At 46.9% G+C, this 1,153,433-nt stretch overlaps 1 protein-coding gene and 1 long non-coding RNA gene across 2 annotated transcripts; both read left to right on the top strand.

The window, feature by feature from the left end:
* The first annotated feature begins 43,345 nt into the window (after positions 1-43,345).
* Positions 43,346-853,173, top strand: OPTC (opticin). The gene is made up of 7 exons (XM_077295433.1): positions 43,346-43,473; positions 277,232-277,486; positions 612,848-612,983; positions 680,795-680,953; positions 760,873-761,075; positions 791,397-791,492; positions 852,315-853,173. Exons 2-7 carry the CDS (start codon positions 277,265-277,267, stop codon positions 852,483-852,485), a joined length of 987 nt encoding a protein of 328 aa, XP_077151548.1. The 5' UTR covers positions 43,346-43,473; positions 277,232-277,264; the 3' UTR covers positions 852,486-853,173.
* Positions 102,199-103,042, top strand: LOC143818156 (uncharacterized). Its single transcript, XR_013224347.1, has 4 exons — positions 102,199-102,252; positions 102,492-102,549; positions 102,631-102,689; positions 102,944-103,042. It is a non-coding gene; the product is annotated as an uncharacterized LOC143818156 (long non-coding RNA).
* Positions 853,174-1,153,433: the final 300,260 nt, after the last annotated feature.

The raw sequence follows: 1,153,433 nt of genomic DNA on the forward strand, positions 1-1,153,433 counted from the left end.
GAATTAGGTGTCTGTTCAGACAACACCATGAGGGAATTTGCGGTTTTGCGCTCCCGCAACCGCCGGTCAATTTGAATAGCCAGTGCCATAGTATCATTCAGACCTGTGGGAATGGGAAAACCCACCATAACATTCTTAATGGCTTCAGAAAGGCCATTTCTAAAATTAGCGGCCAGTGCACACTCGTTCCAATGTGTCAGCACGGACCATTTCCGAAATTTTTGGCAATACACTTCAGCCTCGTCCTGCCCCTGAGACATAGCCAGCAAGGCCTTTTCTGCCTGAATCTCAAGATTGGGTTCCTCATAAAGTAAACCGAGCGCCAGAAAAAACGCATCAAGATCAGCCAATGCCGGATCTCCTGGCGCCAGCGAAAAAGCCCAATCCTGAGGGTCGCCCCGTAAGAACGAAATAACAATTTTTACTTGCTGAGCAGAATCTCCAGATGAACAGGGTCTCAGGGACAAAAACAATTTACAATTATTCACGAAATTCCTAAACTTAAACCTGTCTCCGGAAAACAGTTCAGGAATCGGTATTTTAGGTTCTGACCTAGGATTTCTGATAACATAGTCTTGTATGCCCTGCACACGAGTAGCCAGCTGGTCCACACTTGTAATCAAGGTCTGGACATTCATGTCTGCAGCAAGCATAGCCACTCTGAGGTAAAGGGGAAGAAGAAAAAAAAAAAAAAAAACTCAGAATCTTCTTTCTTATAATCCCTCTTCTGCAATGCATTAAACATTTAATACTGGCCTGGCAAACTGTTATGACCCCAATGGCGAGGGTCTCAGAGGAACGTGGAAGTCTGCAGAATACAAAAATCCAGCTCATAGGGCAGTGGTAACTGGGTTGACCATATATCTACTCCTAACGCCAACACTAGAAGTAGCCGGGGATCATTCCTACGTTGATTCTAGATGACACGCGCCAGCCGGAGAATCTAGCTACCCCTAGTAGAGGAAAACAAAGACCTTTCTTGCCTCCAGAGAAGGGAACCCCAAAGCTGGATAGAAGCCCCCCACAAATAATGACGGTGAGGTAAGAGGAAATGACAAACACAGAAATGAACCAGGTTTAGCACAGAGAGGCCCGCTTACTGATAGCAGAATAAAGAAAGGTAACTTATATGGTCAACAAAAACCCTATCAAAATCCACACTGGAAATTCAAGAACCCCCGAACCGTCTAACGGTCCGGGGGGAGAACACCAGCCCCCCTAGAGCTTCCAGCAAAGGTCAGGATATAGATTTGGAACAAGCTGGACAAAAATACAAAACCAAAACAAATAGCAAAAAGCAAAAGGCAGACTTAGCTGATATAACTGGAACCAGGATCAGTAGACAAGAGCACAGCAGACTAGCTCTGATAACTACGTTGCCAGGCATTGAACTGAAGGTCCAGGGAGCTTATATAGCAACACCCCTAACTAACGACCCAGGTGCGGATAAAAGGAATGACAGAAAAACCAGAGTCAAAAAACTAGTAACCACTAGAGGGAGCAAAAAGCAAATTCACAACAAACATGTGCGTGACATATCAGCATCCAGGGAGGCCATTGATGCATCAGAGTTGAGGACTCTTCCAGGGCATTTTTGGGCCTGCCACGGATCAGATCCTAGTGGTTTGAAGGTAAGGGGGATTGATTGTATCCGTGGAGGTGTCAGGGGTGGCAATCTGAAGCAGTTGCTTGCACAACGCGAATGTAGGTGGATTGTCACCCTTGACACCATGTCCCCTAAAAGATTAAATGAAAAGCTTAGCTTCACTCCTTTCCTTTAGTATGGGGTGGTCTTGGCGGTGGCTCCTCCTCATTTTATGCCCCCCGTGTCTTCTCTCTTTCTTTGTAAATTTTTTCGCCTTAGTGGCTGATTCTTTTCTTTTTATGTACGCTTTGCTTTCTGGTTCTATTTTAAGGTTCTATTTTTAATTCTATTTTTTTGTATTTGTCTTTTAGTGTGTTATAGTCTAATCTGTGCGCTATAGTTATCATCATTCCTGGGAGACACTGTGTCGCTCGTCCCTTCTTGTCTGGAGGCTGCATCTTCCACAACTAATGGATCACCCGAGATGAGGACACTAAATTTATAATTATTATAGCTTTTGTATATATTTATAATTGCTATCTTAGTGTTATATGTAATCTGTCACTATACTAGCATAAAACAATGGGAGTCGTATTGTCTGTTATATGTTTATATGATCACTTAATCAGCGTTTTTTTATGATAATTTTTTGCTGGTTTTGTTTGGTTTTCTTTTCTTTTGTCCTGACTCCCTAGAGCACATATTGATTATTGGAGTTTCTTCTCAGTTTCACAGTAATGGTTATTTTGGGTTACTATTTCCTCACTTCACTCTTTTTTGACATTTTTATATCATATTCACTTTTTATCTTACCTCTAGTGCGGTGGTTCATTTATATTTGATGACTGCCCCCATTGCATAGTGTTAACGTGGCTGCCAATGGTGCTCATGAGCACTGGGATTTCCCTGGTATTTTACTTACTCGGTGGCTGTCAATACTTTGTGCTGCGCATGTTTTCTGATGTCACTAGGCTCCTTTGAGCCCGCATGCGTAGTGTGACGTGACGGCGGCAGAGGAAGTGATGTAGCGGCTGGCGTAGTCCTGGTGCACATGCGCCGCAATCAGCGGTGCCATTGGATATTTCTGGTATAAATAGGTAGCTGGGAGACGGGATATTACATCTATCCCCTTTGATAAAGCAATCCGCGAAACGCACGTCAGGGGCCTTCCTGGGAAGTAGGCTTGGTCTGAACTTATTATGGGTACGCTGGCTGATGAACGGACACTATACTTCTGAAGTGGTCACCATGTATGGACTTTGGTCATTTGATTACAGACTCTCTTAGTACTTATGGAGTGGCTGCAGTACTAATTATAGTGGCTTTCTTACCCTAGTCTTTTTACTTTGACCAGTTACTCACCCCAGGTATACCACTTTTGTCCAATCCATACAAGAAAAATTAAGAAGGCACTCACCGGTCTTCAGAAAATCAACTCTTTATTAATTCCATCTTCAGATAAAATTCATGCCTGAGGGAAAGCTCGTGTGAGCAGGGGAGGACCTCACACGAGCTCACGATCTTCGGCTCCCTTTCCCCCGACCATGAATTTTATCTGAAGATGGAATTAATAAAGAGTTGATTTTCTGAAGACCGGTGAGTGCCTTCTTAATTTTTCTTGTATGGATTGCACAGATGGATGTTTTTTCAGAAGAGCACCAACGGTTTCTTTCAGGCGGCTATCCAGTTTATGAATCTTGCACCATACCCTGATCATAGTCTTGGAAGAACCTCTGTACTAGTGACGGTGCCGCTCCTTTCTTTTTTCTTTTGGCATTGCAATACTGCTTTTGTCCTCCTTGGTGCAGACTACTGTATTTATATGGTTTTAGTCTAAACTGTTTTTATATATGTATTTGTCTTAATAAAGAAATTTTTGGTACTTTTGGATCCATATTGTGGCTTGCAGTTACTCCGGTTCTGTGTAGTTTTAAATTCAGTATATATGTATATTTATCCCAGGAATCTCATGAACAGGAGTTTATTTGAAGGTGTTCACCCCTTCTTGATCCCACAATGTGATCCAGGCCAGACACACAGGCATTGATATGCGTACCCGAATACTGTGACAAAAATGGGAAACAACTGAAGTAAGTGTTTTACCTTTACGTAGGTACCGCCACCAGGTTAATGGTAGAAAAATGTTTCTGGATCCTTGTTCAAAGTTCTTGGGACGTCTGTCCAACGTATACCTGTTGGCATGGACAGATGAGGGCATAGATAATAGATTTAGTTTTGCAGTTAGCATAGTGTCTCAAACAATGTTGTTTAACAATGGGATTTATGAAAAAATTTTGTGTAGGGTGCATATGTGAGCAAACATTGCAATCCCCACAAGGAAAAGAACCCCGCAAAACAATGCCCCGATTAAGTTTGACAGTTGATCTCTGATAATGGCTTTTCATGAGGGTGTCTCTACGATTTGGAGCCCTTCTAGCGTGAGTAGTGGAACATTCTCCACGATGGTATTAGTTTGGATATCTGTGGTAAGAATACTCCAATGTCTTTGTAGGACATGCCTAAGCTGTCCACATTGGGCTTTGTAGTTGGTAAAGAAAAGTACCTGTTTATCTTGTAATTTGGGGCAAGTGACAAGTAGACTGTCCTGAGTGTGTTGGCTGAAAAGCCTTAGAAATATTTTTTTGGGGATAGCCACGCTTCCGGAATCTGGTCGTAAGATCACGTGCTTGTCCATGGAAATTGTCATCAAGGGTACAGTTTCTTCTAGATCTGTGAAATCTGGTATGTAAAGGGTTAACGCTATTGAATTCTAGAAGACTGTTGGTGGCAGTTGTTTTCCAATATAAATTTGTGATGAGTTCATCATTCTGTATAGAGACTGTGACGTCTAAAAAGGTAGCTGTAATGGGAGAAAATTGTTAAAGGGATTAAAATTCAAAAAGACCAGAAACAATCCACACTGGTGCAGTGTGCCCAGCCAGACAGAGAATATGTCATTGATGTATCGTGACCAATGTCTGACAACTCAGACAAGTGGCAGCAAGCGAATAATGTGACTCAAGGAGGGAAAAAGAGGTGGCACCAGGGAGAGCAGAGCGCGCAGGACAGAGGGGACAGCGCGCCAGAGAGAGAGCAGGATGCAGCACCGCACTCCCCAAAAGAGAATGCTCCCCGTGAGGGCACTGAGGCTGAGATACCAGCCGTAGTGAAGGCTGGATGTGAAAGTGTGGACTTGGAAGCCTCCGTAATCAGAGAAGACGTATCCCCTTACAGTGACCTGAGCGCGCAGCCCTGGTGACCGCACTGACAAGCCAGGACCCCTAAGTGTGACAAAGTAAACTGCTCAGTGTGTGTGTGAGACTGCCAGCCTAATATACAGAGACTCACAGAGAGTGGCTGTGTTACTTCCTGCTTCCAGCTTCACTGGGAGAAAAGACTGCAAAGACTTAACCCTGGAGTCTCCAGTTCCCCAGGAGACAGAGGAGAGACTTCAGGACCTTAAAGCGCTGCTGGTGACTGTATCTACGTTGGAATAAGGACCCAGTCAGGACTGCCCTGGACTGATAAATTACAAGAACATTTATTAACTGTTTCAATTCCTCTTAACGATTTACTGTTTGCTTCATCTCTATTAACCCCCTGTTTAATCCCTGCGAGGAGACACTTACTCCTGTTAAATAAATAAATCCCCCTTAACAGTTGGTCTGTCTGTTCCATGGTGACATACTATAGTGCACTCTATTACACTTGGCGTAGTCGGCAGGATGTCACATAGTAGCGTGAAAAGGGCAGACCAAGCAGATGGGGGAGCTTCATACTGCCATCATACGGAGAGATGGCGTAGGTGTGGGGGCAATTGACGTTGTGCTGCGAGATCAACTGGTTACAGGCTTGTGAGATGTATTGATGAAACAGGCCCTGCGAGAGTGCATGCGCGTAAAGCCAGATATGACTTCCTCTGAGGTCGGGAGTGAGGCACGCACGCGCGAGCAAGAGCAAGGGGTGGTAGTGCCAGTGGGGAAGGTATGGAGCGGGGAGGTAACTGCCCCTCAATGGGTACAAGACTTGAAGAAGGAGGTTAAGTGGGTCCGTGAGGAAGTGGCTGAATATGAGAAGACTCCTGCTGCAGAGTACAGCCCTCCGGTGCGAGAAAAAGAGACCGCCCCCAAAGTGAGACTAGTGCCACTCGGCGAAGGAGAGTGCCGACATGCTACAATTGTGGAGCACCCAGTCAGAATGAAGAGGAGATGACATGGACCCGGGATTCCTGGTTGAAGATAACAAGAATCTGGGAAGAGATTGAGAGTCTGGGGAAAGCCCTGACTGCCGTTTTGGAGACCAGTGGCATTCCCCGAGGTAACGTGCAGAAACAGTCACAAAGAGATAGTGGAGAGGTGCATAGCATGAAGAAGGCTTCAGTGGTGGCCCCAGAGTGTAACTCCGTATCCTGGAGTAAAGAGTAACCGCAGATGAGAGATATCTCCCCCGAGGTCGACGATCCAGACTGAAGCGCCCTTCAGACAGAAGCAGACGTGAGTGCTGGTCATGCAGAAGGGTGGGACACATGTCCAGAAATTGCCCTACCCGAGAAGAGCGGTGGCAGAGATCCGCTAACCCCTCTGAGGGTCCTGCTCACTGGAGGGAATGTCACACCTGGAGAGAGTGGTTCGGCAGGAAGAGAAGAGCCCTCCCTTGAGCCAGACAGTACCACAATGTTGGATGCCCAGGAGAAGGGGAAAAAGTGCCAAGTGTTCCTGCGATGCTCGTTTTCAAGGTCCTAGTCGATGAGAAGGAGGAACCACTGATGTCACCCCCTTGAGGTGAAGAGTGTGCTGGCTGTCAGTGCAGCGCCCCAGAGTCCTGGTCGTTGCAGTAACGTCACTCTGCCACTAGGGGAGTGATGTTACGTCTGATTGCACTAAAGGAGTTCACCTGACCAGGTAACACCCACTACACTTCACACTCCGGCCACCAGGGGGAGTGGTTCTATCTAGTAGGCCACTCCTCACACTCTGGTAAAACTGGGGGTTGGACAGGAAGACAGAGAGAAGTAACTGGGAAGAGCTAGAGAGAGGACCTGTCAGGGATGGGATCCTGACAGATTCCTAAGAAAGGACAAAAAGTGAGAAAACGGGAATACAGCAAAGAGGCAATAGGACCAGAAGGAGTCGTGCTGTAAGATCGAGGCAACATCCTTCTGAGGCGCAAACAGTCGGTGGCCGGAATGCCGAGCAAGTAAGAGACTCTAAGCATTACTTCAAACCACGGCAGGATAGCCAATTATTCCTGGGCATGCGCACTGCGCTGTTCAGACGCTCCCCCAGCTCAGACGCTCCCCCAGCTCCCCCGCCTTCCAGCGTTGTTATTTGCGGCTGCTTCATTCCAAACGCTGGCAAGGAAACCTGTATATTACGGCAACGCTGGAAGGCGGGGGACTGGGGGAGCGTCTGAACAGCGCAGTGCGCATGCCCAGGAACCCCAGCCCCGCACTGTGCATAATGAATAACACAGTGCAGGGCGGGGATTCAGCAACAGGGTGGCCGCACTGCCCGCACAGGCGCAGTCAGGCACCCTGCATCTGACCAAGTATTCCCAAAATAAAGCGTTTTTAAACTTATCCAAAATACCTGTCTTTAGACAGGGAGGCGGGTCCTCACTCCCCAGCTTGAACCGCTACTCTGCCGTCACTCCAGTCTTCAGGGGCTATCGGCACCGCCCCCTCAGCGCTGTTTACGCTTCAAAACCGGCGCCTGTGCTGTGTACTACTGTGCTGCGCAGGTGCAGTAAGCTCTGGTCGTCTGACGTCCCAGCCAGGCTTGCAGACTGCGCCTGTGCGGGTATTGCGGCCACCCACCTTTGGAATCCCAGCCCCGCAGTGTGTTATGCATTATGCACAGTGCAGGGCTAGGATTCCATGGCATGCACACTGCGTGTGTCAGACGCTCCCCCAGGTCCCCTGCCTTCCAGCGCCGCACTGTGCATAATGCATAACAAACTGCGGGGCTGGGATTCCCAAGGTGGGTGGCCGCAATGCCCGCACAGGCGCAGTCTGCAAGCCTGGCTGGGACATCAGATGGCCAGAGCTGAAACACAGCGCAGGCGCCGATTTTGAAGCAAAAAAAGCGCGGAGGGGCGGCGCCGAAAGCCCCTGAAGATTTGAGTGACGGCGGAGTAGCGGTTCAAGTTGGGTAGTGAGGACCCGCCTCCCTGTCTAAAGACAGGTATTTTGGATAAGTTTCAAAACGTTTTATTTTGGGAATACTTGAACCAAAAACTAAAAGAGCCACCCTGTTAGAATGCAGCATTACTGCTGCACAAGGTGGCTCTTTTAGTTTATAACGGCTGGAGGGGGGTGACAGTGGCACTTCAATCCCAGAGTCTCCAGTTCCACAGGAGACAGAGGAGAGACTTTAGGATCTTCAAGCGCTGCTGATGACTGTACCCACATTGGAATAAGGACCCTCCTGTCAGGACAGCCCTGGACTGATAAGTTACAAGAACATTCATTAACCGTTTTGATTCCGCTTAACTGTTTACTGTTTGCTTTATCTCTTTTAACCCCCTGTTTACTCCCTGTGAGGAGAATATTACTAAATCCCCCTCAACAGTTGGTCTGTCTGTTCCGTGGTAACATACTCAACCCTGCACTCTATAACACAGGCACTGTAGGGACTCTGGAACCACGGGTGCAGATGGGACTGGCTAAGGAACAGAAAATTACTGGCACGTGCAGGCTGGACTGGGTGTTAGACAGATGAGCTTGGCAGGTGCGATCTGGACTGGCTGATAGACAGAAGAGCTCAGACAGGTACGAGCAGACAAGTACAGACAAGTAAGAGCAGATGGGTACAGGATAGACAAGCAGACAGGCTGACCTGGAGAACCTGAAAACTAGCAAGCATGCAAAGCAAGCTAACAATGTAGCTCAGGCACCTCCATATTGGAGGAAAAGCCTTAAATAGAAGAAGTTGTAGCGCCCCCACTGCCGCAGGGCCGAGGGGTACCCGGTACCGGGCCTCTGAGTCTCTGCTCTGGGGTTGTCACAGTGGCTAGGCCCGGTCCGTGACCCTGCTGAGGGGCGTACAGTAAATGATAGATGTGGATAGTGGTGGTGGTGCGGTGCAGTAAATAACGAGGACACCAGGTTGCAGTCTCTTTACCTCTTTACTGAAGGTCTCTGGGTCCTCAGTCCGGAATATGGTTCACCAGGCTGCGCAAGTCCGGCAGGTCCGATGGCACCTCCAGAGTTCCCTTTGCAGGTGGAAATCTGTGCCTTCCTGCTAGCGCTATGTGTTGTGGTCCTCCCCTGCTGTGCTTACGGGATAGTCCCCACAACTGTTGTGTCTGTTTCTCGTGTTCCCTCACAACAACTCGATTAGATGATGTTCTGCTAATCCTCCGTCCCTCCCGGTGTTATGGTTGGGACGCACCCGTATGACGGGTAGGCTCGGAGCTCTTCCGGGACCCTAGAGTCGCCCCTCTCCACAGGTTGCCCCCTATGTCTGCATAGGTGATTTAGGTGAGACAGCCCGCCTGTGACTGACTGTCCTGCCGTTGGTTTGAAGTATTGCTTGGAGCTAGATATATGAATACTTCCTCGGCGTTCCGGCCGCCGGTTGTGCGCCTCAGTAGGATGTTGCCTTGGTCTTACAGCACGACTCCTACTGGTATTCTCCTTCTTGCTTTGATCTCGTTTCTCACTCAGCACAATATATCTTGCTTCTGATCCTTTCTTAGGGCACCGCCGCTATGCTGAGCAGGCACGGTCCCGTGACGTTCTTTCTTGTTGCCAGGCCTCTGTCAGGGTCCCAAACCTGACAGGGACCCTACCGAATCTTCCCCCACAACACCCTCTGCCACCAGGTGTTGTCTGGTTCCAACCCAGTCAGCTTTCTGTCTAACTTCCTGCCTGACCCCCAGTTTACCCACACGGTGAGGAGTGGCCTAATAAATAGCACCCTTAGCTCCCCCTGGAGGCCCGACTGTGAAATGTATTGGTGTATGTGATACCTGGTCAGATGAACTCCTTCAGTGCCATCAGACGTACCATAGCCCCCCTTAGCGGCGGAGCCACAGTACTGCAACGACCAGGACTCTGGGGCGCTGCACTCCCGCCCGGTTAAATCCAGTACTCCGGGACTGGGAAGAAAACAACAATACATGTCAGCAAAAAGACATACAATTTTTGTGAGTGCAATAACAATAAGCATATTTGAACAGAGCTTCCCTTTATGGGAGGTGAGGACACTTGAACGTTACAAACATGGTTAAATACTTTTAAATAACTTTTCTTACCCAACCGGGTATTCTACTAAGTGCAAAATTTTAAAACATTAATTCAACATTGCCTTTAAGGATGTACACTCTGAATCCACTAAAGACCTTCTTATAACACATTATAAGGCATGAGCAACTGTGCTACATTCTCCTACTTTACATCTGCAGGACCGCCTGTCCTAAACGCTCCAGACCTACTGCCTCTCCTTTCCATTACAGGACCGCTCCTTTCCGCCCGAGCCTACTGTCCTTCCACTACTATACACAGTATAGAACATGTTTTTCTTTCAGTTTGAGATTACTGAGCCATCGCTATATGGCTCCTAAGAGGACTCACCACTAACCCCTACGGGTTCACTTCCTGTCCTCATCCTTCTATTAACATTATTGAACATTTCTTACAATCAACTAATTGGTTACATTTAACTTTCACATATCAACATTATTACTTCTTCTTTCAAAGCATCATCATTCCTTAAGTGCTATCGATGAACATCCCCTTTAAGAGGGGACCAAGTCTCTATGAGGTAGTGCAACTTTTCAAGCTGCAAATCCGTATGCAGCAAGGACTCCAGTACAAGTTCCAAGAACCGTATCTTCGCAAAGAGTCCGTCTTTTATATAAAACCAGTAGGGAGCACCTTTAAGAAGGTGCAAACTATATACAAGAAGTTTGTATCATGCACTGTTCATGATTCCAGCAGTTTTTGGGAAGTTGAGCAAAAATTAGAAAACAAACCAAAAAGCAGAAACAATAGGGATCCCGGGTCAACAAAGGGATCCCTTTAAGAGTTAACCCTGGACGGGTTTTAGCAGCAACATAGCAGCAAAAACAAACAGTTTGAAGAACTATTTACATGTTATGCAGAGTTTTAAGATCTTACTCTTGTGGTGCAGAAGGTGGTTTCCAAGGTGCCATCAAATCAGCCGGTGTCTGGATTTGAAGGCTAATCCTGCTTGCAAGTTCAGTAGCCGCTACAAGGCGTACGGTGGTGACAGTAACAAAATCTGGCAAATCTGGATCAGTCATGATCGGGGCCACAGGTGGCGCTCTCTCAGGCTCACACCGGTGGACGTTCCGAGCGCACCATCCTTGTGCATTCCGGTGGCGAGTGTAGGTCACCTGGTCCCCCCTTTGCAATGGGTCACCATCTCAACTGCAGCAGGGAATTTTAACATTGTAACTAGTAACAAAGACATCAGTTGGTAGCCCCGGTTCCTGTATGGAGCCCCATCCCCTCTTCGGGTGGTAGGCCAGCACAGTTCCCCGCTTTACCACGTCTTTCCCGCCGTGCACAGACTTTCTACGTTGTGCATCATGTTGTTCGGTCTCGTCTCGATCTTTCCAGTGTTGGATTAGACATTGCTTATACTGTTCCCAGGTAAGTACCGCAAGGGTGAGGCTCTCCCCCGGAGCTCCATACGGCTCGTTCCAGGGGGTGTCCCACCGGAGGATCACCCCGTCCGGGCCTACATCTATGGGTTCCCCCATCTTGGTCGGTAGTGGATTTACCAGCTTCCCCATCGCGTCGGGGGTGAGGACTACCCGCTCCACTGAGAGGAAACGGTTATTGTTGCTGGGGTGAGGAGCGGTCACAGGAGCGGGATCGGTCAGGGGAGCCGGATCGGTCGGGGGAGTAGGGGTGCCGTCCATACCTGCGCCTGATGTGATTCCACCGATGTCGATCTGTTCCGTTGACGAGGACAATGGAATCGGCTGCAGCCCGGACCGCGGCTCTTCTGGAGTCGCCTCTTGATGTGGCTCCGCCCTCCAAGGTTCCGTGGCTGGGATAGGTAGACTCGGCTCCTCCACTGGCGGCTCCAAGGAGTTCAGGTTCTTCACCGGCGGTGGACGCGAGTCCGCCTCTGATGGGTGAGGGCAAGCCGGGATCACCTCGCCGTTGCTCGGGCACTTGCTGCTCTTCGTCGCTGTCTGGCATTCGGCGGCAACGCATGCACCATTTCTCCGAGGTCGGGTTCCTCCTTCACCTCGTTCCCGCCGTTGCAAATCAGGGGGCGGTTCTCCTCTGCTGCTGGGTAGGTCGTCCTCTCGCAGCAGGAGTCGGAGGGGGCGGTCGCTACTTCTGGCGTCGCTTTGGTAGTCTCCTCCCATGGCACGCCCTTCTTCTTCCTCTGCGCTCCCTGTGACGCTGCAATGGTGGCGACTTTTGGCGGTAACTTTTGGCGGTAAATGGCAACACACAGTCCCTGCAATAAAGCACAGTCCAAGCACGATAAATCACAGTTCCAAGGCACACATGACCCGATTCCTCAGGCTTAAGTAGATCCTGTTCGTGACGCCAAGTTGTAGCGCCCCCACTGCCGCAGGGCCGAGGGGTACCCGGTACCGGGCCTCTGAGTCTCTGCTCTGGGGTTGTCACGGTGGCTAGGCCCGGTCCGTGACCCTGCTGAGGGGCGTACAGTAAATGATAGATGTGGATAGTGGTGGTGGTGCGGTGCAGTAAATAACGAGGACACCAGGTTGCAGTCTCTTTACCTCTTTACTGAAGGTCTCTGGGTCCTCAGTCCGGAATACGGTTCACCAGGCTGCGCAAGTCCGGCCGGTCCGATGGCACCTCCAGAGTTCCCTTTGCAGGTGGAAATCTGTGCCTTCCTGCTAGCGCTATGTGTTGTGGTCCTCCCCTGCTGTGCTTACGGGATAGTCCCCACAACTGTTGTGTCTGTTTCTCGTGTTCCCTCACAACAACTCGATTAGATGATGTTCTGCTAATCCTCCGTCCCTCCCGGTGTTATGGTTGGGACGCACCCGTATGACGGGTAGGCTCGGAGCTCTTCCGGGACCCTAGAGTCGCCCCTCTCCACAGGTTGCCCCCTATGTCTGCATAGGTGATTTAGGTGAGACAGCCCGCCTGTGACTGACTGTCCTGCCGTTGGTTTGAAGTATTGCTTGGAGCTAGATATATGAATACTTCCTCGGCGTTCCGGCCGCCGGTTGTGCGCCTCAGTAGGATGTTGCCTCGGTCTTACAGCACGACTCCTACTGGTATTCTCCTTCTTGCTTTGATCTCGTTTCTCACTCAGCACAATATATCTCGCTTCTGATCCTTTCTTAGGGCACCGCCGCTATGCTGAGCAGGCACGGTCCCGTGACGTTCTTTCTTGTTGCCAGGCCTCTGTCAGGGTCCCAAACCTGACAGGGACCCTACCGAATCTTCCCCCACAACACCCTCTGCCACCAGGTGTTGTCTGGTTCCAACCCAGTCAGCTTTCTGTCTAACTTCCTGCCTGACCCCCAGTTTACCCACACGGTGAGGAGTGGCCTAATAAATAGCACCCTTAGCTCCCCCTGGAGGCCCGACTGTGAAATGTATTGGTGTATGTGATACCTGGTCAGATGAACTCCTTCAGTGCCATCAGACGTACCATAGCCCCCCTTAGCGGCGGAGCCACAGTACTGCAATGACCAGGACTCTGGGGCGCTGCACTGTCACCCAGCTATAGGCTGTGAATACCTTAGGTTGATGCTGATGTTCCCTTTAAGAGGGAGGGAGCATGCAAGTGCACCCCCTAAGCATAGTGCCCAGTCCTACATCTGAACCTTGGTGGACACCAACACATAGGGGGCGAGATGAGGAGGTGGTGTGTGAGCGGGAGACACCGAGTTTCCTGTCTTTTAGGTGCGATGAGATCCAACAAAGGGCCTAGTCTAAAAATGTCAACAGATCAGAAAGTCTGTAGTAAAAGGGAATGATCAACTGTGTCAAAGGCAGATGCCAAGTCCAGGAGAAGGAGAAGGACAAACTCTTTCATTTGGTGGTTAGTAGGTCATTGGTGACTTTCGTCAGGGCAGTTTCAGTGGGATGGTGCAGTCTGAAGTCAGATTGTAAGCGGTCAAAGAGGGAGCAAGAAGAGAGGTGGGAGGACACGTCAAAATGGACGTGGTGTTCCAGTAGTTTGCAGGCATAGGAGAAATGATATGGAGTGATAGCTAGACACAGAGAATGGGTCAAGTGTAGGCATTTTGATGATGGGTGTGATCGAGGTATGTTTCAATCAGGAGGGAAGACACCAGTTGTTAGTGACAGGTTGAAGAGGTGGGTTAGGCTTGTGATGAAGACTTTGAAGAAAAGGAGTACCAATGGAGCAAAAAGATGGTGCAAAATTTAAATATTTATTAATTAACATGCATAAAGTGCATAGGTACATAATATACAATTACAAGAAGGATGGTTAAAATAGAGTGAGTCTCTGCCAGTAACAACACCGCCAAAAGTCAATCTCCCACACATAGAGTAACACTAGGGAAGCAACCAAGTGTGTTTGCCAGATCACCGCTGTGGGTAACTAATACACACCCCACAGTAAGAAATAAAGGTAACAGGGCAATGCTTACCACTAGAATGTAAAAGGGCGGTGTGTGCCAGGCAGGAACCAGTCCGTAAGAGACCCCGACGCGCGTTTTGCTCACGCGAGTGTTAGGCTTTCTCAAGGGGAAGTGCCCCAGAGTTAATCAGGACCCTTCAAATAGCGCGGACTCCAGCCCATGTGATGGTGTCACATGGAGCACCCGAGCCAATGGCAGCCATCGATGCGGCGCATGAGCGCCCGCGGCGCCCCATCCCACGTCAGAGCCGGCGTCAGGCGTCGCCACAGACGCTGCCGGGAACCCAGCGGCGCCTGCGCGAGACCAAGGAGACGCCGCTCCGAACAGGAATAAAGGGAACCGCAAGCAGCGCATGCGCACTGTGGCGAAATTAGGCCATGGTAAGTAGTTGGAGAAAATATATATATATGCGCAAATGTGGACCGCAATGTATAATAGCTATAGATGAGAATCCCATACAGATACAGTATATCATGCATATATACATATTACAAGCTGCAACACAGGCTGAAAAAAATATATACATAATTTACATGAGTATCATTATAGTGTTAATATAAATGACGCTTAGATTGAAAGCAGCAGCGCATGTAGATGTTGCAGCATATAACGGAATCCACACAGATGGGATGTCCTGAAAGCCGGAGCAGAACGGATGTGCAGTATAAAAACTAAAAAATGACACAAAAGAAAATGAAGTGAATAAAAGCAAATTAAAAATGGAAAGAGTTCAAAATATGAAACCCACATTTATGGAGACCCGGGTAGGTTAACTGGACAGGGGCCTAACAGGAGAAAATATCTACCAGAGATGTAAAAACGAATAACGCTAAGGCTGAATGAGTCCACTCGGGGTCAGGGTGTTAAGGCGGACAATCCAGGCCGCCTCTCGTTGTGCCAATACCTTCTTATAGTTACCACCTCTGACCCCAAGATGGACACATTCTATCCCTCTGACCTGAAGAGTCCCCGCATCACAATTATGAAACTGTTTGAAGTGGCAGGGGAGTGTCTTCAGGTCAGAGTCATCAGAGGCAGTACGTGCAGCACCTATGTCTCTGACATGTTCCCGAACACGTATGCGGAGCTCTCTGGATGTGAGTCCCACATATATCAGAGAGCATCCGCACGTGGCATAGTATATGACATTAGACGTACCACATGTAATGTGTTGTCTAATGTCATATACCTTGGATCCGTCAGATGATTTAAAGGATGAGATCCGTACCATATTGGTACATGCCAGGCAATGGCCGCACTTAAAAGACCCCAAAAGTGGGCCCCTAGTACCAAATGGATTCGAGATAGGAGGGACATAATGACTCCGAACCAGGAGATTACCAAGGTTGGGGGATCTTCTAGCTGTCATTGATGGAAACTCCCCCAGTGCAGAGGCTAATGCGGGTTCTGTCAACAAGACAGGCCAATATTTATATAAAATTTGCCGCACTTTTGGCCACTCGTGATTATACGTAGTAATAAACCGGACTCTGTCTACCCTTGTACGTGTCCCCCGTTCGTCATTTTTTGGATACAATAGGTCCCTCCGTGGTGTCCTTCTAGCTCTTTTGAACCCCCACTTAATGGTCCTATGGCTGTACCCATGTGCCTCAAAACGCTCCCTCAGATCCTCCGCCTGTGCGAGGAATCTATTATCAGTGGAGCATATCCGCCTCATCCTCAAGAATTGTCCGACCGGGACGGCCCCAATTGTGCTATGATTATGTGCTGAGCCGGCATGTAAAAGAGCATTAACAGATGTTGACTTTCTGAAAACGTCCGTCTGGATTTGACGGGCATCATCTATCTCAAAAGTAACATCCAGAAAATCAATGTGTTGGTCATCAAATTGATATGTCAATTTTATGTTAAGCTCGTTATTATTCAGCCGGCCCATAAACTCGTAGAGCTGCTGCGCCATTCCCCCCCACAAGAACAGAATATCATCTATATAGCGCATCCAGCACAGCACATGGTCCGCGGACTGCGCGCCCACGTCGCCAAAAATGGACCTCTCCCATGCTCCCAGGAAGAGATTGGCGTACGAAGGCGCACAGGCCGCGCCCATGGCTTGGCCGCGCCGCTGCAGATAGTAATTGTCTTTGAAGACAAAAAAATTTGTGGGCGAGGACAAAGCGCAGCAGCTCGAGGATTAAATCGCACATGGGGCCGCCCAGGTCGGAGGCTCCCAGGAATAGGTGGACTGCTGCCAAACCGTGCTCATGATCTATACAAGTGTATAATGTTTGGACATAATGTTTGTGATGAAAAATGTGGTAAAGTTTGAAATTAGGTGGGATGTTATTGTGTCAAGTTCACAGATGGTGAGGCAAAGTCTTCAGCTGAGATGAGAGAAGAGGGAGGGGGAGCTGATGGACACAGGAGAGAATTTAAAGTACTGAATAGCTGTTTAGGGTTGTGAGACAGGTATACTATGAGGGATGAGAAGATGTCTTGTTTTGCTGCAGTGAGCAATTGCGCAGTATTTTTACAACTTCTACTTTACTGGACTGGCTACTCCAATTCCTCCCTTTGGCAGCCTTACAGGGGTACGCTTTGTAGATGAGGGCAAGAAAGAACATGTGCTCCAGTGGATGGCAAGTAGAGATGAGCAAATATTTCAATGTTCAGTTCGACTCACGATCGCCAAATTTGCAATATTCGCCGATTTAATCTTTGATTAAATTGCCAAATATAGCCGAACATACACAGCACAAAAGCCGGTGTTTCCCAAGCTGGATGACATTGTGGGAAACACCAGTGTAGCGCTTCTAATCAGCAGTGAAATCATTCCCATCTGTCAGAGAGCCGCGGTTCCCATGCTGTCAGAAGACAGCATGAGCGCTCAGCTGTGATCAGAGGTAAAATCCAGTCACTGGTGTCAGCTGATGGGACAACCGCTCCCATCATCTGACACCTGCTGCCGCTAATAACAGTTAGAGCAGGAGCGGTTAATGGAAATATTCATCAGAGGCACCAGCGCGGTAAATATATAATTTTGAAAAAAATCTTGCATGGTTCCCCCTATTTTTGATAACCAGCCAGGCAAAACTCACAGCTGGGGGCTGCAACCCTCAGCTGTCAGCATTAGCAAGGTTGGTTATCAAAAATAAAGGGGTCCCCAGGCTGTTTCTTTAATTATTTAAATAAATAATTACAAAAAAACGTGTGGGCACCCCCCATTTTTTACAACCCATCTTGCTAAAGCTGAAAGCTGGGGGCTGGTATTCTTAGGCTGTAAGAGGCAATAGATATTGACCTTCCAGCTTAAAAATAGCAGACTTCAGCTGCCCAGAAAAAGCAGATCAATTAGACAAGCCAATTCTGGCACTTTGCCAGCTCTTCCCACTTGCCCTGTAGCAGTGGTAAGTGGGGTTCATATTTTTGGGGTTGATGTCACCTTTGTATTGTCAGATGACATCAAGCCCGAGGTTATTAATGGAAAGGCGTCAACAAGTTGCCCCTATTACTAACCCCATAGTCACAATGCATGAAAACACACATACCAAGAGTAAAGTCCTTTAATTGAAAAAATAACACAGACTCCTTTAATAATCTTAATTAAAGCATACTTACAACCTCACCTAATTCCACCAAAGCCCTCATTCTCCTGTAATAAAACTAAAATAAAAAACATCAATTTACCACACCTGTCTGTCGTTCTGTCCCACGCCGTAATCCATGTCTGGGGGATAAATAGTTTTCAACCTGGATGGTGCCAAGATGCCACCGTCCAGGCTGAGAACCACTGGTGAAGCTCGCAGCCTCAGTGACTAGCGGTGACATCACTGAGGCTGCGTTCCCAGGTGATCTATTCATGATGAGGCTCAGATACTTGAGGCGCCCGTGGACTGTACTGTGCTATCAAGGCAGCAAGAAGAGGAGGGTGACTCTCAGGGCAAGGAGTTGGAGAACAGAAAGGATGACGATGAGGTTGTAGACCATACTTGGTGTTAACCCAGAGGCATGCCGCTGAGCAGCTCAGCAGAGTAGGAGGAAGAAGACAAGGCTATGCAGTCACAGAGTTATGCAACCATGACAACTAATGCATCCTGAGCCCCAGCTCTGGCAGTGGACAGCAGCATTCGCAGTTCTGCAGTTGCCCATCTTGGGTCTTTTTTTCAGACCGGCAAAAATCTAAAAAATCATGTTAGCTGTCAACTTTTTAAAAAAGACCTAGCAGAGTAAAAAAAAGAAATAATTTCAATACTACATGCATGAACCGGCATATGCGCGAGCAACATGCGTTAATCTGGGAATGTCACTGTGGTAAAATGCAGACTGGTCTGCAGCCGAAGAACCTACACTTGTTTACCCCTTACAGTTGGGGTGACTGAGAGCCTGTCAGCTGTTACAGAATTGGACATGCCTGCTGTTTTTGACTGATCTTATATACCAAGCACACCCCATCTTTCTCAATCCACTGTAACATCTCCACCTGCGCCTCTCTCACAATCCAGCAGCTTGTCGTGTTCACCCTACTTCACTGTGTGTGAGCACAGCAGCAAACCCCCATTTGTGCAGTTGTCCTCATGTAAATATACTATTTTTTCTGACTTGAACACCCCACCTTTCACCATGCTGTGATTTTAATTACATCCAAACACATTTGGTTCCGAACTTCCTATAAATAAAGGCTTTAACATGACATTAGCCAGAGGTAAGTGTTCACACTAGGCAGTTAGGTCAGGGACCCATCTGATTCATGAGAGTACCTTGACGTTGGTGGATGGGCTCACATTTTTTGGCCAAATTTTGTGCTAAGCATCTCATGTGTATTTTCATAGATTTCACAAGCCATTATGGTATTCACATTTCATGTATCACACATTCATTTGCTTTAGTACAATTGAGTGCAGCCATTTATCTATTTGCTAATAATAACTAGTGATGAGCGAGCACCAAGTACATGGGCTGACAAACATTTCCCCATGGTGGGTAATTTTTTTTTTTTAGGGGCATCATAAACACCTTGCAAAACTGTAAAGTGGTTTCCTAATCAGTTGCTGCTGTGAAGGTGCAGGTTTTTAGTAAAAATATGGCGGACAAATAATTGGATGAAGTGATCAGGAAAAGGGCCATGGTGATGACAGGAATGTTTACGTACATGAATAATAACAGCAATGGCTATGGCAGGTATGAGATACAGGATACAGGCTACAATTATTGGTCGTTTACCAACCACCAATTACCAGAATGTGTTTCATGCCCATCAGAAGATCGGTATAACAGATGCGCTTGCGAGACTCGGCCTAAAAAATTCCCATTAAAAATATGGTGCCAAAGACGCACGTGTCTGTCTAAAGGGCAAAGTGCAACATGTTCATGAGATGCTGAATTTGAGAAAGCAGAGCAGTGTTGAAGGAAAACCAAACAAACTGATGGATGCTTGTGAAAAACTATGTTTAAAGAGGAGTGCACCGTCCATAACTATAAACACAACCGTGGCATAAGCTTCTTCATCTTCACCCATGCATATTACCAATAATATCCAAATGTTACAGTTGAAAATTATTTGTTCTAGTGTAACGAACACTGTTAAAGGAATGCCACTAAACGTAGATAACCATGACGGTGGGGAAAAAAACAGATTTCCTCTTTACAAGATATGAACGATGATAGTATTGATGACGGTTTTGAACTTTACCACATCCCACCAAGAAGATGAAGATCACAGCTGCAAACAATGTGCCAAAAAAGGTTGTGAATATCAGGAAAACAATTTTCTCTTGGGCAAACTTTCCCTCTTACTAAAGTGGTACCGAATGATGCATTCATAGCTCTCATGTCTATTTAGCATGAGATGGTTGAAAGATGATGTATTCCATTTTGTCCATGTCAACTTTTTGAAAACAAGCAGAAAAGAAGGATGAAATACTGCGTAGACATGTGATATGGGTCAGTAAGGAGGTTATGTCAGGTACAGATAGGTTGATCTTTGTGTCATCGGCGTACTGATGATATTGCAAACTGTGCCTTTACATGAGCTGTTCCAGGCCAAAGGTGTAGATGGAGAAGTGTAGGGGGTCCTAGAAATTAGAAACACCAAAAGACAGGGCTCAAGGTGAGGAGATGAAGACACTGAATGTCCCCGTAACAGTCTTGTTTTTTAAAGACTCTGCCGATAACCCCAAAAAGGCTATTTGCACCACCGGCCATCCGCATCAGCAGGAGTATCAAAAACTACCAGCCTAACCACCACCAGCATGATCAGGCACATGGCAGGAAAGCACCCGAGTTTGTTGGCCACTGCTTCTTTCGCTGTTGTGCATGCAAGCCAATCGTCTGTCCATGATGCATGCAAAGATGCCTCTTGCCCTGCATCAGTAGTTGCGCACAAATTCAACTAGCACCATCAAGAAGTACATCCACATCCTTGTCCTAGCACAGCTTTCAGTTGTCCATAACCCAGTCCTTAGAACGCAAGCATACAGTTGTGGCCAAAAGTATTGACACCCCTGCAATTCTGTCACACAATACTCAGTTTCTTCCTGAAAATGATTGCAATCACAAATTCTTTGGTATTATTATCTTCATTTAATTTGTCTTAAATGTTAAAACACAAAAGAGAAAGAAGCAAAAAGCAAAACATTGATCATTTCACACAAAACTCCAAAAATGGGCCAGACAAAAGTATTGGCACCCTCAGCCTAACACTTGGTTGCACAACCTTTAGCCAAAATAACTGCAACCAACCACTTCCGGTAACCATCAATGAGTTTCTTACAATACTCTGCTGGAATTTTAGACCATTCTTCTTTGGCAAACTGCTCCAGGTCCCTGATATTTGAAGGGTGCCTTCTCAAAACTGCCATTTTTAGATCTCTCCACAGGTGTTCTATGGGATTCAGGTCTGGACTCATTGCTGGCCACCTTAGAAGTCTCCAATACTTTCTCTCAAACCATTTTCTAGTGCTTTTTGAAGTGTGTTTTGGGTCATTGTCCTGCTGGAAGACCCATGACCTCTGAGGGAGACCCAGCTTTCTCACACTGGGCCCTACATTATGCTGCAAAATTTGTTGGTAGTCTTCAGACTTTATAATGCCATGCACACGGTCAAGCAGTCCAGTGCCAGAGGCAGCAAAGCAACCCCAAAACATCAGGGAACCTCCACCATGTTTGACTGTAGGGACCGTGTTCTTTTCTTTGAATGCCTCTTTTTTTCTCCTGTAAACTCTATGTTGATGCCTTTGCCCAAAAAGCTCTACTTTTGTCTCATCTGACCAGAGAACATTCTTCCAAAACGTTTTAGGCTTTTTCAGGTAAGTTTTGGCAAACTCCAGTCTGGCTTTTTTATGTCTCAGGGTAAGAAGTGGGGTCTTCCTGGGTCTCCTACCATACAGTCCCTTTTCATTCAGACGCCGACGGATAGTACAGGTTGACACTGTTGTACCCTCGGACTGCAGGGCAACTTGAACTTGTTTGGATGTTAGTCAAGGTTCTTTATCCAACATCCGCACAATTTTGCATTGAAATCTCTTGTCAATTTTTCTTTTCCGTCCACATCTAGAGGGGTTAGCCACAGTGTCTTGGGCTTTAAACTTCTTCATAGACACAGGAACATTCAGGTCTTTGGAGATGGACTTGTAGCCTTGAGATTGCTCATGCTTCCTCACAATTTGGTTTCTTAAGCCCTGACAGTTCTTTGGTCTTCTTTCTTTTTTTCCATGCTCAATGTGGTACACACAAGGACACAGGACAGAGGTTGAGTCAACTTTAATCCATGTCAACTGGCTGCAAGTGTGATTTAGTTATTGCCAACCCCTGTTAAGTGTCACAGGTAAGTTACACGTGCTGTTAAGTACACAAATTAGAGAAGCATCACATGATTTTTCGAACAGTGCCAATACTTTTGTCCACCCCTTTTTTATGCTTGGTGTGGAATTATATCCAATTTGGCTTTAGGACAATTCTTTTTGTGCTTTTTTCATTTCAGACAAATTACATGAAGATAATAATACCAAAGAATTTGTGGTTGCAATCATTTTCAGGAATAAACTGAGTATTATCTGACAGAATTGCAGGGGTGTCAATACTTTTGGCCACAATTGTAAATACGTAGCCAACGCCACACAGGCCACAGTACTAAATTCACACATGTCTTGTCTGCTTTCTCTCGAAATGTTGCATTTTAGGCTCGTGGGAGAGGGAAGCTTTCCGCAACTTGAGGGCGGTGACCGTCACAAGGTACTCGGTCTCCAGCCACCACTATTTATCCCCGTGTGCCATCCCCGCATTACACTAGCACGTGTCTCACAACAGTACCAGGGCCCTCCACAATGCTGTTACTGTTATACTTCACCTAATCATGGATACATGGACAAGTGCTTGTGGGCAGGGACGGTACATCTCATTGATGGCACACTGGTTTAGCGTACAGGAAGCCATGATCCAGTTGGACTTTGGGAGACCATGACACAGATGTATGGAGGAGACAGGTTGTAGAAAGCTTTGCATGTTATAGTTAGGCTTTAGAACTGTAGCCTCTGGGCAATAGGAAGGCAGTTATGGGCCTGGAAGAGAGGAGAGGTTGGAGAATAACGGAGGGACAGTTGGATTACTCGGGCAGCAGAGTTTTGAATAGATTGGACTGGTGCAAGAGTAATAGAGAGGAGGCCACAGAGCAGGAGGTTGCAATAGTCAAGACAGGAGATGATAAGGGCGTGCACAAACGTTTTTGCAGTTTCTTGGAATGTACGGATCCAGAAACTGTTTTAGAGTTGTAGTGGGCAGGAGGAGGCAAGGATATGTAGCTTGAAAGCGAGGGCAGAGTCTTGGATCACCCCGAGGCCCCGAACATGCAGGAATATTTGTCCCGGCGTGCCATCCCGGCATTACACAGGCACATATCCCACAACATTACACGTGCCGTCAAAAATGCTTTTACTGGTAAAGTCCACCTAACCACAGACATGTGGTAAGTTCTTGTGGGCAGGGACGTTACATATTGCTGACGGCACACTGTGTTAACATAGTGGAATCCAGTTCCCATTCAGACCTTGGAATTGTGCACGTCCTCACAACCCCGAGTATTGTGGGCCCTATGTCAATCTGGGTTTCCTGTTATGGTTTCCAATGGCAAGGAAACCTCAGAAGCATAGAATAAACAGACAAGCTCTCGGGTGATGGAAACTAGAGCTGACCGCGATGCTAAACCTACACACCACACTAGAAGTAGCCAGGGGGCATTCCTGCGTTGTCTCTAGATGCCGCGCGCCAGCCGGAGAACTAACTACCCCTGGTAGAAGAAAACACAGTCCTGGCTTGCCTCCAGAGAATGTCCCCACAGGAGATAGCAGCCCCCCACATATAATAACGGTGAGAGCAGATGAAAAGACACACGTAGTATGAAAGCAGATTTAGCACAGAGAGGCCCGCTAACTAAATAGCAGAAAGATACAACAGAGGACTTCGCGGTCAGCTGCAAAACCCTTCAAAACACCATCCTGAAATTACCTTAACTCATGTGACAACTCATGCCACTGGAGTGGTAATTTCAGCCCAACAAGAGCTTCCAGCTGCAGAGATTCACATAAGTGCAAACTGGACAAAACATACAAAAATAGACTTAAGGACTAAAGTGTCCAACTTAGCAGAGCAGAAAGCTGGGAGCAGGAACATGCAACAGAATCACTCTGGATACATTGATGGCCAGCATTAGAATGACTGAGGAGCAAGGTTAAATAGGATACTCCCACATCCTGATAGGAACAGGTGAACTGAGAAGGCAAAGCTTGCAGGACACCAGTACCACAAGAGACCACCGGGGGAGCCCACGAACCGAATCACAACAGTACCCCCCCCTTAAGGAGGGGGCACCGAACCCTCACAAGAACCACCAGGGCGATATGGATGAGCCCTATGAAAGGCACGGACCAAATCAGAAGCATGAACATCAGAAGCTGTAACCCAAGAATTATCCTCTTGACCGTAGCCCTTCCATTTCACCAGATATTGAAGTCTCCGTCTGGAAACACAGGAGTCCAAGATTTTCTCCACCACGTACTCCAATTCACCCTCAACCAGCACAGGAGCAGGAGGCTCAACAGAAGGCACAAGTGGTACCTCATACCTCCGCAATAATGACCGATGGAAGACATTATGGATAGCAAAGGATGCTGGGAGGTCCAAACGAAAAGACACAGGGTTAAGAATTTCCAAAATCTTATAAGGACCGATGAACCGAGGCTTAAACTTAGGAGAAGAGACCCTCATAGGGACAAAACGGGAGGACAACCACACCAAGTCCCCAACACGAAGACGAGGACCAACACGACGATGGAGATTAGCAAATCGTTGAGTCTTCTCCTGGGACAACTCCAAATTGTCCACCACCTGCCCCCAAATACGATGCAACCTATCCACCATGGTATCCACTCCAGGACAATCCGAAGACTCCACCTGACCAGATGAAAAACGAGGATGGAACCCTGAATTGCAAAAGAAAGGGGAGACCAAAGTGGCAGAACTGGCCCGATTATTAAGGGCAAACTCAGCCAACGGCAAAAAGGAGACCCAGTCATCCTGATCAGCAGACACGAAACACCTCAAATAAGTCTCCAAGGTCTGATTAGTACGTTCCGTCTGGCCATTTGTCTGGGGATGAAATGCAGACGAAAAAGACAAATCAATGCCCAGCCTGGCACAAAACGCCCGCCAAAATCTGGACACAAACTGGGATCCCCTGTCGGAAACGATATTCTCCGGAATACCATGCAGCCAAACCACATTCTGAAAAAACAGGGGCACCAACTCAGATGAGGAAGGCATCTTGGGCAAGGGCACCAAATGAACCATCTTAGAAAAGCGGTCACACACCACCCAAATGACGGACATCTTCTGAGAAACAGGGAGATCAGAAATAAAATCCATAGAGATGTGTGTCCAAGGCCTCTTAGGAACAGGCAAGGGCAACAACAACCCACTAGCCCGAGAACAACAAGGCTTGGCCCGAGCACAAACATCGCAAGACTGCACAAAAGTACGCACGTCCCGAGACAGGGAAGGCCACCAGAAGGACCTAGCCACCAAATCTCTGGTACCAAAAATTCCCGGATGACCTGCCAACGCAGAAGAATGAACCTCCGAGATGACTCTATTGGTCCACTCATCCGGCACAAACAATCTACCAGGCGGACAACGATCAGGCCGATCCGCCTGAAACTCTTGTAAAGCACGTCGCAGGTCTGGGAAGACAGCAGACAATATCACCCCATCCTTAAGTATACCCGTAGGTTTAGAATCACCAGGGGAATCAGGTTCAAAACTCCTAGAAAGGGCATCCGCCTTCACATTCTTAGTACCTGGCAGATACGAAACCACAAAATTAAACCGGGAGAAAAACAACGACCAGCGCGCCTGTCTAGGATTCAGACGTCTGGCCGACTCAAGATAAATCAAATTTTTGTGATCAGTCAAGACCACCACCTGATGTTTAGCACCCTCAAGCCAATGACGCCACTCCTCGAATGCCCACTTCATCGCCAAAAGCTCCCGATTACCGACGTCATAATTTCGCTCGGCGGGCGAAAATTTTCGAGAAAAGAACGCACAAGGTCTCATCACTGAACAATCTGAACTTTTCTGCGACAAAACCGCCCCCGCTCCGATCTCGGAAGCATCAACTTCCACCTGAAAAGGAAGAGAAACATCAGGCTGGCACAACACCGGAGCAGAAGAAAAACAGCGCTTAAGCTCCCGAAAGGCCTCCACAGCAGCAGGAGACCAATCTGCAACATCAGCACCCTTTTTAGTCAAATCAGTCAAAGGCCTGACAACGCTAGAAAAACCAGTTATGAATCGACGATAAAAGTTAGCAAAGCCCAAAAATTTCTGAAGGCCCTTAAGAGAAGTCGGTTGCGTCCAGTCACAAATAGCCCGAACCTTCACAGGATCCATCTCAATAGAAGAGGGGGAAAAAATGTACCCCAAAAAAGAAATCTTCTGAACCCCAAAAACACACTTTGAACCTTTAACAAACAGAGAATTGGTCCGCAAAACCTGAAAAACCCTCCTAACTTGTTGAACATGAGATTCCCAGTCATCCGAAAAAATCAAGATGTCGTCCAAATACACAATCATAAATTTATCCAGATATTCAAGGAAAATATTGTGCATAAAAGACTGAAAGACCGAAGGGGCATTTGACAGACCAAAAGGCATCACCAAATACTCAAAATGGCCCTCGGGCGTATTAAATGCGGTTTTCCACTCATCCCCCTGCTTAATTCGCACCAAATTATACGCACCGCGAAGATCAATCTTAGAGAACCACTTCGCCCCCTCAATGCGAGCAAATAAATCTGTCAGCAATGGCAAAGGATACTGATACTTGACTGTGATCTTATTCAAGAGTCTATAATCAATACAAGGTCTCAAAGAACCATCGCTTTTAGCTACGAAAAAGAACCCCGCTCCAAGAGGAGACGAAGAAGGACGAATATGTCCCTTTTCCAAGGACTCCCTAATATACTCTCGCATGGCAGCATGTTCAGGTACAGACAGATTGAACAGACGACCCTTAGGAAATTTACTGCCAGGGATCAAATCTATGGCGCAATCGCAATCTCTGTGAGGAGGAAGAGAATTAAGAGTAGATTCCTCAAAAACCTCACGATAATCAGACAAAAACTCAGGAATTTCAGAGGGAATAGATGAAGCAATGGAGACCAAAGATGTGTCCTCATGATTTCCCTGACATCCCCAGCTTAGTACAGACATTGTTTTCCAGTCTAGGACTGGGTTATGAGTTTGCAACCATGGCAATCCCAGCACCAACACATCATGTAGATTATACAGTACAAGGAAGCGAATCACCTCTTGATGGTCTGGAGTCATACGCATAGTCACTTGTGTCCAGTATTGTGGTTTATTACTAGCCAATGGTGTAGAATCAATACCCTTTAAAGGTATAGGAACTTCCAGAGGCTCTAGATCAAACCCACAGCGCCTGGCAAAGGACCAATCCATAAGACTCAAAGTGGCGCCAGAATCCACATACGCATCCGCAACAATAGAAGATAACGAACAAATTAGAGTTACAGACAAAATAAACTTGGACTGCAAAGTGCCAATAGTAGAGGATTTATCAACTTTCTTTGTTCGTTTAGAGCATGCTGATATAACATGAGTAGAATTTCCACAATAGAAGCACAAATGATTTTTGCGCCTATAAATCTGTCGTTCGCTTCTGGACAGAAAGCTATCACATTGCATACTCTGTGGTGCCTCTTCAGAAGACACCGCCAACTGGTGCACAGGTTTGCGTTCCCGTAAACGCCGATCAATCTGAATTGCCATTGTCATGGACTCATTCAGACCAGTAGGCGCAGGAAACCCCACCATGACGTCTTTTACAGCATCAGAGAGACCTTCTCTGAAAATTGCCGCCAGAGCGCACTCATTCCACTGAGTAAGCACAGACCATTTTCGAAATTTTTGGCAATATATTTCGGCTTCATCTTGCCCCTGAGAGAGGGCTATTAGGGCTTTCTCAGCCTGAATCTCCAAATTTGGTTCCTCATAAAGCAACCCCAAAGCCAGAAAAAACGCATCCACATTGAGCAACGCAGGATCCCCTGGTGCCAATGAAAATGCCCAATTTTGGGGGTCACCCCGCAGTAAAGAAATAACAATTTTTACTTGCTGGGCAGGATCTCCAGCAGAATGAGATCTCAGCGAAAGAAACAATTTACAATTGTATTTAAAATTTAGAAAACAAGATCGATCTCCAGAAAAAAACTCCGGTATAGGAATTTTAGGTTCAGACCGAGGAGCATGTAACAATAAATCTTGTATATTCTGAACTTTAGAGGCAAGATTATTCAAATTGGTAGCCAGACTCTGGGGATCCATATTTCAACAGATAAAGTCTGAGCCATTCAGGGGTTAAGAGGAGAGGAAAACAGGAGACTGCAATTAGAGCTGGAGTGCAACTTCAGAGGAAGGAAAAGAAAAAAAAAAAAAAAAAAAGGTTTCACACAGTTCCTTTTATCTCCTGCTTCAGCCTATAGATTAAACATTTTGGCTGGCCATACTGTTATGGTTTCCAATGGCAAGGAAACCTCAGAAGCATAGAATAAACAGACAAGCTCTCGGGTGATGGAAACTAGAGCTGACCGCGATGCTAAACCTACACACTACACTAGAAGTAGCCAGGGGGCATTCCTGCGTTGTCTCTAGATGCCGCGCGCCAGCCGGAGAACTAACTACCCCTGGTAGAAGAAAACACAGTCCTGGCTTGCCTCCAGAGAATGTCCCCACAGGAGATAGCAGCCCCCCACATATAATAACGGTGAGAGCAGATGAAAAGACACACGTAGTATGAAAGCAGATTTAGCACAGAGAGGCCCGCTAACTAAATAGCAGAAAGATACAACAGAGGACTTCGCGGTCAGCTGCAAAACCCTTCAAAACACCATCCTGAAATTACCTTAACTCATGTGACAACTCATGCCACTGGAGTGGTAATTTCAGCCCAACAAGAGCTTCCAGCTGCAGAGATTCACATAAGTGCAAACTGGACAAAACATACAAAAATAGACTTAAGGACTAAAGTGTCCAACTTAGCTGAGCAGAAAACTGGGAGCAGGAACATGCAACAGAATCACTCTGGATACATTGATGGCCAGCATTAGAATGACTGAGGAGCAAGGTTAAATAGGATACTCCCACATCCTGATAGGAACAGGTGAACTGAGAAGGCAAAGCTTGCAGGACACCAGTACCACAAGAGACCACCGGGGGAGCCCACGAACCGAATCACAACAGTTTCCCACACAATCTACAGCTCCTGCACCTCCTCCTCCTCTTCAGCCTCCATCTCCGAAAGTAGCACATCAGTTACAACCTGGAGCCACTGCAGCACTGCCTCATCCAAGTGGCAACAGGCTATGCTGAAGCTAATTTGCTTAGGTGACAAAACGCACAATGCTGAAGATTTGCTGACAGCTCTGAGGAGCATTCAGATCTGTGGCTGACAATGGTGAACCTACAGCCAAGCATGGTAGTGTGTGACAATGGCCCGAACATGGTGGCTGGTCTGAGGCAAGGCGGACTGACACACATGCCATTCCTTGCCCATATGATTAACCTCATTGCTCAACGCTTTATGAAAAGCGACACAGAGCTCCCGCATCTGCTTCGGAAAGTACAACGCCCTGCTTACCCTTTTTAGAAAGTCAGCCAGAGCTTTATCTGACTGTCAGGACTCTGAACATTTTTTATTACCTTTTTGTGCATTACTGCCCTTTTCCAAGATGGTGTCTTTGGTCTCATGTGCACTGTGTCTTCCTGCTATAAAACTCCACCCCAGCCTTCAGTCTGTGCTAGAGTATTCTGCCTTGCATCCAGCTCCTGACCTCTGGTGACTCCCTGGCTATATACCTGCTCCTGTGAACATGTGGGGTTATCCTGCTACTCTGCTCTGAGTTCCTGCTGCATACACCAGTTCCAGCAATCCACCTTCATCTGCTGCTCGTGTTTACTTCCATCTGCATTTGCTGGACATGTAAGCTGTTTATGCTCTGCAAGAACCTGAGACTATTACCCAGACCTCCCTGGTTGAGTGAAGATATTATTTGAACTGCCTTAAAAGCATATCTATCTGTGTTTTGGACTAAGCAAGGACTTATTCGTGTCAAGTATCCTCAAGAATAATTGTGCTTCATAGACTTTCTGCGTTATTGCATTTTCCTCTGAAGTTTCCTATAGACTGCTGAGCTGCATTTGACTTTGGCACCAAGTGTTGTGGACTTGAGTTTCTCTCTGCACCTGTTTGAATCACCGTGTGATAATATAGACTTTAACACTTATAAAACTGTGTCCTGTAGTTGTCTTGTTCCACGCAAAGAGTCTCCTGAGTTATCCCCTATAATTTTTACAGGATACTCTAGCCTAAAAAAAAAGGAGACTGCTGGAACAATGACTGCAGAAAGCAGACTAGAGCAGGTGTTTTCCATAATTAGATCACTGCAGAAAGATGTGGAAGGTCTGCAAAAGAAGTTTGGAAGCTTTGAACACAATCAACAAGTGTTTGGACAGACTTTGCAGGACTTAAGCACCCACATGGCAGCCCAGGAAAACAAACTTGCTGGCATAGAGTCCCAATATGGACGGGCTTTTCAGGACATAAGCACGCAAAAAGCTGCACAAGCGACTTTTCCCTCTGGGCAACCGCCACCAACTAGCCCACCTAAGTTGCCCCCATTCAGATTTAATGGTGATCGCGACAAATTTCGTGACTTTGTGAATCAATGTATGCTATATTTTGATGTGAATGCTGACCTTTTTCCTAATGATAGATCCAAAGTATTGTGTGTAGTGTTGAGCGATACCTTCCGATACTCAAAGGTATCGGTATCAGATGGGATCGGCCGATATCCAAAAAATATCGGATATCGCCGATACCGATACCCGATACCAATGCAAGTCAATGAGACACAAGTATCGGAAGCTATCCTGGATGGTTCCCAGGGCCTGAAGGAGAGGAAACTCTCCTTCAGGCCCTGGGATCCATATTCATGTAAAAAATAAAGAATTAAAATAAAAAATATGGATATACTCACCCCTCCGGCGGCCCCTGGACCTTAGCGATGTAACCGGCAGCCTCCGTTCCTAAGAATGAGGAGTGAAGGACCTTCGATGACGTCGTGGCTTGTGATTGGTCGCGTGACCGCTCATGTGACCACTCACGCGACCAATCACAAGCCGCGACGTCATTGCAGGTCCTAAACTCACTGCATTCTTAGGAACGGAGGCTGCCGGTTACATCGATAAGGTCCAGGGGCCGCCGGAGGGGTGAGTATATCTATATTTTTTATTTTAATTATTTTATTTTCCATGAATATGGATCCCGGGGCCTGAAGGAGAGTCTCCTCTCCTCCAGACCCTGGGAACCATACACTGGGAACTTCCGATTCCGATTTCCGATATCACAAAAGTATCGGAACTCGGTATCGGAATTCCGATACAGCAAATATCGGCCGATACCCAATACTTGCGGTATCGGAATGCTCAACACTAATTGTGTGTAATAATGCTGCTGACCGCACGAGCGCTCGCCTGGGCAAATCCGATGATTGAGTCTCGTGACCCACGGTTAAATAACTTGGATGATTTCTTGGCCGCTATGGCATTAACGTTTGATGATCCTAATCACCGTGCAACTGATGAATCTGCTTTACTGTCTTTACGCCAGGCAAAACGTTCTGTTATTGAGTATGCTACTGAATTCATGACATTAGCGGTAAATACCAGGTGGGACAGTTATGCACAATTGTCTATTTTTAAAAGGGGTCTGTCTACTATTGTAAAAGATGAACTAGCTCGCTCTGAGTCACCACAAGAGCTAGAGACATTTATACAGCATTGTGTGCGCATTGACATTCGCCTTACTGAGCGTAGGCAGGAGAAGTTTGCTGCATATAACCGTATTTCTAACCTTTCCCTTCCTTCCAAAGAGCCTGCAGGTAAAACATCTCGGGAGGTGGAGGAGGTGCCCATGCAAATTGATTCCGTTCAGAGGCGCGAGATCAATGAGCACCGTGAGCATCGCCTTCGTGAAAGTCTATGTTTCTACTGCGGCCAGTCTGACCACTTCTTGATCAATTGTCCTAAGTGTCCTAGATGGCCTAACAAGGTGCTAGCAGCAGTAGGGGAGTATGACAACTGTGATGATGAATCTGACAGCTCTGAATGTAGCCTGCCTTTAAACGCTGTATTCCATTCACTTTCTATGACTTCACCTCCCAAGGAGTTTAAGGAAAAGAACTCTCACTGTTCTCTCCCTATTAAGATCCTGTGTTCAGGACAGTGGATTTCCAGTGCAGCTATGATTGAACCTGGTGCAGGTGGCAATTTCATGGATATCGCATTTGCCAAGGAACATGGTATTGAAATTCAGCAAAGAGCCTCTCCAATTACCATGGAAACCGTGGATGGGTCACCTTTAATCTCTGGGCCTGTGGATCAGGAGACCGTACCCCTTGAAATTTTGTTGGAGCCTAATCATCAGGAGCAACTTTCTTTCTTGCTAATTTCTTCTCCTCATTTTCCTGTGATTTTAGGCATTCCTTGGTTGCGTTCTCAGAACCCAATCATCAACTGGGAGACCAAGGAGATTATCTTTCCAACAAGGAGCAACTCAGCGTTAACAGAAGCTGTCCCTGAGTCCACGGCTACGGAACCATATGTACAGGTATTTTCTTTACCTCCAGCATATAAAGAGTTCTCTGACATCTGTGACAAGAAGAATGCAGATCAGCTTCCTCCACACAGGCATTATGACTGTTCCATTGAGTTGCTTCCTGGGGCAGATATTCCTTTTGGTCACGTATACCCTTTGGCGGCACCTGAGCTTCAAGCCTTAAAGGAGTATATTGATGAAAATCTGGCCAAAGGCTTCATACGTCCTTCTTCCTCACCAGCAGGGGCACCTATATTTTTTGTAAAGAAGAAGGATGGGACCCTGAGACCCTGTGTTGACTATCGGGAACTCAATAAGGCAACCGTACAAAACTGTTACCCTTTGCCTCTGATTCCCGAATTACTGGAAAGAATCCGCCATGCTAAGGTGTTCTCTAAGCTAGATCTTCGTGGGGCTTATAATTTGGTGCGTATTCGTCCAGGGGATGAGTGGAAGACAGCATTCACATGCCGGTATGGACACTTTGAATCTCTTGTGATGCCCTTCGGGCTTTGTAACGCCCCTGCAGCATTTCAACACCTTGTTAATGACATCTTCAGAGATTTGTTGGACCAGTTTGTGGTGATCTATTTGGACGATATACTAATCTTTTCTGACTCTCTACAGGAACATGAAGAACATGTCAAAACTGTTTTAAGACATCTGAAAGAGAACCAACTGTATGTCAAGCTGGAGAAATGCGAGTTCCATTATTCTGAGATACAGTTCTTGGGTTATATCATCTCTCCCCAGGGGCTGAACATCAAATCTGGTAAGATTCAGGCTATCCTTGACTGGCCGGCACCCAAGAACGTTAAGGAGGTCCAACGTTTTATTGGTTTTGCAAATTTCTACAGACGCTTCATTCGAAAATTTTTCTGATATTGTCCGTCCCATTACTTCCTTGACAAAGAAGGAAAAGCCCTTTAAGTGGTCATCACAGGCTCAAGAAGCTTTTGATCAGCTTAAGATCTGTTTGACCTCAGCACCGCTGTTGATACACCCAGATCCAACACTTTCATTCATTGTGGAGGTGGACGCTTCTGATAATGCTTTGGGGGCTATTCTCTCCCAAAGAACTGGAGAGAAGGGTCTGCTACATCTTGTGCTTTCTTTTAGCGTAGACTAACCTCAGCAGAGAAGAATTACGAGGTGGGAGACAAGGAATTGCTGGCTATTATTGCGGCTTTCAAAGAATGGAGGCATCATCTGCAAGGAGCTGCACAACAGATCATAGTGCTAACTGACCATCGCAATCTAGAGTTCCTTAGATCCGCTAGATGTCTTTCTCCTCGTCAGGCTCGTTGGAACTTATTCTTAAATCAATTTAACTTTGTTATCTCGTACTGTCCAGGTTCTCATAATGGGAAGGCTGATGCTTTATCCCGAATCCATGCTGTGGGTTCCGTACCTGGAGCCCCATCCAAGACCATTCTATCTGATGCCAATTTCATCGGAGTTATCCATGATCAGGACTTGTGGAAGGAGTGCAGAGAGGCCTATGAAGGTGATGTATTTCTGGCCAACTCACCTGTGGATATTAATCTTGTCTTTAAGGGTGGCATGTGGTTCAGAGATCGACGTATCTACGTCCCGGAGGTCGTCCGTCTGCAGATCCTCAAGTTGATACATGACTCCAAGTTGGCTGGTCAAAAGGGGGTACAGAAGACACAAGAGTTCCTGAGCCGATTCTTCTGGTGGCCAACTTGCCTGAAGGATACGCAGGACTATGTTCTCTCTTGCGAGGTATGTGCCCATTACAAGACTCCTCATGTGGCACCTATGGGTCTTCTACAACCATTACCTGTTCCATCCCGCCCTTGGGGGTCTATATCAATGGACTTTATTGTGGAGCTGCCTACATCGGGGGACATGAATACAATCATGGTGGTAGTTGATCGCCTGACTAAAGCTGCTCATTTTGTTCCGTGCACCGGCCTCCCCTCAGCTAAAGATACAGTGAACTTGGTTATACAGAATGTCTTTCGGTTGCATGGGGTGCCGGATGAGATCATCTCTGACCATGGGGTACAATTCACTTCAAGATTCTGGAAGGGGTTTTGCTCTGCACTCAATATTAATGTCTGTCTCTCTTCTGCTTACCATCCCCAGACAAATGGTCAGACTGAGCGTACTAACCAGACGCTGGAACAAAATCTAAGATGCTATGTCAGCCATCTCCAGGATGATTGGATGGAGTTGTTGCCATTAGCCGAATTTTCATATAATAATTCTCAGAGCGCCTCCACTAAATTTACACCTTTCTTTGCCAATCTGGGTTATCATCCGTGTATTTTACCTAGGTCTCCAATTAATTCTCCGGTTCCAGCAGTGGAGGAAAGGCTGACTGCGATGAGACAAAATCTGGAGGTTCTGAAGGAATCCCTGACCACGGCTCAAGAACGTTATAAGAGATCGGTTGATAGATTCCGTAAACCTGCACCCATGTTCAAGGTAGGAGATTCCATGTGGTTAGCAACTAAGAATCTTAAGTTAAATGTTCCTTCACAAAAACTTGGACAGAAATTCATTGGCCCTTTCAAGATCAACGGTATTGTGAGCTCTGTCGCCTGCCGGCTGAAGCTACCTAGGACAATGAAGGTACACCCAGTTTTTCATGTATCTTTACTAAAGCCTGTATCTCCTAATACCTTCCAGGGACATGTTGTGCCACCTCCGCAGCCTGTGTTGATTGATGGGCAAGAACAATTTGTGGTGGAGGAAATTATTGATTCCAGGATTCACAGGAATCAGCTCCAATATCTGATAAGATGGCAGGAATATCCCCCTGAGAAAGACTCTTGGGAACCTGTGGAAAACATCAATGCCCAACAGAAGATTTCTCGTTTTCATCAGAGATTCCATGAGAAACCAGGTCCAGGATCATCCTGAGGCCGCTTCTAAGGAGGGAGTAATGTCAGGACTCTGAACATTTTTTACCTTTTGTGAATTACTGCCCTTTTCCAACATGGCGTCTTTGGTCTCATGTGCACTTGTCTTCCTGCTATAAAATTCCACCCCAGCCTTCAGTCTGTGCTAGATTATTCTGCTTTGCATCCAGCTCCTGATTACTCCCTGGCCTTGCACCTGCACCTGCTCCTGTGAACCTGTGTTGGAGATCCTGCCACTCTGCTCTGAGTTCCTGCTGCATACACTAGTGTTCAGTAATCCTCCTTCATCTGCTGCTCGTGTTACTTTCATCTGTATTTGCTGGACATGTAAGCTGTTTGCTGCTCTGCAAAACCTGAGACTATTAACCAGGCCTCCCTGGTTGAGCTAAGATATGATTTGAACTGCCTTATAGCATATCTATCTGTGTCTGGACTAAGTCAAGGATCTATTTCTGTCAAGTTTCCTCAAGAATAACTGTGCTTCATAGACTTTCTGTTTGTTTGCATCTACCTCTGAAGTTTCCTATTGACTGCTAAGCTGCGTTTATTATTTGCACCAAGTGTTGTGGACTTGAGTTTCTCTCTGTAACTGTTTGAATCACCGTGTGATAATATAAACTTTACCACTTATAAAACGGTGTCCTGTTGTCTTGTTCCACGCAAAGAGTCTCCTGAATTATCCCCTATAATTATTTCAAACTGACAGAGAAACCACAGACACGACTGGCACAGATGCACAGATTTGGCAATATTATTCTCCCTTTATTTTTATTTTTTTTATATGGGAGACTAGTGAATAAATCAGGCCCAATGTATGACAGTATAGTTTCTGTGGCACAAAATGACTGACAGAGAAACCACAGACACGACTGGCACAGATGCACAGATTTGGCAATATTATTCTCCCTTTATTTTTATTTTTTTTATATGGGAGACTAGTGAATAAATCAGGCCCACTGTATGACAGTATAGTTTCTGTGGCACAAAATGACTGACAGAGATACCACAGACACGACTGGCACAGATGCACAGATTTGGCAATATTATTCTCCCTTTATTTTTATTTTTTTATATGGGAGACTTGTGAATAATTCAGGGCCAATGTTTGACAGTATAGTTTCTGTGGCACAAAATGACTGACAGAGAAACCACAGACACGACTGGCACAGATGCACAGATTTGGCAATATTATTCTCCCTTTATTTTTATTTTTTTTATATGGGAGACTAGTGAATAAATCAGGCCCAATGTATGACAGTATAGTTTCTGTGGCACAAAATGACTGACAAAGAAACCACAGACACGACTGGCACAGATGCACAGACTTGGCAATATTCTTCTCCCTTTATTTATTTTTTTTATATGGGAGACTAGTGAATAAATCAGGCCCAATGTATGACAGTATAGTTTCTGTGGCACAAAATGACTGACAGAGATACCACAGACATGACTGGCACAGATGCACAGATTTGGCAATATTATTCTCCCTTTATTTTTTTTTTATATGGGAGACTAGTGATTAAATCAGGCCCAATGTATGACAGTATAGTTTCTGTGGCACTAAATGACTGACAGAGAAACCACAGACACGACCGGCACAGATGCACAGATTTGGCAATATTATTCTCCCTTTTTTTTTGTTATATGGGAGACTAGTGAATAAATCAGACCCACTATATTACAGTATAGTTTCTGTGGCACAAAATGACTGACAGAGATACCACAGACAGGACTGGCGCAGATGCACTGATTGGCAATATTAATCTCCCTTTTCAGGTGTGGGACAGTGCAGAAAAATACAGGCCCACTGTTTTACACTACACAGTTTCAGGGGCTGAAAGTGGCTGGAAGATATAAAAAAAAAATAAAAGGGACTGTACTACAATTACTATTGCAGCGCCCCAGAGTCCTGGTCGTTGCAGTACTGTGGCTCCGCCACTATGGGGAGCTATGGTACGTTTGATGGCACTGAAGGAGTTCATCTGATCAGGTATCACAGACACCAATACATTTCACAGTCGGGCCTCCGGGGGGAGCTAAGGGTTGTATTCACTAGGCCACTCCCCACCATAGTGGGTAAACTGGGGGTCAGGCAGGAAGTTAGATCAGAAAGCTGACTGGGTTGGAACCAGGCAACACCTTGTGGCAGAGGGTGTTGTGGGGGAAGATACAGTAGGGTCTCTGTCAGGGGTGGGATCCTGACAGAGGCTTGGCAACTTGAACGAACGTAACGGGACCGTGCCTGCTCAGGATAGCGGCGGTGCCCAAGGAAGGACGAGAAGCGAGATAGATTGTGCTGAGTGAGAAACAAGATCAAGGCAATAAGGAGAATACCAGTAGGGGTCGTGCCGTAAGACCGAGGCAACACCCTACTGAGGCGCACTACCGGTGGCCGGAACGTCGAGGGAGTATTACAACATCCAGCTTCAAGTAATACTCTAAACAGCGGCAGGACAGTCAGTCTAAGGCGGGCTGTCTAACTTAAATCACCTATGCAGTCTTGGGGGGCAACTTGTGGAGAGGGGCGACTCTAGGGTCCCGGAAGAGCTCCGAGCCTACCCGTCAAACGGGTGCCGTCCCAACCGTAACATCAGGGAGGGACGGAGGATTAGCAGAACATCATCTAATCGAGTTGTGAGGGAACTTAAGAAACAGACACAACAGTTGTGGGGACTTTCTGTAAGCACAGCAGGGAAGGACCGCAACACATAGCGCTAGAAGGAAGGCACAGATTTCCACCTGCTAAGAGAACTCTGGAGGTGCCATTGGACCGGCTGGACTTGCGCAGCCTGGTTATCCGGATTCTGGACTGAGGACCCAGAGATCTTCAGTAAAGAGGTAAAGAGACTGCAACCTGGTGTCCTCGTTATTTACTGCACCGCACCACTACAGCACCATCACCATCATCCCCCACTATCATTCACTGAGCGCCCCTCGGCAGGGTCACGGACCGGGGCCTAGCCACCGTGACAACCCCAGAGCAGAGACTCAGAGGCCCGGTACCGGGTACCCCTCGGCCCTGCGGCAGTGGGGGCGCTACAATTTTGGCATCACGAACAGGATCTACTTAAGCCTGAAGAATCAGGTCATGTGTGCCTTGGAACTGTGATTTATTGTGCTTGAACTGTACTTTATTGCAAGGACTGTGTTGCGCCATTTGCCGCCAAAATCCGCCGCTATTACAGCGCTGAGGGGAGCGCAGGAAGAGAAGAGGGGCGTGAAGTGGGCGTGAACAAGCTGAAGAGCGCGAAGGACAATGGCCGCCCAGTCTAAATATTTCTGCACCGTGAGGACGTGTCCGTCAGCAGCGGAGATCCGCCTCCTGATCCTCAATGGAGGGCGGAGATCGAGGAAGCGACACCGCCCACGAAGGAGAGAGCGGGAAAAAGACCAGGAAGTGACCCACGTGGAGGACGCCATGGCCAGCAGCTCCGAACCCAACAGTGGGGTTGAAGTGGAAGTTTCCCCCAACTACCCGGATGAGCACAGCAGCCCGTTCTCCGTGGACAACACCGAACTCCTGCGAGTCGAGATGGAGAGCTTGCTCGACCAGCTCCTTCAGCTGAACATGAAGGCCCAGGCTCCGCACCAGGCAGCGCCGGAAGAAGGTCCTCAGGCACCGGACCCTGCACCGTTACTGGAGCAACCGCTGAGATCCTCGCTGACACCGCCGGAGGAACCCGCCACGGAGGAAGAACCTGCATCGGCTGGTGAGTCCGCCGACCCCATCCCGCTGGCCGAGGGTTTGCTGGTGGGTCCAGTAGCAGCGCCACCTCTCCCGGGAACCCATAAACTCCAACGCCTGCTACCATGGGAGGAAGCCACGGGCATGGAACACCGTATGCGAGCCCCAATCGCCCCCACTCCCCTGCTGTGTGAGGTCCACGCGGAGCGCACAGTGTGCCGCTGGGTGAACCCCGGATCCAATCTTATGGGGTTCCCCGGGGTGGAGACCCAGGAGGGAGAGATGGTGCAGGCCCTAAGCTGGGAAGAATATCAGGTCCAGCTAGAGCAGCAGTGGAAGGAAAACGAAAAAAAGTACCAGGCCGGGCTGGAGGCCTACCATCGGAAGGACTTGGCGGTCAAGGACCGGGCCCGCAAAGACCCCACTGCTCACCAGGCTCTGCGCAGGCAGGGCATCATCACCATCTTCAAGCTCCGTGGGGGCTGGGGCTTTATCAAAGAACCGGGTCTGTATGCGGAGGTGTTTGTGAACCGGAGGGATGTTGAGTCGCACCTCAGGGAGGGCCACCCAGGCTGGGATCTCTATCCGGGGGATGAAGTCTCATACACCAGGCACTTTGGGGAAAAAGGGTGGTTTGCCCTGAATGTCCACAAGGAGCCAACCCCTGCGATGCCTCCGATTAGGGTGCCAGTGAAGCTGACCCCTGTAGCGAAGGTGTCCCCTTGCGGTCAGCCCGTGGTCGTGGCCAGGACCACCGAAGACACCCCCACGTGCACTATGGTCAAGACCACGACATGCAGCATTGTCACCTCCACCACCCTCGTGGCCAAGGAGGCACCTCTCTCGGTGGGTGGTGCCCGTGCTGCTTGCGGAGCTGAAGACTGTGGGTACACAGACCCCCAGATGGGACGACAGACCCCCTTATGCAGTACCAGGCGGCTCGCAATACCCAAAGGGGTTGCCTCCGCCGGTGCTGCCTCCTGGGTGGTTTGAGTAAATGTCTCAGTATTCTGCACATGTAAATAGTTCCTTAACTGTTTGTTTGATTCCTGATTTTGCTAGACCCGTCCAGGGTTAACTCTTAAGGGGATCCCTTTGTTGACCTGGGATCCCTATTGTTTTGTTTGATTTTTCTCAAGTTTTGCACAAAGTTTCCAGAACTGCCGCAATCATGAACAGTGCATGATACAAACTTTTTGTAAATAGTTTGCACCTTATTAAAGGTGCTCCCTACTGGTTTTACTTCAAAAAGGACTCTTTGTGAAGATACCACACTGGAACCTTTGATGAGCATGGACTGGTAGCTTGAGAAGATATGCTACCTCATAGAGACTTGGTCCCCTCTTAAAGGGGATGTTCATTTGTTGCACTTAAATGGTGATATTGCTTTAAGATAGGTAGCAATAATGTTTTGACGAAAGAAAGTGATGATAATGTTTACATGAGAAAGTTATATGTGTCCAACTAGTTAATTGTAAAGAAATGCTGATAATGTTCCCTGAAAGAAAGTAAGAGCTAGATGAGGGATGCAGTAGGCCCGTAGGGGTAGACGTAGTGTCCAGCATACATGTCAGTAAGCAGATAATGAGAAGGTTTAATGTTATATAGAAAATGTTTGATAATGTTGATAGACAACGAGGACAGAAGGTAAACCCTGAGTTCTCATAGGAGTCATGTAGAGATGGCTCGGTGCTCTTAAACTGAAAGCAATGTTATGTTCTATACTGTGTATAGTAGTTGAAAAGACAGAAGGCTCGGGCTGAAAGGAGCGGTCCTGTAAGGAAGGAGAGGCAGTAGGTCTGGCGCCGTTAGGACAGGCTGTCCTGCAGATTTAAAGAAGGAGAATGTAAAAGTTAAATTGCCTTATAATGTGATTATAAGAAGGTCTTTAGCGGATTCAGAGTGTACGTCCTTAAAGGCAATGTTAAATTATTGTTCAACAAGTTTGTACTAGTAGAATACCCGGTTGGGTAAGAAAAGTTATTTATAGCATGTTGCTATGATATTTAACCATGTTGGTAACGTTCAAGTGTCCTCACCTCCCATAAAGGGAAGCTCTGTTTAAATATACTTATTGTTATTGCACTCAACAAAACTGTATGTCTTTTTACTAACTTGTATTGTTGTTTTCTTCTCAGTCCCGGAGTACTGTGTTTAACCAGGGGGGAGTGCAGCGCCCCAGAGTCCTGGTCGTTGCAGTACTGTGGCTCCGCCACTATGGGGAGCTATGGTACGTTTGATGGCACTGAAGGAGTTCATCTGATCAGGTATCACAGACACCAATACATTTCACAGTCGGGCCTCCGGGGGGAGCTAAGGGTTGTATTCACTAGGCCACTCCCCACCATAGTGGGTAAACTGGGGGTCAGGCAGGAAGTTAGATCAGAAAGCTGACTGGGTTGGAACCAGGCAACACCTTGTGGCAGAGGGTGTTGTGGGGGAAGATACAGTAGGGTCTCTGTCAGGGGTGGGATCCTGACAGAGGCTTGGCAACTTGAACGAACGTAACGGGACCGTGCCTGCTCAGGATAGCGGCGGTGCCCAAGGAAGGACGAGAAGCGAGATAGATTGTGCTGAGTGAGAAACGAGATCAAGGCAATAAGGAGAATACCAGTAGGGGTCGTGCCGTAAGACCGAGGCAACACCCTACTGAGGCGCACTACCGGTGGCCGGAACGCCGAGGGAGTATTACAACATCCAGCTTCAAGCAATACTCTAAACAGCGGCAGGACAGTCAGTCTAAGGCGGGCTGTCTAACTTAAATCACCTATGCAGTCTTGGGGGGCAACTTGTGGAGAGGGGCGACTCTAGGGTCCCGGAAGAGCTCCGAGCCTACCCGTCAAACGGGTGCCGTCCCAACCGTAACATCAGGGAGGGATGGAGGATTAGCAGAACATCATCTAATCGAGTTGTGAGGGAACTTAAGAAACAGACACAACAGTTGTGGGGACTTTCTGTAAGCACAGCAGGGAAGGACCGCAACACATAGCGCTAGAAGGAAGGCACAGATTTCCACCTGCTAAGAGAACTCTGGAGGTGCCATTGGACCGGCCGGACTTGCGCAGCCTGGTTATCCGGATTCTGGACTGAGGACCCAGAGATCTTCAGTAAAGAGGTAAACCTGGTGTCCTCGTTATTTACTGCACCGCACCACTACAGCACCATCACTATCATCCCCCACTATCATTCACTGAGCGCCCCTCGGCAGGGTCATGGACCGGGGCCTAGCCACCGTGACAACCCCAGAGCAGAGACTCAGAGGCCCGGTACCGGGTACCCCTCGGCCCTGCGGCAGTGGGGGCGCTACACTATCTCCCTACAATAATGTCTGAAAAGTATGGCAGGCAGCAATAAAAACGACTGCTGCACACAAAAAGTGTGGACAAACAAACAAGATAGCTGTGCAGAAAGGAAGGAGCAACAGGATTTTTGCTTTTAAAAAAGCAGTTGGTTTGCACAGCGGCGTACAAACACCAATGCAGCTATCAGGGAGCCTTCTAGGGCAGCCCAGTAAGCTACAGAGCTGACAAAGAGAAATCTAGCCTCCACTGTCCCTGCAAAGAAAAGGTCGTGTTGGACAGTGGAAATCGCTATAGCACAAGCGGTTTGGGGGTTAATGTACCCTGCCTAACGCTATCCCTGCTTCTGACGAAGCGGCAGCAACCTCTCCCTATGCTCAGATTGGCAGCAGTAAGATGGCGGTCGGCGTGTACGCCCCTTTATAGCCCCTGTGACGCCGCAGAAAGCAAGCCAATCACTGCCATGCCCTTCTCTAAGATGGTGGGGACCGAGACCTATGTCATCACGCTGCCCACACTCTGCGTCGACCTTCATTGGCTGAGAAAAGGCGCTGAAAGCGTCATACGAAACGCGACTTTGGCGCGAAGATCGCCGACCGCGTGGCCGGTCCCACACTGGGATCGGGTCGGGTTTCATGAAACCCGACTTTGCCAAAAGTTGGCGATTTATGAAAATGACCGATCCATTTCGCTCAGCCCTATGTATGAGTCCTACATGCTTTTAGTATATTTATAAAAGTTATTTTTTAGGGGGGTCTATGTTTTGTTTTTCTTGTTGGTTTCTAAGTTTATAAGGCCCTGATTCTTTATTTACGTGTTGGTTGTAACTAATTAGAAATATAAAAAACTATGACTGCAGACAACATTACTTGTTGCTAAAAGTTTACAGTCTTTTGTTTCTACATATTCAATATTTATTCAACCATAAAAGGGTTAAAGTGTCTGGGACCCTTGCTGTTTTCTTTTGTTGGCTACAGGTTCAGACAGGATTATTTTGTCTTTTGAAAAAGATCTGAGTGGCCTTGTTCAAACACCCCCTCCCGAAATCACATCTCTGCCTAATTGGAGAATACAAGGAGCTTGGGTCATTAGGTTCTAGTGTAAGGGGTCCTACTGACAGCTGCAACAATAAAACAGATTGGTGGCTCTCAAAAATCCTGCCCCCTTCCACTCGCCCCTCTCACACTTCAACTAGCTACAGTTCAGTGTCTGCTTTATCCAGAACTGCTGATCAATTTTTCAAACAGGTAAGGAATTTTGCTTTCATGGGGTGTAGCACAAAAATACAAAGGCAGGAAGAAACCTTTTGGCATGGTCTAGCTTTGGGCATCAGGTACTCTAGTACTATCAATAATACAGCAATGTGACCTTTCTCCTTTGTAATAATAACAGCTGGAACTGGGCACTACAGGGTCTATTACAAGAATATACATCAATACATTAATATTCTTTACGCAGCAGCAAAAACAGACATAAAATGATGGCACCATCAACAAAAATGTATATATATATATATATATATATACAGTATATATATATGTATATATATATATATATGTGTATATGTGTGTGTATGTGTATATATATATATATATATGTGTATATGTGTGTATGTGTGTATATATATATATATATATATATATATATATATATATATATATATACCGGTATATATATATAATTGCTATAAATCAGCCAACTCTAAACTCTAAATGCCTGTTCATTTGCTGGACTAAAGCAATCTCAGCTTTTATAGTAAGTGCTCATTACCTTTTTATAAGCAAGTTACAGAATTATGTCTATTGTTAAATACATAGCTCGCTCTATTCTTTCCTAAATCAATATGTACTTTAATACAAGCACACGTTGTATAGTAGAATTACACAGTCCTAGGGGAAATTGTCTTCGGTCTGCCAACTAATGAAACTGTATTCATAACCATTTGTTTCTCTATTAATTACTGACAATGTCGGTAGCATTCACTTTATGTCATGAAATGGGACTTTCTTACTAAGCTGTAGAGTCACTTTCACAATTGAAATATCAGTTTGTGCTGAACGCCTTGACAGGAGAAAAGAGAGAGAATATTTTCTTTAACTTGTTTTTCATATAGAGCCAAACACGTGTGGGTCTGTGCCCTCTCAGTGGTGAGTCAGTCATGTATGGGGAGATCTATCACAGAGAGATCATTTCGACCTATCAATGTAATATTGACTAGTGTCCATTCAGACTACAATATTAACGCCTGTTTAGAAAATATTGGAAGTATGATATAATTTGTCTAGGTTCTTGAACATATTAACAAAAAATGAAGTGTTTTATTCCCAAATTTTACAGATTTAGTATTTGCATTGAACACCCACAAATGTATTGTGTATTTTACTAGGGAAACATCACTTAAGGAGCATTTTGTCTTTGGATTTTTTATTGTGCTGTTCCGCCGCTATTTTTCTTGAAAATGCATGACTACATTTACAACGGTTACTACCATTCCTCTTGTGAACAGGGATAAAACCAGCAATGCTAATACTGATTGGTCAGGGTCAGGGTATGAACGGACACACCACTTTGAAAAGGGAAATGGAAACACTGATGATATGCCATCGAGCTAGCGCAGATAGAGCTAGCAGATGCTCTATCTCCGCTAGCGGTGACGGACCTGGAAACGCTGCAGCCTGCGTCCGAGGGTCCATCACTCAATGACGGCACATCGCTAGCGCATGCCCATATTGGGCATGCGCTAGCGATGCGCCCGAAATAGTACTTAATAGCAGCGTTAACGGACTGCGTTACACCACGTTATGCCACGGTGACTGCTTAAACGTAATGTGAACCCAGCCTAACAGGAACCACGGAGAAATTGGGGCCTCATCATATTTTGCAATTCATCATTTAGATTTTTTTTTAAGTCATCTTTTTTTTTTTCAAAATTCTTCAAACTGAAATGTGCTGTTGATGAATTTTGCACAGAATCAAAACATGGTCTTTATGTTTTGTCTTTACCATCCCTTATGACTTTTTAGTGTAAAAAGTTTTGCAAAATGAAGCGAGTTCATTGGCCGTGAACTCACAGGACCTGTCAGATTGCACCGCAAGCAGGAGAACTTTCTTATGCTCGCAGTTCCTTCAGAAAGGGAATAGCAGTTCACAGAGAGACGCTGAGCACACTGTCTGAGAATACCATCCTCCAGCTGTCTGCTTTAGCAAGGATGGTTGTCAAAAATGAGGGAGACCCCACACCGTTTTTTTAATTATTTATTTAAATAATTAAAAAATATGGCATGGGGACCCGTCTATTCTTGATAGCCAACCTTTCTGAAGCGGACACTGAGCGTTGCAGCCCCCAGTTGTGAGCTTTGCCTGGCCGGTTATCAAACTGACACCACCAACTGACACCAGTCCCATCAACTGACACCAGTGACCAGAGGTAAACTTTATACCTCCGATCACAGCTGAGCAGACAGCGTGGGAACCACAGCTCTCTGACCGGCAGGGATGATTTCACTGCCGATTAAAAGCGCTACGCCGGTGTTTCCCACGCTGTCACTATTAAACCCCTTCCCCACCTGAGATGTATCCATACGTCCCTTTGACCTGGGTCTTATTGACCAGGGACATATGGATACTTCCTGGAGATTTTGTGTCCACACGGTCTGTGCACGAGCGATCCTCGCCAGGTGTCAGCTGATTTTGACAGCTGACATTTGGCACTCAGTGCCATTAGCGGGCCAGCACCACTCCTGATTCTTTAACCCTTAAATGCTGTGATCAAACTTGATTGCAGCATTTCGGGAGCAGGCAGGGAGATGACAGCCCCTCTGCCTTGGATTGGAGACCTCGTGAGGTCACACGAGGTCCTGATCATTGCTATGGTGACCCGATGTCGTCATGACGACATTCGGGTTACCAGAGCTAAGAAAGTTGTTTGATCATGCTCAGTGCAGCGCTGATTGTATGTGCAGATGTAGAAGGAGGTGTGGGAAGGTGTGTGGATTTTTCTGCACTGAATTTGGTAAATCTGAAGGAAATCCACACTGCAGATTTACTACGGAATTACCGCGGATTTACCATAGTTTTTCCGTGGTTTTTGTGCGGATTCCTACTGCGGTTTTACCACCTGCAGATTCCTATTATGAAGCAGGTGTAAACCGCTGTGTAATCCGCACAAAGAATTGACATGCTGCGAAATAAACAACACAGCGCTTCTGTGCGTTTTTTCCGCAGCATGTGCACTGCGGATTTTGTTTTCCATAGGTTTACAAGGTACTGTAAACTCATTGAAAACTGCTGCAAATGAAATACCTGTCAGGGTCTTGGGGTACTCGGTACCGGTCCGGTCGGCTCAAAGGGGGATGTCACGGTGCTGGCGACACGGTCCGTGGCCCTGGCCACCCATGTTAAAGGGATGGTCTTTAAAGGGGTTTTTGAATAAAGAAAGTTTGTGACGCCACCTGTGGTATTCAGTCAGGGATGACCGAGCTTTAGGCCTGTCCCACACGTCCAGATAATTCCGGTACCGTAAAAATCGGTACCGGAGTTATCCGTGTCCGTGTGTCCGTGAGCTCACGTGGCACATCAGTGTGGCACACGTGCGGCAGCCGTGTGCCGCACGTGTGCCGACTGGGTACCACACGGACCGTGCAGGAGACAGCACTACAGTTAGTGCTGTTCCTTGCTTTGGGTGCTGAAGCCCCCATTCATTTCTTCTCTCCAGCAGCATTCGCTGGAGAGAAGAAATTAGAAATCATTGTATTTTGTTTATTTTGCGGTAGAAGTAAAGGTCTTGGCGGTGGAGACGCATATTCATGACTGTAATGGGCGGCACCACGTGACCGCTCATACAGGAGAAGCTGCGGCATGGAGAGGACGCTTCGAGGGAGCTGGGTGAGTACTTTCTTTCCAGCGGTCGGGCGCACAGGGGGTGGGAGGGGGGGGGAACAAAGATCTTTATTTCTACCGCAAAAAAAACCCAAAATACAATGATTTTTCATTTCTTCTCTCCAGCGAACGCTGCTGGAGAGAAGAAATGAATGGGGGCTTCAGCACCACGCAGGGGGGACAGCGCTTACTGTAGCACTGTCTCCTGCACGGCACAAGGACTGCACACGGACAGCATCCATGTGCGGTACGTGTTTTACACGGACCCATTGACTTTAATGGGTCCGTGTGATCCGTGCGCTCCCACGAACACTGACATGTCTCCGTGTTTTGCACACGGACACACGGTCCCCGAAAACACGCTGAAATGTGCAGAGACACATTGATTTTTATGTGTCTACGTGTGTCAGTGTCTCCGGTACGTGAGAAAACTGACACCTCACGTACCGGAATCACTGATGTGTGAAACCGACCTCAAGGGGTTCACTGGGGTGATGTTATGGCAGCTGGGATGGTGTAGCTTCCCACAGGTGAAATGATAAAATGATAGTCCCATAATGGGACAAAGTAAAAAAAGTTTAAAAACATTAAAAAGAAGTTAAAAAGAAAACAAAATTGTAAAAATATTTTTTTTTTTTAAATAAAAAAATAATAATAATAAAAAACTAAAAAGGAACACATATTTGGTATTGTCCGGAATGACCAGATCTATGAAAATGTCCCACTAGTTAACCACTTTAGTAAAAACCATAAAAAAACAAAAGAAAAAACAATGCTTTATCGTTATACCGCAGAACAAAACATGATCAAAAAGACGAATATAAATAAAAATGGTACCGCTGAAAACATCACCTTGTCCCTCAAAAAACAAGCCATCATGCAACTCCATCAGTGGAAAAATAAAAAAGTTATAGCTCTCAAAGTGAAGAGAAAAAATATTTTTTTCTATAAAATAGCTTTTATTGTGTAAAAGTGGCAGAGCATAAAAATAAAAAAACTATATAAATGTCGTTTTGCAGTAATTGTACTGACCCAAACCGAAGAATAAAACTGCCTGATTAATTTTACCACAAGTGGAACAACATAAAACTCCGCCCCCCCCCAAAAAAAAATACTGAATTGCTGGCTTTCGCTCATTCTGCCGCCCAAAATCAAAAAAGAAAGAAAGCGATCAAAAAATGTCATGTCTGAAAATGGTACCAATAAAATCATCAACTAGTCTCATAAAAAAACAAGCCTTCACATGACCTTGTGGGTTGACATATAAAAATTATAGCTTTCAAAATTTGGTGAGGCAAAAAACTAGTTTTTGCAATAAAAATGCGTCTTTTAGTGTGTGACAGCAGCCAAACATAAAAAACCGATATCAATCTGATATCACTGTAATTGCACCGACCAGAAGAATAAAGTCGCCTAATCACTTATATCACACGAGGAACAGCATAAAAAAATATAAAACCAATTCTTCACCTACTGTTTTGTTCACTCTGCTTCCAAAAGATCACAGTAAGGCTCGGTGCACATTTAGGCTAAGTGCACACGTTGCTGATTTTACTGCGGATCCGCAGCGGATTTGACGCTGTGGATCTGCAGCTGTTTTCCATGCTTTGTACAGTACCATGTAAACGTATGGAAAAAGAAATCCGCAATGCACATGCTGCTGAAAAAAACGCGCGGAAACGCAGCTGTGTTTTTTCTGCAGCATGTCAAATCTTTGTGCGGATTCTGCAGCGGTTTACACCTGTTCCTCAATAGGAATCCGCAGGTGTAAAACCGCAGGTGGAATCCGCACAAAAACTGCACAAACACTGCGGTAAATCCGCGTAAAAATCCACAGTGTGGTTTACCTGTGGATTTTGCCAAAACAGTGCACAAAAATCCGCACACCAATCCGCAACTACGCTGAGCCCTTATACCGGGCACTCTGTGTAAAACTCTGAAATACGTGGTCAGACACTTTTTTTTGCAGTCTGTTACTCTAATTATATAAAGCACTTATTTAGCTTCAAAAAATATAAAAAGGCCACAAATTTGCCAGTGTGGTATTTCCGTGACAGCCCTCATATATCTGCGTGCTCCAAGTTTGGGCATTGTTGGCCGGTGTACCACTTTTGTGCTGTCTGTTACTCTAATTATATACAGCACTATTTAGCTTAAAAAAATATAAAAAGGCCACATATTTGTCAGTGTTGTATTTCCGTGACAGCCCTCATATATCTGCGTGCTCCAAGTTTGGTCATTGTAGGCTGGTGTACCACTTTTTTTGCTGTCCGATACTCTAATTATATACAGCACTATTTAGCATAAAAAATAAGAAGGCCACATGTTTGCCAGTGTGGTATTTCCGTGACAGCCCTCATACACTCACCGGCCACTTTATTAGGTACACCTGTCCAACTTCTTGTTAACACTTAATTTCTAATCAGCCAATCACATGGCGGCAACTCAGTGCATTTAGGCATGTAGACATGGTCAAGACAATCTCCTGCAGTTCAAACCGAGCATCAGTATGGGGAAGAAAGGTGATTTGAGTGCCTTTGAACGTGGCATGGTTGTTGGTGCCAGAAGGGCTGGTCTGAGTATTTCAGAAACTGCTGATCTACTGGGATTTTCACGCACAACCATCTCTAGGGTTTACAGAGAATGGTCCGAAAAAGAAAAAAAAAATCCAGTGAGCGGCAGTTCTGTGGGCGGAAATGCCTTGTTGATGCCAGAGGTCAGAGGAGAATGGGCAGACTGGTTCGAGCTGATAGAAAGGCAACAGTGACTCAAATCGCCACCCGTTACAACCAAGGTAGGCCTAAGAGCATCTCTGAACGCACAGTGCGTCGAACTTTGAGGCAGATGGGCTACAGCAGCAGAAGACCACACCGGGTACCACTCCTTTCAGCTAAGAACAGGAAACTGAGGCTACAATTTGTACAAGCTCATCGAAATTGGACAGTAGAAGATTGGAAAAAAGTTGCTTGGTCTGATGAGTCTCGATTTCTGCTGCGACATTCAGATGGTAGGGTCAGAATTTGGCGTAAACAACATGAAAGCATGGATCCATCCTGCCTTGTATGGAGCATCTTTGGGATGTGCAGCCGACAAATCTGCGGCAACTGTGTGATGCCATCATGTCAATATGGACCAAAATCTCTGAGGAATGCTTCCAGCACCTTGTTGAATCTATGCCATGAAGAATTGAGGCAGTTATGAAGGCAAAAGGGGGTCCAACCCGTTACTAGCATGGTGTACCTAATAAAGTGGCCGGTGAGTGTATATCTGTGTGCTCCAAGTTTGGGCATTGTTGGCCGGTGTACCACTTTTTTTGCTGTCTATTACTGTAATTATATGCAACATTATTTAGCTTCAAAAAGTATAAAAAGGCCACATATTTGCCAGTGTGGTATTAATGTGACAGCCCTCATACACCTGCGTGCTCCAAGTTTGGTCATTGTAGGCCGGTGTACCACTTCTTTTGCTGTCTGATACTCTAATTATATACAGCACTATTTAGCATAAAAAAATATAGGAAGGACACATATTTGCCAGTGTGGTATTTCTGTCACAGCCCTTATATATTTGCAAGTTCCAAGTTTGTGCATTGTAGGCCGGTGTACCACTTTTTTTGCTGTCTGTTACTTTAATTACATGCAGAACTTTTTAGCTTCAAAAAATATAAAAAGGCCACAAATTTGCCAGTGTGGTATTTCCGTGACAGCCCTCATATATCTGCGTGCTACAAGTTTGGGCATTGTTGGCCAGTGTACCACTTTTGTGCTGTCTGTTACTCTAATTATATACAGCACTATTTAGCTTCAAAAAATATAAAAAGGCCACATATTTGTCAGTGTGGTATTTCCGTGACAGCCCTTATATATCTGCGTGCTCCAAGTTTGGTCATTGTAGGCCGGTGTACCACTTTTATTGCTGTATGATACTCTAATTATATTCAGCACTATTTAGCATACAAAATATAAGAAGGCCACATATTTGTCAGTGTGGTATTTCCGTGACAACCCTCATATACTTGCATGTTCCAGGTTTGGGCATTGTAGGCCGGTGTACCACTTTTTTTGCTGTCTGTTACTCTAATTATATGCAGCACTTTTTAGCTTCTAAAAATATAAAAAGGCCACATATTTGCCATTGTGGTATTTCTGTGACAGCCCTCATATATCTGCGTGCTCCAAGTTTGGGCATTGTTGGCCGGTGTACCACTTTTTTTGCTGTCTGTTACTCTAATTATATACAGCACTATTTAGCTTTAAAAATATAAAAAGGCCACATATTTGCCATTGTGGTATTTCCGTGACAGCCCTCATATATCTGCGTACTCCAAGTTTGGGCATTGTTGGCCGGTGTACCACTTTTGTGCTGTCTGTTACTCTAATTATGTACAGCACTATTTAGCTTCAAAAAATATAAAAAGGCCACATATTTGCCATTGTGGTATTTCTGTGACAGCCCTCATATATCTGTGTGCTCCAAGTTTGGGCATTGTAAGCCGGAGGACCACTTTTTTTGCTATCTGTTACTCTAATTATATACAGCACTATTAAGCTTCAAAAAATATAAAAAGGCCACTTATTTGCCAGTGTGGTATTTCCGTGACAGCACTCATATATCTGATATATCTGCGTGCTCCAAGTTTGAGCATTGTAGGCCCTTGTACCACTTTTTTTTGCTGTCTGTTACTCTAATTATATAAAGCACTTATTTAGCTTCAAAAAATATAAAAAGGCCACAAATTTGCCAGTGTGGTATTTCCGTGACAGCCCTCATATATCTGCGTGCTCCAAGTTTGGGCATTGTTGGTCGGTGTACCACTTTTGTGCTGTCTGTTACTCTAATTATATACAGCACTATTTAGCTTCAAAAAATATAAAAAGGCCACATATTTGTCAGTGTGGTATTTCCATGACAGCCCTCATATATCTGCGTGCTCCAAGTTTGGTCATTGTAGGCCGGTGTACCACTTTTATTGTTGTATGATACTCTAATTATATTCAGCACTATTTAGCATACAAAGTATAAGAAGGCCACATATTTGCCAGTGTGGTATTTCCGTGACAACCCTCATATATCTGCGTGCTCCAAGTTTGGGCATTGTTGGCCAGTGTACCACTTTTGTGCTGTCTGTTACTCTAATTATATACAGCACTATTTAGATTCAAAAAATATAAAAAGGCCACATATTTGTCAGTGTGGTATTTCCGTGACAGCCCTTATATATTTGCGTGCTCCAAGTTTGGTCATTGTAGGCCGGTGTACCACTTTTATTGCTGTATGATACTCTAATTATATTCAGCACTATTTAGCATACAAAATATAAGAAGGCCACATATTTGCCAGTGTGGTATTTCCGTGACAACCCTCATATATTTGCATGTTCCAAGTTTGGGCATTGTAGGCCGGTGTACCACTTTTTTTGCTGTCTGTTACTCTAATTATATGCAGCACTTTTTAGCTTCTAAAAATATAAAAAGGCCACATATTTGCCATTGTGGTATTTCCGTGACAGCCCTCATATATCTGCGTACTCCAAGTTTGGGCATTGTTGGCCGGTGTACCACTTTTGTGCTGTCTGTTACTCTAATTATATACAGCACTATTTAGCTTCAAAAAATATAAAAAGGCCACATATTTGTCAGTGTGGTATTTCCGTGACAGCCCTCATATATCTCTGCGTGCTCCAAGTTTGGTCATTGTAGGCCGGTGTACCACTTTTATTGCTGTATGATACTCTAATTATATTCAGCACTATTTAGCATACAAAATATAAGAAGGCCACATATTTGCCAGTGTGGTATTTCCGTGACAACCCTCATATATTTGCATGTTCCAAGTTTGGGCATTGTAGGCCGGTGTACCACTTTTTTTGCTGTCTGTTACTCTAATTATATGCAGCACTTTTTAGCTTCTAAAAATATAAAAAGGCCACATATTTGCCATTGTGGTATTTCCGTGACAGCCCTCATATATCTGCGTACTCCAAGTTTGGGCATTGTTGGCCGGTGTACCACTTTTGTGCTGTCTGTTACTCTAATTATATACAGCACTATTTAGCTTCAAAAAATATAAAAAGGCCACATATTTGTCAGTGTGGTATTTCCGTGACAGCCCTCATATATCTCTGCGTGCTCCAAGTTTGGTCATTGTAGGCCGGTGTACCACTTTTATTGCTGTATGATACTCTAATTATATTCAGCACTATTTAGCATACAAAATATAAGAAGGCCACATATTTGCCAGTGTGGTATTTCCGTGACAACCCTCATATATTTGCATGCTCCAAGTTTGGGCATTGTAAGCCGGAGGACCACTTTTTTTGCTGTCTGTTACTCTAATTATATACAGCACTATTAAGCTTCAAAAAATATAAAAAGGCCACTTATTTGCCAGTGTGGTATTTCCGTGACAGCACTCATATATCTGATATATCTGCGTGCTCCAAGTTTGGGTATTGTAGTCCCTTGTACCACTTTTTTTTGCTGTCTGTTACTCTAATTATATACAGCACTATTTAGCTTTAAAAATATAAAAAGGCCACATATTTGCCATTGTGGTATTTCCGTGACAGCCCTCATATATCTGCGTGCTCCAAGTTTGGGCATTGTAGGCAGGTGAACCACTTTTTTACTGTCTGTTACTCTACTTACATAGAGCACTATTTTGCATAAATTAACTTCACAAAATAGCCCCCAAAAATTGAATACAGTCTGTTATGTCAGGCTGAGGCCTGCCTGGTGTTTGGGTTTGAAAAATCGTAGATTTGCAGGCTTACTGATCAGATATTATTTCGGTACTAATAAATATATTTGTGTTGAGCATTTGAAATAGTGCAGTAGTCCATTTAAAATGGGCAAGGCAAGGGATGGTTAAGTGGACGTGATGATGATGGTGCATGCAGAGGACGAGGCCATGGCTAAGTTTAAGGTGAGCAAAAACAAAGACCCACACCTTCTTGCTCGACCTTCCTGTCTCAGTTTCTAGGGGACTGCAGCACACCACTATTGAAGCCAGAGCAGTGTGAAACGGTTGTTGGTTGGATAGTGGATAATGCTTCCAGTCACTTAGCCACCACCACCACCATCATGCCTTCCACACGGTCAAGTCTGAGTAGCCGAGAGTGTAGCCCAGATATTCCTCACCCTGATCCTCTTTCCTCCCACCATGCCGAGTGTCCCGAGACAACTGATCCCACACTTGGACACTCCGAAGAGCTGTTCAGTTTTCCATTTCAAGATTCAGAACACTCGGCCAGTCAACTTGAAGTGGGGACAGATGAGATCACATGTAGAGATGTCCAAAGCTTTGACCAGCCCCGGTCACGCGAAGACGATGGTGGGAAAGTGTCAGAAGAGATGGACGATGATGATACACAATTGCAAGAAAGTCAGGAGGAGGAGCACAGTGCGGATGTGGAAGACGAGGTGGTGGATGACTATGTGTCTGACCCAACCTGGAAGGAGGACATGCAGAGTGAGGGCAGCAGCACACATGGGGAAGGAGGTATATCACCCCAACAGGCAGGAAGAAGCAGTGTGGTAGCCACAGACAGAAGGTGTGCATCCGTTCCCTGTAACACCAACATGAGGGAAGTTGCCATTCCAACTGTTACATCTTCCCAAGTCTGGTTATTTTTTAAAGACTCTGCCAATAACCCAAAACAGGCCATTTGCAGCACCTGCCATGCGCGCATCAGCAGGGGCAGCAAAACAACCAGCCTGACCACCACCAGCATGATCAGGCACATGGCATCAAAACACCCGACTTTGTGGTCTGAAAACCAGGCTCCAAGACCCCTGCCTGCAGGTCACACCACTTCTTCTTCTACTGTTTTGCGTAGAAGCCAATCCCCAGTGCACCATGCATGTGAAGATGCCTCTAGCCCTGCACCTGTTGTGACCCACAGTCAAGCAGCACCATCATCAAGCCCTTCCACGTCCTTGTCCCAGCACAGCCTTCAGTTGTCTATAACCCAGTCTTTGTAACGCAAGCAGAAATACTCAGCCAACGCCCCACAGGCCACAGTCCTAAATTCTAATATTTCTCTTATGATTGTGCTAGAAATGCTGCCTCTTAGGCTCGTTGAGATGGATGCTTTCCACAGCCTGATGGCAGCAGCCATCCCAAGGTACTCGGTCCCCAATCGCCACTATTTCTCCCGGAGTGCTGAACCTGCATTACACCAGCATGTGTCCCACAACATTACCCGTGCCCTCAACAATGCTGTTACAGGGAATGTCCACCTAACCACAGACACATGGACAAGTGCTTGTGGGCAGGGACGATACATCTCACTGGGGGCACACTGGGTTAACATAGTGGAAGCCGGGACCCAGTCAGACCTTGGGATGGAACACATCCTCCTCACGCCGAGGATTGCTGGCCCTACGTCAATCAGAGTTGCCCCCAAAGTCTCCACACCTCCTCCTTCTCATCCTCCATCTCTGAAATCAACACTTCAGTCAGAAGCTGGAAGCACTGCAGCACTGCCTCAGCCAAGCGGCAACAGGCTGTGCTGAAGCTAATCTGCATAGGTGACAAACTGCACAATGCAGAAGAGTTGTGGACAGCGCTGAAAGATCAGTCAGATATTTGGATGACACCGCTGAACCTACAGCTAGGCATGGTCATGTGTGACAATGGCCGTAACCAGGTGGTGGCTCTGAGGCAAGGTGAGCTCACACACGAACCTTTCTTGGCCTATGTGCTTAACCTTGTGGTTCAATGTTTTCTGAAAAGCAACCCAGAGCTGCCGGATCTGCTAGTGAAAGTATGGCATCTGTCTGCCCTTTTAAGAAAGTCAGCTACAGCTTCAGCTGCCCTTGTCATGCTTCAGCAGCATTTGCAGCTTCCAGCTCACCGGCTGGTGTGTGATGTCCCCACATGCTGCTGGAAGTCTACACTGCATATATATATTGGAAAGGATTTGTGAGCAGAAGAGGGCAGTTGTTGACTACCAACATCAACAAGGCCATCAATATTCAGTTCAGACTCCACAAATAAGACCTCAGGAGTGGACATGGATGTCAGACATATGTATCATCCTCCAAAACTTTGAGGACTGCACCAAAATGGTGAGCGACGATGACGCCAAAATTAGCATCACTATCCCGCTTCTTAACATTCTGAACAGCTCTCTGCTCACAATTAAAGAGGATGCATTGCAGGCAGAGCAAAAGGACATGGAGCAAGGAACCATACAGTGGGATTACACTCATCCCAGCCTAATGTCTTCTCAACATGGATTGGTAGTCAATGATGAGGAGAAGGAGGAGAAAGAGGAAAAGCAGGAGCTACTTTCATGCGCTATAGACAGTACTGCAAACACAGCTGTCATACCGTCTGTTCAGCTGGGATGGCCTGAGGACAGGAAGGAGGAGGATGAGGATGTGGATGAGGATAACAGCATGGTCAGTCATCCTGTTGGTGAGGACTCGGAAGTCTTGCCTGTTAGCAGTCTGGCATGCATGGCTGACTTAATGTTGCGCTGCATTTCACGTGACCCTCGCATTAAAAAAATTTTGGGTGACTCTCATTACTGGTTGGTGACACTTCTAGACCCATGCTACAAGGAGAACTTTCAATCTCTTCTCGCAGAGGCAGAGAGGTGTACTAAAATGTTGCAGTACCAGAGGGCCCTTGTAGCGGAATTACTTAGAAAATTCCCATGTGAGAACGCTGGCTGCAGACGTCAGAGTTTGTTGTACAACCAAGAAAGTCCAAGCAAGAGGGACAGAAGTACAATCCAGCTCAGGCAGGGAAACAATGGCAAAGTTCTGGGACAGTTTTCTCAGACCCTCCCATCGTGACGGCACAGAGGCAAGGGGTACTGTCACAAGAAGTGCAATGTTTGAGAAGATGGTGAGGGAGTACCTTGCAGATCGTACAAACATCCTCCATGATTTCCCTGTGCCTTTTAATTATTGGGTTTCCAAGCTGGACACATGGCATGAACTGGCTTTCTACGCCTTGGAGGTCCTGGCCTGCCCTGCTGCTAGCATTCTGTCAGAGTGGGTTTTTAGTGCCGCTGGTGGAATTAAAACAGATAAGCACATCCGCCTGTCAACGGAAAATGCTGACAGGCTGACTCTTATAAAAATGAACAAGGGCTGGATTGGGAAAGACTTCTGTACACCATCAAGTGAAAACAGCGAAACATAACCTCAAATGCAATCTCTCTTTTGGGGAGGTCTATTCTCATGCACCTCTTCACAACCACACATGGAATAGGTTTAACGGTGGCGCAGTGGTTAGCACAGCAGCCTTGCAGTGCTGGAGTCCTGGGTTCTAGGACTCATCAAGGACAACATCTGCAAAAAGTTTGTATGTTCTCTCCGTGTTTGCGTGGGTTTCCTCCGGGTTCTCTGGTTTCCTCCCACAATCCAAAGACATACTGATAGGGAATTTAGATTGTGAGCCCCAACGGGGACAGCGTTGATAACGTGTGCAACCTGTAAAGCGCTGCGGAATATGTTAGCGATATATAAAAATAAAGATTATTATTATTAAGTATTTATGAGGTCTCTAAATGGGTCTATATAAGTCTACCACATATGTAATCAGTATTACCAAAGTTGTGACCCAACAGACCGGACTTATGTACGGTGGGACAGTAGGTAAAAAACAATAAGTAATAGGAGAGGGGATAGAAAACAACCGACCAGAACATCCCAATGTAATATATAAATAGTAATTTATTAAAATATTATTTATTGACGAAGGCGAAAGCCGAAACGCGCGTCAGGGTGGACGCCACTCAGATGAAGGAGTGCCATTGCTATGTAAGTTCACTACACTAATAGATTGATTTCATTTTACTACGCCCTACACCATGAAGTGCTTTATTACACATGGGTTCACTATGATATGAATACTTTGATGTATACTATGTTATATATGGGGACTTTCCCTGTAATGGTTTAAAAACCTTGGGAATGTCACTGGCACCTTATTTACTTTTCACAATTGGACTCACTGTTATTATGCTTGAGTCTTCCCATATAACTACCAACATATTTGATTGTACTTTTTTCTTCCTTCTCACACCAATATACATCCTGGGTGTGCGTCCTGGTGCTCTGTTTTTTTTATCTATGATTTCAATAACGTCTTTTGTATCATTGTACTGATACTCCTACTGTTGCTATTACTATTTTTTAATAAATTACTATTTACAGTATATATTACATTGGGACGTTCTGGTCGGTTGTTTTCTCTCCCCTCTCCTACAACCACACATGGGTATACGCTTCCAGATGTGGTCGGCTTGTTGTTATCCTCCTCCTTATCCATATCCTCATCATCCAGAACCACTAGATGACCAGGGTGAATGTGCTCTGTACTGTTATAGGCCGGTGCATTTTGGGGAAGGGAGCTGTGATTGCACTATTTTATTTAGTAAAAAAATGACCCCACATTGGGGAATTGTTTGTCAGCTCATGCCCTCCATTACAAGTCTCAGAGACCCACACCCCTACATTGGGCCTTCTTTTTAACACTGTTTCCTGCAATGTCTCTTCCTTATCTCCGACGACATGACCTGGGTAAATGTATTCTGTACTTTTATAGGCCCCAGAATTTTGAGCAAGGGGGGATGTGATGGCAATAGCAAAATTTTAAAAAGGTACCCCCATTTTTGAAACCACATCCTTGTTGGCAAAGACTTCATAACATTTGTGTACCTTAAAGAGCTCACTTGAAAAGCTCATTTTTGTGTTGCCTGGTTGCTCACATGGGACACAATAGACTTCATATAAATTTGATAAAGCAATGCTGTTAGTTTGGCTCAGTAGTAGTGTTGAGCATTCCGATACCGCAAGTATCAGGTATCGGCCGATACTTGCGGTAGCGGAATTCCGATACCGAGATCCGATACTTTTGTGGTATCGGGAATCGGTATCGGATCCATATTACTGTGTAAAATAAAGAATTAAAATAAAAAATATTGATATACTCACCTCTCCGGAGGCCCCTGGACATCACCGCTGGTAACCGGAAGCCTTCTTTGATTAAAATGAGCGCGTTTAGGGCCTTCCATGACGTCACGGCTTCTGATTGGTCGCGTGCCGCTCATGTGACCGCCACGCGACCAATCACAAGCCGTGACGTCATTCTCAGGCCCTAATCTCCTCATTCTAGGAATTTAGGACCTGAGAATGACGTCGCGGCTTGTGATTGGTCGCGTGGCGGTCACATGAGCGGCACGCGACCAATCAGAAGCCATGATGTCATGGAAGGCCCTAAACGCGCTCATTTTAACCCCTTCACCACCAAGGGTGGTTTGCACGTTAATGACCGGGCCAATTTTTACAATTCTGACCACTGTCCCTTTATGAGGTTATAACTCTGGAACGCTTCAACGGATCTTGGCGATTCTGACATTGTTTTCTCGTGACATATTGTACTTCATGATAGTGGTAAAATTTCTTCGATATAACTTGCGTTTATTTGTGAAAAAAACGAATATTTGGCGAAAATTTTGAAAATTTCGCAATTTTCCAACTTTTAATTTTTATGCCCTTAAATCACAGACAAATGTCACGCAAAATACTTAATAAGTAACATTTCCCACATGTCTACTTTACATCAGCACAATTTTGGAACCAAAATTTTTTTTGTGACGGAGTTATAAGGGTTAAAAGTTGACCAGCAATTTCTCATTTTTACAACACCATTTTTTTTTAGGGACCACATCTCATTTGAAGTCATTTTGAGGGGTCTATATGATAGAAAATACCCAAGTGTGACACCATTCTAAAAACTGCACCCCTCAAGGTACTCAAAACCACTTTCAAGAAGTTTATTAACCCTTCAGGTGTTTCACAGGAATTTTTGGAATGTTTAAATAAAAATGAACATTTAACTTTTTTTCACACAAAATTTATTTCAGATCCAATTTGTTTTATTTTACCAAGGGTAACAGGAGAAAATAGACCCCAAAATTTGTCGTACAATTTGTCCTGAGTACGCTGATACCCCATATGTGGGGGTAATCCACTGTTTGGGCGCATGGCAGAGCTCGGAAGGAAAGGAGCGCCATTTGACTTTTCAATGCAAAATTGACTGGAATTGAGATGGGACGCCAAGTTGCATTTGGAGAGCCCCTGATGTGCCTAAACATTGAAACCCCCCACAAGTGACACCATTTTGGAAAGTAGACCCCCTAAGGAACTTATCTAGATGTGTGGTGAGCACTTTGACCCAACAAGTGCTTCACAGAAGTTTATAATGCAGAGCGGTAAAAATAAAAAATCATATTTTTTCACAAAAATGATCTTTTCGCCCCCAATTTTTTATTTTCCCAAGGGTAAGAGAAGAAATTGGACCTCAAAAATTGTTGTGCAATTTGTCCTGAGTACGCTGATACCCCATATGTGGGTGTAAACCATTGTTTGGGCGCATAGCAGAGCTCGGAAGGGAAGGAGCGCCATTTGACTTTTCAATGCAAAATTGACTGGAATTGAGATGGGACGCCATGTTGCATTTGGAGAGCCCCTGATGTGCCTAAACATTGAAACCCCCCACAAGTGACACCATTTTGGAAAGTAGACCCCCTAAGGAACTTATCTAGATGTGTGGTGAGCACTTTGACCCAACAAGTGCTTCACAGAAGTTTATAATGCAGAGCCGTAAAAATAAAAAATCATATTTTTTCACAAAAATGATCTTTTTGCCCCCATTTTTTTATTTCCCCAAGGGTAAGAGAAGAAATTAGACCACAAAATTTGTTGTACAATTTGTCCTGAGTACGCTGATACCCCATATGTGGGTGTAAACCATTGTTTGGGCGCATAGCAGAGCTCGGAAGGGAAGGAGCGCTATTTTACTTTTCAATGCAAAATTGACTGGAATTAAGATGGGATGCCATGTTGCGTTTGCAGAGCCCCTGATGTGCCTAAACATTGAAACCCCCCACAAGTGACACCATTTTGGAAAGTAGACCCCCTAAGGAACTTATCTAGATGTGTGGTGAGCACTTTGACCCAACAAGTGCTTCACAGAAGTTTATAATGCAGAGCCGTAAAAATAAAAATTCTTTTTTTTTTCACAAAAATTATTTTTTAGCCCCCAGTTTTGTATTTTCACAAGGGTATCAGGATAAATTGGACCTCAAAAGTTGTTGTCCAATTTGTCCTGAGTATGCTGATACCCCATATGTGGGGGGGAACCACTGTTTGGGCGCATGACAGAGCTCAGAAGGGAAGGAGCGCCATTTGGAATGCAGACTTAAATGGATTGGTCTGCAGGCGTCACGTTGCATTTGCAGAGCCCCTGATGTACCCAAACAGTACAAACCCCCCACAAGTGACCCCATATTGGAAACTAGACCCCCCAAGGAACTTATCTAGATGTGTTGTGAGAACTTTGAACCCCCAAGTGTTTCACTACAGTTTATAACGCAGAGCCGTGAAAATAAAAATTCTTTTTTTTTTTCACAAAAATGATTTTTTAGCCCCCAGTTTTGTATTTTTACAAGGGTATCAGGATAAATTGGACCCCAAAAGTTGTTGTCCAATTTGTCCTGAGTATGCTGATACCCCATATGTGAGGGGGAACCACTGTTTGGGCGCATGACAGAGCTTGGAAGGGAAGGAGCGCCATTTGGAATGCAGACTTAAATGGATTGGTCTGCAGGCGTCACGTTGCATTTGCAGAGCCCCTGATGTACCCAAACAGTACAAACCCCCCACCACAAATGACCCCATATCGGAAACTAGATCCCCCAAGGAACTTATCTAGATGTGTTGTGAGAACTTTGAACCCCCAAGTGTTTCACTACAGTTTACAACGCAGAGCCGTGAAAATAAAAAATCTTTTTTTTCCCACAAAACTTATTTTTTGGCCCCCAGTTTTGTATTTTTCCAAGGGTAGCAGGAGAAATTGGACCCCAAAAGTTGTTGTACAATTTGTCCTGAGTACGCTGATACCCCATATGTGGGGGTAAACCACTGTTTGGGCGCATGGGAGAGCTCGGAAAGGAAGTAGCACCGTTTGACTTTTCAATGCAAAATTGACAGGAATTGAGATGGGACGCCATGTTGCGTTTGGAGAGCCACTGATGTGCCTAAACATTGAAACCCCCCACAAGTGACACCATTTTGGAAAGTAGACCCCTAAGGAACTTATCTAGATGTGTGGTGAGCGCTTTGACCCACCAAGGGCTTCACAGAAGTTTATAATGCAGAGCCGTAAAAATAAAACTAAAAATTTTTCCCACATAAAATATTTTTCAGCCCCCGGTTTTGTATTTTCCCGAGGGTAACAGGAGAAATTGGACCCCAAAAGTTGTTGTCCAATTTGTCCTGAGTGCGCTGATACCCCATATGTGGGGGGAACCACCGTTTGGATGCATGGGAGGGCTCGGAAGTGAAGGAGCGCCATTTGGAATGCAGACTTAGATGGAATGGTCTGCAGGCGTCACATTGCGTTTGCAGAGCCCCTAATGTACCTAAACAGTAGAAGCCCCACACAAGTGACCCCATTTTGGAAACTAGACCCCCCAAGGAACTTATCTAGATGTGTTGTAAGAACTTTGAACCCCCAAGTGTTTCACTACAGTTTATAACGCAGAGCCGTGAAAATAAAAAATCTTTGTTTTTCCCACAAAAATTATTTTTTAGCCCCCAGTTTTGTATTTTCCCAGGGGTAAGAGGAGAAATTGGACCCCAAAGGTTGTTGTCCTATTTGTCCTGAGTACGCTGATACCCCATATGTTGGGGTAAACCCCTGTTTGGGCACACGGGAGAGCTCAGAAGGGAAGGAGCACTGTTTTACTTTTTCAACGCAGAATTGGCTGGAATTGAGATCGGACGCCATGTCGCGTTTGGAGAGCCCCTGATGTGCCGAAACAGTGGAAACCCCCCAATTATAACTGAAACCCTAATCCAAACACACCCCTAACCCTAATCCCAACAGTAACCCTAACCACACCTCTAACCCTGACACACCCCTAACCCTAATCCCAACCCTATTCCCAACCGTAAATGTAATCCAAACCCTAACCGTAACTTTAGCCCCAACCCTAACCCTAACTTTAGCCCCAACCCTAACTGTAGCCTTAACCCTAGCCCCAACCCTAGCCCTAATGGGAAAATGGAAATAAATACTTTTTTTTTATTTTTCCCTAACTAAGGGGGTGATGAAGGGGTGTTTGATTTACTTTTATAGCGTTTTTTTTAGCTGATTTTTATGATTGGCAGCCGTCACACACTGAAAGACGCTTTTTATTGCAAAAAATATTTTTTGCGTTACCACATTTTGAGAGCTATAAATTTTCCATATTTTGGTCCACAGTCATGTGAGGTCTTGTTTTTTGCGGGACGAGTTGATGTTTTTATTGGTAACGTTTTTGGGCACGTCACATTTTTTGATCGCTTTTTATTCCGATTTTTGTGAGGCAGAATGACCAAAAACCAGCTATTCATGAATTTCTTTTGGGGGAGGCGTTTATACCGTTCCGCGTTTGGTAAAATTGATAAGCAGTTTTATTCTTCGGGTCAGTACGATTACAGCGATACCTCATTTATCTCATTTTTTTATGTTTTGGCGCTTTTATACGATAAAAACTATTTTATTGAAAAAATAATTATTTTTGCATTGCTTTATTCTCAGGACTATAACTTTTTTATTTTTTTGCTGATCATGCTGTATCGCGGCTCGTTATTTGCGGGACAAGATGACGCTTTCAGCGGTACCACGGTTATTTATATCTGTCTTTTTGATCGCGTGTTATTCCACTTTTTGTTCGGTGGTATGATAATAAAGCGTTGTTTTTTGCCTCGTTTTTTTATTTTTTTTCTTACGGTGTTTACTGAAGGGGTTAACCAGTGGGCCAGTTTTATAGGTCGGGTCATTACGGACGCGGCGATACTAAATATGTGTACTTTTATTGTTTTTTTTTTTATATTTAGATAAAGAAATGTATTTATGGGAATAATATATATATTTTTTTTCATTATTTTGGAATATTTTTTTTTATTTTTTTTTACACATTTGGAAATTTTTTTTTTTACTTTTTTACTTTGCCCCGGGGGGGACAATACAGATCGGTGATCTGCCAGTTTGCATAGCACTCTGACAGATCACCGATCTGCGAGAAGTGCAGGCTGCTTCACAGTGCCTGCTCTGAGCAGGCTTCTGTGAAGCCACCTCCCTCCCTGCAGGACCCGGATCCGCGGCCATCTTGGATCCGGGTCTGGAGCAGGCAGGAAGGGAGGTAAGACCCTCGCAGCAACGCGATCACATCGCGTTGCTCCGGGGGTCTCAGGGAAGCCCGCAGGGAGCCCCCTCCCTGCGCGATGCTTCCCTGCACCGCCGGCACATCGCGATCATGTTTGATCGCGGTGTGCCGGGGGTTAATGTGCCGGGGGCGGTCCGTGACCGCTCCTGGCACATAGTGCCGGATGTCAGCTGCGATATGCAGCTGACACCCGGCCGCGATCGGCCGCGCTCCCCCCGTGAGCGCGGCCGATCGCGTATGACGTACTATCCCGTCGGCGGTCATACGGGCCCACCCCACCTCGACGGAATAGTACGTCAAATGTCGGGAAGGGGTTAAGCAAAGAAGGCTTCCAGTTACCAGCGGTGATGTCCAGGGGCCTCCGGAGAGGTGAGTATATCAATATTTTTTATTTTAATTCTTTATTTTACACAGTAATATGGATCCCAGGGCCTGAAGGAGAGTTTCCTCTCCTTCAGACCCTGGGAACCATCAGGATACCTTCCGATACTTGGTGTCCCATTGACTTGTATTGGTATCGGGTATCGGTATCGGCGATATCTGATACTTTTCGGGTATCGGCCGATACTATCCGATACCGGTACTTTCAAGTATCGGACGGTATCGCTCAACACTACTCAGTAGTTCATTACAAATATTTCTTTGTCGACTATATTAGTTTCTCTCCTTGACAGCAATAACTTTGGTTGCACAAATGGAAAATATACAAATGGCGATTTGGAATCCAGATTAAAATACTGTATACCAAATGCATTCAGACAATCACATAGCTGTCTTTCTTGTAAAACATTTACAGATGTGACAGACAATGCTCATAGTGACACAATCTTGAGAAATGTTTGTTTATTCACTTCACAAACAGTTCTAAGCCTCTATATGTTTGCTGTTTGTCATTGTAAAACATTATGGTTTACTGAAACTCTGCCTGTGGCGATTTGATCTAAATCCTTGTGGCTTTTATTTTCTAGGGGTTTATGGCCCCTCGTCTGATGACTCCATGATATCTCAGTTTCATACAATCTTGAAAGCTGGCCATTTGAAGGTCTGGGTGAAACTCACTACATAGTGTAAATCACTATATAAGACCAGAGAAACATGACTAAGACAGATGCAAAACTGGGGTACCTGTACATGTACAGTGTGCTGATACCCACATAATTGGGGACGCCCATGCAGTGTAGGTAATTTCCCTGGGGTTATCTGTCTTGGTCTTGCTTCTCTGATATTCCAGATGGATGATGTTTAAAAGCCTCTTGTGGATTATGTAAGTATACTGTATGAAGTTAATCTTCATAAATACATAATCACTATATGTATTTAATCCGTATATGTACTTATTAACCTTTGTATGTTAACATATACAAAAGTGTACACACTCACACTATTCAATCATACTATTCCTTGAATTTTGTAGTTTGAAATAAAATTGCATTGTATTGCAAGTATTAGCCTTATTTAAAGCCGTATCTGAACCTTAGTGTTGAAAACATGGCAAATAAAATTGCCAAATTCTCCTGTAAATAATTCTGCTAAGAGGGAACCATCATACCATTAAAAAATACGAGTCGATTTTCATGGGCCCATCCAGTATGTGGGTTCCAAGGTGTAATGAGGTGCATATGACTATGCAGCAGGGCTGGCCTTGCTGCAAATGTGTAAAACAAGCGAGTACGGGAGTACAAAATGCATATCGTGAAGTGGATTTTCATAGGCCCATCCAGTATGTGGGTTCCAAGGCGTAATGGGATGCATATGACTGACTATACAGCAGGGCTGGCCTTGCTGCCAATGTGTAAAACAAAGGAGTACGGAGTACAAAATTCATATTGTGAAGTGGATTTTCCTGGGCCCATCCAGTATGTGGGTTCCAAGGCGTAATGGGGTGCATATGAATTGGTAGCAGCGCAGGCCTTGATTTCAATATAACACTTTTTCAGGAGTCCCCTCTGGACATCTTATGCTTATGAAAGGGGTATTGTGGTGCGTCGTAATTTTGAGCAGCCCATCCACTCACAGCATAGGCTAGAACAGCTTAGGAGACCCACTGTTTAATAATGGCCCTATAAGAAGATTAATGCTGCCTGATGCACCAGTAAAAATAGGTTCTGTGACTTTAAGAGTCCCTCCTTCATAAATGAAACAAGATGGGTCTGCTTATGTGTCATACACCACATGGCCAGCTAGGGTTGTTAAATGTTACAATGACATTTCCCAGTGAATGCATTTGTAGTGGTTGAAAGCAATGTTAAAGGGAACCTGTCACCCCGTTTTTTCCGTATGAGATAAAAATACTGTTAAATATGGCCTGAGCTGTGCATTACATTAGCGCATTTTGTGGACCCCGATTCCCCACCTATGCTGCCGAAATACGTTACCAAAGTAGCCGTTTTCGCCTGTCAATCAGGCTGGTCTGGTCAGATGGGCGTGGTGTCTTCCCCCAGATCTTGCTTATTTTTCCGTTGGTGGCATAGTGGTTTGCGCATGCCCAAGTCCAGAATCCACTGCACAGGGGAGGGAAAAGAGCGCGATCTGCGCTATTCCCCTGGTGATCGTGGGGGCGGCCATCTTCCTGTGGCCGCGCGTGTGCAGATGGAGCGCTCTGCTGCCCGGGGCTTCAGGAAAATGGCCGCGGGATGCCGCGCGTGCGCAGATGGAGATCGCGGCGGCCATTTTCCTGAAGCAGAGTTCGCATCTCTGCTTCATGAAAACGGAAACCAATGCAAGTCAATGGGACACAAATATCGGAATTAAAATAAACCTTTTCTTTCCTTGTAGGTTAATTCTACATGAAGGAAAACAACTAAGAATAATGTAGAATGTATTGGGGGAGGTGGAGGAGACATTAAAGGCATAGAGGTTTAGCCCAATCAAATGGAATAGCAGGAATTATTTTTTTTAAGACGTTCGGAGTTACAAAGATATTGACTATGATAAGCTTTTTTATATTTTGTCAGATATTTATGTTTCACTATTTCCATGCTCTTCACCTTCTTTTTCACTTCTCCCACAATTTCACCTTCATCATCCTCAGCAGCATCTTTTTCATCAACATCTTTTTCATCAACTTCTTCTTCACCTTATTCATCTTCTTCTTCACCTTCTTCCTATTATTCTTTTTTTTTACATTCTTCTTATTCTTCTTATTCAACTATTATTCTTATTCATATTCATATTCTACTTCTTCATCTTCTTCATCTTCTTCTTCATCATATTCTTATTTGTGTCAGGCATTCCTGCAGTTGTTATCTATAAAAGTTTGAAGATTGCACCTTCCGTTTTGCCTGTCACAAAAGATTTACAACAGGATTTGTCCGCGTTCAGTTTTGCCTGCAGCAGCAGGTTTTTTCCAGGGGCACCACGAGGAGGAACGATCTCACCCACATACACTGCTTAATCTTCTTCTGCTTATAATTTAGATAATATCTTTTGCTCTGATTTTTAGTCTTATGCGTAATGTTCTTCTGCTTTTTGTTCTGCAGCTTCTTGTTCTTCTGCTTCTTGGTCTTCTGTCTCTTGTTCTTCTGTATCTTGGTGTTGTCTTCTTGTTCTTTGTCCTTTTGGTCATCTTCTTCAGGGTTATCTTCTTGGTCTTCTTCAGGGTGGTCTTCAGGGTCATCGTCTCCAGGGTCATCGTCTCCAGGGTCTTCGTCTCCGGGGTCGTCGTCTTCTTCGGGGTGGTTTTCAGGGTTATCGTCTCCAGGGTCGTCTTCTTCGGGGTGGTCTTCAGGGTCATCGTCTCCAGGGTTGTCGTCTCTGGGGTCATTGTCTCCAGGGTCGTCGGCTTCTTCAGGGTGGTCTTCAGGGTCTTCGTCTTTAGGGTCATCGCTGGGGATCTAGAGTGATTACCAAAAACCATTTCAAAAAGCTTGAACTTTGAAATGTAGCAGAAGGTACAAGAAGGCTGAGGAACTGCCGAGAACCAGCTGACGGTACTGGAACCCAGATGGGTAGCAGAAGGTACACGAGCCAATGGAACTACCGAGGACCAGCTGATGGTACCGGAACCTGGTTACTAAGCAGGAGGTACCCATGCCAGAAAGCACTACCAAGGACCACCAGATGTTGGTGGAACTCGGATACCGAGAAGGAGGCACCTAAGCCAAAGGCTCTGCCTGGAACCAGCTGACGGTACTGGAACCCAGAGGGACCTATTCAAGATTGACTTCCAAATAACCAGCTAATGGTGCTGGAACTCAGATAGGCAGCAGAAGGTCCACATGAAAAAAAAAGTTGCAAGGCCGCGAGCCGGCCGCAGTTACCGAAACCCACAGTCCTACAGGGGGAGCTTGTCCTATTGGCACTACGGAACCAGCCTTGATTACCAGATCCCACAGCCCACATAGGAAGCACCTAAACTGCATGCACCATAGAGTTGGCTAACCCGATCGCAACCCGACAGGACAACATATTGGAGGCAAAGTGACGTTGACACTACCCGGAAACAGCTGGCATGCTGGAACCAGGCTGGGCAGGAGGGAGTACCCATGCCAAAGACACTGCCAAGAACCAGCTGACGGTACTGGAACCCGGATGGGTAGCAGAAGGTACAAGAGCCAAAGACATTGCCGAGAACCAGCTGAGGGTACTGGAACCCAGTTACTAAGCAGGGGTACCCATGCCAGAAAGCACTACCAAGGACCACCAGATGTTTGTGGAACTCGGATACCGAGAAAGAGGCACCTAAGCCAAAGGCTCTGCCTGGAACCAGCTGATGGTACTGGAACCCAGAGGGCCCTATTCAAGATTGACTTACAAAGAACCAACTAATGGTGCTGGAACTCAGATAGGCAGCAGAAGGTCCACATGAAAAAAAAAGTTGCAAGGCCGCCACTCGGCCACATTTACTGAAACCCACATTCCTACAGGGGGAGCTTGTCCTATTGGCACTACGGAACCAGCCTTCATTGCCAGATCCCGCAGCTCACATAGGAAACCCCTAAACTGCAGGCACCATAGAGTCGGCTTACCCAACTGCAAGCCGACAGGACATTAGAGTATTGGAGGCAAAGTGACATTGACACTACCCGGAAACAGCTGGCGTGCTGGAACCAGGCTGGGTAGGAGGGAGTACCTGTGCCAAAGACACTGCCGGGAAACAGCTGGCGGTGCTGGAACCAAGGGTAAATACTGGAAGCAGAGTGGAGGCAGAGGCCTAATTGGAGCAAGTTTCAAATCTGTAGTAGTGTGAGTGTGGACAGAGCAGGCGAAATTGCCGGGCACACAGCATGGGATCAGCTGACATTACTGAACCCCAATAACAGTGGAGAATGTGTTGACTGTGCAGACGGCACTTCTGAGCAGCAACTGGCGGTGTTGGAGCCCAGGGATTATAGGAGAAACAGAATGTAGGCAGAGGCCTAATTGGAGCAAGTTTAATATCTGTAGGAGTGTGAATGAGGACGGAGCAGGAGAAATTGCCTCACACACAGCAGGGGATCAGCTGACGTTACTGAACCCCAATAACACTGGAGCATGTGTTGACTGTGCAGATGGCACTTCAGAGCAGCAACTGGCGGTATTGGAGCCCAGAGATTACAGTTCAGGTGGTAGAAACATGAACACAACAGGAGACGTGGATACTGATGCCAACCAATTATTTAATCTGGAAGAGGACTGGCAAAATTCCTGCAAGATCCAGGCCTTGTTCATTTTCAGAAAAGTAAGCCGGTCAACGTTATCGGAGAATAGTCGCATGCGACGGTCTGTTAGTACAGCACCTGCGGCACTAAAGATGCGTTTCGATAATACACTATCAGCAGGGCAAGCCAGCACCTCCAATGCATGCTGGATAAGCTCTGGCCATGTATCCAGCTTAGAGACCCAAAACTTGAAGGGGGAAGAGCCGTGTGGGAGAACACTGAGAGGGCAAGACATGTAGTCTGTCACCATCTGATGGAAACGTTGCCTCCTGCGGAATGGAGCCATCTGTGATGGTGTAGACATTTGTGACGGGGACACAAAACTTTGCCACATTTGGTCAATACTGGTCTTGCCTTGTGCTGAGGGTCTGCTTCTGCTCCCTCTTTGTGCAGAGCTTCCTCCACTGCCTCAACGCACTGAGCTGCTTTGTAAAGCACTAGCAGCACTGCTCTCGGGTGGAATGGAGAACATGATGGAATGCACCAGTGTGTCTTGGTACTCCCGCATTTTACGCTCCAGATTCAACGGTGTTATGAGGCTTTGTAAGTTGTCCCGGTAGCGAGGATCTGGGAGGGTGGTCACCCAATAATCAGCCGTGTTGAGAATGTGGGCGATGCAGCGGTCATTGCTCAGGCACTGCAGCATGAAATCAACCATGTGCTGCAGGCTGCCAACTGGCCAAGAAACGCTGTCTCCTGCTTGAGGCATCATCTCTGCCTGCACTGCATCACCCCACCCTTGCTCTACATACTGACTACTAGAGCATTGTGTACCTCCCTCCTCTGGACAGATGTCTTCCTCCTCCATTGACTCCTCCTCATCCTCCTCACAAAGTGTCCCCTGCCTAGGCCTTTGTGAGGAACCACATTGCGCAGACTGTCCACAAGCAGATGGCATTTGTGACTCCTCATCCTCCACCTCTTCCACAACCTCCTCCCTTAGTGCTTGCAGTGTTTTTTCAAGCAGGCAGATAAGGGGGATAGTCAAGCTGACTTGTGCATCATCTGCACTCGCCATCCGCTTGGATTCTTCGAAGGCACGCAAAATGTGGCAGATGTCCTTCATAGAGGCCCACTCAGTGGCGGTGAAGTGTGAACGGCGTGCAGTGCGACTTGTTTGCGCCTGATGCAGCTGGTACTCCATTACTGCTGCCTGCTGCTCACACAACCACTCCAACATATGTAACGTTGAATTCCACCTGGTGGGTAGGTCACATATGATGCGATGTTCCGGAAGGCGGAATCGGCACTGCAGAGCTGCAATGCACAATCTTGCCATGCTGGAACTCCGCAAGTGAGCGCACTCTAGGTGGACCTTGTGCAGCAGTGCATCAAGATCCGGATAGTCCCTCAAAAAACTCTGCACGACCAAGTTGAGCACATGTGCCAGACATGGGATGTGAGTGAGGTTGCCTAGGCCCAGAACTGCCACCAGATTTCGGCCATTGTCACACACTACCATGCCTGGCTGGAGATTCGCTGGCACAAACCACACGTTGCTGTGCTGCTTGATGGCATTCCAGAGCTCCTGTGCTGTGTGGCTTTGATTCCCCTAAGAAATTAATTTCAATACAGCCTGTTGACGTTTGGCTACGGCTGTGCTCATATCGCCCGTAACAGGTAAGCGTTCACGGGTCCATTTGGAGGTAGTCTGTGATGGCTCCTGCAGCGCTGATTCAGAGGAACTGGGGTATGAGGAGGAGTCAATGTGTACAGACTGGATTCCTGCAATCCTTGGAGTTGGCAGAACACATACAGCGCCACTCTCAAGATCTGTACCCTGCTCCACAACATTTACCCAATGGGCAGTGAGGGAAAGGTATCGTCCCTGTCCATGGTTACTGGTCCACGCATCGGTGGTCAGGTGGACCTTGCTACTGACGGCGTTTAGTAGCACATGTTTAATTTTTCCCTCCACATGCTTTTGCAGGACAGGGACGGCTTGCCTGCTGAAATAAAAGCGGCTGGGCACGTTGTATTGTGGGACTGCCAATGCCATGAAGTTACGGAAGGTGTCAGTCTCCACCAGCCTGAATGACAGCATTTCAAGGGACAGTAGTTTTGCAATGCCAGCATTCAGAGCCTGTGCTCGGGGGTGGTATGCCGAGTATGGGTGCCTTTTCTCCCATGCCTGTGCTACTGATGGCTGTAGACTGGCCTGGGAATGTGAGGATGACAGGGAACCTGGTGCTCTGGGTGGAATTACACTGTGTCTCTGTACAACAGTGCCACAGGTTCTTCCATGGCGATCCTGTGAGGAAGCCAAACCAGCTGTGTGTGAGCTGGAGGAAGAGGCTACAACACGAGCTGAAGAGGTGGTAGGTGGTGCTGTAGGTTGGCCTAGGTCTTAAGTGTGTCTTTGTAACTCCACCACGTGCTTGGTCAGCACATGTTTCCACATATTTGTGGTATTGAGATTGCTGACACTTTTCCCTCTTTTCACTTTCTGATTACACAGCTTGCATTTGACAAAGCAAATGTCATCTGCAACTGTGTCAAAAAAGGACCAGGCACTGCAATTCTTGGGAGCGCCCGTTTTGGGTTTTGGAAGAGGCATGCTCTTAATGGGTTCCGAAGTGGAGGCTACAGGCAACCCAGTCTGCCCCCTCCCTCTCCCTCCTTTTTGGGCCGTTCGGGGAATCTCTTCCTTAGAGCTACTCCCACCACCTTCCTTTAACTCACGCCATGATGGTTCAAGGACCTCATCATCTACGCTACCCTCTTCAAACAACTGCTTCTCCTGGGTAGTCTTGGCAGCACAGTACGCACCAGAAAGTGGCACTTGAGTCTCATCATCAGATGCGTACTGAGGTGTGCTGACCATAGGCACTGGCCCACCCACCTCTACAGATTCAGAGAGACAAAGCAGTTGGGCATCACTGCATACTGGCTCTTCTTCCATTTTTCGAATGCTGCTTGGCTGGCCCCCTCTTTCCAAGCCAAGATATTCAGAGAACAGAAGTAGATATGGCTCCTGTCCAGGGCTCTCTGACTGCCTGGGCAATTTGGCAGGTGGTGAAGAGACAGATGGGTGCTCTTCAGTTCTCTGGACCTAAGAGGATGTGGCACTTATTGAAGTCGATGCGTTAGCTGCCATCCATCCGACAACGGCTTCAATTTTTTCCTCCCGCAGCAGTGGGGTACAGCGAGCTCCTACAAAGCTGCGCATAAAGGACTGTTCCCTGGTAAAACTGGGGGATGTTGAGTCACTGGTACCCGCAGCAGGCACAGAATCCCCACGTCCTCTCCCTGCAGAAACTCCACGCCCACGCCCACGTTCCTTACTCCTTGCCTTCTTCATCTTGGTAGACTGATAAAGATGGGCAGAAAAGTACTAAGGGCTTAGTGTGCTTCTTCCTGAACAGCAGCTAACAGGTATAAGAAACACTAATTTTATAAAGTGTGGACTAGACTTTAATACGAGCTAATGTGGCCTACACAACTGTAAAGTGGAGTGTTTGGTGAACTTTATTTAGGTTTTTTTTTTTTAACAAAAAACAAATGGATGTGCCCAAAGATGTCAAACCGATAGTATCACAAACTTTTTGTAGCTATTACAATGCAGGAAGGTAACCTACAATGCAATAGGTGAGGCTCCAAAACAAAGGCTAATACTAATCTGGCAGGGGTTGCAGGGCACAAGGCTGCAGAAAGGCTCCTCTATCTACTCCTATATAGTGTTTGCAAGCAATCAAGATGGATACGGATGGAACCACACTAATAAGAGAAATCAAGAAAAATGTGCAGCCGCACTAATGTAAAAAAGGACAATGTAACAGTATGAGGCAGTGACGCACGCTGAGCGGACTACAATCAGATGTGGCTGCAGAACACACTATACTGTGAGCTGCACTCACACACAGAGACAGCTATCATGATCTCTGCAGGCAGAGATCATAGCAAGCCTATAGAGGGACAAGCTCTCGGAAGATGGAACTATACTGACCATGAACTAAGCCTGCCGCGCAACTAGAAATAGCCAGGTAGCATTTCCTATTTATCGCTAGATGCCCAGCTCTGGCCTAAGACCTAAATAGCTAGCAGAGGGAAATATAAGACCTGGCTCACCTCTAGAGAAATATTCCAAAGAAGACAGTAGCCCCCCACATATAATGACGGTGAGTTCAGATGAAACAACAAACGCAGCAGGAAAATAGTCTTAGCAAATTTGAGGTCCGCTTACTAGATAGCAGAAGACAGATAGTATACTTTCATGGTCAGCAGAAAAACACTAACAAAACACCATCCAGAGATTACCTTAAACTCTGGCATTAACTCATAACGCCAGAGTAGCAATCCCTGATCAACGAGAGCTTTCCAGACACAGTAACAAAACTTCAGCTGTGAACTGGAACAAATAGGCAAAACAAAACATGGACAAAAGTCCAACTTATCTAGTAGTTGTCTAGAAGCAGGAACAAGCACTGAGAGGCATCAGATAACATTGTTGACCGGCAAGAAACCACCAGAGAAATGAGCTTAAATAGCGACACCCACTACTGATGGAATCAGGTGAAACAGGAAAGAGGATGACAAGTCCAATTCCACAAGCGGCCACCGGGGGAGCCCAGAATCCAAATTCACAACAGTACCCCCCCCTCAAGGAGGGGGCACCGAACCCTCACCAGATCCACCAGGGCGACCAGGATGAGCCCTATGGAAGGCACGAACAAGATCAGAAGCATGAACATCAGATGCATTGACCCAAGAATTATCCTCCTGGCCGTAACCCTTCCAGTTGACCAGATACTGGAGTTTCCGTCTGGAAACACGAGAGTCCAAAATTTTCTCCACAACGTACTCCAACTCACCCTCAACCAACACCGGAGCAGGAGGCTCAACTGAAGGTACAACAGGTACCTCATACCTGCGCAATAACGACCGATGAAAAACGTTATGAATGGAAAAGGACGCAGGGAGGTCCAAACGGAAAGAAACAGGATTAAGAATCTCCAATATTCTATAAGGGCCGATGAACCGAGGTTTAAACTTAGGAGAAGAGACCCTCATAGGGACAAAACGAGAAGACAACCACACTAAATCTCCAACACAAAGCCGAGAACCAACACGACGATGACGGTTGGCAAAACGCTGAGTCTTCTCCTGGGACAACTTCAAATTGTCCATAACCTGCCCCCAGATGTGATGCAATCTCTCCACCACCGCATCCACTCCAGGACAATCCGAGGATTCCACCTGACCGGAGGAAAATCGAGGGTGAAACCCCGAATTACAGAAAAACGGGGACACCAAGGTGGAAGAACTGGCCCGATTATTGAGGGCGAACTCTGCCAATGGCAAAAAAGCAACCCAATCATCCTGGTCAGCAGAGACAAAACACCTCAGATATGTCTCAAGGGTCTGATTAGTCCGCTCGGTCTGGCCATTAGTCTGAGGGTGAAAAGCAGATGAAAAAGACAAATCTATGCCCATCCTAGCACAGAATGCCCGCCAAAATCTAGACACAAATTGGGTACCTCTGTCAGAAACAATATTCTCAGGAATACCGTGCAATCGGACAACATTCTGAAAAAACAGAGGAACCAACTCAGAAGAAGAAGGCAACTTGGGCAGAGGAACCAAATGGACCATTTTAGAGAAACGGTCACAGACCACCCAGATGACAGACATCTTCTGGGAAACAGGCAGATCTGAAATAAAATCCATCGAGATGTGTGTCCAAGGCCTCTTAGGAATAGGCAAGGGCAACAGCAGTCCGCTAGCCCGAGAACTACAAGACTTGGCCCGAGCACAAACGTCACATGACTGCACAAAGACTCGCACATCTCGTGACAGAGAAGGCCACCAGAAGGATCTTGCCACCAAATCCCTGGTACCAAAAATTCCGGGATGACCTGCCAATGCAGAAGAATGTACCTCAGAGATGACTCTGCTGGTCCAATCATCCGGAACAAACAGTCTATCAGGCGGACAACGATCCGGTCTATCCGCCTGAAACTCTTGCAAGGACCGCCGCAGATCAGGAGAAACGGCCGACAAAATTACTCCCTCCCTAAGGATACCTGTGGGTTCAGAATTACCAGGAGAGTCCGGGTCAAAACTCCTAGAAAGGGCATCTGCCTTAACATTCTTAGAACCCGGTAGGTATGACACCACAAAATTAAAGCGAGAAAAAAATAAAGACCAGCGCGCCTGTCTAGGATTCAGGCGTCTGGCAGTCTCAAGATAAATCAAATTTTTGTGGTCAGTCAATACCACCACCTGATGCCTAGCCCCCTCGAGCCAATGGCGCCACTCCTCAAACGCCCACTTCATGGCCAAAAGCTCCCGATTCCCAACATCATAATTCCGCTCTGCGGGCGAAAATTTGCGAGAAAAGAAGGCACAAGGCCTAATGACGGAGCAGTCGGAACCTTTCTGCGACAACACTGCCCCAGCTCCGATCTCCGAAGCGTCAACCTCAACCTGAAAAGGCAGATTCACATCAGGCTGACGCAACACAGGGGCAGAGGCAAAACGGCGCTTAAGCTCCTGAAAGGCCTCTACAGCATGAGGGGACCAATTAGCAACATCAGCGCCTTGTCTGGTCAAATCAGTCAGTGGTTTAACGACATCCGAAAAACCAGCAATAAATCGGCGGTAAAAGTTGGCAAAGCCCAAAAATCTCTGAAGACCCTTAAGAGAGGAGGGCTGAGTCCAGTCACAAATAGCTTGCACCTTGACGGGATCCATCTCAATGGAAGAGGGAGAAAAAATATACCCCAAAAAGGAAATTTTCTGGACCCCAAAAACGCACTTAGACCCCTTCACACATAAAGAATTAGACCGCAGAACCTGAAAAACTCTCCTGACCTGCTGGACATGAGAGTCCCAGTCATCAGAAAAAATCAGAATATCATCCAGATATATTATCATAAATTTATCCAGAAAATCGCGGAAAATATCATGCATAAAAGACTGGAAAACCGAAGGGGCATTAGAAAGACCAAAAGGCATGACCAAATACTCAAAGTGGCCCTCGGGCGTATTAAATGCGGTCTTCCACTCATCCCCCTGCCTGATCCGCACCAAATTATACGCCCCACGAAGATCAATTTTAGAGAACCACTTAGCACCCTCTATACGAGCAAACAAATCAGTAAGCAATGGCAATGGGTATTGATACTTAACAGTGATCTTATTCAGAAGCCGATAATCAATACATGGTCTCAAAGAGCCGTCTTTTTTTGAGACAAAGAAAAACCCAGCTCCCAAGGGAGAAGAAGATGGACGAATATGTCCCTTTTCCAAAGACTCCTTTATATATTCCCGCATAGCAGCATGTTCCGGCACAGACAAATTAAACAAACGACCCTTTGGATATTTACAACCCGGTATCAAATCTATGGCACAATCGCACTCACGGTGCGGAGGTAACGACCCAAGCTTGGGTTCGTCAAAGACGTCTTGATAATCAGAGAGGAACTCAGGGACTTCAGAGGGAATGGACGACGAAATAGAAACCAAAGGTACGTCCCCATGAATACCCTTACATCCCCAGCTCAACACAGACATTGCTCTCCAGTCCAAGACTGGGTTGTGAGACTGCAACCATGGCAATCCCAGTACCAAATCGTCATGGACTCATTCAGACCTGCAGGCAAAGGGAACCCCACCATAACATCCTTAACGGCATCAGAGAGACCTTCTCTGAAAGTTGCCGCCAAGGCGCACTCATTCCACTGAGTAAGCACAGACCATTTACGGAATTTTTGGCAGAAAACTTCAGCTTCGTCTTGCCCCTGAGATAGTGCCATCAAAGTTTTTTCTGCCTGAAGTTCCAAATGAGGTTCCTCATAAAGCAAGCCCAAGGCCAGAAAAAACGCATCCACATCGCGTAACGCAGGATCCCCTGCTGGCAATGAGAAGGCCCAATCTTGAGGGTCACCCCTGAGCAAGGAAATCACAATCCTAACCTGCTGAGCAGGGTCTCCAGCTGAACGAGACTTCAGGGACAAATAAAGCTTACAATTATTTCGGAAATTCTGGAAGCTAGCTCTATTCCCTGTGAAGAACTCCGGCAAAGGAATTCTCGTCTCAGATACCGGAGCATGTACCACAAAATCTTGTAAATTTTGTACTTTCGTGATGAGATTATTCAAACCCGCAGTTACACTCTGGAGATCCATTATTGTCAGGTGCACACAGAGCATACAGAGATTAGGAGGAGAGAGAGAAAAAAAGACTGCAGCAAGGCAGACTGGAGGAAAAAAAAAAAAAAAAAAAAAATTCCAGCAGACTTCTTATAACTCTCCTTTCTCAACCTGGGTCTTTAACACTTTATTGGCCGGTCAAACTATCATGATCTCTGCAGGCAGAGATCATAGCAAGCCTATAGAGGGACAAGCTCTCGGAAGATGGAACTATACTGACCATGAACTAAGCCTGCCGCGCAACTAGAAATAGCCAGGTAGCATTTCCTATTTATCGCTAGATGCCCAGCTCTGGCCTAAGACCTAAATAGCTAGCAGAGGGAAATATAAGACCTGGCTCACCTCTAGAGAAATATTCCAAAGAAGACAGTAGCCCCCCACATATAATGACGGTGAGTTCAGATGAAACAACAAACGCAGCAGGAAAATAGTCTTAGCAAATTTGAGGTCCGCTTACTAGATAGCAGAAGACAGATAGTATACTTTCATGGTCAGCAGAAAAACACTAACAAAACACCATCCAGAGATTACCTTAAACTCTGGCATTAACTCATAACGCCAGAGTAGCAATCCCTGATCAACGAGAGCTTTCCAGACACAGTAACAAAACTTCAGCTGTGAACTGGAACAAATAGGCAAAACAAAACATGGACAAAAGTCCAACTTATCTAGTAGTTGTCTAGAAGCAGGAACAAGCACTGAGAGGCATCAGATAACATTGTTGACCGGCAAGAAACCACCAGAGAAATGAGCTTAAATAGCGACACCCACTACTGATGGAATCAGGTGAAACAGGAAAGAGGATGACAAGTCCAATTCCACAAGCGGCCACCGGGGGAGCCCAGAATCCAAATTCACAACAGACAGCCGTGAACAGCGCTGCAAGGCAAAAAAAAGCTTCTCACACAGCGTTTGCTAAAGTAGTCTGGGTAAAGCACAATGAAGCAAATCGCTATCTCAAACTGTCCCTCAGTCAGAACAGCAGCGTCCTGTCCCAAACTGAATTCACAGCAGAGTGAACCCAAAATGGCGGCGGCGGCGGCTTTTATAGTACATCATGACATCATTTCAGAAGCCAACCACAGCCATGTCATTAGTTAACATGCCTAACATGCATAACAGGATGTGCCCACACTTCTTAGGATTCCTCATTGGCTGAATTAAATCAAACTGGCTCATTGCATTATGGGAACTTCCGATTCCGGTATTCGATATTGTAAGTATCGGAACTCAGTATCGGAACTCCGATACCGCGAATATCGGCCGATACCCGATATTGCAGTATCGGAATGCTCAACACTATTCATGACCAAATAGCAATTTAAAAGTGCATTGTTAATGATCTTCCTTGGGATTAGTCTGCACTGATGCAGGCATTTACTAGCTACAAAATATTTTTATTTGAATTGTGTTGTGAATTTTCATCAGCAGTTCTATAGTCACAAACATTTTGAGGGAGAGGTTGCAGTCTCCAGCAATACGGTGCTATCAGTCATAAATTATTTCTTCTTGAAAACCACAGGTTTCTCTGTGAAGAATAACTCTGGCACATGCTATGGCATGCAAGGTAATGAAATATTGATTGAGCTATTTCACTATGACTGGTCAAAAGTGAATCCTGCAAGAACCCACATTACTAAGACTAGCATTAATATTCAGTATGGTACTGGGTAATAAACACGGTCTGCATTTATAGCAGAGATTTCCAAAAGAAAGGACATGCAAAGGTCAAATGCTGTGTGTGATGCATTATTAGTTCCAATATATTTAAGGGTTAAATACTTATAGCATACACAGGCCTCTATTTGCCACTTGACACCCAAGGTGCGGTGCCTAATTTTTTTTTCTTATACACATCTCTTTCTTGCCGTCCTTCTGTAAGTGTGAGGAGGAAGGTGGGAGGGTTCTCCTCAGTGATGACACTGATGAATGTCACTGATGAAACGTTTTTCTCATATGTAAAAAACAAACTGACGTCTGAATGAGGCCTAATACAAAGCTAAAATAACTTGTCTTCTTCTATGAAGTGTTCAGATTTCCACATTTTTTTCAAGGATACAACCAGTACCCATCAATATACCTAATTTAGACGTGTCCGTGTATCTCTGCACAATGAGTAATCCACAGCTGAACAGTAACTTAGTTATCTATAGTTACTACCACTAGCAGCTAACTGCCTTGGCATAACCATGGATACCTAAGGAGAGGAGCTCTCCCTGGTGGTGAGTTAAGGCATAAGCCTTTTTTTTCAACACTCATGCAACACTGAGGCAACATTGCAAAGATGGATCAAATTGAGTGCGCTGCTGCACGTAGAGAAGCAAATCACATATGGATGCGTAACCTGCGTCTTAATGAAACATAAGACGAACAAAATTGTTGAACAACTGCTGATGCAGCTTGACAGAGGGCGGCCAGAGCAAGAGAAATAAATGAAGTAACTGAATCATGTAGAGCATCTAAAGCTGCAAGAACAAGATAGAATATGTGACCAAAATGCAAGAGCCACTCGACGACGGCAAGTTACATTTGCCGCTAGAGGACTTATCAATCTAATTGATGAGACACGAATTGAAGAGCACTATGCTGGTGAACTGACATTTCAATGTCAGTTCTGCCAATCTAAAAATTTCAAAGATGAAATGGCGCAGGACAAAACATCCCCTTCCTGCTGCACGAGAGGGCGCATCCAATTACGTCCCATTCGTATGGATGATCAATTAGTCAAGTTGATGAAAGGAGAGCATCAGCACTCCAATAACTTTACGGCTAGTATAAGACAATACAATAGCTCACTTGCTTTAGCATCAATGGGAGCACAAGTAGCGCCACCTCCTGTACTAATTATAGGGGATAACTCAGGAGACTCTTTGCATGGAACAAGACAACTACAGGACACAGTTTTATAAGTGGTAAAGTCTATATTATTACATGGTGATTCAAACAGGTGCAGAGAGAAACTCAAGTCCACAGTTCTGGGGGGTCTGCCATACCAAGAAAGGTTATTACACTTGGGGCTATTTAGTTTGGAAAAACGAAGACTAAGGGGTGATCTTATGTTAATGTATAAATATATGAGGGGACAGTACAAAGACCTTTCTGCTGATCTTTTTAATCATAGACCGGTGACAGGGACAAGGAGGCATCCTCTACGTCTGGAGGAAAAAAGGTTTAAGCATAATAACAGACGCGGATTCTTTACTGTAAGAGCAGTGAGACTATGGAACTCTCTGCCGTATGATGTTGTAATGAGTGACTCATTGCTTCAATTTAAGAGGGGACTGGATACCTTTCTGGAAAAGTATAATATTACAGGGTATATATATTAGATTCCTTGATAAGGCGTTGATCCAGGGAACTAGTCTGATTGCCGTATGTGGGGTCGGGAAGGAATTTTTTTCCCCATGATGGAGCTTACTCTTACCACATAGGTTTTTTTTGCCTTCCCCTGGATCAACATGTTAGGGCATGCTAGGCTATGGGTTGAACTAGATGGACTTAAAGTCTTCCTTCAACCTTAATAACTATGTAACTATGTAACACTTGGTGCAAATATCAAATGCAGCTCAGCAGTCTATAGGAAACTTCAGAGGAAAATGCAATCACGCAGAAAGTCTATGAAGCAGAATTATTCTTGAGGATACTTGACACGAATAAAACCTTGCTTAGTCCAAAACACAGAAAGATATGCTAATAAGGCAGTTCAAATAATATCTTAGCTCAACCAGGGAGGTCTGGGTAATAGTCTCAGGTTCTTGCAGAGCAGAAACAGCTTACATGTCCAGCAAATGCAGATGGAAATAAACACGAGCAGCAGATGAAGGAGGATTACTGGAACTGGTGTATGCAGCAGGAACTCAGAGTAGAGTAGCAGGATCACCACACAGGTTCACAGGAGCAGGTATATAGCCAGGGAGTCACAATGGTCAGGAGCTGGATGCAAGGCAGAATACTCTAGCACAGACTGAAGGCTGGGGTGGAGTTTTATAGCAGGAAGACACAGTGCACATGAGACCAAAGATGCCATCTTGGAAAAGGGCAATAATGCACAAAAAGGTAATAAAAAATGTTCAGAGTCCTGACACCTCCTGGACATAGTCCATACTGTTTTCGAATTCATGGACAAATTTACCACAGAACTGCCCAATTGCATCCCGCTGTGGGTAGTACTTTCAAGTTTGCCCAGATTTATATCTTGGACAGTGAAGAAGCATTAAATACAAGAAGTCAAGCAAATAAAAAGTGCCTCCCAGCACTGCTATCATCTCTTGGAGAGAAAATGAAAGCAATTAACCCACTCGCAAGAGTCTTCACAATGATGAGGGAATTTGAAATAGAGGAAGAGAGTATTGCTGAATTAGAAAATCGTGATCCATTCGAAATAACAATGTCAATTATAAATTACTACAATGATGACCAGAGGCGTTACAATGCACCAAGGAGCAATTAAGTAGCTATAATTTATCAAAATGCACTGGGTGAACCCCCATTTAATAGGGACATCAGAGTTCACCTCAAAAGTGAAAACCAAGCTGTTCAAATCAGCTTTCTTCACAGAAAGTGTGATGCAATGAAATATCCACTTCTATTCCCATATGGGGACAGTGGATGGACAATAAATTTGACAACTCCAATTGCCCTAAGTGTGCAACTTCAAGGAATTGGTGACATTCATCTACCATCCATACCAGTGGATCAAGATCGACTAGAAAAAAAATCACCCTGTTGCAGTACTATGTAAACAGGCTTGCCATTCGTTCATGCCCCTTTAAAATGCTGGGAAGTTGACACAACAATTTATCGGTGACAGTTACGTCAAAATTGAATCCGACAGGATCGAATAACTAAAACAAAATCAAAAGGCATTACGCGTCGACAGTTATGCCGGCATTATGGATCACATCCATAATGCTGCGTTACACTAAGGGCTAAAAGCTGGGGCACCAGTAATTTTACCGTCCACTTTCATTGGAATCCAATCAATGTTGAGATATGTGCTTCAATAAAAAGTGTTAAATATCTTTTTAAATATGTATACAAAGGACATGACTGTGCCAATATCAAGTTCGATACATTAAACTAGAATGAACCAGCCATGTACCTAGATTCTTGGTATATAAGCGCCCCTGAGGGCATTTGGAGAATCCGAAAAAAAAAAATGCATGATGCTTCAAATATAGTGTTGAGCGATACCTTCCGATATCAGAAAGTATCGGTATCGGAAAGTATCGGCCGATACCGGCAATAAATCGGATCTCGCCGATACCGATACCCGATACCAATGCAAGTCAATGGGACGAAAATATCGGAATTAAAATAAACCCTTACTTTCCTTGTAGGTTCATTCTAACTAAGAATAATGTAGGATGTATTGGGGGAGGTGGCAGAGACATTAAAGGCATAGAGGTTTAGCCCAATCAAATAGAATAGCAGGAATTTTAATTTTTTTTTAAGACGTTCGGAGTTACAAAGATATTGACTATGTTAAGATTTTTTTTATTTTGTCAGATATTGATGTTTCACTACTTCCACACCCTTCACCCTCTTTTTTACTTCTCCCACACTTTCTTCTTCATCATCATCAGCATCTTTGACATCAAGTTCTTCTTCACCTTATTCATCTTCTTCTTCATCTTCTACCTATAATTTTTTTTTTGTTACATTGTTCATATTCTTTTTATTTAACTATTATTCTTCTTCATATTCAACTTCTTCATCATATTCTTATTTGTGACAGGCATTCCCGTAGTTGTTATCTATAAAAGTTTGAAGATTACACCTTCCGTTCTGCCTGTCACAAAACAGTTAGATTTGTCCGCGTTCAGTTTGGCCTGCAGCATCAGGCTTTATCCAGGGGCACCACGAGGAGGAACGGACTCACCCCCATACACTGCTTAGTCTTCTCCTGCTTATAATTTAGATAATATCTTTTGCACTGATATTTAGTGTTATGCTTAATGTTCTTCTGCTCTTTGTTCTGCAGCCTCTTGTCCTTCTGCTTCTCGGTCTCCCATGTCGTCGTCTCCAGGGTCGTCGTCATCTCAGTGGTTGTCGTCTCTGGTGTCTTCGTCATCTTAGGGGTGGTCTTCCGGGTCATCGTGTAGCGCCCCCACTGCCGCAGGGCCGAGGGGTACCCGGTACCGGGCCTCTGAGTCTCTGCTCTGGGGTTGTCACGGTGGCTAGACCCGGTCCGTGACCCTGCTGAGGGGCATACAATGAAGGTGGAGGTATGGTGACGATGTTATGGTGCGGTGCAGGTCAGCAAATAACGAGGACACCAGGTTGCAGTCTCTTTACCTTTCCTTTACTGAAGGTTTGGTGGTACCCAATCCAGAGCACTGTTAACAGGGCTGGCTGAGACCGGCGGGTCCAACGGCACATCCGGAGCTCCCTTTTCAGGTGGGAATCATTGTCTACCTTCTAGCGCCTGTGTGTTGTAGTCCTTCCTTGCTGAACACCCCAGGATAGTCCTCACAACTTATTCTGTCTGTCTCTGATGTTCGTTCTCTCCGTCCCCCAGATGATATGGCTAGGACGCACCCGTATGACGGGGTAGGCCTGGAGTTCTTCCGGGACTCTAGAGTCACCCCTCTCCCACAGCTGCCTCCGTTGTCTGCTTAGGTGTTTAAGTGAGGCAGCCAACCTATAATTAGCTGCCCTGCCGTGGTTTGAAGTAATACTTAAAGTCTCTTACTTTCTCGGCGTTCCGGCCACCGACTGTTTGCGCCTCAGAAGGATGTTGCCTCGGTCTTACAGCACAACTCCTTCTGGTCCTATTGCCTATTTGCTGTATTCCAGCTTTTCTCACTCAGCACAATAAACCTCGCTTCTTGTCCTTTCTTAGGAATCTGTCAGGATCCCATCCCTGACAGGTCCTCTCTCTAGCTCTTCCCAGTTACTTCTCTCTGTCTTCCTGTCCAACCCCCAGTTTTACCAGAGTGTGAGGAGTGGCCTACTAGATAGAACCACTCCCCCTGGTGGCCGGAGTGTGAAGTGTAGTGTGAGTGTTACCTGATCAGATGAGCTCCTTTAGTGCAGTCAGACGTAACATCACTCCCCCTAGCGGCAGAGCGACATTACTGCAACGACCAGGACTCTGGGGCGCTGCAATCGTCTTTAGGGTCTTGAACTTGGAAATGTAGCAGAAGGTACAAGAAGGCTGAGAAAATGCCGAGAACCAGCTGACGGTACTGGAACCCGGATGGGTAGCCGAAGGTCCAAGAGCCAATGGAACTACCGAGGACCAGCTGACGTTACTGGAACCCGGTTACTAAGCAGGAGGTACCCGTGCCTGAAAGCACTACCAAGTACCACCTGACGTTGGAGGAACTCGGATACCCAGAAGGAGGCACCTAAGCAAAAGGCTCTGCCCGGCACCAGCTGACGGTACTGGAACCTGTTATGGTTCTCAATGGCAAGAGAACATAGCCCAGCAAACATAAATACTAGCTCTTGGAAGGATGGAAACTAAACTGACCATGAACTAAACCTGCCGCACAACTAACAGTAGCCGGGTAGCGTTGCCTACGTTTTTTATCCCTAGACGCCCAGCGCCGGCCGGAGGACTAACTAATCCTGGCAGAGGAAAATATAGTCCTGGCTCACCTCTAGAGAAATTTCCCCGATAGGCAGACAGAGGCCCCCACATATATTGGCGGTGATTTTAGATGAAATGACAAACGTAGTATGAAAATAGGTTTAGCAAAATTGAGGTCCGCTTACTAGATAGCAGGAAGACAGAAAGGGCGCTTTCATGGTCAGCTGAAAACCCTATCAAAATACCATCCTGAAATTACTTTAAGACTCTAGTATTAACTCATAACATCAGAGTGGCAATTTCAGATCACAAGAGCTTTCCAGACACAGAAACGAAACTAAAGCTGTGAACTGGAACAAAATGCAAAAACAAACGAGGACAAAAGTCCAACTTAACTGGGAGTTGTCTAGCAGCAGGAACATGCACAGAAAGGCTTCTGATTACAATGTTGACCGGCATGGAAGTGACAGAGGAGCAAGGTTAAATAGCGACTCCCACATCCTGATGGAAACAGGTGAACAGAGGGGATGATGCACACCAGTTCAATTCCACCAGTGGCCACCGGGGGAGCCCAAAATCCAATTTCACAACAGTACCCCCCCCCCTCAAGGAGGGGACACCGAACCCTCACCAGAACCACCAGGGCGATCAGGATGAGCCCTATGAAAGGCACGGACCAGATCGGAGGCATGAACATCAGAGGCAGTCACCCAAGAATTATCCTCCTGACCGTATCCCTTCCATTTGACCAGATACTGGAGTTTCCGTCTGGAAACACGGGAGTCCAAGATTTTTTCCACAACGTACTCCAACTCGCCCTCAACCAACACCGGAGCAGGAGGCTCAACGGAAGGCACAACCGGTACCTCATACCTGCGCAAGAATGACCGATGAAAAACATTATGAATAGAAAAAGATGCAGGGAGGTCCAAACGGAAGGACACAGGGTTAAGAATCTCCAATATCTTGTACGGGCCGATGAACCGAGGCTTAAACTTAGGAGAAGAAACCCTCATAGGGACAAAACGAGAAGACAACCACACCAAGTCCCCAACACAAAGCCGAGGACCAACCCGACGCCGGCGGTTGGCAAAAAGCTGAGTCTTCTCCTGGGACAACTTCAAATTGTCCACTACCTGCCCCCAAATCTGATGCAACCTCTCCACCACAGCATCCACTCCAGGACAATCCGAAGATTCCACCTGACCAGAAGAAAATCGAGGATGAAACCCCGAATTACAGAAAAAAGGAGACACCAAGGTGGCAGAGCTGGCCCGATTATTGAGGGCAAACTCCGCTAAAGGCAAAAAAGCAACCCAATCATCCTGATCTGCAGACACAAAACACCTCAAATATGTCTCCAAGGTCTGATTCGTCCGCTCGGTCTGGCCATTAGTCTGAGGATGGAAAGCAGACGAGAAAGACAAATCTATGCCCATCCTAGCACAGAATGCTCGCCAAAATCTAGACACGAATTGGGTTCCTCTGTCAGAAACGATATTCTCCGGAATACCATGCAAATGGACCACATTTTGAAAAAACAGAGGAACCAACTCGGAAGAAGAAGGCAACTTAGGCAGGGGAACCAAATGGACCATCTTAGAGAAACGGTCACACACCACCCAGATGACAGACATCTTCTGAGAAACAGGAAGATCCGAAATAAAATCCATCGAGATGTGCGTCCAGGGCCTCTTCGGGATAGGCAAGGGCAACAACAATCCACTAGCCCGAGAACAACAAGGCTTGGCCCGAGCACAAACGTCACAAGACTGCACAAAGCCTCGCACATCTCGAGACAGGGAAGGCCACCAGAAGGACCTTGCCACCAAATCCCTGGTACCAAAGATTCCAGGATGACCTGTCAACGCAGAAGAATGAACCTCAGAAATGACTTTACTGGTCCAATCATCAGGAACAAACAGTCTACCAGGTGGGCAACGATCAGGTCTATCCGCCTGAAACTCCTGCAAGGCCCGCCGCAGGTCTGGAGAAACGGCAGACAATATCACTCCATCCTTAAGGATACCTGTAGGTTCAGAGTTACCAGGGGAGTCAGGCTCAAAACTCCTAGAAAGGGCATCCGCCTTAACATTCTTAGAACCCGGCAGGTAGGACACCACAAAATTAAACCGAGAGAAAAACAACGACCAGCGCGCCTGTCTAGGATTCAGACGTCTGGCGGACTCAAGATAAATTAGATTTTTGTGGTCAGTCAATACCACCACCTGATGTCTAGCCCCCTCAAGCCAATGACGCCACTCCTCAAAAGCCCACTTCATGGCCAAAAGCTCCCGATTCCCAACATCATAATTCCGCTCGGCGGGCGAAAATTTACGCGAGAAAAAGGCACAAGGTCTCATCACGGAACAATCGGAACTTCTCTGCGACAAAACTGCCCCAGCTCCGATTTCAGAAGCGTCGACCTCAACCTGAAAAGGAAGAGCAACATCAGGCTGACGCAACACAGGGGCGGAAGAAAAGCGGCGCTTAAGCTCCCGAAAGGCCTCCACAGCAGCAGGGGACCAATCAGCAACATCAGCACCCTTCTTAGTCAAATCAGTCAATGGTTTAACAACATCAGAAAAACCAGCAATAAATCGACGATAAAAGTTAGCAAAGCCCAAAAATTTCTGAAGACTCTTAAGAGAAGAGGGTTGCGTCCAATCACAAATAGCCTGAACCTTGACAGGATCCATCTCGATGGAAGAGGGGGAAAAAATATATCCCAAAAAGGAAATCTTTTGAACCCCAAAAACGCACTTAGAACCCTTCACACACAAGGAATTAGACCGCAAAACCTGAAAAACCCTCCTGACCTGCTGGACATGAGAGTCCCAGTCATCCGAAAAAATCAAAATATCATCCAGATACACAATCATAAATTTATCCAAATAATCACGGAAAATGTCATGCATAAAGGACTGAAAGACTGAAGGGGCATTTGAAAGACCAAAAGGCATCACCAAATACTCAAAGTGGCCCTCGGGCGTATTAAATGCGGTCTTCCACTCATCCCCCTGCTTAATTCGCACCAAATTATACGCCCCACGGAGATCTATCTTAGAGAACCACTTGGCCCCCTTTATGCGAGCAAACAAATCAGTCAGCAGTGGCAACGGATATTGATATTTAACCGTGATTTTATTCAAAAGCCGATAATCAATACACGGTCTCAAAGAGCCATCTTTCTTAGCCACAAAGAAAAAACCGGCTCCTAAGGGAGATGACGAAGGACGAATATGTCCCTTTTCCAAGGACTCCTTTATATATTCTCGCATAGCAGCATGTTCAGGCACAGACAGATTAAATAAACGACCCTTAGGGTATTTACTACCCGGAATCAAATCTATGGCACAATCGCACTCCCGGTGCGGAGGTAATGAACCAAGCTTAGGTTCTTCAAAAACGTCACGATATTCAGTCAAGAATTCAGGAATCTCAGAGGGAATAGATGATGAAATGGAAACCACAGGTACGTCCCCATGCGTCCCCTTACATCCCCAGCTTAACACAGACATAGCTTTCCAGTCAAGGACTGGGTTATGAGATTGCAGCCATGGCAATCCAAGCACCAACACATCATGTAGGTTATACAGCACAAGAAAGCGAATAATCTCCTGATGATCCGGAATAATCCGCATAGTTACTTGTGTCCAGTATTGTGGTTTATTACTAGCCAATGGGGTGGAGTCAATCCCCTTCAGGGGTATAGGAGTTTCAAGAGGCTCCAAATCATACCCACAGCGTTTGGCAAAGGACCAATCCATAAGACTCAAAGCGGCGCCAGAGTCGACATAGGCATCCGCGGTAATAGATGATAAAGAACAAATCAGGGTCACAGATAGAATAAACTTAGACTGTAAAGTGCCAATTGAAACAGACTTATCAAGCTTCTTAGTACGCTTAGAGCATGCTGATATAACATGAGTTGAATCACCGCAATAGAAGCACAACCCATTTTTTCGTCTTAAATTCTGCCGTTCACTTCTGGACAGAATTCTATCACATTGCATATTCTCTGGCGTCTTCTCAGTAGACACCGCCAAATGGTGCACAGGTTTGCGCTCCCGCAGACGCCTATCGATCTGGATAGCCATTGTCATGGACTCATTCAGACCCGCAGGCACAGGGAACCCCACCATAACATCCTTAATGGCATCAGAGAGACCCTCTCTGAAATTCGCCGCCAGGGCGCACTCATTCCACTGAGTAAGCACAGCCCATTTACGGAATTTCTGGCAGTATATTTCAGCTTCGTCTTGCCCCTGAGATAGGGACATCAAGGCCTTTTCCGCCTGAAGCTCTAACTGAGGTTCCTCATAAAGCAACCCCAAGGCCAAAAAAAACGCATCCACATTGAGCAACGCAGGATCCCCTGGAGCCAATGCAAAAGCCCAATCCTGAGGGTCGCCCCGGAGCAAGGAAATCACAATCCTGACCTGCTGAGCAGGATCTCCAGCAGAGCGAGATTTCAGGGACAAAAACAACTTGCAATTATTTTTGAAATTTTGAAAGCAAGATCTATTCCCCGAGAAAAATTCAGGCAAAGGAATTCTAGGTTCAGATATAGGAACATGAACAACAAAATCTTGTAAATTTTGAACTTTCGTGGTGAGATTATTCAAACCTGCAGCTAAACTCTGAATATCCATTTTAAACAGGTGAACACAGAGCCATTCCAGGATTAGAAGGAGAGAGAGAGAGAGAAAGGCTGCAATATAGGCAGACTTGCAAGAGATTCAATTACAAGCACACTCAGAACTGAAGGGAAGGGGAAAAAAAAAAAAAAATCTTCAGCAGACTTCTCTTTTCTCTCCTTTCTCTGTCAATTAATTTAACCCTTTCCGGGCCGGTCAAACTGTTATGGTTCTCAATGGCAAGAGAACATAGCCCAGCAAACATATATACTAGCTCTTGGAAGGATGGAAACTAAACTGACCATGAACTAAACCTGCCGCACAACTAACAGTAGCCGGGTAGCGTTGCCTACGTTTTTTATCCCTAGACGCCCAGCGCCGGCCGGAGGACTAACTAATCCTGGCAGAGGAAAATATAGTCCTGGCTCACCTCTAGAGAAATTTCCCCGATAGGCAGACAGAGGCCCCCACATATATTGGCGGTGATTTTAGATGAAATGACAAACGTAGTATGAAAATAGGTTTAGCGAAATTGAGGTCCGCTTACTAGATAGCAGGAAGACAGAAAGGGCACTTTCATGGTCAGCTGAAAACCCTATCAAAATACCATCCTGAAATTACTTTAAGACTCTAGTATTAACTCATAACATCAGAGTGGCAATTTCAGATCACAAGAGCTTTCCAGACACAGAAACGAAACTAAAGCTGTGAACTGGAACAAAATGCAAAAACAAACGAGGACAAAAGTCCAACTTAACTGGAAGTTGTCTAGCAGCAGGAACATGCACAGAAAGGCTTCTGATTACAATGTTGACCGGCATGGAAGTGACAGAGGAGCAAGGTTAAATAGCGACTCCCACATCCTGATGGAAACAGGTGAACAGAGGGGATGATGCACACCAGTTCAATTCCACCAGTGGCCACCGGGGGAGCCCAAAATCCAATTTCACAACAGGAACCAGGATGGGGAGCAGAAGGTCCAAGAGCCAATGGAACTACCGAGGACCAGCTGACGTTACTGGAACCCGGTTACTAAGCAGGAGGTACCCGTGCCTGAAAGCACTACCAAGGACCACCTGATGTTGGTGGAACTCGGATACCCAAAGGGAGGCACCTAAGCAAAAGGCTCTGCCCGGCACCAGCTGACGGTACTGGAACCAGGATGGGGAGCAGAAGGTACAAGAGCAAAAGACACTGCCGAGAACCAGCTGACGGTACTGTAACCCGGATGGGTAGCCGAAGGTCCAAGAGCCAACGGAACTACCGAGGACCAGCTGACGTTACTGGAACTCGGTTACTAAGCAGGAGGTACCCGTGCCTGAAAGCACTACCAAGGACCACCTGACGTTGGTGGAACTCGGATACCCAAAGGGAGGCACCTTAGCAAAAGGCTCTGCCCGGCACCAGCTGACGGTACTGGAACCAGGATGGGGAGCAGAAGGTACAAGAGCAAAAGACACTGCCGAGAACCAGCTGACGGTACTGGAACCCGGATGGGTAGCCGAAGGTCCAAGAGCCAATGGAACTACCGAGGACCAGCTGACGTTACTGGAACCCGGTTACTAAGCAGGAGGTACCCGTGCCTGAAAGCATTACCAAGGACCACCTGACGTTGGTGGAACTCGGATACCCAGAGGGAGGCACCTAAGCCAAAGGCTCTGCCCGGAACCAGCTGACGGTACTGGAACCAGGATGGGGACCTATTCAAGCTTGTCTTCTTAGAGCCCCAACTAGTAGGGTTGGAGCAAAGGGTCAGCAGGGGGAGCAGAGTGTAGGCCGAAGCCTGCATTGGAGGCATTTGGAGGTCTGTTGTGTCTGCGTGGCGTTTGCAGGACACGATGCCGGCTACACAGCAGGGGAACAGCTGGCGTTACTGAACCCCACTGACACATTGGCTGGTGTTTTTCTCTGTGCAGCCAGCACTTCCGGGCGCCAACTGGCGGTGTTAGAGCCCAGGGACTGCAGGAGGAGAGGGAGCAGAGTGTAGGCCGAAGCCTGCACTGGCGGCAGCTTTGTGTCTGCGTGGCGTTTGCAGGACACGTTGCCGGCTACACAGCAGGGGAACAGCTGGCGTTGCTGAACCCCACTGACACCTTGGCGGGTGTTTTTCTCTGTGCAGCTAGCACTTCCGGGCGCCAACTGGCGGTGTTAAAGCCCAGGGTCAGCAGGAGGAGAGGGAGCAGAGTGTAGGCCGAAGCCTAATTGAACCAATTTTAAAGGTAACCTTTAACCCCCCCTCAGGTGTTACAAACTAGAAGAGCCACACCTTGTGCAGCTGTAATGCTGCACAAGTCAAAGGTTGCTCTTTAAGTTTTGAATCTTGCAGACGCAAACTGTCTTGGAGGCGTGACTTTCCTTCTTAATGAGACACAGCACAGCTGTCAAAAATCCCACCTTGGTGCTGGGCGCAGCCTCCTGAGCGTCGTTATTAGCTGTACAGGAGTCTGCGCTGTCGTGCTATCCCTTGGCCATGCGCTGTTAGCGCTGCCCGTCTTCTGACATCATTTTATGTCGGCCGGTGCGGTTCGCGTTGACCATGAATCCCAGCCCTGCAGTGTCTTTTCCTTAAATCACACTGTGGGGCTGGGATTCATGGCCTTGCGCAGTAAATATGTTCGCCTCTCACTCGTGTCCTTACACCTGCTACAGACTGTGCGGCGTCAGCTGATCCCTTATCGCATGCCACGGCCATGAAGCCGTACAGTCTGAAGAAGGCGGAAGGAGATGAGTGACAGGCGAAGATATGCACTGCTCATGCCCGTCAATCACACCCTCGCAGTCAAAATAAATAAGACACCGAGGGGCGCTGTGTCGGGCAGGGCGGCCGCAGAGGCGCAGCCAGCCAAACAATGAGGTCAGAAGACGGGCAGCGCTACCAAGGGGGTTGCAGCGTGTCATTACAAAGGAAAGTCACACCTCAGGGACGGTTTAACGGTCTCAGGAGACACATTTTAGACGTGTTGCGTTCGGCGTGTGCAAGGAGAGTAACTTAATGAGACACCTTGTACAAATGCAGCATTACTGCTGTACAAGGTGGCTGTTATACATACAAACACCTGGAGGGAGGGGACAGGTTCCCTTCAATTTCAGTTCTTGTGTCTGCGTGGTGTTTGCAGGACACGATGCCGGCTACACAGCAGGGGAACAGCTGGCGTTACTGAACCCCACTGACACATTGGCTGGTGTTTTTCTCTGTGCAGCCAGCACTTCCAAGCACCAACTGACGGTGTTAGAGCCCAGGGACAGCAGGAGGAGAGGGAGCAGAGTGTAGGCCGAAGCCTGCACTGGCGGCAGCTTTGTGTCTGTGTGGCGTTTGCAGGACACGATGCCGGCTACACAGCAGGGGAACAGCTGGCATTGCTGAACCCCACTGACACATTGGCGAGGTGTTTGGCTCTGTGCAGCCAGCACTTCCGGGCGCCAACTGGGGGTGTTAGAGCCCGGGGTCAGCAGGAGTAGCAGAGTGTAGGCCGAAGCCTGCACTGGAGAAAGTTGAAAGGGAACCTTTAACCCCCACCCCAGGCGTTTGTTGCTGAAAGAGCCATCTTGTACAGCACTAATTATGCAAAAGGAAAAGGTGGCTCTTTTAATTATGCTCCTTTCAAAGGCTGAACTACACACTTATGAAATGTGTCCCCTCACACCGTTAAACCGTCCCGGAGGTGGGACTTTCCTTTGTAATGTGATGCAGTACAGCCATCATTCCTACCCCCTTGGCGCCGTGCGCCGCCTCCTCAGCATTGTTTGATTCAGTCCCGGGGCCTGCGCTGTTATGTTATCCCTTGGCCAGGCACACTTAGCGCTGCCCATCTTCTGACATCATTTGGTGTCAGGCTGGCTGCGCCTGTGCGGCCGCGCTGGCCCTTATCCCGCCTTGCAGTGTCGTCTAATGTAATCCCACCGCGGGCCTGGGATCCGTGGCCATGCGCAGTGCATATCCTCGCCTCTCACTCCCCTCCCTCCGGCTTCCGTGCGGTGTCACGGCCGTGGCATGCTATTAGGGATCAGCTGACGGCGCACAGTCTGAAGAAGGCGGAGGGAGATGAGTGACAGCCTGAGATGAAGATATGCACTGCGCATGCCCATGGATCCCAGGCCCGCAGTGTGATTAAATCAGAAGACACTGCGAGGCTGGATCTCGGCCAGCGCGGCCGCACAGGCGCAGCCAGCCTGAAACCAAATGATCAATAAGGTATAATTGGTGTGCACTCAGTCAATTTGGAGGGTGAGGTGCAGGTGTCATGGACAGAAGAGTCCCCCGTATAAGTAAAATTTAGAAGACACCGCACACTCTTAATAGATATTTATGCAAATTGTGCAAAATTTATTCAATATAACACTACACGTTAGTGACACATGGGAGCAATGTACAATTATAAGATAAGCGACCACATGTAGTAACAATTGACGTTTCGGCTCTCCTGAGCCTTACTCATAATATTGCTACAAAAACACAAAAAAAACAGAACAAGGGTAAATAAACATAACAAAAAATATATACATATATACAGCATCCGTGCATGATGAAATGATAGAGAATAGTATGCCAAGGTATAAGATGGATGGCAAGCAACTAAACAAATATACAAGCACCAAGGATGCACCGAAGTGAATAGAACTCCTAGAGTCATAACAAATGTGAACAAAAAAAGGAGGTAAAGAGGTCGTAGGGAAGCAGGACAATAGGCACTCGTTACCTTAGTGAGGAAATGGTAGGTACACATAGCGAATTTCTTGCTTACAGGTATAAGTGGTGCTAAAAAGATAGACAGGAGGTAAGTATAAGTACAGTGTCTCAATATAAAGAATCCTTGAAAATGGGAGCCTGGATCAATACCTATTAGCTGATAAGGCGGTGTATGACCAGTCGTGGTATGCTGCCCTGTGTGCGGAACCTATGTTGTACCGAAGTAAAAAAATCATAAGAAATGCTGTACGTAAAATGTAGAGGTGAGTGGGAGTAAAGAGTAAAGATTAAATGAAAGGCTGCCCAGGAATTGACGGGAGGGGAAGCACAGAGTCCATGCAACCAATTGGAAACCCTGTATGGAGAGCGGTCACCCTGCCTGCATTTTAAGTGTCCCATGACAAGAAATATGGAAACAGAGGATATGGGGGGAGTGTCCCACTATACCTGGGGTGGTTGTCTTGTAAAGCGGCGCTCCCGCGCCTTGCAGATGCCAGCGTGCCCAGGAGGAGAAGGTGGGACAGTTAAATAGCGGCGGAGACCGCCGGACCGGAAGTGCGTCATCCGGACCGGAAGTACCGCCGCATGGAGCAGAGAGGAGATACTGCGCATGCCTGAGTGTCACCATAGCTACCTGTGTTAGTATGGAGCCCTGTGGTGAACGCAAAGTATAATGCCAATGCTCATACAGGTGTAAATATAAATATAAGGGAATATTCGGACTAGCTATATGGAGGTTTGGTATAACTGCAGGATGTTGGCGTTGCCTGTGTAGCACTATAATAGCCCTACTAGTGCGACCCCTAGTGGTAGCCAGGTTGCACTCAGGGCATGTCGGTGAACCTAAAAATAGGTGGCTAGGCTGTATAGTATGGAGTCCGGAGGAATTACGGGATCCTGGCATTGATAGGGCATGGACCAAGCACGGGATAGGTGGTATGAGTAATCATGGACTAGTAAAATAAAAGACTAGAAAAATAAAATAAAAATAGATAAAAAGAAAAATATAAATAGCAAAATAACTGCATGAATAAATAAGATTTGTGTAAATGAGTGGACCATTACTAGAAAATATTCGACTGAAAAATTAAAGAAGAAACATTGATTATAATGCTGTTGAAAAAAATAAAGGATAAAGTTGAAAAATAAAAATAAAATGAAATAATGCAAATAAAATTAAAAATAAAATATGAAAATGTAAAAATAAAGTAATAAAATGAAATGAAGTTGAAAATAATGAAAATAAAAATAAAAATTAAATATAAAAGTAAAAATGCAAAAATGATAAAAAATGCAAATAAATAAAAAAATAAAAAATAAAAAATAAAAAATGAAAAAATGAAAATAAATAGATGACGGAAAAAATAAAGAGGGGGGGGTTTGAGTAATCACTAACCTCTATGTAGAGTTATCAACGGGTCTGGAAAAAACGGAATATAGTTAGTACTACAACTTAACACACCTGCCAATCAATTTCTCTATTGAGTCCCCTAGGGGCCAAAGTATCCAAAGTGTGTATCCAGAACGTCTCCCTGGCTTTCAGTAATTTGATATGGTTGCCCCCTCTTCTGGGACGTGGAACCTGTTCGAGTATTTGAAATTTTAATTGGGCCACAGAATGTTTAAATGTGACAAAATGGTCAGGGATAGGCAGCCATGTTTTGCTGCAGCGGATAGTTGACTTGTGGCTAGCGATCCGATCCTTCACGTGTTGGGTAGTTTCTCCCACATAAAGGAGGCCGCAGGGACACTTAATCACGTAGATGGCAAAGTTAGTATTACAGGTAAAGAAACCCTGAATAGGATATGATTTCCCTGTCCTAGGGTGGGTGACCATATCGGACCTGATAACGTTTGAACACGCTGCACAATTGAGGCAGGGAAAAGTGCCACGCCGTTGGCTGGCCAAAAGCCTCTGTGTAGTCCGTGGTTGAGTACTCCCAATGTCAGCCCGTACTAGCTGATCCTTGATGTTTTTTGGTCTTCTTGTGCTCATCAATGGTGGTGATTGAAAAGGTTCCACTGAGGGGTAAGCCTTGTGTAAGAGGGACCAATGTTTTCTAATTACGGAATATATTTTGGGCATAAAAGGATGGTGCGTATGCACAAAGGGTAAACGCTCCTTGGGCCGCTCCCGGGGGGGAGGGGGATATGGGGAATTGATGCGTAGTTTTTCCTGGTCCAAGAGTTTTGAAGGATATTTTCTTTCCTGGAATTTGAGGGCCATAGTGTCCATTCTGTCCTGGCGTAGAGCAGGATCAGTGACAATACGAGAGACTCTCTTAAATTGCGACCGTGGAAGGCTATTTTTGGTTGTTTTAGGATGGCAGCTAGAATAATGCAACAAGTTGTTGCAATCCGTGGGTTTGGTAAATATGTCAGTAGTGAGATTGCCATTGTCACCTTTTATAACCCAGGTGTCCAAAAAGGAAATTTTCTGAGCATCATAATGGATAGTAAATTGAAGCCCTGGGGAAATAGAATTGAGGTATGTAAAGAAGTGGTGCAGAGTGTCTGCTGTCCCTGTCCAAATGAAGAAAATGTCATCAATATAGCGAACATAATTGGTGACATAGGTTAGGAATAGCTCATTGTCATAGATGTACTCGATTTCGAACTGATTCATAAATGCATTTGCATAAGCTGGGGCTACGTTTGAGCCCATTGCGGTCCCACGCGTTTGGACATAGTACGTGTCCTGGTATAGAAAAAAATTTTCATAGAGTACCAGTGTGAGGAGTTCGAGACAAAGTTGGGAGGTTCTTTTGGGCATATCAGATTTCTCAAGTAGAGATTTAGTGGCTGCAATACCCTTCACATGTTCAATGGAAGTATATAGACTGTTGACATCGAGCGTTACCAGGAGGCTATGAGCAGGGATGCAACGAAGGCCTTTGATGATTTCAAGAAATTGTCCTGTATCTAATAGAAAAGCCCTAGTGGTTTTTACCAGTGGAGTAAGGACTTTCTCCAGAAAAATGGAAAGCGGTGAAAGGATGGAGTCTGTGGAGGCCACAATGGGCCTACCTGGGGGATTAATAAGGGATTTGTGTATGTTGGGTAACACGTAGAAGACAGGTGTGATGGGGTGCTGATTCTGAAGAAAGGTGGCTGTTTTTTGATCAATTGTGTTATCCTGGAGAAAGGGGTTAATAAGATCCTGGATTTTTTTCCTGATCCTAAAAGTAGGGTCACTAGAAATGATTTGGTATGTCTCCGTATCTGAGAGCTGTCTAGTGATTTCATTACAGTACTGGATCCGATCCATCACTACCACAGCGCCCCCTTTATCTGCGGGTTTTATTATAATGCTCTTGTTTGAGCGGAGAGTGTCCAAAGCCTGTTTCTCGACTACCGTGAGGTTTCTATGTGTAGGGTAAAATCCAAGGCGCTGTTCATGCGCAAGGGATTTGATTTCACGATCCACCAAGGAAATGAAAGTCTCTGTGGCGTGATAGGTGTGAGGAGGAGAGAAGGTACTTGGGTTGTGGAGTCCCAAGGTAGAAATAGAAAGCTCAGGAGTCATGCTTCCTTGAACCAAGGAGCCACCACTCAATTGAGCCTGAGGCATGGTACAAAAGTGAGTTTTTAACTTTACAGATCGATAGAACCGTTGTAAATCCTTGTCAAGCTGGAACGCGTCCCATTTAGGCGTAGGACAGAAGGATAAACCCTTCTGCAGTACTGTCAGTTCTGCAGGGGAGAGGGAGTAGCTAGAGATGTTTATCACCAAGTTCGATGGCTCACCTGGGATCTCGTTGCCATTCTTTCGCCGTGACCTTCTTGTTGGTCTGCGTTGTTGTGCCCTCCCCTGCGTCCCTTGTGAAAAAAACGCGGTCTGCCTGCACTTATCGATGAGTCGCTGCCCGAGCTGAATGAATCGACTCTTCGTTTACTTATACGGGGACTCTTCTGTCCATGACACCTGCACCTCACCCTCCAAATTGACTGAGTGCACACAACTTGGTGATAAACATCTCTAGCTACTCCCTCTCCCCTGCAGAACTGACAGTACTGCAGAAGGGTTTATCCTTCTGTCCTACGCCTAAATGGGACGCGTTCCAGCTTGACAAGGATTTACAACGGTTCTATCGATCTGTAAGGTTAAAAACTCACTTTTGTACCATGCCTCAGGCTCAATCGAGTGGTGGCTCCTTGGTTCAAGGAAGCATGACTCCTGAGCTTTCTATTTCTACCTTGGGACTCCACAACCCAAGTACCTTCTCTCCTCCTCACACCTATCACGCCACAGAGACTTTCATTTCCTTGGTGGATCGTGAAATCAAATCCCTTGCGCATGAACAGCGCCTTGGATTTTACCCTACACATAGAAACCTCATGGTAGTCGAGAAACAGGCTTTGGACACTCTCCGCTCAAACAAGAGCATTATAATAAAACCCGCAGATAAAGGGGGCGCTGTGGTAGTGATGGATCGGATCCAGTACTGTAATGAAATCACTAGACAGCTCTCAGATACGGAGACATACCAAATCATTTCTAGTGACCCTACTTTTAGGATCAGGAAAAAAATCCAGGATCTTATTAACCCCTTTCTCCAGGATAACACAATTGATCAAAAAACAGCCACCTTTCTTCAGAATCAGCACCCCATCACACCTGTCTTCTACGTGTTACCCAAAATACACAAATCCCTTATTAATCCCCCAGGTAGGCCCATTGTGGCCTCCACAGACTCCATCCTTTCACCGCTTTCCGTTTTTCTGGAGAAAGTCCTTACTCCACTGGTAAAAACCACTAGGGCTTTTCTATTAGATACAGGACAATTTCTTGAAATCATCAAAGGCCTTCGTTGCATCCCTGCTCATAGCCTCCTGGTAACGCTCGATGTCAACAGTCTATATACTTCCATTGAACATGTGAAGGGTATTGCAGCCACTAAATCTCTACTTGAGAAATCTGATATGCCCAAAAGAACCTCCCAACTTTGTCTTGAACTCCTCACACTGGTACTCTATGAAAATTTTTTTCTATACCAGGACACGTACTATGTCCAAACGCGTGGGACCGCAATGGGCTCAAACGTAGCCCCAGCTTATGCAAATGCATTTATGAATCAGTTCGAAATCGAGTACATCTATGACAATGAGCTATTCCTAACCTACGTCACCAATTATGTTCGCTATATTGATGACATTTTCTTCATTTGGACAGGGACAGCAGACACTCTGCACCACGTCTTTACATACCTCAATTCTATTTCCCCAGGGCTTCAATTTACTATCCATTATGATGCTCAGAAAATTTCCTTTTTGGACACCTGGGTTATAAAAGGTGACAATGGCAATCTCACTACTGACATATTTACCAAACCCACGGATTGCAACAACTTGTTGCATTATTCTAGCTGCCATCCTAAAACAACCAAAAATAGCCTTCCACGGTCGCAATTTAAGAGAGTCTCTCGTATTGTCACTGATCCTGCTCTACGCCAGGACAGAATGGACACTATGGCCCTCAAATTCCAGGAAAGAAAATATCCTTCAAAACTCTTGGACCAGGAAAAACTACGCATCAATTCCCCATATCCCCCTCCCCCCCCGGGAGCGGCCCAAGGAGCGTTTACCCTTTGTGCATACGCACCATCCTTTTATGCCCAAAATATATTCCGTAATTAGAAAACATTGGTCCCTCTTACACAAGGCTTACCCCTCAGTGGAACCTTTTCAATCACCACCATTGATGAGCACAAGAAGACCAAAAAACATCAAGGATCAGCTAGTACGGGCTGACATTGGGAGTACTCAACCACGGACTACACAGAGGCTTTTGGCCAGCCAACGGCGTGGCACTTTTCCCTGCCTCAATTGTGCAGCGTGTTCAAACGTTATCAGGTCCGATATGGTCACCCACCCTAGGACAGGGAAATCGTATCCTATTCAGGGTTTCTTTACCTGTAATACTAACTTTGCCATCTACGTGATTAAGTGTCCCTGCGGCCTCCTTTATGTGGGAGAAACTACCCAACACGTGAAGGATCGGATCGCTAGCCACAAGTCAACTATCCGCTGCAGCAAAACATGGCTGCCTATCCCTGACCATTTTGTCACATTTAAACATTCTGTAGCCCAATTAAAATTTCAAATACTCGAACAGGTTCCACGTCCCAGAAGAGGGGGCAACCATATCAAATTACTGAAAGCCAGGGAGACGTTCTGGATACACACTTTGGATACTTTGGCCCCTAGGGGACTCAATAGAGAAATTGATTGGCAGGTGTGTTAAGTTGTAGTACTAACTATATTCTGTTTTTTCCAGACCCGTTGATAACTCTACATAGAGGTGAGTGATTACTCAAACCCCCCCCCTCTTTATTTTTTCCATCATCTATTTATTTTCATTTTTTCATTTTTTATTTTTTATTTTTTATTTTTTTATTTATTTGCATTTTTTATCATTTTTGCATTTTTACTTTTATATTTAATTTTTATTTTTATTTTCATTATTTTCAACTTCATTTCATTGTATTACTTTATTTTTACATTTTCATATTTTATTTTTAATTTTATTTGCATTATTTCATTTTATTTTTATTTTTATTTTTCAACTTTATCCTTTATTTTTTTCAACAGCATTATAATCAATGTTTCTTCTTTAATTTTTCAGTCGAATATTTTCTAGTAATGGTCCACTCATTTACACAAATCTTATTTATTCATGCAGTTATTTTGCTATTTATATTTTTATTTTTATCTATTTTTATTTTATTTTTCTAGTCTTTTATTTTTCTAGTCCATGATTACTCATACCACCTATCCCGTGCTTGGTCCATGCCCTATCAATGCCAGGATCCCGTAATTCCTCCGGACTCCATACTATACAGCCTAGCCACCTATTTTTAGGTTCACCGACATGCCCTGAGTGCAACCTGGCTACCACTAGGGGTCGCACTAGTAGGGCTATTATAGTGTTACACAGGCAATGCCAACATCCTGCAGTTATACCAAACCTCCATATAGCTAGTCCGAATATTCCCTTATATTTATATTTACACCTGTATGAGCATTGGCATTATACTTTGCGTTCACCACAGGGCTCCATACTAACACAGGTAGCTATGTGACACTCAGGCATGCGCAGTATCTCCTCTCTGCTCCATGCGGCGGTACTTCCGGTCCGGATGACGCACTTCCGGTCCGGCGGTCTCCGCCGCTATTTAACTGTCCCACCTTCTCCTCCTGGGCACGCTGGCATCTGCAAGGCGCGGGAGCGCCGCTTTACAAGACAACCACCCCAGGTATAGTGGGACACTCCCCCCATATCCTCTGTTTCCATATTTCTTGTCATGGGACACTTAAAATGCAGGCAGGGTGACCGCTCTCCATACAGGGTTTCCAATTGGTTGCATGGACTCTGTGCTTCCCCTCCCGTCAATTCCTGGGCAGCCTTTCATTTAATCTTTACTCTTTACTCCCACTCACCTCTACATTTTACGTACAGCATTTCTTATGATTTTTTTACTTCGGTACAACATAGGTTCCGCACACAGGGCAGCATACCACGACTGGTCATACACCGCCTTATCAGCTAATAGGTATTGATCCAGGCTCCCCTTTTCAAGGATTCTTTATATTGAGACACTGTACTTATACTTACCTCCTGTCTATCTTTTTAGCACCACTTATACCTGTAAGCAAGAAATTCGCTATGTGTACCTACCATTGCCTCACTAAGGTAACGAGTGCCTATTGTTCTGCTTCCTTACGACCTCTTTACCTCCTTTTTTTGCTCACGTTTGTTATGACTCTAGGAGTTCTATTCACTTCGGTGCATCCTTGGTGCTTGTATATTTGTTTAGTTGCTTGCCATCCATCTTTTACCTTGGCATACTATTCTCTATCATTTCATCATGCACGGATGCTGTATATATGTATATATTTTTTGTTATGTTTATTTACCCTTGTTCTGTTTTTTTTGTGTTTTTGTAGCAATATTATGAGTAAGGCTCAGGAGAGCCGAAACGTCAATTGTTACTACAAGTGGTCGCTTATCTTATAATTGTACATTGCTCCCATGTGTCACTAACGCGTAGTGTTATATTGAATAAATTTTGCACAATTTGCATAAATATCTATTAAGAGTGTGCGGTGTCTTCTAAATTTTACTGACACCAAATGATGTCAGAAGACGGGCACCGCAAAGTGTGCCTGGCCAAGGGATAACATAACAGCGCTGGCTCCGGGACAGAATTAAACAACGCGGAGGAGGCGGCGCACGGCGCTAAGGGGGTAGGAGTGATGGGTGTGCTGCGTCACATTACAAAGGAAAGTCCCACCTCCGGGATGGTTTTACGGTATCAGTGGACACACTTTAAAAGTGTTAAGTTCTGCGTGTGCAAGGAGCTAAACAAAAATAGTTACCTTTTCCTTGTGCAGCATTACTGCTGCACAAGGTGGCTATTTCAGTAACAAATGCCTGGGGGGGTGGGATAGGTTCCCTTACATTTCAGTTGTTGTGTCAGCGTGGCGGTCGCAGGACACATTGCTGGCTACACAGCTCGGGATCAGCTGACGTTACTGACACCCAATAACACTGGGTCATATGTTTTGACTGTGCAGACAGCACTTCTTAGCCTCAACTGGCGGTGTTGGAGCCCAGGAATTACAGTTCAGGTGGTAGAAAGATGTACACAACAGGAGACCTGGATACTGTAGACAGTCACCCAATTATTTAATCAGGAAGAGGAGTGGCAAATTCCTGCGAGATCCAGGCCTGGTTCATTTTCAGGAAAGTAAGCCGGTCAATGTTATCGGAGGATAGTCGCATGCGACGGTCTGTTAGTACACCACCTGCAGCACTAAAGACGCGTTCCGATAATACACTAGCCGCAGGGCAAGCCAGCACCTCCAATGCATACTGGCTTAGCTCTGGCCATGTATCCAGCTTAGAGACCCAAAACTTGAAAGGGGAAGAGCCGTCTGGGAGTACAGTAAGAGGGCAAGACATGTAGTCTGTCACCATCTGACGGAACCGTTGCCTCCTGCTGACTGGCGCCGTCAGTGATGGTGTAGACATTTGTGGCGGGCACACAAAACTGTGCCACAGTTGGGCCATACTGGTCTTGCCTTGGGCAGAGGCACTGCTTCTGCTCCCTCTTTGTGCAGAGCCTCCTCCACTGCCTGGATGCACTGAGCTGCTTTGTAAAGCACTAGCAGCACTTCTCTCAGTTGGACTGGAGAAGATGATGGAATTCACCAGTGTGTCTTGGTACTCCCGCATTTTACGCTCCCGCTTCAACGGTGTGATGAGGCTTTGTACGTTGTCCCGGTAACGAGGATCGAGGAGGGTGAACACCCAATAATCAGACATGTTGAGAATGTGGGCGATGCGGCATGTAATCAACCATGTGCTGCAGACTGCCAACTGGCCAAGAAACGCTGTCCCCTGCTTGAGGCGTGATCTCTGCCCGCTCGTCATCACCCCACCCTCGCTGTGCACACTGACTACTGGACAATTGTGTAACTCCCTCCTCTGGAACGATGTCTTCCTCCTCCATTTACTCCTCCTCATCCTCCTCACAAAGTGTCCCCTGCCTACGCGTTTGTGAGGAACCACGTGGCGCTGACTGTCCAAAAGATGATAGAAATGGTGAATCCTCATCCTCCACCTCTTCCACAACATCATCCCTTAGCGCTTGCAGTGATTTTTCAAGCAGGCAGATAAGGGGGACAGTCATTCTGACTAGTGCATCATCTGCACTCGCCATCTGCGTGGAATAATTGAAGGGACACAAAACCTGGCAGACGTCCTTCATAGTGACCCACTCTGTGGTTGTGAAGTCTGAACGGCGCGGAGTGCGACTTCTTTGCGCATGATGCAGCTGGTACTCCATTACTGCTTGCTGCTGCTCACACAACCGCTCCAACATATGAAACGTGGAATTCCACCTGGTAGGTAGGTCACATATGATGCGATGTTCCGGAAGGCGGAATCGGCTCTGCAGAGCTGCAATGCGCGATTTTGCCATGCTGGAACGCCGCAAGTGAGCACACTCTAGGCGGACCTTGTGCAGCAGTGCATCAAGATCCGGATAGTCCCTCAAAAAACTCTGCACGACCAAGTTGAGCACATGTTCCAGACATGGGATGTGAGTGAGGTTGCCGAGGCCCAGAGCTGCCACAAGATTTCGGCCATTATCACACACTACCATGCCTGGCTGGAGATTCGCTGCCACAAACCACACATCGCTCTCCTGCTTGATGGCATTCCAGAGCTCCTGCGCTGTGTGGCTTCGATTCCCCAAAGAAATTAATTTCAAGACGGCCTTTTGACGTTTGGCCACGGCTGTGCTCATATCGCTCGTAACAGGTAAGCGTTCACGGGTCCATTTGGAGGTAGTCTGTGATGGCTCCTGCAGCGCTGATTCAGAGGAACTGGGGTATGAGGAGGAGTCAATGTGTACAGACTGGATTCCTGCAATCCTTGGAGTTGGCAGAACACATACAGCGCCACTCTCAAGATCTGTACCCTGCTCAACAACATTAACTCAATGGGCAGTGAGGGAAAGGTATCACCCCTGTCCATGGTGACTGGTCCACGCATCGGTGGTGAGGTGGACCTTGCTACTGACGGCGTTCAGTAGCGCGTGTTTTATGTGTCCCTCCACATGCTTGTGCAGGGCAGGGACAGCTTGCCTGCTGAAATAAAAGTGGCTGGGCACATTGTACTGTGGGACTGCCAATGACATCAAGTCACGGAAGCTGTCAGTCTCCACCAGCCTGAATGACAGCATTTCCAGTGACAGAAGTTTGGCAATGCCTGCTGTTATGGTTCCCAATGGCAGGGGAACATCAGAAACATAGAAAAACGGACAAGCTCTCGGGTGATGGAAACTAGAGCTGACCGCGATGCTAAACCTATACACACAACTAAAAGTAGCCAGGGAACGTGCCTACGTTTTCGCTAGACGTCTCGCACCAGCCGGAGGACTAACTACCCCTAATAGATGAAACACAGTCCTGGCTTGCCTCCAGAGGAAAATTCCCCACAGGAGATAGTAGCCCCCCACATATAATAACGGTGAGTTAAGGTGAAAAGACAAACGTAGTATGAAAACAGATTTAGCACAGCGAGGCCCACTAACTAGATAGCAGAAGAATACAATATTGGACTACACAGTCAGCTACAAAACCCTATCAAAAACCATCCTGAAATTACCTTAAACTCATGTGCCAACTCATGGCACCGGAGTGGCAATTTCAGCCCACAAGAGCTTCCAGCTGCAGAGAATCACATAACTGCAAACTGGACAAAACATACAAAAATAGACTAAGGACAGAAATGTCCAACTTAGCTGATCAGCAGACTGGGAGCAGGTACATGTAACAGAAAGACTCTGGTTACATTGATGGCCGGCATTGGAATGACTGAGGAACAAGGCTAAATAGGAAACTCCCACATCCTGATAGAAACAGGTGAAAAGCTCACAAGACACCAGTACCAAAAGCGACCACTGGGGGAGCCAAATAACCGAATCACAACAGTACCCCCCCCTTAAGGAGGGGGCACCGAACCCTCACAAGAACCACCAGGGCGATCTGGATGAGCCCTATGAAAGGCACGGACCAAATCAGAGGCATGAACATCTGAAGCTGAAACCCAAGAATTATCCTCCTAACCGTAGCCCTTCCACTTAACCAGATATTGAAGTCTCCGTCTGGAAACACGGGAGTCCAAGATTTTCTCCACCACGTACTCCAATTCACCCTCAACCAGCACAGGAGCAGGAGGCTCAACAGAAGGCACAACTGGCACCTCATACCTCCGCAATAACGACCGATGGAAAACTTTATGGATAGCAAAGGATGCTGGGAGGTCCAAACGAAAAGACACAGGGTTAAGAATTTCCAAAATCCTATAAGGACCGATGAACCGAGGCTTAAACTTAGGAGAAGAGACCCTCATAGGGACAAAACGGGAAGACAACCAAACCAAGTCCCCAACACGAAGACGAGGACCAACACGACGATGGCGATTAGCAAAATGCTGAGTCCTCTCCTGGGACAACTTTAAATTGTCCACCACCTGACCCCAAATACGATGCAACCTGTCCACCATAGTATCCACTCCAGGACAATCCGAAGATTCCACCTGACCAGATGAAAAACGAGGATGGAACCCCGAATTGCAAAAGAAAGGGGAAACCAAAGTGGCAGAACTGGCCCGATTATTAAGGGCAAACTCTGCCAACGGCAAAAAGGTGACCCAGTCATCCTGATCAGCAGACACAAAACACCTCAAATAAGTCTCCAAGGTCTGATTAGTACACTCCGTCTGGCCATTCGTCTGAGGATGAAATGCAGATGAAAAAGACAAATCAATGCCCATCCTGGCACAAAACGCCCGCCAAAATCTGGACACAAACTGAGATCCCCTGTCAGAAACTATATTCTCCGGGATACCATGCAACCGAACCACATTCTGAAAAAACAGAGGCACCAACTCAGATGAGGAAGGCAACTTGGGCAAAGGTACCAAATGAACCATCTTAGAAAAACGGTCACACACCACCCAGATGACAGACATTTTCTGAGAAACAGGGAGATCAGAAATAAAATCCATAGAGATGTGTGTCCAAGGCCTCTTAGGAATAGGCAAGGACAACAACAATCCACTAGCCCGAGAACAACAAGGCTTGGCCCGAGCACAAACATCACAAGACTGCACAAAAGTACGCACGTCCCGAGACAGGGAAGGCCACCAGAAGGACCTAGCCACCAAATCCCTGGTACCAAAAATTCCCAGATGACCTGCCAACGCAGAAGAATGAACCTCCGAGATGACTCTACTGGTCCACTCATCCGGCACAAACAATCTACCAGGCGGACAACGATCAGGCCGATCCGCCTGAAACTCTTGTAAAGCACGTCGCAGGTCAGGGGAGACAGCAGACAATATCACCCCATCCTTAAGGATACCCGTAGGTTTGGAATCACCAGGGAAATCAGGTTCAAAACTCCTAGAAAGGGCATCAGCCTTCACATTTTTAGAACCTGGCAGATACGAGACCACAAAATTAAACCGAGAGAAAAACAACGACCAGCGCGCCTGTCTAGGATTCAGACGTCTGGCCGACTCAAGATAAATCAAATTCTTGTGATCAGTCAAGACCACCACCTGATGTCTAGCACCCTCAAGCCAATGACGCCACTCCTCGAATGCCCATTTCATCGCCAAAAGCTCCCGATTACCAACATCATAGTTTCGCTCGGCGGGTGAAAATTTTCGAGAAAAGAACGCACAAGGTCTCATCACTGAACCATCTGAACTTTTCTGTGACAAAACCGCCCCCGCTCCAATCTCGGAAGCATCAACTTCCACCTGAAAAGGAAGTGAAACATCAGGCTGGCGCAACACAGGGGCAGAAGAAAAGCGGCGCTTAAGCTCTCGAAAGGCCTCCAGAGCAGCAGGAGACCAATCGGCAACATCAGCACCTTTTTTAGTCAAATCAGTCAAAGGCTTGACCACGCTAGAAAAACCAGTTATGAATCGACGATAAAAATTAGCAAAGCCCAAAAATTTCTGAAGGCTCTTAAGAGAAGTCGGCTGCGTCCAGTCACAAATTGCCCGAACCTTAACAGGATCCATCTCAATAGAAGAAGGGGAAAAAATGTACCCCAGACAAGAAATCTTCTGAACCCCAAAAACACACTTTGCACCCTTTACAAACAGAGAATTGGTCCGCAAAACCTGAAAAACCTTCCTAACCTGTTGAACATGAGACTCCCAGTCATCCGAAAAAATCAAAACATCATCCAGATACACAACCATGAATTTATCCAGATATTCACGGAAAATATTGTGCATAAAAGACTGAAAGACCGAAGGGGCATTTGACAAACCAAAAGGCATTACCAAATACTCAAAATGGCCCTCGGGCGTATTAAATGCGGTTTTCCACTCATCCCCCTGCTTAATTCGCACCAAATTATACGCACCGCGAAGATCAATCTTAGAGAACCACTTAGCTCCCTTAATGCGAGCAAATAAATCTGTCAGCAATGGCAAAGGATACTGATATTTGACTGTGATCTTATTTAAGAGTCTATAATCAATACAAGGTCTCAAAGAACCATCTCTTTTGGCTACAAAAAAGAACCCTGCTCCTAAAGGAGACGAAGAAGGACGAATATGTCCTTTTTCCAAGGACTCCCTAATATACTCTCGCATAGCAGCATGTTCAGGTACAGACAGATTGAATAAACGACCCTTAGGAAATTTACTGCCAGGAATCAAATCTATGGCGCAATCACAATCTCTGTGAGGGGGAAGAGAATTAAGAGTAGACTCCTCAAAAACATCACAATAATCAGACAAAAAAGCCGGGATCTCAGAGGGAATAGATGAAGCAATGGAAACCAAAGGTGCGCCCCCATGATTTCCCTGACATCCCCAGCTTAATACAGACATTGTTTTCCAGTCAAGAACTGGGTTATGGGTTTGCAACCATGGCAATCCCAGCACTAATACATCATGTAGATTAAACAACACAAGGAAGCGAATCACCTCCTGATGGTCTGGAGTCATACGCAAAGTCACTTGTGTCCAGTATTGTGGTTTATTACTAGCCAATGGTGTAGAATCAATACCCTTTAAAGGTATAGGGACTTCCAGAGGCTCTAGATCAAACCCACAGCGCCTGGCAAAGGACCAATCCATAAGACTCAAAGCGGCACCAGAATCCACATAAGCATCCGCGACAATAGAAGATAACGAACAAATTAAAGTCACAGACAAAATAAACTTGGACTGCAAAGTGCCAATAGCAGAGGATTTAGCAACTTTGTTTGTTCGTTTTGAGCATGCTGATATAACATGAGTTGAATTCCCACAATAGAAGCACAACTTATTTTTGTGCCTATAATTCTGTCGTTCGCTTCTGGACAGAAAACTATCACATTGCATACTCTCTGGTACCCTCTCAGAAGACACCGCCAAATGGTGCACAGGTTTGCGTTCCCGTAAACGCCGATCAATCTGAATAGCCATTGTCATGGACTCATTCCGACCCGTAGGCGTAGGAAACCCCACCATGACGTCTTTTACGGCATCAGAGAGACCTTCTCTGAAATTTGCCGCCAGAGCGCACTCATTCCACTGAGTAAGCACAGACCATTTTCGAAATTTTTGGCAATATATTTCGGCTTCATCTTGCCCCTGAGAGAGGGCTATCAAGGCCTTTTCAGCCTGTATCTCTAAATTAGGTTCCTCATAAAGCAACCCTAAGGCCAGAAAAAACGCATCCACATTGAGCAACGCAGGATCCCCTGGCGCCAATGAAAATGCCCAATTTTGAGGGTCACCCCGCAATATTGAAATCACTATTTTAACCTGCTGTGCAGGATCTCCAGCAGAGTGAGATCTCAGAGAAAGAAACAATTTACAATTGTATTTAAAATTCAGAAAACAAGATCGATCTCCGGAGAAAAACTCTGGTAAAGGAATTTTAGGTTCAGACCGAGGAGCATGTATAACAAAATCTTGTATATTCTGAACTTTAGCAGCAAGATTATTCAAATTTGTAGCCAGACTCTGGAGATCCATATTTCAACAGATAAAATCTGAGCCATTCAGGGGTTAAGAGGAGAGGAAAGCAGGAGACTGCAATTAGAGCTGGAGTGCAACTTCAGAGAAAAAAAAAAAAAATCCACACAGTTCCTTTTTCTCTCCTGCTTCAGCCCATAGATTAAACATGTAGGCCGGCCATACTGTTATGGTTCCCAATGGCAGGGGAACATCAGAAACATAGAAAAACGGACAAGCTCTCGGGTGATGGAAACTAGAGCTGACCGCGATGCTAAACCTATACACACAACTAAAAGTAGCCAGGGAACGTGCCTACGTTTTCGCTAGACGTCTCGCACCAGCCGGAGGACTAACTACCCCTAATAGATGAAACACAGTCCTGGCTTGCCTCCAGAGGAAAATTCCCCACAGGAGATAGTAGCCCCCCACATATAATAACGGTGAGTTAAGGTGAAAAGACAAACGTAGTATGAAAACAGATTTAGCACAGCGAGGCCCACTAACTAGATAGCAGAAGAATACAATATTGGACTACGCAGTCAGCTACAAAACCCTATCAAAAACCATCCTGAAATTACCTTAAACTCATGTGCCAACTCATGGCACCGGAGTGGCAATTTCAGCCCACAAGAGCTTCCAGCTGCAGAGAATCACATAACTGCAAACTGGACAAAACATACAAAAATAGACTAAGGACAGAAATGTCCAACTTAGCTGATCAGCAGACTGGGAGCAGGTACATGCAACAGAAAGACTCTGGTTACATTGATGGCCGGCATTGGAATGACTGAGGAACAAGGCTAAATATGAAACTCCCACATCCTGATAGAAACAGGTGAAAAGCTCACAAGACACCAGTACCAAAAGCGACCACTGGGGGAGCCAAATAACTGAATCACAACAGCCTGCAGTCAGAGCCTGTGCTCGTGGGTGGTTTGCCGAGAAAGGCCGCCTTTTCTCCCATGCCTATAATACCGATGGCTGTAGACTGGGCTGGGAGTGTGAGGATGACTGGGAACGTGGTGCTGCGGGTGGAATTACAGTGGGTCTCTGGACAACAGTGCCAGAGGTTCTTCCATGGCGATCCTGGGAGGAAGCCAAACCAGCTGTGTGTGAGCTGGAGGAAGAGGCAAAACGAGCTGAAGAGGTGGTAGCTGCCGCTGTTGGTTGGCCTAGGTCTTCAGTGTGTTTTTGTAACTCCGCTGCGTGCCTGGTCCGCACATATTTCCACATGTTGGAGGTATTGAGGTTGCTGACATTTTTCCCTCTTTTGATTTTATGATGACACACCTTGCATTTGACATAGCAAATGTCATCTGCAACTGTGTCAAAAAAGGACCAGGCACTGCAAGTCTTGGGAGCGCCCTTTTTGGCTTTTGGAAGAGACATGCTCCTAATGGGTGCCAAAGTGGAGGCTACAGGATCCGCAGTCTTCCCCCTCCCTCTCCCTCTTTGGCCCATTCGGGGAATCTCTTCCTCAGAGCTGCTCCCACCACCTTCCTGTCCCTCACGCCACGATGGGTCAAGGACCTCATCATCTACACTACCCTCTTCCACCAACTGCTCCTCCTGGGTAGTCTCAGCAGCACAGCACGCACCAGAAAGTGGCACCTGAGTGTTATCAGCGGATGCGTTCTGCGGTGTGGTGACCGGAGGCACTGGCCCACCCGCCTCTTCAGACTCAGAGAGAAAAAGCTGTTGGGCATCACTGCATACTGCCTCTTCTTCCATTTCTCCAATGCTGCTTGGCTGGCCCCCTGTTTCCAAGCCAAGAGATTCAGAGAACAGAAGTAGAGACGGCTCCTGTCCTGGGCTCTCTGTCTGCCTGGGCAATTATCAGGTGGCGAAGAGACAGATGGGTGCTCTCCAGTGCTCTGTGTCTGAGAGGATGTGGCACTAATTGAAGTCGATGCGTTAGCTGCCATCCATCCGACAACGGCTTCAATTTGGTCTTCACGCAGCAGCGGTGTACGGCGCTCTCCGACAAAGCTGCACATGAAGGACTGTTCCCTGCTGAAACTGGGTAATGATGAGTCACCGGTGCCCGCAGCAGGCACAGAATACCCACGTCCTCTCCCTGCTCCGCCCCCACGCCCACGTGCCTTACTCCCTGCCTTCTTCATCTTGGTTGACTAATAAAGATAAGCAGAAAAGTACTAACGGCTTAGTGTGCTTATTCCTGAACAGCTCCTAACAGGTATAAGAAACACTAATTTTCTAAAGTGTGGACTAGACTTTAATATGAGCTAATGTGGCCTACACAACTGTAAAGTGGTGTGTTTGGTGAACTTTATTATTTATTTATTTTTGGGGGGCTGAACTGACAACAGGGCGAACTGCACTCACACGGAGACCATGCAGACAGCTGTAAACGGCACTGCAAGGCCCCAAAAACCTCCTCTACGTTATCCTATGTAGTGTTTTTCCACAATTTAGCTGGATACGGGTGGAAAGCCACTAATAGGAATTATTTGAAAAAATGTGCAGCGGCCTGCACTATTTGCAAAAAAGGACAATGGAATGGAAAGAACTGTATGAGTCAGTGAACCACCCTGAGCTGGATACAACCGGCTGTGGCTGCACACAGACTACAGGGCGAGCTGCACTCACATGGAGACCGTGCAGACAGCCGTAAACAGCGTTGCAAGGCCCCAAAAACCTCCTCTACGTTATCCTATGTAGTGTTTTTCCACAATTTAGCTGGATACGGGTGGAAAGCCACTAATAGGAATTATTTGAAAAAATGTGCAGCGGGCTTCACTATTTGCAAAAAAGGACAATGGAATGGATAGAACTGTATGAGTCAGTGAACCACCCTGAGCTGGATACAACCGGCTGTGGCTGCACACAGACTACAGGGCGAGCTGCACTCACATGGAGACCGTGCAGACAGCCGTAAACGGCGCTGTAAGGCCCCAAAAACCTCCTCTACGTTATCCTATGTAGTGCTTTTCCACAATTTAGCTGGATACGGGTGGAAAGCCACTAATAGGAATTATTTGAAAAAATGTGCAGCGGGCTTCACTATTTGCAAAAAAGGACAATGGAATGGATAGAACTGTATGAGTCAGTGACCCACCCTGAGCTGGATACAACCGGCTGTGGCTGCACACAGACTACAGGGCGAGCTGCACTCACACGGAGACCGTGCAGACAGCTGTAAACGGCGTTGCAAGGCCCCAAAAACCTCCTCTACGTTATCCTATGTAGTGTTTTTCCACAATTTAGCTGGATATGGGTGGAAAGCCACTAATAGGAATTATTTGAAAAAATGTGCAGCAGCCTGCACTATTTGCAAAAAAGGACAATGGAATGGATAGAACTGTGTGAGTCAGTGAACCACCCTGAGCTGGATACAACCGGCTGTGGCTGCACACAGACAACAGGGCGAGCTGCACTCACACGGAGACCGTGCAGACAGCCGTAAATGGCGCTGCAAGGCCCCAAAAACCTCCTCTACGTTATCCTATGTAGTGTTTTTCCACAATTTAGCTGGATACGGGTGGAAAGCCACTAATAGGAATTATTTGAAAAAATGTGCAGCGGGCTTCACTATTTGCAAAAAAGGACAATGGAATGGATAGAACTGTATGAGTCAGTGAACCACCCTGAGCTGGATACAACCGGCTGTGGCTGCACACAGACTACAGGGCGAGCTGCACTCACACGGAGACCGTGCAGACAGCTGTAAACGGCGTTGCAAGGCCCCAAAAACCTCCTCTACGTTATCCTATGTAGTGTTTTTCCACAATTTAGCTGGATATGGGTGGAAAGCCACTAATAGGAATTATTTGAAAAAATGTGCAGCGGGCTTCACTATTTGCAAAAAAGGACAATGGAATGGATAGAACTGTATGAGTCAGTGACCCACCCTGAGCTGGATACAACCGGCTGTGGCTGCACACAGACTACAGGGCGAGCTGCACTCACACGGAGACCGTGCAGACAGCTGTAAACGGCGTTGCAAGGCCCCAAAAACCTCCTCTACGTTATCCTATGTAGTGTTTTTCCACAATTTAGCTGGATATGGGTGGAAAGCCACTAATAGGAATTATTTGAAAAAATGTGCAGCAGCCTGCACTATTTGCAAAAAAGGACAATGGAATGGATAGAACTGTGTGAGTCAGTGAACCACCCTGAGCTGGATACAACCGGCTGTGGCTGCACACAGACAACAGGGCGAGCTGCACTCACACGGAGACCGTGCAGACAGCCGTAAATGGCGCTGCAAGGCCCCAAAAACCTCCTCTACGTTATCCTATGTAGTGTTTTTCCACAATTTAGCTGGATACGGGTGGAAAGCCACTAATAGGAATTATTTGAAAAAATGTGCAGCGGGCTTCACTATTTGCAAAAAAGGACAATGGAATGGATAGAACTGTATGAGTCAGTGAACCACCCTGAGCTGGATACAACCGGCTGTGGCTGCACACAGACTACAGGGCGAGCTGCACTCACATGGAGACCGTGCAGACAGCCGTAAACGGCGCTGCAAGGCCCCAAAAACCTCCTCTACGTTATCCTATGTAGTGCTTTTCCACAATTTAGCTGGATACGGGTGGAAAGCCACTAATAGGAATTATTTGAAAAAATGTGCAGCGGGCTTCACTATTTGCAAAAAAGGACAATGGAATGGATAGAACTGTATGAGTCAGTGACCCACCCTGAGCTGGATACAACCGGCTGTGGCTGCACACAGACTACAGGGCGAGCTGCACTCACACGGAGACCGTGCAGACAGCTGTAAACGGCGTTGCAAGGCCCCAAAAACCTCCTCTACGTTATCCTATGTAGTGTTTTTCCACAATTTAGCTGGATATGGGTGGAAAGCCACTAATAGGAATTATTTGAAAAAATGTGCAGCAGCCTGCACTATTTGCAAAAAAGGACAATGGAATGGATAGAACTGTGTGAGTCAGTGAACCACCCTGAGCTGGATACTCTGGTATACTCTAGAAATTGCTGAACAACTGGCTCTTTGTGATGTTAATGAAGTGCTATTAAGCAATAAAAAGTCCTGTCCTGACTACGGATTGGCAACTCCAGTAAATGTTCCAGATGAAATACTGGACCAACTGAATTATGCTATAATAAAGCAGGAGGCTGAGCAATTGAAAGCTATGCTTAATGAAGCTCAGAAATCAGCTTTCGATGCAATTTTGCAAGCAGTCAATGCTGCATCACAGCCAGACAACAATAGCTCACAATGTTTTTTTCTGGATGGCCCAAGAGGCAGTGGGAAGACATTTTTGTACAACTGCTTGCACAAGACACTACAGCAGAAAAGAAGTCTATTTGCTCAGAAGCCTCCACTGGATTGGTGACTAAATTACTACAAAATGGTAGCATCTACCATTCCAAGTTTGGCCTTAGAATTACAACAAATGAGACCACAGTGTCAAAAATTAAGTTGCTTTTTTTTGGAAGTGCATTTGAACAGCAAGGTGGCTTGCTGTTGAGGGGAAATAGAGAAAAAAAAATGTATAAATCTTCAGCATAGCGAGTGTGAGCGAGCTGAGTGTGACCTGAGCGTAAGTGTGGACGGCGGTAAGTGTGACTTGTGATTCAGTGAGGAGGTATTTGGAAGGCCTTTAACAAATACCTGTGTGAATTTGTGTGAGTTGCTGAATTGGGAGTAGCTATATTCACAAGGGGTTAACTTAGGGTGGGCGGTCATAATCAAGGGTTTATAAGGGGCAGCTGTTTGGGGCTCAAGTCCTTTTTGGAAGTGCATTTGAACAGCAAGGTGGCTTGCTGTTGAGGGGAAATAGAGAAAAAAAAAATAAAAAAAATCTATAAATCTTCAGCATAGTGAGTGTGAGCGAGCTGAGTGTGACCTGAGCGTAAGTGTGGACGGCGGTAAGTGTGACTTGTGATTCAGTGACTTTGGATTCAGGGAGTTTCCAAGGGAGGAATTGCTGTCTGTTTTAAATTAATACTTGTATTTATTTTTTATTTAATGTTTCTGTGTGGTGCAATCCCCATTAGGAAATGTGCTCCACTATTGTTAATGCCATCCAGTGCACATCTTGCCACATGTATGCAGTCCTTGATCAGCCGGTCGAGGGTGCATACTGCTGTGCGAGATGTGAGCACGTTGTGCATTTGGAATCCCAGATTCTGGATCTAAATGTGCAGCTGGCAACACTGAGATCCATAGACAATATGGAGAGGAGTCTTCTGCTCACAGAGCAGACGCTCAATGGGATAGATGAGGAGGGGGATGGTAGGATGGAGCTGCAGGACAGTGAAGTAGGTAGCTGGGTGACATTCAGAAAGCGGGGTAGAGGGAAGAGTGCCAGGGAGGCTAGTCCTGATCTGGCACACCCCAATAAGTTTGCTAAGTTGGCAAATGAGGGGGGTGCCAGTACAGGGGTAGCACTGCTGCAGCCAGGCATGTCCTCTGAAAGCCGGAGGAGTGACTGCTCCAGTAAGGAGGGAAATAGGAGAGCAGGGCAGGCCAGACAGGTGCTGGTAGTGGGGGACTCAATTATTAGGGGAACAGATAGGGCAATCTGTCACAAAGACAGGGATCGTCGAACTGGCGCTCGAGTCCGACACATCGCTGATCGGGTGGACAGATTACTGGGAGGGGCTGGTGAGGACCCAGCGGTCATTGTGCACATTGGCACAAATGACAAAGTTAGAGGTAAGTGGAAGGTCCTAAAGGATGATTTCAGGGAATTAGGCTGCAAGCTGAAAGCAAGGACCTCCAACGTGGTATTTTCCGAAATACTGCCTGTACCACGTGCCACGCCAGAGAGGCAATGGGAGATTAGGGAGGTTAATAAGTGGCTCAAGAATTGGTGTAGGAAGGAGGGGTTTGGGTTCCTGCAGAACTGGGCCGACTTCTCAGTTGGCTACAGGCTCTACGCTAGGGACAGGCTGCACCTCAATGGGGAAGGTGCAGCTGTGCTGGGGAGAAAATGGCTAGAAGGTTGGAGGAGTGTTTAAACTAGGGATTGGGGGGAGGGTATTCATTTTATAGGAGGGGAAGATAGTGCAGATAGAGACCTGGGCACAAATAAGGAAGTTGGGGTGGCGGTGGCATGGGGGGTGGGGTTAGAAAAGTTTGTAATTTAAGAAAGAATAGAGGTAAAGAGAGGAACATCAAGTGCATGTATACTAATGCCAGAAGCCTCGCCAACAAAATGGATGAATTAGAACTAATGTTGTTGGAACATAATTATGACATGGTGGGGATATCTGAAACATGGCTGGATGAGAGCCATGACTGGGCTATTAACTTGCAGGGCTTTTCAGAAATGACCGTACAGATAAGCGAGGGGGTGGGGTGTGTCTGTATGTAAAATCGACCTTAAAACCCATCCTGCGTGATAATATAGGTGAATCTAATGAAAATGTAGAGTCCCTGTGGGTGGAGATAAGGGGAGGGGGAAAAATAATAAATTACTGATAGGGGTTTGTTATAAATCTCCAAAAATAATGGAAGCAATGGAGAATATCCTCGTAAAGCAAATAGACGAAGCTGCGACTCAAGGAGAAGTCATTATTATGGGGGACTTCAACTACCCTGAAATAGATTGGGGAACAGAAACCTGCAGTTCCAGTAAAGGTAATCGGTTTTTGACAACTATGAGAGACAATTACCTTTCACAACTGGTTCAGGGCCCAACAAGAAGGGGGGCACAGCTAGACCTAATATTAACCAACAGGCCAGACCGCATATCAAATATAAGGGTTGGGGGTCACTTGGGGAATAGTGATCACAAAATAATAAGTTTTCATGTCTCCTTTAATAAAATGTGTAGTAGAGGGGTGACAAGGACACTAAACTTCAGGAGGGCAAATTTCCAACGGATGAGAGAGGATCTTGGTGCAATTAACTGGGATGATATCCTGAGACATAAAAATACACACAAAAAATGGGAGACGTTTATTAGCATCCTGGATAGGACCTGTGCACAGTATATACCGTATGGGAAATAAACATACTAGAAATAGGAGGAAACCAATATGGCTAAATAGAGCTGTAAGGGGCGCAATAAGTGACAAAACGAAAGCATTTAGAGAATTAAAGGAAGTAGGTAGTGAGGAGGCACTAAATAAATACAAAAAATTAAATAAATTCTGTAAAAAGCAAATCAAGGCAGCAAAGATTGAGACAGAGAGACTCATTGCCAGAGAGAGCAAAAATAATCCCAAAATATTCTTTAACTACATAAATAGTAAGAAACTAAAAAATGATAGTGTTGTCCTCCTTAAAAATAGTCTGGGTGAAATGGTGGATGAGGATGAGGAAAAAGCCAATATGCTAAATGACTTTTTTTCATCAGTATTTACAAAAGAAAATCCCATGGCAGCCAATACAGTGGGGCAAAAAAGTATTTAGTCATTCAGCAATAGTGCAAGTTCCACCACTTAAAAAGATGAGAGGCGTCTGTAATTTACATCATAGGTAGACCTCAACTATGGGAGACAAACTGAGAAATAAAAATCCAGAAAATCACATTGTCTGTTTTTTTATCAATTTATTTGCATATTATGGTGGAAAACAACCAAAACAAAGAAATGGTGCGCAAAATCCATATAATGAAAATATATAAACTTTATTGAATAAATAACTAAATACGACACAGGAGACTGACAGTGGGGGATAAAATTACCAATAGCCACCATTGACCGCAGAGAGACACGAAACCACACACCTCATATGCCGCAATGCACAAGCAGATGCTAAATAAATGTACAACATCAATGTGTAGAGATAAAGGTTACTACATTATCTAGATGCAAAAGGTTTAACAAAAATATATACATGTGCCGCGTATACATACAAAACCAATGTAAAGGGAAGCATACCACAGTTGTCACAGAGGGGGAGAGACGGCTCCTGCACACCCCCTCTGTGACAACTGTGGTATGCTTCCCTTTACATTGGTTTTGTATGTATACGCGGCACATGTATATATTTTTGTTAAACCTTTTGCATCTAGATAATGTAGTAACCTTTATCTCTACACATTGATGTTGTACATTTATTTAGCATCTGCTTGTGCATTGCGGCATATGAGGTGTGTGGTTTCGTGTCTCTCTGCGGTCAATGGTGGCTATTGGTAATTTTATCCCCCACTGTCAGTCTCCTGTGTCGTATTTAGTTATTTATTCAATAAAGTTTATATATTTTCATTATATGGATTTTGCGCACCATTTCTTTGTTTTGGTTGTTTTCTGCTGTCTCAGCATTGGTGTTTCCTTGCTACATCCATAACAGCAGGCTTTCATTTATATTTTCATCTTTATTATTACCATGATTATATGGTTTCAGTTATTTTGCTTGCTTTGCATTCCTTGTGTTCATATATTATGGTGGAAAATAAGTATTTGGTCAGAAACAAAATTTCATCTCAATACTTTGTAATATATCCTTTGTTGGCAATGACAGAAGTCAAACGTTTTCTGTAAGTCTTCACAAGGTTGCCACACACTGTTGTTGGTATGTTGGCCCATTCCTCCATGCAGATCTCCTCTAGAGCAGTGATGTTTTTGGCTTTTCACTTGGCAACACGGACTTTCAACTCCCTCCAAAGGTTTTCTATAGGGTTGAGATCTGGAGACTGGCTAGGCCACTCCAGGACCTTGAAATGCTTCTTACGAAGCCACTGCTTCGTTGCCCTGGCGGTGTGCTTTGGATCATTGTCATGTTGAAAGACCCAGCCACGTTTCATCTTCAATGCCCTTGCTGATGGAAGGAGGTTTGCACTCAAAATCTCACGATACATGGCCCCATTCATTCTTTCATGTACCCGGATCAGTCGTCCTGGCCCCTTTGCAGAGAAACAGCCCCAAAGCATGATGTTTCCACCACCATGCTTTACAGTAGGTATGGTGTTTGATGGATGCAACTCAGTATTCTTTTTCCTCCAAACACGACAAGTTGTGTTTCTACCAAACAGTTCCAGTTTGGTTTCATCAGACCATAGGACATTCTCCCAAAACTCCTCTGGATCATCCAAATGCTCTCTAGCAAACTTCAGATGGGCCCGGACATGTACTGGCTTAAGCAGTGGGACACGTCTGGCACTGCAGGATCTGAGTCCATGGTGGCGTAGTGTGTTACTTATGGTAGGCCTTGTTACATTGGTCCCAGCTCTCTGCAGTTCATTCACTAGGTCCCCCCGCGTGGTTCTGAGATTTTTGCTCACCGTTCTTGTGATCATTCTGACCCCACGGGGTGGGACTTTGCGTGGAGCCCCAGATCGAGGGAGATTATCAGTGGTCTTGAATGTCTTCCATTTTCTAATTATTGCTCCCACTGTTGATTTCTTCACTCCAAGCTGGTTGGCTATTGCAGATTCAGTCTTCCCAGCCTGGTGCAGGGCTACAATTTTGTTTCTGGTGTCCTTTGACAGCTCTTTGGTCTTCACCATAGTGGAGTTTGGAGTCAGACTGTTTGAGGGTGTGCACAGGTGTCTTTTTATACTGATAACAAGTTTAAACAGATGCCATTACTACAGGTAATGAGTGGAGGAAAGAGGAGACTCTTAAAGAAGAAGTTACAGGTCTGTGAGAGCCAGAAATCTTGATTGTTTGTTTCTGACCAAATACTTATTTTCCACCATAATATGCAAATAAAATGATAAAAAAACAGACAATGTGATTTTCTGGATTTTTATTTCTCAGTTTGTCTCCCATAGTTGAGGTCTACCTATGATGTAAATTACAGACGCCTCTCATCTTTTAAAGTGGTGGAACTTGCACTATTGCTGAATGACTAAATACTTTTTTGCCCCACTGTATGACTAGTGATAAAAATTCCCAATTAAATGTTACCTGCTTAACCCAGCAGGAAGTACGGCGGCATCTAAAAATCACTAAAATCGACAAATCTCCGGGCCTGGATGGGATACACCCCCGAGTACTGCAGGAATTAAGTACAGTCATTGATAGACCATTATTTTTAATCTTTAAAGAGTCCATAATAACAGGGTCTGTAAAACAGGACTGGCGTATAGCAAATGTGGTGCCAATATTCAAAAAGGGGACAAAAACTGAACTCGGAAATTATAGGCCAGTAAGCTTAACCTCTACTGTGGGTAAAATCCTGGAGGGCATTCTAAGGCTAGGGTCACATTGCGTTAGGGCAATCCGTTAAGCACATAGCACTAGCGGATTGCGCTAACGCAATGCTTCTCTAGGGTCCGCATTCGGCGTCCCTGATCTGCACTAGCGAGGAACGGACCTCGGGCGCGCCGCGGACGCTGCAAGCAGCGTCCGAGGTCCGTCACTCAAATGACGGCACATCGCTAGCGCCCGCCCAATGTGGGCGGACGCTAGCAACGCGTTCACCATTACAGGCTATGGTGGCGTTAACGGACTACGTTAACACCGCGTTATGCCGCGGTGTAACGTAGTCCGTTAAACGCGGTCACATAACGCATTGTGACCCTAGCCTAAGGGATGCTATACTGGAGTATCTGAAGAGGAATAACCTCATGACCCAGTATCAGCATGGGTTTACTAGGGACCATTCATGTCAGACTAATTTGATCAGCTTCTATGAAGAGGTAAGTTCCGGACTGGACCAAGGGAACCCAGTAGATGTAGTGTATATGGACTTTTCAAAAGCTTTTGATACGGTGCCACACAAAAGGTTGATACAGAAAATGAGAATAATGGGGATAGGGGAAAATATGTGCAAGTGGGTTGAGAGCTGGCTCAGGGATAGGAAACAAAGGGTGGTTATTAATGGAGCACACTCAGACTGGGTCGTGGTTAGTAGTGGGGTACCACAGGGGTCAGGATTGGGCCCTCTTCTTTTTAACATATTTATTAATAACCTTGTAGGGGGCATTCAGAGTAGAATTTCAATATTTGCAGATGAGATGACACTAAACTCTGCAGGGTAATCAATACAGAGGAGGACAATTTTATATTACAGGATGATTTATGTAAACTAGAAGCTTGGGCTGATAAATGGCAAATGAGCTTTAATGGGGATAAATGTAAGGTCATGCACTTGGGTAGAAGTAATAAGATGTATAACTATGTGCTTAATTCTAAAACTCTGGGCAAAACCGTCAATGAAAAAGACCTGGGTGTATGGGTGGATGACAAACTCATATTCAGTGGCCAGTGTCAGGCAGCTGCTACAAAGGCAAATAAAATAATGGGATGCATTAAAAGGAGCATAGATGCTCATGAGGAGAACATAAATTTACCTCTATACAAGTCACTAGTGCGACCACACTTAGAATACTGTGCACAGTTCTGGTCTCCGGTGTATAAGAAAGACATAGCTGAACTGGAGCGGGTGCAGAGAAGAGCAACCAAGGTTATTAAAGGACTGGGGGGTCTGCAATACCAAGATAGGTTATTACACTTGGGGCTATTTAGTTTGGAAAAACGAAGGCTAAGGGGTGATCTTATGTTAATGTATAAATATATGAGGGGACAGTACAAAGACCTTTCTGATGATCTTTTTAATCATAGACCGGTGACAGGGACAAGGGGGCATCCTCTACGTCTGGAGGAAAAAAGGTTTAAGCATGATAACAGACGCGGATTCTTTACTGTAAGAGCAGTGAGACTATGTAACTCTCTGCCGTATGATGTTGTAATGAGTGATACATTACTTAAATTTAAGAGGGGACTGGATACATTTCTGGAAAAGTATAATATTACAGGGTATATATATTAGATTCCTTGATAAGGCGTTGATTCAGGGAACTAGTCTGATTGCCGTATGTGGGGTCGGGAAGGAATTTTTTTCCCCATGGTGGAGCTTACTCTTACCACATGGGTTTTTTTTGCCTTCCCCTGGATCAACATGTTAGGGCATGTTAGGCTATGGGTTGAACTAGATGGACTTAAAGTCTTCCTTCAACCTTAATAACTATGTAAAACTATGTAAAAATTAAGTTAACCTCACTTCAAGCAAAGGAGCTTAGGGAGTCATCTGTCGTTATTTGGGACGAAGTAACAATGACTCCCTGTTTTAATATGAGCGCTGTGGATAATTTGTTCCAAGACATACATGAAAAAAAAGACAATTTGGTGGAAAAGTTTTCATAAACGGTGGTGACTTTCATCAACCCTACCAATAGTGGAAGGTGGAAAAAGAGCCCAAATTGTACAGTCCACCATTAAATACTCAAAATGCTGGAATCAGTTTTCACCGTTCCAGTTAAAACAGAATATGATAACGTCTCAGGACAAAGTTGAGTACAACTCATGGTTACTGAAACTTGGCAATAGAGAGTTGTCAAATGTATATGGTCTACCTGGAGACACAATTGAAATCCCAAATTGTTTTATTGAAGAGGGAGATTTAATTACAGCTATTTTTGGCGACTCAATTGAGATTACCAGTGCAACGGTAGAAGCAATTGCCAATAAAGCAATTCTTACGCCATTGAATGATGACGTTCACGCCTTGAGTGACAAAATTCTTAGTCAAGTTCAAAGTGAACACTCAAGATATCGCTCTGTCAACACAATTGCGGAAGAGGAGGGTGTGATTCTCACAGATTACCCTGTAGAGTTTCTTAATAGAGTTGAGCGACTTTTACTTTTTTCAAGCTGTTTTCCACTTCCAGATGAGGGAGCCTTCGAGGCCTTGTGTAGCCAGACGATGATGTTGGCTCAACACCTCCAGCCTTAGGTGCTATTGTGCTTTTGCTACTACCACCAGATGCACCACCACCACCACCACCATCAGTACCAGCTGGCAACCACCGCCCATGGGCTCTTCCACCAGACTTCCTCATTTTTGGAAAATCTAACCAAAATAACAACCGTTATATGGTACTGTAAAACAAGGTAGAAGGTGTATATAAAATGGTTGAGAATTTAAATCTACCTTTTTTTTTGGGAGACTGAACCAAAACTCAGGCCCTGTGCATAAAACAACACAATGTAAGTGGTAGAAAGTGGCTGGCTGATATACGACAAACTAACAGGACTGAAGTATATCCACTTTGTGAGAATTTGAATCTCACGTTTTTGGGGGGAGACTGAACCAAAACTCAGGCCCAGTGTATATAACAACACAATGAAAGAGGCAGAAAGTGGCTGGAAGATATATGAAAAAATACAAGGACTGTAGTACAATTTCAGTCTCCCTACAATGATCTCAGGACAAGTATGGCAGCAATAAAAAGGACTGCTGCACACAAAAGTGTGGACAAATAAACAAGCTAACTGTGCAGAAAGGAGCAACAGGATTTTTGCTTTTAAAAAAGCAGTTGGTTTGCACAGCAGCGTGCAAACAGCAATGCAGCTATCAGGGAGCCTTATAAGGCAGCCTAATAAGCTACAGAGCTGATGCACAAAAATCTATCCTCCACTGTCCCTGCAAAAAAAAGGTGGTGTTGGACATTTGAAATTGCTACAGCACAAGCAGTTTGGGGGTTAGTCTTACTTCCCTAACTATATCCCTTCTTCTGATGAAGCTGCAGCAACCTCTCCCTATGCTAAGATCGGCAAAAGTAAGATGGCGGTCAGCGTGCACGCCCCTTTATAGCCCCTGTGACGCTGCAGAAAGCAAGCCAATCACTGTCATGCCCTTCTCTAAGATGGTGGGGACCGAGACCTATGTCATCACGCTGCCCACACTCTTCGTCCTCCTTCATTGGCTGAAAAATGGAGCGGAAAGCGGCATATGAAACACGACTTTTGCGCACTAGGATCTGGTCGCGTTTCATGAAACCCGACTTTGCCAAAAGTCGGCGATTTTTGAATTTGTCCGATCCGTTTCGCTCAACCCTATTTCTTAACTCTTTGAATCCCACTGGGATGCCTCTTCATGAATTGAAGCTGAAACCAGGATCTGTAATTATGCTCCTGGGAAATCTTAACAGAAAGCATGGCCTTTGTAATGACACAAAGCTTTATGTGAAAAGCTTAAAAGCAAACATTATTCATGCTGTTGCTTTAAATGGAAAAGCAAAGGGTCAGACAGTTCTTATTCCAAGAATTGACCTGATTTCCAAAGATAAAAACTTGCCAATCCAGATGCGAAGGCATCAGTTTCCTGTCATGTTGGCTTTTGCAATGACAATCAATAAATCTCAAGGACAGTCCTTGGATATTGTATTTATTTATTTGCCTCTCCCAGTGTTTTCACACGAGCAGTTATATGTGGCTTTCTCCAGCGGAAGGAAAAGCCAACAAGTATGGGTCAAAATACTTGAGACACAGAAGAAAGGTAAACTTATTCCTAACGTTGACAAATGGTTTACTGTCAACTTTATGTACAAAAAAGTATTTTATTAAGCTTTTTAACAATTGTAAAAGCCAAAAAATGTTGTACACAAAAGCGGGACTAACTCCTAGCCGCGGTCTACGGACCAAACATAGGGTATGTACAGGGCCTTGGGGACAGATCCCAAGTGCACTCAACCATGTGAAATAGCTTATGGTCAGGAACACTGAGGAATAGCGCTATTGGATAGCTCTACCCGTTCTTTTCCTTTGGGAATAGGGCTATGGGATAGCTCTACCCGTTCACTTTCTTCATGGATAGCGCTATCAGATAGTTCTACCCGAACAGTATTAACTACAGAGCTTTTTCATACACAAGGTAGCAGTGGCAGGAGAGGTACACCAGGCATTTATGTTTGCCATTAGTCTGCACATACGCCAGTCTGGTGCGTGGATACACCCCATTGCATGGTTCGTAATCATAGTGCATGCCCGGAAGGCGCGCAATCACTCATTATAATCTATGGTGCTACTCATATGTGAGATCCTCAATATTGGGCTTTCTCTTTGCCACAGGAATCGGTTTGTCTTCAGTCTGTGGAGGGGTTTTTAGGGGCTCTAGCACTCATCTATGATGACACTGACTGAGTCTCTTTGGCTGAGTCCAGGCTGCGTGGTTTTCAGCAGGGAGATCTGTCAGGGGAGACATATAGCTCTGAATTCCGCAGATGGGCAACTGATACTACATGGAATGCCCTGGCTTTTGAGAAGGAAAGGTTGAAAGATACCTTAGCACCTTATGAAATCCCTGAGTCCTTGGAGGATGCCATGTCATTGGCTATACGTGTTGATACTGTAGACGCCTTCAGGATAGGTGGGTAAGACCACCTTCTCCCGAGGCTTCTTTTTGGGGTAGGGCTTCTTTGCCAGGGGAGCAGTCTGGTGGTGAACTCAATACTGGGGAGGGTGGAGGATCCCATGCAGTAAGGGGGTGCCTCTGCATCGTACATTTCCCTGGAGTTTCACAAAAAAAGGAAGGGGGGGTTGAAAAAAAGGACATTTTATTGGGTCCTTTCCTTTGATGCCTAGACAAAAGGAGACTGGTTTAACCTTTGATAGCCTGGAGGGGTGCATTTGTCTACAACCTGCAGTTCCCGATTTGTCCTGACAGCAGAGGTGATGCTGGAGAGCAAAACTGAGGAATTCTCTGTGTTTGTTGACAGTGGAGCTGGAGTCAGCATGGTCGATGCCGAGTTTGCTAGAATTCATGAGCTTTTTTGCTGTATTTTAGCTAATCCCATTCCCATCTTCGCCATCGACTCAGCACTAGTGATGAGCGAGCATGCTCGCGACTACTCGGTACTAGCCTCAGCATCTCACTGCTCGAGATGCTCGGAGCTCACCGAGTATTTCCGGGGTTGCTTGGCGGGAGCTCGGGCCCCCTCTCTGCATGTTTGGCACTCTTTACAAATCGAATGAACATGCAGGGACTGTCTACCACACACTGTAATGCCACAGCCATGTTGGTTGTGGCATTACAGTGATTGGCTGGCCGCACAGCGTCATCAGGTCTATATCAGACCTGACACCGACATGCTCATCACAGTCTACTCTGGAATCAGGCAGTGTAGGGAGAGGTGCTTCTGAGATAGGGAGAAATTTGCTTGTTTCTTAGTTAGTGTAGGTGTAACACAATATATTATATACATATCCATCTCAACTAACAGTCCTTCTGAGGACTAATCCAGCTGACTCTTGAGTTTTCATTGGCTGTAAGCCATAATCATAAACATTAACAGAAATAAACACTTGAAATACATCACTCTGTTTGTAATGACTCAACTAATGTATGAGTTTCACTTTTTGTGTTGAAGAACTGAAATAAATTGACTTTTTGATGATATTCTAATTTTGTGAGATGCAGCTGTGTATGTATATATATATCTATATCTAATATATAAAGCTGAATGTGTGTGTGTATGTATGTGTGTGTGTAAGTCCGGGATTGGCATCTGCACCGTCGCAGCTACAGCCACAAAATTTTGCACAGTCACACGTCTGGACCCCGAGAGCGTCATAGGCTATGTTGTAAGGCAAAATTTTAACCCCCGCGGGTTCCAATTCACCAAACAATTTTGCCCCTATCTATATAATGGGGAAAAAGTGAAAGGAAAAGTGTTGGAGGCAAATTGACAGCCATGAGGAGATGGCATACAGGTATATACTATATACAGGGGAGATGATATACAGCTATATATTATATACAGGAGGAGATGACATACAGGTATATACTATATACAGGGGAGATGACATACAGGTATATATTATACAGGGGAGATGACTTACAGGTATATCTAATATATAAAGCTGAATGTGTGTGTGTGTGTGTATGTGTGTATGTCTGGGATTGGCATCTGCACCGTCGCAGCTACAGCCACAAAATTTTGCACAGTCAAATGTCTGGACCCCTAGAGCGTCATAGGCTATGTTGTGAGGTGAAATTTTAACCCCACGTGTTCCGATTCACAAAAATTTTTTGCCCCTATATACATAATGGGGAAAATGTGAAAGGAGAAGTGTTGGAGGCAAATTGACAGCTGCCAGATGTGAACAAGGGGGACTTAAAGAACAAGAGCGATGGCGCCAAAGAGTATATACCGTACAGTTGCTAAGGTGGGGCCCCGACATGGGATACTCACCACACATGGGGATATGAACACACACACAAAATGCGCCACACACTACCACGTGCTTGAACACATATACCACCCTCAGCACACATTTCACCACACATGCACGAACCTCGCCACATAAAAGTTGAAACACAAAAGTCGCCGCTCAAAACTCGCCACGCACAAAATTCGCCACATGCAAAACTCACCACATGCAAAACTAGGCTCATGCAAAACTCGCCACACGTGCAAAACTCACCTCATGGAAAACTCGCCACACGCAAAACTTGCACACGCGGAAAAATTGCCACATGCACAAAAGTTGCAACACATGCAAAAAATGCCTCACACAAAACTTGCACATACTCAAAGCGCACCACACATAAAACTCGACGCGCAAAACTCACTAACCTGTCACATGCAACTCGACACACAAAAAGTTGCTACACGCATGTCGCCACACAAAACTGATCTCACAAAAGTTGCTACACGCATGTCGCCACACAAAACTCATCTCTAGTGTTGAGCGATACCGTCCGATACTTGAAAGTATCGGTATCGGAAAGTATCGGCCGATACCGGCAAAATATCGGATCCAATCCGATACCGATACCCGATACCAATACAAGTCAATGGGACTCAAGTATCGGACGGTATCCCTGATGGTTCCCAGGGTCTGAAGGAGAGGAAACTCTCCTTCAGGCCCTGGGAACCATATAAATGTGTAAAAGAAAGAATTAAAATAAAAAATATTGCTATACTCACCTGTCCGACGCAGCCGGGACTTCAGCGAGGGAACCGGCAGCGTTGTTTGTTTAAAAATCGCGCTATTACTTGGTTACGTGAATTCCCGGCTTGTGATTGGTCAGGTCGGCCATGTTGCCGGGACGCGGACCAATCACAGCAAGCCGTGACGAAATTACGTCACGGCTTGCTGTGATTGGTCCGCGTCCCGGCAATATGGCCGCCCTGACCAATCACAAGCCGGGACGTCACGGGAGGCTGGACACGCGCTCATTTTAAAATGGGCGCGTGTCCAGCCTCCCGTGACGTCACGGCTTGTGATTGGTTGCGCCGCGATCAACCAATCACAAGCCGGGAGGCTGGACGCGCTCATTTTGAAATGGGCGCGTGTCCAGCCTCCCGTGACGTCACGGCTTGTGATTGGTTGCGCCGCGATCAACCAATCACAAGCCGGGAGGCTGGACGCGCTCATTTTGAAATGGGCGCGTGTCCAGCCTCCCGGCTTGTGATTGGTTGACCGCGACGCAACCAATCACAAGCCGTGACGTCACGGGAGGCTGGACACGCGCCCTTTTTAAAATGAGCGCGTTTCCAGCCTCCCGTGACGTCACGGCTTGTGATTGGTTAATGGCGGCCATGTTGCCGGGACGCGGACCAATCACAGCAAGCCGTGACGTATTTTCGTCACGGCTTGCTGTGATTGGTCCGCGGCCCGGCAACATGGCCGCCCTGACCAATCACAAGCCGGGACTTCGCGTAACCATGTAAAAGCGGGAATTTTAAACAAACAACGCTGCCGGTTCCTGCGCTGAGGTCCCGGCTGCGTCGGACAGGTGAGTATAGCGATATTTTTTATTTTAATTCTCTATTTTACACATTTTAACATTAATGTTGTTCCGATACCCGATACCCGATACCACAAGAGTATCGGAATCCCGGTATCGGAATTCCGATACAGCAAGTATCGGCCGATACCCGATACTTGCAGCATCGGAATGCTCAACACTACTCATCTCACAAAAGTTGCTACATGCATGTCACCACACGCAACTCAACACAAACAAATTGACACATGAAACTCGCCCTAAAACACACACAAGTCTGGTATTATCCTTCAAAAATAAAAATCTGATTAATAAGCGGACAAACTATAAGAACAACAAATGTACGATATAGGAAATACGACAGCTGTCAGTCACATGACCTGTCTATTATGTGTATGTGTGAGCTAAAATATACTGCCAGGGGGGAGGGCTTCCTGTTGGCTGGGATTTATCAGTCTGCCAATAGCAACCAATCACAGCTCAGCTTCTACTTTGCTACAGTTAATTAATCTGAGCTCTGATTGGTTAATATAGGCAGGACATTCTCAGTATAACAAAGCTTGTGCTGTTAGGGTGTGTTGGTGGAAAGGCACATTACCTCTATGTGAGAGGATATTGAAACTGCCAGTTACAGACTATTTTTACCACAATAATGCCTCATAAGAAAAGGAATTCCATGGCATGAATGTCAGCTAATGCAAAAAGAAAAGCTGCATTATGGGCCAATGAAAAATGTGAAGACCGAGAAGCAAGGCTGACACACATGAGAACAGCAGCTGCTTTCTCAAGAGCCAATGAACTTTCTGAGCAGAGGGAAGCGAGGCTTGCAGACAAGAGAATAAGAGCTGCTTCCTCAAGAGCCAATGAACTTTCTGAGGAGAGGGAAGCGAGGCTTGCAGACAAGAGAACAAGAACTGCTTCCTCAAGAGCCAATTAATTTTCTGAGGAGAGGGAAGCGAGGCTTGCAGACATGAAAAGAAGAGCTGCTTCCTCAAGAGCCAATGAACTTTCTCATGAGAGGGAAGCGAGGCTTGCAGACATGAAAACAAGAGCTGCTTCCTCAAGAGCCAATGAACTTTCTGAGGAGAGTGAAGCGAGGCTTGCTTGCAGATAAGAGAAGAAGAGCTGCTTCCTCAAGGGCCAATGAGTCATCTCAGCAGAGAGAAGGCCGACTTGCCGCTAAGAGAATTTCTATTTCTTCCACCAGGGCACAGGAAATGGTTGGAGATTTGAAACATGCTGCCTTTTGTTGCCAGTCAGACAAAAACTATCAGGATAATCCTAAAGTTCAGATAGGAAAAATGGATGTGGTCTGCATGTACTGCAGTGCCCTAAAATGGAAAGATGAACCGCCAGGTTTATGTTGTGCAAATGGCAAGATAAAACTTCCACCTCTCCTGTCACCACCAGGTCCCCTAAAGTCTCTGATGACAGGTACCAGTACAATATCAAAGCATTTCTTGGACAACATCAGGAAGTACAACTCCTGCTTCCAAATGACATCATTTGGTGCAACAAAAGAAATGTTTACAACAGGATTTATGCCGACATTTAAAGTTCAAGGACAGGTTTACCACTCAATTGGCTTACTGCTTCCATTACAAAGAAAAGAACCTCAATTTCTTCAACTCTTCTTCATGGGAAATGCAGAAGCAGAGGCTCAGCGGAGATGATCTTTAATTCCTAACACTCGCCTTGATATTGTCACTATTTTGCAGCAGTTCCTTCACTCCAACAATCCATATGTTCAACTTTTCAAGACTGCACTTGAATGCATGCCAAATGACGATTACAAGGTTGTCATTCGAGCTGACAAAACACCACAAGGTGAACATCAGCGACGTTTCAATGCTCCCACATTTGATGAGGTAGCTATCTTCATTGTAGGTAATGATTTTCAAAGCCGTGACATTGTGCTTCAGAAAAGGAACAATAGTTTGCAACGAGTAGCAGAAACTCACAGGTCCTATGATGCACTGCAATATCCAATCATCTTTTGGCAGGGACAGGATGGCTATCACTTTGGAATACCTCAGACAGATCCTACAACAGGCAACCCTTCAGGAAAAAAAGTGTCTGCCATGGACTTCTATGCATATAGGATCATGACAAGATTTACAGAGGAAAATCACATCTTGAAATGCAAACACCTCTTCCACCAATTTATTGTTGGCATGTATGCAAAGATTGAGAGTGAACATCTTTTATATATCCGACTAAATCAAAAGAAGCTCAGGGCAGAGGAATATATTCACCTTAGAGATGCTGTTGCAAATGATGCTGATCCAAAAGAGTTGGGGAAAATGTTTATTCTTCCATCAACTCTCACTGGAAGCCCACGACACATGCATGAATACACACAGGATGCAATGACTTATGTGAGAAAGTATGGCCGTCCAGATCTTTTCATCACCTTTACTTGCAATCCTGCCTGGGAAGAAATTGGAGGGCACCTGTTGCCGGGCCAAAAAACAGTGAATCGCCATGACCTTATTGCTCTGGTTTTCAAACAGAAACTTTCAAAAATGACTAATCTCATCACAAAATTCATTCAGTTGAATGGCAAAAAAGAGGCCTTCCTCACACCCACATCTTGATCTGGCTGAAGCAAAAAATACAGCCTACCGAAATTGACAATATCATCAGTGCCGAATTCCCAGACCTTCAGATTGACCCATTGCTGTTTGACACCATCACAAAAAAACATGATCCATGGTCCGTGTGAGAGTCTCAAAAAAATTCTCCCTGTATGACTGATGGCAGGTGTTCAAAGCATTACCCACGAACCCTGGTCCAAGAAACCCAAACAGGACAAGATGGATATCCAGTCTACCGAAGAAGAAAGCCAGGGGATGGTGGTTTCACAGCAAAGCTCAAAATGCGTGTTGGATCATCACTCCAAGAGATAGAAATTGGCAACAGGTGGGTAGTGCCTTACAACCCTTTGCTCTCAAAAATCTTCCAGGCCCACATAAATGTCGAATCTTGCCACTCTGTCAAATCAATCAAGTATATCTGCAAATATGTCCACAAAGGAAGTGATCAAGCAGTTTTTGAACTCCAGAAAAATGGACCTATTATTGATGAAGTGGAGGCATTCCAGATGGGCAGGTACATAAGCAGCAATGAAGCTGTTTGGAGAATACTAGGATTCTCCATTCATGAGCGCTACCCACCAGTTGTGCATCTGAGTGTGCACTTGGAAAATGGACAGAGAATTTATTTTAACCTAGCAAACTTACAGCAGCAGCTCCTAACACCACCTAAGACCACCCTCTTGGCATTTTTTGAGCTGTGTCAACAAGACCCTTTTGCAAAAACAATTCTCTACTGTGATTTACCAAAGTACTACACTTGGAATGCCTCCAGAAAAACACTGGAACGGAGGAAACGGGGGCTTGATATTGAAGGCTATCCAAGGGTGAAAGCAAATGATACGCTTGGTCGCGTCTACACTGTTCATCCGTCAAATGCAGAGTGCTTCTACCTGCGCATGTTACTTCATGTTGTCAAAGACCCTACATCATTTTCTGACCTGAAGACCGTCGGAGGCCATGTGTGTGAAACATTCAGGGAAGCTTGCCAAAGAAAAGGACTTCTGAAAAATGATGGACACTGGGACATGACCCTCAGTGAAGCAGCAGCCACACAAACCCCAAAGCGACTAAGACACCTCTTTGCTATTATTCTAACAACTTGTAGCATTTCAAATCCTCTTGAGATTTGGACAAAGTACAAAACTGATCTCAGTGAGGACATCCTCATGCAGATTAGTAGGGAAAATCCTCAGCAACTCATTAACTTCACTGAGGAAATGTTCAATGAAACTTTAATGCTCCTTGAAGATCAGTGCATAGCGATGTCAGGAAAAGCCTTACAGTTGCTTGGTTTGCCTGCTCCAATAAGAAATCCTGAAGGCATCCAAATGTGTAGGGAGATTTTCATAGAAACAAACTACAATATTGATGAACTGACAGCATTTGTGCCTCAGAACGAGCCAATATTGGTACCAGATCAAAGGGACGCCTATAACTACATTTTAAGTTTCAGTGAAACCAACAAAGGTGGGATTGTCTTCCTTGATGCTCCAGGTGGAACATGAAAGACATTTGTAATCAACTTGCTCCTGGCAAAATTTCGACAACAAAAAAAAATTGCACTTGCAGTGGCATCTTCTGGAATTGCAGCTACACTTATAAAAGGTGGCAGGACAGCACATTCGACATTCAAACTACCACTTAACCTGTCTCATAGTGACAACAACCCCATGTGTAATATTGCCAAGGGATCAGGACTGGCCAAATTGCTTCAAAAATGCAGTGCCATCATTTGGGATGAATGCACCATGTCACACAAAAGGGCTCTGGAAGCAGTGGACAGACTGCTGCAAGACCTGTGTAGCAACAAATATATCATGGGAGGAGTAGTTGTTTTGGCAGGTGACTTCCGCCAAACACTACCTGTTATTCCAAGATCAACTCCTGCAGACGAACTCAATGCCTGTCTTTGGAGAAAAGTAAAGAAAATGTCACTGAACACAAACATGAGGGTCTACATGACAGGCGATGTTTCTGCTGGACTGTTTTTGAGCCAGCTGTTGACTATTGGAGATGGCAAGGCACCAGTAAACTCAACCACTGGACAGATCACCTTCCCAAGCAACTTTTGTTGCATTGTGACTTCCATTGAGGAGTTGAAAGCAAAGGTTTTGCCAAACATTCAACTCCACTTCAAAAATTCTGGCTGGCTGTGTGAAAGGGCTATTCTAGCTCCCAAAAATGACAGCATCAACAAGATCAATCTTCAAATTCTAAATTTCCTTCCAGGTGTGTGCACAACCTACAAGTCAGTAGATACAGTAATAGACCATGCTCAAGCATTATTTTATCCAACTGAGTTCCTCAATTCCTTGGAGCCACAAGGACTTCCTCCTCACAACCTCTTTCTAAAACCTGGAGCACCTATTCTGCTATTGAGAAATTTGGATCCACCAAAGCTGTGTAATGGAACAAGACTCTTGATTAAGAACCTGTTTCCACATGTAATTGAGGCAACCATTTTGACAGGATGTGCCACAGGAGAAGATGTTTTCATTCCAACAATTCCTCTCATTCCGTCTGATTTGCCTTTTGATTTTAAACGCCTCCAGTTTCCTGTTCGACTGGCATTTGCTATGTCCATCAACAAGGCTCAGGGACAGTCCTTGAAAGTAGTTGGAATCGATTTACAATCTCCCTGCTTTTCTCATGGTCAACTTTATGTGGCCTGTTCAAGAGTTGGAACAGCCAAAAATCTGTTTGTCTTTGCACCTGAAGGAAAAACTAAGAATGTAGTTTATCAAAAGGCTCTTGAATAAGTAGTAGAAGATTACTTCACATTACTTGGCCAATTTAGTTAAATCTGTGTGGAATATCTCTGGTGTTGAAATATATGTTGTAAAATGCTTCTATTAGCTTAGTTTTTGCCTTTTAATAATTAGATTTCTATCTATTTGTTTTGTGGTTTTTGTGTGCAGAATACATTTTTGTTAACACATTCTATTTTGCTAACAGCAGTTATTAACCCGGGCGAAGCCAGGTAGCTCAGCAAGTATATATATATATATATATATATATATATATACCGTCGTGTGCTGCCAGGACCTGTGTAATGTCACAGTTATGTGTTCAGTCACATAGGAGGAGTCACATGGTCTGGAGCTTAAATAGTTGGGCTTCAGAGGCAATCTTTGGTCAGTAAAGGTACCTTCACACGAAACGACATCGCTAGCGATCCGTGACGTTGCAGCGTCCTCGCTAGCGATATCGTTTCGTTTGACACGCAGCAGCGATCAGGATCCTGCTGTGATGTCGCTGGTCGCTGAATAAAGTCCAGAACTTTATTTGGTCGTCCGATCGCTGTGTATCGTTGTGTTTGAAAGCAAAAGCAACGATACCAGCGATGTTTTACACTGGTAACCAGGGTAAACATCGGGTTACCAAGCGCAGGGCCGCGCTTAGTAACCCGATGTTTACCCTGGTTACCAGCGTAAAAGTAAAAAAAAAAAACAGTACATGCTCACCTGCGCGTCCCCCAGCCTCTGCTTCCTGACACTTACTGAGCGCCGGCCCTAAAGTGAAAGTGAAAGCACAGCGGTGACGTCACCGCTGTGCTGTTAGGGCCGGAGCTCAGTCAGTGTCAGGAAGCGGACGCTGGGGGACGCGCAGGTGAGCATGTGCTGTTTGTTTTTTTTACTTTTACGCTGGTAACCAGGGTAAACATCGGGTTACTAAGCGCGGCCCTGCGCTTAGCAACCCGATGTTTACCCTGGTTACCCGGGGGCCTCGGCATCGTTGGTCGCTGGAGAGCGGTCTGTGTGACAGCTCTCCAGCGATCAAACAGCGATGCTGCAGTGATCGGCATCGTTGTCGCTATCGCTGCAGCGTCGCTTCGTGTGAAGGTACCTTAAGACTAAAGAAGGATTCTCCAGTGGTTTGTGTATCGTGGAGAAAAGACTGAACTGCTTTTGCTCCAGAGTGGGATGTTCCCCGCAATGTATGGACTCCATTATAGCATTTTGTTTTGTTGGTTGTTTTCATGTTTTTGCCTGAAGAGTTGTTTACATTCCCGTTCTTGTTTGGTTATGCTGCCATATAATAAACCAACTAAAGAACAGTGTTCCTGTTTTCTACCTCCTTGTACCTCCAAGTGAGATGAGCTAACACTATATACTGTATATACAGTGAAGAAAATAATTATTTGATCCCTTGCTGATTTTGTAAGGTTGCCCACTGATAAGGACATGAACAGTCTATAATTTTAAGAGTAGGCTAATTTTAACTTTAAGAGATAAAATACCAAAAATACAATTTAAAAGAAAATTACGATGTATAAATTATATAAATTTATTTGCATTTTGCAGAGAGAAATAAGTATTTGATCCCTTGCCAATAGTGTTGAGCGATACCTTCCGATATTCAAAAGTATCGGTATCGGATTGGATCGGCCGATATCCAAAAAATATCGGATATCGCCGATACCCGATACCCGATACTAGGGTTGAGCGAAACGGGTCGGCCATTTTCAGAAGTCGCCGACTTTTGGCAAAGTCGGGTTTCATGAAACCCGACCCGACCCCTGTGTGGGGTCGGCCATGAGGTCGGCGATCTTCTGAATCTGGTATCGGAATTCCGATACCGAGTTCCGATATGTTTGCGATATCGGAAATCGGTATCGGAATCCACATTTAAGTGTAAAATAAAGAATTAAAATAAAAAATATTGATATACTCACCTCTCCGGAGGCCCCTGGACATCGCCGCTGGTAACCGGCAGCCTTCTTTGCTTAAAATGAGCGCGCTTACGGCCTTCCATGACGTCACGGCTTCTGATTGGTCGCGTGCCGCTCATGTGACCGCCACGCGACCAATCACAAGCCGTGACATAATTCTCAGGTCCTAAATTCCTAATTCTAGGAATTTAGGACCTGAGAATTACATCACGGCTTGTGATTGGTCGCGTGAGCGGTCACATGGGCGGCCGCGACCAATCACAAGCCGTGACGTCATCTAAGGCCCTGAACGCGCTCATTTTAAGCAAAGAAGGCTGCCGGTTACCAGCGGTAAGGTCCAGGCTGCGTCGGAGAGGTGAGTATATCAATATTTTTTATTTTAATTCTTTATTTTACACATTAATATGGATCCCAGGGCCTGAAGGAGAGTTTCCTCTCCTTCAGACCCTGGGAACCATAGTATCCCATTGACTGCATTGGGTTTCGTGTTTCGGCCGACCCCGACCCCGACTTTTTTATAGGATCGGCCGATTTCACTCAACCCGACTTTTGAGAAAGTCGGGTTTCGTGAAACCCGACCCGATCCTATAAAAATAAAAGTCGCTCAACCCTACCCGATACCAATACAAGTCAATGGGACACAAATATAGGAAGCTATCCTGGATGGTTCCCAGGGTCTGAAGGAGAGGAAACTCTCCTTCAGGCCCTGGGATCCATATTCATGTAAAAAATAAAGAATAAAAATAAAAAATATGGATATACTCACCCCTCCGACAGACCCTGGCTCTTACCGGTGCAAGCGTCTGCCTCCACTCCTAAGAATGCAGTGAGTGAAGGATCTTCGATGACGTCGCAGTCACATGAGCGGTCACGCGGCCAATCACAAGATCGCGACGTCATCGCAGGTCCTACACTCACTGCATTCTTAGGAACGGAGGTTCCAGACCCTGGGAACCATACGGACCGCACACGCCTGGGAACTTATAGGAACTTCCGATTCCGATATCACAAAAATATCGGAACTCGGTGTCGGAATTCCGATACAGCGAATATCGGCCGATACCCGATATTTGCAGTATCGGAATGCTCAACACTACTTGCCAATCATTAAGAGTAGGGTTGAGCGACTTTCATTTTTTTAAGATCGAGTAGGGTTTTGGGAAACCCGATTTTGTCCAGAGTCGAGTCGAGTGCAGTCGGCCGATTATCGCTAAAAGTCGGGGATCGACCGAAACACGAAACCCAATGCAAGTCAATGGGGAAGCATAGTCGGCAGTGAGTGGAGGCCAGGAAAACACCTACAGTGCCCATTTTAATGCCAAAAACATCCATTCTTGTTTCTGAAGCTTGCCAATCTTAATTAACTGTATAATAATAGTTGGGCATAGGGAATTGGGGGAAAGTTGTGGGGGGAGTAGGGCTGGCTCAAGTTTTTCGTGGGCCCAGGAAATGCGGACTACGTCACGGCGGTGTTGCAGGGAAAGGTAAGTATTTAAACGTTGCAAGTGCTGTGATCCTGAGCAAGCAGGGGGGGCCCACTCGTTCGCATTGGCACTGGCACAGGGCCCCTCAAAGTACGGCGGTGTGTTTGCATGGCGGGGGCGCCTCCCACCAGCAGCGACACTTTTGCGTACTCTGAGGGGCCCTGTGCCAGTGACGTCGCCAACGAGTATGCCCCCCCACCTGATGAAGGAACCTGCACTTTCATCTGCACCTTCCTCTTTGTCCCTGTGTAAGGTGGTATAACATGCGGGAAGGGGAACCTTACTTTCAGCAGGGTCAGATTCTGGCTGTGTAGAGTACAAGAGGAATGTAGTGGTCTAGGTCAATGTACCAGCAGACTCATTTAGCAGTGGCTGGGCAATGGGCAGGATGAGGAGGAAACAGATATAGGGCCAAAGAATAAAGTAGGCTAAATGCAGTTCAAAATTGGTAACAGGACTAAACAGGCGGCATTGCTTTGTTCAGTGGAGTAGCAAACCCAAGAGCAGCAGACACTGTTTCAAGGGCCTAACCACACTAGTAGGCCAAATGCAGTTTAATATCTGATAGTATAGGGCGAAAGCCAGAATGTGGAAGCTCAGCTTTGTTCAGTTGAGGACAACACCAGGGAGGGGCAGACACCTTTAGTAGGCCGGAAAAGCCTATTGCATTTTTTAAAATGGTAATTTGGAGCAGAAGGTTGAAGCTCAGCTTTATTTAGTTGAGGGCAACACCAGGGAGGGGCAGAAGCCGTTAGTAGGCCCTAACCACCATTTTTTTTTTAAAAAAACACTTAATGAGAGCCGGAAGGTTGAAGCTCAGCTTTATTCAGTTGAGGACAACACCAGGCAGGGGCACACAGACAGACACCTTTAGTAGGCCGGAAAAGCCTATTGCATTTTTTAAAATGGTAATTTGGAGCAGAAGGTTGAAGCTCAGCTTTATTTAGTTGAGGGCAACACCAGGGAGGGGCAGAAGCCGTTAGTAGGCCCTAACCACCATTTTGTTTTTTAAAAACCACTTAATGAGAGCCGGAAGGTTGAAGCTCAGCTTTATTCAGTTGAGGACAACACCAGGCAGGGGCACACAGACAGACACCTTTAGTAGGCCGGAAAAGCCTATTGCATTTTTTAAAATGGTAATTTGGAGCAGAAGGTTGAAGCTCAGCTTTATTCAGTTGAGGACAACACCAGGCAGGGGCACACAGACAGACACCTTTAGTAGGCCGGAAAAGCCTATTGCATTTTTTAAAATGGTAATTTGGAGCAGAAGGTTGAAGCTCAGCTTTATTTAGTTGAGGGCAACACCAGGGAGGGGCAGAAGCCGTTAGTAGGCCCTAACCACCATTTTTTTTTTAAAAAACCACTTAATGAGAGCCGGAAGGTTGAAGCTCAGCTTTATTTAGTTGAGGACAACACCAGGCAGGGGCACACAGACAGACACCTTTAGTAGGCCGGAAAAGCCTATTGCATTTTTTAAAATGGTAATTTGGAGCAGAAGGTTGAAGCTCAGCTTTATTTAGTTGAGGGCAACACCAGGGAGGGGCAGAAGCCGTTAGTAGGCCCTAACCACCATTTTGTTTTTTAAAAACCACTTAATGAGAGCCGGAAGGTTGAAGCTCAGCTTTATTCAGTTGAGGACAACACCAGGCAGGGGCACACAGACAGACACCTTTAGTAGGCCGGAAAAGCCTATTGCATTTTTTAAAATGGTAATTTGGAGCAGAAGGTTGAAGCTCAGCTTTATTCAGTTGAGGACAACACCAGGCAGGGGCACACAGACAGACACCTTTAGTAGGCCGGAAAAGCCTATTGCATTTTTTAAAATGGTAATTTGGAGCAGAAGGTTGAAGCTCAGCTTTATTCAGTTGAGGACAACACCAGGCAGGGGCACACAGACAGACACCTTTAGTAGGCCGGAAAAGCCTATTGCATTTTTTAAAATGGTAATTTGGAGCAGAAGGTTGAAGCTCAGCTTTATTTAGTTGAGGGCAACACCAGGGAGGGGCAGAAGCCGTTAGTAGGCCCTAACCACCATTTTTTTTTTAAAAAACCACTTAATGAGAGCCGGAAGGTTGAAGCTCAGCTTTATTTAGTTGAGGACAACACCAGGCAGGGGCACACAGACAGACACCTTTAGTAGGCCGGAAAAGCCTATTGCATTTTTTAAAATGGTAATTTGGAGCAGAAGGTTGAAGCTCAGCTTTATTTAGTTGAGGGCAACACCAGGGAGGGGCAGAAGCCGTTAGTAGGCCCTAACCACCATTTTGTTTTTTAAAAACCACTTAATGAGAGCCGGAAGGTTGAAGCTCAGCTTTATTCAGTTGAGGACAACACCAGGCAGGGGCACACAGACAGACACCTTTAGTAGGCCGGAAAAGCCTATTGCATTTTTTAAAATGGTAATTTGGAGCAGAAGGTTGAAGCTCAGCTTTATTCAGTGGAGGACAACACCAGGCAGGGGCACACAGACAGACACCTTTAGTAGGCCGGAAAAGCCTATTGCATTTTTTAAAATGGTAATTTGGAGCAGAAGGTTGAAGCTCAGCTTTATTTAGTTGAGGGCAACACCAGGGAGGGGCAGAAGCCGTTAGTAGGCCCTAACCACCATTTTTTTTTTTAAAAACCACTTAATGAGAGCCGGAAGGTTGAAGCTCAGCTTTATTCAGTTGAGGACAACACCAGGCAGGGGCACACAGACAGACACCTTTAGTAGGCCGGAAAAGCCTATTGCATTTTTTAAAATGGTAATTTGGAGCAGAAGGTTGAAGCTCAGCTTTATTTAGTTGAGGGCAACACCAGGGAGGGGCAGAAGCCGTTAGTAGGCCCTAACCACCATTTTGTTTTTTAAAAACCACTTAATGAGAGCCGGAAGGTTGAAGCTCAGCTTTATTTAGTTGAGGACAACACCAGTCAGGGGCACACAGACAGACACCTTTAGTAGGCCGGAAAAGCCTATTGCATTTTTTAAAATGGTAATTTGGAGCAGAAGGTTGAAGCTCAGCTTTATTTAGTTGAGGGCAACACCAGGGAGGGGCAGAAGCCGTTAGTAGGCCCTAACCACCATTTTGTTTTTTAAAAACCACTTAATGAGAGCCGGAAGGTTGAAGCTCAGCTTTATTCAGTTGAGGACAACACCAGGCAGGGGCACACAGACAGACACCTTTAGTAGGCCGGAAAAGCCTATTGCATTTTTTAAAATGGTAATTTGGAGCAGAAGGTTGAAGCTCAGCTTTATTTAGTTGAGGGCAACACCAGGGAGGGGCAGAAGCCGTTAGTAGGCCCTAACCACCATTTTTTTTTTTAAAAACCACTTAATGAGAGCCGGAAGGTTGAAGCTCAGCTTTATTCAGTTGAGGACAACACCAGGCAGGGGCACACAGACAGACACCTTTAGTAGGCCGGAAAAGCCTATTGCATTTTTTAAAATGGTAATTTGGAGCAGAAGGTTGAAGCTCAGCTTTATTTAGTTGAGGGCAACACCAGGGAGGGGCAGAAGCCGTTAGTAGGCCCTAACCACCATTTTGTTTTTTAAAAACCACTTAATGAGAGCCGGAAGGTTGAAGCTCAGCTTTATTCAGTTGAGGACAACACCAGGCAGGGGCACACAGACAGACACCTTTAGTAGGCCGGAAAAGCCTATTGCATTTTTTAAAATGGTAATTTGGAGCAGAAGGTTGAAGCTCAGCTTTATTCAGTTGAGGACAACACCAGGCAGGGGCACACAGACAGACACCTTTAGTAGGCCGGAAAAGCCTATTGCATTTTTTAAAATGGTAATTTGGAGCAGAAGGTTGAAGCTCAGCTTTATTCAGTTGAGGACAACACCAGGGAGGGGCAGACACCTTTAGTAGGCCGGAAAAGCCTATTGCATTTTTTTAAATGGTAATTTGGAGCAGAAGGTTGAAGCTCAGCTTTATTTAGTTGAGGGCAACACCAGGGAGGGGCAGAAGCCGTTAGTAGGCCCTAACCACCATTTTTTTTTTTAAAACCACTTAATGAGAGCCGGAAGGTTGAAGCTCAGCTTTATTCAGTTGAGGACAACACCAGGCAGGGGCACACAGACAGACACCTTTAGTAGGCCGGAAAAGCCTATTGCATTTTTTAAAATGGTAATTTGGAGCAGAAGGTTGAAGCTCAGCTTTATTTAGTTGAGGGCAACACCAGGGAGGGGCAGAAGCCGTTAGTAGGCCCTAACCACCATTTTGTTTTTTAAAAACCACTTAATGAGAGCCGGAAGGTTGAAGCTCAGCTTTATTCAGTTGAGGACAACACCAGGCAGGGGCACACAGACAGACACCTTTAGTAGGCCGGAAAAGCCTATTGCATTTTTTAAAATGGTAATTTGGAGCAGAAGGTTGAAGCTCAGCTTTATTTAGTTGAGGGCAACACCAGGGAGGGGCAGAAGCCGTTAGTAGGCCCTAACCACCATTTTTTTTTTTAAAAACCACTTAATGAGAGCCGGAAGGTTGAAGCTCAGCTTTATTCAGTTGAGGACAACACCAGGCAGGGGCACACAGACAGACACCTTTAGTAGGCCGGAAAAGCCTATTGCATTTTTTAAAATGGTAATTTGGAGCAGAAGGTTGAAGCTCAGCTTTATTTAGTTGAGGGCAACACCAGGGAGGGGCAGAAGCCGTTAGTAGGCCCTAACCACCATTTTGTTTTTTAAAAACCACTTAATGAGAGCCGGAAGGTTGAAGCTCAGCTTTATTTAGTTGAGGACAACACCAGGCAGGGGCACACAGACAGACACCTTTAGTAGGCCGGAAAAGCCTATTGCATTTTTTAAAATGGTAATTTGGAGCAGAAGGTTGAAGCTCAGCTTTATTTAGTTGAGGGCAACACCAGGGAGGGGCAGAAGCCGTTAGTAGGCCCTAACCACCATTTTGTTTTTTAAAAACCACTTAATGAGAGCCGGAAGGTTGAAGCTCAGCTTTATTCAGTTGAGGACAACACCAGGCAGGGGCACACAGACAGACACCTTTAATAGGCCGGAAAAGCCTATTGCATTTTTTAAAATGGTAATTTGGAGCAGAAGGTTGAAGCTCAGCTTTATTCAGTTGAGGACAACACCAGGCAGGGGCACACAGACAGACACCTTTAGTAGGCCGGAAAAGCCTATTGCATTTTTTAAAATGGTAATTTGGAGCAGAAGGTTGAAGCTCAGCTTTATTCAGTTGATGACAACACCAGGGAGGGGCAGACACCTTTAGTAGGCCGGAAAAGCCTATTGCATTTTTTAAAATGGTAATTTGGAGCAGAAGGTTGAAGCTCAGCTTTATTTAGTTGAGGGCAACACCAGGGAGGGGCAGAAGCCGTTAGTAGGCCCTAACCACCATTTTTTTTTTTAAAAACCACTTAATGAGAGCCGGAAGGTTGAAGCTCAGCTTTATTCAGTTGAGGACAACACCAGGCAGGGGCACACAGACAGACACCTTTAGTAGGCCGGAAAAGCCTATTGCATTTTTTAAAATGGTAATTTGGAGCAGAAGGTTGAAGCTCAGCTTTATTTAGTTGAGGGCAACACCAGGGAGGGGCAGAAGCCGTTAGTAGGCCCTAACCACCATTTTGTTTTTTAAAAACCACTTAATGAGAGCCGGAAGGTTGAAGCTCAGCTTTATTCAGTTGAGGACAACACCAGGCAGGGGCACACAGACAGACACCTTTAGTAGGCCGGAAAAGCCTATTGCATTTTTTAAAATGGTAATTTGGAGCAGAAGGTTGAAGCTCAGCTTTATTTAGTTGAGGGCAACACCAGGGAGGGGCAGAAGCCGTTAGTAGGCCCTAACCACCATTTTTTTTTTTAAAAACCACTTAATGAGAGCCGGAAGGTTGAAGCTCAGCTTTATTCAGTTGAGGACAACACCAGGCAGGGGCACACAGACAGACACCTTTAGTAGGCCGGAAAAGCCTATTGCATTTTTTAAAATGGTAATTTGGAGCAGAAGGTTGAAGCTCAGCTTTATTCAGTTGAGGACAACACCAGGCAGGGGCACACAGACAGACACCTTTAGTAGGCCGGAAAAGCCTATTGCATTTTTTAAAATGGTAATTTGGAGCAGAAGGTTGAAGCTCAGCTTTATTCAGTTGAGGACAACACCAGGCAGGGGCACACAGACAGACACCTTTAGTAGGCCGGAAAAGCCTATTGCATTTTTTAAAATGGTAATTTGGAGCAGAAGGTTGAAGCTCAGCTTTATTTAGTTGAGGGCAACACCAGGGAGGGGCAGAAGCCGTTAGTAGGCCCTAACCACCATTTTGTTTTTTAAAAACCACTTAATGAGAGCCGGAAGGTTGAAGCTCAGCTTTATTCAGTTGAGGACAACACCAGGCAGGGGCACACAGACAGACACCTTTAGTAGGCCGGAAAAGCCTATTGCATTTTTTAAAATGGTAATTTGGAGCAGAAGGTTGAAGCTCAGCTTTATTTAGTTGAGAGCAACACCAGGGAGGGGCAGAAGCCGTTAGTAGGCCCTAACCAAAGTTGAAGGCCAAATGCAGTTTAATTTCTGATACTATAGGCCGAAAGCCAGAAGGTAGAAGCTCCGATTTAGACAGTGGAGGACAATTTGAATTAGGGACTGCAGACAGACTTAGTAGGCTGTCCCCTGTGGACCATGCATCCAACACATTAACCCATTGCGCCGTAATGGACACGTAATCTTCCGTGGCCATGCCTACAGGTCCATGCGTCTGTTGTCAGGTGCACCTTTGTACTCACAGATTGCCAGAGTGCATGGACAATGCGGTCTTCTACATGCTGGTGGAGGGTTGGGATGGCTTTTCTCGCAAAAGAAGTGTCGACTGGTTAGCTTGTAGCGTGGTACAGCGTAGTCCATCATGGCCTTATTAATAGTAAATAAAATATATAACTAGGCTCTATGAACTTTTAAATAGGTTCCAGGGGTACACGGGCAGCATTGGTGTGGTCAGTGGAGGAGTATTGCAAGTAGGGGCTGCAGACAGGCTATCAAAGGCCTAAAATAACAAACAGTAGGCAGTCATGGCAGTTTTACATCGGTTACATGGATACACAGGCAGGCACTCCAGGCAGCATTGTGGTCAGTGGAGGAGTATTGCAAGTAGGGGCCGCAGACAGGCTATCAAAGGCCTAAAATAACAAACAGTAGGCAGTCATGGCAGTTTTACATCGGTTACATGGATACACAGGCAGGCACTCCAGGCAGCATTGTGGTCAGTGGAGGAGTATTGCAAGTAGGGGCCGCAGACAGGCTATCAAAGGCCTAAAATAACAAACAGTAGGCAGTCATGGCAGTTTTACATCGGTTACATGGATACACAGGCAGGCAGCATTGTGGTCAGTGGAGGAGTATTGCAAGTAGGGGCCGCAGACAGGCTATCAAAGGCCTAAAATAACAAACAGTAGGCAGTCTTGGCAGTTTTACATCGGTTACATGGATACACAGGCAGGCACTCCAGGCAGCATTGTGGTCAGTGGAGGAGTATTGCAAGTAGGGGCTGCAGACAGGCTTTCAAAGGCCTAAAATAACAAACAGTAGGCAGTCATGGCAGTTTTACATCGGTTACATGGATACACAGGCAGGCACTCCAGGCAGCATTGTGGTCAGTGGAGGAGTATTGCAAGTAGGGGCCGCAGACAGGCTATCAAAGGCCTAAAATAACAAACAGTAGGCAGTCATGGCAGTTTTACATCGGTTACATGGATACACAGGCAGGCAGCATTGTGGTCAGTGGAGGAGTATTGCAAGTAGGGGCCGCAGACAGGCTATCAAAGGCCTAAAATAACAAACAGTAGGCAGTCTTGGCAGTTTTACATCGGTTACATGGATACACAGGCAGGCACTCCAGGCAGCATTGTGGTCAGTGGAGGAGTATTGCAAGTAGGGGCTGCAGACAGGCTATCAAAGGCCTAAAATAACAAACAGTAGGCAGTCATGGCAGTTTTACATCGGTTACATGGATACACAGGCAGGCACTCCAGGCAGCATTGTGGTCAGTGGAGGAGTATTGCAAGTAGGGGCCGCAGACAGGCTATCAAAGGCCTAAAATAACAAACAATAGGCTCATTGCAGTTTTACAGCGGTTACATGGATACACAGGCAGCTAGGTGGTGAGTGGAGGAGTATTTAAAGTAAGGACCGCAGACAGGCTATCAAAGGCCTAACATAACAAACAATAGGCTCATGGCAGTTTTACAGCGGTTACATGGATAGACGGGCAGGCAGCTTGGTGGTGAGTGGAGGAGTATTTAAAGTAGGGACCGCAGACAGGCTATCAAAGGCCTAACATAACAAACAATAGGCTCATGGCAGTTTTACAGCGGTTACATGGATACACGGGCAGGCAGCTTGGTGGTGAGTGGAGGAGTATTTAAAGTAGGGACCGCAGACAGGCTTCAAAGGCCTAACATAAGAAAATGGGCTGGCTGTAGGCACTTTATAATTGGTTCCAGGGGTACACGGGCAGCAGTGGTCTGGCCAGTGGAGGACTAGTGGAAGGAGGGACCGCAGACAGGCTTCAAAGGCCTAACATAAAAAAATGGGCTGGCTGTAGGCACTTTATAATTGGTTCCAGGGGTACACGGGCAGCAGTGGTCTGGCCAGTGGAGGACTAGTGGAAGGAGGGACCGCAGACAGGCTTCAAAGGCCTAACATAAAAAAATGGGCTGGCTGTAGGCACTTTATAATTGGTTCCAGGGGTACACGGGCAGCAGTGGTCTGGCCAGTGGAGGACTAGTGGAAGGAGGGACCGCAGACAGGCTTCAAAGGCCTAACATAAAAAAATGGGCTGGCTGTAGGCACTTTATAATTGGTTCCAGGGGTACACGGGCAGCAGTGGTCTGGTCAGTGGAGGACTAGTGGAAGGAGGGACCGCAGACAGGCTTCAAAGGCCTAACATAAAAAAATGGGCTGGCTGTAGGCACTTTATAATTGGTTCCAGGGGTACACGGGCAGCAGTGGTCTGGTCAGTGGAGGACTAGTGGAAGGAGGGACCGCAGACAGGCTTCAAAGGCCTAACATAAAAAAATGGGCTGGCTGTAGGCACTTTATAATTGGTTCCAGGGGTACACGGGCAGCAGTGGTCTGGTCAGTGGAGGACTAGTGGAAGGAGGGACCGCAGACAGGCTTCAAAGGCCTAACATAAAAAAATGGGCTGGCTGTAGGCACTTTATAATTGGTTCCAGGGGTACACGGGCAGCAGTGGTCTGGTCAGTGGAGGACTAGTGGAAGGAGGGACCGCAGACAGGCTTCAAAGGCCTAAAATAACAAACAATAGGCTCATGGCAGTTTTACAGCGGTTACATGGATACACGGGCAGGCAGCTTGGTGGTGAGTGGAGGAGTATTTAAAGTAGGGACCGCAGACAGGCTATCAAAGGCCTAAAATAACAAACAATAGGCTCATGGCAGTTTTACAGCGGTTACATGGATACACGGGCAGCTTGGTGGTGAGTGGAGGAGTAGTGCAAGGAGTGTCTGTCCCAGTACTCCCAAAATATAAATAGATGTTAATGTCTCGCAAAACAACCAAAACAAAAAAAAAGGTGGCATACTTAGGTACAGGGGTGGGCTCATCTGCTGAGTTTCTGACATAGTAATTTGGCAGTAACTATTTAATGGTGCCAATATAGGACACAGACACAGACTACTTTAAGTTGCATCATAGATGTCTACAAATTTGTATTGTCAGTGCCAGACATTGAATGATGTCAGCGAATAGACTAAAGATTGGTGGAGCTGTGCGACATAATTTTGCATGTGGTAGAGCACATTTTGAGCTGGGGTAGGGGGGAACTCTCTAGAGGCCGGCGGGACCGCCCCAGGGCCCCTCATGTTACAACGGTGTGTCTGACGTTGGGTGCGCACCACCACCGCCAGAGACACTACATTGTACTATGAGGGACCCAGTAGCAATGCCGTCAACCAAAAGCGAGCACACCCACCTCTTCGGACAAACAGCAGTCTCACGGGTGCTTGCGCCAAGTCGCGATACCACGGCCCCGTGTGGGGAGTTTGGCCATTTAGGGAGGTGTAAACATGTCGTATGCTGTACAATCAGCTGCAGCAAATTAGACATTAGAAAAGTAATTCACAGGCAAGAGCCTTTCATAGGAAAGCTAGGTGTCGGCCGGGCAAGGTGGGGCAAAAGATTTCGAAATCCAGTTGTGGTTCATTTTAATGAATGTTAGATCGTCAACATTTTGGGTAGCCAGACGAGTCCTTTTTTCGGTTAATATTGAACCTGCAGCACTGAATACTCTTTCTGATAGGACACTTGCTGCCGGGCAAGCAAGCTCCTGCAATGCATATTCTGCCAATTCTGGCCAGGTGTCTAATTTGGAGGCCCAGTAATCAAATGGGAATGACGGTTGAGGGAGAACATCGATAAGGGATGAAAAATAGTTAGTAACCATACTGGACAAATGTTGTCTCCTGTCACTTTCAATTGATGCAGCAGTACCTGTCCTGTCTGCGGTCATAGCAAAATCACTCCACAACCTGGTCAGAAAACCCCTCTGTCCAACGCCACTTCTGATGTGTGCACCCCTAACACTCCTAGTCTGCTGCCCCCTGGAGCTCGTGTGAGAACGATCACGTGCGCTGTGTGCTGGGAATGCCTGAAGCAAACGGTCAACAAGAGTTGATTGTTTGGTTGCTAATATTAGTTCCAAGTTCTCATGTGGCATAATATTTTGCAATTTGCCTTTATAGCGTGGATCAAGGAGGCAGGCCAACCAGTAATCGTCATCGTTCATCATTTTCGTAATGCGTGTGTCCCTTTTTAGGATACGTAAGGCATAATCCGCCATGTGGGCCAAAGTTCCAGTTGTCAAATCTCCGGTTGTGATTGGTTGAGGGGCAGTTGCAGGCAAATCTACGTCACTTGTGTCCCTCAAAAAACCAGAACCCGGCCGTGACACGCAACCAATTTCCTGTGCCCCCGGGAAAGGTTCGGCATTAAAAATATACTCATCCCCATCATCCTCCTCGTCCTCCACCTCCTCTTCGCCCGCTACCTCGTCCTGTACACTGCCCTGACCAGACAATGGCTGACTGTCATCAAGGCTTTCCTCTTCCTCTGGTGCAGACGCCTGCTCCTTTATGTGCGTCAATCTTTGCATCAGCAGACGCATTAGGGGGATGCTCATGCTTATTACGGCGTTGTCTGCACTAACCAGCCGTGTGCATTCCTCAAAACACTGAAGGACTTGACACATGTCTTGTATCTTAGACCACTGCACACCTGACAACTCCATGTCTGCCATCCTACTGCCTGCCCGTGTATCCTCCCACAAATAAATAACAGCACGCCTCTGTTCGCACAGTCTCTGAAGCATGTGCAGTGTTGAGTTCCACCTTGTTGCAACGTCTATGATTAGGCGATGCTGGGGAAGGTTCAAAGACCGCTGATAGGTCTGCATACGGCTGGCGTGTACAGGCGAACGTCGGATATGTGAGCAAAGTGCACGCACTTTGAGGAGCAGGTCGGAGAACCCAGGATAAGTTTTCAATAAGCACTGCACCACCAGGTTTAAGGTGTGAGCCAGGCAAGGAATGTGTTTCAGTTGGGAAAGGGAGATGGCAGCCATGAAATTCCTTCCGTTATCACTCACTACCTTGCCTGCCTCAAGATCTACTGTGCCCAGCCACGACTGCGTTTCTTGTTGCAAGAACTCGGACAGAACTTCCGCGGTGTGTCTGTTGTCGCCCAAACACTTCATAGCCAATACAGCCTGCTGACGCTTGGCAGTAGCTGGCCCATAATGGGACAACTGGTGTGCAACAGTGTCATCTGCCGATGGAGTGGTTGGCAGACTGCGTTCTGTGGAAGAGCTGTAGCTTCTGCAGGAGGACGAGGAGGAGGAGGAGGAGGGGGTGCGAACGCCTACAGCCAACTGTTTCCTAGACCGTGGGCTAGGCACAACTGTCCCTAAATTGATGTCGCCTGTGGACCCTGCATCCACCACATTCACCCAGTGTGCCGTGATGGACACATAACGTCCCTGGCCATGCCTACTGGTCCATGCATCTGTAGTCAGGTGCACCTTTGTACTCACAGATTGCCTGAGTGCATGGACGATGCGCTGTTTAACATGCTGGTGCAGGGCTGGGATGGCTTTTCTGGAAAAAAAGTGTCGACTGGGTAGCTCGTATCGTGGTTCAGCGTACTCCATCAGGGCTTTGAAAGCTTCGCTTTCAACTAACCGGTAGGGCATCATCTCTAACGAGATTAGTCTAGCTATGTGGGCGTTAAAACACTGTGTACGCGGATGCGAGGATAAGTACTTCCTTTTTCTAACCAGAGTCTCATGTAGGGTGAGCTGGACTGGAGAGCTGGAGATCGTGGAACTTTCGGGTGTGCCGGTGTACATGGCAGACTGAGAGACGGTTGGAGACGGTATTGTTTCCGCCGGTGCCCTAGATGCAATATTTCCTCCTACAAAACTGGTGATTCCCTGACCCTGACTGCTTTTGGCTGGCAAAGAAAACTGCACAGATACTGCCGGTGGTGCGGAAAATGGTGGCCTTACAGTGACGGAAGGGATGTTGCGTTGCTGACTAGCTTCATTGGCCGAGGGTGCTACAACCTTGAGGGACGTTTGGTAGTTAGTCCAGGCTTGAAAATGCATGGTGGTTAAGTGTCTATGCATGCAACTAGTATTTAGACTTTTCAGATTCTGACCTCTGCTTAAGCTAGTTGAACATTTTTGACAGATGACTTTGCGCTGATCAGTTGGATGTTGTTTAAAAAAATGCCAGACTGCACTCTTCCTAGACTCGGATCCCTTTTCAGGGATTGCAGACTGAGCTTTAACCGGATGGCAACGCTGTGCTCCAACAGGTTTTGGCTTTGACACGCGTTTTGGGCCAGATATGGGCCCGGCAGATGGAACCTGTTGCGATGTTGATGCCTGCTGCGGCCCCTCCTCCACCTCCGCTTCTGAACTACTGCCGCCTGCACCCTGTTCCCCCAATGGCTGCCAATCGGGGTCAATAACTGGGTCATCTATTACCTCCTCTTCGAGCTCGTGTGCAACTTCGTCTGTGTCACTGTGTCGGTCGGTGGTATAGCGTTCGTGGCGGGGCAACATAGTCTCATCAGGGTCTGATTGTGGATCTGTACCCTGAGAGGGCAATGTGGTGGTCTGAGTCAAAGGAGCAGCATAGTACTCTGGCTGTGGCTGTGCATCAGTGCACTCCATGTCAGAATCTACTTGTAATGGGCATGGCCTGTTAAATGTTTCACTTTCTAAGCCAGGGACGGTATGTGTAAAGAGCTCCATGGAGTGACCCGTTGTGTCGCCTGCTGCATCCTTCTCTCTTGTTGTAGTTTTTGCTGAGGAGGACAAGGAAGCGACTTGTCCCTGACCGTGAACATCCACAAGCGACGCGCTGCTTTTACATTTACCAGTTTCTGAAGAGGAGGCAAAAGAGCTAGAGGCTGAGTCTGCAATGTAAGCCAAAACTTGCTGTTGCTGCTCCGCCTTTAAAAGCGGTTTTCCTACTCCCAGAAAAGAGAGCGTTCGAGGCCTTGTGTAGCCTGACGACGAAACTGGCTCCACAGCTCCAGACTTAGGTGGAATATTTTTATCCCCACGACCACCTGATGCTCCACTACCACTACCATCATTACCAGCTGAGAATGAACGCCCACGACGACCTCTTGCACCAGACTTCCTCATTGTTTTAAAATCTTGTATAAAAGTGATACACTGGCGCTACACTATATGAAAGAACGCTAAAACAACGCTGCTGCTGGTGATCAGGCAGGGTCTGTGTAACCCCTGCTTAATAAAAGGTATAAAACTACAACAAGATTATCACCTGCGCTAAGAAGATGCGTTGGAGAATAAAGTCAGTATGAGGACATAGGTATATTAGTGCAAATGTGATGATTAGAGGGGAATTAACATCAAAACACAATAGTTGTTGCACAAGCACTTACTGAATAGAACCGATGCCACGCCGCGGCGTGACTGGAACTAAGTCCGTCAGATGTCCAGTGGATAGTCCCGTAAGTTGGTGGAGCAGGAGGGGTGAAATCCGTAGGATAACTGTTCGTTTATCGCCGGAGATTCGGACGAGCCGCCAGCCTCTAGCGTGCCCCGGCCGGAAGCAACGCCGAAGCAGTGGCGGGGTGTGGAGAGGGCGTGGCTAAGGTGTGACGTCACACGAAGAGTAAGGACGGGGAGCGTGCAGGGACAAACCAACGCGTTTCGAAGGGTGAATACCTTCTTCGTCAGGGCTGTAGTTCCCTGTGGGTCCCATCCTTATATAGTGCTAGATCATTAACCCTTTCCAGTCCAGTTCATAACATTCCCCAGAGAAGTAGCGAACAGTTCAGTTAGTATTTCTAAAGGCAGCATTTATATTTAGGACACTAATAACTGGGATAATATACAGATTGTACTGGATGTGTATTGCAAAATCAAAAACAAAACCAATAAACCGCTAATTGGTACATGCATAAATAAATGAATAAATAAACAAATGGATAAATAAATAAATCAATGAAAGCATGCCACACTTGCAAAAAATAAACCGACAATGAGTCCCTCAGGAACATGCCTTAATGGCTAATAGATTGGGAGTATCAGTAATTAATTAAAAACACGCCTTTATTGAAATATTGGGCTAAAAAGTATATGAGTGTACATAAGTGCAATAAAATTGATCAGAAACAACTGATCTAAAGACTTAAATAGAAAGAAGTCTTTAGATCAGTTGTTTCTGATCAATTTTATTGCACTTATGTACACTCATATACTTTTTAGCCCAATATTTCAATAAAGGCGTGTTTTTAATTAATTACTGTCCATTCTATTTGTACATTATTTCCTATTTACTCCCTGATACTCCCAATCTATTAGCCATTAAGGCATGTTCCTGAGGGACTCATTGTCGGTTTATTTTTTGCAAGTGTGGCATGCTTTCATTGATTTATTTATTTATCCATTTGTTTATTTATTCATTTATTTATGCATGTACCAATTAGCGGTTTATTGGTTTTGTTTTTGATTTTGCAATACACATCCAGTACAATCTGTATATTATCCCAGTTATTAGTGTCCTAAATATAAATGCTGCCTTTAGAAATACTAACTGAACTGTTCGCTACTTCTCTGGGGAATGTTATGAACTGGACTGGAAAGGGTTAATGATCTAGCACTATATAAGGATGGGACCCACAGGGAACTACAGCCCTGACGAAGAAGGTATTCACCCTTCGAAACGCGTTGGTTTGTCCCTGCACGCTCCCCGTCCTTACTCTTCGTGTGACGTCACACCTTAGCCACGCCCTCTCCACACCCCGCCACTGCTTCGGCGTTGCTTCCGGCCGGGGCACGCTAGAGGCTGGCGGCTCGTCCGAATCTCCGGCGATAAACGAACAGTTATCCTACGGATTTCACCCCTCCTGCTCCACCAACTTACGGGACTATCCACTGGACATCTGACGGACTTAGTTCCAGTCACGCCGCGGCGTGGCATCGGTTCTATTCAGTAAGTGCTTGTGCAACAACTATTGTGTTTTGATGTTAATTCCCCTCTAATCATCACATTTGCACTAATATACCTATGTCCTCATACTGACTTTATTCTCCAACGCATCTTCTTAGCGCAGGTGATAATCTTGTTGTTGTTTTAAAATCTTAACCAAAGTAACTTTATTTGTTGCTGTCAAACAACTTACACGGTGAGCTATAACTTCAGTATGATTTCAATATCCCTTAACAGGTTGGTGAGACCACAAGGAAAATCAGGCACAATGTTACACACTCTGTTTTCTGTGGCACAAAATCACAGAGATGACACACACGCAGGACTGTCACTCAAGCACTAATGTCAATATTAATCTCCCACCTAATTTATTTATTTTTTTTTCTCAGGGAGACTTTAGAAACCAAATAATATTTAAAAAAAAAAAAAAAAAAAAAAAAGGCTTTCTATGGCCCACAATTAGAGAGAGAGAGGTGGCACACCCAGGAGTCAAGACTGGCACACAAGCTGAAAGGGCAATATTACTCTCCCACTGTTTTTTTAAGTTTTTTTTTTATTTCAGGGAGACTTTAGAAACCAAATAATATTAAAAAAACCAAAAAAAAAAATAGCCTTTCTATGGCCCACTGAATGAGAGAGAGGTGGCACACCCAGGAGTCAAGACTGGCACACAAGCTGAAAGGGCAATATTACTCTCCCACTGTTTTTTTAAGTTTTTTTTTTATTTCAGGGAGACTTTAGAAACCAAATAATATTAAAAAAACCAAAAAAAAAAAATAGCCTTTCTATGGCCCACTGAATGAGAGAGAGGTGGCACACCCAGGAGTCAAGACTGGCACACAAGCTGAAAGGGCAATATTACTCTCCCACTGTTTTTTTATGTATTTTTTGTTTTTTAAGGGAGACTTTAGAAACCCAATAATATTTAAAAAAATAAATAAATAGGCTTTCTATGGCCCACTGAATGAGAGGGAGAGAGGTGGCACACCCAGGAGTCAAGACTGGCACACAAGCTGAAAGGGCAATATTACTCTCCCACTGTTTTTTTATGTTTTTTTTTTTTTTTTTCAGGGAGACTTTAGAAACCAAATAATATTAAAAAAACCAAAAAAAAAAATAGCCTTTCTATGGCCCACTGAATGAGAGAGAGAGGTGGCACACCCAGGAGTCAAGACTGGCACACAAGCTGAAAGGGCAATATTACTCTCCCACTGTTTTTTTTTTTGTTTGTTTTTTTTTCAGGGAGACTTTAGAAACCAAATAATATTAAAAAAAACAAAAAAAAAATGCTTTCTATGGCCCACTGAATGAGAGAGAGGTGGCACACCCAGGAGTCAAGACTGGCACACAAGCTGAAAGGGCAATATTACTCTCCCACTGTTTTTTTATGTATTTTTTGTTTTTTAAGGGAGACTTTAGAAACCCAATAATATTAAAAAAAAAAAAAAAAAAAGGCTTTGTATGGCCCACAATTAGAGAGAGAGGTGGCACACCCAGGAGTCAAGACTGGCACACAAGCTGAAAGGGCAATATTACTCTCCCACTGTTTTTTTATGTATTTTTTGTTTTTTAAGGGAGACTTTAGAAACCCAATAATATTTAAAAAAAAAAAAAAAAAGGCTTTGTATGGCCCACAATTAGAGAGAGAGGTGGCACACCCAGGAGTCAAGACTGGCACACAAGCTGAAAGGGCAATATTACTCTCCCACTGTTTTTTTATGTATTTTTTGTTTTTTAAGGGAGACTTTAGAAACCCAATAATATTTAAAAAAAAAAAAAAAAAAAAAGGCTTTCTATGGCCCACTGAATGAGAGGGAGAGAGGTGGCACACCCAGGAGTCAAGACTGGCACACAAGCTGAAAGGGCAATATTACTCTCCCACTGTTTTTTTATGTATTTTTTGTTTTTTAAGGGAGACTTTAGAAACCCAATAATATTTAAAAAAAAAAATAAATAGGCTTTCTATGGCCCACTGAATGAGAGAGAGAGGTGGCACACCCAGGAGTCAAGACTGGCACACAAGCTGAAAGGGCAATATTACTCTCCCACTGTTTTTTTATGTATTTTTTGTTTTTTAAGGGAGACTTTAGAAACCCAATAATATTTAAAAAAAAAAAAAAAAAGGCTTTGTATGGCCCACAATTAGAGAGAGAGGTGGCACACCCAGGAGTCAAGACTGGCACACAAGCTGAAAGGGCAATATTACTCTCCCACTGTTTTTTTATGTATTTTTTGTTTTTTAAGGGAGACTTTAGAAACCCAATAATATTTAAAAAAAAAAAAAAAAAAAAGGCTTTCTATGGCCCACTGAATGAGAGGGAGAGAGGTGGCACACCCAGGAGTCAAGACTGGCACACAAGCTGAAAGGGCAATATTACTCTCCCACTGTTTTTTTATGTATTTTTTGTTTTTTAAGGGAGACTTTAGAAACCCAATAATATTTTAAAAAAAAAATAAATAGGCTTTCTATGGCCCACTGAATGAGAGAGAGAGGTGGCACACCCAGGAGTCAAGACTGGCACACAAGCTGAAAGGGCAATATTACTCTCCCACTGTTTTTTTAGGTATTTTTTTTTTTTTCAGGGAGACTTTAGAAACCAAATAATATTAAAAAAATAAAAAAAATAAATAGGCTTTCTATAGCCCACTGAATGAGAGATAGCACACACAGCAGTGGCACACAAGCCCTGACTGAGGCCAATATTTTTCTCCCACTGATTGATGTAGTGTTTTTGTGTTGAGGTAGAATTTAGAACACAAATCACGGAAAAAATAAATAGGCTTTCTATGGCCCACTCAGTGAGAGATGGCACACACAGGGATGGCACTGTAGCAGAAATGCCAATCTTAATCTCCCACAAAAAAAACAAAAAAAAAACAGGGACTGTCCTACAATTACTATCTCCCTGCAGTAATCTAAGCCAGGTATGGCAGGCAGCAATAGGAGTGGACTGATGCACAAATTAAATAAAAAGTGTGGACAAACAAAAAAGATAGCTGTGCAGAAAGGAAGGAACAAGAGGATATGTGCTTTGAAAAAAGCAGTTGGTTTCCACAGTGGCGTACACACAGCAATACAGCTATCACGGAGCCTTCTAGGGCAGCCCAATGAGCTACAGCGCTGAGGGGAAAAAAAAAAATAAATAGCTTCCACAGTCCCTGCACACCGAAGGTGGTGTTGGACAGTGGAAATCGCTGCAGCACAAGCGGTTTGGTGGTTAGTGGACCCTGCCTAACGCTCTCCCTGCTTCTGACGAAGCGGCAGCAACCTGTCCCTAAGCTCAGATCAGCAGCAGTAAGATGGCGGTCGGCGGGAACGCCCCTTTATAGCCCCTGTGACGCCGCAGACAGCAAGCCAATCACTGCAATGCCCTTCTCTAAGATGGTGGGGACCAGGATCTATGTCATCACGCTGCCCACACTCTGCGTTCACCTTCATTGGCTGAGAAATGGAGCTTTTCGCGTCATTGAAACGCGACTTTGGCGCGAAAGTCGCGTACCGCATGGCCGACAAGCACAGGGGTCGGATCGGGTTTCATGAGACGCCGACTTAGCCAAAAGTCGGCGACTTTTGAAAATGATCGACCCGTTTCGCTCAACCCTAATTAAGAGTTCTGGCTCCTACAGACAAGTTACACACTCCTAATCAACTGATTACCTGCATTAAAGATAGCTGTCTTACATAGCCACATTTATAAAAGGCTCCTGTCCACAGACTCAATTAATCAGTCAGACTCTAACCTCTACAACATGGGCAAGACCAAAGAGCTTTATAAGGATATGAGGGACAAGATCATAGACCTGAACAAAGCTGGAATGGGCTACAAAACCATAAGAAAGGCCCGTCTGAACTTTGCCAATGAACACCTCAATGATTATGTGAGTGATTGGGGCGAAGGTGCTGTGGTCATGAGACAAAAATTGAGCTCTTTGGCATTAACTCTACTCGCTGTGTTTGAAGGAAGAGAAATGCTGCCTATTACCTATATATATATATATATATATATATATATATATATATATATATACATACATACATACAGTACTGTTGTGAGTTCCGCTCTTGGGGTCCCTCCGGTGGTTATAAGTAGCATTTTTGTGAGTTCTGCTCTTGGGCTCCCTCCTGTGGTTTTGAGTGGTATGGCTGCTTCTTGGATTTAGCATCAGCAGCTGTTCTCACTGATCGTCTTTTCTGGCTCGGCTATTTTAGTCTGGCCTTATCCCTAATTCAATGCCAGTTGTCAATTGTTGAGCTTGGAGTCATGGCTCTCTGAGGATTTCCCTGCCACTCTGACCATTTCAGCAAAGCTAAGTCCTTGCTTGTCTTTTTGCAGTTCACTTGTTGTGGACTTTGTTGTTTGGCATTTTCTATGTTTTGCTCATTTGTCCAGCTTATCAGTATGGATCTATTTAGCTAAGCTGGAAGCTCTGGGCAGCAGAGTTTGCCCTCCACACCTTTAGTCAGGTGTGGAGATTTTTGCATTTCTCTGCAGTGGACTTTTTCTAGTTTTTATTACTGACCGCACAGTTTTCTGTTCTGTACTAATTCTGTCTAGCTAGTAGTGGCCTCCTTTGCTAAATCTTGTTTCATACTACGTATGTCATTTCCTTCTCCTCTCACAGTCATTATTTGTGGGGGGCTGTCCTATCCTTTGGGGATTTTCTCTGAGGCAAGATAGCTTTCCTGTTTCTACCTTTAGGGGTAGCTAGTTCTCTGGCTGTGACGAGGTGTCCAGGGAGTGACAGGAACATCCCACGGCTACTGCTAGTGTCTGTGTTAAGATTAGGAACTGCGGTCGGTATAGTTACCACCTGCTCAGAGCTAGTCGCATGTCGCTCCTTCATCACCAGACCATAACAGTACAACTGGCCAAAAATGAGCTGAATGCATCTCAAAAGAAGGAAAAGAAAAAGAGTTCTGAGCCATTTTTTTTCTTTAGTCTGTTTTGTCTTTTTCCTTCCCCTTAATCTCTGGGTGATTCAGGATTTGGATGCGGGCATGGATGTTCAGGGGTTGTTTTCTCGTGTGGATCAGCTTGCTGCAAGAGTACACAGTATTCAAGATTATGTTGTTCAGACTCCGGCCTTAGAGCCTAGAATTCCTACTCCGGATTTGTTTTACGGGGATAGAACTAAGTTTTTGAACTTTAAAAATAACTGCAAATTGTTTTTTGCTCTGAAACCCCGTTCCTCTGGTGACCCCATTCAGCAAGTAAAAATAGTTATTTCTCTGCTGCGTGGTGACCCTCAGGACTGGGCATTCTCCCTTGAGTTAGGGGATCCGGCATTGCTTAATGTAGATGCATTTTTTCAATCGCTCGGATTATTGTATGACGAACCTAACTCTGTAGAGCATGCTGAGAAAACACAACACTGTTGGCCCTGTGTCAGGGTCAGGAAGCGGAAGAATCATACTGCCAGAAATTTAGAAAATGGTCTGTGCTCACTAAATGGAATGAGGATGCTCTGGCAGCAATTTAAGAAAGGGTCTTTCTGAAGCCCTTAAGGATATTATGGTGGGTATCCCCACGCCTGTTGGTTTGAGCGAGTCTATGTCTCTGGCCATTCAGATTGATCGGCGCCTGCGCAAACGCAAAGTGGTGCACCATATGGCAGCGTCCTCTGAGCAGAGTCCTGAGCCTATGCAATGTGATAGGATTTTGACTAGAGCGGAACAGAGGGGACACAGACGTCAGAATGGGCTGTGTTTTTACTGTGGGGATTCTGCTCATGCTATTTCTGATTGCCCTAAGTGTATTAAGAGGGTCGCTAGATCTGTTACCATTAGTACTGTGCAGCCTAAGTTTCTCCTATCTGTGACCCTGATTTGCTCATTGTCATCTTTTTCTGTCATGGCATTTGTGGATTCGGGCGCTGCTCTGAACTTAATGGACTTAGAATTCGCTTGGCGCTGTGGTTTTTCTTTGCAGCCTTTGCAGAGTCCCATACCCTTAAGCGGTATTGATGCTACACCGTTGACCAAGAATAAACCTCAGTATTGGACTCAGCTGACTAATTTACATGATGTTGTTGTACTGGGTTTTCCATGGTTACAAGTACACAATCCAGTGCTGGATTGGAAATCAATGTCTGTGACTAGTTGGGGTTGTCAAGGGGTACATAGTGACGTTCCTTTAATGTCAATTTCCTCTTCCCCCTCTTCTGATGTTCCTGAATTTTTGTCAGATTTCCAGGATGTATTTGATGAGCCCAAGTCCAGTTCCCTTCCTCCACATAGGGACTGTGATTGTGCTATTGACTTGATTCCTGGCTGTAAGTTCCCTAAGGGCCGACTTTTCAATCTGTCTGTGCCAGAGCATGCAGCCATGCGGAGCTATGTAAAGGAGTCTTTAGAGAAGGGGCATATTCGGCCGTCTTCGTCACCATTGGGAGCGGGATTCTTTTTTGTTGCCAAGAAGGATGGCTCCTTGAGACCCTGTATTGATTATCGTCTTCTTAATAAGATCACGGTCAAATTCCAATACCCTTTACCTTTGCTCTCTGATTTGTTTGCTCGGATTAAGGGGGCTAGTTGGTTTACCAAGATTGACCTTCGAGGGGCATATAATCTTGTCCGTATTAAACAGGGTGACGGATGGAAAACTTCATTTAATATGCCCGAAGGCCATTTTGAATACCTGGTGATGCCTTTCGGGCTTTCTAATGCTCCTTCTGTATTTCAGTCCTTTATGCATGATATTTTCCGCAATTATCTTGACAAATTCTTGATTGTGTATTTGGATGATATTTTGATTTTTTCCAATGATTGGGAGTCTCATGTAAAGCAGGTCAGGATGGTATTCCAGATCCTTCGTGATAATGCTCTATTTGTGAAGGGGTCTAAGTGCCTATTTGGAGTTCAGAAGGTCTCTTTTTTGGGGTTTATTTTTTCTCCTTCATCTATAGAAATGGATCCTGTTAAGGTCCAAGCCATTCATGACTGGATTCAATCCACATCTGTGAAGAGCCTTCAGAAATTTTTGGGCTTTGCAAATTTTTATCGCCGTTTCACTGCCAACTTCTCTAGTGTGGTTAAACCCCTGACCGATTTGACGAAGAAAGGCGCTGATGTGACTAATTGGTCCTCTGAGGCTGTTGAGGCCTTTCAGGAGCTTAAACGCCGATTTACTTCTGCCCCTGTCTTGCGTCAGCTGGATGTTTCTCTTCCTTTTCAGGTTGAGGTTGACGCTTCTGAGATTGGGGCAGGGGCCGTTTTGTCACAGATGAATTCTGATGGTTCCTTGATGAAGCCATGTGCCATCTTTTCCCGAAAGTTTTCGCCTGCGGAACGCAATTACGATGTCGGCAATCGGGAGTTGTTGGCTATGAAGTGGGCATTTGAGGAATGGCGACTTTGGCTTGAGGGAGCCAAGCACCGCATTGTGGTCTTGACCGATCATAAGAATCTGATTTACCTCGAGTCGGCCAAGCGGCTGAACCCTAGACAGGCTCGGTGGTCCCTGTTTTTCTCCCGTTTTGATTTTGTGGTCTCATATCTTCCAGGATCTAAGAATGTTAAGGCGGATGCCCTCTCTAGGAGTTTTTTGCCTGATTCTCCTGGAGTCCTTGAGCCGGTTGGCATTCTTAGGGAAGGGGTGATTCTGTCTGCCATCTCCCCTGATTTGCGGCGGGCGCTTCAGGAATTTCAGGCTGATAAACCTGACCGCTGTCCTGTGGGGAAGCTGTTTGTTTCTGATAAATGGACAAGTAAGGTAATTTCTGAGGTCCATTGTTCTGTGTTGGCCGGTCATCCTGATATTTTTGGTACCAGAGATTTGGTTGCTAGGTCCTTTTGGTGGCCTTCCTTGTCGCGGGATGTGCGTTCTTTTGTGCAGTCCTGTGGGACTTGTGCCCGGGCTAAGCCTTGCTGTTCCCGCGCTAGTGGGTTGCTTTTGCCTTTGCCTGTCCCGGAGTGGCCTTGGACGCATATTTCCATGGATTTTATTTCGGATCTTCCTGTGTCCCAGAGGATGTCTGTTATCTGGGTGGTTTGTGACCGGTTCTCTAAAATGGTCCATTTGGTACCTTTGCCTAAATTGCCTTCCTCCTCTGATTTGGTTCCATTATTTTTTCAGCATGTGGTTCGTTTGCATGGCATTCCAGAGAATATTGTGTCTGACAGAGGTTCCCAGTTTGTTTCCAGGTTTTGGCGGGCCTTTTGTGCTAAGATGGGCATTAATTTGTCTTTTTCTTCGGCGTTCCATCCTCAGACAAATGGCCAAACTGAGCGAACTAATCAAACCTTGGAAACCTATTTGAGATGCTTTGTGTCTGCTGATCAGGATGATTGGGTGGCTTTCTTGCCGTTGGCCGAGTTTGCCCTTAATAATCGGGCCAGTTCAGCTACTTTGGTTTCGCCTTTCTTTTGTAATTTTGGTTTCCATCCTCGTTTTTCTTCAGGGCAGGTTGAGCCTTCTGATTGTCCTGGTGTGGATTCTGTGATGGACAGGTTGCAGCAGATTTGGACTCATGTGGTAGACAATTTGACATTGTCCCAGGAAAAGGCTCAGCGTTTTGCTAACCGCCGTCGGTGTGTTGGTCCTCGGCTTCGTGTGGGGGATTTGGTCTGGTTATCCTCTCATGTTCCTATGAAGGTTTCTTCCCCTAAGTTCAAGCCTCGGTTTATTGGTCCTTATAAGATTTCTGAGATTATCAATCCAGTGTCTTTTCGTTTGGCCCTTCCAGCCTCTTTTGCCATCCACAATGTTTTCCATAGATCTTTGTTGCGGAGATATGTGGTACCCGTTGTTCCATCTGTTGATCCTCCTGCCCCGGTGTTGGTTGAGGGGGAGTTGGAATATGTGGTTGAGAAAATTTTGGATACTCGTTTTTCGAGGCGGAGGCTTCAGTATCTTGTCAAGTGGAAGGGTTATGGCCAGGAGGATAATTCTTGGGTGGTTGCCTCCGATGTCCATGCCGCCGATTTGGTTCGTGCTTTCCATTTGGCTCGTCCTGATCGGCCTGGGGGCTCTGGTGAGGGTTCGGTGACCCCTCCTCAAGGGGGGGGGTACTGTTGTGAGTTCTGCTCTTGGGCTCCCTCCGGTGGCTATAAGTAGCATTTTTGTGAGTTCTGCTCTTGGGCTCCCTCCTGTGGTTTTGAGTGGTATGGCTGCTTCTTGGATTTAGCATCAGCAGCTGTTCTCACTGATCGTCTTTTCTGGCTCGGCTATATTAGTCTGGCCTTATCCCTAATTCAATGCCAGTTGTCAATTGTTGAGCTTGGAGTCATGGCTCTCTGAGGATTTCCCTGCCACTCTGACCATTTCAGCAAAGCTAAGTCCTTGCTTGTCTTTTTGCAGTTCACTTGTTGTGGACTTTGTTGTTTGGCATTTTCTATGTTTTGCTCATTTGTCCAGCTTATCAGTATGGATCTATTTAGCTAAGCTGGAAGCTCTGGGCAGCAGAGTTTGCCCTCCACACCTTTAGTCAGGTGTGGAGATTTTTGCATTTCTCTGCAGTGGACTTTTTCTAGTTTTTATTACTGACCGCACAGTTTTCTGTTCTGTACTAATTCTGTCTAGCTAGTAGTGGTCTCCTTTGCTAAATCTTGTTTCATACTACGTATGTCATTTCCTTCTCCTCTCACAGTCATTATTTGTGGGGGGCTGTCCTATCCTTTGGGGATTTTCTCTGAGGCAAGATAGCTTTCCTGTTTCTACCTTTAGGGGTAGCTAGTTCTCCGGCTGTGACGAGGTGTCCAGGGAGTGACAGGAACATCCCACGGCTACTGCTAGTGTCTGTGTTAAGATTAGGAACTGCGGTCTGTATAGTTACCACCTGCTCAGAGCTAGTCGCATGTCGCTCCTTAATCACCAGACCATAACACAGTACAGACCAAAAGTTTGGACACACCTTCTCATTTAAAGATTTTTCTGTATTTTCATGTCCTGTAGTCGTTTTGTTCCACGCAAAGAGTCTCCTGAGTTATCCCCCATAATTATTACAGGGATAACTCAGGAGACTCTTTGCGTGGAACAAGACAACTACAGGACACAGTTTTATAAGTGGTAAAGTCTATATTATCACATGGTGATTCAAACAGGTGCAGAGAGAAACTCAAGTCCACAACACTTGTTGCAAATATCAAATGCAGCTCAGTAGTCTATAGGAAACTTCAGAGGAAAATGCAATCACGCAGAAAGTCTATGAAGCACAATTATTCTTGAGGATACTTGACACGAATAAGTCCTTGCTTAGTCCAAAACACAGATAGATATGCTTATAAGGCAGTTCAAATAATATCTTAGCTCAACCAGGGAGGTCTGGGTAATAGTCTCAGGTTCTTGCAGAGCAGCAACAGCTTACATGTCCAGCAAATGCAGATGGAAGCAAACACGAGCAGCAGATGAAGGAGGATTACTGGAACTTGTGTATGCAGCAGGAACTCAGAGCAGAGTAGCAGGATAACCCCACAGGTTCACAGGAGCAGGTATATAGCCAGAGAGTCACCAGAGGTCAGGAGCTAGATGCAAGGCAGAATACTCTAGCACAGACTGAAGGCTGGGGTGGAGTTTTATAGCAGGAAGACACAGTGCACATGAGACCAAAGACGCCATCTTGGAAAAGGGCAGTAATGCAAAAAATGGTAATAAAAAATGTTCAGAGTCCTGACATTACTCCCTCCTTAGAAGCGGCCTCAGGATGATCCTGGACCTGGTTTCTCAGGGAATCTCTGATGAAAATGAGAAATCTTCTGTTGGGCATTGATGTTTTCCACAGGTTCCCAAGATTCTTCCTCAGGGAGATATCCCTGCCATCTTGTCAGATATTGGAGCCGATTCCTGCGAATCCTGGAATCAACAATTTCCTCCACCACAAATTGTTCTTGCCAATCAATCACCACATGCTGCGAAGGTGGCACAACACGTCCCTGGAAGGTATTAGGAGATACAGGCTTTAGTAAAGACCTTAGGTGACATCACTGCTTTGTGATTGGTCGCGTAGCGGTCACGCGACCGCTACGGACCAATCAGAGCGCAGTGACCTCATCTAAGGCCCTTCAAGCGTGCATTCTTAGGTACAACGGCTCCCGGTTACGGCGGTAAAGTCCAGGAGCCGCCGGAGAGGTGAGTATATCCCTATTTCTTATTTTATTCTTTATTTTACACATTGATATTAATCCCGATACCGATTCCCGATACCACAAAAGTATCGGATCTCGGTATCGGAATTCCGATACCCGCAAGTATCGGCCGATACCCAATACTTGCGGTATCGGAATGCTCAACACTAATCAGGATGTAATAAAAATGCCCAGATTTGGGGTTAATTTCACAATAAAGACATAATAATCCCCACACGCTGTAATTCACTCCCTGAGGATCTGGGTATAAGCTTGCAAATAGACCCACCGACGATCCTAGGCTAATCTCAGCGAAGACCTATAGGTAAGGGGAAGGAGGTCCCTGAAAGATCTAAGGACTGGGTATAAAAACAGGTCACCTCCTAATAGAAAACACAGGGATGGCTGCAGAAACCAACTGAAAACAGAAACTAAAAATAGCAGAACCAGAGATCCCAGAACTGCACAATATCAAACACAGAAAGCTATGAAAGCACCTAGCCAGAACTCTAGCAGATTAAAACTGTTGTCCAGCAAGGAATGGGAGGCAGGTGCTGGGTAATAAAGGGTGATACAATCACCCGACCTAAGGCAACCCAGCACCAGGGGAAAAAAGACCAGCAGCCAGATGACAACTACAAGATGGGGGATGGTCAAAAACAAAACAGATTCTAACATACATATATACTGTATATATATATATATATATATATATATATATATATATATATATATATATATATATATAGTGAGTCAGTGACTAGTGTCACAGTTATGGGCACTGGTTGTTCTCCCCAGGTTGTATGCGGAGGCGTATGAAGGCCATAGGAGTGCATGGCAGTCACGGACATAGAAATAATAAAAGTAAGTCTTAGTCTTGAACATGCTAGTGTCCAAGGCAGATGTAGGGAAAGCCTGCTCTTGGTTTTGTATTTTGAAACAGACTGCATGATGGTAGTCGTGCAGTTCGTTTCATTCCAGGCCCGGGTTTTCCATGTGGCTGAAGATCACAGGTTTCTTTGTTAAAAGCCCTGCAGGAAATGGTTTCGGTGTGTAAGGTGTAATGTCAGTGTGAGACTGGTGTTCAGCGAGTGAAGAGCAGGAGGCCTGCAGATCGCTGGCTGTGTGTGAAGTGACACAGGTCAGCGGAGCCAAACAGCCAGGGGAGCTGAGACTCCTGGCACCCACATCGTACACAGCGGTTTTGCCGTCCATGTTAACTGGTCTAGAAGGAAGACTAGCTTGTTTAACGGCTGCAAACTGGAGGATATGGTTCCCGGCTGTGATCCGGAGGATATCATGGACTGTGTACAGCTGTGAGTAAAAGACATTGACATGGTGTTGCAGTCGCCCATGGCTAGAGGTCAAAGGGAAGGCCAGCGTGTGTAGTGACTGTAAACAGTGAAAGCTGTGAGTAAAAGACACTGACACAGTGGTGCATTCGCCCATGGCAACTGGTCAAAGGAGGACTAATGTATGTAGTGAGTGTAAACTAAAGGACATCGTGTACTGTGTAATGCTGTGAGTAGAACATTTAACACAGCAGTGCAGTCACCCACGGCAACTGGTCAGAGTAGGACAAACATGTTTAGGGACTGTAATCAAGAGGATATGTGCTGTGTTTATGCGAACTGGACATTAATGTTATGCATTTGTGTGTGAAGTTTGGACATTTATTATGTGAAGTGAACACATTAAAGAGACTTTTGTTTTGAATTTTGTGGGCCACTGCCTCATCACTGCTCAAGTGTGCTACCACTGCACTACAATATATATATATTTATGACTTAACACATACATTCTATCTCTCTTGCTTTCTCTTTCATTATATTTGCATTTGGCAAATATTAATAATTATGGTAATCATAATTAACCTTAAATAGGAAAGGTTTATTCTGATTTAATGTCAGATATTGAGAATAACATGCATATGTGACTTCTTAATGTAGTGTATGTAAACTTCTGGTTTCAGTGGCATGCACTGTATATAAATAGTGCTGAGCAAATTAGTTTGAAAAACGATTGCCAAACATAAAATCTGCACGAATATGGCACATTTGGATTCGTGATCAGATACACAAGCAAAAATTTATAAAATCGGAAACATTCGGTAAAAAGTGCTGGAAAATATTTGTGTTGACCCTAAAATATTTTGAGCACTTTAGCTAAGATAATGCTTGTGTATGATGAGTGTTGGGCACATGTTTGAAGGTAGTGGGTTGGCAGAGCTCAGAGGAGCGGCATTCTTGTAAACTGTAATTTTTTTCCTTCTAATTTTATATGTGCACATTGCGGCTAGCCAGTCAAGGCGCAGGAAATATCCACAATTTCCTGACACAACAGTTTGTGTCATTGGCTGCTGAGATCACATGTCCCTCTCTACTTAAAGAGTAGACATCTTGTTTTAGCGCCGTTTAGCCGTGCCAGAGAAGCTGCACCTGATGCTGGGACTGCTTTCTGATACATATTTTAGCTAGTTAGCTAGACGGTTGTTTCTAAGTCGGATAGTTTAGATAACTAGTGTCCAGTGTGGCTGTGAAATCTAACTTCCAGCAGATTTTTTTTTTGTGCCATTACTGAGGTCCACAGACAGCAGTGGAGAGTCATAGAAGTGTGTTGTGCACTGCTTCTATTGTGCTCCATGTTACAGCAAGGCATATGTCACCTTGTCATTTGGTGGTGTGGTGATATTGAGCTGTTGAGCAGGAAAAAGGTTTTTTAACAGTTGCTACCATAAGTCAGCATATCATATCTCACATTATTATTTAGGGACGGTGAAATTCAATTGTCTGCATAGCTCATGAAGATTTAAAAAAAAAAAAATTCTGTTGTTAAACGTGATACAGCCCACCATGTCCCTGATTGTAATTTTTTGCCGGTGAAATTATTCAGTGTATACAGCCATTTCAGTGTAAAAATTGTTTTTTGGGCAATTACTAATGTGATTCAACATGCAATATATCAAAAAAACAACATTTTTTGGGGTTGCTAAACCTGATACAGCCCACTATATCCCACTTTGTCATTTAGTCGTGGTGAAGTTGTTGTGTGTGCAGAGCTGTTGCACATAAATATATATATATATATATATATATATATATATATATATATATATACACTGTATATATATATATATATATATATATATATATATATATATATATAGTATATATCGTATATATTGCATATATTGCATATATTTTGTTTTTTACAAACGTGATACAGCAGGGTAGATCCGAGTTTGAAATTGTTTGGAGCATATCTTCTAGGTTGTACAGGCCTCATCCACACTACACAAATTTGTTTAGTTACTAACATGATACAGTAGAGGAGATCTTTGTTTGAAATTGTTTGGAGAATCAAGTCTGTAATACAGGCATCATCCACAGCCAATTTTTGTTCTGCTACTAACGTCAAACAGTAGGGGAGATCTCATTTTGAAATTGTTTGGAGCATATCTTCTTTGTTATACAGGCCTAATCCCCAATCAAATAATTCTTACTTTATGACATTAGTAAAAGAAGAAAGGGAGATCTCATTTTGAAATTGTTTGGAGGATATCTTCTTTGTTATGTAGGCCTCATCAACACTTAAACAAATCATTCTTCTGTGACTAACATGATTCAGCACACCATATTTCGCCTTGCTATTTAGTGCCACTGAAATTCAGCTGTGAGCAGAGTTTAAAATCAAATTCAAATCAAATCAAATTTTTTTTGTTGCTATTACTGTAATGTTATCACAATATCTGAGCAACATGATTGGGAAAAAGTGAGGTCGTGGTGGAAGGGGGATTAGGCTTGATGTTCGAGGTGTATGTGTGGTAGGTGGTAATGTTTGTCAAAGCACTGGTGCACCAACGTCACGTCCTATACAAAAACAAGTGACAGGTTCTGTTTCTGGATGGGCTACTCCACTATTTTTCTTTGGCAGACACACAGCGGTATGCCTTGTTAATGAGGCCCAGAAAGAGCATGTACTCGAGTGGATGGCATGCGCAGCTTCAACTGGCCTCTCCTCCTCTTCCTCCACCTCAACATCACAGCAACTAGAGACCACTGAGGTTCCACTCCAATTACCCTTGCTTACCCTCGAGTCACAACTTACCAACCACCCAGCTGACTGTTGGGAAACACAGATGGGTGAGTCTGTAGAGCTGTTTATACATTCTATGGCATGGATATCAGAAGTGTACTCAAAAGCTTCACAAAGTTAAGAGGAGGAAATCATCTGCACCAATCCCAAAATTATTTTAGCTTGGAATCGGGGCAGGACAAAGTAGCATACTCTCCCTCATCACCAGACATTAACCACCGGGGGGTGATCCTGATGATACTCAGATATCTGAGGCTCACGAGGACTGTACTGTGCTGTTAGGGCAGGAAGAGGAAGAGAGTGAATCTCAGGGCAAAGAATGTGATAACACAGAGGATGACGATGAGGTTGTTGATCCCAGTTGGCGTGAACACAGAGGCATGCAGCTGAGTAGGTCATCAGAGGAGGTGAAGGAGGAGGTGGAAGACATGGAGGTCACATTTCACCATACGGCGCAGACACGTACTGATGCAGCCATGAGAAGCAATGCATCCTCAGCCACAAGTGTGGCTGTGGCCAGCAGGGTTCATGGGTCTGCAGCTTGCATGGGCAGCAATGGTTGCCTAGCCTGGGTCTTTTTTGACACAGCAAATGATGAACCAACTCACGTTATCTGCTAACTTTGAAAAAAAAACTAAGTAGAAGGAAAAAGTGCGGTAATTTGACTACTACATGTATAAACCTTAACGTGTGCAATCAATATGCGTTACTCTGGAAATCCCACTGCGCTAAAATGCAGACCTCAACAACAATCAGTCTCCCCATCAATCGCATCTGCTGCTTCTTCCTCCTCCTCTGTTAATGTGCCAAGTACTGTGAAGCACAACTCTGACTACAGAACCTTGAGTTCTTTACCCATTCCAGTCAGCTGTAACAGAAGTGGACATGCCTATTGTTTTTTACCACAACTTTATTAATCCACCGTAACATCTCCGCCTGCACTTCCCTCACAGTCCAGCAGTTTGTCTGGTTCAATGTACTCCACCCTCTCTCAGCAATGCAGCCAGCCCACGGTCCCGCAGTTGTGGTCACGTAAAAGATTGTTTCCTCCTACACATGACAAAGATAAGAGGTTGAACTCCACCATCTCCAATCTGTGGGCCACAGAAATGCTACCTTTCTGCCTGGTAGATACAGGCAGTTTCTGAAAGCTGATGGCCGTCGCAGTCACCCCAGTATCAGTTGCCATTACTTCTCTAAGAAAGATGTCCCAGCCCTACACCAGCATGTCGCAGACAACATCACCTGTTTTTTTCATTTCACCACAGACACTTGGACGAGTAAGCATGGCCAAGGGCGTTTCATCTTGCTGAGAGGGCACTTGGTGACTCTGGTGGCTGTGGCAGCAGGCAGAGGAAGGTGCTGCTCCACAAGTCTTGGAATCCCCAAGGCTTGCAGGACAAATCTCTATTTCACACTGCCTCCACTGCTTCTGCCTCTTCCTCTACCTATTCTAGGGCCTCAACCTGCACCCTAAATCTCTGCCTTAATGAGACATGCGTTCCAACAATGCAGAGTGAACCCCACCATCTATACTGCACAGCCAGAACTCACTGCAATCAGACAGTGTTAAAAATAGTATGCCTTGGAGACCGCAGTCATATATCCGAAGAGTTGTGGATGGCTCTCCAGGCTGAGTTTGAGCAATGGCTGTTTATGTTGAACCTGTTAGGAGTCGAGTTCCCGCCACTGCACAGGGGGAATCTCGAACCATGTCTGCTGCGGTCTCCCATTTTGTATCAGCCGCAGTGGAGCCTGCTCAGCGGAGACGTCGGTCCCAGCATCTCACTGAATCTGGTACTGTGCAAAAGGTTACTGCCTCTCCAGGCTCTGCTATTGTACCCTGCACTGGTCTGCAGTGAGCTGGCTTTTCTGGGACTAAGTCCTGCTTTGCACACACTGAGCATGCCAAGGGTAAGATCTCTCAATGGAGATCAAGGGTCACATGCTCAGGTACTGCAGCAACTTCCATTGGTCCTCCAGGAAGGTCATGTACCTGATCAAGTTCTGTGGAAGTCTTCCATTGGTCCTTCTTGGAAGGTCCTGAAGTTGCTGCAGCTATAAAAGGTTCTCATGACCGCACGGCCATGCGCTAGTGTCAATTTATGTATGAGCTCAGCGCCAGTGTGGTCATGTGTGTGTGTGTGTGTGTGTATTCAGGGACCCGGCTGAAATAAGCCCCTAGAATGCTGGCACCTCCTGCAAGGAGTTTCATGCGTGTGTATTCAGGGACCCAGCTGAAATAAGCCCCTAGAATGCTGGCACCTCCGGCGAGGAGTTTCATGTGAGTGGATTCAGGGCGGGCGTATAGCCATCAGAATTCTGGCTCCACCGGAGAGGAGCTGCGTGTTTGCATTTGACTGCATGACCACCATCTGCTCTACTAAGTAGCTGTGTTCCCCTGTGAAGCTAACAGGGTACAGCATTCTCTTTACTAACGGACTCTGTGAAGTAACAGAGTTCGTTTATACTACTATATTGTACCGCCATATCTAGCAGTAGGTTCTTTCCTGCACGGTGGATCCTGTGTTGCAAACGCACCAACTACTTCTAATAAATATATGTTCGGTGCTTTCCACCAACCCTAACAGTACACTAGCGCCAGGATTTGCTTAAGTATGGCAGATGAACAGCGATTGCAGGGGTACATCCAGCTGCTGGAGGGCCAGTTGGCGTCTCTTTAGCGTGCAACCTCGGCGGTGGATGTTACCGCAATAGCTGTTCAGGCTGCTAGCGTGGCTGCAGCAGCTTTACCCACTGCCACCTCTGTTCCGACCTTATCTCACCTCCCATTGCCTGAAAAATTCTCTGGGGACAGTAAGTCCTGTAGGGGTTTCGTGAGCCAGTGTGGTATACATCTCGAGCTCCTGGCTGCACGTTTTCCTACAGAGAGGGCAAAGGTCTGATTCATAATTTCTCTCCTGTCGGACAGAGCTTTGGAGTGGGCTACGCCGCTGTGGGAGCGCAACGATCATGTGGTGCTGAGTGTTCCTCAGTTTCTGGGCACTCTGAAACAGGTCTTTGTAAGACCTCAAGTCACCCATGATACGGTGCTCCAACTGCTGGCATTGACTCAGGGTTCGACCATGGTCAGTCATTTGGCCGTCCACTTCTGGACATTAGCGTCTGAGTTGGAATGGCCAGATAAAACCCTCATTCCCATATTTTGGAGGGGGCTGGCTGACCATGTGAAGGACGCTTTGGCCACTAGGGAGATTCCCGCCACACTGGAGGAGCTCATAGCTGTATCAACTCGCATAGACCTTAGTTTTCACGAGTGAAGGTTGGAGCGAGCCCAGTGTAGGCAGAGGTTTTGGCTGGCTCCCACCTTTACCAGACCTATGGAATCTCCGGTCCAGGCGCCCGAGTCACATGAGGCCATAGTGGTGTCACGAGCGGGGTCCAAGCTCTGGTCCACTTGTGCACTTAAGGTCTGTCATTTTTGCCGGCAGTCTGGACATCTTGCCTCCAAGTGTCCTCAGCGGTCGGGGAAACATCAGCGCTTGCCTCTAAGTTGTCCTTCAAGGGGACAATTACCATAGGCCCATCCACTCTTATGGTAGAGCTATGCGTGGACTCTGGGGCGGAGGGTAATTTTATGTCATCTGCTTTCACCCAGCGTCACGCAATACCCCTGGTGATGCTCGCCAAACCTGTAACCGTTCGAGTGGTAAATGGGTCGACACTACCCTCACTGCCCTCACAGATTACCCACCAAACCATTCCTTTCACTCTTTCTGTGTCTCCATCACATCAGGATATTATCTCTCTATTAGTCCTTCCTGAGGGAATTGATGAGGTCCTTTTGGGGATACCATGGCTACGCTATCATTCTCCTCATATAGAGTGGTCCTCAGGGAGAATTCTGGGATGGAGTAAATTCTGTGAGGGTAGATGTCAGAGGGAGTGCGTTCAGGTTGCTACAACAGAGGTACCCACAGATCTTTCCTCTCTCCCCAAGCACTATTGGTCCTATGCGGACGTGTTCTCCAAAAGGGCTGCAGAGACCCTTGCGCCTCACCACCCCTATGACTGTCCTATTGACCTCTTGCATGGTGCAGAGCCTCCTCGGGGTTGAGTCTATCCATTATCTCTCCCGGAGACGGAGGCAATGTCTCAGTACATTCAAGAGAATCTGGCAAGAGGATTCATTAGGAAGTCAGTGTCACCTGCAGAGGCTGGGTTCTTCGTACAGAAGAAGAGTGGAGAATTACATCCATGCATAGACTACAGGGGTCTTAACGCCATCACCGTTAAGAACAAGTACCCACTACCCCTGATATCTGAGCTCTTTGATAGGCTACGGTGAGCAAGGGTATTTACTAAACTAGATCTGCAGGGTGCTTACAACTTGATTCGTATCCGTGAGGGGGACGAATGGAAGATGGCTTTTAACACCAGGGATGGGCACTATGAATATCTGGTGATGCCCTTTGGGCTCTGTAATGCTCCAGCCATTTTCCAAGACTTTGTGAACGACATCTTCCGGGATATGCTCATCACCTCGGTCGTAGACTATCTGGATGTTAGGGCATGTTAGGTTAGGCTATGGGTTGAACTAGATGGACTTAAAGTCTTCCTTCAACCTTAATAATAACTATGTAACTATGGATGATATTCTCATCTACTCTCCAGATATTGACTCCCATCGGAGAGATTTTTGCAAAGTCTTTGACCTCTTACGGGCAAACTCCCTCTACGCCAAGTTGGAGAAGTGTGTGTTTGAGCAGGAGTCCTTGCCTTTCCTTGGATATATCATCTCTGCCCAGGGTTTGGCTATGGATCCTGCCAAGCTACAGGCTGTGATGAACTGGCAGGAATCCCATTCACTTAAAGCGGTGCAGCGCTTTATGGGGTTCATTAATTACTATCGTCAGTTCATCCCACACTTCTCAACTTTGGTAGCTCCCTTGGTTGCCCTCACCAAGAAGGGAGCAAATCCCAAGTTGTGGTCGGAGGATGTCTCCAAGGCCTTTCTCTCGATTAAGTCACACTTTGCTTGCGCTCCCATTCTACATCGCCCCGATGTAGATAAGCCATTTATCATGGAGGTGGATGCCTCATCTGTTGGTGCTGGAGCAGTCCTTTTCCAAAAGGATGCTCAAAGTCGGAAGCATCCTTGCTTCTTCTCCAAGACCTTCACACCGGCGGAGAGGAATTATTCCATTGGGGACAGGGAGTTGCTAGCCATGAAGTTGGCTTTCTCAGAGTGGAGACATCTCTTGGAGGGAGCTCACTTTCCCTTCCAGGTATTCACTGACCACAAGAACTTGGTATATCTACAGACGGCCCAGTGGCTGAATTCTCGCCAGGCTAGATGGTCCCTGTTCTTCTCCCGGTTTCATTTTACTCTCCACTTTCTCTCTGGGGAGAAGAACATTCATGCCGATGCTCTCTCCAGTTCTGTAGTGTCATCTGAGGAGGAGGAGCCTCGGCTTATTGTCCCTTCTGAGAGCCTGAGAACTGTGGCACCGGTTTTGCTAGAGTCCTTGTCCCCAGGCAAGACTTTCGTGCCAGCGAATTTGCGACCGGAGGTTCTCTCTTGGGCTCACTCGCCCAGAGTGGGTGGGTATTTTGGGACAAAAAGGATATCTGAGCTTTTGGCGAGGACGTACTGGTGGCCGCATATGGCCCGTGACGTCGGGGACTATATTCTGGCGTGCGTTTCCTGCGCCCAGAATCGGTCTCCTCGGCAATGGCCTGCTGGGTTGCTTTACCCCCTACCGGTGGCAGACAGGCCCTGGGAGAAGGTCGGGATGGACTTCGTGGTGGGCTTACCCAAATCTCGCAGCTGCACCGTTATCTGGGTTGTCACCGATCATTTCTCTAAGATGGTGCACTTGGTGCCACTTCAACGGTTAACTTCTGCACGGGCCTTGGCGGCGTTATTCATTAAGCATATTTTCCGTTTACATAGAATGCCTGATAAAATTGTCAGTGACCGGGGTCCCCAGTTCGCGTCTCGGTTTTGGAGAGAGCTCTGCTTTTTACTTAGCATAGTGTTGAATCTCTCCTCTGCATATCATCCCGAGACGAATGGGTTGGTAGAGAACCAATCAGACTCTGGTGACATACTTGCGACATTTTGTCTCTGCTAGGCAGTATGACTGGGCATCTTTGCTACCTTGGGTGGAATTTGCCTTGAACAACGCTGTATCCGATTCCACTGGGCAGACTCCTTTTCTCCTTAATTACGGCCAGCATCCGCGTGTCCCTGTGCCCATGCCCATGTCTTCCACCGATTCTAGGGTGGCAGACTGGGCGGTGGAGGCACGTGACATTTGGGACCGCACACAGGATGCCATCCGGGTCTCCAAGGAGAGAATGAGGGTTTCTGCTGAAACACACCGGAGCCCCACTCCGACCTTTGCTCCTGGCGACTTAGTGTGGGTCTCTGCCCATAATATCAGGCTGCGAGTTGAGTCCACTAAGTTTACGCCTTGCTACATTGGCCCGTTCAAGGTTCTGGAACAGGTCAACCCTGTGGTCTACCGTTTGGCCATTCCTCCGCGCCTTGGTATCACCGACACTTTCCATGTCTCTCTCTTAAAGCCCGTCCATTTGTCCCAGTTTTCCGAATCATCTGCCAGGACATCGGGTTCATCCACGGATGAGTTTGAGGTGAATGCTATCGTGGGGTGCAAGGTGGTACGTGGCAAGAAATTTTATCTGGTGGACTGGAAGCGTCACGGCCCAGAGGACAGAACCTGGGGAGCACATTCCGGCTCCGCTGCTTATTGCAGCTTTTGACCGTAGCGAGGCTCAAGGAGGGGGGCCCATGTTAGGAGTCGAGTTCCTGCCACTGCATAGAGGGACCATGTCTGCTGCGGTCTCCCATTTTGTATCAGCCGCAGTGGAGCCTGCTCAGCGGAGACGTCGGTCCCAGCGTCTCACTGAATCTGGTACTGTGCAAAGGGTTACTGCGGCCTCTCCAGGCTCTGCTATTGTACCCTGCACTGGTTTGCGGCGAGCAGGCTTTTCTGGGACTAAGTCCTGCTTTGCACACACTGAGCATGCCCAGGGTAAGATCTCTCAATGGAGATCAAGGGTCACATGCTCAGGTACTGCAGCAACTTCCATTGGTCCTCCAGGAAGGTCATGTACTTGATCAAGTTCTGTGGAAGTCTTGCATTGGTCCTTCTTGGAAGGTCCTGAAGTTGCTGCAGCTATAAAAGGTTCTCATGACCGCATGGCCATGTGCTAGTGTCAATTTATGTATGTAGATCGCCCCCAGACGCAGGGCAACGGGGTACTCGGTACCGGGTCCCTTGGTCTCGGTTCTGGGGATGTCACGGCGGCTAGACCCGGTCCGTGACCCTGCTAAGGGGCGCCAAATTAAAGGTGAAGAGTTTGTCAAGAGTTCGTGATGCCACCTGTGGTATTCGGTCAGGGTGACCGACGCTGCTAGGGGTCTGCTGGGGTGATGGAATGGCAGCTAGATGGTATACCTTCCCACAGGTGAAGTATGTCCCCAGGGCTTCCCTTGATGGAAAGGTGATGATGGTTGATATTGTAAGGCGCGATGAATAACAAGGACACAAAGGGTGCAGTCTCTTTACTTTTTACTGAAGACTTCAGTGTCCGCAGTCCAGAGTACTGCTGACAGGGCTGGCTGAATCCAGCCAGTCCAAAGGCACATCCAGAGTTCCCTTTGCAGGTGGAAATCAGTAGCCTTCCTACTAGCGCCTGTGTGTTGTAGTACCTCCCTCCCTGCTGAGCAACCCGGGATCATCCTCACAACTCTTGTGTCTGTTCTGATGTTCTCTCTCTCCATCCCCCAGATGGTATGGATATGACTCACCCGTTTGACGGGGTAGGCCTGGAGTTAATTTATAGGGACCCTAGTGATGCCCCTCTCCCACAATTGCCTCCGTTGTCTTCATAGGTGTGAAGTGTGGACAGCCAACCTAAAGTTAACTGCCCTGCCATTATCTGGAGTAATGCGTAGAGTCTATTACTCCCTCGGTGTTCCGGCCACCGGCTACGCACCTCAGAAGGATGTTGCCACGAGCCCGAGGCAGGACTCCTCCTTTTACTATCTCCTTGTGCTGTGATCTCGTTTCTCACTTCTCCACAATATACTTCGCTTCTTGTCCTTTCTTAGGATGCCGCCGCAATGAGGTACAGGCGCGGCTCTGTAACGATCTGTCTCGTGCTAGTCCACCGTCAGGATCCCACCCCTGACAGGGACCTCCCTGGGTCTTCCCAGTCAACTCTCCGTCTAGATGTTACCTGGGCAGAACCCAGTCAGCTTCTCCTCTAACTTCCTATCCGACTCCCAGTTTTACCAGAGTGTGAGGAGTGGCCTAGTAGATAGAACCCTTTGCTCCCCCTGGTGGCCGGAGTGTGAAGTGTAGTGTGTGACTGCGATACCTGGTCAGGTGAACTCCTTTAGTACAATCAGACGTAACATCACTCCCACTCCCCTTAGTGGCAGAGCGACAGTACTACAATGACCAGGACTTTGGGGCGCTGCACTCTCACCCCCCCCCCCGTTAAATTCAGCACTCCCGGGCTGGGAAATGAAGAACAACAATACATATTAGCAAAAAGACATACACATTTTTGGAATGCTGTAAACAATTAAATATAACAGTGCTTCCCATTATGGGAGGTGAGGACACTTGAACGTTACAAACAAAAACATATTTACATTGTGCAAAGACACATTTACTAACAGTTACTATCTATCTATGAAATGTAATTACCCATACAGGTATGCCATCTACTAAGTGCTATTTCGGAACAATAAGTTAGCTTTTCCTTTAAGGGCGTATACTGGACCCACTAAAGGCATGCTATCAAAACTCTAAAGTATAATTCAACATTTTCTTTATTTTCCTAAGTGCAACAGTGTTTTCGCTAGTGGACTCACTAACCCCTACGGGTTCACTTTTATTGAAATTTGGCTTTCAATTTTTCCCTGTACTCAATTCCTAAAGTACGTCATTGACATTTACTAACTACATACTATTTCTATGTAAACATTCTATTAAAATTTTAAAATGCGCGCGTGTCCAGCCTCCCGGCTTGTGATTGGTTGACCGCGGCGCAACCAATCACAAGCCGGGACGTCACGGGAGGCTGGACACGCGCCCATTTTAAAAAGCGCGCGTGTCCAGCCTCCCGTGACGTCACGGCTTGTGATTGGTTAATGGCGGCCATGTTGCCGGGACGCGGACCAATCACAGCAAGCCGTGACGTAATTTCGTCACGGCTTGCTGTGATTGGTCCGCGTCCCGGCAACATGGCGCCGTGACCAATCATAAGCCGGGACGTCACTGGAGGCTGGACACGCGCGCTTTTTAAAAAGCGCGCGTGTCCAGCCTCCCGTGACGTCACGGCTTGTGATTGGTTAATGGCGGCCATGTTGCCGGGACGCGGACCAATCACAGCAAGCCGTGACGTAATTTCGTCACGGCTTGCTGTGATTGGTCCGCGTCCCGGCAACATGGCCGCCCTGACCAATCACAAGCCGGGACTTCACGTAACCAAGTAAAAGCGCAAATTTTAAACAAACAACGCTGCCGGTTCCCTCGCTGAGGTCCAGGCTGCGTCGGAGAGGTGAGTATAGCAATATTTTTTATTTTAATTCTTTCTTTTACACATTAATATGGTTCCCAGGGCCTGAAGGAGAGTTTCCTCTCCTTCAGACCCTGGGAACCATCAGGGATACCGTCCGATACATGAGTCCCATTGACTTGTATTGGTATCGGGTATCGGTATCGGATTGGATCCGATACTTTGCCGGTATCGGCCGATACTTTCCGATACCTACTTTCAAGTATCGGACGGTATCGCTCAACACTACTATTTAACTTTCTTAAGGCAACATTATGTTTTAGGCTAAGTGCAACAATTGAACATTCCCTTTAAGAGGGACATCTCAAGTCTCTTTGAGGTAGTGCAAACTATCAATTTGCAAGTCCGTTTAAAGCAAGAACTTCTGCGCTGTAATCAAGAACAGTCTCTTCAAAAAGCTGCTCTTTTTGTAAAACCAGTAGAGGGCACCTTTAAGAAGGTGCAAACTATGTACAGCAACAGTTTGTGAATCATTCACCGTCCATGATTCGGTAGTCTTTTGAAACAATGATGAACTTGTGCAAAAACATAAAACAATAGGGATCCCGGGTCAACAAAGGGATCCCTTTAAGAAGAAGAAAACCCTGTTCGGGTCTTAAGCAGCAAAAAGCAAGGAAACAAACAGTTAACTATTTACATACTCGTGGTTCCGAGGTTCATTCTCATAGTAGATTGCAAGGCATCAGCTGGTAGCGGACACTTCCTGACCGGGGAAGCTTTGGATCCGTGTTCTCATCTGATGCGGTGTCAGTGTCATTGGTTTGCCTCTCAGGTGCAGTCAGGTCACCAGGGGTCTGGATTCGAATGTCAGTTTTGGTAGCAAGTTCAGTAGCGGCAATAATGCACACTGTGGTAGTAGTATTAGGGTTTGTGAAATCCGAGTTAGTCGTGGTTAGGGCCGAAGGTGGCGCCATTGCAGGTTCACATCGCTTGACGTTCCGAGCACACCAGCCTTGTGCACTCCGTTGACGAGTGTAGGTCACCTGATCCCCTCTGCGTAAGATTCGGTTCCGATAACCATTGCGGAATTGGACCTCTACGTCATAGCTGGCAACGAAGACATCGGACAGTAGCCCCGGTTCTTGTATCAAGCCCCAACCCCTCTTCGGGTGAAAGGCTAGTACAGTCCCTTGCCTCACCTGGTTCCTACTACTGCATCCGACCTTTGGCTTCAGGATTTTCAGTGGGTCACTTTGTTCTGTCTCTTTTCGGTTTGTCCAGTGTGAAATTAGGCATTGCTTGTACTGCTTCCAGGTGAAGGCAACAATGTAGGTCCCTTCTTCTCGGGACCCGTCCGGTCTAGTCTTTGGTGTGTCCCATTGGAAGATCACCCCCTCGGAGCTCACGTCTAACGGTTCTCCCATGGTTGTTGGCAACGGGGGCACTATCCTTTCCAGGGCATCAGGGGGTACCATGACGAGCTCAGCGGCGGGGAATCGGTCATTGCCGGGACGGGGAGCGGTCACAAGAGCGGGAGCGGTCGGTGGAGCAGGGGAACTTTCCATACCTGCGTCTGATGTGGTTCCACCTATGCCGATCTGTCCCATTGATGAGGACACTGGAATCGGCTGTGGCTTGGACCACGGTTCTTCCGAGGCAGTCTTCTGGTATAGTTCCGACTTCCATATCCTCGCTGCTGTCGGCTTCGTGTCTGGAATTGGTTAGCTCGGCTCCTCCAGCGACGGATCCAAGGAGTCCGTATCCTTCAGCGGTGGCTGGTTCCGGTCTGCCTGCGGTCGGTGGGGACAGGCCTGGATCACTTTGTTGTCATTCAGGTACTCGCTGGTTGCCCTCACTGCTTCGAGGTCTGCACCCACACATGCACATGGCTCCGCCATTTTCTGAGGGCCGAGCTCCTTCTTCTCTTCGTTCCCGTCGTTGCAAATCAGGGGGCGGTTCTCCTCTGCTTCGGGGCAGGTCGTCATCTTGTAGCAGTAGTTGGAGGGGGCGGTCGTTACTTTTGGCGCCGCTTTGGTAGTCTCCTCCCATGGCACGCCCTTCTTCTTCTTCTGAACTCCTCGTGGCGCAGTAAAGGCGGCGGTTTTGGCGGGAATTTTAGGCGGCAATTGGCAATACACAGTCCTTGCAATAAATCACAGTTCAAGCACAATTCAGACACAGTTCCAAGGCACACATGACCTGATTCTCAGGCTTAAGTAGATCCTGTTCGTGACGCCAAGATTTGGATCGCCCCCCGACGCAGGGCAACGGGGTACTCGGTACCGGGTCCCTCGGTCTCGGTTCTGGGGATGTCACGGTGGCTAGACCCGGTCCGTGACCCTGCTAAGGGGTGCCAAATTAAAGGTGAAGAGTTTGTCAAGAGTTCGTGATGCCACCTGTGGTATTCGGTCAGGGTGACTGACGCTGCTAGGGGTCCACTGGGGTGATGCAATGGCAGCTAGATGGTATACCTTCCCACAGGTGAAGTATGTCCCCAGGGCTTCCCTTGATGGAAAGGTGATGATGGTTGATATTGTAAGGCGCGATGAATAAAGAGGACACAAAGGGTGCAGTCTCTTTACCTTTTACCGAAGACTTCAGCGTCCGCAGTCCAGAGTACTGCTAACAGGGCTGGCTGATTCCAGCCCATCCGAAGGCACATCCAGAGTTCCCTTTGCAGGTGGAAATCAGTAGCCTTCCTACTAGCGCCTGTGTGTTGTAGTACCTCCCTGCTGAGCAACCCGGGATCATCCTCACAACTCTTGTGTCTGTTCTGATGTTCTCTCTCTCCGTCCCCCAGATGGTATGGATAGGACGCACCCGTTTGACGGGGTAGGCCTGGAGTTAATTTATAGGGACCCTAGTGACGCCCCTCTCCCACAATTGCCTCCGTTGTCTTCATAGGTGTAAAGTGTGGACAGCCAACCTAAAGTTAACTGCCCTGCCATTATCTGGAGTAATGCGTAGAGTCTATTACTCCCTCAGTGTTCCGGCCACCGGCTACACGCCTCAGAAGGATGTTGCCCCGAGCCCGAGGCAGGACTCCTCCTGGTATTATCTCCTTGTGCTGTGATCTCATTTCTCACTTCTCCACAATATACTTCTCTTCTTGTCCTTTCTTAGGATGCCACCGCAATGAGGTGTAGGCGCGGCTCTGTAACGATCTGTCTCGTGCTAGGCCACCGTCAGGATCCCACCCCTGACAGGGACCTCCCTTGGTCTTCCCAGTCAACTCTCCGTCTAGATGTTACCTGGGCAGAACCCAGTCAGCTTCTCCTCTAACTTCCTATCCGACTCCCAGTTTTACCAGAGTGTGAGGAGTGGCCTAATAGATAGAACCCTTTGCTCCCCCTGGTGGCCGGAGTGTGAAGTGTAGTGTGTGACTGTGATACCTGGTCAGGTGAACTCCTTTAGTACAATCATATGTAACATCACACCCCTTAGTGGCAGAGCGACATTACTGCAACGACCAGGACTCTGGGGCGCTGCATATGAGCTCAGCGCCAGTGTGGTCACGTGGGTGTGCATTCAGGGATCCGGCTGAAATAAGCCCCTAGAATGCTGGCACCTCCGGCGAGGAGTTTCATGTGAGTGGATTCAGGGATGGCGTATAGCCATCAGAATTCCGGCTCCACCAGAGAGGAGCTGCGTGTTTGCATTTGACTGCATGACCACCATCTGCTCTACTAAGTAGCTGTGTTCCCCTGTGAAGCTAACAGGGTACAGCATTCTCTTTATCAACGGACTCTGTGAAGTAACAGAGTTCGTTTATACTACTATATTGTACCGCCATATCTAGCAGCACGTTCTTTCCTGCACGGTGGATCCCGTGTTGCGAACGCACCAACTACTTCTAATAAATATATGTTCGGTGCGTTCCGCCAACCCTAACAGAACCTGCATCTAGGGAAGGCCGTGTCCGATAACAGTGCAAACCAGATGTCGGCCCTATGGTGAGGCAAGCTCACATACATGCCTTATACAGCGCACATCCCCAACCTGGTTGTACAGCATTTTCTCTGCCACTATTCTGACCTGAGTGAGCTGCTGCAAAAAGCACGGAAGCTGTTTGCTCACTTCCACTATTTGCATCCCTCAAGTCACCGACTTGCATCGGTGCAGAGGTCTTTGTTCATGCCAGTTAACAGGTTGATATGCAATGTGCCGACATGGTGGAATTTCACTCTGCACCTGTTGTGGCGACTGTGGCAGCAGCAACGAGTCCTGACTCAGTATATCATGTTTTATAGCCTGGTCTAACGCAGTATGAAAGTGATGTATATCACATTTACCCTTCTGTACAGTTTCAAAATGGCTACTAAGATGCTTAGCACTGATGATGCCATCATCATCATCACTATTCAGGTCATCTATATGCTGGAGCAGACTTTGAGTTACCTGTGGGAGGAGGTGGTGCTCTAAGAGAAAGAGGATGAAGCAGAGAAATATGCGGTAGGGATAACATTGTGTCAAATTTCCAGACTGTCATCACACAGGTGGGTGCCAAGGGAGGGTGGATTACTCCAATTGAGAGGGGCTGGTGATAACAGACAAGCTGTTAGTGAAGGTGCAAGATCCGAGGAACAAATGGAGAAGGAAGAGGTGTTGGACGATCAACTGTCAGGAAATGAAGAGGATAATCATCCTCTCTCTGTTTGTGGTTGGCAGGAGGGGAAGGAGGAAACAAGCATCAGTGTTATCCAGCTACCAACACAGCATGGGCTTGGACCTATTGGAAGAGCCTGATACATGAGTGCCTTCTTGCTGCAACATTATTCCCTTTTAGTTATGATTCAAAATAGTGCTGACTACTGGGTTGCCAATCAGTTAGATCTACTTTATATGACAAAGTTTTGCCAGATGTTTCCTGTCCTTGGAAAGGGACCAACAAATACTGGAGTATCAAAACCCGCTTTTACACAACCTTAAGAGAAGTTTTTCCTAAGACAGCAGTGAGGCACACAGTGTGCATCACAGCTCTGGACTTCAAACCTCCTGCACTTCAATTTGTCAACACCAAAACATTAGCAGCAGCAGTAGTATAAGTGGCAGAAGCAATTTCTGTGAGTCCTTTGACACATTTTTTTATGTTACCAGCTCTTACACCAGGACAACAGAGTTCAAGTCTTACACCTGGTGAATGAATGGAGAGGATGGTGCAGGAGCATCTAGAACTGAAAAGCAATACCATCAGGGAGGGTTTGGACTGTTTCACATTTTGGTCTTCAGAAATTGATGAGTGGCCTGAGCTGGTAAGCGAAGCCAGCTGTCCCCTAAAAGTGTAGACCACCTATCTTTCATAAAGATGAACAAGTCATGGATCTCCTACCACTTTTGCACCCGAATCGCAGACTGTACAAACTAAGCAATGTTGAAGTTTTTAGTGTGCTGCATTGATCTCGCACAATTGCAGTCTGTGATATATTTATTGGGACTTCTGTGCCTGCTGTTGCTGCTGCTGCTGCTGATGTTAACACAAATTTGTGGAAATGTGAACAGTCATGGTTGGTCTCCATCTGCTCGGCCGGCTGTAATGGAAGATGTGTCGGTCCCAATTATGCTATTTCTACTGTGGTCAAATTGATGCCCCTTTGTTGGTGTCTGCCACTCATTTTTGTAAATGTGTAGACTCCTGTTTGGGTCCCCTTCATGTGTGTTGCCTATAGCAGTAGGCTCCCAAGACCAGCAGGCCTCCACTTCCTTTGAGTCAACTACCTGTATTACTATCCTTACATTTTTCTGGCATTAGTAGTCTATGAAACTGATATTTGTGCCACCTGACTGTGGCTGAGCATGAAAGTAGATTGAGCTGTTGCATGTGGTATCAGGTTTCCCAGCACAGCAGACGTACACCATACCTCCCAACTTTTGAAGATGGGAAAGAGGGACAAAGTTTGCGGCGCGCAAATTTTAGGCCACGCCTCTGACCACACCCATTCATAATTAGTCACACCCATATCCACGTCCCAAGCACACCCATTTAGCACTGCTGATCACACTGTTTCATATACAATAGTTATAAACAAAAAAATATGGCCACACAGTGCTCCATACTGTATAATGACCACACATGAGGCTCCATACTGTATAATGGCCACACATGACGCTCCATACTGTATAATGAACACACATGACGCTCCATACTGTATAATGACCGCATGCATACTGTATAATGGCCGCACATGATGCTCCATACTGTATAATGACCGCACATGATGCTCCATACTGTATAATGACCGCACATGATGCTCCATACTGTATAATGGCCGCACATGATGCTCCATACTGTATAATGACCGCACATGATGCTCCATACTGTATAATGACCGCATGCATACTGTATAATGGCCGCACATGATGCTCCATACTGTATAATGAACGCACATGATGCTCCATACTGTATAATGACTGCACATGATGCTCCATACTGTATAATGACCCCACATGATGCTCCATACTGTATTATGGCCACAGTTCTCCATACTGTATAATGACATACAGGCACGCAGCTCACACACATGCAGCATCACACACACAGTATCACACATACACACGCAGCATCACAAACGCAGCTCACAAACACATGCAGCTTTGACACAAATGCATCACACATGCAGCCATCACACACACACAGCCATCACACACACACGCAGTCATCACACACACACACACGCAGCCATCACACACACACACACAGCCATCACACACACACGCAGTCATCACACACACGCAGCCATCACACACACACACGCAGCCATCACACACACACACGCAGCCATCACACACACACGCAGCCATCACACACATATGCAGCCATCACACACACACACACACACACGCAGCCATCACACACACACGCAGCCATCACACACACACACACACGCAGCCATCACACGCACACACACGCAGCCATCACACACATGCAGCCATCACACACACATGCAGCCATCACACACACACGCAGCCATCACACACACACACGCAGCCATCACACACGCAGCCATCACACACATGCAGCCATCACACACACCCAGCCATCACACACACCCAGCCATCACACACACCCAGCCATCACACACACACACACCCAGCCATCACACACACACACACACCCAGCCATCACACACACACACTCAGCCATCACACACACACACCCAGCCATCACACACACACACACAGCCATCACACACACACACCCAGCCATCACACACACCCAGCCATCACACACACCAGATACCTCATACACACATGACACACACACAAATGCAGCATCACACATCTCACACACACACACACACACATCACACACACACACAATCTCCTCTGTGGTGCAGGGGCGGCTGATCTGTCCATGTGCAGCTCTTCAGTTTCTCCGGCTGCTCACAGATCTGCACTATCCCGGCACCTCCCCCGTCTCTCCTTCTCTGCCGGGATAGCAGCTAAGAGCAGGAGACGCCAGAGCTCTGTGCACACACCTCAGGTAGTGAGTCGCTGACCTCTCATCTTGATCGCTGCTGGCTCTCTTCCTCAGCGTGGCAGCGCCGCACACACAGGGGGCGGGGGCGGGGGCGGGGGTGGGGGAGGGATCGGTCGGGAGGAGACCCAGCATGTATAAGAAAAAAAAAACAGCCACAAACCTAATCGGGCTCTCTCTACGTCCCGGAAGTGGGCGGGGCTTCACCGGTGGCCGCAAATTCGGGATTTTAAATGCCCGAAGCGGGACAGCGGGACCCCGGTGCCAAAGCGGGACTGTCACGCTGAAATCGGGACGGTTGGGAGGTATGCGTACACTGGTCCCTCACCCACCTCGTCTTAATTTTAAGTTCAATTCAAAGCTGTAAATGCTGGCCCAGACGCTGATACATCATACATGGCTGCAATGCCATTCTAAAATTTGTACTGTGAGTGAACTGAGGCCACTTTCCTGGTGTATTCCCCAAATTTGATGTGTTTTGGCTGCTTTTGTCCTATTTGAAGGTGTTGTGTATGCATTTGTTTTTGCCTCCTATTGACTTTAATGGCGTTCAGTACAGTGCCTTGCGAATGTATTCGGCTCACTGGAACTTTTCAACCTTTTCTCACATATCATGTTTCAAGCATAAATATACCAAATGTAAATTTTTGGTGAAGAATCAATAACAAGTGGAACAAATTGTGAAGTTGAATGAAATTTATTGGTTATTTTAAATTTTTGTGGAAATTCCAAAACTGAAAAGCAGGCTGTTGAATATTATTCGACCCCTTTACTTTCAGTGCAGCAAACTCACTCCAGAAGTTCATTGTGGATCTCTGAATGATCCAATGTTGTCCTAAATGCCTAATGATGATAAACATAATCCACCTGTGTGTAAGCAAGTCTCCGTATAAATGCACCTGCTCTTTGATAGTCTCAGGGTTCTGTTTGAAGCACAGAGAGCATCAAGAAGACCAAGGAACACAACAGGACCGTGGTACTGTTATGGAGAAGTTTAAAGCCGGATTTGGATACAAAATGATTTCCAAAACTTTAAACATCCCAAGGAGCACTGTGCAAGCGATCATATTGAAATGGAAGGAGTATCAGACTACTACAAATCTACTAAGACCCGGCCATCCCTCTAAACAAGGAGATGCAGACAAGAGGCCCATGATCACTCTGGATGAACTGCAGAGATCTATAGCTGAGGTGGGACAGTTTGTCCATAGGACAACAATCAATCGTACAATCTGTCCTTCATGGAAGAGTGGCAAGAAGCCATTTCTCAAAGATATCCATACATACTGTAAAAAGTGTTGTTTAAAGTTTGCAACAAGCCACCTGCGAGACACACCAAACATGTAGAAGAAGGTGCTCTGGTCAGATAAAACCAAAATCGAACTTTTTGGCAACAATGCCAAATGATATGTGGCGTAAAGGCAACACAGCTCATCACCCTGAACACACCATCCCCACTTCATTAATTGTGATTCTGACCATGTTATATATTGCATAAAGTGCCGGTCCTGCAATATGTGCTACATAGGAACATATAGCGAACATAAACAGTAATAATTCAGGTTATTCTGGAGCCACAAAACACTTTATTTCTGTGCACAAGGGAGACCTATCAAATTTTTCATTTTTCGGCATAGAAGGGGTTAATCAGTCACCAAGAGGTGGTGACTGGAAAAAACAATTAGCACTGCGGGAAGCCTTTTGGATTTTGACCTTAGATACCAAACACCCACACGGCATGAATTATAGGAATGATCTTTTTTATATATATTAAACTGATAGATATAATGCGGTAACAAAAAATCATATATTCATGTAATTTTGATATGCTTTAAAAGAAGTAAATTTTATTATATGTGTCCAGCTGCAGTTATTCAAATGTAATTATTTGCCATGTTTGTGATTGGTTCCTTGTCATATATAAACCTGTTCATTAACTTTGTTTTAGATCCTATGACTAAGGGCACCGTGGTGCGCCAGAAACGCGTCAGGCAGAGAGTCTCTCTCTCTCTCTTTTTTTAAAAACAGTTTTTTAAAATGTTCTAAATAAACTTGGAAATTTTACCTACACTGGATGGAAATGCTGGAAATTCCCTCCCTCCTTCCACACCACATCCCCACTGTCAAACATGGTGGCGGCAGCATCATGGTTTGGGCCTGCTTTTCTTCAGCAGAGACAGGGAAGATGGCTAAAATTGATGGGAAGATGGATGAAGCCAAATATAGGACCATTCTTGAAGAAAACCTGTTGCAGTCTGCAAAAGATCTGAGACTGGGACGGAGATTTGTCTTCCAACCAGAAAATGATCCCAAACATAAAGCAAAATCTACAATGGAATGGTTCACAAACAAAAGTATCCAGGTGTTAGAATGACCAAGTCAAAGTCCAGACCTCAATACAATCGAGAATCTGTGGAAAGAGAAGAAAACTGCTCTTCACAAACGATCTCCATCAAACCTCACTGAGCTCGGCAAGAATTTCAGTCTCTCAATGTACAAAACTGATAGAGACACACCCCAAGCGACTTGCAGCTGTAATCGCAGCAAAAGGTTGCGCAACAAAGTATTAAGTTAAAGGGGCCAAATAATATTGCACGCCCCACTTTTCAGTTTTTGAATTTCCACAAAAATTTAAATTAACCAATAAATTTCGTTCAACTTTACAATCGTGTTCCACTTGTTGTTGATGCTTCACCAAAAATTTAGATTTGGTATCTTTATGTTTGAAGCATGATATGTGGGAAAAAGGTTGAAAAGTTCCAGGGGGCTGAATACTTTCCCAAGGAACTGTATATTTGGTGAATATTTGAAAAATAAATCGGCGAATATTGCAAATTCAGTGATCGAAATCCGAACTGAACATTTAAATATTCGCTTCTCAAAAGGGAAAAGTTATGAATAATGGAAATCACTATCCCTGCTCCCAAAGATACCTCTAAAGGTAAAAAGATTTGGGCTACCAGCCTTACTGTTCTCCTTTTATACCCTAAGCTGTCCTTTCCACTTCCGACAGGAGAACTCGGTCAGATATGCTAGTGTATAAGTATGCGCGACAAACAGGGATAATGAAAAGCAACTAACATACAAAACACTCACCAAAGGTAGAGAGATATATGGGCAAGTATAGGAATGCACAAATTAAATGAGAATAGGAAAATGAGGAAAGCATGAATCCAAAAACAGCATGCAAAAAATTCCAACAGAAACAATTATTTTTAACTTAGCACAGCCATTCCAAGGAGCTAGGAAGTAGAACTTTCACTGGTGAGGAAGAGAAGGTCTGGCAAAATTTTACAGAGAGAGGAAATTACCAGGTCAGGAACAGCTGTGAAATGGAGTTGCAAGTTTCTAACCAGCATATAAAGTGTCATCAACCTCTTCAGCACCAAAGGGAGCAAAATCCATTTAATATGAAATACAAACACACAAGCTAAAAAGAAGATCTGTGAATCACAATATGTAGTGATTTTCTAACCCCAGATCTCCCAGGAGAATGTGACCCACCAGTGTCAACATGTTAATGATATGCAAATGGAAAGAAAAATGGAACTGGCAACCAATGACGTCCCAGATGAGCTTGATGGGAGACAAGTCCAGATATGATGTATGGCCTTGTTAACACGTTTATGCTATACAGACTGCTTACAGTAACAAGAGCAACATGTGGCCTAGTGATGTTCTGTTCAATAATGACTACTGGGACACTTTGGACAATTGGTTACAATGCTGATTCTACGATTTATCTGTTCTGCACTGTAAGTGTTCACAAACCGAAAAAAGATGTTTGCACATCATTGGGCTACAAGCAAAACATGCAGCTTTTAATGTTTTAATAATGTCACATCATTCTTCTCAGAGGTCTTTCCTCTTCAGTGATGAGTACAGCTTTTTTTTGGACATAGTGACAGTTTGAGATTGATATGGGGACCTTATAGAAATTCAAAAGAAATTATATATAGGAGGTTCAATTCAAATGAAGCTAACATAGAGAAACCCCAATATGACTGATATAAAATATAACTTTTAATGAAATACCAATTAAGAAGGGACAAACAACATTTAGTGACAAACACCATACTAAAAAAGTGCACACAACGTCCACTCTATAGATAGTCCCTGAATTGTACACCTGCCTATGAAACCCTATGAAAGAGCCTATACGAGAATGGCACGCCGACTCAACGACGACTGACTCTACTGTCCTGGAATGCCCAAGTGATAAGTGACAGATAAACAACTTTCGTAACATCAAGGAACCTAAGGACAGTATTTAATGGGGACAGCCAGAAAAAAAGGAGAAAACAGGTGTGTATAAAGTCAGTGGGAAGGTGACTCATCATGTCTGATAATAACAAATGTTATATATATTATTTAGAAATAGCGGAGGTTGGCACCCGACTGGTCAGCTGATATGGCGCCTCACTCCACGATGGCTATCTCTGGGAGACCCTGATAAACTCTCATCCCAGTAGTCAGAATTGATAAGTGGAGACAGAGGGTGGCTAATTGACAAATAAATCTATATAATCACACTGAGATATTGTTATTCAAACCTTTTCTATCAAGAGGGTGTCATATAAAGCATATATGGTAGCACAGAAACAGCCAAAGGGGGGTACTTATCATTCAGATGTCATCATAACATAACACGTATCCATCTGCTCGCCGGCAGGCTAAACAGGAAGTTTGCTCTGCTCATGTCCATCGTTGCATTATAGAAAGCCCCGTTAACTCAGGTTGAAGCGTGTTTGTATAGATCCATTATATCTCTATACGAGTTGTATTAGTGCACCAGTGGGAATAGGGTGTGATTCTTGGTTAGCTGATATCATTATAATAATGCCTGTATCATAATAATACACGGTGTACATTGGGTTAAATGGGCGGGTTCTTGAAGGTTGGCCTGATTGGTCTCAGTTTCTACTGTGGGATATTTAAACCTGCAGCACACAAGTTTAGTCAGGTATGCCTTTTCATCTGGACACCTCACATCTGTGGCACTGCTAGGTTCCTTATTGGGCCTCCTGATGAACCGAAAAGACGGGGGTGTCGAAGCTGGAGCTAAGTAGGGGTTAAAATCCCTGCTGTGTATTTTTATTGTTGTTTGGGAATTATTATGAACAAACCTTGTTGTTCCCGACTGTTATGTGGATTTTCTGATTTACTCTTGCTATATGGTCAACTGTTTCTTGTTTAGTGTTAGTGGGGAGAGCATTGTTATATTTGGATTTTGACCCCCACAATCTATGTGTAGCATCTGTATGAGGTGCACAATTTTCTCTGCTGCTATACAGTCTTTGCTACAGTGTATTGTTGTGAATTTGGATTCTGGGCTCCCCCGGTGGCCGCTTGTGGAATTGGACTTGTCATCCTCTTTCCTGTTTCACCTGGTTCCATCAGTAGTGGGTGTCGCTATTTAAGCTCATTTCTCTGGTGGTTTCTTGCCGGTCATCAATGTTATCTGATGCCTCTCAGTGCTTGTTCCTGCTTCTAGACAACTACTAGATAAGTTGGACTTTTGTCCATGTTTTGTTTTGCCTATTTGTTCCAGTTCACAGCTGAAGTTTTGTTACTGTGTCTGGAAAGCTCTCGTTGATCAGGGATTGCTACTCTGGCGTTATGAGTTAATGCCAGAGTTTAAGGTAATCTCTGGATGGTGTTTTGTTAGTGTTTTTCTGCTGACCATGAAAGTATACTATCTGTCTTCTGCTATCTAGTAAGCGGACCTCAAATTTGCTAAGACTATTTTCCTGCTGCGTTTGTTGTTTCATCTGAACTCACCGTCATTATATGTGGCACCGGTTTGCGCTCCCGCAGACGCCTATCAATCTGAATAGCCATTGTCATGGACTCATTCAGACCTGCAGGCAAAGGGAACCCCACCATAACATCCTTAACGGCATCAGAGAGACCTTCTCTGAAAGTTGCCGCCAAGGCGCACTCATTAATGAGTGCGCCTTGGCGGCAACTTTCAGAGAAGGTCTCTCTGATGCCGTTAAGGATGTTATGGTGGGGTTCCCTTTGCCTGCAGGTCTGAATGAGTCCATGACAATGGCTATTCAGATTGATAGGCGTCTGCGGGAGCGCAAACCGGTGCCACATATAATGACGGTGAGTTCAGATGAAACAACAAACGCAGCAGGAAAATAGTCTTAGCAAATTTGAGGTCCGCTTACTAGATAGCAGAAGACAGATAGTATACTTTCATGGTCAGCAGAAAAACACTAACAAAACACCATCCAGAGATTACCTTAAACTCTGGCATTAACTCATAACGCCAGAGTAGCAATCCCTGATCAACGAGAGCTTTCCAGACACAGTAACAAAACTTCAGCTGTGAACTGGAACAAATAGGCAAAACAAAACATGGACAAAAGTCCAACTTATCTAGTAGTTGTCTAGAAGCAGGAACAAGCACTGAGAGGCATCAGATAACATTGATGACCGGCAAGAAACCACCAGAGAAATGAGCTTAAATAGCGACACCCACTACTGATGGAACCAGGTGAAACAGGAAAGAGGATGACAAGTCCAATTCCACAAGCGGCCACCGGGGGAGCCCAGAATCCAAATTCACAACAGTGTATTACACAATAAGACAAGAAGTATTATTCCTGATTGTCATTATACAAGAGTGAACTGGTTCATAACATGTCAGTTATATTTTTTTGCTAATTAAGTTCTATCCATTCATCCCTTTACTATGCTTATTGTATTCCCACCTGTAGATCATTAGGGGTAACCAGGGCAAATCTGGGACAGCCGCTGCGGAGTGGGGACGCCAAAGCAATCGTATCTTTTAGGGTGCCAACCTCCATTGTCAGGAAGGGATAGCAGGCTATTGTATGGATTTTGGGGCAGGTTAATATATTGGCTTGTGGCAAAACTATTGCCTTACACTGGGTTGGTGAATTTTTTAACTATATTGAATTAAAGAGGTATTTTAATGGGATTACATGGTTAAATATGCTCAGAAGTTTATAATGTTGAGCTGTGAAAATGAAAAAACATTTTTTTTCCACAATAATGTTATTTTATTCTCAATTTAGTTATTTTCACAAGAGTAAGAGGAGAAAATGGAACCCAAAATGCAGAATTTGATGGAATGATCTGCGGGTGTCGTGTTCCATGTGAAGAACCCTTGATGTGCCAAAACAGTGGAATCCCACCATAAGTGACCCCATTTTGGAAACTTGACCCCTCAAGGAATTGTATCTAGACATGTGGTGAGCCCTTTGAACCCAAGGTGCTTCACAGAATTTTACAACGTTGATCTGCGAAAATGAAAAAAATATAGTTGTCGAACAAAACTGTTGTTTTAGCCCCAATATTTTTTTATTTTCACAAGGATAGCAGGGGAAAATGCACCCAAAAAATTGTTGTGCAATTTCTTCTGAGTACACTGATCATATTTGGTCAAAAACTACTTTTGAGGCACAGTGCAAATCTCAGAAGGGAAGAAGTGCCATATTGGAGGTCAGATTTTGCTTGAATGGTTTGAGGATGCCATGTCACATTGGCCTCTGCCTGTCTTCTGAATGCTGTGATAAATATTGATCGCAGCATTAAAGCGGTTAAAGTGCCGAGGGCGGTGCAAGCAAGTAAGAGGGATTTATGAATTGGAGTGAATTGAGCCCTGTGAATAGGGACTCTTTATTTGGTGTATCTGGATCTTTAGACATTAAAGTTTCAAAGATAGTGCAATAATAATATAGGATAATATAATTGTAACATTAACATTTTGATAACTATTTATATCACTGAAAGGAATACAGAAGAAAGTTACCTTAATTAAATTGTTAGAGAGGGTTTCACATATAAAGTGAATTATAGAACATATAGTCATTTATTTTTATGTCATATTAATGTCCGCCCCATGACCCAAGTAACTAACTAGGGCCGTGGTGAATAGATTGTATGAAGCACGGTGGAAAGGCATTTGAATTTGAATAGATTTAATAAAAGTTATATATTATAGACACCTCAGTCAGTGATATTTTACTCTAAGGGAGACAAAGAACAGAAGCTGTGAACAAGATATATGCAAATATGTCCCAATTTATCATACCTTTATGTCAAAAATCTGAAGTAAAAAGCTTTTAAAAAGTTGCCACATTTTGGCGCATCTCTAAGCTGTGCTAAAATTTTGGAGAATTTTGGTATTCTCACACCATTTACTCCCACATGTGAAAGAGTGAGCACACACAGAACCAGACCCTCGTGCTCCACCCTGGCCCCTCATCAAGACCAATTCTTGATTAATCGGGGCCATAGCATTTAACACACAAGCCAACAAACATTAACAAATAATCCTAACTGATTATTTCTGGTTGCATTTCAACTCAACTACCAAAATAGTCTTTAATATATTGTATATGTATTCTGATCAAAACACACTATGTATAAGTTTACTCTAGACATTAACTCACACCAAGCGAAATATATGATTGATGTAAAATTTCCTTCATGCAAAGGTTTTGTAAGTCAATCTTTAAAGCATCTGACCAAAGGCAGAAAAAAAGTCAACAGAAAATGACCTACAATTTAAATCAAGCTTTTATGAAAAAAACATTTCTGTAAAGATTATTTGGGTGTTTTTTCTATTCTTTTTTTTTACATGTTACTATTTGTATTTAAAAAAATACGTTGAACCCTGTCACTCTTTCCATTAGTTGCTGTTTCCACAGTGCTGGCAGCAATTATAAGAGTAAATTAGCCGGAAAGTTTACATTGTGCAATATGAGAGTGTGATATGCAAAACTGTAGGGAGAGGTCTGGGAGAAACTCGTCGATTAGGGAGAGGTGGTGTCTGAAATATAAATTTCACTGAGCAGCCATAAAGGATAACCTGATAAGATAAAACACACCATATAGTGAATGGCGGCTATAAGGAGCTGACACAGAGAAAAAGCACAAGGTCAATTATGCTGGGAGGAGGCTATATATGATGTTATCACCTTCTCACCACACCTTTGTATTAAGTTTTATTTTAATTCACTGTCAGGGTTTAATCTCTTAAGATAAATTTAACCAGCACTAGAAGGAACTAATTAAAAGTAATGAGAATGAAAATTGTTATACTGTACTTATCTTGGCTTCCTATTAAATGGCAAGCCGGTGAATATTTGAGAATAGCCTTTCCCAATATAGTGTTATTACATGTGAGAGTGACTTTATAATACAGCAGGGTGGCTATCTAAAATTAAAATTCCCTAAAGTATCCCTAACAACCATTCAACATATATACGATTTTGCCCAGCAGTGATTACTAGAGATTAGAGATGTGCTAGTTTGATTGGGTCAGAGCTTATTTGGCAAGCTATAGCACTTACCAGATAAGCTGCAGAGGGAACCCGGCTTCCTTGATCGCTCCGGTTGATCAGCTGTTAGGCTCCACATTTGCATGTTTCGTGGCTGTGTGACAGTCACAACACATGCATGGAGAGCCTGTTTGTTGGACTCTCCACACTTTCTACCGAATGTTACTGATTTTTCACGAAATTATTAAAATGTGCTCGAGTTTTCGATCACAAATCCGAATCTGCCATATTTGTGCTGAATTTGTTTGGCCATCGTTTTTCTAACAAATTGGCTCCTTCTCTAGTTATAAACTTCTCTGAAGCACCTGGGAGTTCAAGCTGCCACAAGACACATTTAGATAAGTCCCCTAAGGGGTCTAGTTTCCAAAATGGTGTCACTTGTGGGGGGTTTCCACTGTTTACGCACATCAGGGGCTCTTCAAACACGACATGGCGTCCCCTTATAAATTTAACATTCAAAAAGTCAAATGGCGCTCCTTCCCTCCTGAGACCTGTCCTGTGCCCAAACAGTGGCTTTATCACACATATGGGATATTGGCATGCTCAGGAGAAATTGCACAACAAATTGTATGGTCCATTTTCTGCTGCTACCCTTGCGAAAGTGAAAAAAAATTAGTTACAAAGGAAAATTGTTGTGAAAAAAGTTAAGTATCCTTTTTTTTTCCTGCCACATTCCAATAATTCCTTTGAAGCACCAGAAGGGTTAATAAACTTCTTGAATGTGGTTTTGAGGGGTTGCAGTTTTTAGAATGGTGTCACTTTTGGATATGTGTTGTCATATAGGCCCCTCAAAGTCACTTCCAATGTGAGGTGGTCTCAAAAAAATGGTTTTGTAAATTTTGTTGTAAAAATGAGAAATCATTGGTCAACTTTTAACCATTATAACTTCCTAATAACAAAAATTGCTTCAAAAATTGTGCTGATGCATATTAGACATGTGGGAAACATTGTTTATTAACTATTTTGTGTGACATGACTCTCTTAAGGGAATAAAAATTAAAAGTTTGAAATTTGCTAATTTTTCTCCAAATTTCCATTTTCCATTTTTTTTCACAAATAAATACGTCATATTGAACAAAATAATTTTTAAAATTTTCTCCAAATTTATGATATTTTCACAAATAAACTTGAGGCATATCAAAGAAATTATACCATTATCCTGAAGTACAATATCTCATGAAAAAACCCTCTCAGAATCAGTGGGATCCATTGAAACATTCCAGAGTTATTACTACATAAACTGACAGTGGTCGGAACTGAAAAAATTGGTCTGGTCAGGATGGTGAAAAAGGGCTTCGGGTTGAAGGGGATAATTTTTTGAAATGTGGAGACTCCAAGTTGTGTCTCCATCTGGTGGGTTGCTTGTAGTAGAAGGTGTGTCAGAGGCCTATCATACTGTTTCTACTCTTTGGAAATTGATGCCACTTTAGTGGTGTATGACAATAATTTTTTAAATGTTTTGCACTCCAAGTTCGGTCTCCTTCATGTGTGATGCCTGTAGCAGTAGGACTCACAGACCGGCAGGCCTGCACTTACTTTTAATCAGCTACCTGTGTTACGATCCTTACATTTTTCTAACATTAGTGCTCTACCAAGCTGATATTTGTGCCCCCTGAGGGTGGCTGGGAAAATAAACAGTTTCAGCTGTTGCATGAGGCATCAGGGCTCCCAGCAAAGAAGGCTTACACTGGTCCCTCACCCACCTTGCTTTAGTTGAAACTTCAATTCAAAGCTTTAAATTATGTCCCAGACCCTGATTCCAGATGCATGGTCCATGGCTGACTGCTGCTTTGTCATTATAAAATTTCTACTGTCGTCAAATGATCAGTCTGTATCACCTGTGTTACTTTCCTTACGTTTTTCTGCCAATAGTAGTCCATTAAACTGATGTTTGTGCCACCTGAGTGTGGCTGGAAAAAAAATTGATCTGCTGCATGAGGTATCAGGGCTCCCAGCAAAGAAGGCTTACACCTCTCCTTTACCCACCAAGTCTTAATTGAAACTTCAATTCAAAGCTCTAACTGCTGCCCAGACTGATACCTCATTCATGGACCATGGCTAACTGCTGCTGTGCCATTATAAAATTTCTGCTGTGGGTCAATTGATGCCACTTTTCCTGGTGTCTGTCCATAATTTTTGTACATTTTTGAACTCCAAGTTGTGTTTCCTTCATGTGTGTTGCCTGAATTTGGCAGGTCTCTCACAGCACCAAGCCTACACCAGTCACTCATCCACCTGTTACTGATCAATGTTTCAGCTAGAAATGTTGGTCCAAGCCCTGTCCCATGCATCCAAGCTGTGCAATTATACTGTTACTCTGGGTCCATTGATGCCACTTTTCTTGGCGTCTGCCCCTAATTTGAGATGTTTAGGAAGCTTTTTGTCCCCTCTTAAGGTGTTGTCTAAACGTTTGGTTTTGCCTCCCGTTGAATGGGGTTTGGGTGGGTTCGATGAACCGCGAACATCGGGACTTCGTTGAACTGAACCTTAAAAAGATTGCTCATTTCTAGCAGTTACGGTGTTGTCTACTATGAATAGCAATATCAACCTTTCCTTGCATAATCTAAATACAGTACAGAAAAGTTTGGACACACCATCTCATTTAAAGATTTTTCTGTATTTTCGTGACTATGAAAATTGTACATTCACACTGGAGGCATCCAAACTATGAATTAACACATGTGGAATTATATACTTAACAAAAAAGTGTGAAACAACTGAAAATATGTCTTATATTCTAGGTTCTTCAAAGTAGCCAGCTTTTGCTTTGATGACTGCTTTGCACACTCTTGGCATTCTCTTGATGAGCTTCAAGAGGTAGTCATCGGGAATGGTTTTCAATTCACAGGTGTGCCCTGTCAGGTTTAATAAGTGGGATTTCTTGCCTTATAAATGGGGTTGGGACCATCAGTTGTGTTGTACAGTACAGTCTGTACTGTATAAATATATATATATATGTTTATATATATATATATATAAATAAATATTTATTTATATATATATATATATATATATATATTTATATATATATATATATATATATATACTCGAGTATAAGCAGACCCAAGTATAAGCCGGGGCACTTACTTTTGCCACAGAAAACTGGGTAAGCTTATTGACTCGAGTATAAGCTGGTTATGCATTGTCCCCTCATCCCTGTCCTGCTATGCATGGATCCCTCTTGCCTGTCCTGGTATGAATGCCTCCCCATCCCTGCCCCTGTCTGCATGCCTCCACCATTCCATCCCTGTATGTGTGACACCCCAAGAATCCGGTTGTCACAGTGGTATTGCCTGCGTCCCAGGGAGGGTGATGCCAAGCCTGGAAGTGAGAAAGGATCCCCTTAACAGTTAACAATAGCATACAGCACTTTCCTGACTCCAGGCCAGAAGGGGGAGCTCTAAACCCAGTTTCAGGGTGGCTTCCCTATAAGTTCTGGTCTGGAGGAGGAGTTAGTCAGTCAGAGCTAGTCTGAGGATGAGGAAGCATGTGAGGAGAGGAGAACTAGAAGTAGAGCTGCGGTAGAGCTCACTCCCAGGATTGAGCACAAGAAGCCGGACACCGGGGTCTGATGTTGTGTGGGAACTGTATGCCCCACAGCAGAAACCAGAGGGCAGAAGATTGCAGGTCTTCTAGCCAGAACTGACACCCGAAAGCACAGCAGCAGATTAGAGCCCGGAGTCACCACAAGAAAGGGACACCTGTAAAAAGGCTCGAGCTGCCTGCCATGTGCAGAGAGTTCCACCTAAGGACAGATTAAGAGAGGAACTTGAGGGAAGCTACTGCATTAAGAACCTAGAATTCAGTGCAGAAAGGAAGGCTTCCAACCCCACCTGGCTAGGGGTATTCTGAACCGCTTCCAGGCTGCCCGGATTTCAAAGATCACCTGTAACCTGTGCCCTGGACTGCAATTTCACCAGTAACAGGTAAAGAGACTGCAAATCCTGTGTCCTCCAATTATTTCCTGCACTTCACCATCTATCATTCCTTACCAACTGCACAGGGAGCCCTGGGGATTAAGCTCTACCTACCTGGGGGAGCTATGCCAACCCTGCTGCAATACTATCAGCCCCAATGGACCCCTTTAAGCAGCGTCGGCCATCACTGGCACACAGGTGGCGTCATGAACAATCCCCTATAGCTATTTCCCTCTTCCATTTTATTAGATACCCAGGGGCAAAGACCGGGTTACTGCTGTTGTGACACATCCCCTTTAGGAACTTTGAGGTTAATAAGTGGCTCAAGAATTGGTGTAGGAAGGAGGGGTTTGGGTTCCTGCAGAACTGGGCCGACTTCTCAGTGGGCTACAGGCTCTACGCTAGGGACGGGCTGCACCTCAATGGGGAAGGGGCAGCTGTGCTGGGGGAGAAAATGCTTAGAAGGTTGGAGGAGTGTTTAAACTAGGGATTGGGGGGGAGGGTATTCATTTTATAGGAGGGGAAGATAGTGCAGATAGAGAGCTGGGCACAAATAAGGAAGTTGGGGGTGGCGGTGGCATGGGGGGTGGGGTTAGAACAGTTAATAATTTAAGAAAGAATAGAGGTCCAGAGAGGAACATCAAGTGCATGTATACTAATGCCAGAAGCCTCGCCAACAAAATGGACGAATTAGAACTAATGTTGTTGGAGCATAATTATGACATGGTGGGGATATCTGAGACGTGGCTGGATGAGAGCCATGACTGGGCTGTTAACTTGCAGGGCTATAGCCTGTTCAGAAATGACCGTACAGATAAGCGAGGGGGAGGGGTGTGTCTATATGTAAAATCTTCCTTAAAACCCATCCTGCGTGATAATATAGGTGAATTTAATGAAAATGTGGAGTCCCTGTGGGTGGAGATAAGGGGAGGGGGAAAAAATAATAAATTACTGATAGGGGTTTGTTATAAATCTCCAAAACTAATGGAAGCAATGGAGAATATCCTCGTAAAGCAAATAGATGAAGCTGCGACTCAAGGAGAAGTCATTATTATGGGGGACTTCAACTACCCTGAAATAGATTGGGGAACAGAAACCTGCAGTTCCAGCAAAGGTAATCGGTTTTTGACAACTATGAGAGACAATTACCTTTCACAGCTGGTTCAGGATCCAACAAGGAGGGGGGCACTGCTAGACCTAATATTAACCAACAGGCCAGACCGCATATCAAATATAAGGGTTGGGGGTCACTTGGGGAATAGTGATCATAAAATAATAAGTTTTCATGTAACCTTTAATAAGATGGGTAGTAGGGGGGTGACAAGGACACTAAACTTCAGGAGGGCAAATTTCCAACGGATGAGAGAGGATCTTGGTGCAATTAACTGGGACGATATCCTGAGACACAAAAATACACAAAGAAAATGGGAGACGTTCATTAGCATCCTGGATAGGACCTGTGCACAGTATATACCGTATGGGAATAAACATACTAGAAATAGGAGGAAACCAATATGGCTAAATAGAGCTGTTAGGGGTGCAATAAGGAACAAAAAGAAAGCATTTAGAGAATTAAAGGAAGTAGGTAGTGATGAGGCATTAAATAAATACAGAAAATTAAATAAATTCTGTAAAAAGCAAATCAAGGCAGCAAAGATTGAGACAGAGAGACTCATTGCCAGAGAGAGTAAAAATAATCCCAAAATATTCTTTAACTATATAAATAGTAAGAAACTAAAAAATGACAGTGTTGGCCCCCTTAAAAATAGTCTGGGTGAAATGGTGGATGAGGATGAGGAAAAAGCCAATCTGCTAAATGACTTTTTTTCATCAGTATTTACAAAAGAAAATCCCATGGCAGCCAATATGACTAGTGATAAAAATTCCCCATTAAATGTCACCTGCTTAACCCAGCAGGAAGTACAGCGGCGTCTAAAAATCACTAAAATTGACAAATCTCCGGGCCCGGATGGGATACACCCCCGAGTACTGCAGGAACTAAGTACAGTCATTGATAGACCATTATTTTTAATCTTTAAAGAGTCCATAATAACAGGGTCTGTACCACAGGACTGGCGTATAGCAAATGTGGTGCCAATATTCAAAAAAGGGGCAAAAACTGAACTCGGTAATTATAGGCCAGTAAGTTTAACCTCTACTGTGGGTAAAATCCTGGAGGGCATTCTAAGGGATGCTATACTGGAGTATCTGAAGAGGAATAACCTCATGACCCAGTATCAGCACGGGTTTACTAGGGACCGCTCATGTCAGACTAATTTGATCAGCTTCTATGAAGAGGTAAGTTCCGGACTGGACCAAGGGAACCCAGTGGACGTAGTGTATATGGACTTTTCCAAAGCTTTTGATACGGTGCCACACAAAAGGTTGATACATAAAATGAGAGTAATGGGGATAGGGGAAAATATGTGTAAGTGGGTTGAGAGCTGGCTCAGGGATAGGAAACAAAGGGTGGTTATTAATGGAGCACACTCGGACTGGGTCGCGGTTAGCAGTGGGGTACCACAGGGGTCAGTATTGGGCCCTCTTCTTTTTAACATATTTATTAATGACCTTGTAGGGGGCATTCAGAGTAGAATTTCAATATTTGCAGATGACACTAAACTCTGTAGGGTAATCAATACAGGGGAGGACAATTTTATATTACAGGATGATTTATGTAAACTAGAAGCTTGGGCTGATAAATGGCAAATGAGCTTTAATGGGGATAAATGTAAGGTCATGCACTTGGGTAGAAGTAATAAGATGTATAACTATGTGCTTAATTCTAAAACTCTGGGCAAAACCATCAATGAAAAAGACCTGGGTGTATGGGTGGATGACAGACTCATATTCAGTGGCCAGTGTCAGGCAGCTGCTACAAAGGCAAATAAAATAATGGGATGTATTAAAAGAGGCATAGATGCTCATGAGGAGAACATAATTTTACCTCTATACAAGTCACTAGTTCGACCACACTTAGAATACTGTGCACAATTCTGGTCTCCGGTGTATAAGAAAGACATAGCTGAACTGGAGCGGGTGCAGAGAAGAGCAACCAAGGTTATTAGAGGACTGGGGGGTCTGCAATACCAAGATAGGTTATTACACTTGGGGCTATTTAGTTTGGAAAAACGAAGACTAAGGGGTGATCTTATTTTAATGTATAAATATATGAGGGGACAGTACAAAGACCTTTCTGATGATCTTTTTGATCATAGACCTGAGACAGGGACAAGGGGGCATCCTCTACGTCTGGAGGAAAGAAGGTTTAAGCATAATAACAGACGCGGATTCTTTACTGTAAGAGCAGTGAGACTATGGAACTCTCTGCCGTATGATGTTGTAATGAGTGATTCATTAATTAAATTTAAGAGGGGACTGGATACCTTTCTGGAAAAGTATAATATTACAGGGTATATACACTAGATTCCTTGATAAGGCGTTGATCCAGGGAACTAGTCTGATTGCCGTATGTGGAGTCGGGAAGGAATTTTTTTCCCCATGGTGGAGTTACTCTTTGCCACATGGGTTTTTTTTGCCTTCCTCTGGATCAACATGTTAGGGCATGTTAGGTTAGGCTATGGGTTGAACTAGATGGACTTAAAGTCTTCCTTCAACCTCAATAACTATGTAACTATGTAACTATGTAACTGGCCCAGTATGAGTAACCCCACGGCATTGGTGGGCGCTCCATATGCATGCCTCCACCTTCCCTGTCCTGGTATGCATGCCTCCCAGTTCCGTCCCTGTATGCAAGCCTCCCAGTTCCCTCCCTGTATGCATGCCTCCTTATCCCCTATCCCTGTGTGCATGCTTCCTATTGAAAAAGAAAACATCCTACTGGCCTACCTGCGTACCCTCAGTTCTGGCACTGCATCTCGTTCCAGCCACCGGCGCCTGCCTGCAGCTCTTCCTGTGCTCAGCGCTCACATAGTACCACTCATTAAGGTAATGAATATGCGCTCCATGCCTATGGGAGTGGAGACGCGTCCATATTCATTACCTTAATGAGCGGTACCATGTGATCGCTCGGCAGGAATAGCTGAAGGCGCTGGCAGCCAGAACAAGATGCAGTGCCAGCAACGAGGGCATGCAGGCAGGTGAGTATGATGTGTGCCTTGGCTCCTGGCACCCGCTGCAATGCCGCCCCCTCCCCCACTGGCTTTCTGTACCATGACTCATGTATTAGGGAGGGAGGCGTTTTCAACCTAAATAAGTGTGCTGAAAAACTCAACTTATACACGAGTATATATGGTATATACTGTATATACAACTCTGGCAAAAATTAAGAGACCACTGCACAGTTTTATAAAAATCAGCTTCTCTACATGTCTGACAGCCATTCCATTCCAGTGTCAGTTGAATTCCAACCAGAGGACACCTCATTCTACTTATTGTCCTTATGATTAGGTGATCACCTGAATCAAATCTTACTTAATGAAGAAAAGTATAAAAAACACTGCTGTGGTGTTCACAATCCTCTTGCAATACGACAAGTTGGATAATGCTAGTAATATCCTAAAAGTAATAGGAAGGAAAAATACCTTTTAACTATGCCAAAGGAGTTGAAAAGAAAAGTCTTGAGTGAGGAAAAGAAGGGCTCAATTCTGGCTTTACTAGCAGAGGGACACAGTGAGCGTCATATTGCCTCCATCCTTAAAATGTATAAGATGGCAGTCCATTACAACAAGGTCAAGCAGCAGACATTGGGGACCACCACATCAAATCCCTGTCATGGCCAGCCCAATCTTCAGACCTAAACCCCATTTAAAACCTCTGGAATGTAATCAAGAGGAAGATGGATAGTCACAAGCCATCAAACAAAGAAGAACTGCTTAAATTTTTGTACCAGGAGCACCCAAAAGCAGTGTGAAAGACTTGTGGAAAGCAAGATAAGATGCATGAAAACTGTGATTAAAAAAATCATGGTTATTCCACAAAATATTGAATTCAGGACTCTTCCCAAGTTAAAATATTAGTATTGTTTATGAACTTGTTTTTTTTGCATTATTTGAGGTCTGCAAGCAATGCATTTTTTTTGTTATTTTGACCATTTCTCATATTCAGAAAATAAATACAAAATTTATTGCTTGGAACTTCGGAGACATGTTGTCAGTAGTTTGTAGAATAAAAGAACAATCTACATTTTACTCAAAAATATACCTATAAAGGAAAAAAAGCAAGCAAACTGAAAGTTTAGCAGTGGACTCTTAATTTTTGCCAGAGCTGTATATATAAAAAAAAAAAAATATATATATATATATATATATATATATATATATATATATATATATATAGGTTGAAGTTTGCAGGAGCTCCGGTGTTGGTGAGGCGGTAGCTTTGGTAGTGGTGAGGAGGCAGCAGGGTCAGTGCAGGCTGTAGGCTTTCTTGAAGAGATGGGTTTTCAGGTTCCATCTGAAGGATCCGAATGTGGTTGATATTTGGGAGAAGTCTTGGAGGTGATTGGATGAGGAGCGAATAAGTGTGGAGGAGAGAAGGAGGTCTTGGGAGGACCGGAGATTACGTGAGAGAAGATATCGGGAGATTAGTTCAGAGATATATTGAGGAGACAGGTTATGGATGGCTTTGTAGGTCAGTATTAGTAATTTGAACTGGATACGCTGAGGGATTGGGAGCCAGTTAAGAGATTTGCAGAGGGGGGAAGCGGAGGAGTAGCGAGGAGAGAGATAAATTAGTCAGGCAGCAGAATTAAGGATGGACTGGAGAGGTGCAAGGGTGTTAGCAGGGAGGCCGCAGAAAAGGATGTTGCAGTAGTCAAGGCGGGAGATGATGAGGGCATGCACAAGCATTTTAGTAGTTTGACGCTTGAGGAAAGGACAGATTCTGGAGATATTTTTGAGCTGGAGGCGACAGGAGGTGGACAGAACTTGGATGTGCGGTTTGAAGGACAGGGCAGAGTCAAAGGTTACTCCGAGGCAGCAGACTTCCGGTATGGGGGAAAGCATGATGTCATTGATTGCGATAGATAGGTCAGGTAAGGAAGATCCATGGGATGGAGGAAAGATGATGAGTTCAGATTTGTCCACATTGAGTTTGAGGAAGCGTGAGGAGAAGAAGGAGGATATGGCTGATAGACACTCTGGGTTCTGGACAGCAGAGCGGTGACGTCTGGGCCAGAGAGGTAGATCTGAGTGTCATCAGCATAGAGATGGTACTGGAATCCGTGGGACTTTATGAGTTGTCCCAGGCCAAGTGTATAGATTGAGAAGAGTAGGGGCCATAGAACAGAGCCTTGGGGGACTCCAACAGAGAGAGGATGGGATGAGGAGGTAGTGTGGGAGTGGGAGATGCTGAATGTGCGGTTGGAAAGGTACAAGGAGATCCAGGATAGGGCGAGGTCTTTAATGCCAAAGGAGGAGAGGATCTGTACTAGGAGGCAGTGGTCAACTGTGTCGAAAGCAGAGGACAGGACTAGAAGGATCAGTACAGAGTATTGTCCGTTAGCTTTGGCGGTAAGTAGGTCTTTAGTGATTTTGGTCAGGGCTGTCTCAGTTGAGTGATGGGGTGGAAACTAGATTGTAGATTGTCAAAGAATTGAAATGATGTACAATAACAAATTGTATTGTGGTACCGTGTTAGCCAGAAAAATCGATGTGAATACTTTTCTGCCCAATGATGACAGAAGTATTCTAGGAGTGATAGCTAGAATACTTCTGTCATCATTGGGCAGAAAAGTATTCACATCAAAGAATTGAAAAAAACACAAATGATCTACCAATCAAAACAAGTTGTAAGCAGCAAGGTAAATTTGTCACAAGTTTAAAACGTAACTTTTAATAAAAGCTATAACAGCTATAAAAAGTCCTAAGGACCATTAAATCACCAACACACAAAACAATTAAAACAACGCACAAATCACGTATCAGTGAGTGCTCATATAAAGTGCCACAATTCCATATAGCATAGTGAAAAAACACAACCCTTTTTTTAAAAAAAAAAAATGTACATAAACCACCATAGCAAAAAAGCATTAGGTGCCAATAAACAATCGTCTTGCTGTCATTTTATAATATATTTCACATTTGGACAGAAAGAAACCGGCAAACCATGATCTGTAACTTGTTGCCTGAAATAATAAAGAGGAACCCAAGTGTCGTTCCTTCCTTCACAAAAGCGGGGATGTGCTGATCCAGATAGATCCATATTTATAGGTGGAAGCCTCCAAACGTCCATACAATCAGGGCCGGACTGGGACTAAAATTCAGCCCTGGCATTTGAAGTTACACAGGCCCACTTGTCACATGGTGACTGTATAATATCTTTGTACACTTGTAGGCAGGGCCGGTTTTAGGTAAAGTGGGGCCCTAGGCAAAGTTTAAAATGGGGCCCCAAATGCTAACATATTGCACATCACACAAAAGCATTTCGGTTGTATTTACAAGCGCTGAGTTCAGGCCGCTAAATGAGTTTGATCAACAATACTGAAGTTGTTCAACACTTGTTTTCTGGTCTCTTTTCACCAGCCGAGGAATAATGATGGGACAGAACGTTCACTAATAGATCACTAACAGATCCCCATACAGTATGATGTTATCAGCAGAACATCTACAGTTTACACCGGCGAAGTGCTGCTGAGAACAATGATTTTTGTTCCAGCAAAAACAATCTGAATATGCAGCATTTTACTTGTTTAGTAAAATACACCCCATAGTCCTCCATATATTATAATGTGCACCACAGTCCTCCATATAGTAAAATACACTCCCTATAGTCCTCCATATATTAAAATACACTGCTCAGTCCACCATATAGCATAATACACTCCTTATAGTCCTCTATATAGCATAATACACTCCTCATAGTGCTCCATATAGTATAATGGACCGCCATAGTCATCCATGTAGTACAATTCACTTCCCATATAATGCACCCCATAGTTCTTTATATAGTATAACGTATTCCCCATAATCCTCGATACAGTATAATGCAGCCCACATATAGTATAATGCAGCCACCACCCTACAGAATATAATGCAGCCACCCCAGAGTATAATGCAGCCACCCCATAGAATATAATACAGCCCACCTCCCCATAATATACAGTATAATGTAGCCCCAAAGAATATAATGCAGCCCCATAGTATAACACAGCCTCCCCATAGAATAGAATATACCCCCACAATAGTATATAACAGCCACATAGTATATAACACGGCCTCCCCATAGAATATAATGTACCCCCCATAGTATATAGCACAACCAGCACAGAAGATAACACAGCCCATGTAGCAGTATACAGCAGAGCCCATGTAGCAGTATACAGCACAGCCCACATAGTAGTATATAACACTGCCCACATAGTAGTATATAGCACCGTCCACATAGTAGTATACAGCAGAGTTCACATAGTAGTACACAGCACAGCCCACATAGTAGTATACAGGACAGCCCACATAGTAATATACAGCAGAGCCCACACAGTAGTATACACCACTGCCCACATAGTAGTATATAGCACAGCCCACATAGTAGTATACATCAGAGCCCACACAGTAGTATATAGCACAGCCCACATAGTAGTATACAGCACAGCCCACATAGTAGTACACAACACTGACCACATAGTAGTATACAGCACTGCCCACATAGTAGTATACAGCAGAGCCCAAATAGTAGTGTATAGCACTGCCCACACAGTAGTTTACAGCAGAGCCCACATAGTAGTTTATAGCACAGCCTGCATAGTAGAGTATAGCACAGCCCACATAGTAGTATACAGCAGAGCTCACACAGTAGTATACAGCCCAGCCCACATAGTAGTATACAGAAGAGCCCACATAGTAGTGTATAGCACAGCTCACATAGCAGTATACAGCACAGCCCACACAGTAGTATACAGCAGAGTCCACACAGTAGTATATAGCACAGCCCACATAGTAGTATACAGCAGAGCCCACATAGTAGTGTATAGCACAGCCCACATAGTAGTATACAGCAGAGCCCACATAGTAGTATACAGTTCAGCCCACACAGTAGTATACAGCACAGCCCACATAGTAATGTATAGCACAGCCCACACAGTAGTATACAGGACAGCCCACATAGTAGTGTATAGCAAAGCCCACACAGTAGTATACAGCAGATCCCACACAGTATTATATAGCACAGCCCACATAGTAGTATACAGCACACCCCACATAGTAGTATACAGCACAGCCCACATAGTAGTATACAGCACAGCCCACATAGTAGTATACAGCACAGCCCACATAGTTTTATACAGCACAGCCCACACAGTAGTATACAGCACAGCCCATATAGTAGTGTATAGCACAGCCCACACAGTAGTATACAGCAGAGCCCACACAGTAGTATACAGCACTGCCCACATAGTAGTATACAGCAGAGCCCACATCTCTCCTCCCCTCAGAATGGCCCCACAGTCCAGTAAAAAAAAAAAAAACACCCCTCACCTCACCTCATGCCTGCCATGCTCCCTGCTCCTGTCTCGGCGGCTGACGCTGCACTGCCTGGGACAAAGTGAGTGTGCGCGCACCCACAGTGTCAGAGGCAGAGCGGGGAATGATGAGAGAGGGAGCATCAGGTGAGGCTCTCTCCTCCATCATTGCATTCAACTGTACTGGCGTCATAGATGCCGGTACAGTTGAATGCGGCAGCGGCGGCGCTGGGGGGGAAAGGGTGAGTCGGCGCGCAGCGGCCCACTACTGGCACCGGCCTTTCTGGCATTTGCCAGAACTGTCCGATGGCCAGTCAGGCTCTGCACACAATACCCCGTTATTCAGGTCTATGCAGGACCATAATCACAGCATTCCCCAACACGTGTATCTCCCAACGCATTTTTCTTGGCTTGATCATCAGGAGAGAAGCCGTTCATTACAAAATGTGGACACTGTTGTGAATTCTGATTTTGGGTTCCCTCCGGTGGTAGTAGGTGGTAATGCAGTTGTCCCTGGGTTGCAGTCCTGGTCAGGTGTGTCTGCTAATTGCAGTTCTGACTGGGGTATTTAGGTGTGCAGGATTCATTAGTCCTTGCCAGTTGTCAATTGTTGTTGGGAGGTGTTGGACCTCTGCCTGGTTCCTCCTGTCATTCTGCCAAATCAGCAAAGATAAGTGTCTGGTTTTTTTTTCCTGTGGCACACATGCTGTGTGCTTCACAATTCAGTGCTATTCTTTGTGTTTTCTTGTCCAGCTTAGATTGTGTCAGTATTTTCTTAGTCTTTCTGGATTCTCTGGAGTGGCAGATATACATTCCATGTCTTTAGTTAGATTGTGGAACTTTTTGTATTTTCTGTTGTGGATATTTTTGGAAGGGTTTTAATACTGACCGCCTAGTAATCTGTCCTATCCTTTCCTATTTAGCTAGAGTGGCCTCTTTTGCTAAATCCTGTTTTCTACCTGCATGTGTCTATTCTTCTCCTACTCACAGTCATTATTCGTGGGGGGCTGCCTATCCTTTGGGGGTCTGCTCTGAGGCAAGATAGCATTCCTATTTCCATCTATAGGGGTATTTAGTCCTCCGGCTGTGTCGAAGTGTCTAGGGTTTGTTAGGCACACCCCACGGCTACTTCTAGTTGAGGTGTTAGTTCAGGATTTGCGGTCAGTACAGGTTCCACCGACTCCAGAGAAAGTTTTCATGCGGCTCCAAGGTCACCGGATCATAACAGGACACAATGTGTGATATCCATCACACACCAAGTGAAGGAGCGGGCGTCCCTCATGTAAACAGATATCTTTAAATAAGGCGCCATATATTGTCACATCCTTAAGCTAGAACGCATCCGTGAGCCGCACATTCAAATTCCAGTTATGCAAAGTAAGCAAGTCGTGTGGTTCCCAGCTACCTTTCCATCCGGAAGTGCACCAGCATGGAACGCACGCTGACACGCGTTGATCACTTTAGGGCGGGATCAAAGAGCCCGCCGTCATTTCCGGTAAAAGACCAATTCATGAAGTGTCGTTAAGCAAAGAAAACAAGGGGCTTGTATATGCAAAGTGCCCAGGGGTTATTTAACAAATGAAATAAAAGGATTTTTTTCCCCACAGGTAACAGGCTCTCCGACCCATCTTTTCAACCTTCCACAAGGGGGAATGCATTATACTATCAAATCCTACAACTTCTTTTTCACAGGAAGGAGGATATATTACTGGTGAGCGGTGGCAACTGGGACAGGAAGATACTACAATGCGAGACGAGATGGATATATCGTCTAAAAACACAACAACCCTGGGGCGTAAATGAGACCGTAACTTATAGCTGTTTCCTTTAAATAGGGACAGTTTAGGGACAGCCGCCGCGGAATGGGGGCGCCATTTGTTCTTTAGGGTGCCAACCTCCATGGTCAGGTAGTTTCGAGAATAGACCTATGAAGAAGGCTGCAATTGTTTTGTATCTTCCTGCCTGCGGAAACCCCCTCTCTTTATATAGCATACACGCCAGTCTCTCTCCCCCTTTTTTCTTTTCTTGCACTTAGATAGGTTTTTCAAGATAGGGTATATTAGGGTTTTTAGGGGTAGCCGTCGTGGAGTTGGGGGCGCCATCTATCATTTTTCTATCTTAGGGCGCCAACCCCCACTGATTAGGTAGAGATATTTAGATTTTGTAATAGGTACTGCTAGGTTCATTAATATCCCTTCCCCACCAAGTCTCCAGATGTCTGCGGTTCCTATATCCCCTTTGTGACCATAATGAAGTAATTGAATATTTTAAAAATCTGATGACTCTGGTCTTTTCTAGTATTCAGCCCCATTATCAAAAATATTTTTTTATGGATTTCCTCTAGAGTATATTCTAGGGATTGAGAGAAAAAAAATCATTTTCTTAGCATGCTTCGAGCATACAATTTTCAATTACCTGTCATAAACCTTTTTGTTTTTTTGTTAATTCATGGCATTAGCAGACGTATGGGATGTCTAATATGTGGTTAGCATTAGGGTTGGTATTTCTACCTTTAATCATAACTACCAATGCTCCAGTAATATATCCTCCTTCCTGTGAAAAAGAAGTTGTAGGATTTGATAGTATAATACATTCCCCCCTGTGGAAGGTTGAAAAGATAGGTCGGAGAACCTGTTACCTGTGGGGAAAAAATTCCTTTTATTTCGTTTGTAAAATAACCCCTGGGCACTTTGTATATACACGCCCCTTGTTTTCTTTGCTTAACGCCACTTCATGTATTGGTCTTTTACCGGAAATGACGCCGGGCTCTTTGATCCCGCCCTAAAGTGATCAACGCGTGTCAGCGTGCATTCCATGCTGGTGCACTTCCGGATGGAAAGGTAGCTGGGAACCACACGATATGCTTACTTTGCATAACCGGAATTTGAATGTGCGGCTCACGGATGCGTTCCAGCTTAAGGACGCACCGGATGTGACTTTATATGGCGCCTTATTTAAAGATATCAGTTTAGATGCGGGACGCCCGCTCCTTCTCTTGGTGTGTGATGGATATCACACACTGTGTCCACATTTTAACGAATGGCTTCTCCCCTGATGATCAAGCCAAGAGAAACGCGTTGGGAGATACACGTGTTGGGGAATGCTGTGATTGTGGTCCTGCATAGACCTGAATAACGGGGTATTGTATGGACGTTTGGAGGCCTCCCCCTATAAATATGGATCTATCTGGATCAGCTTGTCCCCGCTTTGTGAAGGAAGGAACGACACTTGGGTGATATTGTTCCTTTTTATTATTTCAGGCAACAAGTTGCAAATGATGGTTTTCTGGTTTCTTTCTGTGCAAATGTGAAATATATTATAAAATGACAGCAAGACAATTGTTTATTGGCGCCTAATGCTTTTTTGCTATGGTGGTTTATGTACATTTTTTAAAAAAAAAAAAGGGTTGTGTTTTTCCACTATGCTATATGGAACTGTGGCGCTTTATATGAGCACTCACTGATACGTGATTTGTGCGTTGTTTTAATTGTTTTGTGTGTTGGTGATTTAATGGTCCTTAGTAGAGTTGAGCGACTTTTACCTTTTTAGGATCGAGTCAGGTTTCGCGAAACCCGACTTTGTCAAAAGTCAGGTCGGGTGAAATCGGCCAATTATTGCGAAAAGTCGGGGATCCGACTGAAACATGAAACCCAATGCAAGCCAATGGGGAAGCAAAGTCGGCAGTGAGTGGAGGACAGGAAAACACCTACAGTGCCCATTTTAATGCCAAAAACATCCATTCTTGTTACTTAAGCTTGTCGATCTTAATTTACCTTATAATAATAGTTAGGCATTGAAAATTGGGGGTCATTTGGCTAAAGTTGTGGGGGGGTAGGGCTGGCTCAAGTTTTTCGTGGGCCCAGGAAACGCGGACTACGTCATGGTGGTGGAGCAGGGAGAGGTAAGTATTTCAACTTTGCAAGTGCTGTGATCCTGAGCAAGCAGGGGGGGCACACTCGTTCGCATTGGCACTGGCACAGGGCCCCTCAAAGTACGGCGGTGTGTTTCACGGCGGGGGCGCCTCCCACCAGCAGAGACACTTTTGCGTACTATGAGGGGCCCTGTGCCAGTGATGTTGCCAATGAGTATGCCCCCCCCACCTGATGAAGGAACCTGCACTTTCATCTGCACCTTCCTCTTTGTCCCCGTGTAAGGTGGTATAGTATGCGGGAAGGGGTACCTGACTTTCAGCAGGGTCAGATTCTGGCTGTGTAGAGTGCAAGGGGAATGTAGTGGTCCAGCAGAATGTAGGGGAATGTAGTGTACCAGCAGACTCATCTAGCAGTGGCTGGGCAATGGGCAGGATGAGGAGGAAACACAGATATAGGCCCCAATAATAAAGTGGGCTAAATGCAGTTCAAAATTGGTAACAGGACTAACCAGGTGGCATTGCTTTGTTCAGTGGAGGACAACTGTAATGAGTGGCAGACACAGTTAGTAGGCCCAAATAATAAAGTGGGCCAAATGAAGTTCAAAATTGGTAACAGGAGTAAACAGGCGGCACTGCTTTGTTCAGTGGAGGAGAAAAGCAAAGAGCGGCAGACACCGTTAGTAGACCCAACCAAACAAGTAGGCCAAATGCAGTTTAATATCTGATATATGCTGAAAACTGAAGCTCATCTTTATTCAGAGGAGGAGAAAAGCAAGCAGTGGCAGACACCGTTAGTAGGGCCCAACCAAACTAGTAGGCCAAATGCATTTTCATATTCTAAATATAGGCCGAAAGCCTGAAGATTGAAGCTCAGCTTTGTTCAGTGGAGGAGAACACCAAGGAGCGGCAGACACCGTTAGTAGGGCCCAACCAAACTAGTAGGCCAAATGCATTTTCATATTCTAAATAAAGCCCGAAAGCCTGAAGATTGAAGATCAGCTTTTTTCAGTGGGGAGAACACCAAGGAGCGGCAGACACCGTTAGTAGGCCCAACCAAACAAGTAGACCAAATGCATTTTCATATTCTAAATATAGGCCGAAAGCCTGAAGATTGAAGATCACCTTTGTTCAGTGGAGGACAGCTGTATTGAGTGGCGCAGACAGACAGATGTAGTAGGCCTAAAATAAAAAAGTAGGCTCAATGCAGTTTAAAATAGGTTACAGGGGTACACAGGCAGCATTGGTTTGGTCAGCGGAAGACAATTGCAAGGAGTGGCGCAGACTTTCTAGGCCTAAAATAAAAAAGTAGGCTCAATCCAGTTTAAAATGGGTTACAGGGGTACACAGGCAGCATTGGTTTGGGCAGCGGAGGACGATTGCAAGGAGTGGCGCAGACAGACTTACTAGGCCTAAAATAAAAAAGTAGGCTCAATGCAGTTTAAAATGGGTTACAGGGGTACACAGGCAGCATTGGTTTGGTCAGCGGAGGGCGATTGCAAGGAGTGGTGCAGACTTACTAGGCCTAAAATAAAAAAGTAGGCTCTATGCAGTTTAAAATGGGTTACAGGGGTACACAGGCGGCATTGGTTTGGTCAGTGGAGGACGATTACAAGGAGTGGCGCAGACTTACTAGGCCTAAAATAAAAAAGTAGGCTCTATGCAGTTTAAAATGGATTACAGGGGTACACAGGCAGCATTGGTTTGGTCAGCGTAGGACGATTGCAAGGAGTGGTGCAGACAGACTTACTAGGCCTAAAATAAAAAAGTAGGCTCAATGCAGTTTAAAATGGGTTACAGGGGTACACAGGCAGCATTGGTTTGGTCAGCGGAGGCCGATTGCAAGGAGTGGCGCAGACTTACTAGGCCTAAAATAAAAAAGTAGACTCTATGCAGTTTAAAATGGGTTACGGGGGTACACAGGCAGCATTGGTTTGGATTGCAAGGAGTGGTGCAGACAGACTTACTAGGCCTAAAATAAAAAAGTAGGCTCTATGCTGTTCTAAACTGGTAACAGCAGTAAACTGGCGGCACTGCTTTGTTTGGTGGAGGACAACTGGAAGAAGTGGCTGACACAGTAAGTTGGCCAAAATAGTAAAGTGGGCTAAATGTCTGCAAAAAAATGTTCCTAAATAAACCGGTTGGCAAAGCTAGGTACAGGGGTGGGTTCCTCTGTTGAGTAGCAGACAGCGGTAGTTCGCGCACAGTATTCACAGGTCTAAATGGAGGGAAGGGCACCTGTATATTTTTACTATCATCTATCATTTCAACAAATTTGTATTGGCAGTGCCATTGAAAGATTTAACAGCACAGACTAAACAGTGGTGGAGCAGTGAGAGGTAAGTTTTACAAGTGGTAGAGCACTGTTTGAGCTGTGGGGGGGGGACACTCTCTCGTGGGCGGCGGTACTGGCCCAGGGCCCCTCATATTACGACGGTGTGTCTGACCTTGGGTGTGCACCACCACCACCAGAGACACTTCATTGTACTATGTGGGACCCTTTGCCAGTGCCGTCGGCCAAAAGTGGGCACACCCACCTGTCCAGGCAAACGGCACTCGCAAGGGTGCTTGCGCCAAGTGGTGACCACGGCCCCATGGGGGGAGTCAGCCCATTTAGGGAGGTGTAAAAATGGCCTATGGTGGACATTCAGCAGCTGCAAATGGAGGATTTGGAGCAGTCAGTAAGAGGAGTCCAAAAGCAAGACCTTTTTGCAGGAAAGCTACGTGTCAGCAGGGGAAGGTGGGGCAAAATAATTAGAAATCCATGATTGGTTCATTTTAATGAAGGTTAGATCATCAACATTTTGGGTAGCCAGATGAGTCCTTTTTTCGGTCAGTATTGAACCAGCAGCACTGAATACTCAATCTGATAGCACACTAGCAGCTGGGCAAGCGAGCTCCTGTAATGCATATTCTGCCAATTCAGGCCAGGTGTCTATTTTAGATGCCCAGTAATCAAAGGGGAATGATGTGTGAGGGAGAACATCGATAAGGGAGGAAAAATAGTTCGTAACCATACTGGACAAATGTTGTCTCCTGTCACTTTGAATTGATGCAGCAGTACCTGTCGTGTCTGCGGTCATTGCGAAATCACTCCACAACCTGGTCATAAAACCCCTCTGTCCAACGCCACTTCTGATTTGTGCACCTCTTACACCTCTGCCATGTTGCCCCCTGCAGCTCGTGTGAGAACCATCAACGCCGCTGTGTGCTGGGAATGCCTGAACCAAACTGTCTAAAAAAGTTGCTTGTTTGGTAGCCAATATTTGCTCAAGGTTCTCATGTGGCATGATATTTTGCAATTTCCCTTTATAGCGTGGATCCACAGGAGGCAGGCCAACCAGTAATCGTCATCGGTCATCATTTTGATAATGCAGGCGTCCCTTTTTAGGATACGCAAGGCATACTCAGCCATGTGGGCCAATGTTCCAGGTGTCAAATTACTGTTTGTGCTGGGTTGAGGAGCACTTTCTGGCAAATCAACATCACTTGTCTCCCGCAAAAACCCTGTACCTGACCTAGCAATGCCACCAGTTTCTATTGCTCCCTGAGAAGCTTCCTCCTCCCATAAATATTCATCCCCATCATGCTCCTCCTCATCCTCCTCCTCTTCGTCCGCCACCTCATCCAGGAGAGTACCCTAAGCAGACAATGGCTGACTGTCATCAAAGCTTCCCTCATCCTCGGCTGCAGACGCCTGCTCCTTAATGTGTGTCAAACTTTGCATCAGCAGACGCATTAGTGGGATGCTCATGCTTATGATGGCGTCGTCTGCACTTACCAGCCCTGTGCATTCCTCAAAACACTGAAGGACTTGACAGAGGTCTTGTAGCTTCGACCACTGCACACCTGACAACTCCATGTCTGCCATCCAACTGCCTGCCCGTGTATGTGTATCCTCCCACAAATACATTACAGCACGCCTCTGTTCGCACAGCCTCTGAAGCATGTGCAGTGTGGAGTTCCACCTTGTTGAAACATCGATTATTAGGCGGTGCTGGGGAAGCTTCAACGATCGTTGATCGTTCTGCATACGGCTGGAGTGTACGAGCGACTGGCGGATGTGCGAGCAAAGTCTTCGCACCTTCAGGAGCAGGGCTGGTAACCCAGGTTAACTTTTCAGGAAGCACTGCACCACCAGGTTCAAGGTGTGAGCCAGGCAAGGTATGTGTTTCAGTTCTGAAAGGGCTATGGCAGCCATAAAATTCCTTCCGTTATCACTGACTACCTTGCCTGCCTCAAGATGTACACTGCCCAGCCATGAATGAGTTTCTTGCTGCAATAAATCGGCCAGAACTTCTGCGGTGTGTCTGTTGCCGCCCAAACACTTCATTTCCAACACAGTCTGCTGACGCTTACCACTAGCTGTTCCATAATGGGACACCTTGTGTGCAACACTGGCAGCTGCGGATGGAGTGATAGGGCGACTGCGCTCTGTGGACGAGCTTTCGCTTCTGGAGGAGGAGGGGTGTCGAACGCCTACTGCCAACTGTTTCCTAGACCGTGGGCTAGGCAGAACTGTCCCACTATGGCTGTCCCCTGTGGACCCTGCATCCACCACATTAACCCAGTGCGCCGTGATGGACACGTAACATCACTGGCCATGCCTACTGGTCCATGCATCTGTTGTGAGGTGCACCTTTCTACTGACTGATTGCCTGAGTGCATGGACAATGTGGTCTTTCACATGCTGGTGGAGGGCTGAGATGGCTTTTCTCGCAAAGAAGTGTCGACTGGGTAGGTCATAGCGTGGTACTGCGTAGGCCATCAAGGCTTTGAAAGCTTCGCTTTCAACCAACCAGTAGGGCATCATCTCTAACAAAATTAGTCTAGCAATGTGGGCGTTCAAACCCTGTGTACGCGGATGTGAGGATGAGTACTTCCTTTTCCTAATGAGAGTCTCTTGTAGGGTGAGCTGGACTGGAGAGCTGCATATGGTGGAACAAGCAGCGGTGGTGGTGGTGGTGGACATGGCAGATTGAGAGAGGGTTGGTTATGGTATTCTTGATGTTGACCTACATACAGTGTTTCCTACCAAAAACCTTGTGATTCCCTGACTGCTTTGGCCTTGCGACGATACTTCTGCATTTGCTGCAGGTGGTGTCCTAAACGGTGGGCTTACAGTGAGGGAAGCAATGTAGCGTTGCTGACTACCTTCATTCTGAGCAGGTGCACTAATGTAACGGGATATTTGGTAGTTAGTCCAGGCTTGCAAGTGCATGCTGGTTAAATGTCTACGCATGCACGTGGTATTTAAATTTAGGGGATTCTTCCCTCTGCTAAAGGTGTTTGAGCATTTCTTACAGATAACTTTGCACTGATCATTCGGATTTTGGTTAAAAAATTGCCACACTGCACTCTTCCTACTATCAAATACCTTTTCAGGCATTGCACGCTGTGCTACTTTCAGCGGATGGCCATGCTGTCCTAAAACTGTTTTTGTTTTTGACACATATTTTTGGCCTGATACGGGCCTGCCAGATGAAAGCTGTTGCGATGTTGAAGCCTGCTGCGGCACCCTGTTCCCCCAATGGCTGCCAATCTGGGTCAACCACTGGGTCATCTATCACCTCCTATTCAATGTCCTGTGCACCTTCCTCTGTGTCACCGTGTAAGGTGCTATACCATTCGGGACGGGGCACTATAGTCTCATCAGGGTCAGATTCTGGCTCAGTACACTGCGAGGGCTATGTAGTGATCTGAGTCAATGGAACAGCATAATAATCTAGCTGTGGCTGTGCATCTGTGCACTCCATGTCCGATTCATCTTGTAATGGGCTGTTAACAATTTCCCTTTCTAACCCAGGCACGGTATGTGTAAAGAGCTCCATGGAGTAAACTGTAGTGTCGCCTGCCGCATCCTTCATTTTTGGTTTGGGTGAAGGGCACAAGGAAGCGACTTGTTCCTGTCCAGGAGTACCCACTGATGACTCACTGCTTTTAAATTTGAAACTTTCGGAAGAGGAGGCGAAAGAGCTAGAGGTTGAGTCAGCAAGGAAAGCCAAAACATTTTCCTGCTGCTCCGGCTTTAAAAGCGGTTTTCCTACTCCAAGATAAGGGAGCCTTCGAGGCCTTGTGTAGCCAGACGATGATGCTGGCTCAACAACATGAGCCTTAGGTGCTATTTTGCTTTTCCCACTACCACCAGATGCTCCACCACCACCACCACCACCATCATTACCAGCTGGCAATGACCGCTCACGGCCTCTTCCACCAGACTTCCTCATTTTTGGGAAAATGTAACCAAAGTAACAACCGTTATATGGTACTGTAAAACAAGGTAGAAGGTGTATATAAACTTGTTGAGAATTTAAATCTCCATTTTTTGTGTGGGAGACTGCTGCAAAAAAAAAACAGGCCCACTGTATTACACTACACAGTATAAGTGGCTGAAAGTGGCTGGCAGATATACCACAAACAGGACTGACGCAGATGCACTTAGTGGCAATATAAATCTCCCTTTTTATATGTGGGAGACTGCTGGAAAAATCAGGCCCACTGTATTACACTACACAGCTTCAGTGGCAGAAAGTGGATGGCAGATATAACAGAAACAGGACTGACACAGATGCACTTAGTGGCAATATAAATCTCCTTTTTATGTGTGGGAGACTGCTGGAAAAATCAGGCCCACTGTATTACACTACACAGTTTCAGTGGCAGAACGTGGCTGGCAGATATACCACAAACAGGACTGATGCAGATGCACTTAGTGGCAATATAAATCTCCCTTTTTATATGTGGGAGACTGCTGGAAAAATCAGGCCCACTGTATTACACTACACAGTTTCAGTAGCAGAAAGTGGCTGGCAGATATACCACAAACAGGACTGACGCAGATGCACTTAGTGGCAATATAAATCTCCCTTTTTATGTGTGGGAGACTGCTGGAAAAATCAGGCCCATTGTATTACACTACACAGTTTTAATGGCAGAAAATGGCTGGAAGATATACCACAAACAGGACTGATGCAGATGCACTTAGTGGCAATATAAATCTCCCTTTTTATGTGTGGGAGACTGCTGGAAAAATCAGGCCCGCTGTATAACACTACACAGTTTCAGTGGCAGAAAGTGGCTGGCAGATATACCACAAACAGGACTGATGCAGATGCACTTAGTGGCAATATAAATCTCCCTTTTTATGTGTGGGAGACTGCTGGAAAAATCAGGCCCACTGTAACACTACACAGCTTCAGTGGCAGAAAGTGGCTGGCAGATATACCACAAACGGGACTGACACAGATGCACTTAGTGGCAATATAAATCTCCCTTTTTATGTGTGGGAGACTGCTGGAAAAATCAGGCCCACTGTACTACACTATACAGTTTTAGTGGCAGAAAATGGCTGGAAGATATATATATATATATATATATATATATATATATATATATATATATATATATATATATATATATATATATATATATATATATATAAATAAAGGGACTGTACTACAATAACAATCTCCCTACAATTATCTCAGGAAAAGTATGGCAGCCAGCAATAAAAAGGACTGCTGCACACAAAAGTGTGGACAAATAAACAATAGAACGGTGCAAAAAGGAGCAACAGGACTTTTGCTTTTAAAAAAGCAGTTGGTTTGCACAGCGGTATACAAACAGCAATGTAGCTATCAGGCAGCCTTATAAGCTACAGAGCTGATGCACAGAAATCTAGCCTCCACTGTCCCTGCAAAGAAAAGGTGGTGTTGGACAGTGGAAATCCCTACAGCACAAGCGGTTTGGGGGTTAATATTTCCTCCCTAACAATATCCCTGCTTCTGACGAAGCTGCAGCAACCTCTCCCTATGCTCAGATCAGCAGAAGTAAGATGACCGTCAGCGTGCACGCCCCTTTATAGCCCCTGTGATGCCGCAGAAAGCAAGCCAATCACTGTCATGCCCTTCTCTAAGATGTGGGGACCGAGACCTATGTCATCACGCTGCCCATACTCTGCGTCCACCTTCATTGGCTGAGAAATGGCGCTGAAAGCGTCATACGAAACGCGACTTTGGCACGAAGATCGCCAACAGTCGGCGATTTTTTAAAATGTCCGATGTTTCGCTCAACCCTAGTCCTTAGGATTTTTTATAGCTGTTACAGCTTTTATTAAAAGTTACGTTTTAAACTTGTGACAAATTTACCTTGCTAGATTGTCAAAGAGCAAGTTAGATGAGAGGTGAGAGGAAAGTTAAGAGTGGACATGCTGCTCCTGGAGTTTGGAAGCGAATGGGAGCAGCGATATTAGGCGATAGCTGGACATAGCAGTTGGATCGAGGGTTGGCTTTTTAAGGATAGGCGTGATTGTGGCATGTTTGAAAGCAGAAGGGAAGGTGCCAGAAGTTAGTCATAGATTGAGGAGGTGGGTTAGGCATGGGATAAGTGTGGTGGTGAGGTTGAGGAGGAAGTGAGGTGGGATGGGATGAAGTCGAGTGCACAGGTGGTGAGGTGCGATTTGGAGAGGGGACAATTAAGCCCTCCTTCAGTGATGTTGGATAGGGAGGTTATGGGGTTTGGGCATTGGTCTGGTATACAATGGGGTTGTGGTGGTTGAACAATGAAGACTTGCCTTGTCTGGTTGATCTTATTTTTAAAGTGTGTGGCAAAATCCTCAGCAGAGATGAGGGAGGTTGGAGGGGTAGTTGGGGGCGGAGGAGGGAGTTAAAGGTTTTGAATAACTGTTTGGGGTTGTAAGATAGGGAAGATATGAGGTTTGTGAAGTAGGCCTGTTTAGCAGAGGTGAGAGCAGATTTAAAAGCGAGTGTTGCTTGTTTGAATACAGTGAAGTCATCTTGCGAGCGTGTTTTCTTCCCACGTCGCCCTGCAATCCTGGACACTTGCCGGAGCTTTTTAGTGGTGTTATTGTGCCAGGGTTGTCTATTGATACGTCGCACTCTGACATGGACGAGAGGGGCAACCGTGTCAATAGCTCATGCGAGAGTGGCATTGTAGAAAGCAGCGCCACTGTCTGTGTCATGGAGTGAGGATATGGATGCCAGTGGTAGGATGGAGTCAGAGAGTGTGTGGGTGTCTAGGTGTGCAAGGTTTCTGCGGGGGTGCGCATGTTGTTGGACATGGGTGACCGGTGAGGAGGACAGGGATGAGAAGGCGAGCAGATGGTGGTCGGATAGAGGGAGAGGGGAGGTGGTGAAGTTAGATAGAGAGCAGAGACGGGTGAATACCAGGTCTAATTTATGTCCGTCTGTGTGGGTGGCTGCGGAGGACCACTGAGTAAGTCCAAAGGATGAAGTAAGGGACAGAAGTTTGGAGGCTGTTGACTGAAGGGTATCAATGGGGATGTTCAAGTCACCCATGAAGATGGTGGGAATGTCAGCAGAGAGAAAGTGAAGAAGCCAGGTGGAGAATTGGTCAATAAAGGCAGTGGCCGGGCCTGGAAGTCGGTATATGACGGCCACTTGGAGGTTGGAGTGAGAGTAGATGCAGACAGAATAGACTTCAAAAGAAGGGAGGATAAGGGAGGGAAGAGGTGGAATTGTGTTAAAGGTGCAGTTTGAAGAAAGGAGAAGACCCACTCCTCCACCATGTCTGTTGCCTGGGCGAGGGGTGTGGGTGAAGTGGAGGACTCCGTAACACAGCGCAGTAGGGGAGGTGGTGTCAGAGGGTGTTAGCCATGTTTCTGTGAGGCCGAGGAAGGCAAGATTGTGAGAGAGAAAAAGGTTGTGAATCACATGACACTTATTGCAGATTGAGCGGGCATTCCAGAGTGCTCCAGAGAGATGGAGCAGGGGGGTGGGCGTCAGGGGCACGGGTTTTATGTTGGAAAGATTGCGGTAGTTCATATTAGATAGGGGATGGCAGGAGGGCGTATTAATGGGAGGTATGAGCTGTGGGTGTCCAGGGTTGGGAGATATGTCTCCAGCAGTGAGGAGAAGCAGAGAAAGGGAAAGCAAGTGGGAGAAAGAGTGGTCAGCTTGTTTAATGCTTTCTTAGGACAGACTTGAGGTTGAGGAGCAGGTCAGCAGAGGAGGACAGGTAGGTAGGTAAGAGGGATGGGGAGATGATTATTAGGTTAGAGAGTGCTGGGGTTTGTGATAGCAAAGGAGAGAGAGGATTAGTGGAGCAAACACTGTAAGGGTACCGTCACACAGTGCCATTTTCATCGCTACGACGGCACGATTCGTGACGTTCTAGCGATATCGTTACGATATCGTTGTGCCTGACACGCTACTGCGATCCGGATCCCCGCTGAGAATCGTACAACGTAGCAGATTGTTTGAAACTTTCTTTCGTCGTCTAGTGTCCCGCTGTGGCGGCATGATTGCATTGTGTGACACAGGTTGTATACGATGTGCGCACAGTAACCAACGGCTTCTACATCGCAAATACGTCATGAAATTATAGCTCCAGCGCCGTGTATTGCAACGTGTGACCGCAGTCTACGACGCTGGAACGATAATCATACGACGCTGCAACGTCACGAATCGTGCCATCGTAGCGATGAAAATGGCACTGTGTGACGGTACCCTAAGGGCATAGGTAAACATGGTGAAGGAGTAAGATGGGTTAATAGAAAAGCTAGGTCCAAGTAATAAGAAGTGCTTATACAGCAGACAGACCCAGAAAAGACAGATACATAGAGTGACCATCCTGACTCCTGCTGTGACCAACGGCCGTTAAAATAACTGTGGCGTCTTTATGCTTAGCTGCGTAATGCTTTGCTCCAGGAATGCGCGTGCCTGACCCCACACGCGTGCACCCCATAAGATGCTACTAAATTTATAGGACTGATTAAAGTATCAGGTGAGAATGATTGTGGGTCCTTATTTGGGATAAATTAGCCAACACCCCAGGGGAGGTTACATGATCAAAGGCACTGAGCCTGGCTGCAACCATATGCTCTAACACCTTGAACACGATAATATCTCCTGTGACCCCAGCATGGATGTACAGCAGTAATTAATACAATGCAACAAATGAATTTAGCAAACATTCAGCAGGTACATTAAAGGCAATGTTGCAGGATGATAGGCAGCAGAAAACAGCGAGCAGAGTTGTTTGTACCATTAAAGGGGAAGGTTACAGGATGATAGGCAGTAGATAACAGCGAGCAGAGATGTTTGTACCATTAAAGGGGAAGGTTGCAGGATCATAGGCAGCAGATAACAGCGAGCAGAGATGTTTGTACCATTAAAGGGGAAGGTTGCAGGATGATAGGTAGCAGATAACAGCGAGCAGAGATGTTTGTACCTGTATGAATAGAGGAGATGGATGTTACTTCCCGGCCGTTGAAATAACTGCGGTGTCTTTATGCTTAGCTGCGTAATGCTTTGCTGCAGGAATGCGCGTGCCTGACCCCACACGCATGCACCCCTTAAAATGCTACTAAATTTATAGGACATATATATATACACTCACCGGCCACTTTATTAGGTACACCATGCTAGTAACGGGTTGGACCCCCTTTTGCCTTCAGAACTGCCTCAATTCTTCGTGGCATAGATTCAACAAGGTGCTGGAAGCATTCCTCAGAGATTTTGGTCCATATTGACATGATGGCATCACACAGTTGCCGCAGATTTGTCGGCTGCACATCCCAAAGATGCTCCATACAAGGCAGGATGGATCCATGCTTTCATGTTGTTTACGCCAAATTCTGACCCTACCATCCGAATGTCGCAGCAGAAATCGAGACTCATCAGACCAAGCAACGTTTTTCCAATCTTCTACTGTCCAATTTCGATGAGCTTGTACAAATTGTAGCCTCAGTTTCCTGTTCTTAGCTGAAAGGAGTGGTACCCGGTGTGGTCTTCTGCTGCTGTAGCCCATCTGCCTCAAAGTTCGACGCACTGTGCGTTCAGAGATGCTCTTAGGCCTACCTTGGTTGTAACGGGTGGCGATTTGAGTCACTGTTGCCTTTCTATCAGCTCGAACCAGTCTGCCCATTCTCCTCTGACCTCTGGCATCAACAAGGCATTTCCGCCCACAGAACTGCCGCTCACTGGATTTTTTTTCTTTTTCGGACCATTCTCTGTAAACCCTAGAGATGGTTGTGCGTGAAAATCCCAGTAGATCAGCAGTTTCTGAAATACTCAGACCAGCCCTTCTGGCACCAACAACCATGCCACGTTCAAAGGCACTCAAATCACCTTTCTTCCCCATACTGATGCTCGGTTTGAACTGCAGGAGATTGTCTTGACCATGTCTACATGCCTAAATGCACTGAGTTGCCGCCATGTGATTGGCTGATTAGAAATTAAGTGTTAACAAGAAGTTGGACAGGTGTACCTAATAAAGTGGCCGGTGAGTGTATATATATATATATATATATATATATATATATATATATATATATACTGCTCAAAAAAATAAAGATCAGGAAAAGCACATCTAGCCCATGAATGGCATGGCTTCCCAGGGCTCACATCCAAAGATGATATTTCATATTTCTTTATTTGATAAGTTAAAATAGAGGAGATACAACGTGTTTCGGATACAGTATATACAGTATCCATCTTCAAGTATCATAAAAACACAGTACAAATCCTACTGGTATAAATTTCAATCACACTTATACACTGCTTAAAAAAATAAATACAAGTGGCTCAGGTAGTGCAGCTCATCCAGGACGGCCAGGGCCGGACTGGGACTAAAATTCAGCCCTGGCATTTGAAGTTACACAGGCCCACTTGTCACATGGTGACTGTATAATATCTTTGTACACTTGTAGGCAGGGCCGGTTTTAGGCAAAGTGGGGCCCTAGGTAAAGTTTAAAATGGGGCCCCAAATGCTAACATATTGCACATCACACAAAAGCATTTCGGTTGTATTTACAAGCGCTGAGTTCAGGCCGCTAAATGAGTTTGATCAACAATACTGAAGTTGTTCAACATTTGTTTTCCGGCCTCTTTCCACCAGCTGAGGAACAATGATGGGACAGAATGTTCACTAATAGATCACGAACAGATCCCCATACAGTATCATGTTATCAGCAGCACATCACAGTTTACACCGGCAATGTGCTGCTGAGAACATAGATTTTTGTTCCAGCAAAAACAATCTGAATATGCAGCATTTTACTTGTTTAGTAAAATACACCCCATAGTCCTCCATATATTACAATGTGCACCACAGTCCTCCATATAGTATAATACACTCCCTATAGTCCTTCATATATTAAAATACACTGCTCTGTCCTCCATATAGCATAATACACTCCTCATAGTCCTCCAAATAGCATAATACACTCCTCATGGTGCTCCATATAGTATAATGCACTGCCATAGTCATCCATGTAGTACAATTCACTTCCCATATAATGCACCCCATAGTTCTTCATATAGTATAACGTATTCCCCAAAATCCTCGATACAGTATAATGCAGCCCACATATAGTATAATGCAGCCACCACCCTACAGAATATAATGCAGCCACCCCAGAGTATAATGCAACCACCCCAGAGTATAATGCAGCCACCCCAGAGTATAATGCAGCCACCCCATAGAATATTATACAGCCCACCTCCCCATAATATATAATTTAGCCCCATAGAATATAATGCAGCCCCCCATAGTATAACACAGCCTCCCCATGGAATATAATATACCCCCACAATAGTATATAACAGCCACATAGTATATACAGTAACACGGCCTCCCCATAGAATATAATATACCCCCCATAGTATATAGCACAACCCGCACAGCAGATAACACAGCCCATGTAGCAGTATACAGCAGAGCCCATGTAGTAGTATACAGCACTGTCCACATAGTAGTATACAGCAGAGTTCACATAGTAGTGTACAGCACACCCCACATAGTAGTATACAGCAGAGCCCACATAGTAGTATACAACAGAGCCCACACAGTAGTATACAGCACTGCCCACAAAGTAGTATATAGCACAGCCCACATAGTAGTATACAGCAGAGCCCTCACAATAGTATATAGCACAGCACACATAGTAGTATACAGCACAGCCCACATAGTAGTATACAGCACTGACCACATAGTAGTATACAGCACTGCCCACATAGTAGTATACACATAGTAGTGTATAGCACAGCCCACACAGTAGTATACAGCAGAGCCCACACAGTAGTATACAGCACTATCCACACAGTAGTATATAGCAGAGCCCACATAGTAGTGTACAGCACAGCCCACAAAGTTTTATATAGCATTGCCAACACAGTAGTATACAGCACAGCCCACACAGTAGTATACAGCAGAGACCACACAGTAGTATACAGCACAGCCCACATAGTAGTGGGCTGTATAGCAGCAGAGCCCACATAGTAGTGTATACCACAGCCCACATAGCAGTATACATCACAACCCACATAGTAGTATACAGCAGAGCCCACATAGTAGTATATAGCACAGCCCACATAGTAGTATACAGCAGAGCCCACATAGTAGTGTATAACACAGCCCACATAGTAGTATACAGCAGAGCCCACATAGTAGTATATAGCACAGCCCACATAGTAGTATACAGCAGAGCCCACATAGTAGTATACAGCACAGCCCACACAGTAGTATACAGCACAGCCCACATAGTGGTGTATAGCACAGCCCACACAGTAGTATACTGCACAGCCCACATAGTAGTGTATAGCACAGCCCACATAGTAGTATATAGCAGAGCCCACATAGTAGTGTATAGCCCAGCTCACATAGTAGTATATAGCACAGCCCACATAGTAGTGTATAGCACAGCCCACATAGCAGTATACAGCACAGCCCACACAGTAGTATACAGCAGAGCCCACACAGTAGTATACAGCACTGCCTACATATGTAGTAGTATACAGCAGAGCCCACATCTCTCCTCCACCCCTAGAATGGCCCCACAGTCCAGTAAAAAAAACACTCCTCACCTCATGCCTGCGGTGCTCCCTGCTCCTGTCTTGGCAGCTGCCGCTGCACTGCCTGGGACAAAGTGAGTGTGCGCACACCCGCAGTGTCAGAGGCAGAGCAGGGAATGATGGGAGAGGGAGCGTCAGGTGATGCTCTCTCCTCCATCATTGCATTCAACTGTACCGGCGTCATAGATGCCGGTACAGTTGAATGCGGCAGGTGCGGTGCTGAGGGGGGGAGGGTGAGTCGGCGCGCAGCGGCCCACTACTGGCACCGGTCTTTCTGGCATTTGCCAGAACTGCCCGATGGCCAGTCCAGCTCTGAGGACGGCATATCAATGTGCGCTGTGGCAAGAAGGTTTGCTGTGTCTGTCAGCGTAGTGTCCAGAGGCTTGAGGTGCTACCAGGAGACAGGCCAGTACACCTGGAGATGTGGAGGGGGCCGTAGGAGGGCAACAACCCAGCAGTAGGACCACTACCTCAGCCTTTGTGCAAGGAGGAACAGGAGGAACACTGCCAGAGCCCTGCAAAATGACTTCCAGCAGGCCACAAATGTGCATGTGTCTGCACAAATGGTTAGAAACCGACTCCATGAGGATGGTCTGAGTGCCTGACATCCACAGATGGGGGTTTTGCTCACAGCCCAACACCGTGCAGGACACTTGGCATTTGCTACAGAACACCACCAAGATTAGCAAAGTCACCACTGGTGCCCTGTACTCTTCACAGATGAAAGCAGGTTCACACTGAGCACATGTGACAGACGTGACACAGTCTGGAGATTTCGTGGAGAGTGATCTGCTGCCTACAACATCCTTCAGCATGACCATCTTGGCAGCGGGTCAGTAATGGTGTGCAGTGGCCAGAGGTAGCCTGACTGCCATTAGGTACCGAGATGAGATCCTCAGACCCCTTGTGAGATCATATGCTGGTGCGGTTGGCCCTGGGTTCCTCCTAATGCAGAACAATGCCAGACCTCATGTGGCTGGAGTGTGTCAGCAGTTTCTGCAAAATGAATATTAGGGGTCAAGTTCCCTTCTCTGCACAGGGGGAATCTCGGTCCATCTCCGCTGCAGTCTCCCATTCTTCTCCTGCCGTAGTGGAGCCTGCTCAGCAGAGACGTCGGTCCCAGCGTCTTGCTCGGTCTGACTCTGTGCTAAGAGTTACTTCTGCCTTTCCTTCTTCTGCCATTGAAGTCGGTGCTGGGCAGCGGCGAGCAGACGCTTCTGGGTCTAAGTCCTGCTTTGCTCGTTCTGAGCATGCCCAGAGTAAGATCTCTCGGTGGAGATCGAGGGTCACATGATCTGATACTGCAGCTAAGGTCATTGGCTCCTTCAGTAAGCTCCTGTTGGTGGTCACGCTCTGGTGTAGCTTCTCATTGGTCCTTCTAGGAAGGTCCTGTACGTGCTGCAGCTATTTAAGGTTCGCATGACCGCATGGCCATGCGCTAGTATTGTTCTTTGTTAAGTGCTTTGCGCCAGTGTGGTCACGAGAGTATGTGTTCAGGGACCCGGCTGAAATAAACCCCTAGAATGCTGGCACCTCCGGCGAGGAGTTTGTGTTTGAATGTGCTCAGGGACCCGGCTGAAATAAGCCCCTAGAATGCTGGCACCTCCGGCGAGGAGTTTTGTGTGCATGCGTGACCACTGACTGCTCTCTGTGTGGGCAGTTAGCCTGTGCCTCTGTGAAGCCTAACAGGGCACAGTGCTTTTCTTTCACGACTACTCTGTGAAGTTACTGAGTTAGTCCATACCGCCATATCGTGCCGCCGTTGCTAGCAGCAGGTACTCCTGCACGGTGGACCCCGGGCTTTCGAACGCACCAATATCAATAAAAACATCTCTATTTTTTCGATGCGTTCCGCTAGCCGTAACATAATACTAGCGCCAGGGTCTGGCTAGTAAATGGCGGACATTCAGCAAACTTTGCGGTATATCCAGCAGCTGGAGGGTAGGTTGGCGGCTCTCGAGAGCTCAACCGCAGCTGTGGATGTTACCGCAGTTGCTGTACAGGCCGCTAGTGTGGCTGCAGCTACCTTGTCCACTGCCACCCCTGTTCCGACATTATCTCGCCTCCCGCTGCCAGAAAAATTTTCTGGAGACAGCAAATCTTGTAGGGGTTTCGTGAGTCAGTGCTCTATTCATCTCGAGCTCCTGGCTGCACGTTTCCCTACTGAGCGGGCTAAGGTGGGATTTATTCTGTCTCTCTTGTCAGACAGGGCGTTGGAGAGGGCTATGCTGCTGTGGGAGCGTGGCGATCATGTGGTGCAGAGTGCTTCGTGGTTCCTGAGCACTCTGAAACAGGTCTTTTTAGGACCTCAAGTCACCCATGACACGGCGCTCCAACTGCTGGCATTAACTCAGGGTGAGTCCTTGGTCAGCCATTTTGCCATCCGATTTCGGACTCTGGCTTCTGAGCTGGAGTGGTCGGATAAAGCCCTTATCCCCATATTTTGGAGGGGCCTGGCTGATCACGTTAAGGACGCTCTGGCCACTAGGGAGATTCCTGCCACACTGGAGGAGTTAATATCGGTCTCTACTCGAATTGACCTCCGTTTTAACGAGCGGAGGTTAGAGCGAGCCCAGTGTAGGCAGAGGTTTCGGCTGGCTCCCACCTTCGCCAAACCTCTCGAATCTCCGGTCATGGTACCTGAGTCACATGAGGCCATGGAAGTGTCACGAGCGGGTTCTAAGTCCCGGACTGCTCAAGCACTCCAGGTTTGTCATGTTTGCCAGCAGTCAGGACATCTTGCCACCAGATGTTCTCAGCGGTCGAGGAAACGTCAGCGTCTAGTGGTAGTAGGTGGAGGTACACTAGACACGGCAACGTTTGCCTCCAAATTGTCCTTTAAGGGGACAATTATTATTGGCTCATCCTCCCACTCGGTAGAGGTCTGCGTGGATTCTGGGGCGGAGGGCAATTTTATGTCTTCTGCCTTCGCCCAACGTCACGCAATACCCCTGGTTATGCTTGCTCAACCAGTGACGGTACGAGTGGTGAATGGGTCGACACTGCCCTCACAGATAACACACCAGACCATCCCTTTTACTCTGTCCATGTCACCATCCCATCAGGAGATTATATCTCTGCTCGTCATTCCTGAGGGAATTGATGTGGTCCTGTTGGGGATACCTTGGTTACGGTACCACTCTCCTCATATCGAGTAGTCCTCAGGCAGAATTTTGGGATGGGGTGAATCTTGTGGGGGTAGGTGTCAGAGGGAGTGCGTTCAGGTTGCTACTACAGAGGTACCCGCAGATCTATCCTCTCTCCCCAAGCAGTATTGGTCTTATGCGGACGTGTTCTCCAAAAAGGCGGTGGAGACCCTTCCGCCCCATCGCCCCTATGACTGTCCTATTGATCTCTTGCCTGGTGCTGAGCCTCCTCGGGGTCGAGTTTATCCATTATCTCTCCCGGAGACAGAGGCAATGTCTCAGTACATTCAAGAGAATCTGGCAAGAGGGTTCATCAGGAAGTCAGTGTCACCTGCTAGGGCTGGGTTCTTCTTCGTGCAGAAGAAGAATGGGGAACTGCGTCCATGCATAGACTACAGGGGTCTTAACGCCATCTGAGCTCTTCGATAGGCTTCGGGGAGCAAGGGTGTTTACTAAACTAGATCTGCGGGGTGCTTACAACCTGATTCGCATCCGTGAGGGGGACGAATGGAAGACAGCTTTTAACACCAGGGATGGCACTATGAATATCTGGTGATGCCCTTCTGGCTCTGTAATGCCCCAGCCTTTTTCCAAGACTTTGTGAACTACATCTTCCGGGATATGCTCTCCACTTCAGTCGTAGTCTATCTGGATGATATTCTCATCTACGCTCCAGATATTGACTCCCACCGGAGAGATGTTTGCAAAGTCTTCGACCTCCTACGGGCAAACTTCCTCTATGCCAAGTTGGAGAAGTGTGTGTTTGAGCAGGAGTCCTTACCTTTCCTGGGCTATATCATCTCCGCCCAGGGATTGGCCATGGATCCTGCCAAACTACAGGCTGTGATGGACTGGCAGGAACCCCATTCTCTTAAAGCGGTGCAGCGCTTTATGGGGTTCATAAATTATTATCGTCAGTTTATTCCGCACTTCTCGACTATGGTAGCTCCCTTGGTTGCCCTCACCAAGAAGGGAGCAAATCCCAAATTGTGGTCTGTGGAGGTCTCCAAGGCCTTTAACTCCATAAAGTCTCACTTTGCTAGCGCTCCCATCCTACATCGCCACGATGTAGATAGGTCATTTATCATGGAGGTGGATGCCTCATCTGTTGGTGCTGGAGCAGTCCTCTTCCAAAAGGATGCTCAAGGTCGGAAGCATCCTTGCTTCTTCTTTTCTAAGACCTTCTCACCAGCAGAGAGGAATTATTCCATCGGGGACAGGGAGTTGCTATCCATGAAGTTGGCGTTCTCGGAGTGGAGACATCTCTTGGACGGAGCTCGTTTTCCCTTCCAAGTCTACACAGATCACAAAAATTTGGTGTACCTGCAGACAGCCCAGCAGTTAAATTGTCACCAGGCCAGATGGTACTTGTTCTTCTACCGATTTCATTTCACCCTCCATTTCCTTTCTGGGGAGAAGAACATTCGTGCCGACGCTCTATCTCGCTCCGTTGTGTCATCTGTGGAGGAGGAAGAGGAGCCTCGGCTTATTGACCCCATCGAGAGCCTGAGAACTGTGGCCCCGGTTTCGCTAGAGTCTGTGCCTCCGGGCAAGACTTTTGTACCATCCGGTTTGTGACTGGAGGTTCTCTCTTGTGCACACTCGTCCAGGGTAGGTGGACATTTTGGTTCCAAAAGGACATCTGAGTTACTGGCAAGGACATACTGGTGGCCGCATATGGCTCGTGATGTCTCAGACTAAGTTCGGGCGTGTGCCTCCTGCGCCAAAAATAAGTCTCCTCAACAATGGCCAGCTGGGTTATTATATCCTCTGCCGGTGGCAGATAGGCCCTGGGAGATGGTCAGGATGGACTTTGTGGTGGGTTTGCCTAAGTCTCGTGGCTGTACCGTCATTTGGGTTATCACCGATCATTTTTCTAAAATGGTGCACTTGGTGCCGCTTCCACGGCTACCTTCTGCATGGGCCTTGGCAGCATTGTTTATTAAACACATCTTCCGCTTACACGGTATGCCAGACAAAATTGTCAGTGACCGGGGTCCCCAGTTTGCGTCTCGGTTCTGGAGAGAGCTTTGTCATCTTCTCAGTATTGAGTTAAATCTCTCTTCTGCTTATGATCCCGAGACGAATGGGTTGGTAGAGAGGGCCAACCAGACCTTGGTCACATATCTGCGACATTTTGTCTTAGCCAGGCAGGATGACTGGGCATCCTTGCTATCGTGGGTAGAGTTTGCACTGAACAACGCTGTAGCCGACTCCACTGGACAGACGCCATTCCTCCTTAATTATGGTCAGCATTCGCGGGTACCTGTGCCCATGCCCGTGTCTTCCGCCGACTCCAGGGTGGCAGACTGGGCTGTGGAGGCACGGGACATTTGGGACCGCACTCAGGATGCCATTCGGGCCTCCAAGGAGAGAATGAGGTCTTCCGCCGATGCACATTGGCGCCCCGCACCGACCTTTGCTCCCGGCGATTTAGTGTGGCTCTCCGCCTGTAACATCAGGCTGCGTGTTGAGTCCACTAAGTTTGCTCCTCGCTACTTGGGTCCCTTCAAGGTCCTCGAACAGGTTAATCCTGTGGTCTACCGTCTAGCTCTTCCTCCACGCCTAGGTTTCACCGACACCTTTCATGTGTCCCTCCTTAAGCCCGTATACATGTCCCGGTTTTCTGAGTCATCTGCCGGGACATCGGGTTCGTCTAAGGACGATTGCGAGGTGAACGCTATTTTGGGGTACAAGGTGGTTCGTGGCAAAAAATTTATTTGGTGGACTGGAAGAGTTACGGTCCTGAGGATAGGTCCTGGGAGCCTGCTGAGCGCATTCGGGCTCCGCAGCTCATTGCTGCCTTCGAACGTAGCGAGGCCCAAGGAGGGGGGGGCATGTTAGGGGTCGAGTTCCCTCCTCTGCACAGGGGGAATCTCGGTCCATCTCCGCTGCGGTCTCCCATTCTTCTCCTGCCACGGTGGAGCCTGCTCAGCGGAGACGTCAGTCCCAGCGTCTCGCTCAGTCTGACTCTGTGCTAAGAGTTACTGCTGCCTTTCCTGCTTCTGCCATTGAAGTCGGTGCTGGGCAGCAGCGAGCAGACGCTTCTGGGTCTAAGTCTTGCTTTGCTCGTTCTGAGCATGCCCAGAGTAAGATCTCTCGGTGGAGATCGAGGGTCACATGATCTGATACTGCAGCTAAGGTCATTGGCTCCTTCAGGAAGGTCCTGTAGGTGCTCTCGCTCTGGTGTAGCTTCTCATTGGTCCTTCTAGGAAGGTCTTGTACGTGCTGCAGCTATTTAAGGTTCGCATGACCGCACGGCCATGCGCTAGTATTGTTCTTTGTTAAGTGCTTTGCGCCATTGTGGTCACGAGAGTATGTGTTCAGGGACCCGGCTGAAATAAGCCCCTAGAAAGCTGGCACCTCCGGCGAGGAGTTTGTGTTTGAATGTGCTCAGGGACCCGGCTGAAATAAGCCCCTAGAATGCTGGCACCTCCGGCGAGGAGTTTTGTGTGCATGCGTGACCACTGACTGCTCTCTGTGTGGGCAGTTAGTCTGTGCCTCTGTGAAGCCTAACAGGGTACAGTGTTTTTCTTTCTCGACTACTCGGTGAAGTAACTGAGTTAGTCCATACCGCCATATCGTGCCGCCGTTGCTAGCAGCAGGTACTCCTGCACGGTGGACCCCGGGCTGCGAACGCACCAATATCAATAAAAACATCTCTACTTATTCGGTGGGTTCCGCTAGCCATAACAATGAAGGCATTGAAGCTATGGACTGGCCCGTCCGTTCCCCAGACCTGAATCTGATTGAAAACATCTGGTACATCATGTCTCGCACCATCCACCAATGTCACCTTGCATCACAGACTGTCCAGGAGTTGGCAGATGCTTTAGTCCAGGTCTGGGAGGAGATCCCTCAGGAGACCATCAACCGCCTCATCAGGAGCATTCCCAGGCATTGTAGAGAGGTCATACAGGCACGTGGAGGCCACACACACTACTGAGCATCATTTCCTTGTCTTGAGGCATTTCCACTGAAGTTCGATCAGCCTGTAACTTCATTTCTCACTTTGATTTTGAACATCGTTCCAACTCCAGACCTCCGTGGAATATTAGTTATGATTTACATTGATAAATTTTAGGTTTTATTATTCTCAACACATTCCACTATGTAATGAATAAAGATTTACAACTGGAATATTTCATTCAGTGATATCTAGGATGTGGGATTTTAGTGTCCCCCCTATTTTTTGAGCAGTGTATGTATATATATATATATATATATATATATCTGCTCAAAAAAATTTGTGCAGACACATGCACATTTGTTGCCTGCTGGAGGTCATTTTTCAGGGCTCTGGCAGTGCTCCTCCTGTTCCTCCTTGCACAAAGGCTGAGCTAGCGGTCCTACTGCTGGGTTGTTGCCCTCCTACGGCCCCCTCCACATCTCCTGGTTGCACAACAACATGTGAAATTGATTGTCAAACAGTGTTGCTTTCACTTTCATAGTTAGGAAAGGACTGGTGATGCACATTTCCCAGCTTTATAAAAACCCAGCCTCCTCTAATCTTGTGACAAAAACAGCAGCCATTGGTTCTTCTAAGCAGCTTCCTAGCACTTTGTAAAATGGTGGAGGCCCACAAAGTGGGAGAAGGCTATAAGAGGATGGCAAAGCATTTTCAATTTGTTGTTTCCTCAGTTCGAAATGTAATTAATAAATGGCAGTTAACAGGAACAGTGGAGGTCAAGATAAGGTCTAGAAGACCAAGCAAAATTTCAGTGAGAGCTGCTCATAGGATTGCTAGAGAGGCAAATCAGAACCCCCCTCTTGACTGCAAAAGACCTTCAGAAAGATTTAGCAGATTCTGGAGTTTTTGGTACATTGTTCTACTGTTCAGAGACACCTGCACAAATATGGCCATCATGGAAGTGTAAGCAGAAGAAAACCTCTCCTGCATATGCATATTTACCATAAAATTCAATGTCAGAAGTGTGAAAAAGAACATCCAAACAAGCTTGATGTATTTTGGAATCAAGTCCTGTGCACCAATGAGATTAAAATAGAACACATTGGTTACAGTAAACAAAGGTATTTGTGGAGAAAAAAGGGCACAGAATTTCAGGAAAAGAATATCTCACCAACCCTTAAGCATGGGGGTGGATCAATCGTGCTTTCGGGTTGTGTTGTAGCCAGGGCCGGCGTCAGCACCCGGCGCACCCGGGCAAGTGCCGGGGCCCTGACAAGACAGGGGGGCCCACTCACGCAGTCATACATCCATCTGGCCGCTTTAACCCTTTCTACCCTTTCAATTTGCCCTGCCTGGCACAAGCATCTTCTCAGTCAGTGCAGGGCCAGGCACATAGGGGTTAAGGACACAGCCAGCGTGACATTGTGGGCAGAGAGTTCTCCTGCTCTGCTCTCCTGGCTGTGTGCACTGTGCAGTGCTGAACTAATCAGGCACAGGCAGATTCTGGACTGGAGGAGCTGCTACCAGCACCTGCGTGAGTGCCATGCTATATCGCTGTATATTCTGACAGTCTGGGTGACCTGGGGCGGCCATGGGCTGGGCGGCTGCAGCTGACATATATATATATATATATATATATATATATATATATATATATATATACACTACAGCAGCCGCCCAGCCCAGGCCCCCAGCACAGCCTGTATAGATACAGTGTATATAATATATATACAGGACAGGTGCTGGGGGCCTGGGCTGGGCGGCTGTTGAAGTATATACACCGCACAGTACCTCTCCCCTGTATATATACACCGCACAGTACCTCTCCCCTGTATATATACACTGCACAGTACCTCTCCCCTGTATATATACACCGCACAGTACCTCTCCCCTGTATATATACACCGCACAGTACCTCTCCCCTGTATATATACACCGCACAGTACCTCTCCTCTGTATATATACACCGCACAGTACCTCTCCCCTGTATATATACACCGCACAGTACCTCTCCCCTGTATATATACACCGCACAGTACCACTCCTCCTGTATATATACACTGCACAGTACCACTCCTCCTGTATATATACACCGCACAGTACCTCTCCCCTGTATATATACACTGCACAGTACCTCTCCCCTGTATATATACACTGCACAGTACCTCTCCCCTGTATATATACACTGCACAGTACCTCTCCCCTGTATATATACACTGCACAGTACCTCTCCCCTGTATATATACACAGCACAGTTCCTCTCCCCTGTATATATACACCGCACAGTACCACTCCTCCTGTATATATACACTGCACAGTACCACTCCTCCTGTATATATACACCGCACAGTACCTCTCCCCTGTATATATACACTGCACAGTACCACTCCTCCTGTCCTGTATATATACACCACACAGTACCTCTCCCCTGTATATATACACCGCACAGTACCTCTCCCCTGTATATATACACCGCACAGTACCTCTCCCCTGTATACATACACTGCACAGTACCTCTCCCCTGTATATATACACCGCACAGTACCTCTCCCCTGTATATATACACTGCACAGTACCTCTCCCCTGTATATATACACCGCACAGTACCTCTCCCCTGTATATATACACCGCACAGTACCTCTCCCCTGTATATATACACTGCACAGTACCACTCCTCCTGTCCTGTATATATACACCGCACAGTACCTCTCCCCTGTATATATACACCGCACAGTACCTCTCCCCTGTATATATACACTGCACAGTACCTCTCCCCTGTATATATACACCGCACAGTACCTCTTCCCTGTATATATACACTGCACAGTACCTCTCCCCTGTATATATACACCGCACAGTACCTCTCCCCTGTATATATACACCGCACAGTACCTCTCCCCTGTATATATACACTGCACAGTACCACTCCCCTCTATATATACTCCGCACAGTACCTCTCCCCTGTATATATACACCGCACAGTACCACTCCTCCTGTCCTGTATATATACACTGCAGAATTTACAATAGCCGTCACTCATGTAAGAAGTGAAATCTGGCATTGTACTCTATCTATATTTCTCTGCTGTATCTGGGCATCATGAATCGTGGTATGTGTTAAAGGGGGGGGGGGGAAACTGAGACTCTTTCGCCCGGGGCCCTCAAAAACCTGGAGCCGGCCCTGGTTGTAGCCAATGGTATAGGGAATGTTTTACAGGTAGAATAAGAATGGATTCATTGAAATTTCAACAAATTATTCATGCAACCATAGTATCATCTGTAAAAAGCTGGATTTGAAAAGAGGATGACTTCTACAAATGGATAATGAGCCTGAACACACATCAAAATCCCAAACAGACTACATCAAAAGGCGCAAGCTGAAGGTTTTACACTAGCCCTGACAGTCCACTGGTCTGAATATCATTTCTGCCATGTCACATTGGCAGAGCTCCTGAGATGCCAGAACAGCAGAAGCCCCATAAGAGACCCCATTTTACAAACTACACCTCTCAAATTCATCTAGGGGTGCAGTGATCATATTGATACCACAGATGGGTAACGGAATTTTATACCATTAGGCTGTGAAGGAAAACAATAATTACATTTTTACCAACAAAATTTAGTTTTAGCCCCAGATTTTACATTTTCACACTTGGAAATTGTAAAAATGGCACCAAAATGTATCCCACAATTTCTACTGAATATAGAAATACCTCATGCATAGCTGTACAGTACTGCTTAGCCACACGGCGATACTCAGGAGGGATTTGCCTCAGGAGCGATATTTGCCTCCTGGAGCACAGATTTTTCTTGAATAGTTTGTGGACCCCATATGCAGAGCCCCTCGGTGTACGAAGGGCAGAATTCCCCCTTCACGTGACCCCATTTTGGAAAATATACCCCTTTGGGAATTTTACTTCAGGTGTAGTGATGATTTTGATTCCATGGGTGTTTTTCAGAAACAAGCAGCATGGGATGTTGCTGAGTGAAATATGCAAACTGCCGTTGTAGTGACAAGAACGTTGTAGTTACCAGTATGTGGTAGTGACTAGTACGTGGTAGTGCCCAGCTCATGCTTCTTGAGACATGCACCCATAGGCTTGCTTTCACCACAACAGAAATTCCAAACATTTGGATGCTAAATGTGGTTTAGGCACACTGTCTAGCACAAAAGGGAGGGGAGCATTTTGATTTGGGAGATAACTGGATTTCTTTTGGGGGGCAAGGAGCCACTCTGCTTTCCCAGACTCTTTGTACTACCAGTAACATGGAAGCCCCCTATATTTCCATTGACAGATGACAGACCTGAGTGCAGACTTGCTTTTACAGTATATTGTAGATTGATTTGAAGCTTTTGTTAGGAACATTGTACATAATGCTTTGAATCACATTTATCCTGCACTCTATCCTGAGCACTTACATCTGGGTTTCCAGCTACATCTCCAAGTGACCTGATTCAAATTATAACCCTGAGGGAGCCAATCACTACAATGAGGCAGCAGAATTACTCTAAGACTCTGTCTGGCCTCTGTTCAGCAGTGTCCATTTTTTTCAGAAGTGCACAAACTGTGGCCAACGGCACTTTTATTCACACCTAAAAAGATGGTCACCACCGGATCACAGGTCAGACACCATCCATAGTGCCTCCGTCTGCCTCATTATAGGGAATCTTCCACTGGTGGTTCCGGATTAATCACATATTTCAGGGATTTACATGGAAACCCCGGTGTAAGTGCTGAGCATAGAGCACAGTGACAGGATAAATGTGAGTCGAGCCTTACTGCATTCTTCGGGAGGCAGAATGAAAAAAAACAACAGCAAGTGAAGAATTAGTTTTATTTATGTTTTATGCCTTTCCTCGTGCACTCTAAGTGATTCGACGACTTTACTCTTCGGGTCAGCGTGTTTACAGCGACACCAGATTTATTAAAAAAAATTTATGTTTGGCTACTGTCACACACTAAAAGATGCAATATTTTGAGAGCTATAATTTTTCATATTTTTGAAAAAAAGAGTAATTTGATAGCTTATTTTTTGCTGGACGGGTATATGTTTTTATAGGTCCCATTTTCGGACACATTACATTTTTTATTGCTTTCTATTCCGAATTTTTGGGAGGCAGAATGAACAAACACCAGCAATTCAGGAATTGCTTTTTGGTTTTTTTTTGTCATTCAACGTGTGGTAGAATGAGGCAGCTATATTCTTTGGGTCAATACGATTACAGTGATACCACATACCACATATGGCAGCTTGTTTTTTTGCGGGACAAGATGACATTTTCAGCAATACCATTTTTGCTTACATTAATCTCTTTAATCCCATTTTATTCCAATTTTTGTTCGCTGGTATGATGAAAAAGTGTAATTTTTTGCCTCATTTTTTTACGGTGTTCACTGAAGGGGTTAACTTGTGCAAAATTTTTAGAGATCGGGTCGTTCCGGACACAGCAATACTGAATATGTGTACATTTTTTTTTCATAACAATATTTATTTATGGGTACAATTTTTTTATTTTTTCATTATTATTTTGTCTTATTTTATACATATTGTAGGAGTCTGTACTCACTCGGCTGCAGTTGAGGTAAGCACAGGAAGCGGTATTGTTGAAATGTTCAGGCAAGTTTATTAAAACATCCATAAAATAGAAAAGAAGTGGCACTCACCCAGGATCTGCTGAAGATTAATGTCCTTTATTCAAGTTCACAACATTGCGGACATAACATGGAGAGGTGGCTTGTATACAGAGGGATGCACCTCCCTAATATCGCTGGATGCAAACGTGCTACAAGAGTCCTGAAAAGAATCCTATGTCCAATAGTGAATGAATCGTCTTATATTGCCTAGTGCCGTTCGTTCTGTGACTTTCTTTTTTCATAAGTTTATTAAAACTGCATAAACTGCTCTGGATAGCTAAAACAAATGAACAGCCTTTTCCGGCACAAGTGAAAAGCAAACAGAAAAATAAACAGTCCATACATTACTGCATGTCCGCCTGCTCAGGTCAGTGTCTTTAGCACACACACACTGAAGGACTCAACACCTCCAGCCACAGACACCAAATGAGACATTTGACCTCCATTTTATAAGCCAAATCACGCCCCTGGGTTTGGGATATGTCAGAGGTCATTCCCACTTATCTCTTATGCCCGCTCGTAAAACCTGGCCCAGGAATGGCCCACATAACTCTCTCAGCACTATACATGCTGGAGCATACTTCTGAGCTCACATCACGGCAGCTAGTAGCCACGATGACACATATCTCCCTCTCAAAGATTTGTACAGAGGCCATCTTACATACCCTCCCCCTCTGCCCAAAGCCGGGGGTTTGCCAACAAACAGTGGACTCTCGACAGAGCGTCAGTATTGTGTCATGTCGGACACTGTCCAGACCAGGTCGTCTGTCAGACAGCGGTAAATCCGCGTTTGACCACTGTTTGCTCATTGGCGTCGGCTAGTTTTTGTCTGGCTGCTCCGGGGTTAATTTATCTGATCCTCGGATTGGAAGCTGGGCCATGCCCATTTCCTTTAAATGGTTCTCCTGATCTTTGGGCATCGCCGATTATAGCTTCTGTCTTATCCGTAGTTATCTCGGTCCGGAGTGGAGAGCTGGTTGTTGGAGAATCGTTGCTGGTGGTGTATTTTCCTTTGTCTTATTTACTCCTTCCTATATTTGTATTTATTTTGCCCTGCACCTTTATAGTGTATTCCTGATTGCCTGCGGCGTGGTGTATATTTTCCTTTATCCTTGTTTGTTATAACTGTGGGTATTGGTCTATTGCATTCACAGGGTGGTGGGCGGTGGTGTTCAGTCTAGGGCTGAATCAGGAGTCAGGGTGAGGGTGGAGGCCTGAACATGCACACCTTCTGTGTAAACTTCAGGTAGAGGGTCAGACAGGGTTTCCCTAGTCTGAGGGAAATTGCAGGGGCCCGGGTTATTAGCTCTCGCCCTCCTTGTATCCCCGTGACATATTGCCATGCAGTTTCCCTGGCCTATGCTTCACTTGGAAGTTAAAATTCTGAAGTACTAGGAACCACCTGGTCACTCGGGCATTGTTCCCTTTTTTCTCCCTCATCCACTTCAGTGGTGCATGGTCTGACACCAGCCTAATCTTCCTGCCCAAGAGGTAGTATCTGAGAGTGTCTATTGCCCACTTGATGGCTAAACATTCCTTCTCCACTATGGATTAATTTTAATTGCAGGTAGAAAACTTCCGGCTGAAATACATTATGTGATGCTCTTCCCCGTTCACCTCTTGAGATAGGACAGCGCCCAGCGAGACATCCATTGCATCCATCTGGACCACAAACTCCTTGGAGAAATCGGATACTAATAGCACCGGCTGTTTGCACAAGGCCAGCTTCAGTTCCTGGAAGGTCATCTCTGCTTCTGGAGACCACTTAGCCATAGCCGACTTTGTTTGTTTAAGATCAGTCAGAGAGGTGGCTACCATGGCGAAGTTTGGGATGAATCGGTGGTAATATCCCACAATGCCCAGGAATGCCCTGATCTGCTTCTTTGAGAGGGGTTGTGGCCAGCAATGGATTGCCTCAACTTTATTTACTTGGGGTTTTATTTCACCCCTGCCTACAACATAGCCCAAGTATCTCACTTCCTCCGTTCCCAAGGCACACTTCTTCGGTTTATGAAAAACCCTGCCTTCCGTAGAGCATCAAATACCGCCTAGACCTTGCTCGGATGGCTTCCCCAATCCTGGCCGAAGATCACAATATCGTCCAGATAGGCCACTGCATATCTCTTGTAGGGAGTTAGGATCCGTTCCATGGCTCTCTGGAATGTTACTGGAGTGCCTTGTAATGCAAAAGGCATCCTTGTGTATTGGAAGCATCCATCTGGTGTTGAGAACACAGCCTTCTCTTTGGCACCCTGGGACATGGGGATATGGGTAGTAATGTACCGAGCCGACCGTAGCCTCTCAATTACTTCAGCGACCCGGGCATTGGATCGGCATCAGTTTTAGAAACCTCATTCAGATTCCGATAGTCATTGCATAATCGCCATTCTCCATCTGGTTTCAGCACTAGGTCTATTGAACTGGACCAGCCACTCTTGGATTCCTCGATGACTTCCACGCTCAGTATCTGCTTCACCTCCTTTTAGATCACCTCTCGGCATGCTACAGGAATCTGGCATGGCTTCAAGTTGACCCGGATATGAGGCTCTGTAAGGATGTCATGCTCTATGACCTTCGTACAACCTGGAAGATTTGAGAACAGGTCTCTGTTACGCTGTAGCAATTCTCGGCACTGCTGCTTCTGCAAGCGAGACAAGGTGTCTGCCACCCTAACATCCTCCACACTGACATCGGACTTGGCCATCAGACAAAGAGCTTCCACGAGTTTTCTGTCCTGCCACAGTTTGATCAGGTTTACGTGGTACACCTAGTAGGGCTTCTGCTTCCCCGGTTGATGGATTTTGCAGTTGACCTTACCAACTTTCTCCACCACCTCATAGGGACTCTGCCAGTTGGCCAGGAATTTGGTCTCCATCGTGGGCACCAGCACAAGTACTCGATACCCTGGGTTGAACTGTCTTACCCTGGCTGACCTATTATACACCCTGGACTGGGCTTTCTGAGCCTTGAGGAGGTGCTCCTTCACAATGGGCATCACGTTGGCAATCCTCTCTTGCATCTGGGTAGCATGCTCTATCATGCTTCTATAGGGGGTAATTTCAGCCTCCCAGGATTCCTTCGCTACATCCAGGAGCCCTCGAGGGTGTCGTCCATAGAGCAGTTCAAATGGGGAGAAGCCAGTTGAAGCTTGGGGAATTTCCCAGATGGAGAACACAGGTAAGGAAGCAGACAGTCCCAGTCTCGGCTGTCCTTCTCTACTGCTTTCTTCAGCATTGCCTTTAAGGTTTTGTTAAACCTCTCCACCAGCCCATCAATCTGGGAATCGTATACTGAGGTTCTGAGCTCGGAAATTTGCAGGGTCTTGCACAACTCCCTCATGACCTTTGACATGAAGGGGGTCCCTTGGTTCGTCAGTATCTCCTTCGGCAGCCTGCTTCGGCAGAAGATATGTGTCAGCTCCTCAGAGATACTTTTAGCAGAGGCATTTCTTAAGGGTAATAGAAAAAATTGGAGTCCGGCTCAACAAAACTGGATTTTCCTTTTCTTTTTATTTTTCAAAAGAAAATATAGTGCATACAAAAGAAAAATGTACATGGTCAACATGACTCAGTCGATGCATTTCGACTGCACTAGGCAGTTTTGCTCCTGACTATTTTCCTTAATGTGAGGCCAAGGCGAGGCCGATGTCTGAGTCCCAGGTGAATGAGCATAGAGCAACTGGGTGAGCTGGAATCCAGTTTCTTAAGGGTACCGCCTCTGGGTTCCTGGTAGCATAATCAAAGACCACAATTATTTATTGATGTCCTGTTGCAGACTTTACCAGGGGACCCACCAGGTCTATTGCTATCTGCTCGAATGGGACTTCGATGATGGGCAACGGTACCAGAGGACTGTGGAAGTGAGCCATTGGTGAGGTCAGATTGCACATGGGACAGGAATGACAGTAGTTCAGGTTTTCTCTGTAACATCCAGGCCAGTAGAATCTCTGCAGAATGCGCTCCTGGGTCTTATCTGCCCCTAGGTGACCACCCAACACATGGGAATGAGCCATGTCTAACAACCTGCGTCTATAGGGCCCTGGCACCAGTAACTGCTCTATTACCTCATCACTTAGCTTGGTTAGTCTATAAAGCAGATCCCCAATTACAGCAAAATGAAGGAACCAATTGTCGGCCCCCGGCTCCTGAGGAACACCATTTAATACAGTAACATTTTAAAATACCCCTTTAAGAGTTAGGTCCCTGAGTTGGGCGGTTCCAAAGTTACCCCCAGACACCTCCAGCTCAAGGATGTTGGCCTAAGTGGATGCTGCCTCATCCTCATCGCCAACAAGTACACAAAATGGAAGCGTGTCATACGCAGCCTGCGACGAGGTTTCTTTGGGAGCAACCTGGCTGTTGTCCGGACAACCAGACGTCCTCCCTTTTCTCCACAAGTCCCAGAATAATACAAAGTCCTACCCTATTATAATAGGATGCAATAGGTCCTTGACCACGCTGATCTCATGGGACTCTGTGCCACAGTTTGTGTTGATGACTACTTGGGCCACAGGATAGCCCTTAGCATCTCCATGGATACAGCAGGTGCCCACCTTTTTTCCAGGAATCAGATGGGGAATGGTAGCGCTAACTAGGGTTACCAAGCTCCCTGAGTCCAGCAGACCAGTCACTTGCAACTAATTTACTGTTACGGGGCATGCTTGTGGCCCCTCTCCTGTTTGAGGGACTGCACTGCAGGCAGGGTATGCAAAATACGAGCAGCGCCATCCTGTGCTGCAGTCTATTGGCTCGGTGGTCATGGGACAATGGATGGCTATGTGGCCAGGGCTATGACACCTCCATCAAATTTCATTATGGGAAGGGACCTTGGACTCTAACTCCAGTGCTCTTAACCGCTCCCAGGTGTCGCTGTAGCTCCCTTTTGTTAGGGGTCAGACCAACTTTGGGAGCCCCAGTATGGGAATGTTACAACTCCTTGCTTCCCCATGGAACTCACGGCGGCCTGGTACCTCTCCACCAGGTTCACTAGGTCATCAGTATTACGGGTATCTCCCTGGGCAAACCAGGATTGCATCGCCTTGGTAGGGAGTGTATTAATCTATCCATAATGACCCTCTGCACCATCTGTGCTGGGGAGGAGGATTCAAGTTGCAACCATTTTTGGACCAGGTGTAGGAGATCAAACATTTTGGACCGGAGAGGTTTGTCACTGAGATAGGCCCACTGGTGCACCCATTACAGAGTCACTTGGCTCGCGTGTCAATGAAGAATGCAGCTAGATGCAAGAGGTAGTGGGATAGTTGCCCACATTCTCCACCAAATGTAAGAGTCTGTACTCACTCTGCTGTGGTTGAGGTAGGCACAGGCAAGTTGAACTGTCCAGGCAAGTTTATTAAAACTCCATAAACCTCTCTGGATAGCCCAAACAAATAAACAGCCTTTTCTGGCACCAAGTGAAAAGCAAACAAAAATAAACAATCCATGTAGTACTGCGTGTCTGCCTGCTCAAGGTCAGTGTCAGGACTCTGAACATTTTTTATTACTTTTTGTGCATTACTGCCCTTTTCCAAGATGGCGTCTTTGGTCTCATGTGTACTGTGTCTTCCTGCTATAAAACTCCACCCCAGCCTTCAGTCTGTGCTAGAGTATTCTGCCTTGCATCCATCTCCTGACCTCTGGTGACTCCCTGGCTATATACCTGCTCCTGTGAACCTGTGGGGTTATCCTGCTACTCTGCTCTGAGTTCCTGCTGCATACACCAGTTACAGTAATCCTCCTCCTCGTGTTTACTTCCATCTGCATTTGCTGGACATGTAAGTTGTTGCTGCTCTGCAAGAACCTGAGACTATTACCCAGGCCTCCCTGGTTGAGCTAAGATATTATTTGAACTGCCTTATAAGCATATCTATCTGTGTTTTGGACTAAGCAAGGACTTATTCGTGTCAAGTATCCTCAAAAATAATTGTGCTTCATAGACTTTCTGCGTGATTGCATTTTCCTCTGAAGTTTCCTATAGACTGCTAAGCTGCATTTAATATTTACTCCAAGTGTTGTGGACTTGAGTTTCTCTCTGGACCTGTTTGAATCATCGTGTGATAATATAGACTTTACCACTTATAAAACTGTGTCCTGTTGTTGTCTTTTTCCACGCAAAGAGTCTCCTGAGTTATCCCCTATAATTATTACAGTCAGTGTCTTTAGCACACACACACTGAAGGACTTCAGAGCTCCAGCCACAGACACCAATTGAGACATTTGGCCTCCATTTTATTAGCCAAACCATGCCCCTTATGACCACTCATATAATCTGGCCCTGGAATGGCCTAAATAACTCTCTCAGCACTATATGTGCGGAATCATATTTCCGAGCTCACATCACGGCAGCTAATAGCCACGATGATACATATCTCCCTTCAAAGACTCATCTGGCGGCCATTTTACTATATACAATACATTAGAACTGTCAGTGCTGCACTGACACAAGTTAGTTAGATCATGATCTAAGAAAAGTGCTAGTGCCTGGTGACCCAGATGTCATCTTGATGACATTGGGTCACCATGGCAATGGCAGGAATGTTTTGAGGGCCCCATTTGGTGTGCAGAGGGGGCTCCCTCCCCTCTGCTTGCCTGCTGACTGCTAAGAATGTAAGCGAGCGCAGTATTTAACCCCTTACTGACATCGGACGGTATAGTACGTCCAATGTCAGCTCCCCTGCTTTGATGCAGGGCTCCACGGTGAGCCCGCATCAAAGCCGGGACATGTCAGCTGTTTTGAACAGCTGACATGTGCCCGCAATAGCGGCGGGTGAAATCGCGATTCACCCGCCGCTATTAACTAGTTAAATGCCGCTGTCAAACGCAGACAGCGGCATTTAACTACCGCATCTGGCCAGGCAGCCGGAAATGACGGCATCGCCGCCCCCCGTCGCATGATCGGAGGTCGGCGATGCTTCTCCATTGTAACCATAGAGGTCCTTGAGACCTCTATGGTTACTGATCGCCGGTAGCTGTGAGCGCCACCCTGTGGTCGGCGCTCATAGCACACCTGCATTTCTGCTACATAGCAGCGAACAGCAGATCGCTGCTATGTACCAGAGGCGATCGTGCTGTGCCTGCTTCTAGCCTCCCATGGAGGCTATTGAAGCATGGCAAAAGTTAAAAAAAGTTAAAAAAAATGTGAAAAAAATAAAAAAATATAAAAGTTTAAATCACCCCCCTTTCGCCCCAATCAAAATAAATCAATAAAAAAAAATCATATCTACACATATTTGGTATCGCCACGTTCAGAATCATCCGATCTATCAATAAAAAAAAGCATTAACCTGATCGCTAAACAGCGTAACGAGAAAAAAAATCGAAACTCCAGAATTACCTTTTTTTGGTCGCCGCGACATTGCATTAAAATGCAATAACGGGCGATCAAAAGAATGTATCTGCACCAAATTGGAATCATTAAAAATGCCAGCTCGGCACGCAAAAAATAAGCCCTCAACCGACCCCAGATCATGAAAAATGTAGACGCTACGAGTATCGGAAGATGGCGCAATTTTTTTTTTTTTTTAGCAAAGTTTGAAATTTTTTTTCACCACTTAGGTAAAAAATAACCTAGTTATGTTAGGTGTCTATGAACTCATAATGACCTGTAGAATCATAATGGCAGGTCAGTTTTAGCATTTAGTGAACCTAGCAAAAAAGCCAAGCAAAAAACAAGTGTGGGATTGCACTTTTTTTGCAATTTCACCGCACTTGGAATTTTTTTCCTGTTTTCTAGTACACAACATGGTAAAACCAATGATGTTGTTCAAAAGTACAACTCGTCCAGCAAAAAATAAGCCCTCACATGGCCAAATTGATGGAAAAATAAAAAAGTTATGGCTCTGGGAAGGAGGGGAGTGAAAAACGAACACGGAAAAACGAAAAATCCCACGGTCATGAAGGGGTTAAAGGGTTAAAGAGCCAGGAGTGGTGGCTCCTGCACCGAATGCCGGGTGTCAGCTGTGAGAATCAGTTGACACCTGGCAGCGATCTCGCGCGCATATCCCATTTGTGGGTAAAATCACCACAATGTATGCTTACATCCAATGTCGTAAGTAGCAGTCAACATGGACGTATGCATACGTCCAAGGTCGTGAAGGGGTCAATGCAATTTTCTTAAAATTCTTAGTTTTTTATGAATAATGATTTATTGGGTTGGATGAGGTTCCTTGATAGAACCCTGTGCAGGATTGGCCTGAGGACTAGGGTTGAGCGACTTTTATTTTTATAGGATCAGGTCGGGTTTCACGAAACCCGACTTTCTCAAAAGTCGGGTCGAGTGAAATCGGCCGATCCTATAAAAAAGTCGGGGTCGGCCGAAACACGAAACCCAATGCAGTGCAATGGGATACTATGGTTCCCAGGGTCTGAAGGAGAGGAAACTCTCCTTCAGGCCCTGGGATCCATATTTAAGTGTAAAATAAAGAATTAAAATAAAAAATATTGATATACTCACCCTCTGACGTGCCCTGGTAGTAATTGGCTTCTTCCGTTCCTAAGAATGGCGCTTGAAAGACCTTTCGATGATGTCACAGCTTGTGATTGGTCGCGGCGGCCCACGTGACCGCTCAGCGACCAATCACAAGCCGTGACGTAATTCTCAGGTCCTTAAATTCCTCATTCTAGGAATTTAGGACATGAGAATTACGTCACGGCTTGTGATTGGTCGCTGAGCGGTCACGTGGGCGGCCAATCACAAGCCGTGACATCATCGAAAGGTCCTTCACACGCTCATTCTTAAGAAGGAAGGCTGCCGGAAAGAAGCCGAGGGTGAGTATATTCCTATTAGGTATATACTCACCCTCGGATGCGCCCTGCTTCTTTCCGGCAGCCTTCCTTCTTAAGAATGAGCGCGTGAAGGACCTTTCGGTGACGTCACAGCTTGTGATTGGTCGCGGCGGCCCACGTGACCGCTCAGCGACCAATCACAAGCCGTGACTTAATTTTCATGTCCTAAATTCCTAGAATGAGGAATTTAAGGACCTGAGAATTACGTCACGGTTTGTGATTGGTCGCTGAGCGGTCACGTGGGCCGCCACGACCGATCACAAGCCGTGACATCATCGAAAGGTCTTTCAAGCGCCATTCTTAGGAACGGAAGATGCCAGTTACCAGAGGCGATGTCCAGGCTGCGTCGGAGAGGTGAGTATATCAATATTTTTTATTTTAATTCTTTATTTTACACTTAAATGTGGATTCCGATACCGATTTCCGATATCGCAAACATATCGGAACTCGGTATCGGAATTCCGATACCAGATTCAGAAGATCGCCGACCTCATGGCCGACCCCACACAGGGGTCGGGTCGGGTTTCATGAAACCCGACTTTGCCAAAAGTCGGCGACTTCTGAAAATGGCCGACCCGTTTCGCTCAACTCTACCGAGGACATAAAAATTTATGGTTGTTTCTTATTTATACTCCATGTATTCAGTACTAAACTATCAAGTAAAGGTGCTTCTCACAAAATTAGAATATCATCAAAAAGTTCATTTATTTTAGTTCTTTAATACAAAAAGTGAAACTCATATTATATAGAGTCATTACAAACAGAGTGATCTATTTCAAGTGTTTATTTCTATTAATGTTGATGATTGTGGCTCACAGCTAATCACAACCCAAAAGTCATTATTTCAGAAAATTAGAATAATTAGCAAAAAACACTTGCAAAGGCTTCCTAAGTATTTAAAAAGATAACAGTCTGTTTCAGTAGGTTGCACAATCATGGTGAAGACTGTTGACTTGACAGATGTCAAGAAGGCAGTCATTGACACACTCCACAAGGAGGGTAAGGGTATGTTTCCACGTTCAGGAAACGCTGCGTTTTTGATGCTGCGTTTTTCCGCAGCGTCAAAAACGCAGCGTCCAGATGTTACAGCATAGTGGAGGGGATTTCATGAAATCCCAACTCCACTATGCATTAAAAAACGCATGCGTTTTTGCCGCGAAAACGCATGCGCGCTGCGTTTTTTCAAAACGCAGCATGTTGCTACACTGAGCAAAACATGTAGGTACACCGCAGGTGACCTGCCAGTGACCTCAGATGCAGTTTTGGTCAGGATTTTACTTGCATAAAATCCTGACCAAAGCCTGAAGCAAACCTGAACGTGGACACATACCCTTAGCCTCAAAAGGTCATTGCTAAAGAAGCTGGCTGTTCACATAGTGCTGTATCCAAGCATGTTAATGGAAAGTTGAGTGGAAGGAAAGTGTGTGGTAGAAAGAGGTGCACAAGCAACCGGAAATCTATGGGGTATTGTCAAGAGGAAGATGAGAGACACCAGATCCAACAATGCAGACAAGCTGAAGGCTGCTATCAAAGCAACCTGGGCTTCCATAACACCTCAGCAGTGCCATAGGCTAAAGGCATGTCCATGCCATGCCAGCATTGATGCAGTAATTGATGCAAAACGAGCCCCGACCAAGATACTTGCGGGTATCGGAATTCCGATACCGAGATCCGATACTTTTGTGGTATCGGGAATCGGTATCGGGATTAATATCAATGTGTAAAAGAAAGAATTAAAATAAAAAATAGGGATATACTCACCTCTCCGATGCAGCCTGGACTTTACCGCCGTAACCGGGAGCCGTTGTACCTAAAAATGCGCGCTTGAAGGGCCTTAGATGACGTCACGGCACTCTGATTGGTCCGTAGCGGTCGCGTGACCGCTACGCGACCAATCACAAAGCAGTGACGTCACCTAAGGTCTTTCAAGCGCTTGAAAGACCTTAGGTGACGTCACTGCTTTGTGATTGGTCGCGTAGCGGTCATGCGACCGCTACGCGACCAATCAGAAGCTGCGGACGTCTTCTAAGGTATTTCAAGCGCTTGAAAGACCTTACGTGACGTCACTGCTTTGTGATTGGTCGCGTAGCGGTCACGCGACCGCTACGGACCAATCAGAGCACCGTGACGTCATCTAAGGCCCTTCAAGCCCGCATTCTTAGGTACAACGGCTCCCGGTTACGGCGGTAAAGTCCAGGCTGCGTCGGAGAGGTGAGTATATCCCTATTTTTTATTTTAATTCTTTCTTTTACACATTGATATGGATCCCAGGGCCTGAAGGAGAGTTTCCTCTCATTCAGACCCTGGGAACCATACAGGATACCGTCCGATACTTGGTGTCCCATTGACTTGTATTGGTATCGGGTATCGGTATCGGATTAGATCCGATACTTTGCCGGTATCGGCCGATACTTTCCGATACCGATACTTTCAAGTATCGGACGGTATCGCTCAACACTAACCAGGAGCTGTGGGATTTCCTCTGAGGACATTGCACCAGCCGTCATTGGGACTACAACCCTCATCGGATAATCTGCAGCTGAGAAAGCAACGAACATGATAAGTTTATTGAGTGGACTGTCATCATATTGTTGTTGTTAATTGCCCTATCATTTGAAATGTAATTGTTCATCTCCCTGCAATGAGTATCTTTACTGTTTAATTAAATTGTTAACCCTTGCTCTGTTTCTTGCGTCACTGCATCCCTCAACCTGCTTTCACTTGGCGTATACACCAAAAATGGCACACCAGGTGGCAATGGATGCCCCAAGGGCCAGCTTGCTGCTGGGGGCCATGCTCAGCAATCTCCCAAAGTTTACAGGGAGCAACTCGCTGCTATGGGATTGGACCGAGTGGGTCAAGGGACTGCTGAGGATGCACCCCATGACACCAGCTATGCAGGCAGAGATTGCTGTGATGGCCCTGGATGGAGAAACCAGATGTTCTGTTATGTTGACCCCCACATGAGCAAAACACTTTCACTAAGATGTTACGAATTTTGGAGGAGATGCATGGGGACCCCACAGATGTCAGATAATTGCACAGGCGTTTGTTTAGCTGCATTCAGAGTGAGGGGGAGTCCGTGACCCAATATATGAATGCCTTGCAGGAGATTCAGGCGGCCATCACCAAGTGGGATGATGTGGGTGTGGGGCTTCCTGACGTGATCCTGAGAGACAAATTTGTATCCGGTCTCGGTGCTTGTGAGTTAACCAAAGCATGTTTTTCTTAGAGATTGGAGCAGTAGCGCACATGCAGGAGCAGGGGATGGCAGCCTCGACGGGGAAGGTCTAGAGTGGGGAGGTGCCCGCTCCACCCGTAGCTGAACCAAGATGGGTTAGAGAGATCCAGAAGGAGATACAAGAAATGCAGGAAGAGTGGTCCGACTTCAGAAACCCCCCTGGTGGCTCTGAATCCACCCAGAGAAAGTCCTAGCCACAATTTCTACTTGTCTTCTGTACCTCACCAGGAAAGGGGACCATCTCAGACAGAGAGACAGTCGATCTGTTTCAGATGTGGAGACGCTGGACACTATGCTCGAGAGTGCGCTAAGCAGGGGAGGCCGCTCACCTGGCATCCATTAAACTAGTGGGTTCTGCGGCCGGGGGACGAGGCCCGGAGCTTGAGCAGCCAAGGAGGATAGAAGCAGTCCTCAGATGTACCAGGACAGCTCCCATCGTTCGATTTCAAAAGAAGGACGGAACCCTGCATTTTTGTGTCGACTATAGGTGACTGAATGCCTGTACAGTGCGGGATTCGGACCCCCTACCAAGAATTGAGGAATCGTTGTCCGCCTTGGGGAAAGCTAAGTACTTCTTGTCCCTAGATCTGGCCAGTGGATATTGGCAGGTGCCCATGGCTGAGCATGACCGGCCAAAGACAGCATTCATGCTGCCCATGGGATTAGTTGAATTCAATCGAGTGCCTCAAAATTGTCACCTTTTCGCAAACAAAGTGAATACCTGGGACACATTGTATCTGTTGAGGGAGTGAGATGAGCACGAGAGAAAATAGCAGCGGTGCAAGACTGGCCTACCCTGAAGACAGTGAAGGACGTTCAAGCCTTCTTAGGGCTCACTGGATACTACTGAAGATTTATGAAGAACTACAACCAAATTGGTAATCCGCTGCTGGAGTTATTAAAGGGAGTGCCATTCGGTGCAAAGAATCAAAACATCCAGTGGAGAGATAGCCAAGAAGAAGCCTTCTGAGCTTTAAATATGGCTTTGACTGAGGCCCCGATACTGGCCTATGCAGACTTCTCCCAGCCCTTCATCCTTCACACCGACAGAAGCCTACATGGTCTAGGAATTGTCCTATCACAAATGCAGGATGGGAAGGAGCGAGTGATTGCCTACATAAGCCGGTTCCTTCATGACTCAGAATGTAACCTGGACAACTACAGCTCTTTCAAGCTAGAATTTCTGGCACTGGTGTGGGTGATGACTGAGAAATTCGCCGAATACCTGTCAGGGTCAGAGGTCTTAGTGCGCACTGACAATAACTCTCGGAACCACCTAGAAAACACACAACTGGAGGCCTTGGAGCAGAGATGGGTGGCCCGCATGGCGAAGTATTGTTACAAGATTGAGTACTGGAGGGGGGCCGAAAACACATATGCTGACGCTCTGTCAAGAGTGACCCATGACCGACCTGAACAAGACTCAGATGAAGAGCTAGAGGCAGAAAAGATTCTGGGGTTCCAGAGCCTCGCCAGGACATTATCGGCACATCGGGACAGATCGGATAGGCGTCAGGAGAACAAGTGCTGGGATGACCTCGAGACAACTGGGTATGACTTCAGAAGGAAGATAGGGAACTTGCCCAGCCGAGACAATGGGTGGCCTTGAGATGACTCCCTAGCTGAAGTAAAAGAGATGCTCTGTCCTTGGGAACACTGCAGATTCTCAAGCAGTGGGAGAGGCTTCAGTTGGAAGATGGCTTGCTGTATCGGAAAGTGCAGTTGTTAGAGGAGTCGGGGTTACCTGGCAAGTGGTGCTCCCAGAGAAGTTGATCACCATGGTAGCTGCAGAGTCTCATGAGAGAGGGGCTCACTTTGGCCCAGAGAAGACAATCCAGTGGCTACAGAAGTTGGTCAACCACACCCGATTTAAGACTGCGGTAGAAGAAGCCTGCCAGAAATGTTGAAGTTGTGAACTGGTTAAACCTCCAAAACAGAGAGCCCCCACACAGACATCATGACTTCCGCTCCCTTAGAGTTGCTGATGATCGACTACTTGACCATGGGCCCCACTCATCTGGGGTATGAACACTGATTAGTGATGACTGACCACTTTGACTCCCAGGCCATTTGTCGAGACTTCGTCTGGGTGTACGGCTATCCAAAGAGGATTCATTCCATTCAGGGCGCTTGTTTCCAAGGCCAAGTGATGGAGGAGCTACACCGTCTGTACCGGATTGAGAAGTCCAGGACGACGCCCTATCATCCTCAGGGGAATGGAGCCTGTGAGCACTTCAACTGGACACTGATCCAAATGTTGAGAACGTTGGAAGAAGTTAGGAAAGTCCATTGGCCTGAATATGTGGCTGAAGTGGTTTGGGTGTACAATAATTGGGTGCACAGTACGACCAGATACACCCCATATACTGTTAGGGCGAAAAGGACAGGAGATTACGGAATTGGAATTGGATCCAGTAGATGACTACACATGGACAGAGATGTCTTCTTGTGTCCAAGAACATCGTCACCAGTTACAGACCTTTCATCGGCTAGTGCAGACCAGGTTTCGAGAGCTTGAGCATCATGAAACAGCACCTCTTCAAGGGACAACTCTCAAGGCTGGAGCCCATGTGCTGGTTCGAGATAAGCGACCTTGAGGCAAGTTGGAATACCATTGGGAAAAAACTCCTTATCAGGTGAAACACCGAGTTAGGTCCAATGGTCAGGTCTATGAAATTCAACCCGAAGAGGAGGAAGGGGTGCCTACCCAAATAGTCCACTGAAGTATGTTGCGTCCTTGCCTATCTTGAGACCCCAAAGCAGGGGAGAGAAATACAAGTGTCCCTGCAATACCTATGGTTCCTGATTGTGATGAAGAGGACCCATTTCTTTCGCTACCTGAAAGGGATGGCTCATTGCCCGTTAGTCCAGAGGAAGTACACGGGCCCTAAACTCCAGAGATGGCTGCTCCAGAGAACTCAGGTGAACGCTCATCCTTCACACCCCAACCTGACCCTACCACGCAACCCAAGTTATGTCGTACTGAGTGGACGACAGCTGGAATACCCCCCACTCCATATGAACAAGACCAATTAATTTGGGAGTGGATTATTCAAGAGATGGAAGAATGCCAACATCTACTGCAGGAACTCTCACCCGTGGAATGGTGAGCTAAAGGAGAGGAGGAGTGTAAGGAGGGAGACCGAGCTGCGGGCATCTGTACTGTGCCAGGCCTGTAACTGTCAAGGCTGCGTCCCAGGTTGCCCGGGAGAAAAAATAGGGGATTGGAAAGACCTCTTCATCCGGAAGCAGGGCGCGTGAAAAACAGAAAAGCGCGTGCAGTTTCCCACCGGCAGTGACAGAGCAGGTGTGTATGAAGCATGCTCCGCTTGGTGTGCAGCTGCACAGCAACGTACCAAAGTCTGCTGCACACGAGCATGCCACTAAGCCCAGAAGCTGAGATGTGGCTGTGGGTTCCGTTAGGCTCAGTGCCGCGTGGGCATAGGAACAGGGGCCATGTTCAGGACTGTTCGCTGTGGCACTATTTGCCGGACAGTACACCGCAGACCCTCCTCGATAATAGACTGTATGCAGCTCCCTTGACTTTGGCTGCACAATTTATGTACAAATGGCTCAACGGGTAAAACCGGAGACCGACCGTTACCGCCAGGAGATATAACATGATCAGTGGGACTTCCTCTGAGGACATTACACCGGCCGTCATTGGGTCTACAACCCTCATCGGATCATCTGTGGCCGAGAAAACCACGAACACGATAATATTATTGAGTGGACTGTTATCATATTGTTGTTGTTTATTGCCCTAACATTTGAAATTTAGCTGTCCATCTCCCTGCGAGGAGCATCTTTACTGTTCAATTAAATTGCTAACCCTTGCTCTGCTATTCTTGCATCACTGCATCCCGCAACCTGCTTTCAGATGCACTGTTATACAACATGTAATAATGCAAGACGTTGTTAAAATGAAAAATTTTTAATAGAAACATACCGTACATACTCGAGTATAAGCCGACCCGAGTATAAACCGACCCCCCTAATTTTGCCACAAAAAACTGGGAAAACTTAATGACTCGAGTATAAGCCTAGGGTGGGAAATGCAGCAGCTACTGGTACATTTCAAAAATAAAAATAGATACCAATAAAAGTAAAATTAATTGAGACATCAGTAGGTTACGTGTTTTTGAATATCCATATAGAATCAGGAGCCCCATATAATGCTCCATATAGTTCATGATGGGCCCCATAAGATGCTCCATACAAAATACACCCCATATAATGCTCCATACAGTTCATTATAGCCCCATAAGATGCTCCATATAAAAATGTGCCACATATAATGCTGAATTACAATTTCCTTATGGCCCCATAAGATGTCCCATACACAACTGTGCCAAATATAACGCTGCATTACAAGTTCATTATGGCCCCATGAGATGCTGCATACAAAACTGGGCCACATGTAATGCTGCATTGCAAGTTCATTATGGCCCCATAAGATGCTCCATATAAAAATGTACCACATATAATGCTCCATACAGTTCATTATGGCCTCTTAAGATGCTCCATACAAAACTGTGCCACATATAATGCTACATTACAAGTTCATTAGGCATGTGTCCAGGCAGCTTCTCCTGGACACATGGTCTCTGGCGCCCGCAGCTTCTTCCTCTGTTCAGCGGTCACTGGTACCGCTCATTACAGTAATGAATATGTGGCTCCACCCCTATGGAAGTGGAGTCCATATTCATTACTTTAATGAGTGGTACCACGTGACCGCTGAATAGAGGAAGAACTGCGGGTGCCCGGAGACCATGGGACGTGCAGGGACAGCGCTAGGAGCAGGTGAGTATGCTACAGCCGTCTCTTCCCCTCACCCGCAGCCGACCATGACTCGAGTATAAGCCGGGAGAAGAACTTTCAGCCCAAAAAATTGGGCTGAAAATCTTGGCTTATACTCGAGTATATATGGTACATTAAAAAAAGTTAATTATTACTTGTCTATTTAAAAAACAATCTCTTTGAAAAATGATTATGAATGGCCTATTTCTTTTACAGTGTAGTTAAAAAAATAGAAGTGACAGGATGATGGTGTAGGCTTTTAAAATTCATTAAGTAATATAGGCCACATAGTCCTACGTCTGTACATTTGCATCACTTCCTTACGTACCCTGCTGTTATGACCTGGTGGTTAAGGAGCAACACTGATATGACCTGGTGGTTAAAGAGCAACATGGGACAAGCTCTGAGGAGGTGGTATCTTTACTGACCGCAGTTCCTAATCCTAACACCAACACTAGAAATAGCCGTGGAGTGTTCCTGTCTCTCCCTAGACACCTCGTCACAGCCTGAGAACTAACTACCCCTAAAGATGGAAACAGAAAGCTATCTTGCCTCAGAGAAATTCCCAAAAGGAAAGATAGCCCCCCACAAATATTGACTGTGAGTGGAGAGGGAAATAACATACACAGAAATGAAAACAGATTTTAGCAAAGGAAGCCAATACTAATCTAAATAGACAGAATAGGAAAGGATACTGTGCGGTCAGTATTAAAAACTAAAAATCCACGCAGAGTTTACAAAAATGATCTCCACACCAACTCACAGTGTGGAGGGCAAATCTGCTTCCCCAGAGCTTCCACCTAGCCTGAATATATCATAATGACAAGCTGGACAAAAGGAAACATAACATGAGCTGAGCAATAAAGTCCAAAGCAAATGGACAACAAGGAACTAGCAAAAGCTTATCTTTTGCTGAAATGGACAAGCAATCAGAGAAATCCAAGGAGAGATCTGAATCCCAAACCAGAAACATTGACAGCTGGCATGAACTGAAGACCAGAGCCAGGTTAAATAGCAAAGCCAGGAGAGACGATCAGTGAAAGCAGCTGCTACAGCTAATCTCAAGGAGCAGCAGTTCCACTCTAAACCACCAGAGGGAGCCCAAGGGCAGAACTCACAAAAGTACCATTCACAACCACAGGAGGGAGCCCAAGGACGGAATACACAACAGTACCCCCCCCCCTTGAGGAGGGGTCACCGAACCCTCACCAGAGCCCCCAGGCCGATCAGGACGAGCCAAGTGAAAAGCACGAACCAAATCGGCAGCATGGACATCGGAGGCAACAACCCAAGAATTATCCTCCTGGCCATAACCCTTCCACTTGACCAGATACTGAAGCTTCCGCCTCGAAAAACGAGAATCCAAAATCTTTTCCACCACATATTGCAACTCCCCCTCAACCAACACCAGAGCAGGAGGATCAATGGAGAGAACCATGGGCACCACATATCTCCGCAACAAAGATCTATGAAAAACGTTATGAATGGAAAAAGAAGCTGGAAGGGCCAAACGAAAAGACACCGGATTGATAATTTCAGAAATCTTATAAGGACCAATAAAGCGAGGCTTGAACTTAGGGGAAGAAACCTTCATAGGAACATGACGAGAAGACAACCAGACCAAATCCCCAACATGAAGCCGGGGACCAACACACCGACGATGGTTAGCAAAATGTTGAGCCTTTTCCTGAGACAACGTTAAATTGTCCACCACATGAGTCCAAATCTGCTGTAACCTGTCCACCACAGAATCCACACCAGGACAGTCAGAAGGCTCAACCTGCCCTGAAGAAAAACGGGGATGAAAACCAAAGTTACAAAAGAAAGGCGAAACCAAGGTAGCCGAACTAGCCCGATTATTAAGGGCAAACTCGGCCAACGGCAAGAAGGTCACCCAATCATCCTGATCAGCAGACACAAAGCATCTCAAATAGGTTTCCAAGGTCTGATTGGTTCGCTCCGTTTGGCCATTTGTCTGAGGATGAAATGCCGAAGAAAAAGACAAATCAATGCTCATTCTAGCACAAAAGGACCGCCAAAACCTAGAGACAAACTGGGAACCTCTGTCAGACACAATATTCTCCGGAATGCCATGCAAACGAACCACATGCTGAAAAAATAATGGAACCAAATCAGAGGAGGAAGGCAACTTAGGCAAAGGTACCAAATGGACCATCTTAGAAAACCGGTCACAAACCACCCAGATGACAGATATCTTCTGGGAAACAGGAAGATCAGAAATAAAATCCATGGAAATATGCGTCCAGGGCCTCTCAGGGACCGGCAAAGGCAAAAGCAAGCCACTAGCATGGGAACAGCAAGGCTTAGCCCGGGCACAAGTCCCACAGGACTGCACAAAATGAACACACATCCCGCGACAAGGAAAGCCACCAAAAGGACCTAGCAACCAACTCTCTGGTACCAAAAATCCCAGGATGACCAGCCAATACTGAACAATGACCCTCAGAAATTACCTTACTAGTCCATCTATCAGGAACAAACAGTTTCCCCACTGGACAGCGGTCAGGTTTATCAGCCTGAAACTCCCGAAGCACCCGCCGTAAATCAGGAGAGGTGGCAGAAAGAATCACCCCCTCCTTGAGAATACCAGTAGGCTCAAGGACTCCAGGAGAATCAGGCAAAAAACTCCTAGAAAGGGCATCAGCCTTCACATTCTTAGATCCCGGAAGATACGAGACCACAAAATCAAACGGGAGAAAAACAGAGACCATCGAGCCTGTCTAGGACTCAACCGCTTGGCAGACTCAAGGTAAATCAGATTCTTATGATCGGACAAGACCACAACACGATGCTTGACTCCCTCAAGCCAATGTCGCCACTCCTCAAATGCCCACTTCATAGCCAACAACTCCCGATTGCCGACATCATAATTACGCTCAGCAGGCGAAAACTTTCTGGAGAAGAAAGCACACGGTTTCATCAAAGAGCCATCAGAACTTCTCTGAGACAAAATGGCCCCTGCCCCAATCTCAGAAGCGTCAACCTCAACCTGAAAAGGGAGAGAAACATCTGGCTGACGCAACACAGGGGCAGAAGTAAAACGACGTTTAAGCTCCTGAAAGGCCTCAACAGCCGCAGAGGACCAATTCATCACATCAGCGCCTTTCTTCGTCAAATCGGTCAGAGGCTTAACCACACTGGAAAAATTAGCAATGAAGCGGCGATAAAAATTAGCAAAGCCCAAAAATTTCTGAAGGCTCTTCACAGATGTGGGTTGAGTCCAATCATGAATGGCCTGGACCTTAACAGGGTCCATCTCAATAGCCGAGGGAGAAAAAATGAAACCCAAAAACGAAACTTTCTGAACTCCAAAGAGGCACTTAGACCCCTTCACAAACAACGCATTAGCACGAAGGATCTGAAATACCATCCTGACCTGCTTCACATGAGACTCCCAATCATCGGAAAAAACCAAAATATCATCCAAATATACAATCATAAATTTATCCAGATAATTCCGGAAGATATCATGCAAAAGGGACTGAAACACAGATGGAGCATTAGAGAGCCCGAAAGGCATCACAAGGTATTCAAAATGGCCTTCGGGCGTATTAAATGCTGTTTTCCATTCATTACCCTGTTTAATACGAACAAGATTATACGCCCCTCGAAGGTCAATCTTGGTAAACCAACTAGCCCCCTTAATCCGAGCAAACAAATCAGAAAGCAAAGGTAAAGGGTACTGGAATTTGACCGTGATCTTATTGAGAAGGCGATAATCTATACAGGGCCTCAAGGAGCCATCCTTCTTGGCAACAAAAAAGAACCCCGCTCCCAACGGTGACGAAGACAGGCGAATATGCCCCTTCTCCAAAGACTCCTTTACATAACTCCACATAGCGGCATGCTCTGGCACAGACAGATTGAAAAGTCGACCCTTAGGGAACTTACAGCCAGGAATCAAGTTAATAGCACAATCGCAGTCCCTATGAGGAGGAAGGGAACTGGGCTTGGGCTCATCAAATATATCCTGGAAATCTGACAAAAACTCAGGAACTTCAGAAGAGGGGGAAGAGGAAATTGACATCAAAGGAACATCACTATGTATCCCTTGACAACCCCAACAAGTCACAGACATATATTTCCAATCCAGCACTGGATTATGTACCTGTAACCATGGAAAACCCAGCACAACAACATCGTGCAAATTATGCAACACCAAAAAACGAATATTTTCCTGATGTGCTGGAGCCATGTACATGGTCAACTGTGTCCAGTACTGAGGTTTATTCTTGGCCAATGGCGTAGCATCAATCCCCCTCAAGGGAATAGGGCTCCGCAAAGGCTCCAAGGAAAAACCACAGCGTTGGGCAGCGCCTGAATCCACAAATGCCATAACAGAAAAGGACGATAATGAGCAAATCAAGGTCACAGACAAGAGAAATTTAGGCTGTACAGTACTAATGGTAACAGACCTAGCGACCCTCTTAGTACACTTAGGACAATCAGAAATAGCATGAGTAGAGTCACCACAGTAAAAACACAGCCCATTCTGACGTCTGAATTCCTGCCGTTCCGCTCTAGTCAAAATCCTATCACATTGCATAGACTCAGGACTCTGCCCAGAGGACACCGCCATATGGTGCACCACCTTGCGCTCGCGCAGGCGCCGATCAATCTGAATGGCCAAAGACATTGATTCGTTCAAACCAGCAGGCGTGGGGAACCCCACCATAACATCTTTAAGGGCTTCAGAAAGACCCTTTCTGAAAATTGCTGCCAGGGCATACTCATTCCATTTTGTGAGCACAGACCACTTTCTAAATTTCTGGCAGTATACTTCTGCCGCTTCCTGACCCTGACACAGAGCCAGCAAGGTTTTTTCTGCCTGATCCACAGAATTAGGTTTGTCATACAGCAATCCGAGCGCTTGAAAAAATGCGTCTATATTGAGCAATGCAGGATTTCCTGGCTCAAGGGAGAATGCCCAGTCCTGCGGGTCTCCACGCAGCAGAGAAATGACAATCTTCACCTTCTGAATGGGGTCACCAGAGGAATGAGGTCTCAGAGCAAAAAACAAGCAGTTATTTTTAAAGTTCAAAAATTTAAATCTGTCCCCAGAAAACAAATCAGGAATAGGAATTCTAGGCTCTAAAACTGGAGTGTGAACAACATAATCTTGGATACTCTGTACCCTTGCAGCGAGTTGATCCACACGCGAGGACAGACCCTGAACCTCCATGTCAGCACCGGAATCCTGAACCACCCAGAGATTAAGGGGAAAAAAAAGACAAAACAGGCTGCAAAGGAAAAGAAAAAAAAATGGCTCAGAACTTTTTTTTCCCTCTTTTGAGATGCATTCAACACATTGCGGGCCAGCTGTACTGTTATGACCTGGTGGTTAAAGAGCAACACTGATATGACCTGGTGGTTAAAGAGCAACATAGGACAAGCTCTGAGGAGGTGGTATTTTTACTGACCGCAGTTCCTAATCCTAACACCAACACTAGAAATAGCCGTGGAGTGTTCCTGTCTCTCCCTAGACACCTCGTCACAGCCTGAGAACTAACTACCCCTAAAGATGGAAACAGAAAGCTATCTTGCCTCAGAGAAATTCCCAAAAGGAAAGATAGCCCCCCACAAATATTGACTGTGAGTGGAGAGGGAAATAACATACACAGAAATGAAAACAGATTTTAGCAAAGGAGGCCAATACTAATCTAAATAGACAGAATAGGAAAGGATACTGTGCGGTCAGTATTAAAAACTAAAAATCCACGCAGAGTTTACAAAAATGATCTCCACACCGACTCACGGTGTGGAGGGCAAATCTGCTTCCCCAGAGCTTCCACCTAGTCTGAATATATCATAATGACAAGCTGGACAAAAGGAAACATAACATGAGCTGAGCAATAAAGTCCAAAGCAAATGGACAACAAAGAACTAGCAAAAGCTTATCTTTTGCTGAAATGGACAAGCCATCAGAGAAATCCAAGGAGAGATCTGAATCCCAAACCAGAAACATTGACAGCTGGCATGAACTGAAGACCAGAGCCAGGTTAAATAGCAAAGCCAGGAGAGACGATCAGTGAAAGCAGCTGCTACAGCTAAACTCAAGGAGCAGAGGTTCCACTCGAAACAACCAGAGGTAGCCCAAGGGCAGAACTCACAAAAGTACCATTCACAACCACAGGAGGGAGCCCAAGGACGGAATTCACAACACCCTGCATTGCAGAGTATTTTAAGTATGTGCCAAACATACAGAGGAATGATCTGTCATCGATAACTCCCAGTGCCCATTTACTAATCTTGTCTTCCAGCTGACATGAACATCCTACAAATAAAAATAGATATTCAGGTTGGCCCATTTACAGTGCCTTGCGAAAGTATTCGGCTCCCTGGAACTTTTCAACCTTTTACCACATATCATACTTCAAACATAAAGATAGCAAATGTATATTTTTGGTGAAGAATCAACAAGTGGAACACAATTGTGAAGTTGAACGAAATGAGTAGTGTATCCGAGCTACCACTCGTCAAACTCAATCTGACAGGTGCCCCGCCCCTATCAAGATGTATCAAAAGGGTGTAACCCCTCCCCTCCCTGTCAGCCAGCTGTCCCTCCTTGTCTGGCTGTCCGCTTTTGATACACTTTGATAGTTTGATACAGTGCTTGTTATCCCAGTATTGTTTTTATATTAGATTTTCATATGTAGCTGCTATGCGATTATTCTGTAATCAGCGCACTGTGTTTTTATTACCAAAGAGCACATATTGTATTTATTTGTTTTATATGAATTTTATAACACATCAGACCCTTTGTTTGTGGCCTCTGTAATATGTATTGTATTAAGTATGCTCTTATTTGCAAGTGCTGCGAGATTAACACAAACAGTTGTTTGTGGCTTCTGTAATCGCTGACTGCAACATATTTGACGGCGACACATTTAGAATGAAAGCACCGTTTTATATGAATTTTATAACACATCAGACCCTTTGTTTGTGGCCTCTGTAATATGTATTGTATTAAATTTGCTCTTATTTGCAAGTGCTGCGAGAATACCACAAACAGTTGTTTGTGGCTTCTGTAATCGCTGACCGCGACATATTTGACCGCAACACATTTAGAATGAAAGCACCAGTATGTATCACACTGCAATGTTAGCTAATTCTCAACATTGCATGACAGGATAATTCTCAATATTATGAAAAAAAATGACAGTTATAAGAAGCAAAAGCAAATACAGCGAACAGCACAGAGAGCAGTTTAAAATATTTATTGCCAAATACCACAACAACACAAAGATAAAGAATACATTCTAGCTAGCTAAGTGAGTTGAACGAGGCTGATACTATAACTGCCGACAGTCCATAAAGATGCGAGCGTACCCGCAGCTCACTGAGCATTACCACTGGACTCACTTCTCTTTTGGGGCTTCTGAATGTACACTATTCTCACCCATGGCCAGTTTTCCTTTAAAAATATGAATATTATTGAATATAATGTTTTATCTATGTTACAGTATTTTATTTTCCGGTGTTACTTTTTTTCACGTATTACCGGCTTCTTCTTCAGTTGTGATTCGCACCTTTTCTATATAAAAATGGGAAAATGAATTGTCCATTATAGAATCATTTTGAATCCATGTTTTGTTGACTTTAAACATTTTGTATAACAGATGTGGTTCTCCTGATTTTTTCCTGGTTAAGGGATCACTGATGCTTTAATCACTGTACGGGGATATTATGTATATCATGTGTTTTTTGACAGGTATAAAGCGGTTGTTTTATACATGACAGGTATATGAATATAAAAAGTAAAAATCATCACATGTACAATTAACATACATCATTACACTTCTTACAAAATGGATAATATACAGTATATAGTTCAGCGATAATTGTTACAGTATTTTATTTTCCCAGAGTTACTTTTGTTCATGTATTACCGGCTTCTTCTTCAGTTGTGATTCTCACCTTTTCTATATAAATAGTGCAATAATTCTCACCCACGGACAGTTTTCCTTTTAAAAATATGAATATTATTGAATATAATGTTTTACATATGTTACAGTATTTTATTTTCCTGCTGCTACTTTTGTTCGTGTATTATCGGCATCTTCTTCAGTTGTGATTCTTACCTTTTCTATATAAATAAGGGTAAATGAATTGTCCAGTGCCAGCATAATTTTTCAGCGTGTCTGGGGGTTGTGTTATGTGTGATAACGCCCCACCCTGTACAGATAATGCCCAGTGTTAGAGTGATACAGCAATGCGGCCAGCTAACCACAGACACATTTTGCAATGTTAGCTAATTCTCAACATTGCATGACAGTATAATTCTCAATATTATGAAAAAATGACAGTTATAAGCAGCAAAAGCAAATACAGTGAACTGCACAAAGAGCAGTTTAAAATATTTACTGCCAAATACCACAACAACACAAAGATAAAGAATACATTCTAGCTAGCTAAGTGAGTTGAATGAGGCTGATACTATAACTGCCGACAGTCCATAAAGATGCGAGCGTACCCGCAGCTCACTGAGCATTACCACTGGACTCACTTCTCTTTTGGAGCTTCTGAATGTACACTATTCTCACCCATGGCCAGTTTTCCTTTAAAAATATGAATATTACTGAATATAATGTTTTACCTATGTTACAGTATTTTATTTTCCGGTGTTACTTTTGTTCACGTATTACCGGCTTCTTCTTCAGTTGTGATTCGCACCTTTTCTATATAAATATGGGTAAATGAATTGTCCATTATAGAATCATTTTGAATCCATGTTTTGTTGACCTTAAACATTTTGTATAACAGATGTGACTCTCCTGATTTTTCCTGGTTAAGGGATCACTGATGTTTTAATAAACTTTGAATAAATAACGGCTCATACATAAGAAACAGTGCAATAATTCTCACCCATGGACAGATTTCCTTTAAAAATATGAATATTATTGAATATAATGTTTTACATATGTTACAGTATTTTATTTTCCTGCTGTTACTTTTGTTCATGTATTATCGGCGTCTTCTTCAGTTGTGATTCTCACCTTTTCTATATAAATAGTGCAATAATTCTCACCCACGGGGAGTTTTCCTTTAAAAATATTAATATTATTGAATATAATGTTTTAGTTATGTTACAGTATTTTATTTGCCTGCTGCTACTTTTGTTCATGTATTATAGGCGTCTTCTTCAGTTGTGATTCTTACCTTTTCTATATAAATATGGGTAAATGAATTGTCCAGTGCCAGCATAATTTTTCAGCGTGTCTAGGGGCTGTGTTATGTGTGATAACGCCCCACCCTGTACAGATAATGCCCAGTGTTAGAGTGATACAGCAATGCGGCCTGCTAACCACAGACACACTTTGCAATGTTAGCTAATTCTCAATATTGCATGACAGTATAATTCTCAATATTATGAAAAATGACAGTCATTGTATGAGTTGGACAGGCATTTATCAGTCTTTCATATGTATCACAGAAATCTGTGCGAGTTTGATATGGACGTGCAGATCTCGTGTTACAACGCCCGCAAGTGTGAAGCGGGGTGTTTTTATACGTTTATAAAAAGCAAAGACACTATATTATAAAGTTTAAACGTGTATTTTATTCACAGTGTTCACTAGTCAGGTGGATCTAGATTTATTTAAACTCATAGGTGGGGTGTATGTACACATGCATGATTTAGTTTAAAAGCATATAGTTCAGCGATAATGTCAGGAGTTGGACAGGCATTTATCAGTCTTTCATACGTATCACAGAAAGATTTTAGTTTGATCTGTAGATCTCTTTGATCTCGCAGCACTTGCAAATAAGAGCAAACTTAATACAATACATATTACAGAGGCCACAAACAAAGGGTCTGATGTGTTATAAAATTCATATAAAACGGTGCTTTCATTCTAAATGTGTCACGGGATTTCCTGGCTCAAGGGAGAATGCCCAGTCCTGCGGGTCTCCACGCAGCAGAGAAATGACAATCTTCACCTTCTGAATGGGGTCACCAGAAGAACGGGGTCTCAGAGCAAAAAACAATCTGCAGTTATTTTTAAAGTTCAAAAATTTTAATCTATCCCCAGAAAACAAATCAGGAATAGGAATTCTAGGCTCTAAAACCGGAGTGTGAACAACATAATCTTGGATACTCTGTACCCTTGCAGCGAGTTGATCCACACGCGAGGACAGACCCTGAACCTCCATGTCAGCACCGGAATCCTGAACCACCCAGAGATTAAGGGGAAAAAAAAGACAAAACAGGCTGCAAAGGAAAAGAAAAAAAAATGGCTCAAAACTTTTTTTTCCCTCTTTTGAGATGCATTCAACACATTGCGGGCCAGCTGTACTGTTATGACCTGGTGGTTAAGGAGCAACACTGATATGACCTGGTGGTTAAAGAGCAACATAGGACAAGCTCTGAGGAGGTGGTATCTTTACTGACCGCAGTTCCTAATCCTAACACCAACACTAGAAATAGCCGTGGAGTGTTCCTGTCTCTCCCTAGACACCTCGTCACAGCCTGAGAACTAACTACCCCTAAAGATGGAAATAGAAAGCTATCTTGCCTCAGAGAAATTCCCAAAAGGAAAGATAGCCCCCCACAAATATTGACTGTGAGTGGAGAGGGAAATAACATACACAGAAATGAAAACAGATTTTAGCAAAGGAGGCCAATACTAATCTAAATAGACAGAATAGGAAAGGATACTGTGCGGTCAGTATTAAAAACTAAAAATCCACGCAGAGTTTACAAAAATGATCTCCACACCGACTCACGGTGTGGAGGGCAAATCTGCTTCCCCAGAGCTTCCACCTAGCCTGAATATATCATAATGACAAGCTGGACAAAAGGAAACATAACATGAGCTGAGCAATAAAGTCCAAAGCAAATGGACAACAAAGAACTAGCAAAAGCTTATCTTTTGCTGAAATGGACAAGCCATCAGAGAAATCCAAGGAGAGATCTGAATTCCAAACCAGAAACATTGACAGCTGGCATGAACTGAAGACCAGAGCCAGGTTAAATAGCAAAGCCAGGAGAGACAATCAGTGAAAGCAGCTGCTACAGCTAAACTCAAGGAGCAGAAGTTCCACTCGAAACAACCAGAGGGAGCCCAAGGGCAGAACTCACAAAAGTACCATTCACAACCACAGGAGGGAGCCCAAGGACGGAATTCACAACACCCTGCATTGCAGAGTATTTTAAGTATGTGCCAAACATACAGAGGAATGATCTGTCATCGATAACTCCCAGTGCCCATTTACTAATCTTGTCTTCCAGCTGACATGAACATCCTACAAATAAAAATAGATATTCAGGTTGGCCCATTTACAGTGCCTTGCGAAAGTATTCGGCTCCCTGGAACTTTTCAACCTTTTACCACATATCATACTTCAAACATAAAGATAGCAAATGTATATTTTTGGTGAAGAATCAACAAGTGGAACACAATTGTGAAGTTGAACGAAATGAGTAGTGTATCCGAGCTACCACTCATCAAACTCAATCTGACAGGTGCCCCGCCCCTATCAAGATGTATCAAAAGGGTGTAACCCCTCCCCTCCCTGTCAGCCAGCTGTCCCTCCTTGTCTGGCTGTCCGCTTTTGATACACTTTGATAGTTTGATACAGTGCTTGTTATCCCAGTATTGTTTTTATATTAGATTTTCATATGTAGCTGCTATGCGATTATTCTGTAAACAGCGCACTGTGTTTTTATTACCAAAGAGCACATATTGCATTTATTTGTTTTATATGAATTTTATAACACATCAGACCCTTTGTTTGTGGCCTCTGTAATATGTATTGTATTAAGTATGCTCTTATTTGCAAGTGCTGCGAGATTAACACAAACAGTTGTTTGTGGCTTCTGTAATCGCTGACCGCAACATATTTGACCGTGACACATTTAGAATGAAAGCACCGTTTTATATGAATTTTATAACACATCAGACCCTTTGTTTGTGGCCTCTGTAATATGTATTGTATTAAGTTTGCTCTTATTTGCAAGTGCTGCGAGATTACCACAAACAGTTGTTTGTGGCTTCTGTAATCGCTGACCGCAACACATTTAGAATGAAAGCACCAGTATGTATCACACTGCAATGTTAGCTAATTCTCAACATTGCATGACAGGATAATTCTCAATATTATGAAAAAAATGACAGTTATAAGCAGCAAAAGCAAATACAGCGAACAGCACAGAGAGCAGTTTAAAATATTTATTGCCAAATACCACAACAACACAAAGATAAAGAATACATTCTAGCTAGCTAAGTGAGTTGAACGAGGCTGATACTATAACTGCCGACAGTCCATAAAGATGCGAGCGTACCCGCAGCTCACTGAGCATTACCACTGGACTCACTTCTCTTTTGGGGCTTCTGAATGTACACTATTCTCACCCATGGCCAGTTTTCCTTTAAAAATATGAATATTATTGAATATAATGTTTTACCTATGTTACAGTATTTTATTTTTCGGTGTTACTTTTGTTCACGTATTACCGGCTTCTTCTTCAGTTGTGATTCACACCTTTTCTATATAAATATGGGTAAATGAATTGTCCATTATAGAATCATTTTGAATCCATGTTTTGTTGACCTTAAACATTTTGTATAACAGATGTGGTTCTCCTGATTTTTTCCTGGTTAAGGGATCACTGATGCTTTAATCACTGTACGGGGATATTATGTATATCATGTGTTTTTTGACAGGTATAAAGCGGTTGTTTTATACATGACAGGAATATGAATATAAAAAGTAAAAATCATCACATGTACAATTAACATACATCATTACACTTCTTACAAAATAGATAATATACAGTATATAGTTCAGCGATAATTGTTACAGTATTTTATTTTCCCGGTGTTACTTTTGTTCATGTAATACCGGCTTCTTCTTCAGTTGTGATTCTTACCTTTTCTATACAAATAAGGGTAAATGAATTGTCCATTATAGAATCATTTTGAATCCATGTTTTGTTGACCTTAAACATTTTGTATAACAGATGTGACTCTCCTGATTTTTCCTGGTTAAGGGATCACTGATGTTTTAATAAACTTTGAATAAATAACGGCTCATACATAAGAAACAGTGCAATAATTCTCACCCATGGACAGATTTCCTTTAAAAATATGAATATTATTGAATATAATGTTTTACATATGTTACAGTATTTTATTTTCCTGCTGTTACTTTTGTTCATGTATTATCGGCGTCTTCTTCAGTTGTGATTCTCACCTTTTCTATATAAATAGTGCAATAATTCTCACCCACGGGGAGTTTTCCTTTAAAAATATTAATATTATTGAATATAATGTTTTAGTTATGTTACAGTATTTTATTTGCCTGCTGCTACTTTTGTTCATGTATTATAGGCGTCTTCTTCAGTTGTGATTCTTACCTTTTCTATATAAATATGGGTAAATGAATTGTCCAGTGCCAGCATAATTTTTCAGCGTGTCTAGGGGCTGTGTTGTGTGATAACGCCCCATCCTGTACAGATAATGCCCAGTGTTAGAGTGATACAGCAATGCGGCCTGCTATCCACAGACACACTTTGCAATGTTAGCTAATTCTCAACATTGCATGACAGTATAATTCTCAATATTATGAAAAATGACAGTCATTGTATGAGTTGGACAGGCATTTATCAGTCTTTCATACGTATCACAGAAATATGTGCGAGTTTGATATGGACGTGCAGATCTCGTGTTACAATGCCCGCAAGTGTGAAGCGGGGTGTTTTTATACGTTTATAAAAAGCAAAGACACTATATTGTAAAGTTTAAACGTGTATTTTATTCACAGTGTTCACTAGTCAAGTGGATCTAGATTTATTTAAACTCATAGGTGGGGTGTATGTACACATGCATGATTTAGTTTAAAAGCATATAGTTCAGCGATAATGTCAGGAGTTGGACAGGCATTTATCAGTCTTTCATACGTATCACAGAAAGATTTTAGTTTGATCTGTGCGAGTTTGATATGGACGTACTGCGCAGACATGGCAATAAAGATTTTTATGTGTTCATCATCCCACACAGGGCTCCCTGTGTAAGGTGAATGTCCATCAACATTCCGATTTTTACTTACACGGCGCTGCAATACTGAGCGTTTCTTTAGAGGTTGTACATTGTCAAAATCGCACAGATCAAACTAAAATCTTTCTGTGATACGTAAGAAAGACTGATAAATGCCTGTCCAACTCCTGACATTATCGCTGAACTATATGCTTTTAAACTAAATCATGCATGTGTACTTACACCCCACCTATGAGTTTAAATAAATCTAGATCCACCTGACTAGTGAACACTGAATAAAATACACGTTTAAACTTTACAATATAGTGTCTTTGCTTTTTATAAATGTATAAAAACACCCCGCTTCACACTTGCGGGCGTTGTAACACGAGATCTGCACGTCCATATCAAACTCGCACAGATTTCTGTGATACGTATGAAAGATTGATAAATGCCTGTCCAACTCATACAATGACTGTCATTTTTCATAATATTGAGAATTATACTGTCATGCAATGTTGAGAATTAGCTAACATTGCAAAGTGTGTCTGTGGTTAGCGGGCCGCATTGCTGTATCACTCTAACACTGGGCATTATCTGTACAGGGTGGGGCGTTATCACACATAACACAGCCCCTGGACAAGCTGAAACATTATTCTGGCACTGGACAATTCAATTACCCATATTTATATAGAAAAGGTAAGAATCACAACTGAAGAAGACGCCTATAATACATGAACAAAAGTAGCAGCAGGCAAATAAAATACTGTAACATAACTAAAACATTATATTCAATAATATTCATATTTTTAAAGGAAATCTGTCCATGGGTGAGAATTATTGCACTGTTTCTTATGTATGAGCCGTTATTTATTCAAAGTTTATTAAAACATTAGTGATCCCTTAACCAGGAAATATCAGGAGAGTCACATCTGTTATACAAAATGTTTAAGGTCAACAAAACATGGATTCAAAATTATTCTATAATGGACAATTCATTTACCCATATTTATATAGAAAAGGTGCGAATCACAACTGAAGAAGAAGCCGGTAATAAGTGAACAAAAGTAACACCGGAAAAAAAAATACTGTAACATAGGTAAAACATTATATTCAGTAATATTCATATTTTTAAAGGAAAACTGGCCATGGGTGAGACTAGTGTACATTCAGAAGTCCCAAAAGAGAAGTGAGTCCAGTGGTAATGCTCAGTGAGCTGCGGGTACGCTCGTACTTAGCTAGTTAGAATGTATTCTTTATCTTTGTTTTGTTGTGGAATTTGGCAGTAAATATTTTAAACTGCTCTCTGTGCAGTTCGCTGTATTTGCTTTTGCTGCTTATAACTGTCATTTTTCATAATATTGATAAAATACTGTAACATATGTAAAACATTATATTCAATAATATTCATATTTTTAAAGGAAAACTGTCCGTGGGTGAGAATTATTGCACTATTTATATAGAAAAAGTGAGAATCACAACTGAAGAAGAAGCCGGTTAATACATGAACAAAAGTAACACCGGGAAAATAAAATACTGTAACAATTATCGCTGAACTATATACTGTATATTATCTATTTTGTAAGAAGTGTAATGATGTATGTTAATTGTACATGTGATGATTTTTACTTTTTATATTCATATACCTGTCATGTATAAAACAACCGCTTTATACCTGTCAAAAAACACATGATATACATAATATCCCCGTACAGTGATTAAAGCATCAGTGATCCCTTAACCAGGAAAAAATCAGGAGAACCACATCTGTTATACAAAATGTTTAAGGTCAACAAAACATGGATTCAAAATGATTCTATAATGGACAATTAATTTACCCATATTTATATAGAAAAGGTGCGAATCACAACTGAAGAAGATGCCGGTAATACGTGAACAAAAGTAACACCGGAAAATAAAATACTGTAACATAGGTAAAACATTATATTCAACAATATTCATATTTTTAAAGGAAAACTGGCCATGGGTGAGAATAGTGTACATTCAGAAGCCCCAAAAGAGAAGTGAGTCCAGTGGTAATGCTCAGTGAGCTGCGGGTACGCTTGCATCTTTATGGACTGTTGGCAGTTATAGTATCAGCCTCGTTCAACTCACTTAGCTAGCTAGAATGTATTCTTTATCTTTGTGTTGTTGTGGTATTTGGCAATAAATATTTTAAACTGCTCTCTATGCTGTTCGCTGTATTTGCTTTTGCTGCTTATAACTGTCATTTTTTTCATAATATTGAGAATTATACTGTCATGCAATGTTGAGAATTAGCTAACATTGCAGTCTGATACATACTGGTGCTTTCATTCTAAATGTGTTGCAGTCAAATATGTCGCGGTCAGCAATTACAGAAGCCACAAACAACTGTTTGTGGTAATCTCACAGCACTTGCAAATAAGAGCAAACGTAATACAATACATATTACAGAGGCCACAAACAAAAGGTCTGATGTGTTATAAAATTCATATAAAATGGTGCTGTCATTCTAAATGTGTCGCGGTCAAATATGTCGCGGTCAGCGATTACAGAAGCCACAAACAACTGTTTGTGTTAATCTCGCAGCACTTGCAAATACGAGCAAACTCAATACAATACATATTACAGAGGCCACAAACAAAGGGTCTGATGTGTTATAAAATTTATATAAAACAAATAAATACAATATGTGCTCATTGGTAATAAAAACACAGTGCGCTGATTACAGAATAATCGCATAGCAGCTACATATGAAAATCTAATATAAAAACAATACTGGGATAATAAGCACTGTATCAAACTATATCAAAGTGTATCAAAAGCGGACAGCCAGACAAGGAGGGACAGCTGGCTGACAGGGAGGGGAGGGGTTACACCCTTTTGATACATCTTGATAGGGGCGGGGCACGTGTTGTTGTGGTATTTGGCAATAAATATTTTAAACTGCTCTCTGTGCTGTTCGCTGTATTTGCTTTTGCTGCTTATAACTGTCATTTTTTTCATAATATTGAGAATTATACTGTCATGCAATGTTGAGAATTAGCTAACATTGCAGTCTGATACATACTGGTGCTTTCATTCTAAATGTGTTGCGGTCAAATATGTCGCGGTCAACGATTACAGAAGCCACAAACAACTGTTTGTGTTAATCTCGCAGCACTTGCAAATAAGAGCAAACTTAATACAATACATATTACGGAGGCCACAAACAAAGGGTCTGATCTGTTATAAAATTCATATAAAACAAATAAATACAATATGTGCTCATTGGTAATAAAAACACAGTGCGCTGATCACAGAATAATCGCATAGCAGCTACATATGAAAATCTAATATAAAAACAATACTGGGATAATAAGCACTGTATCAAACTATATCAAAGTCTATCAAAAGCGGACAGCCAGACAAGGAGGGACAGCTGGCTGACAGGGAGGGGAGGGGTTACACCCTTTTGATACATCTTGATAGGGGCGGGGCACCTGTCAGATTGAGTTTGACGAGTGGTAGCTCTGATACACTACTGAAATGTATTAGTTAATTTAAATTTTTGTGGAAATTCAAAAACTGAAAAGTGGGGCGTGTAATATTATTCTGCCCCTTTAACTTAATACTTTGTTGTGCCACCTTCTGCTGCGATTACAGCTGCAAGTCGCTTAGGGTATGTCTCTATCGGTTTTGTACATTGAGAGACTGAAATTCTTGCCCATTCTTCCTTGGCAAACAGCTCGAGCTCAGTGAAGTTTGATGGAGATCGTTTGACTAGCAGTTTTCAACTCTTTCCACAGATTCTCAATTGGATTGAGGTCTGGACTTTGACTTGGCCATTCAACAACCTGGATGTGAACCATTCCATTGTAGATTTTGCTTTATGTTTGGGATCATTGTCTTGTTGGAAGACAAATCTCCGTCCCAGTCTCAGGAATTTGCAGACTCCAACAGGTTTTCTTCAAGAATGGTCCTGTATTTGCCTCCATCCAGCTTCCCATCAATTTTAACCATCTTCCCTGTCCCTGCTGAAGAAAAGCAGGCCCAAAACATGACGCTGCCACCACCATGTTTGCCAGTGGGGATGGTGTGTTTAGGGTGATGAGCTGTGTTGCCTTTACGCCAATCATATTGTTTGGCATTGTTGCCAAAAAGTTTGATTTTGGTTTCATCTGACCAGAGCAACTTCTTCCACATGTCTCCCAGGTGGCTTGTTGCAAACTTTAAACAACACTTTTTATGGATATCTTTGAGAAATGGCTTTCTTCTTGCCACTCTTCCATAAAGGCCAGATTTGTGCAGTGTACGACTGATTGTTGTCCTATGGACAGACTGCCCCACCTCAACTGTAGATCTCTGCAGTTCATCCAGAGTGATCATGGGCCTCTTGGCTGCATCTCTGATCAGTTTTCTTCTTGTTGGAGATAAATGTTTAGAGGGACGGCCGGGTCTTGGTAGATTTGCAGTGGTATGATACTCCTTCCATTTCAATATGATCGCTTGCACAGTGCTCCTTGGGATGTTTAAAGTTTTGAAAATCATTTTGTGTACAAATCTCACTTTAAACATCTCCACAACATTATCACGGACCTGCCTGTGGTGTTCCTTGGTCTTCATGATGCTCTCTGTGCTTCAAACAGCACCCTGAGACTATCACAGAGCAGGTGCATTTATACGGAGATTTGATTACACACAGGTGGATTATATTTGTCATCATTAGGCATTTAGGACAACATTGAATCATTCAGAGATCCACAATGAACTTCTGGAGTGAGTTTGCTGCACTGAATGTAAAGGGGCCGAATAATATTGCACGCCCCACTTTTCAATTTTTGAATTTCCACAAAAATTAAAAATAACCAATAAATTTCATTCAACTTCACAATTGTGTTCCACTTGTTGTTGATTCTTCACCAAAAAATTTACATTTGGTTTCTTTATGTTTGAAGCATGATATGTGGGAAAAGGTTGAAAAGTTCCAGGGGGCCGAATACTTTCACAAGCTACTGTAAATGGCCCACCCTGTATTTAAAGTCAATTCCAAATTTCAGGAGTGCCAAAAAGAAATGATAATTACAAAAGTCACCTCAAATCATCTCTTTTGTTCTTACTATTTCCTTTGAATTTTATAATCTCCACTTGTAATTTTAACTGATTTCTATCTATATAGGTTTGGGTACATGTGAGTGTTTAAGTGTTTTTGGTGGAACATAAGACTCCATGTTCCACTAGAGCATAATTCGCAAGTACATATAATTCTGCAGGGTGTTTTAAAATATATTAGGTCTGTGTAAAATGTAAAAAAGAAAAGTATTAAAGTGGTTGTCCAGCTCTAGGCTACAAGACTTGTGAATCCTCACATCATGTGCACTGCATTCTGGGGGAATTTCTGTGCTATGGGACTGGGTGCTATGTGACTGCAATTATGCGACTTGAATACTTTCGGCCTCATTCTGACTAGACTGTATCCAGCTTCTCTCAGTACATTTGAATTGAGCAAGGCCACACCCAACTAGTCAGCACACAACCGTATGTATGCAAATCACACACTTACGGTGACAAGTCCTGCCCATCCCTTTGCCAGCACCAAAGCATCCTAACAGCATGTAGTAGGCGCACGATGCAAGGATTTACAAGTCTGCAGTGACAGAGTGATTGCCGACTTGTATCCCAAGGATGGACAAGCTTTTTAATCAGCTAATCTTTACTAATAGATTATCTGTAAGTAGACTTAACATACAATACAATGTATTCAGGTATTTTTTATCCTTAATACTTTCCTTATTATGCAACACTGAGCAACCATCTTTCCACAACTGTAGTGAGCAATGCGCAGCCTTGAGATTTCTGTCAAAATGTGCAGAAATGTATAAATATTAGGTTTATTTAGACTGCCAGAAACAAGAAACATTAATTGTCCAATTGGAAATTTGTTTGACCTTTTTTGTACATTCATTTCACACATAGTGTCAAATCTAACTATTCATATAAATATTAACTCCATGAGATTTTATATGAAACCCTGGAAAACATTTTCTTGATTCTGTTTTTTTTCCTCAGTTCTACATCCTGTACCACAAGTCTGCTACTGCAATGTACATGTTGTTGGCTATCGTTCTTTCTATTGTGGCTCTATGTCTGGCTGCTCCTCCACCTAAATCTGGAAAACATACCTCCGAACAGTTTCAACCTACTGAGATCAACTCCTATGAAAACTTTGTATTGGATAATTATGACCCCGGTCTTGATAACTATGGAGAGTCTATTGATCTTAACAACTATGAAGATATATATTATTCTGAACCTGAGCCCGAGGTAAGCACACAAAGCCTATGTTTAAATGGAATTCACAAATTTTACTACTATGGGAGGTATTTAAGATAGTCTTCAACAAACGAATGGATAGTAATAGGACGAACAGAAGTGTATGTTCTGCACCGATGATTAATTGTGATAGATAAAATGTATTTCAAGATAGATGTACAGCAGATAGGCTGACAACTAGAGATGGATCATTAGATGGAAAATGGGAGGAGGGATAAAATCTTCACTTGATAAGCCTCTGATCTTGCATCTTGCAGCAGGTTTGTCAGAATACTTATTTCTCGAAGGCTGATGAGAGGAGGAAGGGTGGTGAGGTAGGAAGGGGAGCTTGAAAAGATCTCTCAGGGCTGAGCTTTCATCAGAGCCTGTTTGTGAGCATCTGCCATGACAGACGGATCAGGGCAAGAAACTACAAGCCAGAAAGAGCAGAGACCTGTCACAGGCAAATGAATCCAGGGAATAGGGAAATGCACATGAAAGAGACAGTAAAAAAACAACGGATAAAGAGTAAAAGAATAACAGAAGAACGTGTTAGATGAGTAAGCAACAGGAGAAGTGTGCTCGAAAGCTATGTATGAAGAGCAACGTGTCTGATTGCCCTCATTGTATAACACGTTCAGGTTCTCTGATTAAAAGCTCTAGATAAGTTAGTAAGAATTATCCCATGACGTCTTGTGTTCTTCATCTTTTTTCTGATTATCATAGACAAACTTGATGTAAAATGATAGATGTGTTTGTGAGAGGGAATTGTACTGAACATGTAAACTAGAGATACATGGAAAGAAAGAAACTAAAGATACAGTATGTCAAAGTAAAAAATTACTGTATTACAGGTAAATGAAGCAGAAAGATAAGATAACTGTGTAAAATAAGAACAAATGGTGTTTACTCACGATAAAAGCAAAAGGTTAAGAGTATTGATGTAAACCGAAATGCAGATATAAAAGGAGCAAGCAAAGATTTCAATTTCTGTATTTTCTGTGTTAAAATACCGCCTAAGGCGTGTTTCACACATTCTTAGAATTGACTGCCGGTCTTCCAACCATCCAGAAATTCCTGGACAGTCCATAAAAATAGGGCAATTTTCAGCCTGTCTTAAAAAATAATTGATGTGTCCGTGATTTTTTTTTTTTTTGAAGCAAGAGAAGCTTGTATAGATTTTAATGACTGTAATAAAACAAAATCACTAGTTGGCAACCCTGACCACATGACTCGAACCTGACAGCCTGATGGGCATGAAACATGTGAAACAAGCCAAATATATTCCATATCCTGCTCCTCTTAATTCATTTTGCACATTTCACTTCAGTACAATTTGGTTTAAGATTGGCTTATGAAGTTCCCCAAACGTGATATTTTCCATCTTAGCTTGCTTACGTAGGTCCATATGGCTGGTGGGAAGAAAATCTCTAAACTACTGTTCTCAACTCACAGTATCAGCTGATGCAAGATGGCTATCTACTATATAATTGCCTAAGGGTACTTCCGTCTTTCTGTCCTTCTGTCACGGTTATTCGTTCGCTGATTGGTCTCGGCAGCTGCCTGTCATGGCTGTCGCGACCAATCAGCGACGCGCACAGTCCAGAAAAAAATGGCCGCTCCTTACTCCCCGCACTCACTGCCCGGCGCCCGCAAACACCGCTCACACAGGGTTAATGCCGGCGGTAACGGACCGCGTTATGCCTCGGGTAACGCACTCCGTTACCACCGCTATTAACCCTGTGTGTCCCCAACTTTGTACTATTGACGCTGCCTATGCGGCATCAATAGTACAAAATGTAATGTTAAAAATAATAAATAAAAAAAAAAAAACTGCTATACTCACCCTCTGTAGTCCGCTGAGCCACTCGCGCTGCACGCCATCTTCCGTTGCAGCTTGCGGTGGCAAAGATGGTATGGCAGCAGGACCTGTCATGACGTCACGGTCATGTGACCGCGACATCATCACAAGTCCTGCGCGCCTGCGCGGCAAGGACCTGACGTGAGGTCACGGTCATGTGACCGTGACGTCATCACAGGACCTGCGCTCAGACCAACCCTGGGACCGGAAGCTGCCGTGGACTACAAGGGGCCCTCAGAAAGGTGAGTATATGTTTATTTTTTATTTTTTAACCTGTGACAAACGTGGCAGGGCAATATACTACGTGACTGGCTAATATACTACATGGCTCTGTGCTCTATACTACTTCGCTGTGCAATATACTACGTGGCTCTGTGCTGTATACTACGTCACTGGGCAATATACTACGTAACTGGGCAATATACTACGTCCCTGGACAATATACTACATGGCTCTGTGCTGTATACTACGTCACTGAGCAATATACTACGTAACTGGGCAATATACTACGTGACTGGTCAATATACTATGTCGCTGGGCAATATACTACGTAACTGGGCAATATACTACAGCGCTGAGCAATATACTACGTGGCTCGGCAATATACTACGTGACTGGGCAATATACTACGTGGCTGGGCAATATACTACGTAACTGGGCAATATACTACGTGACTGGGCAATATACTACGTCGCTGGGCAATATACTACGTAACTGGTCAATATACTACAGCGCTGAGCAATATACTACGTCGCTGGCCAATATACTACGTCGCTGGGCAATATACTACGTGGCTGGGCAATATACTACGTGGCTGGGCAATATACTACGTAACTGGGCAATATACTACGTGGACATGCATATTCTATAATACCCGATGTGTTAGAATCGGGCCACCATCTAGTTAATGTATATCAAACTAGAGAAAAGCATACTTTATAAAACCAACACTCATCCTATGAAAAAAAAAAAAAGCAGAGCCCAAAAAGCTATAGTACTGTGCAAAAGATCTTGGCAAGTATGGGGAAAACACTGTGCAGGAATAATGCTCAAAAATATAAGTTTTGATAGTTTATTTTGAATCAATAAAATGCAAAGTAAATGAATGAAAGAGAAATCTAAATTAGATCAATATTTGGTGTGACCACCCTTTGCCCTCAAAACAGCATCAATCCTTCTACGTACACTTCTCACAAACAAAAGTGTTTTTCAATCAATAGATCTTTGAACAATAATAAGTTCCACAATTGGATGTGTTTAAATAAAATGTTCCTGTGCTGAGATAATCTTATAAATGTGTCCCTGCTGTGTACTGTGTAATGGCTGTGTTTGACCATACAGGGACATGGTCTGATCATAACACAAGTCCTGTGCAGGGGAGAAAGCAAAAAGTATACAGATATTACAACACAAGATAACTAATGATTCTTTATTTGACGCAAAACTTTGTTTAAAAAAAAGGCAGATAAATGATTTACCTCACAGAAAGAATCAGCTATGATCCCGTGCTGTCCTGATTTTGTGGTGCACCGTGGTCCTGTGTTGTGAATTCCACTCTTGGGCTCCCTCCGGTGGTTGTAAGTGGCACTTTTGTGAGTTCTGCTCTTGGGCTCCCTCCGGTGGATTTAAGTGGAACTGCTGCTCCTTGAATTTAGCAGTCAGCAGCTGCTTCCACTGATCGTCTATTCTGGCTCGGCTATTTATCCTGGCTCCATCCTTCAGCCAGTGCCAGTTGTCAATGGTTCCTGCTTGGATTCACATCTCTCTTGGATTTCCCTGATATCCTGACCAGCTCAGCAAAGATAAGTCCTTGCTTTGTTCTTTTGCTTTCCACTTGTTGTGGACTTAATCGTTCAGCACATTCTTTGTTTTTTCTAGTCCAGCTTGTCAGTATAGATTTATTCAGTTAGGCTGGAAGCTCTGGGAAGCAGATTTACCCTCCGCACCTTTAGTCAGGTGTGGAGATTTTTGTAAACTCTGTGGTGGATTTTTCTAGTTTTTAATACTGACCGCACAGCATTCTGTCCTGTTCTATCTATCTAGCTAGATTGGCCTCCTTTGCTTCATCCTAGTTTCATTCTGTGTATGTCATTTCCCTCTCCACTCACAGTGAATATTTGTGGGGGGCTGTCTGTCCTTTGGGAATTTTCTCTGAGGCAAGATAGCTTTCCTGTTTCTATCTTTAGGGGTAGTTAGTCCTCCGGCTGTGACGAGGTGTCTAGGGAGTAACAGGAACATCCCACGGCTACTTCTAGTGTTGTGTTAAGCTCAGGAACGGCGGTCAGTACAGGTACCACCTCCTCCAGAGCACGTCCATGTTGCTCCTGAACCACCAGTACTGTTATGATCCTTAGTGGCTGAGGATCACAGATAGGACCAGCTAAGTTACTGAACATAGAACAAGCTCTAGGGAGGTGGTAACTGGACTGACCGCAAAACCTGATCCTAACCAAACACACTAAAGGTAGCCGGTGAACGTGCCTAAATTCCTGGACGTCTCGACGCAGCCTGAGAAATTTGCTACCCCTATAGAGAAAGTATAGACCTCACTTGCCTCAGAGAAATGACCCCAAAGATATAGGAAGCCCCCAACAAATAATAACGCTGAGGTAAGGGGAAAATACAAAACGTAGAAATGAAAACAGATTCAGCAAATGAGGCCCACTAATACTAGATAGCAGAAGACAGGCAGGGAACTGTGCGGTCAGTAAAAAACCCTATACAAAAATATCCACGCTGAGAGTTCAAGAACCCCCACACCAACTAACGGTGTGAGGGGAGAAACTCAGCCCCCTAGAGCTACCAGCAAGCAAGGAAATCACATATTAACAAGCAGGACAAGGACAAATAAATAACCAAGAAACATATTGAACACTGATGAGCAAAAAATAACCAAACAGAAACTTAGCTTCGCTTGGCGAGACTGATAAAGAAGGAATTCAGGAAAGATCAGAATAACACTGAATACATCGACAGCAGGCAACAACTGATAGTCCAGGTGAGCTAAATAGGAAACCAGCTAACAGATAACGAGACAGCTGATCCAGCCTCAGACCTGCAGAATGACACAAAGAGCCACCAGAGGGAGCCCAAAGACAGCACTCACACAGTACCACTTGTGACCACAAGAGGGAGCCCAAAAACAGAGTTCACAACAGTACCCCCCTCATCAAAACCCCCAGGGTGATCAGGATGAGCCACATGGAAGGCATGAACCAAATCGGCTGCATGAACATCAGAGGCGACAACCCAGGAATTATCCTCCTGACCGTAGCCCTTCCACTTAACCAAATACTGAAGCCTCCGTCTAGAAATACGATAATCCAAGATCTTCTCCACCACGTACTCCAATTCGCCCTCAACCAGCATCAGGGCAGGGGGCTCAACAGAAGGAACCACAGGCACCACATACCTCCACAACAAAAACCTATGGAACACGTTATGAATGGCAAACGACGCTGGGAGGTCCAGACGAAATGACACCGGGTTAAGGATTTCCAAAATCTTATAAGGACCGATGAAGCGAGGCTTGAATTCAGGAGAGGAGACCTTCATAGGAACAAACCGAGAAGACAGCCATACCAAATCCCCAACATGAAGTCGGGGACCCACACCGCGACGGCGGTTGGCAAAGCGCTGAGCCTTCTCCTGTGACAACTTCAAATTGTCCACCACATGGTTCCAAATCTGCTGCAACCTATCCACCACAGAATCCACCCCAGGACAGTCAGAAGGCTCAACCTGACCCGAGGAAAAACGAGGATGAAAACCAGAATTGCAGAAAAAAGGCGAAACCAAAGTAGCAGAACTAGCCCGATTATTAAGGGCAAACTCGGCCAATGGCAAAAAAGGCACCCAATCATCCTGATCAGCAGAAACAAAACATCTTAAATAAGTTTCCAAGGTCTGATTAGTTCGCTCGGTTTGGCCATTCGTCTGAGGATGGAAGGCCGACGAAAAAGACAAATCAATGCCCATCTTAGCACAAAAGATCCGCCAAAATCTGGACACGAACTGGGATCCTCTGTCAGGCACAATATTTTCAGGGATGCCGTGCAAGCGGACCACATTCTGAAAAAATAGAGGAACCAAATCAGAGGAGGAAGGCAACTTAGGCCCCTGGACCATTTTGGAAAAATGATCACACACCACCCAGATGACAGACATTCTCTGAGAGACTGGAAGATCCGAAATAAAATCCATGGAAATGTGCGTCCAAGGCCTCTTCGGGACAGGCAAAGGCAAAAGTGAACCGCTGGCACGAGAACAGCAAGGCTTAGCCCGAGCACAAATCCCACAGGACTGCACAAAGGAACGCACATCCCGCGACAAGGAAGGCCACCAGAAGGACCTAGCCACCAAATCTCTGGTACCAAAAATCCCAGGATGGCCTGCCAACACCGAAGAATGAACCTCGGAAATAACTTTGCTGGTCCATCTATCTGGGACAAACAGTCTCTCTGGTCAGCAACGGTCTACCCACCTGAAATTTCTGCAGCACTCGTCGCAAATCTGGGGAAATGGCAGACAAAATCACTCACTCTCTGAGGATACCAGCCGGCTCTGAAACTCCCGGAGAGTCAGGCACAAAACTCCTAGAAATCGCATCAGCCTTCACGTTCTTCGAACCAGGCAGGTACGAGACCACGAAATCGAAACGGGAGAAAAACAACGACCAACGAGCCTGTCTAGGATTCAGCCGCTTGGCAGACTCAAGATAAATCAGATTTTTGTGATCAGTCAAGACCACCACACGATGCTTAGCTCCCTCGAGCCAATGTCGCCACTCCTCAAATGCCCACTTCATAGCCAACAACTCCCGATTACCAACATCATAATTCCGCTCGGCAGGCGAAAACTTTCTCGAAAAGAAAGCACAAGGCTTCATCACAGAGCAATCAGAACTTCTCTGCAACAAAACAGCCCCTGCTCCAATCTCAGAAGCATCAACCTCGACCTGAAAAGGAAGAGAGACATCAGGCTGACACAAAACTGGAGCCGAAGAAAACCGGCGCTTCAGCTCCCGAAAGGCCTCCACGGCCACAGGAGACCAATTAGTCACATCAGAACCCTTCTTGGTCAAATCCGTCAAGGGTTTAACCACACCAGAAAAATTAGCAATGAAGCGACGGTAAAAATTAGCAAAACCCAAGAACTTCTGAAGACTCTTAACAGATGTAGGCTGAGTCCAGTCATGAATAGCCTGGACCTTGACTGGGTCCATCTCAATAGTAGAAGGAGAAAAAATAAAACCCAAAAAGGAAACCTTCTGTACTCCGAAGAGACATTTTGAGCCCTTCACAAATAAGGCATTAGCACGTAGGACCTGAAATACCATCCTGACCTGCTTCACATGGGACTCCCAGTCCTCAGAAAAGACCGAAATGTCATCCAGATACACAATCATAAATTTATCCAGAAATTCTCGGAAGATGTCATGCATGAAGGACTGGAACACAGAAGGAGCATTAGAGAGTCCAAAAGGCATCACCAAGTACTCAAAATGGCCTTCGGGCGTATTAAATGCTGTTTTCCATTCATCCCCCTGCTTAATACGCACAAGGTTATACGCACCACGAAGATCTATCTTGGTGAACCAACTGGACCCCTTAATCCGAGCAAACAGATCAGATAATAATGGCAAAGGATACTGAAATTTCACCGTGATTTTATTTAGAAGACGATAATCAATACAAGGTCTCAGAGAACCATCCTTCTTGGCCACAAAAAAGAATCCTGCACCAAGAGGGGAGGAGGACGGGCGAATATGTCCCTTCTCTAAAGACTCCTTTATATAGCTCCGCATCGCGGCATGTTCTGGTACAGACAAATTAAAAAGTCGTCCCTTAGGGAACTTACTACCAGGAATCAAATTTATAGCACAATCACAATCCCTATGAGGAGGTAGGGCAACGGATCTGGGCTCATCAAATACATCCTGGTAGTCCGACAAAAACTCAGGGACCTCCGAAGGAGTGGAAGAAGCAATTGACACCAAAGGAGCATCGCCATGAATCCCCTGGCAACCCCAACTTGAAACAGACATAGCTTTCCAATCCAGTACTGGATTATGGGCCTGCAACCATGGCAGACCCAAAATGACAACATCATGCAAATTATGCAGCACAAGAAAGCGAATCACCTCCTGATGTACAGGAGTCATGCACATGGTCACTTGAGTCCAATACTGAGGCTTATTCTCAGCCAATGGTGTAGCATCAATTCCCCTCAGTGGAATAGGGAATTCTAAAGGCTCCAGGACAAAACCACAGCGCCTGGCAAACGACAAATCCATCAGGTTCAGGGCAGCACCTGAATCCACAAAAGCCATAACCGAGTAGGATGACAGAGAACAAATTAAAGTAACAGACAAAATGAATTTAGGCTGTATAGTACCAACGGTGACAGTTTTAGCGATTTTTTTTAAAGCGCTTAGAGCATGCTGAGATAACATGAGTTGAATCACCACAGTAAAAGCACAACCCATTTTGACTTCTATGATTTTGCCGCTCAATTCTGGTCAGAATTCGGTCACATTGCATAGACTCAGGTCTCTGTTCAGAAAACACCGCCAGATGGTGCGCAGATTTGCGCTCCCGCAAACGCCGATCAATCTGAATGGCCAAAGCCATTGAGTCATTCAGACTTGCAGGCGTGGGGAACCCCACCATAACATTCTTAATGGCTTCAGAAAGACCTTCTCTGAAATTTGCAGCCAGGGCACACTCATTCCATTGAGTAAGCACCGACCATTTCCGAAATTTTTGACAATACACCTCAGCTTCATCCGGGCCCTGAGAGAGAGCCAGCAAGGCCTTTTCTGCCTGGTTCTCAAGATTAGGTTCCTCATAAAGCAAACCAAGCGCCAGAAAAAACGCATCCACATTCAGCAATGCAGGATCTCCTGGCGCCAGGGAGAAAGCCCAATCTTGAGGGTCGCCACGTAACAGGGAGATAACAATTCTAACTTGCTGAGCGGAATCACCAGAGGAACGAGGTCTCAAAGAAAGAAATAATTTACAATTATTCTTAAAATTCAGAAACCTAGATCTATCTCCAGAAAACAACTCAGGAATAGGTACTTTTGGCTCAGACATAGGACTGCGAACAACAAAATCCTGAATGCTTTGCACCCTTGCAGCAAGATGATCCACACTAGAAGTCAGACTCTGAATATCCATGTCTGCAGCTGAACTCAAAGCCACCCAGAGATTAAGGGGATGAGAGAAGCTGGACAGACTGCAGCAAAGGGAGAGTAAAAAAAAAAAAAAATGTTATCAGGACTTCTCTTATCCCACTTCTGCGATGCATTAAACACTTTTTGGCCTGCTGTACTGTTATGATCCTTAGTGGCTGAGGATCACAGATAGGACTAGCTAAGTTACTGAACATAGAACATGCTCCAGGGAGGTGGTAACTGGACTGACCGCAAAACCTGATCCTAACCAAACACACTAAAGGTAGCCGGTGAACGTGACTAAATTCCTGGACGTCTCGACGCAGCCTGAGAAACTTGCTACCCCTATAGAGAAAGTAAGACCTCACTTGCCTCAGAGAAATGACCCCAAAGATATAGGAAGCCCCCAACAAATAATAACGCTGAGGTAAGGGGAAAATACAAAACGTAGAAATGAAAACAGATTCAGCAAATGAGGCCCACTAATACTAGATAGCAGAAGACAGGCAGGGAACTGTGCGGTCAGTAAAAAACCCTATACAAAAATATCCACGCTGAGAGTTCAAGAACCCCCACACCAACTAACGGTGTGAGGGGAGAAACTCAGCCCCCTAGAGCTACCAGCAAGCAAGGAAATCACATATTAGCAAGCTGGACAAGGACAAATAAATAACCAAGAAACATATTGAACACTGATGAGCAAAAAATAACCAAACAGAAACTTAGCTTCTCTTGGCGAGACTGATAACGAAGGAATTCAGGAAAGATCAAATAGCACTGAATACATCGACAGCAGGCAACAACTGATAGTCCAGGTGAGCTAAATAGGAAACCAGCTAACAGATAACGAGACAGCTGATCCAGCCTCAGACCTGCAGAATGACACAAAGAGCCAGCAGAGGGAGCCCAAAGACAGCACTCACACAGTACCACTTGTGACCACAAGAGGGAGCCCAAAAACAGAGTTCACAACACAGTTCATAACAGTTCTGGTCATCACAGTAGCATTGGTTTCCTCACGGGGAGAGTGATGTTACATTTGGAAGCGATGAAGGATATCTTTTATCAGGTAACCACGATACATACAACATGTTCACACTCCAAGCCAGAAGGGGGAACTCTAAGCCTAGTATAGGGTGAACTCCCCTATAAATACATTCTGATCTGGAGGGAAAGGGTTCAGAAAGTTACAGACAGAGAAGAGAGCAGACCGACATAGAGTGTTAGAAGGTCTGAAGGGACCGTGTAGTAAGAAGTACTACAGCTCCTGGAAAGAGACATACAGAAAGCCTAACATTGTTCAGTGAGTGTGAAGGAGAGCGAAGCACAGGAAAGTAACATCAGGGGAGACCAGCTAAGAGCAGGCTGCCTCCCTCTGAGGCGCAGATAACAGGTAGCTGGACCACCGAGGTTGTAAGGGACTCTACGACTTACAGCAGAGACCAGCAGAACAGCTGAACTGCAAGTTACCTGTCCGCCACACACACCTGAGACACAGTAACACATAGCCCGGGGCGTGGTAGAGTCCCTGTAAAAAGGCTCGAGTTACCTGTCATGCAGGTATTGTCCTATCCTTTAAGGGGGACAGAGAGCAGAACTGTGAGGACCTTATCTGAAGCCATAGACAGTAAGGGACTACAACACCACCGCCCTAGAGGAAGGCTTTTAACTCCACCTGGTAAAGGGGACTCTGGATTCACTTCCAAGCAGGCCAAACCCTGCCTGCCCTGTGATCTGGTACCCTGGACTGTGATTGCCTGAAGTCTTCAGTAAACCAGGTAAAGAGACTGCAAACCTGGGTCCTCGTTCTTCAATGCGCCATTCACCATCTTCCATCTACACACCGGGAGCCCTGGGGACATACTTCACCTGTGGGAAGTTATACCACCTAGCTGCCATAACATCACCCCCAGAGGACCCCTTAAAGCAGCGTCGGTCCCCACTGACTGAATACCACAGGTGGCATCACAAACATAAACTCTATTTACTAAACCCCCTTTAAAGATTTTCCCCTTTTACATGGGCGCCCAGGGCCATGGACCGGGTGGCCACTGTGACATCCTCCTTTGAACACAGGACCCGGTACCGGGTACCCCACGGCCCTGGCGGGGACTCATTTTTATCTTCTCTTTTGCTTTGTTCCCTGCCCAGTAGTGATGAGCGAGTGTAATCGTTGCTCGGGTTTTCCAGAGCACGATCGGGTGATCTCTGAGTATTTGTTATCGCTCGGAGATATAGTTTTCGTCGCCTCAGTTGCATGATTTATGGCTTCCAGATAAGCTGAATACATGTGGGAATTCTCTAACAAGCAGGCATTCCTCACATGTATTCAGCGTATCTGGAAGCCGTAAATCATGCAACTGAGGCGATAAAAACTAATAAATACTCAGAGATCACCCGAGCGTGCTCTGGAAAACGCGAGCAACGAGTATACTCGGTCATCACTACTGCCCAGGAGCTGTGGTATTATCAGACCATGTCCCTGCACAGTCAGAGTCATTATAAATGTGCTCCTGCTGTGTACTTTTTAAGATTATCTCAGCACAGGAACATTTTATTTAAACACATCCAATTGTGGAAGTTATTATTATTATTATTACAAAATCTAATGATTTAAGATCAACTTTTGTTTGGGGGAAAACCCCATAGTTTTTATCTCTCATCACACAGGACACCATTAATCCTGACCAAAGTCCAAACTACAGACAAATATTTCTCATTTTTCTTCACTCCACTTCATATGTTTTCATGCATACCTGAGTCGCTTGGTCTTGTTTCCATTTCAAGGTATAACTTTTGGATGCAATTCATCTATGATGACCATGTCAGGTCAGACTACTCCAAATATTAAATAAAAAGTAAACAGTATAGATGGGTTCCACTGGTTGCTACCAGTTCAGACCTGATGGCACTGCTGGATATCTTCCAATTTTTAAGGGAAATAAGTATGAAGTGTCTTTTATCTGTTGCACTAGGTTTCTTTGGTAGACCACTACATCTGTGACCCACTTTTTTGTGTCTTTAAGGGCTCTTTTCCATTTGCGAGAAACACATCCGTGTCTCAGCATGTGAAAACCAAGCTCTGACGCCGGCACTTGGGAGTGGAGCGTGCGGCTGCATGTGTTGCTATGCAGCCGCATTCTCCGCTCCGGAGTGCCGGCTTGGTTTTCACATGCGAGACACGGACGTTTATCTCACAAGTGAAAAGGAGCCCTTTAGCTGGGAAAAACAGGCAGAAACTTATCCATCATGCAAGCCATCAGGAAAGTCTGTGATTGTCACCAAATTTATGTTGCAGAATTATAACAAGCCCACACATACAGCCAATAGTGATTTCTGTGTTTGCTCATTCTATTTGCATTTTGTATATTAACCCATTACTTGCCAAATGAGCAATTTTCATTTTTTTTTTTTTAATGACAGATTTTTAATGATTTGGGTCCTAATGAATCAGAAACATAATTTGCAAAATTTTTTCAAGTACAGATTTTTCAGAAAAGGGCGTCCCAATATTCAATTAAAAATGACAATGACATGATTTCCTATTTTGTAAACATTCATTTTACAAACACAACACAAAAAATTGGACCTAATTATAAAAATTATAAAATCTTAGTTCCTGGAAGCTAAAGATTAGACGTCCCAAAAAAGGACATTGGTAGATAATTGGTTAATAAAATACACTACTAACACGTCTACTTTTGAAAGCATTCTTACTTTCGTCCATGGTGATACTCGACTATCATTGTAGTATCTGGGTGCTCGGATGTGCTGAGTACTTAACGAGCATTAGGCTATGTACACACGTCAGGATTTTGTCAGGATTCTGTCAGGATTTTGTCAGGATTTTGTCAGGCTTTTTCATCAGGTTTTGTAGCCAAAACCAGGAGTGGGTGATAAATGCAGAAGTGGTGCATATGTTTCTATTATACTTTTCCTCTAATTGTTCCACTCCTGGTTTTGGCTACAAATCCTGAGGAAAAATCCTGACAAAATCCTGACAAAATCCTGACAAAATCCTGACAAAATCCTGACAAAATCCTGACAAAATCCTGACGTGTGCACATAGCCTGAGACAGTGCTCAAATTTGAAACTCGAATCCCAGCCCTGCATGTTTTGCACCTGTTACGCAGCCACTAAGCATGCGGGGATTGCCTGCAAGACACTGTAATGTTGTTAGCCATATTGGTAGTGGCATTACTGTGATTGGCTGACCGTATCACATCATCAGGGTTTATAAAAAGGCAGGCACCACCACGCTTGACACACTGATGCCATTGGAGTGAAAGAATGCTTGTCTAGGGCTGTGTGTGCACAGTTGAATGAATCAGAGTCCTCTATTGATCCATTGATACTGATGTTGATTCTGCATCATCTTACTAATAGCACTTGAAAGGGCTAAGGCTCTGTGCACACGTTGCTTTTTTTTGCGTTTTTTCGCTATAAAACACATAAAAACCGCAAACATTATGCATCCCATCATTTAGAATGCATTGCTCAATTTTTGTTCTCATGATGCGTTTTTTTCCGCAAAAAAAAGCATTGTGGTAAAAAACGCAGCATGTTCATTAATTTTGCGGATTTTTCACTTTTTTTCCCGCTATTAAATGCATTGGGACGCTCCGGAAAAAAATGCGTCAAAAACGCGAAAAAAACGCATTCGGATTTCTTGCAGAAAATGTCTGGTTTTGCTCAGGAAATTTCTGCAAGAGATCCTGAACGTGTGCACATAGCCTAAATCTGTGACTTGTTGTTTGCATTCGATACATTCTGCATTTAGCCTAGGGAACGACAGTTGCAGCAGCAAGGAGCATGTCAGAATACAGTCTCTAGGAAGGGCTTAGGGATCGCAGTTCGTTGTTAAATATATATCTGCTGCATTTTTTTTAGGGGGGAGTAAAAGAAATTGACTATATTTTCATTCACAGAGTGTTACGTGCTTTGCGGTACCTTTCTGTGCTATTGAACACTCAAAAAAAGCTTTGAAAAAATGTTCTGGATTCAACTACTTACCCATAGAATATTAGAAGCTCTGTGATAGATTTTGGTGGTATATAACACTCCAAAAAAGCATTGACATTTATTTCTTGTTTCAATTACTAATCCATTTTCTGGATTCAACTACTTACCTATACACTATTACACACTCTGTGGTACATTATGGTGGTATATAACACTACAAAAAAGCATTGTAAATTTTTTCTGTATTCAATTAATCACCAATAGAGTATTACGTCCTCTGTGATATATTTTGGTGTTATACAACACTTCAAAAAGCATTGAGACATTTTTCTTTTTTCAATTACTCATCCATAGAGTATTATGTGCTTTCTGGTACATTTCTGTGGTATACAACATTACAAAAAAAGTGGAATTTTCTGTCTAGATTAAATTTCTCATCAATACAGTATTACGTGGTCTGTGGTACATTTCACTGCTATATAACACTACAAAAAAAGAGTTGAAACATTTTCAACATTCAATTACTCATCCATACAGTGTTACATGGTTTGTGATACATTTCTGTGTTATATAACACACCAAAACAGAATTGCCATTTTTTTTCTAGTTTCAGATACTCATCCACACAGTAATATGTGCTTTGTGGTACTTTTTGGTGGTTCGACGCACGTACTCAAACCCCATTGAATTCAATTGGAGGAAAAATGCATAGACAATAAATTAAGGGGTGAGACAAAGCTTCGTGAATAGCTAAATTGGGGGCAGACACCAGGAAAAGTGGCATCAATTGACTCACAGTAGAAATTTACTCTTGTACCATGGATCTAACAGAGTGGCAACCCAGTAGACAGCATTATTTCTAACCCTAAGAATACTTGCATCGTGTTGAAGATAGTGCAGCAAGAAAGCGCTCATATGTTGGGTGCTTCCATGAGGTCCAAACCCATACTGTGATTAGTTGTGGCATAACACTCAATGTTGCTTCTTCCATCTGCTTCTGCCAACCACAGAAAACAGAGAGCGCATCATTATCCTCTTTATCTCCTGACTGCTGCACGTCCTTCACCTCGTCCTCCTCAATTTGTTCCTCAGCTCCTGCATCTTCACTAGCAGTTTGTCTGGTACCATGAACCCGCCTTGATCGCTGCAAGCCACCCTCCCATGGTACCCTCATATGTGATGACATTCTGGAAATTTGAGATATCTGTATCCCTTCAACATCCTCCTCTGCTTACAACTCTTCCTCTGGGACCATCACCTCCTGATGCAGACTATTCAAATTGAGCTCCTGCATGTAGATGACCAGAATAGTGATGCTGATGATGGCATCATCAGCGCTAACCATTTTAGTAGGCAACTGTGCAGAAGGGTGCAGAGGTCTTTCATCTGTGCCCACTTCGCAAGCGTGATTTGCACCACGTCTGGACTGCGTTGGCCCAGGCTATGCAAAAAGACATACTGCCCCGGGATCGTGCTGCCACAGCCACTGCAACATGTGCAGAGTGGAATTCCACTGTGTCAGAACATCGCTAATTAAATGGTTAACCGTAGGCCGAAAGACCCCTGTAGAAATGCAAGTCAATGACCTACAGGATCCGATCGGCGAAAGTGAGTACACAATGCTTTCTGCAGTAGTGCATCCAGGCCAGGATAGTGGCAGCGAAATTGCTGTACCACCAGGTTGATAACGTAAGCCATGCAATGCATGTGTGTGAGGTTGCCACGGTATAGGGCCGCCACTAGTTTTGCACCATCATCACACATGGATCCATGTTCATTGGAGACAGCTATTGCTCTAACTCGGCCTGGATACCTGTCTACAACTCTTGAGTAGTGATGAGCGAGCACTAAAATGCTCGGGTGCTCGTTGCTCGAGTCAATCAATTTGTAATACTCAGGTACTTGAACCGCGATCCCCACTGGTGGTCCTTTTAAGGTCTAAAAACAACTGAAAATGATGGAAACACTGCTCAAATGACACGGGAACATCATGGCAAATGTCATTTCTGGCTCCTAGGTCACAGCGGTAAACAATGTTGTCAGAGTTTCACACCATTTTTACAGGTGCACCAAAAAACATACAAAACCGAAACCCAAATGGATTTTGCTGGGAAATATGTTAAGGAACATACTTTTCAGGGTAATGACTTGTATATAAGGCAAAATAATTAACCCCAAACAAAAATGTTCCTCCACGACTTGGGCTATGTTCACACGCAGCGTTTTTTATGCGTTTTTCAACTTTAGCAATGCTTTGAACCAATACAAATGCATTCACTGGGTAATGTCATTGTAACATTTAACAACCCTATTTGGCATTGTGTTGTTTGACACATTAGCAGACACATCTTGTTTCATTTATGAAGGAGGGACTCTTAAAGTTACAGAGCCTATTTTTAGAGGGGAATCAGGCGGCATTAATCTTCTTAAAGTGCCATTAAACAGTGGGTCTCCTATACTGTTATTGCCTATGCAGTGAGTCGCTGGGCTGCCAAAAATTAGGACGAACCCCCAATACTCCTTTCATGAGACGTACAGGAGGGCCTCCTGAAAAAATGTTGCATTGAATGCAAGGCCTGGCCTGCCCCAAAGTTACATGCATCCCAATAACTGTTTCAGCAGACGTACTTGCGGGTCTCAGGACAAAATTGTTCCCATTACACTGGTCAACAGCATTTTTGGTGCCAAAGATATTTCATCGAATTTAGGGTATTTTTGGGGTGCTGATTCTGAATATGTCATCAGTTTTGCCAGATTGGCTCAAGTTTTTGAGATTTTTGGTATCTTATTTATAGCACTTGTTGGTAAATGCGACGCATCATCTCATTAATTTCTTTGGATTAGTACTTGAACTGAGCAGTTCTCAATATAGTTTTGTGTTAGTGTTCTAAAAGTTTGTTCATAGCTTGATTTTTGCACTAACTTTATGTTGTTCTCTGTTTTCCAGTGAAAAGCATGAACTCATCAAGAAGAAGTTGTCTTAACGATCCAGACTCATTCTGTTACATTTGTGGTGAATACACACTGCCAAAACATAGAAGAAACATAACAGACTTCGTAAAAAAAGTGTATTTTGCCTATTTTGGGGTTATGCTTGGGGACCAAGACAAGTTTTGGGCACCACACATAGTGTGCAAAGCATGTATCGAATTATTACGAAAATGGAGCAAAGGACAAAGAAAAAGCTTCAAATTTGGTGTTCCAATGGTGTGGAGAGAGCCAAAAAATCATCATGATGACTGTTATTTATGGTAAACACAGGTACAGGCACATCTTCACAATGAGGGACAGGCCTTCTTGCAGATTCCATGTTACTCCCATTTTCGTTTCTTATGCTTATTGAATCCTTGCACTTGCACTGCACAGAAATAACAGTCATCATGATGATTTTTTGGCTCTCTCCACACCATTGGAACACCAAATTTGAAGCTTTTTCTTTGTCCTTTGCTCCATTTTCGTAATAATTCAATACATGCTTTGCACACTATGTGTGGTGCCCAAAACTTGTCTTGGTCCCCAAGCATAACCCCAAAATAGGCAAAATACACTTTTTTTACGAAGTCTGTTATGTTTCTTCTATGTTTTGGCAGTGTGTATTCACCACAAATGTAACAGAATGAGTCTGGATCGTTAAGACAACTTCTTCTTGATGAGTTCATGCTTTTCACTGGAAAACAGACAACAACATAAAGTTAGTGCAAAAATCAAGCTATGAACAAACTTTTAGAACACTAATTAACACAAAACTATATTGAGAACTGCTCAGTTCAAGTACTAATCCAAAGAAATTAATGAGATGATGCGTCGCATTTACCAACAAGTGCTATAAATAAGATACCAAAAATGTCAAAAACTTGAGCCAATCTGGCAAAACTGATAGCATATTCAGAATCAGCACTCCAAAAATACCCCAAATTCATTAAAATATTTTGGACACCAGAAAAAAAATTTTTTTTGGTTGACCTGTGATAAGAAAGTCTGTCTCCCATACTGTTTGCTTTAGCACTGAATGCAAAGCTTGCCCTTCACCATTGTTACATGCACCTCAATAACTGTTTCAGCAGATGTACTTGAGGGCCTCAGGACAAAATTGTTCCCATTAGATGAAAGTGTGTCTCCCATACTGTTTGCTTATGCACTGAATGCAAGGCCTGGCCTGCCCTAAAGTTACATGCACCCCAATAACAATTTCAACAGACATACTTGAGGGTCTCAAGACAAAATTGTTCCCATTAGAACAAAGTGAGTCTCCCATACTGTTTGCTTATGCATTGAATGCATGGCCAGGGCTGCACCAATGTTACATGCACCCCAATTACTGTTTCAGCAGACGTAATTGAGGGCCTCAGGACAAAATTGTTCCCATTAGAAGAAAGTGTGTCTCCCATACTGTTTGCTTATGCACTAATTGCAAGGTCTGCCCTGCACCAATATTACATGCACCACAATAACCCTTTGAAACCATGTACTGGATGGCCACATGAAACAAAAATTTTCCATTATTCTTTTTTTTTTTAAATTACCACCAAGTTTGCCCAGTGAATGCAAGGCCTGGCCCTAATTTGCATGCACCACAACCCCCCTTGGAAGTAATGTGAAAAAAAATTCACATTACAAAGGAGCGGTTCACCTATAATATTAATAATCTTTAGTTATATAGCGCCAACATATTCCGCAGTGCTTTACAGTTTAACAGTTTCAAACACAACAGTCAAAAGTAACAACGTTAACAATACAATAATTAAAGCAAAAAGCAACCTACTATGAGGTGGGGGAGATACAAAGTACAGGTGTGTATTTACAATGATGTATTTACAATGATGGTCTAGCCATCTTCAGGGGCTGGGGGATAGATGGAAGTCGTGAATGGGCTACACACAAACATAAAATGACTTTGATTAGTGAGCGTGATAGGCTGCTCTGAACAAATGTGTTTTGAGGGAGCGCCTAAAACTATGCAAATTGTGGATGGTCCTAATATCTTGGGGTATAGCATTCCAGAGGATTGGCGCAGCACGGGAGAAGTCTTGGAGTCGGGAGTGGGAGGTACGGATTAGTGCAGAGATTAGTCGAAAGTCGTTTGCTGAGTGCAGCGGTCGATTAGGCCGATAGACCAAAATGAGGGAGGAGATGTAAGGGTGTGCCGCACTGTGGAGAGCTTTATGGGTGAGAACAAGTACTTTGAATTGGATTCTATAATGAATGGGCAGCCAGTGTAATGACTGGCAAAGAGCGGACACGTCTGAATACCTATTAGCTAGATGGACAACCCTGGCTGCTGCATTAAGGATAAACTGGAGAGTAGGGTTGAGCGAAACGGGTCGATCATTTTCAAAAGTCGCCGACTTTTGGCTAAGTCGGCGTCTCATGAAACCCGATCCGACCCCTGTGCTTGTCGGCCATGCGGTACGCGACTTTCGCGCCAAAGTCGCGTTTCAATGACGCGAAAAGCGCCATTTCTCAGCCAATGAAGGTGAACGCAGAGTGTGGGCAGCGTGATGACATAGATCCTGGTCCCCACCATCTTAGAGAAGGGCATTGCAGTGATTGGCTTGCTGTCTGCGGCGTCACAGGGGCTATAAAGGGGCGTTCCCGCCGACCGCCATCTTACTGCTGCTGATCTGAGCTTAGGGACAGGTTGCTGCCGCTTCATCAGAAGCAGGGAGAGCGTTAGGCAGGGTCCACTAACCACCAAACCGCTTGTGCTGCAGCGATTTCCACTGTCCAACACCACCTTCGGTGTGCAGGGACTGTGGAAGCTATTTTTTTTTTTTTTTCCCCTCAGCGCTGTAGCTCATTGGGCTGCCCTAGAAGGCTCCGTGATAGCTGTATTGCTGTGTGTACGCCACTGTGGAAACCAACTGCTTTTTTCAAAGCACATATCCTCTTGTTCCTTCCTTTCTGCACAGCTATCTTTTCTGTTTGTCCACACTTTTTATTTAATTTGTGCATCAGTCCACTCCTATTGCTGCCTGCCATACCTGGCTTACATTACTGCAGGGAGATAGTAATTGTAGGACAGTTTTTTTTTTTTTTTTGTTTTTTTTTTGTGGGAGATTAAGATTGGCATTTCTGCTACAGTGCCATCCCTGTGTGTGCCATCTCTCACTGAGTGGGCCATAGAAAGCCTATTTATTTTTTCCGTGATTTGTGTTCTAAAATCTACCTCAACACAAAAACACTACATCAATCAGTGGGAGAAAAATATTGGCCTCAGTCAGGGCTTGTGTGCCACTGCTGTGTGTGCTATCTCTCATTCAGTGGGCTATAGCAAGCCTATTTTTTTTTTTTTTTTTTTTTTTAATATTATTTGGTTTCTAATTCTCCCTGAAAAAAAAAAAAAAAACCTAAAAAAACAGTGGGAGAATAATATTGCCCTTTCAGCTTGTGTGCCAGTCTTGACTCCTGGGTGTGCCACCTCTCTCCCTCTCATTCAGTGGGCCATAGAAAGCCTATTTATTTTTTTTTTTTAATATTATTGGGTTTCTAAAGTCTCCCTGAAAAAACAAAAAATACATAAAAAAACAGTGGGAGAGTAATATTGCCCTTTCAGCTTGTGTGCCAGTCTTGACTCCTGGGTGTGCCACCTCTCTCCCTTTCATTCAGTGGGCCATAGAAAGCCTATTTATTTTTTTTTTTAATATTATTTGGTTTCTAATTCTCCCTGAAAAAAAAAAAAAAAAACCTAAAAAAACAGTGGGAGAATAATATTGCCCTTTCAGCTTGTGTGCCAGTCTTGACTCCTGGGTGTGCCACCTCTCTCCCTCTCATTCAGTGGGCCATAGAAAGCCTATTTATTTTTTTTTTAAAATATTATTGGGTTTCTAAAGTCTCCCTGAAAAAACAAAAAATACATAAAAAAACAGTGGGAGAGTAATATTGCCCTTTCAGCTTGTGTGCCAGTCTTGACTCCTGGGTGTGCCACCTCTCTCCCTCTCATTCAGTGGGCCATAGAAAGCCTATTTATTTTTTTTTTTAAATATTATTGGGTTTCTAAAGTCTCCCTGAAAAAACAAAAAATACATAAAAAAACAGTGGGAGAGTAATATTGCCCTTTCAGCTTGTGTGCCAGTCTTGACTCCTGGGTGTGCCACCTCTCTCCCTTTCATTCAGTGGGCCATAGAAAGCCTATTTATTTTTTCCGTGATTTGTGTTCTAAAATCTACCTCAACACAAAAACACTACATCAATCAGTGGGAGAAAAATATTGGCCTCAGTCAGGGCTTGTGTGCCACTGCTGTGTGTGCTATCTCTCATTCAGTGGGCTATAGCAAGCCTATTTTTTTTTTTTTTTTTTTTTTTTAATATTATTTGGTTTCTAAAGTCTCCCTGAAAAAAAAAAAAAACCTAAAAAAACAGTGGGAGAGTAATATTGCCCTTTCAGCTTGTGTGCCAGTCTTGACTCCTGGGTGTGCCACCTCTCTCCCTCTCATTCAGTGGGCCATAGAAAGCCTATTTATTTTTTTTTTTAAATATTATTGGGTTTCTAAAGTCTCCCTGAAAAAACAAAAAATACATAAAAAAACAGTGGGAGAGTAATATTGCCCTTTCAGCTTGTGTGCCAGTCTTGACTCCTGGGTGTGCCACCTCTCTCCCTTTCATTCAGTGGGCCATAGAAAGCCTATTTATTTTTTTTTTTAATATTATTGGGTTTCTAATTCTCCCTGAAAAAAAAAAACAAAACCTAAAAAAACAGTGGGAGAGTAATATTGCCCTTTCAGCTTGTGTGCCAGTCTTGACTCCTGGGTGTGCCACCTCTGTCCCTCTCATTCAGTGGGCCATAGAAAGCCTTGTTTTTTTTTTTTTTTTTAATATTATTTGGTTTCTAAAGTCTCCCTGAAAATAAAAAAAAAATACATAAAAAAACAGTGGGAGAGTAATATTGCCATTTCAGCTTGTGTGCCAGTCTTGACTCCTGGGTGTGCCACCTCTGTCCCTCTCATTCAGTGGGCCATAGAAAGCCTTGTTTTTTTGTTTTTTTTTTAATATTATTTGGTTTCTAAAGTCTCCCTGAAAATAAAAAAAAAAAAAACATAAAAAAACAGTGGGAGAGTAATATTGCCCTTTCAGCTTGTGTGCCAGTCTTGACTCCTGGGTGTGCCACCTCTGTCCCTCTCATTCAGTGGGCCATAGAAAGCCTTGTTTTTTTTTTTTTTTTTAATATTATTTGGTTTCTAAAGTCTCCCTGAAAATAAAAAAAAAATACATAAAAAAACAGTGGGAGAGTAATATTGCCATTTCAGCTTGTGTGCCAGTCTTGACTCCTGGGTGTGCCACCTCTGTCCCTCTCATTCAGTGGGCCATAGAAAGCCTTGTTTTTTTGTTTTTTTTTTAATATTATTTGGTTTCTAAAGTCTCCCTGAAAATAAAAAAAAAATACATAAAAAAACAGTGGGAGAGTAATATTGCCATTTCAGCTTGTGTGCCAGTCTTGACTCCTGGGTGTGCCACCTCTCTCTCTAATTGTGGGCCATAGAAAGCCTTTTTATTTTTTTCCTTCATTTGTGTTTTAAAATCAACCTCAACACAAAAACACTACATCAATCAGTGGGAGAAAAATATTGGCCTCAGTCAGGGCTTGTGTGCCACTCCTGTGCGTGCCATCTCTCATTCAGTGGGCCATAGAAAGCCTTGTTTTTTTGTTTTTTTTTTAAATATTATTTGGTTTCTAAAGTCTCACAGAGAAAAAAAAAAAAAAAAATTAGGTGGGAGATTAATATTGACATTAGTGCTTGAGTGACAGTCCTGCGTGTGTGTCATCTCTGTGATTTGGTGTCACAGAAAACAGAGTGTGTAACATTGTGCCTGATTTTCCTTGTGGTCTCACCAACCTGTTAAGGGATATTGAAATCATACTGAAGTTATAGCTCACCGTGTAAGTTGTTTGACAGCAACAAATAAAGTTAGTTTGGTTACGATTTTTAAACAATGAGGAAGTCTGGTGCAAGAGGTCGTCGTGGGCGTTCATTGTCAGCTGGTAATGATGGTAGTGGTAGTGGAGCATCAGGTGGTCGTGGGGATAAAAATATTCCACCTAAGTCTGGAGCTGTGGAGCCAGTTTCGTCGTCAGGCTACACAAGGCCTCGAACGCTCTCTTTTCTGGGAGTAGGAAAACCGCTTTTAAAGGCTGAGCAGCAACAGCAAGTTTTGGCTTACATTGCAGACTCAGCCTCTAGCTCTTTTGCCTCCTCTTCCGAAACTGGTAAATGTAAAAGCAGCGCGTCGCTTGTGGATGTTCACGGTCAGGGACAAGTCGCTTCCTTGTCCTCCTCAGCAAAAACTACAACAAGAGAGAAGGATGCAGCAGGCGACACAACGGGTCACTCCATGGAGCTCTTTACACATACCGTCCCTGGCTTAGAAAGTGAAACATTTAACAGGCCATGCCCATTACAAGTAGATTCTGACATGGAGTGCACTGATGCACAGCCACAGCCAGAGTACTATGCTGCTCCTTTGACTCAGACCACCACATTGCCCTCTCAGGGTACAGATCCACAATCAGACCCTGATGAGACTATGTTGCCCCGCCACGAACGCTATACCACCGACCGACACAGTGACACAGACGAAGTTGCACACGAGCTCGAAGAGGAGGTAATAGATGACCCAGTTATTGACCCCGATTGGCAGCCATTGGGGGAACAGGGTGCAGGCGGCAGTAGTTCAGAAGCGGAGGTGGAGGAGGGGCCGCAGCAGGCATCAACATCGCAACAGGTTCCATCTGCCGGGCCCGTATCTGGCCCAAAACGCGTGTCAAAGCCAAAACCTGTTGGAGGACAGCGTGGCCATCCGGTTAAAGCTCAGTCTGCAATCCCTGAAAAGGGATCCGAGTCTAGGAAGAGTGCAGTCTGGCATTTTTTTAAACAACATCCAACTGATCAGCGCAAAGTCATCTGTCAAAAATGTTCAACTAGCTTAAGCAGAGGTCAGAATCTGAAAAGTCTAAATACTAGTTGCATGCATAGACACTTAACCACCATGCATTTTCAAGCCTGGACTAACTACCAAACGTCCCTTAAGGTTGTAGCACCCTCGGCCAATGAAGCTAGTCAGCAACGCAACATCCCTTCCGTCACTGTAAGGCCACCATTTTCCGCACCACCGGCAGTATCTGTGCAGGTTTCTTTGCCAGCCAAAAGCAGTCAGGGTCAGGGAATCACCAGTTTAGTAGGAGGAAATATTGCATCTAGGGCACCGGCGGAAACAATACCGTCTCCAACCGTCTCTCAGTCTGCCATGTACACCGGCACACCCGAAAGTTCCACGATCTCCTGCTCTCCAGTCCAGCTCACCCTACATGAGACTCTGGTTAGAAAAAGGAAGTACTTATCCTCGCATCCGCGTACACAGGGTTTTAACGCCCACATAGCTAGACTAATCTCGTTAGAGATGATGCCCTACCGTTTAGTTGAAAGCGAAGCTTTTAAAGCCCTGATGGAGTACGCTGAACCACGATACGAGCTACCTAGTCGACACTTTTTTTCCAGAAAAGCCATCCCAGCCCTGCACCAGCATGTTAAACAGCGCATCGTCCATGCACTTAGGCAATCTGTGAGTACAAAGGTGCACCTGACTACAGATGCATGGACCAGTAGGCATGGCCAGGGACGTTATGTGTCCATCACGGCACACTGGGTGAATGTGGTGGATGCAGGGTCCACAGGCGACATCAATTTAGGGACAGTTGTGCCTAGCCCACGGTCTAGGAAACAGTTGGCTGTAGGCGTTCGCACCCCCTCCTCCTCCTCCTCGTCCTCCTGCAGAAGCTACAGCTCTTCCACAGAACGCAGTCGGCCAACCACTCCATCGGCAGATGACACTGTTGCACACCAGTTGTCCCATTATGGGCCAGCTACTGCCAAGCGTCAGCAGGCTGTATTGGCTATGAAGTGTTTGGGCGACAACAGACACACCGCGGAAGTTCTGTCCGAGTTCTTGCAACAAGAAACGCAGTCGTGGCTGGGCACAGTAGATCTTGAGGCAGGCAAGGTAGTGAGTGATAACGGAAGGAATTTCATGGCTGCCATCTCCCTTTCCCAACTGAAACACATTCCTTGCCTGGCTCACACCTTAAACCTGGTGGTGCAGTGCTTATTGAAAACTTATCCTGGGTTCTCCGACCTGCTCCTCAAAGTGCGTGCACTTTGCTCACATATCCGACGTTCGCCTGTACACGCCAGCCGTATGCAGACCTATCAGCGGTCTTTGAACCTTCCCCAGCATCGCCTAATCATAGACGTTGCAACAAGGTGGAACTCAACACTGCACATGCTTCAGAGACTGTGCGAACAGAGGCGTGCTGTTATTTATTTGTGGGAGGATACACGGGCAGGCAGTAGGATGGCAGACATGGAGTTGTCAGGTGTGCAGTGGTCGAAGATACAAGACATGTGTCAAGTCCTTCAGTGTTTTGAGGAATGCACATGGCTGGTTAGTGCAGACAACGCCGTAATAAGCATGAGCATCCCCCTAATGCGTCTGCTGATGCAAAGTTTGACGCACATAAAGGAGCAGGCGTCTGCACCAGAGGAAGAGGGAAGCCTTGATGACAGTCAGCCATTGTCTGGTCAGGGCAGTGTACAGGACGAGGTAGCGGGCGAAGAGGAGGTGGAGGACGAGGAGGATGATGGGGATGAGTATATTTTTAATGCGGAAACTTTCACGGGGGCACAGGAAATTGGTTGCGTGTCACGGCCGGGTTCTGGTTTTTTGAGGGACACAAGTGACGTAGATTTGCCTGCAACTGCCCCTCAACCAATCACAACCGGAGATTTGACAACTGGAACTTTGGCCCACATGGCGGATTATGCCTTACGTATCCTAAAAAGGGACACACGCATTACGAAAATGATGAACGATGACGATTACTGGTTGGCCTGCCTCCTTGATCCACGCTATAAAGGCAAATTGCAAAATATTATGCCACATGAGAACTTGGAACTAATATTAGCAACCAAACAATCAACTCTTGTTGACCGTTTGCTTCAGGCATTCCCAGCACACAGCGCACGTGATCGTTCTCACACAAGCTCCAGGGGGCAGCAGACTAGGAGTGTTAGGGGTGCACACATCAGAAGTGGCGTTGGACAGAGGGGTTTTCTGACCAGGTTGTGGAGTGATTTTGCTATGACCGCAGACAGGACAGGTACTGCTGCATCAATTGAAAGTGACAGGAGACAACATTTGTCCAGTATGGTTACTAACTATTTTTCATCCCTTATCGATGTTCTCCCTCAACCGTCATTCCCATTTGATTACTGGGCCTCCAAATTAGACACCTGGCCAGAATTGGCAGAATATGCATTGCAGGAGCTTGCTTGCCCGGCAGCAAGTGTCCTATCAGAAAGAGTATTCAGTGCTGCAGGTTCAATATTAACCGAAAAAAGGACTCGTCTGGCTACCCAAAATGTTGACGATCTAACATTCATTAAAATGAACCACAACTGGATTTCGAAATCTTTTGCCCCACCTTGCCCGGCCGACACCTAGCTTTCCTATGAAAAGCTCTTGCCTGTGAATTACTTTTCTAATGTCTAATTTGCTGCAGCTGATTGTACAGCATACGACATGTTTACACCTCCCTAAATGGCAAAACTCCCCACACGGGGCCGTGGTATCGCGACTTGGCGCAAGCACCCGTGAGACTGCTGTTTGTCTGAAGAGGTGGGTGTGCTCGCTTTTGGTTGACGGCATTGCTACTGGGTCCCTCATAGTACAATGTAGTGTCTCTGGCGGTGGTGGTGCGCACCCAACGTCAGACACACCGTTGTAACATGAGGGGCCCTGGGGCGGTCCCGCCGGCCTCAAGAGAGTTCCCCCCTACCCCAGCTCAAAATGTGCTCTACCACGTGCAAAATTATGTCGCACAGCTCCACCAATCTTTAGTCTATTCGCTGACATCATTCAATGTCTGGCACTGACAATACAAATTTGTAGACATCTATGATGCAACTTAAAGTAGTCTGTGTCTGTGTCCTATATTGGCACCATTAAATAGTTACTGCCAAATTACTATGTCAGAAACTCAGTAGATAAGCCCACCCCTGTACCTAAGTATGCCACCTTTTTTTTTTGTTTTGGTTGTTTTGCGAGACATTAACATCTATTTATATTTTGGGAGTACTGGGACAGACACTCCTTGCACTACTCCTCCACTCACCACCAAGCTGCCTGTGTATCCATGTAACCGCTGTAAAACTGCCATGAGCCTATTGTTTGTTATTTTAGGCCTTTGATAGCCTGTCTGCGGTCCCTACTTTAAATACTCCTCCACTGACCACCAAGCTGCCTGCCCGTGTATCCATGTAACCGCTGTGAAACTGCCATGAGCCTATTGTTTGTTATGTTAGGCCTTTGATAGCCTGTCTGCGGTCCCTACTTTAAATACTCCTCCACTGACCAGACCACTGCTGCCCGTGTACCCCTGGAACCAATTATAAAGTGCCTACAGCCAGCCCATTTTCTTATGTTAGGCCTTTGAAGCCTGTCTGCGGTCCCTACTTTAAATACTCCTCCACTGACCAGACCACTGCTGCCCGTGTACCCCTGGAACCAATTATAAAGTGCCTACAGCCAGCCCATTTTCTTATGTTAGGCCTTTGAAGCCTGTCTGCGGTCCCTACTTTAAATACTCCTCCACTCACCACCACCAAGCTGCCTGCCCGTGTATCCATGTAACCGCTGTGAAACTGCCATGAGCCTATTGTTTGTTATTTTAGGCCTTTGATAGCCTGTCTGCGGCCCCTACTTGCAATACTCCTCCACTGACCACAATGCTGCCTGGAGTGCCTGCCTGTGTATCCATGTAACCGATGTAAAACTGCCATGACTGCCTACTGTTTGTTATTTTAGGCCTTTGATAGCCTGTCTGCAGCCCCTACTTGCAATACTCCTCCACTGACCACACCAATGCTGCCCGTGTACCCCTGGAACCTATTTAAAAGTTCATAGAGCCTAGTTATATATTTTATTTACTATTAATAAGGCCATGATGGACTACGCTGTACCACGCTACAAGCTAACCAGTCGACACTTCTTTTGCGAGAAAAGCCATCCCAACCCTCCACCAGCATGTAGAAGACCGCATTGTCCATGCACTCTGGCAATCTGTGAGTACAAAGGTGCACCTGACAACAGACGCATGGACCTGTAGGCATGGCCACGGAAGATTACGTGTCCATTACGGCGCAATGGGTTAATGTGGTGGATGCATGGTCCACAGGGGACAGCCTACTAAGTCTGTCTGCAGTCCCTAATTCAAATTGTCCTCCACTGTCTAAATCGGAACTTCCACCTTCTGGCTTTCGGCCTATAGTATCAGAAATTAAACTGCATTTGGCCTTCAACTTTGGTTAGGGCCTACTAACGGCTTCTGCCCCTCCCTGGTGTTGTCCTCAACTAAATAAAGCTGAGCTTCAACCTTCCGGCTCTCATTATGTGGTTTTAAAAAAAAAAATGGTGGTTAGGGCCTACTAACGGCTTCTGCCCCTCCCTGGTGTTGTCCTCAACTAAATAAAGCTGAGCTTCAACCTTCCGGCTCTCATTATGTGGTTTTAAAAAAAAAAATGGTGGTTAGGGCCTACTAACGGCTTCTGCCCCTCCCTGGTGTTGTCCTCAACTAAATAAAGCTGAGCTTCAACCTTCCGGCTCTCATTAAGTGGTTTTAAAACAAAAATGGTGGTTAGGGCCTACTAACGGCTTCTGCCCCTCCCTGGTGTTGTCCTCAACTAAATAAAGCTGAGCTTCAACCTTCCGGCTCTCATTATGTGGTTTTAAAAAAAAAAATGGTGGTTAGGGCCTACTAACGGCTTCTGCCCCTCCCTGGTGTTGTCCTCAACTAAATAAAGCTGAGCTTCAACCTTCCGGCTCTCATTAAGTGGTTTTAAAACAAAAATGGTGGTTAGGGCCTACTAACGGCTTCTGCCCCTCCCTGGTGTTGTCCTCAACTAAATAAAGCTGAGCTTCAACCTTCCGGCTCTCATTATGTGGTTTTAAAAAAAAAAATGGTGGTTAGGGCCTACTAACGGCTTCTGCCCCTCCCTGGTGTTGTCCTCAACTAAATAAAGCTGAGCTTCAACCTTCCGGCTCTCATTAAGTGGTTTTAAAAAAAAAATGGTGGTTAGGGCCTACTAACGGCTTCTGCCCCTCCCTGGTGTTGCCCTCAACTAAATAAAGCTGAGCTTCAACCTTCTGCTCCAAATTACCATTTTAAAAAATGCAATAGGCTTTTCCGGCCTACTAAAGGTGTCTGCCACTCCCTGGTGTTGTCCTCAACTGAACAAAGCTGAGCTTCCACATTCTGGCTTTCGCCCTATACTATCAGATATTAAACTGCATTTGGCCTACTAGTGTGGTTAGGCCCTTGAAACAGTGTCTGCTGCTCTTGGGTTTGCTACTCCACTGAACAAAGCAATGCCGCCTGTTTAGTCCTGTTACCAATTTTGAACTGCATGTAGCCTACTTTATTCTTTGGCCCTATATCTGTTTCCTCCTCATCCTGCCCATTGCCCAGCCACTGCTAAATGAGTCTGCTGGTACATTGACCTAGACCACTACATTCCCCTTGTACTCTACACAGCCAGAATCTGTCCCTGCTGAAAGTAAGGTTCCCCTTCCCGCATGTTATACCACCTTACACAGGGACAAAGAGGAAGGTGCAGATGAAAGTGCAGGTTCCTTCATCAGGTGGGGGGGCATACTCGTTGGCGACGTCACTGGCACAGGGCCCCTCAGAGTACGCAAAAGTGTCGCTGCTGGTGGGAGGCGCCCCCGCCATGCAAACACACCGCCGTACTTTGAGGGGCCCTGTGCCAGTGGCAATGCGAACGAGTGGGCCCCCCCCCTGCTTGCTCAGGATCACAGCACTTGCAACTTTTAAATACTTACCTTTCCCTGCAACACCGCCGTGACGTAGTCCGCATTTCCTGGGCCCACGAAAAACTTGAGCCGGCCCTACTCCCCCCACAACTTTTGCCAAATGACCCCCAATTCCCTATGCCCAACTATTATTATAAAGTTAATTAAGATTGACAAGCTTCAGAAACAAGAATGGATGTTTTTGGCATTAAAATGGGCACTGTAGGTGTTTTCCTGGCCTCCACTCACTGCCGACTATGCTTCCCCATTGACTTGCATTGGGTTTCGTGTTTCGGTCGATCCCCGACTTTTAGCGATAATCGGCCGACTGCACTCGACTCGACTCTGGACAAAATCGGGTTTCCCAAAACCCTACTCGATCTTAAAAAAATGAAAGTCGCTCAACCCTACTGGAGAGGGGAAAGTCGAGTAAGGGGGAGGCCAATTAATAGAGCGTTACAGTAATCCAGGCGAGAGTGGATCAAGGCGACAGTGAGGGTTTTTGTTGTTTCCATGGTGACAAAAAGGCGGATTCTAGAGATGTTCTTTAGGTGTAAGCAGCATGAGCGGGCAAGAGATTGTATATGGGATGTGAAGGAGAGATCGGAGCCAAACATAACACCCAGACAGCGTGCCTGCTGCCAAGGTGTTATTATGGTGCCACCCATGGAGAGGGAAATGTCAGATTTAGGGAGGTTAGTAGATGGTGGTAGTAGAAGAAGTTCAGTTTTGGAGAGGTTCAGTTTCAGATAGAGAGCGGACATGATGCAGACAGACAGTCACTGGCGTTCTGTAGTACAGCGGGGGTAAGGTCAGGGGATGATGTGTATAGTTGTGTGTCATCAGTAGTGTTGAGCGATACTTTCCGATATCGGAAAGTATCGGTATCGGAAAGTATCGGCCGATACCGTCAAAATATCGGATCCAATCCGATACCGATACCCGATCCCAATGCAAGTCAATGGGACGAAAATATCGGAATTAAAATAAACCCTTTATACACTTGTAGGTTCATTCTACATGAAGGAAAACAACTAAGAATAATGTAGGATGTATTGGGGGACGTGGCGGAGACATTAAAGGCACAGAGGTTTAGCCCAATGTAATAGAATAGCAGGATTTTTTTTTTTTTTTATGATGTTCGGCGTTAGAAAGAATTTGACTATGTTAATTTTTTTTTTTTTATGTCACATATTGATGTTTCACTACTTCAACGCCCTTCACCTTCTTTTTTACTTCTCCCACGCTTTCTTCTTCATTATCCTCATCATCAGCTTCTTTGACATCAACTTCTTCACCTTATTCATCTTCTTCTTCATCTTCTACCTATTATTTTTTGGGTTACATTGTTCATATTCTTTTTATTTTACTATTATCTTCATCATATTCTACTTCTTCATCATATTCTTATTTGTGACAGGCATTCCCGTAGTTGTTATCTATAAAAGTTTGAAGATTACACCTTCCGTTCTGCCTGTCACAAAAGAGTTACATTTGTCCGCGTTCAGTTTGGCCTGCAGCATCAGGCTTTATCCAGGGGCACCACGAGGAGGAACGGACTCACCCCCATACACTGCTTAGTCTTCTTCTGCTTATAATTTAGATAATATTTTTTGCTCTGATATTTAGTGTTATGCTTAATGTTCTTCTGCTCTTTGTTCTGCAGCCTCTTGTTCTTCTGCTTCTCGGTCTTCCAGGTCGTCGTCGTCTCCAGGGTCGTCGTCTCCGGGGTCGTCGTCATCGGGGTGGTCTTCAGGGTCGTCGTCTCCGGGGTCGTCGTCATCGGGGTGGTCTTCAGGGTCATCGTCTCCAGGGTCGTCGTCATCACGGTGGTTGTCGTCTCTGGTGTCGTCGTCATCTTAGGGGTGTTCTTCCGGGTCATCGTGTTTAGTCTCTTGAACTTGGAAATGTAGCAGAAGGTACAAGAAGGCTGAGAAAATGCCGAGAACCAGCTGATGGAACTGGAACTCGGATGGCTACCCGAAGGTCCAAGAGCCAATGGAACTACCGAGGACCAGCTGACGTTACTGGAACCCGGTTACTAAGCAGGAGGTACCCGTGCCTGAAAGCACTACCAAGGACCACCTGACGTTGGTGGAACTCGGATACCCAGAGGGAGGCACCTAAGCCAAAGGCTCTGCCCGGAACCAGCTGACGGTACTGGAACCAGGATGGGGAGCAGAAGGTACAAGAGCAAAAGACAGTGCCGAGAACCAGCTGACGGTGCTGGAACCCGGATGGGTAGCCGAAGGTCCAAGAGCCAATGGAACTACCGAGGACCAGCTGACGTTACTGGAACCCGGTTACTAAGCAGGAGGTACCCGTGCCTGAAAGCACTACCAAGGACCACCTGACGTTGGTGGAACTCGGATACCCAGAGGGAGGCACCTAAGCCAAAGGCTCTGCCCGGAACCAGCTGACGGTACTGGAACCAGGATGGGGAGCAGAAGGTACAAGAGCAAGTGTCTGTGTGGCTTTTGCAGGACACGATGCCGGCTGCACAGCAGGGGAACAGCTGGCGGTGCTGAACCCCACTGACACATTGGCTGGTGTTTTTCTCTGTGCAGCTAGCAGTACCGGGCCCCAACTGGCGGTGTTGGAGCCCGGGGTCAGCAGGAGGAGGAGATGGAGCAGAGTGTAGGCCGAAGCCTGCACTGGCGGCAGCTTTTGGGTCTGTTGTGCCTGCGTGGCAGTTGCAGAACACGTTGCCGGCTGCACAGCAGGGGAACAGCTGGCGGTGCTGAACCCCACTGACACATTGGCTGGTGTTTTTCTCTGTGCAGCTAGCAGTACCGGGCCCCAACTGGCGGTGTTGGAGCCCAGGGCTCTGCAGGGGGAGCAGAGTGTAGGCCGAAGCCTAATTGAACCAATTTCAAAGGTAACCTTTAACCCCCCCTCAGGGGTTACAAAGTAGAAGAGCCACAGCTTATGCAGCAGTAGTGCTGCACAAGTCAAAGGTTGCTCTTTTAATTTCGCTCCTTGCACACGCTGAGTGAAACACGTATAACATTTAGCCCTTTATACAGTCAAACTGTGTTGGAGGCGCGAGTTCCCTTTGTAATGAGACGCAGCACAGATGTCAAGAATCCCACCTTGGTGCTGGGTGCAGCCTCCTGAGCGTTGTTATTTGCTGTACAGGAGTCTGCGCTGTCGTGTTATCCCCTGGCCTAGCGCTGTTAGCGCTGCCCATGTTCTGGCATCATTTAATGTCGGCCGGTGCGTTTCGCGATGACCATGAATCCCAGCCCCGCAGTGTCTTAACATTGTTAAAACACTGCGGGGCTGGGATTCAGGGCCTGGCGCAGCACATATGTTCGCCTCTCACACTCGGGTCCTTACACCCGCTTCAGACTGTGCGGCGTCATCTGATCCCTTATCGCATGCCACGGCCATGAAGCCGCACAGTCCGCAGAAGGCGGAAGGAGATGAGGGACAGGCGAACTGATGCACTGATCATGCCCATCAATCACACCCTCGCAGTCCCAATAACTAAGACAACGAGGGGCGTTGTGTGGGTCAGGGCGGCCGCAGAGGCGCAGGCAGCCAAACCATGATGCCAGAAGACGGGCAGCGCTACCAAGGGGGTTGCAGCGTGTCATTACAAAGGAAAGTCACACCACCGGGACGGTTAAATGGTCACACAGAGGACACATTTTAGACGTGTTTTCAGTTCCACATGTGCGAGGAGAATACGTTTATGAGCCACCTTGCACACATGCAGCATTACCGCTGTATAAGGTGGCCTTTAAAACGTACAAACGCCTGGGGGAGGGGGGACAGGTTCCCTTCAATTTCAGTTCTTGTGTCTGCGTGGCTTTTGCAGGACACGATGCCGGCTGCACAGCAGGGGAACAGCTGGCGGTGCTGAACCCCACTGACACATTGGCTGGTGTTTTTCTCTGTGCAGCTAGCAGTACCGGGCCCCAACTGGCGGTGTTGGAGCCCGGGGTCAGCAGGAGGAGGAGATGGAGCAGAGTGTAGGCCGAAGCCTGCACTGGCGGCAGCTTTTGGGTCTGTTGTGCCTGCGTGGCAGTTGCAGGACACGTTGCCGGCTGCACAGCAGGGGAACAGCTGGCGGTGCTGAACCCCACTGACACATTGGCTGGTGTTTTTCTCTGTGCAGCTAGCAGTACCGGGCTCCAACTGGCGGTGTTGGAGCCCGGGGTCAGCAGGAGGAGGAGATGGAGCAGAGTGTAGGCCGAAGCCTGCACTGGCGGCAGCTTTTGGGTCTGTTGTGCCTGCGTGGCAGTTGCAGGACACGTTGCCGGCTGCACAGCAGGGGAACAGCTGGCGGTGCTGAACCCCACTGACACATTGGCTGGTGTTTTTCTCTGTGCAGCTAGCAGTACCGGGCCCCAACTGGCGGTGTTGGAGCCCAGGGCTCTGCAGGGGGAGCAGAGTGTAGGCCGAAGCCTAATTGAACCAATTTCAAAGGTAACCTTTAACCCCCCCTCAGGGGTTACAAAGTAGAAGAGCCACAGCTTATGCAGCAGTAGTGCTGCACAAGTCAAAGGTTGCTCTTTTAATTTCGCTCCTTGCACACGCTGAGTGAAACACGTATAACATTTAGCCCTTTATACAGTCAAACTGTGTTGGAGGCGCGAGTTCCCTTTGTAATGAGACGCAGCACAGATGTCAAGAATCCCACCTTGGTGCTGGGTGCAGCCTCCTGAGCGTTGTTATTTGCTGTACAGGAGTCTGCGCTGTCGTGTTATCCCCCGGCCTAGCGCTGTTAGCGCTGCCCATGTTCTGGCATCATTTAATGTCGGCCGGTGCGTTTCGCGATGACCATGAATCCCAGCCCCGCAGTGTCTTAACATTGTTAAAACACTGCGGGGCTGGGATTCAGGGCCTGGCGCAGCACATATGTTCGCCTCTCACACTCGGGTCCTTACACCCGCTTCAGACTGTGCGGCGTCATCTGATCCCTTATCGCATGCCACGGCCATGAAGCCGCACAGTCCGCAGAAGGCGGAAGGAGATGAGGGACAGGCGAACTGATGCACTGATCATGCCCATCAATCACACCCTCGCAGTCCCAATAACTAAGACAACGAGGGGCGTTGTGTGGGTCAGCGCGGCCGCAGAGGCGCAGGCAGCCAAACCATGATGCCAGAAGACGGGCAGCGCTACCAAGGGGGTTGCAGCGTGTCATTACAAAGGAAAGTCACACCACCGGGACGGTTAAATGGTCACACAGAGGACACATTTTAGACGTGTTTTCAGTTCCACATGTGCGAGGAGAATACGTTTATGAGCCACCTTGCACACATGCAGCATTACCGCTGTACAAGGTGGCCTTTAAAACGTACAAACGCCTGGGGGAGGGGGGACAGGTTCCCTTCAATTTCAGTTCTTGTGTCTGCGTGGCTTTTGCAGGACACGATGCCGGCTGCACAGCAGGGGAACAGCTGGCGGTGCTGAACCCCACTGACACATTGACTGGTGTTTTTCTCTGTGCAGCTAGCACATCTGGGCCCCAACTGACGGTGTTAGAGCCCAGGGTCAGCAGGAGGAGCAGGGGGAGCGGAGTGTAGGCCGAAGCCTGCACTGGAGCAAGTTGAAAGGAAACCTTTAACCCCCCCCCCCCAGGCGTTTGTAGCTGGAAGAGCCATCGTGTACAGCACTAATGCTGGAAAAGGTAAACTTAGCTCTTTTAATTATGGTCCTTGCAGATGCTGAACCTAACACTTATGAAATGTGTCCCCTCACAGCGTTCAACCGTCCGGTAGGTGGAACTTTCCTTTGTCATGTGACGCAGCACAGCCGTCATTTTTACCCCCTTGGCGCCGTACGCCGCCTCCTCAGCGTTGTTTGAATCTGTCCCGGAGCCTGCGCTGTTAGGTTACCCCTTGGCCATGCACACATTTTGCGCTGCCCGTCTTCTGACATCATTTGCTGTCAGGCTGGCTGCGCCTGTGTGGGTGCGCTGTCCGAGATTCAGCCTCGCGGTGTCGTGTAATGTAATCCCACCGCGGGCCTGTGATCCGTGGACATGCGCAGTGCATATCCTCGCCTCTCACTCCCCTCCCTACGGCTTCTTAAGACTGTGCGGTGTCACGGCCGTGGCATGCTATTAGGGACCAGCTGACAACGAACAGTCTTTAGAAGCCGTAGGGAGGGGAGTGAGAGGCGAGGATATGCACTGCGCATGTCCACGGATCACAGGCCCGCGGTGGGATTACATTACACGACACCGCGAGGCTGAATCTCGGACAGCGCACCCACACAGGCGCAGCCAGCCTGACAGCAAATGATGTCAGAAGACGGACAGCGCAAAATGTGTGCATGGCCAAGGGGTAACCTAACAGCGCAGGCTCCGGGACAGATTCAAACAACGCTGAGGAGGCGGCGTACGGCGCCAAGGGGGTAAAAATGACGGCTGTGCTGCGTCACATGACAAAGGAAAGTTCCACCTACCGGACGGTTGAACGCTGTGAGGGGACACATTTCATAAGTGTTAGGTTCAGCATCTGCAAGGAGCACCACGAAAAGAGGCACTTTTTCCCTTTGCATCATTACTGCTGCACAAGGTGGCTCCTTCAGTAACAAACGCCTGGGGGGGGGGGACAGGTTCCCTTAAATTTAACTTGTTGTGCCTGCGTGGCGGTCGCAGTACACGTTGCCGTATACACAGCAGGGGAACAGCTGGCGGTGCTGAACCCCACTAACACATTGGCGAGGTGTTTGGCTCTGTGCGTACAGCACTTCTGGACGGCAACTGGCGGTGTTGGAGCCCAGGGACAGGTGGAGGAGGAGGAGGTTGGAGGAGGTAGGAGGGATTGCCACACACACAGCAGGGGAACAGCTGACGTTACTGAACCCCAATAACAGAGGAGGGACTGTTGACTGTGCGTACAGCACTTCTGGACGGCAACTGGCGGTGTTGGAGTCCAGGGACAGGTGGAGGAGGAGGAGGTTGGAGGAGGTAGGAGGGATTGCCACACACACAGCAGGGGAACAGCTGACGTTACTGAACCCCAATAACAGAGGAGGGACTGTTGACTGTGCGTACAGCACTTCTGGACGGCAACTGGCGGTGTTGGAGTCCAGGGACAGGTGGAGGAGGAGGAGGTTGGAGGAGGTAGGAGGGATTGCCACACACACAGCAGGGGAACAGCTGACGTTACTGAACCCCAATAACAGAGGAGGGACTGTTGACTGTGCGTACAGCACTTCTGGACGGCAACTGGCGGTGTTGGAGTCCAGGGACAGGTGGAGGAGGAGGAGGTTGGAGGAGGTAGGAGGGATTGCCACACACACAGCAGGGGAACAGCTGACGTTACTGAACCCCAATAACAGAGGAGGGACTGTTGACTGTGCGTACAGCACTTCTGGACGGCAACTGGCGGTGTTGGAGTCCAGGGACAGGTGGAGGAGGAGGAGGTTGGAGGAGGTAGGAGGGATTGCCACACACACAGCAGGGGAACAGCTGACGTTACTGAACCCCAATAACAGAGGAGGGACTGTTGACTGTGCGTACAGCACTTCTGGACGGCAACTGGCGGTGTTGGAGTCCAGGGACAGGTGGAGGAGGAGGAGGTTGGAGGAGGTAGGAGGGATTGCCACACACACAGCAGGGGAACAGCTGACGTTACTGAACCCTAATAACAGAGGAGCGACTGTTGACTGTGCGTACAGCACTTCTGGACGGCAACTGGCGGTGTTGGAGCCCAGGGACAGGTGGAGGAGGAGGAGGTTGGAGGAGGTAGGAGGGATTGCCACACACACAGCAGGGGAACAGCTGACGTTACTGAACCCCAATAACAGAGGAGGGACTGTTGACTGTGCGTACAGCACTTCTGGACGGCAACTGGCGGTGTTGGAGTCCAGGGACAGGTGGAGGAGGAGGAGGTTGGAGGAGGTAGGAGGGATTGCCACACACACAGCAGGGGAACAGCTGACGTTACTGAACCCCAATAACAGAGGAGCGACTGGTGACTGTGCGTACAGCACTTCTGGACGGCAACTGGCGGTGTTGGAGCCCAGGGACAGGTGGAGGAGGAGGAGGTTGGAGGAGGTAGGAGGGATTGCCACACACACAGCAGGGGAACAGCTGACGTTACTGAACCCCAATAACAGAGGAGGGACTGTTGACTGTGCGTACAGCACTTCTGGACGGCAACTGGCGGTGTTGGAGTCCAGGGACAGGTGGAGGAGGAGGAGGTTGGAGGAGGTAGGAGGGATTGCCACACACACAGCAGGGGAACAGCTGACGTTACTGAACCCCAATAACAGAGGAGCGACTGTTGACTGTGCGTACAGCACTTCTGGACGGCAACTGGCGGTGTTGGAGCCCAGGGACAGGTGGAAAAGCAGAGGAACACAATGTAGGCCGAAGCCTGAGAAAGTCGAAAGGGAACCTTTAACCCCCCCCCCCAAGGCGTTTGTAGCTGAAAGAGCCAGCTTGTGCAGCACAAAAGATGCAAAAGGAAAAGGTGGCTCTTTTCATCATGCTCCTTGCAAACACAGAACTAAACACTTATAAAATGTGTCCCCTGCAACCGTAAAACCGTCCCGGAGGTGGGACTTTCCTTCGTAATGTGACGCAGCACAGCCGTCATTCCTACCCCCCCGGCGCCGCGCACCGGCTCCTCAGCGTTGTTTTATTCCGTCCCGGAGCCTGCGCTGTTATGTTATCCCGTGGCCAGGCACACTTAGCGCTGCCCGTCTTCTGGCATCATTTGGTGTCAGGATGGCTGCGCCTGTGCGGCCGCACTGGCCGAGAGCCCGCCTCGCAGTGTCTTCTGATTTAATCCCACTGGGGGCCTGGGATCCATGGACATGCGCAGTGCATATCCTCGCCTCTCACTCCCCTCCCTACGGCTTCTTAAGACTGTGCGGTGTCACGGCCGTGGCATGCTATTAGGGACCAGCTGACACCGAACAGTCTGAAGAAGCCATAGGGAGATGAGTGAGAGGTGGAGGTTCAGATATGCACTGCGCATGTCCATGGATCCCAGGCCCCCAGTGGGATTAAATCAGAAGACACTGCGAGGCGGGCTCTCTGCCAGCGCGGCCGCACAGGCGCAGCCATCCTGACACCAAATGATGCCAGAAGACGGGCAGCGCTAAGTGTGCCTGGCCACGGGATAACATAACAGCGCAGGCTCCGGGACGGAATAAAACAACGCTGAGGAGCCGGTGCGCGGCGCCGGGGGGGTAGGAATGACGGCTGTGCTGCGTCACATTACGAAGGAAAGTCCCACCTCCGGGACGGTTTTACGGTATCAGTGGACACATTTTATAAGTGTTAAGTTCTGCGTGTGCAAGGAGCTAAACAAAAATAGCTACCTTTTCCTTGTGCAGCATTACTGCTGCACAAGGTGGCTCTTTCAGTAACTAACGCCTAGGGGGGGGGGGACAGATTCCCTTACATTTCAGTTGTTGTGTCAGCGTGGCGGTCGCATGACACATTGCCGGCTACACAGCTGGGGATCAGCTGACGTTACTGAAACCCAATAACACTGGGTCGTATGTTTTGACTGTGCAGACGGCACTTCTGAGCCTCAACTGGTGGTGTTGGAGCCCAGGAATTTAAGTTCAGGTGGTAGAAAGATGAACACAACAGGAGACCTGGATAACGTATACAGTGACCTAATTATTTAATCAGGAGGAGGAGTGGCAAATTCCTGCGAGATCCAGGCCTTGTTCATTTTCAGGAAAGTAAGCCGGTCAACGTTATCGGAGGATAGTCGCATGCGACGGTCAGTTAGTACACCACCTGCAGCACTAAAGACACGTTCCGATAATACACTGGCCGCAGGGCAAGACAGCACCTCCAATGCATACTGGCTTAGCTCTGGCCATGTATCCAGCTTTGAGACCCAAAACTTGAAAGGGGAAGAGCCGTCTGGGAGTACAGCAAGAGGGCAAGACATGTAGTCTGTCACCATCTGACGGAACCGTTGCCTCCTGCTGACTGGAGCCGTCTGTGATGGTGTAGACTTTTGTGGGGGGCACAGAAAACTGTGCCACAGTTGGGCCATACTGGTCTTGCCTTGGGCAGAGGCACTGCTTCTGCTCCCTCTTTGTGCAGAGCCTCCACCACTGCCTGGACGCACTGAGCTGCTTTGGAATGCACTAGCAGCACTTCTCTCAGTTGGAATGGAGAAGATGATGGAATTGACCAGTGTGTCTTGGTACTCCCGCATTTTTCGCTCCCGGTTCAACGGTGTGATGAGGCTTTCTACGTTGTCCCGGTAGCGAGGATCGAGGAGGGTGAACACCCAATAATCAGACATGTTGAGAATGTGGGCGATGCGGCGGTCGTTTCTCAGGCACTGCAGCATGTAATCCACCATGTGCTGCAGACTGCCAACTGCCCAAGAAACGCTGTCCCCTGCTGGAGGCGTGATCTCTGCCTGCTCGTCATCACCCCACCCTCGCTGTACACACTGAGTACTGGACAATTCGGTAACTCCCTCCTCTGGACGGATGTCTTCCTCCTCCATTGACTCCTCCTCATCCTCCTCACAAACTGTCCCCTGCCTACGTGTTTGTGAGGAACCACGTGGCGCTGACTGTCCAGAAGATGATGGAAATGGTGAATCCTCATCCTCCACCTCTTCCACAACATCATCCCTTAGCGCTTGCAGTGATTTTTCAAGCAGGCAGATAAGGGGGACAGTCATGCTGACTAGTGCATCATCTGCACTCGCCATCCGCGTGGAATAATCAAAGGGACGCAAAACCTGGCAGACGTCATTCATAGTGGCCCACTCTGTGGTTGTGAAGTCTGTACGGCGCTGACTGCGACTTTTTTGCGCCTGAAGCAGCTGGTACTCCATTACAGCTTGCTGCTGCTCACACAACCGCTCCAACATATGTAACGTGGAATTCCACCTGGTAGGTAGGTCACATATGATGCGATGTTCCGGCAGGCGGTGTCGGCGCTGCAGAGCCGCAATGCGCGCTTTTGCCGTGCTGGAACGCCGCAAGTGAGCACACTCTAGGCGGACCTTGTGCAGCAGTGCATCAAGATCCGGATAGTCCCTCAAAAAGCTCTGCACGACCAAATTGAGCACATGTGCCAGACATGGGATGTGAGTGAGGTTGCCGAGGCCCAGAGCTGCCACCAGATTTCGGCCATTATCACACACTACCATGCCTGGCTGGAGATTCGCTGGCACAAACCACACATCGCTCTCCTGCTTGATGGCATTCCAGAGCTCCTGCGCTGTGTGGCTACGATTCCCCAAAAAAATTAATTTCAAGACGGCCTGTTGACGTTTGGCCACGGCTGTGCTCATGTCGGTCGTAACAGGTACACGTTCATCACGGGTCCATGTGGAGGTGGACTGTGACGGCTCCTGCAGCGATGATTCTGAGGAACTGGTGTAAGAGGAGGAGTCAATGCGTACAGAATGGATTCCTGCAATCCTTGGAGTGGGCAGGACACGTCCTGCGCCACTCGCACGGTCTGTACCCGGCTCAACGACATTAACCCAATGGGCAGTGAGGGAAAGGTATCGCCCCTGTCCATGTTGACTGGTCCACGCATCGGTGGTGAGGTGGACCTTGCTACTGACGGCGTTCAGTAGCGCGTGTTTTATGTGTCCCTCCACATGCTTGTGCAGGGCAGGGACGGCTTGCCAGCTGAAGTAAAAGCGGCTGGGCACATTGTACTGTGGGACTGCCAATGACATCAAGTCACGGAAGCTGTCAGTCTCCACCAGCCTGAATGACAGCATTTCCAGTGACAGCAGTTTGGCAATGCCTGCAGTCAGAGCCTGTGCTCGTGGGTGGTTTGACGAGAAAGGCCGCCTTTTCTCCCATGCCTGTACTACCGATGGCTGTAGACTGGGCTGGGAGTGTGTGGATGACTGGGAAAGTGGTGCTGCGGGTGGAATTACAGCGGGTCTCTGGACAACAGGGCCAGAGGTTCTTCCACGGCGATCCTGGGAGGAAGCCGAACCAGCTGCGTGTGAGCTAGAGGAAGAGGCAACATGAGCTGAAGAGGTGGTAGCTGCCGCTGTTGGTTTGCCTACCTCTTCAGTGTGTTTTTCTAACTCCGCCGGGTGCCTGTTGCGCACATGTTTCCACATGTTGGAGGTATTGAGGTTGCTGACATTTTTCCCTCTTTTGACTTTTTGATGACACACATTGCATCTGACATAGCAAATGTCATCTGCAACTGTGTCAAAAAAGGACCAGGCACTGCAAGTCTTGGGAGCGCCCTTTTTGGCTTTTGGAAGAGACATGCTCCTAACGGGTGCCAAAGCGGAGGCTGCAGGATCCGCAGTCTTCCCCCTCCCTCTCCCTCTTTGGGCCGTACGGGGAATCTCTTCCTCAGAGCTGCTCCCACCACCTTCCTGTCCCTCACGCCAAGATGGGTCGAGGACCTCATCATCTACACTACCCTCTGCCCCCAACTGCTCCTCCTGGGTAGTCTCAGCAGCAGAGCACGCACCAGTAAGTGGCACCTGAGTGTCATCATCAGCTGATGCGGCCTGCGATGTGGTGACCGGAGCCACTGGCCCACCCGCCTCTTCAGAGGAAGACAGAAAAAGCTGTTGGGCATCACTGCACCCTGCCTCTTCTTCCATTTCTCCAATGCTGCTTGGCTGGCCCCCTGTTTCCAAGCCAAGAGATTCAGAGAACAGAAGTAGAGACGGCTCCTGTCCTGGGCTCTCTGTCTGCCTGGGCAATTTGGCAGGTGGTGAAGAGACAGATGGCTGCTCTCCAGTGCTCTGTGTCTGAGAGTATGTGGCACTAATGGAAGTTGATGCATTAGCTGCCATCCATCCGACAACAGCTTCAATTTGTTCTTGACGCAGCAGCGGTGTACGGCGCTCTGACACAAAGCTGCGCATGAACGACTGTTGCCTGGTGAAAGTGGGTGCTGATGAGTCACCGGTGCCCGCAGCAGGCACAGAATCCCCACGTCCCCTCCCTGCTCCGCGCCCACGCCCACGCCCACGTGCCTTACTCACTGCCTTCTTCATCTTGGTTGACTGATAAAGATAAGCAGAAAAGTACTAACGGATTTGTGTGCTTATTCCTGAGCAACTCCTCCTAACAGGTATAAGAAACACTAATTTTCTAAAGTGTGGACTAGACTTTAATATGAGCTAATGTGGCCTACACAAATGTAAAGTGGTGTAACTGGTGTGTTTGGTGAACTTTATTATTTATTTCTTTTTTGGGGGCTGAACTGACAACAGATAGAGCTGCAGTCACACAGAGACCGTGCAGACAGACGTAAACGGCGCTGCAAGGCCCAAAAACCCTCCTCTACTTTATCCTATGTAGTGTTTTTCCACAAATTAGCTGGAGACGGGTGGAAAGACACTAATAGGATTTTTTTAAATTAATTAGCAGCAGACTACACTACTTGAAAAAAAATGAAAATTGATTTGGCGGTATGACGCAGTGAACAACCCTGAGCTGGAGACAACCAGGCTACGGCTGCTCACAGACTACAGGGCGAGCTGCAGTCACACGGAGACCGTGCAGACAGCCGTAAACGGCGCTGCAAGGCCCAAAAACCCTCCTCTACTTTATCCTATGTAGTGTTTTTCCACAAATTAACTGGAGACGGGTGGAAAGACACTAATAGGATTTTTTTAAATTAATTAGCAGCAGACTACACTACTTGAAAAAAAATGAAAATTGATTTGGCGGTATGACGCAGTGAACAACCCTGAGCTGGAGACAACCAGGCTACGGCTGCTCACAGACTACAGGGCGAGCTGCAGTCACACGGAGACCGTGCAGACAGCCGTAAACGGCGCTGCAAGGCCCAAAAACCCTCCTCTACTTTATCCTATGTAGTGTTTTTCCACAAATTAGCTGGAGACGGGTGGAAAGACACTAATAGGATTTTTTTAAATTAATTAGCAGCAGACTACACTACTTGAAAAAAAATGAAAATTGATTTGGCGGTATGACGCAGTGAACAACCCTGAGCTGGAGACAACCAGGCTACGGCTGCTCACAGACTACAGGGCGAGCTGCAGTCACACGGAGACCGTGCAGACAGCCGTAAACGGCGCTGCAAGGCCCAAAAACCCTCCTCTACTTTATCCTATGTAGTGTTTTTCCACAAATTAGCTGGAGACGGGTGGAAAGACACTAATAGGATTTTTTTAAATTAATTAGCAGCAGACTACACTACTTGAAAAAAAATTAAAATTGATTTGGCGGTATGACGCAGTGAACAACCCTGAGCTGGAGACAACCAGGCTACGGCTGCTCACAGACTACAGGGCGAGCTGCAGTCACACGGAGACCGTGCAGACAGCCGTAAACGGCGCTGCAAGGCCCAAAAACCCTCCTCTACTTTATCCTATGTAGTGTTTTTCCACAAATTAGCTGGAGACGGGTGGAAAGACACTAATAGGATTTTTTTGAATAAATGAGCAGCAGACTACACTACTTGAAAAAAAAAATAAATAAATAAGAACAGTATGAGGCAATGAACCACCCTCCCTGAACTGAATACAACCAGCTATGGATGGCCTATGTGGCTGCACTCAGACTAGAGAGTGGGCTGCACTCACACACACACACACACAGACCTTGCAGATCGCTGTGAAAACAGCGCTACAAGGCAAAAGCAAGGTGAATAGTAGGTGAACACAGCGGTTGCTAAATTAGCCTTTGGAAAGCACAAAGAAGCAAATCGCTATCTCTAAACTGTCCCTCAGTCAGCAAACAGCGTCCTGTCACTAACTGAATTCACAGCAGAGTGATCGCAAAATGGCGCCAGCGAATTTTAAACTGCAGCATGACATCATTTCAGCAGCCAATCACAGCCTTGCCAGTAGTTTCATGCCCTCCATGCTAAACAGGATGTGCCCACACTTGGAATCATTCTCATTGGCTGAATTTCGGAATTTTGAATCTGGGAACTTCCGATTCCGGTATCCGATACGCGGCAAGTATCGGAATCCCGGTATCGGAATTCCGATACCGCAAGTATCGGCCGATACCCGATACTTGCGGTATCGGAATGCTCAACACTAGTCATCAGCGTAACGATGGTACTGAAAGCCAAATCTCCTGATGGTCTGTCCAATTGGGGCCATGTAGAGGGAGAAGAGAACGGGGCCAAGGACTGAGCCCTGAGGTACCCGGACAGTGAGAGGAAGAGGAGAAGAAGTGGAGCCAGCGAACAGAACACTGAAAGAGCGATCAAAAAGATAGGAAGAGAACCAGGAGAGAGCAGTGTCCTTAATGCCTAGTGACTGGAGCCTAGAGAGTAGGAGAGGGTGGTCAACAGTGTCAAAAGCTGCAGAAAAGTAGAGAAGAATGAGCAGAGAATGGTCACCGTTACATTTTGCTGTCAGAAGGTCGTTGGTCACCTTATTGAGTGCAGTTTCTGTCGAATATAGGGGGCAGAAACCAGACTGTGAAGGGTGTAGGAGGGAATGAGTGGAGATTTAACAGGTAAGGCAGGAGTAGATCAGGCACTCCAAGAGTTTAGAGATGAAGGGGAGATATACTTTGAATTCCCATACGCTAAGTGTATGGGCTGGCAAACATTTTCCCCTGGGGGGTACATATTAACATAGTGTGTAATTTATTTTTTTAAGGGGCATCATAGACACCTTGGAAAATAGTAATGTGGTTTCCTACACAGTTGCTCCTGGGATGGTGCAGGTTTTAATAAAAATATGGCGGACAAATCGTTGGATGAAGTGATCAAGAAAAGGGGCATGGTGACGACAGGAATGGTAACGTACATGAATAATAACAGCGGTAGCTATGGGAGGTATGAGAACCAGGATACAGCCTACAATGATTAGTCATTTAGCAGAACCACCAGTTACCAGAATGTGTTTCAAGTGCAGCGCCCCAGAGTCCTGGTTGTTGCAGTAATGTTGTTCTTCCACCAGGGGGATCGATATTACATCTGAAGGCAATAAAGGAGATCTTCTGTCCAGGTATCACAACCACACACAACAGATGTCACACTCCAGCCACCAGGGGGAGCAAAGGGTTCTATCTACTAGGCCACTCCTCACAGTTAGGTAAAACTGGTAGTTGGAGGGAAGGTTAGGGAGTTCCTGGCTGGAGGCTGAGAGAGAAAGGTCTCTAGACCGAGCTGGCTGGAGCAAGGTCCAGTCAGATCCAGACTGTGGTCTGAGGAGGACGAGGGTCCACGGAGCTGCGCCTGCCCCACATGCGGCAGCATCCTAGGAAAGAGACTTTGAAAGGATGTGTATTGCCGTGAGTGAGAAACGAAGGCATAGCAACAAGTGGATACCAGAGAGGAGAGTGGCCGAGAGAAGCTGCATCCTTCTGGTGCGCGATCCGGTGGCCAGAATACCGAGGGAGTAAGGAGCTCTATGCTTTACTTCAGAGACTGGCAGGACAGTTAATTCTACGTTGGCTGCCCGACCTTTATACACAGGAGACACGGTAGCAACTTGTGGGGGCCAGGACGTCTCTAGGGTCCCTATAAAAAGCCTCAGGCCATCAGTCAAACATGTTTTCTTCTATCCGACCACGGGGAACAGTGAGAGGAGTAATAACAGTGAGGACCTTATTAGAGCTTATGCAAGTGAGGACCTACTGTGTTACTGTGCGCATAGGAAGGCTATTGCATTCCACCCGGACAAGGGGACTCTGGATTTGCCTTCAGACCGGCCAGACTCTGCCTACCCTGTGATCCGGTGCCCTAGACTGAGGACACTGAAGCCTTCAGTAAAGGTAAAGTGACTGCAACCTTGTGTCCTCGTTACTCACTGCGCTTCACACCATCCACCATCTACACTCTGGGAAGCCCTGGGGATACACTTCACCTGTGGGAAGGTATACCATCAAGCTGGTATAACATCACCCCAGCGGACCCCTAAGCAGCGTCGGTCACCCTGACCGAATACCACAGGGGGTGTCAGGAACACTTCCCCTTTAAAGACCTTTCCCAAAACCATAAAAACTCCTTTCTTTATTGGACGTCCCTCAAAGGGCCACGGACCGGGTCGGGCCACCGTGACATCCCCATCGAGAACCGAAGGACTCGGTACCGAGTACCCCATTGCCCTTACGTGGGGGCGCTCCACATGCCCATCAGAAGATCGCTGTAACAGATGCGCGTGTGAAGCTCGGCATAAAAAATGCCCATAAAAAATATGTTGCCAACGACGCACGTGTCCGTATAAAGGGCAAAGTGCAACATGTTCGTGAGAAGCTGAATTAGAGAAAGCAGATCAGTGTTGGAGGAAAACCAAACAAACTGATGGATGCTCATGAAAAACTAAGTTTAAAGAGTAGTGCACCATCCGTAACTATCAACACACCCACGGCACAAGGTTCTTTATCTTCACCCATACATATTACCAATAATATCCAAATGTCATAGCTGAAAATTATTTGTTCTAGTGTAACAAACACTGTTAAAGGAATGCCACTAAATGTAGATAACTACGACCCAGGGAAACACCAGATTTCCTCTTTACAAGATATGGACGATGATGGTATTGATGACGATTTTGAACTTTACCACATCTCCACCAAGAAAATGAAGATCACAGCTGCAAACAATGTTCAAAAAAGGCTGTGAATGTCTGGAAATTAATTTTCCCCTGGCAAACTTTCCCTCTTACTAAAGTGGTACTGAATGATGCATACACAGCTCTCATGTCTACTCAGCGTGAGAAGGTTGAAAGATGATGTATTCCGTTTTCTCCATGTCCACTCTTTGAAAGCAAGCAGAAAAGAAGGATGAAATAGCGGGAAGGTTTGTGATTTTGGTCAGTAAGGAGGTGATTTCAGGTACAGATAGGTAGATCTTTGTGTCATCGGAGTACTAATGATATTGCAAACCATGCCATTACATGAGCTGTCCCAGGCTGAAGGTGTAGATGGAGAAGAGTAGGGGTCCTAGAACTTAGCCTTGGGGAACACCGAAAAACAGAGGTCGAGGTGAGGAGGTGTTGTGGGAGATCAAGACACTGAATGTCCCCGTAACAGTCTGGTTGATTTTATAAAGGCTGCCGAAAACCCCAAAAAGGCCATTTGCACAACTGGCCATGTCCGCATCAGCAGGGGAGGCAAAACTACCAGCGTAACCACACCAGAATGATCAGGCACATGGCAAGAAAGCAACCGACTTTGTTGGCCGAACACCAGGCTCCATGAACAGTGTATGCAGGTGATACTACTGCTTCTTCCGCTGTTGTGCATGCAAGCCAATCCCCTGTCCATGGTGCTTGCAAAGATGCCTCCTGCCCTGCATATGTAGTTGTACACAAACTCAACTAGCACCATCAGGAAGCACATCCACGTCCTTGTCTCAGCGCAGCGTTCAGTTGGCCATACCCCAGTCCTTGGCTGCAGGTCTAAATTCACCCATTTCTTGTCTGCTTGAGCTCGAAATATGCATTTTAGGCTCGTGGGAGACGGAAGCTTTCCACAACCTGATGGCGGCAACCGTCACAAGATATTCAGTCCCCAGCCACCACAATTTCTCCCGGTTTGCCACAACGGCATTACACAAGCAAGCATGTGTCCCACAACAGTTCCCAGGCCCTCAACAATGCTGTTACTTGGAAAACTGCACCTAACCACAGACATGTGGACAAGTGCTTGGGTGCAGGGATGGTACATCTCACTGACGCCGTGCTGGGTTTGCATATAGGAAGCCATGACCCAGTTGGACATTGGGATACCATGTCACAGATATATGGAGGAAACAGGTTGTGGAAAGCTTTGTATGTTATAGTTAGGGATTTGATCTGTAGCCTCTGGGCAATAGAAAGGCAGTGAAGGGCCTGGTAGAGAGGAGAGGTTTTGGAATAAAGAAGGGACAGTTGGATTACTCGGGCAGCAGAGTTTAGGATAGATTGGAGTGGTACAAGAGCGCTAGAGAGGGAGGCCAGAGAGTATAAGGTTGCAATAGTCGAGGCGGGAGATGATGAGGGCATGCACAAATGTTTTAGCAGTTTCTTGGAATGTACGGATCCGGGAAATGTTTTAGCATTGTAGTGGGCAGGAGGATGCAAGGACTTGGATGTGTAGCTTGAAAGAGAGGGCTGATTCAAAGATCACCCCGAGGCCCCAAACATGCGGGACTATTTGTCCCGGTGTGCCATCCCAGCATTACACTGGCACGTGTCCCACATTACCCATACCCTCCACAACACTGTTACTGGGAAAGTCCACCTAACCACAGACATGTGGACAGGTGCTTGTGGGCATGGACGTTACGTCTTGCTTACGGCACACTGGGTTAATATAGTGGAAGCTGGGACCCAGTCTGACCTTGGGATGGTGCACATCCTCCCAACACAGAGTATTGTGGGCCCTACGTCAATATGGGTTGCCCCCACAGTCTACAGCTCCTGCACCACCTCCTCCTCTTCAGCCTCCATCTCCGAAAGTAGCATTCAGTCAAAAGCTGGAGGCACTGCAGCACCACCTTATCCAAATGGCAAAAGGCTGTGCTGAAGCTAATATGCTTAGATGAAAGGCTGTGCTGAAGCTAATATGCTTAGATGACAAACCGCACAATGCTGAAGAGTTGTGGACAGCATCTGTGGCTGACACCGCTGAACCTACAGCCAGGCATGGTCGTGTGTGACACGAGGCAACACGTGGCTGTTCTGAGGCGAGGCGAGCTCACACACATGCCATGCCTGCCCCATGTGCTTAACCTCATTGTTCAACGGTTTAAGAAAAGCAACACAAAACTGCGGGATGTGTTAAGGAAAGGACGACGCCCTGCGTACCCATTTTAGAAAGTCAGCTAGAGCTGCATCCGCCCTTGTTGTGCTTTAGTAGCGTTTGCAGCTTCTGGCTCACCGACTGGTGTGTGATGTCCCTACGCATTGGAACTCTACACTGCAGATGTTGGAAAGGATTTGTGAGCAGAAGAGGGCAGTTGGTGACTATCATTATCAACAAGGCCATCGGTATTCAGTTCTGAGTTCACACATAAGATCTAAGTAGTGGACATGTGCAGCGCCCCAGAGTCCTGGTCGTTGCAGTACTGTGGCTCCGCCGCTAAGGGGGGCTATGGTACGTCTGATGGCACTGAAGGAGTTCATCTGACCAGGTATCACATACACCAATACATTTCACAGTCAGGCCTCCAGGGGGAGGTAAGGGTGCTATTTATTAGGCCACTCCTCACCGTGTGGGTAAACTGGGGGTCAGGCAGGAAGTTAGTTCAGAAAGCTGACTGGGTTGGAACCAGGAAACACCTTGTGGCAGAGGGTGTTGTGGGGGAAGATTCGGTAGGGTCCCTGTCAGGTTTGGGACCCTGACAGAGGCCTGGCAACAAGAAAGAACATCACGGGACCGTGCCTGCTCAGCATAGCGGCGGTGCCCTAAGAAAGGATCAGAAGCGAGATATATTGTGCTGAGTGAGAAACGAGATCAAAGCAAGAAGGAGAATACCAGTAGGAGTCGTGCTGTAGGACCGAGGCAACATCCTACTGAGGCGCACAACCGGCGGCCGGAACGCCGAGGGAGTATTACTATATTCAGCTTCAGGCAATACTTCAAACCAACAGCAGGACAGTCAGTCATAGGCGGGCTGTCTCACCTAAATCTCCTATGCAGACTTGGGGGGCAACCTGTGGAGAGGGGCGACTCTAGGGTCCCGGAAGAGCTCCGAGCCTACCCGTCATACGGGTGCGTCCCAACCATAACACCGGGAGGAAGGAGGATTAGCAGAACATCATCTAATCGAGTTGTTGTGAGGGAACACGAGAAACAGACACAACAGTTGTGGGGACTATCCCGTAAGCACAGCAGGGGAGGACCACAACACATAGCGCAAGCAGGAAGGCACAGATTTCCACCTGCAAAGGGAACTCTGGAGGTGCCATCGGAACGGCCGGACTTGCGCAGCCTGGTGAACCGTATTCCGGACTGAGGACCCAGAGACCTTCAGTAAAGAGGTAAAGAGACTGCAACCTGGTGTCCTCATTATTTACTGCACCACCACCACCATCCACATCTATTATTTACTGTACGCCCCTCAGCAGGGTCACGGACCGGGTCTAGCCACCGTGACAACCCCAGAGCAGAGACTCAGAGGCCCAGTACCGGGTACCCCTCGGCCCTGCGGCAGTGGGGGCGCTACAACTTGGCGTCACGAACAGGATCTACTTAAGCCTGAAGAATCAGGTCATGTGTGCCTTGGAACTGTGATTTATTGTGCTTGGACTGTACTTTATTGCAAAGACTGTGTGTTGCCATTTACCGCCAAAATCCGCCGCCATTACAGCGCTGAGGAGAGCGCAGGAGAAGAAGGGGGGCGTGGAGTAGGCGTAGACAAGCTGAAGAGCGCGAAAGTCAATGGCCGTCCAGTCTAAATATTGTTGCATCCTAAGGGCGGGCCCGTCAACAGGGGAGATTCACCTCCTGATCTTCTATGGCGGGCGGAGACCGAAGAAACGAAACTATGACTCAGATAAGGTGGGACTGGAGACTGGAGAAGGCCTGCAGAAAAGGATGGCCCCGCATCGACCCCCGTCACCGGAGGATTATTCGGATATGCCCCCGCTGGAGGATCTGGATCCGTGGGAGCTGTCGATGGGGCACCCTTTGCCTGCGCAGTCCCCAGCCCGTGTGCCTCCCCCAGGGGAACGGAGTGACGCTGGAGTAGTCACCCCAGGTAGGGGTACTGAGTGCCGCGACCCCCAGGGAGATCGCCTCACCTCTGCACCAGACCCGGCCGCCGCTGCGGCCACTGGCGCTCCAGCACTCCTGCCGCCTGCTCCCAAAGAATCGGGGGGGCCAGACATGGGGCCCTTCCCTTGGGGAGAGTACAGGAATCACCTGATCGCGGAGTTCCAACGGGAAGTGGAGCGGGAGGCGCGTGGTGAGCTGCTAGAGGGCTCCCTGCCGAAGTGGGGCGTCATGATTGTTTACCTGCCTCAAACAGGAAAGGGCTTCGTGCAGGAGATCGGGACAGCCCTGAGAGTCCGCATCACCAGGGACGAAGTGGAGCCCTGCCTGTGCGGAGACGGCGCCAAGTCCTTCCTGAAGCCGGGGGATGTGGTCACATATCGCCGGCACCTAAAGGGGAGCAGCTGGTGGGCCCGGGATATGCAGCGCTGCACCGCCGTTCTGGCGGTATCCCGAAACGAGGGGGAGGAGCTCGCCGCTGAAGCCGCTGCTGCCGCCGCCGCCGCTGCCAGCATCATCCATCGACCCACACAGACCCTCATTGGAGCGCACGACCTGGTCGTGCAGAAGACCCGAACCCACGGTGTACACCTGGCCGCGGGAGTGGACTTGGAGTTCAGCCTATCCGGGCCGCAGAAAGCCACCTGCCAGGTAAAGCCTCGGTGGGAGCTGCCAGAAACTGAGTAGTGGGAAAGCTTTAATGATCTGTAAATAGTTCTTCTAGCTGTTTGTTGCCCGTTATGTTGCTGCTAAAACCCGTCCAGGGTTAACTCTTAAAGGGATCCCTTTGTTGACCCGGGATCCCTATTGTTTCTGCTTTTTGGTTTGTTTTCTAATTTTTGCTCAACTTCCCAAAAACTGCTGGAATCATGAACAGTGCATGATACAAACTTCTTGTATATAGTTTGCACCTTCTTAAAGGTGCTCCCTACTGGTTTTATATAAAAAGCGGACTCTTTGCGAAGATACGATTCTTGGAACTTGTACTGGAGTCCTTGCTGCAAACGGACTTGCAGCTTGAAAAGTTGCACTACCTCATAGAGACTTGGTCCCCTCTTAAAGGGGATGTTCATCGATAGCACTTAAAGGAATGATGATGTTTTGAAAGAAGAAGTAACAATGTTGATATGTGAAAGTTAAATGTAACCAATTAGTTAATTGTAAGAAATGTTCAATAATGTTAATAGAAGGATGAGGACAGGAAGTGAACCCGTAGGGGTTAGTGGTGAGTCCTCTTAGGAGCCATATAGAGATAGCTCAGTAATCTCAAACTGCAAGAAAAACATGTTCTATACTGTGTATAGTAGTGGAAGGACAGAAGGCTCGGGCTGAAAGGAGCGGTCCTGTAATAGAAAGGAGAGGCAGTAGTTCTGGAGCCGTTTGGACAGGTGGTCCTGCAGACGTAAAGTAGGAGAATGTAGCACAGTTGCTCAAGCCTTATAATGTGTTATAAGAAGGTCTTTAGTGGATTTAGAGTGTACATCCTTAAAGGCAATGTTGAATTAATGTTTAAAAATTTGCACTTAGTAGAATACCCGGTTGGGTAAGAAAAGTTATTTAAAGGTATTTAACCATGTTTGTAACGTTTAAGTGTCCTCACCTCCCATAAAGGGAAGCTCTGTTCAAATATGCTTATTGTTATTGCGCTCACAAAAATTGTATGTCTTTTTGCTGACATGTATTGTTGTTTTCTTCCCAGTCCCGGAGTACTGGATTTAACCAGGGGGGAGTGCAGCGCCCCAGAGTCCTGGTCGTTGCAGTACTGTGGCTCCGCCGCTAAGGGGGGCTATGGTACGTCTGATGGCACTGAAGGAGTTCATCTGACCAGGTATCACATACACCAATACATTTCACAGTCAGGCCTCCAGGGGGAGCTAAGGGTGCTATTTATTAGGCCACTCCTCACCGTGTGGGTAAACTGGGGGTCAGGCAGGAAGTTAGTTCAGAAGCTGACTGGGTTGGAACCAGGCAACACCTTGTGGCAGAGGGTGTTGTGGGGGAAGATTCGGTAGGGTCCCTGTCAGGTTTGGGACCCTGACAGAGGCCTGGCAACAAGAAAGAACGTCACGGGACCGTGCCTGCTCAGCATAGCGGCGGTGCCCTAAGAAAGGATCAGAAGCGAGATATATTGTGCTGAGTGAGAAACGAGATCAAAGCAAGAAGGAGAATACCAGTAGGAGTCGTGCTGTAGGACCGAGGCAACATCCTACTGTGGCGCACAACCGGCGGCCGGAACGCCGAGGGAGTATTACTATATTCAGCTTCAGGCAATACTTCAAACCAACGGCAGGACAGTCAGTCATAGGCGGGCTGTCTCACCTAAATCACCTATGCAGACTTGGGGGGCAACCTGTGGAGAGGGGCGACTCTAGGGTCCCGGAAGAGCTCCGAGCCTACCCGTCATATGGGTGCGTCCCAACCATAACACCGGGAGGGACGGAGGATTAGCAGAACATCATCTAATCGAGTTGTTGTGAGGGAACACGAGAAACAGACACAACAGTTGTGGGGACTATCCCGTAAGCACAGCAGGGGAGGACCACAACACATAGCGCAAGCAGGAAGGCACAGATTTCCACCTGCAAAGGGAACTCTGGAGGTGCCATCGGACCGGCCGGACTTGCGCAGCCTGGTGAACCGTAATCCGGACTGAGGACCCAGAGACCTTCAGTAAAGAGGTAAAGAGACTGCAACCTGGTGTCCTCGTTATTTACTGCACCGCACCACCATCCACATCTATTATTTACTGTACGCCCCTCAGCAGGGTCACGGACCGGGTCTAGCCACCGTGACAACCCCAGAGCAGAGACTCAGAGGCCCGGTACCGGGTACCACTCGGCCCTGCGGCAGTGGGGGCGCTACACATGCATATCAGACATATGTACCATCCTCCAAAACTTTGAGAAATGCACCAAGATTGTGAGTGGCAATGACGCCATAATTAACGTCTCCATCCTGCTCTGTATTCTAATAATAATATTTATATTTAATTATATAGCGCCAACATATTTACAGTTTAACAGTTTCAAACACAACAGTCCTACGTAAAAACAATAACAATAATACAATAATTAAACCAAAATAAAACAACCTTGCTCGTGACAGCTTACAATCTACACTAAGTAACAACGATAACATTAATATAATAATTAAACAGAAATAAAACTACGCTGCTTGTGACAGCTTACAATCTACACTAAGTACCAACGATAACAATAAATAAACCCAATAAAAGATCCTGCTTGTGACAACTTAAAATCTACAATGTGGTGGGGAAGATAAAAACTACAGGGGTGTATTTACAATGATATACAGTATTTATAATGATAACTGAGGTTAGTTGAAAGTTGTGGAGGCCTGAGGACAAGGAGGAGAGCATGGTCACTCGTAGGGTTGAGCGAAACGGGTCGATCATTTTCAAAAGTCGCCGACTTTTGGCTAAGTCGGCGTCTCATGAAACCCGATCCGACCCCTGTGCTTGTCGGCCATGCGGTACGCGACTTTCGCGCCAAAGTCGCGTTTCAATGACGCGAAAAGCGCCATTTCTCAGCCAATGAAGGTGAACGCAGAGTGTGGGCAGCGTGATGACATAGGTCCTGGTCCCCACCATCTTAGAGAAGGGCATTGCAGTGATTGGCTTGCTGTCTGCGGCGTCACAGGGGCTATAAAGGGGCGTTCCCGCCGACCGCCATCTTACTGCTGCTGATCTGAGCTTAGGGAGAGGTTGCTGCCGCTTCGTCAGAAGCAGGGAGAGCGTTAGGCAGGGTCCACTAACCACCAAACCGCTTGTGCTGCAGCGATTTCCACTGTCCAACACCACCTTCGGTGTGCAGGGACAGTGGAAGCTATTTTTTTTTTTTTTTCCCCTCAGCGCTGTAGCTCATTGGGCTGCCCTAGAAGGCTCCCTGATAGCTGTATTCCTGTGTGTACGCCACTGTGGAAACCAACTGCTTTTTTCAAAGCACATATCCTCTTGTTCCTTCCTTTCTGCACAGCTATCTTTTTTGTTTGTCCACACTTTTTATTTAATTTGTGCATCAGTCCACTCCTATTGCTGCCTGCCATACCTGGCTGAGATTACTGCAGGGGAGATAGTAATTGTAGGACAGTCCCTGTTTTTTTTTTTTTTTTTTTTTTTTTGTGGGAGATTAAGATTGGCATTTTTGCTAGAGTGCCATCCCTGTGTGTGCCATCTCTCACTGAGTGGGCCATAGAAAGCCTATTTATTTTTTCCTTCATTTGTGTTCTAAAATCTACCTCAACACAAAAACACTACATCAATCAGTGGGAGAAAAATATTGGCCTCAGTCAGGGCTTGTGTGCCACTGCTGTGTGTGCTATCTCTCATTCAGTGGGCTATAGAAAGCCTATTTATTTATTTTTTTTTTTTAAATATTATTTGGTTTCTAAAGTCTCCCTGAAAAAAAAAAATACCTAAAAAAACAGTGGGAGAGTAATATTGCCATTTCAGCTTGTGTGCCAGTCTTGACTCCTGGGTGTGCCACCTCTGTCCCTCTCATTCAGTGGGCCATAGAAAGCCTTGTTTTTTTTTTTTTTTTTTTTATATTATTTGGTTTCTAAAGTCTCCCTGAAAATAAAAAAAAAAATACATAAAAAAACAGTGGGAGAGTAATATTGCCCTTTCAGCTTGTGTGCCAGTCTTGACTCCTGGGTGTGCCACCTCTGTCCCTCTCATTCAGTGGGCCATAGAAAGCCTTGTTTTTTTGTTTTTTTTTTAATATTATTTGGTTTCTAAAGTCTCCCTGAAAATAAAAAAAAAAATACATAAAAAAACAGTGGGAGAGTAATATTGCCCTTTCAGCTTGTGTGCCAGTCTTGACTCCTGGGTGTGCCACCTCTGTCCCTCTCATTCAGTGGGCCATAAAAAGCCTTGTTTTTTTTAGTTTTTTTTTAATATTATTTGGTTTCTAAAGTCTCCCTGAAAATAAAAAAAAAAATACATAAAAAAACAGTGGGAGAGTAATATTGCCCTTTCAGCTTGTGTGCCAGTCTTGACTCCTGGGTGTGCCACCTCTCTCTCTAATTGTGGGCCATAGAAAGCCTTTTTATTTTTTTCCTTCATTTGTGTTTTAAAATCAACCTCAACACAAAAACACTACATCAATCAGTGGGAGAAAAATATTGGCCTCAGTCAGGGCTTGTGTGCCACTCCTGTGCGTGCCATCTCTCATTCAGTGGGCCATAGAAAGCCTTGTTTTTTTGTTTTTTTTTTAATATTATTTGGTTTCTAAAGTCTCCCAGAGAAAAAAAAATAAATAAATTAGGTGGGAGATTAATATTGACATTAGTGCTTGAGTGACAGTCCTGCGTGTGTGTCATCTCTGTGATTTGGTGCCACAGAAAACAGAGTGTGTAACATTGTGCCTGATTTTCCTTGTGGTCTCACCAACCTGTTAAGGGATATTGAAATCATACTGAAGTTATAGCTCACCGTGTAAGTTGTTTGACAGCAACAAATAAAGTTACTTTGGTTACGATTTTTAAACAATGAGGAAGTCTGGTGCAAGAGGTCGTCGTGGGCGTTCATTGTCAGCTGGTAATGATGGTAGTGGTAGTGGAGCATCAGGTGGTCGTGGGGATAAAAATATTCCACCTAAGTCTGGAGCTGTGGAGCCAGTTTCGTCGTCAGGCTACACAAGGCCTCGAACGCTCTCTTTTCTGGGAGTAGGAAAACCGCTTTTAAAGGCGGAGCAGCAACAGCAAGTTTTGGCTTACATTGCAGACTCAGCCTCTAACTCTTTTGCCTCCTCTTCAGAAACTGGTAAATGTACAAGCAGCGCGTCGCTTGTGGATGTTCACGGTCAGGGACAAGTCGCTTCCTTGTCCTCCTCAGCAAAAACTACAACAAGAGAGAAGGATGCAGCAGGCGACACAACGGGTCACTCCATGGAGCTCTTTACACATACCGTTAGGGTTGAGCGAAACGGGTCGATCATTTTCAAAAGTCGCCGACTTTTGGCTAAGTCGGCGTCTCATGAAACCCGATCCGACCCCTGTGCTTGTCGGCCATGCGGTACGCGACTTTCGCGCCAAAGTCGCGTTTCAATGACGCGAAAAGCGCCATTTCTCAGCCAATGAAGGTGAACGCAGAGTGTGGGCAGCGTGATGACATAGATCCTGGTCCCCACCATCTTAGAGAAGGGCATTGCAGTGATTGGCTTGCTGTCTGCGGCGTCACAGGGGCTATAAAGGGGCGTTCCCGCCGACCGCCATCTTACTGCTGCTGATCTGAGCTTAGGGAGAGGTTGCTGCCGCTTCATCAGAAGCAGGGAGAGCGTTAGGCAGGGTCCACTAACCACCAAACCGCTTGTGCTGCAGCGATTTCCACTGTCCAACACCACCTTCGGTGTGCAGGAACAGTGGAAGCTATTTTTTTTTTTTTTTCCCCTCAGCGCTGTAGCTCATTGGGCTGCCCTAGAAGGCTCCGTGATAGCTGTATTGCTGTGTGTACGCCACTGTGGAAACCAACTGCTTTTTTCAAAGCACATATCCTCTTGTTCCTTCCTTTCTGCACAGCTATCTTTTTTGTTTGTCCACACTTTTTATTTAATTTGTGCATCAGTCCACTCCTATTGCTGCCTGCCATACCTGGCTTACATTACTGCAGGGAGATAGTAATTGTAGGACAGTTTTTTTTTTTTTTTGTTTTTTTTTTGTGGGAGATTAAGATTGGCATTTCTGCTACAGTGCCATCCCTGTGTGTGCCATCTCTCACTGAGTGGGCCATAGAAAGCCTATTTATTTTTTCCGTGATTTGTGTTCTAAAATCTACCTCAACACAGAAACACTACATCAATCAGTGGGAGAAAAATATTGGCCTCAGTCAGGGCTTGTGTGCCACTGCTGTGTGTGCGCTATCATTCAGTGGGCTATAGCAAGCCTATATTTTTTTTTTTTTTTTTTTTTTAATATTATTTGGTTTCAAAAGTCTCCCTGAAAAAAAAAAAAAACCTAAAAAAACAGTGGGAGAGTAATATTGCCCTTTCAGCTTGTGTGCCAGTCTTGACTCCTGGGTGTGCCACCTCTCTCCCTCTCATTCAGTGGGCCATAGAAAGCCTATTTATTTTTTTTTTTAAATATTATTGGGTTTCTAAAGTCTCCCTGAAAAAAACAAAAAATACATAAAAAAACAGTGGGAGAGTAATATTGCCCTTTCAGCTTGTGTGCCAGTCTTGACTCCTGGGTGTGCCACCTCTCTCCCTTTCATTCAGTGGGCCATAGAAAGCCTATTTTTTTTTTTTTAATATTATTTGGTTTCTAATTCTCCCTGAAAAAAAAAAAAAAACCTAAAAAAACAGTGGGAGAGTAATATTGCCCTTTCAGCTTGTGTGCCAGTCTTGACTCCTGGGTGTGCCACCTCTCTCCCTCTCATTCAGTGGGCCATAGAAAGCCTATTTATTTTTTTTTTTAAATATTATTGGGTTTCTAAAGTCTCCCTGAAAAAACAAAAAATACATAAAAAAACAGTGGGAGAGTAATATTGCCCTTTCAGCTTGTGTGCCAGTCTTGACTCCTGGGTGTGCCACCTCTCTCCCTTTCATTCAGTGGGCCATAGAAAGCCTACTTATTTTTTCCGTGATTTGTGTTCTAAATTCTACCTCAACACAAAAACACTACATCAATCAGTGGGAGAAAAATATTGGCCTCAGTAAGGGCTTGTGTGCCACTGCTGTGTGTGCTATCTCTCATTCAGTGGGCTATAGCAAGCCTATTTTTTTTTTTTTTTTTTTTTTTTTTAATATTATTTGGTTTCTAAAGTCTCCCTGAAAAAAAAAAAAAACCTAAAAAAACAGTGGGAGAGTAATATTGCCCTTTCAGCTTGTGTGCCAGTCTTGACTCCTGGGTGTGCCACCTCTCTCCCTCTCATTCAGTGGGCCATAGAAAGCCTATTTATTTTTTTTTTTAAATATTATTGGGTTTCTAAAGTCTCCCTGAAAAAAACAAAAAATACATAAAAAAACAGTGGGAGAGTAATATTGCCCTTTCAGCTTGTGTGCCAGTCTTGACTCCTGGGTGTGCCACCTCTCTCCCTCTCATTCAGTGGGCCATAGAAAGCCTATTTATTTTTTTTTTTAAATATTATTGGGTTTCTAAAGTCTCCCTGAAAAAAACAAAAAATACATAAAAAAACAGTGGGAGAGTAATATTGCCCTTTCAGCTTGTGTGCCAGTCTTGACTCCTGGGTGTGCCACCTCTCTCCCTTTCATTCAGTGGGCCATAGAAAGCCTACTTATTTTTTCCGTGATTTGTGTTCTAAATTCTACCTCAACACAAAAACACTACATCAATCAGTGGGAGAAAAATATTGGCCTCAGTAAGGGCTTGTGTGCCACTGCTGTGTGTGCTATCTCTCATTCAGTGGGCTATAGCAAGCCTATTTTTTTTTTTTTTTTTTTTTTTTTTAATATTATTTGGTTTCTAAAGTCTCCCTGAAAAAAAAAAAAAACCTAAAAAAACAGTGGGAGAGTAATATTGCCCTTTCAGCTTGTGTGCCAGTCTTGACTCCTGGGTGTGCCACCTCTCTCCCTCTCATTCAGTGGGCCATAGAAAGCCTATTTATTTTTTTTTTTAAATATTATTGGGTTTCTAAAGTCTCCCTGAAAAAAACAAAAAATACATAAAAAAACAGTGGGAGAGTAATATTGCCCTTTCAGCTTGTGTGCCAGTCTTGACTCCTGGGTGTGCCACCTCTCTCCCTCTCATTCAGTGGGCCATAGAAAGCCTATTTATTTTTTTTTTTAAATATTATTGGGTTTCTAAAGTCTCCCTGAAAAAAACAAAAAATACATAAAAAAACAGTGGGAGAGTAATATTGCCCTTTCAGCTTGTGTGCCAGTCTTGACTCCTGGGTGTGCCACCTCTCTCCCTTTCATTCAGTGGGCCATAGAAAGCCTATTTTTTTTTTTTTAATATTATTTGGTTTCTAATTCTCCCTGAAAAAAAAAAAAAAACCTAAAAAAACAGTGGGAGAGTAATATTGCCCTTTCAGCTTGTGTGCCAGTCTTGACTCCTGGGTGTGCCACCTCTCTCCCTCTCATTCAGTGGGCCATAGAAAGCCTATTTATTTTTTTTTTTAAATATTATTGGGTTTCTAAAGTCTCCCTGAAAAAACAAAAAATACATAAAAAAACAGTGGGAGAGTAATATTGCCCTTTCAGCTTGTGTGCCAGTCTTGACTCCTGGGTGTGCCACCTCTCTCCCTTTCATTCAGTGGGCCATAGAAAGCCTATTTTTTTTTTTTTTAATATTATTTGGTTTCTAATTCTCCCTGAAAAAAAAAAAAAAACCTAAAAAAACAGTGGGAGAGTAATATTGCCCTTTCAGCTTGTGTGCCAGTCTTGACTCCTGGGTGTGCCACCTCTCTCCCTCTCATTCAGTGGGCCATAGAAAGCCTATTTATTTTTTTTTTTAAATATTATTGGGTTTCTAAAGTCTCCCTGAAAAAACAAAAAATACATAAAAAAACAGTGGGAGAGTAATATTGCCCTTTCAGCTTGTGTGCCAGTCTTGACTCCTGGGTGTGCCACCTCTCTCCCTTTCATTCAGTGGGCCATAGAAAGCCTTTTTTTTTTTTGGTTTTTTTAATATTATTTGGTTTCTAAAGTCTCCCTGAAAAAAACAAAAAAAACATAAAAAACAGTGGGAGAGTAATATTGCCCTTTCAGCTTGTGCGCCAGTCTTGACTCCTGGTTGTGCCACCTCTCTCTCTCTAATTGTGGGCCATAGAAAGCCTTTTTTTTTTTTTTTTTAATATTATTTGGTTTCTAAAGTCTCCCTGAGAAAAAAAAATAAATAAATTAGGTGGGAGATTAATATTGACATTAGTGCTTGAGTGACAGTCCTGCGTGTGTGTCATCTCTGTGATTTTGTGCCACAGAAAACAGAGTGTGTAACATTGTGCCTGATTTTCCTTGTGGTCTCACCAACCTGTTAAGGGATATTGAAATCATACTGAAGTTATAGCTCACCGTGTAAGTTGTTTGATAGCAACAAATAAAGTTACTTTGGTTAAGATTTTAAAACAATGAGGAAGTCTGGTGCAAGAGGTCGTCGTGGGCGTTCATTGTCAGCTGGTAATGATGGTAGTGGTAGTGGAGCATCAGGTGGTCGTGGGGATAAAAATATTCCACCTAAGTCTGGAGCTGTGGAGCCAGTTTCGTCGTCAGGCTACACAAGGCCTCGAACGCTCTCTTTTCTGGGAGTAGGAAAACCGCTTTTAAAGGCGGAGCAGCAACAGCAAGTTTTGGCTTACATTGCAGACTCAGCCTCTAGCTCTTTTGCCTCCTCTTCCGAAACTGGTAAATGTAAAAGCAGCGCGTCGCTTGTGGATGTTCACGGTCAGGGACAAGTCGCTTCCTTGTCCTCCTCAGCAAAAACTACAACAAGAGAGAAGGATGCAGCAGGCGACACAACGGGTCACTCCATGGAGCTCTTTACACATACCGTCCCTGGCTTAGAAAGTGAAACATTTAACAGGCCATGCCCATTACAAGTATATTCTGACATGGAGTGCACTGATGCACAGCCACAGCCAGAGTACTATGCTGCTCCTTTGACTCAGACCACCACATTGCCCTCTCAGGGTACAGATCCACAATCAGACCCTGATGAGACTATGTTGCCCCGCCACGAACGCTATACCACCGACCGACACAGTGACACAGACGAAGTTGCACACGAGCTCGAAGAGGAGGTAATAGATGACCCAGTTATTGACCCCGATTGGCAGCCATTGGGGGAACAGGGTGCAGGCGGCAGTAGTTCAGAAGCGGAGGTGGAGGAGGGGCCGCAGCAGGCATCAACATCGCAACAGGTTCCATCTGCCGGGCCCGTATCTGGACCAAAACGCGTGTCAAAGCCAAAACCTGTTGGAGCACAGCGTTGCCATCCGGTTAAAGCTCAGTCTGCAATCCCTGAAAAGGGATCAGAGTCTAGGAAGAGTGCAGTCTGGCATTTTTTTAAACAACATCCAACTGATCAGCGCAAAGTCATCTGTCAAAAATGTTCAACTAGCTTAAGCAGAGGTCAGAATCTGAAAAGTCTAAATACTAGTTGCATGCATAGACACTTAACCACCATGCATTCTCAAGCCTGGACTAACTACCAAACGTCCCTCAAGGTTGTAGCACCCTCGGCCAATGAAGCTAGTCAGCAACGCAACATCCCTTCCGTCACTGTAAGGCCACCATTTTCCGCACCACCGGCAGTATCTGTGCAGGTTTCTTTGCCAGCCAAAAGCAGTCAGGGTCAGGGAATCACCAGTTTTGTAGGAGGAAATATTGCATGTAGGGCACCGGCGGAAACAATACCGTCTCCAACCGTCTCTCAGTCTGCCATGTCCACCGGCACACCCGAAAGTTCCACGATCTACAGCTCTCCAGTCCAGCTCACCCTACATGAGACTCTGGTTAGAAAAAGGAAGTACTTATCCTCGCATCCGCGTACACAGGGTTTTAACGCCCACATAGCTAGACTAATCTCGTTAGAGATGATGCCCTACCGGTTAGTTGAAAGCGAAGCTTTCAAAGCCCTGATGGAGTACGCTGAACCACGATACGAGCTACCCAGTCGACACTTTTTTTCCAGAAAAGCCATCCCAGCCCTGCACCAGCATGTTAAACAGCGCATCGTCCATGCACTCAGGCAATCTGTGAGTACAAAGGTGCACCTGACTACAGATGCATGGACCAGTAGGCATGGCCAGGGACGTTATGTGTCCATCACGGCACACTGGGTGAATGTGGTGGATGCAGGGTCCACAGGCGACATCAATTTAGGGACAGTTGTGCCTAGCCCACGGTCTAGGAAACAGTTGGCTGTAGGCGTTCGCACCCCCTCCTCCTCCTCCTCGTCCTCCTGCAGAAGCTACAGCTCTTCCACAGAACGCAGTCGGCCAACCACTCCATCGGCAGATGACACTGTTGCACACCAGTTGTCCCATTATGGGCCAGCTACTGCCAAGCGTCAGCAGGCTGTATTGGCTATGAAGTGTTTGGGCGACAACAGACACACCGCGGAAGTTCTGTCCGAGTTCTTGCAACAAGAAACGCAGTCGTGGCTGGGCACAGTAGATCTTGAGGCAGGCAAGGTAGTGAGTGATAACGGAAGGAATTTCATGGCTGCCATCTCCCTTTCCCAACTGAAACACATTCCTTGCCTGGCTCACACCTTAAACCTGGTGGTGCAGTGCTTATTGAAAACTTATCCTGGGTTCTCCGACCTGCTCCTCAAAGTGCGTGCACTTTGCTCACATATCCGACGTTCGCCTGTACACGCCAGCCGTATGCAGACCTATCAGCGGTCTTTGAACCTTCCCCAGCATCGCCTAATCATAGACGTTGCAACAAGGTGGAACTCAACACTGCACATGCTTCAGAGACTGTGCGAACAGAGGCGTGCTGTTATTTATTTGTGGGAGGATACACGGGCAGGCAGTAGGATGGCAGACATGGAGTTGTCAGGTGTGCAGTGGTCGAAGATACAAGACATGTGTCAAGTCCTTCAGTGTTTTGAGGAATGCACACGGCTGGTTAGTGCAGACAACGCCGTAATAAGCATGAGCATCCCCCTAATGCGTCTGCTGATGCAAAGTTTGACGCACATAAAGGAGCAGGCGTCTGCACCAGAGGAAGAGGGAAGCCTTGATGACAGTCAGCCATTGTCTGGTCAGGGCAGTGTACAGGACGAGGTAGCGGGCGAAGAGGAGGTGGAGGACGAGGAGGATGATGGGGATGAGTATATTTTTAATGCGGAAACTTTCACGGGGGCACAGGAAATTGGTTGCGTGTCACGGCCGGGTTCTGGTTTTTTGAGGGACACAAGTGACGTAGATTTGCCTGCAACTGCCCCTCAACCAATCACAACCGGAGATTTGACAAGTGGAACTTTGGCCCACATGGCGGATTATGCCTTACGTATCCTACAAAGGGACACACGCATTACGAAAATGATGAACGATGACGATTACTGGTTGGCCTGCCTCCTTGATCCACGCTATAAAGGCAAATTGCAAAATGTTATGCCACATGAGAACTTGGAACTAATATTAGCAACCAAACAATCAACTCTTGTTGACCGTTTGCTTCAGGCATTCCCAGCACACAGCGCACGTGATCGTTCTCACACGAGCTCCAGGGGGCAGCAGACTAGGAGTGTTAGGGGTGCACACATCAGAAGTGGCGTTGGACAGAGGGGTTTTCTGACCAGGTTGTGGAGTGATTTTGCTATGACCGCAGACAGGACAGGTACTGCTGCATCAATTGAAAGTGACAGGAGACAACATTTGTCCAGTATGGTTACTAACTATTTTTCATCCCTTATCGATGTTCTCCCTCAACCGTCATTCCCATTTGATTACTGGGCCTCCAAATTAGACACCTGGCCAGAATTGGCAGAATATGCATTGCAGGAGCTTGCTTGCCCGGCAGCAAGTGTCCTATCAGAAAGAGTATTCAGTGCTGCAGGGTCAATATTAACCGAAAAAAGGACTCGTCTGGCTACCCAAAATGTTGACGATCTAACATTCATTAAAATGAACCACAACTGGATTTCAAAATCTTTTGCCCCACCTTGCCCGGCCGACACCTAGCTTTCCTATGAAAAGCTCTTGCCTGTGAATTACTTTTCTAATGTCTAATTTGCTGCTGCAGATTGTACAGCATACGACATGTTTACACCTCCCTAAATGGCCAAACTCCCCACACGGGGCCGTGGTATCGCGACTTGGCGCAAGCACCCGTGAGACTGCTGTTTGTCTGAAGAGGTGGGTGTGCTCGCTTTTGGTTGACGGCATTGCTACTGGGTCCCTCATAGTACAATGTAGTGTCTCTGGCGGTGGTGGTGCGCACCCAACGTCAGACACACCGTTGTAACATGAGTGGCCCTGGGGCGGTCCCGCCGGCCTCAAGAGAGTTCCCCCCTACCCCAGCTCAAACTGGGCTGTACTACGTGCAAAATTATGTCGCACAGCTCCACCAATCTTTAGTCTATTCGCTGACATCATTCAATGTCTGGCACTGACAATACAAATTTGTAGACATCTATGATGCAACTTAAAGTAGTCTGTGTCTGTGTCCTATATTGGCACCATTAAATAGTTACTGCCAAATTACTATGTCAGAAACACAGCAGATGAGCCCACCCCTGTACCTAAGTATGCCATCTTTTTTTTTGTTTTGGTTGTTTTGCGAGACATTAACATCTATTTATATTTTGGGAGTACTGGGACAGACACTCCTTGCACTACTCCTCCACTCAGCACCAAGCTGCCTGCCCGTGTATCCATGTAACCGCTGTAAAACTGCCATGAGCCTATTGTTTGTTATTTTAGGCCTTTGATAGCCTGTCTGCGGTCCCTACTCCTCCACTGACCACCAAGCTGCCTGCCCGTGTATCCATGTAACCGCTGTAAAACTGCCATGAGCCTATTGTTTGTTATTTTAGGCCTTTGAAGCCTTTCTGCGCTCCCTCCTTCCACTAGTCCTCCACTGACCAGACCACTGCTGCCCGTGTACCCCTGGAACCAATTTTAAAGTGCCTACAGCCAGCCCATTTTATTGTGTTAGGCCTTCGAAGCCTGTCTGCGGTCCATACTTCCACTAGTCCTCCACTGACCAGACCACTGCTGCCCGTGTACCCCTGGAACCAATTTTAAAGTGCCTACAGCCAGCCCATTTTATTGTGTTAGGCCTTCGAAGCCTGTCTGCGGTCCATACTTCCACTAGGCCTCCACTGACCAGACCACTGCTGCCCGTGTACCCCTGGAACCAATTTTAAAGTGCCTACAGCCAGCCCATTTTATTGTGTTAGGCCTTCGAAGCCTGTCTGCGGTCCCTCCTTCCACTAGGCCTCCACTGACCAGACCACTGCTGCCCGTGTACCCCTGGAACCAATTTTAAAGTGCCTACAGCCAGCCCATTTTATTGTGTTAGGCCTTCGAAGCCTGTCTGCGGTCCCTCCTTCCACTAGGCCTCCACTGACCAGACCACTGCTGCCCGTGTACCCCTGGAACCAATTTTAAAGTGCCTACAGCCAGCCCATTTTATTGTGTTAGGCCTTCGAAGCCTGTCTGCGGTCCCTCCTTCCACTAGGCCTCCACTGACCAGACCACTGCTGCCCGTGTACCCCTGGAACCAATTTTAAAGTGCCTACAGCCAGCCCATTTTATTGTGTTAGGCCTTCGAAGCCTGTCTGCGGTCCATACTTCCACTAGGCCTCCACTGACCAGACCACTGCTGCCCGTGTACCCCTGGAACCAATTTTAAAGTGCCTACAGCCAGCCCATTTTATTGTGTTAGGCCTTCGAAGCCTGTCTGCGGTCCCTCCTTCCACTAGGCCTCCACTGACCAGACCACTGCTGCCCGTGTACCCCTGGAACCAATTTTAAAGTGCCTACAGCCAGCCCATTTTATTGTGTTAGGCCTTCGAAGCCTGTCTGCGGTCCCTCCTTCCACTAGGCCTCCACTGACCAGACCACTGCTGCCCGTGTACCCCTGGAACCAATTTTAAAGTGCCTACAGCCAGCCCATTTTATTGTGTTAGGCCTTCGAAGCCTGTCTGCGGTCCCTCCTTCCACTAGGCCTCCACTGACCAGACCACTGCTGCCCGTGTACCCCTGGAACCAATTTTAAAGTGCCTACAGCCAGCCCATTTTATTGTGTTAGGCCTTCGAAGCCTGTCTGCGGTCCATACTTCCACTAGGCCTCCACTGACCAGACCACTGCTGCCCGTGTACCCCTGGAACCAATTTTAAAGTGCCTACAGCCAGCCCATTTTATTGTGTTAGGCCTTCGAAGCCTGTCTGCGGTCCCTCCTTCCACTAGGCCTCCACTGACCAGACCACTGCTGCCCGTGTACCCCTGGAACCAATTTTAAAGTGCCTACAGCCAGCCCATTTTATTGTGTTAGGCCTTCGAAGCCTGTCTGCGGTCCATACTTCCACTAGGCCTCCACTGACCAGACCACTGCTGCCCGTGTACCCCTGGAACCAATTTTAAAGTGCCTACAGCCAGCCCATTTTATTGTGTTAGGCCTTCGAAGCCTGTCTGCGGTCCCTCCTTCCACTAGGCCTCCACTGACCAGACCACTGCTGCCCGTGTACCCCTGGAACCAATTTTAAAGTGCCTACAGCCAGCCCATTTTATTGTGTTAGGCCTTCGAAGCCTGTCTGCGGTCCCTCCTTCCACTAGGCCTCCACTGACCAGACCACTGCTGCCCGTGTACCCCTGGAACCAATTTTAAAGTGCCTACAGCCAGCCCATTTTATTGTGTTAGGCCTTCGAAGCCTGTCTGCGGTCCATACTTCCACTAGGCCTCCACTGACCAGACCACTGCTGCCCGTGTACCCCTGGAACCAATTTTAAAGTGCCTACAGCCAGCCCATTTTATTGTGTTAGGCCTTCGAAGCCTGTCTGCGGTCCATACTTCCACTAGTCCTCCACTGACCAGACCACTGCTGCCCGTGTACCCCTGGAACCAATTTTAAAGTGCCTACAGCCAGCCCATTTTATTGTGTTAGGCCTTCGAAGCCTGTCTGCGGTCCATACTTCCACTAGGCCTCCACTGACCAGACCACTGCTGCCCGTGTACCCCTGGAACCAATTTTAAAGTGCCTACAGCCAGCCCATTTTATTGTGTTAGGCCTTCGAAGCCTGTCTGCGGTCCCTCCTTCCACTAGGCCTCCACTGACCAGACCACTGCTGCCCGTGTACCCCTGGAACCAATTTTAAAGTGCCTACAGCCAGCCCATTTTATTGTGTTAGGCCTTCGAAGCCTGTCTGCGGTCCCTCCTTCCACTAGGCCTCCACTGACCAGACCACTGCTGCCCGTGTACCCCTGGAACCAATTTTAAAGTGCCTACAGCCAGCCCATTTTATTGTGTTAGGCCTTCGAAGCCTGTCTGCGGTCCATACTTTAAATACTCCTCCACTCACCACCAAGCTGCCTGCCCGTGTATCCATGTAACCGCTGTAAAACTGCCATGAGCCTATTGTTTGTTATGTTAGGCCTTTGATAGCCTGTCTGCGGTCCTTACTTTAAATACTCCTCCACTCACCACCTAGCTGCCTGTGTATCCATGTAACCGATGTAAAACTGCCATGACTGCCTACTGTTTGTTATTTTAGGCCTTTGATAGCCTGTCTGCGGCCCCTACTTGCAATACTCCTCCACTGACCACAATGCTGCCTGGAGTGCCTGCCTGTGTATCCATGTAACCGATGTAAAACTGCCATGACTGCCTACTGTTTGTTATTTTAGGCCTTTGATAGCCTGTCTGCGGCCCCTACTTGCAATACTCCTCCACTGAGCACAATGCTGCCTGGAGTGCCTGCCTGTGTATCCATGTAACCGATGTAAAACTGCCATGACTGCCTACTGTTTGTTATTTTAGGCCTTTGATAGCCTGTCTGCAGCCCCTACTTGCAATACTCCTCCACTGACCACACCAATGCTGCCCGTGTACCCCTGGAACCTATTTAAAAGTTCATAGAGCCTAGTTATATATTTTATTTACTATTAATAAGGCCATGATGGACTACGCTGTACCACGCTACAAGCTAACCAGTCGACACTTCTTTTGCGAGAAAAGCCATCCCAACCCTCCACCAGCATGTAGAAGACCGCATTGTCCATGCACTCTGGCAATCTGTGAGTACAAAGGTGCACCTGACAACAGACGCATGGACCTGTAGGCATGGCCACGGAAGATTACGTGTCCATTACGGCGCAATGGGTTAATGTGGTGGATGCATGGTCCACAGGGGACAGCCTACTAAGTCTGTCTGCAGTCCCTAATTCAAATTGTCCTCCACTGTCTAAATCGGAACTTCCACCTTCTGGCTTTCGGCCTATAGTATCAGAAATTAAACTGCATTTGGCCTTCAACTTTGGTTAGGGCCTACTAACGGCTTCTGCCCCTCCCTGGTGTTGTCCTCAACTAAATAAAGCTGAGCTTCAACCTTCCGGCTCTCATTAAGTGGTTTTAAAAAAAAAATGGTGGTTAGGGCCTACTAACGGCTTCTGCCCCTCCCTGGTGTTGTCCTCAACTAAATAAAGCTGAGCTTCAACCTTCCGGCTCTCATTAAGTGGTTTTAAAAAAAAAAAAAATGGTGGTTAGGGCCTACTAACGGCTTCTGCCCCTCCCTGGTGTTGTCCTCAACTAAATAAAGCTGAGCTTCAACCTTCCGGCTCTCATTATGTGGTTTTAAAAAAAAAAATGGTGGTTAGGGCCTACTAACGGCTTCTGCCCCTCCCTGGTGTTGTCCTCAACTAAATAAAGCTGAGCTTCAACCTTCCGGCTCTCATTAAGTGGTTTTTAAAAAAAAATGGTGGTTAGGGCCTACTAACGGCTTCTGCCCCTCCCTGGTGTTGTCCTCAACTAAATAAAGCTGAGCTTCAACCTTCCGGCTCTCATTAAGTGGTTTTAAAAAAAAAAAAAATGGTGGTTAGGGCCTACTAACGGCTTCTGCCCCTCCCTGGTGTTGTCCTCAACTAAATAAAGCTGAGCTTCAACCTTCCGGCTCTCATTATGTGGTTTTAAAAAAAAAAATGGTGGTTAGGGCCTACTAACGGCTTCTGCCCCTCCCTGGTGTTGTCCTCAACTAAATAAAGCTGAGCTTCAACCTTCCGGCTCTCATTAAGTGGTTTTTAAAAAAAAATGGTGGTTAGGGCCTACTAACGGCTTCTGCCCCTCCCTGGTGTTGTCCTCAACTAAATAAAGCTGAGCTTCAACCTTCCGGCTCTCATTAAGTGGTTTTAAAAAAAAAAAAATTGGTGGTTAGGGCCTACTAACGGCTTCTGCCCCTCCCTGGTGTTGTCCTCAACTAAATAAAGCTGAGCTTCAACCTTCCGGCTCTCATTATGTGGTTTAAAAAAAAAAAATGGTGGTTAGGGCCTACTAACGGCTTCTGCCCCTCCCTGGTGTTGTCCTCAACTAAATAAAGCTGAGCTTCAACCTTCCGGCTCTCATTAAGTGGTTTTAAAAAAAAAATGGTGGTTAGGGCCTACTAACGGCTTCTGCCCCTCCCTGGTGTTGTCCTCAACTAAATAAAGCTGAGCTTCAACCTTCCGGCTCTCATTAAGTGGTTTTAAAAAAAAAATGGTGGTTAGGGCCTACTAACGGCTTCTGCCCCTCCCTGGTGTTGTCCTCAACTAAATAAAGCTGAGCTTCAACCTTCCGGCTCTCATTAAGTGGTTTTAAAAAAAAAAAAAATGGTGGTTAGGGCCTACTAACGGCTTCTGCCCCTCCCTGGTGTTGCCCTCAACTAAATAAAGCTGAGCTTCAACCTTCTGCTCCAAATTACCATTTTAAAAAATGCAATAGGCTTTTCCGGCCTACTAAAGGTGTCTGCCCCTCCCTGGTGTTGTCCTCAACTGAACAAAGCTGAGCTTCCACATTCTGGCTTTCGCCCTATACTATCAGATATTAAACTGCATTTGGCCTACTAGTGTGGTTAGGCCCTTGAAACAGTGTCTGCTGCTCTTGGGTTTGCTACTCCACTGAACAAAGCAATGCCGCCTGTTTAGTCCTGTTACCAATTTTGAACTGCATGTAGCCTACTTTATTCTTTGGCCCTATATCTGTTTCCTCCTCATCCTGCCCATTGCCCAGCCACTGCTAAATGAGTCTGCTGGTACATTGACCTAGACCACTACATTCCCCTTGTACTCTACACAGCCAGAATCTGACCCTGCTGAAAGTAAGGTTCCCCTTCCCGCATGTTATACCACCTTACACAGGGACAAAGAGGAAGGTGCAGATGAAAGTGCAGGTTCCTTCATCAGGTGGGGGGGCATACTCGTTGGCGACGTCACTGGCACAGGGCCCCTCAGAGTACGCAAAAGTGTCGCTGCTGGTGGGAGGCGCCCCCGCCATGCAAACACACCGCCGTACTTTGAGGGGCCCTGTGCCAGTGGCAATGCGAACGAGTGGGCCCCCCCTGCTTGCTCAGGATCACAGCACTTGCAACTTTTAAATACTTACCTTTCCCTGCAACACCGCCGTGACGTAGTCCGCATTTCCTGGGCCCACGAAAAACTTGAGCCAGCCCTACTCCCCCCACAACTTTCCCCCAATTCCTTATGCCCAACTATTATTATACAGTTAATTAAGATTGGCAAGCTTCAGAAACAAGAATGGATGTTTTTGGCATTAAAATGGGCACTGTAGGTGTTTTCCTGGCCTCCACTCACTGCCGACTATGCTTCCCCATTGACTTGCATTGGGTTTCGTGTTTCGGTCGATCCCCGACTTTTAGCGATAATCGGCCGACTGCACTCGACTCGACTCTGGACAAAATCGGGTTTCCCAAAACCCTACTCGATCTTAAAAAAATGAAAGTCGCTCAACCCTACATACCGTCCCTGGCTTAGAAAGTGAAACATTTAACAGGCCATGCCCATTACAAGTAGATTCTGACATGGAGTGCACTGATGCACAGCCACAGCCAGAGTACTATGCTGCTCCTTTGACTCAGACCACCACATTGCCCTCTCAGGGTACAGATCCACAATCAGACCCTGATGAGACTATGTTGCCCCGCCACGAACGCTATACCACCGACCGACACAGTGACACAGACGAAGTTGCACACGAGCTCGAAGAGGAGGTAATAGATGACCCAGTTATTGACCCCGATTGGCAGCCATTGGGGGAACAGGGTGCAGGCGGCAGTAGTTCAGAAGCGGAGGTGGAGGAGGGGCCGCAGCAGGCATCAACATCGCAACAGGTTCCATCTGCCGGGCCCGTATCTGGCCCAAAACGCGTGTCAAAGCCAAAACCTGTTGGAGGACAGCGTGGCCATCCGGTTAAAGCTCAGTCTGCAATCCCTGAAAAGGGATCCGAGTCTAGGAAGAGTGCAGTCTGGCATTTTTTTAAACAACATCCAACTGATCAGCGCAAAGTCATCTGTCAAAAATGTTCAACTAGCTTAAGCAGAGGTCAGAATCTGAAAAGTCTAAATACTAGTTGCATGCATAGACACTTAACCACCATGCATTTTCAAGCCTGGACTAACTACCAAACGTCCCTTAAGGTTGTAGCACCCTCGGCAAATGAAGCTAATCAGCAACGCAACATCCCTTCCGTCACTGTAAGGCCACCATTTTCCGCACCACCGGCAGTATCTGTGCAGGTTTCTTTGCCAGCCAAAAGCAGTCAGGGTCAGGGAATCACCAGTTTAGTAGGAGGAAATATTGCATCTAGGGCACCGGCGGAAACAATACCGTCTCCAACCGTCTCTCAGTCTGCCATGTACACCGGCACACCCGAAAGTTCCACGATCTCCTGCTCTCCAGTCCAGCTCACCCTACATGAGACTCTGGTTAGAAAAAGGAAGTACTTATCCTCGCATCCGTGTACACAGGGTTTTAACGCCCACATAGCTAGACTAATCTCGTTAGAGATGATGCCCTACCGTTTAGTTGAAAGCGAAGCTTTTAAAGCCCTGATGGAGTACGCTGAACCACGATACGAGCTACCTAGTCGACACTTTTTTTCCAGAAAAGCCATCCCAGCCCTGCACCAGCATGTTAAACAGCGCATCGTCCATGCACTTAGGCAATCTGTGAGTACAAAGGTGCACCTGACTACAGATGCATGGACCAGTAGGCATGGCCAGGGACGTTATGTGTCCATCACGGCACACTGGGTGAATGTGGTGGATGCAGGGTCCACAGGCGACATCAATTTAGGGACAGTTGTGCCTAGCCCACGGTCTAGGAAACAGTTGGCTGTAGGCGTTCGCACCCCCTCCTCCTCCTCCTCGTCCTCCTGCAGAAGCTACAGCTCTTCCACAGAACGCAGTCGGCCAACCACTCCATCGGCAGATGACACTGTTGCACACCAGTTGTCCCATTATGGGCCAGCTACTGCCAAGCGTCAGCAGGCTGTATTGGCTATGAAGTGTTTGGGCGACAACAGACACACCGCGGAAGTTCTGTCCGAGTTCTTGCAACAAGAAACGCAGTCGTGGCTGGGCACAGTAGATCTTGAGGCAGGCAAGGTAGTGAGTGATAACGGAAGGAATTTCATGGCTGCCATCTCCCTTTCCCAACTGAAACACATTCCTTGCCTGGCTCACACCTTAAACCTGGTGGTGCAGTGCTTATTGAAAACTTATCCTGGGTTCTCCGACCTGCTCCTCAAAGTGCGTGCACTTTGCTCACATATCCGACGTTCGCCTGTACACGCCAGCCGTATGCAGACCTATCAGCGGTCTTTGAACCTTCCCCAGCATCGCCTAATCATAGACGTTGCAACAAGGTGGAACTCAACACTGCACATGCTTCAGAGACTGTGCGAACAGAGGCGTGCTGTTATTTATTTGTGGGAGGATACACGGGCAGGCAGTAGGATGGCAGACATGGAGATGTCAGGTGTGCAGTGGTCGAAGATACAAGACATGTGTCAAGTCCTTCAGTGTTTTGAGGAATGCACACGGCTGGTTAGTGCAGACAACGCCGTAATAAGCATGAGCATCCCCCTAATGCGTCTGCTGATGCAAAGTTTGACGCACATAAAGGAGCAGGCGTCTGCACCAGAGGAAGAGGGAAGCCTTGATGACAGTCAGCCATTGTCTGGTCAGGGCAGTGTACAGGACGAGGTAGCGGGCGAAGAGGAGGTGGAGGACGAGGAGGATGATGGGGATGAGTATATTTTTAATGCGGAAACTTTCACGGGGGCACAGGAAATTGGTTGCGTGTCACGGCCGGGTTCTGGTTTTCTGAGGGACACAAGTGACGTAGATTTGCCTGCAACTGCCCCTCAACCAATCACAACCGGAGATTTGACAAGTGGAACTTTGGCCCACATGGCGGATTATGCCTTACGTATCCTACAAAGGGACACACGCATTACGAAAATGATGAACGATGACGATTACTGGTTGGCCTGCCTCCTTGATCCACGCTATAAAGGCAAATTGCAAAATATTATGCCACATGAGAACTTGGAACTAATATTAGCAACCAAACAATCAACTCTTGTTGACCGTTTGCTTCAGGCATTCCCAGCACACAGCGCACGTGATCGTTCTCACACGAGCTCCAGGGGGCAGCAGACTAGGAGTGTTAGGGGTGCACACATCAGAAGTGGCGTTGGACAGAGGGGTTTTCTGACCAGGTTGTGGAGTGATTTTGCTATGACCGCAGACAGGACAGGTACTGCTGCATCAATTGAAAGTGACAGGAGACAACATTTGTCCAGTATGGTTACTAACTATTTTTCATCCCTTATCGATGTTCTCCCTCAACCGTCATTCCCATTTGATTACTGGGCCTCCAAATTAGACACCTGGCCAGAATTGGCAGAATATGCATTGCAGGAGCTTGCTTGCCCGGCAGCAAGTGTCCTATCAGAAAGAGTATTCAGTGCTGCAGGGTCAATATTAACCGAAAAAAGGACTCGTCTGGCTACCCAAAATGTTGACGATCTAACATTCATTAAAATGAACCACAACTGGATTTCAAAATCTTTTGCCCCACCTTGCCCGGCCGACACCTAGCTTTCCTATGAAAAGCTCTTGCCTGTGAATTACTTTTCTAATGTCTAATTTGCTGCAGCAGATTGTACAGCATACGACATGTTTACACCTCCCTAAATGGCCAAACTCCCCACACGGGGCCGTGGTATCGCGACTTGGCGCAAGCACCCGTGAGACTGCTGTTTGTCTGAAGAGGTGGGTGTGCTCGCTTTTGGTTGACGGCATTGCTACTGGGTCCCTCATAGTACAATGTAGTGTCTCTGGCGGTGGTGGTGCGCACCCAACGTCAGACACACCGTTGTAACATGAGTGGCCCTGGGGCGGTCCCGCCGGCCTCAAGAGAGTTCCCCCCTACCCCAGCTCAAACTGGGCTCTACCACGTGCAAAATTATGTCGCACAGCTCCACCAATCTTTAGTCTATTCGCTGACATCATTCAATGTCTGGCACTGACAATACAAATTTGTAGACATCTATGATGCAACTTAAAGTAGTCTGTGTCTGTGTCCTATATTGGCACCATTAAATAGTTACTGCCAAATTACTATGTCAGAAACTCAGCAGATGAGCCCACCCCTGTACCTAAGTATGCCACCTTTTTTTTTGTTTTGGTTGTTTTGCGAGACATTAACATCTATTTATATTTTGGGAGTACTGGGACAGACACTCCTTGCACTACTCCTCCACTCACCACCAAGCTGCCTGTGTATCCATGTAACCGCTGTAAAACTGCCATGAGCCTATTGTTTGTTATTTTAGGCCTTTGATAGCCTGTCTGCGGTCCCTACTCCTCCACTGACCACCAAGCTGCCTGCCCGTGTATCCATGTAACCGCTGTAAAACTGCCATGAGCCTATTGTTTGTTATTTTAGGCCTTAGAAGCCTGTCTGCGGTCCCTCCTTCCACTAGGCCTCCACTGACCAGACCACTGCTGCCCGTGTACCCCTGGAACCAATTTTAAAGTGCCTACAGCCAGCCCATTTTATTGTGTTAGGCCTTCGAAGCCTGTCTGCGGTCCATACTTTAAATACTCCTCCACTCACCACCAAGCTGCCTGCCCGTGTATCCATGTAACCGCTGTAAAACTGCCATGAGCCTATTGTTTGTTATTTTAGGCCTTTGAAGCCTTTCTGCGCTCCCTCCTTCCACTAGTCCTCCACTGACCAGACCACTGCTGCCCGTGTACCCCTGGAACCAATTTTAAAGTGCCTACAGCCAGCCCATTTTATTATGTTAGGCCTTCAAAGCCTTTCTGCGCTCCCTCCTTCCACTAGGCCTCCACTGACCAGACCACTGCTGCCCGTGTACCCCTGGAACCAATTATAAAGTGCCTACAGCCAGCCCATTTTATTATGTTAGGCCTTTGAAGCCTGTCTGCGGTCCCTACTTTAAATACTCCTCCACTCACCACCAAGCTGCCTGCCCGTGTATCCATGTAACCGCTGTAAAACTGCCATGAGCCTATTGTTTGTTATTTTAGGCCTTTGAAGCCTGTCTGCGGTCCCTACTTTAAATACTCCTCCACTCACCACCAAGCTGCCTGCCCGTGTATCCATGTAACCGATGTAAAACTGCCATGACTGCCTACTGTTTGTTATTTTAGGCCTTTGATAGCCTGTCTGCGGCCCCTACTTGCAATACTCCTCCACTGACCACAATGCTGCCTGGAGTGCCTGCCTGTGTATCCATGTAACCGATTTCAAACTGCCATGACTGCCTACTGTTTGTTATTTTAGGCCTTTGTGAGCCTGTCTGCGGCCCCTACTTGCAATACTCCTCCACTGACCACAATGCTGCCTGGAGTGCCTGCCTGTGTATCCATGTAACCGATTTCAAACTGCCATGACTGCCTACTGTTTGTTATTTTAGGCCTTTGATAGCCTGTCTGCGGCCCCTACTTGCAATACTCCTCCACTGACCACACCAATGCTGCCCGTGTACCCCTGGAACCTATTTAAAAGTTCATAGAGCCTAGTTATATATTTTATTTACTATTAATAAGGCCATGATGGACTACGCTGTACCACGCTACAAGCTAACCAGTCGACACTTCTTTTGCGAGAAAAGCCATCCCAACCCTCCACCAGCTTGTAGAAGACCGCATTGTCCATGCACTCTGGCAATCTGTGAGTACAAAGGTGCACCTGACAACAGACGCATGGACCTGTAGGCATGGCCACGGAAGATTACGTGTCCATTACGGCGCAATGGGTTAATGTGTTGGATGCATGGTCCACAGGGGACAGCCTACTAAGTATGTCTGCAGTCCATAATTCAAATTGTCCTCCACTGTCTAAATCGGAGCTTCCACCTTCTGGCTTTCGGCCTATAGTATCAGAAATTAAACTGCATTTGGCCTTCAACTTTGGTTACGGACTACTAACGGCTTCTGCCCCTCCCTGGTGTTGCCCTCAACTAAATAAAGCTGAGCTTCAACCTTCTGTTCCAAATTACCATTTTAAAAAATGCAATAGGCTTTTCCGGCCTACTAAAGGTGTCTGTCTGTGTGCCCCTGCCTGGTGTTGTCCTCAACTAAATAAAGCTGAGCTTCAACCTTCCGGCTCTCATTAAGTGTTTTTTAAAAAACAAAATGGTGGTTAGGGCCTACTAACGGCTTCTGCCCCTCCCTGGTGTTGCCCTCAACTGAATAAAGCTGAGCTTCAACCTTCTGGCTCTCATTAAGTGTTTTTTAAAAAACAAAATGGTGGTTAGGGCCTACTAACAGCTTCTGCCCCTCCCTGGTGTTGCCCTCAACTGAATAAAGCTGAGCTTCTACCTTCCGGCTCTGATTAACTGCTGTTTTTAAACAAAATGGTGGTTAGGGCCTACTAACGGCTTCTGCCCCTCCCTGGTGTTGCCCTCAACTAAATAAAGCTGAGCTTCAACCTTCCGGCTCTCATTAAGTGGTTTTTAAAAAACAAAATGGTGGATAGGGCCTACTAACGGCTTCTGCCCCTCCCTGGTGTTGCCCTCAACTAAATAAAGCTGAGCTTCAACCTTCCGGCTCTCATTAAGTGGTTTTGAAAAAACAAAATGGTGGATAGGGCCTACTAACGGCTTCTGCCCCTCCCTGGTGTTGCCCTCAACTAAATAAAGCTGAGCTTCAACCTTCCGGCTCTCATTAAGTGTTTTTTAAAAAACAAAATGGTGGTTAGGGCCTACTAACGGCTTCTGCCCCTCCCTGGTGTTGCCCTCAACTAAATAAAGCTGAGCTTCAACCTTCTGGCTCTCATTAAGTGTTTTTTAAAAAACAAAATGGTGGTTAGGGCCTACTAACGGCTTCTGCCCCTCCCTGGTGTTGCCCTCAACTGAATAAAGCTGAGCTTCAACCTTCTGGCTCTCATTAAGTGTTTTTTAAAAAACAAAATGGTGGTTAGGGCCTACTAACGGCTTCTGCCCCTCCCTGGTGTTGCCCTCAACTGAATAAAGCTGAGCTTCTACCTTCCGGCTCTGATTAACTGCTGTTTTTAAACAAAATGGTGGTTAGGGCCTACTAACGGCTTCTGCCCCTCCCTGGTGTTGCCCTCAACTAAATAAAGCTGAGCTTCAACCTTCTGTTCCAAATTACCATTTTAAAAAATGCAATAGGCTTTTCCGGCCTACTAAAGGTGTCTGTCTGTGTGCCCCTGCCTGGTGTTGTCCTCAACTAAATAAAGCTGAGCTTCAACCTTCCGGCTCTCATTAAGTGGTTTTGAAAAAGCAAAATGGTGGATAGGGCCTACTAATGGCTTCTGCCCCTCCCTGGTGTTGCCCTCAACTAAATAAAGCTGAGCTTCAACCTTCCGGCTCTCATTAAGTGGTTTTGAAAAAACAAAATGGTGGATAGGGCCTACTAACGGCTTCTGCCCCTCCCTGGTGTTGCCCTCAACTAAATAAAGCTGAGCTTCAACCTTCCGGCTCTCATTAAGTGTTTTTTAAAAAACAAAATGGTGGTTAGGGCCTACTAACGGCTTCTGCCCCTCCCTGGTGTTGCCCTCAACTAAATAAAGCTGAGCTTCAACCTTCCGGCTCTCATTAAGTGTTTTTTAAAAAACAAAATGGTGGTTAGGGCCTACTAACGGCTTCTGCCCCTCCCTGGTGTTGCCCTCAACTGAATAAAGCTGAGCTTCAACCTTCTGGCTCTCATTAAGTGTTTTTTAAAAAACAAAATGGTGGTTAGGGCCTACTAACGGCTTCTGCCCCTCCCTGGTGTTGCCCTCAACTGAATAAAGCTGAGCTTCTACCTTCCGGCTCTGATTAACTGCTGTTTTTAAACAAAATGGTGGTTAGGGCCTACTAACGGCTTCTGCCCCTCCCTGGTGTTGCCCTCAACTAAATAAAGCTGAGCTTCAACCTTCCGGCTCTCATTAAGTGGTTTTGAAAAAACAAAATGGTGGATAGGGCCTACTAACGGCTTCTGCCCCTCCCTGGTGTTGCCCACAACTAAATAAAGCTGAGCTTCAACCTTCTGCTCCAAATTACCATTTTAAAAAATGCAATAGGCTTTTCCGGCCTACTAAAGGTGTCTGTCTGTGTGCCCCTGCCTGGTGTTGTCCTCAACTAAATAAAGCTGAGCTTCAACCTTCCGGCTCTCATTAAGTGGTTTTGAAAAAACAAAATGGTGGTTAGGGCCTACTAACGGCTTCTGCCCCTCCCTGGTGTTGTCCTCAACTGAACAAAGCTGAGCTTCCACATTCTGCCTTTCGCCCTATACTATCAGATATTAAACTGCATTTGGCCTACTAGTGTGGTTAGGCCCTTGAAACAGTGTCTGCTGCTCTTGGGTTTGCTACTCCACTGAACAAAGCAATGCCGCCTGTTTAGTCCTGTTACCAATTTTGAACTGCATTTAGCCTACTTTATTCTTTGGCCCTATATCTGTTTCCTCCTCATCCTGCCCATTGCCCAGCCACTGCTAAATGAGTCTGCTGGTACATTGACCTAGACCACTACATTCCCCTTGTACTCTACACAGCCAGAATCTGACCCTGCTGAAAGTAAGGTTCCCCTTCCCGCATGTTATACCACCTTACACAGGGACAAAGAGGAAGGTGCAGATGAAAGTGCAGGTTCCTTCATCAGGTGGGGGGGCATACTCGTTGGCGACGTCACTGGCACAGGGCCCCTCAGAGTACGCAAAAGTGTCGCTGCTGGTGGGAGGCGCCCCCGCCATGCAAACACACCGCCGTACTTTGAGGGGCCCTGTGCCAGTGCCAATGCGAACGAGTGGGCCCCCCCCTGCTTGCTCAGGATCACAGCACTTGCAACGTTTAAATACTTACCTTTCCCTGCAACACCGCCGTGACGTAGTCCGCATTTCCTGGGCCCACGAAAAACTTGAGCCAGCCCTACTCCCCCCACAACTTTTGCCAAATGACCCCCAATTCCCTATGCCCAACTATTATTATAAAGTTAATTACGATTGGCAAGCTTCAGAAACAAGAATGGATGTTTTTGGCATTAAAATGGGCACTGTAGGTGTTTTCCTGGCCTCCACTCACTGCCGACTATGCTTCCCCATTGACTTGCATTGGGTTTCGTGTTTCGGTCGATCCCCGACTTTTAGCGATAATCGGCCGAATGCACTCGACTCGACTCTGGACAAAATCGGGTTTCCCAAAACCCTACTCGATCTTAAAAAAATGAAAGTCGCTCAACCCTAGTCACTCGTCCTCTTGGTGTGGACACAAAAGTATTGAATATTACCAGTCTTGAACTCATGGCATTTAGGTTACGCTGCCTTTCCCATCACCCTTGCGTTCTCAAAATTTTTGGCGACAGGCAATACTGACTGGTGACACTTCTAGACCCATGCTACAAGGAGAACTTTATATCTTTTATCCCAGAGACAGACAAATGTAGTAAAATGTTGGAGGACCAGAGGGCCCTTCTTGAGGAATTATTAATTCCCATCTGAAAACGCTGGCAGCAGAGGTCACAGACACAGTTTGTTGGCAAAGCAAGGAGTATAGGTGAGAGGGAGACACAACTCCAATCCAGCAGAGGCAGTGGAACACTGGCAAAGTTCTGGGAGAGTTATCTAAGACCTTCCCATCGCCCTGGCCCTGAGGTGCGGGGGACTCTCACAAGAATTGCAAAGTTTGGGAAGATGCTGCAGAAGTACCTTGCTGACCGGACCAACATCCTCTGTCATTCCTCTGTGCCTTATAATTATTGGTTAGCAAAGCTGAACATGTGGCATGAACTAGCTCACTCTACTGCGCACGTGCGCTGTGCCCACAGTAATGAAGTGCACGGTGCCTCGCTGTCTGGCAGTCACTGGGCACACGGCGCCTTTTAGTGGCGGGAGCCAAAGGGAAGAGTCCTTTGCGGCGCCAGTGCTCTAAGGATGGAGTAAGCCGCTGAGCCTCCTATGCGCTGCTTGTCCAAGCAGAAAATTTCTGCTGTCATGCCCACTTTCTCTTAAGCTGGCCCCCCTGCCTCTAGGTCACCAGGTCTGTCTGCTGCAATTTGTCACAGTGTCGGCACTTTGGGTGCATACTGCACTGCCCGTTTGCTGCTCACACGCTGACAGCTGTGGACTCACTCCTGCTTTACATGTTTTTTCCCTCAACTTCCAGCCAGGTTCCCTGTCTAAACACACCCCCTCTTCCTGAGTAATAGGGCCTGTCCGTTCCCCTATTCCTTCCCCTGGGAAACAGGGGACGCTACCTTGACATTTCCTGACCCGGCACAGCCCAGTCATCCTAAGTCTGTACATATCTGGCCAATCAGTTCTTTAATGCAAGCATCATAGAAGGCATGTTTTAATTTTCAAGAGCAAATAGTACATTACATCCAGAACAGTTTCACTTTGAAGGATTTCGTGGCTCATATTAGTGATGAGCAAATGTGCTCGCCACTACTGCCTGTATCACGTGCCACGCCAAAGAGGCAACAGGAGATTAGGGAGGTTAATAAGTGGCTCAAGAATTGGTGTAGGAAGGAGGGGTTTGGGTTCCTGCAGAACTAGGCCGACTTCTCAGTTGGCTACAGGTTCTACGCTAGGGATGGCTGCACCTCAATGGGGAAGGAGCAGCTGTGCTGGGGGAGAAAATGGCTAGAAGGTTGGAGGAGTGTTTAAAGGGAACCTGTCACCCCCAAAATCGCTGGTGAGGTAAGCTCACCGGCATCAGGGGCTTATCTACAGCATTCTGTAATGCTGTAGATAAGCCGCTGATGTTACCTGAAAGAGGAGAAAAAGACGTTAGATTATACTCACCCAGGGGCGGTCCCGCTGCGGTCCGGTCGGATGGGTGTCTCCGGTCCGCTCTGGCGCCTCCCATGTTCGTTCCATGACGTCCTCTTCGGGTCTTTACGCCGCGTCTCCGGCGCAGGCGTACTTTGTCTGCCCTGTTGAGGGCAGAGCAAAGTACTGCAGTGCGCAGGCGCCGGAAAGGTCAGTAGAAGGGTTACAAGGACACTAAACTTCAGGAGGGCAAATTTCCCTCCTGAGAGATGATCTTGGTGCAATTAACTGGGACAATATCCTGAGACATAAAAATACGCAAAGAAAATGGTAGACGTTTATTAGCATCCTGGATAGGACCTGTGCACAGTAAATACCGTATGGGAATAAACATACTAGAAATAGGAGGAAACTAGTATGGCTAAATAGAGCTGTAAGGGAAGCAATAAGTGACAAAAAGAAAGCATTTAGAGAATTAAAGGAAGTAGATAGTGATGAGGCATTAAATAAATACAGAAAATTAAATAAATTCTGTAAAAAGCAAATCAAGGCAGCAAAAGTTGCGATAGAGAGACTCATTGCCAGAGAGAGTAAAAATAATCCCAAACTATGCTTTAACTACGTAAATAGTAAGAAACTAAAAGATGATAGTGTTGGCCCCATTAAAAATAGTCTGGGTGAAATGGTGGATGAGGATGAGGAAAAAGCCAATATGCTAAATGACTTTTTTTCATCAGTATTTACACAAGAAAATCCCATGGCTGACATTATGATCAGTGATAAGAAAAATTCCCCATGTCACCTGCTTAACCCAGCAGGAAGTATGGCGGCATCTAAAAATCACTAAAATTGACAAATCTCTGGACCCGGATGGGATACACCCCCGAGTACTGCAGGAATTAGTATAGTCATTGATAGACCATTATTTTTAATCTTTAAAGGGAACCTGTCACCCACAAAATCGAAGGTGAATTAAGCCCACCAGCATCAGGGGCTTATCTACAGCATTCTGGAATGCTGTAGATAAGCCCCCGATGTATCCTAAAGATGAGAAAAAGAGGTTCTATTATACTCACCCAGGGGCGTTTCTGCTGTGGTCCGGTCCGATGGGTGTCGAGGTCCGGTCCAGCGCCTCCTATCTTCATCAGATGACGTACACTTCTTGTCTTCACGCTGCAGCTCTCTGACCTTTCCCGGCACTTGCGCACTGCAGTACTTTGCTGTGCCGTCAACAGGGCAGACAAAGTACGGCTGCGCCAGAGCCGCAGCGTGAAGACAAGAAGAGGACGTCATCGTAAGAAGATGGGAGGTGTTGTGATCCTAGTGGTAGAGGATCTCAAATGTACAAACTAAGTCTGCTAACACAAAAACTAGCTCATAGGGAGGTGGTAACTAGGCTGACCGAATATCTGATCCTAGCACACAACTAACAGTAGCCAGGGAATGTACCTACGTTGATTCTAGACATCTCGCACCAGCCGGAGAACTAACTAACCCTTTCAGAGAAAATAAGACCTCACTTGCCTCCAGAGAAGGGACCCCAAAGATGAAATACAAGCCCCCAACAAATAATAACGGTGAGGTAAGAAGAAAAGGCAAACGTAAGTATGAACTAGATTTAGTAAAGTGAGGCCCACTAAATAATAGCAGAAAATAGAAAGAGAACTTATTCGGTCAGCAAAAAACCCTATCAAAATATCCACGCTGAAAATCCAAGAACCCCCGCACCGACTAACGGTGCAGGGGGAGAATATCAGCCCCCTAGAGCTTCCAGCAAAAATCAGAATCACATTGTAACTAGCTGGAACAAAATATCAGAAATGGGGATAAACAAAAATAAGAAAGCAGGACTTAGCTTATCTTGCAAAAAGCAAGAGACAGGAGCCAAAAGACTAGACTGGTAACATCGATTCCAGGCACCATACTGAGTTTCCAGGAAGACTAAATAGGAACACCCAGGCCAAACGACCCAGGTGAGTAAAAACCTGGAGACAGACAATCCAAGTGTCATACCGCTAGAGAACACAAGAGGGAGACAAGAAATACAATTCACAACAGGGAGGCCCCGGACTGCGATGCCGATTGTACCGGGACCACCCCTGGGTGAGTATAATCTAACCTCTTTTTCTTATCTTTTAGGATACATCGGGGGGCTTATCTACAGCATTGCAGAATGCTGTAGATAAGCTCCTGATGCTGGTGGGCTTAGCTCACCTTCGATTTTGGGGGATGACAGGTTCCCTTTCTGCTCCGGACTTAGTGAGTGTAGAGAGTGCTGCTGCTGAGATAGGATCAGAATTGAGCTTTTGAGGCTATGTGCACACGTCAGGATTTTGTCAGGTTTTTTCCTCAGGATTTGTAGCCAAAACCAGGAGTGGAACAATTAGAGGAAAACTATAATAGAAACATATGCACCACTTCTGCATTTATCACCCACTCCTGGTTTTGGCTACAAAACCTGATGAAAAAGCCTGACAAAATCCTGACAAAATCCTGACGTGTGCACATAGCCTTAATAGTTAGTGCAGGTCTGAAACTGTTCAGTCCACAACTTCGGAGAAACCAACAGTCCTTTTTATGGCTAATTCGGAGGTCCCGAGATTGCAGCGCTAGGTAGGCAGGGGACTCTATGTGCGCAAATCCACATCACTGCAAGGCCTGCAGGCACTGTATGTGAGTACATAGCTCTCACCGCATACCTCCAAAAGCTCCATTACTGTCTGCTGCTGTTTATTTAATACAACCCCTGGCAAAAATTATGGAATCACCGGCCTTGGAGGATGTTCATTCAGATGTTTAATTTTGTAGAAAAAAAGCAGATCACACACATGGCACAAAACTAAAGTCATTTCAAATGGCAACTTTAAGAAACACTAAAAGAAATCAAGAACAAAAAATGTGGTAGTCAGTAATGGTCACTATTTTTAACCAAGCATAGGGAAAAAAAAATGGAATTACTCAATTCTGAGAAAAAAATTATGGAATCATGAAAAACAAACAAAAAAACACTCCAAAACATCACTAGTATTTTGTTGCACCACCTCTGGCTTTTATAACAGCTTGCAGTCTCTGAGGCATGGACTTAATGAGTGTCAAACAGTACTCTTCATCAATCTGGCTCCAACGTTCTCTGATTGCTGTTGCCAGATCAGTTTTGCAGGTTGGAGCCTTGTCAAGGACCATTTTCTTCATCTTCCACCAAAGATTTTCAATTGGATTGAGATCCGGACTATTTGCAGGCCATGACATTGACCTTTTGTGTCTTTTGTCAAGGAATGTTTTCACAGTTTTTGCTCTATGGCAGGATGCATTATCATCTTGAAAAATGATTTCATCATCCCCAAACATCCTTTCAATTGATGGGATAAAAAAAGTGTCCAAAATATCAACATAAACTTGTGCATTTATTGACGATGTAATGACATGCATCTCCCCATTGCCTTTACCTGACATGTATCCCATATCATCAATGACTGTGGAAATTTGCATGTTCTCTTCACGCAGTCATCTTTATAAATCTCATTGGAACGGCACCAAACAAAAATTCCAGCATCATCACCTTGCCCAATGCAGATTCGCGATTCATCACTGAATATGACTTTCATCCAGTCATCCACAGTCCATGATTGCTTTTCCTTAGCCCATTGTAACCTTATTTTTTACTGTTTAGGTGTTAATGATGGCTTTCATTTAGCTTTTCTGTATGTAAATCCCATTTGCTTTAGGCGTTTTCTTACAGTTCGGTCACAGACGTTGACTCCAGTTTCCACCCATTCGTTCCTCATTTGTTTTGTTGTGTATTTCCTGTTTTGGAGACATATTGTTAGGGCTAGCGGAAAGCACCAAATTATAAGAGAGATTGTATAAGGTGCGTTCGCAGCCCGGGGTCCACTGTGCAGAGATGGAACCTGCTGCTGAGTAATGACGGACTATATGGCAGTACAATGTGGATACACACATGGGTTAACTTCACCCTGTGTGAAGGAAGCAAACCCTGTTGTGTCACAGGGCCGCGGTACTGCACCAAGAGCGCAAGCAAGGAGTCTCAGGACTCTATCCCAAGACACTGGATTAGGGTACTTACAGACCACTTGCGCTCGACACCGCAACTGGGGTGTCAAAGTAACAGAATAACTTAAAGCACAAGAGTGCGTGCTGTGCCCCTTTGGTGGACGCCACTAACCACCCAGACTTGGGATAGGAAAGCGCTCTATAAGCGCACGGCGCCGCACTGGCGGCTCCAGCAGTAGACGCTGTATCGTGTGTCTTTATGTTGACAGCTAGTCGGGCGCTAGACAGCAAGCATCCACCTTTCGCGACTTGCACTCATCAACACACACACGTATACAAATGTACACTAGCGCATGGCCGTGCGGTCATGCGAAGCATATATAGCTGCAGCAAGTACAGGACCTTCCAAAAAGGACCAATGGAAAGCTGCCACAGAAGTTCAGCACCTTCAGGACCTTCCTGGAGGACCAATTGGATCAGCTGCATTATCAGAGCATGTGACCTTCGATCTCCAATGTGAGATCTTTCCCTGGGCATGCTCAGAAGGGGAAAAGCAGGACTTAGTCCCAAAAGCGTCTGCTCGCCGCTGCCCAGCATTGACTTTAATGGCAGAAGCTGGAAAAGCAGCAGTAATTCTATGCACAGAGTGAGACTGAGCAAGACGCCTGGACCGACGTCTCTGCTGAGCAGACTCCACTGCGGCTGGAGAAGAATGGGAGACCGCAGCAGAGATGGCTCGAGATTCCCCCTGTGCAGAGGTGGGAACTCGACACCTAACATTAATTACCCCCCCTCCTTGGACCTCGCTATGCTCAAAGGCAGCAATGAGCTCTGGAGCTCGAATGTGTTCAGCAGGCTCCCAGGACCTGTCCTCTGGGCCATAACCCTTCCAATCCACCAAATAGAATTTTTTGCCACGTACCACCTTGCAATCCAAAATAGCGTTCACCTCGTAATCATCCGTAGACGAACCCGATGTCCCGGCAGATGACTCGGAAAACCGGGACATGTATACGGGCTTTAAGAGGGACACATGAAAGGTGTCGGTGATACCCAGGTGTGGAGGAAGGGCCAGATGGTAGACCACAGGGTTAACCTGTTCGAGGACCTTGAAGGGACCCAAGTAGCGAGGTGCAAACTTAGTGGACTCAACTCGCAGCCTGATGTTACGGGCGGAGAGCCACACCAAGTCGCCAGGAGCAAAGGTCGGAGCGGAAAGCCGATGAGCATCGGCGGAGGACCTCATTCTCTCCTTGGAGGCCCGAATGGCATCCTGAGTGCAATCCCAAATGTCCCGTGCCTCCACAGCCCAGTCTGCCACCCTGGAGTCAGCGGAAGACACAGGCATGGGCACAGGGACGTGGATGCTGGCCGTAATTTAGGAGGAATGGAGTCTGACCGGTGGAGTCGGCTACAGCGTTGTTAAGCGCAAACTCTGCCCACGGTAGCAAGGATGCCCAGTCATCCTGCCTGGCAGAAACAAAATATCGTAAATATGTGACCAGGGTCTGGTTGGCCCTCTCAACCAACCCATTCGTCTCGGGATGATAAGCCGAGGAGAGATTCAACTCAATACTGAGAAGACGACAAAGCTCTCTCCAGAATCGAGACGCAAACTGGGGACCCCGGTCACTGACAATTTTGTCCGGCATACCGTGTAGGCGAAAAATATGTTTGATAAACAACACTGCCAGAGCCCGTGCAGAAGGTAGCCGTGGAAGAGGCACCAAGTGCACCATCTTGGAAAAATGGTCGGTGATCACCCATATAATGGTGCAGTTACGAGACCTGGGTAAGCCCACCACAAAGTCCATCCCGACCATCTCCCAGGGCCTGTCCGCCACCGGCAGGGGATAAAGCAACCCAGCTGGCTGTTGCCGAGGAAACTTGTTTTTGGCGCAAGAGACACACGCCCGAACATAGTCTGCAATGTCGCGAGCCATATGCGGCCACCAAGATGTCCTCCCCAGTAGCTCAGATGTCCTTTTGGACCCAAAATGTCCACCCACCCTGGACGAGTGAGCCCAAGAGAGAACCTCCGGACGCAGATTGGATGGTACAAAAGTCTTGCCCGGAGGCACAGACTCGAGCGAAATCGGGGCCACAGTTCTCAGACTCTCGGTGGGGACAATAAACCGAGGCTCCTCTTCCTCCTCCTCAGATGATACAACGGAGCGAGAGAGAGCATCAGCACGAATGTTCTTTCCCCCGGAAAGAAAATGGAGGGTGAAATGGAACTGGGAGAAGAACAAGGATCACCTTGCCTGACGAGAATTTAACCGCTGGGCTGTCTGCAGGTACACCTAATTCTTGTGATCTGTGAAGACTTGGAAGGGAAAACGAGATCCCTCCAAGAGATGTTTCCACTCCGAGAAGGCCAACTTCATGGCTAGCAACTCCCTGTCCCCGATGGAATAATTCCTCTCTGCTGGTGAGAAGGTCTTAGAAAAGAAGAAGCAAGGATGCTTCCGACCTTGAGCATCCTTTTGGAAAAGGACTGCTCCAGCACCAACAGATGAGGCATCCACCTCCATTATAAATGGCTTATGTACATCGGGGCGATGTAGGATGGGAGCGCTAGCGAAGTGTGACTTAATGGAGTTAAAGGCCTTGGAGACCTCCTCAGACCACAATTTGGGATTTGCTCCCTTCTTGGTGAGGGCAACCAAGGGAGCTACCAAAGTTGAGGTGTGGAATGAACTGGCGATAGTAATTAATGAACCCCATAAAGCGCTGCACCGCTTTAAGAGAATGGGGTTCCTGCCAGTCCATCACAGCCTGTAGTTTGGCAGGATCCATAGCCAATCCCTGGGCAGAGATGATGTAGCCCAGGAAAGGTAAGGATTCCTGCTCAAACACACATTTCTCCAACTTTGCGTAGAGGGAATTTGCCCGCAAGAGGTCGAAGACTCTGCAAACATCTCTCCGGTGGGAGTCAATATCTGGAGAGTAGATGAGAATATCATCCAGATAGACTACGACTGAGGTGGAGAGCATATCCTGGAAGATGTCGTTCACAAAGTCTTGGAAAACAGCTGGGGCATTACAGAGCCCTAAGGGCATCACCAGATATTCATAGTGCCCATCCCTGGTGTTAAAAGCCGTCTTCCATTCGTCCACCTCACGGATGCGAATCAGGTTGTAAGCACCCCGCAGATCTAATTTTGTAAATACCCTTGCTCCCCGAAGCCTATCAAAGAGCTCAGATATCAGGGGCAGAGGATACTTATTTTTAACGGTGATGGCGTTAAGACCCCTGTAATCTATGCATGGACGTAGTTCTCCATTCTTCTTCTGCACGAAGAAGAACCCAGCCCCTGCAGGTGGCACTGACTTCCTAATGAATCCTCTTGCCAGATTTTCCTGGATGTACTGTGACATTGCCTCCGTCTCTGGGAGAGATAACGGATAGACTCGACCCCGGGGAGGCTCAGCACCAGGCAAGAGGTCAATAGGACAGTCATAGGGGCGGTGAGGCGGAAGGGTCTCCGCAGCTCTTTTGGAGAACACGTCCGCATAGGGCCAATATTGCTTGGGGAGAGAGGATAGATCTGCGGGTACCTCAGTAGTAGCAACCTGAACACATTCCCTCTGACATCTACCCCCACTAGATTCACCCCATCCCAAAATTCTGCCTGTGGACCACTCAATATGAGGAGAATGTTACCGTAGCCAAGGCATCCCTAACAGGATCTCGTCGATTCCCTCAGGAATGATGAGCAGAGATATAATCTCCTGATGAGATGGCGACATGGCAGAGTGAAAGGGATGGTCTGGTGTGTTATCTGTGAGGGCAGTGTCGACCCATTTACCACTCGTACCTAGGGTTGAGCGAAACGGGTCGGCAATTTTCAGAAGTCGCCGACTTTTGGCAAAGTCGGGTTTCATGAAACCCGACCCGACCCCTGTGTGGGGTCGGCCATGAAGTCGGCGATCTTCTGAATCTGGAATCGGAATTCCGATACCGATTCCCGATATGTTTAAGATATCGGGAATTGGTATCGGAATTCAGATTTAAGTGTAAGAATTAAAATAAAAAATATCGCTATACTTACCCTCTGACGGGCCCTGGTACTAACCGGGAACCTTCCTTCCTTAGAATCAGCCTTCCAGGACCTTGCGGTGACGTCGCGGCGACGTCGCGGCTTGTGATTGGTCGCGCGCCGCCCATGTGACCGCTCGCGCGACCAATCACAAGCCTCGACGTCACCGTGACGTCACCGAGGGTCCTGGAAGGGCTGATTCTTAGGAAGGAAGGCTGCCGGAACGAAGCCGAGGGTGAGTATATTCCTATTAGGTATATACTCACCCTCGGACACGCCCTGCTTCATTCCGACAGCCTTCCTTCCTAAGAATCAGCCCTTCCAGGACCTTCGGTGACGTCACGGTGACGTCGCGGCTTGTGATTGGTCGCGCGAGCGGTCACATGGGCGGCGCGCGACCAATCACAAGCCGCGACGTCACCGCAAGGTCCTGGAAGGCTGATTCTAAGGAAGGAAGGTTCCCGGTTAGTACCAGGGCCCGTCAGATGGTAAGTATAGCGATATTTTTTATTTTAATTCTTTATTTTACACTTAAATATGGATCCCAGGGCCTGAAGGAGAGTTTCCGCTCCTTCAGACCCTGGGAACCATTGGAAACCCAATGCACTGCATTGGTTTTCGAGTTTCGGCCGACCCCGACCCCGACTTTTTTATAGGATCGGCCGATTTCACTCGACCCGACTTTTGAAAAAGTCGGGTTTCGTGAAACCCGACCCGATCCTATAAAAGTAAAGGTCGCTCAACCCTACTCGTACCGTCACTGGTTGAGCTAACATTACCAGGGGAATTGCGTGACGTTGGGCGAAGGCAGATGACATAAAATTGCCCTCCGTCCCAGAATCCACGCAGAGCTCTACCGAGTGGGAAAATGGATCTATAGTAATTGTCCCCTTAAAGGACAATTTGGAGGCAAACGTCGCCGTGTCTAGTGTACCTCCACCTACTACCACTAGACGCTGATGTTTCGTCGACCGCTGGGAACATCTGGTGGCAAGATGTCCTGACTGCTGGCAAACATGACAAACCTGGAGTGCACGAGCGGTCCGGGACTTAGATCCTGCTCGTGACTAGGGTTGAGCGACTTTTAACTTTTTCAGGATCGAGTCGGGTTTCACGAAACCCGACTTTGTCAAAAGTCGGGTCGGGTGAAATCGGCCGATTATTGCGAAAAGTCGGGGATCCGACCGAAACACGAAACCCAATGCAAGTCAATGGAGAATCAAAGTCGGCAGTGAGTGGAGGACAGGAAAACACCAACAGAACCCATTTTAATGCCAAAAACATCAATTCTTGTTACTTAAGCTTATCAATCTTAATTTACCTTATAATAATAATTAGCCATTGAAAATTTGGGGGTCATTTGGCAACAGTTGTGGGGGGAGTAGGGCTGGCTCAAGTTTTTTGTGGGCCCAGGAAACGCGGACTACGTCAAGGCGGTGGAGCAGGGAGAGGTAAGTATTTCAACTTTGCAAGTGCTGTGATTCTGAGCAAGCAGGGGGGGCACACTCGTTCGCATTGCCACTGGCACAGGGCCCCTCAAAGTACGACGTTGTGATCGACGGCGGTGGCGCCTCCCACCAGCAGAGACACTTTTGCGTACTATGAGGGGCCCTGTGCCAGTGACGTCGCCAATGAGTATGCCCCCCCCACCTGTTGAAGGAACCTGCACTTTCATCTGCACCTTCCTCTTTGCCCCCATGTAAGGTGGTATAGTATGCGGGAAGGGGAATCTGAGTTTCAGCAGGGTCAGATTCAGGCTGTGTAGAGTGCAAGGGGAATGTAGTGGTCTGTGTCAATGTACCAGCAGACTCATGTAGCAGTGGCTGGGCAATGGGCAGGAATGAGGAGGAAACACAGATATAGGCCAAAAATAAAAAAAGTAGGCTAAAAGCTGTTAAAAATTGGTAACAGGAGTAAACAGGCGGCATTGGTTTGTTCAGGGGAGGAGAACAACAATCAGCGGCAGACACCGTTAGTAGGCCCAACCAAACAAGTAGGCCAAATGCAGTTTTAAAATTCCTATAGGCCGAATGCCTGAAGATTGAAGCTCAGGAGAAAAACACAGGAGAATACCAACGAGCGGCAGACACCGTTAGTAGGCCCAACCAAACTAGTAGGCCAAATGCACTTTAATATGTGATATCGGCTGCAAATTGAGGCTCTGCTTTGTGCAGTGAAGGACAGCTGTATTGAGTGGTGCAGACAGACACAGGTAGTAGGCCTAAATTAAAAAAGTTGGCTCAATGCAGTTTAAAATTGGTTACAGGGGTACACAGGCGGCAGAGCGTTGTTAAGCGGAGGACGATTGTCAGGACTGGAGTGGCCCAGACAGATTTAGTAGGCCTAAAATAAAAAAGTAGGCGCAATGCAGTTCTAAACTGGTAACAGGGGTACACAGGCAGCACTGGTTTGGTCAGCGGAGGACGATTGCTAGGAGTGGCACAGACAGACTTACTAGGCCTAAAATAAAAAAGTAGGCTCAATGCAGGTCTAAACTGGTAACAGGGGTACACAGGCAGCGCTGGTTTGGTCAGCGGAGGACGATTGCTAGGAGTGGCGCAGACAGACTTACTAGGCCTAAAATAAAAAAGTAGGCTCAATGCAGTTCAAAATGGGTAACGGGTACACAGGCAGCATTGTTTTGGTCAGCGGAGGACGATTAGTAGGAGTGGCGCAGACAGACTTACTAGGCCTAAAATAAAAAAGTAGGCTCAATGCAGTTCAAAATGGGTAACGGGTACACTGGCAGCATTGTTTTGGTCAGCAGAGGACGATTAGTAGGAGTGGCGCAGACAGACTTACTAGGCCTAAAATAAAAAAGTAGGCTCAATGCAGTTCAAAATGGGTAACGGGTACACCGGCAGCATTGTTTTGGTCAGCGGATGTTATGATCCTGGTGGCAAGGATCGCAAACTGACCTGCTAAGTAACAGAAATCCTTAGGACAACTCTGGGGATGTGGGAGCTATACTGACCGCAACCCTGATTCTATCAATACACACTATAGGCAGCCGTGGAGCGTTACCTAAAATCCTAGACGCCTCGTCACAGCCTGAGAAACTAGCTACCCCTAGAGAGAAAGCAAAGCTTCACTTGCCTCAGAGAAATCACCCCAAAGTTTAGACAGCCCCCCACAAATAATAACGGTGAGTTAAGGGGAAAACACAAACGTAGAAATGAAAACAGGTTTTTAGCAAATGAGGCCCGCTAACACTAAATAGTCAGAAGATAGCAAGGGATCTGTGCGGTCAGTATAAAATGCTATCAAAAATAATCCATGCAGAGATTACAAGAACCCCAACACCGACTCACGATGTGAGGGGCGCAACTCTGCACCCCAGAACTTCCAGCAAGCGAGAATATTACATATAAGCAAGCTGGACAGAACTCATCATATACAGAGAAACATTTTCAAGGAAATAATGAGCAAACATGAACTAGCAAGACTTAGCTTCTCAGGAGGAGACAGGTCACAAGGAAAGTCCAGAGAGATCAGAACCAGTACTGAATACAACAACAGCAGGCAAAAAGTGAAGGTCCAGGTGGAGTTAAATAGAGGCCAGACTAGCAGAAAACGAGGCAGCTGGATTCCAGCTACAGACCCGCAGTAAGCACTAAAGGCCACCAGAGGGAGCCCAAGAACAGAACTCACACAATACCACTCATGACCACAGGAGGGAGCCTGAGAACGGAATTCACAACAGCGGAGGACGATTAGTAGGAGTGGCGCAGACAGACTTACTAGGCCTAAAATAAAAAAGTAGGCTCAATGTAGTTCAAAATGGGTAACAGGTACACAGGCAGCACTGGTTTGGTCAGTGGAGGACGATTAGTAGGAGTGGCGCAGACAGACTTACTAGGCCTAAAATAAAAAAGCAGGCTCAATGCAGTTCAAAATGGGTAACAGGGTTTCACAGGCAGCACTGGTTTGGTCAGCAGAGGATGATTGCTAGGAGTGGCGCAGACAGACTTACTAGGCCTAAAATAAAAAAGTTGGCTCAATGCAGTTCTAAACTGGTAACAGGAGTAAACTGGTGGCACTGCTTTGTTCGGTGGAGGACAACTGGAATAAGTGGCTGACACAGTACGTTGGCCTAAATAGTAAAGCGGGCTAAATGTCTGCAAAAAAAAGTTCGTAAATAAATAGGTGGCACAGCAACGTACAGGGGTGGGTTCCTCTGCTGAGTACCAGATAGTGGTAGTTCGCGCACAGTATTCACAGGTCAAAATGGAGGACATGGTCCCTGTATATATTTACTATCATCTCTCAATTTGTATTGGCAGTGCCATTGAAGGATTTAACAGCACAGACTAAACAGCGGTGGAGCACTGTTTGAGCTGGGGGGGAACACTCTCTTGTGGGCGGCAGTACTGGCCCAGGGCCCCTCATATTACGACGATGTGTCTGACGTTGGGTGTGCACCCCCACCGCCAGAGACACTTAATTGTACTATGAGGGACCCTGTGCCAGTGCCGTCGGCCAAAAGTGGGCACACCCACCTGTCCAGGCAAACGGCACTCGCACGGGTGCTTGCGCCAAGTGGTGCCCACGGTCCCTTGGGGGTAGTCAGCCCATTTAGGGAGGTGTTAAAAATGGCCTATGGTGGACATTCAGCAGCAGCAAATGGAGGAATTGGAGCAGTCAGTAAGAGGAGTCCAAAAGCAAGACCTTTTTAAAGGAAAGCTATGTGTCAGCAGGGAGAGGTGGGGCAAAAGAATTTTAAATCCATGATTGGTTCATTTTAATGACGGTTAGATCATCAACATTTTGGGTAGCCAGATGTGTCCTTTTTTCGGTCAGTATTGAACCAGCAGCACTGATGACTCTTTCTGATAGCACACTGGCAGCAGGGCAAGCGAGCTCCTGTAATGCATATTCTGCCAATTCAGGCCAGGTGTCTAGTTTAGATGCCCAGTAATCAAAGGGGAATGACCTGTGAGGGAGAACATCGATAAGGGAGGAAAAGTAGTTTGTAACCATACTGGACAAATGCTGTCTCCTGTCACTTTGAATCGATGCAGCTGTCCCTGTCGTGTCAGCGGTCATTGAAAAATCACTCCACAACCTTGTCATAAAACCCCTCTGTCCAACGCCACTTCGGATTTCTGCACCGCTAGCACCTCTGCCATGTTGCCCCCTACGGCTCGTGTGAGAACCATCACCGCCGCTGTGTGCTGGGAATGCCAGAACCAAACGGTCTACAAGAGTTGCTTGTTTGGTAGCCAATATTTGCTCTAGGTTCTCATGTGGAATGATATTTTGCAATTTCCCTTTGTAGCGTGGATCCAGTAGGCAGGCCAACCAGTAATCGTCATCGGTCATCATTTTGACAATGCGGGGGTCCCTTTTTAGGATACGCAAGGCATGCTCAGCCATGTGGGCCAATGTTCCAGGTGTCAATTCACTGCTTCTGCTGGGTTGAGGAGCATTTTCTTGCAAATCTACATCACAAGTGTCCCGCAAGAAACCTGTACCAGACCTTGCAACGGCACCAGTTTCTAGTGTCCCCTGAGAAGCTCCCTCCTCCCATACATATTCATCCCCATCATCCTCCTCCTCATCCTCTTCGTCAGCCACCTCGTCCTGGACAGTTCCCTGACCAGATAATGGCTGACTGTCATCAAGGCTTCCCTCCTCCTCGACTGCAGACGCCTGCTCCTTAATGTGCATCAAACTTTGCATCAGCAGACGCATAAGTGGGATGCTCATGCTTATGATGGCGTCATCTGCACTTACCAGAGGTGTGCATTCCTCAAAACACTGAAGGACTTGGCAGAGGTCTTGTAGCTTCGACCACTGCACACCAGACAACTCCATGTCTGCCATCCAACTGCCTGCCCGTGTATGCGTATTCTCCCACAAATAAATGACAGCACGCCTCTGTTCACACAGCCTCTGAACCATGTGCAGTGTGGAGTTCCACCTTGTTGGAACATCTATAATTAGGCGGTGCTGTGGAAGAGTTAGCGATCGCTGATGGTTCAGCATACGGCTGGAGTGTACGGGCGACCGGCGGATGTGCGAACAAAGTTTTCGCACCTTCAGGAGCAGGGCTGGTAACTCCGGATAATTTTTCAGGAAGCACTGCACCACCAGGTTCAAAGTGTGAGCCAAGCAAGGTATGTGTTTAAGTTGTGAAAGGGCTATGGCAGCCATAAAATTCCTTCCGTTATCACTGACTACCTTGTCTGCCTCAAGATGTACACTGCCCAGCCATGACTCACTTTCTTGTTGGAAGAACTCGGCCAGTACTTCCGCGGTGTGTCTGTTGTCGCCCAAACACTTCATTTCCAACACAGCCTGCTGACGCTTACCACTAGCTGTTCCATAATGAGACACCTCGTGTGCAACACTGGCAGCTGCAGATGGAGTTGCCAGGCGACTGCGCTCTGTGGACGAGCTGTCGCTTCTGGAGGAGGAGGAGGAGGAGGGGTGTCGAACGCCTACTGCCAACTGTTTCCTAGACCGTGGGCTAGGCAGAACTGTCCCACTATGGCTGTCTCCTGTGGACCCTGCATCCACCACATTAACCCAGTGCGTCATGATGGACACGTAACGTTCCTGGCCATGCCTACTGGTCCATGCATCTGTGGTGAGGTGCACCTTTCCACTGACAGACTGCCTCAATGCATGGCCAATGCGGTCTTTGACATGCTGGTGGAGGGCTGGGATGGCTTTTCTCGCAAAGAAGTGGCAACTGGGTAGGTCATAGCATGGTACTGCGTAGGCCATCAGGTCTTTGAAAGCTTTGCTTTCGACCAACCGGTAGGGCATCATCTCTAACGAGATTAATCTGGCAATGTGGGCGTTCAAACCCTGTGTACGCGGATGAGAGGATGAGTACTTTCTTTTCCTCACGAGAGTCTCTTCTAGGGTGAGCTGGACAGGAGACCTGCAGATGGTGGAACTAGCGGTGGTGGTGGAAATGGCGGATTGAGAGACAGTTGGTGATGTTGGCCTACATACAGTGCTTCCTACCAATAACCTTCTGATTCCCTGCCTGCTTTGGCCTTGCGACGATCCCTCCACATTTGCTGCTGGGGGTGTCCGAACCGGTGGGCTTACAGTGAGGGAAGCAATGTAGTGTTGCTGACTACCTTCATTCTGACCAGGTGCACCAACGGTACAGGACGTTTGGTAATTAGTCCAGGCTTGCAAGTGCATGCTGTTTAAATGTCTACGCATGCACGTTGTATTTAAATTTTGAAGAATCTTCCCTCTGCTAAAGGTCTTTGAGCATTTCGTACAGATCACTTTAGACTGATCATTGGGATCTTGGTCAAAAAAATGCCACACTGCACTCTTCCTACTATGGAATTCCTTTTCAGGCATTGCACGCTGTGCAACTTTCAGCGGTTGGCCACGCTGTCCTAAAACTGTTTTTGTCACACGTTTTGGGCCTGATACGGGCCTGGCTGATGACAGCTGTTGCGATGTAGATTGGTGTTGCTGCGGATAACCCTCCTCCGCTTGTGAGCTAGTGCCAGTGGCACCCTCTTCCCCCTATGGCTGCCAATCTGGGTCAAGAACTGGGTCTTCTATCACCTCCTCCTCCACAATGTCATGTGCACCTTCCTCAGTGTCACCGTGTAAGCCGGTGCTATAGCGTTCGGGACAGGGCACCATAGTGTCATCAGGGTCAGATTCTGGCTCAGGAAACTGCGAGGTCAATGTAGTGATCTGAGTCAATGGAACAGCATCATAATCTAGCTGTGGCTGTGCATCAGTGCACTCCATGTCCGATTCTTCTTGTAATGGGCAGTGTACAATTTCCCTTTCTAACCCTGGCACGGTATGGGTAAAGAGCTCCATGGAGTAACCTGTAGTGTCGCCTGACGCATTCTTCACTTTTGGTTTGGGAGAAGGACACAAGGAAACATCTTTTTCCGGACCGGAAGCATCCACTGACGAATGGCTGCTCTTAGATTTTGAACTTTGGGAAGAGGAGGCGAAAGAGCTAGAGGCTGAGTCAGCAAGGAAAGACAAAACTTTTTCCTGCTGCTCCGGCTTTAAAAGCTGTTTTCCTACTCCCAGGTAAGGGAGCCTTCGAGGCCTTGTGTAGCCAGACAATGACGCAGGCTCAACACCTCCAGCCTTAGGTGCTACTGTGCTTTTGCCACTACCACCTGATGCAGCACCACCACCACCATCAGTACTAGCTGGCAACCCCCGCCCACGGCCTCTTCCACCAGACTTCCTCATTTTTTGGGGGGAGACACTGAACCACAACTCTGGCCCAGTGGTATAACACAACACTATGAACGTGGCAGAAAGTGGCTGCCTGATATATGACACACTAACAGTACAGCAGAATATAAACTGTGTGAGAATTACTATCTCACTTTTGGGGGGAGACACTGAACCACAACTCTGGCCCAGTGGTATAACACAACACTATGAACGTGGCAGAAAGTGGCTGCCTGATATATGACACACTAGCAGTACAGCAGAATATAAACTGTGTGAGAATTACTATCTCACTTTTGGGGGGAGACACTGAACCACAACTCTGGCCCAGTGGTATAACACAACACTATGAACGTGGCAGAAAGTGGCTGTAATTATTATTATTAAAAAAAAAAAGGCAATAACAAGCTTCCTACAATGATCTCAGGGCAAGTATGGCAGCAATAAAAAGGACTGCTGAACAAAAAAATTGGTAGACAAATAAACAAGACAGGTAACTGTGCAGAAAGGAGCAACAGGAATTTTGCTTTGAAAAAAGCAGTTGGTTTGTACAGCACCGTGCACACAGCTATGCAGCTGCTGCACTAAAATACGACCTCCACTGTTCCTGCACAAAAAGGTGGTGTGGGACAGTGAAAATCGCTCCAGCACAAGCGGTTTGGGGGTTTATATTTCCTCCCTAACTCTGTCCCTGCTTCTGACTAACTGCAGCAAACTCTCCCTATGCTCAGATCGGCAGAAGTAAGATGGCTGTCGGCGTGCACGCCCCTTTATAGCCCCTGTGACGCCGCAGACAGAAAGCCAATCACTGCCATGCCCTTGTCTAAGATGGTGGGGACAGAGACCTATGTCATCACACTGCCCACACTCTGCGTCCTCCTTCATTGGATGAAAAACGGCGGTAACAGCGTCATACGAAACGCGACTTTGGCGCTCTGATCGTGTACCGCATGGCCGATCCCACACTAGGATCGGTTCGGGTTTCATGAAACCCGACTTTGCCTAAAAGTCGCCGATTTATGAAAATGACCGATCCGTTTCGCTCAACGCTACTCGTAACACTTCCATGGCTTCATGTGACTCAGAGGCCTGGACTGGAGATTCCAAAGGTTTGGCAAAGGTGGGAGCCAGCCAAAACCTCTGCCTACACTGGGCTCGCTCTAACCTCCGCTCATGAAAACGGAGGTCAATACGAGTGGACACTGCTATTAACTCCTCCAGTGTGGCGGGAATCTCCCTAGTGGCCAGAGCGTCCTTCACATGGTCAGCCAGCCCCCTCCAAAATATTGGAATAAGGGCTTTATCCGACCACTCCAGCTCAGACGCTAGGGTGCGAAAGTGGACGGCAAAATGGCTGACCAAGGACGAGCCCTGAGTCAATGCCAACAGTTGGAGTGCCGTATCATGGGTGACACGAGGTCCTAAAAAGACCTGTTTCAGAGTGCCCAGGAACAATGAGGCACTCTGCACCACATGATCGCCACGCTCCCACAGCGGCGTAGCCCACTCCAACGCCCTGTCCGACAGGAGAGACACAATAAATCCCACCTTAGCCCGCTCTGTGGGGAAACGTGCAGCCAGAAGCTCGAGATGTATAGAGCACTGACTCACGAAACCCCTACAAGACTTACTGTCACCAGAAAATGTTTCTGGCAGCGGGAGGCGAGAGAGTCGGAACAGGGGTGGCAGTGGAAAAGGTTGCTGCAGCCACGCTAGCAGCCTGAACAACAACTGCGGTTACATCCACAGCTGAGGTTGTGCGCTCGAGAGCTGCCAACCTACCCTCCAGCTGCTGGATGAACAGCAAGGATTGCTGTTTGTCCGTCATTACTAGCCAGACCCTGGCGCTAGTGTAATGTTAGGGCTAGCGGAACGCACCAAATTATAAGAGAGATGGTATAAGGTGCGTTCGCAGCCCGGGGTCCACTGTGCAGAGATGGAACCTGCTGCTGAGTAATGACGGACTATATGGCGGTACAATGTGGATACACCCTGTGTGAAGGAAGCAAACCCTGTTGCATCACAGGGCCGCGGTACCACACCAAAAGCGCAAGCAAGGAGTCTCAGGACTCTATCCCAAGACACTGGATTAGGGTACTTACAGACCACTTGCGCTCGACACCGCAACTGGGGTGTCAAAGTAACAGAATAACTTAAAGCACAAGAGTGCGTGCTGTGCCGCTTTGGTGGACGCCACTAACCACCTAGACTTGGGATAGGAAAGCGCTCGGCGCCGCACTGGCGGCTACAGCAGTAGACGCTGTATCATGTGTCTTTATGTTGACAGCTAGTTGGGCGCTAGACAGCAAGCATCCACCTTTCGCGAGCAGTCATACACAAGGGAGGGGATATTAAAGAACGACTTGCACTCATCAACACACACGTATACAAATGTACACTAGCGCATGGCCGTGTGGTCATGCGAGGCTTATATAGCTGCAACACGTACAGGACCTTCCAAAAAGGACCAATGGAAAGCTGCCACAAAAGTTCAGCACCTTCAGGACCTTCCTGGAAGACCAATTGGATCAGCTGCAGTATCTGAGCATGTGACCTTCGATCTCCAATGGGAGATCTTGCCCTGGGCATGCTCAGAAGGGGAAAAGCAGGACTTAGTCCCAAAAGCGTCTGCTCGCCGCTGCCCAGCATTGGCTTTAATGGCAGAAGCTGGAAAAGTAGCCGTAACTCTATGCACGGAGTGAGACTGAGCAAGACGCCTGGACCGACTTCTTTGCTGAGCAGACTACACTGCGGCTGGAAAAGAATGGGAGACCGCAGCGGAGATGGCTTGAGATTCCCCCTGTGCAGAGGCGGGAACTCGACACCTAACACATATTGCTTTAGGTTTCCGGTCTTGACGCTTTGATGTCTTCCTTGGTCTACCAGTATGTTTGCCTTTAACAACCTTCCCATGTTGTTTGTAATTGGTCCAGATTTTAGACACAGCTGACTGTGAACAACCAACATCTTTTCCAACATTGTGTGATGATTTACTCTCTTTTAAAAGTTTGATAATCCTCTCGTTTGTTTCAATTGACATCTCTCGTGTTGGAGCCATGTCAGTCCACTTGGTGCAACAGCTCTCCAAGGTGTGATCACTCCTTTTTAGATGCAGACTAACAAGCAGATCTAATTTGATGCAGGTGTTATTTTTGGGTATGAAAATTTACAGGGTGATTCCATAATTTTTTTCCTCAGAATTGAGTGATTCCATAATTTTTTCCCTATGCTTGGTTAAAAAAGTAACCATTACTGACTACCACATTTATTGTTCTTGATTTCTTTTAGTGTTTCTTAAAGCCAGAAAGTTGCCATTTGAAATTACTTTAGTTCTGTGCCATGTTTGTGATCTGCTTTTTTCTACAATATTAAACAACTGAATGAACATCCTCCAAGGCCGGTGATTCCATAATTTTTGCCAGGGGTTGTATATATGTAGCTGCAGTTTTCTGTGTTTTTTTTTCTTCACCTGATACCTGCTCCTTTTATTCTAAAGCAATCCATAGCCCCCTTATTTTAACATTTATTTGCTTGTTCACACTGCCTACTACAGCCAGGTATATTGAAAACTAAGAATGTGTAAATCTACCTTTTTTTTTTTTCATTCCAGACACCAGAAGTGAGTGCGCCCAAAAATCCTTTTTTTTTTCTTTTTGTGTCATAGCCAACTTGTTGACATGATTTAGTTGTGCCTAAAAAACCAAGGCCACATTTACATCAGTCTGTTATCTGAGGCTGGAAAATTTAACCGTGAGCACTACTAGAGAAGGGGTGCTAAGGACAGGTTCCCAAACCATATAGATTAATAGTAAGAGACCTAGCACTCAACTTTAGGTAAGATGCAGCATAAAAAATTTATTGTAGCATTGTAGCAAATACAGGAATAGGTAAGATGCAGCATAAAAAATTTATTGTAGTAAATACAGGAACGGTAAGATGCAGCAGAAAAAAATTATTGTAGTAAATACAGGAATGTATTTACTACAATAAATTTTTTCTGCTGCATCTTACCTAAAGTTGAGTGCTAGGTCATGTTATCTGAGGCTTACTGATGGCTGTGTATCTGGGGTGCAAAAATCGTAGCTTCGCAGGCATATGTATCATAGTTCTGCGTGCTAGCCTTTTTTTTTTTTTTTTTTTAATTCACCCCCCCCCCCCCCCAAAAAAAAAAAAAAATGTTATATAGTCTGTTATGTCAGGCTGAGGCCTGTTGTATCTGTGGTGGAAAAATCGTAGCTTCGCAGGCGTAAGTTTCATAGTTCTGTCTGCTATCCTTGTTCCACTCTTATTTTTTTTTTTTTAATTCTCCAAAAAAAAAAAAAAAATTTATATAGTCTGTTATGTCAGGCTGAGGCCTGTTGTATCTGAGGTGGAAAAATCGTAGCTTCGCAGGCATAAGTTTCATAGTTCTGTCTGCTAGCGTTGTTGTACTCATTTTTAATTTTTTGCGAAAGTTCACATAATAGAGAAAAAAAAATTAGACAGTCTGTTATCTGTGGCAGCGGCCTGGTGTATTGGTGGTGGAAAAATCATAGCTTCGCAGGCATAAGTTTCATAGTTCTGCCTGCTAGCCTTGTTCCACTCTTTTTTTGTTATTTTAAAAATTCTCCAAACCCCCCCAAAATTATACAGTCTGTTATGTCAGACTGAGGCTTATTGTATCTGTGGTGAAAAATCTTAGTTTCGCAGTCTTACGTATCATAGTTCTGTGTGCTAGAATTGGTCTCCTTTTTTTTAATTTTTTTTTTTAATTCACCCAAGAAAAAAAATATTTTATACAGTCTGATATGTCAGGCTGAGGCCTGGTTTATTTATGGTGGAAAAATCGTAGCTTTGAAAGCATACTGATCAGATATAATTTTGCTCCAAATAAATACATTTGTATTGAGCTTTTGAAATAGTTCAGTAGTCCATTTAAAATGGGCAAGGCAAGGGACAGGGAAGTGGACGTGATGCTGAGGATGCATGCAGAGGATGAGGCCGTGGCCAAGCTGAAAGTGGGCCACAACAAACACCCACATCTTCTCGCTCGACCTTCCTGCCCCATTTTCTAGGGGATCGCAGCACACAACTATTGAAGCCAGTGCAGTGTGAAATGGTTTTTGGTTGGATAGCGGAAAATGCTTCCAGCCACTTAGAAACCACCACCACCACCATGTCTTCCACACGGTCAAGTCTGAGTAGCCGTGGGTGTGGACTGGATATTCCTCATCCTGATCCTCCTTCCTCACACCATGCCAGGTGTACTGAGACAACTGATGCCAAAAGCTTTGACCAGCCATGGTCACACAAAGGCGATGATGGGAAAGTGTCACAACAGGTGGACGATGATGAGACACAATTGCCAGAAAGTCAGGAGAAGGAGCAGGGTGCAGATGTGGAAGACAAGGTGGTGTATGACATAGTGACTGACCAAACCTGGCAGGAGGACATGCAGAGCGAGGACAGGGGCACACATGGGGAAGGAGGCATGTCACCCCAAAAGACAAGGAAGAAGCAGTGTGGTGGCCACAGACAGAAGGCGTGCATCCGTTCCCCATAACACCAACAGGAGGGAAGTTGCCATTCCAACTGTTAGATCTTCCCGAGTCTGGTTATTTTTTAAAGACTTTGCCGATAACCCCAAACAGGCCTTTTGCAGCACCTGCCATGCCCGCATCAGCAGGGGTAGCAAAACTACCAGCCTGACCACCACCAGCATGATCAGGTACATGGCAGTAAAGCCCCGACTTTGTGGGCTGATCCCCAGGCTCCATTAACACTGTTTGCAGGGAACACCACTGCTTCTTCCACTGGTTTGCATAGAAGCCAATCCCCAGTCCACCGTGCCTGTGAAATCGCCTCTAGCCCTGCACCTGTTGTTGCCCACAGTCAAGTAGCACCATCATCAATCCCTTCCACGTCCTTGTCCCAGCACAGCCTTCAGTTGTCTATACCCCAGTCATTGGAATGCAAGCGGAGATACCCAGCCAACGTCCCACAGGCCACAGTCCTAAATACTAACATTTCTCTTCTGCTTGCGCTCAAAATGTTGCCTTTTAGGATTGTTGAGATGGAAGCTTTCTGCAACCTGATGGCGGTGGCAGTCCCAAGGTACTGCAAGTGAACAAGTGCTTGTGGCCAGGGACGGTACATCTCACTGATGACACACTGGGTTAACATAATGGAAGCTGGGACCCAGTCAAACCTCACGCCGAGGATTGCGGGCCCTATGTCAATCAGGGTTGCCCCCACAGTGTACAGTTCCTGCACCTCCTCCTCCTCTTCAGCCTCCATCTCTGAAATCAACACATCAGTCAGAAGCTGGAAGCACTGCAGCACTGCCTCAACCAAGCGGTAACAGGCTGTGCTGAAGCTAATCTTCATAGGTGACAAACCGCACAATGCAGTAGAGTTGTGGACAGCGCTGAAAGAGCAGTCAGATATTTAGATGACACCGCTGAACTTACTGACAGGCATGGTCGTGTGTGACAATGGCCGGACCCTGGTGGCGGCTCTGAGGCAAGGTGAGCTCACACACATACCTTGCTTGGCCCATGTGCTTAACCTCATGGTTAAGGTAAGGAGGCTTATTCGCCATGCAATGCTCCTCTGAGAAATTTAATATGCAAATTGCCTCTTCAGAGAAAAAGAGGGCTTAAACTATATAGCGCCACCTGTTCCAACAGGTGGCGCTATAGAGTTTAAGTCCTCTTTTTCTCTGAAGAGGCAATTTGCAAAGACATATGTACCATCCGTCAAAACTTTGAGGACTGCACCAAGATGGTGAGCGGCGATGATGCCATAATTAGCGTCACCATCCCGCTTCTCAGCATTCTAAAAACCTCCCTGCTCACAATTAAAGAGTATGCATTGCAGGCAGAGCACGAGGACATGGATCAAGGAACCATACAGGGGGATTACACTCAGCCAAGCCTCATGTCTCCCCAATGTTGATTGGTAGGCAATGAGAAGGAGGATGAGGAGGAAGAACAGGCGCTACTTTCATGCGCTATAGATGGTACTACAAGCACAGCTGTCATACCGTCTGTTCAGCGGGGATGGCCTGAGGACAGGGAGGAGGACGAGGAGGAGGACAGCATGGTCAGTCGTCTTGTTGGTGAGGACACGGAAGTCTTGCCTGTTAGCAATCTGGCACGTATGGCTGACTTTATGTTGTGCTGCGTTTCACGTGATCCTTGCATGATAAAAATTTTTGGTGACTCTCATAACTTGTTGGTGAAACTTCTAGACCCACGCTACAAGAACTTTCAATCTCTACTGCCAGAGGCAGAGATGTGTACTAAAATGTTGCAGTACCAGAGGGCCCTTGTAGTGGAATTACTTAGAAAATTCCCATGTGAGAACGCTACAGCAGACATCAGAGTTTGCTTGTACAACCAAGGAGTCCAAGTGAGAGAGACAGAAGTACACTCTAGCTCAATGGCAAAGTTCTGGGACAGTTTCCTCAGACCCTCCCATCGTGCCGGGACAGAGGCAAGAGGTGCTGTCACAAGAAGTGCAATGTTTGGGAAGATGCTGAGGGAGTACCTTGCAGATCGTACAAACATCCTCCAGGATTCCTCTGTGCCTTTTAATTATTGGGAATCCAAGCTGGACACGTGACTGGCTCTCTATGCCTTGGAGGTCCTGGCCTGCACTGCTGCTAGCACTCTGTCACAGCGGGTTTTTAGTGCCGCTGGTGGAATTATAACTAGTGTTGAGCATTCCGATACTGCAAATATCGTGTATCGGCCGATATTCGATGTATAGGAATTCCGATACCGAGTTCCGATATTTTTGCGATATCGGGAATTGGGATCGGGATCCATATTAATGTAAAAAATAAAGAATAAAAATAAAAAATATGGATATACTCAACCACCGACGGCCCCTGGCTCGCAGCGGTGCAACCGGCAGCCTCCGTTCCTAAGAATGCAGTGAGTGTAGGACCTGCGATGACGTCGCGGCTTGTGATTGGTCGTGTGACCGCTCATGTGACCGCTCACGTGACTGCTCATGTGACCGCGACATCATCGAAGGTCCTTCACTCTTCATTCTTAGGAACGGAGGCAGACGCTTGCAGCAGTGACAGCCAGGGCTCGTCCGAGGGTGAGTATATCCATATTTTTTATTTTTATTCTTTATTTTTTACATGAATATGGATCCCAGGGCCTGAAGGAGAGTTTCCTCTCCTTTAGACCCTGGGAACCATCCAGGATCACTTCCGATATTTGTGTCCCATTAACTTGTATTGGTATCGGGTATCGGTATCGGCGATATCCGATATTTTTTGGATATCGGCCGATCCAATCCGATACCAATACTTTCAAATATCGGAAGGTATCGCTCAACACTAATTATAACAGATAAGTGCATCCACCTGTCAACTGAAAAAGCTGACAGCCTGAATCTTATAAAAATGAACAAGGGTTGGATTGGGAAAGACTTCTCTATACCACCAAGTGAAAAAAGCGAAACATAACCTCTAATACATTTTCTTTTTGGGGAGGTGTATTCTCATACACCTCTTCACAACCACACATGGGTATATGCTTCCAGATTTGGTCTGTTTGTTGTTATCCTCCTCCTTATCCTCATCCTCATCATCCACAACAAGTAGAACAACAGGGTGAATGGATTCCGTGATGCCAAAGTCACAATTTTTTTTTTGCAAGAGTTTTTATGATGCCCGTTACTAATTGGAAACCAAAACAAATGTTACTCCCACAGGGTGAAATGTTATAAAAAAAAGAGATGTACGTCTATTATTCCCATTTATTCTTAGATTTTTCATTTTCCCTATCCCTGGACAGTCCTGTAATGAGGTAGTGTGTTCTGGACTGGTAATTTAGGAGCGACGTGTGACTAGCTCTGAGCAGGTGGTAACTATACAGAACGCAGTTCCTAATCTTAACACAACACTAGCAGTAGCCGTGGGATGTTCCTGTCACTCCCTGGACACCTCGTCACAGTCGGAGAACTAGCTACCCCTAAAGGTAGAAACAGGAAAGCTATCTTGCCTCAGAGAAAATCCCCAAAGGATAGGACAGCCCCCCACAAATATTGACTGTGAGAGGAGAAGGAAATGACATACGTAGTATGAAACAAGATTTAGCAAAGGAGGCCACTTCTAGCTAGATAGAAAGTAAGGAAAGCCCACTGTGCGGTCATTAATAAAAACTAGAAAAAGTCCACCGCAGAGATATGCAAAAATCTCCACACCTGACTAAAGGTGTGGAGGGCAAAATCTGCAGCCCAGAGCTTCCAGCTTAGCTGAATAGACCCATACTGATAAGCTGGACAAATGAGCAAAACATAGAATGTGCAGAACAATAAAGTCCACAACAAGTGGACTGCAAAAGGACAAGCAAGGACTTATCTTTGCTGAACTGGACAGAGTGTCAGGGAAATCCAAAAGAGCTGTGGCTCCAAGCAGGAACAATTGACAACTGGCATTGATTGAGGGATAAGGCCAGACTAAAATAGCCGAGCCAGAAAGATGATCAGTGGAAGCAGCTGCTGATGCTAAATCCAAGAAGCAGCAATACCACTCAAAACCACAGGAGGGAGCCCAAGAGCAGAATTCACAAAAGTACTACTTACAACCACCGGAGGGAGCCCAAGAGCGGAATTCACAACAGTACCCCCCCCCTTGAGGAGGGGTCACCGAACCCTCACCAGAGCCCCCAGGCCGATCAGGACGAGCCAAGTGAAAAGCACGAACCAAATCGGCAGCATGGACATCGGAGGCAACCACCCAAGAATTATCCTCCTGGCCATAACCCTTCCATTTAACAAGATACTGAAGCCTCCGCCTCGAAAAACGAGAATCCAAAATTCTCTCAACCACATATTCCAACTCCCCCTCAACCAACACCGGGGCAGGAGGATCAACAGAGGGAACAACGGGTACCACATATCTCCGCAACAAAGATCTATGGAAAACATTGTGGATGGCAAAAGAGGCTGGAAGGGCCAAACGAAAAGACACTGGATTGATAATCTCAGAGATCTTACAGTTATATGAAAAAGTTTGGGCACCCTTATTAATCTTAAGCTTAATGTTTTATAAAAAATTTTTTTTTTGCAACAGCTATTTCAGTTTCATATATCTAATAACTGTTGGACACAGTAATGTTTCTGCCTTGAAATGAGGTTTATTGTACTAACAGAAAATGTGCAATCTGCATTCAAACAAAATTTGACAGGTGCATAAGTATGGGCACCTCACCAGAAAAGTGACATTAATATTTAGTAGATCCTCCTTTTGCAAAAATAACAGCCTCTAGTCGCTTCCTGTAGCTTTTAATGAGTTCCTGGATCCTGGATGCAGGTATTTTTGACCATTTCTCTTTACAAAACAATTCCAGTTCAGTTAAGTTTGATGGTCGCCGAGCATGGACAGCCCTCTTCAAATGATCCCACAGATGTTCAATGATATTCTGGTCTGAGGACTGGGATGACCATTCCAGAACAGTGTAATTGTTCCTCTGCATGAATGCCTGAGTAGATTTGGAGCAGTGTTTTGGATCATTGTCTTGCTGAAAGATCCATCCTCTGAGTAACTTCAACTTTATCACTGATTCATGAACATTATTGTCAAGAATCTGCTGATACTGAGAGGAATCCATGCGTCCCTCAACTTTAACAAGATTCCCGGTGCCGGCATTGGCCACACAGCCCCAAAGCATGATGGAACCTCCACCAAATTTTACTGTGCGTAGCAAGTGTTTTTCTTGGAATGCTGTTTCTTTGCCGCCATGCATAACGCCTTTTTGTATGACCATACATCTCAATCTTGGTTTCATCAGTCCACAGGACCTTCTTCCAAAAAGAAATTGGCTTCTCCAAATGTGCTTTTGCATACCTCAGCCGACTCTGTTTGTGGCGTGCTTGCAGAAATGGCTTCTTTCGCATCACTCTCTCACACAGCTTCTCCTTGTGCAAAGTGCGTTGTATAGATGACCGATGCACAGTGACACCATCTGCAGCAAGTTGATGCTGCAGCTCTCTGGAGGTGGTCTGAAGATTGTCCTTGACTGATCTCACCATTCTTCTTCTCTGCCTTTCTGATGTTTTTCTTGGCCTGCCACTTCTGGCCTTAACAAAAACTGTACCTGTGTTCTTCCATTTCCTTACTATGTTCCTCACAGTGGAAATTGACAGGTTAAATCTCTGAGACAGCTTTTTGTATCCTTCCCCTGAACAACTATGTTGAATAATCTTTGTTTTCAGATCATTTGACAGTTGTTTTGAGGAGCCCATGATGCCACTCTTCAGAGGAGATTCAAACAGGAGAACAACTTGCAAGTGGCCACTTTAAGTAGCTTTTCTCATGATTGCATACACCTGGCTATGAAGTTCAAAGCTCAATGAGGTTACAAAACCAAAAAAAGTGCTTTAGTAAGTCAGTAAAAAGTAGGTAGGAGTATTTAAAACAAGAAAATGATAAGGGTGCCCATACTTATGCACCTGTCAAATTTTGTTTGAATACAGATTGCACATTTTCTGTTAGTACAATAAACCTCATTTCAAGGCAAAAACATTACTGTGTCCAACAGTTATTAGATATATGAAACTGAAATAGCTGTTAATAATTAATTAATAGGGGTGCCCAAACTTTTTCATATAACTGTATAAGGACCAATAAACCGAGGCTTGAACTTAGGGGAAGAAACCTTCATAGGAACATGACGAGAAGATAACCAGACTAAATCCCCCACACGAAGCCGAGGACCAACACACCGATGGCGGTTAGCAAAACGCTGAGCCTTTTCCTGAGACAACGTCAAATTGTCTACCACATGAGTCCAAATCTGCTGTAACCTGTCCATCACAGAATCTACACCAGGACAATCAGAAGGCTCAACCTGCCCTGAAGAAAAACGAGGATGGAAACCAAAATTACAAAAAAAAGGCGAAACCAAAGTAGCCGAACTGGCCCGATTATTAAGGGCAAACTCGGCCAACGGCAAGAAAGCCACCCAATCATCCTGATCAGCAGACACAAAGCATCTCAAATAGGTTTCCAAGGCTTGATTAGTTCGCTCAGTTTGGCCATTTGTCTGAGGATGGTACGCTGAAGAAAAAGACAAATTAATGCCCATCCTAGCACAAAAGGCCCGCCAAAACCTGGAAACAAACTGGGAACCTCTGTCAGACACAATATTTTCCGGAATGCCATGCAAACGAACCACATGCTGAAAAAAACAATGGAACCAAATCAGAGGAGGAAGGCAATTTAGGCAAAGGTACCAAATGGACCATTTTAGAGAACCGGTCACAAACCACCCAGATAACACACATCCTCTGGGACACAGGAAGATCCGAAATAAAATCCATGGAAATATGCGTCCAGGGCCTCTCAGGGACAGGCAAAGGCAAAAGCAACCCACTAGCGCGGGAACAGCAAGGCTTGGCCCGGGCACAAGTCCCACAGGACTGCACAAAAGAACGCACATCCCGCGACAAGGAAGGCCACCAAAAGGACCTAGCCACCAAATCTCTGGTACCAAAAATCCCAGGATGACCGGCCAACACCGAACAATGGGCCTCAGAAATTACCTTACTTGTCCATCTATCAGGAACAAACAGCTTCCCCACAGGACAGCGGTCAGGTTTATCAGCCTGAAATTCCTGAAACACCCGCCGTAAATCAGGGGAGATGGCAGAAAGAATCACCCCTTCCCTAAGAATGCCAACCGGCTCAAGAACTCCAGGAGAATCAGGCAAAAAACTCCTAGCATCTGCTTTAACATTCTTAGATCCCGGAAGATATGAAACCACAAAATCGAAACGGGAGAAAAACAGGGACCATCGAGCCTGTCTAGGGTTCAGCCGCTTGGCCGACTCGAGGTAAATCAAATTCTTATGATCGGTCAAGACCACAACGCGGTGCTTGGCTCCCTCAAGCCAATGTCGCCACTCCTCAAATGCCCACTTCATAGCCAACAACTCCCGATTGCCGACATCATAATTGCGTTCCGCAGGCGAAAACTTTCGGGAAAAGAAGGCACATGGTTTCATCAAGGAACCATCAGAATTCCTCTGTGACAAAATGGCCCCTGCCCCAATCTCAGAAGCGTCAACCTCAACCTGAAAAGGAAGAGACACATCCGGCTGACGCAAGACAGGGGCAGAAGTAAATCGGCGCTTAAGCTCCTGAAAGGCCTCAACAGCCTCAGAGGACCAATTTGTCACATCAGCGCCTTTCTTTGTCAAATCGGTCAGGGACTTAACCACACTAGAGAAGTTGGCAATGAAACGGCGATAAAAATTAGCAAAGCCCAAAAATTTCTGAAGGCTCTTCACAGATGTGGGTTGAATCCAATCATGAATGGCTTGGACCTTAACAGGATCCATTTCTATAGACGAAGGGGGAAAAATAAACCCCAAAAAAGAGACCTTCTGAACTCCAAATAGGCACTTAGACTCCTTCACAAATAGAGCATTATCACGAAGGATCTGGAATACCATCCTGACCTGCTTCACATGAGACTCCCAATCATTGGAAAAAATCAAAATATCATCCAAATACACAATCAAGAATTTATCAAGATAATTGCGGAAAATGTCATGCATGAAGGACTGAAATACAGAAGGAGCATTAGAAAGCCCGAAAGGCATCACCAGGTATTCAAAATGGCCTTCGGGCGTATTAAATGCAGTTTTCCATTCGTCACCCTGTTTAATACGAACAAGATTATATGCCCCTCGAAGGTCAATCTTGGTAAACCAACTAGCCCCCTTAATCCGAGCAAACAAATCAGAGAGCAAAGGTAAAGGGTATTGGAATTTGACCGTGATGTTATTAAGAAGGCGATAATCAATACAGGGTCTCAAGGAGCCATCCTTCTTGGCAACAAAAAAGAATCCCGCTCCCAATGGTGACGAAGACGGCCGAATATGCCCCTTCTCCAAGGACTCCTTAACATAGCTCCGCATAGCGGTATGTTCTGGCACCGACAGGTTGAAAAGTCGGCCCGTAGGGAACTTAGAGCCTGGAATCAAGTCAATAGCACAATCACAGTCCCTATGTGGAGGAAAGGAACTGGACTTGGGCTCATCTAATACATCCTGGAAATCTGACAAAAATTCAGAAACATCAGAAGAGGGGGAAGAGGAAATTGACATTAAAGGAACGTCACTATATACCCCTTGACAACCCCAACTAGTCACAGACATTGATTTCCAATCCAACACTGGATTGTGTACTTGTAACCATGGAAAACCCAGTACAACAACATCATGTAAATTATGCAACACCAGAAAACGACAATCTTCCTGATGTGCTGGAGCCATGCACATAGTCAGCTGAGTCCAATACTGAGGTTTATTCTTGGCCAACGGTGTAGCATCAATACCCCTCAGAGGAATAGGGCTCTGCAAAGGCTGCAAAGAAAAACCACAGCGCCTGGCGAATTCTAAGTCCATTAAGTTCAGGGCAGCGCCTGAATCAACAAATGCCATGACAGAGAAAGATGACAATGAGCAAATCAGGGTCACAGACAGGAGAAACTTAGGCTGTACAGTACTAATGGTAACAGATCTAGCGACCCTCTTAATACGCTTAGGGCAACCAGAGATAGTATGAGCTGAATCACCACAGTAAAAACACAGCCCATTCTGATGTCTGTATCCCCTCTGTTCCGCTCTAGTCAGAATCCTATCACATTGCATAGGCTCAGGACTCTGTTCAGAGGATGCTGCCATATGGTGCACCACTTTGCGCTCGCGCAGGCGCCGATCGATCTGAATGGCTAGAGACATAGATTCGCTCAGACCAACAGGTGTGGGGAACCCCACCATAACATCTTTAAGGGCTTCAGAAAGACCCTTTCTGAAAATTGCTGCCAGAGCGTCCTCATTCCATTTAGCGAGCACAGACCATTTTCTAAATTTCTGGCAGTATAATTCTGCCACTTCCTGACCCTGGCACAGAGCCAACAAGGTTTTTTCCGCATGATCCACAGAGTTAGGTTCGTCATACAATAATCCGAGCGATTGAAAAAATGCATCTACATTAAGCAATGCCGGATCCCCTGACTCAAGGGAGAATGCCCAGTCCTGAGGGTCACCACGCAGCAGCGAAATAACTATTTTAACTTGCTGAGTGGGGTCACCAGAGGAACAGGGTTTCAGAGCAAAAAACAATTTGCAGTTACTTTATAAAGTTCAAAAACTTAGATCTATCCCCATAAAACAAATCTGGAGAAGGAATTCTAGGCTCTAAGGCTGGAGTCTGAACAACATAATCTTGGATACTCTGAACTCTTGCAGCAAGCTGATCCACACGAGAAAACAAACCCTGAACATCCATGTCCGCGCCCAAATCCACCCAGAGATTAAGAGGAAGGAAAAAGACAAAACAGACTAAAGAAAAAAAAATAGCTCAGAACTCTTTTTCTTTTTTTTCTTTTGAGATGCATTCAACTCATTGTTGGCCAGTTGTACTGTTATGGACTGGTAATTTAGGAGCGACATGCGACTAGCTCTGAGCAGGTGGTAACTATACAGAACGCAGTTCCTAATCTTAACACAACACTAGCAGTAGCCGTGGGATGTTCCTGTCACTCCCTGGACACCTCGTCACAGCCGGAGAACTAGCTACCCCTAATGGTAGAAACAGGAAAGCTATCTTGCCTCAGAGGAAATCCTCAAAGGATAGGACAGCCCCCCACAAATATTGACTGTGAGAGGAGAAGTGTTGTGATTCGGTTATTTGGCTCCCCCAGTGGTCGCTTGTGGTACTGGTGTCTTGTGAGCTTTTCACCTGTTTCTATCAGGATGTGGGAGTTTCCTATTTAGCCTTGTTCCTCAGTCATTCCAATGCCGGCCATCAATGTAACCAGAGTCTTTCTGTTGCATGTACCTGCTCCCAGTCTGCTGACCAGCTAAGTTGGACATTTCTGTCCTTAGTCTATTTTTGTATGTTTTGTCCAGTTTGCAGTTATGTGATTCTCTGCAGCTGGAAGCTCTTGTGGGCTGAAATTGCCACTCCGGTGCCATGAGTTGGCACATGAGTTTAAGGTAATTTCAGGATGGTTTTTGATAGGGTTTTGTAGCTGACTGCGAAGTTCACTATTGTATCCTTCTGCTATCTAGTTAGTGGGCCTCGCTGTGCTAAATCTGTTTTCATACTACGTTTGTCTTTTCACCTTAACTCACCGTTATTATATGTGGGGGGCTACTATCTCCTGTGGGGAATTTTCCTCTGGAGGCAAGCCAGGACTGTGTTTCATCTATTAGGGGTAGTTAGTCCTCCGGCTGGTGCGAGACGTCTAGCGAAAACGTAGGCACGTTCCCTGGCTACTATTAGTTGTGTGTATAGGTTTAGCATCGCGGTCAGCTCTAGTTTCCATCACCCGAGAGCTTGTCCGTTTTTCTATGTTTCTGATGTTCCCCTGCCATTGGGAACCATAACAGTATGGCCGGCCGACATGTTTAATCTATGGGCTGAAGCAGGAGAGAAAAAGGAACTGTGTGGAATTTTTTTTTTTTTTCTCTGAAGTTGCACTCCAGCTCTAATTGCAGTCTCCTGCTTTCCTCTCCTCTTAACCCCTGAATGGCTCAGATTTTATCTGTTGAAATATGGATCTCCAGAGTCTGGCTACAAATTTGAATAATCTTGCTGCTAAAGTTCAGAATATACAAGATTTTGTTATACATGCTCCTCGGTCTGAACCTAAAATTCCTTTACCAGAGTTTTTCTCCGGAGATCGATCTTGTTTTCTGAATTTTAAATACAATTGTAAATTGTTTCTTTCTCTGAGATCTCACTCTGCTGGAGATCCTGCACAGCAGGTTAAAATAGTGATTTCATTATTGCGGGGTGACCCTCAAAATTGGGCATTTTCATTGGCGCCAGGGGATCCTGCGTTGCTCAATGTGGATGCGTTTTTTCTGGCCTTAGGGTTGCTTTATGAGGAACCTAATTTAGAGATACAGGCTGAAAAGGCCTTGATAGCCCTCTCTCAGGGGCAAGATGAAGCCGAAATATATTGCCAAAAATTTCGAAAATGGTCTGTGCTTACTCAGTGGAATGAGTGCGCTCTGGTGGCAAATTTCAGAGAAGGTCTCTCTGATGCCGTAAAAGACGTCATGGTGGGGTTTCCTATGCCTACGGGTCTGAATGAGTCCATGACAATGGCTATTCAGATTGATCGGCGTTTACGGGAACGCAAACCTGTGCACCATTTGGCGGTGTCTTCTGAGAGGGTACCAGAGAGTATGCAATGTGATAGTTTTCTGTCCAGAAGCGAACGACAGAATTATAGGCGCAAAAATAAGTTGTGCTTCTATTGTGGGAATTCAACTCATGTTATATCAGCATGCTCAAAACGAACAAACAAAGTTGCTAAATCCTCTGCTATTGGCACTTTGCAGTCCAAGTTTATTTTGTCTGTGACTTTAATTTGTTCGTTATCTTCTATTGTCGCGGATGCTTATGTGGATTCTGGTGCCGCTTTGAGTCTTATGGATTGGTCCTTTGCCAGGCGCTGTGGGTTTGATCTAGAGCCTCTGGAAGTCCCTATACCTTTAAAGGGTATTGATTCTACACCATTGGCTAGTAATAAACCACAATACTGGACACAAGTGACTATGCGTATGACTCCAGACCATCAGGAGATGATTCGCTTCCTTGTGTTGTTTAATCTACATGATGTATTAGTGCTGGGATTGCCATGGTTGCAAACCCATAACCCAGTCCTTGACTGGAAAACAATGACTGTACTAAGCTGGGGATGTCAGGGAAATCATGGGGGCGCACCTTTGGTTTCCATTGCTTCATCTATTCCCTCTGAGATCCCGGCTTTTTTGTCTGATTATTGTGATGTTTTTGAGGAGTCTACTCTTAATTCTCTTCCCCCTCACAGAGATTGTGATTGCGCCATAGATTTGATTCCTGGCAGTAAATTTCCTAAGGGTCGTTTATTCAATCTGTCTGTACCTGAACATGCTGCTATGCGAGAGTATATTAGGGAGTCCTTGGAAAAAGGACATATTCGTCCTTCTTCGTCTCCTTTAGGAGCAGGGTTCTTTTTTGTAGCCAAAAGAGATGGTTCTTTGAGACCTTGTATTGATTATAGACTCTTAAATAAGATCACAGTCAAATATCAGTATCCTTTGCCATTGCTGACAGATTTATTTGCTCGTATTAAGGGAGCTAAGTGGTTCTTTAAGATTGATCTTCGCGGTGCGTATAATTTGGTGCGAATTAAGCAGGGGGATGAGTGGAAAACCGCATTTAATACGCCCGAGGGCCATTTTGAGTATTTGGTAATGCCTTTTGGTTTGTCAAATGCCCCTTCGGTCTTTCAGTCTTTTATGCACAATATTTTCCGTGAATATCTGGATAAATTCATGGTTGTGTATTTGGATGATGTTTTGATTTTTTCGGATGACTGGGAGTCTCATGTTCAACAGGTTAGGAAGGTTTTTCAGGTTTTGCGGACCAATTCTCTGTTTGTAAAGGGTGCAAAGTGTGTTTTTGGGGTTCAGAAGATTTCTTTTCTGGGGTACATTTTTTCCCCTTCTTCTATTGAGATGGATCCTGTTAAGGTTCGGGCAATTTGTGACTGGACACAGCCGACTTCTCTTAAGAGCCTTCAGAAATTTTTGGGCTTTGCTAATTTTTATCGTCGATTCATAACTGGTTTTTCTAGCGTGGTCAAGCCTTTGACTGATTTGACTAAAAAAGGTGCTGATGTTGCCGATTGGTCTCCTGCTGCTCTGGAGGCCTTTCGAGAGCTTAAGCGCCGCTTTTCTTCTGCCCCTGTGTTGCGCCAGCCTGATGTTTCACTTCCTTTTCAGGTGGAAGTTGATGCTTCCGAGATTGGAGCGGGGGCGGTTTTGTCACAGAAAAGTTCAGATGGTTCAGTGATGAGACCTTGTGCGTTCTTTTCTCGAAAATTTTCGCCCGCCGAGCGAAACTATGATGTTGGTAATCGGGAGCTTTTGGCGATGAAATGGGCATTCGAGGAGTGGCGTCATTGGCTTGAGGGTGCTAGACATCAGGTGGTGGTCTTGACTGATCACAAGAATTTGATTTATCTTGAGTCGGCCAGTCGTCTGAATCCTAGACAGGCGCGCTGGTCGTTGTTTTTCTCTCGGTTTAATTTTGTGGTCTCGTATCTGCCAGGTTCTAAAAATGTGAAGGCTGATGCCCTTTCTAGGAGTTTTGAACCTGATTTCCCTGGTGATTCCAAACCTACGGGTATCCTTAAGGATGGGGTGATATTGTCTGCTGTCTCCCCTGACCTGCGACGTGCTTTACAAGAGTTTCAGGCGGATCGGCCTGATCGTTGTCCGCCTGGTAGATTGTTTGTGCCGGATGAGTGGACCAGTATAGTCATCTCGGAGGTTCATTCTTCTGCGTTGGCAGGTCATCCGGGAATTTTTGGTACCAGGGATTTGGTGGCTAGGTCCTTCTGGTGGCCTTCCCTGTCTCGGGACGTGCGTACTTTTGTGCAGTCTTGTGATGTTTGTGCTCGGGCCAAGCCTTGTTGTTCTCGGGCCAGTGGATTGTTGTTGTCCTTGCCTATTCCTAAGAGGCCTTGGACACACATCTCTATGGATTTTATTTCTGATCTCCCTGTTTCTCAGAAAATGTCTGTCATCTGGGTGGTGTGTGACCGTTTTTCTAAGATGGTTCATTTGGTACCTTTGCCCAAGTTGCCTTCCTCATCTGAGTTGGTGCCTCTGTTTTTTCAGAATGTGGTTCGGTTGCATGGTATCCCGGAGAATATAGTTTCTGACAGGGGATCTCAGTTTGTGTCCAGATTTTGGCGGGCGTTTTGTGCCAGGATGGGCATTGATTTGTCTTTTTCGTCTGCATTTCATCCTCAGACGAATGGCCAGACAGAGCGTACTAATCAGACCTTGGAGACTTATTTGAGGTGTTTTGTGTCTGCTGATCAGGATGACTGGGTCACCTTTTTGCCGTTGGCAGAGTTTGCCCTTAATAATCGGGCCAGTTCTGCCACTTTGGTTTCCCCTTTCTTTTGCAATTCGGGGTTCCATCCTCGTTTTTCATCTGGTCAGGTGGAATCTTCGGATTGTCCTGGAGTGGATACTATGGTGGACAGGTTGCATCGTATTTGGGGTCAGGTGGTGGACAATTTAAAGTTGTCCCAGGAGAGGACTCAGCATTTTGCTAATCGCCATCGTCGTGTTGGTCCTCGTCTTCGTGTTGGGGACTTGGTGTGGTTGTCTTCCCGTTTTATCCCTATGAGGGTCTCTTCTCCTAAGTTTAAGCCTCGGTTCATCGGTCCTTATAGGATTTTGGAAATTCTTAACCCTGTGTCTTTTCGTTTGGACCTCCCAGCATCCTTTGCTATTCATAATGTTTTCCATCGGTCGTTATTGCGGAGGTATGAGGTGCCAGTTGTGCCTTCTGTTGAGCCTCCTGCTCCTGTGCTGGTTGAGGGTGAATTGGAGTACGTGGTGGAGAAAATCTTGGACTCCCGTGTTTCCAGACGGAGACTTCAATATCTGGTTAAGTGGAAGGGCTACGGTCAGGAGGATAATTCTTGGGTTTCAGCTTCAGATGTTCATGCCTCTGATTTGGTCCGTGCCTTTCATAGGGCTCATCCAGATCGCCCTGGTGGTTCTTGTGAGGGTTCGGTGCCCCCTCTTAAGGGGGGTGTACTGTTGTGATTCGGTTATTTGGCTCCCCCAGTGGTCGCTTGTGGTACTGGTGTCTTGTGAGCTTTTCACCTGTTTCTATCAGGATGTGGGAGTTTCCTATTTAGCCTTGTTCCTCAGTCATTCCAATGCCGGCCATCAATGTAACCAGAGTCTTTCTGTTGCATGTACCTGCTCCCAGTCTGCTGACCAGCTAAGTTGGACATTTCTGTCCTTAGTCTATTTTTGTATGTTTTGTCCAGTTTGCAGTTATGTGATTCTCTGCAGCTGGAAGCTCTTGTGGGCTGAAATTGCCACTCCGGTGCCATGAGTTGGCACATGAGTTTAAGGTAATTTCAGGATGGTTTTTGATAGGGTTTTGTAGCTGACTGCGAAGTTCACTATTGTATCCTTCTGCTATCTAGTTAGTGGGCCTCGCTGTGCTAAATCTGTTTTCATACTACGTTTGTCTTTTCACCTTAACTCACCGTTATTATATGTGGGGGGCTACTATCTCCTGTGGGGAATTTTCCTCTGGAGGCAAGCCAGGACTGTGTTTCATCTATTAGGGGTAGTTAGTCCTCCGGCTGGTGCGAGACGTCTAGCGAAAACGTAGGCACGTTCCCTGGCTACTATTAGTTGTGTGTATAGGTTTAGCATCGCGGTCAGCTCTAGTTTCCACCACCCGAGAGCTTGTCCGTTTTTCTATGTTTCTGATGTTCCCCTGCCATTGGGAACCATAACAGAGAAGGAAATGACATACGTAGTATGAAAAAAGATTTAGCAAAGGAGGCCACTTCTAGCTAGATAGATAGTAAGGAAAGCCCACTGTGCGGTCAGTAATAAAAACTAGAAAAAGTCCACCGTAGAGATATGCAAAAATCTCCACACCTGACTAAAGGTGTGGAGGACAAAATCTGCAGCCCAGAGCTTCCAGCTTAGCTGAATAGACCCATACTGATAAGCTGGACAAATGAGCAAAACATAGAATGTGCAGAACAATAAAGTCCACAACAAGTGGATTGCAAAAGGACAAGCAAGGACTTATCTTTGCTGAACTGGACAGAGTGTCAGGGAAATCCAAAAGAGCAGTGGCTCCAAGCAGGAACAATTGACAACTGGCATTGATTGAGGGATAAGGCCAGACTAAAATAGCCGAGCCAGAAAGACGATCAGTGGAAGCAGCTGCTGATGCTAAATCCAAGAAGCAGCAATACCACTCAAAACCACAGGAGGGAGCCCAAGAGCAGAATTCACAAAAGTACTACTTACAACCACCGGAGGGAGCCCAAGAGCGGAATTCACAACAGTAGTGTATACCTCTACAATAGAAAATTATTCAAAGACTTTTATATTATATTTTTATTTATAGCCCTGTCTCTGAACTGTTGCTAGGGACAAACATATCTCGTTGGACACATTCTAGGTTCAAATCTATGAACCTGTGTTCACCCCTCCCTTCTGTTATTTACTTTCATCGGTGGATTCACATATTTTATTTATTTGTTTGATTTCATTATGATTCATCTTTATGTCTCCTCACTCTCCACCACTAGATCCCCATTCTTAACGTGTTTTGAGCCGCTACAGGCAGTCCATTTTTTGGCAAGGGTGTGTATGATGCCCATAGTATATTCTTAAAAATGTATTCCCCTTGGGGAAATGGTTGTCAGCCCATGCACTGCGTGGATGGGCATTACAAGTCTAGGAGACACAATATTTAACATTGGGCCTAGTTTTTAATGAGGCCTTCAGCATTGCCTCTTTAATGAATGGAAACGGAGGCACAGAAGTTGAAGTTCACATTCGTTTTTATTAAGATTTAACGTGGAACCTCGGGACCACGGTCCGGGGGGCTCCGAAGGGGGTGTGACTACGTGAGCCCCAGACACCCGTGGTAAGTCCCCTCGAACAGGGTCAGAATGGAATGCCTGGGGGACATGGATGCTACCTCCAGTTAGACCCCGAACTCATAGCAGCTGTCCCAGCAAGACAAATGGACAAGCAGGGTTAGCGGGAGACGTGGAGCTAATCAGATGATACCGGGTGTACGGGTAGAAGCTGGTTCCAGTGGTACTGGCGTTGTCTGGAGGTAAGGATGACAGATTGGCGGGACGATATGGATCTGGTGTAGACAGAGCAAACGTCATCCAAGATAGCCGGGTAACCGGTAACTGATGATCTGTGGAGACAGAAAGTATATGCAGAGCACTGGCAGAGAACTTCAGAAACAGAAGCACATGCTGACAGGAACCGGAAGAAGCAACAGTGGATACTTGTTGCTCCGGCGCCTGCCCTATGGTGGAGGAGCTAGAAATAACAATAAACAATACACCATTGGCCAGAAGCATCTTTTAAAAAATGTGCGCTGTCTCTTTAAGACACTGGGAGTGAGCGCGCGCGTGACCTAAGTACTCTGTATGAGAACCTGCTGGCAGCGCGCCAGGAAGCAGGAGAGGAAGGAGAGGCAGAGACTGGATTCTGACAGCGTGGAGCAGGCACAGACCGGGATTCCCGACGGGGACCCCGCAAAGGTACAGAAACAGAACCGGGTGTAACAGTCTCCTCATTCTCCACCACTAGATCACCAGGCTTAATGTTTTCTGTGCTGCTACAGACAGTCAATTTTTTGACAAGGGTGTCTATGATGCCCATAGTATATTTGTAAAAAATGTATCCCCCACGGGGAAATGTTTGTTAGCCCATACACTTAGTATATGGGCATTACAAGTCTAGGAGACCCGCTCCTTTAAATTGGGCCTAATTTTTAATGAGGCCATCAGCAATGTCTCCTCATTCTCCACCACTATGACACCAGGCTTAACGTCTTCTGTGCCGCTACAGAAGGTCAATTTTTTGGCATTTGTGTCTATGAGGCCTGAGTTGCCCGCCAGGGCCGTGGGGTACCCAGTACCCAGACCATGTTCACGGGGGGAATGTCACGGTGGCGACCCTGTTCCATGGCCCTGGGCGCCCATGTAAAAGGGGAAAGTCTTTAAAGGGGTTTTGTAAATAGAGTTTATGTTTGTGACGCCACCTGTGGTATTTGGTCAGTGGGGACCGATGCTGCTTTAAGGGGTCCTCTGGGTGATATTATGGCAGCTAGATGGTATAACTTCCCACAAGTGAAGTGTATCACCAGGGCTCCCTGTGTGTAGATGGAAGATGGTGAATGGCACAGTAAAGAACGAGGACACAAGTTTGAAGTCTCTTTACCTCGTTTACTGAAGACTTCAGGCAGCCACAGTCCAGGGTACAAGATCACAGGGCAGGCAGGGTCTGGCCAGCTTGGAAGCGAATCCAGAGTCCCCTTTACCAGGTGGAGTTAAAAGCCTTCTTCTAGTGTGGTGGTGTTGTAGTCCCTTACTGCCTATGGCTTCAGATAAGGTCCTCACAGTTGTTCTCTGTCCCCCTTATAAGATAGGACAATACCTGCATGACAGGTAACTCGAGCCTTTTTACAGGGAGTCTAGCACACCCCGGGCTCTATGTGTTGCTGTGTCTCAGGTGTGAGTGGCGGACAGGTAATTTGCGGTTCAGCTGTCCTGCCGGTCTCTGCTGTAAGTCGTAGAGTCCCTTACAACCTAGGTGGTCCGGTTACCGGTTATCTGCACCTCAGAGGGAGGCAGCCTGCTCTTAACTGGTCTCCCCTGATGTTACTCTCCTGTGTTTCCCTCTCCTTCATGCTCACTGAGCAATGTTCAGCTTTCTGTATGTCTCTTTCCAGGAGCTGTAGTACTTCAGACTACATGGTCCCTTCAGACCTTCTGATATTATATGTCGGTCTGCTCTCTCCTCTGTCTGTCACAGAATCTGAATCTCCCTTTCCTTCCAAACCAAAATATATATAGGGGAGTCACCTAGTAAATAGAATTAAAAGCTCCCCCTTGTGGCCTGGAGTGTGAACATGTTGTATGCATTGTGGTTACCTGATAAAAGATATCCTTCATCGCTTTCAAACGTAACATCACTCTCCCCATGAGGAAAGCAATGCTACTGTGATAACCAGGACCCTGGGGCGTCACAATGCCCATAGTATATTTTTAAAAAATTTACCCCCCATGGGGAAATGTTTGTCAGCCCATACACTTAGTATGTGGGCATTACAAGTCTAGGAGACCCACTCCTTTAAATTGGGCCTAGTTTTTAATGAGGCCTTCAGCAATGTCTCCTCATTCTCCACCACTAGATCACCACGCTTAACGTGGTCTGTGATGCTACAGGCAGTACAATTTTTGCCAAGCCTGTCTATAATGTCCATAAAAGATTTTTAAAAAAGGTACCCCCATGGTGAAATACTTCTCAGCCCATGCACTTCAAGTATGGTCAGTACAAGCCTAGTAGACCCGCTCCTTATCATTGGGCCTAGTTTTTAATGAAGCCTTCCTCCACCTCTCATCATTTTCCACCACTAGATCACCAGGGTTCACGTGTTCCTTGCTGCTGCAGAGAGTCAATTTTTGCAAAAGGGTGTCTGTGAACCCAATTAAATATTTTTTAAAAAATGTATCCCCAATAGGGAAATGTTTGTCAGCCCATACACTTAGTGTATGGGCATTACAAGTCTAGGAGACACGCTCCTTAATATTGGGCCTAATTTTAAATAATGACTTCCTCCACATATCATCATTCTCCACCACTAGAACACCATGGTGAACGTGTTCTGTGCTGCACCATCCATTCAATTTTTGGCCAATGGCGTCTATGATCCCCATAAATAATTTTTTTAAAATGTAACCCCATGGGGAAATGTTTGTCGGCCCCTACACTTAGTGTATGGGCATTACAAGTCTAGGAGACACACTCCTTTGCAATGGGACAGTTTTTTTGAGGCCCTTCTCCTTGTTTCTTCCAAAGGAGATTGGGGTGCGTGCAGATTTGGGTCAATGCGGAACTTGCATTCAATGCATAAGGAAACAGAATGGCAGGACCAACTGAAGAATGTGAAGTGGGTTTTCCTGTGGCCATCCAGTATCTGGGTTCAAAGACTTATTGGGGTGCATATGACTTGATAGCAGGGCAGGCCTTGCAGGTAATACATAAGAAAACAGTATGGCAGGACCAACTGAAGAATGTGAAGTGGCTTTTCCTGTGGCTATCCAGTACCTGGGTTCAAAGGCTTATTGGGGTGCATATGACTTGATAGAAGGGCAGGCCTTGCATTCAATGCAACATTTTTTTCAGGAGGCCCTTCTGTACCTCTCGTGAAAGGGGTAAGGAGGTGCGTTGTAATTCTTGGCAGCCCAGCCACTCACTGCATAGGCAATAACAGCATAGGAGACCCACTGTTTAATAATAGCCCTTTAAGAATATTAATGCCGCCTGATGCCCCTCTAAAAATAGACTTTATGACTTTAAGAGTCCCTCCTTCATAAATGAAACAAGATGTGTCTCCTTATGTGTCACACACCACATGGCCAGCTAGAGATGTTAAATGTTGCAATGACATTTCCCAGTGAATGCATTTGTATTGGTTGAAAGCAATGTTAAAGTTGAAAAACGCATCAAAAATGCTGCGTGTGAACATAGCCCAAGTGGTGGAGGAACATTTTGGTCTGGGGTTAATTTTTTTGTCTTATATACAAGTCATTACCCTGGAAAGGATGTATCTTAACATATTTCCCAGCAAAATCCATTTTGGTTTTGTTTTTGTATGTTTTTGGTGCACCTGTAAAAATGGCGTGAAACTCTGACAACATTGCTTACAGCTGTGACCTTGGAGTCAGAAATGCTTTCAGTAACGATCCCCATGATGTTTCTATGTCATTTAAGCAGTGTTTCCATCATTTTCAGCTGGTTTTAGACCTTAAAAAGACCCCCGGGGGATCGCGGTAAAAATACTCGGGTTTCCCATAGACTTACATTGGGCTCATTGCTCGGGTCGAGTACCCGAGTATTCCAATTTGCTCGACCCTAGCATCGAGCGCCTGAGCATTTTAGTGCTTGCTCATTACTAGCTCATATCAATCCACAACATGACACTAGTCACATACTTCAAAATTTTGTTGGTAAATCATTTTCCCACAGATAGGTTGTGTATGTTCTGACTTCTGTAACATCATTTAAATGATAATTATTCATACCTATTTGCTTCACAATATATTTATCATCTTCTTCAAGGCTTCGGAATATAATGTTGTAAAAGTGTAAGCAAGTTGGTGAAGTGTGTGTTAACTCAAATGTTAAAGTAATTGTCATCTTTACTATTTCCCCATTGTATGTGAGGCTAACCACCTCATTGATCTTATTTTGTTTCTTTGGCAAGAAAACAACAGCTCCATCAATACCATGTGCTTTTCCTATTAATTCATCATGCTGGTAAAGTAGAAGTGAGATTAGGGATCTACATAACATCTGTGGACTGAAGTCAACATGACACTGTGACAAGACCCACTGTGGTCTAGCTACCAATTTGACATAGTTTGCGCACAGCTGAACAGAGTTGCGAGAAAAAAAGATTTTGATACAATAACATGTTGGATGGATTGTGTAGTGGAAACACCCATATAGTAGAAGTCACATCTACGACCACCACTCTCTCCAATTGACACCTATTGAAATACAGCCGAAATGTCAAAATCTCTAGCTTCTGTTCTAGAAACTGCAGGGGCTTCTTTTTACGTCCTCTTCCAACAAGTTTAGAATTAGTAGTTGATGAATTGTCAGAATCCGGCCCAGGCACACAAGGCTTCAGTAGTTGTGAGTCCTGGCCCCATGCTCTTCCATGTGCTCTTGCTCTGGCTCTTCTAGTCATGATTTAATCTAGAAGATTTTGCCTTCATAATCCAGAGACAGAGTACAACACCGCCCAAGCATTCACCCTCTGCTCCTCAGACTTTCTATCTGCGAAGTGACTGCCTCTGGGCAGAAGATGATGATGGTGGTAGTAGTTGGTGCATTTAAGACACATTCCTGAAGCAGCCATAACTACTTGAAACAGAATTATTTTTGCAGAGACACCACACTGTAAAATTTGTGGTGTGTGTTTTTATTTTGTCCCCCAAAATAGTGTATAGAAATAGGGTCACAGATAGCAAATACAATGGTTTGTAGCCCTGAAATGACACAATTTGTAGGCCACAGATACATCTGGCATTTGATTGAGGTACCAGACAGTTCAATATGTGCCCTGTATTTTTAAAATTTGTACCCCAAAATAGTGTACAGAACTAGGGTAATAGACAGCAAATACAGTGGAATGTAGGCCTGAATTGCCGCAATATTATATAGCACCATATAACGCCCACATGCTGGTCACTATGGTTTTTATGATCTATATATTGGTTGTTTAAGGCTATGTGTTATGTTATAACATTCATTTACTACTTGTATGGACCCGTTACCCCAGGTAACATTTTTTAGGGGGTGTTTTTAAGCATGTTTTTATGTCTTTGTGTGATGTTTTCCTAAATAAAGATGTTATTTGTTTGAACTTGGATTCAGTGTGGTGATCCCAAATTTGTCTGCATACACTTTGTCTTTTTTTGGTTGCGAGTAAAAGAGACCTGGCGCCGCCCTGCTCACCGCATTCAGCTCCGGATTCAGTGAGAGTAGGGAGAGCTGCTGCCGAGATTGGGTCAGAATCATGGTTTTTATAGTTAGTATAGGTCTGCAACTGTTAAACCCACAACTAGGGTTGAGCGAAACGGGTCGGCAATTTTCAGAAGTCGCCGACTTTTGGCAAAGTCGGGTTTCATGAAACCCGACCCCTGTGTGGGGTCGGCCATGAAGTCGGCGATCTTCTGAATCTGGAATCGGAATTCCGATACCGATTCCCGATATGTTTAAGATATCGGGAATTGGTATCGGAATTCAGATTTAAGTGTAAAATAAAGAATTAAAATAAAAAATATCGCCATACTTACCATCTGATGTGCCCTGGTACTAAGCGGGAACCTTCCTTCCTTAGAATCAGCCTTCCAGGACCTTGCGGTGACGTCGCGGTGACGTCGCGGCTTGTGATTGGTCGCGCGGCCGCCCATGTGACCGCTCGCGCGACCAATCACAAGCCGCGACGTCACCGTGACGTCACCGAGGGTCCTGGAAGGGCTGATTCTTAGGAAGGAAGGCTGCCGGAAAGAAGCAGGGCGCGTCCGAGAGTGAGTATATACCTAATAGGAATATACTCACCCTCTGCTTCTTTCCGGCAGCCTTCCTTCCTAAGAATCAGCCCTTCCAGGACCTTCGGAGACGTCACCGTGACGTCGCGGCTTGTGATTGGTCGCGCGAGCGGTCACATGGGCGGCCGCGCGACCAATCACAAGCCGCGACGTCACCGCAAGGTCCTGGAAGGCTGATTCTAAGGAAGGAAGGTTCCCGCTTAGTACCAGGGCGCAACAGAGGGTAAGTATGGCGATATTTTTTATTTTAATTCTTTATTTTACACTTAAATAGGGATCCCAGGGCCTGAAGGAGAGTTTCCGCTCCTTCAGACCCTGGGAACCATTGGAAACCCAATGCACTGCATTGGGTTTCGAGTTTCGGCCGACCCCGACCCCGACTTTTTTATAGGATCGGCCGATTTAACTCGACCCGACTTTTGAAAAAGTTGCGTTTCGTGAAACCCGACCCGATCCTATAAATGTAAAGGTCGCTCAACCCTACCCACAACTCCTGAGAAACCAACAGTCCTTTTTAGGGCTAATTTGTGGGTCCCGATATTGCAGCGCTAGGTAGGCAGGGCACGGCGTATCCACATCAGTGCAAGGCCTGCAGGCACTGTATGTGCGTTCAATGCTCCCACTGAATCTCTCCCAAAGCTCCATAACTGTCTGCTGCTGCAGCATCTTTACTATATACCTAGTTGCAATTTATTTTTTTCCCAAAAATTAATCCCCCCCCAAAAAATATACAGTCTGTTCTGTCAGATAGAGACCTGTTTAAACATCATAGTTTTTCTGGCATACGTAGCATAGTTGTGTGTGCTAGCCTTGTTCTACTAATTTTTTTTTGTGTGTTTTAAATTCACCAAAAAAGGCCTCACATATCTGCGCTCTCCAAATATGGGAATTTTAGGCTGTTTTGCCACTATTTTTGCTGTCTGTTACTCTAATTATATACAACACTATTTGGCATTTAAAAAAAACCAGACCACATATTTGCCAGTGTGGTATTTCCGTGACAGCCCTCATATATCTGCGTTCTGCAAGTTTGGGCATTGTAGGCCGGTGGACCACTTTTTTTTACTGTCTGTTACTCTAATTATATACAGCACTATTTAGCATAAAAAAATATAAAAAGGCCACATATTTGCCAGTGTGGTATTTCCGTGACAGCCCTCATATATCTGCATTGTTAGGGCTAGCAGAACGCACTAAGTAATAAAGAGAATTATACTAGGTGCATTCGCAGCCCGGGGTCCACCGTGCAGAGATACCTGCTGCAAAGTAATGGCAGATGGACACTGAGCTCACACGTGGGTTAAACTTCACCCCATGTGAAATGAAAGCGAGCTCTATTGCCTCACAGAGTCACGCTGTACACAGAGAATAATACCCTAACTAGGGTTGTGCTTGCGCTGGAACTCTTCTGTGCTAACCGCACACGTAAAGGAACCAGATGCTAAGCCAAGGCTAACAGCCCCAAAGCTAAACAGACTCACACCACATATAAACTGAGTGGTAGAGTATCCACTGGCAACAGACAAACACAAATGATACTAGCGCATTGCCGTGTGGCCATGCAAACCTTTTATAGTTGTAGCTCTCCAGGACCTTCCTAGTGGACAAATAGGAGCTGCTACAGGACCTGAGCGTGTGACCCCCGACCACCAAAGAGAGGTCTTCCCTTGGGCATGCTCAGAAGGAGAAAAGCAGGACTTAGTCCCAGGAGCACCTGCTCGCCGCCGAACAGTACTGGTTATAATGGCTGAACCTGGAAGGGCAGTAGTAACCAAAAGTGCAGTATCTGTTCGAGCCAGGCGCTGGGAGCAACGTCTCCCCTGAGCAGGTTCCACTGCAGCTGGAGAAGAATGGGAGACCGCAGCGGACATGGTTCGAGATTCCCCCTGTGCAGCGGCAAGAACTTGACACCTAACATTACCACCCCTCCTAGGGCCCCCCTTCCTTTGGCCTCGCTACGTTCAAAGGCTGCAATGAGCAGCGGAGCCCGAATGTGCTCCACAGGTTCCCAGGTTCTGTCGTCTGGGCCGTGGTCCTTCCAGTCCACCAGATAGTATTTTTTGCCACGTACCACCTTGCACCCCAAGATAGAGTTCACCTTGTACTCATCCGTGGAAGAACCCGATGTCCCTGCAGATGACTTGGAAAACCGGGACATATAGACGGGCTTTAAGAGGGATACATGAAAAGTGTCGGTGATACCTAGGCGCGAAGGAATAGCCAAACGGTAGACCACAGGGTTAACCTGTTCCAAAACCTGGAAAGGGCCTATGTAGCAAGGCGCAAACTTAGTGGACTCAACTCGCAGCCTGATGTTACGGGCGGAGAGCCTCACTAAGTCGCCAGGAGCAAAGGTCGGAGCGGGGCGCCGGTGTGCATCGGCAGAAACCCTCATTCTCTCCTTGGAGGCCCAGATGGCATCCTGTGTGTGGTCCCAAATGTCACGTGCCTCCACAGCCCAGTCTGCTACCCTAGAATCGGTGGATGACATGGGCCTGGGCACAGGAACACGCAGATGCTGGCCGTAATTAAGGAGAAATGGAGTCTGCCCGGTGGAGTCGGCTACGGCGTTGTTCAAAGCAAATTCCGCCCAAGGTAACAAAGATGCCCAGTCATCCCGCCTGGCAGAAACAAAATGTTGCAGGTATGTGACCAGAATCTGGTTGGCCCTCTCTACCAACCCATTCATCTCGGGATGGTACGCAAAAGAAAGATTCAGCTCAATGCTGAGTAAACGACAGAGCTCTCTCCAAAACCGAGACGCAAACTGGGGACCCCGGTCACTGACAATTTTGTCAGGCATGCCATGTAGACGGAAAACATGTTTAATGAACAACGCCGCCAAGACCGTGCAGAAGGTAACTGTGGAAGCGGCACCAAGTGCACCATTTTAGAAAAATGGTCCGTGACTACCCAGATAATGGTGCAGCTACGAAACTTGGGTAAGCCTACCATGAAGTTCATCCCGACCATCTCCCAGGGCCTGTCTGCCACCAGCAAGGGGTGAAGTAGCCCAGCAGGTCGTTGCCGAGGAGACCGTTTCTTGGCGCAGGAGACACACGCCCGAATATAATACTCGACATCACGGGCCATATGTGGCCACCAGTATGTCCTCGCCAGAAGCTCAGATGTCCTCTTGATCCCAAAATGTCCCCTCACCCTGGATGAGTGAGCCCAAGAGAGAACCTCCGGTTGCAAATTAGATGGCACAAAAGTCTTGCCCAGGGGCACAAACTCTAGCGAAACAAGGACCATGGTCCTCAGGCTCTCAGAAGGGACAATTAGCCGAGGCTCCTCCTCCTCATCTACTGAAGATACTACGGAGCAAGAGAGAGCATCGGCACAGATGTTCTTCTCCCCGGAAAGATAATGGAGAGTAAAGTGGAAATGGGAGAAGAACAGGGACCATCTAGCCTGGTGAGAGTTTAGCCGCTGGGCAGTCTGCTAATAAACCAAATTTTTGTGGTCAGTAAACACTTGGAAGGGAAAACGAGCCCCCTCCAGGAGGTATCTCCATCCCGAGAAGGCCAATTTCATAGTGTCACGGGGAGACTAGGTGGGCAAGAGCTAATAACCCGGGCCCCTGCAATTTCCCTCAGACTAGGGAAATCCTGACTGACCCTCTACCTACAGTTTACACTGATGGTGTGCATGTCTAGGCCTCGACCCTCGCCCTGTCTCCTGTTTCAACCCTAGGCTGAAACCACAGCCCACCACCCAGTGAAAAGATCATACACCAATACCCACAGTTAGAACAGACAAGGATAATGGAAAATATACACCATGCCGCAGTCACTCAGGAATACACTATAAATGCGCAGGGCAAAATAAATACAAATATAGGAAGGAGTAAATAAGACAAAGGGAAATACACCACCAGCAACGATACTCCAACTACTAGCTCACCACTCCAGACCGAGATAACAACGCACAAGACAGAAGCTATAATCGGCGACGCCCAATGTTCAGGAGAACTATTGGCAATATATGGGCAATGGCAATATATGGGCAATGGGCATGGCCCAGCTTCCAATCCGAGCATCAGGTAAATTAACCCGGACCAGCTAGATAAAATCTAGCCAACACCAATGAGCACATAGTGGTCAAAAGCGGAATTACCGCTGTCTGTCGAACGACCTGGTCTGAACAGCATCCGACATGACACATAGCTAGCAACTCCCTGTCCCCGATGGAGTAATTCCTCTCCGCGGGTGTAAAGGTCTTGGAAAAAAAGAAGAAAAGATGCTTCTGACCTTGATCATCCTTTTGGAAGAGGAATGCTCCTGCACCGACAGATGAGGCATCCACCTCCAATATAAACGGCTTATCTACATCAGAGCGATGTAGAATGGGAGCGCTAGCAAAATGGGACTTAATAGAGAGGAAAGCCTTGAAGACCTCCTCCGACCACAATTTGGGATTTGCTCCCTTCTTGGTGAGGGCAACCAGGGGAGCTACCAAAATTAAGAAGTGAGGAATGAACTGGCGATAATAGTTGATGAACTCCATAAAGTGCTGCACCGCTTTGAGAAAATGGGGTTCCTGCCAGTCCATAACAGCCTGTAGCTTGCCAGGATCCATAGCCAATCCTTGGGCCGAGATGAAATAGCCCAGGAAAGACAAAGACTCCTGCACAAACGCACACTTCTCCAACTTGGCATAGAGGGAGTTTGCCCGTAGGAGGTCAAAGACTTTGCAAACATCTCTCCGGTGCGAGTCTATATCTGGAGAGTAGATGAGCATATCATCCAGATAGACTACAACTGAGGTGGAGAGCATATCCCGGAGATATTGTTTACAAAGTCTTAGAAAACGGCTGGGGCATTACAGAGCCCGAAGGGCATCATCAGGTATTCATAGTGGCCATCCCTGGTGTTAAAGGCCATCTTCCATTCGTCCCCCTCACGGATGCGAATCAGGTTGTAAGCACCCCGCAGATCTAGTTTGGTAAATACCCTTGCTCCCCGAAGCCTATCAAAGAGCTCAGATATCAGGGACAGTGGGTACCTGTTCTTAACGGTGATGGCGTTAAGACCCCTGTAATCTATGCATGAACGTAATTCTCTGTACTTTTTCTGCACGAAGAAGAACCCAGCCCCTGCAGGTGATACTGACTTCCTAGTGAATCCTCTTGCCAGATTCTCCTGGATGTACTGAGACATTGCCTCCATCTCCGGGAGAGATTTCGGGTAGACTCAACCCCGGGGAGGCTCAGAACCAGACAAATATGTCAATAGGACAGTCATAGGGGCAGTGAGGCGGAAGGGTCTCCGCAGCACTTTTGGAGAACACGTCTGCATAGGGCCAATATTGCTTGGGGAAAGAGGAAAGATCTGCGGGTACCTCAGTAGTAGCAACCTGAACGCACTCCCTCTGACATCTACCCTCACAAGATTCACTTCATCCTAAAATTCTGCCTGTGGACCACTCTATATGAGGGGAGTGGTACCGTAGCCAAGGTATCCCTTACTTACAATTCCCTCAGGAATAAAGAAATAATCTACTGATGATATGGCAACATAGATAGAGTAAATGGGATGGTCTGGTGTGTTATCTGTGAGGGCAGTGTCGACCCATTCACCACTCGTACGGTCACTGGTTTGGCGAGCATCACCAGGGGTATTGCGTGTCGTTGGGCGAAGGCAGATGGCATAAAATTGCCCTCCACATTGGAATCCATGCAAAGCTCTACTGAATGAGTGGATGAGCCTATGGTAATTGTCCCCTTAAAGGACAGTTTTTAGGAAAATGCCGCCGTGTCTAGTGTACCTCCTCCTACAACCACTAGACGCTGACGTTTTCCCGACCGCTGGGAATATCTGGAGGCAAGATGTCCTGACTGCCGGCAGACATGACAGACCTTGAGTGCATGAGTGGTCCGGGACTTAGATCCCTCTCGTGACACCTCCATGGCTTCATGTGTCTCGGGCGCCTGGACTGGAGATTCCAAAGGTTTGGCGAAGGTGGGAGCCAGCCGAAACCTCTGCCTTAACTGGGCTCGCGCCAAACTTTGTTAGTTAAAATGAAGATCTATGCAAGTAGATACAGCTATTAGCTCCTCCAGTGTGGCGGGAATCTCCCTAGTGGCGAAAGCGTCCTTCACATGGTCAGCCAGCCCCCTTCAAAATACAAGGATGAGGGCTTTATCCGACCACTCCAGCTCAGATACTAAAGTCTGGAAGTGGACGGCAAAATGGCTGACCATGGACGAGCCCTGAGTCAATGCCAACAGTTGGAGCACCGTATCATGGGTGACTCGAGGTCCTAAAAAGACCTGTTTCAGAGTGCTCAAGAACAGCTTACCCCAATAGGGGGTATTTGTTATTCTGTTTTTAAATGTTTTTAATTAAGCTGTTTGGTGTGTTTTTGACTTAAATAAAATTGTTATTCCTATTTCTTTCGGTGATCCCTGGTTTTAGTATGTTTCTTCTTTTGACTGAATACAGGAAAAAAAACTACACACACTGTGGCGCTCACCACAACAAGGAGGGGGGCAAAGGGTGGTGACAGGAAGAGTGGACGGTAGAATGGGCACCCCTAGCTGCTGGAAACACAAACAGGATCTGTGCCTATCCTGGGAAGGAAATATATACTATAATGTCACAAGATGGACAAGGTGAAACCGCGCTCAGGGGTGCGTGCTGCGTGGAAGCTGATGTCTAGATCCGGGGGGTTTTCCCCAGTCACCACTATAACTTTAAACCTGCACGATTGCTGTGAATTGAGATTTGAGAATAACGTTATAAATGCATATGTGTATATGCATACAACCGCAATATAGAGAGGTGCTTACCTAGCTGCATTTGTGGTTCCAACACAGCGCCCAAAGGACAACACGAACCGGCGACCGCTGTATAGCCTGATGCGGCGTCGGTGGGGAGTAGAGGAGCAGGGGGGAAAAGTAGCTGCTGACACGGTACCTGGGAGCCCCGGCCGAAGGCGTCCCTGGTAACTGCGAGGAAAAAGATGGCCATATTCTAATTATATACAGCATTATTTAGCTTAAAAAAATATAAAAAGGCCACATATTTGCCAGTGTGGTATTTCCGTGACAGCCCTCGTATATCTGCGTGCTCCAAGTTTCGGCATTGTAAGCCGTTGTACCATTGTTTTAGCTGTCTGTTTCTCTAATTATATACCGCACTATTTAGCATTAAATTATATAAAAAAAAAACACATATTTGCCAGTGTGGTATTTCCGTGACAACCCTCATATATCTGCGTGCTCCAAGTTTGGGCATTTTAGGCTGGTGTACCACTGTTTTTACTGTCTGATACTCTAATTATATACAGCACTACTTAACATAAAAAATTTTTAAAAGGCCACATATTTGCAAGTGTGGTGTTTCCTTGACAGCCCTCATATATCTGCGTGCTCCAAGATTGGGCATTATAGGCCGGTATACCACTTTCTTTGATGTCTCTTACACTACTTATATACAGCATTCTTTTGCATTTAGAAAAATACAGGCCACATATTTGGCAGTGTGTTATTGTTGTCAGACATCTGATGTATTTGTGGCCTACAAATTGTGGAAATTCAGGCCTACATTCAGCTTTATTTGCTGTCTGTTACCCTAGTTCGGTACACTATTTTAGTTTAAAAAATTAAAAAATACAGCCCACAAATCGAACAATGTGGTATCTCGTTAAAAATACTTCTCTTTCAAGTTGTAATGGCTGCTTCATGACTGTAATAAATGCTCCAACTAGTACTACCACCATCATCATCTTCTGCCTAGAGGCAGTCACTGCGCACATAGAAAGGCTGAGGAGCAGAGTGTGAACGCTTGGGCGGTGTTGTACTATGTCTCTGTATTATGAAGGCGTTTTCTCCCGCCAATAAAAGCAGTACTGCCAGAAAGTGAGGGGCCATGTTCACAGTGACCTCCAGAGAGTGAGGCACCATGCGATCCATGATACAGCGCACATTTGAAGTAGAGAGAGACAGTTCATGCTCCGTTTTCAGCTTTGCAAAACAACAATGAAAGGGCACAGAGGAATGACAGAGGACATTGGTACAGTCAGCAAGGTACTCCCTCAGCATTTTCCCAAACAAAGCACTCCTTGTGAGAGTCACCCACGCTTCAGGGCCAGGGTGATAGGAGGGTCTGAGAAAACTCTCCCCGAACTTTGTCAGTGGTCCACTGCCTCTGCTGGACAAATTGTGACCTCTTTTGCCAGTGTTTTCAGATGGGAATTTTTTTAATAATTCAGCAAGAAGGGCCCTATGGTCCTCCAACATTATAGTACACCTGTCTGCCTCTGGAATAAGAGATATAAAGTTCTCCTTGTAGCGTGGGTCTAGAATTGTCAACAATTAGTATTGCCTGTCACCTAAAGTTTGAGAACTCGGGGGTGACGGGAAAGGCAGCATGACAGAAACTCAGGCTTGCGTGCAAGACTGCAAACAGTCTAATACTTCCTTGTCCTCACCAAGCGGACAACTGACCATGGTCTCCTCTTCTTCCTTGTCTTCAGGTCTCCACGACTTTTGACAAACTTCAGTAATATCATTGTAAATACATCACTGTAAATACATTCCCCTGTAGTTTTTTTTTCTCCCCCACCTCTTTGTAGATTGTAAGTTGTAACGTGCAGGTTTTTTTTTTTTTTTTTTTTGGGGGGGGGGTTAATTATTGTTATGATTGTTATTTAGTGTAGATTATAGGCTGTCACAAGCAGGGTAGTTTAATTTCTGCTTAATTATTGTATTGTTATCGTTGTTACTTAGGACTGTTGTGTTTGAAACTGTAAATATGCTGACTCTATGTAAATAACTATAAATATTAATATTAGATCACAGACAAGCAGGATGGAGATGTTAATTATGGCATCATTGCCGATCACCATCTTGGTGAATTCCTCAAAGTTATGGAGGATGGTACATATGTCTGACATCCACGTCCACTCCTGAGATCTTATGTGTGAAGTCAGAACTGAATACAGACGGCCTTGTTGATACTGGTAGTCTACAAATGGCTTCTTCTGCTCCCAAATTCTTTCCAAAATATGCAGTGTAGAGTTCAAATGCATGGGGAGGACATGACACGTCAGTCGGTGAGCCAGAAGCTGCAAGTGCTGCAGAATCACGGCAAGTGAAGCGGATGAAGCTCTAGCTGACTTTCTAAAATGGGTATGCACAGCCTCATACTTTTCCTAGCAGATCTGGCACCTCCATGTCACTTTTCTGGAAACGTTCAACAATGAGGTTAAGCACATGGGCCAGGCATGGCACGTGTGTGAGCTTTCCTCAACACAGAGCAGCCACCAGGTTCCAGCCATTGTCACACAAGACCATGCCTGGCTGTAGGTTGAGTGGTGTCAGCCACAGATCTGCCTGCTCTTTCAGAGCTGTCCACAACTCTTCATCATTGTGCGGCTTGTCACAGCATATTATCTTCAGCACAGTCTGTTGCCGCTTGGCTGGGGCAGTGCTGCAGTCCTTCAAGCTTGTGACTGATGTGTTACTTTTGGAGATGGAGGCTGAAGAGTATGCGAAGGAGGAGGTGCAGGAGCTGTAGACTGTGGGGGCAACCCAGATTGACGTAGGGCCTGCAATACTCGGGATTTGGAGGACGTGCACCGTCCCAAGGTCAGACTGGGTCCCGGCTTCCACTATGGTAATCCAGTGTGTCATTAGTTATAGGTACCGTCCCTGACCACAAGCACTTGTCCACATGTTTGTGGTTAGCTGGACTTTCCCAATAACAGCATTGTGGAGGGCATAGGTAATGTTGTCGGACACGTGCTTGCTTGTGTGATGTCGTGACGACAGACCAGGGAAAATTGTGGTGGCTGGGTAACGAGTACCTTGTGATGGTCACCGCCATAAGGTTGCAAAAAGCTTACGTCTCCCATGGACCTAAAATGTAACATTTCCAGCGCAAGCAGATGACAAATGTGTAAATTTAGTACTATGGCGTTGGCTGCGTATTTCGGCTTGCGTTCCAAGGACTGGGGTATTGACAATTGAACGCTGTGCTGGTACAGGGACGTGGACGTGCTTGTTGATGGTGCTATTTCAGTTTCCAATGTCCAGCTTTCTGCATCAGTGTCCAGCATTCTGCCCCAATGTCCAGCTTTCTGCCCGTGTCCAGCATTCGGCCCCAATGTCCAGCTTTCTGCCCCAATGTCCAGCGTTCTGCCCCTGTGTCCAGCGTTCTGCCCCTGTGTCCAGCGTTTTGCCCCTGTGTCCAGCTTTCTGCCCCTGTTTCCAGCTTTCTGACTGTGTCCAGCTTTCTGCCCATGTCCAGCGTTTTGCCCCTGTGTCCAGCTTTCTGCCCGTGTCCAGCTTTCTGCCCCTGTGTCCAGCTTTCTGCCCCTGTGTCCAGCTTTCTGCCCCTGTGTCCAGCATTCGGCCCCAATGTCCAGCTTTCTGCATCAGTGTCCAGCATTCTGCCCCAATGTCCAGCGTTCTGCCCCTGTGTCCAGCGTTCTGCCCCTGTGTCCAGGGTTTTGCCCCTGTGTCCAGGGTTTTGCCCCTGTGTCCAGCTTTCTGCCCCTGTGTCCAGCTTTCTGCCTCTGTGTCCAGCTTTCTGCCCATGTCCAGCGTTTTGCCCCTGTGTCCAGCTTTCTGCCCGTGTCCAGCGTTCTGCCCCTGTGTCCAGCGTTCTGCCCCTGTGTCCAGCTTTCTGCCCCTGTGTCCAGCTTTCTGCCCCTGTGTCCAGCTTTCTGCCTCTGTGTCCAGCTTTCTGCCCGTGTCCAGCATTCTGCCCCTGTGCCCAGCTTTCTGCCCGTGTCCAGCGTTCTGCCCGTGTTCTGCTTCTGTGTCCAGCTTTCTGCCCCGTGTTCTACTTCTGTGTCCAGAGTTCTGCCTCTGTGTCCAGCTTTGTGCCACTGTGTCCAGCGTTCTGCCCGTGTCCAGTGTTCAGCCTCTGTGTCCAGCTTTGTGCCCCTGTGTCCAGCTTTCTGCCTCTGTCTCCAGCTTTCTGCCCATGTCCAGCGTTCTGCCCCTGTGTTCTACTTCTGTGTCCAGTGTTCTGCCTCTGTGTCCAGCTTTGTGCCCCTGTGTTCAGCATTCTGCCCGTGTCCAGTGTTCTGCCTCTGTGTCCAGCTTTGTGCCCCCGTGTCCAGCGTTCTGCCCCTGTGTCCAGCGTTCTGCCCCTGTGTCCAGCTTTCTGCCCCTGTGTCCAGCTTTCTGCCTCTCTGTCCAGCTTTCTGCCCGTGTCCAGTATTCTGCGCCTGTGTCCAGCTTTCTGCCCATTACCAGCGTTCTGCCCGTGTTCTGCTTCTGTGTCCAGCTTTCTGCCCATGTCCAGCATTCTGCCCCTGTGTTCTGCTTCTGTGTCCAGCTTTCTGCCCGTGTCCAACGTTCTGCCCCTGTGTCCAGCTTTCTGCCCATGTGTCCAGCTTTCTGCCCATGTGTCCAGCTTTCTGCCTCTGTGTCCAGCTTTCTGCCCGTGTCCAGCGTTCTGCCCCTGTGTTCAGCTTTCTGCCCATGTCCTGCGTTCTGCCCGTGTTCTGCTTCTGTGTCCAGCGTTCTGCCTCTGTGTCCAGCATTGTGCCCCTGTGTTCAGCGTTCTGCCCGTGTCCAGCGTTCTGCCCGTGTCCAGCTTTCTGCCCCTGTGTCTAGCTTTCTGCCTCTGTGTCCAGCTTTCTGCCCGTGTCCTGCGTTCTGCCCATGTTCTGCTTCTGTGTCCAGCGTTCTGCCTCTGTGTCCAGCATTGTGCCCCTGTGTTCAGCGTTCTGCCCGTGTCCAGCGTTCTGCCTCTGTGTCCAGCTTTGTTCCCCTGTATCCAGCGTTCTGCCCCTGTGTCCAGCGTTCTGCCCGTGTCCAGCTTTCTGCCCCTGTGTCCAGCTTTCTGCCTCTGTGTCCAGCTTTCTGCCCGTGTCCAGCGTTCTGCCTGTGTTCTGCTTCTGTGTCCAGCTTTCTGCCCGTGTCCAGCGTTCTGCCCCTGTGTTCTACTTCTGTGTCCAGAGTTCTGCCTCTGTGTCCAGCTTTGTACCCCTGTGTCCAACGTTCTGCCCGTGTCCAGTGTTCAGCCTCTGTGTCCATCCTTGTGCCCCCGTGTCCAGCTTTCTGCCCCTGTGTCCAGCTTTCTGCCTCTGTCTCCAGCTTTCTGCCCATGTCCAGCGTTTTGCCCCTGTGTTTTACTTCTGTGTCCAGTGTTCTGCCTCTGTGTCCAGCTTTGTGCCCCTGTGTTCAGTGTTCTGCCCGTGTCCAGTGTTCTGCCTCTGTGTCCAGCTTTGTGCCCCCGTGTCCAGCGTTCTGCCCATGTCCAGTGTTCTGCCTCTGTGTCCAGCTTTGTGCCCCCGTGTCCAGCGTTCTGCCCGTGTCCAGTGTTCTGCCTCTGTGTCCAGCTTTGTGCCCCATGTCCAGCGTTCTGCCCATGTCCAGCTTTCTGCCCCTGTGTCCAGCTTTCTGCCTCTCTGTCCAGCTTTATGCCCGTGTCCAGCGTTCTGCCCGTGTCCAGCTTTCTGCCCCTGTGTCCAGCTTTCTGCCTCTGTGTCCAGCTTTCTGCCCGTGTCCAGCATTCTGCCCATGTCCAGCTTTCTGCCCGTGTCCTGCGTTCTGCCCGTGTTCTGCTTCTGTGTCCAGCGTTCTGCCTCTGTGTCCAGCTTTGTGCCCCTGTGTCCAGCGTTCTGCCCATGTCCAGCGTTCTGCCCCTGTGTCCAGCTTTCTGCCCCTGTGTCCAGCTTTCTGCCTCTGTGTCCAGCTTTCTGCCCGTGTCCAGCGTTCTGCCCGTGTTCTGCTTCTGTGTCCAGCTTTCTGCCCGTGTCCAGCGTTCTGCCCCTGTGTTCTACTTCTGTGTCCAGAGTTCTGCCTCTGTGTCCAGCTTTGTGCCCCTGTGTCCAGCATTCTGCCCGTGTCCAGTGTTCAGCCTCTGTGTCCAGCCTTGTGCCCCCGTGTCCAGATTTCTGCCCCTGTGTCCAGCTTTCTGCCTCTGTCTCCAGCTTTCTGCCCATGTCCAGCGTTTTGCCCCTGTGTTTTACTTCTGTGTCCAGTGTTCTGCCTCTGTGTCCAGCTTTGTGCCCCTGTGTTCAGTGTTCTGCCCGTGTCCAGTGTTCTGCCTCTGTGTCCAGCTTTGTGCCCCCGTGTCCAGCGTTCTGCCCGTGTCCAGTGTTCAGCCTCTGTGTCCAGCTTTGTGCCCCCATGTCCAGCGTTCTGCCCATGTCCAGCTTTCTGCCCCTGTGTCCAGCTTTCTGCCTCTCTGTCCAGCTTTCTGCCCGTGTCCAGCGTTCTGCCCCTGTGTCCAGCTTTCTGCCCGTTTCCAGCGTTCTGCCCGTGTTCTGCTTCTGTGTCCAGTGTTCTGCCCGTGTCCAGCTTTCTGCCCCTGTGTCCAGCTTTCTGCCTCTGTGTCCAGCTTTCTGCCCGTGTCCAGCATTCTGCCCGTGTCCAGCTTTCTGCCCGTGTCCAGCATTCTGCCCGTGTCCAGCTTTCTGCCCGTGTCCTGCGTTCTGCCCGTGTTCTGCTTCTGTGTCCAGCGTTCTGCCTCTGTGTCCAGCTTTGTGCCCCTGTGTCCAGCGTTCTGCCCATGTCCAGCGTTCTGCCCCTGTGTCCATCTTTCTGCCCCTGTGTCCAGCTTTCTGCCTCTGTGTCCAGCTTTCTGCCCGTGTCCAGCGTTCTGCCCCTGTGTTCTACTTCTGTGTCCAGAGTTCTGCCTCTGTGTCCAGCTTTGTGCCCCTGTGTCCAGCATTCTGCCCGTGTCCAGTGTTCAGCCTCTGTGTCCAGCCTTGTGCCCCCATGTCCAGCTTTCTGCCCCTGTGCCCAGCTTTCTGCCTCTCTGTCCAGCTTTCTGCCCGTGTCCAGCGTTCTGCCCCTGTGTCCAGCTTTCTGCCCGTTTCCAGCGTTCTGCCCGTGTTCTGCTTCTGTGTCCAGTGTTCTGCCCGTGTCCAGCTTTCTGCCCCTGTGTCCAGCTTTCTGCCTCTGTGTCCAGCATTGTGCCCCTGTGTTCAGCGTTCTGCCCGTGTCCAGCGTTCTGCCTCTGTGTCCAGCTTTGTTCTCTTGTATCCAGCGTTCTGCCCCTGTGTCCAGCGTTCTGCCCGTGTCCAGCTTTCTGCCCCTGTGTCCAGCTTTCTGCCTCTGTGTCCAGCTTTCTGCCCGTGTCCAGCGTTCTGCCTGTGTTCTGCTTCTGTGTCCAGCTTTCTGCCCGTGTCCAGCGTTCTGCCCCTGTGTTTTACTTCTGTGTCCAGAGTTCTGCCTCTGTGTCCAGCTTTGTACCCCTGTGTCCAACGTTCTGCCCGTGTCCAGTGTTCAGCCTCTGTGTCCATCCTTGTGCCCCCGTGTCCAGCTTTCTGCCCCTGTGTCCAGCTTTCTGCCTCTGTCTCCAGCTTTCTGCCCATGTCCAGCGTTTTGCCCCTGTGTTTTACTTCTGTGTCCAGTGTTCTGCCTCTGTGTCCAGCTTTGTGCCCCCGTGTCCAGCGTTCTGCCCATGTCCAGTGTTCTGCCTCTGTGTCCAGCTTTGTGCCCCCGTGTCCAGCGTTCTGCCCGTGTCCAGTGTTCTGCCTCTGTGTCCAGCTTTGTGCCCCCATGTCCAGCGTTCTGCCCATGTCCAGCTTTCTGCCCCTGTGTCCAGCTTTCTGCCTCTCTGTCCAGCTTTATGCCCGTGTCCAGCGTTCTGCCCGTGTCCAGCTTTCTGCCCCTGTGTCCAGCTTTCTGCCTCTGTGTCCAGCTTTCTGCCCGTGTCCAGCATTCTGCCCATGTCCAGCTTTCTGCCCGTGTCCTGCGTTCTGCCCGTGTTCTGCTTCTGTGTCCAGCGTTCTGCCTCTGTGTCCAGCTTTGTGCCCCTGTGTCCAGCGTTCTGCCCATGTCCAGCGTTCTGCCCCTGTGTCCAGCTTTCTGCCCCTGTGTCCAGCTTTCTGCCTCTGTGTCCAGCTTTCTGCCCGTGTCCAGCGTTCTGCCCGTGTTCTGCTTCTGTGTCCAGCTTTCTGCCCGTGTCCAGCGTTCTGCCCCTGTGTTCTACTTCTGTGTCCAGAGTTCTGCCTCTGTGTCCAGCTTTGTGCCCCTGTGTCCAGCATTCTGCCCGTGTCCAGTGTTCAGCCTCTGTGTCCAGCCTTGTGCCCCCGTGTCCAGATTTCTGCCCCTGTGTCCAGCTTTCTGCCTCTGTCTCCAGATTTCTGCCCATGTCCAGCGTTTTGCCCCTGTGTTTTACTTCTGTGTCCAGTGTTCTGCCTCTGTGTCCAGCTTTGTGCCCCTGTGTTCAGTGTTCTGCCCGTGTCCAGTGTTCTGCCTCTGTGTCCAGCTTTGTGCCCCCGTGTCCAGCGTTCTGCCCGTGTCCAGTGTTCAGCCTCTGTGTCCAGCTTTGTGCCCCCGTGTCCAGCGTTCTGCCCATGTCCAGCTTTCTGCCCCTGTGTCCAGCTTTCTGCCTCTCTGTCCAGCTTTCTGCCCGTGTCCAGCGTTCTGCCCCTGTGTCCAGCTTTCTGCCCGTTTCCAGCGTTCTGCCCGTGTTCTGCTTCTGTGTCCAGTGTTCTGCCCGTGTCCAGCTTTCTGCCCCTGTGTCCAGCTTTCTGCCTCTGTGTCCAGCTTTCTGCCCGTGTCCAGCATTCTGCCCGTGTCCAGCTTTCTGCCCGTGTCCAGCATTCTGCCCGTGTCCAGCTTTCTGCCCGTGTCCTGCGTTCTGCCCGTGTTCTGCTTCTGTGTCCAGCGTTCTGCCTCTGTGTCCAGCTTTGTGCCCCTGTGTCCAGCGTTCTGCCCATGTCCAGCGTTCTGCCCCTGTGTCCAGCTTTCTGCCCCTGTGTCCAGCTTTCTGCCTCTGTGTCCAGCTTTCTGCCCGTGTCCAGCGTTCTGCCTGTGTTCTGCTTCTGTGTCCAGCTTTCTGCCCGTGTCCAGCGTTCTGCCCCTGTGTTTTACTTCTGTGTCCAGAGTTCTGCCTCTGTGTCCAGCTTTGTACCCCTGTGTCCAACGTTCTGCCCGTGTCCAGTGTTCAGCCTCTGTGTCCATCCTTGTGCCCCCGTGTCCAGCTTTCTGCCCCTGTGTCCAGCTTTCTGCCTCTGTCTCCAGCTTTCTGCCCATGTCCAGCGTTTTGCCCCTGTGTTTTACTTCTGTGTCCAGTGTTCTGCCTCTGTGTCCAGCTTTGTGCCCCCGTGTCCAGCGTTCTGCCCATGTCCAGTGTTCTGCCTCTGTGTCCAGCTTTGTGCCCCCGTGTCCAGCGTTCTGCCCGTGTCCAGTGTTCTGCCTCTGTGTCCAGCTTTGTGCCCCCATGTCCAGCGTTCTGCCCATGTCCAGCTTTCTGCCCCTGTGTCCAGCTTTCTGCCTCTCTGTCCAGCTTTATGCCCGTGTCCAGCGTTCTGCCCGTGTCCAGCTTTCTGCCCCTGTGTCCAGCTTTCTGCCTCTGTGTCCAGCTTTCTGCCCGTGTCCAGCATTCTGCCCATGTCCAGCTTTCTGCCCGTGTCCTGCGTTCTGCCCGTGTTCTGCTTCTGTGTCCAGCGTTCTGCCTCTGTGTCCAGCTTTGTGCCCCTGTGTCCAGCGTTCTGCCCATGTCCAGCGTTCTGCCCCTGTGTCCAGCTTTCTGCCCCTGTGTCCAGCTTTCTGCCTCTGTGTCCAGCTTTCTGCCCGTGTCCAGCGTTCTGCCCGTGTTCTGCTTCTGTGTCCAGCTTTCTGCCCGTGTCCAGCGTTCTGCCCCTGTGTTCTACTTCTGTGTCCAGAGTTCTGCCTCTGTGTCCAGCTTTGTGCCCCTGTGTCCAGCATTCTGCCCGTGTCCAGTGTTCAGCCTCTGTGTCCAGCCTTGTGCCCCCGTGTCCAGATTTCTGCCCCTGTGTCCAGCTTTCTGCCTCTGTCTCCAGATTTCTGCCCATGTCCAGCGTTTTGCCCCTGTGTTTTACTTCTGTGTCCAGTGTTCTGCCTCTGTGTCCAGCTTTGTGCCCCTGTGTTCAGTGTTCTGCCCGTGTCCAGTGTTCTGCCTCTGTGTCCAGCTTTGTGCCCCCGTGTCCAGCGTTCTGCCCGTGTCCAGTGTTCAGCCTCTGTGTCCAGCTTTGTGCCCCCGTGTCCAGCGTTCTGCCCATGTCCAGCTTTCTGCCCCTGTGTCCAGCTTTCTGCCTCTCTGTCCAGCTTTCTGCCCGTGTCCAGCGTTCTGCCCCTGTGTCCAGCTTTCTGCCCGTTTCCAGCGTTCTGCCCGTGTTCTGCTTCTGTGTCCAGTGTTCTGCCCGTGTCCAGCTTTCTGCCCCTGTGTCCAGCTTTCTGCCTCTGTGTCCAGCTTTCTGCCCGTGTCCAGCATTCTGCCCGTGTCCAGCTTTCTGCCCGTGTCCAGCATTCTGCCCGTGTCCAGCTTTCTGCCCGTGTCCTGCGTTCTGCCCGTGTTCTGCTTCTGTGTCCAGCGTTCTGCCTCTGTGTCCAGCTTTGTGCCCCTGTGTCCAGCGTTCTGCCCATGTCCAGCGTTCTGCCCCTGTGTCCAGCTTTCTGCCCCTGTGTCCAGCTTTCTGCCTCTGTGTCCAGCTTTCTGCCCGTGTCCAGCGTTCTGCCCGTGTTCTGCTTCTGTGTCCAGCTTTCTGCCCGTGTCCAGCGTTCTGCCCCTGTGTTTTACTTCTGTGTCCAGAGTTCTGCCTCTGTGTCCAGCTTTGTGCCCCTGTGTCCAGCATTCTGCCCGTGTCCAGTGTTCAGCCTCTGTGTCCAGCCTTGTGCCCCCATGTCCAGCTTTCTGCCCCTGTGCCCAGCTTTCTGCCTCTCTGTCCAGCTTTCTGCCCGTGTCCAGCGTTCTGCCCCTGTGTCCAGCTTTCTGCCCGTTTCCAGCGTTCTGCCCGTGTTCTGCTTCTGTGTCCAGTGTTCTGCCCGTGTCCAGCTTTCTGCCCCTGTGTCCAGCTTTCTGCCTCTGTGTCCAGCTTTCTGCCCGTGTCCAGCATTCTGCCCGTGTCCAGCTTTCTGCCCGTGTCCAGCATTCTGCCCGTGTCCAGCTTTCTGCCCGTGTCCAGCTTTCTGCCCGTGTTCTGCTTCAGTGTCCAGCGTTCTGCCTCTGTGTCCAGCTTTGTGCCCCTGTGTCCAGCGTTCTGCCCATGTCCAGCGTTCTGCCCCTGTGTCCAGCTTTCTGCCCCTGTGTCCAGCTTTCTGCCTCTGTGTCCAGCTTTCTGCCCGTGTCCAGCGTTCTGCCCGTGTTCTGCTTCTGTGTCCAGCTTTCTGCCCGTGTCCAGCGTTCTGCCCCTGTGTTCTACTTCTGTGTCCAGAGTTCTGCCTCTGTGTCCAGCTTTGTGCCCCTGTGTCCAGCATTCTGCCCGTGTCCAGTGTTCAGCCTCTGTGTCCAGCCTTGTGCCCCCGTGTCCAGCTTTCTGCCCCTGTGTCCAGCTTTCTGCCTCTGTCTCCATCTTTCTGCCCATGTCCAGTGTTCTGCCCCTGTATTTTACTTCTGTGTCCAGTGTTCTGCCTCTGTGTCCAGCTTTGTGCCCCTGTGTTCAGCATTGTGCCCGTGTCCAGTGTTCTGCCTCTGTGTCCAGCTTTGTGCCCCCGTGTCCAGCGTTCTGCCCCTGCATCCAGCTTTCTGCCCCTGTGTCCAGCTTTCTGCCCCTGTGTCCAGCTTTCTGCCTCTGTCAAGCTTTCTGCCCGTGTCCAGCGTTCTGCCCCTGTGTCCAGCTTTCTGCCCGTTTCCAGCGTTCTGTCCGTGTTCTGCTTCTGTGTCCAGTGTTCTGCCCATGTCCAGCGTTCTGCCCCTGTGTCCAGCTTTCTGCCCCTGTGTCCAGCTTTCTGCCCCTGTGTCCAGCTTTCTGCCTCTGTGTCCAGCTTTCTGCCCGTGTCCAGCGTTCTGCCCGTGTCCAGCTTTCTGCCTGTGTCCTGCTTTCTGCCCGTGTTCTGCTTCTGTGTCCAGCGTTCTGCCTCTGTGTCCAGCTTTGTGCCCCTGTGTCCAGCGTTCTGCCCGTGTCCAGCGTTCTGCCTCTGTGTCCAGCTTTGTGCCCCTGTGTCCAGCGTTCTGCCCCTGTGTCCAGCGTTCTGCACCTGTGTCCAGCTTTCTGCCCCTGTGTCCAGCTTTCTGCCTCTGTGTCCAGCTTTGTGCCCATGTCCAGCGTTCTGCCCGTGTTCTGCTTCTGTGTCCAGCTTTCTGCCCGTGTCAAGCGTTCTGCCCCTGTGTTCTGCTTATGTGTCCAGCTTTCTGCCCGTGTCCAGCGTTCTGCCTCTGTGTCCAGCTTTGTGCCCCTGTGTCCAGCGTTCTGCCCCTGTGTCCAGCGTTCTGCCCGTGTCCAGCTTTCTGCCCCTGTGTCCAGCTTTCTGCCCGTGTCCAGCGTTCTGCCCCTGTGTCCAGCTTTCTGCCCGTGTCCAGCGTTCTGCCCCTGTGTTCTGCTTCTGTGTCCAGCTTTCTGCCCGTGTCCAGCGTTCTGCCTCTTTGTCCAGCTTTGTGCCCCCGTGTCCAGCGTTCTGCCTCTGTGTCCAGCTTTGTGCCCCTGTGTCCAGCTTTGTGCCCGTGTCCAGCTTTGTGCCCCTGTGTCCAGCTTTGTGCCCCTGTGTCCAGCGTTCTGCCCCTGTGTCCAGCGTTCTGCCTCTGTGTCCAGCTTTCTGCCCCTGTGTCCAGCGTTCTGCCCCTGTGTCCAGCTTTGTGCCCCTGTGTCCAGCTTTGTGCCCCTATGTCCAGCATTCTGCCCCTGTGTCCAGCGTTCTGCCCCTGTGTCCAGCGTTCTGCCCCTGTGTCCAGCTTTGTGCCCCTGTGTCCAGCTTTGTGCCCCTATGTCCAGCATTCTGTCCCTGTGTCAGCTTTCTGCCCCTGTGTCCAGCTTTCTGCACCTGTGTCCAGCATTCTGCCCTGGGCCCCCACGTCAATAGCGTTAAACAGCTGCAGCGCCGCTAAGCGCCCAGTTTATCCTGCAGCTGCCGGTAGGGGCCCGGTGAGCAGATGAGACGGGGCCCGATGTGGGCCCCCTCTGCCCACCTGCCCATCGGGCCCCATACGCCAGTCACGGCTGTAATGCCCTGATGGCGGTCCTGTTCGCAGACACTGTCCATGGAGCCTTGTGTTCAACCAACAAAGTCAGGTACTTTGCTGCTATGTGTCTCATCATGTTTGTGGTGTTAGAATGGGAGGTTTGCTACCCCTGCTGCCAGTGGTGAAAATAGCCTTTTTGGGTTTATCAGCACTGTCTTTAAAAAACAAGCAGGCTGGTACAAGGACATTCAGTGTCTCCTTCTCCCACACCACCTCCTCACTTTGACCCCGATCTTTCGGTGTTCCCCAAGGCTCAATTCTAGGATCCCCTACTCTTCTTCATCTACACCTTCGGCCTCGGACAGCTGATGTAATGGCACGGTTTGCTATATCATCAGTACGCTGATGACATGCAGATCTACCTATCTGTACCTGACATCACCTCCTTAGTGACCAAAATCACACGTCTTCCCGCTATTTCATCCTTCTTTTCTGCTCGCTTTCAAAAAGTGGACATAGACAAAACAGAATACATCATCTTTCAAACATCTCACCCAAAATAGACATGAAAGCTGTGTATGCATCATTCTGTACCACTTGAGTAAGAGGTAAAGTTTGCCCAAGAGAAAATGATTTTCCAGACGTTCCCGGCCTTCTATCCACATGTTTTGAAGCTGTGATCTTCATCTTCTTGGTATGGATGTTGTAAATTTCAAAGTCGTCATCAATACCATCATCGTCCATATCTTATAAAGAGGAAATCTGGTGTTTCCCAGGGTAGTGTTTATCTACGTTTAGTGGCATTCCTTTAACAGTGTTCGTTACACTATAACAAATAATTTTCAACTGTGACATTTGGATATTATTGTTAATATGTATGGGTGAAGATGAAGAAGCTTATGCCACGGGTGTGTTTATAGTTACGGATGGTGCACTATTCTTTAAACTTATTTTTTCACAAGCATCCATGAGTTTGTTTGGTTTTCCTAAAACACTGATCTGCTTTCTCTAATTCAGCATATCACAAACATGTTGCACTTTGCCCTTTAGACAGACACGTGCGTCTTTGGCAACATATTTGTGACAGGCATTTTTTAGGCTGTCAAACGAGTCAAACACGCGCATCTGTTACACCGATCTTCTGATGGGCATGAAACACATTCTGGTAATTGGTGGTTGATAAACGAATAATCATTGTAGGCTTGTAGGCTGTATCCTGGATCTCATACCTCCCATAGCCACCGCTGTTATTAATCATGTACGTTCCCATTCCTGTCATCACCATGCCCCTTTTCCTGATCACTTCATCCAATGATTCGTCTGCCATTTTTTTTAAACAAAAAAATGCGCTTTCCCAGCAGCAACTGTGTAGGAAACCACATTACAGTTTTGCAAGGTGTTTATGATGCCCGTAAATAATTATTTAAAAAAAAAATAACCCCCCCATGGGGATATGTTTGACAGCTCATGCACTTAGTGTATGGGCATTACAAGTCAAGGAGACCCGCTCATTGACATTGGGCCTACTGTTTAATGGGGCCTTCCTCCACCTCTCAACATTTTCCACCACTAGATCACCAGGGTTCATGTGTTCCGTGCTGCTACAGACAGTCAATTTTTGGGCAAGGGTGCCTAGGATGGCCATACTATGATTTAAATATATGTATCCCCCTTGCGGAAATGTTTGTCAGCCTATACACTTACTGTATGGGCATTACAAGTGTAGGAGACACAATCCTTTACATTGGGCCTAGGTTTTAACCCCTTAATCCCCAAGGGTGGTTTGTACGTTAATGATCGGGACAATTTTTACAATTCTGATCACTGTCCTTTTATGAGGTTATAACTCTGGAATGCCTCAACGGATCCTGATGATTCTGACACTGCTTTCTCAAGACATATTGTACTTCATGATAGTTGTAACAAAAAATTTATATTACCTGTGTTCATTTGTGAAAAAAAAGGAAATTTGGCGAAAATTTAGAAAATTTCGCAATTTTCCAAATTTGAATTTTTATACCCTTAAATCACAGAGATATGTCACACAAAATACTTAATAAGTAACATTTCCCATATGTCTACTTTACATCAGCACAATTTTGGAACCAAAATTCTTTTTTTGTCAGGGAGTTATAAGGGTTAAAATTTGACCAGCAATTTCTCATTTTTACAACACCATTTTTTTTTTAGGGACCACATCACATATGAAGTCATTTTGAGGGGTCTATATGATGAAAATAACCAAGTGTGACACTATTCTAAAAACTGCACCTCTCAAGGTGCTCAAAACCACATTTAAGAAGTTTATTTACTCTTCAGGTGTTTCACAGGAATTTTTGGAATGTTTTAAAAAAAAAAAAACATTTAACTTTTTTTCACAAAAAAATTAAACTCAGCTCCAATTTGTTTTATTTTACCAAGGTTAACAGTAAAAATGGTCCACAAAAGTTGTTGCACTATTTGTCCTGAGTACGCCGATACCCAATATGTGGGGGTAAACCACTGTTTGGGCACATGGCAGAGATCGGAAGGGAAGGAGAGCCGTTTGACTTTTCAATGCAAAGTTGACTGGAATTGAGATGGGACACCATGTTGCACTTGGAGAGTCACTGATGTGCCTAAACATTGAAACCCCCCACAAGTGACACGATTTTGGAAAGTAGACCCCCTAAGGAACTTATGTAGATGTGTGGTGAGCACTTTGACCCACCAAATGCTTCACAGAAGTTTGTAATGCAGAGCTGTAAAATAAAAAATCATATTTTTTCACAAAAATGATATTTTCGCCCCCATTTTTTATTTTCCCAAGGAAAGAGAAGAAATTGGACTCCAAAAGTTGTTGTGCTATTTGTCTTGAGTACGTTGATATCCCATATGTGGGGGTAAACCACTGTTTGAGCGCATGGCAGAGCTCGGAAGGGAAGGAGCGCCATTTGACTTTTCAATGCAAAATTGACTGGAATTGAGATGGGATGCCATGTTGCGTTTGGAGAGCCACTGATGTGCCTAAACATTGAAACCCCCCAAGTGACACCATTTTGGAAAGTAGACCCCCTAGGGAACTTATCTAGATGTGTAGTGCGCACTTTGACCCACCAAGTGCTTTACAGAAGTTTATAATGTAGAGCCATAAAAATGAAAAATCATATTTTTTCACAAAAATGATTTTTTTGCCCCCAATTTTTTATTTTCCCAAGGGTAAGAGAAGAAATTGGACTGCAAAAGTTGTTGTGATTTTGTCTTGAGTACGCTGATACCCGATATGTGGGGGTAAACCACTGTTTGGGCGCATGGCAGAGCTCGGAAGGGAAGGAGAGCCGTTTGACTTTTCAATGCAAAATTGACTGGAATTGAGATGGGATACCATGTCACGTTTGGAGAGCCCCTAATGTGCCTAAACATTGAAACCCCACACAAGTGACACCATTTTGGAAAGTAGACCCCCTAAGGAACTTATCTAGATGTGTTGTGAGAGCTTTGAACCCCCAAGTGTTTCACTACAGTTTATACCGCAGAGCAGTGAAAATAATTTTTTTTTTTTTTTCACAAAAATTATTTTTTAGCCCCCAGTTTTGTATTTTCCCAAGGGTAACAGGAGAAATTGGACCCCAAAAGTTGTTGTCTAATTTGCCCTAAGTACGCTGATACCCCATATGTGGGGGGAAGCACCGTTTGGGTGCATGGCAGAGCTCGGAAGGGAAGGAGCACCGTTTGGAATGCAGACTTAGATGGATTGGTCTGCAGGCCTCACATTGCATTTGCAGAGCCCCTGATGTACCTAAACAGTAGAAATCCCCCACAAGTGACCCCATATTGGAAACTAGACCCCCCAAGGAACTTATCTAGATGTGTTTCACTACAGTTTATAATGCAGAGCCGTGAAAATAAAAAATATTTTTTTCCCAACAAAAATGTTTTTTTATCCCCCAAAATTTTTATTTTCCCAAGGGTTAGAGGAATTGGACCCCAAATGTTGTTGTCCAATTCGTCCTGAGAATGCTGATACCCCTTATGTTAGGGTAAACCCGTGTTTTGGCGCACGTTAGGGCTCGGAAGGGAAGGAGCACTGTTTTACTTTTTCAGCGCAGAATTGGCTGGAATGGAGATCGGACGTCATGTCGCATATGGATAGCCCTTGATGTGCCTAAACAGTGGAAACCCCCAATTCTACCTGAAACCCTAACCCAAACACACCCCTAACCCTAATCCCCACTCTACCCATAACCCTAACCACACCCCTAACCCGAAAATGCCCCTAACCCCAACCACACCCCTAACCCCAACCACACCCCTAACCCCAACCACACCCCTAACCCCAACAGACCCCTAACCCTAATCCCAACCCTAACCACACCCCTAACTCCAACACAACCCTAACCCTAATCCCAACCATAACCCTAACCACACCCCTAACCCTGAAACATCCCTAACCCTAATCCCAACTGTAAATATAATACAAATCCTAACCCTAACTTTAGCCCCAACCCTAACCCTAACTTTACCCCCAACCCTAACCCTAACTTTAGCCCCAACCCTAACTTTAGCCCCAACCCTAACCCTAACCTTAGCCCCAATTCTAACCTTAACTTTAGCCCCAACCCTAACTGTAGCCCTAGCCCCAACCCTAACCCTTGTCTTAACCCTATCCCCAAACCTAACCCTATCTCTAGCCCCAAACATAACCCTAGCCCCAACCCTAGCCCTATCCCTAGCCCCAACTGTAACGCTAGCCCCAACCCTAACCCTAGCCCCAATCCTAGCCCCAACCCTAACCCCGACCCTAGCCCCAACACTAACCCTAGCCCCAACTCTAACCCTAGCCCCAACTCTAACCCTAACCCTAGCCCCAACCCTAGCCCTAACCCTAGCACCAACCCTAACCCTAGCCCCAACCATAACCCTAACTCTAGCCCCAACACTAACCCAAACCCTATCCCCAACCCTAACCCTAGCCCCAACCCTAACCCTAACCCTAATGGGAAAACGGAAATAAATACATTTTTTTATCTTATTACTTTTCCCTAACTAAGGGGGTGATGAAGGGGGGTTTGATTTACTTTTATAGCAGGATTTGTAGCAGATTTTTATGATTGGCAGCTGTCACACACTAAAAGACGCTTTTTTTTGCAAAAAATAGTTTTTGCGTCTCCACATTTTGAGAACTATAATTTTTCAATATTTTGCTCCACAGAGTCATGTGAGGTCTTGCTTTTTGCAGGACGAGATGACGTTTTTATTGGTACCATTTTCGGGCATGTGACATTTTTTCATCACTTTTTATTATGATTTTTGTGAGGCAGAATGACCAAAAACCAGCTATTCATGAATTTCTTTTGGGGGGGGGTGTTTACACCGTTCCACGTTGATTAAGCAGTTTTATTTTTCAGGTCAGTACGATTACAGCGGTACCTCATTTCCATCTTTTTTATGTTTTGGCGCTTTTTATACAATAAAAACTTTTTTATAGAAAAAATAATAATTTTTGCGTCTCTTTATTCTGAGGACTATAACTTTTTTATTTTTTCGCTGATGATGCTGTATGGCAGCTCGTTTTTTGCGGGACAAGATGATGTTTTCAGCGATACCATGTTTATTTATATCGGTCTTTTTGATCGCGTGTTATTCCACTTTTTGTTTGGCGGTATGATAATAAAGCGTTGTTTTTTGCCTCGTTTTTTTACGGTAATCACTGAAGGGGTTAACTAGTGGGACAGTTTTATAGGTCGGGTCGTTACGGACGCGGCGATACTAATTATGTGTACTTTTATTGTTTTTTTAATAAAGAAATGTATTTATGAGGACAATGTATATTTTTTTTCTTTATTTAGGAATTTTTATTTTTTTTACATGTGTGAATATTTTTTTTTTACTTTATAACATTGCCCCAGGGGGGGCCTCATGTTATAGGGTCAGATCGCTGATCTGACACTTTGCAGAGCACTGTGTCATATCAGCGATCTGACAGGCACTGCAGGGATGCTTGCAAGCGCTTGCAAGCGCTTAAAAACATGCACATAAAATAGGCAAATTCTCCTGTAAATAATTCTGCAAAGAGGGAACCATCATGCCATTAAAAAATATAAGTGGATTTTCATGGGCCCATCCCGTATGTGGGTTCCAAGGCGTAATGGGGTGCATATGACTATGCAGCAGGGCTGGCATTGCTGCCAATGTGTAAAACGAAATAGTACAGGAGTACAAAATGAATATTGTGAAGTGGATTTTCATTGGCCCATCCAGTATGTGGGTTACAAGGCGTAATGGGGTGCATATGACTGACTATGCAGCAGGGCTCGCCTTGCTGCCAATGTGTAAAACAAAGGAGTATGTGGGTTCAAAGGCGTAATGGGGTGCATATGAATTGGTAGCCGGACAGGCCTTGAATTCAATGAAACACTTTTTCAGGAGTCCCCCCTGGACATCTTATGAAAGGAGTATTGTGGTACGTCATAATTCTCAGCAGCCCATCCACTCACAGCATAGGTTACAACAGCTTAGGAGACCCACTGTTTAATAATTGCCCTTTAAGAAGAATATTGCCGCCTGATTCACCAGTAAAAATAGGCTCTGTGACTTTAAGAGTCCTTCCTTCATTAATGAAACAAGATAGGTCTGCTTATGTGTCACACACCACATGGCCAGCTAGGGTTGTTAAATGTTACAATAACATTTCCCAGTGAATGCATTTGTAGTGGTTGAAAGCAAAGTTAAAGTTGAAAAACAATTCAAAAACCCCACATATGAACTAAGCCTAAGTGGGGGAGGACATTTTTGGTCTGGGGTTAAATATTTGGCTTTACTGGCAAGTCATTAACCTGCAAAGGATGTACCTTGACATATTTCCCAGCAAAATCCATTTTGGTTTTGTTTTAGTGTGTTTTTTGTTGCATCGGGAAAAATGGCATGAATCTCGGAAAAAAAAGTTTACAGCTGTGAACTAGGAGTCAGGAGTGCTTCCAGGGGTGATCCCCATGATGTCCCTGTGTCATTTGAGCAGTGTTTCCATCATTTTCAGATGTTTTTAGACCTTAAAAGGACCCGCGGGGGATCGTGGTAAAAATACTCGGGTCTCCCATAGACTTACATTAGGCTCGTTGTTCTGGCCGAGTACCCGAGTATACCAATCTGCTCGACCCAAGCAATGAGCACCCAAGCATTTTAGTGCTCGCTCATCACTAATCAGGAGTCTGAATGAGATAACAGACTGTTCAATACTTGGCCTGTAATTTTTTACTTTTTACCCCAAAATTGTGTACAGACCTAGGATAGCAGACAGCCCAAAAAGTGGAATGTAGGCCTGAAAAGCAACTATTTGGAGAGCACAGATAGACCAGGAGTCTGTCGGAGATAGCAGACTGTTCAATACGTGGCCTGTGGCCTGTATTTTTTTATTTTTTACTCCAAAACAGTGTACAGGCCTAGGGTAGCAGACAGCCCAAAAAATAAAATATAGGCCTGAAAAGCAACTATTTGTAGAGCACAGATAGACCAGGAGTCTGACGGATATATCACACTCGTCAATATGTGGCTTAGAATTTTTTAAATTTTTTTTACCCCAAAATACTGTATAGACCTAGGATAGCGGACTGCCAAAATTGGACTGTAGGCCTGAAAAGCAACTATTTGTAAAGCACAGATAGATCTGGCTTCTGACGGAGATAGAACACTGTTAAATATGTGGCCTGGATTTTTGGGGCCCACCAAAATTGTGTCAATAAGTAGGCTATGACACTAAAAACAAATGTTGGGGTACTAAAATTGTAAAATATTTAGCGCAATGATATGCGATGCATGTGGCGTACACAACACAGTGATAAATATAAGTACTGTAGCTAAATATTTTTTGGCCAGATAAAAATATTTTGGTCCGCAAAATGGTGTCCAAAAATGTTGTAAGACACTCCAAAAAATACTACAATACATAAAAAAAGGCCAGAATTTTCTGCGCACTCACATCTGATGCCTGGGAAAAAAAAAGCTATTTTAAATTGCTAGATTTTCACGCTGTTGTATTAAAATGACCTGGCTGTAGACTGCAGTGTGACCAAGCAAATAAATGTAGAAAAAAGGGGGCTCTTGATTGCTTTGTAATAAAATTAGCAGGATTCAGGTGCCGAAAAAAATAAATTAATCCTATCCACAGATACTTGCAGCTAGGTGTATATAAAATAGGCAGCAGCAGAAAGTAATGGACCCTCTTGATGTATGCAGTGAGATCTATATACTCACATACAGTGCCTGCATGCCTTGGACTGATGTGGATATGTGCACATAGACTCCCCTTCCTACCTACACTGCAATCAATATACTCCCTAATTAGCCCTAAAAAGGACTGTTGGTTTATCTGGATTTGTGAATTCTGCGATGGGAGACCCACACTAGTAAAATAACTAATCTGACCCTATCTCAGCAGCAGCTCTCCCTACACTAGCTGAGTTCGGAGTTGAATGTGCGAAGCAGGGTGGCGTCAGGTCTCTTATAGACCTGATGATGCTGTGCGGCCAGCCAATCTCTGTAATACCACAACAAAGATGGCTGCGGTATAACAGTGCATGGCAGACAATCCCTGCATGTTCATTGGCGCTCTAAAGAGCACCAAAATTGCAGGGCAGAGACGTGTCCGGAAATGCTTGGTGCTTGCCGAGTACACCAAGCACCGTGATAATCGGGTGAGTAACGAGTAGTGGCGAGCACGTTCGCTCATCACTACTCTTGAGCTGTGTGACTGAGATCTCCAAGACCTACTAATTTAAACACTGCCTGATTGCGGTGAGCCATGTCTGCGCAGTACGGAGGTGGGAGAGATTCTATCTGCACTGCTGGTACACGTGTCTGATTTAAGGGAGAGGTTGAGGGCACAAGTGGAGGCCCAAGAGGAGGTGGAGGAGGCAGAAGCAGTAGAGGAACTATTAGATGCAGAGGTTTGTACTGCAAGCCTTTGGAATTTAAACACTTGTGTAACAACCCCTTGATTGCTTGCCTCCACATCAACCAGTCACCCAGTGGCCATTCAGCGAGATGCAATGCCCCTGCCCATGTTTGCTCGTTCAGGTGTCAGTAGTGAAATGTAACCTGGCAGACATAGATTTTTTTGGCGAATTGTGTGATGTTGTCGGTGACATGCTGGTGTACTGACTGGGCAACTGGTACTGGGGGCCTGCAACAGCCATCAACTTAAGGAAACCATCTGTATCCAGACAGAAAGGCAGCATTTCCGTTGCCAACAGATTGGAGATCGTTGAGTTCAAGCACTTAGCTTTGCCATGTGTAGGAGGAAACATTGTTTTTTACGTGCCCAAAACTGCAGGACCCAGAGCTGACTGCTGTGTTGAGAGAGGGTGGAGTATGGAAAACAGGAAAAACTGCTGGACTGTGAGTGAGGTGCAGGCCGAGATGTTATGGTGGTTTGAGAAAGATATGTTGTGCTTAGTGACACAAAAGCCACAGTCATGTATATTTCTGCAACAGCTGACCAGCAATCACTCACCCCGACTGTGGTGGGTAAACATTTGTAGTTTCTGAGCTTCTGACATCGGAGACCAGTGAATGAACACTTGAAATTATGACAAAGGAGGAATAAGCAGCATACTCACAACCATTTATGGCCACAGGCTGAGTTGGGGTTGAGGATGCAATGCTTGTCATGGTTGTGTCAATTTGTGTCTGTGTGGGAAGCCGCAACGTAACCTCCTCATCTTCTTTCTCCCCCACCTCCTCTGCTGAGCTACTGAGCTGCATAACTCTGGGGTCACACGAAGTGGGATCTACAACCTCATCGTCATACTCTCTGTTATCACACTCCTCACCCTGAGAGTCACCCTCCTCTTCCTGCCCTGACCCCTCAGGACAGTCCACATGTACCTCTAGTATCTGACTTTCATCAGGATCATCTCCACCCTTGGTGGTTAATGTCTTGTGATGAGAGTCTGGATTCTGCTACTTCGTCCGACCCCAGATCCAGCATAAAATAATTTTGGGCATTGGTGCAGATGCTTTCCTCCTCTGGATTCTGTGATTCTTCAGAGCAGACCTCTGATGCCCATGGAATACAAAGAGTTAACTGCTCTTCAGAATGGCCCATGTGAGGTTCCCCACAGTCAGTTGGGCATTTGGAAATGTTTGACATGGGGAAACAAGGGTGATTGGGGTGCCTCCTCTGAGGATTGTACTGTGTGTGATGTTAACGTGGTGAATGAGGAGGAGAGGCCACTTAATGCAGCGCTTGCCATCCACTGGAGCACATTCTCTTTCTGACCCTCATGTACAAAACGTACTGCTGTGCAGCTGCCAAAGAAAGGGAGTCAAGTAGGCTGTCCAGTAAAAGATGTTGTCAGTTGTCTTTGGATAGGACGAGATGGATTACTTCAGTTGAGCTTTCATTCACATTAACAGCTAACCCATGTGCATGTCGAACACCAAGCCTATTCCCCCTTCCACTATGACCTCACTTTTTCACACTCATGTTGTGAGTAGCCTTTCCCTCTTGCACCCTGCTGTTTCACAACCTTAGCCCCACAGCTGTCAGTCACCTGTCACTGAATGAACAATCACTATTTTCTTAGATAGTGTGCCTTAACAACACTGTTATGCCTAACAATTTTTAAGTGGAAATAAAACATTCTGATTTGCCACTGAAACACAGTTTTAGCACAAATGATTTGGAGTAGCTAATTGGGCCTTGAGGCTGCACCACTATAGTAGGCCTAATGAATTTTATTTGGAAATATGGCCTTCTGATTTGCCGCTGAAACACTGTTTTAGCAAAAATGATTTGGAGTAGCTAATGGGGCTTCCGGAGATTGCCACACAGTTTTTGCGCAATCTACTTCAATGCTGGAAAATCGATTTCACACAGTGGTTTCCTGTTCAGTGTGTAATGTTGATATTGATTCCTTCTTCACATGTGTATCACCTTACATTTATCACCGCATCTGCCACCTTTTGGCCCAAGTTTCCAACTTTTCCAGATCCATCTATAGCAGAATACTATATTCTCTTGTATTGTCTGCTTTATATAGTTTTGTATGATCTGCAAATATCAATATTTTACTGTGCAAACCTTCAAACCTTCTACCAGTTCGTTAATAAATATGTTGAAGAGAATAGGTCCCAACACCGACCCCTGTGGTACCCCACTGGTCACAGTGACCCAGTTAGAGAATATACCGTTTATAACCATCCTCTGCTTTCTATCACTAAGCCAGTTACTTACCCATTTACACACATTTTCCCCAGACCCAGCATTCTCATTTTGTGCATCAAATGCTTTGGAAAATCAAGATATACCACGTCCAATGACTATTGTTGAGCATTCCGATACCGCAAGTATCGGGTATCGGCCGATACTTGCGGTATCGGAATTCCGATACCGAGTTCCGATATTTTTGTGGTATCGGAAATCGGAATCGGAAGTTCCCAGTGTATGGTTCCCAGGGTCTGGAGGAGAGGAGACTCTCCTTCAGGCCCTGGGATCCATATTCATGTAAAAAATAAAGAATTAAAATAAAAAATATGGATATACTCACCCGTCCGGCGGCCCCTGATCCTTACCGATTGTAACCGGCAGCCTTCGTTCCTAAGAATGAGGAGTTTAGGACCCTCGATGACGTTGCAGCTTGTGATTGGTCGCGTGCCGCTCATGTGACCGCTCACGTGACCAATCACAAGCCGCGATGTCATTGCAGGTCCTAAACTCCTCATTGAGGAGTTTAGGACCTGCGATGATGTCGCGGCTTGTGATTGGTCGCGTGAGCGGTCACATGAGCGGCACGCGACCAATCACAAGCCGCGACATCAGCCGCGATGTCATCGATTGTCCTAAACTCCTCATTCTTAGGAACGGAGGCTGCCAGTTAACAGCGGTAAGGTCCAGGGGCCGCCGGAGGGGTGAGTATATCCATATTTATTATTTTAATTCTTTATTTTTTACATTAATATGGATCCCAGGGCCTGAAGGAGAGTTTCCTCTCCTTCAGACCCTGGGAACCATCCAGGATACCTTCTGATACTTGAGTCCCATTGATTTGTATTGGTATTGGGTATCGGTATCGGCGATATCCGATATTTTTCGGGTATCGGCCGATACTATCCGATACCAATACTTTCAAGTATCGGAAGGTATCGCTCAACACTATTAATGACTCTTCTATAGCTTACCTCTTCATAAAAACTGATTAGATTGGTTTGACAGGAGCGATTTCTCATAAACCCATGCTGATATGGAGTTAAACAGTTAAGGTACCTTCACACGAAACGACTTTGTAACGATATCGCTAGCGATCCGTGACGTTGCAGCGTCCTGGCTAGCGATATCGTTTAGTTTGACACGCAGCAGCGATCAGGATCCCGCTGTGATGTCGCTGGTCGCTGAATAAAGTTCAGAACTTTATTTGGTCGTCCGATCGCCGTGTATCATTGTGTTTGACAGCAAAAGCAACGATACCAGCGATATTTTACACTGGTAACCAGGGTAAACATCGGGTTACTAAGCGCAGGGCCGCGCTTAGTAACCCGATGTTTACCCTGGTTACCAGCGTAAAATGTAAAAAAAACAAACAGTACATACTTACATGCGTCCCCCGGCGTCCGCTTCCCACACTGACTGAGCGCCGCAAAGTGAAAGTGAAAGCACAGCACAGCGGTGACGTCACCGCTGTGCCCTGCTGCTGCCGGCGCTCACACAGTGCAGGAAGTGGACGCCGGGGGACGCATGTAAGTATGTACTGTTTGTTTTTTTTACATTTTACACTGGTAACCAGGGTAAACATCAGGTTACTAAGCGCGGCCCTGCGCTTAGCAACCCGATGTTTACCCTGGTTACCCGGGGACCTCGGCATCGTTGGTCGCTGGAGAGCTGTCTATGTGACAGCTCTCCAGCGACCAAACAGCGACGCTGCAGCGATCGGCATCGTTGTCGCTATCGCTGCAGCGTCGCTTCGTGTGAAGGTACCTTTATTCTCATTGAGATAATCCAGAATAACATCCCTCAGAAACCCTTCAAATATTTTACCAACAATAGAAGTTAGACTTACCTATAAATTCCAGGTTCGCTTTTAGAGCCCTTTTTGAATATTGGAACCACATTTGATATGCGCAAAACCTGTGGAACAGACCCCATTGCTATAGAGTCCCTAAATATAAGTGATACAGGGGTCTTTCAGCCTACTGGTTAACTGATTGATTTGTGATGTGCCGACAAATTGGAATTTTACTCTGCACATATTGCAGTGACTGTAGCAGCAGTGACGATCTCTGGTGCTGAATGTCCTTTTGCATAGCCCTGGGCCGATGCAGTACGAGCATGGTGCAAATCACATTTGCAGAGTGGGCACAGATGGAGGACCTCTGTACCCTCCTGCACATGTGTGAAATGGCTACTAATATGGCAATGCCATCATCAGCATCACTATTGCGTTCATCTACATGCTGGAGCACACTCTGAATAGTCTGTGAGAGGAGATGGTGATCCCAGAGGAAGAGGTGTAAGCAGAGGTGGATGCCGAAGAGATAACAATATCTCTACGTTTTGGACTGTCATCGAATAGGCAGGTGCCATGGTAGAGTGGATTACAGCAACCGAGGGTCTTTCACACCAGACAAACTGTTAGTGAATGTGCAGGAGGTGAGGAACCAATGGAGGAGGACAAGGAGGAAGAGGTGATGGGTGCGCAACAGTCAGGATATGAAGAGGATAGAGATCCCTTCTCTGTTGTCCATGGTTGGAGGAAGGGGACAGAGGAAGTAAGCTTGAGTGTTACCCTGCCACCAACGCACCATTGACATGGACCTCATGGAAGTGCCGACACATGAGTGCCTTCTTGCTGCATTATCTTCAACATTATGCCTGTATACTGTATATTAGGGTTAGAAATAGTGCTGACTACTGGTTTGCAACTCTATTAGAAAATGGACCAGTAGAAGCGCAAACTAAATGTTCGTTGCCCGTCATGTCTCTTCTTATTAAATTTCTGCACCTGCCGCCATGCTGCTAGCACTTTTGCACTTTTTTGCTAGATGTCCAATAATAAAAATTAAAAAGGACTGAAGTTTCTTGTGAAAGAAGGATGAGTGCTGACTTTCTTTTCATATACATTATAGTGAAACTCCAATTTTTCATGTTTTTTCACCGCTCATCATTGGAAAAATAGAGGTTTCAATTTAATAACAAGTGCCTTCTACACTGATGAAAGCACTTCAGAATTTGGTGCTTCAACCCTTACATTGAAAATTAGAAATAGTGCTGACTATTGGTTTGCAACTCTGTTAGATCCAGGGTACAAGAGTAAATTTGCCAGATGCTTCTCCCCCCTCTTACTCAGAAAGGAATGCGCACATGCTGGAGTATCCAAATACAATTGCAGACAATTTTAAGAGTGGTTTTCCCCAAGACAGCAGTGAGCAGTGACACACAGTGTGCATTCCAGTTCTAGATTTCCAACCCTGGGAACGTCAAGGCATCAATGCAAAAACTTTAGTAGCAGCAGTGTAAATGTGGCACACCAGGAGTCCAGTTGCAACAATGGCTTTGCCATCCACACGGGGGGGAGGTTAATGATGTCATGCCTGCGAGTAAGGAGGGATCCCCTTGGCAGGTAACACAAACATACAACACCTTACTGACTTCAGACCAGAAGGGGGAGCTTTAAACACGGTTTCAGGGGAACTTCCCTATAAGTTCTGATCTGAAGGAGGGGGTTAGAAAGTTCAGTGTGACAGTGAAGGGAGAGGAAGCATGTGAAGAGAGAGACTGGGAGTAGAGCTGTGACTGAGCTCTTCCCAGGATTAAGCGCACAAGAAACCTGACACCGGAGTCCGTGGTTGCACGGGTACTAAAGGCCCAGCAATTAGAACAGGAGGGCAGGAAATTGCAGGTCTCCTGGCCCATCTAAAGGTACCGTCACACTAAGCGACGCTGCAGCGATAGCGACAGCAATGCCGATCGCTGCAGCGTCGCTGTGTGGTCGCTGGAGAGCTGTCACACAGACCGCTCTCCAGCGACCAGCGATGCCGAGGTCCCCGGGTAACCAGGGTAAACATCGGGTTGCTAAGCGCAGGGCCGCGCTTAGTAACCCGATGTTTACCCTGGTTACCAGCGTAAAAGTTAAAAAAACAAACAGTACATGCTCACCTGCGCGTCCCCCAGCCTCTGCATCCTGACGCTGACTGAGCTCCGGCCCTAACAGCAGAGCGGTGACGTCACCGCTGTTGCTTTCACTTTCAGTTTAGGGCCGGCGCTTTAGTGTCAGGAAGCAGAGGCTGGGGGACGCGCAGGTGAGTATGTACTGTTTGTTTTTTTAACTTTTACGCTGGTAACCAGGGTAAACATCGGGTTACTAAGCGCGGCCCTGCGCTTAGTAACCCGATGTTTACCCTGGTTACCAGTGTAAAATATCGCTGGTATCGTCGCTTTTGCTGTCAAACACGGCGATACACGGCGACCTAGCGACCAAATAATGTGCAGACCTTCTAGCAGCGACCAGCAATTTCACAGCGGGATCCAGATCGCTGCTGCGTGTCAAATACAGCGATATCGCCATCCAGGTCGCTGCAACGTCACGGATTGCTGGCGATATCGCCTAGTGTGACGGTACCTTAACACCTGGAGGCACCACAGCAAGTCAGGAGCCTGGGGTTGCCAGTGAGAAGACAGTGTCCATGAAAGGCTCATGCTGTCAACCATACGGGTTAGGCGAAACAGACACTAAGAGGAACTTGTGTAAAGCTTCAGGCAAGGGACAGAAAATACAGCGCAAATGGAAGGATTCCAAAACCATCTGGCTAGGTGGATCCCAGGCTGCCCAGACCTCATCAACACCTGTAACCTGTGCCCTGGACTGCACCTGCAATTTCACCAGTAAAAGGTAAAGGAAACTGTAAAACCTGTGTCCTCCAATTATTTCCTGCACCCTCAGTCCTGCACCCCACCATCTATCATCCCTTACCAACTGCACCAGTAGCCCTGGGGACTAAGCTCTACCTGTGGGGAGCTATACCAACTCTGCTGCAACACCATCAGCCCCAGTGGTCCCCTTTAAGCAGCGTCAGCCGTCCCTGGCAGAGTACCACAGGTGGCATCATGAACATTTCTCCATAGACTTTTTTTGCCACTACACTTCATCCCCTTTAATTGGACACCCGGGGCCACGAACCGGGTCACTGATGCCATGACCTTCTCCTTTAAGTACCACTGGACCTGGCCCGAGAACCCCACGGTCCTAGCAGGCGCTCCATTTTGGCGTCACGAACAGGATATCGCAGCCCTGTACCACCGGGTCCTGTGTCCCATAAAGCCTTATTGAGCTGTGCGATAACCACCATTGCCATGCCATGTGGCATGCGAGGAGCAGAGGAGGTGTGCCTTCATGGATGGAGAAAAAGGAAAGCTGTGCTCCATGATCTGCTGTGCGCAGATGAAAAAGCAGGAAGGTCCGGACTGGAGAACCTAAAGGAGCACCGTCCAGATCGCCGGTGGAGCAAGCACTCACTCCAGTAATGGAATGCAGGGCCTGGCTGAAGTTAACTAGGGGGAGAGAAGGAACATGTCCAATCCAGGTGGATATTCAGCGGACTTGGTTTGGCAGCCAGACCAAGCGGCGGCTGCAGCCCCATGATGCAGCCAGATCCAGAGGTGGCTGCAGCCTCCATAAATCGGCCGGAACCAGCGGCTGCCACAGTTACAGCCTCCATAATGCCGCTATCGATGCCGTACATGCCGGGAGCAGAATGGTTACCGCAGTACACAGAGGAGTCACACACCCTGAGCGATTTTAAGGAGAGACTCTACAGTTTGTTTGAAGTGTACCCCGTCTGAGAATCAAAAGGTCAGAATCCTAACTGGCCAGTTAACTGGTGCAGCTCAGAGGGAGGTAGAGTCCTGGCAGGACACTGAAGAAAGGACTGTTAAGCAAATTTTGGCCAGGCAGAAGAATACTTTTGACCCGCACTGCAGCAGAGATAAAGATGAGATTCTTTGGGTGCAAACAAAGGGTGCAGGACAGTATAAGAGACTACAGAAGTGTATCTAGGTTTTCTGGCAAGCGGGGCAAGAATTCAGTTTAGCGCCCCCCCCCCCCCCCCCAGCACATACGCGATTTATACACTTAGTCACGCACCAACAAGCTGCTCTCCCTAATTCTCTCAATGTTCAGTGAAAAACTGAGAGAAGCAGGAAGAACATCTCATTGTCACATGACAGCAAATATGAAAATCACAATGAGTGAAGTGGCCATGTGATGACTGCTGGAACCTGAAAGCAGAGCTTAATCCTGACAGTTAGGATATTACACATTGTTAGGACTGGCTACAGGGCTTCATTTTATTATTAAAGGGTGCATCCAGGTTTGAGATGAAAGTCTGCAGTCATTCTATGTGACTGCAGGCTTCTGAATTCTCACAGCGCAAGCACTGCACACTTTTAGGATTCTTCCTTGCCGGTGGCCAGAGTGGACGGTCATGACAGCACAAGTATGTGATTTGGATACTTTTGGCCACATTCCAACTAGATGTGTCTGGCCTCAGTCAATTCATTTTCATTGAATGAGGCTACACATGTCTAGTCAGCAAGTGACCGCATGTATGCAAATGGCCAACATCAGAGAATTATGATAGCAGTGCGCACTGTGAGAACTCAGAAGTCTGCAGTCACACAGTATGACTGCAGACTCATCACAACCTTGGACATCCCCTTTAATGTTCCTAACATAAATAAAAATGTGAGAATTAGTATCACAAAAAAAAACACATTTACATCCAGGTACCTGATATATGATGATGTTTCTGGAGTCGCCTCTTTCTTTTCATCTTCATCTTGTCCAGATGCCATGATGACTCTTCTCATCCACCGGCAGAGCTCATTTCTGCAGACTTCCATCTTCTCCTGTCTTCTGCAGCACATTCCGACACAACACCCTTAAAGATAGCAGTGTTATTATAATGCTCCGGAATAAAAATATCTGCCCTAGGCCGAGCCTCTGAGTAAATAATTGCCCCTCACTTTATTCCCAGCACATAATATGATCCTCCCTGTCCCTCTTATGGTACATGCCATCCACACTGCCCACTCTCTTTTCCATACTTCACACGGCCTTCTCATACTGTGTCCCTCCTAGAGAGCCCAGTCTCTCTACTGTGCCCCTTCATTACACTCCTCCTACTTGGCATACTGTCTCCTCCTGGCTGTTACCCTCACACTACTCAGTATCTATTCTGTGCCCACTCACACTTTCCTCCCCCCATACTGTCTATTCACATTTCTAATAGCCTCCTCATGTACATCCCCCCTGCTAACTATACTATCTCCTCACTTATTTACCCCTTTGCTCTCCATATTTCCTCCTCACACATTCCCCGACTCCCCATTCTGTGTCCTCACACATCCCATCACCCTCGCTCCCAATACTGTGTCAGCACACATTTTTCCCCTCTGCTACTGTGTCCAACCCCATCTCCCCACTCACCCCCACAGAATATATCCACTCCCCTTCCAACAGAATAAATCCATCCCCCTCCACAGAGAATAAATGCACCCTGCCCCACACATGCTAAATAAAATCCTGCCCCCCCACATACACACTGAATAAATCCCCACACACAATGAATAAATCCCCCCACACACAATGAATAAATCCCCCCACTGAATAAATCCCTCCCACACACACTGAATAAATCCCCCCCACACTGATTAAATCCCCCACACACACTGAATAAATCCCCCCCACACTGAATAAATCCCCCCCACACTGAATAAATCCCCCACACACACACTGAATAAATCCCCACACACACACTGAATAAATCCCCCACACACACACTGAATAAATCTGCACACTGAATAAATCCCCCACACACACACACCCACACATTGAATAAATCCCTGAACCTCCCTTCCATACACACTGAATAAATCCTTAACCCCCCAACACACTGATTAAATCCTGACTCCCCAACACACACACTAAATAAATCTCCCCCCAAACACTGAATAAATTAAGACACACATACACACTGAATAAATATTCCCCATAAACCCACCCACCCCACGCTGAATCTTCAGTGTCTTCAGCTCCACAACTACAGGAGCACTTGCCACCGAGTCTCTTCTTTCTCCTGTGCGCCAGATAGTGACATCAGCAGCGTGATCACATGACTTGATCACGCTGCTGGCATCGCTCTGACCCAGCGGTCAGAGCCTCAATTGTACTCGCAGCTGTTAGATGTGAGTACAATTGATCCCCGGGAGCCAGCGCGCTGCAGCTTCTCTGTGCCGGCTGTCAGCTTGACAGGCGGCACAGAGAACAGCTGACTCCCAGGGGGGTGGCAGAATGCAGCCTCAGGGGGAGACACTTTGGACCGCCGCAGTAGGCAGCCCAACTGCGCCCCCCTGCCGGCTGCCCCCCCTAGATACGCCACTGCGAGACTATGCCCTTAATCTCCAGGACGCACTGCGGGCCATTAAGCAGGTTGACCCTGACAGCATGCAAGATGGGGACAGAATATTAAAGGAGCAATTTATTGAGGGACTCCTGTCCAGCACCCACAGGACACAGCTGCGCATCTTGGCCTTACAAAACCCTGACCTGGACTTTGCACACTTTAAAGACTTTACTTGGAGATGGCAGAAGAGGATCCCACCGACCAGAGGAAGAGACAATGACTGCTACGATGAGGATGGACGACCCATTTGCTGCCTCTGCAGCAAGGTGGGACACATCGCAAGATTCTGCAATTTAAACAAGCGACCTTTGGGGCAGAGTGCCAACCCCCAGGAGTAGGACAACCAAGTACGTCGGAGGGCGGCCGGTCCTCCCACTTGTGACTGACGGCATCCCAATGAATGCTTTACTGGACACCGGCTCCCAGGTGACAACTATTCCATATATTCTTTACAAACGGTACTGGGCTGACTCTGATATTACCCGTGGCCCAGATAATGATCTGACAATATTTGCCAGCAATGGTTAGCCTTTCCCACAAGTGGGGTACAAGGAGGTGACCATTAAGGTGGGGTGGGTAGAGTTGAAAGCCCTAGGTCTGGTAATTGCAGATATTGATCAATGTGAATGTAATCCAATGATGACCTTAGGTACTAATGTGATAGAAAACTGTCTCGGCGAGGTTATTTTATTGTTGCAACAGGTATCTGAAACTGCTGGTGCCAGTGAGCAGCGTGTCCTGCAAAAAGAGATCAAAGCCCTGATGCAGAGACAAGAGGTAGAACTGTCTGGTGGAGAAGTTGGCAGCGTCAGAGTTGAGTGATCCAATCCCCATTGCAATACCCCCAGGAGTGAAATAATAATCTAGTGTCAAGGGGCAATAGGCCTCAGGGGTCAATTCTACCAGGCCCTGGTAGAACCCGTGTATTCTGATAGTAGGCCCACCATCCTGACAGCCAGAGGGGTAGTTGATGTCTGCAATGGGAGGGTACAAATACACATCCTGAATTGTGGAGAAAGAGGTCCATTTACCCAGATATGCCACCCTTGCTAAACTGTTCACTGTCAGTAACAATGCATTACAAGCAACAGAACCCTTGGTCCCTACCGACCAGGTGGAGGACAATGGCTCTACAGGACAATTGGAGGATTGGTGTTAGAAGTTACTGAATGGCACTGATTCCACCCCTTTGCACCAAAAGCATGGGGCTTACCAGGTGGTCCAAGAATATGAGCTGGTATTCGGCAAACACCCACTAGACTTTTGGCATATCCCCACTGGAGATCATCCACCCATTAAAGAGAGGTACCGGCCTGTACCTCCAGCTCACTATCAATGTGTCAAGGGTATGTTACGGGAGATGAAGGAGGCTGGGGTGATCAGAGAGTTGTAGCCCCTGGACAGCTCCATTAGTCCTCGTTAGAAAGAAAGATGGTACAATGAGCAGATGTGTTGACTACAGGCAGATTAACCACATTACACATAAGGATGCCTACCTGTTACCCAGATTAGAGGAATCATTAGCTGCACTAAAAACCACTAACCATTTCTCCACCTTAGATTTCACCATTGGGTATTGGCAGGTTCCCGTGGCAGAGGCGGATAAAGAGAAGACTTCACAACACCGATGGGCCTCTCCGAGTTCATCTACATGCCGATCGGACTTTGCAATGCACCATGGATGTTCCAGAGGATGATGGAGTGTTGCCTCGGGCACAAGAACTTTGAAACCATTTTGTTGTACCTGGATGATGTCATTGTCTTCTCAAAAACCTAAAAAGACCACTTGAAGCACCTGGCCGAGGTGTTTTAGGCCTTATCCAACTTTGGCCTGAAAGAAAAGCCATCTAAGTGCTGCCTGTTGAAGCCCACAGTGCAGTACATAGGCCACGTAGCAAGCGCAGAAGGCGTGGCCCCAGACCCTGACAAAGTCACCGTAATCAGGGACTGGCCAAAACCCAGCATCATTCATGAAGTACCGCAGTTCCTCGGGTTGGTAGGCTATTACTGAAGATTCATCAAGGACTTCACCAAGATAGCTGCATCCCTGCAAGACCTGCTAGTGGGTAAATCCAAGAAGGCCAACAACAAGTATCCTTTGTTCGAGTGGAACAGCAGGCGGGAAGAATCCTTCACTCGGTTGAAGTTGGCTCTCACGGGAGATGAAGTCCTGGCCTACCCTGACTACGACCAACCATTCGTACTCTACACTGATGCCCGCAATGTGGGATTAGGAGCAGTGCTGTCATAAATGCAGAAAGTCAGAGAGAGGGTGATTGCCTACACCAGCAGGAAGTTTCGTCCCACTGAAAGGAACCCCGACAACTATAGTTACTTTAAGCTAGAGTTTCTTGCCATTGTCTGGGCTGTGACTGAACGATTCAAACATTACCTGGCTTCAGTGAAGTTTACAGTCTTCACGGAAAATAATCCACTGACTCACCTGGAAACCACAAAGCTAGGTGCACTGGAACAGCGATGTATCGCCCGGTTGTCCAACTACGAGTTTAGCATCAAGTACCGAGAGGGGCATAAGAACGCTAATGCACTATCCAGGTTACCCGCCTTCCACCACCCAAGGTGGCCCAGTGCTCCACCTGCGTGAGGAACAAGGGCTATGGCAGGCAAAAAGCCACACTGAGCCTGTTTCCACACCATGGATGGGCAGAGACACAAGACAGCATCCCAGCAGTCCACCTGGTAAAGGAATTGCTGACACAGGCTGATTCAGACCCTGGTCCAGATGCTCCACAAGAGACCCAACAGTTGTGGAAAGAAAAGGGCAAGCTGTTCATCTATGAGGGTAAATTGTATTGGAGGAACATCAACTCACGCACTCATGAACTGGTCTGGCAGGTGGTAGTCCAGGAATTGGATGCGCCAATGGTTTTAGAAGCGTACCATGATGGAGCAGGACACTTCAGGTGGAAGAAGCTGGAAGTCCTATTTCGTGAAAGATTCTACTGGATTAATAATAAATAATAACCTTTATTTTTATATAGCGCTAACATATTCTGCAGCACTTTACTGTTTGCACACATTATCATCCCCAATGAGGCTCACAATCTAAATTCCCTATCAGTATGTCTTTGGACGCAAACATGGGGAGAACATACAAACTCCTTGCAGATGTTGCCCAAGGTGGGATTAGAATCCAGGACTCCACAGAGCCACCATGCTGCCCATGAGAAGAGCCTTTGATAAGTGGTCCAAGAGTGTGGCCCATGCAACCTGCGCAGGAAAGACCGTAACAGCCAGTGAGTCGCATAACAGCCGATCATCACGAAGCATTCACTTGAACTGGTAGCCTTGGACCACGTGAAGCTGACCCCAAGCCAGTGAGGCTATGTCTATGCCTTCACCATAGTGGACCATTACTCAAGGATTCTGGTAGTCGTTCCTGTTAAGGACAAAACAGTGAAGACGGCAACCAAGGCATTTCAACAACACTTTTGTCGATCCCACGGTTACCCTGAAAAGACACTCACCGACCAAGGCCCAGCCTTTGAGGCAGAAGTGTTCCAGGAGTTCTGTAACCTATATGGATGCAAGAAAATTAGAACAACACAGTACCATCCGCAGACAAATGGCATGTGCAAGAAAATGAACCAGATGGTAGTTGACCTGTTGAAAACCTTGTCCCTGGAAGAGAGAAACCTGTGGCCAGAGAAGTTGCCAGACTTGATAGACCTATAGAACTATATCCCGGTGAACTCTGCCAACCGCATTCCAGTCTATCTGATGAGAGCAAGACCTGGAAAGTTACTCATTGACTTGGACATGGGAGTTCTGACACCTGAAACTAGTGATGAGCGAACGTGCTCGCCACTACTCGTTACTCACCCAAGTATCGCTATCCTCGGTGTACTTGGCGAGCAGCGAGTATTTCCGGTATTATTCGACGGTAACTGCAGCCTCCACCCAACAGTTTTAGCGGACTTTAGAGACACAATCACGGTGCAGGGATGGAGTTGTTTGGTAATACAAAAAGGCGTTATGCATGGCGGCAAAAAAACACAGTGCTTTGTATAGTTGACCGATGCACAGTGAAACCATCTGCAGCAAGTTGATGCTGCAGCTCTCTGGAGGTGGTCTGAGGATTGTCCTTGACTGATCTCACCTTTCTTCTTCTCTTCCTTTCTGATGTTTTTCTTGGCCTGCCACTTCTGGCCTTAACAAGAACTGTACCTGTGTTCTTCCATTTCCTTACTATGTTCCTCACAGTGGAAATTGACAGGTTAAATCTCTGAGACAGCTTTTTGTATCCTTCCCCTGAACAACTATGTTGAATAATCTTTATTTTCAGATCATTTGACAGTTGTTTTGAGGAGCCCATGATGCCACTCTTCAGAGGAGATTCAAACAGGAGAACAACTTGCAAGTGGCCACTTTAAGTAGCTTTTCTCATGATTGCATACACCTAGCTATGAAGTTCAAAGCTCAATGAGGTTACAAAACCAAAAAAAGTGCTTTAGCAAGTCAGTAAAAAGTAGGTAGGAGTATTTAAAACAAGAAAATGATAAGGGTGCCCATACTTATGCACTTGTCAAATTTTGTTTGAATGCAGATTACACATTTTCTGTTAGTACAATAAACCTCATTTCAAGGCAGAAACATTACTGAGTACAACAGTTATTAGATATATGAAACTGAAATAGCTGTTGCAAAAAAAACAATTTTTATAAAACATTAAGCTTAAGATTAATAGGGGTGCCCAAACTTTTTCATAAAACTGTATACCAATTTTTTTTCTTTTCCAAAAATTCACCCCCCTCAAAAAAAAATATACAGTCTGTTCTGTCAGACTGAGGGGGCTGTTGAAAAATCATAGTTTGTCAGGCATACGTAGCATAGTTGTGTGTGCTACCCTTGTGCCCTTTTTTTGGGGGGTGTTTTAAATTCACCGAAAAAGGCATCATATATCTGCGTGCTCCAAGTTTGGTCATTGGAGGCCGGTGTACTTATTTTTTGGCTGTCTGATACTCAAATTCTAGACAGCACTATTTAGCATAAAAAAAATTGAAAGGCCACAGATTTGCCAGTGTGGTATTTCCGTTACAGCCATCATATATCTCTGTGCTCCAAGTTTGGGCATTGGAGGCCAGTGTACTTATTTTTTGGCTGTGTGAAAATCAAATTCAATACAGCGCTATTTCACATAAAAAAAATTCCAAGGGTGCAGATGTTAGGGCTGGTGGAACACACCGAGTAAATATTGAGATAATATAGGTGCGTTCACAGCCCGGGGTCCACCGTGCAGGAGTGGAACCTGCTGCTAGTAAATGGCGGCACTATATGGTGGTACAATGCCTGAATAGACACGGGTTCTGTCACCTGGTCTGTATAGGAGCGAACTCTGTTGCTTCACAGAGTCACCGGGATTAGGATAACGCTGTGCCCTGTTAACCTCAAAGAGGATCACAGCTCACTAACAGAGCAGGTAGCATACTGTGGTCATACAGTCAGAGTCAGCACACAAACAACTCCTCTCCAGAGGTGCCGGAATTCTAGAGGCTATACAGCCGACCCTGAGTACATGCAGACACAGACCACAAGCAGCTAAGCACATAAACATAAGTTGATACTAGCGCATGGCCGTGCGGCCATACAAACCTTTTATAGAGGAAGCTCTCTAGGACCTTCCTAGTGGTCCAGTAGGGACTGCTTCAGGACCTGAGCATGTGATCCCCGACCTCCAATGAGAGGTCATCCCTTGGGCATGCCCAGTAGAGGAAAAGCAGGACAGTCCCAGGAGCATCTGCTCGCCGCAGAACAGTGCTGGTTACAATGGCTGAGTCTGGAAGATTAGCAGTAACCAAGCGCACAGTATCTGCCTGAGCCAAATGCTGGAACCGACGTCTCTGCTGAGCAGGCTTCACTGCGGCCGGAGAAGAATGGGAGACCGAAGCGGAGGTGGTTTGAGATTCCCACTGTGCAGCAGTGGGAACTCAACACCTAACAACAGATTTGCTAGTGTGGTATTTCCGTCATATATCTCTGTGCTCTAAGTTTGGACATTGGAGGCCGGTGTACTTATTTTTTTGGCTGTGTGATACTCAAATTATACAGCACTATTTAGCATAAAAAAAATTCAAAGGCTACAGATTTGCCAGTGCCAGTTAGAGCATTGTTGGCAGTTGGACTACTTTTTTGCTGTCTGATACACTATTTATATACAGCACTATTTTGCATTTAAGAAAAAAACACCTATTTGGCAGTGTGTTATTACTGTGACAGGACTCATAAATGTGTGTGCTCCAAGTTACCGCATTTTAGGCCTTTTTTACACAGTATTTGCTGTCTGTTACCCTAGTTCGGTACACTAGTTTTGTTTAAAAAAGTAAAAAATGCAGGCCACATTTCGAACAGTGTGGTATCTCGTGATAAATACTTCTCTTTCAAGTTGTTATGGCTGCTTCATGACTGTGAATGCTTCATGACTTAAATGCTCCAACTGCTACCACCACCATCCTCATCTTTTGCCTACAGGCTGTCACTGCGCATATAGAAAGTCTGAGGAGCAGAGTGTGAACGCTTGGGTGGTGTTGTACTCTGTCTCTGTATTATGAAGGTGTTTTCTCCTGCCAATAAAAGCAGTATTGCCATAAAGCGAGGAGACATGTGCCCAATGACCGCCAGAGAGTGAGGCACAGTGCACTCCATGAACGTGAGTACAGTGCATGTGCACAGTAGAGAGAGACAGTCCATGCTCTGTGTTCAGCTTTGCAAAACAATAATTAAAGGGCACAAAGTACGTTGGTACAGTCAGCAAGGTACTCCCTCTGCATTATCCCAACTTTGCACTCCTTGTGAGAGTCCACCATGCCTCAGGGCCAGGGCGATGGGAGGGTCTGAGAAAACTCTCCCTGAACTTTGCCTGTGTTCCACTGCCTCTGCTGGATTGGAGTTGTGTCTCTCTCACCTGTACTCCTTACTTGGCCAACAAACTGTGACCTCCTCTGCCAGTGTTTTCAGATGGGATTTTTTTAAATAATTCAGCAAGAAGGGCCCAATGGTCCTCCAACATTGTAGTACACCTGTCTGCCTCTGGAATAAGAGATATAAAGTTCTCCTTGTAACGTGGGTCTAGAAGTGTCAACAACACCAATCAGTATTGCCTGTCACCCAAAATTTGGAGAATGTGAGGGTGACAGGAAAGGCAGTGTAACCTAAACTCAGCCATGCATCATAGACTGCAAACAGTCGATACTTCCGTGTCCTCACCAAAAGCACAACTGACCATGGTCTCCCCCTCCTCCTTGTCCTCAGGCCTCCACTAATTTCAACAAACCTCATTAATATCATTGTAAATACATTATTGTAAATACATTCCCCTGTAGTTTTTATTTCCCCCACCTCATTGTAGATTTTAACCCCTTCACCCCGAAGCCTGTTTTCACCTAAGTGACAGGGCCAATTTTTACAATTCTGACCACTGTCACTTTATGAGGTCATAACTCTGAAACGCTTTAACGGATCCTGGTGATTCTGACATTGTTTTCTCGTGACATATTTCATATTTCAGTTTCGTGTTTCATGATAGTGGTAAAACTTCTATGATATGACTTGCATTTATTTGTGAAAAAAACAAAAATTTGTCGAAAATTATGAAAATTTAGCAATTTTCAAACTTTTAGTTTTTATGTCCTTAAATTAGAGAGTTATATCACATAATATAGGTAATAAACAACATTTCCCACATGTCTGATTTACATCAGCACAATTTTGGAAACATTATTTTTTTTTGTTAGGGAGTTATAAGGGTTAAAAGTTGACCAGTGATTTCTCATTTTTGCAACAAAATTTGCAAAACCATTTTTTTTACGGACCACCTCACACTTGAAATGACTTTGAGGGGTCTATATGAAAGAAAATTCCCAAAAATGACACCATTCTAAAAACTGCACCCCTCAAGGTACTCAAAACCACATTCAAAAAGTTTATTAACCCTTCAGGTGCTTCACAGGAATTTTTGGAATGTTTAAAAAAAATTGAACATTTAATTTTTTTTTCACTAAATTTTTACTTCAGATCCAATTTGTTTTCTTTTACCAAGGGTAACAGGAGAAATTGGACCACAAAAGTCGTTGTACAATTTGTCCTGAGTACGCCGATACCCCACATGTTGGGGTAAACCATTGATTGGGCACATGGCAGAGCTCGGAAGGGAAGGAGCGCCATTTGACTTTTCAATGCAAGATTTGCTGGAATTGAGATCGGAACCCATGTCGCGATTGGAGAGCCCCTGACGTGCCTAAACAGTGGAAACCCCCACAAGTGACACCATTTTGGAAAGTAGACCCTCTAAGGAACTAATCTAGATGTGTGGTGAGCACTTTGAACCTCCAAGTGCTTCACAGAAGTTTATAATGTAGAGCCGTAAAAAAATGGCATATTAATTTTTACAAAAAATGAATTTTTGCCCCAAATTTTTTATTTTTCCCAGGGTAACAGGATAAATTGGACACCAAACGTTGTTGTGCAATTTGTCCTGAGTACGCTGATACTTCATATATGGGGATAAACCACTGTTTGAGCGCATGTCAGAGCTCGGAAGGGAAGGAGCGCCGTTTGACTTTTCAATGCAAAATTGGCTGGAATTGAGATCGGAACCCATGTCGCGTTTGGAGAGCCCCTGACGTGCCTAAACAGTGGAAACCGCCCACAAGTGACCCCATTTTGGAAAGAGGACCCCCTAAGGAACTAATCTAGATGTGTGGTGAGCACTTTTAACCCCCAATTGTTTCACTAAAGTTTAGAATGTAGCGCTGTGAAAATTAAAAAATCTTTTTTTCTTTCCACAAAATGATGTTTTAGCCCGCAATTTTTTTTCCCAAGGGTAACAGGAGAAAATGGACCACAAAAGTTATTGTCCAATTTGTCCTGAGTACGCTGATACCCCATACATGGGGGGAACCACTGTTTGGGCACACGGCAGAGCTTGGAAGGGAAGGAGCGCCGTTTGAAATGCAGACTTAGATGGATTGGTCTGCAGGTGTCATGTTGCATTTGCAGAGCCCCTGATGTACCTAAACAGTAGAAACCCCCCACAAGTGACCCCATATTGGAAACTAGACCCCCCAAGGAACTTATATAGATGTGTTGTGAGAACTTTGAAACAATAAGTGTTTCACTACAGTTTATAACGCAGAGCCGTGAAAATAAAAAATATTTTTTTTCCACGAAAATGATATTTTAGCCCCCACGTTTTTATTTTCCCAAGGGTAACAGGAGAAATTGGACCACAAATGTTGTTGTCCAATTTGTCCTGAGTACGCTAATACCACATATATGGGGGGGAACCACTGTTTGGGCGCACGACAGAGCTTGGAAGGGAAGGAGCGCCGTTTGAAATGCAGACTTAGATGGATTGGTCTGCAGGCGTCATGTTGCATTTGCAGAGCCCCTGATGTACCTAAACAGTAGAAACCCCCCACAAGTGACCCCATATTGGAAACTAGACCCCCCAAGGAACTTATCTAGATCTGTTGTGAGAACTTTGAACCAACAAGTGTTTCACTACAGTTTATAACGCAGAGCCGTGAAAATAAAAAATAATTTTTTTTCCACGAAAATAATATTTTAGCCCCCACGTTTTTATTTTCCCAAGGGTAACAGGACAAATTGGACCCCAAAAGTTGTTGTCCAACTTGTCCTGAGAACGCTAATACCCCATATGTTGGGGGGAACCACTGTTTGGGTGCACAGGAGAACTCGGAAGGGAAGGAGCACTGTTTTAGTTTTTCAAAGCAGAATTGGCTGGAATTGAGATCGGACGTCATGTCGCGTTTGGAGAGCCCCTGATGTGCCTAAACAGTGGAAACTCCCCAATTCTAACTGAAACCCCAACCCCAACCCTAACCCCAGCCCTAACCCTAGCCCCAACCCCAACCCTAACCCTAGCCCTAACCCTAGTCCTAACCCTAGCCCTAACCCTAATCCTAATGGGAAAATGGAAATAAATACATTTTTTAAAATTTTATTATTTTTCCCTAACCAAGGGGGTGATGAAGGGGGGTTTGATTTACTTTTATATCGTTTTTTTGGCGGATTTTTATGGTTGGCAGCCATCACACACTAAAAGACTCTTTTTATTGCAAAAAATAGTTTTTTGCATCACCACATTTTGAGAGCTATAATTTATCCATATTTTGGCCCACAGAGTCATGTGAGATCTTATTTTTTGCGGGACAAGTTGACGTTTTTATTGGTAACATTTTTGGGCACATGACATTTTTTGATCGCTTTTTATTCCGATTTTTGGGAGGCGGAATGAACAAAAACCAGCAATTCCTGAAATTCTTTTAGGGGGGTGTTTATACCGTTCCACATGTGGTAAAATTGATAAAGCAGCTTTATTCTTCAGGTCAGTACAATTACAGCGATACCTCATTTATGTAATTTTTTTATGTTTTGGCGCTTTTACACAATAAAAACTTTTATATAAAAAAATAATTGTTTTTGCATCGCTTTATTCTGAGAGCTATAACTTTTATATTTTTCGGCTGATGATGCTGTATGGTGGCTTTTTTTTTGCGGGACAAGATGAAGTTTTCAGCGGTACCATGGTTATTTATATCTGTCTTTTTGATCGCGTGTTATTCCACTTTTTGTTCGCCTGTATGATAATAAAGTGTTGTTTTTTGCCTTGTTTTTTTTTTTTTTGTGGTGTTCACTGAAGGGGTTAACTAGTGGGATAGTTTTATAGAGCGGGTCATTATGGATGCGGCGATACCAAATATGTTTACTTTTATTGTTTTTTTTAATTTACATAAATAAATGGATTTACTGGGAAATGTTTTTTTTTTTTCTTTATTTGGGGATTTTTTTTTTATTTTTTTTATACATTCTATTTTTTTTTTTTTTAAATTTCTACCATTGTCCCAGGGTGGGACATCACTGTATTAGATCAGATCGTTGATCTGACAGTGTGCATAGCACTCTGTCAGATCAGCGATCTGACAGGCAAGTTCAGGAGGCTTTCCAGCGCCTGCTCTCAGTAACTCTCAGCAGGCGCCGGCTAGCCAGGTCATTTCATGACCCGGAAGGAGTCCTGCAGCCATCTTGGATCTGGGGACTCCTTCCGGATCACCGGAGCAATGCGATCTCATCGCGTTGCTCCGGTGGGAGAGCGCAGGGAGCCCCCATCCCTGCGCGATCCCCCTCTATGTCGCTGTCACTACTGACAGCGGCATCAGAGGGGTTAAATGCCCACGATCGGCGCTAGCGCCAATCGTGGGCATTGCTGCGGGGTGTCAGCTGTCATATACAGCTGACACCCGCACCCGATCACCGCGGCGCTCAGTGCGAGTCCGCGGTGATCGGTGCGCCGTACTAGTACTGCGGCTGGCACAAATGCAGTGCCGGCAGCGCAGTACTAGTACTGTGCATGTCACGAAGGGGTTAAGTTGTCACCCTTTTTTATTTCTTTTAACTATTGTTATCGTTATCGTTATAAGTTAGATTCTAAGCTGTCACGAGCAGGGTAGTTTCATTTCTGTTTAATTATTGTATTATTGTTATTGTTGTTACTTAGGACTCTTGTGTTTGAAACTGTAAATATGTTTACGCTATATAAATCACTATAAATATTAATATTAGAACACAGAGAAGCAGGATGGAGATGTCAATTATGGTGTCATTGCCGCTCACCATCTTGGTGAATTCCTCAAAGTTTTGGAGGATGGTACATATGTCGGACATCCATGTCCACCCATGAGATCTTATATGTGAATTCAGAACTGAACACCGACGGCCTTGTTGATGCTGGTAGTCAACAATTGCCCTCTTCCGCTCACAAATCCTTTCCAAAATATGCAGTGTAGAGTTCCAATGCATGGGGAGGACATAACACAACAGTCGGTGAAAGATAAGCTGCAAGTGCTGCAGAAGCACGTCAAGGGCGGATGAAGCTCTAGCTGACTTTCTAAAATGTGTACGCAGAGCCTTGTACTTTTCCTAGCAGATCTGGCACCACCGTGTCGCTTTTCATAAAATGTTGAACAATGAGATTAAGTACATGGGCTAGGCATGGCACGTGTGTGAGCTCGCCTCGACACAGAGCAGACACCAGCTTCCAGCCATTGTCCCACACGACCATGGCTGGCTGTAGGTTCAGCGGTGTCAGCCACAGATCGGCCTGCTCTTTCATAGCTGTCCAGTATCCACAAATCTTCATCATTGTGCGGGTTGTCACCTAAGCATATTAGCTTCAGCACAGCCTGTTGCCACTTGGCTGAGGCAATGCTGCAGTGCTTCCAGCTTGTGACTGATGTGCTACTTGTGGAAATGGAGGCTGAAGAGGAGGAGGTGGAGTAGCTGAAGACTGTGGGGGCAACCCAGACTGACTTAGGGCCCACAATACTCATGGTTGGTCGAACGTGCACCATCCCAAGGTCGGACTGGGTCCCGGCTTCCACTATGTTAACCCAGTGTGCTGTTAGTGTGATGTACCGTCCCTGACCACAACCACTTGTCCACGTATCTGTGGTTAGTTTGACTTTGCCAATAACAGCATCTTGGAGGGCACGGGTAATGTTTTGAGACACGTACCTGTGTAATGCCGGGATGCCACGCCGGCATAAAAAGTCCCTCATGTTCGTGGCCTTGGGGTGATCCTCGACTCTGCCCTCTCTTTCAATATACATAGCCCTTGCCTCCTCCTGCCCACCACAACTCAAAAACAGTTCTAGGTTCCGTACATTCCAAGAAACTGCAAATATGTTTGTGCACGCCCTCATGATCTCCCGCCTCCACTATTGCAACCTTCTACTGTCTGGCCTCCCCTCTAGTACTCTTGCACCACTCCAATCTATTCTAAAGTCTGATGCCCGAGTAATCCAACTGTCCCTCGGTTGTTCCCCGACCTCTCCTCTCTGCTAGGCCCTTCTCTGACTTCCAATTGCCCAGAGGCTACAGTTCAAAATCAATAACTATGACATGCAAAGCCTTCCACAACCAGTCTCCATACATCTGTAATATGGTCTCCCAATGTCCAACTGGATCATGGCTTCCTTTATGCTATCCCAGCGTGCCGTCAGCGAGATGTACCATCCCTGCCCACAAGCACTTGTCCACGTGTCCATGGTTAGGTGCACTTTCCCTGTAACAGCATTGTTGAGGGCCCAGGTAATGTTGTGGGACATGTCATTGCTTGTGTAATGTCGTGATGGCAGACGGGGCAAAATTGTGGCGGCTGGGTAGCGAGTACCTTGTGATGGTCACCGCCATCAGGCTGCTGAAAGCTTAAGCCTCACACAGGCTTAAAATGCAACATTTTGAGCACCTGCAGACGAGAAATGTGTGAATTTAATACTGTGGCGTTGCCTGTGTATTTCCACTTGCGTTCCAAGGACTGGGGTATGGACAACTGAACGGTGCGCTGGGACAAGAACGTGGACGTGCTTGTTGATGGTAGTAGTTGAGTTTGTGTGCAACTGCAGATGCAGGGCATGAGGCATGTTTGCATGCAGCATGGACAGGGGATTGGCTTGCACGTACAACATCGGAAGAAGCAGTGGCATCACCCACACACATTGTTCATGGAGCCGTGTGTTTAACCCACATAGTCGGGTGCTTTCCTGCCATGTGCCTGATCATGCTTGTGGTGGTTAGAATGGGAGTTTTGCTACCCCTGCTGATGCGGGCATGGCCGGTGGTGCAAATGGCATTTTTGGGGTTATCGGCAGAGTGTTTAAAAAATAACCAGGTTGTTATGGGGACATTCAGTGTCTCCCTCTCCCACACCACCTCCTCACCTGGACTGCAGCCCTTTGATGTTCCCCAATGCACAGTTCTAGGACCCCTACTCTTCTCCATCTACATCTTCGGCCGGGGCCAGCTGATGTAATGGCATGGTTTGCAATCTCATCAGTACGCCGATGACACACGTATCTACCTATCTGTACCTGACATCACCTCCTTACCCTCCAAAATCACACGTCTTCCCGCTAATTCATCCTTCTTTTGTGCTCGCTTTCAAAAAGTGGACATGGACCAAACAGAATACATCATCTTTCAACCATCTCAGGCTAAATAGACATGAGAGCTGTGTATGCATCATTCGGTACCACTTCAGTAAGAGGGAAAGTTTGCCCAAGAGAAAATGGTTTCCCAGACATTCACAGCCTTTTTTGCACATTTTTTGCAGCTGTGATCTTCATCTTCTTGGTGTAGTAAATTTCAAAGTGTTCATCAATACCATCATCGTTCATATCTCGGAAAGAGGGAATCTGGGGTTTCCCAGAGTCGTAGTTTTGTACATTTTGTGGCATTCCTTTAACAGTGTTCGTTAAACTAGAAAAAAGAATTGTTGACTGTGACATTTGGATATTATTGGTAATATGTATGGGTGAAGATGAAGAAGCTTGTGCCACGGGTGTGTTTATAGTTACGGTCCGGACGATGCACTGCTCTTTAAACTTTGTTTTTCACAAGCCTCCATCATTTTGTTTGGTTTTCCTACTACACTGATCTGCTTTCTCTAATTCAATTCAGCATTTTGCCCTTTAGAAAGACACATGCGTCTTTGGCAACGTATTTTTGACAGGAATTTTTTAGGCCGAGTCTAACACGTGCATCTGTTACACAGATCTTCTGACGGGCATGAAACACATTATGATAATTGGTGGTGGCTAAACGAATAATCATTGTAGGCTGTATCCTGGATCTCATACCTCCCATAGCCACCGCTGTTATTAATCATGTACGTTCCCGTTCCTGTCATCACCATGCCCCTTTTCCTGATCACTTCATCCAACGATTTGTCCTTCATATTTTTAGTAAAAAGCTGAACCTTCCCAGCAGCAACTGTGTAGGAAACCAATTTACAGTTTTGCAAGGTGTTTATATATTATGATGCCAGTTAACAAATTTTTGTACAAAATTCACCCACCCATGGGGAAATGTTTCACAGCCCATGCACTTAGTCTATGGGCATTACAAGTGTAGGAGACCCACTCGTTTACATTGGGAATAGGTTTTAATGAGGTCTTCCTCCACCTCTCATCATTCTCCACCACTACATCACCAGGCTTCACATGTTCCGTGCTGCTAAAGACAGTCAATTTTTGAGCAAGGGTGTATATGATCCCCATGAAATATTTTTTAAACATTTACCCCCCATGAGCAATTGTTTGTCAGGCCATGCACTCCATTACAAGTGTCAGACACCATACCCCTACATTGGGCCTACTTCTTAACCTGTCTCCTGCAATGTCTCCTTTAACTGCCACTAGATGACCATAGTGAACGTGCTCTGAACTGTTATAGGCCAGTGAATTTTGGGCAAGGAGGCTGTGATGGCACTATTTTTTTAAGTCCAAAAAGGACAACACATTGGGGAATTGGGCATGGCATTCCATTGGGCCTACTTCTTAACTCTGTCTCCTGCAATGTGTCCTTTAACTACCACTAGATCACCAGGGTGAATATGCTCTGTACTGTTATACTCCAGTGAATTTTGGGCAAGGGGGCTGTGATGGCACTATTTTTTTAAGTCCAAAAAGGACAACACATTGGGGAATTGGGGCATGACATTACATTGGGCTTACTTCTTAACTCGGTCGCCTGCAATCTGTCTTGTACCTGCCAGTAGATCACCAGGGTGAACGTGCTCTGTACTGTTATAGGGCAGTGAATTTTGGGCAAGGAGGCTGTGATGGCACTATTTTTTAAGTCCAAAAAGGACAACACATTGGGGATTTGGGGCATGACATTACATTGGGCTTACTTCTTAACTCGGTCGCCTGCAATCTGTCTTGTACCTGCCAGTAGATCACCAGGGTGAATGTGCTCTGTACTGTTATAGTCCAGTGAATTTTGGGCAAGGGGGCTGTGATGGCACTTTTTTTTTAAGTCCAAAAAGGACAACACATTGGGGAATTGGACATGACATTATATTGGGCCTACTTCTTAACTCGGTCGCCTGCAATCTGTCCTGTACCTGCCAGTAGATCACCAGGGTGAACGTGCTCTGTACTGTTATAGTCCAGTGAATTTTGGGCAAGGGGGCTGTGATGGCACTATTTTTTTAAGTCCAAAAAGGACAACACATTGGGGAATTGGGCATAACATTACATTGACAGTTCATTAAAAATATAGCTTTGTCCACTATATTAGTTTCTCTCTTTGAGAGCCATAACTTTGGCTGCCTCAAATGTACAAATGGCGAATATACAAATGGCGATTTGTAAATGAGATTGAAATACTGTACACCGAATGCATTCAGACAATCATATAGCTGCATGTCTTGTAAAACATTTACAGATGTGACAGACAATGCTCATAGTGACTAGTGTTGAGCGATACCGTCCGATACTTGAAAGTATCGGTATCGGAAAGTATCGGCCGATACCGGCAAAGTATCGGATCCAATCCGATACCGATACCCGATACCAATACAAGTCAATGGGACTCAAGTATCGGACGGTATTCCTGATGGTTCCCAGGGTCTGAAGGAGAGGAAACTCTCCTTCAGGCCCTGGGAACCATATTAATGTGTAAAAGAAAGAATTAAAATAAAAAATATTGCTATACTCACCTCTCCGACGCAGCCTGCACCTTACCAAGGGAAGCGGCAGCGTTCTTTGTTTAAAATTCGCGCGTTTACTTGGTTACGTGAAGTCCCGGCTTGTGATTGGTCGCGGCGGCCATGTTGCCGGGACGCGGACCAATCACAGCAAGCCGTGACGTAATTTCAGGTCCTGCAGGATTTTAAAATTACGTCCCGGCGTTGTGATTGGTTGCGCCGCAGTCACATGGGCGATGCAACCAATCACAAGCCGTGACGTTACGGGAGGCTGGACACGCGCGTATTTTAAAATGCGCGCTTGTCCAGCCTCCCGTGACGTCACGGCTTGTGATTGGTTGCATCGCGGTCAACCAATCACAAGCCGGGAGGCTGGACGCGCATATTTTAAAATGCGCGCTTGTCCAGCCTCCCGTGACGTCACGGCTTGTGATTGGTTGCATCGCGGTCAACCAATCACAAGCCGGGAGGCTGGACGCGCGCATTTTAAAATGCGCGCTTGTCCAGCCTCCCGTGACGTCCCGGCTTGTGATTGGTTGCATCGCGGTCAACCAATCACAAGCCGGGAGGCTGGACGCGCGCATTTTAAAATGCGCGCTTGTCCAGCCTCCCGTGACGTCCCGGCTTGTGATTGGTTGCATCGCGGTCAACCAATCACAAGCCGGGAGGCTGGACGCGCGCATTTTAAAATGTGCGCGTGTCCAGCCTCCCGTGACGTCACGGCTTGTGATTGGTCGCGGCGGCCATGTTGCCGGGACGCGGACCAATCACAGCAAGCCGTGACGTAATTTCAGGTCCTGCAGGATTTTAAAATTACGTTCCGGCGTTGTGATTGGTCCGCGTCCCGGCAACATGGCCGCCGCGACCAATCACAAGCCGGGACGTCACGGGAGGCTGGACACGCGCGCATTTTAAAATGTGCGCGTGTCCAGCCTCCCGTGACGTCCCGGCTTGTGATTGGTTACGTCGCCCATGTGACCATGACGCGCCCAATCACAACGCCGGAACGTAATTTTAAAATCCTGCAAGGACCTGAAATTACGTCACGGCTTGCTGTGATTGGTCCGCGTCCCGGCAACATGGCCGCCGCGACCAATCACAAGCCGGGACTTCACGTATCCAAGTAAACGCGCGAATTTTAAACAAACAACGCTGCTGGTTCCCCTCGCTGAGGTCCGGGCTGCGTCGGAGAGGTGAGTATAGCAATATTTTTTATTTTAATTCTCTCTTTTACACATTATTACATTAATGTTGTTTCGATACCCGATACCACAAAAGTATCGGATCTCGGTATCGGAATTCCGATACAGCAAGTATCGGCCGATACCCGATACTTGCAGTATCGGAATGCTCAACACTAATAGTGACACAATCTTGGTAAATGTTTGTTTACTCACTTCACAAACAGTTCAAAGCCTCTGTATGTTAGGGGTCGAGTTCCTGCCTCTGCACAGGGGGAATCTCGCGCCATCTCCACTGCGGTCTCCCATTCTTCTCCTGCCGCAGTGGAGCCTGCTCAGTGGAGACGTCAGACTTTGACTCTGTGCAAAGGGTTACTGCTGCTTTTCCAGTTTCTGCCATTGAAGCCAGTGCTGGGCAGCGGTGAGCAGACGCTTTTGGGACTAAGTCCTGCTTTTCTCCTTCTGAGCATGCCCAGGGTAAGATCTCTCATTAGAGATTGAGGGTCACATGCTTGGATACTGCAGCAAAGCCCATTGATCTCCAGGAAGGTCCTGAAGGTGCTCAGGCTCTGTGGCAGTCTCTCATTGGTCCTTCTAGGAAGGTCTTGTACTTGCTGCAGCTATAAAAGGTTCGCATGGCCGCACGGCCATGCGCTAGTATCAATGCTTGTCATGAGTTTTGCGCCAATGTGGTCACGCTTGTGTGTATTCAGGGACCCGGTTGAAATAAGCCACTTAGAATATCGGCACCTCCGGTGAGGAGATTGTGTGTATGGTTTCAGGGCCCCGGTTGAAATATGCCACTTAAAATACCGGCTCCTCCGGTGAGGAGATTGTATGTTTGCCTCCTTGACTGCATGACCACAAGCTGCTATCTGCTCAGCAGTTACTGTGTATTCCTGTGGAGTTTAACAGGACACAGTCCTTTCTTTATAGCGACTCTGTGAAGCAACAGAGTGCGCTTCTACCGCCATATAGTGCGGTTGTTTACCAGCAGCAGGTTCTTTTCCTGCACAGTGGACCCCGGGCTGCGAACGCACCAAATAACATCTCTATATTTACTTGGTGCTTTCTGCCAGCCCTATCAGTATTCTAGCGCCAGGGTCTTGCTGGTAAATGATGGACGATCAGTGTCTACAGCGGTACATCCAGCAGCTGGAGGGTAGGTTGGCGGCTCTTGAGCCCACAACCTCAGCTGTGGATGTTACCGCAGTCGCTGCTCAGGCTGCCAGTGTAGCTGCAGCCAGTTTGTCCTCTGCCACCCCTGCTCCGACTTTATCCCGTCTCCCGCTTCCAGACAAGTTTGCTGGTGACAATACACTGTGTTCCAAATTATTATGCAAATAATATTTCCTCATATTTTCTCTAAATTACCTATCTGAATTGCAGTCATTCTTATTTTCCAGTCATCTACTATCCTAGTATAATTGCAATGTTTTGGAACAAACTGCCATCCTCCACTCCATCCATCTGGACCATTGAGCATTGCACGGCACTCATCGGTGAACAAAACAGTTTGGAAGTCAGTCTTCATGTATCGTTTGGCCCACTCAAGCCGTTTCTGCTTGTGTGCAGTGGATAGAGGTGGTCGACAGGATGGCTTATGCACAGCTGCAAACCTCTGAAGGACCCTGCATCTTGTTGTTCTGGGGACGTTGGAGGCACCAGCAGCTTCAAAAACTTGTCTGCTGTTATGACAAGGCATTTTTGCAGCTGCTCTTTTAACCTTACGCAATTGCCTGTTGAAAAGAGTCCTCAATTTTTCCTTATCAGCATGCACACGTGTGTGCTGGGAATCAGCTACATACTTCTTGATTGTGCGATGATCACGATGAAGTGTCTTGGCAATGTTGATTGTAGTCATGCCTTGACCTAAATTCTCCACAATTTGTTGCTTCTCAGCAGCCAACACATCCTTTTTCTTTCCCATTTTGGCAAAAAATGTAGGCTGCTTAATAATGTGGAACAGCCTTCTTAAGTAGCCTTGCCTTTATTTGGACACACCTGCCAAACTAATTTGCACAGGTATCTGCAATTGCTTTCAGTGATATAAAGAGCCTTGACACACATCACCATCAATGAGTTTAAATGACAAACCAAAAAATTCTAACCTTATCACTCCTAAAATCTTTGTGCAGAATAATTTGGAACACAGTGTAAGCTATGTCGGGGATTTGTGAGTCAGTGCTCCATACATCTTGAGCTCCTGGCTGCACGTTTTCCTACGGAACGGGCGAAAGTGGGATTTATTTTATCCCTTTTGTCGGGCAGGGCATTGGAGTGGGCAACGCCGCTATGGGAAAGTAATGATCGTGTGGTGCAGAGTGCTCCTCTTTTCCAGGACGCTCTGAAGCAGGCCTTTTTGGGCCCTCGTGTCACCCACGATACCGCGCTCCATTTGTTCGCAATAATGCAGGGTTCGTCCATGGTCAGCCAGTTTGCCGTCCAATTCCGGACTCAGGTCTCAGAGCTGGAATGGCCAGATAATTCTGGAAAGGACTGGCAGACCATGTGAAGGACGCCTTGGCCACCAGGGAGATTCCCGCCACACTGGAGGAGCATATTTCTATATCTACCCGCATTGACCTCTATTTTAACGAGCGGAGGTTAGAGCAGACCCAGTGTAGACAGAGGTTTCAGCTGGCCCCTACCTTTACCAGTCCTCTAGAATCTCCTGTTCAGGCATCTGATACCCATGAGGCCAAGGAGGTTTCTCGAGCGGGACCTAAGTCTCGGACCGCTTGAGTACCCGTGGTTTGTAAAGATTGCCAACAACAAGGACATTATGCCAATAAATGTCCACGGCGGTCGGGAAAGCGATCGCATCTAGTAACCATTGGAGGTGGTTCACCAGACACAGCGGCATTTTCCTCCAAGTTGTCCTTTAAAGGGACAATCACGTTTGGCTCATCCTCTCTGACAGTCGAGCTTTGTGTGGACTCTGGAGCAGAGGGGAATTTCATGTCCTCTGCTTTTGTTCTGCGCCATGCAATACCTCTGGTGATGCTCACCAAACCGGTGACTGTTAGAGTACTGAATGGGTCAACACTTCCCTCACAAATCACACACCAGACTGTCCCTTTCAAGTTGTCCATGTCCCCTTCCCACCAGGAGATTATTTCCCTTCTAGTTCTTCCTGAGGGAATGGATGACATTCTACTGGGAATACCCTGGCTCCGTTTCCACTCCCCACATATTGAGTGGAGCTCAGGGAGGATATTGGGTTGGAATGATTCATGTAAGGGCAGATGTGTGAGGGAGTGTGTTCAGGTTTCCACTACTGAGATACCTGCAGATCTCTCATCGCTTCCCAAGAGCTATTGGTCCTTTGCAGATGTCTTTTCCAAAAAGGCAGCGGAGACCCTTCTGCATCACTGTCCCTATGACTGTCCTATTGATCTCTTGCCTGGAGCAGAACCTCCTCGGGGATGGGTCTATCCCCTCTCTCTACCGGAGACGGAGGCTATGTCCCAATATATCCAGGAGAATTTGGCAAGAGGGTTCATTAGGAAGTCAGTGTCACCTGCAGGGGCGGGGTTCTTCTTCGTGCAGAAGAAGAACGGAGAATTGCGTCCTTGCATAGATTACAGGGGTCTTAATGCCATCACCGTTAAGAATAAATACCCATTGCCCCTGATTTCTGAGCTCTTTGATAGGCTACCGGGAGCAAGGGTATTTACCAAATTAGATCTGCGGGGTGCTTATAACCTGATTCGCATCCGTGAGGGGGACGAATGGAAGACGGCGTTTAATACCAGGGATGGGCACTATGAGTATCAGGTGATGCCCTTCGGGCTCTGTAATGCCCCAGCCGTTTTCCAAGACTTTGTCAACTATATCTTCCGGGATATGCTCTCCACCTCGGTCATAGTCTATCTGGATGATATTCTCATCTTCTCTCCAGATATTGATTCCCACCGAAGAGATGTTGGCAGAGTCTTCGACCTCTTACGAGCCAATTCTCTCTATGCAAAGTTGGAGAAGTGTATGTTTGAGCAGGAGTCTTTACCTTTCCTGGGCTATATCATCTCTGCCCAGGGATTGGCTATGGATCCTGCCAAACTAGAGGCTGTGATGGACTGGCAAGAACCCCATTCTCTTAAAGCGGTGCATCGCTTTATGGGGTTCATCAATTACTATCGCCAGTTCATTCCCCACTTCTCAACTTTGGTAGCTCCCTTGGTAGCCCTCACCAAGAAGGGAGCAAATCCCAAATTGTGGTCTGAAGAGGTCTCTAGGGCCTTCTCTTCTATTAAGTCTCATTTTGCTAGCGCTCCCATCCTACATCGTCCCGATGTTGATAAGCCGTTTATAATGGAGGTGGATGCCTCATCCATTGGAGCAGGAGCAGTCCTCTTCCAAAAGGATGCTCAAGGTCGGAAGCATCCTTGCTTCTTCTTCTCCAAGACCTTCACACCAGCGGAGAGGAATTATTCCATCGGGGACAGGGAGTTGCTAGCAATGAAGTTGGCTTTCTCAGAGTGGAGACATCTTTTGGAGGGGGCTTGCTTTCCCTTTCAAGTCTTCACGGACCACAAAAATCTAGTATATTTGCAAACAACCCAGCGGCTAAATTCTTGTCAGGCCAGATGGTCCTTGTTCTTCTCCCGGTTCCACTTCACCTTCCATTATCTCGCTGGGGAGAAGAACATTCTTGGTGACGCCCTCTCTGGCTCTGTTGTGTCATGTGAGGAGGAGGAAGGGGAGCCTCGGCTTATTGTTCCTTGTGAGAGCCTGAGAACCGTAGCTCCGGTTTCGCTAGAGTCTGTGCCTCCAGGCAAGACTTTTGTACCCATTAATTTGCGACCGGAGGTTCTCTCTTGGGCTCATTTGTGTTGTGAATTCTGCTCTTGGGTTCCCTCCGATGGTTGTTGGTAGTAATGCAGTTGTCCCTGGGTTGCAATCCTGGGCAGGTGTCCCTGCTGATTGCAGCTCTGACTGGGATATTTAGGTGTGCAGGATTCATTAGCCCTTGCCAGTTGTCCATTGTTCTTGGAGGTTTTGCATCTCTGTCTGGTTCCTCCTGCCCTGCTGCCAATCAGCAAAGATAAGTGTCTGGTTTTGTTTCTGCAGCACACATGCTGTGTGCTTTACAATTCAGTACTATTCAATGTTTTTTCTTGTCCAGCTTAGACTGTGTTTGGATATTTCAGTCAAGTTGGATTCTCAGGAGATGCAGATATACGTTCCATGTCTTTAGTTAGATGGTGGAATTTTTGTATTATCTGCTGTGGATATTTTTAGGGTTTTAATACTGACCGCTTAGTATTCTGTCCTATCCTTTCCTATTTAGCTAGCGTGGCCTCTTTTGCTAAATCCTGATTTCTGCCTGCGTGTGTTGTGAATTCCGTTCTCGGGCTCCCTCCTGTGGTCATGAGCGGTATTGTGTGAGTTTGTTCTGGGGCTCCCTCTGGTTGCCTTTAGCGATATGGCTGGTCTTGGCTGGGCTCAGCTTCTTCATTTCCTGCTATGCTGGGCCTATTTAATTCACCTCGCCCTTCATTTGTTGCCTGCTGTCGGTGTATTCAGTCCTGTTTCTGAGAGCTCCTGAATATTCCTTGTGACCAGTCTCCTGCTGGAGAAGTTAAGTTTGTTTGTTCATTTTGCTCATTATTTCCTTGAAAACGTTTCTCTGTATATGATGAGTTCAGTCCAGCTTGCTTATATGTGATTTTTCGCTTGCTGGTTAGTTCTGGGGTGCAGAGTGCGCCCCCAGTCGATGTGGGGGTTCTTGTATTCTCTGCGTGGTTAATTTTTGATAGTTTTTGTACTGACCGCACAGACTCCTATCTATTTTCAGTCTATCTAGTGTTAGAGGGCCTCATTTGCTTAACCTGTTTCATTTCTACGTTTGTCTTTTCCCCTTAACTCACCGTTATTATTTGTGGGGGGCTGACTAAAACTTTGGGGTTATTTCTCTGAGGCAAGTGAGGTCTTTGCTTTCTCTCTAGGGGTAGTCAGTTTCTCAGGCTGTGAACGAGGCGTCTAGGATTTTAGGAACGCTCCACAGCTGCCTTTAGTGTTTGTGGATAGGATCAGGATTGCGGTCAGTATAGCTTCCACATCCCCAGAACTTGTCCTATATTCTGGTCATATGTGTCTGGTCAGTTTTGAGATCCTACCACCGGATCATAACAGCGTGTGTCTTTCCTCTAATACTCACAGTCAATATTTGTGGGGGGCTGCCTATCCTTTGGGGTTCTGCTCTGAGGCAAGATAGAATTCCCCTTTCCATCTATAGGGGTATTTAGTCCTCCGGCTGTGTCGAGGTGTCTAGGATGTGTTAGGTACACCCCACGGCTACTTCTAGTTGCGGTGACAGTTTAGGGTTTGCGGTCAGTACAGGTTCCACCTACTCCTGAGAAAGTCTCATGCGGCTCCAAGGTCACCGGATCATAACAGTACAACTGGCCAACAATGAGTTAAATGCATCTCAGAAGAAGGGAAGAAAGCTATTTTTTTTCTGTAGCCTGTTGCCTGTTTTGTCTTTTCTTCCCTCTTTTTCTCTGGGTGGCTGAGGAGTCTTGTGCTATCATGGATGTTCAGGGATTAGCTTCTCGTGTAGACCAGCTTGCTGCTAGGGTACAGGGTATTTCTGATTATATTGTTCAGACTCCACTTTTAGAGCCTAAGATTCCTACGCCTGATTTGTTTTTTGGGGACAGGTCCAAATTTTTGAGTTTTAAAAACAACTGTAAACTGTTTTTTGCTCTGAGACCTCGATCCTCTGGTGATTCCATTCAGCAGGTTAAAATTGTCATCTCCCTGCTGCGTGGTGATCCTCAGGATTGGGCATTTTCCCTGGAATCTGGGAATCCGGCCTTGCTTAATGTAGACGCCCTTTTTCAGGCTTTAGGATTATTATATGATGAACCAAATTATGTGGATCAAGCGGAGAAGACCTTGTTGGTCCTGTCTCAGGGTCAAGAAGCGGCAGAATTGTATTGTCAGAAATTTAGAAAATGGTCTGTGTTGACTAAATGGAATGATGATGCTTTGGCGGCAATTTTCAGAAAGGGTCTTTCTGAATCCGTTAAAGATATTAAGGTGGGGTTTCCCACGCCTTTCGGTCTGAGTGATTCTATGTCTCTGGCCATTCAGATTGATCGGCGTTTGTGGGAGCTCAGAACCGTGCACGCTGTGGCGTTGTCCTCAGAGCAGATGCCTGAGTCAATGCAGTGTGATAGGATTCTGTCTAGAACGGAACAACAGGGATTCAGACGTCAGAATAGGTTGTGTTTTTATTGTGGTGATGCTTCTCATGTCATTTCAGTCAGCCCTAAGCGTACAAAGAGGATCGCTAGTTCATTTACCATCAGTACTGTACAACCTAAATTTTTATTATCTGTGTCCTTGATCTGCTCATTGTCATCATTTTCTGTCATGGCGTTTGTGGATTCAGGCGCCGCCTTGAACTTAATGGACTTTGAGTTTGCCAGGCGTTGTGGTTTTCCCTTGCAGTCTTTGCAGAACCCTATTCCTTTAAGGGGCATTGATGCTACACCTTTGGCTAAAAATAAGCCCCAGTTCTGGACACAGGTGACCATGTGCATGGCGCCAGCCCATCAGGAAGATTGTCGATTTCTGGTATTGCATAATTTACATGATGCTATCGTGCTGGGTTTTCCGTGGTTGCAGGCACATAATCCTGTGTTGGATTGGAAGTCTATGTCTGTGACTAGTTGGAGATGTCAGGGGGTTCATAATGACGTTCCTTTGATGTCAATCTCCTCTTCTTCCACTTCTGAAATTCCAGAGTTTTTGTCTGATTTTCAGGATGTATTCGATGAGCCCAAGTCCAGTTCCCTTCCACAGCATAGGGACTGTGATTGTGCGATTGACTTGATTCCAGGCTGTAAGTTTCCTAAGGGCCGACTTTTCAACCTGTCTGTGCCTGAACATACCGCCATGCGGAGTTATGTTAAGGAGTCTTTGGAGAAAGGACATATTCGGCCATCTTCTTCACCGTTGGGAGCGGGATTTTTTTTGTTGCTAAGAAGGATGGCTCCTTGAGACCCTGTCTTGATTATCACCTCTTGAATAAGATCACGGTCAAGTTTCAATACCCTTTACCTCTGCTTTCCGATTTGTTTGCTAGGATTAAGGGGGCTAGTTGGTTTACGAAGATTGACCTTCGGGGGGCATATAATCTTGTTCGTATTAAGCAGGGTGATGAATGGAAAACTGAGTTAATACGCCCGAAGGCCATTTTGAATACCTTGTGATGCCATTCGGGCTCTCTAATGCTCCATCTGTTTTTCAGTCCTTCATGCACGATATCTTCCGGACTTATCTTGATAAATTCATGATTGTATATTTGGATGACATTTTAATTTTTTCCGATGATTGGGAGTCTCATGTGAAACAGGTCAGGATAGTATTTCAGATCCTTCGTGATAATGCTTTGTTTGTGAAGGGGTCTAAGAGTCTCTTTGGAGTGCAGAAGGTTTCTTTTTTGGGCTTCATTTTTTCTCCCTCATCTATAGAGATGGATCCGGTTAAGGTTCAGGCCATTCATGATTGGATTCAACCCACATCTGTGAAGAGCCTTCAGAAATTTTTGGGCTTTGCTAATTTTTATCGCCGTTTCATTGCTAACTTCTCCAGTGTGGTTAAACCCCTGACCGATTTGACGAAGAAAGGCGCTGATGTGACGAATTGGTCCTCTGCGGCTGTCTCTGCCTTTCAGGAGCTTAAACGCCGATTTACTTCTGCCCCGGTGTTGCGTCAACCGGATGTTTCTCTTCCGTTTCAGGTTGAGGTTGACGCTTCTGAGATTGGGGCAGGGGCCGTTTTGTCTCAGAGGGATCCTGTTGGTTCCTTGATGAAACCGTGTGCCTTCTTTTCCCGTAAGTTTTCGCTCCGCTGAACGCAATTATGATGTCGGCAATCAGGAGTTGTTGGCTATGAAGTGGGCGTTTGAGGAGTGGCGACATTGGCTCGAGGGAGCTAAGCACCGTATTGTGGTCTTGACCGATCATAAAAATCTGATTTACCTCGAGTCTGCCAGGCGGCTGAATCCTAGACAGGCTCGATGGTCCTTGTTTTTTTTTCCCGTTTTGATTTCGTGGTTTCGTATCTTCCGGGTTCTAAGAATATTAAGGCTGATGCCCTCTCTAGGAGTTTTTTGCCTGATTCTCCTGAGGTCCCTGAACCAGTCGGCATTCTGAAAGAAGGGGTGGTCCTTTCTGCCATCTTTCCTGATTTACGACGGGTTCTTCAGGAATTTCAGGCTGACAAGCCTGACCGCTGTCCAGTGGGGAAACTGTTTGTTCCTGATAGATGGACTAGTAGAGTGATTTCTGAGGTTCATTGTTCTGTGTTGGCTTGCCATCCTGGTATTTTTGGTACCAGAGATTTGGTTGGTAGGTCCTTTTGGTGGCCTTCTTTGTCACGTGATGTGCGTTCTTTTGTGCAGTCCTGTGGGACTTGTGCGTGGGCCAAGCCTTGTTGTTCCCGTGCTAGTGGGTTGCTTTTGCCTTTGCCGGTCCCTGAGAGGCCCTGGACACATATTTCTATGGATTTTATTTCTGATCTTCCGGTTTCTCAGAAGATGTCTGTCATCTGGGTTGTTTGTGACCGGTTCTCTAAGATGGTCCACTTGGTGCCTTTGCCTAAATTGCCTTCCTCTTCTGATTTGGTTCCGTTGTTTTTTCAGCATGTGGTTCGTTTGCATGGTATTCCGGAGAATATTGTGTCCGACAGAGGTTCCCAGTTTGTTTCTCGGTTTTGGCGGGCCTTTTGTGCTAAGCTGGGCATTGATTTGTCTTTTTCTTCCGCATTTCATGCTCAGACAAATGGCCAGACCGAGCGAACTAATCAGACTTTAGAAACTTATCTGAGATGCTTTGTGTCTGCTGATCAGGATGATTGGGTGGCTTTCTTGCCATTGGCCGAGTTTGCCCTTAATAATCGGGCTAGTTCGGCTACCTTGGTTTTGCCCTTCTTTTGTAATTTTGGTTTTCATCCTCGTTTTTCTTCGGGGCAGGTTGAGCCTTCTGACTGTCCTGGTGTGGATTCTGTGGTTGACAGGTTGCAGCAGATTTGGGCTCATGTGGTAGACAATTTGGTATTGTCTCAGGAGGAGGCTCAACGTTTTGCTAACCATCGTCGGTGTGTTGGTTCCCAGCTTCGGGTTGGGGATCTGGTCTGGTTGTCTTCCCTCATGTTCCTATGAAGGTTTCTTCCCCTAAGTTTAAGCCTCACTTTATTGGTCCTTATAGGATTTCTGAGATTATTAATCCGGTGTCTTTTCGATTGGCCCTTCCGGCTTCTTTTGCTATCCATAATGTCTTCCATAGATCTTTATTGCGGAAATATGTGGTGCCCGTTGTTCCCTCTGTTGATCCTCCGGCCCCTGTGTTGGTTGATGGGGAGTTGGAGTATGTGGTTGAGAAGATTTTGGATTCTCGCTTTTCGAGGCGGAGGCTTCAGTACCTTGTCAAATGGAAGGGTTGTGGCCAGGAGGATAATTCTTGGGTTTTTGCCTCTGATGTCCATGCTGCTGATTTGGTCCGTGCCTTTCATCTGGCTCGTCCTGATCGGCCTGGGGGCTCTGGTGAGGGTTCGGTGACCCCTCCTCAAAGGGGGGGTACTGTTGTGAATTCTGCTCTTGGGTTCCCTCCGGTGGTTGTTGGTAGTAATGCAGTTGTCCCTGGGTTGCAATCCTGGGCAGGTGTCCCTGCTGATTGCAGCTCTGACTAGGATATTTAGGTGTGCAGGATTCATTAGCCCTTGCCAGTTGTCCATTGTTCTTGGAGGTTTTGAATCTCTGTCTGGTTCCTCCTGCCCTGCTGCCAATCAGCAAAGATAAGTGTCTGGTTTTGTTTCTGCAGCACACATGCTGTGTGCTTTACAATTCAGTACTATTCAATGTTTTTTGTTGTCCAGCTTAGACTGTGTTTGGATATTTCAGTCAAGTTGGATTCTCAGGAGATGCAGATATACATTCCATGTCTTTAGTTAGATGGTGGAATTTTTGTATTATCTGCTGTGGATATTTTCAGGGTTTTAATACTGACCGCTTAGTATTCTGTCCTATCCTTTCCTATTTAGCTAGCGTGGCCTCTTTTGCTAAATCCTGATTTCTGCCTGCGTGTGTCTTTCCTCTAATACTCACAGTCAATATTTGTGGGGGGCTGCCTATCCTTTGGGGTTCTGCTCTGAGGCAAGATAGAATTCCCATTTCCATCTATAGGGGTATTTAGTCCTCCGGCTGTGTCGAGGTGTCTAGGATGTGTTAGGTACACCCCTTGGCTACTTCTTGTTGCGGTGACAGTTTAGGGTTTGCAGTCAGTACAGGTTCCACCTACTCCTGAGAAAGTCTCATGCGGCTCCAAGGTCACCGGATCATAACACATTTGTCCACGGTGGGTGGACACTTTGGGACAAAAAGGACATCTGAACTGCTGGCGTGGATGTACTGGTGGCCACATATGGTCCATGACGTCGGAGATTATATTCGGGCGTGTGTCTCCTGCGCCAAAAATAAGTCTCCTCAACCATGGCAAGCTGGGTTACTCTATCCTTTGCCGGTGGCAGACATGCCCTGGGAGATGGTCGGGATGGACTTTGCGGTGGGATTGCCCAAGTCTCGTGGCTGTACCATCATTTGGGTTATCACCGATCATTTTTCTAAAATGGTGCATTTGGTGCCGCTTCCACCGCTACCTTCTGCACGGGCCTTGGCAGCGTTGTTTATAAAACACATCTTCCGCCTACACGGTATGCCGGACAAAATTGTCAGTGACCGGGGTCCCCAGTTTGCGTCTCGGTTCTGGAGAGAGCTGTGTCGTCTTCTCAGCATTGAGTTGAATCTCTCTTCCGCATATCATCCCGAGACGAATGGGTTGGTAGAGAGGGCCAACCAGACCTTGGTCACATATCTGCGACATTTTGTCTCAGCCAGGCAGGATGACTGGGCTTCCCTGCTACCATGCGTGGAGTTTGCGCTGAACAATGCCGTAGCTGACTCCACTGGACAAACCCCATTCCTCCTCAACTATGGTCAGCATCCGCGGGTACCTGTGCCTATGCCCGTGTCTTACGCTGACTCCAGGGTGGCAGACTGGGCTGTGGAGGCACGGGATATTTGGGACCGCACTCAGGATGCCATTCAGGCCTCCAAGGAGGGAATGAGGTCCTCCGCCGATGCACATTGGTGCCCCGCTCCGACCTTTGCTCCTGGCGACTTGGTGTGGCTCTCTGCCCGTAACATCAGGCTGCGAGTTGAGTCCACTAAGTTTGCACCTCGCTACTTGGGCCCTTTCAAGGTCCTCGAACAGTTTAACTCTGTGGTCTACCGTTTAGCCCTTCCACCACGCCTGGGTATCACCGACACCTTTCATGTGTCCCTCTTGAAACCTGTATACAAGTCCCGGTTTTCCGAGTCATCTGCCGGGTAATCGGGTTCATCTACGGACGATTACAAGGTGAACGCTATTTTGGGGTGCAAGGTGGTACGTGGCAAAAAATTTTATTTGGTGGACTGGAAGGATTATGGTCCTGAGAGCCTGCTGAGCACATTCAGGCTCCGCAGCTCATTGCTGCCTTCAGGCGTGGTGAGGTCCAGGGGGGGGGCCCTAGGGGGGGGTGATGTTAGGGGTCGAGTTCCTGCCTCTGCACAGGGGGAATCTCGGGCCATCTCCGCTTCAGTCTCCCATTCTTCTCCTGCCACAGTGGAGCCTGCTCAGCGGAGACGTCGGTCCCAGCGTCTCGCTCAGTCTGACTCTGTGCAAAGGGTTACTGCTGCTTTTCCAGCTTCTGCCATTGAAGAAAGTGCTGGGCAGCGGCGAGCAGATGCTTTTGGGACTAAGTCCTGCTTTTCTCCTTCTGAGCATGCCCAGGGTAAGATCTCTCATTGGAGATCGAGGATCACATGCTTGGATACTGCAGCAAAGCCCATTGGTTCTCCAGGAAGGTCCTGAAGGTGCTCAGGCTCTGTGGCAGCCTCTCATTGGTCCTTCTAGGAAGGTCTTGTACTTGCTGCAGCTATAAAAGGTTTGCATGGCCGCATGCTAGTATCAATGCATGTCATGAGTTTTGCGCCAATGTGGTCACGCTTGTGTGTATTCAGGGACCCGGCTGAAATAGGCCACTTAGAATACCGGCACCTCCGGTGAGGAGATTGTATGTTTGCCTCATTGACTGCGTGACCACAAGCTGCTATCTGCTCAGCAGTTACTGTGTATTCCTGTGGAGTTTAACAGGACACAATCCTTTCTTTATAGCGACTCTGTGAAGCAACAGAGTTCGCTTCTACCACCATATAGTGCGGTCATTTGCCAGCAGCAGGTTCTTTTCCTGCACGGTGGACCCCGGGCTGCGAACGCACCAAATAACATCTCTATATTTACTCGGTGTGTTCCGCTAGCCCTAACACTGTATTTTGCTGTTTGTCATTGTAAAACATTAAGGTTTACTGAAACTCTGCCTGTGCTGGTTTGATCTAAATCCTTGTGGGGTTGTCTTTCTTGGCGTTGCTTATCGGATATTCCAGGCAGATGATATTTAAAAGCCTCTTGGTGATGATCTATGTAGACTGTATGAAGTTAATCTTCACATATATGCAATCAGTATATTTATGTAATCCTTATATGTACTTATTAACCTTTGTATGTTATTGTTAACATATACAAAAAAGTACGTACTCACACTATTCAATCTTAATATTCCTTGAATTTTGTAGTTTGCAATGAAATTGGTTTGTATTGCAAGGATTAGCCTTTTTTAAAGCCGTATCTGAACCTTAGTGTTAAAAACATGGCAAACACAATTGCCAAATTCTCATGTAAATAATTCTGCAAAGATGGAACCATCATACCATTAAAAAATATGAGCAGATTATCATGGGCTCATCCAGTATATGTGTTCCAAGGCATAATGTGGTGCATATGACAGATTATGCAGCAGGGCTCGCCTTCCTGCCAATGTGTAAAACAAAGGAGTACGGGAGTACAAAATGCATATTGTGAAATGGATTTTCATGGGCCCATCCAGTATGTGGGTTCCAAGGCCTAATGGGGTGCATATGACTATGCAGCAGGGCTCACCTTCTGGCCAATGTATAAAACAAAGGAGTATGGGAGTACAAAGTGCATATTGTGAAGTGGATTTTCATGGGCACATCCACTATGTGGGTTCCAAGGCCTAATGGGGTGCATATGACTGACTATGCAGCAGGGCTGTCCTTGCCGCCAATGTGTAAAACAAAGGAGTACGGGAGTACAAAATGCATATTGTGAAGTGGACTTTCATGGGCCCATCCACTATGTGGGTTCAAAGGCTTATTGGGGTGCATATGAATTGGTAGCAGGGCAGGCCTTGAATTCAATGCAACACTTTTTCAGGAGTCCCCCCTGGAAATCTTATGACAGGGGTATTGTGGTGCGTCGTAATTCTTGGCAGCCCATCCACTCACAGCATAGGCTACAACAGCTTAGGAGACCCACTGTTTCAGAATGGCCCTTTAAGAAGATTAATGCCGCCTGATGCACCAGTAAAAATAGGCTCTGTGACTTTGAGTCCCTCCTTCGTAAATGAAACAAGATGGGTCTGCTTATGTGTCACACACCACATGGCCAGCTAGGGGTGTTAAATGTTACAATGACATTTCCCAGTGAATGCATTTGTAGTGGTTGAAAGCAATGTTAAAGTTGAAAAACGCTTCCAAAACGCTGCGTCTGAACTAAGTCTAAGTGGGGGAGAAAATTTTCGGTCTGGGGTTAAATATTTGGCCTTACAGGCAAGTCATTAACCTGCAAAGGATGTACCTTGACATATTTCCCAGCAAAATCCGTTTTGGTTTCGTTTGAATGTGTTTTTTTGTGGCACCAGGAAAAATGGCATGAATCTCAGAAAAAATTGATTGAAGCTGTGAACTAGGAGTCAGAAATGCTTCCAGGGGCGATCCCCATGATGTCCCTGTGTCATTTAAGCAGTGTTTCTATCATTTTCAGATGTTTTTAGACCTTAAAAGAACCCCCGGGGGGGATGGCGGTAAAAATACTCGGATCTCCCATAGACTTACATTGGGCTTGTTGTTCTGGTCGAGTACCCAAGTATTCCAATTTGCTCAACCCGAACAACGAGCACCTGAGCATTTTAGTGCTTGCCCATCACTACCTGAAACCACATTACCAGATGCAGACTGGGATACAGAGCGGCAGCAGCAATACCGCAAAGTACAGCAGGCAGGAGAGAAATTATAATCAGCACACACCTGCAGTTCCCTTGTCACCTGGAGAACAGGTTCTCAAAAGAAAGAGGAGGATGCACAAACTAGATGATCAGTGGGAGGCTGAACCATACACCGTCATGCCTTCAAACTTTGATAATACCAAGGTATGCATCGTCAGTAAAGATGGAGGACAAACCTCAGTGGCAGTATCAAGAGATCATCTGAAGGTATGCCCTGAACAATTTAGAAACAAAGAAGAAGACCAAGATGCCCCTCAACCCATAGAAGAGGAGGAAAAGAAAATCTATACCGTTCTTGGAGACTTTGCCCAGTCATGGACACAGGTAAACCAAGCCATTGTAGTACCTGTCTTGACCTTTCCCCAAATAGTAGTGCCAGAAAGAGAAGCCACTCAAGACCAACCTGAAGACCAACGAGTTCAAGCAACAGATGCCACACCATCAGCGAAGCCAGAGAGTCCAGCCCCTGCCAGCAGTGAATCTGTCATGCCCACAGTGAGCAGGAGCAGTCGTAGAAAATCAGGAATACCTGTGCTACATAGATTCACCCGTAGCGTAGCCAATAGTGAGCACACTACACCAGTGGTAGTGAGTATAGTGAATCCAGTTAGGACACTATCAATACCTGTACTGCGTAGATCTACCTGTAGTATCAGAGGTCAGATCCTAGCCCGGTATAGGGACTAAAATGTCACTGTAATACTAATATAAATAAGTTTGAATGTATAAGTTTGCAACAGTTAAAGCATGCGTACCTACAGAGAGTACTGTATGAACTTTTAAACATGCATAATAACCTGTTAAAGAACAATTGGGCCACAGGACTCTGTGTTGTCAGGATCTTTTCTTGTACATAGTTACCCGTTTGGACTAGATAAAAAACCGCCGGCGTGGCCGAAGACCAGGCCCACCAACAGAGTGCCCTGTAGCCATGCCCAGGGATGATACATAAGGTGGGTTGGGGTGGTTCCCACCGAGGAAACTCAAAAGTCCGGAGGGTAACACAAATGGACCAGTGTTGCCCCCAGGAACTTACTTGGCCAATTCTTACTGTGTTGTTTTGTTTTTTGTAAATTTTTATATTTTTGAAATCCTGTAACCAGTTTACAATTGTTCATCTGTTAACATGCTTTTCTTTTTGTTTCCTTAGTCTTGGAGTACTGAATTGCACAAGGTGGGAATGTGGCACCCCAGGAATCCGGTTGCCACAATGGCAGTGCCTTCTCCATGGGGGGGTGATGTCATGCCTGGGAGTAACGAGGGATCCCTTTGGCATGTCACAGAAACATACAACACCTTACTGACTCCAGACCAGAAGCGGGAGCTCTAAACCCGTTTTCAGGAGAACTTCCCTATAAGTTCTGGTCTGAAGGAGGGGGTTAAAGAGTTCCGTGTGACAGTGAAGGGAGAGGAAGCGTGTGAGGAGAGAGACTTGGATTAGAGCTGTGACTGAGCTCTTCCCAGGATTAAGCGCATAAGAAACCGGATACCGGAGTCCGTGGTTGCACAGGTACTAAGGGCCCAGCAACTAGAACCGGAGGGCAGGAGATTGCAGGTCTCCTGGCCCATCTAACACCTGGAGGCACCACAACAAGTCAGGAGTCTGGGGCTGCCAGTGAGAAGACAGTGCCCATGAAAGGCTCATGCTGTCAACCATATGGGTTAGGAGAAACAGACACTAAGAGGAACTTGTGTAAAGCTTCAGGCAGCAAGGGACAGAAAATGCAGCGCAAAGGGAAGAAGGGAAGGCTTCCGAACCCATCTGGCTAGGTGGATCCCAAGTTACTACCAGGCCACCTGGACCCCATCAACACCTGTAACCTGTGCCCTGGACTGCACCTGCAATTTCACCAGTAAAAGGTAAAGGAAACTGCAATACCTGTGTCCTCCAATTATTTCCTGCACCCTCAGTCCTGCACCCCACCATCTATCATCCCTTACCAACTGCACCAGTAGCCCTGGGGTCTAAGCTCTACCTGTAGGGAACTATACCAACTCTGCTACAACACCATCAGCCCTAGTGGTCCCTATTTAAGCACCGTCGGCCATCCCTGGCCAATTACCACAGGTGGCGTCACAAACATTTCTTCATAGACTTTATTTGCCACTACACTTCATCCCAGGGCCACGGACTGGGTCACTGCTGCCGTGACCTTCCACTTTAAGTACCGCCGGGCCCAGCCTGAGTACCCCACGGTCCTAGCGGGCACTTCATAAGTGGCATAAACAATTTCTGTGAGTCTTTTCAGACTTTTTTCAGACCAGCATGCGGAACCAGCAGAACAGAGTACAAGTCTGACATGTTGTGAATGACTGGAGATGATGGTGCAGGAGTATATGGAGCTCAATATCAATGCCATCAGGGGGAATTTGGACCCTTTTGCATTTTCATCTTCAAAAATGGAAGAGTGGCCTGAGCTTGCCTGTCACGCCTTTGGGGTTTTGTCATGCTCGGCAACCAATGCTCTATCAAAACTTGTCTTCAGAGCTGTTGGTGGTGTCCTGACTGAGAAGCGCATCTAGCTGTCCCTTGAAAGTATAGACAGCCTAACTTTCATCAAAATGAACAAGATCTCCAATGACCTTTGCACCCCAGTCGCATACTGGACAGACTAGGCATTGGTGTAGTTTTTTGTGTCATACATTGATTTTGCATTATTTCAGTCTGCGACACCTTTGTCGTGGCTTCTGTGCCTGCTGCTGCTATTGCTGCTGATGTTACAAACAATTTTTTGTAATGTGCAGACTCCAAGTTGGGTCTCCATCTGGTGGCCTGTAGTGAAATGTGTATCACAGGCCCTTCATACTGTTTCTACTCTTTGGAAATTGATGCCTCTTTAGTGGTGTGTGACAATAATTTTTTGAACTGTGGAAAATTCAAATAGGGTCTTCTTCATGTGCATTTACTTTCAGTCAACTACCTGTGTTACTATCTGTAGCATTTTTCTAACATCAATGCTCTACCAAGCTGATATTTGTGCTATCTGAGTGTGGCTGGAAAAAAAAATGTTTCAGCTGTTGCATGAGAGCTTCCAGCTTCAGAGCGAAGACCAAGTCCACCACTCGTCTCCGCGTCAGGGAGCACGTTTGCTCCAGGTATTACCATTAATGATCTTTTTCTACAGCGATCAATGCTGCTCTAGAAGTTTTATTTTCGGCTCATATAATCGGCACTACGAATCCACAGTCAACTTCTGCAATTTACTATTACATAATTGATGAAGGTTGCCACGGACTGAAACTACAATAAACTTTGCTGCAATATATACTTAAGTTGAGTGCTGGGTTCACTAGCTTGTATCTCTATGGTTTGGGAACCTAACCTTAGCACCTCCCTTTTTCTGTAGTTGTGCTCACGCTGTTTCTTCTCTTCAGTGCAAGACATATGAAAGCCCGCATAGAGTTTGCTAAAAAACACATGAAGGACTCCCAGACTATGAGAAATAAAATTCTCTGGTCTGATGAGACGAAGATAGACCTTTTAGGTGATAATGATAAGTGGTAAATGTGGAGAAAACCAGGCACTGCTCATCAACTGCCCAACACAATCCCAACAGTGAAACATGGTGGTGGCAGCATCATGCTGTGAAAGTGTTTTTCAGTTGCAGGGACAGGATGACTGGTTGCTATTGAAGGAAACATGAATACGGCCAAACACAGAGATATCCTGGATGAAAACCTCTTCCAGAGTGCTCTGGACCTCAGACTTGGTCGAAGGTTCACCTTCCAACAAGACAATGACCCTAAGCACACAGCTAAAATAACAAAAGAGTGACTTCAGAACAACTCTGTGACCATTCTTGACTGGCCCAGCCAGAGCCCTGATCAAAACCCAATTGAGCATCTCTGGAAAGAAATTAAAATGGCTGTCCACCAACGTTAACCATCCAACCTGACGGAACTGGAGAGGATCTGCAAGGAAGAATGGCAGAGGATCCCCAAATCCAGGTAAGACAAACTTGTTGCGTCATTCCAAAGAAGACTCATGGCTACACTAGCTCAAAAGGGATATTCTACTCAATACTGAGCAAAGGTTCTGAATACCTGTGACCAGGTAATTGTGTTTTATTTCCTGGTGAAGAAGTCATTAAGACTTTGAAACGCGTTGAATAAACCACTATTCTCTATATGAAACTTCTTTAGATTTACTATATATCTGCAGCGCAGACCGTATCCACATTAACCCCTTCATCTATCTATAGTACGGTCATTAGCTGACCCATGGATCTGCTGCAACAAATATTTGTACACGCTACAACAATAGCTTCATCTGGTGAGTATATTCCATTTGTTATCTCACTGTACATCGGATAAGACCCTATTTGCGCTGATCTCTCCAAAGTTTCTTTGGTGTACTTAAGACCATGGGATATTTCAGTTTTTCTTTTTTAATAAATTTGCCAAACATTTTTACATTTCTGTTTTTTTTCAGTCAATATGGGGTGCAGAGTGTACATTACTAGTATTATTATTGTATATAAGGACGCAAAGATTCATAATTCCAACAATAGTAGCAAACATTATATTATAAAAAAAAAGTTCTATAAAGTGTTTAGAATGTAGACATGTTTCTGTGGTTTTCTCCTACAAGAAATTGTGAAAAGTGAGACACTTTGGGAGATTACTAGATGGGGAGATGAAACAGACATTCTGAGACATGAAAGAAGAAAACAGAGGGGGCGGGTGTCAGAATCAGAGAGAAGAATAATAGAAGGTGCAGTGCACAGAAAGATGAAGCATCAATAGTAGAGGGGGAGTGACTATAGAAAAAGCAATGAGGGATTAATAAAGAACACCTGTAGAAAGACTAAAGGAAAATATACAGATTTTCATTACTGTATCTGATAACATAATATTTGGTCTCATGGGGGCTGAGACCTTGTTTTCACCTCGCATGCCATCTCGGCCAGACTGGGACTAATAAGCAGTAGTGATGAGTCCGAAAATGCTCGGGTGCTCGTTACTCGGGTCGAGCAGATTGGAATACTCAGGTACTCGGCCAGAACAACGAGCCCAATGTAAGTCTATGGGAGACCTGAGTATTTTTACCACGATCCCCCCTGGGGGTCCTTTTAAGGTCTAAAAATGTCTGAAAATGATGGAAACACTGCTCAAATGACACAGGGACATCATGGAGATCGCCCCTAGAAGCATTCCCGACTCCTAGTTCACAGCTTTAATCAAGATTTTTCAAGATTCATGACATTTTTCCCAGTGCCACAAAAAAAACATTAAAACGAAACCAAAACGGGTTTTGCTGGGAAATATGTCAAGGTGCATCCTTTGCAGGTCAATGACTTGCCTGTAAGGCCAAATATTTAACCCCAGACCCAAAATTTCCTCCCCCACAGAGGCTTAGTTCTGACGCAGCGTTTTTGAAGCGTTTTTCAACTTTAAAATTGCTTTCAACCACTACAAATGCATTCACTGGGAAATATCATTGTAACATTTAACACCCCTAGCTGGCCATGTGGTGTGTGACGCATACGCAGACCCATCTTGTTTCATTTATGAAGTAGGGACTCTAAAAGTCACAGAGCCTATTTTTAAGCTGTTGTAGCCTATGCTGTGAGAGGATAGGCTGCCAAGAATTGCGACACACCACAATACCCCTTTCATAAAATGTCCAGGGGGGACTCCTGAAAAAGTATTGCATTGAATTCAAGGCCTGCCCTGCAAGCAATTCATAACCCCATAACGCCTTTGAACCCACATACTGGATGGGCCCAGGAAAATCCACTTCACAATATGCATTTTGTACTCCCGTACTCCTTTGTTTTACACATTGGCAGCAAGGCCAGCCCTGTTGCAGTCATATGCACCCCATTATGCCTTGGAACCCACATACTGGATGGGCCCAGGAAAATCCACTTCACAATATGCATTTTGTACTCCCGTACTCCTTTGTTTTACACATTGGCAGCAAGGCCAGCCCTGCTGCATAGTCAGTCATATGCAGCCCATTACGCCTTTGAACCCACATACTGGATGGACCCATGAAAATCCACTCATATTTTTTAATGGTATGATGGGTCCCTCTTAGCAGAATCATTTACAGGAGAATTTGGCAATTCTATTTGCCATGTTTTTAACACTAAGATTCAGATATGGCTTTAAAAAAGGCTAATACTTGCAATACAACGCAATTTTATTGCAAACTACAAAATTCAAGGAATAGTATGATTGAATAGTGTGAGTGCGTACACTTTTGCATATGTTAACATACAAAGGTTAATAAGTACACATAAGGATTAAATAAATATAGTGATTACATTTATATGAAGATTAACTACATACAGTATATTTAGATCATCACCAAGAGGCTTTTAAACATCATCCGTCTGGAATATCAGAGAAGCAACACCAAGACAGAGTACCCCTGGGAGATTACCTACACTGCATGGGTGTCCCCAATTATGCAGATATCAGCACACAGTAAATGTACAGGTACCCCAGTTTTGGCATCTGTCTTAGTCATGTTTCTCTGGTCTTATATAGTGATTTACACTATGTAGTAAAGGCCCCGTCTCACATAGCGATTTACCAACGATCACGACCAGCGATACGACCTGGCCGTGATCGTTGGTAAGTCGTTGTGTGGTCGCTGGGGAGCTGTCACACAGACAGCTCTCTCCAGCGACCAACGATCAGGGGAACGACTTCGGCATCGTTGAAACTGTCTTCAACGATGCCGAAGTCCCCCTGCAGCACCCGGGTAACCAGGGTAAACATCGGGTTACTAAGCGCAGGGCTGCGCTTAGTAACCCGATGTTTACCCTGGTTACCAAAAAAAACAAACAGTACATACTCGCCTTTCGGTGTCCGTCAGGTCCCTTGCCGTCTGTTTCCTGCTCTGACTGAGCCACCGTACATTTACGCTGGTAACCAGGGTGTAAACATCGGGTTACTAAGCGCGGCCCTGCGCTTAGTAACCCGATGTTTACCCTGGTTACCAGTGAAGACATCGCTGGATCGGTGTCACACACACCGATTCAGCGATGTCAGCGGGACCTCAACGACCAAAAAATGGTCCAGGCCATTCCGACACGACCAGCGATCTCACAGCAGGGGCCTGATCGCTGGTACGTGTCACACATAGCGAGATCGCTACTGAGGTCGCTGTTGCGTCACAAAACTAGTGACTCAGCAGCGATCTCGCTAGCGATCTCGCTATGTGAGACGGGGCCTTAACTCTATTTTCACCCAGACCTTCAAGTGGCCACTTTTCAAGGTTGAATGAAACTGAGATATCATGGAGTCATCAGACGAGGGGCCATAAACCCCTAGAAAATAAAAGCCACAAGGATTTAGATCAAACCACCACAGGCATAGTTTTAGTAAACCTTAATGTTTTAGAATGACAAACAGCAAACATATAGAGGCTTAGAACTGTTTGTGAAGTGAATAAACAAACATTTATCAAGATTGTGTCACTAAGAGCATTCTCTTTCACATCTGTAAATGTTTTACAAGAAATGCAGCTACGTGATTGTCTGAATGCATTTGATATACAGTATTTTAATCTTGTTTACAAATCGCCATTTTTATATTCGCCATTTGTACATTTGAGGCAGCCAAAGTTATGGCTCTCAAGGAGAGAGACTAATTTAGTGGCCAAAAATATATTTTTAATGAACTACTGAGCCAAACTAACAGCATTGCTTTATGAAATTTATATGACGTGCATTGTGTCCAATGTGAGCAACAAGGCAACACAAAAAAGGAGCTTTTGAAGTGAGCTCTTTAAGGTACACAAATGTTATGAAGTCTTTGCCAACTAGGATGTGGTTTCACCAATGTGGGGTACCTTTTTTAAAAATATACTATTGCCATCACAGTACCTCTTGCCCAAACTTCACCGGCCTATAACAGTACAGAGCACGTTCACCCTGGTGATCTAGTTGCAGGTAAAGGACACTTTGCAGGAGACAGACTTAAGAAGTAGGCCCAAATGTAATGTAATGCCCAATTACCCAAAGTGGGGTCCTGTTTTTACTAAACAAAATGGTGCCATCACAGCCCTCATGCCCAAAATTCACTGTACATAGCACATTCACACTGGTGATCTAGTGGCAGTTAAAGAAGAGACATTGCAGGAGACAGACTTAAGAAGTAGGCCCAATGTAATGTAATGCCCAATTCCCCAATGTGGGGTCCTGTTTTTATTATTATTATTATTATTATTATTATTCATTTTAATAGAGCAAATTATTCCATGGCGCTTTACATGTGAACGGGGCAAATATAGACAAGTACAATAAACATGAGTAAACCAAGGCACACACAAGTACAGGAGGAGAGAGGACCCTGCCCGTGAGGGCTCACAGTCTACAGGGGATGGGTGAGGATACTCTAGGTGAGGGTAGAGCTGGTCATGTGGCAGTTCAGTAGACTGGGTATCAATGCAGGTTGCAGGCTTGTCGGAAAAGGTGGGTCTTCAGGTTCCTGTTGTAGGTGAGAGCCTGATGTGTTGGGTTAGAGAGTTCCGGAGTATAGGGGAAGCATGGGAGAAGTCTTGGATGCGGTTGTGGGAGGAAGAGATGAGAGAGGAGTAGAGAAGGAGATCATGAGATGATCGAAGGTTGCGTGTAGGTAGGTAACGGGAGACCATGTCTCAGATATATGGAGCAGTCAGATTGTGAATGGCTTTGTATGTCATTGTTAGTGTTTTGAACTGTAGCTTCTGGGCAATAGGAAGCCAGTGAAGGGCCTGGCAGAGAGGAGAGGATGGGGAGTAACTGGGAGACAGGTGGATTAGTCGGGCAGCAGAGTTTAGGATGGATTGCAGTAGTGCCAGAATGCTAGAGGGGAGGCCAGAGAGTAGGAGGTTGCAGTAGTCGAGGCAGGAGATGATAAGGGCATGTACTAGTATTTTTGTGATTTCATGGTCAAGGAATGCACGGATCCGGGAAATGTTTTTGAGTTGGAATCGGTAAGAGGAGGCAAGGGCTTGGATATGTGGCTTGAAAGAGAGGGTAGAGTCAAGGATCACCCCGAGGCACCGAGGGTGCGGGACCGGGGAAAGTAAGCAGCCATTGAAATTGATGGATAGGTCAGGTGGAGGGGTAGAGTAAGGTGGGGGAAAGATGCTGAATTCTGTTTTGTCCATGTTCAGTTTTACAAAATGAGCAGAAAAGAAGGATAAAATAGCAGACAGACATTGTGGGATTTTGGTCAGTAAGGAAGTGAGGTCGGGTCCAGATAGGTAGATCTGCGTGTCATCAGCGTAGAGATGATATTGTAAACTGTGGGATTCTATGAGCTGTCCCAGGCCGAAGATGTAGATGGAGAAGAGTAGGGGTCCTAGAACTGAGCCTTGGGGAACACCGACAGAAAAGGGGCGAGATGAGGAGGTGGTGTGGGAGAGGGAGACACTGAATGTCCGGTCTGTTAGATATGATGAGATCCAGGATAGGGCCAAGTCTGTGATCCCAAGAGATGAGAGAATCTGTAACAGGAGGGAGTGGCACACAGTGTCGAAGGCAGAAGACAGGTCCAGGAGGAGGAGGACAGACTAGTGTCGCATGCTCTTGGCAGTTAGTAGGTCATTGGTCACTTTAGTTAGGGCAGTTTCAGTTGAGTGATGTGTTCGGAAGCCAGATTGTAACCGGTCAAAGAGGGAGCAGGAGGAGAGGTGGGAGGACAGTTCAAGATGGACATGCTGTTACAGTAGTTTTGAGGCATAAGGGAGAAGGGATATCGGGCGATAGCTGGACACAGAGGATGGGTCGAGGGAGGTTTTTTTGAGGATAGGTGTGATTGATGCGTGTTTGAAGGATGAGGGGAAGACACCGTTTGTAAGTGAGAGGTTGAAGAGTTGTGTTAGGGTTGGGATGAAGACTTTTGCGAGGTTAGGGATGAGGTGGGACAGGAGCGAGTCAAGAGTGCAAGTGATGAGATGTGATCTTGATAGAAGGATAGAGAGCTGATCATCTGTCATGGTGGAGAAGCTGGCTTTGGAACAAGGCTGAGAAGTCAAGAGGAGGGGCATTGGGGGCTGCGGGCCAAAGCTTTGTCTGATGTTAACTATCTTCTGCTTAAAGAAAGAGGCAAATTCTTCAGCTGAAATGAGAGGGGAGGGAGGAGATGATGGGGGACGGAGTAGAGAATTGAAAGTGTTGAAGAGCTGTTTAGGGTTGTAAGTCAGGGAGGATATGAGAGATGAGAAGTAAGTTTGTTTTGCGGCAGTGAGTGCGGACTTGAAGCTGGCGAGGGACTGCTTGTATGCAGTGAAGTGCTCAGCAGAACGAGATCTCTTCCATCGTCGTTCAGCGATCCTGGAAGCCTGTCTCAGTACTTTGGCCAGGCTGGTTAGCCAGGGCTGCCTGTTGATTCTACGAGTTTTGCTATGCATGAGTGGGGCAGCCGAATCGAGTGTTGCTGTTATTGTGGTGTCATAAAAAGAGGCAGCAGCATCTGTGTCATTGAAGGAAGCTATGTGTCAGGACTCTGAACATTTTTTATTACCTTTTTGTGCATTACTACCCTTTTCCAAGATGGCACCTTTGGTCTCATGTGCACTGTGTCTTCCTCCTATAAAACTCCACCCCAGCCTTCAGTCTGTGCTAGAGTATTCTGCCTTGCATCCAGCTCCTGACCTCTGGTGATTCCCTGGCTATATTCCTGCTCCTGTGAACCTGTGGGGTTATCTTGCTACTCTGCTCTGAGCTCCTGCTGCATACACCAGTTCCAGTAATCCTCCTTCATCTGCTGCTCGTGTTTGCTTCCATCTGCATTTGCTGGACATGTAAGCTGTTGCTCCTCTGCAAGAACCTGAGACTATTACCCAGACCTCCCTGGTTGAGCTAAGATATTATTTGAACTGCCTTATAAGCATATCTATCTATGTTTTGGACTAAGCAAGGACTTATTCGTGTCAAGTATCCTCAAGAATAACTGTGCTTCATAGACTTTCTGCGTGATTGCATTTTCCTCTGAAGTTTCCTATAGACTGCTGAGCTGCATTTGATATTTGCACCAAGTGTTGTGGACTTGAGTTTCTCTCTGCACCTGTTTGAATCACCGTATGATAATATAGACTTTACCACTTATAAAACTGTGTCCTGTAGTTGTCTTTTTCCACGCAAAGAGTCTCCTGAGTTATCCCCTATAATTATTACAGGATACTCTAGCCTAAAAAAAAAGGAGACTGCTGGAACAATGACTGCAGAAAGCAGACTAGAGCAGGTGTTTTCCATAATTAGATCACTGCAGAAAGATGTGGAAGGTCTGCAAAAGAAGTTTGGAAGCTTTGAACACAATCAACAAGTGTTTGGACAGACTTTGCAGGACTTAAGCACCCGCATGGCAGCCCAGGAAGACAAACTTGCTGGCATAGAGTCCCAGTATGGACGGGCTTTTCAGGACATAAGCATGCAAATAGCTGCACAAGCGACTTTTCCCTCTGGGCAAACGCCACCAGCTAGCCCACCTAAGTTTCCCCCATTCAGATTTAATGGTGATCGTGACAAATTTCGTGGCTTTGTGAATCAATGTATGCTATATTTTGATGTGCATGCTGACAGTTTTCCTACTGATAGATCCAAAGTATTGTGTGTAATAATGCTGCTGACCGCACGAGCGCACGCCTGGGCGAATCCAATGATTGAGTCTCGTGACCCACGGTTAAATAACTTGGATGATTTCTTGGCCGCTATGGCATTAATGTTTGATGATCCTAATCGCCGTGCAGCCGCTGAATCTGCTTTATTGTCTTTACGCCAGACAAAACGTTCTGTTATTCAGTATGCTACTGAATTCAGGAGATTAGCGGTAGATACCAATTGGGACAGTTATACACAATTGCCTATTTTTAAAAGGGGTCTGTCTAGTATTGTAAAAGATGAACTAGCTCGCTCTGAGTCACCACAAGAGCTAGAGACATTTATACAGCATTGTGTGCGCATTAACATTCGCCTTACTGAGTGTAGGCAGGAGAAGTTTGCTGCATATAACCATATTCCTAACTTTTCCCTTCCTTCCAAAGAACCTGCAGGTAAAACATCTTGGGAGGTGGAGGAGGTGCCCATGCCAATTGATTACGTTCAGAGGTGCGAGATGAATGAGCGCCGGAAGCATCGCCTTCGTGAAAGTCTATGTTTCTACTGCGGCCAGTCTGACCACTTCTTGATCAATTGTCCTAAGTGTCCTAGATGGCCTAACAAGGTGCTAGCAGCAGTAGGGGAGTATGACAACTGTGATGATGAATCTGACATCTCTGAATGTAGCCTGCCTTTAAACGCTGTAATCCATTCACTTTCTATGACTTCACCCCCCAAGGAGCTTAACGAAAAGAACTCTCACTGTTCTCTCCCTATTAAGATCCTGTGCTCAGGACAGTGTATTTCCAGTGCAGCTATGATTGACTCTGGTGCAGGTAGCAATTTCATGGATATCGCATTTGCCAAGGAACATGGTATTGAAATTCAGCAAAGAGCCTCTCCAATTACCATGGAAACAGTGGATGGGTCACCTTTAATCTCTGGGCCTGTGGATCAGGAAACCGTACCCCTTGAAATTTTGTTGGATCCTAATCATCAGGAGCAACTTTCTTTCTTGCTAATTTCCTCTCCTCATTTTCCTGTGATTTTAGGCATTCCTTGGTTGCGTTCTCAGAACCCAATTATCAACTGGGAGACCAAGGAGATTTTCTTTCCCACAAGGAGCAACTCAGCATTAACAGAAGCTGTCCCTGAGTCCACGGCTACGGAACCACATGTACAGGTATATTCTTTACCTCCAGCATATAAAGAGTTCTCTGACATCTGTGACAAGAAGAATGCAGATCAGCTTCCTCCACACAGGCATTATGACTGTCCCATTGAGTTGCTTCCTGGGGCAGCTATTCCTTTTGGTAACGTATACCCTTTGGTGGCACCTGAGCTTCAAGCCTTAAAGGAGTATATTGATGAAAATCTGGCCAAAGGCTTCATACATCCTTCTTCCTCACCAGCAGGGGCACCTATCTTTTTTGTAAAGAAGAAGGATGGGACCCTGAGACTCTGTGTTGACTATCGGGAACTCAATAAGGTAACCTTAGTAACAAAACCGTTACCCTTTGCCTCTGATTCCCAAATTACTGTAAAGAGTCCACCATGCCAAGGTGTTCTCTAAACTGGATCTTCATGGGGCTTATAATTTGGTGCGTATTCGTCCAGGGGATGAGTGGAAGACAGCATTCAGATGCCGGTATGGACACTTTGAATCTCTTGTGATGCCCTTCGGGCTTTGTAACGCCCCTGCAAAGTTTCAACAGCTTGCTAATCACATTTTCAGAGATTTGATGGACCAGTTTGTAGTGATCTATTTGGACGATATACTAATCTTTTCTGACTCTCTACAGGAACATGAAGAACATGTCAAAACTGTTTTAAGACGTCTGAAAGAGAACCATCTATATATTAAGCCGGAGAAATGCGAGTTCCATCGTTCTGAGATACAGTTCTTAGGTTATATCATCTCTCCCCAGGGGCTGAACATGGAATCTGGTAAGATTCAGGCTATCATTGACTGGCCGGTACCCAAGAATGTTAAGGAGGTCCAATATTTTATTGGTTTTGCAAATTTCTGCAGACGCTTCATTCGAAATTTTTCTGATATTGTCCATCCCATTACTTCCTTGACAAAGAAGGAAAAGCCCTTTAAGTGGTCATCACAGGCTCAAGAAACTTTTGATCGGCTTAAGATCTGTTTCACATCAGCACCGCTGTTGATACACCCAGATCCAACACTTTCTTTCATTGTGGAGGTGGATAATTCTGATAATGCTTTGGGGGCTATTCTCTCCCAAAGAACTAGAGAGAAGGGTCTGCTACATCCTTGTGCTTTCTTTTCCCGTAGACTAACCACAGCAGAGAAGAATTACTTCGTTGGAGACAAGGAATTGCTGGCTATTATTACGGCTTTCAAAGAATGGAGGCATCATCTGCAAGGAGCTGCACAACAGATCATAGTGCTAACTGACCTTCGCAATTTAGAGTTCCTTTGATCCGCTAGATGTCTTTCTCCTCGTCAGGCTCATTGGAACTTATTTTTAAATTAATTTAACTTTGTTATCTCGTACCGTCCAGGTTCTCGTAATGGGAAGGCTGATGCTTTATCCCGAATCCATGCTGCGGATTCTGTTGTGAACTCCGTTTTTGGGCTCCCTCTTGTGGTCACAGATGGTATTGTGTGACTTTGTTTTTTTGGCTCCCCCTGGTGGTTTGGTTTATTATTCTGCGGGTCTGGCTGGATCAGCTGCCTCGTTATTCACCAGGGAGGCTCCTATTTAGCTCTGCTTCACTTCCACTTGTTGCCAGCTGTCAATGTATTCAGTGCTATTCTGATTACTCCTGATTATCTCGTTTTCTGCCTCTTCAGGATAAGCTAAGTTCTGTTTGAATATTTTTTGCTCATCTGCCTGCAATATGATTTCTGTGTATGATGAGTCTAGTCCAGCTTGCTAATATGTGATTTCTTTTTGCTGGTAAGCTCTGGGGTACAGAGTTGCTTCCCCCGCACCGTTTGTTGGTGCGGGGGCTCGAGCAATCTCTGCGTGGATATTTTGAATAGGGTTTTTTATTGACCGCACAGTTCCCTTCCTATTTTCTGCTATCTAGTATTAGCGGGCCTCATTTGCTAAATCTGATTTCATCTCTGCGTTTGTGCTTTCCCCTTAACTCACCGTTAATATTTGTGGGGGGCTATTCTATATCTTTGGGGTCATTCCACTGAGGCAAGAGAGGACTTTCTTTCCCTCCAGGAATAGTCAGTTTCTCAGGCCGTGAAGAGACGTCTAGGATTTTTAGGTAACGTTCCACGGCTGCCTATAGTTGTTTGCGGATAGGATCAGGTTGCGGTCAATCTAGTTACCACTTCCCCAGAGCTAGTAGTCTGTTCAGTTACTTAGCTAGTCCGACCTGCGATCCTTGCCACTAGGATCATAACAGGATTCCATACCTGGAGCCACATCCAAGACCATTCTATCTGATGCCAATTTCATCTGAGTTATCCACGATCAGGACTTGTGGAAGGAGTGCAGGGAGGCCTATGACGGTGATGTATTTCTGGCAAACCCACCTGTGGATAATAATCTTGTCTTTAAGGGTGGCATGTGGTTCAGAGATCGACATATCTATGTCCCTGAGGTCATCCGTCTGCAGATCCTCAAGTTGGTACATGACTCCAAGTTGGCTGGTCACAGGGGGGTACAGAAGACACAAGAGTTCCTGAGCCGATTCTTCTGGTGGCCAAATTGCCTGAAGGATACCAAGGACTATGTTCTCTCTTGCGAGGTATGTGCTCGCTACAAGACTCCTCATGTGGCACCTACGGGTCTTCTACAACCATTACCTGTTCCGTCCAGCCCTTGGGGGTCTATATCAATGGACTTTATTGTGGAGCTGCCTACATCGGGGGCATGAATACAATCATGGTGGTAGTTGATCGCCTGACTAAAGCTGCTCATTTTGTTCTGTGCACCTGCCTCCCCTCAGCTAAAGATACAGTGAACTTGGTTATGCAGAATGTCTTTTGGTTGCATGGGGTTCCGGATGAGATCATCTCTGACAGTGGAGTGCAGTTCACTTCAAGATTCTGGAAGGGGTTTTGCTCTGCACTCAATATTAATGTCTGTCTCTCTTCCGCTTGCCATCCCCAGACAAATGGTCAGACTGAGCGTACCAACCAGACGCTGGAACAATTTCTAAGATGCTATGTCAGCCATCTCCAGGATGATTGGTTGGAGTTGCTGCCGTTAGCCGAATTTTCATATAACAATTCTCAGAGCGCCTCCACTAAATTTACACCTTTCTTTGCCAATCTGGGTTATCATCCGTGTATCTTACCTAGGTCTCCAATTAATTCTCCGGTTGCGGCAGTGGAGGAAAGGCTGACTGCGATGAGGCAAAATCCGGTGGTTCTGAAGGAATCCCTGACCACAGCTCAAGAATGTTATAAGAGATCGGCTGATAGATTCCGTAAACCTGCACCCATGTTCAAGGTAGGAGATTCCATGTGGTTAGCAACTAAGAATCTGAAGTTGAATGTTCCTTCACAAAAACTTGGACCGAAATTCATTGGCCCTTTCAAGATCAACGGTATTGTGAGCTCTGTGGCCTGCCGGCTGAAGCTGCCTTGGACTATGAAGGTACACCCAGTTTTTCATGCATATTTACTAAAGCCTGTATCTCCTAATACCTTCCAGGGATGTGTTTTGCCACCTAAGCAGCCTGTGGTGATTGATGGGCAAGAACAATTTGTGGTGGAGGAAATTGTTGATTCCAGGATTCGCAGGAATCGGCTCCAATATCTGATAAGATGGCAGGGATATCCCCCTGAGGAAGACTCTTGGGAACCTGTGGAAAACATCAATGCCCAACAGAAGATTTCTTGTTTTCATCAGAGATTCCCTGAGAAACCAGGTCCAGGATCATCCTGAGGCCGCTTCTAAGGAGGGAGTAATGTCAGGACTCTGAACATTTTTTATTACCTTTTTGTGCATTACTGCCTTTTCCAAGATGGCGTCTTTGGTCTCATGTGCACTGTGTCTCCTGCTATAAAACTCCACCCCAGCCTTCAGTCTGTGCTAGAGTATTCTGCCTTGCACCCAGCTCCTGACCTCTGATTACTCCCTGGCTATACACCTGCTCCTGTGAACCTGTGTGGTGATCCTGCTACTCTGCTCTGAGTTCCTGCTGCATACACAAGTTTCCAGTAATCCTCCTTCATCTGCTGTTCGTGTTTACTTCCATCTGCATTTGCTGGACATGTAAGCTGATGCTGCTTTGCAATAACCTGAGACTATTAACCAGGCCTCCCTGGTTGAGCTAAGATATTATTTGAACTGCCTCATAAGCATATCTATCTGTGTCTGGACTAAGACAAGGATTTATTTGTGTCAAGTATCCTCAAGAATAACTGTGCTTCATAGACTTTCTGCTTGATTGCATTTTCCTCTGAAGTTTCCTATAGACTGCTGAGCTGCATTTGATATTTGCACCAAGTGTTGTGGACTTGAGTTTCTCTCTGCACCTGTTTGAATCACCGTGTGATAATATAGACTTTACCACTTATAAAACTGTGTCCTGTAGTTGTCTTGTTCCATGCAAAGAGTCTCCTGAGTTATCCCCTATAATTATTACACATTGCAGGAGACAGAGTTAGGAAGTAGGCCCAATGTAATGTCATGCCCAATTTCCCAATGTGGGTTCCTGTTTTTACTAAATAAAATAGTGCCTTCACAGCCCCCGTGCCCAAAATTTACCGGCCTATAACAGTACAGAGCATGTTCACCCTGGTCATCTAGTGGTTGTGGATGATGAGGATGAGGATGAGGATAAGGAGGAGGATAACAACAAACAGACCAAATCTGAAAGCGTATACCCATGTGTGGTTGTGAAGAGGTGCATGAGAATACACCTCCACAAAAGAGAGAATGTATTTGAGGTTATGTTTCACTGTTTTCACTTGGTGGTGTACAGAAATCTGTCCCAATCCAGCTCTTGTTCATTTTTATAAGAGTCAGCCTGTCAGCATTTTCAGTTGACAGGTGGATGCGCTTATCTATTATAATTCTACCAGCAACACTAAAAATCCGCTCTGATAGAACGCTAACAGCAGGGCAGGCCAAGACCTCCAAGGCGTAGAGAGCTAGTTCATGCCACGTGTCCAGCTTGGATACCCAATAATTAAAAGGCACAGAGGAATCACGGAGGATGTTTGTACGATCTGCAAGGTACTCCCTCACCATCTTCCCAAACATTGCACTTCTTGTGACAGCACCCCTTGCCTCTGTGCCGTCACGATGGGAGGGTCTGAGAAAACTGTCCCAAAATTTTGCCATTGTTCTCCTGCCAGAGCTGGATTGCACTTCTGTCTCTCACTTGGACTCCTTGGTTGTACAACAAACTCTGACATCTGCTGCCAGCATTCTCACATAGGAATTTTCTAAGTAATTCCGCTACAAGAGCCCTCTGGTACTGCAACACTTTAGTACACCTCTCTGCCTCTGGTAGAGGAGATTGAAATTCTCCTTGTAGCGTGGGTCTAGATGTGTCACCAACCAGTAATGAGTGTCACCCAAAATTTTTATAATGCGAGGATCACGTGAAACGCAGCGCAAGATAAAGTCAGCCATGCGTGCCAGACTGCTAACAGGCAAGACTTCCATGTCCTTTTCAACAGGATGACTGACCATGCTTTCCTCCTCTTCCTCATCCTCCTCCTCCCTTTCCTCAGGGCATCCCTGCTGAACAGATGGTATAACAGCTGTGTTTGTAGTACCGTCTATAGCGCATGAAAGTAGCTCCTGTTCTTCTTCCTGCTCCTCAATGACTACCAATCCACGATGATAAAACATGAGGCTGGGCTGAATGTAATGGTTCCTTGCTCCATGTCTTCGTGCTCTGCCTGCAATGCATCCTTTTTATTGTGAGCAGAGAGGTTTTCAGAATGCTGAGAAGCGGGATGGTGATGCTAATTATGGCGTCATCGCCGCTCACCATTTTGGTGCAGTCCTCAAAGTTTTGTAGAATGGTACATATGTCTGACATCATGTCCACTCCTGAGGTCTTATGTGTGGAGTCTGAACTGAATATCGACGGCCTTGTTGATGTTGGTAGTCAACAACTGCCCTCTTCTGCTCACAAATCCTTTCCAACATAAGCAGCATAGAGTTCCAATGCGTGGGGACATCACACACCAGCCGGTGAGCTGGAAACTGCAAACGCTGCTGAAGCATGGCAAGGGCGGCTGAAGCTGTAGATGACTCTCTAAAGTGGGCAGACAGCCAGCATACTTTCACTAGCAGATCCGGCAGCTCCAAGTAGCTTTTCAGAAAATGTTGAACCACGAGGTTAAGCACATGGGTCATGCAAGCTACGTGTGTGAGCTCACCTTGCCTCAAAGCCACCACCAGGTTACGGCCATTGTCACACATGATCATTCCTGGCTGAAGGTTCAGTGGTGTCATCCAAATATCTGACTGCCCTTTTAGCGCTGTCCACAACTCCTGTGGACCTGGAGCCTGGGGTTTGGCCCACAAAATCGGGTGCTTTGCTGTCATGTGCCTGATCATCCTGGTGGTGGTCAGGCTGGTTGTTTTGCTACCCCTGCTGATGTGTGCATGGCAGATGCTGCAAATGGCATGTTTAGGGTTATCGGCAGAGCCTTTAGAAAATAACCAGACTTGGGAAGATCTAACAGTTGGAATGGCAACTTCCTTCATGTTGGTGTTATGGGGGACAGATGCACACCTTCTGTCTGTGGCCACCACACTGCTTCTTCCGGCCTGTTGTGGTGATATGCTTCCTTCCCCATGTGTGCTGCTGCCCTCACTCTGCATGTCTTCCTGCCAAGTTGGGTCAGTCACTATGTCATCCACCACCTCTTCTTCCACATCCGCCCCCTAAGCCTCCTCTTGACTTTCTGGCAATTGTGTCTCATCAACGTCCAGCTCTTCTGACACTTTCCCATGATCGCCTTCACGTGACCGGGGCTCTTCAAAGCTTTGGGCATCTGTACATGCGTTCTCATCTGTCCCCACTTCAGGTTGACCGGACGAGAGTTCAGAATCTTGAAATGGAAAATTGAACAGCTCTTCAGAGTGTCCAAGTGTGGGATCAGTTGTCTAAGGGCACTTGGCATGGTGGGAGAAAGGAGGATCAGGGTGAGGAATATCCGGGCCACACTCACGGATACTCAGACTTGACTATGTGGAAGACATGGTGGTGGTGATGGCTAAGTGACTGGAAGCATTATCCGCAATCCAACTAACAACCGTTTCACACTGCTCTGGCTTCAATAGTGGTGTGCTGCGGTCACCTAGAAACTGGGACAGGAAGGTCAAGCGAGAAGATGTGGGTCTTTGTTATTGCCCACTTTCACCTTGGCCACGGCCTTGTCTTCTGCATGCACCATCATCATCACATCCAAGTCCCCGTCCCTTGCCTTGCCCATTTTAAATGGACTACTGCACTATTTCAAATGCTCAACACAAATATATTTATTAGTGGCGAATAGTGTTGAGCATTCCAATACCGCAAGTATCGGGTATCGGCCGATATTTGCGGTATCGGAATTCCGATTCCGAGTTCCGATACTTTCAGTATATCGGATACCGGAATCAGAAGTTCCCATAATCCAAAGAGCTAGAATTCAGCCAATGAGGAATGATTAGAAGTGTGGGTAGATCCTGTTCTGCATGGTAGGCATGTAAGTACTGGCAGGGCTGTTGTGAATTCCGCTCTTGGGCTCCCTCCGGTGGTTGTAAGTAGCACTTTTGTGAATTCTGCTCTTGGGCTCCCTCCTGTGGTTTTGAGTGGTATGGCTGCTTCTTGGATTTAGCATCAGCAGCTGTTCTCACTGATCGTCTTTCTGGCTCGGCTATATTAGTCTGGCCTTATCCCTAATTCAATGCCAGTTGTCAATTGTTGAGCTTGGAGTCATGGCTCTCTGAGGATTTCCCTGCCACTCTGACCATTTCAGCAAAGCTAAGTCCTTGCTTGTCTTTTTGCAGTTGTGGACTTTGTTGTTTGGCATTTTCTATGTTTTGCTCATTTGTCCAGCTTATCAGTATGGATTTATTTAGCTAAGCTGGAAGCTCTGGGCAGCAGAGTTTGCCCTCCACACCTTTAGTCAGGTGTGGAGATTTTTGCATTTCTCTGCGATGGACTTTTTCTAGTTTTTATTACTGACCGCACAGTTTTCTGTTCTGTACTAATTCTGTCTAGCTAGTAGTGGCCTCCTTTGCTAAATCTTGTTTCATACTACGTATGTCATTTCCTTCTCCTCTCACAGTCATTATTTCTGGGGGGCTGTCCTATCCTTTGGGGATTTTCTCTGAGGCAAGATAGCTTTCCTGTTTCTACCTTTAGGGGTAGCTAGTTCTCCGGCTGTGACGAGGTGTCCAGGGAGTGACAGGAACATCCCACGGCTACTGCTAGTTTCTGTGTTAAGATAAGGAACTGCCGTCGGTATAGTTACCACCTGCTCAGAGCTAGTCGCATGTCGCTCCTTAATCACCAGACCATAACACAGGGCTGTGATTGGCTGCCGAAATGATGTCATGATGCACTATAAAAGTCGCCGCCACCATTTTGAGTTCACTCTGCTGTGAATTCAGTTAGGGACAGGACACTGTATTCAGACTGAGGGCCAGTTTAGAGATAGCGATTTGCTTCATTGTGCCTTACCCAGGCTAATTTAGCAACCCGCTGTGTGAGAACCTTGTTTTTGCCTTGCAGTGCTGTTCACGGCTGTCTGCTCGGTCGCTGTGTAAGTGCAGCTCATTCTGTAGTCTGTTCTGCCACCACAGCCGGTTGTAGTCAGCTCAGGGTGCGTCACTGCCTCATACTGTTCCATTGTCCGTTTCTCAATTAGTGCAGCCTGCTGCACATTTTTTCAAATTTATCCTATTAGTGGCTTTCCATCCGTATCCAGCTAGATTGTGGAAACACACTATATAGGATTACATAGAGGAGCTTTTTTTGGCCTTGCAGCGCCGTTTACGGCTGTCTGCATGGTCACTGTGTGAGTGCAGCTCACTCTGTAGTCTGTTCTGCCACCACAGCCGGTTGTAGTCAGCTCAGGGTGCGTCACTGCCTCATACCGTTCCATTGTCCATTTCTCAATTAGTGCAGCCTGCTGCACATTTTTTCAAATTTATCCTATTAGTGGCTTTCCATCCGTATCCAGCTAGATTGTGGAAAAACACTATATAGGATTACATAGAGGAGCTTTTTTTGGCCTTGCAGTGCCGTTTACAGCTGTCTGCATGGTCTCTGTGTGAGTGCAGCTCACTCTGTAGTCTGTTCTGCTACCACAGCCGGTTGTAGTCAGCTCATGGTGCGTCACTGCCTCATACCATTCCATTGTCCATTTCTCAATTAGTGCAGCCTGCTGCACATTTTTTCTAATTTATCCTATTAGTGGCATTCCATCCGTATCCTGCTAGACTGTGGAAAAACACTATATAGGATTACATAGAGGAGATTTTTTTGGCCTTGCGGCACCGTTTACGGCTGTCTGCATGGTCTCTGTTAGTGCAGCTCACTCTGTAGTCTGCTCTGCGGAAAAAACAAACAGTTTATAAAGTTCACCAAACACTCCACTTTAGAGTTGTGTAGGCCACATTAGCTCATATTAAAGTCTAGTCCACACTTGATAAAATTAGTGTTCCTTATAACTGTTAGCAGCTGTTCAGGAATAAGCACACTAAGCCCTTAGTACTTTTCTGCCTATCTATATCAGTCTACCAAGATGAAGAAGGCAGGGAGTAAGGCACGTGGGCGTGGAGGTGGAGCAGGGAGAGGATGTGGGGATTCTGTGCCTGCTGCGGGCACCGGTGACCCATCATCCCCCAGTTTTAGCAGGGAACAGTCCTTCATGCGCAGCTTTGTAGGAGCTCGCTGTGCCCCGCTGCTGCGGGACAAACAAATTGAAGCCATTGTCAGATGGATGGCAGCTAAAGCATCTACTTCAATTAGTGCCATATCCTCTCAGGCACAGAGCACTGAAGAGCACCCATCTGTCTCTTCACCACCTGCCAAATTGCCCAGGGAGTCAGAGAGCCCAGGACAGGAGCCATCCCTACTTCTGTTCTCTGAATCTCTTGGCTTGGAAAGAGGGGGCCAGCCAAGCAGCATTGGAGAAATGGAAGAAAAGGCCGTATGCAGTGATGCCCAACAGCTTTTTCTCTCTGACTCTGAAGAGAAGTGGGCCAGTGCCTCCAGTCAGCACACCTCAGTACGCATCTGATGATGAGACTCAGGTGACTCTTTCCGGTGCGTACTGTGCTGCTGAGACTACCCAGGAGAAGCAGTTGGTGGAAGAGGGTAGTGTAGATGATGAGGTCATTGACCCATCATGGCGTGAGGTACAGGAACGTCTTGGGAGCAGCTCTGAGGAAGAGATTCCCTGAACGGCCCAAAGAGGGAGAGGGAGGGGGAAGACTGCGGTGCCTGTAGCCTCCACTTCGGCACCCGTTAGGAGCATGCCTCTTCCAAAAGCCAAAACGGGCGCTCCCAAGACTTGCAGTGCCTGGTCCTTTTTTGACACGGTTGCAGATGACATTTGCTTAGTCAAATGCAAGGTGTTTCATCAAAAAGTCAAAAGAGGGAAAAGTATCATCAACCTCAATACCACAAATATGTGGAAACATGTGCGGACCAAGCACACGGTAGAGTTACAAAAACACACTGAAGACCTAGGCCAACCAACAGCGGCACCTACCACCTCTTCAGCTCGTGTTGTTGACTCTTCCAGCTCACACACAGCTGGTTCAGCTTCCTCACAGGACTGCCATGGAAGAACCTCTGGCACTTTTGGACAGAGACCCAGTGTAATTCCACCCACAGCACCACGTTCCCAGTCATCCTCACACTCCCAGCCCAGTCTACACCCATTGGTAGCACAGGCATGGGAGAAAAGGCGGCCATTCTCGGCAAACCTCCCCCGAGCACAGGCTCTGAATACTGGCATTGCAAAACTACTGTCCCTTGAAATGTTGTCATTCAGGTTGGTGGAGACTTGAGGGCATTGGCATTCCCACAATACAATGTGCCCAGCTGCTTTTATTTCAGCAGGCAAGCCGTCCCTGCCCTGCAAAAGCATGTGGAGGGAAACATTAAACACGCGCTACTGAACACCAGTAGCAAGGTCCACCTCACCACCGATGCGTGGACCAGTCACCATGGACAGGGGAGATACCTTTCCCTCACTGCCCATTGGGTAAATGTTGTGGAGCCAGGTACAGATCATGCGAGTGGCGCAGGATGTGTTCTGCCAACTCCAAGGATTGCAGGAATCCAGTCTGTACACATTGACGCCTCCTCATACTCAAGTTCCTCTGAATCAGCGCTGCAGGAGCCGTCACAGTCCACCTCCACATGGACCCATGAACGTTTACCTGTTATGACCGATATGAGCACAGCCATGGCCAAACGTCAACAGGCCGTCTTGAAATTAATTTCTTTGGGGAATCGAAGCCACACAGTGCAGGAGCTCTGGAATGCCATCAAGCAGGAGAGCGACGTGTGGTTTGTGCCAGCGAATATCCAGCCAGGCATGGTAGTTTGTGACAATGGCCGAAAACTGGTGGCAGCTCTGGCCCTAGGCAAACTCACTCACATCCCATGTCTGGCACATGTGCTCAACTTGGTTGTTCAGAGTTTTCTGAGGGACTATCCGGATCTTGATGCACTGCTGCACAAGGTCCGCCTAGAGTGTGCTCACTTGCATCGTTCCAGCATGGCAAGATCGCGCATTGCAGTTCTCCAGCGCCGATTCCGCCTTCCGGAACATCGCATCATATGTGACCTACCCACCAGGTGGAATTCCACGTTACATATGTTGGAGCAGTTGTGTGAGCAGCAGCCAGCAGTAAGGGAGTACCAGCTGCATCAGGCAAAGAAGTCGCATTTCGCGCCGTTCAGACTTCACAACCACTGAGTGGGACACTATGAAGGACGTCTGCCAGGTTTTGCGTGCCTTCGATGATTTCACGCGGATGGCGAGTGCAGATGATGCACTAGTCAGCATGACTGTCCCCCTTATCTGCCTGCTTGAAAGAACACTGCAAGCGCTAAGGGATGATGTTGTCGTAGAGGGCTGGAGGATTAAGAGTCACCAATTCCTTCTGCTTCTGGACAGTCAGCGCAACGTGGTTCCTCACAAAGGCCTAGGCAGGGGACACTTTGTGAGGAGGATGAGGAGGAGTCAATGGATGAGGAAGACATCTGTCCAGAGGAGGGAGTTACACAATTCTCCAGTAGTCAGTGTGTAGAGAAGGCAGAGATCACGCCTCAAGCAGGGGACAGCGTTTCTTGGCCAGTTGGCAGTCTGCAGCACATGGTTGACTTCATGCTGCAGTGCCTGAGAAACGACCACCGCATTGCCCACATTCTCAACACGGCTGATTATTGAGTGTACACCCTCCTAGATCCTCGCTACCAGGACAACTTACAAAGCCTCATAACACCGTTGAATCGGGAGCGTAAAATGCGGGAGTACCAAGACACACTGGTGAATTCCATCATCTTCTCCAGTCCAACTGAGAGCAGTGCTGCTAGTGCCTTACAAAGCAGCTCAGTGCGTCGAGGCAGTGGAGGAAGCTCTGCACAAAGAGGGAGCAGAAGCAGTGCCTCAGCACAAGGCAAGACCATTATGGCCCAACTGTGGCACAGTTTTGTGTGCCCGCGACAAATGTCTACACCATCACAGATGGCTCCAGTCAGCAGGAGGCAACGTTTCCGTCAGATGGTGACAGACTACATGTCTTGCCCTCTCAGTGTTCTCCCAGACGGATCTTCCCCCTTCAAGTTTTGGGTCTCTAAGCTGGATACATGGCCAGAGCTTAGGCAGTATGCATTGGAGGTGCTGGCTTGCCCTGCTGCTAGTGTATTATCGGAACGCGTTTTAAGTGCCAACAGGTGGTGTACTAACAGACCGTCGCATGTGACTATCCTCCTATAATGTTGATCGGCTTACTTTTCTGAAAATAAACAAGGCCTGGATCTCGCAGGAATTTGCCACTCCTCTTCCAGATTAAATACTTGGTTGGCTACAGTATCCTTGTCTCCTGTTGTGTTCATGTTTCTACCACCTGAACTGTAATCCCTGGGCTCCAACACCGCCAGTTGCTGCTCAGAAGTGCCATCTGCACAGTCAACACATGACCCAGTGTTATTCGGTTTCAGTAACGTCAGCTGATCCCCAGCTGTGTATCCGGCAATGTGTCCTGCTACCTCCTCGCTCACACAACACCAGAAATTTAAGGGAACCTGTCCCCCCCACAGGCGGTTGTTACTGAAAGAGCCACCTTGTGCAGCAGTAATGCTGCACAAGGAAAAGGTGGCTCTTTAAGGCTGGTTTCACATTTGCGGTTGTGTCCGCAGCGTTTGTACCGCATATATCCGCATGTGTTGTGTATTCCTATATTTAACATTAGGGACGCATGCGTTTTTGTTTGTTCGCGTTTTGCCGCGTTTGACGATGCATGCGTCGTTTCGTCGTTTGCGGCTTGGCGCGGAAATGCAACATGTAGTAATTTTTAGAGGCGTCAATTTGCCGCCTGGTAACGCATGCGGTCGATTGCGCAAGGATTGCGACAAAAAAACGCATTGCTGTCTATATGAACGCATGCATTTACAAGCACATGCGTTTGGTTGCGTTCGTGAACGCATGCGTTTCAATAAAGAAAAACATGTCTAGACACTGATAAGCCACCCCCCACCATCAAGGTGATAAAGGGAGGGTGTGGACAGTTGCAGGTCACTTCTCAGCAGACAGCCAAGCAGAGCAGACAGACTCCAGCACCTTGGAGCAAACAAGCCTCTGAACAATGTGAGGATATCCTAGCCAATGCCTTTATTTTTTATTTTCTTTCCCTACATGTCCTAATTTCTGCCATTTCTTTCTTTTTACATGCATCAGAATGTCTTCTTCTTCTTCTGATGAGGAGTTTTGTCCAGGACAGTCGGAAGTGGAGCATGTCAGTGAGGTGAGTACTTGCCTCGTCAGACTGGTAAGTATTCACTGTCACATCTACACATGTGACAATTTGAATTTTTCTTTTTTTTAGAGCACTTTTTCTACTGCGGCAGAGACAGGGCAGGAGCAGTGGAGTCAAGGTCCGGTGGAAAGACGGCAGCGGGTACGTATACAAGGCAGTCTGTTATCTTGAATCTTCCTTTCTTTCGTCTTTCTTAACTTTTTTCTTCTGGAATCCTTTTGTATGTTGACTTTCCTATTCATGCCATTTCTCAGCATCTTTTTTCTTTCTTTTCCTTATGTTAATTGAGCAAACTTTAATGACTTTATTTCATTTTTAGGTTTCACAACGGGTGGATGATCTAATCGAGAAGGACCTCCTCATCTCGCTGGTCCAGGAGCGAGTCCCGTTGTGGGACACCCGGGATCCACTGCACTCAAACAATGTCACGATCCGGCACTTATGGAATGAGGTGGCCCAAGCGATGTGGGATGGCTGGGACAACGCCCCGAATCGGGTCCGAAGTGCATTTGGTAAGTATTGCAATACAGTGTGAAGCAGCTGAGAAATTGGGCGTGCTCACACAACTGTGTGTGTGATGAAAGAAACTCAGAGGAGTTTTTTGTCATCACACACAGTTGTGTGAGCATGGCCAAAAGTCCTTTTTCTGCCCTTTTTGTTTTTTTTTTTAACAGTGGCCAAAGTGAAAACACGTTGGCGTTCGATGAAGGACCGCTTCAACAAGGACCTGCGTCAAGAGAGCCGTGTTCCCAGTGGTTCAGGAGCAAGGATCAGATGATACAAATACCATCGAGTTCTGGCATTTTTAAGACCCGTCCTTGCCCAGAGAAGATAAGTATTTATCACGTGCATTAGGTTGTATTGTATTGCCATAATCTGTATTTTTATATTCCACAGGATTTTGCGTCTGGTAAATTTTTGATATTAATTTTCTTTTTCCTTTTTTCACAGCACATACAGCACTACTGTTGGCCTAGGTTCTGCAGCGGTCCTTCATCCGACAGCCACGGACCCGTCCCAGCCATCCGGCAGTGCAGCAGCAAGTGAGCCTTCCACACTAACTGGAGACCAGGGAGCTGGTCCATCAGGTCTTCCCCTTTCGCAGTCCTCTTCCACTGCTCCTTTTTTTTGGGCTCCTCCCGGAAGCGGCAGAGGGCTTCGGACAGGTCACTCATGCCCGAGATTTTGCACTTGAGCTCGGTTTTACACGAAGCAATCAAGGCTTTGGGTGACCGAATGGATGTTTCACATAGCCTCTTGAATGCACGTATCCAGGAGGTCAGCAAAAGCCTTGATCAAGTGAAAGCCAACCTCCAGAGGCTAGCACATCATTTTTTTAACCAAATTGAGCAGGGCATGTCGGAACACCTTACTCCTGATCTCCAGCTGAGTGTCATGCAGGCCTGCAATGCTGCTTACGTGCAGGCTATGCAGCAGAGTCGGTATTTCCAGTAGACAGTGGCGGCATATCCACCTGTGCTCACTGTCACGATTGACCTCAATGCCGACCTCTGCTGCATCCCACTGCACGGCCACCTCAATTCCTTCCACAGCTGGACACCACTACAGCACCACCACCATGCCGAGTGCAGTTGGACATCCCACTGCCACCACCATGACATCCGCTGCTCCTGTTTGGACCTCCTCCACTGACACCACAATGCAGCAGGACCCTGGCATGGCCTTCCGTACCACCACCACCACGATGCAGCAGGACCCTGGCATGGCCTTCCGTACCGCCACCACCACGATGCAGCAGGACCCTGGCATGGCCTTCCGTACTGCCACCACCACGATGCAGCAGGACCCTGGCATGGCCTTCCATATCGCCACCACCATGATGCAGCAGGACCCTGGCATGGCCTTCCGTACCGCCACCACCACGATGCAGCAGGACCCTGGCATGGCCTTCCGCTCTACAAGCGCTATGGACTTTGGCATGGCTGCTTGCTCTACGAGCACTATGGACTCTGGCATGGCTGAACGCTCTATGAGAACTATGGACTCTGGCATGGCTGCACGCTCTACGAGCACTATGGACTCTGGCATGACTGCACGATCTACGAGCACTATGGACTCTGACACAGTGCAGCTGGACCCTGACATGTCACCCACCACCACGCCACGCCATATGAGCCCACAACCAGGCAAACCAAAAAAAAAACAAAAAAAAAAAAACAGAGGACTCTTAGCATTCCTCCCCCTTCACCTCCCAATGTGTCTGTAATGTCAGGTTTGGCTCACCCTTCCAGTGCGTCTCAAGCCTCTCATGTGTCAAGCCCCATCCCTGAGCTTCCAGACCCTTCTAGTTTCATTGCCCCTTCTCCTGCCACCTCTGCGTCGTCCACGGTTAACCAGGCCTCAGTGCTTCACACCCCCCGTTTACATCACTCTACCCCAAGCCAGCGCAGTAAATACATTTTTTGGTTGTTAAAAAAAAAAAATTTGATTTGCCACAATTATGTTTGGTTTATTGTGTCTTCCGCTGCCGGCAACACATACCGTGCGCCAACTAAGAAACTTCGCCACACACTTACTTTTTGGGCCACATCATATCTCCAGTAGTTATAAAAAAAAAAGACTGCAGCTTTGTGCATCTTTAGTATACAGATATGAGATGGGCCAAAAAATATTACATGTATCTCCCTAATCTCTTTTTGTCTGTGACTAGTGTGGCAGTCTGAAGAGAAAATGGTGGAAATACAGTGCAGACCTCTACTGAACAGGTCAGATGTCAAAAAACTCATTAGTTATGACACCTGAACTGGTGAGTAGAGAACTGCCTTGTATAACCACCATTTTCTCTTCTTTATACATAATCTATTACACACAAATTGAGGGGACAATGGTGGTCACACACTGCATATCTATGCTCACCTGCACAGGTGTCAGAAATAGTGAATTCATGAGGCTGTTATATGTGCATCATGAATTCATTATTTCTAACACCTGACTTGATGAGTACAGATAGTGTCACAGTCATTGTCTCTTCAGTCTGTGTCCAATGGATACAGCAGAACAGAATCAGGACGCAATGATGTCAACAAGCTTACCAATAAAGCAACATGACTGCCATAACACTAGCAGTATGTGGCCAGGGTTATATATCAGTATTTGTAAGCCAAAACAAGGAGTGGAACAATTAGAGGTAAATTATGATATTAACATAATAACTAGCACTTCTGCCTTTATCACCCACTGCTGGTTTTGGATTACAAAAACTGATATTAAATACAGACCAAATACTGCTAGTTTTAGGACAGCCTTGGTTTGTAGAGGAAAAAGAAAGGAGACACGGTCAACACAACCAAAACTAAAGTTTATTAATGAGAAATATTATTTTCATATCAGAAAATTACTGGTACAGATCTAATTACAACAGGACATTTACACAACATTGTCGTGCCATGACACACGTCCAATATCTGAATCAAAAAAGGAAGCAAATTGATCCCGCATGTGACCAACTGCTGCAGTTGACCGCAGCGGGTGATGCTGGAAATCGGGCAGTGGGTGTGCAACTGGTTCATCCAGTTCAATGTTGGGTTGCTCCTTAGCCATTATATAATTACTAGATGGCAGCCCGATTCTAAAGAATCGGGAGTCTAGAATCCATATATACTTTATTTATTCAAATGTAAGAATAATACAATTAATAAATAATAGTAAGAAAGAACAAAAAATGGCTGCACTCGCCAGCTCTTGACAATTCTTGTTATTTAAGGTACAGTTACACAGGATCCATGAACATGCTTATGAGGGGAGTGATGAAAGACATCAGACAACAACTTTGCGTGTTGTGGCAAATGCCACAACAACGGTTCTTTGCTTAAGAACAATAATGTAAATAATAAATAATATGTATCAATAACTATGTATATTGGTATGTTCTATGACATTTTAAAATATTTCATTATTATGTGGAAAAGCTCTTAGTACCCATACTGGCGCATACTTGTGTGCCCATCAGGTATTTTCACAGTAAAATTTTCACAGGTGGGGCCCCTCGTTTCCGATTTGGTGGGCGGGGAACCTCGGCCTCCGATTTGGTGGGCGGGGACCCTCGGCCTCCAATTTGGTGGGCGGGGACCCTTGGCCTCCAATTTGGTGGGCGGGGACCCTCGGCCTCCGATTTGGCGGGTGGGGACCCTCGGCCTCCGATTTGGTGGGCGGGGCCCCACGGCCTCCGATGTGGTGGGCGGGGCCCCTCGGCCTCCGCTTTGGTGGGCGGGGCAGGGCCCCTCGGCCTCCGCTTTGGTGGGCGGGGCCGCTTGGCCTTCGATTTGGTGGGCGGGGCCGCTTGGCCTTCAATTTGGTGGGCGGGGCTCCTCGGCCTCCGATTTGGTTGGCGGGGCCCCTCGGCCTCCGATTTGGTTGGCGGGGCCCCTCGGCCTTCGATTTGGTGGGCGGGGACTCTCGGCCTCCGATTTGGTGGGCGGGGACCCTCGGCCTCCGATTTGGTGGGCGGGGACCCTCGGCCTCCAATTTGGTGGGCAGGGACCCTCGGCCTCCGATTTGGTGGTCGGGGACCCTCGGCCTCCGCTTTGGTGGGCGGGGCCCCTCGGCCTTCGATTTGGTGGGCGGGGCCCCTCGGCCTCCGATTTGGTTGGTGTGGACCCTCGGCCTCCGATTTTGTGGGCGGGGACCCTCGGCCTCCGATTTGGTGGGCGGGGACCCTCGGCCTCCGATTTGGTGGGCGGGGACCCTCGGCCTCCGATTTGGTGAGCGGGGCCCATCGGCCTCCGATGTGGTGGGCGGGGCCCCTCGGCCTCCGATTTGGTGGGCGGGGACCCCCGGCCTCCGATTTGGTGGGCGGGGCCCCTCGGCCTCCGATTTGGTGGGCGGGGACCCTCGGCCTCCGATTTGGTGGGCGGGGACCCTCGGCCTCCGATTTGGTAGCGGGGCCCCTCGGCCTCCAATTTGGTGGGCGGGGACCCTCGGCCTCCGATTTGATGGGCGGGGACCCTCGGCCTCCGATTTGGTGGGCGGGGACCCTCGGCCTCCGATTTGGTGGGCGGGGACCCTCGGCCTCCGATTTGGTGGGCGGCGACCCTCGGCCTCCGATTTGGTGGGCGGCGACCCTCGGCCTCCAATTTGGTGTGCGGGGACCCTCGGCCTCCGATTTGGTGGGCGGGGACCCTCGGCCTCCGATTTGGTGGGCGGGGACCCTCGGCCTCCGATTTGGTGGGCGGGGCCCCTCGGCCTCCGATGTGGTGGTCGGGGCCCCTCGGCCTCCGCTTTGGTGGGCAGGGCCGGGTCCCTCGGCCTCCGCTTTGGTGGGCAGGGCCGCTCGGCCTTCGATTTGTTGGGCGGGGCTCCTCGGCCTCCGATATGGTTGGCGGGGACCCTCGGCCTCGGATTTGGTGGGCGGGGACCGGCCTCCAATTTGGTGGGTGGGGACCCTCGGCCTCCGATTTGGTGAGCGGGGACCCTCTACCTCCGATTTGGTGGGCAGGGACCCTCGGCCTCCGCTTTGGTGGGCGGGGCCCCTCGGCCTCCGATTTGGTGGGCGGGGTCCCTCGGCCTCCGATTTGGTGGGCGGGGACCCTCGGCCTCCGCTTTGGTTGGTGGGGCCCCACGGCCTCCGATTTGGTGGGCGGGGTCCCTCTGCCTCCGCTTTGGTGGGCGGGGCCGCTCGGCCTTCGATTTGGTGGGCGGGGACCCTCGGCCTCCGATTTGGTTGGTGGGGCCCCTCGGCCTCCGATTTGGTGGGCGGGACCCCTTATCCTTCGATTTGGTGGGCGGGGACCCTCGGCCTCCGATTTGGTGGGTGGGGCCCCTCGGCCTCCGATTTGGTGGGCGGGGCCCCTCGGCCTCCGATTCGGTGGGCGGGGCCCCTCGGCCTCCGATTTGGTTGGCGGGGCCCCTCGGCCTCCGATTTGGTGGGCAGGGACCCTCGGCCTCCGATTTGGTGGGCAGGGCCCCTCGGCCTCCGATTTGGTTGGTGGGGCCCCTCGGCCTCCGATTTGGTGGGCGGGGACCCTCGGCTTCCGATTTGGTGGGCGGGGACCCTCGGCCTCCAATTTGGTGGGCGAGGACCCTCGGCCTCCGATTTGGTGGGCGGGGACCCTCGGCCTCCGATTTGGTGGGTGGGGACCCTCGGCCTCCGATTTGGTTGGCGGGGCCCATCGGCCTCCGATTTGGTGGGCGGGGACCCTCGGCCTCCAATTTGGTGGGCGAGGACCCTCGGCTTCCGATTTGGTGGGCGGGGACCCTCGGCCTCCAATTTGGTGGGCGAGGACCCTCGGCCTCCGATTTGGTGGGCGGGGACCCTCGGCCTCCGATTTGGTGGGCGGGGCCGCTCGGCCTTCGATTTGGTGGGCGGGGCTCCTCAGCCTCCGATTTGGTTGGCGGGGCCCCTCGGCCTCCGATTTGGTTGGCGGGGCCCCTCGGCCTCCGATTTGGTGGGCGGGGACTCTCGGCCTCCGATTTGGTGGGCGGGGACCCTCGGCCTCCGATTTGGTGGGCGGGGACCCTCGGCCTCCGATTTGGTGGGCAGGGACCCTTGGCCTCCGATTTGGTGGTCGGGGCCCCTCGGCCTCCGCTTTGGTGAGCGGGGCCCCTTGGCCTCCGATTTGGTGGGCTGGGTCCCTCTGCCTCAGATTTGGTGTGCGGGGACCCTCGGCCTCCGCTTTGGTGGGCGGGGCCCCTCGGCCTTCGATTTGGTGGGCGGGGCCCCTCGGCCTCCGATTTGGTAGGTGTGGACCCTCGGCCTCCGATTTGGTGGGCGGGGACCCTCGGCCTCCGATTTGGTGGGCGGGGACCCTCGGCCTCCGATTTGGTGGGCGGGGACCCTCGGCCTCCGATTTGGTGGGCTTGGCCCATCAGCCTCCGATTTGGTGGGCGGGGACCCTCGGCCTCCGATTTGGTGGGCAGGGACCCTCGGCCTCCGATTTGGTGGTCGGGGCCCCTCGGCCTCCGCTTTGGTGGGCGGGGCCCCTCGGCCTCCGATTTGGTGGGCTGGGTCCCTCTGCCTCAGATTTGGTGTGCAGGGACCCTCGGCCTCCGCTTTGGTGGGCGGGGCCCCTCGGCCTCCGATTTGGTTGGTGTGGACCCTCGGCCTCCGATTTGGTGGGCGGGGACCCTCGGCCTCCGATTTGGCGGGCGGGGACCCTCGGCCTCCGATTTGGTGGGCGGGGACCCTCGGCCTCCGATTTGGTGGGCTTGGCCCATCAGCCTCCGATGTGGTGGGCGGGGACCCTCGGCCTCCGATTTGGTGGGCTTGGCCCATCAGCCTCCGATGTGGTGGGCAGGGCCCCTCGGCCTCCGATTTGGTTGGTGGGGCCCCTCGGCCTCCGATTTGGTGGGCGGGGACGCTCGGCCTCCGATTTGGTGGGCGGGGACCCTCGGCCTCCAATTTGGTGGGCAAGGACCCTCGGCCTCCGATTTGGTGGGCGGGGACCCTTGGCCTCCGATTTGGTGGGTGGGGACACTCGGCCTCCGATTTGGTGGGCGGGGCCCCTCGGCCTCCGATGTGGTGGGCGGGGCCCCTCGGCCTCCGCTTTGGTGGGCGGGGACCCTCGGCCTCCGATTTGGTGGGCAGGGACCCTCGGCCTCCGATTTGGTGGGCGGGGCCCCTCGGCCTTCGATTTGGTGGGCGGGGCCCCTCGGCCTCCGATTTGGTGGGCAGGGACCCTCGGCCTCCGATTTGGTGGTCGGGGCCCCTCGGCCTCCGATTTGGTGGGCGGGGGCCCTCGGCCTCCGATTTGGTGGGCAGGGACCCTCGGCCTCCGATTTGGTGGTCGGGCCCCTCGGCCTCCGCTTTGGTGGGCGGGGCCCCTCGGCCTCCGATTTGGTGGGCTGGGTCCCTCTGCCTCAGATTTGGTGTGCGGGGACCCTCGGCCTCCACTTTGGTGGGCGGGGCCCCTCGGCCTTCGATTTGGTGGGCGGGGCCCCTCGGCGTCCGATTTGGTTGGTGTGGACCCTCGGCCTCCGATTTTGTGGGCGGGGACCCTCGGCCTCTGATTTGGTGGGCGGGGACCCTCGGCCTCCGATTTGGTGGGCGGGGACCCTCGGCCTCCGATTTGGTGGGCTTGGCCCATCAGCCTCCGATGTGGTGGGCGGGGCCCCTCGGCCTCCGATTTGGTGGGTGGGGCCCCTTGGCCTCCGATTTGGTGAGCAGGGACCCTCGGCCTCCGATTTGGTGGGCGGGGCCCCTCGGCCTCCGATTTGGTGGGCAGGGACCCTCGGCCTCCGATTTGCTGGGCGGGGACCCTCGGCCTCCGATTTGGTAGGCGGGGCCCCTCGGCCTCCGATTTGGTGGGCGGGGACTCTCGGCCTCCAATTTGGTGGGCGGGGACCCTCGGCCTCCGATTTGGTGGGCGGGGACCCTCGGCCTCCGATTTGGTGGGCGTGACCCCACGGCCTCCGATTTGGTGGACGGGGACCCTCGGCCTCCAATTTGGTGGGCGAGGACCCTCGGCCTCCGATTTGGTGGGCGGGGACCCTCGGCCTCCGATTTGGTGGGTGGGGACCCTCGGCCTCCGATTTCGTGGGCGGGGGCCCCTCGGCCTCCGATGTGGTGGGCGGGGCCCCTCGGCCTCCGCTTTGGTGGGCGGGGACCCTCGGCCTCCGATTTGGTGGGCGGGGACCCTCGGCCTCCGATTTGGTGGGCGGGGCCCCTCGGCCTTCGATATGGTGGGCGGGGCCCCTCGGCCTCCGATTTGGTGGGCAGGGACCCTCGGCCTCCGATTTGGTGGTCGGGGCCCCTCGGCCTCCGATTTGGTGGGCGGGGACCCTCGGCCTCCGATTTGGTGGGCAGGGACCCTCGGCCTCCGATTTGGTGGTCGGGGCCCCTCGGCCTCCGCTTTGGTGGGCGGGGCCCCTCGGCCTCCGATTTGGTGGGCTGGGTCCCTCTGCCTCAGATTTGGTGTGCGGGGACCCTCGGCCTCCACTTTGGTGGGCGGGGCCCCTCGGCCTTCGATTTGGTGGGCGGGGCCCCTCGGCCTCCGATTTGGTTGGTGTGGACCTCGGCCTCCGATTTGGTGGGCGGGGACCCTCGGCCTCTGATTTGGTGGGCGGGGACCCTCGGCCTCCGATTTGGTGGGCTTGGCCCATCAGCCTCCGATGTGGTGGGCGGGGCCCCTCGGCCTCCGATTTGGTGGGTGGGGCCCCTCGGCCTCCGATTTGGTGGGCAGGGACCCTCGGCCTCCGATTTGGTGGGCGGGGCCCCTCGGCCTCCGATTTGGTGGGCAGGGACCCTCGGCCTCCGATTTGCTGGGCGGGGACCCTCGGCCTCCAATTTGGTGGACGTGGCACCACGGCCTCCGATTTGGTGGGCGGGGCCCCTCGGCCTCCGATTTGGTGGGCGGGGCCCCTCGGCCTCCGATGTGGTGGGCGGGGCCCCTCGGCCTCCGCTTTGGTAGTCGGGGCCGCTCGGCCTTCGATTTGGTGGGCGGGGCTCCTCGGCCTCCGATTTGGTTGGCGAAGCCCCTCGGCCTCCGATTTGGTTGGCGGGGCCCCTCGGCCTCCGTTTTGGTGAGCGGGGCCGGTCGGCCTTCGATTTGTTGGGCGGGGCTCCTCGGCCTCCGATTTGGTTGGCGGGGCCCCTTATCCTCCGATTTGGTGGGCGGGGACTCTCGGCCTCCGATTTGGTGAGCGGGGACCCTCGGCCTCCGATTTGGTGGGCGGGGACCCTCGGCCTCCGATTTGGTGGGCGGGGCCCCTCGGCCTCCGATTTGGTTGGCGGGGCCCCTCGGCCTCCGATTTGGTGGGCGGGGCCCCTCGGCCTCCGATTTGGTGGGCGGGGCCCCTCGGCCTCCGATTTGGTTGGTGAGGCCCCTCGGCCTCCGATTTGGTGGACGGGGACCCTCGGCCTCCGATTTGGTGGGCGGGGACCCTCGGCCTCCAATTTGGTGGGCGGGGACCCTCAGCCTCCGATTTGGTGGGCGGGGACCCTCGGCCTCCGATTTGGTGGGCGGGGACCCTCGGCCTCCGATTTGGTGGGCGGGGCCCCTCGGCCTCCGATGTGGTGGGCGGGGCCCCTCGGCCTCCGCTTTGGTAGTCTGGGCCGCTCGGCCTTCGATTTGGTGGGCGGGGCTCCTCGGCCTCCGATTTGGTTGGCGAAGCCCCTCGGCCTCCGATTTGGTTGGCGGGGCCCCTCGGCCTCCGATTTGGTGGGCGGGGACTCTTGGCCTCCGATTTTGTGGGCGGGGACCCTCGGCCTCCGATTTGGTGGGCGGGGACCCTCGGCCTCCGATTTGGTGGGCGGGGACCCTCGGCCTCCGATTTGGTGGGCAGGGACCCTCGGCCTCCGATTTGGTGGTCGGGCCCCTCGGCCTCCGCTTTGGTGGGCGGGGCCCCTCGGCCTCCGATTTGGTGGGCTGGGTCCCTCTGCCTCAGATTTGGTGTGCGGGGACCCTCGGCCTCCACTTTGGTGGGCGGGGCCCCTCGGCCTTCGATTTGGTGGGCGGGGCCCCTCGGCGTCCGATTTGGTTGGTGTGGACCCTCGGCCTCCGATTTGGTGGGCGGGGACCCTCGGCCTCTGATTTGGTGGGCGGGGACCCTCGGCCTCCGATTTGGTGGGCGGGGACCCTCGGCCTCCGATTTGGTGGGCTTGGCCCATCAGCCTCCGATGTGGTGGGCGGGGCCCCTCGGCCTCCGATTTGGTGGGTGGGGCCCCTTGGCCTCCGATTTGGTGAGCAGGGACCCTCGGCCTCCGATTTGGTGGGCGGGGCCCCTCGGCCTCCGATTTGGTGGGCAGGGACCCTCGGCCTCCGATTTGCTGGGCGGGGACCCTCGGCCTCCGATTTGGTAGGCGGGGCCCCTCGGCCTCCGATTTGGTGGGCGGGGACTCTCGGCCTCCAATTTGGTGGGCGGGGACCCTCGGCCTCCGATTTGGTGGGCGGGGACCCTCGGCCTCCGATTTGGTGGGCGTGGCCCCACGGCCTCCGATTTGGTGGGCGGGGACCCTCGGCCTCCAATTTGGTGGGTGAGGACCCTCGGCCTCCGATTTGGTGGGCGGGGACCCTCGGCCTCCGATTTGGTGGGTGGGGACCCTCGGCCTCCGATTTGGTGGGCGGGGCCCCTCGGCCTCCGATGTGGTGGGCGGGGCCCCTCGGCCTCCGCTTTGGTGGGCGGGGACCCTCGGCCTCCGATTTGGTGGGCAGGGACCCTCGGCCTCCGATTTGGTGGGCGGGGCCCCTCGGCCTTCGATATGGTGGGCGGGGCCCCTCGGCCTCCGATTTGGTGGGCAGGGACCCTCGGCCTCCGATTTGGTGGTCGGGGCCCCTCGGCCTCCGATTTGGTGGGCGGGGACCCTCGGCCTCCGATTTGGTGGGCAGGGACCCTCGGCCTCCGATTTGGTGGTCGGGGCCCCTCGGCCTCCGCTTTGGTGGGCGGGGCCCCTCGGCCTCCGATTTGGTGGGCTGGGTCCCTCTGCCTCAGATTTGGTGTGCGGGGACCCTCGGCCTCCACTTTGGTGGGCGGGGCCCCTCGGCCTTCGATTTGGTGGGCAGGGCCCCTCGGCCTCCGATTTGGTTGGTGTGGACCCTCGGCCTCCGATTTGGTGGGCGGAGACCCTCGGCCTCTGATTTGGTGGGCGGGGACCCTCGGCCTCCGATTTGGTGGGCGGGGACCCTCGGCCTCCGATTTGGTGGGCTTGGCCCATCAGCCTCCGATGTGGTGGGCGGGGCCCCTCGGCCTCCGATTTGGTGGGTGGGGCCCCTCGGCCTCCGATTTGGTGGGCAGGGACCCTCGGCCTCCGATTTGGTGGGCGGGGCCCCTCGGCCTCCGATTTGGTGGGCAGGGACCCTCGGCCTCCGATTTGCTGGGCGGGGACCCTCGGCCTCCGATTTGGTAGGCGGGGCCCCTCGGCCTCCGATTTGGTGGGCGGGGACTCTCGGCCTCCAATTTGGTGGGCGGGGACCCTCGGCCTCCGATTTGGTGGGCGGGGACCCTCGGCCTCCGATTTGGTGGACGTGGCACCACGGCCTCCGATTTGGTGGGCGGGGCCCTTTCGGCCTCCGATTTGGTGGGCGGGGCCCCTCGGCCTCCGATGTGGTGGTTGGGGCCCCTCGACCTCCGCTTTGGTGGGCGGGGCCGGGCCCCTCGGCCTCCGTTTTGGTGAGCGGGGCCGGTCGGCCTTCGATTTGTTGGGCGGGGCTCCTCGGCCTCCGATTTGGTTGGCGGGGCCCCTTATCCTCCGATTTGGTGGGCGGGGACTCTCGGCCTCCGATTTGGTGGGCGGGGACCCTCGGCCTCCGATTTGGTGGGCGGGGACCCTCGGCCTCCGATTTGGTGGGCGGGGCCCCCCGGCCTCCGATTTGGTTGGCGGGGCCCCTCGGCCTCCGATTTGGTGGGCGGGGCCCCTCGGCCTCCGATTTGGTGGGCGGGGCCCCTCGGCCTCCGATTTGGTTGGTGAGGCCCCTCGGCCTCCGATTTGGTGGATGGGGACCCTCGGCCTCCGATTTGGTGGGCGGGGACCCTCGGCCTCCAATTTGGTGGGCGGGGACCCTCAGCCTCCGATTTGGTGGGCGGGGACCCTCGGCCTCCGATTTGGTGGGCGGGGACCCTCGGCCTCCGATTTGGTGGGCGGGGCCCCTCGGCCTCCGATGTGGTGGGCGGGGCCCCTCGGCCTCCGCTTTGGTAGTCGGGGCCGCTCGGCCTTCGATTTGGTGGGCGGGGCTCCTCGGCCTCCGATTTGGTTGGCGAAGCCCCTCGGCCTCCGATTTGGTTGGCGGGGCCCCTCGGCCTCCGATTTGGTGGGCGGGGACTCTTGGCCTCCGATTTGGTGGGCGGGGACCCTCGGCCTCCGATTTGGTGGCGGGGACCCTCGGCCTCCGATTTGGTGGGCGGGGACCGTCGGCCTCCGATTTGGTGGGCAGGGACCCTCGGCCTCCGATTTGGTGGTCGGGGACCCTCGGCCTCCGCTTTGGTGGGTGGGGCCCCTTGGCCTCCGATTTGGTGGGCGGGGTCCCTCTTCCTCCGATTTGGTGTGCGGGGACCCTCGGCCTCCGCTTTCGTGGGCGGGGCCCCTCAACCTTCGATTTGGTGGGCGGGGCTCCTCGGCCTCCGATTTGGTTGGTGGGGCCCCTCGGCCTCCAATTTGGTGGGCGGGGACCCTCGGCCTCCGATTTGGTGGGCGGGGACCCTCGGCCTCCGATTTGGTGGGCGGGGACCCTCGGCCTCCGCTTTGGTGGGTGGGGCCCGTCGGCCTCCGATTTGGTGGGCGGGGCCCCTCGGCCTCCGATTTGGATGGAGTGGACCCTCGGCCTCCGCTTTGGTGGGCGGGGCCCCTCGGCCTTCGATTTGGTGGGCGGGGCCCCTCGGCCTCCGATTTGGTTGGTGTGGACCCTCGGCCTCCGATTTGGTGGGCGGGGACCCTCGGCCTCTGATTTGGTGGGCGGGGACCCTCGGCCTCCGATTTGGTGGGCGGGGACCCTCGGCCTCCGATTTGGTGGGCTTGGCCCATCAGCCTCCGATGTGGTGGGCGGGGCCCCTCGGCCTCCGATTTGGTGGGTGGGGCCCCTCGGCCTCCGATTTGGTGGGCAGGGACCCTCGGCCTCCGATTTGGTGGGCGGGGCCCCTCGGCCTCCGATTTGGTGGGCAGGGACCCTCGGCCTCCGATTTGCTGGGCGGGGACCCTCGGCCTCCGATTTGGTAGGCGGGGCCCCTCGGCCTCCGATTTGGTGGGCGGGGACTCTCGGCCTCCAATTTGGTGGGCGGGGACCCTCGGCCTCCGATTTGGTGGGCGGGGACCCTCGGCCTCCGATTTGGTGGACGTGGCACCACGGCCTCCGATTTGGTGGGCGGGGCCCCTCGGCCTCCGATTTGGTGGGCAGGGCCCCTCGGCCTCCGATGTGGTGGTTGGGGCCCCTCGACCTCCGCTTTGGTGGGCGGGGCCGGGCCCCTCGGCCTCCGTTTTGGTGAGCGGGGCCGGTCGGCCTTCGATTTGTTGGGCGGGGCTCCTCGGCCTCCGATTTGGTTGGCGGGGCCCCTTATCCTCCGATTTGGTGGGCGGGGACTCTCGGCCTCCGATTTGGTGGGCGGGGACCCTCGGCCTCCGATTTGGTGGGCGGGGACCCTCGGCCTCCGATTTGGTGGGCGGGGCCCCTCGGCCTCCGATTTGGTTGGCGGGGCCCCTCGGCCTCCGATTTGGTGGGCGGGGCCCCTCGGCCTCCGATTTGGTGGGCGGGGCCCCTCGGCCTCCGATTTGGTTGGTGAGGCCCCTCGGCCTCCGATTTGGTGGGCGGGGACCCTCGGCCTCCGATTTGGTGGGCGGGGACCCTCGGCCTCCAATTTGGTGGGCGGGGACCCTCAGCCTCCGATTTGGTGGGCGGGGACCCTCGGCCTCCGATTTGGTGGGCGGGGACCCTCGGCCTCCGATTTGGTGGGCGGGGCCCCTCGGCCTCCGATGTGGTGGGCGGGGCCCCTCGGCCTCCGCTTTGGTAGTCGGGGCCGCTCGGCCTTCGATTTGGTGGGCGGGGCTCCTCGGCCTCCGATTTGGTTGGCGAAGCCCCTCGGCCTCCGATTTGGTTGGCGGGGCCCCTCGGCCTCCGATTTGGTGGGCGGGGACTCTTGGCCTCCGATTTGGTGGGCGGGGACCCTTGGCCTCCGATTTGGTGGGCGGGGACCGTCGGCCTCCGATTTGGTGGGCAGGGACCCTCGGCCTCCGATTTGGTGGTCGGGGACCCTCGGCCTCCGCTTTGGTGGGTGGGGCCCCTTGGCCTCCGATTTGGTGGGCGGGGTCCCTCTTCCTCCGATTTGGTGTGCGGGGACCCTCGGCCTCCGCTTTCGTGGGCGGGGCCCCTCGACCTTCGATTTGGTGGGCGGGGCTCCTCGGCCTCCGATTTGGTTGATGGGGCCCCTCGGCCTCCAATTTGGTGGGCGGGGACCCTCGGCCTCCGATTTGGTGGGCGGGGACCCTCGGCCTCCGATTTGGTGGGCGGGGACCCTCGGCCTCCGCTTTGGTGGGTGGGGCCCGTCGGCCTCCGATTTGGTGGGAAGGGCCCCTCGGCCTCCGATTTGGATGGAGTGGACCCTCGGCCTCCGATTTGGTGGGCAGGGACCCTCGGCCTCCGATTTGGTGGGCGGGGACCCTCGGCCTCCGATTTGGTGGGCGGGGCCCCTCGGCCTCCGATGTGGTGGGCGGGGCCCCTCGGCCTCCGATTTGGAGGGCGGGGACCCCCGGCCTCCGATTTGGCGGGCGGGGCCCCTTGGCCTCCGATTTGGTGGGCGGGGACCCTCGGCCTCCGATTTGGTGGGCGGGGACCCTCGGCCTCCGATTTGGTAGGCGGGGCCCCTCGGCCTCCGATTTGGTGGGCGGGGACCCTCGGCCTCCAATTTGGTGGGCGGGGACCCTCGGCCTCCGATTTGGTGGGCGGGGCCCCTCGGCCTCCGATGTGGTGGTCGGGGCCCCTCGGCCTCCGCTTTGGTGGGCGGGGCCGCTCGGCCTTCGATTTGGTGGGCGGGGCTCCTCGGCCTCCGATTTGGTTGGCGGGGCCCCTCGGCCTCCGATTTGGTTGGCGGGGCCCCTCGGCCTCCGATTTGGTGTGTGCTCTGCCTGGGGCCACTGTGCTCTGCCTGGGGCCCCATATGCTGCCTGGGGCCCCTGTGCTCTGCCTGGGGCCCCATATGCTGCCTGGGGCCCCTGTGCTCTGCCTGGGGCCCCTGTGCTCTGCGTGGGGCCCCATGTTCTGCCTGGGGCCCCTGTGCTCTGCCTGGGGCCACTGTGCTCTGCCTGGGGCCCCATGTTCTGCCTGGGGCCACTGTGCTCTGCCTCGGACCACTGTGCTCTGCCTGGGGCCCCATATGCTGCCTGGGGCCCCTGTGCTCTGCCTGGGGCCACTGTGCTCTGCCTGGGGCCCATATGCTGCCTGGGGCCACTGTGCTCTGCCTGGGGCCCCATATGCTGCCTGGGGCCCCTGTGCTCTGCCTGAGGCCCCATATGCTGCCTGGGGCCCCTGTGCTCTGCCTGGGGCCCCTGTGCTCTGCGTGGGGCCCCATGTTCTGCCTGGGGCCCCTGTGCTCTGCCTGGGGCCACTGTGCTCTGCCTGGGGCCCCATATGCTGCCTGGGGCACCTGTGCTCTGCCTGGGGCCCCTGTGCTCTGCCTGGGGCCCCATGTTCTGCTTGGGGCCCCTGTGCTCTGCCTGGGGCCACTGTGCTCTGCCTGGGGCCCCATATGCTGCCTGGGGCCCCTGTGCTCTGCCTGGGGCCCCATATGCTGCCTGGGGCCCCTGTGCTCTGCCTGGGGCCACTGTGCTCTTCCTGGGGCCCCATAGGCTGCCTGGGGCCCCTGTGCTCTGCCTGGGACCACTGTGCTCTGCCTGGGGCCCCATATGCTGCCTGGTGCCCCTGTGCTCTGCCTGGGGCCACTGTGCTCTGCCTGGGGCCCCATATGCTGCCTGGGGCCCCTGTGCTCTGCCTGGGTGTAGGACACTGGTGACGTCACTTATCTCCGGACATTAGCTCCGGACATTAGCTCCGGACATTAGCTCCGGACATTATCTCCGGACATTAGCTCCGGACAAAGCCACGGAAGTTGGCACAAATTGCAGGAAGTAGTATTCTAGGCAATTATATATTAGATGCAGAACCACACAGGCTTTGACCACCTTGTCGACTGTTTCCACTTTTAGATTTATGGCTGATGCAAGAATGCGCCATTTAGCGACCAGAATGCCAAAGGTACACTCTACTGTTCTTCGGGCCCTGGTCAGTCTGTAGTTAAAGATCCTTCTAGTGTGGTTCAAGTCCCGACTGGAATAGGGCTTCAGTAGGTTTTCACACATCTGAAAGGCCTCATCCCCAACCATAACAAATGGCATCGGTGGACCTTGAGTGTTGGGGAGAGGTTGTGGCGGGGGAAAATTGAAGTTTTTGCCATACACACGGCGGCCCATATCCGAGTTCTTGAAAGTCTGGGAATCGTTACCACGGCCAAAAGCTCCAATGTCCACGGCGATGAAGTGACAGTTCGCATCAGCTATTGCCATGAGCACAACAGAAAAATATTTTTTATAGTTGAAATACTCCGACCCTGTTCTGGCAGGTTTGATAATGCGGATGTGCTTTCCATCCACCGCTCCTAAACAGTTGGGGAAATCACAAACACTCCAGAATTTTTCCACAATTTCAAGCCACATGTCGACGGTGGGTAGGGGTATAAACTCATCCCGGAGTACATTCCACAAAACCCGACAGGTGTCCGCAACTATTCCGGACAGGGTAGATATTCCAAGCCGGTATTGGAAGTGGAGGGATGATAAACTCTCTCCGGTTGCCAGAAATCTGTAAAACAAACCCAAGAAACATTATAATCTATTCTACTTATGGTGTGGTTACGCTAAAGGAAGAAAGGAAAATACCCAAAAAATACATGTCAGAAAATAAAAAATTTGGACTGTCATTGGTTTAGAATTGGAACGTACCTTAATGTAACCAGCAGACGTTCCTCCGGTGGAATCGCTCTACGGAGCTGGGTGTCCTGTCGCCGTATGGCTCCTTGGACACAACCAAGCAAATCCCGGAAACTTGCGAAATCCTTGTGTATTCCTGGAATTTCTCCGGGTTGGCATTAAGCTCGCCATACAGCGTGTGATAGGCTCCACGGCTCTCACATAGTTCGATAATGGGGTGTCTCCAAAAACACCTACGTTGTCTCCTTCTCCATCTTTCGCGATTTCTGTCTTGCTCCCAAGCAAAAGCACAGGCAAGAAGCAGCTTGATGCTTAAATCCAGGTTGAAATAAAAGCTCTCCATGCGTAGATCCATCATGACACAGGATACAGGAGCAAAATCTGAAGATTCCAGCTGTTCAGAGGTCTATATATAGAGATTCCATAATACACGCCCTTTGTAGTCCCATTGGCGGTGTCTGGTTATCTTGATTTTTCTCTTGTGAAATTTCTCATCATGCGCACCAAAAACGCAAACGCAGGAAAAAACGCATATAAACGAGTACAAATGCGGTGTTTTTTTAACCGCATGAGAAACCGCATGCGTCTAAAAAATGCCGCGTTTGTACGCGTTTAAATGTGTTTTTTCAACCACTTGCAGATGCGTTTTAAACGCTGCGGATTTAAACACTAATGTGAAACTAGCCTTAGTTATGCTCCTTGCACCCGCTGAACTTAACACTTATAAAATGTGTCCCCTCATACCGTGAAACCGTCCCGGAGGAGGGACTTTCCTTCGTAATGAGACACAACACAGCCATCATTCCTACCCCCTTGGCGTCGTGAGCTGCCTCCTCAGCATTGTTTTAATCTGTCCCGGAGCCTCCTGTCACGGGGAGACTAGGTGAGCGAGAGCTAATAACCCGGGCCCCTGCAATTTCCATCAGACTAGGGAAATCCTGACTAACCCTCTACCTGGAGTTTACACTGATGGTGTGCATGTCCAGGCCTCGAACCTCACCTTGTCTCCTGTTTCAACCCTAGGCTGAAACCTCCGCCCACCACCCAGTGAAGAGGTAATTCACCAATACCCACAGTTAGCACAGACAAGGATAAAGGAAAATATACACCACGCCGCAGTCACTCAGGAATACACTATAAATGTGCAGGGCAAAATAAATACAAATATAGGAAGGAGTAAATAAGACAAAGGAAAATACACCACCAGCAACGAATCTCCAACAACCAGCTCTCCACTCCAGACCGAGATAACAACGCACAAGACAGAAGCTATAATTGGCGACACCCAATGATCAGGAGAGCTATTTAAAGGCAATGGGCATGGCCCAGCTTCCAATCTGAGGATCACGTAAATTAACCCCGGAACAGCTAGATAAAATCTAGCCGACGCCAATGAGCAAATAGTGGTCAAAAGCGGAATTACCGCTGTCTGTCGAACGACCTGGTCTGAACAGCGTCCGACATGACAGTACCCCGCCTTCTACGAGGGACCCCAGGGCCCTCACGGCTTATAGGACCTGGCTTGTCTGGATGGCGACGATGAAAAAACCTGACCAGCCGATCCGCATGAATGTCCGAGGCTGGTACCCAGGACCTCTCCTCAGGCCCATAACTGTTATGATCCGGTGACCTTGGAGCTGCATGAAACTTTCTCTGGAGTGGGTGGAAACTATACTGACCGCAGATCCTGAACTAACACCGCAACTAGAAGTAGCCGTGGGGTGTGCCTAACAAACCCTAGACACCTCAACACAGCTGGAGGACTAAATACCCTATAGATGGAAATAGGAATACTACCTTGCCTCAGAGCAGAACCCCAAAGGATAGGCAGCCCCCACTAATATTGACTGTGAGTAGGAGAAGAAAAGACACACGCAGGCAGAACACAAGATTTAGCAAAAGAGGCCATTCTAGCTAAATAGGAAAGGATAGGACAGAATACTAGGCGGTCAGTATTAAAACCCTTCACAAAATATCCACAGCAGATAATACAAAAACTTCCACAATCTAACTAAAGACGTGGAGTGAATATCTGCTACCCCAGAGAATCCAACAAAGACTGAGAAAATACTGACACAATCTAAGCTGGACAAGAAAACACAAAAGAATAGCACTGAATTATGAAGCACACAGCATGTGTGCCACAGAAACAAAACCAGACACTTATCTTTGCTGAATTGGCAGAAAGGCAGGAGGAACCAGGCAGAGGTCCAATACCTCCCAACAACAATTGACAACTGGCAAGGACTAATGAATCCTGCACACCTAAATACCCCAGTCAGAACTGCAATCAGCAGATACACCTGACCAGGACTGCAACTCAGGGACAACTGCATTACCACCTACAACCACCGGAGGGATTATTAAACACAGTCTTGAAAAAAAATTTAGCAAAAAAACGTCAAATACAATGATAAATACACACTACTGCTTCAATAAAGTGTAGAAACACGAAATAGCAGAATAATTAAAATGTTATAAGTTTATTAGAAGATGATTAAAAACATGTAAAATGCCAAAACAAGCTATAAGAACCACATATATAAGAGCACACAAGTAGAGACTTCTGAAGAAATCAAAATAAATGTACAGAGACTAGAGAGCACACGCACTATCTGGGACCATGTAAATTTATAGTCAGGTATGGTCATATGTTTCTGTTACTCTCTCACTGGTTTTTCACGTAGTAGCTTGATCCTTGCTGGTGTAATTTTGTAGTGGCACACTTGTGCATTATGCATCTGCACTGAGCACTCAGCACCTTTTGCCGGATCCATGCTGTTGTTATTCTTCAGTGACACACATGTGTATTATGCGCTTGCATTGAACATTCAGCACCTTATGCTGGATCCGTGCACATTATGCGTCTGCATTTAACACTCAGCACCTTATGTCGGATCTATGCTGTTGTAATTTTGTAGTGGCACATCTGTGCATTATGCGTTTGCACTGAGTATTTAGCACTTTATGATTATGAGCTGATTACATGTATATGTAACTTGTATTAGGACACTTTATTATTATTTGCAAGTCGGTATTTTTTGTAGCATTTTTTGCACATATATTTATTAGCTGCTTGCGAGTTGGCACTTCATGTAGCATTCTTTGCACATATAAGTACTTTGCCCATATAATTATCATTATAAGTTAATCATATTCATTTATTCATGAATGCGTTTTTTAATGGCATTAATTCTCTAAACATACCTGTCTCTGTACATTTATTTTGATTTCTTCAGAAGTCTCTACTTGTGTGCTCTTATATATGTGGTTCTTATAGCTTGTTTTGGCATTTTACATGTTTTTAATCATCTTCTAATAAACGTATAACATTTTAATTATTCTGCTATTTCGTCTTTCTACTCTTTATTGAAGCAGTAGTGTGTATTTATCAACCCCCGGAGGGAGCCCAAAAGCAGAATTCACAACAGTACCCCCCCTTGAGGAGGGGTCACCGAACCCTCACCAGAGCCCCCAGGCCGATCAGGACGAGCCAGATGAAAAGCATGAACCAAATCAGCAGCATGGACATCAGAGGCAAAAACCCAAGAATTATCCTCCTGGCTATAACCCTTCCATTTGACAAGATACTGAAGCCTCCGCCTCGAAAAACGAGAATCCAAAATCTTCTCAACCACATACTCCAACTCCCCATCAACCAACACAGGGGCCGGAGGATCAACAGCGAGAACAACGGGTACCACATATTTCCGCAATAAAGATCTATGGAAGACATTATGGATAGCAAAAGAGGCCGGAAGCGCCAATCAAAAAGACACCGGATTAATAATCCCAGAAATCCTATAAGGACCAATAAACCGAGGCTTAAACTTAGGAGAAGAAACCTTCATAGGAACATGACTGGAAGACAACCAGACCAGATCCTGAACCTAAAGCCGGGAACCAACACACCGACAACGGTTAGCAAAACGTTGAGCCTCTTCCTGAGACAACACCAAATTGTCCACCACATGAGCCCAAATCTGCTGCAACCTGTCAACCACCGAATCCACACCAGGACAGTCAGAAGGCTCAACCTGCCCAGAAGAAAAACGAGGATGAAAACCAAAATTACAAAAGAAAGGCGAAACCAAAGTAGCTGAACTAGCCCGATTATTAAGGGCAAACTCGGCCAATGGCAAAAAGGCCACCCAATCATCCTGATCAGCAGACACAAAGCATCTCAAATAGGTCTCCAGAGTCTGATTAGTTTGCTCGGTCTGGCCATTTGTCTGAGGATGAAATGCAGAAGAAAAAGACAAATCAATGCCCAGGTTAGCACAAAAGGCCCGCCAAAACCTAGAAACAAACTGGGAACCTCTGTCGGACACAATATTCTCCGGAATACCATGCAAACTAACCACATGCTGAAAAAACAACGGAACCAAATCAGAAGAAGAAGGCAATTTAGGCAAAGGCACCAAATGAACCATCTTAGAAAACCGGTCACAAACAACCCAGATAACCGACATCCTCTGGGAAACCGGAAGATCAGAAATAAAATCCATAGAAATATGCGTCCAGGGCCTCTCAGGGACCGGCAATGGCAAAAGTAACCCACTAGCATGGGAACAACAAGGCTTGGCCCGCGCACAAGTCCCACAGGACTGCACAAAAGAACGCACATCACGTGACAAGGAAGGCCACCAAAATGACCTATCAACCAAATCTCTGGTACCAAAAATACCAGGATGACCAGCCAACACAGAACAGTGAACCTCAGAAATCACTCTACTAGACCATCTGTCAGGAACAAACAATTTCCCCACAGGACAACGGTCAGGTCTGTCAGCCTGAAATTCCTGAAGAACCCGCCGTAAATCAGGGGAAATAGCAGAAAGGACCACCCCTTCTTTCAGAATGCCGACCGGTTCAAGGACCTCAGGAGAATCAGGCAAAAAACTCCTAGAAAGGGCACCAGCCTTAATATTCTTAGAACCAGGAAGATACGAAACCACGAAATCAAAACGGGAAAAAAACAAGGACCATCGAGCCTGTCTAGGACTCAGCCGTTTGGCAGACTCGAGGTAAATCAGATTCTTATGATCGGTCAGGACCACAATACGGTGCTTAGCTCCCTCAAGCCAATGTCGCCACTCCTCAAACGCCCACTTCATAGCCAACAACTCCCGATTGCCAACATCATAATTGCGTTCAGCAGGCGAAAACTTGCGGGAGAAGAAGGCACATGGTTTCATCAAGGAACCAACAGAATCCCTCTGAGACAAAACGGCCCCTGCCCCAATCTCAGAGGCGTCAATTTCAACCTGAAACGGAAGAGAAACATCCGGTTGGTGCAACACCGGAGCAGAAGTAAATCGGCGTTTAAGCTCCTGAAAGGCAGAGACAGCCGCAGAGGACCAATTTGCCACATCAGCGCCTTTCTTCGTCAAATCGGTCAAGGGTTTAACCACGCTGGAGAAATTAGCAATGAAACGGCGATAAAAATTTGCAAAACCCAAAAATTTCTGAAGACTCTTCACGGATGTGGGTTGAATCCAATCATAAATGGCCTGAACCTTAACCGGATCCATCACCATAGATGAGGGAGAAAAAATGAAGCCCAAAAAAGAAACCTTCTGCACCCCAAAGAGGCACTTGGACCCCTTCACAAACAAAGCATTGTCACGAAGGATCTGAAATACCATCCTGACCTGTTCCACATGAGACTCCCAATCATCGGAAAAAATCAAAATATCGTCCAAGTATACAATCAAGAATTTATCAATATAGGTCCAGAAGATATCATGCATGAAGGATTGAAAAACCGATGGAGCATTAGTGAGCCTGAATGGCATCACAAGGTATTCAAAATGGCCTTCGGACGTATTAAACGCAGTTTTCCATTCATCACCCTGTTTAATACGAACAAGATTATATGCCCCCCGAAGGTCAATCTTAGTAAACCAACTAGCCCCCTTAATCCTAGCAAACAAATCAGAAAGCGAAGGTAAAGGGTATTGAAACTTGACCGTGATCTTATTCAAGAGGCGATAATCAATACAAGGTCTCAAGGAGCCATCCTTCTTAGCAACAAAAAAAATCCCGCTCCCAACGGTGAAGAAGATGGCTGAATATGCCCTTTCTCCAAAGACTCCTTAACATAACTCCGCATGGCGGTATGTTCAGGCACAGACAGGTTGAAGAGTCAGCCCTTAGGAAACTTACTTCCTGGAATCAAGTCAATCGCACAATCACAGTCCCTGTGCGGTGGAAGGGAACTGGACTTGGGCTCATCGAATACATCGTGAAAATCAGACAAAAACTCTGGAATTTCAGAAGAGGAAGAAGAGGAGATTGACATCAAAGGAACATCATTATGAACCCCCTGACAACCCCAACTAGTCACAGACATAGACTTCCAATCCAACACAGGATTATGTACCTGCAACCACGGAAAACCCAGCACGATAACATCATGCAAATTATGCAACACCAGAAATCGACAATCTTCCTGATGGGCTGGCGCCATGTGCATGGTCACCTGTGTCCAAAACTGAGGCTTATTTTTAGCCAAAGGTGTAGCATCAATCCCCCTTAAAGGAATAGGGTTCTGCAAAGGCTGCAAAGGAAAACCACAATGCCTGGCAAACTCAAAATCCATTAAGTTCAAGGCGGCACCTGAATCCACAAACGCCATGACAGAAAATTATGACAATGAGCACATCAAGGACACCGATAACAGAAATTTAGGTTGTACAGTACTGATGGTACAGTACTGATCCTCTTTGCCTGCTTAGGGCAGACTGAAATGACATGAGAAGCGTCGCCACAATAATAACACAACCTATTCTGACGTCTGAATCCTTGTCGTTCCGTTCTAGACAGAATCCTATCACACTGCATTGGCTCAGGACTCTGCTCTGAGGACAACGCCACAGCACGCACAGTTCTGCACTCCCGCAAGTGCCAATCAATCTGAATGGCCAGAGACATAGAATCACTCAGACCAGAAGGCATGGGAAACCCCACCATAACATCTTTAACGAATTCAGAAAGACCCTTTCTGAAAATTGCCGCCAAAGCATCATCATTCCATTTAGTCAACACAGACCATTTTCTAAATTTCTGACAATACAATTCTGCCGCCTCTTGACCCTGAGACAGGGCCAACAAGGTCTTCTCCGCTTGATCCACAGAATTCGGTTCATCATATAATAACCCTAAAGCCTGAAAAAAGGAGTCTACATTAAGCAAAGCAGGATTCCCAGATTCCAGGGAAAATGCCAAATCCTGTGGATCACCACGCAGCAGGGAGATGACGATTTTAACCTGCTGAATGGAATCACCGGAGGATCGAGGTCTCAGAGCAAAAAACAGTTTACAATTGTTTTTAAAACTCAAAAATTTGGACCTGTCACCAAAAAACAAATCAGGAGTAGGAATCTTCGGCTCTGAAACAGGAGTCTGAACAATATAATCAGAAATACCCTGTACCCTAGCAGCAAGCTGGTCTACACGAGAAGCTAATTCCTGAACATCCATGCTAGCACAAGACTCCTCAGCCACCCATAGATAAAGAGGGAAGAAAAGACAAAACAGACTGCAGAAAAAAAAATGGCTCAACACACCTTTCTTCCCTTCTTCTGAGATGCATTTAACTCATTGTTGGCCAGTTGTACTGTTATGATCCGGTGACCTTGGAGCCGCATGAAACTTTCTCTGGAGTGGGTGGAAACTATACTGACCGCAGAACTAACCCTGATCTAACACCGCAACTAGAAGTAGCCGTGGGGTGTGCCTAACAAACCCTAGACACCTCGACACAGCCGGAGGACTAAATACCCCTATAGATGAAAATGGGAATACTACCTTGCCTCAGAGCAGAACCCCAAAGGATAGGCAGCCCCCACGAATATTGACTGTGAGTAGGAGAAGAAAAGACACACGCAGGCAGAAAACAAGATTTAGCAAAAGAGGCCACTCTAGCTAAATAGGAAAGGATAGGACAGAATACTGGGCGGTCAGTATTAAAACCCTTCAGAAAATATCCACAGCAGATAATACAAAAACTTCCACAATCTAACTAAAGACGTGGAGTGAATATCTGCTACCCCAGAGAATCCAACAAAGACTGAGAAAATACTGACACAATCTAAGCTGGACAAGAAAACACAAAAGAATAGCACTGAATTATGAAGCACACAGCATGTGTGCCACAGAAACAAAACCAGACAAATATCTTTGCTGAATTGGCAGAAAGGCAGGAGGAACCAGGCAGAGGTCCAATACCTCCCAACAACAATTGACAACTGGCAAGGACTAATGAATCCTGCATGCCTAAATACCCCAGTCAGATCTGCAATCAGCAGATACACCTGACCAGGACTGCAACTCAGGGACAACTGCATTACCACCTACAACCACCGGAGGGAGCCCAAAAGCAGAATTCACAACACATAACCACGCCAGTGTACCAAGTACTGTAAAGTGCGGCGCACTACACGAGAGTCAACCACCTTGGAGACTTCAAACTCCAAATTACCATCCACTAAGACTGGAGGTGGCATAGGCGCCACGTCCACAGAACCCACCACCTTCTTTAGAAGAGACCTGTGGAACACGTTGTGTATCTTATACACCATAGGGAGCTCCAATTGGTATGCTACTGGGTTAATGACGGCGGTGACCCTAAATGGACCAATAAACCGTGGACCCAATTTAAGGGACGGTATTTTGAGTCTTATGTTTTTTGTGGATAACCACACCTAGTCATCCACACTCAGGTCCGGACCTGGCACCCGCCTACTGTCAGCCACACGTTTGTACCTAGCACCCACACTCAACAGGCGCTGTTTAACTCTCCTCCAGACTGATGACAATTGTGCTCCTAACTGGTCCTCCTCCGGAACGCCGGAAGAGCCCCTCTGACTCAAAGTACAAAATTGAGGATGTAGCCCGTAAACACAAAAAAACGGAGACTCCCCAGAAGACTCCTGGCGGTGATTATTGATGGCAAACTGTTATGGACCTGGTGGTTAGGTGCACCAGGAATGACCTGATAGTTAAACACGGAATCGGGACGAGTTCTGGGGAAATGGGAACTCTGCTGACCGCAAACCCTACTCCTATCAACACAACTAGAAATAGCCGTGGAGCATGCCTGACTCTGCCTAGACGCCTCTTCACAGCCTAAGAGCTAACTACCCCTAAAGAAAGGAAACAAAGCCTCACTTGCCTCAGAGAAATTTCCCCAAAGGTAAAAGCAGCCCCCCACAAGTATTGACTGTGAGTTAAGAGGAAATCACAAACACAGGATGAAATAGGCTTTAGCAAAGAGAGGCCAGTCTAACTAAACAGATTGAGGACAGAAAAGGGATCTTTGCGGTCAACACAACAAACTACAAAAACCACGCAGAGTGTGCAAAAAATACCCCCGCACCGACTCACGGTGCGGTGGTGCCACTCTGCACCCCCAGAGCTTCCAGCTAGCCAGGCAGTTTCATGATAGCAAGCTGGACTAGAACTTAGCAAGAAAAACCATAAGTAACAAATGAACAAGCCGGAACTTAGCTTTTGCTGGAGTAGACAGGTCCTTAGAAAGATCCAGGAGAGATCTGAACCAGTACTAGAACATTGACAGCTGGCATGGAGTAACGATCTGAGTGGAGTTAAAAAGGGAATCCTAGCCTAGCCCTAAACGAGGGCAGCTGGGGAAGGAATCTCAGAACCAGCAGCTCCCCTCACAGCCACCAGAGGGAGTCCAAGGACAGAACTCACCGAAGTACCATTCATGACCACAGGAGGGAGTTCGAGAACGGAATTCACAACAGTACCCCCCCCCTTGAGGAGGGGTCACCGAACCCTCACCAGAGCCCCCAGGCCGATCAGGACGAGCCAAATGAAAGGCACAAACTAAATCGGCAGCAAGGACATCAGAGGCAACAACCCAGGAATTACCCTCCTGACCATAGCCCTTCCATTTGACCAAGTACTGAAGTTTTCATCTCGAAATACGAGAATCCAAAATCTTCTCCACCACATACTCCAACTCCCCCTCGACCAACACCGGAGCAGGAGGATCAACGGAGGGAACCATAGGCGCCACATATCTCTGCAGCAACGACCTATGGAACACACTATGGATGGCAAAAGAAGCAGGAAGGGCCAAACGAAATGATACAGGATTAAGAATTTCAGAAATCTTATAAGGACCAATGAAACGAGGCTTAAACTTAGAAGAAGAAACCTTCATAGGAACATAACGAGATGATAACCAAACCAAATCCCCAACACGAAGTCGGGGACCAACACGGCGACGGCGGTTAGCGAAACGTTGAGCCTTCTCTTGGGACAAGGTCAAATTGTCCACCACATGAATCCAAATTTGTTGCAACCTGTCCACCACAGAATCCACACCAGGACAGTCCGAAGGCTCAACCTGCCCTGAAGAAAAACGAGGATGAAAACCAGAATTACAAAAAAAAGGCGAAACCAAAGTAGCCGAACTGGCCCGATTATTAAGGGCGAACTCAGCCAATGGCAAGAAGGTCACCCAATCATCCTGATCCGCAGAAACAAAACATCTCAGATAAGTTTCGAAAGTCTGATTGGTTCGTTCGGTTTGGCCATTTGTCTGAGGATGGAAAGCCGAAGAAAAAGACAAATCAATGCCCATCTTAGCACAAACGGACCGCCAAAACCTTGAAACAAACTGGGAACCTCTGTCAGACATGATGTTCTCCGGAATGCCATGCAAACGAACCACATGCTGGAAAAATAATGGAACCAAATCAGAGGAAGAAGGCAATTTAGGCAAGGGTACCAAATGGACCATTTTAGAGAAGCGATCACAAACCACCCAGATGACCGACATCCTTTGAGAAACAGGAAGATCTGAAATAAAATCCATGGAAACATGCGTCCAGGGCCTTTTCGGGACTGGCAAGGGCAAAAGTAACCCACTGGCACGAGAACAGCAGGGCTTAGCCCGAGCACAAGTCCCACAAGACTGCACAAAAGAACGCACATCCCGCGACAAGGAAGGCCACCAAAAGGACCTAGCCACCAAATCTCTGGTACCAAAAATCCCAGGATGACCAGCCAACACCGAACAATGAACCTCAGAGATAACTCTATTAGTCCATCTATCAGGGACAAACAGTTTCTCCGCTGGACAACGGTCAGGTCTATCAGCCTGGAACTCCTGCAGCACCCGCCACAAATCAGGGGAGATGGCAGACAGAACTACCCCCTCTCTGAGAATACCAGCCGGCCCTGGAACCCCAGGAGAATAAGGCACAAAACTCCTTGAAAGGGCATCAGCCTTCACATTCTTAGATCCCGGAAGGTACGAAACCACAAAATTGAAACGGGAGAAAAACATCGACCAACGAGCTTGTCTAGGATTCAACCGCTTGGCAGACTCGAGATAAGTCAGATTCTTGTGATCTGTCAAGACCACCACGCGATGCTTGGCTCCTTCAAGCCAATGTCGCCACTCCTCGAATGCCTACTTCATAGCCAACAACTCCCGATTGCCAACATCATAATTACGCTCAGCAGGCGAAAACTTTCTCGAAAAGAAAGCACATGGCTTCATTACAGAGCAATCAGAACTAGGGTTGAGAGAAACGGGTCGATCATTTTCAAAAGTCGCCGACTTTTGGCTAAGTCGGCGTCTCATGAAACCCGATCCGACCCCTGTGCTTGTCGGCCATGCGGTACGCGACTTTCGCGCCAAAGTCGCGTTTCAATGACGCGAAAAGCGCCATTTCTCAGCCAATGAAGGTGAACGCAGAGTGTGGGCAGCGTGATGACATAGATCCTGGTCCCCACCATCTTAGAGAAGGGCATTGCAGTGATTGGCTTGCTGTCTGCGGCGTCACAGGGGCTATAAAGGGGCGTTCCCGCCGACCGCCATCTTACTGCTGCTGATCTGAGCTTAGGGACAGGTTGCTGCCGCTTCGTCAGAAGCAGGGAGAGCGTTAGGCAGGGTCCACTAACCACCAAACCGCTTGTGCTGCAGCGATTTCCACTGTCCAACACCACCTTCGGTGTGCAGGGACTGTGGAAGCTATTTTTTTTTTTTTTTCCCCTCAGCGCTGTAGCTCATTGGGCTGCCCTAGAAGGCTCCGTGATAGCTGTATTGCTGTGTGTACGCCACTGTGGAAACCAACTGCTTTTTTCAAAGCACATATCCTCTTGTTCCTTCCTTTCTGCACAGCTATCTTTTTTGTTTGTCCACACTTTTTATTTAATTTGTGCATCAGTCCACTCCTATTGCTGCCTGCCATACCTGGCTTAGATTACTGCAGGGAGATAGTAATTGTAGGACAGTCCCTGTTTTTTTTTTGTTTTTTTTGTGGGAGATTAAGATTGGCATTTCTGCTACAGTGCCATCCCTGTGTGTGCCATCTCTCACTGAGTGGGCCATAGAAAGCCTATTTATTTTTTCCGTGATTTGTGTTCTAAATTCTACCTCAACACAAAAACACTACATCAATCAGTGGGAGAAAAATATTGGCCTCAGTCAGGGCTTGTGTGCCACTGCTGTGTGTGCTATCTCTCATTCAGTGGGCTATAGAAAGCCTATTTATTTTTATTTTTTTTTTAATATTATTTGGTTTCTAAAGTCTCCCTGAAAAAAAAAAAAATACCTAAAAAAACAGTGGGAGAGTAATATTGCCCTTTCAGCTTGTGTGCCAGTCTTGACTCCTGGGTGTGCCACCTCTCTCTCTCATTCAGTGGGCCATAGAAAGGCTATTTATTTTTTTGTTTTTTTTAATATTATTTGGTTTCTAAAGTCTCCCTGAAAAAAAAAAAAATACATAAAAAAACAGTGGGAGAGTAATATTGCCCTTTCAGCTTGTGTGCCAGTCTTGACTCCTGGGTGTGCCACCTCTCTCTCTCATTCAGTGGGCCATAGAAAGGCTATTTTTTTTTTTGGTTTTTTTAATATTATTTGGTTTCTAAAGTCTCCCTGAAAAAAAAAAAAAAACATAAAAAAACAGTGGGAGAGTAATATTGCCCTTTCAGCTTGTGTGCCAGTCTTGACTCCTGGGTGTGCCACCTCTCTCCCTCTCATTCAGTGGGCCATAGAAAGCCTATTTATTTTTTTTAAAAAATATTATTGGGTTTCTAAAGTCTCCCTTAAAAAACAAAAAATACATAAAAAAACAGTGGGAGAGTAATATTGCCCTTTCAGCTTGTGTGCCAGTCTTGACTCCTGGGTGTGCCACCTCTCTCTCATTCAGTGGGCCATAGAAAGCATTTTTTTTTTTTTTCCTTGATTTGTGTTCTAAAATCTACCTCAACACAAAAACACTACATCAATCAGTGGGAGAAAAATATTGGCCTCAGTCAGGGCTTGTGTGCCACTGCTGTGTGTGCTATCTCTCATTCAGTGGGCTATAGAAAGCCTATTTATTTATTTATTTATTTTCTTATTATTTGGTTTCTAAAGTCTCCCTGAAAAAAAAAATAAATAAATAAAAAAACAGTGGGAGAGTAATATTGCCCTTTCAGCTTGTGTGCCAGTCTTGACTCCTGGGTGTGCCACCTCTCTCCCTCTCATTCAGTGGGCCATAGAAAGCCTTTTTTTTTTTTTTTTTTTTAAATATTATTGGGTTTCTAAAGTCTCCCTTAAAAAACAAAAAATACATAAAAAAACAGTGGGAGAGTAATATTGCCCTATCAGCTTGTGTGCCAGTCTTGACTCCTGGGTGTGCCACCTCTCTCTCTAATTGTGGGCCATACAAAGCCTTTTTTTTTTTTTTTTTTAAATATTATTGGGTTTCTAAAGTCTCCCTGAAAAAAAAAAAAAAAACATAAAAAAACAGTGGGAGAGTAATATTGCCCTTTCAGCTTGTGTGCCAGTCTTGACTCCTGGGTGTGCCACCTCTCTCTCATTCAGTGGGCCATAGAAAGCATTTTTTTTTTTCCTTGATTTGTGTTCTAAAATCTACCTCAACACAAAAACACTACATCAATCAGTGGGAGAAAAATATTGGCCTCAGTCAGGGCTTGTGTGCCACTGCTGTGTGTGCTATCTCTCATTCAGTGGGCTATAGAAAGCCTATTTACTTATTTATTTTTTTTCTTATTATTTGGTTTCTAAAGTCTCCCTGAAAAAAAAAATAAATAAATAAAAAAACAGTGGGAGAGTAATATTGCCCTTTCAGCTTGTGTGCCAGTCTTGACTCCTGGGTGTGCCACCTCTCTCCCTCTCATTCAGTGGGCCATAGAAAGCCTTTTTTTTTTTTTTTTTTTTTAAATATTATTTGGTTTCTAAAGTCTCCCTTAAAAAACAAAAAATACATAAAAAAACAGTGGGAGAGTAATATTGCCCTTTCAGCTTGTGTGCCAGTCTTGACTCCTGGGTGTGCCACCTCTCTCTCTCATTCAGTGGGCCATAGAAAGGCTATTTTTTTTTTTGGTTTTTTTAATATTATTTGGTTTCTAAAGTCTCCCTGAAAAAAAAAAACAAACATAAAAAAACAGTGGGAGAGTAATATTGCCCTTTCAGCTTGTGTGCCAGTCTTGACTCCTGGGTGTGCCACCTCTCTCTCATTCAGTGGGCCATAGAAAGCATTTTTTTTTTTTCCTTGATTTGTGTTCTAAAATCTACCTCAACACAAAAACACTACATCAATCAGTGGGAGAAAAATATTGGCCTCAGGGCTTGTGTGCCACTGCTGTGTGTGCTATCTCTCATTCAGTGGGCTATAGAAAGCCTATTTATTTATTTATTTTTTTTCTTATTATTTGGTTTCTAAAGTCTCCCTGAAAAAAAAAAAAAATAAATAAAAAAACAGTGGGAGAGTAATATTGCCCTTTCAGCTTGTGTGCCAGTCTTGACTCCTGGGTGTGCCACCTCTCTCCCTCTCATTCAGTGGGCCATAGAAAGCCTATTTTTTTTTTTTTTTAAATATTATTGGGTTTCTAAAGTCTCCCTTAAAAAACAAAAAATACATAAAAAAACAGTGGGAGAGTAATATTGCCCTTTCAGCTTGTGTGCCAGTCTTGACTCCTGGGTGTGCCACCTCTCTCTCATTCAGTGGGCCATAGAAAGCATTTTTTTTTTTTGGTTTTTTTAATATTATTTGGTTTCTAAAGTCTCCCTGAAAAAAAAAAAAAAAAAACAGTGGGAGAGTAATATTGCCCTTTCAGCTTGTGTGCCAGTCTTGACTCCTGGGTGTGCCACCTCTCTCTCTCATTCAGTGGGCCATAGAAAGGCTATTTTTTTTTTTGGTTTTTTTAATATTATTTGGTTTCTAAAGTCTCCCTGAAATAAAAAAAAAACTTAAAAAAACAGTGGGAGAGTAATATTGCCCTTTCAGCTTGTGCGCCAGTCTTGACTCCTGGGTGTGCCACCTCTCTCTCTCTAATTGTGGGCCATAGAAAGCCTTTTTTTTTTTTTTTTTTTTTAATATTATTTGGTTTCTAAAGTCTCCCTGAGAAAAATAAATAAATAAATTAGGTGGGAGATTAATATTGACATTAGTGCTTGAGTGACAGTCCTGCGTGTGTGTCATCTCTGTGATTTTGTGCCACAGAAAACAGAGTGTGTAACATTGTGCCTGATTTTCCTTGTGGTCTCACCAACCTGTTAAGGGATATTGAAATCATACTGAAGTTATAGCTCACCGTGTAAGTTGTTTGACAGCAACAAATAAAGTTACTTTGGTTAAGATTTTAAAACAATGAGGAAGTCTGGTGCAAGAGGTCGTCGTGGGCGTTCATTGTCAGCTGGTAATGATGGTAGTGGTAGTGGAGCATCAGGTGGTCGTGGGGATAAAAATATTCCACCTAAGTCTGGAGCTGTGGAGCCAGTTTCGTCGTCAGGCTACACAAGGCCTCGAACGCTCTCTTTTCTGGGAGTAGGAAAACCGCTTTTAAAGGCGGAGCAGCAACAGCAAGTTTTGGCTTACATTGCAGACTCAGCCTCTAGCTCTTTTGCCTCCTCTTCAGAAACTGGTAAATGTAAAAGCAGCGCGTCGCTTGTGGATGTTCACGGTCAGGGACAAGTCGCTTCCTTGTCCTCCTCAGCAAAAACTACAACAAGAGAGAAGGATACAGCAGGCGACACAACGGGTCACTCCATGGAGCTCTTTACACATACCGTCCCTGGCTTAGAAAGTGAAACATTTAACAGGCCATGCCCATTACAAGTAGATTCTGACATGGAGTGCACTGATGCACAGCCACAGCCAGAGTACTATGCTGCTCCTTTGACTCAGACCACCACATTGCCCTCTCAGGGTACAGATCCACAATCAGACCCTGATGAGACTATGTTGCCCCGCCACGAACGCTATACCACCGACCGACACAGTGACACAGACAAAGTTGCACACGAGCTCGAAGAGGAGGTAATAGATGACCCAGTTATTGACCCCGATTGGCAGCCATTGGGGGAACAGGGTGCAGGCGGCAGTAGTTCAGAAGCGGAGGTGGAGGAGGGGCCGCAGCAGGCATCAACATCGCAACAGGTTCCATCTGCCGGGCCCGTATCTGGCCCAAAACGCGTGTCAAAGCCAAAACCTGTTGGAGCACAGCGTTGCCATCCGGTTAAAGCTCAGTCTGCAATCCCTGAAAAGGGATCCGAGTCTAGGAAGAGTGCAGTCTGGCATTTTTTTAAACAACATCCAACTGATCAGCGCAAAGTCATCTGTCAAAAATGTTCAACTAGCTTAAGCAGAGGTCAGAATCTGAAAAGTCTAAATACTAGTTGCATGCATAGACACTTAACCACCATGCATTTTCAAGCCTGGACTAACTACCAAACGTCCCTCAAGGTTGTAGCACCCTCGGCCAATGAAGCTAGTCAGCAACGCAACATCCCTTCCGTCACTGTAAGGCCACCATTTTCCGCACCACCGGCAGTATCTGTGCAGGTTTCTTTGCCAGCCAAAAGCAGTCAGGGTCAGGGAATCACCAGTTTTGTAGGAGGAAATATTGCATCTAGGGCACCGGCGGAAACAATACCGTCTCCAACCGTCTCTCAGTCTGCCATGTACACCGGCACACCCGAAAGTTCCACGATCTCCAGCTCTCCAGTCCAGCTCACCCTACATGAGACTCTGGTTAGAAAAAGGAAGTACTTATCCTCGCATCCGCGTACACAGTGTTTTAACGCCCACATAGCTAGACTAATCTCGTTAGAGATGATGCCCTACCGGTTAGTTGAAAGCGAAGCTTTCAAAGCCCTGATGGAGTACGCTGAACCACGATACGAGCTACCCAGTCGACACTTTTTTTCCAGAAAAGCCATCCCAGCCCTGCACCAGCATGTTAAACAGTGCATCGTCCATGCACTCAGGCAATCTGTGAGTACAAAGGTGCACCTGACTACAGATGCATGGACCAGTAGGCATGGCCAGGGACGTTATGTGTCCATCACGGCACACTGGGTGAATGTGGTGGATGCAGGGTCCACAGGCGACATCAATTTAGGGACAGTTGTGCCTAGCCCACGGTCTAGGAAACAGTTGGCTGTAGGCGTTCGCACCCCCTCCTCCTCCTCCTCCTCGTCCTCCTGCAGAAGCTACAGCTCTTCCACAGAACGCAGTCTGCCAACCACTCCATCGGCAGATGACACTGTTGCACACCAGTTGTCCCATTATGGGCCAGCTACTGCCAAGCGTCAGCAGGCTGTATTGGCTATGAAGTGTTTGGGCGACAACAGACACACCGCGGAAGTTCTGTCCGAGTTCTTGCAACAAGAAACGCAGTCGTGGCTGGGCACAGTAGATCTTGAGGCAGGCAAGGTAGTGAGTGATAACGGAAGGAATTTCATGGCTGCCATCTCCCTTTCCCAACTGAAACACATTCCTTGCCTGGCTCACACCTTAAACCTGGTGGTGCAGTGCTTATTGAAAACTTATCCTGGGTTCTCCGACCTGCTCCTCAAAGTGCGTGCACTTTGCTCACATATCCGACGTTCGCCTGTACACGCCAGCTGTATGCAGACCTATCAGCGGTCTTTGAACCTTCCCCAGCATCGCCTAATCATAGACGTTGCAACAAGGTGGAACTCAACACTGCACATGCTTCAGAGACTGTGCGAACAGAGGCGTGCTGTTATTTATTTGTGGGAGGATACACGGGCAGGCAGTAGGATGGCAGACATGGAGTTGTCAGGTGTGCAGTGGTCTAAGATACAAGACATGTGTCAAGTCCTTCAGTGTTTTGAGGAATGCACACGGCTGGTTAGTGCAGACAACGCCGTAATAAGCATGGGCATCCCCCTAATGCGTCTGCTGATGCAAAGTTTGACGCACATAAAGGAGCAGGCGTCTGCACCAGAGGAAGAGGAAAGCCTTGATGACAGTCAGCCATTGTCTGGTCAGGGCAGTGTACAGGATGAGGTAGCGGGCGAAGAGGAGGTGGAGGACGAGGAGGATGATGGGGATGAGTATATTTTTAATGCCGAACCTTTCCCGGGGGCACAGGAAATTGGTTGCGTGTCACGGCCGGGTTCTGGTTTTTTGAGGGACACAAGTGACGTAGATTTGCCTGCAACTGCCCCTCAACCAATCACAACCGGAGATTTGACAACTGGAACTTTGGCCCACATGGCGGATTATGCCTTACGTATCCTAAAAAGGGACACACGCATTACGAAAATGATGAACGATGACGATTACTGGTTGGCCTGCCTCCTTGATCCACGCTATAAAGGCAAATTGCAAAATATTATGCCACATGAGAACTTGGAACTAATATTAGCAACCAAACAATCAACTCTTGTTGACCGTTTGCTTCAGGCATTCCCAGCACACAGCGCACGTGATCGTTCTCACACGAGCTCCAGGGGGCAGCAGACTAGGAGTGTTAGGGGTGCACACATCAGAAGTGGCGTTGGACAGAGGGGTTTTCTGACCAGGTTGTGGAGTGATTTTGCTATGACCGCAGACAGGACAGGTACTGCTGCATCAATTGAAAGTGACAGGAGACAACATTTGTCCAGTATGGTTACTAACTATTTTTCATCCCTTATCGATGTTCTCCCTCAACCGTCATTCCCATTTGATTACTGGGCCTCCAAATTAGACACCTGGCCAGAATTGGCAGAATATGCATTGCAGGAGCTTGCTTGCCCGGCAGCAAGTGTCCTATCAGAAAGAGTATTCAGTGCTGCAGGTTCAATATTAACCAAAAAAGGACTCGTCTGGCTACCCAAAATGTTGACGATCTAACATTCATTAAAATGAACCACAACTGGATTTCGAAATCTTTTGCCCCACCTTGCCCGGCCGACACCTAGCTTTCCTATGAAAGGCTCTTGCCTGTGAATTACTTTTCTAATGTCTAATTTTCTGCAGCTGATTGTACAGCATACGACATGTTTACACCTCCCTAAATGGCCAAACTCCCCACACGGGGCCGTGGTATCGCGACTTGGCGCAAGCACCCGTGAGACTGCTGTTTGTCTGAAGAGGTGGGTGTGCTCGCTTTTGGTTGACGGCATTGCTACTGGGTCCCTCATAGTACAATGTAGTGTCTCTGGCGGTGGTGGTGCGCACCCAACGTCAGACACACCGTTGTAACATGAGGGGCCCTGGGGCGGTCCCGCCGGCCTCTAGAGAGTTCCCCCCTACCCCAGCTCAAAATGTGCTCTACCACATGCAAAATTATGTCGCACAGCTCCACCAATCTTTAGTCTATTCGCTGACATCATTCAATGTCTGGCACTGACAATACAAATTTGTAGACATCTATGATGCAACTTAAAGTAGTCTGTGTCTGTGTCCTATATTGGCACCATTAAATAGTTACTGCCAAATTACTATGTCAGAAACTCAGCAGATGAGCCCACCCCTGTACCTAAGTATGCCACCTTTTTTTTTGTTTTGGTTGTTTTGCGAGACATTAACATCTATTTATATTTTGGGAGTACTGGGACAGACACTCCTTGCACTACTCCTCCACTCACCACCAAGCTGCCCGTGTATCCATGTAACCGCTGTAAAACTGCCATGAGCCTATTGTTTGTTATTTTAGGCCTTTGATAGCCTGTCTGCGGTCCTTACTTTAAATACTCCTCCACTCACCACCAAGCTGCCTGCCCGTGTATCCATGTAACCGCTGTAAAACTGCCATGAGCCTATTGTTTGTTATTTTAGGCCTTTGAAGCCTGTCTGCGGTCCCTCCTTCCACTAGTCCTCCACTGACCAGACCACTGCTGCCCGTGTACCCCTGGAACCAATTATAAAGTGCCTACAGCCAGCCCATTTTTTTATGTTAGGCCTTTGAAGCCTGTCTGCGGTCCCTCCTTCCACTAGTCCTCCACTGACCAGACCACTGCTGCCCGTGTACCCCTGGAACCAATTATAAAGTGCCTACAGCCAGCCCATTTTTTTATGTTAGGCCTTTGAAGCCTGTCTGCGGTCCCTCCTTCCACTAGTCCTCCACTGACCAGACCACTGCTGCCCGTGTACCCCTGGAACCAATTATAAAGTGCCTACAGCCAGCCCATTTTTTTATGTTAGGCCTTTGAAGCCTGTCTGCGGTCCCTCCTTCCACTAGTCCTCCACTGGCCAGACCACTGCTGCCCGTGTACCCCTGGAACCAATTATAAAGTGCCTACAGCCAGCCCATTTTTTTATGTTAGGCCTTTGAAGCCTGTCTGCGGTCCCTCCTTCCACTAGTCCTCCACTGGCCAGACCACTGCTGCCCGTGTACCCCTGGAACCAATTATAAAGTGCCTACAGCCAGCCCATTTTTTTATGTTAGGCCTTTGAAGCCTGTCTGCGGTCCCTCCTTCCACTAGTCCTCCACTGACCAGACCACTGCTGCCCGTGTACCCCTGGAACCAATTATAAAGTGCCTACAGCCAGCCCATTTTTTTATGTTAGGCCTTTGAAGCCTGTCTGCGGTCCCTCCTTCCACTAGTCCTCCACTGACCAGACCACTGCTGCCCGTGTACCCCTGGAACCAATTATAAAGTGCCTACAGCCAGCCCATTTTTTTATGTTAGGCCTTTGAAGCCTGTCTGCGGTCCCTCCTTCCACTAGTCCTCCACTGGCCAGACCACTGCTGCCCGTGTACCCCTGGAACCAATTATAAAGTGCCTACAGCCAGCCCATTTTTTTATGTTAGGCCTTTGAAGCCTGTCTGCGGTCCCTCCTTCCACTAGTCCTCCACTGGCCAGACCACTGCTGCCCGTGTACCCCTGGAACCAATTATAAAGTGCCTACAGCCAGCCCATTTTTTTATGTTAGGCCTTTGAAGCCTGTCTGCGGTCCCTCCTTCCACTAGTCCTCCACTGACCAGACCACTGCTGCCCGTGTACCCCTGGAACCAATTATAAAGTGCCTACAGCCAGCCCATTTTTTTATGTTAGGCCTTTGAAGCCTGTCTGCGGTCCCTCCTTCCACTAGTCCTCCACTGACCAGACCACTGCTGCCCGTGTACCCCTGGAACCAATTATAAAGTGCCTACAGCCAGCCCATTTTTTTATGTTAGGCCTTTGAAGCCTGTCTGCGGTCCCTCCTTCCACTAGTCCTCCACTGGCCAGACCACTGCTGCCCGTGTACCCCTGGAATCAATTATAAAGTGCCTACAGCCAGCCCATTTTTTTATGTTAGGCCTTTGAAGCCTGTCTGCGGTCCCTCCTTCCACTAGTCCTCCACTGGCCAGACCACTGCTGCCCGTGTACCCCTGGAACCAATTATAAAGTGCCTTCAGCCAGCCCATTTTTTTATGTTAGGCCTTTGAAGCCTGTCTGCGGTCCCTCCTTCCACTAGTCCTCCACTGACCAGACCACTGCTGCCCGTGTACCCCTGGAACCAATTATAAAGTGCCTACAGCCAGCCCATTTTTTTATGTTAGGCCTTTGAAGCCTGTCTGCGGTCCCTCCTTCCACTAGTCCTCCACTGACCAGACCACTGCTGCCCGTGTACCCCTGGAACCAATTATAAAGTGCCTACAGCCAGCCCATTTTTTTATGTTAGGCCTTTGAAGCCTGTCTGCGGTCCCTCCTTCCACTAGTCCTCCACTGGCCAGACCACTGCTGCCCGTGTACCCCTGGAACCAATTATAAAGTGCCTACAGCCAGCCCATTTTTTTATGTTAGGCCTTTGAAGCCTGTCTGCGGTCCCTCCTTCCACTAGTCCTCCACTGGCCAGACCACTGCTGCCCGTGTACCCCTGGAACCAATTATAAAGTGCCTACAGCCAGCCCATTTTTTTATGTTAGGCCTTTGAAGCCTGTCTGCGGTCCCTCCTTCCACTAGTCCTCCACTGACCAGACCACTGCTGCCCGTGTACCCCTGGAACCAATTATAAAGTGCCTACAGCCAGCCCATTTATTTATGTTAGGCCTTTGAAGCCTGTCTGCGGTCCCTCCTTCCACTAGTCCTCCACTGACCAGACCACTGCTGCCCGTGTACCCCTGGAACCAATTATAAAGTGCCTACAGCCAGCCCATTTTTTTATGTTAGGCCTTTGAAGCCTGTCTGCGGTCCCTCCTTCCACTAGTCCTCCACTGGCCAGACCACTGCTGCCCGTGTACCCCTGGAACCAATTATAAAGTGCCTACAGCCAGCCCATTTTTTTATGTTAGGCCTTTGAAGCCTGTCTGCGGTCCCTCCTTCCACTAGTCCTCCACTGGCCAGACCACTGCTGCCCGTGTACCCCTGGAACCAATTATAAAGTGCCTACAGCCAGCCCATTTTTTTATGTTAGGCCTTTGAAGCCTGTCTGCGGTCCCTCCTTCCACTAGTCCTCCACTGGCCAGACCACTGCTGCCCGTGTACCCCTGGAACCAATTATAAAGTGCCTACAGCCAGCCCATTTTCTTATGTTAGGCCTTTGAAGCCTGTCTGCGGTCCCTACTTTAAATACTCCTCCACTCACCACCAAGCTGCCTGCCCGTGTATCCATGTAACCGCTGTAAAACTGCCATGAGCCTATTGTTTGTTATGTTAGGCCTTTGATAGCCTGTCTGCGGTCCCTACTTTAAATACTCCTCCACTCACCACCAAGCTGCCTGCCCGTCTATCCATGTAACCGCTGTAAAACTGCCATGAGCCTATTGTTTGTTATGTTAGGCCTTTGATAGCCTGTCTGCGGTCCTTACTTTAAATACTCCTCCACTCACCACCTAGCTGCCTGTGTATCCATGTAACCGCTGTAAAACTGCAATGAGCCTATTGTTTGTTATTTTAGGCCTTTGATAGCCTGTCTGCGGCCCCTACTTGCAATACTCCTCCACTGACCACAATGCTGCCTGGAGTGCCTGCCTGTGTATCCATGTAACCGATGTAAAACTGCCATGACTGCCTACTGTTTGTTATTTTAGGCCTTTGATAGCCTGTCTGCAGCCCCTACTTGCAATACTCCTCCACTGACCACAATGCTGCCTGGAGTGCCTGCCTGTGTATCCATGTAACCGATGTAAAACTGCCATGACTGCCTACTGTTTGTTATTTTAGGCCTTTGATAGCCTGTCTGCGGCCCCTACTTGCAATACTCCTCCACTGACCACAATACTGCCTGCCTGTGTATCCATGTAACCGATGTAAAACTGCCATGACTGCCTACTGTTTGTTATTTTAGGCCTTTGATAGCCTGTCTGCGGCCCCTACTTGCAATACTCCTCCACTGACCACAATGCTGCCTGGAGTGCCTGCCTGTGTATCCATGTAACCGATGTAAAACTGCCATGACTGCCTACTGTTTGTTATTTTAGGCCTTTGATAGCCTGTCTGCGGCCCCTACTTGCAATACTCCTCCACTGACCACAATGCTGCCTGGAGTGCCTGCCTGTGTATCCATGTAACCGATGTAAAACTGCCATGACTGCCTACTGTTTGTTATTTTAGGCCTTTGATAGCCTGTCTGCGGCCCCTACTTGCAATACTCCTCCACTGACCACAATGCTGCCTGGAGTGCCTGCCTGTGTATCCATGTAACCGATGTAAAACTGCCATGAGTGCCTACTGTTTGTTATTTTAGGCCTTTGATAGCCTGTCTGCAGCCCCTACTTGCAATACTCCTCCACTGACCACACCAATGCTGCCCGTGTACCCCTGGAACCTATTTAAAAGTTCATAGAGCCTAGTTATATATTTTATTTACTATTAATAAGGCCATGATGGACTACGCTGTACCACGCTACAAGCTAACCAGTCGACACTTCTTTTGCGAGAAAAGCCATCCCAACCCTCCACCAGCATGTAGAAGACCGCATTGTCCATGCACTCTGGCAATCTGTGAGTACAAAGGTGCACCTGACAACAGACGCATGGACCTGTAGGCATGGCCACGGAAGATTACGTGTCCATTACGGCGCAATGGGTTAATGTGTTGGATGCATGGTCCACAGGGGACAGCCTACTAAGTCTGTCTGCAGTCCCTAATTCAAATTGTCCTCCACTGTCTAAATCGGAGCTTCCACCTTCTGGCTTTCGGCCTATAGTATCAGAAATTAAACTGCATTTGGCCTTCAACTTTGGTTAGGGCCTACTAACGGCTTCTGCCCCTCCCTGGTGTTGCCCTCAACTAAATAAAGCTGAGCTTCAACCTTCTGCTCCAAATTACCATTTTAAAAAATGCAATAGGCTTTTCCGGCCTACTAAAGGTGTCTGTCTGTGTGCCCCTGCCTGGTGTTGTCCTCAACTGAATAAAGCTGAGCTTCAACCTTCCGGCTCTCATTAAGTGGTTTTTAAAAAACAAAATGGTGGTTAGGGCCTACTAACGGCTTCTGCCCCTCCCTGGTGTTGCCCTCAACTAAATAAAGCTGAGCTTTAACCTTCTGCTCCAAATTACCATTTTAAAAAATGCAATAGGCTTTTCCGGCCTACTAAAGGTGTCTGTCTGTGTGCCCCTGCCTGGTGTTGTCCTCAACTAAATAAAGCTGAGCTTCAACCTTCTGCTCCAAATTACCATTTTAAAAAATGCAATAGGCTTTTCCGGCCTACTAAAGGTGTCTGTCTGTGTGCCCCTGCCTGGTGTTGTCCTCAACTAAATAAAGCTGAGCTTCAACCTTCTGCTCCAAATTACCATTTTAAAAAATGCAATAGGCTTTTCCGGCCTACTAAAGGTGTCTGTCTGTGTGCCCCTGCCTGGTGTTGTCCTCAACTGAATAAAGCTGAGCTTCAACCTTCCGGCTCTCATTAAGTGGTTTTTAAAAAAAAAAATGGTGGTTAGGGCCTACTAACGGCTTCTGCCCCTCCCTGGTGTTGCCCTCAACTAAATAAAGCTGAGCTTCAACCTTCTGCTCCAAATTACCATTTTAAAAAATGCAATAGGCTTTTCCGGCCTACTAAAGGTGTCTGTCTGTGTGCCCCTGCCTGGTGTTGTCCTCAACTGAATAAAGCTGAGCTTCAACCTTCCGGCTCTCATTAAGTGGTTTTTAAAAAACAAAATGGTGGTTAGGGCCTACTAACGGCTTCTGCCCCTCCCTGGTGTTGCCCTCAACTAAATAAAGCTGAGCTTCAACCTTCTGCTCCAAATTACCATTTTAAAAAATGCAATAGGCTTTTCCGGCCTACTAAAGGTGTCTGTCTGTGTGCCCCTGCCTGGTGTTGTCCTCAACTGAATAAAGCTGAGCTTCAACCTTCCGGCTCTCATTAAGTGGTTTTTAAAAAACAAAATGGTGGTTAGGGCCTACTAACGGCTTCTGCCCCTCCCTGGTGTTGCCCTCAACTAAATAAAGCTGAGCTTCAACCTTCTGCTCCAAATTACCATTTTAAAAAATGCAATAGGCTTTTCCGGCCTACTAAAGGTGTCTGTCTGTGTGCCCCTGCCTGGTGTTGTCCTCAACTAAATAAAGCTGAGCTTCAACCTTCTGCTCCAAATTACCATTTTAAAAAATGCAATAGGCTTTTCCGGCCTACTAAAGGTGTCTGTCTGTGTGCCCCTGCCTGGTGTTGTCCTCAACTGAATAAAGCTGAGCTTCAACCTTCTGCTCCAAATTACCATTTTAAAAAATGCAATAGGCTTTTCCGGCCTACTAAAGGTGTCTGTCTGTGTGCCCCTGCCTGGTGTTGTCCTCAACTGAATAAAGCTGAGCTTCAACCTTCTGCTCCAAATTACCATTTTAAAAAATGCAATAGGCTTTTCCGGCCTACTAAAGGTGTCTGTCTGTGTGCCCCTGCCTGGTGTTGTCCTCAACTGAATAAAGCTGAGCTTCAACCTTCCGGCTCTCATTAAGTGGTTTTTAAAAAACAAAACGGTGGTTAGGGCCTACTAACGGCTTCTGCCCCTCCCTGGTGTTGCCCTCAACTAAATAAAGCTGAGCTTCAACCTTCTGCTCCAAATTACCATTTTAAAAAATGCAATAGGCTTTTCCGGCCTACTAAAGGTGTCTGTCTGTGTGCCCCTGCCTGGTGTTGTCCTCAACTGAATAAAGCTGAGCTTCAACCTTCTGCTCCAAATTACCATTTTAAAAAATGCAATAGGCTTTTCCGGCCTACTAAAGGTGTCTGTCTGTGTGCCCCTGCCTGGTGTTGTCCTCAACTGAATAAAGCTGAGCTTCAACCTTCTGCTCCAAATTACCATTTTAAAAAATGCAATAGGCTTTTCCGGCCTACTAAAGGTGTCTGTCTGTGTGCCCCTGCCTGGTGTTGTCCTCAACTGAATAAAGCTGAGCTTCAACCTTCCGGCTCTCATTAAGTGGTTTTTAAAAAACAAAATGGTGGTTAGGGCCTACTAACGGCTTCTGCCCCTCCCTGGTGTTGCCCTCAACTAAATAAAGCTGAGCTTCAACCTTCTGCTCCAAATTACCATTTTAAAAAATGCAATAGGCTTTTCCGGCCTACTAAAGGTGTCTGTCTGTGTGCCCCTGCCTGGTGTTGTCCTCAACTGAATAAAGCTGAGCTTCAACCTTCCGGCTCTCATTAAGTGGTTTTTAAAAAAAAAAATGGTGGTTAGGGCCTACTAACGGCTTCTGCCCCTCCCTGGTGTTGCCCTCAACTAAATAAAGCTGAGCTTCAACCTTCTGCTCCAAATTACCATTTTAAAAAATGCAATAGGCTTTTCCGGCCTACTAAAGGTGTCTGCCCCTCCCTGGTGTTGTCCTCAACTGAACAAAGCTGAGCTTCCACATTCTGGCTTTCGCCCCATACTATCAGATATTAAACTGCATTTGGCCTACTAGTGTGGTTAGGCCCTTGAAACAGTGTCTGCTGCTCTTGGGTTTGCTACTAAACTGAACAAAGCAATGCCGCCTGTTTAGTCCTGTTACCAATTTTGAACTGCATTTAGCCTACTTTATTCTTTGGCCCTATATCTGTTTCCTCCTCATCCTGCCCATTGCCCAGCCACTGCTAAATGAGTCTGCTGGTACATTGACCTAGACCACTACATTCCCCTTGTACTCTACACAGCCAGAATCTGACCCTGCTGAAAGTAAGGTTCCCCTTCCCGCATGTTATACCACCTTACACAGGGACAAAGAGGAAGGTGCAGATGAAAGTGCAGGTTCCTTCATCAGGTGGGGGGGCATACTCGTTGGCGACGTCACTGGCACAGGGCCCCTCAGAGTACGCAAAAGTGTCGCTGCTGGTGGGAGGCGCCCCCGCCATGCAAACACACCGCCGTACTTTGAGGGGCCCTGTGCCAGTGCCAATGCGAACGAGTGGGCCCCCCCCTGCTTGCTCAGGATCACAGCACTTGCAACGTTTAAATACTTACCTTTCCCTGCAACACCGCCGTGACGTAGTCCGCATTTCCTGGGCCCACGAAAAACTTGAGCCAGCCCTACTCCCCCCACAACTTTCCCCCAATTCCCTATGCCCAACTATTATTATACAGTTAATTAAGATTGGCAAGCTTCAGAAACAAGAATGGATGTTTTTGGCATTAAAATGGGCACTGTAGGTGTTTTCCTGGCCTCCACTCACTGCCGACTATGCTTCCCCATTGACTTGCATTGGGTTTCGTGTTTCGGTCGATCCCCGACTTTTAGCGATAATCGGCCGACTGCACTCGACTCGACTCTGGACAAAATCGGGTTTCCCAAAACCCTACTCGATCTTAAAAAAATGAAAGTCGCTCAACCCTAATCAGAACTTCTCTGAGACAAAACAGCCCCTGCTCCAATTTCTGAAGCATCAACCTCGACCTGAAAAGGGAGCGAAACATCTGGCTGACACAAGACAGGAGCCGAAGAGAAACTACGTTTCAACTCCTGAAAAGCCTCAACGGCCGCAGAGGACCAATTCACCACATCAGCACCCTTCTTGGTCAAATCAGTCAACGGTTTAACAACACTAGAAAAATTAGCAATGAAGCGACGGTAAAAATTGGCAAAGCCCAGAAATTTCTGAAGGCTCTTCACAGATGTAGGCCGAGTCCAATCATAAATAGCTTGGACTTTAACAGGATCCATCTCGATAGTAGAAGGGGAAAAAACGAAGCCCAAAAATGAAACCTTCTGAACTCCAAAGAGACACTTAGATCCCTTCACAAACAAGGAATTAGCACGAAGGACCTGGAACACCATTCTGACCTGCTTCACATGGGACTCCCAATCATCCTAAAAGACCAAAATATCATCCAAATATATGATCATGAATCTATCCAGATACTTTCGGAAGATGTCATGCATAAAGGACTGAAACACAGAGGGAGCATTAGAAAGGCCGAATGGCATCACCAGGTACTCAAAATGGCCTTCGGGCGTATTAAATGCTGTTTTCCATTCATCGCCCTGTTTAATACGCACGAGATTATACGCCCCTCGAAGGTCTATCTTGGTGAACCAACTAGCCCCCTTAATCTGAGCAAATAAATCAGACAGTAGAGGCAAAGGGTACTGAAATTTGACCGTGATTTTATTAAGAAGGCGGTAATCTATACAAGGTCTCAGAGAACCATCCTTCTTGGCCACAAAAAAGAACCCTGCTCCCAATGGTGACGACGACGGGTGGATATGCCCTTTCTCCAAGGACTCCTTTATATAACTCCGCATAGCGGCGTGTTCTGGCACAGACAAATTGAAAAGTCATCCCTTAGGGAACTTGCTACCAGGAATCAAATTAATAGCACAATCACAATCCCTATGAGGAGGTAGGTTACTAGACTTGGGCTCATCAAATACATCCCGGTAATCCGACAAAAACTCAGGGACTTCAGAAGGAGTGGAGGAAGAAATTGACAACAATGAAACATCCCCATGTACCCCTTGACAGCCCCAACTGGACACCGACATTGATTTCCAATCCAATACTGGATTATGGACCTGCAGCCATGGCAAACCCAACACGACCACATCATGCAGATTATGCAACACCAAAAAGCGAATATCCTCCTGATGCGCAGGAGCCATGCACATGGTCAACTGGGTCCAGTACTGAGGCTTATTCTTGGCCAAAGGCGTAGCATCAATTCCCCTCAAAGGAATGGGATGCTGCAAGGGCTCCAAGAAAAAACCACAGCGCCTGGCAAACTCTAAGTCCATCAAATTCAGGGCAGCGCCTGAATCCACAAATGCCATAACAGAATAGGATGACAAAGAGCAAATCAGAGTAACGGACAAAAGAAATTTAGGCTGTACAGTACCAATGGTGACAGACCTAGCGAACCGCTTAGTGCGCTTAGGACAATCAGAGATAGCATGAGTGGAGTAACCACAGTAAAAACACAGCCCATTATGACGTCTATGTTCTTGCCGTTCAGCTCTGGTCAAAGTCCTATCACATTGCATAGGCTCAGGCCTCTGCTCAGAGGATACCGCCAAACGGTGCACAGTTTTGCGCTCACGTAAGCGCCGATCGATCTGTATGGCCAAGAACATTGATTCATTCAGGCCAGCAGGCGTGGGGAACCCCACCATAACATCCTTAAGGGCTTCAGAAAGACCCTTTCTGAAAATTGCTGCCAGGGCACACTCATTCCACTGAGTAAGCACAGACCACTTTCTGAACTTCTGGCAATATACCTCCGCTTCATCCTGACCCTGACACAAAGCCAGCAAAATTTTCTCTGCCTGATCCACAGAATTCGGTTCATCATAAAGCAATCCCAGCGCCAGAAAAAACGCATCTACATTACGCAATGCAGGATCTCCTGGCGCCAGGGCAAATGCCCAGTCTTGAGGGTCGCCATGCAACAAAGAAATAATGATTCTCACTTGCTGAATAGGGTCACCAGAAGAGCGGGGTGTCAGAGCAAGAAACAGTTTACAATTGTTTTTGAAATTCAGAAATTTAGATCTATCCCCAGAAAACAAGTCAGGAATTGGAATTCTAGGCTCCAACATAGGATTCTGAGCTACATAATCTTGAATGTTTTGTACCCTTGCAGCGAGTTGATCTACACTAGAGGACAGACCTTGAATGTCCATATCCACACCTGAGTTCTGAACCACCCAGAGTTTAAGGGGAAAAGAAAGGCAAAACACACTGCAGAGAAAAAAAAAATGGTCTGAGAACTTCTCTTTTCCCTCTATTGAGATGCATTAACACTTTGTGGGCCAGCTGTACTGTTATGGACCTGGTGGTTAGGTGCACCAGGAATGACCTGATAGTTAAACACGGAATCGGGACGAGTTCTGGGGAAATGGGAACTCTGCTGACCGCAAACCCTACTCCTATCAACACAACTAGAAATAGCCGTGGAGCATGCCTGACTCTGCCTAGACGCCTCTTCACAGCCTAAGAGCTAACTACCCCTAAAGAAAGGAAACAAAGCCTCACTTGCCTCAGAGAAATTTCCCCAAAGGTAAATGCAGCCCCCTACAAGTATTGACTGTGAGTTAAGAGGAAATCACAAACACAGGATGAAATAGGCTTTAGCAAAGAGAGGCCAGTCTAACTAAACAGATTGAGGATAGAAAAGGGATCTTTGCGGTCAACACAACAAACTACAAAAACCACGCAGAGTGTGCAAAAAATACCCCCGCACCGACTCACGGTGCGGTGGTGCCACTCTGCACCCCCAGAGCTTCCAGCTAGCCAGGCAGTTTCATGATAGCAAGCTGGACTAGAACTTAGGCTACGTTCACATTTGCGGCCAGCGCCGCAGCGTCGGGCGCCGCAGCGGCGCCGCATGCGTCATGCGCCCCTATATTTAACATGGGGGCGCATGGACATGCGGCGCACTTGCGTTTTGCGCCGCATGCGTCGCTGCGGCGCCCGCGTCGGGGCGCAGAGGACGCAGCAAGTTGCATTTTTGCTGCGTCCAAATTCAATGAAAAAAACGACGCATGCGGCGCAAAACGCAGCGTTGTGCATGCGTTTTGCTGCGTTTTTGTTTGCGTTGTGCGCTGCGGCGCCGACGCTGCGGCGCACAACGCAAATGTGAACGTAGCCTTAGCAAGAAAAACCATAAGTAACAAATGAACAAGCCGGAACTTAGCTTTTGCTGGAGTAGACAGGTCCTCAGAAAGATCCAGGAGAGATCTGAACCAGTACTAGAACATTGACAGCTGGCATGGAGTAACGATCTGAGTGGAGTTAAAAAGAGAATCCTAGCCTAGCCCTAAACGAGGGCAGCTGGGGAAGGAATCTCAGAACCAGCAGCTCCCCTCACAGCCACCAGAGGGAGTCCAAGGACAGAACTCACCGAAGTACCATTCATGACCACAGGAGGGAGTTCGAGAACGGAATTCACAAAAGCAAACTCAGCCAAAGGAAGAAAGGTAGACCACTCCTCCTGGTTATCAGAGACAAAGCAGCGTAAGTACTGTTCCAAATTTTGGTTCATACGCTCAGTCTGACCATTTGACTGAGGATGAAACGCCGAAGAATGAGACAACTTGATCCCCAGCCGTGAGCAAAATGCTTTCCAAAATTTTGCCACAAACTGAGTACCCCTATCAGACACGATGTCAGACGGAACCCCATGAAGTCTGACCACCTCCTGCACAAATACCTGAGCCAGAGTTTTAGCGTTAGGCAACGAAGGCAAAGACACAAAGTGCGACATTTTTGAAAACCGATCAACAATCACCAAGATGACCGTGTTTCCAGCTGAGGAGGGCAAATTAGTGATGAAATCCATGGAGATTTCCGTCCACGGCTTACTAGGTACCTCCAGAGGAAATAGTGTGCCAACAGGATGGGAGCGGGGCGTCTTAGCCCTAGCGCACATGGTACAAGCTGACACGTATGAGACCACGTCCTGTCGGATCTTGGGCCACCAAAACCGACATGACACCAACTCCAAATTACCTCTATCCCCTGGGTGGCCAGCCAGGACAGCATCATGATGCTCCGCCAAAACCTTTAAGTGGAGATGAAGCGGTACAAAAGATTTGTTGATGGGAAGCTCAGATGGTACCTCCTCCTGAGCCTCGGCAATCTCAGCCTCAACCTCAGTAGTGAGAGCCGAAACCACAACATCCTTTTGGAGGATGGGTACTGGATCCTCCCGAGGTTCTCCCCCCAGAAAACACCTGGACAGAGCATCCGCCTTAGTGTTTTTAGACCCCGGTCTATAAGTGACAACAAAATTGAACCGCGTGAAAAACAATGCCCAGCGAGCCTGCCTGGGGGACAGACGCTTGGCTGACTCCAAATACAGCAGATTCTTATGATCGGTAATAACAGTTACCTGATGTACTGACCCCTCCAAGAAGTGTCGCCATTCCTCAAAGGCCATCTTAATTGCCAACAACTCCCTGTTGCCGATATCGCAGTTACGTTCGGCGGACGACAGTTTCTTGGAGAAATAGGCGCACGGACGCAAACCACTCAAAGATGAGCCTTGTGACAACACCGCCCCCAAACCAACCTCAGACGCATCGACTTCCACAACAAAGGGTTTTGATACTTCTGGCTGCACAAGAATGGGGGCTGAAACAAAACTGTTCTTAAGAAATTCAAATGCGCGCACAGCAGCCTCAGGCCAAACGGAGAAATTGGTACCCTTTTTAGTCATGTCAGTTAGCAGTTTAGCAATGATGGAAAAATCCTTGATAAATTTCCTATAGTAGTTAGAAAACCCAAGGAACCGCTGAAGTGCTTTCAGGTTATCAGGACGTTCCCAATGCAGCACCGCTTGCACCTTAGCGGCGTCCATTTTAAAACCAGAAGCAGACACTATATAACCCAAGAAAGGCAACTCTTGAACAGAAAATACACATTTCTCAAGTTTAGCATACAGCTTATTCTCTTTGAGAAGCTGTAACACCTGCCTGACATGATCTAAATGAGCATCACGGTCGCAAGAATATATGAGAATGTCATCTAGGTACACGATAACGAATTTCCCCAAAACATGCGAGAACACATCATTTTTTTTAACCATAAAATTTTTATTTTATTAAACATGGTATAACAAAACAGGGTCGTACAAGTATTTAGTTTCTGTATAGTGTGCATGAATAATAAACAATATCAACGATGTAAGGCTATAAATAACCTTAATTTTACAAAGACGTAAATGACAAAGACAAGACAAGACAGTAAGGAGTAGAAGGAGGGGAGGGGGAAAAAAAAAAAAAAAAAAGGGAAAAACCTCAGTTAAATCGACTAATCAAATCTGAACTCAGCCGCACTACAGGTCGGATCCCGCTGCATAATAATCCCACGGGGACCATATTGCCTGGAAGCGCACCATCCATGATCCGTCTAATGAGGATCTGAAGCGAAGGGGGACTCGGCTGCCTCCAAAAACGCGCAATCAGGCATCTGGCCGCCATAAGGATATGTTGCAATAATCTATTGGAGAGTTTGCCCATACCCGGCGCCCCGTGACCCAGGAGAAGGACCAGCGGGTTTAGTTCTATATCTGTATGCAATACCTTGTCAATGAGGGACTTAGCTTGACCCCAAAAAGGCACAATTTTTGGGCATGACCAGAATATGTGCATGAGGGACCCAGTGCTTCCTCCACATCTCCAACAGGAGGGAGGGACAGAGGGATTCAGTCCATGCAGAAACTCTGGAGTGTGATACCAGTGCATTAGTATCTTATAGATATTTTCTCTATAGAGAGTACACACTGACGATTTTGCGGCATTCCTCCAAATGACAGACCACTCTCGGGGAGAAATACGCCGCTCCAGGGCGGCCTCCCACTTGCGCATGTATAGAAAAGATTCACCAGACCCATCCCGTGGATCCGATAAAAGGTTATAAATTTCTGAGATCAGACCCCTGGTGTTCACGCCCCTCCTGCAAATTTTCTCGAAATCCGTGGGGATCGAAGCTCCCGCTTTACCATATAGGGTGTTAGCAAAATCTCTGATTTGTAGGTATTGAAAGAATTCCCTGTTGGAAATCGAGAAATGTTGCTTAAGATAATCAAAGGAGTGAATCTCCATGGTCTCCCCATCTATAATATCCGCAAATCTAAATAGGCCCGCTTTAAGCCAAGGGTGAACCATAGGAGACTCTAAACTGCTTGGGAGCTGTGGATGATAGATGAAGGACACAAGGGGGGAGCAAGGTGACATGAGGGCGAATCTCCGTGTGCAGGTGCGAGAACACATCATTGATGAAATGTTGGAACACTGCAGGTGCGTTAGTCAACCCAAATGGCATCACCAAATTTTCAAAATGACCCTCAGGGGTATTAAAAGCCGTCTTCCACTCATCACCTTGACGGACTCTTATGAGGTTGTGTGCCCCCCTGAGGTCAAGCTTGGTAAACCACTTAGCACCTGCCACCTGGTTGAACAAATCTGGTATCAGTGGCATAGGGTATGGATCACGAACTGTAATCTGGTTCAACTCCCTGAAATCCAAACACGGGCGTAATCCGCCATCTTTCTTCTTCACGAAGAAGAACCCTGCTGCCACCGGCGAGGATGACGGCCTGATGTGCCCTTTGCTCAAGCTTTCAGCAATGTAATCTTTTAATGCTTTTCTCTCCGGACCGGAGATGTTAAACATCCTTGCTTTAGGCAATTTGGCCCCTGGTTTAAACCTGATAGAACAGTCATAGGAATGATGTGGCGGCAACTCTAAACAACCCTTCTCAGAGAACACATCCACAAAATCCAGAAGTGACTCCGGAACGCTTGAAGTCACTGCAGCCACACATGTGGCCAGGCAATTCTCCTGGCAGAACTTGCTCCACTGAATTATGTCCTGAGTTTTCCAGTCAATTACCGGGTTGTGCATAGACAACCAAGGAAAACCCAAAACCACCTGAGCAGGAAGATTCCTGAGCACCTTACATGTAACCCGCTCGGAATGTAGAACTCCAATGTGGAGTTTCACCTCAGCCACAAATTCAGTAATCTCCCCCTGTGAGAGAGGAGCAGCATTGATGGTGACCACGCGGATAGGATGAGACAGTTTTTCAATCCTAAAACCTGCTGTGTGCGCAAACTGCTCATCAATGAGATTTGTGGCTGAACCACTATCCACAAAAACAGTAATTGGCAGCTCACTGCCAGCGATAAAAACCTTAGCAGGGAGCATGCATTGTGAAACCACCATGGAGAATATACATAAGCTCAGATTGGTCTCCTCCACACCCTCTGAGCTTAGAAGTTTTCCGCTGTTGCGTTTTTCTTAGACAGCAGAGGACAGATGTTAATAAAATGACCAGTTTTACCACAGTAAAAACAGGCTCCCTGCTTCCTGAGCTCAGGGACTTGACGCTTCCCATGTGACACCCCTGCAATTTGCATAGGCTCCGTGGGCGCACCTGCAGCAACCTCACGTGAACCTAAACCCTCTCCCATAGGCGGTGTCTCATGCTCCCCTGACGCAAACGGCGATCAATGCGGACAACCAGACTCATAGCGGAATCTAGAGAAGCAGGAGTCTCGTACATCAGAAGGGCTTTTTTAACCCTTCCAGAAATCCCATGTATAAACTGACTCCGCAATGCTGGATCATTCCATTGTGTATCGATCGCCCAGCGACAAAATTCAGTACAGTAATACTCTGCAACTCGCTCCCCCTGGTAAATAGTGCGTATCTTAGATTCTGCTAGAGCCATTCTGTCACGTTCATCGTAGATTTTCCCAAGAGAGGAAAAAAACTCTCCACAGAGTCAAATGCAGCAGAATCAGATGGCAAAGGAAACGCCCATGCTTGGGGATCCCCGCTTAACAATGACAACACCAGGCCCACACGCTGAGCCTCATTACCCGAGGAGATCGGGCGCATAAGGAAATATAGTTTGCAAGCTTCACGAAAAGAAACAAATTTACTGTGTTCCCCAGCAAATTTTTCAGGCAAAGGAAATTTAGGCTCAGCAACTCTTCCTGTCGCTCCAGCTTGCACATTAGATACTGCTAGTCCCTGTTGCTGTACTGCCCCCCTCAACTCAGTGACCTGTAGGGACAGCGCCTCCAACTGGCGGGTAATGGAAGTCATGGGATCCATGACAAACAAAAGAAAAAAGAACCCCCTTTTTTTGTTGTTGTTGTTGGGCCGATTATAATGTCATGGGGAGACTAGGTGAGCGAGAGCTAATAACCCGGGCCCCTGCAATTTCCCTCAGACTAGGGAAATCCTGACTGACCCTCTACCTGGAGTTTACACTGATGGTGTGCATGTCCAGGCCTCGAACCTCACCCTGTCTCCTGTTTCAACCCTAGGCTGAAACCTCCACCCACCACCCAGTGGAGAGGTAATACTCCAATACCCACAGTTAGCACAGACAAGGATAACGGAAAAATATGCACCACGCCGCAGTCACTCAGGAATACACTATAAATGTGCGGGGCAAAATAAATACAAATATAGGAAGGAGTAAATAAGACAAAGGAAAATACACCACCAGCAACGAATCTCCAACAACCAGCTCTCCACTCCAGACCGAGATAACAACGCACAAGACAGAAGCTATAATCGGTGACGCCCAATGATCAGGAGAGCTATTTAAAGGCAATGGGCATGGCCCAGCTTCCAATCCGAGGATCAGGTAAATTAACCCTGGAACAGCTAGATAAAATCTAGCCGACGCCAATGAGCAAATAGTGGTCAAAAGCGGAATTACCGCTGTCTGTCGAACGACCTGGTCTGAACAGCGTCCGACATGACACCTGCACTATTATGTTAAACCTTGGGCAAGCGCAGTTAGCGCTGCCCGTCTTCTGACTTCATTTGGTGCCAGGCTGACTGCGCCTGTGCGGCCGCGCTGCCTGAGATCCCGCCTCACAGTGTCTTCTGATTTATTCACACTGCGGGGCTGGGATTCATGGGCAAGCGCAGTGCATATCTTCACCTCAGGGTCTCACTCATCTCCCTCCGTCTTCTTCAAACTGTGTGCCGTCAGCTGATCATTAATCGAATGCCACGGCCATGATGACGCACAGTCTGAAGAAGCCGGAAGGAGATGAGTGAGAGGCGAAGAAATGCACTGCACATGCCCATGAATCCCAGCCCCGCAGTGTGAATAAATCAGAAGACACTGCGAGGCGGGATCTCGGGCAGAGTGGCCGCACAGGCGCAGTCAGCCTGACACCAAATGATGTCAGAAGACAGGCAGCGCTAACTGCGCATGCCCAAGGTTTACCATAACAGCGCAGGCTCCGGGACAGATTCAAACAACGCTGAGGAGGCGGCTCACGGTGCCAGGGGGGTAGGAATGACGGCTGTGTTGCGTCTCATTGCAAAGGAAAATCCCACCTCTGGGATGGTTTCACGGTATCAGGGGACACATTTTATAAGTGTTAAGTTCAGCGGGTGCAAGGAGCATAACATTCCCTGGGCTCCAAAACCGCCAGTTGCTGCCCGGAAGTGCCAATTGCACAGTCAACACTTGCTGCCATGTTATTGGGTTTCAGTAACGTCAGCTGATGCCCAGCTGTGTATCCAGCAATTTGGCCTGCTACCTCCACACTGACACTACAACAGATGTTAAACTGCCTCGAGTGCAGGCCTACAGCCTGATTGACCCTGGTCTCTAACACTGCCAGTTGCTGCACAGAAGGGCCGTCTGCACCGAAAAAACACTCGCTCCTGTGTTAGTGGGGTTCAGTAACGTCAGCTGCTCCCCTGCTGTGTGTCCGGCAATTGCTCCTGCTACCTCCACAGTCAAATTACATCAGATATTAAACTTGCTCCAATTAGGCCTCGGCCTACAGCCTGATTGACCCTGGGCTTCAACACCTGCCAGTTGCTGCTCAGATATAATAATAATATTCTTTATTTTTATATAGCGCAAACATATTCCGCAGCGCTTTACAATTTTGCACACATTATCATTGCTGTCCCTGATGGGGCTCGCAATCTAAATTCCCTATCAGTTTGTCTTTTTGAATGTGGGAGGAAACCGGAGTACCCGGAGGAAACCCACGCAAACACGGAGAGAACATACAAACTCTTTGCATTAAACTTGCTTCAACTAGGCCTCCGCATACAGCCTGATTGACCCTGGGCTCCAACACCGCCAGTTGCTTCTTGGAAGTGCCATCTGCACAGAGAAAAACACTCACTCCTGTGTTAGTGGGGTTCAGTAACATCAGCTGCTCCCCTGCTGTGTGTCCGGCAATTGCTCCTGCTACCTCCACAGTCAAATTACATCAGATATTAAACTTGCTCCAATTAGGCCTCGGCCTACAGCCTGATTGACCCTGGGCTCCAACACTGCCAGTTGCTGCTCAGACGTGCCGTCTGCACAGAGAAAAACACTCGCTCCTGTGTTAGTGGGGTTCAGTAACGTCAGCTGCTCCCCTGCTGTGTGTCCGGCAATTGCTCCTACTACCTCCACAGTCAAATTTCATCAGATATGAAACTTGCTCCAATTAGGCCTTGGCCTACAGCCTGATTGACCCTGGGCTCCAACACCGCCAATTGCTGCCCGAAAGTGCTGTTTGCACAGTCAATACTTCCTGCCGTGTTATTGGGGTTCAGTAACGTCAGCTGCTCCCCTGCTGTGTGTGTGGCAATGTGTCCTGCGACCGCCACGCAGACAGTACAACAGATATTAAAGAGAACCTCTCCCCTCCCCCCAGGCATTTGTATCTGAAAGAGCCACCTTCTGCAGCAGTAATGCTGCAAAAGGAAAAAGTGGCTCTTTTAGTTATGCTCCTTGCACCCGCTGAACTTAACACTTTTGAAATGTGTCCCCTCATACCGTGAAACCGTCCCAGAGGTGGGACTTTCCTTCATAATGAGACGCAACACAGCCGTCATTCCTACCCTCTTGGCGCCGTGAGCCGCCTCCTCAGCATTGTTTTAATCTGTCCCGGAGCCTGCGCTGTTATGTTAAACCTTGGACATGCGCAGTTTGCGCTGCCCGTCCTCTGACATCATTTGGTGTCAGGATGACTGTGCTTGTGCGGCTGCGCTGACCGAGATCCCGCCTCGCAGTGTCTTCTGATTTATTCACACTGCGGGGCTGGGATTCATGGGCATGCGCAGTGCATATCTTCACCTCAGGCTCTCACCTCACTCATCTCCCTCCGCCTTCTTCAAACTGTTTGCCGTCAGCTGATCCCTAATCAAATGCCACAGCCGTGACGACACATAGTCTGAAGAAGGCGAAAGGAGATGAGCTAGAGAGGCGAAGATATGCACTGCGCAAGGCCATGAATCCTAGCCCCGCAGTGTGAATAAATCAGAAGACACTGCGAGGCGGGAACTCGGGCAGCGCGGCCGCACAGGCGCAGTCAGCCTGACACCAAATGATGTCAGAAGACGGGCAGCGCTAACTGTGCATGCCCAAGGTTTACCATAACAGCGCAGGCTCCGGGACAGATTCAAACAACGCTGAGGAGGCGGCTCCCGGTGCCAGGGGGGTAGGAATGATGGCTGCGTTGCAGCCTGATTGACCCTGGGCTCCAACACCGCCAATTGCTGCCCGGAAGTGCTGTTTGCACAGTCAACACTTCCTGCCATGTTATTGGGGTTCAGTAACGTCAGCTGCTCCCCTGCTGTGTGTGTGGCAATGTGTCCTGCGACCGCCACGCAGACAGTACAACAGATATTAAAGAGAACTGTTATGAGCTGGTGGTTTAGGAGCAACATGGGACGTGCTCTGGAGGAGGTGGTACCTGTGCAGACCGCAGTTCCTGAGCTTAACACAACACTAGAAGTAGCCGTGGGATGTTCCTGTCACTCCCTAGACACCTCTTCACAGCGGGAGGACTAACTACCCCTAAAGATAGAAACAGGAAAGATATCTTGCCTCAGAGAAAATCCCCAAAGGATAGGACAGCCCCCCACAAATATTGACTGTGAGTGGAGAGGGAAATGACATACGCAGAATGAAACCAGGATGTAGCAAAGGAGGCCAGTCTAGCTAGATAGATAGAACAGGACAGAATACTGTGCGGTCAGTATTAAAAACTAGAAAAATCTACCACAGAGTTTACAAAAATCTCCACACCTGACTAAAGGTGTGGAGGGTAAATCTGCTTCCCAGAGCTTCCAGCTTAACTGAATAAATCCATACTGACAAGCTGGACTAGAAAAAACATAGAAAGTGCAGAAAGATTAAGTCCACAACAAGTGGACTGCAAAAGAACAAAGCAAGGACTTATCTTTGCTGAACTGGTCAGAATATCACGGAAATCACAGCAGAGATGTGAATCCAACCAGGAACCATTGACAACTGGCACAGGCTGAAGGATAGAACCAGGCTAAATAGCCGAGCCAGAAAGACAATCAGTGGAAGCAGCTGGCTGCTGGCTACTAAATCCAAGGAGCAGCAGTACCACTTAAAACCACCGGAGGGAGCCCAAGAGCAGAACTCACAAAAGTGCCATTTACAACCACCGGAGGGAGCCCAAGAGCGGAATTCACAACAGTACCCCCCCTTTGAGGAGGGGTCACCGAACCCTCACCAGAGCCCCCAGGCCGATCAGGATGAGCCAAGTGAAAAGCACGAACCAAATCGGCAGCATGGACATCGAAGGCAACAACCCAAGAATTATCCTCCTGGCCATAACCCTTCCACTTGACAAGATACTGAAGTCTCCGCCTCAAAAAACAAGAATCCAAAATTTTCTCCACCACATATTCCAACTCCCCATCAACCAACACCGGGGCAGGAGGATCAACAGAGGGAACAACGAGCACCACATATCTCCACAACAAAGATCTATGGAAAACATTATGGATGGCAAAAGAGGCTGGAAGGGCCAAACGAAAAGATACCGGATTGATAATCTCAGAAATCTTATAAGGACCAATAAACCGAGGCTTGAACTTAGGGGAAGAAACCTTCATAGGAACATGACGAGAAGATTACCAGACTAAATCCCCCACCCGAAGCCGGGGACCAACACACCGACGGCGGTTAGCAAAACGTTGAGCCTTTTCCTGAGACAACGTCAAATTGTCTACCACATGAGTCCAAATCTGCTGTAACCTGTCCATTACAGAATCCACACCGGGACCATCAGAATGCTCAACCTGCCCCGAAGAAAAACGAGGATGAAAACCAAAATTACAAAAGAAAGGCGAAACCAAAGTAGCCGAACTAGCCCGATTATTAAGGGCAAACTCGGCCAACGGCAAGAAAGCCACCCAATCATCCTGGTCAGCAGACACAAAGCATCTCAAATAGGTTTCCAAGGTCTGATTAGTTCGCTCAGTTTGGCCATTTGTCTGAGGATGAAACGTCGAAGAAAAAGACAAATCAATGCCCATCCTAGCACAAAAGGACCGCCAAAACCTAGAAACAAACTGGGAACCTCTGTCAGACACAATATTCTCCGGAATGCCATGCAAACGAACCACATGCTGAAAAAACAATGGAACCAAATCAGAGGAGGAAGGCAATTTAGGCAAAGGTACCAAATGGACCATTTTAGAGAACCGGTCACAAACCACCCAGATAACAGACATCTTCTGGGAAACCGGAAGATCCGAAATAAAATCCATGGAAATATGCGTCCAGGGCCTCTCAGGGACCGGCAAAGGCAAAATCAACCCACTAGCACGGGAACAGCAAGGCTTGGCCCGGGCACAAGTCCCACAGGACTGCACAAAAGAACGCACATCCCGCGACAAGGAAGGCCACCAAAAGGACCTAGCAACCAAATCTCTGGTACCAAAAATCCCAGGATGACCAGCCAACACCGAACAATGAACCTCAGAAATTACCTTACTTGTCCATCTATCAGGAACAAACAGCTTCCCCACAGGACAGCGGTCAGGTTTATCAGCCTGAAATTCCTGAAGCACCCGCCGTAAATCAGGGGAGATGGCAGAAAGAATCACCCCTTCCTTAAGAATGCCAACCGGCTCAAGGACTCCAGGAGAATCAGGCAAAAAACTCCTAGAGAGGGCATCAGCCTTCACATTCTTAGATCCCGGAAGATACGAGACCACAAAATCAAAACTGGAGAAAAACAGGGACCATCGAGCCTGTCTAGGGTTCAGCCGCTTGGCCGACTCGAGGTAAATCAGATTCTTATGATCGGTCAAGACCACAATGCGGTGCTTGGCTCCCTCAAGCCAATGTCGCCACTCCTCAAATGCCCACTTCATGGCCAACAACTCCCGATTGCCGACATCATAATTGCGCTCAGCAGGCGAAAACTTTCTGGAAAAAAAGGCACACGGCTTCATCAAAGAACCATCAGAACTCCTCTGAGACAAAACGGCCCCTGCCCCAATCTCAGAAGCGTCAACCTCAACCTGAAAAGGGAGAGAAACATCCGGCTGACGCAACACAGGGGCAGAAGTAAATCGGCGTTTAAGCTCCTGAAAGGCCTCAACAGCCGCAGAGGACCAATTCGTCACATCAGCGCCTTTCTTCGTCAAATCGGTCAGGGGCTTAACCACACTGGAAAAGTTGGCAATGAAACGGCGATAAAAATTAGCAAAGCCCAAAAATTTCTGAAGACTCTTCACAGATGTGGGTTGAATCCAGTCATGAATGGCTTGAACAGGATCCATTTCTATAGACGAGGGAGAAAAAATAAAACCCAAAAAAGAGACCTTCTGAACTCCAAATAGGCACTTAGACCCCTTCACAAATAAAGCATTATCACGAAGGATCTGGAATACCATCCTGACCTTCTTCACATGAGACTCCCAATCATCGGAAAAAATCAAAATATCATCCAAATACACAATCATGAATTTATCAAGATAATTGCGGAAAATATCATGCATGAAGGACTGAAATACAGAAGGAGCATTAGAGAGCCCGAAAGGCATCACAAGGTATTCAAAATGGCCTTCGGGCGTATTAAATGCAGTTTTCCATTCGTCACCCTGTTTAATACGAACAAGATTATATGCCCCTCGAAGGTCAATCTTAGTAAACCAACTAGCCCCTTGATCCGAGCAAACAAATCAGAAAGCAAAGGTAAAGGGTATTGGAATTTGACTGTGATCTTATTAAGAAGGCGATAATCAATACAGGGTCTCAATGAGCCATCCTTCTTGGCAACAAAAAAGAATCCCGCTCCCAATGGTGAGGAAGACGGCCGAATATGCCCCTTCTCCAAAGACTCCTTAACATAACTCCGCATGGCGGCATGCTCTGGCACAGATTGAAAAGTCGGCCCTTAGGGAACTTACAGCCAGGAATCAAGTTAATAGCACAATCACAGTCCCTATGTGGAGGAAGGGAACTGGACTTGGGCTCATCAAATACATCCTGGAAATCCGACAAAAACTCAGGAACTTCAGAAGAGGGGGAAGAGGAAATTGACATCAAAGGAACGTCACTATGTACCCCTTGACAACCCCAACTAGTCACAGACATAGATTTCCAATCCAGCACCAGATTATGTCCCTGTAACCATGGAAAACCCAGTACAACAACATCATGCAAATTATGCAACACCAGAAAACGGCAATCTTCCTGATGTGCTGGAGCCATGCACATGGTCAGCTGAGTCCAATACTGAGGTTTATCCTTGGCCAACGGTGTAGCATCAATGCCCCTCAAAGGAATAGGGCTCTGCAAAGGCTGCAAGGAAAAACCACAGCGCCTGGCGAATTCCAAGTCCATCAAGTTCAGGGCAGCGCCTGAAAACACAAATGCCATGACAGAAAAGGACGATAATGAGCAAATCAAGGTCACAGATAAGAGAAATTTAGGCTGTACAGTACTGATGGTAACAGACCTAGCGACCCTCTTAGTACGCTTAGGGCAATCAGAAATAACATGAGCAGAATCACCACAGTAAAAACACAGCCTATTCTGGCGTCTGAATCCCTGCCGTTCTGCTCTAGTCAAAATCCTATCACATTGCATAGGCTCAGGACTCTGCTCAGAGGATACTGGATACTGCCATATGGTGCACAACTTTGCGCTCGCGAAGGCGCCGATCAATCTGAATGGCTAGAGACATAGATTCGCTCAAACCAGCAGGCGTGGGGAACCCCACCATAACATCTTTAAGGGCTTCAGAAAGACCCTTTCTGAAAATTGCTGCCAGAGCCTCCTCATTCAATTTAGTGAGCACAGACCATTTTCTAAATTTCTGGCAGTATACTTCTGCCGCTTCCTGACCCTGACACAGGGCCATCAAGGTCTTTTCTGCAAGATCCACAGAATTAGGTTCGTCATACAATAATCCGAGCACTTGAAAAAATGAGTCTACATTAAGCAATGCCGGATCCCCTGATTCAAGGGAGAATGCCCAGTCCTGAGGGTCACCACGCAGCAGAGAGATGACAATTTTAACCTGCTGAATGGGATCACCAGAGGAACGGGGTTTCAAGGCAAAAAACAATTTGCAGTTATTTTTAAAGTTCAAAAACTTGGATCTGTCCCCAAAAAACAAATCAGGGGTTGGAATTCTAGGCTCTAAAGCCGGAGTCTGGACAACAATATCTTGGATACTCTGTACTCTTGCAGCAAGTTGATCCACACGAGAAAACAAACCCTGAACATCCATGCCAGCGCCAAAATCCTGAACCACCCAGAGATTAAGAGGAAAAAAAGACAAAACAGACTGCAGAAAAAAAGTGGCTCAGAACTTCCTTTTCCTTCTTTTGAGATGCATTTAATTCATTTTTGGGCCAGTTGTACTGTTATGAGCTGGTGGTTTAGGAGCAACATGGGACGTGCTCTGGAGGAGGTGGTACCTATACAGACCGCAGTTCCTGAGCTTAACACAACACTAGAAGTAGCCGTGGGATGTTCCTGTCACTCCCTAGACACCTCTTCACAGCCGGAGGACTAACTACCCCTAAAGATAGAAACAGGAAAGCTATCTTGCCTCAGAGAAAATCCCCAAAGGATAGGACAGCCCCCCACAAATATTGACTGTGAGTGGAGAAGGAAATTACATACGCAGAATGAAACCAGGATGTAGCAAAGGAGGCCAGTCTAGCTAGATAGATAGAACAGGACAGAATACTGTGCGGTCAGTATTAAAAACTAGAAAAATCCACCACAGAGTTTACAAAAATCTCCACACCTGACTAAAGGTGTGGAGGGTAAATCTGCTTCCCAGAGCTTCCAGCTTAACTGAATAAATCCATACTGACAAGCTGGACTAGAAAAAACATAGAAAGTGCAGAAAGATTAAGTCCACAACAAGTGGACTGCAAAAGAACAAAGCAAGGACTTATCTTTGCTGAACTGGTCAGAATATCAAGGAAATCACAGCAGAGATGTGAATCCAACCAGGAACCATTGACAACTGGCACAGGCTGAAGAATAGAACCAGGCTAAATAGCTGAGCCAGAAAGACAATCAGTGGAAGCAGCTGCTGGCTACTAAATCCAAGGAGCAGCAGTACCACTTAAAACCACCGGAGGGAGCCCAAGAGCAGAACTCACAAAAGTGCCACTTACAACCACCGGAGGGAGCCCAAGAGCGGAATTCACAACAGAGAACCTCTCCCCTCCCCCCAGGCATTTGTATCTGAAAGAGCCACCTTCTGCAGCAGTAATGCTGCACAAGGAAAAGGTGGCTCTTTTAGTTATGCTCCTTGCACCCGCTGAACTTAACACTTTTGAAATGTGTCCCCTCATACCGTGAAACCGTCCCAGAGGTGGGACTTTCCTTCATAATGAGACGCAACACAGCCGTCATTCCTACCCCCTTGGCGCCGTGAGCTGCCTCCTCAGCGTTGTTTTAATCTGTCCCGGAGCCTGCGCTGTTATGTTAAACCTTGGGCATGCGCAGTTTGCGCTGCCCATCCTCTGACATCATTTGGTGTCAGGATGACTGTGCTTGTGCGGCCGCGCTGACCGAGATCCCACCTCGCAGTGTCTTCTGATTTATTCACACTGCGGGGCTGGGATTCATGGGCATGCGCAGTGCATATCTTCACCTCAGGCTCTCGCTCATCTCCCTCCGCCTTCTGCAAACTGTTTGTCGTCAGCTGATCCCTAATCAAATGTCACAGCCGTGACGACGCATAGTCTGAAGAAGGCGAAAGGAGATGAGTTAGAGAGGCGAAGATATGCACTGCGCAAGGCCATGAATCCCAGCCCCGCAGTGTGAATAAATCAGAAGACACTGCGGGGCCTGATGTCGGGCAGCGCGACCACACAGGCGCAGTCAGGCTGACATCAAATGATGTCAGAAGATGGGCAGCGCTAACTGCGCATGGCCAATGGATAACATAACAGCACAGGCTCCGGGACAGAATAAAACAATGCTGAGGAGGCTGCGCCCGGCACCAAGTGGGAATGAATGACAGCTGTGCTGCATCTCATTAAGAAGGAAAGTCCCTCCTCCGGGACGGTTTCACGGTATGAGGGGCCAAATTTTATAAGTGTTTCGTTCAGCGTGTGCAAGGAGCATAATTAAAAGAGCCACCTTTTCCCTGTGCAGCATTACTGTTGCACAAGGTGGCTCTCCTAGTTGCTAATGCCTGCGGGGGGGGTTAAAGGTTCCCTTTCAACTTGCTCCAATTAGGCCCCAGCCTACACTCTGCTTCTCCTTTATTCCCTGGGCTCCAACAACGCCAGTTGCTGCTCAGAAGTGTCTTTGGCACGGGTACTCCCTCCTGCCCAGCCCGGTTCCAGCACGCCAGCTGCTTCCGGGTAGTGTCAAGGTCACTTTGCCTCCAATACATTGTCCTGTCGTGTTGCGGTCGGGTTAGCCGACTCTATGGTGCCTGCAGTTTAGGTGCTTCCTATGTGGGCTGCGGGAACTGGCAATCAACGCTGGATCTGTAGTGCCAATAGGACAAGCTCCCCCTGTAGGACTGTGGATTTTCGGTAACTACGGCCGGCTCGCGGCCTAGCAACTTTTGTTTTTCCTGTGGACCTTCTGCTTCCTATCTGAGTTCCAGCACTATTAGCTGGTTCTTAGGAAGACAATCTTGAATAGGTCCCCCTGGATCCAGTACCGTCAGCTGGTTCCAGGCAGAGCCTTTGGCTTAGGTGCCTCCTTCTGGGTATCCGAGTTTCACCAACGTCAGGTGGTCCTTGGTAGTGCTTTCTGGCACGGGTACCTCCTGCTTAGTAACCGGGTTCCAGTACCAACAGCTGGTCCTTGGTAGTTCCAATGGCTCTTGGACCTTCAGGTAGCCATCCGGGTTCCAGTACCATCAGCTGGTTCTCGGCATTTCCTCAGCCTTCTTGTACCTTCTGCTACATTTCCAAGTTCAAGACCCTAAAGACGACGACCCTGAAGACCACCCCTAAGACAACGATGACCCCAGAGACGACAACCCCTGAGACGACGACCCTGGAGACGACGACCCTGAAGACCACCCCGAAGATGACGATGACGACACCGGAGACGACGACTCTGGAGACGACGACCCTGAAGACCAAGAAGCAGAAGAACAAGAAGCTGCAGAACAAAGAGCAGAAGAACATTAAGCATAAGACTTAAAATCTGAGCAAAAGATATTATCTAAATTATAAGCAGAAGAAGACTAAGCAGTGTATGGGGGTGAGTCCATTCCTCCTCGTGGTGCCCCTGGAAAAAGTCTGGTGCTGCAGGCCTAACTGAACACGGACAAATCCTGTTGTAACTCTTTTGTGACAGGCAGAACCGAAGGTGTAATCTTCAAACTTTTATAGATAACAACTACAGAAATGCCTGTCACAAATAAGAATATGATGAAGAAGTAGAATATGAAGAAGAATAATAGTTTAATAAAAAGAATATGAAGAATGTAACAAAAAAGAATAATAGGACGAAGGTAAAGAGGAAGATGAATAAGGTGAAGAAGAAGTTGATGTAAAAGATGCTGCTGCTGAGGATGATGAAGAAGAAAGTGTCAGAGAATTAAAAAAGAATTGGTGAAACATCAATATCTGACAAAATATAAAAAATCTTAACATAGTCAATATCTTTGTAACTCCGAACGTCTAAAAAAAAAAATTTGATTGGCTAAACCTCTATGCCTTTAATGTCTCCCCCACCTCCCCCAATACATCCTACATTATTCTTAGTTGTTTTCCTTCATGTAGAATGAACCTACAAGGAAAGAAAGGGTTTATTTTAATTCCGATATTTTGGTCCCATTGACTTGCATTGGTATCGGGTATCGGTATCGGCGATATCCGATATCTTTTGAATATCGGCCGATCCAATCCGATACCGATACTTTTCAATATCGGAAGGTATCCCTCAACACTAGTAGTGAAATAATATCTTATCAGTATGCCTGCAAATCTACGATTTTTAAAACCCAAACACCAGGCAGGCCTCAGCCTGATATAACAGACTGTATTTCATTTGGGGGGGCTTTATCAGACAGTATCAGACAGCAGAAAAAGGGGTCCACCGGCCTACAATTACCAAACTTGGAGCACGCAGATATATGCGGGCTGTCACGGAAATACCACACTGGCAAATATGTGGCCTTTTTATATTTTTTGAAGCTAAATAGTGCTGTATAGAATTAGAGTATCAGGCAGCAAAAAAAGTGGTCCACCGGCCTACAATTACCAAACTTGGAGCACACAGATATATGCGGGCTGTCACGAAAATACCACACTGGCAAATAGGTGGCCTTTTAATATTTTTTGAAGCAAAATATAGCTGTTTAGAATTAGAGAATCAGACAGCAAAAAAAGGGGTACACCGGCCTACAATTCCCAAGCTTGGACCACGCAGATATATGAGGGCTGTCACGGAAATACCACACTGGCAAATATGTGGCCTGTTTTTGTTTTTTTTAAATGCCAAATAGTGCTGTATATCATTAAAGTAACAGACACCAGAAACAGTGGCAAAATGGCCTAAAATGCCAAAACTTGGAGCACGCAGATATATGAGGGCTGTCACGGAAATACCACACTGGAAAATATGTGGCCTGTTTTTTTTTTTAAATGCCAAACAGTGCTGTATATAATTAGAGCAACAGTGGCAAAACGGCCTAAAATGGAAAAACTTGGAGCACGCAGATATATGCGGCCTTTTTCGGTGAATTTAAAACACACAAAGAAAAAGTGGTACAAGGCTAGCACACACAACTATGCTATGTATGCCTGAGAAACTATGATTTTTCAACAGGCCTCAGTCTGACAGAACAGACTATATTTTGGCTTTTTTGGGTTGAATTTTTGGAAAAAAATGCAACTAGGTATATAGTAAAGAAGCTGCAGCAGCAGACAGTTATGGAGCTTTGGGAGGGATGCAGTGGGAGCAATGGATGCACATACAGTGCCTGCAGGCCTTGCACTGTTGTGGATATGCTGTGCCCTGCCTACCTAGCGCTGCAATATCGGGACCCACGAATTAGCCCGAAAAAGGACTTTTGGTTTCTGAGGAGTTGTGGATTTAAGAGTTGTAGACCTACACTATCTTTAAAAACCACAATTGTGACCCTATCTCGGCAGCAGCTCTCCATACTCTCGCTGAAACAGGAACAGAATGCGGCAAGCAGGGCGGCGCCGTGTCTCTTATACTTGGGATGATGCTGTACGGCCCAGCCAATCATTGCTTGACCACAACAAAGATGGCTGCGGTGTTTCATGGCCTGGCAGACAATCCCTTCATCGTGATTGGGTCTCTAAAGTCCGCTAAAACTGCTGGGTGGAGGCTGCAGTTACCGCCGAATAATACCGGAAATGCTCACTGCTCGAGAAGTACACCGAGCATAGTGATACTCGGGAGAGTAACGAGCAGTGGCGAGCACGTTTGCTCATCACTAATAAGCAGCCCTGGCACACAGACCCCACCCACATACAATATTGCCTCCGCTCCACCAATCCCAAATAGAAAGAGTGCAAAATGTTTTGTGGCATACTTTTCTTGGCACATCTCTCACCATTCCCTTAAAGGCGAGGGTGGAAAATTAATTTCTCCAAGTGACCACATGAGAAATCATAACTATTGTGGAGGACCGACCAATAGAATAAAATTAAATTAGTTCTACTTATTATCATTTTATATTCATTTTGAATCACTTAAAGTGGTGGTCTGAAGTCAAAATAAGTTTCATTCTAGATTGCTATTTACTTAGTGCCATAATCTATACTAATTTCTAATATACAGTGCCTTGCTAAAGTATTTGGCCCCCTGGAACTTTTCAACCTTTTCCCACATATCATGCTTCAAACATAAAGATACCAAATGTAAATATTTGGTGAAGAATCTACAACAATTAGAACACAATTGTAAAGTTGAACGAAATGTATTGGTTATTTTAAATTTTTGTGGAAATTCAAAAACTGAAAAGTGGGGAGTGCAATATTATTCGACCCTTTAACTTAATAGTTTGTTGCTCCACCTTTTGCTGCGATTACAGCTGCAAGTCCCTTGGGGTACAGTACAGACCAAAAGTTTGGACACACCTTCTCATTTAAAGATTTTTCTGAATTTTCATGACTATGAAAATTGTACATTCCCACGGAAGGCAGGCATCAAAACTATGAATTAACACATGTGGAATTATATACTTAACAAAAAAGAGTGAAACAACTGAAATTATGTCTTATATTCTAGGTTCTTCAAAGTAGCCAACTTTTGTTTTGATGACTGCTTTGCACACTTTTGGCATTCTCTTTATGAGCTTCAAGAGGTAGTCACCGGGAATGGTCTTCCAACAATCTTGAAGGAGTTCCCAGAGATGCTTAGCACTTGTTGGCCCTTTTGCTTTAACTCTGCGGTCCAGCTCACCCCAAACCATCTCAATTGGGATCAGGTCTGGTGACTGTGGAGACCAGGTCATCTGGCGTAGCACCCCATCACTCTCCTTCTTGGTCAGTAGCCCTTAAACAGCCTGCAGGTGTGTTTGGGGTCATTGTCCTGTTGAAAAATAAATGATGGTCCAACTAAACGCAAACCGAATGGAATAGCATGCCGCTGCAAGATGCTGTGGTAGCCATGCTGGTTCAGTATGCTTTCAATTTTGAATAAATCCCCAACAGTGTCATCAGCAAAGCACCCCCACACCATCACACCTCCTCCTCCATGCTTCACGGTGGGAACCAGGCATGTAGAGTCCATCCGTTCACCTTTTCTGTGTCGCACAAAGACATGGTGGTTGGAATCAAAGATTTCAAATTTGGACTCATCAGACCAAAGCACAGATTTCCACTGGTCTAATGTCCATTCCTTGTGTTCTTTAGCTCAAACAAGTCTCTTCTGCTTGTTGCCTGTCCTTAGCAGCTTAGCAGTGGTTTCCTAGCAGCTATTTTACCATGAAGGCCTGCTGCACAAAGTCTCCTCTTAACAGTTGTAGAGATGTGTCTGCTGCTAGAACTCTGTGTGGCATTGACCTGGTCTCTAATCTGAGCCGCTGTTAACCTGCGATTTCTGAGGCTGGTGCCTCGGATAAACTTATCCTCAGAAGCAGAGGTGACTCTTGGTCTTCCTTTCCTGGGGTGGTCCTCATATGAGCCAGTTTCTTTGTAGCACTTGATGGTTTTTGCCACTGCACTTGGGGACACTTTCAAAGTTTGCTCAATTTTTCGGACTAACTGACCTTCATTTCTTAAAGTAATGATAGCCACTCGTTTTTCTTTACTTAGCTGCTTTTTTCTTGCCATAATACAAATTCTAACAGTCTATTCAGTAGGACTATCAGCTGTGCATCCAACAGACTTCTGCACAACACAACTGGTGGTCCCAACCCCATTTATAAGGCAAGAAATCCCCCTTATTAAACCTGACACGGCACACCTGTGAAGTGAAAACCATTCCCGGTGACTACCTCTTGAAGCTCATCAAGAGAAAGCCAAGAGTGTGCAAAGCAGTCATCAAAGCAAAAGGTGGCTACTTTGAAGAACCTAGAATATAAGACATAATTTCAGTTGTTTCACACTTTTTTGTTAAGTATATAATTCCACATGCTGTTAATTCATAGTTTTGATGCCTTCAGTGTGAATGTACAATTTTCATAGTCATGAAAATATAGAAAAATCTTTAAATGAGAAGGTGTGTCCAAACTTTTGGTCTGTACTGTATGTCTCTATCAGTTTTGTACATCGAGAGACTGAAATTCTTGCCCATTCTTCCTTTGCAAACAGCTCGAGCTCAGTGAGTTTTGATGGAGATCGTTTGTGAACAGCAGTTTTCAACTCTTTCCACAGATTCTCGATTGGATTGAGGTCTGGACTTTGACTTGGCCATTCTAATACCTGGATATGTTTATTTGTGAACCATTCCATTGTAGATGTTGCATTATGTTTGCGATCATTGTCTTGTTAGAAGATAAATCTCCATTCCAATCTTAGGTCTTTTGCAGACTCCAACAGGTTTTCTTCAAGAATGGTCCTGTATTTGGCTCTATTATTATTATTATTATTATTATTATTTATTGTTATAGCGCCATTTATTCCATGGCGCTTTACATGTGAGGAGGGGTATGCATAATAAAAACAAGTACAATATTCTTAAACAATACAAGTCATAAGTGGTACAGGAGGAGAGAGGACCCTGCCCGCGAAGGCTCACAATCTACAAGGGATGGGTGAGAATACAGTAGGTGAGGATAGAGCTGGTCATGCAGCGGTTTGGTTGATAGGTGGTTACTGCAGGTTGTAGGCTTGTCGGAAGAGGTGGGTCTTCAGGCTCTTTTGAAGGTTTCGATGGTAGGCGAGAGTCTGATGTGTTGTGGTAGAGGGTTCCAGAGTAGGGGTGATACGCGAGAGAAATCTTGTATACGATTGTGGGAAGAGGAGATAAGAGGGGAGTAGAGAAGGAGATCTTGTGAGGATCGGAGGTTGAGTGTAGGTATGTACCGGGAGACGAGGTCACAGATGTATGGAGGAGACAGGTTGTGGATGGCTTTGTATGTCATGGTTAGGGTTTTGTACTGTAGTCTCTGGGCAATAGGGAGCCAGTGAAGGGATTGACAGAGGGGAGAGGCCGGGGAATAGCAGGGGGACAGGTGGATTAGTCGGGCAGCAGAGTTTAGAATAGATTGGAGGGGTGCGAGAGTGTTAGAGGGGAGGCCACAGAGCAGGAGGTTGCAGTAGTCAAGGTGAGAGATGATGAGGGCATGGACTAGGGTTTTTGCAGATTCTTTGTTGAGGAATGTACGGATTCGTGAAATATTTTTTAGTTGAAGTCGGCAGGAAGTGGAAAGGGCTTGGATATGTGGTTTGAAGGAGAGATCAGCGTCAAGGATTACCCCGAGGCAGCGAGCTTGTGGGACTGGGGAGAGTGGGCAGCCATGCACTGTAATGGATAGGTTCGTTGGGGGGGTCGCGTGAGATGGGGGAAAGATGATGAATTCTGTTTTGTCCATGTTAAGTTTCAGAAATCTAGAGGAGAAGGATGAAATAGTGGACAGACATTGAGGGATTCTGGTTAGTAGGGAGGTGATATCTGGTCCAGAGATGTAGATATGTGTGTCATCAGCATAGAAATGATACTGGAAGCCATGAGATTCTATGAGCTGTCACAGGCCAAAGGTGTAAGTGGAGAAGAGCAGGGGCCCAAGGACTGAACCTTGTGGGACTCCGACAGATAGGGAGCAAGGTGAGGAGGTGGTGTGTGAGTGGGAGACGCTGAATGTCCGGTCTGTCTGGTATAATGAGATCCAGGATAGGGCCAAGTCTGTGATGCCAAGGGATGAGAGGGTCTGTAATAATAAGGAATGGTCCACTGTGTCAAAGGCAGCCGACAGGTCGAGGAGGAGGAGGACAGAGTAGTATCGCTTGCTCTTGGCGGTTAAGAGGTCATTGGTGACCTTAGTTAGGGCAGTTTCAGTGGAGTGGTGTGACCGGAAGCCAGATTGTAAGCAGTCAAAGAGGGAGCAAGAAGAGAGATGGGAGGACAGTTCAAGGTAGACGTGTTGTTCCAGTAGTTTGGAGGCATAAGGGAGAAGTGATATAGGACAATAGCTAAATACAGAGGATGGGTCAAGAGAAGGCTTTTTGAGGATAGGTGTGATTGAGGCATGTTTAAAGCTTGAGGGGAAAACACCAGTTGTTAGTGATAGGTTGAAGAGATGGGTTAGGGTTGGGATGAAGACTTTGGTGAGGTTTGGGATGAAGTGGGATGGGAGCGGGTCAAGTGCACAGGTGGTGAGATGTGATCTTGAGAGTAGAGTGGAGAGTTGATCTTCTGTAATGGTGGAGAAGTTGGTTTTGGAGGTGGAGGGCGGGGAAGTCGGGAGGAAGGGCTCTGGGGGTTGTTGACCAAAACTGTCTCTGATGTTATCAATCTTCTGCTTGAAAAATGAGGCAAAGTCTTCAGCTGAGATAAGTGGAGAGGGAGGAGGTGCTGGGGGACGAAGGAGAGAATTGAAAGTGTTGAATAACTGTTTAGGGTTGTGAGACAGGAAGGATATGAGAGATGAGAAGTAGGTTTGTTTAGCTGTGGCAAGTGTGGTCTTGAAAGTAGTGAGGGACTTTTTGAATGCGATGAAGTGCTCATTGGAGTGGGATCTTTTCATCTGCGCTCAGCAGCCCTGGAGGCTCGCCTAATTTCTTTGGTCAGGCTGGTGTGCCAGGGCTGTCTGTTGATTTTGCAAGCTTTGGTATGTGTAAGTGAGGCAGCAGATTCCAGAGCTACAGCTATTGTGGTGTTATATAGAGTGGCAGCGTCATCCGCATTGTGTAAAGAACTTATGTCTGTGAGAGGGAGGAGGGATTCAGAGAATGAATGTAGGTCAAGATGTTTAAGATTTCTGTGAGGGTGTGAAAGTTTGTGGGATGGGGATTGTAGTCATGGAGTGGAGAGGGAAGAGAATGTGAGAAGGTTGTGGTCAGAGAGAGGAAGAGGTGAGTTAGAGAGGTTAGATAGGGAGCAGAGGCGGGTGAAGATGAGGTCCAGTGTGTGACCATCTTTGTGAGTGGCTGCAGAAGACCATTGAGTGAGGCCGAAGGAGGAAGTGAGAGATAGAAGTTTAGTGGCAGCTGAGAGGGAAGTGTCAATGGGGATGTTGAAGTCGCCCATGATGATAGTGGGGATGTCCGCGGAAAGGAAATGAAGTAGCCAGGTGGTGAAGTGGTCAATGAAGGTGGTGGCTGGCCCTGGGGGGCGGTAAATGACAGCCAGTTGGAGGTTGGAGGGGGAGTAGATGCGCACAGAGTGCACCTCAAAGGAAGGGAGTGTAACAGAGGGTGGAAGTGGGATTGGGGTGAAGGGGCAGTTATCTGACAGGAGAAAAACAACTCCTCCGCCATGTTTGCTGCTGCAGCGGGGGTGTGAGAAAGGTGGAGGCCACCGTAAGAGAGTGCAGCAGGGGAGGCTGTGTCGGAAGGGGTGAGCCAGGTTTCGGTGATGGCGAGGAAGGAAAGTTTGGTAGTAACAAAGAGATCATGGATGTAGGAAAGCTTGTTGCAGACAGAGCGAGCGTTCCACAGAGCTCCTGTTAGTGGGACTGGGGAAGCGGGGGCTGGGCGAATGGGTATAAGGTTAGAGAGGTTACGGAAATTTGTGATAGAACGTGGATGGGAGGTAGAAATGACTGTGGGAATGTGGTGAGGAGGACCAGGATTTGGAGAGATATCACCAGCAGTGAGAAGGAGCAGAGAAAGTGTTAGCAGGTGGGAGCAGGAGAGGGCATGAGGGGGCTGTCTGTGTTTGGAGACAGAGGATTGTATGTTAAGGAACAGTTCTGAGGAGGAGGTGAGATGGATGGGGAGAATTGAAGCAGAAATAAACAGTTCCTTACGATGGTGTAGGGATTAGGGGAGGTAGCATAAAGTGAAGGATTATAGGGGTGAGAGTGAAAATAAACAGAAACATTGTTTACAGTGACTGGCCAGTTACCTTCAGTTCCCTTCAGGTTCAATTCAGGTTTTAATTCTACTGTTATCTTCACTCTTTTAGAACACACTTCTAGAAATCACACTGCAGACTAAAGTCATGCAGACTTTAGCTATGCAATATATGTACAACTAAGTGCGTTCAGGTGTGAAGCAGAGAGGAGTGGTCTCTGCTCATCTTGGTCAGAGAATTAAGGGTGGACCAGATGCATACAATCAAGCCTGAGTAAACAAGGTCATAAATAACACAGGGTAAGCTGGGGTGAGCTGAAATGCACACAAGAGAATGCTAGGAGCAGAGGGAAGTCTGTGTGCAAAGCTGGGTGATGTAATATGTGCACTTCATAGACAGACAGCAGGAGAGCAGGAGAGCTGGGTGGATGAACATACCATGAGAATGCTAGGAGCAGAGGGAAGTCTGTGTGCAAAGCTGGGTGATGTAATTTGTGCACTTCATAGACAGCAGGAGAGCTGGGTGGATGAACATACCATGAGAATGCTAGGAGCAGATGGAAGTCTGTGTGCAAAGCTGGGTGATGTAATATGTGCACTTCATAGACAGACAGCAGGAGAGCAGGAGAGCTGGGTGGATGAACATACCATGAGAATGCTAGGAGCAGAGGGAAGTCTGTGTGCAAAGCTGGGTGATCCATCTTCCCATCAATTTTAACCATCTTCCCTGTCCCTGCTGAAGAAAAGCAGGCCCAGACCATGATGCTGCCACCACCATGTTTGACAGTGGGGATGGTGTGTTCAGGGTGATGAGCTGTGTTGCCTTTACGCCAAACATATAGTTTGGCATGGATGCCAAAAAGTTCGATTTTGGATGACCAGAGAACCATCTTCCACATGTTTGATGTGTCTCACAGGTGACTTGTTGCAAACTTTAAAATACACTTTTTATGGATATCTTTGAGAAATGGCTTTCTTCTTGCCACTCTTCTATAAAGGCCAGATTTGTGCAGTGTTCAACTGATTGTTGTCCTATGGACAGATTGTCCCACCTCAGCTGTAGATCTCTGTAGTTCATCCAGAGTGATCATGGGCCTCTTGGCTGCATCTCTGATCAGTCTTCTCCTTGTTTGAGATGAAAGTATAGAGGGATGGCAGGGTCTTGGTAGATTTGCAGTGGTATGATACTCCTTTCCTTTCAATATTATCGCTTGCACAGTGCTCCTTAGGATGTTTAAATTTTGGAAATCATTTTGTATCCAAATCTCGCTTTAAACTTCTCCACAACAGTATAACGGACCTGCTTGTTGTGTTCCTTGGTCTTCATGATGCTCTCTGTGCTTCAAACAGAACCCTGAGACTATCACAGAGCAGGTGCATTTATACGGAGACTTGATTACACACAGGTGGATTATATTTGTCATCATTAGGCATTTAGGACAACATTGCATCATTCAGAGATCCACAATGAACTTCTGGAGTGAGTTTGCTGCACTGAAAGTAAAGGGGCCGAATAATATTGCACGCCCCACTTTTCAGTTTTTGAATTTCCACAAAAATTTAAAATAACCAATAAATTTTGTTCAACTTCACAATTGTGTTCCACTTGTTGTTGATTCTTCACCAAAAATTTATATTTGGTATCTTTATGTTTGAAGCATGATATGTGGGAAAAGGTTGAAAAGATCCAAAGAGTCGAATACTTTCGCAAGGCACTATATATATATATATATATATATATATATATATATATACAGTATATATATATATATACATATATCTAATATATAATTGCCTAGAATACTACTTCCTGCAATTTGTGCCAACTTCCGTGGCTTTGTCCGGAGCTAATGTCCGGAGCTAATGTCCGGAGCTAATGTCCGGAGCTAATGTCCGGAGATAAGTGACGTCACCAGTGTCCTACACCCAGGCAGAGCACAGTGGCCCCAGGCAGAGCACAGGGGCCCCAGGCAGAACATGGGGCCCCAGGCAGAGCACAGGGGCCCCAGGCAGAGCACAGGGGCCCCAGGCAGCATATGGGGCCCCAGGCAGAGCACAGGGGCCCCAGGCAGCATATGGGGCCCCAGGCAGAGCACAGTGGCCCCAGGCAAAGCACACACCAAATCGGAGGCCGAGGGGCCCCGCCAACCAAATCGGAGGCCGAGGAGCCCCGCCCACCAAATCGAAGGCCGAGCGGCCCCGCCCACCAAAGCGGAGGCCGAGGGGCCCGGCCCCGCCCACCAAAGCGGAGGCCGAGGGGCCCCGACCACCACATCGGAGGCCGAAGGGCCCCGCCCACCAAATCGGAGGCCGAGGGGCACCGCCCACGAAAGCGGAGGCCGAGGGTCCCCGCCCACCAAATCGGAGGCCGAGGGGCCCCGCCCACCAAATCGGAGGCTGAGGGGCCCCGCCCACCAAATCGGAAGTCGAGGGTCCCCGCCCACCAAATCGGAGGCCGAGGGTCCCCGCCCACCAAATCAGAGGCCGAGGGTCCCCGCCCACCAAATCGGAGGCCGGGGGTCCCCGCCCTCCAAATCAGAGGCCGAGGGGCCCCGCCCACCAAATTGGAGACCGTGGGGCCTCGCCCACCAAATCGGAGGCTGAGGGTCCCCGCCCACCAAATCGGAGGCCGAGGGTCCCCGCCCACCAAATCGGAGGCCGAGGGTCCACACCATCCAAATCGGAGGCCGAGTGGCCCTGCCCACCAAATCGGAGGCCGACGGGCCCCACCCACCAAATCGGAGGCCGAGGGTCCCCGCCCACCAAATCGGAGGCCGAGGGTCCCCGCCCACCAAATCGGAGGCCGAGGGTCCCCGCCCACCAAATTGGAGGCCGAGGGGCCCCACCAACCAAATCGGAGGCCGAGGAGCCCCGCCCACCAAATCGAACGTCGAGGGGCCCCGCCCACGAAAACGGAGGCCGAGGGACCCCGCACACCAAATCGGAGGCAGAGGGACCCCGCCCACCAAATCGGAGGCCGAGGGGCCCCGCCCACCAAAGCGGAGGCCGAGGGTCCCCGACCACCAAATCGGAGGCCGAGGGTCCCTGCCCACCAAATCGGAGGCCGAGGGTCTCCGCCCACCAAATCGGAGGCCGAGGGTCCCCGCCCACCAAATCGGAGGCCGAGAGTTCCCGCCCACCAAATCGGAGGCCGAGGGGCCCCGCCAACCAAATCGGAGGCCGAGGGGCTTCGCCAACCAAATCGGAGGCCGAGGAGCCCCGCCCACCAAATCGAAGGCCGAGCGGCCCCGCTCACCAAAGCGGAGGCTGAGGTGCCTGGCCCCGCCCACCAAAGCGGAGGCCAAGGGGCCCCACCCACCACATCGGAGGCCGAGGGGCCCCGCCCACCAAATCGGAGGCCGAGGGTCCCCGCCCACCAAATCGGAGGCCGAGGGTCCCCGCCCACCAAATCGGAGGCCGAGGGTCCCCGCCCACCAAATTGGAGGCCGAGGGTCCCCGCCCACCAAATTGGAGGCCGAGGGTCCCCGCCCACCAAATCGGAGGCCGAGGATCCTCGCCCACCAAATCGGAGGCGGAGGGGCCCCACCAACCAAATCGGAGGCCGAGGGTCCCCGCCCACCAAATCGGAGGCCGAGGGTCCCCGCCCACCAAATCGGAGGCCGAGGGGCCCCGCCAACCAAATCGGAGGCCGAGGGGCCCCACCCACCAAATCGGAGGCCGAGGGGCCCCGCCAACCAAATCGGAGGCCGAGGGGCCCCACCCACCAAATCGGAGGCCGAGGGTCCCCGCCCACCAAATCGTAGGCCGAGAGTCCCCGCCCACCAAATCGGAGGATAAGGGGCCCCGCCAACCAAATCGGAGGCCGAGGGTCCCCGCCAACCAAATCGGAGGCCGAGGAGCCCCGCCCAACAAATCGAAGGCCGAGCGGCCCCGCCCACCAAAGCGGAGGCCGAGGGGCCAGGCCCCGCCCACCAAAGCGGAGGCCGAGGGGCCCCGACCACCACATCGGTGGCCGAGGAACCTCGCCCACCACATCGGAGGCCGAGGGGCCCCGCCCACTAAATCGGAGGCCGAGGGTCCCCACCCACCAAATCGGAGGCCGAGGGTCCCCGCCCACCAAATCGGAGGCCGAGGGTCCCCGCCCACCAAATTGGAGGCCGAGGGTCCCCGACTACCAAATCGGAGGCCGAGGGTCCCCGCCCACCAATTCGGAGGCCGAGGGGCCCCGCCCACCAAAGCGGAGGCCGAGGGTCCCCGCACACCAAATCGGAGGCAGAGGGACCCCGCCCACCAAATCGGAGGCCGAGGGGCCCCGCCCACCAAAGCGGAGGCCGAGGGTCCCCGAACACCAAATCGGAGGCCGAGGGTCCCCGCCCACCAAATCGGAGGCCGAGGGTCCCCGCCCACCAAATCGGAGGCCGAGTCCCCGCCCACCAAATCGGAGGCCGAGGGGCCCCGCCAACCAAATCGGAGGCCGAGGGGCCCCGCCAACCAAATCGGAGGCCGAGGAGCCCCGCCCACCAAATCGAAGGCCGAGCGGCCCTGCCCACCAAAGCGGAGGCCGAGGGGCCCCGACCACCACATCGGAGGCCAAGGGGCCCCGCCCACCAAATCGGAGGCCGAGGGGCCCTGCCCACCAAAGCGGAGGCCGAGGGGCCCCGACCACCACATCGGAGGCCAAGGGGCCCCGCCCACCAAATCGGAGGCCGAGGGGCCCCGCCCACCAAATCGGAGGCCGAGGGTTCCCGCCCACAAAATCGGAGGCCGAGGGTCCCCGCCCACCAAATCGGAGGCCGAGGGTCCCCACCCACCAAATCAGAGGCCGAGGGGCCCCGCCCACCATATCGGAGGCCGGGGGTCCCCGCCCACCAAATTGGAGGCCGAGGGTCCCCGCCCACCACATCGGAGGCCGAGGGGCCCCGCCCACCAAATCGGAGGCCGATGGGCCCCGCCCACCAAATCGGAGGCCGAGGGTCCCCGCCCACCAAATCGGAGGCCGAGGGTCCCCGCCCACCAAATCGGAGGCCGAGGGTCCCCGCCCACCAAATCGGAGGCCGAGGGTCCACACCAACCAAATCGGAGGCCGAGGGGCCCCGCCCACCAAATCGAAGGCCGAGGGGCCCCGCCCACTAAAGCGGAGGCCGAGGAGCCCCGCCCACCAAATCGAAGGCCGAGCGGCCCTGCCCACCAAAGCGGAGGCCGAGGGGCCCCGACCACCACATCGGAGGCCAAGGGGCCCCGCCCACCAAATCGGAGGCCGAGGGGCCCCGCCCACCAAATCGGAGGCCGAGGGTCCCCGCCCACAAAATCGGAGGCCGAGGGTCCCCGCCCACCAAATCGGAGGCCGAGGGTCCCCACCCACCAAATCGGAGGCCGAGGGGCCCCGCCCACCATATCGGAGGCCGGGGGTCCCCGCCCACCAAATTGGAGGCCGGGGGTCCCCGCCCACCACATCGGAGGCCGATGGGCCCCGCCCACCAAATCGGAGGCCGAGGGTCCCCGCCCACCAAATCGGAGGCCGAGGGTCCCCGCCCACCAAATCGGAGGCCGAGGGTCCCCGCCCACCAAATCGGAGGCCGAGGGTCCACACCAACCAAATCGGAGGCCGAGGGGCCCCGCCCACCAAATCGAAGGCCGAGGGGCCCCGCCCACTAAAGCGGAGGCCGAGGGGCCCCGCACACCAAATCGGAGGCCGAGGGACCCCGCCCACCAAATCGGAGGCCGAGGGGCCCCGTCCACCAAAGCGGAGGCCGAGGGTCCCCGACCACCAAATCGGAGCCGAGGGTCCCCGCCCACCAAATCGGAGGCCGAGGGTCCCCGCCCACCAAATCGGAGGCCGAGGGTCCCCGCCCACCAAATCGGAGGCCGAGAGTCCCCACCCACCAAATTGGAGTCCGAGGGGCCCCGCCAACCAAATCGGAGGCCGAGGGGCCCCGCCCACCAAAGCGGAGGCCGAGGGTCCCCGCACACCAAATCGGAGGCAGAGGGACCCCGCCCACCAAATCGGAGGCCGAGGGGCCCCGCCCACCAAAGCGGAGGCCGAGGGTCCCCGCCCACCAAATCGGAGGCCGAGGGTCCACACCAACCAAATCGGAGGCCGAGGGGCCCCGCCCACCAAATCGAAGGCCGAGGGGCCCCACTCACAAAAGCGGAGGCCGAGGGTCCCCGCACACCAAATCGGAGGCAGAGGGACCCCGCCCACCAAATCGGAGGCCGAGGGGCCCCGCCCACCAAAGCGGAGGCCGAGGGTCCCCGACCACCAAATCGGAGGCCGAGGGTCACTGCCCACCAAATCGGGGGCCGAGGGTCCCCGCCCACCAAATCGGAGGCCGAGGGTCCCCGCCCACCAAATCGGAGGCTGAGAGTCCCCGCCCACCAAATCGGAGGCCGAGGGGCCCCGCCAACCAAATCGGAGGCCGAGGGGCCCTGCCAACCAAATCGGAGGCCGAGGGGCCCCACCAACCAAATCGGAGGCCAAGGGGCCCCACCAACCAAATCGGAGGCCAAGGGGCCTCGCCCACCAAATCGGAGGCCGAAGGTCCCTGCCCACCAAATCGGAGGCCGAGGGGCCCCGCCAATAAAATCGGAGGCCGAGGGGCCCCGCCCACCAAATCGAAGGCCGAGGGGCCCCGCCCACCAAATCGGAGGCCGAGGGTCCCCGCCCACCAAATCGGAGGATAAGGGGCCCCACCCACCAAATCGGAGGCCGAGGGGCCCCACCAACCAAATCGGAGGCCGAGGAGCCCCGCCCACCAAATCGAAGGCCGAGCGGCCCCGCCCATCAAAGCGGAGGCAGAGGGACCCCGCCCACCAAATCGGAGGCCGTGGGGCCCCGCCAACCAAAGCAGAGGCCGAGGGTCCCCGCCCACCAAATCGGAGGCAGAGGGACCCCGCCCACCAAATCGGAGGCCGAGGGTCCCCGCCCACCAAATCGGAGGCCGAGGGTCCCCGCCCACCAAATCGGAGGCCGAGGGGCCCCGCCAACCAAATCGGAGGCCGAGGAGCCCCGCCCACCAAATCGAAGGCCGAGGGGCCCGGCCCCGCCCACCAAAGCGGAGGCCGAGGGGCCCCGCCCACCACATAAGAGGCCGAGGGGCCCCGCCCACCAAATCGGAGGCTGAGGGGCCCCGCCCACCAAATCGGAGGCCGAGGGTCCCCGCCCACCAAATCGGAGGCCGAGGGTCCCCGCCCACCAAATCGGAGGCCGAGGGTCCCCGCCCACCAAATCGGAGGCCGAGGGTCCCAGCTCACCAAATTGGAGGCCGAGGGTCCCCGCCCACCAAATCGGAGGCCGAGGGGCCCCACCAACCAAATCGGAGGCCGAGGGGCCCCACCCACCAAATCGGAGGCCGAGGGTCCCTGCCAACCAAATCGGAGGCCGAGGGGCCCCGCCAACCAAATCGGAGGCCAAGGGGCCTCGCCCACCAAATCGGAGGCCGAAGGTCCCTGCCCACCAAATCGGAGGCCGAGGGGCCCCGCCAATAAAATCGGAGGCCGAGGGGCCCCGCCCACCAAATCGAAGGCCGAGGGGCCCCGCCCACCAAATCGGAGGCCGAGGGTCCCCGCCCACCAAATCGGAGGATAAGGGGCCCCACCCACCAAATCGGAGGCCGAGGGGCCCCACCAACCAAATCGGAGGCCGAGGAGCCCCGCCCACCAAATCGAAGGCCGAGCGGCCCCGCCCATCAAAGCGGAGGCAGAGGGACCCCGCCCACCAAATCGGAGGCCGTGGGGCCCCGCCAACCAAAGCAGAGGCCGAGGGTCCCCGCCCACCAAATCGGAGGCAGAGGGACCCCGCCCACCAAATCGGAGGCCGAGGGTCCCCGCCCACCAAATCGGAGGCCGAGGGTCCCAGCCCACCAAATCGGAGGCCGAGGGGCCCCGCCAACCAAATCGGAGGCCGAGGAGCCCCGCCCACCAAATCGAAGGCCGAGGGGCCCGGCCCCGCCCACCAAAGCGGAGGCCGAGGGGCCCCGCCCACCACATCAGAGGCCGAGGGGCCCCGCCCACCAAATCGGAGGCTGAGGGGCCCCGCCCACCAAATCGGAGGCCGAGGGTCCCCGCCCACCAAATCGGAGGCCGAGGGTCCCCGCCCACCAAATCGGAGGCCGAGGGTCCCCGCCCACCAAATCGGAGGCCGAGGGGCCCAGCTCACCAAATTGGAGGCCGAGGGTCCCCGCCCACCAAATCGGAGGCCGAGGGGCCCCACCAACCAAATCGGAGGCCGAGGGGCCCCACCCACCAAATCGGAGGCCGAGGGTCCCTGCCAACCAAATCGGAGGCCGAGGGGCCCCGCCAACCAAATCGGAGGCCGAGGGGCCCCGCCCACCAAATCGGAGGCCGAGGGGCCCCGCCCACCAAATCGGAGGCCGAGGGGCCCCGCCAACCAAATCGGAGGCCGAGGAGCCCCGCCCACCAAATCGAAGGCCGAGGGGCCCCACCCACCAAAGCGGAGGCCGAGGGGCCCGGCCCCGCCCACCAAAGCGGAGGCCGAGGGGCCCCGCCCACCACATCGGAGGCCGAGGGGCCCCGCCCACCAAATCGGAGGCTGAGGGGCCCCGCCCACCAAATCGGAGGCCGAGGGTCCCCGCCCACCAAATCGGAGGCCGAGGGTCCCCGCCCACCAAATCGGAGGCCGAGGGTCCCCGCCCACCAAATCGGAGGCCGAGGGGCCCCGCCCACCAAATCGGAGGCCGAGGGTCCCAGCTCACCAAATTGGAGGCCGAGGGTCCCCGCCCACCAAATCGGAGGCCGAGGGTCCCCGCCCACCAAATCGGAGGCCGAGGGTCCCCGCCCACCAAATCGGAGGCCGAGGGTCCCAGCTCACCAAATTGGAGGCCGAGGGTCCCCGCCCACCAAATCGGAGGCCGAGGGGCCCCACCAACCAAATCGGAGGCCGAGGGGCCCCACCCACCAAATCGGAGGCCGAGGGTCCCTGCCAACCAAATCGGAGGCCGAGGGGCCCCGCCAACCAAATCGGAGGCCGAGGGGCCCCGCCCACCAAATCGGAGGCCGAGGGGCCCCGCCCACCAAATCGGAGGCCGAGGGGCCCCGCCAACCAAATCGGAGGCCGAGGAGCCCCGCCCACCAAATCGAAGGCCGAGGGGCCCCACCCACCAAAGCGGAGGCCGAGGGGCCCGGCCCCGCCCACCAAAGCGGAGGCCGAGGGGCCCCGCCCACCACATCGGAGGCCGAGGGGCCCCGCCCACCAAATCGGAGTCTGAGGGGCCCCGCCCACCAAATCGGAGGCCGAGGGTCCCCGCCCACCAAATCGGAGGCCGAGGGTCCCCGCCCACCAAATCGGAGGCCGAGGGGCCCCACCAACCAAATCGGAGACCGAGGGGCCCCACCCACCAAATCGGAGGCCGAGGGTCCCTGCCAACCAAATCGGAGGCCGAGGGGCCCCGCCAACCAAATCGGAGGCCGAGGGGCCACGCCCACCAAATCGGAGGCAGAGGGGCCCCGCCCACCAAATCGGAGGCTGAGGGGCCCCACCAACCAAATCGGAGGCCGAGGAGCCCCGCCCACCAAATCGAAGGCCGAGCGGCCCCGCCCATCAAAGCAGAGGCAGAGGGACCCCGCCCACCAAATCGGAGGCCGTGGGGCCCCGCCAACCAAAGCGGAGGCCGAGGGTCCCCGCCCACCAAATCGGAGGCAGAGGGACCCCGCCCACCAAATCGGAGGCCGAGGGGCCCCGCCCACCAAAGCGGAGGCCGAGGGTCCCCGCCCACCAAATCGGAGGTCGAGGGTCCCCGCCCACCAAATCGGAGGCCGGTCCCCGCCCACCAAATCGGAGGCCGAGGGTCCCCACCCACCAAATCGGAGGACGAGGGGCCCCACCAACCAAATCGGAGGCCGAGGAGCCCCGCCCACCAAAAGTAAGTGCGGCCCCAAAAGTAAGTGCGCCCCCGGGTGCAAAAGTAAGTGCGCCCCCGGGTGCAAAAGTAAGTGCGCCCCCGGGTGCAAAAGTAAGTGCGCCCCCGGGTGCAAAAGTAAGTGCGCCCCCGGGTGCAAAAGTAAGTGCGCCCCCGGGTGCAAAAGTAAGTGCGCCCCCGGGTGCAAAAGTAAGTGCGCCCCCGGGTGCAAAAGTAAGTGCGCCTCCGGGTGCAAAAGTAAGTGCGCCCCCAGGTGCAAAAGTAAGCGCGCCCCCGGCCCCGGGTGCAAAAGTAAGCGCGCCCCCCAGTCCCGTGTGTGAAAAGTGCTGCTGTAAAGCTGGTAGCGCTGTTCAAGCACCATGTATTTCCTTCAGGAAATGCCCATCTAATATATAATTGCCTAGAATACTACTTCCTGCAATTTGTGCCAACTTCCGTGGCTTTGTCCGGAGCTAATGTCCGGAGATAATGTCCGGAGCTAATGTCCGGAGATAATGTCCGGAGATAATGTCCGGAGATAAGTGACGTCACCAGTGTCCTACACCCAGGCAGAGCACAGGGGCCCCAGGCAGCATATGGGGCCCCAGGCAGAGCACAGTGGCCCCAGGCAGAGCACAGGGGCCCCAGGCAGCATATGGGGCCCCAGGCAGAGCACAGTGGTCCCAGGCAGAGCACAGGGGCCCCAGGCAGCCTATGGGGCCCCAGGCAGAGCACAGTGGCCCCAGGCAGAGCACAGGGGCCCCAGGCAGCATATGGGGCCCCAGGCAGAGCACAGGGGCCCCAGGCAGCATATGGGGCCCCAGGCAGAGCACAGTGGCCCCAGGCAGAGCACAGGGGCCCCAGGCAGAACATGGGGCCCCAGGCAGAGCACAGGGGCCCCAGGCAGAGCACAGGGGCCCCAGGCAGCATATGGGGCCCCAGGCAGAGCACAGGGGCCCCAGGCAGAGCACAGGGGCCCCAGGCAGCATATGGGGCCCCAGGCAGAGCACAGGGGCCCCAGGCAGCATATGGGGCCCCAGGCAGAACACAGTGGCCCCAGGCAGAGCACAGGGGCCCCAGGCAGCATATGGGGCCCCAGGCAAAGCACAGGGGCCCCAGGCAGCATATGGGGCCCCAGGCAGAGCACAGTGGCCCCAGGCAGCATATGGGGCCCCAGGCAGAGCACAGTGGCCCCAGGCAGAGCACAGGGGCCCCAGGCAGCATATGGGGCCCCAGGCAGAGCACAGTGGTCCCAGGCAGAGCACTGGGGCCCCAGGCAGCTTATGGGGCCCAAGGCAGAGCACAGTGGCCCCAGGCAGAACATGGGGCCCCAGGCAGAGCACAGTGGCCCCAGGCAGAGCACAGGGGCCCCAGGCAGAACATGGGGCCCCAGGCAGAGCACAGGGGCCCCAGGCAGAGCACAGGGGCCCCAGGCAGCATATGGGGCCCCAGGCAGAGCACAGGGGCCACAGGCAGCATATGGGGCCCCAGGCAGAGCACAGTGGCCCCAGGCAGAGCACAGGGGCCCCATGCAGCATATGGGGCCCCAGGCAGAGCACAGTGGTCCCAGGCAGAGCACAGGGGCCCCAGGCAGCCTATGGGGCCCTAGGCAGAGCACAGTGGCCCCAAGCAGAACATGGGGCCCCAGGCAGAGCACAGGGGCCCCAGGCAGAGCACAGGGGCCCCAGGCAGCATATGGGGCCCCAGGCAGAGCACAGTGGCCCCAGGCAGAGCACAGGGGCCCCAGGCAGAACATGGGGCCCCAGGCAGAGCACAGGGGCCCCAGGCAGAGCACAGGGACCCCATGCAGCATATGGGGCCCCAGGCAGAGCACAGGGGCCCCAGGCAGCATATGGGGCCCCAGGCAGAGCACAACGATATTTTGGACCACTGTGCGGTGTTTCTGACCCCCTGTGTGATGTCTGGGGCCCTGTTCTTAAGTATATTAAAGATTAAAGTAACGTATATTAAAGTATATTATAGATCAAATTTGACACGTTTATGAGCACCATTGAGTGATATACTCAAGAATGACATAATTTTTCAACATTTTATGGTTTCAAACTGTAAACACTCAGAGTTTTTTTTACTTCAACCATTAAACCTTAACGGTTCATAAAAAACTTGACTGTTCAGGATATGATAAAAGTCATAGTATTCTGAATCTTTAACTTATAAAGATACCTTTACATGGGGTGATTATTGGTTCCAGAGAGGCTTTCGGCCGATAATCATACACATGGCTGGTGACAGGACAATACAATATAAACGTTCCAAGGTAAACACTGATAACATTAAAATCTAATATATAATTGCCTAGAATACTACTTCCGGCAATTTGTGCCAACTTCCGTGGCTTTGTCCGGAGATAATGTCCGGAGATAAGTGACGTCACCAGCGTCCTACACCCGCTCAGGGTGGACAAAGATATATGCCTTCGTGGTGCGCGGCACTTTTCTGATTGGTTGCCGCCTGCCGCGAGCGACCAATCAGAAATGTGCCATACTGTCAAGAATTGTCAAGAGCTGGTGAGTGCAGCCATTTTTTGTTCTTTCTTACTATTATTTATTAATTGTATTATTCTTACATTTGAATAAATAAAGTAAATATGGATTCTAGACTCCCGATTCTTTAGAATCGGGCTGCCATCTAGTATATATATATAAATCACTAAATCACTAAAACACTACAACACACGATCCCATAATAATCTCAATGGGGCCAAGAAGAGATCCCACAAATACAATATAAAATCATGTTTATTAGTAAATAATTAAAATAGAACAATTGATCAACCCAAAAAATACATCAGATACCATACTAAGGGACGCCACAGAACAAAAAGAGTGTAGGTATATATATATATGTACAGCAACCTTCTGCATATAACATATGCTAGAGGATTCTTTCATTCCTCCATTTCTATTGAGGCTGTTATGCCCTCCATATTGGCCCATTGTGGCATGTATATATGAATTGGGGAGGTTAAGTACTGTATTAGAGACCCTATGTTCTAGGATCTTGGGTGTTGATATAAATGCCGCCTAGCTTCTCAGCAACATTGAAGTTGGTATAGTGTCAGCATGTTTTTGGCTTAGGTACGTTCTGTCATCCTCTAGCATATGTTATATGCAGAAGAGTCTGTACATATATATATACCTACACACTTTTTGTTCTGTGGCGTCCCTTAGTATGGTATCTGATGTATTTTTTGGATTGATCAATTGTTCTATTTTAATTATTTACTAAAAACATGATTTTATATTGTATTTGTGGGATCTCTTCTTGGCCCCATTGAGATTATTATGGGATCGTGTGTTGTAATATATATATATATATATATATATATATATATATATATATATATATATATATATATATATATGTATATATATATATACATACACAGTATATATATATATATATATATATATATATATATACATATTATATATAAAATAAATATATATATACTAGCTATTGAACCCGTTCTACGCCCGGGTGGCGAGCATTTATATTGGTATATGGTCTCCATCCTGGTATGTGCTGCTCTCATCTTGCTCTCCCATCCTGTCATGTGCTGCTCCATCCTGCGTCCTCATTCTGTCATGTGCTGCTCCCATCCTGCGCCCCCATCCTGTCATATGCTGCTCCATCCTGTCATGTGTGTGCCCCCATTCTGTCATGTGCTGCTCCCATCCTGTGCCCCCAATCTGTCATGTGCTGCTCCCATCCTGTCATGTGCTCCCATCATGCGCCTCATCCTGTCATGTGCTCCCATCCTGCGCCCCATCCTGTCATGTGCTCCCATCCTACACCCCCATTCTGTCATGTGCTGCTCCCATCGTGCGCAATCATTCTGTCATGTGCTGCTCCCATCCCGCGCCCCCATTCTGTCATGTGCTGCTCCCATCCCGTGCCGCCATTCTATCATGTGCTGCTCCCATCCTGCGCCCCCATTCTGTTGTAATGTGCTGCACCCATTCTGCCTGTTCCTGTTTCCATTCTGCCATATGTTGCTCCCATCTTTTTCTCTCCGGCTCTACTGCCCACGGGCGGCTGTGCTGAGTGCCGGCGGCTGTGCTGAGTGCCGGCAGCTGTGCTGAGTCCAGCGGCTGTGCTGAGCGCCGGCGGCTGTGCGTGGCTGTGCTGAGCGCCGGCGGCTGTGCGTGGTGGTGCTGAGCGCCGGCGGCTGTGCGTGGCTGTGCTGAGCGCGGGCGGCTGTGCGTGGCTGTGGTGAGCGCAGGCGGCTGTGCGTGGCTGTGGTGAGTGCGGGCGGCTGTGCGTGGCTGTGGTGAGTGCGGGCGGCTGTGCGTGGCTGTGGTGAGTGCGGGCGGCTGTGCGTGGCTGTGGTGAGTGCGGGCGGCTGTGCGTGGCTGTGCTGAGTGCAGGCGGCTGTGCGTGGCTGTGCTGAGTGCGGGCGGCTGTGCGTGGCTGTGGTGAGTGCGGGCGGCTGTGTGTGGCGGTGCTGAGTGCGGGCGGCTGGGCGTGGCGGTGGTGAGTGCGGGCGGCTGTGCGTGGCTGTGGTGAGTGTGGGCGGCTATGCGTGGCTGTGGTGAGTGCGGGCGGCTGTGCGTGGCTGTGGTGAGTGCGGGCGGCTGTGCGTGGCGGTGCTGAGTGTGGGCAGCTGTGCATGGCGGTGCTGAGTGTGGTCGGCTGTGCGTGGCGGTGCTGAGTGCGGGCGGCTGTGCGTGGCTGTGGTGAGTGCGGGCGGCTGTGCGTGGCTGTGGTGAGTGCGGGCGGCTGTGCGTGGCTGTGCTGAGTGCAGGCGGCTGTGCGTGGCTGTGCTGAGTGCGGGCGGCTGTGCGTGGCTGTGGTGAGTGCGGGCGGCTGTGTGTGGCGGTGCTGAGTGCGGGCGGCTGGGCGTGGCGGTGGTGAGTGCGGGCGGCTGTGCGTGGCTGTGGTGAGTGTGGGCGGCTATGCGTGGCTGTGGTGAGTGCGGGCGGCTGTGCGTGGCTGTGGTGAGTGCGGGCGGCTGTGCGTGGCGGTGCTGAGTGTGGGCAGCTGTGCATGGCGGTGCTGAGTGTGGTCGGCTGTGCGTGGCGGTGCTGAGTGCGGGCGGCTGTGCGTGGCTGTGGTGAGTGCGGGCGGCTGTGCGTGGCTGTGGTGAGTGCGGGCGGCTGTGCGTGGCTGTGCTGAGTGCAGGCGGCTGTGCGTGGCTGTGCTGAGTGCGGGCGGCTGTGCGTGGCTGTGGTGAGTGCGGGCGGCTGTGCGTGGCGGTGCTGAGTGTGGGCAGCTGTGCATGGCGGTGCTGAGTGTGGTCGGCTGTGCGTGGCGGTGCTGAGTGCGGGCGGCTGTGCGTGGCTGTGGTGAGTGCGGGCGGCTGTGCGTGGCTGTGGTGAGTGCGGGCGGCTGTGCGTGGCTGTGCTGAGTGCAGGCGGCTGTGCGTGGCTGTGCTGAGTGCGGGCGGCTGTGCGTGGCTGTGGTGAGTGCGGGCGGCTGTGTGTGGCGGTGCTGAGTGCGGGCGGCTGGGCGTGGCGGTGGTGAGTGTGGGCGGCTATGCGTGGCTGTGGTGAGTGCGGGCGGCTGTGCGTGGCTGTGGTGAGTGCGGGCGGCTGTGCGTGGCGGTGCTGAGTGTGGGCAGCTGTGCATGGCGGTGCTGAGTGTGGTCGGCTGCGCGTGGCGGTGCTGAGTGCGGGCGGCTGTGCGTGGCTGTGGTGAGTGCGGGCGGCTGTGCGTGGCTGTGGTGAGTGCGGGCGGCTGTGCGTGGCTGTGCTGAGTGCAGGCGGCTGTGCGTGGCTGTGCTGAGTGCGGGCGGCTGTGCGTGGCTGTGGTGAGTGCGGGCGGCTGTGTGTGGCGGTGCTGAGTGCGGGCGGCTGGGCGTGGCGGTGGTGAGTGCGGGCGGCTGTGCGTGGCTGTGGTGAGTGTGGGCGGCTATGCGTGGCTGTGGTGAGTGCGGGCGGCTGTGCGTGACTGTGCTGGGCGCCGAGTGCTGGGGCCTGAGCAGGCGGGGACACCGGCGCGCTGTGGGGGTCAGGTGCCGGAGTTGCCGCTAGCTCAGGCCCCCGGCACTTGCTATATTTACCTGACTGTCCCGTTCCACTGCTGCGCGCCGCTTCATCCTCCACATCCTCTGGCTGTGACTGTTCAGTCAGAGGGCGGCACGCATTAAGCGCGTCATCGTGCCCTCTGAACTGAACGTCACAGGCAGAGGATGGAGCAGCGCGCATCGGTGGAACGGGACAGTCAGGTAAATATAGCATACTCACCCCCTCATGGCTGGTACCTGCTTTTCCGTTGGAGATCGCGGTGTGCGTTCAGTGCTTTCGCATACCGCGATCTCCTGGGAGCGTCACTCTGTGGGTTCCAGACTGCACCGGTGCTTGCGCTTGCGCAGTCTATAAAGGCTTCGGACAGAGTGACGCTCCCAGCGTTATATTATAGATATACTGTATATATGTATATATTATATAAAGCTGAATGTGTATGTGTGTATGTGTGTATGTCCGGGATTGACATCTGCACCGTCGCAGCTACAGCCACAAAATTTTGTATAGTCACACGGACCCCGAGAGCGTCATAGGCTATGTTGTGAGGCGAAATTTTAACCCAGCGCTTTCCAATTCACCAATTTTGCCCCTTTCTACATAATGGGGAAAAGTGAAAGGAAAAGTGTTGGAGGCAAATTGACAGCTGCCAGATGTGAACAAGAGGGACTTAAAGAATGAGAGCGATGGCGCCAAAGAGTATATACCATACAGTTGCTAAGGTGGGGCCCCGACATGGGATACTCACCACACACGGGGATATGAACACACAAACAAAATGGGCCACACACTACCACGTGCTTGAACACATATACCACCCTCAGCACACATTTCACCACACATACACCAACCTCGCCACATAAAAGTCGAAACACAAAAGTCACTGCTCAAAACTCGCCACGCGCAAAAATTCGCCACATGCAAAACTAGGCTCACGCAAAACTAGCCACACGTGCAAAACTTACCTCATGGAAAACTCGCCACACGCAAAACTTGCACACACGGAAAAATTGCAACATTCACAAAAGTTGCAACAAATGCAAAAGTTGCCTCACACAAAATTGCACATACTCAAAACGCACCACAAATAAAACTCGCCACACGCAAAACTCACCATGCGCAAAACTTGCTGCACACAACTTGCTACACTAACCTGTCACATGCAACTCGACACACAAAACTCGCATGTCGCCACACAAAACTCATCTCACAAATGTCGCTACATGCATGTCGCCACACGCAACTCAACACACACAACTTGACACATGAAACTCGCCCTAAAACACACACAAGTCTGGTATTATCCTTTAAAAATAAAAATCTGATTAATAAGCAGACAAACTTTAAGAGCAACAAATGTACCATATAGAAAATACGGCAGCTGTCAGTCACATGAGCTGTCTATTATGTGTATGTGTGAGCTAATATATACTGCCAGGGGGGAGGGCGTCCTGTTGGCTGGGGATGTATCAGGCTGCCAATTTAGCTTACAAATACTGAGGTAAAAATACTGACCAAATAACGTGTGAACGAGGTCTAATACAGGAGGAGATGACATACAGGTACATACTATATACAGGGGGTGCGCACACTTTAAAGACCAGGTGGACCTGAAAGGCATATTCCTCTTATCAGCGCACTAATTTTGATTTAACCAGAACATCTACTGGTATGTTTACCCTTATTGCGCACTAATTTATGTGACATTTTCCCCCTTTTCCTCTTGCAATTACTTTTTTTATTTTATGGTGTTGCTATTTCTCACACTGCACTTTATTCCTATATGGAAATAATCAACTATTGTTGCACTTTTTTATGTTATTTTCATTTTGCACAATCATTTGGCACTTTAGTTATCCACCCCATTTTTATACGCATAGAATTGTTTTTACTGGAGGTAATACATTACTTATTATATATTGTGCTTGGGTCTAGTAAATCATCTTTGGTCTTAAAATATATTATATACTGTTTTATCTTTTAATTCTCAGTCTGGCATTAACTATTATTCTTATGTGTGCACACTTTTAATCTATTACTTTCTGTATCATTGTCACTTGTATCAATAAAGACATTTTGATTATTATTTCCCTTGCCTGGGATTTTCTATGGTCTTCCATTGTGTTGATTCTATATGCAGGGGAGATGACACACAGGTATATACTATATACAGGAGCAGATGACACACAGGTATATACTATATACAGGAGATGACATACAGGTATATACTATATACAGAAGAGATGACATACAGGAATATACTATTATACAGGAGGAGATGACACATAGATTATACAATATACAGGAGGAGATGAGATACAGCAGGTATGCAGGAGGAGATGACTTACAATGACTTACAGGTATATACTATATACAGGAGGAGATGACATACAGGTATATACTATATATAGGAGGAGATGACATACAGGTATATACTATATACAGGAGGAGATGACATACAGGTATATACTATATAAAAGAGGAGATGACACATAGGTATATAGAGGAGGAGATGACATACAGCAGGTATATACTATATACAGGGGAGATGACATACAGGTATATACTATATACAGAAGATGATATACAGGTATATACTATATACAGAAGAGATGACATACAGGAATATACTTTTATACAGGAGGAGATGACACATAGATTATACAATATACAGGAGGAGATGAGATAAAGCAGGTATATACTATTTACAGGGGAGATGACATACAGATATATACTATATACAGGGGAGATGACATACAGGTATATACTATATACAGGAGATGACATACAGGTGTATACTATATATAAGGGAGATGACAAACATGTATATACTGTGAACTGTGTGAAGTGAAAATGAGAGGTGTGAGGTGAAAATAAAAAGGTGCGAATGCAAAATGAGAGGAGTGAGGGAAAATAGCGGAGTGATTGGAAAATGACAGATGTGAGGTTGAAATGACAAGTGTTAGGGGGGAATGAGAGGAGTGACGGGGGAATGAGAGGAGTGAGGGGGAAAATAAGAGGAGTGAGGGGGAAAATGAGAGGTGTGAGGGAGAAAATGAGAGCTGTGAGGGGGAAAATGAAAGTTGTGAGGGGGAAAATGAGAGGCGTGATGGGAAAATAAGAGAAGTGAGGTGATAAAACTAACCACAGATATTTACTAAGCCCAAGCAATGCCGGGCTCTTCAGCTAGTATATACATATGTATATAGTACAAACCAAAAGTTTGGACACACCTTCTCATTTAAAGATTTTTCTGTATTTTCATGACTATGAAAATTGTACATTCACACTGAAGGCATGAAAACTATGAATTAACACATGTGGAATTATATACTTAACAAAAAAGTGTGAAACAACTGAAATTATGGCTTATATTCTAGGTTCTTCAAAGTAGCCACCTTTTGCTTTGATGACTGCTTTGCACACTTTTGGCATTCTCTTGATGAGCTTCAAGAGGTAGCCACCGGGAATGGTTTTCAATTCACAGATGTGCCCTGTCAGGTTTAATAAGGGGGATTTCTTGCCTTATAAATGGGGTTGGGACCATCAGTTGTGTTGTGCAGAAATCTGGTGGATACACAGCTGATAGTCCTGCGAAATAGACTGTTAGAATTTGTATTATGGCAAGAAAAAAGCAGCTAAGTAAAGAAAAATGAGTGGCCATCATTACTTTAAGAAATGAAAGTCAGTCAGTCGAAAAATTGGGCAAACTTTGAAAGTGTCCCCAAGTGCAGTGGCAAAAACCATCAAGCGCTACAAAGAAACTGGCTCACATGAGGACCACCCCAGGAAAGGAAGACAAAGAGTCACCTCTGCTTCTGAGGATAAGTTTATCAGAGTCACCAGCCTCAGAAATCGCAGGTTAACAGCAGCTCAGATTAGAGACCAGGTCAATGCCACACAGAGTTCTAGCAGCAGACACATCTCTACAACAACTGTTAAGGGGAGATTTTGTGCAGCAGGCCTTCATGGTAAAATAGCTGCTAGGAAAGCACTGCTAAGGACAGGCAACAAGCAGAAGAGACTTGTTTGGGCTAAAGAACACAAGGAATGGACATTAGACCAGTGGAAATCTGTGCTTTGGTTTGATGAGTCCAAATTTGAGATCTTTGGTTCCAAACACCGTGTCTTTGTGCGACGCAGAAAAGGTGAACAGATGGACTTTACATGCCTGGTTCCCACCGTGAAGCATGGAGGAGGAGTTGTGATGGTGTGGGGGTGCTTTGCTGGTGACACTGTTGGGGATTTATTCAAAATTGAAGGCATACTGAACCAGCATGGCTACCACAACATCTTGCAGCCGCATGCTATTCCATCCGGTTTGCGTTTAGTTGGACCATCATTTATTTTTCAACAGGACAATGACCCCAAACACATATCCAGGCTGTGTAAGTGCTATTTGACGAAGAAGGAGAGTGATGGAATGGTATGCCAGATGACCTGGCCTCCACAGTCACCAGACCTGAACCCAATCGAGATGGTTTGGGGTGAGCTGGACCCCAGAGTGAAAGCAAAAGGGCCAACAAGTGCTAAGCATCTCTGGGAACTCCTTCAAGATTGTTGGAAAAGCATTCCCGGTGACTACTTCTTGAAGCTCATCAAGAGAATGCCAAGAGTGTGCAATGCAGTCATCAAAGCAAAAGGTGGCTACTTTGAAGAACCTAGAATACAAGACTAGTGTTGAGCATTCCGATACCGCAAGTATCGGGTATCGGTCGATACTTGCGGGTATCGGAATTCCGATACCGAGATCCGATACTTTTGTGGTATCGGGTATCGGTATCGAAACAACATTAATGTAATAATGTGTAAAAGAGAGAATTAAAATAAAAAATATTGCTATACTCACCTCTCCGACGCAGCCTGGACCTCACCGAGGGAACCGGCAGCGTTCTTTGCTTAAAATTCGCGCGTTTACTTCCTTACGTGAAGTCCCGGCTTGTGATTGGTCGCGTGCCACCCATGTGGCCGCGACGCGACCAATCACAGCAAGCCGTGACGTAATTTCAGGTCCTTCAGGATTTTAAAATTACGTTCTGGCTTGTGATTGGTCGCGTCGCGGTCACATGGGCGACGCGACCAATCACAAGCCGTGACGTCACGGGAGGCTGGACACGCGCGCATTTTAAAAAATGCTTGGCATTTGCCACAGAACACCAGGATTGGCACATTCGCCACTGGCGCCCTGTGCTTTTCACAGATGAAAGCAGGTTCACAATGAGCACATGTGACAGACATGACAGAGTCTGGAGATGCTGTTGAGAGCAATCTGCTGCCTGCAACATCCTTCAGCATGACAGGTTTGGCAGTGGGCCAGTAATGGTGTGGGGTGGCATTTCTTTGGAGGGCCGCACAACCCTCCATGTGCTCGCCAGAGGTAGCCTGAACTGCCATTAGGTACTGAGATGAGATCCTCAGACCCCTTGTGAGACCATATGCTGGTGCAGTTGGCCGTGGGTTCCTTCTAATGCAGGACAATGCCAGACCTTATGTGGCTGGAGTGTGTCAGCAGTTCCTGCAAGATGAAGGCATTGAAGCTATGGAAAGGTCCACCCGTTCCCCAGACCTGAATCCGATTGAACACATCTGGGACATCATGTCTCGCACCATCCACTATCATCACGTTGCACCACAGACTGTCCAGGAGTTGGCGGTTGCTTTAGTCCAGGTCTGGGAGGAGATCCCTCAGGAGACCATCCGCCTCCTCATCAGAAGCATGGCCAGGCCTTGTAGGGAGGTAATACTGGCCCTTGGAGGCCACACACACTACTGAGCATCACTTCCTTGTCATTAGTAATTTCCACTGATGTTGGATCAGCCTGTAAATTAATTTTCCACTTTGATTTTGAGCATTATTCCAACTCCAGACCTCAGTGGGATATTAGTTGTGATTTATGTTGATAATTTTTAGGTTTTATTGTTCTCCACACATTCCACTATGTAATGAATAAAGATTTACAACTGGAATATTTAATTCAGTTATATCTAGGATGTGGGATTTTAGTGTTCCCTTTATTTTTTTGAGCAGTGTATATACAGCTCTGGCAAAAATTAAGAGACTACCACATCAAAACCCTGTCATGGGCAGCCCAATCTCCAGACCTAAACCCGATTGAAAACCTTGGGAATGTAATCAAGAGGATGATGGATTAGTCGCAAGTAGGGTTGAGCGACTTTCATTTTTTTAAGATCGAGTCTGGTTTTGTGAAACCCGATTTAGTCCAGAGTCGAGTCGAGTGAAGTCGGCCGATTATCGCTAAAAGTCGGGGATCGACCGAAACACGAAACCCAATGCAAGTCAATGGGGAAGCATAGCCGGCAGTGAGTGGAGGCCAGGAAAACACCTACAGTGCACATTTTACTGCCAAAAACATCCATTCTTGTTTTCTGAAGCTTGTCAATCTTAATTAACTTTATAATAATAGTTGTGGGGGTAGGGCTGGTTCAAGGCTTTAGTGGGCCCAGGAAACATGGACTACGTCATGGCGGTGGAGCAGGGAGAGGTAAGTATTTCAACGTTGCAAGTGCTGTGATCCTGAGCAAGCAGGGGGGCCCACTCGTTCGCATTGGCGCTGGCACAGGGCCCCTCAAAGTACGGCGGTGTGTTTGCATGGCGGGGGCGCCTCCCACCAGCAGCGACACTTTTGCGTACTCTGAGTGGCCCTGTGCCAGTGACGTCGCCAACGAGTATGCCCCCCCACCTGATGAAGGAACCTGCACTTTCATCTGCACCTTCCTCTTTGTCCCTGTGTAAGGTGGTATAATATGCGGGAAGGGGAACCTTACTTTCAGCAGGGTCAGATTCTGGCTGTGTAGAGTACAAGGGGAATGTAGTGGTCTAGGTCAATGTACCAGCAGACTCATCTAGCAGTGGCTGGGCAATGGGCAGGATGATGAGGAAACAGATATAGGGCCAAAGAATAAAGTAGGCTAAATGCAGATCAAAATTGGTAACAGGACTAAACAGGCGGCATTGCTTTGTTCAGTGGAGTAGCAAACCCAAGAGCAGCAGACACTGTTTCAAGGGCCTAACCACACTAGTAGGCCAAATGCAGTTTAATATCTGATAGTATAGGCCGAAAGCCAGAATGTGGAAGCTCAGCTTTGTTCAGTTGAGGACAACACCAGGGAGGGGCAGACACCGTTAGTAGGCCCTAACCACCATTTTGTTTTTTAAAAAACACTTAATGAGAGCCAGAAGGTTGAAGCTCAGCTTTATTCAGTTGAGGGCAACACCAGGGAGGGGCAGACACCGTTAGTAGGCCCTAAACACCATTTTGTTTTTTAAAAAACACTTAATGAGAGCCAGAAGGTTGAAGCTCAGCTTTATTCAGTTGAGGGCAACACCAGGCAGGGGCAGACACCGTTAGTAGGCCGGAACCACCATTTTGTTTTTTAAAAAACACTTAATGAGAGCCAGAAGGTTGAAGCTCAGCTTTATTCAGTTGAGGGCAACACCAGGCAGGGGCAGACACCGTTAGTAGGCCGGAACCACCAATGTGTTTAAAAACAGCAGTTAATCAGAGCCGGAAGGTAGAAGCTCAGCTTTATTCAGTTGAGGGCGACACCAGGCAGGGGCAGACACCGTTAGTAGGCCGGAACCACCAATGTGTTTAAAAACAGCAGTTAATCAGAGCCGGAAGGTAGAAGCTCAGCTTTATTCAGTTGAGGGCAACACCAGGGAGGGGCAGAAGCCGTTAGTAGGCCCTAACCACCATTTTGTTTTTTAAAAAACACTTAATGAGAGCCAGAAGGTTGAAGCTCAGCTTTATTCAGTTGAGGGCAACACCAGGCAGGGGCAGACACCGTTAGTAGGCCGGAACCACCAATGTGTTTAAAAACAGCAGTTAATCAGAGCCGGAAGGTAGAAGCTCAGCTTTATTCAGTTGAGGGCAACACCAGGCAGGGGCAGACACCGTTAGTAGGCCGGAACCACCAATGTGTTTAAAAACAGCAGTTAATCAGAGCCGGAAGGTAGAAGCTCAGCTTTATTCAGTTGAGGGCAACACCAGGGAGGGGCAGAAGCCGTTAGTAGGCCCTAACCACCATTTTGTTTTTTAAAAAACACTTAATGAGAGCCAGAAGGTTGAAGCTCAGCTTTATTCAGTTGAGGGCAACACCAGGCAGGGGCAGACACCGTTAGTAGGCCGGAACCACCAATGTGTTTAAAAACAGCAGTTAATCAGAGCCGGAAGGTAGAAGCTCAGCTTTATTCAGTTGAGGGCAACACCAGGCAGGGGCAGACACCGTTAGTAGGCCGGAACCACCAATGTGTTTAAAAACAGCAGTTAATCAGAGCCGGAAGGTAGAAGCTCAGCTTTATTCAGTTGAGGACAACTTGAATTAGGGACTGCATACAGACTTAGCAGGCTGTCCCCTGTGTGGACCATGCATCCAATACATTAACCCATTGAGCCACAAAGGACACGTAACCTTCCGTGGCCATGCCTACAGGTCCATGTGTCTGTTGTCAGGTGTACCTTTGTCAGTGTAGGCCTATTGGAAGGAGGGACCGCAGACAGGCTTCGAAGGCCTAACACAATAAAATGGGCTGGCTGTAGGCACTTTAAAATTGGTTCCAGGGGTACACGGGCAGCAGTGGTCTGGTCAGTGGAGGCCTAGTGGAAGGAGGGACCGCAGACAGGCTTCGAAGGCCTAACACAATAAAATGGGCTGGCTGTAGGCACTTTAAAATTGGTTCCAGGGGTACACGGGCAGCAGTGGTCTGGTCAGTGGAGGCCTAGTGGAAGGAGGGACCGCAGACAGGCTTCGAAGGCCTAACACAATAAAATGGGCTGGCTGTAGGCACTTTAAAATTGGTTCCAGGGGTACACGGGCAGCAGTGGTCTGGTCAGTGGAGGCCTAGTGGAAGGAGGGACCGCAGACAGGCTTCGAAGGCCTAACACAATAAAATGGGCTGGCTGTAGGCACTTTAAAATTGGTTCCAGGGGTACACGGGCAGCAGTGGTCTGGTCAGTGGAGGCCTAGTGGAAGGAGGGACCGCAGACAGGCTTCGAAGGCCTAACACAATAAAATGGGCTGGCTGTAGGCACTTTAAAATTGGTTCCAGGGGTACACGGGCAGCAGTGGTCTGGTCAGTGGAGGCCTAGTGGAAGGAGGGACCGCAGACAGGCTTCGAAGGCCTAAAATAACAAACAATAGGCTCATGGCAGTTTTACAGCGGTTACATGGATACACGGGCAGGCAGCTGGTGATGAGTGGAGGAGTATTTAAAGTAGGGACCGCAGACAGGCTATCAAAGGCCTAAAATAACAAACAATAGGGTCATGGCAGTTTTACAGCGGTTACATGGATACACGGGCAGGCAGCTTGGTGGTGAGTGGAGGAGTATTTAAAGTAGGGACCGCAGACAGGCTATCAAAGGCCTAAAATAACAAACAATAGGCTCATGGCAGTTTTACAGCGGTTACATGGATACACGGGCAGGCAGCTTGGTGGTGAGTGGAGGAGTATTTAAAGTAGGGACCGCAGACAGGCTATCAAAGGCCTAAAATAACAAACAATAGGCTCATGGCAGTTTTACAGCGGTTACATGGATACACAGGCAGCTTGGTGGTGAGTGGAGGAGTATTTAAAGTAGGGACCGCAGACAGGCTATCAAAGGCCTAAAATAACAAACAATAGGCTCATGGCAGTTTTACAGCGGTTACATGGATACACGGGCAGGCAGCTTGGTGGTGAGTGGAGGAGTATTTAAAGTAGGGACCGCAGACAGGCTATCAAAGGCCTAAAATAACAAACAATAGGCTCATGGCAGTTTTACAGCGGTTACATGGATACACAGGCAGCTTGGTGGTGAGTGGAGGAGTATTTAAAGTAGGGACCGCAGACAGGCTATCAAAGGCCTAAAATAACAAACAATAGGCTCATGGCAGTTTTACAGCGGTTACATGGATACACGGGCAGGCAGCTGGTGATGAGTGGAGGAGTATTTAAAGTAGGGACCGCAGACAGGCTATCAAAGGCCTAAAATAACAAACAATAGGCTCATGGCAGTTTTACAGTGGTTACATGGATACACGGGCAGGCAGCTGGTGATGAGTGGAGGAGTATTTAAAGTAGGGACCGCAGACAGGCTATCAAAGGCCTAAAATAACAAACAATAGGCTCATGGCAGTTTTACAGCGGTTACATGGATACACGGGCAGGCAGCTGGTGATGAGTGGAGGAGTATTTAAAGTAGGGACCGCAGACAGGCTATCAAAGGCCTAAAATAACAAACAATAGGCTCATGGCAGTTTTACAGCGGTTACATGGATACACGGGCAGGCAGCTGGTGATGAGTGGAGGAGTATTTAAAGTAGGGACCGCAGACAGGCTATCAAAGGCCTAAAATAACAAACAATAGGCTCATGGCAGTTTTACAGCGGTTACATGGATACACGGGCAGGCAGCTGGTGATGAGTGGAGGAGTATTTAAAGTAGGGACCGCAGACAGGCTATCAAAGGCCTAAAATAACAAACAATAGGCTCATGGCAGTTTTACAGCGGTTACATGGATACACGGGCAGGCAGCTTGGTGGTGAGTGGAGGAGTATTTAAAGTAGGGACCGCAGACAGGCTATCAAAGGCCTAAAATAACAAACAAAAGGCTCATGGCAGTTTTACAGCGGTTACATGGATACACAGGCAGCTTGGTGGTGAGTGGAGGAGTATTTAAAGTAGGGACCGCAGACAGGCTATCAAAGGCCTAAAATAACAAACAATAGGCTCATGGCAGTTTTACAGCGGTTACATGGATACACGGGCAGGCAGCTGGTGATGAGTGGAGGAGTATTTAAAGTAGGGACCGCAGACAGGCTATCAAAGGCCTAAAATAACAAACAATAGGCTCATGGCAGTTTTACAGCGGTTACATGGATACACGGGCAGGCAGCTGGTGATGAGTGGAGGAGTATTTAAAGTAGGGACCGCAGACAGGCTATCAAAGGCCTAAAATAACAAACAATAGGCTCATGGCAGTTTTACAGCGGTTACATGGATACACGGGCAGGCAGCTGGTGATGAGTGGAGGAGTATTTAAAGTAGGGACCGCAGACAGGCTATCAAAGGCCTAAAATAACAAACAATAGGCTCATGGCAGTTTTACAGCGGTTACATGGATACACGGGCAGGCAGCTTGGTGGTGAGTGGAGGAGTATTTAAAGTAGGGACCGCAGACAGGCTATCAAAGGCCTAAAATAACAAACAATAGGCTCATGGCAGCTTTACAGCGGTTACATGGATACACAGGCAGCTTGGTGGTGAGTGGAGGAGTAGTGCAAGGAGTGTCTGTCCCAGTACTCCCAAAATATAAATAGATGTTAATGTCTCGCAAAACAACCAAAACAAAAAAAAAAAGTGGCATACTTAGGTACAGGGGTGGGCTCATCTACTGAGTTTCTGACATAGTAATTTGGCAGTAACTATTTAATGGTGCCAATATAGGACACAGACACAGACTACTTTAAGTTGCATCATAGATGTCTACAAATTTGTATTGTCAGTGCCAGACATTGAATGATGTCAGCGAATAGACTAAAGATTGGTGGAGCTGTGCGACATAATTTTGCACGTGGTAGAGCACATTTTGAGCTGGGGTAGGGGGGAACTCTCTTGAGGCCGGCGGGACCGCCCCAGGGCCCCTCATGTTACAACGGTGTGTCTGACGTTGGGTGCGCACCACCACCGCCAGAGACACTACATTGTACTATGAGGGACCCAGTAGCAATGCCGTCAACCAAAAGCGAGCACACCCACCTCTTCAGACAAACAGCAGTCTCACGGGTGCTTGCGCCAAGTCGCGATACCACGGCCCCGTGTGGGGAGTTTTGCCATTTAGGGAGGTGTAAACATGTCGTATGCTGTACAATCAGCTGCAGCAAATTAGACATTAGAAAAGTAATTCACAGGCAAGAGCTTTTCATAGGAAAGCTAGGTGTCGGCCGGGCAAGGTGGGGCAAAAGATTTCGAAATCCAGTTGTGGTTCATTTTAATGAATGTTAGATCGTCAACATTTTGGGTAGCCAGACAAGTCCTTTTTTCGGTTAATATTGAACCTGCAGCACTGAATACTCTTTCTGATAGGACACTTGCTGCCGGGCAAGCAAGCTCCTGCAATGCATATTCTGCCAATTCTGGCCAGGTGTCTAATTTGGAGGCCCAGTAATCAAATGGGAATGACGGTTGAGGGAGAACATCGATAAGGGATGAAAAATAGTTAGTAACCATACTGGACAAATGTTGTCTCCTGTCACTTTCAATTGATGCAGCAGTACCTGTCCTGTCTGCGGTCATAGCAAAATCACTCCACAACCTGGTCAGAAAACCCCTCTGTCCAACGCCACTTCTGATGTGTGCACCCCTAACACTCCTAGTCTGCTGCCCCCTGGAGCTCGTGTGAGAACGATCACGTGCGCTGTGTGCTGGGAATGCCTGAAGCAAACGGTCAACAAGAGTTGATTGTTTGGTTGCTAATATTAGTTCCAAGTTCTCATGTGGCATAATATTTTGCAATTTGCCTTTATAGCGTGGATCAAGGAGGCAGGCCAACCAGTAATCGTCATCGTTCATCATTTTCGTAATGCGTGTGTCCCTTTTTAGGATACGTAAGGCATAATCCGCCATGTGGGCCAAAGTTCCAGTTGTCAAATCTCCGGTTGTGATTGGTTGAGGGGCAGTTGCAGGCAAATCTACGTCACTTGTGTCCCTCAAAAAAACAGAACCCGGCCGTGACACGCAACCAATTTCCTGTGCCCCCGGGAAAGGTTCGGCATTAAAAATATACTCATCCCCATCATCCTCCTCGTCCTCCACCTCCTCTTCGCCCGCTACCTCGTCCTGTACACTGCCCTGACCAGACAATGGCTGACTGTCATCAAGGCTTTCCTCTTCCTCTGGTGCAGACGCCTGCTCCTTTATGTGCGTCAAACTTTGCATCAGCAGACGCATTAGGGGGATGCTCATGCTTATTACGGCGTTGTCTGCACTAACCAGCCGTGTGCATTCCTCAAAACACTGAAGGACTTGACACATGTCTTGTATCTTAGACCACTGCACACCTGACAACTCCATGTCTGCCATCCTACTGCCTGCCCGTGTATCCTCCCACAAATAAATAACAGCACGCCTCTGTTCGCACAGTCTCTGAAGCATGTGCAGTGTTGAGTTCCACCTTGTTGCAACGTCTATGATTAGGCGATGCTGGGGAAGGTTCAAAGACCGCTGATAGGTCTGCATACGGCTGGCGTGTACAGGCGAACGTCGGATATGTGAGCAAAGTGCACGCACTTTGAGGAGCAGGTCGGAGAACCCAGGATAAGTTTTCAATAAGCACTGCACCACCAGGTTTAAGGTGTGAGCCAGGCAAGGAATGTGTTTCAGTTGGGAAAGGGAGATGGCAGCCATGAAATTCCTTCCGTTATCACTCACTACCTTGCCTGCCTCAAGATCTACTGTGCCCAGCCACGACTGCGTTTCTTGTTGCAAGAACTCGGACAGCACTTCCGCGGTGTGTCTGTTGTCGCCCAAACACTTCATAGCCAATACAGCCTGCTGACGCTTGGCAGTAGCTGGCCCATAATGGGACAACTGGTGTGCAACAGTGTCATCTGCCGATGGAGTGGTTGGCAGACTGCGTTCTGTGGAAGAGCTGTAGCTTCTGCAGGAGGACGAGGAGGAGGAGGAGGAGGGGGTGCGAACGCCTACAGCCAACTGTTTCCTAGACCGTGGGCTAGGCACAACTGTCCCTAAATTGATGTCGCCTGTGGACCCTGCATCCACCACATTCACCCAGTGTGCCGTGATGGACACATAACGTCCCTGGCCATGCCTACTGGTACATGCATCTGTAGTCAGGTGCACCTTTGTACTCACAGATTGCCTGAGTGCATGGACGATGCGCTGTTTAACATGCTGGTGCAGGGCTGGGATGGCTTTTCTGGAAAAAAAGTGTCGACTGGGTAGCTCGTATCGTGGTTCAGCGTACTCCATCAGGGCTTTGAAAGCTTCGCTTTCAACTAACCGGTAGGGCATCATCTCTAACGAGATTAGTCTAGCTATGTGGGCGTTAAAACCCTGTGTACGCGGATGCGAGGATAAGTACTTCCTTTTTCTAACCAGAGTCTCATGTAGGGTGAGCTGGACTGGAGAGCTGGAGATCGTGGAACTTTCGGGTGTGCCAGTGTACATGGCAGACTGAGAGACGGTTGGAGACGGTATTGTTTCCGCCGGTGCCCTAGATGCAATATTTCCTCCTACAAAACTGGTGGTTCCCTGACCCTGACTGCTTTTGGCTGGCAAAGAAACCTGCACAGATACTGCCGGTGGTGCGGAAAATGGTGGCCTTACAGTGACGGAAGGGATGTTGCGTTGCTGACTAGCTTCATTGGCCGAGGGTGCTACAACCTTAAGGGACGTTTGGTAGTTAGTCCAGGCTTGAAAATGCATGGTGGTTAAGTGTCTATGCATGCAACTAGTATTTAGACTTTTCAGATTCTGACCTCTGCTTAAGCTAGTTGAACATTTTTGACAGATGACTTTGCGCTGATCAGTTGGATGTTGTTTAAAAAAATGCCAGACTGCACTCTTCCTAGACTCGGATCCCTTTTCAGGGATTGCAGACTGAGCTTTAACCGGATGGCCACGCTGTCCTCCAACAGGTTTTGGCTTTGACACGCGTTTTGGGCCAGATATGGGCCCGGCAGATGGAACCTGTTGCGATGTTGATGCCTGCTGCGGCCCCTCCTCCACCTCCGCTTCTGAACTACTGCCGCCTGCACCCTGTTCCCCCTATGGCTGCCAATCGGGGTCAATAACTGGGTCATCTATTACCTCCTCTTCGAGCTCGTGTGCAACTTCGTCTGTGTCACTGTGTCGGTCGGTGGTATAGCGTTCGTGGCGGGGCAACATAGTCTCATCAGGGTCTGATTGTGGATCTGTACCCTGAGAGGGCAATGTGGTGGTCTGAGTCAAAGGAGCAGCATAGTACTCTGGCTGTGGCTGTGCATCAGTGCACTCCATGTCAGAATCTACTTGTAATGGGCATGGCCTGTTAAATGTTTCACTTTCTAAGCCAGGGACGGTATGTGTAAAGAGCTCCATGGAGTGACCCGTTGTGTCGCCTGCTGCATCCTTCTCTCTTGTTGTAGTTTTTGCTGAGGAGGACAAGGAAGCGACTTGTCCCTGACCGTGAACATCCACAAGCGACGCGCTGCTTTTACATTTACCAGTTTCTGAAGAGGAGGCAAAAGAGCTAGAGGCTGAGTCTGCAATGTAAGCCAAAACTTGCTGTTGCTGCTCCGCCTTTAAAAGCGGTTTTCCTACTCCCAGAAAAGAGAGCGTTCGAGGCCTTGTGTAGCCTGACGACGAAACTGGCTCCACAGCTCCAGACTTAGGTGGAATATTTTTATCCCCACGACCACCTGATGCTCCACTACCACTACCATCATTACCAGCTGACAATGAACGCCCACGACGACCTCTTGCACCAGACTTCCTCATTGTTTTAAAATCTTAACCAAAGTAACTTTATTTGTTGCTGTCAAACAACTTACACGGTGAGCTATAACTTCAGTATGATTTCAATATCCCTTAACAGGTTGGTGAGACCACAAGGAAAATCAGGCACAATGTTACACACTCTGTTTTCTGTGGCACAAAATCACAGAGATGACACACACGCAGGACTGTCACTCAAGCACTAATGTCAATATTAATCTCCCACCTAATTTATTTATTTTTTTTTCTCAGGGAGACTTTAGAAACCAAATAATATTAAAAAAAAAAAAAAAAAAAAAAAAAAAGGCTTTCTATGGCCCACAATTAGAGAGAGAGAGGTGGCACACCCAGGAGTCAAGACTGGCGCACAAGCTGAAAGGGCAATATTACTCTCCCACTGTTTTTTTAAGTTTTTTTTCTTTTATTTTCAGGGAGACTTTAGAAACCAAATAATATTAAAAAAACCAAAAAAATAAATAGCCTTTCTATGGCCCACTGAATGAGAGGGAGAGAGGTGGCACACCCAGGAGTCAAGACTGGCACACAAGCTGAAAGGGCAATATTACTCTCCCACTGTTTTTTTATTTTATTTTTTTTTTTTTCAGGGAGACTTTAGAAACCAAATAATATTAAAAAAAAACAAAAAAATAAATAGCCTTTCTATGGCCCACTGAATGAGAGAGAGAGGTGGAACACCCAGGAGTCAAGACTGGCACACAAGCTGAAAGGGCAGTATTACTCTCCCACTGTTTTTTTATGTATTTTTTGTTTTTTAAGGGAGACTTTAGAAACCCAATAATATTTAAAAAAAAAAAAAAAAAAAGGCTTTCTATGGCCCACAATTAGAGAGAGAGGTGGCACACCCAGGAGTCAAGACTGGCACACAAGCTGAAAGGGCAATATTACTCTCCCACTGTTTTTTTATTTTATTTTTTTTTTTTCAGGGAGACTTTAGAAACCAAATAATATTAAAAAAACCAAAAAAATAAATAGCCTTTCTATGGCCCACTGAATGAGAGAGAGAGGTGGCACACCCAGGAGTCAAGACTGGCACACAAGCTGAAAGGGCAATATTACTCTCCCACTGTTTTTTTATGTTTTTTTTTTTTTTCAGGGAGACTTTAGAAACCAAATAATATTTTTTTTTTAAAAAAAAGGCTTTCTATGGCCCACAATTAGAGAGAGAGGTGGCACACCCAGGAGTCAAGACTGGCACACAAGCTGAAAGGGCAATATTACTCTCCCACTGTTTTTTTATGTATTTTTTGTTTTTTAAGGGAGACTTTAGAAACCCAATAATATTTAAAAAAAATAAATAAATAGGCTTTCTATGGCCCACTGAATGAGAGGGAGAGAGGTGGCACACCCAGGAGTCAAGACTGGCACACAAGCTGAAAGGGCAATATTACTCTCCCACTGTTTTTTTAAGTTTTTTTTTTTTTATTTTCAGGGAGACTTTAGAAACCAAATAATATTAAAAAAACCAAAAAAATAAATAGCCTTTCTATGGCCCACTGAATGAGAGAGAGAGGTGGCACACCCAGGAGTCAAGACTGGCACACAAGCTGAAAGGGCAATATTACTCTCCCACTGTTTTTTTATGTATTTTTTTTTTTCAGGGAGACTTTAGAAACCAAATAATAAGAAAAAAAATAAATAAATAAATAGGCTTTCTATAGCCCACTGAATGAGAGATAGCACACACAGCAGTGGCACACAAGCCCTGACTGAGGCCAATATTTTTCTCCCACTGATTGATGTAGTGTTTTTGTGTTGAGGTAGATTTTAGAACACAAATCAAGGAAAAAAAAAACTAAATGCTTTCTATGGCCCACTGAATGAGAGAGAGGTGGCACACCCAGGAGTCAAGACTGGCACACAAGCTGAAAGGGCAATATTACTCTCCCACTGTTTTTTTATGTATTTTTTGTTTTTTAAGGGAGACTTTAGAAACCCAATAATATTTAAAAAAATAAATAAATAGGCTTTCTATGGCCCACTGAATGAGAGGGAGAGAGGTGGCACACCCAGGAGTCAAGACTGGCACACAAGCTGAAAGGGCAATATTACTCTCCCACTGTTTTTTTATGTTTTTTTTTTTTTCAGGGAGACTTTAGAAACCAAATAATATTAAAAAAACCAAAAAAATAAATAGCCTTTCTATGGCCCACTGAATGAGAGAGAGAGGTGGCACACCCAGGAGTCAAGACTGGCACACAAGCTGAAAGGGCAATATTACTCTCCCACTGTTTTTTTATGTATTTTTTGTTTTTTAAGGGAGACTTTAGAAACCAAATAATATTAAAAAAAAACAAAAAAAAAAAGGCTTTCTATGGCCCACAATTAGAGAGAGAGAGGTGGCACACCCAGGAGTCAAGACTGGCGCACAAGCTGAAAGGGCAATATTACTCTCCCACTGTTTTTTTAAGTTTTTTTTTTTTATTTTCAGGGAGACCTTAGAAACCAAATAATATTAAAAAAACCAAAAAAATAAATAGCCTTTCTATGGCCCACTGAATGAGAGAGAGAGGTGGCACACCCAGGAGTCAAGACTGGCACACAAGCTGAAAGGGCAATATTACTCTCCCACTGTTTTTTTATGTATTTTTTGTTTTTTAAGGGAGACTTTAGAAACCCAATAATATTTAAAAAAAAAAAAAAAAAGGCTTTCTATGGCCCACAATTAGAGAGAGGGGTGGCACACCCAGGAGTCAAGACTGGCACACAAGCTGAAAGGGCAATATTACTCTCCCACTGTTTTTTTATTTATTTATTTTTTTTCAGGGAGACTTTAGAAACCAAATAATAAGAAAAAAAATAAATAAATAAATAGGCTTGCTATAGCCCACTGAATGAGAGATAGCACACACAGCAGTGGCACACAAGCCCTGACTGAGGCCAATATTTTTCTACCACTGATTGATGTAGTGTTTTTGTGTTGAGGTAGAATTTAGAACACAAATCACGGAAAAAATAAATAGGCTTTCTATGGCCCACTCAGTGAGAGATGGCACACACAGGGATGGCACTGTTGCAGAAATGCCAATCTTAATCTCCCACAAAAAAAAAAAAAAAAAAAAACAGGGACTGTCCTACAATTACTATCTCCCTGCAGTAATCTAAGCCAGGTATGGCAGGCAGCAATAGGAGTGGACTGATGCACAAATTAAATAAAAAGTGTGGACAAACAAAAAAGATAGCTGTGCAGAAAGGAACAAGAGGATATGTGCTTTGAAAAAAGCAGTTGGTTTCCACAGTGGCGTACACACAGCAATACAGCTATCACGGAGCCTTCTAGGGCAGCCCAATGAGCTACAGCGCTGAGGAAAAAAAAAAAAAAATAGCTTCCACTGTTCCTGCACACCGAAGGTGGTGTTGGACAGTGGAAATCGCTGCAGCACAAGCGGTTTGGTGGTTAGTGGACCCTGCCTAACGCTCTCCCTGCTTCTGACGAAGCGGCAGCAACCTCTCCCTAAGCTCAGATCAGCAGCAGTAAGATGGCGGTCGGCGGGAACGCCCCTTTATAGCCCCTGTGACGCCGCAGACAGCAAGCCAATCACTGCAATGCCCTTCTCTAAGATGGTGGGGACCAGGATCTATGTCATCACGCTGCCCACACTCTGCGTTCACCTTCATTGGCTGAGAAATGGCGCTTTTCGCGTCATTGAAACGCGACTTTGGCGCGAAAGTCGCGTACCGCATGGCCGACAAGCACAGGGGTCGGATCGGGTTTCATGAGACGCCGACTTAGCCAAAAGTCGGCGACTTTTGAAAATGATCGACCCGTTTTGCTCAACCCTAGTCGCAAGCCATCAAATAAAAAGAACTGCTTAAATTTTTGCACCAGAAGCAGTGTGAAAGACTGGTGGAAAGCATGCCAAGATGCATGAAAGCTGTGATCATGATTATTCCACAAAATATTGATTTCTGAACTATTCCTGAGTTAAAACATTAGTATTGTTGTTTTTAAATGATTATGAACTTGTTTTCTTTGCATTAATTGAGGTCTGAAAGCACTGGGTTTTTTTTAAATTTTGCTTATTTTTTATTGTCAGAAAAAAAAAATACAAAATTTATTGCTTGCAACTTTGGAGACATGTTGTCAGTAGTTTGTAGAATAAAAGAACAATTTACATTTTTCTCAAAAATATACCTATGAATAAAAAAATCATACAAACTGAACATTTTGCAGTGGTCTCTTAATTTTTGCCAGAGCTGTATATATATGAACAACACATACTGACTTCGCTCTCAATCCCACAGTGCTCTGCTCTGATCCCTGGGGATCTATTTCTTCCTGTGGTTGATGCATACATGCAGGTGCCAATGTGATGTTATCGTGCCAGCATGTCACAGAAATGGCGACGGGAGCTCCCCTGGAGCCATTCTGTAATACAGGCAGTGGCGCACTAGCAAAGCTCTGTGCCCCCTACCCGGGGATGGTTGCCACCAATGGTGGTGCACAAAACATTAGAGTGAGAGCAATCTGACCATGGGCCTTCCCCAATGCCTCAGGCCCTACGCAATAGGCAGATTATATTATGGGCAATCTGGACTATGCAGAGTACATAACACTGGTCACTTTTCTTGCATGATTGAATTCACAATTCCTGCTCTCATCTCCATCTACTAATATATTCATGTTCGTTGCTAATTCACTGACATAGCTTTTACAATACGAGGTGGATTATGCAGCAGAATGGCAGATGTTTTGCCATGATTGGGGAATATCCAGTGTTTATTACAATAGAAGCATTGTGGATGAGATTTTACAAGATTTCATACAAAAGCTGAAGAGAATTTCTACAGCAGAAATTGATCTGCACTGTAGATTTGTGATCCACAGCCTGTCAGTTTATACTGTGGATGTTTACAAAACAAAGGGTGAAATTTGTAGGAAAACAGCATTTCCACAACTTAATATAACATAAAGTGAGCATAATTTGATTTTGCTGAGAAATTCATGTTGGGAGTGACTGCAACATATCATAATTGCACCAAAATTTGGCAACGTTTGGCATTTTTACACTAGTGGGTGGACAGGGTTTGGTTGAGAGGGAGCATGACCAAGTGTGCCTGATAAATTCATCATAATTTGCTCTAAATTCGCTAAGCAGAGCAAGCCATTTTTCTGCCACATACTTCATCAAAACTGGCATACAAAGCTACAGTCTTTATGAATCTGAGCCATGAATTATTATTATTATTGTATAATCCATTCAATTTTTTTCAAACTGTATCACACTTTGTTTCCTCTATTCTGACCACTCACAGATTGAAGTAGCTACTCTCATTCCTAAACATAAGAAGACAAAGCTATCAACAACCCAAAAACCCCAAATTACCACACTTGCGTCCACTGCAACAAAGCCTGCTGAACCCGACATTTTTGGATCTTTGACAGAACAAGGTCAGTACAGTAATATCTCCTAAAAGTCTACAATTCCTTTAATAACTTACTTCTACCTCTACAGCTTACATCTTGAACTATAGCAACTGCATCCTTTTTTTTCTTCTGTGGAGGTTCCCCAAACCCAAATACAAACAAGTGACAAAGATTCAATAAGACAGTCTACATTTGCCCTGAAATCAACATCATCACCCTAAAGTTCTCTGTAGCGCCCCCACCGCCGCAGGGCCGAGGGGTACCCGGTACCGGGCCTACGAGTCTCTGCTTCTGGGGGTTGTCACGGCGGCTAGGCCCCGGTCCGTGACCCTGCCGTGGGGCGCACAGTGAATGATAGGTGTGGATGTTGGTGGTGCAGTTGTGGGGTGCAGGTCGCGGTAAATAACGAGGACACCAGGTTGCAGTCTCTTTACCTCTTTACTGGAGATCTCTGAGTCCTCAGTCCAGAATACGGTTCACCAGGCTGCGCAAGTCCGGCCGGTCCAATGGCACCTCCAGAGTTCACTTCACAGGTGGAAATCGGTGCCTTCCTTCTTAGCGCTATGTGTTGTAGTCCTTCCCTGCTGTGCTTACGGAAAGTACCCCACAACTGTTGTGTCTGTTTCTTAAGTTCCCTCACAACTCAATTAAATGATGTTCTTCTAATCGTCCGTCCCTTCCTGATGTTACAGTTAGAACGGCACCCGTTTGTCGGGTAGGCCTGGAGTTCTTCCGGGACCCTAGAGACGCCCCTCTCCCGCAATTGCCTCCCAAGACTTCATAGGTGATATGTGTTAGACAGCCCGCCTTAGACTGACTGTCCTGCCGCTGTTTAGAGTATTGCTTGAAGCTGAATGTTATAATACTCCCTCGGCTTTCCGGCCACCGGTAGTGCGCCTCAGTAGGGTGTTGCTCCGGTCTTACAGCACGACCCCTACTGGAATTCTCCTATTGCTTGATCTCGTTTCTCACTCAGCACAATCTATCTCGCTTCTAGTCCTTTCTTGGGCCCCGCCGCTTCCCGGAGCTGGCGCGGACCCGTTACGTTCTTTCCAATGCCAAGCCTCTGTCAGGATCCCACCCCTGACAGAGACCCTACTGTCTCTTCCTCCACAACACCCTCTGCCACTAGGTGTTGCTTCGTCCAATCCAGTCAGCTTTCTGATCTAACTTCCTGCCTGACCCCCGGTTTACCCACTATGGTGGGGAGTGGCCTAATGAATAGCACCCTTAGCTCCCCCCGGAGGCCCTGCTGTGAAATGTATTGGTGTCTGTGATACCTCATCAGATGAACTCCTTCAGTGCCATCGGACGCACCATGGCTCCCCATAGTGGCGGAGCCACAGTACTGCAACGACCAGGACTCTGGGGCGCTGCACTCCCCCCTGGTTAAACACAGTACTCCGGGACTGGGAAGAAAACAACAATACAAGTTAGCAAAAAGACATACAATTTTGTTGAGTGCAATGACAATAAGTATACTTGAACAGGCTTCCCTTTATGGGAGGTAAGGACACTTGAACGTTACAAACATGGCAAAAATATCATAGCAACATGCTATAATTAACTTTTCTTACCCAACCGGGTATTCTACTAAGTGCAAACATTATTAACCAATAATTTAACTTTGCCTTTAAGGATATACACTCTTAGTCCGCTAAAGACCTTCCTATAATCACATTACAAGGTATTTTAACTTTTTCATTCTCCTACTTTGGATCTGCAGGACCGCCTGTCCTATCGGCACCAGACCTACTGCCTCTCCTTTCTGTTACAGGACCGCCCCGTTCAGCCAGGGCCTACTGCCTTTTCAACTACTATACACAGTATAGAACATAACTTTTCTTTCAGTTTGAGAACACCGAGCCGGCTCTACTTGGCTCCTATAAGGACTCACCCACTAACCCTTACAGGTTCACTTTCTGTCCTTAATAACACATTACTAACTTTCGATGGGGAACGCAGGGTTTACCTTCTATCCCCCCCCTTTTCTTATCAACATTATCAACTATCTTCTTTTCACAACATTAAACTTTCTCATTACTTCCTTTTACTTTTTCTTTCAGAGAACATTATCAGCATTCCTTTACAATTAACTAATGGCATACATATAACTTTTACATGTAAATATTATCATCATTTTCTTCCATTGACATTATTGCTACCGGTCTTAAAGCAATATCACCATTTACGTGCAACAAATGAACATCCCCTTTAAGAGGGGACCAAATCTCTGTGAGGTAGCACATCTTCTCAAGCTACCAGTCCATACTCATCAAAGGTTCCAGTGCGGTATCTTCGCAAAGAGTCCTTGTTTAAGTAAAACCAGTAGGGAGCGCCTTTAATAAGGTGCAAACTATATACAAAAGAGTTCGGATCATGCACTGTTCATGATTTCAGCAGTTTTTAAAACTTGTGCAAACTTTTGGAAACAAAACAAACAAACAATAGGGATCCCGGGTCCATAGAAGGATCCCCTTAAGAGTTTACCCTTAACGGGTGTTAGCAATCATAAAAGCAATAAAACAGTAACTATTTACAAGTAAAAGAAGTACAGTAAAATCTTACTGTGGTGGTCTCCTATCCGGTCTCACCAGGCCCACAGCTCGCACTGGTGAGCCAGGACGCGGTTCTGGTCCCAGCAACGCTAAGATCCCTCGCCGGGAGGCCCTTCTCGCTGGCAGGCGCACACGTCCCTCCGGGGCACGGCGAGGCCAGGCTTCTCGAGGTTCCGCGGGGCCGGGCTCTGCTGCTTTCCCCACGGGAGCATCCTCTTCCGGTTTTCCGGCAGCAGCCTGGAGAGCAATGCATCGCTGCACGCCTCGCGCCATCCAGCCAGCCTCTCCCGTAGCCCTCCTCCATCGGGTGTAAGTCACCGCATCACCGGGTTCCAGATCGCGGGGAAATCTTCCGCTGCAGGGCTCCACCTCTTCCCGATCCACGTGGATTTGTAGCGGCTCCCCGATTTCCTGGATAACCCCGCGTCCGTATTGGGGGTTGAAGGAGATCACTACCCCCCAGTGGGATGAGGGAACCTCCGCGTTGGTGGTCAGGTCAACCTGCACGGCCGGCTGGGGTCGGGTTCGCCATGCAGCCATCAAGCGTCGCAGATGTTCGGCCTCAGGCATGATCTTCAGGCCTGACGTCTGCATCGCACTTTCAGCCGCGGCCGGTTTGGGAGAAGCAGGGGACACTGGAGCCAAACAGATCTCCGTGGGCTGGCCCAGCCTAGTGATCTCGCGGGCGTCGGCCTCCAGGCGGGCGGCAATCTGCCGGGCCTCGGCCGCGGCCATGCTCTCTTCCGACGGCGGCCGGGGAGGTCGGCCCATCGTTGGCCCTGCCAGGGTCAGTCCCCTCAGCGACGCCGTACCCTGAACTACATTGGGCTGTCCAACCTCTCTCCGCGCCCGATCCTTCTCATGTGGGGCTTCTGGCGTGGCCATCTTGGTCTCTTCTCCAGCGTCTTCTTCCCGCGGTCTCTTCCGTGGGCGGCCCCGTCCCCATGGTCTCCACCCTCCAACCAGAATCAGGAGGCGGACCTCGGCTGTTGACGGGCACGTCCTCAGGATCAAGAAATACTTAGACTGGGCGGCCATTGCTGTTCGCGCTCCCCAGCTCGCCTACGCCCACTTCACGCCCCTCTTCCCTTCCTGCGCTCTCCTCAGCGCTGCAATGGCGGCGGATTTTGGCGGGAACTTTTGGCGGTAAATGGCGCAGCACAGTCTTTGCAATAAAGTACAGTCCAAGCACAACAAATCACAGTTCCAAGGCACACATGACCTGATTCTTCAGGCTTAAGTAGATCCTGTTCGTGACGCCAAGTTGTAGCGCCCCCACCGCCGCAGGGCCGAGGGGTACCCGGTACCGGGCCTACGAGTCTCTGCTTCTGGGGGTTGTCACGGCGGCTAGGCCCCGGTCCGTGACCCTGCCGTGGGGCGCACAGTGAATGATAGGTGTGGATGTTGGTGGTGCAGTTGTGGGGTGCAGGTCGCGGTAAATAACGAGGACACCAGGTTGCAGTCTCTTTACCTCTTTACTGGAGATCTCTGAGTCCTCAGTCCAGAATACGGTTCACCAGGCTGCGCAAGTCCGGCCGGTCCAATGGCACCTCCAGAGTTCACTTCACAGGTGGAAATCGGTGCCTTCCTTCTTAGCGCTATGTGTTGTAGTCCTTCCCTGCTGTGCTTACGGAAAGTACCCCACAACTGTTGTGTCTGTTTCTTAAGTTCCCTCACAACTCGATTAAATGATGTTCTTCTAATCGTCCGTCCCTTCCTGATGTTACAGTTAGAACGGCACCCGTTTGTCGGGTAGGCCTGGAGTTCTTCCGGGACCCTAGAGACGCCCCTCTCCCGCAATTGCCTCCCAAGACTTCATAGGTGATATGTGTTAGACAGCCCGCCTTAGACTGACTGTCCTGCCGCTGTTTAGAGTATTGCTTGAAGCTGAATGTTATAATACTCCCTCGGCTTTCCGGCCACCGGTAGTGCGCCTCAGTAGGGTGTTGCTCCGGTCTTACAGCACGACCCCTACTGGAATTCTCCTATTGCTTGATCTCGTTTCTCACTCAGCACAATCTATCTCGCTTCTAGTCCTTTCTTGGGCCCCGCCGCTTCCCGGAGCTGGCGCGGACCCGTTACGTTCTTTCCAATGCCAAGCCTCTGTCAGGATCCCACCCCTGACAGAGACCCTACTGTCTCTTCCTCCACAACACCCTCTGCCACTAGGTGTTGCTTCGTCCAATCCAGTCAGCTTTCTGATCTAACTTCCTGCCTGACCCCCGGTTTACCCACTATGGTGGGGAGTGGCCTAATGAATAGCACCCTTAGCTCCCCCCGGAGGCCCTGCTGTGAAATGTATTGGTGTCTGTGATACCTGATCAGATGAACTCCTTCAGTGCCATCGGACGCACCATGGCTCCCCATAGTGGCGGAGCCACAGTACTGCAACGACCAGGACTCTGGGGCGCTGCACCTCCAGCATTTATATAAGACTGTAGAAATTTGGAAAAAAAGTCAAGTACGGTACATATAAAAGGCTTTGCAATGGCCATATGAACAGTCTCAGACATTGCTGTTAATGGGGTAGGGCACGGTGCATGACCATTGAAAACACAAATGACTTACTGCTCTTAATAAGGACATGCATAAAATGCTCATAAAGGGTTGAAACATTTGGAGCAGAGTGTTGAGCTCCACTTAACCATAATTTGGGGATTACTATGCACATCCTGCTTATGAATCCCCACAATACTGCAAGTGACCTGATTTACAGGATTTCAAAGGTTCCACTTCATACCTTTCCTGGCCTACCTTCAATTTTTCTTGATAGCCTAGGCCTAACAGTTATGTGGGCCAATAGCAGGTTTTTCTGGCACCATATTTTCCTTATCATATACTCCTGTCTGCCCCTTAGCATTGTCGTGCAGCGCTCTACTATCACAATGCTCACGCATTGTATTCATTATAGCCCCAGCCACCTGAGGAAGTTTGTTCAGGCAAACATGTTGGGGTGGCTATGTATTTACTTTAGTTAGCACTTGTGAAACTTGTGTATATCACAGATTACAGATATGTTGATTATTCTGCATCAACCCATGGACTGCAGCCATGTATAGACAGGCTAGCATAGCTTCAGCAATGCATTTAGGTTGATCAGCAAAGTGTGATGATACCTGCACCTTCTCCTGGTAGCTGACAGCTAAATAAAGAGCATGATTGCAGCCAGCAGGACAGTGCTGCTGCAATGCTCTGCAATCAACCAATACAAAGAAGTATCAAACAATATAATCAAAATTAGTGAATGGAAAACACGCACAGCAATTTAGAAGAGGAAAATAACCACTTCTAACCTTCTCTAACAGGGAATAGAAGAACTATGAGATTGCATCTTCACCAATAACGGTTATTGGAACAGCTCCTCAGCTCTATGTAAAAAGAAAGTTTTAAATAGGCCCAGTCACCAGAGTAAAAATGACCAGTGTTTGCTCTTATTTTATTCCCACTGCTCATTCATCTATTCCGATTTTTTTTTTTTTTTTTTTTTTAAGGCCACCATATGGTTCCAGAGATATGGACTTTTTTGCGTAGTGCTAATATTGATAGTCTTTACAAGGGAGTGTTGCTTACAATATTGGGAGCATGTCTTTAGTCTGCTGTGCATTATTACAATATAAGCACTGCCCCCTTGTAAAGGCCACAAAAGTTAGCACTAATAAAAAGTATGACAGATTTAAAAAATTAAAAGAGCAGAATACTCAAGGGAGCTTCAGTGCCAAAACTGGCCATGGTCTACCTGTTGTCAGATCCTATTTAAGCTTTCCTCTCTGAAAAGGAAACAGATCTGGGGTACAAAAGTAGGAAAATAACCAATGGACATCTGGGACTAGATCAACAAATGAATTTACCAAAGGTAAGATTGAGAGATTATGCCACGATAAATATACTTGATAAGCAAAACACAACTGGGTTATTTCTAAAACACAATAAAGGATCATGTAAAATAACGCTAATGGCCTGCAGATATGGGGGTCAATCTGCAAGTTAACAGTTTTCTGACAGCGTGCTCACCGACACTAAGAGCCCCACTGCCAGGGGAAATTAACTTTATTCACCCCGACAGCATTCGTCTTTCAGCCACAGGAGTTAAAATCTGCACTCAGTGTATGGAGAGCGAAGGCTGTAACCGCGTCCCCGACACTGACTGAAAGCACCTCAGCATTAGGCTGAAGTCACACACAACGTATAAAAATACGGTCCGTTTTATACAGACCAAATATGCAGAAATGTTCCCTGAACAGTGATCCGTATGTCATCCATAGGCAAGGAGTGGCTGCGTATTTTACGCATGTAAACATCCGTATGGCATCCGTACGGCGAGATTTTCTTGCCGGCTTGCAAAATGGACATAAAATGGATCCATGGGCTCAAATATTTGTGAAAACATATGTACAGTCTATAAATACAGTACAGACCAAAAGTTTGGACACACCTCCTCATTTAAAGATTTTTCTGTATTTTCATGACTATGAAAATTGTACATTCACACTGAAGGCATCAAAACTATGAATTAACACATGTGGAATTATATGCTTAACAAAAAAGTGTGAAACAAGTGAAATTATGTCTTATACTCTAGGTTCTTCAAAGTAGCCACCTTTTGCTTTGATGACTGCTCTGCACACTCTTGGCATTCTCTTGATGAGCTTCAAGAGGTAGTCACCGGGAATGATTTTCACTTCACAGGTGTGCCCTGTCAGGTTTAATAAGGGGGATTTCTTGCCTTATAAATGGGATTGGGACCATCAGTTGTGTTGTGCAGAAGTCTGGTTGATAAACAGCTGATAGTCCTACTGAATAGACTGTTAGAATTTGTATTATGGCAAGAAAAAAGCAGCCAAGTAAAGAAAACTGAGTGGCCATCATTACTTTAAGAAATGAAGGTCAGTCAGTCGAAAAATTGGGCAAACTTTGAAAGTGTCCCCAAGTGCAGTGGAAAAAACCATCAAGCGCTACAAAGAAACTGGCTCACATGAGGACCGCCCAGGAAAGGAAGACCAAGAGTCACCTCTGCTTCTGAGGATAAGTTTATCCAAGTCACTAGCCTCAGAAATCGCAGGTTAACAGCAGCTCAGATTAAAGACCAGGTCAATGCCACACAGAGTTCTAGCAGCAGACACATCTCTACAACAACTGTTAAGAGGAGACTTTGTGCAGCAGGCCTTCATGGTAAAATAGCTGCTAGGAAACCACTGCTAAGGAAACCACTGCTAAATTTTGCACACAGACACTTATTACATTATTAGTGAGGAATATGGAAAAAATAAGGCATAAGAAATGGTTTACTGTATGTAAACAACGTCTCATATCCTGTCGGGTTTGATAAGGAGATAGCAAAAGCCGGCAATTGAATTACCGTCTTTTCTACTATCTAGCTCTGTATTAAATATAAATATATACACTCCCTGACAGAAGTTATGTCGCTTATCCATGTTATGTAAATAAAAGCTTATAACCTGACGTTAAATTCATCCATTGGTTGTATAAATTATTCTTTTGAAGGCTGAAACCCTCCGAAATGTGGTTTAGGTTAAGAAAATAAATTGGCATCAATGCAGAAATATTGATCAGTTAATGGACACAGAATGGTCAGATTTTGCCAAGACAAAAGTTTTGTTGCTTGATCATATAATGCACCCAATCCTAGTTTACATCCTCACCAGTGCTCAGTAAATGATCGGTTAATTAGTGTGTGTGCATAAAAATAAACCCAGCACCCCAGACCTTCACTTGAACTGCAACTTGAGCTCTGACAACATGCCAAAAATCCACCCTGTGACCACAGCCTGGATTATCAAGAGGCTGAAGACCAGATCCACAGCAGAGGTGGCTGGCACCTTTAATGTGTCTCAGCGTCAAGTACAAAGAATTAAAAAAAGATTTGAAGAGACTGGAGATGTGTTTGACAAGCCCAGGTCCGGCAGACCCCGCAAGACAACTGCTCAGGAGGAACGTTTGTTGGTTATAAAATCCAAAGCAAGCCCCTCTTCCACTGCAGCAGAGCTCCAACAGGCCTGGTCACCTTAAGTCCCTGTGTCAACTAGAACAGTTTGTAGGATTCTGTCTCGAAATGGCCTCCATGGTCAAATCAGTACTGAGAAGCCAGCACTAAACAAAAGGCAAATAAAAAAACGTGTGGCATTTGCAAAGTTCCACAGCCTGCTAAACAGATGGATGCTGGAAAAGTGTCAGAAGGTGGATTTCTCTGATGAATCTTCAGTAGAATTACACTACAGCTGCTGCAAATACTGCAGGAGCCCTACTGGAACCCATATGGATCCAAAATACACCCAAAAAACAGTTAAATTTGGTGGTGGAAAGATCATGGTCTGGGGTTACATTCAGTATGGGGGTGTGCAAAACATTTGCAAGGTGGAAGGCAATATCAATAGCCTAAAATATCAAGAAGTATTAGCTACCTCTTATATTCCAAATCATAAAAGGGGTCAAATTCTTCAGCAGGATGGTGCTCCATCTCATACATCCATCTCTACAACAAAGTTCCTCCAGGCAGAAAAGATCAAAGTGCTCAATGACTGGCCAGCCCAGTCACCAGACATGAACATAATTGAGCATGTTTGGGCTAGGATGAAAGAGGAAGCTTGGAAGGCAAAACCAAAGAATCTAGATGAACTCTGGGAGGCATGTAAGACTGCATTCTTTGCTATTCCTGATGACTTCATTAATAAATTGTATGAATCATTGTTGAACCGCATGGATGCAGTCCTTCAAGCTCATGGAAGTCACACAAAATATTAAATATGACTCTAATAGCACCACAACTTCATTCACCAATGTTATGCAACATATATTTGTATTTTAAGTTATTTGTTTGAATATCACATTACTTTCCGTGCGCGACAAAACTTTTGTCTTGACAAAATCTGACCATTCTGTGTCCATTAACTGATCAATATTTCTGCATTGATGCCAATTTATTTTCTTAACCTAAACCACATTTCGGAGGGTTTTGAGCTTTCAAAAGAATAATTTATACAACCAATGGATGAATTTAAGATCAGGTTATAAGCTTTTATTTACATAACATGGATAAGCGACATAACTTCTGTCAGAGAGTGTATATATGTGTGTGTGTCAATGACATATATATATATATATATATATATATATATATACATATATACATATATAGATATAGATAGATATATATATATATATATATATATATATATATATACCTATTCTATGTGTAGACATTTATTTTAGCTATTCTATTATAACCTGTCAGTGTAATTTTACTGTACACTGCACTGAATTACCGGCTTTTCTATAGAAAAATGTTTAGAATTGAGAGTCCTCAGTGGTTGATACCTTTTAATGGCTAACTGAAAAGATGGTAACAATTTGCAAGCTTTCGAGACTACATACGTCTCTTCATCAGGCAAAGACTAAAACAAATTCTGAAGAATCACATATTTATGCACAACATATGTGATTCTTCAGAATTTGTTTTAGTCTTTGCCTGATGAAGAGACGTATGTAGTCTCGAAAGCTTGCAATTTGTTACCATCTTTTCAGTTAGCCATTAAAAGGTATCAACCACTGAGGACTCTCAATTCTAAACATTTTTCTATCTACTGGCTAACACGGTACCAAGATATATCGGCTTTTCTATAGAACACCAATGCGAATTTCTAGCATGTCACACGCATGGTCCGTGTGTAATCCGTATTTTTCTAGCCCCCATAGACTTTCATTGGCGGATTTTTTGCACAATACGCTGACAAACACAGCATGCTGCGATTTTCTATGCCCATAAAATACAGCCGAGAAATATACGGCAGATGGAAGCTGCCCCATAGAGAAACATTGGTCCATGTGCAATGCGTTGTTTTTGCGCCTCTCATACTTCCGTTTTCTTCTCTAGCATGGCCGGACTGGCCAGAGGGCACTTCTGGCAAATGCCAGAGGGGCCGTTGCCAGGAGTGGGCCGCTGCCGCTATCAGTTGCACCAGGGCTGACTCCTCCCGCCAGCGCCCACTCCCCCCTGATCGCGCGCCCCGCATTCAACTATACCGGCGTCTATGACGCCGGTACAGTTGAATGCAATGATGGAGGAGAGAGTGTCCGCTGTCGCTCCCTCTCTCATCATTCCCCGGTCTACCTCGCGCTGACACTGCGGGTGCACGATGACGTCATATCATCGCGCACCTGCTGTGTGGCTGCGCGTGCAGACTACAGCCGCTGAGTCCAGAGCCGGCATTGTTTGGGGGCTGTGCTGTATTACATTCTATGGGGGTGCTTTATTACATTTTATGGGGGCTGGCTGTATTAAATTCTATGGAGGCTGTGCTGTATTACATTCTATGGGGGCTGTGCTGTATTACATTCTATGGGGTCTGTGCTGCATTACATTCTATGGGGGCTGTGCTGTATTGCATTCTATGGGGGCTGGCTGCATTACATTCTCTGGGGGCTGGCTGCATTACATTCTATGTAGGCTGGCTGCATTGCATTCTATGGGGGCTGTGCTGTATTACATTCTATTGGAGGGGGTTTTATTACATTCTATGGGGGCTGGCTGCATTACATTCTATGGGGGGCTGTGCTGTATTACATTCTTTGGGCGCTGTGCTGTGTTACATTCTATGGGGCTGTGCTGTATTAAATTCTATGAGGGCTGGCTGCATTACATTCTATGGGGGCTGTGCTGTATTACATTCTATGGGGGCTGTGCTATATTACATTCTATTGGGGGGACTTTATTACATCCTATGGGGGCTGGCTGTATTACATTCTATGGGGGGCTGTGCAGTATTACATTCTACGGGGGGCTGTGCAGTATTACATTCTATGGGGGGCTGTGCTGTATTACATTCGATGGGGGCTGTGCTGTATTACATTCTATGGGGGCTGTGCTGTATTACATTCAATGGGGGCTGGCTGTATTACATTCTATGGGGGGCTGTGCTGTATTACATTGTATGGGGGCTGTGCTGTACTACATTCTATGGGGGCTGGCTGCATTACATTCTATGGGGGCTGTGCTGTGTTACATTCTATGGGGGCTGTGCTGTATTACATTCTATGGGGTCTGGCTGTATTACATTCTATGGGGCTGGCTGCATTACATTCTATGGGGGCTGGCTGCATTACATTCTATGGGGTCTGGCTGCATTACATTTTATGGGGGTTGCTGCATTACATTGCTGTATTGCATTCTATGGGGGGCTTTATTACATTCTATGAGGGCTGGTTGCATAACATTCTATGGGGGCTGGCTGCATTACATTCTATGAGGGGGCTGTATTACATTCTATGGGGGCTGTGCTGTATTACATTCTATGGAGGGCTTTATTACATTTTATGGGGGCTGGCTGTATTACATTCTATGGGGGCTGTGCTGTATTACATTCTATGTGGGGCTGTATTACATTCTATGGGGGCTACATTATATTCCATGGGGGTTGTATTGTATTCTGTGGGGAGGTCGGCTGTATTACATTCAATGGGGTGCTGTATTATATTCTGTGGGGGGCTGTATTATATTCTATGGGGGGCTGTATTACATTCTATGTGGGGCTGTATTACATTCCCTGGGGCTAAATTATATTCTATGGGGGGCTGTATTATATTCTATCAGGGGTGATTGCATCATACTCTATGAGGGGGCTACATTATATTCTATGGGGAGCTGCATTATACTATATGAGGAGGGCTTCATTGTATTCTATTGAGAGGGGCTGCATTATATTCTATGGGGGGCTGCATTATGCTCTATGAGGGGGCTTCCATATGTATGCAGGGGCTGCATTATACTATATGAGGGAGCTGCATTATATTCTCTGGGGGTTACATTATACTCAGGGGGCTACAATATATTCTGTGGGGTGGCTGCATTATACTCTGTAGTGGCATCATTATACTATATGTGGGCTGCATTGTACTGTATCGAGGACTATGGGGAATACATTATAATATATGAAGAACTATGGGGTGCATTATACTATGGGAAGTGAATTGTACTACATGGATGACAATGGCCGTGCATTATACTATATGGAGCACTATGAGGAGTGTATTATACTATTTGGAGGACTGTGGCAGTACATTATACTATATGGAGGACTGAGGAGTGTATTATACTATATGGAGGACTGAGCAGTGTATTTTAATAAATGGAGGACTATGAGGAGTGCATTATACTATATGGAGGACTGAGGAGTGTATTATACTATATGGAGGACTGAGGAGTGTATTATACTATACAGAGGACTAAGGAGTGTATTATACTATTTGGAGGACTGTGGCAGTACATTATACTATATGGAGGACTGAAGAGTGTATTATACTATATGGAGGACTATGAGGTGTGTATTATACTATATGGAGGACTGAGGAGTGTATAATACTATATGGAGGACTGAGGAGTGCATTATACTATGTGGAGAACTGAGGTGCATATTATAATATATGGAGGACTATGAGGTGTATTATACTAAACACGCAAAATGCTGCCTATTCATCGAGTGATTGGATTATTTATGTGGGAACAGAAATCCTTGTTCTCAGCAGCACATCGCCGTTGTAAAATGTAGGTGTGCTGCTGATAACATGATGCTGTATGGGGACAGATTGATCTACTTGTGATGGTTCTGTCCCCATCATTCTTTCTCAGTTGGTGTAAAGAGGCTGGGAAACAAGCGAGCGACTTCAGTATTGTCGATCACACTCAGAAATGCTTTGCAGGGAGACCAGGCAAGGATGATGACAGTTGTAGTTGGCACCCGGCGCCTGGGAATAGTGCTAACTCTACTGTTTTTCCCAGCCGCCAAAGCATTTAATGATGGTATGTGTAATGATTTTTAGGGTTGATGTCAGCTGTGTAATGTCAGCTGCTATCAATCCCTGGTGTAAGTAATGGAGAGGTGTCTATCAGACACCCCCAGTACTAGCCCAGACCTGGCGAGACCCAGCAACTCTGAAGAGCGGTGACGGTAGTAACAATACCGCTCTTCACAGTCGCCGAGCTCAGCGCAAGATCCGGAATATCTGAAGAGCGGTGATGTTACTGATGTCACCGCTTTTCAGAGTCATCGGGTCTCGTGCTGTGCAGCAGAACCAAAAGTGGCTGTAGGCACAGTACATGGAGCATCAAAATGAGGTTCCATAGCCTTTGGTCATCTCATCCCTTCATTATCTACAAGATCCAGTTATGTAGATAAAGTAGTGGCTTTTCTTGGTACTGCAACTAAAAGCAATAAATAGGACTGAGCTGTAATGCTGGATACAGCTGTAATTATATGTTATATAGTCGTGTTACACTCCCCTCACTTCTTGGAACCTACAAGTGTACAAAGATTTTATGCAGTCTCCATGGGACAAGTGGGCCTGTGCAACTTCAAATGCAAGGGCTGAATTTTAGTCCCAGTCCAGCCCTGCTCTCTAGTGTGACCCTGGCCTTAGAGCAGGCTGCCAGTCAATGATGAGGGGAGCTGTTACAGCCACCCCTGTGGCTGCAAAAGCAATGGCTTCTCTCTGCTAACTTTTAAGAAAGAAAGTCTCATTAAAGATAGTAACAACTATAATAGAATTCTGCATTTTCTTACTACAGGTCATTGACATAAACCTATAAATAATATAGGGTGAGCCAGAAATAGGAACGACGGTTATCGGGCCTTATGCATCAATACTATCTTGCATTAACATTGTCTTTGATGCTTGTAAGATGCAACCGAGATCTACTCTCATTTTACAGAGCAGTTATTGGCCAAAGACATAGCATTTTTTTTTACAATTGTATGCATGAGGGCTTGTTTTGGGGGAAACAAGTAGGATTTTTCAATGTTGCGTCTTGGGACATACAACTCATTGATTATACTTTATTAACTCTTTCTGGAGAACTTTAAATTCAAACCATTCAGTCAATTCAGCCTTGCTAAAGCATCCCCAGATCAACACCTGGTCATTTAATGGTTAGATGGAGACCTAGAGAGGCGTACAAGCCACAGTGTCTTGCACCCACTGTGAAAGTTTGGTGGAGGATCGGTGATGATCTGGGGATGCTTCAGCAAGGCTGGAATTGGGATGGTTAATCTTTGCGAAGGACGTATGAATCAAGCCGCATACAAGGTTATCCTGGAAAAACAGTTGATTCCTTCTGCTCAGGCAATGTGTTGTGAACTCTATTTTTGGGCTCCCTCTAGTGGTCACAAGCGGTACTGTGTAGTGTTGTCTTTCTGCAGGTTGCAGCATCAGCTGGTTCGTTATCCTTGGTTGGTTTCTTATTTAGCTCACCTGGATACTCAGTTCCTTGCCTGCTATCAATGTATTCAGTGCTCTTCAGATTCCTTGTGTCTACCTTGCTCCCAGTCTCTCCAAGACAAGCTAAGTTTTTGTTTGATCATTTGTGATTATCAGTGTTCATTATGTTTTTAGTCCAGCTCGCTAAAATGTGATTTCCTCGCTTGCTGGTTGCTCTAGGGGACTGAGTTTCTCCCCCCACACCGTGAGTTGGTGTGGGGGTTCTTGAAATCTCAGTGTGGATATTTTGTAAGGGTTTTTTACTGACCGCATAGATTCCCTTTTCTATTTTCTGCTATCTAGTATTAGTGGGCCTCATTTGCTGAATCTGCTTTCACCCCTGTGTATGTGCCTTCCTCTTACCTCACCGTTATTATCTGTTGGGGGCTTCTATATCTTTGGGGATTATTTCTCTGGAGGCAAGAGAGGTCTTTCTTTCTCTCTAGGGGTAGTTAGTTCCTCAGGCTGGCTCGAGACATCTAGGATTTTTAGGCACGTTCACCGGCTACTTCTAGTGTGTTTGGATAGGTTCAGATTTGCGGTCAGTCCAGTTTGCCACCTCCCTAGAGCTTGTCCAACATTTGTTACTTAGCTGGAGTAATTTGTGATCCTCAACCACTAAGGATCATAACAGTATAGCAGGCCAAAAAGTGTTTAATGCATCGCAGAAGTGGGATAAAAAGAAGACCTGAGTACATTTTTTTTTTCCTTCCTCCCGCTTTTCCTTTGCTGCAGTCTGTTTAGCTTCTTTCATCCCCTTGAACTCTGGGTGGTTTTGAGCTCAGCTGCAGACATGAATGTTCAGACTCTGACTTCTAGTGTGGATCATCTTACTGCACGGGTGCAAAGTATTCAGGATTTTGTTATTCGTAGCCCTATGTCAGAACCAAAGATACCCATTCCTGAGTTGTTTTCTGGAGATAAATCTAGGTTTCAAAATTTTAAGAATAATTGTAAGTTATTTCTATCTCTGAGACCTCATTCCTCTGGTGATTCCGCTCAGCAAGTTAAAATTGTTATCTCCTTGTTGCGTGGCGACCCTCAAGATTGGGCTTTCTCTCTGGCGCCAGGAGATCCTGCTTTGCTTAATGTAGATGCATTTTTTCTGGCTCTTGGACTGCTTTATGAGGAGCCTAATCTTGAGAATCAGGCAGAAAAAGCGTTGCTGGCTATCTCTCAAGGTCAGGATGAAGCAGAGGTGTATTGTCAAAAATTTCGGAAATGGTCGGTGCTTACTCAATGGAATGAGTGTGCCCTGGCTGCAAATTTCAGAGAAGGTCTTTCTGAGGCCGTTAAGAATGTTATGGTGGTTTCCCACCCCTACAAGTCTGAGTGATTCTATGGCTTTAGCCATTCAGGTTGATCGGCGTTTGCGGGAGCGCAAATCTGCTCATCCTTTGGCGGTATTTTCTGGACAGAGACCTGAGTCTATGCAATGTGACCGAACTCTGACCAGAATTGAGCGACAAAGTCATAGACGTCAAAATGGGTTGTGCTTTTACTGTGGTGATTCTACTCATGTTATCTCAGCATGCTCTAAACGCTTAAAAAAAATCGCTAAACCTGTCACCATTGGTACTTTACAGCCTAAATTTATTTTGTCTGTTACTTTGATTTGTTCTTTGTCGTCCTACCCGGTTATGGCTTTTGTGGATTCGGGTGCTGCCCTGAATCTGATGGATTTGTCGTTTGCCAGGCGCTGTGGTTTTGTCCTGGAGCCTTTGGAATTTCCTATTCCTCTGAGGGGAATTGATGCTACGCCATTGGCTGAGAATAAGCCTCAGTATTAGGCGCAAATGACCATGTGCATGACTCCCGTACATCAGGAGGTGATTCGCTTTCTCGTTCTGCATAATTTGCATGATGTTGTCGTTTTGGGTCTGCCATGGCTGCAAGCTCATAATCCAGTTTTAGATTGGAAAGTTATGTCTGTGTCAAGTTGGGGTTGTCAGGGAATTCATGGCGATACTCCGTTGGTGTCTATTGCTTCTTCCACTCCTTCTGAGGTCCCTGAGTTTTTGTCTGACTACCAGGATGTATTTGATGAGCCCAGGTCCAGTGCCCTGCCCCCTCATAGGGATTGTGACTGTGCTATAAATTTAATTCCTGGTAGTAAATTCCCTAAGGGATGACTTTTTAATTTGTCTATACCAGAGCATGCCGCGATGCGGAGTTATATAAAGGAGTCTTTGGAGAAGGGACATATTCGTCCATCCTCTTCCCCTCTTGGTGCAGGATTTTTTTTTGTGGCCAAGAAGGACGGTTCTTTGAGACCTTGTATAGATTATCGTCTTCTGAATAAAATTACAGTCAAATTTCAGTATCCTTTGCCACTATTGTCTGATTTGTTTGCTCGGATTAAGGGTGCCAGTTGGTTCACCAAGATAGATCTCCGTGGTGCGTATAACCTTGTGCGCATTAAGCAGGGAGATGAATGGAAAACAGCATTTAATACGCCCGAAGGCCATTTTGAGTACTTAGTGATGCCTTTTGGACTCTCTAATGCTCCTTCTGTGTTTCAGTCCTTCATGCATGACATCTTCCGAGAATATCTGGATAAATTTATGATTGTTTATTTGGATGACATTTTGGTCTTTTCTGATGATTGGGAGTCCCATGTGAAGCAGGTCAGGATGGTGTTTCAGGTCCTGCGTGCTAATGCTTTATTTGTGAAGGGCTCAAAATGCCTCTTCGGAGTACAGAAGGTCTCCTTTTTGGGTTTTATTTTTTCTCCTTCTACTGTGGAGATGGACCCAATCAAGGTCCAGGCTATTCATGACTGGACTCAGCCCACGTCTGTTAAGAGTCTTCAGAAGTTCTTGGGTTTTGCTAATTTTTACCGTCGTTTCATCGCTAATTTTTCTAGCGTGGTTAAACCTTTGACGGATTTGACCAAGAAGGGTTCTGATTTGACTAATTGGTCTCCTGCGGCCGTGGAGGCCTTTCGGGAGCTGAAGCACCGGTTTTCTTCAGCTCCAGTCTTATGTCAGCCAGATGTCTCTCTTCCCTTCCAGGTCGAGGTTGATGCTTCTGAGATTGGAGCAGGGGCTGTCTTGTCGCAGAGAAGCTCTGATGGCTCTGTGATGAAGCCATGTGCTTTCTTTTCAAGAAAGTTTTCGCCTGCCGAGCGGAATTATGATGTTGGTAATCGGGAGTTGTTGGCTATGAAGTGGGCATTTGAGGAGTGGCGACATTGGCTCGAAGGAGCTAAACATCGTGTGGTGGTCTTGACTGATCACAAAAATCTGATTTACCTTGAATCTGCCAAGCGCCTGAATCCTAGACAGACTCGTTGGTTGTTGTTTTTCTCCCGTTTCAATTTCGTGGTCTCATACCTGCCTGGTCCGAAGAATGTGAAAGCTGATGCACTTTCTAGGAGTTTTGTGCCTGACTCTCCGGGAGTTTCTGAGCCGGCTGGTATTCTCAGAGAGGGAGTGATTTTGTCTGCCATTTCCCCAGATTTGCGACAAGTGCTGCAGAAATTTCAGGCGGATAGACCTGACCGTTGTCCACCAGAGAGACTGTTTGTCCCGGATAGATGGACCAGCAAAGTTATTTCCGAGGTTCATTCTTCGGTGTTGGCGGGTCATCCTGGGATTTTTGGTACCAGAGATTTGGTGGCTAGGTCCTTCTGGTGGCCTTCCTTGTCGCGGGATGTGCGTTCCTTTGTGCAGTCTTGTGGGATTTGTGCTCGGGCTAAGCCTTGCTGTTCTCGTGCCAGCGGTTTGCTTTTGCCTTTGCCTGTTCCGAAAAGGCCTTGGACGCACATTTCCATGGATTTTATTTCGGATCTTCCAGTATCTCAGAAAATGTCTGTCATCTGGGTGGTGTGTGATCGTTTTTCCAAGATGGTCCATTTGGTGCCCTTGCCTAAGTTGCCTTCTTCCTCCGATTTGGTTCCTGTATTTTTTCAGAATGTGGTTCGCTTGCACGGCATTCCTGAAAATATTGTGTCTGATAGAGGATCCCAGTTTGTGTCCAGGTTTTGGCGGACTTTTTGTGCTAAGATGGGCATTGATTTGTCTTTTTCGTCGGCCTTCCATCCTCAGACTAATGGCCAAACCGAGCGAACTAATCAGACGTTGGAAACTTATTTGAGATGTTTTGTTTCTGCTGATCTGGATGATTGGGTGACTTTTTTGCCTTTGGCCGAGTTTGCCCTTAATAATCGGGCTAGTTCTGCTACTTTGGTTTCACCTTTTTTCTGCAATTCTGGTTTCCATCCTCGTTTTTCCTCGGGTCAGGTTGAGTCTTCTGACTGTCCTGGGGTGGATTCTGTGGTGGATAGGTTGCAGCAGATTTGGAACCATGTGGTGGACAATTTGAGGTTGTCACAGGAGAAGGCTCAGCGCTTTGCCAACCGCCGCCGCGGTGTGGGTCCCCGACTTCGTGTTGGGGATTTGGTGTGGCTGTCTTCTCGGTATGTTCCTATGAAGGTCTCCTCTCCTAAATTCAAGCCTCGCTTCATCGGTCCTTATAAGATCTTGGAAATCCTTAACCCGGTGTCTTTTCGTTTGGATCTCCCAGCATCGTTTGCCATTCATAATGTGTTCCATAGGTCTTTGTTGCGGAGGTATGTGGTACCTGTGGTTCCTTCTGCTGAGCCTCCTGCTCCGGTGCTCGTCGAGGGCGAATTGGAGTACGTGGTGGAGAAGAATTTGGATTCTCGTATCTGTAGACGGAGGCTTCAGTATTTGGTTAAGTGGAAGGGCTATGGTCAGGAGGATAATTCCTGGGTTGTCGCCTCTGATGTTCATGCGGCCGATTTGGTTCGTGCCTTCCACGCGACTCATCCTGATCACCCTGGTGACCCCTCCTCAAGGGGGGGTACTGTTGTGAACTCTATTTTTGGGCTCCCTCTAGTGGTCACAAGCGGTACTGTGAAGTGTTGTCTTTCTGCAGGTTGCAGCATCAGCTGGTTCGTTATCCTTGGTTGGTTTCTTATTTAGCTCACCTGGATACTCAGTTCCTTGCCTGCTATCAATGTATTCAGTGCTCTTCAGATTCCTTGTGTCTACCTTGCTCCCAGTCTCTCCAAGACAAGCTAGGTTTTTGTTTGATCATTTTTTGATTATCAGTGTTCATTATGTTTTTAGTCCAGCTCGCTAAAATTTGATTTCCTTACTTGCTGGTTGCTCTAGGGGACTGAGTTTCTCCCCCCACACCATGAGTTGGTGTGGGGGTTCTTGAAATCTCAGTGTGGATATTTTGTAAGGGTTTTTTACTGACCGCATAGATTCCCTTTTCTATTTTCTGCTATCTAGTATTAGTGGGCCTCATTTGCTGAATCTGCTTTCACCCCTGTGTATGTGCCTTCCTCTTACCTCACCGTTATTATCTGTTGGGGGCTTCTATATCTTTGGGGATTATTTCTCTGGAGGCAAGAGAGGTCTTTCTTTCTCTCTAGGGGTAGTTAGTTCCTCAGGCTGGCTCGAGACGTCTAGGATTCTACTTCTAGTGTGTTTGGATAGGTTCAGATTTGCGGTCAGTCCAGTTTGCCACCTCCCTAGAGCTTGTCCTATGTTTGTTACTTAGCTGGAGTAATTTGTGATCCTCAACCACTAAGGATCATAACAGCAATGTTCCCCAACTCTGAGGACTGTTTTTTCCAGCAGGACAATGTGCGATGCCACACAGCTAGGTCAATCAATGTGTGGATGAAAGACCACCACATCAAAATCCTGTCACAGCCTGCCTAATCTCCAGACCTGAACCCCATTGAAAACCTCTGGAATATAATCAAGAGGAAGATGGATAGTCACAAGCCATCAAACAAAGAAGAACTGCTAACATTTTTGTACCAGGAGTAGCATAAGGTCACCCAAAAGCAGTGTAAAAGACTGGTGGTAAGTAGTGTTGAGCATTCCGATACCGCAAGTATCGGGTATCGGACGATATTTGCTGTATCGGAATTCCGATACCGAGATCCGATACTTTTGTGGTATCGGGAATCGGTATCGGGATCGATATTAATGTGTAAAATAAAGAATAAAAATAAAAAATATTGATATACTCACCCTCTGACGCGCCCTGGTTGTAACTGCCAGCCTCCGTTCATAAGAATGAGCGCTTGAAAGTCCTTAGATAACGTCGCGGCCTGTGCTTGGTCGCGGAGCGGTCACGTGACCGCAATGCGACCAATCACAAGCCGTGACGTCATCTAAGGTCTTTCAAGCGCTTGAAAGACCTTAGATGATGTCGCGGCCTGTGATTGGTCGCGGAGCGGTCACGTGACCGCCACGCGACCAATCACAAGCTGTGACGTCATCAAAATATTGATTTCTGAATGCTTCCTGAGTTAAAACATTAGTATTGTTGTTTCTAAATTATTATGAACTTGTTTTGGGTTTTTTTTTTGCATTATTTGAGGTCTGCAAGCAATGCATTTTTTTGTTATTTTGACCATTTCTGATTTTCAGAAAATAAATACAAAATTTATTGCTTGGAAATTCGGAGACATGTTGTCAGTAGTTTATACAATAAAAAAACAATTTAGATTTTACTCAGAAATATACCTAGAAAGAGAAAATCAGACAAACTGAACATTTTGCAATGGTCTCTTAATTTTTGCTAGAGCTGTATGTATTTTGTTGTGTATATTGCAACAACACAAAAAAAACAGATAAAGAAAGGCAGATTGGACATATTTTCACACAAAACCAGAAAGACAGGACAAAATTGTTGGCACCTTTCCAAAACTGAGGGTAAACTATTTTTTTTCAAGCATGTGATGCTCGTTCAAACTTACCTGTGGCAAGTAACAGATGTGGGCAATATCAAAATCACATCTGAAACCAGATAAAAACTGGAGAAGTTGACTCAATATTTGCATTGTGTGTGCATGGAGAACAGAAACAGAAGAAGTGTGCATGGAGAACAGAAAGAAGAAGTGGGCTTTCTCAGGACATGAAAAGCAAAATTGTTGAATATCAACAATCTCAAGGTTACAATTCATCTCTAGAGATCTTGATTTTCCTTTGTCCATAATGCGCAACATAATCAAGAACATTACAACCCATGGCACTCTAGCTAATCTCCGTGAACATGGATAGCAGAGAAAAATTGATGAAAGGTTGCAACACAGGATTGTCCGGATGGTGGATAAGCAGCCTCAATCAAGTTCCAAAGAAATTTAAGCTGTTCTGTAGGCTCATGGTGCATCAGTAAATGCATCTGACATCTGTTGTACTCTTGTCCAGAGATTTGTGTATTAAGGTATATTAAAATTAAAACACACAAATAAAAAAAATTATAAAAACAGGGTGGGAATAAACCTCCTGCCTTAATACACACCCCGGAAGAAACGTTAAGAGAAACGGCGTAGGGATTGGGGTCGTGCGGCTGTCCTGGTCTTAACTTTGGATCCCTTCTTAAACTTTTAAGTTCCAGGTGATGCAATTCCTTCATTTTATCCTCACAAATGCTATGCTATTGATTATTCTCAGATAATACCATGGAATGTAAGTTATTGTGAGTTGCTGTGATCTACCTCAATTGAATTTCCTTATTGCACTAAACACTTTATGAATTTTTTCTTTGAAAACCTTTGACATTAACACAGCTTTGCAATGCTGTGTACATTCCGAAATGCCAAATCTGCAACAATTTAGCTCACACTTAATAGTTATTAAGTGACCCAAGTGCTGACCCAGCCTTTGTGTGCACCTCCCTCCTTTGAAGGTTTATTCCCACCCTGTTTTTTATAATTATTCTTATTTCTAGGTTTTAATTTTAATATACATTACTAAAGTATTGTTTTTATAAAATTTTGCTGGAATCACTTTGTATCTCTGGACAAGAGTACTATAAATGTCGGAGATAGTGCATTTAATCATGTTTTGAGTGCCTAGCATTTCATTGTTCTTGGACCCCCCCCCCCTTTTTTTTTAACTCAGGTTGCGTCAGTGTCAGCATGAACTATCTGTAGACATTCGATTGAAATGAAACGCTATGGCAGGAGACCCAGGAAGACCTCACTGCTGACAAAGAGACCTAAAAAGCTAAACTTCAGTTTGCCAATATGTACGTGAGTAATCCAAAATTCTTCTGGGAAAGCGTCTTTTGGCCAGATGAGAAAAAGATAGATCTTTTTGGTAAGGCATATCATTCCACTGTTTATTGAAAAAGAAAGGAACACAATACCTGCAATCAAATATGGTGGAGGTTCAAAGATGTTTTGAGGTAGTTTTGCTGCCTGTGGCACTAGGTGCCTTGACTGTGTGCAAGGAATCATGAAATCTAAAGATTATCAAAGGATTTTGTATTGCAATATAGTGCCCAGATTCAGAATGCTGGGTTTGTGTCCTATTATAGGTTATGGTGCTTTCAGCAGGACAATGACCCCAAACATACTTCAAGAAGCACCAAGAAATGGATGAAGACAAAGCGCTCGGCAGCTCTTCAGTGGCCAATAATGCGCCTGGATCTAAATCCCATTGAACACCTGTGGAGAGATCTCAAAATTGCTGTTGGGAGAAGGCACCCTTCAATTATGAGAGGCCTGGAGCATTTTGCAAAATAAGAATGGTCCAGAACTCCAGTTGAGAAATGTAAGAAGATTGTTGATGGTTTTAGGAAGCGATAAGTTGCAGTTATTTATTACAAAGGGTGTGTAAACAAATATTAAGTTGAGGGTGCCAACAATTTTGTCCAGCTCTTTTGGGGGTTTTGTGTGAAATTATATCCAATTGGCCCATTTTTCTTAAATTTTTGGTGTGTTTTGAATACACACAAAGGAAATAAACATGTGGAAAATGAATAGTACAATTGCAATCATATATACATACATACATACATTTTGGTAGATCTGCTCACTCATCTGTACACTGAGGTAGACAAGGGAACACTGTCTCCATTAGATCTTCACTGGCTTATTATACATGCAGCATAAACAATGGTGTTGTGAAAATAAACACGGCCCTTTGGGCAAAACAAAGAGGTAAAACAAGGCACAGTCCTTGTGGTAGCAAGGACCCGCCCACTCAGGGTTAGTAAAACATATAGTTCAAGTTAGCACAAACACAAACACTTTTCTGGAGCTAGCCTCTCCAGACACACTGAACACTAAATGCTTCAGAAGGCCGACTACTTAAACTCCAGACCACACCCTGGGGTGGAGATAAAGTGGACAAACTCCCACCCACTCTATGGTTGTCCACAAAAATCCCACCCTTAAAATGACCGATTAACCCCTCTCAGCACATAGTGTACTGGAGCAAACATCTAATTTTCAAATCACTGAAGCTAATAGCCCCAGCATAATGTGTCTCCCCTCTAGCACTAAACTTTGTCACATGTCCCTGCTTTGCCGAAAGCCAGGGGTTTTGGCAACTTTATTCACTAAGCAGGGAAGTCTGGAAAGGGCATCTGTGTTAACATGTAGTTTCATGGGCCTATGATCCACATGGGAACCACCTAGTTACCCAGGCATTCTTCTCTTTCCTCATCCATCTCAGTGGAGCATGATCTGACACTAACCTAAACTTCTGGCATAACAGGTTGTACCTCAGTGTGTCAATTGCTAATTTGATGGCCAAGCACTTTTTCTCCATGATGGCATAGTTAATTTCACAGCAGGAGAGTTTCCTATTCAGGTATAGGACTGGATGTTCATCCCCATCTATTTCCTAGGACAACACAGCTCCCAAACCAACCTCGAAGACGTTTGTCTAGACCACAAACTCCTTAGTGATGTCAAGTGCCACCAAGACCGGCTGTTTGTTTAGGGCGAGCTTCAACTCCTGAAACGCAATCTCTGCTTCAGAGGACCATTTGCCCATTGGCATCGTTGTGCCCTTAATAAAATCTGTAAGGGGATGGCTATCATGACGACATTCGGGATAAATCACCGATAGTATCCCACAATTGCCTGAAATGCCTGAACTTGTTTCTTGGAGATCCATTGTGGCCAATTTTAGATTGCCTCCATATTATTTCATTGTGGCTTTATTTCACCCTTTCAGACTATGAAGCCCAAGTATTTTGCCTCTTCTTTCCCCTTTTCGCATTTCTTTGGGTTTATGGTAAACCCTACCTTCCTCAGTGCATCCAGTACACCCTGGACCTTCTGCGGGTAACTTCCCCAATCCAGGCTGAAGATCATGATGTCATCCTGAAAAACTGGGTTGTACTTTTTGTGAAAGGCTAGAATCCGGTCCATGGCCATCTGAAAGGTAGCTGGGGCTCCGTGCAAACCGAATGGCATCCTGGTATACTGAAAGCACCCATCAGGGTAGAGAAGGCCATGTTCTTCTTGGTACTTGGGAACAGGAGAATTTGCCAGTACCCTTTTTTTTAGGTCCAGGGTGGTGGCATACCAGGCTGACCCTAGCTTCTCAATGAGCTCATCGACCCGCAGCATCAGATATGCATCGAACTTGGATATTTAGCTTCCTGTAGTCATTACAAAAACGCCCTTCTCCATTCGGTTTGGGCACAAGGACAGTGGGGCTGGATCAGCTGCTCTTCCTCAATAATGCTCAGGCTCAACATTCTCCTCACCTTCTTGGAGATCACCTAGCGGTGGGATCTGGGAATATGATATGGCTTTTGGTTCACCCTCACAAGTGTTTCCATCAGGATTTCATGCTCCAAGACCTGCGTAAAACCTGGCAATTACGAAAACAGGTCCTTGTTCTTTTTTCCGCTGAAGCTGTCCACACCACTTTTGCTTCTGGGCCAATGACAGTGTCTCTGCCACTGTGACATCCTCACCCCTGACTTCAAGACTGGCCTCAGGCATGTAGCTTCCACCATTTCCCTGTCTCACCATGGTTTGAACAGGTTAACATGGTACACCTGATACTGCTTTCTTCTCCCTGGTTGGTGGACCATGTAGTTGATGTCATTCGACTTTTCGACCACTTCTTATAGCCCTTGCCACTTGGCCAGGAACTTAATTTCCACTGTGGGGATCAACACCAACACTCGGTCTCCAGTGCTAAACTGTCTCAGTCTCGCCGACCAGTTGTAGACCCCTGCATGGGCCTCTTGTGCTTGAATGAAAGCATAACAGTCACCACTCTCTGCTCATTCTTCTCGACCTCTCTGCAGCTTTCAACACTGTTGACCATCACCTCCTACTCTCTAGGCTCCAATCAGTAGGCATTAAGGACACTGCTCTCTCCTGATTCTCTTCCTGTCTTTCTAACCGCTCCTTCAGTGTATCATTCGCTGGCTCCATTTCTTCTCTTCCTCTCACTCTTGGGGTCCCTTAGGGTTCAGTCCTTGGGCCCCTTCTCTTCTCTCTCTACATGACCCCAATCGGAAGAACATGACCTCAATCGGAAGAACCAGCTGCAGATTTGGCTTTCAGTACCACCTTTATGCTGATGAAACACAACTATACACATCTTCCCCTGACCTTACCCCGGCTGTGCTACAGAATACCAATCACTGTCTGTCCACAGTCTCCAACATCATGTACGCTCTCTATCTGAAACTCAACCTTTCCGAAACTGAACTTCTTCTGCTCCTGCCATCTACTGACCTCCGTAAAGCTGACATCTCCTTCTCAGTGGGCAGCCTCACAATAATGCCCCAGCAGCAGGCTCACTGTCTAGGTGTTATGTTTGACACCAATCTTACCTTCATATATATAATCTCTTGCCCGCTCTTGCCAATTACACCTAAAGAACATCTCTAGAATATGCCCCTTTCTCACCATTGAAACAACAAAACCCTCACTGTTGCCGTAATCTACTCCCACCTTGACTACTGTAATGCTTTATTAATTGGCCTCCGGCTCACTTGACTTTCCCTTCTCCAGTCCATCCTTAATGCAGCAACTAGGGTTGCCTACCTGGCTAATCAGTACTCGGACACCTCTGCTCTGTGCCAGTCATTCTCACCCACAAAGCTCTTCACAGTATGGCACCCCCCTACATTTCCTCACTCATTTCTGTTTATCGCTCTAACCGCTTGTTACACTCCACAAGCAACTTTTGACTAACATCCGCACTGATCTGTACCTCTGACTCTCGGTTCCAAGACTTCTCTCGAGTAGCACAAATCCTCTGGAATGCTCAACTCCAAGAAATCAGTACTAATCACAACTTATACAGTTTTAGGCGCTCCCTAAAAACACATCTGTCTAGAGCAGCCTATCACGTTCCCTAATGAAAGTCCTTTACATGTATAGCCAACTCACTTTCTCTGAACATAACTCTCCATCAAACTCCACCACACCCAAAAGCACCACACATACTGGCTGGTGACAACCTCATGCAGCCTTTATCTATCCCTATTCCCTCAAGATGGCTGGACCATCATTGTAAATAAGCACCTGTACTTTGTGTCTCCCCTTACATCATTGTAGATTGTAAGGTCTTACGGGCAGGGTCTTCATTATTTTTGCTTTAATTATTGTATTATCTTTAATGTTGTTACTTATGACTTGTATATGAACTGTTGCATTGTAAAGCGCTGCAAAATATGTTGGTGCTATATAAATAAAGATGATTATTATTATTATTATTAAGGAGGCTCTTCCTCACAATCGGCATCACTCTCGCTATCCTGTCCTGCATCTGGGCCACATGTTCGATGACGCATCGGTTGGGTGTTGCCTCTGCTTCCCAGGTCTCTTTTGCAATGTCCAAAAGACCCGGATGTGCCATCAATATAGCAGCTCGAGTGGTGAGAACCCTGTAGAAGCCTGTGGGACTTCTCTAATAGAGAACAGTCGTCTGTCAGCGGATGATACACCGACATCCAGAGTTGGGTAATCTGGAGAGACTTACACAACTCCCTCATCACTTTGGACATAAAAGGAGTCCCTTGGTCCATCATAATCTCCTTTGCAGACCCATCCAGGAGAAAATATAGACTAGCTCTAGAGCTATACTATATGATAGAGGAAACAACAGGAGAACAGAAGATGATTCGTAGGTCAAAATAGATAAAAAATTAGAAAAACTTTATTAGAAAAATATACAGAACAACACGTGAAGAGGTGGATACAACCACAGTGCATATATACAATCCAAAAGGAGCAAGATGGCTAGAGCGAGGCTGTTATATAATAGATATCATATATCCCTTAATTGAAATGCAATCATGCATATAAATATGTATGGATAGAAGTCATACTGTTGGCCCCAAATACATGATTATAAATACATATGCCGGCCTATGTAAGATCTTATGGCAATACAACAGGCGAATCAATAAGAAATAATATAGCATACCCAAATATCGGTGTAACGAAGCGCCTGGGACGGTCACTGGAGGGGCACAACAGGCAGCCAGCGGTCACCACATCACCCCGACGCGCGTTTTGGCGGAGCCTTCATCAGGGGGTGTGGTTACAATTAGAAGTTTGCAGTTTAAAAAGGGGGCCCGGACCAATAGGTTGAAACCGGAAGTGATGAAACGTTGCCATAGTACCAAACAGCGCAGAAGGGTGCGGCCGAGTAAAGATATTAATAATCATGCATAAAGTGCGTATATAAATAGAAAAAGTTAGCTGCGGCATCCGGGGCGCAGGAGGACATGAAAATGTAAGATAATGGCGAAGTGTGCTGCACCGATGGCGGCGCATGCGCCCTCGGACCACACACCCCGCCCACCGGCGTCCGCGTCAAGGGGAGGCGGAGACACAGCGCAGAAGTGCACTGCGGGACCGCATCACCCAGGAGATGCCGAGAGCCGAAGGACACGGCGGGCCAAGCACGCATGCGCACACAGGCAGCTGGCTGCCTGTTGTGCCAGTGACCGTCCCAGGCGATTCGTTACACCGATATTTGGGTATGCTGTATTATTTCTTATTGATTCGCCTGTTTTATTGCCATTAGATCTTACATAGGCCGGCACATGTATTTATAATCATGTATTTGGGGCCAACAGTATGACTTCTATCCATACATATTTATATGCATGATTGCATTTCAATTAAGGGATATATGATATCTATTATATAACAGCCTCGGTCTACCCATCTTGCTCCTTTTGGATTGTATATATGCACTGTGGTTGTATCCACCTCTTCACGTGTTGTTCTGTATATTTTTCTAATAAAGTTTTTCTAATTTTTTATCTATTTTGACCTACGAATCATTTTTTATATATGATAGAGGAGTTTCTCAGTGGGATCACTTCTGGGTACCGTGTTACATAGCCCATTACCAACAGGATGTATTAGTGACCCCCTGGCAGTATCATGGGCCCAACAAAGTACATGGCAATCCTGTCAAATGGGATCTCTACGATGTCCAATGGCACTAGAAGATTGCGGAAGTGGGATATGGGAGCAGTTGGCTGACAGGAAGGGCAGGATCATCAGAAATTAACAATGTCTCGGTGAAAGCCAGGCCAGTAAAAACTCTGAAGGACCCACTTTTGAGTCTTGTCTAAAATTTCCCACAGCGCTCACGCCGATGTCACATGGGTGAAGTGAATTAATTGGCCATGAACTCACAGGACCTGTCAGATGGCACCATGAGCAGGAGAACTGTCTCGCGCTCAGACAGGAAATAACAGTTCCCAGGGAGACATTGAGCTGTGTTTGCTAGATGACAGGCTGCATTGTCACATCATGCAACCATGAAGCCTGCCATCTAGATGTAAAAGAGCTGGACCCATCGTGGTACAAATGGATTAGCAGCATCTTTGTGGAAAGGTAAGGAACATGGTTGGTTTTTTTTAACTCTTTTGCAGATGACGAGGGCATCGTGGGAATGGGCGAGGTTGTAAGTATGATTTAATTAAGATAATTAAAAGAGTCTGTGTCATTCTTTCAATTAAAGGACTTTTTTCTGGGTGTCTGTGTTTTTTTACAATGTGACTATGGGTAAATCAAGAAAAGCACATCCAGCCCATGAATGGCAGCGCTTCCCAGGACTCACATCCAAAGATGATATTTCATATTTTTTTTTTATTTTATAAGTTAAAATAGAGGAGATACAAAAATTCACAAAATTAAATTTCCAGTGATCATCATTTTTTTCTTTACCAATAGTCAAATTATCTCCCTTCCTGTTTTTTTTCCTTTTAAACATTCCCCCTGTGTTTTTATTTTGTTATCCCTATATGCACCAGTTATAAAATTTTGGGGGTATTTTTTTCCCTTAAATTTTCTTTTTAAAATAGAGTCCTCATTGTCACTTTCTAAGCCTGTTTTAAACGACAAAATAAGGCTTTATAAGCACTTCATAGATGATCTGATTATTATATGGAAGGGGATAGAGGAGGAAGCGGCCCAATTAATAAAGGAGCTCAATAATAACACCCGGGGATTACCTTTACATCACAAATTACTAAAGAAAAAATGGTGTTTCTTGATCTAGAGACCAGTCATAGTGGGAAAAATGGCTTTAAATGACTTTTTAGATTTCAACAGTGCACATTACAAGAAGTGGAAGGTTAATATACCCCACAGCCAATTCTTTCGTATCAGAAAGAATTGTACGAGAGAATCTGATTATGTAGTTCAGTCTAAAATTTTAACCCCTTTCTGACATCAGACGTACTATCCCGTTGAGGTGGCCCGGGCCTGTATGACCATCGACAGGATAGTACGTCATACGTGATCAGCTACGTTCACGGGAAGAGCGTGGCCGATCGCGGCCAGGTGTCAGCTGATTATCACAGCTGACACCCGGCACTATGTGCCAGGAGCAGTCATGGACTGCTCCCGACACTTTAACCCCTGGAACACTGCAATCAAACAAGATCACAGCGTTCCAGTGGCATAGGGAAGTATTGCGCAGGGAGGGGGCTCCCTGCATGCTTCCCTGAGACCCTCAGAACAACGCGATGTGATCACGTTGTTCTGAGGGTCTCCTCCATGCAGGACCCCGGATCCAAGATGGCCGCGGAGTCCTTCCAGGTCCTGCAGGGAGGTTGCTTCTCAATGCCTGCTGAGAGCAAGCACTGAGAAGCCTCCTACACTGCCTGTCAGATCACTGATCTGACACAGTGCACTGCAAAGTGTCAGATCAGCGATCTGACTTTGTATAGTGTAAGTAAAAAAGTTAAAAAAAAAATATTTTTACACATGCTATTTTTTTTTAACTTTTTTAATTCCTAAATGAAGAAAACATTTCTTTATGTAAATTAAAAGAAAATAAAAGTACACATATTTGGTATCCCGGTGTCCATAACAACCTGACCTATAAAACTGTCTCACTATTTAACCCCTTTAGTGAACACCATAAAAAAAACGAAGCAAAAAACAATGCTTTATCATCATACCGCTGAAGAAAAAGTGGAATAACACGCGATAAAAAAGACCAATATAAATTACCGCTGAAAACATCATCTTGTCCTGCAAAAGATGAGCCACCAAACAGCGCTATCAGCAAAAAAATAAAAAAGTTATAGCTCTCAGAATAAAGCAATGCAAAAACAATTATTTTTTATTTAAATTAGTTTTTATTGTATAAAAGCGCCAAAATATAAAAAAAGATATAAATGAGGTATTGTTGTAATCATACTGACCCGAAGAATAAAACTGCCTCATCAATTTTTGGCACAGGCAGAATGGTATAAACGCCCCACCCAAAAGAAATTCGTGAATTGCTGCTTTTTGTTCATTCTGCCTCCCAAAAATCGTAATAAAAAGCGATCAAAAAATGTCATGTGCCCGAAAATGGTGCCAATAAAAACATCAACTCGTTCTGCAAAAAACAAGACCTCACATGACTCTGTGGGCTGAAATATGGAAAAATTATTGCCCTCAAAATGTGGTGATGCAAAAACAATTTTTTGCAATAAAAAGCATCTTTTAGCGTGTGACAGCTACCAAACATAAAAACCCGATATAAAAACCCGCTATGAATAGTAAATCAAAACACTCTTTATCACTCCCTTAGCTAAGGAAAAATAATAAAATAAAAAAATGTATTTATTGCAATTTTTCCATTAGGGTTAGGGTTGGGGCTAAAGTTAGGGTTGGGGCTTAAGTTAGGGTTGGGGCTAAAGTTACGGTTGTGGCTAGAGTGGGGCTTATGGTTTGGATTATGTTTATGGCTGGGATTAGGGTTAGGGTTGGGATTAGGGTTGGGATTAGGGTTAGAGGTGTGTCAGTATTAGGGGTGTGGTTAGGGTTATGATTGGGATTAGGGTTAGGGGTGTGTTGGGGTTAGGGGTGTGTTGGGGTTAGGTTTGTGGATAGGGTTGTAATTAGGGTTAGGGTGTGTTGGGTTAGGGGTGTGTTGGGGTTGGGGTTTGAGTTAGAATTGTGGGTTTCCAGTTTAGGCACATCAGGGGCTCTCCAAACGCGACATGGTGTCCGATTCTAGCCAATTCTGCATTGAAAAAGTAAAACGGTGCTCCTTCCCTTCTGAGATCTGCCGTGCCCCCAAACAGTGGTTTACCCCCACATATGGGGTGTCAGTGTACTCATGACAAATTTTACAACTTTTGCTGTCCAATTTCTCCTGTTACCCTTGGGAAAATAAATATTTTGGGGCTAAAAAATCATTTTTGTGGGAAAAAAATATTTTTTTATTTTCACGGCTCTGCGTTATAAACTTTAGTGTAACACTTGGGGGTTAAAAGTTCTCACAACACATCTAGATAAGTTCCTTGGGGGGTGTAGTTTCCAAAAGAATGTCATTTTTTTACTGTTTAGGCACATCAGGGGTTCTGCAAACAGAGCATGATACCCGCAGACCATTCCATCAAAGTTTGCATTCCAAAAGGTCACTACTTCCCTTCTGATCCCCGACGTGTGCCCAAACAGTAGTTTTCCCCCACATCTGGGGTATCAGCATACTCAGGATAAATTGTACAACAACTTTTGTTTTCCAATGTCACCTGTTACCTTTGGAAAAATGCAAAATTGGGGGCTAAAAAATCATTTTTGTGGAAAAAAACATTTTTTATTTTCACTGCTCTACGTTATAAACTTTAGTTAAGCACTTGGGGGTTCAAAGTTCTCACAACACATCTAGATAAGTTCATTGGGGGTCTAGTTTCCAATATGGGGGCACCTGTGGGGGGTTTCTACTGTTTAGGTACATCAGGGGCTCTGCAAATGCAATGTGACGCCTGAAGACCGTTCCATCAAAGTCTAGATTGCAAAACAGCGCTCCTTCCCTTCCAAGCTCTGCCATGTACCCAAACGGTGGTTTCCCCCCATATGGGGCATCAGCGTACTCAGGACAAATTGCACAAAAACTTTTGGGGTCCAACTTCTCCCGTTACCCTTGGAAAAATAAAAATTGGGGGTGAAAAGTTCATTTTTGTGAAAAAAATATGATTTTTTATCTTTACGGCTCTACATTATAAACTTCTGTGAAGCAATGTGCTCAGCACACATCTAGATAAGTTCCTTAGGGGGTCTACTATCCATAATTTCCCCTGTTTAGGCACATCAAGGGCTCTCCAAATGCGACATGGCATCCGATCTCAATTGCAGCCAATTTTGCATTGAAAAGTCAAATGGCACTCCTTTCCTTCCTTTCTAGATAAGTTCCTTGGGGGTCTAGTTTACAATATGGGGTCACTTGTGGGGGGTTTCCACTGTTTAGGTACATCAGGGGCTCTACAAATGCAACGTGACGCCTGAAGACCGTTCCATCAAAGTCTGCATTCCAAAACGGCGCTCCTTTCTTTCCGAGCTCTGCCATGCGTTTAAACAGTGATTTACCCCTACATATGGGGTATCATCGTACTCAGGACAAATTGTACAACAACTTTTGGGGTTCAATTTCTCCTCATACCCTAGGTAAAATTGGACCTGAAGTAATTTTTCTGTGAAAAAAAGTTAAATGTTCATTTTTTTAAACATTTCAAAAATTCCTGTGAAGCACCTGAGGGGTTAATAAACTTCTTGAATGTGGTTTTGAGCATCTTGAGCGGTGCAGTTTTTAGAATGATGTCACTTTTGGGTATTTTCTATCATATAGACCCCTCAAAGTGACTTCAAATGTAATGTGTTCCATAAAAATTGGTGTTGTAAAAATGAGAATTTTTTTTCCTCAGAATTGAGTGATTCCATAATTTTTCCCCTATGCTTGGTTAAAAAAAAGTAACCATTACTGACTACCACATTTTTTGTTCTTGATTTCTTTTAGTGTTTCTTAAAGCCAGAAAGTTGCCATTTGAAATGAATTTAGTTATGTGCCATGTCTGTGAACTGCTTTTCTTCTTCAAAATTAAGCAACTGAATGAACATCCTCCAAGGCCAGTGATTCCATAATTTTTGCCAGGGTTTGTAAAGGGACAGTGGTCACAATTGTAAAAATTGGCCCAGTCATTAACATGCAAACCACCCTTGGGGGTAAACGGGTTAAAAAGAAAATTTAAGGAAAAAAGATACCCCAAAAATTTGCTAAATGGTGCATATAGGGATAACAAAATAAAAACAAAGGAGGAATGTTTAACCCCTTAATGCCATATGATGTACTATCCCGTCAAGGTGACCTGGGACTTAATTCCCAGTGACGGGATAATACATCATATGCAATCGCGGCTGACTATCGCAGCTGACATCCGGCACTATGTGCCAGGAGCGGACATGGACCGCTCCCGGCACATTAACCCCCGGCACACTGCGATCAAGCATGATCGCAGTGTTCCAGTGGTACAGGGAAGCATCGCGCAGGGAGGGGGCTCACTGCGTGCTTCTCTGAGACGATCGGTACAAGGCGATGTGCTCACCTTGTACTGAGCGTCTCCTCCCTGCAAGCCCCGGATCCAAAATGGCCGCAGGACTACTTCCGGGTCCTGCAGGGAGGTGGCTTACCAAGTGTCTGCTCAGAGCAGGCGCTGGTAAGCCAGGAGCAGGGCCGATCTGACACAGTGGTCTGCAAAGTGTCAGATCAGCAATCTGTCACATAAAAAAGGGATGTCCCCCCTGGGACAAAGTAAAAAAAATAAATTTTAAATGTGTAAAAAATAAAATAAAATAAAAAATCCTAAATAAAGAAAAAAATATATATATTGTTCCCATAAATACATTTCTTTATCTAAATAATAAAAAAAACAGTAAAAGTACACATATTTAGTATCGCCGCATCCGTAACGACCCGACCTATAAAACTGTCCCACTAGTTAACTCCTTCAGTGAACACCGTAAAAAAAAAAAAAAAAACCGAGGCAAAAAACAACGCTTTATTATCATACCGCCGAACAAAAAGTGGAATAACACGCGATCGAAAAGACGAATATAAATAACCATGGTACCACTGAAAATGTAATCTTGTCCCGCAAAAAACGAGCCACCACACAGCATCATCAGCAAAAAAAAAAGTTATAGTCCTCAGAATTAAGCGATGCAAAAATAATTATTTTTTCTATAAAATAGTTTTTATCGTATAAAAGCACCAAAACATAAAAAAATTATGTAAATGAGGTATCGCTGTAATCGTACTGACCCGAAGAATAAAACTGCTTTATCCATTTTACCAAACATGGAATGGTATAAACGCCCCCCCCCAAAAAAAAGAAATTCATTAATAGCTGGTTTTTGGTCATTCTGCCTCACAAAAATCGGAATAAAAAGCTATCAAAAAATGTCACGTGCCCAAAAATGGTACCAAAAAAAATGTCAACTCGTCCCACAAAAAACAAGACCTCACATGACTCTGTGGACCAAAATATGGAAAAATTATAGCTCTCAAAATGTGGTAACGCAAAAATTTTTTTTTGCAATATAAAGCATCTTTTAGTGTGTGACAGCTGTCAATCATAAAAATCTGCTAAAAAACCCGCTATAAAAGTAAATCAAACCCCCCTTCATCACCCCCTTAATTAGGGAAAAATAAAAAAATTTTAAAAATGTATTTATTTCCATTTTCCCATTAGGGCTAGGGTTAGGGTTAGGTCTAGGGTTAGGGCTAGGGTTAGGGCTAGGGTTAGGGTTAGGGTTAGCACTAGGGTTAGAGTTAAGGCTAGGGTTAGGGCTAGGGTTAGGGTTAGGGCTAGGATTAGGGTTAGGGTTAGGGCTAGGGTTAGGGCTAGGGCTAGAGTTAGGGCTAGGGTTGGGGCTAGGGTTGGGGTTAGGGGTAGGGCTAGGGTTAGGGTTGGGGCTAGAGTTAGGGCTACAGTTAGGGTTAGGGCTACAGTTAGGGCTGGGGCTAAAGTTAGGGTTAAGGCTGAGGCTAAAGCAGGGCCGGCGTCAGCCGGCATACCCGGGCAAGTGCCAGGGCCCTGGCGAGACAGGGGGGCCCATTCAGGGCCGGCGTTAGGGGCAGGCAGCTGCCAGTGCCTAGGGCCCCTGCTCCCCCAGGGGCCCTCAGCTAGCGGAACATCACGCAGCTGCTATGGGCCCCCTGTGAGGCGGGGGGGCCACCTTTCGCAAGCACCAACTCCCCCGCTGATGCTTTGAACTTTACTGGCATCTGCCGGTAAAGTTCAAAGCAAATGATGGAGGAGAGAGAGTCACCTGATGCTCCCTCTCCTATCATTCCCCACTCTGCCTCTGACACTGCCACTGCGGGTGCGTGATGACGTCATCGCGCACTCGCTGTGTGTCAGGCAGTGCAGCGGCAGCAGCAGAGACCAGAGCAGGGAGGGAGCAGCGCGGAGCGGGAACGTTGAGAGGTGAGGAGTGTTTTTTTTTTGTAACTAACAGTGAGTACTGGACTATGGGGCCATTCTTGGGGGGAGGGGGGCTGTGCTGTATACTACATGTCTGTGCTATATACTACATGGCTGTTCTGTATACTATATGGCTGTTCTATATACTACATGGTTGTTCTATATACTACATGGCTGTGCTATATACTATGTGGGCCATGTTATATACTACGTGGGCTGTGTTATTTACTACATGGCTGTTCTATATACTACTTGGGCCGTGTTAGATACTACGTGGGCTGTTATATGCTACGTGGGCTGTGCTATATACTACATGGCTGTTCTATATACTACGTAGGCTGTGTTACATAATATGTGGCTGTGCTATATACTATATGGGCTGTTATATGCTACGTGGGCTGTGCTATATACTACATGGCTGTTCTATATACTACGTGGGCTGTGTTATATAATATGTGGCTGTGCTATATACTATATGGGCTGTTATATGCCACGTGGGCTGTGCTACATGCTACGTGGCTGTGTTATATGCTACGTGGGCTGTTATATACTACATGGCTGTGTTTGTTATTTGCTACGTGGCTGTGCTATATACTACATGGGCTGTGTTATATACTACATGGCTGTGTTTATATGCGATCATGAACTGTGGTATGTGTTAAAGGGGGGCCCACTGAGACTCTTTCGCCCGGGGCCCTCAAAAACCTGGAGCCGGCCCTGGGCTAAAGTTAGGGTTAGGGCTAAATTTAGGGTTAGGGCTACAGTTAGGGTTGGCGCTAAAGTTAGGGTTAGGGTTGGAGCTAAAGTTTGAGTTAGGGTTGAAGCTAAAGGTAGGGTTAGGGTTGGGGCTAAAGTTAGGGTTAGGGTTTGGATTACATTTAAGGTTGGGATTAGGGTTAGGGGTGTGTCAGGGTTAGGGGTGTGGTTAGGGTTATGGTTGGGATTAGGGTTAAGGGTTTGTTTGGGATAGGGTTTCAGTTAGAATTGGGGGTTTCCACTGTTTAGGCACATCAGGGCTCTCCAAACGCGACATGGCGTCCGATCTCAATTCCAGCCAATTCTGCATTGAAAAAGTAAAACAGTGCTCCTTCCCTTCCGAGCTCTCCCGTGCGCCGAAACAGGGGTTTACCCCAACATATGGGGTATCAGCATACTCAGGACAAATTGCACAACAACTATTGGGGTCCAATTTCTCGTGTTACCCTTGGGAAAATAAAAATTTGGGAGGCTAAAAAAAAATTTTGTGGGAAAAAAATTAATTTTTATTTTCACGACTCTGTATTATAAACTATAGTGAAACACTTGGGGGTTCAAAGTTCTCACAACACATCTAGATAAGTTCCTTGGGGGGTCTAGTTTCCAATATGCGGTCACTTGTGGGGGATTTCTACTGTTTAGGTGCATCAGGGGCTCTTCAAATGCAACATGACGCCTGCAGACCAATCCATCTAAGTCTGCATTCCAAATGGCGCTCCTTCCCTTCCGAGCTCTGCCATGCGCCCAAGCGGTGGTTCCCCCCACATCTTGTGTATCACCGTACTCAGGACAAACTGGACAACAACTTTTGTGGTCCAATTTCTCCTGTTATTCTTGGAGAAATACAAAACAGGGGGCTAAAATATAATTTTTGTGGAAAAAAAAAGATTTTTTATTTTCACAGCTCTGTGTTATAAACTGTAGTGAAACAGTTGGGGGTTAAAAGTTTTCAAATCACATCTAGATAAGTTCCATGGGGGGTCTAGATTCCAATATGGGGTCACTTGTGGGGGATTTCTACTGTTTAGGTGCATCAGGGGCTCTGCAAATGCAACATGATGCCTGCAGACCAATCCATCTAAGTCTGCATTCCAAATGGCACTCTTTCCCTTCCGAGCTCTGCCATGCACCCAAACGGTGGTTCTCCCCCACATATGAGGTATCAGCGTACTCAGGACAAACTGAGTAACAACTTTTGGGGTCGAATTTCTCCTTTTACCCTTGGGAAAATACAAAACTGGGGGCTAAAAAATAATTTTTGTGAAAAAAAAAGAATTTTTATTTTCACGGCTCTGCGTTATAAACTGTAGTGAAACACTTGGGGGTTCAAAGCTGTCAAAACACATCTAGATAAGTTCCTTGGGGGGTCTACTTTCCAAAATGGTGTCACTTGTGGGAGGTTTCAATGTTTAGGCACATCAGGTGCTCTCCAAACGTGACATGGTGTCCCATCTCAATTCCAGTCAATTTTGCATTGAAAAGTCAAATTGCGCTCCTTCCCTTCCGAGCTCTGCCATGCGCCCAAAACAGTGGTTTACCCCCACATGTGGGGAATCAACATACTCAGATCAAATGGCACAACAACTTTTGCTGTACAATTTCTTCTCTTACCCTTGGTAAAATAAAAAATTGCGGGCGAAAAATCATATTTGTGAAAAAATATGATTTTTTATTTTGACGGCTCTGCATTATAAACTTCCATGAAGCACTTGGTGGGTCAAAGTGCTCACCACACATCTAGATAAGTTCCTTAGGGGGTCTACTTTCAAAAATGGTGTCACTTGTGGGGGTTTCAATGTTTAGGCACATCAGAGACTCTCCAAATGCAACATGGCGTCCCATCTCAATTCCAGTCAATTTTGCATTGAAAAGTCAAACAGCGCTCCTTCATCTTCCGAGCTCTGCCATGCACCCAAACAGTGGTTTACCCCCACATATTGAGTATCAGCATACTCAGGACAAATTGTACAACAACTTTTGGGGTCCATTTACCCTTGGTAAAATAAAACAAATTGGAGCTGAAGTAATTTTTTTGTGAAAAAAAGTTAAATGTTCATTTTTTTTAAACATTCCAAAAATTCCTGTAAAACACCTGAAGGGTTAATAAACTTCTTGAATGTAGTTTTGAGCACCTTGAGGGGTGTAATTTTTAGAATGGTGTCACATTTGGTTATTTTCTATCATATAGACCCCTCAAAATTACTTCAAATGTGATGTGGTCCCTAAAAAATATTGGTGTTGTAAAAATGAGAAATTGCTGGTCAAATTTTAACCCTTATAACTCCCTAACAAAAAAAAATTGGTTCCAAAATTGTGCTGATGTAAAGTAGACATGTGAGAAATGTTACTTATTAATTATTTTGTGTGACATATCTCTGTGATTTAAGGGCATAAAAATTCAAAGTTGGAAAATTGCAAAATTTTCAAAATTTTCACCAATTTTCCGTTTTTTTCACAAATAAATGCAAGTTATATCGAAGAAATTTTACCACTGTCATGAAGTACAATATGTCTCGAGAAAACAATGTCAGAATCGCCAAGATCCGTTAAAGTGTTCCAGAGTTATAACCTCATAAATGGACAGTGGTCAGAATTGTAAAAATTGGCCCGGTAATTTAGGTGCAAACCACCCTTGGGGCTTAAGGGGTTAAAAGGAAAAAACAGGAAGGGGGATAATTTGACTAATGAAAAGAAAGGTAATGTTCCAGCTCCTTAAAATCAATGATTCTTTATTATTCCATTAAAATTTCTTCATCTGTATAAATCCTTGCACAAGTGAATAGAGTACATGTAGAAAAAGAAGGATAAATGCGACACGTTTCGATCTAATAAGATCTTAGTCCTTGCATAGCTCTACGTTCATTGAGATTACTTTCTTTTCTAACCTCATCTGACCTATCACGAGAGCTGCAGCAATCACCTGATTCTCTTGACAGGTCCTAATCGGGATTACTCCCGCAGACACTGCGGTCCCTCATTAATGGTCACAGAAATACAGCAAAAAACGGCTTTTGAAAACATAGTCTCTCAAGGCATCTGCTAATTAAACATAACAAAATTGTTAACATAAAAGTAACTCTGGTGGAGCAGATACCCCCTGGTGTTGCAAACAGGAATGCTCTTTTTAAAGCGGAAAGAAAAGTTTTGGATATCTCGTTTGGGAACAAAATATCCAAATGGATTGACTCATATCAAAGAGAGAGTTTAAACGTTTCTTTTTTTTTGTGCGTGTGTGTGTCTTTTTTTGCATCAATGTTGACAAGGCTGCATCAATCAGTGGGTGTTTTTCTGAACTTGGTTCAAACGCCAAATTAAGTTTCTGAGGCTGTGATAAAAGGTTTGCTACTATATATAAGTGTGATCCGAGCTCTGACATGCACCCAAACGGTGGTTCCCCCCACATATGGGGTATCAGCGTACTCAGGAAAAATTGGACAACAACTTTTGTGGTCAAATTTCTCCTGTTACCCTTGGAAAAATACAAAACAGAGGGCTAAAGTATAATTTTTGTGGAAAAAAAATGATTTTTGATTTTCACGGCTCTGCGTTATAAACTGTAGTGAAACACTTGGGGGTTCAAAGTTCTCACAACACATCTAGATAAGTTCCTTGGGGGGTCTAGTTTCCAATATGGTGTCACTTGTGGGGGGTTTCTGCTGTTTAGGTGCATCAGGGGCTCTGCAAATTCAATGTGATGCCTGCACACCAATCCATCTAAGTCTGCATTCCAAATGGCGCTCCTTCCATTCCGAGCTCTGCCATGCACCCAAACGGTGGTTCTCCCCCACATATGAGGTATCAGCGTACTCAGGACAAATTGAGTAACAACTTTTGGGGTCGAATTTCTCCTTTTACCCTTGGGAAAATACAAAACTGGGGGCTAAAAAAGAATTTTTGTGAAAAAAAAAAGAATTTTTATTTTCACGGCTCTGCGTTATAAACTGTAGTGAAACACTTGGGGGTTCAAAGCTGTCAAAACACATCTAGATAAGTTCCTTGGGGGGTCTACTTTCCAAAATAGTGTCACTTGTGGGAGGTTTCAATGTTTAGGCACATCAGGTGCTCTCCAAACGTGACATGGTGTCCCATCTCAATTCCAGTCAATTTTGCATTGAAAAGTCAAATCGCGCTCCTTCCCTTCCGAGCTCTGCCATGCGCCCAAAACAGTGGTTTACCCCCACATGTGGGGAATCAACATACTCAGATCAAATGGCACAACAAGTTTTGCGGTACAATTTCTTCTCTTACCCTTGGGAAAATAAAAAATTGGGGGCGAAAAAATCATATTTGTGAAAAAATATGATTTTTTATTTTGACGGCTCTGCATTATAAACTTCCATGAAGCACTTGGTGGGTCAAAGTGCTCACCACACATCTAGATAAGTTCCTTAGGGGGTCTACTTTCAAAAATGGTGTCACTTGTGGGGGGTTTCAATGTTTAGGCACATCAGAAGCTCTCCAAACGCAACATGGCGTCCCATCTCAATTCCAGTCAATTTTGCATTGAAAAGTCAAACAGCGCTCCTTTCCTTCCGAGCTCTGCCATGCACCCAAACAGTGGTTTACCCCCACATATTGGGTATCAGCGTACTCAGGACAAATTGTACAATAACTTTTGGGGTCCATTTTCTCCTGTTACCCTTGGTAAAATAAAACAAATTGGAGCTGAAGTAATTTTTTTGTGAAAATAAGTTAAATGTTCATTTTTTTTAAACATTCCAAAAATTCCTGTAAAACACCTGAAGGGTTAATAAACTTCTTGAATGTGGTTTTGAGCACCTTGAGGGGTGCAGTTTTCAGAATGTTGTCACATTTGGTTATTTTCTATCATATAGACCCCTCAAAATGACTTCAAATGTGATGTGGTCCCTAAAAAATATTGGTGTTGTAAAAATGAGAAATTGCTGGTCAAATTTTAACCCTTATAACTCCCTAATAGTGTTGAGCGATACCTTCCGATATCGGAAAGTATCGGTATCGGAAAGTATCGGCCGATACCGTCAAAGTATCGGATCTAATCCGATACCGATACCCGATCCCAATGCAAGTCAAAGGGACGAAAATATCGGAATTAAAATAAACCCTTTCTTAACTTGTAGGTTCATTCTACATGAAGGAAAACAACTAAGAATAATGTAGGATATATTGGGGGAGGTGGCGGAGACATTAAAGGCACTGAGGTTTAGCCCAATCTAATAGAATAGCAGGATTTTGTTTTGTTTTTTTTGACGTTCGGCGTTAGAAAGATTTTGACTATGTTAATTTTTTTTTTATTTTGTCAGATATTGATGTTTCACTACTTCCACGCCCTTCACCTTCTTTTTTACTTCTCCCACACTTTCTTCTTCATTATCCTCATCATCAGCTTCTTTGACATCAACTTCTTCACCTTATTCATCTTCTTCTTCATCCTCCACCTATTATTTTTTTTGTTACATTGTTCATATTCTTTTTATTTTACTATTATCTTCTTCATATTCAACTTCTTCATCATATTCTTATTTGTGACAGGCATTCCCGTAGTTGTTATCTATAAAAGTTTGAAGATTATGTAGCGCCCCCACCGCCGCAGGGCCGAGGGGTACCCGGTACCAGGCCTCTGAGTCTCTGCTCTGGGGTTGTCACGGTGGCTAGGCCCAGTCCGTGACCCTGCCGAGGGGCGTACAGTGATAGATAAGTATGACGGATGATGGTGGTGGAGCTATAGTGGTGCGGTGCAGTAAATAACGAGGACACCAGGTTGCAGTCTCTTTACCTCTTTACTAAAGATCTCTGGGTCCTCAGTCCGGAATCCAGATAACCAGGCTGCGCAAGTCCGGCCGGCCCAATGGCACCTCCAGAGTTCTCTTAGCAGGTGGAAATCTGTGCCTTCCTTCTAGCGCTATGTGTTGCGGTCCTTCCCTGCTGTGCTTACAGAAAGTCCCCACAACTGTTGTGTCTGTTTCTTAAGTTCCCTCACAACTCGATTAGATGATGTTCTGCTAATCCTCCGTCCCTCCCTGGTGTTCTGGTTGGGACGGCACCCGTTTGACGGGTATGCTCGGAGCTCTTCCGGGACCCTAGAGTCGCCCCTCTCCACAAGTTGCCCCCCAAGACTGCATAGGTGATTTAAGTTAGACAGCCCGCCTTAGACTGACTGTCCTGCCGCTGTTTAGAGTATTGCTTGAAGCTGGATGTTGAAATACTCCCTCGGCGTTCCGGCCACCGGTAGTGCGCCTCAGTAGGGTGTTGCCTCGGTCTTACGGCACGACCCCTGCTGGTATTCTCCTTATTGCTTGATCTCGTTTCTCACTCAGCACAATCTATCTCGCTTCTGGTCCTTCCTTGGGCACCGCCGCTATCCTGAGCAGGCACGGTCCCGCTACGTTCGTTCAAGTTGCCAAGCCTCTGTCAGGATCCCACCCCTGACAGAGACCCTACTGTATCTTCCCCCACAACACCCTCTGCCACAAGGTGTTGCCTGGTTCCAACCCAGTCAGCTTTCTGATCTAACTTCCTGCCTGACCCCCAGTTTACCCACTATGGTGGGGAGTGGCCTAGTGAATAGAACCTTTAGCTCCCCCCGGAGGCCCGGCTGTGAAATGTATTGGTGTCTGTGATACCTGATCAGATGAACTCCTTCAGTGCCATCAGACGTACCATAGCTCCCCTTAGTGGCGGAGCCACAGTTGTTGTGAATTTGCTTTTTGCTCCCTCTAGTGGTTGCTAGTTTTTTGACTCTGGTTTTTCTGTCATTCCTTTTATCCGCACCTGGGTAGTTAGTTAGGGGTGTTGCTATATAAGCTCCCTGGACCTTCAGTTCTATGCCTGGCAACGTAGTTATCAGAGCTAGTCTGCTGTGCTCTTGTCTACTGATCCTGGTTCCAGTTATATCAGCTAAGTCTGCCTTTTGCTTTTTGCTATTTGTTTTGGTTTTGTATTTTTGTCCAGCTTGTTCCAAATCTATATCCTGACCTTTGCTGGAAGCTCTAGGGGGGCTGGTGTTCTCCCCCCGGACCGTTAGACGGTTCGGGGGTTCTTGAATTTCCAGTGTGGATTTTGATAGGGTTTTTGTTGACCATATAAGTTACCTTTCTTTATTCTGCTATCAGTAAGCGGGCCTCTCTGTGCTAAACCTGGTTCATTTCTGTGTTTGTCATTTCCTCTTACCTAACCGTCATTATTTGTGGGGGGCTTCTATCCAGCTTTGGGGTCCCCTTCTCTGGAGGCAAGAAAGGTCTTTGTTTTCCTCTACTAGGGGTAGCTAGATTCTCCGGCTGGCGCGTGTCATCTAGAATCAACGTAGGAATGATCCCCGGCTACTTCTAGTGTTGGCGTTAGGAGTAGATATATGGTCAACCCAGTTACCACTGCCCTATGAGCTGGATTTTTGTACTCTGCAGACTACCACGTTCCTCTGAGACCCTCGCCATTGGGGTCATAACAGTTTGCCAGGCCAGTATTAAATGTTTAATGCATTGCAGAAGAGGGATTATAAGAAAGAAGATTCTGAGTTTTTTTTTTTCTTCTTCCCCTTTACCTCAGAGTGGCTATGCTTGCTGCAGACATGAATGTCCAGACCTTGATTACAAGTGTGGACCAGCTGGCTACTCGTGTGCAGGGCATACAAGACTATGTTATCAGAAATCCTAGGTCAGAACCTAAAATACCGATTCCTGAACTGTTTTCCGGAGACAGGTTTAAGTTTAGGAATTTCGTGAATAATTGTAAATTGTTTTTGTCCCTGAGACCCTGTTCATCTGGAGATTCTGCTCAGCAAGTAAAAATTGTTATTTCGTTCTTACGGGGCGACCCTCAGGATTGGGCTTTTTCGCTGGCGCCAGGAGATCCGGCATTGGCTGATCTTGATGCGTTTTTTCTGGCGCTCGGTTTACTTTATGAGGAACCCAATCTTGAGATTCAGGCAGAAAAAGCCTTGCTGGCTATGTCTCAGGGGCAGGACGAGGCTGAAGTGTATTGCCAAAAATTTCGGAAATGGTCCGTGCTGACACATTGGAACGAGTGTGCACTGGCCGCTAATTTTAGAAATGGCCTTTCTGAAGCCATTAAGAATGTTATGGTGGGTTTTCCCATTCCCACAGGTCTGAATGATACTATGGCACTGGCTATTCAAATTGACCGGCGGTTGCGGGAGCGCAAAACCGCAAATTCCCTCATGGTGTTGTCTGAACAGACACCTAATTCGGTGCAATGTGATAGAAAAACCGCAAATTCCCTCATGGTGTTGTCTGAACAGACACCTGATTTAATGCAATGTGATAGAATCCTGACTAGAAATGAGCGGAAAATTCATAGACGCCGGAATGGCTTGTGCTACTACTGTGGTGATTCTACACATGTTATCTCAGCATGCTCTAAACGTATAGCTAAGGTTGTTAGTCCTGTCACCGTTGGTAATTTGCAACCTAAATTTATTCTGTCTGTAACTTTGATTTGCTCACTGTCATCTTATCCTGTCATGGCGTTTGTAGATTCAGGTGCTGCCCTGAGTCTCATGGATCTCTCATTTGCTAAGCGCTGTGGTTTTACTCTTGAACCATTAGAAAATCCTATTCCTCTTAGGGGTATTGATGCTACACCATTGGCAGCAAATAAACCGCAGTATTGGACACAGGTTACCATGTGCATGACTCCTGAACACCGCGAGGTGATACGTTTCCTGGTTTTACATAAAATGCATGATTTGGTTGTTTTAGGGCTGCCATGGTTACAGACCCATAATCCAGTCCTGGACTGGAAGGCTATGTCAGTCTCAAGTTGGGGCTGTCGTGGTATTCATGGGGATTCCCTGCCTGTGTCTATTGCTTCTTCTACGCCTTCGGAAGTTCCGGAGTATTTGTCTGATTATCAGGATGTCTTCAGTGAGTCTGAGTCCAGTGCACTGCCTCCTCATAGGGACTGTGACTGTGCTATAGATTTGATCCCAGGCAGTAAATTTCCTAAGGGAAGACTGTTTAATCTGTCGGTACCTGAACATACCGCTATGCGTTCATATATCAAGGAGTCTCTGGAGAAAGGACATATTCGTCCGTCTTCTTCCCCTCTTGGTGCGGGATTCTTTTTTGTGGCAAAAAAGGACGGATCTTTGAGACCTTGTATTGATTATCGGCTTTTAAATAAGATCACTGTCAAATTTCAGTATCCTTTACCGCTGTTGTCTGACTTGTTTGCCCGGATTAAGGGTGCCAAGTGGTTCACCAAGATAGACCTTCGTGGTGCGTACAACCTTGTGCGCATTAAGCAAGGTGATGAATGGAAAACCGCATTCAATACGCCCGAAGGTCATTTTGAGTACTTGGTGATGCCTTTTGGGCTCTCCAATGCGCCTTCAGTTTTTCAGTCCTTTATGCATGACATTTTCCGGAAGTATCTGGATAAATTTTTGATTGTTTATCTGGATGATATTTTGGTTTTTTCTGATAATTGGGATTCGCATGTGGAGCAGGTCAGGTTGGTCTTTAAAATTTTGCGTGAAAATTCTTTGTTTGTCAAGGGCTCAAAGTGTCTCTTTGGTGTACAGAAGGTTCCCTTTTTGGGGTTTATTTTTTCCCCTTCTGCTGTGGAGATGGACCCAGTCAAGGTCCGAGCTATTCTTGATTGGACTCAGCCCTCGTCAGTTAAGAGTCTTCAGAAGTTCTTGGGCTTCGCTAACTTCTACCGTCGTTTTATCGCTAATTTTTCTAGCATTGTGAAACCTTTGACGGATATGACCAAGAAGGGCTCCGATGTAGCTAACTGGGCTCCTGCTGCCGTGGAGGCTTTCCAGGAGTTGAAACGCCGGTTTACTTCGGCGCCTGTTTTGTGCCAGCCTGACGTCTCACTTCCCTTTCAGGTTGAGGTGGATGCTTCGGAGATTGGGGCAGGGGCCGTTTTGTCGCAGAGAGGCCCTGGTTGCTCTGTTATGAAACCTTGTGCCTTTTTCTCTAGGAAGTTTTCGCCTGCCGAGCGAAATTATGATGTGGGCAATCGGGAGTTGTTGGCCATGAAATGGGCATTTGAGGAGTGGCGTCATTGGCTCGAGGGTGCTAAGCATCGTGTGGTGGTCTTGACTGATCACAAAAATCTGATGTATCTCGAGTCTGCTAAACGCCTTAATCCGAGACAGGCCCGCTGGTCATTGTTTTTCTCCCGCTTTGATTTTGTTGTCTCGTATTTACCAGGTTCAAAGAATGTGAAGGCCGATGCTCTTTCTAGGAGCTTTGTGCCTGATGCTCCTGGAGTCGCTGATCCTGTTGGTATTCTTAAAGATGGAGTTATCTTGTCAGCTATTTCTCCGGATCTGCGACGTGTGTTGCAGAGATTTCAGGCTGATAGGCCTGAGTCTTGTCCACCTGACAGACTGTTTGTCCCGGATAAGTGGACCAGCAGAGTCATTTCCGAGGTTCATTCCTCGGTGTTGGCAGGTCACCCGGGAATTTTTGGCACCAGAGATCTGGTGGCCAGGTCCTTTTGGTGGCCTTCCTTGTCAAGGGATGTGCGGTCATTTGTGCAGTCCTGTGGGACTTGTGCTCGAGCTAAGCCTTGCTGTTCTCGTGCCAGCGGTTTGCTCTTGCCCTTGCCTGTCCCGAAGAGACCTTGGACACATATCTCCATGGATTTCATTTCTGATCTTCCGCTATCTCAGGGCATGTCCGTTATCTGGGTGATATGTGATCGCTTCTCCAAGATGGTCCATTTGGTTCCTTTGCCTAAGCTGCCTTCCTCTTCCGATCTGGTTCCTGTGTTTTTCCAGAACGTGGTTCGTTTGCACGGCATCCCTGAGAATATTGTGTCAGACAGAGGATCCCAGTTCGTTTCCAGGTTCTGGCGATCCTTTTGTAGTAGGATGGGCATTGATTTGTCGTTTTCGTCTGCTTTCCATCCTCAGACTAATGGACAGACGGAGCGAACCAATCAGACTTTGGAGGCTTATTTGAGGTGTTTTGTCTCTGCTGATCAGGACGATTGGGTGACATTCTTGCCGTTGGCTGAGTTTGCCCTTAATAATCGGGCTAGTTCCGCCACCTTGGTTTCGCCTTTTTTCTGCAACTCTGGTTTCCATCCTCGCTTTTCTTCGGGTCATGTGGAGCCTTCTGACTGTCCTGGGGTGGATTCTGTGGTGGATAGGTTGCAGTAGATCTGGAATCATGTGGTGGACAACTTGAAGTTGTCACAGGAGAAGGCTCAGCGCTTTGCCAACCGCCGCCGCGGTGTGGGTCCCCGACTACGCGTTGGGGATTTGGTATGGCTTTCTTCCCGCTTTGTTCCTATGAAGGTCTCCTCTCCCAAATTTAAACCTCGTTTTATTGGGCCTTACAAGATATTGGAAATCCTTAATCCTGTATCTTTTCGTCTGGATCTTCCTGTGTCGTTTGCTATTCACAATGTATTTCATAGGTCCTTGTTGCGGCGGTACATTGTGCCTGTAGTTCCTTCTGTTGAGCCTCCTGCTCCGGTGTTGGTTGAGGGCGAGTTGGAGTACGTGGTGGAGAAGATCTTGGATTCTCGCCTCTCCAGGCGGAGGCTTCAGTACCTGGTCAAGTGGAAGGGCTATGTTCAGGAGGATAATTCCTGGGTGGTCGCCTCTGATGTGCATGCGGCCGATTTAGTTCGTGCCTTTCATGCCGCTCATCCTGATCGCCCTGGTGGTCGTGGTGAGGGTTCGGTGACCCCTCACTAAGGGGGGGGTACTGTTGTGAATTTGCTTTTTGCTCCCTCTAGTGGTTGCTAGTTTTTTGACTCTGGTTTTTCTGTCATTCCTTTTATCCGCACCTGGGTCGTTAGTTAGGGGTGTTGCTATATAAGCTCCCTGGACCTTCAGTTCTATGCCTGGCAACGTAGTTATCAGAGCTAGTCTGCTGTGCTCTTGTCTACTGATCCTGGTTCCAGTTATATCAGCTAAGTCTGCCTTTTGCTTTTTGCTATTTGTTTTGGTTTTGTATTTTTGTCCAGCTTGTTCCAAATCTATATCCTGACCTTTGCTGGAAGCTCTAGGGGGGCTGGTGTTCTCCCCCCAGACCGTTAGACGGTTCGGGGGTTCTTGAATTTCCAGTGTGGATTTTGATAGGGTTTTTGTTGACCATATAAGTTACCTTTCTTTATTCTGCTATCAGTAAGCGGGCCTCTCTGTGCTAAACCTGGTTCATTTCTGTGTTTGTCATTTCCTCTTACCTAACCGTCATTATTTGTGGGGGGCTTCTATCCAGCTTTGGGGTCCCCTTCTCTGGAGGCAAGAAAGGTCTTTGTTTTCCTCTACTAGGGGTAGCTAGATTCTCCGGCTGGCGCGTGTCATCTAGAATCAACGTAGGAATGATCCCCGGCTACTTCTAGTGTTGGCGTTAGGAGTAGATATATGGTCAACCCAGTTACCACTGCCCTATGAGCTGGATTTTTGTACTCTGCAGACTACCACGTTCCTCTGAGACCCTCGCCATTGGGGTCATAACACACAGTACTGCAACGACCAGGACTCTGGGGCGCTGCAATTACACCTTCCGTTCTGCCTGTCACAAAACAGTTACATTTGTCCACGTTCAGTTTGGCCTGCAGCATCAGGCTTTATCCAGGGGCACCACGAGGAGGAACGGACTCACCCCCATACACTGCTTAGTCTTCTTCTGCTTATAATTTAGATAATATCTTTTGCTCTGATATTTAGTCTTATGCTTAATGTTCTTCTGCTCTTTGTTCTGCAGCCTCTTGTTCTTCTGCTTCTCGGTCTTCCAGGTCGTCGTCGTCTCCAGGGTCGTCGTCTCCGGGGTCGTCGTCATCGGGGTGGTCTTCAGGGTCATCGTCTCCAGGGTCGTCGTCATCTCAGTGGTTGTCGTCTCTTGTGTCGTCGTCATCTTAGGGGTGGTCTTCCGGGTCGTCGTCTTTAGGGTCTTGAACTTGGAAATGTAGCAGAAGGTACAAGAAGGCTGAGAAAATGCCGAGAAACAGCTGATGGAACTGGAACTCGGATGGCTACCCGAAGGTCCAAGAGCCAATGGAACTACTGAGGACCAGCTGACGTTACTGGAACCCGGTTACTAAGCAGGAGGTACTCGTGCCTGAAAGCACTACCAAGGACCACCTGACGTTGGTGGAACTCGGATACCCAGAGGGAGGCACCTAAGCCAAAGGCTCTGCCCGGAACCAGCTGACGGTACTGGAACCAGGATGGGGAGCAGAAGGTACAAGAGCAAAAGACACTGCCGAGAACCAGCTGACGGTACTGGAACCCGGATGGGTAGCCGAAGGTCCAAGAGCCAATGGAACTACCGAGGACCAGCTGACATTACTGGAACCCGGTTACTAAGCAGGAGGTACCCGTGCTGAAAGCACTACCAAGGACCACCTGACGTTGGTGGAACTCAGATACCCAGAGGGAGGCACCTAAGCCAAAGGCTCTGCCCGGAACCAGCTGATGGTACTGGAACCAGGATGTGGAGCAGAAGGTACAAGAGCAAAAGACACTGCCAAGAACCAGCTGACGGTACTGGAACCTGGATGGGTAGCCGAAGGTCCAAGAGCCAATGGAACTACCGAGGACCAGCTGACGTTACTGGAACCCGGTTACTAAGCAGGAGGTACCCGTGCCTGAAAGCACTACCAAGGACCACCTGACGTTGGTGGAACTCGGATACCCAGAGGGAGGCACCTAAGCCAAAGGCTCTGCCCGGAACCAGCTGACGGTGCTGGAACCAGGATGGGGACCTATTCAAGCTTGTCTTCCTAGAGCCCCAACTAGCGGTGTTGGAGGAAAGGGTCAGCAGGGGGAGCAGAGTGTAGGCCGAAGCCTGCACTGGAGGCATTTGTAGGTCTGTTGTGTCTGCGTGGCTGTTGCAGGACACGTTGCCGGCTACACAGCAGGGGAACAGCTAGCGGTGCTGAACCCCACTGACACATTGGCTGGTGTTTTTCTCTGTGCAGCTAGCAGTACCGGGCCCCAACTGACGGTGTTAGAGCCCAGGGTCAGCAGGAGGAGAGGGAGTAGAGTGTAGGCCGAAGCCTAATTGAACCAATTTTAAAGGTAACCTTTAACCCCCCCTCAGGTGTTACAAACTAGAAGAGCCACGCCTTATGCAGCAGTAGTGCTGCACAAGTCAAAGGTTGCTCTTTTAATTTTGTTCCTTGCACAAGCTGAATGAAACACGTACAACATTTTGGCCCTTATACAGTCAATCTGTCATGGAGGCGGGAGTTCCCTTTGTAATGAGACGCAGCACAGCTGGCAAAAATACCACCTTGGTGCTTGGCGCGGCCTCCTGAGCATCGCATTTTGCTGTACAGGAGTCTGCGTTGTTGCGTTATCCCTTGGCCATGCGCTGCCCGTCTTCTGACATCATTTCATGTCGGCTGGTGCGGTTCGCGATGCCCATGAATCCCAGCCCCGCAGTGTCTTTACAGTGTTTCACACTGCGGGGCTGGGATTCATGGCCTGGCGCAGTACATATGTTCGCCTCTCGCTCGTGTCCTTACACCTGCTACAGACTGTGCGGCGTCAGCTGATCCCTTATCGCATGCCACGGCCATGAAGCCGCACAGTCTGAAGAAGGCGGAAGGAGCTGAGTGACAGCCTGGCGAAGATATGCACTGCTCTTGCCCGTCAATCACACCCTTGCAGTCAAAATAAATAAGACACCGAGGGGCGTTGTGTCGGGCAGGGCGGCCGCAGAGGCGCAGCCAGCCAAACAATGATGTCAGAAGAAGGGCTGTGCTACCAAGGGGGTTGTTGCGTGTCATTACAAAGTAAAGTCACACCTCAGGGACGTTTTAATGGTCTCAGGGGACACATTGTAGACGTGTTGTGTTCCACGTGTGCAAGGAGAATAAGTTTAAGAGCCACCTTGCACACATGCAGCATTACTGCTGTACAAGGTGGCTGTAAAACATACAAACACCTGGGGGAGGGGGGACAGGTTCCCTTCAATTTCAGTTCTTGTGTCTGCGTGGCTGTTGCAGGACACGTTGCCGGCTACACAGCAGGGGAACAGCTGGCGGTGCTGAATCCCACTGACACATTGGCTGGTGTTTTTCTCAGTGCAGCTAGCAGTACCGGGCCCCAACTGGCGGTGTTAGAGCCCAGGGTCAGCAGGAGGAGAGGGAGCAGAGTGTAGGCCGAAGCCTGCACTGGCGGCAGCTTTGTGTCTGCGTGGCTGTTGCAGGACACGTTGCCGGCTACACAGCAGGGGAACAGCTGGCGGTGCTGAACCCCACTGACACATTGGCTGGTGTTTTTCTCTGTGCAGCTAGCAGTACCGGGCCACAACTGGCGCTGTTAGAGCCCAGGGTCAGCAGGAGGAGAGGGAGCAGAGTGTAGGCCGAAGCCTAATTGAACCAATTTTAAAGGTAACCTTTAGCCCCCCCTCAGGTGTTACAAACTAGAAGAGCCACGCCTTATGCAACAGTAGTGCTGCACAAGTCAAAGGTTGCTCTTTTAATTTTGTTCCTTGCACAAGCTGAATGAAACACGTACAACATTTTGGCCCTTATACAGTCAATCTGTCTTGGAGGCGGGAGTTCCCTTTGTAATGAGACGCAGCACAGCTGGCAAAAATACCACCTTGGTGCTTGGCGCGGCCTCCTGAGCATCGCATTTTGCTGTACAGGAGTCTGCGTTGTTGCGTTATCCCTTGGCCATGCGCTGCCCGTCTTCTGACATCATTTCATGTCGGCTGGTGCGGTTCGCGATGCCCATGAATCCCAGCCCCGCAGTGTCTTTACAGTGTTTCACACTGCGGGGCTGGGATTCATGGCCTGGCGCAGTACATATGTTCGCCTCTCGCTCGTGTCCTTACACCTGCTACAGACTGTGCGGCATCAGCTGATCCCTTATCGCATGCCACGGCCATGAAGCCGCACAGTCTGAAGAAGGCGGAAGGAGCTAAGTGACAGCCTGGCGAAGATATGCACTGCTCATGCCCGTCAATCACACCCTCGCAGTCAAAATAAATAAGACACCGAGGGGCGTTGTGTCGGGCAGGGCGGCCGCAGAGGCGCAGCCAGCCAAACAATGATGTCAGAAGAAGGGCTGTGCTACCAAGGGGGTTGTTGCGTGTCATTACAAAGTAAAGTCACACCTCAGGGACGTTTTAATGGTCTCAGGGGACACATTGTAGACGTGTTGTGTTCCACGTGTGCAAGGAGAATAAGTTTATGAGCCACCTTGCACACATGCAGCATTACTGCTGTAGAAGGTGGCTGTAAAACATACAAACACCTGGGGGAGGGGGGACAGGTTCCCTTCAATTTCAGTTCTTGTGTCTGCGTGGCTGTTGCAGGACACGTTGCCGGCTACACAGCAGGGGAACAGCTGGCGGTGCTGAACCCCACTGACACATTGGCTGGTGTTTTTCTCAGTGCAGCTAGCAGTACCGGGCCCCAACTGGCGGTGTTAGAGTCCAGGGTCAGCAGGAGGAGAGGGAGCAGAGTGTAGGCCGAAGCCTGCACTGGCGGCAGCTTTGTGTCTGCGTGGCTGTTGCAGGACACGTTGCCGGCTACACAGCAGGGGAACAGCTGGCGGTGCTGAACCCCACTGACAGAGTGGCGTGTGTTTTGCTCTGTGCAGCCAGCACTTCCGGACAGCAACTAGCGGTGTTGGAGCCCGGGCTCTGCAGGTGGAGCAGAGTGTAGGCCGAGGCCTAATTGAACCGATTTTAAAGGTAACCTTTAACCCCCCCTCAGGGTTACAAACTACAAGAGCCACAGCTTGGGCAGCAGTAATGCTGCACAAGTCAAAGGTTGCTCTTTTAATTTTGCTCCTTGCACACGCAGAAAGAAACACATATAACATTTAGGCCCTTAAGCAGTCAAACTGTTTTGGAGGCGTGAGTTCACTTTGTAATGAGACGCAGCACAGCTGTCAAAAATCCCACCTTGGTGCTGGGCGCGGCCTCCTGAGCATCGTTATTTGCTGCACAGGAGTCTGCACTGTCGTGTTATCCCTTGGCCTTGCGCTGTTAGCGCTGCCCATCTTCTGACATAATTTAATGTTGGCCGGTGCGGTTCGCGATGACCATGAATCCCAGCCCCGCAGTGTCTTTACATTGTTAAAACACTGCGGGGCTGGGATTCATGGCCTGGCGCAGTACATATGTTCGCCTCTCACACTCGGGTCCTTACACCTGCTTCAGACTGTGTGGCGTCAGCTGATCCCTTGTCGCATGCCACGGCCATGAAGCCGCACAGTCTGAAGAAGGCCGAAGGAGATGAGGGACAGGCGAACATATGCACTGCTCATGCCCATCAATCACACCCTCGCAGTCAAAATAAATAAGACACCGAGGGGCGTTGTGTGGGCCAGGGCGGCCACAGAGGCGCAGCCAGCCAAACAATGATGCCAGAAGACGGGCAGCGCTACCAAGGGGGTTGCAGCGTGTAATTACAAAGGAAAGTCACACCTCAGGGACGGTTTAATGGTCACAGAGGACACATTTTAGACGTGTTCAGTTCCACGTGTGCAAGGGGAATAAGTTTCTGAGCCACCTTGCACACATACAGCATTACTGCTGTACAAGGTGGCTGTGAAACATACAAACGCCTGGGAGAGGGGGGACAAGTTCCCTTCAATTTCAGTTCTTGTGTCTGCGTGGCTGTTGCAGGACACGATGCCGGCTACACAGCAGGGGAACATCTGGCGGTGCTGAACCCCACTGACACATTGGCGAGGTGTTTGGCTCTGTACAGCCAGCACTTCTGGGCCCCAACTGGCATTGTTACAGCCCAGGGTCAGCAGGAGGAACAGAGGGAGCGGAGTGTAGGCCGAAGCCTGCACTGGTGGCAGCTTTGTGTCTGCGTGGCTGTTGCAGGACACGATGCTGGCTACACAGCAGGGGAACAGCTGGCGGTGCTAAACCCCACTGACACATTGGCGAGGTGTTTGGCTCTGTGCAGCCAGCACTTCTGGGCCCCAACTGGCGTTGTTAGAGCCCAGGGTCAGCAGGAGGAGGAGAGGGGGCGGAGTGTAGGCTGGAGCCTGCACTGGTGGCAGCTTTGTGTCTGCGTGGTTGTTGCAGGACACGATGCCGGCTACACAGCAGGGGTACAGCTGGCGTTGCTGAACCCCACTGACACATTGGCTGGTGTTTTTCTCTGTGCAGCTAGCACATCTGGGCGCCAACTGGCGGTGTTAGAGCCCAGGGTCAGCAGGAGGAGCATAGTGTAGGCCGAAGCCTGCACTGGAGCAAGTTGAAAGGGAACCTTTAACCCCCTCCCCCAGGGGTTTGTAGCTGAAAGAGCCATATTGTACAGCACTAATGCTGGAAAAGGTAAACTTAGCTCTTTTAATTATGGTCCTTGCAAACGCTGAACTTGACACTTATGAAATGTGTCCCCTCACACCGTTAAACCGTCCGGTCGGAGGGACTTTCCTTTGTCATGTGACGCAGCACAGCTATCATTCCTATCCCCTTGGCGCCGTGCGCCGCCTCCTCAGCGTTGTTTGAATCTGTCCCGGAGCCTGCGCTGTTATGTTAGCCCTTGTCCATGCACACATTTTGCGCTGCCCATCTTCTGACATCATTTGGTGTCAGGCTGGCTGCGCCTCTGCGGCTGCGCTGGCCAAGATCCCGCCTCGCTGTGTGATCTAATGTTATCACTCTGCGGACCTGTGATCCATGGGCATGCGCAGTGCATATCCTTGCCTCTCACTCCCCTCCTTCCAGCTTCTTCAGACTGTGCGGCGTCATGGCCGTGGCATGCTATTAGGGATCAGTTGACGGCGCACAGTCTGAAGAAGGCTGAGGGAGATGAGAGAGAGGCGGAGGTTAAGATATGCACTGCGCATGTCCATGGATCACAGGCCCGCAGTGGGATTAAATCAGAAGACACTACGAGGCGGGATCTCGTCCAGCGCGGCCGCACAGGCGCAGCCAGCCTGACACCAAATGATGTCAGAAGATGGGCAGTGCAAAATGTGTGCATGGACAAGGGCTAACATAACAGCGCAGGCTCCGGGACAGATTCAAACAACGCTGAGGAGGCGGTGCACGGCGCCAAGGGGCTAAGAATGACACCTGTGCTGCGTCACATGACAAAGGAAAGTCCCTCCGACCGGACGGTTTAACGGTGTGAGGGGACACATTTCATAAGTGTCAAGTTCAGCGTGTACAAGGAGCACCACAAAAAGAGCCACTTTTTCCTTTTGCATCATTATTACTGCTGCACAAGGTGGCTCTTTCAGTAACAAACGCCTTGGGGGGGGACAGGTTCCCTTAAATGTAAGTTGTTGTGCCTGCGTGGCGGTCGCATGACACGTTGCCGTATACACAGCAGGGGAGCAGCAGGCATTACTGAACCCCACTAACACATTGGCGAGGTGTTTGGCTCTGTGCGGACAGCACTTCTGGACAACAACTAGCGGTGTTGTAGCCCAGGGACAGCAGGAGGAGGAGGTGTAGGAGATAGGAGGGATTGCCACACACACAGCTGGGGAACAGCTGACGTTACTGAACCCCAATAACAGAGGAGCAACTGTTGACTGTGCATACAGCACTACCAGGCAACAACTAGCGGTGTTGGAGCCCAGGGACAGCAGGAGGAGGAGGTGGAGGAGATAGGAGGGATTGCCACACACACAGCTGGGGAACAGCTGACGTTACTGAACCCCAATAACAGAGGAGCGACTGTTGACTGTGCGTACAGCACTACCAGGCAACAACTAGCGGTGTTGTAGCCCAGGGACAGCAGGAGGAGGAGGTGTAGGAGATAGGAGGGATTGCCACACACACAGCTGGGGAACAGCTGACGTTACTGAACCCCAATAACAGAGGAGCGACTGTTGACTGTGCGTACAGCACTACCAGGCAACAACTAGCGGTGTTCGAGCCCAGGGACAGCAGGAGGAGGAGGTGGAGGAGATAGGAGGGATTGCCACACACAGCTGGGGAACAGCGGACATTACTGAACCCCAATAACAGAGGAGCGACTGTTGACTGTGCGTACAGCACTACCAGGCAACAACTAGCGGTGTTGGAGCCCAAGGACAGCAGGAGGAGGAGGTGGAGGAGATAGGAGGGATTGCCACACACACAGCTGGGGAACAGCTGACGTGACTGAACCCCAATAACAGAGGAGCGACTGTTGACTGTGCGTACAGCACTACCAGGCAACAACTAGCGGTGTTGTAGCCCAGGGACAGCAGGAGGAGGAGGTGGAGGAGATAGGAGGGATTGCCACACACACAGCTGGGGAACAGCTGACGTTACTGAACCCCAATAACAGAGGAGCGACTGTTGACTGTGCGTACAGCACTACCAGGCAACAACTAGCGGTTTTGGAGCCCAGGGACAGCAGGAGGAGGAGGTGTAGGAGATAGGAGGGATTGCCACACACACACAGCTGGGGACCAGCTGACGTTACTGAACCCCAATAACAGAGGAGCGACTGTTGACTGTGCGTACAGCACTACCAGGCAACAACTAGCGGTGTTGGAGCCCAGGGACAGCAGGAGGAGGAGGTGGAGGAGATAGGAGGGATTGCCACACACACAGCTGGGGAACAGCTGACCTTACTGAACCCCAATAACAGAGGAGCGACTGTTGACTGTGCGTACAGCACTACCAGGCAACAACTAGCAATGTTGGAGCCCAGGGACAGCAGGAGGAGCAGAGGAACACAGTGTAGGCCGAAGCCTGATTGGAGAAAGTCGAAAGGGAACCTTTAACCCCCCCCCAAGGCGTTTGTAGCTGAAAGAGCCAGCTTGTGCAGCACAAAGGATGCAAAAGGAAAAGGTGGCTCTTTTCATTATGCTCCTTGCAAACACAGAACTAAACACTTATAAAATGTGTCCCCTGATACCGTGAGACCGTCCCAGAGGTGGGACTTTCCTTCGTAATATGACGCAGCACAGCTGTCATTCCTACCCCTTTGGCGCCGTGCCCCGGCTCCTCAGCGTTGTTTGATTCCGTCCCAGAGCCTGCGCTGTTATGTTATCCCTTGGCCAGGCACACTTAGCGCTTCCCATCTTCTGACATCATTTGGTGTCAGGCTGGCTGCGCCTGTGCGGCCGCGCTGGCCGAAAGCCCGCCTCGCAGTGTCGTCTAATGTAATCCCACCGCGGGCCTGGGATCCGTGGCCATGCGCAGTGCATATCCTCGCCTCTCACTCCCCTCCCTACGGCTTCTTCAGACTGTGCGGCGTCACGGCCGTGGCATGCTATTAGGGATCAGCTGATGGCGCACAGTCTGAAGAAGGCGTAGAGAGATGAGTGAGAGGCGGAGGTTCAGATATGCACTGCGCATGTCCATGGATCTCAGGCCCCCAGTGGGATTAAATCAGAAGACACTGCGAGGCGGGCTCTCGGCCAGCGCGGCCGCACAAGCGCAGTCAGCCTGACACCAAATGATGTCAGAAGAGGGGCAGCGCTAAGTGTGCCAGGCCAAGGGATAACATAACAGCGTAGGCTCCGGGACGGAATCAAACAACGCTGAGGAGCCGGGGCACGGCGCCAAGGGGGTAGGAATGACAGCTGTGCTGCGTCATATTACGAAGGAAAGTCCCACCTCCGGGACGGTTTTACGGTATCAGTGGACACATTTTATAAGTGTTAAGTTCTGCGTGTGCAAGGAGCTAAACAAAAATAGCTACCTTTTCCTTGTGCAGCATTACTGCTGCACAAGGTGGCTCTTTCAGTAACAAACGCCTTGGGGTGGGGGGACAGGTTCCCTTACATTTCAGTTGTTGTGTCAGCGTGGCGGTCGCAGGACACATTGCCGGCTACACAGCTGGGGATCAGCTGACGTTACTGAAACCCAATAACACTGGGTCGTATGTTTTGACTGTGCAGACGGCACTTCTGAGCCTCAACTGGCGGTGTTGGAGCCCAGGAATTAAAGTTCAGGTGGTAGAAAGATGAACACAACAGGAGACCTGGATACTGTAGACAGTCACCTAATTATTTAATCAGGAAGAGGAGTGGCAAATTCCTGCGAGATCCAGGCCTTGTTCATTTTCAGGAAAGTAAGCCGGTCAACGTTATCGGAGGATAGTCGCATGCGACGGTCAGTTAGTACACCACCTGCAGCACTAAAGACGCGTTCCGATAATACACTAGTCGCAGGGCAAGCCAGCACCTCCAATGCATACTGGCTTAGCTCTGGCCATGTATCCAGCTTTGAGACCCAAAACTTGAAAGGGGAAGAGCCGTCTGGGAGTACAGCAAGAGGGCAAGACATGTAGTCTGTCACCATCTGACGGAACCGTTGCCTCCTGCTGACTGGAGCCGTCTTTGATGGTGTAGACTTTTGTGGCGGGCACAAAAAACTGTGCCACAGTTGGGCCATACTGGTCTTGCCTTGGGCAGAGGCACTGCCTCTGCTCCCTCTTTGTGCAGAGCCTCCTCCACTGCCTGGACGCACTGAGCTGCTTTGTAATGCACTAGCAGCACTTCTCTCAGTTGGAATGGAGAAGATGATGGAATTCACCAGTGTGTCTTGGTACTCCCGCATTTTTCGCTCCCTGTTCAACGGTGTGATGAGGCTTTCTACGTTGTCCCGGTAGCGAGGATCGAGGAGGGTGAACACCCAATAATCAGACATCTTGAGAATGTGGGCGATGCGGCGGTCGTTTCTCAGGCACTGCAGCATGTAATCCACCATGTGCTGCAGACTGCCAACTGGCCAAGGAACGCTGTCCCCTGCTGGAGGCGTGATCTCTGCCCGCTCGTCATCACCCCACCCTCGCTGTACACACTGAGTACTGGACAATTGTGTAACTCCCTCCTCTGGACGGATGTCTTCCTCCTCCATTGACTCCTCCTCATCCTCCTCACAAAGTGTCCCCTGCCTACGCGTTTGTGAGGAACCACGTGGCGCTGACTGTCCAGAAGATGATGGAAATGGTGAATCCTCATCCTCCACCTCTTCCACAACATCATCCCTTAGCGCTTGCAGTGATTTTTCAAGCAGGCAGATAAGGGGGACAGTCATGCTGACTAGTGCATCATCTGCACTCGCCATCCGCGTGGAATAATCGAATGGACGCAAAACCTGGCAAACATCCTTCATAGTGGCCCACTCTGTGGTTGTGAAGTCTGAACGGCGCGGAGTGCGACTTCTTTGCGCCTGATGCAGCTGGTACTCCATTACAGCTTGCTGCTGCTCACACAACTGCTCCAACATATGTAACGTGGAATTCCACCTGGTAGGTAGGTCACATATGATGCGATGTTCCGGCAGGCGGTGTCGGCGCTGCAGAGCCGCAATGCGCGATTTTGCCGTGCTGGAACGCCGCAAGTGAGCACACTCTAGGCGGACCTTGTGCAGCATTGCATCAAGATCCGGATAGTCCCTCAAAAAACTCTGCACGACCAAATTGAGCACTTGTGCCAGACATGGGATGTGAGTGAGGTTGCCGAGGCCCAGAGCTGCCACCAGATTTCGGCCATTATCACACACTACCATGCCTGGCTGGAGATTCGCTGGCACAAACCACACATCGCTCTCCTGCTTGATGGCATTCCAGAGCTCCTGCGCTGTGTGGCTTCGATTCCCCAAAGAAATTAATTTCAAGACGGCCTGTTGACGTTTGGCCATGGCTGTGCTCATGTCGTTCGTAACAGGTAAACGTTCATCACGGGTCCATGTGGAGGTGGACTGTGACGGCTCCTGCAGCGATGATTCTGAGGAACTGGTGTAAGAGGAGGAGTCAATGCGTACAGAATGGATTCCTGCAATCCTTGGAGTGGGCAGGACACGTCCTGCGCCACTCACACGATCTGTACCCGGCTCAACGACATTAACCCAATGGGCAGTGAGGGAAAGGTATCGCCCCTGTCCATGTTGACTGGTCCACGCATCGGTGGTGAGGTGGACCTTGCTACTGACGGCGTTCAGTAGCGTGTGTTTTATGTGTCCCTCCACATGCTTGTGCGGGGCAGGGACAGCTTGCCTGCTGAAGTAAAAGTGGCTGGGCACATTGTACTGTGGGACTGCCAATGACATCAAGTCACAGAAGCTGTCAGTCTCCACCAGCCTGAATGACAGCATTTCCAGTGACAGAAGTTTGGCAATGCCTGCAGTCAGAGCCTGTGCTCGTGGGTGGTTTGACGAGAAAGGCCGCCTTTTCTCCCATGCCTGTACTACCGATGGCTGTAGACTGGGCTGGGAGTGTGTGGATGACTGGGAAAGTGGTGCTGCGGGTGGAATTACAGTGGGTCTCTGGACAACAGGGCCAGAGGTTCTTCCACGGCGATCCTGGGAGGAAGCCGAACCAGCTGCGTGTGAGCTGGAGGAAGAGGCAACACGTGCTGAAGAGGTGGTTGCTGCCGCTGTTGGTTGGCCTAGCTCTTCAGTGTGTTTTTCTAACTCCACCGCGTGCCTGTTGCGCACATGTTTCCACATGTTGGAGGTATTGCGGTTGCTGACATTTCGACCTCTTTTGACTTTGTGATGACGCAACTTGCATTTGACATAGCAAATGTCATCTGCAACTGTGTCAAAAAAGGGCCAGACACTGCAAGTCTTGGGAGCGCCCTTTTTGGCTTTTGGAACAGACATGCTCCTAACGGGTGCCAAAGTGGAGGCTACAGGCTGCGCAGTCTTCCCCCTCCCTCTACCTCTTTGGCCCGTTCTAGGAATCTCTTCCTCGGAGCTGCTCCCACCACCTTCCTGTCCCTCACGCCACGATGGGTCAAGGATCTCATCATCTACACTACCCTCTGCCACCAACTGCTCCTCCTGGGTAGTCTCAGCAGCAGAGCACGCACCAGAAAGTGGCACCTGAGTGTCATCATCAGCGGATGCGGCCTGCGATGTGGTGACCGGAGGCACTGGCCCACCCGCCTCTTCAGACTCAGAGAGAAAAAGCTGTTGGGCATCACTGCACCCTGCCTCTTCTTCCATTTCTCCAATGCTGCTTGGCTGGCCCCCTGTTTCCAAGCCAAGAGATTCAGAGAACAGAAGTAGAGACGGCTCCTGTCCTGGGCTCTCTGTCTGCCTGGCCAATTTGGCAGGTGGTGAAGAGACAGATGGCTGCTCTCCAGTGCTCTGTGTCTGAGAGGATGTGGCACTAATTGAAGTTGATGCGTTAGCTGCCATCCATCCGACAACGGCTTCAATTTGGTCTTCACGCAGCAGCGGTGTACGGCGCTCTGCGACAAAGCTGCGCATGAAGGACTGTTCCCTGGTGAAACTGGGTGCTGAGGAGTCACCGGTGCCCGCAGCAGGCACAGAATCCCCACGTCCTCTCCCTGCTCCGCGCCCACGCCCACGTGCCTTACTCCCTGCCTTCTTCATCTTGGTTGACTGATAAAGATAAGCAGAAAAGTACTAACGGCTTTGTGTGCTTATTCCTGAACAGCTCCGAGTCCTAACAGGTATAGGAAACACTAATTTTCTAAAGTGTGGACTAGACTTTAATATGAGCTAATGTGGCCTACACAAATGTAAAGTGGTGTGTTTGGTGAACTTTATTATTTATTTATTTTTTGGGGGCTGAACTGACAACAGAGAGAGCTGCAGTCACACGGAGACCGTGCAGACAGCCGTAAACGGTCCTGCAAGGCCCAAAAAACCTCCTCTGCTTTATCCTATGTAGTGTTTTTCCACAAGTTAGCTGGATACGGGTGGAAAGACACTAATAGGAATTTTTTGAAAAAATGTGCAGCAGCCTTCACTACTTAAAACAAAAGGAAAATTGATTTTACAGTATGACGCAGTGAAAACCCTGAGCTGGATACAACCAGGCTATGGCTGCTCACAGACTATAGGGCGAGCTGCAGTCACACGGAGACCGTGCAGACAGCCGTTAACGGCGCTGCAAGGCCCAAAAAACCTCCTCTACTTTATCCTATGTAGTGTTTTTCCAAAAGTTAGCTGAATACGGGTGGAAAGACACTAATAGGAATTTTTTGAAAAAATGTGCAGCAGCCTGCACTACTTAAAACAAAAGGAAAATTGATTTTACGGTATGACGCAGTGAACAACCCTGAGCTGGATACAACCAGGCTATGGCTGCTCACAGACTACAGGGCGAGCTGCAGTCACACGGAGACCTAGCAGACAGCCGTAAACGGCGCTGCAAGGCCCAAAAAACCTCCTCTACTTTATCCTATGTAGTGTTTTTCCACAAGTTAGCTGGATACGGGTGGAAAGACACTAATAGGAATTTTTTGAAAAAATGTGCAGCAGCCTGCACTACTTAAAACAAAAGGAAAATTGATTTTACAGTATGACGCAGTGAACAACCCTGAGCTGGATACAACCAGGCTATGGCTGCTCACAGACTACAGGGCGAGCTGCAATCACACGGAGACCGTGCAGACAGCCGTAAACGGCGCTGCAAGGCCCAAAAAACCTCCTCTACTTTATCCTATGTAGTGTTTTTCCACAAGTTAGCTGGATACGGGTGGAAAGACACTAATAGGAATTTTTTGAAAAGATGTGCAGCAGCCTGCACTACTTAAAACAAAAGGAAAATTGATTTTACGGTATGACGCAGTGAACAACCCTGAGCTGGATACAACCAGGCTATGGCTGCTCACAGACTACAGGGCGAGCTGCAGTCACACGGAGACCGTGCAGACAGCCGTAAACGGCGCTGCAAGGCCCAAAAAACCTCCTCTACTTTATCCTATGCAGTGTTTTTCCACAAGTTAGCTGGATACGGGTGGAAAGTCACTAATAGGAATTATTAGAAAAAATGAGCAGCAGACTACACTACTTGAAAAAAAAAAAAAAAGTACAGTATGAGGCAATGAACCACCCTCCCTGAACTGAATACAACCAGCTATGGATGGCCTATGGCTGCACACAGACTAGAGAGTGGGCTGCACTCACACACACACACACACACACAGACCTTGCAGATCGCTGTGAAAACAGCACTGCAAGGCAAAAGCAAGGTGATTAGTAGGTGAACACAGCGGTTGCTAAATTAGGCTTGGAAAAGCACAAAAAAGCAAATCGCTATCTCTAAACTGGCCCTCAGTCAGCAAACAGCGTCCTGTCACTAACTGAATTCACAGCAGAGTGAGCGAAAAATGGCGCCAGCGACTTTTAAACTGCATCATGACATCATTTCAGCAGCCAATCACAGCCTTGCCAGTAGTTTCATGCCCTCCATGCTGAAAAGGATGTGCCCACACTTGGAATCATTCTCATTGGCTGATTTCGTGCAAATTTGTGCAGTTTGAATCCTGGGAACTTCCGATTCCGGTATCCGATACGCGGCAAGTATCGGATCTCGGTATCGGAATTCCGATACCGCTAAGTATCGGCCGATAACCGATACTTGCGGTATCGGAATGCTCAACACTACCCCCTAACAAAAAAAAAATTGGTTCCAAAATTGTGCTGATGTAAAGTAGACATGTGAGAAATGTTACTTATTAATTATTTTGTGTGACATATCTCTGTGATTTAAGGGCATAAAAATTCAAAGTTGGAAAATTGCAAAATTTTCAAAATTTTCACCAAATTTCCGTTTTTTTCACAAATAAATGCAAGTTATATCGAAGAAATTTTACCACTGTCATGAAGTACAATAAGATCCATTGAAGTGTTCCAGAGTTATAACCTCATAAAGGGACAGTGGTCAGAATTGTAAAAATTGGCCCAGTAATTTACGTGCAAACCACCCTTGGGGCTTAAGGGGTTAAAAGGAAAAAACAGGAAGGGGGATAATGTGACTAATGAAAAGAAAGGTAATGTTCCAGCTCCTTAAAATCAATGATTCTTTATTATTCCATTAAAATTTCTTCATCTGTATAAATCCTTGCACAAGTGAATAGAGTACATGTAGAAAAAGAAGGATAAATGCGACGCGTTTCGATCTAATAAGATCTTAGTCCTTGCATAGCTCTACGTTCATTGAGATTACTTTCTTTTCTAGCCTCATCTGACCTATCACGAGAGCTGCAGCAATCACCTGATTCTCTTGACAGGTCCTAATCGGGATTACTCCCGCAGACACTGCGGTCCCTCATTAATGGTCACAGAAATACAGCAAAAAACGGCTTTTGAAAACATAGTCTCTCAAGGCATCTGCTAATTAAACATAACAAAATTGTTAACATAAAAGTAACTCTGGTGGAGCAGATACCCCCTGGTGTTGCAAACAGGAATGCTCTTTTTAAAGCGGAAAGAAAAGTTTTGGATATCTCGTTTGGGAACAAAATATCCAAATGGATTGACTCATATCAAAGAGAGAGTTTAAACGTTTCTTTTTTTTTGTGCGTGTGTGTGTCTTTTTTTGCATCAATGTTGACAAGGCTGCATCAATCAGTGGGTGTTTTTCTGAACTTGGTTCAAACGCCAAATTAAGTTTCTGAGGCTGTGATAAAAGGTTTGCTACTATATATGTGTGATTGAATTTTATACTAGTAGGATTTGTACTGTGTTGCCATGATACCTGAAGAAGGATATATACTGTATCCAAAAAGCGTTGTATCTCCTCTATTTTAACTTATCAAATAATTAAAAAAATATGAAATATCATCTTTGGATGTGAGTCCTGGGAAGCGCTGCCATTCATGGGCTGAATGTGCTTTTCTTGATTTACTCATCCTGTGTGAGCCTTGACTCTGGCTCTGGATCCACCCAAGGCAAGCTGCAAGCCCTGTCTATTGAAAAGTATCCCAGAGGGATTTTTGAGGATACACAATCTAAAGCCATATTAATCTTCCATCAGGTGAGTGCATAAAATGTTGCACCCTTTAAAGACTATAATATTGTGTTTACGCACTTAGGGCACGCAATTTGTCTGTTCTTCTCTCCCAAACAGGGTTTTTTTTTGTATAATGTGAATATGGAGTTAATAATGGGGGTGACTTATTGACGCCTCTCCATTACTAACCTCGGGGCTTGATATCACCTGAAGATACAAAGGTGACATCAATCCCCCAACTATCACCCCATTTTGCCACTGCTAAAGGCAAAGCTAAGTGCCAGAATTGACGCATTATAGAGATGCACCTTTTCTGGGGTGGCTGAGATCTGATGTTTTTAGTGGGGGGCAGTATCCTTGGCCCCTTCTTAGGCTATTAATATCAGCCCACAGCTGTCTGCATAGCCTTTGCTGGTTATTAATTACTAGACTGTGGCCCGATTCTAATGCATCGGGTATTCTAGAATATGCATGTCCCCGTAGTATGTGATTCGCGGCAGACTGTGCCCGTCGCTGATTGGTCGAGGCAACCTTTATGACATCATCGTCGCCATGGCAACCATTATGACATCTACGTCGATACTGTACCCTTCGCTGATTGGTCGAGGCCTAGCGGCCTCGACCAATCAGAGACGTGGGATTTCCATTATGACATCATCGTCGCCATGCTGTGCCCGTCTCTGATTGGTCGAGGCCTGGCGGCCTCGACCAATCAGAGACGCGGGATTTCCAGGACAGACAGACAGACAGACAGACAGACAGAAAGACAGACAGACAGACAGACAGACAGACAGAAAGACAGACAGACAGACAGACAGACGGAAAAACCCTTAGACAATTATATATATAGATAGGGGGACCCTACGTAATTTCTTTTAGGGTCCCACATTTTAGTAGCCAGTAAAGGTATGAACAGTAAGTATACAGTTGTAAGCTGATAATAATAGCCTGGGAAACTCCATGGGTATTACCACCTTCCCAGGCTATGCACATCTGTCCGAGCCGTCAGCTTTCCCTCTGCTGGTTACAAAAATTTTTTTTACAAAAATTAATCTTTTATTAATTAAATAGATGTACAGTAAGCTGCACACACACTGCACTAATTGTATTTGTCACAGACATCTACATATCTATCAATTCTATACATATTTACACAGCAGATGAATTGTCAGTTTTTCATCTATGTAATATCTATATACAGTATATATGTATTCTATATGTATATATCTATTCTATCTACCCTATTCTAACCCGTCATGCTTTGATTATACTGTGCGCACCAACAAGTTTAATTGTATGCTGTTCTGATTTACATTTCTATCTATCTATCTATCTATCTATCTATCTATCTATCTATCTATCTATCTATCTATCTATCCATCTATGTATATATCTATTCCATATATTCTATCTATTCTATCCTGTCATGATGTGATTTTACTGAACACGGCACATAAATTGCTGGCTTTCATTCTATCTTTTACTGAATGTTACCGACTTTTTCTGATTTTAAGAAAAATGGTCATGTTACCAATCACTAATCCGAAAGTACCATTTTCATGCCGAATTTATGGTTGGCAATTGTTTTCCAAACATATTTGCTCCTCTCTATTCATAATAACAGTAATTTTGACTTGGGTGCCCAAACTTTTTTACTGTATATATGCCTTGGCCTCTTATGGGGTTGTGAAATGAATGTGACCCATCATACTGTTTTCTACAAGCTTAGTAACTGTTTGGTATGTAGCCAACGTGAATTGTTTGGTCTAAAAAAGGATATTCCTAGTGGATGCCTTTGCACACACACTTTCTTTGAGATAAACGCACAACAGTTTTGCTGGTCAATTCCTGGTCTTTCCATTTAAGTTAAAGTAGTATGCATGGTTTGGTGTGGTCGATCAAGATTGAATATTGAATATTTTTTTTGTGCAAATGAAAACATTGTCATGTTCATGGACATCTATGAACAATTCTATGTGTGTGGTCTACTTTATTTTAGCATTTTAGCAAGAAATAGGGTTCCATAAAACAGGAACTAGGCTGATAAATGACTATGAATTTCTCAGATTTTGTTTTGGAAATCGTTGAAAGAAAAACTGTGCAACACTTTGAAAAATATAATAATTATGTAAAATATTCGATTCAATCTTAGAATTTCATATTAGAATTTAATCAGATATTTATCGCAACCTTCTGTTTTCACTATAGGTCTTCCAACTTGCCTAATGTGTGTATGTCTCGGTACATCTGTGTATTGTGATGATGTGGATCTGACTTCTCTTCCTGCCTTACCAAAGGAAACTACTCACTTGTATGCCCGATTTAACAAAATTAGTCACATTCAAGCCAAAAACTTTGCAGGACTTGGTATGTAATTGAACAGTTTTTCGAGTGCCGGCATGTACTTTATATATGTGTTCTTATGTTTTACTGATTTGTATTAAAAACAACAAACAGGTTTACAAGAAACAAAATGAAAGGTAATGACAAGTTAGCACATTAAGAATATCTAATAACCACGAACCCCATGAAAAAATTCCATGTAAACATTGGGAAACAAAGAGTTCCATTATAATAAAAATTAACTTTTATTCATTATTAAAATCAATAACATGATTAAAAAAGCAGAATGCCTCACATAGAGGATGGCTCAGACCAAAAATAACAACAATATAGGTATATCAAAGAATAGGACCATTACACTTCAGAGGATGTTAACATACAATAATGCAAAAAAGGATTGTCAAGAAATACAGTTCAACCCTGTCATGAACCAGGGTTGTTTGGTTGGCCCCAGTTCGGCGTATGAACCTCATAGAAGAAAGACAAAGTTATCATTATGCTCAGCATAACATGGAGGTTCATTTAAGTATAAACACGAAGTGGGTATGAACCCCGGTTAAGTAGTAATTAGTTTCTCTGTTTCTGCTAGGCGCTGCGCTTAGAAAACGCACTGGTGTGTACCCTATTGTTGCACATCCCAAATATATAACTTTCATATCGCTGACACCACCTGAGGTTGAATTATTCATCATGAGTAATTCTCACACAACTCAGAAGACGCATGGCTGCAAACAAAAGCATTCCTGAAGAAGGGGGTAAAGAGTATAAGATTACACAGAGCTGACAGGCAGTGTGAGCAGGGGGTTCAGAAAGCCCACAGCGTGTGTCTGCCATAGGGCTTTGCTTTTGTATTAGCAATTGCAGTGGAAAGTTCTGGAAGTGCAATTGGGACAACAAGACATTCTTCCTATTTAATCACAAACCCAAATGTCAACAATGGTAATCAGGTTGTAAGAAAAAATAAGCTGCCTAGTGCACCATGCTCTTAATCGAGTATATTGCTAAAATGTCCAGATAGTAAAATAGAGTCCTAGTAAATATAAATACCCGGAATATCACCAGCTACAAATTATTTGTGCAAAGACAGCATAAAGGTACCTTCACACGAAGCGACACTGCAGCGATAGCGACAACGATGCCGATCGCTGCAGCGTCGCTGTTTGGTCGCTGGAGAGCTGTCACACAGACCGCTCTCCAGCAACCAACGATGCCGAGGTCCCCGGGTAACCAGGGTAAACATCGGGTTGCTAAGCGCAGGGCCGGGCTTAGTAACCCGATGTTTACCCTGGTTACCAGCGTAAAAGTAAAAATAACAAACAGTACATGCTCACCTGCGCGTCCCCCGGCGTCCGCTTCCTGTACTGTGTGAGCACTGGCCCTAACAGCAGAGCGGTGACATCACCGCTGTGCTTTTACTTTCACTTTAGGGTCGGCACTCAGTCAGTGCGGGAAGCGGACGGCAGGGGACGCGCAGGTGAGTATGTACTGTTTGTGTTTTTTACTTTTACGCTGGTAACCAGGGTAAACATCGGGTTACTAAGCGCAGCCCTGCGCTTAGTAACCCGATGTTTACCCTGGTTACCAGCGTAAAACATCGCTGGTATCGTTGCTTTTGGTGTCAAACCTGACGATACACGCCGGTCTGACGACCAAATAAAGTTCTGAACTTTATTCAACGACCAGCGATATCACAGCAGGATCCAGATCGCTGCTGCGTGTCAAACACAATGATATCGCTATCCAGGACGCTGCAACGTCACGGATCGCTATCGTTATTGTTGTAAAGTCGTTTCGTGTGAAGGTACCTTAACAGTATAGCAGATGGTACTATTGTATAAGTAATAACCCTATAGACCAAAGGTTAGTCATCATTAATGCAGGTTTTCATACATATTTGTAGGATTTCATCTGCGTCTGTAGAAGTATACAGGTAACTATTAGTGATGAGCCAATATACTCGTTACTCGAGATTTCCCGAGCACACTCTGGTGTCCTCTGAGTATTTTTTAGTGCTCGGAAATTTTGTTTTTAGCGCTGCAGCTGAATGATTTACATCTGTTAGCCAGCATAAGTACATGTGGGGATTCCATAGCAAGCAGGCAACCCCCACATGTACTTATGCTGAGTAGAGTAACAGGTGTAAATCATTCAGCTGCAGCAAGAACAACTAAATCTCTGAGCACTAAAAAATACTCAGAGGACACCCGAGCGTGCTCGGGAATTCTCGAGTAATGAGTATATTCGCTCATCACTAGTAATAATCCTAAAATAGCGATGCGTCACTCAAACACCATCCAGTCATCTTGAGACAGAAATATGCTGTCAAAGGCCATCGTATTTCTAAATAAATGCATAAACAAATTAACATGAGTATATAATAAACATAAATTATTTACAATTAAAAAACATGACAGACTATAATAGACTAAAAAAGAGATCCCCCACCCCTAAAAATGCATGATCCTCTATTATAAATACGCTGCAAATCCAAAACTCTCATGGTGACCCTGTGGATTTAATGTGCTCAACCTAAATATCCACTTATTTTCCATTTGGGGTATAATCCTTGCCATGTCTCCACCTCGAAAGCCCAAATTGACATGATCAATCCCTCTAAATTTGAGTCCTTGGGGATTACATCCATGAAAGGACTTGAAATGTCAGGGTAGTGTCTTTAGAAGGGAATTGTCCTCTATAGTGATGGCCTTTTCAATATCCTGGATATGTTCGCTAGCCCTGATCTTAAGCTCACGTGTAGTTAGTCCAACATAAATTTTGCCACATGGGCATCCAGCATGATAGACAACAGCTTTTGAAGAGAAAGTTAGATGTTTTCTAACAAAAAACGTTGTGACCCTGTTATGACCCCAATGGCGAGGGTCTCAGAGGAACGTGGAAGTCTGCGGAATACAAAAATCCAGCTCATAGGGCAGTGGTAACTGGGTTGACCATATATCTACTCCTAACGCCAACACTAGAAGTAGCCGGGGATCATTCCTACGTTGATTCTAGATGACACGCGCCAGCCGGAGAATCTAGCTACCCCTAGTAGAGGAAAACAAAGACCTTTCTTGCCTCCAGAGAAGGGGACCCCAAAGCTGGATAGAAGCCCCCCACAAATAATGACGGTGAGGTAAGAGGAAATGACAAACACAGAAATGAACCAGGTTTAGCACAGAGAGGCCCGCTTACTGATAGCAGAATAAAGAAAGGTAACTTATATGGTCAACAAAAACCCTATCAAAATCCACACTGGAAATTCAAGAACCCCCGAACCGTCTAACGGTCCGGGGGGAGAACACCAGCCCCCTAGAGCTTCCAGCAAAGGTCAGGATATAGATTTGGAACAAGCTGGACAAAAATACAAAACCAAAACAAATAGCAAAAAGCAAAAGGCAGACTTAGCTGATATAACTGGAACCAGGATCAGTAGACAAGAGCACAGCAGACTAGCTCTGATAACTACGTTGCCAGGCATAGAACTGAAGGTCCAGGGAGCTTATATAGCAACACCCCTAACTAACGACCCAGGTGCGGATAAAAGGAATGACAGAAAAACCAGAGTCAAAAAACTAGAAACCACTAGAGGGAGCAAAAAGCAAATTCACAACAGTACCCCCCCCTTAGTGAGGGGTCACCGAACCCTCACCACGACCACCAGGGCGATCAGGATGAGCGGCATGAAAGGCACGAACTAAATCGGCCGCATGAACATCAGAGGCGACCACCCAGGAATTATCCTCCTGACCATAGCCCTTCCACTTGACCAGGTACTGAAGCCTCCGCCTGGAGAGGCGAGAATCCAAGATCTTCTCTACCACGTACTCCAACTCGCCCTCAACCAACACCGGAGCAGGAGGCTCAGCAGAAGGAACTACAGGCACAATGTACCGCCGCAACAAGGACCTATGAAATACATTGTGAATAGCAAACGACACAGGAAGATCCAGACGAAAAGATACAGGATTAAGGATTTCCAATATCTTGTAAGGCCCAATAAAACGAGGTTTAAATTTGGGAGAGGAGACCTTCATAGGAACAAAGCGGGAAGAAAGCCATACCAAATCCCCAACGCGTAGTCGGGGACCCACACCGCGGCGGCGGTTGGCAAAGCGCTGAGCCTTCTCCTGTGACAACTTCAAGTTGTCCACCACATGATTCCAGATCTGCTGCAACCTATCCACCACAGAATCCACCCCAGGACAGTCAGAAGGCTCCACATGACCCGAAGAAAAGCGAGGATGGAAACCAGAGTTGCAGAAAAAAGGCAAAACCAAGGTGGCGGAACTAGCCCGGTTATTAAGGGCAAACTCAGCCAACGGCAAGAATGTCACCCAATCGTCCTGATCAGCAGAGACAAAACACCTCAAATAAGCCTCCAAAGTCTGATTGGTTCGCTCCGTCTGTCCATTAGTCTGAGGATGGAAAGCAGACGAAAACGACAAATCAATGCCCATCCTACTACAAAAGGATCGCCAGAACCTGGAAACGAACTGGGATCCTCTGTCTGACACAATATTCTCAGGGATGCCGTGCAAACGAACCACGTTCTGGAAAAACACAGGAACCAGATCGGAAGAGGAAGGCAGCTTAGGCAAAGGAACCAAATGGACCATCTTGGAGAAGCGATCACATATCACCCAGATAACGGACATGCCCTGAGATAGCGGAAGATCAGAAATGAAATCCATGGAGATATGTGTCCAAGGTCTCTTCGGGACAGGCAAGGGCAAGAGCAAACCGCTGGCACGAGAACAGCAAGGCTTAGCTCGAGCACAAGTCCCACAGGACTGCACAAATGACCGCACATCCCTTGACAAGGAAGGCCACCAAAAGGACCTGGCCACCAGATCTCTGGTGCCAAAAATTCCCGGGTGACCTGCCAACACCGAGGAATGAACCTCGGAAATGACTCTGCTGGTCCACTTATCCGGGACAAACAGTCTGTCAGGTGGACAAGACTCAGGCCTATCAGCCTGAAATCTCTGCAACACACGTCGCAGATCCGGAGAAATAGCTGACAAGATAACTCCATCTTTAAGAATACCAACAGGATCAGCGACTCCAGGAGCATCAGGCACAAAGCTCCTAGAAAGAGCATCGGCCTTCACATTCTTTGAACCTGGTAAATACGAGACAACAAAATCAAAGCGGGAGAAAAACAATGACCAGCGGGCCTGTCTCGGATTAAGGCGTTTAGCAGACTCGAGATACATCAGATTTTTGTGATCAGTCAAGACCACCACACGATGCTTAGCACCCTCGAGCCAATGACGCCACTCCTCAAATGCCCATTTCATGGCCAACAACTCCCGATTGCCCACATCATAATTTCGCTCGGCAGGCGAAAACTTCCTAGAGAAAAAGGCACAAGGTTTCATAACAGAGCAACCAGGGCCGCTCTGCGACAAAACGGCCCCTGCCCCAATCTCCGAAGCATCCACCTCAACCTGAAAGGGAAGTGAGACGTCAGGCTGGCACAAAACAGGCGCCGAAGTAAACCGGCGTTTCAACTCCTGGAAAGCCTCCACGGCAGCAGGAGCCCAGTTAGCTACATCGGAGCCCTTCTTGGTCATATCCGTCAAAGGTTTCACAATGCTAGAAAAATTAGCGATAAAACGACGGTAGAAGTTAGCGAAGCCCAAGAACTTCTGAAGACTCTTAACTGACGAGGGCTGAGTCCAATCAAGAATAGCTCGGACCTTGACTGGGTCCATCTCCACAGCAGAAGGGGAAAAAATGAACCCCAAAAAGGGAACCTTCTGTACACCAAAGAGACACTTTGAGCCCTTGACAAACAAAGAATTTTCACGCAAAATTTTAAAGACCAACCTGACCTGCTCCACATGCGAATCCCAATCATCAGAAAAAACCAAAATATCATCCAGATAAACAATCAAAAATTTATCCAGATACTTCCGGAAAATGTCATGCATAAAGGACTGAAAAACTGAGGGCGCATTGGAGAGCCCAAAAGGCATCACCAAGTACTCAAAATGACCCTCGGGCGTATTGAATGCGGTTTTCCATTCATCACCTTGCTTAATGCGCACAAGGTTGTACGCACCACGAAGGTCTATCTTGGTGAACCACTTGGCACCCTTAATCCGGGCAAACAAGTCAGACAACAGCGGTAAAGGATACTGAAATTTGACAGTGATCTTATTTAAAAGCCGATAATCAATACAAGGTCTCAAAGATCCGTCCTTTTTTGCCACAAAAAAGAATCCCGCACCAAGAGGGGAAGAAGACGGACGAATATGTCCTTTCTCCAGAGACTCCTTGATATATGAACGCATAGCGGTATGTTCAGGTACCGACAGATTAAACAGTCTTCCCTTAGGAAATTTACTGCCTGGGATCAAATCTATAGCACAGTCACAGTCCCTATGAGGAGGCAGTGCACTGGACTCAGACTCACTGAAGACATCCTGATAATCAGACAAATACTCCGGAACTTCCGAAGGCGTAGAAGAAGCAATAGACACAGGCAGGGAATCCCCATGAATACCACGACAGCCCCAACTTGAGACTGACATAGCCTTCCAGTCCAGGACTGGATTATGGGTCTGTAACCATGGCAGCCCTAAAACAACCAAATCATGCATCTTATGTAAAACCAGGAAACGTATCACCTCGCGGTGTTCAGGAGTCATGCACATGGTAACCTGTGTCCAATACTGCGGTTTATTTGCTGCCAATGGTGTAGCATCAATACCCCTAAGAGGAATAGGATTTTCTAATGGTTCAAGAGTAAAACCACAGCGCTTAGCAAATGAGAGATCCATGAGACTCAGGGCAGCACCTGAATCTACAAACGCCATGACAGGATAAGATGACAGTGAGCAAATCAAAGTTACAGACAGAATAAATTTAGGTTGCAAATTACCAACGGTGACAGGACTAACAACCTTAGCTATACGTTTAGAGCATGCTGAGATAACATGTGTAGAATCACCACAGTAGTAGCACAAGCCATTCCGGCGTCTATGAATTTTCCGCTCATTTCTAGTCAGGATTCTATCACATTGCATTAAATCAGGTGTCTGTTCAGACAACACCATGAGGGAATTTGCGGTTTTTCTATCACATTGCACCGAATTAGGTGTCTGTTCAGACAACACCATGAGGGAATTTGCGGTTTTGCGCTCCCGCAACCGCCGGTCAATTTGAATAGCCAGTGCCATAGTATCATTCAGACCTGTGGGAATGGGAAAACCCACCATAACATTCTTAATGGCTTCAGAAAGGCCATTTCTAAAATTAGCGGCCAGTGCACACTCGTTCCAATGTGTCAGCACGGACCATTTCCGAAATTTTTGGCAATACACTTCAGCCTCGTCCTGCCCCTGAGACATAGCCAGCAAGGCCTTTTCTGCCTGAATCTCAAGATTGGGTTCCTCATAAAGTAAACCGAGCGCCAGAAAAAACGCATCAAGATCAGCCAATGCCGGATCTCCTGGCGCCAGCGAAAAAGCCCAATCCTGAGGGTCGCCCCGTAAGAACGAAATAACAATTTTTACTTGCTGAGCAGAATCTCCAGATGAACAGGGTCTCAGGGACAAAAACAATTTACAATTATTCACGAAATTCCTAAACTTAAACCTGTCTCCGGAAAACAGTTCAGGAATCGGTATTTTAGGTTCTGACCTAGGATTTCTGATAACATAATCTTGTATGCCCTGCACACGAGTAGCCAGCTGGTCCACACTTGTAATCAAGGTCTGGACATTCATGTCTGCAGCAAGCATAGCCACTCTGAGGTAAAGGGGAAGAAGAAAAAAAAAACTCAGAATCTTCTTTCTTATAATCCCTCTTCTGCAATGCATTAAACATTTAATACTGGCCTGGCAAACTGTTATGACCCCAATGGCGAGGGTCTCAGAGGAACGTGGAAGTCTGCGGAATACAAAAATCCAGCTCATAGGGCAGTGGTAACTGGGTTGACCATATATCTACTCCTAACGCCAACACTAGAAGTAGCCGGGGATCATTCCTACGTTGATTCTAGATGACACGCGCCAGCCGGAGAATCTAGCTACCCCTAGTAGAGGAAAACAAAGACCTTTCTTGCCTCCAGAGAAGGGGACCCCAAAGCTGGATAGAAGCCCCCCACAAATAATGACGGTGAGGTAAGAGGAAATGACAAACACAGAAATGAACCAGGTTTAGCACAGAGAGGCCCGCTTACTGATAGCAGAATAAAGAAAGGTAACTTATATGGTCAACAAAAACCCTATCAAAATCCACACTGGAAATTCAAGAACCCCCGAACCGTCTAACGGTCCGGGGGGAGAACACCAGCCCCCTAGAGCTTCCAGCAAAGGTCAGGATATAGATTTGGAACAAGCTGGACAAAAATACAAAACCAAAACAAATAGCAAAAAGCAAAAGGCAGACTTAGCTGATATAACTGGAACCAGGATCAGTAGACAAGAGCACAGCAGACTAGCTCTGATAACTACGTTGCCAGGCATAGAACTGAAGGTCCAGGGAGCTTATATAGCAACACCCCTAACTAACGACCCAGGTGCGGATAAAAGGAATGACAGAAAAACCAGAGTCAAAAAACTAGAAACCACTAGAGGGAGCAAAAAGCAAATTCACAACAGACCCATCATGGTTGCTAAAGGTGGTAGTTTTAACAAGATTTTGACAACCTTTACAGCTTCCACAAAGAAAAAAAACATCAATTTCTCATTGTTTCTGATGGAAAATTTATTAGGGTCATAACAACTATGTACTAATTGGTCACTAAGATTAGCTGATCGCCTAGCTACACAGGATGGAACAGTTGTTAGAATTTGTTTCAAAATTGGATCCGTGCGAAGAATTCTCCAATTTTTTTTATTTCTATCATGATTTATCATAGATGTGGCCACTTATATGGAACTGAGCACTTCCTGGGAAGTTACGTTGTTCCGGGGGCGCAGCATCTGCATTATGCGATGCAAATGCCAATCCTCTCACTGGGCACGCTCTTCACCTTTATTGGTCAGGCACCTATACAAATAGATCACCGCCCCTCACTGAGCCATGCCTCCAGGACGAAGCCAGTGGTGATACGCGCGTCCGGGTGAGGAGATGACATTCAATACTTTCCCAAGGATATCGTTCAGCTCTTTCACTTGCAGGCATCGTCTAAGATTTATTGTTTTATGGTTATTTAACCTCCCTTTACTGATGACCAACCTTTGGTCTTTAGGGTTATTACTTAAACAATAGTACCATCTGCTATACTGTTATGGCTTCTTTGCACAATTAATTTGTAGCTAGTGATATTCTGGGTATCTATATTTATATTTACTAGGACTCTATTTTACTATCTGGGCATTTTAGCAATATATTTGGTTAAGAGAGCATGGAGCACTAGGCACCTTATTTTTTTTCTTACAACCTGATTACCACTGTTGACATTTGCATTGAACTGTATTTCTTGACAATCCTTTTCAATGCATATTGTATGTTAACACCCTCTGAAGTATAGTGGTCCTATTCTTTTATATACGGTACCTATATTGTTGTTATTTTTGGTCTGTGCCGTCCTTTATGTGAGGCATTCTGCTTTTTTAATCATGTTATTAATTTATATTATCAATAAAAGTTAGTTTTTTATTATAAGGGATCTCTTCGTTTCCCTATATGTTCATGGATTTTTTTCAAGGAGTTTAAGGTTATTTTATTTATGAGAAGTGCCATTAATTACTGCTGTGGACAAAAATTTGTGATTTATCACATTAAGAATATAAATGCTGTATATCATCAATTCAACAAGATTTTGCTCTGCTTCTCATCTAAGTATTCCTTTTTTATCTAATCCCCAATAACATCCAAGAGATATAAGCATTTCTATTTAGTGCTATATTTTATGGTCTTTAGGGCTTTATTCACAAAATTCTCTGGGACTTGTCTTTAGGCAGCTCTGCATTATTACCCTCTGAGCAATGTTCCTTTGATAAAGACAATAAAAATTAGCACAAAATAAAAAGTGCCCATATCTCAAAAACCATATGGCAGATTTTAAAAAGATGTTCAAGGGGTAAGCAAGTGTAAAATAGGAACAAAAACTGGCCACTTGTAACATGGTGAAAGTGTAAGAGGGTGACAGCACCTCGGGTAACTGCGTGTCGGGTTCGGAACCGAAAAGGCTGCATCCCTTGTTCCAGAGGGGAAGCTTTAGGGAGGCGGACCTTCCTCTGTTGCCTGGGGGAAGCTTGAGTGAGGTGGACCTTCCTCCTGACTGAAGAGGCGGGGATATAAAAGGAGAAAATGGGCGCAGCAGAGCAGTTTGGCTTCAACCCAGGGCAGCACGCAGTCAGGCGAGCGGCGCGCTCTGCTCCCCCACCCCACCGAGAACCGGTGCTGGAACAGGCCCCACCGTCTGCAGGAGGACAGCTGCACTGAAGGCAGCATCAGCAGCAGCCAGGGAGAGAAGTGCTCCATCCTGGGAGCAACAGCATCATGCAGGCCAGTGTAAAAGTGCGCAAGATTCTACAAATACTAAACTATAGATATCAAAGGAGGAACTCTCCCTGCACCTCTATTGAGGTCCAATATTAACTATTAATGCTGAAATTGACTATTAATAATTAATATCCACTTAGTAATGCCTTAACGTTATCTTTTTCTTATATTATATACTAACTGAGACAGTATATTACATACATATATATTTATGCCCAAACAGACGACTATAAATATATATATATATATATATATATATATATATATATATATATACGGATACTACAACTCTAATACAGTAATATCACAACAATACCACACAGTCTAAATTAACTGCCCGAATTACCCAAATAACACATGCAACATCAGCCCTCTCACCTATGCCTCACTACCACTAAGGCCTAGTAAGTAACAGGTTACAGAAGATGCTCAGCCATGTGGTCCTCATGTTGTCCAGGAAGCCAGAGAGAGGCAAAAGAGAGAGCCAAGCACATGTCTTGTCTATTTATGTCCAGCTAAAAAGAGGTGTGTCCAGCCCCAGTTGTGTGGGGATGATGTCACAGTAAATTATCCACTAAGTCTACATTCACATTTGCGGTCTGCGCCGCAGCGTCGGGAGCCGCAGCGTCGCCGCATGCGTCATGCGCCCCTATATTTAATATGGGGGCGCATGGACATGCGTCGCACTTGCGTTTTGCGCTGCATGCGTCACTGCGGCGCACGCGTCCGGGCGCAGAGGACGCAGCAAGTTGCATTTTTGTGCGTCCAAAATCAATCAAAAAAAGGACGCATGCGGCGCAAAACGCAGCGTTGTGCATGCGTTTTGCTGCGTTTTTGTTTGCGTTGTGCGTTGCGTCGCCGACGCTGCGGCGCACAACGCAAATGTGAACGTAGCCTACTAAGATACATCCCCTCAATCCTGAATGAAACCTGTTTTACCAGCACATGGCAGCTTTGTTTTACAGCAAGCTGGAGGATAGGGCCTCTGGGAACACATGTAGGGGAATTATACATAGATACTGTATATACACAACTATACACATCTCTATATAAAGATGTACATTTTGGGGCACTTCCCTTCTAGAGCCAGCGTTATAATAATAATAATAATAATTTTATTTATATAGCGCCAACATATTCCGCAGCGCTTTACAAATTATAGAGGGGACTTGTACAGACAATAGACATTACAGCATAACAGAAATCACAGTTCAAAATAGATACCAGGAGGAATGAGGGCCCTGCTCGCAAGCTTACAAACTATGAGGAAAAGGGGAGACATGAGAGGTGGATAGTAACAATTGCTTTAGTTATTCGGAGCAGCCATAGTGTAAGGCTCAGGTGTTCATGTAAAGCTGCATGAACCAGTTCACTGCCTAAGTATGTAGCAGTACAGACACAGAGGCTATTAACTGTATAAAGTGTATGAGAACATGATGCGAGGAACCTGATTATGTGGGGGTTTTTTTCTTTTTTTTTGAATGGGCCACACAGGGATAGTTAGGTTAATGCGTTGAGGCCAATCTTAACAAATGAGTTTTTAGGGCACGCTTAAAATTGTGGGGATTGGGGATTAATCGTATTAACCTAGGTAGTGCATTCCAAAGAGTCGGCGCAGCACATGTAAAGTCTTGGAGATGGGAGTGGGAGGTTCTGATTACTGAGGATGCCAACCTGAGGTCATTTGCAGAGCGGAGGGCACGGGTAGGTTGGTAGACTGAGACCAGAGAGGAAATGTAGGGTGGTGCTGAGCCATGGAGTGCTTTGTGGATGAGTGTAGTAGTTTTGTACTGGATTCTGGAGTGGATGGGTAGCCAGTGTAATGACTCGCACAAGGTAGAGGCATCGGTGTAACGGTTGGTGAGGAATATGATCCTGGCTGCAGCATTCAGTGCAGATTGGAGAGGGGAGAGTTTGGTAAGAGGGAGGCCAATTAGTAGAGAGTTACAATAGTCCAGACGAGAATGAATAAGTGAAACAGTAAGAGGTTTTGCAGAGTCGAAAGTAAGAAAAGGGCGAATTCTAGAGATGTTTTTGAGATGCAGATAAGAAGAGCGAGCCAGTGATCGGATGTGGGGGGTGAATGAAAGCTCGGAATCAAGTATGACCCCAAGGCAGCGGGCATGTTGCTTTGGAGTAATGGTGGAACCGCACACGGAGATGGCAGTGTCAGGCAAAGATAGGTTAGTAGAGGGAGAAAACATGAGGAGTTCAGTTTTTGACAGGTTCATTTTCAGATAGAGGGAGGACATGATGTTAGAAACAGCGGTAAGACAATCACTGGTGTTTTCTAAAAAGGTCGGCGTGATAACAGGAGAAGAAGTGTATAATTGGGTGTCGTCAGCATAGAGATGGTACTGGAAACCATATCTATTGATTTGTTTTCTGCCTCCAACAGCAGGGACCAATGAGTACTGTGGTCCTGGAGCATCCGTACAGCGCAGGCCCGTGCCCAAGCACCGCCACTGCTGACAGAGTTTGTGAGGAGAGACGTGCAGTGTACCGCTTGGTCACCACAGAGCGAGGTGGGCTAGTGAGTTCTGTGTGCGTGCTGCCAGAGAGAGATCGGATGCAGCACCCTGCCGGAGAAGCAGCGCGCCAGTGGTTGTCGGCGCTTCAGTCTTGGCTGGAGCAGGCAGCGCGCAGCATAGAGAGGAGAGTGCAGCACGCCTAGTAGCTGACAGAGATCGAGGTGCCATGTGTCATGATCTCTGCAGGCAGAGATCATAGCAAGCCTATAGAGGGACAAGCTCTCGGAAGATGGAACTATACTGACCATGAACTAAACCTGCCGCGCAACTAGAAATAGCCAGGTAGCATTTCCTATTTATCGCTAGATGCCCAGCTCTGGCCTAAGACCTAAATAGCTAGCAGAGGGAAATATAAGACCTGGCTCACCTCTAGAGAAATATTCCAAAGAAGACAGTAGCCCCCACATATAATGACGGTGAGTTCAGATGAAACAACAAACGCAGCAGGAAAATAGTCTTAGCAAATTTGAGGTCCGCTTACTAGATAGCAGAAGACAGATAGTATACTTTCATGGTCAGCAGAAAAACACTAACAAAACACCATCCAGAGATTACCTTAAACTCTGGCATTAACTCATAACGCCAGAGTAGCAATCCCTGATCAACGAGAGCTTTCCAGACACAGTAACAAAACTTCAGCTGTGAACTGGAACAAATAGGCAAAACAAAACATGGACAAAAGTCCAACTTATCTAGAAGTTGTCTAGAAGCAGGAACAAGCACTGAGAGGCATCAGATAACATTGTTGACCGGCAAGAAACCACCAGAGAAATGAGCTTAAATAGCGACACCCACTACTGATGGAACCAGGTGAAACAGGAAAGAGGATGACAAGTCCAATTCCACAAGCGGCCACCGGGGGAGCCCAGAATCCAAATTCACAACAGTACCCCCCCCTCAAGGAGGGGGCACCGAACCCTCACCAGATCCACCAGGGCGACCAGGATGAGCCCTATGGAAGGCACGAACAAGATCAGAAGCATGAACATCAGATGCATTGACCCAAGAATTATCCTCCTGGCCGTAACCCTTCCAGTTGACCAGATACTGGAGTTTCCGTCTGGAAACACGAGAGTCCAAAATTTTCTCCACAACGTACTCCAACTCACCCTCAACCAACACCGGAGCAGGAGGCTCAACTGAAGGTACAACAGGTACCTCATACCTGCGCAATAACGACCGATGAAAAACGTTATGAATGGAAAAGGACGCAGGGAGGTCCAAACGGAAAGAAACAGGATTAAGAATCTCCAATATTCTATAAGGGCCGATGAACCGAGGTTTAAACTTAGGAGAAGAGACCCTCATAGGGACAAAACGAGAAGACAACCACACCAAATCTCCAACACAAAGCCGAGAACCAACACGACGATGACGGTTGGCAAAACGCTGAGTCTTCTCCTGGGACAACTTCAAATTGTCCATAACCTGCCCCCAGATGTGATGCAATCTCTCCACCACCGCATCCACTCCAGGACAATCCGAGGATTCCACCTGACCGGAGGAAAATCGAGGGTGAAACCCCGAATTACAGAAAAACGGGGACACCAAGGTGGAAGAACTGGCCCGATTATTGAGGGCGAACTCTGCCAATGGCAAAAAAGCAACCCAATCATCCTGGTCAGCAGAGACAAAACACCTCAGATATGTCTCAAGGGTCTGATTAGTCCGCTCGGTCTGGCCATTAGTCTGAGGGTGAAAAGCAGATGAAAAAGACAAATCTATGCCCATCCTAGCACAGAATGCCCGCCAAAATCTAGACACAAATTGGGTACCTCTGTCAGAAACAATATTCTCAGGAATACCGTGCAATCGGACAACATTCTGAAAAAACAGAGGAACCAACTCAGAAGAAGAAGGCAACTTGGGCAGAGGAACCAAATGGACCATTTTAGAAAAACGGTCACAGACCACCCAGATGACAGACATCTTCTGGGAAACAGGCAGATCTGAAATAAAATCCATCGAGATGTGTGTCCAAGGCCTCTTAGGAATAGGCAAGGGCAACAGCAGTCCGCTAGCCCGAGAACTACAAGACTTGGCCCGAGCACAAACGTCACATGACTGCACAAAGACTCGCACATCTCGTGACAGGGAAGGCCACCAGAAGGATCTTGCCACCAAATCCCTGGTACCAAAAATTCCGGGATGACCTGCCAATGCAGAAGAATGTACCTCAGAGATGACTCTGCTGGTCCAATCATCCGGAACAAACAGTCTATCAGGCGGACAACGATCCGGTCTATCCGCCTGAAACTCTTGCAAGGACCGCCGCAGATCAGGAGAAACGGCCGACAAAATTACTCCCTCCCTAAGGATACCTGTGGGTTCAGAATTACCAGGAGAGTCCGGGTCAAAACTCCTAGAAAGGGCATCTGCCTTAACATTCTTAGAACCCGGTAGGTATGACACCACAAAATTAAAGCGAGAAAAAAATAAAGACCAGCGCGCCTGTCTAGGATTCAGGCGTCTGGCAGTCTCAAGATAAATCAAATTTTTGTGGTCAGTCAATACCACCACCTGATGCCTAGCCCCCTCGAGCCAATGGCGCCACTCCTCAAAAGCCCACTTCATGGCCAAAAGCTCCCGATTCCCAACATCATAATTCCGCTCTGCGGGCGAAAATTTGCGAGAAAAGAAGGCACAAGGCCTAATGACGGAGCAGTCGGAACCTTTCTGCGACAACACTGCCCCAGCTCCGATCTCCGAAGCGTCAACCTCAACCTGAAAAGGCAGATTCACATCAGGCTGACGCAACACAGGGGCAGAGGCAAAACGGCGCTTAAGCTCCTGAAAGGCCTCTACAGCATGAGGGGACCAATTAGCAACATCAGCGCCTTGTCTGGTCAAATCAGTCAGTGGTTTAACGACATCCGAAAAACCAGCAATAAATCGGCGGTAAAAGTTGGCAAAGCCCAAAAATCTCTGAAGACCCTTAAGAGAGGAGGGCTGAGTCCAGTCACAAATAGCTTGCACCTTGACGGGATCCATCTCAATGGAAGAGGGAGAAAAAATATACCCCAAAAAGGAAATTTTCTGGACCCCAAAAACGCACTTAGACCCCTTCACACATAAAGAATTAGACCGCAGAACCTGAAAAACTCTCCTGACCTGCTGGACATGAGAGTCCCAGTCATCAGAAAAAATCAGAATATCATCCAGATATATTATCATAAATTTATCCAGAAAATCGCGGAAAATATCATGCATAAAAGACTGGAAAACTGAAGGGGCATTAGAAAGACCAAAAGGCATGACCAAATACTCAAAGTGGCCCTCGGGCGTATTAAATGCGGTCTTCCACTCATCCCCCTGCCTGATCCGCACCAAATTATACGCCCCACGAAGATCAATTTTAGAGAACCACTTAGCACCCTCTATACGAGCAAACAAATCAGTAAGCAATGGCAATGGGTATTGATACTTAACAGTGATCTTATTCAGAAGCCGATAATCAATACATGGTCTCAAAGAGCCGTCTTTTTTTGAGACAAAGAAAAACCCAGCTCCCAAGGGAGAAGAAGATGGACGAATATGTCCCTTTTCCAAAGACTCCTTTATATATTCCCGCATAGCAGCATGTTCCGGCACAGACAAATTAAACAAACGACCCTTTGGATATTTACAACCCGGTATCAAATCTATGGCACAATCGCACTCACGGTGCGGAGGTAACGACCCAAGCTTGGGTTCGTCAAAGACGTCTTGATAATCAGAGAGGAACTCAGGGACTTCAGAGGGAATGGACGACGAAATAGAAACCAAAGGTACGTCCCCATGAATACCCTTACATCCCCAGCTCAACACAGACATTGCTCTCCAGTCCAAGACTGGGTTGTGAGACTGCAACCATGGCAATCCCAGTACCAAATCGTCATGTAAATTATACAGCACCAGGAAACGAATAATCTCCTGGTGATCCGGATCGATACGCATGGTTACTTGTGTCCAGTATTGTGGTTTATTATTAGCCAATGGGGTGGAGTCAATCCCCTTCAGAGGAATAAGAGTCTCCAAAGGCTCTAAATCAAAACCACAACGATTGGCAAAGGACCAATCCATAAGACTCAGAGCGGCGCCAGAGTCAACATAGGCGTCCGTGGCAATGGATGACAAAGAACAAATCAGGGTTACAGACAAAATAAACTTAGACTGAATGGTGCCAATGGAAACAGACTTATCAAGCTTCTTAGTACGCCTAGAGCATGCTGATATAACATGAGTAGAATCCCCACAATAGAAACACAATCCATTCTTCCGTCTAAAATTCTGTCGCTCGCTCCTGGACAGAATTCTATCACACTGCATACTTTCTGGCGTCTTTTCCATAGACACCGCCAGATGGTGCACCGGTTTGCGCTCCCGCAGACGCCTATCAATCTGAATAGCCATTGTCATGGACTCATTCAGACCTGCAGGCAAAGGGAACCCCACCATAACATCCTTAACGGCATCAGAGAGACCTTCTCTGAAAGTTGCCGCCAAGGCGCACTCATTCCACTGAGTAAGCACAGACCATTTACGGAATTTTTGGCAGAAAACTTCAGCTTCGTCTTGCCCCTGAGATAGTGCCATCAAAGTTTTTTCTGCCTGAAGTTCCAAATGAGGTTCCTCATAAAGCAAGCCCAAGGCCAGAAAAAACGCATCCACATCGCGTAACGCAGGATCCCCTGCTGGCAATGAGAAGGCCCAATCTTGAGGGTCACCCCTGAGCAAGGAAATCACAATCCTAACCTGCTGAGCAGGGTCTCCAGCTGAACGAGACTTCAGGGACAAATAAAGCTTACAATTATTTCGGAAATTCTGGAAGCTAGCTCTATTCCCTGTGAAGAACTCCGGCAAAGGAATTCTCGGCTCAGATACCGGAGCATGTACCACAAAATCTTGTAAATTTTGTACTTTCGTGATGAGATTATTCAAACCCGCAGTTACACTCTGGAGATCCATTATTGTCAGGTGCACACAGAGCATACAGAGATTAGGAGGAGAGAGAGAAAAAAGACTGCAGCAAGGCAGACTGGAGGAAAAAAAAAAAAAAAAAAAAAAAATTCCAGCAGACTTCTTATAACTCTCCTTTCTCAACCTGGGTCTTTAACACTTTATGGGCCGGTCAAACTGTCATGATCTCTGCAGGCAGAGATCATAGCAAGCCTATAGAGGGACAAGCTCTCGGAAGATGGAACTATACTGACCATGAACTAAACCTGCCGCGCAACTAGAAATAGCCAGGTAGCATTTCCTATTTATCGCTAGATGCCCAGCTCTGGCCTAAGACCTAAATAGCTAGCAGAGGGAAATATAAGACCTGGCTCACCTCTAGAGAAATATTCCAAAGAAGACAGTAGCCCCCACATATAATGACGGTGAGTTCAGATGAAACAACAAACGCAGCAGGAAAATAGTCTTAGCAAATTTGAGGTCCGCTTACTAGATAGCAGAAGACAGATAGTATACTTTCATGGTCAGCAGAAAAACACTAACAAAACACCATCCAGAGATTACCTTAAACTCTGGCATTAACTCATAACGCCAGAGTAGCAATCCCTGATCAACGAGAGCTTTCCAGACACAGTAACAAAACTTCAGCTGTGAACTGGAACAAATAGGCAAAACAAAACATGGACAAAAGTCCAACTTATCTAGAAGTTGTCTAGAAGCAGGAACAAGCACTGAGAGGCATCAGATAACATTGTTGACCGGCAAGAAACCACCAGAGAAATGAGCTTAAATAGCGACACCCACTACTGATGGAACCAGGTGAAACAGGAAAGAGGATGACAAGTCCAATTCCACAAGCGGCCACCGGGGGAGCCCAGAATCCAAATTCACAACAGCCATGTGCTTCATGACCGTGAGTACAGTGCACGTGCTGCAAAGAGAGAACCGAGTACTAGATAGACTTGTGTAACCTGCCTTACCAGCTCATACCTTTCTGCTCATGGGAGACCCTGACTTTGCGAGTGTATATTTGCAGAGCCACATTGGGCTCGTACAGGACTGTGGCCCACACCCTTGTCAGCCACTGCAGCATAAGGACTAGGGGTAGCGGAAGGTACCAGAGACCGACCACTGCCACCAGAAGACAAGGCATTGTTGTTTACAGGTTACCACTGGAAAAGATACCGCACGTGCCGTTGTCGGCGCTATTGACTTCATAGTGTTAGGAACCACTGACTTTCATCTGAACTGCCATTATCTGAACCATTGTTCTTCAGCTCACAATATCCTTTGCCATTTGAACTGTTTAATCCCTTTATTAACCCTTTACCTCCCTGCGTGGAGTATTCCCATGCTATTAAACTTGTTAACCCTTGCTCAGCCTCCTGTCCATCACTGCATTCCTCATCCTCCTTACACTTGGTGTAGTCAGCAGGATACAGTCTACGGTCACAGAAGTGGCAGACCAAGCGGTTAGGGGAGCTCCAAGGTCCAGTATACCGCTGGAGACAATATTGAGTATCCTCCCTAAGTTTACAGGGAGCAACATTCTGCTATTTAGCTGGACTGAGCGAGTCAGGGGTATGTTGAGGATGTACCCCATGACCCCCGTAATGGAGGCAGAGATTGCCTTGATGGCTCTAGACGGAGAGGCGAGGATCTCCGTTATGTTATGGCCTCTCAATGAGCGATACCTTTAACAAGGTGCTACAAATTCTAGAAGAAACAGAGACCCCACAGATGTCGGAGAATTGTGCATGCGTTTTTTCCGCCGGGACCAAAGGGAGGGGAAGACTGTGACCCAGTCCATGAACGTGCTACAGGAGATCCATACTGCAATTATTAATAAAGACGGCATAAGCATAGGACCCCCTGACATAGCGCTGTGAGACCAGCTAGTGACAGGCTGTAGAAATGTGCTGCTTAAGAAAGCCTTGCATGAGCGCCTGCAAGCTAATCCGTACATGACTTTTTCAGATGTAAGGTTCTAGCAATAACGCGGGATGCAGTAACAGAAGGGAGGCAGAGCAAGGGTTAACAGTAGGGATGAGCAAGTAGTAAAATATTTGGACTCACAATACTCGTAAAGAATAGGTCTTAATAGTAAGGTATTCGTAACAATTAGCGAATCCAATGCAAGTTAATGGGAAATACGAGTAATTTTATGCTGGACCCTACAAAGCGGTCTGGGGGCCTGAGGAAAAGACTGAAATGGGTGCATGATTATTTAAAAGCAGGCGTTAAAAAGCTGTGTGTTGGTTAATGCAGGAAGAAGCCACCCATGATCATCAAAAGTGGTTCACAATTCTAAAGGTTGGATTACCGTCCTTGTTGTTCCATGGCCACTGCACAATATGCAAGAATAGTGTCTCAAAAAATTAGCCCTAGGGGCTGTATCATGGTTGACGCAGGAAGGAGACTTCAAGAGCCAGACAATTATGAAACTAGACTACTAGCATGGTAGTTCCAGTGCCCAATGTGCAGGCATAGACATAGTGTTTCCAAAAATTAGCCCAAGGGGCTGTATCATGGTTGACGCAGGAAGGAGACTTCAAGAGCCAGACAATTATGAAACTAGACTACTAGAACAGTAGTTCCAGTGCCCAATGTGCAGGCATAGACATAGTGTTTCCAAAAATTAGCCCAAGGGGCATGACACCATGGTTGATGCAGGAAGAAGGTCTCATCACAATTGCCTCCGATGGAAAATATTAATGATTGGAACATTGTTTCTAGCTTGTTGACAATGAGGTACATGTGACAGAAGCAGGAGTAGGATACACATGTAACTAGAAGGAGGAAAAGGGTTTGTATGGGAAGGGATGGACGTGATCACAAGTAGCATAAAAGAACCTTTTGGGTGACTTTAGTTTGGAATGATGTCACCTGGCGGGCTTAAAAACTGTGGCAAAATCCAGTCCTTGTTAAATTGTATCAGAGTCAGTCTGGACAGACCTGAAGCTGGGGTTGGGAGTCCCCTCTGTAGCATCATGGGTCCCCTCAGTACCACATAAAAATAAGTCCTCTCCCTCCTCTTCTTCCTCCTCATCTACATAACCCAATCTTGCCTCATCATGATATTGGTTGGGCTGGGTAGGATCACCCAGTTTGAAATATTGCTCCATACCTTGCTGATGGGCACTCAAAGATTCCATGTCTAGATTATGCAGCGATTCTTTCAGCGTACATAGCATCGAGATGATAACGCTGATAATAGCCTGATCACCACTCACGAGGTTGGTGCAGTACTCAAAGTTATCAATCTCCTCACACATGTCAGCGATCCACACCCACACAACAGTTGTTATGTGTTTTGGCTGAGTCGCAGTCTGAAGGGCATGTTTAAGCTGGTATTCAGAACGTGCCCTCTGCTGTTCACTAGTCCTTGCCAACATATGATTTGTTGAGTTCCAGCGTGTGGGCAGGTCGCAAATGAGTCGGTGATTTGGCAAATTAAATTGCTTTTGAAGCGCTGCAAGATCGGCAACAGCGGTAGAGGAATGGCAGAAATGGGCACAATTACGGCGCACCTTCTCAAATAGGTACGGCAAGTCAGGGTATGTTTTGATAAATTTCTGAACCACTAGGTTCAGCACGTGAGACAAGCATGGCACGTGTGCCAGCTTCCCGAGCTTTAATGCTGCGACCATGTTACGCCCATTATCGCAGACATTATCGCAGACACTTTTGCAGTGGGGAGAGCCACTGATCGGTCTGTTGTTTTATTCCTTGCCACAGCTCTGCTGAAGTGTGCGGTGTTTGACCTAAACAGATCAGCTTCTGCAGAGCGTGTTGCCGCTTTGCCATTGCGCTTCTGCACAGTTACCATCTTGGGAGTGATGTGGAGGGTAATTCAGCATAGGATGAGGAGGCGGAGGAGGAAGAAAAAGAGGGGAGACTTGACGTATATGATGATGCGGAAACAATTACTGATGTTGGACCCACTTTACGTGGCGTGGGTAGGATAATTGATGTTCCAGTTTGCGACTTTGTCCCAACCTCCACCAGGTTCAGCCACTGTGCCGTGACAGAAATGTATCGTCCCTGTCCACATCTACTTGTCCACGTGTCTGTTGTTAGGTGGACCTTCCCGGTTACGGCATTGGTGAGAGCACACTTTAGATTGTTTAATATGTGCTGGTGTAATGCAGGGACGGCACACAAGGAAAAATAGTGCCAGTTGGAAACATAGTATCGTGGGGAATAGAGATGAGCGGTGTTCGATTCGAACTGTTTGCCAATTTCAAATTCGAGCTGTTTTGGGCGGTGTTCGAGTCGTTCGACGAACGCAAACAATTTGCTTAAAATTCAGCTGTTCAAGTTTCTGTTCGATAACTGTTCGTTCACCAAAAGCCTAGCTTGATTTGCACATTAAAACTGTTTGTTTATCATTGTTAATAGACTGTTTCAGTGTATAGTGGGCAGGGGGGGGAGGGCGGGGGATAGATCTGTGCTGAAATAACGCCAATCTCCATTTTTTTTTTCTTTCCCGCATTTACAGAGGGGCGGTGCAGTCTCTCAGCCTGTCAACAGTGCACACACACACAGCAATGTGCATGTGATGCACGCAAGCAAGGGCATGTGTCATTGGCTGTGTATGTCACATGTCCTTGCCCCGTCGCCACCATTTCCTCACTGCTGCAGCTTAGTGTTAGACAGCACCGCTGCTGCTGTGGGTGCTATACAGACTAAGAGTGTTTTTTTGGAGCGAATTGTCAGAGAGATAGGTTTAGGGAGTCAGGAGGAGTCGGGACTAGTTGTAATATCAGCCCTTTTCAGGGTAGGTTACAGCAGTTCATAGCACTGTTTGCCAGGCAGGTCTGAGCCAGTGCTGTGCAAGTGTTAGTCACAGCATTTGGTGTAATCTAGCTCAGCCAATAATTTTGGGCTAGTAGTATTGTCTGATAGTCATCTGAGTAGCCCGCCTGTGAAGCTAGCTACACCGCCTGTGTATCTCAATTTTTACTGCATCTAACCCAGTAAATCGTTTTGGGGTTAGTAGCAGTGTCTGCACATCAGCAGAGTAGCCCGCCTGTGAAGCTAGCTACACCGCCTGTGTATCTCAATTTTTACTGCATCTAACCCAGTAAATCGTTTTGGGGTTTTGGGCTTAGTAGCAGTGTCTGCACGTCAGCAGAGTAGCCTGCCTGTGAAGCTAGCTACACCGCCTGTGTATCTCCATTTTTACTGCATCTAATCCAGTAAATTGTTTTGGGCTTAGTAGCAGTGTTTGCACGTCAGCAGAGTAGTCCGCCTGTGAAACTAACTACACTGCCTGTGTATCTCTATTTTTACTGCATCTAATCCAGTTAACAGTTTTGGGCTTAGGAGCAGTGTCTGCACGTCAGCAGAGTAGCCCGCCTGTGAAACAAACTATACCGCTTGTGTATCTCAATTTTCACTGCATCTAATCCAGTTAATAGTTTTGGGCCTAATGGTGTAATGCAGGGACGGCACACCAGGAAAAATAGTGCCGGCTGGGAACATAGTATCGTGGGGAATAGACATGAGCGGTGTTCGAGTCGAACTGTTTGCCAATTTCAAATTCGAGCTGATTTGGGCGGTGTACGAGTCGTTCGACGAACCCGAACAATTTGCTTAAAATTCGTCTGTTCAAGTTTCTGTTCGATAACAGTTCGTTCACCAAAAGCCTAGCTTGATTTGCACATTAAAACTGTTTATCATTGTTAATAGACTGTTTCAGTGTATAGTGGGCAGGGGGGGGGGGGCGGGGGATAGATAGATCTGTGCTGAAATAACGCCAATCTCCATTTTTTTTTTCTTTCCCGCATTTACAGAGGGGCGGTGCAGTCTCTCAGCCTATCAACAGTGCACACACACACAGCAATGTGCATGTGATGCACGCAAGCAAGGGCATGTGTCATTGGCTGTGTATGTCACATGTCCTTGCCCTATAAGAACCAGCCATTTGCTCCGTCGCCACCATTTCCTCACTGCTGCAGCTTAGTGTTAGACAGCACCGCTGCTGCTGTGGGCGCTATACAGACTAAGAGTGTTTTTTTGGAGCGAATTGTCAGAGAGATAGGTTTAGGGAGTCAGGAGGAGTCGGGACTAGTTGTAATATCAGCCCTTTTCAGGGTAGGTTACAGCAGTTCATAGCACTGCTTGCCAGGCAGGTCTGAGCCAGTGCTGTGCAAGTGTTAGTCACAGCATTTGGTGTAATCTAGCTCAGCCAATACTTTTGGGCTAGTAGTATTGTCTGATAGTCATCTGAGTAGCCCGCCTGTGAAGCTAGCTACACCGCCTGTGTATCTCAACTGCATCTAACCCAGTAAATCGTTTTGGGGCTTTGGGCTTAGGAGCAGTGTCTGGACGTCAGCAGAGTAGCCCACCTGTGAAACAATCCAGTTAATAGTTTGGGGCCTAGTACCACAGTTTGGCCACTCAGTTCTGCTCGGTTTTCATCCATCGGTTGTTGTGCCAACAACTACAGATACAGAGTTGCCAATTAGTTAAGCACTAAAATGAGTGGCAAAAGGCCTGCTGCTGGTGGAATGGGGAATAGGCGTGTTGGAAAGGGAAAAAAAGGTTGTGTCCGTGGGGTAGGTGGTAAAGCAACAGTAACATCTGCAGAAGAAAGACCATCTTCCAGCCAAAGTAAAATGTCTACTTCTTTTCGTGGACAATCTGATATGATACCTTTCTAATGACCATCGCTACAAGCATCGCCAAAATTTCCAGATGAGGCACAAAAACAGCTGGTGCTTGAATGGATATCAAGTGCTCGTTCAAGTAGGCTCTCCTCCATGTCAACTTCAACATCACACCTACTCCAGTCCTCAGAGTTGTCACTAGTGTTGAGCATTCCGATACCGCAAGTATCGGGTATCGGCCGATATTTGCGGTATCGGAATTCCGATACCGAGTTCCGATATTTTTGCGATATCGGGAATCGGTATCGGGATGCATATTCATGTGTAAAATAAAGAATAAAAATAAAAAATAGGGATATACTCACCCTCTGACGCACCCTGGTTGTAACCGCTGCAACCGGCAGCCTCCGTTCCTCAGAATGAGCGCGTGAAGGACCTTCGATGACGTCGCGGCTTGTGATTGGTCGCGTGAGCGGTCACATGAGTGCTCACGCGACCAATCAAAAGCCGCGACGTCATCGAAGGTCCTTCACACGCTCATTCTTAGGAACGGAGGCTGCCGGTTGCAGCGGTTACAACCAGGGCGCGTCAGAGTGTGAGTATATCTATATTTTTTATTTTTATTCTTTATTTTACACATGAATATGGATCCCAGGGCCTGAAGGAGAGTTTCCTCTCCTTCAGACCCTGGGAACCATTCAGGATTACTTCCAATATTTGTGTCCCATTGACTTGTATTGGTATCGGGTATTGGTATCGGCGATATCCGATATTTTTCGGATATCGGCCGATACTATCCGATACCGATACTTTCAAATATCGGAAGGTATCGCTCAACACTAGTTGTCACCCCAATTGCACTTGCTTCCTCACAGCTCCCAAGTCTCCAGCTGCCCATCTGAGCATGGGGTAACACACATGGTTGATTCTGTAGAGCTGTTTATGCATACTATAGCCTGGGAATCAGAGGTCTGCTCCAGAGCTTCTGTGAATCCAGATGAGGAAATGATCTGCACTGATGCCCAGAATCTTTGTGAGTCGGATCCAGGCCCAGAAGAAGAAGGTTCTGAGCATAATGTAAACCCTCGTTCCCAAACTGTAACTCCTGTTGGTGGAGACAATGAGGAAGATGATGATGAGACTGAGATACCTGATTGGAATGAAACTTGACTTTTCGGTCGAGGCAGGAAGAGGTTGGCTCTGAGGATGACAGGTGTGAGAACACACAGGATGATGATGACGAGGTTGTAGACCCCACTTACTGTCAACCCCCAGTCCGCCTGTCCGTGAGGTCAGCAGAGGAGGTGGAGGAGGATGCTAGTGACGAGTCTGACGACAAAGTAACAGTGCACCTTCCTGGACAGAGACAGAGTACTGGAAGCACGTCAACAACTGCATCCTCAACCCCAACTGTGCCTCAGACCAGAAGTCGTGGTGGCTCTTCAAGTCGCACGGGCTCTAAGCCTTGCATAGCCTGGGCATTTTTTGACATCGCAAAGGATGACCCAACTCATGTTGTCTGTAAGATTTGTCAACAAAATCTCAGTAGAGGCCAAAAAATCACTAGCTTCAGTACTTCATGCATGAACCGTCACATGGATATGAGGCATAAGTTGCAGTGGGAAGCTCACTGTGCTACAATGCGGCCTAGTGGGCTGGGTCAACCACCGTCTGCCCCATCAAGTGCATCTGCGTCCTCTTCATCCTCTGTGACTGTGGGGACAACAGTCGCACTTTGTTTTGGATGCAGACCTTCCACCTCTTTACCCACAACAGCCAGTGTGATTGGCAGGTCGTCAGGACATTTGCAAGTGGAAACACCTGCCGGTGTTGAGCGTTCTCCGACATCGACACCACATTTTGATCAAGGCAACATAACATCTCCGCCTGCACCTTCCTCACAGACCAGCATTTTGCCGGGGACACCCTACTCAACTCCGTCTAAGCACGGCAGCCAGCCCGCAGTCCCTCAGATGTGGACAAGTAAAAGACCATTTCCTCCTAGCCATGACAAAGCTAAGAGGTTGAATTTCTCCATCTGCAAGCTGTTGGCTACAGAAATGCTGCCTTTCCGCCTGGTGGACACAGAGGATTTTCGAGACCTTATGTCCATCGCAGTGCCTCAGTACCAGATGCCCAGTCGCCACTACTTCTCAAAGAAAGCTGTGCCTGCGCTACACCAGCATGTCGCACAGAACATCACCGCTTCCTTGAGAAACTGTGTGTGACAGGGTGCATTTCACCACAGACACTTGGACGAGTAGACATGGACAGGGGCGTTACATGTCGGTGACTGGGCACTGGGTAACTACAGCGACATCAGGAGAAGGGGCTGCTGTCAAAGTCTTGCCGTCCCCACGAGTTGCTCGTCGATCCTCTGCATCTAGAAGTTCCTCCACTGCTTCTGCCTCCTCAACCTCCTCTCGGTCCTCCACCTGCACCCAAAGCCAATGTAATGCCACCTGCGTTGTAACTGTGCAGAAGGAATCCTGCACACCTCCTCACTATGCTGTCACCAGGGCTCAACGGCATCAGGCAGTGTTTACATTGAAATGTCTGGGAAATGTGAGTCACACAGCTGAGGAGTTGTGGTCAGCTCTGGAGACCGAGTTCCATCAATGGTTGTCTCCACTCAACATGCAGCCAGGGAAGGCTGTGTGCGACAATGCTGCAAACCTGGGTGCGGCCCTTCGCCGGGGCAATGTCACACACATGCCTTGTATGGCTCACATTTTGAACCTGGTTGTCCAGCAATTTTTATCCCACTATCCCGGACTAGATGGGCTTCTGCAGAGGGCACGGTCGCTGTGTGCTCACTTCCACTGTTCGCATCCCGCAGCTCGATGACTTGCATCTCTACAGAAGTCGTTGGGCCTGCCTGTTCACCGGCTGAAATGCGATGTGCCCACACGGTGGAATTCAACTCTGCACATGTTGCAGCGACTGTGGCAGCACTGACGAGCCCTGGTGCAATACGTTATGACGTATAGCCTTGGCCAACGAGATCAAGAGGTGGGGCAAATCACGCTGCAGGAGTGGTCTCAGATCAGGGACCTATGCACCCTTCTGCACAGTTTTGAAATAGCACTGAAGATGTTTAGTGCTGATGATGCCATTATCAGCATGACCATGACCATTCCGGTGATTTACATGCTGGAGCACACCTTACACAGTGTCTAGAGTCAGGTGGTGGAACAAGAGGAGGAGGAGGAGGAACAGGAGGAGTCGTATGCGGAAGGGATCATATCTCCAAGGTCAAGAAGGTTGGCAGCACCAAGGCGGCTGGCATTGGAGGCTGGGGGAGAGGAATTACCGAGGGCGCATGGTAGCAGCCAAACTGTTGAGGAAGGTGCAGGAGGCGAGGAGGAAGTGGAGGACGAACTGGCTCTGGGCGTGGAAGACTTATCAGATGAGGGAGACCTTGATCAAATTTCTGTTGTGCGAGGTTGGGGGGAGAGGGCAGACGAAGAAAGCATGATTCTCACCTCGCCACCACCAAGACAAAAAGGACTTGGTCCTCCTGGATGCGCAAGACACATGAGTGCCTTCTTGCTGCACTACCTGCAACATGACCCTCGGATTGTCAGAATCCGAAGTAATGCCGACTACTGGGTTGCCACACTCTTAGATCCCTGGTACAAAAGCAAATTTGGCGAAATAATTCCTGCCATAGAAAGGGATTCACGCATGCAGGAGTATCAGCAGAGACTGTTACAGAATCTAACATCTGCTTTTCCACAAAACACCAGTGGTGCACGTAGTCAATCTTTGAGTTCTAACTTGCCAACCGTGGTACTATAGAGTCATCAGTAGTGTTGAGCGATACCTTCCGATATTCAAAAGTATCGGTATCGGATTGGATCGGCCGATATCCAAAAAATATCGGATATCGCCAATACCGTTACCCAATACCAATACAAGTCAATGGGACACAAATATCGGAAGCTATCCTGGATGGTTCCCAGGGTCTGAAGGAGAGGAAACTCTCCTTCAGGCCCTGGGATCCATATTCATGTAAAAAATAAAGAATAAAAATAAAAAATATGGATATACTCACCCCTCCGACGGACGCTGGCTCTCACCGGTGCAAGCGTCTGCCTCCGTTCCTAAGAATGCAGTGAGTGAAGGACCTTCGATGACGTCGCAGTCACATGAGCAGTCACGCGACCAACCACAAGACCGCGATGTCATCGCAGGTCCTACACTCACTGCATTCTTAGGAACGGAGGCTGCCGGTTGCACCGCTGAGGTCCAGGGTCCGTCGGAGGAGTGAGTATATCCATATTTTTGATTTTTATTCTTTATTTTTTACATGAATATTGGATCTGAGGGCCTGAAGGAGAGTCTCCTCTCCTCCAGACCCTGGGAACCATGCACACCGCACACGCCTGGGAACTTATAGGAACTTCCGATTCCGATTTCCGATATCACAAAAATATTGGAACTCGGTATCGGAATTCCGATACAGCGAATATCGGCTGATACCCGATATTTGCAGTATCGGAATGCTCAACACTAGTCATCACTCTAACCATAACAGTAACATCGTATCTGGTGGTAACAGCTATTTTTTCCAATCGTTTCAAGTTTTTTTTAGAGCATCCTTTGCAAGGCCACAGGAGACAAGAAGTCTGACGCACAGTCAACGCCTAGAGAGGATGGTACAAGAGTATCTTCAAGTTAACATCGATGCCATTGGAGCGCCCCCACTGCCGCAGGGCCGAGGGGTACCTGGTACCGGGCCTCTCTGTCTCAGTCCTGGGGTTGTCACGGTGGCTAGACCCGGTCCGTGACCCTGCTGAAGGGCGTCCAGTGAAGATAGAATGTGATGATGTGGTGGTGCGGTGCAGGTCGCGGAGAATAATGAGGACACAGAGTTGTAGTCTCTTTACCTCTTTACTGAAGGTCTCGAGGTACTCAATCCAGAGCACTGTTAACAGGGCTGTCTGAGACTGGCCGGTCCGATGGCACATCCGGAGTTCCCTTAACAGGTGGGAATCAGTGTCTACCTTCTAGCGCCTGTGTGTTGTAGTCCTTCCCTGCTGAGCACCCCGGGATAGTCCTCACAACTGCTGTGTCTGTCTCTGATGTTCGTTCTCTCCGTCCCCCAGGTGATATGGTTAGGACGCACCCGTATGACGCGGTAGGCCTGGAGTTCTTCCGGGACCCTAGAGTCGCCCCTCTCCCACAGCTGCCTCCGTTGTCTGCTTTGGTGTTTAAGTGAGACAGCCAACCTATAATTGGCTGTCCTGCCGTGGTTTGAAGTAATGCTTAGAGTCTCTTACTTGCTCGGCGTTCCGGCCACCGACTGTTTGTGCCTCAGAAGGATGTTGCCTCGATCTTACAGCACGACTCCTTCTGGTCCTATCGCCTCTTTGCTGTATTCCCGTTTCTTACTTCTTGTCCTTTCTTAGGAGTCTGCGAGGATCCCACCCCTGACAGGTCCTCTCTCTAGCTTCTCCCAGTTACTTCTCTCTGTCTTCTTGTCCAACCCCCAGTTTTACCAGAGTGTGACGAGTGACCTACTAGATAGAACCACTCCCCCTGGTGGCCGGAGTGTGAAGTGTAGTGTGTGTGATACCTGGTCAGGTGAACTCCTTTAGTGCGATCAGACGTACCAACACCCCCCTTAGCGGCGGAGCATCAGTACTGCAACGACCAGGACTCTGGGGCGCTGCACCATGACTGTGGAACTGGACCCTTGCTCATTTTGGGCTTCCAATCTTGAAAAATGGCCTGAGCTTGCCACTCACGCCTTGGAGATCTTGTCGTGCCCTGCAGCCAGCTTTCTCTCTGAACGTGTTTTCAGCGCTGCTAGTGGTGTGCTGACAGATAAGCGCACGCGGCTGTCCAGTGACAATGTAGACAGACAAGATGAACAAATCCTGGATCCGCAAGGGCTTTTCTACCACTGTGTCATCTTGGGGAGACTAAAAGCTTGATGATCACCTCACCAACCGTTTTAAAAAACTCTGGCGAAACTGATGCCACTTAAGTGGTGTCTGTGGCTGAATTTTTTGAAAAAATGGAGACTCTTTTATTTAGTCCCCTTGCTGAGTTTTACATGACGTTGCCATCGTCAATTCCAGGTGGGTGGGGTCATCTGCAGAGTTGTTTACTCATACTATGGCCTGGGATTCAGAGGTCTGCTCCAAAGCTTCAGTGTCTGCTAGTCAGCAGAGTAGCCCAGCCACCCACCGCCTGTTTACCTAAGTACTATTTTTAATGGCATCTGGCCCAGGAAATCCTTTTGGGCCTAGCAGAATTTAGTGCTACTCAGCAGCGAACCCCACCCATGAAGCAAGCTACACAACCTGTTGATCTAATTACTAATTTTTAACTGCATCTAGCCCAGGAAATCAGTTTGTACCTAATAGCATTTGTGCTACTTAGCACAGTACCCCACCCATGAAGCAAGCTACACCGCCTGTTTACCTAAGTACTATTTTTAACGGCATCTGGCCCAGGAAATCCTTTTGAGCCTAGTAGAATTTAGTGCTACTCAGCATCGTACCCCACCCATGAAGCAAGCTACACCGCCTGTTTACCTAAGTACTATTTTTAATGGCATTTTGCCCAGGAAATCCTTTTGGGCCTAGTAGAATTTAGTGCTACTCAGCAGCGTACCCCACCCATGAAGCAAGCTACACTGCCTGTTTACCTAACTACTATTTTGTAACGGCATATAGCCCAGGAAATCCTTTTGAGCCTAGTAGAATTTAGTGCTACTCAGCCGCGTACCCCACCCATGAAGCAAGCTACACTGCCTGTTTACCTAAGTACTATTTATAACGGCATCTGGCCCAGGAAATCCTTTTGAGCCTAGTAGAATTTAGTGCTACTGAGCATCGTACCCCACCCATGAAGCAAGCTACACCGCCTGTTTACCTAAGTACTATTTTTATTGGCATCTTGCCCAGGAAATCCTTTTGGGCCTAGTATGTTGTGAATTCTGCTTTTGGGCTCCCTCCGGTGGTTGTAGGTGGTAATGCAGTTGTCCCTGAGTTGCAGTCCTGGTCAGGTGTATCTGCTGATTGCAGTTCTGACTGGGGTATTTAGGCTTGCAGGATTCATTAGTCCTTGCCAGTTGTCAATTGTTGTTGGGAGGTGTTGGACCTCTGCCTGGTTCCTCCTGCCTTTCTGCCAAATCAGCAAAGATAAGTGTCTGGTTTTGTTTCTTTGGCACACGTGCTTCGTAATTCAGTGCAAGGTAGTATTCCTATTTCCATCTATAGGGGTATTTAGTCCTCCGGCTGTGTCGAGGTGTCTAGGGTTTGTTAGGCACACCCCACGGCTACTTCTAGTTGCGGTGTTAGTTCAGGATCTGCGGTCAGTACAGTTTCCACCCACTCCAGAGAAAGTTTCATGCGGCTCCAAGGTCACCAGATCATAACACTAGTAGAATTTAGTGCTACTCAGCAGCATACCCCACCCATGAAGCAAGCTACACTGCCTGTTTACCTAACTACTATTTTGTAACGGCATCTAGCCCAGGAAATCCTTTTGGGCCTAGTAGAATTTAGTGCTACTCAGAAGCGTACCCCACCCATGAAGCAAGCTACACCGCCTGTTGATCTAATTACTAATTTTTAACTGCATCTAGCCCAGGAAATCGTTTTGTACCTAATAGCATTTTGTGCTACTCAGCACAATACCCCACCCATGAAGCAAGCTACATCGCCTGTTTACCTGAGTACTATTTTTAATGGCATCTAGCCTGGGAAATCCTTTTGGGCCTAGTAGAATTTAGTGCTACTCAGCAGCATACCCCGCCCAAGAAGCAAGCTACACTGCCTGTTTACCTAACTACTATTTTGTAACGGAATCTAGCCCAGGAAATCCTTTTGAGCCTAGTAGAATTTAGTGCTACTCAGCAGCGTACCCCACCCATGAAGCAAGCTACACTGCCTGTTTACCTAAGTACCGTATTTTCCGGCGTACAAGACGACTTTTTAACCCCTGAAAATCTTCTTAAAAGTCGGGGGTCGTCTTGTACGCCGGGAATCGCCTTGTACGCCGGGTGTATATGGTGGGTGGGGGGGGGAGTGATCCTGATGACGACGAGGGGGCGTCTCACAGGAAAGTGAGTATCCCCCATTACCTTATCATAGCGCTGCAGCGTGGGGTCTCTGTGCTGGGAGCGGCGGCTGCTGTGCTGTGCTGTGCTGTGGCGGCTCCTCTTCTGCAGTGTGGGGCCTCTGGTGCTGTGGGGCGGTGGCAGCGGTGGCGTATCTTCATGCAGTCGGGGCTCCTCCGGCATCTCAAAGCCTAGAAGCCCCGCCGGCAACTCCATCGGTGTAATGCGCTGGCCTCCGGGAAAATGGCCGCTGCTTAGATTCAGATCTCGTGTCCCGAGATTTCGGGACGAGATCTGAATCTGAGCATGCACAGCCCCCAGCGGCCGGGCCACCGCATCGCACCTATTGAGCTGCCTCCGGGAAAATGGCCGCTGCTCAGATTCAGATCTCGTCTCCCGAGATCTCGGGACGAGATCTGAATCTGAGCAGCGGCCATTTTCCCGGAGGCCACCTGACCGCATTGTACCGATGGAGTTGCCGGCGGGGCTTCCAGGCTGAGATGCCGGAGGAGCCCCGACTGCATGAAGATACGCCGCCGCCACTGCCCCACAGCACCAGAGGCCCCACACTGCAGAAGAGGAGCCGCCACAGCACAGCAGCCGCCGCTCCCAGCACAGAGACCCCACGCTGCAGCGCTATGATAAGGTAATGGGGGATACTCACTTTCCTGTGAGACGCCCCCTCGTCCTCATCAGGATCACTCCCCCCCCCCCCCCAAAAGGCACATATTCACCGGCCCTATAAGACGACATACGGTGTATAAGAAGACCCCCAACTTTTAAGAAGATTTTATTTTTTAACTGGTAAAGTTGGGGGGTCGTCTTATACGCCCAGTCGTCTTATACGCCGGAAAATACGGTACTATTTTTATTGGCATCTGGCCCAGGAAATCCTTTTGAGCCTAGTAGAATTTAGTGCTACTCAGCACCGTGCCCCACCCATGAAGCAAGCTACACCACCTGTTTACCTAAATACTATTTTTAATGGCATCTTGCCCAGGAAATCCTTTTGGACCTAGTAGAATTTAGTGCTCCTCAGCAGCGTACCCCACACATGAAGCAAGCTACACCGCCTGTTTACCTAAGTACTATTTTTAACGGCATCTGGCCCAGGAAATCCTTTTGGGCCTAGTAGAATTTGGTGCTACTCAGCAGCGTACCCCACCCATGAAGCAAGCTACACCGCCTGTTTACCTAAGTACTATTTTGTAACGACATTTAGCCCAGGAAATCCTTTTGGGCAAAGTAGCAATTTCTGCTACTCAGCAGAGTACCCCACCCATGAAGCAAGCTACACCACCTGTTTACCTAACTACTTTTTTGTAACAGCATCTAGCCCAGGAAATCCTTTTGGGCCTAGTAGAATTTAGTGCTACTCAGCAGCGTACCCCACCCATGAAGCAAACTACACCACCTGGTGATCTAATTGCTAATTTTTAACTGCATCTAGCCCAGGAAATCGTTTTGTACCTAATAACATTTGGTGCAACTCAGCAGAGTACCCCACCCATGAAGCAAGCTTACACCGCCTGTTTACCTAAGTACTATTTTGTAAAGACATTTAGCCCAGGAAATCCTTTTGGGCCTAGTAGCATTTTGTTTTACTCAGCACAATACCCCACCCATGAAGCAAGCTACACCGCCTGTTTACCTAAGTACCGTATATACTCGAGTATAAGCCGAGATTTTCAGCCCAAATTTTTGGGCTGAAAGTGCCCCCTCGGCTTATACTCGAGTCACGGTCGGCGGGTGAGGGGGAGAGGGTGCCGAGGCATACTCACCTAGTTCCGGCGTTCCTGTCGCTCCCCCTCCCCGTCCCACGGTCTCCGGGTGCAGCAGCCTCTTCCCCTGTTCAGCGGTCACGTGGGACCGCTCATTAGAGAAATGAATAGGCTGCTCCACCTCCCATAGGGGCGGAGCCGCATAATTCATTTCTCTAATCAGCGGTGCCGGTGACCGCTGACAGAGGAAGAGGCTGCGGCACCGAAGAACAGCTGTCCGGGGGAAGTAGCGGGACGCCGGGAGCAGGTAAGTATGACATATTCACCTGTCCTCGTTCCACACGCCGGGCGCTGTCTCCATCTTCCCGGCGTCTCTCCTCACTGACTGTGCAGGTCAGAGGGCACGACGACGCATATAGTGTGCGCGGCGCCCTCTGCCTGATAAGTCAGTGCGGAGAGACGCCGGGAAGATGGCGCCGATGAGCTGCAAGAGAGGTGAGTATGTGTTTTATTATTTTTATTGCAGCAGCAGCACAGCTATGGGGCAATAATGGACGGTGCAGAGCACTATATGGCACAGCTATGGGGCAATAATGGTGCAGAGCATTATATGGCACAGCTATGGGGCAATAACGGTGCAGAGCATTATATGGCACAGCTATGGGGCAATAATGGTGCAGAGCATTATATGGCACAGCTATGGGGCAATAATGGTGCAGAGCACTATATGGCACAGCTATGGGGCAATAATGGACGGTGCAGAGCACTATATGGCACAGCTAACATGCAATAATGGTGCAGAGCACTGTATGGCACAGCTATGGGGCAATAATGGTGCAGAGCACTATATGGCACAGCTATGGGGCAATAATGGTGCAGAGCACTGTATGGCACAGCTATGGGGCAATAATGGTGCAGAGCACTGTATGGCACAGCTATGGGGCAATAATGGTGCAGAGCACTATATGGCACAGCTATGGGGCAATAATGGTGCAGAGCACTGTATGGCACAGCTATGGGGCAATAATGGACGGTGCGGAGCACTATATGGCACAGCTATGGGGCAATAATGGTGCAGAGCACTATATGGCACAGCTATGGGGCAATAATGAACGGTGCAGAGCACTATATGGCACAGCTATGGGGCAATAATGGTGCAGAGCACTATATGGCACAGCTATGGGGCCATAATGAACAGTATGGAGCATCTATTTTTATTTTTGAAATTCACCGGTAGCTGCTGCATTTTCCACCCTAGGCTTATACTCGAGTCAATAAGTTTTCCCAGTTTTTTGTGGCAAAATTAGGGGGGTCGGCTTATACTCGGGTCGGCTTATACTCGAGTATATACGGTACTATTTTTTAATGGCATCTGGCCCAGGAAATCCTTTTGGGCCTAATAGAATTTGGTGCTACTTAGCAGCGTACCTCACCCATGAAGCAAACTGCACCGCCTGGTGATCTAATTACTAATTTTTAACTGCATCTAGCCCAGGAAATCGTTTTATACCTAATAGTATTTTTTGCTACTCAGCACAATACCCCACCCATGAAGCAAGCTACACTGCCTATTTACCTAACTACTATTTTGTAACGGCATCTAGCCTGGGAAATCCTTTTGAGCCTAGTAGAATTTAGTGCTACTCAGCAGCGTACCCCACCCAAGAAGCAAGCTACACTGCCTGTTTACCTAAGTACTATTTTTAACGGCATCTGGCCCTGGAAATCCTTTTGGGCCTAGTAGAATTTGGTGCTACTCAGCATTATACCCCACCCATGAAGCAAGCTACACCGCCTGTTTAACTACTATTTTGTAACGGCATCTAGCCTAGGAAATCCTTTTGAGCCTAGTAGAATTTAGTGCTACTCAGCCGCGTACCCCACCCATGAAGCAAGCTACACTGCCTGTTTACCTAAGTACTATTTTTAACGGCATCTGGCCCAGGAAATCCTTTGGGGCCTAGTAGAATTTGGTGCTACTCAGCAGCGTACCCCACCCATGAAGCAAGCTACACCGCCTGTTTACCAAAGTACTATTTTTAACGTCATCTGGCCCTGGAAATCTTTTTGGGCCTAGTAGAATTTGGTGCTACTCAGCAGCGTACCCCACCCATGAAGCAAGCTACACCGCCTGTTTACCTAACTACTATTTTGTAACGGCATATAGCCCAGGAAATCCTTTTGAGCCTAGTAGAATTTAGTGCTACTCAGCCGCGAACCCCACCCATGAAGCAAGCTACACTGCCTGTTTACCTAAGTACTATTTTTATTGGCATCTTGCCCAGGAAATCCTTTTGGGCCTAGTATGTTGTGAATTCTGCTTTTGGGCTCCCTCCGGTGGTTGTAGGTGGTAATGCAGTAGTCTCTGAGTTGCAGTCCTGGTCAGGTGTATCTGCTGATTGCAGTTCTGACTGGGGTATTTAGGCTTGCAGGATTCATTAGTCCTTGCCAGTTGTCAATTGTTGTTGGGAGGTGTTGGACCTCTGCCTGGTTCCTCCTGCCTTTCTGCCAAATCAGCAAAGATAAGTGTCTGGTTTTGTTTCTTTGGCACACATGCTGTGTGCTTCATAATTCAGTGCTATTCTTTTGTGTTTTCTTGTCCAGCTTAGATTGTGTCAGTATTTTCTCAGTCTGTGCTGGATTCTCTGGGGTTGCAGATATTCACTCCACGTCTTTAGTTAGATTGTGGAAGTTTTTGTATTATCTGCTGTGGATATTTTGTGAAGGGTTTTAATACTGACCGCCAAGTATTCTGTCCTATCCTTTCCTATTTAGCTAGAGTGGCCTCTTTTGCTCAATCTTGTTTCCTGCCTGAGTATGTCTTTTCTTCTCCTACTCCCAGTCAATATTCGTGGGGGGCTGCCTATCCTTTGGGGGTCTGCTCTGAGGTAAGGTAGTATTCCTATTTCCATCTATAGGGGTATTTAGTCCTCCGGCTGTGTCGAGGTGTCTAGGGTTTGTTAGGCACACCCCACGGCTACTTCTAGTTGCGGTGTTAGTTCAGGATCTGCGGTCAGTACAGTTTCCACCCACTCCAGAGAAAGTTTCATGCGGCTCCAAGGTCACCGGATCATAACACTAGTAGAATTTAGTGCTACTCAGCAGCATACCCCACCCATGAAGCAAGCTACACTGCCTGTTTACCTAACTACTTTTTTGTAACGGCATCTAGCCCAGGAAATCCTTTTGGGCCTAGTAGAATTTAGTGCTACTCAGCAGCGTACCCCACCCATGAAGCAAGCTACACCGCCTGTTGATCTAATTACTAATTTTTAACTGCATCTAGCCCAGGAAAGCGTTTTGTACCTAATAGCATTTTGTGCTACTCAGCACAGTACCCCACCCATGAAGCAAGCTACACCGCCTGTTTACCTAAGTACTATTTTTTAACGGCATCTGGCCCAGGAAATCCTTTTGAGCCTAGTAGAATTTAGTGCTACTCAGCAGCATACCCCACCCATGAAGCAAGCTACACTGCCTGTTTACCTAACTACTATTTTTAACTGCATCTAGCCCAGGAAAGCGTTTTGTACCTAATAGCATTTGTGCTACTCAGCACAGTACACCACCTGTTTTGAACTCTGTTTTTGGGCTTCCTCTTGTGGTCACAAGTGGTACTGTGTGAGTGTTGTCTTTGGGCTCCCTCTGGTGGCTCTTTGTGTCATTCTGCAGGTCTGAGGTTGGATCAGCTGTCTCGTTATCTGTTAGCTGGTTCCTATTTAGTTCAGCTGGACTCTCAGTGGTTGCCTACTGTCGTTGTATTCAGTGCTATTCTGATTGCTCCTGTCTACATCCGTTATCAGTCTCTCCAAGAGAAGCTAAGTTTTGTTTGCTTATTTTTGCTCATCTGTGTTCAAGATGTGTCCTAGTATATGATGTGTTTTGGTCCAGCTTGCTAATATGTGATTTCCCTGCTTGCTGGTGCTCTGGGGTGCTGAGTTGCTCCCCCCACATCGTTAGTTGGTGTGGGGGTTCTCGCATTCTCTGCGTGGATATTTTTGCATAGGGTTTTTTACTGACCGCACAGATCCCTTGCTATTTTCTGCTATCTAGCGTTAGCGAGCCTCATTTGCTTAACCTGTTTCATCTCTGCGTTTGTCTTTTCCTCTTGACTCACCGTTATTATTTGTGGGGGGCTTCTATATCTTTGGGGTATTTCTCTGAGGCAAGTGAGGTCTTACTTTCTCTTTAGGGGTAGTCAGTTTCTCAGGCCGTGAAGAGACGTCTAGGATTTCAGGAAACGTTCCATGGCTACCTTTAGTGTGTTTGGTTAGAATCAGGTTTGCGGTCAGTCCAGTTACAACATCCCCAGAGCTTGTCCTATTATCTCTGACTTAGCTGGTTAGATTTGTGATCCTAAGCCACTGGGATCATAACAGTACAGCAGGCCTGAAAAGTGTTTAATGCATCGCAGAAGTGGGATAAGAGAACTCCTGAGTACAATTTTTTTTTTTCCTCTCCCTTTGCTGCAGTCTGTCCAGCTTCTCTCATCCCCTTAATCTCTGGGTGGCTTTGAGTTCAGCTGCAGACATGGATATTCAGAGTCTGACTTCTAGTGTGGATCATCTTGCTGCAAGGGTGCAAAGCATTCAGGATTTTGTTGTTCACAGTCCTATGTCTGAGCCAAAAGTACCTATTCCTGAGTTGTTTTTTGGAGATAGATCTAGGTTTCTGAATTTTAAGAATAATTGTAAATTATTTCTTTCTTTGAGACCTCGTTCCTTTGGTGATTCTGCTCAGCAAGTTAGAATTGTTATCTCCCTGTTACGTGGCGACCCTCAAGATTGGGCCTTCTCTCTGGCGCCGGGAGATCCTGCATTGCTGAATGTAGATGCGTTTTTTCTGGCGCTTGGATTGCTTTATGAGGAACCTAATCTTGAGAACCAGGCAGAAAGGGCCTTGCTGGCTCTCTCTCAGGGCCAGGATGAAGCTGAGGTGTATTGTCAAAAATTTCGGAAATGGTCGGTGCTTACTCAATGGAATGAGTGTGCCCTGGCTGCAAATTTCAGAGAAGGTCTTTCTGAAGTCATTAAGAATGTTATGGTGGGGTTCCCCACGCCTGCAAGTCTGAATGACTCAATGGCTTTGGCCATTCAGATTGATCGGCGTTTCCGGGAGCACAAGTCTGCGCACCATCTGGCGGTGTTTTCTGAACAGAGACCTGAGTCTATGCAATGTGACCGAATTCTGACCAGAATTGAGCGGCAAAATCATAGACATCAAAATGGGTTGTGCTTTTACTGTGGTGATTCAACTCATGTTATCTCAGCATGCTCTAAGCGCGTAAAAAAAATTGCTAAATCTGTCACCATTGGTACTATACAGCCTAAATTCATTTTGTCTGTTACTTTAATTTGTTCTTTGTCATCCTACTCGGTTATGACTTTTGTGGATTCAGGGGCTGCCCTGAACCTGATGGATTTGTCGTTTGCCAGGCGCTGTGGTTTTGTCCTGGAGCCTTTGGAATTCCCTATTCCACTGAGGGGTATTGATGCTACACCATTGGCTGAGAATAAGCCTCAGTATTGGACTCAAGTGACCATGTGCATGACTCCTGTACATCAGGAGGTGATTCGCTTTCTTGTGCTGCATAATCTGCATGATGTGGTCGTTTTGGGTCTGCCATGGCTGCAGGCCCATAATCCAGTTCTGGATTGGAAAGCTATGTCTGTTTCAAGTTGGGGTTGCCAGGGGATTCATGGCGATGCTCCTTTGGTGTCAATTGCTTCTTCCACTCCTTCTGAGGTCCCTGAGTTTTTGTCGGACTACCAGGATGTATTTGATGAGCCCAGATCCGGTGCCCTGCCTCCTCACAGGGATTGTGATTGTGCTATAAATTTGATTCCTGGTAGTAAGTTCCCTAAGGGACGACTTTTTAATTTGTCTGTACCAGAACATGCCGCAATGCGGAGTTATATAAAGGAGTCTTTATAGAAAGGACATATTCGCCCGTCCTCCTCCCCTCTTGGTGCAGGATTCTTTTTTGTGGCCAAGAAGGATGGTTCTCTGAGACCTTGTATAGATTATCGTCTTCTAAATAAAATCACGGTCAAATTTCAGTATCCTTTGCCATTATTATCTGATCTGTTTGCTCGGATTAAGGGGTCCAGTTGGTTCACCAAGATAGATCTTCGTGGTGCGTATAAACTTGTGCGTATTAAGCAGGGGGATGAATGGAAAACAGCATTTAATACGCCCGAAGGCCATTTTGAGTACTTGGTGATGCCTTTTGGACTCTCTAATGCTCCTTCTGTGTTCCAGTCCTTCATGCATGACATCTTCCGAGAATATCTGGATAAATTTATGATTGTGTATCTGGATGACATTTTGGTCTTTTCTGAGGACTGGGAGTCCCATGTGAAGCAGGTCAGGATGGTATTTCAGATCCTGCGTGCTAATGCCTTATTTGTGAAGGGCTCAAAATGTCTCTTCGGAGTACAGAAGGTTTCCTTTTTGGGTTTTATTTTTTCTCCTTCTACTATTGAGATGGACCCAGTCATGGTCCAGGCTATTCATGACTGGACTCAGCCTACATCTGTTAAGAGTCTTCAGAAGTTCTTGGGTTTTGCTAATTTTTACCGTCGCTTCATTGCTAATTTTTCTGGCATGGTTAAACCCTTGACGGATTTGACCAAGAAGGGTTCTGATGTGACTAATTGGTCTCCTGCGGCCGTGGAAGCCTTTCGGGAGCTGAAGCGCCGGTTTTCTTCGGCTCCAGTTTTGTGTCAGCCTGATGTCTCTCTTCCTTTTCAGGTCGAGGTTGATGCTTCTGAGATTGGAGCAGGGGCTGTTTTGTCGCAGAGAAGCTCTGATTGCTCTGTGATGATGCCTTGTGCTTTCTTTTCAAGAAAGTTTTCGCCTGCCGAGCGGAATTATGATGTTGGTAATCGGGTGTTGTTGGCTATGAAGTGGGCATTTGAGGAGTGGCGACATTGGCTCGAGGGAGCTAAGCATCGTGTGGTGGTCTTGACTGATCACAAAAATCTGATTTATCTCGAGTCTGCCAAGCGGCTGAATCCTAGACAGGCTCGTTGGTCGTTGTTTTTCTCCCGTTTCGATTTCATGGTCTCGTACCTGCCTGGTTCGAAGAACGTGAAGGCTGATGCTCTTTCTAGGAGTTTTGTGCCTGACTCTCCGGGAGTTTCAGAGCCGGCTGGTATCCTCAGAGAGGGAGTGATATTGTCTGCCATTTCCCCAGATTTGCGACGAGTGCTGCAGAAATTTCAGGCGGATAGACCTGACCGTTGCCCACCAGAGAGACTGTTTGTCCCAGATAGATGGGCCAGCAGAGTTATTTCGGAGGTTCATTCTTCGGTGTTGGCAGGCCATCCTGGGATTTTTGGTACCAGGGATTTGGTGGCTAGGTCCTTCTGGTGGCCTTCCTTGTCGCGGGATGTGCGTTCCTTTGTGCAGTCCTGTGGGATTTGTGCTCGGGCTAAGCCTTGCTGTTCTCGTGCCAGCGGTTTGCTTTTGCCTTTGCCTGTCCCGAAGAGGCCTTGGATGCACATTTCCATGGATTTTATTTCGGATCTTCCAGTCTCTCAGAGAATGTCTGTCATCTGGGTGGTGTGTGATCGTTTTTCCAAAATGGTCCATTTGGTGCCCTTGCCTAAGTTGCCTTCCTCCTCCGATTTGGTTCCTCTATTTTTTCAGAATGTGGTTCGCTTGCACGGCATCCCTGAAAATATTGTGTCTGACAGAGGATCCCAGTTTGTGTCCAGATTTTGGCGGATCTTTTGTGCTAAGATGGGCATTGATTTGTCTTTTTCGTTGGCCTTCCATCCTCAGACGAATGGCCAAACCGAGCGAACTAATCAGACCTTGGAAACTTATTTAAGATGTTTTGTTTCTGCTGATCAGGATGATTGGGTGACTTTTTTGCCATTGGCCGAGTTTGCCCTTAATAATCGGGCTAGTTCTGCTACTTTGGTTTCGCCTTTTTTCCGCAATTCTGGTTTTCATCCTCGTTTTTCCTTGGGTCAGGTTGAGCCTTCTGACTGTCCTGGGTTGGATTCTGTGGTGGATAGGTTGCAGCAAATTTGGAACCATGTGGTGGACAATTTGAAGTTGTCACAGGAGAAGGCTCAGCGCTTTGCCAACCGCCGTCGCGGTGTGGGTCCCCGACTTCGTGTTGGGGATTTGGTATGGCTGTCTTCTCGGTATGTTCCTATGAAGGTTTCCTCTCCTAAATTCAAGCCTCGCTTCATCGGTCCTTATAAGATTTTGGAAATCCTTAACCCGGTGTCATTTCGTTTGGACCTCCCAGCGTCGTTTGCCATTCATAACGTGTTCCATAGGTCTTTGTTGCGGAGGTATGTGGTGCCTGTGGTTCCTTCTGTTGAGCCCCCTGCCCTGGTGCTGGTTGAGGGCGAATTGGAGTACGTGGTGGAGAAGATCTTGGATTCTCGTATTTCGAGACGGAGGCTTCAGTATTTGGTTAAGTGGAAGGGCTATGGTCAGGAGGATAATTCCTGGGTTGTCGCCTCTGATGTTCATGCGGCCGATTTGGTTCATGCCTTCCATGTGGCTCATCCTGATCGCCCTGGGGGTTTTGATGAGGGTTCGGTGACCCCTCCTCAAGGGGGGGGTACTGTTGTGAACTCTGTTTTTGGGCTCCCTCTTGTGGTCACAAGTGGTACTGTGTGAGTGTTGTCTTTGGTCTCCCTCTGGTGGCTCTTTGTGTCATTCTGCAGGTCTGAGGTTGGATCAGCTGTCTCGTTATCTGTTAGCTGGTTCCTATTTAGTTCAGCTGGACTCTCAGTGGTTGCCTGCTGTCGTTGTATTCAGTGCTATTCTGATTGCTCATGTCTACATCCGTTATCAGTCTCTCCAAGAGAAGCTAAGTTTTGTTTGCTTATTTTTGCTCATCTGTGTTCAAGATGTGTCCTAGTATATGATGTGTTTTGGTCCAGCTTGCTAATATGTGATTTCCCTGCTTGCTGGTGCTCTGGGGTGCTGAGTTGCTCCCCCCACATCGTTAGTTGGTGTGGGGGTTCTCGCATTCTCTGCGTGGATATTTTTGCATAGGGTTTTTTACTGACCGCACAGATCCCTTGCTATTTTCTGCTATCTAGTTAGCGAGCCTCATTTGCTTAACCTGTTTCATCTCTGCGTTTGTCTTTTCCTCTTGACTCACCGTTATTATTTGTGGGGGGCTTCTATATCTTTGGGGTATTTCTCTGAGGCAAGTGAGGTCTTACTTTCTCTGTAGGGGTAGTCAGTTTCTCAGGCCGTGAAGAGACGTCTAGGATTTCAGGAAACGTTCCATGGCTACCTTTAGTGTGTTTGGTTAGAATCAGGTTTGCGGTCAGTCCAGTTACCACATCCCCAGAGCTTGTCCTATTATCTCTGACTTAGCTGGTTAGATTTGTGATCCTAAGCCACTTAGATCATAACACCCACCCATGAAGCAAGCTACACCGCCTGTTTACCTAAGTACTATTTTTTAACGGCATCTGGCCCAGGAAATCCTTTTGAGCCTAGTAGAATTTAGAGCTACTCAGCATCGTACCCCACCCATGAAGCAAGCTACACCGCCTGTTTACCTGAGTACTATTTTTAATGGCATCTAGCCTGGGAAATCCTTTTGGGCCTAGTAGAATTTAGTGCTACTCAGCAGCAAACCCCACCCATGAAGCAAGCTACACTGCCTGTTTACCTAACTACTATTTTGTAATAGAATCTAGCCCAGGAAATCCTTTTGAGCCTAGTAGAATTTAGTGCTACTCAGCATCGTACCCCACCCATGAAGAAAGCTACACCGCCTGTTTACCTAAGTACTATTTTTAATGGCATCTTGCACAGGAAATCCTTTTGGGCCTAGTAGAATTTAGAGCTACTCAGCAGCATACCCCACCCATGAAGCAAGCTACACTGCCTGTTTACCTAACTACTATTTTGTAACGGCATCTAGCACAGGAAATCCTTTTGGACCTAGTAGAATTTAGTGCTACTCAGCAGCATACCCCACCCATGAAGCAAGCTACACCGCCTGTTTAACTACTGTTTTGTAACGGCATCTAGCCTAGAAAATACTTTTGAGCCTAGTAGAATTTAGTACTACTCAGCAGTGTACCCCACCCATGAAACAAGCTACACTGCCTGTTTACCTAAATACTATTTTTAACGGCATCTGGCCCAGGAAATCCTTTTGGACCAAGTAGAATTTGGTGCTAATCAGCAGCGTACCCCACCCATGAAGCAAGCTACACCGCCTGTTTACCTAAGTACTATTTTGTAACGACATTTAGCCCAGGAAATCCTTTTGGGCCTAGTAGCAATTTCTGCTACTCAGCACAATACCCCACCCATGAAGCAAGCTACACCGCCTATTTACCTAACTACTACTTTGTAACGGCATCTAGCCTGGGAAATCCTTTTGGGCCTAGTAGAATTTAGTGCTACTCAGCAGCGTACCCCACCTAAGAAGCAAGCTACACTGCCTGTTTACCTAAGTACTATTTTTAACGGCATCTGGCCCTGGAAATCCTTTTGGGCCTAGTAGAATTTGGTGCTACTCAGCATTATACCCCACCCATGAAGCAAGCTACACCGCCTGTTTAACTAATATTTTGTAACGGCATCTAGCCTAGGAAATCCTTTTGAGCCTAGTAGAATTTAGTGCTACTCAGCAGCGTACCCCACCCATGAAGCAAGCTACACTGCCTGTTTACCTAAGTACTATTTTTAACGGCATCTGGCCCAGGAAATCCTTTGGGGCCTAGTAGAATTTGGTGCTACTCAGCAGCGTACCCCACCCATGAAGCAAGCTACACCGCCTGTTTACCTAAGTACTATTTTTTAACGACATTTAGCCCAGGAAATCCTTTTGGGCCTAGTAGAATTTAGTGCTACTCAGCAGTATACCCCACCCATGAAGCAAGCTAAGCTGCCTGTTTACCTAACTACTATTTTTTAACGACATTTAGCCCAGGAAATCCTTTTGGGCCTAGTAGCAATTTCTCCTACTTAGCAGAGTACCCCACCCATGAAGCAAGCTACACCACCTGTTTACCTAACTACTTTTTTGCAACAGCATCTAGCCCAGGAAATCCTTTTGGGCCTAGTAGAATTTAGTGCTACTCAGCAGCGTACCACACTCATGAAGCAAGCTAAACCACCTGGTAATCTAATTACAAATTTATAACTGATTCTAGCCCAGGAAATCGTTTTGTACCTAACAGCATTTTGCGCTACTTAGCACAGTACCCCACCCATGAAGCAAGCTACACCACCTGTTTGCCTAAGTACTATTTTTTAACGGCAACTGGCCCAGGAAATCCTTTTGGGCCTAATAGAATTTGGTGCTACTAAGCAGCGTACCCCACCCAAGAAGCAAGCTACATCGCCTGTTTACCTACCTACTATTTTGTAACGGCATCTAGCCCGGGAAATCCTTTTGGGCCTAGTAGAATTTGGTGCTATTCAGCAGAGTACTCCACCCATGAAGCAAGCTACACCACCTGTTTACCTAACTAATTTTTTGTAACAGCATCTAGCCCAGGAAATCCTTTTGGGCCTAGTAGAATTTAGTGCAACTCAGCAGCGTACCCCACCCATGAAGCAAGCTACACCGCCTGGTGATCTAATTACTAATTTTTAACTGCATCTAGCCCAGGAAATCGTTTTGTACCTAATAGCATTTAGTGCTACTCAGCACAGTACCCCACAAATGAAGCAAGCAACACCGCCTGTTTACCTAAGTACTATTTTTTAACGGCATCTGGCCAGGAAATCTTTTTGGGCCTAGTAGAATTTGGTGCTGCCCAGCAGCGTACCCCACCCATGAAGCAAGCTACACCACCTGTTTACCTAACTAATTTTTTGTAACGGCATCTAGCCCAGGAAATCCTTTTGGACCTAGTAGAATTTAGTGCTACTCAGCAGCGTACCCCACCCATGAAGCAAGCTACACCGCCTGTTTAACTACTATTTTGTAACGGCATCTAGCCTAGAAAATACTTTTGAACCTAGTAGAATTTAGTGCTACTCAGCAGCGTACCCCACCCATGAAGCAAGCTACACTGCCTGTTTACCTAAGTACTATTTTTAACGGCATCTGGCCCAGGAAATCCTTTTGGACCAAGTAGAATGTGGTGCTACTCAGCAGCGTACCCCACCCATGAAGCAAGCTACACCGCCTGTTTACCTAAGTACTATTTTGTAACAACATTTAGCCCAGGAAATCCTTTTGGGCCTAGTAGCAATTTCTGCTACTCAGCAGAATACCCCACCCATGAAGCAAGCTACACCACCTGTTTACCTAACTACTTTTTTGTAACAGCATCTAGCCCAGGAAATCCTTTTGGGCCTAGTAGAATTTAGTGCTACTCAGCGGCGTACCCCACTCATGAAGCAAGCTACACCACCTGGTGATCTAATTACTAATTTTTAACTGCATCTAGCCCAGGAAATCGTTTTGTACCTAATAGCATTTTGTGCTACTCAGCACAATACCTTACCCATGAAGCAAGCTACACCGCCTGTTTACCTAAGTACTATTTTTTAACGGCATTTGGCCCAGGAAATCCTTTTGGGCCTAATAGAATTTGGTGCTACTCAGCAGCGTACCCCACCCAAGAAGCAAGCTACACCGCCTGTTTACCTAACTACTATTTTGTAACGGCATCTAGCCTGGGAAATCCTTTTGGGCCTAATAGAATTTAGTGCTACTCAGCACAATACCCCACCCATGAAGCAAGCTACACCGCCTGTTTACCTAAGTACTATTTTTTAACGACGTTTAGCCCAGGAAATCCTTTTGGGCCTAGTAGCATTTTGTGCTACTCAGCACAATACCCCACCCATGAAGCAAGCTACACCGCCTGTTTACCTAAGTACTATTTTTTAACGCCATCTGGCCCAGGAAATCCTTTTGGGCCTAATAGAATTTGGTGCTACTTAGCAGCGTACCCCACCCATGAAGCAAGCTACACCGCCTGGTGATCTAATTACTAATTTTTAACTGCATCTAGCCCAGGAAATCGTTTTATACCTAATAGCATTTTGTGCTACTCAGCACAATACCCCACCCATGAAGCAAGCTACACTGCCTATTTACCTAACTACTATTTTGTAACGGCATCTAGCCTGGGAAATCCTTTTGGGCCTAGTAGAATTTAGTGCTACTCAGCAGCGTACCCCACCTAAGAAGCAAGCTACACTGCCTGTTTACCTAAGTACTATTTTTAATGGCATCTGGCCCTGGAAATCCTTTTGGGCCTAGTAGAATTTGGTGCTACTCAGCATTATACCCCACCCATGAAGCAAGCTACACCGCCTGTTTAACTAATATTTTGTAACGGCATCTAGCCTAGGAAATCCTTTTGAGCCTAGTAGAATTTAGTGCTACTCAGCAGCGTACCCCACCCATGAAGCAAGCTACACTGCCTGTTTACCTAAGTACTATTTTTAACGGCATCTGGCCCAGGAAATCCTTTGGGGCCTAGTAGAATTTGGTGCTACTCAGCAGCGTACCCCACCCATGAAGCAAGCTACACCGCCTGTTTACCTAAGTACTATTTTTTAACGACATTTAGCCCAGGAAATCCTTTTGGGCCTAGTAGAATTTAGTGCTACTCAGCAGTATACCCCACCCATGAAGCAAGCTAAGCTGCCTGTTTACCTAACTACTATTTTTTAACGACATTTAGCCCAGGAAATCCTTTTGGGCCTAGTAGCAATTTCTCCTACTTAGCAGAGTACCCCACCCATGAAGCAAGCTACACCACCTGTTTACCTAACTACTTTTTTGCAACAGCATCTAGCCCATGAAATCCTTTTGGGCCTAGTAGAATTTAGTGCTACTCAGCAGCGTACCACACTCATGAAGCAAGCTACACCACCTGGTAATCTAATTACAAATTTATAACTGATTCTAGCCCAGGAAATCGTTTTGTACCTAACAGCATTTTGCGCTACTTAGCACAGTACCCCACCCATGAAGCAAGCTACACCACCTGTTTGCCTAAGTACTATTTTTTATCGGCAACTGGCCCAGGAAATCCTTTTGGGCCTAATAGAATTTGGTGCTACTAAGCAGCGTACCCCACCCAAGAAGCAAGCTACATCGCCTGTTTACCTACCTACTATTTTGTAACGGCATCTAGCCCGGGAAATCCTTTTGGGCCTAGTAGAATTTGGTGCTACTCAGCAGAGTACTCCACCCATGAAGCAAGCTACACCACCTGTTTACCTAACTAATTTTTTGTAACAGCATCTAGCCCAGGAAATCCTTTTGGGCCTAGTAGAATTTAGTGCAACTCAGCAGCGTACCCCACCCATGAAGCAAGCTACACCGCCTGGTGATCTAATTACTAATTTTTAACTGCATCTAGCCCAGGAAATCGTTTTGTACCTAATAGCATTTAGTGCTACTCAGCACAGTACCCCACAAATGAAGCAAGCTACACCGCCTGTTTACCTAAGTACTATTTTTTAACGGCATCTGGCCAGGAAATCTTTTTGGGCCTAGTAGAATTTGGTGCTGCCCAGCAGCGTACCCCACCCATGAAGCAAGCTACACCACCTGTTTACCTAACTAATTTTTTGTAACGGCATCTAGCCCAGGAAATCCTTTTGGACCTAGTAGAATTTAGTGCTACTCAGCAGCGTACCCCACCCATGAAGCAAGCTACACCGCCTGTTTAACTACTATTTTGTAACGGCATCTAGCCTAGAAAATACTTTTGAACCTAGTAGAATTTAGTGCTACTCAGCAGCGTACCCCACCCATGAAGCAAGCTACACTGCCTGTTTACCTAAGTACTATTTTTAACGGCATCTGGCCCAGGAAATCCTTTTGGACCAAGTAGAATGTGGTGCTACTCAGCAGCGTACCCCACCCATGAAGCAAGCTACACCGCCTGTTTACCTAAGTACTATTTTGTAACAACATTTAGCCCAGGAAATCCTTTTGGGCCTAGTAGCAATTTCTGCTACTCAGCAGAATACCCCACCCATGAAGCAAGCTACACCACCTGTTTACCTAACTACTTTTTTGTAACAGCATCTAGCCCAGGAAATCCTTTTGGGCCTAGTAGAATTTAGTGCTACTCAGCGGCGTACCCCACTCATGAAGCAAGCTACACCACCTGGTGATCTAATTACTAATTTTTAACTGCATCTAGCCCAGGAAATCGTTTTGTACCTAATAGCATTTTGTGCTACTCAGCACAATACCTTACCCATGAAGCAAGCTACACCGCCTGTTTACCTAAGTACTATTTTTTAACGGCATCTGGCCCAGGAAATACTTTTGGGCCTAATAGAATTTGGTGCTACTCAGCAGCGTACCCCACCCAAGAAGCAAGCTACACCGCCTGTTTACCTAACTACTATTTTGTAACGGCATCTAGCCTGGGAAATCCTTTTGGGCCTAATAGAATTTAGTGCTACTCAGCACAATACCCCACCCATGAAGCAAGCTACACCGCCTGTTTACCTAAGTACTATTTTTTAACGGCATCTGGCCCAGGAAATTTTTGGGGGCCTAATAGAATTTGGTGCACCTCAGCAGAGTACCCCACCCATGAAGCAAGCTACACCGCCTGTTTACCTAAGTACTATTTTTTAACGACGTTTAGCCCAGGAAATCCTTTTGGGCCTAGTAGCATTTTGTGCTACTCAGCACAATACCCCACCCATGAAGCAAGCTATACCGCCTGTTTGCATAAGTACTATTTTTTAACGGCATCTGGCCCAGGAAATCCTTTTGGGCCTAATAGAATTTGGTGCAACTTAGCAGCGTACCCCACCCATGAAGCAAGTTACACCGCCTGGTGACCTAATTACTAATTTTTCACTGCATCTAGCCCAGGAAATCGTTTTGGGCCTAGTAGAATCTGGTGCTACTCACCAGTATACCCCACCCATGAAGCAAGCTACACCGCCTGTTTACCTAACTACTATTTTTTAATGACATTTAGCCCAGGAAATCCTTTTTGGCCTAGTAGCAATTTCTCCTACTCAGCAGAGTACCCCACCCATGAAGCAAGCTACACCACCTGTTTACCTAACTACTTTTTTGTAACAGCATCTAGCCCAGGAAATCCTTTTGGGCCTAGTAGAATTTAGTGCTACTCAGCAGCGTACCACACTCATGAAGCAAGCTACACCGCCTGGTGATCTAATTACTAATTTTTAACTGCTTCTAGCCCAGGAAATATTTTTGTACCTAACAGCATTTTGTGCTACTCAGCACAGTACCCCACTTATGAAGCAAGCTACACCGCCTGTTTAGCTAAGTACTATTTTTTAACGGCATCTGGCCCAGGATATCCTTTTGGGCCTAATAGAATTTGGTGCTACTCAGCAGAGTACTCCACCCATGAAGCAAGCTACACCACCTGTTTACCTAACTACTTTTTTGTAACAGCATTTAGCCCAGGAAATCCTTTTGGCCTAGTGGAATTTAGTGCTACTCAGCAGCGTACCCCACCCATGAAGCAAGCTACACCGCCTGGTGATCTAATTACTAATTTTTAACTGCATCTAGCCCAGGAAATCGTTTTGTACCTAATAGCATTTTGTGCTACTCAGCACAGTACCCCAACCATGAAGCAAGCTACACCGCCTGTTTAACTACTATTTTGTAACGGCATCTGGCCCAGGAAATCCTTTTGGGCCTAGTAGAATTTGGTGCTACTCAGCAGCGTACCACACTCATGAAGCAAGCTACACCGCCTGGTGATCTAATTACTAATTTTTAACTGCTTCTAGCCCAGGAAATCGTTTTGTACCTAATAGCATTTTGTGCTACTCAGCACAGTACCCCACCCATGAAGCAAGCTACACCGCCTGTTTACCTAAGTACTATTTTTTAACGGCATCTGGCCCAGGAAATCCTTTTGGGCCTAATAGAATTTGGTGCTACTCAACAGCGTACACCACCCAAGAAGCAAGCTACACCGCCTGTTTACCTAACTACTATTTTGTAACGGCATCTAGCCTGAAAAATCCTTTTGGGCCTAGTAGAATTTAGTGCTACTCAGCAGCGTACCCCACCCATAAAGCAAGCTACACTGCCTATTTACCTAAGTACTGTTTTTAATGGCATCTGGCCCTGGAAATCCTTTTGGGCCTAGTAGAATTTGGTGCTACTCAGCAGCATACCCCACCCATGAAGCAAGCTACACCGCCTGTTTAACTACTATTTTGTAACGGCATCTAGCCTAGGAAATCCTTTTGAGCCTAGTAGAATTTAGTGCTACTCAGCAGCGATCCCCACCCATGAAGCAAGCTACACTGCCTGTTTACCTAAGTACTATTTTTAACGGCATCTGGCCCAGGAAATCCTTTTCGGTCTAGTAGAATTTAGTGCTGCTCAGCAGCATACCCCTCCCATGAAGCAAGCTACACCGCCTGTTTACCTAACTACTATTTTGTAACGGCATCTGGCCCAGGAAATCCTTTTGGGCCTAGTAGCAATTTCTGCTATTCAGCAGAGTACCCCACCCATGAAGCAAGCTACACCACCTGTTTATCTAACTACTATTTTGTAATGGCATCTAGCCCAGGATATCCTTTTGGACCTAGTAGAATTTAGTGCAACTCAGCAGCATACCCCACCCATGAAGTAAGCTACACCGCCTGTTTACCTAACTACTATTTTGTAACGGCATCTAGCCTGGGAAATCCTTTTGGGCCTAGTAGAATTTAGTGCGACTCAGCAGCATACCCCACCCATGAAGCAAGCTACACTGCTTGTATACCTAAGTACTATTTTTAATGGCATCTGGCCCTGGAAATCCTTTTGGGACTAGTAGAATTTGGTGCTACTCAGCAGCGTACCCCACCAATGAAGCAAGCTACACGGCCTGTTTTACTACTATTTTGTAATGGCATCTAGCCTAGGAAATACTTTTGAGCCTAGTAGAATTTAGTGCTACTCAGCAGCGTACCCCACCCGCCTATTTACCTAAGTACTATTTATAACGGCATCTGGCCCAGGAAATCCTTATGGGCCTAGTAGCAATTTCTGCTACTCAGCAGAGTACCCCACCCATGAAGCAAGCTACACCACCTGTTTACCTACCTACTATTTTGTAACGGCATCTAGCCCGGGAAATCCTTTTGGGCCTAGTAGAATTTAGTGCTACTCAGCAGCGTACCCCATTCATGAAGCAAGCTGCACCGCCCGGTGATCTAATTACTAATTTTTAACTGCATCTAGCCCAGGAAATCGTTTTGTACCTAATAGCATTTTGTGCTACTCAGCACAGTACCCCACCCATGAAGCAAGCTACACCGCCTGTTTACCTAAGAACTATTTTTTAATGGCATCTGGCCCAGGAAATCCTTTTGGGCATAGTAGAATTTGGTGCTACTCAGCAGCGTACCCCACCCATGAAGCAAGCTACACCGCCTGTTTACCTAACTACTATTTTGTAACGGCATTAGCCTGGGAAATCCTTTTGGGCCTAGTAGAATTTAGTGCTACTCAGCAGCGTACCTCACCCATGAAGCAAGCTACACTGCCTGTTCACCTAAGTACTATTTTTAACGGCATCTGGCCCAGGAAATCCTTTTGGGCCTAGTAGAATTTGGTGCTACTCAGCAGCATACCCCACCCATGAAGCAAGCTACACCGCCTGTTTAACTACAATTTTGTAACGGCATCTAGCCTAGGAAATCCTTTTGAGCCTAGTAGAATTTAGTGCTACTCAGCAGCAATCCCCAGCCATGAAGCAAGCTACACTGCCTGTTTACCTAAGTACAATTTTTAACGGCATCTGGCCCAGGAAATCCTTTTGGGCCTAGTAGAATTTAGTGCTACTCAGCAGCATACCCCACCCATGAAGCAAGCTACACCGCCTGTTTACCTAACTACTATTTTGTAACGGCATCTGGCCCAGGAATTCCTTTTGGGCCTAGTAGCAATTTCTGCTATTCAGCAGAGTACCCCACCCATGAAGCAAGCTACACCACCTGTTTTCCTAACTACTATTTTGTAACGGCATCTAGCCCAGGAAATCCTTTTGGACCTAGTAGAATTTAGTGCAACTCAGCAGCATACCCCACCCATGAAGCAAGCTATACCGCCTGTTTACCTAACTACTATTTTGTAACGGCATCTAGCCTGGGAAGTCCTTTTAAGCCTAGTAGAATTTAGTGCAACTCAGAAGCATACCATACCCATGAAGCAAGCTACACCACCTGTTTACCTAACTACTATTTTGTAACTGCACCTAGCCCGGGAAATCCTTTTGGGCCTAGTAGAATTTAGTGCTACTCAGCACTGTACCCCACCCACGAAGCAAGCTACACCACCTGTTTACCTAACTACTATTTTGTAACGGCACCTAGCCCGGGAAATCCTTTTGGGCCTAGTAGAATTTAGTGCTACTCAGCAGCGTACCCCACCCATAAAGCAAGCTACATTGCCTGTTTTCCTAACTACTATTTTGTAGTGGCATCTGGCCCAGGAAATCCTTTTGGGCCTAGTAGCAATTTCTGCTACTCAGCAGAGTACCCCACCCATGAATCAAGCTACACCACCTGTTTATCTAACTACTATTTTCTAATGGCATCTAGCCCAGGAAATTCTTTTGGACCTAGTAGAATTTAGTGCAACTCAGCAGCTTACCCCACCCATGAAGCAAGCTACACCGCCTGTTTACCTAACTACTATTTTGTAACGGCATCTAGCCTGGGAAATCCTTTTGGGCCTAGTAGAATTTAGTGCTACTCAGCAGCATACCCCACCCATGAAGCAAGCTACACCACCTCTTTACCTAACTACTATTTTGTAACAGCACCTAGCCCGGGAAATCCTTTTGTGTCTAATAGAATTTAGTGCTACTCAGCAGCGTACCCCACCCTTGAAGCAAGCTACACTGCCTGTATACCTAAGTACAATTTTTAATGGCGTCTGGCCCTGGAAATCCTTTTGGGACTAGTAGAATTTGGTGCTACTCAGCAGCGTACCCCACCAATGAAGCAAGCTACACCGCCTGTTTTACTACTATTTTGTAACGGCATCTAGCCTAGGAAATACTTTTGAGCCTAGTAGAATTTAGTGCTACTCAGCAGCGTACCCCACCCAAGAAGCAAGCTACACCGCCTGTTTACCTAACTACTATTTTGTAACGGCATCTAGCCTGGGAAATCCTTTTGGGCCTAGTAGAATTTAGTGCTACTCAGCAGCTTACCCCACCCATGAAGCAAACTACACTGCCTGTTTAACTAAGTACTGTTTTTAACGGCATCTGGCCCTGGAAATCCTTTTGGGCCTAGTAGAATTTGGTGCTACTCAGCAGCATACCCCACCCATGAAGCAAGCTACACCACCTGTTTAACTACTATTTTGTAAGGGCATCTAGCCTAGGAAATCCATTTGAGCCTAGTAGAATTTAGTGCTACTCAGCAGCGTTCCCCACCCATGAAGCAAGCTACACTGCCTGTTTACCTAAGTACTATTTTTAACGGCATCTGGCCCAGGAAATCCTTTTGGGCCTAGTAGAATTTAGTGCTACTCAGCAGCGTTCCCCACCCATGAAGCAAGCTACACTGCCTGTTTGCCTAACTACTATTTTGTAATGGCATCTAGCCCAGGAAATTCTTTTGGACCTAGTAGAATTTAGTGCAACTCAGCAGCATACCCCACCCATGAAGCAAGCTACACCACCTGTTTACCTAACTACTATTTTGTAACGGCATCTAGCCTGGGAAATCCTTTTGGGCCTATTAGAATTTAGTGCTACTCAGCAGCATACCCCACCCATGAAGCAAGCTACACCACCTGTTTACCGAAGTTCTATTTTTAACGGCTTTTGGCCCAGGAAATCCTTTTGGGCCTAGTAGAATTTGGTGCTACTCAGCAGCGTACCCCACCTAGGAAGCAAGCTACACCACCTGTTTACCTAACTACTATTTTGTAACGGCATCTAGCCTGGGAAATCCTTTTGGGCCTAGTAGAATTTAGTGCTACTCAGCAGCATACCCCACCCATGAAGCAAGCTACACCACCTGTTTACCTAACTACTATTTTGTAACGGCATCTAGCCTGGGAAATCCTTTTGGGCCTAGTAGAATTTAGTGCTACTCAGCAGCGTAACTTACCCACGAAGCAAGCTACACCACCTGTTTACCTAACTACTATTTTGTAACAGCACCTAGCCCGGGAAATCCTTTTGGGCCTAGTAGAATTTAGTGCTACTCAGCAGCGTACCCCACCCATGAAGCAAGCTACACTGCCTGTTTACCGAAGTTCTATTTTTAACGGCTTTTGGCCCAGGAAATCCTTTTGGGCCTAGTAGAATTTGGTGCTACTCAGCAGCGTACCCCACCTAGGAAGCAAGCTACACCACCTGTTTACCAAACTACTATTTTGTAACGGCATCTAGCCTGGGAAATCCTTTTGGGCCTAGTAGAATTTAGTGCTACTCAGCAGCATACCCCACCCATGAAGCAAGCTACACCACCTGTTTACCTAACTACTATTTTGTAACGGCACCTGGCCCGGGAAATCCTTTTGGGCCTAGTAGAATTTAGTGCTACTCAGCAGCGTAACTTACCCACGAAGCAAGCTACACCACCTGTTTACCTAACTACTATTTTGTAACAGCACCTAGCCCGGGAAATCCTTTTGGGCTTAGTAGAATTTAGTGCTACTCAGCAGCGTACCCCACCCATGAAGCAAGCTACACTGCCTGTTTACCGAAGTTCTATTTTTAACGGCTTTTGGCCCAGGAAATCCTTTTGGGCCTAGTAGAATTTAGTGCTACTCAGCAGCATACCCCACCCATGAAGCAAGCTACACTGCCTGTTTACCGAAGTACTATTTTTAACGGCATCTGGCCCTGGAAATCCTTTTGGGCCTAGTAGAATTTGGGGCTACTCAGCAGCGTACTCCACCCATGAAGCAAGCTACACCGCCTGTTTAACTACTATATTGTAACAGCATCTAGCCTAGGAAATCCTTTTGAGCCTAGTAGAATTTGGGGCTACTCAGCAGCGTACCCCACCCATGAAGCAAGCTACACCGCCTGTTTAACTACTATATTGTAACAGCATCTGGCCCAGGAAATTCTTATGGGCCTAGTAGCAATTTCTGCTACTCAGCAGAGTACCCCACCCATGAATCAAGCTACACAACCTGTTTACCTACCTACTATTTTGTAATGGCATCTAGCCTTGGAAATCCTTTTGGGCCTAGTAGAATTTAGTGCTACTCAGCAGCGTACCCCACCCATGAAGCAAGCTACACTGCCTGTTTACCTAAGTACCATTTTTGAACGACATTTAGCCCAGGAAATCCTTTTGGGCCTAGTAGATTTTAGTGCAACTCAGCAGCATACCCCACCCATGAAGCAAGCTACACTACCTGTTTACCTAACTACTATTTTGTAACGGCACCTAGCCCGGGAAATCCTTTTGGGCCTAGTAGAATTTGGTGCTACTCAGCAGCGTACCCCACCCATGAAGCAAGCTACACCGCCTTCTTTCTTTCTCAATCTAACCCCTCGGCTCTGGGGTGTCCACTCTCCCTCCAGCTCTCTCCTTCTCACAGGTGGACTACCGGGTGTTTTCACACTGTGGCGAATCTTTTGGGCCCAGGCATAAGAAGTCGTCGAGGTAATGGATAATATGTGCCGCCTTACAAACGTCCATGATGACACATTTGAGGAAGCAACTAAACACCTCAAATAGTGAGCAGGATATGGAGCACCCCATGGGCAATCAGCGATCTATGTAGTATGCTCCTTCACAGAAGCAGCCCAATGGGAGGACACTATTCGGAGGCACAGGTAGTAACCGGAACGCCCCCTCAATGTCTGTTTTGGCCATTAGGGTGCCCTTTACTAACTTCTTGACCCGCCTGATTGCCTCATCAAAGGGTGTACAGTACATAGTACTGTACTTGGTTCCGTGTCGATGTTGTCGTTTACTGAGCTGCCCCTTGGATATGACAAATGGTGGATTAGTCTGAATGTATTGGGTTCATTTTTTGGCACAACTCCCAATGGGGGTACCACTACGTCTTCTAAGGAAAGTGTTCTGAATGGACCCGCCACCATTCTACCTAAAGATATTTCTTTTTTTATTTTTTTTTTGTCAAGACGTCTGGGTGTTGGTTGAGTGAGGTTAGATTTTTACTTCAGCCTTTCTTGATTTTAGAAGGGCATGATATGCCTCTATCTGTGTCTCCTCCTCCTTTTACTCCTCCACCTCTTTTCTTTTCGCATGACTATATGTAGTTGTGACTTTTCCATGTGTTTGTTGTGTCTTCTGAGCAGTTTGTCAGCTTTTGGACACCTTTTAAGGTGTTTTCTATGTGTTTTCCATGTGTTTGTATGTGTTTATGTTTGCCTGCCATTGGTTTCAATGGGGTTCGACGGTGTTCGTCAAACGTTCGACGAACAGTTCGTCGAACACGTCTCTGTTTGATGAACCGAACCTGAACACTAGGGATGTGGCTCATCTCTAGTGGGGAAGCCACAGCAAAGAGATCACTGAAAGACTGTGTCCCCACAAGCCTAAACGGCAACATCTCCACGGCTAGCAACTTGGCAATGTGCGCATTTAGTATTTGTGCTTGTGGGTGTGTGGGTTGGTATGTACACTTCCCTTCATAGATCTGGGGCACGTATAACTGGATGCATGGCTGGGACAAACAAGTGGATGGGATTGTTGTGTCCTGTGTCTCTACAACCGCAGCTTGTGAGCAGGAGGTATGAGCACCTGCTTCCTGGCCAGCAGATTGGGAAGGACAGATCACAGGTGACATGGCAGTGGTTTGACCTGCAGGCACTGATTTGGTACTCTGTTGTTCTGCCCACCGAATAGGGTGCTTGGCTGCCATGTGTTTATGCATACTGGTGGTGCTCTGGTTGCCTTTGCCCTGGCCTCTGCTCAGCTTCGTATGGCAGATGCTACAGATGACAATGTTTGGTTTAGAAGAACTATCTGAAAAAAAATTCCAGACAGAGGATGAACGCCCCCTTGCCTTGACTTGGGGCACAGAGGGATTGCTCTTGGAAGCCATTGACACACTTAACACTCTCCTCAAACCAGTAGTCCTTGGTGCCTTTGTTGGTGCTACATATCCACCTTCTTCCTCTGTGCTGTGTGTTGGCTATGCGTACCAATGGTCCAGGTCAGATCAGTGGACTCATCATCGACCACCTCATCGTCCATGTCATCCTCCTTCCGTGTTGATATTGTCGGCTGGCCAGATGACAAATGTATCTCATCATCATCAGCCTCCACCTCTTGAGACGATATATCACGTGGCTGAAAGTGGCTTTCTTCTGTCTGTGGGTTTTCAAATATTTGGCCATGAACAGACGATACCTCCTCACATTCCTGTTCAATGTTGCGCATTGAGAGGCCAGTGTCATGTCGGATGCTGTTCAGACCAGGTCGTTCGACAGAGAGCGGTAATTCCACTTTTGACCACTATGTGCTCATTGGCGTCGGCTAGATTTTATCTAGCTGGTCCGGGGTTAATTTACCTGATGCTCGGATTGGAAGCTGGGCCATGCCCATTGCCTTTAAATAGTTCTCCTGAACATTGGGCGTCGCCGATTATAGCTTCTGTCTTGTGCGTTGTTATCTCGGTCTGGAGTGGTGAGCTAGTAGTTGGAGTATCGTTGCTGGTGGTGTTTTTCCCTTTGTCTTTTACTCCTTCCTATATTTGTATTTATTTTGCCCTGCGCATTTATAGTGTATTCCTGAGTGACTGCGGCGTGGTGTATATTTTCCATTATCCTTGTCTGTTCTAACTGTGGGTATTGGTGTATGATCTTTTGACTGGGTGGAGCGCGGTAGTTTCAGCCTAGGGTTGAAACAGGAGACAGGGCGAGGGTTGAGGCCTAGACATGCACACCATCAGTGTAAACTCTAGGTAGAGGGTCAGTCAGGATTTCCCTAGTCTGAGGGAAATTGCAGGGGCCCGGGTTTTTAGCTCTTGCCCACCTAGTCTCCCCGTGACATTATAATCGGCCTTTAAAACAAAAAAAAGGGTTTCCTTTTTTTTTGTTGTTGTTGTTTTGTCATGGATCCCATGACTTCCATGACCCGCCAGTTGGAGGCGCTGTCCCTACAGGTCACTGAGTTGAGGGGGGCAGTGCAGCAACAAGGACTAGCAGTATCTAATGTGCAAGCTGGAGCGACAGGTAGAGTTGCTGAGCCTAAATTTCCTTTGCCTGAAAAATTTGCTGGGGAACGCAGTAAATTTGTTTCTTTTTGTGAAGCTTGCAAACTATATTTCCGTATGCGCCCAATCTCCTCAGGTAATGAGGCTCAGCGTGTGGGCCTGGTGTTGTCATTGTTAAGCGGGGATCCCCAAGCATGGGCGTTTTCTTTGCCATCTGATTCTGCTGCATTTGACTCTGTGGAGAGTTTTTTTTCCTTTCTTGGAAATATTTACGATGAGCCAGACAGAATGGCTCTAGCAGAATCTAAGATACGCACTATACGCCAGGGGGAGCGAGTTGCAGAGGATTACTGTTCTGAATTTCATTGCTGGGCGATCGATACACAGTGGAATGATCCAGCGCTGCGGAGTCAGCTTATTCATGGGGTTTCTGGAAGGGTTAAAAAAGCCCTTCTGATGTACGAGACTCCTACTTCTCTAGATTCCGCTAAAGGTCTGGTTGTCCGCAATGATCGTCATTTGCGTCAGGGGGAGCATGAGACACCGCCTATGGGAGAGGGTTTAGGTTCACATGTGGTTGCTGCAGGTGAGCCCACGGAGCCTATGCAAATCGCAGGGGTGTCACATGTGAAGCGTCGAGCCCCTGAGCTCAGGAAGCAGGGAGCCTGTTTTTACTGCGGTAAGACTGGTCATTTTATTAACATCTGTCCTCTACTGTCTAAGAAAAACGCAACGGCGGAAAACTTCTAAGCTCAGAGGGTGTGGAGGAGACCAATCTGAGCTTATGTATATCCTCCATGGTGGTTTCTCAATGCATGCTCCCTGCTAAGGTTATAATCGCTGGCAGTGAGCTGCCAATTACTGTATTTGTGGATAGTGGTTCAGCCACAAATCTCATTGATGAGGAGTTTGCGTGCACAGCAGGTTTTAGGATTGAAAAACTGCCTCATCCTATCCGCGTGGTCACCATCAATGCTGCTCCTCTCTCACAGGGGGAGATTACTGAATTTGTGGCTGAGGTGAAACTCCACATTGGGGTTCTACATTCCGAGCATGTTACATGTAAGGTGCTCAGGAATCTTCCTGCTCAGGTGGTTTTGGGTTTTCCATGGTTGTCTAGGCACAACCCGGTAATTGACTGGAATACTCAGGACATAATTCAGTGGAGCGAATTCTGCCAGGAGAATTGCCTGGCCACATGTGTGTCTGCTGTGACTTCAAGCGTTCCGGAGTCACTTCTGGATTTTGTGGATGTGTTCTCTGAGAAAAGTTGTTCAGAGTTGCCGCCACATCACCCCTATGACTGTACTATCAGATTTAAACCAGGGGCCAAATTGCCTAAAGCAAGGATGTTTAACATCTCCGGTCCGGAGACACAAGCATTAAAGTATTACATTGCTGAAAGTTTGAGCAAAGGGCACATCAGGCCTTCACCCTCGCCTGTGGCAGCAGGGTTCTTCTTCGTGAAGAAGAAAGATGGCGGATTACGCCCGTGTTTGGATTTCAGGGAATTGAACCAGATTACGGTTCGTGATCCATACCCTATGCCACTAATACCAGATTTGTTCAACCAGGTGGCAGGTGCTAAGTGGTTTACCAAGCTTGACCTCTGGGGGGCGTACAACCTCATAAGAGTCCGTCATGGTGATGAGTGGAAGATGGCTTTTAATACCCCTGAGGGTCATTTTGAAAATTTGGTGATGCCATTTGGGTTGACTAACGCACCTGCAGTGTTCCAACATTTCATTAATGATGTGTTTTCGCATGTTTTGGGGAAATTCGTTATCGTGTACCTAGATGACATTCTCATATATTCTTGCGACCGTGATACTCATTTACATCATGTCAGGCAGGTGTTACAGCTTCTCAGAGAGAGTAAGCTGTATGCTAAACTTGAAAAATGTGTATTTTCTGTTCAAGAGTTGCCTTTCTTAGGTTATATTGTGTCTGCTTCTGGTTTTAAAATGGACGCCGCTAAGGTGCAAGCAGTGCTGCATTGGGAACGGCCTGATAACCTGAAAGCACTTCAGCGGTTCCTTGGGTTTTCTAACTACTATAGGAAATTTATCAAAGATTTTTCCATCATTGCTAAACCGCTAACTGACATGACTAAATAGGGTACCAATTTCTCCATTTGGCCTGAGGCTGCTGTGCGCGCATATGAATTTCTTAAGAACAGTTTTGTTTCAGCCCCCATTCTTGTGCAGCCAGACGTATCAAAACCTTTTGTTGTGGAAGTCGATGCGTCTGAGGTTGGTGTGGGGGCAATACTATCACAAGGCTCATCTTTGAGTGATTTGCGTCCATGCGCCTATTTCTCCAAGAAACTGTCGTCTGCCAAACGTAACTACGATATCGGCAACAGGGAGTTGTTGGCAATCAAGTTGGCCTTTGAGGAATGGCAACACTTCTTGGAGGGGTCGGTACATCAAGTTACTGTTATTACTGATCATAAGAATCTGCTGTATTTGGAGTCTGCCAAGCGTCTGTCCCCCAGGCAGGCTCTCTGGGCATTGTTTTCACGCGGTTCAATTTTGTTGTCACTTACAGACCGGGGTCTAAAAACACTAAGGCGGATGCTCTGTCCAGGTGTTTTCTGGGGGGAGAACCTCGGGAGGATCCAGTACCCATCCTCCAAAAGGGTGTTGTGGTTTCGGCTCTCACTACCGAGGTTGAGGCTGAGATTGCCGAGGCTCATAAGGAGGTACCATCTGGGCTTCCCATCAACAAAATCTTTTGTGCCGCTTCATCTCCGCTTAAAGGTTTTGGCGGAGCATCATGATGCTGTCCTGGCTGGCCACCCAGGGGTTAGAGGTACCTTGGAGTTGGTGTCACGGCGGTTTTGGTGGCCCAAGATCCGACAGGACGTGGTCTCATACGTGTCAGCTTGTACCACGTGCGCTAGGGCTAAGACGCCCCGCTCCCGTCCTGTTGGCACACTACTTCCTCTTGAGGTACCTAGTAAGCCACGGACGGAAATCTCCATGGATTTCATCACTGATTTGCCCTCCTCAGCTGGGAACACGGTCATCTTGGTGATTGTTGATCGGTTTTCAAAAATGTCGCACTTTGTGACTTTGCCTTCGTTGCCTAATGCTAAGACTCTGGCTCACGTATTTGTGCAGGAGGTGGTCAGACTTCCTGGGGTTCCGTCTGACATCGTGTCTGATAGGGGTACTCAGTTTGTGGCAAAATTTTGGAAAGCATTTTGCTCACGGCTGGGGATCAAGTTGTCTCATTCTTCGGCGTTTCATCCTCAGTCAAATGGTCAGACTGAGCGTATGAACCAAAATTTGGAACAGTACTTACGCTGCTTTGTCTCTGATAACCAGGAGGAGTGGTCTACCTTTCTTCCTTTGGCTGAGTTTGCCATCAATAATCACCGCCAGGAGTCATCTGGGGAGTCTCCGTTTTTTTGTGTTTACGGGCTACATCCTCAATTTTGTACTTTGAGTCAGAGGGGCTCTTCCGGTGTTCCGGAGGAGGACCAGTTAGGAGCACAATTGTCATCAGTCTGGAGGAGAGTTAAACAGCGCCTGTTCAGTGTGGGTGCTAGGTACAAACGTGTGGCTGACAGTAGGCGTGTGCCAGTGTGCCAGGTCCGAACCTGAGTGTGGATGACTGGGTGTGGTTATCCACAAAAAACATAAGACTCAAAATACCATCCCTTAAATTGGGTCCATGGTTTATTGGTCCATTTAGGGTCACCGCCGTCATTAACCCAGTAGCGTACCGATTGGAGCTTCCTACGGTGTATAAGATACACAACGTGTTCAACAGGTCTCTTTTAAAGAAGGTGGAGGTTTCTGTGGACGCGGCGCCTATGCCACCTCCAGTCTTGGTGGATGGTAATTTGGAATTTGAAGTCTCCTAGGTGGTTGACTCTCGTGTAGTACGCCGCTCTTTACAGTACTTGGTACACTGGCATGGTTATGGGCCGGAGGAGAGGTCCTGGGTACCAGCCTCGGACATTCATGCGGATCGGCTGGTCAGGTTTTTTCACCGTCGCCATCCGGACAAGACGTGAGGGCCCTGGGGTCCCTCGTAGAAGGCGGGGTACTGTCATGTCGGACGCTGTTCAGACCAGGTCGTTCGACCGACAGCGGTAATTCCGCTTTTGACCACTATGTGCTCATTGGCGTCGGCTAGATTTTTATCTAGCTGGTCCGGGGTTAATTTACCTGATGCTCGGATTGGAAGCTGGGCCATGCCCATTGCCTTTAAATAGTTCTCCTGAACATTGGGCGTCGCCGATTATAGCTTCTGTCTTGTGCGTTGTTATCTCGGTCTGGAGTGGTGAGCTAGTAGTTGGAGTATCGTTGCTGGTGGTGTATTTCCCTTTGTCTTTTACTCCTTCCTATATTTGTATTTATTTTGCCCTGTGCATTTATAGTGTATTCCTGAGTGACTGCGGCGTGGTGTATATTTTCCGCTATCCTTGTCTGTTCTAACTGTGGGTATTGGTGTATGATCTTTTGACTGGGTGGAGCGCGGTAGTTTCAGCCTAGGGTTGAAACAGGAGACAGGGCGAGGGTCGAGGCCTAGACATGCACACCATCAGTGTAAACTCTAGGTAGAGGGTCAGTCAGGATTTCCCTAGTCTGAGGGAAAATGCAGAGGCCCGGGTTTTTAGCTCTTGCCCACCTAGTCTCCCCGTGACAGCCAGAGGCAACCAAAGGATCATATGTACCAAACAGATAAATGGAGTGGCCAAGCATTGGGCCAAATGTTTCCTGTGACTGCTGAGGGGGGGAGGAAGTATTAACAGGTTGAGGATTGGATGACCCAGTGTTCTGTGCATTGACAGTAAACTGTGTGGTCATGGAGGATTGAGTGCTATTAGAAAATTTCATTGAGACCTTTTCTGCCATCCAAGACAGTATCTTGCTCTTCTGGCTTCCAGACACGTTTACGTTCCTGACTGGGAATTTTCGCCAGGAACATAGATGCATCAACCTTCTTCTGTCTCCCAGACTCAGTGCCTTGTCGGGCACCACTGACAACCCCACGCCCACGTCCACGTCCCTGTCCCTTCACAACAGGCTTTTTGGGAATTTGGGATTTTTGTGACATAGTTGCAGATATTCAGATGCAGATATTGGGGAACAAGGAGCAGTTCGTGCTTTGTGGAAGGTAGCACTATAGCCTAGTACTGCTTTGTGTTTTACAAACAGGAGGACTGTCTGCAATGTAAAAAAAATTGGCTGAGTTTAACACCAAATATTTTGGTCACCAGTCACCACAGAAGACAACGGTGCTGGCTGCGTGTCAGATGTGCAGTAACGAACGTGCAATTCGGTGTGCAAACAGCACTGTAAAGGCAAAAAAATGGACCTGAGTTTAACGGCGAATATTTTGCTTGCCAGTCACCACAGAAGACAACGGAGCTGGCTGAGTGTCAGTTGTGCAGTAACGTGCATGCTATTCGGCTATTCGGTGTGCAAACAGCACCATAAAGGCAAAAAAATTGACCTGAGTTTAACGTTGAATATTTTTCTCGCCAGTCACAACAGAAGACAACGGTGCTAGCTGCGTCTCAGTTGTGCAGTACCGTGCATGCTATTCGGTGTGCAAACAGCACCAAAAGAGCAAAAAAATTGGCCTGCAGGGGAAAATGTGACCCCAAAAATTGCTGAGAAAACTGTCACTACTCCCTGACGTTATACAGTACTTTCAGCAAGAGCTGAGATATGGAGGTACTATGTATGTACTGTAACTCTCCTGCCTGTCTCCCTGTACTACTATAGTCACCTACAATTAGAATAGCTCTCACAAGAGCTTTTGTGGGTTTTTTTAGATGATTACTGGACGATTTCCAAAAGCACAGCTCTCCCTAGCAGGTGCTCACACTCTCCCTACACTAGCACTAGCTGTGTTCCTGACGCAATGTGCAGATAATGGCGCCGGCTGGGCGTGTATACAGCTTATGAGTCGTAGCCTACTATGATGACTAAACTATGATGCTGCACAGCCAACCAATCACAGTAATGCCGCCCACAACCGTGACTGGCTAATGCAGGGCGGGAGATACAAATGTTGCGAGGCGAGTAGTGAAATACTCACTAGGATTCGAGTACCGCGAGTACCGCATCACTCGCTGAGTACCGAATCGTAACGAATATACTCGCTCATCCCTAGTTAACAGGTTTATTTACAGGGGAAACATGCCACGCAGGTAGCTAAAGGGTTAAACAGTGTAAGTGGCATAACTGAAGTACGACAGTACAAATAACGACAATGCGGTAGCAAGGATTACAGGAAGTCTAAACACCGCAGCTCCTGCTGCGTACTCTATAGAGCTGGCAACGGTGAGCGCTGTGTCCTTACTAATGGGGTTTCAGCACACAACAATACCCCGTGTTCTGGTGACAATGGTCAGTCTCCGGTACCTTCCACTGCCCCTAGTCCATATACTGTAGTGGCTAACTAACGGTGGGGGCCAAAGTCCTGTACGAGCCCAGCGTGGCTCTACTAACATACGCTGGCAAGGTTAGATTACAAGTGTCTGGGCAGATATTAACTAGCACAGTTAGGGGTAGCTGAAGGTCATGCTACCATGCCACTAGGTAGCATATCGAATGATATGTTTATACTGTATGAGATTTAGATACTGTATGGATTTTTTTTTCACCAGGACCTATGTTAGATTGGAGGCATCATTAACATTACATTCATGTGTTTATATTTATAATTGAGATACTTTTTTCTTTTGTTTGAAATAAAGTTTGTATTTTTTAACTATACATTCTTGTGGCCTATCTATATGAGTTTCTTAGAGAGGTCTTGTGTTACTTAAACTTCAGAGAATGGTGCAAGTGGTTCTTCCTCCTCACCATCGAGAACCTCGGAACTGAGTGCCCCAGGTTCACTTGGCGCTGTCTCGGGTCGAATCTCACAGACGGGACCTTCGAATCCAGTTTTGGGTTCCACCAGACTCGCTTCCACACACCTGGACAGCGCAGACATCTCACTGTGGAATGTCAACACTTTCTCCATCTCTTCTCAGCTTCCATCATCATGACTCTGTCTGGCTCTAGGTGCGGCTCCTCTCCTCTTGCCATACCATTTTTCCCAGGGTCAGCGTTCTCTCCAATTAGCAGAACCTTCGGAGGGGTGAGCATATCTTCTCCGTTGTCTGTCTTGGGTAGGGCAACTTCTGGACAAATGGCTCAGTCTTCCACATGTCCAACACCCTCTTCTGCATCTGTCTGGTGGGTAATTTGGTCTGAATTGTTGACCTCTACAGGAAGCATACTCCCTCCACCTTCGCTCTTCTTCCCACTATATGGGGTTGAATTCAGGAGCTGCTGCTGAAGTTATTTTCATGCTCCTCTAACCTCTTTCATCTGTTGATGTGAGTTACCTCGGGGTATGGCATTGGTCTCCAAAGTGGCAATATAGACTTCTTTCAGGTTTTCGATTGCTGTCCATTTTTTTTCCATTCCTCGCCGTAATTTGCAGGACCACTTTCGTTCTTCCTCATTGGGGATGGATACCTTGCAACTCCGGACTATCCCTGTCAAGGCTGCAATCCTCTGCTCCGGCTTGCCTATGGGCACCTTTGCTCCAATGTCAACAAAAATCATGTGCGGGTTAACTCACAGGCACTTACACAAAGCCTGCCTAAGCAGCATGTCTCTCAGGCCCATCACTAACTGGTTTCGCAGCACTATGTCACGGGGTTCTATGCCTATGCCGTCTTTCTTAAGAATTGCAGTATGTAGCTCCTGTAGCACGTTCGTGTACTGCATCACAGTCTCCCCCTCTCTTTGAATACGCCTAAACAAACGGGTGCGTAACTCTCCTACATCCATGAGGTCTCCATGCATCTCTTCAAGTATTTGCAGTAATTTGTCAAAGATGTCTCACGCCTGGGGAGGCTGTAGCATGACGGACTTTCTCGCCTCTCCATCCAGAGCCATCATGGCAACTTCTGCCTCTAACGCAGGAGTCATGGGGTACGTCTTCATCATCCCCCTGACGCACACAGTCCAGCTCCATAACAGAACATTGCTCCCTGTGAACTTGGGGAGATTTTTAAATATTATTCCCAATTGTATGGTGGCTCTTGGGGCACCCCTGACCGCTTGGTCTGCCACCCTTGCGTCAATAAACTGCATCCTGCCGACTACGCCAAGTGTAAAGTTCTAGCAGGAACGTGGGATGCAGTGAAGGACAGGAGGCAGAGCAAGGGTTACCAGGTTTATTTACAAGGAAAACACTCCACGCACGGAGGTAAAAGGGTTAAACAGTGTAAGTGGCAAAACTGAAGTACGACAGTACAAATGACGACAATGCGGTAGCAAGGGTTACAGGAAGTCCAAACACCGCAGCTCCTGCTGCATACTCTATAGCGCCAGCAATGGCAGGTGCAGTGTCCTTACTAATGGGATTTCAGCACACAACAATACCCCATCTTCTGGTGACAGTGGTCAGTTTCCGTTACCTTCCACTGCCCCTAGTCCATATACTGTAGTGGCCAACTAACGGTGAGGGCCACAGTCCTGTACGAGCCCAGGGTGGCTCTACTACATACGCTAGCAAGGTTACATCACAAGTGTCTGGGCCGATATTAACTAGCACAATCAGGGGTAGCTGATGGTCATGCTCTGGTCTTTATCAAGCAGCACTTGCGCGGTACTCACTATCCTGGAGTGACTGGCATCTGGTTTTATGGTAGTCACCTCACCAAGAACGCACTGCCTGTCTCTCTCTCTCTCTCTCGTTCCAGCTGTCGATGGCAGGAGCCAGCAGTCGCTGGTCTGTGTGGCGCTGGTGCTCCTTGGACGGAGCGCTCCTCTTTTTGGCTGCTGCAGCACCCAGCTTGGCTCTGCTCTGCGGGCACGGCTCTGCAAGACTCTGTGCCACACGGCTCAGCTCTGCACGGCTCTCTCCACAGGCAACAGGAGCTCCTTCTATACGGCCCGTCACCAAGTCAGTCCTATCAGGTGGGGGAAGCAGAGCGCGCCGCTCACCATTCTGTGCGCTTCTCTCTGCACTGCACTCCGCTGGCACCAGAGTGCTCTGCTTCGTGTGATTTCCTCCTTTCTTAATCTTTCGCTGCGTGCGCTTCTTTAGCTCTACAGGTACCCGCAGTCCGGTCTATCTCCTTACACAGAGATATGGGCAGAAGCACGCAAAAAAGAGCAAGAGCAGGGGACTACAGCCTTGACAGGGATGGTCCGAAGCCACGAAGTTTCTACCCCGAACGAGGAAGAGCCGGAGTGGTCCACGAATTATAACTGGGAATGCAGAAAATCAGGGCAGAAATCGAGAGCCTGAAGGAAGTTCTTGCTGCTGCCTTGGGGTCCACTCCCATACCCCGGGGTAACTTCCGTCAAGAAAAGAAGGACTTTGGGGGAGAGATGCGGAGCATAGGAGAAGCTCCAACAGCAGCCTCAAAATTTACTTCCAGATCCCGGGGTGAAGAGCAACTAAGGAGGGGATATTCCTCTTGGGGAGGACGGCGAACCAGACCAAAGTGCCCACCACATAGGACCAGAAATGGGTGCTGGACGTGTGTAAGAATGGGGCACCTGTCCAGAAGTTGCCTTATGAGAGACAACCGACGGCAAAGATTCACACACCTTTCCGAAGGTCATGCCAACTAGAGAGAGAGCTGCCTCTGGAGGAAATTGTACGGAGAGCAGAGGGGAGCGGCACCCAGTGCCAGACAGAGCCACGACATCAGACGCTGAGAAAAGAGGGAGAAAATGTCGACTGACTACAGTGAGAAGTCTGCTCTGCTCCGTCGCATGGAGGCGAATCTGGTGGAACGCCAAATTGGATCCAATGGTCCTGCCTGTGAGATTCAACCCAAAGGGGAAGAAGGAATGCCTACCCGAGTAGTTCACCGAAGTCTATTGCAACCTGGCCTGTCACAAGATCCCGAAGGAGAAGAGAAGGTGCCAAGTGTCCTTGAAACATTCACTCCCACGGTTCCTGATTGTAAGGAGGAAGAACCACTTGCCTCATTCCCTGAGATGGATAGGTCACTGCCCACTAGCCCAAGGGAAGAACATAGGCCTGAAACTCCAGAGACATCTGCTCCATCGAACTCAGATGTACTCCCATCTTCAGCAACCCAACCTGACTCTACCACTTAACCTGACTCTACCACTCAAACTGAAGTTCCGAGTACCCCTAATGATCAAAGTCAAGAAGAGCTTCAAGGTACTCCATTTGTCCATGCTGGTGATTTGCCCCTGCAAGATGCACAGGACAATTTCTTTTGGCAGAATGTGTTGCAATTGCAAGACAGGCAGGCATGGATGTGAGAATTGTGGGCATCAGTCCCACCGCCGAAGAACATAAAGGAGCACAAAGAACACTCGCCCGTGGAATGGCGAGTTAAAGGAGAGGGGGAATGTAATGGGGACAACAGCACCGTGGATACCTGTGAGCCGGGTCCGGAATTGAAAAGGCTGCATCGCCTGTCCCCCGGGGGGGGGGAGCTTTAGCGAGGCAGACCTTCCTCTGTTGCCTGGGGGAAGCTTGAGTGAGGCAGAACTTCCTCCTCAAAGAGGGGGCAGGGATATAAAAGGAGAAAGCATGCACAGCAGAGCAATTTGGAGCCAACCCAGGGCAGTGTGCAGTCAGGCAAGTGGCTCGCTCTGCTCTCCCACCCCACCGAGAACCGGCGCTGTGACAGGCCCCACCATCTGCAGGAGGACCGCTGCGCTGAAGGCACCATCAGCAGCAGCCAGGGAGAAAAGTGCTCCATCCTGGGAGCAGCAGCATCGTGCAGGCCAGCGTCCACAGTCTCCCACCACCAACAGCAGATACCAGTGAGTGCTGCGGTCCCGTAGCATCCGTACAGCTCAGGCCCGTGTCCAAGCACCACCACCGCAGACAGAGACTGTGAGGAGAGATGTGCAGTGTGTCCGTTGGTCACCACAGAGCGAGGTGTGGAACATTCCGGGCTAGTGAGTACTGTGTGCACGCTGCCAGAGAGATATCAGGTGCAGCACCCTGCTGGAGAAGCAGCGCACCAGTGGTTGTCGGTGATTCAGTCTTGGTGGGAGCAGGCAGCCCACAGCATAGAAAGAAGAGTGCAGCGCGCCTAGTAGCTATCAGAGATCGAGGTGCCGTGTGCTTCATGACCGTGAGTACAGTGCACGTGCTGCAAAGAGAAAACCGAGTACTGGATAGACTTGTGTAACCCACCTTACCAGCTCATACATCCCACTCGCGGGAGACCCTGACTTTGCCAGTGTATATTTGCAGAGCCACGCTGGGCTCGTACAGTACTGTGGCCCACACTCTTTTCAGCCACTGCAGCATATAGACTAGGGGTAGCTGAAGGTACCGGAGAATGATTGCTGCTGCCAGAAGACGAGGCATTGTTGTTTACAGGTTACCACTGGAAGAGACACTGCGCCTAACTTTGTCGGCACTATTGATTTCATAGTCTATGGGTATGTGCACACGTCCGGATTTCTTGCAGAAATTTCCTGAAGAAAACCAGAAATTTTCTGCAAGAAATCCGCATTTTTTTTTTTGCTTTTTTTTCCCGTTTTTTTTCGCGTTTTTTTTAGCATTCTGCAAGCGTAATTAGCTTGCAGAATGCTAAAGTTTTCCAAGCGATCTGTAGCATTGCTTGGAAAACTGACTGACAAGTTGGTCACACTTGTCAAACATACTGTTTGACAAGTGTGACCAACTTTTTACTGTAGATGCTGCTTATGCAGCATCTATAGTAAAAGATAGAATGTTTAAAAATAATAAAAAAAAAAAAAAAATGGTTATACTCACCTGCAGACAGCTGATCTCCTCAGCGGCGTCCGTTCCTATAGCTGGTGTGTGTGCGCAGGACCTTCCATGACGTCGCGGTCACGTGAGCGGTCACATGGCCGGTCTCGCGACCAATCACATGACCGCGACATCATCGCAGGTCCTTCACCGCACACCAGCTATAGGAACCGAAGCGGCAGCATGCACCTGAGAGGCGGGAAGACATCGAAGGTGAGTATATCACTATTTTTTATTTTAATTCTTTTTTTTTGACCAATTGTATGGTGCCCAGTCCGTGGAGGAGAGTCTCCTCTCCTCCACCCTGGGTACCAACCGCACATAATCTGATTACTTCCCGCATGGTGTGCACAGCCCCGTGCGGAAAGTATACAGATCAATGCACTCCTAGGTGTGCGGAATCCCCGCAATTCCGCATTTTTAATGAACATGTTGCTTTTTTTTCCGCGATGTGATTTTTTCGCGGAAAAAAATGCAACATTTGCAGAAGAAATGCGGAATACACTGTAAATAATAGGAGGCATATGTTAGCGTTTTTTTCGCATTTTTATCACGTTTTTATAGCGAATAAACGCAAAAAAAACGCGAAAAATACTGAACGTGTGCACATGGCCTTAGGAACCACTGACTTTCATCTCAACTGCCGTTATCTGAACCATTGTTCTTCAACTCACAATAGCCATTTCAATTGTTTAATCCCCTGTTTAACCCTTTACCTCTGTGCATGGAGTATTCCCCTGTTATTAAACTTGTTAACCCTTGCTCTGCCTCCTGTCCGTCACTGCATCCCGCAACCTGCTTACAAAAGATCCTCTTTAATAGGTAGTTTAGTTGAAATTTATATAAAGTTAATTGACACTAAATTTGAGTATATGATTTACAGACTTGGGTTAAAGGGTTAAACACATCCACCATCCAGAGTCTACTTTGTATGCCTTATTTTGGATTTTGCTACCATCACACTATCCCCTAATCTAGTTTATGTAAAAGATGTCTCCCCACCCAGAAAATGCATATTAAACTAACTGTACAGTGATGTGGAGAACTTCATGCCTATAAAAAAACATGCTAACCTGTACATGTAAGTGGCACAGTGCCTGAGGAAGGACTTTTAAATATAATACAAATGAGGGGGCTTGCACCCTTGGAGTGGCCAATTGCTCAGTGCACTATTATGCCCCTCAATACCTTAATATGCATTATCTCCAGAGACCGCACTGACTGAATTCAGCTTACATGTCTGCACATGCACACTGACACTGCCTGAGCCTTGACTTGTGAACACAGTGTGGGTGAGTGCATTCTCCTAGTCACCTCTCTAAGGTCACTCACCATATTTCTGGGTTCATCAGTACAGCAAATAGCAGTCACAGAAAGGAGTCAGGGAAGACAATGCGCCTGTCCACATTGTGTGCGCATGACCAGGCTCAGGCATTGTCGGTGCACATGCGCACACGTGGACTGAGTTCAGGCAGCGCTCGCTTTGGAAATGGCAGACTCTCCTGAACAGTTAAAACAGATTTGCTATTACTTCTGTAAACACCTTAAACTGCTTCATGCCTGATTGTTACGTCTCATTGTCAGATGCAATAAATATTTCACTTTCCTCCAAAACACATTCATGTAGACACTGTAGCCTAGGAAAATCATGGACTGCTGCTCTGGAAACATCACATACTGCCAACATGGCTACAATGGGCAGGAGTGTTAAACACTACAATAAATGAAGGAAAACATTAGTTTATCGAAAACCCTCCAGGACACATTGGTTCAAAATCGATTCCTTTAAAAGTAAAGAGGGGGGGCTGTAGGAACGGAGTTAACAAAAGCCCCCCATGACTGCGTTGCCAAGGGAACGCAGGGGAGCAATTTTTAAATAAGAATGCGGGTGGAGGTGATTGGTTTAGAGGAGGGGGGAGGACTAGGGGGGTGGCTAGAGTTATGGGGCGGGCTATAGGAAAGTGCGGGAAAGGGGGGCCATTACTGTTTGATATTCTGACCTGAGAAGACGTGGATGATGTCCTCCGTCAATGAGATCCTCGGGCAGCTGCGGGAGATGGCGAGGTCGCGGCGTGGAGGCTGGCTGGAGGACCAGCTGGCGTCGTTGCTGGGCAGTCCAGGTGCCCAGGGGACCAGATCCAGGAGGACCCGGCCCCCGGAGCGCCTATCACCGGAGCTGGGACGGCATGGCAACCGCCGGCCACGGAGCCCCTCTCGGGACCCTGCGGAGGGTGCGGGCCGGCGGTCACCTACTCTCCCCGGCCCCTCCTCCGGCAGGAATCCACGGGCCGGCGCTGCTGGCGCTGGACGTCGGACCGGAGCAGCGGCGGCGCAGGCCCAGAGTGATTCACACGCTGCACCGGAAGTGGCTGTAGGAGTTCCGGGTCGCGGAGCCAACATGGCGGCGCCCAGCAGGAGCGGTACACGGCGTGCAGCGGCGGTGTCTGCAGCGCCGGCGGCGTCACCGGCGACAAGAAGGAGAGGACAAGGAGCGGCGGCGGGGCAAGTGAGGACCAGCGGAGCGGCGGCGGGCACCTCTGGGTTGGAACCCCCCCGGGGGCCCGGCAGGGGCAGCGCGACGAGAGGAAGATTAACGGGCAGGCGCACCTCCACACCACAGCCTGGCCCAGCACGGCGGGGGCGATCATTTGCAGCAGCTGGGGCTCGTGGCAGAGCTCAGCAAGAAGATAGGTCGGGAGTCGGGCTGGCGGCCGCCAGGTCCAGGTCACCCAGAAGGTCCAGGGAGAGTTCCATTTCGCCTGCTCCGGTCCCCCCTGGTGACGAGGAGGCCAGGGGCGCGGGCCTGGAGCAACACAGCGGCGCAGAGGATTCCGGTTCCAGGAGCGACCCGCGGGAGTTCGGTGATCGCACGGCTGGCGGGGACGCAGCACCCGCGCAGCTTAGTGAGTATGAGAATAACTCTGTTCTGGGGGGGGGATTGTGGTGCTCAGGCTGGGGATAGTTGTTATGGGGGGGTTGCTTTAGGGAGTGGGGGGCCTAGCACCGGGGAGGTCCCTGGGGTCAGGGAACTTTTGGCGGGTATGTCCCAGATTTTGAGGAGATTGGAGGGGGAAGGCCGGGATAGTGTGCGGTCGCCCCCGTTAGGTGCTTGGTTGCCGGCTTCAGGTACGGGTTCAGGAGTGGGAGTCAGATCGGGTAGGGAGAGTGAGCAGGTGTCGGCGGCAGGGGTGTCGGTGTCGGTACAGACCGACAAGGATAAGGGAGACAGGATTAAGTTGGATGATAGAGCCAAGGGGGAGGTTTACGTGTGTTTTGAGGGGCCATTGGGGGCACATTTAAAGAAAGAGGTGAAAGAGAAAATATGGAGAGATGAATACGTTGAGATTTTCTCCTTGTTGCCCCTGGAGAAGTTCAATTTGGATAAGGGTAGGAAAGAGGACAGCAAGAAGGAGGAGGAGGAGAAGAGGCGTTGGCGATTGATACCGCAGACGTTTGTGAATTGGCAGCAGGCCTTTTTCATTTTGGCAGGTGTTATAGGCGAAAAGTTCCCGGAGAATTGTGTTGGTTTGTTCTGCTATGTTGATGCGATTGGGGAAGCATACAGGGCGTACGGAGGCCAGGCGTGGTTACGCTATGACGAGCAGTTCCGACAAAGGAAGGCGATTAGGCCCGAGATAAAATGGGAGCAGAAAGACATAGGTTTGTGGTTAAAGGTGATGGCTCCGACGCGGTTTGGGCAGTCCTTTCATGGGGCAGGAGGGAGTAGCGGTCAGCAGTCAGGGCAAGGAAGTGGGGCCCAGGGGTCACAAGGGGTTAAGGATAAAACAGGGACGTGTTGGCAGTTTAATGACGGTCAATGCAAATACGGCGGTACATGCAAGTTCAAGCATGTCTGTTCCCACTGTGGAGGGGCCTCACATGGAGTGGCCAAGTGTTTTAAAAAAGCAAGAGGCAAGCCAGCAGTGGGAGGCAGTCATGGGGGTGACTCCGGTGAAGGTTCTAAAGATGACCCCTTATCTAAGTAGGTATCCGGATAGGGAAAAGGCTACGTTGTTGTGGGATGGTTTTTCGGAAGGTTTTAGGATTCCGCATCCGTCTCATGTTATCCCCTTTTCGAAAAAGAATTTGAGGTCGGCTAACCTTCAGGCAGATGTGGTTACGGCTAAGTTGGCGAAGGAAGTTGAGTTAGGGCGCATGGCGGGTCCGTTTAGCGATTTACCTGTGGACGGGGTGGTTGTTTCGCCGCTGGGGGTTGTTCCAAAGAAAGAGCCTAATAAGTTTCGCCTTATTCAGCATCTGTCTTATCCAAAGGGCCAGTCAGTTAATGACGGGATAGCGGAAGAGCTTTGCTCTGTGGTTTATACCTCCTTTGACGCTGCGGTGCAGTGGGTCCGGAGGTATGGCAAGGGTGCACTAATGGCTAAGACTGATGTTGAGTCAGCTTTCCGTCTACTTCCGGTTCACCCCGACAGTATCCCGCTGTTGGGGTGTTTTTGGAATGGGGGGTTTTATTTGGATAGGTGTTTGCCTATGGGTTGTTCAATTTCTTGCTCGCTGTTTGAAGCTTTTAGTACTTTTTTGGAGTGGGTTGTTCGGGATGTTTCTCAGGTTCCGTCTGTTATTCATTATTTAGACGATTTTTTGTTTGTGGGCCCCGCAGATTCTTTGTTGTGCGGTAATCTGTTGGCCGCGATGGAGTGGGTGGCAGGACACTTTGGTGTCCCCTTAGCGCGTGATAAAACAGAGGGTCCTGTTACGGTGTTGAGTTTTTTAGGCATTCTCATTGACTCGGAGAAGATGGAGTGTCGCTTGCCTGAGGAGAAGTTGTTGGCTTTAAAGCAAGAGGTGTTGAGGTGCGAGAAGTTGCGCAAGATTACGTTGAAAGAACTTCAGTCTCTGTTGGGGCGGTTGAACTTTGCGTGCCGCATTATGCCGATGGGCAGGATATTTTCCAGGAGATTATCTAGGGCTACGGCCGGAGTGCGTTCAGCACATCATTTTGTACGCTTGAACAAAGAGCACAGAGAGGATTTGGCGGTGTGGAGGCGTTTCCTGGAAAACTACAACGGTAGGGCCCTGATTCAACGGGAGGATTTGAACGCTTTTGATTGCGAAATTTTTACGGATGCGGCTGGTAGTGTTGGATACGGGGCTTATTGTGCCGGAAAGTGGAGTGTTGGGGAATGGCCTGATTGGTGGAGCGAAGCGGGTTTTACAAGAAATTTGACGTTGTTGGAGCTGTTTCCAATTGTTGTTTCGGTGTTCATTTGGGGCAGTAGTTTTAAGGACAGGCGGATACGTTTTCATTGTGACAATTCGAGTGTGGTGTCAGTGATAAATAGTCTGTCGTCATCATCTCCTCCAGTAATCAAATTGGTTAGGGAGTTAGTTTTGCGGTGCTTGGAGTTGAATGCCTGGATTTCGGCTGTGCATGTTCCCGGCATTCAAAATTCCATAGCCGATGCTCTGTCTCGTTTACAGTGGGAACGTTTTCGGGAGTTGGCTCCAGAAGCGGAAGATGCCGGAACGACATGCCCTTCTCATTTGTGGCGGATTGTTGCGGACGAGGAGGTCGGCTGATACAGTCTTCAGTGTCTGCAAGGACGTGGTCAGGTTATAAGGCGTCTTGGCATTTGTGGGTAGGGTGGTTGGAACAGTTGGGTTCAGTTGAATCGGATTATGACAGGGTGATGGCTATTTTGCTTTTGATTGGATCGGCGGAGGAATGGGGTTGGTCAGTGTCAAAATTGAACAAATTTATAGCTGGTGTTGCTTTTGGTTTTAGGCTCCAGGGTTCCGTCGATGTCACTAAGGATTTTTTGATTCGGCAGGCATTGAAAGGTTTTAGGAGGGGTTTTTCAAATTGTGATACTCGACGGCCTATTTCTTTCGGGATGTTGGAGCGTCTGGGAGTAGCATTGGGGGAAGTTTGTAGTTCTGACTACGAGGCTGTTCTTTTTCGATTGGCGTTTTCGTTGGCCTTTTTTGGGGCGTTGAGAATAGGGGAGTTGGTTTCCCCTAGCAGGTTTGTGGCTGGGGGTTTGTTGGCGGAGGATATTGAATTTTGGTCAGGTGGGGTTGCCTTTTGGATCCGGCGGTCAAAGACTGATCAGTTTGGGAAAGGAAGACGTGTGGTGTTAGGAAAAGTGATTGGGGGGGCGATGTGCCCTTTTCGGTGTTTGGAGGATTATTGGGGTTTGGGTCCAGACAGGTCTGGACCACTGTTGCGACACCGTCAGGGTGAATTTTTATCGCGGTTCCAGTTTTCGGCGGTTTTGAAACAAGCGTTGGCAATTTTGGGCCAGGATCCCTTGTCATTTGGGACGCATTCATTTCGAATTGGGGCAGCATCTGAGGCGGCTCGTTTGGGGCTGGGTCCGGAGGTTATTCGTCGTATTGGTAGGTGGTCGTCGAATCGTTATTTATCTTATGTGCGGAATTAATTCTGTGGGGGGTATTAATTATCGTTGTGTATTTGCAGGTCGGACCCCACTTCTGGCGTGGATTTTCGGACATTCTTTTGTGCATTGGGGGGCGATTCGTGCCGATGTTAGACAAGATGGTAGGCAATTGGGATTTCGGAGGGCGGTGGTGGTGGTCCGATGGTTGGGTTTTCGGGGCATGTCGTGGCGAGGGTTTTTGACCGAGTTTTCCAGATCGGTTAGTTTGGATCGTTCCCCGGATATTGTGGTGGTACATTTGGGTGGTAATGATTTGGGTTCTAAACCGGTGAGAGAATTAATTCGGGATATACGGTATGATTTTTTACGTTTGTGGGCATCCTTCCCAGGCATGGTTACAGTGTGGTCCGACATAGTGCCCAGGAAAACGTGGAGGGCGGTACGCTCTATGAAGGGTATCAATAGGGCCCGGGTTAAGTTAAACAGGGCTGTGGCGAGTTTTGTTTCTCGCAATGGGGGGGTGGCGGTTCGCCACTTTGAGTTGGAAGCTGGTGTTGGAAATTATTGGAGGAGTGATGGCGTTCATTTGAACGATATTGGTCTGGATTTCTGGTTGTTGGCAATTCAAGAGGGGGTTGAGAGGGCCATGGCGGTGGTGGGGCACTCGCGAGCCTGAGGTGTTCAGTGCTGCTCGTGGTTGGCGGGGGGCGGGGTTCTTGGAGTTGGTTTTATGGGGCTGATCTGGCTTTGGTTTACTGGCTCTGGACGGGGATTTTACCTCGGGAGCTTTGGGGTTGGTTTGCCCGGTAAACGGGTTACACGGTGCCCTCGAGCTGGTGGTTACGGCTGAGGGTAAAGAAGGGTTTTTTCCATGTTGGTTTTGGGCTTTTGCCTATTAGGTGCCAGATTTATTAGCTCCAAGAACCCTCCCTTCAAGTTTTTTATACAAATGTATAAATGGTTGTATATGTTTGTTATTAATAAAATGGCCGCTGTGGCCAAATTATCCAAAAGAAATAATGGTCGTGTTTTAATTTTGTGGGGTATTATTAGTTACGGGGTATAGGGATCAGGGGGTAGGAGATAGGCCTGGTATCTCGGAGGTCCCATCTTGGAATGCGCAGTCAATGGGTCGAACTAAGTCTAACTAACTCGCTAACTAACTAAGTCGCTATGGAAGGCTGTGGCCCCTGTTCAGAGTGAAGAGAGGCAGCGTTAACGGCGGAGTACCGCCAGAGAGGGGCACCATGAGCGCATCCCTCTCTGGCGGTACTCCGCCGTTAACGCTGCCTCTCTTCACTCTGACCATGGGCCACAGCCTTCCATAGCCACTTAATTCGCCCAAGAGCCCCCACACCTGTGTTATTGTATCGCCTCACAGCATTACAACAGAAGGTGTTTTCTGCCTTATATTTGGTTTAAACCAACAAACCAGATAATTTGAAATTGTTCTGAAGAAGGTCCATTGGGACCGAAAACGTTTAACAACATCAGTTGAATCTGTGTCTGGACGTGCAATAAAAATAAACAAATCATCACTTTACAACTAATTTGAGTGCCAAGTTTTTTGTTATGAATTTGAAGAAAACAACCGCACTCAATTTGCATATTTGCATCATAAATGTGAAGAATCTTTAATAGGAACACCACAGTGGTACAGACAGTAGCTGAGGTAACGTTTCGACCCTTATGGGCCTTTGTCAAACCTCACTTCAAGAAAGAAAGAGTGAGCGAACGTCCAGAGGGACACGTAGGCTCCACTTGTAGGAGAAGAACACTGAAAAGATCCGGAACAGCACGGATAAGGGAAGGAGTCCCTGTAAAAACTGGTGGGTCCTATGTCAGGAGGAGCAGCAGCCATTTCTGAATGGTCTGGATCTCTCCAAGTTCAACCAGCACCTTCTCCATTCAATCCAGAGTGCACGCCATTTCTTCTTTATTACGTTTTTTGTTATATATTGGTTTAGGGGTTGGACACCCTACTTGAGCACCAACTCTTACCTATTGACAGAGTGCTGTGTTTTTGTACAACATTTGAAGTTCTATAAACAAGGCATAATAATAATAATAATTATAATAATAATAATAATAATAATAAATAGTTCTCTTTCTAAGGCTACTTGAGACAATAGTGTCAGTGCATCCCATATCATCAAAGTTTGTTCCTAGTTTATAGATTATCAACTGTTCATAGGATGGCTTCTCAATCAATAGGGGTCCAACGACTGGGATCCCCCACCAAGAATTGGCAGAAATACTTGAAAGTGAAACAACAACTTTTAAACTACAAAATCTCTTTGGCATTCGTTTACATAGCAGAAAAATATACACAAATACTTATGTAAAATGCATTTGTTGTCCGTGACCTTATCTTTCTTCTTTATAGACAAGCTAAAGTATGTGGATCTCTCAAGTAATTATCTATCCAAGATTGATGATGACGCTTTCAACCTGCTACCATCCCTCCAGGAGCTCATCCTATCTGAGAACCAACTGAGGCATTTGCCAGAGTTGCCTTCAAGTCTTGTTAGACTGAATGTCCAATACAATCAGCTTCAAAGTTCTGGAATTCATTCTGAGTCCTTTAAGGTGACTTACTCCTACCAGAAAGTCTATTGCTGCTTGAACAAACTGCTTGCTTCCTCTTGTACCCACTGCTTGAATGATAATTACTGTTGTGAGTGTGTATATATATATATATATATATATATATATGTATATATATATATATATATATATATATATATATATACAATATGTATATATATATATATATATATATATATATATATATATAATTTTTGAGTTGTAAGATCAAGGAAAATCTGAAGAAAGGAAAATGTATTCCCAATCTGATATACAAAAGAGAAGCCCAGATCTACTGCATTTAAATTAGAAATCACTTATATTAATACCTCGAGAACACCTCATATGAATAAAGACCACACACCAGGTTCCCTTCATACAGACAATACCCCAGGCACGACTCCCACATGAATACAGCGTTTACACATACCCACTGATATACAGTGGCATATAAAAGTTTGGGCACCTCTTGTCAAAATTCCTGGCTTTGCGAATAGTTAAGCAAGTTGAAGATGAAATATACATAAGGGCTAAAGTTAAAGATATATATATATACACTCACCGGCCACTTTATTAGGTACGCCTGTCCAACTTCTTGTTAACACTTAATTTCTAATCAGCCAATCACATGGCGGCAACTCAGTGCATTTAGGCATGTAGACATGGTCAAGACAATCTCCTGCAGTTCAAACCGAGCATCAGTATGGGGAAGAAAGGTGATTTGAGTGCCTTTGAACGTGGCATGGTTGTTGGTGCCAGAAGGGCTGGTCTGAGTATTTCAGAAACTGCTGATCTACTGGGATTTTCACGCACAACCATCTCTAGGGTTTACAGAGAATGGTCCGAAAAAGAAAAAAAATCCAGTGAGCGGCAGTTCTGTGGGCGGAAATGCCTTGTTGATGCCAGAGGTCAGAGGAGAATGGGCAGACTGGTTCGAGCTGATAAAAAGGCAACAGTGACTCAAATCGCCACCCGTTACAACCAAGGTAGGCCTAAGAGCATCTCTGAACGCACAGTGCGTCGAACTTTGAGGCAGATGGGCTACAGCAGCAGAAGACCACACCGGGTACCACTCCTTTCAGCTAAGAACAGGAAACTGAGGCTACAATTTGTACAAGCTCATCGAAATTGGACAGTAGAAGATTGGAAAAACGTTGGTTGGTCTGATGAGTCTCGATTTCTGCTGCGACATTCGGATGGTAGGGTCAGAATTTGGCGTAAACAACATGAAAGCATGGATCCATCCTGCCTTGTATGGAGCATCTTTGGGATGTGCAGCTGACAAATCTGCGGCAACTGTGTGATGCCATCATGTCAATATTGACCAAAATCTCTGAGGAATGCTTCCAGCACCTTGTTGAATCTATGCCACGAAGAATTGAGGCAGTTCTGAAGGCAAAAGGGGGTCCAACCCGTTACTAGCATGGTGTACCTAATAAAGTGGCCGGTGAGTGTATATATATATATATATATATATATATATATATATATATATATATATATATATATATATATATTTATTTATTTTTTTTCTACTTTTACATTTTAAAATTTACAAAAAGAAAAATGGGCCACTGCAAAAGTTTGGGCACCCTGCATGGTTAGTACCTAGTAGCAAGCCTTTTTTTAAAGTATCATACCTTGTAAACGCTTTTTGTAGCCAGACAAGAGTCTTTCAATTCTAGTTTGAGTAATTTTCATTCATTCTTCCTTGGAAAATTCTTCCAGTGCTATGAAATTTCTGGGTCCTTTTGCATGTACTGTTATTTTGAAGTGTAGCCACAGATTTTCAATGATGTTCACATCAGGGGTCTGTGAGTGCCATTAAACAACCTTCAGCTTGAACCTTTTGAGGTAGTTAACTGTGGATTTTGCAGTCAAGCGTGGGTACAGATTTGCCTCTGTAGCAATTGTTGTGAATTCTGTTCTCGAACTCCCTCCTGTGGTTGTGAATGGTACTTCGGTGAGTTCTGTCCATGGACTCCCTCTGGTGGCTGTGAGTGGAGCTGCTGGTTCTGAGGTTCCTTCCCCAGCTGACCTCGTTTAGGCCTTGGCTGGCTGCTCTATTTAACTCCAGTCAGATCGTTACCTGATGCCAGCTGTCAATGTCCTAGTACTGGTTCAGTTTTCTTGGATCTTTCAGATGACCTGTCTACTTCAGCAAAAGCTAAGTCCCTGCTAGCTTATTTGTTACCATTGTGTTTTTGTCCAGCTTGCTATTATCATTTTGTCTTGTTAGCTGGAAGCTCTGGGATGCAGAGTGGCACCACCGCGCCGTGAGTCGGTCCGGTGCTCTCTTTTGCACACTGCGTGGTTTTTTGTTAGTTTTTTATGCTGACCGCAAAGATACCTTTTCTATCATCAGTCTATTTAGTTAAGTCTGGCCTCCTTTGCTGAAACCTATTTCATTCCTGTGTTTGTGACTTCCATCTTAACTCACAGTCAATATATGTGGGGGGCTGCCTATTTCTTTGGGGAATTTCTCTGAGGCAAGGTAGGCTGTATTTTCTATCTTTAGGGGTAGATAGCTCTTAGGCTGTGAAGAGGCGTCTTGGCAGAGTCAGGAACGCTCCACGGCTATTTCTAGTTGTTGTGATAGGATTAGGGGTTGCGGTCAGCAGAGCTCCCACTTCCCAGAGCTCGTCCTGTATTACTAGTTTGCTCATCTGGTCATTTCTAGTGCTCCTAACCACCAGTTCAATCATAACAGTACAGCTGGCCAGTAAAGTGTTAATGCATCTCAATAGAGGGATAAGAGAAGTTCTGAGACCATTTTTTTTTTCCTCTGCAGCGTGTTTTGTTTCTCTTTTCCCCTAAATCTCTGGGTGGTTCAGGACACAGGTGTAGATATGGACATTCAAGGTCTGTCCTCTTGTGTGGATCAACTTACTGCAAGGGTACAAGGCATTCAAGATTATGTAGTTCAGAACCCGATGTTAGAACCCAGAATTCCAATTCCTGATTTGTTTTCTGGGGATAGATCTAAGTTCCTGAATTTCAAAAATAATTGTAGACTGTTTTTTGCTTTGAAACCCCGCTCCTCTGGTGACCCCATTCAGCAAGTAAAAATCATTATTTCTTTGCTGTGTGGCGACCCTCAAGACTGGGCATTTTCCCTTGCGCCAGGAGATCCTGCATTGCGTAATGTAGATGCGTTTTTTCTGGCGCTTGGATTGCTTTATGATGAACCAGATTCAGAGAAAAGTTTGCTGGCTTTGTGTCAGGGTCAGGATGAAGCAGAGGTATATTGTCAGAAGTTCAGAAAGTGGTCTGTGCTTACTCAGTGGAATGAATGTGCCCTGGCGGCAATTTTCAGAAAGGGTCTTTCTGAAGCCCTTAAGGATGTTATGGTGGGATTTCCCACGCCTGCTGGTCTGAATGAGTCTATGTCCTTGGCCATTCAGATCGATCGACGCTTACGTGAGCGCAAAGGTGTGCACCATTTGGCAGTGTTTTCTGAGCAGAGGCCTGAGCCTATGCAATGTGACAGGACCTTGACCAGAGCTGAACGGCAAGAGTACAGACGTCAGAATGGGCTGTGTTTCTACTGTGGTGACTCCACTCATGCTATCTCTGATTGTCCTAAGCGCACTAAACGGTTCGCCAGGTCTGCCACCATTGGTACTGTACAGCCAAAATTTCTTTTGTCCGTTACTCTGATTTGCTCTTTGTCGTCCTATTCTGTTATGGCATTTGTGGATTCAGGCGCTGCCCTGAATTTGATGGATTTGGAGTTTGCCAGGCGCTGTGGTTTTTTCTTGGAGCCCTTACAGTATCCTATTCCATTGAGAGGAATTGATGCTACACCTTTGGCCAAGAATAAGCCTCAGTACTGGACTCAATTGACCATGTGCATGGCTCCTGCACATCAGGAGGATATTCGCTTTTTGGTGTTGCATAATCTGCATGATGTGGTCGTTTTGGGTTTGCCATGGCTACAGGTCCATAATCCAGTATTGGATTGGAAATCAATGTCTGTATCCAGTTGGGGTTGTCAAGGGGTACATGGGGATGTCCCATTGTTGTCTATTTCGTCTTCCCATCCTTCTAAAGTCCCTGAGTTCTTGTCAGATTACCGGGATGTATTTGATGAGCCCAAATCCAGTGCCCTACCTCCTCGTAGGGATTGCGATTGTGCTATTAATTTGATTCCTGGTAGTAAGTTTCCGAAGGGCCAACTGTTCAACTTATCTGTGCCAGAACACGCTGCAATGCGGAGTTATATAAATGAGTCCTTGGAGAAAGGGCATATTCGCCCGTCGTCGTCACCGTTGGGAGCAGGGTTCTTTTTTGTGGCCAAGAAGGATGGTTCTCTGAGACCTTGTATAGATTACCGCCTTCTCAATAAAATCACCATCAAATTTCAGTACCCTTTGCCGCTATTGTCTGATTTGTTTGCTCGGATTAAGGGGGCTAGCTGGTTCACCAAGATAGATCTTCGAGGGGCGTATAATCTTGTGCGTATTAAACGGGGCTACGAATGGAAAACAGCATTTAATACGCCCCGAGGGCCATTTTGAGTACTTGGTGATGCCATTCGGGCTTTCTAATGCTCCATCTGTGTTTCAGTCCTTTATGCATGACATCTTCCGAAAGTACCTGGATAGATTCATGATTGTATATTTGGATGATATTTTGGTATTTCGGACAATTGGGAGTCTCATGTGAAGCAGGTCAGAATGGTGTTCCAGGTCCTTCGTGCTAATTCCTTGTTTGTGAAGGGGTCTAAATGTCTCTTTGGAGTTCAGAAGGTTTCATTTTTGGGCTTCATTTTTTCCCCTTCTACTATCGAGATGGACCCTGTTAAAGTTCAGGCCATTTATGATTGGACTCAGCCTACTTCTGTGAAGAGTCTTCAGAAATTCCTGGGCTTTGCTAATTTTTACCGTCGCTTCATCGCTAATTTTTCTAGTGTTGTTAAACCATTGACTGATTTAACTAAGAAAGGTGCGGATGTGGTCAATTGGTCCTCTGCGGCCGTTGAGGCTTTTCAGGAGCTGAAGCGTCGTTTTTCTTCTGCCCCTGTGTTGTGTCAGCCAGATGTTTCGCTCCCGTTTCAGGTCGAGGTGGATGCTTCTGAGATTGGAGCAGGGGCTGTTTTGTCTCAAAGAGGTTCTGATGGCTCTGAGATGAAACCATGTGCTTTCTTTTCTAGAAAGTTTTCGCCTGCTGAGCGCAATTATGATGTGGGCAATCGAGAGTTGTTGGCTATGAAGTGGGCGTTTGAGGAGTGGCGACATTGGCTTGAAGGAGCCAAGCATCGCGTGGTGGTCTTGACGGATCACAAGAATCTGACTTATCTCGAGTCTGCCAAGCGGTTGAATCCTAGACAGGCTCGATGGTCGCTGTTTTTCTCCCGCTTCAATTTAGTGGTTTCGTACCTTCCGGGTTCTAAGAATGTGAAGGCTGATGCCCTTTCAAGGAGTTTTGTGCCTGATTCTCCGGGAGTTCCTGAGCTGGCTGGTATTCTCAAAGAGGGGGTAATTTTGTCTGCCATCTCCCCTAATTTGCGGCGGGTGCTGCAGGAGTTTCAGGCTGATAGACCTGACCGTTGCCCAGTGGAAAAGCTGTTTGTCCCTGATAGATGGACTAGTAGAGTTATCTCTGAGGTTCATTGTTCGGTGTTGGCTGGTCATCCTGGAATCTTTGGTACCAGAGATTTGATGGCTAGATCCTTTTGGTGGCCTTCCTTGTCACGAGATGTGCGTTCTTTTGTGCAGTCCTGTGGGACTTGTGCTCGGGCTAAGCCCTGCTGTTCTCGTGCCAGTGGGTTGCTTTTGCCCTTGCCGGTCCCGAAGAGGCCCTGGACGCATATTTCCATGGATTTTATTTCAGATCTCCCTGTCTCTCAGAGGATGTCAGTTATCTGGGTGGTTTGTGATCGCTTCTCTAAGATGGTCCATTTGGTACCTTTGCCTAAATTGCCTTCCTCCTCTGATTTGGTCCCATTGTTTTTCCAGCATGTGGTTCGTTTACATGGCATTCCGGAGAACATCGTGTCGGACAGAGGTTCCCAGTTTGTTTTGAGATTTTGGCGGTCCTTTTGTGCTAAGATGGGCATTGATTTGTCTTTTTCTTCATCTTTCCATCCTCAGACAAATGGCCAAACCGAATGAACCAATCAGACTTTGGAAACATATCTGAGATGCTTTGTTTCTGCTGATCAGGATGATTGGGTGTCCTTCTTGCCTTTGGCTGAGTTCGCCCTTAATAATCGGGCCAGCTCAGCCACTTTGGTTTCGCCTTTTTTCTGTAATTCTGGTTTCCACCCTCGTTTTTCTTCAGGGCAGGTTGAGCCTTCGAACTGTCCTGGTGTGGATTCTGTGGTGGACAGGTTGCAGCAAATTTGGACTCATGTAGTGGACAATTTGACATTGTCCCAGGAGAAGGCTCAACGTTTCGCTAACCACCGTCGCTGTGTTGGTCCCCGACTTCGTGTTGGGGATTTGGTTTGGTTGTCGTCTCGTTATGTTCCTATGAAGGTTTCGTCTCCTAAGTTTAAGCCTCGTTTCATTGGTCCTTATAAGATTTCTAAAATTCTTAATCCTGTGTCATTTCGTTTGGACCTTCCAGCTTCTTTCGCCATCCATAATGTGTTCCATAGGTCGTTATTGCGGAGATATGTGGCTCCTATGGTTCCCTCCGTTGATCCTCCTGCCCCGGTGTTGGTTGAGGGGGAGTTGGAGTATGTGGTGGAGAAGATTTTGGATTCTCGTGTTTCGAGACGGAAACTTCAGTACCTGGTCAAGTGGAAAGGTTATGGTCAGGAGGATAATTCCTGGGTGGTTGCCTCTGATGTTCATGCTGCCGATCTTGTTCGTGCCTTTCATTTGGCTCGTCCGGATTGGCCTGGAGGCTCTGGTGAGGGTTCGGTGACCCCTCCTCAAGGGGGGGGTACTGTTGTGAATTCTGTTCTCGAACTCCCTCCTGTGGTTATGAATGGTACTTCGGCGAGTTCTGTCCATGGACTCCCTCTGGTGGCTGTGAGTGGAGCTGCTGGTTCTGAGGTTCCTTCCCCAGCTGACCTCATTTAGGCCTTGGCTGGCTGCTCTATTTAACTCCAGTCAGATCGTTACCTGATGCCAGCTGTCAATGTCCTAGTACTGGTTCAGTTTTCTTGGATCTTTCAGATGACCTGTCTACTTCAGCAAAAGCTAAGTCCTAAGTGCTAGCTTATTTGTTACGATTGTGTTTTTGTCCAGCTTGCTATTATCATTTTGTCTTGTTAGCTGGAAGCTCTGGGATGCAGAGTGGCACCACCGCGCCGTGAGTTGGTGCGGTGCTCTCTTTTGCACACTCTGCGTGGTTTTTTGTTAGTTTTTTATGCTGACCGCAAAGATACCTTTTCTATCGTCAGTCTATTTAGTTAAGTCTGGCCTCCTTTGCTGAAACCTATTTCATTCCTGTGTTTGTGACTTCTATCTTAACTCACAGTCAATATATGTGGGGGGCTGCCTATTTCTTTGGGGAATTTCTCTGAGGCAAGGTAGGCTGTATTTTCTATCTTTAGGGGTAGTTAGCTCTTAGGCTGTGAAGAGGCGTCTAGGCAGAGTCAGGAACGCTCCACGGCTATTTCTAGTTGTTGTGATAGGATTAGGGGTTGCGGTCAGCAGAGCTCCCACTTCCCAGAGCTCGTCCTGTATTACTAGTTTGCTCATCTGGTCATTTCTAGTGCTCCTAACCACCAGTTCAATCATAACAAGCAATCCTACTAGCATTTCTCACTGAAATTTGCTTGGTCTTCCAGACCTTATCTTGACCTTCACTGTTTCTGTTCACTGCCTTTTCTTAATTGCATTTCGAACTGAGGATAGGGCAACTTGAAAAACATTTTGCTATTTTCGTAAAGCCTTCTCCTGCTTTGTGACCCTCCACCATTTTAATTTTCAGAGCACTAGGCAGCTGCTTATAAGAACCCATGGCTGCTGCTTTTGGCACAAGGTTCGAGGAGGCTAAGTTTTTTAGTTTTTTCAAAGCTTGGAAATTTGTATCACCTGTCCTTTCCTAATGATGAAAGTAAACAAGCCATAACTATAACAGGCTAATTAAGGTCTGAAAATTTTGTCAATGTTATCTAAGCACACAAATCTCCAAGGGTGCACAAACTTTTGCATCAGCCATTTTCCTTTTTGTAACTTTTAAAATTTAATAAATGATAATATTTTTTTTTGCCTAAAACACAAATCAAATGTGTCATCTTTAACCCCTTAGTGACAGCCAATTTGGAACTTAATGACTTGAGCCAATTTTTACAATTCTGACCATTGTCATTTTATGAGGTTATAACTCAGGAACGCTTTAACAGATCCAGGTGATTCTGAGATTGTTTTTTCGTGACATATTGTACTTAATGTAAGTGGTAACATTTCTTCAATATTACTTCCAATTATTTATGAAAAAAACAGAAATATGGCGAAAATGTTTAAAATTTTGCAATTTTCAAATTTGAATTTTTATGCCCTTAAATCAGAGAGATATGTCACACAAAATAGTTAATAAATAATATTTCCCACATGTCTACTTTACATCAGCACAATTTTGGAAAAAATATTTTTTTTGTTAGGAAGTTATAAGGGCTAAAAGTTGACCAGCGATTTCTCATTTTTACAACAAGATTTACAAAACGATTTTTTTTAGGGACCATCTCACATTTAAAGTCACTTTGAGGGGTGTACATGACAGAAAATACCCAAGTGTGACACCATTCTAAAAACTATACCCCTCAAGGTGCTCAAAACCACATTCATAAAGTTTATTAACCCTTTACGTGCTTCACACCAACTGAAACAATGTGGAAGGAAAAAATGAACATTTAACTTTGTTTTGCAAACATTTTACTTCAGAACCAATTTTTTTATTTTCACAAGGGTAAAAAGAGAAAATGAATGACAAAATTTGATGTGCAATTTCTCCTGAATTGGCTGGAATTGAGATCGGACGTTTGGCGAGCCCCTGATGTGCCTAAACAGTGGAAACCCCCACAAGTGACACCATTTTGGAAACTAGACCCCTTAAGGAACTTATCTAGATGTGTGGTGAGCACTTTGAACCCACAACTGCTTCACAGAAGTTTCATGAAAGTTGTTGGGCAATTTCTCCTGAGTAAGTTTATACCCCATATGTGGGGGTAAACTGCTGTTTGGGCGCACGGCAGAGCTTGGAAGAAAAGGAGCACCATTTGACTTTTTCAATGCAGAATTTGATGGAATTGAGATCGGACGCCATGTCGCGTTTGGAGAGCCCCTGATGTGCCTAAACAGTAGAAACCCCCCACAAGTAACACCGTTTTAGAAACTAGACCCTTTAAGGAACTTGTCTAGATGTGTGGTGAGCACTTTGAACCCCAAGTGCTATTTATAATGTAGAGCTGTGAAAATAAAAAATCCTTTTTTGTTTTTTCCTCAAAAATGATTTTTTAGCTTACAATTTGTTATTTTTCAAGGGTAACAGGAGGAATTGGACCCCAAAATTTGTTGTCTAGTTTGTCCTGAGTACGCTGATACCCCATATGTGGGGGGGGACCACTGTTTGGGCACACATAGGGGCTCAGAAGGGCAGTAGTGACGTTTTAAAATGCAGACTTTGATGGAATGGTCTGCGAGCATCATTTGCATTTGCAGAGCTCCTGATGTACCTATACAGTAGAAAACCCCCCACAAGTGACCCCATTTTGGAAATAGACCCCCCAAAGAGCTTATCTAGATGTGTGGTGAGCACTATGAACCCCCAACTGCTTCACAGAAGTTTATAATGTGGAGCCATGAAAATTAAAAAAAATCATATTTTTTCCACAAAAATGATCTTTTCACCCCAGATTTTTACTTTCACAAGGGTAACAGGAGAAATTGGACCTCAATATTTATTGTGCAATTTATGCTGAGTACGCTGATACCCCATATGTGGGGGGACCACTGTTTGGGCTCATGGCAGAGCTCGGAAGGGAAGGCGCGCCATTTTGAAATGCAGACTTTGATAGAATGGTCTGCGGGCGTTATGTTGCGTTTGCAGAGCCCCTGACAGCATCGGACTGGAGCATCTTGGGCCCACCAGAGAAAATCATTCTTTTGGCCCACTATATAGCTACATAGAAATAGATACAAGACCACCAATTGTGCAGTAAAAAGCGCTAATATCAGGGTATAATATAAGGTAGTTCACGTGTTAATTATGTAGCAAGGGTTGGGGTAGCCCTCTCACAGAAATAAGGTAGCCCCCTCATAAAATATAATGCAGTTCCCTCTCATAGAATATAATGCAGCACCCCACAAAATATAATGCAACCCCCTCATGTATAACGCAGTCCCCACCATAGAATATAATGTAGCACCCTCATAGGGTATAATGCAGCCCCTCTCATATAGTATAATGCAGCCCACCACAGAATATAATGTAGTCCCCTGAGAGAATGCAGCCCCACCACAGAATATAATGCAGCCCCCATAGAGTATACTGTAGCCCCCTCCTATAGTATGATGTAGCCCCCATAATATAATGTAGTCTCCTAAGAATAATGCAGTCCCCCCACAGAATATAATGTAGCGCCCTCATAAAGTATAATGCAGCCCCTCTCCACCCCCATCATTGTCCTCATCACCACCTCCATCATTGCCTTCTCCCCCTCCACCCCTATCATTCTCCCCCACCACCTCCATCACTGCCCATTCCACCACCTGCAACATTGTCCATATCATCACCTCCATCATCACCTCCATCACTGCCTTCCCCACCACCATCATTGCCCATTTCATCACCTCCATCATTGCCTCCCACCACCACCATTGCCCATCACCTCCATCATTGCCTATCACCTCCATCATTGCCTCCCCCACCACCATCACTGCCCATCACCTACATCATTGCCTCCCCTGTTATGATCTGGTGACCTTGGAGCCGCATGAAACTTTCTCTGGAGTCGGTGGAACCTGTACTGACCGCAATCCTGAACTAACACCGCAACTAGAAGTAGCCGTGGGGTGTGCCTAACATACCCTAGACACCTCGACACAGCCGGAGGACTAAATACCCCTATAGATGGAAATAGGAATGCTACCTTGCCTCAGAGCAGACCCCCAAAGGATAGGCAGCCCCCCACGAATAATGACTGTGAGTAGGAGAAGAATAGACACACGCAGGTAGAAAACAGGATTTAGCAAAAGAGGCCACTCTAGCTAAATAGGAAAGGATAGGACAGATTACTAGGCGGTCAGTATTAAAACCCTTCCAAAAATATCCACAGCAGATAATACAAAAAGTTCCACAATCTAACTAATGACATGGAATGTATATCTGCCACTCCAGAGAATCCAACAAGACTGAGAAAATACTGACACAATCTAAGCTGGACAAGAAAACACAAAAAATAGCACTGAATTGTGAAGCACATAGCATGTGTGCCACAGAAAAAAAACCAGACACTTATCTTTGCTGATTTGGCAGAAAGGCAGGAGGAACCAAGCAGAGGTCCAACACCTCCCAACAACAATTGACAACTGGCAAGGACTAATGAATCCTGCACGCCTAAATACCCCAGTCAGAACTGCAATCAGCAGATACACCTGACCAGGACTGCAAATCAGGGGCAACTGCATTACCACCTACAACCACCGGAGGGAGCCCAAAAGCAGAATTGTCCACCACATGAGCCCAAATCTGCTGCAACCTGTCAACCACAGAATCCACACCAGGACAGTCAGAAGGCTCAACCTGCCCAGAAGAAAAACGAGGATGAAAACCAAAATTAGAAAAAAAAGGCGAAACCAAAGTAGCCGAACTAGCCCGATTATTAAGGGTAAACTCGGCCAATGGCAAAAAGGCCACCCAATCATCCTGATCGGCAGACACAAAGCATCTCAAATAAGTCTCCAAAGTCTGATTAGTTCGCTCGGTCTGGCCATTTGTCTGAAGATGAAATGCAGAAGAAAAAGACAAATCAATGCCCAGCCTAGCACAAAAGGCCCACCAAAACCTAGAAACAAACTGGGAACCTCTGTCGGACACAATATTCTCCGGAATACCATGCAAACGAACCACATGCTGAAAAAACAATGGAACCAACTGTGAAGAGGAAGGCAATTTAGGCAAAGCCACCAAATGAACCATCTTAGAAAACCGGTCACAAACAACCCAGATAACCGACATCCTCTGGGAAACCGGAAGATCAGAAATAAAATTCATAGAAATATGCGTCCAGGGCCTCTCAGGGACCGGCAATGGCAAAAGTAACCCACTAACACGGGAACAACAAGGCTTGGCCCGCGCACAAGTCCCACAGGACTGCACAAAAGAACGCACATCACGTGACAACGAAGGCCACCAGAAGGACCTACCAACCAAATCTCTGGTACCAAAAATACCAGGATGACCAGCCAACACAGAACAGTGAACCTCAGAAATCACTCTACTAGTCCATCTGTCAGGAACAAACAATTTCCCCACAGGACAGCGGTCAGGTCTATCAGCCTGAAATTCCTGAAGAACCCGCCGTAAATCAGGGGAAATGGCAGAAAGGACCACCCCTTCTTTCAGAATGCCGAACGGTTCAAGGACCTCACGAGAATCAGGCAAAAAACTCCCAGAAAGGGCCTTAATATTCTTAGAACCCGGAAGATACGAAACCACGAAATCAAAACGGGAAAAAAACAAGGACCATCGAGCCTGTCTAGGACTTAGACGTTTGGCAGACTCGAGGTAAATCAAATTCTTATGATCAGTCAGGACCACAATACGGTGCTTAGCTCCCTCAAGCCAATGTTGCCACTCCTCAAACGCCCACTTCATAGCCAACAACTCCCGATTGCCGACATCATAATTGCGTTCAGCAGGCGAAAACTTGCGGGAGAAGAAGGCACACGGTTTCATCAAAGAACCAACAGAATCCCTCTGAGACAAAACGGCACCTGCCCCAATCTCAGAAGCATCAATCTCAACCTGAAACGGAAGAGAAACATCTGGTTGGTGCAACACCGTAGCAGAAGTAAATCGGCGTTTAAGCTCCTGAAAGGCAGAGACAGCGGCAGAGGACCAATTCGCCACATCAGCGCCTTTTTTCATCAAATCAGTCAAGGGTTTAACCATGCTGGAGAAGTTAGCAATAAAACGGCGATAAAAATTTGCAAAACCCAAAAATTTCTGAAGGCTCTTCACGGATGTGGGTTGAATCCAATCATAAATGGCCTGAACCTTAACCGGATCCATCTCCATAGATGAGGGAGAAAAAATAAAGCCCAAAAAAGAAACCTTCTGCACCCCAAAGAGACACTTAGACCCCTTCACAAACAAGGCATTGTCACGAAGGATCTGAAATACCATCCTGACCTGTTCCACATGAGACTTCCAGTCATCGGAAAAAATTAAAATATCGTCCAAATATACAATCAAGAATTTATCAATATAAGTCCGGAAGATATCATGCATAAAGGATTGAAAAACAGATGGAGCGTTAGTGAGCCCGAATGGCATCACAAGGTATTCAAAATGGCCTTCGGGTGTATTAAACGCAGTTTTCCATTCATCACCCTGCTTAATACGAACAAAATTATATGCCCCCCGAAGGTCAATCTTCGTAAACCAACTAGCCCCCTTAATCCTAGCAAACAAATCGGAAAGCAAAGGTAAAAGGTATTGAAACTTGACCGTGATCTTATTCAAGAAGCGATAATCAATACAAGGTCTCAAGGAGCCATCCTTCTTAGCAACAAAAAAAAAACCTGCTCCCAACGGTGAAGAAGATGGCCGAATATGCCCTTTCTCCAAAGACTCCTTAACATAACTCCGCATGGCGGTATGTTCAGGCACAGACAGGTTAAAAAGTCGGCCCTTAAGAAACTTACTGCCTGGAATCAAGTCAATAGCACAATCACAGTCCCTATGCGGTGGAAGGGAACTGGACTTGGGCTTATCGAATACATCCTGAAAATCAGACAAAAACTCTGGAATTTCAGAAGAGGAAGAAGAGGAGATTGACATCAAAGGAACATCATTATGAACCCCCTGACAACCCCAACTAGTCATAGACATAGATTTCCAATCCAACACAGGATTATGTACCTGCAACCATGTTGGAAACCCAGCACGATAACATCATGCAAATTATGCAACACCAGAAATCGACAATCTTCCTGATGGGCTGGCGCCATGTGCATGGTCACCTGTGTCCAAAACTGGGGCTTATTTTTCGCCAAAGGTGTAGCATCAATCCCCCTTAAGGGAATAGGGTTCTGCAAAGGCTGCAAGGGAAAACCACAACGCCTGGCAAACTCAAAATCCATTAAGTTCAAGGCGGCGCCTGAATCCACAAATGCCATGACAGAAAATAATGACAATGAGCAGACCAAGGACACCAATAACAGAAATTTAGGTTGTACAGTACTGATAGTAAACGAACTAGCGATCCTTTTTGTCCGCTTAGGGCAGACTGAAATGACATGAGAAGCGTCGCCACAATAATAACACAACCTATTCTGACGTCTGAATCCTTGTCGTTCCATTCTAGACAAAATCCTATCACACTGCATTGGCTCAGGACTTTGCTCTAAGGACGACGCCACAGCGCGCACAGTTTGACGCTCCCGCAAACGCCGATCAATCTGAATGGCCAGAGACATAGAATCACTCAGACCGGAAGGCGTGGGAAACCCCACCATAACATCTTTAACAGATTCAGAAAGACCCTTTCTGAAAATTGCCGCCAAAGCATCATCATTCCATTTAGTCAACACAGACCATTTTATAAATTTCTGACAATACAATTCTGCCGCCTCTTGACCCTGAGACAGGGCAAACAAGGTTTTCTCCGCTTGATCCACAGAATTCGGTTCATCATATAATAATCCTAAAGCCTGAAAAAAGGAATCTACATTAAGCAAGGCCGGATTCCCAGATTCCAGGGAAAATGCCCAATCCTGTGGATCGCCACGCAGCAGGGAGATGACAATTTTAACCTGCTGAATGGAATCACCGGAGGATCGCGGTCTCAGAGCAAAAAACAGTTTACAATTGTTTTTAAAACCCCAAAATTTGGACCTATCACCAAAAAACAAATCAGGAGTAGGAATCTTCGGCTCTAAAGCAAGAGTCTGAACAATATAATCAGAAATATCCTGTACCCTAGCAGCAAGCTGGTCTACATGAGAAGCTAATTCCTGAACATCCATGCTGGCACAAGACTCCTCAGCCACCCATAAATAAAGAGGGAAGAGAAGACAATACAGACTGCAGAAAAAAAAATGGCTCAACACCTTTCTTCCCTTCTTCTGAGATGCATTTAACTCATTATTGGCCAGTTGTACTGTTATGATCTGGTGACCTTGGAGCCGCATGAAACTTTCTCTGGAGGCGGTGGAACCTGTACTGACCGCAATCCTGAACTAACACCGCAACTAGAAGTAGCCGTGGGGTGTGCCTAACATACCCTAGACACCTCGACACAGCCGGAGGACTAAATACCCCTATAGATGGAAATAGGAATGCTACCTTGCCTCAGAGCAGACCCCCAAAGGATAGGCAGCCCCCACGAATAATGACTGTGAGTAGGAGAAGAATAGACACACGCAGGTAGAAAACAGGATTTAGCAAAAGAGGCCACTCTAGCTAAATAGGAAAGGATAGGACAGATTACTAGGCGGTCAGTATTAAAACCCTTCCAAAAATATCCACAGCAGATAATACAAAAAGTTCCACAATCTAACTAAAGACATGGAATGTATATCTGCCACTCCAGAGAATCCAACAAGACTGAGAAAATACTGGCACAATCTAAGCTGGACAAGAAAACACAAAGAATAGCACTGAATTGTGAAGCACATAGCATGTGTGCCACAGGAAAAAAAAAACAGACACTTATCTTTGCTGATTTGGCAGAAAGGCAGGATGAACCAAGCAGAGGTCCAACACCTCCCAACAACAATTGACAACTGGCAAGGACTAATGAATCCTGCACACCTAAATACCCCAGTCAGAACTGCAATCAGCAGATACACCTGACCAGGACTGCAACTCAGGGGTAACTGCATTACCACCTACAACCACCGGAGGGAGCCCAAAAGCAGAATTCACAACACTCCACACCATCATTGCCTATCACCTCCATCATTGCCCATCACCTCCATCATTGCCTCCCCAACCACCATCATTGCCCATCACCTCCATCATTGCCTCCCCACCATCATTGCCTCCCCCACCATTTTTGCCCATCATCTCCATCATTGCCTCCCCTACCATCATTGCCCATCACCTCCATCATTCCCTTCCTCACCAACATTGCCCATCACCTCCATCATTGTCTCCCCCAACATCATTGCCCATCACTTGCATCATTGCCTCCCCTCACCTCCATCATTGCCTCCCCACAACCACCATCATTGCCCATCACCTTCATCATTGTCTTCCCCCACCATCATTGCCCATCACCTCCATCATTGTCTCTCCCCCACTACCATCATTGCCCATCACCTTCATCATTGTTTCCTCCCACAACCATCATTGACCATCACCTCCATCATTGTCTTCCCCCACCAATATCATTGTCCTTCACCACCACACACACACACACACCTCACCGCAGCTCATCACACACACGCAGGCACACACATACACACAAGCAGGCACACACACATACACGCAGGCACACACACACATGCAGGCACAGACATATACATGCAGGCACACACACACGCGCAGGCAGGCACACACAAACATGCAGGCACACAGCACAGCTCACCTCACTGCAGCAGCAGCTCATCATACACACACACGCAGGCACACACACACTCTCACACACACGCAGGCACACACACTCTCACGCACACATGCACACACACACACAGACACACACACACACACATGCAGGCACACAGCACAGCTCACCTCACTGCAGCAGCAGCTCATCATACACACACACGCAGGCACACACACTCTCACACACACGCAGGCACACACACTCTCACACACACATGCACACACACACACAGACACACACACACATGCAGGCACACAGCACAGCTCACCTCACTGCAGCAGCAGCTCATCATACACACACACGCAGGCACACACACACTCTCACACACACGCAGGCACACACACTCTCACACACACATGCACACACACACAGACACACACACACACACATGCAGGCACACAGCACAGCTCACCTCCCCGCAGCAGCAGCTCATCCCAGCAGACTCTTCCTCGCTGGAAGCTTTTAGACTGAGACAGCATGGACAGCGTGGATGATGACGTCATCCAGCTGGACTGTCTCAGACAGGAAGCAGGACACCGGGAGGTGAGCTGCTCTGTGTGAGTCTATGTGCCTGCATGTGTGTATGTGTGCGTGTGTGTGTGGTGCGGAGGTGGGGCTTTACATGTGGGCAGTGTTAGCTGCAGCCTGCAGCTAACGCTGCCCGCTATTAAAGAGAAATGGTATTCATAGGGGCGTGGAGAAGCGTGAATATTCATTTTGCTTTAGCAGTGGGGACAGGATCCTGTCTCTAGCTGCTGCTACTGGCACAGGGTGGGCCCCCTTGACTCAGGGGCCCCATAGCCACTGGCTGAGGGCCCCTGGAGCAGTGGGGGCCCTTGGCAGCTGCTGGCCAGTATGCCAGCAGGTGTCAGTGCCTGGGCCCACTGGAGAATGCTCTGGTTCTCAGGTGGGCCAGTCCGAGCCTGGCCCCTGATGTACCTAAATGGTAGAAACCCCCCACAAGTGACCCCATTTTGGAAACTAGACCCCCTAAGGAACTTATCTAGATGTGTGGTGAGCACTTTGAATGCCCAAGTGCTTCACAGAAGTTTATAATGCAGAGACTTGAAAATATATATTTTTTTTCCACAATAAATGATTTTTTTAGCCCCCAATTTTTTATTTTCCCATGGGTAACAGGAGAAATTGCACCCCAAAATTTGTTGTTGAATTTGTTCTGAGCACGATGATACTCCGTATGTAGTGGGGGACCACTGTTTGGGCACACATCAGGGCTCAGAAGGGAAGTAGTGACGTTTTAAAATGCAGACTTTGATGAAATGGTCTGCCGGTGTCATGTTGCATTTTCAGAGCCCGTGATGTACCTAAACAGTAGAAACGCCCCACAAGTAACCCTATTTTGGAAACTAGACCCCCAAGGAACTTATCTAGATATCTGGTGAGCATTTTGAACGCCCAAGTGCTTCACAGAAGTTTGACTCAGAGCCATGAAAATAAAAAATAATTTTTCCCCCACAATAATGATTTTTTTGCCCCCAATTTTTTTTATTTTCACAAGGGTAAAAGGAGAAACTGGACCCCAAAAGTTGTTGTCCAATCAGTCCTGAGTCCGCCTCTACCCCATATGTGGGGGTAAACCACTGTTTGGGCGCACAGCAGAGCTCATAAGGTAGGGAGCACCAATTGACTTTTTAAACGCAAAATTGGAGACCCCCTGATTTACCTAAACAGTGGAAACTCCCCAATTCTAACTCCAACCGTAACCCCAACAAACCCCTAACACTAATCCCAACCCAATCCATAACCCTAATCACAACCCTAACGCCAAAACACCCCTAACCCTAATCTCAACCCTAACACTAATCAAATCCCTAAGCTCAACACACCCCTAATCATAATCTCAAACCTAACCCCAACCCTAAACTTAACCCTAATCCCAAACCTAACCCTAATCCCAAACGTAACCCTAAAGGTACCTTCACATTAAGCGACGCTGCAGCGATAGCGACAACGATGCCGATCGCTGCAGCGTCGCTGTTTGATCGCTGGAGAGCTGTCACACAGACCGCTCTCCAGCGACCAACGATGCCGAGGTCCCCGGGTAACCAGGGTAAACATCGGGTTACTAAGCGCAGGGCCGCGCTTAGTAACCCGATGTTTACCCTGGTTACCAGCGTAAAATGTAAAAAAACAAACAGTACATACTTACATTCGCGTCCCCCGGCATCCGCTTCCTGCCACTGACTGAGCGCCGGCCCTAACAGCAGAGCGGTGACGTCACCGCTGTGCTGTACTTTCACTTTCACTTTACGGCGCTCAGTCAGTGCGGGAAGCGGACGCCGGGGGACGCGAATGTAAGTATGTACTGTTTGTTTTTTTTACATTTTACACTGGTAACCAGGGTAAACATCGGGTTACTAAGCGCGGCCCTGCGCTTAGTAACCCGATGTTTACCCTGGTTACCAGTGTAAAACATCGCTGGTATCGTTGCTTTTGGTGTCAAACACGACGATACACGCCGGTCTGACGACCAAATAAAGTTCTGAACTTTGTTCAATGACCAGCGATATCACAGCAGGATCCTGATCGCTGCTGCCTGTCAAACACAACGATATCGCTAGCCAGGATGCTGCAACGTCACGGATCGCTAGCGATATCGTTTAGTGTGAAGGTACCTTAATGCCAACCTTAACCCTAATACCAACCCTAACTCTAATCCAAACCCTAATCCCAACCTTAACCCTAACTTTATCCCCAACCCTAACTTTAGCCCCAACCCTAGCCCTAACCCTAGCCCTAATTCTAACTTTAGCACCAACCCTATCCCTAGCCCCAACCCTAACCCTAACTTTAGCACCAACCCTAGCCCTAAACCTAACCCTAGCTTTAACCCTAACCCTAACTTTAGGGCCAACCCTAACCCTAGCCCTAACATTAGCCCCATCCCTAACCCTAACTTTACACCAACCCTAACCCTAGCCCTAACCCTAACCCTAACTTTAGCCCCAACCCTAACCCTAACCCAAGCCCTAACCCTAGCACTAACCCTAGCCATAACCCTAACCCTAGCCCTAACCCTAATTGGAAAATAGAAATACATACATTTTTTTATTTTATCATTTTTCCTTACTAAGGAGGTGATAGGGGGGTATTTACTTTTTTATGTTGATCACTGTGATAGGATCTTACAGTGACCAAAATAAAACAAGAGGAAGAATCTTCCTCTGCCGGTCGGCACATCACGGCGGGCGCACTGCGCATGCACCCGCCATTTTTTTCCCAGAGAAAGAAGCCGGTGGCCAGGAAAGAACGCAGGAGGACCCAGGGACACTGGTAAGTATGACAGGGTCTCCGATTCCCCCTATTTCTCTGTCCTCTGATGTGCAATCACATCAGAAGAAAGAGAATGACACGCCGCTTTTTCTTTTTTTCTTTATGCGGTCGCCGATAAACGGTTAATTACCGGCGATCGCAAAACAGGGGTCGGTAAAAACCGACCCCGATCATGTTCTTTGGGGTCTCCGCTACCCCCGGCAGCCAAGACCCCAAAGATCTGCCAGGTGCAGGCCGGTGGGTGCACTGCGCATGCGCCTGCCATTTTTTTCCCAGAAAAAGATGGCGGCACCCTTCAGGAGTCACGCGGAGCATCAGGGGAGACGGGTGAGTATCGGGGGCTATCGGGGACCCTATTTCTCTGTCCTCTGATGTGCGATCACATCTGAGGAGAGAGAAATTAAATGGGAAATCGCTTTTTTTTTTGTGGCCGCCAAAATCGCAACCCGGGGGTGGGTAAAAACTGACCCTAATCATGTTCTCTGGGGTCTTGGCTACCCCGGGCAACCGAGACCTCAGAGAAAATCCAACTCTGGGGGGTGCTATACACTTTTTCCACAGCGCCATTAATTAACGGCGCTGTGGTTTAAGTACCCTTAACTGCCACGTTAAAAGGCGTATCTGCGATCGTTAAGGGGTTAATAGTGATGAGCGAACCTGCTTGTGGTGCCCCAGGGTCCTGGTCGTAGCAGTGGTATTGCTTTCCTCTCGGGGAGAGTGATGCTACGTTTGGAGGCAAAAAAGGATAACTGCATCCAGGTATCACAAACATGCACCACATTTCACACTCCAGACCACCAGGGGGAGCTTTTGCTCCTATTTATTAGGTCACTCCCCATATATATATAACTAGTAGTCTGTAGAAGTTAGAACATTCCAGACCAGAGTCTGAGGAGGATGGAGGGTTAAAGGAGCTGTGCATGCCCTCAGAGCTGCAGCTCCCAGAAAGAGACATTGAAAGGCAGAATTGTATTGCAGCGAGCGTGAAGGAAGTCGAAGCAAAAGAGAGGATACCAGAAGGGGACCAGCCCCGCTCAAGCTGTCTCCTTCTGAGGCACAACATCCCAGTAGCCAGAACCGCGGGAGTAAGGACCTCTACGCCTTATTTCAGAGACCGGCAGGACAGCTAATTGCAGGTTACCTGTCTGCACCTACACCCAGGAGGCACGGTGACACCTACAGAGCCGTGTTATCTAAGAGACCCTATAAACAGGCTCAAGTCACCAGTCATATGGGTCCTATCCTATATGGGGGACAGAGAGAACGAAACACCACACCTGTGAGACCCTTATGTGAAGCCTTAGGTAGTAAGGGACTACACCACCGCAGCGCAAAGAAAGGCTACTGATTTCCACCTGGATAAGGGAACTCTGGACTTGCCTCCAAACCGGCTGGACTCTGCCTGCCCTGTGATCTGGTGCCCTGGACTGTGGATGCTGAAGTCTTCAGTAAAGGTAAAGAGACTGCAACCTTGTGTCCTTGTTCTTCTCTGTGCCTCGCACCATCCACCATCTACACATCGGGAAGCCCTGGGGATATACTTCACCTGTGGGAAGGTATGCCATCTAGCTGCCATAACATCACCCCAGCGGACGCCTTAAAGCAGCGTCAGTCACCCTGACTGAATACCACAGGTGGCGTCACGAACATTCCCCTTAAAGACCTTTCCCTTTTACATGGATGTCCCAGGGCCACGGACCGGGTCAGCCACCGTGACATTCCCCTGTGAACCGAAGGACCCGGTACCGAGTACCCCACGGCCTTTGGGGGCGATCCATGCTCGCCGCTACTCGTTACTCACCCGAGTATCATTATGCTCGGTGTACTCGGCGAGCACCAAGTATTTCTGGGATTATTCGGCGGAAGCTCGGGTCTCCGCCCTGCAATTCTGGCGCTCTTTAGAGCACCAATTACAGCAGGGATTGTCAGCCATGCACTGTAATACTGCAGCCATCTTTGTTGTGGTATTACTGTGATTGGCTGGCCACACAGCATCATCAGGTCTATAAGAGACCAGGCACCGCCCCGCTCGCCACATTCTGCTATGGACTTAGCGAGTGTAGGGAGAGCTGCTGCTGAGATAGGGTCAGAATCGTGCTTTTAAGGGCGTCTTCTCACTTGCGAGAAATACATCCGAGTCTCGCAGGTTAAAACTCTGCTCTGGCGCCGGCACGCCAGAGCGGAGCGTGCAGCTCCATGTATTGCTGTGCGGCTGCACGCTGCGCTCTGGAGTGCCGGCGCCAGAGCAGGGTTTTAACCTGCGAGACTCGGACGAATTTCTCGCAAGTGAGAAGGAGCCCTAACTGTTAGTGTAGGTCTGCAACTGTTCAGTCCACATCTCCTGAGAAACCAACAGTCCTTTTTAGGGCTAATTCAGGGGTCCAGAGATTGCAGCACTAGGTAGGCAGGGGAGTCTATGTGCGCATATCCACATCACTGCAAGGCCTGCAGGCACTTTAAGTGAGTACATAGCTGTCACTGCATATCTCCAAAAGCTCTATTACTGTCTGCTGCTGCTTATTTAATATATATCTAGCTGCAGTTTTTCTGTGGCTTTTTTTTTTCTTCACCTGATGCCTGCTCCTTTTATTCTAAAGCAATCCATAGCCCCCTTATTTTAACATTTATTTGCCTGTTCACGCTGCCTACTACAGCCATATTATTGAAATCTAAGAACGTGCAAATCTACCATTTTTGTTTTTTGACCCAGACACCAGATGTGAGTGTGCCAAAAAATTTTTTTTTGTTTGTGTGTGTCATAGCCAACTTATTGACACAATTTAGTTGTGCCCAAAAAATCAAGGCCACATTTACATCAGTCTGTTATCTGAGGCTGACGGCTGGTGTATCGGTAGTGGAAAAATAGTAGCTTCGCATGCATAAGTTTCATAGTTCTGTGTGCTAGCCTTGTTCCACTCTTTTTTTGTTATTTTAAAAATTCTCCAAACCCCCCCCCCAAAAAAAAATTATGCAGTCTGTTATGTCAGGCTGAGGCCTGTTGTATCTGTGGTGGAATAATCGTAGCTTCGCAGGCATAAGTTTCATAGTTCTGTCTGCTAGCCTTCTACCACCCTTTTTTTGTTTTTTTAAAAATTCTCCAAAACCCCCCCAAAAAAATTATACAGTCTGTTATGTCAGGCTGAGGCCTGGTGTATCTGTGGTGGAGAAATCGTAGCTTCGCAGACTTAAGTTTCATAGTTCTGTTTGCTAGCCTTGTTCCACTCTTATTTTGTTATTTGAAAAGTTCTCCAACCCCCCAAAAAAATTATACAGTCTGTTATATCAGGCTTAGGCCTGTTATATCTGTGGTGTAAAAATTGTAGCTTTGCAGGCATAAGTTTCATAGTTCTGTCTGCTACCCTTGTTCCACTCTTTTTTTGTTATTTTAAACATTCTTCAACCTAACTTCCCCCCCCAAAAAAAAAAACGTATACAGTCTGTTATGTCAGGCTGAGGCCTGGTGTATCTGTGGTGGAAAAATTGTAGCTTCGCAGGCATGAGTTTCATAGTTCTGTCTGCTGGCCTTGTTCCACTCATTTTTTGTTATTTTAAAAATTCTCTAAAACACGCCCCAAAAATTATACTGTCTGTTATGTCAGGCTGAGGCCTGTTGTATCTGTGGTGTAAAAATTGTAGCTTCGCAGGCATAAGTTTCATAGTTCTGTCAGCGAGCCTTGTTTCACTCTTTTTTTGTTATTTTAAAAATTCTCCTAAACCCACCCAAAATGTATACAGTCTGTTATGTCAGGCTGAGTCCTTTTGTATCTGTGGTGGAAAAACCGTAGCTTCGCAGGCGTAAGTTTCATAGTTCTGTCTGCTAGCCTTGTTCTACTCTTTTTTGGTTATTTTAAAAATTCTCCAAACCCCCCCCCAAAAAAATTTACTGTCTGGTATGTCAGGCTGAGGCCTGTTGTATCTGTGGTGTAAAAATCGTAGCTTCGCAGGCATAAGTTTCATAGTTCTGTCTGCTAGCCTTGGTCTCCTTTTTTTTTTTTTTTTTTTTTCAATTTTTCCAAACAAAAATGCAGAGTGAGGACAGCAGTACACATGAGAGGAAGGAGGCATATCACCTCAACAGGCAGGAAGAGCAGTGTGGTGGCCACAGATAGAGGGCATCTGTTCCCTGTAACACCAACATAAGTGAAGTTGCCATTCCAACTGTTAGATCTTCCCGAGTCTGGTTATTTTTTAAAGACTCTGTCGATAACCCCAAACAGGCCATTTGCAGCACCTGCCATGCCCACATCAGCAGGGGTAGCAAAACTTACAGCCTTACCACCACCAGCATGATCAGTCACATGGCAGCAGAGCACCCGACTTTGTGGGCCGACCCCCAGGCTCCAGGAACATTGCCTGCAGGTGACACCACTGCTTCTTCCACTGTTTTGCATAGAAGCCAATCCCCAGTCCACCGAGCATGTGAAGATGCCTCTAGCCCTGGACCTGTTGCCCACAGTCAAGCAGCACCAGCATCAAGCCCGTCCACGTCCTTGTCCCAGCACAGCCTTCAGTTGTCTATACCCCAGTCATTGGAATGCAATCAGAAATACCCAGCCAACGCCGCACAGGCCACAGTTCTATATTCTAACATGTCTCTTCTGCTTGCGCTCGAAATGCTACCTTCTAGGCTCTTTGAGACAGAAGCTTTGCACAACCTGATGGCGGCGGCCATCCCAAGGTACTCGGTCCCCAGTTGCCACTATTTCTCCCGGTGTGCCATATCGGCAATACACCAGCATGTGTCTCACAACATTACCCGTACCCTCAACAATGATGTAACTGGGAAAGTCCACCTAATCACGGACACGTAGACAAGTGCTTGTGGCCAAGGATGGAACATCTCACTGATGGCACACTGGGTTAACATAGTGGAAGCCAAGACCCAGTCAGACACTGGGATGGAACACATCCTCCCCACACAGAGGATTGCGGGCTCTAAGTCAGTCAGGGTTGCCCCCACAGTCTACAGCTCCTGCACCTCTTCAGCCTCCATCTCTGAAATCAACACATCAATCAGAAGCTGGAAGCACTGCAGCACTGCCTCAGCCAAGCGGCAACAGGCTGTGCTGAAGCTAATCTGCATAGGTGACAAACAGCACAATGCAGAAGAGTTGTGGACAGCGCTGAAAGAGGATTCAGATATTTGGATGACACCGCTGAACCTACAGCCAGGCATGGTCGTGTGTGACAATGGCCAGAACCTGGTGACAGCTCTGAGGCAAGGTGAGCTCACACACGTACCTTGCTTGGCCCATGTGCTTAACCTCATGGTTCAACGTTTTCTGAAAAGCTACCCGGAGCTGCCGGATCTGCTAGTGAAAGTACGCCGTCTGTCTGCCCATTTTAGAAAGTCAGCTACAGCTTCTGCCGCAATTGCCGTGCTTCAGCAGCGTTTGCAGCTTCTGGCTCACCTACTGGTGTGTGATGACCCCAACACGCTGGAACTCTACACTGCATATGTTGGAAAGTATTTGTGAGCAGAAGAGGGCAGTTGTTGACTACCAACATCAACAAGGCCGTCGATATTCAATTCAGACTCCACACATAAGACCTCAGGAGTCCTGTTGGTGAGGACACAGAAGTCTTGCCTGTTAGCAGTCTGGCACGCATGGCTGATTTTATGTTACGCTGCGTTTCTCATGACCCTCACATTATACATTTTTTTGCTGCCACTTATTACTAGTTGGTGACACTTCTAGACCCACGCTACAAGGAGAACTTTCAATCTCTTCTGCCAGAGGCAGAGTGGTTGTACTTAAAATGTTGCAGTACCAGAGGGCCCTTGTAGCGGAATTACTTAGAAAATTCCCATGTGAGAACGCTGGCAGCAGACATCAGAATTTGTTGTTCAAACAAGGAGTCCATGCAAGAGAGACAGAAGTACAATTCAGCTCAGGCAAGGGAACAATGGCAAAGTTCTGGGTCAGTTTTCTCAGACCCTCCCATCATGCCAGCACAGAGGCAAGGGGTGCTGTCACAAGAAGTGCAATGTTTGGGAAGATGCTGAGGGAGTACCTCTGTGCCTTTTAATTATTGGGTATCCAAGCTGGACACGTGGCATGAACTGGCTCTCTATGCCTTGGAGGTCCTGGCCTGCCCTGCTGCTAGCGTTCTGTCAGAGCGGGTTTTTAGTGCCGCTGGTGGAATTATAACAGATAAGCACATCCACCTGTCAACTGAAAATGCTGACAGGCTGACTCTTATGAAAAAGATCAAGAGCTGGATTGGGAAAGACTTCTGTACTCCTCCAAGTGAAAACAGCGAAACAAAACCTCTAACACATTCTCTTTTGTGGGGAGGTGTATTCTCATGCACCTCTTCACAACCACACATAGATATACGCTTCCAGATTTGGTCTGTTTGTTGTTATCCTCCTCTGGATCCTCATCCTCATCATCCACAACCAGTAGAACACCAGGGTAAACGGATTCCGTGATGCCAAAGTCACAATTTTTTTTGTGGAAGGGTGTTTTAATGATGCCCGTTACTAATTGGAAACCAAAACAAATGTTACGCCCACAGGGGGAAATGTCATAAAAAAGAGATGTACGTCTATTATTCCCATTTATTCTTATATTTTCCATTTTCCCTATCTCTGGACAGTCCTCTAATGAGGTAATGTATACCTCTCTACAGTAGAAAATTATTCAAAGACTTTTATGTTATATTTATATTTATAGCACTGTCTCTGAGCTGTTGCTACGGACAAAGATATCACGTTGGACACATTCTGGCTTCAAAGCTATGAACCTGTGTTCGCCCCTCCCTTTTGTTATTTACTTTCATTGGTGGATTCACATTTTTTATTTATTTGTTTGATTTCATTATGATTTATCTTTATGTCTGATCATTCTCCACCACTAGATCACCAGGCTTAACATCTTCTGTGCTGCTACAGACAGTCAATTTTTTGGCAAGGGTGTCTATGATGGTATATTTTAAAAAAAATTTACCCCCCTTGGGGAAATGTTTGTCAGCCCATGTACTGCGTGTATGGGCATTACAAGTCTAGGAGACACACTCCTTTACATTGGGCCTAGTTTTTAATGAGGCCTTCAGCAATGTCTCCTCATTCTCCACCACTAGATCACAAGGCTTAACATCTTCAGTGCTGCTGCAGACAGTCAATTTTTTTGGCAAGGGTGTCTATGATGCCCATAGTATATTTTTAAAAATGTACCCCCCTTGGGGAAATGTTTGTCAGCCCATGCACTGCGTGTATGGGCATTACAAGTCTAGGAGACACACTCCTTTACATTGGGCCTAGTTTTAAATGAGGCCTTTACAAATGTCTTCTCAGTCTCCACCACTAGATCACCAGTCTTAACGTCTTCTGTGCTGCTACAGACAGTCAATTTTTTGGCAAGGGTGTCTATGATGCCCATAGTATATTTTTTTAATATGTACCCCCCTTGGCGAAATGTTTGTCAGCCCATGCACTGCGTGTATGGGCATTACAAGTCTAGGAGACACACTCCTTTACATTGGGCCTAGTTTTTAATGAGGCCTTCAGCAATGTCTTCTCATTCTCCACCACTAGATCACCAGGCTTAACGTCTTCTGTGCTGCTACTGACAGTCAATTTTTTGGCAAGGGTGTCTATGATGCCCATAGTATATTTTTCAAAAATTTACCCCCATGGGGAAATGTTTGTCAGCCCATGCACTGCGTGTATGGGCATTACAAGTCTAGGAGACACACTCCTTTACATTGGGGCTAGTTTTTAATGAGGCCTTCCGCAATGTCTCCTCATTCTCCACCACTAGATCACCACGCTTAACATGTTCTGTGATGCTACAGGCAGTACAATTTTTGCCAAATGTCCATAAATGATTTTTAAAAAAGATACCTCCCATTGTGAAATGTTTCTCAGCTCATGCACTTCCTGTATGGTCGTTACAAGCCTAGTAGACCCGCTTCTTATTACTGAACCTAGTTTTTAATGAAGCCTTCCTCCACCTCTCATCATTTTCCACCACTAGATCACCAGGGTTCACGTGTTCTGTGCTGCTACAGACAGTCAATTTTTTGGCAAGGGTGTCTATGATGTCCATAGTATATTTTTAAAAAATGCACCCCCCATGGGGGAAATGTTTGTTAGCCCATGCACTGCGTGTATGACCATTACATGTCTAGGAGACACACTCCTTTACATTGGGCCTAGTTTTTAATGAGGCCTTCCGCAATGTCTCCTCATTCTCCACCACTAGATCACCACGCTTAACATGTTCTGTGATGCTACAGGCAGTACAATTTTTGCCAAATGTCCATAAATGATTTTTAAAAAAGATACCCCCCATTATGAAATGTTTCTCAGCTCATGCACTTCGTGTATGGTCGTTACAAGCCTAGTAGACCCGCTTCTTATTACCGAACCTAGTTTTTAATGAAGCCTTCCTCCACCTCTCATCATTTTCCACCACTAGATCACCAGGGTTCATGTGTTCCGTGCTGCTACAGACAGTCAATTTTTTGGAAAGGGTGTCTGTGATCCCAATTAAATATTTTTTTTACAAATATATCCCCCATGCGGAAATCTTTGTCTGCCCATACACTTAGTGTATGGGCATAACAAGTCTGGGAGACTCACTCTCTTGTAATGGGACAGTTTTTTTATGAGGCCCTCCTCCATGTTTCTTCCAAAGGGGATTGGGGTGCGTGCAAATTTGGGTCAAGGCGGAACTTGCATTCAATGCATAAGGAAACAGTATGGCAGGACCAACTGAAGAATGTGAAGTGGGTTTTCCTGTGTCCATCCAGTACCTGGGTTTAAAGGTTTATTGGCGTGCATATAACTTGATAGCAGGGCAGGCCTTGCATTCAATGCAACATTTTTTCAGGAAGCCCTCCTGTACCTCTCGTCAAAGGGGTATTGGGGAGCGTTGTAATTGTTGGCAGCCCAGCCTCTCACTTCATAGGCAATAACAGCATATTAGACCCACTGTTTAATAATGGCCCTTTAAGAATATTAATGCCACCTGATGCCCCTCTAAAAATAGGCTTTGAGACTTTAAGACTGAGTCCCTCTTTCATAAATGAAACAAGATGTGTCTCCCTATGTGTCACACACCACATGGCCAGCTAGGGTTGTTAAATGTTACAATGACATTTCCCAGTGAATCCTTTTAAATTGGTTGAAAGCAATGTTAAAGTTGAAAAACGCATAAAAAACGCTGCGTGTGAACATAGCCCAAGTGGTGTAAGAACATTTTGGTCTGGGGTTAATTATTTTGCCTTATATACAAGTCTGTTCCCTGGAAAGGATGTACTTTCACATATTTCTCAGCAATATCCATTTTGGTTTCATTTTTTGTATGTTTTTGCGGTGGCGTAGTGGTTAACACAGCAGCCTTTCAGCGCTGGAGTCATGGGTTCAAACCCCACCAAGGACAACATCTGCAAAGAGTTTGTATGTTCTCTCCATGTTTGTGTGGGTTTCCTCCGGGTACTCCGGTTTCCTCCCACATTCCAAAGACATACTGATAGGGAATTTAGATTGTGAGCCCCAACGAGGACAGCGATGATAATGTGTGCAAACCTGTAAAGCGCTGCGGAATATGTTAGCGCTATATAAAGATTATTATTATTATTATTATTTTTTGGTGCACCTGTAAAAATGGTGTGAAACTCTGACAACATTGCTTACAGCTGTGACTTTGGAGTCAGAAATGCTCCCGATCCCCATGATGTGCCCAATGTCATTTGAGCAGTGTTTCCATCATTTTCAGACATTTTTAGACCTTAAAAGGACCCCCGGGGGGGATCGCGGTAACAATTCTCGGGTTTACAATAGACTTACATTCGGCTCGTTGCTCGGGTCGAGTACCCGAGTATTCCAATTTGCCCAAGCAATGAGCACCCGAGCATTTTAGTGCTCGCTCATCACTAATCTTTAACTTTAGGCCATTTAGTGATCATTTCATCATAAACTTGCTTAACTGTTCGCAATAACAGTAATTTTGACCAGGGGTGCCCAAACTTTTACATGCCACTGTAGACAGATTTCCAACCAGATCTCTCCTTATGGATCCTAGACTCAGATCCCACACATCATCAGAACTCAAATCAGACCAAGCTGTATATTTCTTATAAAGTTTATACCAGAAGCATGGTGCTGCCATGATGTATCCTGATTCTCAAGTTGAACTTTAGGACACAGGGAACGCTTGACAGCACTCACTTCTGGGAGATTTTAATAACAGTTTGGCAACTTAACGCCTCTTGGAAATAAGGGTACATTGATAGTATTGATATTAAACGTTAGTCATCAAAATGTTTATTTTTTTCTTTTTCAGGACCTTACCCATCTGCAGTTTCTACATCTTTCAAACAACAAACTGGATTATGTACCTGTACACCTTCCTGCCAGTCTTCGTTCAGTTCATCTCCAGGTATTTAGGCATAAATTGTATTTGCTAGTCAGGTTTTTTTCATATGTTCCTAAGTTAAATGAGAGTTTATTTGTGTAAGAAATAGCAAACAGAACATGCAGGAGTTTCACAAAGTGCCCAATCATTGCTTTTTGTTCGGATATGCAGTAAAAAAAGAAAAGCTAAATGGCAAATAGTGGTTTTGGACACATGAACACAAGATCTTCACGTCTCATTTTGTTTATTTAATTTGGGCATCTCCACTAGGGTTTTGCTTATTGTTTTCTTGCTTTTTTTTATATACGCTTTTGTAAAAACAGTTTATCAGTCAACAGATCATATTGATTTCTATAGGACAATCCTTTGTCAATGTGCATATGCTGGAATAATTCTAAAACTCCATTCATATTGATCCACAAGCTAATAATTGTTGATCTGGCTTGAGGGTTTGAATAATTGAAATATAAAAATATAATGTTTCTAGTACAGATAAACGTTATTCATTAGCAGTTATGAAATATGATGTAAAATTCATGTATAGAGTATTGCCTAAATGTAATTACAATCTTTGTAAACAATGACATGTAATAAAGGCATTATGCCTCTTTACATGCGTGTGTCCTAAATAATTAATCATAAACATGGTACTCTAGGTTTAGGAGTTTACATAGTTTGTGTGATGGAGATTTCTTGAATCAACGGCATGCAGGAAAGTCAACCCTTATCTTTCCCTTGATTAAATGAAGTCTTGCACAAACTGTATTGTCAGTACTGCTAATGTTTCTTAAGTGGGGCCTCTGTGCAAGAAATGTGTATGGGCTCCTCTCTTTTCTATGGCAAGAAGGATACAGAAAGACACATGCCACATTTTTTTCACACTACACCCACAAACCTAAATGTTTTTCAACAGGATTTTATGTCATATACTAACACAAAGTAGTAATTATCTGTGACATGTAAAGAAAATAATTGTTTTTCTAATTATTTAAAAAATGTAAATCTGAAATTTGCGACATGCCTTTGTATTCAGTCCCCCCTGTAGTCTGATGCCCCTAAATAAAATCCTGAGTCACTATTTGCCACCAGAAGTCACATAATTAGTAAATTGAGTCTACCAGTGTGAAATTTGTTCTCAGTATAACTACTGCTGTTCTCTGACGGCCTCAGAGATTTGTTTGAGAACATTAGAGTTCAAACAGCATCAAGAAAGCCAAGGAACACACCAGATAGGTCAGGGATTAGGTTGTGGAGAATAAAGTTAGGTAACAAAATAACCCAAGCTCTGGAGATCTCAGAGTACTGTTCATCATCCAAAATGGAAGGAGTATGGCACAACTGCAAACCTACCGAGACATGGCCATCCACCTAACTGACATCCCAAGCGAGGAGAGCACTAAATAGAGAAGCAGCCAAGAGGCCCATTGTAACCTTGAAAAAACTGCAGAGATTCACAGCTCAGGTGGGAGAATCTGTCCACATGACAGCTATCATATACTCCACAAATATGATCTTTATAGAAGAGTGGCAAGAATAAAGCCATTTCTTAAAGCAAACCATAAGAATTCCCATTTGCAGTTTGACACCAGAGTAGAAGTAAATGCAAAACTCTATGTGTGGTGGAAAACTAACACTGCAAATCACCCTGAAAACACTGTCCCCACCATCAAACATGGTGGGGACAGCATCAAGCTGTGGATATTTTTCTTCAGCAGGCACAGGGAACTTGGTCAGAGTTGATTGGAAGATGGATGGCACTAAATACAGAGCAATCCTGGAGGAAAACCTGTTGGAGGTTGCAAAAGACTTGAGACTGGGTTGTAGGTTCACCTTGCAGCAGGACAAAGACCACAAACATACTGCCAGAGCTGCAACGAAATGGTTTAGATCACAGCATATTCGTTTGTTTGAATGGAGCTGTCACAGTTCAGACCTAAATCCCATTGACAATCTGTAATAAGCCTTGAAAATTGCTATTTACAAATGTTCTCCATTCAATCTCACTGAGCTAGAGCTAGTTTTCAAAGCAGAATGGGCAAAACTTTAAGTCTAAAGATGTGCAAAGATGGTAGAGACATACCCGAAAGACTTGCAGCAGTAATTGCAGCGAAAGAAGGTCCTTCAAAGTATTGACTCAATGGGACTGAATTCAAATGCATGTCACAAATTTCAGACTTATATTTTTAAAGTATTTATAAAACCAAGTATCTTTTCTTTTACTTTTCAAAAATACTTAATATTTTGTGTTGGGATATCACATAAATTCCAAATAAAAACATTTAGGTTTGTGGGTTCAATTTGAAAAAATGTGGAAATGTTTATGGGTAATAAAGAGTCTTTCAAGGCACAGTAATAGTCAGTCACACACGAGACACGTCATTTAAAGGGAATCTGTCAGTAGACTCAACTTTCCTAAGCCATCTATACCAACATATAAGTAACGGAAAGACAAATATAATGATACCTTCATATGTGCAATTCAATGCTTTATTTCTGACAAATCCATGTTTTTCTGAATATGTAAATTAACTGTTAAGATGTATGGTCAGACAAAGATCTGCATGAAAATCTGCCTCTAGATTTATTTTAAATGAAAGGGGAAATTACACGTCTGAGACATGTAGATTAGGAGTGTGGACAGTCAGCCATTACATGTCTCACACTGGTAACACCCTCTTTCATTTCAAACAAGCTCTGGAGGCAGATTCTCAGGAAGATCTATGTCTGGCCCTTAGATCTTAACAACTCATTTAGTGAGCCCATCACATATTATTTTTTCTTTTTCAAAACTTTAAAACTTTCAGCAGCATCGGTCTTTCTTGGTAAGGACTCTGGAAGCAAAATGTTCACGTCTATGTAATCAACAAGGGCCCACGGACCAACACAGCACTACTTCTTTAAAAAAAACACATTCCAGGAAATGCACAGTCTCTGTTGTTGAGGGTATCAGACCCTTACAGTTTTATTAATCAAAAGACGCAACAAAAGAAAAATGAACAAACACTTGTGGCAAACAAACTTGACTCAAGGGTAACAAAACAATTAACAAAACAAGCTTTCAAAAACTCCAGGAAACAGTGCTTCTGTTATAATGGAGCAGTCTGCGCCCAACAGGAATTTTTCTGCAGGTATCTCACCTGACCGGTTTGAGACAGCTTCCTGTGAAACTTTCAATTTGGCAACAGAGCACATTGAGTGCCAGGTCACCTCTTCTCTCAAGACTTCTTCTGGGCCATCCCCCTCTCTTCCATGAAGGCAGTCCAAGCAATGGGGAAGGCAGTCTCCTCCACTTGCAGGGTTGATCTGCGAACTTGGTTGGGCAGGAGTCCTCCTCTCCTGATGTGATGCTCCCTCAGCCCTCCTGGGTAGGGCCACAACTGGTGACCCTAAACTTCTGGGCAACCTGGCCTGTTTATCCTCATTGGGCCCTGACTTTGTGAGTATCGGCTCCCCAGCCTGCAAGTTTAGCAAGCTGGATGGCTGCAACTCTTTTGGAGAGCTAGTCAGTCCACGGGCCTCTGGGGGATCTCGGCAGACTTCTCCAGACCCAATGTCATGATCCGTTCCAGGGTTTATTCCTGTCTGTCCTTTTTCCAGGTGGATCATGTCAAGGGTTAACTTTGCTCTGCCTCATTCTGGGTTCAGGTTTGCTATTTAGCTTCCATGAATCCTGCTGGCAGTGTCAGCTATAGTTCTGCCTTTGGCGTGTGAACCTGACCATGCTGGTAGCTCTTGATTTGTCCTACTGTGAACCCTGACTTGTCCTGTGTCTGTTAACTCCCTCTGTCTGCCCTTTTCCCAGCGTTTCTCTGTTTGTCTGTTTATCTGCTTGATTCTCTTGCTCTGACCTCCTGCCTTTGCTAGTGACTCCGTCACTGTTTGTCCCTATTGTACCGTATATTTCCATTCTGGTTTATTGATCTCTTGCTACATCCTGACTATCCATCATGTCTAATCCTTTTATACTGTTGTGCAATCTCGTGCTTTTGACTCGATTTGTCTGACCCCTCTCTTGCCACTTGGTGGCGTCTTTTCTGCTGCTCTGTGTGTGCAGTTTCACTTCCCTCTCAAGCTCCCCCTGGTGAAGGTTGCACTTTACTGCAGTGCAGCAGCATGACACCCAGCCAGTACTCTTCAGTGGTTAACCTCTCCCCACAGGATTCTTTGGTCCTTGGCGTTTGCAAAAATACCTTGGGAGCCTCTTCAGCCCTCCTCTGTCGGGCGTCTCTCTGGGCTCTCCGCTTGAAGACCTCCTGGTCTCTTTCCAATATGTCCTCCCTCATTTAAGGATGCACCAGAGCCTCTGCATACCAACCCCATCTGCACTTGTATTTCACAAACTCCACACTCTCGCCTGGATGCAGATATTTATGTTTCATCACATCGTGGCTCACGTAGACCTTGTCTCCTGTCCACTCTTCTTCTATTAAACCATATCCTTTTTCGATATCAAATTCAGTGACTTACCCCCAGGTTTAGGCATTTTCTATAAACTCCGGCTGGGCACTGTTGGAGCCCTCTAGCCACACCCTCAGATACTGGTCAGTCCATTTTATGCTGGCCAACAGATTCATCTTGGGTAGAAGTTCCGTCACGCACTGTGGACAGTAATCAGGGGGCTGTCGCTTGGTTCGGATATAGAGAATGTCCCACTCTATGCCCCACCAATCAATGTAAGGAGCCTTTTTCCTAGTCGGCCTTACCTCTTCATGGATCCCACTGGTTGGGGCCGGAACCGGGAACAGCCCCATTGGAGTGTGTGCGTCCTCCTCTCCCGAGAGCATTGTTCTCACCCTGCACCCTCTGAGGTCTTTTCACCCTGCACCCTCTGAGTGAGGGGAGTCTCAACTTCAAGTATTCAACTCCAGCACAACAACTTGAGTGAATCAAAACTCTCATATCCGTCTGTCGTGTGGTCGTCTACTGAGTCATCATCAGTGGCAAGGGTGCCAGTCCCTCAGCAGCGCCCATCATCTGATTACTTCACTCTGCAGCCTCCAGGGTGATAATTTCTGGCGTTTCTTCCTCATCACTTATATCCATTGGGCAGTCAGGAGACCCACCTGTGCTCCATCTGTTTTGCACCATTACCTATGAAGGTTCACCACCATGCTCCTCGTGTGCAGAAGGGAATATGGCATCGGTTGTCTTCTGGTGATGCACTTCCTGAGCCTCCGGCTCCACCTCTTACCTGGCCAAGTTTCTGATGTGACCGCAGCGTCACACTTCACTCTTGGCGGCTCCCCCTTTCAGCCACACCTCCTTCCAGTGCCAACTTACCCTCAGTGGGCCATGCCATGAAGTGCCCCCGTGCCCTTCTCCGGAATGCATCTCCCATTCCAGGATGAACTCTGACTTACTGGGCCCATCCTTCTCCAGGTCGACATTGGTGGGAGATGGACACATTTTCATGTTCTTGGTCGTCATCCACTCCCACGATGGGAAGTGTTTCTTCTTCTCTTCATTGCTGCCATCATCATCCTGGAATCCATGCTTCTGGCAGCAACTTGTGCAGCATGTGTTCTGGCGCTCTTCCATCTGTGCCATGAATCTGCTCTTCCCCACTTTCTTCATGTGAGGAACTCGCATCCTGCAGACTACGCCAAATGTAAAGTGCTCAAGTGAGGTAGACATGGGTGCGCTGCTGCTCCCACTTGCTCCGGCAGTCTACAGACAACACATGTCCCCATCTCAGTGTGCTACTGTGTGTGGAGTGCATCATACTTATTTTTAGCCCACAGGCCACCATTGGCTCCAGGTTTTCCTCTTCTGGAACCTTGGCAGCAATCAATCCAGCGGACGCAGAATTCGTAAAAACAATCAAAATGTTACTTGATAACTGGCAGTTTTGCTAACTTCTCTAGCACTAGGAATTCTTCTCCACCACTAGCAGTGCACACGGATTGCATCACCTCCTACCTCTTAAAATTTGAGCCCATCTTTCCCTATAACTTCACAGGATAAGTGCATTCAAGGGCCCCAACATCCATCTTGAAGTTCCCGAGTCCGGCACACAGAATCACGCGAAAGGGTAATTTTGGCAAGTAACTTCCCCCAAGTATTAGGCACACATTTATGGATGAGCGAGTATATTCGTTAGGATTCGGTACTCAGCGACTAATGCGGTACTCGAGGTACTCGAATCCTAGTGAGTATTTCACTACTCGCCTCACAATATTCGTATCTCCCACCCAGCATTAGCCAATCACAGTAATGCCACAGCCTTCTTGGTTGTAGGCAGCATTACTGTGATTGGCTGGCTGCGCAGCATCATAGATGAGTCATCATAGTAGGCTATAACTCATAGGCTCTATACAAGCCCTGCCAGCGCCATTTTCTGCACATTGCTGGAACACAGCAAGTGCTAGCGTAGGGAGAGTGTAAGCAGCTGCTAGGGAGAGTTGTGCTTTTGGAAATCGTCCAGAAATCATGTAAAAAAAACACAAAAGCTCTTGTGAGAGCTATTCTAGTAGTAGGTGACTGTAGTAGTACAGGGAGACAGGCAGGAGAGTTACAGTACATAAATAGTACCTTAATATCTCAGCTTTTGCTGAAAGTACTGTATAAGGTCAGGAAGTAGTGACAGTTTTCCTAGCTATTTTTGGGGTCACATTTACCCCTGCAGGCCAATTTTTTTGCTCTTGTGGTGCTGTTTGCACACCGAAAAGCATGCACGGTACTGCACAACTGAGACACAGACTCTGTCTTCTGTGGTGACTGGCAAGCAAAATATTCAGCGTTAAACTGAAGCCAATTTTTTTTGCCCTTACGGTGCTGTTTGCACACCAAATAGCATGCACTTTACTGCACAACTGATGCAGAGCCAGCACCATTGTCTTCTGTGGTGACTTGCGAGCAAAATACTCGGCTTTAAACTCAGTTCAATTTTTTTGCCTTTATGGTACTGTTTGCACACCGAATAGCATGCACGTTACTGTACAAATGACATGCAGCCAGCAATGTTGTCTTCTGTGGTGACTGGCGAGCAAAATATTCAGCGTTAAACTCAGGCCAATTTTTTTTAAATTGCAGACAGTCCTCCTGTTTGTAAAACACAAAGCAGTACTAGGCTGTAGTGCTACCTTCCACAAAACACGAACTGCTCCTTGTTCCCCAATATCTGCATCTGAACATCTACAACTATGTCACAAATATCCCAAATTCCCAAAAAGCCTGTTATGAAGGGACAGGGACAGGGACCTGGACGTGGGGTTGTTAGTGGTGCCCAACAAGGTATAAAGTCTGAGAGACAGAAGAAGGTTGATGCATCTATGTTTCTGGCAAAAATTCCCGGTTTGGAATGTAAACGTGTCTGGAAGCCAAAAGAGCAAGAGCAGATACTGTCACCAAATCCACCACGACTATACAGTCTTCTGTCGATACACAGAATGCTGTGTCATCCAATCCTCAACCTTTTCCTACTTCCTTCCTCCCTCAGCAGTCACAGGAAACATTTGACCCCATGATTGGCCACTCCAATGATCTATTTGGTACATATGATCTTTTGGTTGCCTCTGGCCTCTCAATGCGCAACATTGAAGAGGAACGTGAAGAGGTATCATCTGTTCATGGCCAAATACAGTATTTGAAAATCCACGGACAGAAGAAAGTCACTTTCAGCCAGGTGATATACCGGCTCAAGAGGTGGGGGCTGATGATGATGAGACACAGTTGCCATCTGGCCAGCCGATAATATTAACACAGAAGGATGATGACATGGATGACGAGGTGGTGGATGATGAGTTCACTGATCTGACTTGGACCGTTAGTACGCATAGCCAATACAGCTTCACAGCGTAGCACCAACAAAGGCACCAAGGGTGACTGGTTTGAGCAGAGTGCGATGTGTGTCAACGGTTGCCAAGAACAATCCCTCTGTGCATCAAGTCAAGGCAAGGGGGCGTCCATTCTCTGTCTGGAATTTTTTTTCGGATAGTTCTTCTGAACCAAACCTTGTCATCTGTAGCATCTGTCATACGAAGCTGAGCAGAGGCCAGGGCAAAGGCAACCACAGCACCACCAGTGTATGTAAACACATGGCAGCAAAGCACCCTAGTTGTTGGGCGAAACAGCAGGGTACCAAATCAGTGTCTGCGGGTCAAACCACTGCCATGTCGCCTGTGATCCGTCTTTCACAATCTGCTGGCTAGGAAGCAGGTGCTCATACCTCCTGCTCACAAGCTGCGGTTGCAGAGACACAAGACACAACAATTTCATCCACTTGTTTGTCAAAGCCAAGCGTCCAGTTGTCCGTGCCCCAGATTTATGAAAGGAAACGTAAATACCAACCCACGCACCCACAAGCACAAATAATAAATGCGCACATTGCCAAGTTGCTAGCCATGGAGATTTTGCCGTTTAGATTTGAGGGGACACAGTCTTTCCATGATTTCTTGGCTGTGGCTGCCCCATGATACTCTGTTCCCAGCCAGCACTATTTTTGCCAGAGTGCTCTCACCATCACCTAAACCGGGAAGGTCCACCTAACAACAGACACGTGGACAAGTAGTTGTGGACAGGGATGATACATTTCTGTCACGGCACACTAGCTGAACCTGGTGGAGGGTGGGACAAAGTCACAAACTGGAACATCACATATCCTACCCTCGCCGCATACAGCGGGCCCAACCTCAGTCATGCTTTCCGCCTCATCATATACGTCAAGTCTCCCCTCTTCCTCCTCCTCCTCCTCTGCCTCCTCATGCTATGCTGAATTACCCTCCACAACACTCCCAATTTGGGAGCTTTGCAGCAGCGCATCGGCAAAGCAGCAACATGCTCTGCAGAAGCTGATCGGTTTAGGTCAAACACCACACATTTCAGCAGAGCTGTGGCAAGAAATAAAACAACAGACCAATCAGTGACTCTCCCCACTGCAAATCAAACCCAGTCTGGTAGTCTGCGATAATGAGCGGAACCTGGTCGTGGCATTAAAGCTCGGGAAGCTGGTACACGTGCAATGCATGGCTCACGTGCTGAACCTAGTGGTTCAGAAGTTTATCGAAACATACCCTGTGTGAAATCTTGTTCCATACCCTGCTGATGGGCACTCAAAGATTCCATGTTTAGATTATGCAGCGATTCTTTCAACATACATAGCATCGGGATGATAGCGCTGACAATAGCCTGATCACCACTCACGAGGTAGGTGCAGTACTCAAAGTTATCAAGCACCTCACAAATGTCAGCGATCCACACCCACTCGGCAGTTATTATGTGGTTTGGCTGAGTCGCAGGCTGAAGGGCATGTTTAAGCTGGTATTCAGAACATGCCCTCTGCTGCTCACTAATCCTTGCCAACATATGATATGTTGAGTTCCAGCGTATGGGCAGGTCGCAAATGAGCCGGTGATTTGGCAAATTAAATTGCTTTTGAAGTGCTGCAAGATCGGCAAGAGCGGTAGAGAAATGGCAGAAATGGGCACAAATATGGCCCACCTTCTCAAGAAGGTACGGCAAGTCAGGCTGACTGATAAAATTTAACAAGGACTGGATTTCGCAACAGTTTTTAAGCCCTACAGATGACATCATCCCAACCTAAAGTCACCCAAAACCTTCTTTTATGCTACTGGTGATCATGTCCATCCCTTCCCAAACAAGCCCCTTTCCTTCTTCTTACATGTGTATCCTACTCCTGCTTCTGCCACATGTACCTCATGGTCAACAAGCTAGAAACATTGTTCCATTCATTAATATTTCCCATTGGAGGCAATTGTGATGAGACCTCCTTCCTGCATCAACCATGGTATCATGCCCCTTGGGCTAATTTTTGGAAACACTATGTCTATGCCTGCATATTGGGCACTGGAACTACCATTCTAGTAGTCTAGTTTCATAATTGTCTGGGTCTTGAGGCATCCTTCCTGCGTCAACCATGATACAGCCCCTAGGGCTAATTTTTTGAAGACACTATTCCTGCACATTGTGCAGTGGCAGTGGAACAACAGGAACAGTAGTCCAACCTTTAGAATTGTGAACCCCTTGTGATGATGATGGGAGGCTTTTTCCTGCGTTAACCAACACACAGCTTTTTACCGCCTGCTTTTAAACAATCATGCACCCATTTCAGCCTTTTCCTCAGACCCCAGACCGCTTTGTAAGGTCCAGCATAAAATTACTCGCATTTCCCATTAATTTGCATTGGACTCGCTACTCGTTATGAATACCCGAGTATTAAGACCTACTCTTTACTAGTATAGCGAGTCTGAATATTTCACTACTCGCTCATCCCTACTCACATTGTTTTAGCAGCTTATTGCATGTGACCGCTGTTGTCACTTCACACTACTGTCCTCAACTGAACTATCACTTCCTGAACTTGACACTAACTCTCAGTTCTCCCTCCCCAAACTTGGCCTGCCATTACAGTTAACCCTGCTTAGGCTAGACTTCAGCCCCAATGGGTGTTACCCTTGACAACATGCTTGAATATCAAATACACTTAGTGTCAGGGAGCAGACCTTCTACTCCACCATTCCTACATTTTTTATTCTTTTGCTCAGCTGTACTACCCAGTTTCTAAGTGTATAACACTACTGTAAAGCAGCAATAGATGTCCCTTTCCCTCTGAGTCCATGTACAGTGGAAAAGTATGCACAGGCGGTATGTCAATTCCTGGATGTTGGGCTTGAGATACTCTAAAAAGTCAGATTTCTGTCTCCAAGAAGCACCAGTTGACTGTACAGGGAGTTCCCAACTAATAAACATTTGACTTGCATGTGACCAATAGTTATAAAAATAGGGTGTTAAAAAAAAACATATAAAAAACAAGCTCACCTCACCTCTTACCTCTCCGGATGCCAACCAGTCCTCTTTTTTTCACCTCTTCACGATAGGTCAGGCTCCCGGCCACGTCCAGGCCGGAACTCACTTAGCATCATAAGGTCACATTGTCACTGCAATCATATAAGGCGCCTGGTCCATACTAAGGAGGCTGAAGATGCATCATGCCTAACAATGGAATGAAGAAGTTAAAATGACGAAATGAGTATTAAATAAAAAAAAACCTAATGCTCATCTTTTCCGCCACTGTGCTGCTCGCTCTCCCGTCCTCTTCTTTCCACTGTCATGCACCATATCTCCAAGACATCCGTCCATGACCAGGTGTCTGAGATCACTTTTCATCATAAGGTCCCTATGTTAATGTTGTGACCTAATGATGCACAGTTACCTCCGAGGCCTGGATGTGGCCATAAAGTCTTGTCCTACAGTAAAGAGATATGGCGCGCCTGCTGGAAAAAGCACTTTAATGATGTAAAAATGCATGTAATCCGTAGGAAACATCAAAAGCAAAGCAGCTTTATTTAAAATATGACATATAAAAAAGAGATGAAAGTCAGTGTCATGTAAAAAACACACAATAAAAATGTACACAAAACCGCTCCTAACGGTGGCGACGAGTCCTCGCTATCTCGAGCGGGGTCCTGGATCTGGATTCTCTGTGAGGAACTAAGAATAGTCTATGATGATGCCCGAGCATGGTTCAGCATGACATAACACTACGGGTGAGGTAGGACACAGTTCTGTGCAAGACACCCTGTCTGTCTCAGACGGCCCACGCGCAGCAAAAACTGGCTCGGAGCGTCCGGCACTTTCGGATGCAGGAGCCAGTGAGCACACTACAGGTCTCTGCTCAGAGTCACTGTAGTTGACAGTCGGGGATCTATAGCATGGGCTTGCGCTGTCACGTTGCTCGAAGGAACAAGCACCAACTTTTTCCTGCTACGCGTGCTGTCTTCCCGCCAAGTCTCCTGCTCTCTTCCCGCGCACAGCCACTTTTATCTCAGACACGCCCCCTGTTGAACAGTGCAAAGGTTGGTCCAGGTCAGAAAGCCTTCCTCAGGGCAACAATCATGACAGCCCCGACAGTTCCGGAACCGGCGCAAGAAAGGTACGCCCGCATCGGTCCATCTTCTTACACATATAAATGATTGGCCCCACCATGATGCACCGAGTGCCTATACTGAGCATTCTATGCTAACAGAGTCCCTTTAATGAATCGGGGCCAAAGCATTCTGCATACGCAGCACACATAGCTTCATTGACACCTTTCCCTGTTTCAGTGTGTAGATGTAGAAGGCTGTAACCAGCCCATCTAGGTAATGTAAGGAGGTGGAGTATATCAAAATAACTTACAGTATATATCATGATTCTCAGCTATTCTTTCTTCCTCTATCATTCACTGCAGTCAAATAGGGCAACATGAATGACAAGCTTGCTTTAAAAAAAAAGAGAGAAATATTATTTAAAAAATATCTGACACTGTATGTCAAATTATGACTATGACTCCAATAGCATCTGGTATACACAGGAATACACATAACTGTTTTTATAGTGCCTAAGCAACTGTTAATACTCTGACACAGAATCAAAAGCAAACCCCATACTTGTAAAGTAAACGATAAAATAATAACATACAGAAGAGCTATTATGCATATTTACAAATTTCTATACACTACAGTACTGCTAGCTGCTGAAACTGCACAGCTCTGGGTGTAGTTTTCACAGAAGTGTTCACTTAAGTTGCAGAGTTCTTTCTATGTCTTTCTATAGCCAGAGATGTAATTAAGCGCATTTGCCAAAATGTAGTGCTGTGGCCCCAAACACCAAGTATAAGGGTTCTCTGTTGTGTGTGTGTGCGTTTTTAACTTACTCAGTTGTTTCTCACTCAGGTTGCATACTATAGGATGGCATGGGAACCCCATCTTTATGTGATGCATAAGGAAGACCTCAGTCCATTTTATGAAAATAAAACAATTTTACTTGTGAACTTGTTAGATCATATACAGTATAAAGTAGAAGCTCATTTTTTTCAAATCTTCTGTTTTAGGTTAGTTTCACATTAGTGGTTGAGTCCGCAGCGTCTTGTCCGCAACTGCAAAATGCAGCATTTTTTATCCGCATCAGCTTACGCATGAGGGAAAAAAACGCTGCGTTTGCATACGTTTGCATGCGTTTTTTGCCTGCGTTTGCGCTTTTTATGCGCATGCATTCGATATTTCCAGTATGGCATGTCTCAATGGGTGTGTAAATCAGTTCCTGGACATGCGCAGTCCGAAATACGCAAGCACAACAAACGCATGCGTACGCAAATACATGCATACGCATGCGTTCCCATAGGCAGTAATGTGGTTTTTTAACACACTCATCCGCATGCGCCGCATGCCTGCGCATATTTGATGGTAATTTGCCGCCTCAAAAATTGCAACATGGTGCGTTAGCCGCTCCCCACCGCACACCGCGAAAAGATGCATCCATAAACAAACGCAGGCGAACGCATGCAAATGCATGAACCAGCGTCTACAATGTAGACACATGCGGATGTATGCCTCAGAAACGCTGTAGACACAACCGCAAATGTGAAACCAGCCTTACAAATAGGCACAGGCAAAATGGTCACATGTATCAACACATCGCTTGAAAAGAACAGTTCCACAACACAACATGAATATCTTGGATCCTTCACTTCTAGCTTTCTTTTCCTCTAACCACACCCCACTTCTGAGTGGTACCCGTGCTTTGACCTGTCAAATCTGGTCTTCTTTCACCATCACTTCCAGGTTTGGTTTAGAATCATAGAATGTTAGAGTTGAAAGGGACCTCACGAGTCATCATGTCCAATGCCCTGCTCAATGAATGATTCACTAAAACATCTCAGGCAGATGTCTGTCCAGCCTCTGTTTGAAGACTTCCATTGAAGGTGAACTCGCCACAACTGATGGCAGCCTGTTCAACTCATTGATCACACTTACAGTCAAAAGGTTATTTCTAATATCTGCATATTACCTCTTGAGTCCCACTCCTCTAACTGTCCAGGGTGCCCACAAAGCCACAGCTCTACCTTTGGCTCCAGGCCTTAACCCACAACAGCTGGCCTGTCCTTCTAGCTGTTCCTCTCACAAGGTATACAACACATTCTGGCCATATTAAAATATAAACTCTCAGTCATCAAATTACTATTTCAAGATTGTTATGAGTCACCCTCCAGGGCCTGGGGTACTCGGTACCAGGTCTGATTGCAATTAAAGAGGTGGTCACGGTGGCAGTGACCTGGTCTGTGGCCCTGGGCACTCAAGTAAAAGGGGACAGGTCTTTAAAAGGGTTTTAATAAAGTTTGTGTCCGTGAAGCCACCTGTGTTTCTCTGTCAGAGGGGACTGACGCTGCTTAAAGGGGTCCTCTGGGGCGATGTTACTGCAGCAAAAATGGTGACGCCTTCCACAGGTGAAGCAGGGTCCCCAGGGCTCCTGGTGTATTTGGCAGGGATGGTGAATGCCGGCAAATAAATGAAGGACAGAGAGTTGCAGTCTTTACCTGGTTTACTGATGTTGTAGTCCAGGGTACCGGCAACAGGTGTCGATGGAGTCCAGGCAGCCTGAAAGCAAGTGGGAATCCCTTTGCCAGGTCAGTTTTAGAGCCTTCACCTATGCGCTGATTTCAAGTCCCTTGCTGCCTGTGGTTGTCTAACAAGGTTCTCTTGTTCTTCTCTCCTGGGACAGTACCTGCATGGTAGGCAACTTAAGCCTCTGGTGTTATGATTGAACTGGTGGTTAGGAGCACTAGAAATGACCAGATGAGCAAACTAGTAATACAGGACGAGCTCTGGGAAGTGGGAGCTCTGCTGACCGCAACCTTTAATCCTATCACAACAACTAGAAATAGCCGTGGAGCGTTCCTGACTCTGCCTAGACGCCTCTTCACAGCCTAAGAGCTAACTACCCCTAAAGATAGAAAATACAGCCTACCTTGCCTCAGAGAAATTCCCCAAAGAAATAGGCAGCCCCCCACACATATTGACTGTGAGTTAAGATGGAAGTCACAAACACAGGAATGAAATAGGTTTCAGCAAAGGGAGGCCAGACCTTACTAAACAGACTGAGGATAGAAAAGGTATCATTGCGGTCAGCATAAAAAACTAACAGAAAACCACTCAGAGTGTGCAAAAAAGAGCACCGCACCGACTCACGGCGCGGTGGTGCCACTCTGCATCCCAGAGCTTCCAGCTAACAAGACAAAATCATAATAGCAAGCTGGACAAAAACACAGTGGTAACAAATAAGCTAGACAGGTCATCTGAAAGATCCAAGAGAACTGAACCAGTACTAGGACATTGACAGCTGGCATCAAGTAACGATCTGAGTGGAGTTAAATAGAGCAGCCAGCCAAGGCCTAAACGAGGTCAGCTGGGGAAGGAACCTCAGAACCAGCAGCTCCACTCACAGCCACCAGAGGGAGTCCATGGACAGAACTCGCCGAAGTACCATTCATAACCACAGGAGGGAGTTCGAGAACAGAATTCACAACAGTACCCCCCCCTTGAGGAGGGGTCACTGAACCCTCACCAGAGCCTCCAGGCCGATCCGGACGAGCCAAATGAAAGGCACGAACAAGATCGGCAGCATGAACATCAGAGGCAACCACGCAGGAATTATCCTCCTGACCATAACCTTTCCACTTGACTAGGTACTGAAGTTTCCGTCTTGAAACACGAGAATCCAAAATCTTCTCCACCACATACTCCAAATCCCCCTCAACCAACAACGGGGCAGGAGGATCAACGGAGGGAACCATAGGAGCCACATATCTCCGCAATAACGACCTATGGAACACATTATGGATGGCGAAAGAAGCTGGAAGGTCCAAACGAAATGACACAGGATTAAGAATTTCAGAAATCTTATAAGGACCAATGAAACGAGGCTTAAACTTAGGAGACGAAACATTCATAGGAACATAACGAGACGACAACCAAACCAAATTCCCAACACGAAGTCGGGGACCAACACAGCGATGGCGGTTAGCGAAACGTTGAGCCTTCTCCTGGGACAATGTCAAATTGTCCACTACGTGAGTCCAAATTTGCTGCAACCTGTCCACCACAGAATCCACACCAGGACAGTCCGAAGGCTCAACCTGCCCTGAAGAAAAACGAGGGTGGAAACCAGAATTACAGAAAAAAGGCGAAACCAAAGTGGCCGAGCTGGCCCGATTATTAAGGGCGAACTCAGCCAAAGGCAAGAAGGACACCCAATCATCCTGATCAGCAGAAACAAAGCATCTCAGATATGTTTCCAAAGTCTGATTGGTTCGTTCGGTTTGGCCATTTGTCTGAGGATGGAAAGCTGAAGAAAAAGACAAATCAATGCCCATCTTAGCACAAAAGGACCGCCAAAATCTTGAAACAAACTGGGAACCTCTGTCCGACACGATGTTCTCCGGAATGCCATGTAAACGAACCACATGCTGGAAAAACAATGGAACCAAATCAGAGGAGTAAGGCAATTTAGGCAAAGGTATCAAATGGGCCGCCTTAGAGAAGCGGTCACAAACCACCCAGATAACTGACATCCTCTGAGAGACAGGGAGATCTGAAATAAAATCCATGGAAATATGCATCCAGGGCCTTTTCGGGACCGGCAAGGGCAAAAGCAACCCACTGGCACGAGAACAGCAGGGCTTAGCCCGAGTACAAGTCCCACAGGACTGCACAAAAGAACGCACATCTCGTGACAAGGAAGGCCACCAAAAGGATCTAGCCACCAAATCTCTGGTACCAAAGATTCCAGGATGACCAGCCAACACCGAACAATGAACCTCAGAGATAACTCTACTAGTCCATCTATCAGGGACAAACAGCTTCTCCGCTGGGCAACGGTCAGGTCTATCAGCCTGAAACTCCTGCAGCACCCGCCGCAAATCAGGGGAGATGGCAGACAAAATTACCCCCTCTTTGAGAATACCAGCCGGCTCAGGAACTCCCAGAGAATCAGGCACAAAACTCCTTGAAAGGGCATCAGCCTTCACATTCTTAGAACCCAGAAGGTACGAAACCACCAAATTGAAGCGGGAGAAAAACAGCGACCATCGAGCCTGTCTAGGATTCAACCGCTTGGCAGACTCGAGATAAGTCAGATTCTTGTGATCCGTCAAGACCACCACGCGATGCTTGGCTCCTTCAAGCCAATGTCGCCACTCCTCAAACGCCCACTTCATAGCCAACAACTCTCGATTGCCCACATCATAATTGTGCTCAGCAGGCGAAAACTTTCTAGAAAAGAAAGCACATGGTTTCATCACAGAGCCATCACAACCTCTTTGAGACAAAACAGCCCCTGCTCCAATCTCAGAAGCATCCACCTCGACCTGAAACGGGAGCGAAACATCTGGCTGACACAACACAGGGGCAGAAGAAAAACGACACTTCAGCTCCTGAAAAGCCTCAACGGCCGCAGAGGACCAATTGACCACATCCGCACCTTTCTTGGTTAAATCAGTCAATGGTTTAACAACACTAGAAAAATTAGCGATGAAGCGACGGTATAAATTAGCAAAGCCCAGGAATTTCTGAAGGCTCTTCACAGAAGTAGGCTGAGTCCAATCATAAGTGGCCTGAACTTTAACAGGGTCCATCTCCATAGTAGAAGGGGAAAAAATGAAGCCCAAAAATGAAACCTTCTGAACTCCAAAGAGACATTTAGACCCCTTCACAAACAAGGAATTAGCACGAAGGACCTGGAACACCATTCTGACCTGCTTCACATGAGACTCCCAATCGTCCAAAAAGACCAAAATATCATCCAAATATACAATCATGAATCTATCCAGGTACTTTCGGAAGATGTCATGCATAAAGGACTGAAACACAGATGGAGCATTAGAAAGCCCGAATAGCATCACCAAGTACTCAAAATGGCCTTCGGGTGTATTAAATGCTGTTTTCCATTCGTCGCCCCGTTTAATACGCACAAGATTATACGCCCCTCGAAGATCTATCTTGGTGAACCAGCTAGCCCCCTTAATCCGAGCAAACAAATCAGACAGTAGCGGCAAAGGGTACTGAAATTTGACGGTGATTTTATTGAGAAGGCGGTAATCTATACAAGGTCTCAGAGAACCATCCTTCTTGGCCACAAAAAAGAACCCTGCCCCCAATGGTGACGACGACGGGCGAATATGCCCTTTCTCCAAGGACTCCTTTATATAACTCCGCATTGCAGCGTGTTCTGGCACAGATAAATTGAACAGTCGGCCCTTTGGAAACTTACTACCAGGAATCAAATTAATAGCACAATCGCAATCCCTATGAGGAGGTAGGGCACTGGACTTGGGCTCATCAAATACATCCCGGTAATCTGACAAGAACTCAGGGACTTCAGGAGGATGGGAAGATGAAATAGACAACAATGGGACATCCCCATGTACCCCTTGACAACCCCAACTGGATACAGACATTAATTTCCAATCCAATACTGGATTATGGACCTGTAGCCATGGCAAACCCAAAACGACCACATCATGCAGATTATGCACACCAAAAAGCGAATATCCTCCTGATGTGCAGGAGCCATGCACATGGTCAATTGAGTCCAGTACTGAGGCTTATTCTTGGCCAAAGGTGTAGCATCAATTCCTCTCAATGGAATAGGATGCTGTAAGGGCTCCAAGAAAAAACCACAGCGCCTGGCAAACTCCAAGTCCATCAAATTCAGGGCAGCGCCTGAATCCACAAATGCCATAACAGAATAGGACGACAAAGAGCAAATCAGAGTAACGGACAAAAGAAATTTTGGCTGTACCGTACCAATGGTGGCAGACCTAGCGAACCGTTTAGTGCGCTTAGGACAATCAGAGATAGCATGAGTGGAGTCACCACAGTAAAAACACAGCCTATTCTGACGTCTGTACTCTTGCCGTTCAGCTCTGGTCAAGGTCCTGTCACATTGCATAGGCTCAGGCCTCTGCTCAGAAAACACCGCCAAATGGTGCACATTTTTGCGCTCACGTAAGCGTCGATCGATCTGAATGGCCAAGGACATAGACTCATTCAGACCAGCAGGCGTGGGGAATCCCACCATAACATCCTTAAGGGCTTCAGAAAGACCCTTTCTGAAAATTGCCGCCAGGGCACATTCATTCCACTGAGTAAGCACAGACCACTTTCTAAACTTCTGACAATATACCTCCGCTTCATCCTGACCCTGACACAAAGCCAGCAAAATTTTCTCTGCCTGATCCACTGAATCTGGTTCATCATAAAGCAATCCAAGCGCCAGAAAAAACGCATCTGCATTACGCAATGCAAGATCTCCTGGCGCAAGGGAAAATGCCCAGTCTTGAGGGTCGCCACGCAGCAAAGAAATAATGATCTTTACTTGCTGAATGGGGTCACCAGAGGAGTGGGGTTTCAAAGCAAAAAACAGTCTACAATTATTTTTGAAATTCAGGAACTTAGATCTATCCCCAGAAAACAAATCAGGATTTGGAATTCTGGGTTCTAACATCGGGTTCTGAACTACATAATCTTGAATGCTTTGTACCCTTGCAGTGAGTTGATCCACACAAGAGGACAGACCTTGAATGTCCATATCTACACCTGTGTCCTGAACCACCCAGAGATTTAGGGGAAAAGAGAAACAAAACACGCTGCAGAGAAAAAAAAAATGGTCTCAGAACTTCTCTTATCCCTCTATTGAGATGCATTAACACTTTATGGGCCAGCTGTACTGTTATGATTGAACTGGTGGTTAGGAGCACTAGAAATGACCAGATGAGCAAACTAGTAATACAGGACGAGCTCTGGGAAGTGGGAGCTCTGCTGACCGCAACCCCTAATCCTATCACAACAACTAGAAATAGCCGTGGAGCGTTCCTGACTCTGCCTAGACGCCTCTTCACAGCCTAAGAGCTAACTACCCCTAAAGATAGAAAATACAGCCTACCTTGCCTCAGAGAAATTCCCCAAAGAAATAGGCAGCCCCCCACACATATTGACTGTGAGTTAAGATGGAAGTCACAAACACAGGAATGAAATAGGTTTCAGCAAAGGGAGGCCAGACCTTACTAAACAGACTGAGGATAGAAAAGGTATCTTTGCGGTCAGCATAAAAAACTAACAAAAAACCACGCAGAGTGTGCAAAAGAGAGCACCGCACCGACTCACGGCGCGGTGGTGCCACTCTGCATCCCAAAGCTTCCAGCTAACAAGACAAAATCATAAAAGCAAGCTGGACAAAAACACAGTGGTAACAAATAAGCTAGCAGGGACTTAGCTTTTGCTGAAGTAGACAGGTCATCTGAAAGATCCAAGAGAACTGAACCAGTACTAGGACATTGACAGCTGGCATCAAGTAACGATCTAAGTGGAGTTAAATAGAGCAGCCAGCCAAGGCCTAAATGAGGTCAGCTGGGGAAGGAACCTCAGAACCAGCAGCTCCACTCACAGCCGCCAGAGAGAGTCCATGGACAGAACTCACCGAAGTACCATTCATAACCACAGGAGGGAGTTCGAGAACAGAATTCACAACACTCTGGGGTCTCTTTACACGGTGACTCCATGCTCTGGAATGCTACTGTACCTTCCTGCCCTCCGGTTCTGCTGTGGGCCTTGCAGTTCCACACAGCCTCAGGCTCCCGATGCCCGGTTTCTGCGCTCTGCTTAGAGGGGCCCAATCACAGCCCTCCTCTTTATCCTAAGTTCCTCTGTGCTCCTTCACTGTCTGCTACCAACTGTCTACTCACTCTCTCCTCCTCCAGAACAGGATGTATATATCAGGGAAGCTCCCCTTAAACTGGGTTTTGAGCTCCCCCTTCTGGCTTAGAGTCAGAAAGAATGTGTTGAAAGTAAGATTATCTGCCAAAGGGATCCCTCCTGTCTCCAGGCATGGTATTATCCTCCCCCAAGAGGAAGGCAGCACCACTGTGGTACCCGAACTCCTGGGGTGCCACATTCCCCCCTGTTAAATCCAGTACTCCCGAACTGGGAAAAGAAACATAAACAAACAGTTTAGATAGTGCAAAACATTTTGAAAAAGGCATTTAAACAGGGTAAACAGGTTTAACCCCTTAAGCCCCAAGGGTGGTTTGCACGTTAATGACCGTGCCAATTTTTACAATTCTGACCACTGTCCTTTTATGAGGTTATAACTCTGGAACGCTTCAACAGATCCTGATGATTCTCACACTGTTTTCTCGTAACATATTGTACTTCATGATAGTGGTAAAATTTCTTTGATATTACCTGTGTTTATTTGTGAATAAATGGAAATTTGGCGAAAATGTTGAAAATTTCGCAATTTTCCAACTTTGAATTTACAGCCCTTAAATCACAGAGATATGTCACACAAAATACTTAATAAATAACATTTCCCACATGTCTACTTTACGTCAGCATAATTTTGGAACAAAATTTTTTTTGTTAGGGAGTTATAAGGGTTAAAATTTGACAAACAATTTCTCATTTTTACAACACCATTTTTTTTAGGGACCACATCACATTTGAAGTCACTTTGAGGGGTCTATATGATAGAAAATACCCAAGAGTGATACCATTCTAAAAACTGCACATCTCAAGGTGCTCAAAACCACATTCAAGAAGTTTATTTACCCTTCAGGTGTTTCACAGTAATTTTTGGAATGTTTAAAAAAAAAATGAACATTTAACTTTTTTTCACAAAAATATACTTCAGCTCCCATTTGTTTTATTTTACCAAGGGTAACAAGAGAAAATTGACCCCAAAATTTGTTGTTCAATTTGTCCTGAATACGCCGATACCCCATATGTGGGCATAAACCACTGTTTGGGTGCATGGCAGAGCTCGGAAAGGAAGGAGTGCCATTTGACTTTTCAATGTAAAATTGACTGGAATTGAGATGGGATGCCATGTTGCGTTTGGAGAGCCCCTGATGTGCCTAAACATTGAAACCCCCCACAAGTGACACCATTTTGGAAAGTAGACCCCTACGGAACTTACCTAGATGTGTGGTGAGCACTTTGACCCACCAAATGCTTCACAGAAGTTTATAATGCAGAGCCGTAAAAATAAAAAATATTTTTTTTTCCAAATCTGATTTTTTCACCCCCAATTTTTTATTTTCCCAAGGGTATGAGAAGAAATTTGTCCCCAAAAGTTGTTGTGCAATTTGTCTTGAGTACGCTGATACCCCATATGTGGGGGTAAACCACTGTTTCGGCGCATGGCAGAGCTCGGAAAGGAAGGAGCGCCGTTTGACTTTTCAATGCAAAATTGAAAGGAATTGAGATGGGACGCCATGTTGCGTTTGGAGAGCCACTGATGTGCCTAAACATTGAAACCCCCCACAAGTGACATCATTTTGGAAAGTAGACCCGCTAAGGAACTTATCTAGATGTGTGGTGAGCACTTTGACCCACCAAGTGCTTCACAGAAGTTTATAATGCAGAGCCGTAAAAATGAAAAATTATATTTTTTTACAAAACTGATATTTTCGCCCCCAATTTTTTATTTTTCCAAGGGTAAGAGAAGAAATTGGACCCCAAAAGTTGTTGTGCAATTTGTCCTGAGTATGCTGATACCCCATATGTAGGGGTAAACCACTGTTTCGGCGCATGGCAGAGCTTGGAAAGGAAGGAGCGCCGTTTGACTTTTCAATGCAAAATTGAAAGGAATTGAGATGGGACGCCATGTTGCGTTTGGAGAGCCACTGATGTGCCTAAACATTGAAACCCCCCACAAGTGACATCATTTTGGAAAGTAGACCCCCTAAGGAACTTATCTAGATGTGTGGTGAGCACTTTGACCCACCAAGTGCTTCACAGAAGTTTATAATGCAGAGCCGTAAAAATGAAAAATTATATTTTTTTACAAAACTGATATTTTCGCCCCCAATTTTTTTATTTTTCCAAAGGTAAGAGAAGAAATTGGACCCCAAAAGTTGTTGTGCAATTTGTCCTGAGTATGCTGATACCCCATATGTAGGGGTAAACCACTGTTTGGGTGCATGGCAGAGCTTGGAAGGAAAGGAGCGCCGTTTGACTTTTCAATGCAAAATTGACTGGAATTGAGATGGGACACCATGTTGCGTTTGGAGAGCCCCTGATGTGCCTAAACATTGAAACCCCCACAAGTGACACCATATTGGAAATTAGACCCTCTAAGGAAATTATCTAGATGTGTTGTGAGAGCTTTGAACCCCCAAGTGTTTCACTACAGTTTATAACACTGAGCCGTGGAAATAAAAATTCTTTTTTTTTCCACAAAAATTATTATTAGGCCCTAACTTTTGTATTTTCCCAAGGGTAACAGGAAAGATTGGACCACAAACATTGTTGTCCAATTTGTCCTGAGTACGCTGATACCCTATATGTGGGGGGGACCACCGTTTGGGCGCATGGCAGAGCTCAGAAGGGAAAGAGCGCCATTTAGAATGCAGACTTAGATGATTGGTCTGCAGGCATCACGTTGCATTTGCAGAGCCCCTGATGTACCTAAACAGTAGAAACCCCCCACAAGTGACCCCATATTGGAAACTAGACCCCCAAGGAACTTATCTAGATGTGTTGTGAGAACTTTGAACCCCCAAGTGTTTCACTACAGTTTATAACCCAGAGCTGTGAAAATAAAAAATCTTTTTTTTTTCCACAAAAATTATTTCTTACCCCCAGTTTTGTATTTTCCCAAGAGTAACAGGAGAAATTAGACCCCAATAGTTGTTGTCCAATTTGTCCTGAGTACGTCAATACCCCATATGTAGGGGGGAACCACCACTTGGGCGCATGGCAGAGCTCGAAAGGGAAGGAGCGCCATTTGGAATGCAGACTTAGATGGATTGGTCTGAAGCCAGCACATTGCATTTGCAGAGCCCCTGATGTACCTAAACAGTAGAAACCCTCCACAAGTGACCCCATATTGGAAACTAGACCCCCTGTTGTGAATTCTATTTTTGGGCTCCCTCTAGTGGTCACAAGCGGTACTGTGTAGTGTTGTCTTTCTGCAGGTTGGCTGCATCAGCTGGTTCGTTATCCTTGGTCGGTTTCCTATTTAGCTCACCTGGAGACTCAGTTCCTTGCCTGCTATCAATGTATTCAGTGCTCTTCAGATTCCTTGAGTCTACCTTGCTCCCAGTCTCTCCAAGACAAGCTAAGTTTTTGTTTGATCATTTTTTGATTATCAGTGTTCATTATGTTTTTTTGTCCAGCTCGCTAAAATGTGATTTCCTCGCTTGCTGGTTGCTCTAGGGGACTGAGTTTCTCCCCCCACACAGTTAGTTGTTGTGGGGGTTCTTGAAATCTCAGAGTTGATATTTTGTAAGGTTTTTTTACTGACCGCATAGATTCTCTTTTCTATTTTCTGCTATCTAGTATTAGTGGGCCTCAATTGCTGAATCTGCTTTCACCCCTGTGTATGTGCCTTCCTCTTACCTCACCGTTATTATCTGTTGGGGGCTTCTATATCTTTGGGGATTATTTCTCTGGAGGCAAGAGAGGTCTTTCTTTCTCTCTAGGGGTAGTTAGTTCCTCAGGCTGGCTCGAGACGTCTAGGATTTTTAGGCACTTTCACCGGCTACTTCTAGTGTGTTTGGATAGGTTCAGATTTGCGGTCAGTCCAGTTTGCCACCTCCCTAGAGCTTGTCCTAGGTTTGTTACTTAGCTGGAATAATTTATGATCCTCAACCACTAAGGATCATAACAGTATAGCAGGCCTAAAAGTGTTTAATGCATCGCAGAAGTGGGATAAAAAGAAGACCTGAGTACATTTTTTTTTTTTTCCTCCCGCTTTTCCTTTGCTGCAGTCTGTTTAGCTTCTTTCATCCCCTTGAACTCTGGGTGGTTTTGAGCTCAGCTGCAGACATGAATGTTCAGACTCTGACTTCTAGTGTGGATCATCTTACTGCACGGGTGCAAAGTATTCAGGATTTTGTTATTCATAGCCATATGTCAGAACCAAAGATACCCATTCCTCAGTTGTTTTCTGGAGATAGATCTAGGTTTCTAAATTTTAAGAATAATTGTAAGTTATTTCTATCTCTGAGACCTCGTTCCTCTGGTGATTCCGCTCAGCAAGTTAAAATTGTTATCTCCTTGTTGCGTGGCGACCCTCAAGATTGGGCTTTCTCTCTGGCGCCAGGAGATCCTGCATTGCTTAATGTAGATGCATTTTTTCTGGCTCTTGGACTGCTTTATGAGGAGCCTAATCTTGAGAATCAGGCAGAAAAAGCGTTGCTGGCTATCTCTCAGGGTCAGGATGAAGCAGAGGTGTATTGTCAAAAATTTCGGAAATGGTCGGTGCTTACTCGATGGAATGAGTGTGCCCTGGCTGCAAATTTCAGAGAAGGTCTTTCTGAGGCCGTTAAGAATGTTATGGTGGGGTTTCCCACCCCTACAAGTCTGAGTGATTCTATGGCTTTAGCCATTCAGGTGGATCGGCGTTTGCGGGAGCGCAAATCTGCTCATCCTTTGGCGGTATTTTCCGAACAGAGACCTGAGTCTATGCAATGTGACCGAACTCTGACCAGAATTGAGCGTCAAAGTCATAGACGTCAAAATGGGTTGTGCTTTTACTGTGGTGATTCTACTCATGTTATCTCAGCATGCTCTAAACGCTTAAAAAAAATCGCTAAACCTGTCACCATTGGTACTATACAGCCTAAATTTATTTTGTCTGTTACTTTGATTTGTTCTTTGTCGTCCTACCCGGTTATGGCTTTTGTGGATTCGGGTGCGGCCCTGAATCTGATGGATTTGTCGTTTGCCAGGCGCTGTGGTTTTGTCCTGGAGCCTTTGGAATTTCCTATTCCTCTGAGGGGAATTGATGCTACGCCATTGGCTGAGAATAAGCCTCAGTATTGGACGCAAATGACCATGTGCATGACTCCCGTACATCAGGAGGTGATTCGCTTTCTTGTTCTGCATAATTTGCATGATGTTGTCGTTTTGGGTCTGCCATGGCTGCAAGCTCATAATCCAGTTTTAGATTGGAAAGCTATGTCTGTGTCAAGTTGGGGTTGTCAGGGAATTCATGGCGATACTCCATTGGTGTCTATTGCTTCTTCCACTCCTTCTGAGGTCCCTGAGTTTTTGTCTGACTACCAGGATGTATTTGATGAGCCCAGGTCCTGTGCCCTGCCTCCTCATAGGGATTGTGACTGTGCTATACATTTAATCCCTGGTAGTAAATTCCCTAAGGGACGACTTTTTAATTTGTCTATACCAGAGCATGCCGCGATGCGAAGTTATAAAAAGGAGTCTTTGGAGAAGGGACATATTCGCCCATCCTCTTCCCCTCTTGGTGCAGGATTTTTTTTTTGTGGCCAAGAAGGACGGTTCTTTGAGACCTTGTATAGATTATCGTCTTCTTAATAAAATCACAGTCAAATTTCAGTATCCTTTGCCATTATTGTCTGATTTGTTTGCTCGGATTAAGGGTGCCAGTTGGTTCACCAAGATAGATCTCCGTGGTGCGTATAACCTTGTGCGCATTAAGCAGGGAGATGAATGGAAAACAGCATTTAATACGCCCGAAGGCCATTTTGAGTACTTGGTGATGCCTTTTGGACTCTCTAATGCTCCTTCTGTGTTTCAGTCCTTCATGCATGACATCTTCCGAGAATATCTGGATAAATTTATGATTGTTTATCTGGATGACATTTTGGTCTTTTCTGATGATTGGGAGTCCCATGTGAAGCAGGTCAGGATGGTGTTTCAGGTCCTGCGTGCTAATGCTTTATTTGTGAAGGGCTCAAAATGCCTCTTCGGAGTACAGAAGGTCTCCTTTTTGGGTTTTATTTTTTCTCCTTCTACTGTGGAGATGGACCCAGTCAAGGTCCAGGCTATTCATGACTGGACTCAGCCCACGTCTGTTAAGAGTCTTCAGAAGTTCTTGGGTTTCGCTAATTTTTACCGTCGTTTCATCGCAAATTTTTCTAGCGTGGTTAAACCTTTGACGGATTTGACCAAGAAGGGTTCTGATGTGACTAATTGGTCTCCTGCGGCCGTGGAGGCCTTTCGGGAGCTGAAGCACCGGTTTTCTTCAGCTCCAGTCTTATGTCAGCCAGATGTCTCTCTCCCCTTCCAGGTCGAGGTTGATGCTTCTGAGATTGGAGCAGGGGCTGTTTTGTCGCAGAGAAGCTCTGATGGCTCTGTGATGAAGCCATGTGCTTTCTTTTCAAGAAAGTTTTCGCCTGCCGAGCGGAATTATGATGTTGGTAATCGGGAGTTGTTGGCTATGAATTGGGCATTTGAGGAGTGGCGACATTGGCTCGAAGGAGCTAAACATCGTGTGGTGGTCTTGACTAATCACAAAAATCTGATTTACCTTGAATCTGCCAAGCGCCTGAATCCTAGACAGGCTCGTTGGTCGTTGTTTTTCTCCCGTTTCAACTTCGTGGTCTCATACCTGTCTGGTTCGAAGAACTTGAAAGCTGATGCACTTTCTAGGAGTTTTGTGCCTGACTCTCCGGGAGTTTCTGAGCCGGCTGGTATTCTCAGAGAGGAAGTGAGTTTGTCTGCCATTTCCCCAGATTTGCGACGAGTGCTGCAGAAATTTCAGGCGGATAGACCTGACCGTTGTCCACCAGAGAGACTGTTTGTCCCGGATAGATGGACCAGCAAAGTTATTTCCGAGGTTCATTCTACGGTGTTGGCGGGTCATCCTGGGATTTTTGGTACCAGAGATTTGGTGGCTAGGTCCTTCTGGTGGCCTTCCTTGTCGCGGGATGTGCGTTCCTTTGTGCAGTCTTGTGGGATTTGTGCTCGGGCTAAGGCTTGCTGTTCTCGTGCCAGCGGTTTGCTTTTGCCTTTGCCTGTTCCGAAAAGGCCTTGGACGTACATTTCCATGGATTTTATTTCGGATCTTCCAGTATCTCAGAAAATGTCTGTCATCTGGGTGGTGTGTGATCGTTTTTCCAAGATGGTCCATTTGGTGCCCTTGCCTAAGTTGCCTTCTTCCTCCGATTTGGTTCCTCTATTTTTTCAGAATGTGGTTCGCTTGCACGGCATTCCTGAAAATATTGTGTCTGATAGAGGATCCCAGTTTGTGTCCAGGTTTTGGCGGACTTTTTGTGCTAAGATGGGCATTGATTTGTCTTTTTCGTCGGCCTTCCATCCTCAGACTAATGGCCAAACCGAGCTAACTAATCAGACGTTGGAAACTTATTTGAGATGTTTTGTTTCTGCTGATCAGGATGATTGGGTGACTTTTTTGCTATTGGCCGAGTTTGCCCTTAATAATCGGGCTAGTTCTGCTACTTTGGTTTCGCCTTTTTTCTGCAATTCTGGTTTCCATCCTCGTTTTTCCTCGGGTCAGGTTGAGCCTTCTGACTGTCCTGGGGTGGATTCTGTGGTGGATAGGTTGCAGCAGATTTGGAACCATGTGGTGGACAATTTGAGGTTGTCATAGTAGAAGGCTCAGCGCTTTGCCAACCGCCGCCGCGGTGTGGGTCCCCGACTTCGTGTTGGGGATTTGGTGTGGCTGTCTTCTCGGTATGTTCCTATGAAGGTCTCCTCTCCTAAATTCAAGCCTCGCTTCATCGGTCCTTATAAGATCTTGGAAATCCTTAACCCGGTGTCTTTTCGTTTGGATCTCCCAGCATCGTTTGCCATTCATAATATGTTCCATAGGTCTTTGTTGCGGAGGTATGTGGTGCCTGTGGTTCCTTCTGTTGAGCCTCCTGCTCCGGTGCTGGTCGAGGGCGAATTGGAGTACGTGGTGGAGAAGATTTTGGATTCTCGTATCTCTAGACGGAGACTTCAGTATTTGGTTAAGTGGAAGGGCTATGGTCAGGAGGATAATTCCAGGGTTGTCGCCTCTGATGTTCATGCGGCCGATTTGGTTCGTGCCTTCCACGCGGCTCATCCTGATCACCCTGGGGGTCTTGATGAGGGTTCGGTGACCCCTCCTCAAGGGGGGGTACTGTTGTGAATTCTATTTTTGGGCTCCCTCTAGTGGTCACAAGCGGTACTGTGTAGTGTTGTCTTTCTGCAGGTTGGCTGCATCAGCTGGTTCGTTATCCTTGGTTGGTTTCCTATTTAGCTCACCTGGAGACTCAGTTCCTTGCCTGCTATCAATGTATTCAGTGCTCTTCAGATTCCTTGTGTCTACCTTGCTCCCAGTCTCTCCAAGACAAGTTTTTGTTTGATCATTTTTTGATTATCAGTGTTCATTATGTTTTTTTGTCCAGCTCGCTAAAATGTGATTTCCTCGCTTGCTGGTTGCTCTAGGGGACTGAGTTTCTCCCCCCACACCGTTAGTTGGTGTGGGGGTTCTTGAAATCTCAGAGTGGATATTTTGTAAGGTTTTTTTACTGACCGCATAGATTCTCTTTTCTATTTTCTGCTATCTAGTATTAGTGGGCCTCAATTGCTGAATCTGCTTTCACCCCTGTGTATGTGCCTTCCTCTTACCTCACCGTTATTATCTGTTGGGGGCTTCTATATCTGTGGGGATTATTTCTCTGGAGGCAAGAGAGGTCTTTCTTTCTCTCTAGGGGTAGTTAGTTCCTCAGGCTGGCTCGAGACGTCTAGGATTTTTAGGCACGTTCACCGGCTACTTCTAGTGTGTTTGGATAGGTTCAGATTTGCGGTCAGTCCAGTTTGCCACCTCCCTAGAGCTTGTCCTAGGTTTGTTACTTAGCTGGAGTAATTTGTGATCCTCAACCACTAAGGATCATAACAACCCCCCAAGGAACGTATTTAGATGTGTTGTGAGAATTTTGAACCCCCAAGTGTTTCACTACAGTTTATAATGCAGAGCCGTGAAAATAAAAAATCATTTTTTCCCAACAAAAATGTTTTTTTTAGCCCCCAAATTTTTATTTTCCCAAGGGTAACAAGAGAAATTGGACCACAATCGTTGTTGTCCAATTTGTTCTGAGTACGCTGATACCCCATATGTTGGGGTAAACCCTTGTTTGGGCACACAGGAGAACTGGGAAGGGAAGGAGCACTGTTTTACTTTTTCAACACAGAATTGGCTGGAATTGAGATCAGATGCCATGTCGCGTTTGGAGAGCCATGATGTGACTAAACAGTGAAAAAACCCCAATTGTAACTGAAACACCTAACCCAAACACACCCCTAACACTAATCCCAACCACACCCCTAACCCCAACCACACCCCTAACCCCAACACACCCCTAACCCTAATCCCAGCCCTAACCACACCCCTAACTCCAACACACCCCTAACCCTAATCCCAACCATAACCCTAGCCACACCCCTAACCCTGACACACCCCTAACCCTAATCCCAACCGTAAATGTGCTCCAAACCCTAACCCTAACTTTAGCCCCAACCCTAACTTTAGCCCCAACCTTAACCCTAACTTTAGCCACAACCCTAACCCTAACTTTAGCCCCAACCCTAACTGTAGCCCTAACCCTAACTTTAGTCCCAACCCTAACTTTAGCCCCAAACCTAACCCTAACTTTAGCCCCAGCCTTAACCCTAACTTTAGCCCCAACCTAACTGTAGCCCTAACCCTAGCCCCAACCCTAACCCTAGCCCCAACCCCAACCCTAGCCCTAACTCCAGCCATAATCCTAGCCCTAACCCTAGCCCTAACGCTAGCCCTAACCCTAACCCTAGCCCTAACCCTAATGGGAAAATGGAAATAAATACATTTTTTTAATTTTATTATTTTTCCCTAACTAAGGGGGTCATGAAGGGGGGTTTGATTTACTTTTATAGCGGGTTTTTTAGCGGATTTTTATGATTGGCCGCCGTCACACACTAAAAGACACTTTTTATTGCAAAAAATAGTTTTTGCGTCTTCACATTTTGAGAGCTATAATTTTTCCATATTTTGGTCCACAGAGTCATGTGAGGTCTTGTTTATTCGGAACGAGTTGACGTTTTTATTGGTAACATTTTCGGGCACGTGACATTTTTTGATCGCTTTTTATTCCCATTTTTGTGAGGCTGAATGAAAAAAAACAACTATTCATGAATTTCTTTTGTGGGGACATTTATACCATTCCACATTTGGTAAAATTGATAAAAATGATAAAGCAGTTTTATTCTTCGGGTCAGTATGATTACAGCGATACCTCATTTATATCATTTTTTATGTTTTGGCGCTTTTATACGATTAAAACTATTTTATAGAAAAAATTATTATTTTTGCATCGCTTTATTCTGAGGACTATAACTTTTTTATTTTTTCGCTGATGATGCTGTATGGCAGCTTGTTTTTTGCGGGACAAGATGATGTTTTCAGCAATACCACGGTTATTTATATCTGTTTTTTCGATCGCGTGTTATTTCACTTTTTGTTCGGTGGTATGATAATAAAGCGTTGTTTTTTGCCTCTTTTTTCTTACGGTGTTCCCTGAAGGGGTTAACTAGTGGGACAGTTTTATAGGTCGGGTCGTTACACATACTAAAATGTGTGTACTTTTATTGTTTTTTTTTTTAGATAAAGAAATGTATTTATGGGAACAATATTTCTTTTACTTTATTTAGTTTTTTTTTTTACACATCTAAATAATTTTTTTTTACATTATCACATTGTCCCAGGGGGGACATCACTATAGACAGATCGCTGACCTGACACTTTGCAGAGCATTGTGTCAGATCAGCGATCTGATGTGCACTGCTCCAGGCTTACAGGCGCCTGCTCTGAGCAGGCGCTTGTAAGCCACCTCCCTGCAGGACCCGGAAGTAGCCCCGTGGCCATTTTGGATCCAGGGCATGCAGGGAGGAGACGCTCGGTACCAGGTGAGCACATCGCCTAGTACCGAGGTTCTCAGGGAAGCCCGCAGGGAGCCCCATCCCTGTGCGATGCTTCCCTATGCCCCCGGAACGCTGCGATCATGTTTGATCAGTGTTCCGGGGGTTAATGTGCCAGGAGCGGTCAGCTGACACCCGGCTGTGATCGGCTGTGCTCCCCCCGTGAGCGCGGCCGATTGCATATGATGTACTATCCCGTCACTGGGAATTAAGTCCCAGGTCACGTCGACGGGATAGTACATCATATGGGATTAAAGAGTTAAACTTTTTCATCCCTTACGGGAGGCACTTTTGGCTTAAACGTTGCAAACATATTTACAAAAGTGCAACTGGTCTTGTGCCAGGGTGTCCCTTGTTCATGAATAACAGTACCGATGCGAGGGACCCGTCATAAACCCCCAATGTAATTCTTGGGTGGGCTACAAGGCGTATATCCAGACCCGGTGTTCAGCGACGCCAGGTGGTTTTGCTTCAGGTCTGAGAGCAAACAAGGCCCTACCCACAGTGATAATCTGGGTAGAAATAATGGTGCACCTTGGAGGTGCCAACTATATACAGTGACAGTTTTGGGGCAATTCACCGTCAATTACACTGTTGTCCATTTTAAACCTTTAATAAGCAAAAGCAAACAGTTTAAAACAGGTAACACCAATTATTGACATCTCATATTTTTAATCCCTGTAACGGGCTGGTATTTGACCTCTGTTAATACGGGTAGACCTACGCTGTACAGGGATTGTTAGTGACCTGACAGGATTCACTATTCTTGCTACCACTGGTGTAGTGCACTCTCTTATGGCAACACTTCTGGTGATTTTATGTAGCACAGGTATACTTGATCTTCTGGGACTACTTCTACTCACTGTGGGCATGACAGATTCACCGATAGCAAGGGTGGATTCTCTGGTTCCACTGCTGGTGTGACGTCTGTTACTTGAGCCCGCTGGTGTAGAGTTACTTCTGTGTCAAGACGGTTTTGAGTCACATCAGCTTCTGATATTTCTAACTGGGGAAAAGTCAAAACAAGCACCACTATGTTTTGATGTAATTGAGTCCATGAATGGGGAAAACCTCCAAGAATGGTATGGATTCCCTTTTCCCCTTCTTCCATGGGTTGAGAAGTACCTGGGTCTTTTTCCTTGCCTCTCAGTTTGTCAGAGCACACTTTAAGATGATCCCTTGATACCGCAGTAGAGATTTCTCCTCCATCTTTGCTTATAAGACACACTTTAGTATTGTCAAAGTTTGATGGTAAGATAGTATATGGTTCTGCTTCCCACAGGTTATCAAGTTTATGCATTCTTCTTTTCGCTTTAACACTTGTTCACCTGGTGACAAGGGAATTGCAGGGGCACGTTGATTATAGTTTCTCTCTTGTTTTTGTCTTGCCTGGGACAAGCTTCTTTCCACACACTCGTGTATTTGGCTGCATTTCTGCTGTCGCTCAGTATCCCAATCTGCATCTGGTGATGTTGCTTCTGGTGTGAGGACTCCCATTTCAAGATCAAGAGGTAATTTGCTAGATCTTCCTCTCATCAGGTAGGCTGGAGTGCAGTTGGTGGAATTCACTGGGATGAGATTGTAGAGATCTGCCAGGTCTGGCAACTTCTCTGGCCATAAGTTTCTCTCTTCCAAAGGCAAGGTTTTCAACAGGTCGATTACCACTTGATTCATCTGTTCACATATGCCATTTGTTTGTTGGTGGTACGGTGTTGTTCTTATCTTCTTGCATCCATACAGGTTGCAGAACTCCTGGAACACTTCCGCTTCAAAGGCTGGGCCTTGGTCTGTAAGTGCCTTCTCAGGGTAACCATTTGGTTGACAAAAGTGTTGTTGGAAGGCCTTGGCTGCTGTGTTCGCTGTCTGGGAAATGCTGTAGATATAGTATATCTTGACGTCAGCAAAGCATTTGACAAAGTATCTCACACGATCCTTATTGAAAAAATGGCTAAGTATGGAATGGACAAGGCAACTAACTGATAGGTGGATTCATAACTGGCTTAGTGATCGAACCCAAAGAGTGGTCGTAAATGGCTGCACATCCAGTTGGAAGAATGTCTCAAGTGGGGTACCACAGATTTATGTCCTGGGCCCTGTATTGTTCAACATCTTTATCAATGATTTAGATGAAGATATTGAGGGTACACTAATTGAATTTGCTGATGACACAAAGCTAGGAAGGATAGCTAATTATAACGGTCAGAGCAAGGGAAAGCAAGGAAAGAGAGTGGACCCTCTGGACTGTGGGAAGACCTACCCCTGGGCGAGCGGACCTAGAGATGAACCAACCCCAATACAAGGGAAAAAACAGAAGGGGAATCCTAAAGAGACTATTAGGAGCCAAAATCGGAGGAAGCGAAGCCGAGCACAGAACCAGACGGAACTGAGTATGAAGCACAAGCACAGGAAAGAAGGGCCAGAAGCACAAGCTAAGCTATGACAATCAGGCACCTAAACGCTGGGGAGACTGCCTCTTATAGCAGAGGCAGAAGCGGGATTGTCTGCGGGAACTACTGACCTTGGTGACCCCAGGAAGTAGAAATGGGTACAATGCGCCTACTGGAAAATCCAGAGCGCCTGCGCAGACTCAGCTTTACCCCAGAGGAAAAAGACACTGGAAGTGAAGAGGAATCACTGGCGCGCCCGGACCCGGAAGTAGAATGCCGGGAACGTGCCGCTGCAGGGAAGGAGAGAGCGACGCGCGCAGACCCAGCAACACAGCGGTTGGAGCGCGCAGCAGCAGGAGCAGACACCCTAGCACGTGAGGAGGAGCGGACGCGCCTGGACCCAGCGGCAGAACAGCGGCGAACAGCAGCGGTAACCGTACCCCCTTCCGTACCACTCCCCCTACGTAAACTGGCAAGAAATTTGTTAAGAATACGAGGGGCATCAATGTTCTCTAAAGGCTCCCAAGATCTCTCCTCAGGACCAAAACCTTTCCAATCAACCAAGAAAAAATCCTTTCCACGAATCTTCTTAACAGCTAAAATATCCCTCACCTCGAAAATATTGACAGTGCTGACTGGTTGTGAAGAGGAACTAGATGAAAGATGGAAGCGGTTAAAGATAACAGGTTTAAGTAGAGAGACATGAAAGATATTGGGAATACGGAGCGAGGCAGGCAATTTCAGCTTGTAGGCGACGTCTTTGACTCGACGCAGAATCTCAAAAGGACCAATGTAGCGTGGACCAAGTTTGTAGGATGGAATCTTGAGTTTGATGTATCTCGAAGAAAGCCAGACCTTATCACCAGGCATGAAAGGAGGGGAATCTAAGCGCTTCTTGTCGGCTTGTCTTTTCATTCTTAAAGATGCTCTATCAAGCGTCTCTTTAACTTCACCCCAGATCGTGTAAAACTTACGAGCTAAGGAGTCGGCTGCTGGGACACCAGAGGCTAAAGAGACTGGTAGGGGCAAACCAGGATGCTGTCCGAACACAACAAAAAAAGGAGTTCTCGCTGAGGCTTCACTGGAGTGGTTATTGTAAGCAGACTCAGTCCAAGGGAGCAGATTGACCCAATCATTATGATGAGCATTGGTGAAGTGCCACAGATAGGTGGGTAAAGTCTGCTTAGTTCGTTCAGCTTGACCGTTAGTTTGAGGGTGATAAGCGGAAGAAAAATCCAGAGACATTTTTAGGAGTTTGCACAGCGCTCTCCAGAAGCGGGAAGTAAATTGTACTCCTCTGTCAGACACGATGTGTAGAGGAAAGGCATGGAGTCTGAAAATGTTCTGGATGAAAATCTTCGCCAACTCAAGAGCAGAGGGTAAACCGGGTAGTGAAATAAAGTGAGCCATTTTGGAGAACCGGTCCACAACGACAAGGATGACTGTACATCCGGAAGAGCTTGGTAAGTCGGTAATGAAATCCATGGCAATATGCTGCCAAGGTGCTGACGGAACTGGAAGAGGAAGGAGATTGCCAAAAGGTAACTGTCTGGGTACCTTGTTCCTGGCACAGGAAGGACAAGATGCGACAAATTCTTTGACGTCCAGGCGTAACGTAGGCCACCAATAATACCGAGAGATGAGGAGGAAAGTCTTCTTCGAACTTGCATGACCAGCCAATTTAGAAAAATGACCCCAGAACAACACCCTCTCTTTGTCACAGTCCGAGATGAGGGTTTTACCAGGTGGAGGAAGAATCATCTGTAAAGGCGCCACGGTTATGACTTTGGAGGGATCTATGATGTATGCTGGCTGTTCCACAGTATCTGGTGGCTGGAAAGACCTAGACAGTGCGTCTGGTTTAACATTCTTGTTGCCGGGCCGGAAACGTAGCTCAAATTCGAAATGGGCAAAAAATAGAGACCATCTGGCTTGTCGAGGGTTTAGTCTTTGCGCAGTTTGCAGATACGCAAGATTTTTATGGTCAGAGAAAATTACAAATGGATGTACAGATCCTTCTAACAGATACCTCCATTCCTCCAAAGCCAACTTGATGGCTAACAACTCATGATCTCCAATTGTATAGTTTCGTTCAGAAGTCGAAAAGGCCTTAGAATAGAAGCCGCAGGGAACCACCCGACCTTCTGAAGTCTTTTGCGAGAGCACTGCTCCGGCACCCATAGAATAAGTGTCAACTTCCAGAATGAATGGTTTATTAACTTCAGGGTGATGCAAGACTGGAGCGGAGGAAAAAGACTTCTTAAAATATTCAAAGGACCTCTCAGCTTCCGGAGTCCATACCTTTGAGCAGGAACTTTTACGGGTGAGAGTGGAAAGAGGCTGGATCACAGACGAGAAATGCGGAATGAATTGCCTATAATAATTGGCAAATCCAATAAATCATTAAATGGCTTTTACTCCGCAGGGTCGCGGCCAATTAACTATGGTACTCACTTTTTCGGGATCCATCTTAAGACCAGAATCCGAGATGATGTATCCTAGAAACGGCAAGGAGGTCTGCTTGAACAGACATTTCTCGTACTTGGCATACAGGTAGTTTTCTCTCAGACGTTGCAAGACTTTGCGAACACTTCTTCGATGAGATGGGAGATCTGAAGAAAAAACAAGGATGTCATCCAAATATACTACTACACATGAGTAGAGAAGATCTCGGAAAACATTGTTGACGAATTCTTGGAAAACTGCGGGGGCGTTGCAAAGGCCAAAAGGCATAACCAAATACTCGTAGTGGCCGTCCCGGGTGTTAAAGGCGGTCTTCCATTCGTCACTGGAGCGAATACGGACAAGGTTGTAAGCACCCTGCTAGTCAAGCTTAGTGAAGATACGAGCACCTCGAAGATGGTCGAAGAGCTCTGGAATGAGAGGCAGAGGATACCTGTTCTTGACTGTGATGTTGTTCAAACCCCGATAGTCAATACAAGGTCGTAAGGAACCATCCTTCTTTTTTACAAAGAAAAATCCCGCTCCAGCGGGAGAGGAAGATTTTCGGATGAAACCTCTTGCCAGATTCTCCTTGATGTACTCGGACATAGACTGCGTCTCTGCTACCGACAAAGAGTAGATTCTTCCTCTAGGTGGTGAGCAACTGGGAAGGAGATCAATCGGGCAATCATATGGGCGGTGTGGAGGAAGATTCTCAGCCTCTTGCTTGTTGAAGATGTCCGCATAAGACCAGTAAGGAGAAGGTAATCCTACTGGAACACAAGTGGATTGAGGAGAGAAGACTGGGCAAACAGACCGTAGACATCGAACATAACAAGTAGGACCCCATCGCAACACATCTCCAGTACGCCAATTAAGGGTAGGCTCATGAACACGAAGCCACGGAAGACCGAGCAATAAGGCATGAGAGAGATTCGGCAGAACATAAAGAGCAATCTTTTCATGATGAAGAGTCGTCCCGATTTGTAATTCCACCTCCTCTGTAACCAACGAAATTGTCTCTTGTAAGGGTCTCCCATCCACCGATGCAATTAGACGAGGAGAGTCCAAAGAGAAAACTGGAATGCGAAGCCTCCGAGCCACTTCAAGACTGATAAAATTACCTGCCGCGCCCAAATACACATACGTGACTTCGAAGGAACGACCCTGGTTGGAAATAAGTAAAACAGAAAGAGTTAAAGGTTGAGAGGAAGCAGGGACACCTAGGGAGGCCTCTCTTTACCTGTCCTAGGCGGAGAAGTTTTCTGGTCTTTCTGGGCAGCTACGTAGCAAGTGGGCGGCACTACCACAATAAAAGCAGAGACCCTGAGTATGCCTCTCTTTTCGGCGCTGCTCCGCCATCTTTATTCAATCCACTTGCATAGGTTCAGGTGTAGAGGAGATAGATGTAGTAGTGGCGGGGACTCGAGGACTACTGGACCGATAGGAGGAAGGAGTTGAAAAATTAGGTCTCCTCTCCCTAGCAGACTCACGAGATCGCTCTTGAAAGCGGAGGTCTATGCGGGTAGCGAGTGAGATAAGATCTTCCAGAGTAGTTGGAGTGTCACATCCAGCGAGCTCGTCCTTAATCCGGCTAGACAGACCCTGCCAAAAAGCGCCCACAAGAGCCTCATTATTCCATCCCTGTTCCGAAGCCGGAGTACGGAAGCGGATGGCATACTGTCCGACAGATAGGGAACCCTGACGTAAATTAAAGAGAGACTCAGTTGTAGAAGCTAAACGTCCAGGCTCATCAAAAACCTTACGAAAGGTCTCAAGAAAATCCTCTAAGTGAGAGACTATGGGATCATCACGCTCCCACAAGGGATTAATCCAAGCCAAAGCCTCCCCCTCCAAATGAGACACAATAAACGCTACTCTAGCTCGATCCGTGGGGTACTGCTGGGGCAGAAGCTTGAAATAGAGACGACATTGATTCAAAAACCCTCTGCAGAGTTTTGGATCGCCACTGTACCTGGGGGGTTTACCCAGACGAGGAGGAGGATGGGAGGTGGATGAAGGAGTGGAATCTAGAGAAGACGTCGGAGCGGAGGCAGCAGGAACCGACTGTAAACTAAACAGGCGATCATCTACTGATGCCATATAACTCAGCATGCGGGTCTGAGTATCTAGCTGTTGGGAAAGTTCCTGCTATAGGCTCGCCAGCTGGGTGGCATTCACCGGATCTGATGCTTGCAGAGATGTTAAGCGAGACTCCATGGTCTTAATGAAGGCCACTGTGTGCTGCTGGTTATTGCGCAAATGAGCCAACTCCTTCTGGGCCGAAAAGGGTGTAATTACGGGGTCCATGGCCTGATTGTACTATAACGATCAGAGCAAGGGAAAGAGAGTGGACTCTCTGGACCGTGGGAAGACCTACCCCTGGGCGAGCGGACCTAGAGACGAACCAACCCCAATACAGGGACCGTCAGGGGCAGGCCCAGAGGTCACTTACCCACGGTGGAAGTACCAAGAGGCACGGCTCCCATAACGAGAGACAGAAGGCACCAACGGGGGACCCGGGTAGACTGAGAAACGACCGGAGAGCAGGAAACCGGAACGGAGAGAGACTGTGGAAAAACCAAAAGGTGACGTTAGAAAACAAGACAAGGGAAAAAACAGAAGGGGAATCCTAAAGAGACTATTAGGAGGCAAAAAACGGAGGAAGCAAAACCGAGCACAGAACCAGACGGAACTGAGTACGAAGCACAAGCACAGGAAAGAAGGGCCAGAAGCACAAGCTAAGCTATGACAATCAGGCACCTAAGCGCTGGGGAGACTGCCTCTTATAGCAGAGGCAGAAGCGGGATTGGCTGTGGGAACTACTGACCTTGGTGACCCCAGGAAGTAGAAATGGGTACAATATGCCTACTGGAAAATCCAGAGCACCTGTGCAGACTCAGCATTCTCCCAGAGGAACAAGACACCGGAAGTGAAGAGGAGTCACTGGCGCGCCCGGACCCGGAAGTAGAACGCCGGGAACGCGCCGCTGCAGGGAAGGAGAGAGCGACGCGCCCAGACCCAGCAACAGAGCGGCTGGAGCGCGCAGCAGCGGGAGCAGACACCCTAGCACGTGAAGAGGAGCGGATGCGCCCAGACCCAGCAGCAGGACAGCGGCGAACAGCAGCGGTAATACTAGAGAAGAGAGAGAGAGGATTCAAAAAGATATAAATAAACTGGAGCAGTGGGCAGCAGCTAACAAAATGGTTTTTAACAAGGAAAAATGCAAAGTACTACATCTGGGCAATAAAAATGAAAAAAGCATTTACAGAATGGGAGGCATAGGGCTAAGCAACAGCACATGTGAAAAAGACTTGGGTATGCTAATAGATTATAAACTGATCATGAGTCAACAGTGTGATGCAGCAGCAAAAAAGGCAAATGCAATTCTGGGATGTATTAACAGAAGCATACAGTCAAGATCACGCAAAGTCATTATTGCCCTCTTACTCCTCTTTGGTCAGACCTCACCTGGAATACTGTGCCCAGTTTTGGGCACCACATTTTAAAAAAGACATCAACAAACTGGAGCAAGTTCAGAGAAGAGCGACCAGAATGGTGACCGGTTTGAAAACCATGTCCTATGAGGAACGATTGCAGGATTTGGGAATGTTTAGCTTGCAAAAAAGAAGACTGAGAGGAGACTTAATAGCTGTCTACAAATATCTCAAGGGCTGTCACATTGTACAAGGATCATCTTTATTCTCATTTGCATAAGGAAAGACTAGAAGTAATGGGATGAAACTGAATGGGAGGAGACACAGATTAGATATTAGAGAAAACTTTTTGACAGTTAGGGTGAACAATGAGTGGAACAGGCTGCCACGAGAGGTGGTGAGTTTTCCTTCCATGGAAGTTTTCAAACAGAGGCTGGACAGACATCTGTCTGGGATGATTTAGTGAATCCTGCTTTGAGCAGGGGGTTGGACCAGATGACCCAGGAGGTCCCTTCCAACTCTATCATTCTATGATTCTATGGTCCTTGACCGGCACGACTACCAGGAATCTGGAGTAATGGTCCACAATGGTCAGAGCATAAACATAGCCTGACTGGCTTGGAGTTAACTTCACGTGGTCTAAGGCCACCATTTCAAGTGGCTGTTTGGTGACTATGGGCTGTAGAGGAGCCCTCTGGCTGTCATGGTCCTTTCTGCGCAGGTTGCATGGGCCACACTCTCGGCACCACTTTTCAATGGCTTTTCTCATGCCAATCCAGCAGAACCTCCCACGAAGTAGGAGTTATTGTGCTTGTTCCTTACATAATGGGAATACTGTTTTGACCCGGGGAGATGGAAAGCTGGTAACTCAATCTCTTCAAGTGCTTCCAGATCTTCTCTCACTTCTGGTAAATGGGGCATCCTGGACAGCGCATCGGCATTTCCGTTCTTGTGCCCTGCACGGTACTTGATGGTGAATTTGTAGTTTGACAACCGGGCCATCCATCACTGCTCCAATGCACCTAGTTTTGCAGTTTCCAGGTGGGCCAGCGGATTGTTGTCTGTGAAAACGGTGAATCTTGCTGAGGCCAGGTAGTGTTTGAACCGCTCTGTTACTGCCCAGACTATGGTGAGGAATTCCAGCTTGAAGGAACTGTAGTTTTCGGGGTTCCTTTCAGTGGGATGAAGCTTCCTGCTGGCATAGGCAATTACTCTTTCTTTGCCCTTCTGCACCTGGGATAGCATTGCTCCCAATCCCATGCCGCTAGCGTCTGTGTAGAGCACAAACAGTTGGTCATAGTCAGGGTAAGTCAGTACCTCATCCGAGTGAAGGATCCTTCCAGCCTGTCATTCCACTCAAATGGAGGACCCTTGCTCTTGATGTTCTTGGATTGGCCCACTAACAGGTCTTGCAGGGGTGCAGCTATCTTATTGAAGTCCTTAATGATCCTTCGGTAGTAGCCTACCAACCCGAGGAACTGCCGGACTTCATGGATGTTGCTGGGTTTCGGCCAGTCCCTGATCACGGTGACCTTGTCAGGGTCTGGTGCCACTCCTTTGGTGCTTACCACTTAGCCCAGTGTTGTGAACTCTGTGTTCAGGCTCCCTCTTATGGTCACTGGTGGTATGGTTTGACTTTTGCTTTGGGCTCCCCCTGGTGGCTTTGCCTGTTATCCTGCTGGTCTCTGGCTATCAGCTGGTTCGTTATCCTCTGGGAGGTTCCTATATAGCTCTGTTTTACTTTCACTTGTTGCCGGCTGTCGATGTAATCAGTGCTACTCAGATTCCTTCTGACTACCTTGCTCCCAGTCCATCCAGGATAAGCTAAGTTTTGTTTGCTCATTTTTTGATCAGCAGTGTTTATCATGTTTTCTGTTCCAGCTTGCTAAAATGTAATTCCCTCGCTTGCTGGTTGCTCTAGTGGGCTGAGTTTCTCCCCACACACCGTTAGTTGGTGTGTGGGTTCTTGAAATCTCAGGATGGATATTTTGTAAGGGTTTTTTATTGATCGCATAGACCCCTGCTCTATTTTCTGCTTTCTAGTACTAGTGGGCCTCTTTTGCTGAATCTGATTTCATCCCTATGTATGTGCCTTCTTCTTACTTCACCGTTAATATTTGTTGGGGGCTTCTATATCTTTGGGGATTATTTCTCTGGAGGCAAGCGAGGTCTTTCTTTCTCTTTAGGGGTAGCTAGTTCCTCAGGCTGGCTCGAAACGTCTAGGAATTTTTTAGGCACGTTCACCGGCTACCTCTAGTTGTTTTGGATAGGTTCAGATTTGCGATCAGTCCAGTTACCATCTCCCTAGAGCTCGTCCTTAGTTTTATCACTTGCTGATCTATTTGTGATCCTCAGCCACTAGGGATCATAACAGCCCAGGTACTGCACTTTGAGCTTTAACAGGTGGCACTTGGATGGCTTTACCTTCCGGCCAAAGTTAGACAGAGCTTCAAACACCTCGGCCAGGTGTTTCAGGTGGTCTTCATATGTCTTGGAGAAGACAATGACATCATCCAGGTACAACAGGACAGTTTCAAAATTCTTGTGCCTGAGACAGCACTCCACCATCCTCTGGAATGTCCCTGGTGCGTTGCACAGTCCGAACGGCATGTAGTTGAATTCAGAGAGGCCGATCGGTGTCGTGAAGGTAGTCTTTTCCTTATCCGCCTCTGCCACGGGAACCTGCCAATACCCACTAGTGAGATCTAAGGTGGAGAAATAGTTAGCAGATTTTAGCACCTAATGACTCTTCGATTCTGGGCAACAGGTAGGCATCCTTGTGTGTAATGCGGTTTATCTGCCTGTAATCAACACACATCTTCATTGTACCATCCTTTTTCCTGACGAGGACTAATGGGGCTGCCCAGGAGCTAAAACTATCCTAGCCTCCTTCATCTCTCATAACATACTTTTGGCACATTGGTAGTGAACTGGAGGTACAGGCCGCTACCTCTCTTTAATGGACCTCCAGTGGGGATATGATGTTGCACCCCTTTTACCTGCCCAAAATCTAGTGGGTGTATGCTGAATACCCGCTCATACTCATGGACCACCCGGTAAGCCCCCTGTTTTTGGTGTGAAGGGCTAGAGTCAATGCCCACGTGTAACTTCTGACACCAATCCTCCATTTGTCCTGCAGAGCCACTGTCCTCCGCCTAGTCGGACGGAACCAAGGGATCTGTTGCATTTATTGCATTATCATTAACAGTTAACAGTTTAGCAAGTGTAGCATATCTGGGTAAGGGGACCTCTTTCTCTCCACAGTTAAGGACACGTACTGGTACCCTCCCCTTGCGGACGTCAACCATCCCTCTGGCTGTCAGGATGGTGGGCCTACTGTCTGAATACACAGGTTCTGCCAGGGCCTGGTAGTCTTTACTTCTGAGGCCTATTGCTGCCTGACACCATATTAACATTTCACTCATGGGGGTATTGCAGTGGGGATTGGATCACTCACTATCACACGTCCAACTTCTCCACTAGACAATTCTACCTGTTGTCTCAGCATCAGGGCTCTGATTTCTTTTTGCAGGACACGCTGCTCACTGGAACCAGCAGTTTCAGCCACCTGTTGTAAGAGTACAGTAACCTCGGCAAGGCAGTTTTCAATTACATTAGTACCTAAGGTCATCATGGGGTTACATTCTCACCGGTCAATATCAACAATCACCAGTCCTTGGGCCTTCAATTCTACCCACCCCACCTTAATGGTTACCTCCTTGTACCCCACCTGTGGCAAAGGCTGACTATTACTGGCTACCATTGTCAAATCACTATCTGGACCATCTGGTAATGTCTGAGTTAGCCCAATACCATTTGTAGAGAATGTAAGGCATAGTCGTCACCTGAGAGCCGGGTGTCCAGTAAAGCGTTCATCGGGATGCCATCGATCACAATGGGGAGCATCGGTCGTCCTCCGATGTATTTGGATGGCCACTTTTGTGGGCCTGGTCGTCCTATTCCTGGGGGTTGGCCCTCTGCCCCAGGGGTCGCTCGTTTAAATGGAAGAACCTTGCGATGTGTCCTGCCTGGGTACAGTGGCAACAGATAGGTCGCCCTTCCTGATGATAACGGTCATTGTCTCTTCCTCTGATCTTTGGGATCCTCTTCTGTCGTCGCCAGGGGACATCTTCTGGATTGGAAGCCAGCTGGATTTTCTCCTTTGTGGATTCCTGCAGGGACTGCATGGTTCTGACTAGTGCAGATACGCTTTTAGTCAATTACTGGACCAGGAAGCACATTCCTTTAGAGGGGTCATCATCCAGGATCTGTGCGTCAGCCTCAATGGGGACCTGATGACAGGGTGCCACCTCCTGGTGGTAAGCGATTGCTGGACGCCTAGGGGGAACTGTGAGGCTGGGCAGTGGTTCATGCAGCACCCGGATGGCCCTGTCTTTAAATTGTGCAAAGTCCAGGTCAGGGTTTTGCAAGGCCAGGATGCGCAGCTGTGTCCTGTGGGTGCTGGACAGGAGTCCCTCAATGAACTGCTCCCTTAAAAGCTTATCCCCATCCTGCACCCTGCTTGGGTCAACCTGTTTAATGGCCCGTAGTGCCTCCTGGAGATTAAGGGCATAGTCACGTATGCTATCCTGTGCTCTTTGTTTGCACCCGAAAAATCTCATTTTGATTTCTGCAGCAGTGCAGGTGTCAAAAGTCGTTTTAAGTTTTGCAAATATCAGCTTAACATTTCCTTTTTCCATATCCTGCCAGGATTTCACTTCTCTTAGGGCTGTGCCAATTAGTTGGCAAGTTAGGATGCTGACCTTTTGATGTTCTGTCAGTGGATATACTTCAAATAGGCTGCAGAGCCTTTCCTTAAAGTCACTCAACGTATGGGACTCCCCTGAATATTGTGGCAGCCAGGCATATAGCAAATAGATCAATGGCTGCACTCAACTGTATTAAAGCAAGGAAATGTGCGATACATGAAATGTGAATAGCTTAATGGCTTGTGAAATCTATGAAAAAACACATGAGATGCTTAGCACAAGACTTGGCCAAAAAATTTGAGCCCATCCACCAAACGTCAAGGTAATCTCAGATCGGATGGGTCCCTGACCTGACTGCCTAGTGTGAACACTTACCTATGGCTAATAACATGGTAAAGCCTGCATTTATAGGAAGGATCGGAACCAACTGTGTTTGGATGTAATGAAAATCACAGCATGGTGAAGGGCGGGGCATTCAAGTCAGAAAAAATAGTACATAGTAAATATAGGTAAACTGACTGAACAGCAATCTAGTCTGAACTGGTGCATAACCAAAAAATACTTACATAGCAAATAGATCAGTGGCTGCACTCAACTGTACTAAAGGAAGGAAATGTGTGATACATGAAATGTGAATAGCTTAATGGCTTGTGAAATCTATGAAAATACACATGAGATGCTTACCACAAGATTTGGCCAAAAAATGTGAGCCTATCCACCAAACGTCAAGGTAATCTCAGATCGGATGGGTCCCTGACCTGACTGCCTAGTGTGAACACTTACCTATGGCTAATAACATGGTAAAGCCTGCATTTATAGGAAGCCAGGCATATAGGGCATGGATAGCGGCATGATAGGAGCTGTTACGGTGGCGGGCTCTGGCCGGTTTGCAGGAGCTGAAGGCACTATTGGGCCTGGTGGCATTATGGGACCTGCGGCTGCGTCCACCGTGGGGCCTGGGGGCATCATGGGGCCTGTGGCTGCGACCGCCACCAATTCTCCCGGGTCAGACATGTCCCTTTCCCCTTGCTAACCTTGCAGGGCTGATGTCTTGCCACCAGAGTCTGTAGCAGATCCGCCTGCGCGCGGTCAGGTGCTTTTCCTGGTCCTCCTTCCGGGGCTTCCGGCATCCTCACTTGTGGCTCTCCTGCATGGCATCCTCACTTGCGGCTCTCCTGTGAGCACGGTACCCGCTTCCTCTTGGCACTCTTTTGCTCCGCCAACGATGGTACGCCTCCTTCTTCCCCTCGCGCTCCATGCGGCGTGGCAATGGCGGCTTACAGGCCAATTGTCACAGTCTCTGGCACACAGTACCTGGTGATGCCAGGGCACGAAATCCAGTTTGTGACACCAAGTTGAGTCACTCGCCAGGGTCTGGTCACAATAAAAGGGGTGGTCACAGTGGCAGAAACCCGGTCTGTGGCCATGGGCACTCAAGTAAAAGGGGAAAGGTCTTTAAAAGGGTTTTAATAAAGTTTGTGTCCGTGATGCCACCTGTGGTTCTCGACCAGAGTGGACCAACGCTGCTTAAAGGGGTCATCTGGGGAGATGTTACTGCAGCAAAGATGGCAACGCTTCCCACAGGTGAAGCGGGGTCTCCGAGGTCCCCAGGGCTCCCGATGTGTTTGGCAGGGATGGTGAATACTGGCAAATAAATGGAGGACACAGGGTTGCAGTCTATACCTGGTTTACTGATGTTGTAATCAGCCTCAGTCCAGGGTACCGGCAATATGTGTCGATGGAGTCCAGGCAGCCTGAAAGCAAGTGGGAATCCCTTTGCCAGGTTAGTTTGGGAGCCTTCCCTGTTGTGAACTCTATTTCTGGGCTCCCTCTTGTGGTCACAAGTGGTACTGTGTGAGTGCTGTCTTTCTGCAGGTTTGTGACTGGCATCAGCTGTCTCGTTATCTGTGGGCTGGTTTTCTATTTAAGCTCACTTGGAATCTCAGTCTATGCCTGCTGTCGTTGTATTCAGTGCTATTCTGTTTGCTCCTGTCTACATCCGTTACCAGTCTCTTCAAGAGAAGCTAAGTTCTGTTTGCTTATTCTTGCTCATCTGTGTGCAATATGTTCCTAGAATATTATGAGTTTTGTCCAGCTTGCTAATATGTGATTTCTCTGCTTGCTGGTAGCTCTGGGGTGCTGAGTTGCTCCCCCCACATCGTTAGTTGGTGTGGGGGTTCTCGCATTCTCTGCGTGGATATTTTTGTATAGGGTTTTTTACTGACCGCACAGATCCCTTGCTATTTTCTGCTATCTAGTGTTAGTGGGCCTCATTTGCTTAACCTGTTTCATCTCTGCGTTTGTCTTTTCCTCTTAACTCACCGTTATTATTTGTGGGGGGCTGTTCTATTTCTTTGGGGTTATTTCTCTGAGGCAAGTGAGGTCTTACTTTATCTCTAGGGGTAGTCAGTTTCTCAGGCCGTGAAGAGACGTCTAGGATTTCAGGAAACGTTCCACGGCTACCTTTAGTGTGTTTGGTTAGGATCAGCTTTGCGGTCAGTCCAGTTACCACATCCCCAGAGCTCGTCCTATTGTCTCTGACTTAGCTGGTTAGATTTGTGATCCTAAGCCACTGGCAGCATAACACTTCCCCTATGCACTGGTTTCTAGTCCCTTGCTGCCTGTGGTTGTCTAACAAGGTTCTCTTGCTTTTCTGTCCTGGGGCAGTACCTGCACAGTAGGCAACGTGAGCCATTTCTCTGGGGTCTATTTACACAGTGGCTTCGGGCTCTGCAATGCTGCTGTACCTCAGGTTTAACGTGGGCAAGTCACTTTTAGCTTCCTGCCCTCCGGTTCTGCTGTGGGCCTTGCAGTTCCCCACAGCCTAAGGCTCCCGGTGCCCAGTTTCTGAGTTTTGCTTAGAGGGGCCCAATCGCAGCCCTCCTCTAGCTTCTAAGTTCCTCTGTGCTCCTTTACTGTCTGCTACCAACTGTCTGGTCACTCACTCACTCCTCCTCCAGACCAGGATGTATATATGAGAAAGCTCCCCTTAAACCGGGTTTTGAGCTCCCCCTTCTGGCCTGGCATGGCAATACCCTCCCCGAGAGGAAGGCAGCACCACTGTGGTACCTGAACTCCTGGGGTGCCACAGTTACCTCATAAATCTTCCTACTTGTGCACACACACAGTTTAGAACTAAACTTCTTGCTTCTCACTGTGAACCAATCACTATCTGCTTACTCACTCTAGAACTAGTCTCTTCTTGCATTTAAAGGGGTATATCCCGTGCAGACTTTTTACAACTCTCTACTTTGTTGCAAATAATCCAAATATCCAAGGCACCAGGTAATCTCCATCAAAAAGGTTTTATTGACACCAAAAAACACACAAAAAAAATATTTTTTTTTACTTGTAGTGTCTTAAAAAGTTTTCATTCCCTGTGAACTTTTCCAGATTTGTTCACGTTACACCCACAAACTTAAAAGTATTTTATTGTGATTTTATGTAATTTACCAATGCAAAGTAGCAAGAATTTGTGTAAAAGTAGATGATGCTTGGTTTTCTAAATCTTTTAAAAATATTAATCTGAAATTTGGCATGTATATTTGTATTCAGCCCCCTATAAAATCCTGAGTGACCAATTGCCTCCAGAAGACAAATAATTAGTAAATTGAGTCCACCTGTTTGTAATTTATTCTCAGTATAACTACAGCTGTTCTGAAGGTTTGCTTCAGAACCTGAGGGATCAAACAGCGTCATCACAATCAAGGGACACACCAGATACCTCAGGTATAAAGTTATGGAGAAGAGTAAAGAAGGGTTAGGTTATATAATAATGGCCCAAGCTTTGAGTATCTCAAAGACCACTGTTCAATCCATCATCCAAAAATGGAAGGACATGGCCGTCCACCTAAACAAGGGGTGGGGAATCTTTTTTCTTCCAAAGGCCATTTGGATATTTATACCATCCTTCGGGGGCCATACAAGCTCCGCCCACAAAGTACATCCTAACTCTGGCACTGGTGTCAGGACGTAGTCTTTCATTGCATGCCCTTCAGTGTTCAGTAGTGAATAGTGATGAGCGAATATACTCGTTACTCGAGATTGCCTGAGCACGCTGGGAAATTTAGTTTTTATTGCCGCAGCTGAATGATTTACATCTGTTAGCCCGCATAAGTACATGTGGGGGTTGCCTGGTTGCTAGGGAATCCCCACATGTACTTATGCTGGCTAACAGATGTAAATCATTCAGCTGCGGCAATAAAAACTAAATTTCCAAGCACAAAAAAATACTCGGAGGCACCCAAGCGTGCACGTGAAATCTCGAGTAACGAGTATATTCGCTCATCACAAGTAGTGAACACTGAATGTGTGTGCTAACAGAGCAAGAAGAAATTAATGAACTGGTGGCAATCAAAATACTGCTCCCTGCCCAAGAATGCGGTCCTAGAAAATCTGCCCGGGGGCCTGATAAAAGGTAATCGAGGGCCGTAAATGGCCCTGGGGCCTGAGGTTCCCCACCCCTGACCTAAACGGACATCCCATGCAAGAAAAGCACTAGTTAAAGAAACAGCCAAGAGCCCTATGGTCACTCTGGGGAACTGCAAAGATCCACAGCTCATGTGGGAGAATCTGTCCACAGGGCAACTATTAGGCCATGTTCACTTGTTCAGTATTTTGTCAGTATTTTACATCAGTATCCGTAAGCCAAAACCAGAAGTGGAACAATGATGTCATGATTAAGGGAGCTTAGTCTCCAGAAATGAGTTGAGATTCTTACTCATGGTTTGTGCTGAAGTTTGTATCCTCCTCCATGTTTAAGTTTGTGAATAAAGAAAAAAAAATTTCACGGATTCGGTGAAGCTGGACATTTTTTTCTTTTGGATTCTACACGCCTGGACACAGCGGGTCCGTGCTCCCGAAACTCAGCTTATGCATCATGGGTGAGATGGTTTATATTCCTAAATTCAAAACACCATCCCCATAGGCAAACATGGTTGTGGCAGCAATATGCTGTGGAGATGCTTTTCTTCATCAGAGACAGGGATGATGGTTGAACTGATGTGAAAATGGATGGAGCTAAATACAGAGCAATCCTTTAAGAAAACCTGTTAGATGCTGCAAAAGACTAGAGACTGGGTTGTAGGTGCACTTTCCAAAAGGACAAGGACTCTAAACATAATGCCAGAGCTACAGTGGAATGGTTTAGATAGAAGCATATTCATTTGTTTGAATGGCCCAGTCAAAATCACAGGCACTCTCCATCCAGTTTCCTAAAACTAGAGCTAGCTTGAAGACAATAGGCACACATTTCAGCCTCTAGGTGTGCAAAGCTGGTAGAAACCTGCCCCAAATGACTTGCACGATTAATTGCATCGAAAGGTGGTCCTACAAAGTATTGACTCTGGAGAACTGAATACAAATGCAAGTCACAATTTTCAAGTTTATATTTTTAAAATATTTAGAAAACCATGTCCTATTTTGGAAGTATTTCTGTATTACATAAAATGTGTATCACATAAATGGGTACTTGATTATAACATAAAATCCCAAATGAATACATATAAATTTGTAATGTAAAACAATGTGGAAAAGTTCACAGTGTATGAATACTTTTTTTGACTGCACTGTAAATCATTTTGTTTTTTAGGTAAAACATTATGTTTAAAGCAAAATATTCTTACTATTCACCACTAGAATGAGTAAGGAATCTTGAGTTCAATGTATAACAGTTTGCAGCAAAGACCTAAGCTCCCTGGTGCATGCTGATGTTATATATTTCATAGACCACACTTTGCAATTACCTATAAAAAAGGTTTTTGGTTGAATAAATACTGTTATTGGCTATTTGTATTAGGATGCACTGAAATTTAGTTGCTTAAAGGGCGCAACCCTCCTAACCTGCCTTTATGGACATGCAGGTCATATCAAGTTTATTAAAATTATATCTTTATATATGTGACCTGATGTCTTATTCAAGAAAAATACATATTTTTCTTAATATGTAAAAGAGCTGTTAGGATCAACGGCAAGACACAGATCTTCCTTACATCAGTAATGGCCGGAGCTGAGCCGCCACTCCCCCTGCGGCATAAGGGGAGGACATCATGACCATGGGATGGAGGGTTAGGGCTAATAGGTGGGGGCTTATGGGGAATTAGGAGTTTATCAGGTTGGTGGGGGGTGTGGCCTAGCCAGTTCCCGCTCTCTAAGCAATGAGTGTGCACATACCATGGCCACCATCGACCGGATCCTAGAGCACCTGAGGGCTGCAGCGGCATCGCACCCTCGGGCTGGCTAGAGCAGCAAGTGGCAGGCATCATCGGCAACGGTGGGTCGGCAGCGGGTTCGGTGTCTCCTGTACAGCGATCGCGGCGGACTAGGCCTCCAGAGCGGCTGTCTCCCGACTTGGCTCCCCGGGCCCCCCGTAGGTGCAGGAGCCCCTCTGGAGACCCTCCAGGCCAGCCGCCATTGAGTCACGGAGGAATCCTAACGCCAGGCGGGGTCCGTCGGTGGCTGCCAGGCCTTCGCCCCACAGGGCTGTGGGGGCGGAGCCAGCATGAGCCGGACAACAAGCGAGGCCTTTCATGTCGGGGGGCCGCGTCGGTGATGTCCCTGCCACACAGCCTGCCTCAGCGTCATCTTCTAGCAGGCGGGGAAGCGGTGCAGGAGCCGGTGGCCACGGAGGATGAGTAGCTGGGCTGGCCCCGTTTGCTGCGGCAGGGTCTTCCCCTGCGCTGGAGACCCTAGACACAGTGGTGGATTCCTCATCGGCTGATGGGGGCCCGGCCGCTGCCACAGCATCACCGCAGGCACAGCAGACATTCGGCAGTCAGCAGACAACTTCCTCTTGATCTCCAGCTGAAGCAGTGCCACAGGGGTTAAACCCGGATCCAAGTCAAGGACCCCAATGGCAGTCTTCCCCGGATGGGTTGGGTTTGGATTTCCCTGGACAGTGGTGTCAGGACCCCGGTACTGCGGCTGGAGGGATCACAGCTCCCTCGCAGCCTGGTGAGAATGCGCCTTCGTCCTTGCTATCTTCACAGCTTTTCTCCTCTCTGCTGTTCGGGGTCTGCATGGGGATGTGGGTCCTGTCCCTTTTGCGGGGGTCATGGGTGTTGTGGACGGGGTTGGTGTGGGTTCTGTGTTAGCCAACGTAAGGGATTTGTTGGCAAGGCTGGAGAGGGGTGTGAATGAACAAAGGCATTTGGCAGCTTGGGTCGGTTCAGAAAGGGGGGTTAGTGGTGCAAGGGAAGTGGCGGTGGGGCCCGTGGCACCGGTTTCAGTTTCGGTCCAGACGGAGAAGGAGAAAGAGTGTCGTATTTATTTGGATGATAGGGCTCATGGGGAGGTGTATGTTTGTTTTGAGGGCCCTTTGGGGGCGCATCTTAAAAAAGAGGTGAGGGAAAAAATGTTAAAAGATGAATACGTGGAAATATTTTAGCTGCTTCCTTTGGAAAAATTTAATTTAGATAAAGGGAAGAAAGAGGATAGTAAAAAAGAGGAAGAAGAAAAACGTAGGTGGCGGTTTATTCCTCAGACTTTCGTAAATTGGCTGCAGGCTTTTCCAATTTTGGAGAGCGTAATTGGGGAGAAGGCACCGGAAAACTGTTCGGGCCTTTTTTGCTATATGGACTCTATTGGAGAGGCTCACAGGGTATATGGGGGGCAGGCGTGGCTTAGGTACGACGAGCAATTTCGGCAGAGGAAAGCCATACGTCCGGCTCTTAGATGGGACCAAAAGGACATAGGGCTCTGGTTACGTGTTATGGTGCAGTATAAATTTGGTCATTCCTTTCAAAGGGGGCCCGGGGGTCAAGGTAGTCAGTCCAGCTCAACAGGGTCGTCAGGGCAATCCAGTCAATCAGGGGGACATAAATTGGGCTTATGTTGGCAGTTCAACGATGGGCAGTGCAAGTTTGGGGTCAACTGCAAATTCAAGCACCTGTGTTCCCACTGCAGTGGCTCCTCTCATAGGGCCTCTAAATGCTTCAAAAAAGCTAAGTCAAAGTCAGGGGCTGGAAATTCCTATGGGGGCGACGCCGGTGAGGCTGGAAAGGATGGCCCCTTATCTAAATAGATACCCGAAAAAGGAAGTGGCGGACTTGTTATTGCAAGGTTTTCAGGATGGTTTTGTCATTCCTGCCCCTCCGTTTGTTGTTCCATGGGTTCTTAAAAATTGCGGTCAGCAGCGTTGCACGGGGAGGTGGTTTCGGAGAAGTTAAAGAAGGAGGTGGCTTTGGGTCGCATGTCTGGCCCTTTTGTGTCCCCTCCATTTGAAGATTTGGTTGTTTCCCCGCTAGGTGTAGTGCCGAAGAAGGAAGCGGGTAAATTTCGTTTGATTCACCACCTGTCTTATCCTCGGAGGTTGTCAGTTAACGACGGTATTGCGCCTGAGCTTTGCTCAGTGGTTACCGCATCATTTTATGAGGCCATTGCGTGGGTTTGCAAGTTTGGAAAAGGGGCCCTGTTGGTCAAAACAGATATTGAGGCAGCGTTTAGGTTGCTGCTAGTTCATCCCGATAGCGTTAGACTTTTGGGTTGTTTTTGGGAAGGGGGTTTCTTTGTGAATAGGTGTTTGCCCATGGGTTGTTCCCTTTCGTGTGCTCTGTTTGAGACATTCAGTTCTTTCTTAAAATGGGTGGTTAAGGATGTTTCGGATTGTGATTCCGTGATACACTATCTGGATGATTTTTTGTGCATAGGCCCAGCCGGGTCTGATCGTTGTTGTCGGCTTTTGTGGGCTGTTGAATGGGTGGCTGATCAGTTTGGTGTTCCTCTAGCCCCAGGAAAAACGGAAGGCCCGAGTACATGCTGGAGTTTCCTGGGCATTGTTATCGATACAGTCGGGTGGGAGTTCAGACTGCCGATGGAAAAGATAGAGGGGTTGCGCAAAGATTTGGCTCGGGCACAGCGTTTGAAGAAACTGACTTTGCGGGATCTTCAATCTTTTCTTGGTAAACTTAATTTTGCTTGTCGGGTCATGCCGATGGGGAGAGTGTTTTCCAGGAAATTGGCGAGGGCCATGGCTGGAGTTCATGCCCCGCATCATTTTATCCGTTTTTCAGCGGAGCTGAAGCAGGATTTGGCAGTTTGGAGTACCTTTTTGGAAACTTATAATTGTCGTTCTTTGCTGATGGAGTAGGTGGTGGACAATGATTCGCTGGATTTGTTTACGGATGCAGCTGGAGGCAGTGGTTTTGGAGCATACTTCAGAGGGCAGTGGTGTGTGGCACCCTGGCCTGCAGAGTGGTTTTCGTCAGGTCTGGTCCGAAACATCGCGTTATTGGAGATTTTTCCTATTTTGGTGGCGGTTCATTTGTGGAAACATGAATTTTGGGACAGGCGCATTCGTTTTAACTGCGATAATATGGGGGTGGTGTGTGCAGTGAATGGTCTCACTGCATCGTCGCTGCCTGTGGTATGGGTGCTCCGACAGTTGGTTCTATCTTGTTTGGAATTGAACTCTATGTGACGGAGTCTAATGTGCCTGGGGTACGTAATTCAATCGCTGACTCTCTTTCTTGTTTTTAGTTCAAGCGTTTTCGGTCCTTGGCTCCAGAAGCAGAGACCATCGGTTTGGAATGCCCTGCGGAACTTTGGCTTGTGGCATCCAGGACACAGAAGAGTTGATTAAGTAGTCATTGGCTCCAAAAACTTGGGAGGCCTATCAGGCAATTTGGATGTCTTGGGAACGGATGTTGGCGTCTTGCCCTGGTGAAGGTGGTCATGATGAACAAGTGGGTGTATTGTTATCTTGGTTGAGTCGGGAGTTTCGGAAGGTTGGTCATGGACAAAGGTGTCTTGTATGCTAGCTGCGCTGGCTTTTGGCTTCAAATTGAGGGGGCAGCGGGATTTGTCAAAAGTGTTTTTGGTGAGGCAGGCGGTAAAAGATTTCCCAAAAAAAGTATGGTTGTTTGGATTCAAGGCGTCCCGTGTCTTTTGCTATGGTGGAGCGGTTAGGGGAGGTGTGGGTTGCTTGTTGTGGTTCGGATTTCAAATATCGTCTGTTCAGATTGGCCTTTTCTTTGGCATCCTTCGGTGCGATGAGAATCGGGGAGCTGGTGTCCCCCAACAAAAAAGTGATGGGTGGAGTATTGGCGCGGGATGTATTCTTGTCCGATGGGTGCGTGGAGTTTTGGTTGCCTCGCTCTAAGACTGACCAGGTAGGGCAAGGTAAGAAGGTTGTGCTGGGTTCGGTCGCCGGGTCGGGAATATGCCCAGTTCATTGTTTGAGAGGTTTTTGGGAGCTTGTGCCTCATAGGGCGGGATCATTACTTTGCCATGAGGATGGTTCCTCTCTTTCGCGGTATCAGTTTAGCATGGTCTTCAAAAAGGCTCTTAACATGTTAGGGTTGGATGATTCTCGTTTTGCTCCTCACTCTTTTCGCATTGGGGCGGCGATGGATGCGGCCGTGGGTGGTTTGGATTCTGAGGTTATCAAGGGTATTAGTAGGTGGAAGTCTAATAGATATTGCAGTTATATTAGTAAGGGGGGTGTTATGGAGTCACCTGGCCCCGTCAGTTGTTTTGGCACTTTTAAGAAGTTAGTATCAGGACCCTGTCAGCACCGGCACACTGCCACGGCTGAGCAGGGTGACTCACCCACACTGCGGGAGAGCCCGGGGTCGGATGGCACAGGGAAAGATCATGCAGACAGGACCTGTGCAGCGTGCTGAAGGTAGCAGAAAGCAGCAACGGTCACAGCATGGCGACGATGATGTCATAAAGGTTGCCTCGACCAATCAGCGACGGGCACAGTCTGCCGCGAATTCTGGAATCATCATTGTCCATATACTACGGGGACATGCATATTCTAGAATATCCGATGCATTAGAATCGGGCTACAATCTAGTGAGGCTATAAAAAGCCTTCCAGAATCCCAGAGCGAGGCCATCCAAGTTAACCCTAAAACCACCTAATCCCAGAAACTCAGCAGACCATGACAGTTAGTTGTTGGTTTTTGAATGTTTTGTATTTGTATTTTTCAGGTTCCTTGCCGCTATTGGTGTGGATTTACGGCCATTCCTATGTACACTGGGGAGCCCTGCATGCAGATGTACGGTCGGAGGGTAGACAGCTTGGTTTTGATCGGTCAGTGGCGGTGGTCCGGTGGATTGGTTTTAGGGGTATGGCCTGTAATAGGGTATTGAGGGAAATTCATAACGCTGTCATTTTGGATAAACCGTCGGATATATTGGTGTTACATGTTGGAGGTAATGATTTGGGTGTGCGGCCCTTTAGGGAATTAATTAGGGATATAAAGCAAGATTTATTGCGGTTGTGGCTCTTGTATCCTGGATTATCGGTTGTTTGGTCGGAGATTGTGCCACGTAAACGTTGGAAGAATATGCGGTCGTTGGAAAAAATTAACAAGGCCAGGATAAAAGTTAATAGGGCTGTGTGGGCCTTTGTGGTCAGGAATGGTGGAGTTGCCGTGAAGCATCTTGAATTGGAGAAAGGGGATGGGGCGTTCTGTCTGGCTGATGGAGTGCATTTAAATGCGGTTGGGATTGATTTTTGGGCGCTTGGTTTGCAGGAAGGTGTGGAGAAGGCCATAGCTTTTCGTTTTGGTGGGGTCTTGGGCCTTTGAGGTATTCAAAGTTCCTCATTGTGGTGGCTGGGTGAAGTCCTTGGAGTTGGTGGAAATTGGGTTCGGGGATCCATTGGCTTATGGCTCCTCTGTATTTAGAGTTCAACTTGTTTTGGATCTGGTGACTTGGGGGGGGGGGTTCCGGCAGGGGTGGTCAGTTCCCCTAGAATTTTAGCATGAACAGTGAACCCGCAGGATCTTATTTTATATAAAGAAGGGCATTACCAGTGTGAGACATTTATTGACTCCCCTGATGAATCAATAAGGTGAATTGTGTTAGCAGATAATCTGGAGTTTAATCTGGATACATTACCTCCGGTCTGGATGGGCAAAAAACTGAGGCTCCTCGTCCATTCTACTAGGAGGAACAACGTGAAACCATTTTCACATCTGGAAATGTATGAGTGAAAAAGTTGCTGTTCTTTATTAAGATAATTATAGTGTGTTTTAATATAATCTTGCTATATGGCTGATCTTATGCGTAGGTTTCTCAGTCTTAAATGTACGGGTTTGATATATGTCTGAATGGAGATGAATATTATTCTGTTAGATTTTAGCTTACCAAATACAGCTCAGAAATCAATATTTTGTGGAATAACCATGATTTTTAATCACAGCTTTCATGTCATGCTTTACACTAGTCTGTCACACTGCTTCTGGCGCAAAAATTTAAGCAGTTCTTCTTTGTTTGATGGCTTGCAAGTGTAATAGAGTGCAGGGTTAAGTATGTCCCCACGGAACAGACAGACCAACTGTTGAGGGGAATTTATTAACAGGAGTAAGATTCTCCTCGCAGGGAGTAAGCAGGGGGTTAATCGAGATAAATCAAACAGTAAACAGTTAAGTGGAATCAAAAGGGTTAACGAGTGTTCTTGTAACTTATCAGTCCAGGGAGGTCCTGACTGGAGGGTCCTAATTCCAATGTGGGTACAGTCACCAGCAGCACTTGAGAGCCTGAAGTCTCTCCTCTGTCTCCTGGGAACTGGAGACTCCGGGGTTAAGTCTTTAGCAGTCTTTCCTTCCAGTGAAGCTGAAAGCAGGAAGTAACACAGCCTCTCTGCAATGAGTCTCTGTATATCAGACTGGCAGGCTTTCTGCAGTAGCAATGCTACACACACACTGAGCAGTTTACTTGTCACACTCAGGGGTCCTGGCTTGTCACTGCGGTCACCGGGGCTGCGCACTCAGGTCACTGTCAGGGGATACGTCTTCTCTGATTACGGAGGCTTCCAAGTCCACACTCTCACATACAGCCGCCGCTACGGCTGGTATCTCAGCCTCAGTGCCCTCATGGGGAGCACTCTCTTTCGGAAAGCGCGGCGCTGCAGCCTGCTCTCTGTCTGGCGCGCTGTCCCCTCTGTCCCGCGCGCTCTGCTCTCCCGCTCTTTTCTGACCACACACCCCCTCTCTTCCTCTCTGCCCCCAGCAGTCACATGGTCCCCTTCTGTCCAGGGCAGAAAGTCTTCCCCCCGACAACCCAGCTGTCTGACTAAGTGGTTCCAGGTAAGGAGTAGGGAAAGCAACCTCCTTACACAACTATCCATCATCCTCTTGATTACATTCCAGAGGTTTTCAATGGGGTTCAGGTCTGGAGATTGGGCTGCCCATGACAGAGTTTTGATGTGGTGGTCTCTTAATTTTTGCCAGAGCTGTATTTAATTGGCCTAAAAAAATGTGAGCCACTCCCACGATGGCCATTTAACGAACAGAACCTAAAATAAAAACAAAAATGAGCAAATACCCTTTAGAAAGTAGATGGTAATAGTACATGTAAACAATATATGTTCATTAGTGAACATTGTCTTGAGTAAAAAAATCGTAAAAGCTGTCCCATCACATCAAGGTAATTCCCAATCGGGACAGTACCTAACTTTTGTAGACATAAAAACCAATAAGGGCAGAGTAGGACCTGGGTCCCCACTGTTCAGATCGTGGAAAGGTAATAAACAAAATGAACAGCTCAAAAAAGGTAAGCCAAGGCCTTTTTGTACAAAGTGTAACAAAGCTCATTTAAATTTTTTTTAGCTAGACCACATGTTGGTATAAGTGCAATGCATATGGGTGCATTCACACTGTGGCCATTTAACAAGCAGTAACTAAGGCTTCTTTCACATTTCCGTGGGTACGGGGCCGTCACGAAGCGTCAGCGCGATGTACCGAAGTACGTTTGTGAGTTTGTGCATAATGTGAGCAGCAGACGCAGTATTTCAACGTGTCTGCTGCCCATTCTAAAGTCCCGGGGAGGAGAGAGAGATCTCTGCCCGGGCATGCGCAGTTAAAAATGCAGGATGCAACGTACGAAAAAATGTTCCCTTGAACGTTTTTTCAAAACGACGGGCCACCAAAACCCGACGCATTTACTGAAAGACGCATGCAACATATGGCCATATGTCGCAATGCGTCGCTAATGCAAGTCTATGGTGAATACATATATATACAAAAGTAAATATATAGCATGCATTTAAGAAATCAACTAAACCTACAACATAATGCACAACTCAAAAATTATATTCAACAAAGTTCCTTTATTATTAATCATAAAAATTATCATGTAACATATATAAAAGGTAAAAAACAAAAACCAGGTGGAAAAAAGTGCGGGACCGCACAAAGACCAGTGATGGTATATCTTGTAACTCATAAAGTCCAATATTAGATGTAAGTATAACCTTAATAGGTGTTAAATTATGAAATTATGAGCATACAATGTTTCTCATATTTTCATCCACAGAGTAAAGAAAAAGTAATCCAGTCCGTAGATGGATACCTATGTGCTAAAGTTATATATCAAATTCCTTATTCATGTGTCACAGATTATACCTATCAATACAGCAGTATAATATAGTTTATTCATATGACAACATGATGTAGACAATATATACTGAAAAGTCATCACATCATAATGAAACTATCTATACACCAGCACAGTGCAAATAGTACATAACATAACTTTGCACAGTAATTATTCATATAGCAACACACTGCAGTGATTGTTAAGTCAGAGATCCATAAAACAGACTGAAAAAAAGGAAAGCTATATAAAAGAGTGGAATACTTAACCATATGAGTTGTCCTGTGACAGCCCGCACCTGCCCGACGCGCGTTTCGCCTGAGCTCTGATGAGGCGAAAAGCTCAAGCGAAACGCGCGTCGGGCAGGTGCGGGCTGTCACAGGACCACTCATATGGTTAAGTATTCCACTCTTTTATATAGCTTTCCTTTTTTTCAGTCTGTTTTATGGATCTCTGACTTAACAATCACTGCAGTGTGTTGCTATATGAATAATTACTGTGCAAAGTTATGTTATGTACTATTTGCACTGTGCTGGTGTATAGATAGTTTCATTATGATGTGATGACTTTTCAGTATATATTGTCTACATCATGTTGTCATATGAATAAACTATATTATACTGCTGTAGTGATAGGTATAATCTGTGACACATGAATAAGGAATTTGATATATAACTTTAGCACATAGGTATCCATCTACGGACTGGATTACTTTTTCTTTACTCTGTGGATGAAAATATGAGAAACATTGTATGCTCATAATTTAACACCTATTAAGGTTATACTTACATCTAATATTGGACTTTATGAGTTACAAGATATACCATCACTGGTCTTTGTGCGGTCCCGCACTTTTTTCCACCTGGTTTTTGTTTTTTACCTTTTATATATGTTACATGATAATTTTTATGATTAATAATAAAGGAACTTTGTTGAATATAATTTTTGAGTTGTGCATTATGTTGTAGGTTTAGTGCAAGTCTATGGTGCAAAAACACATCCTGCGGGCAACTTTGCAGGATGCGTTTTTTCTCCAAAACGACGCATTGTGACGGTTCCAAAACAACGGAAATGTGAAAGAGGCCTAAGATAAAAACACAAATTAGCAAATACCCTCTAAAGTAAATAGTAAGAGTACATATAAATAACATAGGTTGCTCAGTTAAAAGTACTTTGTCAAAAAAATGTAAAAACCATCCCACCACATCAAGATGTACCCCAATCGGGACATACCTACTCTGCCCTTATCTATTTTTATGCTTGCTGACAGATGGTATGATGAACTGCTAGAGTTAGGTACCACCCCTATTGGTGTACACCTTGACGTGGAGGGATGGCTTTTATATTTTTTTTTATCAAAACAGTGAAAACTAAGTACCTTATGTTATCTACATGTACTATTGCTATTTATTTACTTACCACAGGGTATTTTGCTCATTTTTGTTTTTATCTTAGGTTCTGCATATACTTACTTTAGGTGCCAGATGCATTAACGTCCCTGAGGATTGTTTATCACACAGATTTGATTGTGCTGGCAGGAGTGCACCTTGTGTTTTTACGTGCTGTTTGGTGGTGTTGTTTGTTCATTGTTAGGGCTTATTCTATTTAAGTGGTTTAATTAAAAGTAATGTCTTAATTACTCCATAATTTGCTATGTCACATTTATTTCAATCATAGCATGCCCTGGCATTATGATTGACATCTCGCTCTGCACATACACATCCTGCAGAGTTGGTTGGCAATCAAAGTGTGACTATAGCTGCTCCATGAAGACTGGTGGCTCCCAGCAGGAAATACATTTATTTTCTCCAGGTAGCTGTACTACCAGTAAGCAATGTAACACTTTTTACCTGTAGATTAACCCTATATCTGCAGAGAAAAAATGTTTTCCAAGCTGATATGTTCCCCATAATTTCTGCAGGGTTTATTATTTACATTTCCCTTGAAGCAGTAGAGAAGACTTTACATTTGTTAGCTGGAGCATGATGGATGCAATGTTCTTCTACATACAGTATTTGAAAATGTTCTAATTTATACTTTCATGCAGCTGCATATTTTTGTATTCACAGAATAACAACATCCAGACATTGCATAAAAATACGTTCTGTGACAGCCGGGACCTTGCCTTCATCAGACGTGCTTTGGAGGATATTCGACTGGATGCTAACCCAATAAACCTCAGCAAATTTGCTAATGATTATTTCTGTCTACCTAGACTTCCCACTGGGCAATACATCTGAGCAGATCAAGTTGCCAACCTACAGAACTAAATTTGGTTTGCTGCAACATATTATAATGTTTTCTCTATATTATAACTAAGACTAGAATAACATTTTCTTTTTTTACCTTTAGAATAGACTATTGAGATTTTACTTTAAAGGCAACAACAGATCTATATGTAATTTGTACATTATATGAGAGATTAAAGGTGAATTCCATCCAGAAAATAGGTGAAACTGTTAGGCTAGGTTAACATTGCGTTAATGTGTGCACGCTAACGGACAGCGTTGCACGGTGAAAATGTCACAATTAACGCCGTGCAACGGGTCCGTTAGCGCACCCATTGACAGCAATGTGAAGTTTCCCTGTAGCGCATCACTAGCGCGTGCCTTTTTCGGCTCGCGCTAGCGATGTGCCGTTCTTCTGTGGCGCGCCTCGGACGCTGCTTGCCGCGTCCGCGGCGCGCCCGAGGTCCGTTCCCCGCTCTCGCAGATCGGGGATCTGTGAGAGCGGGGACGTTACCACGACCCCTAATGCGGCCCCTAAATAAACATTGCGTTAGCGCAATCCGCTAGCGCTAAACGGATTGCCCTAACGCAATGTGAACCTAGCCTTACATCATTGAGGGTTTGACAGCTGGGTCCTGGTTTTCCCACGAACAAAGGTACATTTTAATCAATAGATCTTGGAATAATAATAACTTCCACAATTGGATGCTTTTAAAAAAAATGTTCTTGTGCTGAGATAATTTTATAAATGTGCCCCTGCTGTGTACTGTGTAATGGCTGTGTCTCACTGTACAGAACATGGTCTGATCGTACAAGAGCTGCTAGGCAGGAGATGACACGAAAGAGTATATAGACATTACAGCAGGGGATTACAAATGATTCTTTCTTTGAAGAAAAACATAGTTTAAAACAAGCAGGGAAATGTCTGTATACTCTTTTTGCTTCCTCCGCTGCCCAGGCGTTGTCGAATGATCAGACCATATCCCACCACATTCAGATACTGCCATTACACAGTACACAACAGGGGAACATTTATAAGACTAGATGGGTATTTCCTGAAGGAACTACAGATAGTGCTTTGGAATGGTGCCCGGGCTGCCCCTGCAAGACTTTCACACTTGGGTTCCCCTCAGGCGGTCCGATTTGGTGGGTTGGCTCAATCTGGGTCTGATTTTGTGGCCGGGGTAAATCTAGGTCCGATTCGGTGGGCGGGTTCACTTTTGGTCCAATTCTGTGGGCGCGGTCACTCTGGGTCCGATTCGGTGGGCGGGGTCAATCTGGGTCTGATTTTGTGGGCAGGATAAATCTAGGTCCGATTCGGTGGGCGGGGTCACTCAGGGTCCTATTTGGTGGGCGGGGCACCTCAGGGACCGATTTGGTGGGTGGGGTCACTCTGGGTCCGATTTGGTGGGCTGGGCACCTCAGGGTCCAATTTGGTGGGCGGGGTCACTCTGGGTCCGATTTGGTGGGCGGGGTCACTATAGGTCCGATTTGTTGGGCGGGGTTACTCTGGGTCCGATTTGGTGGGCGGGGTCACTCTGGGTCCGATTTGGTGGGCGGAGCCACTCTGGGTCCGATTTGGTGGGCGGGGTCACTCTGGGTCTGATTTGGTGGGCGGGGCCCCTGGGGGTCCGATTTGGTGGGTGGGGCCCCTCGGGGTCCGATTTGGTGGGCGGGGCCCCTCAGGGTCCGATTTGGTGGGCGGGGCCCCTGGGGGTCCGATTTGGCGGGCTGGACCCCTCGGGGTCCGATTTGGCGGGCAGGGCCCCTCGGGGTCCGATTTGGTGGGCGGGGCCCCTCGGGGTCCAAATTGGTGGGCGGGGCCACTCGGGGTCCGATTTGGTGGGCGGGGCCCCTCGGGGTCCGATTTGGTGGGCGGGGCCCCTCGGGATCCGATTTGGTGGGCGGGGCCCCTCGGGGGTCCGACTTTGTCGGCGGGGCCCCTGAGGGGTCCGATTTGGTGGGCGGGGCCCCACGGGGTCCAGGGTGGGGCCCCTTTGGGTATGATTTGGTGGGCTGGGCCCCTCGGGGTCCGATTTGGTGGGTGGGGCCACTCGGGGTCCGAATTGGTGAGCGGGGTAATCTACTATATAATTGTCTAAGGGCACTTCCGTCTTTCTGTCACCGTTTACGTTCGCTGATTGGTCTCGGCAGCTGCCTGTCATAGCTGCCGCGACCAATCAGCTACGCACACAGTACGGAAGAAAATGGCCGCTCCTTACTCCCCGCATTCACTGCCCGGTGCCCGCATACTCCCCTCCGGTCAGTGCTCACACAGGGTTAATGGCAGCGTTGACCGTGGTGTAACGCACTCGGTTAACGCTGCTATTAACCCTGTGTGACCACCTTTTCACTATTGATGCTGCCTATGCAGAATGAATAGTAAAAATATCTAATGTTAAAAATAATAAAAAAAATTAAAAATAGTTACATACTCACCCTCCGGTGGCCCCTCCGGATCAGGAACCGGCCTTTCCCGCTCCGCGCGACGCCCCGGTCACTGCTGCATGCATTGCGGTCTCGCGAGATGATGACGTGCGGTCTCACAACACCGCTACGTCATCATCTCGTGAGACCGCAATGCACTCTTGGGACCGGAGCGCGCAACAAGCATCGGGTACCGGCTGCTCCAGGAGGTGCAACAAGCATCGTGTACCGGCCGCTCTAGGAGGTGCAACAAGCATCAGGTACCGGCCGCTCCAGGAGGTGAGTATGTAACTATTTTTTATTTTTATTCTTTTTTTTTTTAACAGGGATATGCAGTATACTATGTGACTGGACAATATACTACGTGACTGGGCAGTATAACTACGTGGCTCTGCGCTGTATACTGCGCGGCTCTGCGCTGTATACTGCGGGGCTCTGCGCTGTATACTGCGCGGCTCTGCGCTGTATACTACGCGGCTCTGCGCTGTATACTACGCGGCTCTGCGCTGTATACTACGTGGCTCTGCGCTGTATACTACGTGGCTGTGCAATATACTACGTGGACATACATATTCTAGAATACCCGATGCGTTAGAATCGGGCCACCATCTAGTAATAATAATAATAAGACTACAGATAGTGCTTTGGAATTGTGCTGTGCTGTCACTTTAAGAGCTGATATTATCTGACAAAACTTTTGTGCTGGTGGTCTCATGTAGAGTTCGTAGGCGTTGGCATAGTAACTGTGTCTGACTGCGCATATCAATGAGCTAATCAGCCAGGTGGCAGTTGGCAGTTATTTTTAGAAATTGCCTCAGAAATCAGGCCCATTATAAACGTATGGGAAAATTTCCCTATTGAAATGCATTGAGACACTTTTTTCAAACGCAAGTTGCGCCAAAACTACAAATCCGATCGACACGAAAAATACTTAGCACACCTCTTGGGGACGCTGGCTTCGAAATGACACCCCACTGGAGTCTGTGAGTGCTGCGGTTCGGGCCGCATTAACTGCGAACTGAATAATAATAATAAGAAGAAGAATTTGAAGAAGTTTACCATGATCGGATTACAATATAGTGCTTTGTTCCAAAGCACTATAATTATCTCAGGACAGGAACATTTTATTTAAACACATCAAATTGTGGAAAATATTATTATTTCAAGATTTATTGATTAAAGTGTATTATTGTTCATGGGAAAACCCCTTTAACTAAAACTAGGGATCCCATTACTCTATTTATTTGCACATGTACATTTGTTTGGAGGAGTTTTGTAGATGTGGATATATTGTCACTGTTGGAATACACCTTTTTAAACCTGTCATAATATATGAATTATTAATTTTGTCCTGTCATTTATTAAAGAGAAGACTTATTTGAAGTTTACTTAGGGTATTTCTGTACTATGTTGGAGAGTAGATTGTGCCAAGACATGATACTTTGCAAAATAACTTTTTTATAAGATGCTAAGAGCTAACAAAAAAAAGTTAGAAATTTGAGTATGTGTATAGTTCCAACATAACATGCCTCAACCCTTTCTTACCGTCCTGCCTACATAGTAACCTTACGTACTACTTCAAAAACGATAGAAGCAAGATTCTCTTTGTCCTCATGGTTTCTGCTGTCCATTCATGTCTCCAATCTCTATTTTTAGTGGACTGATAGATGGGTTTTTAACTAAGAAAACTGGACCCCAATCATTATTATATATGCAACTTAACAAACAAAGCAGGTACCCACCCTCCAGAGTTTGCTCTCATCTGCTGCTTCGGTATTCATATTTTGGCTGCAGCAGTGAGGTCATATTGACAGTGCACATACTCGCTGCAGTCAATCACTAAGTTCAGTGGCTCACGACATCAACATTGGCAGAGTCGCTAAACTACATGATTGGATGTAGTGGCGATGCAAGCTGTTGATATTTCAGTAGCTAAAGCACTGAGACCAAAGCAGTGTTGGAGTGCAGGTGTGGGAGGGTAAGCACCTGCTTTGCTTAATATGTTGCATATATATTATATAAATTATAGGATAGAAGATAACTTGTTAATCACAGGAATTGATGGGTGAACCTGAGAAGTAAAGTTCACATATGTGCCGGACACCTACTGTTCGGGCACGGCCCCCGAACACAGACTTCTCCAGGATGTCTGTGTTACTGTTCGGGTTCAGCACCCCGAACATCAGGTGTTTTCCGCACTGTCATGCAAATGAAATACCGGCGGCTCTGATCGTTAGTAAGATTATAACTGGTGGCTAGAGAGCTGTGGTTCCCACACTGTCAGATGACAATGTGAGCCAGCAGCTGTGACCGAAGTGTCAGCTGATGTGAGTACTACTCCCATCAGCCTATGCCTGCTATCACTGACAACAGCCAGCGCCTGCACTATAAATAGATCATAAAAAAAAATAACGTGGAGTCTGTTCTATTTTTGATAACCGGCAAGGCAAAACTGACAGCTTTGGGCTGCAATCCTCACCTGTCAGCTTTATGATGGTTGGTTATCAAGAGTAGAGGGGGTAAATTATTTAAATAAATAATTTATAAAAATGGTATGGGGGTACCCCCATTTTTGACAACCAGCCAAGCTAAAGCAGACAGCTGGGGGCTGGAATTCTCAGGCTAATAAGGGGCCATGGATATTGCCCCCCAGCCTAGAAATAGCATCCTTTCCAGAAAAGGCACATCTTTTAGATGCACCAATTCTAGTACTTTGCCCTGCTCTTCCCACTTGCCCTCTGCGGTGGCAAGTGGGGTAATTTTGTGGGTTAGATGTCACCTTTGTATTGTCAGGTGACATCAAGTCCAGCGGGTATTCTCATTACAAGTAAGTTGAGCATCAGTACTCAATGTCAAGCATCAGCCGCAAAAACAAACAAGATTTTAGGATGTATAAAGAGAGAGAAAATCCCGCCATTCCAACATATTATTACCCCTTTATCACTGGTGAGGTCACATCTAGAACATAGGATCCAGTTTTGGGCTCCACATTTTAAAAAGGTTATTCAGAAGTTAGAATTAGTTCAAAGACGGGCAACTAGATTATTACAAGGGATGGAAGGTCTCTCATATGATGAAAGGTTGGAAAAGTTGGGTTTGTTTAGCTTAGAAAAAGACGCCTCAGAGGAGATCTCATTTACATGTATAAATGTGCGTCCTGTACAAAACACTGGCACATGACTTATTCCTTCCAAAGACCATACTGAGTACTAGGGGGCACTCATTACTGGTGAAAGAAAGGCAATTCCGGCAGCTAAACAGGAAAGGGTTCTTTCATTGCGGGTTAAAGTTAAATTAGTGACAAAATATTCCGTTGGTGGAGAAGGGTTGAACTTGATGGACCTAGATATTTTTTCAACCTGCGCAACTATGTAACTATTAATAGAGAGGTGTCTATAAGACGCCTATCCATTAATAACCCCATAGTCATATTGCTAATAAAAAGCACAGGGAATAAAGTCCTTTATTTTAAATAAAAAACCACTCTATTTTACAAATCTATTTAAAAATAACAAAAAAGTTAAACTCTCCTTATGCCCATTCCATTGAAGCCCTTGTCACCTGTAAAACACAGAAAATACTAAACAAAAATGCACACCTTATGCTAATTCCATTGAATCCTTTTGACCCTGAAAAAAAGAAAAATAATAAACAACCATATTCCTCACCTGTCCGATATGTGGGTTACAACCTGGGATGTGCCATGTTGCTATCGTCCAGGCTGAAAACCATGGGAGCTGGGGCATATATAGAAATCATGGGGCCCCCTAGCAAAAGTCTGAATGGGGCTCCCTACCCCCTCAAAAAAAAAATAATAATAATCAACAGGTGCTCTTAACTCCAAGCATGCATGTTATAGATATAGGCCAAACATTGTCCAAGAGAGAGATTGCCTTGAAATAGAAGACCTTTACACAGATACATGCACATACAGACATACACACATATTTGAACACAGTCATACACACTGGCATAGGCCGGGGTCACACTTAACATATTAAAAATCACACGAGTGTTCTCCACATGACATCCGTATGCAATGCGATTTCAACATGAGCTTTTACATACAGCAGTTCTATGCCATTTACACATTGTTTTAAAACGAAATGTTCTTCAAAGCACACATATATATATATAGTACTAGATGGCAGCCCGATTCTAAAGAATCGGGAGTCTGGAATCCATATATACTTTATTTATTCAAATGTAAGAATAATACAATTAATAAATAATAGTAAGAAAGAACAAAAAATGGCTGCACTCACCAGCTCTTGACAATTCTTGACAGTACGGCACATTTCTGATTGGTCGCTCGCGGCAGGCGGCAACCAATCAGAAAAGTGCCGTGCACCATGAAGGCATATATCTTTGTCCACCCTGAGCGGGTGTAGGACGCTGGTGACGTCACTTATCTCCGGACATTATCTCCGGACAAAGCCACGGAAGTTGGCACAAATTGCCGGAAGTAGTATTCTAGGCAATTATATATTAGATTTGCATGTTATCAGTGTTTACCTTTGAACGTTTATATTGTATTGTCCTGTCACCAACCAATAATCACCCCATGTAAAGGTATCTTTATAAGTTAAAGATTCAGAATACTATGACTTTTATCATATCCTGAACAGTCAAGTTTTTTATGAACCGTTAAGGTTTTCTGGTTGAAGTAAAAAAAACTCTGAGTGTTTACAGTTTGAAACCATAAAATGTTGAAAAATTATGTCATTCTTGAGTATATCACTCAATGGTGCTCATAAACGTGTCAAATTTGATCTATAATATACTTTAATATACGTTACTTTAATCTTTAATATACTTAAGAACAGGGCCCCAGACATCACACAGGGGATCTGAAACACCGCACAGTGGTCCAAAATATCGCTGTGCTCTGCCTGGGGCCCCATATGCTGCCTGGGGCCCCTGTGCTCTGCCTGGGGCCCCATATGCTGCCTGGGCCCCTGTGCTCTGCCTGGGGCCCCTGTGCTCTGCCTGGGGCTCCATGTGCTGCCTGGGGCTCCTGTGCTCTGCCTGGGGCCCCATATGCTGCCTGGGGCCCCTGTGCTCTGCCTGGGGCCCCATATGCTGCCTGGGGCCCCTGTGCTCTGCCTGGGGCCCCATAGGCTGCCTGGGGCCCCTGTGCTCTACCTGGGACCACTGTGCTCTGCCTGGGGCCCCATATGCTGCCTGGGGCCCCTGTGCTCTGCCTGGGGCCCCTGTGCTCTGCCTGGGGCCCCATGTTCTGCCTGGGGCCACTGTGCTCTGCCTGGGGCCCCATAGGCTGCCTGGGGCCCCTGTGCTCTGCCTGGGACCACTGTGCTCTGCCTGGGGCCCCATATGCTGCCTGGGGCCCCTGTGCTCTGCCTGGGGCCACTGTGCTCTGCCTGGGGCCCCATATGCTGCCTGGGGCCCCTGTGCTCTGCCTGGGGCCCCATATGCTGCCTGGGGCCCCTGTGCTCTGCCTGGGGCCACTGTGCTCTGCCTGGGGCCCCATGTTCTGCCTGGGGCCACTGTGCTCTGCCTGGGACCCCATAAAATGCCTGGGGCCCCTGTGCTCTGCCTGGGACCACTGTGTTCTGCCTGGGGCCCCATATGCTGCCTGGGGCCCCTGTGCTCTGCCTGGGGCCACTGTGCTCTGCCTGGGGCCCCATATGCTGCCTGGGGCCACTGTGCTCTGCCTGGGGCCCCATATGCTGCCTGGGGCCCCTGTGCTCTGCCTGGGGCCCCATATGCTGCCTGGGGCCCCTGTGCTCTGCCTGGGGCCCCTGTGCTCTGCCTGGGGCCCCATGTTCTGCCTGGGGCCCCTGTGCTCTGCCTGGGGCCACTGTGCTCTGCCTGGGGCCCCATATGCTGCCTGGGGCCCCTGTGCTCTGCCTGGGGCCCCATATGCTGCCTGGGGCCCCTGTGCTCTGCCTGGGGCCCCTGTGCTCTGCCTGGGGCCCCATATGCTGCCTGGGGCCCCTGTGCTCTGCCTGGGGCCCCTGTGCTCTGCCTGGGGCCCCATGTTCTGCCTGGGGCCCCTGTGCTCTGCCTGGGGCCACTGTGCTCTGCCTGGGGCCCCATATGCTGCCTGGGGCCCCTGTGCTCTGCCTGGGGCCCCATATGCTGCCTGGGGCCCCTGTGCTCTGCCTGGGGCCACTGTGCTCTGCCTGGGGCCCCATAGGCTGCCTGGGGCCCCTGTGCTCTGCCTGGGACCACTGTGCACTGCCTGGGGCCCCATATGCTGCCTGGGGCCCCTGTGCTCTGCCTGGGGCCACTGTGCTCTGCCTGGGGCCCCATATGCTGCCTGGGGCCCCTGTGCTCTGCCTGGGTGTAGGACACTGGTGACGTCACTTATCTCCGGACATTATCTCCGGACATTAGCTCCGGACATTATCTCCGGACATTAGCTCCGGACAAAGCCACGGAAGTTGGCACAAATTGCAGGAAGTAGTATTCTAGGCAATTATATATTAGATGTGCATTTCCTGAAGGAAATACATGGTGCTTGAACAGCGCTACCAGCTTTACAGCAGCACTTTTCACACACGGGACTGGGGGGCACGCTTACTTTTGCACCCGGGGCCGGGGGCGTGCTTACTTTTGCACCCGGGGGCGCACTTACTTTTGCACCCGGAGGCGCACTTACTTTTGCACCCGGGGGCGCACTTACTTTTGCACCCGGGGGCGCACTTACTTTTGCACCCGGGGGCGCACTTACTTTTGCACCCGGGGGCGCACTTACTTTTGCACCCGGGGGCGCACTTACTTTTGGGGCCGCACTTACTTTTGGTGGGCGGGGCTCCTCGGCCTCCGATTTGGTTGGTGGGGCCCCTCGTCCTCCGATTTGGTGGGTGGGGACCCTCGGCCTCTGATTTGGTGGGCGGGGACCGGCCTCCGATTTAGTGGGCGGGGACCCTCGGCCTCCGATTTGGTGGGCGGAGACCCTCGACCTCCGATTTGGTGGGTGGGGACCCTCGGCCTCCGCTTTGGTGGGCGGGGCCCCTCGGCCTCCGATTTGGTGGGCGGGGTCCCTCTGCCTCCGATTTGGTGGGCGGGGACCCTCGGCCTCCGCTTTGGTTGGCGGGGCCCCACGGCCTCCGATTTGGTGGGCAGGGTCCCTCTGCCTCCGCTTTGGTGGGCGGGGCCGCTCGGCCTTCGATTTGGTGGGCGGGGCTCCTCGGCCTCCGATTTGGTTGGTGGGGACCCTCGGCCTCCAATTTGGTGGGCGGGGACCCTCGGCCTCCGATTTGGTGGGCGGGGACCCTCGGCCTTCGATTTGGTGGGCGGGGCCCCTCGGCCTTCGATGTGGTGGGCGGGGCCCCTCGGCCTCCGCTTTGGTGGGCGGGGCCGGGCCCCTCGGCCTCCACTTTGGTGGGCGGGGCCGCTCAGCCTTCGATTTGGTGGGCGGGGCTCCTCGGCCTCCGATTTGGTTGGCGGGGCCCATCGGCCTCCGATTTGGTTGGCGGGGCCCCTCGGCCTCCGATTTGGTGGGCGGGGACTCTCGGCCTCCGATTTGGTGGGCGGGGACCCTCGGCCTCCGATTTGGTGGGCGGGGACCCTCGGCCTCCGATTTGGTGGTCGGGGACCCTCGGCCTCTGCTTTGGTGGGCGGGGACCCTCGGTCTCCGATTTGGTGGGTGGGGACCCTCGGCCTCCGATTTGGTGGGCGGGGACCCTCGGCCTCCGATTTAGTGGGCGGGGCCCATCGGCCTCCGATGTGTTGGGCGGGGACCCTCGGCCTCCAATTTGGTGGGCGGGGACCCTCGGCCTCCGATTTGGTGGGCGGGGACCCTCGGCCTCCGATTTGGTGGGCGGGGCCCCTCGGCCTCCGATGTGGTGGTCGGGGCCCCTCGGCCTCCGCTTTGGTGGGCGGGGCTGGGCCCCTCGGCCTCCGCTCTGGTGGGCGGGGCCGCTCGGCCTTCGATTTGTTGGGTGGGGCTCCTCGGCCTTCGATTTGGTGGGCAGGGACCCTCGGCCTCCGATTTGGTGGGCGGGGCCCCTCGGCCTCCGATTTGGTGGGCGGGGACCCTCGGCCTCCGATTTGGTGGGCGGGGACCCTCGGCCTCCGATTTGGTGGGCGGGGACCCACGGCCTCCAATTTGGTGGGCGGGGACCCTCGGCCTCCGATTTGGTGGGCGGGGACCCTCGGCCTCCGATTTGGTGGGTGGGGCCCCTCGGCCTCTGATTTGGTGGGCGGGGCCCCTCGGCCTCCGATGTGGTGGGCGGGGCCCCTCGGCCTCCGCTTTGGTGGGCGGGGCCGGGCCCCTCGGCCTCCGCTTTGTTGGGCGGGGCCGCTCGGCCTTCGATTTGGTGGGCGGGGCTCCTCGGCCTCCGATTTGGTTGGCGGGGACTCTCGGCATCCGATTTGGTGGGCGGGGACCCTCGGCCTCCAATTTGGTGGGTGGGGACCCTCGGCCTCCGATTTGGTGGGTGGGGCCCCTCGGCCTCCGATTTGGTGGGCGGGGCCCCTCGGCCTCCGATGTGGTGGGCGGGGCCCCTCGGCCTCCGCTTTGGTGGGCGTGGCCGGGCCCCTCGGCTCCGCTTTGTTGGGCGGGGCCGCTCGGCCTTCGATTTGGTGGGCGGGGCTCCTCGGCCTCCGATTTGGTGGGCGGGGACTCTCGGCATCCGATTTGGTGGGCGGGGACCCTCGGCCTCCAATTTGGTGGGCGGGGACCCTCGGCCTCCGATTTGGTGGGCAGGGACCCTCGGCCTCCGATTTGGTGGTCGGGGACCCTCGGCCTCCGCTTTGGTGGGCGGGGCCCCTCGGCCTCCGATTTGGTGGGAGGGGTCCCTCTGCCTCCGATTTGGTGTGCGGGGACCCTCGGCCTCCGCTTTGGTGGGCGGGGCCCATCGGCCTTCGATTTGGTGGGCGGGGCCCCTCGGCCTCCGATTTGGTTGGTGTGGACCCTCGGCCTCCGATTTGGTGGGCGGGGACCCTCGGCCTCCGATTTGGTGGGCGGGGACCCTCGGCCTCCGATTTGGTGGGCGGGGACCCTCGGCCTCCGATTTGGTGGGCGGGGACCCTCGGACTCCAATTTGGTGGGCGGGGACCCTCGGCCTCCGATTTGGTGGGCGGGGCCCCTCGGCCTCCGATTTGGTGGGCGGGGCCCCTCGGCCTCCGATTTGGTGGGCGGGGCCCCTCGGCCTCCGATTTGGTGGGCGGGGCCCCTCTGCCTCCGATGTGGTGGTCGGGGCCCCTCGGCCTCCGCTTTGGTGGGCGGGGCCCCTCGGCCTCCGATTTGGTGGGTGGGGCCCCTCGGCCTCCGATGTGGTGGTCGGAGCCCCTCGGCCTCCGCTTTGGTGGGCGGGGCCGGGCCCCTCGGCCTCCGCTTTGGTGGGCGGGGCCACTCGGCCTTCGATTTGTTGGGCGGGGCTCCTCGGCCTCCGATTTGGTTGGCGGGGCCCCTCGGCCTCCGATTTGGTTGGCGGGGCCCCTTATCCTCCGATTTGGTGGGCGGGGTCTCTCGGCCTCCGATTTGGTGGGCGGGGACCCTCGGCCTCCGATTTGGTGGGCGGGGCCCCTCGGCCTCCGATTTGGTTGGCGGGGCCCCTCGGCCTCCGATTTGGTGGGCGGGGCCCCTCGGCCTCCGATTTGGTGGGCGGGGCCCCTCGGCCTCCGATTTGGTTGGTGGGGCCCCTCGGCCTCCGATTTGGTGGGCGGGGACCCTCGGCTTCCGATTTGGTGGGCGGGGACCCTCGGCCTCCGATTTGGTGGGCGGGGACCCTCGGCTTCCGATTTGGTGGGCGGGGACCCTCGGCCTCCGATTTGGTGGGCGGGGACCCTCGGCCTCCGATTTGGTGGGCGGTGACCCTCGGCCTCCGATGTGGTGGGCGGGGCCCCTCGGCCTCCGCTTTGGTGGGTGGGGCCAGGCCCCTCGGCCTCCGATTTGGTGGGCGGGGTCCCTCTGCCTCCGATTTGGTGTGCGGGGACCCTCGGCCTCCGATTTGGTGGGCGGGGACCCTCGGCCTCCGATTTGGTGGTCGGGGACCCTCGGCCTCCGCTTTGGTGGGCGGGGCCCCTCTGCCTCCGATTTGGTGGGCGGGGACCCTCGGCCTCCGATTTGGTGGGCGGGGACCCTCGGCCTCCGATTTGGTGGTCGGGGACCCTCGGCCTCCGCTTTGGTGGGTGGGGCCCCTCGGCTTCCGATTTGGTGGGCGGGGCCCCTCGGCCTCCGATTTGGTTGGTGGGGCCCCTCGGCCTCCGATTTGGTGGGCGGGGACCCTCGACCTCCGATTTGGTTGGTGGGGCCCCTCGGCCTCCGATTTGGTGGGCGGGGACCCTCTGCCTCCGATTTGGTGGGCGGGGACCCTCGGCCTCCGATTTGGTGGGCGGGGACCCTCGGCCTCCGCTTTGGTGGGTGGGGCCCGTCGGCCTCCGATTTGGTGGGCGGGGTCCCTCGGCCTCCGATTTGGTGGGCGGGGCCCCTCGGCCTCCGATGTGGTGGGCAGGGCCCCTCGGCCTCCGATTTGGAGGGCGGGGACCCCCGGCCTTCGATTTGGTGGGCGGGGACCCTCGGCCTCCGATTTGGTGGGCGGGGAACCTCGGCCTCCGATTTGGTGGGCGGGGACCCTCGGCATCCGATTTGGTGGGTGAGGACCCTCGGCCTCCGATTTGGTGGGTGGGGACCCTCGGCCTCCGATTTGGTGGGCGGGGACCCTCGGCCTCCGATTTGGTGGGCGGGGACCCTCGGCCTCCGATGTGGTGGGCGGGGCCCCTCGGCCTCCGCTTTGGTGGGCGGGGCCGCTCGGCCTTCGATTTGGTGGTCGGGGCTCCTCGGCCTCCGATTTGGTTGGCGGGGCCCCTCGGCCTCCGATTTGGTGTGTGCTCTGCCTGGGGCCACTGTGCTCTGCCTGGGGCCCCATATGCTGCCTGGGGCCCCTGTGCTCTGCCTGGGGCCCCATATGCTGCCTGGGGCCCCTGTGCTCTGCCTGGGGCCCCTGTGCTCTGCCTGGGGCCCCATATGCTGCCTGGGGCCCCTGTGCTCTGCCTGGGGCCCCATGTTCTGCCTGGGGCCCCTGTGCTCTGCCTGGGGCCACTGTGCTCTGCCTGGGGCCCCATATGCTGCCTGGGGCCCCTGTGCTCTGCCTGGGGCCCCTGTGCTCTGCCTGGGGCCAATGTGCTCTGCCTGGGGCCCCATAGGCTGCCTGGGGCCCCTGTGCTCTGCCTGGGACCACTGTGCTCTGCCTGGGGCCCCATATGCTGCCTGGGGCCCCTCTGCTCTGCCTGGGGCCACTGTGCTCTGCCTGGGGCCCCATATGCTGCCTGGGGCCCCTGTGCTCTGCCTGGGTGTAGGACACTGGTGACGTCACTTATCTCCGGACATTAGCTCCGGACAAAGCCACGGAAGTTGGCACAAATTGCAGGAAGTAGTATTCTAGGCAATTATATATTAGATGATAGATAGATAGATAGATAGATAGATAGATATAAATATATATGTTTTTATATTGCACAGAAAGATAGATAGAAGAAAAGCCAGTAATTCATCTGCTGGCTTCAGTAAAATCATTGCAGGAGCCGACAGGATAGAACACATGGATTACATACAGTAAATACATAGAGAATAGGTAGATATATAGATGTCAGTGACAAATACAATTAGTACAGTGTGTGTGCTATTTGCTGGACATGTATTTAATTAATAAAATATTATTTTAAGGACAACTGTGGGCTCTTGTGCAATTTTTGCAACCAGCAGAGGGAAAGCCAGTGACTGGGGGCAGATGTTTATAGCCTGGGAAGGGGGTAATACCCATGGAGCTTCCAGGTCATTAACCCCTTCACCCCGCAAGGGTGGTTTGCACGTTGATGACCAGGCCAATTTTTACAATTCTGACCACTGTCCCTATATGAGGTTATAACTCTGGAACGCTTCAACGGATCCCGGTGATTCTGACACTGTTTTCTCGTGACATATTGTACTTCATGATGGTGGTAAAAATTCTTTGATATTACCTGCGTTTATTTGTGAAAAAAATGGAAATTTGGCGAAAATTTTGAAAATTTCGCAATTTTCCAACTTTGAATTTTTATGCAATTAAATCACAGTGTTATGTCACACAAAATACTTAAAAGTAACATTTCCCAGATGTCTACTTTACATCAGCACAATTTTGGAACCAAAGTTTTTTTTGTTAGGGAGTTAAAAGGGTTAAAAGTTGACCAGCAATTTCTCATTTTTACAACACCATTTTTTTTCAGGGACCACATCTCATTTGAAGTCATTTTGAGGGGTTTATATGATAGAAAATACCCAAGTGTGACACCATTCTAAAAACTGCACCCCTCAAGGTGCTCAAAACCACATTCAAGAAGTTTATTAACCCTTCAGGTGTTTCACAGGAATTTTGGGAATGTTTAAATAAAAATGAGCATTTAACTTTTTTTCACACAAAATTTACTTCAGCTCCAATTTGTTTTATTTTACCAAGGGTAACAGGAGAAAATGGACCCCAAAAGATGTTGTACAATTTGTCTTGAGTACGCCGATACCCCATATGTGGGGGTAAACCACTGTTTGGGCACATGACAGAGCTCGGAAGCGAAGGAGCGCCATTTGACTTTTCAATGCAAAATTGACTGGAATTGAGATGGGACACCATGTTGCGTTTGGAGAGCCCCTGATGTGCCTAAACATTGAAACCCCCCACAAGTGACACCATTTTGGAAAGTAGACCCCCTAAGGAGATTATCTAGAGGTGTGGTGAGCACTTTGACTCACCAAGTGCTTCACAGAAGTTTATAATGCAGAACCGTAAAAATAAAAAATCATATTTTTTCACAAAAATTATCTTTTCGCCCCCAATTTTTTATTTTCCCAAGGGTAAGAGAAGAAATTGGACCGCAAAAGTTGTTGTCCAATTTGTCCTGAGTACGCTGATACCCCATATGTGGGGGGAACCACTGTTTGGGCGCATGGGAGGGCACGGAAGGGATGGAGCGCCATTTGGAATGCAGACTTAGATGGAATGGTCTGCAGGCGTCACATTGTGTTTGCAGAGCCCCTAATGTACCTAAACAGTAAAAAAAAACCACAAGTGACACCATTTTGGAAAGTAGACCCCCTAAGGAACTCATCTAGATGTGTTGTGAGAGTTTTGAACTCTCAAGTGTTTCACTACAGTTTATAACGCAGAGCCGTGAAAATTAAAAAAAAAAAAAATTCCCCCAAAAACTATTTTTTAGCCCCCAGTTTTGTATTTTCCCAGGGGTAACAGGAGAAATTGGACCCCAAAAGTTGTTGTTCAATTTGTCTTTAGTACGCTGATACCCCATATGTGGGGTTGAACCACCGTTTGGGCGCATGGAAGGGCTCGGAAGGGAAGGAGCGCCATTTGGAATGCAGACTTAGATGGAATGGTCTGCAGGCGTCACATTGCGTTTGCAGAGGCCCTAATGTACCTAAAGAGTAGAAACCCCCCACAAGTGACACCATTTTGGAAAGTAGACCCCCTAAGGAACTCATCTAGATGTGTTGTGAGAGCTTTGAATCCCCAAGTGTTTCACTACAGTTTATAACGCAGAGCCGTGCAAATAAAAAATATTTTTTTTTCCACAAAAATTATTTTTTAGCCCCCAGTTTTGTATTTTCCCAAGGGTAACAGGAGAATTGGACCCCAAAAGTTGTTGTCCAATTTGTCTGGAGTACGCTGATACCCCATATGTGGGGGGACCACTGTTTGGGCGCATGGGGGGGCTCAGAAGAGAAGGAGCGCCATTTGGAATGCATTTGAAAAAACTGACCGTCACATCCATACATAGACTAAGTGTGAACAGGTGCTAAACCTAGAGTCGCCAACTCCTATACATTCAAGCAAATAAGGTAGCACACTATAGCGCTGAAACATGCAAACATGAAACATGAAAATTTAACTGCATTACTGCACTAGAAAAATGAAAAATGAGAGCGTTTAGCGCATAAAAAAGGGCCAATTTTATATGTACCTGGTAGCCACTTTACGGCATCTCTCTTATACCAGGTCCTATGATTTCCTTCCTCACTGAGAATAAACGTCTCCATCTGAATGGGTGCCTACGAAAACCTCTTATGAGACTACCATTCTCTCTCTCTGTGGAGGGGTAATGGACCTGCTGTAATAAAACACCTGTGACTTGGAGGCGGAGTGCTCGGTCAGAAGGCAAAATAATACATTTGAAAAAACTGACCGTCACATCTATACATAGACTAAGTGTGAACAGGTGCTAAATCTAGAGTCGCCAACTCCTATACATTCAAGCAAATAAGGTAGCACACTGTAGCGCTGAAACATGCAAACATGAAACATGAAAATTTAACTGCATTACTGCACTAGAAAAATGAAAAATGAGAGCGTTTAGCGCATAAAAAAGGCCAATTTTATGTGTACCTGGTAGCCACTTTACGGCATCTCTCTTATACCAGGTCCTACGATTTCCTTTCTCACTGAGAATAAACATCTCCTACGATAGGACCTGGTATAAGAGAGATTTTTCATTTTTCTACTGTAGTAAAGCAGTTTAATTTTCATGTTTCATGTTTGCATGTTTCAGCGCTACAGTGTGCTACCTTATTTGCTTGAATGTATTTGGAATGTAGACTTAGATGGAATGGTCTGCAGGCGTCACATTGCGTTTGCAGAAACCCTAATGTACCTATACAGTAGAAACCCCCCACAAGTGACACCATTTTGGAAAGTAGACCCCCTAAGGAACTTATCTAGATATGTTGTGAGAGCTTTGAACCCCCAAGTGTTTCACTACAGTTTATAACGCAGAGCCGTGCAAATAAAAAATATTTTTTTTCCACAAAAATTATTTTTTAGCCCCCAGTTTTGTATTTTACCAAGGGTAACAGAAATAATTGGACCCCACAAGTTGTTCTCCAATGTGTTCTGAGTACGCTGATACCCCATATGTAAACCCCTGTTTGGGCGCACGGGAGAGCTCCGAAGGGAAGGAGCACTGTTTTACTTTTTCAACGCAGAATTGGCTGAAATTGAGATCGGACGCCATGTCGCGTTTGGAGAGCCCCTGATGTGCCTAAACAGTGGAAACCCCCCAATTATAACTGAAATCCTAATCCAAACACACCCCTAACCCTAATCCTAACGGTAACCCTAACCACACCTCTAACCCAGACACACCCCTCCCTAATCCCAACCCTATTCCCAACCGTAAATGTAATCCAAACCCTAACACTAACTTTAGCCCCAACCCTAACCCTAACTTTAGCCCCAACCCTAACTGTAGCCTTAACCCTAGCCCCAACCCTAGCCCCAAACCTAACCCTAGCCCTAACCCTAGCCCTAACCCTAGCCCCAACCCTAACTCTAGCCCTAACCCTAGCCCTAACCCTAACCCTAGCCCTAACCCTAGCCCTAACCCTAACCCTAGCCCTAACCCTAACCCAAGCCCTAGCCCTAACCCTAGCCCTAACCTTAGCCCTAACCCTAACCCTAGCCCTAACCCTAGCCCTAACCCTAACCCTAATGGGAAAATGGAAATAAATACATTTTTTTAATTTTTCCCTAATTAAGCGGGTGATGAAGGGGGGTTTGATTTACTTTTATAGTGGCTTTTTTAGCGGATTTTTATGATTGGCAGCTGTCACACACTGAAATACGCTTTTTATTGCAAAAAATAGTTTTTTGCGTTACCACATTTTGAGAGCTATAATTTTTCCATATTTGAGTCCACAGAGTCATATGAGGTCTTGTTTTTTGCGGGACGAGTTGACGTTTTTATTGGTAACATGTTCGGGCATGGGAGATTTTTTTATCGCTTTTTATTCCGATTTTTGTGAGGCAGAATGACCAAAAACCAGCTATTCATAAATTTCTTTTGGGGGAGGCGTTTATACCGTTCCGCATTTGGTAAAATTGATAAAGCAGTTTTATTCTTCGGGTCAGTACGATTACAGCGATACCTCATATATATCATTTTTTTATGTTTTGGCGCTTTTATACGATAAAAACAATTTTATAGAAAAAATAATTATTTTGGCATTGCTTTATTCTGAGGACTATAACTTTTTTATTTTTTCGCTGATGATGCTGTATGGCGGCTCGTTTTTTGCGGGACAAGATGATGTTTTCAGCTGTACCAAGGTTATTTATATCCGTCTTTTTGATCGCGTGTTATTCTACTTTTTGTTTGGCGGTATGAGAATAAAGCGTTGTTTTTTGCCTCGGTTTTTTTTTATTTTTTTTACGGTGTTCACTGAAGGGGTTAACTAGTGATATAGTTTTATAGGTGGGGTCGTTACGGACGCGGCGATACTAAATATGTGTACTTTTATTGTTTGATTTTTTTTTATTTAGATAAAGAATTGTATTTATGGGAATAATATTTTTTTTTTTTCTTTATTTAGGAATTTTTTTTTTATTTTTTTTTACACATGTGGGAATTTTTTTTTTTACTTTTTTACTTTGTCCCAGGGGGGACATCACAGATCGATAATCTGACAGTTTGCACAGCACTCTGTCAGATCACCGATCTGACATACAGCCGGGCAGGCTTACCAGCGCCTGCACGGCACCCGGAAGTAATCCCTGCAGGACCCGGATGCAGCCCCGTGGTCATTTTGCATCCGGGGCCTGCAGGGATAGGAGGTAAGAGACCCTCGCAGCAATGCGATCACATCGCGTTGCTCCGGGGGTCTCAGGGAAGCACGCAGGGAGCCCCCTCCCTGTGCGATGCTTCCCTGTACCGCCGGCACACCGCGATCATGTTTGATCGCGGTGTGCCGGAGGTTAATGTGCCGGGGGCGGTCCGTGACTGCTCCTGGCACATAGTGCCGGATGTCAGCTGCGATAGGCAGCTGACACTCGGCCACGATCGGCCGCGCTCCCCCCGTGAGCGCGGCCGATCGTGCTGGACGTACTATTCCATCCTTGGGAATTAGGGCCCACCCCACATGGACGGAATAGTACGTCCAATGGCAGAAAGGGGTTAATATCAGTTCACAACTGTAAACTTAGCCTTTACTGGCTATTTAAAAAAAATTTTGGAGCCCAAAAAAAATGATGTGGGGTCCCCTTAGAATAAATAACCAGCAAAGGCTATGCAGAAAGCTGCAGCTGCGGGCTGATATTAATAGCCTAGGACAGGGCCATGGATATTGGCCTCCCCCCATCTAAAAACATCAGCACTCAGCCCCAGAAAAGGAACATCTCTAAGATGTGCCAATTCTGTCACTTAGCCTCGCTTTTCCCACTTGCCCTGTAGCGGTGGCAAGTGGGGTAATAGATGTGGGGGTTGATGTCACCTTTGTGACATGAAACTCCAAGGTTAGTAATAGAGAGGTGTCAAAAAGACGCCCCCATTACTAACCCCATAGTCAAATTGTTAAGAAAACACAATATGCAAATTGCCTCTTCTGAGAAAAATAGGACTTAACTCTATAGCGCCACCTGTTGGAAGCAGTGATCCTACAAGTCACAATCAACCCTCTAACGAGTCGTGCAATATGACTTAGGATAAAAGCCAAATCAGTATCTCAAATCGCAGACACGATGTTTCGGGCTGTTGGCCCTCGTCAGTGCGAAGCATGAGAACTGATTTGGCTAGGTGAGAGGCTCTGGACTGGGGTCTAAGGGGTAACGTTTCTCCTTATGGAGAGTGACATACCATCTGGCTTGTCAAGGTAAGGAGGCTTATTTGCCGTACAATGCTCCTCTGGGAAATTAAATATGCAAATTGCCTCTTCTGAGAAAAAGAGGACTTAACTCTATAGTGCCACCTTTTGGAAGTAGCCATCCTACAAGTCACAATCAACCCTCTAACGAGTCGTGCAATATGACTTACGATAAAAGCCAAATCAGTATCTCAATTCGCAGTCTTGCATATTTAATTTCCCAGAGGAGCATTGTACGGCAAATAAGCCTCCTTACCTTGACAAGCCAGATGGTATGTCACTCTCCATAAGGAGAAATGTTACCCCTTAGACCTAAGAAAACGCAGACGCCCAGTAAAAAATTCTTTAATTGAAATTAAGACACAGACTCCTTTAATGTTCTAATGTCAGTGACCAATCCAACTGGTAGTGTCTATGTGCAAATTATGGGACATGGATTTCAACCTTTTCACCACTATTCTAGATGTGAACAAATTTATTCGAAATCTAACCATAAAAAAAACATTTTTTGACAGATGATAATTACATTGCTGAAAAAACAAATGGCAACTTCAAAAATGAATATGAAAATTTAGATTACAAAGAGCAAATGGCGCTTTTATGCCTTCAAAGTTTATCCTCAAATGAAGATCAAGAGAATGCACAGATCAATCAGTCATAAAGTTTCAACACAAAAAATCCGTATTTCTATCCTATACAAACAAGGGTGGAGTGTATGGATAAATTTCAAGAAGCAATAGACCTAAAAAATTTGAAAGATAAGTAAAATCAATACACTGAGAGAAATAACTCTATAAATAATCTCCCATATAAACAAAGGAAAGCACTCCGGGAGTTGAAAGAAATGAAAAACATAAGAATTAAGAAGAGTGATAAAGGAGGCATGATATTCATTCTAAATTCAAATGACTATAAAGATAAAATTTTCAAACTTTTATCGGACACAAGAACTTATGAAAAATGAACAGGCAATCCAAAAAATAGCTTTAACGAAAAAATATTAATTATTATGGAAGGTCTCAACTTGGGAGTATTGAAAAAAAAAAGTAGGCAGATTATTTATATGTTTCACATCCCACTTTACCAATATTATATGGACTCCCCAAAGTACACAAAAGCAGTGGAATATCAGCAATGAGACCACTTGTATCTGGACTAGGATTTTTGATCGAACACCTTTGTGAATGGGTCGACTCATTATTGCAACTGCTGGTATTAAGGTTGCCTGGACATATAAAAGACTCAAGAGAAGTGCTAAAGACTTCTTCGGGAAAAAAATGGCAAAAAAAGTTTTCTTGGCTTTGTTGTGACGTAGTGTCACTGTACACTTGCATACGATTTAGCCATGAAAGCCCTTCAATTTCATCTAGAAAAATGTAGCCAATATTCACAAGATCTCATTTCCTGTTACAGGTAATTTTTTTTTCTTCTTAAACATAACATTTTTTCATTTGATGATACAGTATACTTGCAGAAAACAGGCATACCTATGGGGCAAAAAACTCCCCGTCACTGGCTAATCTAACCATGGCATACTGGGAACATGAATATATTTATTCTGTGAACAATCCTTTTTTCAATTACTTGATTTGGTACGGTAGATACATTGATGATACCCTCATAATATGTGGGGGAGATGTATCTACCATACCTAAATTCAATAGAAATAGAATATATTAATTCAAATAATTACGGTATTAGCTTCACGTTTAAACATAATAAATGCCAAATATAATTTCTAGATTTAGAACTAATAGGAGTAGAAAGCCACGCAATAATTAGTAAAACGCACATTAAACCTCTCAGTGGGAATACCGTTTTACATGCTACAAACAGCCACCCAAAACACACCTTGAAATCAATACCAGTAGGAGAGTACATGAGACTAAAAAGGAACTGTAGTAGAGAAGTAGATATGAATAAAGAATTTTCTGACTTACATAAAAGATTAGGGAAACGTTAATATCCTGAATGGTCTCTAAAAAGGGCACAAAATGTAGTAAAAAATAAAAAAAGAGAGAGCTTATTAATGCTGAATGTGCGAGAAAAACAAATTAAAGAAGATAAAAAGAAGAAACCCTATGTATGCCTACAATATAGTCCCCAATTTAGTCAGATAAAGAATATAATTCATAAACGGTTGCCAATTTTACATGAGGATAATATCTTGTCTGATTTATTGGGGGAAGGAATAAATGTAGTTGCTAGAAGAGCACAAACCAGTGGGAATATGATCTCTCTAGGTTTATTCTTTTCCATATCGACACCTACAACATGGCTAGAGTGCAAGTGTGGAACATCTTCATTCAGTACCTGCAAATTTGGTTTATCTAGTAAATGTAATGTGCTGCTGCAGTGTAGTATAGTGCAACCTCCACCAGGGGGGAGCTGGTTCAGGAAAAGAGGTTGTACACACAGCACAGCAATACTGAACAACAACACAGGTGTCACAGGTAATGCAAGAGAAGTCAGACAAGCCAAAGGTCATACACAGAGTACACAGGGGAAGTCAGAAGAATGGTCAGGGACAAACAAGAAGTCAGAGCCTACCGGCTGGTAACAAAACGTGAGGCGTATGACGAAGTCGGGATACAAGCCAAGGGTTAGAACAAGTCATAAACGGGTACAGGCAGTCAGAGGCAAAAAGGAACACTAGTACAAGTGAACAGGTCAGGTGCTCAAGTCGTGCAGCATGAACTATAGCTGACACTGGGCCACAGGCTGCAGAGGACTTAAATAGCTCAGCCAGCTTTAAAGTGAGGCAGAGGGAATTAACTCCCACATGACCAGTCCAGAGACAAGACAGCTGAACATAAACACAGAACTGGATCATGACAGTAAAATTTTCAAGAGTTCAGATGAGTCAAAAATGTATTATATTAAACAATTCATAAATTGCTACACAAGAAATGTATTCTATAAAATAGACTGCACAGGTTGTCATTTACCATACATAGGATGTACCACCAGAAAACTAAAAACTAGAATATCAGAACATCTCAGAGACATAGTTAATTCTAATGTAAGTAATTGAAACATTTCAATGGCAGCTAAACATTTTGTTACTCACCATGCAGGCGATATTTCAGCTTAGAAAATTCAAGATATAGAACAAGTCAAAAGACCTCATCGTGGGGTAGACATCAATAGACGTCTCCTGACACGAGAGGTATTCTGGATATATAATTTGGAGACAAGGTATCCTAACGGCCTTAATATGAAAAATGAGATTATGTACCATTATTGCTAATTATTTTAACATAAAGGATGTAAATATATCACATTATATATAGCCTACAAATACAGCTATGCACGGGGTTGGATGTTGTAAAGAACATGAATTAAAATCATGTGACTAGCAGAGTGTCACGCCGCCTCCTCTGCTGCCTCCTGCAACCGCTCATACTTACCTGTTCCCGGCGTCCCGGCGCGGCTCTCCTGCAGCTTCCTCTCTCCAGCGCTCGCTCCCGACCTCTGCTGGCCGTCGGGCGCGCGTGCACGTCAGGTTCTCTTCTGTGCGCATGCACCTGTAACCTCTGCTGGCTCCTTCTGTCTGGTCCTCTCTATCGTCCTGGAGGACCCTCGTCACCCGGAAGTAAGGCGCTGCATTCCTATTTCTTCCTCTCTGTATCTCACCCCTGTGCCTAATGATCACTTGTGTCTTCCTAGTGCTCCAGGCCGCATGTGTGTTCTGTGCATCTTCTGTTCCCTGATTCTATGTCCTGTTTTCTCTCCGCAGAACCTCTCGGTACTCGCAGCCCTGGCAGTTCCTGTGTTCCCGCAGTCCCTGTCGCTCTGCAGTTCCTAGTGTCCCTGCAGCCCCCGTCGCTCCTCTGTTACTGTGCTCCCGCTATCCCAGCGTCTCTGCAGCCCCTGTGCCTCTGCAGTCCCAGCCTCTCTGCAGTCCCTGTGTCTCCCCTCTGCTCCAGTAGTCCCTGTCTCCCAGTGGTCTCTGTGTTTCTACAGTCCTGAGTCCCTGAGAAACCCCGTCTGTCCTTTGTCTCTTCCGTTCCCGCCAGTCTTTGTTTCTCGTTTTCTCCTCACGGTCCTGACTCTCCGTCCCGTCTTCCCTTTTTCCTCCTAGGTTCCTCCGGCTTCCGTGGCAATAGTCCCTCGCGGTCCTGCCCCTAACTCTCCCTGTATAGGGGGAGGTCAATCTGGTCAGCTCGCCCGTGAGGGGATCGTCCTCACAGTCTAGTGGGTCCACTCTTTCTATCTTGGTAACCTCACACAGAGCTTATGTGATAGACCAGTGAACACTAGAAAAGATTTCTAAATTAGATACAGAGCTAAGCTATGATAAATGTCTACACAGATCGAAATGCGTCACTTTAATCTTTCTTCTCCAACATGTTTGCATTCATCTCACGCAAGGATTTTATGCTGACTATGAACTTTTAAATGGATCAACAAAGATTTACTATTTTAAGGAGCTGGAACACTCTTTTCTCATTTGCTGATTACTGCACGTCCAAGTCAAGATGGAGTTCTGTGCACCAGTGGATGTCGGTGAGCTGGCTGAGGCTTTTTGCCTTTATTTCACTATATTTTTCATGTAATTAATAAAAGATTTTTTTGGAGGAAAAAAATGGCGTGGGCTCCCGTGCAGTTTTCCGAACCAGAAGAGGGAAAGCCAATGCCTGGGGGCTGATATTAATACCCTAGGAAGGGACCATGATTATTAGCCTCCCTGGCTAAAAACATCAGCTCCCAGCTGGCCCAGAAAAGGCTCATCTCTAAGATGCACCAATTCTGGCATTTAACCTCGCTCATCCCACTTGCCCTGTAGCAAAGGCAAGTGGGTCAATAGTTGTGGGGTTGATGTCACCTTTGTATTGTAAGGTGACATCAAGCCCACAGCTTAGTAATGGAGAGGTGCCAATAAGACATATATCCATTACTAATCATATAGTTGTTACCTGTCAAATAAAGACATAGCCAGAATGAAGTATTTTAATTAAATAAAACACAACACAGTGTTCCCATTTTAATATTACTCCTAATCCATGCAACGCCCTCGATCTCCTGTAATAAAAATAAAAATAACAAGCCAACAATATACCATACCTGTCCATCATTGTGTCCCACGCAGTAATCCATATCTGGGGAATATACAGTTTTCAACAAGGATGGTGCCAAAATGTTACCACCTCGACTGAAAACTACTGGTGAATGAGGAGATGCTGGGAGCGGAGCTTTAGTGACTAGCAGTGATGTCACTGATGCTGCACTACCTCTCAGCCTGACCTACACTGAACTCTGGAGCCAGGGCCGTATTTGCCACTAGACACTTGAGGGCATGTGCCTAGGGCGGGAAGATGCGGGGGGCGGCAGTAAGTGGACTTCTGAGCACGCATGAGTGAGGCTGTAAGCAGGGGGTCACTGAGCAAGGTTTTTTTTCAATTAATCCAGTGCGTCCCTTGGTTCCTGAAGACGGGGTGGCAGAGCGGCAGTCAGAACACGTGGTGCTGATGCCGACTCTCCCTACTTCCTGCTGAGTGAGACAGTGACCCCCTGCTTACAGCCTCACTCATGCGTGCTCAGAAGTCCACTTACTGGGGCTGAGGTGGAGCGGCGGCGCCCTGTCTCCCGACCCTGGGACACACACATTGCTGGCCAGGACTCGCACAGCAGTACACAGTAAGTACTGTAATGATCTCCCACCCGCGTGCTGCCTGCTGCTGCCTGGCTCTGTCGTGACTCCCCTCACCCCTTCCCTCAGATTCCTCAGCGTCGCTTCTGCCTGCAGACAGTGCCTGAGGCTGGAGCTGTGCACTGGAATGTTTGATGTTTGTTTGCTCCCTGGAGTCGGACCCAGATAGAGTGAGTGGGGGTGGGTCCTGGGAGCAAACATATGATGGACTGTGTGTGTGTGTGTGGAGCTGTGTGTGAGTGTGTGCAGAGCTGTGTGTGTGTGCGGAGCTGTGTGTGCGTGTGCAGAGCTGTATGCGGAGCTGTGTGTGCGTGGAGCTGTGTGTGTGTGCAGAGCTGTGTGTGCTGAGCTGTGTGTGTATGCGCGGAGCTGTGTGTGTGCGGAGCTGTGTGTGTGCAGAGCTTTGTGTGTGTGCAGAGCTCTGTGTGTGTGGAGCTGTGTGTGTGTGTGCGGAGCTGTGTGTTTGGAGCTGTGTGTGTATTCGGAGTTGTGTTTGTGGAGCTGTGTGTGTGCGGAGGTGTTTGTGTGTGGAGCTGTGTGTGGAGCTGTGTGTGTGCGGAGCTGTGTGTGTGCGGAGCTGTGTGTGTGGAGCTGTGTGTGTGTGGAGCTGTGTGTGTGTGTGTGTGTGTGGAGCTGTGTGTGTGTGCCAAGCTGTGTGTGTGCAAAGCTGTGTGTGTGCAGAGCTGTGTGTGTGCGTGGAGCTGTGTATGTGCACGGAGCTGTGTGTGTGGGTGCTAAGCTGTGCATGTGCGTACCTGTGTGTGCGTGTGTGGAGCTGTGTATGTGTGCGGAGCTGTGTGCGGAGCTGTGTATATGTGTGCGTGGAGCTGTGTGTGTGTGCGGAGCTGTGTGTGCGCAGAGCTGTGTGTGTGAGGAGCTGTGTGTGTGGAGGTGTGTGTGCATGTGGAGCTGTATGTCTGTGTGGGGGGGCTGTGTGTGTAGCTGTATGTATATGTGTGTGCTGAGCTATATATGTCTGTGTGTGCGGAGCTGTGTGTGTAGCTGTATATGTGTGTGTGGAGCTGTATGTGTGTGTCGAGAGCTGTGTGTGCTGAGCTGTATGTGTGTGTGTGTGTGTGTGTGTGTGTGCGGAGCTGTATATGTGTGTGCACGTGGAGCTGTATGTATGTGTGCATGTGTGCAGAGCTGTATGTGTGTGAGGGCTGTGTATGTGCATGTGCGGAGCTGTATGTGTGTGTGTGCATGGAGATGTGTGTGTGCGGGGCTGTATGTGTGTGAGCAGAGCTGTATGTGTGTGTGCGGAGATGTATGTGTGTGCGGGGCTGCATGTATGTGTGCTGCGAATGGCAAAAATCGCTGATTTGAAAATAGCCTAAGTACTTGCGTACAGTGTCTGCATTAGAGCTCATACTCGCATGCGAGAAACTCGGATGAGTGTTGCACATCAATACCCAGTACTCAGGAGTGGAGCGTGTACTGCTATGTGGCCACAAGCTCCGATCTCAGTGCCGGGTATTGATGTGCGACACTCATCCGAGTTTCTTGCATGTGAGTATGAGCCCTTAGTCATACCAATGGGGGAGGCAGCACTAAAAGTGCCTAGGGCAGCACAAACTCTAAATACGGCCCTGTCTGGAGCATGGGAAAATACCAATTCATTTTCCCACGCTTCAGAGTTCAGCAAAGTTCAGGCTGTGAGGGAGTGCAGCTTCAGTGATGTCACTACTAGTCACTGAAGCTCCGCTCTCAGCAGTTCATTCACCAATGGTTTGTAGCCAGGACAGTCGCATCTTGGCACCATCCTGGTTGAAAACTGTATATGGGTTACTGCGTGGGACACAACAACGGACAGGTATGGGTATATTGTTGATTCATTATTTTATTTTTATTACAGGAGATCGAGGTCGTCGAAGAACTAGGTGTGGCAGTAAGTATAGTTTAATTTAGAACATTAAATGAGTCTGTGTCTTTATTTCAATTAAAGGATTTTTTACTGTGTGTCTGCATTTTCTTAACAATTTGACTATGGGGTTAGTAATGGGAGCGTCTTATTAATGCCTCTCTATTACTAACCTTGAGACTTGATGTCACAAAGGTGACATCAACCCCCTAATCTATTACCCACTTACCACCACTACAGGGCAAGTGGGAAAAACGAGGCTAAGTGCCAGAATTGGCACATCTTAGAGGTGCACCTTTTATGGGGTGGCTGAGTGCTGATGTTTTTAGCCAGAGGGGGACAATATCCATGGCCCCTTCCTAGGCTATTAATATCAGCCCGCAGCTGTCTGCATAGCCTTTGCTGGTTATTAACTTTAGGGGGACCCCATGTCATTTTTGGGGGGCTCCCTTATTTTAATAGCCAGTAAAGGCTAAGTATACAGTTGTGAGCTGATATTAATGACCTGGGAAGCTCCATGGGTATTACCCCTTTCCCAGGCTATACACATCTGCCCCCAGTCGCTGGCTTTCCCTCTGCTGGTTGCAAAAATTGCACGGGAACCCATGCCCTTTTTTTCCGCAAAATAATCTTTTATTAATTAAATACATGTCCAGTAATTTGCACACTGAACTAATTGTATTTGTCACTGACATCTATATATCTACCTAATCTCTATGTATTTACTGTATGTAATCCATATCTTCTATCCTGTCAGCTCCTGCGATGACTTTACAGAAGCCGGCAGATTAATTAAAGGCTTTTCTTCTATCTATCTTTCTGTGCAATATAAATACATATACAGTTATATGAAAAAGTTTGGGCACCCCTATTAATCTTAAGCTAAATGTTTTATAAAAATTGTTTTTTTTACAACAGCTATTTCAGTTTCATATATCTAATAACTGTTGGACACAGTAATGTTTCTGCCTTGAAATGAGGTTTATTGTACTATTAGAAAATGTGCAATCTGCATTCAAACAAAATTTGACAGGTGCATAAATATGGGCACCCTTATCATTTTCTTGTTTTAAATACTCCTACCTACTTTTTACTGACTTACTAAAGCACTTTTTTTTGTTTTGTAACCTCATTGAGCTTTGAACTTCATAGCCAGGTGTATGCAATCATGAGAAAAGCTACTTAAAGTGGCCACTTGCAAGTTGTTCTCCTGTTTGAATCTCCTCTGAAAAGTGGCATCATGGGCTCCTCAAAACAATTGTCAAATGATCTGAAAACAAAGATTATTCAACATAGTTGTTCAGGGGAAGGATGCAAAAAGCTGTCTAAGAGATTTAACCTGTCAATTTCCACTGTGAGGAACATAGTAAGGAAATGGAAGAACACAGGTACAGTTCTTGTTAAGGCCAGAAGTGGCAGGCCAAGAAAAACATCAGAAAGGCAGAGAAGAAGAATGGTGAGATCAGTCAAGGACAATCCTCAGACCACCTCCAGAGAGCTGCAGCATCAACTTGCTGCAGATGGTGTCACTGTGCATCGGTCAACTATACAACGCACTTTGCACAAGGAGAAGCTGTATGGGAGAGTGATGTGAAAGAAGCCCTTTCTGCAAGCACGCCACAAACAGAGTCGGCTGAGGTATGCAAAAGCACATTTGGAGAAACCAATTTCTTTTTGGAAGAAGGTCCTGTGGACTGATGAAACCAAGATTGAGTTGTTTGGTCATACAAAAAGGCGTTATGCATGGCGGCAAAAAAACACAGCATTCCAAGAAAAACACTTGCTACCCACAGTAAAATTTGGTGGAGGTTCCATCATGCTTTGGGGCTGTGTGGCCAATGCCGGGATCGGGAATCTTGTTAAAGTTGAGGGACGCATGGATTCATCTCAGTATCAGCAGATTCTTGACAATAATGTTCATGAATGAGTGACAAAGTTGAAGTTACGCAGGGGATGGATCTTTCAGCAATACAATGATCCAAAACACCGCTCCAAATCTACTCAGGCATTCATGCAGAGGAACAATTAAACTGTTCTGGAATGGCCATCCCAGTCCCCAGACCTGAATATCATTGAACATCTGTGGGATCATTTGAAGAGGGCTGTCCATGCTCGGCAACCATCAAGCTTAACTGAACTGGAATTGTTTTGTAAAGAGGAATGGTCAAAAATACCGTCATCCAGGATCCAGGAACTCATTAAAAGCTACAGGAAGCAACTAGAGGCTGTTATTTTTGCAAAAGTAGGATCTACTAAATATTAATGTCACTGTTCTGGTGAGGTGCCCATACTTATGCACCTGTCAAATTTTGTTTGAATGCAGATTGCACATTTTCTGTTAGTACAATAAACCTCATTTCAAGGCAGAAACATTACTGTGTCCAATAGTTATTAGATATATGAAACTGAAATAGCAGTTGCAAAAAAAACAATTTTTATAAATCATTAAGCTTAAGATTAATAGGGGTGCCCAAACTTTTTCATATAACTGTATACATACAGAATATATATATATATATATATATATATATATATATATATATATATATATATATATACAGGGCTGTGTTTGCCACTAGGCACTTGAGGGCACATGCCTAGGGTGGCAGGATGCGGGGGGGCGCACTTGAGCAAGGTTTTTTTAAATTTTTTATACAGTCCGGGTCAAGCGCCCGCCCCCCTCCCGCCCCCTCCCTGAAGACTTCATACTCACCCTCCTCCAGCGGTGCCTGCTGCAACTCCGTCTCAGCACCAGCAGCTTGTCCTGTCCTCAGTGGTCACGTGGTACCGCTCTTTAAGGTGATGAATATGGACACATATTCATCACCTTAATGAGCGGTATCACGAGACCGCTCATAGAGGAAAGAAGATGCTGCAGAGATGCCGGGAAGTTCTGCGCCATGCGGTGAGAGAAAGGTGAGTATGACAGGGTAGTAGGATGGGAGGAAGATGGGGGAGCCGTGCACACAGGGTGAGAGGATGGAGGAGCCGTGCACACAGGGTGGGAGGATCGGGGAGCCGTGCACACAGGGTGGGAGTAGGGGGGAGCCGAGCCATGCATACAGGGTGGGAGAGCCATGCATACAGGGTGGGAGGATGGGGGAGCCAGGCACACAGGGTGGGAGGATGGGGGAGCCAAGCCATGCATACAGGGTGGGGGAGCCATGCATACAGGATGGGAGGGTTGGGGAGCCATGCATACAGGATGGGAGGATGGAGGAGCCATGCATACAGGACGGGAGAATGGGGGAGCCATGCATACAGGGTGGGAGGATGGGGGAGCCGAGCCATGCATACAGGTTGGGAGGATGGGGGAGTCATGCACACAGGGTGGGAGGATGGGGGAGCCGAGCCATGCATACAGGGTGGGGGAGCCATGCATACAGGATGGGAGGATGGAGGAGCCATGCATACAGGATGGGAGGATGGAGGAGCCATGCATACAGGGTGGGAGGATGAGAGAGCCATGCATACTGGATGGGAGAATGGGGGAGCCATGCATACAGGGTGGGAGGATGGGGAGCCGAGCCATGGATACAGGATGGGAAGATGGGGAGCCATGCATACAGGATAGGAGGATGGAGGTGCCAAGCCATGCATACAAGATGGTAGTGTAATGTGCTGCTGCAGTGTAGTATAGTGCCACCTCCACCAGGGGGAGCTGGTTCAGGAAAAGAGGGTGTACACACAGCACAGCAATACTGAACAACAACACAGGTGTCACAGGTAATGCAAGAGAAGTCAGACAAGCCAAAGGTCATACACATAGAGGTAAGCGCAGTACACAGGGGAAGTCAGAAGAATGGTCGGGGACAAACAAGAAGTCAGAGCCTACCAGGAACGTGGTAACAAAATGTGAGACGTAAGACGAAGTCAGGATACAAGCCAAGGGTCAGAACAAGTCATAAACGGGTACAGGCAGTCAGAGGCAAAAAGGAACACTAGTACAAGTGAACAGGTCAGGTGCTCAAGCCGTGCAGCATGAACTATAGCAGACACTGGGCCACAGGCTGCAGAGGACTTAAATAGCTCAGCCAGCTTTAAAGTGAGGCAGAGGGAATTAACTCCCACATGACCAGTCCAGAGACAAGACAGCTGAACATAAACACAGAACTGGATCATGACAGATAGGATTGGGAAGCCATACATACAGGGTGGGAGGATGGGGGAGCCATGCATACAGGGTGGGAGGATGGGGGAGCCATGCATACAGGATGGGTGAACCATGCATACAGGGTGGGAGGATGGGGGAGCTGAGCCATGCATACAGGTTGGGAGGATGGGGGAGCCGAGCCATGCATACAAGATGGGAGGATGAGGGAGCCGAGCCATGCATACAAGATGGGAGGATGGGAGAGCCAATCCATGCATACAAGATGGGAGGATGGGGGAGCCTAGCCATGCATACAAGATGGGGGAGCCGAGCCATGCATACAGGATGGGATGATGGGGGACATGTATGAGGAAACAGTTCTGGGAAATGGGGGGTATGTATGAGGAAACAGTATGGGGAATGAGGGGCATATATGAGGAAACAATATGGGGGGATGGGTGCAGACAGTATGGTGAGCGAACGAGGGAATGTGTGTGGACACAGTATGAGTAGCGATGTGAACAATGGATGTGTACAGAGTACGGGGAGTGAGGGTGATGGGATGTGTTCAGACAAATTATGGGGAGTCAGGTGAGCAGGCAGTATAGAAAGTGAGGGGGTCAATATATGAGGAGAAAGGATGGTGAACAGGGGGATGTGAGAGGAGACAGTATGAGGAGGGAGGGGAATAGTGTAAGGAGACAGTATGGGGCAGAAAAGTGAGTGGGCACAGAATAGAAACTGAGTAGTGGGGGCGTTGCATGGAGGGACAGTGTAAGGGCACTGCCAGGAGGGGACAGTATACCAAGGAGGGGGAGTGTGATGAGAGAGTACAGTATAAATACTGAGCCCTATAGGGGGACACAGTGTGAGAGAACAATGTGAAGAGGGGGGCCGGTATGGAAAGGAGAGGTCAGTGTGAAGAGCAATTTTTTATTCAGGAGCATCATAATGACACTTGTATCTTTAAGGGCGTCATGTGGAGATTTTCTGCAAAAGAGCGGAGAAGATGGAAGTCTGCAGAGATGAGCTGTGGATGAGAAAACTCATCATGGGATCTGGACAAGATGAAGAAAAGAAGAACGGCATGTAAATGTTATTTGTGATACTAACTAACTCTCATGTTTTTATTTATGTTAGGAGCATTAAAGGGGATGTCCAGGTTTGTGATGAGTCTGCAGTCATTCTTTGTGACTGCAGACTTCTGAATTCTCATAGTGCGCACTGCACGCTGTCAGGATTCTCCCGTGCTGGGGATTTACATTAATGCGGTCACATGCTGACTAGACATATGTGGCCTCCGTCAATGAAAATGAACTGAGCGAGGCTGGGCACGTCTAGTCAGAATGTGGTCAGAAGTATATGGAGCGCCCCCACTGCCGCAGGGCCGAGGGGTACCCGGTACCGGGCCTCTGAGTCTCTGCTCTGGGGTTGTCATGGTGGCTAGGCCCGATCCGTGACCCTGCCGAGGGGCGCACAGTGAATGATGTGACGGATGTAGATGGTAGTGGTGGTGAGGCTGTGGTGGTGCGGTGCAGTAAATAACGAGGACACCAGGTTGCAGTCTCTTTACCTCTTTACTGAAGATTTCTGGGTCCTCAGTCCGGAATCCGGATAACCAGGCTGCGCAAGTCCGGCCGGCCCAATGGCACCTCCGGAGTTCTCTTAGCAGGTGGAAATCTGTGCCTTCCTGCTAGCGCTAGGTGTTGTGGTCCTTCCCTGCTGTGCTTACAGAAAGTCCCCACAACTGTTGTGTCTGTTTCTTAAGTTCCCTCACAACTCGATTAGATGATGTTCTGCTAATCCTCCGTCCCTCCCTGGTGTTCTGGTTGGGACCCGTTTGACGGGTAGGCTCGGAGCTCTTCCGGGACCCTAGAGTCGCCCCTCTCCACAAGTTGCCCCCCAAGACTGCATAGGTGATTAAAGTTAGACAGCCCGCCTTAAACTGACTGTCCTGCCGCTGTTTGGAGTATTGCTTGAAGCTGAATGTTATGATACTCCCTCGGCGTTCCGGCCACCGGTAGTGCGCCTCAGTAGGATGTTGCTTCAGTCTTACAGCACGACTCCTACTGGTATTTCTCCTTTTGCTTGATCTCGTTTCTCACACAGCACAATCTATCTCGCTTCTAATCCTTCCTTGGGCACCGCCGCTATCCTGAGCAGGCACGGTCCCGTTACGTTCGTTCAAGTTGCCAAGCCTCTGTCAGGATCCCACCCCTGACAGAGACCCTACTGTATCTTCCCCCACAACACCCTCTGCCACAAGGTGTTGCCTGGTTCCAACCCAGTCAGCTTTCTGATCTAACTTCCTGCCTGACCCCCAGTTTACCCACTATGGTGGGGAGTGGCCTAGTGAATAGAACCCTTAGCTCCCCCCGGAGGCCCGGCTGTGAAATGTATTGGTGTCTGTGATACCTGATCAGATGAACTCCTTCAGTGCCATCAGACGCACCATAGCTCCCCATAGTGGCGGAGCCACAGTACTGCAACGACCAGGACTCTGGGGCGCTGCATATACAAATCACATACTTGTGCTGACATGACTGTCCACCGGCAAGGGAGAATCCTAAAAGTGTGCAGTGCGTGCATTGTGAGAATTCATAAGCCTGCGATGTCAGGATTCAGCTCTGCAGGTTCCAGTAGTCATCACATGGACACTTCACTCATATGCAATTTTCATACTTGTGGTCCTGTGACAACGAGCTTCTCTTCTGCTTCTCTGTTTTTCACTGAACATTGAGAGCATTAAGGAGAGGAGCTCGTCGGTACATGACTAAGTGTGCAAATCACATATGTCCTGTGGGGGGGAGGGCACCAAAATGTTTTTTTGCCCCTGTTGCCAGAAACCCTAGATACACCTCTGCCAGTATGCCACTGCGAGCGGTGATTATCGAGTCCGGTGGAGGGATGTCTGTGCACAGGCAGTGAGGCAGGAACTGAGGGTGTGCACAGAGAGAATGGAGACCCGGAGACTGCCTGTCCCAGTCTACGCCATAGTCTGGAGTCTCATTATCATAGGAATATGTCAGTTAATAAATTGTTTTCGTAAAGCTTTATAGTGTAGTTTTAGGTCAGAGAGAGATGGTTAGGGATGAGCTAGGAAGGTGCAGGGACAGGTAGTGATGGCTACTTGCTGACATGTGCGGCACTTGCGGTTTTGCACTTGCGGTGATACAAAAAACACTGCTAGCAGTGTTTTTTTCCATTGCTGCAAGTACCGTGTTTGCCGGATTGTGGCAAAACCGCAAGTGCCGCACATGTCCGCAAGTCCCATAGGGAATGAATGAGGCCGAACTCAGTGAGTTGCCGTAACTGATCCGTTACACGGCAATGCGGACAAACTGCCGGATCTGCGGAAAAACTGCCGGATCTGCTGCAAAAGGCTACTTTCACATCAGCGATTTATGGCAAAGTCACTGCCAATAGTGTCATACTCGCCAATGGGGGAGGCAGCACTAAAAGTGCCTAGGGCAGCAGAAACTCTAAATACGGCCCTGTATATATGTGTGTGTGACTGACATGTATATATACATATATATATATATATATATATATATATATATGTGTATTCTATGTGTACATTTCTGTTCTATCTATTCTATTCTAACCTGTCAGTGTGATTTTACTGTACACCGCACATGAATTACCGGCTTTTCAAATGTCACCCGTACATAAAAAATGGACAGCACTCGCATGCTGTTAGTGCTGTGCATTTTTTTCATGCACCCATAGACTTGCATTGGCTAGACTCGGCCAATATATGCTTAAAATCGCAGGATGCTGCAATTTCATTTGCACGTAGAATACTTCCGAGAAAAAAAAAGTGATGTGAGCTTCCCTATAGATTAATATTGGTCCGAGTGCTATGCGATGTTTTCTCGCATAGCACTCGTCCGTATTATATGCTAATGTGATACCGGCCATACACAGATATTCACATCATACATGCGCACACACACATTAGAAATATTTTTAATATGGGGATTGGGGAAGCTAGCAACAAGCCTCGCTCACCAGCCCTCAGCCTGTGTGTCCCGTCCAGCTCTTCAGGCATGTGGTAGTGCAAGACCGCCACAGTCACAGACATGGCCGTGGACCATCAGAGGGGCCCACTCGCCATCGGAGCCCGGGCCGCTCCCCCAGTGTTTGAGCGGGGTCACTTTAACAGACATGGCAGCTCACAGTGCGACACACAAGTACAATTAAAAGTGCAGTGTCGACCCTACATGTGCAACTACTTCCGGCCGGGCACAGCATACACTGCTCTATCTGACTGGAAAGCTACGTCAGCCAGGAGGCGTGGCGTCCTTATGCAAATCCAGCCCGAGAGTTCAGCCAAGAGCAGAACAGGACTAGAAAGGAGGAGTGAGGAGGATCCAGGTACAGAGTGACTGTGGCACGCACATTTAATTAAAGGCACACGGCACAGCACAGCCGTTGTGGTCCGACTCTGGCAGGCAGCGCTGCCACTAGGAATTTCGGGGCCCCATTCTGGCAAAATGTTCGAAGCCCCCTTGAGACTCCACCCCTCAAACTGTCCACAGCCTCACCGCTCTGACTTGGAAAAACTCCACTTCTCACCAATCACATATTAACAGTTCCCATCACCAGATCACACATAGAGCCAGCAGCTTTTGCTTTGGCAAAAAGATTTTTTAAGCCACCAAAACGACAAGGTAGACTCTTTTGGCAGAGCTCTACTCTACTCTATCCTATTAATCATTTTTTAAAATATCCAAAACAATTTAGATATATTTTTATTTATTTTTCATACAAGGGACAAATACCACTGCACCATGACCAGACACCATATTACCACCACATAGTGACCTATAATACCACAAATAAGGAACAAATACCACCACACCATGACCAGACCACATATTACCCCCACATAGTGACCAAATAGCACATGCAAGGAACAAATACTGCCACACCATGGCCAGACAACATATTACCACCACATAGTGACTGAATACTACAATACTGATAATAAAAAAAACACAATACTAATATCACCATAAGTGCTGTTATACACAGGAGGTCCTGCCCCATCTGTCACATGATCCTACCCCATCTGTCCGGTCATCCTATCCCATGATCCTGCCCCATCTGTCCCATGATCCTGCACCATTTGTCTCCATCCTGCCCCATGATCCTGCACCATATTTCTCCATCCTGCCCTGTGATCCTGCCCCATCTGTCTCCTTCCTGCCCCGTGATACTGCCCCATCTGTCTCCATCCTGCTCCATGATCCGGCCACCTGTGTCTCCCATCCTGCCACCTGTGTCTCCCATCCTGCCACCCTGTCTCCCATCCTGCCATCGTGTCTCCCATCCTGCCACCTGTGTCTCCCATCATGCCACCTGTGTCTCCCATCCTTCCACCATGTCTCCCATCCTGCCACCTGTGTCTCCCATTCTTCCCACGTGTCTCCCATCCTGCTACCTGTGTCTCTCATCTTGCCACCTGTGTCTCCCATCCTGCCACCTTGTCCCCCATCCTGCCACCTGTGTCTCCCATCCTGCCCCCTACTCTGGAACGCTCTACCACAACATATCAGACTCTCGCCTACCATGGAAACCTTCAAAAGGAACCTGAAGACCTACCTCTTATGACAAACTTACAACCTGCAGTAACTGCCAAAACCCTGAACGACCTTCTCTACCCTCAACTAATGTATCCTCATCCATCCCTTGTAGATTGTGAGCCCTGGCAGGCTGCGTCCTCTCTCCTCTTGTACCAGTCGTGACTCGTGACTTGCATTGTTTAAGATTGTTGTACTTGTTTTTTATTGTGTATTTAGTATGTACAGTATATTCCTATTATCATTATTTATACTTGTGAAGGGAATATGGCTGATGAAATCAATTATTGACCTTACATAAGCTCGCTTAAGCATAACATGGCAAGATGGCGCCTGAATCCGGGACAACACCCTGTTATGCAAGATGGATCCGGGAGGAGGCTGATGCAGCACACAAGACCATATAAGGAATCAGCCAATCACAGACATACATGTAGCGCCCCCACTGCCGCAGGGCCGAGGGGTACCCGGTACCGGGCCTCTGAGTCTCTGCTCTGGGGTTGTCACGGTGGCTAGGCCCAGTCCGTGACCCTGCCGAGGGGCGTACAGTGATAGATATGATGGTAGTGGTGGTGGTGGTGCGGTGCAGTAAATAACGAGGACACCAGGTTGCAGTCTCTTTACCTCTTTACTGAAGATCTCTGGGTCCTCAGTCCGGAATACGGTTCACCAGGCTGCGCAAGTCCGGCCGGTCCAATGGCACCTCCAGAGTTCTCCTTGCAGGTGGAAATCTGTGCCTTCCTGCTAGCGCTATGTGTTGTGGTCCTCCCCTGCTGTGCTTACGGGATAGTACCCCACAACTGTCTGTTTCTGATGTTCCCTCACAACTCGTTCGGATGATGTTCTTCTCCTCCGTCCCTCCCTGATGTTCTGGTTAGGACGGCACCCGTATGACGAGTAGGCTCGGAGCTCTTCCGGGACCCTAGAGTCGCCCCTCTCCTAGTGCGCCCCCCATGTCTTCATAGGTGATGTATGTGAGACAGCCCGCCTGAGACTGACTGTCCTGCCGTTGGTTTGAAGTATTGCTTGGAGCTAGATATATATACTTCCTCGGCGTTCCGGCCGCCGGTTGTGCGCCTCAGTAGAATGTTGCCTCGGTCTTACAGCACGACTCCTACTGGTATTTCTCCTCTTGCTTTGATCTCGTTTCTCACTCAGCACAATATATCTCGCTTCTAATCCTTTCTTAGGGCACCGCCGCTATGCTGAGCAGGCACGGTCCCGTGACGTTCTTTCTTGTAGCCAGGCCTCTGTCAGGGTCCCAAACCTGACAGGGACCCTACCGAATCTTTCCCCACAACACCCTCTGCCACAAGGTGTTGCCTGGTTCCAACCCAGTCAGCTTTCTGTCTAACTTCCTGCCTGACCCCCAGTTTTCCCACAGTGGTGAGGAGTGGCCTAATAAATAGCACCCTTAGCTCCCCCTGGAGGCCCGACTGTGAAATGTATTGGTGTATGTGATACCTGGTCAGATGAACTCCTTCAGTGCCATCAGACGTACCATAGCCCCCCTTAGCGGCGGAGCCACAGTACTGCAACGACCAGGACTCTGGGGCGCTGCATACACGTGGCTTGAAAGCTATGCATATCTCTGCCCTATCGCTTTTTACTACATAAGATACTGTATCTGTACCAATGAACGAGTTCTGCGCCTACTCTAATCAAGAGAGGAGCATACATTGGACTGTGTCCGGTGTCATTTCTTCTTTGCATGCACTTGATTAATGGATTAGATCAGGAGCAGGCAATCGAGGGTCTCGAATTAAGAGACCATCCCAACATTCCTGGTGCCCAACATGGGGCCATCGAGAAGGGATGCCCCTACGTCGACAACCAAAGGGAACCAGAGGGGACACCCCAACCTGGCTCCACTCGGATACTGATCACCTCCATGGTAACACGGTAAGTCTGCTGATTTCTTTGTGAATCTGTAGTACTTCCCTGTGTCACTCGAGCCAGGTTGTGAGTAACCCCATTTGTGTTTGTCGGTTGTCCACGTTATCCCATACGGCTGGAGGACGCATTCCCCCAGTGGCCCAAAGAATTCAATGTCACTGACAGTGAGGTGAAGCCGTAACTTCCTCATTGCCTACTGCCTGCTTGTGTGTGTGTCTGTGTCTGTGTGAAAGTGCTGCAGGCTCTGGTGGTGTTACTGTCCTGCCTGTGACAGTGAGTGGGAAGGCGGGGGAGTAGTCTGTGGTACGATGAGCGCAGGTCTGTGTGACTCCCAGATTCTCAAAGCGGTTCCGAGTGCAGAGGCACAGCGCAGTTGGATCCCCCCACTATCCTTGAGGGTGTAGAATATGGGCAGACACTCCTCTGAACCCCCGCACAATGCACGGGTCTTAGTCGGCCGCCATTAAGCTCAGAAGCCCCCAGTCTTTTGTTTTGTTCATCCTTGAGGCACCCGTCTCGATAGAGAATGGAGAAATTCATGACGTAAATGAGGGGAGGGGGAAAAGGTGATAAAAATGGAGAAGACAGGCTTGACTGCAGTACGATAGTGGCCACCAGAGAGGGGAAGAAACATTAGAGAAAATGAGACAGTTAAAGAAAGCGTGCGGACTCCCCAAGAAAGGCAGATTGCAACCATTAGAATGGCAGGGAATCATGAAGTAGAGGAAAGGCAAGTTAGAAGATGAAGGTTTGTTGCAAGCAGCTTCAGCCCGGTGTAGAACGGCAGAAAATCTGTCTAGAGAAGGGTGGGTGGAAGAAGAGCGGACAGACAGAAAAGGTAAAATAATGTATTATGTGTACTACAAAGGTCCCAACCATGGCGGGCCTGCTCAAGTTGTGGTCAGCAAAATCCTGATTGGTGTGACAAATGCTCTGCCTGTGGGGCACCCCACCCACTCCCGCCAGTCTCACAAGGTCCACCCCTCGTTATTCCAGGAGCCCAACCCACTACTACCGACAGCAGCCATTTTGGGACACCCAAACCACACCCAGAGATTGCCCCGATAGAAATAACACCGACACCTATGGTGGCCTACCCTGCCTTTACCATAATGGCCAGTACTATACTCTGCCACCCAACCCATCAGCGCCTACATCCTCGATGGAACCATTATACCCCTATACTATGCCTCTGATACTCAGCCCGCACCACAGGCCTCCAATAATAATGTTAACCTAAGCTCTGGATACCCAGCACTGTCAGTTTAGCCCTCACCCCCGTATAATTCAGAAAGACCGGGCAGTGCCCCCAGTCTTCCCAGGGCACCCTCGTATCAAAACCCAGCTAACAGTGAGTGGGATGATACATCAACCATGGCTGGTCCTCCCCCGGAACAGTGAATGCCCCTTTTTGAACAACTTTTTCCCTCCCATCTGCTCTTCACAGCAGGACTCAGTGATATAGTCACACAACCCTGCAAATGTCAATTTCAAACATGCAGGGGGACTGGCAAGAGCCATGTTGGTGGCAGGTGGGGAAAAGATTCAACATGACTGTGATGCTGTCATCCACCTTCAGGGCCCCATACACCCAGGCTATATTGCAGTGAACGGTTCCGGCCGCCTACCCACCAAGTAGATCATACATGCAGTCGGCCCAATCTACAACCCTGCTGATCCAAGTGAAAGTGCTTCAATCCTCAGACAAGTGGTCCTGGCTGTTTTGGACTAGGCCCTTACGAATCAAAATGTGGACACGATAGCTGTACCCGCCATCAACTCCGGTATATTCAGATTTCCCCTCCAGGCATGAACCAGGGAGATAGTCAATGCCATCCGCACATACTTTGCGGTTCCACATTCCACATCAGAAGTAAGGAATGCTATAACAGCAGGACTGCTCAGGCCTTGAAGCATGCCTGTCAAGTGTAGGTGACCCCCACTGCCCGACCACAAGTGCAGATGCTGCCCCTTCTCATCCCGGCCCCATTGCTCAATGATGAAGAGGATGAAGAACTACTCCCTGGTCTGCCAGCTCCACCACTACCTAACCTCACGTAACAGCAACGTACAAGTGGTACCAAGGCTGCACTCCCTGGGGCACCAGAGCCTGTCATGTATGTCAGATTCACTCCCCAGCACGCAGCCACGCTGGTATCTTCATTGAGGGACCCAGAGGCCCAGCCCATGCCAATTTACAGACATATGGTACAGATGCAGGAGATTTACTCAGTCACATGGCTGGATATTGAGTCCTTGGCATCCGTAAAAGCCGGAAATGCTTATTGGCCAGTGATAGAAACATCTTTGGATGACTCACGCCTTACCAGTGACACCACATGTGAGTCTGGAATGGAGTTTGGTTCCCAACTAAAGACATGGACACAGGATAGACTGACAGACTGGTCCACATCCCTGAAAGATGTGTATCAAGAACCAGGAGAAAGTGTTGAAAAATACCATGCCCGCATAGTCCAGTTGTTCCAGGACTTGGATTTCAGGAAGGACACCAAGAAACAACTTCAACTTCTGGTATCATCCTTTATTGAGGGATTGAGGGAAGATGTAAAAAATAAGTTTATTATATACCATTCAGAATACAGTACATTGGACCTCAGAACAGCTTTACTGATAGCAAAAGGATATGAGAAGGTAGCCAATGAAAAACCGGTCCCAGTCAAAAAGAAGACAACAATCATACTGCTCCAAACCCCAGAAGATGTGGATGAACCAATTGCCCCGCTGATGCAAGTCACTCCGCTGCAGACCGGACCACAACAGTACTACTCCCCAGCCCGGCACATGGTCCACAGTGGACACAAAACTGGGCACCTAGCTGAGCTAACCCACAACAGCATGCCTGTTTTAGGTTTGGTCAGAATAGGCCCTTCAAGAGGGATTGCCATACTTCCCAGCATATCTGCTTCCCACCACCCAGGCCCCATGTTCAAGGCAACTATGGATCACCTCCCAATACCAACCAGGCCTTCCAACCCAGGTATCCACCTGATCAATACAGACAACAATACTAGGAATTGGGCAAACCCGTGTCAATGTTGGCCTCTGTTCCTTCCAGTCCCGTCGCTAAAGTTACCCTTAAAGTAGCAGACCACAGAATTCCCTTTCTTGTAGACACGAGTGCAGCAAGAATGGTTATACGCTAGCAAGACCTCTCATTCTCTTCCTTTACAACAGATTAATTCATTACCTGTGTGAGTGTGAATGGAACTCCATGGAAGTTTTATCTGACCAAGCCTGTACAGGTCAGCCTATGTCAAGACACATTGACCCAGTTGGTCATCTCTCCCATGTGCCCAGTCAATTTACTCGGAGCAGATCTTCTATCCAAACTTAAAGCCATTTCCTATTCAGAAGACAGTATGCAACTTACTCTGCGTGATCCTCTCACTATTGAAGAAGGATGTACCTTGGTAGCTGGAGCGCCCCCAGACGCAGGGCCGTGGGGTACTCGGTACCGGGCCTCTCTGTCTCAGTCCTGGGGTTGTCACGGTGGCTAGACCCAGTCCGTGACCCTGCTAAGGGGCGTCCAATGAGAATTGTGATGATGGTGCGTGGTGCAGGTCGCGATGAATAACGAGGACACAGGGTTGCAGTCTCTTTACCTCTTTACTGAAGGCTTCAGGATCCTCAATCCAGAGTACTGCTAACAGGGCTGGCTGAGACCGGCCGGTCCGAAGGCACATCCAGAGTTTCCTTTGCAGGTGGAAATCAGTGCCTACCTTCTAGCGCCTGTGTGTTGTAGTACCTCCCTGCTGAGCACCACGGGATAGTCCTCACAACTGTTGTGTCTGTTTCTGATGTTCTTCTCTCACAACTCATATCTATTCTGATGTTCTTTCTCTGTCCCTGAGATGATATGGATAGGACGCACCCGTATGACGGGTAGGCCTGGAGTTCTTCCGGGACCCTAGCGTCGCCTCTCTCCCACAATTGCCCCCTATGTCTTCTTAGGTGATTTAGGTGAGACAGCCAACCTAAAATTAACTGTCCTGCCGCTGTTTGAAGTATTGCTTGGAGCCTAATACTTCCTCGGCGTTCCGGCCACCGGCTAACCGCCTCAGTAGGATGTTGCCTCGATCTTACATCACGACACCTACTGGCTTTATCTCCTTTTTGCTGCGATCTCGTTTCTCACTTCTCCACAGTAAACCTCGCTTCTTTTCCTTTCTTAGGATGCCGCCGCAACGGGTGCAGGCGCGGCTCCATAACGTTCTGTTCTGTTCGCTAGGCCACTGTCAGGATCCCACCCCTGACAGAGACCCCCCTGAATCTTCCCCTGCAACACCCTCTGCCAAAGGATGTTGCCTGGTTCCAACCCAGTCAGCTTCTGACTAACTTCCTATTCAGCCCCCAGTTTTACCAGATTGTGAGGAGTGGCCTAATACATAGAACCCTTTGCTCCCCCTGGTGGCAGGATGTGAAGTGTAAAGTGTGACTGTGATACCTGGTCAGGTGAACTCCTTAAGTGCCATAAGACATACCATCACTCCCCTTAGCGGCGGAGTGTCAGTACTGCAACGACCAGGACTCTGGGGCGCTGCACTCCCCCCCGGTTAAATCCAGTACTCCTGGACTGGGAAGAAAACAACAATACATGTCAGCAAAAGACATACAAATTTTGAAATGCTATGAACAAGTAATTATAACAGTGCTTCCCTTTATGGGAGGTGAGAACGTTACAAACAAAACATGGTTAAATATTTTAAATAACATACTATAAATAACTTCTATTACCCAGCCGGGTATTCTACTAAGTGTAAATTCTGAACAATAATTTAACTTTTCCTTTAAGGGCGTATAGGCTGAACCCACTAAAGGCTTACTATAAAACTCTAAAATATAAATTAACTTTTTCTTTATTTTTCTCTTCTAAGTGCAACGTTTTCTTTTTACTCTCTGATTGTTCATATGCAGGACCGCCTGTCTATCTGCCCAGGCCTACTGCCTCTTTTCTTAGTACAGGATCAATTAACCATCTCTCTATGGCTCTCAGGAGGACTCACTATCAAACCTCTACGGGTTTACTTTCCTGTCCTGTCTAGCTAACTACATATTACTTCCAGGCAAAACATTATTACCATCTACTTTCTTTTAAGACAACATTATACTTCAAGTGCAACTAGTGAACATTCCCTTTAAGAGGGAACCAAGTCTCTTTGAGGTAATGCAGACTCTCTCTATCTGCAAGTCCAGTTAAGGCAAGAGCTTCCATGCTGTACTCAGGAACAGTCTCTTCACAAAGCTCTCCTTCTTGTAAAACCAGTAAGGGGCACCTTTAAGAAGGTGTGAACTATTTACAATACAGTTTGTGAACCATTCACCGTCCATGATTCGGCAGTCTTAGTAACATTGTGGAACAAAAGCAAAAAGGAAAACAAAAGCAAAAATAAAAAGCAATAGGGATCCCGGGTAAACGAAGAGATCCCTTTAAGAATAACCCAGGTCGGGTATTAGCAACAAAAGGCAGGGAAACAAACAGTTAACTATTTACAGTTGCAGAGCATTAGGATCTTACTCTGGTTCTGGCGGCCTCCACGGAGGCTTTACCCGACAGGTGGCCCTCTGCGGCCCAGGCAGGCTTGACTCCAAGTCTACTCCCGGTGCCAGGTACACTCCATGGGTTTGGGTCTTCTGCACGACCAGGTCATGCGCCACGATGAGTGTCTGCGTGGGCCGGAGGATGATGCTGGCGGCGGCAGCAGTTGCTGCAGCCGCTTCGGCGGCAAGCTCCTCCCCCTCAGTTCTGGACACTGCCAGGACGGCTGTACAGCGCTGCATGTCCCGGGCCCACCAACTTCTGCCCTTGAGATGCCGGCGGTACGTCACCACATCTCCCGGCTTCAGGAGGGACAATTCAGACACAGTTCTAAGGCACACATGACCTGATTCTTCAGGCTTAAGTAGATCCTGTTCGTGACGCCAAGTTGGAGCGCCCCCCAGATGCAAGGCCGCGGGGTACTCGGTACCGGGCCTCTCTGTCTCAGTCCTGGGGTTGTCACAGTGGCTAGACCCGGTCCGTGACCCTGCTAAGGGGCGTCCAATGAGAGATGTGATGATGGTGCAACTCACATACCCTCTTATCTGAAATCCCATCCTCTGCTGTCTTCTTCACAGTCATCGACATGGCAAATGCATTCTTCAGCATCCCTCTTCACCAGACTGTCAATATCTCTTTGATTTTACGTATAGAGGTTCCCAGTACATGTGGACAGTCATGCCTCAAGGAGCTCAGAACTCCCCTAAACCGATTTTCTCAAGCACTTCAAACCTGCCTCCAACCATTGAAGGAAGATCACCCACAAGTCAAACTTCTCCAGTATGTTTGCACGTACTTCAGCCTCAGTCTCCTACTCTTCCTGGCTGCTCAGAATTGTAAAGTTTCACTGACTAAGGTACAGTGGTGTCAGGACAAAGTCATATTCCTCAGTTATTGTATCTCACAATGCTCCAAGCATCTCACCACCTAAAGGAAGCAGGCTATTTATCTTATCCCCACGCCTGGCGGTTTTAAGTAACTCCAATCCTTTCTGGGACTGGTATATTATTGCCACCAATGCATCCCTAATGACTCTAGAGTGCCCCCATAGGACCGTGGGGTACTCGGAGCCGGGTCCTTCAATTCTCAGCGGGGATGTCACGGTGGCTGATCCGGTCCGTGGCCCTAGGGGTGTCCGTTGAAAAATGGGGGAAAGGTCTTTAAAGGGGTAGTTCGTAACGCCACCTGTGGACCTTAGGGGTCCGCTGGGGTGATGTTATGGCAGCTTGATGGTATACCTTCCCACAAGTGAAGTGTATCCCCAGGGCTTCTCAGAGGTGTAGATGGTGGATGGTGTGAGGCGCAGTGAATAACGAGTACACAAGGTTGCAGTCTCTTTACCTTTCACTGAAGGCTTCAGTGTCCACAGTCCATGGCAGTGGATCACAGGGTAGGCGGAGTCCGGCCAGTCTGAAGGCAAATCCAGAGTCTCCTTGTCCAGGTGGAATGCAATAGCCTTCCTATGCGCACAGTAACACAGTAGGTTCCCACTTGCATAAGCTCTAATGAGGTCCTCACTGTTATTACTCCTCTCACTGTTCCCCGTGGTCGGATAGAACAAAACCCATATGACTGATGGCCTGAGGCTTGTTTATAGGGACCCTAGAGACGCCCCGACCCCCACAAGTTGCCACCGTGTCTTCCTAGGTATTAAGGTCGGGCAGCCAACTTGGAATTGACTGTCCTGCCGTTCTCTGGAGCAAGGCTTGGAGACAGTTGCTCCCTCGGTATTCCGGCCACAGGCTTCGCGCACCAAGAGGATGCTGCTTCTCTCGGCCACTATCCTCCCTGGTATCCACTTGTTGCTATGCCTTCATTTCCCACTCACTGCAATACACTTCCTTTCAATGTCTCTTTCTTTGGATGCTGCCACACATGGGACAGACGCAGCTCCGTGGACCCTCGTCCTCCTCAGACCGCAGTCTGGATCTGACTGGAACCCACTCCAGCCAGCTTCTGCCAAACTCCGTTGGGCTCTCACTGACTAACCTCCTAACCAACCCACCAGTTTTACCTAACTGTGAGGAGTGGCCTAGTAGATAGAACCTTTGCTCCCCCTGGTGGACTGGAGTGTGAAGTGTGTTGTGTGTGGTTGTGATACCTGGACAGAAGATCTCCTTTATTGCCTTTGGACGTAATATCACTCCCCCTGGTGGAAGAACAACATTACTGCAATGACCAGGACTCTGGGGCACTGCACTCCTTCCCTGTTGAATCCAGCACTCCCGGCTGGGAAAAGAAAACATCAATGCATTAGCAAAAAGACATACAAAATTTTTGAAATGCTGTAAAACAAGTTAATATAACAAGGCTTCCCTTTATGGGAGGTGAGGACACTTGAACGTTGCAAAAAAGAACAGATTTACATTGTGCACGTGACTTTAAATTAAGTAAACTACAATTATTAATTAACTAACTATAAACAACCATCACCCCTACGGGTATACTATCTACTAAGTGCAAGTACACATGGTGTCTTTCTTTCTTTAAGTGCGAGTACCCTCTAAGGGTATACTATAAAACTTCAAAGTGCAAATCAATATGCTATTCTCACTTCTTCTACATATGCAGGACTATCTGTCTACCCCTACGGGCTCACTGCATTTTTCTTCAGTTTATTCCCATAAAACCTAACATTTACTTTAACTTCAATTTTATTCAAGGTACATCATTAAACATTTCCATTCCTAGCTACTATCAGTATGTAAAACATTATTGCTATCTAACTATTTAAGGCAACATTATCACTCTTGGAGAAAGTGCAACAACTAACATTCCCTTTAAGAGGAAATCTCCAGTCTCTTCTGAGGTAGTGCAAACAATCAGTATGCAAGTCAGTTATCAACTTGTAAAACAGCAAGAACTTTCACAGTGTCATCAGGAACAGTCTCTTTGAAAAGCTCTTCTTGTAAAACCAGTAGAGAGCACCTTTAAGAAGGTGCAAACTATTTACAGGAGCAGTTTGTGATCATGCACAGTCCATGATTCTGCAGTTCTTTAAAAACAAGGATAACGTGTGCAAAACAGGTTTAAACTTGGAATCCTCCTGGAACTGAGGATCCCTTTAAGGCAAAACCCAGGACGGGTCTAGTCTTGAAAAAGCAGCAAAACACACAGGAAAAGTTTTTAAACTATATACAATCTTCAGATCCTTCGAGGTTTAGTTGTGTTCTGGGGTAGCAGTATTTTCCAAGGCACCAGCCGATATCGCACACTTCCTCGCTTGGGAAGATGAGTATCCGGATCTTCGTCTGGTCCCAAGTAGATGTCATGGGTTTGTTGTTCATGTATCGTCAAGTCATTAGCTGCTATTAAAGTTTGAGTAGCCTGAGTGCAAGTGTTAGCTTTAGTATTGGTCACAGTAGCGAGTCCAACAGCGGTAGTCATGCACACAGTCGTGGTGGTGCTAGTCTGAGGTGTTGTCGGTGGTTCAGCGGCTGTAGTGGCTGAGATCGTTCTCTTGACACTAGGGGGCGCTGTTAATGGTGCGCACCTCTTAACGTTTCGAGCGTACCATCCATTGTCTCCCCAGTGACGGGTGTAAGTCACTGAGTCTCCGGGGTATAAGCTTCGGCCCGGATGCCCCCTCCAAGGTGGGACTCCATTTCACTTCTGTCGAGCCGGACCTTCGGCACCACCCTGGGTTCCTGGATGAAACCTCTCCCTCTTTGGAGATGAAAAGTCACCACTATGCCATATCTCACTGGGAGGCTGTCGTCCCACTGGGCTTCAGCGGCAGGTGCATCACACTGGGCTTTCTGTCTATTTCTCTCCTTCCATTGCAACACAAGGCATTGTTTATATTCTTCCCAGGTGAGAACTGCAATGTAGGACCCGCACACTCCACTCCTCAAGTCATCCCAGCGAAAGATCACCCCCTCCTGGCTCACATCCACTGGTGTGCCCTTGGTCGCTAGGTATAGAGGTGGTGCTCCGTCAGTGGCGCGGTGAGTCGCTGAGGCTGGCGCGGCGGCCGGTGGTCGATCACAGTCTAGGTGGGGAGCGGTCATTGGAGCAGGAGCGATCGGTTGGGCAGGGGCGTTTTCTGTACCTGCGTCTGATGTGGTTCCACCGATGATGATCCGCTCCACTGATGAGGACGCTGGAGTCGGCTGCTGCCCGGACCGCGATTCCTCCAGTACGGTCTTCCTGCACAGCTCCGACTTCCATTTCTTCACTGCTGTCGGCTCTGCGTCCAGGCGTTGATGGCTCGGCTCCTCCAACAGTGGCAGGTTCAGGTTCGCCTCCGGTCGCTTGAGATGGTCCTGGGTCACTTCGTCGTTGTTCAGGTACCCGCTGGTCACCACCTCTGCTCCTGGCTCATCGGTAGCACACACACGCTGCCCCTCCATTTTCTCGGGGTCGAGCACCTTCTTCATTTCTGGGCACGTCGTCTTCTCGCAGCAGTAGTCGGAGGGGGTGGTCGTCACTTTTAGCACCGCTTTGGTAGTCTCTTCCCATGGCACGCCCTTATTCTTCTCTGGCGCTCCTCGTGGCACTATAATGGTGGCAATTTTGGCAGTAATGGCAATACACAGTCCTTAAGCAAATCACAGTTCCAACACAGTTCTTAGGCACAAATGACCTGATTCTTCAGGCTTAAGTAGATCCTGTTTGTGACACCAAAGTTTGGAGCGCCCCCATAGGACCGTGGGGTACTCGGAGCCGGGTCCTTCGGTTCTCAGCCGGGATGTCACGGTGGCTGACCCGGTCCGTGGCCCTAGGGGTGTCCGTTGAAAAATGGGGGAAAGGTCTTTAGAGGGGTAGTTCGTGACGCCACCTGTGGTATTCGGTCAGGGTGACCGACGCTGCTTAGGGGTCCGCTGGGGTGATCTTATGGCAGCTTGATGGTATACCTTCCCACAAGTGAAGTGTATCCCCAGGGCTTCCCAGAGGTGTAGATGGTGGATGGTGTGAGGCGCAGTGAATAACGAGGACACAAGGTTGCAGTCTCTTTATCTTTTACTGAAGGCTTCAGTGTCCACAGTCCATGGCACAAGATCACAGGGTAGGCAGAGTCCAGCCGGTCTGAAGGCAAATCCAGAGTCTCCTTGTCCAGGTGGAATGCAATAGCATATGGCCTGAGGCTTGTTTATAGTGACCCTAGAGACGCCCCGACACCCACAAGTTGCCACCGTGTCTTCCTAGGTATTAAGGTCGGGCAGCCAACTTGGAATTGACTGTCCTGCCGGTCTCTGGAGCAAGGCTTGGAGACAGTTGCTCCCTCAGTATTCCGGCCACCGGCTTCGCGCACCAGGAGGATGCTGCTTCTCTCAGCCACTATCCTCCCTGGTATCCACTTGTTGCTATGCCTTTGTTTCCCACTCACTGCAATACACTTCCTTTCAATGTCTCTTTCTTTGGATGCCGCCACACGTGGGGCAGGCTGTTAAATATTAATTAATTGACTTATTCTTGGTCTTGATGCAGTATAGAGCACATTGCTTTTTGCTGACAGTACAAAGAGCTATTTATGTATATAGGAGCTCAGAGCATGAGTCCACTCCATATACAGGGAACACGTGATCTGTAGAGAAGATATATAAGTGTCTCTTAGGAGGGTGTGGGGGTCTTTTGTCACGTGGGACTGTCACCTCCCATCTTCACCTCATTCTCTCCATGGATGTTTGACGAGGAAGCAACAGCTGATAGCTGCAGCCATGATGACCTTCAAACTTCAGACACACAGACCGATGGTTTCCATTCAGGACTTGGGAAAGAGGGGTAACTAATGATGATCTCTACACATGGACAATCTGTTCGTAACTATTTTCATCTGTTTTACGTTTTTGCTGCAAAGTGATTTTTCTATGGACAATCAATAAATCATTATACTTTTTATGTGAATATGACGACATTTTTCTTTTAAGAATAACGCACCTGGTTAAGTCCTGATTTAAATGAATGTGCAGAATAAGCATATTTAACATTGCCGAAGCCAGCCAGTTTTGATTTTTGTGCTATTTTTTTTCGTGAATTTCCTTCATTTTTGCACTTGGGGGGAAGACAGAAGAGTTTGCAAGATTTTGTGCAAGTATTCAGAAATTTCACTTCAAAACTTCAAGTCACAAAGATCTCACAAGAAGAACCTACGAATTACGGAGACTTTAACGGGTGTTAGTTGAATTGACAAGTAGTAGGAGTACTACAAGTGCCGGACGTGTTGAAAATAGACGTGCTAAAAATAGCCGTGGTCAAGTGAAGTTTGGAGCCCAGCAAAAGAATTACAAGCTGAGATTTCAAGGTAGGACAAATGGATTTGATTGATTTATATGCTAAATCAAGTCAGATAGAATTTGTAAGTTTGTATAGATCTAGTGTAGAAATATTTTGGTTCTCGTTATATGCGGAATGTAGAATAGCGAATTTGAAGTTAGATTCTAAGCTAGTATCTAGGAAAAAAGAAAAAGAGCAACTGAAAAATATATTACATATGGTTAATGTGTTTCATGAGTTTGTTACAGAGAAGTCCAAAAAAGATTGTGTAGAAAGAATTTCTAAGGAAAAGGAAATTAATGATGTCCAGTGTAAAGTAAAGAGTGAGGAAGAGGAAGATGTGACGCACATGTCTGTAATGGCAGCCACTCTTGACTTTGTGCCTCATGATGAAAAACAAGATGGAGGACACGTAGGAGACATGTCAACTGACAAAGATGATATACAAGAAACAGATGTGGAATGTCCACTAAAAATAGAAGACGGCTCAGAGGCCCAACTCCAAACTAAATCTAGAAAGACCTTGTTGAAATTATGTAAAATCATTCCTGCATATGATGACAAAATCGATGTGTGCAGAAATTCAGAGATATTTGAAAGTTTTGCCGATAAGTATGATCTGACTAATCAGGAGAAAAATAAATTATTTAAAATTTGGCTTCCAGTAAGTTTCTCCAGGAAATTCTCACTAAAAATGCAGAATGAAGAATTCCATGAAGAAATGACTGATGTAGAGAGATGAAAAATTTTGATATTTTGTGGACTAAAAGAAAATTATCCAGATCTTGATATTCTTCTAAAATTGAGGATTGGCCGGAAAGAATGTACTTTTACATTCATGTCCATTTTTGAAAGGGTTTACAAACTGATCAGTACTAATTCCAGTAAAAAATCAATGGTAAATTGTTTTGTGAACAAATTTCGATTCCTAAATCCTGTATCTCGTGTTATTGCTTCACAAAAAGATTCTTTATATGAATGTGCACAGTCTATTGAATTTTTTAGAAAACATGAGAATCTTGAAAGGAAAACAAATCATACTAAGGTTTTTAAACCAAGCAGAATTATATCTTATCAGAAGCCAAAATCAAAATCTCCAAAGCTGACCCAAAATCAAATCTATGAAGAACGAAGAAAATTACATATCTGCTACAAACCCTATGAGTCTTCCACTGAAGCTGCACTGAAAGGGTTAAAAGCTAAAGGGTCAGATCTGTCTGTAAAAATGGCGGAAGTTGACAGACAGAAACAAGTGGTGAGTATCCCCGGGCCTGCTCAACTGAACACTCCATTATCTCAGTTCATAAGTTTAAAGATGATTTTATTAAATAGTGCTGTCCAACAAATTATCAACAGAGAGGTAAATTTTGGGTTAGGAATTGGCTAAAAATGTAATCAATTATATGAGGTGTAGGGGAGTTATACAATGTATTTTTTATTAATATGTAAATATTTTATACAATATATTTCTGCAGTTATATATATATATATTAATATAGTATACAGTAAATACTGTAGCATATTTGTATAAGTACAGACTATATTAACTGTATTTTTATATGTATAGTGAAATAATTAGAATTTATTCCAGTAATACTTAGAATTACATTAATTACATATATTAAATATATGCATATGTATAACATATTTAAATTATTTTGTTTCTGAATAAATATGAAATTAACCTTTATTTTTTATTTTTCCTTAGAGCTTTCATTTCAAAAACAGGAATTGAACAAAAAACCTTTTTTCATGAATTTATGTTTTATTTACACAGGAAGCTATAATAACTGCATGATTGTATATATTTAACACTTAATAAAAAAATAATACATAACTAATAAACTAAAAACTTGTTTTTTTCCTTTGCATGGAAATAATGTCGTTTTTTTTCCTCCACTGCATGGTGCATGATGTGAACAGCTGTGAGTTAAAATATCATATATCCTTGTTTTAGTGTAAGGAGAATTTGAAGCTCCTCAGCCTTTACATTCAAATGGATTCAGTTGCAGACTTGTACTAAATATAACTGTACAACAAATGCACACATTTCATATGGAAGAGTCCTATCTATAGGTTAGAACATAGTGTTAAGTTAGATAGTGTTAGATATATTTGGGGAATATTCAAAAAATATTAGAATACTAAATTTAATAGATTACAATGCGCATTGATTGATAATTAGGACACAATATTTTGGGTTAATATACATGTTGTTTATATGTGAAATATATGTAGTGTCAACTTATATGTGAGTCATAGTTTGAGTGACATATGACAGATGAGCAGCTGCTAAGTGCACTTAATGCTAAGAATGAAGTGTAACGTAAGGAGCGTGGAGCGTGGTACGTGCAGTATGTAAGAGGCCTCATGATTTATGGTATGTGGAGAGAAAGAAAATAACAAAAAACTTGTGTATATGAAAATAAGATTCAGTTAAATTGCAAATGTTAAGATATATTTAAATATTATTTACTCAACATATATTTACATATATTTCTTTAATTATTATTTCTTGATTTAGTAAATAGTGAATAAGTGCAATTACACATCAATATGGTTTATCAAGTATATATTTAGAATAATTTTCCCAAATTATAATTTTTTTCATATTCAATGTTTTTTATTGATTACATAGATGGGTACCATTTTCAAACAAATATATGGCACAAGCTGATCTGACAGTTCTAAAATTAATTATTTTTAATTTTGGTTTATGCAAATTAATTTTTTAATTAAATAATATTTTTTTGATATTAAGGGGGAAATGTGTTTTTGATCCAGATTACATCATCACATTTCATCAATACCTCTTTTTCACACATTTTAATAAAAAAGAAATATTAATAAGGTATTATTGGGTACAATACAATAAGTATTATAAAAGTCATTTTTTTCCTCTAATGAAGGGTATTATATGCAAAGCTGCATAATTTCAATATTTTGGTAATCCAAGGTTATGACAACATCTAGATAATGAAAATATTAAAGGGAATGTGTTATTGAGACATAACCTCTGCATTTGTCATCAACATATAAAGGCCTTATTTTTATTTTTATTTTATTCTCATTTTTCATTTTTCACTATTTCTTATTTTTATTTGTTTATCATTTTTATTTTTTATTTTTCACTTTTTCTTCAATTTTTATTCTCAATTTTTATTTTTCATTTTTTATTTTTTCTTCAATTTTTATTCTCAATTTTTCATTTTTTATCTCAAAAAGAAAAATCAATATTTAATAAAGTAATGTCTAATACAAGAATATTGCTTTATCAAATATAATGATCATATGGTTTCATTATATAAGAAATGTTTCAATTCTGAGTTGAATACAACAATTCTTTCACTCATTCATTCATTCATTTATTAATTTATTCATATATATATATTCTTATTTTGGTTCATGGCTACACATTCTTCCATATTATAGGTTATTAATAAAATTTTAGTAATATAAACACTTGTTACATAAAAGACACACTGACATCTATGGGTTCAAAAAGAAATTACAGCCATGACATAAAAATGTCCTATCACATGAAGAATATGGCTAATAATATATTATAATTTATTATTATTATTATTATTTTATTTTTCCAAATATAAGTTCCATATTAATATTCCGATAATTATATGGATATTATTGATTGCTATGGTAAGCTATGATATTATAAGTTAGGAAATTACCAGATTTGGTATAGAATAGGGAATGAAGACTTCAATCAAGATACCGAAAGTTACGTTAATAAAGACTTTTCATATTTTTAAATTCAATTAAAAGTTGCAAGAAGAAAAATCCGTTATCCAGAAGATTCACAAGGTAACAATGCTATGATTTCTGAGTAATAATAGACTGTGTCGAATACAATTCATGTCACCATTCACAACTACAGCATCCATCACTGACAAGTATGAGTACAATATCCTACCTGCCAACCACGGAGAGGACGATGATCCTATGATGCTAAGATGAACTGTGTTATTATGTTCCAGTGGTTTCCTATCACCTATAAGACTTCCATGAAAGCTGGTGAACAATTCAGGTGATTGTCAGGATGCTACAACCCTGACATGTGTCCGGTGCACTAAAGACTGGTTATGGTGCTATATTTAGCAGGGAAGAGTCAATTTAACCCTTGCTGTGCTGACCAAAAACACCTGTTCCAAGACCACTACGGATGATATGGAGATTCCAGATGATTTCCAAGGCGAGCCAATGTAAGTCCAGGTTTTTAAAGGTGACACTACACAGATATTAAAGCTACATCACATCTATGAACTTTGTTTTCTTATCAACATTTGAATTTATGAACTTTGATTGACACATGACACACAGTCTCTACAACATCTACATGCTATCATCTATTTCATAAGAATTATAATAAAGATTGTTTAAAAAGATCCAAGAAGAAGACATCAAAATGAAGACCAGATGACATCAGATGACATCAGACCTGAGATGCTTCAAGTAGATATAGGGAAGTATAATCATAAATTTTATCTGAATATTAGTCACGGCTTACCATAACATGAATTTACCTACCATTATATTAGTGAAAACGTATAACAATATTATTATTATTATTATTATTATTATTATTGATATTATGAACACTAAATTATTTTTCTAAAGAAGAAGAAAAGAAGAAAAGAAGATATTAATATATTTAATTTGAGGGTTCCAATCAATGTCTTTCACCCTCAAAAGGGGGAATTGTTAAATATTAATTAATTGACTTATTCTTGGTCTTGATGCAGTATAGAGCACATTGCTTTTTGCTGACAGTACAAAGAGCTATTTATGTATATAGGAGCTCAGAGCATGAGTCCACTCCATATACAGGGAACACGTGATCTGTAGAGAAGATATATAAGTGTCTCTTAGGAGGGTGTGGGGGTCTTTTGTCACGTGGGACTGTCACCTCCCATCTTCACCTCATTCTCTCCATGGATGTCTGACGAGGAAGCAACAGCTGATAGCTGCAGCCATGATGACCTTCAAACTTCAGACACACAGACCGATGGTTTCCATTCAGGACTTGGGAAAGAGGGGTAACTAATGATGATCTCTACACATGGACAATCTGTTCGTAACTATTTTCATCTGTTTTACGTTTTTGCTGCAAAGTGATTTTTCTATGGACAATCAATAAATCATTATACTTTTTATGTGAATATGACGACATTTTTCTTTTAAGAATAACGCACCTGGTTAAGTCCTGATTTAAATGAATGTGCAGAATAAGCATATTTAACACAGGCGCAGCTCCGTGGACCCTCGTCCTCCTCAGACCGCAGTCTGTATCTGACTGGAACCCACTCCAGCCAGCTTCTGCCAAACTCCGTCAGGCTCTCACTGATTAACTTCCTAACCAACCCATCAGTTCTACCTAACTGTGAGGAGTGGCCAAGTAGATGGAACCTTTGCTCTCCCTGGTGGACTGGAGTGTGAAGTGTGTTGTGTGTGGTTGTGATACCTGGACAGAAGATCTCCTTTATTGCCTTCAGACGTAATATCACTCCCCCTGGTGGAAGAACAACATTACTGGAACGACCAGGACTCTGGGGCGCTGCACCTCCAGGCTTCTTGCACCCCTCTATGATGACCTCAAGTCCGGTGCCATGAGTGGATCCTACTTCTGTCACTCACCCAGTTCCGAATGTGCTATTGACGCACTTAAAGAAGCCATAATTTCTGCACCTGACCTTGGTATCCTCAACTATGATTTGCCGTACATTCTCTTCAACAGTGAAACTGATAGCTATGCCGCTGAGGTCCTCTGCCAGAAGCATGGAGGAAGGATGAGACCCCTTGGATACTCCAAGATTGGACCCCATTGCTCTTGCCTTACCCTTCTGCCTCAAAGCAGTCCATGCTGCTCATGTTCTCCTGGACAAAACTGCTATCACTCTAGGACACAAGATTGTTTTATATGCCCCTCATGATATCCAAGCAATCCTTTCCCAAACTCAACCTTAACATCTATTCACTCAGAGACACCTTTGGCTCAAATGCTCCCTATGACTCCCCAGCAACGTCACGCTCAAAAGATGCATAACACTGAACCCATCCACTCTACTTACTCTTTCCAGGGGGGACCCTGTATCTCTGGACTACCCATAGTTTGGAGACCCCTAACCCTCTGAATGACATAGTCCCAGATGAGCTGAGGTCATTTAACTATGACTGCCTGGAACACATGCTGTCAGAAACTTAACACTTGCCCTGGATATCGGAAGAACCCCTACCGGAAGCTGACCTTGTGGTTCAAACAGATGGATCTAGATACGCCGATGAAAGGGGAAGATTCCACATTGGATGGGCCGTGGCAACAGGAAGAACTTGCAGCAGCTGGATCTCTGCCACCTTCTATGTCAGACTATAAACATAATGATGAATGACCTTGGGGAGATCAAAACATCCAACACTGCGGAGACACCATCAAGTGTTTCTCAATGCAGTGACCCAGAACACTGCCCCCATCCCTAAAGGGAAATATGCAAATGCATGTAGAAAAGCCGCAGAGACACCATCACGTGTTTCTCAATGCAAGCAATGAATAGCCAGGTCTTTCACCGGGAAGGAACAACCACGGGAAGGGCAGCATCCAGTAAAGGAAAACCACCTAGGCCAAAACAAGGTATCCATCCACAGACAGCTGTTTCGGGGTATTTGCCCCTCATCAGTGTGGAGTAGGAAACTGGCTATTAGGAGCAGTTCCTAGTGAAAAGACTATAAACATAAGGATGAATGACCTCGGGGAGATAAAAACATCCAACACTGTTGAGACACCATCACGTGTTTCTCAACTCAGTGATCCAGAACACTGCCCCCATCCCTAAAGGGAAATATGCAAATGCATGTAGAAAAGCCGCGGAGACACCATTACATGTTTCTCAATGCAAGCAATGAATAGCCAGGTCTTTCACCGGGAAGGAACAACCACGGGAAGGGCAGCATCCAATAAAGGAAAACCACCTATGCCAAAACATGGTATCCATCCACAGACAGCTGTTTCGGGGTATTTGCCCCTCATCAGTGTGGAGTAGGAAACTGGCTATTAGAAGCAGTGCCTAGTGAAAAGACTATAAACATAAGGATGAATAACCTCGGGGAGATCAAAACATATTTGCCTTTAGGGATGGGGGCAGTGTTGTGGATCACTGTGTTGAGAAACACAAGATGGTGTCTCCGCAGTGTTGGATGTTTTGATCTCCCCGAGGTCATTCATCCTTATGTTTATAGTCTTTTCATTAGGCACGGCTCCTAATAGCCAGTTTCCTACTCCACACTGATGAGGGGCAAATACCCCGAAACAGCTGTCCATGGATGGATACCATGTTTTGTCATAGGTGGTTTTTCTTTATTGGATGCTGCCCTTCCTGTGGTTGTTCCTTCCCAGTGAAAGACCTGGCTATTCATTGCTTGTGTTGAGAAACACGTGATGGTGTCTCTGCGGCTTTTCTACATGCATTTGCATATTTCTCTTTAGGGATGGGGACAGTGTTCTGGATCACTGCGTTGAGAAACACGTAATGGTGTCTCCGCAGTGTTGGATGTTTTGATCTCCCCGAGGTCATTCATCCTTTTGTTTATAGTCTTTTCACTAGGCACTGCTCCATATAGCCAGTTTCCTACTCCACACTGATGAGGGGCAAATACCCTGAAACAGCTGTCTGTGGATGGATACCATGTTTTGGCATAGGTGGTTTTCCTTTATTGGATGCAGCCCTTCCCGTGGTTGTTCCTTCCCGTTGAAAGACCTGGCTATTCATTGCTTGCGTTGAGAAACACGTGATGGTGACTCCGCGGCTTTTCTACATGCACCTTCTATGTCAGCACAGGAAGCCAAACTCCATGCTGCGACTGAAGCCTGCAAGATGTCGGAAGGGAAGGTGGTGAACAATTGTAAGGACTCCAGATATACTTTTGGGGTCGCTCACAACTTTGGACAACTATGAGCTGCCAGGGGACTCCAAACCTCAGCCGGAACCCCGCTAAAGAATGCAAATTCAATACACCAACTGATGAGAGCCCTATCACTCCCAAGACAGTGGCAGTCATAAAATCCAAGGCACATGGCAGATTAAACTCGGCACAAGCAAAAGGAAATAACTTTGCTGATCAGATGGCTAAACAAGCAGCTCTGTGGGACCCAGGGAAAGAGGAAGTAGGAGTGTATGTTGTCACAAGGAGCAGGAATAAAGATACAGAAGGAGAAAAAGACCCACAACCACCCTCAATAGCTAAGTTGAAGACACATCAAGAGCAAGTGGAACCTGAAGAAATGGACTAATGGCTCAGTAAGAAAGCAGTGAGAGGCCAAGATGGATTCTGGCCCATAGGCACTAAACTGTTCCTCCCCAGGAGTCTTTACTCCCCAGTCATTGCATGGGCCCATGGAATCACTTACAGAGGAAAGAATCAAAAGCACACTACTATCAATAACTACTATGTGGCACCAGAAGTAACACCTCCAATATGGGCTTATACAAGTCCTGCCCCATCTGCGCCTCCTGTAATGCTGGAAGATCAGAAAAAACACCCAAGAAACATCTTTCCAAACCTTTGTACCCCTTTCTCAGGATTCAGCTAAACCATATCCAAATGCCAAAAGCAGGAAAATATTAATATGCTCTGGTGGTGGTGGACATGTTCTCAGGCTGGTCAGAAACCTATCCAGTGACCAACATGACAGCCCGGACCACAGCAAAAAGACTTATGACTGAAATGGTCTGCAGATATGGCATCCCAGAAGTTATACAAAGTGACCAAGGCCCGGAATTCATGGAAGCAATCACTAGAGAACTCTGGGAGATGGTTGGGGCAGTGATTACACACACCCTACCAGCCGCAAAGTAGCGGGAAAGTCGAGAGGCTCGATGGCACTCTAAAAAGCAAAATCCTCAAGATCAGTCAGGAGGTGTCCAACATCCTTCCCATTGCCATGTACTCTGACAGAAACAGCCCCCAGGGAATCACACAAGCTCACACCCTAAGAAATCCTTTTTGGGGCCCACCCAGGTTAGGATTCTACTTTCCATAACAACTCAGTACAGGGCATGACAGTTTGGTGAACTTTGTTATTGCTATAACCAATGAACTGTCAGTAGATGCTGTTGACTTCAAAACGCGTTGAGATTAAGATTGAAACCATCTATATTTTACCCTGAACTAGCCTGAACCTTCATTTGTACAGCAGCATGTATGGTATCCACCAATCTTTTTAGCATTTGATATTACAATGGGTCACTAGATGTGACCAGTGGTTCTGTGGCAGCTGTCAGTATTGATAAATCTATATGCCTCTTCTCATGTCACATCAGGTGAGTTTTATCTGATCGTGTTTTATGACATATCACCCGTATAAAACCCTATTGGGCTTCTTTTTAAAGTGTATTTGTCACAAACTCTATAAATGACATTTTAACATTATTCTAATGGTCAACACAATTACATTTATACTCAACTAGATGGTGGCCCGATTCTAACGCACTGGGTATTCTAGAATATGTACGTATGTATGTATATAGCAGCCACATAGTATATAGCACAGGCCACGTAGTATATAGGAGCCATGTAGTATATATAGCAGACAAATATTACGTGGGCTGTGTTATATACTATTTGGGCTGTGTTATATACTGCGTGGCCACTGTTATATATTGCGTGGCCTGTATTAAGGCATCGGGTATTCTACAATATGTATGTATGTATGTATATAGCAGCCACATAGTATATAGCACAGGCCACATAGTATTTGTCTGCTATATACTACATGGCTCCTATATACTACGTGGCCTGTGCTATATACTATAGTATGTGGCTGCTATATACATACATACATATTGTAGAATACCCGATGCGTTAATACAGGCCACGCAATATATAACAGTGGCCATGCAGTATATAACACAGCCCAAATAGTATATAACACAGCCCACGCAGTATATAGCAGCCACGCAGTATATAACACAGGCGACGTACTATATAACAGTGGCCATGCAGTATATAACAGTGGCCACGTAATATATACCACAGGCCAAGTAGTACATAACACAGCCCACAGTATCTAACACTGGCCACGTAGTATATAGCAGTCACGTGGTATATAACGCAGACCACGTGCTATATAACACTGCCCACGCGGTATATAATACTGTCCACGTAGTATATAACGCTGGCCACGTAGTATATAGCAGCTATGCTGTATATAACGCAGCCCACGCGTTATATAACACTGCCCATGTAGTATATAGCAGTGTGGGCACATATCCGTGTTAAAAAAAGATAATTAAAACAAAAAATAGTTATATACTCACCCCCTGGGATCCAGCGAAGCTGTCCCTATGCGCACGGCTGCCGCCATCTTCCGTTCCAGGATGCATTGCGAAATTACCCAGATGACTTAGCGGTCTCGCGAGACCGCTAAGTCTTCCGGGTAATTTTGCAAAGCATCTCTGGTAACGGAAGATGGCGGCAGCCGTGAGCGCATCGTCGGACTACAGAGGGTGAGTATAGCAGGTTTTTTGTTTTTTTATTATTTTTAACATTAGATCTTTTTTACTATTGACGCTGCATATGCAGCATCAATAGTAAAAAGTTGGGGACACACAGATTTAATAGCAGCGGAAACGTTACCCATGGCATAGCGTGGTACGTTACCGCTGGCATTAACCCTGTGTGAGCGGTGAGTGGAGGGGAGTATGCGGGCGCCGGGCACTGACTGCGGGGAGAATGGAGCGGGTGCCGGGCACTGACTGCAGGGGAGTAGGGAGGGACTAAGCGGACTGTGCCCGTCGCTGATTGGTCGTGGCAGCCATGACAGGCAGTTGGCGAGACCAATCAGCGACGCGGGATTTCCGTGACGGAAGTTGCCAACAGAAAGACGGAAGTACCCCTTAGGCAATTATATATATAGATGTATGTGTTTTTTTTAATATTTTATCCCTTTTTCACAAGTAAAATTACTTTAAACAAAAAAAAAATCACTTTTTTAGTTGTTTTTCATTTTTATTTTTTTAATTTATAGTACTGTATGAGGATTTGTCTTTTGTATAATGAGCTGTACTTTTATTTGTACCATTTTGGGTAACATATAGCTTTTAAAAAATAAACGGCAATTATGGCATAATTTTTCTTGCTTTACGCCATTCACCGTACGGGACTTGATACGGTTTTACAGTACCGGTCATTACGAATGCAGTGATACAATGTATGTGATGTTTTTGCTGGGGGTTAGAGGATTTTTACACACAAACTATTTTTACATTTTTTTGTAACACTTAGAGGGAACCTGTCACCCCCCAGGCGTTTGTAACTAAAAGAGCCACCTTGTGCAGCACTAATGCTGCATTCTGACAAGGTGGCTCTTTTAGTTATGATCCCTGCACACGCTGAAATAAACGCTTACAAAATGTGCCCCCTCATACCCTGAAATCACCAGGGAGGCGGGTCTTTCCTTCCTAATCAGACGCAGGACAGCCGTCACTCCGGGCCTGTGCGCGCCGGGCGCCGCCTCCTCTTGCGTCATTAGCGTCCCCGGCGCCAGCGCATTAAGTTTTTTTTTCGGGCATGCACAGTTGCACTGCCCTTCGTACTTACAATGTAGGCGCCTGGGACGATAATGAAGCAAGAGGAGGCGCTGCCTGGCGCACACAGGCCCGGAGTGATGGCTGGGAGGCGCCTGGCTTAGGAAGGAAAGACCCGCCTCCCTGGCGATTTCAGGGTATGAGGGGGCACATTTTATAAACGTTTATTTCAGCGTGTGCAGGGAGCATAACTAAAAGAGCCACCTTGTCAGAATGCAGCAGTTGTGCAGCACAAGATGGCTCCTTTAGCTACAAACACCTGAGGGGGGTGATAGGTTCCCTTTAATAACCTTTTTATTTTATTTTTACTGTTGTTACTACTTCCAAAAGGGAACTTTGATCTGTGATTCTTTAATCCCATTAATACTACACTGTAGTACTTATTTACTACAGTGCATTATCTGTAGTCAGTTTTTGTCTGACAGCCAATTACAGTAAATGCTGCCCTTAGAGGGATCTGATTGGCTGAGGGACATAGCAAATAGGAATACCATTGTCAGGCCTACCTGTTGCCATAGCAACCATTGGCATTCCGTGAGTCCCACTGGGGCTCAGAATCTAAATTCCCTATCAGTATGTTTTTGGACTGTGGAAGGAAACTAGAGAACCCGAGGGGAAACCACGCAAACAAGGGGAGAACATATAACCTCTTTGCTGTTGGATAAGGAGTTGACCCCAGGACTACAGTGCTGCAAAGCTACAGTGTTGACCACTGAGCCACAGTGCTGTACTTAAATCTTCTTATATTTTTCAGGTATAAGGCCTTTTGAAAATATTGAGTATAGATATTTGAACAATGCCACATTGTACATCAGTATTTTCAAAAGTAATGAAAAGTGTTAATCAATTACATGTATCAATTACATGTATAAATTTATTTTTTTTTAAAATGGTATCTGATATTTCTGCACTACTGTGTTTATTTGTATTTATTGATAGAAATTGATGGCATATTGCTAGATTAAACCATCATTTAATAATCTATGAAAATTTGACTGCCACAACCCCCAAATTTACCTCAGAATACAGATGGTGACAGAATCTGGCGTCTTTTATGCTGTAAGTGTACAGCAACCTGTGGCCTAAAGGATGGAGAGTGGTCTACTACGAGACCAAACTGTAGTGGCATCACGAATGTCTATACAGTTCAAAGTTGTGCTTGACTGGAGATTTAGGGATCTAGCCAGCCCCAAATCATTGGCTCTTTGCACCCCTAAGGATTTTGCACTATGGGCAATTGTCCCTGTGGCTCTCCTCCAACGCCACGTGCAGTGCAGCTCTGTCAGAAGCTGTTGATTCACCACTATATAAATAAATGGACGTAGACCACTACATAGCGGTTAGCAACATGCCAGATCCGTGCTCTGACAGACAGGATTTCTGGCGTGTCAATTCACACACCCGCGCTGCAGTCGATGCTTCCCTTCCTCATGCTCTGCATGCTTCCAGCAGAGCTACCAGCCGGGCCTCCAGCCATCTCCTTGGAGCACGCGCGTGCGCTCCTGCCTTCATAAAGAGTCTGCGCGTGCACTTGCTATTTACTCCCCAGCCAATGACTGTGGGGCATTATGTATATATTGCTTCCTCCTCACTAGGGAGGTACCAGAGCAACCTTCTTGTTCTGCAGTCTAAGTTGTGTAAGGTTGCGTACCAGTCCTTGCTGCACTCTGGTGGAGATACTGCCTGCCGTACTTTGACACTCATTCTGCCTGCTGTACTCTGGTGCAGATCCTGTCTGCTACACTCTGACATGCACTCTGCTTGCTGCACTCTGTTGCAGATCCTGCCTGCTGCATTCTGACACTCATTCTGCCTGCTGTACTCTGGTGCAGATCCCGCCTGCTGCACTCTGGAAAAAATGAACATTTTACTTTTTCACAAAAAATTTACTTTGGAAACAATTTTTTTTATTTTCACAAGGGTATCAGGAGAAAATTGACCACAAAATTTGTTGTGCAATTTCTCTTGAGTACGCCGATACCCCATATGTGGGGAAAAGACAATGTTTGGGTGCATGGCAGGGCTCAGAAGAGAGGGAGCTGACTTTTTGAATGCAAAATTGGCTGGAATCAATGGTGGCGCCATGTCACGTTTGGAGACCTCCTGATGTACCTAAACAGTGGAAACCCCACAAACCTAACTCCAACCCTAACTCCAACAAACCCCTAAACCTAATCCCAAACCTAACCATAACCCTAAGCACAACCCTAACCCCAACATGCCCCTAACCCTAATCCCAACTCTAACCATAGCCCTAACCACAAACCTAACTCCAACACACACCTACCCATAATCCCAACTAGGGTTGAGCGAAACGGATCGGACAAATTAAAAAATCGCCGACTTTCAGCAAAGTCGGGTTTCATGAGACCCGACCCGATCCTAGTGTGGGATCGGCCATGCGGTCGGCGATCTTCACGCCAAAGTCGCATTTCGTATGATGCGTTCAGCGCCATTTCTCAGCCAATGAAGGAGAACGCAGAGTGTGGGCAGTGTGATGACATAGGTCTCGGTCCCCACCATCTTAGAGAAGAGCATGACAGTGATTGGTTTGCTTTCTGCTGCGTCACAGAAGGTATAAAGGGGCGTGCACGCCGACCGCCATCATACTTCTGCCGATCTTAGCATAGGGAGAGATTGCTGCAGCTTCGTCAGAAGAAGGGCTATAGTTAGGAAGGGAAGATTAACCCACAAACCGCTTGTGCTGTAGCGATTTCCACTGTCCAACACCACCTTTGTTTTGCAGGGACAATGGAGGCTATATCTTTGTGCAGCAGCTCTGTAGCTTATTAGGCTGCCTTATAAGGCTCCCTGATAGCTGCATTGCTGTTTGCACCGCTGCTGTGCAAACCAACTGCTTTTTTAAAAGCAAAAATCCTGTTGCTCCTTTCTGCAGTTATCTTGTTTATTTGTCCACACTTTTGTGTGCAGCAGTCCTTTTTGTTGCTACCATACTTGTCCTGAGATCATTGTAGGGAGATTGAAATTGTACTACAGTCCTTGGATTTTTTCAGATATCTTCCAGCCACTTTCTGCCACTTAGATTGTGTAGTGTTACACACTGGGCCTGAGTTGTGGTGCTGTCTAACCCCCAAAAAAGTGAGATTCAAATTCTCACAAAGTGGATATACCTCAGTCCTCTTAGTTTGTCGTGTATCAGCCAGCCACTTGCTGACACTCACATTGCGTTGTAAAATACACTGGGCCTGAGTTTGGGTTCAGTCTCCCCCCCAAAAAAGTGAGATTCAAATTCTCACAAAGTGGATATACCTCAGTCCTCTTAGTTTGTCGTGTATTAGCCAGCCACTTGCTGCCACTCACATTGCGTGGTAAAATACACTGGGCCTGAGTTTGGGTTCAGTCTCCCCAAAAAAAAAGTGAGATTCAAATTCTCACAAAGTGGATATACCTCAGTCCTCTTAGTTTGTCGTGTATCAGCTAGCCACTTGCTGCCACTCACATTGCGTTGTAAAATACACTGGGCCTGAGTTTGGGTTCAGTCTCCCCCCCAAAAAAGTGAGATTCAAATTCTCACAAAGTGGATATACCTCAGTCCTCTTAGTTTCTCCGTGAATCTGCCAGCCACTTGCTGCCACTCACATTGCGTTGTAAAATACACTGGGCCTGAGTTTGGGTTCAGTCTCCCCCCCAAAAAAGTGAGATTCAAATTCTCACAAAGTGGATATACCTCAGTCCTCTTAGTTTGTCGTGTATCAGCCAGCCACTTGCTGCCACTCACATTGCGTGGTAAAATACACTGGGCCTGAGTTTGGGTTCAGTCTCCCCCCCAAAAAAGTGAGATTCAAATTCTCACAAAGTGGATATACCTCAGTCCTCTTAGTTTGTCGTGTATCAGCTAGCCACTTGCTGCCACTCACATTGCGTTGTAAAATACACTGGGCCTGAGTTTGGGTTCAGTCTCCCCCCCAAAAAAGCAAGATTCAAATTCTCACAAAGTAGATATACCTCAGTCCTCTTAGTTTCTCTTGTATCAGCCAGCCACTTGCTGCCACTCACATTGCTTTGTAAAATACACTGAGCCTGAGTTGTGGTTCAGTCTCCCCCCAAAAAAGTGAGATTCAAATTCTCACAAAGTGGATATACCTCAGTCCTCTTAGTTTGTCGTATATCAGCCAGCCACTTGCTGCCACTCACATTGCGTTGTGAAATACACTGGGCCTGAGTTTGGGTTCAGTCTCCCCCCAAAAAAAGTGAGATTCAAATTCTCACAAAGTGGATATACCTCAGTCCTCTTAGTTTGTCGTGTATCAGCCAGCCACTTGCTGCCACTCACATTGCGTTGTGAAATACACTGGGCCTGAGTTTGGGTTCAGTCTCCCCCCCAAAAAAGTGAGATTCAAATTCTCACAAAGTGGATATACCTCAGTCCTCTTAGTTTGTCGTTTATCAGCCAGCCACTTGCTGCCACTCACATTGCGCTGTAAAATACACTGGGCCTGAGTTTGGCTTCAGTCTCTCCCCCAAAAAAGAGAGATTCAAATTCTCACAAAGTGGATATACCTCAGTCCTCTTAGTTTGTCGTGTATCAGCCAGCCACTTGCTGCCACTCACATTGCGTTGTAAAATACACTGAGCCTGAGTTTGGCTTCAGTCTCCCCCCAAAAAAGTGAGATTCAAATTCTCACAAAGTGGATATACCTCAGTCCTCTTAGTTTCTCGTGTATCAGCCAGCCACTTGCTGCTGTAGCGCCCCCACTGCCGCAGGGCCGAGGGGTACCCGGTACCGGGCCTCTGAGTCTCTGCTCTGGGGTTGTCACGGTGGCTAGACCCGGTCCGTGACCCTGCTGAGGGGCGTACAGTAATAGATGTGGATGGTGGTGGTGGTGCGGTGTAATGCCGGTCACAGTAAATAACGAGGACACAAGGTTGCAGTCTCTTTACCTCTTTACTGAAGGCTCCTGGGTCCTCAGTCTGGAATACGGTTAACCGGGCTGCGCAAGTCCGGCCGGTCCGATGGCACCTCCAGAGTTCCCGTTGTAGGTGGAAATCTGTGTCTTCCTTCTAGCGCTTGTGTGTTGTGGTCCTCCCCTGCTGTGCTTACGGGATAGTACCCCACAACTGTTGTGTCTGTTCCTCGTGTTCCCTCACAACAACTCGATTCTGATGTTCTTCTTCTCGCCCCCCAGATCTTATGGTAGGATGCACCTGTATGACGGGAAGGCTCGGAGCTCTTCCGGGACCCTAGAGTCGCCCCTCTCCAAAGGTTGCCCCCTATGTCTGCGTAAGTGATGTAGGTGAGACAGCCAGCCTATAGCTCTCTGTCCTGCCGTTGGTTTGAAGTAATGCTTAGAGCTCTGTACTTCCTCGGCGTTCCGGCCACCGGTTATTTACGCCTCAGTAGGATGTTGCCTCGGTCTAACAGCACGACTCCTACTGGTATTTCTCCCTGTTGTTTTGATCTCGTTTCTCACTCAGCACAATAAATCTCGCTTCTTGTCCTTTCTTAGGGCACCGCCGCTATGAAGTGCAGGCGCGGTCCCGTAGCTTTCTCTCTGATTGCCAGGCCTCTGTCAGGATCCCACCCATGACAGGGACCCTACCGAATCTTCCCCTACAACACCCTCTGCCACAAGGTGTTGCCTGGTTCCAACCCAGTCAGCTTTCTCTCTAACTTCCTGCCTAACCCCCAGTTTTACCAGACTGTGAGGAGTGGCCTAATGAATAGTACCCTTAGCTCCCCCTGGAGGCCAGACTGTGAAATGTATTGGTGTCTGTGATACCTGGTCAGATGAACTCCTTCAGTGCCATCAGACGTACCATAGCCCCCCTTAGCGGCGGAGCCATAGTACTGCAACGACCAGGACTCTGGGGCGCTGCACTGCCACTCACATTGCGTTGTAAAAAAAACTGGGCCTGAGTTTGGGTTCAGTCTCCTCCCCTCAAAAGTGAGATTCAAATTCTCACAAAGTGGATATACCTCAGTCCTGTTAATTTCTCGTGAATCAGCCAGCCACTTGCTCCACTCACATTGCGTTGTAAAATACACTGGGCCTGAGTTGTGGTTCAGTCTCCCCCCCAAAAAAATGAGATTCAAATTCTCACAAAGTGGATATACCTCAGTCCTCTTAGTTTCTCATGTATCAGCCAGCCACTTGTTGCCACTCACATTGTGTTGTAAAATACACTGAGCCTGAGTTGTGGTTCAGTCTCCCCCCAAAAAAAGTGAGATTCAAATTCTCACAAAGTGGATATACCTCAGTCCTCTTAGTTTCTCGTGTATCAGCCAGCCACTTGCTGCCACTCACATTGCGTTGTAAAATACACTGGGCCTGAGTTTGGGTTCAGTCTCCTCCCCTCAAAAGTGAGATTCAAATTCTCAAAAGTGGATATACCTCAGTCCTCTTAGTTTCTCGTGTATCAGCCAGCCACTTGCTGCCACTCACTTTGTGTTGTAAAATACACTGGGCCTGAGTTGTGGTTCAGTCTCCCCCCCAAAAAAAGTGAGATTCAAAATCTCACAAAATCGATATACCTCAGTCCTCTTAGTTTCTCGTGTATCAGCCAGCCACTTGCTGCCACTCACATTGCATTATAAAATACACTGGGCCTGAGTTTGGGTTTTGTCTCCCCCTCAAAAAAGTGAGATTCAAATTCTCAAAAAGTGGATATACCTCAGTCCTCTTAGTTTGTCAAGTATCAGCCAGCCACTTGCTGCCACTCACATTGCGTTGTAAAATACAATGGGCCTGAGTTTGGGTTCAGTCTCCCCCCCAAAAAAGTGAGATTCAAATTCTCACAAAGTGGATATACCTCAGTCCTCTTAGTTTGTCGTGTATCAGCCAGCCACTTCCTGCCACTCACATTGCGTTGTAAAATACACTGGGCCTTAGTTTGGGTTCAGTCTCCCCCCCCAAAAAAAAGTGAGATTCAAATTCTCACAAAGTGGATATACCTCAGTCCTCTTAGTTTGTCGGGTATCAGCCAGCCACTTGCTGCCACTCACATTGCGTTGTAAAATACACTGGGCCTGAGTTTGGGTTCAGTCTCCCCCAAAAAAAAGTGAGATTCAAATTCTCACAAAGTGGATATACCTCAGTCCTCTTAGTTTGTCATGTATCAGCCAGCCACTTGCTGCCACTCACATTGCGTTGTAAAATACACTGGGCCTGAGTTGTGGTTCAGTCTCCCCCCAAAAAAAGTGAGATTCAAATTCTCACAATGTGGATATACCTCAGTCCACTTAGTTTCTAGTGTATCAGCCAGCCACTTGCTGCCACTCACATTGCGTTGTAAAATAGACTGGGCCTGAGTTTGGGTTCAGTCTCCCCCCAAAAAAAGTGAGATTCAAATTCTCACAAAGTGGATATACCTCAGTCCTCTTAGTTTGTCGTGTATCAGCCAGCCACTTGCTGCCACTCACATTGCGTTGTAAAATACACTGAGCTTGAGTTGTGGTTCAGTCTCCCCCCAAAAAAAGTGAGAGTCAAATTCTCACAAAGTGGATATACCTCAGTCCTCTTAGCTTCTCGTGTATCAGCCAGCCATTTCCTGCCACTCACATTGCGTTGTAATATACACTGGGCCTTAGTTTGGGTTCAGTCTCCCCCCAAAAAAGTGAGATTCAAATTCTCACAAAGTAGATATACCTCAGTCCTCTTAGTTTGTCGTGTATCAGCCAGCCACTTGCTGCCACTCACATTGCGTTGTAAAATACACTGAGCTTGAGTTGTGGTTCAGTCTCCCCCAAAAAAAGTGAGATTCAAATTCTCACAAAGTGGATATACCTCAGTCCTCTTAGTTCCTCGTGTATCAACCAGCCACTTGCTGCCACTCACATTGCGTTGTAAAATACACTGGGCCTGAGTTTGGGTTCAGTCTCCTCCCCTCGAAAGTGAGATTCAAATTCTCTCAAAGTGGATATACCTCAGTCCTCTTAGTTTGTCGTGTATCAGCCAGCCACTTGCTGCCACTCACATTGCGTTGTAAAATACACTGGGCCTGAGTTTGGGTTCAGTCTCCTCCCCAAAAAAAGTGAGATTCAAATTCTCACAAAGTGGATATACCTCAGTCCTCTAAGTTTCTCATGTATCAGCCAGCCACTTGCTGCCACTCACATTGCGTTGTATAATACACTGGGCCTGAGTTGTGGTTCAGTCTCCCCCCAAAAAAAGTGAGATTCAAATTCTCACAATGTGGATATACCTCAGTCCTCCTAGTTTCTCGTGTATCAGCCAGCCACTTGCTGCCACTCACATTGCGTTGTAAAATACACTGGGCCTGAGTTTGGGTTCAGTCTCCCCCCAAAAAAAGTGAGATTCAAATTCTCACAAAGTGGATATACCTCAGTCCTCTTAGTTTGTCGTGTATCAGCCAGCCACTTGCTGCCACTCACATTGCGTTGTAAAATACACTGAGCTTGAGTTGTGGTTCAGTCTCCCCCAAAAAAAGTGAGATTCAAATTCTCACAAAGTGGATATACCTCAGTCCTCTTAGTTTCTCGTGTATCAACCAGCCACTTGCTGCCACTCACATTGCGTTGTAAAATACACTGGGCCTGAGTTTGGGTTCAGTCTCCTCCCCTCGAAAGTGAGATTCAAATTCTCTCAAAGTGGATATACCTCAGTCCTCTTAGTTTGTCGTGTATCAGCCAGCCACTTGCTGCCACTCACATTGCGTTGTAAAATACACTGGGCCTGAGTTCTGGTTCAGTCTCCCCTCAAAAAAAGTGAGATTCAAAATCTCACAAAATCGATATACCTCAGTCCTCTTAGTTTGTCGTGTATCAGCCAGCCACTTGCTGCCACTCACATTGCGTTGTAAAATTCACTGGGCTTGAGTTTGGGTTCAGTCTCCCCCCAAAAAAAGTGAGATTCAAATTCTCACAAAGTGGATATACCTCAGTCCTCTTAGTTTGTCGTGTATCAGCCAGCCACTTGCTGCCACCCACATTGCGTTGTAAAATACACTGGGCCTGAGTTCTGGTTCAGTCTCCCCCCAAAAAAAATTGAGATTCAAAATCTCACAAAATCGATATACCTCAGTCCTCTTAGTTTCTCGAGTATCAGCCAGCCACTTGCTGCCACTTACATTGCGTTGTAAAATACACAGGCCCTGAGTGGTGGTTCAGTCTCCCCACCCAAAAAACTGAGATTCAAATTCTCACAAAGTGGATATACCTCAGTCCTCTTAGTTTGTCGTGTATCAGCCAGCCACTTGCTGCCACTCACATTGCGCTGTAAAATACACTGGGCCTGAGTTTGGGTTCAGTCTCCCCCCAAAAAAGTGAGATTCAAATTCTCACAAAGTGGATATACCTCAGTCCTCTTAGTTTGTCGTGTATCAGCCAGCCACTTGCTGCCACTCACATTGCGTTGTAAAATACACTGGGCCTGAGTTTGGGTTCAGTCTCCCCCCCCCAAAAAAAGAGAGATTCAAATTCTCACAAAGTGGATATACCTCAGTCCTCTTAGTTTCTCGTGTATCAGCCAGCCACTTGCTGCCACTCACATTGCGTTGTATAATACACTGGGCCTGAGTTTGGGTTCAGTCTCCCCCCCAAAAAAGCGAGATTCAAATTCTCAGAAAGTGGATATACCTCAGTCCTCTTAGTTTGTCGTGTATCAGCCAGCCACTTGCTGCCACTCACATTGCGTTGTAAAATACACTGGACCTGAGTGGTGGTTCAGTCTCAGCCCAAAAAAGTGAGATTCAAATTCTCACAAAGTGGATATACCTCAGTCCTCTTAGTTTGTCGTGTATGAGCCAGCCACTTGCTGCCACCCACATTGCGTTGTAAAATACACTGGGCCTGAGTTCTGGTTCAGTCTCCCCCCCAAAAAAAGTGAGATTCAAAATCTCACAAAATCGATATACCTCAGTCCTCTTAATTTCTCGAGTATCAGCCAGCCAGTTGCTGCCACTTACATTGCGTTGTAAAATACACAGGCCCTGAGTGGTGGTTCAGTCTCCCCACCCAAAAAACTGAGATTCAAATTCTCACAAAGTGGATATACCTCAGTCCTCTTAGTTTGTCGTTTATCAGCCAGCCACTTGCTGCCACTCACATTGCGCTGTAAAATACACTGGGCCTGAGTTTGGGTTCAGTCTCCCCCCAAAAAAGTGAGATTCAAATTCTCACAAAGTGGATATACCTCAGTCCTCTTAGTTTGTCGTGTATCAGCCAGCCACTTGCTGTCACTCACATTGCGTTGTAAAATACACTGGGCCTGAGTTTGGGTTCCGTCTCCACCCCAAAAAAGTGAGATTCAAATTCTCACAAAGTGGATATACCTCAGTCCTCTTAGTTTGTCATGTATCAGCCAGCCACTTGCTGCCACTCACATTGCATTGTAAAATACACTGGGCCTGAGTTTGGGTTCAGTCTCCCCCCAAAAAAAGTGAGATTCAAATTCTCACAAAGTGGATATACCTCAGTCCTCTTAGTTTCTCGTGTATCAGCAAGCCACTTGCTGCCACTCACATTGCGTTGTAAAATACACTGGGCCTGAGTTTGGGTTCAGTCTCCTCCCCTCAAAAGTGAGATTCAAATTCTCACAAAGTGGATATATCACAGTCCTCTTAGTTTCTCGTGTATCAGCCAGCCACTTGCTGCCACTCACATTGTGTTGTAAAATACACTGGGCCTGAGTTCTGGTTCAGTCTCCCCTCAAAAAAAAGTGAGATTCAAAAGCTCACAAAATCGATATACCTCAGTCCTCTTAGTTTCTCGTGTATCAGCCAGCCACTTGCTGCCACTCACATTGCGTTGTAAAATACACTGGGCCTGAGTTCTGGTTCAGTCTCCCCTCAAAAAAAGTGAGATTCAAAATCTCACAAAATCGATATACCTCAGTCCTCTTAGTTTGTCGTGTATCAGCCAGCCACTTGCTGCCACTCACATTGCGTTGTAAAATTCACTGGGCTTGAGTTTGGGTTCAGTCTCCCCCCAAAAAAAGTGAGATTCAAATTCTCACAAAGTGGATATACCTCAGTCCTCTTAGTTTGTCGTGTATCAGCCAGCCACTTGCTGCCACCCACATTGCGTTGTAAAATACACTGGGCCTGAGTTCTGGTTCAGTCTCCCCCCCAAAAAAAGTGAGATTCAAAATCTCACAAAATCGATATACCTCAGTCCTCTTAGTTTCTCGAGTATCAGCCAGCCACTTGCTGCCACTTACATTGCGTTGTAAAATACACAGGCCCTGAGTGGTGGTTCAGTCTCCCCACCCAAAAAACTGAGATTCAAATTCTCACAAAGTGGATATACCTCAGTCCTCTTAGTTTGTCGTGTATCAGCCAGCCACTTGCTGCCACTCACATTGCGCTGTAAAATACACTGGGCCTGAGTTTGGGTTCAGTCTCCCCCAAAAAAAGTGAGATTCAAATTCTCACAAAGTGGATATACCTCAGTCCTCTTAGTTTGTCGTGTATCAGCCAGCCACTTGCTGCCACTCACATTGCGTTGTAAAATACACTGGGCCTGAGTTTGGGTTCAGTCTCCCCCCAAAAAAAGTGAGATTCAAATTCTCACAAAGTGGATATACCTCAGTCCTCTTAGTTTGTCGTGTATCAGCCAGCCACTTGCTGCCACTCACATTGCGTTGTAAAATACACTGGGCCTGAGTTTGGGTTCAGTCTCCCCCCCAAAAAAATGAGATTCAAATTCTCACAAAGTGGATATACCTCAGTCCTCTTAGTTTGTCATGTATCAGCCAGCCACTTGCTGCCACTCACATGGCGTTGTAAAATACACTGGGCCTTAGTTTGGGTTCAGAAAAAATCACGATGAAGGGGGTGCTCACTTTATGATGTGAGGTGCTCAGGAGAAAACAATCATATGTAAGAAAAAAAACTCCGGCACACTCTTTCAAAGATTCTGACAGTTTATTTATAAATTTTCAACAAAAATGTGGTTTCCAAGAATTAATCAAGTTGCTCTGGACATGGGCACATATACTTTCTTTCTCTCAACGTTTCGGCTAACAAGCCTTTTTCAAGAGATTACTTGTCCCTCTGGAATATACAAAAATACTTTTAACATCATATATAATTCAAACCCAAAAAAAGAAAAGAAAAGGCACACTGGAGAGAACATTACCATCATGTCCTCCCTATATTCTAGATTATGATATATAGAAAACTGTCCTCTGATCCTATTTGAGGTATGAGAGGCTTGTAATAGTCAGACAAAGAAATAATGAACCTAATACAATGATGGCAAACCCAGAAAAACACACCTGAAATTAATCAAGGAGACATACATATATATGCACTTTAACATGTGCAATCATGTATATGGTTGTAACTAGACCAAAATCTTGGTGAATTGTATCTCTAAATAATAAATAAATGAATAGAACGCCAGGCACATCGCCATATGAAAGAGAAAAGTGGAAGAAACATACTTGTTGGTGCGCAGAACAGGATATGGAAATCCACTGTTAGGATAAATAGACAGAAAGTGCAGCACAGGTCAGTAAAATGAGCGAATAGGCACACATGTATCCAGTAGGTGTACATAGATAAATACCTTAATAAATGTCACGCTGGAGTGAGGTATCCATATGGAGGACCGGGGAAATGTGACCGCCGTGCGGAAGGCATGTGACTCTGCTGCTGTGTGAGCCGCTATTTACCTATTGCGGTGAGAGTGGTTCCGGGTGAGAGTTCAGGTAAGTGCCAGTGAAAGCCGAAAGAGAACGGAAAAGACCGAAAGAAACCGAAACAACACGCATGCGCAATGGAGAGAAAGCCTGGACTCTAAGTTCCACTCGTATACTGCAAGACAAGAGAGAAGAACAGCTGATAAACATTTTGCTATTGTAACGGTCTATATATTCAGTATTTGTGCAGTGTATATATCAGGTCAAATAAAGAATACTATTATACTATTTACAAAGTTATATTTAGGACTTCAACTGAATGGCTACAATAATATGTGATTGTACCTAAATTTGACTACCATATAGAGGGATAAAAAAATGACAAGAACCCTCATGTAACCCATAGTATTGATGAATATGAAATTAATAATAAATAAATAATAATAAATAAATAATATTCTAGTATAATCAATTAGAACATAAGAAATAAATAAGAGATTAATATGAGATTAATATGAGACCTCGTACTCCCTGTTTAGACCAAAGGGCGACAGGCTTTGTAGTGTATGAATCCAAAAGGATTCACGCTCCTTAAGCTTCTTAATCCTGTCACCCCCCCTCCTAGATGCTGGGACGTGATCTATTATTTGATACCTCAACTGTGCCACAGTATGATTATTCTGTATAAAATGGGCCGGAATTGGCAAAAGAGTCCGTCCGCATCGAATAGTCGACTTATGTTTAGAAATGCGGTCTCGGATATGTTGGGTGGTTTCCCCAACATATCCGAGACCACAGGGACACTTTATAAGGTACACTACAAATGACGAGTTACAGGAGAAATGTCCTTTGATAGGAAAGCGTTTCCCAGAGCGAGGATGTGTGAAGGAGTCACCCTTCGATATGTTCGAGCATTGTTGGCAACTAAGACATGGAAAGGTGCCATTCCGTGGGGATGATAGAAACCTCTGTACCATTCCCCTATTGCTGGGCCCAGCAATAGGGGAATGGTACAGAGGTTTCTATCATCCCCACGGAATGGCACCTTTCCATGTCTTAGTTGCCAACAATGCTCGAACATATCGAAGGGTGACTCCTTCACACATCCTCGCTCTGGGAAACGCTTTCCTATCAAAGGACATTTCTCCTGTAACTCGTCATTTGTAGTGTACCTTATAAAGTGTCCCTGTGGTCTCGGATATGTTGGGGAAACCACCCAACATATCCGAGACCGCATTTCTAAACATAAGTCGACTATTCGATGCGGACGGACTCTTTTGCCAATTCCGGCCCATTTTATACAGAATAATCATACTGTGGCACAGTTGAGGTATCAAATAATAGATCACGTCCCAGCATCTAGGAGGGGGGGTGACAGGATTAAGAAGCTTAAGGAGCGTGAATCCTTTTGGATTCATACACTACAAAGCCTGTCGCCCTTTGGTCTAAACAGGGAGTACGAGGTCTCATATTAATCTCATATTAATCTCTTATTTATTTCTTATGTTCTAATTGATTATACTAGAATATTATTTATTTATTATTATTTATTTATTATTAATTTCATATTCATCAATACTATGGGTTACATGAGGGTTCTTGTCATTTTTTTATCCCTCTATATGGTAGTCAAATTTAGGTACAATCACATATTATTGTAGCCATTCAGTTGAAGTCCTAAATATAACTTTGTAAATAGTATAATAGTATTCTTTATTTGACCTGATATATACACTGCACAAATACTGAATATATAGACCGTTACAATAGCAAAATGTTTATCAGCTGTTCTTCTCTCTTGTCTTGCAGTATACGAGTGGAACTTAGAGTCCAGGCTTTCTCTCCATTGCGCATGCGTGTTGTTTCGGTTTCTTTCGGTCTTTTCCGTTCTCTTTCGGCTTTCACTGGCACTTACCTGAACTCTCACCCGGAACCACTCTCACCGCAATAGGTAAATAGCGGCTCACACAGCAGCAGAGTCACATGCCTTCCGCACGGCGGTCACATTTCCCCGGTCCTCCATATGGATACCTCACTCCAGCGTGACATTTATTAAGGTATTTATCTATGTACACCTACTGGATACATGTGTGCCTATTCGCTCATTTTACTGACCTGTGCTGCACTTTCTGTCTATTTATCCTAACAGTGGATTTCCATATCCTGTTCTGCGCACCAACAAGTATGTTTCTTCCACTTTTCTCTTTCATATGGCGATGTGCCTGGCGTTCTATTCATTTATTTCTTATTTAGAGATACAATTCACCAAGATTTTGGTCTAGTTACAACCATATACATGATTGCACATGTTAAAGTGCATATATATGTATGTCTCCTTGATTAATTTCAGGTGTGTTTTTCTGGGTTTGCCATCATTGTATTAGGTTCATTATTTCTTTGTCTGACTATTACAAGCCTCTCATACCTCAAATATGATCAGAGGACAGTTTTCTATATATCATAATCTAGAATATAGGGAGGACATGATGGTAATGTTCTCTCCAGTGTGCCTTTTCTTTTCTTTTTTTGGGTTTGAATTATATATGATGTTAAAAGTATTTTTGTATATTCCAGAGGGACAAGTAATCTCTTGAAAAAGGCTTGTTAGCCGAAACGTTGAGAGAAAGAAAGTATATGTGCCCATGTCCAGAGCAACTTGATTAATTCTTGGAAACCACATTTTTGTTGAAAATTTATAAATAAACTGTCAGAATCTTTGAAAGAGTGTGCCGGAGTTTTTTTTTCTTACATTAGTTTGGGTTCAGTCTCCCCCCAAAAAAAGTGAGATTCAAATTCTCACAAAGTGGATATACCTCAGTCCTCTTAGTTTGTCGTGTATCAGCCAGCCACTTGCTGCCACTCACATTGCGTTGTAAAATACACTGGGCCTGAGTTGTGGTTCAGTCTCCCCCCCAAAAAAGTGAGATTCAAATTCTCACAAAGTGGATATACCTCAGTCCTGTTAATTTCTCGTGAATCAGCCAGCCACTTGCTGCCACTCACATTGCGTTGTAAAATACGCTGGGCCTGAGTTTGGGTTCAGTCTCCCCCCCTAAAAAGTGAGATTCAAATTCTCACAAAATGGATATACCTCAGTCCTCTTAGTTTGTCGTGTATCAGCCAGCCACTTGCTGCCACTCACATTGCGTTGTAAGATACACTGGGCCTGAGTTGTGGTTCAGTCTCCCCTCAAAAAAAGTGATATTCAAATTCTCACAAAGTGGACATACCTCAGTCCTCTTAGTTTGTCGTGTATCAGTTAGCCACTTGCTGCCACTCACATTGCGTTGTAAAATACACTGAGCTTGAGTTGTGGTTCAGTCTCCCCCCCAAAAAAGTGAGATTCAAATTCTCACAAAGTAGATATACCTCAGTCCTCTTAGTTTGTCGTGTATCAGCCAGCCACTTGCTGCCACTCACATTGCGTTGTAAAATACACTGGGCCTGAGTTTGGGTTCAGTCTCCTCCCCTCAAAAGTGAGATTCAAATTCTCACAAAGTGGATATACCTCAGTCCTCTTAGTTTCTCGTGTATCTGCAGCGCCCCAGAGTTCTGGTCGTTGCAGTACTATGGCTCCGCCACTAAGGGGAGCTATGGTACGTCTGATGGCACTGAAGGAGTTCATCTGACCAGGTATCACAGACACCAATACATTTCACAGCCGGGCCTCCGGGGGGAGCTAAGGGTTCTATTCACTAGGCCACTCCCCACCATAGTGGGTAAACTGGGGGTCAGGCAGGAAGTTAGATCAGAAAGCTGACTGGATTGGACGAAGCAACACCTAGTGGCAGAGGGTGTTGTGGAGGAAGAGACAGTAGGGTCTCTGTCAGGGGTGGGATCCTGACAGAGGCTTGGCATTGAAAAGAACGTAACGAGTCCGCGCCAGCTCCGGGAAGCGGCGGGACCCAAGAAAGGACTAGAAGCGAGATAGATTGTGCTGAGTGAGAAACGAGATCAAGCAATAGGAGAATACCAGTAGGGGTCGTGCTGTAAGACCGGAGCAACATCCTACTGAGGCGCACTACCGGCGGCCGGAACGCCGAGGGAGTATTTCATTAGACAGCTTCAAGCAATACTCTAAACAGCGGCAGGACAGTCAGTCTCAGGCGGGCTGTCTCACCTAAATCACCTATGAAGTCTTGGGAGGCAATTGCGGGAGAGGGGCGTCTCTAGGGTCCAGGAAGAACTCCAGGCCTACCCGACAAACGGGTGCCGTTCTAACTGTAACATCAGGAAGGGACGGAAGATTAGCAGAAGATCAGTTAATCGAGTTGTGGGGGAACACGAGAAACAGACACAACGGTTGTGGGGTACTTTCCGTAAGCATAGCAGGGAAGGACTACAACACATAGCGCTAAGAAGGAAGGCACCGATTTCCACCTGTGAAGTGAACTCTGGAGGTGCCATTGGACCGGCCGGACTTGCGCAGCCTGGTGAACCGTATTCTGGACTGAGGACTCAGAGATCTCCAGTAAAGAGGTAAAGAGACTGCAACCTGGTGTCCTCGTTATTTACCGCGACCTGCACCCCACAACTGCACCACCAACATCCACACCTATCTTTCACTGTGCGCCCCACGGCAGGGTCACGGGCCGGGGCCTAGCCGCCGTGACAACCCCAGAAGCAGAGACCCAGAGGCCCGGTACCGGGTACCCCTCGGCCCTGCGGCGGTGGGGGCGCTACAACTTGGCGTCACGAACAGGATCTACTTAAGCCTGAGGAATCAGGTCATGTGTGCCTTGGAACTGTGATCTACTGTATTAGGACTGTACTTTATTGCAAAGATTGTGGATTGTCACTTGCCGCCAAAAGTTCGCGCCAAAACCGCCGCCATTACAGCGCTAAGGAGAGCGCAGGAGAAGAAGAAGGGCGTGGAAGTGGGCGTGAACAAGCTGAAGAGCGCGAAAGACAATGGCCAACCAGTCTAAATATCTCGGCCCCTTGAGGACGTGTCCGTCAGCAGCCGAGATCCGCCTCCTGATCCTCAATGGTGGGCAGAGACAGAGAAAACGAAACCGCCCACGAAGGAGAGAGCGGGAAAAGGACCAGGAAGAAGAAGTCAGCGACATGGAGGACGCCATGGCCAGCCGCCCGGAGCCGGAGCGTGGGGTCGGAGCCGAGGACTCCCCCAGCTACCCAGAGAGGCCCCACAGCCAGACCTCCACAGTTGGCGCTGACCTCCTGCAAACCGGAGCGGACGAGCTGATCCACCAACTCCTGCGGACGCAGCTGAGCACTGAGGCCGGGTGGAAGAAGACCATCAACGGGAGCTTCACCAGACATCTGTCGGCAGCCTCGTCTGGTCCGGAGCAAGAAAGAAGTTCCAGCGCTCCGAAGCCAGAAAGCAAGGCCCTGCCGGAAAGCGAGATGCTGCAAACGGAGATGACAACGCCGCAGCACAAGGCCCTGCAGCTAGCGTTCCAGACCCCAGCGGAGACGGAGCAGACCGGCACCGGAGGGACCGCATCTGAAGCAGGTATGAAGGACGACCCTGCCCTGACGACCGACACCACTCCAGTGACTGCTAGTGCCACAGCTGCTGACTCCGTTCCAGTGACTGATCTTGCAGCAGCCGCTACCTCTGCTGCAGCAAATGCCCCTACTCAAGCTGCGCAGACCTCCATCGCTGTGCATGACTTAACTGTACATGAAAGACGGATTAACGGCGTTTGTCCAGCACTGGGTGTAACCCTGGACCTCACTTTGCCCAGGCCGGGAAGGGTTAAGTGCCGGGTACAGCCCTGGAAGCCGTCCAACTAAACCTCGGAAACCTGAAACTGTACATAGTTAACTGTTTGTTTCCCTGCTTTTTGCTACTTTAAACCCGACCTGGGTTATTCTTAAAGGGATCCCTTTGTTTACCTGGGATCCCTTCTTCTGCTTTTTGTTTTGTTTCCTGTTTATTCATCCCTGAAAGAACTGCTGGATCATGAACAATGCATGATACAAACTCCTTGTAAATAGTTGCACCTTCTTAAAGGGGCTTCTTACTGGTTTTACTTAAAGAGAGACTCTTTGCGAAGATACCGCACCGGAGCCTTTGCTGAGTACGGACTGGTAGCTTGAGAAGATGTGCTACCTCATAGAGACTTGGTCCCCTCTTAAAGGGGATGTTCATTTGCCGCATTTTGATAGTAATATTGCTTAAGACAAGTAGCAATAACGTTGATGAAGAGAAAAGTGATGATAATGTTGTACGAGAAAAGTTATATGTGTTTAATTAGTTAAATGTGAAGAAATACTGATGATGTGCTCTGAGAATTAAAAGGTGAAAGATAGAAGAAGGATGCAGTGGGCCCGTAGAGATAGATGTGGTGTCCAGCATGCAAGAAAGGAAGAAAGATAATGAGAAGGCTTAATGTTCGATAGAAAATGTTTAGATAATGTTGATAGATAGTTAGGATAGAAGGTAAACCCTGAGTCCTCATAGGAGTCATGTAGAGATGGCTCAGTGCTCTTAAACTGAAAGTAATGTTATGTTCTATACTGTGTATAGTAGTTGAAAAGGCAGTAGGCCCTGGCTGAACGGGGCGGTCCTGTAACAGAAAGGAGAGGCAGTAGGTCTGGTGCCGATAGGACAGGCGGTCCTGCAGATTTAAAGAAGGAGAATGAAAAAGTTAAATTACCTTATAATGTGATTATAGGAAGGTCTTTAGTGAATACAGAGTGTATGTCCTTAAAGGCAATGTTAAATTATTGTTCAACAATTTTGCACTTAGTAGAATACCCGGTTGGGTAAGAAGAGTTATTTATAGCATGTTGCTATGATATTTAACCATGTTTGTAACGTTCAAGTGTCCTTACCTCCCATAAAGGGAAGCCTGTTTAAGTATACTTATTGTTATTGCACTCAACAAAACTGTATGTCTTTTTGCTAACTTGTATTGTTGTTTTCTTCCCAGTCCCGGAGTACTGTGTTTAACCAGGGGGGAGTGCAGCGCCCCAGAGTTCTGGTCGTTGCAGTACTATGGCTCCGCCACTAAGGGGAGCTATGGTACGTCTGATGGCACTGAAGGAGTTCATCTGACCAGGTATCACAGACACCAATACATTTCACAGCCGGGCCTCCGGGGGGAGCTAAGGGTTCTATTCACTAGGCCACTCCCCACCATAGTGGGTAAACTGGGGGTCAGGCAGGAAGTTAGATCAGAAAGCTGACTGGATTGGACGAAGCAACACCTAGTGGCAGAGGGTGTTGTGGAGGAAGAGACAGTAGGGTCTCTGTCAGGGGTGGGATCCTGACAGAGGCTTGGCATTGAAAAGAACGTAACGAGTCCGCGCCAGCTCCGGGAAGCGGCGGGACCCAAGAAAGGACTAGAAGCGAGATAGATTGTGCTGAGTGAGAAACGAGATCAAGCAATAGGAGAATACCAGTAGGGGTCGTGCTGTAAGACCGGAGCAACATCCTACTGAGGCGCACTACCGGCGGCCGGAACGCCGAGGGAGTATTTCATTAGACAGCTTCAAGCAATACTCTAAACAGCGGCAGGACAGTCAGTCTCAGGCGGGCTGTCTCACCTAAATCACCTATGAAGTCTTGGGAGGCAATTGCGGGAGAGTGGCGTCTCTAGGGTCCCGGAAGAACTCCAGGCCTACCCGACAAACGGGTGCCGTTCTAACTGTAACATCAGGAAGGGACGGAAGATTAGCAGAAGATCAGTTAATCGAGTTGTGGGGGAACACGAGAAACAGACACAACGGTTGTGGGGTACTTTCCGTAAGCATAGCAGGGAAGGACTACAACACATAGCGCTAAGAAGGAAGGCACCGATTTCCACCTGTGAAGTGAACTCTGGAGGTGCCATTGGACCGGCCGGACTTGCGCAGCCTGGTGAACCGTATTCTGGACTGAGGACTCAGAGATCTCCGGTAAAGAGGTAAAGAGACTGCAACCTGGTGTCCTCGTTATTTACCGCGACCTGCACCCCACAACTGCACCACCAACATCCACACCTATCTTTCACTGTGCGCCCCACGACAGGGTCACGGGCCGGGGCCTAGCCGCCGTGACAACCCCAGAAGCAGAGACCCAGAGGCCCGATACCGGGTACCCCTCGGCCCTGTGGCGGTGGGGGCGCTACATATCAGCCAGCCACTTGCTGCCACTCACATTGCGTTGTAAAATACACTGGGCCTGAGTTCTGGTTCAGTCTCCCCTCAAAAAAAGGTGAGATTCAAAATCTCACAAAATCGATATACCTCTGTCCTCTTAGTTTCTCGTGTATCAGCCAGCCGCTTGCTGCCACTCACATTGCGTTGTAAAATACACTGGACGTGAGTGGTGCTTCAGTCTCCCCACCAAAAAAAGTGAGATTCATATTCTCACAAAGTGGATATACCTCAGTCCTCTTAGTTTGTCGTGTATCAGCCAGCCACTTGCTGCCACTCACATTGCGTTGTAAAATACACTGGGCCTTAGTTTGGGTTCAGTCTCCTCCCAAAAAAAGTGAGATTCAAATTCTCACAAAGTGGATATACCTCAGTCCTCTTAGTTTGTCGTGTATCAGCCAGCCACTTGCTGCCTCTCACATTGCGTTGTAAAATACACTGGGCCTGAGTTGTGGTTCAGTCTCCCCCCAAAAAAAGTGAGATTCAAATTCTCACAAAGTGGATATACCTCAGTCCTCTTAGTTTCTCGTGTATCAGCCAGCCACTTGCTGCCACTCACATTGCGTTGTATAATACACTGGGCCTGAGTTGTGGTTCAGTCTCCCCCCCAAAAAAGTGAGATTCAAATTCTCACAAAGTGGATATACCTCAGTCCTGTTAATTTCTCGTGAATCAGCCAGCCACTTGCTGCCACTCACATTGCGTTGTAAAATACACTGGGCCTGAGTTTGGGTTCAGTCTCCCCCCAAAAAAAGTGAGATTCAAATTCTCACAAAGTGGATATACCTCAGTCCTCTTAGTTTGTCGTGTATCAGCCAGCCACTTGCTGCCACTCACATTGCGTTGTAAAATACACTGGGCCTCTGAGTTGTGGTTCAGTCTCCCCCAAAAAAAAGTGAGATTCAAATTCTCACAAAGTGGATATACCTCAGTCCTCTTAGTTTGTCGTGTATCAGCCAGCCACTTGCTGCCACTCACATTGCGTTGTAAAATACACTGGGCCTGAGTTTGGGTTCAGTCTCCCCCCAAAAAAAGTGAGATTCAAATTCACACAAAGTGGATATACTAGAGTCCTTTTAGTTTGTGTTATATCAGCCAGCCACTTCCTGCCACGTACATTGTGGTGTTTTATGCACAGGGCTTTTTCTTTGGTGCAGTCTCCCCCCCAAAAAATGGAGATTAAAATTCTCACAAAGTGGATATACTAGAGTCCTGTTAGTTTGTGGTATATCAGCCAGCCACTTTCTGCCACGTACATTGTGGTGTTTTATGCACAGGGCCTTTTTTTTGGTGCAGTCTCCCCAAAAAAAGGGAGATACAAATTCTCACAAAGTGGATATACTAGAGTCCTGTTAGTTTGTGGTATATCAGCCAGCCACTTTCTGCCACGTACATTGTGTAGTGTAATACACTGGGCCTGAGTTTTGGTGCAGTCTCCCCCCCAAAAAAGGGAGATTTAAATTGCCACTAAGTGGATCTACGTCAGTTCTGTTAGTTTGTCGTATATCTTCCAGCCACGTTCTGCCACTTACATTGTGTAGTGTAATACACTGGGCCTGAGTTTTGGTGCAGTCTCCCCCCCAAAAAAAGGGAGATTTAAATTCTCAACAAGTTTATATACACCTTCTACCTTGTTTTACAGTACCATATAATGGTTGTTATTTTGGTTACATTTTCCCAAAAATGAGGAAGTCTGGTGGAAGAGGCCGTGGGCGGTCGTTGCCAGCTGGTAATGATGGTGGTGGTGGTGGTGGTGAAGCATCTGGTGGTAGTGGGAAAAGCAAAATAGCACCTAAGTTTCGAGGTGTTGAGCCAGCGTCATCGTCTGGCTACACAAGGCCTCGAAGGCTCCCTTATCTGGGAGTAGGAAACCGCTTTTAAAGCCGGAGCAGCAGGAAAAAGTTTTGGCTTTCCTTGCTGACTCAGCTTCTAGCTCTTTCGCCTTCTCTTCTGAAAGTTCGAAATATAAAAGCAGCGAGTCGTCAGTGGATGCTCCCGGTCAGGAACAAGTCGCTTCCTTGTGTCCTTCACCCAAACCAAAAGTGAAGGATGCGGCAGGCGACACTACAGTTTTCTCCATGGAGCTCTTTACACATACCGTGCCTTGGTTAGAAAGGGAAATTGTTAACAGCCCATTACAAGATGAATCGGACATGGAGTGCACAGATGCACAGCCACAGCTAGATTATTATGCTGTTCCATTGACTCAGATCACTACATTGCCCTCGCAGTGTACTTAGCCAGAATCTGACCCTGATGAGACTATGGTGCCCCGTCCCGAACGCTATAGCACCTTACATGGTGTGCTGTTCAGTTTATTCTGATAGACTTTCAGTCATACATGGACATTTATGTAGTGCTAATATACCTAGTTCTTTCATTTATTGTATTTGTTATACTTTGCTGCCATCTACTGGCCATTGCTGTATCACACTGTAATATTCCTTAAGGAACTTTCCCACAGTGCCTTTCTGTCTTTAGTTCCTCCTATCTTCTTCCTTCTTTTCCTGTTTTGTACTCTGTGCCATCTTAGATCTCACATGTGCTGCAGAGCTGGAGAAAGGATTCTCTTGTTACCTCTAACCTGGAGCTTCTATTATCTCTATCTGGTGATCCTGTAATACCTCTAACCTACAGTCCTCATCTCACCAAGGTACTGTAAATAAAACCTGTTGAATGTATCACTGCATCATCCTTCCGGATCACCACGCACAGCTGATAAGGACTAGGAGCACAGTTAGTGAGTAACGCTGTCCGCGATTGCTTATATAGCGATTTGTGATCACATCCCTCAGACACATCTCATCCACATATATCGGTGGCAGAATAGTAACAAGAGACCTAAGTCTACAGTGTCTGTGTGCATATGCATTGTCTGCTAGCAAGTCTTAACCATCCACCATCTTAGCTAAAACATGTCCACAAAGGGCACCGTGGACCCATCTGCAAGTGAAGCACATCAGGTTCCCGACACCATAGATGCTGCAGGAGCAGAGTCCACACTTACTACAGAGCAGGACGTACGACCCAGACGTGTAACCAAGCCGACACAAAAGGCCAGAGAGAACTTTGAGACTACTAGAGACGAGTTCCATGATAACCTAGAACATTTATGGGGCAGAGTTAATCACTATTTAGCAGCTCTTCCACGCTATCACAGTGACGCCGCAGGTTTAACCGCCACATTGAAGAGTTTATCTGCCGCCTATGATCGCTACCAGAGACTGTCTGTAAAGTACATCACATTCCTGAGTAACTGTGACATGGAAGATGCCCCAGCAGAACTTAAAGGCCCCGTCTCACTTAGCGACGCTAAAGCGATCCCAACAACGATACGACCTGTCAGGGATCGTTGCTGCGTCGCTATGTGGTCGCTGGTGAGATGTCAAACAGTGAGATCTTACTAACGATCGCAGCTGCGATCTCACTGTTTGACATCTCACCAGCGACCTGTAGCGACCTGTACAACGATCTCACATGGGAGCTATTATGACGATTCAGTGTCTGAGTCGTCAACGAGGTCGTTGGTAAGGTGTCAAACACAGCGATGTGTGCTACCCAGCGGGACCTCAACGATCAAAAAAAGGTCCAGACCATTCCGACACGACCAGCGATCTCACAGCAGGGGCCTGGTCGCTGCTACGTGTCACACAAAGCGAGATCGCTACGGAGGTCGCTGTTGCGTCACGAAACTTGTGACTCAGCAGCGATCTCGCTAGCGATCTCGCTTAGTGAGACGGGGGCTTAACTGAAAGGGAAACTCTTCTCCAAGAAAAGACCTCATTAGTCCGAGATGCTCAGGATAAAGCAGAACTCCGCATCGCTCACCTCCAAGAGGTTAGGTCACATCGCCCAACATCAACCAAAATCACAGCTCGGTCTTCCAGATCATCTCACTCCAGGAAGTCAACATTGTCCAACAAGCTACTGGAGATCCGTGCGGCTGAAGAAGAAGCTAGAGTAAAAAGCTCCTTTGCTAAGAGGGAGGCTGAAGTGGAAGTAGAAGCTCAAAGGAAATTAAAAATACTCCAAGCAGAAAGGGAAGAAGCAACAGCCCTTGCTAAACTGAAGGTCCTTGAACAAGCACTGGGACAAGATGATAATTCGGACTGTCTTATTCCAGAAGAAATGGAGGATGCAGCTGATCGCACCACTGACTACGTGCTAAGACATTCAACATCTGCACCAGCGCCACCTCCAGTTTCTAACACGGATGTGCACGCAAGTCAAGAAATGTCGCCACCTACTGCCGACAAGGTAACTTCCAGCACTAACCCACAATTTAGGCAACAGCCAACAGAACCTTTAGAGACTAAACCGCAGTTTAACCCTTATGCCGCATCATTTCGTCCTGATTTGTCGCAGTCATATAAGCCAGAGAACTTACATTCCCTACGGATACCACAAGTTCATCCTGCAACAATGACCGGGAGATCGGACATGTCTGACTTCGCCAGATACATGATTCGCCGGGAGTTAATAAACATTAGTCTCTCAAAGTTTGATGATCGTGCTGAGAATTATAGAGCCTGGAAATCCACCTTTCAAGCAGTGATCCAAGACCTTAATCTCACCGGCAAGGAACAACTGGATTTGCTTGTTAACTGGTTAGGCCCTGAATCAGCAGAGCGCATAAAGACAATAAGGGCAGTTCATGTGGACTATTCAGATGCAGGTCTTATTGCAGCCTGGGAGAGACTGGAACAAACCTATGGCAGCTCAGAAGCAATAGAAAGTTCCTTATTTAAAAGACTGCAAACCTTCCCAAAGATAACTAACAAGGACAATAGAAAACTTCAAGATTTGAGCGACCTGCTAAAAGAAATAGAATTGGCAAAATTAGACCCACGTCTTTCAGGACTGAGCTACCTAGATACTGCTCATGGCGTTAATCCAATAGTGTCCAAGTTGCCACACGGCATGCAGGATAAATGGGCAGACCATGGCTCACGGTATAAAAGGCAGTATGATGTGTCCTTTCCCCCCTTTTCACTTTTTTCCAGGTTCATCAGTGACCAAGCTCGGAAGAAGAATGATCCCAGCTTCGACTTCACTGAGCCTACTTCACCAGCATCATCATCATCTACAAGGTATGATAACATTGCCAAACGTAGAGATTCAAGGAACACAGTATCTGTGAGAAAGACTGACGTTCCACTTACTTCACCTGCCTTCACTAAAACAAATAATGTTGCTCCTAAAGTCATGGACAATAACCGTATGTGCCCTATCCACAAAAGGCCTCACCCACTTAAAGAATGCCGTGGATTCCGAGCAAGAACTCTGCAGGAGCGTAAAGACACCCTCAAGGAGCTAGGGATATGTTATAAGTGTTGTACCTCCTCAGACCACCTCGCTAAGGACTGTAAGGCCGTCATTAAGTGCACTGAATGCAGCAGTGATAAACACGTCACAGCCATGCATCCCACGCCAGCTCCACACAACTCACAACCTTCTGCAGCATCCGACCCTGCTCAAAAGCATGGCGGGGAGCCACAAGTCCCTGACCCAACTGCAACTGCTGTTTCCTCCTCATGTACTGAGGTATGTGGAGAAGGGATCATTCCTAAATGCTGTGCCAAGGTATGTCTGGTTAAGGTCTATCCAGAAGGACAACCCGACAAGGCCTCTAAAATGTATGCCATAATAGATGAGCAAAGTAACCGATCTCTAGCAAGGCCCAAATTCTTTGAGATCTTCAACATAAAGGGACAAACGACTCCATACACCCTCAACACCTGCTCTGGTCGTATTGAGACTTCTGGCAGGAGAGCCTCTGGGTACATAGTCTCTTCAATCAAGGGAAACGTGCATATACCCTTTCCAACCATAATTGAATGTGACCAGATACCTGATAACAGGGAGGAGATCCCCACTCCGGAAGCCGCACTTCATCATCGCCACTTGAGGCACCTGACTAATGAAATTCCTCCTCTGGACATGAATGCTGATATTCTAATCCTACTCGGAAGGGACATTCTGAAGGTCCACAAGGTACGCCAACAATGCAACGGCCCAGATGATGCTCCATACGCCCAAAGACTCGACCTAGGCTGGGTAATCGTGGGCGATGTATGTCTGGATAGGAGTCATAAGGCATCTGAAGTCAACGCCTGTAAAACGTATGTGCTCCAAAATGGTCGCGCAACTCACTTTAAGCCATGCCTTCATCACTACGAAGTGAAAGAAAGGTTCTCTGATTGCATCCAGGAGCCTGACATCATCCCCACTCCCTACGGTGATGACTTAGGGAGAACAGTGTTTCACACAACAAAAGATGATAACAAAGTCGCCTTATCCATAGAAGACAAGGAGTTTCTTAAAATCATGGACAGTGGATTCTTCAAAAATGAATCTGACCGCTGGGTTGCTCCCTTACCCTTCAAGGCTTCAAGGACCAGGCTTCCTAACAACAGAGAACAGGCCTTATCCAGATTCATCTCACTGCAGAGAACATTAAAGAACAAGCCTGAAATGAAGGAACATTTCATAGCTTTTATGGACAAGATATTTCGCAATGATCACGCAGAGCCAGCTCCACCATTGCAAGCTGATGAAGAATGCTGGTATCTACCTTCCTTTGGAGTGTATCATCCAAGAAAGCCGAAACAAATCAGAGTGGTGTTCGATTCAAGCGCCAAACATGACGGCGTATCTCTGAATGACGTTCTCCTCACTGGTCCGAACCTGACTAATAACCTGGTGGGAGTGCTCATGAGATTCAGAAAGGAACCTGTCGCCATTACCGCTGACATCGAACAAATGTTCCATTGTTTCATCGTGCAACAAGATCACAGAAATTATCTCCGTTTTCTATGGCACCGAGACAACGACACCAACAAGGAAATGATTGAATACCGCATGAAGGTGCACGTTTTCGGAAACAGTCCCTCTCCTGCAGTCGCTACATATGGCCTACGTAGGACCGCCTCCGATGGCGCCGCAGAGTTCGGGAAGGATGCCCAACAGTTCGTTGAAAAGGACTTCTACGTGGACGACGGCCTTAAATCCCTGCCTACAGCGGAGGAAGCCATAGATCTGCTCAAACGGACACAAGGTATGCTTTCTAAAGCTCATTTAAGATTGCATAAAATTGCCTCCAATAGTGCTGTTGTCATGAAGGCCTTTCACCCTAATGATCATGCCGCAGAATTTAGGGACTTGAACCTAGGCTCAGACAATCCACCAGTACAGAGAAGCCTAGGCCTGAGGTGGAATTTGCTAAAGGACTCCTTCAGCTTTCAGGTTAATGGTGCAGAAAAACCATTTACTAAGCGTGGGGTTCTGTCAGTGGTGAACAGTCTATATGATCCACTTGGGTTTGTCGCACCCCTGACTATACAAGGCAAGCTCCTGCTGAGACAACTCTCAGAGTGCATTAAGGACTGGGATATACCACTCCCTGCGGACAAACAACTAAGGTGGAAGTCGTGGACAGAATCTCTTTGCGCCTTGGATAAGATCCACATACCATGTTGTTACACTCCGGCATCCCTAACTACGAGTCAAAGGAAAGAGATTCATGTATTCGCTGATGCCTCCACTGAAGCTATTGCCGCTGTCGCTTACTTGAAGGTTGTAGACTCTAATAATGAAGCCCATGTTGGATTTCTGTTTGGAAAGGCTAAACTGGCTCCTAAACCCGAGCACACTATACCCAGACTTGAGCTCTGCGGGGCTGTACTAGCCATAGAGATTGCAGACTTCATACAGAGTGAACTAGCTATTCACGTGGATGACACAAAATTCTACACAGACAGTAAGGTAGTTCTGGGCTACATATACAACCAGACGAAACGCTTCTACGTCTATGTCAGTAACCGAGTGGAAAGAATCAGGAAATCCTCCAAACCCCAGCAATGGCAGCACGTCCCATCCCATCTTAACCCTGCGGACCTTGCTACTAGACCAGTGTCTATTGGTGCCTTCGCAAGCTCTTCTTGGTTGACAGGACCAGAGATTCTTCACGAACAGTGCGAAGAGACTGCCGTTGAAGACAGCTTCAGCCTTCAGGATCCAGATGTCGACCCAGAGATCCGTCCTGATGTCAGCACCTTCATCACCAAATCCAAAGAGAAAGTTGGCTTGGACTGTCGGCGTTTTGATCGCTTCTCAAGATGGACGAGACTGGTTCGTGCCATTGCAAGGTTAGTACACGTTGTACAATGCTATCGCAATAAGGACAGTAACTGTTGTGGATTCTGTTTGTGGGCTCCCTCTGGTGGTTACTGCTGGTACTGGGTGACTTTGGTGGGTTGCGGCCTTTGGTTTCCACCTGTCCATCAGAGGCTGGGTGTTTCCTATTTTACCTGGCCTTTCTGTCATTTCCCTTGCCGGCTATCAATGTGTTCAGATGTGCTCTGTTTGGTTCCTGCCTACCTGCTCCCAGATCTTTCAGGATAAGCTAAGTGCTGATTTTCAGTTGTTTGGTTTTTGGTCCAGCTTGCTTAGAATGTCTCTATGCTAGCTGGTTGCTCTAGTGGACTGAGGTTCTCCCCATGTGCCATGAGTTGGCACATGGGTTCTTGTAATCTCAGGATGGTTTTTTTGATTAGGGTTTTTTGCTGACCGCTCAGTCCCCTTTTGTATCATTCTGCTTTCTAGTTTTCAGCGGGCCTCTATTTGCTAAAGCTATATACATCATCTCTATGTGTGTGCCTTCCTCTCATTTCACCGTCAATACATGTGGGGGGCAACTATACCTTTGGGGTTAATTCCTCTGGAGGCAAGTGAGGTCTTTGTTTTCTCTGCAGTACTAGTTAGCTCTTAGGCTGGTGCGTGGCGTCTAGAACCAACGTAGGCACGCTCCCTGGCTATCTCTAGTTGCGTTTGTCAGGCGTAGGGCAGCGGTCAGCCCAGGTTCCATCACCCTAGAGCTCGTCCGATATTTGTTATACTTTGCTTGTCCTGTGCTATCCCTCGCCATTGGGGATTCATGACAGTATAGCCGGCCCACAAAGTGTTAATTGTTTGGGCTGAAGCAGGAGTAAAAGAAGTGTTCAAGGGAAATTTTTTTTTTTTTCCCTTCAGAGTTTTGCTGCCTAGCCCTTAATTGCTGTCTAGCTGCTTCTTACCTCCTCTTAACCCTTGAATGGCTCTGATCTTAGCTGTTTATCATGGATGTCCAGAGTTTGGCTTCCAGCCTGAGTAATCTCGCGGCTAAGGTTCAAAACATACAGGATTTCGTTGTTCACACTCCCATGTCTGAACCTAGAATTCCTATTCCAGGGTTTTTTTCTGGAGATAGATCTACCTTCCTGAATTTCAGGAACAATTGTAAATTGTTTCTCTCTTTGAAATCTCGCTCCTCTGGAGACCCTGCTCAACAGGTCAAGATTGTTATATCGTTCCTACGGGGCGACCCTCAGAATTGGGCATTTGCATTGGCACCAGGGGATCCTGCATTGCTCAGTGTGGATGCGTTTTTTCTGGCATTGGGATTGCTCTATGAGGAACCTAACCTAGAGATTCAGGCTGAAAAGGCTTTATTAGCCCTCTCTCAGGGGCATGATGAAGCGGAAATATATTGTCAGAAATTTCGGAAATGGTCGGTGCTTACTCAGTGGAATGAGTGCGCCCTGGCTGCAAACTTCAGAAATGGTCTTTCTGAGGCCATTAAGGATATTATGGTGGGGTTCCCTGCGCCTACAGGTCTGAATGAGTCTATGGCTATGGCCATTCAGATTGATCGGCGTTTACGGGAGCGCAAACCCGTGCACCAGTTGGCGGTGTCTTCTGAACAGGCACCTGAGACTATGCAATGTGATAGAATTCAGTCCAGAAGTGAACGGCAAAATTATAGGCGGAAAAATGGTTTGTGTTTTTATTGTGGTGATTCAGCTCATGTTATATCAGCATGCTCTAAACGCACAAAAAGGGTTGATAAATCTTTTGCCATTGATACTCTGCAGTCTAAGTTCATTTTGTCTGTGACTCTGATTTTTTCACTGTCTTCCATTTCCGTCGATGCCTATGTGGATTCAGGCGCTGCCCTGAGTCTTATGGATTGGTCATTTGCTAAACGCTGCGGTTTTAGTCTAGAGCCTCTGGAAGTTCCTATTCCTCTGAAGGGAATTGATTCTACACCATTGGCTATGAAAAAACCGCAGTATTGGACACAAGTGACCATGCGCATGACTCCCGTTCATCAGGAGGTGATTCGCTTCCTTGTACTGTATAATTTACATGATGTACTAGTGCTTGGTCTGCCATGGTTACAAACTCATAATCCTGTCCTGGACTGGAAAACAATGTCTGTGCTAAGCTGGGGATGTCAGGGGGTTCATGATGATGCACCTCCGATTTCTATCGCTTCATCTACTCCTTCGGAGATCCCTGCGTTTTTGTCAGATTATAGGGATGTTTTTGAGGAGCCTAAGCTCAATTCGCTCCCTCCTCATAGAGAGTGTGACTGTGCTATAGAATTGATTCCTGGCAGTAAGTTCCCTAAGGGTCGTTTATTTAATCTGTCACTGCCAGAGCATACTGCTATGCGGAATTATATTAAGGAGTCCTTGGAAAAGGGACATATTCATCCATCTTCGTCCCCTCTGGGAGCAGGTTTTTTTTTCGTGGCAAAAAAAGATGGTTCCCTGAGGCCGTGCATAGATTATCGCCTTCTGAATAAGATTACAGTCAAATACCAGTATCCATTGCCATTATTTACTGATTTGTTTGCTCGCATTAAGGGGGCTAGGTGGTTCACTAAAATAGATCTTCGTGGTGCGTATAATCTGGTGCGGATAAAACAGGGTGATGAGTGGAAAACCGCATTTAATACGCCTGAGGGCCATTTTGAGTATTTGGTAATGCCTTTTGGACTCTCCAATGCTCCGTCAGTCTTTCAGTCCTTTATGCACAATATTTTCCGTGAATATCTGGATAAGTTTATGATTGTGTATTTGGATGATATTTTGGTGTTTTCTGATGACTGGGAGTCTCATGTTCTACAGGTCAGGAAGGTGTTTCAGGTTTTGCGGGCCAATTCTCTGTTTGTGAAGGGCTCAAAGTGTCTCTTCGGAGTCCAGAAGATTTCTTTTTTGGGGTACATTTTTTCTCCTTCTACTATTGAGATGGATCCCGTTAAGGTTCAGGCTATTTGTGACTGGACACAACCTACGTCTGTTAAGAGCCTTCAGAAGTTCTTGGGGTTTGCTAATTTTTATCGTCGGTTCATTGCTAATTTTTCCAGTATTGTTAAACCTTTGACTGATTTGACTAAAAAGGGTGCTGATGTTGCTGATTGGTCTCCTGCGGCCGTGGAGGCCTTTCGGGAACTTAAGCGCCGGTTTTCTTCTGCTCCTGTGTTGTGTCAACCAGATGTTTCACTTCCTTTTCAGGTGGAGGTTGATGCTTCCGAGATTGGAGCGGGGGCGGTTTTGTCACAGAGAAGTTCTAATGGCTCGGTGATGAAGCCATGTGCTTCCTTCTCTATAAAATTCTCGCCCGCCGAGCGCAATTATGATGTGGGTAATCGGGAGCTTTTGGCCATGAAGTGGGCATTTGAGGAGTGGCGTCATTGGCTTGAGGGTGCTAAACATCGCGTGGTGGTCTTGACTGATCACAAGAATCTCATTTACCTTGAGTCTGCCAGGCGTTTGAATCCTAGACAGGCTCGTTGGTCGTTATTTTTTTCTCGTTTCAATTTCGTGGTTTCATACCTGCCAGGTTCAAAGAATGTGAAGGCAGATGCTCTTTCCAGGAGTTTTGTGCCTGACTCTCCTGGAGACACTGGGCCTACTGGTATCCTTAGGGATGGGGTAATATTGTCCGCCGTATCCCCAGACTTGCGACGCGCATTGCAGGAGTTTCAGGTGGATAAACCGGATCGATGTCCACCAGAAAGACTGTTTGTTCCGGATGATTGGACCAGTAGAGTCATCTCCGAGGTCCATTCTTCTGTGTTGGCTGGTCATCCTGGAATATTTGGTACAGGAGACTTGGTGGCCAGGTCTTTTTGGTGGCCTTCCTTGTCTAGGGATGTGCGTACCTTTGTGCAGTCTTGTGAAGTGTGTGCTCGAGCTAAGCCTTGCTGTTCACGGGCTAGTGGGTTGTTGTTATCATTGCCCATCCCGAAGAGGCCTTGGACGCACATTTCCATGGATTTTATTTCTGATCTCCCGGCTTCACAGAAAATGTCCGTTATCTGGGTTGTGTGTGACCGCTTTTCTAAGATGGTTCATTTGGTGCCCTTGCCTAAGTTGCCCTCCTCCTCTGAGTTGGTTCCTTTGTTTTTTCAGAACGTGGTTCGTTTGCATGGGATTCCGGAGAATATCGTTTCTGACAGGGGATCCCAGTTTGTGTCTAGATTTTGGCGGACGTTTTGTGCCAAGATGGGCATTGATTTGTCTTTCTCGTCTGCATTCCATCCTCAGACGAATGGCCAGACGGAGCAAACTAATCAGACATTGGAAACTTATTTGAGGTGTTTTGTTTCTGCTGATCAGGATGACTGGGTTGCTTTTTTGCCACTGGCCGAATTTGCTCTTAATAATCGGGCTAGTTCTGCCACGTTGGTCTCTCCTTTTTTTTGTAATTCGGGGTTTCATCCTCGTTTTTCCTCAGGTCAGGGGGAATCTTCGGATTGTCCTGGAGTGGACGTGGTGGTGGACAGGCTACATCAGATTTGGAATCAGGTGGTGGACAATTTGAAGTTATCTCAGGAGAAGACTCAGCAGTTTGCTAATCGCCGTCGCCGCGTGGGTCCCCGACTTCTTGTTGGGGACTTGGTGTGGTTGTCTTCTCGTTTTGTCCCTATGAAGGTCTCTTCTCCTAAGTTCAAGCCTCGGTTCATCGGTCCTTATAGGATCTCGGAGATTCTTAACCCTGTATCTTTTCGTTTGGATCTCCCAGCATCGTTTGCTATTCATAATGTGTTCCATCGGTCGTTGTTGCGGAGGTATGAGGTGCCCGTTGTTCCTTCGGTCGAGCCTCCTGCTCCGGTGCTGGTGGAGGGAGAATTGGAGTATGTTGTTGAAAAGATCTTGGATTCTCGTGTTTCCAGACGCAAACTCCAGTATTTGGTTAAGTGGAAGGGTTATGGTCAGGAGGATAATTCCTGGGTGGTCGCCTCCGATGTTCATGCGACTGATTTGGTCCGCGCCTTCCATAGAGCTCACCCTGATCGCCCTGGGGGTTCTCGTGAGGGTTCGGTGACCCCCTCCTCAAGGGGGGGGTACTGTTGTGGATTCTGTTTGTGGGCTCCCTCTGGTGGTTACTGCTGGTACTGGGTGACTTTGGTGGGTTGCGGCCTTTGGTTTCCACCTGTCCATCAGAGGCTGGGTGTTTCCTATTTTACCTGGCCTTTCTGTCATTTCCCTTGCCGGCTATCAATGTGTTCAGATGTGCTCTGTTTGGTTCCTGCCTACCTGCTCCCAGATCTTTCAGGATAAGCTAAGTGCTGATTTTCAGTTGTTTGGTTTTTGGTCCAGCTTGCTTAGAATGTCTCTATGCTAGCTGGTTGCTCTAGTGGACTGAGGTTCTCCCCATGTGCCATGAATTGGCACATGGGTTCTTGTAATCTCAGGATGGTTTTTTTGATTAGGGTTTTTTGCTGACCGCTCAGTCCCCTTTTGTATGATTCTGCTTTCTAGTTTTCAGCGGGCCTCTATTTGCTAAAGCTATATACATCATCTCTATGTGTGTGCCTTCCTCTCATTTCACCGTCAATACATGTGGGGGGCAACTATACCTTTGGGGTTAATTCCTCTGGAGGCAAGTGAGGTCTTTGTTTTCTCTGCAGTACTAGTTAGCTCTTAGGCTGGTGCGTGGCGTCTAGAACCAACGTAGGCACGCTCCCTGGCTATCTCTAGTTGCGTTTGTCAGGCGTAGGGCAGCGGTCAGCCCAGGTTCCATCACCCTAGAGCTCGTCCGATATTTGTTATACTTTGCTTGTCCTGTGCTATCCCTCGCCATTGGGGATTCATGACAAGTAACACTGATTGTCACGGTTGGCATATCTGCCATAAGCCTCTCTCTGCAGAAGACATTGCTCTGAGTGAACTCATTGTGATACGCAATGTGCAGCAGAATGTTTTTCACAAGGAACTGGATTGTATACGTAAAAAACAAGACATTCCTAAAAACAGCCCCATTGTCAACCTAAACCCAGTAATAGACGAAAGGTGTTTATTGAGAGTTGGTGGTCGTTTAAACAAAGCTAAATTGGATGAGAAAGAAAAGAATCCTCTAATTGTTCCTGGTCATCATCATATCACCACTCTACTAATACGACATTACCATGAAAAAATCAAACATCAAGGCAGACACTTCACTGAAGGAGCCTTAAGAGCTGCAGGCTTCTGGATTGTGGGAGCAAAGAGACCAGTTTCCCATTTAATTCATAATTGTGTTCCGTGTCGTAAGACAAGAGGAAAACTGCAACAACAACAGATGCCTGATTTGCCTGCTGATAGGACAAGCACAGAGCCTCCATTTACCTATGTTGGCTTGGACGTTTTTGGCCCATGGGCAGTCGCTGCACGTCGGACCAGAGGCGGGCATGCAGAAAGTAAACGTTGGGCAGTGTTGTTCACGTGCATGAGTATACGAGCAATACACATAGAAGTGATAGAGTCCATGGATTCCTCCAGTTTCATTAATGCCCTAAGACGATTCTTCTCCATCAGAGGACCAGTAAAACAACTAAGATCTGATTGTGGAACAAACTTTGTAGGTGCCTGTCGAGAACTACAACTGAATTCAACACCAGTCCAGAACTTCTTGACAACCAATGGCTGTTCCTGGGTCTTCAATCCTCCTCATGCTTCCCATATGGGCGGATCATGGGAAAGAATGATAGGCATTACTCGTCGGATACTGTAATCTATGCTGAATGACTCAAATGTTTCAAGACTCACTCACGAGACCTTGACCACTTTCTTAGCAGAAGTCTCTGCTATAGTAAACTCAAGACCTCTTGTACCCATATCAACGGATCCAGAATCTCCTACAATTCTCACTCCGGCAACTCTCCTCACCCAGAAACTTGGAACTGTTCCTAACCCGCCTGAAGACTCTGTGTCCGGTAACAAATATCAGAGACGGTGGAAATATGTGCAACATCTGGCTGATTGTTTCTGGAATAGATGGAAGAGGGAGTACCTGACACTTCTCCAAAAACGAAGAAAATGGCAACAAGTAAAGCCAAATTTACAAGTAGGAGATATTATCCTCATGAAAGACCAGAAGGAGGAAAGAAACGCATGGCCTATGGGACTTATATCTAAAACCTTTCCAAGTGATGATGGCAAGGTACGTAAGGTAGAAGTGACAGTTACTAAGCAAGGTGACCCCAAATCTTTCATTAGGCCTATATCAGAGATTATCTTACTCATACCAGTTGAGGATTGATTATCCATCCAGTCAGTAAGAACTCTTTTAAGGAACTTCAACCTTTGGATTACAAATGGGTTGGGGACAGTTTGGCCTAGCGCGGCTTCTCCAATCCGAAGATGGGTTATCCGTTGGATTACTTCAGGAACTCGTTATAGACATTTGTCTATCTTGTTATACAATATGTTATTGTTGCATTGCATGCATTGTTTTTATCTTACAGGTTGAGGTATCCCTCCATGCACTTCTGGTTAACACTCCCAATTCGAGACTTATGGTATAGTGAAATCCAAGGATTTCAGACGGGGAGTGTGCTGTTCAGTTTATTCTGATAGACTTTCAGTCATACATGGACATTTATGTAGTGCTAATATACCTAGTTCTTTCATTTATTGTATTTGTTATACTTTGCTGCCATCTACTGGCCATTGCTGTATCACACTGTAATATTCCTTAAGGAACTTTCCCACAATGCCTTTCTGTCTTTAGTTCCTCCTATCTTCTTCCTTCTTTTCCTGTTTTGTACTCTGTGCCATCTTAGATCTCACATGTGCTGCAGAGCTGGAGAAAGGATTCTCTTGTTACCTCTAACCTGGAGCTTCTATTATCTCTATCTGGTGATCCTGTAATACCTCTAACCTACAGTCCTCATCTCACCAAGGTACTGTAAATAAAACCTGTTGAATGTATCACTGCATCATCCTTCCGGATCACCACGCACAGCTGATAAGGACTAGGAGCACAGTTAGTGAGTAACGCTGTCTGCCATTGTTTATATAGCGATTTGTGATCACATCCCTCAGACACATCTCATCCACGTATATCGGTGGCAGAATTCATGGTGACACAGAGGAAGGTGCACATGACATTGAAGAGGAGGTGATAGATGACCCAGTTGTTGACCCAGATTGGCAGCCATTGGGGGAAGTGGGTGCTGCTGCCAGTAGCTCAGAAGCGGAGGAGGATGATCCGCAGAAGCCATCCACATCGCAACAGCTGTCATCTGGCAGGCCCGTATCAGGCCAAACACGTTTGTCAAAAACAAAAACAGTTTTAGGACAGCGTGGCCATCCGGTGAAAGTAGCACAGCGTGCAATGCCTGAAGATGTTATCCATAGTAGGAAGAGTGCAGTGTGGCAATTTTTTAACCAAGATCCGAATGATCAGTCAAAAGTTATCTGTAAGAAATGCTCAAAGACCTTTAGCAGAGGGATGAATCTCCAAAATTTAAATACAATGTGCATGAGTAGACATTTAACCAGCATGCACTTGCAAGCCTGGACTAACTACCAAACGTCCCGTACCATTGGTGCACCCGATCAGAATGAAGGTAGTCAGCAACGCTTACATTGCTTCCCTCACTGTAAGCCCACCGGTTAGGACCGGTTAGGACACCACCAGCAGCAAATGTGGAGGTATCGTCGCAAGGCCAAAGCAGTCAGGGAATCACAAGGTTCTTGGTAAGAAACACTGTATGTAGGCCAACATCAAGAATACCATCACCAACCCTCTCTCAATCTACCATGTCCACCACCACCCCCGCTAGTTCCACCATATGCAGCTCTCCAGTCCAGCTCACCCTACAAGAGACTCTCGTTAGGAAAAGGAAGTACTTATCCTCTCATCCGCGTACACAGGTTTTGAACGCCCACATTGCTAGGCTAATCTCGTTAGAGATGATCCCCTACCGGTTGGTTGAAAGCGAAGCTTTCAAAGCCCTGATGGCCTACGCAGTACCACGCTATGACCTACCCAGTCGACACTTCTTTGTGAGAAAAGCCATCCCAGCCCTCCACCAGCATGTCAAAGATCGAATTTCCATGCACTGAGGCAATCAGTCAGTAGAAAGGTGCACCTCACAACAGATGCATGGACCAGTAGGCATAGCCAGGGACGTTACGTGTCCATCACGGCGCACTGGGTTAATGTGGTGGATGCAGGGTCCACAGGGGACAGCCATAGTGGGACAGTTCTGCCTAGCCCACGGTCTAGGAAACAGTTGGTTGTAGGCCTCCTTTTCCTCCTCCTCCAGAAGCAAAAGCTCCTCCACAGAGCGCAGTCGCACGACCACTCCATCCGCAGCTGCCAGTGTTGCACACGAGGTGTCCCATTATGGAACAGTTAGTGGTAAGCGTCAGCAGGCTTTGTTGGAAATGAAGTGTTTGGGCGACAACAGACACACCGCGGAAGTTCTGGCCGAGTACTTGCAGCAAGAAACTCAGTCATGGCTGGGCAGTGTACATCTTGAGGCAGGCAAGGCAGTCAGTGATATTGGAAGGAATTTTATGGCTGCCATAGCCCTTTCAGAACTGAAACACATACCTTGCCTGGCTCACACCTTGAACCTGGTGTTGCAGTTACCAGCCCTGTTCCTGAAGGTGCGAAGACTTTGCTCACACATCTGCCGGTCGCGCGTACACTCCAGCCGTATGCTGAACCATCAGCGATCGCTGAATCTTCCCCAGCACCGCCTAATAATCGACGTTGCAACAAGGTGGATCTCCACACTGCACATGCTTCAGAAGCTGTGCGAACAGAGGCGTGCTGTAATTTATTTGTGGGAGGATACACATACATGGGCAGGCAGTTGGATGGCAGACATGGAGTTGTCTGGTGTGCAGTGGTCGAAGCTACAAGACCTCTGTCAAGTCCTTCAGTGTTTTGAGGAATGCACACGGCTGGTAAGTGCAGACGACGCCATCATAAGCATGAGCATCCCACTAATGCGTCTGCTGATGCAAAGTTTGACCCACATTAAGGAGCAGGCGTCTGCAGCCGAGGAGGAGGGAAGCCTTGGAGACAGTCAGCCATTGTCTGCTCAGGGAACTCTCCTGGACGAGGTGGCGGAAGAAGAGGAGGAGGAGGATGATGGGGATGAATATTTATGGGAGGAGGATGCTTCTAAGGGGGCAATAGAAACTGGTGGCGTTGCAAGGTCAGGTACAGGGTTTTTGCAGGACACAAGTGATATTGATTTGCAAGAAAGTGCTCCCCAGCACAAGCAGTGAATTGACACCTGGAACATTGGCCCACATGGCTGAGTATGCCTTGCGTATCCTAAAAAGGGACCCCCGCATTATCAAAATGATGACCGATGACTAGGGTTGAGCGACTTTCATTTTTTTAAGATCGAGTCGGGTTTTGCGAAACCCGACTTTGTCCAAAGTCGAGTCGAGTGAAGTCGGCCGATTATCGCGGAAAGTCGGGGATCGACCGAAACCCAATGCAAGTCAATGGGGAAGCATAGTCGGCAGTGAGTGGAGGCCAGGAAAACACCTACAGTGCCCATTTTAATGCCAAAAACATCCATTCTTGTTTCTGAAGCTTGTCAATCTTAATTAACTTTATAATAATAGTTGGGCATTGGAAATTGGGGGTCATTTGGCAAAAGTTGTGGGGGGTAGGGCTGGTTGAAGGTTTTAGTGGGCCCAGGAAACGTGGACTACGTCACGGCGGTGGAGCAGTGAGAGGTAAGTATTTCAACTTTGCAAGTGCTGTGATCCTGAGCAAGCAGGGAGGCCCACTCGTTCGCATTGGCACTGGCACAGGGCCCCTCAAAGTACGGCGGTGTGTTTGCACGGCGGGGGCGCCTCCCACCGGCAGCGACACTTTTGCGTACTCTGAGGGGCCCTGTGCCTGTGACATCGCCAACGAGTATGCCCCCCTACCTGTTGAAGAAACCTGCACTTTCATCTGCACCTTCCTCTTTGTCCCTGTGTAAGGTGGTATAGTATGAGGGAAGGGGAACCTGACTTTCAGCAGGGTCAGATTGTGGCTGTGTAGCGTGCAAGGGGAATGTAGTGGTCTGGGTCAAAGTACCACAAGACTCATCTAGCACCAGCTGGGCAATGGGCAGGATGAGGAGGAAACACTGATATAGGCCCAAATAATAAAGTGGGTAAAATGCAGTTCAAAATTGGTAACAGGACTAACCAGGTGGCATTGCTTAGTTCAGTGGAGTAGAAAACCCAGGAGCGGCAGACAACGTTAGTAGGGCCCAACCACACTAGTAGGCCCTATGCAGTTTAATATTACAAATGAAGGCCGAAAGCCTGAAGATTAAAGTTCAGGAAAATAACACAGGACAACACCAAGGTGCGGCACACACCGTTACTAGGCCCAACCAAAGTAGTAGGCCAACTGCAGTTTAATTATTTAAAATGTAAGCCGAAAGCCTGAACATTGAAGGTCGGGACAACAAAACAGGAGAAAACCCAGTAGCATCAGACACCGTTTTAAGGGCCCAACCACACATTTTAAAAACAACTACTTAACGAGAGCCTTAAGATTGAAGCTCAGCTTTATACAGTGGAGGACAACACCATGGAGCGGCACACACCGTTAGTAGGCCCCAACCACCAATTTTTAAAAACAACTACTTAATGAGAGCCTGAAGGTTGAAGCTCAGCTTTATACAGTGGAGGACAACACCAGGGAGCGGCACACACCGTTAGTAGGCCCCAACCACCAAATTTTAAAAACAACTACTTAATGAGAGCCTGAAGGTTGAAGCTCAGACAAGGAAACCTGGAGGAGAACACCCAGGAGGAGGAGAACACCCAGGAGCATCAGACACCGTTAGTAGGCCCCAACCACCAATTTTTAAAAACAACTACTTAATGAGAGCCTTAAGGTTGAAGCTCAGCTTTATACAGTGGAGGACAACACCAGGGAGCGTCAGACACCGTTAGTAGGCCCCAACCACCAATTTTTAAAAACAACTACTTAATGGGAGCCTGAAGGTTGAAGCTCAGCTTTATACAGTGGAGGACAACACCAGGGAGCGGCACTCACCGTTAGTAGGCCCCAACCACCAATTTTTACAAACAAATACTTAATGAGAGCCTGAAGGTTGAAGCTCAGCTTTATACAGTGGAGGACAACACCAGGGAGCGTCAGACACTGTTAGTAGGCCCCAACCACCAATTTTTACAAACAAATACTTAATGAGAGCCTGAAGGTTGAAGCTCAGCTTTATACAGTGGAGGACAACACCAGGGAGCGGCACACACCGTTAGTAGGCCCCAACCACCAATTTTTAAAAACAACTACTTAATGAGAGCCTGAAGGTTGAAGCTCAGACAAGGAAACCTGGAGGAGAACACCCAGGAGGAGGAGAACACCGAGGAGGAGAACACCAAGGAGCGTCAAACACCGTTAGTAGGCCCAACCAAACTAGTAGCCCCACTGCAGTTTTCAAATTCCTATAGGCTGAAAACCTGACAATTGAAGCTCAGCTTTTTTCAGAGGAGGACAGCTTTATTGAGTGGCGCAGACAGACACAGGTAGTAGGCCTTAAACAAAAAAGTTTGCTCAATGCAGTTTAAAAAAGGTTACAGGGGTACACAGGCAGCATTTGTGTGGTCAGCGGAGGACAATTTGAATTAGGGACTGCAGACAGACTTAGCAGGATGTCCCCTGTGGACCATGCATCCACCACATTAACCCATTGCGCTGTAATGGACAATTAACCTTCCGTGGCCATGCCTACAGGTCCATGCGTCTGTTGTCAGGTGCACCTTTGTACTCACAGATTGCCAGAGTGCATGGTCTTTTACATGCTGGTGGAGGGCTGGGATGGCTTTTCTCACAAAAGAAGTGTCGACTGGGTAGCTCGTAGCGTGGTACAGTGTAGTCCATCATGGCTTTATTAATGTTAAATAAAATAAATAAATAGGCTCTATGAACTTTAAAATAGGTTCCAGGGGTACACGGGCAGCATTGGTGTGGTCAGCGGAGGACGATTGCAAGGAGGGACCGCAGACAGACTTACTAGGCCTAAAATAAATAAAAATAGGCTCAAGGCACTAAGAGTTATCTCGCAGGGGTACACAGGCAGCATTGGTGTGGTCAGCGGAGGACAATTGGAGTGGCGCAGACTTACTAGGCCTAAAATAAAAAAGCTGGCTCTATGCAGTTTTAAATAGGTTACATGGGTACACAGGCAGCATTGGTGTGGTCAGCGGAGGAGGATTGCAAGGAGGGACCGCAGACAGGCTTACTAGACCTAAAATAAATAAAAATAGGCTCTATGCAGTTTTAAATAGGTTACATGGGTACACAGGCAGCATTGGTGTGGTCAGCGGAGGAGGATTGCAAGGACGGACCGCAGACAGGCTTACTAGGCCTAAAATAAATAAAAATAGGCTCCAAGCACTTAGAGTTATCTCGCAGGGGTACACAGGCAGCATTGGTGTGGTCAGCAGAGGACAATTGGAAGGAGTGGCGCAGACTTACTAGACCTAAAATAAAAAAGCTGGCTCTATGCAGTTTTAAATAGGTTACATGGGTACACAGGCAGCATTGGTGTGGTCAGCGGAGGAGGATTGCAAGGAGGGACCGCAGACAGGCTTACTAGGTCTAAAATAAATAAAAATAGGCTCAAGGCACTTAGAGTTATCTCGCAGGGGTACACAGGCAGCATTGGTGTGGTCAGCGGAGGAGGATTGCAAGGAGGGACCGCAGACAGGCTTACTAGGCCTAAAATAAATAAAAATAGGCTCTATGCAGTTTTAAATAGGTTACATGGGTACACAGGCAGCATTGGTGTGGTCAGCGGAGGAGGATTGCAAGGAGGGACCGCAGACAGGCTTACTAGGCCTAAAATAAATAAAAATAGGCTCTATGCAGTTTTAAATAGGTTACATGGGTACACAGGCAGCATTGGTGTGGTCAGCGGAGGAGGATTGCAAGGAGGGACCGCAGACAGGCTTACTAGGCCTAAAATAAATAAAAATAGGCTCTATGCAGTTTTAAATAGGTTACATGGGTACACAGGCAGCATTGGTGTGGTCAGCGGAGGAGGATTGCAAGGAGGGACCGCAGACAGGCTTACTAGGCCTAAAATAAATAAAAATAGGCTCAAGGCACTTAGAGTTATCTCGCAGGGGTACACAGGCAGCATTGGTGTGGTCAGCGGAGGAGGATTGCAAGGAGGGACCGCAGACAGGCTTACTAGGCCTAAAATAAATAAAAATAGGCTCTAGGCAGTTTTAAATAGGTTACATGGGTACATATGCAGCATTGGTGTGGTCAGCGGAGGAGGATTGCAAGGAGGGACCGCAGACAGGCTTACTAGGCCTAAAATAAATAAAAATAGGCTCAAGGCACTTAGAGTTATCTCGCAGGGGTACACAGGCAGCATTGGTGTGGTCAGCGGAGGACTATTGCAAGGAGGGACCGCAGACAGGCTTACTAGGCCTAAAATAAATAAAAATAGGCTCTATGCAGTTTTAAATAGGTTACATGGGTACATATGCAGCATTGGTGTGGTCAGCGGAGGAGGATTGCAAGGAGGGACCGCAGACAGGCTTACTAGGCCTAAAATAAATAAAAATAGGCTCAAGGCACTTAGAGTTATCTCGCAGGGGTACACAGGCAGCATTGGTGTGGTTAGCGGAGGACGATTGCAAGGAGGGACCGCAGACAGACTTACTAGGCCTAAAATAAATAAAAATAGGCTCTATGCAGTTTTAAATAGGTTACATGGGTACACAGGCAGCATTGGTGTGGTCAGCGGAGGACGACTGCAAGGAGGGACCGCAGACAGGCTTACTAGGCCTAAAATAAATAAATAAAAATAGGCTCAAGGCACTTAGAGTTATTTCGCAGGGGTACACAGGCAGCATTGGTGTGGTCAGCGGAGGACGATTGCAAGGAGGGACCGCAGACAGACTTACTAGGCCTAAAATAAATAAAAATAGGCTCAAGGCACTTAGAGTTATCTCGCAGGGGTACACAGGCAGCATTGGTGTGGTCAGCGGAGGACGATTGCAAGGAGGGACCGCAGACAGACTTACTAGGCCTAAAATAAATAAAAATAGGCTCAAGGCACTAAGAGTTATCTCGCAGGGGTACACAGGCAGCATTGGTGTGGTCAGCGGAGGACAATTGGAAGGAGTGGCGCAGACTTACTAGGCCTAAAATAAAAAAGCTGGCTCTATGCAGTTTTAAATAGGTTACATGGGTACACAGGCAGCATTGGTGTGGTCAGCGGAGGAGGATTGCAAGGAGGGACCGCAGACAGGCTTACTAGGCCTAAAATAAATAAAAATAGGCTCAAGGCACTTAGAGTGATCTCGCAGGGGTAAACAGGCAGCATTGGTGTGGTCAGCGGAGGACGATTGCAAGGAGGGACCGCAGACAGACTTACTAGGCCTAAAATAAATAAAAATAGGCTCTATGCAGTTTTAAATAGGTTACATGGGTACACAGGCAGCATTGGTGTGGTCAGCGGAGGACGATTGCAAGGAGTGTCTGACACAGTTAGTACTCCCAAAAAATAAATAGATGTTAATGTCTCGCAAAACAACAAAACAAAAAAACAAAAGTGTGGCATACTTAGGTACAGGGGTGGGCTCCTCTGCTGAGTTTCAGACATAGTAATTTGGCACTACGTATTTACTGGTGTCAATATAGGACACTGACCCTGACTATTTTAACTAGCATCATACATGTCAACAAATTGGTATTGTCAGTGCCAGGCATTGAAGGATGTCAGCGCATAGTCTAAACATTGTTGGAGCTGTGAGAGATAATTTTGCACATGGTAGAGCACAGTTTGAGCTGGGGGGGGTGAACTCTCTTGTGGCTGGCGGTACCATCCCAGGGCCCCTCATGTTACAACGGTGTGTCTGACGTTGGGTGCGGGCCACCACCGCCAGAGACACTTTATTGTACTATGAGGGACCCAGTGGCAGTGCCGTCGACCAAAAGCGGGCACACCCACCTCTTCAGACAAATGGCACTCTAACGGGTGCTTGCGCCAAGTGGCGAGACCACGGCCCCGTGGGGGGAGTTTTCCCATTTAGGGAGGTGTAAACATGTCGTATGCTGGACAAACAGCTGCTGCAAATTAAGAGATTGGAACACTCAGTAAGACCAGTCCACAAGCAAGACCTTTTTATAGGAAAGCTAGGTGTCAGCCGGGAAAGGTGGGGCAAAATAAATTGAAATCCAGGAGTTGTTCATTTTAATGAAGGTTAGATCATCAACATTTTGGGTAGCCAGACGAGTCCTTTTTTCGGTTAATATTGAACCAGCAGCACTGAATACTCTTTCTGATAGCACACTAGCTGCTGGGCAAGCAAGCTCCTGCAATGCATATTCTGCCAATTCAGGCCAGGTGTCTAATTTGGATGCCCAGTAATCAAATGGGAATGATAGTTGAGGGAGAACATCGATAAGGGATGAAAAATAGTTAGTAACCATACTGGACAAATGTTGTCTCCTGTCACTTTGAATAGATGCTGCAGTACCTGTCCTGTCTGCGGTCATTGTGAAATCACTCCACAACCTGGTCAGAAAACCCCTCTGTCCAACGCCACTTCTGATTTGTGCACCTCTAACACCTCTGCCCTGTAGCCCCCTGCAGCTCGTGTGAGAACCATCACCGGCGCTGTGTGCTGGGAATGCCTGAATCAAACGGTCTACAAGAGTTGCTTGTTTGGTTGCTAATATTTGTTCGAGGTTCTCATGTGGCATAATATTTTGCAATTTGCCTTTATAGCGAGGGTCAAGGATGCAGGCCAAGCAGTAATCGTCATCGGTCATCATTTTAATAATGCGTGGGTCCCTTTTGAGGATATGTAAGGCATAATCCGCCATGTGGGCCAAAGTTCCAGTTGTCAAATCTGCGGTTGTGCTGGGTTGAGGGGCAGTTACAGGCAAATCTACGTCACTTGTCTCCCTCAAAAAAACAGAACTCGGCCTTGCAACGCCACTAATTTCTGTTGGCCCAGGAGAAGCTTCCTCATTAAAAAAAATACTCATCCCCATCATCCTCCTCGTCCTCCTCCTCCTCTTCGCCCGCTACCGCGTCCTCTACACGGCCCTGACCAGACAATGGCTGACTGTCATCAAGGCTTTCCTCTTCCTCGGCTGCAGACGCCTGCTCCTTTATGTGCGTCAAACTTTGCATCAGCAGACGCATTACGGGGATGCTCATGCTTATTATGGCGTTGTCTGCACTAACCAGCCGTGTGCATTCCTCAAAACACTGAAGGACTTGACACAGGTCTTGTAGCTTCAACCACTGCACACCTGACAACTCCATGTCTGCCATCCAACTGCCTGCCCGTGTATGTGTATCCTCCCACAAATACATAACAGCACGCCTCTGTTGGCACAGTCTCTGAAGCATGTGCAGTGTGGAGTTCCACCTTGTTGCAACGTCGATGATTAGGCGATGCTGGGGAAGGTTCAAAGACCGCTGATAGTTCTGCATACGGCTGGAGTGTACGGGCGAACGGTGGATATGTGAGCAAAGTCTGCGCACTTTGAGGAGCAGGTCGGGTAACCCCGGATAACTTTTCAGGAAGCACTGCACCACCAGGTTTAAGGTGTGAGCCAGGCAAGGAATGTGTTTCAGTTGGGAAAGGGCTATGGCAGCCATGAAATTCCTTCCGTTATCACTCACTACCTTGCCTGCTTCAAGATGTACAGTGCCCAGCCATGACTGAGTTTCTTTCTGCAAGAACTCGGACAGAACTTCCGCGGTGTGTCTGTTGTCGCCCAAACACTTCATTGCCAATACAGCCTGCTGACGCTTGCCACTAGCTGTCCCACAATGGGACACCTGGTGTGCAACAGGGGCAGCTGCGGATGGACTGATTGTGCGACTGCGGTCTGTGGACGAGCTATCACTTCTGCAGGAGGACGAAGAGGAGGATGAGGAGGGGGGGCGAACGCCAACAGCCAGGAAACGCGCGCATTTTAAAATTACGTCACGGCTTGTGATTGGTTGCGTGCCGCCCATGTGACCGCGACGCGACCAATCACAGCAAGCCGTGACGTAATTTCAGGTCCTCAATGCAGAATTAGGCATACAGGACCTGAAATTACGTCACGGCTTGCTGTGATTGGTCGCGTCGCGGTCACATGGGCGGCACGCAACCAATCACAAGCCGTGACGTAATTTTAAAATGCGCGCGTTTCCTGCCTCCCGTGACGTCACGGCTTGTGATTGGTCGCGTCGCCCATGTGACCGCGACGCGACGAATCACAAGCCGGAACGTAATTTTAAAATCATCAATGCCTAGAATTAGGCATTGAGGACCTGAAAATTACGTCACGGCTTGCTGTGATTGGTCGCGTCGCGGCCACATGGGCGGCACGCGACCAATCAGAAGCCGTGACGTCACGGAAGGAAGTAAATGCGCGCATTTTAAGCAAAGAACGCTGCCGGTTCCCTCGGTGAGGTCCAGGCTGCGTCGGAGAGGTGAGTATAGCAATATTTTTTATTTTAATTCTTTATTTTACACATTAATATGGATCCCAGGGCCTGAAGGAGAGTTTCCTCTCCTTCAGACCCTGGGAACCATCAGGGATACCGTCCGATACTTGAGTCCCATTGACTTGTATTGGTATCGGTATCGGATTAGATCCGATACTTTGCCGGTATCGGCCGATACTTTCCGATACCGATACTTTCAAGTATCGGACGGTATCGCTCAACACTAGTGGTGACTCCACTCATGCCATCTCTGATTGTCTTAAGCGCACTAAGCGGTTCGCTAGGTCTGTCACCATTGGTACTGTACAGACTAAATTTCTTTTGTCCGTTACTCTGATTTGCTCTTTGTCATCCTACTCTGTTATGGCATTTGTGGACTCGGGCGCTGCCCTGAATTTGATGGACTTGGAGTTTGCCAGGCGCTGTGGTTTTTTCTTGGAGCCCTTGCAGTATCCTATTCCATTAAGGGGAATTGATGCTACGCCTTTGGCCAAGAATAAACCTCAGTACTGGACTCAGTTGACCATGTGCATGGCTCCTGCACATCAGGAAGATATTCGCTTTTTGGTGTTGCATAATTTGCATGATGTGGTCGTGTTGGGTTTGCCATGGCTACAGGTCCATAATCCAGTATTGGATTGGAAATCGATGTCTGTGTCCAGTTGGGGTTGTCAAGGGGTACATGGTGACGTTCTGTTATTGTCAATTTCTCCTTCTACTCCTTCTGAAGTCCCTGAGTTTTTGTCGGATTACCGAGATGTATTTGATGAGCCCAAATCCAGTGCCCTACCTCCTCATAGGGATTGTGATTGTGCTATTAATTTGATTCCTGGTAGTTTATCTGTGCCGGAACACGCCGCTATGCGGAGTTATATAAAGGAGTCCTTGGAGAAAGGGCATATTCGCCCGTCGTCGTCACCATTGGGAGCAGGGTTCTTTTTTGTGGCCAAGAAGGATGGTTCTCTGAGACCTTGTATAGATTACCGCCTTCTCAATAAAATCACGGTCAAATTTCAGTAACCTTTGCCTCTACTGTCTGATTTGTTTGCTCAGATTAAGGGGGCTAGTTGGTTCACCAAGATAGATCTTTGAGGGGCGTATAATCTTGTGCGTATTAAACAGGGCGATGAATGGAAAACAGCATTTAATATGCCCGAGGGCCATTTTGAGAACCTGGTGATGCCATTCGGGCTTTCTAATGCTCCATCTGTGTTTCAGTCCTTTATGCATGACATCTTCCGAAAGTATTTGGATAGATTCATTATTGTATATTTGGATGATATTTTGGTCTTTTCGGATGATTGGGAGTCTCATGTGAAGCAGGTCAGAATGGTGTTCCAGGTCCTTCGTGCTAATTCTTTGTTTGTGAAGGGGTCTAAATGTCTCTTCGGAGTTCAGAAGGTTTCCTTTTTGGGCTTCATTTTTTCCCCTTCTACTATCGAGATGGATCCTGTTAAAGTTCAGGCCATTTATGATTGGACTCAGCCTACATCGGTGAAGAGCCTTCAGAAATTCCTGGGCTTTGCTAATTTTTACCGTCGCTTCATCGCTAATTTTTCTAGTGTTGTTAAACCGCTGGCTGATTTGACCAAGAAAGGTGCTGATGTGGTTAATTGGTCCTCTGCGGCCGTTGAGGCTTTTCGGGAGTTGAAGCGTCGTTTCTCTTCGGCCCCTGTGTTGTGTCAGCCAGATGTTTCGCTCCCTTTTCAGGTCGAGGTTGATGCTTCTGAGATTGGAGCAGGGGCTGTTTTGTCTCAAAGATGTTCTGATGGCTCTGTGATGAAGCCATGTGCTTTCTTTTCTAGAAAGTTTTCGCCTGCTGAGCGTAATTATGATGTTGGCAATCGGGAGTTGTTGGCTATGAAGTGGGCGTTCGAGGAGTGGCGACATTGGCTTGAGGGAGCCAAGCATCGCGTAGTGGTCTTAACAGATCACAAGAATCTGACTTATCTCGAGTCTGCTAAGCGGTTGAATCCTAGACAGGCTCGTTGGTCGCTGTTTTTCTCCCGTTTCGATTTTGTGGTTTCATACCTTCCTGGTTCTAAGAATGTGAAGGCCGATGCCCTTTCAAGGAGTTTTGTGCCTGATTCCCCGGGACTTCCTGAGCCGGCTGGTATTCTCAAAGAGGGGGTAATTCTGTCTGCCATCTCACCTGATTTGTGGCGGGTGCTGCAGGAGTTTCAGGCTGATAGACCTGACGGTTGTCCAGCAGAGAAACTGTTTGTCCCTGATAGATGGACTAGTAGAGTTATCTCTGAGGTTCATTGTTCGGTGTTGGCTGGTCATCCTGGGATTTTTGGTACCAGAGATTTGGTGGCTAGGTCCTTTTGGTGGCCTTCCTTGTCACGGGATGTGCGTTCTTTTGTGCAGTCTTGTGGGACTTGTGCTCGGGCCAAGCCCTGCTGTTCTCGTGCCAGTGGGTTACTTTTGCCCTTGCCAGTCCCGAAAAGGCCTTGGACGCATGTTTCCATGGATTTTATTTCAGATCTCCCTGTCTCTCAAAGGATGTCATCTGGGTGGTTTGTGATCGCTTCTCTAAGATGGTCCATTTGGTACCCTTGCCTAAATTACCTTCCTCCTCTGATTTGGTTCCACTATTTTTCCAGCATGTGGTTCGTTTGCATGGCATTCCGGAGAACATCGTGTCGGACAGAGGTTCCCAGTTTGTTTCAAGGTTTTGGCGGTCCTTTTGTGCTAAGATGGGCATTGATTTGTCTTTCTCTTCGTCTTTCCATCCTCAGACAAATGGCCAAACCGAACGAACTAATCAGACTTTGGAGACCTATCTGAGATGCTTTGTTTCTGCTGATCAGGATGATTGGGTGACCTTTTTGCCATTGGCTGAGTTCGCCCTTAATAATCGGGCCAGTTCGGCTACTTTGATTTCGCCTTTTTTTTGTAATTCTGGTTTTCATCCTCGTTTTTCTTCAGGGCAGGTTGAGCCTTCGGACTGTCCTGGTGTGGATTCTGTGGTGGACAGGTTGCAGCAAATTTGGACTCATGTAGTGGACAATTTGACATTGTCCCAGGAGAAGGCTCAATGTTTCGCAAAAAGCCGTCACTGTGTTGGTCCCCGACTTCGTGTTGGGGATTTGGTTTGGTTGTCGTCTCGTCATGTCCCTATGAAGGTTTCTTCTCCTAAGTTTAAGCCTCGTTTCATTGGTCCTTATAAGATTTCTGAAATTCTCAATCCTGTGTCGTTTTGTTTGGCCCTTCCAGCTTCTTTTGCCATCCATAATGTGTTCCATAGGTCGTTGTTGCAGAGATATGTGGCGCCTATGGTTCCCTCCGTTGACCCTCCTGCTCCGGTGTTGGTCGAGGGGGAGTTGGAGTATGTGGTGGAAAAGATTTTAGATTCTCGTATTTCGAGACGGAAACTTCAGTACCTGGTCAAATGGAAGGGCTATGGTCAGGAGGATAATTCCTGGGTTCTTGCCTCCGATGTCCATGCGGCCAAGTTTTTTCGTGCCTTTCATTTGGCTCGTCCTGATTGGCCCGGGGGCTCTGGTGAGGGTTCGGTGACCCCTCCTCAAGGGGGGGGTACTGTTGTGAATTCCGTTCTCGAACTCCCTCCTGTGGTCATGAATGGTACTTCGGCGAGTTTTGTCCGTGGTCTCCCTCTGGTGGCTGTGAGTGGAACTGCTGGTTCTGAGGTTGCTTCCTCAGCTGCCCTCGTTTACGGCTAGGCTGGTTTCTCTATTTAACTCCACTCAGATCATTACTCCATGCCAGATGTCAATGTATCTGTACTGGTTCAGATCTCTCTCGGATCTTTCTGATGACCTGTCTACTCCAGCAGAAGCTAAGTCCCTGCTAGTTCATTTGTTGTTCATTGTGTACTGAATATATTTCTTAGTACTTGCTAAGTTCTAGTCCAGCTTGCTAACATGATATTGCCTTGCTAGCTGGAAGCTCTGGGTTGCAGAGTGGCACCTCCGCACCGTGAGTTGGTGCGGGGGTCTTTTTGCACACTCTGCGTGGCTTTTTGTAGATTTTTGTGCTGACCGCATAGATCCCTTTCCTATCCTCAGTCTATTTAGTAAGTCTGGCCTCTTTTGCTGAAACCTGTTTCATCCCTGTGTTTGTGACTTTCCTCTTAACTCACAGTTAATATATGTGGGGGGCTGCCTTTACCTTTGGGGAATTTCTCTGAGGCAAGGAAAGGCTTATTTTCTTATCTTTAGGGGTAGTTAGCTCTTAGGCTGTGAAGAGGCGTCTAGGGAGAGTTAGGTACGCTCCACAGCTATTTCTAGTGTGTGTTTAATAGGATTAGGATTGCGGTCAGCAGAGTTCCCACTTCCCAGAGCTTGTCCTGTCTTTTAGTTTAACCATCAGGTCATTCCAGGTGCACCTAACCACCAGGTCCATAACACTAACCCAGGAACGGTATGTGTAAAGAGCTCCATGGAGTAACCCGTTGTGTCGCCTGACGCATCCTTCTCTCTTGTTCTGGCTGAAGAAGACAAGGAAGCTACTTGTCCCTGACCGTGAACATCCACTAACGACGCGCTGCTTTTACATTTAGCACTTTCAGAAGAGGAGGCAAAAGAGCTAGAGGCTGAGTCAGCAAGGAAAGCCAAAACTTGTTCATGCTGCTCCGGCTTTAAAAGCGGTTTTCCTACTCCCAGAAAAGGGAGCGTTCGAGGCCTTGTGTAGCCAGACGACGAACCTGGCTCAACAACTCGAGACTTAGGTGATGTATTGCTTTTACCACGACCACCTGATGCTCCACCACCACTACCATCATTACCAGCTGACAATGACCACCCACGGCCACGACCTCTTCCACCAGACTTCCTCATTGTTTTCAAAACATAACCAAAGTAACGGTATATGTTACTGTAAAACAACTTATAAGGTGAACTAAACTTCTGTAGGATTTATATATACCTTTATAGGTGGCTGACAAAGAAAGGAAAATCAGGCCCAATGTTACACACTAGGTTTTCTGTGCCCCAATAATTGGAGACAGATGGCACACACAGGACCGGCACTCAAGCAGAAATGGCAATCTTAATCTCCCACTATTTTTTTTTTTAGGGAGAATTAAAAAAAAAAAAAAAAAAATTCCCAGTATGACACACTAGGTTTTATGTGCCCCAATAATTTGAGACAGATGGCACACACAGGACCGGCACTCAAGCAGAAATGCCAATCTTAATCTCCCACTATGTTTTTGTTTTCAGGGAGAATTTAAACAAAAAAAAAAAATTTCCCAGTATGACACACTAGGTTTTATGTGCCCCAATAATTTGAGACAGATGGCACACACAGGACCGGCACTCAAGCAGAAATGCCAATCTTAATCTCCCACTATGTGTTTTTTTCAGGGAGAATTTAAGCAACAAAAAAAAATTTCCCAGTATGACACACTAGGTTTTATGTGCCCCAATAATTTGAGACAGATGGCACACACAGGACCGGCACTCAAGCAGAAATACCAATCTTAATCTCCCACTATGTTTTTTTTTTCAGGGAGAATTTAAACAAAACAAAAAAAATCCCACAATGACACACTAGGTTTTATGTGCCCCAATAATTTGAGACAGATGGCACACACAGGACCGGCACTCAAGCAGAAATGCCAATCTTAATCTCCCACTATGTTTTTGTTTTCAGGGAGAATTTAAACAAAAATAAAAAAAAATTCCCAGTATGACACACTAGGTTTTATGTGCCCCAATAATTTGAGACAGATGGCACACACAGGACCGGCACTCAAGCAGAAATGCCAATCTTAATCTGCCACTATGGTTTTTTTTTCAGGGAGAATTTAAACAAAAACAAAAAATTTCCCAGTATGACACACTAGGTTTTATGTGCCCCAATAATTTGAGACAGATGGCACACACAGGACGAGCACTCAAGCAGAAATGCCAATCTTAATCTCCCACTATGTTTTTTTTTTCAGGGAGAATTTAAGCAAAAAAAAAAAATTTTCCAGTATGACACACTAGGTTTTATGTGCCCCAATAATTTGAGACAGATGGCACACACAGGACCGGCACTCAAGCAGAATTACCAATCTTAATCTCCCACTATGTTTTTTTTTCAGGGAGAATTAAAAAAAAATTAAAAATTTCCCAGTATGACACACTAGGCTTTATGTGCCCCAATAATTTGAGACAGATGGCACACACAGGACCGGCACTCAAGCAGAAATGCCAATCTTAATCTCCCACTATTTTTTTTTTTTCAGGGAGAATTTAAACAAAAAAAAAAATTTCCCAGTATGACACAATAGGTATTATGTGCCCCGATAATTTGAGACAGATGGCACACACAGGACTGGCACTCAAGCAGAAATGCCAATCTTAATCTCCCACTATGTTTTTTTTTCAGGGAGAATTTAAACAAAACAAAAAAATTCCCAGTATGACACACTAGGTTTTATGTGCCCCAATAATTTGAGACAGATGGCACACACAGGACCGGCACTCAAGCAGAAATGCCAATCTTAATCTCCCACTATGTGTTTTTTTCAGCGAGAATTTAAACAAAAATAAAAAAAAATTCCCAGTATGACACACTAGGTTTTATGTGCCCCAATAATTTGAGACCAATGGCACACACAGGACCGGCACTCAAGCAGAAATGTCAATCTTAATCTCCCACTATGTTTTTGTTTTTCAGGGAGAATTTAAAAAAAAAAAAAAAATTTCCCAGTATGACACACTAGGTTTTATGTGCCCCAAATATTTGAGACAGATGGCACACACAGGACCGGCACTCAAGCAGAAATGCCAATCTTAATCGCCCACTATGTTTTTTTTTTTCAGGGAGAATTTAAACAAAAATTAAAAAAAATTCCCAGTATGACACACTAGGTTTTATGTGCCCCAATAATTTGAGACAGATGGCACACACAGGACCGGCACTCAAGCAGAAATGCCAATCTTAATCTGCCACTATGTTTTTTTTTTCAGGGAGAATTTAAACAAAAACAAAAAATTTCCCAGTATGACACACTAGGTTTTATGTGCCCCAATAATTTGAGACAGATGGCACACACAGGACTAGCACTCAAGCAGAAATGCCAATCTTAATCTCCCACTATGTTTTTTTTTTCAGGGAGAATTTAAGCAAAAAAAAAAAATTTTACAGTATGACACACTAGGTTTTATGTGCCCCAATAATTTGAGACAGATGGCACACACAGGACCGGCACTCAAGCAGAATTACCAATCTTAATCTCCCACTATGTTTTTTTTTCAGGGAGAATTTAAAAAAAATTAAAAATTTCCCAGTATGACACACTAGATTTTATGTGCCCCAATAATTTGAGACAGATGGCACACACAGGACCGGCACACAAGCAGAAATGCCAATCTTAATCTCCCACTATGTTTTTTTTTTTCAGGGAGAATTTAAACAAAAAAAAAATTTTCCCAGTATGACACACTAGGTATTATGTGCCCCAATAATTTGAGACAGATGGCACACACAGGACTGGCACTCAAGCAGAAATGCCAATCTTAATCTCCCACTATGTTTTTTTTTCAGGGAGAATTTAAACAAAAAAAAAAAAATTCCCAGTATGACACACTAGGTTTTATGTGCTCCAATAATTTGAGACAGATGGCACACACAGGACCGGCACTCAAGCAGAAATGCCAATCTTAATCTCCCACTATGTTTTTTTTTTCAGCGAGAATTTAAACAAAAATAAAAATAAATTCCCAGTATGACACACTAGGTTTTATGTGCCCCAATAATTTGAGACCAATGGCACACACAGGACCGGCACTCAAGCAGAAATGCCAATCTTAATCTCCCACTATGTTTTTGTTTTTCAGGGAGAATTTAAAAAAAAAAAAAAAAATTTCCCAGTATGACACACTAGGCTTTATGTGCCCCAAATATTTGAGACAGATGGCACACACAGGACCGGCACTCAAGCAGAAATGCCAATCTTAATCTCCCACTATGTTTTTTTTTTCAGGGAGAATTTAAACAAAACAAAAAAATTCCCAGTATGACACACTAGGTTTTATGTGCCCCAATAATTTGAGACAGATGGCACACACAGGACCGGCACTCAAGCAGAAATGCCAATCTTAATCTCCCACTATGTTTTTTTTTCAGGGAGAATTTAAACAAAAATAAAAAAAAACTCATAGTATGACACACTAGGTTTTATGTGCCCCAATAATTTGAGACAGATGGCACACACAGGACCGGCACTCAAGCAGAAATGCCAATCTTAATCTCCCACTATGTTTTTGTTTTCAGGGAGAATTTAAACAAAAATAAAAAAAAAATCCCAGTATGACACATTAGGTTTTATGTGCCCCAATAATTTGAGACAGATGGCACACACAGGACCGGCACTCAAGCAGAAATGCCAATCTTAATCTCCCACTATGTTTTTTTTTTTAGCGAGAATTTAAACAAAAATAAAAATAAATTCCCAGTATGACACACTAGGTTTTATGTGCCCCAATAATTTGAGACCAATGGCACACACAGGACCGGCACTCAAGCAGAAATGCCAATCTTAATCTCCCACTATGTTTTTGTTTTTCAGGGAGAATTTAAAAAAAAAAAAAAAATTTCCCAGTATGACACACTAGGCTTTATGTGCCCCAAATATTTGAGACAGATGGCACACACAGGACCGGCACTCAAGCAGAAATGCCAATCTTAATCTCCCACTATGTTTTTTTTTTCAGGGAGAATTTAAACAAAAACAAAAAAATTCCCAGTATGACACACTAGGTTTTATGTGCCCCAATAATTTGAGACAGATGGCACACACAGGACCGGCACTCAAGCAGAAATGCCAATCTTAATCTCCCACTATGTTTTTTTTTTCAGGGAGAATTTAAACAAAAATAAAAAAAAACTCATAGTATGACACACTAGGTTTTATGTGCCCCAATAATTTGAGACAGATGGCACACACAGGACCGGCACTCAAGCAGAAATGCCAATCTTAATCTCCCACTATGTTTTTGTTTTCAGGGAGAATTTAAACAAAAATAAAAAAAAAATCCCAGTATGACACATTAGGTTTTATGTGCCCCAATAATTTGAGACAGATGGCACACACAGGACCGGCACTCAAGCAGAAATGCCAATCTTAATCTCCCACTATGTTTTTTTTTTTCAGGGAGAATTTAAACAAAAAAAAAAATTTCCCAGTATGACACACTAGGTTTTATGTGCCCCAATAATTTGAGACAGATGGCACACACATGACCGGCACTCAAGCAGAAATGCCAATCTTAATCTCCCACTATGTTTTTTTTTTCAGGGAGAATTAAAAAAACAAAAACAATTCCCAGTATGACACACTAGGTTTTATGTGCCCCAATAATTTGAGACAGATGGCACACACAGGACCGGCACTCAAGCAGAAATGCCAATCTTAATCTCCCACTATGTTTTTTTTTTCAGGGAGAATTTAAACAAAACAAAAAAATTCCCAGTATGACACACTAGGTTTTATGTGCCCCAATAATTTGAGACAGATGGCACACACAGGACCGGCACTCAAGCAGAAATGCCAATCTTAATCTCCCACTATGTTTTTTTTTTCAGGGAGAATTTAAAAAAAAAAAAAATCCCAGTATGACACACTAGGTTTTATGTGCCCCAATAATTTGAGACAGATGGCACACACAGGACCGGCACTCAAGCAGAAATGCCAATCTTAATCTCCCACTATGTTTTTTTTTTCAGGGAGAATTTAAACAAAAAAAAACATTTCCCAGTATGACACACTAGGTTTTATGTGCCCCAATAATTTGAGACAGATGGCACACACAGGACCGGCACTCAAGCAGAAATGCCAATCTTAATCTCCCACTATGTTTTTTTTTTCAGGGAGAATTTAAACAAAAAAAAAAAAATTCCCAGTATGACACACTAGGTTTTATGTGCCCCAATAATTTGAGACAGATGGCACACACAGGACCGGCACTCAAGCAGAAATGCCAATCTTAATCTCCCACTATGTTTTTGTTTTTCAGGGAGATTTAAAAAAAAAAAAAAGGGACTGTCCTACAATTACTATCTCCCTGCAGTAATCTCTGCAAGGTATGGCAGGCAGCAATAACAAGGAGTGGACAGCTGCACAAAAAAAAGAAAAAAGTCTGGACAAACAAACAAGATAGCTGTGCAGAAAGGATGGAGCAACAGGATTTGTGCTTTGAAAAAAGCAGTTGGTTTGCACAGCGGCGTACAAAGAGCAATGCAGCTATCAGGGAGCCTTCTAGGGCAGCCCAATGAGCTACAGCGCTGAGGAAAAAAAAAAGTAGCCTCCACTGTCCCTGCAAACAAAAGGTGGTGTTGGACAGTGGAAATCGCTACAGCACAAGCGGTTTGGGGGTGAATGTACCCTGCCTAACACTATCCCTGCTTCTGACGAAGCGGCACCTCTCCCTACGCTCAGATCAGCAGCAGTAAGATGGCGGTCGGTGGGAACGCCCCTTTATAGCCCCTGTGACGCCGCAGAAAGCAAGCCAATCACTGCAATGCCCTTCTCTAAGATGGTGGGGACTGAGATCTATGTCATCACGCTGCCCACACTCTGCGTCCACCTTCATTGGCTGAGAAATGGCACTTTTAGCGTCATTGAAACGCGACTTTGGCGCAAAAGTCGCGTATCGCATGGCCGACCCCACACAGGGATCGGGTCGGGTTTCATGAAACCCGACTTTGCCAAAAGTCGGCGACTTATGAAAATGACCGATCCGTTTCGCTCAACCCTACCGATGACGATTACTGGTTGGCCTGCCTCCTGGATCCACGATATAAAGGAAAATTACAAAATATCATGCCACATGAGAACCTTGAGCAAATATTGGCTACCAAACAAACAACTCTTGTAGACCGTTTGGTTCAGGCACACAGCGGTGGTGATGGTTCTCACACGAGCTGTAGGGGGCAACAAGGCAGAGGTGTTAGAGGTGCACAAATACGAAGTGGCGTTGGACAGAGGGGTTTTATGACCAGGTTGTGGAGTGATTTCGCAATGACCGCAGACACGACAGGTACTGCTGCATCGATTCAAAGTGACAGGAGACAGCATTTGTTCAGTATGGTTACGAACTATTTTTCATCCCTTATCGATGTTCTCCCTCACAGGTCATTCCCCTTTGATTATTGGGCATCTAAAATAGATACCTGGCCTGAATTGGGAGAATATGCATTACAGGAGCTCGCTTGCCCAGCTGCTAGTGTGCTATGAGAAAGAGTCTTCAGTGCTGCTGGTTCAATACTGACTGAAAAAAGAACACGTCTGGCTACCCGAAATGTTGATGATCTAACCTTCATTAAAATGAACCAATCATGGATTTCAAATTATTTTGCCCAACCTTCCCCTGCTGACACGTAGCTTGCCTGAAAAATGTCTTGCTTTTGGCCTCCTCTTACTGACTGCTCCAATTCCTCCATTTGCAGCTGCTGAATGTCCACCATAGGCCATTTTTATACCTCCCTAAATGGGCTGACTCCCCCCACAGGGCCGTGGTCACCACTTGGCGCAAGCACCCGTGAGAGTGCCATTTGCCTGGACAGGTGGGTGTGCCCACTCTTGGGCAACTGCACTGGCACAGGGTCCCTCATAATACAATGAAGTGTCTCTGACGGTGGTGGTGCACAACAAACGTCAGACACACTGTCGTAATATGAGGGGCCCTGTGCCAGTACCGCCGCCCACGAGAGAGTGTTCCCCCCAGCTCGAACAGTGCTCTTCCACTTGCAAAACTTACCTCTCCCTGCTCCACCACTGTGTAGTCTGTGCAGTTAAATCCTTCAATGGCATCTTTTACGTGTTGTATAGCCTTCAATGGCACTGCCAATACAAATTTGTTGAAATGATAGATGATAGTAAAAATATACAGGGGCCCTGGCCTCCATTTAGACCAGTTAATACTTTGTGCCAACTACCACTGTCTGCTACTCAGCAGAGGAGCCGACCCCTGTACCTAGCTATGCCACCTGTTTATTTATGAACATTTTTTGGCAGACATTTAGCCTACTTACTTATTTGGGCCTAGTAACTGTGTCAGCCAGTCGTTACAGTTGTCTTCCACTGAACAAAGCTATGCCGCCTGTGTACTTCTGTTACCAATTTTGAACTGCATTTAGCCTACTTTTTTATTTTAGGCCTACTACCTGTGTCTGTCTGCACCAGTCCTTACAGTTGTCTTCCACTGAACAAAGCTATGCTGCCTGTGTACTCCTGTTACCAATTTTGAACTGCATTTAGCCTACTTACTTATTTGGGCCTAGTAACTGTGTCAGCCAGTCCTTACAGTTGTCCTCCACTGAACAAAGCTATGCCACCTGTGTACTCCTGTTACCAATTTTTAACAGCTTTTAGCCTACATTTTTATTTTGGGCCTATATCTGTGTTTCCTCCTCATCCTGCCATTGCCCAGCCACTGCTAGATGAGTCTGCTGGTACATTGACCCAGACCACTACATTCCCCTTGCACTCTACACAGCCAGAATCTGACCCTGCTGAAAGTCAGGTTCCCCTTCCCGCATACTATACCACCTTACACGGGGACAAAGAGGAAGGTGCAGATGAAAGTGCAAGTTCCTTCATCAGGTGGGGGGGCATACTCATTGGCACTGGCACAGGGCCCCTCATAGTACGCAAAAGTGTCTCTGGCAGTGGGAGGCGCCGCCCACCATCAAACACACCGCCGTACTATGAGGGGCTCTGTGCCAGTGCCAACTAGTGGCCCCCCTGCTTGCTCAGGATCACAGCACTTGCAAAGTTGAAATACTTACCTCTCCCTGCTCCACCGCCGTGACGTATTCCGCGTTTCCTGGGCCCAAGAAAATCTTGAGCCAGCCCTACCCCCCACAACTTTAGCCAAATGACCCCCTGTTTTCAATGCGTAACTATTATTATAAAGTAAATTAAGATTGACAAGCTTAAGTAATAAGAATTGATGTTTTTGGCATTAAAATGGGCACTGTAGGTGTTTTCCTGTCCTCCACTCACTGCCGACTTTGATTCCCCATTGACTTGCATTGGGTTTCGTGTTTCAGTCGGCCCCCGACTTTTCGCAATAATCGGCCGATTTCACCTGACCCGACTTTTGAGAAAGTCGGGTTTCGCGAAACCCGACTCGATCCTAAAAAAGTAAAAGTCGCTCAACTCTAATCCCAACCCTAACCGTAACCTTAACCACAAACCTAAACCCAACGCAACCCTAACACCCCTAAGTCTGTGAAAATCCATGACTTGTTCATCACGTTTTAAAGTTAGGCAATCTACAATTTCAGGGAACAGCTGGATGTATTTATCAATCAATGCTGGGTGCCAGATAACATTAATCCCAACCCTAACCATACCTCTAACCACAAAAATAACCCCAACACACCCCTAACCATAATCCCAACCCTATCCATAACCCTAACCACAAACCTAACCCCAACCCATCCCTATACATAATCTCAACCCTAACCCTCACTCTAAACCTAGCCCTGGCCCTAACCCTAATCCTAGCCCTAACCCTATCCCTAACCTTAGGCCTAAATCTAACCCTGACTTTAACCTAACTCACTATAGCCCAACCCTAACCCTAACACTAACCCTTGCCCTAACCCTAGCCCTAACCCTAACCCTTGCTCTAACCCTATCCCTAGTATAACACTAGCCATAACCCTAGCCCTGACCCTAAATTTAACCCAACTCACTATAGCCCAACCCTATCCCTAAACGTAGCCATAACCCTAACCATAAACCTAGCCCTAACCCTAGCTCTAACCCTAACTCTAGTCATAACCCTAACCCTAGCCATAATTATAACGCTAGCCCTAACCAAAACTTTAGCCCAACTCACTTTAGCCAAACTTTAACCCTAACCCTAGCCCTAACTTTAGCCCAACTCACTTTAGCCCAGCCCTAGCCCTAATCCTAACCCTAGCCCTAACCCTAACCCTAAACCTAGCCCTAACCCTGACCCTAACCCTAGCCCTAACCCTAACTATAGTCTTAACCCTAGTCCTAACACTAACAAAACCCTGGCACTTACCCTAAATCTAGCCCTAAATCTAACCCTAACTTTAACCCAACTCACTATAGCCCAACTATAACCCTAGCACTAATCCTAGCTCTAACCCTAACCCTTGGCCTAACCCTAGCCATAACCCTAACTTTAACCCAACTCACTATAACCCATCTTTATCCCTAAACCTAGCCCTAACCCAAGTCCTAACCCTAGCCCTAGCCCTAACCCTAGCCATAACCCTAACCCTAGCCCTAGCCGTAACCCTAGACCTAACCCTAACTTTATCCCAACTCACTTTAGCCCAACCCTAGCTCTAACCCTAACCTTAGCCCGAACCCTAGCCCTGACCCTAGCTATAAATCCTAGCCCTAACTCAAACACCAACCCTAGCCCTAACTCTAGCCCTAACACTAGCCCTATCCCTAACCCTATCCCTAACCCTTAATCCTAGCCCTAACCCTAGCCCTAACCCTAACCTAACCCTAGCCCTAACCCTAACTTTAGCCCAACTCACTTTAGCCCTACCCTAACCCTAACCCTAGCCCTAACCCTAGCATTCACCATATCCCTAACCCTAGCCCTAGTCCTAACCCTAGCCCTAACCCTAACTTTAGCCCAACTCACTTTAGCCTAACTATAACCCTAATGGAAAAATGAAAATAAATATATATTTTTTATTTTATTATTTATCCCTAACTTATGGGGTAATAAAGTGGGGGTTTATTTACTATTTTTTATATTTTCATCTCTGTGATGGGGTCTATCACAGTGATCAAAATGAACCAATAGGAAAAATTTCCTTTTGTTGCCGGGTGCTGGCCGGCAGATCTCGGCGGGTGCACTGCGCATGTTCCCTCCATTTTCTCCAGGAAGAAGGTGCCGACGGCCAGGGCGACTTCAAGGGGTCAAGCAGGGACAACAGAGGTACCGGGGGGTTGATGGAGGCCTGGGGGACCCTATTTCTCTCTCCTCTGATGTGGGATCAGAAAAACTGACTTTTTTTTGTGGTCGCCGTTATATCGTTAATAACTGACCCGAATCATGTTCTCTGGGGTCTCAGCTACCCTCGGTAGCCGAGACCCTGGAGAAATTTCGACGCTGGGGGGGCGCTATACACTTATACCTCAGTGCTGTTAAAAAGCAGTACTGTGGTTTAAGTACCCTTAACTGCCATTAATAGGCCTAACGGTGGTCGTTAAGGGGTTAAAAAAAGGCAAATTGAAAAGCAACAGCGGTTGGTGGACACACCTTCTGATTATTGCGCCACCAAGGCACTTGTTAGTAACATCAGCAGCAGTAGCAACTGCAGTCACTGAAGCCACAATAAATGTGTCACAGACTGCAATAATGCAAAATCAATGCAGCACACTGAAAACTACACCGTCGGCACTCTGACATGCACTCTGCTTGCTGCACTCTGTTGCAGATCCTGCCTGCTGCATTCTGACACTCATTCTGAATGCTGCACTCTGGTGCAGATTCTGCCTGCTTCACTCTGATATGTGCTCTGCCTGCTGCACTCTGATTCAGACTCTGCCTGCTGCATCATCCAGTCTGTCCTTCTGGGTCCACTTGCCGAGCGTCCATTGGTCTGTCCTGGAGTGATACCTGGCGTTCATCCGGAGCCAAGTCTAACCTCACCATCAGAGGCTGTAGTGAACAGTCTGGTGCTCACTTAGTCATGCCCCTCCAGGCTCCGAGGCACAGTGGCTCCACAAACCACATCCATGACAATAGCTAATAGAGCTGAGCTGTTCACAACCTGCGAATATCTGTTTGAATCCCACACTTAAGACAGCTATCAGAGTGGTGTTGAATCCTTTGGATATGTCTTCAATATAAAAGTAGAATTTCCACATTCAATGTTTCCCTGCTCAGCAATATGCCAGCTACTGAACTAACTACAAGACAGAATCATTCATTTGACATTGTTGCAGTTCTTTGAGCAATGTGTAGCTACAGTAGGATCCCCTCTGACCCTTTATTTATGGACTAAAAAGTGTTCCAACAGGTCAGACTACCATAAATTATATTCTATAAAAATATAGTATGGGGAAAAAAATCATCAAAAAGAAAAAAAATGTTATGCCAAAATGTACTTTGAAATGCAGAAGTTCCATTACTAAGCAGATATTTAAAAAATCTACACATCAGTGTAGTGTTTAATTGCTGTATTCACCTTCAGGCCGGCCTCACACTCAGCGTATGTAAATATGGTCCGTTTATTACGGCCGTAATACGCAGAAATGTTCCCAAAATAGTGATCCGTATGTCATCCGTAGGCAGGGTGTGACAGTGTATTTTGCGCATGGCATCCTCCGTATGTAATCCGTATGGCATCTGTACTGCGAGATTTTCTCGCAGGCTTGCAAAACCGACATCTAATGGATTTATGTGCTCAAATGTTCGTTAAAACCTATATACAGTATGTATATATATATATATATATATATATGTCATTGAGACACACACATATATAAATACATATACTGTATTTAAATTTAATTCAGCGCGAGATATGTGAAAAGCCGGTAATTCAATTGCCGGCTTTTCATTTCTCCTTCCCAAACCCGACATGATATAAGACATGGTTTACATACAGTAAACCATCTCATATCCCTTTTTTTTTGCATATTCAACACTACTAATGTTAGTAGTGTGTATGTGCAAAATTTGGGTGCTGTAGCTGCTAAAATAAAGGGTTAAATGGCGGAAAAAATTGGCGTGGGCTCCCGCGCAATTTTCTCCGCCAGAGTGGTAAAGCCAGTGACTGAGGGCAGATATTAATAGCCAGGAGAGGGTCCATGGTTATTGCCCCCCCCCGGCTACAAACATCTGCCGCCAGCCACCCCAGAAAAGGCACATCTGTAAGATGCGCCTATTCTGGCACTTGGCCACTCTCTTCCCACTCCCGTGTAGCGGTGGGATATGGGGTAATGAAGGGTTAATGTCACCTTGCTATTGTGAGGTGACATTAAGCCAGATTAATAATGGAGAGGCGTCAATTATGACACCTATCCATTATTAATCCAATTGTATGAAAGGGTTAAAAAAACACACACACATTATTAAAAAGTATTTTAATGAAATAAACACACAGGTTGTTTTAATATTTTATTGCTCTCTCAATCCACCTGAAGTCCCTCGCTCTGAAAAATAATAAACCAACAATATACATACCTTCTGATGATCTGTCACGTCCCACGAAGTAAATCCATCTGAAGGGGTTTAATCATTTTACAGCCAGGAGCTGTGCTAATGCACTCGCTCGTGCCTGTAAACCCCCGGGTACTGAAAGGAAAGCTGGGTGATCTGTAGTTACCTTGAGTTGCAGTGATGCGCCCTCTGCTGGATGTCCTCATATGAACTCGAGCGTGGGAACTTTTCCATATCTACAAATCAGCAAAAGAATGGATTTACCATGAATCCAAGTGAAAATCTGCCAGTGACCCGAATAGGGCTGTACACAGGAGATGTCTTCACAGTCTCATAGATTTGGAGCGATATTGCAACGGAGAGTGGGCAAAGATTGCCAATTCTAGATGTGCCATGCTGATAGACTCCTACCCAAAAAGACTGAATGCTGTTATAAATCCAAATAGTACAAATCCAAAAAATCCAAAGCATTAGTTTAAGGATGTGCATGTCTATGCAATCACATTATTTCATTACTTCAGTTCTTTATTATTATTTTTTCACCCAAAAATAGATTTTAGTTTGTTTTTCAAATGAATTGCACAGATTATGTGTCACATTAAAAGCGGAAAAAGTTCTGAAATTATTTTTCTTGGTAGGATTTATTTTTACATGAAAAAACCTGACATTTTACTAGGAGTGTGTAGACTTTTTATATCCACTAATGCTGCCATTACAATGGGTTTAGTACTGGAGTGCTACACAATAGCCGTCATACATATAAGATGGTAATATACAGTAGTTATATGATATTTTTTAACTGTTTTATTTAAATTGTAATAATTTTTTTAACCTCTTTCTGACCTGTCTTGGTACTGTACCTCCGAGGTCAGACCCCCGCTTTGATGCGGGCTTCGGCGGTGAGCCAGCATCAAAGCCGGGACATGTCAGCTGTTTTGTACAGCTGCCATGTGCCCGCAATAGCAGCAGGTGGAATCCTGGTTGGTGTGTAGTTGTTAGTGACATCTAGGGTTGAGCGACTTTCATTTTTTTAAGATCGAGTAGGGTTTTGGGAAACCCGATTTTGTCCAGAGTCGAGTCGAGTGCAGTCGGCCGATTATCGCTAAAAGTCGGGGATCGACCGAAACACGAAACCCAATGCAAGTCAATGGGGAAGCATAGTCGGCAGTGAGTGGAGGCCAGGAAAACACCTACAGTGCCCATTTTAATGCCAAAAACATCCATTCTTGTTTCTGAAGCTTGCCAATCTTAATTAACTGTATAATAATAGTTGGGCATAGGGAATTGGGGGAAAGTTGTGGGGGGAGTAGGGCTGGCTCAAGTTTTTCGTGGGCCCAGGAAATGCGGACTACGTCACGGCGGTGTTGCAGGGAAAGGTAAGTATTTAAAAGTTGCAAGTGCTGTGATCCTGAGCAAGCAGGGGGGGGCCCACTCGTTCGCATTGCCACTGGCACAGGGCCCCTCAAAGTACGGCGGTGTGTTTGCATGGCGGGGGCGCCTCCCACCAGCAGCGACACTTTTGCGTACTCTGAGGGGCCCTGTGCCAGTGACGTCGCCAACGAGTATGCCCCCCCACCTGATGAAGGAACCTGCACTTTCATCTGCACCTTCCTCTTTGTCCCTGTGTAAGGTGGTATAACATGCGGGAAGGGGAACCTTACTTTCAGCAGGGACAGATTCTGGCTGTGTAGAGTACAAGGGGAATGTAGTGGTCTAGGTCAATGTACCAGCAGACTCATTTAGCAGTGGCTGGGCAATGGGCAGGATGAGGAGGAAACAGATATAGGGCCAAAGAATAAAGTAGGCTACATGCAGTTCAAAATTGGTAACAGGACTAAACAGGCGGCATTGCTTTGTTCAGTGGAGTAGCAAACCCAAGAGCAGCAGACACTGTTTCAAGGGCCTAACCACACTAGTAGGCCAAATGCAGTTTAATATCTGATAGTATAGGGCGAAAGCCAGAATGTGGAAGCTCAGCTTTGTTCAGTTGAGGACAACACCAGGGAGGGGCAGACACCTTTAGTAGGCCGGAAAAGCCTATTGCATTTTTTAAAATGGTAATTTGGAGCAGAAGGTTGAAGCTCAGCTTTATTTAGTTGAGGGCAACACCAGGGAGGGGCACACAGACAGACACCTTTAGTAGGCCGGAAAAGCCTATTGCATTTTTTAAAATGGTAATTTGGAGCAGAAGGTTGAAGCTCAGCTTTATTTAGTTGAGGGCAACACCAGGGAGGGGCAGAAGCCGTTAGTAGGCCCTAACCACCATTTTTTTTTTTTAAAACCACTTAATGAGAGCCGGAAGGTTGAAGCTCAGCTTTATTTAGTTGAGGACAACACCAGGCAGGGGCACACAGACAGACACCTTTAGTAGGCCGGAAAAGCCTATTGCATTTTTTAAAATGGTAATTTGGAGCAGAAGGTTGAAGCTCAGCTTTATTTAGTTGAGGGCAACACCAGGCAGGGGCACACAGACAGACACCTTTAGTAGGCCGGAAAAGCCTATTGCATTTTTTAAAATGGTAATTTGGAGCAGAAGGTTGAAGCTCAGCTTTATTTAGTTGAGGGCAACACCAGGCAGGGGCACACAGACAGACACCTTTAGTAGGCCGGAAAAGCCTATTGCATTTTTTAAAATGGTAATTTGGAGCAGAAGGTTGAAGCTCAGCTTTATTTAGTTGAGGACAACACCAGGCAGGGGCACACAGACAGACACCTTTAGTAGGCCGGAAAAGCCTATTGCATTTTTTAAAATGGTAATTTGGAGCAGAAGGTTGAAGCTCAGCTTTATTTAGTTGAGGGCAACACCAGGGAGGGGCAGAAGCCGTTAGTAGGCCCTAACCAAAGTTGAAGGCCAAATGCAGTTTAATTTCTGATACTATAGGCCGAAAGCCAGAAGGTGGAAGCTCTGATTTAGACAGTGGAGGACAATTTGAATTAGGGACTGCAGACAGACTTAGTAGGCTGTCCCCTGTGGACCATGCATCCACCACATTAACCCATTGCGCCGTAATGGACACGTAATCTTCCGTGGCCATGCCTACAGGTCCATGCGTCTGTTGTCAGGTGCACTTTTGTACTCACAGATTGCCAGAGTGCATGGACAATGCGGTCTTCTACATGCTGGTGGAGGGTTGGGATGGCTTTTCTCGCAAAAGAAGTGTCGACTGGTTAGCTTGTAGCGTGGTACAGCGTAGTCCATCATGGCCTTATTAATAGTAAATAAAATATATAACTAGGCTCTATGAACTTTTAAATAGGTTCCAGGGGTACACGGGCAGCATTGGTGTGGTCAGTGGAGGAGTATTGCAAGTAGGGGCCGCAGACAGGCTATCAAAGGCCTAAAATAACAAACAGTAGGCAGTCATGGCAGTTTTACATCGGTTACATGGATACACAGGCAGGCACTCCAGGCAGCATTGTGGTCAGTGGAGGAGTATTGCAAGTAGGGGCCGCAGACAGGCTATCAAAGGCCTAAAATAACAAACAGTAGGCAGTCATGGCAGTTTTACATCGGTTACATGGATACACAGGCAGGCACTCCAGGCAGCATTGTGGTCAGTGGAGGAGTATTGCAAGTAGGGGCCGCAGACAGGCTATCAAAGGCCTAAAATAACAAACAGTAGGCAGTCATGGCAGTTTTACATCGGTTACATGGATACACAGGTAGGCACTCCAGGCAGCATTGTGGTCAGTGGAGGAGTATTGCAAGTAGGGGCCGCAGACAGGCTATCAAAGGCCTAAAATAACAAACAGTAGGCAGTCATGGCAGTTTTACATCGGTTACATGGATACACAGGCAGGCACTCCAGGCAGCATTGTGGTCAGTGGAGGAGTATTGCAAGTAGGGGCCGCAGACAGGCTATCAAAGGCCTAAAATAACAAACAGTAGGCAGTCATGGCAGTTTTACATCGGTTACATGGATATGGAGCGCCCCCGCACCGCCGCAGGGCCGAGGGGTACCCGGAGCCGGGCCTCTGAGTCTCTGCTCTGGGGGGTTGTCACGGTGGCTAGACCCGGTCCGTGGCCCTGTCCGTCAGTGGGGGACGTCCGGTGAAATAGGTGGTAGTAATAGTAGCGATGTAACGGTGCGGTTGTGGGGTGTAAGTCGCGGTAAATAACGAGGACACCAGTTTGCAGTCTCTTTACCTCTTTACTGGAGATCTCTGAGTCCTCAGTCCAGAATACGGTTCACCAGGCTGCGCAAGTCCGGCCGGTCCAATGGCACCTCCAGAGTTCTCCTCTCAGGTGGAAATCTGTGCCTTCCTTCTAGCGCTATGTGTTGTAGTCCTTCCCTGCTGTGCTTACGGAAAGTAACCCCACAACGGTTGTGTCTGTTTCTTAAGTTCCCTCACAACTCGATTTGATGTTCCTCTGAAATCCACCCCTTCCCTGTATTCAGGTTGGAATGGCACCCGTTTGTCAGGTAGGCCTGGAGTTCTTCCGGGACCCTAGAGACGCCCCTCTCCCGCAATTGCCCCCCAAGACTTCATAGGTGATATGTGGTAGACAGCCCGCCTGAGACCGACTGTCCTGCCGCTGTTTGGAGTATGGCTTGAAGCTGTATTCTAATCCACTCCCTCGGCGTTCCGGCCACCGGTATTGCGCCTCAGCAAGGTGCTGCCTCTTTCAGCACAACCCCTGCTGGTATCCTCCTTCTGCTTGATCTCGTTTCTCACTCAGCACAATCTGTCTCGCTTCTAGTCCTTTCCGGGTATTCTACTTAGTGCAAATTCTGGAACAATAAATTAACATTGCCTTTAGGAAACATACACTCTTAGTTTACCAAAGGCCTTCCTATAATCACATTACAGGGTAAGGTAACTTCACATTCTCCTACTTTGAACCTGCAGGACCGCCTGTCCCTATGGCACCAGACCTACTGCCTCTCCTTTCTTTTACAGGACCGCCCTGTTCATCCAGGGCCTACTGCCTTTCTCTACTATACATGGTATAGACATAACATTCCTTTCGTTTAAAGAACTCTGAGCCAGCTCTACTCGGCTCCTTTAAGGACTCACTCTCTAACCCCTACGGGTTCACTCTCTGTCCTTAGTAACAAAGTAACTTTCAATGGGGACGCGGGGTTTACCTTCTATCCTCACCTTCATTATTACTTCGCTTACTTTCAACTATGCAGACCTCTATCTCTACCCCTACGGGCTCTCTGCATCTTTTCTTTCTGCAAAACATTATTTATACATTTCAACAAATTCAACACATATAACTTAGCATGTAAAACAGTTACATTTCTTTTCAAGGCATCATTATGGCATTACTGTTCTGCAACAGTATCTCTCTCAAGTTCAGTTTCTCACATCCCCTTTAAGAGGAGACCAAGTCTCCCTAAGGTAGCTCGTCTTCTCAGCCTACCGGCCCATGCAAAGGTTCCGGCATGGTATCTTCGCAAAGTGTCTTTAACTAGAACCGGTAGGAAAGGTATCTTCACAAAGTGTCTTTGGCTCAAACAAATAGGGCAAATATCTTCGCAAAGTGTCTTTGGCTAAAACCAGTAGGGTGCACCTTTAAGAAGGTGCAAACTATTTACAAAGGAAGTTCGAATCATGCACAGTCCATGATTTCTGCAGTTTGTATAACTTTTGTGCAACAACTTCAGAAAAGGAAAACAAACAAAGAGGATCCCGGGTCAACAGAGGGATCCATTAACCCTGGGCGGGTTTAGCAGCAACAGGAACAGTTAAAACAATAAAATAGCAACTATGTACATTTTCATAACATTGGAAGCTATATCTTACTGAGGTTCTACGGGAGGTGACCTTCTTTCTGGCTTCACCAGACTCACAGATCGGCCCGGTGAGCCAGGACGCCGTTCTGGTCCCAGTAAGGATAGAATCCCTCTCCGGGAGGTCCTTCTCGTTGGTAGGCGTACCCGCCTCTCCGGGGCGCGGTGAGGTCGAACTTCCCCTGGTTCCGCGGGGTCAGGTCCCGCTGCCTTTCCTCCAGGACTATCCTCTTCTGGTGTCCCAGCAGCAGCCTGGAGGGCGACACATCGTTGGACCCCCCGGGCAAACCAGCCCGTCTCACTGGTGTTCTTTCTCCACCTCGTATAGGTGACGGCGTCCCCCGGCTCCAGATTGCAATCAGACCGCCTGCCAGAAGGTTCCACCTCTTCTCGGTCCACCCGGACCTGGATCGGCTCCCCGATCTCCTGTATGACCCCTCTCCCTTGCTGGGGATGGAAGGCCACCACAACACCCCAGTGTGAGGGCGAAATCTCGGGGACACTAACCAAGTCCACTTGTTCTGCAGGCTGGGGCCGGCTCCGCCACTCTGCCATAAGGCGCCGTAAGTGCTCCGCATCCGGCATGATCTTCAGACCCGGTGCAGGTAGGGCGCCTTCAGCCGGGTCCGGGTAAGGAGCAATGGGAGACAGCTTAATCTCGGTGGGTTGGCCCACCCGGGTGAGCACGCGGGCATCGGCCCTCAGTCGGCGGGTCAGCTGGCGGGCCTCGGCCGCAGCCACACGTTCCTCCGATAACGGCGTCGGAGGTCGGCCCATCGGGGACTCGGTAAGGGTCAGACCTCCCAGCAGCGGTGCCTCGGAGCCTATCTCGGACGCCGCGTCCTCAGACTGAGCCGACTCAGCTCCGCGTGGTGCTTCGGGTGCCGCCATCTTTTTCTCCTCTCCCGCGTCTTCTTCCCGCGGTCTCTTCCGTGGGCGGCCCCGTCCCCATGGTCTCCACCCTCCGACCAAGATCAGGAGGCGTACCTCAGCTGTTGACGGGCACGTCCTCAGGACACAGAAATACTTAGACTGGGCGGCCATTACTGTTCGCGCTCTCCAGCTCGTCTACGCCCACTCCACGCCCCTCTTCTCTTCCTGCGCTTTCCTCAGCGCTGCAATGGCGGCGGATTTTGGCGGCAAATGGCACAGCACACAGTCTTGCAATAAAGTACAGTCCAAGCACAGTGAATCACAGTCTCTAGGCACACATGACCCGATTCTTCAGGCTTAAGTAAATCCTGTTCGTGACGCCAAGTTGGAGCGCCCCCGCACCGCCGCAGGGCCGAGGGGTACCCGGAGCCGGGCCTCTGAGTCTCTGCTCTGGGGGGTTGTCACGGTGGCTAGACCCGGTCCGTGGCCCTGTCCGTCAGTGGGGGACGTCCGGTGAAATAGGTGGTAGTAATAGTAGCGATGTAACGGTGCGGTTGTGGGGTGTAAGTCGCGGTAAATAACGAGGACACCAGTTTGCAGTCTCATTACCTCTTTACTGGAGATCTCTGAGTCCTCAGTCCAGAATACGGTTCACCAGGCTGCGCAAGTCCGGCCGGTCCAATGGCACCTCCAGAGTTCTCCTCTCAGGTGGAAATCTGTGCCTTCCTTCTAGCGCTATGTGTTGTAGTCCTTCCCTGCTGTGCTTACGGAAAGTAACCCCACAACGGTTGTGTCTGTTTCTTAAGTTCCCTCACAACTCGATTTGATGTTCCTCTGAAATCCACCCCTTCCCTGTATTCAGGTTGGAATGGCACCCGTTTGTCAGGTAGGCCTGGAGTTCTTCCGGGACCCTAGAGACGCCCCTCTCCCGCAATTGCCCCCCAAGACTTCATAGGTGATATGTGGTAGACAGCCCGCCTGAGACCGACTGTCCTGCCGCTGTTTGGAGTATGGCTTGAAGCTGTATTCTAATCCACTCCCTCGGCGTTCCGGCCACCGGTATTGCGCCTCAGCAAGGTGCTGCCTCTTTCAGCACAACCCCTGCTGGTATCCTCCTTCTGCTTGATCTCGTTTCTCACTCAGCACAATCTGTCTCGCTTCTAGTCCTTTCCTTGAGTCCCGCCGCTTCCAGGAGCCTGCGCGGACCCGTTACGTTCTTTCAATGCCAAGCCTCTGCCAGGATCCCACCCCTGGCAGAGACCCTACAGTCTCTCCCTTCACAACACCCCCTGCCACAGGGTGTTGCTCCGTTCAATCCCGTCAGCGTTCTCTCTAACTTTCTGCCTGACCCCCAGTTTACCCACTATGGTGGGGAGTGGCCTAATGAATAGCACCCTTAGCTCCCCCCGGAGGCCCAGCTGTGAAACATATTGGTGTCTGTGATACCTGATTGGAGGAACTCCTTCGGTGCCATCGAACGTACCATGGCTCCCCTTAGCGGCGAAGCCACAGTACTGCAACGACCAGAACTCTGGGGCGCTGCAGATACACAGGCAGGCACTCCAGGCAGCATTGTGGTCAGTGGAGGAGTATTGCAAGTAGGGGCCGCAGACAGGCTATCAAAGGCCTAAAATAACAAACAGTAGGCAGTCATGGCAGTTTTACATCGGTTACATGGATACACAGGCAGGCACTCCAGGCAGCATTGTGGTCAGTGGAGGAGTATTGCAAGTAGGGGCCGCAGACAGGCTATCAAAGGCCTAAAATAACAAACAGTAGGCAGTCATGGCAGTTTTACATCGGTTACATGGATACACAGGCAGGCACTCCAGGCAGCATTGTGGTCAGTGGAGGAGTATTGCAAGTAGGGGCCGCAGACAGGCTATCAAAGGCCTAAAATAACAAACAATAGGCTCATTGCAGTTTTACAGCGGTTACATGGATACACAGGCAGCTTGGTGGTGAGTGGAGGAGTATTTAAAGTAAGGACCGCAGACAGGCTATCAAAGGCCTAACATAACAAACAATAGGCTCATGGCAGTTTTACAGCGGTTACATGGATAGACGGGCAGGCAGCTTGGTGGTGAGTGGAGGAGTATTTAAAGTAGGGACCGCAGACAGGCTATCAAAGGCCTAACATAACAAACAATAGGCTCATGGCAGTTTTACAGCGGTTACATGGATACACGGGCAGGCAGCTTGGTGGTCAGTGGAGGAGTATTTAAAGTAGGGACCGCAGACAGGCTTCAAAGGCCTAACATAAGAAAATGGGCTGGCTGTAGGCACTTTATAATTGGTTCCAGGGGTACACGGGCAGCAGTGGTCTGGCCAGTGGAGGACTAGTGGAAGGAGGGACCGCAGACAGGCTTCAAAGGCCTAACATAAAAAAATGGGCTGGCTGTAGGCACTTTATAATTGGTTCCAGGGGTACACGGGCAGCAGTGGTCTGGTCAGTGGAGGACTAGTGGAAGGAGGGACCGCAGACAGGCTTCAAAGGCCTAAAATAACAAACAATAGGCTCATGGCAGTTTTACAGCGGTTACATGGATACACGGGCAGCTTGGTGGTGAGTGGAGGAGTAGTGCAAGGAGTGTCTGTCCCAGTACTCCCAAAATATAAATAGATGTTAATGTCTCGCAAAACAACCAAAACAAAAAAAAAGGTGGCATACTTAGGTACAGGGGTGGGCTCATCTGCTGAGTTTCTGACATAGTAATTTGGCAGTAACTATTTAATGGTGCCAATATAGGACACAGACACAGACTACTTTAAGTTGCATCATAGATGTCTACAAATTTGTATTGTCAGTGCCAGACATTGAATGATGTCAGCGAATAGACTAAAGATTGGTGGAGCTGTGCGACATAATTTTGCACGTGGTAGAGCACATTTTGAGCTGGGGTAGGGGGGAACTCTCTTGAGGCCGGCGGGACCGCCCCAGGGCCCCTCATGTTACAACGGTGTGTCTGACGTTGGGTGCGCACCACCACCGCCAGAGACACTACATTGTACTATGAGGGACCCAGTAGCAATGCCGTCAACCAAAAGCGAGCACACCCACCTCTTCAGACAAACAGCAGTCTCACGGGTGCTTGCGCCAAGTCGCGATACCACGGCCCCGTGTGGGGAGTTTTGCCATTTAGGGAGGTGTAAACATGTCATATGCTGTACAATCAGCTGCAGCAAATTAGACATTAGAAAAGTAATTCACAGGCAAGAGCTTTTCATAGGAAAGCTAGGTGTCGGCCGGGCAAGGTGGGGCAAAAGATTTCGAAATCCAGTTGTGGTTCATTTTAATGAATGTTAGATCGTCAACATTTTGGGTAGCCAGACGAGTCCTTTTTTCGGTTAATATTGAACCTGCAGCACTGAATACTCTTTCTGATAGGACACTTGCTGCCGGGCAAGCAAGCTCCTGCAATGCATATTCTGCCAATTCTGGCCAGGTGTCTAATTTGGAGGCCCAGTAATCAAATGGGAATGACGGTTGAGGGAGAACATCGATAAGGGATGAAAAATAGTTAGTAACCATACTGGACAAATGTTGTCTCCTGTCACTTTCAATTGATGCAGCAGTACCTGTCCTGTCTGCGGTCATAGCAAAATCACTCCACAACCTGGTCAGAAAACCCCTCTGTCCAACGCCACTTCTGATGTGTGCACCCCTAACACTCCTAGTCTGCTGCCCCCTGGAGCTCGTGTGAGAACGATCACGTGCGCTGTGTGCTGGGAATGCCTGAAGCAAACGGTCAACAAGAGTTGATTGTTTGGTTGCTAATATTAGTTCCAAGTTCTCATGTGGCATAATATTTTGCAATTTGCCTTTATAGCGTGGATCAAGGAGGCAGGCCAACCAGTAATCGTCATCGTTCATCATTTTCGTAATGCGTGTGTCCCTTTTTAGGATACGTAAGGCATAATCCGCCATGTGGGCCAAAGTTCCAGTTGTCAAATCTCCGGTTGTGATTGGTTGAGGGGCAGTTGCAGGCAAATCTACGTCACTTGTGTCCCTCAAAAAACCAGAACCCGGGCGTGACACGCAACCAATTTCCTGTGCCCCCGGGAAAGGTTCGGCATTAAAAATATACTCATCCCCATCATCCTCCTCGTCCTCCACCTCCTCTTCGCCCGCTACCTCGTCCTGTACACTGCCCTGACCAGACAATGGCTGACTGTCATCAAGGCTTTCCTCTTCCTCTGGTGCAGACGCCTGCTCCTTTATGTGCGTCAAACTTTGCATCAGCAGACGCATTAGGGGGATGCTCATGCTTATTACGGCGTTGTCTGCACTAACCAGCCGTGTGCATTCCTCAAAACACTGAAGGACTTGACACATGTCTTGTATCTTAGACCACTGCACACCTGACAACTCCATGTCTGCCATCCTACTGCCTGCCCGTGTATCCTCCCACAAATAAATAACAGCACGCCTCTGTTCGCACAGTCTCTGAAGCATGTGCAGTGTTGAGTTCCACCTTGTTGCAACGTCTATGATTAGGCGATGCTGGGGAAGGTTCAAAGACCGCTGATAGGTCTGCATACGGCTGGCGTGTACAGGCGAACGTCGGATATGTGAGCAAAGTGCACGCACTTTGAGGAGCAGGTCGGAGAACCCAGGATAAGTTTTCAATAAGCACTGCACCACCAGGTTTAAGGTGTGAGCCAGGCAAGGAATGTGTTTCAGTTGGGAAAGGGAGATGGCAGCCATGAAATTCCTTCCGTTATCACTCACTACCTTGCCTGCCTCAAGATCTACTGTGCCCAGCCACGACTGTGTTTCTTGTTGCAAGAACTCGGATAAAACTTCCGCGGTGTGTCTGTTGTCGCCCAAACACTTCATAGCCAATACAGCCTGCTGACGCTTGGCAGTAGCTGGCCCATAATGGGACAACTGGTGTGCAACAGTGTCATCTGCCGATGGAGTGGTTGGCAGACTGCGTTCTGTGGAAGAGCTGTAGCTTCTGCAGGAGGACGAGGAGGAGGAGGAGGAGGGGGTGCGAACGCCTACAGCCAACTGTTTCCTAGACCGTGGGCTAGGCACAACTGTCCCTAAATTGATGTCGCCTGTGGACCCTGCATCCACCACATTCACCCAGTGTGCCGTGATGGACACATAACGTCCCTGGCCATGCCTACTGGTCCATGCATCTGTAGTCAGGTGCACCTTTGTACTCACAGATTGCCTGAGTGCATGGACGATGCGCTGTTTAACATGCTGGTGCAGGGCTGGGATGGCTTTTCTGGAAAAAAAGTGTCGACTGGGTAGCTCGTATCGTGGTTCAGCGTACTCCATCAGGGCTTTGAAAGCTTCGCTTTCAACTAACCGGTAGGGCATCATCTCTAACGAGATTAGTCTAGCTATGTGGGCGTTAAAACCCTGTGTACGCGGATGCGAGGATAAGTACTTCCTTTTTCTAACCAGAGTCTCATGTAGGGTGAGCTGGACTGGAGAGCTGGAGATCGTGGAACTTTCGGGTGTGCCGGTGTACATGGCAGACTGAGAGACGGTTGGAGACGGTATTGTTTCCGCCGGTGCCCTAGATGCAATATTTCCTCCTACAAAACTGGTGGTTCCCTGACCCTGACTGCTTTTGGCTGGCAAAGAAACCTGCACAGATACTGCCGGTGGTGCGGAAAATGGTGGCCTTACAGTGACGGAAGGGATGTTGCGTTGCTGACTAGCTTCATTGGCCGAGGGTGCTACAACCTTAAGGGACGTTTGGTAGTTAGTCCAGGCTTGAAAATGCATGGTGGTTAAGTGTCTATGCATGCAACTAGTATTTAGACTTTTCAGATTCTGACCTCTGCTTAAGCTAGTTGAACATTTTTGACAGATGACTTTGCGCTGATCAGTTGGATGTTGTTTAAAAAAATGCCAGACTGCACTCTTCCTAGACTCGGATCCCTTTTCAGGGATTGCAGACTGAGCATTAACCGGATGGCCACGCTGTCCTCCAACAGGTTTTGGCTTTGACACGCGTTTTGGGCCAGATACGGGCCCGGCAGATGGAACCTGTTGCGATGTTGATGCCTGCTGCGGCCCCTCCTCCACCTCCGCTTCTGAACTACTGCCGCCTGCACCCTGTTCCCCCAATGGCTGCCAATCGGGGTCAGTAACTGGGTCATCTATTACCTCCTCTTCGAGCTCGTGTGCAACTTCGTCTGTGTCACTGTGTCGGTCGGTGGTATAGCGTTCGTGGCGGGGCAACATAGTCTCATCAGGGTCTGATTGTGGATCTGTACCCTGAGAGGGCAATGTGGTGGTCTGAGTCAAAGGAGCAGCATAGTACTCTGGCTGTGGCTGTGCATCAGTGCACTCCATGTCAGAATATACTTGTAATGGGCATGGCCTGTTAAATGTTTCACTTTCTAAGCCAGGGACGGTATGTGTAAAGAGCTCCATGGAGTGACCCGTTGTGTCGCCTGCTGCATCCTTCTCTCTTGTTGTAGTTTTTGCTGAGGAGGACAAGGAAGCGACTTGTCCCTGACCGTGAACATCCACAAGCGACGCGCTGCTTTTACATTTACCAGTTTCGGAAGAGGAGGCAAAAGAGCTAGAGGCTGAGTCTGCAATGTAAGCCAAAACTTGCTGTTGCTGCTCCGCCTTTAAAAGCGGTTTTCCTACTCCCAGAAAAGAGAGCGTTCGAGGCCTTGTGTAGCCTGACGACGAAACTGGCTCCACAGCTCCAGACTTAGGTGGAATATTTTTATCCCCATGACCACCTGATGCTCCACTACCACTACCATCATTACCAGCTGACAATGAACGCCCACGACGACCTCTTGCACCAGACTTCCTCATTGTTTTAAAATCTTAACCAAAGTAACTTTATTTGTTGCTGTCAAACAACTTACACGGTGAGCTATAACTTCAGTATGATTTCAATATCCCTTAACAGGTTGGTGAGACCACAAGGAAAATCAGGCACAATGTTACACACTCTGTTTTCTGTGGCACAAAATCACAGAGATGACACACACGCAGGACTGTCACTCAAGCACTAATGTCAATATTAATCTCCCACCTAATTTTTTTTTTTTTTTTTCTCAGGGAGACTTTAGAAACCAAATAATATTAAAAAAAAAAAAAAAAAGGCTTTCTATGGCCCACAATTAGAGAGAGAGAGGTGGCACACCCAGGAGTCAAGACTGGCGCACAAGCTGAAAGGGCAATATTACTCTCCCACTGTTTTTTTAAGTTTTTTTTTTATTTCAGGGAGACTTTAGAAACCAAATAATATTAAAAAAACCACAAAAAAAAATAGCCTTTCTATGGCCCACTGAATGAGAGAGAGAGGTGGCACACCCAGGAGTCAAGACTGGCACACAAGCTGAAAGGGCAATATTACTCTCCCACTGTTTTTTTAGGTTTTTTTTTTTTTTTCAGGGAGACTTTAGAAACCAAATAATAAGAAAAAAAATAAATAAATAAATAGGCTTTCTATAGCCCACTGAATGAGAGATAGCACACACAGCAGTGGCACACAAGCCCTGACTGAGGCCAATATTTTTCTCCCACTGATTGATGTAGTGTTTTTGTGTTGAGGTAGATTTTAGAACACAAATCAAGGAAAAAAAAAAAATGCTTTCTATGGCCCACTGAATGAGAGAGAGGTGGCACACCCAGGAGTCAAGACTGGCACACAAGCTGAAAGGGCAATATTACTCTCCCACTGTTTTTTTATGTATTTTTTGTTTTTTAAGGGAGACTTTAGAAACCCAATAATATTTAAAAAAAAAAATAAATAGGCTTTCTATGGCCCACTGAATGAGAGGGAGAGAGGTGGCACACCCAGGAGTCAAGACTGGCACACAAGCTGAAAGGGCAATATTACTCTCCCACTGTTTTTTTTTTTTAGGTATTTTTTTTTTTTCAGGGAGACTTTAGAAACCAAATAATATTAAAAAAAAAAAATAAAAAAATAGGCTTTCTATAGCCCACTGAATGAGAGATAGCACACACAGCAGTGGCACACAAGCCCTGACTGAGGCCAATATTTTTCTCCCACTGATTGATGTAGTGTTTTTGTGTTGAGGTAGATTTTAGAACACAAATCAAGGAAAAAAAAAAAAAATGCTTTCTATGGCCCACTGAATGAGAGAGAGGTGGCACACCCAGGAGTCAAGACTGGCACACAAGCTGAAAGGGCAATATTACTCTCCCACTGTTTTTTGTATGTTTTTTTTTTTTTTTTTCAGGGAGACTTTAGAAACCAAATAATATTAAAAAAAACAAAAAAAAAAATAGCCTTTCTATGGCCCACTGAATGAGAGAGAGAGGTGGCACACCCAGGAGTCAAGACTGGCACACAAGCTGAAAGGGCAATATTACTCTCCCACTGTTTTTTTATGTATTTTTTGTTTTTTAAGGGAGACTTTAGAAACCCAATAATATTTTTAAAAAAAAATAAATAGGCTTTCTATGGCCCACTGAATGAAAGGGAGAGAGGTGGCACACCCAGGAGTCAAGACTGGCACACAAGCTGAAAGGGCAATATTACTCTCCCACTGTTTTTTTATGTATTTTTTGTTTTTTAAGGGAGACTTTAGAAACCCAATAATATTTAAAAAAAAAAATAAATAGGCTTTCTATGGCCCACTGAATGAAAGGGAGAGAGGTGGCACACCCAGGAGTCAAGACTGGCACACAAGCTGAAAGGGCAATATTACTCTCCCACTGTTTTTTTATGTATTTTTTGTTTTTTAAGGGAGACTTTAGAAACCCAATAATATTTTAAAAAAAAAATAAATAGGCTTTCTATGGCCCACTGAATGAAAGGGAGAGAGGTGGCACACCCAGGAGTCAAGACTGGCACACAAGCTGAAAGGGCAATATTACTCTCCCACTGTTTTTTGTATGTTTTTTTTTTTTTTTCAGGGAGACTTTAGAAACCAAATAATATTAAAAAAACAAAAAAAAAAATAGCCTTTCTATGGCCCACTGAATGAGAGAGAGAGGTGGCACACCCAGGAGTCAAGACTGGCACACAAGCTGAAAGGGCAATATTACTCTCCCACTGTTTTTTTATGTATTTTTTGTTTTTTAAGGGAGACTTTAGAAACCCAATAATATTTAAAAAAAAAATAAATAGGCTTTCTATGGCCCACTGAATGAGAGGGAGAGAGGTGGCACACCCAGGAGTCAAGACTGGCACACAAGCTGAAAGGGCAATATTACTCTCCCACTGTTTTTTTAGGTTTTTTTTTTTTTTTCAGGGAGACTTTAGAAACCAAATAATATTAAAAAAAAAAAAAAAAAAAAATAGGCTTGCTATAGCCCACTGAATGAGAGATAGCACACACAGCAGTCCAGAAAATATATTGAACAGCGCTCAATCCAGGTGTAGAAAGTCTTTAAAAACGAACTTTATTCAAGCCATGGTTCCATGCGACGTTTCGACCATAACATGGTCTTTATCAAGCATACAATAAAACATAGAGGGCTGTCTTAAGTAGTGTGGAAGCTGCACAATGCTCCAATCACCACTCAGTACCGCCCCTCACTACAATTAGTGAATATCATAAAAATAACAAACAACAGTGGTGTATACATATCACAAATGACACGACATACTCATCCAATATTCAAAATCAGACGTGCCCCCTCAATATCGCACATAGATCCCACCGTGATCATATCCGATCGGGCAGTTATTGTTTATAGTTTACTACATCGCCATGGAAACAAGCCGCCCCTCCGCAAACCTTGTGGTGCAACCCACCATCCAATCCTGGTTAGTGGCGCCAAGACAATCTGCAACCAATACATGTGCCCCATATAGCAACTCCCACTCGGCTCCAATAGCAGAGATTCTAGTATCTCCGTACCTGCTCACCACTTCCGGATCAGCGTCATCGAACCGCGCCGTCGCATGGAGAAGAGGACGAGCCTACATCATATGACCACAGGCAGTGCCCATTCACGCGTCACAGTGCGCAAGCGCCAACCACCCGGCCACCATGAAAGGTGCCGGAGGAGAGCGCAAGCGCACCGCGCACGACCTGAGCCACACCACGTGATCGCAAATGCAGGCACGCCCCCAGCATAAGCGCCTACCTCCATCCACCCGAGTGCAGCGCAACAGGAGCCATAACTCTATAACGCACGCGCATTAGATATCCAAAGCGCACAACTGGGACCCTATAATACAGGCACAGTCTGACAAGACCTAGCACGATGTGGAATCCACTCGTCCATCCCTTTAGGACGGGGGCAAATATCGACAAAAGATGAGACATAAACGAATTAAAAACAAGAAAACACACATATATTTGTCCATAGTACCATGAGGCAGTCGGTCGGCTATAGAGAAAAATCATTAATATAGATACCACTCATATCTTGATGGGATATAGGTATTATAAGAAATCCAAACTTTAAGCTCAACCCAATCCATCCTGCCGCCGACTGTCCCAGAGTAACCTAAAAGACAAAGAGTAAAATAAGCATAGTATACATAAACCCACCTCCACGTTAAAACCAACATACACTTAACAAAACCACTGTACTGCATAGTCCAAAGCACATCAGGTACAAGAATATAAGTTAAAGTCCAGGTTTAGACCCTTAGGATGTAGGGACCCTAACGTGTAGATCCACCTCATCTCTTTCGTTTTCAGCATTTGCACCCTGTCACCCCCTCTTCTCAGTGCAGGGACACTGTCAATGACCCTAAATCGCAACTGGTTCACCGAATGTCTCTTTTCAATAAAGTGCTTAGGGACTGGTAGATCTATCAGGCCCGTCCTTATAGTGCTCTTATGTTTGCTTACACGGTTCCTTACCTCCATCGTGGTCTCACCAACGTAAGTCAAGCCACATGGGCACACAAGCATGTACACCACATAGCTTGACAAACAGGTGTATCTCTGTTTCACGAAAATCTTTTTTCCCGTGTGAGGGTGATGAAAAAACTCACCCTTCAACATATTGTTACAGCAAGCGCAGCCCAAACACGGAAAATTTCCATGTTTAGCCGCGCTCAACAAGCTTTGAACAACAGTTTTCTCAGGACCAACATCCGACCTCACCAATCTGTCTCTCAAATTGCGACCTCTCCTAAACGACATCATTGGAAAGGCACCAAAACCCACAACCGTGGGAAGTCCCCGTTGTAGAAATGACCAGTGTTTCTTCAAGACCTGACCAATCCGTTTACTAACAGAGCTAAAGGTGGACACAAAGGGAATGCGTTCACCAGATTGCCTGTTCGACGACATATTCCGAATACTTCCACGGGTTAAGTCACGGGCCCTAGCCTTATACCTGTCAACCTCAATCCTTGGATACCCCCTTCTCAAAAACTTAGAGCACATTTCATCCAACCGCAGATCCACTCTTTCCTCATCTGCTACAATACGTCTGACCCGTAACAGCTGACTCCACGGTAAGGAACTGACCATCTTCCTGGGGTGATCACTACTAAATAACAAAAGGCTATTTCTGTCAGTCTCCTTGACATAAATGTCCGTCCTCAATTCAGACCCCTCCTTGTATACAAGTGTATCCAAGAACTGAACCTGAAAGGTGGAGTGGGTAAGAGTAAATTTCAATTCAGGGTATATCCCATTAATTTCACCCCAAAACGCCTCCAAATCCTTTTGATCACCATCCCATATAACAAAGATGTCATCTATATAGCGCCACCAGGCTCTGACATGGCGCCAGAGGTTGGAATTGTACACAAACCTGTCCTCGAGTACCGCCATGTAGATGTTAGCATAAGTGGGGGCCACATTGGACCCCATGACGGTACCCCTCAACTGCAGGAAGTAGTCATCCCCAAAGAGGAAGTAATTCCTCCTGAGGATGAACTCCAACAGTGAGAGGACAAGCTGTGCACACTCTGGGGCCATGTCAGAGCCCGATAGCGTAGAGGACACCGCTTCCAAACCTTTTACATGTTCAATCGAGGTATAAAGTGATACCACGTCAAACGAGGCCAAAATCGTAGACTCAGAGACCACCAACCCACCCAATTTTTTCCAGAAAGTCATTTGTGTCCTTTATGTATGACCTTGCATTGGTAGCAAAAGGACGAAGCACCTTATCCAAAAAGATCGCAGTCCTGTTGAACAATGAACCTCTGCCGGACACGATAGGCCTGCCAGGCGGGTTGAATAGGTCCTTGTGGATCTTAGGTAATGTATATATCACAGGCACCACCGGAGAATTCACCACTAGATATTCCGACAACTTAAGGTCAATGAGTCCCAGGGTAAGGGAGTCACTGACCATAAGTTGTAATTCCCTCTGGAACCGTCCAGTGGGATTACAGGACAGCTTTTCATACACCAAATGGTCCCCTAACTGCCGTTGTATCTCGGTTTTATATTTGAGGGTATCCATTACAACCACCGCCCCACCTTTGTCCGCCGGCTTGATAGTTAAGGCAGTATTCTTAGCCAATGTCTCCATGGTTGATCTCTCCAATACAGTCATATTATGTCTAGGTCTAGGTCTAAACTTAGTCTTCATCTCATCAATGTCCCTCTGGACAAGCTCAATATAGGACTCCACAAAGTGGTTCCTGTTGGGTGGCTGAAATCTGCTTTTATTATACAGTCCCACTTTCTGTAAAGAGAAACCACCAGTTGGGTTCTCAATCCCCACATTACCTGCGGACTCTTTATCGGAAAAGAATGATGAAAGTCTCAATCTCCTAAAAAAAGCCTGTAAGTCAACTTCAATACCAAACCAGTCTGGATAATTGGTGGGGCAAAAGGATAAACCCTTCGACAACACCTTCACCTCGCTCTCTGATAGTGTAACGGATGAAATATTTACCACCAGTTGATTGTCCATCAGTGGTTGTCCCTCCTGTTCCTCATTTTCATCGTGGTGTTCCGCATCTGGCGTTGTCCTCTCGATGATCCGTCGTTTCCTGTGTTTCCGACCCCCTCGGCGGCCTCGCCTCCTGGGGTGGTCTTGTCTATTCTTACTTTCTCCAAAAAATGGGGTGCTCCAGTACTGCTCCCAGCCACGGATTCATCCGTAGAGTCAGATTCTGCTGTTGTAAAGCCAAAGTTGGACTGTTTTCTTGTCTGTTGTCTTTTAAACCTTCTGGGGGCCATCGGTCTACCCCGTCCACCTCCGGAGTACTGGTTAGATCTCATCTGCCAAGAGAAGACCCGGCCCACCCGATAGTCCTCAGCATCTCTGAACCACTTGTTCCTTTTGGTGGTCTCAATATCCACCCTATATTTCACAAGATTCTCCTCAACTTTAGTTTTCAGAGAGCTCCAGACCTGTAATGTCAATTGTCTTTTAATCTGCTCCTCCAGATCAAAAACATTCTTATTAATCAATTCCATCTCCTTCTTCAGGAACTCTATATTTAACAGCATTATGTCAAATGCATATTTGTTGGAAATTGACTCAAATCTTGAGCAAAATTGCACATTATCCGGTAGCAGAGTTGGTCTTAAGTGAGGCCGTAGTCCTCTCGGAATCCTCCTCACTTTATAATATTCCGTCAAAGTCATGACATGGAGTTCCAAAGAGACCAGTCTCCTTCTCTCATTTTCCCATTTTCTCCGTAGCATATCAGAGGTTGGAGTACTCAAGAAGGTTGAATCCATATTTGTGCCCGATAAAATGCGTGCAGCGTCATCATCAGTGTATGAAAAAAACATGGCATTCTCTAGAGCACCCACCTCTAGATTCACAGTAGTCTCCATATTCAGGGTGCACGTCAGTCCAGGTTCCAACTGTCCATAAAAAACAAAAATAGACTGACAGCACTCACTGTTAAGTAGAGCACTCGTTCCACATCCAGGGAACCATCCTGGATACAGCAGACCAGAAAATATATTGAACAGCGCTCAATCCAGGTGTAGAAAGTCTTTAAAAACGAACTTTATTCAAGCCATGGTTCCATGCGACGTTTCGACCATAACATGGTCTTTATCAAGCATACAATAAAACATAGAGGGCTGTCTTAAGTAGTGTGGAAGCTGCACAATGCTCCAATCACCACTCAGTACCGCCCCTCACTACAATTAGTGAATATCATAAAAATAACAAACAACAGTGGTGTATACATATCACAAATGACACGACATACTCATCCAATATTCAAAATCAGACGTGCCCCCTCAATATCGCACATATTGTGCGATATTGAGGGGGCACGTCTGATTTTGAATATTGGATGAGTATGTCGTGTAATTTGTGATATGTATACACCACTGTTGTTTGTTATTTTTATGATATTCACTAATTGTAGTGAGGGGCGGTACTGAGTGGTGATTGGAGCATTGTGCAGCTTCCACACTACTTAAGACAGCCCTCTATGTTTTATTGTATGCTTGATAAAGACCATGTTATGGTCGAAACGTCGCATGGAACCATGGCTTGAATAAAGTTCGTTTTTAAAGACTTTCTACACCTGGATTGAGCGCTGTTCAATATATTTTCTGGTCTGCTGTATCCAGGATGGTTCCCTGGATGTGGAACGAGTGCTCTACTTAACAGTGAGTGCTGTCAGTCTATTTTTGTTTTTTAAGCACACACAGCAGTGGCACACAAGCCCTGACTGAGGCCAATATTTTTCTCCCACTGATTGATGTAGTGTTTTTGTGTTGAGGTAGAATTTAGAACACAAATCACGGAAAAAATAAATAGGCTTTCTATGGCCCACTCAGTGAGAGATGGCACACACAGGGATGGCACTGTAGCAGAAATGCCAATCTTAATCTCCCACAAAAAAAACAAAAAAAAAAAAAAAACTGTCCTACAATTACTATCTCCCTGCAGTAATGTAAGCCAGGTATGGCAGGCAGCAATAGGAGTGGACTGATGCACAAATTAAATAAAAAGTGTGGACAAACAAAAAAGATAGCTGTGCAGAAAGGAAGGAACAAGAGGATATGTGCTTTGAAAAAAGCAGTTGGTTTCCACAGTGGCGTACACACAGCAATACAGCTATCACGGAGCCTTCTAGGGCAGCCCAATGAGCTACAGCGCTGAGGGGAAAAAAAAAAAAATAGCTTCCACAGTCCCTGCACACCGAAGGTGGTGTTGGACAGTGGAAATCGCTGCAGCACAAGCGGTTTGGTGGTTAGTGGACCCTGCCTAACGCTCTCCCTGCTTCTGACGAAGCGGCAGCAACCTGTCCCTAAGCTCAGATCAGCAGCAGTAAGATGGCGGTCGGCGGGAACGCCCCTTTATAGCCCCTGTGACGCCGCAGACAGCAAGCCAATCACTGCAATGCCCTTCTCTAAGATGGTGGGGACCAGGATCTATGTCATCACGCTGCCCACACTCTGCGTTCACCTTCATTGGCTGAGAAATGGCGCTTTTCGCGTCATTGAAACGCGACTTTGGCGCGAAAGTCGCGTACCGCATGGCCGACAAGCACAGGGGTCGGATCGGGTTTCATGAGACGCCGACTTAGCCAAAAGTCGGCGACTTTTGAAAATGATCGACCCGTTTCGCTCAACCCTAGTGACATCCAATCAGACCAAAGATTGGAAGGTCATGAGTTATGAAGTGAAGGACAAGATGGACAGACTAGTGGTCACATATATGACTATAGCTTAAGGATTAGCACCACAATTTCTCAAATGTGGAATAGGTTTGGAGGGTTTAAATTAAATTAGTTTCCCAACAAGAAGAAAAAAAAATGACCCTACTTTATTTTTGCAACTTGATTTCCATCCATTACATTCCAATAACTTGTTTTTTCTAGAAAGAGTTACAAAGATCAAAAGCCTGGATCAAGCCAAAATTGCAAAACTGACGAGAAACCATAACGGAGAGAATACTGTAGACAACAGTTTCTTGACTGCTTGGGTGCATCAATCTGTGATTGTGACATTTTTACTTAGACATCATTTAGTCATCAAAATGAAAGGATTTTCTTCTTTGCTCTGTCCATTATCATTGTAAAATACCATATAGCGTAAGATAAAGAGACTTCTACTGTATCGAAACTAAGTATTTGTAATCGACTCAGGGATTTAAATTCATTTACTTTTCTCAGAATTGGTTTAGATTGTAAATTTAATGAAAGTCTTCTGAAAGTCTGACATTTCCAGCTCCTACAGATGTCATGGGTGGATGGTTTCCCTAGAATTCTGAACAGCTGACATGCCTCCTAAGACACTGACATGGGCAGATTCACTGAATCACTGGACATATTTGCCATTTGGGAGTTGCAGGAACGTTGATTTGGAGCTTTTCAGACAGCCATGTTGCCACAGAGGAGAGTGCAGGCAGACAGCATCAAAAACACAGCCATCTGCAACTTGCAAAAGGAAATCAATAAGGCTGCCGTCAAACTAGCAGTATTTGGTCAGTATTTTACATCAGTATTTGTAAGCCAAAACCAGGAGTGGAACAATCAGAGGAAAAGTATAATAGAAACATATGCACGACTTCTGCATTTATCACCCACTCCTGGTTTTGGCTTACAAATACTGATGTAAAATACTGACCAAATACTGCTAGTGTGACGGCAGCCTAAGATGTTTTTTAACCCCTTTCTGTCATCGGACGTACTATTCCATCCATGTGGGGTGGGCCCTACTTCCCAAGGATGGAATAGTACGTCCAGCGAGATCGGCCGCGCTCACGGGGGGAGCGCGGCCGATCGCTGCCGGGTGTCAGCTGACTATCGCAGCTGACATCCGCCACTATGTGCCAGGAGCGGTCACGGACCGCCCCCGACACATTAACCCCCGGCACACTGCGATCAAACATGATCGCAGTGTGCCGGCGGTATAGGGAAGCATCACGCAGGGAGGGGGCTCCCTGCGGGCTTCCCTGAGACGATCGGTACAAGGCAATGTGCTCACCTTGTACCGAGCGTCTCCTCCCTGCAGTCCCCGGATCCAAAATGGCCACGGGGCTGCATCCGGGTCCTGCAGGGAGGTCGCTTCACAGCCTCCCTGCTGTGCTGTGTGATCGCCGATCTGACACAGTGCACAGCAAAGAGTCAGATCGGCGATCTGTCACTTTACTGTGATGCCTCCCCCTGGGGCAAAGTAAAAATATAAAAAAAAAAAATTACATGTGTAAAAAAAAAAAAAAATTCCTAAATAAATAATAATAATAAAAAATATATTGTTCCAATAAATACATTCCTTTAGCTAAATAAAAATAAAAAAACAATAAAAGTACACATATTTAGTATCGACGCGTCCGTAACGACCCGACCTATAAAACTGTCCCACTAGTTAACCCCTTCAGTGAATACCGTAAAAAAAAAAAAAAAAGCGAGGCAAAAAACAACGCTTTATTATCATACCGCCAAACAAAAAGTGGAATAACAGGCGATCAAAAAGACGGAAATAAATAACCATGGTACCGCTGAAAACGACATCTTATCCTGCAAAGAACGAGCCTCCATACAGCATCATCAGCGAAAAAATAAAAAAGTTATAGTCCTCAGAATAAAGCGATGCAAAAATAATTATTTTTTCTATAAAATAGTTTTTATCATATAAAAGCGCCAAAACATAAAAAAAGATATAAATGAGGTATCGCTGTAATTGTACTGACCTGAAGAATAAAACGGCTTTATCCATTTTACCAAACGCAGAACGGTATAAGCGCCCCCCCCCCCCCCCCAAAAGAAATTCATGAATAGCTGTTTTTTTTTGGTCATTCTGCCTCACAGAAATCGGAATAAAAAGCGATCAAAAAATGTCACATGCCCGAAAATGTTACCAATAAAAATGTCAACTCGTCCCGCAAAAAACAAGACCTCACATGACTCTGTGGACCAAAATATGGAAAAATTATAGCACTCAAAATGTGGTAACGCAAAAAACATTTTTTGCAATAAAAAGCGTCTTTTAGTGTGTGATGGCTGCCAATCATAAAAATCCGCTAGAAAACCCGCTAGAAATAGTAAATCAAACCCCCCCCTTCATCACCCCCTTAGTTACGAAAAATTAAAAAAAGTATTTATTTCCATTTTCCCATTAGGGTTAGGGCTAGGGTTAGGGTTAGGGTTAGGGCTAGGGTTAGGGCTAGGGTTAGGGCTAGGGTTAGGGCTAGGGTTAGGGTTAGGGCTAGGGTTAGGGTTAGGGCTAGGGTTAGGGCTAGGGTTAGGGTTGGGGCTAGGGTTAGGGCTACAGTTAGGGTTAGGGTTGGGGCTAAAGTTAGGGTTGGGGCTAAAGTTAGGGTTGGGGCTAAAGTTAGGGTTAAGGCTTGGATTACATTTACAGTTGGGAATAGGGTTGGGATTAGGGTTGGGGTGTGTCAGGGTTAGGGGTGTGGTTAGGGTTACAGTTGAGATTAGGGTTAGGGGTGTGTTTGGATTAGGGTTTCAGTTATAATTGGGGGGTTTCCACTGTTTAGGCACATCAGGGGCTCTCCAAATGCGACATTGCGTCCGATCTCAATTCCAGCCAATTCTGCGTTGAAAAAGTAAAACAGTGCTCCTTCCCTTCCGAGCTCTCCCGTGCGCACAAGCGGGTTTACCCCAACATATGGGGTATTAGCATACTCAGGACACATTGGACAACAACTTTTGGGGTCCAATTTCTCCTGTTACTCTTGGGAAAATACAAAACTGGGGGCTAAAAAATAATTTTTGTGGGAAAAAAAAGGATTTTTTATTTTCACGGCTCTGCGTTATAAACTGTAGTGAAACACTTGGGGGTTCAAAGTTCTCACAACACATCTAGATAAGTTCCTTGGGGGGTCTAGTTTCCAATATGGGGTCACTTGTGGAGGATTTCTACGGTTTAGGTACATAAGGGGCTCTGCAAATGCAACGTGATGCCTGCAGACCATTCCATCTAAGTCTGCATTCCAAATGATGCTCCTTCCCTTCCGAGCTCTGCCATGCGCCCAAACGGTGGTTCCCCCCACATATTGGCTATCAGCGTATTCAGGAAAAATTGATCAACAAATTTTGGGGTTCAATTTACACTGTTTCCCTTGGAAAAATACAAAACTGGGGGCTAAAAAATAATTTTTGTGGAAAAAAAAGGATTTTTTATTTTCACGGCTCTACGTTATAAACTGTAGTGAAACACTTGGGGGTTCAAAGTTCTCACAACACATCTAGATAAGTTCCTTGGGGGGTCTAGTTTCCAATATGGGGTTACTTGTGGGGGGTTTCTACGGTTTAGGTACATTAAGGGCTCTGCAAATGCAACGTGACGCCTGCAGACCATTCCATCTAAGTCTGCATTCCAAATGGCGCTCCTTCCCTTCCGAGCTCTCCCATGCACCCAAACGGTGGTTCCCCCCACATATGGGGTATCAGCGTACTCAGGAAAAATTGGACAACAAATTTTGGGGTCCAATTTCTCTTGTTACCCTTGGGAAAATACAAAACAGGGGGCTAAAAAATAATTTTTGTGGGGAAAAAAAGAATTTTTATTTTCACGGCTCTGCGTTATAAACTGTAGTGAAATACTTGGGGATTCAAAGCTCTTACAACACATCTAGATGAGTTCCTTAGGGGGTATACTTTCCAAAATGGTGTCACTTGTGGGGGGTTTCAATGTTTATAGAGCGCCCCCACTGCCGCAGGGCCGAGGGGTACCCGGTACCGGGCCTCTCTGTCTCAGTTCTGTGGTTGTCACGGTGGCTAGACCCGGCCCGTGACCCTGCTGAGGGGCGTCCAATGAAGGTGGAGAGTGATGATGTTGTGGTGTGGTGCAGGTCGCGGTGAATAACGAGGACACCAGCACGACTCCTACTGGTATTTCTCCTTGTTGCGTTGATCTCGTTTCTCACTCAGCATAATAAACCTCGCTTCTTGTCCTTTCTTGGGGTACCGCCGCGATGAAGTGCAGGCGCGGTCCCGTAACATTCTTTCTGTTCGCTAGGCCTCTGTCAGGATCCCACCCCTGACAGGGACCCCTGAATCTTCCCCTGCAACACCCTCTGCCACAGAATGTTGCCTGGTTCCAACCCAGTCAGCTTCTCTCTAACTTCCTATCTAACCCCCAGTTTTACCAGATTGTGAGGAGTGGCCTAATACATAGCACCCTTAGCTCCCCCTGGAGGCCAGACTGTAAAGTGTATTGGTGTCTGTGATACCTGGTCAGGTGAACTCCTTCAGTGCCATCAGACGTACCATAGCCCCCCTTAGCGGTGGAGCATCAGAACTGCAACGACCAGGACTCTGGGGCGCTGCATTTAGGCACATCAGGGGCTCTCCAAACGCAACATGGCATCCCATCTCAATTCCAGTCAATTTTGCATTGAAAAGTCAAATGGCACTCCTTCCCTTCCGTGCGCTGCCATGCGCCCAAACAGTGGTTTACCCCCACATATGAGGTATCAGCGTACTCAGGACAAATTGGTCAACAACTTTTTGGGTCCAATTTCTTCTCTTACCCTTGGGAAAATAAAAAATTGGGGGCAAAAAAATAATTTTTGTGAAAAAATATGATTTTTTATTTTTACGGCTCTGCATTATAAACTTCTGTGAAGCACTTGGTGGGTCAAAGTGCTCACCACACATCTAGATAAGTTCCTTAGGGGGTCTACTTTCCAAAATGGTGTCACTTGTGGGGGTTTCAATGTTTAGTCACATCAGGGGCTCTCCAAACGCAACATGGCATCCCATCTGAATTTCAGTCAATTTTACATTGAAAAGTCAAATGGCGCTCCTTCGCTTCCGAGCTCTGCCATGCGCCCAAACAGTGGTTTACCCCCACATATGGGGTATCGGTGTACTCAAGACAAATTGTACAACAACTTTTGGGGTCCATTTTCTCCTGTTACCCTTTGTAAAATAGAACAAATTGGAGCTGAATTAAATTTTTTGTGTAAAAAAGTTAAATGTTCATTTTTATTTAAACATTCCAAAAATTCCTGTGAAACACCTGAAGGGTTAATAAACTTCTTGAATGTAGTTTTGAGTACCTTGAAGGGTGCAGTTTTTAGAATGGTGTCACACTTGGGTATTTTCCATCATATAGACCCCTCAAAATGACTTCAAATGAGATGCGGTCCCTAAAAAAAATGGTGTTGTAAAAATGAGAAATTGCTGGTCAACTTTTAACCCTTATAACTCCCTAACAAAAAAAAATGTTGGTTCCAAAATTGTGCTGATGTAAAGTAGATATGTGGAAAATGTTACTTATTAAGTATTTTGTGTAACATATCTCTGTGATTTAATTGTATAAAAATTCAAAGTTGGAAAATTGCTAAATTTTCAAAATTTTCACCAAATTTCCGTTTTTTTCACAAATATACACAGGTAATATCAAAGAAATGTTACCACTACAATGAAATACAATATCTCACGAGAAAACAATGCCAGAATTACCGGGATCCATTGAAGCGTTCCAGAGTTATAACCTCATAAAGGGACAGTGGTCAGAATTGTAAAAATTGGCCCGGTCATTAACGTGCAAACAACCCTTGGGGGTAAAGGGGTTAATGGAGTGACATGAATGGCTGGTGATTGCAGCTAAGAACAGCATGTATGTAGGAGGGCCAAATGTACATACGTTTGTCTACCAAATGGTTGTGAACAAGATTTCTCTGCCATGGTTTATGCTGCAGAGATTTTAAAATGTATATTAAAGGCAAATTGTCACAGGTTTTAGCCACCTATTATGAGATTAGCATAAACTAGAAACAGCGACCCCCGATTCCAGTGATGTATTCCTTACAGGGCTGTTTGCTATGATTTTGATAAAATCACGGTTTTATCAACAGGAGATTATCAATAGAGAATTACAGCTGCCATGTAGTCCTCCATATTCATAATCTCTGTATAACTCCACCACTGGCTGGAAGCTTTCTGCCTATGCACGCAAAGAAAATTGTCAATGATTGGTGTGGGTGGGGAGTTCAGCATTCAGGCCGGGATCACACATACGCGAGATACGGCCGAGTCTCGCAGGTGAAATCCCTCCTCTGGCACCGGCACTCCGGAACAGAGCGTGCAGCCGCATAGCAATACATAGCGCTGCACGCTCCGCTCCCAATTGCCGGCGCCAGAGGAGGGATTTCACCTGCGAGACTCGGCCGTATCACGCATATGTGTGATCCTGGCCTCAGAGAACTAGTAGATCTGGGACAAATAAAACAGTTTATTAAAACTGCAGCAAGCAGCCAGGACCTCAATGGGGCCCCAAAACAGAAGTTCTATTAGCCCCCCACTCCCCCCAAAAAAACCTTAACCCCTTAATGACCAGAGGTATTTTCGCTTTGCCGTTTTTTGCTCCCCTTCTTCCCAGAGCCATAACTTTTTTTTTTTTAGGTCAATATGGACTTGTGGAACAAGTTTTACTTTTGAACAACACCATTTGTTTTAACATATCCTGTACTTGAAAACAGGGGAAAAAAAATCCAAGTGCGGTGAAATTGCAAAAAACCATGTTCATCAAATGCTAAAACTGACTTGCCAGTATGATTCTCCAGGTCAGTAGGAGTTCATAGACACCAAACATGTCTAAGTTCTTTTTTATGTAAGTGGTGAAAACAAAATCCAAAATTTGGTAAAGAAACAAATGGCCCCATTTTCCAAGACCTGTAGCGTCTCCATTTTTTGTGGTCTGGGGCTGGGCGAGGGCTTATTTTTTGCGAGCCGAGCTAACGTTTTTATTGATACCAATTTGGTGTAGATACGATCTTTTGATTGCCCGATATTGAATTTAATTGCAATGTAGCAGCAATCAAAAAAAGTAATTCTAACATTTTGAATTTTTTTCTCGTTACGCCGTTTAGCAATCAGGTTAATTATTTTTTTATATTGATTGTTTTTTTATTGTTTTATTTTGAATGGGACAAAAGGGGGGTGATTTGAACTTTTATTTATCTATTTTTTTAATACTTTTAAAAACTTTTTTTTACTTTTTGCACGCTTCAATAGTCTCCATGGGAGACTAGAAGCTGCAGTACTTTGATCAGCACTGCTACAAACAGGCAATGATCAGATCGCCTGTGTGTAGCAAAACTGCTCGCTTGCCATGAGCGCTGACCATCGGGTGGCGATCATGGCAATCCACCTATAACAACCATAGAGGTCTGCCGGAGACCTCAGGTTGTCATGTTGACCCATCGGTGACCTGCGTTCATATGACGGGGTCACCGATGGGCAGGATTAGTGACTCGCTTCCGGTAAGCACGAGTTAAATGCTGCAGTCAGGAATTAACAGCGGCATTTAACTAGTTAACAGCTGCTGGTGGATCACAACTCCACCCGCGGTTGTTGCGGGCACATATCAGCTGAATAAATCAGCTGACATGTGCCTGGAAAACGTGAGGGCTCAGAGCCAGAGCCCGCACCAAACAGTGGGAGACTGACATCGGCGTACTATTATGCCCGGTGTAGGAAAGGGGTTAAAATGTGGAGGGGGTCACAGAAAAGCATATCTCTTAGCTTTGCAGCCCTTACGAAGTCATTTTCCACCTATATAGACCTTCATACAGTATTATGGGCACCACATAGTCCTCCATACAGTATTATTGGCACAACATAGTCCTCCTTACAGTATTATGGGCACAACATAGTCCTCCATACAATATTATGAGCACATAATAGGCCTCCATACATTAAAATAAGTTCCACATAGACCTCTATACAGTACTATTAGCACCATAGTCCTCCATAAAGTATTATGGGCACCACATAGTTGTGAGGAACACCGTGACTGGTAAAGCTAACTCAGTACACGTGTTCCCCTATGTCCTGGATGAGTGGGGCAATGCAGCTCACGGAAAGCTTACCAGGATGGGGTGCAACCTCTGGCATGCAGGACTTGCAGCACGTGACTACAGGGCGTGGAACCAGGGACGGAGCAAGCCACAGCGCTCCCGGAGATTACAGCGGAGGATGGCAGGCATCAACAGAATAAGAGAAGGTCAGGAGAGCTGAGGTCAAAACCGAGAGGTTATCAAGCTATAGAAGTGAGGTACAAAAGAGGAATCAAATACAGGCCAAGTGTCAGAAACTGGAGAGGGCAGCATAAGTACCAGGGGGCAGGCAGAATGAGTAGTCAGAACGGAGCAGAAGTCAGAAATCAGGCAGAACGAATGAGCAGTACAGAATCAATAGACCACAGCAAAAACGGGGGACAGAACTGGGTCAGTAACAGGATAACACACAAGAGCAGGCACAAGGCACAAGCAGACAAGAGTCAAACTACTCAGCCGAGGACAGAAGTATAACTGACAAAGACCAGAGCCCAGCTGCCAGGGGTGGATTAAGGGCAGCCAGGGCCCCGGGCTGTTCAGACACTGTGCCCCCCCCCCAGTCATGTGACGGGGGTCATGTGACGGGGGTCATGTGACGGGGGTCATGTGACGGGGGTGATGTGACGGGCGTCATGTGACGGGCGTCATGTGACGGGCGTCATGTGACATGGGTCATGTGATACCCGAACCAGATTATTCCAGAAAAATGGCCGGGTCCTACTCTACTGTAACCTATTAAATATTTGTTAAAATCTGCAATACAATTTAGGTATATTTTGACCAATAATATCACATACAAGGAACAAATACCACCGCGCCATGACCAGACCACAAATTACAACCACAGTGATCGAATAATATCACATACAAGGAACAAATACCACCGCACCATGTCAAGACCACATATTACCACCACTTGGTGACCAAATAGCACATTCAAGGGACAAATACCACAACACCATTTCCAGACCACATATTACCACCACATAGTGACTGAATACTACAATACTGATCTGTAATAAAAAAAACAAACACACAATACTATCACCATAAGTGCCAGTATTCACAGGAGATCTGTACTTAGTATGCAGTGTCTGTGTACAGTAGAGGTAATACAGAGATCACTGGTGACATTATACACAGGAGCTCTGTATATAATGTATAGGTAATACAGTGATCACTGGTGACATTGTACACAGGACCTCTGTATATAGTATACAGTGTATAGTGTCAGTGTATAGGTAACACTGCCTCACCAGTGACGTCTCTAGGTGAAGTCCTCCATCTTTCATCCAGCACAGACCGCCATCATTTCTTCCAGCCAGGACTCGTTTCTGCAGGAAATAACACAGTTATCTCGAGCTCTGCTTGCAGAACACATTACTTAATTTTTCACAACTTCTACATTACACCACATGGAGAAAAAAAGGCGATATAGTGTCACTCTGTACAGTAACTGGACCGCCCCCCCCCCCCATTTAAAACAGTATACTCAAAAAATAAAATAAATACATCACTGCAGTAATAATATCCCTTAATTAGCCCCTGTGGTAATAATATTCCCCACCCTGGCCCCGTGTGTCTCATTCCTGGCTCCAGCCATATGTTCTCCCATCCTGCACTCATGAGTATCCATTCTACACCATATGATCTCCCCATCCTGCCCCATCTGTCTCCATCGTATCCATCCTGCCCCATGATCCAATCCTGCCCCATGTCTTTCATTCTGCTCCGTGTCTCCAATCATGCCCCGTGTCTACATTCTGCCCATGCCTCCAGTCCTGCCCCCAGTGTGTCCAGCAATCTGCCCCAGTTTGTCCAGCAAACTACCCCCAGTGTGCCCAGCAATCTGCCCCAGTATGTCCAGCATATTGCCCCAGTGTCCAGCAATCTGCCCCAGTGTGTCCAGCATTGCCCCCAGACAGTGTGTCCAGCAATCTGCCCCAGTGTGTCCAGCATATTACAACCAGTGTGTCCAGCAATCTACCCCAGTATGTCCAGCATTGCCCCAGTGTGTCCAGCATATTACCACCAGTGTGTCCAGCAATCTGCCCCAGTATGTCCAATTGTCCAGCATTGCCCACAGTGTCTCCAGCATTGCTCCAGTGTCTCCAGCATTGCCCCAGTGTCTCCAGCATTGCCCCCAGACAGTGTGTTCAACAATATGCCCCAGTATGTCCAGCATATTGCCCCAGAGTATCCAGCATTGCCCCCAGTGTGTCCAGCAATCTGCCCCAGTGTGTCCTCCAGCAATCTGCCCCAGTGTGTCCTCCAGCATTGCCCCAGTGTGTCCTCCAGCATTGCCCCAGTGTCTCCAGCAATCTGCCCCAGTGTGTCCTCCAGCATTGCCCCAGTGTCTCCAGCAATCTGCCCCAGTGTCTCCAGCATTGCCCCAGTGTGTCCTCCAGCATTGCCCCCAGTGTGTCCAGCAATCTGCCCCAGTGTCTCCAGCATTGCCCCAGTGTCTCCATCAATATGCCCCAGTGTGTCCTCCAGCATTGCCCCAGTGTGTCCAGCAATCTGCCCCATTGTCTCCAGCATTGCCCCAGTGTCTCCATCAATATGCCCCAGTGTCTCCAGCAATCTGCCCCAGTGTCTCCAGCATTGCCCCAGTGTCTCCAGCATTGCCCCAGTGTCTCCAGCATTGCCCCCAGTGTGTCCAGCAAACTGCCCCAGTGTCTCCAGCATTGCCCCAGTGTCTCCAGCAATCTGCCCCAGTGTGTCCTCCAGCATTGCCCCAGTGTGTCCAGCAATCTGCCCCAGTGTCTCCAGCAATCTGCCCCAGTGTCTCCAGCATTGCCCCAGTGTCTCCAGCATTGCCCCAGTGTCTCCAGCATTGCCCCCAGTGTCCAGCAATCTGCCCCAGTGTCTCCAGCATTGCCCCAGTGTCTCCAGCATTGCCCCCAGTGTCCAGCAATCTGCCCCAGTGTCTCCAGCTTTGCCCCAGTGTCTTCAGCATTGCCCCAGTGTCTCCAGCATTGCCCCAGTGTGTCCAGCATATTGTCCAGGGCCCCCAGGATTGCCGTTCGCAAAAAAAACAACAAAAAAAGAGTTCTCCTCACCTGACCAGCGCTCCAGGCGGCGAGCTCCCTCCAGCAGCGCACAGCAGTGACGTGTGCGCTGCGGCCGACTGCAGCTGCCAGCCTCCAATTGGCTGGTGGCTGTTGTTAACTATTGACGTGCGGGCGCGCCCCCGCACGTCAATAGGAAACTGCCGCAGCGCCGGAAGGGGCCCGGTGAGCAGATGAGAAGGGGCCCGATGTGGGCCCCCTCTCTCTGCCCACCGGGTCTGGGGGCACATAAATGCCGGAGGGCAATCAGTCACACTCGGGTGGATTATCAGAGGGTCAATCTGTGCGGTAGCACAGACCACGCTCCAGGTCATATGAGGACATCCACCAGGGGGCGCATCACCGCGACTGAAGGTAACTATAGGTCATTGACCTACATTTCCTTCATTCCCTGGGGTTTACAAGCACGAGCACAGTTGCATTATAGCAGAGCTCCTGCCTGTAAAATATTTTAACCCCTTCAGATGGATTTACCTCGTGGGACGTGACAGTTCATCAGAGGGTATGTATATTGTTGGTTTATTATTTTTCCAAGCGAGGGTCTTCAGGTGGATTGAGAGAGCAATAAAATATTAAAACAACCTGTGTGTTTATTTCATTAAAATACTTTTTAATCATGTGTGTGGGTTTTTTAACCCTTTCATACAATTGGATTAATAATGGATAGGTGTCAGAATTGACGCCTCTCCATTATTAATCTGGCTTAATGTCACCTTACAATAGCAAGGTGGCATTAACCCTTCATTACCCCATATCCCACCGCTACACGGGAGTGGGAAGAGAGTGGCCAAGTGCCAGAATTGGCGCATCTTCCAGATGTGCCTTTTCTGGGGTGGCTGGGGGCAGATGTTTGTAGCCAGGGGGGGCCAATAACCATGGACCCTCTCTAGGCTATTAATATCTGCCCTCAGTCACTGGCTTTACCACTCTGCTGAGAAAATTGCGCGGGAGCCCACGCCAATTTTTTCCGCGATTTAGCCCTTAAATTTAATAGCTACAGCGCCGAAATTTTGCACATACACACTACTAACATTAGTAGTGTGGAATATGCAAAAAAAAGGGGGATATGACATGGTTTACTGTATGTAAACCATGTCTCATATCATGTCGGGTTTAGGCAGGAGAAATGAAAAGCCGGCAATTGAATTACCGGCTTTTCACATATATCGCGCTGAAGTAAATATAAATATATATATATGTGTGTCTCAATGACATATATATAAAAAACGAAACCCGACTTTGGAGCTAAGATCGCCGACGGCCGACCCGATCCCACAGTGAGATCGGGTCGGGTTTCACGAAACCCGACTATCCCAAAAGTCGGCGACTTTTGAAAGTGGCCGATCTGTTTCGCTCAACCCTAGTCATCAAGATAGATAACAACAAAACATCCTATAAGATCAGCAAATACTACATTAATGAAATTCTGAAATATGGCGGGAGCATTAGAAAGACCAAGCGGCATAACCAGGTTTTCAAAGAGACCCTCAGATGTGAGGAAGGTCGTTTTCCACTCGTCTCCCTCTCGAACCCTTATCAGATTATAGGCTCCCCGGAGATCAAGTTTGGAGAACCATTTAGCTCCAGACAGTTGACTACATGGATCAGGGATAAGGGGAAGAGGGTATGTATTTTTCATGGTTATTTTGTTTAGTTCTCGAAAGTCGAGCCAGGGACGTAGGCCGCCATCTTTCTTTTTAATGAAAAAGAATCCGGCAGCCACAGGAGAGACGGAAGGACGTATATGCCCCTTGCGGAGGCTTTCTGCAATATACTACTTCATGGCCGAACATTCAGGACCAGACAAATTGAACAGATGTGCTTTAGGCAATTTAGCCCCAGGAACCAATTCAATGGCACAATCAAAGGGTCTATGTGGCAGTAAAACCTTAGGCTCGCTTTCAGAGAACACATCCTCGAAGACCTTCAGGTACTCCGGAACATCCTCCAGACTAGGGGTGGGGAACCTCCACCCGTGGGAAGGTCCCTGGAATCCGCAATGTTCAGGTGGCAGCCGCATCCTGCCGGCTGCCAGCAATTCAACTCCAAGTGCACGGCATGCAGCATTAATCACAGCTGGGCGGGGTTATTGATGGGGTGGGTGGGGTCAGCGCCAGGGTGGGTTGGGCTAGCGCCAAATGTTCTCCCATCCCAGAAGAGGAGCTGCTGCCAGAGAGATCTCTGTGCTGGCAGCTCTGTGTCTGCAGGTGATCTGTGTCCCTCAGCTAATCTATGTGCCCACTGTGATCTCTCTGCCCCCCCCCCGCTATGTTCCCCAATATGATCTATTTGCTCCCCCAACTATAAGCCCTCTGTGATCTCTGTGCCTCCCAGCTATGTGCCCCATATCATCTCTGTGCCCCACCTGTGATCCCTGTACCACCCAGCTATGTGCACCCTGTGTTCTCTGTGCCCCCCCGCTATGTGCTCCCATGTCATCTCTGTGCCCCTCCTGTGATCCCTGTGCCCCCCAGCTATGTGCCCCAATATGATCTCTTTGCTCCCCAACTATAAGCCCCTTGTGATTTCTGTGCCTCCCAGCTATGTGCCCCCATGTCATCTCTGTGCCCCTCCTGTGATCCATCACCCCAGCTATGTGCCCCCTGTGATTTATGTGCCCCTCAGTGATCTCTCTTCCCCCTGTGATCTCTCTGCCCCCTGCAGCTATATGCTGCCCTGTGATTTCTGTGCCCTCCACCTATATACCCCTCGTGATCTCTGTGCCCCAGCTATGTGCCCCTGTGACCTCTGATCCTCCTGTGATCTCTCTGCCCCTCTAGCTATATGCCCCCTGTGATCTGTGCCCCCCAGCTATATGCCCCCTGTGAGCTTTACCCCCCAGCTATGTGCATCCCTGTGATCTCTGTGGCTCCCAGCTTTGTGCCCCCTGTGATCTTTGTGCCCGCTGTGATCTCTGTGCCCCCTGCTATGTACCCTCTGCAATATTTGTGCTCCCATGTGATCTGTGCCCCCTGTGATCTGTCCCTTCCAGCTATGTGCCTCCCAGCTATGTGCCCCTCTGTGATCTCCAGGCCCCCAGCTATGTGCCTTCCTTTGATCTTTGTGCCCCCCTGTGATTTCTGTGTTCTCCACCTGTATGCCCCCTGTGATTTCTGTGCCCTCCCGCTATATGCCCCCTGTGATCTCTATGCCCCCAGCTATGTGCATCCCTGTGATCTCTGAGGCTCCCAGCTTTGTGCCCCTCTGTGATCCCTGTGCCCTCTGCCATGTACCCCCCTGTGATATTTGTGCTCCCATGTGATCCGTGCCTCCTGAGATCTCTGTCCCCCCAGCTATGTGCCCCCAAGCTATGTGCCCATCCGTGATCTGTGTCCTCCAGCTATGTGCCCTCCTTTGATCTTTATGCCCCCAGTGATTTCTGTGCCCCCCTGTGATCTTCGTGTCACCCCTCGAAAAACAGCTGTGAGAAGCAACATGATCAGCATCACCTAACATCACAGCTGCACCAAAGAGAAGCAGCTCCAGCCGTCACATTAAGGGTGAGTTACTGTAATTAATTGACTAAATATAATTTTCAAGGTGAACATTTTTATGTGGCCCCCGGATGATGGTAGAAATTTCCAAATGGCCCCCGACTGGAAAGATGTTCCCTGTCACTGCTCCAGACCGACCGACAACACAGACAGATTTGACAGGTTCAGACAAAAATGCAAATTTATAACATTGATTGAAACAGTTAGGCCCCCATTAAACAATTTCTCCGGTCTCCCAATTGATGATGGGGTTGTGACGTTGCAACCAAGACATCCTCAACACCAACCCAGCAGGCAGATTTTCCAAGACAAAACAACTTATTTTTTGAACATGAACAAAGCCCACCTTGAGTGAAGAAATGCCCGACACATAGAGAATACATTCTTTGGTGAGGGAAGATGAGTCAATAGCCACCACTTTAATTGGAGACTGAAGCCTGACTGTCCCTATCTTGCATTGAGGAAAAAAAGCGAGAGTCGACCACGTTGATGGACGAAACACAGTCAACAAAAGCTGTAGAAAAAGGACAGTCGTTCACCAGAAATTCCACTTGCAGCGAAACTTTAGAAAATGAGGAAAAGTGTACCTGAGGGTCTGGATAGTCTCCTCGACAACTACACAGACCTAGTTGTTTCCCGACACCTTGGTCGATGAAGGGCAGGAGGGACAGTCACACAGCTGCTTCTCACGACGGTGTCTCCTATCTTTCTCCTTGAGGATGACAGCGCCCAACTCCATGGCCTCAGATGAGGACACAGCTTCACTCCCACTGGGGAACAACAGGGTTTCTAATTGTATCACCCCTCTCGCCAGCAACCTACGGTCCATACGGACAACCTGGGTCACGGTGTCCTCCAGAGAGTCAGGGGGATAATGAAGGTCCTAGGCATCTTTCAGGCATTCAGAGAGGCCCCTGAGGAACAAGCCCTGAAGGGCGGCACCGTCCCAGGAAACCTCAGCGGCTCAGAATCTAAACTCAGTACAGAACCACTCGGCAGAGTGCTTCCCCTGACAAACACTCATCACCATGTCCTCAGCCAACCACACATGATCAGGCTCATCGTAGATATGCCCAAGGGCCTCAAAAAATGCATTCCCAGACATTCTCTCAGGGGCTGTGGAAAGGAGAGAAAAAGCCCAAGGGCAGAGGGGCTCCCCTTAATAAAGATATTATGACCCCCCACCCTCTGACTTTCATCTCCAGAAGAGTGGGGTCTTCACGAAAAAAAGCTTAAAGCCCTCCTTAAAGGCTCTAAATTTCACTTTGTCCCCAGCAAATGTATCCGGCAACTTAACTGGAGGTTCAGGAGGAACATACCTAGCCTCTGTCCCCTGAACCCCTGATGACAGGGCTCCTTGCACCGCATCAGATAAAAGTTGCTGAGTCTGAGCAAGACTTTGTTGCTCCATAGTAAATTTCTGCATCACCTGAGTCAGGTGCTTCACTTGCGCAGAAAGGGTTTGCATGGGGTCCATATTACCCCCAGTGCCAGGAGACTGTGATGGTCAGTTATAATGTGAGGAACACCGTGAATGGTAAGGGGGCAGAGCAAGCCGCAGCACTCCCGGAGAAGACATCGGAGGACGGTAGGCACCAACAGAACAAGAGTGTCAGGACTCTGAACATTTTTTACCTTTTGTGCATTACTGCCCTTTTCCAACATGGCGTCTTTGGTCTCATGTGCACTTGTCTTCCTGCTATAAGACTCCACCACAGCCTTCAGTCTGTGCTTGATTATTCTGCTTTGCATCCAGCTCCTGATTACTCCCTGGCCTTGCACCTGCACCTGCTCCTGTGAACCTGTGTTGGAGATCCTGCCACTCTGCTCTGAGTTCCTGCTGCATACACCAGTGTTCAGTAATTCTCCTTCATCTGCTGCTCGTGTTACTTCCATCTGCATTTGCTGGACATGTAAGCTGTTTTGCTGCTCTGCAAAACCTGAGATATTAACCAGGCCTCCCTGGTTGAGCTAAGATATGATTTGAACTGCCTAATAGCATATCTATCTGTGTCTGGACTAAGTCAAGGATCTATTTGTGTCAAGTTTCCTCAAGAATAACTGTGCTTCATAGACTTTCTGTTTGTTTGCATCTACCTCTGAAGTTTCCTATTTACTGCTAAGCTGCGTTTATTATTTGCACCAAGTGTTGTGGACTTGAGTTTGTCTCTGCACCTGTTTGAATCACCGTGTGATAATATAGACTTTACCACTTATAAAACTGTGTCCTGTTGTCTTGTTCCACGCAAAGAGTCTCCTGAATTATCCCCTATAATTATTACAGGATAATCTAGCCATAAAAAAAAAAGGAGACTGCTGGAACAATGACTGCAGAGAGCAGATTAGAGCAGGTGTTTTCCATAATTAGATCACTGCAGAAAGATGTGGAAGGTCTGCAAAAGAAGTTTGGAAGCTTTGAACACAATCAACAAGTGTTTGGACAAACTTTGCAGGACTTAAGCAATCGCATGGCAGCCCAGGAAAACAAACTTGCTGGCATAGAGTCCCAGTATGGACGGGCTTTTCAGGACATACCGTAAGCATGCAAATAGCTGCACAAGTGACTTTACCCTCTGGGGAACCGCCACCAGCTAGCCCACCTAAGTTGCCCCCATTCAGATTTAATGGTGATCGCGACAAATTTCGTGGCTTTGTGATTCAATGTATGCTATATTTTGATGTGCATGCTGACCGTTTTCCTACTGATAGATCCAAAGTATTGTGTGTAATAATGCTACTGACCTCACGAGCGCTCGCCTGGGCGAATCCGATGATTGAGTCTTGTGACCCACGGTTAAATGACTTGAATGATTTCTTGGCCACTATGGCATTAATGTTTGATGACCCTAATCGCCGTGCAACCGCTGAATCTGCTTTGTTGTCTTTACGCCAGGCTAAACGTTCTGTTATTGAGTATGCCACTGAATTCAGGAGATTGGCGGTAGATACCAATTGGGATAGTTATGCACAATTGCCTATTTTTAAAAGGGGTCTGTCTAGTATTATAAAAGATGAACTAGCTCGCTCAGAGTCACCACAAGAATTAGAGACATTTATACAGCATTGTGTGCGCACAGACATTCGCCTTGCTGAGCGTAGGCAGGAGAAATTTGCTGCTTATAACCGTATTTCTAACTTTTACCTTCCTTCCAAAGAGCCTGCAGGTAAAACATCTCGGGAAGTGGAGGAGGTGCCCGTGCAAATTGATTCCGTTCAGAGACGCGAGATCAATGAGCACCGGGAGCATCGCCTTCGTGAAAGTCTATGTTTCTACTGCGGCCAGTCTGACCACTTCTTGATCAATTGTCCTAAGCGTCCTAGACGGCCTAACAAGGTGCTAGCAGCAATAGGGGAGTATGACAACTGTGATGATGAATCTGACATCTCTGAATGTAGCCTGCCTTTAAACGCTGTACTCCATTCACTTTCTATGACTTCACCCCCCAAGGAGCTGAAGGAAAAGAACTCTCACTGTTCTCTCCCTATTAAGATCCTGTGTGCAGGAAAGTGGATTTCTAGTTCAGCTATGATTGACTCTGGTGCAGGTGGCAATTTCATGGATATAGCATTTGCCAAGGAACATGGTATTAAAATTCAGCAAAGAGCCTCTCCAATTACCATGGAAACAGTGGATGGGTCACCTTTAATCTCTGGGCCTGTGGATCAGGAGACCGTACCCCTTGAAATTTTGTTGGAGCCTAATCATCAGGAGAAATTTTCTTTCTTGCTAATCTCTTCTCATTTTCCTGTGATTTTAGGCATTCCTTGGTTGCTTTCTCAGAACCCAATTATCAACTGGGAGACAAAGGAGATTATCTTTCAAACAAGGAGCAACTCAGCGTTAACAGAAGCTGTCTCTGAGTCCACGGCTAAGGAACCACATGTACAGGTATCTTCTTTACCTCCAGCATATAAAGAGTTCTCTGACCTCTGTGGCAAGAAGAATGCAGGTCAGCTTCCTCCACACAGGCATTATGACTGTTCCATTGAGTTGCTTCCTGGGGCAGATATTCCTTTTGGTCACCTATACCCTTTGGCGGCACCTGAGCTTCAAGCCTTAATGGAGTATATTGATGAAAAGCTGGCCAAAGGCTTCATGCGTCCTTCTTCCTCACCAGCAGGGGCACCTATCTTTTTTGTAAAGAAGAAGGATGGGACCCTGAGACCCTGTGTTGACTATCGGGAACTCAATAAGGTAACCGTACGAAACCGTTACCCTTTGCCTCTGATTCCCGAATTACTGTAAAGAGTCCGCCATGCTAAGGTGTTCTCTAAGCTGGATCTTCGTGGGGCTTATAATTTGGTGCGTATTCGTCCAGGGGATGAGTGGAAGACAACATTCAGATGCCGGTATGGACACTTTGAATCTCTTGTGATGCCCTTCGGGCTTTGTAACGCCCCTGCAGCATTTCAACACCTTGTTAATGACATCTTCAGAGATTTGTTGTTACCCTTTGCCTCTGATTCCCGAATTACTGGAAAGAGTCCGCCATGCTAAGGTGTTCTCTAAGCTGGATCTTCGTGGGGCTTATAATTTGGTGCGTATTTGTCCAGGGGATGAGTGGAAGACAGCATTCAGATGCCGGTATGGACACTTTGAATCTCTTGTGATGCCCTTCGGGCTTTGTAACGCCCCTGCAGCATTTCAACACCTTGTTAATGACATCTTCAGAGATTTGGTGGACCAGTTTGTGGTGATCTATTTGGACGATATACTAATCTTTTCTGACTCTCTACAGGAACATGAAGAACATGTCAAAACTGTGTTAAGACGTCTGAAAGAGAACCAACTGTATATCAAGCTGGAGAAATGCGAGTTCCATCATTCTGAGATACAGTTCTTGGGTTATATCATCTCTCCCCTGGGGCTGAACATGGAATCTGGTAAGATTCAGGCTATCCTTGACTGGCCGGCACCCAAGAACGTTAAAGAGGTCCAACGTTTTATTGGTTTTGCAAATTTCTACAGACACTTCATTCAAAATGTTTCTGATATTGTCCGTCCCATTACTTCCTTGACAAAGAAGGAAAAGCCCTTTAAGTGGTCATCACAGGCTCAAGAAGCTTTTGATCGGCTGAAGATCTGTTTCACATCAGCACCGCTGTTGATACACCCAGATCCAACACATCCTTTCATTGTGGAGGTGGACGCTTCTGATAATGCTTTGGGGTCTATTCTCTCCCAAAGAACTGGAGAGAAGGGTCTGCTACATCCTTGTGCTTTCTTTTCCCGTAGACTAACCTCAGCAGAGAAGAATTACGATGTTGGAGACAAGGAATTGCTGGCTATTATTGCGGCTTTCAAAGAATGGAGGCATCATCTGCAAGGAGCTGCACAACAGATCATAGTGCTAACTGACCATCGCAATATAGAGTTCCTTAAATCCGATAGATGTATTTCTCCTCGTCAGGCTCGTTGGAACTTATTCTTAAATCAATTTAACTTTGTTATCTCGTACCGTCCAGGTTCTCGTAATGGGAAGGCTGATGCTTTATCCCGAATCCATGCTGCAGATTCCGTACCTGGAGCCCCATCCAAGACCATTCTATCTGATGCCAATTTCATCGGAGTTATCCACGATCAGGACTTGTGGAAGGAGTGCAGCGAGGCCTATGAAGGTGATGTATTTCTGGCCAACCCACCTGTGGATATTAATCTTGTCTTTAAGGGTGGCATGTGGTTCAGAGATCGATGTATCTACGTCCCGGAGGTTCTCCGTCTGCAGATCCTCAAGTTGGTACATGACTCCAAGTTGGCTGGTCACAGGGGGGTACAGAAGACACAAGAGTTCCTGAGCCGATTCTTCTGGTGGCCAACTTGCCTGAAGGATACCAAGGTGTTATGGCTGGACCTGGTGGTTAGGAGCACCAGGAATGACCTGATAGTCAAAACTGCAAAATAGAGCGAGCTCTGGGAAGTGGGAGCTCTGCTGACCGCAGCCCTAATCTATTATCACACACACTAGAATTAGCCGTGGATCGTACCTGACTCTGCCTGGACGACTCGACACAGCCTGAGAGGTAACTACACCTAAAGAGAAATATAGCCTCACCTTGCCTCAGAGAAATTCCCCAAAGGAAAAGAGCAGCCCCCCACATATATTGACTGTGAGTTAAGAGGAAGGCACAAACACAGGAATGAGACAGGTTTCAGCAAAGGAGGCCCAACTTACTAAATAGACAGAAGATAGATAAAGGGATCTTTGCGGTCAGCACAAAAAACTACAAAAAGCCACGCAGAGTGAGCAAGAAACCCCCCGCGCCGACTCACGGCGCGGTAGGTGCCACTCTGCAACCCAGAGCTTCCAGCTAGCGAGACAATATCATGATAGCCAGCTGGACAAAACTTAGCAGGTACTCAGAAATATATTCAGCACACAAATGAACAACAAATGAGCTTAACAGGGACTTAGCTTCTGCTGAAGTAGACAGGTCATCAGGAAATCCAAGTGAGATCTGAACCAGTACAGATACATTGACAACTTGCATCAGGTAACGATCTGAGCAGAGTTAAATAGAGGAACCAGCCCAGTCTTAAACGATGCAGCTGAGGAAGCCACCTCCAGACCAGCAGCTCCACTTTCAGCCACCAGAGGGAACCCACGGACAGAACTCACAGAAATACCATGCCTGACCACAGGAGGGAGCTCGAGAACAGAGTTCACAACACCAAGGACTATGTTCTCTCTTGCGAGGTATGTGCCCGTTACAAGACTCCTCATGTGGCACCTACGGGTCTTCTACAACCATTACCTGTTCCATCCCGCCCTTGGGGGTCTATATCAATGGACTTTATTGTGGAGCTGCCTACATCGGGGGGCATGAATACAATCATGGTGGTAGTTGATCACCTGACTAAAGCTGCTCATTTTGTTCCATGCACCGGCCTCCCCTCAGCTAAAGATATAGTGAACTTGGTTATACAGAATGTCTTTCGGTTGCATGGGGTGCCGGATGAGATCATCTCTGACCGTGGAGTACAGTTCACTTCAAGATTCTGGAAGGGGTTTTGCTCTGCACTCAATATTAATGTCTGTCTCTCTTCTGCTTACCATCCCCAGACAAATGGTCAGACTGAGCGTACCAACCAGATGCTGGAACAATATCTAAGATGCTATGTCAGCCATCTCCAGGATGATTGGTTGGAGTTGTTGCCGTTAGCCGAATTTTCATATAATAATTCTCAGAGCGCCTGCACTAAATTTACACCTTTCTTTGCCAATCTGGGTTATCATCCGTGTATTTTACCTAGGTCTCCAATTAGTTCTCCGGTTCCAGCAGTGGAGGAAAGGCTGACTGCGATGAGACAAAATCTGGAGGTTCTGAAGGAATCCCTTACCATGGCTCAAGAACGTTATAAGAGATCGGCTGATAGATTCCGTAAACCTGCACCCATGTTCAAGGTAGGAGATTCCGTGTGGTTAGCAACTAAGAATCTGAAGTTAAACGTTCCTTCACAAAAACTTGGACAGAAATTCATTGGCCCTTTCAAGATCAACGGTATTGTGAGCTCTGTGGCCTGCCGGCTGAAGCTGCCTAGGACAATGAAGGTACACCCAGTTTTTCATGTATCTTTACTAAAGCCTGTATCTCCTAATACCTTCCAGGGACGTGTTGTGCCACCTCCGCAGCCTGTGTTGATTGATGGGCAAGAACAATTTGTGGTGGAGGAAATTATTGATTCCAGGATTCGCAGGAATCGGCTCCAATATCTGATAAGATGGCAGGGATATCCCCCTGAGGAAGACTCTTGGGAACCTGTGGAAAACATCAATGCCCAACAGAAGATTTCTCGTTTTCATCAGAGATTCCCTGAGAAACCAGGTCCAGCATCATCCTGAGGCCGCTTCTAAGGAGGGAGTAATGTCAGGACTCTGAACATTTTTTACCTTTTGCGCATTACTGCCCTTTTCCAACATGGCGTCTTTGGTCTCATGTGCACTTGTCTTCCTGCTATAAAACTCCACCCCAGCCTTCAGTCTGTGCTAGATTATTCTGCTTTGCATCCAGCTCCCGATTACTCCCTGGCCTTGCACCTGCACCTGCTCCTGTGAACCTGTGTTGGAGATCCTGCCACTCTGCTCTGAGTTCCTGCTGCATACACCAGTTTTCCATAATCCTCCTTCATCTGCCGCTCGTGTTACTTCCATCTGCATTTGCTGGACATGTAAACCTGAGATATTAACCAAGCCTTCTTTTGTTGAGCTAAGATATGATTTGAACTGCCTAATAGCATATCTATCTGTGTCTGGACTAAGTCAAGGATCTATTCGTGTCAAGTTTCCTCAAGAATAACTGTGCTTCATAGACTTTCTGTTTGTTTGCATCTACCTCTGAAGTTTCCTATTGACTGCTAAGCTGCGTTTATTATTTGCACCAAGTGTTGTGGACTTGAGTTTCTCTCTGCACCTGTTTGAATCACCGTGTGATAATATAGACTTTACCATTCAACTGTGTCCTGTTGTCTTGTTCCACGCAAAGAGTCTCCTGAATTATCCCCTATAATTATTACAAAGAGGAGGTCAAAAGAGCCGAGATCAAAACTGAGAGGTCATCGAGGTACAGAAGCGAGGTACAAAAGAGGAATCAAATACAGGGCAAGTGTCAGAAACCGGAGAGGGCAGCAAAAGTACCAGGGGGCAGGCAGAACAAGTTGTCAAAACGGAGAAGTCAGAAACCAGGCAGAACAAATGAGCAGTACAGAATCAATAAACAACAGCAAAAACTGGGGACAGAAGGGGGTCAGTAACAGGATAACACACAAGAGCAGTCACAAGGCACAAACACACAAGGGTCAATAACTACTCAGCAGAGGGCAGAAGTATAACTGACAAAGACCAGAGCCCAGCTGCGGCCATATAGAGCCCTAACACAGCCAGAGAGCGGCTGAAAAGTCTTACCCCTGAGGTCCCATCCAAAACTTCCAAGCAAACCATGACAATAGTCTTCCATACATCATTATGGCCACCGCATAGTCCTCTGTACAGTATTATGGCACCACATAGTCCTCCATACAGTATTATGGGCACCACATAGTCTAGTATAATGGGCCTCATCTATTGCTTCATTCAGTATAAAGGGCCCCACATAGTGCTCCACACATTATAATGGCCTCACATAGTGCCCATACAGTATAATGGGCCCCACATAGTGCTCCATACAGTATAATGGCCTCACATAATGCCCCATACAGTATACTGGGCCCCACATAATGCTACATATAGTATAATAGGCCCCATATATTGTTCCATTCAGTATAATGGGCCCCATATAATGCTCCATACATAAAAAAAATTAAACAAACAAATATTCACCTCTCCCCGTTACCTCGCTGCTCCGGTCTCCTCAGCATCTTCTGACCCTCTTCACTGCTCAGCACAGAGGGTATGCTCTAGTGACATCATTGCGTCCTCTACGCTGAGACTCAGAGTTCAGACGCAGAGAAGGAATAATTGGAGAGTGTATTTTCTTTGAACACAATTAAGCAATAACTTGTGCTGATTGTTTTGTTAAAACTGTCCTGTGCTGTGAGGATATTGTAATTTTATACCATTACTAGTGTAATGCACATAATTACAATTGTCAAGTATAATAGTACAAGCAAATAAAGCACAGGTTGCACTGTAAGGGCAATTGAAACTGGGACAGTAAGTTCTGATATGTATTCTGCATGATTAGAAATTGTTCACATTTGCATTGATGACAATAAAGTGTGCCTACTAGACAGGCAGAATAACACACTTGCCATGGTTGTGCACATAATTTTCTAGCTCACACATATAACATAGCACTTTACCCCTCCCCCTGTTTGCTGAAGGTGACTTTCAAGCAGGATTCCACGTATTGATCGGTCTGAGTGCTGAGCCCAGGGGCAAAGAGTCTGTTGTGTTGCACCAGAGATAGTCTATGTGAGGCTGTATCATACAAATAAAAGAGATGAGATACAAAGTAATACATAGTCTGCATGTGTTAATTGCATGCAAAAACCTTTCCAACTATCTTGGAAGACGAACAGTCTAAAATATATGAAAACAAAGTAACGCAGCTTATTTAGTAACAGATATTTGGAGGATTCTGCATTCAAAGTACAACACAAAAAAATGAAAACCTTCACATTCGTAGCCACCTATTGTCACCCTATATATTTCTGCATGTACAATGGCTGCATACATTCTTATTTTACCCTAACAGAAATACACATAGCCTTGTCCCCATAGTTCGGGGCTAAGTGACCTAATGGAATTGGAAACCCAACTCCTGAAGTGTGGTCTCTCATGTGCTGATGCAGTGACAGCTGCGATGATCAGCAATGTGTCCAGGTCCCCTCCTTGTGCCGCAGAGTGAGCATTGACATGTGTTGTATGGCGGGGCGGGGGTGGCAGACTGGGATCTCCCTGTACTCTGCAGGCGCCTCCTGCCCACATTAGGATTCTGTTCGCATAGCCTGACCAGGCACATTAAATCAGTCTGCAGCACAGAAAAGAAGAAGGGAAACCCCAGAGTACAGGAATAGATAGCTATCCGCAGCGCATTCGCTTTTGAAATCAGGCAATGTGGTTTTCTTCTGTTCAACGTGAAATCCTGCACTGCAACACTAACCCACTCAATACTGGAATGACGTATGACAGGCAAACGCCTTTAAACATGTGTTAAAAGAATGGAATTGTCTTCTGCCCTAAAATAGGATCCAGCTCTTCTTTTCTGGGTGATCAATCAAATGGTGAATTGTATTTTGCACATCTTCCTTAAAGGACTGCAATTATTCTGAAATAGCTTGCCACAATTCTGCTTGTTTCTTTTTCTGTTCACCGGTTTTAACATTCTCCGTAGTTCCAAATATGAGACTCACATGTAATTTTGCACACGTATGCAAAACATGCAAATACAAGTACAAATACATATACAAGTGCTTCTCACTAAATTAGAATAAAAATCAAAAAGTAAAATTTATTTCAGTTCTTCAATACAAAAATTGAAACTCATATATTACAGTCATTACAGAGTGATCTATTTCAAGTGTTTATTTCTGTTAATGTTGACGATTATGGCTTACAGCCAATGAAAGCACAAACGTCATTTGTGGTGCCCCTGAGGGTCCAGTCACCACAGAGGTACTGCACTTCAGCCAGAGGTGTGGTACTCTTCTCTCGGGTAAAGAGGGGACACTACCCAGTACCCAAACACTAGCACCCAACACTAGACCTCTCCAGGCAAGGGAGGGACTAGGTAGAAGGTGTGGGTGGAGAGAGTGTCAGTAGTGAGGAGCTCTCATGGAGACAGGAGGGAGGAGTTAGGAGTTAGTGAGACAGTTGGGAGAAGTGGATGAGAGCAGACGTGGAGAGAGAAGCTCCTGAGAGAAGGAAAGGGTCCTAAGGGCCAGGGAAGTGAGAAATGCACCCTTGAGAGCCCGAATCCACGCTGACCATAGTCGGGTGGAAGGACCAGGTCGCAGTAGGGGACCAGCCCCAGACTTGTGGAACTACAAGGCTCAGCTAGCAAACCGGAGGCTGTGGTATCTGTAGGTGCCACAGCCACATCAACAAACATTCGGTGAAAAGGCAGCCATATAGGATCAAGGGGACCAAAAGGACGTCGCCCAACTGGACCCGAGGCTGCTGGTATGGGACACTGTGTGTGAGGCGCAGGGCAGGAGAGGCGGGAGCCAGCGCAGTGAGATGGCCAGAGAAGGAACGTAAGAAGGGGGTTCTGGCAAAGTGTACCCCAAATTACCTGAAAGCTGACTGGACCACAGATCCTAAGGACACAGAACCCGGCTGGAGATTGCATCTAAGAACAGTGAGTAAAGTGTGGAAACTGCACCCTTCTGTGTCCTCAGAATTATTTACAGCATAACCTGTCCTGCACTACATCATTCATTATAATTGACTTTAACACTTTAACTGTCCTGGGGACCAGCTCTACCCGTGGAGAGCTGCAACACCTAAGCTGCGTCACAATCTGCCCCAGTGGACCTGAACCGCAGTGTCGGCCACTTCTCTATTGCTGAGCACCCCAGGTGGCGTCACAAACTACCCCCTATAAACTTTATTCTCTTTTAATTGACTATAAACTTTATTCTCTTTTAATTGACACCCAGGGCCATGGACCGGGTCACTGCTGCTGTGACCACCCCCTTAAGAACCGTCAGGCCCAGCCCGAGTACCTCACGGCCCTGTTGGGACTCCCATTTTGGTGTCATAAACAGGATGTACCGACCCGGTAAACCAGGTCCCGTGCGCCTATCGTGGGCCGGGTTGCCAATGGCGCGAAAAGCCGTACCCGTCAACTGTCAAGATTTCAATGAAAAAGGAGCATGTCTGTCATTGAGACAGATCCACTTACTAATATGGCTGGTGGGAAAAAGAAGAAGGAACCACCCACGATGGAGAGAGTGTGAACAGCTCAAGGGCATGGCAGAGAACTCGGCAAGCAAGATGGCGAGCAGTGGTTGCCCGGAGCATGGGGTCGAAACTGTGGACTCCCTCAGCCAGCGGGAGCAGAACCTAGACCAGCTACCTACCATGGACCCGGAGTTCCTTGGAGTGGAGGTGGAGGAGCTGAGCCGCCAGCTCCTGCGGTCGCAGATCACCGCGATGTCGGCATGGAAGGAGGAGTTGTTGGAGAAAGTGTGCAAGTGGCAGGCGGCCTCGTGACCACAGAAGCCAGAACTTCCCCGGCCAGGAGGTTGCAGGCCTGAGGACCTGCCCTGGAGGAAGAAGTAAGAGGTGACAGAACATAACTGTAAATAGTTAAGTAAACCTGGTTAGGTTTTGTTAAAGGTAATTTGGTTAGGTCTTGTTAAGTCTAGTTAATGCAGAGACAGAGTGGTCATGGACAGGGAATTGCCAGAACTTTTATTGTACAAAGTTAGCACTTACGGTGCTCTTTGTTGGTTTTACATTACCCCTTTAGAGTGCGAGTAGGACACTCTATGTCTTTAACAGAAGACCAAAGAACAAAAACCATCTGGCGTGGCCAAAAAAATGGTCCAACGAGGTGACCAGCTATGCCCTATAGCCACGCCCAGGGCCTACGTTGGGGGTTTGAGATGGGTTCCTCCATATTGCACTAAGGACAGTGAGGAGTAGGGTTGAGCGACTTTCATTTTTTTAAGATCGAGTCGGGTTTTGTGAAACCCGACTTTGTCCAGAGTCGAGTCGAGTGCAGTCGGCCGATAATCGCTAAAAGTCGGGGATCGACCGAAACACTAAACCCAATGCAAGTCAATGGGGAAGCATAGTCGGCAGTGAGTGGAGGCCAGGAAAACACCTACAGTGCCCATTTTAATGCCAAAAACATCCATTCTTGTTTCTGAAGCTTGTCAATCTTAATTAACTTTATAATAATAGTTGAGCATTGGAACTTGGGGGTTATTTGGCAAAAGTTGTGGGGGGTAGGGCTGGTTCAAGGTTTTAGTGGCCCCAGGAAACGTGGACTATGTCACGGCGGTGGAGCAGGGAGAGGTAAGTATTTCAACGTTGCAAGTGCTGTGATCCTGAGCAAGCAGGGGAGGCCCACTCGTTCGCATTGGCACTGGCACAGGGCCCCTCAAAGTACAGCGGTGTGTTTGCACGGCGGGAGCGCCTCCCACCAGCAGCGACACTTTTGCGTACTCTAAAGGGGCCTTGTGCCAGTGACGTCGCCAACGAGTATGCCCCCCCCACCTGATGAAGGAACCTACACTTTCATCTGCACCTTCCTCTTTGTCCCTGTGTAAGGTGGTATAACATGCGGGAAGGGGAACCTTACTTTCAGCAGGGTCAGATTCTGGCTGTGTAGAGTGAAAGGGGAATGTAGTGGTCTAGGTCAATGTACCAGCAGACTCATCTAGCAGTGACTAGGCAATGGGCAGGATGAGGAGGAAAGAGATATAGGGCCAAAGAATAAAGTAGGCTAAATGCAGTTCAAAATTGGTAACAGGACTAAACAGGCGGCATTGCTTTGTTCAGTGGAGTAGTAAACCCAGGAGCAGCAGACACTGTTTTAAGGGCCCAACCACACTAGTAGGCCAAATGCAGTTTAATATCTGCTACTGTAGGCCAAAAGCCAGAAGGTTGAAGCTCAGCTTTATTCAGTTGAGGAAAAACACCAGGGAGGGGCAGACACCGTTAGTAGGCCCTAACCACCAATTTTTTTAAAAACAGCACTTAATGAGAGCCAGAAGGTTGAAGCTCAGCTTTATTCAGTTGAGGAAAAACACCAGGGAGGGGCAGACACCGTTAGTAGGCCCTAACCACCAATTTTTTTAAAAACAGCACTTAATGAGAGCCAGAAGGTTGAAGCTCAGCTTTATTCAGTTGAGGGAAAACACCAGAGAGGGGCAGACACCGTTAGTAGGCCCTAACCACCAATTTTTTAAAAAACAGCACTTAATGAGAGCCAGAAGGTTGAAGCTCAGCTTTATTCAGTTGAGGGAAAACACCAGGGAGGGGCAGACACCGTTAGTAGGCCCTAACCACCAATTTTTTAAAAAACAGCACTTAATGAGAGCCAGAAGGTTGAAGCTCAGCTTTATTCAGTTGAGGAAAAACACCAGGGAGGGGCAGACACCGTTAGTAGGCCCTAACCACCAATTTTTTAAAAAACAGCACTTAATGAGAGCCAGAAGGTTGAAGCTCAGCTTTATTCAGTTGAGGGAAAACACCAGGGAGGGGCAGACACCGTTAGTAGGCCCTAACCACCAATTTTTAAAAAAACAGCACTTAATGAGAGCCAGAAGGTTGAAGCTCAGCTTTATTCAGTTGAGGAAAAACACCAGGGAGGGGCAGACACCGTTAGTAGGCCGTAACCAAAGTTGAAGGCCAAATGCAGTTTAATATCTGATACTATAGGCCAAAAGCCAGAAGGTTGAAGCTCAGCTTTATTCAGTTGAGGAAAAACACCAGGGAGGGGCAGACACCGTTAGTAGGCCCCAACCACCAATTTTTGGTTAAAAAAGCACTTAATGAGAGCCTGAAGGTTGAAGCTCAGATTTAGACAGTGGAGGACAATTTGAATTAGGGACTGCAGACAGACTTGGTAGGCTGTCCCCTGTGGACCATGCATCCACCACATTAACCCATTGCGCCGTAATGGACACGTAACCTTCCGTGGCCATGACTACAGGTCCATGCGTCTGTTGTCAGGTGCACCTTTGTACTCACAGATTGCCAGAGTGCATGGACAATGCGGTCTTTTACATGCTGGTGGAGGGTTGGGATGGCTTTTCTAGAAAAGAAGTGCCGACTGGGTAGCTCGTAGCGTGGTACAGCGTAGTCCATCATGGCTTTATTAATATTAAATAAAATATATAAATAGGCTCTATGAACTTTTAAATAGGTTCCAGGGGTACACGGGCAGCATTGGTGTGGTCAGTGGAGGAGTATTGCAAGGAGTGAGCGCAGACAGGCTAACGAAGGCCTAAAATAACAAAAAATAGGCTCATGGCAGTTTTAAATCGGTAACATGGATACACAGGCAGCATTGTGGTCAGCGGAGGAGGATTGCAAGGAGTGACCGCAGACAGGCTAACGAAGGCCTAAAATAACAAAAAATAGGATCATGGCATTTTTAAATAGGTTACATGGATACACAGGCAGCATTGTGGTCAGCGGAGGAGTATTGCAAGGAGTGACCGCAGACAGGCTAACGAAGGCCTAACATAACAAAAAATAGGCTCATGGCAGTTTTAAATCGGTAACATGGATACACAGGCACAGGCAGCATTGTGGTCAGCGGAGGAGGATTGCAAGGGGGGACCGCAGACAGACTTACTAGGCCTAAAATAAAAAAGCAGGCTCTATGCAGTTTTAAATAGGTTACATGGGTACACAGGCAGCATTGGTGTGGTCAGCGGAGGACGATTGCAAGGAGGGACCGCAGACAGACTTACTAGGCCTAAAATAAATAAAAATAGGCTCAAGGCACTCAGAGTTATCTCGCTGGGGTACACAGGCAGCATTGGTGTGGTCAGCGGAGGACGATTGCAAGGAGTGTCTGACACAGTTAGTACTCACAAAAAATAAATAGATGTTAATGTCTCGCAATCGCAAAACAACAACAACAAAAAAAAAGGTGGCATACTTAGGTACAGGGGTGGGCTCATCTGCTGAGTTTCTGACAAAGTAATTTGGCAGTAACTTAGTATTTACTGGTGTCAATATAGGACACTGACCCAGACTATTTTAACTAGCATCATAGATGTCAACAAATTGGTATTGTCAGTGCCAGGCATTGAATGATGTCAGCGCATAGACTAAACATTGGTGGAGCTGTGCGAGATAATTTTGCACGTGGTAGAGCACAGTTTGAGCTGGGGGGGTGGGGGAACTCTCTTGTGGCCGGCGGTACCGTCCCAGGGCCCCTCATGTTACAACGGTGTGTCTGATGTTGGGTGCGCACCACCACCGCCAGAGTCACTACATTGTACTATGAGGGACCCAGTGGCAGTGCCGTCGACCAAAAGCGGGCACACCCACCTCTTCAGACAAACAGCACTGTAACGGGTGCTTGCGACAAGTGGCGAGACCACGGCCCCGTGGGGGTAGTTTTCCCATTGGGGGAGGTGTAAACATGTCATATGCTGGACAAACAGCTGCTGCAAATTAAGAGATTGGAACACTCAGTAAGACCAGTCCACAAGCAAGACCTTTTTATAGGAAAGCTAGATGTCAGCCGGGAAAGGTGGGGCAAAATAATTTGAAATCCAGGAGTGGTTCATTTTAATGAAGGTGAGATCATCCACATTTTGGGTAGCCAGACGAGTCCTTTTTTCGGTTAATATTGAACCAGCAGCACTGAATACTCTTTCTGATAGCACACTAGCTGCTGGGCAAGCAAGCTCCTGCAATGCATATTCTGCCAATTCAGGCCAGGTGTCTAATTTGGATGCCCAGTAATCAAATGGGAATGACGCTTGAGGGAGAACATCGATAAGGGATGAAAAATAGTTAGTAACCATACTGGACAAATGTTGTCTCCTGTCACTTTGAATAGATGCTGCAGTACCTGTCTTGTCTGTGGTCATTGCGAAATCACTCCACAACCTGGTCAGAAAACCCCTCTGTTCACCTCTGCCCTGTAGCCCCCTGCAGCTTGTGTGAGAACCATCTCCAGCGCTGTGTGCTGGGAATGCCTGAATCAAACGGTCTACAAGAGTAGCTTGTTTGGTTGCTAATATTTGTTTGAGGTTCTCATGTGGCATAATATTTAGCAATTTGCCTTTATAGCGAGGGTCAAGGATGCAGGCCAACCAGTAATCGTCATTGCTCATCATTTTAATAATGCGTGTGTCCTTTTTGAAGATACGTAAGGCATAATCCGCCATGTGGGCCAAAGTTCCAGTTGTCAAATCTGCGGTTGTGCTGGTTTGAGGGGCAGTTACAGGCAAATTTACGTCACTTGTCTCCCTTAAAAAACAGAACCCGGCCTTGCAACGCCACTAATTTCTGTTGGCCCAGGAGAAGCTTCCTCATTAAAAAAGTACTCATCCCCATCATCCTCCTTGTCCTCCTCCTCCTCTTCGCCCGCTACCGCGTCCTCTACACGGCCCTGACCAGACAATGGCTGACTGTCATCAAGGCTTTCCTCTTCCTCGGCTGCAGACGCCTGCTCCTTTAATTGCATCAAACTTTGCATCAGCAGACGCATTAGGGGGATGCTCATGCTTATTATGGTGTTGTCTGCACTAACCAGCCGTGTGCATTCCTCAAAACACTGAAGGACTTGACACAGGTCTTGTACCTTCGACCACTGCATACCTGACAACTCCATGTCTGCCATCCAACTGCCTGCTCGTGTATCCTCCCACAAATACATAACAGCACGCCTCTGTTCGCACACTCTCTGAAGCATGTGCAGTGTGGAGTTCCACCTTGTTGCAACGTCGATGATTAGGCGATGCTGAGGAAGGTTCAAAGAACGCTGATAGTTCTGCATACGGCTGGAGTGTACGGGCGAACGGCGGATATGCGAGCAAAGTCTGCGCACTTTGAGGAGCAGGTCGGGTAACCCCGGATAACTTTTCAGGAAGCACTGCACCACCAGGTTTAAGGTGTGAGCCAGGCAAGGAATGTTTCAGTTGGGAAAGGGCTATGGCAGCCATGAAATTCCTTCCGTTATCACTCACTACCTTGCCTGCCTCAAGATGTACAGTGCCCAGCCATGACTGAGTTTCTTGGTGCAAGAACTCGGACAGAACTTCCGCGGTGTGTCTGTTGTCGCCCAAACACTTCATTGCCAATACAGCCTGCTGACGCTTGCCACTAGCTGTCCCATAATGGCACACCTGGTGTGCAACAGTGGCAGGTGCGGATGGAGTGGATGTGCGACTGCGGTCTGTGGACGAGCTCTCGCTTCTGCAGGAGGAGGAGGAAGAGGAGGAGGGGGGGCGAACGCCTACAGCCAACTCTTTCCTTGACCGTGGGCTAGGCAGAACTGTCCCAATATTGCTGTCCCCTGTGGACCCTGCATCCACCACATTCACCCAGTGTGCCGTGATGGACACGTAACGTCCCTGGCCATGCCTACTGGTCCATGCATCTGTTGTCAGGTGCACCTTTGCAGTCACAGACTGCCTGAGTGCATGGACGATGCGGTCTTTAACATGCTGTTGGAGGGCTGGGATGGCTTTTCTAGAAAAGAAGTGCCGACTGGGTAGCTCGTAGCGTGGTACAGCGTAGTCCATCAGCGCTTTGAAAGCTTCGCTTTCAACTAACCGGTAGGGCATCATCTCTAATGAGATTAGTCTAGCAATGTGGGTGTTCAAACCCTGTGTACGCGGATGCGCGGATGAGTACTTCCTTTTCCTAACAAGAGTCTCATGTAGGGTGAGCTGGACTGGAGAGCTGGAGATCGTGGAACTAGCGGTGGTGCCGGTGGACATGGGTGAGTGACAGAGGGTTGGAGATGTTATTCTTGCCGGTGCCCTACATGCAGTGTTTCCTCCTGCAAACCTGGTGATTCCCTGACTGCTTTGGCCTGGCGACGAAAGCTGCACACATACTGCAGGTGGTGCGGGAAATGGTGGGTTTACAGTGAGGGAAGGGATGTAGCGTTGCTGACTAGCTTCATTGGCCGAGGGTGCTGCAACCTTTAGGGATGTTTGGTAGTTAGTCCAGGCTTGCAAATGCATGGTGGATAAATGTCTATGCATGCAACTTGTATTTAGACTTTTAAGATTCTGACCTCTGCTTAAGGTAGTTGAACATTTTTGACAGATGACTTTGCGCTGATCATTTGGATGTTGTTTAAAAAAATGCCAGACTGCACTCTTTCTACTATCGGATACCTTTTCAGAGATTGCAGACTGAGCTTCTTTAACCAGATGGCCACGCTGTCCTCCAACAGGTTTTGGTTTTGCCACGCGTTTTTGGCCAGATACGGGCCCGGTAGATGGAACCTGTTGTGATGTTGATGTCTGCTGCGGCTCCTCCTCCTCCACTTCAGAACTACTGCTGCCTGCACCCTGTTCCCCCAATGGCTGCCAATCGGGGTCAACAACTGGGTCATCTATGACCTCCTCTTCTATGTCGTGTGCAACTTCGTCTGTGTCACCGTGTAAGCCGGTGGTATAGCGTTCGTGACGGGGCACCATAGTCTCCGCTGGGTTTGATTCTGCCTCAGTACACTGCGAGGGCAATGTTCTGGTCTGAGTCAAAGGAACAGCATAGTAATCTGGCTGTGGCTGTGCATCTGTGCACTCCATGTCCGATTCAACTTCTAATGGGCATGGCCTGTTAACTGTTTCACTGTCTAACCCAGGAACGGTATGTGTAAAGAGCTCCATGGAGCAACCTGTTGTGTCGACTGACGCATCCTTCACTGTTGTTCTGGGTGAAGGACACAAGGAAGCAACTTGTTCCTGACGTGAGCGCATCCACTGATGATGCACTGCTCTGACATTTGGCACTTTCCGAGGAGGAGGCGAAAGAGCTAGAGGCAGAGTCAGCAATGAAAGCCAAGACTTGTTCCTCCTGCTCCGGCTTCAAAAGTGGTTTTGCTACTCCCAGAAAAGAGAGCGTTCGAGGCCTTGTGTAGCCAGACGACGAACCTGGCTCAACAACTCGAGACTTAGGTGCTGTACTGCTTTTACCACGACCACCTGATGATCCACCACCACTACCATCATTACCAGCTGACAATGACCGCCCACGGCCACGACCTCTTCCACTAGACTTCCTCATTGTTTGCAAAACGTAACCAAAGTAACGGTATTTGTTACTGTAAAACAACTTATAAGGTGAACTCAAACTTCTGTAGGATTTATATATACCTTTATAGGTGCCTGACACTGAAAGGAAAATCAGGCCCAATGTTACACACTAGGTTTTCTGTACCCCAATAATTTGAGACAGATGGCACACACAGGACCGGCACTCAAGCAGAAATGCCAATCTTTATCTCCCACTATTAATTTTTTTTTTTTACAGGGAGAATTTACCCAAAATAAAAAATGGCCCAATATTACACACTGGTTTTCGGTGGCACACAATGAGAGACAGATGCCACACACAGCAATGGCACAGAGGCAGACTTGCCAATATTTATCTCCCACTAATTTTTTTTTTTTGAAAAGGGAGAATTTACCCCCCCCCCCAAAAAAAAATGGCCAAGTATTATACAGTGGTTTTCGGTGGCACACAATGAGAGACAGATGCCACACACAGCAATGGCACAGAGGCAGACTTGCCAATATTTATCTCCCACTAATTTTTTTTTTTTGAAAAGGGAGAATTTACCCCCCCCAAAAAATGGCCAAGTATTACACAGTGGTTTTCGGTGGCACACAATGAGAGACAGATGCCATACACAGCAATGGCACAGAGGCAGACTTGCCAATATTTATCTCCCTGCAGTAATGTCAGAAAAGTATGGCAGGCAGCTATAAAAAGGACTGCTGCACACAAAAGTGTGGACAAACACACAAGATAGCTGTGCAGAAAGGAAAAACAGGATTTGTGCTTTGAAAAAAGCAGTTGGTTTGCACAGCGGCGTACACACAAAGCAACGCAGCTATGAGGGAGCCTTCTAGGGCAGCCCAATGAGCTACAGCGCTGAGGAAAAAAAAATGTAGCTTCCACTGTCCCTGCAAACAAAAGGTGGTGTTGGACAGTGGAAATCGCTACAGCACAAGCGGTTTGTGGCTTTATGTACCCTGCCTATCACTATCCCTGCTTCTGAAGAAGCGGCAGCAACCTCTCCCTACGCTCAGATCAGCAGCAGTAAGATAGCGGTCGGCGGGAACGCCCCTTTATAGCCCCTGTGACGCGGCAGAAAGCAAGCCAATCACTGCAATGCCCTTCTCTAAGATGGTGGGGACTGAGATCTATGTCATCACGCTGCCCACACTCTGCGTCCACCTTCATTGGCTGAGAAATGGCGCTTTTAGCGTCATTGAAACGCGACTTTGGCGCGAAAGTCGCATACCGCATGGCAGACCCCACACAGGGATCGGCCCGGTTTCATGAGACGCCAACTTTGCCAAAACTCGGCAACTTATGAAAATGAAAGATCCGTTTCGCTCAACCCTAGTGAGGAGAATACCTGGCTCGGGACCTCACTGTAATTTATTAACCTCAGCTGCGTCACCATCTGCCCCAGTGGACCTGAATCGCAGCGTCGGCCATTTCCCTGTTGCCGAGCACCACAAACTAATCCCCTATAAACTTTATTCCCCTTTTAAAACCGCATGCAAATGTGTGCAAACGCAGCATTTTTAGACTCATAATGTAACGCATGCGTTAAAAAACGCAACGTTTACACGCTTTTTCATGAGTTTTGCATGCGTTTGTGTTTTCTGTGCGCAAGGTGGAAAATTTAACAGGAGAAAAATCTCGAAAAACAGACACCGCCAATGGGACTACAGTGGGTGTGTATTATGGGATATCTTTATATAGACCCTTGGACTGCTGAAATCTTCAAATTTTGCTACTGTATCCTGTGTCATGATGGATCTTTGCATGGAGAGCTTTTATTTCAACTTGGATTTAAGTATCAAGCTGTTTCTTGCCTGTACGTTTGCTTGGGAGCAACAAAGATATCGAGAAAGACAGAGAAGGACAAGGCGTCGGCGTTTTTGGAGACACCCCATTATTGAACTCTGAAAGAGCCATGGAGCCTACCACACGCTATATGGCGAGCTTAACGCCAACCCGAACAAATTACCTGAATATACCAGGATGTCTCAAGAGACTTTTCAGGATTTGCTTGGTCGTGTCCAAGGAGTCATCCGGAGACAGGACACCCAGCTCCATAGAGTGATTCCTGCAGAGGAATGTCTCCTGGTCACACTAAGGTAAGTAATAATTCTAAACAAATGCCTGCATAATTATTGTTGGTCTGCCATGTATTATTTGTATTTTCCTTTATGTATTTAGCTAAACACCACCATAAATAGAACTGTTAGTAATTTTTTCTTTTTTTTTCTTTCAGATTCCTGGCTACTGGAGAGAGCTTATCATTACTCCACTTTCAGTACCGGCTTGAAATTTGCACATTGTCTGGAATAGTTGCGGACACCTGCCGGGCTTTGTGGAACGTCCTCCAGCATGAATTTATTCCCCTACCCACCACGGACATGTGGATGGAAATTGCCAAAAAATTCTGGAGTGTGTGTAATTTCCCCAACTGTTTGGGAGCGGGGGATGGAAAGCACATACGCATTATCAAACCCGCCAGATCTGGATCCAAGTACTTTAACTACAAGAAATATTTTTCTGTAGTGCTCATGGCAATAGCAGATGCGGACTGTCACTTTATCGCCGTGGAAATTGGAGCTTTTGGCCGTGGCAATGACTCCCAGACTTTCACAAACTCAGATATGGGCTGACGTGTGTATGGCAAAAAATTTAAGTTTCCCCTGCCACAACCTCTCCCCAACACTCAAGGCCCACCAATGCCATTTGTTATGGTTTGGGATGAGGCCTTTTAAATGTGTGAAAACCTACTGAAGCCATATTCCAGTCGGGACTTGAACCACATTAAAAGGATTTATAACTACAGACTGACCAGGGCCCGAAGAACAGTTGAGTGTACCTTTGGGATTCTTGTCTAAGGCCGGCGTCACACTAGCGAGTCTTACAGACGTATGAGAGGTGCAGAAAATACGGATTGCATACGGTACAATGATTCTCTATGGCCCAGCTCCTATCAGCCGTATTTTACGGATCCGTATATACGGTCTTGTACGGCTGTAGAAAATCACAGCATGCTGCATTTGTCACCGTATTGCGTAAAAAAAATCGCCAATGAAAGTCTATGGGGGCGAGAAAAATACGGATTACACACGGACCAGCAGTTTGACTTGCGAGAAATACGCAGCGGTGTTCTATAGAAAAGCCGGTAATTCAATTGCCGGCTTTTCCTCTCTCCTTCACAAACCCGACATGACATGAGACATGGCTTACATACAGTAAACCATCTCATATCCCTTTTTTTTGCATATTCCACACTACTAATGTTAGTAGCGTGTATGTGCAAAATTTGGGCACTGTAGCTTGTAAAATAAAGGGTTAAATCGCTGAAAAAATTGGCGTGGGCTCCTGCGCAATTTTCTCCGCCAGAGTGGTAAAGCCAGTGACTGAGAGCAGATATTAATAGCCTAGAGAGGGTCCATGGTTATTGGCCCCCCCTGGCTAAAAACATCTGCCCCCAGCCACCCCAGAAAAGGCACATCTGGAAGATGCACCTATTCTGGCACTTGGCCACTCTCTTCCCACTCCCATGTAGCGGTGGGATATGGGGTAATGAAGGGTTATTGTCCCCTTGCTATTGTAAGGTGACATTAAGCCAGGTTAATAATGGAGAGGCGTCAATTATGACACCTATCCATTATTAATCCAATAGTACGAAATGGTAAATAAAACACACACACATTATTAAAAAGTATTTTAATGAAATAAAGACACAGGGTGTTTTAATATTTTATTATACTCTTAATCCACCTGAAGACCCTCGTTCTGTAAAAAAGGAAAAATAAAAAATCAACAATATCCCATACCTTCCATCGTTCAGTCACGTCCCATGATGTAAATCCATCTGAAAGGGTTAAATCATTTTACACTCAGGAGCCTGCTAATGCAGCTGTGCTCCTGTCTGTAAAATTTTGTGAATGAATGGAGTGCAGGGGAATGTCCTGTAGTTACCTTGAGTCGCGGTGATGCGCCCTCTGCTGGATGTCCTCATATGAACTCGAGCCTGGGAAAAGTTCCCACAGGTGGATTAAGAGTATAATAAAATATTAAAACACCCTGTGTCTTTATATCATTAAAATACATTTTAATAATGTGTGTGTGTTTTATTAACCATTTCGTACTATTGGATTAATAATGGATAGGTGTCATAATTGACCCCTCTCCATTATTATCCTGGCTTAATGTCACCTTACAATAGCAAGGGGACATTAACCCTTCATTACCCCATATCCCACCGCTACACGGGAGTGGGAAGAGAGTGGCCAAGTGCCAGAACAGGCGCATCTTACAGATGTGCCTTTTCTGGGGTGGCTGGGGGCAGATGTTTTTAGCCAGTGGGGGCAAATAACCATGGACCCTCTCTAGGCTATTAATATCTGCCCTCAGTCACTAGCTTTACCATGCTGGTGGAGAAAATTGCGCGTGAGCCCACGCCAATTTTTTCCGTAATTTAACCCTTTATTTTACAAGCTAGAGCGCCCAAATTTTGCACATACACACTACTAACATTAGTAGTGTGGAATATGCAAAAAAAAAGGGATATGAGATTGTTTACTGTATGTAAACCATGTCTCATATCCTGTCGGGTTTGTGAAGGAGATAGCAAAAGCCGGCAATTGAATTACCGGCTTTTGTGCTATCTCGCGCTGAATTAAATATAAATACAGTATATATATATGTGTGTCTCAATGACATATATATATATATATATATATAGACTGTATATATGTTTTAACGAACATTTGAGACCATAAATCCATTAGATGTCGGTTTTGCAAGAATGCGAGAAAATATCGCAGTACGGATGCCATACGGATTACATACGGAGGATGCCATGCGCAAAATACGCTGCCACACCCTGCCTATGGATGACATACAGATCACTGTTTTGGGAACATTTCTGCGTATTACGTCCTTAAAAAACGGACCGTATTTTCATACGCTGAGTGTGACGCCGGCCTAAAAATGACGCATTTGTGGGACAGCCATTAATCTAAAAATAAAGACAGTTGATGAGGTTGTCAAAGCCTGTGTGGTTCTCCACAATTACATAATGGCTAAGGAGCGACCCAACATTGAACTGGATGAACCAGTTGCAAACCCATTGCCAGATTACCAGCAGCACCCGCTGCGGTCAACTGTTGAAGTTGCTCACATGCGGAACCAATTTGCTGCCTATTTTGTTTCTGATATTGGACATGTGGCATGGCAAGATAATATTGTGTAAACTGTGCTCTTGGGTTTGGGTCTGTACCAGTTATGTTTTAAATGTTACTAATATTTTTTGTTAAGAAACAACGTGTTTTGATACCTGTTCCAAGTCTCCTATGTCTTTCCTCTAAAAACCACTTATGTTGTTAGTGGTAAGGTAGTTGACGTCATTAGATCCTGATTCTGTTCTGCAGTATCTATTGGACACAGACTGAACAGATGATAGAGGTATAATACAAAGCAGATCTATACTCACCAGTTCATGTGTGAGAAATAATGACTTCATGAGCACAAAACCCAGCCTCATAAATTTACTATTTCTGACACCTGTCCAGGTGAGTATAGATATGCCTTGTATGACCTCCATCGTCTCTTCAGTTTGTGTGAATTAGATTACGTAGACTGAAGAGAAAATAAAGGTTATACAAGGCAGTTCTCTACTCACCAGGTCAGGTGTCATAAATAATGAGTTCAAGATGCAGAGTTTTGTGCATCATGAACTCACTATTTATGACACATGACCTGTTGAGTATAGATCTGCTTTGTATTATCGCCATTGTCTCTTCAGTCTGCGACACATAGATTAAGCAGACTGAAGAGATTATGGAGAAAATACAAGTAATATTAGTTTTTGACAACTCATAGCTCCATACCAAACACACATAGCTGCAGTGTTCTACTTAATAACTCCTGGAGCTATGAGGTGGCAAAAAAAAACAAAGTGTATGGTGCAGTGTGTTTATTCGGCGCACAGTGTGTGTTGCCGGCGGTGAAATACACAAATAACCAAACAGTATCGGGGGCAAAAAACATTTATTTAAAAATAAAAAAAAATAACTGCGCTGGCTTGGGGTAGAGTGACGGAACTGGGGGGTGTGTAGCTTTGAGGCCTGGCTGGCTGAAGACGACGCAGGGGTTCCAGGAGAATGGTCAATTAAACTAGTGGGGTCAGGGAGTTCAGGGATGGTGCTGGAGGCATGGGAAGGCAGAGACACACTGGAAGGGTAAGACAAACCTGACATCACAGACACATTGGGAGGTGAGAGGGGAGGGATAGCGATAGTTCACTATTTCTTTTTCCCTTTCCCTTTTTAGGATCGGCGCTGCGGTCTGGGGAGCCTCGGTGGGCTCATTTCTTGCGGCCTAGTCATTGTGGCCGACCTGTCAGGGTCCATGTGCCACTACTGCATGGTGGTGGTGGGGAAGGCCATGCCAGAGTCCTGCTGCTGCTGCATGGTGGTGGTTGGGAAGGCCATGCCAGGGTCCGGGTGCTGCTGCTGCATGCTGGTGGTGAAAAGCATGCCAGGATCCAGGTGCTGCTGCTGCTGCTGCATGGTGGTGGTGGGGAAGGCCATGCCAAGCTCTGGGTGCTGCATCCTGGTGGTGGTGAATGCCATCCCAGGGTCCAGGTGCTGCTGCTGCATGCTGGTGATGAAAAGCATGCCAGGATCTGGGTGCTGCTGCTGCAGCTGGGACTTGGTGATGGTGGCGACCTGTCCTGATCTGGGTGCTGCTGCTGCATGGTGGTGGCAGTGGAGGATGTCCAAGCAGGAGCAGCAGTTGGCATGGTGGTGGCGGTGGGCTGTCCAACAGCACTCGGCATGGTGGTGAAGCTGTAGTGGTGTCCGGCAGTGCTTGGAATGGTGGTGGCCATACAGTGGTATGCAGCAGAGCTCGGCATTGAGGTCAAGTATGACAGTGTTGGCACAGGTGGAAATGCCACCACTGGCTGCTGAAAATACCGAGTCTGCTGCATAGCCTGCACGTAAGCAGCATTGCAGGCCTGCATGACACTAAGATGGAGATCAGGAGAGGTGTTCCGACATGCCCTTTTCTATTTGATAAAAAAAATGGTGTGCTGGCCTCTGGAGGTCTGCTTTCACTTGGTCAAAGCTTCTGGTGACATACTGGATAAGTGTATTCATATGGTTTAAGCCACTATCCAGTCTGTCTCCCATCGCCCTGAGTCCATCAAGAAAGATCGAGCTCAAGTGCAAAAACTCGGGTAAGAGTGACCTGTCTGAGGCCCTCTGCTGCTGCTGGGAGTAGCCCCCCAAAAAAGAGGCAGAGGCAGAGGACTGGGACAGGGGAACACCTGATGGACCAGCTTCCTGGTCTCCAGTCTGTATTGCATGCCCACTTGCTGCTGCGCTGCTGGATGGCTAGGACGGGTCCGTGGCTGTTTGATGAAGGACCGCTCCAGAACCAGGGTCAAGAGTGCTGCTTCAGGTGCTTTGAAAAAAAAAACACATTAGTACAAAATATTTATAATAGTAAAAGCACCAACTCCTGTGGAATTGAAAAATACAGATGCAACCCAAAAATACTTACGTTCTCTGGGCAAGGACCGGTCTCAAAAATGCCAGCATGCGGTGATGCTTATATTTCCTGATCCTTGCTCCAGAACCACTGGGAACACGGCTCTCTTGACAAAGGTCCTTGTTGAAGCAATCCTTCATCGAATGCCAACGTGTTGAGTTTGAGCACTGTTGAAAAAAAAAATGGTTAGACAATGCACTTTTGGCTGGGATCACACAACTGTGTGTGATGAGAGAAACTCTCAGGAGTTTCTCTCATCACACACACAGTTGTGTGATCCCAGCCAAGGTCACTGCTGCATCACACCGCATTGCAATACTTGTGAAATGCCTTGCGGACCTGAGCCGGGGCATTGTCCCAGCCATCCCACATCGCTTGGGCCACCTCATTCTATAGCCGCTGGATAGTCACGTTGTCCGAGTGCTGCAGAACCCGGGTGTCCCACAACGGGACTCGCTCATGGACCAGGGAGATGAGGATATCGTTATCAATGAGGTCCTCATCCCGTTCTGGAACCTAAAAAATAAATAAATACATTAATGTTTGAGACATTAACATAAGGAAAAGAAAGAAAACAGGCAAGAATATACAAAGTCAAGAAAAAAAAGAGTCAAGAAGAAAAAGGTAAAGAAAGCAAAGTAAATAAATGAACAGTCAAGAATGGTACAGTCAGGATACAATAAACTGAGTACTATCAGTCAGGTATACTTACACGCTGCCTTGCCACACGACCGTGTCCACACTGCTCCTGCTCGGCCTCTGCCGCAGTTGAAGAACTGTTCTGAAAATTAAAAGAAAAAAAAATTGTCACATTTGTAGATGTGACAGAGAATACTTACCAATCTGAAGAGGTGAGTACTCACTTCACTGTCATTTCCACCTTGTTCAGGCCCAAGAAGCTCCTCAGAAGACGATGATATTCTGGTGCATGCAGCAAGAAAAAAAATACAGAAATTATTAGGACATATAGAGACAGAATAAAGAAAATAAAGACACTCGCTTTGATACTCACATTGTTCAGAGTGTAGATTCCTCACAGCTTCAGGGCTTGTTCTCTTGTTCCCAGTCTGCTGAGTAGTGACCTGCAAATGCCCACTCCCTCCTTTTATCAGTTTGTATGTGGGGGGTGGATAATCAGTGTCTAGACAGATTTTCCCGTGGTAAAACGCATGCCTTCACAAACGCAAACAAACGCATGTGCTTGCGAACGCATGCGTTCTCATAGACTGTAATGCGTTCTTTCGCCGCATTCCTTCCGCTAACAACCACATACGTTTCGAGGCAGCAAACTCATGCCACTGAAATTACAACATGTAGCGTTTACTGCGCCAAGCTGCAGACAACAAAATGACGCATGCGTGGTCAATCACGGCAAAACGCATACAATCGCACCTGCGTCCCTAATGTTAAATATAGGAATACACGACGCATACAGAAAATTGCGGCATAAACGCTGCGGACACAACCGCAAATGTGAAACCAGCCTTAGTGATGAGCAAACATGACTAACAAACAGGCAATCCCCACATGTGTTGAGGCAGTCTAACAGCCGAAAATCATGCAGCTACAGGGACTCAAACATAATATACGAGCAAGCCCAGATGCTCACATAACACTTGAGCATGCTGGTATATGGCGTTATCCGAGCATGTTCACCCATCACTACTCCCTATACTTTGTATGATGTCCCCAACAGCTCCCTATACAAAGAAAGTTGCCCCCCACAACAACCTATACACAGTATGATAGCTTAGCCTCCACAGTTCACTGTAAACAATATGGCGCAACCCACAATTGTCTATGCATAGTATGACCCCTACAACCCGTATAAACAATATGATTACTCTTCTCTCACAGCCCTCTCTACATATTATAATGTCCCACACAGGTCCCTATATATAGTAATATGTCCCCCACTGCTTCCTATGCACAGTATGATGGCCCTCACCATCCTGTATACACAGTATAATGACCCTCACAGCCCTCTGTGCACACAGTATAATGGTCCCCTCAGCCCCAGTAGTATGATGTATTTAACTGCCTTTTATGCACAGTATGATGGTTCCCACAGTTCTCTGTACACTATATGATGTCTCCTACATCACTTTACATATAGTATGATGCCTCACAGTTTACCCCAATCACTGAATGACAATTACAAAAAAATACTTACCTACTCCTTTTATCCCAGTTCTCTACTTCGGTCTTGTCTATGTGTACTGAGGCTCCACAAAGCAAGCATGATCTTGTGATGTTATTGCGCCTGCTGTGCTATTACAAAGTTGCACAAGCTGAATGCTCCTTCCTACACCATTATAATGATATCTGCATCTAAAGAATGTACCTTTTGAAGTAGACCACACATTAGATATTTTGGGAAGGGAGAGAGGAACAAATAAAAAAAAAAACTTGAAGCAGAGACCTCCTGCCATGGACAGGTGATTAAATTAGGATATCTGCTGGGAAAACAGACAACAAGGCTGAGATCTGTTTACAGAAGAGGTATAAAAGAAAACTGAACAAGTGCAACTAGACAGCCCATCTACGGGTTCCAGATAGTAATACTGGGGTTTGCATCAATCTGATAACTATGGGAGATATATTTTCGGTGTTGTAGCTAAAGGATGGATGTGACACATTCACTCACATTGTTGTGGGGCCAATAAAACCCCTCCAACTTCATAACGGTCTAATAGATGATGCGAACAGCCTCATGTTTGATTGTTTGATTCCCATGTAAAGGTAAAATCACAACAAAAAATATGACAATAAAATCTCCCGCCTGGAACCTCCGGGGGCAAAGAAATACCGTAAATTGGAGATCTCATAAAATTCTAGCAGACCCAGAATATCCCACAATCTGCCACTACATGAGCTCATCAAGCAGAGATGTGTGGACATAATTTTAAGCTAACAAATAGCAGTATTTGGGTCTGGGTTCTTTGTCCGTCCTTAGAAGACATAGTTCGCTGTGGGGTCTGTCCATTTATTTTCCCAATAAGAGTGTTTCCATCCACTAAGCTCAGAGCCATTTAACATGACCAGGTTTAGTAATTATTTTTCTTATTCCTTTTTATTTTATGTAATTATATATATTCTATTGTGTTATTCCCATTTTGTATCATCTTGTACAAATAATAATAATCTTTATTTTTATATAGCGCTAACATATTCTGCAGCGATTTACAGTTTGCACACATTATCATCGCTGTTCCCGATGGGGCTTAGAATCTAAATTCCCTATCAGTAGGTCTTTGGAATGTGGCAGGAAACCGGAGTACCTGGAGGAAACCCACACAAACACAGGGAGAACATACAAACTCCTTGCAGATGTTGTCCTTATAATTTTTTATAAACACTGCCTATCTTTCTGGATTAAATATATAAAATGTAATAGCTCTGTTCCTCTTACTCTGTGAACCGCACCCCTGAAGCCATACACTACTGTAATGTGTGTCCAATTGGCCTGTATAAATGATTGGTGGTGGCAGCTAGTAGTTCTTTTGTTATTGCGGAGCTGGCAGTGACATACTGTGGTATATACATACAGTTAGGTCCATATATATATGGACAGAGACAACATTTTTCCAATTTTGGTTATAAACATTACCACAATGAATTTTAAACAAAACAATTCAGATGCAGTTGAAGTTCAGACTTTCAGCTTTCATTTGAGGGTATCCACATTAAAATTGGATGAAGAGTTTTGGAGTTTCAACTCCTTAACATGTGCCACCCTGTTTTTAAAGGGACCAAAAGTAATTGGACAGATTCAATAATTTTAAATAAAATGTTCATTTCTAGTACTTGGTTGAAAACCCCTCTGTTGGCAATGACTGCCTGAAGTCTTGAACTCATGGACATCACCAGACGCTGTGTTTCCTCCTTTTTGATGCTCTGCCAGGCCTTCACTGCGGTGGTTTTCAGTTGCTGTTTGTTTGTGGGCCTTTCTGTCTGAAGTTTAGTCTTTAACAAGTGAAATGCATGCTCAATTGGGTTGAGATCAGGTGACTGACTTGGCCATTCAAGAATATTCCACTTCTTTGATTTAATAAACTCCTGGGTTGCTTTGGCTTTATGTTTTGGGTCATTGTCCATCTGTAGTATGAAACGACGACCAATCAGTTTGGCTGCATTTGGCTGGATCTGAGCACACAGTATGTCTCGGAATACCTCAGAATTCATTCGGCTGCTTCTGTCCTGTGTCACATCATCAATAAACACTAGTGACCCAGTGCCACTGGCAGCCATGCATGCCCAAGCCATCACACTGCCTCCGCCGTGTTTTACAGATGATGTGGTATGCTTTGGGTCATGAGCTGTACCACGCCTTTGCCATGCTTTTCTCTTTCCATCATTCTGGTAGAGGTTGATCTTGGTTTCATCTGTCCAAAGAATGTTCTTCCAGAACTGTGCTGGCTTTTTTAGATGTTTTTTAGCAAAGTTCAGTCTAGCCTTTTTATTCTTGATGCTTATGAGTGGCTTGCACCGTGCAGTGAACCCTCTGTATTTACTTTCATGCAGTCTTCTCTTTATGGTAGATTTGGATATTGATACGCCTAACTCCTGGAGGGTGTTTTTCACTTGGTTGGCTGTTGTGAATGGATTTCTCCTCACCATGGAGATTATTCTGCGATCATCCACCACTGTTGTCTTCCGTGGGCGCCCAGGTCTTTTTGCATTGATGAGTTCACCAGTGCTTTCTTTCTTTCTCAGGATGTACCAAACTGTAGATTTTGCCACTCCTAATATTGTAGCAATTTCTCGGATGGGTTTTTTCTGTTTTCGCAGCTTAAGGATGGCTTGTTTCACCTGCAAGGAGAGCTCCTTTGACCGCATGTTTACTTCACAGCAAAACCTTCCAAATGCAAACACCACACCTCAAATCAACTCCAGGCCCTTTATCTGCTTAATTGTGAATGACATAACGAAGGGATTGCCCACACCTGCCCATGAAATAGCCTTGGAGTCAATTGTCCAATTACTTTTGGTCCCTTTAAAAACAGGGTGGCACATGTTAAGGAGTTGAAACTCCTAAACCCTTCATCCGATTTTAATGTGGATACCCTCAAATGAAAGCTGAAAGTCTGAACTTCAACTGCATCTGAATTGTTTTGTTTAAAATTCATTGTGGTAATGTCTGTAACCAAAATTAGAAAAATGTCTCTGTCCAAATATATATGGACCTAACTGTATATTTCATGCGTTGGAATAGGAGGTGTATATATTATTCGCCATCACTCATCAGTCAATTGCGTAATGGTTTTGATTGGGGGCAGTGGAGCTGCATTCCCTTCACAACTGGTGGCAGTGGTAGGATCTGTGTGACCTCTACCTTGTCATCTGTGACAAATTAGGAATAGTGATGGTATCTGCATGACCCCTCTGGCTATGTATCCTTGACAGTGGGCATCTAAAGGGACTGAGAAAGGTGGTACTTGCAACCCCTTGTGCATTCGGGAAGTGTGGTGCACCAGGAACCTGTTAGTGGGGCAGATGGCCAGTCCATGTCTGGCTACATATCTAAAGTTAAAAGCCTTTATGTTATTTAAATTTCAACTACACAAACTCTGCATTCATTTCCATATTAATAAAAAGACACTATGTTTTTTCCTGTGTTCACGAAACTTCACAGAATTACAATAAAAGAGTTTAGAACCATTTTTAACTGGGTGTACTGACAATAACAATAACGATAACAATAGGGTAATTTTCTATTATTTTCAGAGGCAAAGAAATTAGAACTTTACATTCAACTACGGAAAATGCAAACTATAGAAATAAAACTTGTTATTTTACTCTAGGTACCATTCTCTTCTAAAGAACACATATACAGTATATACAGTGGGGAAAATCCAGAAAATCACATTGAATGATTTTTGCATAATTAATTAGCATTTTATTGCATGAAATCAGTATTTGATACAATAGAAATACAAAACTTAATATTTGGTACAGAAACCTTTGTTTGCATTTACAGAGGTCAGACTATTCCTGTAGCTCTTGACCAAGTTTGCACATGCAACACCCGCTAGGGCCATGGGGTACTCGGAACCAGGTCGGACGGCTCCCAAAGGGGTGGCAGCGGCAGCAGCGACCCGGTCCGTGTCCGTGGGCGCGCAACAAAAGGGATGAGGGAAATGTTTGTAGGGGATTATTCATGACGCCACCTGTGGTGTTCGGCTACAGATGGCCGACGCTGCTTAAGGGGACCGCTGGGGCAGATTGTGTTGCAGCTGAGATGGTGTGACTCCCCACAGGTGGAGTGGGGCCACAGGGGACATTGGGATGCAAGAATAATTGGAGGACACAGGGACTGTAGTTTCTTTATCTTTAATTATAGATGCAGTCCGGAGCACATGTAACAGGTGGTATTAGAGATCTGGGCAGCCTGGAAGCAGTTCAGAATTCCCCTAGCCAGGTGGGGTTGGAAGCCTCCCTACTGTGCTGCTCTCTGAGTTCCTGATGCTTGTAGTTCTCCTCAAGTACCTCTCTCAGTCTGTCCACTTAGTGAAATGCTACCCGCATGGCAGGCAGCTTGAGCCTTTTCCAGGTGTCACTCCCTCATGGTGATTCCGGGCTCTAATATGCGACTGTGCCTTCGGGTATAAGTTGTGGCCAGGAGACCTGCAATCTCCCGTCCTCCGGATTTGGCTGCGAGGCCTGTAGTTCCCCCACAACTACGGACTCCGGTGTCCACTCTGTTGCACTCAATCCTGGGGTGAGCTCAGTCGCAGCTCCACTCACAGGCTCTCCTCACATGCTTCCTCTCCCTTCACTGTCTCACATTGAACTCTCTAACCCTGCCTCCAGACCAGAACTTATAGGGATGCTACCCTGAAACCAGGTTTAGAGCTCTCCTTCTGGTCTGGAGTCAGGACAGGTCTTGTAGAGAGGCAATGCCATTGTGGCAACCAGACTCCTGGGGTGCCACATCCCCCCGTAGTGAAAACCAGTACTCCCGGACTGGGGAAACAAACAGGATAAACAGGTTGAACAATTGTAAAAGTTTACAGGATGTAAAAAAATATAAAAATTACAAAAACTAAAAAGAACGATAAGAAATTGCCAATTAAGTTCCTGAGGGCAACACTGATCCATTTGCATTACCCTCTGGACTTTTAAGTTTCCTCGGTGGGAACCACCCCAACCCACTTTTGCTTCATTCCTGGGCGTGGCTACGGGAATCTAGACCTGACTTTATTTGGCTCTCAGGTCACACCGACGGTTTATATTTACGTCAGGTCGGGGAACTATATGCAGTGAAGGTCCTGACCACACATAGTACTGTGGCCTAATTGTCCTTCAACAGGTTTTAATGAATATTTTTAAAAGTTCTTACAGAGTCTCTGTAGGCTTATACACTTAATGATTGCAGTTACACATATTATAAACTTATTTACAATATTAATACTTTAATACTTTAGTCCCTATACCGGGCTGGGATCTGACCTCTGGTACTACTGGTGGACCTACGCAGTACAGGTATTGATAGCATCCTGACCAGATTCATTATGCTTGCTACCACTGGTGTAGTGCACTCTCTATTAGCTATGCTATGGGTGACTCTAGGTAGCAGAGGTATACTTGATTTTCTACGACTACTCCTACTCACTGTGGGCATGATAGATTCACTACTGGCAGGGGGTGGATTCTCTTGCTCCGCTGCTGGTGTGGCATCTGCTGCTTGAGTCTGCTAGTCTTCAGGTTGGTCTTGGGTCGCATCTCTTTCTGGCACTACCAGTTGGGGAAAGGTCAGGATGGGTACTACGATGGCTTGATTTACCTGTGTCCATGACTGGGGAAAGTCTCCAAGAACGATATGGATTTTCTCTTCTACCTCTTCTATAGGTTAAGGGGCATCTTGGTCTTCCTCTTTGTTTCTTAATTAGTCAAGACATATCTTCAGATGATCTCTCAACACTGCTGCTGAGGTTTCTCCTCCATCTTTACTGACGAGGCATACCTTGGTATTATCGAACTTTGAAGGCATGACGGTGTATGGTTCAGCCTCCCACTGATCATCCAGTTTGTGCATCTTCCTTTTCCTTTTGAGGACCTGTTCTCCCAGTTCTAAAGGAGTAGCCAGAGCTTGTTGGTTGTAGCTCTTTTCCTGTCTTAGCCTGGCTTAGGACAAAGTTTTCTCTACACATTCTTGCACTTTGCAGTATTGCTGCTGCCGCTCTATATCCCAGTCTGCATCTGGTGATGTGGTTTCAGGTGTTAGGACACCCATGTCCAAGTCAATAGGTAACTTGCCAGATATTGCTTTCATTAGGTAGGCTGGAGTGCAGTTGATGGAGTTTACGGGGATATGGTTGTATAGGTCTACCAAGACCGGCAACTTCTCTGGCCACAGATTTCTCTCTTCCAGGGGCAAGGTCTTCAATAGGTCAATTACCACCTGGCTCATTTTCTTGCACATGCACTTTGTCTGTGGATGGTACAGTATTGTTCTGATTTTCTTGCATCTTTACAGGTTACAGAATTCCTGGAACACTTCTGCCTCAAAGGCTGGGCCTTGGTCGGTGAGTACCTTTTCAGGGTAACCGTGTAGTCAACAAAAGTGTTGTTGAAATGCCTTGGCTGCCATCTTCGCTGTTTGGTCCTTAACAGGGATGATTACCAGGAACCTTGAGTAATGGTCCTGTCAGGACTCTGAACATTTTTATTACCTTTTGTGTATTACTGCCCTTTTCCAAGATGGCGTCTTTGGTCTCATGTGCACTGTGTCTACCTGCTATAAAACTCCACCCCAGCCTTCAGTCTGTGCTAGAGTATTCTGCCTTGCATCCAGCTCCTGATCTCTGATTACTCCCTGGCTATACACCTGCTCCTGTGAACCTGTGTGGTGATCCTGCTGCTCTCCTCTGAGTTCCTGCTGCATACACAAGTTTCCAGTAATCCTCCTTCATCTGCTGCTCGTGTTTACTTCATCTGCATTTGCTGGACATGTAAGCTGTGCTGCTCTGCAATACCCTGAGAATATTAACCAGGCCTCCCTGGTTGAGCTAAAGATATGATTTGAACTGCCTTATAAGCATATCTATCTGTGTTTGGACTAAGACAAGGATATATTCATGTCAAATGTCCTCAAGAATAACTGTGCTTCATAGACTTTCTGCTTGATTGCATTTTTCTCTGAAGTTTCCTATAGACTGCTAAGCTGCGTTTATTATTTGCAGCAAGTGTTGTGGACTTGAGTTTCTCTCTGCACCTGTTTAAATCACCGTGTGATAATATAGACTTTACCACTTATAAAACTGTGTCCTGTAGTTGTCTTGGTCCACGCAAAGAGTCTCCTGAGTTATCCCCTATAATTATTACAGGATACAAAAAAAAAGGAGACTGCTGGAACAATGACTGCAGAAAGCAGATTAGAGCAGGTGTTTTCCATAATTAGATCACTGCAGAAAGGTGTGGAAGGTCTGCAAAAGAAGTTTGGAAGCTTTGAACACAATCAACAAGTGTTTGGACAAACTTTCCAGGACTTAAGCAACCGCATGGCAGCCCAGGAAAACAAACTTGCTGGCATAGAGTCCCAGTATGGATGGGCTTTTCAGGACATAACGAGAAAATTACAGGAATGAATTTAGGACTAAACAGGTATCATTTGTGCACATGTAATCCCTTTAAAACTTAGCTTTTAATATAATAATAATAATTATAAAACCCTGACCCAAAGCAAAACTTGGTTTAATACCATATAGAATAAAATACAATACCACACATTAGGTCACCTATTAGATTACTGTACTATAACCTACTGTTCTCGCCTGCCTTACTGTGGAGGTTGGCACCCTAAGAGACGATTTTTTGGCGCCCCCACTCAACGCAGGCTGTCCCTCTCTTCCCTACAATGTCCCTCTAGATCTACATCTAGAGGGACATTGTAGGGAAGAGAGGGACAGCCTGCGTTGAGTGGGGGCGCCAAAAAATCGTCTCTTAGGGTGCCAACCTCCACAGTAAGGCAGGCGAGAACAGTAGGTTATAGTACAGTAATCTAATAGGTGACCTAATGTGTGGTATTGTATTTTATTCTATATGGTATTAAACCAAGTTTTGCTTTGGGTCAGGGTTTTATAATTATTATTATATTAAAAGCTAAGTTTTAAAGGGCTTTTCTGGACATAAGCACGCAAATAGCTGCACAAGTGACTTTACCCTCTGGGGAACCGCCACCAGCTAGCCCACCTAAGTTGCCCCCATTCATATTTAATGGTGATCGCGACAAATTTCGTGGCTTTGTGAATCAATGTATGCTATATTTTGATGTGCATGCTGACCGTTTTCCTACTGAAAGATCCAAAGTATTGTGTGTAATAATGCTACTAACCTCACGAGTGCTCGCCTGGGCGAATCCGATGATTGAGTCTTGTGACCCACGGTTAAATAACTTGGATGATTTCTTCACCACAAGAGCTAGAGACATTTATACAGCATTGTGTTCGCATAGACATTCGCCTTGCTGAGCGTAGGCAGGAGAAATTTACTGCATATAACCGTGTTTCTAACTTTTCCCTTCCTTCCAAAGAGCCTGCAGGTAAAACTTCTCGGGAGGTGGAGGAGGTGCCCATGCAAATTGATTCCATTCAGAGGCGCGAGATCAATGAGCGCCGAGAGCATCGCCTTTGTGAAAGTCTATGTTTCTACTGCGGCCAGTCTGACCACTTCTTGATCAATTGTCCTAAGTGTCCTAAACGGCCTAACAAGGTGCTAGCAGCAATAGGGGAGTATGACAACTGTGATGATGAATCTGACATCTCTGAATGTAGCCTGCCTTTAAATGCTGTATTCCATTCACTTTCTATGACTTCACCCCCAAGGAGCTGAAGGAAAAGAAATCTCACTGTTCTCTCCCTATTAAGATCCTGTGTTCAGGACAGTGGATTTCCAGTGCAGCTATGATTGACTCTGGTGCAGGTGGCAATTTCATGGATATCGCATTTGCCAAGGAACATGGTATTGAAATTCAGCAAAGAGCCTCTCCAATTACCATAGAAACAGTGGATGGGTCACCTTTAATCTCTGGGCCTGTGGATCAGGAGACCATACCCCTTGAAATTTTGTTGCAGCCTAATCATCAGGAGCAACTTTCTTTCTTGCTAATTTCTTCTCCTCATTTTCCTGTGATTTTAGGCATTCCTTGGTTGCGTTCTCAGAACCCAATTATCAACTGGGAGACCAAGGAGATTATCTTCCCAACAAGGAGCAACTCAGCGCTAACAGAAGCTGTCCCTGAGTCCACGGCTACGGAACCACATGTACAGGTATTTTCTTTACCTCCAGCATATAAAGAGTTCTCTGACATATGTGACAAGAAGAATGCAGATCAACTTCCTCCACACAGGCATTATGACTGTCCCATTGAGCTGCTTCCTGGGGCAGCTATTCCTTTTGGTAACGTATACCCTTTGGCGGCACCTGAGCTTCAAGCCTTAAAGGAGTATATTGATGAAAATCTGGCCAAAGGCTTCATACGTCCTTCTTCCTCACCAGCAGGGGCACCTATCTTTTTTGTAAAGAAAAAGGATGGTACCCTGAGACGCTGTGTTGACTATCGGGAACTCAATAAGGTAACCGTACGAAACCGTTACCCTTTGCCTCTGATTCCCGAATTACTGGAAAGAGTCTGCCATGCTAAGGTGTTCTCTAAACTGGATCTTCATGGGGCTTATAATTTGGTGCATATTCGTCCAGGGGATGAGTGAAAGACTGCATTCAGATGCCGGTATGGACACTTTGAATCTCTTGTGATGCCCTTCGGGCTTTGTAACGCCCCTGCAATGTTTCAACACCTTGCTAATGAAATTTTCAGAGATTTGTTGGACCAGTTTGTAGTGATCTATTTGGACGGTATACTAATCTTTTCTGACTCTCTACAGAAAAATGAAGAACATGTCAAAACTGTTTTAAGACGTCTGAAAGAGAACCATCTGTATATTAAGCCAGAGAAATGCGAGTTCCATCGTTCTGAGATACAGTTCTTAGGTTATATCATCTCTCCCCAGGGGCTGAACATGGAATCTGGTAAGATTCAGGCTATCCTTGACTGGCCGGTACCCAAGAACGTTAAGGAGGTCCAACGTTTTATTGGTTTTGCAAATTTCTACAGACGCTTCATTCGAAATTTTTCTGATATTATCTGTCCCATTACTTCCTTGACAAAGAAGGAAAAGCCCTTTAAGTGGTCATCACAGGCTCAAGAAGCTTTTGATCGTCTTAAGATCTGTTTCACATCAGCACCGCTGTTGATACACCCATATCCAACACTTTCTTTCATTGTGGAGGTGGACGCTTCTGATAATGCTTTGGGGGCTATTCTCTCCCAAAGAACTGGAGAGAAGGGTCTGCTACATCCTTGTGCTTTCTTTTCCCGTAGACTAACCTCAGCAGAGAAGAATTACGACGTGGGAGACAAGGAATTGCTGGCTATTATTGCAGCTTTCAAAGAATGGAGGCATCATCTGCAAGGAGCTGCACAACAGATCATAGTGCTAACTGACCATCGCAATTTAGAGTTCCTTAGATCCGCTAAATGTCTTTCTCCTCGTCAGGCTCGTTGGAACTTATTTTTAAATCAATTTAACTTTGTTATCTCGTACCGTCCAGGTTCTCGTAATGGGAAGGCTGATGCTTTATCCCGAATCCATGCTGCGGATTCCGTACCTGGAGCCTCGTCAAAGACCATTCTATCTGATGCAAATTTCATCGGAGTTATCCACGATCAGGACGTGTGGAAGGAGTGCAGGGAGACCTATGAAGGTGATGTATTTCTGGCCAACCCACCTGTGGATATTAATCTTGTCTTTAAGGGTGGCCTGTGGTTCAGAGATCGACGTATCTACGTCCCTGAGGTCATCCGTCTGCAGATCCTCAAGTTGGTACATGACTCCAAGTTCGCTAGTCACAGGGGGGTACAGAAGACACAAGAGTTCCTGAGCCGATTCTTCTGGTGGCCAACTTGCCTGAAGGATACCAAGGACTATGTCCTCTCTTGCGAGGTATGTGCCCGTTACAAGACTCCTCATGTGGCACCTATGGGTCTTCTACAACCATTACCTGTTCCGTCCCGCCCTTGGGGGTCTATATCAATGGACTTTATTGTGGAACTGCCTACATCGGGGGGCATGAATACAATCATGGTGGTAGTTGATCGCCTGACTAAAGCTGCTCATTTCGTTCCGTGCACCGGCCTCCCCTCAGCTAAAGATACAGTGAACTTGGTTATACAGAATGTCTTTTGGTTGCATGGGGTTCTGGATGAGATCATCTCTGACCGTGGAGTACAGTTCACTTCAAGATTCTGGAAGGGGTTTTGCTCTGCACTCAATATTAATGTCTGTCTCTCTTCTGCTTACCATCCCCAGACAAATGGTCAGACTGAACGTACCAACCAGACTCTGGAACAATATCTAAGATGCTATGTCAGCCATCTCCGGGATGATTGGTTGGAGTTGCTGGCGTTAGCCGAATTTTCATAATAATTCTCAGAGCGCCTCCACTAAATTTACACCTTTCTTTGCCAATCTGGGTTATCATCCTTGTATTTTACCTAGGTCTCCAATTAATTCTCCGGTTTCGGCAGTGGAGGAAAGGCTGACTGCGATGAGACAAAATTTGGAGGTTCTGAAGGAATCCCTGACCACAGCTCAAGAACGTTATAAGAGATCGGCTGATAGATTCCGTAAACCTGCACCCATGTTTAAGGTAGGAGATTCCGTGTGGTTAGCAACTAAGAATCTGAAGTTAAACGTTCCTTCACAAAAACTTGGACAGAAATTCATTGGCCCTTTCAAGATCAACGGTATTGTGAGCTCTGTGGCCTGCCGGCTGAAGCTGCCTAGGACAATGAAGGTACACCCAGTTTTTCATGTATCTTTACTAAAGCCTGTATCTCCTAATACCTTCCAGGGACGTGTTGTGCCACCTCCGCAGCCTGTGGTGATTGATGGGCAAGAACAATTTGTGGTGGAGGAAATTATTGATTCCAGGATTCGCAGGAATCGGCTCCAATATCTGATAAGATGGCAGGGATATCCCCCTGAGGAAGACTCTTGGGAACCTGTGGAAAACATCAATGCCCAACAGAAGATTTCTCGTTTTCATCAGAGATTCCCTGAGAAACCAGGTCCAGGATCATCCTGAGGCCGCTTCTAAGGAGGGAGTAATGTCAGGACTCTGAACATTTTTATTACCTTTTGTGTATTACTGCCCTTTTCCAAGATGGCGTCTTTGGTCTCATGTGCACTGTGTCTTCCTGCTATAACACTCCACCCCAGCCTTCAGTCTGTGCTAGAGTATTCTGCCTTGCATCCAGCTCCTGACCTCTGATTACTCCCTGGCTATACACCTGTTCCTGTGAACCTGTGTGGTGATCCTGCTGCTCTGCTCTGAGTTCCTGCTGCATACACAAGTTTCCAGTAATCCTCCTTCATCTGCTGCTTGTGTTTACTTCATCTGCATTTGCTGGACATGTAAGCTGTGCTGCTCGGCAATAACCTGAGACTATTAACCAGGCCTCCCTGGTTGAGCTAAAGATATGATTTGAACTGCCTTATAAGCATATCTATCTGTGTTTGGACTAAGACAAGGATATATTTGTGTCAAGTTTCCTCAAGAATAACTGTGCTTCATAGACTTTCTGCTTGATTGCATTTTCCTCTGAAGTTTCCTATAGACTGCTAAGCTGCGTTTATTATTTGCACCAAGTGTTGTGGACTTGAGTTTCTCTCTGCACCTGTTTGAATCACCGTGTGATAATATAGACTTTACCACTTATAAAACTGTGTCCTGTAGTTGTCTTGTTCCACGCAAAGAGTCTCCTGAGTTTTCCCCTATAATTATTACAGGTCCACTATGGTGAGGGCATAGACATAGCCTTACCGGCTTGGGGTTAGCTTCATATGATCCAAAGCTACCAGTTCAAGTTGTTGTTTGGTGACTATGGTCTGTAGGGGAGCCCTCAGGCTGTTGCGGTCTTTCCTGCGCAAGTTGCATGGGCCAAACTCTCAGCACCACTTCTCAATGGCTCTTCTCATGCCAATCCAGTAGAATCTTTCACGAAGTAAGACTTCCAACTTCTTCCGTCTGAAGTGTCCTGCTCCATCGTGTTACACCTCTAAGACCATTGGCGCATTCCTTTTCGAGACTACTACCTGCCAGATCAGTTCATGAGTGCGTGAGTTGATGTTCCTCTGACACAATTTACCCTCACAGATGAACAGCTTGCCCTTTTCTTTCCACATCTGTTGGGTCTCTTGTGGAGCATCTGGATCAGGGTGCGAATCAGCCTGTGTCAGCAATTTCTTTACCAGGTGGACTGCCTAGTCACTATCCTGTGTCTATTGTTTTATATTGGGGCCTCAATACGTAAGCTGGCAACCCACGTCAAGGGTCCTTACATTCTGCCAGTCCTAACGCTAAACATAGAATAAAAGCTCACCGACACAAAAAGAGGACTTAAAAATCTTCCAAAAAATTGTATACAGACTATTATCTCTTATCTTTTTGTGCACTAATGCCAAACAGCCAACACTGGATTGAAAGTGGTTGTTTCATCGGTATTTTTTGCACCTGTGTGTTTGCCATCATTAATCGGGTCCGCTGCACCCTGCTAGTGCATTTGGTTGGAGGCTTCAGCAGGTAAACATCTCTGCTTTTTTCTCTGTGACTTTTTTCAATTTTTTTGGAGGATTTTTAAGTCCTCTTTTTGTGTCGGTGAGCTTTTATTCTATGTTTAGCATTAGGACTGGCAAAATGTAAGGACCCTTGACGCGGGTTGCCAGCTTACGTATTGAGGCCCCAATATAAACTAATACCTTACATAAATTGATATGTGTTTTTTTTTTGCACTTTATCATGCAGGGTGCAGTCGGACAAAGATGGCTCTGTAAACTGTTGGCCTCTGTTCGCACAGCATGCATTTTGTAGCACTGGGTGGCCCGCTTTTATGTGCGTTAGTAATAGGCTGTAAACCAGATGCTCTGCATTGCCTGTGTGAACAACGCCACATACAGACTATTATCTCTTATCTTTTTGTGCACTAATACCAAACAGCCAACACTGGATTGAAAGTGGTTGTTTCATCGGTATTTTTTGCACCTGTGTGTTTGCCATCATTAATCAGGTCCACTGCACCCTGCTAGTGCATTTGGTTGGAGGCTTCAGCAGGTAAACATCTCTGCTTTTTTCACTGTGACTTTTTCAAGTGAAGGATTCTTTTAACCTGTCGTTCCATTCGAATGGAGGATTCTTGTTCTTAGCCTTCTGTTGTGAATTTGCGTTTTGCTCCCTCTAGTGGTCATTAGTGATTTTACTCTGGAGCTTCTGTCTTCTCCTTTATGCTCACCTGGGCCGTTAGTTCAGGGGCGTTGCTATATAAGCTCTCTGGACCTTCAGTTCTATGCCTGGCATCGTTGAAATCAGAGCTAATCTGTTGTGCTCTTGTGTACTGATCCTGGTTCCTGCTTGTTAAAGCTAAGTCTCTTCCTTGCTTTTTGCTTTTGTTTTGTTTTGTATTTTTGTCCGCTTGTTCTAATCTGTATCCTGACCTTTGCTGGAAGCTCTAGGGGGCTGGTGTTCTCCCCCTGGACCGTTAGACGGTTCGGGGGTTCTTGAATCTCCAGTGTGGATTTTTATAGGGTTTTTGTTGACCAAATAAGTTATCTTGCTTTATTCTGCTATTAGTAAGCTGGCCTCTCTTTGCTGAACCTGGTTCATTTCTATGTTTGTCATTTCCTCTTACCTCACCGTTATTATTTGTGGGGGGCTTGTATCTTGCTTTGGGGTCCCTTTCTCTGGAGGCAAGAGAGGTCTTTGTTTTCTTCTCCTAGGGGTAGTTAGATTCTCCAGCTGGCGCGAGTCATCTAGCGATCACCGTAGGCATGATCCCCGGCTACTTCTAGTGTTGGCGTTAGGAGTAGATATTTGGTCAACCCAGTTACCACTACCCTATGAGCTGGATTTTTGTATCTCGCAGACTTACACGTACCTCTGAGACCCTGTCCACTGGGGTCATAACAGTATGCCAGGCCAGTATTGAATGTTTGATGCATTGCAGAAGTGGGATTATAAGAAAGAAAATTTTGAGGTTTTTTTTTTTTTTTCCCTCTCTCATTTTTTTTTTTCTTTTCCCCTTTACCTCAGAGTGGCTTAAGCTTGCTGCAGACATGAATGTCCAGACCTTGATTACAAGTGTGGACCAGCTTGCTGCTCGTGTGCAGGGTATACAAGATTATGTTATCAGAAATCCTAGGTCTGAACCCAAGATACCGATTCCTGAACCGTTTTCAGGAGACCGATTTAAGTTTAGGAATTTCAGGAATAATTGTAAATTGTTTTTGTCCCTGAGACCCTGTTCGTCTGGAGACTCTGCTCAACAAGTAAAAATTGTTATTTCATTCTTACGGGGTGACCCTCAAGATTGGGCTTTTTCGTTGGCGCCAGGAGATCCGGCATTGGCTGATATTGATGCGTTTTTTCTGGCGCTCGGTTTACTTTATGAGGAACCCAATCTTGAGATTCAGACAGAAAAAGCCTTGCTGGCTATGTCTCAGGGCCAGGACGAGGCTGAAGTGTATTGCCAAAAATTTCGGAAATGGTCCGTGCTGACACATTGGAACGAGTGTGCACTGGCTGCTAATTTTAGAAATGGCCTTTCCGAAGCCATTAAGAATGTTATGGTGGGTTTTCCTATTCCCACAGGTCTGAATGATACCATGGCCCTGGCTATTCAAATTGACCGGCGGTTGCGGGAGCGCAAAACCGCAAATTCCCTCATGGTGTTGTCTGAACGGACACCTGATTTGACGCAATGTGATAGAATCCTGACTAGAAATGAGAGGAAAATTCATAGACGCCGGAATGGCTTGTGCTACTACTGTGGTGATTCTACACATGTTATCTCAGCATGCTCTAAACGTATAACTAAGGTTGTTAGTCCTGTCACCGTTAGTAATTTGCATCCTAAGTTTATTCTGTCTGTAACTTTGATTTGCTCACTGTCATCTTATCCTGTCATGGCGTTTGTTGATTCAGGTGCTGCCCTGAGTCTTATGGATCTCTCATTTGCTAAGCGCTGTGGTTTTATTCTTGAACCATTAGAAAATCCTATACCTCTTAGGGGTATTGATGCTACGCCATTAGCAGAAAATAAACCGCAGTATTGGACACAGGTTACCATGTGCATGACTCCTGAACACCGCGAGGTGATACGTTTTCTAGTTTTGCATAAAATGCATGATGTGGTTGTTTTGGGGCTGCCATGGTTACAGACCCATAATCCAGTCCTGGACTGGAAGGCTATGTCAGTGTCAAGTTGGGGCTGTCGTGGTATTCATGAGGATTCCCTGCCTGTGTCTATTGCTTCTTCTACGCCTTCGGAAGTTCCGGAGTATTTGTCTGATTATCAGGATGTCTTTAGCGAGTCCAGGTCCAGTGCATTGCCTCCTCATAGGGAATGTGACTGTGCAATAGATTTGATCCCAGGCAGTAAATTTCCTAAGGGAAGACTGTTTAATCTGTCGGTACCTGAACATACCGCTATGCGTTCATATATCAAGGAGTCTCTGGAGAAAGGACACATCCGTCCGTCTTCTTCCCCTCTTGGTGCGGGATTCTTTTTTGTGGCTAAAAAGGACGGATCTTTGAGGCCTTGTATTGACTATCGGCTTTTAAATAAGATCACTGTCAAATTTCAGTATCCTTTGCCGCTGTTGTCTGACTTGTTTGCCCGGATTAAAGGTGCCAAGTGGTTCACCAAGATAGACCTTCGTGGTGCGTACAACCTTGTGCGCATTTAGCAAGGTGATGAATGGAAAACCGCATTCAATACGCCCGAAGGTCATTTTGAGTACTTGGTGATGCCTTTTGGGCTCTCTAATGCCCCTTCAGTTTTTCAGTCCTTTATGCATGACATTTTTCGGAACTATCTGGATAAATTTTTGATCATTTATCTGGATGATATTCTGTTTTTTTCTGATAATTGGGACTCGCATGTGGAGCAGGTCAGGATGGTCTTTAAAATTTTGCGTGAAAATTCTTTGTTTGTCAAGGGCTCAAAGTGTCTTTTTGGTGTACAGAAGGTTCCCTTTTTGGGATTCATTTTTTCCCCTTCTGCTGTGGAGATGGACCCAGTCAAGGTCCGAGCTATTCTTGATTGGACTCAGCCCTCGTCAGTTAAGAGTCTTCAGAAGTTCTTAGGTTTCGCTAACTTCTACCGTCGTTTTATCGCTAATTTTTCTAGCATTGTGAAACCTTTGACGGATATGACCAAGAAGGGCTCCGATGTGGCTAATTGGGCTCCTGCTGCCGTGGAGGCTTTCCAGGAGTTGAAACGTCGGTTTACTTCGGCGCCTGTTTTGTGCCAGCCTGATGTCTCGCTTCCCTTTCAGGTTGAGGTGGATGCTTCAGAGATTGGAGCAGGGGCTGTTTTGTCGCAGAGAGGCCCTGGTTGCTCTGTTATGAGACCTTGCGCCTTTTTCTCTAGGAAGTTTTCGCCTGCTGAGCGAAATTATGATGTGGGCAATCGGGAGTTGTTGGCCATGAAATGGGCATTTGAGGAGTGGCGTCATTGGCTCGAGGGTGCTAAGCATCGTGTGGTGGTCTTGACTGATCACAAAAATCTGATGTATCTCGAGTCTGCTAAACGCCTGAATCCTAGACAGGCCCGCTGGTCATTGTTTTTCTCCCGTTTTGACTTCGTTGTCTCGTATTTACCAGGTTCAAAGAATGTGAAGGCCGATGCCCTTTCCAGGAGCTTTGTGCCTGATGCTCCTGGAGTCGCTGAACCTGTTGGTATTCTTAAGGATGGAGTTATCTTGTCAGCTATTTCTCCAGATCTGCGACGTGTGTTGCAGAGATTTCAGGCTGATAGGCCTGATTCTTGTCCACCTGACCGACTGTTTGTGCCTGATAAGTGGACCAGCAGAGTCATTTCCGAGGTTCATTCCTCGGTGTTGGCAGGTCACCCAGGAATTTTTGGCACCAGAGATCTGGTGGCCAGATCCTTTTGGTGGCCTTCCTTGTCAAGGGATGTGCGGTCATTTGTACAGTCCTGTGGGACTTGTGCTCGAGCTAAGCCTTGCTGTTCTCGTGCCAGCGGGTTGCTCTTGCCCTTGCCTGTCCCTAAGAGACCTTGGACACATATCTCCATGGATTTCATTTCTGATCTTCCGGTGTCTCAAGGCATGTCTGTTATCTGGGTGATATGTGATCGCTTCTCCAAGATGGTCCATTTGGTTCCTTTGCCTAAGCTGCCTTCCTCTTCCGATCTGGTTCCTGTGTTTTTCCAGAACGTGGTTCGTTTGCACGGCATCCCTGAGAATATTGTGTCAGACAGAGGATCCCAGTTCGTTTCCAGATTCTGGCGATCCTTTTGTAGTAGGATGGGCATTGATTTGTCGTTTTCGTCTGCTTTCCATCCTCAGACTAATGGACAGACGGAGCGAACTAATCAGACTTTGGAGGCTTATTTGAGGTGTTTTGTCTCTGCTGATCAGGACGATTGGGTGACCTTCTTGCCGTTAGCTGAGTTTGCCCTTAATAATCGGGCTAGTTCCGCCACTTTGGTTTCGCCGTTTTTCTGCAACTCTGGTTTCCACCCTCGTTTTTCTTCGGGTCATGTGGAACCTTCTGACTGTCCTGGGGTGGATTCTGTGGTGGATAGGTTGCAGCGGATCTGGAATCTTGTGGTGGACAACTTGAAGTTGTCACAGGAGAGGGCTCAGCGCTTTGCCAACCGCCGCCGCGGTGTGGGTCCCCGACTACGTGTTGGGGATTTGGTGTGGCTTTCTTCCCGCTTTGTTCCTATGAAGGTTTCCTCTCCCAAATTTAAACCTCGTTTTATTGGTCCTTACAAGATATTGGAAATCCTTAATCCTGTATCCTTTCGTCTGGATCTTCCTGTGTCGTTTGCTATCCACAACGTGTTTCATAGGTCCTTGTTGCGGCGGTACGTTGTGCCTGTAGTTCCTTCTGCTGAGCCTCCTGCTCCGGTGTTGGTTGAGGGCGAGTTGGAGTACGTGGTGGAGAAGATCTTGGATTCTCGTCTCTCCAGGCGGAGGCTTCAGTACCTGGTCAAGTGGAAGGGCTATGGTCAGGAAGATAATTCCTGGGTGGTCGCCTCTGATGTTCATGCGGCCGATTTAGTTCGTGCCTTTCACGCCGCTCATCCTGATCGCCCTGGTGGTCGTGGTGAGGGTTCGGTGACCCCTCACTAAGGGGGGGGTACTGTTGTGAATTTGCGTTTTGCTCCCTCTAGTGGTCATTAGTGATTTTACTCTGGAGCTTCTGTCTTCTCCTTTATGCTCACCTGGGCCGTTAGTTCAGGGGCGTTGCTATATAAGCTCTCTGGACCTTCAGTTCTATGCCTGGCATCGTTGAAATCAGAGCTAATCTGTTGTGCTCTTGTGTACTGATCCTGGTTCCTGCTTGTTAAAGCTAAGTCTCTTCCTTGCTTTTTGCTTTTGTTTTGTTTTGTATTTTTGTCCGCTTGTTCTAATCTGTATCCTGACCTTTGCTGGAAGCTCTAGGGGGCTGGTGTTCTCCCCCCGGACCGTTAGACGGTTCGGGGGTTCTTGAATCTCCAGTGTGGATTTTTATAGGGTTTTTGTTGACCAAATAAGTTATCTTGCTTTATTCTGCTATTAGTAAGCTGGCCTCTCTTTGCTGAACCTGGTTCATTTCTATGTTTGTCATTTCCTCTTACCTCACCGTTATTATTTGTGGGGGGCTTGTATCTTGCTTTGGGGTCCCTTTCTCTGGAGGCAAGAGAGGTCTTTGTTTTCTTCTCCTAGGGGTAGTTAGATTCTCCGGCTGGCGCGAGTCATCTAGCGATCACCGTAGGCATGATCCCCGGCTACTTCTAGTGTTGGCGTTAGGAGTAGATATTTGGTCAACCCAGTTACCACTACCCTATGAGCTGGATTTTTGTATCTCGCAGACTTACACGTACCTCTGAGACCCTGTCCACTGGGGTCATAACAGCCTTCGTGGACTGGCCCACCAGAAGATCTTTCAGGGGTGCGGATATCTTGGTGAAACCTTTGATGAATAGCCTACTGCCGTACTTCATGAATGGTGCTGGGTTTTGGCCAGTCTGTGATCACGGTGACTTTGTCAGGGTCTGGTGCCACACCTTTGGTGCTTACCACGTGACCTAGGTACTGCACTTCAACAGGTGGCACTTGGATGGCTTTACTTTCAGGCCAAAGTTGAACAGGGCTTCAAACACCTCATCCAGGTGCTTCAAGTGGTCATCATAGGTTTTGGAGAAGACAATGACATTATACAGGTACAACAGAACGGCTTCAAAGTTCTTGTGCCCGAGGCAACACTCCATCATCCCCTAGAATGTCCCTGATGTGTTGCAAATTCTGAACAGCATGTAGTTGAACTCGGAGAGGCCCATTGGTGTCGTGAAGGCAGTCTTCTCTTTATCCACCTTTGCCACAGGAACCTGCCAATACCCATTGGTGAGATCTAAAATTTGGTGCAGCTAATGATTCTTCTATTCTGGGTAACTGGTAGGCATCCTTATGTGTAATGCGGTTAATCTGCCTGTAGTCAACACACATCTTCATTGTACCATCTTTCTTTCTAAAGAGGCTAACGGAGCTGCCCAGGGGCTACAACTGTGTCTGATCACCCTAGCCTCCTTCAACTCCCATAAGATACTCTTGGCACATTGATAGTGAGCTGGAGGTACAGGCCGGTACCTCTCTTTAATGGGCAGATGACCTCCAGTTGGGATCTGATGTTGGACCCTTTTTACCTGCCCAAAGTCTAGTGGGTGTTTGCTGAATACCCACTCATATTCTTGGACCACCCGGTAAGCCCCATGCTTTTGGTGCAAAGGAGTGGAATCAGTGCCTACGTGTAGCTGTTGACACAACCCTCCAGCTGTCCTGCAGAGCCATTGTCCTCTGCCTGGTCAGACGGGACCAAGGGTTCTGTTGCTTGTATTGCATTGTTACTGACAGTAAACAGTTTAGCAAGGGTGGCATATCTGGGTAAATGGACCTTTTTTTCTCCACAATTGAGGATGTGTATTGGTACCCTTCCCTTGCGGACATCAACTACCCCTCTGGCTGTCATGATGGTGGGCCTACTATCAGAATAAATGGGTTCTACCAGGGCCTTGTAGTCTTGACCCCTGAGGCCTATTGCTGCTCAACGCCAGATTAACATTTCACTCCTGGGGATATTGCAGTGGGTATTGGATGACTCACTCTGACACTGCTGACTTCTCCACCAGACAGTTCTGCCTGTATCTGCATCAGGGTTTTGATCTATTTTTGCAGGACACGCTGCTCACTGAAACCAGCAGTTTCGGCTACCTGTTGCAACAAAACAATAACCTCTCCAAGACAGTTTTCTATCACATTAGTATCTAAGGTCATCATTGGGTTACATTCTCGCCGATCAATATCTGCAATTAACAGATGTCGGGCTTTCAACTTTACCCGCCTCACCTTAATGGTCACCTCCTTGTATCCCACTTGTGGCAAAGGCTGACCATTGCGGTTGACTATTGTCAGATCATTATCTGGGCCACGGGTAACAGAGTCGGCCCAGTACCATTTGTAAAGAATATATGGCATAGTTGTCACCAGGGAGCCGGTGTCCAGTAAAGAGTTCATCGGGATGCCGTCAATCACAATTGGGAGGACCGGTCATCCTCCGACGTACTTGGCTCGCCAGCTTTGTGGGCCTGGTCATCCTTCTCCTGGGGGTTGGCTCTCTGCCCCAGGGGTTGCTCTTTTAAATTGTAGAATCTTGTGATGTGTACCACCTTGCTACAGCGGCGACAATTGGGCCGTCCATCCTGGTCGTAGCGTCCTGGTCGTAGCTGTTATTGTCTTCTCTCCCTCTGGTCGGTGGGATCTTCTTCTGCCGTAACCACAGGATGTCATCTGGACTGGAAGTCAGTTGGATCTTCTCCTTTGGGGACACTTGCATGGACTGCATGGTTTTTGCTAGTGCAGCCTGACTTTTGGTCAGTTCATGGACCTGGAGGCGCAGTCTGGCAGCAGGGTCATTATTCGGGGTCTGTGTGTTGGCCACAACGGGGGCCTGAGGAAAAGATGCCGCTTCCTGGTGCTAGGCGCCTAGGTGGCACTGTGCGGCTGGAATTTGGTTCATGCAGCACCCGGATGGCCCTATCTTTAAAGTGTGCAAAGTCCAAGTCAGGGTTCTGTAGGGCCAAGATGGGCAGCTGTGTCCTGTGGGCGCTGGACAGGATTTCCTCAATAAATTGCTCCTTTAACAATCTGTCCCCATTCTGCACTCTGTCAAGGTTAACCTGCTTAATCGCCCAGAATGCCTCCTGGAGATTAACAGTATAGTCGCGTATACTGTCCTGCACCCTTTGTTTACACCCAAAGAATCTCATCTTTATCTCTGCTGCAGTGCGGGTGTCAAAGGTGTCCTTCAGCCTGGCCAAAATTTGGTTAAAGGCCCCGTCTCACATAGCGATTTACCAACGATCACGACCAGCGATATGACCTGGCCGTGATCGTTGGTAAGTCGTTGTGTGGTCGCTGGGGAGCTGTCACACAGACAGCTCTCTCCAGCGACCAACGATCAGGGGAACGACTTCGGTATCGTTGAAACTGTCTTCAACGATGCCGAAGTCCCCCTGCAGCACCCGGGTAACCAGGGTAAACATCGGGTTCGCAGGGCCGCGCTTAGTAACCCGATGTTTACCCTGGTTACCAGCGTAAATGTAAAAAATAACAAACACTACATACTCGCCTTCTGATGTCCGTCAGGTCCCTTGCCGTCTGCTTCCTGCTCTGAGTGCCGTACAGTGAGAGCAGAGCGCAGCGGTGACGTCACTGCTGTGCTGTGCTCTCACTGTACGGCGGCACTCAGAGCAGGAAGCAGACGGCAAGGGACCTGACGGACATCAGAAGGCGAGTATGTACTGTTTGTTATTTTTTAGATTTACGCTGGTAACCAGGGTAAACATCGAGTTACTAAGCGCGGCCCTGCGCTTAGTAACCCGATGTTTACCCTGGTTACCAGTGAAGACATCGCTGGATCGGTGTCACACACACCGATTCAGCGATGTCAGCGGGACCTCAACGACCAAAAAAAGGTCCAGGCCATTCCGACACGACCAGCGATCTCACAGCAGGGGCCTGATCGCTGGTACGTGTCACACATAGCGAGATCGCTACTGAGGTCGCTGTTGCGTTACAAAACTTGTGACTCAGCAGCGATCTCGCTAGCGATCTCGCTATGTGAGACGGGGCCTTAACAGTTCTTTTATCAGTGTCCAGCCATGACTTTACCACCCTCTGAGCTGCACCAGTTAACCGGCCAGTGAGAATGCTGACCTTTTGATTTGTAGACAGGGGGTACACTTCAAACAAACTGCAGAGTCTCTCCTTAAAATCGTACAAGGTGTGTGACTTCCCTGAGTACTGAGGTAACCAGGCTACTCCCGGTATGTACGGCATCGATAGCGGCATTATGGAGACTGTAGCTGCGGCAGGATCTGGCTGCATCATGGGGGCTGCGGTTGCGGCCACCGCTGGGACTGGCCGCATTATGGGGGCTGCGGCCACCGCATGGTCTGGCTGTATCATGGGGGCTGCGGCTGCAGCCGCCGTTGACTCTCCACCTGAATTGGAGGACTCCTCTGCCCACTTAACTTCAGCCAGGCCCTGTGTTCCGTTACCGGAGTGAGTGGCTGCTCCACTGGCGAGCTGGACGGTGCTCCTTCCAGTTCTCAAGTCCATGGCCTCCTGCTTTTTCATCTACGCACAGCAGAGCCCACAGTGCAGCTTCCTTTTGCACTCTTTCCTTTGGCTCCGCCCACAAAGGCACAACTCCTCTGTTCCTTGCATGCCACGCGGCACAGCAATGGCGGTTATCACACAGCTCAATAAACTTTTATGGCACACAGGACCTGGTGATATCGGGCTGCGATATCGTGTTTGTGACACCAAGATTGGAGCACAACATAGGACCGTGGGGTACTCGGGCTGGGTCCGTTGGTACATAAAGGGGTGGTCACAGAAGTGGTGACCCGGTCCATGGCCCTGGGCATCCAATTGAAGGGGATGAACTGTAGTGGGAAATAAAGTCTATTGAGAAATATTCGTGACGCCACCTGTGGTACTCGGCCAGGGATGGCTGACACTGCTTAAAGGGAACCACTGGGGCTGATGGTGTTGCAGCAGAGTTAGTATAGCTCCCCACAGGTAGAGCTTAGTCACCAGGGCTACTGCTGCAGTTGGTAAGGGATGATGGCTGGTGGGGTGCAGGACTGAGGGTGCAGGAAATAATTGGAGGACACAGGGTTTTCAGTTTCCTTTACCTTTTACTGGTGAAATTGCAGGTGCAGTCCAGGGCACAGGTTACAGGTGTAGATGGGGTCCAGGTGGCCTGGGAGTAACTTGTGATCCACCTAGCCAGGTGGGTTCGGAGACCTTACTTATACGCTAAATTCTCTGTCCCTTGCAGCCTGAAGCTTTACACAAGTTACTATCAGTGTCTGTTACTCATAACCCATATGGTTAACAGCATGAGCCTTTCATGGGCACTGTCTTCTCACTGGCAGCCCCAGGCTCCTGACTTGCTGTGGTGCCTCTATGAATTAGATGGGCAGGGAGACCTGCAATCTCCTGCCCTCCAGTTCTAGCTGCTGGGCCTTTAGTACTTGTGCAACCACGGACTCCAGTGTCCGCTCTGTTGCGCTCAATCCTGGGGTGAGCTCAGTCGCAGCTCCACTCCCAGGCTCTCCTCACATGTTTCCTCTCCCTTCACTGTCTCACACTGAACTCTCTAACCCCACCTCAGGATCTGAACCTATAGGGGAGTGCAGCGCCTCAGAGTCCTGGTCGTTGCAGTACTGTGGCTCCGCCACTATGGGGAGCTACAGTGCGTCCGATGGCACTGAAGGAGTTCATCTGACCAGGTATCACAGTCACCAAGACATTTCACAGCTGGGCCTCCGGGGGGAGCTAAGGGTGCTATTCATTAGGCCACTCCCCACCATAGTGGGTAAACTGGGGGTCAGGCAGGAAGTTAGATCAGAAAGCTGACTGGATTGGACGAAGCAACACCTAGTGGCAGAGGGTGTTGTGGAGGAAGAGACAGTAGGGTCTCTGTCAGGGGTGGGATCCTGACAGAGGCTTGGCATTGAAAAGAACGTAACGGGTCCGCGCCAGCTCCGGGAAGCGGCGGGACCCAAGAAAGGACTAGAAGCGAGATAGATTGTGCTGAGTGAGAAACGAGATCAAGCAATAGGAGAATACCAGTAGGGGTCGTGCTGTAAGACCGGAGCAACATCCTACTGAGGCGCACTACCGGTGGCCGGAACGCCGAGGGAGTATTACAATAACCAGCTTCAAGCAATACTCTAAACAGCGGCAGGACAGTCAGTTTAAGGCGGGCTGTCTAACTCATATCACCTATGAAGTCTTGGGAGGCAATTGCGGGAGAGGGGCGTCTCTAGGGTCCCGGAAGAACTCCAGGCCTATCCGACAAACGGGTGCCGTTCTAACTGTAACATCAGGAAGGGACGGAAGATTAGAAGAACATCATTTAATCGAGTTGTGAGGGAACTTAAGAAACAGACACAACGGTTGTGGGGTACTTTCCGTAAGCATAGCAGGGAAGGACTACAACACATAGCGCTAAGAAGGAAGGCACCGATTTCCACCTGTGAAGTGAACTCTGAAGGTGCCATTGGACCGGCCGGACTTGCGCAGCCTGGTGAACCATATTCTGGACTGAGGACTCAGAGATCTCCAGTAAAGAGGTAAAGAGACTGCAACCTGGTGTCCTCGTTATTTACCGCGACCTGCACCCCACAACTGCACCACCAACATCCACACCTATTATTCACTGTGCGCCCCACGGCAGGGTCACGGACCGGGGCCTAGCCGCTGTGACAACCCCCAGAAGCAAAGACTCGTAGGCCCGGTACCGGGTACCCCTCGGCCCTGCGGCGGTGGGGGCGCTACAGGAGCTACCCTGAAACCAGGTTTAGAGCTCCCCCTTCTGGTCTGGAGTCAGGAAAGGTGTTGTATGCCAGCGTACCTGCTAAGGGAAACCCTTCTTGCTTCCAGGCATGACATCACCCCCTGTGAGGGAGGCAATGACACTATGGGAACCGGACTCCTGGGGTGCCACACAGACACTACAGCAGAGATTTTGGCCCAATTCTCCATACAGATCTTTTCCGGATTTTTCAAGTTTCATGGCTGTTGCTTGGCAACAATGAGTTTCAGCTGACTCAAAAGAGTTTCTATTGCGCTCAGGTCTGGAGAATGGCTAGGCCACTCCACGATCTTGAAATTCTTCTTCATTGTCATGCTGGAAGACCCATCTTCAATGCTTTTCAGGAGGTTGTTGGCCAAAATCTCCGGCAACATGACCCCATACATCCTCCCTTCAATACGGTGCATTCATTCTGTCCCCGTTGCAGAAAAACACTCCCGTAGTATGATGTTTCCCCCTCCAAGCTTCATGGTTAGGACAATGTTAGTGAGGATGTACTCATCCTTCTTCTTCCTCAGAACACGACAACTGGAGTTGATACAAAAAAGTTCTATTTTGGTCTCATCTGACCACATGACCTTCACCCATTCCTCCTCTGGAACATCAAGATGGTCATTGTCAATATTCAAATGAGCCTGAACATGTGCTGGCATGAACAGTGGGACCTTGCGTGCCCTGCAGGATTTTAACCCATGACAGCGTAGTGTGTTACTAACAGTAATGTTTGAGACTGGGGACCTAGCTTTTTTTAGGTCATTAACCAGGTACTCCTGTGTAGTTGTGGGCTGATTCCTGACCTTACTCAGAATCATCCTTACCCCACAAGGCTTGCTAGGAGCCCCAGACCAAGGAAAATTGACAGTCATCTTGTGTTTCTTCCAATTTCTCATAATTGTGCTAACAGTTGTGTCCTTCTCACCAAGCTGCTTGTCTATTGTCCTGTACCCCATCCTAGCCTTGTGTAGGTCTGCAATTGTGTCCCTGGTGTCCTTAGCTCTTAGTCTTGGTGATGGTGGAGAGTTTAGAGTGTGATTGATTGAGTGTGTGTGAGTCGCCCGCCAGGGCCGTGGGGTACTCTGTACTGGGTCCGGTACTTAAAGGGGATGTCACGGTGGCGGTGACCAGGTCATTGGCCCTGGGCTCCCAAATAAAAGGGGAAGTCTTTAAAGGAAATGGTAAGGTGTAAAATGGTTCCCGGTCAGAGTTGACCGACGCTGCTTAAAGGGGTCCTCTGGGGCAATGGTGCTGCAGCAAAGATGGTGTCGCTTCCCACAGGTGAAGCGGGGTCCCCAGGGCTCCCGGTGTGTTTGGCCAGAGTGGTGTGGTGCCAGAATAAACAAAAGACACAGGTTAGCAGTCTTTGTACCTGGTTTACCGAAGATGTCAGGCCGCCACAGTCCAGGGCACCAGATCAAAGGTACAGGCAGTGTCCAGCCAGGTTGGAAGCGACTTCAGAGTCCCCTCCACCAGGTGGAGTTAAAAGCCTTCCTACCAGCGCTGTGTTGTAGTCCCTTGTTGCCTGTTGCTTCTGTCAAGGTCCTCACTGTTCTCCCTGTCCTCCTTAAAGGTGGGACAATAACCCGTATGACAGGTGGCTCGAGCCTTTTTATAGGGTCTCTATCACTACCCGGGCTCTATGCGCCACTGTGTCTCCAGGTGTCAGGGCGGACAGGTGAAGTGTAGTCCAGCTGTAAGTATTGGAGTCCCTCACAACCTCGATCTTCCGGCTACCAGTGTCTGCGCTCTGTAGGGAGGTAGCCCAGTTGCAGCTGTCCTCCCCAGTTCTCACTCTCCTGTGCTTCGCTTCTCCAACACAATCTCTACAAATCTGTTCGTCTTTCTCTTTCTCGTTCCCTGGGAGCTGCAGCACTTCTTGTGGCTGCACAGCCTCTCTGCTTCCTTCTCCTCTGTCTCTCTGACAGGAACTCTCCCTCAGACTGACTGTGCTCGGTCCCTCTGAAAGACTGCCTGACTTTCCCTGCAGACCAAAATATATATATCACAATAAAGAAAAAAATGCTAACGCACAGCCGCTATACGCCAGACCCTTTTTGCTCCAGAGGCATGAAATCGCACCGTCTATACCTTTTGTCAAATAAACCAAAAACCGCTGCAAAGGTTCCACCTTGGTGCTGCTTTTGAAAAAAACAATTCCACTGTAACATATAAGAAGAAAATAAAAGCGCACTCACCAGTTTTGAACTATCAGGGCGGTTTATTCACATGTAATCATGCAGTGCAGGGAGGGTTTGTGAATACAAAGAGGATGACAGCTGTTTCGTGCTAGGTATGCACTTCAACAGATCCAATGACGAGTGAGAGGGAGAAAAGGCTTTTTGACTGAAAAGGTCTTAAAACCCCTCCCATTATTCACTTCATCATAATGGACAATTAGCCACTATCCGGAGAGAAAATATAGTGAAACAGTGAAACATTTAAAACAAAATAAAAACATTTAACGGGTGATGAATGATAACATTTAGGAAGAAATATACTATAATACAATAACAATGAAAAAGAGATCTCTTACAAAAAAACCGACATATCTACTCTGTCATTGAACCCTATTGGTCCAGATGCATTTGCTCTTAAAATCCACCTTGCCTCATTGCGCAAAAGTATGCGATTTAAATTACCGCCATCCTGTGGTAGGGAAGTTTTCTCTATCCCTGCAAAGCGGAGCATTTTTATATCCCCCCCGTGTTGTTCATTCATATGTTTTATCAAACGGGGGACTCCTTTGCCAGTGCGCAATGAGTTCAGGTGTTCTCTGAATCGGACAAACATGGGGCGAATTGTTTTTCCAATATAGAAAAAATCACAAGGGCAATATAAAATATATACCACATGGGTTGTTCTGCATGAGATAAAGTTACGTACTGTATGCGTTATTGGGCCGATTTTTAAAGTGGTCCCTGTTTGATGTTGATCACAGTAATTACAATGCCCACATCGGAAATTTCCTTTGGGCGCAGTATTTTGGAGCCAATTTTTACAAGGTGAAGTTACTCGGTTTTGAACTATTAAGTCCCCTATATTTTTACTGCGGCGGCAGGCAAAGAGGGGACCCTTTTCTGTCATTTCCTTCAGCGCTGGGTCTTGGCAAAGAATTTGCCAATTTTTTCGAATTGCTGTTCTAATTTGTGCGTCCATTGGACCATATTTAAAGCAAAAAACGAATTTTTTATCATTTTTAGATGTTTTCTCTTTTTTATTATTATATGCTTTTGCTTGTTCCAGAGCTGAGTTCAAAACTGATTGAGGGTACCCTCTATCTCTGAACCTTCCATATAATTCTTGGGATTGTTTTTGAAAACTCTCATCATTGCTGTTTATTCTTTTCACTCGCAGGAACTGGCTATAAGGTAAGGCTTTTTTTACGTACATTGGGTGGGCACTGTTGAAGTGCAGTAAGGAATTACAAGAAGAGGGTTTGCGATGTACTTCTGTGTGTAAATTACCATCAATTACTTTTAAACACACATCTAAAAATGTCAATTCTGTACCTCCAAACTGATGGGTGAACTGCATGTTCATGGTGTTGGACAGCGCCAGGTATTCCACAAACTGTGTGAAAGAGGCCTGGTCACCGTCCCACACCACGAACATGTCGTCCACGAATCTCACGTAGAATTTTATGTGTCTGAGGTATGGATTTTTCATTGAATATATATACCTTTCTTCAAATACAGACAGGAAGAGGTTCGCTGGCGAACCTCTTCCTGTCTGTATTTGAAGAAAGGTATATATATTCAATGAAAAATCCATACCTCAGACACATAAAATTCTACGTGAGATTCGTGGACGACATGTTCGTGGTGTGGGACGGTGACCAGGCCTCTTTCACACAGTTTGTGGAATACCTGGCGCTGTCCAACACCATGAACATGCAGTTCACCCATCAGTTTGGAGGTACAGAATTGACATTTTTAGATGTGTGTTTAAAAGTAATTGATGGTAATTTACACACAGAAGTACATCGCAAACCCTCTTCTTGTAATTCCTTACTGCACTTCAACAGTGCCCACCCAATGTACGTAAAAAAAGCCTTACCTTATAGCCAGTTCCTGCGAGTGAAAAGAATAAACAGCAATGATGAGAGTTTTCAAAAACAATCCCAAGAATTATATGGAAGGTTCAGAGATAGAGGGTACCCTCAATCAGTTTTGAACTCAGCTCTGGAACAAGCAAAAGCATATAATAATAAAAAAGAGAAAACATCTAAAAATGATAAAAAATTCGTTTTTTGCTTTAAATATGGTCCAATGGACGCACAAATTAGAACAGCAATTCGAAAAAATTGGCAAATTCTTTGCCAAGACCCAGCGCTGAAGGAAATGACAGAAAAGGGTCCCCTCTTTGCCTGCCGCCGCAGTAAAAATATAGGGGACTTAATAGTTCAAAACCGAGTAACTTCACCTTGTAAAAATTGGCTCCAAAATACTGCGCCCAAAGGAAATTTCCGATGTGGGCATTGTAATTACTGTGATCAACATCAAACAGGGACCACTTTAAAAATCGGCCCAATAACGCATACAGTACGTAACTTTATCTCATGCAGAACAACCCATGTGGTATATATTTTATATTGCCCTTGTGATTTTTTCTATATTGGAAAAACAATTCGCCCCATGTTTGTCCGATTCAGAGAACACCTGAACTCATTGCGCACTGGCAAAGGAGTCCCCCGTTTGATAAAACATATGAATGAACAACACGGGGGGGATATATAAAAATGCTCCGCTTTGCAGGGATAGAGAAAACTTCCCTACCACAGGATGGCGGTAATTTAAATCACATACTTTTGCGCAATGAGGCAAGGTGGATTTTAAGAGCAAATGCATCTGGACCAATAGGGTTCAATGACAGAGTAGATATGTCGGTTTTTTTGTAAGAGATCTCTTTTTCATTGTTATTGTATTATAGTATATTTCTTCCTAAATGTTATCATTCATCACCCGTTAAATGTTTTTATTTTGTTTTAAATGTTTCACTGTTTCACTATATTTTCTCTCCGGATAGTGGCTAATTGTCCATTATGATGAAGTGAATAATGGGAGGGGTTTTAAGACCTTTTCAGTCAAAAAGCCTTTTCTCCCTCTCACTCGTCATTGGATCTGTTGAAGTGCATACCTAGCACGAAACAGCTGTCATCCTCTTTGTATTCACAAACCCTCCCTGCACTGCATGATTACATGTGAATAAACCGCCCTGATAGTTCAAAACTGGTGAGTGCGCTTTTATTTTCTTCTTATATGTTACAAAATATATATATATATATATATATATATATATATATAGGGGAGCCACCCACAAGCTGGATCAGAGCTCCCCCTTCTGGCCTCGAGTGTGAACATGTTGTATGCTTGTGTGTACCTGATAGGGAAGATCCTCCCTTGCTTCCAAGTGTGACATCACTCTCCCCGTGAGGAAAGCAATGTCAATGTAACAACCAGGAACATGGGGTGTTACATGTGGACAGGTGTCTATTATAAATGCAGTACATTCAAACAGATGCAATTAATACAGGTAATGAGTGCAGAGTAGGATAGTTTCTTACAGAAAAACAAACAGATCTGTGAGAGCCAGAATTCTTGCTGTTTGGTAGATGATCAAATACTTATTTCATGCAATAAAATGCTATTTAATTATTTTAAAATCATACAATATGAATTTCTGGTATTTTATATTTCGATTCTGTCTCTCACAGTTGAAGGGTGCCCCCGATAAAAATTACAGACCTCTCCATTTTTTGTAGGTGGGAAAACTTGCAAAATCGGCAGTGTATCAAATACTTATTTTCCCTGCTGCATATTGTATATAATCCTTGGATTAATCCTGAATATTGGGTACAGTTTTGGATTTACCACTGCATAAAGTATTTAGTTGAACTGGCTTACAATAGAATATCTTCAATAATATGAGCCAGAAAAAACACCTAACAGGTAAATGCTAATATGTGTAAAGAACACATGAATTATTCACTACAAGGACTGGGGGACATCCTTTTTAATCAAAATAGGAAAATATTTTTTATAATAGGACAGCATTTTGGTTTACGGCATTAAATCCCAAGGAACATCGGACTTAAAAAGACAGGAATGTCACAAAATGTCACAAAAAAAATAACAGTAAAATGCCTTACAATCATTCTTACAGATAAAAAGAGAAGTAAAATATTGGACTGCTCCAGCTGAACAGGTTGCCATGTGAAATATGATTACATGATCTGAAAAAGCGCTAATTATATGTCTCATGGGTAAAAGTATTAAGGGTTATAATTAAGGCAGTAAAAGGTTTTATTTAATCCAGATATATTATTCAATAAAAAAGCAAATGTGGTTACACATGTCCAACAGCTTGTTGGACTTGATCTCTTTTAAACTGCCTCAAATTAGACCTCAGCCTACACTCTGCTTCTGCTGAATTCCCTGGGCTCCAACACCGCCAGTTGCTGCTCAGAAGTGCTGTCTGCACAGTCAACAGTTGCTCCTCTGTTATTGGGGTTCAGTAACGTTAGCTGATCCCCAGCTGTGTATCTGGCAATTTCTCCTGCTCCGTCCACACTCACACTACAACAGATATTAAACTGCCTCAAATTAGGCCTCAGCCTACACTCTGCTTCTTCTGGATTCTCTGGGCTCCAACACCGCCAGTTGCTGCTCGGAAGTGCAGTCTGCACAGTCAACAGTTGCTCCTCTGTTATTGGGGTTCAGTAACGTCTGCTGATCCCCAGCTGTGTGTGCGGCAATTTCTCCTCTCTGTTTCTAGCATTGACCCTGGGCTCCAACACCGCCAGTTGCTGCTCGGAAGTGCCGTCTCCACAGTCAACACTTGCTGCCATGTTATTGGGGTTCAGTAATGTCAGCTGATCCCCAGCTGTGTATCCGGCAATTTCTCCTGCTACCCCCACACTCACACTACAACAGATATTAAACTTGCTCCAACTAGGCCTCGGCCTACACTATGATTCCAGCATTGACCCTGGGCTCCAACATCGCCAGTTGCTGCTCGGAAGTGCCATCTGCACAGTCAAAACTTGCTGCTGTGCTATTGGAGTTCAGTAATGTCAGCTGATCCCCTGCTGTGTATCCAGCAATTTCTCCTGCTCCCTCCACACTAAAGGTACGTTCACACATAGCAATTTCGTTAACGATATCGTTGCAACGTCAAGCTTTTGGTGACGTAGCAACGATCCCGCTTAACGATCTCATTATCTGTGACAGCGACCAATGATCAAGCCCCTGCTGGGAGATCGTTGGTCGTAGGGAATGATCAGGACCTTTCTTTGGTCGCTGATCACCCGCTGTCATCGCTGGATCGGCGTGTGTGACGCCGTTCCAGCGATGTGTTCACTTGCAACCAGGGTAAATATCGGGTTACTAAGCGCAGGGCCGCGCTTAGTAACCCGATATTTACCCTGGTTATCATTGTAAAAGTTAAAAAAAAAACAGTACATACTCACATTCCGATGTCTGTCACGTCCCCCGCCGTCAGCTTCCTGTCAGCGCCGGCCGTAAAGCAGAGCACAGTGGTGACGTCACCGCTTGTGCTCTGCTTTACGGCCGGCGCTGACACAGTCAGTGCGGGAAGCTGACGGCGGGGGACGTGACAGACATCGGAATGTGAGTATGTACTGTTTTTTTTTTTACTTTTACAATGGTAACCAGGGTAAATATCGGGTTACTAAGAGCGGCCCTGCACTTAGTAACCCGATGCTTACCCTGGTTACCCGGGTGCTGCAGGGGGACTTCGGCATCGTTGAAGACATTTTCAACGATGCCGAAGTCGTTCCCCTGATCGTTGGTCGCTGGAGAGAGCTGTCTGTGTGACAGCTCCCCAGTGACCACACAAAGACTTACCAACGATCACGGCCAGGTTGTATCGCTGGTCGTGATCGTTGGTAAGTTGTTTAGTGTAACGGTACCTTAAGACTACAACAGATATTAAACTTGCTCCAATTAGGCCTCGGCCTACACTATAATTCCAGCATTGACCTGGGCTCCAATATCGACAGTTGCTGCTCAGAAGTGCCGTCTGCACAGTCAACAGTTGCTCCTCTGTTATTGGGGTTCAGTAATGTCAGCTGATCCCCAGCTGTGTATCCGGCAATCTCTCCTGCTCCGTCCACACTCACACTACAACAGATATTAAACGCCCCCCCCAGGCATTTGTAAGTAAAAGAGCCATCTTGTGCAGCACTAATGCTGCATTTGGACAAGGTGGTATTTTAGTTATGCTCCTTGCACACGCTGAACAAAACAAACAAATATAAAATGTGTCCCCTCATACCGTTAAAGTCCCGGAGGCGGCACTTTCCTTCCTAATCAGATGCGGCACAGCTGTCATTCATGGCAGCTGTCATCCATGGCATGCGCTTAGGGATCAGCTGATGCCGCACAGTCTGAAGAAGGCGGAAGGAGATGAGTGAGAGGCGAAGATATGCACAGCGCATGCCCATGAATCCCAGCCCCGCAGTGTGAATAAATCAGAAGACACTGCGGGGCGGGATCTCGGGCAGCGCGGCTGCACAGGCGCAGTCAGCCTGACAACAAATGATGTCAGAAGACGGGCAGCGCTATCTTTGCATGCCCAAAGGATGACATTACAGCGCAGGCTCCGGGACAGATTCAAACAACGCTGAAGAGGCAGCGCCTGGCGCCAAGGGGGTATGAATGACGGCTGTGCTGCGTCTCATTAAGAAGGAAAGTCCTGCCTCCGGGACGGTTTCACGATATGAGGGGGCACATTTTGTAAGTGTTTACTTCAGCATGTGAAAGGATTTTTTGAACAAAAACCGACATGGTAACACCTACTGCCACCCACCCAGGGTGGAGATGCCAAGTGTAATCATGGACAGTGGAGCAACTCCCATACTAATTAAAAACCTATAGAGAACTGGAGTATTTGTGCCCCTGAATAATGAAAAGATACAATAACTAATATGACCAAAAAAATTACCTTTATTAAATATAAAAATACATACAAACAAAACATATAGCTAGTAAAAAATGACCAGAGGTGGTGATGACACAAGAAGTCAGAGCCAGTGACACCCAGAATGCCAAATGGCAGCACTACATGAACAGCTGAGGGATACCGGATATGTATGGACCCCCCAGAAATATATATACTACAGACAACTGTGTATTATCTGTGTAGCCAAAAACCTCTAAAAAGTAAGAGGTGCAGCAACGCCTATTCCAAGCCCAAAATCATGATATTCAAAAGGCATAGTAAAGTGCAGAAAAAGTGCATAGCATGAGCGCTGCTACCAGTGCTTACCCATGTGGGTGCGGTGTCAGCTGGATCCGTGTAGCCCCGATGTACGTTTCGCTATATCTAGCTTCCTCGGGAGGCCTGTGGCATGTGAAAGGAGCATAAATAAAAGAGTCACCTTTTCCTTGTGCAGCATTAGTGCTGCACAAGGTGGCTCGTTTAGTTACAAACGCCTGGGGGAGGTTACAGGTTCCCTTTTTACTTGCTCCAATTAGGCCTCAGCCTATACTCTGTTTCTCCTGTAATTCCTGTGCCCCAACATCGCCAGTTGCTGCTCAGAAGTGTCTTTGGCACGGGTACTCCCTTCTGCCCAGCCTGGTTTCAGCACGCCAGCTGTTTCCGGGTAGTGTCAAGGTTACTTTTGCCTCCAATATATTGTCCTGTCAGGTTCCGGTCGGGTTAGCCAACTCTATGGTGCCTGCAGTTTAGGTGCTTCCTATGTGGGCTGTGGGAACTGGCAATCAAGGCTGGTTCCATAGTGCCTATAGGACAAGCTCCTACTGTAGGACTGTGGGTTTTCGGTAACTATGGCTGGCTCACGGCCTAGCAATTTTTTTTTTATGTGGACCTTCTGCTGCCTATCTGAGTTCCAGCACCATTAGCTGGTTCTTTGGAAGGCAATCTTGAATAGGTCCCCCTGGTTCCAGTACTGTCAGCTGGTTCTAGGCAGAGCCTTTGGCTTAGGTGTCTACTTCTCGGTATCCGAGTTCCACCAACGTCTGGTGGTCCTGGGTAGTGCTTTCTGGCACAGGTACCTCCTGCTTAGTAACCGGGTTCCAGTACCGTCAGCTGGTCCTCGGTAGTTCCATTGGCTCTTGTACCTTCTGCTTCCCATCCGGATTCCAGTACCGTCAGCTGGTTCTCGGCAGTGTCTTTGGCTATTGTACCTTCTGCTACCCAGCCTGGTTCCAGTACCGTCAGCTGGTTCCAGGCAGAGCCCTTGGCTTAGGTGCCTCCTTCTCGGTATCTGAGTTCCACCAACGTCTGGTGGTCCTTGGTAGTGCTCTCTGGCACAGGTACCTCCTGCTTAGTAACCGGGTTCCAGTACCGTCAGCTGGTCCTCGGTAGTTCCATTGGCTCTTGTACCTTCTGCTACCCATCCGGGTTCCAGTACCGTCAGCTGGTTCTCGGCAGTGTCTTTGGCATGGGTACTCCCTCCTGCCCAGCCTGGTTCCAGCATGCCAGCTGTTTCTGGGTAGTGTCAAGGTCACTTTGCCTCCAATACATTGTCCTGTCGGGTTGCGGTCGGGTTAGCCAACTCTATGGTGCCTGCAGTTTAGGTGTTTCCTATGCGGGCTGTGGGAACTGGCAATCAAGGCTGGTTCCATAGTGCCAATAGGACAAGCTCCTACTGTAGGACTGTGGGTTTTCGGTAACTATGGCTGGCTCACGGCCTAGCAATTTTTTTTTTATGTGGACCTTCTGCTGCCTATCTGAGTTCCAGCACCATTAGCTGGTTCTTTGGAAGGCAATCTTGAATAGGTCCCCCTGGTTCCAGTACTGTCAGCTGGTTCTAGGCAGAGCCTTTGGCTTAGGTGTCTACTTCTCGGTATCCGAGTTCCACCAACGTCTGGTGGTCCTGGGTAGTGCTTTCTGGCACAGGTACCTCCTGCTTAGTAACCGGGTTCCAGTACCGTCAGCTGGTCCTCGGTAGTTCCATTGGCTCTTGTACCTTCTGCTTCCCATCCGGATTCCAGTACCGTCAGCTGGTTCTCGGCAGTGTCTTTGGCTATTGTACCTTCTGCTACCCAGCCTGGTTCCAGTACCGTCAGCTGGTTCCAGGCAGAGCCCTTGGCTTAGGTGCCTCCTTCTCGGTATCTGAGTTCCACCAACGTCTGGTGGTCCTTGGTAGTGCTCTCTGGCACAGGTACCTCCTGCTTAGTAACCGGGTTCCAGTACCGTCAGCTGGTCCTCGGTAGTTCCATTGGCTCTTGTACCTTCTGCTACCCATCCGGGTTCCAGTACCGTCAGCTGGTTCTCGGCAGTGTCTTTGGCATGGGTACTCCCTCCTGCCCAGCCTGGTTCCAGCATGCCAGCTGTTTCTGGGTAGTGTCAAGGTCACTTTGCCTCCAATACATTGTCCTGTCGGGTTGCGGTCGGGTTAGCCAACTCTATGGTGCCTGCAGTTTAGGTGTTTCCTATGCGGGCTGTGGGAACTGGCAATCAAGGCTGGTTCCATAGTGCCAATAGGACAAGCTCCCCCTGTAGGACTGTGGGATTTCAGTAACTAAGGCCGGCTCACGGCCTAGCAATTTTTTTTTTCATGTGGACCATCTGCTGCCTATCTGAGTTCCAGCACCATTATCTGGTTTTTTGGAAGACAATCTTGAATAGGTCCCCCTGGTTCCAGTACTGTCAGCTGGTTACAGGCAGAGCCTTTGGCTTAGGTGCCTCCTTTTCGGTATCTGAGTTCCACCAACATCTGGTGATCCTTGGTAGTGCTTTCTGGCACGGGTACCTCCTGCTTAGTAACCGGGTTCCAGTACCGTCAGCTGGTCCTCGGTAGTTCCATTGGCTCTTGTACCTTCTGCTACCCATCCAGGTTACAGTACCGTCAGCTGGTTCTCGGCAGTGTCTTTTGCTCTTGTACCTTCTGCTCCCCATCCTGGTTCCAGTACCGTCAGCTGGTTCCAGGCAGAGCCTTTGGCTTAGGTGCCTCCTTCTCGGTATCCGAGTTCCACCAACGTCTGGTGGTCCTTGGTAGTGCTTTCTGGCACGGGTAACTCCTGCTTAGTAACCGGGTTCTTGTACCGTCAGCTGGTCCTCGGTAGTTCCATTGACTCTTGTACCTTCGGGGAGCCATCCGGGTTTCAGTACTGTCAGCTGGTTCTCGGCAGTTTCTCAGCCTTCTTGTACCTTCTGCTACATTTCCAAGTTTAAGCTTTTGGAAATGTTTTTTGCTAATCACTCTGGATCTCCCTGACGATGACCCTAAAGACGATGACCCTGAAGACCACCCCGAAGAAGACAACGACCCCGGGGACGACGACCCCTGAGACGACGACCCTGGAGACGACGACCCTGAAGACCACCCCAAAGAAGACGACGACCCCGGAGATGACAACCCTGGAGACAATGACCCTGAAGACCACCCCGAAGAAGACCAAGAAGCAGAAGAACAAGAAGCTGCAGAACAAAAAGCAGAAGAACATTAAGCATAAGACTAAAAATCAGAGCAAAAGATAGTATCTAAATTATAAGCAGAAGAAGACTAAGCAGTGTATGGGGGTGAGTCCATTCCTTCTCGTGGTGCCCCTGGAAAAAACCTGTTGCTGCAGGCCAAACTGAACGTGGACAAATCCTGTTGTAAATCTTTTGTGACAGGCAGAACGGAAGGTGTAATCTTCAAACTTTTATAGATAACAACTACAGGAATGCCTGTCACAAATATGAATATGATGAAGAAGAAGAAGATGAAGAAGATTTAGAAGTAGAGTATGAAGAAGTATAATAGTTGAATAAGAAGAATATGAAGAATGTAAAAAAAAAGAATAATAGGAAGAAGGTGAAGAAGAAGAAGATGAATAAGGTGAAGAAGAAGTTGATGAAAAAGATGCTGCTGAGGATGATGAAGAAACTGTGGGAGAAGTAAAAAAGAAGGTGAAGAGCATGGAAGTAGTGAAACATAAATATCTGACAAAACATAAAAAATCTTAACATAGTCAATATCTTTGTAACTCCGAACATCTTAAAAAAAAATTATTCCTGCTATTCCATTTGATTGGGATAAACCTCTGTGCCTTTAATGTCTCTTCCACCTCCCCCAATACATTCTACATTATTCTTAGTTGTTTTCCTTCATGTAGAATTAACTTACAAGGAAAGAAAGGGTTTATTTTAATTCCGATATTTTTGTCCCACTGACTTGCATTGGTATCAGGTATCGGTATCGGCGATATCCGATATTTTTTTTATTTCGGCCGATCCAATCCGATACCGATATTTCTGAATATCGGAAGGTATCGCTCAACACTACTGGAGGATGCTGGATCACTGGTGCCCGCAGCAGGCACAGAATCCCCACGTCCTCTCCCTGCAGAAACTCCATGCCTACGACCATGTGCCTTACTCCCTGCCTTCTTCATCTTGGTAGACTGATAAAGAGAGGCAGAAAAGTACTAAGGGCTTAGTGTGCTTATACCTGAACAGCTCCTAACAGGTATAAGAAACACTAATTTCATAAAGTGTGGACTAGACTTTAATATGAGCTAATGTGGCCTACACAACTGTAAAGTGGAGTGTTTGGTGATTGGTGAACTTTATTTAGGTTTTTTTTGGACAAAAAAAATGGATGTGCCCAAAGATGTAAAACCGATCGTATCGCAAACTTTTTGAAGCGATTACAATGCAGGAAGGTAACCTACAATGCAATAGATGAGGCTCCAAAAAATAGGCTAATACTAATCTGGATGGAGCTACAGGGCACAAGGCTGCAGAAAGGCTCCTCTACCTACTCCCAGGGGCGTAACTACCGCGGTCGCAGCGGTCGCCATTGCGACCGGGCCCCGCAGGTCAGGGGCCCGGGGCCGGCAGGTCAGAGCAGGGCCGGACTGGCCATCGGGCACTTCTGGCAAATGCCAGAAGAGCCGGTGCCAGTAGTGGGCCGCTGCACTGTTCCTCCCCCTCCCCCCGCCAGTGCCGCCGCCGCCGCATTTAACTATACCAGCGTCTATGACACCGGTATACTTCAATGCAATGATGTGGGAGAGAGCGTCACCTGACGCTCCCTCTCCCATCATTCCCCGCTCTGCCTCTGACAGTACACTGCGGGTGTGCGATGACGTCATATCATCGCGCACCTGCTGTGTCCTGGGCAGACTGCAGCCGCCGGGAGCAGCGCGGGCAAAAGGAAAGGTGAGGAGAGTTTTTTTTTTCTTTTTAACTGGACTGTGGGGCCATTATCGGGGGGGGGGAATGAGATGAGATGTGCGGGCTGTGCTGTATATATCCCTGTGCGGGCTGTGCTGTATATACCACTGTGCGGGCTCTCCTGTATATACCCCTGTGCGGGCTCTGCTGTATATACCCCTGTGCGGGCTGTGCTGGATATACCACTGTGCCGGCTCTGCTGTATATACCACTGTGCGGGCTCTGCTGTATATACCACTGTGCGGGCTGTGCTGTATATACCACTGTGCGGGCTGTGCTGTATATACCACTGTGCGGGCTGTGCTGTATATATCCCTGTGCGGGCTGTGCTGTATATACCCCTGTGTGGGCTGTGCTGTATATACCCCTGTGCGGGCTGTGCTGTATATACCCCTGTGCGGGCTCTGCTGTATATACCACTGTGCGGGCTGTGCTGGTTATACTACTGTGCGGGCTGTGCTGTATATACCACTGTGCGGGCTGTGCTGTATATACTACTGTGCGGGCTCTGCTGTATATACCACTGTGCGGGCTCTGCTGTATATACCACTGTGCGGGCTGTGCTGTATATATCCCTGTGCGGGCTGTGCTGGATATACCACTGTGCGGGCTGTGCTGTATATACCACTGTGCGGGCTGTGCTGTATATATCCCTGTGCGGGCTGTGCTGTATATATCCCTGTGCGGGCTGTGCTGTATATATCCCTGTGCGGGCTGTGCTGTACATATCCCTGTGCGGGCTCTGCTGTATATACCACTGTGCGGGCTGTGCTGTATATACCACTGTGCGGGCTGTGCTGTATATATCCCTGTGCGGGCTGTGCTGGATATACCACTGTGCGGGCTGTGCTGTATATATCCCTGTGCGGGCTGTGCTGTATATATCCCTGTGCGGGCTGTGCTGTATATATCCCTGTGTGGGCTGTGCTGTACATATCCCTGTGCGGGCTGTGCTGTATATACCACTGTGCGGGCTGTGCTGGATATACCACTGTGCGGGCTGTGCTGGATATACCACTGTGCGGGCTGTGCTGGATATACCACTGTGCGGGCTGTACTGTATATACCACTGGGTGGGCTGTGCTGGATATACCACTGTGCGGGCTGTGCTGGTGTAAAGACCGCAGGTAAAGAAGGATGCAGGGACAAAGAGGAGCCAGAAAGCAAATAACGTTTTCTTTAACTTTCCTTTTAACTTTCAACCAAACACAGATAACAATAGTTTTCCACGCAGGGAACTCAAGTACAAAATCACAATTTCACAGTAAATCCTCTCTACTATATAGGCGCCCTGAACTATTCCCGCGGAACGCGACAGCGCCTCACTAGTGACCCTCTAACAAGATGAAGTCATTAACGTTCACTTATCAGTGCTGTTTCAGCGATGTAGTCCGGATGGTGAGGCTCCGTCAGCGACGTAGTCCTGTTGGCGGATGAAGAAGATGGCCTCTGACGACGGGCCCAGGTGTAGATCCGAGTCCAGAATGTCTGCTGCGGTGCTGCGTTACCTCCTTTAGGCGAACGTCGATCCAGAGTAACAGTTTCCAAGTTCAAAGAGGAGTCTTTTTGAGGAGAATTAGCGGAGTGATCCGTATCAGTCACGGCTGGGACAAACCCCGGAGGGCCCGGAGCAGTCTCTGGCAAGATGTTCCCGGGGGGCGGCGTAATACTGTCCCTGAGCTGATCAGCGCTACCTCTCTGCTTTGGGGGTCGCTGACGACGAATGCGCCGCTTTCTGGGGGCTCTGGTAGTTGCCTGCAGCGTCTGCTGCGCGTTCTCCCCCTGCTTCCAGCAAGTCTCTCTGCGGCCTGCACACACACGACAACTGCGCTGACGTTCCCTCCCCTCAGAGTCCTCTCGCGCTCCTCTGCCCCTGCTTTCGCGCGCTTTTCCTTTTATCCTCCTCCCTCCCTGCGTCACTCTGCCTCCTGTCACATCTGCCCGGCTTCCCGTACGTCCCACACATTCGTTCCCCGGAACCCCGACTCCCGGCAATAATGGTTCCACCCGTCCGCACGGCTCACCAGGTCCCCGTCCCCTACATTCCCCCACCCTGTATGCTCGCCAGTCCCTGGGCGAGGTCTTCGAACTGACAGGTGGCCCACCTGACGGGTTGTTCCACACTTGAGTCTGTCTAGCGTGTAAGTCAGGACTGTAGCGAGCTGGGGGTCTACCTGCAGTAGAACGTTCAGAATGTCGTAGCTCGGGGCCTTGTGTAGGGGGTGTCGGGGGAATGCAGTCAGCGGAGGGGCGACTGGTCAGGGGTAGTGTAGTAGTCGAGATAGGGGGAGCATTTTGACACCGTTCCTCTTCTTCATCATCCTCTTCATCCCACCAAGGGTTGTTGGGGGACTCAGTCGTAGGTGGCTCTTCCCTGATTGCGGGTTCTGGGGTGTTCGAGTCAACAGAGCGACACAAACGGAGCATGTTGCGATGGAGAATGCGAGTTCCTGTGCTTCCGGGGACTTCAGACCGCACTTCATATACAGGTCCATGCGGGTCTATACGGCGAAGTACCCGATAGGGTGTTTTTTCCCAACGGTGGTCTAACTTGTTTTGTGGTCTTTGTTCTCGAACGAGTACTCGATCACCTGGCCGGAACTCTGGGGGTTTTGCTGTAGGGGTGCTCCGATGCTCCACTTCCCGAATTCGAGTGTGCACCATCCGGTGTAAGGTCTGCAGCCGATGTCGATGATCACGCACCCACGAAACCATCCCTGCTCGGGGGCCTTCTTTCTCCGAAGACAGTTCCAGATCTGTCACGCCTTTCCCTGGGCGCCCAAAGACCACTTCATACGGGGTGCGTCCTGTGACTTGATGAACTCTATTGTTGTAGATCCACACTAGATCAGACACATACTCCGGCCAGCGGGTCTTTTGATCTTGCTCCAGCGCACGCAACATTTGAAGCAAAGTCCGGTTAAACCGCTCACAAGCCCCATTTCCCTGAGGGTGATACGGTGTGGTGCGTGACTTACCAAGGCCGTAGAGGCGATGCAGTTCATCCATGACTTTGCCCAAGAAACAGGCGCCTTGATCCGAATGTATTTGTCTCGGACAGCCGTAAACTTGAATAAAGTTCTTACAGACAGCGCTCGCCGCAGACTCAGCTGTCTGATCACGGGTAGGGGTGACTACCGCGAATTTTGAAAAATTATCAATCATAACGAGGCAGTGTTCGTAGCCTTGATGCGCTGCTCCAATGGTGATGTAGTCTATCATTGATACTTCAAAAGGAGCAGACGTCGTGATGCTCTGCACAGGCGCCCTTTCCTCCGGTGACTTGGTTAACTCACATTGTCGACATTGCCTACAGGCAGTTTGTACTTCTGCAAGCAGCCGAGGATGATAGAACCGAGTTTGCAGCCACTTAAACGTCCTCTTCACTCCGAAGTGTGCCCCGGACTCATGAGCTTCTTTAGCAACTGCGGCCACCACGGGCCCTGGTAAGACCATCTGCCACGTCGGCCCGGAATCTGCCTGAGCCATGGTTTAAGTGGCATAAGAGTCCTTCCTGGAGAGTTAGGCGCTCCCATTGCCGCAGAAGAAGGTTCAGATCTGACGGGAGGGTTTGTCCAGGAGTTCTCACGGGCAATAGACCATTCGTTACCCACTGTCGCAATGGAGCTAGTTCCTGGTCTTCTTGTTGCAACCGTATCCATTCGTCCCGACTCTGAACCAACAGTCCCGTAGCCGTTCCGTTCCCGGTCTGCTCCCGACTCACAGCCGTCCGAGCAGCGCCCCCGATGGCATAGGGGATCTCTTCTCCCTCCAGCTCCTCATCTCGGTTAGTTTTTGGGGTGTTATTCCGCAGACGAGATAATGCGTCAGCATGAACATTCTCCGCCCCTCGCTTGTAGAGGATACGGTATCTGTACTTGGCCATCCGGGCTACCCAGCGCTGTTCCAGGGCACCCAATTTCGCATTCTCCAGATGTGCCAATGGGTTGTTATCCGTGCGAACCAGCACCTCAGAACCGGCCAGGTACTCAGCTAACCGCTCCGTCATAGCCCACACCACGGCCAGCAGCTCCACCTTGAAAGAACTGTAATTGTCCGGGTTCAACTCAGAGTCATGAAGAGACCGACTCGCATAGGCGATCACTCTCTCCCGCCCATCCTGAACCTGAGACAACACAGCCCCCAATCCCTGAGAGCTGCCGTCAGTGTGCAGGATGAACGGTTGCGAAAAGTCCGCATAAGCCAACACAGGCGGCTCCATGAGAGCTGTCTTCAAGTCCCGGAACGCTGCTTCTTGTGGCTCCTGCCATTGTATCTTCTTTCCCCGTTCCTTGGGGGAGCTTCCTTTCAGCAAGACTTGTAGATTGTAAGAGCGGCGAGCAAAGTTCTTCACAAAGCGCCGGTAGTACCCGGCGAGGCCCAGGAACGCCCGTACATCCTTGGCGGTCTCTGGTGTGGGCCACTCCTGGATTGCGGCAATCTTCTCCTGTGATGGCCGGACTCCTTCGGCGGACACCACATGCCCCAGGTACTCGATCTGTTCCCGGAACAAGTGACACTTCTGGGGCTTCACCTTAAGCCCGTATTTCAGTAACCGGTCCAGTACCTGCTCCAGTCGGCACAGATGTTCCTCGAATGTTGGGGCATAGATGATGATGTCATCCAGATAAATAAGAGTGGCCTCGAAGTTCAAATCCCCCAGACACCGCTCCATTAATCGTTGGAAGGTGCCTGGAGCGTTGGCCAGTCCAAACGGCATTCGATTGAACTCGAATAGTCCCATGGGCAGGATAAACGCTGTCTTAGGACGATCTGCTTCTGACATCGGGACCTGCCAGTATCCGCTGGCTAGGTCTAAGGTGGAAAAATATTTGGCCCGACCCAGCACGGAGAGAGACTCCTCAATACGGGGAAGTGGATAAGAGTCTCGGACGGTGCATGCATTTAGCTTACGGTAGTCCACACAGAACCGGAGCGTGCCGTCCTTTTTCCGCACCAGCACGATCGGTGCAGCCCACGGGCTCTGACTCTCGCGAATCACTCCTTTTTGTAGCATCTGGCCTAACAACGTCTTTACTTCCTGGTACATCTGCGGGGGAATCTATCTGTACCGCTCCCTGATGGGCACTGTATCCCCAGTCGGAATTCCATGTTCGATGGCCGTGGTACAGCCAAAATCATCTTCATGTTGCGCGAACACTTTAGCATAGTGTCCAAGGAGTCGCTGCACTCGTGAGATCTGTGATGGTTCCAGGCCCGATAATTCTGTCCGCATGTGCTCCAGAATAGTTTGACCCTTTCGAAACGCTATCGGCTCAGGATCCTGTGTAGACCGGACACTGACCATCCAGGGATCAGGGGAATCCACCTCTAACTGCAAAGTATCTGGAGGAGGCATCACTTCTAACGGTCGTAACACTTTGGCCATCTCACTACGGACCCGTAGCACGACATCGTGTTCGTCCACATTCACACATCGCACTGGTACGGCCCCATTTTTAACAGTAGCCAGAGATCGGGCCACTAGCAGTCCTGTGGGCAAAGGGGACGTAAAGGTGGGCTCAACCTGCACTTGCACTCCTTCTAGAGGGATGCGAGCTCGTATGGGCAGGGATATCACAGTCTGTCCTGGGGGAAACGTCACCTTTGTTGTCGGGGAAGTAATTACTCTCCCTAGTATGTCTCCCTCCTGACAGGTCTCCTGCACCCGGACTTCTCTCACTAGCTGTCTGAATACGGAACCTTGAGGTGTACTGGTCCCCCACTGATTAAGTGTCTCTTGTGTAGTCTCCCCTAACAGAAAACTGCCAAAGTCTTTCAATACGTTCATCCCCAAAGTCACGGTATGTTGTGGGCTGGGATCTCCCCGTGTTAACACAACCCCCCGGCGACCCAGGTCTTTCCCACATAAAGATATTTGCATCCAGGTGACCCCCTCCACTGGGATGGGCAGCTGATTGGCGGCCTGTAACCGAATTACGGGGCCCCATTGGGGTCTGACTGACAAAGGGAAATGTTTTCTAAAATAAGCCTCGGGCATAGTCGTGACTTGGGACCCGGTGTCTACCAGACAACGTACAGCCCGCCCTTCAAACTCTGCCCAAACCAGGGGGCAGCTGGCAACCAAATTTCCGGGACTTTCACCGCCCATCCGCGGGGACTCTGACTCCGAGCGTCGTCCCCTTAGCTCGGAGTCCTCTAGTTTAACGCCCCACGAGACGAGGCCCTCCCTCTCCGGGGGCATTCCCGTGCAAAATGTCCGGCCTCCCCGCAACCATAGCAAACACCGGGGACTGGATAATATCCTGATCGAGCGCCTCGAACTGGACCCCCAGACCCTTGATCCCGGGGTAACTCCCTTGGACTCCGCGCATTTTTTTTTACTTCAGCCAGTTCGTCTCTGATTTGTTTGAGCTCCTGCCGCATCTCCTGAACCCACAACGGCTCACTCCCTTCTGCGGCAGCAGTCTGGATAACCCGAGTCTCTCCAGTCGGGACCGTCACCCCCCTCTCTTGCTCCCGGGTGCGGGCCTCATTGCCTATGTCGGAGAAAGTCAGGCGCGGGTCGACCCGCACTCGTTCACGTAGAGCCTGTTTGGTTAGCTCATCTCGCAGTCCCATCCCCATACCATCTTTCCGCACGATCGCAATGTGTAGCTCTTGCAGAGCATTCATGTACTGAGTGACAGTCTCGCCCTCTTTTTGTCGCCGTCTAAACAACCGGGCCCTCAGCTCTCCCACGTCGGTGGGATCCCCGTGCGTCCCCTCTAACACATCTAACACCCGGGCAAAAGTATTCCGCTCTGCGGGGGGTCTCAACATCACTCAATCCCGGGCCTCTCCGTCTAATGCCATAATGGCCACCTCCGCTTCCAGGGCCGGGGTCATAGGATGCATTCTCAGCAGCCCCCGCATCCTTTCAGTCCAGCTCCACAACAACATGTTGCTTCCATTAAACTTGGGCAGATTATTTAACATGGCCCCCAAGGAGAGAGACGCTCTAGGCCCAGCCCCATCCTCCGTATCCTCTGGCTCCCTCTTTGGATCCTGCATCCTGCCGACTACGCCAAATGTAAAGACCGCAGGTAAAGAAGGATGCAGGGACAAAGAGGAGCCAGAAAGCAAATAACGTTTTCTTTAACTTTCCTTTTAACTTTCAACCAAACACAGATAACAATAGTTTTCCACGCAGGGAACTCAAGTACAAAATCACAATTTCACAGTAAATCCTCTCTACTATATAGGCGCCCTGAACTATTCCCGCGGAACGCGACAGCGCCTCACTAGTGACCCCCTAACAAGATGAAGTCATTAACGTTCACTTATCAGTGCTGTTTCAGCGATGCAGTCTGGATGGTGAGGCTCCGTCAGCGACGTAGTCCTGTTGGCGGATGAAGAAGATGGCCTCCGACGACGGGCCCAGGTGTAGATCCGAGTCCAGAATGTCTGCTGCGGTGCTGCGTTACCTCCTTTAGGTGAATGTCGATCCAGAGTAACAGTTTCCAAGTTCAAAGAGGAGTCTTTTTGAGGAGAATTAGCGGAGTGATCCGTATCAGTCACGGCTGGGACAAACCCCGGAGGGCCCGGAGCAGTCTCTGGCAAGATGTTCCCGGGGGGCGGCGTAATACTGTCCCTGAGCTGATCAGCGCTACCTCTCTGCTTTGGGGGTCGCTGACGACGAATGCGCCGCTTTCTGGGGGCTCTGGTAGTTGCCTGCAGCGTCTGCTGCGCGTTCTCCCCCTGCTTCCAGCAAGTCTCTCTGCGGCCTGCACACACACGACAACTGCGCTGACGTTCCCTCCCCTCAGAGTCCTCTCGCGCTCCTCTGCCCCTGCTTTCGCGCGCTTTTCCTTTTATCCTCCTCCCTCCCTGCGTCACTCTGCCTCCTGTCACATCTGCCCGGCTTCCCGTACGTCCCACACATTCGTTCCCCGGAACCCCGACTCCCGGCAACAATGGTTCCACCCGTCCGCACGGCTCACCAGGTCCCCGTCCCCTACACTGGCACCCAACACCATGTTTCAGTGCAGGAGATTCCTGCAACAGTCCGAGGCGTATCTAGGGGAAGGTGGGGGTGGGGATGCCGAGGTGGGGGTGCCGGGGTGGGGGGGCCCCATTTGGAAGTTCGCACCGGGGCCCATAACTTTGTAGTTACGCCACTGTCTACTCCTATATAGTGCACGCAATCTAGCTGTATGGAAACACACCACTAATAGGAGAAATCAGGAAAAATGGACTGCACTAATGAAAAAAAGGACAATGTATGAGGCAGTGATGCACACTGAGTGAACTACAACCAGATGTGGCTGCAGAACACACTGCAGCGTGAGCTGCACTCACACACACAGAGACCTTGCAGACAGCCGTGAACAGCGCTGCAAGGCAAAAAAAAAGGTTCTCACACAGCGGTTGCTACAGTAGCCTGGGTAAAGCACACTGAAGCAAATCGCTATCTCAAACTGTCCCTCAGTCAGAAAAGCAGCGTCCTGTCCCTAACTGAATTCACAGCAGAGTGAACCCAAAATGGCGGCGGCGGCTTTTATAGTGCATCATGACATCATTTCAGCAGCCAATCACAGCCATGCCAGTAGTTACATGCCTAACATGAATAACAGGATGTGCCCACACTTCTTAGGATTCCTCATTGGCTGAATTAAATCAAACTGGCTCATAGCCGATTCCGGTACTCGATATTGAAAAAGTATCGGAACTCAGTATCGGAATTCCGATACAGCGAATATCGGCCGATACCCGATATTTGCAGTATTGGAATGCTCAACACTACTCAGGACCATCTTCCTCTTCGCAGTCTACTACTTCTGGCGGGGGTACCTCAGGGGCATCTTGCAACTCTTCCAGTGCATCAGGGTCCCATGAGTTGGCGGGTGGCAAACTTTCCACTTCAGAGGACAAGATAAGTGGCTCTTCTTTCTCATCATCAGGAACTATTGGCACTTGTACCCTTTCAGGTAGGCCTTCATGGACGGAACCTTTGGATCCAGCTTGGAGTGTCACCAGACTCACCTCCACGCGTCTGAGCCATGCGGACATCTCTCCGTGGACAGACGACACCTCCTCCACCTCTTCTCGGCGTCCAATGCCGTGGCTCCGTCTTGCACTGGAAGGGAATCTCTCTTCCTGCCATGCCACTCACTCCAGGGATGATGCTGTCTCCTATTACCAGGACATTCAGAGGAATGAGCAGTTCTCCGCCATCATCAGTCTCTGGTAGGGCAATTTCTGGACAGGTGTCCCACTCATCCACATGTCCAGCACTCGCTTCTGCGACTGTCTGGTGGGCACTTCCTTCTGGATTGTCGGCCTCTGCGGGAAGTGTATCCCTTCTGTGAGCGCCCTTCACTCCCGACCTGGAAGCATATTTCTGGGTGACAGCTGGGGCACCTCTGATGCTCCGCAGCTCTCCTCTAACTTCTTCCATCCTCCACCGTGAATTACCTTGGGGTATGACGCTGGACTTCTAGATGGCAGCAAAAGCTTTCCTCAGGCTTTCAACTTCTTCCCTTATTTTTTGCATTCCTTGACGTAGTTTGTGGGGTCACTTCGGCTCTTCCTCATTCGGGGTGGGTACTCTGCAAACACCGGACCATCCCTGTCTTGGCTGCAACCCCCTGATCCTGCTCACGTATGCACGCTTTGCTCCCCATTTCAGTAAAAGTCATGCGCTCCCGCAAAACTTGCGCTAACAGTACATCTCGCAAGCCTGTCACCAACTGGTCTTGCAGCACTAAGTCAGGGAGTCCTACGCCTGCACTGTCTTTCTTAGTAATGGCAGTGTAGATTTCCTGTAGTACGTTCATATATTGCATCACAGTCTCCCCCTCTCTTTGAATACACCTAAATAGATGCATGCGCAGCTCCCCTATGTCCGTGGGGTCTCCATGCGTCTCTTCAAGTATTTGCAGTACTTTGTCAAGGGTGTCTTGCGCCTGGGGGGGTCATAGCATGACAGAGTTCCTCGCCTCTCCATCTAGGGCCATCAAGGCAATCTCCGCCTCTACCACAGGGGCCATGGGGTACATCCTCACCATTCCGCTGACCCGCTCAGTCCAGTTCCAAAGCATGGTATTGTGGCGCCCCCACTGCCGCAGGGCCGAGGGGTACCCGGTACCGGGCCTCTGAGTCTCTGCTTCTGGGGTTGTCACGGCGGCCAGGCCCCGGTCCGTGACCCTGCCGTGGGGCGCACAGTGAATGATCGGTGTGGATGTTGGTGGTGCAGTTGTGGGGTGCAGGTCGCGGTAAATAACGAGGACACCAGGTTGCAGTCTCTTTACCTCTTTACTGGAGATCTCTGAGTCCTCAGTCCAGAATACGGTTCACCAGGCTGCGCAAGTCCGGCCGGTCCAATGGCACCTCCAGAGTTCACTTCACAGGTGGAAATCGGTGCCTTCCTTCTTAGCGCTATGTGTTGTAGTCCTTCCCTGCTATGCTTACGGAAAGTACCCCACAACCGTTGTGTCTGTTTCTCGTGTTCCCTCACAACTCGATTAACTGATCTTCTGCTAATCTTCCGTCCCTTCCTGATGTTACAGTTAGAACGGCACCCGTTTGTCGGGTAGGCCTGGAGTTCTTCCGGGACCCTAGAGACGCCCCTCTCCCGCAATTGCCTCCCAAGACTTCATAGGTGATTTAGGTGAGACAGCCCGCCTGAGACTGACTGTCCTGCCGCTGTTTAGAGTATTGCTTGAAGCTGTCTAATGAAATACTCCCTCGGCGTTCCGGCCGCCGGTAGTGCGCCTCAGTAGGATGTTGCTCCGGTCTTACAGCACGACCCCTACTGGTATTCTCCTATTGCTTGATCTCGTTTCTCACTCAGCACAATCTATCTCGCTTCTAGTCCTTTCTTGGGTCCCGCCGCTTCCCGGAGCTGGCGCGGACCCGTTACGTTCTTTTCAATGCCAAGCCTCTGTCAGGATCCCACCCCCGACAGAGGCCCTACTGTCTCTTCCTCCACAACACCCTCTGCCACTAGGTGTTGCTTCGTCCAATCCAGTCAGCTTTCTCCTCTAACTTCCTGCCTGACCCCCAGTTTACCCACTATGGTGGGGAGTGGCCTAATGAATAGCACCCTTAGCTCCCCCCGGAGGCCCAGCTGTGAAATGTATTGGTGTCTGTGATACCTGATCAGATGAACTCCTTCAGTGCCATCGGACGCACCATGGCTCCCCATAGTGGCGGAGCCACAGTACTGCAACGACCAGGACTCTGGGGCGCTGCAGTATTACTTCCAGTAAACTTAGGGAGATTGCTCAATATTGTCCCCAGTGGTATACTGGCCCTTGGAGCTCCCCCAACAGCTTGGTCTCCCACCTTTGCATCCATAGACTGCATCCTCCCGACTTCGCCAAGTGTAGAAATTGCAGGAACGCAGGATGCAGTCACGCGCGGGAAGCAGAGCAAGGGTTAACAAGTTTCTTTACAGGGAAAATACTCAACGCAGGGAGGTAAAGAGTTAAACAGTATTAAAGGCACAGTGCAATACAATGGTTCAAATACCGTCAATTAGGTAGCAAGAGTATCAGCAAGTCCTAACACTGCAGCTCCTACTGTGCACTAAATAGCACCGGCAATGGCAGGCGCAGCGCCTCCTCCTGGATGGTTTTGTAGTCGCTGATTCCATCTTCTGGTGGCAGTGGTCGGTTTCCGGTACCTTCCACTGCCCCTTGTCCATATACTGATGTGGCTATTAAAGGCACTGGCCACAGACCTGTACGAGCCCAACGTGGCTCCTAAACTGTCTTCACTGACGTAGTAACGTCGCAAGGGTCAGGACCACTATTGTGTGTCCACGTCAGGGTGCGCGTGTCAGTCCTCTATTTGATCTCTCTTGGGCAGCGTGTGTGCGGTACTCACGGTCATGTCCTCTATGGCACTTGGTACTCTCTGGCTGTTACTGGACACACATCGCATGTCCTGCTCTCCCTGGTCCCCGCTGTTGGCAGCGGGCAATGCTGGTCTGCTTGGTGCTGGTACTCCCATCCAAAGCACTCCTCTCTATGACTGCTGCGACACCTGGCTCGGCTCCGCTCTGTGTGAAGATGCAGCCTTTTTAGTTCTGGACCCGGCATGCAGGTACACGTGATCTCGTCAACCTTCTTACAGGATTACTGTCCAGTATCCATGCTGTCTTCCTCTTATACCGGACCTCTTTAATCAGATTGTGGGAGCCAAATGGTTTTCTAAACTGGATCTCAGGGGAGCTTATGACCTTATTGACACTGAAGTAAATTTAAGGCAGGCAACTATGTAAAAAATTTTTATACAATTTGCATAGTTGCATGCACATGACTGTGGTTTTGATGACGCCTTATGAAGATGCCTCCTAGCTGTGTGTGCCGCTCGCTTATGTCCACTGTTTCTGTGCGTCATCGGGACAGTGATAACTTTGGTCATGTAGTCTCTCTCGTGTGATGCGTGATGGCAGGGGCGTGTGCTGGGATGGCATACAGGTGGGGTAATATTGTTTTTTTAAGAACTAATAAAGTTGCAATTTCCCTGACAATTCAATGCTTTATTATGATTAGATGGGCGTGGATACACCCCTGGTATACCTTGTCATTAGGAATTTGGAGCATTTTCAGTAGCAATATACTATTGGCTCCCCATATGACATTTTTGTGCATGTTCATGATCTACTTTATTTAGATTGGACACTGGTAACTATGACAATGGGGATGCCATTATTTTATTGGTGGATCTTTCCAATGTTTTTTACAAGTTAAGGATGTATTATTAGATATGGGGATTATTTTCCATCATTTTATTGAATAACATGTTTTGTATGTATATTAATGGTAGGGTTGATATGGTAGGGGTGATAATATATCCTGTATTGATATTTTTTGCAATTAATGTATCTAACGGGAGTGGGTTTGGCCTCTGTAGTGATTGGTACATGTTTACTAGCCACACTATAAAAGCCAGCCCTGTATGTCTGTATGTATATTTGTATAAGGTTTCTGGATGTTCCATGGAGCTTGTTTTGCCCTCGTCCAAGATAGAGTCTGGTACTTCGCCTTGTCCTTGAACTTCCTGTCAGTCCTGTTATTTATGACCGGGTCAGGAAAGACTACTTGCCAGAGTATTTTGTTGCTGGTGGCTTCTGAGCTTCCTCCTGACTTGCTTCTGAAGTTCCTACTGCTGCTCGTTTACTCTGTCCTCTGCCTCATAATTTCCAGCTGCCTTCGGTTCCATGTGCTGCTTTATGATCCTGACTGTGCTTATGTAACACCTGTAGCGTTTCACCCACTACGGGTCTAGGGGACACTCGCTTAGGTGCGGCGGATGACACTCAGGAGACACGTTTCCTTAAAAGTTCATAGGGTTTATTGCTCCATAAACCACATTGCAACAGGAACAACAGGTAAACAGTCTTACGTCAGACAGGTGATTCCCCAATGTCCATAGTAGAGCTCCTCTCTCACATATCGGTGGGCTCACAGACCGTGCTATGTCCAGCACGTAGGCTCTCCAGCCTAAAGATGGTCTCTGTGTGTTGTTCAGGACGTCTGTCCCCACGTGGAACCGTCCAACACACAGGCCACTCTGCAGTGTCCAGCCAGGACACCTGGAAGTGTGTCAACCCTGACACACACCCACACACTCACTCCATGTGCTACACACACCTCATTACATAGGTGTAACCACACCCAGGTACCTGTCACACGGCTAGTCAGGTGAGCGTGACATCACCACAGGTCCTTACACACAAAACCATCTTACATATTCAGACACGCCTCTTTGGGTGGGTTTGTAGGTGACTGAACCCACCCATCTCTCCAATCACCTTGAAGCCTCCCAACGTAAACAAATCCCTCAGCAGTAGATCTGCTTGAGCAAAACATACCCAGGCTTCCATCACAGGGCCCCCCAGCTCTGCGATACATACCATCCATTAATTACATGACCAGTCGCTATGCCACACACCCCAGGTAACCGGTTGTTACAGTGATGTTGCATTCCTTTCGGTGAGGGCGATATCATGCTTGGAGGCAAGGAGGATTCCCTTTACCAGGTAATGCACCTACATACAACACATTCTGAATCCAGGCCAGAAGGGGGAGCTCTGAACCCGGATTGTTATGGACCTGGTGGTTAGGAGCACCCAGAATGACCTGATGAGTAAACTAGTAATCGGAACAAGCTCTGGGAAAGTGGGAACTCTGCTGACCGCAAACCCTACTCCTATCACACAAACTAGAAATAGCCGTGGAGCGTACCTAACTCTCCCTAGACGCCTCTTCACAGCCTAAGAGCTAACTACCCCTAAAGATAGAAATAGAAGCCTAACCTTGCCTCAGAGAAATTCCCCAAAGGTAAAGGCAGCCCCCCACATATATTGACTGTGAGTTTAAGAGGAAAGTCACAAACACAGGAATGAAACAGGTTTTAGCAAAGGAGGCCAGACTTCACTAAAATAGACAGAGGATAGAATAGGGAACTATGCGGTCAGCACAAAAGACTACAAAAAACCACGCAGAGTAAGCAAAAAGACTCCCCACACCGACTCACGGTGTGGAGGTGCCACTCTGCACCCCAGAGCTTCCAGCTAGCAAGGGAATATCATGATAGCAAGCTGGACAAGAAATTAGCAGTACTAAGAAATATATTCAGGAAGCAGTAACAACAAATGAACTAGCAAAGACTTAGCTTCTGCTGGAGTAGACAGGTCCTCAGAGAAGTCCAAGAGAGATCTGAACCAATACTGAAACATTGCCAGCTGGCATCAAGTAACGATCTGAGTGGAGTTAAATAGGGAAGCCAGCAAGCAATAAACGAGAGCAGCTGACAAAGCCAATCTCAATGACCAGCAGTTCCGCTCAAAGCCACCAGAGGGAGTCCAAGAGCAGAACTAACCAAAGTACCATTCATGACCACAGGAGGGAGTCCAAGAACGGAATTCACAACCCCGGATTCAGGGGATTTTAGAGCTTCCCTAGCTTTGAGTGTTCTAGTCTGGAGGAGGAGTTAGTTCAGTCTGGAGCAGACAGTGAAGAGAGAGGAGTGGAATAAGATAGCGGAGCCATGCAGCCAGGACTGAGCTCCAGCTCCAGGAAAGGAAGTGAACCCGAAGGGTTGAATGTAGTAAAGCATCTGAGGAAAGAAGCACAGAGGAAGGAAAGTGGCTCAGAGGGGAACTGTGACCGGGCACCGGGAGCCCAAGGTTGCGTTGTACTCCAGGTCGCACGGCCGAACCGGAGGGCATAGGACTTTATGTTATTTGCCGTCACCCACACTTGAAGGTGCAGCAGTGCACTAAGAGCCTGGGTTGTGATAGAGACCCTATAAAAAGGCTCACACTGCCCATCATACAGGTAACTGTCACAAGACAGGAGAGAGAGGACTTTGTATGGAAGCCACAGGCAGCAAGGACCTCCCATACGAGCGTGAGTAGGAAGGCTTACGGACCTCACCTGGGAGAGGGATCACCTTTGCCCCCTGGCGGCTGGACTAGATCATCACCTGTTCCTGGTACTCTAGACTGCGGACTGCTACCATCAGTAAACAAGGTAAAGATGTTACAACTCTTGTCCTCCATTTATTTGCCGGTATACATTATCTCTGCCCAGCACACCGGGAGCCCTGGGGACCCCGCTTTACCTGTGGGAAGCGTCACCATCTATGCTGCAGTAATTTCACCCCAGAGGACCCCTTTAAGCAGCATCGGTTCCTACTGACCGAGAACCACAGGTGGTGTCACTAACACAAACTTTAATACAAGTCCTTTTAAAAGACCTTTCTCCTTTAATTGGGCGCCCAGGTCCAAGGACCGGGTTGCAGCCACTGTGACATCCCCTTAACGTGCGACCAGACCTGGTACCGAGTACCCCACTGCCCAGGCGGGCGACTCAATTTTGGCATCACGAACAAGATGGACCGACCCATTGAAATGGGTCCTGTGCACCATGGACTGTGAGATTGTTTAATGGCCGCCATTATTGCACCATGAGGTGGATAGAGAACAAGAGAACAAGGAGGATGTGTTGCCATGGGTGGTGCTCAAGAACCAGCGCAAAAGCTGGATCCGCCCCTACAGAGACTTGAATGCTATCAAAACATGTCCGTCACCAGGATGGATCCGCCCCCCCCCCCGGAAATGGCCGGCGGAAAAGTGGGCAAGACACCACCCACAAAGTGAGAGAGAGAAGGAAAGAGACGTGGAGAAGTGTGGCCGCAGCATGCCTGCACGCTACCCAGGAGAAGCGATGGCGGGCGGCAGTGGACAGCCACCGGTACCCGCTGACGCCAGAGAGGATGTGCCAGAACAACAACAAGAAACACCTGACCTGATGAATACCTTGGATCCAGAGCTCATCGGCGCAGAGATGGAGCAGCTGGCCCAACGACTCCTGCGGACACAGATGGCGGCGGTGGCCGCATGGAGAGTCCCTGGTCCAGAGGATGACGACTGCACGGCCTCCGACCTCACCACCAGTGCTCACAGCCCCAGCAGAGCCAGAGGGAGCGGTGCTCTTGCAGGAGAAGGCACCGACAAAAGACCCATAGCCTGCACCTTTAACCCCAGCGGAGTCGGAAAGCGAGACGCTGACCACGTAGATGACAACACCACAGCACCAGGCCCTGCAACAAGCGCTCCTGACCCCAGTGGAAAAGGACACCGGCACCGGCGAGACCGGTACGCAAACTGCCCCAGTAGCTGAAGAAACCCTAGTGGGACCCCTAGAACCCCCGCCAACTTTAACACCTGGCCAGGTAGTCACCATTAAAGTAACCTGGGACTGCATGATAGACCTGAGGAATGATTTAGCTGACCCAATGGTACATGAACCCTCGCCCCTGAAGGCATGCAGGCCAAAAGAAGCCATACTTTGGAAGCACACAAAAAACGACTTTATGGGATTCCCAGTAGAGGCCCAAGCAGCAGCTAACAATGTGAGAATAATAGAAAAAGAAGGATATTGCAGACAACAGATATTAAAACTTGCAGCAGAGGAAAAAGAACGCAGAGGTAAGTGAGAAGCAATGGAGGAAAGGAACATCCTAGCTAAAACCAGGTCCCACAAAGCTAAACCAGAGGATAGAGGACCATTAAGATCTGAAACTGTTGTTACCTTTCATTTCGGCAGAGGATGGGGATTTATTAAAGAACATGGTGGAATAACTGAACTATTTGATAACAGCAGAGTCGTAGAGTCAAATCTCTTAAAAGGACACCCTGACCGTGACCTGTACCCAGGAGATAAAGTGACCTTTACCCGGCACCATGGCGAAAGGGGATATTATGCCCTACATGTTAAAAGGAGCCCAGGACAGCATACCCATTCCCGTGTAGCCACTGAAAGTGGAACGCAAACCCAGGCTACACAAACCTCTGATGATGGACAGTTTCCTATGGAGTCACCTACACCAAAGAACTTCCCCAGTCAGGAAACTGTGGACACCAGGACCTTCCCTGGAAAAGGAACAAGTAATGAGACGTTCACCTGCTTTAAAATGTTGATAATGTTGTTGATTATGTTCTGTTGATGTTTTCTTACAGTTTAACCCCTTAACGACCGCCGATACGCATTTTAACGGCGGCCGTTAAGGGTACTTAAACCACAGCCCTGTTAATTAAGGGCGCTGTGGAAAAAGTGAATAGCGCCCCCCAGAGCCAGATTTTCTCTGGGGTCTTGGTTGCCGGGGGTAGCCGAGACCCCAGAGAACATGATTCGGGGTTTTTTTACCGACCCCCGGGTTGCGATCGCCAAAAAAAAAAAAGCGATTTCCCATTTAATTTCTCTGTCCTCCAATGTGATTGCACATCAGAGGACAGAGAAATGGGGCCCCCGATCGCCCCCCCGATACTTACCTGTCTGAGGCAAGGTTGGATCAGTTGTTCTACATGATTAACTCTTTACAAGAAGACATGGAGGCTCTGCATAACAAGGTTGCTAACTGGGAAGTCTGTTTCGGACAGGTTCTGCAGGACATAAGTAATCAAATAACAGCACAGGCGCCTCTACCTCCAATGCAGCCACTGCCAAATAGCACACCCAAGTTACCGCAATTTAGATTTAATGGAGACCGCTACAAATTTCCTGGGTTTATTAATCAAAGTGTTTTGTATTTTGATGTCCATGCTGCCCACTTTCATACAGATCAACCCAAGGTCCTATGCATAATTATGTTACTTACCTCACGAGCTCTCGCTTGGGCAAATCCGCTTATCGAGACTCGTGACTCCCATTTGAATAATAGACGATTTTCTTGCTGCAATGTCTTTGATGTTTCATGATCCTAATCGTCGCTTTACTGCTGAAACTGCATTGTTAGGCATTGGATGCGATGTGCTAATGACCCTCGGATCCTGCTCTGCTGCGAGCGGGAGCCGAGTGTCATGCGTCTGTGCTCCAAGCCTCTCACAGAGAGCAGATCGGAACATAGCTGCGGAGGAGGCAGAGAAACTAACTTCTCCATCTCCTCCATTGCCGGGGTCAGCGTTTAACGCACAGCACTCGGATGATATCTGAGTGATGTGCGTTGTCTCACTCGCACCCATAGGCTTATATGGGTGCGAGTGAGCCGAGAGTCGGCTGAGTGTCTGTGACAATCGCAGCATGCTGCGATTGTCTCGGACCGAGGAAAACGGCTAACAAAAAATCGGCTGCTGGGAGCTGCCCCATAGTTTAACATTGGTCTGAGTGCAATGCAATTTTTTATCGCATTGCACTCATCCGTTTTAGTCGCCAGTGTGACCCCGGCCTTATTGTTACATCAGGGTAAGCGCTCTGTTATTGAATACGCTACTGAATTTAAACAGCAGGCAACGGAGCTCATGATACCAGAGATCTTGAATGGACCTATGAATGTTTGTTCAAGTTTCCGTGAAGGAACATTCAATTTCAAATTCTTAGTGGATAACCACACAGAGTCTCCTACCTTAAACTCTTCCTGACATGCGCTGTAGTAGTATTGCTCTGCCGGAACTGCGCTCCCGTAAACCGCAGTACTAATACGATCGCACTATCACCGCTTTCACGGTGAGCGCTGTGGTGATCGCGTGCGCGTGACAGCTGTATGTGAGAGCTGACACCCCGCAGCAATGCCCATGATTGGTGCTAGAGCCGATCATGGGCATTTAACCCCTCTGATGCTGCTGTCAGTAGTGACAGCGGCATAGAGAACAATCGCGCAGGGAGGGGGCTCCCTGCGCTCTCCCACCAGAACAACGTGATATGATCGTGTTGTTCCGGTCATCTCCATGAAGACCCCGGATCCATGGATCCAGCCACGGGGTCCTTCCGGGTCCTTCAGTGAGGTGGCTTGTCAGCACCTGCTGAGAGCAGGCGCCAGCAAGCCTCCTTCACTGCCTGTCAGATCGCTGATCTGACACAGTGCTATGCAAAGTGTCAGATCAGCGATCTGACTTTATATAGTAATGTCCCAACATGGCACACTGTTAAAAAAAAAAAAAAAATAGAAGTTATAAAAATATTTTTTTTAAATCCCCAAATAAAGAAAAAATATATATTTTTCCAATAAATCCATTTATTTATGTAAATAAAAAAAACAATAAAAACACACATATTTGGTATTTCCGCATCCGTAACGACCCGCTCTATAAAACTATCCCACTAGTTAACCCCTCCAGTGAACACCGTGAAAAAATAATAAAAAACGAGGCAAAAAACAATGCTTTATCATCATACTGACGAACAAAAAGTGCAATAAAACGCGTTCAAAAAGATGGATGTAAATAAAAATGGTATCGCAGAAAACGTCATCTTGTCCCGCAAAAAAACAAGCAGCCACACAGCTCCATCAGCAGAAAAATAAAAAAGTTATAGCTTTCAGAATAAAGCGAAGCAAAAACAATTATTTTTTATATAAAATAGTTTTTATTGTGTAAAAGTGCCAAAACATAAAAAAAGATATAAATGAGGTATATATATATATATATATATATATATATATATATATATATATATATATATATATATATAGGGTTATGGTTACGGTTGAGATTAGGGTTAGGGGTGTGTTGTGGTTAGGGGTGTGTTCGGGTTTGGGGTGTGGTTAGGGCTATGGTTAGGGTTGGGATTAGGGTTAGGGGTGTGTTGGGGTTAGGTTTGGAGTTAGAATTGGGGGGTTTCCACTGTTTAGGCACATCAGGGGCTCTCCAAATGCGACATGGTGTCCGATCTCAATTCCAGCAAATTTTGCATTGAAAAGTCAAACGGCACTCCTTCCCTTCCGAGCTCTGCCATGTGCCCAAACAGTGGTTTACCCTCGCAGAGGTATAGGCGTACTCAGGACAAATTGTACAATAACGTAATTTTTGGGGTCCAATTTCTTTTGTTACCCTTGGTAAAATAAACCAAATTGGATCTGAAGTAAATTTTTTGTGAAAAAAAGTTAAATGTTCATTTTTTTTACATTGAAAAAATTCCTGTGAAGCACCTGAAGGGTTAATAAACTTTTTGAATGTGGTTTTGAGTATCTTGAAGGGTGCAGTTTTTAGAATGGTGTTACTTTTGGGCATTTTCTGTCATATAGGCTCCTCAAAGTCACTTCAAGTGTGAGGTGGTCCCTAAAGAAATGGTTTTGACAAATTTTGTTGTAAAAATGAGAAATCGCTGGTCAACTTTTAATCCTTATAACTTCTTAACAAAAAAAATTATGTTTCCAAAATTGTGCTGATGTAAAGCAGACTTGTGTTAAATGTTATTTATTGACTATTTTGTGTGATATTACTCTCTAATTTAAGGGCATAAAAATTAAGTTTGAAAATTGCGAAATTTTCTACATTTTTTCCAAATTTCCGTTTTTTTCACAAATAAACACAAGTCATATCAAAGAAATTTTTTACCACTATCATAAAGTACAATATATCACAAGAAAACAGTCTCAGAATCACCAGGATCCGTTGAAGCGTTTCAGAGTTATGACCTCATAAAGTGACAGTGGTCAGAATTGAAAAAAATGGCCTGGTCAGGAAGTTGAAAACAGGCTTCGGGGTGAAGGGTCTCTGGAACATGAGTGCAGGTCTCTGGAACCTATTGGCTGTTTTTTGTATCTCTCTTGTGAGGTATGTGTAATGTGTATGCTATAAGACTCCTAGTTTATCATCTACTGGATTGCTGCAACCACTACCTGTTCCTTCTCGCCCTTGGGGGTCTAGTTCTATGGACTTTTTAGTGGAATTGTCCACCTCTGGGGGAAAGAATTCTATCCTGGTTGTAGTAGATCACCTTACTAAAGCTGCCCACTTCATTCCTTATACTGGTCTTCCCTCAGGTAAGGAGATGGTAGATCTGGTCATTCAGAATGTGTTCCGACTGCATTGAGTTCCAGATTAAATTATCTCTGATCGGGGAGTGCAGTTTACCTCCAGATTCTGGAAGGGATTTTGTTCTGCGCTTGACATCAATATCTGTCTGTCTTCAGCGTATCATCCTCAGACTAATGGGTAGATGGAGAGGACTAATCAGACTCTGGAGCAGTATCTTCGGTGCTATATCAGCCACTCACAGGATGACTGGTTGGCGTTGCTTCCTCTAGCAGAGGTCTCTTACAATAACTCGCAGAGTGCATCTACAAAGGTAACACCCTTTTTTGCCAACCTGGGTTATCATCCTAGTATTTTTCCCAGATCTCCGATAGATGCTCCGGTGCCTGCAGTAGATGAGAGGTTGGCAGTGATGAAACAAAATCTGGAAATTCTGAAGGAATCGTTATCTACTGCACAGGAGAGATACAAAAAATCAGCCGATAGGTTCCCTCACAGAAACTGTGGCAAAAATTCATCGGTCCATTCAAGATCTCTGGTATCTTGATCTCAGTTGCCTGCAGTCTGAAGTTACCAAGGACCATGAAGGTACATCCTATGTTCCATGTTTCCTTATTGAAACCCATATCTTAGAATACTTTTCAGGGATGTATTGCACCTCCTCCTCAGCCTGTGTTGGTGGACAGGCAAGAACAATTTGTGGGCGAGGAGATTCTGGACTCTGGACAGCTGCAGTAACTCTTTAAGTGGCAGGGATATTCGGCTGAGGAGAACGCTTGGGAGCCTGTGAGTAATATCTGTGCTCCGCAAAATATTGCTATGTTTCATCGGAAATATCCTGGGAAACCTGGTCCTGGATTGCCCTGAGGTCGTTTCTAAGTTAGGAGTAATGTAAGCTTTCCGGATGTTCCATGGAGCTTGTTTTACCCTCATCCAAGATGGAGTCTGGTACTTCACCCTGTCCTTGAACTTCCTGTCAGTCCTGTTATTTAAGACTGGGTCAGTAAAGACTCCTTGCCTGAGTATTTTGTTGCTGGTGGCTTCTGAGCTTCCTCCTGACTTTCTTCTGGAGTTCCTACTGCTGCTCGTTTACTCTATGCTCTGCCTCATCTTTTCCAGCTGCCTTCAGTTCCCTGTACTGCTTCCTGATCCTGGCTGTACTTACCTACTGACCAGACTACTAAAGACTCAGAGAGGAGTTACACTTCTCGGGAACTGCTGTGTGCCATGCTGCTGCAATGCAGGTAGGTGCAGGCTTCACTAGATGGCAGTAGAGAGGAAACAGGTCTACACGTAAACAGAGATAACCTGCAGTACAACAGTGATGTTACCACAGGTGGCAGCAGAATACTCAAAACAAACTGGGTCAAATCCAAGACTGTAGCACAGTACCAAAGGAATAAGCAAACTCTTGGTCAGAGACAAACCAGGGGGTCAGAAATGGTCAGCAGAGGTTAAGCCAAAAGACAAAGGACAGAGACAGGTCAAAGGTCAAACATAGACTTCAAGTCAAACCAGGGAGTCTGCTTACTAAAGGTAAACACTGAGTCAAGACAGGAACAGGGGAAAACAGAGACACGGGTTCAGACAGCAAATGCAGCACGACAAATCCGAGCAATCAGAGTCAGCTACAACAGCACTAGGAAGAAACTATAGCTGACATGATCTGCAAGACACAGCGGGGCTAATTAGCAAACCTGAGACCAGACTGAGGCTGAGAAAAGTTAACCCCTGACATGATCAGACCAGGAAAAGGGAAGACAGGACTCAAAACCTGGTCTGGATCATGACATAACTACATAAATAGTAAGAAGCTAAAAAATGATAGTGTTGGCCCCCTTAAAAATAGTCTGGGTGAAATGGTGGATGAGGATGAGGAAAAAGCCAATATGCTAAATTACTTTTTTTCATCAGTATTTACAAAAGAAAATCCCATGGCAGACAATATTATCAGTGATAACAAAAATTCCCAATTAAATGTCACCTGCTTAACCCAGCAGGAAGTTTGGCGGCGTCTAAAAATCACTAAAATTGACAAATCTCCGGGCCCGGATGGGATACACCCTCGAGTACTGCAGGAATTAAGTACAGTCATTGATAGACCATTATTTCTCATCTTTAAAGACTCCATAATAACAGGGTCTGTACCACAGGACTGGCGTATAGCAAATGTGGTGCCAATATTCAAAAAGGGGACAAAAACTAAACTCGGTAATTATAGGCCAGTAAGCTTAACCTCTACTGTGGGTAAAATCCTGGAGGGCATTCTAAGGGATGCTATACTGGAGTATCTGAAGAGGAATAACCTCATGACCCAGTATCAGCACAGGTTTACTAGGGACAGTTCATGTCAGACTAATTTGATCAGCTTCTATGAAGAGGTAAGTTCCGGACTGGACCAAGGGAACCCAGTAGATGTAGTGTATATGGACTTTTCAAAAGCTTTTGATACGGTGCCACACAAAAGGTTGTTACATAAAATGAGAATAATGGGGATAGGGGAAAATATGTGTAAGTGGATTGAGAGCTGGCTCAGGGATAGGAAACAAAGGGTGGTTATTAATGGAGCACACTCGGACTGGGTCGCGGTTAGCAGTGGGGTACCACAGGGGTCAGTATTGGGCCCTCTTCTTTTTAACATATTTATTAATGACCTTGTAGGGGGCATTCAGAGTATAATTTCAATATTTGCAGATGACACTAAACTCTGCAGGGTAATCAATACAGGGGAGGACAATTTTATATTACAGGATGATTTATGTAAACTAGAAGCTGGGGCTGATAAATGGCAAATGAGCTTTAATGGAGATAAATGTAAGGTCATGCACTTGGGTAGAAGTAATAAGATGTATAACTATGTGCTTAATTCTAAAACTCTGGGCAAAACCGTCAATGAAAAAGACCTGGGTGTATGGGTGGATGACAAACTCATATTCAGTGGCCAGTGTCAGGCAGCTGCTACAAAGGCAAATAAAATAATGGGATGCATTAAAAGAGGCATAGATGCTCATGAGGAGAACATAATTTTACCTCTATACAAGTCACTAGTTCGACCACACTTAGAATACTGTGCACAGTTCTGGTATCCAGTGTATAAGAAAGACATAGCTGAACTAGAGCGGGTGCAGAGAAGAGCGACCAAGGTTATAAGAGGACTGGGGGGTCTGCAATACCAAGACAGGTTATTACACTTGGGGCTATTTAGTTTGGAAAAACGAAGACTAAGGTGTGATCTTATTTTAATGTATAAATATATGAGGGGACAGTACAAAGACCTTTCTGATGATCTTTTTAATCATAGACCTGAGACAGGGACAAGGGGGCATCCTCTACGTCTGGAGGAAAAAAGGTTTAAGCATAATAACAGACGCGGGTTCTTTACTGTAAGAGCAGTGAGACTATGGAACTCTCTGCCGTATGATGTTGTAATGAGTGATTCATTACCTAAATTTAAGAGGGGACTGGATACCTTTCTGGAAAAGTATAATGTTACAGGGTATATGCACTAGATTCCTTGATAAGGCGTTGATCCAGGGAACTAGTCTGACTGCCGTATGTGGAGTCGGGAAGGAATTTTTTTCCCCAAGGTGGAGCTTACTCTTTGCCACATGGTTTTTTTTTGCCTTCCTCTGGATCAACATGTTAGGGCTACTGTTGAGCGATACCTTCCGATATCGGAAAGTATCTGTATCGGAAAGTATCGGCCGATACCGGAAAAATATCGGATCTCGCCGATACCGATACCTGACACCAATGCAAGTCAATGGGACGAAAATATCGGAATTAAAATAAACCCTTTCCTTCCTTGTAGGTTCATTCTACATGTAGGAAAACAACTAAGAATAATGTAGGATGTATTAGGGGAGGTGGCGGAGACATTAAAGGCATAGAGGTTTAGCCCAATCAAATAGAATAGCAGGAATTTTAATTTTTTTTTAAGACGTTCGGAGTTACAAATATATTGACTATGTTAAGATTTTTTTTATTTTGTCAGATATTGATGTTTCATTACTTCCACGCCCTTCACCCTCTTTTTTACTTCTCCCACACTTTCTTCTTTATCATCATCAGCATTTTTGACATCAAGTTCTTCTTCACCTTATTCATCTTCTTCTTCATCTTCTACCTATAATTTTTTTTGTTACATTGTTCATATTCTTTTTATTTAACTATTTTTCTTCTTCATATTCAAGTTCTTCATCAAATTCTTATTTGTGACAGGCATTCCCGTAGTTGTTATCTATAAAAGTTTGAATATTACACCTTCCGTTCTGCCTGTCACAAAAGAGTTACATTTGTCCGCCTTCAGTTTGGCCTGCAGCATCAGACTTTATCCAGGGGCACCACGAGGAGGAACGGACTCACCCCCATACACTGCTTAGTCTTCTTCTGCTTATAATTTAGATAATATCTTTTGCTCTGATATTTAGTGTTATGCTTAATGTTCTTCTGCTCTTTGTTCTGCAGCCTCTTGTTCTTCTGCTTCTCGGTCTCCCATGTCGTCGTCGTCTCCAGGGTTGTCGTCATCTCAGTGGTTGTCGTCTCTGGTGTCGTTGTCATCTTAGGGGTGGTCTTCCGGGTCATCGTCTTTAGGGTCTTGAACTTGGAAATGTAGCAGAAGGTACAAGAAGGCTGAGAAAATGCCGAGAAACAGCTGAGGGAACTGGAACTCGGATGGCTACCCAAAGGTCCAAGAGCCAATGGAACTACCGAGGACCAGCTGACGTTACTGGAACCTGGTTACTAAGAAGGAGGTACCCTTGCCTGAAAGCACTACCAATGACCACCTGACGGTGGTAGAACTCGGATACCCAGAGGGAGGCACCTAAGCCAAAGGCTCTGCCCGGAACCAGCTGACGGTACTGGAACCAGGATGGGGAGCAGAAGGTACAAGAGCAAAAGACACTGCCGAGAACCAGCTGACGGTACTGGAACCCGGATGGGTAGCCGAAGGTCCAAGAGCCAATGGAACTACCGAGGACCAGCTGACGTTACTGGAACCTGGTTACTAAGCAGGAGGTACCCGTGCCTGAAAGCACTACCAAGGACCACCTGACGTTGGTGGAACTCGGATACCCAGAGGGAGGCACCTAAGCCAAAGGCTCTGCCCGGAACGAGCTGACGGTACTGGAACCAGGATGGGGACCTATTCAAGCTTGTCTTCTTAGAGCCCCAACTAGTGGGGTTGGAGCAAAGGGTCAGCAGGGGGAGCAGAGTGTAGGCCGAAGCCTGCACTGGAGGCATTTGGAGGTCTGTTGTGTCTGCGTGGCATTTGCAGGACACAATGCCGGCTACACAGCAGGGGAACAGCTGGTGTTGCTGAACCCCACTGACACATTGGCGGGTATTTTTCTATGTGCAGCTTGTTGTGAACTCTATTTTTGGGCTCCCTCTAGTGGTCACAAGCGGTACTGTGTAGTGTTGTCTTTCTGCAGGTTGCAGCATCAGCTGGTTCGTTATCCTTGGTTGGTTTCCTATTTAGCCCACCTGGATACTCAGTTCCTTGCCTGCTATCAATGTATTCAGTGCTCTTCAGATTCCTTGTGTCTACCTTGCTCCCCGTCTCTCCAAGACAAGCTAAGTTTTTGTTTGATCATTTTTTGATTATCAGCGTTCATTATGTTTTTAGTCCAGCTCGCTAAAATGTGATTTCCTCGCTTGCTGGTTGCTCTAGGGGACTGAGTTTCTCCCCCACACCGTTAGTTGGTGTGGGGGTTCTTGAAATCTCAGAAAGGATATTTTGTAAGGGTTTTTTACTGACCGCATAGATTCCCTTTTCTATTTTCTGCTATCTAGTATTAGTGGGCCTCATTTGCTGAATCTGCTTTCACCCCTGTGTATGTGCCTTCCTCTTACCTCACCGTTATTATTTGTTGGGGGCTTCTATATCTTTGGGGATTATTTCTCTGGAGGCAAGAGAGGTCTTTCTTTCTCTCTAGGGGTAGTTAGTTCCTCAGGCTGGCTCGGGACGTCTAGGATTTTTAGGCACGTTCACCGGCTATTTCTAGTGTGTTTGGATAGGTTCAGATTTGCGGTCAGTCCAGTTTGCCACCTCCCTAGAGCTTGCCTATGTTTGTTACTTAGCTGGAGTAATTTGTGATCCTCAACCACTAAGGATCATAACAGTATAATCTGAAGAGCACTGAATACATTGATAGCAGGCAAGGAACTGAGTATCCAGGTGGGCTAAATAGGAAACCAACCAAGGATAACGAACCAGCTGATGCTGCAACCTGCAGAAAGACAACGCTACACAGTACCGCTTGTGACCACTAGAGGGAGCCCAAAAATAGAGTTCACAACAGCAGCTAGCACTTCCGGGCACCAACTGGCAGTGTTAGAGCCCAGGGTCAGCAGGAGGAGAGGGAGCAGAGTGTAGGCCGAAGCCTAATTGAACCAATTTTAAAGGTAACCTTTAACCCCCCCTCAGGTGTTACAAACTGGAAGAGCCACACCTTGTGCAGCTGTAATGCTGCACAAGTCAAAGGTTGCTCTTTAAGTTTTGAATCTTGCAGACGCTGAATGAAACACGTATAACATTTAGCCCCTAATACAGTCAAACTGTCTTGGAGGCGTGACTTTCCTTCTTAATGAGACGCAGCACAGCTGTCAAAAATCCCACCTTGGTGCTGGGCGCAGTCTCCTGAGCGTCGTTATTAGCTGTACAGGAGTCTGCGCTGTTGTGTTATCCCTTGGCCATGCGCTGTTAGTGCTGCCCGTCTTGTGACATCATTTCATGTCAGCTGGTGCGGTTCGCGATGCCCATGAATCCCAGCCCCGCAGTGTCTTTTCATTAATTCACACTGCGGGGCTGGGATTCATGGCCTTGCGCAGTCAATATGTTTGCCTCTCACTCGTGTCCTTACACCTGCTACAGACTGTGCGGCGTCAGCTGATCCCTTATCGCATGCCACGGCCATGAAGCCGTACAGTCTGAAGAAGGCGGAAGGAGATGAGTGACAGGCGAAGATATGCACTGCTCATGCCTGCCAATCACACCCTCGCAGTCAAAATAAATAAGACACCGAGGGGCGTTGTGTCGGGCAGGGCGGCCGCAGAGGCGCAGCCAGCCAAACAATGATGTCAGAAGATGGGCAGCGCTACCAAGGGGGTTGCAGCGTGTCATTACAAAGGAAAGTCACACTTCAGGGACGGTTTAATGGTCTCAGGAGACACATTTTAGACGTGTTGCGTTCGGCGTGTGCAAGGAGAGTAACTTAATGAGCCACCTTGTACAAATGCAGCATTACTGCTGTACAAGGTGGCTGTTATACATACAAACACCTGGGGGGGGACAGGTTCCCTTCAATTTCAGTTCTTGTGTCTGCATGGCGTTTGCAGGACACGATGCCGGCTACACAGCAGGGGAACAGCTGGCGTTGCTGAACCCCACTGACACATTGGCTGGTGTTTTTCTCCGTGCAGCTAGCACTTCCGGGTGCCAACTGGCGGTTTTAGAGCCCAGGGTCAGCAGGAGGAGCAGAGGGAGCAGAGTGTAGGCCGAAGCCTGCACTGGCGGCAGCTTTGTGTCTGTGTGGCTTTTGCAGGACACGATGCCGGCTACACAGCAGGGGAACAGCTGGCGTTACTGAACCCCACTGACACACTGGCTGGTGTTTTTCTCTGTGCAGCTAGCACTTCCGGGCGCCAACTGGCGGTGTTAGAGCCCAGGGTCAGCAGGAGGAGAGGGAGGAGAGTGTAGGCCGAAGCCTGCACTGGCGGCAGCTTTGTGTCTGCGTGGCATTTGCAGGACACGTTGCTGGCTACACAGCAGGGGAACAGCTGGCGTTACTGAACCCCACTGACACATTGGCTGGTGTTTTTCTCTGTGCAGCCAGCACTTCCGGGCGCCAACTGACGGTGTTAGAGCCCAGGGACAGCAGGAGGAGAGGGAGCAGAGTGTAGGCCGAAGCCTAATTGAACCAATTTTAAAGGTAACCTTTAACCCCCCTCAGGTGTTACAAACTGGAAGAGCCACACCTTGTGCAGCTGTAATGCTGCACAAGTCAAAGGTTGCTCTTTAAGTTTTGAATCTTGCAGACGCTGAATGAAACACGTATAACATTTAGCCCCTTATACAGTCAAACTGTCTTGGAGGCGTGACTTTCCTTCTTAATCAAACGCAGCACAGCTGTCAAAAATCCCACCTTGGTTCTGGGCGCAGTCTCCTGAGTGTCGTTATTAGCTGTACAGGAGTCTGCGCTGTTGTGTTATCCCTTGGCCATGCGCTGTTAGTGCTGCCCGTCTTGTGACATCATTTCATGTCGGCTGGTGCGGTTCGCGATGCCCATGAATCCCAGCCCCGCAGTGTCTTTTCATTAATTCACGCTGTGGGGCTGGGATTCATGGCCTTGCGCAGTCAATATGTTCGCCTCTCACTCGTGTCCTTCCATCGCATGCCACGGCCATGAGGCCGCACAGTGTGAAGAAGACGGAAGGAGATAAGTGCCAGGCGAAGATAGGCACTGCTAATGCCCATCAATCACACCCTCGCAGTCTAAAGAAATTAGACACCGAGGGGCGTTGTGTCGGGCAGGGCTGCCACAGAGGCGCAGCCAGCCAAACAATGATGTGAGAAGACGGGCAGTGCTACCAACGGGGTTGCTGCATGTCATTACAAAGGAAAGTCACACCTGAGGGACATTTTAATGGTCTCAGGGGACACATTTTAGACGTGTTGAGTTCCACGTGTGCAAGGATAATAACTGAATGAGCCACCTTGTACAAATGCAGCATTACTGCTGTACAAGGTGGCTGTTATACATACAAACACCTGGGGGGGGGACAGGTTCCCTTCAATTTCAGTTCTTGTGTCTGCGTGGCATTTGCAGGACACGATGCCGGCTACACAGCAGGGGAACAGCTGGCGTTGCTGAACCCCACTGACACATTGGCTGGTGTTTTTCTCTGTGCAGCTAGCACTTCCGGGCGCCAACTGGCGGTGTTAGAGCCCAGGGTCAGCAGGAGGAGCAGAGGGAGCAGAGTGTAGGCCGAAGCCTGCACTGGAGGCAGTTTTAGGTCTGTTGTGTCTGCGTGGTGTTTGCAGGACACGTTGCCGGCTACACAGCAGGGGAACAGCTGGCATTGCTGAACCCCACTGACACATTGGCTGGTGTTTTTCTCTGTGCAGCTAGCACTTCCGGGCGCCAACTGGCGGTGTTAGAGCCCAGGGTCAGCAGGAGGAGCAGATAGGAGGTATTGCAGCACACACAGCAGGGGAGCAGCTGACGTCACTGAACCCCAATAACACGGCAGCAAGTGTTAACTGTGCATCCAGCTCTTCCAGGCACCAACTGGCGGTGTTAGAGCCCAGGGTCAGCAGGAGGAGAGGGAGCAGAGTGTAGGCCGAAGCCTGCACTGGCGGTAGCTTTGTGTCTGCGTGGCGTTTGCAGGACACGATGCCGGCTACACAGCAGGGGAACAGCTGGCGTTGCTGAACCCCACTGACACATTGGCTGGTGTTTTTCTCCGTGCAGCTAGCACTTCCGGGCGCCAACTGGTGGTGTTAGAGCCCGGGGTCAGCAGGAGGAGCAGAGTGTAGGCCGAAGCCTGCACTGGAGCAAGTTGAAAGGGAACCTTTAACCCCCACCCCAGGCGTTTGTTGCTGAAAGAGCCATCTTGTACAGCACTAATGATGCAAAAGGAAAAGGTGGCTCTTTTAATTATGCTCCTTTCAAAGGCTGAACTAGACACTTATGAAATGTGTCCCCTCACACCGTTAAACCATCCCGGAGGTGGGACTTTCCTTTGTAATGTGACGCAGCCCAGCCGTCATTCCTACCCCCTTGGCGCCGTGCGCCGCCTCCTCAGCGTTGTTTGATTCTGTCCCGGAGCCTGCGCTGTTATGTTATCCCTTGGCCAGGCACACTTAGCGCTGCCCATCTTCTGACATCATTTGGAGTCAGGCTGGCTGCGCCTGTGTGGCCGCGCTGGCCGAGATCCCGCCTCGCAGTGTCGTCTAATGTAATCCCACCGCGGGCCTGGGATCCGTGGCCATGCGCAGTGCATATCCTCGCCTCTCACTCCCCTCCCTCCGGCTTCTTCAGACTGTGCGGTGTCACGGCCGTGGCATGCTATTAGGGATCAGCTGACGGCGCACAGTCTGAAGAAGGTGGAGGGAGATGAGTGAGAGGCGGAGGTGAAGATATGCACTGCACATGCCCATGGATCCCAGGCCCGCAGTGTGATTAAATCAGAAGACACTGCGAGGCAGGATCTCGTCCAGCGCGGCTGCACAGGCACAGCCAGCCTGACACCAAATGATGTCAGAAGACGGGCACCGCAAAGTGTGCCTGGCCAAGGGATAACATAACAGCGCAGGCTCCGGACAGAATCAAACAACGCTGAGGAGGCGGCGCACGGCGCCAAGGGGGTAGGAATGACGGCTGGGCTGCGTCACATTACAAAGGAAAAACCCACCTCCGGGATGGTTAAACGGTGTGAGGAGACACATTTCATAAGTGTCTAGTTCAGCCTTTGAAAGGAGCATAATTAAAAGAGCCACCTTTTCCTTCTGCAGCATTACTGCTGCACAAGGTGGCTCTTTCAGTAACAAACGCCTGGGGGGGTGGGGGTGGGCAGGTTCCCTTAAATTTGAGTTGTGCCAGCGTGGCGGTCGCATGACACGTTGCCGGATACACAGCAGGGGAGCAGCTACGTTACTGAACCCCACTAACACATTGGCAAGGTCTTTGGCTCTGTGCAAACAGCACTTCCGGGCAGCAACCAGCAGTGTTGGAGCCCAGGGACAGCAGGAGTAGCAGATAGGAGGTATTGCAGCACACACAGCAGGGGAGCAGCTGACGTTACTGAACCCCAATAACAGAGGAGCGACTGTTGACTGTGCGGACAGCACTTCCAGGCACCAACTAGCAGTGTTAGAGCCCAGGGACAGCAGGAGGAGCAGATAGGAGGTATTGCAGCACACACAGCAGAGGAGCAGCTGACGTTACTGAACCCCAATAACAGAGGAGTGACTGTTGACTGTGCGGACAGCACTTCCAGGCACCAACTAGCAGTGTTAGAGCCCAGGGACAGCAGGAGGAGCAGATAGGAGGTATTGCAGCACACACAGCAGGGGAGCAGCTGACGTTACTGAACCCCAATAACAGAGGAGCGACTGTTGACTGTGCGGACAGCACTTCCAGGCACCAACTAGTGGTGTTAGAGCCCAGGGACAGCAGGAGGAGCAGATAGGAGGTATTGCAGCACACACAGCAGGGGAGCAGCTGACGTTACTGAACCCCAATAAGAGAGGAGCAACTGTTGACTGTGCAGACAGCACTTTCAGGCACCAACTGGCGGTGTTAGAGCACAGGGAAAGCAGGAGGAGCAGATAGGTGGTATTGCAGCACACACAGCAGGGGAGCAGCTGACGTTACTGAAACCCCAATAACAGAGGAGCGACTGTTGACTGTGCGGACAGCACTTCCAGGCACCAACTAGCGGTGTTGGAGTCCAGGGACAGCAGGAGGTGCAGAGGAACACCGTTTAGGCCGAAGCCTGATTGGAGCAAGTCGAAAGGGAACCTTTAACCCCCCCCCCAAAAGGCGTTTGTAGCTGAAAGAGCCAGCTTTTGCATCACAATGGATGCCAAAGGAAAAGGTGGCTCTTTTCATTATGCTCCTTGCAAATACAGAACTTAACACTTTTAAAGTGTGTCCACTGATACCGTAAAACCATCCCGGAGGTGGGACTTTCCTTTGTAATGTGACGCAGCCCAGCCGTCATTCCTACCCCCTTGGTGCCATGCGCCGCCTCCTCAGTGTTTTTTGATTCCGTCCCGAAGCCTGTGCTGTTATGTTATCCCTTGGCCAGGCGCACTTTGTGGTGCCCGTCTTCTGACATCATTTGGTGTCAGGCTGGCTGCGCCTGTGCGGCCACGCTGGCCGAGATCCCGCCTCGCAGTGTCGTCTAATGTAATCCCACCGCGGGCCTGGGATCCGTGGCCATGCGCAGTGCATATCCTCACCTCTCACTCCCCTCCCTCCGGCTTCTTCAGACTGTGCGGTGTCACGGCCGTGGCATGCTATTAGGGATCAGCTGACGGTGCACAGTCTGAAGAAGGTGGAGGGAGATGAGAGAGAGGCGGAGGTGAAGATATGCACTGCGCATGCCCATGGATGCCAGGCCCGCAGTGTGATTAAATCAGAAGACTGTCATGGTTCTCAATGGCAAGAGAACGTAGTAAAGCATACAAAAAGGACTAGCTCTTGGAAGATGGGAACTCGAGCTGACCGTGAGCTAAACCTACCGCACAACTAACAGTGGCCGGGTAGCGTGCCTACGTTTTATCCCTAGACGCCCAGCGCCAGCCGGAGAACTGACTGACCCTAGCAGAGGAAAATACAGACCTGGCTTACCTCTAGAGAAATTTTCCCCAAAAGGTAGACAGTAGCCCCCACATATATTGTCGGTGATTTCAGAGGAAATTGACATACGAAGTATGAATATAGGTTTAGCAAATTGAGGTCCGCTTACTAGATAGTAGGAAGACAGAAAAGGGAACTTCACAGTCAGCTGAAAACCCTTTCAAAACACCATCCTGAAATTACTTTAAGACTCTAATATCAACTCATGACACCAGAGTGGCAATTTCAGCTCACAAGAGCTTCCAGCCTCAGAAATAAACAATCACAGAGAACTGGAACAAAAATGCAAAACAAACTTAGGACTACAAGTCCAACTTAGCTGATAGTAGTCTAGGAGCAGGAACATGCAACAGAAAGGCTTCTGGTAACATTGTTGGCCGGCATAGAAATGACTGAGGAGCAAGGTTAAATAGAAAACTCCCACATACTGATGGAAACAGGTGAACAGAGGAGCTGAAGCACACAAGTTCAGTACCACCAGTGACCACCGGGGGAGCCCAGAAACCAAATTCACAACAGTACCCCCCCTCAAGGAGGGGGCACCGAACCCTCACCAGAACCACCAGGGCGATCAGGATGAGCCCTATGAAAGGCACGGACCAAATCGGAGGCATGAACATCAGAGGCTGTCACCCAAGAATTATCCTCCTGACCGTAGCCCTTCCACTTGACCAGATACTGAAGTCTCCGTCTGGAAACACGGGAGTCCAAGATCTTCTCGACAACGTACTCCAACTCACCCTCAACCAACACCGGAGCAGGAGGCTCAACGGAAGGCACAACCGGTACCTCATACCTGCGCAACAATGACCGATGGAAGACATTATGAATAGAAAAAGATGCAGGGAGGTCCAAACGAAAGGACACAGGGTTCAGAATCTCCAATATCTTGTACGGGCCGATGAACCGAGGCTTAAACTTAGGAGAAGAAACCTTCATAGGGACAAAACGAGAAGACAACCACACCAAGTCCCCAACACAAAGACGAGGACCAACACGACGACGGCGGTTGGCAAAATGCTGAGTCTTCTCCTGGGACAACTTCAAATTGTCCACCACATGCCCCCAAATCTGATGCAACCTCTCCACCATAGCATCCACTCCAGGACAATCCGAAGACTCCACCTGACCAGAAGAGAAACGAGGATGAAACCCCGAATTACAGAAGAAAGGAGAAACCAAGGTGGCAGAACTAGCCCGATTATTGAGGGCAAACTCCGCCAAGGGCAAAAAGGCAACCGAATCATCCTGATCCGCAGACACAAAACACCTCAAATAAGTCTCCAAGGTCTGATTAGTTCGCTCGGTCTGGCCATTAGTCTGAGGATGGAAAGCAGACGAAAAAGACAAATCAATGCCCATCCTAGCACAGAACGCTCGCCAAAATCTAGACACGAATTGGGTTCCCCTGTCAGAAACGATATTCTCCGGAATACCATGCAAGCGAACCACATTTTGAAAAAACAGAGGAACCAGCTCGGATGAGGAAGGCAATTTAGGCAAGGGGACCAAATGGACCATCTTAGAGAAACGGTCACACACCACCCAGATGACAGACATCTTCTGAGAAACAGGGAGATCAGAAATAAAATCCATGGAGATGTGAGTCCAAGGCCCCTTCGGAATAGGCAAAGATAACAACAATCCATTAGCCCGAGAACAACAAGGCTTGGCCCGAGCACAAACATCACAAGACTGCACAAAACCTCGCACATCTCGCGACAGGGAAGGCCACCAGAAGGACCTAGCCACCAAATCCCTGGTACCAAAGATTCCAGGATGACCAGCTAACGCAGAAGAATGGGCCTCCGAGATGACTCTACTGGTCCAATCATCAGGAACAAACATTCTACCAGGCGGGCAACGATCAGGTCTATCCGCCTGAAACTCCTGCAAGACCCGTCGCAAGTCTGGGGAAACAGCAGATAATATCACTCCATCCTTAAGGATACCTGTAGGTTCAGAATTACCAGGGGAATCAGGCTCAAAACTCCTAGAAAGGGCATCCGCCTTCACATTTTTAGAACCCGGAAGGTAAGAAACCACAAAATTAAACCGAGAGAAAAATAACGACCAGCGCGCCTGTCTAGGATTCAGGCGCCTGGCAGACTCAAGATAAATCAAATTCTTGTGGTCGGTCAATACCACCACCTGATGTCTAGCCCCCTCAAGCCAATGACGCCACTCCTCAAAAGCCCACTTCATAGCCAAGAGCTCCCGATTACCAATATCATAATTTCGCTCAGCGGGCAAAAATTTACGAGAAAAGAACGCGCAAGGTCTCATCACGGAGCAGTCGGAACTTTTCTGCGACAAAACCGCCCCAGCTCCGATTTCTGAAGCGTCGACCTCAACCTGAAAAGGAAGAGTAACATCAGGCTGACGCAATACAGGGGCGGAAGAAAAGCGGCGCTTAAGCTCCCGAAAGGCCTCCACAGCAGCAGGGGACCAATCAGCAACATCAGCACCCTTCTTAGTCAAATCAGTCAACGGTTTAGCAACATCAGAAAAACCAGTTATAAATCGACGATAAAAATTAGCAAAGCCCAAAAACTTCTGAAGGCTCTTAAAAGAAGAGGGTTGCGTCCAATCACAAATAGCCTGAACCTTGACAGGGTCCATCTCAATGGAAGAGGGGGAAAAAATGTACCCCAAAAACGAAATCTTTTGAACCCCAAAAACGCACTTAGAACCCTTTACACACAAGGAATTAGAGCGCAAAACCTGAAAAACCCTCCTGACCTGTTGGACATGAGAGTCCCAGTCATCCAAAAAAATCAAAATATCATCCAGATACACAATCATAAATTTATCCAAATATTCACGGAAAATGTCATGCATAAAAGACTGAAAGACTGAAGGGGCATTTGAAAGACCAAAAGGCATTACTAAATACTCAAAATGGCCCTCAGGCGTATTAAATGCGGTTTTCCACTCATCCCCCTGCTTAATTCGCACTAAATTATACGCCCCACGAAGATCAATCTTAGAGAACCACTTGGCCCCCTTTATTCGAGCAAACAAATCAGTAAGCAGTGGCAAAGGATACTGATATTTAACCGTGATTTTGTTCAAAAGCCGATAATCAATACACGGCCTCAAAGAGCCATCTTTTTTAGATACAAAGAAAAAACCGGCTCCTAAGGGAGATGACGAAGGACGAATATGTCCCTTTTCCAAGGACTCCTTAATATATTCCCGCATAGCAGCATGTTCAGGCACAGATAGATTAAATAAACGACCCTTTGGAAACTTACTGCCCGGAATCAGATCTATAGTACAATCGCAATCTCTGTGCGGAGGTAGTGAACCAAGTTTAGGCTCCTCAAAAACGTCACGATAATCAGATAAAAATTCCGGAATCTCAGAGGGAATAGATGACGAAATGGAAACCAAAGGTACGTCCCCATGAGTCCCCTGACATCCCCAGCTTAACACAGACATTGCTTTGCAGTCGAGGACTGGGTTATGAGATTGCAGCCATGGCAATCCAAGCACCAACACATCATGTAGATTATACAACACAAGGAAGCGAATAATCTCCTGGTGATCCGGATTAATACGCATAGTTACTTGTGTCCAGTATTGTGGTTTATTACTAGCCAATGGCGTGGAGTCAATACCCTTCAGAGGTATAGGAACTTCCAGAGGCTCTAAATTAAACCCACAGCGTTTGGCAAAGGACCAATCCATAAGACTCAAAGCGGCGCCAGAGTCGACATAGGCGTCCGCGGTAATAGACGATAAAGAGCAAATCAGGGTCACAGATAGAATAAACTTAGACTGTAAAGTGCCAATTGAAACAGACTTATCAACCTTCCTAGTACGTTTAGAGCATGCTGATATAACATGAGTTGAATCACCACAATAGAAGCACAACCCATTTTTTCGCCTAAAATTCTGTCGTTCGCTTCTAGACAGAATTCTATCACATTGCATAATCTCTGGCGCCTTCTCAGTAGACACCGCCAAATGGTGCACAGGTTTGCGCTCCCGCAAACGCCGATCAATCTGAATAGCCATTGTCATGGACTCATTCAGACCTGTAGGCACAGGGAACCCCACCATAACATCTTTAATGGCATCAGAGAGACCCTCTCTGAAATTCGCCGCCAGGGCGCACTCATTCCACTGAGTAAGCACAGACCACTTACGAAATTTTTGGCAGTATATTTCAGCCTCATCTTGCCCTTGAGACAGGGCCATCAAGGCTTTTTCAGCCTGAATCTCTAAATGAGGTTCCTCATAAAGCAACCCCAAAGCCAGGAAAAACGCATCCACATTGAGCAACGCAGGATCCCCTGGTGCCAAAGCAAATGCCCAATCCTGAGGGTCGCCCCGGAGCAAGGAAATTACAATCCTGACCTGCTGTGCAGGATCTCCAGCGGAGCGAGATCTCAGAGACAAAAATAACTTACAATTATGTTTGAAATTCTGGAAGCGAGATCTATCCCCGGAGAAAAATTCAGGTAAAGGAATTCTAGGTTCAGATATAGGAGCATGAATTACAAAATCCTGTAAACTTTGAACCTTCATAGCGAGATTATTCAAACCCGTAGCTAAACTCTGAGGATCCATTTTAATCAGGTGAAATCAGAACCATTCAAGGATTAGAAGGAGAGAGAGACGAAGGCTGCAGTAAGCAGAGATGCTAGTGAATCAACTAATGAGCAAACTCAGAAAAAAAAATAAAATTCTCTGCAGACTTCTTTTCTCTCCTTTCTTCTGCCAATTATTTTAACCCTGGGCCGGCCAAACTGTCATGGTTCTCAATGGCAAGAGAACGTAGTAAAGCATACAAAAAGGACTAGCTCTTGGAAGATGGGAACTCGAGCTGACCGTGAGCTAAACCTACCGCACAACTAACAGTGGCCGGGTAGCGTGCCTACGTTTTATCCCTAGACGCCCAGTGCCAGCCGGAGAACTGACTGACCCTAGCAGAGGAAAATACAGACCTGGCTTACCTCTAGAGAAATTTTCCCCAAAAGGTAGACAGTAGCCCCCACATATATTGTCGGTGATTTCAGAGGAAATTGACATACGAAGTATGAAGATAGGTTTAGCAAATTGAGGTCCGCTTACTAGATAGTAGGAAGACAGAAAAGGGAACTTCACAGTCAGCTGAAAACCCTTTCAAAACACCATCCTGAAATTACTTTAAGACTCTAGTATCAACTCATGACACCAGAGTGGCAATTTCAGCTCACAAGAGCTTCCAGCCTCAGAAATAAACAATCACAGAGAACTGGAACAAAAATGCAAAACAAACTTAGGACTACAAGTCCAACTTAGCTGATAGTAGTCTAGGAGCAGGAACATGCAACAGAAAGGCTTCTGGTAACATTGTTGGCCGGCATAGAAATGACTGAGGAGCAAGGTTAAATAGAAAACTCCCACATACTGATGGAAACAGGTGAACAGAGGAGCTGAAGCACACAAGTTCAGTACCACCAGTGACCACCGGGGGAGCCCAGAAACCAAATTCACAACAGAAGACACTGCGAGGCGGGATCTCGGCCAGCGCGGCTGCACAGGCGCAGCCAGCCTGACACCAAATGATGTCAGAAGACGGGCACCGCAAAGTGTGCCTGGCCAAGGGATAACATAACAGCACTGGCTCCGGGACAGAATTAAACAACGCGGAGGAGGCGGCGCACGTCGCCAAGGGGGTAGGAATGACGGGTGTGCTGCGTCACATTACAAAGGAAAGTCCCACCTCTGGGATGGTTTTCCGGTATCAGTGGACAAACTTTAAAAGTGTTAAGTTCTGCATTTGCAAGGAGCTAAACAAAAATAGTTACCTTTTCCTTGTGCAGTATAACTGCTGCACAAGGTGGCTATTTCAGTAACAAACGCCTGGGGGGGGACAGGTTCCCTTACATTTCAGTTGTTGTGTCAGCGTGGCGGTCGCAGGACACATTGCCGGCTACACAGCTGGGGATCAGCTGACGTTACTGACACCCAATAACACTGGGTCGTATGTTTTGACTGTGCAGACGGCACTTCTGAGCCTCAACTGGCAGTGTTGGAGCCCAGGAATTACAGTTCAGGTGGTAGAAAGATGAACACAACAGGAGACCTGGATACTGTAGACAGTCACCCAATTATTTAATCAGGAAGAGGAGTGGCAAATTCCTGCGAGATCCAGGCCTGGTTCATTTTCAGGAAAGTAAGCCGGTCAACGTTATCGGAGGATAGTCGCATGCGACGGTCAGTTAGTACACCACCTGCAGCACTAAAGACGCGTTCCGATAATACACTAGCCGCAGGGCAAGCCAGCACCTCCAATGCATAATGGCTTAGCTCTGGCCATGTATCCAGCTTAGAGACCCAAAACTTGAAAGGGGAAGAGCCGTCTGGGAGTACAGCAAGAGGGCAAGACATGTAGTCTGTCACCATCTGACGGAACCGTTGCCTCCAGCTGACTGGAGCCGTCTGTGATGGTGTAGACATTTGTGGCGGGCACACAAAACTGTGCCACAGTTGGGCCATACTGGTCTTGCCTTGGGCAGAGGCACTGCTTCTGCTCCCTCTTTGTGCAGAGCCTCCTCCACTGCCTGGATGCACTGAGCTGCTTTGTAAAGCACTAGCAGCACTTCTCTCAGTTGGACTGGAGAAGATGATGGAATTCACCAGTGTGTCTTGGTACTCCCGCATTTTACGCTCCCGGTTCAACGGTGTGATGAGGCTTTGTACGTTGTCCCGGTAGCGATGATTGAGGAGGGTGAACACCCAATAATCAGACATGTTGAGAATGTGGGCGATGCGGCGGTCATTTCTCAGGCACTGCAGCATGTAATCAACCATGTGCTGCAGACTGCCAACTGGCCAAGAAACGCTGTCCCCTGCTTGAGGCGTGATCTCTGCCCGCTCGTCATCACCCCACCCTCGCTGTACACACTGACTACTGGACAATTGTGTAACTCCCTCCTCTGGATGGATGTCTTCCTCCTCCATTGACTCCTCCACATCCTCCTCACAAAGTGTCCCCTGCCTACACGTTTGTGAGGAACCACGTGGCGCTGACTGTCCAGAAGATGATGGAAATGGTGAATCCTCATCCTCCACCTCTTCCACAACATCATCCCTTAGCGCTTGCAGTGATTTTTCAAGCAGGCAGATAAGGGGACAGTCATGCTGACTAGTGCATCATCTGCACTCGCCATCCGCGTGGAATAATCGAAGGGACGCAAAACCTGGCAGACGTCCTTCATAGTGGCCCACTCTGTGGTTGTGAAGTCTGAACGGCGCGGAGTGCGACTTCCTTGCGCCTGATGCAGCTGGTACTCCATTACTGCTTGCTGCTGCTCACACAACCGCTCCAACATATGTAACGTGGAATTCCACCTGGTAGGAAGGTCACATATGATGCGATGTTCCGGAAGGCGGAATCGGAGCTGCAGAGCCGCAATGCGCGATTTTGCCGTGCTGGAACGCCGCAAGTGAGCACACTCTAGGCGGATCTTGTGCAGCAGTGCATCAAGATCCGGATAGTCCCTCAAAAAACTCTGCATGACCAAGTTGAGCACATGTGCCAGACATGGGATGTGAGTGAGGTTGCCGAGGCCCAGAGCTGCCACCAGATTTTGGCCATTATCACACACTACCATGCCTAGCTGGAGATTCGCTGCCACAAACCACACATCGCTCTCCTGCTTGATGTCATTCCAGAGCTCCTGCGCTGTGTGGCTTCGATTCCCCAAAGAAATTAATTTCAAGACGGCCTGTTGACGTTTGGCCACGGCTGTGCTCATGTCGGTCGTAACAGGTAAACGTTCACGGGTCCATGTGGAGGTGGACTGTGACGGCTCCTGCAGCGATGATTCTGAGGAACTTGTGTAAGAGGAGGAGTCAATGCGTACAGACTGGATTCCTGCAATCCTTGGAGTGGGCAGGACACGTCCTGCGCCACTCGCACGATCTGTACCCGGCTCAACAACATTAACCCAATGGGCAGTGAGGGAAAGGTGTCGCCCCTGTCCATGTTGACTGGTCCACGCATCGGTGGTGAGGTGGACCTTGCTACTGACGGCGTTCAGTAGCGCGTGTTTTATGTGTCCCTCCACATGCTTGTGCAGGGCAGGGACGGCTTGCCTGCTGAAATAAAAGCGGCTGGGCACATTGTACTGTGGGACTGCCAATGACATCAAGTCACGGAAGCTGTCAGTCTACACCAGCCTGAATGACAGCATTTCCAGTGACAGAAGTTTGGCAATGCCTGCAGTCAGAGCTTGTGCTACTGGGTAGTTTGCCGAGAAAGGCCGCCTTTTCTCCATTGCCTGTACAACCGATGGCTGTAGACTGGGCTGGGAGTGTGAGGATGACTGGGAACGTGGTGCTGCGGGTAGAAATACAGTGGGTCTCTGAACAACAGTGCCAGAGGTTCTTCCATGGCGATCCTGGGAGGAAGCCGAACCAGCTGTGTGTGAGCTGGAGGAAGAGGCAACACGAGCTGAAGAGGTGGTAGCTACCGCTGTTGGTTGGCCTAGCTCTTCAGTGTGTTTTTGTAACTCCGCCCCGTGCCTGGTCCGCACATGTTTCCACATGTTGGAGGTATTGAGGTTGCTGACATTTCTCCCTCTTTTGACTTTGTGATGACACACCTTGCATTTGACATAGCAAATGTCATCTGCAACTGTGTCAAAAAAGGACCAGGCACTGCAAGTCTTGGGAGCGCCCTTTTTGGCTTTTGGAAGAGACATGCTCCTAACGGGTGCCAAAGTGGAGGCTACAGGATCCGCAGTCTTCCCCCTCCCGCTCCCTCTTTGGCCCATTCGGGGAATCTCTTCCTCAGAGCTGCTCCGACCACCTTCCTGTCCCTCACGCCACGATGGGTCAAGGACCTCATCATCTACACTACCCTCTGCCACCAATTGCTCCTCCTGGGTAGTCTCAGCAGCACAGCACGCACCAGAAAGTGGCACCTGAGTGTCATCAGTGGATGCGTTCTGCGGTGTGGTGACTGGAGGCACTGGCCCACCCGCCTCTTCAGACTCAGAGAGAAAAAGCTGTTGGGCATCACTGCACACTGCCTCTTCTTCCATTTCTCCAATGCTGCTTGGCTGGCCCCCTGTTTCCAAGCCAAGAGATTCAGAGAATAGAAGTAGAGACGGCTCCTGTCCTGGGCTCTCTGTCTGCCTGGGCAATTTGGCAGGTGGTGAAGAGACAGAAGGGTGCTCTCCAGTGCTCTGTGTCTGAGAGGATGTGGCACTAATTGAAGTCGATGCGTTAGCTGCCATCCATCCGACAACGGCTTAAATTTGGTCTTCACGCAGCAGCGGTGTACGACGCTCTCCGACAAAGCTGCGCATGAAGGACTGTTCCCTGCTGAAACTGGGTGATGATGAGTCACCGGTGCCCGCAGCAGGCACAGAATCCCCACGTCCTCTCCCTGCTCCGCGCCCACGCCCACGTGCCTTACACTGTTATGACCCCAATGGCAGAGGGTCTCAGGAATAAATACCAAGTCTGCAAACATAAAAAACCAGCTCATAGGGCAGTGGTAACTGGGCTGACCATATATCTAATCCTAGCACCACAAATAGAAGTAGCCGGGGAACGTGCCTACGTTGGTTCTAGACGTCTCGCGCCAGCCGGAGAACTAACTAACCCTAGAAGGGAAAAGAAAAGACCTTTCTTGCCTCCAGAGAAAAGACCCCCAAAGTTGGATACAAGCCCCCAACAAATAATAACGGTGAGGCAAGAGGAAAAGACAAACATAAGAATGAGCTAGGTATTTAGCAAAGAGAGGCCCACTAGCTAATAGCAGAATATAGTAAGATGACTTATATGGTCAGCAAAAACCCTATTAAAATATCCACGCTGGATATTCAAGAACCCCCGAACCGTCTAACGGCCGGGGGGAGAACACCAGCCCCCTAGAGCTTCCAGCAAAGTCAGAAATCACATTTAGTACAAGCTGGACAAAAATAGAAGCAAAGCAAGTAACTAAAAAAACAAAGAAGCAGGACTTAGCTTAATTTTGCAAGAGCCCGGACCAGCAGACAGGAGCAACAGAAGGATCTGATTACAACGATGCCAGGCACTGGACTAAGGATCCAGGAAGTTTATATAGCGACACCCCTGGACTAACGACCCAGGTGAGTGCCAAACTGAAGAAAGACAATCCCAGAGTCATATCACTAGTGACCACAAGAGGGAGCCAAAAAGTCTAATTCACAACATTACTCCCTGCCTTCTTCATCTTGGTAGACTGATAAAGATAAGCAGAAAAGTACTAACGGCTTAGTGTGGTTATTCCTGAACAGCTCCTAACAGGTATAAGAAACACTAATTTTCTAAAGTGTGGACTAGACTTTAATATGAGCTAATGTGGCCTACACAACTGTAAAGTGGTGTGTTTGGTGAACTTTATTATTTATTTATGTTTTGGGGGCTGAACTGACAACAGGGAGAGCTGCACTCACACGGAGACCGTGCAGACAGCCGTAAACGGCGCTGCAAGGCCCCAAAAACCTCCTCTACGTTATCCTATGTAGTGTTTTTCCACAATTTAGCTGGATACGGGTGGAAAGCCACTAATAGGAATTATTTGAAAAAATATGCAGCGGGCTGCACTATTTGCAAAAAAGGACAATGGAATGGATAGAACTGTATGAGTCAGTGAACCACCCTGAGCTGGATATAACCGGCTGTGGCTGCACACAGACTACAGGGCGAGCTGCACTCACATGGAGACCGTGCTTACAGCCGTAAACGGCGCTGCAAGGCCCCAAAAACTCCTCTACGTTATCCTATGTAGTGTTTTTCCACAATTTAGCTGGATATGGGTGGAAAGCCACTAATTGGAATTATTTGAAAAAATGTGCAGCGGGCTGCACTATTTGCAAAAAAGGACAATGGAATGGATAGAACTGTATGAGTCAGTGAACCACCCTGAGCTGGATACAACCGGCTGTGGCTGCACACAGACTACAGGGCGAGCTGCACTCACACAAAGACCATGCAGACAGCCGTAAACGGCGCTGCAAGGCCCAAAAAAACTACTGTAGGTTATCCTATGTAGTGTTTTTCCACAATTTAGCTGGATACGGGTGGAAAGTCACTAATAGGAATTATTTGAAAAAAATGTGCAGCAGCCTGCACTACTTGCAAAAAAGGACAATGGAATGGATAGAACTGTATGAGGCAGTGAACCACCCTGACCTGAATACAACCAGCTATGGCTGCACACAGACTAGAGAGTGGGCTGCACTCACACACACACACAGAGACCTTGCAGATCGCTGTGAAAACAGTGCTGCAAGGCAAAAGCAAGGTGAACACACAGCGGTTGCTAAATTAGCCTGGGAAAAGCACAAAGAAGCAAATCACTATCTCAACTGGCCCTCAGTCAGAACACAGCGTCCTGTCACTAACTGAATTCACAGCAGAGTGAGCCCAAAATGGCGCCAGCGACTTTTAAACTGCACCATGACATCATTTCAGCAGCCAATCACAGCCTTGCCAGTAGTTTCATGCCCACCATGCTGAACAGGATGTGCCCACACTTGTAATCATTCCTCATTGGCTGAAGTCGTGCTGTTTGAATTTAGAACTTCCGATTCCGGTATCCGATATGCGGCAAGTATCGGATCTCGGTATCGGAATTCCGATACCGCAAATATCGGCCGATACCCGATACTTGCGGTATCGGAATGCTCAACACTAGTTAGGGCATGTTAGGTTAGGCTATGGGTTGAACTAGATGGACTTATAGTCTTCCTTCAACCTTAATAACTATGTAACTATGTAACTATGTAACTGTGGTCTGTCAGACTTTTTGATATTATCCATTAACTCCTGGACTGTGTCTGTGCAGCTGTGGTGCTGGACTTTAGCAGGACTTTTTCAGCTCTAAAGGAAGTACACTGGAAAACCTTCTTCTTGCGATTCACCATCTCCATATTACTGGACTTCCATGAAAGGTGTCGGCTGCACTGTTGCGTATTTCTGGACTACCAAGTATAAGTGCACTTCGCACTCTTACTGCATATAATTTCTGGACTTGCTTGCATTAGCGGTCGCTCTCCGCTAGCATAGCTGCTGAACTTTTCCGTTTTGTGCTGTTTTGCACTTCGCTGTAATTTCAGTAATTCCTTTGTTATTGTTTACTTTTGGTTTGATAATACAGTTTATCTCAACCTTGGTCTCAGATTTATTTTATCCCACGTAATCAGATTCCATAATTCCTTCATAATTATTACAACTTGATAAAGACCTATAACGTTGTTATGTGATGGCGGAATAAACTTTATCTTTAGGAATTCATCACCATGGAATGGCCACTATAACTAGTCAGTCATTTCTCCTCAGGATATTGCTATCCCTGTCCTTAGGTCTCCTTTTATTGTAGATCACACCACAGCAGCACTGCTCACATTACACTTTCAACTCGAACTCTATCTACAGGAAGCAGTCACTTGCTAACATGACAGGGTAGTCCTAAACATCAACTGTATTCTATCTTACACTGTCATAACTACCAATAATTCAGTAAACTATCTACATCCCTACACTATCTGTCTTATTCATTATACCTTACACTATACAGTACCTCTTATACTATACAAGATACATAACCATATCACAGTACTTTTTTTTTAACCATGAACTTTTTATTGTTTTATAAAGTCTTGCTCTACAACAATTTAGCATTCAAACACTGTATATCATTTCAATATCTTTCTCAATCATTTGACAACTTAACATAATATTAATTTTAAACATAACTAAATATTATAAGAAAAAGAAAAGGGAAGTAGTGACGAAATCAGATTATTATAACCGCATATTATCAACCATATCCCAGTACATTACAAGTCTTATCACACAATATATACAAAAGACGCAAGACATTATGTACACTACAATGCAGCACAATGAGATTGGTGTTTCAAGGGTAGAAACCCTGTAGCATAGTCCACCATCCTTACAAGAACATAACTCCCTGCTATAGATGCTTCATTATTATTATTACTATGCTTCGTTATTGCTATCAATCTGACAATCGATCTGCTTCATCCTCAGGTATGTCCGCTGGCTGCACCCCCAATCCCATCACCATCACCCAACTTTCCTGATCTTCCTCACCCTGCTATTCCTGGTATGTCCGCTGGCTGCACCCCCAATCCCAACACCATCACCCAACTTTCCTGATCTTCCTCACCCTGCTATTCCTGGTATGTCCGCTGGCTGCACCACAATCCCATCACTATCACCCAACTTTCCTGAACTTCCTCACCCTGCTATTCCTGGTAGGACTGCTGGCTGCTACTACTGTTTTTTTTCCCTCCCCTTGCATGTTTTCTCATTTTAATTCCTTGATGACAATTCCAGTTGGCTTTATCTTTCCATTTGGATCTACCTTCCCTTGCATTTTCCCTTCTGACTTCTACTTAATCCCCTCCTGTGTCTGTGACCAGTCTCCCTGCTCCTCCTCCATCCTGATCACACCTGGCCGATTTCATGTGCACTACTTAGCTTGTTATAAATTCAGAGACACAGGTCTGTCTGGACTGTGATCTGTCTCTAGAAGGATGTCTCTAAAAGGATAACAGCAAATATGACAGCAGAAGTATGCCAGAAATGAGCCAGACGTGAACAGAAGGTAAGACTAACCACTGTTAATAAATGTACTAAATTTCGTTCCTTTTCCACCACACTTACTCTCATCATGCTGACATACGCTCTAACAGTTTTGGCTCCATTACTCCTCTGCCTCCTTCGCTATCCCCAAACCCCAGCACCCTCTAACCAAGTAATAATCTCTCCTTCCTTTTTGCCTCCCCATCAGACCTCCTCTGCTGACCTGCTCCTCAACCTCAGATCTCTCCTAATAAAACACAAAACAAGCCGCCCACTCTCCTTCTCCCACCTGCTCTGTCTCTCTCTGCTTCTCCTCACTGCTGGAGACATATCTCCCAATCCTGGACCCCCACAGCTCATACCTCCCATTGCCACCCCCTCCTACCACTCCCAACCCAATATAAACTCCCAAAATCTTGCCCACCTCAAATCCGTGCCCATGATGCCCACCCCCCTGCACCCTCTCTCTGGATCACTATGGAATGCCAGCTCCATCTGCAAAAAACTCCAAGTGATTCATGACCTCTTTACCTCTTGGAATCTTTTCATTCTGGGCATCACCGAAACATGGCTGACATCCTCTGACACAGCCTCCCCCGCTGCACTATGATACAGTGGCCTCCACTTCACCCACACTCCTCGCTGGCAATAAACATGGTGGAGGAGTGGACCTTCTCCTTTCTTCCAACTGTACATTTAACCCAATCCCACCTCTACCCTCTCTTATCCTCCCTTCTTTTGAAGTCCACACTGTCTGCATATACTCCCCCTACAACCTCCAAATGGCTGTCATATACCGACCTCCAGGCCCGACCACTGCCTTTATAGACCAATTCTCCACCTGGCTCCTTCACTTTCTCTCTGCTGACATTCCCACCATCATCATGGGTGATTTCAACATCCCCATTGACAACCACCAGTCAGCAGCCTCCAAACTCCTGTCCCTTACTTCATCCTTTGGACTTACTCAGTGGTCCTCCTCAGCCACCCACACAGACGGACACACATTAGAACTTGTCTTCACCCGTTTCTGCTCCCTATCTAACTTCACAACCTCCCCCTCTCCCTCCATCTACTCACTTTCTCATCCCTGTCCTCTTCACCTGTCACCCATGTCAAGCAACATGCACATCCACACAGGAACCTCGCACACCTAGACACCCACATACTCTATCCTACCACTAGCATCCATATCCTCACTCCATGACACAGACACTGCCACTAGTTTCTACAATGCCACTCTTGCACCAGCTATTGACATGGTCGCCCCTGTCATGCGACAAACCAATAGACAACCCTGGCACAATAACATCACTAAAAAGCTTCGGCAAGTATCCAGAATTGCAGAACGGCGTTGGAAGAAAACACATTCGCAAGATGATTTCACTGCACTCAAACAAGCAACACTCGCATTCAAACCCCAAACAGTTGTTCAACACTTTTAAGTCCATCCTCCGCCCACCACTGCCCCCTCCGACTTCCCTAATCATTGCCGAGGACTTTGCCATGCACTTCAAAAATAAGATCGACCAAACAAGGCAAATCATTGTCGTCAAACCACCACAACCCCTTTGTATACCAGAACAATGCCCAAACCCCATAACTTCCCTCTCCAAAATCACTGAAGGGGAGCTTGCTCATCTTCTCTCCAAATCACACCTCACCACTTGTGCACTTGACCCCATCCCACCTCCTCCCCAACCTCACGACCACACTAATCCCATCCCTAAGCCATCTCTTCAACCTATCACTAACTTCTGGTACCTTCCTCACTGCTTTCAAACATGCCACAATCACACCTATCCTCAAAAAGCCATCCCTTGACCCAAGCGCTATGTCCAGCTATCGTCCCATATCTTTGCTCCCATTTGCATCCAAACTCCTTGAGCAGCACGTCCATGCTGAACTTTCCTCTCACTTTGCATCTAACTCTCTCTTCAGTAACCTACAATCTGGCTTCCGTCCCCACCATTCCACTGAGACTGCCCTGGCAAAAATTACTAACGACTTACTTACAGCCAAAGCTAACAGACAATTCTCTATACTCCTCTCTTCTAGACCTGTCCTCTTCCTTCGACACAGTTGACCACTGCCTCCTACTATAGATCCTCTCTTCCTTTGGGATCAAAGACCTTGCCCTATCTTGGATCTCTCATACCTTACCAACTGCACATTTAGCGTTTCCTACTCCCATACTACCTCTTCATCTTGTCCCCTCTCTGTTGGTGTCCCTCGAGGCTCTGTCCTTGGGCCCTTACATATAGTTATTAATGTTGAAGGAAGACTGTAAGTCCATCTAGTTCAACCCATAGCCTAACCTAACATGCCCTAACATGTTGATCCAGAGGAAGGCAAAAAAAAAACCCCATGTGGCAAAGAGTAACTCCACCATGGGGAAAAAAATTCCTTCCCGACTCCACATACGGCAATCAGACTAGTTCCCTGGATCAACGCCTTATCAAGGAATCTAGTGTATATACCCTGTAACATTATACTTTTCCAGAAAGGTATCCAGTCCCCTCTTAAATTTAATTAATGAATCACTCATTACAACATCATACGGCAGAGAGTTCCATAGTCTCACTGCTCTTACAGTAAAGAATCCGCGTCTGTTATTATGCTTAAACCTTCTTTCCTCCAGACGTAGAGGATGCCCCCTTGTCCCTGTCTCAGGTCTATGATTAAAAAGATCATCAGAAAGGTCTTTGTACTGTCCCCTCATATATTTATACATTAAAATAAGATCACCCCTTAGTCTTCGTTTTTCCAAACTAAATAGCCCCAAGTGTAATAACCTATCTTGGTATTGCAGACCCCCCAGTCCTCTAATAACCTTGGTCGCTCTTCTCTGCACCCGCTCCAGTTCAGCTATGTCTTTCTTATACACCGGAGACCAGAACTGTGCACAGTATTCTAAGTGTGGTCGAACTAGTGACTTGTATAGAGGTAAAATTATGTTCTCCTCATGAGCATCTATGCCTCTTTTAATACATCCCATTATTTTATTTGCCTTTGTAGCAGCTGCCTGACACTGGCCACTGAATATGAGTTTGTCATCCACCCATATACCCAGGTCTTTTTCATAGACAGTTTTGCCCAGAGTTTTAGAATTAAGCACATAGTTATACATCTTATTACTTCTACCCAAGTGCATGACCTTACATTTATCCCCATTAAAGCTCATTTGCCATTTATCAGCCCAAGCTTCTAGTTTACATAAATCATCCTGTAATATAAAATTGTCCTCCCCTGTATTGATTACCCTGCAGAGTTTAGTGTCATCTGCAAATATTGAAATTCTACTCTGAATGCCCCCTACAAGGTCATTAATAAATATGTTAAAAAGAAGAGGGCCCAATACTGACCCCTGTGGTACCCCCACTGCTAATCACAACCCAGTCCGAGTGTGCTCCATTAATAACCACCCTTTGTTTCCTATCCCTGAGCCAGCTCTCAACCCACTTACACATATTTTCCCCTATCCCCATTACTCTCATTTTATGTAACAACCTTTTGTGTGGCACCGTATCAAAAGCTTTGGAAAAGTCCATATACACTACGTCCGCTGGGTTCCCTTGGTCCAGTCCGGAACTTACCTCTTCATAGAAGCTGATCAAATTAGTCTGACATGAACGGTCCCTAGTAAACCCGTGCTGATACTGGGTCATAAGGTTATTCCTCTTCAGATACTCCAGTATAGTATCCCTTAGAATGCCCTCCAGGATTTTACCCACAGTAGAGGTTAAGCTTACTGGCCTATAATTACCGAGTTCAGTTTTTGCCCCTTTTTTGAATATTGGCACCACATTTGCTATACGCCAGTCCTGTGGTACAGACCCTGTTATTATGGAGTCTTTAAAGATTAAAAATAATGGTCTATCAATGACTGTACTTAGTTCCTGCAGTACTTGGGGGTGTATCCCATCCGGGCCCGGAGATTTGTCAATTTTAGTTATTTTTAGACGCCGCTGTACTTCCTGCTGGGTTAAGCAGGTTACATTTAATGGGGAATTTTTATCACTAGTCATTTTGTCTGCCATGGGATTTTCTTTTGTAAATACTGATGAAAAAAAGTCATTTAGCATATTGGCTTTTTCCTCATCCTCATCCACCATTTCCCCCAGATTATTTTTAAGGGGGCCAACACTGTCATTTTTTAGTTTCTTACTATTTATATAGTTAAAGAATATTTTGGGATTATTTTTACTCTCTCTGGCAATGAGTCTCTCTGTCTCAATCTTTGCTGCCTTGATTTGCTTTTTACAGAATTTATTTAATTTTCTGTATGTATTTAATGCCTCCTCACTACCTACTTCCTTTAATTCTCTAAATGCTTTCTTTTTGTCCCTTATTGCGCCCCTTACAGCTCTATTTAGCCATATTGGTTTCCTCCTATTTCTAGTATGTTTATTCCCATACGGTATATACTGTGCACAGGTCCTATCCAGGATGCTAATAAACGTCTCCCATTTTCTTTGTGTATTTTTGTGTCTCAGGATATCGTCCCAGTTAATTGCACCAAGATCCTCTCTCATCTGTTAGAAATTTGCCCTCCTGAAATTTAGTGTCCTTGTCACCCCCCTACTACCCATCTTATTAAAGGTTACATGAAAACTTATTATTTTGTGATCACTATTCCCCAAGTGACCCCCAACCCTTATATTTGATATGCGGTCTGGCCTGTTGGTTAATATTAGGTCTAGCAGTGCCCCCCTCCTTGTTGGGTCCTGAACCAGTTGTGAAAGGTAATTGTCTCTCATAGTTGTCAAAAACCGATTACCTTTGCTGGAACTGCAGGTTTCTGTTCCTCAATCTATTTCAGGGTAGTTGAAGCCCCCCATAATAATGACTTCTCCTTGAGTCGCAGCTTCATCTATTTGCTTTACGAGGATATTCTCCATTGCTTCCATTATTTTTGGAGATTTATAACAAATCCCTATCAGTAATTTATTATTTTTTCCCCCTCCCCTTATCTCCACCCACAGGGACTCTACATTTTCATTAAATTCACCTATATTATCACGCAGGATGGGTTTTAAGGAAGATTTTACATATAGACACACCCCTCCCCCTCGCTTATCTGTATGGTCATTTCTGAACAGGCTATAGCCCTGCAAGTTAACAGCCCAGTCATGGCTCTCATCCAGCCACATCTCAGATATCCCCACCATGTCATAATTATGCTCCAACAACATTAGTTCTAATTCATCCATTTTGTTGGCAAGGCTTCTGGCATTAGTATACATGCACTTGATGTTACTCTCTGAACCTCTATTCTTTCTTAAATTACTAACTGTTCTAACCCCACCCCCCATGCCACCGCCACCCCCAACTTCCTTATTTGTGCCCAGGTCTCTATCTGCACTATCTTCCCCTCCTATAAAATGAATACCCTCCCCCCCAATCCCTAGTTTAAACACTCCTCCAACCATCTAACCATTTTCTCCCCCAGCACAGCTGCCCCTTCCCCATTGAGGTGCAGCCCGTCCCTAGCGTAGAGCCTGTAGCCAACTGAGAAGTCGGCCCAGTTCTGCAGGAACCCAAACCCCTCCTTCCTACACCAATTCTTGAGCCACTTATTAACCTCCCTAATCTCCCGTTGCCTCTCTGGCGTGGCACGTGGTACAGGCAGTATTTCGGAAAATACCACGTTGAAGGTCCTTGCTTTCAGCTTGCAGCCTAATTCCCTGAAATCATCTTTAAGGACCTTCCACCTACCTCTAACTTTGTCATTTGTGCCAATGTGCACCATGACCGCTGGGTCCTCACCAGCCCCTCCCAGTAATCTGTCCACCCGATCAGCGATGTGTCAGACTCGAGCGCCAGGTAGGCAGCACACCGTCCGAAGATCCCTGTCTTTGTGACAGATTGCCCTATCTGTTCCCCTAATAATTGAGTCCCCCACTACCAGCACCTGTCTGGCCTGCCCTGCTCTCCTATTTCCCTCCTTATTGGAGCAGTCACTCCTCCGGCTTTCAGAGGACATGCCTGGCTGCAGCAGTGCTACCCCTGTACTGGCACCCCCCTCATCTGCCAACTTAGCAAACTTATTGGGGTGTGCCAGATCAGGACTAGCCTCCCTGGCACTCTTCCCTCTACCCCGCCTTCTATCTGTCACCCAGCTAACTGCCACACTGTCCTGCAGCTCCATCCTACCATCCCCCTCCTCATCTATCCCATTGAGCGTCTGCTCTGTGAGCAGAAGACTCCTCTCCATATTGTCTATGGATCTCAGTGTTGCCAGCTGCACATTTAGATCCAGTATCTGGGTTTCCAAATGCACAATGTGCTCACATCTCGCACAGCAGTATGCACCCTCGACCAGCTGGTCAAGGACTGCATACATGTGGCAAGATGTCCACTGGATGGCATTAACAATTGTGGAGCACATTTCCTAATGGGGATTGCACCACACAGAAACGTTAATTAAAAATAAATACAAAGTATTAATTAAAAAAAAAAAAAAAAACAGAAGCAATTCCTCCCTTGGAAACTCCCTGATTCCAAAGTCACTGAATCACAAGTCACACACTTACCGCCGTTCACACTTACGCTCAGGTCACACTCAGCTCGCTCACACTCGCTGTGCTGAAGATTTATAGATTTTTTTTTTCTCTCTATCTCCCCTCAACAGCAATCCACCTTGCTGTTCAGATGCAACAGCATCTCTTACTCTTCTCAAGCTATACACTCGGCCTGAGACAACTCATAAGGTCCTATGGCTTCCAGTAGCATCTATATGCTGATGACACTCACTCAGATCTACCTCTCTGGCCCAGATGTCACCTCTGCTATCCAGAATCCCAGAGTGTCTATCAGCCATATCCTCCTTCTTCTGCTCTCGCTTCCTCAAGCTCAATGTGGACAAATCTGAACTAATTATCTTTCCTCCATCTCGCATATCTTCCCTTCCTGATCTATCTATCAAAATAAATGAAATCACACTTTCCCCTGTCCCCAAAATCCGCTGCCTCGGAGTAACCCTGGATTCTGCCCTGTCCTTCAAACCGCACATCCAAGCTCTCGCCACCTCCTGTCGCCTCCAGCTCAAAAATATTTCCAGAATCTGTCCTTTCTTCAACCCTCACTCTACCAAAATACTTGTACATGCCCTAATCATCTCCCGCCTCGACTATTGCAACATCCTCCTCTGTGGCCTACCTTGTAACACTCTCACACCCCTCCAGTCTGTCCTTAACTCGGCGGTCCGACTAATTAATCTCTCTCCTCGCTACACTCATGCTTCCCCTCTTTGCAAATCCCTTCACTGGCTCCCAATTTCCCAGCGCATCCAGTTTAAACTACTAACACTGACCTAGAAAAGCCATCCATAACCTTTCTCATCCATATATTTCCAAACTAATCTCTCAATATCTTCCCTCACGTAATCTCCGATCCTCCCAAGACCTCCTTCTCTCCTCCACGCTTATTCGCTCCTCACCCAATCGCCTCCAAGACTTCTCCCGAATATCCCCCATCCTCTGGAATTCTGTGGCCGGTTATCCACCACATTTGGAACCTTCAAAAGAAACCTGAAAACCCACCTCTTCAAAGAAGCTTACAACCTGTAATAACCACATGGCCACCTGAACACCATCGCAGCTCCTGCAACTCTTGACCTGCTGTCTCCTTCCCCATAATCCTGTAGAATGTAAGCCCACAAAGGCAGGGTCCTCTTCCCTCTGTATCAGTCTGTCATTGTTAGTTTTGTTTACTGTAAGTGATATTTGTATTTTGATGTAACCCCTTCTCATGTACAGTGGAGCGCCCCCACACCGCCGCAGGGCCGAGGGGTACCCGGAGCCGGGCCTCTAGGTCTCAGTCCCGGGGTTGTCACGGTGGCTAGACCCGGTCCGTGGCCCTGTCCGTCAGTGGGGGACGTCCGGTGAAATAGGTGGTGATAATGGTGGTGTAGCGGTGCAGTCGTGGGGTGCAGGTCGCGGTAAATAACGAGGACACCAGGTTGCAGTCTCTTTACCTCTTTACTGGAGATCTCTGAGTCCTCAGTCCAGAGCACGGTTCACCAGGCTGCGCAAGTCCGGCCGGTCCAATGGCACCTCCAGAGTTCTCTTCACAGGTGGAAATCAGTGCCTTCCTTCTTAGCGCTGTGTGTTGTAGTCCTTCCCTGCTGTGCTCACGGAAAGTACCCCACAACTGTTGTGTCTGTTTCTTAAGTTCCCTCACAACTCGATTAACTGGTCTTCTGCTAATCTTCCGTCCCTTCCTGATATTATAGTAAGAACGGCACCCGTTTGTCAGGTAGGCCTGGAGTTCTTCCGGGACCCTAGAGACGCCCCTCTCCCGCAATTGCCCCCCAAGACTTCATAGGTGATATGTGGTAGACAGCCCGCCTGAGACTGACTGTCCTGCCGCTGTTTGGAGTATGGCTTAAAGCTGTATATTATTCCACTCCCTCGGCGTTCCGGCCACCGGTAATGCGCCTCAGCAAGGTGCTGCCTCTTTCAACAAAACCCCTGCTGGTATTCTCCTTCTGCTTGATCTCGTTTCTCACTCAGCACAATCTATCTCGCTTCTAGTCCTTTCTTGGGCACCGCCGCTATGCTGAGCAGGCACGGTCCCGTTACGTTCTTTCCGATGCCCAGCCTCTGCCAGGATCCCACCCCTGGCAGAGACCCTACTGTCTCTTCCTCCACAACACCCTCTCTCACTAGGTGTTGCTTCGTTCAATCCAGTCAGCGTTCTTACTAACTTCCTGCCTGACCCCCAGTTTACCCACTATGGTGGGGAGTGGCCTAATGAATAGCACCCTTAGCTCCCCCCGGAGGCCCTGCTGTGAAACATATTGGTGTCTGTGATACCTGTTCAGAGGAACTCCTTCAGTGCCATCGAACGCACCATGGCTCCCCTTAGTGGCGGAGCCACAGTACTGCAACGACCAGGACTCTGGGGCGCTGCATACAGCACCATGGAATTAATGGTGCTATATAAATAAATAATAATAATAATAATCCCATACAGTGCTGAGTCCTATTCCAACAACTGTGGATATGAATACGGCAAGAACTAATTAGCTAAGTAAAGAGAAAAGGCAGACAATTATTTTTTTAAGACATTAAATTAATTTAATCTGGAAAATTACTAGAATGTTGAAGGTATCCTCAAGTGTAGTAATGGAAATTATCATTCAATATGATGAAACTAGCACTCTTAAGTAGGGTTGAGCGACTTTCATTTTTTTAAGGTCGAGTCGGGTTTTGTGAAACCCGACTTTGTCCAGAGTCGAGTCGAGTGCAGTCGGCCGATTATCGCTGAAAGTCGGGGATCGACCGAACACGAAACCCAATGCAAGTCAATGGGGAAGCATAGTCGGCAGTGAGTGGAGGCCAGGAAAACACCTACAGTGCCCATTTTAATGCCAAAAACATCCATTCTTGTTTCTGAAGCTTGTCAATCTTAATTAACTTTATAATAATAGTTGGGCATTGGAAATTGCGGGTCATTTGGCAAAAGTTGTGGGGGGTAGGGCTGGTTCAAGGTTTTAGTGGGCACAGGAAACGTGGACTACGTCACGGCGGGGGAGCAGTGAGAGGTAAGTATGTCAAGTTTGCAAGTGCTGTGATCCTAAGCAAGCAGGAGGGCCCACTCGTTGGCATTGGCACTGGCACAGGGCCCCTCAAAGTACAGCGGTGTGTTTGCACGGCGGGGGCACCTCCCACCAGCAGCGACACTTTTGCGTACTCTGAGGGGCCCTGTGCCAGTGACGTCGCCAACGAGTATGCCCCCCCCACCTGATGAAGGAACCTGCACTTTCATCTGCACTTTCCTCTTTGTCCCTGTGTAAGGTGGTATAACATGCGGGAAGGGGAACCTTACTTTCAGCAGGGTCAGATTCTGGCTGTGTAGAGTGCAAGGGGAATGTAGTGGTCTGGATCAATGTACCAGCAGACTCATCTAGCAGTGGCTGGGCAATGGGCAGGATGAGGAGGAAACAGATATAGGGCCAAAGAATAAAGTAGGCTAAATGCCGTTCAAAATTGGTAACAGGACTAAACAGGCGGCACTGCTTTGTTCAGTGGAGTAGCAAACCCAAGAGCAGCAGACACTGTTTTAAGGGCCCAACCACACTAGTAGGCCAAATGCAGTTTAATATCTGATACTATAGGCCGAAAGCCAGAAGGTAGAAGCTCAGCTGTATTCAGTTGAGGGCAACACCAGGGAGGGGCAGACACCGTTAGTAGGCCCTAACCACCAATTTTTAAAAACACAGCACTTAATGAGAGCCAGAAGGTTGAAGCACAGCTGTATTCAGTTGAGGACAAACACCAGGCAGGGGCAGACACCGTTAGTAGGCCGGAACCACCAATCTTTTAAAAAACAGCACTTAAAGAGAGCCAGAAGGTAGAAGCTCAGCTTTATTCAGTTGAGGACAAACACCAGGGAGCAGCAAACAGAGGTATTAGGCCCCATCCAGCAATTAAAAAAAAAAAAAAAAAAAAAAGCTAAATCAGAGCCAGAAGGTTGAAGCTCAGCTTTATTCAGTTGAGGACAACACCAGGCAGGGGAAGACACCGTTAGTAGGCCGGAACCACCAATCTTTTAAAAAACAGCACTTAAAGAGAGCCAGAAGGTAGAAGCTCAGCTTTATTCAGTTGAGGACAACACCAGGCAGGGGCAGACACCGTTAGTAGGCCGGAACCACCAATCTTTTAAAAAACAGCACTAAATGAGAGCCAGAAGGTAGAAGCTCAGCTTTATTCAGTTGAGGACAACACCAGGCAGGGGCAGACACCGTTAGTAGGCCCGTAACCACCAATTTTTAAAAAAACAGCACTTAATGAGAGCCAGAAGGTGGAAGCTCAGATTTATTCATTTGAGGACAACTTGAATTAGGGACTGCAGACAGACTTACCAGGCTGTCCCCTGTGTGGACCATGCATCCAATACATTAACCCATTGCGCCACAAAGGACACGTAACTTTCCGTGGCCATGCCTACCGCTCCATGTGTCTGTTGTCAGGTGTACCTTTGGACTCACAGATTGACAGAATGAAAGGACAATGTGGTCTTTAACATGCTGATGGAGGGGTGGGATGGCTTTTCTCGCAAAAGAATTGTCAACTGGGTAGCTCATAGCGTGGTACAGCGTAGTCCATCATGGCTTTATTAATATTAAATAAAATAAAAAAATAGGCTCTAAGCACTGTAAAATTGGTTCCAGGGGTACACGGGCAGCAGTGGTCAGGTCAGTGGAGGCCTAGTGGAAGGAGGGACCGCAGACAGGCTTCCAAGGCCTTACATAATAAAATGGGCTGGCTGTAGGCACTTTATAATTGGTTCCAGGGGTACACGGGCAGCAGTGGTCAGGTGAGTGGAGGCCTAGTGGAAGGAGGGACCGCAGACAGGCTTCGAATGCCTAACATACTAAAATGGGCTGGCTGTAGGCACTTTATAATTGGTTCCAGGGGTACACGAGCAGCAGTGGTCAGGTGAGTGGAGGCCTAGTGGAAGGAGGGACCGCAGACAGGCTTCCAAGGCCTAACATACTAAAATGGGCTGGCTGTAGGCACTTTATAATTGGTTCCAGGGGTACACGGGCAGCAGTGGTCAGGTGAGTGGAGGCCTAGTGGAAGGAGGGACCGCAGACAGGCTTCGAAGGCCTAACATAATAAAATGGGCTGGCTGTAGGCACTTTATAATTGGTTCCAGGGGTACACGGGCAGCAGTGGTCAGGTGAGTGGAGGCCTAGTGGAAGGAGGGACCGCAGACAGGCTTCGAAGGCCTAACATAATAAAATGGGCTGGCTGTAGGCACTTTATAATTGGTTCCAGGGGTACACGGGCAGCAGTGGTCAGGTGAGTGGAGGCCTAGTGGAAGGAGGGACCGCAGACAGGCTTCGAAGGCCTAACATACTAAAATGGGCTGGCTGTAGGCACTTTATAATTGGTTCCAGGGGTACACGGGCAGCAGTGGTCAGGTGAGTGGAGGCCTAGTGGAAGGAGGGACCGCAGACAGGCTTCGAAGGCCTAACATACTAAAATGGGCTGGCTGTAGGCACTTTATAATTGGTTCCAGGGGTACACGGGCAGTAGTGGTCAGGTGAGTGGAGGCCTAGTGGAAGGAGGGACCTCAGACAGGCTTCGAAGGCCTAACATAATAAAATGGGCTGGCTCTATGCGCTGTAAAATTGGTTCCAGGGGTACACGGGCAGCAGTGGTCAGGTCAGTGGAGGCCTAGTGGAAGGAGGGACCGCAGACAGGCTTCCAAGGCCTAACATAATAAAATGGGCTGGCTGTAGGCACTTTATAATTGGTTCCAGGGGTACACGGGCAGCAGTGGTCAGGTGAGTGGAGGCCTAGTGGAAGGAGGGACCGCAGACAGGCTTCCAAGGCCTAACATACTAAAATGGGCTGGCTGTAGGCACTTTATAATTGGTTCCAGGGGTACACGGGCAGCAGTGGTCAGGTGAGTGGAGGCCTAGTGGAAGGAGGGACCGCAGACAGGCTTCGAAGGCCTAACATACTAAAATGGGCTGGCTGTAGGCACTTTATAATTGGTTCCAGGGGTACACGGGCAGCAGTGGTCAGGTGAGTGGAGGCCTAGTGGAAGGAGGGACCGCAGACAGGCTTCGAAGGCCTAACATACTAAAATGGGCTGGCTGTAGGCACTTTATAATTGGTTCCAGGGGTACACGGGCAGCAGTGGTCAGGTGAGTGGAGGCCTAGTGGAAGGAGGGACCGCAGACAGGCTTCGAAGGCCTAACATACTAAAATGGGCTGGCTGTAGGCACTTTATAATTGGTTCCAGGGGTACACGGGCAGCAGTGGTCAGGTGAGTGGAGACCTAGTGGAAGGAGGGACCGCAGACAGGCTTCGAAGGCCTAACATAATAAAATGGGCTGGCTCTATGCACTGTAAAATTGGTTCCAGGGGTACACGGGCAGCAATGGTCAGGTCAGTGGAGGCCTAGTGGAAGGAGGGACCGCAGACAGGCTTCCAAGGCCTAACATAATAAAATGGGCTGGCTGTAGGCACTTTATAATTGGTTCCAGGGGTACACGGGCAGCAGTGGTCAGGTGAGTGGAGGCCTAGTGGAAGGAGGGACCGCAGACAGGCTTCCAAGGCCTAACATACTAAAATGGGCTGGCTGTAGGCACTTTATAATTGGTTCCAGGGGTACACGGGCAGCAGTGGTCAGGTGAGTGGAGGCCTAGTGGAAGGAGAGACCGCAGACAGGCTTCGAAGGCCTAACATAATAAAATGGGCTGGCTCTATGCACTGTAAAATTGGTTCCAGGGGTACACGGGCAGCAGTGTTCAGATGAGTGGAGGCCTAGTGGAAGGAGGGACCGCAGACAGGCTTCGAAGGCCTAACATACTAAAATGGGCTGGCTGTAGGCACTTTATAATTGGTTCCAGGGGTACACGGGCAGCAGTGGTCAGGTCAGTGGAGGCCTAGTGGAAGGAGGGACCACAGACAGGCTTCCAAGGCCTAACATAATAAAATGGGCTGGCTGTAGGCACTTTATAATTGGTTCCAGGGGTACATGGGCAGCAGTGGTCAGGTGAGTGGAGGCCTAGTGGAAGGAGGGACCGCAGACAGGCTTCGAAGGCCTAACATACTAAAATGGGCTGGCTGTAGGCACTTTATAATTGGTTCCAGGGGTACACGGGCAGTAGTGGTCAGGTGAGTGGAGGCCTAGTGGAAGGAGGGACCTCAGACAGGCTTCGAAGGCCTAACATAATAAAATGGGCTGGCTCTATGCACTGTAAAATTGGTTCCAGGGGTACACGGGCAGCAGTGGTCAGGTCAGTGGAGGCCTAGTGGAAGGAGGGACCGCAGACAGGCTTCCAAGGCCTAACATAATAAAATGGGCTGGCTGTAGGCACTTTATAATTGGTTCCAGGGGTACACGGGCAGCAGTGGTCAGGTGAGTGGAGGCCTAGTGGAAGGAGGGACCGCAGACAGGCTTCCAAGGCCTAACATACTAAAATGGGCTGGCTGTAGGCACTTTATAATTGGTTCCAGGGGTACACGGGCAGCAGTGGTCAGGTGAGTGGAGGCCTAGTGGAAGGAGGGACCGCAGACAGGCTTCGAAGGCCTAACATACTAAAATGGGCTGGCTGTAGGCACTTTATAATTGGTTCCAGGGGTACACGGGCAGCAGTGGTCAGGTGAGTGGAGGCCTAGTGGAAGGAGGGACCGCAGACAGGCTTCGAAGGCCTAACATACTAAAATGGGCTGGCTGTAGGCACTTTATAATTGGTTCCAGGGGTACACGGGCAGCAGTGGTCAGGTGAGTGGAGGCCTAGTGGAAGGAGGGACCGCAGACAGGCTTCGAAGGCCTAACATACTAAAATGGGCTGGCTGTAGGCACTTTATAATTGGTTCCAGGGGTACACGGGCAGCAGTGGTCAGGTGAGTGGAGACCTAGTGGAAGGAGGGACCGCAGACAGGCTTCGAAGGCCTAACATAATAAAATGGGCTGGCTCTATGCACTGTAAAATTGGTTCCAGGGGTACACGGGCAGCAATGGTCAGGTGAGTGGAGGCCTAGTGGAAGGAGGGACCGCAGACAGGCTTCCAAGGCCTAACATAATAAAATGGGCTGGCTGTAGGCACTTTATAATTGGTTCCAGGGGTACACGGGCAGCAGTGGTCAGGTGAGTGGAGGCCTAGTGGAAGGAGGGACCGCAGACAGGCTTCCAAGGCCTAACATACTAAAATGGGCTGGCTGTAGGCACTTTATAATTGGTTCCAGGGGTACACGGGCAGCAGTGGTCAGGTGAGTGGAGGCCTAGTGGAAGGAGAGACCGCAGACAGGCTTCGAAGGCCTAACATAATAAAATGGGCTGGCTCTATGCACTGTAAAATTGGTTCCAGGGGTACACGGGCAGCAGTGTTCAGATGAGTGGAGGCCTAGTGGAAGGAGGGACCGCAGACAGGCTTCGAAGGCCTAACATACTAAAATGGGCTGGCTGTAGGCACTTTATAATTGGTTCCAGGGGTACACGGGCAGCAGTGGTCAGGTCAGTGGAGGCCTAGTGGAAGGAGGGACCACAGACAGGCTTCCAAGGCCTAACATAATAAAATGGGCTGGCTGTAGGCACTTTATAATTGGTTCCAGGGGTACATGGGCAGCAGTGGTCAGGTGAGTGGAGGCCTAGTGGAAGGAGGGACCGCAGACAGGCTTCGAAGGCCTAACATAATAAAATGGGCTGGCTGTAGGCACTTTATAATTGGTTCCAGGGGTACACGGGCAGCAGTGGTCAGGTCAGTGGAGGCCTAGTGGAAGGAGGGACCGCAGACAGGCTTCGAAGGCCTAACATACTAAAATGGGCTGGCTGTAGGCACTTTATAATTGGTTCCAGGGGTACACGGGAAGCAGTGGTCTGGTCAACGGAGGCCGATTGTAATGAGTGTCTGCCAGTTAGTAGTCCAAAACAACAAATAAATGTGAATGTCTCGCATTAAAACAAAACAAAAACACTAAAGGGTGCTATCATTAGGTTCAGGGGTGGGATCCTGCGTTGTTTCAGACCTACTAATTTAGCGCAAAGTATTTACTGTGGTAAATAGAGGACACTGCCCCTGACTATGTTAAGTACCATCATACATGTCAACACAATGGTATTGTCAGTGGCAGGATGTCAGCGCATAGACTAAACATTGGTGGAAGTGTGAGAGATAACTGTGGAAGTGGTAGACCAATGTTTGACCTGGGGGTGGGTGAACTCTCTTGTGGCCGGCGGTACAGGCCCAGGGCCCCTCATGTTACAACAGTGTGTCTGACGTTGGGTGCGCACCACCACCGCCAGAGACACTTTATTGTACTATGAGGGACCCAGTAGCAATGCCGTCAACCAAAAGCGAGCACACCCACCTCTTCAGACAAACAGCAGTCTCACGGGTGCTTGCGCCAAGTCGCGATACCACGGCCCCGTGTGGGGAGTTTGGCCATTTAGGGAGGTGTAAACATGTCGTATGCTGGACAATCAGCTGCAGCAAATTAGACATTAGAAAAGTAATTCACAGTAGTACACAGGCAAGAGCTTTTCATAGGAAAGCTAGGTGTCGGCCGGGCAAGGTGGGGCAAAAGATTTCGAAATCCAGTTGTGGTTCATTTTAATGAATGTTAGATCATCAACATTTTGGGTAGCCAGACGAGTCCTTTTTTCGGTTAATATTGAACCTGCAGCACTGAATACTCTTTCTGATAGGACACTTGCTGCCGGGCAAGCAAGCTCCTGCAATGCATATTCTGCCAATTCTGGCCAGGTGTCTAATTTTGATGCCCAGTAATCAAATGGGAATGACGTTTGAGGGAGAACATCGATAAGGGATGAAAAATAGTTAGTAACCATACTGGACAAATGTTGTCTCCTGTCACTTTCAATTGATGCAGCAGTACCTGTCCTGTCTGCGGTCATAGCAAAATCACTCCACAACCTGGTCAGAAAACCCCTCTGTCCAACGCCACTTCTGATCTGTGCACCCCTAACACTCCTAGTCTGCTGCCCCCTGGAGCTCGTGTGAGAACGATCACGTGCGCTGTGTGCTGGGAATGCCTGAAGCAAACGGTCAACAAGAGTTGATTGTTTGGTTGCTAATATTAGTTCCAAGTTCTCATGTGGCATAATATTTTGCAATTTGCCTTTATAGCGTGTGCAGCGCCCCAGAGTCCTGGTCGTTGCAGTACTGTGGCTCCGCCACTATGGGGAGCTATGGTACGTCTGATTGCACTAAAGGAGTTTCTCTGACCAGGTAACACCTCACTACACTTCACACTCCGGCCACCAGGGGGGGTGGTCCTATCTAGTAGGCCACTCCTCACACTCTGGTAAAACTGGGGGTTGGACAGGAAGACAGAGAGAAGTAGCTGGGAAGAGCTAGTGAGAGGACCTGTCATGGATGGGATCCTTAGTCTTAGGCAAAATGAAGACCGCGCTCATGGGATATATTTAAAATGGTTTATTTTAGCCTACGCGTTTCAAGAGCGTTCCTGCTCTCTTCCTCAGGGCATGTAATACATAACACAATATGGAGTATATTTATAGAAAAGACAGGAAGGGGAGGGGCGACAATGCCCCTATATTATAGTACTTGAACTAGTTAAAAACATATATATATGGTAATACAAAGGCAATACACATTAATATCAATAACCTAAAACGAAAATTTATTAAAAAGACAAATAGAAACATGAAAAGATGAAAAAAATGATTAAAATAAATAAAAAATAAACTGGGAGCTGAGTATAAAAAGGCAGGGATCTCAGGTAGCACAACAAATATTCGAACCGGGGACCCTTGTATGGTAATTCTATTACTTAAGCTCCTCAAGTCATTGTGCCACCGGTTCCTGATAGGTTAGCGGATGTCTGCTATTACATTTAGCCCTTGAGGTTCAAGGGAATTCAAGGTGTATATCCAATAAATTTCTTTCCTATTAAGTGACTGTGTACGATTAGAAACATGTGCAGGAACGTGATCAATGGGGTGAACACGAAATAATAAAGGATTACAATTATGTGCGATATTGAAATGTCTAGAAAGACCATGTTTTAGATAACCTGTTTTAATATTGTGTCGGTGTGAGTTCATACGGAGGTGGAGTGGTTGTGTAGTCCTACCAACATATATCTTGTTGCAAGGACAAGTGATAATGTAAATAACAAAGGAAGTGGTGCAGGTGAAGACATGACTGATTGGAAAAGAATAAGGAAAGGAAGGATGTTTGAATCCTGTACTGGTATGGGCTATAATACCACAACATAGACATTTTTTGTGAAAACATTTAAAAATCCCTGGTTTTTGTGCAACAAATGATTTTTTTCTTTCATCAAGAAGTCTGCTGGGAGCCAATTTGTTTTTCAGGCTTGGTGCTCTCCTAAAAATAATTTTAGGATGTTATTAGGAGTATTTTATCCTCTCTTATTATATGCCATAATTCATTAATAGATTTTTTAATAAATTTGTGGTCAGTACTGAATGTGGTTAAAAAACTACAGGTGTATTCATCTAAATTAGCTGCAGTGTCACCTTTTTCTTTTTTTAATAACATTTCTTGATTAAAATTCTTAAAAACGTGTTCGATTGCTCTGTTTAACAACTCCCTGGGGTATTTTTGTGCTAAAAACTTATTTTTTAAAACCTCCGATTGATCCTTAAAATCACTATCAGAAGAACAATTTCTCCTAATACGCATGAACTGGCTTTTTTTGGAATATTACAAAGCCATTTATCAAGATGGTTGCTATTATAATGAACATAGCTATTACTATCTACTTTTTTTAAAAAGTTCTTTGTATGAATTTCACCATCCACAATAAAGAATATCACATCTAGATAATTGATAGCAGTTTTATTAAAAACGGAAGTAAAATCGAGACCCCAGGGGTTGTTTTTCAGCTCTGATATTAAAAATTCAGGAGGTTTAAAAGTTGTATCCCAAATAAAAACAAGGTCATCAATATAACGGTGCAAGACCGTGGTGACTATATAAAAGAAGCCCATAATATATTGTCTGACCATGATTTTTATTCTAAAATAACCAATGATCCTTTTTCAGAAATGCAAAAAGCCTATAAATTCATGATCAAGGAAGCTTTTGATAGTGGTGTCTTAAATGAGAACGAGAGCAAGTTTCTTTCCATAACAAACCCAAGCGTACCTTTCATGTACCATATTCCTAAAATTCACAAGAGTCTAAAAAATCCCCCGGGTCGTCCCATTATTTCTAGTATTGGTTCCCTGACTTCAAACCTATCTAGCTATATAGACAGTATTATGCAGGTACATGTTACCCAATTGAGAAGCTATATTAAGGATTCTGCACATGTGATCAGACGTATCAGAAATATTAAATGGAAAGATAGTTATGTATTTGTTACAGTTGATGTTTGCTCATTATATACAAATATCAAACACGAAATTGGACTTGAAAGTATGAAATTATTTATGGATACAGATCCGAGATTATCGGACAAACAAAAACAATTTTTAATGTCGGGAATGAGTTTTATTTTAAAAAATAATTATTTTACTTTCTTGGGTGAACTGTACCACCAGACACGTGGTGCAGCAATGGGATCTCGGGTAGCACCAACTTATGCTAATTTATTTATGGGTCATTTTGAGAATTCCTTTATTTATAATAGTGCTTTTACTGATTGTATGGTTTTTTATGGACGTTATATTGATGACCTTGTTTTTATTTGGGATACAACTTTTAAACCTCCTGAATTTTTAATATCAGAGCTGAAAAACAACCCCTGGGGTCTCGATTTTACTTCCGTTTTTAATAAAACTGCTATCAATTATCTAGATGTGATATTCTTTATTGTGGATGGTGAAATTCATACAAAGAACTTTTTAAAAAAAGTAGATAGTAATAGCTATGTTCATTATAATAGCAACCATCTTGATAAATGGCTTTGTAATATTCCAAAAAAAGCCAGTTCATGCGTATTAGGAGAAATTGTTCTTCTGATAGTGATTTTAAGGATCAATCGGAGGTTTTAAAAAATAAGTTTTTAGCACAAAAATTCCCCAGGGAGTTGGTAAACAGAGCAATCGAACACGTTTTTAAGAATTTTAATCAAGAAATGTTATTAAAAAAAGAAAAAGGTGACACTGCAGCTAATTTAGATGAATACACCTGTAGTTTTTTAACCACATTCAGTACTGACCACAAATTTATTAAAAAATCTATTAATGAATTATGGCATATAATAAGAGAGGATAAAATACTTGGTAAACTGGTGCCACAACATCCTAAAATTATTTTTAGGAGAGCACCAAGCCTGAAAAACAAATTGGCTCCCAGCAGACTTCTTGATGAAAGAAAAAAAAAAAATCATTTGTTGCACAAAAACCAGGGATTTTTAAATGTTTTCACAAAAAATTTCTGTGTTGTGGTATTATAGCCCATACCAGTACAGGATTCAAACATCCTTCCTTTCCTTATTCTTTTCCAATCAGTCATGTCTTCACCTGCACCACTTCCTTTGTTATTTACATTATCACTTGTCCTTGCAACAAGATATATGTTGGTAGGACTACACAACCACTCCACCTCCGTATGAACTCACACCGACACAATATTAAAACAGGTTATCTAAAACATGGTCTTTCTAGACATTTCAATATTGCACATAATTGTAATCCTTTATTATTTCGTGTTCACCCCATTGATCACGTTCCTGCACATGTTTCTAATCGTACATAGTCACTTAATAGGAAAGAAATTTATTGGATATACACCTTGAATTCCCTTGAACCTGAAGGGCTAAATGTAATAGCAGACATCCGCTAACCT

Source organism: Ranitomeya variabilis, chromosome 3 (genome assembly GCF_051348905.1).
Source record: "Ranitomeya variabilis isolate aRanVar5 chromosome 3, aRanVar5.hap1, whole genome shotgun sequence".
NCBI classification, from domain to species: Eukaryota; Metazoa; Chordata; class Amphibia; order Anura; family Dendrobatidae; genus Ranitomeya; species Ranitomeya variabilis.

What these genes read in the sequence shown, in the direction of transcription:
- OPTC (XM_077295433.1), top strand. Translation starts at nt 277,265, where the DNA reads ATGTACATGTTGTTGGCTATCGTTCTTTCTATTGTGGCTCTATGTCTG. An exon ending in TTCATTCTGAGTCCTTTAAG is followed by an intron (nt 761,076 to 791,396) that starts GTGACTTACTCC and finishes TTTCTTTTTCAG; the next exon opens with GACCTTACCCATCTGCAGTT. An exon ending in TTCGTTCAGTTCATCTCCAG is followed by an intron (nt 791,493 to 852,314) that starts GTATTTAGGCAT and finishes TTGTATTCACAG; the next exon opens with AATAACAACATCCAGACATT.